General features: G+C 42.7%; 3 protein-coding genes and 1 pseudogene across 6 annotated transcripts; 1 reads left to right on the forward strand and 3 right to left on the reverse strand.

The window, feature by feature from the left end:
* Nucleotides 1-18,872: 18,872 nt before the first annotated feature.
* LOC126277975 (autophagy-related protein 16-1-like) lies at nucleotides 18,873-883,989 on the reverse strand. Of its 4 annotated transcripts, none has more exons than XM_049977631.1 (9): nucleotides 883,663-883,956; nucleotides 883,008-883,290; nucleotides 840,036-840,198; nucleotides 823,954-824,042; nucleotides 818,239-818,292; nucleotides 807,193-807,328; nucleotides 796,137-796,242; nucleotides 755,930-756,075; nucleotides 18,873-19,005 (listed from the first exon to the last, which is right to left on the reverse strand). In XM_049977631.1, exons 1-9 carry the CDS (start codon nucleotides 883,775-883,777, stop codon nucleotides 18,901-18,903), a joined length of 1,197 nt encoding a protein of 398 aa, XP_049833588.1. In that variant the 5' UTR covers nucleotides 883,778-883,956; the 3' UTR covers nucleotides 18,873-18,900. The 4 variants fall into 4 exon arrangements, with proteins under 4 accessions (XP_049833588.1, XP_049833589.1, XP_049833590.1 ...); XM_049977632.1 differs by lacking the exon at nucleotides 18,873-19,005 and adding an exon at nucleotides 540,611-540,700; XM_049977633.1 differs by lacking the exons at nucleotides 18,873-19,005; nucleotides 818,239-818,292 and adding an exon at nucleotides 540,611-540,700 and having other exon boundaries at nucleotides 883,663-883,989.
* LOC126279196 (5S ribosomal RNA) lies at nucleotides 206,530-206,647 on the reverse strand (annotated as a pseudogene).
* Nucleotides 521,868-729,494, forward strand: LOC126277974 (uncharacterized). The gene is made up of 8 exons (XM_049977630.1): nucleotides 521,868-521,969; nucleotides 603,798-604,007; nucleotides 607,895-608,112; nucleotides 646,182-646,383; nucleotides 697,592-697,922; nucleotides 710,039-710,424; nucleotides 715,222-715,504; nucleotides 728,859-729,494. Exons 2-8 carry the CDS (start codon nucleotides 603,811-603,813, stop codon nucleotides 729,405-729,407), a joined length of 2,166 nt encoding a protein of 721 aa, XP_049833587.1. The 5' UTR covers nucleotides 521,868-521,969; nucleotides 603,798-603,810; the 3' UTR covers nucleotides 729,408-729,494.
* Nucleotides 883,990-964,839: 80,850 nt separating the features above from the next.
* Nucleotides 964,840-1,034,480, reverse strand: LOC126277976 (engulfment and cell motility protein 2-like). The gene is made up of 5 exons (XM_049977635.1): nucleotides 1,032,986-1,034,480; nucleotides 1,015,868-1,016,149; nucleotides 1,015,286-1,015,452; nucleotides 996,881-997,017; nucleotides 964,840-965,109 (listed from the first exon to the last, which is right to left on the reverse strand). The coding sequence occupies exons 1-5, from the start codon at nucleotides 1,034,390-1,034,392 to the stop codon at nucleotides 964,931-964,933; spliced, it is 2,172 nt and encodes a 723-aa protein (XP_049833592.1). The 5' UTR covers nucleotides 1,034,393-1,034,480; the 3' UTR covers nucleotides 964,840-964,930.
* Between the last annotated feature and the right edge of the window lie 57,087 nt (nucleotides 1,034,481-1,091,567).

The raw sequence follows: 1,091,567 nt of genomic DNA on the forward strand, positions 1-1,091,567 counted from the left end.
TTAACTTCCAGACAAATGCACTCTAAAGAGAGAAAAAGTCAACGCACTACGAAGGAATTATCCGAATGGGGCGAAAATCGGTATATATGAAGTACATCTACAGACAAACAAATCACTACAGTTTCAGAAAAAATGAATGATTTAGTCAGGAGGAAGAGCTTCACAAATTGAACAATTCTATCTCGTGTTAGTCCACCTCTCGATCCCCTGCAAGCAGTTATTCGGCTTGGCATTGATTGATAAGAGTTGCTGGATGTCTTTCTGAGAGATATAGTGTCAGATTCTGTCCAAATGGGCGTTAGATCGTTAAAATCCCTCTCTGGTTTGAGGGCTCTGCCCATAATGTTTCAGACGTTCTCATCTGGAAATAGACCCAGTGACCTTTCAGGCCAATGAAGGGTCTGGCGAGCATGGGAACAAGCAATAGGAACTCTCGCCGCCTGCAGGCGGGCATTACCTTGCTGAAATGTTAGCTCAGGCCGGCCGGAGTGGCCGAGCGGTTCTAGGTGCTACAATCTGGAACCGCACGACCGCTACGGTCGCAGGTTTGAATGCTGCCTCGGGCATGGATGTGTGAGATGTCCTTATGTTAGTTAGGTTTACGTAGTTCTAAGTTCTAGGGGACTGATGACCTCAGAAGTTAAGTCCCATAGTGCTCAGAGCCATTTGAACCATTTTGTTAGCTCGGGATAGCTTTCCACGAAGGGCAACAAAACAGGGCTTAGAATACCGTCGACGTACCGCTGTTATGAAAGGGAGACGCAGCTGACAACCAAAGAGGGGCTGCTTTGAAATGAAGTGGCACCACTGACTGTCACTCCGCGTGTCACGTCGTATTACGGATGACAAGTTGGTATCCCACCGCTGTCCATGGCATATCCAGACACCTCATCGCTCGTTATAGGGGCATGGAATCTCACTGACTGGAGTAGAATGAGTCCCGCTTCGAATTGAGCCCCAATGATCAGTGAGATTTGGCCTGCAGACGCCGCGGACAGTGGTGGAATACCAACCTGGTCTTCACCTGCTGTACCAGGCGACAACCAGGGGTGATTGTCTGTGGAGCTGTTCCATTTCGTATCAGGACTCCTTCGGTTGTCCTCCGTGGCACCGTGACAGCACAGCCGTACCCTGACGACATTCTGCGTCCCGTTTTGTTGCGCTTCATGGCAAGCCACCCCAGTTTTACATATCAGCAAGATAATACACACCTGCACACCATGTACCTTGGTCAGCAAGGTCGCCAGGTCTCTCCCCATTTGAGGACATTTGGAGCATTAGAGGCACGGCCCTCCAACAAGCTGGAGATTTTGACGATCTAATGCACCAACTGGACGGAATTTGACACGACATCCCTCACGAGGACATCCAAAAACTCTATCAATCAATGCCAAGCCGAATCACTGCTTGCCTAAGGGCAAGAAGCGGACCAACGCGTTGACTTGCTCAATTTGTGAAGCTCCCTCTCTTGAACGAATCACGAAACTTTTCTGAAATTGTAAACGATAACTACGCAAACGTTGGATTATATCTATAACAGTTACCGAAAAAGGGTACCCAAGGAATTTCGCAGAGGAAGAAATAAGTGGCAGATGAAATATTATCGTTTCTGGAAGATAAGTCAGTGGAATGTGTGGTGTCGTATACACTCAACTGTGTGGTCAATGTACACGAGGAATACAATGATGATGATACGTGCTTAACAAGTGAAAGTGATATTGAAACAGGTGTCGACCCATGTAGTTCATCATCCTTGTCGGACAGGGAGCGACAAATCTCGTCTCAAATGGAACGTTGCAGAGGGCAATCGTTGCCCAAGGAACGGGTAATAAATATAATTTCGTACATGGAAGATAATCCGTAGCATAGTAGAAAAGCAAATGCAAACAGATTTGGAGTTAAGTCCGATGCAATATGACCGTGAAGTGCATAAGAAAAAGTACACACTTGTTACAAAAACTGGTCTTTGCGCGTTTCAAGGATGCTCGATACAATTTACGGGGTGTGCATGATAGTGACCTACTACTATATTATTCCCCTCAAATTGCGCGCGACAAAGACTACAGTGATTTTGAGGGAAGCCTAACTTCAAACAGTGCTACAGAATTGAAAGACGCAAGATAACGAAATTTCAAACAAAGCGTCAATTTGATGTTGCACAACAAACTGCTGAATCGTCCAGAAAATTTGTAGATGAGATAAACTTTTCCCATCTTTGAGTGAGGAGTTTGTTTTCAACTCCGACCATCGGGATTTGAAGAGGAATGCTTATGAAAGGAACGCTGGAAACGAGAGGTACCAGGAGAATTGTATCAAGATCAACTAACATTAATACCTTAAAGTATTTGCATACAATTAATGGTCTGCTTTGAACATTTTTTGAGTGTCGACGATCTTCATTTTGTGACATATAATACATATATCCCATAGAAGGTTGATCTCTGCATCTCCCGGACACTCATATTCTGTCGCGCTACCGATGTACACGGTGAGTCATTGGCAACTAGTATTTTCCATGCCATAAATGTTAACGAAATACTTTCAAATGAGCCTTTCTAAAGATTGAACTTGGGACCTCGCACTCGTACTTCTTTAGAGCAAACTATAACTCCTGAAAAAGTGTGTGACATTGCAAGTCATACAAACTGAAACCACTGCACAAATTAAAAATGTACATTCTGAAACTACTTCCTAATACATTTACATCAGATGTAAACAAACTCCTGTTTCTCAGAAAGGCTTTTTCTGCAGCCTGTCTACATTCCATATCCTCTCTATTGCTGCCAGCATCAGTTATTTTGCTGCCCACATAGCAAATCTCATTTGCTACTTTTAGTGTCTCGTTTCGTAATCTAATTTCCACAGCATCGCCTGACTGAATTCGACTGCATTGCAGTACTCTTGTTTTACTTTTGTTGATGATCGTCTTATGATTTCCTTTCAAGACATCTCCATTCCATTCAAATATCCGTGCCAGCTATTTGCGTCTCTGACAGAACTGCAGCAAACCTCAGAGTTTTTATTTCTTCTTCCTGAACTTTAATTCCTTTTCCAAACGTTTCCTCACGTTCCTTTATTACTTGCTTAATGTACAGACTGTGAAACCTCGGAGTAAGGCCATAAACTGTATCTTATTCCCCGCTCAACTACTGCCTCGCGTTGTGTCTTAATAAACAAATCGCTTCGCAGTAACGTGCCTACACACATGAGTGATATATTGAAGATACGTTCATCCCCTCTATCTCGTACTGTGGTCACCCCTCTCCTACAGATTTTTGTACTGCAAAAGCGACGTTCAAGCAAATCTTCCGGAGAACAGTCATGGTAGTTTCTCTCCCTGAAAATGTGTGAACCAGCAAGTTGTGTTACAGCGCTGCGAACGCATAGGGAGGGTTGGGGTCGAAATCTCCATCTGGCTAGACTGAAAATAGTTTTTTGTCGTTTCCCTAAACTGATCAGGGCGAATACCTCTAAAATATTGTGCCGGTTTCCCTCGGACTCCTTATCCCATACGATCTGAAACCTTAGGCGTTCGTCCTCTACTTCTAGTCACTATTGGTAATTCTCTTACAATGTATTTATCGCGCGTCTTGAGCTGAAAATACAGGTGTAAATCTGGATGTTTTACACTGTTTCGTAATGAAAAAAACTTCAAATAAAAACCGAAGCACATGCCTCGCTTAAACTCTGAACTAGTTCTGTAAGGCTAAGTTTGAAGTCAGAAACACATTGGCTATCGCAAAAACAATAAACACTGTGATTTGAAACGTATGCCAGGTACGAACTGCATTTCAATCAAATTAATTCAGTCCAATAAAATTTTAGTTACAATGGCTAGTTTCGGCATCGCACACCAAAATTCAGATTTATTTTAAGTAGCAAAGTAACTCGAAAAATGTAAAATTCGAGAGGGCGCACTGAAAAGTAATGCCTCCGAATTTCTTTATGTCAGAACCCCTAAGGGCTTTTAAATCAGACAAACGTTATGAACATTTTACATCTTCATTTTTCAAGTCTAAATGTCGTATTTGCGGCCCTCTGACGCTAGAGGGCTTCGAATTGTAGCATGTAACCTGGCCTGTGTAAGATAACTATGTCGGGGGGAAACAGCGTGCTGTAACTTCCGCATTCGAAGATTTCGTCGGCGCATGGAGCACACTCTCCTTCAGACCACACACGAGCGCTGCGACATTACCAACAATCCGACGCCTTAGGTCGATTATCCCCCATACAGTCCCGACTTGGTCCCAACAGTTTTTAACTGTTTCCAAAACTTGAAGAACACCTTCGAGGTCTTCACTCTGACAGTGATGGAACGGTGCAAACGGAGTTGAGGTTGTGGCTCCGTCAGCAAAGTCAAACATTATACAGTGACGGTGTCAATAAACGAGTCTGTCGCTGAGAGAATTGCGTTCGTCACCAGGGTGATATGGTGAGGAATAAGTAGGGACACGTGAAGAATAAGTATGTAGAATGTTAATAACGTTTGTTTGTTTAAAAAAGCTTTACGAGTTTTCAGCTAGAAAATTCGGAGACAGTACTTTTCAGCAAGCCCTCGCATCATCGACAATAGCTTCGTCTTTGTAAATTAAAACAGCTCTGCAGAAGGCTATACGAACGTTTTGAAACGGCGCTCATCTATGCATACTATAAATTTAAATCTTCTGCCGCGTTTTTCTGCCTGTATATAAAGGCTAATTTCAGGAGACGCTGTAGGGATTTTGATACGGGTTTTACTAATATGTAGATTGATTCATGAGTAAGGTTTGGGTATGTAATTTGTTACCGGTAAGACAGACATGTTGTCCGATCGTAGACAGTTAGTGCTATCCGCGCGAAGTTGGGGAGGTCGTTAGTTTACTTATTGAAGCTCCTCATCTGTTTTTAGCCACGTCTACTTGTGCACATTCCTTATTTTGTTGCTTATCGAATATTGTCAGCTGTGTTGCATGTTTCGTTTTCTTTACTTTGACATTCAAAGTTTTGGTAAAGTACCGATTTAATCAGCCCCTCTCTCTCTCTCCCTCACACACACACACACACACACACACACACACAGGTATATTGTCAAAGTACCAGAGTAAAGACAGATTTCTACACCAAAACAATCACTAGAACTAGCTGTTAAGCTCACATCCGACGCGAAAGTCAATACATCAAAACAAGTAACGTCACATGAACACAACTTTCGTACATGTGTAGCTCTGTAATCGAAAAAGAAGTATGTAAAACAGTGTCAGAGATGAAAATTTCTGTCAAGTGTTTAAAGGAAATATTGTGATATAATTGGCAGACGGAAAAGCGTAATATGTACATGAATCCCACCTCAACAATTCAGTAAATGAACAGGTTTCAAAACTCCTCCAAAACGTAATTGTACCTATGTTTTAATTTTTCAGACTGCTATGTTTTGCCTGAATACAATAAGAAACATTTTAGTAGTTGCATAGGCAGTACCGCAATGTGAAATGACCACGACGAAGAAATTACAATTCGCATGTAGGTAGGAAGAAAGGGCGCAGCCCCGAAACCAGGTAGGTAAGTAGGTAACAGGACCGAATCCTCCCAAACTGATACATTGTATGTTGTATTATAGACAATAATATAATTATCTCTGCCACGTTCCTTATCCCCTTCCCTTATCCTCCGATGTTTTAAACAAAAAATGTTGATTCCCTTATGCACTCTTTGCGCGTGACCTTGAGTAGGACTTAGTCGCTGCCGCTGTGCCGGCTGGCGTTTATCTCAATCAGATAAAAACTTTTTAACATAGTCACAATACACACGAAATTTTTTTATATCTTCTACTGTAACTTTATATGCTTTCCTTTGCCTGCCTGGAGTATTCATAACGTTTAGAGCCGCTAGCTGCTTCAAACGGTGGGATTCGGTCCCATAGTTTTTCAGACCCTTGTGGGCTTGGGAGGATTCGGTACCATTTTGCTGACCGCGGGAGGATTCTGGGCTGCGCCCGGAAGGAAGGAAGAATAAAGATTGGGTTTAGCTTCCTATCGACATCGCGGTCATTAGTGGCGGAGCGCAAGCTCGGTTAGTGTCAAGAATGTGGAAGGAGATCGGCCGTGCCCTTTCAAAGTTTTGGGAAATCGTGGAAAACACGAATCTGTATACGTAGGTTTATCGGCAGTCGTTCTTTCCACGCGGCATTTGCGAATGGAACAGAGGTAATGTTAAGTGTGCTGCAGAGTATCCTCCGCTACACACCGTAAGCCAGCTTGCAGGGTATAGTCGTATATGCAGAGTATGAGAAGCAGCGCACGGGTCGGGATCCCACGGTATGACCGAGTATGAAGACCCACAGAAACAGGTAATCCCAAGTGGTCGTCGTATGTTTCTTAACCAGACACGGAATGCATTAACAATCGTCAGCTACGGGGAACTAATGTTCTGGAAGATCAGGAAACTGACGTGAACACTGCCCGCGTCGTAAGAAACAGGAGGGGTCACGTCGCCAGGTAGGCAGTACAGGCACAAATACAGCAGGAATTTACTAACATTTATTTTCCCAAGTGATGCTTAATAAATTTCGTCCTCATCGCCGTAAGGGCGGTATGAGATATCTGCTGCGTCCGGCGGATCCAGCATTCAGTAGCTTAGCTACGCTATCGGCAATCGTAGACAAAAGAGATGGCGCCGACAGACACCGAAACCTTGAGGACACGGGGTTGTTGTTGTTGTTGTTGTTGTTGTCTTCAGTCCTGAGACTGGTTTGATGCAGCTCTCCATGCTACTCTATCCTGTGCAAGCTGCTTCATCTCCCAGTACCTACTGCAACCTACATCCTTCTGAATCTGCTTAGTGTACTGATCTCTCGGTCTCCCTCTACGATTTTTACCCTCCACGCTGCCCTCCAATGCTAAATTTGTGATCCCTTGATGCCTCAAAACATGTCCTACCAACCGATCCCTTCTTCTAGTCAAGTTGTGCCACAAACTTCTCTTCTCCCCAATCCTATTCAATACCTCCTCATTAGTTACGTGATCTATCCACCTTATCTTCAGTATTCTTCTGTAGCACCACATTTCGAAAGCTTCTATTCTCTTCTTGTCCAAACTAGTTATCGTCCATGTTTCACTTCCATACATGGCTACACTCCAAACAAATACTTTCAGAAACGACTTCCTGATACACAAATCTATATTCGATGTTAACAAATTACACGGGGTTAGGAATGTAAAAAACCACCGGTTAAAACCGATAGTAGTACCTCAGTTTTGAGTAACTGGCATTTTTTTTTTGGCCTCGGTTGTAACAATTGTTTTTTTAATGATTTACTAACAGTAACACTGAGTAAAGCAGCAGTATTGAAATTTTTCGTTTTTAAATAAATCTTATTAAATAAATCTTTTCGAAAAAAGGAGTAATTTTTCGTAAAATTTGCATTGTTTTGAAATATGAAAGTGGGAAAAGCGACTAGTGCTAATTTAATAACAATGCCGACAGAAACGAGCAATAGACACACTGCATAAAAATTGTTACAGCACTGCTGAGACATTAATGTCCCTACTCTGGTGCCTCGTAGCTCGAGGTACGCTGGTACGTGCAGTATGCAGGACTTGCGCCCCCCCCCCCCCCCCCCCGCCCCGCCCACTTGGTCTGCACGGTAGTTTTCCGCTGTCTTTGCTGGACATACGTTGTATTAAGGAAAGGCACGAGCCAGCAATGAAATACAATGCTTCATTTGCTTAAAAAGATTAAAGATTTGTCTGCTAATTTTACAACATAGCCGGCCGCGGTGGCCGAGCGGTTCTAGGCACTTCAGTTCGGAACTGCGCGACTCCTACGGTCGCTGGCTCGAATCCTGCTTCGGGCATGGATATATGTCGTGTCCTTGGGTTAGTTAGGTTTAAGTAGTTCTAAGTTCTAGGGGACTGATGACCTCAGATGTTAAGTCCCATAGTGCTCACAGCCATTTGAACCATTTCTTTTTTTACAACATAATAAAAGACGAAAGAAATTACAGTAAAAGCAATAAATTAAAAACTTAACAATATTTCATTCACAGTATTGAACAAAAGATAGAAAGCAGCGTATCTGTTACTGTGTGTACACAAATGCCTTTATCAGTCTGTAGCCCATGAAAACAGACAAATTAAAACGAAAAACGCATTTCTCCAGCCTCAGTGTTCACTCTTTAGCACTGACTTCGAATTGCCCGAATATTGGTATTATCCCCTGATTACAACATGAGTTTTTGTCGAGTTTCACAAAATTAGAATCAATAGCAGACTACTCATGATTTTGTGTAGTGTGCAAATACTTAACCACGTTTCGAGCAAAGCGGCAAACAATGGACGGACTAATTTTTCTTTTATTTGCCTACGTAATTTTATATATTGGTTCTGTGTGTCGTGAAACTGAGTCAAAATTTTTTAATCTCTATTAAATTTATTCGTTTACTACAGGAAATAACAGAAATAAAGACATGAAATCGGTTATTTCAGAAACCAGTTTTTTTGAGCAGTTTTAACACCCAGGTTCAATTGTTGTGGAAAAACCGAGCTGTGGCCGAGTGGTTCTAGGCGGTTCAGTATGGAACCGCGCTGCTGCTACGGTCGCAGGTTCGAATCCTGCCTCGGGCATAGATGTGTGTGATGGCCTTACGTTAGTTAGGTTTAAGTAGCTCTAAGTCTAGGGAACTCATGACCTCATAAGTTAAGTCCCGTAGTGCTGAAAGCCATTTTAACCATTTGGAAAAACCGATATAATCGAAAACTGGACGTTCAGCGATATCCGCCATCCCTACATGGGGCCATTAGCGGGCCGTGGTTCCAAGCATCCGCTAATACAGTGTAAAGCTATCCTCACACGGGACGTGTTTCTTTGCCAAGCACGCCAGACCAGACGTGATATCCGTCGTGCTTGCCGCACGCTCTCAAACGACCTGCTACATCTCACGGAATGTGTTCCTCACCGTGATTTGAGACCGCTACAGTCTCCAATGGAAGCCGTCAACTGCATCTGGCGCGCAAATCACACAGTTTGTTTACGAAAATGGACACGCGTAAAAGAGCTGTGTTAACTCTGTTAGTGACTGTACAAGGAAGAAGGAATCAGCCACTGACGTAGACCGCAATCTTGCCATTCACTGGTTCATTACCTCCAGCACCAATACAATCGAACAAACTCTGTTCAAAACAGAGAGTGCTTGAGTGCTCGTATTGATAACGAATAACATCGAGTATTAAGTAACATACTTCTACTAAATTAATAAGAAAGTCCATCAATATTTTAGAAAACATCTGGTAAAAAAAAAAATATTTGCTAGTACCCATAAGTATACATCTTACATTTCGCTTCAGAGTTCACGACCCTATGAACATTGCTACAGCTCTAACATGACTCCCGTGTCTAACTTACGTGTTATGCAATACGTCTAAAGGTAGTAAATACAGATGTCATTTAATATTTAACCAGAACAAATTGTACCAAAAATGACATGCGTCTGATAAACCATCAATCCGCCGAAGCATTGAAACGATATACTTTCATTGTACGAAAGTTACAATAAGAAAAACATCCAATACGTAACATCTTTAACTACCGATATGTACCTTATTGCAGCGCCTGTGTTATTAAGATGAATCCGTCGACAAAGATGTCATTAGAGACGGAGCACAAGCTCGGAGTAGGGAAGGCTGGAGAAGGAAAGCGGCCGCGCCATTTCGAAGGAATCATCACTTGCCTTATGCATTTCAGGGAAATCACAGAACACCTAAATCGATGGCCGGACGTGGGATTGAAACGTCTACCTCCCGAATGCGAGCCCAGTGTGCTGAACACTGAGCTACGCCGTTCAGTTCTGGGTTCGAGTCACGGACCGGCACAAATTTTCACTGTTGTCATTCCGTCATACAGCCGACAGTTTGTTGTATTCGCAACTGCGAATACATTGCACGTACCGCTACGTAGTTTCCCGCCATTTTATTGTAACAAATCGCACCAAAAACGACACGTTTTTGAGAGATTCTCAATGTGCCGCTGCTTTGAAACAGCTTATAATCATAGTATATATGTTACATTATAAAAAGCACCAGATACGAATCTCTAAGTGACTTAATCCAATACAACGTCTACTCATTTCTGCTTGTGACGTAAAAACCGACGCAGCATCTCAGGGCACGTGCCTCTCCGCGACGCGAAATTTCGCTTGGCAGATTCTCCTTTCTCTGGATGTCAGTCACTGTTGCAGCCAATCCGTGTAACACTGACTTGCGCCTGTTTACGGACTTTTATTTGTAAAGCGTTATTCTGTCAGGAGACGTTGCGTTCCTGCCTAGTATTTTCTATGTGCCCATTGCGAATGGCCTTTAATGCCCGCAGTTGATCACCCGGCTACCGGTTCAACTGGCTCTGAGCACTATGAGACTTAACATCTGTGGTCATCAGTCCCCTAGAACTTAGAACTACTTAAACCTAACTAACCTAAGGACATCACACACATCCATGCCCGAGGCAGGATTCGAACCTGCGACTGTAGCGGTCGCGCGGTTCCAGACTGAAGCGCCTAGAACCGCTCGGCCACTCCGGTCGGCATCCCGGCTACCTTGCGTTTATAAATTTAGACAACATTGTCTATGGAGCGCAGCGATCTGGTGCTACACTTAGCTTAAATCAACAGTCGAGATCGCAATAACATTTGTTTATTGTGACCGGTTCGGCTTACGTTAAAGCCATCCTCAGATTTTTTGGGACCGCTATGGCTCGTGCTGGCGGCTGTTTGGTTTTTCACGTGACACCAATGACAGTGTACAATCGTGGTATAACGTGAAAAACCGAGGAGCCGTCACCACCAGATACAGACGGCCAAAAAATCTGATGATGGCCGTAACAGAAGTCGAAACCGGGCATAATAAACAAATGTTATTGTTTATTTATTTATCGTATCCAAGACATCACTTTTGCAAAATCTTTAAGATTACAACAAAGAGAAGACATAAAACATAAAGCAATACAATACATGGTAGTGAGAGAAGTGAAGATTAAATAAAGTAAAATACAAAAACGTGTTGGCCGTGCGGTTCTAGGCGCTGCAGTCCGGAACCGAGTGACCGATACGGTCGCACGTTCGAATCCTGCCTCCGCCGTGGATGTGTGTGATGTCCTTAGGTTAGTTAAGTTTAAGTAGTTCTAAGTTCTAGGGGACTGATGACCTAAGATGTTAAGTCCCATAGTGCTCAGAGCCATTTGAACCATTTTACAAATACGCAGAAGACAATGTTCATTTAAAAGAGCCGGTATGATTCTGTCGTACAGCCTTGTTATCTGCTTTTTAGTGGGTCCTGTGTCGTGCAAGGTTCGTCCAATTTCCTGTAGACCAGTAGGTGTTGAGGACCTTGCAGTTCTCCACATTCACTGAGCTCGTCTTTGCTGATACAGCCCCAGTTTTTCAGGTTTACTTTGCATCGTGATTCACCCGATCTTGATCTATTCTAGGCTTTCCAGATCGTGTACAGAAGTTCTTTCCTAGAACTATTCGCTGGTTTTCCTGGTTCCGAGTTTCGCCACAGTTCTTCTTGTTGTGCTTTAGGCGGTGAAGGGGTTGGATCAGTTGTTTGTAGATAACTCTTCTTTGATTAAAGGCTTTTGCGTTGGGGTTAGTGTCCAAACACTGTATCAATTATTCAAAAACAGTCTTAATCGCATTTATTATTATTATACCGAGAACCGGTTTCACCCCGACGTAGGGGTCATCTTCTGGGCGTTTACACATATAATAAACTGTATTAAAAGCCGTTTATCGCCGCTGGGGGTGTTACCGTCTATTCACGTGATCTCAGGAAGCTATTTAAGCCCATACGAAGGGTTTGTTCATATATGCTCATTGTAATAATGTGTGTGAAACCTTATGGGACTTAATTGCTAAGGTCATCAGTCCCTAAGCTTACACGCTACTTAGCCTAAATTATCCTAAGGACAAACACACACACCCATGCCCGAGGGAGTACTCGAACCTCCGCCGGGACCAGCCGCACAGTCTATGACTGCAGCGGACGAAGGGTTAGTCTCGCATAGTTTCCTGCCGTTATGTAGACAGGAGTGACACCACCAAACGTCGACCAATGGGTAACATATTTTAAATTTACGTAATTTTAGCTTTTGTGTAATGGAGTCTTTCTGACGGATATCCATAATTTCACAGTGTGAACGCCCAGATGATGTCCCCTAAGTCGGGTTGAAACAGGTTGGCGGTATAATAATAGTAATAAATGCGATTAAGACTGTTTTTGAATAATTGATTAATCATACAAATCGCTGCTTCATCTCCACAACAATGTTGTCCAAACACTGGATGCCTGGGATCTGTTTCTTCTTTTTGTTTCTCGATTTCTGCAGCTGTTTTCCTTCTAATGTCTGGAGGGACTATGCCCATACGTTGGTATAGCTTGTGTGTGGGAGTTATTGTTATTGTGACTTCGACTGTTAATTTAACCTACGTACTTTGCGTTTTATGCACTGACGCCACTCTGCAAGGATTTCTTCTAAACAATAGTTGTACGTGTGCGTGACAAAATATTGTGTAGTTTTGGCAACCACAGCAACCTTGAGAGAACGTTATATCCTAGTCAACAAGCAAACAGAAGTGCACACCCCGATGTGCCCATATTCAGCTGCTCCCGACTGATTTTTATGAGAAACGGGGTACAGACGTCTATCTTTTAGAATACTTGTGATTTCCCTTAATAACTTTAAGGTGAAAAATGTATGGTTCCTTGAACGAAGCTACTGTACATTTCCTTCTCCATCCTCGTCCTTCCCTACCCAGCAGTATCTACCGCAGGCAGATAAGAAAATGGCCCACGAGGGGCTGAGGGATGAGGGAAGAGGGACATTCCTTCCGCTCGCTGCCTTCAGCCTCGCGGCTGTCTGTGATACTGCCCAAACGAAGAATGTTCCCTTAGCAGTAAAGTCTTGTTGCGTTTCAGTGTTATCCATTATTGGCCTCCCATTTTATTTTGTTATATGCAGTATAAGTGCCACAAAGGAAAATTCCGGTCAAAATGCATTTATACATCACACCCCTATTGTATGCAAGAAACGGACAAAAAACGTTACAATCGACGATGTTTTCCTTGAACAACATTAAACGTCTGTCATGACGAACAATCAAATTTCAGTATTTGTATAAACAGAACCGGTATTAACAAACTCTTTCTACAGCAGCTGCTGAAACCACGTACATATTAAATGGAGAATCTGACCTGTGTTATTGCCGAAGTATCAGGTGCACTCAGGACGTGAGATTATTTGACATACAGGCTGTAACGGATATAAGTGCAGATATTGTTGCATGTCGTAGCCTACTATGCTTACACATCACCGCTGTGGTTGTTTTTCTGTGCGTCGAACAGTCTTCCGACACACATGCCACAAACTTAACGAACTGACGTTCTCTGCTCGGTTGTAACTGTACCGCTAACAGTAAGTGTAAATTAACCGTTTTGCGTTCATGCGGCCATACTTCTACGTCTGACTTGCTGCATAGGGCAGAATAAGCATTGTGGCTTCCTCTTACCACACGTACTTGGCAGTACTAACCAAAGTAAAAAAAAATACAACTTGAAATAGCTGTAATTATTAGTCTGCAAATGACGTAGGAGTAAACACTGACGTAATGCTGTTCAGTACAACGTCCTCAGTCACCAACAGAAATGTCTGCTCTTTTACCCGTTACACCCTGTATTTACGTCCCAGAACTTCATCAAGTCAGCCACACAATGCTGATGTACTTGCTTTCATACAAATGTTTTAGAAAGGTACGTAATATTCCAATCTAGAGTAAATCATAAAGCTGACCAGATTCGCTGCCTCACTCGCGTCACATGCATTCTTCTCAAATGGTTCAAATGGCTCTGAGCACTATGGGACTTAACGTCTGAGGTCACGAGTCCCCTAGAACTTAAAACTACTTAAACCTAACTAACCTAAGGACATCATAGACATCCATGCCCGAGGCAGGATTCGAACCTGCGACCGTAGCAGTCGCGCGGTTCCAGACTGTAGCGCCTAGAACCGCTCGGCCACTCTGGCCGGCCATTCTTCTCAGCAGGGGACAATAATGACCTCGTTCTGTGCGTTATATTATACTCTGTCACTCCTTTCAGTTATATTCAGACCTGCTACTGAGAGGACAACTAAAACGCAGAGTCATTCGCCAGAATATGCGTGCAATATTTTTACGGTGAATGGCATGCTGCATTGCGGGGCAGGAAGACGATGCCTGTAATCAGTCTATTTCAAAAGAAGTAGTTCTGCCGACGCTCTGCTCCTTCAGCCCTGGAAGTCTGCTTGACTCGGTGATATTAACAAAGTCCTCCTGCAGCAGATGTCGCTGGCCGCTGCTGCACAAGTGGATAAGACCTTCATCGTTATCCTGCAGACGGGCCACTATCCTCTACGAAACTATAGTCACCTTTCCGAAAGCGGGAAAGGAGTGCCAACTGGGGCAGAATTTTTAGCACATCAGCCTGTTTCGCAATTCGCACGAAAGAATTCGAGACAGGACCGAAAGATGCTACATGACATTTGGTTCCCAAATGGCGATCAAAACGCAAATTCATGTCACTGTTGGTCCTTTTGAATCTTTTCAGAGACTTTACGGTCGGATAACTTGGTATTTTCAGAACAGATAACTTTCACTGCTACGAAGCACCGAAGCGACGTACTCAGACATAACTAACTGACGAATGTGTCAGTGTCTGGGAGCTTACTTTTAAGTTAATCAAATATACAGTAACAAAAAGTCTCTTATAGACTAAACAACTAAAAGTAAACCACTCCGCCGGCCGGAGTGGCTGAGTGGTTCTAGGCGCTACAGCCTGGATCCGCGCGACCCCTCCGATCGCAGGTTCGAATCCTGCCTCGGGCATGGATTTGCGTGATGTCCTTAGGTTAGTTAGGTTTAAGTAGTTCTAAGTTCTAGGAGACTGATAACCTCAGAAGTTAAGTCCCATAGTGCTCAGATCCATTTGAACCAGTAAACCACTCAAGTAGAATGTAGCTTCGCGTAAAAAGCGATATAAAGGGGAATAAGTATATGATTCACGTAACAGGAAAAGTAAAATGGCAGGCTGTATTTCCCTCGGACTATACTGAAGAAATGTGAATGGTGAAAAAGCAAAAGAAAACTTTTTTTTCTGGCACAGACGACAGCGCGGGGATCTTTTCATCCCACGGTGAAGGGCGGCAACGAGAAGAGTCAAACAGGAACTGTGCCATTCATTTAGCTTCTTAAGTCAACACGGACGTGCTACAAAGATCAATTGTGGACTCGAACATGCGGCTCTAAAATCAAAGGCGCTGAGCTTGCCGTCAGAAACCACTACGTTCTGTGATCTTGGTACCGAGGGAGGAGTCGATTACACGTTCGTCCGCTAAACTTACTCAGCAGATGAGAAATCTCTCCATCTATAATAAGGGAATGTACGTTATTAATCACTCCACTATTCGACTAGGATTCGCGATATATGCTAAACTCAACCGTAAATCACACGGTATTTCGTGCAGTGTAATATCTAGATATACAAGTTGAGGCATCTAGAGTGTTCACGTCACCTAAGTTTTGACTCCCTGGTGATATCTCCTTCCACCAGGGGCTTTATGACCAAGGTTTCATGGAGTAAAGACCAACGCGTTTTGGCAACTTAATTTATCATTAACAAACAGCCTTCAGCTCTTTTTTTTATAGTACGTTGATACTTTTGCACCATAATGGGGGACCTGTACTAAATAAATTCAGTGCCAGTATTCTTTTGTGGGTCTGGCATGAAATTACGAAGTGAAAATATTGCGAATACGGGAATTTTTTAGGTGTTGTGTGGATAGTGCTTATTCCACTCTCGACCGACAATGCAGCCGCCAAAAGTTTCCGACGAGAGTGGCGAAAACATCACGTTCGCTTGCTTCCGTGTTTTGGAAAGTACATAAATAAAACGAAGTCTCCTATTTGCTTTACGCGCAACTTAGCTTCTGTTGACGTCCCACTTTATCACTCTGTCGTAACTGTGTGCCACTCATTAATCGTGGAAATAAAGGATATTACGTCTTCAACAACGAGACGTTTTCTTACAGTAAGATACAGTTGCGAAATGAGTCACCAATGCGATATTATGGCTGCAAATAACACTAAGTGTTTGACCATACGATTTAGGCCTTCACGGTCGGTATTTGCGTCTTACGTACCTTTTATTTTATAGGCATTAGACCGTGGTACAAGAAATGTATTCGTGCTGACATTTTCCTCTTAATGCTGCAGACATCATCACAGGCTGTCAAGACTAGATAACAGTTTCAAAGTTACACAACGCCAGCAAATTGAACAGGTTATAGGTATCCACGCAACGGTCGGATAGTGACGTCACCAATTCACTTTCAGTGAGAGAACAGATTCTTTGAGGAAATGGATGACGTTGCTGTGAGGAGAACTCTGTGCAGTTGTGGCGAATTTCTGCATAGAAAAATTTGAAGAAACAACCCTTCAGATGGCAAAGTATAAACTGTCTCGTTGGTTTCGGCACGTTGGTGATACTTTCGTTATACGACATCTAGAGTAAATAATTCTCAGAATTTCTTAATTTTCTGAATGATAATAATTATTCGTGTGCTTGCTGAATAGTAATGTCACCGAAATTTTTATGTGAAAACTGTTAAAGGCTTGTTATATAAAAACAAACGTTATTAACAGTCTAAATCTTTATCTTTCATTTCTGCATATTTATTTCTCAACATACTCACTCTAGTGACGAACATATTTGTCCCAGCGAGAGATCAGTTTGTTGATACAGCCAATGTAGAATGTTTGACTTTGCTGACGGAGCCGCAACCACAACTCTGCTTGCACCGCTTCATCACTATCAAAATGGAGTCCTCGAAGGTGTGCTTTAAGTCTGCAAACAGATGAAAATCGGATGGAGCCCTTTCGGGATTGTATGGAGGATGATCGATGAGAATGAACCCAAGTCGTCGGATTGCTGTAAATGTCACACCTCTTGTTTGTGATCTGACAGCGTCATGATGAAGGGCAGTGTGCTCCATCTGTGGGCGAATCCTTCGAATTACGAATTCCAGCACAGTACGCTGTTTCTCGCGCACAGGCATATTTACGTTACACACCGCCATGTTACACGTCCTCTAATGACAGAGGCCTACAAACATGTAAACATGAAGAATAAATATGTAGAATGTTAATAACATTTGCTTTACTTTAAAATCTTAAAGAGTTTTCATATAAATAATTAGAAGGTAGTACTTTTCGGCACGCTCTCGTAGTCAAATTTCACCATCGAAAAAGAGAAAGGATTCCACATTTCATTCTTGGATGTTCAATTACTTACAAAACCAGACGTAACTTTAGAGCACAGTCTACAAAAGGCCACTCACACTGACAGACAACTTCACAAAAATTCCAGGCACTATCCCACGCAGGAAAGACGACTGATTTAACACTCGTGCTTGCGCTAAAAGAATCTGAACAACAGTACTTGGAAAACAGGTCGATCATTTAACAATAACTTTCAGAAGGAAAGAGTACTCTGACAAAGAGAAAAATAGGGTACTAAATCCTAAAGGATCTCGACTTTCTGGCGAAAAGAATCAGCTAACGAAAAGTATTCCTCCCATTCTTAAAAACCGTCACAGATCGAAGCAGCAGAATTCTAAGAACACAAGGTACTTAGCCAGTGTTTAAACCAACAATAAAAGTGCGTGAATGTCTGAACGCTGCAAAGGACCCATACCCGCCAATGTACACAAGATCCAATACACATGCGGTCATGTATACATAAAAACTATATAAAAGAAGCATTAGCTTCAAAATGTTCAAATGTGTGTGAAATCTTATGGGACTTAAGTGCTTACACGCTACTTAACCTAAATTATCCTAAGGACAAACACACACACCCATGCCTGAGGGAGGATTCGAACCTCCGCCGGGACCGCGCTAGACCACTCGGCTAATCCCGCGCGGCGAAGCATTGGCAGTCGACTTAAAGGCCACACGAGCAAAAAAAAAAAAAAAAAAAAAAAAAAAAACCAACAGAATTTCAGAATTTGTTTCTTAGATACTGTGGTTTAATCTTTACTACGCTACGATGTATAGAGAGGGCACAGAAACTCAGAAGCACAACTTTAACAGAAAAGAGGAAGAAATAAAATTAAAAGAGCTGTGGTCCTTAGTGCTAAAACAAAGCGAATAGTGTCATCTCTTCCCCACTATAAGCTCAAAACAAACGACTCTGCGAGCTTAGTCAGTGGTATGACGACGTCATGATCCAAACAACGCTCGGACAGGTATAAAAAAGTTCGGCGTGCTAACTTTGTTTATGTCTGAAACTAGTAACTGAAGGTTTATAGTCTCTGATGGTGTCGTCTGCATTACGAGACGAGATTTTAAGCACGGAAATATGCGTTGGACGAAGGCCTAATGCCCATAAAACAAAAATTGCTAAGAATTTGAGGAGTATTTTTTAACTGAGTACTTTTTATTAAGGAAACACAAATGCTTGTTAAGAGATACGTGCCCTTGATTTACTTTTCAATACAATTACCACTAATACTGACGCATTTACATTGCGAACAATCAACATCTAAATTCCATTCCCGCAAAAAACTGCCGTCTGACATGCTAATCACTGCTCTCTGCGAGAGAATGGCATAACCAGTGGCTTCTGAGTACAGTTAACAAGAGAGGATTCTGAAGTGTTGAAGCATTACCAAAGACTGCAAATATTTATACTTAGCGGATCGACAAACTGCCTGAAGGACCGGTACCTGAAACACCGTACTCGCTTCCCGTCAGATGTTTACATTGCGAATGGACCGTTGCGAAGAGCTTGTCCTGCCTCCGTTCTACTTACATGCGAAGGTCTCCCCGATCACATGTCGCTAAGAGAGGAACATTGCCCCTCCTGTTTTTTCCAGTTTTTTTTCCGCCAGGAGGAGAGCTTGCCAGTTGCAAGATTTCCTCCTGCAGTAGCTCCACGTACTTACCTGAAACAAAGGAAGATAATTTTAAAAAAATAGTCTTCACCTACATTATTAGAAATAATGGCTACAAAATACTACAGAAAATGGACACTAACTTAATGTTAACGGTTACATAACTTCTTGTAACATAAAACACAAAATGTGAAATTAACAGTTTTCAATGCAGGCATCTCCAGACTCACTAGCAGCTTAACTAAGGAATCTTTTCACAAGTACGAGGCCCATTTTGAATAATGGTCGCCCAATACAATGTGTGTTTCAATAGATAACATTTTAGGGTAATAAAAGAGGCCTTTTGCGGGTATGAGCAAAATGCAGTGCGCACTTATGATCCCAGACTTATCTAAATATTTAGCAGACGTAGTTGCGTAGTAATTCACTATTTTTATCGGTTTCGGCAATGTCACCACAACTGGCACGGAAGGAGTCGAACAAAGTATCTTTTACTTAAATATCTACTACACAGTTTTGTGAAGAACAAGTAAGATATGAACCTACTTTGTGACTAGATGACTTGTTTCTAGTGTGAGTGCCCTCAAATGCAGGGATGGTTCCTTTGAAAGGGCACGGCCGACTTCCTTTCCCGTCCTTCCCTAATCCGATGAGACCGTTGACCTCGCTGTTTGGTCTTTACCACCAAACAACCCAACCCAACTTGTTTCTAGTAACATGGCTGTACGATACTTGATGACACAGTTACCAAACACTAAATCGAGAACATATTTAAACCATTTTATTGTTTCTTGACACTACTGGTATCCAACAAATGATTGCATTGACCTTGAAAAGTAAACACGAATAATAATACATCCGTATTTTCTTTTTCAGCTCTTTCGCATTCACATACGAACGGAGTACTTAACGGTATCGCCGTAGAGAGTACATTAACATACCGTGCACGTGCCGCGAAAACTATACTGTACGGCATTACTGCCATGAAAAGCAGGTATCATCTCACAAAGGTACTCATTATTCAGCCCCCCCCCCCCACCCCCACCCTCCCACTCACACATTGCAGTTGCGAGATTCCGCGATCCTGGAGTCGCAGCTATGCTAGACCTCCATCATCATTTTAACAACTCAGATATACAATAGTGCGCGAATCTGCTTCCTCCTTACCGCTGCCAGCGATTGCGCACTAAATATGCCGGTGTGTGTGTGTGTTTGAGGTTTAAGGGCGCTAAACAACGTGGTCATCAGCGCCCAAACGCATAGAAACAGGAACACATGCGGTGAAGGGACGAAGACGGACACCGAACAAGGAGAACGGCTAAAAGACACAGGCCTGACGCAGTTCCAAATGCTCACATACAGAGGCAAAAGAAGAGGAGAAGAAACACACTAAAAAAGGAATGGAAACACAAGGAAAAGAGAACAGAAACCGAAGGGAAACAAGGAGGTAATCGTGACTGGTTGACCTCTTACCTAAAACCTGAGTGAGCCAGTCACCCAGCAGCACATTAAAACCCTCTCCCTAAAATCCGAGGCAACAGATCGGACAGGACACAAAACCGTAAGACCTTAACCACAGTCGCTGCGTCGTCTTGCAAAATAGAGGGCAAATCCGGTGGCAAAGAAACCACCGCCCTCTGGTCAGAGAATAAAAGACAGTCAAGTAAAATGTGGCGGACAGTAATCTGGACGCCACAAGAACTGCAGATTGGGGGGTCCTCCCGCCGGAGTAAAAAACCATGCGTTAAGGGACTGTGCCCGATGCGGAGGCGAGTGAGGAGAATCTCATCCCGCCTGTATGACTGGTAGGACGTACGCCATGGTCGCGTAGTGGCCTTTACCAGACGCAGCTCATTTTCAGGAACTGCCAGCCACTCCTCTTCCCATTGATGCATAACACGAAAACGCAAAAGGGAGGTTACAGCATGGAGGGGGACGGCACATTCAACAACGTGAGGGAGGGAACATGCATCTTTGGCAGCCACATCCGCCAGTTCGTTTCCCCTAATACCCACGTGCCCCGGCACCCAGCAGAAAGAAACCTCCTTCCCCTGCCGTTGCAGGTGGAGTAGGGCATCATGGATGTTCTGGACGATCGTATCCCCTGGGTACAAGTGTTGCACGGTCTGAAGGGCACTCAGGGAGTCAGAACAGATGAGGAACTTAAGACTGGGAACACATCTCATCTGCTCCAATGCCCGCAAGATTGCAAACAATTCGGGATCGAGGAAGGTAAACGCCGCAGGAAGCCGTAACTTCACGACTCGATCAGGGAAAACAACTGCACAACCAACAGAGTCCCCCTGTTTAGAGCCATCTGTGAATACAGGTACATGGTCCGGATGCTGGCTTAAAATGTCGTAAAATAAGGAAATAAAAACAAACGCAGGAGTGCAGCTCCTCCGGTACTCCGACAAGTCTAAAAGGACGCTGGGCCTCTGAAGCAACCAGGGAGGCAGGCGAATAAAACCCTGGAGTTGGGGGGCCACACGCTCCACACCAAGGGACTCAAGCAAATGCTTGGCACGAATCCCAAATGGCCTCGTTGCCCTGGGACGACTGGAAAAGAGACGTTCCATAGGCGGTCGGGCAACGGTAGGGTACGCAGGGGAGGTAGGAGAGGCAAGGAAATGACACACCCGTCGCACCATGAGAAATTTCCGCCGGATGGCGAGCGCCGGTTCCCCTGCCTTAGCACACAGGCTGGGGATGGGATTGGTACGGAAGGCACCAGTGGCCAGCCTGATACCCTCATGGTGTACTGCGTCAAGGATCTTCAGATACGAAGGCCTTGCTGACCCATACACGGTGCAAGCATAGTCAAGACGCGATCGGACGAAACCCCTATAAAACTACAGCAGAAGCGCCCGATCTGCTCCCCAGGACCGATGGCTCAGACACATCAAAATATTCAGTGCCTTCAGGGCCCGCACCTTGAGGTCTTTAAGGTGAGGCAACCACGACAACTTGAAATCAAAAGTGAGGCCCAGGAACCTCACAGTGTATCTAAAAGGAAGAACGGTGTCCCTCAGATGCAATTCAGGGGAGGTAAAAAGACGACGAGAACGATTAAAATGAACACACACAGATTTGTCTGCAGAAAAGGTAAAACCCGTCTTTGCAGTCCATGCCTCTAAGCGCTTTATCGTAAGCTGCAACAGCCGACTAGCAGTGCCAGCCGTGCAAGACTGGAGGAAGAACAGAAAACAGCAAAATCGTCCACAAACAAGGAGCATTGGGCAGGACTCCGGATAGTGGACGTGATACTGTTAATAGCGACGGCAAAGAGGGTGACACTTAAAACGCTGCCCTGAGGAACACCATTCTCCTGCACGTACAAACCAGATAGCACATTACCAACCCGATACCGAAAGAGGCGGTGAGAAAGAAAGGACCGAATGAAGATGGGGAGACGGCCACGAAAGCCCCACTCATGGAGTTGATTGAGGATAAGGCGGCGCCAAGTAGTGTCATACGCCTTATTAATGTTAAAGAAGACCCCTAGACAATGCTGGTTACGTAGGAAGGCCTGCTGGATGGCGGCCTCAAGCAGGGTCAAGTTGTCTATAGTGGAACGACATCTCCGAAAGCCGCACTGAGAGGGGCTAAGGAGCTGCCTGGTCTCGAGCAGCCAAATCAGGTGGCGGTTGACCATGCGTTCCAGCGTCTTCCCAACCCAGCTCGTCAAAGCAATGCTGCGATAACTACTGGGATGCGTTCGGTCCTTCCCTGGTTTGAGGAGGGGAATCAAAATCGCCTCCCTCCACGAGTCAGGGTACGTGCCGGATAACCATATCATATTGAAACAGTTCAGGAGAACTTCCTTGGATGACAGCAACAAGTGCCGCAGCATGCTGTACCGGATTTGATCATGACCAGGCGCAGTATCATGAGCCACAGACAGCGCAGAATCCAGTTCCCACATTGTGAAGGGGCAGTTATAGGGTTCAGAATTTAGAGACCGGAAGTCCAAGTGACCCCTCTCGATGGCAGTGCGGTAGTGGCAGAAATCTGGATCACAGTTAATAGTGGCGGTACAGTCCGCAAAATGCATGGCCAGTGTCTGGGCAATGTCTCTCGGCGCCGTGAAGAGACATCCCTGATGCAGCAACGCCGTGACAGGTAGCTGGCTGAGTGTCCCGGAAATCCTCCTGATGGCTTCCCATACTTTCGTAGAACTAGTGGAGCGAGAGATGGAGTGCAAGAACGATTGCCATGACCGTCGTTTGCTCTCTTTAATCACTCGCCGCGCTCTGGCCCTTGCCACCCGAAAGGCCGCAAGATTGTTAGCTGAGGGACGGCACTTGAAGCAGCACAGAGCTGCACGGCGGGCTCGGATGGCTGTGCGGCACTCAGTGGTCCACCAAGGGACAGGACGCCTCTTGGGATGACCGGATGACCGTGGGATTGAAAATTCAGCAGCATGGGAGATCACGGCTGTAACATGGTCTACCCATTCGTGGACGCTGGCACGGTGTTCCAAAACAGCTAGTTGGCTGAAAAGTGTCCAGTCAGCTCTGCAGAGGTGCCACCGGGGCGGCACTGGTAATGCCACAGCCTCATCCAGGAGGCGAATCCAAAGGGGGAAGTGGTCACTAGAATTGAGTTAGCGGCAACCTCCCACAGAGCATAATCCGCGAGTGCTGGAGAGCAAAAGGAAAGGTCAATAGCCGATTACGACCCGGAAGCAGTACAGAAATGAGTGGGAGCACCAGAGTTGAGGAGACACAGTTCTTCAGACATCATGAGGCTTTCCAGAATGCGACCCCTGGGGCAAGTTGTCGGAGAGCCCCATAAGACATTATGAGCGCTGAAGTCCCACAGGAGAAGAAATGGGCGGCGGAGTTGGCTAATAAGGTCCGTGAGAGCCTCAGAGTCTATCGCATCCGGAGGCGGTAAATAAACTGAACAGACTGTGAGCCTCCGACCCACAAGAATGTCCACTGCAACTGCTTGCAAGTCGGTGACGAGAGGGAACTCAGATGAGGGGTGCATGTCACGGACAAAAACCGCAACACCACCCTTTGCCCTTTCCCCCGTCAGATCATCTTTTCGATATACGGTATAGCCCCGTAAAGAAGGAGCATCAGTGGCCCGAAAATGTGTCTCTTGGAGACATAAGCACAAGAGGCACTCTCGTATAAGGAGTTGTAATTCGGCCACATGCGTCCTGAACCCATTCAGGTTCCACTGTAATATGGGAGCCAGTGATCAGGGTGGCTGAACATCCACCCTGCCTCTGTGCTTTGGAGGAGAGACCGTACTGGCCGGAGATTTATTCCTGGGGCGAGAAGATCGCCCCCGGCCGACATCAATGTCCATAAGCTCCGATGACGACCCGCGGGAGATGTCACACAGTACGATGGCCTCGTCATCGGACCGACGCTGACTAGTCTCCTCAGGTGGCAAAACCTTCACCTTCTGAGGCTTTGTCTTGGGGGGCTTAGAATGCAGAGCCTTGTCAACAGTTGGAGGTTTACTCGCCTGGGCAGAAAGAGCCATATGGGGAGAGGCAGGAAGTACCCCAATGTCAGCAACCACGGCCTTGTCCGATGTAGCGGGGAGAGCCGCAGATTGCAAAACAACAGCAGCAGCACAAGTGCACTGGCAAGCGCAGGTATTAGTGCTAACACTAGCAACCTCCGTTTGCGTAGCAACAGTGGCCAGTTGTACCGGTTTTTTGAGAGCGGAAGTGAAAGATGTTGAAAACACAGGAGGTTGCATGGCCTTAAAGAGCTTCTTGACCTCACCATAGGGGATGCGCTTAGATGTTTTAATCTCCTGTCCTTCCGATCTTCGAGATAGATGGGGCACATCCGGCTCCAGACAGGGTGACTCCCAGAGCAATTCACGCACTTCACAGGCGAAGAACAATCGGCTCCGTCATGGGCAGGCTGACCACATTTACCACAAGTGGCTATCCCATTGCACCCCAACATAGTATGCCCAAAGCGCTGACATTTAAAACAGCGCATTGGATTGGGGAAATATGGCCGTACTGGCAAACGTAAGAACCCCACTTTAACATGCTCCAGGAGTCTCGGGCAACTGAACGTGAGAATAAACGAGTCAGATTTGACGAGGTCCCCATCGACTCGTTTCATAATACGCTGCACGTCAGCAATACCTTCGTCAGCCCACTCAGATTTTAACTCGTCTATGGGGATATCCACCAAGTCCCTACACGTCACAACACCCTTACTATAATTCAAAGTGGGGTGGAGCTCAGTCTCGACAGCGTACTCTCCTAGACAGGCTGCTTTCCGAAGGGCAGTGACTTGACGGGAACTAGAAGTCTCAACTAACAGAGTCCCATTGCGCAGTCGCTTTACAGATTTCAGTGTTCCTGCAATTCCCTCAAGACCCTTGTGGATGTAAAAGGGAGAAACCCTCTCAAAGCTACCCTCCTTCCTTTTAATAATCAAAAACACATTCTGATTATCAGCATGTGCTCCGTTACTACAGTCTGTTAAATCTCTAGCAACACCAGGCGCTGGAGGACTCGCAGCGCGTAGCCGCTTTTTCGATGGGGTGTGTTTTCCTACCAGTGGCCCACTCAAGCCACTGGTAGGGGGAAACGTATAGGTCGAAGGATCCATTGCGGTCCCACGAGCAGCTAGGGAACTAAAAGTCCGCTCAGACAGAGCCCCGCGTGCCTGAGTTAGCCGTATACAACTGGCGTGCGGCAGGTGCCCCAGAGGTTGCCCGCTTGCGACTGTTCCACCCCAACAGCCATGCATCTTCTAGGCGCGGAGCACACCGAAAGATTGAGGGGTAAATATGCCGGCCTCGATCAATCATAAGCGTAGCACTTGTAAGATGGCAGTCGTCACGCCATGGAGCTTATTAATTAATAAAAGATGAGAATCGTACCCCAGTCACCATCAACGCCTGCTGTGCATGCTCCACAAGACTGCATGGAGAGCAAAATGTTACCAATGTTACCTCTATTTCGCAACGCAACGAGGGTTTCTTGCAGCCATTAGTAGCACTATTATCGATAATTCACGCGATTCAGGCACATCGCTTCTTAAATGGGAACTAATGCAGGCATATGCTGAACTTTGTAACCCATAAGAACTTACATTTCCATAACAGAATACTGTAACTGATAAGGTCAAGTGCCTTCGACAAGAGGCAGAAATTCCAACTGCTGATATTTTATCATTTCGTATGTTTTAAGGAACAAATAGGTGCCTCAGCAGGGCAGTCCCTTTTAAAATCCCAATTTCGATTGACAGAAGAAAGGAAGGAAAATTAGAGTTCAACAAAAAATGGTTAAAATAGCTCTAAGCACTATGGGACTTAACATCGGAGGTCACGAGTCCCCTAGAACTTAGAACTACTTAAACCTAACTAACCTAAGGATATCACACACACCCATGGCCGAGGCAGGATTCGAACCTGCGACCGTAGCAACAGCGCGGTTCCGGACTGAAGTGCCTAGAACCACTCAGTCACTGCGGCCGGCAGTTTAACAAACACTCGACGCAGCACAACCTCGGAATGATTGAAGGATGGGGAAAGAAATTGGCAACGTCCCTCCAAAGGAATGATCCTGGCATTTTCCTGAAGCTACTTAGGGAAATCGAGGAAAAACTAAGTCTGGATGGTTGGATCTCAAGCGTCGTCCTGCCGAATGCGAGTCCAGAGTGCTAAACACTGCGCCACCTCGCTCGGTAATTCTGACTGACCAAGTATCGTATTACTACACACGCAGGTAACAGCATTTGAGTGCAGTAAATTTTCAAAAAATTGAGGAAGTAGTTATGACATATTTTAATCCGTTTGCGAAAGTACCCTGAATTATGCACGTACTACACATGCGACCGAGAAAAATACATGTTACAGGACCATAATTCTGAGTGTCTTACTGGAACAGCGTCAACTGAATACGAACTTTTATATTTTGAGGGTCACGAAAATTGTATGAGTTTCGGCAGTTCATGTATGAGAAATTTTTGTTTCCCTAAGTTTCATCTCTATACCAGTGTATAGTTTTGTTTTCTATTCTCAATTTTATGACTCAGGTTTCTCACTTATTTTAAAAAATTAGTTATTACAAATACTTGCTAAAAATAGACTTAATTTTTTAATGCAGCCATTCACATTCATAGGTATAATGTCAAGCCTGTACCGACGCCTGAAATTCTGTGCCTGACCGCGACGCGAACCCGAATTTTCTGCTTACTACGAGAAGTCGCCTTAACGACTCGGCTACCTGATCACTCCTGCAGGCCTGAATCTAAGTGTTAACGTCACTGATATTCCGGCTACTGTTTCCAAATACTATTGCTGGAGGCTCTTCTACACGCTATATGGACATAGCACCACGTACTCGTACATCAACTAAATTAAAATTCACTTACCTCGTTCACTGACTACATCTTTTCACGCTCATGTTCATGTTCTCAGTGAACTTAATTCATTTCAGAAATCGTGTCTTTTGTTCTTTCCCTGCATCTCTTTTAACAGAGTTCCACAATGATTTATTCTGGTTATCTGATCCATTATTTTCTGACAAGATGTACACTTTTTATGTTTTGTGAAACGTTTCTTAAAATATATACAGTCCTGTTTATAATCTTCTTATGGAAGGGGAATTTTGAGATGTAAATCTGACCTCAGGCGTAACCATGGGAATTTTGAAGGCCCATTACTTTCCACAATATATCTCAATGACGTAATAGACAACAACTGGAGTTCCATGACGCTCTTGACGGATGATGCCGTTGTATACGGAGAAGTCGCAACGCTAGAAAATTGTAGTGAAGTGCAGGAAGACCTGTACGGGATCGAAGTTTGCCGCAGGAAATTAGAGTTAAACCTCGAATACAAAAATGAAATGTCGATAGAACGAAAAAACATTCTAAATTGCAAATATTTTACTTTTCATTCGATGACTAGTTTCGGCCCGAGACCCATTTCCATAACAAAATCAAAAATGGCATTTCCGAATACGTCAACAAAATGTGTAATGTACAATCACAGTGAATGCAGTCGTCTATACGCACTGTGAATGTACATTACACGTTTTGTTAAATTCTTCAGAAATGCCATTTTCGACTTTGTTTCCTTGATTTGAAAATGTTCCACAGTTCATCAAGAGTAATGACTGGCGTATTGTGACGAGCCAGTTGCTCGGCCACTATTGACCAGACGTTTTCAATTGGTGCAAGATCTGGAGAATGTACTGGCAGGGCAGCAGTCGAACATTTTCTGTAACCAGAAAGGTCCGTACAGGACCTGCAACATGCGGTAGTGCATTATCCTGCTAAAATGTAGGGTTTCGCAAGGATCGAATGAAGGGTACAGCCTCGGGTCGTAACACATCTGAAATGTGACGTCCACTGTTCGAAGTGCCGTCAATGCGAACAAGAAGTGACCGAGACGTGTAACCAATGGCACTCCATATCGTCACGCCGGGTGATACGCCAGTATGGCGATGACAAATACACGCTTCCAATGTGCGTTCACCGCGATGTAGCGAAACACGGATGCGACCATCATGATGCTGTAAACAGACCCTGGAGTCAGCCGAAGAAATGACGTTTTGCCATTCGTGCACCCAGGATCGTCGTTGAGTACACCATCGCAGGCGCTCCAGTCTGTGATACTGCGTCACGGGAAACCGCAGCCATGGTCTCCGAGCTGGTAGTCCATGCTGCTGCAAATGTCGTCGAACTGTTCGTGCACATGGATGTTGTCTTGCAAACGTCCCCATCTGTTGTCTCAGGGATCGAGACGTGGCTGCACGATCCGTTACAGCCATGCGGATAAGATGCCTGTCATCTCGGCTGCCAGTGATACGAGGCCGTTGGGATCCAGTACGGCGATGCGTATTACCCTCCTGAACCCATCGATTTCATATTCTGCTAACAGTCATTGTATCTCGAGCAACGCGAGCAGCAATGTCGCGATACGATAAACCGCAATCGCTAAAGGCTGCAATCCGACATTTATCAATGTCGGAAACGTGATTTCTCCTCCTTACACGAGGCATCACAAGAACGTTTCACCAGGCAACACTGGTCAACTGCTGTTTGTGTACGAGAAATCGGTTGGAAACTTACCTCATGTCAGCACGTTGAAGGTGTCGCCGCCGGCTCCAACCTTGTGTGAATGCTCTGAAAAGCTAATAATTTGCATATCACAGCATCTTCTTTCTGTCGGTTAAATTTCGCGTCTGTAGCACGTCGCCTTCGTGGTGTAGCAATTTTAATGGCCAGTAGTGTATTTGGGGGTCCTTACTTGTTGTGGCTATTTTCTCGCTGCGATGACAGTCTGATACCTGTAGAGATCCAAGTAGGCCAAAAGAAGTCTACATTGCGCACGTTCCGGGCTGCAGCACCTTCCTCTGTCGAGACCGGCGCGCGAGTTATTTGCGAAAGAGTGAGGTTACGCTAACGGTGTTGCTGCATTCTGATGTCTGCCGGTAATGGAAGCGGAGGCCATAAGTCCAGCAGACGACACGGGAGGCCGTATGCCGCCGCTGGACGCTCACCCACGGGTCAGAGCGCCGCTACTCCGCCGACCCGCTGTCCTCTGCAACCTGCCCCCCGCCGGTCCCACGGCGAACATAGCCACTCCCCTTACGACCGTTGCTACCCCACATACCAGGATTTACGTTCAAATAACGTCATTTCCATATACACACACCAGGAAAACATCTCTGCATCGTACTACGTTGACCTGAAGCAATAATGCACCCCCATTCAGGTGGCTGCATGATTCATTCGCTACATACCGTTCCTACAGAAAGGCTTCAAAGATACTGTTCATACAACTCTAACGCGATACACGTGGTCGTCTGTGCGTCCCACATCTTCCCAATCTTCGGTGAAGAATCAGGGAATGAGGATATGAACAGACGACAGCTTTAGCCATGATTAACATTACACCTAAGACGAAACAAAGCCCTGGGAGTAGACAACATTCCATTAGAACTACTGATAGCCTTGGGAGAGCCAGCTCTGACAAAACTCTACCATCTGGTGAGCAATATGTATGAGACAGGCGAAATACCCACAGACTTCAAGAAGACTATAATAATTCCAATCCCAAAGGAAGCACATGTTGACAGATGTGAAAATTACCGAACTATCAATTTAATAAGCCACGGCTGCAAAATACTAACACGAATTCTTTACAGTCGAATGGAAAAACTGGTAGGACCCGACCTTGGGGAAGATCAGTTTGGATTCCGTAAAAATATTGGAACATTAGAATACTGACCTTACGACTTATCTTAGAAAATAGACTAACGACAGGCAAACCTACGCTTCTAGCATTTGTAGACTTGGAAAAAGCGTTTGACAATGTTGACTGGAATACTCTCTTTCAAATTCGGGGAGCGAAAAACAATTTACATTTTGTACAGAAACCAGATGGCAGTTATAAGAGTCGAGGGGCATGAAAGGGAAGCAGTGGTTGGGAAAGGAGTGAGACAGGGTTGTAGCCTCTCCCCGATGTTATTCAAACTGCATATTGAGCAAGCAGTAAAGGAAACAAAAGAAGAATTCGGAGTAGGTATTAAAATCCATGGAGAAGGTAAAAAGGGAGGTTCGCCGATGACACTAAATTCTGTAGGAGACAACAAAGCGCCCGGAAGAGCAGCTGAATGGAATGGACCGTGTCTTGAAAGGAGGATATAAGATGAACATCAACAAAAGCAAAACAAGGATAATGGAATGTAGTCGAATTAAGTCGGGTGATGCTGAGGGAATTAGATAAGGAAATGAGACACTTAAAGTAGTAAAGGTGTTTTGCTATTTGGGGAGTAAAATAACTGATGATGGTCGAAGTAGAGAGGATATAAAATGTAGACTAGCAATGGCAAGGAAAGCGTTTCTGAAGAAGAGAAATAGTTAACATCGAGTATAGATTTAAGTGTCAGGAATTCGTTTCTGAAAGTATTTGTATGGAGTGTAGCCATGAATGGAAGTGAAACATTGACGATAAATAGTTTGGACAAGAAGAGAATTGCAGCTATCGAAAAGTGGTGCTACAGAAGAATGCTGAAGATTACATGGGTAGATCACATAACTGATTAGGAGGTATTGAATAGAATTAGAGAGAAGAGGAGTTTGTGGCACAACTTGACAAGAAGAAGGGACCAGTTGGCAGGACATGTTCTGAGGCATCAGGGGATCACAAATTTAGCATTGGAAGGCGGCAGGGAGTGTAAAAATCGTAGAGGGAGACCAAGAGATCAATACACTAAGCAGATTCAGAAGGATGTAGGTTGCAGTAAGTACTGGGAGAAGAAGAAGCTTGCAGAGGATAGAGTAGCATGGAGAGCTGCGTCAAACCAGTCTCTGGACTACAGACCACAACAACAACAACAATACATCAGCTTATCGTTAAATTTATGATTGTCAAATGACACTACTGTGCATGCTGTACTCCTGGACGAAGTTCACATTGCTGTTCAATAATGCCTGAAAGGTGGAAGGAGTATATAGAGGTTCTATACAAGGGCGATGTTCTTGAGGACAATATTATTTAAATGGAAGAGGATGTAGATGAAGATGAAATGGGAGGTATGATATTGCGTGAACAAATTGACAGAGCACTGAAAGACCTGAGTCGAAACAAGGCCCCGGGAGTAGACAACATTACATTAGAACTACTCACGGCCTAGAGAGAGCCAGTCCTGACAAAGCTCTACCATCTGGTGAGCAAGATATATGAGACGGGCGAAATACCCTCAGACTTAAAGAAGAATATAATAATTCCAGTCCCAAAGAAAGCTGGTGTCGACAGATATGAAAATTACCGAACTATCAGTTTAATAAGTCACGGCTGCAAAATACTAACGCGAATTCTTTACAGACGAATGGAAAAACTAGTAGAAGCCGATCTCGGTGACGATCAGTTTGGATTCCGTAGAAATATTGGAACACGTGGGGCAATACTGACCCTACGACGTATCTTAGAAGCTAGATTAAGGAAAGGCAAACCTACGTTTCTAGCATTTGTAGACTTAGAGAAAGCTTTCGACAATGTTGACTGGAATACTCTCTTTCAAATTCTGAAGGTGGCAGGGGTAAAATACAGGGAGCAAATGGCTATTTAAAATTATTACAGAAACCAGATGGCAGTTTATGAGTCGAGGTACATGAAAGGGAAGCAGTGGTTGGGAAGGGAGTGAGACAGGGTTGTAGCCTCTCCCCGATGTTATTCAATCTGTATATTGAGCAAGCAGTGAAGGAAACAAAAGAAAAATTCCGAGTAGGTATTAAAATCCATAGAGAAGAAATAAAAACTTTGAGGTTTGCCGATGACAGTGTAATTCTGTCAGAGACAGCAAAGGACTTGGAAGAGCAGCTGAACGGAATGGACAGTGTCTTGAAAGGAGGGAATAAGATGAACATCAACAAAAGCAAAACGAGGATAATGGAATGTAGTCGAATCAAGTCGGGTGATGCTGAGGTAATTAGATTAGGAAATGAGACACTTAAAGTAGTACAGGAGCTTTGCTATTTGGGGAGTAAAATAACTGATGATGGTCGAAGTAGAGAGGATATAAAATGTAGACTAGCAATGGCAAGGAAAGCGTTTCTCAAGAAGAGAGATTTGTTCACATGGAGTATAGATTTAAGTGTCGGGAAGTCGTTTCTGATAGTATTTGTATGGAGTGTAGCCATGTATGGAAGTGAAACGTGGACAATAAATAGTTCGGACAAGAAGAGAATAGAAGCTTTCGAAATGTGGTGCTACAGAAGAATGCTGAAGATAAGATGGGTAGATCACATAAGGAATGAGGAGGTATTGAGTAGGATTGGGGAGAAGAGAAACGTGTGGCACAACTTGACTAGAAGAAGGGATCGGTTGGTAGGGCATATTCTGAGGCATCAAGGAATCAGCAAATTGGTATTGGAGGACAGCGTGGAGGGTAAAAATCGTAGAGGGAGACCAAGAGATGAATAAACTGAGCAGATTCAGAAGGATGTAGGTTTCAGTAGTTACTGGGAGATGAAGAAGCTTGCAGAGGATAGAGTAGCATGGAGAGCTGCATCAAATCAGACTATTAACTTATTTTCCTAATGTTACACATTACGTTTTTAAAAGAGAAAATGCCCAGTAGATAACTTCAAGGACGCTAAAAAAAAATTTGCCACCGGGGAACCTTTAGGAAAGCATTTCCCATAATCAAAAAACTTAAATACTAAAATACTACGATAGTTAAGAACACATTTTTATGCTGCACATTTCATTTAAAAAGAAACCTTTTAACTGGAATGACTCTTTGAACTAACTCTGTATATTCATTTAATAGATTTTAGTAACTTTGCTTCACTCTGACTGAATTTTACGTAAGCAAACTTTTACTATAACGCTTTCCAATAATCAATAAAACTTTCTCATTATTTACACACGCAAATTTTAAAAGAGACCTCTTTATATTACTTGGCACTTCATACGTCTGTAAAAAAGAATACTCCTATGAATCAAACACCAGGAAGGAGTCCTATAGGATGAACCAGTTTCTTTAAAGTTCAATTGTGATTATTCGCGGTTTAATGTTTCACGCTGTACAAAAGTAGTATCTGGTGGCTGTAGGCTGGAGAGTGGCGGACAGTTATAGCGGCTACCCTACCCACAGTCCGGCCTGCAAGTATCTTCTTGTTTGGACTCAATTTCTCTTCCTGTCTTCGTTCAATTTTACATGTACTAGCTATGACGTAAGCCATTTGCAGTCTTCATCCGAGGCATTTTTGTGGAAATTTGCAGGCAAAGCTTCTCCTGCTACACAAGGGTGTCGCCTCAATCACTGCTGCCTACATACTGTGTGACTTACTTCCCGCGCTTGCTCTAGGTAGCGCGGCAATTCGCCCTTGCCACCTTTTCCACTCCCCAGAGCCACTTTCGTTTCAAACAAAAGCACACTTGCTTTTACATAACACATATTTCTTATGTTGTTCCTAAGCGTGACCATTTCTTACTATTGTCAAATTTACATCAATATGAACAATTTACAGGCACAAATATTTTTAAATAAAAAATGTCGTCAGAAAATTATTTAACGTAATATTATAAAAATTTAGATGAACCATAAAAAATAGTTTTATACATAAAAAATGTTCTGCAAGAAGAAGTGAAAAATAATTATGTCGTTAAAAGTCTATATCCTTGTGAACAGACAATGTACAATGCTTTATTTCCTTTTTTGTTAATTTTTAATGAATTAATTTCTCTTTTAGGGCAAATAATTTGAAGGATATGTCAATAACGGTTGAGCTTTACATAAAGATACGAACAGCATTGGTGTCCATTGTATTTCAGCACAACAATTTATTTAAATTAAAAAAAACTCAATGATTAAAGCAGTTGTTCGGAAAGGCAGGAAACCCTTGTTCCAGTTCCCGTGTAAACCAGTAATTATCCCTAGCCATGACATGTTCATTAATGCTATATAATTTTCTGTCTTATTTTTATTTTCTTGACTGGACTCCACACATATATCAGTAGGTTTGTGGCTGGCATTGGTTTATCTCCAAGTGACCAGCGGAGGAAACCTTCAAAGACATACAGAATTTCCTATAACGCTGGTAAGACGTTACGTCGAACTACGCTATTTTGAGAAGACAGCAGTTTTTATGGGCAACGGTTATTGGCAAGAACAATATGCCACATTCGCACCCCTACTTGATCTTCATAACCCGTATTTTAAAACATGATGCGCAACTGTTCTGAAAAATAAAGGAACTACAGTGACTTTATAAAGATGACAACTTTATAGGTGCCGGCCGGTGTGCCCAAGCGGTTCTAGGCGCTTCAGTCTGGAACCGCACGAAAGCTGTGGTCGCAGGTACGAATCCTGCCTCGGGCATGGATGTGTCTGATGTCCTTAAGTTAGTTAGTTTTAAGTATTTCTAAGTTCTAGGGGACTGATGACCTCAGCTGTTAAGTCCCATAGTGCTCAGAACCATTTGAACTTTTATAGGTAATTTTATTTTATCCATTATTAAATTGGTTGGTTGAAGCCTGCGACAGTAAAAATAATGACTTTATTTGATATAAAATGATACTTGTTACTGCCAGTAATCATTTGTCCAGTCTTTTTTGCACGACGCGTTTCGAAAAACAATTTCCATTGTCATGTACTTCTTCCCATTATCAAGCGCGTTTTTCAAACACTTTTCCGCACACCACTGTTTTCTGTGTGGTGTTGGAAAATGTGTGCTGTGAAAACCATAAGAAATGTATAGTGGCGCAGAACAACTAAAATTAGACCACATCAGTCAGTGTCTAAAGCAGAAAAACATCAAAGATGTGCTAGCAGACGGCACTTCCCGATGTAAGCGAGAAATCAAATGAAAATCACCGTAAATACAAATCAACATATTGTTTACGAACCGTTTTCGGTCTTAAAGCAAATCAGAATGTAAATAACTTAATTACAGACCACTGATGATGCTTATCTCAATAAAGCGAAACGCGGCTGATGAAAACACGCATTTTTGGGTAGTTGCGGAGACAAAACAAAAATACCCTCATGATAGCTGAATTACATTTGTTTTCAGATAATGTTTTTGTCGCTCCGACTATTAAAAACCCTTATTCTCAGGAATGGATAGATGTATCCAGGAGAAGTTTATGTTATATACTGAGGTTCAATTACAGGATGTATGTATGGCCACCTCGGTTGCACAAAAGTATTGTCAAATTGACCATGGATTGACCATGGTTTCGACAGCACTATGGCGGTCGTCATGAGAATAAGAATTACATAGGATTACTCACAACATTATTCTGATTGAGACCTCCATAGTGCTGTCGAAACCATAGTAAGTTTGACAATAAATTTGTGCAACCGAGGTAGCTATACATACATCCTGTAATTAAGTTAATGCACGGTTGCTGGACCTCAGCCAATAAAAATGTTTATAATTTAAATACTGAGCTTTGTTGTTCCTTGGCGGTATGATAAAAGTTAGCTTCTACTTCAGTGCAGTCGAAAGATACTGCCTTTTATATCACATATATTGATATTCACAAACTCACTCATCAAAACCTATCTAGAGTCACAAAATTTGGCAAGAAGCCAAGTGTCACAGTACAACCAAAGGAAAAATCTGCAAACTGTTAGCCTGTAATGATGTCACACGCAAAAAAGTTGTTATTTGTTATGAGACTTTCTCTCTAAAAATGGTTCAAATGGCTCTGAGCACTATGGGACTTAACTTCTGAGGTCACCAGTCTCCTAGAACTTAGAACTACTTAAACCTAACTAACCTACAGATATCACACACATCCATGCCCGAGGCAGGATTCGAACCTGAGACCGTAGTAGTCGCGCGGTTCCGTTTGATGCGCCTAGAACCGCTCGGCCACCGTGGCCAGCAGACTGTCTCTCTGTCCGCCAGTCTGTTACGATGCTTTTTTCTCAGCGATGGGTGAACATATCAAGTTGACATTTGTGTTACAGACTAAGATGTATGGTCCCGTGATGGTATACCTTCTAAGTCAATGCATCTATATTGTGGAGAAACGGTTTTGGGAAACTATGTTACCATCATCAGATCTTCGTACAGGTTATTATAAACATCCTGTGTCAGATAAACACAAAACCCTTCCACTAAAGCTCCAGATGCACAACATATGACATAAATGACGTGTTGCGGAACGTCGAAAGTAAAATTACTATGCACACAAATCGCCACAACATTGCATCCATATGATGACACGCCATGCCTACTAGTGCGCCACAAGTCTTTTACTTCTGACGTGCCAACACATCATTCATTTCATATGTTGTGCATCTAGAGATGTAATGGAAAGATTTTGTGTTTATTTGGCACAAGATGTTTATAATATCCTGTACGAAGATCTGACGATGGTAACATAGTTCCCCGAAACCGATTATCCACAATATAGTGTTTTATTACAGTCTTGGCTAAGAAGTTTTTCTTTTCCTAAGAAAGTAAATACAGATCGCCCCCTTCATACGCAGTATGAGTAAACTAATACATATTTTGACACTCGCAAACTAACTCATCTAGACCCACAGAGTACTTCGCGTTGTTCCAGAACCATGAAATCTGGAAACGACCAAGCTTCACCGTACAAGTAAAAGAAAAAATCCGAAATTGTCATTTTGTAACTACATCACACACAAAAAAGCTTTTTGTCATTTGTAAAGTAACTGTTTGTCTGTCTGTCTGTTCATCTGTCCGTCGGTATGTTAAGAACCCGTTTTATGAGTACGGTTACATCCGCTATCTTGCAACGTCTTACACGGCAGTGTATCGAGTATTTCCGAGACAGTCTCATGCTGGCAAAACAAACCTGTGATGGAAGGAGAACCTCTTTCTGGTTAAATGCTTTAGCGTAGCGAAAAGTATACTCTCTGGAATTTACACAACTTATTTTGACAGAATTTTCAAAGCCTAACGAAGAGTAGGACAGGGACACACAAGGCATAAAATTCACTAGCATGAAATCTAGTTTTCTCATGAAAGATGTATCTGTTTAAAAGTAATCACAGCAATTAAGGAACACACAGTTACTGATTAGAGGGGAAAATTGAAATATCTCACCAACAGCTGCTTCTAGCTGTGAAAATGAAGTGTCAACAAGTTCCTCTCTTCAAGACCTAAACTTTCTGCACAAAAACGTTACATTGGTGCGATATTTGACTAATAACATCAAATATTTGAAATAAAAACTTTGAATAAAAGGGCAAATGTATTGCAGAATAATTTGTCTACAAGTAAGAAATAAAATAGATTAGAGAAACATTTGAAGCACCTTTCAATGACGTTCAAATTCATGAACAGCATGTGAAGCGCTGATTGATGCAATGCTTAACTTAGAATTTTGAAGAGTGCTAGAGGATATCTGTCTAGTGGATTATACAGACTGCGCAATCTTATCTGATGTACGTGATTTCGACCATCATTGACTGTCGCGTTAAACTTTTCTCTCATTAGTTTTACTTCCTACTCCTACACAAATCATTTCACAAAACAGCTGATTGTTTTTGTCTCAAAAAAAGTTTTTAAAACCTTTTCTATCTATTGCGTTAGTCCAACTTGGTAAACTCCCGCACTGACGAACAATAATCCATAATCGGTCGAACAACGGTCTTGCAAGTGACCTCTTTTACACGTGAGTTACACTTTCTGACGATTCTTCCCATATTTCTCAGCATAGTCAGCCTGACCACGAACACACTTCACCCAACGAGAGACGAGTTTGTTGGTACTGTCGAAAAATGGTTCAAATGGCTCTGAGCACTATGGGACTTAACATCTGAGGTCATCAGTCCCCTAGAACTTAGAACTACTTAAACCTAACTAACCTACGGACATCACACAACACCCAGTCATCACGAGGCAGGGAAAATCCCTGACCCCGCCGAGAATCGAACCCGGGAACGCGGGCATTCAACCCAGGGCGTCGGATTGTTGCAGATGTCGCCGCGCTCGTGAGTGGTGTGTACACAACTGCACCTGCAAAGAGCTTCACAAAACAGGACACTGGACTCGCATTTCTCGAAGATAATGAGGAAATTGCTTAATACGATATTAGTAAGACTGATATTTCTTAAATTCCACATATTCATTACTTTTTCATTCTTGTTCTTCTTATTATTACTGCTTCTGCATTGTAATGCAGATTGTAATGATAAATCAGTAAGGATGGCTGGTTAAACGTAAGAGGGGGCCTGAGGGGCCTAATCTTGCTAGGCGAAATAAATGCGTAAATAAATAAACAAATCGCTTAATACAATTGCCGGTATTGTCCTCTGAAAACACACAGCCGGATAGCTTCCTCATCCTGTCCCATTCCGAGATTGTGCTTTGTCTCTAATGACCACAACGTCGACGGTAACTGAACAATAATTTTCTTTCCTTTCCTAAGGCTACAGAAAAAGTCTGCACGGATGCAAATATCAGCGAAAATCCGCAGTGACGTTGACCTTTCGGATAAAAGCCTGCACTGATGCAAGTGTATGTGAGGTCATCCGCAATAATAATTACTGTGTAGCTTCTACCTCAGGAAGAGTGTCAATATTACGGCTGTCGCCATTTTCATAATACAAACGATCGATAATAATGACTGTTATCGTTTCGAATCACTATTATTACCCACTCAAGATGGAGAGCCGCTACTACGGCGTGAATGTGCAGTGCTCTGCACACGGCAGATGTGTTTTTTGTATCTGCAACATCTGAAGATGACGATATGGCAATCTTCCGGTTTTCGGAACACACACACACAACCCTTTTCCGTTGTACCAGTAGCTGCCTCTCATCTGAGTTTCTCTTAAGTATATGTAATGATACACAATGCAACGTTCATTATGCTGAGAATGGCAGAAAGTTAACATACTTAACAATCATCGACAGTGAACGTACATATGATGAACAAACTACATGACCAAATTTAACCTTATTGAGCATGTGACTAGAAAAAGTAACACGATATCATTTGAATTCGCAGTTTCTAAGAAATATTCTGAAGAGAATTTCACAGATTTCGTTTCAGTATTTACGACTGGAAGTCGTAACTTCACGAACTTTCAGTATCTACGTTCTCAGTCAACGCAATTAAAATATCAGATACCAGTTCAACAGACAAAATCTAGTTTATGCCTTATCCTACCGTAGATGTACCTGTTTGTAGGTGTAGACCGTTCTTCAGAACTCCATCGTACGGAATGGTTTCAAGTGATTTAAACCATTTTCGTGGATGTGGATGAAAGACTTGCGGATGACAATAACATTTTTCTAATCCGCGCACACCTCTAGCCAGGCCATTATCATACAAGCGGACAGACGTAGCCCTTTATCACTACACTGACGAGCCAAAAGACTTTTGGAAATGTGTGGTAAGATCTTATGGGACCAAACTGTGGAGGTCATCACTAAGCTTACGCACTACTTAATCTAACTTACGCTAAGGACAAAACACACACCAATGCCTGAGGGAGGACTCGAACCTCCTACAGGGGCAGCCGCACGAACCGTGACAAGGCCCCCTAAGACCACGCGGCTACCCCGCGCGCTACCAAAAGATTACCACGACCTCTGGAATAGGTTGGTGGTCCTCTTTCGAAACGCAATACAGCAACGATTGTGCATGGCATGGATTCCATAATACCTTGGTAGATTTCCGGAAATATGTGACGCCAGACATCACGAATTACAGGACGATTGTTTGCCATCACGAAGCTGGCACACAACAGCATCCCACATGTATTCCATCTGGTTCATCAGACGAATTTAGCTGCCAATACGTCAACGTGAGTTCACGATCATGCTCGTCAAACCAGTGCATCGTGATTGTGAAACGACCAGCTAACCTGCTGGAAGATGCCATCGCCATCGGAGCAGATGTCTACCACGAAGGGCTCTAGGCGATCTCAGCAATGTTGACGTAGTCCACAGATGTCATGGCGTCTTCAATTAATATCACTGATCGCATGGAAGCCCAGGTGAATGTCACCCACAGCAAAGTAGTGCCACCACCGATGGCGCACGTTTTAAGCAGTCGTTCGTTTGAATAACGATGTAACTGCAAACGACCACCGACCTTGGGTAACAATGTGTTTCATCCCAGCAGGCCACACATTTCCATCGACCAACGGTGCAATCTCGATGATCCCCTGGCCACTGCAATCGTAATGATGACGTCATTGTCTCAAGATTTAATGACGTAGCTGGTGGTACGCTACAGAGCCCCGTATTGAACAACGTGCACTGAAAGGTTTGCTCTCAATCACTTGTCTCTCGACCAACACTGTTCTCTCTAGTCAAATGTGCCACAGATCGCCGCTTATCTTACATAGCGAACTGATCTTCCTTTACGTTCCGCGATGAGTCATGGATCGGCAACAACTTATCCCGTACTCGTGGTCCGAAGGTGCGCCATAAAAATGTGGCCGTAAGTGAGTAGATTTCCCAGTTTGCGTCGCGCAGTATACATATACAGGGTGTTACAAAAAGGTACGGCCAAACTTTCAGGAAACATTCCTCACACACAAAGAAAGAAAATATGTTATGTGGACATGTGACCGGAAATGCTTACTTTCCATGTTAGAGCGCATTTTATTACTTCTCTTCAAATCACATTAATCATGGAATGGAAACACACAGCAGCAGAACGTACCAGCGTGACTTCAAACACTTTGTTACAGGAAATGTTCAAAATGTCTTCCGTTAGCGAGGATACATGCGTCCACCCTTCGCCGCATGGAATCCCCAACGCGCTGATACAGCCCTGGAGAATGGCGCATTGTATCACAGCCGTCCACAATACGAGCACGAAGAGTCTCTACATTTGGTACCGGGGTTGCGTAGACAAGAGCTTTCAAATGCCCCCATAAATGAAAGTCAAGAGGGTTGAGGTCAGGAGACCGTGGAGGCCATGGAATTGGTCCGCCTCAACCAATCCATCGGTCACCGAATCGGTTGTTCAGAACCGTACGAACACTTTGACTGAAATGTGCAGGAGCTCCATCGTGCATGAACCACATGTTGTGTTGTACTTGTAAAGGCACATGTTCTAGCAGCACAGGTAGAGCATCCCGTATGAAATCATGATAATGTGCTCCACTGAGCGTATGTGGAAGAACATGGGGCATAATCAAGACACCAACAACAATGCCTGACCAAACGTTCGCAGAAAATCTATGTTGACGACGTGATTGCACAATTGCGTGCGGATTCTCGTCAGCCCACACATGTTGATTGTGCAAATTTACAATTTGATTACGTTGGAATGAAGCCCCATCCGTAAAGAGAACATTTGCACTGAAATGAGGATTGACACATTGTTGGATGAACCATTCGCAGAAGTGTACCAGTGGAGGCCAATCAGCTGCTGATAGTGCCTGCACACGCTGTACATGGTTCGGCAACAATTGGTTCTTATCGTCAACTGCAAGAAGAATTGCCTCGTCCATTGCAAGTGTCCTCGTCGTTCTAGGTCTTCCCCCGTCGCGAGTCATAGGCTGGAATGTTCCGTGATCCCTAAGACGCCGATCAATTCCTTCGAACGTCTTCCTGTCGCGACACCTTCGTTCTGGAAATCTGTCTCGATACAAACGTACCGCGCCACGGCTATTGCCCCGTGCTAATCCATACATCAAATGGGCATCTGCCAACACCGCATTTGTAAACATTCCACTGACTGCAAAACCACGTTCGTGATGAACACTAACCTGATGATGCTGCGTACTGATGTGCTTGATGCTAGTACTGCAGAGCAATGAGTCGCATGTCAGCACAAGCACCGAAGTCAACATTACCTTCCTTCAATTGGGCCAACTGGCGGTGAATCGAGAAAGTACAGTACATACTGAAGAAACTAAAATGAGCTCTAACATGGAAATTAAGCGTTTCCGGACACATGTCCACACAACATTTTTTCTTTATTTGTGCGTGAGGAATCTTTCCTGAAAGTTTGGCCGTACCTTTTTGTGACACCCTGTATATGATGACGACCAGAATTACAGAAACACTGAAATTGACGAAGTATTCAAGAGAAACAGCTTCACAAATTGAGCAAGTCAATAATGTGTCGGTCCACCTCTGGCCCTTATGCAAGCCATTTTACTGTATGTCCTCCTGAGGAATATCGTGCTAAATTTTGTCCAACTGGGGCATGAGATAGCCAAAATGCCGGTCGGTTGGGGAGCCCTGCCCATAATGCTCGTGATGTTCTCAGTTTGGGAGATATCCGGCGACCTCGCTGCCTAGGTAGGATTTTGCAAGCACGAAGGGAAGCGGTAGAAACTCTTCTCGTGTGTCGTTGGGCATTATCTTGTTGAAATGTAAGCCCAAGACTGCTTGTCACGAAGGGCAACAAAATGGGGTGTAGAATATCGTCGACGTACCGCTGTCTTGCAAGGTTGCCGCCGATGACAACCAAAGGGTTCCTGTTACGAAAAGAAATGGCACTTCAGACAGGTTGCCGGACCGTATGGAGGGGGAGAGTGAGGTTGGTACCCCACCAGTGTCCAGAGAGCGGGCATCTCCAGACAATTCTTCGCTGGTCAGTGGGGCTCAATTCGAAGTGGGACTCATCGCTGAGGACAATTCTACTCCAATCAATGAGATCGCAGGCGGAAGGTGTACGAATGTCTGTGGAGGATACCGATACCAGAGAAGGTAGTGAAGCTAAGTGCTGGGAACTGGAGTGAAGTCGACTGTCTAAATAATCCAAACGATGTTCCATTGGACTCAGGTCGGGACTATGTTCAAGCCAGTCCATTTCAGGAGTGTTATTGTCCACAAACCACTGCCTCACACATGCTGCTCTATGACTGTATACATTGTCATGCTTGAAACAATGAACATCTCCGACCAGGGTTGCTCTACCGTAGGCGTTGTCTTCATACTATTCCGCATTTTGCGTTTTCTTAGCCGCAACAACGGAAAGAAGTCGTAAACCGAGCTTCTCCGTACTTCAGTACTGGTTCTGCAGAAAATGTCAGGTAACGTTCTCCAGGCAACTCAGACGGAGTGTCCAGATGCGATGTTCTTTTTACCATCTCACGTGACGCATAGCATCGACTGCAGCAATGTATGGCTTATGACGAGCTGCTCGATCAATCTACACCATTCTTTTTTTAGGTCCCTGCACACTGGCATTGTGCTAGCTAGATTGCTGGCAGCGCTTTGAAACTCACGAATGATTCGTTCCACTGATTTCATGTAATTTTTTATAACCGCCCTCCGCACTACATGTCCGTCAGTATATGAATTCGCCTCGTCTGGTGATTGCTCCTTTGTGTTTCCACTTTACAAACACATCACCAACTGGGCAACTTTAGAAGGGTTGATGTGTTCCTGATGGATTTGTTACTCAGATTATCATATCACGAACTAGGCAACTTTAGAAGGGTTGATGTGTTCCTGATGGATTTGTTACTCAGATGATCAAATCTGAGTACCATATGATGAGCAAGATGTATGAGACAGGCGAAATTCCCTAAGACTTCAACAAGAATATAATAATTCCAGTCCAAGGGAAGCAGGTGTTGACAGATGTGAAAATTACCGAACTATCAGTTTAATAAGTCACGTCTGCAAAATACTAACGCGAATTCTTTACAGACGAATGGAAAAACTAGTAGAAGCCGACCTAGGGGAAGATCAATTTGGATTCCGTAAAAATATTGGAACACGTGAGGCAATTTTGGAGTAGGCATTAAAATCCATGGAGAAGAAATAAAAACTTTGAGGTTCGCCGATGACATTGTAATTCTGTGAAAGACAGCAACAGACTTGGAAGAGCAGTTGAACGGAATGGACAGTGTCCTGAACAGAGGGTATAAGATGATATCAACAAAAGCAAAACGAGGATAATGGAATGTAGTCGAATTAAGTCGAGTGATGCTGAGGGAATTAGATAAGGAAATGAGACACTTAAAGTAGTAAAGGAGTTTTGCTATTTGGGGAGCAAAATAACCGATGATGGTCGAAGTAAAGAGGATATGAAATGTAGACTGTCAATGGGAAGGAAAGCGTTTCTGAAGAAGAGAAATTTGTTAACATCGAGTATAGATTTAAGTGTCAGGAAGTCGTATTTCTATGGAGTGTAGCCATGTATGGAAGTGAAACATGGACGATAAATAGTTTGGACAAGAAGAGAATAGAAGCTTTCGAAATGTGGTGCTAGAAGCTTTCGAAATGTGGTGCTACAGAAGAATGCTGAAGATTAGATGGGTAGATCACATAACTAATGAGGAGGTATTGAATAGAATTGGAGAGAAGAGAAATGTGTGGCACAACTTGACTAGAAGAAGGGATCGGTTGGTAGGACATGTTTTGAGGCATCAAGGGATCACAAATTTAGCATTGGAGGGCAGCGTGGAGGGTAAAAATCGTAGAGGGAGACCAAGAGATGAATACACTAAGCAGATTCAGAAGGATGTAGATTGCAGTAAGTACTGGGAGATGAAGAAGCTTGCACAGGATAGAGTAGCATGGAGGGCTGCATCAAACCAGTCTCAGGACTGAAGACCACAACAACAACATGATCCCATCACCGACCGGGCAACTTCAGAAGGGTTGATGTGTTTCTGATGGATTTGACACTAAGATCACATCCAATGACTAGCCCACGATCGAAGTAACTGAGCACGCCTGACCGAACCATTCTGTTGGTACTGCTATCCTACCGACAACAGAATGCCCCCCGCCGCCTTTTATGCTAGCGTGTTCGCGTCTCATGAAATCTGGTTGTCGAGTCCGGAATACAGAGGAATGGCCCCACAATTTTGGTGAGATAGCATAATTGTGCACGTGGACAGCAGTGGTGCTATCACGCGGTGTGCTACACACGGCGTCTGGACGTAACGGGAAGGAGTTTTCCTGCGACTTCGCTTTCGCTGATGGCAGCGCGGGGGCCGTCGGCAGATGCGCGGCGATAGGCGCCGCGGTCAGCCTGGGGTCAGCGGCTGCCCACGGCGCGCGGTCGCCGACCTGCGGCCGCACGGAGCGGCCACGCCGGGTCCAGAGCGTCGGCGCGCCCGGAATGTCTAAACTGGGTCGTCGCCGAGGCAGTAATTTCGCCCGCGTTATCTCGCAGCGTAAGCCGAGTCGGCGCAACTGGAAGGACAAGAGCGCGAGGGCCGCGCCGTTGCGAAATACGTAAGGCAGATGGAATACCAATTGCGGCTCTGGCGGAGCTGCATTTGCAGAGTTGCCACGGTATGATAACCACGAGATAAGCGGAAGGCAGCGCTGCGGTCTCCCTTCTAAATGTGGCTGCGGAGTGGGTGGAGATTTCAGAACACAACCCGCCCGAATTAGGGGTTATATTCAGCAATTACAGTTCTCCAAAACCGAGTGAAATTATCACGCAACGTTCGCTACTTCGCGTTTCAGAAATAACCGAGTGTTTTGGTACGGCCTGGTGATCCTCTTTTTCGTCGTAGTTCTCAGGCGTAATTGCCATACCAATCTTCGCTCTTGCAGCAGAAATATGACGAGAACGCCAATTTTGTAAACCTCTATTATAGGTTAAACGTGTGCCTGCACTATTCTGGTGTAAGTGCACACAAAATAGCCTCTGTCAGAAAAGAGTAGCGAAATTTTTAAAAATATATTAGCGTTGATCGAATCGCAGCTTCATGGTCACTACGAAATTTAGTTAGCCAAAAAAGTCTGTTAAATGGGTCCAATATGTCAGTAAAAATATTACTTCAAACCAATGACTGTTAGCATTTTCGTAATCTCACTTCTAGATATCATTCTAATTTAGTAGGTGTATTAGTAGTACAAAACAAACGAAGATTATATGTTTCGTACATCCAACGATATTTCTGTTTCCATCCCGAGCTAACCGAAAGTTGCAGTCCCATATCGTTTTTGACAATATTAATTCAAAAAATGGTTGAAATGGCTCTGGGCACTGTAAGACTTAACATCTGAGGTCATCAGTCCCCTAGAACTTACAACTACTTAAACCTAACTAACCGCCGGTCGGGATGGCCGAGCGGTTCTAGGCGCTACAGTCTGGAACCGCGCGACCACTACGGTGTGTGATGTCCTTAGGTTAGTTAGGTTTATGTAGTTCTAAGTTCTAGGGGACTGATGACCTCAGAAGTTAAGTCCCATAGTGCTCAGAGCCGAGCCTAACTAACCTAAGAACATCACCCACATCCATGCCCGAGACACGATACCAACCTGCGACCGTAGCAGTCGCGCGATTCCGGACTTAAGGGCCTAGAACCGCACGGCAACCGCGGCCGCCACAATATTAATTCGTATCGGTCGTACAGTACGATATTCATGGTCTTTATACATACCTTACATATACAAGGCGTATCACAAAGAATCTCCGATTAAAAAATAAATAAAAAGAATCATAGCTGTTATGTTATTCGACATATGTGCGTGAACAACTACTGTTGGAAACAGCAAACTCTCGAGGCTTACATGGTTCCCGCTAGGTAGCAACAGCGTGCGCCCACATCAGTTCTAGTACAAATGGTGTCGGGAGAACAGAAAGCGTTTTATGTTCTAAGTTTTCCGAAGTGTGGGTCAGCAATAACTGTTCAGCGTGATTTTCCTACTAGGTATGGTGGGGATCCTGCTATAGCACAGAGCATTAAATGATTGCATGAACAATTCCGAGAAATAGGTTGTTTGTGTTCAGACAAATTGCCGATCCGTTCCCGAGTGTCTGACACAGACGTCGAACTCAACCTGCATAGTTTCACATGACGTTCGCAGAAATCCGATCGTTGTGCAGCTCGACAGCTAAATATGCCCCCGATGTCCGTCTGGCGTGTGTTCCGTAGACGTCTGTTTACTCATGAAACTATACAAAATTCAACTACTTCGAGCTCTTCGTGAAAGTGACAAACAACAACGTGGGAAGATATGTAATTTCGTTCATGGCAAGATGGAGAATGACAGTATTCTTCCACGCTTAATGTTTAGTGACAAGGCAACATTCCATTTAAATGGGAAGGTGACCCGTTGTAATGTGAGAATATGGGATAGAGAACAACGACATGAAGTTGTACAACATGAGAGGGACTGTCCAAAATTTAATGTGTTTTGTGCAGTTTCACGGGAAAAGGCGTATGGTCCATTGTTCTTTGCCGAGAACACTGTTAGAGGAAACATATATCCCCATATGCTTGAGAACTTCCCTTTCCCACAGTTGAAGACTGATTCTAACGACTTCATTTACCAATGGGATGGGGCACCGCCACACAGGCATCTGGAAGTGCAGGAATTTTTAAATCAAAGGACTACTGAACGATGGTCGCACTGGACCAAATGATTCAGCCCTACATTACTGGCCTTCAAGGTCACCGGACCTGACTGTATGTAGATATTTCTTGTGGAGGTTTATAAAAGACTCTGTTTATGTGCCTCCATTTCCCACAACAATGAATGAACTTGAAACATGGCATAACAGCAGCTGTGGAAGCTGTACCTCAACACATGTTCGCTGCATTTTGGGAACAATTTGAATACCGCATTGACGTATGCCGTGCATTTCAAGGGGGCATATGGAAAATCTGTGAAAAGGTATGAGCCGCGCGGGATTAGCGGAGCGGTCTCAGGCGTTGCAGTCATGGACTGTGCGGCTCGTCCCGACGGAGGTTGGAGTCCTCCCTCGGGTATGGGTGTCTGTGTTTGTCGTTAGGATAATTTAGGTTAAGTAGTGTGTAAGCTTAGGGACTGATGACCTTAGCAGTTAAGTAACATAAGATTTCACAAACATTTGAATATTTTTTTGGAAAGGTATGAAAAGAAACTTATTGTGTTTCCCGTTCATTAAAAAACAGAATTCATTGTATATGTTTATTAGTTTTTGAAATATAGATGTGCCAAATCGTATGACTCGTTTTGATACACCCTGTATTTTATTGTTTATTATTTATTATTTTATATATTACATATATTCTATAAAATTTCACGTGGACTCCCCACGAGAAGTTTCAGAAATCTACCATAGCCAGCTGAATTTGGTGAACCCTATAACAGCACAGACGTCTAGACTTTTACATGTATAGGGGCTTGAAGGTGGTGCCAATGAGGCACGGAAATTGGTAGGCAATCAAAATAATTCATAAAACTACGGCTGTCGGTATTTATTTTCCTCAAATCCCTGTACGGTTTCAAACCGATTGTCATGGATAAAACGTGACATTCATCTCCAGTGTTTGGGATCCGTGCCAGGTAGGATTGAAAGAAGACATCGAAGCAATTCAGAGGGGGGCTGCTAGATTTGTTACCGGTAGGTTCGAACGACACGTAAGTGTTATGGACATGCTTTGGGAACTCAAATGGGAATCCCTGGAGAGAAGTCGGCCGCTGTGGCCGAGTGGTTCCAGGCGCTTCAGTCCGGAACCGCGCTGCTGCTACGGTCGCAGGTTCGAATCCTGCCTCGGGCATGGATGTGTGTGATGTCCTTAGGTTATTTAGGTTTGAGTAGTTCTACGTTCTAGGGGACTGATGACCTCAGATGATCAGTCCCATAGTGCTTAGAGCCATTTGAACCATTTGAACACTGGAGAGAAGGCGAAGTTCTTGTCGAGAAACACTTTGAAGCTGACTGCCGAAGGATTCTACCGCTGCCAATATACATTCCGCGTAAGGACCCACGAAGATACTATTTGCGAGTGGAATAGGAAATGAAATGACGAGTAGTGGTATTAGGTACCTTCCGCCATGAACCCTACGGTGGCTTGCGTAGTATCTATGTAGGTGTGGATGTAGATGTATGCGACCCCACATGACAGAACAATGCTGTTGGCGAGTTCGTTCTGGAGATGTGAGGCACACTGTGAAAATGTCACAGAATAACTATTTAAGTATAAAAAGACATCTTAGACCTATTGTACACATTTTGTTCATCAAACTACTTTAGCATATTAATGTGATATGTCATATATTAATTTTTTCATTGGGTTATATACTGTGAAGTTGTCACTTCCACACTTCCCATTTTGATATCTCCTGTTAATTTAGTTTGTTTCCAAAGGTGAAACACATTGTTTTAGGCCACGTTTCTGAACCATTTACGAAAGATTAAGTCTATAAACAGAATAAACTTACAGGCACATCCAAACCTGTAAGACCACACTGCAGTTACACAAGGAAAGATTGGAGACACTTGGCTAAGAATGACAGAAGTGGGGTGTATTTTGGTCCAGAGATACCGTGTAACTGATGGCCAACCGTTACTTGTATTTTTTGACAGTATGATGCGTTTTCTAAGAGTCACCCGAAGCTCTAAGAGAAATTTTAAACCGATTACGTGGCTGCCGACTATCTGGATACCATTCCTGATACAGGTGCAGTGCGGCTTGCATTAAACTTCTTCGCTAGGGTAATCGAATCACCCTACATAGTGTCACAAAAACATAGCGACAAACTTTAAGGTATTGTGGAGAGTGTCTTGAGGAAAACATTCATTTATAGCTCGCCTAAAGGGCGACAGCGTATTAGCCAATTGCGCAACACTTGCGGGAAACGACCTATCTGCCAGTAGCTACATCCGAAGGCTTTTATTGGAACCGATAAAAGGCAAGTGCATTGTCACGTACTCACTCGCGATTCGTGCATTAGTTCCACCAGGCTTTTTGCCATTGTAGGAAGTTTTTCGCACCAATAATAGGTAATCCAAAATAGCTTTCGTATATTGAATTGTCAAGAGGGTACGTGACTCTTGTGTGAAATCACAAGTCATTTGGTCTTGTTCCATGATATTTCCTGCTGTGTGGGGAACGGAGTTCCTTCTGTCAAGCGCTTTACAACAGAACGGAATATATGAAAAGCATATTTTATTGTCTGCTGAATGGAGCTGCAAAGCCTTTCATGTCTAGTTTCTGTATTCAATTTGTACCGAGGGAGAGGACGACCTATAAAATCAAAACGCGAGACACTACAGTTCAGCATCTAGCTCATCAGGAGAGGGGGCACCAGAACACACTGGTGAAGGATGGATATTAAAATCCTCTGTCGTCTTTTGTAGAGGTCACAGCGCAGAATTTGCGTCATTTGAATTAGGAAACCCTGGAGTATGAATATCATGATGGGTGAACGGGTATCTGGACCGATTCTTTCTTAATACAAGTGGAGGACAATGTCCACCTCATTGGGTAAAACCGCTAAAAGTGTAACGGGAAACATTTCAATAAAACATTGTAACGGCTGTTGAGAGAGAGAAAGGAGATGGTCTGGAAGGGGGAGTAGATGGAATAGAATTGCTGGCGAAAAAGTGATTGTTTTTCTTTTATGTTATTTCCCTGCGGATGCTCCAACAATTACTACATATTCTGGATGGCTGAACACATGTATAAGTTATCCTGCAGCTTTTCTTTGGCAGTAAGAACACTACTGAAAACGGCAAGGGACTTTCGGTCTCTTCAGGTGTCCCTTCAGAGTGCTGGTGGGAATATATCGAATTATGTAAAACAGGTAAATACAATCGGTTTAGCACCCTTCATCAGATACGCACAGTATAGTTAATTTAAGATATGCGTTGCAGAAGTTTCCGGGATCAGCCGTGATTGAAGCTCAGCCGTGTCACAATGGTTCTGAAGCATCTTGAACGTCGGAGCTTACCATACCACCGACAACCTGGTAGTGGAGTGTGTATTGCGCGTAAGCACTCACGAAAACATTTTTTCTTTTAATCTGACATCCCAGTAGGTACTCATGCAACGATCAACACACTATCATTTAAATCAATATCCGTAACGTAAGTATATAGACTTTCAGTTACCAACCCCTCCCTCCCTCCCTCCCTCCCTCCCTCACGACATTCGTAGTGTAAGTTGCATTTCAATAAAAAAAGTATATAATGCGCAATTTATTCCAGAGTCTTACAGAAATCGGCAGAGAAAAGCAGGTAGTACCAGATGTTGTAGTAGTTGAATGGTACAAATGTATATGTTCGGATAGCCAAGAATACTGATTCGATGCACTTTTCTATCGCAGCCACACAAGGTGGTCAGAATCCGTCTGAAAAGCTTGCAAGGGCGTTGCAAGGTAGATCGTGCTCAGAAATAATTCGTGCCTTTGCTCGCACAAATTCAAGCGGCGCGCCACATACAATTAGCGTCAGTGGTTCTGATAGCGTAGATGATAGTGTTGTGGTTGGCAGGAGAGCCACACCGTGTTACTAGAGGAGGCCGAAAGGCACGCGATTTAGCTCACTCAGGCTGGCGTGAGGTCTGGAACAGGACACGGAAATTAGAAGTTAGAAAAACGGACGTAGCTGGTGGAATACTTAACTTTAATCCATTAACGACGAACGTCGCTCTTGACATTACATGATTCACAGTATCAATAGTAACTGATAATGGCGCCTTGCTAGGTCGTAGCAAATGACGTAGCTGAAGGCTATGCTAAACTATCTTCTCGGCAAATGAAAACGTAAGTAGGCAGTGAACCATCGCTAGCAAAGTCGGCTGTACAACTGGGGCGAGTGCTAGGAAGTCTCTCTAGACCTGCCGTGTGGCGGCGCTCGGTCTGCAATCACTGATAGTGGCGACACGCTGGTCCGACGTATACTACAGGACCGCGGCCGATTTAAAGGCTACCACCTAGCAAATGTAGTGTCTGGCGGTGACACCACATATAGCGTACAAGTTTCCTCAGCCTTTGGCTCGTGTTCGGCCCTTACTACCATCTATGTCCAGTTTTTGTATCGCTCTTTTGTTAGGTTTTAGGAAACGAAACGAAGAATACCATCTCCAGGGAGACGCTTGAATTTGCAGGCGCAGATGTCTGACTGATTAAATTCAATGATAATTAACTCAGAAACGACGCAACATATCGAATTATTTTCTTAATTGTTATTTATCAGCACAACCTAACCTGCATCATAGTTACAAACTTTTCAGATTGTTTCTGACCACACTGTATAATGAGTGTGGCACCAAGCCAATGACATGTAGATATCCGAAAGCAGCTGTCGTCGAAGGTGATGCCCATAATAATGTTCTTGAATTTTACGAAGCATACATGTTACTCATGCATTAGTTTGCCACCAATTTCGCATTTCAGATTTCCATGTCACTAAAAATACGGAGTCGCTTCATAGGGAAACAAAGTCTTTTCTCTAGCAAAGGATATTACCTATGTTGGAGCCGTTCACTATTTTAGAAAGGACCGTCTATAATCCCACTAGAATTGACTGTCTCGAACTTTCTCAATGCCCGCCGATTACTTTTACGGATCCAGAATGAGATTTTCACTCTGCAGCGGAGTGTGCGCTGATACGAAACTTCCTGGCAGATTAAAACTGTGTGCCCGACCGAGACTCGAAGGTCCCGAGTTCGAGTCTCGGTCGGGCACACAGTTTTAATCTGCCAGGAAGTTTCACTTTTACGGATGTTTCTGGCCATCCCATGTGTCAAGAGGATTTCTTTTGACGACGGGAGACCGTCTCTGCTCGTGAATATACAAGTTATACAGGGTGTCCAGAAAAGGACTCCCTGATTTCAAAATTAAATATCTCGAAAACAAAGATCGACTGAGGAATGCAGTAAACGGTATGTTTATTGTGAAAGCTGTAAGAAGTTTATACAGCAGTCTGAAATAATAGTTACATAAGTTGCTAACAGATGGCGCTGTACGCTGTACAGCTCATATCAGCATACATAAGTGAAATAATCGTATGAAAACAATCTTTGCAAACAATCACATCACCATGTTTTCAAAATGTCCTCCATTGGCACTACAGAGGTAGCGCAAACGAAAAATGAAATTCGCCATCACATTTCGTAGTGTCTCAACCGAAATGGATTCACATGCCACAGAGATCGCCGATTCAAGCTCGTCCAGCGTGGCGGGATGCTTCGGGTAGACCATGTCTTTCACTGTGCCCCCCCCCCCCCCCCCAAAAAAAAAAGAGAAGTATCGGAAGCTTCATTGCGCGAAAATATTTCCCCACAATATTTACTCAGTACGAACTGTTTGTACCTGCCTACATAGCCGAGTTCGCTAACCCACTCCTGTGTGATGGCGCTCGACCCGGAGCTGACCCGGTTCGAATCCTGATGTTGGAAAATTTTCACTACCGGTATTTGGTCGACAAGGGGAGAAGAGGCGGTTGTGTCATGTTCCTGATGACCAGCCTTTACGTCATTGATCTGAATTAAATTCCAAACCTCTCCGAAATGTTTTACGAAGTGAGTGAATGTGACACTGTTGATAGTCATAGGTTCGTCGGATGGGGACCTTAAGCTCGTTGGTACCCTTGGTACTGTGCAAGAGGAGCAGGCTATGTGCTGGCTTCGGGTTTCACCCTCTCCCGTATTTTTTTCAGTCGAAATTGGCCGATAAAAATGTCTTTCTTATTTAACACGTTAGCTCATTTATTTATAGTGCAGTTACAGGTGCCTGGCGATAATCTTTTACATCCTCACTCCATGATCAGCTAAGGTTTAATGTCCCGTCGAGAATGAGGTCATGAAGCAAGGAGCATACGTTGGGACTGAGAAAGAGAGAGGGAGGGAGGAAATGGGCTATGTCCTTTTCAAAGGAACCGTACCGGTATTCGCATTAAACGATTCAAGGAAATCATCGAAAACATAGGTACGGAGGTGCGAAAGGGAATTTTAACCGCCGACCTCCCGAATGCGATTCCGGTGTCTAACACGCTGAACCACTTCCCACAGTGTGGTCACTAGAGATGGAGTGCAACTTGATTTGGAGAAGAACATGGAAGGAACTGGCCCATGCCCTTTTCAAAGGCATTTGCTTAAATCAATTTAAGAAAGCCACGGCACATCGAATTCAGGATCGTCAGATTCTTCCCATGTATGAGTTCAGTTTCTAATCACTACACCGCCTGTGTGTTTTCAAACCAGAAAGCACTGTGATGACATGTTGTTTGCCTGTTGCTTCAATTGCAAGTATTTCTACTAGTTTTACCTCCATAAACCATGGGATAATGTAGGTAGAGATGTAAAAATTGACACACATGCTTGGAATGACATGGGGTTTTATTAGAACCAAAAAAAAATCACCCCATATTGCTAGACGCGTGAAAGATCTCTTGCGCGCGTTGTTTCGTGTGCTCAGCCGCCACTTTCGTCATGCTTGGCCTCCCAGGTCCCCAGACCTCGGTCCGTGCGATTATTGGCTTTGGGGTTACCCGAAGTCGCAAGTGTATCGTGATCGACCGACATCTCTAGAGATGCTGAAAGACAACATCCGACGCCAGTGCCTCACCATAACTCCGGACATGCTTTACAGTGCTGTTCACAACATTATTCCTCGACTACAGCTATTGTTGAGGAATGATTGTGGACATATTGAGCATTTCCTGTAAAGAACATCATTTTTGCTTTGTCTTACTTTGTTATGCTAATTATTGCTATTCTGATCAGATGAAGCGCCATCTGTCGGACATTTTTTGAACGTTTGTATTTTTTTGGTTCTAATAAAACCCCATGTCACTCCAAGCATGTATGTCAATCTATACCTTTCTATCTACAATATTCTGTGATTTATTCAGTTTTCAAAGTGATACAAACTTTTTGATCACCCGTTAGTTACCAGTGAAAAGTAGTGCCACCAAATTAAATAAAAACTTTATTAACAATCTACAAATTTCTTTTTCGTGGCTACATATTTACATTTCTCAACGTAGTCATCCCACTCACGAACACATTTCTGTCTACGAGAGACCAGTTTGTTAACAGAGTCACTGTAGACTTTGTTGACGGAGCCACAACCTCGCCTCTGCTTTCACCGTTTCATCAGTATCAAAGTGAAGTCCTGGAAGGCGTTCTTTAAGTTTTTGGAACAGATTGCAATCGGATGGGACCAAGACGGTACGTTATGGAGCATTATCGACGACAGTGAACCCAAAAGCTGCTTCCCGCCACCAATGAAAAATTCCTGACGGTACGGGGAACTGAACCCAAGCCCACAGCACAGCACTCAAGCATGCTGACCACTTAGTTGCGTCTGTGAACATTTACTTTCAGATATCTTCACAAACGCATCATATTTTCCAGATATCAAGTTACCTAAATCATTTAACGAAGGTCCTGCAAAGCGCAACCAACTAATAATTGACGTAGACGTTTGCTGCAGATTAAAAAAAAACGTTTTAAGTCCAATTTTCATCCACAAGTTTTGTCGTAAAACATGTAATTTTACACTTAAATAGAGTGAAGCCCCCAATGATGCTGGCACAAATCTACCGAAACATGTTTCGCTTTGGAAAGTAACATGCGAACATGTTCTTGTTTCCACTATCAGACGGAACCTAGGTCACACAACTTATTCTGTGAATCACTGAAGCTGTCAGAGCATTAAAAAAATAAAGTCACTGTGTTTTGTAATGTTAATACCTACAGAATTAAAGACATCAAGTCTGCTGGGCACGAAGTCTGATTTTTTTATGAAACTGTGAAGTTCCTTTGTTCTGTTACAACAGTTCACTATTAGACAAAATTTGTGACATACTTGTATTAAAGATCAGACAAGAAATTACAGAGTTAATGCTTTTACAGTCTGGATTGTTTTGGTTCGGCCAGCTCTGCGGCGTATCATCTGAAAATTTATACGATTATCAACTGCAGTACGCGTCGCCGGGATAAGAGCCAGCTCATCGACTGAGTCCTGTCTTTCGCGGGATTTGAATGAAGTTCACTGGTATCACTGTCTACAAACTACGTAAACAAGTTCTGTTATAAAATCGCTGCACTTCTTTATAAAACATTTAACATCTCGGATAGTTATTAATTTATAAATCATCCTTAGGTGTACTGGAACGTTTAGATGATATAACACTCATGTATGAAGGTCATCAAAATGAACAGAGGTCATCTTAGCTACAATGTGAACGGTTTACCGGAACACGTCGCCTAGCTAGTTCCACATTCATCAGTACAAGCCAAAGGCTTCAACACATATGGACGTTTTGCCCCAAGGAAATTTTCTCCGAGAAGGAATGTTACTACCTAGCAGCAGAAGAAACAGAACTTGTGACTGCTCCAGTGCTGAAAAGAAGAATTATGCATAATTTTTTGTCTTCACTCCAGATACTGCACGAACCTTTCTATTATTATTATTATTTTGGAAAGATTTGGAACATTGACCACGATGGCCTTGTTTTTCCTCTGAAACGTGGGTTCTGAAATCGAGTGCCAAGATGACAAGCACCAAAAGTTAGATGCTCAAATGGCTGAACAAGTTGGCGTAATAATTTCTCTATCTGTCGAAGATTCAGGGCAAAAGAAACCAATAGTACTCGACAGCCAACTTGAAAACGAGACCATAGATTTTGTCCTGCACCTCACTTTCCTTCCATACTTTGGTCCTCAAGTCAATCGTACATGAATTTGCAGGTTTCAGAATTCTATACTGCAATCTTATTAGGAGCGGCATAATGTTGCCCTGCTACGACCTCAGAACCACCTCATCCGCAGAGTTCAGAGATCCCTCGAGCTAACGTTTCGCAACAGCTTTACAGAATGTTGAAAATACGATGGAAGCTAAATCAGCTTGTATACAGCAAAGACGTCCGCATTCAGCACTAGTTGAAATACCTAAGCTCTGCGCGAGGGTAGTTTGAAAAGTTTACGGAATCACCATCAGTTGTCAGCACTAGAACAACGAGGTTCCCGGCTAATAATAGGTCACCCTGTGTAAGTAGACAAGTGACGCTTTAGTGTTCTGGATAGACATTTGTGGTGCGGCCGTCTCTCTATTGTTGTTCCCGTGTTGCTCCTTCATTTTCAACCGTTTCCAGGAGGACAAACTAGTTTAAATTTGGTTGGGACAGCTTAGTTGACGATCCGTGTAGTGGATGGATCACTGACTGAAAGTGCAAGGGATTGCTGAAGCCGTAGGTTCGTTACCTGAACGGGTGTATCACACGTTAACAGTGGAATTGGATATGAGAAAATTATCTGTTACATTGGTGCGCGACTCTTAACGCACGATTAGAAGCGTATGAGAACGGAAAAATTCGAACAATGTTTCACCCCTTTGACGAGCAACAGACAAGATTTGTTCGCCGGTTTGTGACAGTAGATGAAACTTGGGTCCCCTACTATACCACAGTGATGAAACAACAGGCAAGGCATTGCAAACATGTTGATGCATCACCACCAAAGAAGACAAAGACAGTACGGTCGTCCGGACAGATCGTGGCGTCAGTCTTCTTGGATTTGAAAGGGATTTTTCGGGTAGATTATATTCACACTGCTCAAACAATTACGGGACAATACTACGGTAACCTCCTGCACCAACTACAGTAAAAAAACTGGCCAGGTGCAAGCAGGAGTCGCGCACTGAGGGTTCCGAACAACTTAATTTTCTTTATAGACACTTTATCCATTTCGAAAGTCGAGGATATTGACGAGTTTTGCCTGTTAACGATATTGATACTGGAAAGATATCGGTCCGTGGGATTCCAATACTTTAGAGAATGTTTTAATTTCTAGTCTGAAGTCGGTTAAAAAACGACACGAGAAAAATTTTTTCTTGTTATATAACTACAATTTAAGAATTTTCACGTTTTTCCCTTTATTTGTACTGTGAAACTTTCTTTCTTGCTAAAGTTCGTGATTCTAGGTCAACTGGAAGTGCCCTACAGGTTTTAATAAGTGGTTTTTCGAGTATCAAAATGGATGACATAAATGACCATATGTTTTGCTTGAAATGACTTCAAAGCTTAACATTTTTACACTACGAGACTGCCAGAGTACCACAAACCCTAACACACTGCCGTTTGTGAAAAGTACAACACCGAGAAGGAATTACCCGAAAAGCGCCACACTTGGTGGAAGTGGCGACGGATGTGCAAATAATATGTGATACGTTTTGCAGCGAGATGAGGTACACATAGGCCGAGCAGAGCCCTCTCGTGTCGCTCCGATAGGGTCGGTGTTGCGCCTAGTGTAGTCGGTGCAGAGCTGTCTCACAAGGTGGCAACAATACAGTGAGTCGAAGGGAGCCATATCGGCATGTGAGCGAGTTCGAACGAGGCAGAATTATCGGTCTCCGGGAAACGGGGTTGTCATACCGCACAGGGCATGCTGCTATGACAGAGATGCGCATGTGGAAGCAATGGATAGAGGAAGGTCGTACGCAGCGACGAGTGGGAATTGGAACAGGGAACATGACTGCAGAGCGGGATGACCGGTATCTTGTCCACATCGCCATTACGGGCAGTACATCGTCATCCGCAATGTTGGCTCGACGCTGTAGCACTGCAACAGGTGTGAGCTTGTCTGCATCGACGGTTCGTCGCCGTCTGCGGCAGGTTGGACTGGTTGCACGCGTGCCATTACATCGGCTTCCATTGTCCAGGATCTACAAGCTCGTCCGACTCCAATGGACACGTGAACACCGTCACTGGGGTGCCGAGTGGCAACATGCAATCTTTTCGGATGAGTCCCGCTTCAACATATCCTACAGTCATGGCCGCATACGTGTCAGGCGATACCGTGGTGGGCGCAAACTGGAAGGCTGCACTGTGGAGCGGCATAACGGACGAACACCAGGTGCGATGGTTTGGGGCGCCACTGGTTACAATAACCGATCTCGCCTCGTACGCATTGCGGGCACTTTGAACAGCAACCGGTACCGAACGGTGGTTTAGGAGCCTAGGGTACTCCCCTTACTTCAGGCATCTCCACAGGCCACATTTCAACAGGACAATGCCCGGCCACATATTGCGAGGAATGTACAGGCCTTCTTGCAAGAGGTACGGGTAACATTGCTTCCCTGGCCTGCACGTTCGCCAGACATGTCGCCTGCGAACATGTCTGGGATATGGTTTGTCGGCACCTGGTGCGTCACGGTCCTCCAGTAACTGGTGTCACGGATTTGTCGGCTCGGACACAAACTGCGCGGAGGGATATCCCTCAGGAACGTATTCAGAACCATATTGATTCAATATTATGACGTGTAGCTGCTCTAATTGCAGCGCTGAGTAGTAGGGCTCGAAGAACATGAACATATTTGAAAAGGTAATCATTTGTTACTTGTCATGTACCTAAACTATAGTATTAAATTGAATTCATGTGTTTCCTTATTGGTGTTGCAATTTCCACAAACGGTAGTGTATGTGACACAAATTTGAACTTGATACGCCTACTCGTTCCTGAGAAAAAGGGTTCTTAATAGTCGGACGCACAGAGAGACAAAAAAGCGATCCTATACATGAGACTGAGGCACGGAACCCCAAAACGGTCAGGTTTATCAGAAAGCCTAATTTCGCCAAGATAGTGCGAGCCCACACATAAGAATCGTTGCTACGGCAAAATGCATTAACTAAGAAACGCCTTATTCGTATGTATGATTTGTTTCCGTCGGACTTCCATCTCGTCCCTAAACTCAAAATTTTCCTCAGTGGATGAAGATTTTCTTCAAACGACGAACTGACAGCCAAAGCTGACCGGTCTTTTGCAGTCCTGGAGGAATTTAATTTGCGAGATGGGATCAAGGTGTTGGTAAGATCGCTGGGCCAAGTGCATTAGTGTACAAGGAGACTATACTGAAAAGTAAAAATGTTTCAGTGAGGTACGTCTTTCTTTCTGTTCCAATCCGACAGGTCTCCAAACTACCCTCGTGGCTTCCCACCGAAAGACAGTGACGCCTTAATGGCCAGCGTTTTACCTTTTGTACAGGAGGCAGCATTCATCCAACGCAAAGCTCAACGGATTTCCCAGCATAGCAAAATCGCCACCGCGCGGCGGCATTTGTTTTCGGCACAAAGTAAACGAAAGTGGAGCGCGCGGCGAGGTGGGCGGCGTGACTCGGTCACGGAGACGTCACCGTTAGGTCGCCTCTGCACCAGGCGGTGGCGGTGGCGGTGGCGGCAGCAAAGACGGCGCCGCCTGCCGGACCGGTCGCTCCAGAGTCAACGGCCGCACCAGGGATCAACCTCGGTCCGCGGGTTCCCACACACGGCACGGGGCACAGTTAGAACACACGCCGCACCGACCGCCGCCGTGGTCGCCACTCGCTCCCACCCGAGACATCGTGACCTGTTTCACATTCACTGCCACTGAGACTGACCGAGCACCCAGTGCCGTTTGCCTGCCTTGCAACGTTCCAACTGGCTGAGCAACAATGCCACCAGGTGCAACGCAAAAGTGCTCAAATATGTTGACAATAACCGTCGTGTCGTACTAGGCTGTAGCTCAGCACTAATACTTGCGTAACGGCATCCTCGGGGTGTGGACGTCCTTCTTACCCGCCTCCCGTGGCAAATTGGACCTGCCTATACCAAACCTCTGCTTTGACTCTCGAAGTCATTAAAATGGCGAACATAACAAACTCATCAAAGTACTATGCGTAAAATACGCGTCTTCACAACAATTATGCTCAATCTTATGACATCAAATTCATTGTCTTTGCCAATTCACAAGCAAACTGTTACCTTCCAACCTAGATCTCGAGCTCAGACCGTCACCACAGCCTATATTCGACAAAAAACACTGACGAAAAAGAAATCGCAACACAAAAAATAATTAATTTTCGGGAATACGTTTGTTGAGATAACATTTTTAAGTGCTTAACATTGCAAGATCACAAGTTAATGTAAACGCGACATACGCCATTGAAAATTGACATGCTGGCACCTTAAAAACCGGTGTAGCCGTCAGACTGTTGAATGCAAGCGTGCAAACACGCATGCATTGTGTTGAACTGGTGCCGGATGTCAGTTTCTGGAGTGGTGTTCCATGCCTGTTCCACTTGCTCCGTCAGTAATTGAACGGTTAATGCTGTTTGTGGATGACGCTGGAGTTTCCGTCCGATGGTGTCCCATACGTGCTCTATTGGAGACAGATCTGATGATCGAGCAGGCAAAAGTTACATCCAGGCACTCTGTAGAGAATGCAGGGTTACAACAGCGGTATGTGGGCGAGCGTTATCGTGTTGGAACCCGCCCCCCTCCCCACTGGAATGCTGATCATTATTGGCAGCACAACAGGTCGAATCATCAAACTGTGCAACTTAGGTGCGCAGGATGGTCACGAGAGGACTTCTGCTGTCATCCGAAATCGTACCGCAGACCGTAACTCCAGGTGTACGTTCACTGTGTCTAGTACACAGACAGGATGGTTGCAGTCCATCAACTGGCCTCCTCCTAAATAACACACTGCCATCACCAACACCGAGGCAGAACCAGCTTTGATCACGAACTACAACTGACCTTCACCCTGCTCTCCAATGAGCTCTCGCTTGACGCCACTGAAGTCGCAAATGGCTGTCGTTCTGAGTTGTGAAATGCACACTACATGGCGTCTTGCTCGGATCTGTCCTTGAACTAACCGATTTGTGAAATTCATTGTGTCACTGTCGTGCCACCCACTACTCCAAGTGTTGCTGCAGATGCAGTACGATGCGCCAGAGCCGTCTCGGTAGTGCGACGTGACCGTTCAGAACCCGGTCTTCTTGCGACCGTAAATTCTCGTGGCCACCTACTCTCCTGGAAATTGAAATAAGAACACCGTGAATTCATTGTCCCAGGAAGGGGAAACTTTATTGACACATTCCTGGGGTCAGATACATCACATGATCACACTGACAGAACCACAGGCACATAGACACAGGCAACAGAGTGTGCACAATGTCGGCACTAGTACAGTGTATATCCACCTTTCGCAGCAATGCAGGCTGCTATTCTCCCATGGAGACGATCGTAGAGATGCTGGATGTAGTCCTGTGGAACGGCTTGCCATGCCATTTGCACCTGGCGCCTCACTTGGACCAGCGTTCGTGCTGGACGTGCAGACCACGTGAGACGACGCTTCATCCAGTCCCAAACATACTCAATGGGGGACAGATCCGGAGATCTTGCTGGCCAGGGTAGTTGACTTACACCTTCTAGAGCACGTTGGGTGGATCCGGATACATGCGGACGTGCATTGTCCTGTTGGAACAGCAAGTTCCCTTGCCGGTCTAGGAATGGTAGAACGATGGGTTCGATGACGGTTTGGATGTACCGTGCACTATTCAGTGTCCCCTCGACGATCACCAGAGGTGTACGGCCAGTGTAGGAGATCGCTCCCCACACCATGATGCCGGGTGTTGGCCCTGTGTGCCTCGATCGTATGCAGTCCTGATTGTGGCGCTCACCTGCACGACCATCATTGGCACCAAGGCAGAAGCGACACTCATCGCGGAAGATGACACGTCTCCATTCACGCCTGTCGCGACACCACTGGAGGCGGGCTGCACAATGTTGGGGCGTGAGCGGAAGACGGCCTAACGGGACCGTAGCCCAGCTTCATGGAGACGGTTGCGAATGGTCCTCGCCGATACCCCAGGAGCAACAGTGTCCATAATTTGCTGGGAAGTGGCGGTGCGGTCCCCTACGGCACTGCGTAGGATCCTACGGTCTTGGCATGCATCCGTGCGTCGCTGAGGTCCGGTCCCAGGTCGACGGGCACGTGCACCTTCCGCCAACCACTGGCGACAACATCGATGTACTGTGGAGACCTCACGCCCCACGTGTTGAGCAATTCGGCGGTACGTCCACCCGGCCTCCCGCATGCCCACTATACGCCCTCGCTCAAAGTCCGTCAACTGCACATACGTTTCACGTCCACGCTGTCGCGGCATGCTACCAGTGTTAAAGACTGCGATGGAGCTCCGTATGCCACGGCAAACTGGCTGACACTTGACGGCGGCGGTGCACAAATGCTGCGCAGCTAGCGCCATTCGACGGCCAACACCGCGGTTCCTGGTGTGTCCGCTGTGCCGTGCGTGTGATCATTGCTTGTACAGCCCTCTCGCAGTGTCCGGAGCAAGTATGGTGGGTCTGACACACCGGTGTCAATGTGTTCTTTTTTCCATTTCCAGGAGTGTATGTCAACAATGATGTACACTGGTTACATTCCTGCCGAGTCTTCTTGCAGTATTGCAAAAGGTACATCCAGCTTCTCGTAGCCCCATTTACACGGACCCATTCAAACTCAGTGAGGTGTTGAAATAGCAATTTCGACGCTTCAAAGGCACTCTTGGCTCACCACGTACTATCTCAAAGATAACTAACGCTCAAGATCAGGATGCAAACCGGGTTCATGGTCTCATAGTGGCACTTCCAGCGCCACTATTAGCTATAGGCGCGAAATCTGAACAGACATCAGCTTTCATATATAGAAACACGCCTGCCAACTTTCGTTTACGTATGATTTAATTCATCGTCCAGTCACATTAATGTGACCACTGTCATGTTCGTCATCTCTCAGTAACCTTTCACAGACGGCAGGTGGCAGCTCTGGCAGTGGGCGGTATATAAAGCATGTTGGGAGGACGGGGAAAACAGTGCAGTCTTCGTAATGCGGAAACAGAGCGATTTATCTGATGTCCGAAAGGGTTTGATCGTTGACTTTTGGGCCAAGTGTGGAAACATTTCCGAAATGGATAAGTTTCTAAACTTTTCTCGTGCCGCCGTTGTTAAAGTATATCGGACATGGCAAAATGGCGCGAGCCAAAAGTGACACCGAGACAAGTATGGTGCACCACAAACCATAGATGACAGGGGCATGTGACAGCTGCGGAGATGTGTATGGGAGAACAGACGTGCAACTGTTGAGCGACTGACCGCCCACATGGACCAAGGGGTTGCCAACACCGTCTCCCAACGACCGTTCACAGCAAACGCTATGTATGGGCCTCGACGGAAAGCAGCTCCTGGTTCATGTATACGATCATACTTCGTAATACTTATGAACCAAACTTTATAAGCAAATCAACAACTCCTTAGAGGTACTACCCACTTATAGAGAAGGGTTCTTCAGAACGCCGATATATGATGAACTTGAGGTGGTGGCTATCTACCAGGACCAGTGAGTACCTTCAAAAGAATGTGTGCATCCACTTGCAGCAATTCTTGATATTCCCCGCGTAGTTCCGAGATTCTTCCATCTTCCAATACCAATGCAGTCTACAAGTATTTCGCCGCAACCCTGTTCATCTTCAATGATCATCAAAAAATTTACTCATGCTCAGAATGGTCTCGAATGGTCTGTCAACAAGGTCACGGAATCCAGATGTATCACTTTCGCTTTTGACAGCCGTCCCGGACGACTGTGATCTCCATCTGTTGTCCCGGGATATTAAAATGTAGATTCATATCCTCTCTTCGTTTATAGTCTAAGCCATTACCACATAAAGCTTCTGTCAGTGTTTAGTTACCTTCTGCAACAGTTCCAAAATACAAAATCAAAGTTTCACACTGAGATTCTGGACTCTCAGGTCAGAAAGAGTACAAGGGACATTCCATATTAATTTAGACTGCATTTCTTCCCATCATTCAGGGTCCGCCATTTGGACCATCATTACAGTTGAAAGTATGCAGTACTTTTTTTCTAATCGTTGGTGGCGGAGCAATCATTAGAAGTGCAATCTCTGACTGTACACCTCATTTTGCCAACTGGTGTCATTACTTGAGCAGACAACATGGAGTGCGATCATCAAGGAGAGCGCTAGACCACGTGGTTTCTGTGGAAGGTGGTTGTAAACACTTTGGATATTCACAGGCGATTGGTGGCAGTGTGTGGAAATGTGCACCGTCACGAAAGGTAGTGTTCCAACACGACAATGCTGGTAGGAAAACCACTGCTGCCACCGCTGAAATGTGGTTTCAGTTACTGCTATGGTCACCATATTCTCCCGAATAGGCACCTGTAACTTCTGTAGGCTCTCCTCGAGCCACACCCCTCCGTCACACCCACAGCAGTACAGATGCTCGTAGTTCTTTGACGTCTACGAAATGATGCCCCTGCAGAGGTTTCTTCATAGCCTCGACCAGGTGGTAGCCAAAAGGGACCAAGTCGGAGAATACGGTGGGTGTGGTGCTATCTGGGGCGCTATTTCATCGACGGCAGCCGTGAATTGCAAACTCCTGTGGGGCGAGTGCTGTCGTTTTGCAAGATCACTTTTCCGAGATGGTGCACACCCTCCACACACTGCCATCAATTGCCTGTGAATATCCGCAGAGTTTACATCCTGTTTCCTCAGAAGCCACTTCGTCTACTTGATGTTCACTCTCCATGTTACCCACTCGTGTAATGACAGCAGTTGGGAAAGTGGGTTGCACTGTGCAGGACTGCACTGCCAGAGATTGTCCTGTCACCTACTTTTAGATCAAAGTATAACAAGCATATTTGCAACTGTAATGGTCAGTCAAATGGCGGACCACGAGTGGTGGGGAAAAATAGAGTGGAAATCAATATGGAATACCCCTTGTCTATGAGCGGAGACACTACAGTGTACAACACTGATATGTTCACATAGCAACCGATCTTTCATACACTATTCTTGGAATGAAAAACAACTAGTTAGCCACGCCTATGTACTCGCCCAGTTTCTACTGCCTATGCCAAAGGGACATTTTGCGGTAGCTGGCAAAGGAGGCTTTGTTCAGTCTGGAGTTTACGGGACAGTTTTTCCATAATCCTGCAAATGGGTAGTAGTTTCGGTAAACGAGGCAGATTCAAGATCTAGTGATTTTCTCATGACGGCCGGGGTTTTCCAGCAGCGCCTTACAGAAGCTCTACAGGCGAAAGCAGCACACGGCCAATGAACATGCCTATATTCTGCTCCCGATTCTGACTGGCTGGAGGGTCCGAATGTTAAATTATTTAGCGGAGCGATCTGGAGCAAGCAAGATCGGGCTGTCTCCCAGCAGCCCTCGTGAAGTTAAAGTGGCAAGTTGTGAGGCCCTCTGTGGCGGAGTTTGCGTCTTAAGCCTAGAGCACTGAAGAGGGGAAAAAGTTACATTGCTACTAAACGATCGTAAATTTTACTACTATTCATTTTATTCAAAGGAGGTCATTACTTATACCTATGCAGTAGTTAATTACACTTATTAGATATCCAATCGTATGCTTCGCACAAAATAAGTAGAAAACACCGTTTTCATACCCTATAATGACAACTTTACCGTCCAGAATGTTATTGGAAAAGTGGTCATAATTTAGGTTATACACTAGTTACAAATTATAACTACTCCAGGGTATTCTACACACAAAATGAATAGACTGTTTTCTACTTCAGACACTGTTATTACAATCCAAGCATGACCTACTTCGCTCTTCCACGTTCACCCAGGGATTCTCCTGCTGATTCTTTGCTTTCCTCATTTGCTGCTTCGAAGTGTGGGTCTACATCGCAGTCATTTGTAAACACAACATTACCTTCCTCTTCACAACATTTTTCATTGGATGTGACACTGTCAGCTTCTTCGAGCAAATCACTCAAATTGTCAGCGTCAGAATCAAATTCAGCACCATACACATTGTGCCTATTTCAATAGCAAAAGACGGAATTAGCACTGAAGGAGGGCAATGTCATATTAACACTCTTCTAACTATGGCTGCTTGATATTTCACCAATGATGCTACACTACGATAAATTCTAAGTGTAAAACAAGCAAGCCGACTATTAGAAAACAGAAACACCATTACTAAACATTCGTAGTATTTACGACAAGGGTAATACTATAAGTAAACCGCTGTTGTCGGGCAATAAATAGTTCAGCCATTGTTAGCAATATGTTTGCCACGAAAGTACTTAAGAGGAGGTCTGGCGGTGAACGCACATTGAAAGCGTGTATTAGTCCAGATTGGCGGCACCCGCGAGGAGATATCGACTGCAGTCATAAATTTTACACTACTGGCCATTAAAATCGCTACACCACGAAGATAACGTGCTACAGACGCGAAATTTAACTGACAGGAAGAAGATGCTCTGATATGCAAATGATTAGCTTTTCAGACCATTCACTCAAGGTTGGCTGCATCACAGACCAGAGCGCCTGCGATGGTGTACTCAACGAGGAACCTGGGTGCAAGAATGGTACAACGTCATGTTTTCGGATGAATCCAGGTTCTGTTTACAACTTCATGATGGTTACATCCGTGTTTGGCGACATCGCGGTGAACGCACATTGAAAGCGTGTATTAGTTATCGCCAAACTGGCGTATCACCCGGCGTGATGGTATGGGGTGCCATTGGTTACAAGTCTCGGTCACCTCTTGTTCGCATTGACGGCACTTTGAACAGTGGACGTTAAATTTCAGATATGTTACGACCCGTGGCTCTACCCTTCATTCGATCCCTGCGAAACCCTACATTTCAGCAGGATAATGCACGACCGCATGTTGCAGGTCCTGTACGGGGCTTTCTGTATACAGAAAATGTGCAACTGCTGCCCTGGTCAGCACATTCTCCAGATCTCTCACCAATTGAAAACGTCTGGTCAATGGTGGCCGAGCAAATGGCTCGTCGCAATACATCAGTCATTACTCTTGATGAACTGTAGTATCGTGTTGAAGCTGGGTACTGATTTCTCAGGATCTATGCACCCAAATTGCGTGAAAATTTAATAACATGTCAGTTTTAGTATAATATAGTTGTCCAATGAATGCCCGTTTATCATCTGCATTTCTTCTTGGTGTAGTAATTTTAAGGGCCAGTAGTGTACAAGGGTTTGGTAAGCTATGGTTAAAAAAATTACAGTGAATTCGAGAATTAGTAATTCTTCGAGATCAAACTAAGTGCATTTGAAGTACAGGAATCGTATGTGTATTCCGCTGCAGGAGAGCCTTTTCAAATTTTCCTTGGTGACAGCGTTTTAGTGAGCGTCGAGTACTCCATAAGAAGATGGTTGGTTGGTTGATTGATTGATTCGGTAGAGGGGACCGAACAGCGAGGTTATCGTTCCCGTTGAATTACGGAAACATGGGGAAGGAAGTCAGCCGTGCCCTTTCACAGAAATCATCCCGGCATTTACCTGCAGCGATTTAGGGAAATCACTGAAAACCTAAATCAGGATGGCAAGACGCGCGTCTGAACCGCCGTCCTCCGTAATGTGAGTCCACTGTGCTAACTACTGCACCACCTCGCTCGGTATAAGAAGATGCATCTTACATCTACTTGAGGAGTCAAGTAGCTACCTTGACAGTGGTGGTTCAGCGAACGAGACGGACTCGTCATGGTATAATGGAAGCTAATAAATTATATTTGTTTCCATCGAAATGGTAGTGTGATGCATTTTTTATGATGAACTCCGTTATTGTCGTTGACCTGTATTGCTGTTCTGCTGTGTGGAGATTACTGGCGGATGCTGCAAGAAACCAGATGGAGTTGGTGTAGGAACTGTTAACGGTGTATGTATTCCATTCCAGTGGTCGGTTCTCAGAATATTTCTAAAAGTAGTTGGGTTGTTACAGGGCTTTAATTACTGACATAGGAGTAATGACAAGTTAAACTCTGTCTCCCGGGTCAAAGCGAGGTTGACGACCCGTATTTGTACTGATTTTCACAAGTACAGCACTGCGGAGAATTAATCCGGGCCCGGCCATAAACATTTCTGACTGAATCCGCGGAGCAGCGCGTCACGTAATTCGTCTCGCGCGCCGCACATAGCTGAGAGTGCGTGACTTCCGTCAGCGACCGCGAGTGTGATTTCGCGTGACGCCACGAGAGCTCCGAGGCACGGACGAAAGGCACGTTTCAGCTTCACTTTCTGAACGCTGCTGCTCTCACGATGAATGGAAACGACTCGGCGTGTTACATGACTGAAGTGAGACGTCATCACAGCTCGTACTTTCTGTCGGTGTGGCAGGCGAGCGCGGGATGCGCAAGACACGCAATATCAGTGCACTTAATAGCGGCCAGAGCGAGGCTTCTCGGCACAAGGGACACTCAGTCTCCGAGGTTTCGCATCCACAAGGCTGTGATGACGTTGTACTGTGACTATGCCGATAACAGGAAACTGCCGCCGCAAAGTCAACTGCCCGGAAAAGAAACATTGTGTTGATGAAACTGGTCGCCGGCAAGTGAGTGGTATACATAATCCACAGTACCCCAAATCAAACATTATTTCTGTGCTGAATGGCGTCAAGCTGTGAGCAGATATACCATCTACATCCATCTGCTCGTTACGTGGAACAGAAGCCCCCAACCCACGCGTGTATCTCTGCTCACTGCACGTTACAGTGCACAGAAATTAGAGCAGAAACACATCTACCGGATGGTCGACACATAGGAAAAGGTCGCCTGGACTGATACGCGGCGTCATATCTCGGCACACGCCAAAGGCAAGACACGCGTACTTCGAATACTGTATCAGTCTAAGCATCTTCATTTGCCACCAGGGCATCGTTCACACGAAGGTCGTTTGATCTGTCCTCGTACGGGGGTTAATTTTTACATAGATGAAATGAGGCCCCCGGCAAGTCTGTCATCATCTCTCACCGTCGAACGATATGGCAACCTACAGTCCATCCATTTGACGGAAGCGATGTGCATCTTCAGCAAGAAAAAAAATGAGAAATTCGTCGATTAATAAGCCCATTTGAATCGTCGTAATGAATTTACGAGCACCAGTTGATCGGTCATAGACCAGGATGGCTCCTCAGCTCTTCTGGGATTCATAGATTTCTGGAAACTAAACGTCGCCACCCCATCAGGGCAAAAGGGTCATTGTACGCCCCTAGATACATGAGTCTATTTCAGTTCCTCGAGAGTGTGTATATTAAAGCAGAGCGCACACAACTATATGTAATGATTGGCTACTGCAGACTGACAAGGAAAATACCCCAACGCGAACGGCCAAAACTGAATACAAACTATTTTTAAATACAGAAATAGTAAAAATTCTGTGCCTGACTCCATTTTGATGTTGAATAGTTTCTAACTGACAAACTGCTGGTTACATTACATTTATACCTACATCATTATATTATAAAAATGTATGTATGATTATATGTTTAACATTTCCTCTTAAAGCATTTTTTGATTTCAACCAAACTTGGTACACACATCTACATCTACATGGCTACTCTGCAATTCACATTTAAGTGCTTGGCAGAGGGTTCATCGAACCACAATCATACTATCTCTCTACTATTCCACTCCCGAACAGCGAGCGGGAAAAACGAACACCTAAACCTTTCTGTTCGAGCTCTGATTTCTCTTATTTTATTTTGATGATCATTCCTACCTATGTAGGTTGGGATCAACAAAATATTTTCGCATTCAGAAGAGAAAGTTGGTGACTGAAATTTCGTAAAAAGGTCTCGCCGCGACGAAAAACGTCTATGCTGTAATGACTTGCATCCCAACTCGTGTATCATATCTGCCACACTCTCTCCCCTATAACGTGATAATACAAAACGAGCTGCCCTTTTTTGCACCCTTTCGATGTCCTCCGTCAATCCCACCTGGTAAGGATCCCACACCGCGCAGCAATATTCTAACAGAGGACGAACGAGTGTAGTGTAAGCTGTCTCTTTAGTGGATTTGTTGAATCTTCTAAGTGTCCTGCCAATGAAACGTAACCTTTAGCTCGCCTTCCCGACAATATTATCTATGTGGTCCTTCCAACTGAAGTTGTTCGTAATTTTAACACCCAGGTACTTAGTTGAATTGACAGCCTTGAGAATTGTACTATTTATCGAGTAATCGAATTCCAACGGATTTCTTTTGGAACTCACTTATTGTGTGGAAAATAGCATGTGGGGGTGAAAACGGGGCGACTAAGGAGATGGAGAGAGAGAGAGAGAGAGAGAGAGAGAGAGAGAGAGAGAGAGAGAGAGAGAGAGAGAGAGGTGTGAGAGTAGGAGATGAACAAAGAGAGGAGTGAGAAGCAGATGAACAGTGACAGGTGGGAGGAGACATTGGACAAAGAGAAGGGGATGAGCAAATGGAGAGAGAGAGAGAGAGAAAGAGAGAGAGAGAGAGAGAGAGAAAGGCGATACACAGAGAGAGGGAGGAAGAAAAGATAGACAGAGAAAGGGGGAGAAGGAGGAGGAGGACGTGATGTATGAGGGAGGTGGAAGAAGGGGAGGGTACGTCTACATTTACATCTACACCTACCTACTCTGCAAGCATACCACATTTCGTGTAACGAGCACGAAGATAACAAGTCAGAAATTAGGGCTCGTAAATAGGCTTTTAGACAATCGTTTTTCCCTCGCTCTATCTGCGAGTGGAACACAAAAGGAAATGTCTGGTAGCCGTACATGGTAGTCTCCACCACGTGTACGATGCATGGTGTAAGGGACCAAGTACCACTACTAGTCATTTCCTTTCTTGTTCACTAGCAAACAGAGCGAAAGAAAAACGATTGTCTGAAAGCCTATTTACGAGGCCTAATTTCTTGCATCTCATCTTCGTGGTCCTTATGCGAAATGTGGTGGGCAGGTAGAAACCTTAGAGGATGTGAGGGAGCAGATAGAACAGAGATAAGTGGTGATACGGCATTTGTAAGAGGGAGAGGTTGTGATGAGGTAAGTGGAAAAGGGATAGGGTATAAGGAGGTAGTTGTAAGATGGACAGAGTGTGAGGAGGTATGTGAAAGAGGGAAAGGGCGTGAAGAGGTAGATGAAAGAGGATGGTTGTGAGGAGGCATTTGGAAGAGTAAGATAGGTTGCGTGGAGGCAGGTGGAAAAGTGACTAGTTGCTCGGAGGCAGGTGCAACAGGGGAAAGCTGTAATGGGGATGGTAGGAGAGGGACAGGGAGCGATAAAGCAGTTGCAAAAAGCGGTGAGAGATATAGAAATGGGAAGGTAGGTCATAGAAGAGATCTGAATAGCTTCCTGATCATATGAAATCATTTAATTAAAATTTGGTATAGGCCTACACATGACTAATTTGTGAAAACGTTTTAGGAACAAATATCATGCCACATGGGCGAATACCGTAGATAAATTTAACATCGTCTCTGGAGTCATATGGTGTAAAACAGCAGAGATTCAGACTTATATGTGTGCAATATATGTGACAGACGTGCATTTGGGAGAAGCTGCAGGTGTGAAAGCTGCCCATCGATATTTCACCATCTGCCTTCATTTTGCTACCTATAAACAACATTCTTTTCGAGATTCAGAACTGTGGTAACGTATGTGTGACAAATATCTGCTAAGAAAGGTGCATCATTTTATAATGTGGTCACTACGGCATTTGATATTGGACCACTACTGTCGGATAAACCGAAAATGATATAGATGCCCACATATTTCCAAGGTCAAGTCTGCATGCTGCTCTATTCCACTACATTTTATACACTTCTTTGGAGCTCCACATTTACACTTCGATGGCGAATACGGGAAGAACATGTGACAACACAGCCACTTTTACTTTGGGAACTGTGGCCCTGTAGATATTGCACGTGTTAACTTATACAGGATGTACCAAGAGGAATGGTCAATACTCAGGGATATGACAGCAACGCTCATCTGAAGCAAAAAAACTTCATATGGATATATACCCTGTTATAAATGATTTCCGAGACAGAACACATTCATTGTACTTTTTTTGCGAGCACGTATGTGTGTTACCCGCGCAACCTATTTGACGTTTCATTCTAGCCCAATCAAGCTTACTGCTTTCAATCTCTTTGTGAGGATTTCTTTCTGCCATAGGAATAGCGGTGGACCCAAAACTGAACCATGTGGAACATGGTTTTGTGATTTCTCGTAAGTCACTTAAAGTTTGTAGCTTTCCAATGAGTATGAATTATTCAGCACGACTTTTTGCATTGTGTTTTTTAAGTATAATTCAAACCACTTATGCGTAAAACCACCAGTTCCAACATGCTTCAAATGTGTTCTGTATCGGAAGCCTTTCGGAATAGGGCATATTCCCATATGAAGTTTTTTTGCTTCAGATGAGCGTTCCTGTCATATTTCCGAATATTGGTCATCACTCCTGGGACACCCTGTATTGTTTCAAGTACATTTAGCTCTTGTCAAAGAACGCATCCTTCATGACTCATGTTAAGCTGCTAGCCATAACTATCTGTGACACGGTATTATTTTCTTGGGCGACTTGTGCTTGTTTAAACGTTAGATTCGTTAACACTCAAACATCGACTTACACAAATGGAGAATTTTACGTATACATCACCTTGATGGGACGAAAAACAGACACGTCTCTGTATTTTAAAACCATTTTTTATTCGGTTTCAGTCGTCTGAGCTATTGTATCAACTTGTAAAAATTGGTGTGCAACACTTTTAAGAACAGTGTTAACAGTGCAGACGTGTGCCATGGCTAATGTATGTTGTACTTGTAGCGCCAAGTGTAACTAATGAATGAAGGTATGTTCTAAGTGATTAGTCCTTGCCTCTTAAACAGTCATACATACAGTCGTCAAGCAGCCAACTGCATGGACACTGTTACGCACCACCAGACCTGCATTCGGTAAGCGGTCACACTACTTGTGCCAGTAACTCACAACGTGATTTTTTTTCATTACACGTATCACGGCGTAATTACGAATTACAGTGCTCGTCCTGGACGTTGAAGCGCTCGTGGCTCGATGTTTTATTAATCTTGTTACATCGTAATAAATAACGACCAAGCGATGCGAATGTCCTTACGTGCCGTACATTACGGAACGAAGCTCTGTCCGTACACCGCTTGCGCGCTCGCTTTGCCCATTACTTGGTGAACTGTGGGAACACACTTTATCCAAGACTTTCGGCATTGTATAAACTATACAAGCAGAAGTGCGAGTTTCACAGTCTTGTTCCGCCGTTGCTGTAATAATGTTTTCGCTGTATATCGCCTGCAACTGTCAGTCAACATTTTTAAAAAAATTTATAATGTTTGACCAAATAATTGCAACACTCTAGTATAACGAATTTTCGGACTTCGTTTTCTTTCTCACCCTGCCCCCAACATACAATTCGGTTCAAATGGCTCTGAGCACTATGGGACTTAAATGCTGAGGTCATCAGTCCCCTAGAACGTAAAACTACTTAAACCTAACTAACCTAAGGACATCACACACATCCATGCCCGAGGCAGGATTCGAATCTGCGAACGTTGCGGTCGCGCGGTTCCAGACTGTAGAGCCTAGAACCGCTCGGCTACTCCGCCCGTCATACAACTCGATAAGAACAAGACCACAGAAATCAGAACTTGTACGAAAGCATAAAGTCAGTTGATTTTCCTTAGCTCCATTTGCGAGTGCAATAGGAAAGCAAATTGTTAACACCAGTACAAGGTACTCTCCGTCACTTACCGTACAGAGACTTGCTGAGTATGTAGGCCAACGTAAAGGTACATATGAACGGCTTATTTCAATAGTGGTACAAGTCCATTACCTCCACTTTTCTGCCTATAATGCTTCTGCAATTAATGATCCAAACAAACAGAAAGAAAGGTTCATCTCTAGCAAGAAGCCATATGCTTGGATATTTCTGGTATCTCAATTGCAGATTTTTCAGCGCTCATTTGACTTTAGGACTCTATATCTCACTGAACAAATATGGACTTGTACCACTATTGAAATAAGCCCTTCATATATCAACGAAAATTTAGCATCGTCGCGATGTGTCGTGCAGGTGTGTTGCTATTGTGACTGTTCCTGTACCGATAAAAGATCATGCCTGACATTGTTGGCGCTACCTACGGGTTGAACCAATGCTGAAATGGATTTCGCCAGTAGGGACGCATTAAAGTCGTCTGTGGAACGGAAGAGTGCAATAGGAAAGCAAATTATTAACACCAGTACAAGGTACTCTCCGTCACTTACCGTACAGAGACTTGCTGAGTATGTAGGCCAACGTAAAAGTTCATATGAACGGCTTATTTCAATAGTGGTACAAGTCCATTACCTCTACTTTTCTGCCTATAATGCTTCTGCAATTAATGATCCAAACAAACAGAAAGAAAGGTTCATCTCTAGCAAGAAGCCATATGCTTGGATATTTCTGGTATCTCAATTGCAGATTTTTCAGCGCTCATTTAACATCGATCATCCCACGGAGGACATTCGCGACCAACGATCTTGCCCACATCATCACTTTACGCGCAGAAGGCTAGTAAATCAGGGAAATTCCTCGACGTGTGCTCCGGGTTGAAGTGATGTGGTGCAGACACGGATTCGGTTCCGATTGACAGCTAGTGTTGAGAACTTACACCGCACTGGCCGTCTACGTTCGACAGGCGTGGAGGATTACGGATATCTACGGCTTCTGAGGCAAAACCAACCCGGAGGGTGAATGCTCCAGAACTGAATTCGGTGTTCGTAGAGGCTATATGACGTCATGTACCGCTAAAACTGTTAGAAAATGATTGCACGATGCGGATTTCCATTCCAGACGACCACGGTGAGCTCCACGTCGTTACAGGTAGGCAAGACATCAGGCAGAATGGACGCCCCAGCGTCGGCGTCTGGCACTGTTTACGGGCCGCAGACAACGTGTTTTGAGACACACTGTTAACATCAAATGCCTCCAACACTGTCTATGTGGAACTGCCATCCTGTGGTGGCATTTACACGTGGCCACCGTACAGTTCTCGTGGTTGTTGGAGCCGATCTCAATCTCATGACTTTACGCTACAGGGACGAGATTCTGCAACCAATAATGGGACCGTATCAACAACATTTTGGTGAGAATTTAATCTTGACCGATGGAGCTCACGTCCTCATCACTTTTCTCTCATAAACACGTTCCTTCAACATACTAGGATTACCAACATGGAATGACCTACCTGTTCCGCGAACATGAACTCAATCGAACATGCCTGTGATCGACTGAAACGAGCTGTTTTTGGAGATAGACAATGATAACGTAATCTGCGCAACTTAGGCACAACTCCTATTGAAGACTGGGACAATGTGGACCAAAGCTAGTTTGATGATATCAACAATGGCATCCGAAGAAGGGGACGCTCCTCCATGTATTAACGTTGATCAGGAGTGCTGTGAAACACCCCTCGGGAGAAAGATGACTTTGTCGTTACACAGATGTTTGAGATGTTTGCATTCTTTCTTGATTTGTGATTTAGATACAGGGAAAATAAGCATATACGCATGCCTCAGAGAAAAATTTTGTTTTCTGTACCACGAATTTTGAAATAAACTGATGATGCAAAATTGGTATGGTATGTGTAGAACATAAAGTATTACTAAGTGTCTTCAATCGCTTGATAGTATATTACCAGTATAGCGGCGTGTTGCTCTAACTATTTTATAGGTAACCAGCGAGGGAAATTGTCGGTTTCCTCTTAGCCAGCGCGTCCGTGGCAATTAAGTGTGGGTGGAGCTATTTTGTCTAATGTCAGGAAAAAAAAACAAAAGCTGCTGATGGAAATTTAAGGACACTAAAGAGGTCGGTGCTGAACACTATGGTCGCGCACAATATGTCCGCTGTCAGAGATGCGAGGGTGACTGTAATACATAGCTGCGCTGTACACATGCGCATCAGGCGTGTTAGGTGGTATGTAGACTTATTTTAGCATTTGAGGCTGTAGCCTTGACGCCAGGTGATACGTCTAACAGCTACTGCGTATTTTCCTGACGCGTGTTTAGTTATAAGGCTAAGTGCCACGACAATGTTTCCTGGGTTTAATATGTGTACAGATAACACAGTGTCTACTCGTGTAAACCATGTCCAATCCCGGGGGGCGCAAGAGGAATAAAGTTAGCTCATATCCACTAATAACATTTGCTGGGACGAGCCTACACTGACACTGTTCTCTCCCTGAAGACTGGTATACGCGCGGAGATTTAGGCGTGAAGAACATCAAAGGACAGCGAAGAATCGGATAGCTATGCCAACTGCGAAGCAGTGTGGAGGTCCTGTAAAGGTTTCAACGAGCGAAATGGCGCAGTGGTTAAGGCGCTGAATCGCTTTCAGGAGAATGGCGGTTCAAATCTTCGTCTTGCACATTCAGATGCACTGCAAAACAAAGCATCGTCCTCTCAACAAAATCTGGATACGTTCGTCTCATTCTCTGCGGTACCCAACCTGCCGGGAATACTAGTCCAGCACGACAAGCAAGAAAACTTCTGCGAAGTTTTGACAGCAGGATAGCAGCACTCAACCAGTAAATGCCAATCGTAAATAGTGAATGTACAGGGTTAACCCGAGCTCCACAGCAATACTTCTTATATAAAAGACTCGTGGCCTCCGGTGGCTATCCCAATTTATCTTTGTATTTGTGATGCACCCAAAATATAATTCAGCGGTACAAATGTCGACAGTATTTGCTGTGTGGTTTGTGTGTAAACCAACGAGTTCCATTCTGTCACGGTACTTGCTGTTGCCAACAGTAATACTCACTTCAATCTTCACCCTCGAGCTTATTTTCAGCAGTGGTTCAAAAAATGGTTCAAATGGCTCTGAGCACTATGGGACTTAACTTCTGAGGTCATCTGTCCCCTAGAACTTAGAACTAATTAAACCTAACCAATCTAAGGACATCACACACATCCATGCCCGAGGCAGGATTGGAACCTGCGACCGTAGCAGTCTTGCGGTTCCGGACTGCAGCGCCTAGAACCACACGGCCACCGCGGCCGGATTTTCAGCAGTGCTCGGTTCTGTCTTTCGTTTGTTTTGTCTGGCAGTGCCAGTAGTGCGTTAAGAGTGATACATTGTAGTATGGGTAAATGAACCAATGAAAAGTTAGTCGATACGCACCTGGTGCATGGAAGAGTGGCGTACAGGCAACTCACAAAAGTCGTGGGATGCCTTAAATATGGTGTAAGACCTCCTTTTTCCTAGCGTCGTGTAGCAACTCTACATGGCATCGATCCAGCAAGTCGATGGAAGGTCACTGTAGAAATACTGAGTCATGCTGCCTCCACTTGCGAGATAGTTGACAATGCAGGATCTTGTCCACGAACTGACCTATCGATTACGACCCATAAATGCTCGATGAGGTTCATGTTGCGTGATCTGGGTGGCCATATCATTCGCAGGATTTGTCCAGAACGTTCTTCAGACCAATCGCGAACAGCTGTGGTCTGGTGACATGGCGTACTGTCATCCATAAAAATTCCATGTTTGTTTGGCTGTAAATAAGTTTCCAAACGTAAACATTTCCAGTCAATGATTGAGTCAGTTGGAACAGAGAACCAGGTCCATTCCATGTCAACACAGCCCACACCATTATGGAATGACCACCAGCTTGCACAGTGCCTTGCTGACAACTTGGGTTCATGGCTTCGTGGGATCTGCGCCACACTCGTACCCTGCTATCAGCTCTTACCGAATTGATATCGGGACGTATGTGACCAGGCCACGGTTTTCCAGTCGTCTACGGTCCTACCGACATAGTCACAACGCCAAGTAGAGGCGCTGCAGCCGCTGTCGTGCTTTTACAAAAGGCACTCGTGTCGGTCGTCTGCTGCTAAGCCCATTAACGCCAACTTTCGATCCAATATCCTAATGGAAAGGTTACTTGTACGCCCCACATCGATTTCTGTGGTTATTTCAAGCACTGCTGCTTGCCTGTTAGCACTGACAACTCTACGGAAACGCCGCTGTTCACGGTCGTTAAGTGAAGGCCATCTGCCACTTCGCTGTCCGTGGTGAGAGGTGATGCCTGAAATTTGGTATTCTCGTCACACTCTTGACACGGCGGATCTCGATGAAATATTGAATTCCCTAACGATTTGCGAAATGGAATGTCTCATGCGTGTAGCTCCAACTACCATCCCTCGTTCAGTCTGTTAATTCCCGTCTTGCGGCCATAATCACGTCGGAAACCTTTTCACATGAAACACCTGAGTACAAAAGAGAGCTCCGCTCCGCCAGTGCACTGCCTTTTTATACCTTGTGTATGCGATACTTCCGCCATCTGGATATGTGCGTATCGCTACCGCATCACTTCTGTCACCTCACTGTAAAGACGCGATGCTAAGCTGTTGACCCATCAGCGGCGACAAGTCAATACTTTTGCATCTGAAGATTGCATATTTTCACTACTATCAAAGTTTCTTCAAAGAAACAGAGGTAACTGGAAAAATAGGATACATCATAATCACATTACGAATCTGTGACGAGCCACTGGCGTGACGCGTAAGCCATCGTTCATTTTGAGTTTCCCGGTGGCGCTGCGGAACGAGGCAACTGGACGATATAGAGGAGGCTGTTGTCCTCGCTTTGGAGATGCAGAGATGCTCGCCGCCCGTGGAGCCTTCTTCCGCGAGACTTGCTATCAGCTGGCTGACGTGCCATACCGGGCGTGATTGCGTTAGTGTGAGAGGGTACTGACTCATACCGTGCTGCGGAGTTCGATATGCTGGCAGTGCGGCCTCAGACGCTTTGTGGCTTCCTTCCGTGGCAGTTACATGTATTTCCCGTCAGTTGTTCGAATTAATCTGGTTAATTAAGTCAATTCCGTTGTGTTGTCACATTCACCACTCAGTGCAGCCTTGAACAGCTGATCCTTACCGAAACATTTAATCGATGGAATCTCGTTGAAACTTTACGAATATTTTTTATAACATCTGTAATTTAGTTGTTGTCCTAGCTGATCTTGTGCCTAAGGTTATTTTGCTTAACCTGAAACGTTAGTAATTAGAGGTTAAAAATTTTGCTGTCTTTAAAAACTGAACTCCCAATTTTGAGCAATCAAAGTTGTTCGGCACAAATATTTTAATTATCCTTTGTAATGTTTAATGTTTACTAAATAAGTTGTGAATTACTGCCAAATGCATGGTTTAAAAAAGTATTCCATATTTTGTGAGGCGACAGCGTGGACCACAGAAAGAAAAAATGTCCAGTAAACATGGGCTCTAAAAATGGAGCACTTGGTCATCTTCGCTAATGTGAAAGATGTCTCTTCTACTGTAACCTCTTTGCTATTACAGTGACCTACAGAGCTGAGTGAAGGAATGAATAAACAAATGAGCACATATTATGTTGACACAACAGAGGTTCTAATGTAATCTTCTTGCTACTACGACCGACCTTCACTTAGTCGTTACTAGCATAGGTTCTGTAACGTACTTTAAATCTTAGATATATTCGTATTGTAATAAATTGTACATACTCGCGATATTGTAAAGCATGAAGGAATAAAAGTCCTTGAGTTTGTAGACAGAATAATTTCGAAGCAGTTGGAGGTATTTCACACAGTTATTACCATGTCTCTGATATAAGTCTAGATAGAATTTACTGCAAAAACAGGTACTTTAAATGGGATGCCAAGCATGACGGATCGTCACTAAACGACGTACGCAAGTGATCTTTCACTCGTGTGAAAGGGGCGCCATCATGCATGGAAGTCGTAGCTTCCAGCAGGTGTTTGTCAGCCAGGCGAGGTTCAAATGGCTCCAAACACTATGGGTCTTACCCAGCGAGGTAGCGCAGTGGTTAGCAAACTGGACTCGCATTCGGGAGGACGATGGTTCAATCCCGCGTCCGGATATCCTGATTTAGGTTTTCCGTGATTTCCCTAAATCACTCCAGGCAAATGCCGGGATGGTTTCTTTGAAAGGGCACGGCCGACTTCCTTCCCCGTCCTTCCCTAATCCGATGAGACCGATGACCTCGCAGTTTGGTCTCTTCCCCCAAACAACCCAACTATGGGACTTAACATCTGAGGTCATCAGTCCCCTACACTTAGAACTCCTTAAACGTACATCTGAGGTCATCAGACCCCTACAGTTAGAACTACTTACACCTAACTCACCTAAGGACAACACACATATCCCTGCCCGAGGCAGGATTCGAACCGGCGACAGTAGCAGCACCGCGATTCCAGACTGAAGCGTCTAGAACCGCTCGGCCACAACGGCCGGAAGCCAGCCTACGGATGACCTGACTCCCTCTCTTAGTACAGCTCATTTTATACGTGATTCTCATGCGGCATCACTGAGGTGTTGCTGTCCACCGACGTCTACTGGCCAGCATTTACACTGGCTTTTTGGTTTCAATAAAACTCCATGATATTTCAAGCATATGTGTCAAGTATTTCCCCTCTATCTACATGATTCCGTGAATTAGTGTATTTTCAAATGTTAACGAACTTTGGGGTCTGGCTGTATATGCAGAGTAACAAAATAACTAACGTATTGGACATTACGTAACATACCTGTTTTTAAGATATATGGACTGAAAAAATGTACAAGAAAAGGTGGTTAGATCAAAAGACACTATGTGCACTGGACGTATTTAGTCTTTCGTTTAACTTTTTCATGCTCTTTTCTTAACGAAAAGACACTGTTCGAATGGTTTTTGTAACATTACTTACAGTCACAAGTTGCAAGAGGCACCTAATTTTATAATTAGCTGTGCACTTAGAGTGAAGCAGGGTAAGCATATTTCCAGACTTACTTGCATATCAGAGAATTAATAAAAAAAATGAGGGTGAAAAATGTTACAGCACAGTAAAATAAGTCCAGTTCGACCTTTCTTCTGCTCTGTGCACCGTCACGAAACAGAAGCGAAAGATGCCGCGCGTGTTTGCATCAGTATGCGTGGGTGGCCATAAAAGGAGTTCACGGTTAATTGCTCTGCAGAGGTTTCGAACGTTTGCTTCCCATCGGGCGCTCATTAGGACGGTGAGTCTGATGATTATCCCACTTCATTAAAGCGTTTACTGCGAGAAAGGGGCTGTGAGCATGCCTTTTTGCTAGAGGGCCTACTCGGGACGCCCCTCCACTGTGGAGCTTTACACGTTGGAGGTGCCGCCGCCTCACTATACCAGGAGGACGCATTTTAAAGGTTGCTTCGTTAACGACTGCGCCCGAGCCAGGTTTGACCGCCGAAGCGGTTGACGTCGCAGCCCTCAGCAAACTACTTCGCATTTCGTTTAGGAAAAGAAAATCTGGGTTCAGTATGCACTGTAATTCCAGATTAATCATTCACTCTGTGGGTTGGTGTTTACTGTCGTGAAAGTTTTTCACATGTGAATACTGGTGTGCCTTTCACTTTCGGGGAGAAATGTTTATACGGAAAGAACTATACAAGGTGCACCTAAACTCAACCGGCAACATTTCGGAGGTTTCTCCTGGATATTTTGTGATTCTTTCTGATCTGCGCATAAAGAAAGTGGGCTGACTGCGTACAATATGTAGGGTATTAAGGAAAATACTCCTTGTTTTGAGAGGTGGTAGTATGAATCAAGACAAGACAAATATTTACAGTAGATATGGACTCTAAAAAGCATACCCTTAGAGATGCAAGCACCTGTTTACCTTCGCTACTGTAAAACACATCCCTTCTGTTGTAAGTATTTTGCGATTACGAACGATCTGAGGAATGCAGCAGACAAGTGAGGACACATTCATTTCTCACTGTTGAGGGATACAGCACGTATCAAGCAATTCTTAGAGTTCTTCCTGTGAAGTGCATTCAATGTTCTTGGTAAGTGTAGCACCTACAGTAATTTTAATGCAATCAGTGTGTATTTTGATAAGACATTTAATAGGGAGTAGATTGTTTGGTAAGTTCCATTATGTTGGAGAGCACATTCCCTCGATCGCAGTCTCTTGGATTTTTGGTTGTGAGGACATCTTTGATGTATGTAAGCCCCATTAATGGCCTCGAAACATTACAGGAACGCGCCATCAATGCCTGTCAGCGCATCTGTAACCAACATATAGATTCGTAGAGTGAACGTTATACCTTAAGACGTCAGGCAGAAGCATTCGTTGCTGTGAATGAACACCATATTGAGCAGTTTCTTTTTATTTTTTTTATTTTTAGATGGCTCATTAGTGACCTCTGCTTGGCATCCAACGTCCCCAGACCTCAACCCGTTTGATTATTGTTTGTGGGGTTACCTGATGTCGCAAGTCCGCCGCGATCGTCCGACGTCATTAAGGGTGTTAAAAGATAACAGCCGACGGCAATTTCTCACCGTACCTACTTATATGCTGTAGAGTGCTGTTTACAATATTGTCCCTTGACTACAGGTATTGCTGATGAATGACGGCCGATGTATTGAGCATTTGTTATAAAGAACCTCGCCTTTGTTAAAAATCAACTGTTACACTAATTTTGTATGACAATGACACGCCATTTGCTGGTAATTATGTGCGCTTTATTTTGTTTCGATAAAACACTATGTCATTTCCAGCATGTGTATCACTTTTAATCCCTGTACCTACATTATTCCGTGAAGTACTGAATTTTCAAATGTTAACGGACTTTTGAGTCACGCTGTGCATACTCGAACATTTTCTTAGAAGGTGCAATATGAAATAATTTTATGTACGTATTTATTTTCACACAATTCGCCTAGAAAGCAGGAATGTCGCGCTGTTTGAAAGAAACGTTCGCCGTATCGAAACAGAGAAGAATAATATTATCTTTTATATCACGGTTCTTTCCCATAATTCGGTTCATAAACATAATATCTGAGAAAACAACTCTTTCTCATTTTAGAAAACGACGAAGTTAACATTTACCTCAGGATCGTGTTGTGTTTCGACGACAATGTAAATCATGAATGAAAGCAATTAAAAAACTTTAAGTAAAACATGTTTTTGCAGCAAATTCTATCTAGACTGATATCAGAGACATGATAATAACTACGTAAAATACCTCCAACTGCTTCGAAATTATTCTGCCTACAAACTTAAGGGCTCTCATTCCTTGATACGTTACAATATTGCGAGTAATTTCAATTTATTAGAATACGAATATATCTAACATTTAAAGTACGTTATAGAAGCTATGCTAGAAACGACCAAGTCACGGTGAATGTACACTGAAGCGCCAAAGACACTGGTGTAGGCATGCGTATTCAAATACAGAGATACGTAAACAGGCTGAATATGGCGCTGTGGTCGCCAACGCATATATAAGACGACAAATGTCGGGCGCAGTTCTTAGATCGGATAAAACTGCTACAATGACAGCTTATCAAGATTTAAGTGAGTTTGAACTCAGTGTTATAGTCGGAGAACGACCGATGCGACACAGCTTCTTCGAGGTAGCGATGAAGTACCGTGAATACCAGCAATCCGGTAAAACATCAAATCTCCAACATCGGTGCGACCGAAAAAAGGTCCTGCCAGAATGGAACCAATGACGACTGAAGAGAATCGTTCAACGTGACAGAAGTGCAACCCTTCCACAAATTGCTGCAGATTTCAATGCTGGGACATCAACAAGTGCCCGCATCTCATGGTCGTTTGGTAGCGTTCTCGCTTTCCGCGCCCGGGTTCCCGGGTTCGATTCCCGGCGGGGTCAGGGATTTTCTCTGCCTCGTGATGGTTGGTTGTTGTGTGTTGTCCTTAGGTTAGTTAGGTTTAACTAGTTCTAAGTTCTAGGGGACTGATGACCATAGATCTTAAGTTCCATAGTGCTCAGAGCCATCAACAAGTGTCAGCGCGTGAACTATTCAACGATACATCATTGATATGGGCTTTCGGAGCCGTAGGTCCATTCGTGTACCCTTGATGACTGCACGACACAAAGCTTTACGAATCGCCTGGGCCCGTCAACAACGACATTGAACTGTTGATGACTGGAATCATGTTGCCTGGTCGGAAGAGTCTCGTTTCAAATAGTATCGAGCGGATGGACGTGTACGGGTATGGAGGGAACCTCTTCAATCCATGGACCCTGCATGTAAGCAGGGGACTCTCCAATCTGGTGGAGGCTCTGTAATGTTCTGGGTCATGTGCAGCTGGAGTGATATGGGACACCGGATACATGTAGATACGACTGTGACAGGTGACATGTACGTAAGCATCTTGTCTGATCACTTGCATCCATGCATGTCCGTTGTGCATTCCGACGTTCTTGGGCAATTCCAGCAGGACAATGCGTCACCCTACTCTCCAGAATTGCTACAGAGTGGCGTTTTTAAGCACTTCTGCTGGCCACCAATCTCCCTAGATATGAACATTACTGAGCTTGATGCCTTGCAACTTGCTGTTCAGAAGAGATCGCCACCCCCTCGCACTCTTACGGATTTATGGACAGCCCTGCAGGATTCATGGTGTCAATTCCCTCCAGCACTACTTCAGACATTGATCGAGTCCATGTCACTTCGTGTTGCGGCAAATCTGCATGCTCGCGGGAGCTCTACACGATAGTAGGTAGGTGTACAAGTTTCTTTGGCTCTTCGATGTACACGGTAATAAAGCAAGCAAAGCTCCGCGTTCTGACCCTGAGCGGCCAACAAAAACCGACCGGCAGCCATGTCACCCTCTGTCTATAGGATCACTGGATGCGATATCGAGGGCATCCAGGCTGTTGTCGGCCTTCTTAATGTTGGAACGTCCACTAATCGGTCGAGTACCACCTGAGTTGGCCTCACGAGGCTGAGTGCATGCCGTACCAGACCTTCTATCAAGGAAAGATCCCTGGCAGTACTGGCAATCAAAGTTGAGTACTCCGCATACGATACAGACATGCTGACCGCTAAGCTACGGAGCTGAACATGTAAAGACGAATCATTTAAAAATTGCAAACCTCGGATTTATTAAACGGAAGGTGCCAAAAATCAACTAAAAAAAAGAACCGAACAATGCCCATTGGCATTGACAAAATGAAGCTAGAGAAAATTAAAATGTTTCTCAGTTTTTCCCGTTCAGATTGCTAGTACAAGTAGTCCACAATAAACGACAGTTCAAAAATTGTTAATATCGACAATGGTCTGTTCCATGTGCCAGCACTAACTTGCAGAAAGAAGAGAATAAATAAATCCTTTGCTCTCTGGGAAAAAAAGAGCATTGCTATTCAAAGGTGGTGTTCAAAACGGCGACTTCTAGCTTCAACATAAGCTCTCACTTTGTCATGTTAAGACCGAGGCACAAGTTCTTGGATTCATCAGAATTGTCAGCGGAGGTAACAGTGACACGTCACTTCATACGCTCTGGTGTAGCTGCCACGACCTTGTAAACTGGATCTTTTAGCTTCTCCAGAGCAAAAAATGTAAGGGTGCGAAATATGATGAACGCGCCAGTCAAGTTGTTTCCCATTTACTGTCGCTTCTATCAGTTATCGCACCAATGTCAACTTAGTTTCAGCGGACAGGAACTAACTTTGTACTGCTACGTTCTGGTTCAAAGTTGTACGCGTTGTTACATGAAGCGCAAGCACATGAAGTAATTGGGGAAACAGCCTTCGCGGGCAGCCTCCACGCCTTATTGTTGACGTCACTAAATTTAATTACGTCAGGAGGAGTGGTAGCCCTGATGGAATAGGTGACGGAACATGCCAGTAAGTCGATGGTGTGCAAACTGGAGGCGAAGTGAGTTTCAAGTATGGCTGTTGATATAATACCGATAAATCGTCTTTTTTCCGTAAAATATTAATATATACCGGAGATATTTTTCCCTCAATATATCGACAGCAGAACGGCAATATCAAGCACCGGTATTTTTACTATATTTATTCCACAATTTACGGAAAATATTTGAAGTTGTTTTTTTGAAACAGTAGTAGGAAATAATTTTACTTCCACTGTGTGAAGGAGTCTTACTACTTTTTGAGCTTTCGTCACGTCCACTTTTTCTTTTTGACTGTGTGAAGCAAGAACACGTGGCTCAAAAGAAGAAGTCCGATTGCACTGGTGGGTGACGGTGTGAATGGAATGCGTTAAAAAACAATTTTTAACGCAAGTAGTGTCCTATTTCTTCACGTCGACATCCTTCAAAAACACAAAAATCTAAGCGACAAGATTGTCCTATGCGATGGGCGGAGACGTGTAAGGGTAAATGCTGAAGTATTCGATGCTCGGCGCTACCAACATAAACTGCAACTTTTAACTTCACGACGCAATTGTAACAATACAACTGCTAGGCCGCTAGCGTTTGCAGAAATGAAAAACACACAGAAGTCTACATGAAGTGTTCCGGACGAAATCGAACGACGGACGCATAGGACATCTTTTATGTGCCACTTACACGTAGTTATTATCTTTAGCAAAGTGGTTATCGGCTATCGTGAACGTGCATCGTTTTCCTTTCAATTCTTGCTCTAAGGGGAATAAGCAGGATGCTAGCTTGTTGATTTACAGAATATCTAACGATAAACCAGTACTTAAATACACAAAATTTTTGGTAACTTTTTCGGGAATCTGAAGTCAGTGAAAAAACAGTCAAGATGGCGATGGTACTTTATTACTGCAGTTTCGGCGACTGAGGGCAACTGGCTGCTGTTCGCATTGTCAACTTCAGCTGAAGGTGCTGTCTGACTATAGCCTAAATACAGACCGAAACCGGTAATTTTAATAAAGTACCATCGCGATCTAGACTGTTTTTTCACTGATTTTATACTTAAATATACAACTCCAAAACCGGAAGTATATTTATAATGTGCAGCCGATATTTTTAGAGGCAGGTAAGTCGATATTTTTTCCGCAGGTATGTCGATACCATCATTTGATATATCGAGAACTGATAATGAATTTTTTTTACATCAATATATAAAATTACGGATATTTTTAAAAATATCAGCAGTCCTAGTTTCAAGTAACAGCAAGACTCGCAAGGAAACAGAAGTTTTTCCCACGGAATTTGGTTTTAAAATGTATGACATTAAAGGGACGACATAGTTTCAAAAAAGGCATACTAAATCGGATTTTTTCGAAAAAATAATCACAGAACTAAAGTAACCAGAGGTTTATTCACGCAAAATGTGGATTTACACACACTGCGCTGTGAATTAATTTTGTTAAAGTGATAATATGCGAGGGGTATTGTCAAAGAATAGAACCAGTCAATGTTTAATTGGTGTGCTATGCAGAATTACTAAATGTCTTATATGTGGCACGGTTTCAGTTGCAATAACACTTCAGCATTAGGTATGGCGTTTATAATTTATTACCTCTTTGCTACTAACTACATTCACAACACATTTTACAGTGGTATCGACATATACCAATAAATGGAGCTGCAAAACTACATCAATGTACGATACACAGTTTGGGAGACGCGATTTTTATAAGTGGGAATTCGATTCCTTAAAGAAGCGGCGTTGGGGATTTTATGGTTGTGGTACTGTCTCGCACTGCCATTTACTGAAAAACAAACGGGCTTACAGAGTATTGGGCCACCTTTGCAACTGGACTCAAGAGTTCCTTGCAGAGAGAACTCAACATGTCACTCTTAAGGGAAGAAATGCGACAGATGTGTAGGTAATTTCAGGAATAACCTGAGGCAGTGTGATAGGACCATTACTGTTTACAATATACAGGGTGATTCAGATCCCCTTATGTTGACTTTTATGCAACCCGCAACGCCTTCAAATACCTCACGGAAGATTTTCATATTCTCTCGCTCGCTACACTCGAACTGTTAGCCCCACAGAAAAAATGAATGAGAGCTATCTGCAGGAAATGTAATATGGTTAAATTGTGTGCTGGAACATGTTTGTGAAAGACCCCATAGTTTTCGAACTGTTCAAGGAAATGTAGAAAAGGGATCTTCAAACGCGTTTTACTTTAATAACTTGAAAACTGTAGCTCGTGGAAACTTATCCTAGTACAGAAATTAACTACATAAAATTGCCTACAAAAAGGGCCTGTTCATTTTTTTTCTGTAGGAGCATCAGTTTCTGCATAGTGAGCGAGATATATGAAAATCTCGATCGTAGTTTTTGAAGGTGTTGCAGGTTGCATAAACCGATCAGAAGAGCCAGATGAATCGCCATATATGTAAATAATTTAGAAGAAATATCAGAAGGTCCATAAGGCTATTCACAGCCGATGCAGCTGCCCGTAAAAATGTAGCAATGCCAGAAGCCTATAGTGAATTGCTAAAGGACCTTCAGGGGATCGGTGATGGTGCACGGACTGGCAGCTGATCTGACGTAAATAAATGTAACATATTGCGCAAAGACAGGAGAAGAAATTTACAACTGTACAACTACACCGTTTTACACCAAGGGGTGGTTTACTATTGAAATTCCGAGATGGTACGTTACAGAAGAATCTGTAAGTATATTACTCCTCACACATTCATCTCGCAAAATTCCCACAACGAGAAAATTCTAGAAATTAGAGCTATCACAGAGGGTTACAAACGATCATTCTTCCCATGCGCCATTCGCGAATGCAACAGAGGATCAGACAGTAGTAGCCGAAGTACCAACTGTCGCACACCGTCAGGTGGCTTGCGGAGTACTGATATATACTTATTTGTACATAGGAGTGTAGCATGTGAAAATGCTCCACTTTTAAGAACACTGGAGTATACGATATACGGGGTGTCCATAAATATTTACCCTCGTAACAAAATAATATACCTCTTTATAGGATACGGTAAATGAAACATGTGTTATATTCATATATACCTGCAGTGATTAAGTTTTGAACCTTGCAAAATCATTTCATACACGAATTACACTTAAACATTTATAACAACTCCTGCTTAACACGCGATGATCACGGGGGCCATGGAACTGGGCCGCCTGTGCCAATCCACCTGTTGAGGAAAGTTTCTAAAAGGAAAACACGAACTTCTAGACCCAAGAGACGGCATAATTCAGTTACATGTTTCGGTGAACATAGCCACTCACACTGCTTTCAAGGAAGAAAAATGGGTCAGTCACTCGATCACTCATTGACCCACACCACACATTAACCTTCGACTGTCCCGAATGTGATCTCGTATAACATGAGGATTTTATGATCCCCAAATCTGGGCATTATGAAATGTAGCTTCGCCGGAAAAACACAAACGCTTCATGAAATCACTGTACTTATCCAAACTGTTCAGCATTTCCACTGAAAGTTATTCACGTTTTGAGCGGTCATATGGTTGTAATGCCTGAACAATTTGGACCTTTCAACGCATACAACAGCTTTGTGCACTGCACTCTTTGGCACTTGAAGCTTCCGCGAAGCCTGTCTAATTGAGTTCTGTGGCGAGCTCGTGAATGCGGTCTGAATTGCCTGCACAGTATCTTCCGAAACAGATGGTCTACCACTGCTTGTCCGTTTCTGAACCGATCCCACTACTAAAAAATTTCTTTCCACGTACTACCTTGGCATTAGGTGCTTTCTTTCCATAATTGGACGCTGCACAGGAATCGGTAATTTGGTCTCTCCTAGCCACACAACACACCAACCCTTCCCTGGGAGAAGCCATTTTTACAATATAGCTCACACAGCGCTCCTTGTGGCGCATGTGTTGAATAAGAAAGAGCTGTACGGACACTTCATGGGTTCGCTGGTGTATCTATAAAAAAAGAAGAAAAAAACATGCTACCATCATAAATATAATTAATATCTAATCTTGAAATTAGGGTAAACATTTATGGAAAGGAGGGTATAAGATGAACATCAACAAAAGCAAAACAAGGATAATGGAATGTAGTCGAATTAAGTCGGGTGATGCTGAGGGAATTAGATTGGGAAATGAGACACTTAAAGCAGTAAAGGAGTTTTGCTATTTGGGGAGTAAAATAACTGATGATGGTCGAAGTAGAGAGGATAAAAAATGTAGTCTAGCAATGGCAAGGAAAGCGTTTCTGAAGAAGAGAAATTTGTTAACATCGAGTTTTGATTTAAGTGTAAGGAAGTCGTTTCTGAAAGTATGTGTATGGAGTGTAGCCATGTATGGAACTGAAACGTGGACGATAAATAGTTTAGACAAGAAGAGAATAGAAGCTTTTGAAATGTAGTGGTACAGAAGAATGCTGAAGATTAGGCGGGTAGATCACTTAAGTAATGAGGAAGTACTGGATAGGATTGGAGAGAAGAGGAGTTTGTGGCACAACTTGACTAGAAGAAGGGATCGGTTGGTAGGACATGTTCTGAGGCATCAAGGGATCACCAATTTAGTACTGGAGCGCAGCGTGGAGGGTAAAAATCGTAGAAGGAGACCAAGAGATGAATACACTCATCAGATTCAGAAGGATGTAGGGTGCAGTAGGTACTGGGAAATGAAGAGGCTTTCTCAGGATAGAGTGGCATGGAGAGCTGCATCAAACCAGTCTCAGCACTGAAGGCCACAACAACAACAACAACCTTTATGGACGCCCTGTATTGCTTCCTCCCATCTTTGTGTTTCGAAAGGAAACAGGATGGTGCTGGCACCCTTGCCAGATCTTACTTTATCTGTAGCAAGACTTGCGATCGTGGGGAGGTAGGGATGTTGCAGAGTGAAAACGACCGGGAATAGCAGAGTTTCCGGCACTGTTTCGGTGACCTCATACCTGAGGCGGCGGCCACAGACGCGCGCATCATCAGATGCGCTTCGCGGCTGTCTCGGGCGGCACCGAGAAGTCGGCGGCGCTGTACACCTGGCGCGGCGGGGTTTACCAGAGCGGACACTGCGTGGCTGACGGCTGTAAACTTTTACAGCTGCGCCATTACGGCGCGGCCGACAGATAAGGCGAAGCGCTGCTAGAAGGAGGTGGACGGCGGCCCGAAAGGAGCCGCCTGTGCCCCGCCCGCTCCCAGGGGCTGACCGTGAATCGACGCGTCGTAAATTAAAAGGAAACTGGGCCCGGGTTACCGTAAAACTAGGGTTTTCTCAGAGTGCCTCATGGAAAATCCGCACAAATCCTTTTTATATCACTGCGCTAAAAGCAGAAACGAGAGCCCACGGTTACTCCCAGACGATGGCCGCGTCGAAAGTTTATTGGGATCCCAGCGGGCTAAGGAGAATCTACCCCTTTCCCACCCCTATCTAACCCTCACTATACGGTACGGTAAGAAACTTCATTTCGACTGAAGAATGTAGAAAACGACTTTATGTAGTAGACTAGGACTTTGCACTGTATTGACAAATGTCCATTGACAAATGTCTATTCACATTCATGTGATCGCCGACTGTGTTCGACGCCAATAACCACTCATAGGCGACATTACTAGCAGTGGAGGCTATATAAAGCTGCCGTGGGGGAAGGGGAGAACAGTGCAGTCATTGCCGTAACGCGGAATCGGTGCGATTTATCTGACGTACAAAACGGCATGATCATTAGTTTTCAGACCAAGAGTAGAGGCATTTCTTAAGCGGCTAAATATGTGAACTGTTCTCGTGTCGTCGTGGTTAAAGTATGCTGTGCATGACAAACTGGCGCTATCCATAACCGGTGCCGAGGTAACTATGGTGCACCATGGGTCACAGAACACAGGGGTGAATGACGGTCGCGGAGATGTGTAAGGGCGTTAGTACACTCATGCTCATAAATTAAGAATAATTGCAGAAACTGGGGCCACACAACGTGGCATTATACAAAACTGGCGCTAATGGCATAGCCACATAGGAAACACACACGACACAGATCTGTAAGTCCACGGTATTGGTGATAAGTTGAGAAAACCTTCCCGAAACACAGGTACTACAAAATGCTGCTGTTTCCTGCGCATGTACCCCGACATCAGTATGAGATATGAATCACCATGCACACGACACAGGCCGCACAGGCATACTCTGGATCAGGTGGTCGAGCAGCTGCTGGGGTATAGCCTCCCATTCTTGCACCAGTGCCTTTCGGAGCTCCTAAGTGTCCTAGAGGTTTGAAGACGTGCAGCGATACGTCGACCCAGAGCATCCCAGACGTGCTCGATGGGGTTTAGGTATGGAGAAGAGGCAGGCCACTCCATTCGCCTGATACCTTCCGTTTCAGGGTACTACTCCACGATGGCAGCTCGGTGGGTCCGCGCGTTATCATCCATCAGGATGATCCCCTGAAAAGGCGGGCATATTGGTGCAAAATGACGTCCAGATACACCTGACCTGTTACAGTTCCCCTGTCAAAGACATGCAGCGGTGTACGTGCGCCAATCATAATCCCACCCCACACCATCAAACCGCTACCTTTATACAGGTCCCTTGCAATGACATTAAGGGGTTGGAATCTGGTTCCTGGTTCACGCCAGATGAAAACCCAGCGAGAATCAGTGTTCAGACTATACCTGGACTCGTCTGTGAACATAACCTGGGACCACTGTTCCAATGACCATGACTGTGTTCTTGACACCAGGCTTTACGGGCTCTCCTGTGATCAGGGGTCAGTGGAATGCACCTTGCACCTCTCCATATCTGTTCAGTCGGCTGTAGACTGTATGTCTGGAGACAACTGTCCCAGTGGCCGCGGTAAGGTCACGAGCAAGGCTGCCTGCAGTACTCCGTGGCCGTCTGCGTGCACTGATGGAGAGATATCGGTCTTCTTGTGGTGTTGTACACTGTGGACGTCCCGTACTGTATCACCTGGACACGTTTCCTGTCTGCTGGAATCGTTGCCACAACCTTGAGATCACTCTTTCTGGCACAAGGAGGGCCCGTTCTACGACCTGCTGTGTTAGACCAGCCTCCAGTCACCCTAGTATTCTACCTTCATAACGTGGTCAGTATGTGTTCTTTGAGCCATTTTCAACACACAGTCTCCATTAGCACGTCTGAAAATATCTGCACACTTACTCGCTACACCGTACTCTGACATGCACCAACACACCTTTGCGTATGTGGACTGCTGTCAGCACCACCGTGCGACGACCGCAGGTCAAATGCACGACATGGTCTTACCCCTAAGTTATTTAAACCAGCAAACCGACCACCAGAACGTTGTTTCACCATGTATCAGCATTATCCTTCATTTATGAGCCTGAGTGTATGTATAGGCCTCCGCAGCATGCGCCTATTCATGCCCCCATGCTGACAGCTGTTCATCGGCGATAGAGGCTGGAATCCGCACGATAGTATCGCAACTGGACATCCAGTGGGTGGGGACAAGTGGCCTTTTCAGATGACTCACGTTTTATGCTTCTTCGGACAGATGGCCATTGGCATGTACGGCGTGAAACGTCTGAAAGCAAACACCCTGCAACCAAAAGACACCGTTATTGTCTGGGGAATGATTCCGTGGCATCCCCTGGATGATCTCGTCATTCTAGCAGGCACAGTGGATCAACGCAAGTATGAATCTCTCCTTGGGGATCACGTCCATCGCTACATTCAGTTTTTTTTTCCTCGGCGCGATAGCACCTACCAGCAGGACCGTGCAGCGCCTCATACAGATCGCAGTGTACGTGCGTGGTCTGAAGGGCACCAGGATGAGTTTACCGTACTCCGCTGGCCACCAAATTCCCCCGGAATTAAACTCAGTCGAGAATCTGGGGGACCACCTCGGTCGGGCTGTTCGCGCCAACGATCTTCAAACGAGAAACCTAGCGCAGCTGATCACAGCACTGCAGTCGACATGGCTCCATATCGTGTCAGTTCCTTCCAGGCCCTCACTGTTTCCCTTCCTGGGTGTCTCACAGCAGTCCACACTGCAAAAGGTGGTTTCCCGCGCTTTTGACATGTTCCAAGTTAAAGTGATTGGACAGTGAGTGTATGAATGTAATATGTGGTTAATTTTAATTTTAATAATTAACAGCCTCAGTTGCACAGTTTACCTAGAATTTACCTAGGTTTCAGTCGGGATAACCCAATCTTCTTCAGAATAACAGTAACTATCGTTTGTCCAAAGTGGACATCGTCAAGCTAAAACTAAAGATCCAAAAATCATCGTCAGACTATAAAACTTACCTTGAACTGCCTCGGCCCGACTTCGCGACCGCGATGCGGCAGCCGCTAGTGCTGTACAGCCAGGACGTCGGGAGTGAAGTTGCGCATCATGCAGCCTATTGCGCACAGTTTGAGTCGTAACACGACGTTCTGTGGCTACACTAAAAGCATCATTCAACAAGGTGGCGTTGCTGTCAGGGTTCCTCCGAGCCATAATCCGTAGGTAGCCGTTTCCACTGCAGCAGTAGCCCTTGGGCGGCCTGAGCGAGGCATGTCATCGACAGTTCTGTATCTCCTCCATGTCCGTATTACACCGCTTTCGTTCACTCCCTGAAACCTGGACACTTCCCATGTTGAAAGCGCTTCCTGGCACAAAGTAACAATGCAGACGCGATCGAACCGCGGTATTGATCGTCTAGGCATGGTTGAATTAGAGACGACACGAGCCGTGTACCCACTTCCTGGTGGAACTGATCGGCTGTCAGAGCCCCTCCGTATAATACGCGCTGCTCATGCATCGTTGTTTACATCTTTGGGCGGGTTTAGTGACATCTCTGAACAGTCAAATGGACTGTGTCTGTGATACAATATCCACAGTGAATGCCTATCTTCAAGAGTTCTGAGAACCGGGGTGATGCAAAACTTTTTTAAATGTATGTGTATAAGCATGCTTAAAATATTCAAACTCGATTTTCTAGAAAAAGTTTGACAGTTGTGTACTTCTGCTTATTTTGGTTGAAGTCCTAGTCCTGCCTCCCCCCCCCCCCCCCCCCTGTCAATACGAATCGGATTGCTGAGGGAAGTTGGTACGGTCCCCTTGTCAGCGTTAAGTTACGCCAGGCGAATGATACACACTTCATTGTGCGGCAATCACCGACATCAGTAATGACTGTCATCTACTATTTTTATCACTGAGTTCTGTTGTCACCAGTCGCGTCATGGGAGAAAGCCATCACCGCGTTAATGACCTAAAGTGTGGACCGGCCGCTTGCGCGATCTTCGGCAGAGCGACGCGGCCGGCGACCGCGGAGCTCAGTCAGCTATAGCAGTGCACGCGGCAGGCTTTCGCTCTAGAAAGTAAAAACACGGGGCAGCTAACGGAGCGCCGGCGACCGGCCCGGCAGTGCAGCCATTAGCCGTTCCGGGAAGTGTGCTCCCTACAAGGGCACGCACTCGCTGCATTTTGCAGACGCTCGTCCGAGGATCGCAGCGCTAACTGCATCGCCACAGCACAACTGCGTAGCGTCGATCACACACTCGCCAGGATGCTTTTCTCCACTCTATCTTCACAGAAGCAAACATCTCGGCGACGAATTAAATCATACAGGAAGAGTGAAAGAAACAGTCGTATGTCATTGCTGGCTCTTATATCCCACGGGACAGGTTCAACCACCCGAAGGCGAGTACACACTAGCCCAACAAAGGCAAACGAACGATAGCCGATGGATTCGGCCAAACGTTGATCGCCAACGCACTGGCGTTTGGCCCGTCATCCTCACCAAACCAAGGATTTGGGACCAACTGGTTCGCCCTTGTGAAATCGCAGTTGGCTCTCATAACTTGTCGAGGTTGTGCCCATTTTGGTATTGTTATGAAATAACGTTTTAATAGTAGTTTCGCCGGGTGATGAACGGGATTTAGCAGTCGTCTCATGTCCAGCATTTATTTTACTGCAAGAAGCTGATCTTTAGAAAAAGAAGTCGAAGACGAAACGACGCTCATTTAAAAAGTAGGAAGCAATGTGGTGGGACAAAATTAATGGGTGACTCAGAAGCTGAACTGGAATATGGGCTATTTCATAATTTCCTGCGACACAGAGCTGGAATGAAAATTTAGATAGGCTCTTCACGTCTCTAGTATTGGAATTAATTTATAATTACGATCAAAGACCTTATAAAAAATAACTAGACTCACTGATGGCGCTGCAGTCGCGGGATAATTTGAACCTTCGGCTGGACGCCATTGTAGTGGTTGTAATGTGTTGTGTAGTATTGTTGTTTATGAAGACCCTGATTCAACGTTGTATATTTGTTGGGGCGTACATACAGTATTTGTTACTCGTAATTCTACTGTCTGTACGTCCAATCAAAAGAAGTACAATGGTGAAGAGTCGTGCAGCGATTAATTGTACAAATAAATTCGAGAAAGGAACGAATATTACATCTCACAAATGTGTGAATATTTTAAGTTGTTTTGTTTGTCAGTGCACTTGCTTAATAATTGTTTTTGTAACACGGTATTAGCATAATGTCTGTGCATCTATTTGCAAGTTTTGCTTTCTCAAAACCAGAGCTGTTACAAAAATGGTTACAGGCTGTCAGGAGGCAAGATTTCCGACCGACAGAATACCATTTTATATGTTCTGATCATTTTGAAGAAAGTTGGCTGATCGGTAGTGTTTTCATGGTTTAGATTAGGTTGAAACTTGATAATTTGGTCGGGAGTTGCCAAAGCACTATGCCATATATAAGGCACTTCTCGTCATTAAATCTAAAGCAAGGTAGAGTCAGAAAATATCTATTAATATAGTGGGCAAATCTTCGAGTATTTTGATGCATTTTGCGTACATCTATCATAAATTAACTACGAAAAATGCTAGTGGCCCAGTACATAACTTTTAGCTACGGCAGATTCCATGTAGTCCGTAAGATAAATTCATAAACAGTGACTAGTTGCTGTTTGTTCATAAATTAAGAAGTATATTGTAGTAACGTATTTAAATGAGGCATTATGTTTGTGACCTAACTCAAGGGAAAGCATTTTATAACCAAAAGCGATGTATAAACATTCGAGCTCCGCGCGTCAGATTACCACTCTAATGGCCGCCGCCCAGCTATTCAGTTTGTCCGCTCTTCACAGTCGACCACTTGTGCGGTTGTGGGGGCCTGATTACCATGCTCATGTGGTAGCCATTTTACTTTCCGTATCGTCGGCTCCGTATCCGATCATATGAAACCAGTCGGGTATCCTTGCTTTCCGACACAAAATAAACTGGAGACGACTTCAGGAACTACAAGCCACTGTCACACCAAATATTAAGCACTTCCAGACCGAATTTTTACTGTTTAAGCCTCACGGCCAGACACGGCACGACACACGATACGTACACTGCCAAGCCTCGACTGCAACTGGCTCTGTCTTCCCCTTCTTTTGCTCCCTTGCGCTGCTCGTGCTGAGGTCATCCAACAGACTGGCGGTCTAAAACCCATAATGGATTACCTACCTTTATGATTTCAATGAATTACATCCTATAACATCCTTAGAACGTTACAGTCATTACATTTCTAAATTACATTCATTTCCATATTTTATTTTTCATAAAATTATTAATTTTTTCAGAAACTACCCTCCTCCCTGTGAACATTTATCACAGAAATAACACTATTAAATCTTGACGTAGTTATAACAGTTTTCTTGAAACTCTTTATTATAAATCGATAATTTTAGTGAGTCGGTTTTGATTCGATACCGATTACATAAATAAGTAAAAAATGTAGACCTTTCAATTTGAGTTTAACGGTATCATCACAGGCTGCCTGTGAAGGCAATATAATGCTATGGGGGCAGTCACTTGGGCTTCCATGGCAACTGAGTTAGTAATTGAAGGCACCATGACAGGTGTGGCCTACGGGAACATTACTGCGGGTCACTTGCAATCCTCCTTGCTCGAATAAAGAAAACGAACCGCCACAGTAGTATCATCATAGGAACTTATTTCAAACGGCTAGTTTCGCCGCCACACTCGGGCGTATCATGTCCGCTATAAACCTATAAACTAGAGAACAGTTCTTTCATTCCTTGGCCTTCTATATAAATGGATATTATTCTAAGGGCTGGCTTTGATAAAAGCCTTTGTTCTTTTTGGTCCTGGTGGTGGAAGGATTCGCCACTAGGATTCTTCCTAACGCCCAGGGTACGCCCGATCGTGCTAAAACTCATCCTCTCTTTGTCAATAACGAGCCTTGCACGATCTTCGTGGAGGTTCCTGTCATACGTGACCTGGAAGACTTTGAACAGGCTGCGAGTAGGGGTGTCAAGGTGCAAAGCCAACCTCAGGAAGTGGGGCTTCAGTAGTGAGGAGGAAACTTGTCAGTGTGGTGAAGTGCAGGACGAACATCATCTGCTGGTCTGCAGGAACCTACCGGCTTCATGCACTATCTGTGATCTTGCTGCAGCCAGCGAAACTGCTGCAATAACCGCCGAATACTGGGCCCGTCAAAAAATATAATCATCTTGCTGCTTGTTTATCTGCTGCTTGTTTGTGTATATTATTGAATGTGTGTCATAAATACTACTGTACATATTTAATTTTGCAAATTTGTTATGTGAATCAATACTTATTAGCTTTTGTAATTATTTTGTGTCCTGGACTCGAAAAATAAATAAGAAATTCCTTGGCCGCGTATCACAGAAACCATGTAATACTAGTCGTCGTCGACTGCATACTTCAGGAATGTATATTCTACAATGTCTTGTGACCACGTGGACCACTGTGACACGGTGAAAACACTTTCTAGAATATACATTCCTGATGTATTCAATCCACAACTGGTATTGCAAAGGGTTCTGCGATACAGGGGCGAAGGGATGACAGAACTCGTCTGGTTTATAGCGGACATGAAGATAGTCTGAGCGTTGCGCCGAAACTAGGCGTTTGAAATAAATTTGTTTGATGTTACGGCTATGGTGGTTCGTTCACTTAATTTATATTACCAGCTATTTTCCACGTCCACAAGAACGAAGGACTTCCACTTCACGCTTTATGACTTCCCCTGCAGCGATATCGCCATCCAGAGGGCCAGTTCACCATGTGACAAGGCGTATGCTACAGTGGTCTGGGGAGCGTGATAGTGAACTCACGTCTATGTCATGGACACCGAATTAGCCTGATATGAACCCGATGAAACACATAAGCGACGTTATCGGCAGCCATCTCCGCGCCCCCAGACCACCAACCCGTAATGTGTGCGTCGACATTTCGAGCCACATATCTCCAGAAATCCATCAAGGACTTGCTCAGTTCATGCCACACACAATCGCTGCGGTATTCCAATGTAGGAACAACACGCTATTAAGCATGTTTAGGCTCAGATACTGTTGACAGTAATTCTTCCGTAGCTCGATACGCTAACTGAATAAGAAAGAAAATCGATTATTGGTACGAAGTAACCTCTGCCATGCACTAGACAGTGCCTACATATGCAGATACACAAGCAGATGAAGATGTACAGCGGCTTGTTTCATTCAGTGGTTTCCACTGCCTTTTGTATCTTAATGGCGTTGATCGTTTCTGATTCTTCCGCCTTTTAGGGGCAGTTTCCTATCCCAAGGGCAAGAGAGTGCCCTGAACTTGTGTGTGTTCCTCCTCCCACTTTGATATGGCCGTTGGCAGAACGAGGGTGACTTCTTATGGCGGAAGCCTTCGGCCACCGCTGTCCATGACTTTAATTCAAAATTTAAGCACTGGCAGGGTTCGAACGAGAGACTCGGACGACCTACATTTGATCAAGGCTTAAAAAAAAAGATCAACATCTGAACAGGATTTTAAGGGAGATTTAAGGCAGGTTTGGTAGGAAGAAATTTGAAGTGCACAACTTCGTCACTTTTTTGTTTCTGGAATGTATGGCAATGAAGATATAAATAATTTAAAAAAAAATCTGGAGTATTTGGCTTACTTTTACTCTTACGTCACACACTATTGTATTTCAGGGTAACTCCAAAAACCGAAAGAAAGTTTTGAGAGTAAAAGTGTGCTTAATAAGCGTTTAATAAGATTAAATAACTTCACATTAAAATTCAGAAGCGTTATTACTCTCATGGGTTCGAAAGATATTTGTTTTATTATGTTTTCTGACATATTCTATACCTACAAGAGTCCAATCATTTTTGGAACTATGGAATGAAAAATAAATCTAAGCTAAACAAACTAATTTATATGACCATCGCATATGATACATAGTATAATCGCAATAAAATTAAACAAATTTCCACATATGTATATACTCTATTCTTTATAGAAGCTGAGGAACTCTGCGTTTTTATAATCGTGAGAAAGTTTAAAAAACTTTTTACACACATAATTAAAATTGATCTCAGTTATAAGCTCTGACTTAATCATTCTAAATTGCTGCTGTTTGTCTGAACAGTCCACTTATTGTTCAAAAGAGGAGAAACTCTTTCGATGCTTTGCGAAATGTTGTTGTACTGTGTGCGTCAGTTGAAAAACAAATAAAAATAAGTAACTTAACAAACGGGCTTAAACTTGAACGTCTTTAGAATACCCTTTTGTAAGTCCTCTATACTTCTGTGCGTTATTTGTTACCACAGCCGCTAACTGATACGAGGCGAGCGCATCCGTGGTATTTAGACGTGTAGGTGTGTCATTCTTTCTCAGTTCCTCGCTTCCCCTTGGCCAGTTTTTTTCGGCGTGAACGACGCCGTCTCTCGTACATTGGTATCCACGAAGAAAAACTTCTTCCTGTTATGATGATGGCTGTTGGGAAAGCGTTGTCTAGTCACTCATGCTGCTTTATGGGCGCCAGTTCATGACGCACCGTACATTAAACGAGTGCCTGCCAGCTCCCGTGACGAGTAAAGTTCCATTTTTAACTACACGTCATGCACTGTACACAGTAACACACCTCACAAAGGGCAAATCACAAGCTGTCTGACACAATGGACAATTGATAACAGCAATAGTTGGCGTGCGTGCGTGACAGGCTAATGTGCCGGTGCGATGCATGCGTCCGTCACTTGGCACACATTCTGTGAGCTAATTTGTGTACAGTATGTCTGTCTGGTGGTCGGGAGTGTACGCTGTTTATCATCCGCTGCCTGTTCCAGCGTCCATCAAATACGTGGGATCTTTGCGAGAGTGTGGCAGAGCAGCATGGGCCGTTACCATGCAAGCACTGAGAATGGCGGTCGTCGCTTTGAACAATCACTGTGAACTACGTTGTTGCTATGCGTTGTACGCTGTGAAAGTCCATAATAAATAAATATGATTTTCTCACCATTGGTTCCCTATCCCAATATGTTTGAGACGCGCTATATAGGTGATCAGTTCCACGTCGGTCATATTGGACATGACTACGATGTGTTCTCCTCTTGGCCACACCGATGGATGTATTTTTCACACACATAGATAATACACAATCCGCAAGCACCCATACAGAGCGGAGGGTACGTTGTACCACTACCAGTCACTTCTTTTCTTGTTCCACTCTTCAGTCCGGAACCACGCGGCTGCTACGGTCGCAGGTTCGAATCCTGCCTCGGGCATGGGTGTGTGTGATGTCCTTAGGTTAGTTAGGTTTACGTAGGTCTAAGTTCTAGGGGACTGATTGCCTAAGATTTTACGTCCCATAGTATTTACAGCCACTTGAACCATTTGAACCTGTTCCACTCGCACCGAGCGAGGTGGTGCAGTGGTTAGCACAATGGACTCGCATTCGGGAGGTCGATGGTTCAAACCCGCGTCCGGCCATCCTCATCTACGTTTTCCGTGATTTTCCTAAATCGTTTCAGGCAAATGCCGGGATGGTTCCTCTGAAAGGGTAAGGCAGATTTCCTTCCCCATCCTTCCATAATCCGAGCTTGCACACCGTCTGTAATGACCTCGTTGTCGACGGGACGTTAAACACTAATCTCCTCCTCCTCCACTCGAAAACACAGAGCGGAAAAACGACTATCTACATGCTTCCGTAAGAATCCTAATTTCTCTTCTCATAACTTCGTGGGCCTTAGGTTAAATGTCCTTTGGCGGCAGTGGAATCGTTCTGCAGTCAGCTTCAGACGCCGGTTTTCTAAATTTTTTCTTCATAGTGTTTCGTGAAAAGAACTTCGTCTTCCCTCCAGGGATTCCTACTAAGATACCCGAAGCCTCTCCATAACGGTGATGTGCTGATCGAATCTGCCGGTAACAAGTCTAGCAACCGCATTCGAAGTACTTCGATGCCTTCCTTTAATCCGATCTGGTGGGGATCCCAAGCACTTGAGAAGTAGTCAGGCATGGGTTGTACTGGTGGTCTATACGCGGTCTCCTTTGCAGATGGCCGACCGCTGTGGCCGAGCGGTTCTAGGAACTTCCGTCTGGACCCGCGCTGCTACTGCTGCTGCGGTCGCAGGTTAGAATCCTCCCTCGGGTATAAGTGTGTGTGATGTCGTTGGGTTTAAGTAGTTCTAAGTCTATGGGACTCATGACCTCAGATGTTAAGTCCCACAGTGCTTAGAACATTTACAGATGAACCACAGTTTCCTAAATTCTCCCCATAGCCCAAATCAATCATTCGCCTTCCCTACAACAGATTTTATGCGCTCTTTCCATTTTCTAATAATTTGAAACATTATGCACAGATATTTAATAGGGTTTATGTAAAAAAGCCTGCGTGTGTGCTTCCTTTCGCAAAAATTTCAATACTCAAAAAGCGCATTTCTAATGCGCTGGCTTCGGTTGCTCCACATACGCATCAGAATACATAGTCTGAAATGAATGATGTCTCTCTGACCAAGAGGAGTCATGCAGAACACCTCTAAAGTACGTGAAGAAATTTAACTTTCTTTTACATTGTCTTTAATTCTTATCGATGTATTTCTATCCATTAAATAGTTATATCTTTTTGTAATCCGTATATTTATTTTCAATGACCATGCACACTATTTGCCATTAAAATTGCTACACCACGAAGACGACGTGCTACAGAAGCGAAATTTAACCTACAGGAAGAAGATGCTGTGATATGCAAATTATTAGCTTTTCAGAGCATTCACACAAGGTTGGCGCCGGCGGCGACACCTTCAACGTGCTGACATGAGGAAAGTTTCCAACCGATTTCTCGTACACAAACAGCAGTTGACCAGTGTTGCCTGGTGAAACGTTCTTGTGATGCCTCGTGTAAGGAGGAGAAATGCGTACCATCACGTTTCCGACTTTGATAAACGTCATATTGTAGCCTATCGCGATATCGGTTTATCGCATCGCGACATTGCCGCTCGTGTTGTGTCGAGATCCAATGACTGTTAGCAGAATATGGAATCGGTGGGTTCAGGAGGGTAATACGGAACGCCGTGCTGGATCCAAATGGCCTCGTATCACTAGCAGTCGAGATGACAGACATCTTATCCGCATGGCTGTAATGGATCGTGCAGCCACATCTCGATACCTAAGTCAACAGATGGGGACGTTTGCAAGACAACAATCATCTGCACGAAAAGTTCGACGACGTTTGCAGCAGGGTAGACTATCAGCTCTAAGATCATGGCTGTGGTTACCCTTGACGCTGCATCACAGACAGGAGCGCCTGCTGTGGTGTGCTCAACGACGAACCTGGGTGCACGAATGGCAAAACGTCATTTTTTTTTTCGATGAATCCGGGCAGCTGTTCCTGTACACGCCATCCAAGTTCTGTTTGACTCAATGCCCAGGCGTATCAAGACCATTATTACGGCCAGAGGTGGTTATTCTGGGTACTGATTTCTCAGAATCTATGCACCCAAATTGCGTGAAATGTTATCACATGTCATTTCTAGTATAATATATTCGTCCAATGAATACCCGTTAATCATCTGCATTTCTTCTTGGTGTAGCATTTTTAATGGCCAATAGACTGCTCTCCATAATGGCGTAACCAATATTGTTCGAGTAAATTCGTACAATGTGAGGTTTAATAACTCATTTTCAGGCACATGTTCTACACCTGAATCTGTGTTTATTTGAGCAATATTAAGGTGGTTTTTCCACAGTTAACTGAACGAAGATAGACGATAAAATGATTACACATCTAATCCTGAACAACGACTTCGTTTTCACTGAGCTAGCTTTCTTAGTAGTAACGATAAATGGTACGACACACACACACATACCTGTATTACTAATTAAAACTTTAAAGATGGGGCAACAAAATTAATTCTGATTGCATTTTAAGCTGATAGCCTCTACAGATAACTGTTTATACAGCAATACATGTACTTCACGTATCTAGTCAGAGTCATCAAATGCATTTTCTCCGGTGTTTTTGAAGATGTGTTTGTAAGCATGCAGGAGGAGTCGTCTCAAAGTAACGCCGCTTGTAAACTATTCCACGCAACGCCTGTGGAAAAATAAAAGGTCGTTTTGGATGTCACTGCCGACAAAAGTTATTCAAAGTAAAATTTAATATACGAAGGCTACAGCGCAATCTCAGATTAGTATAGACTGGTACTCAGTTAAAACATGGTTCAAATGGCTCTGAGCACTATGGGACTTAACATTTGAGGTTATCAGTCCCCTATATCTTAGAACTACTTAAACCTAACTAACCTAAGGACACCACACACATCCATGCCCGAGGCAGGATTAGAACCTGCGACCGTAGCGGTCGCGCGGTTCCAGACTGAAGCGCCTAGAACCGCTTGGCCACACTGGCCGGTTACTCAGTTAAAAGATACTTATCAACAGTAATAGCAAAACACAAATAATGCAGCAGCTAATGTGCAGAGTGACTTCTGTGCTTCAATGTGTTCGCAGCAAGGTTCACGGTTCAAACTCCTGTTCTATGCAGTCATTGGTGGAGCGCTGACCCGTCTTCGCGTTTTGACGAAGCGTAAAGCTTAGACAGGAATGGATGTTGTACAAACTGACCGTGACATTTTCGAGTGAACATCGGGTTAGGGAGACTGAAAACGGCTATTACCAGCAAGGGGTCAATTTTAGTAACTAGCGTGCCACCTTCTACAGTAGTAGTTTGGTCAGAAAAGTAAGAGGGGAAGTGCAACACTTGCAATCAGTACTAAGGAACGAAGTGGGATGTTTGATTACTTACGATTGATCTGAGAAATCGCACAGCGTCAGAAATAAACATAAAAAAGTTGCTAGTGCAACCTATTCTAGATAAATGCTCTACTTTTTAAGGTCCTAACGTAATCGGCTTGAAAATCCCCATGAAATTCAGACTTGAGAAGCGTTGCTACAGACTGGCCCTATTAGATCAATTCGTACTTAATATGATTTGAAGGTCAGTTGCTGGACATCTAAACTCGAAAGAAATGCCTTCGAGGATTAGAAATGGGCAATCATCTCTTCTGTAGTGTTTAATGAAAATAACATTTTACTTTGTTTATTGCTGTAATCACGATAAATTAAAATTAAAATTCTGTATAAAGTGCAAATAATCAAACTGAAAACTAAGAACTTTTCTATTTCTAGATTATTATTGAGGTATATAATTTCTTAAATTAATAAAAAAGTATTTTGCATAGTTATATGAAATTTTAATTTATTTTCATACCAATGATTAAAAATTAAAAAATTATTTTTAATAAGAAATTATGGTATAACATGTGCAAAGCGATTAGCTGAACACCGACCAGCGTAGGGACGCGAAATGGCATTAAGAAGGCGCTCACACGGACGCCAATGGAAAGTGAGGGGAGCGACACACCTCCAGAAATGCAGAGTTCGGCCCCCCTTGTCAACGCTGAGTTACCAACCGCACATCGCTAATCGGCCCCAGTTTCGTCGCAGTCTTCGAGAGCATCAGTACTGAGTAATAGGAAGACAATACTTACCTAACGTACGGAATCAAGTATTGTTTCTTCCCTTAATAGAAATAAAGTTTTCTATTAATTAGAAAGCGTACGCATTTTTGGATTCCTGCCACCGCCCAGTCCAACTTCCCTCTTTCCTTTACTGTGTCGGTGCTGCCTCTCGCAGTAGCCGACACAACACAATATTTGACAATTAGCACTTCTAGCAATGGAAGAAGGGCATACTTGGCCAAGACAAATCTACTACTATTAAACATAGGCCTTAATTTATTTGAGGAAAAAATTTCTGAGAATATACGTTTTGAGCACGGCACCGTATATTAGTGAAAGAGGCACTGTGGGGGAACAAGAACAGAAGAGAATCGAAGAATTTAATACCGTATGTGATGCTACAGAAGAATGTTGAAAATTAAGTGCACTGAGAGGGTAAGGAGTGACGTTCTCAGCAGAATCGGCTAGGATAGGAATGTATAGAAAACAATGACAAAAAAGGGGACACTATGAGAAGATACTTGTTGAGGCATTCGGGAATAACTTTCAGGGTAGGCTACTACTCTGAGATGAAGAGATTATTGCAGGAGTGGAATTCTTGGCGGGCTGCATCAAACCAATCAGAAGACGAGAGAGAGAGAGAGAGAGAGAGAGAGAGAGAGAGAGAGAGAGAGAGCGAGAGAGAGAGATGTCGCCAGTCATACGCAATCTGGCTAAGATCAGTACAAAGTGTCCTCTGCAAAGCACTGAGCAGTGACTTGCAGATGCAGGGTTTTAGGAACAGCAGGAAGTTGTGAATAATCTTCATGTTTAGTGGAAATGGTGGAAATGTTCAGTACTAAAACTTTGTTCTTTTGAAGGGCCGATAGAAACACTTTCGCCGAGCAACTTCCCTTGCCGACAGAGTAAGTCATAGCTAGCCAGGCATGTTGAGAGCCAGCATCGTATCTGCTCGGCGACCGAGAACAGCAGTGAAATATGAGACTTGCGGAGGTAACAAGCAAGAACTATCGTCCAGGCAGTATTGTAATGCTATGGCAAGCGGCGCTTGGGGGTGAAGAACGACGTAGCGCTGAAGCGTGAAGCTATAATGAGATCGGTTTTATATTCCTGCTGTCATCGCCCAACAGTTTACTGCCTCGGCTACGTAATTTACGTATGTTTATCTACAGTGGATGCAAACAATTGCTACACCTTTACTTATCCCTTCTAATAGAAAAATGCCACAGAACGAAGTAGGAAACATCATGAAGTCCAGCTCTGTGTAGCGATTATCTGTGTTTGTTTCTGGAACTCGATTTTCTTCGCCTCTGAAGTACAGGATGCTGCATTACACCTAGTGATCGGGGAAATACGACCACTTCACCAGATTGTAAATTGTTTTTGTGGCTACATGAGGTTCGCAGTGACTCATCATGCAACAGCAAAAGCAGTAACGTGTGTAATTGGCAGATACAACCACTGAACAGCTTTACAAAATAACCGACGTCAACCGTTCACCGATCATCTTCATACCATAAATAAATATAGCTGCATACTTACATTGCATACTGAATAGATAGGGACTATATGCCGTGTAGTAAATGCACAGTAGCCAAATTAGTCAGTCAGTAGATGGGTAATGAGTGTTCGCATATGATAAGAAAACTAAACTATGAAAGTTCTGTCAAAATATTATTGGAAGGAAAGACCTTGGAACAATTACAATCGTTTGGTACTTAGCAAGTTTGCTGACATCAAATTGAAGCTGTGTGGAGAGGTTTGTTGAAAACAAAAGGATTTCTGATAGAACTACGAGATTCACCAAGTGCGTTGCCTCCAGTGCAGATTATTCGACTAAAAGTACTCAGACACCTATGAATGGACAACAATGTGGGGGGGGGGGATGGTTCCTTTGAAAGGGCACGGCCGATTTCCTTCCCCATCCTTCCCTAACCCGAGCTTGTGCTCCGTCTCTAATGACCTCGTTGTCGACGGGACGTTAAACAACACTAACCTAACCTAACAATGTGGGGTCTGTCCACCCTTCACCTTTGTGCTGGTTTTGACTCTTCTGGAGGCATTTCCGGAGAGGTGTCTGAATATCTTGTGGAGGAATGGCAGCCCATTCCTTCTCAAGAGCTGGAAACGGAGAAGGCAGCGATGTTAGACGCTGGGGTCTGGACTAAATCTAAAATTCTAACTCATCCCAAAGGTCTTCCACTGGGTTCACATGTAGCCTGTGGGCAGGCCACTTCATTTTAGGACTGTTATTGTTCACAAACTATTGCCTCACAGATGTTGCTTTATGACAGGGATCATTGTCGTACTGACAGAAACAATCATGGTCTCCGAACTGTTTCTCTGCTGTACGCAGTACGCACTACTGTGAAACATTTTCAAGTCCTTCCAAATTTAGCGTTCTGTTAAGCGCAGAAAGGTCACCATTGCCTAATCACTTCATCTCCCAGTACCTACTGCAGCCTACATCCTTCTGAATCTGCTTAGTGTATTCGTCTCTTGGTCTCCCTTTACGATTTTTACCCTCCACGCTGCCCTCCAGTACAAAATTGGTGATCCCTTGATACCTCAGAATATACCCTACCAACCGATCCCTACTTCTATTCAAGTTGTGCCACAAAGTCCTCTTCTCCCCAATTCTATTCAAAACCACATCATTAGTTATGTGATCTACCCATCTAATCTTCAGCATTCTTCTGTAGCACCACATTTCGAAAGCTTCTATTCTCTTCTTGTCCAAACTATTTATCGTCCATGTTTCACTTCCATACATGTCTACACTCCATACAAATACTTTCAGAAACGACGTCCTGACACTTAAATCTATACTCGATGTTAACAAATTTCTCTGCTTCAGAAACGCTTTCCTTGCCATTGCCAGTCTACATTTTATATCCTCTCTACTTCGACCATCATCAGTTATTTTGCTCCCCAAATACCAAAACTCTTTTACCACTTTAAGTGTCTCATTTCCTAATCTAATTCCCTCAGCATCACCCGATTCAATTCGACTACATTCCATTATCCTCGTTTTGCTTTTGTTGATGTTCATCTTATATCTTCCTCTCAAGACACTGTCCATTCCATTCAACTGCTCTTCCAAGTCCTTTGCTGCCTCTGACAGAATTACAATGTCATCGGCAAACCTCAAAGTTTTTACTTCTACTCCACGGATTTTAATACCTACTCCGAATTTTTCTTTTGTTTCCTTCATTGCTTGCTTAATATACAGATTGAACAACATAGGGGAGAGGCTACAACGCTGTCACACTCCCTTCCCAACCACTGCTTCCTTTCATGCCCCTCAACTCTTATAACTGCCATTTGGTTTCTATACAAATTGTAAATAGCCATTCGCTCCCTGTATTTTACCCCTGACACCTTCAGAATTTGAAAGAGAGTATTCCAGTCAACATTGTCAAAAGCTTTCTCTAAATCTACAACTGCTAGAAACGTAGGTTTGCCTTTCCTTAATCTGCTTTCTAAGGCAAGTCGTAGGGTCAGTCATTTCTACGGAATCCAAACTGATCTTCCCCGAGGTCGGCTTCTACCAGTTTTTCCATTCGTCTGTAAAGAAATCGCGTTAGTATTTCGATTGCCACAGGGTATGGCGTTTTTTATAACTCCAAATCACTTCCGTCAGTCCTGAGGAAAGAACACGTAAAGACGAATCTCGTTCGTTCAACCTTCATTAGCCCCTTTTTCTAAAGCAAAGTGACTGTAATACATTCGATACATCAAAGCTAACAGCGACTACAATCATCGACAGCAACTATTAAATTTAAATTCAGTCAACTGACTCTGGTGTCAGTTATCAGTTAACAAGTTAGCACTGAGTTATACTGTGCGTAATGTCCTCGTTTGTTGCAAGTGCAAAATGACATCAAACATAAAGAAAGTGGCTGTGACCACCGAGAAAAAGTTTGATGTACTGCTTACGATGGATAACGGACGTCTGTTGAAAAACAATTTCATTCAAGCACTTGGAGACATTGGTCCAAAAATGGCTCTGAGCACTATGGGACTTAACTTCTGAGGTCATCAGTCCCCTAGAACTTAGAACTACTTAAACCTAACTAACATAAGGACATGACACACATCCATGCCCGAGGCAGGATTCGACCTGCGACCGTAGTGGTCGCGCGGTTCCCGACTGTAGCGCCTAGAACCGCTCGGCCACCTCAGCCGGCTTGCAGACATTCCAGGATTCTCAGATGTAGGTGTTTATGACGTAAATAATTTGCTGCGAAATTATCGCCATTTGTTCGTCTGTATACAATGTCGATAGTGATGATGGAATAGTTGAAATAGGTGCTGAAGCTGAAACCATTATGATAGTAACAGGGGCCGCAATGTCGATGTACAAAATAATGGTTTTTTTAGAACGCCAGGCGGAAACAACTTCGAAGTAATGCTGCTGAAGCCAATACGTGATCGTGCTACTCATAAACGGTGTACGATTTTGGTTCAAAAGAAACTTACGCATTATTTTAGTGTGTAAATCTCACTGTAATTTTTTTCAATATTTGGTCAAACAGTACCCGAAAATAATGCAGAATTTGAAAGTTTATGCAATTAATAACAAAACGTGCGTTTTTGAGGCTCTCTACAAGACACCACTCGTGCAGAAAACAGGAAACGATTCAATCTGAATTATACGTCTGCGGAAGGAAACGCATTTTCGAATTCCTGTAGACTTGAAAAATATTTGATTAATCACCGACATTCAGGGACTAACGACTTGATAAATGCACTTCCAGACACCACCTCCGGTCCAGAGCGCTCACGACTTCCCTTGCTAGGACTGCTGGTTTCGCGAGCTCCAAGCAACTCCACGAAATTGTTCTTATTATGTAGACCAAAAAGCCATTCAGTCTCAGGAGTAGACTTCATGTATTTCTAAGGTCCATTACCTGTCCAAGAAAATCGGACTGTTCTAGAATGTGCTGCTTCCTTCTAGACCTTCAGAAGCTTTACTGCACGATAGCTAAAATGTAGTAAGTGATAAACTTTTTCCTTTCGTTATTCTGTGTGGGTGGTGTGGAGTCCTGCCCATTCCTCTCTTGCAGGGTGCCTAAAGGATGCTGCCTTTTCGGATAGCTACAACAACAACTCAAGCAAATCACAGTAATAGTTTTTATTACTATAAAGAATACTGACAATACTTAACTTTGGATTTAAGAGTTGTCGCAAGCGCTGGGCGGCGTGCAGTCAGTCAGTGTCCTTTGCTATACATAATGTCCATAACAGTAATGGATGTGGACAACACGTCACTGCTCATCTAGGCCTCTCTGCTAGTGTCGTCCTTCTTCTGTCCTCCGAGGCTGGCAGGAGCGGCGCTTATATTCTCTTCGTATAGAGGCCGCTCCTTTCGTCGTGCATTCCTAATCAGAGGGCTATTGGCTGACGTCGTTTCTCAGCCTTCACTGCTCTTGTGTTCTTCGTCTTCGTTCCGGCCCTTGTCGTTACGCCGGGACAGGTGGAAGGGGCATTTCAGCAAGAAAAAGTTATGTAAAGGTTTTCAGCTTAATGTAAGGCTTATTGGAAGTCGCCAACTGCTCTCATCATCAAACAGTGTATACGTATAGTACGGTTAATCCGCGCGTCGTGAGTTGTGCTGCCTCAATACATACACACAGTTCATAACTTTATTACTTGCTTTATTGTGTTAATTATTTAACATAAGATTATACCTCTTAAAGAGTAGATTATGACAGCATTTAAATTATTAAATTCGGTCAGTTACTGTATGAAAACTGAAGATCAAATTTGTGTTGCCCTTGGAACCCGGAATTAGACAACCTGCAAGTTAGACCGTGACCCCGAACTGTGAACAGGGTTGGCTGTTTAGTAACATAGACAATATCCGACTAGTCGCTCTTTTAAATTTGATTTGATTTAATTAACTATTTCTCGAGGCACTATAGGCTTTTCATCAGGTGGATGTATCACAGACACATTATGTTTTGGACCACAGGTAACGAAATATTTACCAGGAGTAAATATCGTTATCTTTTCGAGTTTTTATACTGCACTGCACAAACGTCAGGATTTACAGGTAAAATATATATTATGGGGATGAAAGTTTTCGGAAACCTACATGATAATTATTTGACGTGGATGGCACGAGGCAGTTCAAAGTAAAAATCCGAAAGCACAATGACATGTACATTCACTAAACAGTTCGGTAACTACACTTACAAGGTTTGCGCCAGCACGACGACCCTAACGTCAAACTGCACAAGGCGCAGAATACAGTTTTCTTGTAACGCTTCCGAGTGAAGAAGAAAATGGTTCAAATGGCGCTGAGCACTAAGGGACTTAACTTCTGAGGTCATCAGTCCCCTAGAACTTAGAACTATTTACAGCTAACTAACCTAAGGACATCACACACATCCACGCCCGAGGCAGGATTCGAACCTGCGACCATAGCAGTCGCTCGGTTCCAGACTGTAGCGCCTAGAACCGCACGGCCTCTCCGGCCGGCAAGTGATGAAGACCTACAGTGGCTCGATAACTAGTTAAAGGTACAAACAAATAAATCGAGTTCGAAAAAAGCGACTGGTTACATTTATATCTACACAAATCACCATTTTAAATCACAGCTGCAGTTTTTCATTCACAATAGATATAATGAATGACACTTTACAGTTCGTTATTCTGATGTAAGTATATTTAGACTACCCTATCAAATCGACACCGATGCCGAGTGCCCTTACTGCTATCGCAATCGCTATCGCTATCTCCACCACCACCACCACCACACCGAAACGTTCCTTTCGTCCGTCCTCGAAGCTTCTGTAACATTGGGCCCGCGAGCAGAATCGGCGCACGGCTGGCGTATCTGCGGCGCGTAAGGCAAATGACGCTACGTACTGCTCAGGGTTTTAGTCGGAAAATTTTTTAGCGGATCCGGATTAATTGTCTGCTGTACCACACTATGAAATCGGATTAAATAATAGTCGCCAACCTCGCTTTGACCCGCGAGACAGGGTTAACCTGTCACAACTGTAAACCCAATAATACAAAAAAAGCCCTATTGCTTCTAAATAGTTTCAGGTAAGATTCCGAAAGCCGGCCTCTAGATTGGAAACATTTACAGCTAACAGTTCACAAAACCTCTTTCAACTGCCTACTAACAATTGCCGTTGATATTTAATCGATAACCGTATGGGAAAACAATCCAGTGTCAGCAGGAAAAATCTCACAAAAGGATCTCAGTCTCAGATTTGCACTAATACAAATGAAGTTTTTTAGTCTCGAAGTAAGTCCTTCAGTATTTATCCAACTACCATATTCAGCTATCTGAAATCTCCACTTTTCCACACAGCCCTAACCTTACCGCACCAGTCCACACTTACTACTCCTCACCGCCCACAATGCACAATCGTAAAATTTCTAAGGAAAAATCGCTGCCCACTCACGTGAATCCACTACGGATACTCTTAATCTTCCGTATTCCACTCGATCCCCTTCTTCGACACAATCTATCCCATCCCGGAACCCGAGCATCCACTTTTTTTCTTTTGTTATCAATTTTCTGACTGGTTTGATGCGGCCCGCAACGAATTCCTCTCCTGTGCCAACCTCTTCATCCCAGAATAGGGCATGCACCCTACGTCCTGAATCATTTGCTGGATGTGTTCCAATCACTGTCTTCCTGTACAGTTTCTGCCCTATACAGCTCCTCTAGCACCATAGAAAATGTCACGTCTTAAGAAATGTCCTCTCCTCCTGTCCCTTCTTCTTGTCAATGTTTTCCACACATTCCTTTCCTCTCCGATACTGCACATAAACTCTTCGTGCCTTACCTTACGAGTCCACCTCATTTTCAACATTTTGTCAGTAGCACCACATCTCAATACTATGCTGTGCTCCAAATCTACATTCTCGGAAATTTGTTCCTTAAATTAAGGCCTGTGTTTGATACCAGTAGACTTCTCTTGGCCAGCAATGCCCTTTTTGCCAACGCTAGTCTGCTGTTAATGACATTATTGGTCCGTCCCACATGTGCTAAATTGGAAATTTGTAGTAAGTTCCTATGCGACCAAACTGCTTAGGTAATCGGTTCCTAGGCTTACACACTTCTTAATCTAACGTAAGCTAACTTAGGCTAAGGACAACACACACGCCCATGCCCGAGGGAAGACTCGAACCTCCGACGGGGAGAGCCGCGCGGACCGTGGCAACGTGCCTGAGACCGCGCGGCTACCCCCTAGCGGCCCTCGTGTTATTTTGCTGCTTCCTGATCATCAATTCTGATGGTCGAAGAGTCCACTGGTGTACTGCCGGTACAGTGTGTCGAACGCGCACAATTTTTCGACGATCAGACATGTCGCCATCGTCAGGTGCGCATCTGACGATGGCAACATGTCTGATAGTCAAAATATTGTGCCCGTTCGACACACTGTACCGGCAGTACACCCGTGGAATCTTGGATCAACAAATACGCCGGGCGAAAATGAAGAATCACATCAGTTCTGATGTTGAGTTTGTCGCTGTTCTCATTTCTACTTCTTCTCATTATTTTCGTCTTTGTTCGATTTACTCTCAATCCATATTCTGTATCATTAGACCGTTCATTCCATTCAGCAGCCCCTGTAATTCTTCTACATTTTCACTCAGAATAGCGATGTCGTCAGCGAATCTCATTACTGATATCCTTTTCCGTTGAATTTTAATCCTACTTTTGAATCTTCCTTTTATTTTCGTCATTGCTTCTTCGATGGGTAGACTGAACAGTAGGAGCGAAAGACTACAACCATGTCTTGCAGCCTTTTTAATTCCAGCACTTCGTTCTTGGTTTTCCACTCTTAGTGTTCTCTCTTGGCTCTTGTGCATATTGTATATTACCCGTCTTTCCCTATAGCTTACTCCTATTTTCCTCAGAATTTCGTGAATGTTACACTATTTCAAACTGTCGACCCCTTTTTCCAGGTCGACATGTCCAATGAATATGTCTTGATCTTTCTTTCATCCTACTTCTATTATCACTTGCAGGGTCATCATTGCCTCTCTGATGCCTTTATCTATCCTAAAGCCAAACTGACTGTTATTCCGCAAATACTCAATTTTTTTATCCATTCTTCTTTATAATATTCTTGTCAGCAACCTGCATAAATGACCTGCTAAGCTTAGTGTACAAGAATTCCTGCTTTTGTCAGCTCTTCAGTCTTCGGAGTTGTGTGGAAGATATTTTTCCGAAAGTCAAATGGCACATCACCAGACTCATATTCTACACACCAAGGTTGCCATTTCTCCCAATGAGTCTACAAATTCTGATGGCATGTTATCTCTCTCTCTGTCTTGTTTTTTTTTGTTTTTAAGCCTTCTAAAGCTCTTTTAAATTCTGAATAATACTGGGTCCCCTATCTGTTCTACGCCGAGTCCCGTTTCTTCTTATGTCACGTCATCAGAGAAGTCTTCCGCCTCACAGAGGCCTTCAATGTACTCTTACCGTATATCCCCTCTCTCCTCTGCATTTAACAGTGGAATTCCTATTTCGCTGTTAATGTTACCACTTTAGCTTTTAATTTCAGCGAATGTTACTTTGACTTTTCTTTACGCTGAATCAGTTCTTCTGACAAACATTCTTTTTCCGATTTCTTCACATTTGATCATGTACCCATTTCGCCTTAGCTTCAATGCATTGTCTGTTTATTTCAATCCTCAGTGGCATGTATTACTGCAATGAAGTATATCTTCTGTTACTCACTGTTTCTTCGCACTTACCTTCTTTGTACCTACGTTCTTCTCTGCCACTTTTGTGATTGCCCTTTTCGGATATGTCAGTTTCTCTTCAACTAAACTGCGTACTGAGCTTTTCATTATCGCAGTCTCTATAGCCTCAGAGAACTTCAAACGTATCTCTTCATTCCTTAGTACTTCTGTATCCCACTTCTGTGCGCATTGATTGTTCCTGACAAGTTCCTTTAAACTTCGGAATATTCTTCATCACTACTAAATTGTGATCGGAATCTGTATCTGTTCCTGGGTATGCTCTACAATCCAGTATCAGAAATACATTCCTAAAGTACCACCTCCACCCCAGAGGGCACATTATGTTTGCACCGCAGGCGGGCCGCCGGCTGACTGTCCTGGTTTCCTGAGTTCCCCTGCGCTTCACCAAACTGTTCAAACAACCAGAAAACCAGAGCAAATAGTAGTCACTGCTGTTGTTCATTCCCCTATTCCAGTTTCAAGATGTGTGTCAGTCGGTGTCCCTGGTAGGACATTAAGAATTCTTTCTGTAGTCGCCATCATGGGGAAATTTCTCGCCAAGTCCATCATGTAGGCTCCAGCCACCACCGATTAGCAGGATTAGGGATACCCTGATCCATCACCTTTAGCGGAAAAAAATGACCCTTTTCCCTGCGAGCTGGACGAGGAGGTTGCAAAGTGAAACAGGGCTAACACACGAGGGTGTTCGGAAATGGTATGCTACATCACGATCATCAATAACAGTGGCAATTCTTCAATTGGGTGCAGTATCTGAACTGTAGTGCGTCTGTGGAGCCTCGAGCTGCGCGCGTCACTGAGATTCGTGCGACAGCTAATCAAACAGCACCACACAGAACCAGCTGGCGGGCACGAATGCGTGAGCGCGCGCACGGGCTTCGGAGCGCGTGCCGGCGGGCTCGCGCCCGGCGGCGGCCCTTTCACCGCGCGGCCGTGCAAATTGCTTTATGGCAGATAAATACGCTACTAATTTGTACGGCCGCGTTTCCGCGTAATTACTGGCGCCGCGTCTGCAGCAGCCGGCGGCCCCGGCCGGTGACAAAGCCCGGGCCGCGGCTGCGGCTGCGGCGCGCGCCCTAACTTTGTCAGCCGGAAGGTGCGAGACAAAAAGGCCCGCGGATCCGGCCCGGCCGCGCATTTTTATCTGCGGCGCGCCGTCGCGGCGCTGTGAATGGAATTAAAGTTTTGAGCGCCGGCTGGGGAGGGGGTGTCGCGGGCGTGCCAAGCGCGCCTTCCGCCATCAACGTCGCGGCGGCCAAGTTGTGCGGCGCGCGCCGCGGCCACAATGGGGGCGGAAGCGCGCTCGCTCATCAGCCGCCGCCGGCCTGAGGTATGGCTTCCGGCCCGCCGGGGCCGCTCCGCATCCGCTCGCTCTCGCGGCCCGCGACGCCGGCGCAGACAACCGGAAGCGGCGGGCTGCGCGCCTCGCACCAGACGAGCCCCCCCCCCCCCCCCCTCTGTCTCTCCTGTCCGACGGGCAACGCGTGAAAAACCTCAGACACGCTACTACACTCGGCGTAGTCGGGCTGACTTAACGCTTCCTCTTTCGCGACTCGCCTACCCGCACGTGAATCTAGTTTCACTAACTGCGGTCGCCGCGACGAGCACGGTGCAGTTCCGTCGGAAACTTGCAGCGGCGAATTGTGAGGTGCCTGAATTCGGGGAAAGTAAACTCACCAGTGAGAAATGAAATACACTGTCTGGCAAAGGCCGAGCGGTTCTAGGCGCTACAGTCTAGAACCGCGCGACCGATACGGTTGCAGGTTCCAATCCTGCCTCGGGCATGGATGTGTGTGATGTCCTTAGGTTAGTTAGGTTTAAGTAGTTCTAAGTTCTAGGGGACTGATGACCTCAGCTGTTAAGTCCCATAGTGCTCAGAGCCATTTCAAACATTTGAATTTGTCTGACCAAAAGAAAAGTGAAGCACCCAGAAAGGGATGAGGAAACGAAGCGAATCTTCACAATTTAAGAGTGTAATGATTGTAATGATTACAAGATCGAGTGAAATTGACCAAAAACTTGGTTGTTTGAGTACACTTACCACTATGCCCTCTGGCCTGCATACATGTTCTGATTCCATTGGGAAGAGTGACACAAAGCCTTCGTATCCTCTCGTGAAGCAAGATGAGCCACAACTATTGTTATTGAAGGCACTGGTGAAGTAACCAGATAAACCACATTTAGAGTAAAACACAAAAAGCTGCTGACAAATATACTGACGAAAAAAAAAAAATCGCAACACCAAGGAGGAGTTCGTAGGCGTGTTTCCGCATCTGAAAGATGGCATCTTTTCAAATTTCGGCCCAGTCGCGTAAGAGACATTAGTAGCGCCACTATGTGGATGCAAATCAAGTTTGCTTTAAATTTACGCTGTAACAGTCGTGAGCGTTAGCTGCCTTTGAGATTGGACATCGTGATTTAATGTTAGTCACGAATGCTTTTAAGGCGGCAACGACGCCATTACCAAGACGTCACTCAGTTTGAACGACGTCATGTAATAGGGCTACGATACGCTGAATGTTACTTCTGTGATATTGCACAAAGACTTGGCAGGAGCCGCGCGGGTTTAGCCGAGCGGTCTGGGGCGCTGCAGTCATGGACTATGCGGCTGGTTCCGGCGGAGGTTCGAGTCCTCCCTCCGGCATGGGTATGTGTGTGTTTGTCATTAGGATAATTTAGGTCAAGTAGTGTGTGAGCTTAGGGACTGATGACTTCAGCAGTTAAGTCCCATAAGATTTCACACACATTTTGAACTTGGCAGGAATTTGGTGACTGTACATGATTCCCGGCAGCGGTGGTCATGGGAAGAAGACCGCGCTCGGGACGGCCACTACCACGAGGGAAGACCATCGTGTTCAGCGTATAGCTCGGACGCATCGTACTGCTTCTGCAGCAGCAATGGCACCATACTAACACAAGCAACTGTTACAAGTCGATTACGTTAAGCACAGCTCCGAGCCACACGACCTGTAGCGCGCATTCGACTCACCCCAAAACACAATCATTTGCGACTTCAGTGCTGTCAAAAGAGAGCTTACTGGAGGGCAGGATGGAGATCTATAGTTTTCTAATGAAAGCTCGTTCTGCCTTGGCCAGTTGAGTGCCTGCTACCAACTACCTGCATGCTAGGCACACTGGACCTACACCTGGAGTTACAGTTGGTTTGAGGGGGTTGAAGGGACCAGACTACAAATGCTGTCGGTCCCTTTTTCCACGACCATGAAACACCCATAAGGAACAAAAACAAGCAACGGAGATGAGAAGGGACGACACAGAATAAGAAAGACATAGACAAAAACCAGAAAAGAGGAATTAAAAACATACAGAGTGTTACAGTGGTTGGCCGAACCATGGAAACAGAAAAAGGAAAAGTCAACTACCAAGAGACACTAAAAACTCCAATGTGAAACCGTAGGTCAAAGGCCTGACTCAACCCAGAAAAAGAACCAGACCCTTCAGATCGAGTGATAAAAGCCCCCTGCTCGAATAAAACTGAAAACTAAGCCTGATACTGCAGGGTCATCCGTTAAAAGTGCAGGGAGCGTATCAGACGGCGCTAACGTCTGCCTGAGCGCAGCTACAAGCGGACTGGCCAACAAGATGTGGGCCACTGTCAACAATGATCCGCAGCGCGGCGCGGCGCAATAAATGGCCGTGGGTCAGCTAGGTGTGGCCAATGCATAGCCAGCAGAGAACAACGGAGACCTTGGGAGAGGCTCGCAACAGGAGCGCCACTCACCTGCAGTCTCCTTGATGACCCGAAGTTTGTTGGCGAAGGCAGGGTGCGCCATGCATCAACCCACGCACCAAGGACTTTTTGGCGCAATACTGGCTGGAGATCACATTTCGGAAGGCCAATCTCCAGGGCCGGTGCACTGATAGCCTATTTGGCCAGCGTGTCAATACGTTCATTACCCGGGATGCCGACACGACCCGGGGTCCACACAAAAACCACGGAGCGGCTGCAACGAGCAAGAGTGTGGATGGACTCCTGGGTAGCCATCACCTGACAATAGCGAGGAAACCACTGGTCGATATCTTGTTAACCGGTCAGGGAGTCACTACAGATAACGAAGGACACCTAAGCAGGAGCGAATAGACTCTAGGGTGCGAGAGATGGCTACAAGATCTGCAGTGAAAACATTGCAGCTATCCAGCAATAATCGTTGTTCAGATTGTTCCCCAAAAGTAAAAGCGTAACCAACTCGATCAGCAACCATCGATTCGTCGGTATAGACTCTGGCAGAGCCGGGAAACACAGCAAGGATAGAAAGAAAGCGTCAGCAGAGGGCCTCAGGAGGGACTGAGTCTTTTGGGCCTTGAGCCAATCCAGCTGAAGGCATCGGCGGGGCACACACCACGGGAGTATACGTATATGGGACCAGAAAAGAGGTAAGAGAGGGAAAAACTCAAGCCCAGAGAGAAGAGACCAGACGCGAACCGCATGCGGACCCCTAACCAGGACCACCGTTCGGGAAGATGGATCACAGAGTTGGGGAACAGGAGACGGTAATTTGGATTCCCGGGAAAGCTACAAACATGTGCAGCATAAGCAGCTAATAGTCGTTGACGCCGGACCCGCAACGGAGGGACACATGCCTCCACAATCATGCTGTTTACAGGGCTTGAGTGGAAAGCTCCAGTTGCGATTCGGATCCCAAAGTGAAGTATGGGTTCAAGCAACCACAATGCCGAAGGTGATGCCAAACTGTGAGCCAGGCCCCCCATAATCAAGATGGGCCTGAATCAACGCCTCAGAAAGTCGGAGAAGGGTAGACTTATCGGCACCCCAGCTGGTGTGACTCAAGCAATGAAGAGCGTTAAGATTCTGCCAGCATGTTTGTTTAAGCTGCCGAATATGAGGGAGCCAAGTCAACAGCGTATCAAACAGCAGTCCCAAAAACCGATGTGTTTCCACCACAGCAAGAGGTTTGCCAACAAGATAAAGCCGTGGCTCAGGGTGAACAGTGCGACGCTGGCAGATACGCAAGACGCAAGTCTTGGTGGCCAAAAGCTGGAAGCCGCAGGTTGTGGTCCAAGACTGCGCCTTGCAAATAGCGCCGTGCAGCTGCTATTCAGCAGCTCCAATTCCAATGGAGCTGTAGTACAGGCAAAAGTCGTCAGCATACAAAGAAGCTGATACGGATGTTCCTAAAGCTGCAGTGAGCCCATTGATAGCAACTAAAAAGAGGCAAACACTCAAAACAGAGCCTTGCAGGACCCCATTCTCCTGGACTCGGGAGGAACTATGAGAGAAACTAACTTCCACGTGGAAGGAATGAAGTGACAGAAAATTTTGAATAAAAATCGGGAGAAAGCCCCTAAGATCAAATCCATTAAGTGTGGTGAGGATGTGATGTCGCCATGTTGTATCGTACTCCTTACGCATCTAAAAAAAGACAGCAACCAGATGCTGATGGCGGGCACATGCCGTATGGATGGAAGACTCCAGGCAGACCAGATTATCAGTGGCAGAGCGGCCCTGATGGAAACCACCCTGAGATGGAACCAGAAGGCCTCGAGACTCAAGCAGGTAACTCAACCTCCAGCTCACCATGCGTTCGAGCAGCTTGCACTGAATGTTGGTGAGGCTAATGGGGCTGTAGTTGTCCACCTCCAGTGATTTCTTTCCAGGTTTCAACACTGGCATGACGACGGTTTCCCGCCATTGTGATGGGAACTCACCCTCAATCCAGATACGGTTGAAAAGAGACAGGAGATATCACTTGCCACCCACCAAGAGGTGTTTGAGCATCTGATAGTGGATACGATCTGGCCCGGGAGCCATATCAGGGCAAGCGGCTAGGGCACTTTAGAAATCCCACTCACTGATGAATGGAACATTGTACGATCAGGGTGGCATATGTGGAAGGAAAGGCTTCGACGTTCCAGCCGCTCTTTCAGGGAGCGGATGGCCAGTGGGTAATTCGTAGAAGTGGAACTCTGAGCAAAATGCTCTGCTCAGAGTTCTGCAATCATGTCTGATTCAGTACAGACTGCTCCATTAAGAGAAAGCCCACGGATGCTGATGGGGTTCTGATATCCATAGAGTCGCCTAATCTTGGTCAAAACCTGCGATGGAGAGGTATGGATGCCAATAGTGGAGACCTACCTTTCTCAGCATTCCTGCTTCCATTGGCGAATAAGGCGTCGGGCTCGGCACAGAGCCGCTTAAAGGCAATGAGGTGTTCCAGTGATGGGTGCTGCTTATAACGTTGGAGGGCCTGCCTGCGATCTCCAATCGCCTCAGCGATCTCAGGTGGCCACCAAGGCACAGTCCTCCGCCAAGGGGACTCAGAAGAACACGGAACTGCAGATTCTGCTGCATAAACGATGCTGGTGGTTATCGCAAGAACCACCACATCGATGGCGTCATGAGGCAGGGGCTCAATAGTGGCAATGGAGGCGAATGAGTCCCAGTCAGTCTTATTAAAGGCCCATCTGCAGAGGCGCCCAAAAGAGCGACGCTGCAGCAGTGGTCACTACTGCACAAGTCTTCATGCACACTCTATTGGACAGATGGTAGAAGGCCAGGGCTGCAGACCAAAAGGTCAATGTCTGAGTACGTGCCATGTGCCACACTAAAATGTGTGGAGGCATCTTTATTTAAGAGGAAAGGTCGAGCTGTGACAACACTTGCTCAACAACAGTGCCTCAGTCTGTCCACGGGTTCTGGGCGTTAAAGTCGCTCAGTAACGGAAAGAGAGGCGGTAGTTGGGCTATCAGTACATGCAATACATGTTGTGGGACGTCACCATCCGGTGGAAGACAGATACTACAGACAGTAGCAGCCTGAAGCGTCCACACCCTAACAGCGACAGCCTCTAAAGGTGTATGCAGACGTACACACTCGCTGCAAAGAGCGTTAAGGATGTAGATGCAGACTCCACAGATATCCTCACATAAGCTGCCTGATTCTTATTATAACCCCGATAGCCATGGAGGGTGGGGGTTCACATCGTCGAAAACCAAGTTTCCTGGAGAGCAATGAAGAAGAAAGGGTGAAGGCTGATAAGTTGTTGGAACTCAACAAGGTGGTGGAAAAAACTGCCACAATTCCACTGAATAATAATATGATCGTGAGGCTGGGAAGGCACTGAACATTCAAGGAGGCAGTTTATGCCTCAGGGTCACCTGCTGCCACCGACCGATTTCCTGAGAAGGCAATATCCATTGCGTCTGAGAGTCTGGCAAGATGCAGGTCCTCAGCGGACACCAGATCCTTAGCTGCAGAGCTTGTAGGTAGCGGTGGGGTGGGTGCCACTACAATTTCCTTTGTCTTAGGGGTCTTCTTCTTGGACTTGTCTCACTGCTCCTTAGATTTCCCTGGCTGGGAGGGCTTCACTGAGAGTCTATGGAGCAGAGGAGGATCGTGAAGCCCTATGACCAGCTGCTTTTGGGCACTTCAGCCACTGGCGGGCGTCACATTTCCCACTGGTGGAAACCTAGGAAGGGGCGAAGGGATCCAAGGGACCACTTCTGAGGGGGAGGAGCTCAAGAAGGTGGACTCTTCTCTGGCTTAGTAACAAGGAAAGATGTCCCCGATCGCTGGGGGCTGTAGCTCCCAAAGTAGGTGGCGCAGGAGCAACAGGGAGGGAATTGCCCCCCACCATCAAGGAGGCAGGTGTACTCTTCCAGCTCAGAGAGGTGACTGAGGTAGGTGGAACTGCTGGGGCTAGAATAGTTGAAGCGGCGGTGTAAGAGGAGGTCATATGGACAGGATGGAGGCTTTCAAACTTCTGCTTAGCCTTAGTGTAGGTCAATCAGTCCTCTCCTTCTGCAAAATCCTGCAGTCTGGCGAACAAGGTGAATGATGCTCTCCACAGTTGACACTAGTGGGAGGCAGGGCACATGGAGTATTGGGATGTGATGGGCGTCTGCAATCTCGACATGTGAGGCTGTAAGCACAGTGGGAAGATACATGGTCAAAATTCCATCACTGAAAGCACCGTATCAGGGGAGGCATATAGGGCTTGATGTCACAACGGTAAACCATCACCTTGACCTTCTCAGGCAATGTATCACTCTCAAAGGCCAAGATGAAAGCAGCAGTAGTAACCTGATTATCCCTCGGACGCCGACGAATGGGCTGGACGAAATGAACACCTCGACACTCTAATTTGGCGCGCATCTCGTCATCAGACTGCAAAAGAAGGTCGCTGTGGAATATAATACCCTGGACTATATTTAAGCTCTTATGGCGCGTGATGGTAAGAGAAACATCCCCCAACTTGTCACAAGTGAGTAATGCCCGTGACTGGGCAGAGGGTGCTGTTTTTATCAAAACTGCCCAAGAGCGCATTTTTGACAAGCCCTCCGCCTCCAGAAACTTGTCCTCTAAATGCACTACAAAGAACTAAGGCTTCATCGCCATGAAAGACTCCCCTTCAGCTCTCGTACATACTAGATACCAGGGCGAATAAGTGTCACTGACAGCCTAAGCCTTTCGTTCCTCCCATGGTGTGATCAGCGAGGAGAACGAGTTGGGGTCATACGTCTGTGTACTGAATTGAGCCCTCAAAAGCTTAGAGACCGCTGATGGTTGGCCACGAGCAAGAGAAGATGTACCACGCTTCATTGTGTGTCATCTGTCCTGATGCTACCCACTCCGACCAAAGGCTCTCCCCATGGGCACCACCCAGCCGCAGCAAGGGCCACCTGGCAGGGTGGCCATTGCCGGGAGTCCCAATGCCCCAGGGAGATACAGGCAGATAGGCATCTACTCCTTGGCATATGTGGGGAGTTAACAGTGCAGGCAGTGGCGTGTGTTGTCAGAGAGCTACAACCAGCAGGTTACATGGCGACCATACCACAACGGTCTAGCTACCGTGTTGGATATCAAGTGCACAGAAGTCCATGGTCGTCGTCGGCGCAGAAAGTGACACTGCACAGTGCATGGCGGAAACCGCAGCCAGGAAGGTGTCCTCGCCCAAGAGATGGAGACTGAGCGGGACTGAAATACGACAACGAGAAAGGGGGCTACAGATCTCAACACACTATAGACATGACCCACCACGTAAGGCGTCCTTCCGCAATTGCCTCGCTCTTCAGGAAAATTCGGAAATATGGAAGGAAAACCCGACAAGGGACCATCACAGAAAGGCCGAAAAGTGTGAGACCCCTTTTAGTCGCCTCTTACGACGGGCAGGAATACCGCAGGCCAATTCTAACCTCCAAACGTACAGGGGGGCCTGGAGTTACAGTCTGGGGTGCGACTTCGTATGACAGCACGAGCACACACGTGGTTATCCAAAGCATCCTGACTGCAAATTTGTACTTCAGTCTGATAATTCGACCTATTTTGCTGCCACTGAAGAACAGCATGCCAAAGGGTGTTTTCGAATAGGGTAACACTCGCTCGCCCACATACCGCTGTTGTAACCCAACATGTTCTACACAGTGACGACGTGTTGCCTTGGCCTGCTCGAGCACCAGATCTGTCTCCAATCAGCACACACAGGATATTATCGGACGACTACTCCAGTGTCATCCACAAATAGCATTAACAGTCGCTGTATAGAACGACTGGAAAGGAACTACTCCACAAGCTAACATCTGCCACATGCACAACACAAGGCATGCATGTTGGCACACTTGCATTCAACGTTGAGGCAGTTACTTCAATTATTTATGTACCAGAATTGCACATTTCCAATGGCTTATCTCGCGCTTGCATTAACGTGTGATCTTGCAATGTTAATTACTTAAACATGTTATCTAGACAAATGCATTCCTTGCATTTCATTACTCTGCATTAATTATTTTTTGGTGTTGCGATTTTTTCTATCGGTGTAGGAAAACTTGATTAATCAGTCTTGTCTCTTCCCAACTTTATTTAGGCCTCCTGTATACCGTAATACCTTATTATACTGTAAGATCCTCATATGTTTTTTGCTGTTGTAAATAATTCATCTTTAGTGTACTGGGACTTAGGTGAATGAGCGCACTGCATTAGTAGTGAAAAAGATCCTTGACTTAGTTTAGTTTTATCTGTGGTTGACTTGCTAGTCTGTTCACTTGTGCAGTACTGGGGCATTCTTATTTAGGAAATAGCACCGAGCAATTGAGTTTTTTCAGAGACTACGATTTGTTTTCTGTGAATATGGGAGAAGCTGTGTGGAATAATTTATTATAAAGATGGAAACTCATTTACAATACTTTCTCGTTCTTTATACTGATGGAGAAGATACTGGAGGAATTTTGAATGTAATGAAGATATCCACAAAAACGAAATGTTTGTCAGAACTATTAAGTGTAAGAAATCTTTGTCTCTCAGATAACTAATAACTCTCATGCTTAGTGTTAATTTAATCCTTTTGTTTTTCATTGTGTTAGAAATTATGGAACTGGTTGTAAAGTCTGTAATTTTTGTAATTGTTTTGTAATTGTTAGAGTCTTTGTTGTGCAATATTTTTGTCTATAATCAGAGTTTGTGAACATTTGCTTTAGGGTAAAACCCACTTCCTTGATTCGTAGTAAAGTTTTGAAGATATTGTAGTGTGTGGATTGCACCTGACGCCACTCGAAGCCACAGATTGTTTCTGAGAAACAAATTTAGAGTAATTTATTTATCTTTAGCTGCTGCGTCTGTTGATTTGTGTTTGGTTTCGAGAACGTCAGTACTCCTGACAAAAAAACAGCATGTTGAGCAAGAGGTAAGTGTCACTTTTATATCTCCGCCGATGTTGCCTTGCATTCTTGTGCAAACTCTGTGTAGTCGGGATTTTCAGGTGTCGTGCTAGCAAGCAGGTTAATTTTCAGTGAAGAGTGTTGGTAATTTCAAACAGTTATTTTGTTCCGAGTAGAGCAGTAATTTATTTTCTTAGATATTCCAAGACAGACTTTGTGCTTCGTATCGCACAACACACATAATGTCCTCCGGTACTGAATTTTAGTTATATAGTTTCCACTGAGCACACAATTAGCTTCTTTTAGTATTTAATTAGATTGATTTTCTTTATTTCAAATTTTGCAATTCATAAAGTTTAAAGTTTTATTTCACAACACTCTTCACATGCGCAGCATAGGGCCAACCAACAGTTAGTTTTGTTCAACACTTGAATGCGGTATCTAAGGTACACGTTACAAGAGGACGAGGTTTTTTGAAATCAACATATGTTCGGCTTTCTCACATGCAGACAATTTTTTATAGTAAGCTTATAACGTAACTAAACGAAGATTTACTGTGATGTATTGAATTTAAAAAAAATGGTCTTACCTTACTTTTTAATAGGATATAACATAAATAAAGAAGTAACTAAAACAATAACTATTTGCCTTTTACGGGTTACTGAACACTATGAGTACTCTGAGAAGCCAAAAAATTTATACCCTAATAAAAGCTACAGATGTCGAAGTTCATAATAAGTTCATTGCGCTTCTCCTTCTGATTAAATGGATGTACCGCCCGAAACAGCTCTGTCATAGACGACTTACTGTAAAATGCCATGTTTAACGGTGGCAAAACTTCTTGACAAGCTTTGTAACAACTTTATGTTTTCCAAATGTAACTCGCAAAGGCGATTCATAAAGTTTCTACTCGGGAAAAGTAAATGTAGCTGTGGCTTTCTGAATGACAGAATCATGATAAGTTGTGATAATCATGCACTACAGCGAACTATATGGTTGAGTCCAGTGGAGCATTCAAAACACCTCTGCTCTGAAATGCCCTTCACACTAATGTCATGTGACAACCTGAACAGGACGTCACATAGGGAAGATCGTTCCCAAAACCGAGAAGTGTAATCGCCGTGGAGAGGATTGCTGGAAAAGCGGTAGAAACATAGGTTTTAACAGTGGTTTCTGTTTCAGAATGTCGCGGCCTGACGCCCAACAAGATTTTATTCAAACTGACGCCCTTACCTCTGACTATGCTAGTCAACAAATGGTTCAAATGGTACTGAGCACTATCGGACTTAACATCTGAGGTCATCAGTCCCCTAGAACTTAGAACTACTTAAACCTAACTAACCTAAGGACATCACACACATCGATGCCCAAGGCAGGATTCGAACCTGCGACCGTAGCAGTCCCGCGGTTCCGTACTGCAGAGCGTAGAACCGCACGGCCACCGCGGCTGGCGCGCTAGTCAACAACCGTGTTCCCAAAACAGGATGGATGATATCAATAAAAATACTTACATCGGGATCTTGATTTTTTTCCCGCGAGACTTAGGTGTTGTTACTGACGAAAGTGCTGACTGCTTCCACCAAGACATCCTTACCCTGGAACATTGGTATCAACGACGCAGGGACCCTTCCGTGGTTCGTGATTAATGCTGGCTTTTGTTCGGAGAAACTGATGAGACATGATGGAAAGGAAAAGCATTCTAATCATTGCTCTAAATAAATTGACATTAAAGTTTCTAATAATGATTACTGTTTTGATGATATGCTTGACATGACCCCGCAGGCGTTAGTTGGGACAGATACCGGGGAAAACATCCGAAAACGCCCAAAGGTCAATGCTTTGAATACGTGGAAGTTGTGGGAGTACGGGCAGGCACCGTTTCTTTAACAAAAGCCTTTTTTACCTTCAAGATTTTACAACTTTATTAACTTTATTTTAAAACAGTAAGTGAACATTCGTTAAGAACAAGATCCTGAATATAGTTCGTTAATGAAAGTTCCCGAAGTATTATTTTAACAGATGAAAGAACAGCTCTCGGAATCAATTTACAACGCTTAAAACTCAAAATCCTTTTTTAAGCAAAGGAAAAAATTACAAATTGGATAATGCAAGGTTAAATAAAAGGTTCTAACGCCACAAGGCAATACCAAAATTTTCATAGATATCACCTGTGATCTCTGAAGGCGATAACACATTGATCACGAAGTTTTTAATTAAAGCAACTTAAATCTAATAAAATGTGATTACTATCAACGTACACTCGAACGCCGTAGTCTCTACGATGCGCACCGAGTCACAAAATATTTTCCTTCCTTTCAAAAACTTTACACCATAAACATCCTTAACATGTGACGCATATCACAGCCAACCAATTATGACTAAGCATAGATGTCATAATGAACCAGATATGTAAAATTTTTCCTTTCAAAATCAAAAAACACAAATCAACTCTCAAGCTCAGTGGTTACATCCGTTAAAAAAACATACATTACATAGCTATTGATTTCGTGGTGGTCATGCGTGTTGTGCACCGTTCTGTCCTTCAGGATCACATGCAGCACGGGAAAGATTTTCAGCGATGCACAAAACGTTAATAGGGCGCAACCAACTTACAGAACTTAATACTAGGATTATACGTCGATGTGGATGCGGCTCGCAAATCTTAAAGCGGGCGAGGGAGTACATGCGGTACTACTAAACACTTCGACTATACCGCACCGCACCAAACTGCAGTACGGTGGGGTAGACAAGAGACGAATCAACAATTGTTGCAAGGCAACTTCAGCAAGGGAATAACAAAATATGTGGGACTTAAAACTCTTGGGAGGGCCACACCAAACCACAGAATGAAGTCCCAAGCTAAATTATGAAAATACTATAAGCGATTTCGCCACGACAGGTAGAACCGTAAAATACTATAAGAAGTGAGCTGCAATTAATAACTATTCATAAGCGTCCCACTGAAAAGCTCCAGTCAGTCTTTTCCATACTACACACACTTAACAGTACCTCCAAAGTTCACTCGTGAACACTACCAGAGTGTCAATTACTCGTTATAACTGTAGATTACAGAGTTTAACCCGCTGGAGGCCGACTTACGTTTCTTAAGAAGAGAAGCAATGTTTCGCTCCTTCACTTGGATCCACCTTCTTCAAAACAGTCATTTACCTTAAAGCAGCTAAACAGACGACAATGCCGATATCAACGCTCTCCTCCCAAGCAGAGCTCTAACTTGATACTTCAGCACAGCTTACACCACTCACAAGTCTAATATACGCGCCACCACCGTGCACCTTTTGTAGAATTCTTATGTTCATCTCATACATTAAATTCTTCGTCGGAATCCTATGGCAGAACCAAGAAATTGTATTGGTAGCCACAGAACAGCACTTAACGAAAAGGGGCCTCAGTACGCAGGTATAAAATTAGCTAATGCATTGCCTAGTGCAGTCGTGGCTCTTCCTACAATTAAACTGAAACATCAGCTTAAGAAGTTTTTAGTAAAACACCCTTTCTACACATTAGAAGAGTACCATACTTATATGAAGAACCACAAATGCTTTGTGAAATTATGTGAATAGTAATCAGTAAACATCTTATTGTAATTTTGTTGTAAATTAATGACGTATTCAGAAGAATGTGCCTCGTGTATTGTACAAAGAACTTTAATCATTACTGTTTCTTTGTATATGTGCAATGTACCATTCGATTTTGAATAAAGCTATTGTTATTATTATTATTATTATTATTATTGTAAATCTTTTTTCAGCTCTTGAATGACCACACGATGATAGCCATCGGGACAACACCGGCCCTCCGAACTAGGATCTTCGAGCCCACGGCGTTCCGCCCCGAACAAATTGCTTCTGTGGGGCCCACCGACCGAGCGGCCTTGCCCTGCGACACCGACGTCGCTCCACACGGGCAGCCCTGAGCTAACTCACCGCAACCCCGTTCTTCCTGGTTCTGTCTCCTCGCGGCGCACGGGAAGCCAACCAGAGACTCCAATCCGACCTCGATATTGACATCGCGGCGAGTACTGAGAAGGCGAGTGGTTTAAAAAAAAAACAAAAAAATTAAATAGCGAGCCGTAGCGGCTCAATATTTGTATGTGATCTTTTTGTTCGATTTGATTTGTATGTTTTACGTAATTCATTGAATAATTTCTCGGTTATGTGTTTCATACTTTGGTTTTATAAATGCTAAGGAAATGAAAGGGAGACATTAGTTACGAAGGGAGTGAGACAAGGTTCCCTGATGTTCTTCAATCTGTGTACTGAGCAAGCTGAAAGGAAGCAGAGTAGATATGGAACACTAATTCAAGTTCAGGGTGAAGAAATAAAAACTTTTGAGGTTTGGTGGTGACTTCCTCATTTCGTCACATATAGCAAAGGGCTTGGACGAACAGATGAACGGAATGGGTAGTGTCTTGAAAGGAGATTACGAGACGAACATCAACGTAGGTGACATAAGGGTAATGGAATGTTGTCAAATTGAATCAGTCGGTACTGAAGAGATTAGATTAAGAAATGAAACACTACAATTAGTAGATTACTTGTGATCTTTAGGCAGAAAAGTAACTGATGATGGCTGAAAGAGGGGAGATAAAAAAAATGCACGTTGGCAGTACCAAGGAAAGCATTTCTGCACAAATAGAGGTGTTGGGAAGTCTTTTCTGAAGTTATTTTGTAACATATCATTTCCTGGCTATTTTAGTCGCATCTGCCAATTTACATTTCCAGGGGGAATGGGGTTGTCATCCTCCTGAGGACTGCGCGACGGACCTGCATAACCTGCCTAAATGGTGGTAGTCCAAGCCCGTTACGCTGTGTTTAAGAGCAGTAATTTCCCCAAAACGGTCGGCGTTTTCCAACTCGTTCCAGTAAAAGTTTTAAAAATACTGCCAGGAGGCGGCAGCTTTTAGCAGCGCCCGAGTGGGTGCGGGAAATGACCAATGAGATGCCTGCATTTCGCTCCTGATTGTGACTGGCGGAAAAGCCTGTATGTTCAGTCATTTAGCTGAGTGGTTGGGGGCTCGCGAAATCGAGGAGTCGGCCTCGTGAGGTGGAGAAATTTTGTCATCTTTGGACTGGAGGTTCTGTTTTCACTGTCTATATCAGAAGTCAGGGACATGTGATCCTTCGCGATCAACCACGTTACTTTTCCGATGTATGAAGCGTGCAAAGTATTTAGAAGTGCGTTCCCGTCCGTGGACGCATCAAATTCTGCTTAGGTAGTTTTCTGTTGCTCTCTCTGAGTGTTACGCATTAATGGGCGTGGACTGGTTCGGTAAAAGAAGAGATCAAAGCAGACCGTGCAGGTGTTTGCTAGCTGGAAGTTGGATATAAGCGACGGACTAGGCTGAGGTTAATTCCATGGCAATAAATTTCATTTGTTTCAGTACAAACTTCAAAACGATGGGTTTGTGTGACCCTACTGGCTTCGGAAAATATTCCTGTTTCGTTGCCGTGGTGATTAACGGCAAGAGTTGCTAGTAGCCAGTGATAGACACAGTACTGAACTGTTAGCAACGAGCCGGCCGGAGTGGCCGGGCGGTTCTAGGCGCTACATTCGGGAACCGAGCGACCACTACGGTCGCAGGTTCGAATCCTGCCTCGGTCATGGATGTGTGTGATGTCCTTAGGTTAGTTAGGTTTAATTAGTAATAAGTTCTAGGCGACTGATGACCTCAGAAATAAGTCGCATAGTGCTCAGAGCCATTTGAACCATTTTTTTGTAGCTAAATGTTGCAAGTAAAACATCTTTTGAAACTTCCTGGCAGATTAAAACTGTGTGCCGTACCGAGACTCGAACTCAAGACCTTTGCCTTTCGCAGGCAAGTGCTCTACCATTAGAGCTACGCAAGCACGACTCACGAGCCGTCCTTACAGCTTCAGTTCCGCCAGTACCTCGTCTCCTACCTTCCAGACTTCACAGAAGCTCTCCTGCGCTGCAGATTGAAAAATCACATTCTGGAAACATTCCCCAGGCGGTGGCAAAGCCATGTCTTCGCAATATCCTTTCTTCCAGGAGCGCTCGTTCTGCAAGTATCGCAGGAGAGTCTCGATATAGTACACAGTTTTAATCTGCCAGGAAGTTTCATATCAGCGTACACTCCGTCGCAGAGTGAAAATCTCATTCTCAAAATATCTGTTATTTTCAGTATGCTTTCCATTGCGCGACCGATCGGACCTTGAAAAAAATATTGCCTTCCTGTACTGATTTCGTGATGCAGCAGAGCAGACAATTTATCCTGGTCCGCCAACAAACGTTTCCAATGGCGGCCGCGAATCTGACTTCGCCCGACGCTAAGGAAGCTTCGACGCACGGACGAAAGGATGATTTAAATTTGTCTGGAGTGTAGCGTTGCGAGGAAGTGGCAATTGGAGGACAAGTCGTTCACATAAGGAAAGAGTAGAAGCTTTAGAAATGTGGTGTTGCAGAAGAATGGTGAATGTGTAGATCGAGTAAGTAATAAGGAGGTGTTGAATCGAGTTGGGGAACAAGAAATTTATGGTACAGCTTGACTAAAAGTTGATGTAGGTTGATAGGACAAAGGCGTCAAGGAAATGTCATTTTGGTAATGGAGGGACGTATGGATGGGCGAGGGTGAAAATTGTAGAGAGAGATAAAGGCCAGAATAAAGTAAGCGGTTTCAAATGGGTGTAATTTGCAGTAGTTACGCACAGGTGAAAGACTTGGACAGGACTGAGAAGCGTGCAAAGCTGTTGCATCAAAGCGCTTTTCGGACAGGAGATCACAACTCATATAATAAATTAAATTGATGCAATGTTGTAACTCAGAAATGTGACGTGTTAAAGCAAATCTGGTTCCTCCTCTGAATTCGGCGTCCGAAAATTACGGAAATCCATCCATTTAGGCTGAAAACGACTTTCAATACGTCGACCAACGTAGCTGCTGCTCGAAATAAGTGTCAGGCGTGGTACTAGGGTTCCGCTCCGCGGGGGTCACTATTTGTTAATGCCTTCCGTCCCCTTCCCCCAACCCTCACACACACACACACACACACACACACACACACACACATTCATACACACGACTTGCTATTACGCTCATTTTTAGCGTACAGAACATGCCTACGATTTTCATAATGATGACAATGAAATGTTTTCAGTTTTGAATATAATAATAATAATAATTATTATTATTATTTATTCATATCAGTGCATATTAGATCGTTTAGGAGTGTCGAAGAAACTATAACTGAGAGAGCATCTGAAAGACATTTGAGAAAAACAGTTGTCATTCGATTCATTTAAGAACTACAATAGCAACACACTCTACAATACTGACAGTATCACACTTTACATGGTATGAAATCTAAGTGAGCACCCACCGTTATCAGTATTTCACTTAGTACTGCAGTTGCAAACACATGTCTGCAGATTACGGCCATGTGAGTGTCTAAGTGAGAGGAATGTCGTTCCCGTCTACTTTTACGAAGTCAATCTCTCTGTTTTCCTTCTTCTTTCTTTCCTCTTAATGGTGGGTCATTCCCTTCTGTCTTCCGTTACTAAACTTCCCGTACTTTGTCTGTTTGAGCTGTGTGTTTGTTGTTGGTGGCAGGTACTGTTAGCCTATAAATTTGCGTCCTTACCTGGCGGAAATGTTACTCACCAGGCCAGATCCTTATTCAACGGACTGAAAACTAACCTGTGTTAAGCACAGCTTGTAATTTTTAGAATTCCTCGCCGATGTGAAGACATTTTAATTTCTCATGCTTCCTTATTCTCCGAAACGTAGCTGTGAAATTTGGAAACTGATGTGCGTACAAATATAAGCGCTTCTCCAGAGATCTCTAATCCTTCACCCCGATTCCTTGAAGAATCGATTTTCCGTGAACAAAACAGCTTGAAACATCTGGTTATCTTACAACCGAGTTAATACGAGTATGTTACATATTTGATATTAACCATTTAAACCTCTGCGGTTGAAGACCGAAAAACCCAAATTACGTTCTTCTGATTAATTTAAGGTTATTCACGCTTAAACTCATAAAAAAGCCAGAACGAAAAACAGTGACAAGACATTTACACTATCGTCTAAGACCTTTAGGCAATAGTGCATAGTTTTAAGAAAAGCAATTTTTTCATGTACCGGGTGATCAAAAAGTCAGTATAAATTTGAAAACTGAATAAATCACGGAATAATGTAGATAGAGAGGTAAAAATTGGAATGACATAGTGTTTTATTAGAACCAAAAAAAATACAAAAGTTCAAAAAATGCCCGACAGATGGCACTTCATCTGATCAGAATAGCAATAATTAGCACAACAAAGTAAGACAAAGCAAAGATGATGTTATTTACAGGAAATGCTCAATATGTCCACCATCATTCCTCAACAATAGCTGTAGTCGAGGAATAATGTTGTGAACAGCACTGTAAAGCATGTCCGGAGTTATGGTGAGGCATTGGCGTCTCATGTTGTCTTTTAGAATCCGTAGAGATGTCGGTCGATCACGATACACTTGCGACTTCAGGTAATCCCAAAGCGAATAATCGCACGGACCGAGGTCTGGGGACCTGGGAGGCCAAGCATGACGGAAGTGGCGACTAACTACATGATGATCACCAAACGACGCGCGCAAGAGATCTTTCACGCGTCTAGCAATATGGGGTGGAGTGCCATCCTGCATAAACATCGTACGTTCCAACAGGTGTTTGTAGGCCAGGCTGGGGATGATGCGATTCTGTAACATATCGGCGTACCTCTCACCCGTCACGGTAGGAGTTACAAAACCAGAATCACGCATTTCCTCGAAGAAAAACGGCCCGATAACGGTAGTTGTGGTAAACCCAACCCATACCGTGACTTTCTCGTCGTGCAATGGAGTTGCCACGATAGTTCTAGGAAATTCGGTAGCGCAAATTCTGCAGTTGTGGGCGCTGACAGACCCTCGGAGCGTGAAATAAGCTTCGTCGGTCCACAACACGTTACTCAATCAATTGCGCCGGTCGGAGTGGCCATGCGGTTCTAGGCGCTACAGTCTCGAACCAAGCGACCGCTACGGTCGCAGGTTCTAATCTTGCCTCGGGCATGGATATTTGTGATGTCCTTAGGCTAGTTAGGTTTAATTACTTCTAAGTTCTAGGCGACTGACGACCTCAGAAGTTAAGTCGCATAGTGCTCAGGACCATTTGAACCATCAACCAATCGCCATCTTCCGCCATCTTTTGAAACGCCCACACCGCAAATACCCTCCGCTTCACTAAATCGCCAGGTAACAGTTCATGATGCGGATGTATTTTGTACGGATAGCATCGTAGGGTACGCCACAGTGCCAAACAAACAGTAGTGTATGGAATGCCGGTGCGACGTGCGACTGCACGAGCGCTGACTTCCCCGTGCACAGACGAACCCGCTACAGCCTCCATCTCTTCCTGAACTGTCTCAGGATCATTATGCCTTGTGCTCGGTCGGCCACTACGGGGTCTATCGTCTGAACAACCCGTGGCTTCGAACTTTGAAATCATTCTCGCCACAGTTGCATTTGTCAACGGACCTTTACCCGTTCGAATCCCCTTCCTATGGCGCTGAACTAGCACATTCACCATTCTGATAATACAGCTTCACTAAAAGCGCCTTTTCAGGTAACGTCAACATGCTGCGACTGCTGGAGCATCCGATTCTCTCTCTCATTACAACTCCTTTTATACACGATTGTCATGCGCAGTCAGCGACGTTTTGCTGTCCAGCGCCATCTGTCGGACATTTTCTGAACTTTGTTTTTTTTTGTTCTAATAAAAACCCCATGTCATTCCAAGCATGTGTGTCAATTTTTACCTCTCTATCTATACTATTCCGTGGTTTATTGAGTTTTCTAATTTATACTGACTTTCTGATCACCCGGTACCTCAATGTCTATGACGTCGCATCTCCTGAATGATGTGAAACTTCCTGGCAGATTAAAACTGTGTGCCCGACCGAGACTCGCACTCGGAACCTTTGCCTTTCGCGGGCAAGTGCTCTACCATCTGAGCTACCGAAGCACGACTCACGCCCGGTACTCACAGCTTTACTTCTGCCAGTATCCGTCTCCTACCTTCCAAACTTTACAGAAGCTCTCCTGCGAACCTTGCAGAACTAGCACTCCTGAAAGAAAGGATATTGCGGAGACATGGCTTAGCCACAGCCTGGGGGATGTTTCCAGAATGAGAACATCCTGAATGATGTGTTGTACACTGACCTAATTTTGCAGGTACGCTCATTGATATCCGTGGATAAGGAGTAAAGAAGATATAAATTAATACGTCATTCCAGATGCTGGGGTTTTACGTATGAACAGCAAAAAATGCAGTATGTGATAAAACATTTTACTTTCATTACTTTATGGGGGATATTAATCACAAAAAGATTCGAAATTTTGGGTAAAGTTTGTTGGAAGTCGGTAAGTTCTCTCATTCCTAAATACAGGATGAATAGAGTCAGGGTAATGTGCGTCCCCCAGTAACGCTGCCGAAAGACATATGAAGAGTGGAAACAGAAGATGTTTAAGTGCCGTTTTTTTACAAAACATATTTGCAGTGCTATTTCATTTCAGTACTCTGTTCCAAGTCGCTAGACTTGATCTAGGTGCCAAACCGAGGAGAAAGTCTTTTAAACTTTCTTCTCGCAATTTTGTCGAAAACTGTCGCTATTGAGACCGTGACGGTGTACCAAATACAGGTTGATTCTTGCAAAGAAACAAAAAAACAGCGAACAGCCATTGTTAGTAACATTACGCACTTATACAAATGGTGCGTTACCAGCTTCGAACCGACAGGTTCACCTTCAGACGGCTGTTCACGTTTATGCAACATTTTTTTTTGTTTTTTACAAGCCAACAAGTAATGTAAACACAAACAAATGTAATATAAACGTTAACAGCCTCTGAAGACAAGCCTTTCGTTTCGAAACAGGTAACGGCGATATTTGTGTAAATAAACAGCATTATTAACAGTCGCTGGTTGTTCTTTAATTCTTTGGAAGAATCAGCTTGTAAAAACTTTCTTACTCGTACTTGGAACTAGTCAATTTCCCGGTATGGAACATAGAACGTTCTCAATAAAATATTTATTCTTTTAATATGTCTATTACTTTTTGGAGTGAAGCTGCGAGCAACATACTTCTGTGGTATCAAAATACCGTCTCAATTTTCTGAATTCAAACGGAGATACGTTTTATTTTTCACTTTTATGGCAAATGTCAGCTTTGGCACTTACAACATTTTGCATTGACACTCTTCATATATACCGTTACTAAATACTTGACTTATTCTGTTAAACATTTAACGTGAGATTATGTCTCTTCATAAACAGCTTATGATAACATTTTAAACTTTTGAATTCGATTAATAATATAAAACACTGAAAATCAAATTTTTCTTGCCCTTGGAAGCTTTCAGACAGCGAACCTGAAAGAATCACCGTGTGACTCTTTTAGCTGTTCAGTAACCTAATGTAGACTCCTCCGTAAAAGTAAAAGACGACTCCATAAAGTAACACAACATATTAACAACTCTTTGGAAATTTATGAAAGTGCGGAAGCGTGTTGCCAGAGGTCTCCCAGTCGTGCAAAGAAAACCTGAACGTCACATAGGGAGGGCTCAATGTGACTATAGCGCCAAATGAAACTGGCCCCGCAATACCACGTAGTTGACGGAAAGGGTACCGACAGTGTCTGTTAATCAGCTTCCAGTTATGAGGCATTGTGGTAGTGTTCTTAATTAAAATATGGCCCGGAGACAACATTTGGATAACATCATACGGAGAAGAATCATCGCGAAAGTGGAAGAGATACGAAGTCTGACGAGGATAGTCCAGCAGATGGGTACTGCGCACAACACTGTTTCACGTGCATGGGGAGCGTTCCGAGACTCGGGTACTGATGACTGTAGCAGAGGACGTGGTCAAACTAGATCGACTAGAGCAACAGACAACAGTAAAATGGAATGAACCCAAGTCAAATAGCGGGTGCAATTGCAATCACATTTAACAAGATTGCAAACCACACAATTTCACGGTCCACAGTGGCAAGGCCACTGCACGTGGACAGTCTGCTTGGCTGACGACCAGTTCGTTGTGATCGTTTCACCCTACACAACTGTGGCACCGTATGCGGTGGAGCCAAGAGCATAGAGACTGGTCCAACGACTGGATATTTCTTTCAGTTACAGGAGCCTGACGAAAATGTGGAAACGCCGCGAGAAATGCGCGCCTGAACACAAACGCAGACGGTAACCAGGCCGGCAGGTTGCGGTGCTGTATTTGAGCACGAACGGCACATGTGCAGTGTCCTCATAACAGTGGAAGTGTCAGTCGTAATCAGAACAGAGCTCAGTGACTCTGAACGTGTTCGTATTGTGGGTGCTTCCGTAACCGTGTAGCACATTTGTTTGGTATTTCAACAGGCACCATACCGAATATTTAAACTGCATACAGGGAAAGTGGGAAAACATCATCCGCCAAGTCACAACGGGAGCGAAATTGCGTGTTGAGTGATCATGACAGACGGTCATTGCAGTGGGCTGTAACGAAAAATAAGGGGACGATAGCTGCAAAAGTCATTGACGAACTGAATGTCGCATCGCGAACCATGTCAGCATCAAAACAACGCGAAGGGAGCTCGATAACCTGGGAACTGCAAACGAGAGTGGAGTTCGAAAATTGCTTATCAGTGTTGCAGATGCTCACAACTTGAGAAAGTGGTACTGAAACAATTAAACCGGGCTGTTGAGTAATGGAAAAAAGAAAAAAAGTCATTTCGTTTGTAGGGCCTTGCTGGATACAATTTCTAGATTGTGACCAGTTCAAGTCCCGATAGTGAAGCATGACGGAGGACCGGTGATGATATGGGCAGCAGTACCATGGCATTCCAAGGACCCAATGGTTACTCTGCTAGGTCGCGATACTGCCAAGCATTATTTGACTACACTACTGGCCATTAAAAATGCTACACCACGAAGATGTGCTACAGACGCGAAATTTAACCGACAGGAAGAAGATGCTGTGTTATGCAAATGATTAGCTTTTCACAGCATTCACACAAGGTTGGCGCCGGTGGCGACACCTACAGCGTGCTGACATGAGGAGAGTCTGCAACCGATCTCTCATACACAAACAGCAGTTGACCGGGGTTGCCTGATGAAACGTTGTTTTGATGCCTCGCGTAAGAAAGAGAAATGCGTCCATCACGTTTCCGACTTTGGTAAAGGTCGGATTGTAGCCTATGGCGATTGCGGCTTATCGTGTCGCGACATTGCTGCTCGCGTTGGTCGAGATCCAATGACTGTTAGCAAAATATGGAATCGGTAGGTTCAGGAGGGTAATACGGAACGCTGTGCTGGATCGCAACGGCCTCGTATCACTAGCAGTCGAGATGACAGCCATCTTATCCGCATGGCTGTAACGGATCGTGCAGCCACGTCTCGATCCCTGAGTCAACAGATGGGGACGTTTGCAAGACAACAACCATCTGCACGAAAAGTTCAACGACCTTTGCAGCAGCATGGACTATCAGCTCGGAGACCATGGCTGTGTTACCCTTGACCCTACATCTCAGACAGGAGCGCCTGCGATGGTGTACTCAGTGACGAACCTGGGTGCACGAAAGGCAGAACGTCATTTTTTCGAATGAATCCAGATTCTCTTTACAGCATCATGATGGTCGCATCCGTGTTTGGTGACATCGCGGTGAACGCACTTTATAAGCGTGTGTTCGTCATCGCCATACTGGCGTATCACACAGCGTGATTGTATGGGGTGCCATTTGTTACGCGTCTCGGTCAACTCTTGTTCGCATTGACGGCACTTTGAACAGTGGACGTTACATTTCAGATGTGTTACGACCCGTGGCTCTACCCTTCATTCGATCCCTGCGAAACCCTACATTTCTGCAGGATAATGCACGACCGCATGTTGCAGGTCCTGTACGGGCCTTTCTGGATACAGAAAATGTTCGACTGCTGCCCTGGCCAGCACATTCTCCAGATCTCTCTCCAATTGAAAATGGTCAATGGTGGCCCAGCAAGTGGCTCGTCACAATACCCCAGTCACTACTCTTCATGAACTGTGGTATCGTGTTGAAGCTGCATGGGCAGCTGTACCTGTAGACGCCATCCAAGCTCTATTTCACTCAATGCCCTGGCGTATCAAGGCCGTTATTACGGCCAGAGATGGTTGTTGTGGGTACTGATTTCTCAGGATCTAAGCACCCAAATTGCGTGAAAATGTTATCACATGTCAGTTCTAGTATAATATAGTTGTCCAATGAATACCCGCCCATTTATCCTCTGCATTTCTTCTTGGTGTAGCAATGTTAATGGCCAGTAGTGTATTTTGACCAATCAGGTCCATCGCATGGTAGAATGTTAGTTTCTCCAATGGTGAGGTTGGGTTCCAGTAGGGCAGGTTTCATGTTCACACAGTTCAGATCGTCCAGTAGTGGTTCTGCGAGCACGAGGGTGAACTGTCGCATCTCCCCTGGCCACCACAGTTTCATACCACTTAAACTCAGTTATGCTACTAACAACACACACGCACGCACACACCTGTGCCCGAGGAAGGACTCGAACCAAGGGCGGCAGGGGCCGCGCAGTCCGTCCACTACAGTCACCAATCCATTCAGCCCTGGACATGCAGTACACAAGTTTTGAACTCAGTACAGAAATATAAGTTAGATGACGATTATTTAATAAATGCGCTAGGAGTAGTTTATTCTACGACTTATGCTGCTAAAAATAATGGCGTTTCATGAAGAAAACCTCTGACCTGGATTCGATATAGAGAAGCTTGAAGCGACGTAGAGTAAGTCTAACAGCTTGTTTACAGTGCTACACTGTGTGTGTGTGTGTGTGTGTGTGTGTGTGTGTGTGTGTGTGTGTGTGTGCAACCACTACGAGAGAGTCATGGAACTGCTTCCAGAGAGAGGTGTCTCTGGAAAACTTGCTCATTACAACAACACTGGCAAAAACTCGTGACATTTTTAGGGCCATTCATAGATGCAACCAGAAATAGTTCAGTTTGCTTTGCGATGAGTGTACAAACTGAAAAGTCATTGTAATATAGGACCCGAAGATACAAAGGCGCGTAAGTTTAAATTACTGTAGGCACGCTGCGTGTACAGCAAATGAAAACTGCGCTTAATTGCAAAAGTAGAAATTCCGACGTTGCACAGAACAGTAACGATTGTGTGAAGACCCTTCCGATTATTTGAAATGATATTTGTTTGTGACAGAGATGAGACGTTAAATACTGTACGTCAGATGTGTGATGAAGTATCATGTTCTGAGAAGTTAGGACAAAAAAAATAATTCAGTGCGGTTTGGAGCGTAATCTCTGATTGAAGAAGCGAACATGATGCGAAACGAATCGATTCATTGTAATTACGCCAACAGGGTATAATTTGGAGACAATTTTGTTCTTGATAAATTTCTAAATTTTTAGGTGGTCAAGTTCACATGTGTACATTTCAATCAATAAAGCACATCGTTGGTTGCTTTGGGGGTAGGGGACCAAAAGCGAGGTCATGGGTTCCATCGGATTAGGGAAGGATGAGGAAGGGAATCGGCCGTGGCCTATCAAAGGAACCAGCCCGGTATTTGCCTGAAGCGATTTAGGGAACTCACGGAAAACCTAAATCAGGATGGCCGGACGCAGGTTTGAACCGTCATCCTCTCGAATGCGAGTCTAGTTTGCTAACCACTGCGTCACCTCGTTCGGTGTTATAAAAAGCAGCAATGTGATTTTTCACTATGAGATCGGCGAAAGCTGGTAGATGCATAGTTTTCCTGTGAAATTCCAGATTGTTTCCAAAATTTCGACATTGTGTAAAGCAAGCCGTTTTCTCTTATGGATCACTATGATGTCACGATTAGAAACTGCCTCTCAGGAGTGGAAGTCCACAAACCGATCTGCGTGTAGTTCCATCACCTGGTGGGAGTATATGAGGACCGACACCAGCCTGCACACACTGAGTGCTGTTATTGAAACGGTGGCAACAGCAGCTCAGCGAGCGCACCAGACCGGCCGGCCTCTGCCCTGCCCTCCCCATGAACCCCCGTTCGAGCAGATTCCACTTCGAGCGTTCGAACTCGGGAAGCCACGACAGTGTGCAGCGCGCTCGAACGAGTACCAGCGAACGAAATCCCCAATTTGCAGACCTCCATTGCAGGACTCATAGTCGTGTGCGGCAGGCCGGCGCGTGAGAGCAGGTTCGAGTCAGCTTGCTGCGACTATGACAGACGCGTCGCCCGCCCAAAGACTGACTCACCGTGCTTCTATTTACTGCCAGGTCTCCACAAACATTCTGCTAGCGCATATGAATGTCTGCGATGCTCTTTCTTTCCACCGAAAGAAACTTGAAAGCTCTCTGCTTGAAACACGTACCAGACGCCATTTTGAAGACTACGCCTATGTCTGCTGCAGGGAAGTGACACCATGAATCCTGCAGGGCTGTCACTTAATCCGTAAGAGTACGAAGGGGTGGAGAGATCTTCTGAATAGCACCTTGCAAGGAATCACAGATATGCTCAATAATGTACATGTCTGGGGAGTCTGGTGGCCAGAGAAAGTGTTTAAACACAGAAGAGTGTTCCTGGAGCAGCTATGTAGCAATTCTGGACATGTGGGGTGTCTCATTGTCCTGTTGGATTTGCGCAAGTCTGTCGGAATGCACAGTGGATATGAATAGATACAGGTGATCAGACAGGATGCTTACGTACGTGTCACGTCTCAGAGTCGTATCCAGACGTATCAGGGGTCCAATACCACTCCAACTGCACACGCCCCACACCATTACAGAGTCTCCATCACTTGAACAGTCCCCTGATGACATGCTTGGTCCATGGATTCATGAGTTTGTCTCCATACTCGTACACGTCCACCCGTTCCGTACAATTTGAAAAGAGACTCGTTCGACCAGGCAAAATGGTTCCAGTCGTCAACAGTTCAATATCGGTGTTGACGGGCCCAGGCAAGGCGTTAAGCTTTGTGTCCTGTAGTCATCAAGGGTACACGAGTGCGCCTTCGGCTTGGAAAGCCGATATCGATGATGTTTCGTTGATTGGTTCGCACGCTGACATTTTTTATGGACCAGTCTTGATAGCTGCAGCAATTTGTGTAAGGGTTGAACTTATATCACATTGCACAATTCTATTCTGTCGTCATTGGCCCCGTTCTTGCATGATCTTTTACCGGCGTTAGCCATGTAGGAGATCTGATGTTTTACCGGATTCCTGATATTCACGGAACACTCGTTAAGTGGTCGTCCGTGAAAAACCCCCTCTGATCGTTACCTCGGAGATGCTGCGCCCCATCGCTCGTGCGCACGTTCAAATTGACTTACATCTTGCTGGCCGCTGTGGTCGGACGGTTCTAGGCGCTTTAATCCGTAACCGCGCTGCTGCTACGGTCGCAGGTTCGAATCCTGCGGGCATGGATGTGGGTGATGTCCTCAAGTTAATTAGGTTTACGTAGTTCTAAGTGTAGGGGACTGATGGCCTCAGATGTTAAGTCCCATAGCGCTTGGAGCCATTTGGACCATTTTTGAACATAAATCTTGATAACCTGCCATTGTAGAAGGTATAACCGATCTAACAACTCCGCGACACACTTCTCTTACCTACATCTACATTTATACTGCGGAAGCCACCCAACGGTGCGTGGCGGAGGGCACTTACCGTGCCACTGTCATTACCTCCCATTCCTATACCAGTCGCACATGGTTCGAGGGAAGAACGACTGCCGGAAAGCCCCCGTGCGCGCTCGAGTCTCTCTAATTTTACGTTCGTGATCTCCTCGGGACGTATAAGTAGGGGGAAGCAATATATTCGATACCTCATCCAGAAACGCACCCTCTCGAAACCTGGACAGCAAGCTACACCGCGATGCAGAGCGCCTCTGTTGCAGTCTGCCACTTGAGTTTGCTAAACATCTCCGTAACGCTATCACGGTTACCAAATAACCGTGTGACGAAACGCGCCGCTCTTCTTTGGATCTCCTCTATCTCCTCTGTCAACCCGACCTGGTACGGATCCCACACTGATGAGCAATACTCAAGTATAAGCCGAACGAGTGTTTTGTAAGCCACCTCCTTTTGTTGATGGACTACATTTTCTAAGGACTCTCCCAATGAATCTTAACCTGGCATCCGCCTTGGCGACAATTAATTTTATATGATCATTCCACTTCAAATCGTTCCGTATGCATACTTCCAGATATTTTACAGAGGTAACTGCTACCAGTGTTTGTTCCGCTATCATATAATCATACAATAAAGGATCCTTCTTTCTATGCATTCGCAATACATTACATTTGTCTATGTTAAGGGTCAGTTGCTACTCCCTGCACCAAGTGCCTATCCGCTACAGATCTTCCTGCATTTCGTATAGACATTGCCGACCGCAGCGCCGTATTCTGCATGTTTACATATCTCTGTATCTAAATACGCATACCTATAGCAGTTTCTTTGGCGCTTATGTGTATACGGGTTAAAGCTGGAATATTGCATCGTATCCCACAACAAAGTCCGCATACTTTCGACCGAAACTGGCCGAGGAAAAAAAATGTGTTCCCTTACTGAACGTCTGTGGTATGTTGCATGCCAGTGACACATCAGGCGAATGTTACTTTTCTCCGTACGTTTTGCACAACACTGTAGGCGTCGTCCCGAACCACTTCCTATCCTTGAATCTGCATACGGTCTGGAAAATGGTGTGTTACGTGGTCTTACGTAAAATCGGTAAGCGGATCGAAGGCTTCCATCCACTCACTCACTGATCAGTCTGGCCTGGCAACGGAAGACAGCGAAACGAAAGCTGAAATTTTAAATTTAGCATTTGAGAAATCTTTCACGCAGGAGGATCGTACAAACATACCGCCGTTTAAGTCTCGTACAGATTCCCGTATGGAGGACATAGTGATAGACATCCCTGGGGGTTGTCAAGCAGCTGAATGGGTTGAAAATAATTAAATCGCCAGGTCCTGATGGGATTTCAATTCGGTTTTACAGAGAGTACTCTACTGCACTGGCTCCTTACTTAGCCTGCATTTATTGCGAATCTCTTGCCCAACGTAAAGTCCCGAGCGAGTGGAAAAAAGCGCTGGTGACTCTTGTATATAAGAAGGGTAGAAAGACGGATCCTCAAAGTTACAAATCAATATCCTTAACATCGGTTTGTTGCAGGATTCTCGAACATATTCTCAGTTCGAACATAATGAATTTCCTTGAGACAGAGAAGTTGCTGTGCATGCATCAGCACGGCTTTAGAAAGCATCGCTCCTGCGAAACGCAACTCGCAATTTTTTGACATGATATCTTGCGAACCATGGATGAAGGGTATCAGACGGATTCCATATTCCTTGACTTCCGGAAAGGGTTTGATTCCGTGCCCCACTGCAGACTTCTGACTAAGGTACGAGCATATGGGATTGGTTCCCAAATATGTGAGTGGCTCGAAGACTTCTTAAGTAATAGAACCCAGTACGTTGTCCTCGATGGTGAGTGTTCATCGGAGGTGAGGGTGTCATCAGGAGTGCCCGAGGGAACTCTGGTAGGTCCGCTGTTGTTTTCTATCTACATAAATGATCTTTAGGATAGGGTGGATAGCAATGTGCGGCTGTTTGCTGATGGTGCTGTGGTGTACGGGAAGGTGTCGTCGTTGAGTGACTGTAGGAGGATACAAGATGAACTGGACCGGATTTGTGATTGGTGTAAAGAATGGCAGCTAACTCTAAATATAGAATAATGTAAATTAATGCAGATGAATCCCGTAATGTTTGAATACTTCATTAGTAGTGTAGCGGTTGACACAGTCACGTCGATTAAATATTTGGGCGTAACATTGCGGAGCGATATGAAGTGGGACAAGCATGTAATGGCAGTTGTGGGGAAGGCGGATAGTCGTCTTCGGTTCATTGGTAGAATTTTGGGAAGATGTGGTTTATCTGCGAAGGAGACCGCTTATAAAACACTCATACGACCTATTCTTGAGTACAGCTCGAGCGTTTGGGATCCCTATCAGGTGGGGTTGAGGGAGGACATAGAAGCAATTCAGAGGCGGGCTGCTAGATTTGTTACTGGTAGGTTTGATCATCACGCGAGTGTTACGGAAATGCTTCAGGAACTAGGGTGGGACTCTCTGGAGGAAAGTAGGCGTTCTTTTCGTGAATCGCTACTGAGGAAATGTAGAGAACCAGCATTGAGGCTGACTGCAGTACAATTTTTCTGCCCCCATCTTACATTTCGCGGAAAGACCACAAAGATAAGATAAGAGAGATTAGGGCTCGTACAGAGGCATAAAGGCGGTCGTTTTTACCTTGCTCTGTTTGGGAGTGGCACAGGGAGAGAAGATGCTAGTTGTGGTACGAGGTACCCTCCGCCACGCCCCGTATGGTGGATTGCGGAGTATGTATGTAGATGTAGATGGATTTAGCGGTGCCGCCGTCAGTGGTTCAGAGAGCAGAGGCGGCAGCGGCGGAGCCCTCTGCCGCCGTGGCCCGGCAGTCACGTCCCTGGGCTCCGCAGCCGGAGGTCCCTTTCAATTTCGCGGCGTCAGCAAACCGCGCCGCGACGTGTCGGGCGCCTGCGCGGCCACGCGGAACCGGCCGGCCGACGCTTTTTCCGCCCCACGCTGTGCGTGCGTGCGTGCGTGCGAGTGCCGGCGCGACGCCTCGCGGCTCCCTGTGCGCGGTCCGTCTTTAAATAACTCGGCCCGCCGTCACAAATACGACCGTGGATCGCAGGCGACACAAAAACCTCTCGTCATTTGGCGTCTCGGATCCGCGCTGCGGTTGCAAGCGAAATTGATTTACGCAGACGCAATAATGTGTCCTCTCACGGACGTGTACGCTCACGACCGCGAAGGGCTCATACGTAAATAAATAAGTAAATAATGTAGTGAGACTGAAAAGCTGCATTCGCTGTGCACGGCCTCTCGCGTATTTCGAGGATATTCTCGCAACTACATTTCGATCCGTGAATCACGTACACGTATCGTATAAGCATCTTTAATAATATGGCTGCCACGTATTAAATACGACTTAAACCCGTGAAATAATTCACTGCAAATCGCGTGGGCTTCGTTGTAGGCTCCAGTCACTTTATACTGTTGAATTATCGACATTTATAAACGACTTTCCCGTATCCGGGTACCTGATACCAGTTGCACGTTGGCTACCTGACGACTTCCGAGGTCAACAAATACGAGGCGTATTCCGATCGGTCGCGAAATGAAAACGACAGTTAAAATCGAAAGTGTTTTATTTGCAACAGTTAGTCACACCTTCCAGCAACTGCTGGGTGCCCAAAAGTACTGAATAATGGCTTACCACAGGGATTCGTCCTTCCTTCTGTGTTGTTTAATTTATATCCAACACAGTCCAGATAGACTGGCTATGCAGACGATTAGACAATAGCTACCCAACAAAACCCTTTTGGAACAACTGAATAAATTCTAACTTTTGATCTAGACATCTTTAAGCCACTATTTCGGTAAATGGAGGTTCCTACCGAACTCCAGTAAGACAGAAGTTTTATGTTTTCATCTGTCCAATAAATTGGCTCACAGACCCCTCGATGTCTATTTTGAAGGAAACAAACTTCATCATAATATGCATCCAAAACACCTTGAGATCGCGTTAGATAGGACAATTTCTTTTAAGGAGCACTTAGCACGAACAACTGCTAAGCTCAGAACCAGAAACAACACTCTCCATAAATTCTGCGTTCTCGATGCGAATCGTCAGCAGATACTACCCAGGTATCACTACTCGGCATGGTATACTCAGCGGCACAGTACTGTGGGCCTGACTCTCTTATTAGTCCACACGTAAGACAGACAGACGTACAACTTAACAAGGCCACGAGCATTTTTAGTGCGTCAGTGCGATTTACTCTCACATACTAGCTACTTATCTTGAGTCACATTCCACCTCCTGATATCAGGCGGAAGAGCGCGCAACTGCGTGAATATCACAAGATTACTAATAACACCGACCTTCTAATAATGGAAGACGTATTCCCTGCAGAGCGAAAAAGACGAAGATCAAGATATCCCACTCTCGTCACAGCTAGGTCTCTCATGGAAACTGAATTTAGTACCATCGATGAATGGAAACGATGCTGGCAACAAAATGTTTCCCAACAACGCCTGAAGCTGTTTGCATCCAGAAGAAATCTCCTGGATTCGACCAGCATCGGGAACTTTGGATTGTCTTTAACTGCGTCCGAAAGGGCCATGGATGATATGCAGACAATCTCTACAAGTAGGCGAATCTCCATATCGTCGTGTCACTGTGGTGCGGAACAACGGGCGGTTGCTCATGTTGTATCGACATGTCCCGCACATGCCTACAAGGATCCTTTCGAAGATTTCCTCACAGGAACGACTGATGTTACAAATACATAAAAGAAATTGATATCCAGAAACAGATGTTGTCATCTGTGGTATTTTATGCTGGAGAGCTGTGCTTAAATGTCGACGTGCAGCAGTTTTGTAATCTTTGTATATGTATTGTCATGAGGTAAATAAAATAAACGGTGTGAAGATAACGAAGCTACGGACAAAAATGTAGTGTGTTCCCTATATCATTTCAAAGCAATTAAATCTCTTCAATGGCTGAGAATAATCTACGCAATGCAACGTATTCATAGCCGGCCGGAGAGACCGTGCGGTTCTAGGCGCTACAGTCTGGAACCGCGTGACCGCTACGGTCGCAGGTTCGAATCCTGCCTCGGGCATGAATGTGTGTGATGTCCTTAGGTTAGTTAGGTTTAAGTACTTCTAAGTTCTAGGGGACTGATGACCACAGCAGTTAAGCCCCATAGTGCTCAGAGCCAACGTATTCATATATTCCTTCTTTCCCTGTATCTTCAGATACACATGAACTCGACCACATGAACTTCCAGAAATTAGAAAGAATTATACCTTCTCTCCCTCCTTCCGCCATCAAGAGCTGCATCGGAAACAAAAATGATTGTAGAGGCTCCCAGAGTCATACAGTATAGTACGTTTGGCGTGGGTCAACAACTGCTAATCCACACAATGATAGCGTAGAATTCCCGGTAGGAAACAAACGTATTCCCAGCAAACAAAGGAATCGCGGAGGCTATAAGTATCCACACCATTTGTTAACCGACACAAGAGGAAACGTTGGAATTGCGATCCTACGTAAGACATGCGATCCGGCGACAAATCACAAACTGAACTTGTTTTCCGGGTTTCAATGATATGTTGGCCGAAAAATGTGCAACTTAGCACTTAATTGGCTAGAAAAAAATACGAAGTAAAGAAATGCAGTTTAGCCTTGCTATCTTTGCTTGTTGAGGCAGGGGAACTAACACTGAGTATCATATGGGAAAAACTTGAGAATACAGTCATTTTGAAGTAAGTATCACAAACAGAGCTCTCTTTAATAGACGGATCAATAAATCAATGAAATATTGACCAGATACCGAAACATGTAACTATTTCGCTGTAAATGGAAGAAAGCTACTGATTATGAAATCTCTTGAATGGTCGACCATGTATGCAAAGAAAATGAAAAAAATACGAAATCTTACCACAATTCCTAGCCGCATTAAGCCATCGATAAGAAAATGTACTAATCTTCGATAATATGGGACAATATAAATATTCTCTAAACTTGAAGATGGAAATCAACGTTTCGCCCAGAATCATCAACCTGAACTCTATGAAGACTTTACGAATGGATCGGAGTATTGAAGGCAACGTGGAAGGATGTGCAGTAGACAACCCTGCAGATAATTTTGAAGCACCATGTTTTCTACTTAAGGAGGTAACAATCTACTATGCAGAAGCCATCGCAATTAGGGAAGCAGTAAAACATGGCAGACTTTCCACGCGACGCAGTTTGTCGATATTGACGGATTTCCCCCTCGTAATCAAGGGCCTATAAAACCAAAATGGAACAAGGTGTGTCGCCTATAATTATAGACATTGTTAAAGATAAGACGTTACAAATAATCAAGCACGAATACTATCAAATGTCTTCTGGATTCCATGAGAAAGCTGAATAGTTCTTAATGAAATATTAGACGGCTTTGCGAACCGAGCACTGAACTTAGGCGAAATGCTGAATGACATACTTTCTTACCAAGAAATACTGAGCTTCATCAATGAAATATCGAGAAACGACTATCAGACGCAATGGAATTCGTCGGTGACTTCAAGAGGAGTGCGTTATCGCCAGCTGTAACATACTCAAAATGACAGACATCGAAATAAATCTTCGTATATCCATAACTGAAATGGAGGACAGTGGGACGTCAGCTGGATTAATTTATATTAAAAATGAAGAATTCCTCCAGCTGTATCTACGGCGTCGATTTTATTTTGGCAACTAGTTTCAACGTTGTAACAACGTCATCTTCAGGCCCGTACACTTGTTTACGTCAACTGTGTGCGGGGGAAATGACGTTGTTACAACGTTGAAACTAGTTGCCAAAATAAAATCGACTCCTTAAACACAGCTGGAGGAATTTCTTCATTTTTAATATAAATCGAAATAAATGGCCACGGGATAGAAAAACAAGTCGCTTAACAGGAGAAACGCCCCTGGATCTGTGGAATACAATTACGATTCTACATAGAGTATACGAAATAATTTACTCCCCCTGTACTATAGTTCGCTGGAGGAGTAAAGCTTCGGCATTCTTTGGCAAAAAAAAAGACCGCAGGTCATTCTTGTTTTCAAGATGGATCATGGAACTGCCGCAGAAAAGCTATAGGTCTATATTTCTGACGTCGGTTTACAATAGAATTTTTCAACGTGATTTATGCTGGCGTCTATCGCGTTTCTCAAGACCGAAAATCTCCTGTGTAAACATCAACACAGGCTGCGAAACCGATGATCGTGTGAAAGACAGCTCGTTCTGTTCGTCCAGGAGACCAAAAAGCAGCACACACCGACGTTCAGAGCAATTCTGTGTTCTTTACATAGCGAAGGCGTCCGATGAAGTTCCGCAGTACTGCCTAATGAAGAAGTGTACGGAATATCATAACAGTTGCTCGACCGGCTGGAAGAGTTTCTAATAAACAGAACACAGCATGTAACTCTCAACTGAGATAAATCTTCAGGTGTAAAAGTAATTTCGTGATACCACAAGGGACCATAACTTCTTCCAATATACATCAATGACCTATTGGACAACGTCGGAAGTTCCATGATGCTTTTCGCGCATAATGCTTTTTTATACAGAGAATTCACAACCCTGGAAAATTGTAGCGATAGGCAGATGACCGCCAACATAAAAAATGTAAAGTACTGCGCATAAATAGACAGTAAAACGTATTACTATATGATTATACCTTTGCAGAACAAGCACTGGTTGTAGTCATATCCATTAAAAATCTGTGAGCATGCGTACGGAGCTATTTCAAATGGCATAACCATCTGAAACTAATCGCTGATACGGCGAATGTCAGACTGAGATTCATTGGAAAAGCCCTGAAGGAGTATAGCCCATCCTCGGAAACGGTAGCTTACAAAATCTTCCTTCGACGAATACTTGGAGCAGGGCGTTTCGTTACAGATTCAATCAGTACGCGCGAAAGCGTCACAGAGATGCTCAGCAAACACCACGGCCGCAAAATTCTACTTTTATAATTTTTATTTTTATTTTATTGAGTAATTGTATGAGCAAAATGTTTAGAATTTTAGATATTCACCTGCTAAATTATACTCTTTGGCTTTTATTTTAATTTAATCGGTCTTCCCACCTTTCTGTTCACATAAAGGAGTAACACCCGCATGCACCACCCAGTTTGAGTGCATGAACTATACATATAGAGGTATACTTCAGCATTATGTTTCTGCAACAGCTGTCTAGTAATCGCCTACCCACATTGTCCGGCCACAACGAGTGTATTGAGCGCGACGGGACATCAAATGTATGCAGTTTTTAAAACTTAAATGTGCTCCCGTGCTAATAGGGCTGGTAATTCCAATTTTATGAGGATCACGATACTTGCACCCAAAGGCATAATAAACACAGGAGCATAGACCTGAATGGCATAATGTGCCATCGATGAATTTTCTGTAAAGGAAGTTACGTTTTTCCAAGCATATCTTATGATCTGACCTGTTTAATTATGAACTTATTGCTAATACATGAAACGTGGGGCTTCCGTTTTACAGATATGATAATGACACAAAGGTATTCATGACATTACCTGCAGTAAGCACTGATTTAAAAGAATGGGGAATGTTGAAAATTTGTGCCGGACCAAGATTTGAACCCGGGACTCTTGATTATTATCCTCATTACTCGCGCCATTTCACCGATTTCCCAAGAGTTCACTCGTGATGTGCATCCGTGCTGAAATGATCATTGGCCGTCCTCGCCATTTGGTGCTGTAGCCACTATGAATCAAGACGCAAAGGAATTAACGACATTAGCTGCTAGTGGACAATGATCTAAATCAGTGGGGAAAGTTGAAAATTTGTGCCGGACCGGGATTCGAACCTCTACGGTCGCAGGTTCGAATCCTGCCTCGCGCGTGGATGTGTGTGATGTCCATAGGTTAGTTAGGTTTAAGTAGTTCTAAGGTCTAGGGGACTGATGACCTTAGAAGTTAAGTCCTATAGTGATAAGAGCCATATTTTTGTACACAGTCCAACTTGATAATGACCTATGACCGAAATTGTAGAGTCGTACAACCAATACAGGCAAAAGACAGCTGTGCGTAGTACTAAATCATTTAAACAATTTATTTCAACTGCGGACCCAGTCTCGTCGAAGAACATATTGAACTTTTCATGTGCTCAGACGAAGACAAAGGGCGCAATGAAAGTGCAGTGTCGTCCGAACGAGACATAGCCAGGGCAAAAGCACCACAGGCGCAAAGATGCTAGCTGGTGCCTGTGCCACAGAGACTCGCCATTTGGGCGAGTTCCACCACCTCCACGCGCGGCGCTGAGGATGAGGATATCGACTTCGTCTCGGCCAATTGCCGGCCGAGTACAATCCACCAATGACCGGACGACAAGGGACAGATGATGATGATGATGATGATGATGATGATGATGATTATGATTATGATGACAATGATGAAGTTCGGTTTGTGGGGCGCTCAGCTACGTGCTCATCAGCACCCGTACAAAGTCCCAACTTTGTACACAGTCAGCCAGCCGAAGTGGCCGAGCGGTTCTAGGCGCTACAGTCTGGAACCGCGCGACCTCTACGGTCGCAGGTTCGAATCCTGCCTCGGGCATGGATGTGTGTGATGTCCATAGGTTAGTTAGGTTTAAGTAGTTCTGAGTTCTAGGGGACTGATGACCTTAGAAGTTAAGTCCCATAGTGCTAAGAGCCATATTTTTGTACACAGTCCAATTGTTGTACACAGTCCAACTGTCGTACACAGTCCAATTGTTGTACACAGTCCAATTTTTTTACACAGTCCAATCTAGTCACTGTCACGAATGAGATGATGATGATGATAACATGATGAGAAAAACACAACACCCCATCTCTGGGCAGAGAAAATTCCCAACCCTCCTGGGAATCCAACCTGGGACTCCATGATCCAACAACGGGCACAAGCTTAGTCGAAAGACAGAACAGCAGCTCTCGCCGACCTGGATATAGATCATTGCCCAGGGCTGACTTTGACAGGGGACGTCGTCAAGTAAAGTCTCAGAAGTGAACAGACAGTTGTTGTGAAATTGCATTTGCTATGTACTGTGAAGTTTACCTACGATTATTTGCACTTAACGATCGAGGGCCTTTTTTGTGTTATGTTACAAGCAGTGTTGCAGATTTCATTATTCAACAAGTCACAAAGTTAAGCAAACCTTTCAACTCATTTGTGTGACATTGTTACTAATTTTTTTGAAGTATTGTAGAACCTTAATTCTCCTATCCTGCTACCCGACTGTGGGTTGTAGCTGTGTAACAGTGGCAAGGAGAAATTGTCTTCACGGCGTACTGCACCAGAAGCCGTTTCATGACCTCACAAACTCGGCCTCCACAGCAGTCGCGACAATGTCTTTATAAAACCGGCGGCGAGGGTTTACAAAAGGAAGTTCTAGATCTCAATATCGATTCGTCTCCGACTGTACAGCTAAGTCCCGCAGAGATGCTGTGGCGCACACCGTCAGTTCGCCTGTGCAGGTCACTCGTTACCACATAGTTAGTGTGTCGGGGTCACAGCTAGTGCGCCTCACCACCGGGCTTCCGTGCGCGACACAGGAAGCGCAGGTTTTGCTGGAGGAGTGGCAGGGTCGGTTACTTTTGAACGGCTTTCTGCGGCCGGCAGCGATATGAGCAGAGCGCGGCCTCCGTCACGTGGGCCGGCCGGCTCTGTTGGTTCAGCGGTCCGGTCACTCCGCCGCAAATGTTTGCTCGCCGCCAGCCGGGACGTGAGACGCCGGACGCCGCGCTGGGGGCGGCACGCAGGCGCTCCGTGGCTGGGTGCGTTAGCGGCCTCACTGAGCCAGCCAGAGCGTGTCTGTGGCACCGATGAACACTGTCCGCAGAAATCTGTGTGAGGCTCTGCACAAATGGACAATAAGTAAACTAAAAGTCAACGGAACAATGCAGAACCACATACGTCAAAAACGATACGAAAAGAAAATGCAGTAGCACACAGAGAAAAACCAACCTGAAAACGGGAATCATTTCCCGACACACGTCGGGTAAAATATAAATAAAAGAAAATAGTGGCCGGTAACAAAAAAGTTATTTACAAATAAACCCACTGTTTTCACATTCGCAAGCTTTCGCGAGGCAATTCTACATCTGCCTCTACACCTGCGCACATACTCCGCAAGCCACGTTGCGGAGGTATCTTGCGCAGCTGCTAGGCGTTTCCTTTCCTGTTCCGCTCGCAGATTGAGCGATGGAAAAACAACTGCCTGTACGCGTCCATTTGAGCTCAAATTTCTCATGTCGCATCTTCGTGGTTCTTACTGGAAATGCATACTGGTGGCAGTAGAATCATCTACAGTCAGCTTCAAATTGCGGGTCTCTAAATATTTTCAACAGTGTTCCTCGAAAAGAAAGTCGCCTTCCCTCCAGCGATTCTCACTTGAGTTACCGAAGCATCTCCGCATACTTGAATACTTGTGTTCTGCTTCAATCTACCAGTAACAAATCTAATAGCCCGCCTATGAATTGCTTCAATATTTTACTTTGATCTGACCTAGTGCGGATCCCCAAAACTCAAGCAGTACTCGAGAACAAGGCACACCAGTGTCTTATATGCGCTCTCTTTGACAGGGGTACCACACTTTCCTAAAATTCTCCCAGTAAACCGAAGTCGAATGTTCGACTTCCCAACCACAGTTCTCGCACACTCGTTCCATTTTATATCTCTTTGCTTCGTTGTGGCCACATACTTAAGTGGTGTGACTGTGTCAAGCAGGACACTACTAATAAATGGTCCAAATGGCTCTGAGCACTGTGGGACTTAACATCTGAGGTCATCAGTCCCCTAGACTTAGAACTACTTAAACCTAACTAACCTAAAGACATCAAACACATTCATGCCCGAAGGAGGATTCGAACCTGCTACCGTAGCAGTCGCGCGGTTCCGGACTGAAGCGCCAAGAACCGCTCGGTCACCGCGGCCGGCGACACTACTAATACTGTATCGGAATAGTAAGGGTTTTTTCCTATACATCTACATTACCTTAACTTTTTCCACATTTACAACAAGCTGCAATTCATCGAACCAACCGGAAATTTTGTTTACGTCATACTTTATCTTCTTACCGTCACTCAATACGACACCTTACCGTACACCACGGAATGATCAGCAAACAACCGGAGACTGCTGCCCACCCTGTCCGGCATATCATTTATATATACACAAAGTAACTGCGTGTGTCTGTTCCTTTCCCCTTCTTCTATACACCAGTAACTTGTGCTAATGGATCAAATCACTATCTTCTATACATACAGAGTGAATGGTCTAAACTGTAACACGCAGGTTCACTGCTGTCGTATATAGGTAAATAAATATACATTAACGTGTGCCATGTAGAATCTTAACGCATGTGAATGTCTTTCGATTCACAACTCAGCCCGCATCAGGCAGCTAACAGTAGTACTTACTCAAGGCAAATAAGAAGCAGGTTGTTGAATCAGAGCTTACGTGGCAGCGCGATGTGGGAACAGTCACGTAACCAGCAGGCATAGGTCACAGACAAATTCTTACGAAACGGACAATGAAGAAATTTTCCACACCTTAAGACGTCATTAGAACGCTGACGCCACACTTAAAGGGCGGGCTCCTACTTCAACCGAGAGGTACCAACGCTCCTACCCCAAATTACGTAGCATGGCAAGTGTACCTGCAGTATTGATTATAGTCACGTCAGCAGTATGATCTCGGACTGGCGAGGTGAGTTACAGCAGGAAGAAGATTCACGTCTATGGACTCTGGCAAATCACAGAGCACGTACACACTTCAGGCTATTCTGTGCGCGGCGAGGTGAGTTACAGCAGGGAGAAGATTCACGTCTATGGATTCTGGCAAATCACAGAGCACGTACACACTTCAGACTATTCTGTGCGCAGCTACGAGTTGCAGGAAACTATCGTCTAATGGTGGGCGTCAATAGAGGCGACGAGCCGTTGAGGTACACTGACTAGGTACTGGCTGAGTTTCTATGCTGTTTATTATAGGGTTTTATGCAGTAAATGGGAATCCTGTGTTACTTCGTATGACAGCTGAAACAAACTGCAACTCCACGCACTTGTCTCTGATGATTAGGATAGATGATAAAAGCTGGATGCCTCCCCAGCTCTATGAGATCTCTTGTTCAATAAATACTATGTATTGAGAATATATATGTATATAATTAATTCCTCACTAAACTGATCCCAGAATTCCGAGCAAGCGCTCTTTCTTCTACCTTCAGACCTATTAATACCCGTGTCGTGATTAGTCGGTACCACTTCCGCTCACCTTCGTGTGGTATCTATCAGTGAGGTGCGAACATCTTGTCTTCCAAGTTCTCGGTTGGGCACACAGTTTTAATCTGCCAGGAAGTTTCATATCAGCGCACACTCCGCTGCAGAGTGAAAATCTCATTCTGGATCACATATCCTCTCAAAATGCGAAGTTTCATTTCTTTTCCTCCTTATCTTCTATTGTTTTGAATCAGTGCATGCTTAGGTATTACGCTTCGAAACGGCTTGAAATGGAACTAGTACATGCCAGAAGCTTAATGACCGTTAACGATCTATCAAAGTTTAGCGCACGTAGAAAGGAGACCGTACTTAACGATTAAAATGACCCACTCTTGAGTAGTGATCTGCGTTCGGAATTCCCAAAACGTCGGATTAAAGGAAGACATCAAAACAATTCAGAGGTGAGCTGTTGGGTTTGTTACTAGAAGGTTCGAGATTACTAGAGTGTAACAGAAAATTTCTGTAATCTTAGGGGAAAGTTTTTTTCGCAAAACTTTATCGAGAAAGTTGAATTCGCCTAAGGACCATCGGACACCATTAGTGAGGTTTGCGTTCATACAGTTGCATAGAGACAATCACCTGTCCCTCAATCCCTTTGCAATGAAATGTCTAGCAGTTGCATAAAGTATCCTCCTCTAAAGACTATACAGTGACTTACGGAAACGTATGTACAAGGGTCGTTCAATCAATGGAGCCCTCATTTTTTTTTTATAGCCGTTGATACAGGAAAAAGTCGTTTTAAGTGCTTCATATTTAATGTTTCTTCTGTACGAGTGTGAAATTTAGAATACCTCAGGCAGCAGAGCCATAGTTATTCATCAAAATGGCATCTACCATAGACACTCGTTACAAGCGACGTTCTGTACCTAAACTCTTGGTTGTGGAAAAGAACGTGGTGGACACCCGTAAACTTTTTGTGAACAGTATCGTAATGATGCAGTTGACAGTAGTAGTGGTGGACGGTGGGTAGAGACAGCTGAAGTACTAGGAAGTACAGCAGCTGAGTTCCACATGCGGGAAGTCCTGTCCCAGCCAATGTTGTGCAGTGATTGACATCACTGGATGTTCAAAGGTGCGCTCAAGATGGATTCCACGAATGCTAACAACAGACCACAAGATTCAAACAAAATCCATTCCACCTGAACAGTTTGAGGCCAATAGAGAGGCCTTTCTGTCACGAATCTCTTCAGGTGGCGAAATCTGAGTGCATCACTTTGAGCTGGTTAAAGTAACTTATGCTAAGAGCAACACACACACACACACACACACACACACACACACACACACACACACGGCCGAGGGAAGGCTCGAACCTCCGGCGGGGGCGCCGCGCAATCCGTGACAGGCGCCTGAAACAGCGCGCCCGCGCGGCAGCAATTAGAGTAGTGTTGTCGTCTATCACGAAAAAAGAAGAAATGCAGTGCAGCTCCCTTTGCTGGCAAAGTTAGTATGACAGTCTATTGGAATAGTGGCAGTGTCATCCACGAGAATATGTTGCCGAAAGTACCAACCATGAATTCAGAGGCATATATGAAGACTCCGGAAAAACTCAAGGACAGCTTCCGACGTTCTCATTTTGACAAGAATCCAAATGATATCTTGTTCCAAAACCTCAATGCATGCCCCCACGCACAAGTCTAGATCCCGAGACCACATCGCCAAACTGAGTTGGACACCACTACCGCATCCACCCTCTAGCTCAGACCTGGCGCACCAGGATTTCCATCCGTTGTGGCCACTTAATGATTCTCTACGTGTACACACTTTGAAGATGACGAAAGCGTAATACACGCAGTTAAAACATGGCTAAGAGTACAGGACTAGGGCGTTTACCAGCAGGGTATACATGCTCTTACAAAATGTTGACATAAGACCATAGAACGCGGTGGAGGTTATGTACGAAAACAGTACCAGTAAAAGAAATGTTGATTGATATTGTCATCAAATTTTAACGCTTAAGAATAAATATGTTCTAAGAAAAAAAAGTTGGGCGTTAAGTTGGATGATCATCGTTGAAGTACGCTGCAGGAATAGACACACCATTCTGAGTGAAAGCAGCCTCACCCGTTTGCTTGCTTTTTCGTTGGTGGCGAGAAGGGGTGACACATGCTTGTAACTGTGCATCGAAGGTCATCTCGAACGTCTTCAAAACATGCCAGGAGAAATTATTCGACACGCAGGCAAATTTTTGGAACCAAGAGAGCCGGAGAAAAATGCACCCAACATAGCGTGAGCTAAGAAAAAAGCAAATTTTTTTGGCGTACGAAAAGAAGGAAAATAGTTATGGTAGCTAATTACATTCGCGTGAGCCACGTTCACAGAACGCGCCACGCAGAAAACCGCGCGTGAACACCACCAAAGATGGTCAAGCGATTACACGTTAAAATGCCTCTCTTGAACGGAGTACCACTTAGTACGGGGGCAGGCGCCTTATGACTAATTACAAGGGCTGCCGGGCGCGAACTGTGGCCCGGGTGGAAAGCAATAGTAACGGCACTTTGCTAGCCATAACGGTCGGGAAGATGCACATTAAAGTTTACAACTGTGTGCCGGAAAGGCCGGCGTAATTATTCATATGCAGGCCCGCTTCTTTCTGCTTTAAGAGGGCTCGGAGTCCACAAAAGGTTAACACTACGTCGACGTGTAGGAACTCAAATGACTGTTACTCGAAAGTACGCGGCAGTAAGCGTAAGTAAACATTTTCCTTACTGTTACGTCCAATATTCAAATTGATAACACTACTGGCGAAGCAATAAACGTTTAACATAACATTTACAACCGGGAAGTGGACGTCAATGGTAACTTAATAGTGATTCCTTCCACGGTTGAAGCCATTTGCTTCAAATTAGCAGCGGTAATTCCTGAAAGGTTATCGTTCATTCCCTACGTTTCATTAGCGAGAATAGACAACTTCTGCAAACGGCAGTCCGGTACAAGATAAATACAAACAACGTGTAATAAATGCCTTCTTAGTAGCACGTGTGTCAGCAACGTCCGTTAGTCAAGTCTGTTAATAAAAGTTGCATGTGCTGTCAGTCATCACATTAATGCTATGATCTACCTGTAGCTGTTCCCCAAATTTTACTGAGTTGCCTCTTTGTACTCTCTTCAAACCAGAACAGTTTTCATGGCAAGAATTTTTAGCTGTAAAATTACGTGCCTATGTCGATACTGTAAAATACTCTCAAACTATTCCAAAGGTCCCTTCTATTATGATATTTCTATGTAGATATTTTTACATTTGTTGCACGTTGATGGCCGTATGATTCAATAACCCCAAAGCAACTTTTTAAAATAAACTAAAAAAAGGCGTGGTCGAAACATTACTTCCAAATTGTCAAAGGTCACACACTTATGTATCTAAATCATTAGACTAATACATTTACATTTCTTTGACGTAAGACTGTGGCGCTACCTTCACATAGGATTTTGAGTTCTTAAAAATTACCGAAGTAGATGTTTGAAACTTTTCCATTCAAGACATTTTTTTATTTTTATAATTGAGCAGTTAGTACAGCTCCTAAAATAAAATTAAATAAACAAAAAACAGCTCAGCCGAGCTCAGATCTACGTAATGTTTAATTCCGGTAACTTAACGAAGCCTCATGAAGTTACGTTAGTAGATACCCAAGCCCAGAACTCCCACAGATATACTTATCTTCGCTGACATTTTTGTGTGAAGGTCCAGGTCACTGTCTTCTTTTGACAACTAACGTCATTTCAATGTTGAGTAACAAGAAAAACTTTACGTAATGTTGGTCAATTTCTCTCGCTGGCACCACTAATAACATAATATGAATCAAAAATACAGTTTGGTTTGAATTTCACCGTGGTTGACATCAGTGTTGCCATGGAAAAATTACTTTGTCCGAAAGATACTGTTCCAACTTAAGTGACCCAACCCTCCATTCATGCTTTCCCACTGACACCACATACCTCCACCTGAGGATCGTCTTTCGAAATTGTGGTGGTTGACATTTCTACGGCGCGAGTCAAGCCGTACATTATAACTACGACATGTGTTTTTGTGCAAATTGTATTTGATATAATTTTAAATTGATTTGAAAGTCAATTATATTAAAGACATAGTGCACAGAGGTATATGAATGCGAGTTCACGGTAGATATATACCAGACACAAAACCTGTTGTGTCACAGCGAATAACATACGATTCTAACTTCCAATAAACGTTACTAATGTTGGGCGTAATTGCTAAAACGGTTACAAAAACCGAAATGGACTCTTAATAGGTAGATTAATAGATCAGCCGAATAAGACACGAAAAAAAGACCCGTTTTGTCAAGGATCCGTTTGATAACAGCGAATGTATCACGTTAAATTCTCAGTGACAGATGATATGATATTCGTACACGTTGTGGATTACAAATTCGTTTACCTTTATAATTTTCTGTGCGTATGTTCCAAGAAAAGTCGAGCAACATATTACCTCCTAGCATACACATCTCGTTATCTCTTGATATGACCGTGACAGTAAATTCAGAAAAAGCACAACTAATACAGAATAGAATTGCTATTGTGAAACTTCTTGTAGAGTCAAAGTGAAGATAAAGAGAAAGCTCTGGTTTTACGAACAGTACACAACTAATCACGATTAGAAACAACGAAACATTTCATCTACATCTACATTTATACTCCGCAAGCCACCCAACGGTTTGTGGCGGACGCACTTCACGTGCCACTGTCATTACCTCCCTTTCCTGTTCCAGTCGCGTATGGTTCGTGGGAAGAAAGAAGGCCGGGAAGCCTCCGTGCACGCTCAAATATCTCTAATTTTACATTCGTGATCTCCTCGGGAGGTATAAGTAAGGGGAAGCAATGTATTCGATACGTCATCCAGAAACGCACCCTCTCGAAAGCTGGACAGCAAGCTACACCGCGATGCAGAGCGCCTCTCTTCCAGAGTCTGCCACTTGAGTTTGCTAAACATCACGCTTACCAAATAACCCTGTGACGAAACGCGCCGCTCTTCTTTGGATCTTCTCTATCTCCTCTGTCAACCCGACCTGGTACAGATCCCACACTGATGAGCAACACTCAAGTATAGGTCGAACGAGTGTTTTGTAAGCCACCTCCTTTGTTGACGGACTACATTTTCTAAGGACTCTCCCAATGAATCTCAACCTGGTACCCGCCTTACCAACAATTAATTTTATATGATCATTACACTTCAAATCGTTCCGCACGCATACTCCCAGATATTTTACAGAAGTAACTGCTACCAGTGTTTGTTCCGCTGTCATATAATCATACAATAAAGGATCCTTCTTTCTATGTATTCGCAATACATTACATTTGTCTATGTTAAGGGTCAGTTGACACTCCCTGCACCAAGTGCCTATCCGCTGCAGATCTTCCTGCATTTCGCTGAAAATTTCTAATGCTAGAACTTCTCTGAATGCTACAGCATCATCCGCGAAAAGCCGCATGGAACTTCCGACACTATCTACTAGGTCATTTAGATATATTGTGAAAAGCAATGGTCCCATAACACTCCCCTGTGGCACGCCAGAGGTTACTTTAACGTCTGTAGACGTCTCTCCATTGATACCAACATGCTGTGATCTGTTTGCTTTTTTACTGTCCCTGTTAATACAACGATAAAACGAATATCGCACTGGACTAATTTCTGGGACCGCTGTATCGAATGGACATGTAAAACTCCGCTTTAAAAATAGTTTTGTTTGTAACGGAAAATAACAAATCGACACTTTCCATGGACACTGGGCATTGCATGAAAGACGTGATGATTTGTATTTGTTTGAGCCGACTCCAGTTGTACAACGCAAAAACGAAACTGTAAATTTCTGCCGAAACACCAGAAAAAATTCGCCAGACGACTCTCAGGCGGCACTACACAGAAAAGTTACAAGAATTCACCAGTGCATTCTAATTATAAGGAATAAATTACGAAGAATAACAACGATATCTTTCATGACAGAGTCCACATATAATATGTTCCCGGATAAATTGCCATGTTAAATCGGATAAAATCCCAAGCTTTCGATGACTGCCTCCAGCATGCCTAATGCAGACTTAGCTTATGACACACTGCTGCAGGCAGTCATCGAAAGCTTGGAATTTTATCTGAATTTGAGGCGGCAAGTTAACTGAGAAACTTTTATCCAAATTATCAAGAACATATTATTAATCTTAAAATGACAAAAGAAGTGTAATACAGAGACAAATTAATAAACATTTCAATAACATCTATAACATATGGTGCAATAATAGAAATATGTAGCCATCTGGTAATGGTAAAAGAAGCAAATGCCTAATGTCAACCCAACAAACAACTTTTCATTCGGTCGCAGAGACGGCATTTATACACTAGGAAGATACTAACACACTGTTGCGCTCTTAAAGAACGACAGAAGGCACGGAAGAGCCTATCTCAGTGGCCACGGCCGGCAAAGTTCCGGGAGCTATGAGGTGCCGGCATCGTGCGGGAAGTAGAGGGGCCAGTCACCCCATGAAGCCCAATATGTCTGCTATGTCGTTGCTCTGACTTTTAATAATTTTTGTGGGTTTTAGCTGTCCAGATGGACGGCAAGTAGCCACATTGTGTACCTATTAAGGAGAAGGTATATTACTTACGTCTTTTTAATGAAACTCAGTTGAAAGTCTCACATCCCGACTCCATAGCCCTACTGTAGTTGTTGAAAGTTCAATATTGCTATTGCAGGGTGTATATTTTGTGCAAAGGTGTCAACGTAGGCAAAGCGGCCATTTCAGCGGTGGGTCACTTTATGTAGGGGGGAAAACGTAAAAAGTAATGGCTGAAAGAAAGGTTCCGCGGCAGTTCTTACAGCGGTCGTTATAAGAGTGACATAGAAGCAAGAGAAGAAAAAGAAACTAAGAAGAAGAAAAAACGGAAAGCAGCCGATGAAAGGAATGGTAATAAAAAGAAAACTGCGAAGCACAGAAACTACCCTCGAATAACTTTTTTCGACGACAACGTTGAAGACACAGAGTGCATGTACTGCAAAGAATAATTTTCAGATTCAAGGCCAGAAGAGAAAGGGGGTTAACTACCAACTGCGCTTCCTCAGCATCCACGAAATTTGTACAGAAGTTGAGGAACACAGTTTGACTTTTATTTCTGAAAAGTGTAATTCCAATTATGTTTCACAATATAATATATTTAGTTCTTTGTTAAAACAGTTTTTCGTACCTTATTTTTGAGTTTAAAGCCAAGTGGTCACTTGGGCCACTCATGTCAGGCAAAGTGGCCGTTTTACCAGTTTGTGAAAACTGTTTAACGTACTTAATTTGATCCTGAAGTGATTAAACTGTTTTAAACTATACTTCGACAGTTGTAGATCATTAATACAGATTTCTAAGCATTTCCCTCTACTGCTCCTCGGCTTAAAAATTAGAAATTCCTTAGGCTGGCCACTTTGCCCAGCTCTCACTTACAAAACAATGTAATGAAGAGCACTTGTCCGTACAAACCTGATACGTGATTCTTTCTTGAGAGTTTTGACCAGTTCACATTAAACAGTTGTCCTTTTCTGTAATATTACCATCCCGGGTTAGATTCCCGGCGGGGTCAGGGATTTTCTTTGCCTCGTGATGGCTGGATGTTGTGTGTTGTCCTTAGGTTAGTTAGGTTTAAGTAGTTCTAAGTTCTAGGGGACTGCTGACCATAGATGTTAAGTCCCATAGTGCTCAGAGCCGAGCCTTAAAGGGGTGACAGGAAAGAGGACCGTGACCCCGGCCAGGTGATTCAAGCTGCAGGGCCGCTTGTAGCGAGGGCATCGGTACAAGGGCAGAAAAGAAGCTTTTAAGACTGTGTTTCGAAATTCCAACGGGAGACGAATAAAAGCAAGTGACGCATTTTCGTCCAGCGAGTGCGATACACAGAAAGATCAATGTACTTTAGGCGTCTAGAACGGGGACAAAACGTCCGATTAGCGAAAACACACTACGAAGGAGAAAACTATTGAAGTTTCGACGCAGTTTGATAGAAGGGACATTGCGATTGGTAGAGTGAGTTTCTACAAAATAAGAGGAATGCTCCAATTGGTCGGAAAAAGCTGTGATGTGGAAAACGAACCCCAACGGAGGGAGGCAATTCTGCCATGAGTAGGACAAGAGAGAAATTTTTCAGAGGACTATTCTCTGAACTGGCGTCAAGTGCAGAACGGAGTGCTTAACGCTCCATACGACGCAGAGAGAAAATTGGTGTGGACACTGAGTTCACAGTGGCTGCACTACAGCTACAATTAGCTGTAGCAACGTTTAGCTAAAACTGTGGAGAAACGAACCAGTCACATTAGTTAATAGTTCTTGCGAGAACTGAGTGGGCACTATAATACGTATGTTGCTCCAACCATGCACGTGTCTATCGCCACATAATAAGACTAGGGCTGAGTACATGTTTTCTCGCATAACGAGGAACATAGGGAAAGTTCCTGCAGGAAAGTTCAGCAAAGGCCAGATTAGTTCTGTAGGAATTTCAGTGAGAGAGAGTGGCCTTGTAGACAGCAGAACGTCGCAGCTTATGGTAAATACCGCGTGCAGAGGCGTAAACTTTGTTGGTTTACCTGCTTGCGTTCACTGTAAACTCGAGCGGCCTTGGATAATCTTGCGCTCAAATTTATCACTTGACTAACGTATACTTGATTGTCATTCTAAATAGTACCGAACTATGAACCGGAATCGGACGATTTTCGTAGTACTGACCCACATCATAACGTATTTGTAGGAGCAATTTTGTAAAGATACATCCAATTAAAACTTCCATATCATTGTGCTTAGGATTAATGTAAAGAAACTTCCAATTAAACTTTCATAATATTGTGCTTAAGTTTAATGTTCTTTCATAGAGTTAATACTTAACATTGTTGTGTATAAACTTATTTCACTTTTTGATGTTGGCAAGATGCGTTATCCATTGCACTGTTTTTATGTTGGCGAGTTGAAAATTGTGTGCAAAGTTGTTATTTGGTGTGAAATATGCGACATTAAACTTGTCATTTCACCTCACACAACTGTTCTCAATTCAAGAATAAGCAAGCAATAACAAACCCCCGCTACCTTACACGCTTTCTACATTTTCGCTGTTCATACAGTCAAATTGCGACATCAGGTGTGACGTGTTAATTTATTATTTCTTTACTACTAACTCTATTCGCAACACACTTTGCAGATTGTATCTATATATCTCACTGCATTTACCTTCAAAATTATATCATTGTATGACATACAGTTCGGGGTATGAGACGTCATAAACACTGAAATGCGTGGAAAACTAGATTTTTCTTAAACTAGAGCGCAAATTATTCAGGCAACTGAATACTCATCCACTGTTTCCTAATGAGAGCACTTCCAACAAACTCTAAGCATTACTTCAAACCTTTACTAAATTTTTTCTCTGTAACTTGCATAACCTCAAATATTAAACACATTAAATGATTTGTTTAACAGCTCTCCACGCTACTCAATCCTGTGCAAGCTTCATCATCTCCCAATACCTACTGCAACCTACATCCTTCTGAATCTGCTTAGTGTATTCATCTCTTGGTCTCCCTCTACGATTTTTACCCTCCACGCTGCCCTCCAGTACTAAATTGGTGATCCCTTGATGCCTCAGAACATGTCCTACCAACCGATCACTTCTTCTAGTGAAGTTGTGCCACAGACTTCTCTTCTCCCCAATTCTATTCAACACCACCTCATTAGTTATGTGATCTACCCATCTAATCTTCAGCATTATTCTGTAGCACCACATTTCTAAAGTTTCTATTCTCTTCTTGTCTAAACTATTTATCGTCCATGTTTCACTCCCATACATGGCTACACTCCATACAAATACTTTCAGAAACGACTTTCTGACACTTATATCTATACTCGATGTTAACAAATTTCTCTTCTTCAGAAACGCTTTCCTTCCCATTGCCAGTCTACATTTTATATCCTCTCTACTTCGACCACCATCAGTTATTTTGCTCCCCTAATAGCAAAACTCCTTTACTGCTTTAAGTGTCTCATTTCCTAATCTAATTCCCTCAGCATCGCCCGACTTAATTCGACTACATTCCATTATTGTCGTTTTGCTTTTGTTGATGTTCATCTTATACCCTCCTTTCAAGACACTATCCATTCCGTTCAACTGCTCTTCCAAGTCCTTTGCTGTCTCTCACAGAATTACAATGTCATCGGCGAACCTCAAAGTTTTTATTTCTTCTACATGGATTTTATATCTACTCCGAATTTTTCTTTTGTTTCCTTTACTGCTTGCTCAATATACAAATTGAATAACATTGGGGAGAGGCGAAAACCCTGTCTCACTCCCTTCCCAACCACTGCTTCCCTTTCATGCCCCTCAACTCTTATAACTGCCATTTGGTTTCTATACAAATTGTAAATAGCCTTTCAATCCCTATATTTTAGCCCTGCCACCTTCAGAATTTGAAAGAGAGTATTCCAATCAACATTTTCAGAAGCTTTCTCTAAGTCTACAAATGCTAGAAACGTAGGCTTGCCTTTACACGATGGCCAAAGTTAAGTTTGTGATACTTTTCTAATGAAGTCATATTTCTCTGAATGGTACAATGTGATACATTACTGAATGGGTCTTGAGGAAGGGGAATACCAAATAGCAAGTATACAATGATATTTTAAAAAGATTTACCGCTGTTCATATCTTCGTTATGATTAAAGCCATAAGACACGTAATCATCCTGGTTAATGTCTCACTGCAACCTAACCAACATTTGCTCTGGTTAATGTCTCCCTGCAACTTAACCAACATTTGCTCGACCAATTTTTTATTTTGCTTGTAGACAAAAAGTTATTGCGGTAGCCAAGATTACTGAGATGCCCTGTATTTCTTCCTTCGTTTGTTTTGGTTGTCTATGTGGCTCGACATCATATTTAAAGGGCCTTAGTATTATTGCATAGCATCCGAACACGCACACAAGCAATAAGAAGGTCGCCTTTGCCAATGCGCAGCGCAGCGGTTTTGGACGGAGTTTCTTCAGCATTTGTCCGGCGTCCCGGCGGCCGCGTCGCGCCGGCTGTCGGAGTTGCAGCGGTCGGCCGAGTTGGGCGACAAGAATGCCCGCCGCCTCCGGAGCTGGAGCTGGAGCTGGAGCCGGAGCCGGCGCCGGCCTAATGGCAGCTGCAGCCTGCGCGCCGAGTAATCCCAAGTTGGCGCAACTGTAATGGGCGGCGACTGCGGTCCAACTCGGGCCGCCGCTACATTAAGCAGGTCGGCAGGGCCCTGCACTGCGGAACTGCACTTCTTATCTCTCTCAGATAGCGCCACTTGCCGCCGGGTGCGCACCTTGACCTCACAACGCTATCGAGATGCGCCGTGTGCAGCCGAACGCCCAAAATTAATTCTTTTCACTCTGTGTGTCTGTCTGCAGCACGGCCCACAGCAGTTCAGGCAGCATATCCTCCTTGTTATTATCTAGACAATCACACAGAAGCAGTATTTCTTGACTTTCGGTAAGATTTCATTCAGTCACTGTCGAGAGAGAGAGAGAGAGAGAGAGAGAGAGAGAGAGAGAGAGAGAAGAGAGAGAGTCTTCTGGTTTTGCTGCACACAAGCCAAGTACACTATTTGTTTACGAATTATATTTACGAGTTCCAAATAGGAGCGACTTCCTTTCAGTTACGTGAGTGGATACTAGTTTACTGTCTTAATTTCGTGCATGTGTGAATGCTTACCAGGTACAGCATAGCGTTCTAATAACTGTGTGTATAGTGTACAGTTTGCCAGCTTTTGTATGGATAGGGACTGTCATTGCTGTGTTCAGACGCGATTGGAGTGGGCGGCCTTTCAAGCACAGCTCCAGGTAGCGTTGACTTCGTTCACTGTGTGGGGGATGGACGTGGAGACCTAGGGGACATCCAACACGTCCCACGTATTCCGGATTGGTCCACTACTGTGTCAGCCCCAGATATTGCTTGTACCCATGGTCAGATTGGAGGACGCTCCAAGGACAGGCAGGAATCGGAAGACCTGCTGAGGGGTGGGGGGGATCCAAAGGCCACCCTGGTTCGTCTTACGGACAGGTTTCGGCTGACGAAGTCTCTGAGCCAAATGAAGTCGCTCGTCCTGTTCCATAGGAAGTATCCAGTCCCAGAGGGTTTGGTGGGCTTTCACAGAGGGTGGGTTTACTTACAGTTCGGCGCTTCAACATTAAACGCGTCATGGGGCCCTTATCGATATGGCTTGCAAGAGGGGGGCGAGGGGGGGGGGGGTTCGAATGTGCACTCGTGCCCTCTGTTTTGCATTCTGGGAGTAGTCATTTCAGTTGTGGAAAGGGTGCTTCTGGATGCCATGAAGAGCACAGGGTGCAGACAACTGCAGGTGGTGGCTCATTTCGGAACTAACGATGTGCGTCGCTTTTGATCACAAGAAATTCTCACTCTCTGGCTTCAGACGGTTAGCTCAAGTAGTAAATACTGCCACTTGCTTGATAAATGAAGGCGGAATTCACCATCTGTAGCATCGTCGAAAGAACAGACTGTGGACCTTTGGTGTATTGCCGAGTCTGAATCAAAGGATCAGACGATACTGTCTGTGACCATGTAGGCTGCAGATTTCTCGACTTGCGCCAAAGGGGTGATAGGTTTCGGGACTCCGATTAATAGGTCAGGTGCCCACAACACACAGCAAGTGGCTACACGAGTAGCGGCGACTGTGTGGAGGGCACTGGGCGGTTTTTTTAGATCAGAGAATCTAGGGAAACTACAGAAAGGGCGTCAGTCGAACAAGGTGCACAGCACACGCAAACGTAGGAAAGTAGAACGACAAACAATCGATATTGTTGTCGAGCTCCAAGCACTAATAGAAAGCACTGAAGCTCAAATATTTGGGTACGGAAAGGCGGCAGAAGTGGGGAATAAGTTCACCCGGAATTTTTACAAAGATCTTAACCTTTGGCGCTACAGTCTGGAACTGCGCGACTGCTACGGTCGCAGGTTCGTACTCTGCCTCGGGCATGGATGTGTGTGATGCCCTTAGGTTAGTTAGGTTTAAGTAGTACTAAGTTATAGGGGACTAATGACCTCAGAAGTTAAGTCCCATAGTGCTCAGAGTCATTTGAACCAATCATCTTAACCTTGTTCGGAAAGGAGAGATTAGATAGATTTGGTGGCTGCGTGTTTACTGCCGTCAGAAGTAGTTTACCTTGCAGTGATCTAAGTAGATAGTTCCTGTGGATTAGTATGGATGGAGGTTATATCTGAAAACCGGAATTCATTAACGACTGGTTCCTTTTAGCGACCCCCGACTCAGATGATACAGTTCCTGAACAGTTCAAAGAAAACTTGAGTCTCGTTTCAAATAGGTGCCCCACTCATCCAGTAATACTTCGTCGTGACTTCAAACTACCCTCGATATGTAGGCGAAAATACGTGCTACTCGGAGGCAGGCATAAAACGTACTAAATGCGTTGTCAGAAAATTATTTTGAACAATTAGATCAGGAGCCCAATCGAACTGCAAATGGTTGCGAAAATATACTTGACCTCTTGACAAGAAATAATCCTGAAAATTAAAATTTGTGGTAAGTTCTGTGGGACCAGGCTGCTGAGGTCATCGGTCACTAGGTTTACACACTAATTAATCTAACTTTAACTTACGCTAAGGACAAAACACACATCCATGCCCAAGGGAGGACTCGGACCTCCGACGCGGGGGGGGGGGGGGGGGAGGGGGGAGGGGGGGGGAGAGCCGCGCGAACCGTGGGAAGGCGGCCTAGGCCGTACGGCAATAATCCTGAGCGAACAGGAAGCATCATGACGTGTACAGTGATCAGCGATGACGTATACAGTGATTAGTGATCACGAGATTAGCGATAATGAATACCGTAACATCCAAATCTACCAAAACTAAACGCAAAATACATCTATTTAAAGAGCAGATAAAAACTCGCTTGAGGCCTCCTTAAGAGACGATCCCCAGTCCTTCCAATCTGAATACGTAAGCGTAGAACAAACGTGGTCTAAATTCAAAGAAACAGAATCGACAGCTATTGAGAGACATATACCAAATATAACAATAAGAGATGGTACTGATTACAGTGGTACACTAAGCGGGTCAGAACGCTGTTGTAGAAGCAATGAAAAAAGCATGCCAAATTTAAAAAAAAAAAACCAAAAGCCTCACGATTGGCGAAGTTTTACAGAAGATCGAAATATAGCGCGAACTTCAATGAGAGATACTTTTAATACTTTCCACAGCGAAACTCTGTCTCCAAATCTGGCAGAAAATCCAAAGAAATTCTGGCCGTATGGAAAGTACACCAGCGGTAAGACAAAATCAGTACCTTCACAGCGCGATAACAACAGCGATGCAGTGATGACAGTGCCACTATATCGGAACTATTAAACACGGTTTTCCGGAATTCCTTCACCAAAGAAGACAAAGTAAATATTCCAGAATTCGATGGTTCAAATGGCTCTGAGCACTATGGGACTCAACATCTTAGGTCATAAGTCCCCTAGAACTTAGAGCTACTCAAACCTAACTAACCTAAGGACATCACACACACCCATGCCCGAGGCAGGATTCGAACCTGCAACCGTAGCAGCCCCGCGGTTCCGGACTGCAGCGCTAGAACCGCACGGCCACCGCGGCCGGCCCAGAATTCGAACTAGGAACAATTGTCAACATGAATAACTTAGAAGTATATATCCTCGGTGTAGCGAAGCAGCTTAAATTACTTAATAAAGGCAAGGCCTCAGTCCTAACTGATTACCGGTCAGGTTCCTCTTACAGTATGCTGATAACCCCATTCTACAACCGTTCGCTGGTTGAAAGATCCGCACCCAATGCTTGGAAAGCTGCACAAGTCACACCAATGAATTAAGAGTGATCCACTGAATCACAGATTAATATCGCTAGGGTCAATTTGCAGAAGGATTTTGGAACATATACTGTGTTCAAATATTGCGAATTACGTAAAAAAAAAAAAAAAAAAAAAAAAAACGATTTACTGACAAAACGTAACATGGGTTCAGAAAATATCGTTCTTGTGAAACGCAAGGCACTTTATTTTTCATTACGTAATGAGTGCAATTGACAAGGGAAATTGATTCCACGTTTTTATGTTTCCAGAAGGCTTCTGACGCCGTCCCTCACAAGTGACTTCTAATCGAATCGCAAGCTTATGGACTATCTTCTCAGTTGTCCGACGGGATTCGAGCTCTCCTGCCTGGAAGACCACAGTTCGTAGTAAATGACGGAAAGTCACTAAGTAAAACAGAAGTAATATCTGGCGTTACCCAAGGAATTGTTGCAGGTCCCCTGATGTTCAAATGGTTCAAATGGCTCTGAGCACTATGGGACTCAACTGCTGTGGTCATCAGTCCCCTAGAACTTAGAACTATTTAAACCTAACTAACCTAAGGACATCACACACATCCATGCCCGAGGCAGGATTCGAACCAGCGACCGTAGCAGTCGCACGGTTCCGGACTGCGCGCCTAGAACCGCGAGATCACCACGGCCGGCTTCCCCTGATGTCCCTGATTTATATAAACGATTTACAAGACAATCCGAGCAAGCCACTTAGATTGTTTGCACATGATGGAGTCATTTATCGTCTTATAAAGTCATCAGATGATCAAAACAAATTGCAAAACGATTTAGACAAGATATCTTTATGGTGCGAATAGTGGAAATCGACACTAAGTAATGAAAAGTCTGAAGTCATCCACATGTGTACCAAAAATAAATCGCCAAATTTCAGTTACACGATAAACCACACAAATCTACAGGCTCCAAATTCAACTAGATACTTAGAGGTTAGAGCTACGAATAGCTTAAGTTGGAACGATCACAAAGATAATGTTGTGGGTAAACCAAACCGCCGACTACGATTTATTGGCAGAGTCCCGAGAAAATGCACAAGATCTACTAAAGAGGCTGCCTACCTACGCTTGTAAGTTCTCTCCTGGAACGCTGCTGAGTGGTAAGTGATCCGTATCGGATAGGATCGACGGAAGAGAAGGGCAGTTCATTCTGTGCTATGGCGAAACAGAGGACAGATCGCCAAAGATATGATACGGGAAGTGATAGTGATTTTCGTTGCGGCAGGATCTTCTCATTAAATTTCAATCAGCAACTTCCTTTCCAGAGCGTCAAAATATTTTGTTCGAAACTACTTACATATGGAGGAATGATCTTCATAACAAAATAAGAGAAATCAGCGCTCGCACAAAAAGATTTAAGTAATCGATTTTATACACGCGCTGTTCGAGAGTGGCAGTGGAACAATAGCCTGAAGGCGGTTTGATGAACCCTCTACCAGGCACTTAACTGTGAGTTGCAGAGTAATCACTCAGGTGTGTAGAAGTAGATGAGAACCGTGACGTCGTTGTGGTCTTAAGTCCGAAGACTGGTTTGATGCAGCTCTCCATGCTACTGTATCCTGTGCAAGCTTCTTCATCTCCGAAGAACTAATGCAACCTACATCCGTTTGAACCTACATACTGCTTCCTCTCTTGGGCTTCCAATACAATTTTTACCTCCCACACACTTCCTTCTAACACTATACTGATGATCCCTCGACCTCCTAGAATGTGTGCTATTAAGCGACCCCCTCCTTTAGTCAAACTGTGCCACAAATTTCTTTTTTCCCCAATTTCATTCAGTGTCTGTTTATTAGTTACATGGTCTATCCATCTAATCTTCAGCATTCTTCTGTAGCACCACATTTCAAAAGGTGCTATTCTCTTCTTGTCTGACCTGTGTATCGTCCATGTTTCACTTCCATACAAGGCTACACTACAGAGAAACACCTTAAGAAATTACAACCTAAGACTAAAATCTATATTCGATGTTAAAGTTCTTTTTTTCAGACACGCTTTTCTTGTCATCGACAGTCTATATTTTATATCCTATTTATCAGTTACTTTACTGACAAAATAGCAAAACTCATCTACTACTTTTAGTGTCTCATTTCCTAACCTAGTTCGTTCAGCATCGCCTCATTTACTTCGACTACATTCGACTATTTCAGCGCCCGCTGCTCGCTCATGTAGACTGTATGGCCTGAACAGATATTGTTTTCCCTCTTAATCGAATTTTTATGAATTCTAGTACAATTTCACAAGGAGAAGTCAAGATATGAGGAACCTTGTTACTAGCATCGGTAAAATATTCCTTTTGTATTTGATGGTGCAGCTGTCAGAATGTGCATGAAGGAAAAAAAACGATATGCTACGAGCGGTCTAGCTGTCAAGATCAAAGGGCACTGATACAACCCATAAAGTTCACGGCTTCGCGAGGACCTCGTCTGTGGTTTTCCGTTTCCATTTTCGTTCAGTTTAAATTTAAAAAAAAACTTTTTAACTTCATCGAGTGTTGGACTTGATATGCTGCGTCGATGTGGATACGAGGAGAAATTGGTATCACGGTAGATCAAAGCGAATCTTGCACTAATTAAAATACTCGATAAGGTTATTATAGCAACTGATATTATTTTGTCTGCATATTAATAAATCGTATATGTGACAGACACTGCCGTGCGTGCTCTGAACACATACAGAGCCTGATAACAAAAAAGTGAAGCACACAGGAAGGGAGCAGGGAACGGGTGTAGTTCGCGGATTGAAAGGATATATGATGTTATTCCAGTAATTACAAAATCGAGGCGAATTTACAAAGGCCTTGGCAGCATAAGGCCACTTACTAGTGTGACGTGGCACCTCCTCTCGCCTGGCTGTACGAGAAGGGCGTCACAAAACCGCTGTATCCTCTCCTGAGACAAGATGGGCAACAACTGTTGTAGCTGCTCCTCTGTTTCCTGGTTACTGGCACGGGGACGGAGTTGACGTCCGAGCTGATCACATACAATACAGGCCATTAAAATTGCTACACAAAGAAGAAATGCAGATGATAAACGGGTAGTGATTGGACAAATATATTATACTAGAACTGACATGTACATTTTTACGCAATTTGGGTGCATAGATCCTCAGAAATCAGTACCCAGAACAACCACCTCTGGCCGTAATAACGGCCTTGATACGCCTGGGCATGGAGTCAAACAGAGCTTGCATGGAGTGTACAGGTACAACTGCCCATGCAGCTTCAACACGATACCACAGTTCATCAAGAGTACTGACTGCCGTATTGTGACGGGTCAGTTGCTCGGCCACCACTGACCAGACGTTTTCAGTTGGTGAGAGGTCTGGAGAATGTGCTGGCCAGAGCATCAGTCGAACATTTTCTGTAACCAGAAAGGCCCGTAAAGGACTTAAAACATGCAGTCGTGCATTATCCTGCTGAAATGCAGGGTTTCACAGGGATCGAATGAAGGGTAGCCACGGGTCGTAACACTTCTGAAATGTAACGCCCACTGTTCAAAGTGCCGTCAATGTGGACAAGAGGTGACCGAGACGTGTAACCAATGGCACCCCGTATCCTGTCTGTGATGCAGCGTCAAGGGTAACCACAGCCATGGTCTCCGAGCTGATAGTCCTTGCTGCTGCAAAGGTCGTTGAACTGTTCGTGCAGATGGCTGTTCTCTTGCAAACGTCCCCATCTGTTGACTCAGGGACCGAGACGTGGCTGCACGATCCGTTACAGCTATGCGGATAAGATGCCTGTCATCTCGACTGCTAGTGATGCGAGGCCGTTGGGATGCAGCACGGCGTTCCGTATTACTCTCCTGAACCCACCGATTTCGTATTCTGCTAACAGTCATTGGATTTCGACCAACGCGAGCAGCAATGTCGCGATACGATAAACCGCAATCGCGATAGGCTACAATCCGACCTTTACCAAAGTCGGAAACGTGATGGACGCATTTCTCTTTCTTACGCGAGGCATCACAACAACGTTTCATCAGGCAACGCCGGTCAACTGCTGTTTGTGTATGAGAAATCGGTTGGAAACTCTCCTCATGTCAGCAGCACGATGTAGGTGTCGCCACCGGCGCCAACCTTGTGTGAATGCTCTGAAAGGCTAATCATTTGCGTATCACAGCATCTTCTTCCTGTAGGTTAAATTCCGCGTCTGTAGCACGTCATCTTCGTGGTATAGCATTTTTAATGGCCAGTAGTGTACATGTTCTATCGGGGACAGATCTGCGAATCTCGCTGGCCACAGGGGTACCTCAACATCACGCAGACAGCTCAAAGAGACACGCGTCACGTGTGGACGAGTACTGTCCTGTTGAAAAACGTTACCATCATAATGTCGCATGAGAGGCAGCACATGAGGACTCCCTCAATCACTAGCAGGAGTGATCTAAAATCTCACTCTATGTCTCGCTACACCATCGCGCCAGGAGTAACGCCGATGTGCCTCTACAAAATATTGAAAGAATGGCACCTCGGACCAGGTCGATGCCATACTCGCCGATGACCGTCATCCAGGGCACTGCAGAGCCGTGATTCATCGCTGAAAACATTACGACGTCATTTATCAGCATTCTATGCTTCCTGATAACGGCACCATTAACGGTGGTCTACACAAGGGACGGCAATTGTGTAGTCCGGCTGCTGTTAGCCTCCGACCTGTGGTAGAGGACCACAGAGTGTTCCAGGGAGTCCGATCCTTGTTCTTGGAATGCAGGAGCAGATATGTGAGATTTACGTGTTTCGTGCACAGTTCAACGATCCTGCCTTATGGAGGTTACATGTGATCCACCAGAACCTTAACGACGCGTATGGCTGGCCCCCTTGTTCACAAACATTTCAACATCAGGCCACTGTCACATTTGAATGCCACACAAATCTCGATATTAAACGAATCACCAATCGTGCAAATGAAGACCCACAACGAGGCCTCTTTCAAATTATGTCTGGTCCAGATAACGCTGTCTCAATCGAGTACACATTTCCGTGTCCTTCACAGTGATCGCTCAGTCTCTGACGATTTTCACAACCTTATATACCGCACCCGGCTTGGTAACAACACTAAACATCAGCAACACTAATAGTCGTTCTACCTGGCACAACGTAGCGTTTTTGTCGATTCTTCTGCTGACTGGACTAGAAATATCGACGACTGAAACTTTACTTTTCCTCGCAATTGCGTTCTAGTGTTTGACCATCGGAAACCAGACGTTCCACAGCAGTTTGCTTTGTACATTTCGATTACTTTCTCTGGCTTGTGGCCCAGAATCAAACAATATATCTGGCAACCGTTATAAGTCAGTTTCCGATGCGGCCTGCGATCTTTTTGAAATAGCTCAAGATGTGGTAGGTGGTTTCTTTGCTTATTTGTAAAGACTATATTTCGGGTCTTTTGTTGATTTGTGAAATCTGACCTTGATAGCGTTTACTCTGATAGCTTGCTTCTGGGCTGTCGCAACCAGTCTTTCTGTCTCCTTTGCTAGGTATCCAATGGTCAGTGACAATCACGCTTCTTGGTTGTCTCTTTGCCTTCGTGCCCTCCAAAGATGCTTTATTGCACCAGATGTCCATTTCTATTTGCACAACTGATTCCATTACTAATTCTTCGTTATTTTCCATTTTCAGCGGCTTCTGGGTGTTGAATTTCTTGACAGCAGTTTCGTCACCTTCTTTCATATCTTCTTGCTGGTACAGGTTTTTCTTGTTCCGCGGTCTGTATAACTTACAGAAGCCATCAGTTATTGAAACTTCCTGGCAGATTAAAACCGTGAGCCGGGGTGAGTCTCGAACTCGGGATCTCTGCCTTTGGCGGGCAAGCGCTCTACCAAAGTCCCGAGTTTGACTCTCGGTCCGGCACACAGTTTTAACCCGTCAGGAAGTTCCATTTCAGCGCACACTCCGCTGCAGAGTGAAAATGTCATCCTGGAAACATCCTCCAGGCTGTGGCTCAACCATGTCTTTGCAATTTCCGATCATCCAGAAGTGCTAGTTCTGCAAGGTTTGCATAATAGCTTCTGTGAAGTTTAGTCGGTAGGAGACGAGATACTAACAGAACTGAGGCTGTGAAGACGGACCGTGAGTTCAGCGACAAATATCGCGATCATCAGTGGGGGTGTTTGATTCTAAAATATGCAGAAATAGCATACTTATAGAACATAGAGAAAGGAGAATACTGTCTCGTTCCGAATATTGTTTACCGTGAATAATTTCATAGTACCTTATTTACTATACGTCACAGCATGCTAGTGCGATTGCTGCCGCTGTTTCCGGCATATTTTCTGCGTTTTCTTGATGCCGTTTTTCTCGCAATACATCATGTCATTTGCAGCTGTGTAAGTGGCTGTTACTAAGCAAATACAGAAACCAGAACTTAGGTCCGTCAGCGTTTTGCAATTGGGATCGCTGTAGGGTTATGGATACGGTTTTGATGTGTACTTTTTCGTTGCGCAGTGTCTCATGTGCTCACGTTTACTGGGCAGCTTGCAGCTACTTCTAGCTAAGGAAAAACATAAATTTCGTCTCTTGTTCGAAATCCAAAACATTACACCATCTTGCTGCTCGTGTGTGTCCCAAGAAGTGTATCGCATAGTGCGAGAAGGTTATGAAAATTCTAGCGGGAGTTCTGACGACTTCTATTCCTGATTTATATCTGTGTGTGTGTGTGTGTGTGTGTGTGTGTGTGTGTGTATGTGTATTCCTGTTCTGCGTCCTTGTCAGTTCTCTTAGAGCGGTAAAGAGCGTTGTGTTTTCGTTTATGTTATAGTGGAATTGAATAAGGTGATATACGAAAACCTGACGTTTTGCTGCAACCGCTCTAAGAGAACTTACACGGGGCACAGAACACGAGAAACACACACACAAACCACTCCCCCATCAAACACCGAGACATAAATACAAGACATAAATAAGGAACAGAAGTCTTCAGAACCCCTGCTACAATTTTCATAACCTTCTCGCAATATGCGATATATTCCTTGCAACATACGCGAATAGGAAGATGGCGTAATGTTTTGGATTACGAAAAAGGTTCGAAAGTTATCTATTTTCTGTGTCTAAAAGTAGCTGAAAGCCATCGAACGAAGGTGAGTACATGACACGTTACGTAACAACATAGTACACACCAAAACTGCAAACGAACTGCAAAAAAATGGCTCTGAGCACTATGGGACTTAACTTCTGAGGTCATTAGTCCCCTAGAACTTAGAACTACTTAAACCTAACTAACCTAAGGACATCACACACATCCATGCCCTAGGCAGGATTCGAACCTGCGACCGTATATGTCGTGCGGCTCCATACTGTAGCGCCTAGAACCACTCGGCCACTCCGGCCGGCAAATGAACTGCAGAAATTGCAAATAGTTGGAAACAAGACTAATCCGACGAAATGACTTTCTTCCATAGCTCCATAATCCAGGTTTTATGGCTTCGGCACCACGTTTTCCAGTTAAGAGCATTTGCATCACTCGTAAGTGGTTTTGGAATTCCAGCTCGCACTGTAATTCTCTGCCTATGGAGTAGCAATCGTGTTGTTTTGCTGGTGAGAGGGTTCTCGAGTGCGTCGTTCAGTTCTGCAGTAACTTTTGTAGCTGTAGTCCTTTTTTTCCCGTCACATTTCTCATCAGTGGCCGTCTGTCACTATGACTCTACATACAAAGTCGTCGGCGTGGTGACTTAGCGGATAATATTTTCCTCTTTCACTGTAAGCAGTATCAACCTGCAGTTTGGCTGCAGTCTGCTTTTATGTTCAAGCATTCATGTGTCGCAGTTGGTTGGCTGGTTGGGTGGTTGACTTGGGGAGGGGACCGAACAGTGATGTCATCGGTTTCATCGGATTAGGGAAAGAGGGGGATGGAAATCTACCGTGCCCTTTCAAAGGAACCATCCCGGCATTTGGCTGAATCTTTTTATGGAAATCACGGAAAACCTAAATCAAGATGGCCGAACGCAAGTTTCAACCGTCATCCTCCCGAATGCGAGAACACTGGACCACCTCGTTCGCTTTTATCGAAGTGTTTCAATGTTTCTGTATAAGCCCTGTACATTATTATTATTATTATTACTATAATTATTATTATTTCTTTCCTTTCTCAGACGTTATGTCTGGTTAAAAATGGAAAGTGACGCGGACCTCGATCAAGCGTGACTTCCTTTTAACTGCACGGTATATGTTACATTGCATTTAGGAGCTTTCGGGTAACTGAACATGTATCAATAATTACAGATTTCTGTAGTTGTACATATACGTTTGGATGTAGCTGTGTTGCGTTGATGTACTGGTGGATATTGTGTGGTATGACTCCTGCAGTTGATAGTATAATTAGTATAATATCAACTTTATCCTGATGCCACATGTCCTTGACTTCCTCAGCCAGTTGGAAGTATTTTTCAATTCTTTCTTCTGTTTTCTTCTGTATATTTGTTGTATTGGATATGGATATTTCGATTAGTTGTGTTAATTTCTTCTTTTTATTGCTGAGTATGATGTCAGGTTTGTTATGTGGTGTCGTTTTATCTGTTATAATGGTTCTCTTCCAGTATAATTTGTATTCATCATTCTCCAGTACATTTTGTGGTGCATACTTGTATGTGGGAACGTGTTGTTTTATTTGTTTATGTTGTATGGCAACTTGTTGATGTATTATTTATGCTACATTGTCATGTCTTCTGGTGTATTCTGTATTTGCTAGTATTGCACATCCGCTTGTGATGTGATCTACTGTTTCTATTTGTTGTTCGCAAAGTCTGCATTTATCTGTTGTGGTATTGGGATCTTTAATAATATGCTTGCTGTAATATCTTGTGTTTATTGTTTGATCCCGTATTGCAATCATGAATCCTTCCGTCTCACTGTATATATTGCCTTCTCTTAGCCCTGTGTTGGATGCGTCTTGATCGATGTGTGGCTGTGTTAGTTGATATGGGTGCTTGCCATGTACTGTTTTCTTTTTCCAATTTACTTTCTTCGTATCTGTTGATGTTATGTGATCTAAAGGGGTGTAGAAGTGGTTATGAAATTGAAGTGGTGTAGCCGATGTATTTATATGAGTGATTGCTTTGTGTAATTTGCTAGTTTCTGCTCGTTCTAGAAAGAATTTTCTTAAATTGTCCACCTGTCCATAATGTAGGTTTTTTATGTCGATAAATCCCCTTCCTCCTTCCTTTCTGCTTAATGTGAATCTTTCTGTTGCTGAATGTATGTGATGTATTCTCTATTTGTGGCATTGTGATCGTGTTAAGTGTATTGAGTGCTTCTAGATCTGTGTTACTCCATTTCACCATTCCAAATGAGTAGGTCAGTATTGGTATAGCGTAAGTATTTATAGCTTTTGTCTTGTTTCTGTTTTCAGTATTTTTGTTAGTCTTCGTCTATATTTTTCTTTTAGTTCTTACTTAATATTTGTATTATCTATTCCTATTTTTTGTCTGTATCCTAGATATTTATAGGCATCTGTTTTTTCCATCGTTTCTATGCAGTCGCTGTGGTTATGCAATAAGTAATCTTCTTGTTTAGTGTGTTTTCCCTTGACTATGTTATTTTTCTTACATTTATCTGTTCCGAAAGCCATATTTATATCATTGCTGAATACTTCTGTTATCTTTAGTAATTGATTGAGTTGTTGATTTGTTGCTGCCAGTAGTTTTAGATCATCCATGTATAGCAAATGTGTGATTTTGTGTTGGTATGTTCCAGTAATATTATATCCATAATTTGTATTATTTAGCATGTTGGATAGTGGGTTCAGAGCAAGGCAGAACCAGAAAGGACTTAATGAGTCTCCTTGGTATATTCCACACTTAATCTTTATTGGCTGTGATGTGATATTATTTGAATTTGTTTCGATATTAAGTGTGGTTTTCCAATTTTTCATTACTATGTTTAGGAACTGTATCAATTTAGGATCTGCATTGTATATTTCCAATGTTTGTAGTAACCATGAGTGGGGTACACTATCAAAAGCTGTCTGGTAATCAATGTATGCGTAGTGTAGCGACCTTTGTTTAGTTTTAGCTTGATATGTCACCTCTGCATCTATTATCGGTTGCTTTTTATATCCTCGAGCTGCTTTGTAGCAGCCTTTTTGTTCTTCATTTATAATTTTGTTCTGTGTTGTATGTGTCATTAATTTCTGTGTAATGACTGAAGTTAATACTTTGTATATTGTTGGTAGGCATGTTATGGGGCGATATTTTGCTGGGCTTTCTGTGTCTGCTTGATCTTTAGGTTTCAGATAAGTTATTCCTTCTGTAAGTGTATCAGGGACTGTGGATGGGTCTGCAATGTAACTGTTAAATAATTTATTATTATTATTATTACTATTATTATTATTACTATTATTATTATTGTTATTATTACTATCAATATAGTCAGCAATAATAGAACCGCCTACGAAAATACTGTGGGACGAAGTGCGTGTGTTGATTTGGTGAGAGTGTCGGAATCACCTTCCTGCTCGTTAACTGCCATCAGCCGCAACAGAGACAACACTAATTTTCTTGCGTCCCAAACAGGTATTCCCACAGCCGTCAGCGCTCCTCGCAGTTATGTTTGCACGCCGAAACATGACAGAGGCGGCCCTGTGCGTGCCCAGAAGGCGCGTCTCGCGCCTGCGTGCCCGGACGCAGGAAGCAGCTGCCGTCAGTTCAGCGCACAACGCCCCTACTCTTCGCTAACCGCGCCTGTTCAAAAGCAACAACAAAATATTTACACACTAAACGTTCCACCTGACGTCATGGTCTCTCACAAGAATTTCGCAATGGCTTTAAAGAGTCACCGGGCAAGCACTGAATCCTCCGCCCAGCAAATTTTCTACAATTAGGTCCACATTAAGGTGAAAAGAAGTCCAACACTTCTCTTGGACCCATAATGTCGCAGTTAAGCGACAATGAACACGTGGGAAGTACAGCCACTTAAAGAGATACAATAAATTCTCAGGATGTAATTTGCACCAATAGAATCAACTTTCCAAAAACTTTGTAACGGCAGCGCACCTTCTTAATCGCGATACAAGCGCTTTTCAACTCACCTACAACATTTAGATGTAAGTTGCCTTCACTCAGCGTTTAACTGTATTTCTGGTACAGCAGTCCTTAGAGCCTTTACGGGATGGGCATAGAAAAAATGACAAAAAAATCTTCTACAATAATTCCCTCTAGTTAAAAAATATGGTAAGGTTCAAGACGTTTGCATTACCGTAACATTAAAGAAATGTAAGTTAAAGGACACATTAACAGGTGCATAAGGAAGTAAAAGAAAAGTCTAGAATTTGAGTGGCATCATAAAAGGAGTAGGCAGAAAAGGCGGAAGTTCGTAAGTGATATGGGCCATGATACCGAAGGGGACATAACATTAAGTAGTTAAGCCACTTTAACTTCCTAATAGTTAGAATCTTTGATAAACGGTAAGTAGTGTCGCATTGTTCTTTGATACTATTGTTTAAATGAAGCGGGGTATTACGACACAAAGCTACAAGCCTTTTCGTAGAGTCTAATTAGCGCACAACGGCGCACCCACAGGCGAAAATCGAGTAACCCAGCTGTTTCTATTCCTATCGATACTCCGTCACACTACGAACGCCAGATGGTCGCTTGACTGACAGACCTCGTGTTTCATTTTGGGTGGACGTGAGATCCGTGCAAAAAGATACGACACGTCAGCAGCCACATGATAAAGTCAAACATATACTGCGGGCGTGCCATATGTTACGTGTCCAACAGGTGCACCTAGCAACTGGCAAGTCATCGAGTGCTTTATGACACAACAAGTAAATGTGATACATCAGCATCTCACGTCTAATGGTGTAGGCTGTAGCCCTACCTGTTTGCTTAAGGTGATGATTACACATCATGACAATGTGCGTTTAACAAAGACACATGAATTATGTAGACAAATAGTTCCAACAAGAATTTTTTTACTTTGTCTTACCTGTTAACACTTGTGATAATAAATGTTTTCCGTTGTTTCCTTACGCCTCTTCATTGGAGTACCACTAGTTCTGACTTCGGCATGAGAAATTATCTGGCCGCCGCTATAAATGCGCTTTTGTAATATGTTTTCCTAGCTTATTTTTCCAAAAAATTTCACGTAATTGTCAAAAACCACTCACTGTCTAGTTTTTAACCATGAATATTCCTCGTACCCAAGAATGTAGGCAGCTGTATCTCTAGTCCTGGCCAGTCAAACTCACACAAAAAATTTATTTGCCACTATCAGGAATAAACCAATGTTAAAATATTAAGCGTCCACTCCATCACCATCGTATTGGAGAGTATAGTGAAAGAAATGCGTAATATTCAAATGCTGTAACTATAATACACTTACTCTCTGTAGTTCCTAGAATGCTATAACGTAGCTAACTCCTTATATATCCGTGTCAATTCTTATCATCCTTTCTTTCTTCCTCCATAGACTATGTAAAATCTTCTTTACGAATAAAAAAAGATATAACTTTCTTCTATATAGTAACAATATAGACACACACACACACACACATACACACACACACACACACACACACACACACACACACACACACAGTGTGTGTGTGTGTGTGTGTGTGTGTGTGTGTGTGTAGTGTTGACGAAGGTCTTAATGGTCGAAAGCTTTAATTGTGAAAGTATTTTTGTTGTGCCTATCTGCGACTCGGTACCTCTGCTATTAGGTGAGATGCAACTTTCCTTTTCATAATATTGTTACGTTCCATACTGGATTTTCCATAGTTTGATTTCTTCCATATAGTGTTACATAGTCAGCTTTCCCTGGCAATGAAGAGTCGTTTTCTTTCTGACGTTCAAAACCATAAATATTGCGGCTGGAAATCGTCAGCATATTTACCTCATAATTATCACAATGATCATATGAAATTCGTTGTAGTAATATGCCCCTAGGCAGTTGTTTCATTTCGTCTATATGGCTGTACGGAAGCATCGTTTAATTTTCCCTGCAGCAGTTAAATGAACACACATCTACGTCAACCGTTTGTATTCTTCTATTGTTAGTTTTCTATGAAATAATTCCGTACTTCGGTGTACGTCCAGTACAAATAAAGATACCTCTAAAGAGAAACATTTACACGGAAAATGTACGTTTGGTGACCTGCATTCCCTTGTGCGCCAGTCTTCTTATATATATATATATATATATATATATATATATATATATATATATATATATATATATATATATATATTCTATCTCTCTCTCTCTCTCCCTCTCTCTCTCTATCCCTCTCTCTCTCTATCCCTCTCTCTCTCTCAACTTACGATTAAAGCAAATTCCTCTCAACGTTTACTTTTCCTATAAACTTCTAGTGTGATAGAACAATAAATTAATTTATTTTGAGTAGAAATGCTGTATTACGTTTTGCCCCTTCAGGTTCCGCACACGACGATTATGAAAGCTTTACGAGACAATTACTTTCCATCTGGTAGCGCCAGTAAATTTCAGCACTATAGGTATGTTTTTCAGAACAGATGGAGAGTATGCAGCTTCCACCAGGAAAGTTATGCGCCTTCACACAGACTGTGATTACTACAGTTTCTTCAAACCACCACATGAGTCTTTAACACCAGAAACTCCACGTCAGGTTGCTCGATGATTAAAACAAGATTATAAAAATCGCATTTTACCTTTACAATAACATTTCATTTAAGGAGCATTTTTCACCATTCACGGGTGGAAACAACGAACGAAAGATGGCCAGCTACAATTTATTTCTCTTGCCAGTGGGGTTTTAGACTCTGAATACTATACTCATTATTTCAGTCAGTGAATGAAAATATTCCAGCGTTTTTGAAATCGAAAAATTTTACGTCACGAATATCGTTATTACTATCAGAAAGCAAAAAAAAAAACGTTTTGCACAATCGATCCAGCTCATAACTGACAAGGATTGAACGAAAAAATGTTCACATGTGTGTGCAGCCTTATGGGACTTAACTGCTGAAGTCATCAGTCCGTAAGATTACACACAACTTAACCTAAATTATCCTAAGGACAAACACACACAAACCCATGCCCGTGGGAGCACTCGAACCTCCGCCGGGACCAGCCACACAGTCCATGACTCACCACCTCAGAACGCGCGGCGGACTGAACACATATCTCAGTTTCGCACACAGTGTTTCAAAAGACGCACCATTATACGGAAGTTGCTGAATAAGATGCAGTGTGTAAGGCACTGCGTGATATTCCAGTATGTTGTAGATCACTGCGAGTCAAGATAAACACTCTAAGAAACGGAAAAAAATTAACACGAAGAAATTACCAGAACAGAACGGAAATCGGTATATGTGATACCGGCCGCTGTGGCCGAGCGGTTCTAGGCGCTTTAGTCTGGAACCGCCGTGCTGCTCCAGTCGCAGCATCGAATCCTGCCTCGGGCATTGTTGTGTGTGATGTCCTTAGGTTAGTTAGGTTTAAGTAGTTCTAAGTCTAGGGGACTGATGGCCTCCTCAGATGTTAAGTCCCATAGTGCTTAGAGCCATTTGAACCATTTTGGAATACATGATGTACAAACAAATGATTACAATTTCAGAAAAACATTAATGATTAATCCAAGAGCAAGAGCTCCACTAATTGAGCAAGCCAGTAACGCGTTGGTCCACCTCTGGCCATTATGCAAGTAGTTATTGAGCTCGGCATTTATTGACAGAATTGTTAGACATCTCTCTGAGGGACATCACGCCAGATTCTGTCCAATTGGCGCATTAGATCGTCATAATCCAGAGATGGTTGGAAGACGTCGCCCATATGCTCCAAATGTTCTCAAATGTGAAGAGATCCGGTGACGTTTATAGCTAAGATAGGGTTTGGGAAGCACGAAGATAAGCAGTAGAAACCCTCTCCCTGTAAGGGCGTGTCATTGTCACGAGGAGCAACAAAACCGGGCGTAGACGATCGTCAACGTACCGTTGTGCAGTAAAGATGCCATGGGCGACAAACAAAGGGGTCAACTGAAGAGGTCTTGCTATGAAAAGAAATGCACCCCAGACCGTCACTCTCAGTTTTAGGGCCGTTGGCGGGTGACAGTTTGGTATTCCACCTCTGTCCAGGGCGTCTACAGACAAGTTTTCGCTGGTCATCGGGGCTCAGTTCGAACTGGACTCATCACTGAAGGCAATTATAATTCAGTCAATGAGATTACCGGCCGAAGATATGTAGGAAGACGCCGAAGGTAGCGGGAGACACCAGCCAGACTGTCACCCATCATACGGCCCGACTATCGCGAGTCATGGTCTGGGTGCCATTTTATTTGATGGCAGGTCGCCGTTAGTTGTCATCAACGACATCCTGACGTCATAGCAGTACGTCGACGATATTCTACTCCCCGTTTTATTGCCCTTCATGCAAACCACCCCGGGTTTTCATTTCAGCAAGAATAATGCCCGCTCACACACGGCAAGAGTTTCTACTGCCTATCTTCGTGCTTGTGAAACCGTACCTTGGTCAACAGAGTCCCCAGTTGATAATGTTTCGAGCATTATGGGCAAGGTCCTCCAACCATCTTGATATTTTGACGATCTAACGAGCCAACTGAGCTGAATTTGGTGTGATATCCCTCAGCAGGATATCCAATAGCTCTGTCAATTAATGCCACGCCGAATAAATAATTGGATAAGGCCCCTAAGTGGACCAAAGCCTTATTTACCTGCTCAGTTTGTGGAACTCTTGATCTTTAAGAAATCATCCGGTATTTTATTAAATTATAATCATTTATTTTTCTGTACATGTACATCACTTCTACTGATTTCCGTCCCATTCGGATAATTCCTTCGTGGCGTGCCTTCTTTTTTTGCCTTAGAATGTATTCTTCGCACAGACAAACGTTAGTACTAAACGGTCATCGTACTGCTGTACTTAATGACAATGACCAGTTTAATGTAACTGCAGAACTCCAGCATGTCACATCGCTGATAAAGCACCAAACACAGAGGTTCTGGAGGTAAACATAGGGGAAGATAAACATAGGGGAATGGAAAATCTGCAAGACGACATGAAGTGGCGTTTAAATTAAGACAATTGTGTCATGAATTCCTGTTTATGTTCTAACGTATTCGATTCAAGAATTCCAAAATGGTAGTGGAAGTAACAGCTGTAGTTTGCGTTTGACGACTTTCTGAAGAACGTTACCTGCCATAATGTGAAATAAGAAGGGGTAATGTTAAGGCATGGGGCTGTTTTTCGTGTTTAGGATGTGATATAATTACAGTGCTTAATAAACGCTAAATGCGAAAGGATATATTATTTTACGGTACTGGGTACTGCGTACAGTAGAGAAACTGTTCCCAGTTGATGATTGTGTCAGCATGACAATGCAACGTGTCATAAAACACTATCTGTGATGCAACGGTTTAGGATAATAACATCCATTAAACGTACTGGCATGCCCAGAGTCCCAAGTTGGCCCCTTTGGGATACGTTAAAACGTCGATTTCGCTTCAGAACCCATTCCAGGAAATTCTCTGGTTTCGTATAAATAGTACAGCTAAAATCAATTTAGATTCACGACTCTCGAATAAAATTCGTAATACTTAACGAGCAGCAATGGATCGTCACACAGTGGCTGTTCCTTCAGGCACGCATGGACATCTGAAGGAACATTGTATATCGTCAATTGTCAACACAGACACTGTACAATATCATAATAAACATTAATGCCTCAACAGGTTAAAATGACGATCTTTAGCGAATGTCCATCTCTGGCGCGAATCACACAGTTTGTGTGTGTGTGTGTGTGTGTGTGTGTGTGTGTGTGTGTGTGTGTGTGTGCGCGCTAGCATTTAAAAGTTGTGGACATGTGGAAGTTTGGATGCGGTTAAGACGACAGCTGGCCTAAAGGCAGAAATCCGGGTTCGAGTCCTGCTCCGGCACAAATTTTATTATGTCACTGTTACATAAAATAGATAAAGCCAATTCAGATTAGCAATCTGCGAGTCAAATTTCGTGATTATAATGAGCAGCTGTCGATCGTCACGCAGTGTCTGTTCCTTCAGACGCATACGTTTCGGAAGGAACATTGTATAGCGTGAATTGTCAAAAATAGACATCGTAAAATAACATAATAAGTTGTCGGGTTTGAGTCTTGAGGAGGAATTGGCCTATAAAAGCCATCTTCGCTACAGCGCATGCGCGCCATCAGAGATCTTTAATACCTTCTCACCTTCTTACGCTGCTGGCTTTCGTTAACACTAGTATGTTAACCTTCGCTGTGATGGTAATGAAACGAGATAACAACTTCTGAAAATCTTTTTTCAAAAACTAACCACGTTTCCGATTAAATCTAAATTTAGCCCGTAAAGGAGGTTATCTTGTAGTAACAAGGCCAGAAAAAAAGATTTAATTCCTAGCTCTACGCTGTTAAAATTTACAAAATTGTGAGCTGATGTTTACACAAATATTAATTTTACTATTTCTACGAGGGGCTTTCAATAGGTAAAAAACACATTTATTCTAGGCGAATTTAGTTTCCAAAATGCTGAAATTGTCGTGGAACATCATGGAATATTTCCGCTTCAGCCCCTACAGTTTCTTGAAGTTTCAATAGGTGGCAGCGCTATACGTAGCTTCCAAAACGGCGTCCGTAACTGAGGGGTGAGTTTCTTTTGGCGGAAAACCAGAGCATCACCAGATACTCATAGGTGCTTGCAGAATGTCTACGTAGATCTGTGAACAAAAGCAAGGTGAGTCGTTGGGCGAGACGTCTTGTCATCATGGCAACTACGTCGCGAGAAACCTGTCCCATCTCACGGTGCAACAATCTACTCTCAAACGTTTTCTGCTAACCACAGGAAATGGAAGAAACGACTTCAGCACGTTCGTCACTAAGTCCTCACGCAGTCTGAGCACCAGATAGGGGCTCACAAAAATTGACTGGACTTGTTCCTCATCCTCCCTACAGTCCGGATCGAGCACCTTCAGACTTCCACCTGTTCAGCCCAATGGAAGATGGACTCCTCGGGAAGAAGTGCGTGGATGATTGGGAGGTTACGATGCAGCAAGACAATGGCTCTGACGTCGACCAAAAGAGTGGTACCAGGTGATAGGCCCTCCTTGTAAGAGAACACAACGCCGTCTCATTGAACGGAGATTTATGTTGCATAATAGAGTTCTGTAGCCAAAAGAATGGGGATGGTGTATTGGAATCCTGAATAAAACTAACCTGTTTTCAAAAAAAAAAATGTGTTGCATTAGTTACTGAACGCCCCTTTTAAGTGCGCGACTAAGACATTGACGTAAGAGGGCGAGAAGATATAAAACTCTGGCACGGCGCGCATGCACTGTTGCTGAGGTGGCTTTTACAGGACAGTCTGAGGGTGCTTACCCGTTTTATAGACCGCAAGTGTCAAAGTGTACGTCTCGACGTAGCTTATACCACTGTTGTGACCAGCTATCGTTAACAAGCTGCGTATTTTCAGCGATCGTCCGTCGTGATTGAGCGTACCGGCAAGCGTTTGATTAAGTTTAAACTATAGCGGTATTCTCTTTCTGCTGAAGTGTTCTGTCTTGCAGGTATCACATTTAAGGTAATAGTTATTCATTTCCTTTTTCCTACCGGTTAGTAACAGCTGCGATCTTCCAACGACGCGTATTGTTTAGTGTCACCTGGTAGTGCAACAGCTATTCATTTCCTTTTTCAAAAGGCAAATGGATGACTCTGAGCACTATGAGACTTAACATCTGAGGTCATCAGTCCCCTAGAACTTAGAACTACGCTACTGGCCACGAAGATGACGTGCTACAGATGCGAAATTTAACCGACAGGAAGAAGATACTGTGATGTGCAAATGATTAGCTTTTCACAGCATTCACACAAGGTTACCGTCGGTGGCGACAGATACAACGTGCTGACATTAGGAAAGTTTCCAACCGATTTCTCATACACAAACAGCAGTTGACCGGCGTTGCCTGGTGAAACGTTGTTGTGATGCCTCGTGTAAGGAGGAGAAATGTGTACCATGTCATTTCCGACTTTGATAAAGGTGGGATTGTAGGCTATCGCAATTGCGGATTATCGTATAGCGATATTGCTGCTCGCGTTGGTCGAGATCCAATGACTGTTAGCAGAATATGGAATCGGTGGGCTCAGGAGGGTAATACGGAACGCCGAGCTGAATCCCAACGCCCTCGTTTCGCTAACAGTCGAGATGACAGGCATCTTATCCGCTTGGCTGTAACGCATCGTGCAGCCACGTCTCAGCAGATGGGGACGTTTGCAAGACAACTGCCATCTGCACGAACAGTTCGACGACGTTTGCACCAGCACGGACTATCAGCTCGGAGACCGTGGCTGCGGTCACCCTTGACGCTGCATCACAGACAGGAGCGCCTGCGATAGTGTACTCAACGACGAACCAGGGTGAACGAGTGGCAAAACATTTTTTCGGATGAATCCAGATTCTGTTCACTACATCATGATGGTCGCATCCGTGTTTAGCGACATCGCGGTGAACGCACATTGGAAGCGTGTATTCGTGATCGCCATACTGGCGTATCACCCGGCGTGATGGTATGGGGTGCCATTGGTTACATGCCTCGGTCACCTCTTGTTTGCATTGACGGCTCTTTGAACAGTGGGCGTTACATTTCAGATGTGTTACGACCCGTGGCTCTACCCTTCCTTCGATCCCTACGAAACCCTACATTTCAGAAGGATAATGCACGACCGCATGTCGCAAGTCATGTACGGGCCTTTCTGGACGCAGAAAATGTTCGACTGCTGCCCTGGCCAGCACATTTTCCAGATCTCTTACAAACTGAAAACGTCTGGTCAATGGTGGCTGAGCAACTGGCTCGTCACAATACCGCAGTCACTGCTCTTGATGAACTGTGGTATCGTGTTGAAGCTGCATTGGCAGTTGTACCTGCACACGCCATCCAAGCTCTCTTTGACTCAATGCCCAGGCCGTTATTATGACCCGAGGTGGTTTTTCCGGGTACTGATTTCTCAGGATCTATGCACCCAAATTGCGTGAAAATATAATCACATGTCAGTTCTAGTATAATATATTTGTTCAATGAATACCCGTTTATCATCTGCATTTCTTCTTGGTGTAGCAATTTTAATGGCCAGTAGTGCACTTAAACCCAACTAACCGAACACACCGATGCCCGACGCAGGATTCGAACCTGCGACCGTACCGCTAGCGCGGTTCCAGACTGAAGCGCCTAGAACCGCCCTGCCACACGGGCCGGCATTTCCTTTTTACTACCCGTTAGTGACACCTGCGTTCTTCCAACGACGCGCATTGTTTAGTGTCACCCGGCGACTGGATAAAGCAGCAGTCGCCTCCCCGCATAACTTTCGTGATGTCTTGCCGTCGGCGGCGCGGCGGGAGGAACGGCCACGGCCGGCGCAGCATCTGCTCACGCAGCAGAGTGGCGCGGCGGCCGGGACGGTACGGCGCGCCGGGCTGCGGTCGGCGCCGCCGAGTCACTGACCGCCGGCCCCGCGCAAGAAGCCCGCAGCCCGGCCGCGCCCACCGTGTCACGTCCATCCTCGGTGAGGCTGCCGGCCGCGCCTCGTGAGAAGAGCGCGCTCATTGAGGACGCGCCCGGTCCCACGCCGCCCACACTGCGGTACCGCCACTGCCGCGCAGGAAATGATGCATTATGCGCTTAGCGGGAGATGCCACGATTCCGGCGGTTCTTCACCACCGACAGTCATTACTCCGAGACCCACACCGCTCATCTCTGCGAGCTCTGCAGATTGCACAAGAGCAGTCTTCTGGAATGGCTCCACGCCATCTAAAAAGTGCGTGTGTATGTGTTGTGTCCACAAAGCAGTGTACAGCAGTGCACAGTCCACAGAAATATGGAAACACCAAAAACACAACACATACCATGCCCACTACGGAGTCGAGTGTTCAAAACAACTTCCACTCGACCCAAAATGTATAAATCCAAGTCCTACATGGATTTCAAGAAACGATTATACCATTTTTACTGAAAGATAGTGGCTAGAGCAAGTAACGATGGTCCGGGGTGGCCGAGTGGTTCTACGCGCTACAGTCTGGAGCCGAGCGACCGCTCCGGTCGAAGATTCGAATTCTGCCTCGGGCATGGATGTGTTGATGTCCTTAGGTTAGTTAGGTTTAAGTAGTTCTAAGTTCTAGGGGACTGATGACCATAGATATCAAGTCCCATAGTGCTCAGAGCCATTTGAACCAAGTAACGATGATGGTGGACAGCGCTGACGCATCCTTCTCTCGGAGGTAAACCACAGAACATCAATAATACTGAAATGATCAGGTGACTGTGGCGCCCAGGGGAGATGCGAAAATTTATCTGGACGTTGCAAGCTGTGCGAGTAGGGGCCCAGTCGTCTTCGAATACAGTATCACCAACGAGAAAAACCAAGACTGTTACGTGGGAAGACCTTGGCCAGAAATCCTTGGCAATAATACCACCTTACAGAATAGCCTGTGGAGCCCATTGAATAGCACGATACGCCTATCCAAATCATCACCAAACTCCCGCCACGTTCCACTCTACGAACGTAACCACGGCCAGAAGTTGGAAACAGTGTGATACAAGTCTCACCCGAACTACTGACCTTTTTCCGTTGTTCCACAATTCAGATTTTATGGCTTCGGCACCACGTCTTCCTGTTCAAATGTGTGTGAAATCTTATGGGACCTAACTGCTAAGGTCATCAGTCCCTAAGCTTACACAATACTTAACCTAAATTATCCTAAGGACAAACACACACACCCATGCCCGAGGGAGGACTCGAACCTCCGCCGGGACCAGCCGCACAGCCCACGACTGTAGCGCCTGAGACCGCTCCGCTAATCCCGCGCGGCCACGTCTTCCTGTTACGGACATTTGCATCACTGACGTCTCGTTTTGAAATTCCATTTCGTCCTGCAACTCCCCTTCCCCATGAACCATGGACCTTGCCGTTGGTGGGGAGGCTTATGTGCCTCAGCGATACAGATGGCCGTACCGTAGGTACAGCCACAACGGAAGGGTATCTGTTGAGAGGTCAGACAAACGTGCGGTTCCTGAAGAGGGGCAGCAGCCTTTTCAGTAGTTGCAGGGGCAACAGTCTGGATGATTGACTGATCTGGCCTTGCAACATTAACCAAAACGGCCTAGCTGTGCTGGTACTGTGAACGGCTGAAAGCAAGGGGAAACTACAGCCGTAATTTATCCCGAGGACATTCAGCTTTACTGTATGATTAAATGATGATGACGTCCTCTTGGGTAAAATATTCCGGAGGTAAAATAGTCCCCCATTCGGATCTCCGGGCGGGGACTACTCAGGAGGACGTCGTTATCAGGAGAACGAAAACTGGCATTCTACGGATCGGAGCGTGGAATGTCAGATCACTTAATCGGGCAGGTAGGTTAGAAAATTTAAAAAGGGAAATGGATAGGTTAAAGTTAGATATCGTGGGAATCAGTGAGGTTCGGTGGCAGGAGGAACAAGACTTTTGGTCAGGTGAATACAGGGTTATAAATACAAAATGAAATAGGGGTAATGCAGGAGTAGGTTTAATAATGAATTAAAAAATAGGGGTCCGGGTTAGCTACTACAAACAGCATATTGACCGCATTATTGTGGCCAAGATAGACACGAAGCCCATGCCTACTACAGTAGTACAAATTTATATGCCAACTAGCTCTGCAGATGATGAAGAAATTGATGAAAAGTATGTTGAGATAAAAGAAATTATTCAGGTAGTGAAGGGAGACGAAAATTTAATAGTCATGGGTGACTGGAACTCGAGAGTAGGAAAAGGGACAGAAGGAAACGTAGTAGGTGAATATGGATTGGGGATAAGAAATGAAAGAGGAAGCCGCCTGGTAAAGTTTTGCACAGAGCATAACTTAATCGTAGCAAACACTTGGTTCAAGAATCATGAAAGAGGGTTGTATACATGGAAGAATCCTGGAGATACTAGAAGGTATCAGATAGATTATATAATGGTAAGACATAGATTTAGGAACCAGGTTTTAAATTGTAAGACATTTCCAGGGGTAGATGTGGACTCTGACCACAATCTATTGGTTATGAACTGTAGATTAAAACTGAAGAAACTGCAAAAATATGAGAATTTAAGGAGATGGGACCTGAATAAACTGACTAAACCAGAGGTTGTACAGAGTTTCAGGGAGAGCATAAGGGAACAATTGACAAGGAGGGGGGAAAGAAATACAGTAGAAGAAGAATGGGTAGCTTTGAGGGATGAAGTAGTGAAGGCAGCAGAGGATAAAGTAGGTAAAAAGACGAGGGCTAGTATAACTCCTTGGGTAACTGAAGAAAAATTGAATTTAATTGATGAAAGGAGAAAATATAAAAATGCAGTAAATAAAGCAGGCAAAAAGGAATACAGACGTCTCAAAAATGAGATCGACAGGAAGTTCAAATGGCTAAGCAGGGGTGGCTAGAGGATAAATGTAAGGATGTAGAGGCTCATCTACCTAGAGGTAAGATAGATACTGCCTACAGGAAAATTAAAGAGACCTTTGGAGAAAAAGAGAACCACTTGTATGAATATCAAGAGCTCAGATGGAAACCCATTTCTAAGCGAAGAAGGGAAGGCAGAAAGGTGGAAGGAGTATATAGAGGGCCTATACAAGGGCGATGTACTTGAGGACAGTATTATGGAAATGGACGAGGATGTAGATGAAGATGAAATGGGAGATATGATACTGCGTGAAGAGTTTGACAAAGCACTGAAAGACCTGAGACGAAACAAGGCCCCGGGAGTAGACAACATTCCATTAGAACTACTGACAGCCTTGGGAGAGCCAGTCATGACAAAACTCTACCATCTCGTGACCAAGATGTATGAGACAGGCGAAATACCCTCAGACGTCAAGAAGAATATAATAATTCCAATCCCAAAGAAAGCAGGTGTTGACAGATGTGAAAATTACGGAACTATCAGTTTAATAAGTCACGGCTGGCAAATACTAATGCGAATTCTTTACAGACGAATGGAAAAACTAGTAGAAGCCAACCTAGGGGAAGATCAGTTTGGATTCCGTAGGAATATTGGAATACGTGAGGCAATACTGACCCTACGACTTATCTTAGAAGCTAGATTAAGGAAAGGCAAACCTACGTTTCTAGCATTTGTAGACTTAGAGAAAGCTTTTGACAATGTTGACTGGAATACTCTCCTTCAAATTCTGAAGGTGGCAGGGGTAAAATATAGGGAGCGAAAGGCTAGTTACAATTTGTATAGAAAGCAAATGGCAGTTATAAGAGTTGAGGGGCATGAAAGGAAAGCAGTTGTTGGGAAGGGAGTGAGACAGGGTTGTAGCCTATCCCCGATGTCATTCAATCTGTATATTGAGCAAGCAGTAAAGGAAACAAAAGAAAAATTCGGAGTAGGTATTAAAATCCATGAAAAAATAAAAACTTTGAGGTTCGCCGATGACATTGTAATTCCGTCAGAGACAGCAAAGGACTTGGAAGAGCAGATGAATGGAATGGATAGTGTCTTGAAAGGAGGATATAAGATGAACATCAACAAAAGCAAAACGAGGATAATGGAATGTAGTCGAATTAAGTCGGGTGATGCTGAGGGAATTAGATTAGGAAATGAGACACTTAAAGTAGTAACAGAGTTTTGCTATTTCGGGAGCAAAATAACTGATGATGGTCGAAGTAGAGAGGATATAAAATGTACACTAGCAATGGCAAGGAAAGCGTTTCTGAAGATGAGAAATTTGTTAACATCGAGTATAGATTTAAGTGTCAGAAAGTCGTTTCTGAAAGTATTTGTATGGAGTGTAGCCATGTATGGAAGTGAAACATGGACGATAAATAGTTTAGACAAGAAGAGAATAGAAGCTTTCGAAATGTGGTGCTACAGACGAATGCTGTAGATTAGATGGGTAGATCACATAACTAATGAGGTGGTGTTGAATAGGATTGGGGAGAAGAGAAGTTTGTGGCACAACTTGACTAGAAGAAGGGATCGGTTGGTAGGACATGTTTTGAGGCATCAAGGGATCACCAATTTAGTATTGGAGGACAGCGTGGAGGGTAAAAATCGTAGAGGGAGACCAAGAGATGAATACACCAAGCGGATTTTAAGGGATGTAGGTTGCAGTAGGTACTGGGAGATGAAGAAGCTTCCGCAGGATAGAGTAGTATGGAGAGCTGCATCAAACCATTCTCAGGACTGAAGACCACAACAACAACAACTAATTATTTATGTGTCAAACGCGGTGTTTGTTTGGTTGAATTCTCTCTAATCATTCCACCGTTACGCACTACCATCCCACCCACCCGCCCCTCCGTCACCCCCTAAAAGTAGGGCAGCCAGATTTTGTCATAGGTATTTGGTAATACTTCGTGGTATTGCGTTTCATGCTTAGCAATTTCGGTTAAATTGCTCCAGATGCTGACCCCCACAAAATAATACATGCAAAATAATGATCGACAAGCAGATAATTTTTCCATCCTGCTGAGTTGGGACGTCAGCCGATGCTACCTCGCTGTCGTTTACTGGCAGAATAAGGAATTCATGCCATTTATGGCACACACAGAAAACATTTAGAGTTGCTGTGAATCAGTTATACTGAGGAACAACTTTAGTTTTTTAATTATTGCATTGTTGTCCCCGTGTGTGATAACTCAGCATAAAACATATCCTCTACAAGTAATTCACAACACTATATCTCCTTTCAAAACGGAAGTTAATATTCCACTTGCTATATAGCTACGGTACGGTAAAACATATTAAACTGCGCCAGGCTTACTATGTCCCTTGTTACCGCCTTCAAATGTTTTCCATACTTTCAGAGACCTCTGAGGGCCACTACCATACCGCTCCAAAAACCACTAGAGGAGATTTACGTCGCATTTCTGATTTTTTCCTTCTGCCCCAGTAGAAACGATGAAACAGCTGACATACAAGTGTTGACGGAGTGTAATTACTCAACGTCGTCGGGTAAAGACATTTGGCAAGTTATAACAGTGCCACAGGCTTCCTTCTGGTGTTTACGAGATGCGTTTGTTCTCACACTATCTCCTGTGGGTGGCTACGGTTCGTAGCTCTGAGACAGTTTTCTCAGGAAACGAAACTACTTCGTCCAATGTTAGCCGCAATACGATTAAAGAAAGCAAATAATGAAATATTATTTATTATGTGTGCGCAGTACAGTGAAATAATTCACGCTTATATTGGCAGGTGATTTGCCATTATTCCTGAATGCATACACATATTAGTTAGTGACCCCCCCTTTCCGTACCATCGTCAACATTAGAAGCCAAACGAACTTCTGAACGAAAGATAGATTGTATTTAATTTTGTAGGTGCTTCATTAAATCACGAAATAATGAGCACAGAGACAAATGGTAGTATTTATTTCTTAAAAAAAAGTACAGAGAGATAAATTGCTTCTGGCTGCATGGCAGGGGCTACCTACAACTCCTGCTCAGAAAAGAAAGCTAAGTATCGGCATTCAAGATAGACGCTTGTTACAAAATATGTTTCCTCTGAACCATTGCGTCTCTGGCGTCACTTGTTTCAGCCACGCCCTGCTTATTCATTCAAAATCAACCAAGTTAAAAAAGTGTGCACTGCATTTATTGTTTGTAAATCACTACAGTTCTGGAGTCTTTGCTTCTGAACTGGGAGAAATAGGAAGACTTCAGGCTGTAAATGTTTTGGTCTAAACACTGCCACTAATAGTAACAATAACAATAATAATAATAATAATAATAATAATAATAATAATAATAATAATAATGTGTAGGGCCTACAGGAGAGTAGTAGGCATTACATAGTTACTGTTGTGTTGCTTTGTCAGTTTGTCCTTTTATTTGTTGTGAAATAAGTAATGAAGCAGTTTCTAGTTTCTGGCACACTGGAAACTGCCTGCAACTCGAAGAAGGCATTTTCCTACGATATTTAAGCATATATGCCTTAGTTTTACTGTCACAGATGTATGGGAGTGGACTACATTAGGCAGAGAGAGGAGGAGGTTAGTGTTTAACGTCCCGTCGACAACGAGGTCATCAGAGACTCTCGAATTAGAGATAGGAACCACCCCGGCATTTGCCTGAAGCGATTTAGGGAAATCACAGCAAACCTAAATCAGGATGGCTGGATGCGGGTTTGAACCGTCGTCCTCCGCAATGTGAGTTCAGTGCGCTAACCCCTGCGCCCTCACGCTCGACTTAGGAACAAGGAATATGTGTTCATACATTCGTTTCTAACCTCCACCACACTGTGCTACGCGTTACCGCAACTATCTGACAAGAATGTAGTTACTGTACTTTGTGCAGCCAGTGTTACACTCTTACGAAACAGTGATAATAGTGATGATCTTCTGAAAATAATTCAGTGACCGAAAAGCAATCGAAGCCATTTGTTTTTACCATTCAGAAAATTTCATTTTATCCCTTAGGGAGCAATTACTCCCAGACAGGGAACCACCGGTGCACAGGGTGCAAATTTTAGTCGTCAGAACTGCCACCTCTGGCAGCAACAACGGCTCTAAATCGGCTGAACATCGAGTCGACCTGATACGGGTAAGTCATTCCACGCTGCTTCAACTCCTATGCCACAAGTTTTCAGCGGATGAGAGAGCTCAAGAATGCACTGGCAAGAACAACCAGCAAACACCCACTTTGCCCACTGTATGGAGGCAGAGCAGGACAGTACGTACAACACGCTGTCTTGCGTCTCCTAGTTCAAAGACAACGCAGCGGGGACGTCGAAGTTGGTGCACAGCCCTAACTGCCAGAATTAACGGCTATGCAAACAGCATGGACTAACGTACTTGCATCTGTCATCCGAGCTCAGATCGACTCTCTACCGAGTCGAGTTAGAGCCGTTGTTTCTGCCAGTGGAGCGAATTGTGGTTACAAACTCTATAGCTCCCTAAGCCACCTACAAATATGAAGCCATTCTGCAAGTAATTTTTTTTTATTTTCCAAAAATTTGCTGCACCTTCCAGTTACTTCTCTGCATAGTGGCCGCTCAAACTTGGACATTTGTCGTAGCGTTGTATCAATTTTCCAACACCCTCGTCATAGAAGGTAACTATCTGTGCTTTCCGCCACTACTCTAACTACTCTATGCTGGTCTGCAATTCATTCTCCAAAATGTTGTCTTCATAGCCAGTGCTTCATGTGAGCAGAAATGAACACCAGAGGGAGTCAAATCCGGTCTGTATGGTGGATGGTCAAACACTTTCCATCGAAAACGCTTATGGGGCGTCCCCCTGCATTGTGCGCCAAGAGTTGTCATGAAGAAGGAAAGGTATGGCAGGTACGTTATGTAGGGTAGCATGAAGTCAGGCGAAACCTGGCCGTGGCCATCCATACTTGGTGGGAGACGCTATTGTTCTAGGCATCTTTACGTACTCACTGTGTGCTCAAAATTGAAAAGAGCGTGTGATGCGATCGACAGGCATTCTAGATGCACTGCCCAACACATGTGTGCAAAGCTTCATTGGATTTTCACTGTCGTTTCCATTTCGCGACCTATTGGAACTTAATTTCCGAATGGCCCTCGTATAATCATAAATTTTTCTCACAATACCGTACACAAATAATAAGTGACATTTTGTTGCTTGCTCTCCTTCCTCGTGTTGTAATTGTAATGGTAAATATTCTACAAGGTAGTTCTGTTTCGTCATAAAATCAACAGTAATTTTAGTTTCTACGAGACTGAGAGGGCCATAGACACGGGTTCACAGGTAGATGCCGTGTTTCTTGACTTACGCAAGGCGTTTCATACAGTTCGGCACAGTCATTTAATGAACAAAGTAAGAGCATATGGACTATCAGACCAATTGTGTGATTGGGTTGAAGAGCTCGTAGATAACTGAAAGCAGCATGTCATTCTCAATGGAGTGAAGTCTTCCGAAGTAAAAGTGATTTCAGGTGTACCGCAGGGGAGTGTCGTAGGACCGTTGCTATTCACAATATATATAAATGACTTTGTGGATGACATCGGAAGTTCACTAAGGCTTTTTGCGGATGATGATGTGGTACATCGAGAGGTTGTAACAATGGAAAATTGTACTAAAATGCAGGAGTATCTGCAGCGAATTGACGCATGATGCAGGGAATGGCAATAGAATCTCGATGTAGACAAGTGTAATGTGCTGCGAATACATAGAAAGATAGGTCCCTTATCATTTAGCTACAAAATAGCAGGTTAGCAACTGCAAGCAGTTAATTCCATAAATTATCTGGGAGTACGCATTAGGAGTGATTTAAAATGGAATGATCATATAAAGTTGATCGTCGGTAAAGCAGATGCCAGACTGAGATTAATTGGAAGAATCCTAAGGAAATGAAGTCCGAAAACAAAGGAAGTAGGTTACAGTATGCTTGATGGCCCACTGCTTAAATACTGCTCACCGCTGTGGGATCCGTACCAGATAGGGTTGATAGAAGAGAGAGAGAAGATCCAACTGAGAGCAGCGCGCTTCGATACAGGATCACTTAGTAATAGCGAAAGCGTTACGGAGACGATAGATAAACTCCAGTGCAAGACTCTGCAGGAGAGACGCTCAGTAGCTCGGTACGGGCTTTTCTTGAAGTTTCGAGAACATACCTCCACCGAGGAGTCAAGCAGTATATTGCTCCCTTTTACGTATATCTCGCGAAGGATAAAATCAGACAGATTAGGGACCACACAGAGGCATACCGACAGTCTTTCTTTCCACGAACAATACGAGACTGGAATAGAAGAGAGAACCGATAGAGGTACTCAAGAGTACCCTCCGCCACACACCGTCAGGTGGCTTGCGGAGTATGGATGTAGATGTAGATGTAATGGGCCAGAGAACGTTTGGGTTTTCAACAAGTCCTTGTCGTCACCACGCAGAGTGTATACAAAAAAATGGTTCAAATGGCTCTGAGCACTATGGGACTCAACTGCTGTGGTCATTAGTCCCCTAGAACGTAGAACTACTTAAACCTAACTAACCTAAGGACATCAAATACATCCACGCCCGAGGCAGGATTCGAACCTGCGACCGTAGCAGTCGCACGGTTCCGGACTGCGCGCCTAGAACCGCGAGGCCACCGCGGCCGGCAGAGTGTATACAGATGACACGATGTGCCGTTGCGTGCAGTCTAAGAACAAGAAAGAGAACATGCAGTGAAACTTTGTCTCTGACGACGCACAAAGCGTGACTGCAAGGAAACTACATTTCATTAGAAAATTACAGTAAACTAGTGCTTACTTAGACGAGCTTGCACTGTTGGCCGCGCCAACCACGCACTGGCGTCGAGATACGCCGCGACAGAGCTGGCCACGTGTGGGGGGAGGAATAATGGGGAGAAAAGCCGCAAGGCGCAGCAAGGTACGTCGCGAGCTTTTTGCCGCGCGGACAGCCGTCCCGTCCGCCTGCGGCTTGCGGCGACGGGGGCGACCGGGGCGCAAGAAGCGTCCGCCGCAAGGCCGCCGCAGCCCAGCAAGGCCGCAGCCGGCATTCCGATCTGCATCTGCAGCGGCGGCGCGCGGCCAAGGCCGCACACGCACGCCGCCCGCACCGACCCCGCTCCGCTCAACCCTCGTCACTAACAAACTTTTTTTTAAATCGTTGAAACCTCGTTTAAACGGGAACGAATGGGGACCGGCGTACGACCATTAGTAAACCAGTGTTCCCTACCATTCGCTGCTAGGGAGTGTTCGAGAAGTCCTCGTCGAACTATTGGATATGTACCACTGAGGCAATAAGCAGCTGATGAGTCCTCGCTCCAAAGCGGAGGCAAAGCATTGTTGCCAGTACCGAGCTGCTTCATTTCAATATTGCATTGTTTCAGTTGTAAAGTATGAGTTAAACAATGAAAACTGCACCAGTTATTTATTTTTACTGCTTACCACAACGCGTTCGAGAATTTATTCTCGTTTTCAAGTGCATTTGTGCTACATGAATATGTTTCCTGAATTGAACAGCTCTCGGGTATCCACAATATTTCAGCAGACGTACACGCTGCCATCTTCAGGTGGTTCCCGACGAATGCTGTGCTGTTCCTCTCGGCGCCCTATACAGGGTTTTACAAAAAGGTACGGCCAAACTTTCAGGAAACATCCCTCACACACAAATAAAGAAAAGATGTTATGTGGACATGTGCCCGGAAACGCTTAATTTCCATCTTAGAGCTCATTTTAGTTTCGTCACTACGTACTGTACTTCCTCGATTGACCGCCAGTTGGCCCAATTGAAGGAAGGTAATGTTGACTTCGGTGCAATCACGTCATCAACACAGATTTCTGTGAACGTTTGGGCAGGCATTGTTGGTGATGTCTTGATTGGGCCCCATATTCTTCCACCTACGCTCAATGGAGCACGTTATCATGATTTCATACGGGATACTCTACCTGTGCTGCTAAAACATGTGCCTTTACAAGTACGACACAACATTGGTTCATGCACGATGGAGCTGCTGCACATTTCAGTCGAAGTGTTCGTACGCTTCTCAACAACAGATCCGGTGACCGATGGATTGGTAGGGGCGGACCAATTCCATGGCCTCCACGCTCTCCTGACCTCAACCCTCTTGACTTTCATTTATGGGGGCATTTGAAAGCTCTTGTCTACGCAACCCCGGTACCAAATGTAGAGACTCTTCGTGCTCGTATTGTGGACGGCTGTGAGACAATACGCCATTCTCCAGGGCTGCATCAGCGCATCAGGGATTCTATGGGACGGAGGGGGGATGCATGAATCCTCGCTAACGGAGGACATTTTGAAGATTTCCTGTAACAAAGTGTTTGAAGTCACGCTGGTACGTTCTGTTGCTGTGTGTTTCCATTCCATGATTAATGTGATTTGAAGAGAAGTAATAAAATGAACTCTAACTGGAAACGTGAAGAAAGTACCACGGCTGAATCAAGACCAGGCAAATCTCATCTATTGGCGGCCAAGACCCGTCGAGCACTGCGGAGGGTAGTTGTAAAAAAACCGCCTGAAATCAGCGAACGATATCACCCGTGAGTTCCTGATTGCTACCATCAGAGAAGCTAACAGCGACTGTGCATAAGGAGTTGAAAAGGATGGAAAACAATATTCGATCAGTTCCTCATAAGCCACACTTTTCTCTGTTCAATGCTAAGCGAGGCTTGAGGGGACACGTTTCACAGCATTCTGTACAGCGTATATTAGGGGATCAGTTCGGAGACGATGACTGATTGTATTAGCATGGCAATGCAGCCTGTCGTAATGCAATATCTGTGAGGCAATGGTTTGAGGACAGTAGCATTCGTGAAAGGCACTGGCCTGCCCAGAGTCCCGGTATGAACACAATCAAACATCTTTGGGATGAGTTACAACGTTGACTTTGCTCCACACCCCATCGTCCAACATCACTACCTCCTCTAATCTTCAGTCACATCAATTACAGGGTCCCCAGCAGAGTTCATGATGGACACACCCCATATTAATTTCCATTACAGGTGTCCGTATACTAGGCCGGCCGCGGTGGTCTCGCGGTTCTAGGCGCGCAGTCCGGAACCGTGCGACTGCTGCGGTCGCAGGTTCGAATCCTGCCTCGGGCATGGATGTGTGTGATGTCCTTAGGTTAGTTAGGTTTAAGTAGTTCTAAGTTCTAGGGGACTAATAACCACAGCAGTTGAGTCCCATAGTGCTCAGAGCCATTTGAACCATTTTGTGCGTATACTTTTAATCGGGTAGTGTACACTACATTCTTTTCTGACCACTCCACCGCTCACGCAACTTATGTTCAGTATGAAGAGTAGTCCGCGCGCTTGACAGCTGACTGCAAAGACGACGAAGGCCGTCTCTGCTATTCATACCAAAGCGAGAGCCTAAGGTGAGACTAAGCAAACTTCCTCTGATGGTTCGCTGGAATATCGGTAACACCGACGGAACATAAGCGAGCATCTGCGAATGCGAATTGAATATCATCTAAAGGAGTGCTAGTTCTGCAAGGTTCGCAGGAGAGCTTCTGTAAAGTTTGGAAGGTAGGAGACGAGGTACTGGCAGAATTAAAGCTGTGAGTACCGGGCGTGAGTCGTGCTTCGGTGGCTCAGTTGGTAGAGCACTTGCCCGCGAAAGGCAAAGGTCGCGAGTTCGAGTCTCGGTCGGGCACACAGTTTTAATCTGCCAGGAAGTTTCATCATCTAATGGTGTTCGTTGCTACCGGCTACTGCTTTGCACCACAGAAAATGTTCGTTCGCTCATGCTTGTGAGCATGGTAATTATATACACTACGACTTGACGAGCAAAGGTATAGATGTTGAACCCAAAGCAGCAAAGACTTTTTTCTCACTTGCCTGAGTCACTGTTCCAGCCGTCAGTTACTTTGTCAAATTAACTTGTTCTAGTCTCTGCAGCGCACCACCACATTTACAGGCTCGTGAACAACCGTTAGCTGCATAATGGAATGACGACAATGAAAATTTGTGCCGGAACGGGACTCGAACTCGGATTTCCCGCTTATCGCGAGCGCTTACCATTAGGCCAGTGATTCCCAAACTGGGCGTGTTTACCCCCTAAGGGGTAAGAACAAAACGGTTTTAATGTGATTCAGTCGTGAATCTAAATTATCTTTACAAAGATCACAATTTTGTAAGATTAATACGATAGTTATCAATTTTCTTTTCTAATTTACTAGCATTATGGAGATCACAGGTTTCTCACGTAGTCCACCTACTACAAACATACTTTGTGATTTGCACAATAGATTGACCATGAAAAAATTGAGATATATATGTAACAAATCCTAAATATCTAATGAAGATATCTTCTCCAAGTTGTACATAGTTTCTACAATAGACCATAAATTGCTGCATTGCTCACTTCGAAACAGATAAATAAACTAATCGGCAGCACGACAACAGTAGGGAGAGTGTTCCAGAAAGAATGGTTAACATTCAGGTGTATGACAGGAACAATCATTTGTAGCAAAAAAGTCTAGCATACCAAGGCCTAAAATGCATACCGTAACAGCTGTCAGCACTTCTTCGTCTTCGATACTGTGAACTCTTCTGCTGCAAGCTCTTTGTTTTCCATATTTTGAGAGGTGGTAGAATGGACCAAAACACGAAAACAGTCTAGGAAACGTGAGCTGAAATGCATACCTATGAGCACTGGCTCATCTTTGCTGTTGCGAATCACATGTCTACTACCGAACAAGTGTCCCTAGTGCTTCATGTATTCTAGAGCCTGTGTGTACCAAACCCAATGGTACCGACCGGCCGCCGTGTCATCCTCAGCCTGCAGGCATAATTGGATGCGGATATGGAGGGGCATGTGGTCAGCACACTGCTCTAACGGCCGTTGTCAGTTTTCGTGACGGAGCCGCTACTTCTCAATCAAGTAGTTTTGCCTCACAAGGGCTGAGTGCACCCCGCTTGCCAACAGCGCTCGGCAGACCGGATGGTTACCCATCCCACTGCTAGCCCAGACCGACAGTACTTAACTTCGGTGATCTGACGGGAACCGGTGTTACCACTACGGCAAGGCCGTTGGGCCTTCATGGCCTGTTCGGACGGAGTTTTTATGTGTACTAAACGATCTTTTCTTGTTTTAGTCCACACGGTCTCCTCCCAAAACATGTAAAGCAAGGATCTTACAGTAGAAGAGATTTTTTTCACAGTATCGAAGATGAAGAAATGCTCGTAGCTCTTAAGGTATGCGTTTTAGAGCCCATATTTACTAGCCTTTTCTGCTTCGAATAATCATTCCTCTCATATCACTGAATATTGGCCATTCCTCCTGGGACGCCCTGTATAAGGGCTACTATAGTGCTGCACACATTATTATTATTATTATTATTATTATTATTATAAATTACTATAAGAGTCCTCAAACACAAAGCGGTAACAGCCTGAAGTCTTCCAGTTTCTGCCAGTTCAGAATTAAATAATCTATTCATCAAATGATTTACAAATGTCAAGTATAACGCACACACTGTTAACTTGGTTCATTTTAAATGGAGGTGCAGGTGAAGCGTGCGGCATAATAGTGCAGGGGAAACATGTTTTGTAACAAGCGCCAAACACCCCCCCCCCCCCCCTCCCGACACACACACACACACACACACTATTAGTAGACAGCTTTCTTATCTTAGAAGGAAGAGAAGTTAATATTGGCAATGCACGAGGAATTGCTTCATCATTCGTTCTCTCTCTCTCTCTCTCTCTCTCTCTCTCTCTCTCTCTCTCTCTCTCTCTTCTCTCTGCCCAAGCACAACACATAACTGGTGGAAGAGAAATGTGGGATTCAAGATTTATAGATGTGACAGTAGATTTTTTACTATAATAACAACGAAAATAAAAACAAGTAATTGCAAAGTCCAGGATTAAATAACAATACCGTTGTTAAAACAAGTAACTGAAAGGATCTTGAGCATGATTTATGACGTGGGGTTACTGAAAACAGCTCAAATGCAACAATGGTGGTTAGACATAAGCATTACCAATTGTCTCATTCACTCATTAGTTTGTGACTTAATAAAATACCCATAAAACTAAATATCATTCATCTTTCACTATTTTTAAAACGAAAGCGATCGAAGAAAGTTCTTTTTCATTCTGAAGTTTAGTTAGGTGCTAAAGTTGGTGAAGGTGCTGGGAGCGGTGGTAGGGGGAAGGTGGGGCTGTACTGCCTGACGTCTGGTTGCACTCAATGATAATGGTCCATTGTGTATATTCCTGTACAGCCGAGACATTTTAGTTGAAAGTCGCTTGCCAGTTGTCGGCAGACAAATACGATAGTGCAGTGCCTGTGTTATTCCAAAGGAACATTGCATCGTAATTCGGAATAACACAGGCACTGCAATATCGTATTCACTGGCTCTTGTTTAAGATCGTAGATACCTTCCCGCGTTAAGGGCTGAAGTGATAAGTTGGAATGCGGACTTTTGTCAAGAGCGTATGACCGTCTGTGACAGTAGACTATACAGTCTTTTTACTGGACCCAAGAGTAGGTTAGCATTATGAGGAAGGTTTACGCTGGTAATCTAGCAGACTCGAGGTAAGAAGCTCTCCAACAATTGCGGGACTGTCTTGACCAGTCACGTAACGCGGTTTTCTATACGTCTCTATGGCAGTGCCTTAGTGCCGTCGCAGCTCTGTAGACGACTAGGCCTATAGTTTCGATTGCAGACGTTGGCGCTTCTCAGATTGAAGGCTGGCAACAGCGCTACCGGCTGTCAGGGAGCTTGTTTAGCTCTGCGACAGTCTTAGGTAAAAGATGCTTTGCCATGTATTAATAAAGGACAAGCTAGAGAATGTACTATATTAGTTAACTTACATGTAAGAGGACATCTTTTATCCGTCACACACGGGGCCAAGCAGTCCATCGTCACTCAAGAGGTTTTGTGGTCTCCATAAACCACTTCGAGCAATATCGACCACGTGTGGTTCAAAAGGTCATAGTGTGGATAGCAAGACAAATAAACGTCTGTACTTTGGTCCTTAAAAATGAGTTTAAAGGTTAGGTAGGGTAGGAGAGGGGTCTTGGGCGCACGACAGCAAGGTCTTCAGCGCCCGTTCAGTAACATAGTGAGACGGGTGTCAAGAAAAATCCCAGAACAGGAATTAATACGGAACAGAAAACATGGGTAACAATCGTTGAAAAACATGTGCTCACCCACACCAAAGTGTGGGATGAAGCAGAGCGTCAGTAGTAAAACACGGACAACACAGGAAGAAAATGACAGAGGAAGCTAAAACAATGTAGCAGATGGAAGTGGCTGGCTGACCGCAAGGAAAAAAGGCGAGGAGTCAGCCACTCTGTAATACACTAAAACCTCCAGCCTAAAATTTTAGGCCAGAGTCCAGACACATCACAAAACTTAAAAACCCTAGACACACACGTCTCTTTAAAGGTTAAAATACGATTATACAAATCCATCGTGGAACCAATAAAAGTAATGGGAATGAGTGTTCCAAACTCGCAGAAAGAAATAAAAATAGAGTTACAGATTTAGGAGTGGACAAGTTGAGACAACACTGTAGAATTTTTCCAGCTTGACAGCGTAAGAAGAGAAGTAACAGAAAATACGCAGTCCGATTGCAAAAGAAAACGAAACTGTTGAAAAAAAGTAAATAAACTGTATATTATTTCAAACGTAATTGCCATGACTGTTAATACACTTATCCCATAGCGAGAAAAGACGGTCATTGTCTTCACGGAAAGATTTTTGCGGTTACCTACGAGCCATGATTGTGCCGATGCGTGCGCTCCTTCGTCTGAAACAAATCAATGGCGGCAGGCCGGCCGCAGTGGTCTCGCAGTTCTAGGCGCGCAGTCCGGAACCGTGCGACTGCTACGGTCGCAGGTTCGAATCCTGCCTCGGGCATGGATGTGTGTGATGTCCTTAGGTTAGTTAGGTTTAAGAGTTCTAGGAGACTAATGACCACAGCAGTTGAGTCCCATAGTGCTCAGAGCCATTTGAACCAGTTGAATGGCGACAAATACGTAAATCGCATTGGAGGAGTTCGGGGCGGTATGGAGGATGTGTAAGGGCTTCCCAGCGAAACTTCTGAAGAATAGTCGAAACAATCTTGACTACATGCTGGTGCACCCTAACAACCTAGGAAACAATTGGGCTGCACAAGTTTCGCTGGGAAGCGCTCACGCATCCGCCATACAGTCCCCGTCTCTCCCCATGAGTGTTCCGTATTTTTGAAGACCTGAGGAAAGACATTACTGGCTGTCGATTTGCTCTGGACAAAGAGGTACACGACTGAATAGATAATCACGTTTCTCCACGAGGCTACTAACCGCCCTGTCTCACAGTGGGATAAATGTATTAACAGTTACACCGATTATTTTTGAAGTAATAAACAGAATCTTACTTTTTTTTGAACTGTCTGCTTTTCATTTCACTAGCCCTTACAGTGTTACGGATAGAATAGGAGAACAGATGTGATTGTTATGGCATGTCGAAGAAGGTAAATGACCAAAGTGAGCACTTTCATTGCAACCTCCATGGCGAGAAAAAAGAGGAAGACCACGAAAAGGGTGGATAATGGGTATCCAAGAAGAGACGGAGAGAAGTGGATGTGGAAGAATGTTGAGATCAAAACGTTTGGTGAGAGAGATGTGGGATGCGACGAAGCTGTGGAACCCCCGCGACAAGAAGAAATTTATTCAAGGAGAGGGGGTAGGGAGGATCGTATGTTGTGCAGTGGAATATCAAATCTCGGCCTTAACACAGAAAATTATTTAGAAACGTGTGAAAATTCTAGAATGAATAAAAACTCTGTATCTCAGGTTCCGCTTGTGAGGTCGGAGCCTGCAGTACTAAGATTAGAAAAGGTTATGACGCAAGAAGAGTAAAAGTCTCAGGGAAGTCGTATAATAGCCCATGACGCATCGCATGTAGTGCGCACAACAGCCGAATCAAATTGCAGCACATGGGAGATAATATACACGTTGGTTGTAAATACTACATCAAGAGCTGAGCAAAAAGTTCCGGGCGGCGCCTGAGCAAAGAGAAGAGTGGCTGGCGCAAAACTTGAGACGCGAGGTAAGCTGCGCGGGATCCGGTAGCCTTAAATGACCGCTCCGAGCAGGGCTCGCGTGCAGCCGACCTGCCGGCCGTCTTTATTGCTAGTTAGCTGCCCTGGCCGCCTCCCCGGCGACAGCTGCCTAATGCATGGCGCTTGCGTGCGAGTCGCCTGCCAGCCCAGCCGCGCTGCGGGCGCCCGCCGAGCAACACCGCGATCGCCGACACCCGTCTTGCACCGATGGCGTTTAGAAGCAATTACGACGCGTCACGGCACGCCACGTCCCCAACATGCAATACGCCACTGTTCGCAGTTACGCGTCAGGCGCACGTTTAAATAAAAAATCTTAGCTAAAGATATAAAAACCAAGTGAATATCGAGGTGACAAAAGTTAGGGGATAGCGAACTGGACATATAAAGATGTCGCTAGTATCGCGTATACAAGATATAAAAGGTCAGTGCATTGGACATGCTGTCATTTCTACTCAGGTGTTTCATGTGAAAAGGTTTCCGCCCGCATCTCGTGGTCGTGCGGTAGCGTTCTCGCTTCCCACGCCCGGGTTGCCGGGTTCGATTCCCGGCGGGGTCAGGGATTTTCTCTGCCTCGTCATGACTGGGTGTTGTGTGATATCCTTAGGTTAGTTAGGTTTAAGTAGTTCTAAGTTCTAGGGGACTGATGACCACAGATGTTAAGTCCCATAGTGCTCAGAGCCATTTGAACCATTTTTAAAGACGACAATGCGCCATGTTCACGACTGGTTACGAGAACATGCTCGACAATTCCAGCGAATAATTTCGCCACCTAGACCGCCCGACATGAATCCTATGGAACATTTATGGGACGTAATCGAGAAGTCAGTTCGTGTACAAAACTCTGAAACGGCAACACTTTCGCAATTAAGGACGGCTGTAGAGCCCATGTAACATCCAGTTGCTATACTACACCGGGCACAAGGAGGTCCGACACGACATTGGGACTTTTTTGTCACCTCAAGGCACATCGCAATACTTCAAAAATCAAGAATATGGCTAAGCATATCCCAAGCCCATACATGGGATTGGGCTTTCGATTTCTTGTAGGTTCCTCATGTTGGAAAGGTAAGTTCGTTGTAAACGAAGAAACAGTAACTCATGACTTCAGAAATGTTAAAGACTGCGAAACATTAGCTCCGTCCAAGAGGACCCGCAGCTCGCTTAGTACAGCCACAAGGGCTGCCATACAACCAGCTCTCGCTTTTGCAAGCTCCACTCACCTTCACGAAATTCTTTCGAAGCTTAAACCTTTTAGCCAATCAAGCCGAAGAGCTGAACGCAGCCATTTCCAGTAGCCGTTTCCTGTCTCCGCCAATCGCACCCCTCTGCAAAGTGCTGTTTCCTGCCACGACTCGTTGCCAGTTTATTTCAAATAGGTGATGCAAAAAACCTACTGCCAAAACTTAGACGACTTCCCTAAAGTCAAAATATCGCTTTCAGTGTCCGCTGCAATCGTATGCCAGGAAACAGCTTGGTGTTCCCAACAGCAAAATGGGGCGGGCGGCTACATGGTATGTCCAGTTATGATACGTTACAACAGAATCACTTAGCAAAACATAATATAATGCTGAAGTATTTTGGAAAATAAATGTATATTGACAATGGAATTTTGACAACTACAGGAAACGCACTTACTCTACAAGCCATAGCACAGTACAAACCTTAGGCAGTTCACTTCAGTATTATCTACTTCCCATCCTCTGTAAGTCACGTACGGAAGGTAGGAAAATTTTACTTTCCGTATGCCTCCGTAAGCGCGTTTGTCTCTCTTGTCTTACTACAGTGATCGTTATACACGATACACAATCAAGACAGTAAACTTGTTGCATAGGAAAATATAATAAACAGGATTTCTCTTCAACAACGTCGGCTTTCCTCCAGAGATTCTCATCTTAGTACGTCTATTAAACATTTGTGTGAATTACATCTACGTGTTGCAATACTTCCTGCGCGTCTTTTCCATCTTAAGCACTTGATACAGATCCCAAATCATGACCCAAGAAACTACAGCTGTTCTTATGTAGTTGAACAGGAATGTGAAATTGTAAAGTCTGTATGGAGCGAGCTAGAGCTTAGTGTACATATGTTACGTGTTCTCAAAACCTGCAAGTATGCTTGTGTGCCAGCACTGCTTTTTGAACATACTTCGGTATGTTTAAGGGGTGCATAACTGTCCCCGCGCATGTGACAAATGCGAATTTTCGAGTTCACTGAATTTTTCCGATGATGCCCCAGAGGGGCGAAACGCGTCAATAAAAGTATTGTTTCCCCCGCAACGAAGGCTCCCTTTTTTTCGTTATAATATCACCTACGGGTTCTGTACCAGACACGCCATGGATTCAGAAGAATTGTAGGGTTACTGTTATATTCAGCAGAACAAATCTGATACCGGACACCAAATGCAGCAGGAAGCGAACCCTCTAGTAGACATACGTAGTTTCTGAACAAAGTAGCTAGCTTGCGCGTTACAACTGATGTGGTCACAGGTGATATCACATAAATCACAAGTAATATCGGCAACACAAAACGAAACATGTAACAAACATTTATTAATATGATTCCGTAGATTTCCTCGGCGTCTTATGTGTTTATGCTGTTCACGGTATGCTGCTTGGATATGATCGTCTTCACTACACGATATTTCGGCGATCCATCTGGCCGCCATCTTCAGGTGCGATCGCTGAGTACACAATCGCGCCGGAACTGAATGAACATCAGAAACATCAGCTCCTTTATTAGCGCTGTTAGGCAGGTCATTGCTCGCTTTCCTGAAGATGTGGCAGAGGAAATAAAACCGGAAGTTTCTTATAATCTTCGTCGTGTACCACCGCTACAGAGTAATATTTCTTCCAGTGAAAGGAAGGCCATTCGGTCAATAAGGGAAGATAAGTATCTTTTAGTTCTTCCTGCTGATAAAGATAGTGCCACTGTTCTTTCGCCTCGTCAAGTGTATTTGGCTGAAATGGCCTGTTTATTTGCATGATTCTGCTTACTGTAAACTTCGGAGTGATTCTACAGACCGGATAAAGCGGAATACCAGTTAACTTATTAAGAAGCACTCCCTGCCAGAGGACACCATCAAGAAAACTTCATCCAGCGGCGGCAGTAGCATCCAGGTTGTATGGGTTACCGAAGGTGCATAAGCTTGGAACTCCTCTTCGTACTATCGTTAGTAATTTGGGCGATCCTATTTATGAAAAAATGAAGTCCCATGCTTCTTTACAGAGCGTAGGGGAACGATGCGGGAGACCCACACCGCCTTACTAGGCAAGGTCCTAATGGAGGTGGTTTGCCGTTGCCTTCCTCCGACCGTAATGGGCATCAATGATTATGATGAAGACGACACAACAACGCCCAGTCATCTCGAGGCAGGTAGAATACCTGACCCCGCCGGGAATCGAACCCGGGACCCCGTTCTCGGGAAGCGAGAACGCTACCGCGAGACCACGAGAGGCGGACTCTCCTATTTATAATTTAGATAAATATCTTGCTTCCGTCCTCAGCCCTTACGATGGGAAATGTCAACACCATTTATCTAACTCGACTGAATGTACTCAGCGGTTGAAGTCTTTATGCATTGGAACATCTGGTATTTTAGTTAGTTTTGATGTGGTTTCTCTTTTCACACAGGCAGATTTGGAAGAGTCCTTGTCGTTAATTGGCCAACTTGTAGATGACAATGAGCTGCGTCGCCATGTGTTGAGATCGACAATTTTTTTTATTTAATGACGTATTTTATGAACAAACTGATGATGTGGCCATGGAAAGTCCTCTTTCCCCTACCGTCGCCAACCTTTTTATGGAAGATTTTTAAGATACTGCACTCAGGACTTCTTCTCTTCAGCCTACATGTGTTTGAAGATACTTGGATGATATTTTCATTGTTTGGCCACATGGAATGGAAGCTCTTAATCGGTGTTTAGACCATTTTAACTGTCTTCATGCACGCATCAAATTTTCTATGGAAACTGAAAAAGATGGAATATGACCTTTTTTGGATGTTTTAGTACAAAAAAAGAAAGAAAATGGTACCCTGGGACATGGCGTATACCATCAACCTCACATACGGACCGCTATCTTCATTCTACGAGCTGTCATCCACCACATCAGCGCGTGGGAGTTCTACGTACATTGGTCAAGAGAGTTTGCGAAATTTCTGGTTACGAAAATTTGACAGAAGAACCGGATCATCTTAAGCCTGTCTTCAAGCTCAACGAATACCCGAATCATGAAATTAATCTTGCTTTTCAGTTTGGACCATCAAGTGAACCAGTGCCGTATACTAATAAAACAGTCGCGTTTCTACCCTTTGCTGTGAGTATCTCTTAAAACATTCTACAATTCTCAAGAAATATAATATTAAAAGTGTTATTTTGCCTCTGGCCAGGACTAGAGCCCTGTTTGGATCTGTTAAAGATGATTTGGGACTGAGAAAGCCTGGAGTTTATCAAATTCCCTGTCTTTGTGGAAAGGCCTAAGTCGGACAGACTATTCGCACTGTTCGTGACCGAGGTGTGGAACATTAGAGTCACATACGTTTGCTCCAGACTGAAAAATCTGACGTCGCTAAACATTGCCTCAATGACGGGCATATCAAGTCGTCTAAAGAGACGCAAGTTATTGCTCCGGCTTCTCGTTACTGGGATTGTGTACTCAAGGAATCCATCGAAATACATCTGATGACATTATTAATAGATATCAAGGTTTTCCTTTAGGCATGATATGGAACCTTATTTTGTCTGATATAAAACAACATCGGTATGGTTTTCGAACCACTACATCTTAATTTGCGATTTATCACTTTCGCCAGTTTCTATTACCGGCGGCGCTGCGATTCTTTGCTTCGAAGGGGCAGTTCTTCCGCTTCTTGCGCAGGCGCAGTGGCCTGGAGGCCTGGACCCGGGGAATAAGTGAGCCGCCGTTTCTGATGTTCATTCGGTTCCGGCATGATTGTCTACCCACCTGAAGATGGCAGCTAGATGGATCGCCGAAATGTCGTGCAGTGAAGATGATCATATCCGGCTGCATACCCGTGAACAGCATGAACAACTTTTATTGATATTAACACACTGTAGAGTTAATACTCAACACTGAGTGATGAATGATGTGTGACTCGGTAATCCAATTCTTCACACTAATCTAACTCACCTCATTGAAAGAGAACTATCTATTTTATAGAAGTTCAGTCTGGACGACTGTATCTAACAGTTTTTAGTTCTCGCTCTAAATATAACACTCGGCAAATATATCACTCAGGCACCCGACGCTTACCGTCCGACGATTACTCGTTAATAGAGGCTGCCTATAATAGAGGCAACTAATCGCAGGCATCGGCCGGAACTGTAGCTGGACTGAGCGAACTGCAACTATGCGAACTGACCGAATGTATCTGAGCCTGCATAACTTATCTGCGAAGAGCGAAATAATGTTGCATCTGCGATCTGGCTCGTGGAAGCAGCACTTTGGGACTTTAACATCTGAGATCATCAGTCCCCTAGAACTTAGAACTACTTAAACCTAACTAGCCTAAGGACATCACACACATCCATGCCCGAGGCAGGATTTGAACCTGCGACCGTAGCGGTCGCGCGGTTCCTGACTGAAGCGCCTAGAACGGCTCTTCCACAACGGCCGGCAATGGGCAGGGATCATCTCGACTGAACACGTTTCGATAACGCACGCAAACGCTAAATCATAATAATCGCTTGCAGTGACAGCTCCGTGCTCTCAAGTTCGAGATCAGTGTCTTCACAACAGTGGCTAACTCGCTGAAGAAGAATCCCGACTGTTGGACTCAGCAGTACAATCAAAGGAACTATGCACTAAGGCCAACAAATGTTGTTCTCCACGTGAGGCATCGTCGAATGGGGCGGAAGGTCGGAAACAGTACATCACAGCCTGGGTCGTTAAACATAGAGTAGAATGGCGCTGTGGTACGACACTGGACTCGTACTGCTACTCCAAATTTAGGTTAATTGTGATTTCCTTAAACGCAGCTTCGAAAAAGAGCAGCTAATCTTCCTTCAGTTAGTTCCTCAGTTCCTTCCCAGAAAAAAATAACTGAAAAACCAAAGAAACTGGTGGATCTGCCTAACAACGTGTAGGGCCAGAAGTGCAGCAACACGACCTGGCATGGACTCGAATAATGTCTGAAGTAGTGCTAGAGGGAACTGACACTATGAATCCTGACGGGCTGTCAATAAATCCGTAGTAGTAGAAGAGGGCGGAGATCTTTTCTGAACAGCACGTTGCTAGGCATCCCAGATATGCTCAATAATGTTCATCTCTGGGGAGTTTGGTGGCCAACGAGACTGTTTAAACTCAGAAGAGTGCTCCTGGAGCGACTCTGCAGCAATTCTGGACGTGTGGGGTGTCGCATTGTCCTGCTTGAATTGCCCATGTCCGTTGGAATGTAGAAGTGTCATGAATGGATGCAGCTGATCAGTCAGGATGCTTACATACGTGTCACGTGGGGTCCCACACATTCCAACCGCACACGCACCACACCGTTACACAGAGCCTGCACCAGCTTGAACACTCCCATGCTGACATGCAGGGTCCATGGGTTTATGAGATTTTCTCCATCCGCTCGATACAATTTGAAACGGGACTCGTCTGATCAGGCAACATGTCTTCAGTCATCAAAAGTCCAATGTCGGTGTCAACGAGCCCAGGCGAGGCGTAAAGCTTTATGTCGTCCAGTCATCAAGGGTACACGAGTTGGCATTCGGCTGCGAAAGCCCATATCGATGATGTTCCGTTGAATGGTTCGCACGCTGACGCTTGTTGATGGCCCAGCGTTGAAATCTGCAGCAATTTGCGGAAGGGCTGCACTTCTGTCACACTGAACGATTCTCTTCAGTCGTCATTGGTCCCGTTCTTGCAGGATCTTTTTCCGGCCGTAGCAACGTCGGAAATCTGATGTTTTCCCGCATTCTTGATATTCACGGTACACTCATAAGATGGTCATAAAGGAAAATCTCCACTTCGTCGCTACCACGGAGATGCTGTGTTCCATGGCTCATGCACCGACTATAATACCACGTTCAGACTCACTTAAATCTTGATAATTTGTCATTGTAGCACCAGTAATCGATCTAACAACTGCGCCAGACACCTGTCGTCTTATATAGGCATTGCTGACCGCAGCGCCGTATTCTGCACATTTACATATCTCTGTATTTGAATACGCATGCCTATACCAGTTTCTTTGGCGCATCAATGTAAATGATCCAGTGGATAGTGTCGAAGCTCCATAAGACTATTTGCAGATGATGCGGCTGTCAATAAAAAATTAAAAATGCCAGAAGACTGTGGAGGAAGACCTGCGGGAGATCGGTATCTGTCTATTGGCCCTAAACGTAAATAAATGTAATGCATTGTTGCATAAATACTACGCTACCATTCTAGAAGTATCTGGACGCCCCTCTGTAAGGCGGAATTGGACAACAGATGTCACGAGAGGCGTCCCCAGTAGTGTAAAGAAGGCGGGGAGTACTTGTGTAGCAAATGCGTCAGGGACATTTTAAACCCTTTCAAAGCTGCCACGTCGACTGTTGGTGATGTGACTGTGAAGTGGAAAAGCAAGGAAACGACCACTGTTACACCAAGACCAGGCAGATCTCATGTAATGAGGAACAGGACCCATCGAACACTGCGGGGGATGATTCTACAAAAATCGCGTGAGATCAGGTGAAAGGAAAACTGGTGAGTTCCAAAGCGCTGTCAGCAGTCCACCTAGCACAATGACTGTGCGGTGGGAGTTAAAAATAATGGGGTACAATGGTCCATCAACTATTCGAAAGTTACATATTTCAGTAGCAATGCTATGCGACACTTGAGTCTGGTGTAAGCAGCGACTCCACTAGGCAGTGGATGACTGGAAACGAGTGATTCGGTGTGATGAGTTACGCTGTACCCAGTGGCAATTACATCGGAGGGTTTGGTTTGGAGAATGTCTGGATAAGGCTACCTGACATCCTGTATAGAGTAAACAGTGAAGGACACAGATTGTGATGTTACGGTATGGAGGCGTTTTTCGTGGTTAGGGTATGATCGCCTTACTGCGTTTAAATACGGAAAGATATGAAGACATTTTACAACATTATGCACTGCTTACAGTGGAGGAACAGTTCGGAGACGATGGTCACTTCTATCAGCATGAATGCGAGCCCTATAATAGTGCCGTATCTTTGCGGAAATGGTTTGTGGACAATAAAATTCCTCGTATGGACCGTCCTGCGCAGGGTCTCGGCGTGAACGCAATGGAACGTCTTTGGAATGCACTAAATGTATTCCCAATTCTAAATAAGGACAACCATCAGCTGTAGAATGGAATGACGAAAATGAAAATTTGTGCCGAATCGGGACTCGAACCCGGATTTCCCGCTTATCGCGAGTCATCGCCTTACCATTTGGCTATGCTTGCACGACTCACAGCCAAACTTCCAAACGTCGTCAACAATGAGTCTACGACATGTACTCGTACATCCATGAAGTATCTACCTGTACAGGTCAGACGTTGTACTTTAGAGTCGCCTGCCAGGTGTCGACAGATAAATACGACATTGCAGTGCCTGTGTAATTCTGATTACGATGTAAAGTTCCTTTGGATATGCATTGTTATCAGAATAATACTGGCACTGCAGTATCGTCTTTGGAATGATTCAGAACGTCGACTTCGCTCCGCATCAGAGCGCCAAACATCAGAACCACACAGGTTTCGGCTGTTGGGAAAGAAAGGGCTGTCACTGCTCACATTCAGACACATCATTTACAGTGACTGCAGGAGAGGTCACGTAGTTCTAAAGGCGTTTGATGGACACATCACATATTAATGTTCACTAACAGGCGTCCGCATACTTTTGTGCAGATAGTGTGGACGAAGAAATTCACCACTCTGCGATTATACTATTGTCGCTAAATCACTGGAAACAGTAACTATCTAAAATATATAGAAGTAACTATTTGTAGCGATCTAAAGGGGTTTGACGACATAAAACAAAGAGTAAAAAAACAGGTGCGAGAGCATTACAGAGATGCCAACAAATCAGAGTAGCGGAAGTCTTATGAGAGGCGTAATACTTAACGGCCAGATTTACTACTGCAATTCCGAGAGTGTGCGTTCCGTCAAGAGGCGGGCAACATACACTACTGGCCATTAAAATTGCTACACCAAGCAGAAATCATATGGTAAACGGGTAATCATTGGACAAATATATTATACTAGAACTGATATGTGATTACATTTTCACGCAAATTGGGTGCATAGATCCTGAGAAACCAGTACCCAGAAAAACCACCTCTGGCCTTAATAACGGCCTTGATACGCCTGGGCATTGAGTCAAACAGAGCTTGGATGGCGTGTACAGGTACAGCTGCCCATGCAGCTTCAACACGATACCACAGTTCATCAAGAGTAGTGACGGGCGTTTGTGACGAGCCAGTAGCTCGGCCACCATTGACCAGACGTTTTCAGTTGGTGAGAGATCTGGAGAATGTGCTGGCCAGGGCAGCAGTCGAACATTTTCTGTATCCAGAAAGGCCCGTAAATGACTTAAAACATGCAGTCGTGCATTATCCTGCTGAAATGTAGGCTTTCGCAGAGATCGAATGAAGGGTAGAGCCACGGGTCGTAACACATCTGAAATGTAACTTCCCCTGTTCAAAGTGCCGTCAGTGCGAACAAGGGGTGACCGAGACGTGTAACCAATGGCACCCCATACCATCGCGCCGGGTGATACCCCAGTATGGCGATCACGAATACACGCTTCCAATGTGCGTTCAGCGCGATGTCGCTAAACACGGATGCGACCATCATGATGCAGTGAACAGAATCTGGATTCATCCGAAAAAATGATGTTTTGCCACTCGTTCATCCTGGTTCGTCGTTGAGTACACCATCGCAGGCGCTCCTGTCTGTGATGCAGCGTCAAGGGTGACCGCAGCCACGGTCTCCGAGCTGATAGTCCGTGCTGGTGCAAACGTCGTCGAACTGTTCGTGCAGATGGCACTTGTCTTGCAAACGTCCCCATCTGCTGAGACGTGGCTGCACGATGCGTTACAGACAAGCGGTTAAGATGCCTGACATCTCGACTGCTAGTGACACGAGACCGTTGGGATCCAGCATTGCGTTCCGTATTACCCTCCTGAGCCCACCGATTCCATATTTTGCTAACAGTCATTGGATCTCGACCAACGCGAGCAGCAATGTCGCGATACGATAAACCGCAACCGCGATAGGCTACAATCCGACCTTTATCAAAGTCGGGAAAGTGATGGTACGCATTTCTCCTCCATACACGAGGCATCACAACAACGTTTCACCAAGCAACGCCGGTCAACTGCTGTTTATGTATGAGACATCGGTTGGAAACTTTCCTCATGTAAGCACGTAGTAGGTGTCGCCACCGGCGCCAACCTTTTGTGAATGCTCTGAAAAGCTAATCATTTGCATCGCAGCATCTTCTTCCTGTAGGTTAAATTTCGCGTCTGTAGCACGTCATCTTCGTGGTGTAGCAATTTTAATGGCCAGTGTTCCTCCCACATACGTCTCGCGAAATGACCAAAATGAGAAAATTCGGGAAATTAAAGCTGATACCGGTGTGTAGCGACAATGACACTTCCTAAGCATGATTCGCGAATGTAACTGGGAAGGGGGAAGATAGCGCTGCTACACGTACCCCCTGCCACGCACCGTAAGGTGGCTTACAGACTACAGATGTAGAGACTGAGTGGATGCCATTGCACTTCTCGACGTGAGAGTCCCGCACGCTGACCGCTCCGCTACGGAAGCGAACCGGTTGGAGCAGTATCGCAGCAGAGAAATTCATATCGACTGGTGTGTTCGCACAACCAGCAGTAGCTGCCAGTGCACAGAGCGCGAAGTCATCGCGGACGCGGAGAGAGTGTTCGGCGTGCGCCAGGTGACCGACAGAACACGGCCAGTAACGAGGCGTGCTCGCTGGCCGTGGCACTTCTGCCATAATTGCGGGCGACGTGCGAGTGCGGGGCATCCATCTTCACACTCCAGCTGCCGGCCTGCGACAGCGACAGAAGGCGAAGGCGACGGCGACTCGCAAAAACGCGCCGGCCGCGCTGCCTCCGCCATTAGCGCTTCCACTCGAGTGCAACCTGCAATCACGGGGAGCCCGTGCAAAGCCACAAAGCGCGCCCTCGCTGCACCGGCGCAGTAACAAGCAATGCGCGCGCCTTAATGCCGGCTACCGGGCTACCACCCGCCTACTGCGCCCACGACACTCGTCGCCGTCCTCCGACTCACGTACACGTCTGGCTGAGATACTACACTCTATGGAGAAATGGATATCCATTACATGTTAGGGCGAGATCATCGTAGTCATGTGCTTTTAACAGCGAATGACTTCTCACAATGGAAAAAAATCGAGTACAAGACTTAAGCACCACAACACACTAATGTATTGAAAGACGTAGAGGACGAGCGTCAAAAAAAAAATTACACACACACACACACACACTCACACGCACACACACCGCCTAACGCACGCAGTGGCGTAACTGGCGCCCAGGCCAAACTTTTGAGTTTCCGCCGTCCCCCCTTGAGACATCTCCCAATTTTTGGTTTAATCCTCTTCGCTATTCAGTCTATATAGAAATCAACAATTTACAATCACTCAATACGTTTTTGTATGATACAAGACAAAACACGCTATTACACACGGCCCCTAATCGAATTGTATACAACAATAACGCGTTTTTTTTTCATTTCATCAATGCAAATCCGTTAGATATAAAACTACAAACGCACAATATACTCTTTACACTTTCTTTGTGGTGGTTCACTTGTAACGAGTGCTCTTCCATGTAGTAGCCGAAAAAAATCCAAGGGTCTTTGTACCACGGAAAGGTGGGTTCTGTGAACTCTTTCTCAACACAATCCAATGTGAATCTCATCAAACTTGTCTTCTGTAGATTTTCCTCCCCCTCTACCCCTCCCCTCCTTTTTAGTGTCATTACCTTCTTCTCCTGCACTCTCCTCCTACCCCTTCTGCCCCCCTTTATCTCTTCCTCCTCCTACAATTCCCTCTCCTCCTCCCACTCTTTCATCCGTTCCTCCATCTCTTCCTCCTCCTACAAGTTTTCCCTGCTCCTGCTCCTGCTGCTCCTCCTCCTCCTCCTCTCCTACCACTTTTCCCTTCTCATCCTCCTATTCCCCTTCCTCCTGCTCCTTCATACCCCTCCTTCCTCCCCTAACCCCTCCCTCCACCTCTTCCAACTCCTCCTTCCCCTTCCTCCTCTTACACATTAACCCGCCCCCACCATCTCTTCCACCTCCTACAATTCCCCCCCTCCCTGTCTCCTTCATTCATCTCCTCCTACTCCTTCAATTCCCTCTCTCCACCACCTCCTCCTCTTCCTCCTTCTCCTCTTCCTCTTCCTCCACTACTCCCTCCTCTCACTCCTTCATCCCCCCTCCATCTCTTCCTACTCCTACAAATTCCCCCCCCCCTCCTCATACTCCATCATCCCTCCCCCTTCTCTTCCTCCTCCTCCTCCTACTACTACTTCTACTAACTCCATCTTTCACCACCCATTTTCTTTCGAGGTTTCTCATTTCATATATCTATAACAAAACTCCATCCCCACAGAAACGTCACTCAGAGCACCGCCATGCTGCTTAGTCCTCATACATGCTCTCCTTCTTCCCCTTTCCTTGGGTCTTTTCTCATTTTTCTCACCTGCACAAAACAGCGCCTACGGCATGTATCTCAGGTGCTATACCCTAGTTATACCACTTAATGTACACTGGTACTCGCCCGAAGCAGGGTAGGATTACACGACGAGTCCCGCTCGCCAAATGGGCGTTATCGGTGAAGATATTCCAATATGGAGGTGATAACGTCTAACGAAATGGGAGCTCTTGATACACCTGAGATTATCTCTTACCGGCGAACGATACAGGAACTTAACATTCGATCATGTGCGTATTACAGATCACTAGTATCTTCAAAAAATCAATGAGTTGCCCTTGTTTCTGAACCGTATGAGAATGGTTTCACGGACATATTGTTCTCTTGTCGCTAAATTAACCAAACATCAATTCTACTGAGCACAACAGGGACGCCATCATGTGAACAGTATGAGACTTGGACACAGCTCCGACCGAGCGAGTGGCGCAAAGGTTAGCACGATGGACTCTCATTCGGGAGGACGGCGGACCATTTCGATTTAGATTTTCCGTGATTTCCCATAATCGCTCCAGGAAAATGCGGGGATGGTTCCTCTGAAAGGGCAAGCTCGCTTTCCTTCCCCATCCTTGAAACAAAGTCTCTAATGACCTCATTGTCGATGGTACGTTGAACCCTAGTCCTCCTCCTCCCTCCCCCCCCTCCTTTTTTTTTCACCCAGCTTCGAACAAAATCTGAGAGCTGCGGGCAGGGTTTAAATTGTTATGGTTCAGACTGACTACCTCAACGCATTCACTGTTTTCTGGAGGCCCGTGCGTGACTAGTCGCTGCCTCACCATGCAGTTACAGAAACCTAATTCAAATGTAGATGACAGCATTATGTCAGCAAGGGTACCAATTTTTGATGAGCATATACCACTTTTTGATCAGCAGACCGTGCAAGAACGTGACAAGTTAAACATCATTACCCTCTCATGCAGTTAGAGCACGTGGCATTGACGGTGGTGATCCATCTGTCGAATTAGCTGACGTTGTGACAAATACTTCTAGTGCACTTCGTTACTTACGCCTCAAACTATGGGGGAAAACCATCTAAAACCTAAACCTTGATGAAACGACGAAGCTTTGAATCCATCATCTCCTCACGAACTCGAGTCCAATTTAGGTTAGATCATCTGGATCTGGCTCGGTTCCCACACTAACGAGCAAGCCTTCTACGAATTCAGCGAGATGAGAAGATGCGAACTCGGTTACCAGTACTTTGATACCAATTACGTATTGTGTGATTAAATTTCAACGCCTCAGCATTGACAAACGTGATATCGCAGAGAGAGTGGCAAATTTCACACAAAGACGTTTTTTCAGCCTCAGTTCTCGTGAAACAGGTGTACACTGTAAATGTCAGGCCGAAATTGTGTTTCTGGGAAAGCATTTCGTTGTCAGAAAAGATAAAATCAGCCGAGTGCAGAGGAACTCCTCAGTGTTCTCACGATCCACGTCATCTTTTTTCTCTTCTCTTCACTGCTCGACTGTACCGACAACCTTGTAAGCAACAACGCAGCGACAAGCATATCGTGGTCATTAGCAAGCATCACGAGAGCGACGGCCACACTCCAACAAACGGTGACTGATACCCTTCTCGGAAATCCTTGCGTTCCCGGTCGAACGAGCACAGACCCTAGCGGCCTAGCCTCATCCTCAATTCGTACTGTCGGGAGAAAACTGTGCATAACATGTTCAGCAAATAGCGCTTTAAATATGTCTTCAAACTGAACAATACTTACAGATTTGTAATAAATATTTCTACTGCAATACACATTCACGCCAATAAATTATCAAAAAATTTAAATTATCTATTGAATCCACGACGTTAAGGAGCCTGACTCTGACTGGAGCAAAATTTATTGTCCCAACCACGTGCCAGTCAGCAACAAATGTGTACTAACGTTTGTACTAACCCTACTATAATCTGCAGTAACAACTACTATCGAATATTACAGAAGCTTCCAATGTATTGTAAAATTACTGTACGAAATGAATTCAGATTCAAAGGGTTATCAAAATCACCGTTTCATTCACTAATTCCATACACTCAGAAATAAAGAAAATATACAAGAAAAACATGCAGACCCAGGCGAAATCATGTAGCTAATTGCATTCGAGTGTGGAATCCCGTCCATATAGAGACGTTTATGGTTGTTATCGTTTGCTCTACATCACTCATTCTCTTTTATACCTTACGATGTGGGAGAGAGCCAGTTTGTAATTACCGTAAAGTTTATGCCCTCATTGCAATTGTCTGCGAATACTTTGTGGCTCATTGCAGGTGAAAAGATTGATAAATTTGTTAGGTCTCTATGAAACAGAAAACTTTTTAAGAGGCCTGAATGCTGGTAAAGAAGTATCTCTCTTGTAACTGTTTTCTTTAAACTTTAAATCAAAAAGATATAAGTCGTAGTAGTTTATTGAATTGTCTTTAACTGTATTCTGTTGCTTCTTTAACAATGATAACCTGTTTCACTTGATTTCAGAACATCCTACGACCTCAGTGCAGCAGAGGCACCCATCATTTCTAGGTGCTCTGTCCAAAGAGCATGTGTCACTAACGATTCTAATAAAATGATATTTCAGTAAATCTCTTGTCACAGGTTCTTTCCAACTGACAGAGACCTGTCAATTGAAACACGTTCTACGAGCATCTAGAACGTACAGAAGAACGCATGGATAGGTGAAAAAGACATAAAAATGAATGTAATAAAATGTAACCAAATATTTGTAAATAGATAATTTATATGAGCTGCCAAGAATGACTACACATCTAAAATCAAATTATGTATCGTTAAATAATTATTTTTTTTACTACAGATCACACAAGATGCCTAAGATGACTGGGCAAAATATTTTTGGTAGACGCAAATAAAACAATTAGTTCCAAGAGACTGATTTTTTCCTTATCTATACGACAAAGAATACTGATGTAGCAACTGAAAAAAAACGGCTCAAATGTTAACAACACCATCACTATTTGCTAAATACTGTAGTTGAAGGGATGGTGGAGTGCATAAGACAGATCAAAGATGATTTATTGATTGTTTGCTGTGTTAATAACAGTCCAGGAGGCAAAGTTGTAGTTTCTAAACTTAATTTATTGACTTACAAAAGCATATAAGCTTAACTTTTCCTTTTCGTTTGTTCATAACAAACTGCTTTTGCTTTTATTTTTTTCTCGAAGGGGTTAACTTAATTCCATTTCTATAGTAACCACTTTTCGAGTTTGCTATGGTGCATAGGACGGCGGATATGCGACGATGATCTACGCACTGAATGATTCTTTCATTAATGGCTAGTACAGTTGTAAAAAATGTCTTTCTGCGTATGTTTAACATTACATTATATTAATATGCCTATTTTGTTCTTCCATAGATAAGGGAAAGGTTGACGGTTATAAAAGTTATCATCCACAGGCAAAGGCATGATTTTGTTTTGTCAAAAAATATGAAGTCCAAAAGGTGTCAACTTCGCTGGGATTTTATTTGTTGTGGTAGGAGGTCGGTTCCGTGTACGTGTATATATTGTGTGTGTAGCAGCAGTTTTGCAGAAGCTACTGCAAAGCAAAGCTTGGAGTTAGCCTTTGTGGGTTGGACAGCAGTTGGACTGAACCCTGCTCCTGCCGTTTTTATTCGTCAAACGAGGTGTCAGCGCTGTTACTCGGAGATGATTCCGTAGCATCGTTCTTCAAAGCCGCAGCCCATATGTTCACAGCTGTGCAAAACTACGCCGCCTCAAAACTACTAAGCTTCACACTGAATCACTCGCAAGCCAGTAAATTCGAACACTTTTAACTCAAACTGTTTACCGCTAGGCTGCACTTCATGCTTTTTTTCAGAGGAAATTCAATCTTTCATTTCCCAGTCAAAATTTATGCTCCACAGTCAAGAAACATCGTATTACATATATGGTTATAACGCAGTCTAAGTAAGCACATCCGGGAAAAGATTTTTACGAGAAATAAAAGTTTACTTGGAGTGTTTCTTTCAGGCTGCTTAGGACTAAGTGTTGAGCGTCGCACATTAAATTAACGAGTAAAGTTGATTTTTTTTTCCAGATACATTCCAGAAACAACACCGGTGTAAACAGAACTAGGGTTGTATTCAACGTAAATTTGGAAACCAAGTTTTGAATGAAGTTTGTCTCATAATGATTGCTTAATTATTTTCGTGTCTAATTTTGTTGAATGCCTGTTACTGACGTAAGACGCGCATATGAAAAATTGGTCGGTTAAAAAATACTGCTGAATTCCCTTTTTGTATTTCCTAGGATTTTAGGACGCAATAACAATTAATACTATTTTTGCATATAAAATATACTGAAAAGCCAAAGAAAGTGGCATACCTGACTAATATAGTGTAGGGCCCACGCGAGCAAGCAGAAGTGCGGCAACATGTGCCATGGACTCAACTAATGTCTGAAGTAGTGCTGGAGGGAGTTGACACCTCGTAAAAGTACGAGGGGGTAGAGATCTCTTCTGCTTGGCACGTATCAAGGCATCTCAGATATGCTTAGTTACGTTCACGTGTTGGGAGTTTGGTGGCCAGCGTAAGTAAACTCTGTAGCAATTCTGGACGTGTGGTTGTCGCATTGTCTGCTGGAATCGCCCAATGGAAATGAATGTATGCAGGTGATCAGGCAGGATGCTTACGTGCGTGTCACTTGACAGAGTCATGTCAAGACATATCACGAGTCCCATATCACTCCAACTGCACACGCCCCACACCATTACAGAGCCTCCACCAGCTTGAACACTGCCCTGCTGACATGCAGGGTCCATGGACTCATGACGTTGTCTCCATACCCGTACATGTCCATCGGCTCGATTCAATTTGAATCGAGACTCCTCCGACCAAGCAACATATTTCCAGTTATCAACAGTCCAATAACGGTGTTGACAGGCACAGGCGAGGCGTAAAGCTTTGTGTCGTGCAGTCATCAAGGATAAACGACTGGGCCTTCAGCTTCGAAAACCCTAATCGATGAATCGATGATGTTTTGTTGAATGATTCGCACGCTGACACTTGTTGATGGTCCAGCGTTCAAATCTGTAGCAATTTGAGGAAGGGTTGCGCTTTTGTCACGTTGAACAACTCTTTTCAGTCGTCATTGGGCTCATTCTTGCAGGATCTATTTCCGGCGGCAACGATGTCGGAGATCTGGTGTTTTACCCAGTTCCTAATATTAACGGTACACTCGTGAAATGGTCGTATGGGAAAATCCCCACTTCAGTGCTCCCTCGGAGATGCTGTGTCCCATCGCTCAGGTGCCGACTATAACACCACGTTCAAACTCACTTAAATCTTGATAACCTGCCATTGTAGCAGCAGTAACCGATCTAACAACCCCTCCAGACTCGTTTTGTCTGATGTAGGCGTTGCTGACCGCAGCACCGTATTCTGCCTGTTTACCTATCTCTGTATTTGAATACACATGTCTATACCAGTTTCTTTGGTGCTTCAGTGTAAATGTCTTTGAGAAAACGAAGAAAGAATCCCACCAATTCATGACAACCATGAGCGCCTTTTAAAAACAAATACCGAACCTGTCGATTTCAGGCAAAGTACAGGTGTTGATACTACATACAACTCTGGCGTTTTGCAAGTCCATTACAAAGGGGAAGACATAATGATCTACCAAGAGATCACTGCTAGGTTTACTGCCTACGGACACTATGAGAAGTTACAGTCTATCTAATGTATTCAAGATGTTTGACAATGACTTTCTTAAAAGGCGGAAACGGTTCTGATGCCATGTGTGTGACCTGATGTTGGAAAAAATACAATAAAAGAATTTAGTTTACATCCTGCGAATTCAATAAACATTAGAATTTCATGAAAATGCAATGAAATTATTCTCGATTTAAAGCACTTGACCAAATACTGTTTCTCCACAAAGTAATCGTAACACAAAACGTTTATCATAAATAAACACCAAACAAAATTCCATAACCTCCAACTCACACCTTACAACTCTCTCGGTAAACGTAGCTATGGCAATACGATCACATTCCTCGTGATCAGTGTAGTCTATACCTAATTTTGATTGCAGCTGCTTATCACGACAGAATTTTTATTTTACAATCGTATTAACCAACTAGGATCATGTTAAGAACTTCAGATCCTCTTTTTCCTTTGTTGTTGTTTCCTATGTTTGCAGTATTCCCTCATTTTCTCCCCAGGAAGTCTCTTCCTTTCTTCTGTCCATGTTGTTCCCGATTTTTTATTTCTTCTGCTTTGCAAGCCTGCCAAATTTAGTATTTTATTTTTAAAACGGTTTCTTCCTGCTATTTCTGATTCTTCGATGTTGTGTCTTTCTAGATTTTTTTTAATATTTTAAAGTGAGTAACATTTTTACTTAAGTTGCGAATAATTTAAATATGTAATTTACTGCTGAAAAATGGTAGCAATGGTGACCATTACACGTTTCTGGACAATAGGTACACACATGACACTATTCATTCATTAATATATCTTACACTCTCACTCACAATACATACACACATTTTTTTCTGGGACAATGGACAATATTGTTTCCCTTTGTTATAAGCCAAATGCCGGAACTGGTAACGACCTCCCATGTATTCCCAACTGGGAAACACTAAGTCCCACTAAGGTGTTGCGTGGTAATTAGTTGAAGAGAACCGCGTCTCTATTATAAAACGTTTTTTCAAACACGCCGCTTTACTCCTTGAAGTATACAATGGAAAAAGAAATTCATATAGCTGCACCAAAAGGATTGTTCCAGTTACTTCGTAACTACCAGCTGATATACTGTATTTTACGTAGTTTTTGGTCACATCATACAGCGTGCATCTTTAACTTCTGGTCCATTCTTATAAATGAGTAATGGGGGCTAATGCAGCGTTACGTATTTCGCGAAGAATCTGTACTGTTCCTGGTCTCTTACCATGATGCTACGATCGGAACAATATGACTGCGTTCTGTTTGTCTCGGGAGGTGATCCATCGCTGATGACGCCTCAGCAGACCGCAAAACGTGCAGAAATGCCGAGACGCCAACTCCCAGAGAACACGACGAACTGAATCGGAAGCAGGAAACGGGGATAGTTTTTGCAAATAAGGGCGACGGACATGAAAAATGTACTAGCAATGAGAACTTCATTACTAACACAGCGACTTGCTTATGTCCGGAAACGATGTTGATCTGACGGAACAAAACAAAATGCGGTGCAGTCGTATGGAAGAATGCACTGTGGTCCAACTGGCGGTCCTCGAGTAAGACGGTGTCGAGTTCAACGCAACAAATTAAATGGTCCGAGGGAGAAGAACCCAGCAACGGCTGGTTTACTGCAGCTCCTGGAGACGTAGTAGCCGGCGAGACATGTAACTAACAGCAGTTTGGTGTTCCAAGTTGCTTATCACCTTCCCGTCTCTCTAAAAAAACCACTACCGTCCAGTTAGTTGGTAAACCGGTCTCTAGTAGTGGAAAGCACCACTATTAAGCCGTAACCAGCAGCAAGGGCCTCTTACTTGACTACCTTCTCATTCCCGCGCCGGGAAAGTGTTGTGTGGTGTTCCTCTCGCAGAAGGTTAAATGACGAGGGTGCTATTTTGCAAAGCTTATTTCAGTCGGACCCAACAATCCATAGTTCCGTTGCAACATTAGTGGTCGTACTCGAATTATGACAAACGACCAAGCTCTGCGAACGCGGCTGCGTATGACGTCGGTAAAAGCATTCACAACCTGCTCAGTCCTACCCGGAAACTAATTTCGGGCATCTGGGATCACGGGTGCGCCGAAGCGCTCTGAAAACGGTCTGACATCTCGGCAAGTCCCCACCAAGTTTCCCGTGTCTCACACAAAATTTCTTCTTCATTCGTCTTTTACATTACTTTTTAGTAAATTAGTCCAGTCAACAAAGGACAATTAGATGAAAAAACTTGGTGTAGCCCTAGATTTACGTACGGTATTGGGAGGGAGTGCCACAAACAATACACTAAACATCTCGACCGATGGAGTGTGAGCGATAGGGTGGTGGCGAGATCAAAGGTCACTTTTTTGTGTTTTCCTTGAACCGCGGGTTCTAAAGAAGACGTTTTCTGGCATAAAATTAAACTACACTAAATTTTATGCAAAAGAGGTCTTACTAATTTTTCTCTTGATGTAATTGTTTCCGCGTTGCAGGGGGTGGAAAATTGCAGATTATTAAAAATAATATTATAATGATATAAAATTAATGTTCCGATTTTCCGAGTGCAGTACAACCTCAAAAAGACAGTGCAAGAGAGGCAAAAAAACACACATGCAAACATCACACAAAATACTTACGCTAATATTTGCACCCGACAATGAGAATAAATTCTCGAAACGTGTCGTGCTAAGCACAAAAAAGTATGTAACTGTTGCAGTATTTCATTAGTTACACCATGAATAACGCAGTTTCAGGCTTTCCAAAAATATCAATTATGACGGATGAAATATAGTTTTATTATGTTATTACAAGACATTAAATCGTGGGGTGTCCGTGACTAACGGCTAGGTTATACATTATTAATTAATAATATCCCCTCATCAGTCACAAATTTTATTTTCTAATGGCTGTCCATGTATTTCGCAGCTACAACTCCATTTTCAAGAACTGTATGGCTATAGTGATTCAGGTTTTCACCTAACTGTGACAGAACGACATAGTTGCCAGATTTAATGAGATAAATTATTCATCTGGCGGTATTAATGAAATAAAGGTGGAGAAATGAGAAAATTAAAATCTAACAGCATATTATCTGCGTTCTTTCGTCTTTTACAGTGGTGAAAAAAAGATGGATACATTACATACTTAAACTGAAAGCATTATTAAATCTCTATGTGCGTAAACAAGCATGACAAACTTCATGTTGAACATGTTAACCAATGTCAAACTAGAAGTGCTGTCACTACTCTAAGTATTTTTTTTTTAATTTCTTATGTTATTTTTTCATTTATGTAAATGGAAGTAAAAGTAAATCTCGTAATATTCCACGTCACAGTAGCGCAGATTAGATATGCACCATTTGGGTCATGTAGTACTCTAATAAACATGTTACGTTTTTCACCAACGCAGGGGACGAAAGTCACGTCGGTCGAAGGCAAGCAACATGTTACTACGCCTTATTTTTGTTATTTATCTAGCTCTATCTCAGTAATCCTGCCAGAGGTATAATTTATCACTTTAAATCTAACAACTGTATCGCTCTGTCATGTTAGGCATATGTAACGCCCAGTGTGTTCATATAGACCTTAAAAATGGAGTTGTAGCTCCGAAACGCATTGCACAACAATCAGAAAGTAAAATTTGTGACTGACTAAGGAATGTCATTAATTAATAATCCCTAACGTAGGTTTTGTTACCTGTATTTTCGATTAATACTTACACTCACTATAACTTTCTCAGAATTTCTTCCACCCACTTTGTCAAAAGTCTTTCCTTAACCCTCACGAACACGAGGGAGATAATCCTAGCAATCGTGAGCGGTAATTCATCACAGACGGGGCTTGAACGCTGGACGCTATTGTACAAGGATATCACGAACCTTCCACCCTCTTTGTCAAAGAGTCATAATTACCCCTCACGAAGAGAACGGAGATAATCGTAGCAATCTTGAGCAGAAATTCATCATTGGCGACGCTTGAACATTGAAAGCTTTTTTGAGGATGTCACAACGGAAGTCTCGACATTGTGCTTCAAGAACCGCACAAGACGGGGAACTTTATTCGAAGTACAGACAAGTGAAATCTGTTATAAAAATATCAGGTTTCCAGTCGAGTTGTATTGACAAGGCTCGGCGTTCTGAAACGATGTATTCACACCATATTCTTCCGAGAGCCAGATACTTTTATACTAGTATACGGGTTAACCGCCATAGTTGGCGTAATATTGCTTTGTTACTAGTCTAACACTACATACGAAAGCATCATCAGAGTCGTGGGTGTAAATTACTAGACGTGCTTACAAAGCATGGAACTTTCGGTTGGCAGAAATATATTTAATGGTCTGCAGATACAGAAACGTAAACCACTACGCTAAAAAGTGGTCTCCTTGGTAACGCACACTTTTCTCCCAGCGTTCCCGCCACTGATGGACACACTTTTGGAGCGTGCCTTTGGAATGAAGTACAACCGGGCTGTCGATTTCCTCATGATGTCGTCTTATGAATCAAATCGTTTTTCCTTGCAGGGGCATTTCCAGCCTTGAAAATAGCCAAAACTCACACGGCGCCTTAAATTAGTGTTCGTTTTGTCCAGCTTGTCCAGTGCGATTTACAGACGGCGTTGCTTTCTTCGACATTGACAGCAGTTTCGGCACGAACTTCGCGGACACTCTGCTCACAATCAAATTGTCGGTTAAAATTGAATGCACCGATCCAATGCTTATCCTTATCTCACTCGCAAGCTTCGTACTGTGATACGACGGTCTTTAATGATCGACGTCCGCACTTACTCAGCGATATTGTCATTTCGATTTGTTGAGGATCTGCCTCAACAGAGTTGACTGATGTGCGACCATCTTTGAAACAGTTTACCAAACCTTTATCCGAATATTGGTCATGGAATCGTCCCCGAAAGCCTGTTGAATGTTGCGAAAGCTTTGCACTATGGTATCGTCAAGCTTTCGATACAGTATTGTTCTTGTTGTTTCGCCATTTTAAAACTTCGGGAATACGATGAGAGTCCACTACACGTCCTCATTTATCTGCCAGTGTGCCAGCGACTGACGTTTTCTCCTGGTGGGGAAAAGTTCATGAGTACACTGTAATGTCACTCACGCCATCTCCACTGAGGAAAGTCTCCCGCCCTTCACTGGTTTACGTGGGAAAGAAGAAAGTTCGGTACTTTTTAGCACACCTCGTACTGTATAAAACAAGAGCATCAGGTAAAATGAATCCCTAAGCAAATCATACAGCATAGTAACATACAACTGAGATTACAACAGTCATTGGATAGCGACATGCACACTATACAGATGGCGTTAGTATCGCGTACCCAAGGCAGAAAAGGGCCGTGCATTGGCGGATTTGTTTTTTCTACTCAAGCGATTCATTTGGAACGGTTTCCGACATGATTGTGGAAGCACAACGGAAATTAACACACTCTGAACACGGAATGGTAGTTGGAGATAGACGCATGGGACATCCCATTTCGGAAATCGTTAGGAAATTCAATGTTTCGAGACCCACAGTGTCAAGAGTGTGCCGAGAAAACGTAATTTCAGGCATTACCTCTCACCACAACCGACCAGTAGTCGACGGTCTTCACTTAACGACCGAGAACAGTGGCATCCGCGTGGAATTGTCAGTACTAACAGACAAACAACACTGCGTGAAATAACCGCAGAAATCAAAGAGGGACGTACGACGAACGTATCCCTAAGGTCAATGCGGACAAATTTGGCGTTAATGGGCTGTGGCAGGTGACGAAAAACGCGAGAGCCTTTGCTAACAGCAAGACAGCGTCTGCAGAACCTCTCCGTGGCTCTTGACCATATCGGCTGGACCCTGGAAGACTGGAAAACTGTGGTCTGGTCAAATTAGACCCGATTTCAGTTCGTAAGGACTGATAGTAGGGTATGAGTGTGCGCCGCACTAACCCAAGGACCAAAGTTGTCAATAAGGCGCTGAGCAAGCTGGTGGTAGCTCCATAATGGAGTGGGTTGTGTTAACATGGAGTGGACTGATGTTCTGGCTGTTCCACTACTTGGAGACCAATTGCTTCCATTCACAGAGGTCATGTTCTCTAACAAGAATGTTATGTCACCTGGTCACAATTGTTCGCGATTGGTTTGAAGAACAGTCTGGACAATTCGAGTGAACGATTTGGCTACCCAGATCAGCCGACGTGAATCCCATCCAATATTTATGGGGCATGATCGAAGGGACAGTTCGTGTACAAAACCCTGCACCGGCAACACTTTCGTAATTACGGACGGTGATAGAGGCAGAATGTCTCAATATTTCTGCGGGGGACACCCAGTGACTTGTTGAATCCATGCCACATGGAGTAGCTGAACTACATCGGGCAAAAGGAGGTCCGACTCGATATTAGGAGGTACCGCATGACTTTCGTCACCTCAGTGTACATTCATAGTCCCGATGGCAATAAGCTAAAGCTTTAAATCTCTACGCAACACTATCGGCAACACAAAATGATGTGAATTGGATCTGTTTACTGCATACTCTTTGACGGGCTGTATGGTCCATAGTACAAGTGGGAAAAGTTACCATATATTGTAGGGAAAGCAAGAGCCATATTTACATGCAGAAAGGTGGGACGAAGGAAGGAAGATATGAGTTGAACGTCCCGTCGACGGCGAGTCATTAGAAACGGTGCACAATTTCTGATTACGAAAGGACTGGGAAGGAAATCGGCAGTGCCCTTTTCAAACGAACCATCCCAGCAACTGCCTGGAGTGATTTAAGGAAATCAGGGAAAACCTAAATTTGGATGGCCAGATGCGGAACTGAAGAATCGTCCTCCCGAACACATAAGTGAAAGTCGTTCACACCATAAAAGCCACGTCCATATGTCCATTATTTCAGGCCGCCAGAAAAGTCAATGTGATCATATCATGCATCAGAGAGCATCGACTGATTTGAAGAGATGCAATGTACATTTGCTTTATAACGAAGTACTAAATACCTAACATCCCTCGAATCAAAGCTGCGGTGTACGCAGTCACATGGTTCACAGTGACAGCTACAGACAGAGCCACCAGCTATGCAATATCCAAGCCACTCGCCTCAAAGTTCCGGTCAGTCGCAACATTACGAGGGTAATCCCAAAAGTAAGGTCTCCTAATTTTTTATAAGTACATAGACCTATTTATTTCTACAATGGTTTACATCAGTTTACAGCTTGAACATTTAGCTATTTTTCGACATAATCACAATATCCGTAGGTGTATTTTTGTAGACGTTGTTGCAGTTTTTGTATGCCCATTCATACCATCTCGCAGCCGTGCTGTTCAGAAAGTTATGAACCTCTCCTTTAACCTCGTCGTCGGAGCTGAATCGCTTTCCGGCCAAATGTTCTTTTAACCTAAGGAGCAAGTGATAGTCACTGGGCGCCAAGTCAGGACTATTGGGTGGGTGGGTGATTATGTACCACTGAAACTGTTGCAGGAGAGCAACGGTTTGCCGAGCGATGTGTGGGCGAGCGTTGTCGTGGAGAATGTGTACCCCCTTGCTCAACATTCCCCTTCTCCGGTTCTGAATTGCCCGTTTGAGTTTTTTCAGAGTCTCACAGTACCTGTCAGCGTTAATTGTGGTCCCAGTGGGCATGAAGTCGACCAACAATACTCCTTTCCGATCCTAAACAACGGTTGTCATGATTTTACCGGCAGACTGTGTTTGAATTGCCGTGGCTTTGGCGAAGAAGGATGCCGCCGCTGGCGTGATTGTTGCTCGGTCTCAGGTGTAAGGTGGTATGCCCAGGTTTCGTCATGACCAATTGAGTCCAGAAAGTTTTCCTGTTCAGCTGCAAGGCGGTGAACAAATGCGCGGGAATCATCACCTCGTTGGCACATGTGGTCCGCAGTCAGCATGCGTGGCACCCATCTTGCGCACACCTTCCGGTAGGTCAATGTTTCCGTTAAAATTCTGTGAGCGGTGCTTCGGGAAACCTCAGGAACCAACGTGCATAGATCATCCAGGGTGATCCGTCGATCTTCACGCATGCTTTGCTCAACCTTCAACACCGTCTCCTCAGAAACTGACGGTCTCCCGCTCCCTTTGTTCGTCGTGAATTTCGGTCCGACCAGCTGCAAACTCTTTACAACACTTACGAACATTTTTTACATCCATGCAAGGCTCACCATACCCTTCCGTCAATTGGCGATGGATTTCAATCGGCGCAGTGCCCTTAGCGTTCAAAAACCGAATAACTGCGCACAATTCGCACTTGGCGGTAACATCCAACGGGAGCTCCATTCCCAACGGCTGCCAAGCGAAGACAGCGCCTCAGCGCGGCGAGCCAATGTTTACACACAGCGCGTGAAGAACTCTTCATCACAGTGTGACCATCTGCCAGATAAACAGAGTTCTGTACTTAAAAAGAAAAAGGGAGACCTTACTTTTGGGATTACCCTCGTACATGGCATTCTCGTATGGGAACCTATTTACGGTTCCGTAAAAAGACCTTCAAAGAATTCGCACCATCTGCTTTACCTATGTTAGCCGCCACAGAGGGTGCTGACACCAAATACTTTCTGCATCCGCAAAATATACTGCCAGGGAAACAATGTAGCATCTGAAGGACAAGGTCATTTCAATGAAAAGTGAGGTGAAAGGCAGTTCGTCACTGTAGGAGTGTATCATAAATTCAGATCAAATGATCAAACGTCAGAGTAATGGATGCCCAACAATCGCGTCAGTACACAGTGCAGTCCTCCCCTCACCGTGTAGCGACTCACCATCGATACAGCGTGTCCGTCCAGCTTCCTGGAAGTGCACTATGCGGCGCCACTCAAATGACTGCAGCTGTTCAAAAGGCGTACGTTCTCGTCGGGGCATGGTTGTACCTCATAATGAATGCGGCAAACACTTTTCACTTCTAAGCTCAGCATAGTTACTGCCTGCAGAGGGTGCACAGACAGGCTCAGTGCCACATGATTGCCGACGACCGTGACAAATGAATCACCTTCTGTATGCACTTATTATACCCTGGTGCCACTGAACATAGTCCTTGAAGGTCTACATCTTCTTGCAGCAAAAAGTAGATCCCAAATGTACATTACTCAGCCAACGGTAGATAAGTGCTGACGGATAGCCACACTCGTCCAGGTCATCGCCAGCAACATTTTCTGTCGCAGTTCTGCATTTATCGCCAGCCGGTGCTGAGCATCAATCGCCACCGTTACATACGGCTGCAATAAACGAGTTTTCGTTAAGTTATCGTCGAGTGAGAAAGTGTTACTCAAACTCAACCCTCACCTACCTAACTGTTAGTTGCAGCTATTCAAAGTGAACTTTTCTAGATAACACAGTTCTCTTTCACTGCGTTAGATTACATTTGTGTGTCGAACTTTAACTACAGAGCCAAGCTTCAAGCATTACTTAAAGCTGAGTACATCTTTGTGTATTATTTTAAGACATGCTTATTGATCGCTTCATATTGTGTTGCCCGTGTTATATATATATATATATATATATATATATATATATATATATATATATATATAACGCCTGTGACTCTATCAGCTGCTAGCGTGTAAGCAAGCTACTCTTGTACAACAACTACTTTCTTACTTTCTCGCTTCTTACTATATTGTACGCTGGGCGTCAGACTTGTTTCGGTGAATACAAGATAAGCACTAAGTTGCTAAATTGCTGTTCTTTCAAGGAAAATGCCTTTTTTGCATGCTGCACATTGAAATTTTTATTTTTATTTTTATTTATGCACCCAGACGCGTTTCGTCTCTTTTACAAGGCATCTTCAGTGGGTGTCCTGAAATATTACATGAATTGTGCATTTTTACACATAAGTTATGATTTCACATCTAGGTTATAGATTTAAAAACAGTCCCTGAACGTTTTTTATGAAATGGAAAATTACAGGTAACTTCTAATTCATTGCATCTAAGCAAACTGCTTTTTCTCATCTGGCAACCAGGTGGACATCTTATAGTTCACTTTCAGTTCACTGTTTACGTGACACATCACTGTAGCTGCCATCTTTTTAATACAGAGTTTCAATGGTTTTTCTAAGTGTTACCAAAATTCCCAGTTTTCTTCGTTCAACTGTTGTGCGTGTGTGTGTGTGTGTGTGTGTGTGTGTGTGTGTGTGTGTGTGTGTGTGTGTGTGAGAGAGAGAGAGAGAGAGAGAGAGAGAGAGAGAGAGAGAGAGAGAGAGAGAGAGATGGAGGGAAAGACATTTATTTTTTAAATAAAATAAAAATTATTTATCTTATTTTTATTACTATTTTTATTCATTTATTTATTCTTAATAATAATAATAATTATTATTATTATATTATTTTGATTGAATTGTCTGTTTTGAATGCTATGTTTATCCCTTGCCTTTTGAAAATGTTCGTTATTTTATGTGTGAGTTTGTGCTAGTATGTCATTGTGTACGATCTTGAATCTTCTTTCTTGTTTTCCTGTATTCTTTGTGTCGTTTTTGTTCTTCCACGAACAACCTTGTACAAGTCTGTTCCTAAAGTTAACCAGCCTCACTGTTTAAGTGCTTTCTCGGAACGTGTTTCTACACAGTGCCTTATCGAAGGCAGCCGTGTGGAACTGTCTTCGGGACAAACACGAAGCGGTACAGAACAGTGCATGTTTCGTGGAAAATTTCGTTGCTCCTCCGTGCAGAGTTGACTGCACCCACTCAAATTGTGCCCTGGTAGCGCAGTCCCTCGTCCCGCGGCAAGCTCACGGAAAAAGACAACGCTGAACTGCGTCTCCGTCTTGTTCAACTCCCATGAGCCAACGAGAAGGCAGCCCAGGCTTCTAGAAGACACTGCGGCCGATTCTCTACGTTCCGCTTGCGGAGTGCCGCTGGGACGGAGAGCGCCGGTTAGCGACTGTCGAGCAGCAGCCAAAATCCCAACCGCAATCCCACAGCCGCAAACGGGCTCCCGCCGCAACAAAAGCACGCATCCATCTGTCACGGTTACTGGACAACAAAAAGATGCTTTATGACTTGGCGTTCACTCTGTGCTGCAGCTTTGTGCTGGATTTAACCAGTGGCTTCTCTGCCAGCTGCGTGTTTGCCTGCATCCTTTTTTTATTCATTCCTTTGCTTCCGAATGTGTAGACCATTGTTGTGCTCTAACACGGTACCTCTTTCATGGTTACCTTTACAATTTTATACTTCATACTAGCGTAAGTATTCCGACAGTGCGGAAGCATGTTTGTTTATTTTCAAATTAGTTACTTAAATCGGTCACAGTTTGATTCCCTCAAGTTATGATGATCTTAAAAGAAGATGTATCGGAATTATTTCCTACTATCCTTAAGCATTGGTGTTTGTTTTGTGCTGCAACCCCTGTAGTATATAAGGGGCAGATAAAAATATGGAAACACCAGAAACACATTAAGATGCCTAATATTTCGTAGGAAAACCGGTAGCATTCAAAACAGCTTCCAATCGCCTCGGAATCGATAAATACTCGTCCTGTATGCTTCTCAAGGGGATGTTATAGCCGTTTTCCTGCAAAATTGTGGCAACTTCAGACAACGATGATGGAGGTTGATAGCGATCACGCAACATTCTCTCCAAATCAGACCACAAAAGCTGCCGCGCGGAGTGGCCACGCGGCTAGAGGCGCCATGTCACGGATTACGCGGTCCCTCGCGCCGGTGGTTCGAGTCCTCCCTCGTGCGTGTGTGTGTGTGTGCGTGTGTGTGTGTGTGTGTGTGTTTGTGTGTTGTTCTTAGCATGAGTTATTTTAAGTAGTGTGTAAGTCTAGAGACCGATGACCTCAGCACTTTGGTCCCTTAGGAGTTCACACACATTCGAACATTTTTGAACCACAAAAGCTCACCAACAATGACATCTGGTGAACGTTGTCACCAGGCAGATGGGACAATTCATCGTCGCGCACACAAAAGCATTCCTCGAGGATTCGATCTGTGTGAACAGGGCCCTGTCGTCTTAGAAAACAGCATCACCATTGGGGGAACAAACATTGTACCATGGAGTGGGCATGATCAGCCAAAATGGTCGTATAATCCTTGGCAATAATGCGGCCTTGCAGTGTAACCATGAAGCCATGGAATACAAAAATATGGCTGCCCAAATCGTCGCCGAAGCGCCGGCATGTTTCACTTTTAACGTAGACTCGGCCAGAAGTGCGATGAAAGACTCGTCCGAACAAATGATTTTCTTCCAGTGCTCCACTGTCGACGTTTTACGGCTTCTACGCCACATTTTCCTCTTATGAGCATTTGCATCATGGCTGTGTAGTTACGGAATTCCGGCTCGCCAAGCAATCCCCTCTTATAGGGGTCACTTTGTGTTGTTTAGGTGCTGAGAGGGTTCGCGATTACGACGTTCGATTCAGCACTGACTTTTGCAGTTGTCGTCCTCTTATTTTTCGTTACAATCCTCTTCAGTGACTGTCCGTCATGATCAGTCGACGCACACTTTCCTTCGCATTGTAAGTTAGCGGATTTTTTCCGCTTTCTTTGCATGCAGTATAAATCTTCGGTAGCGAGCCTTTTGAAACATCAAACACTTCGACTACCTTAGCTAGGGAAGCACGTACCATACGAGCACTAATTTGCCCATATCCGATGATGATGATGATGATGGTGGTGGTTGGTTTGTGGGGCGCTCAACTGCGCAGTTATCAGCGCCCGTACAAAGTCCCAATCTCTACACAGTCCCATCTCGCCACTTTTCACGAGTGATGATGAAATGATGAGGACAACACAAACACCCAGTCCCCAGGCGGAGAAAATCCCCAACACGGCTGGGAATCGAACCCGGGACCTCGTGATCCAGAGGCAGCAACGCTGCCCATATTCGAACTCACTCAGCTCCGACGTAATGCACTCACACCTTCAGAGAAGCACTGTTGTTACTGATACTTGTAACATACTGAGGACTTTGCACAGGTGCCTTTTATGATCAAATATAGCAGTGCAATCTGCAGGCTTGCCTAGCATCTTCATTTACGTTCAAGCATGCATTTCTCGCGGTGTTTCCTTATTTTTTTCTACCCCCTGTAAGTCGTCTGTCCAAAGGTTTGCACCCATGACGGCAGCGAAACTAAAGATGATGAAATGAAGACCGAAATACTACATCTTACCTTCCGAAACTGCTTCATCGAAGGAGATAGAAACGCTTGTTTTCCATTAGATAGTCGCTCGAAATAGAAAATGACGAATACAGAAGCATGTGATCGCAGAACTGGTAACAGTTCACATTGCTTCATAAATGGTATAGAATCAGGGCAGTGGAGACGTGGCAGAATGGCTATCGTATTCGGTCGTGCCTATGACCAAACGCTACGAAGTTGCCCAATTTGTTGGTGTATCGACGCAGATTTTCCGACGTCTCCAGCGTGCCGCTCGCAGCAATGTGGGAGGACGTAATAGCAGTTGTCGCAAAAGGGTCATCAGTACAGCAGCTATAGACGAGTGTCGGTTTCAAGTGCGACAGGAATTTTTTCTGCCAATGATTGTAGGTTCACCTCAACAGGATCACGTACGATCATTGCGGAAGGAACTGCATCCAATGAATATTTGTATCCGTAAACATCTTAAAGTGTCACTGCTCACGGCGCCGTTAAAGCTGTGAGCTTTCAATGGGCCAAAAGACACAGAACTGGACAGTGGCTGCCTGTAAGCATACGAAGAAAGGCCCTGTGAGGCGTATACCGCACAGTGTTTGGTCGGTGAAGTTCAGGAAAGAGGCAGCTCTGTGATGTCTGTGTGCTCTTCGTACCACGTGTTGTGCCCACTCATTCAGGTTAGCGGTAAGGTAAACGAGTGTGCCATTTTGACACTGTCTCTGACCATGTGTCGTTCTTCCTTCTACATATTCAGGATGAGTATCCTGTGGTCACCCGTGTCATCGAACATGACAACAACCGTCTTCACAGGGCTGCATGTGGTTTGCCGAACGCTCAGGCTTCCTATGGCACCTCGACTTGACCGCTAAATCATCTCATATTAATGTTCTAAAAATTCCTACGTTCATTTGGAAGAGCCAGTGAACACGTAGCTTGGTTGATTTGCGAAATCTAACGATCAACGAGTGGCTTCAGCTGAGCATACCTGGAGAACCCTGTGGACACACTACCTCGCGTGATTTCTTTGGGATGCGACTATTTGTCCGGTGTGATTGTGTGCGATATGCAAGCTATATATTATTCATTTTATTTTACTGTTTTATTTATTTACCTCTATTGGCTATGGCTAACCGTGCCAGCAACTAAAGGAAAAAAGGAAGTATGCTATAATATCATACTAGTCTCTCTGCTGTACATTGTAGGGTAATATATTACTCTTTTTTTCATGAAATGTATTATAAATAGTTGATATTAAATTAAAACTACACCTATTCTCTAATTACACTGTGTATCTTCTACGCAACTTGGTATCAGAAAACTCATGCTTGCACATTCAGAGTAGTCACAGCTCAATTGCTATAGTTAACCACATCGTCTGTCATTGGTCAGCTGACGCGCTAACATTTCCAAACTACGTCATTTACTGGTATCCGACAACCAAAATATAACAACGTAATAATTTCTATCCCATTTACAAAAGTATTACTGCAACGATAAATTACTTTTTCATCCTGATCGATCCGCTAGAAAAGTTTCTTACGAACTATTACGTATCTGTCAATCACAACACGGTATCAATGTAAGAAACGTGTGAACATGTAGCAACACTGCACAGGCACGCCTTTCTTCACATCTCTTAAGTGCTGCTTCTTCGATGTGATACTACCTAAATTATGTTTCAGGTGATGTTAGCCTTTTCCAAAGCATAAGACCGTTATTTCTGTTAGTTTCTTGGGAAACACTTCCTCTATCGACATCCCTGACGTGGTTCAATAGATTTCTAACAGACACGAAATTTGTTTGGTAAATGAATGCACTTTTTGTCCTTTTATGAAGATGAATTTTTCTTCTCCTCCGCCTTCTGTACGGGTTGGCACTGTTACATGGGTTCTGCAAGTGTTTATGATATTTGGTGTCTGGATGCCCTTCCTAACGCCACCAATCCCCCCGGGACGGAATCCGTGTACCCTATCTGTCTGCGTTTAGCTTAAAATGTCTGTTTAACTTTGAGAACATTTCCAGAATGTTTGCCTAGCGTGTATTTGAGGCGGGACGTGGATAACACCACAGTGAGAAACCGAGTAAAACCACCACCCAGCCTCGCCGGCTCACCGGGCCTCGCCGTAAATTCCCGAAGCGGATTCGTTCCCGAACAGACTTGCCTCCCAGATATGAAGGGTTAACACGCTCAGCTATCCGGGCGTGTTTTGTGGTGTTCAGGGTACTTATCGCTAATTACTTTTACAGCACATCACTGCAGTCTTCTCTCTGTTCTGTTACTGTGAAGTCTTATATACACCTGCAGACTCCTTCACTGGTTACTGTTGTTCTTGTCTTAGTGTTTTATCGTCTCGCGTGGTTCCTCCCCGTTTTCATGATCTTCCGCTGTAGTCACATTTCTTCTTGTAGTTTCTTGTCTCCTTTATGTTCACCGCTCTTCCTCGACGTTCTCCGGGTTCATCTCTCAAATTTCCATCTCTAACTGACGGATACAATTCTAACATGCGTGACGACGCTTTCTGACTTATCTTGTTCACCACGTCACACAGTATTGTATACCTGACAATGTCATGTTTACTTTAGTCTCTCAACGCGCAATTTTGTTGTTCTACGTAAAACCTGTGCATCGCACAGTCGATGACATTCTCTACCGATACAAGCTGTCCACAGTCACTTCACTATTTAATCTTTTCAGATATGCTGGATGTGATCTGTGAGTGGATATTAAGTAGATCAACAACGACCGAGATGGGCAGATATCGCCCATCAGTAAATATTATTTGCTGTTAGGAAATATAATCGACTCTCGACCATTGTAAGTTCAAGGGACCAAACAAAAAGTTCGAATGATTGAGAATTCGATTAACGAGAATTTGACTGATCAAGAAAGAATCAGGGAAAACCGAAAACAAGAGTATATTTTAAAAAGTAGTATTGTAGTTTCAATAATACGGATATTTTTTCACAAAAGATTGCAGAAGGTAACAAGTAGAACTCAAAAAAACTTAAGTTTTTTGTTGCTAGTTTTATAGCTATTCATTTATTTTAACATTTCAGACGGAAAGGCTGCACAAAATTATTCCGAGAATACATAAGACAGCTTGAGTTACGTCCATTTTTACGAGCTGAACAAATTCTTGTCAACCACGCTACTATTAACTCCACAAATCAACTTAGAAACGAAATTATGTCTTTTATCACAGTTGGTGAGGTGATGCTCACTTGCAGCGAACTCCTACCTCCCCACACTAACAGCGAATGACTTCTGCTTTTTTAAGCACAGACTCTCCCACAGGTACGCTCTGTCCTCTACAATGACGATACCATTTCAGTAAGCTTGTTTAATTACATAGTCGAGAAGATCATCATCAGATCTACATTCCTTGATGACAACAGGAACCACTGGCGTGGAGCAGGTACGTCCATGCTGGCGTGGAGGCACTTCTTAGTGGGTAATGAGGTGTCTGGACGTCTATGGATAAATGACAACTCATCCTCGCTCAAGAGCCGGAACCAGAGAAGGAAGAGGTGTAAAAATCAGGGGTCTGCAGTGGAATCGACGTTCAGATACATCAAACTGGTGTCCGATCGACGTCAAGTCTGGACTCTGGGCAGGTCAGTCCATTACAGGAATGTTATTGTCCATGAACCGTTCCTTCAAAGATGCTACTTTTTGACAGCGAGGTCTATTTGAGTGTTTGGAGATCCGTACAAAGTCGGGTTACAGGAAGCGATTGGAGCAATTCAGAGGCGGGATGCTAGATTTGTTTCGCTACGTCCGAACAACAAGCAAGTATTGGTTCAAATCGCTCTGAGCCCTACGGGATTTAACATCTGAGGTCATCAGTCCCCTAGAACTTAGAACTACTTAAAACTAACTAACCTAAGGACATCACACACATCCATCCCCGAGGCAGGATTCGAACCTGCGACCGTAGCGGACGCGCGGCTCCAGACTGTAGCGCCTAGAACCGCTCGGCCACTCAAGCCGGCGCAGCGCATTAGCGCTCTCGGATATCCTGGCGGATCAGAGAAAATAAAATGTTTATGAGCCTAAAAAAAGACAAGCCAATTATGCAAACGCAATCAACAGTATAACATTGGAATCAACTTCATTTTTCAAGGAACGCCTCGACAGTTTCGATTTGAAAGCGCGTGAATTGCTGCTAAGATTTTTGAATTCTTGTGATAGCTTATTGAAAATGGATGCAGCAATTACTGCAAACATTACTGCACATGAGTGAAGGATGTGGGATCCAAATGCAGACTGGATTTCTGGGAAAGCTGCTAATTTTTCGGAATATACGGATATTGTTAACAAGAAACGACAGTAAAGAATATACTCGTAGAGAGGCCAATGCCAGAATACCCAGACTAAGGAACAAGGGTCGACAAGAGGTTCGCGAACTTAATCCACTTATTACCCGAGCTGACGATTTCTGTGCCAAAAATATCCTTTGAGAATGTGAAGAGTTACCCCAAAATATAACACCGTACGACATAAGCAAATGAAAGTAAGCAAAGTAGAGTACTTTTCGTGTCGACCTCATCACTTACTTCAGAGACAGTTCGAATAGGAATAATGGCAGAATTATGTTTTTGAACAAGATCCTAAATGTAGGCTTTCTACGACAGTTTACTGTCTGCCTCAACACCTATAAATTTGAACTGTTCAGTTTCGTCAAGTTTTGTTGAATTATGTGTTAGAAACTGTAAAAACTGAGTCTTACTGTGGTTTAGTGTTAGTTTATTTTAGACAAGCCATGAACGTATGTCATAAACTGCGCTATTTGAAACACAGCCAACTTTGCACACAACATCCTTTATTACCACGTTAGTGTATTCAGCAGACAGAAAAGTTTTAGAATTACCTACAACACTAGAGAGCATATCATCTACACTCCTGGAAATGGAAAAAAGAACACATTGACACCGGTGTGTCAGACCCACCATACTTGCTCCGGACACTGCGAGAGGGCTGTACAAGCAATGATCACACGCACGGAACAGCGGACACACCAGGAACCGCGGTGTTGGCCGTCGAATGGCGCTAGCTGCGCAGCATTTGTGCACCGCCGCCGTCAGTGTCAGCCAGTTTGCCGTGGCATACGGAGCTCCATCGCAGTCTTTAACACTGGTAGCATGCCGCGACAGCGTGGACGTGAACCGTATGTGCAGTTGACGGACTTTGAGCGAAGGCGTATAGTGGGCATGCGGGAGGCCGGGTGGACGTACCGCCGAATTGCTCAACACGTGGGGCGTGAGGTCTCCACAGTACATCGATGTTGTCGCCAGTGGTCGGCGGAAGGTGCACATGCCCGTCGACCTGGGACCGGACCGCAGCGACGCACGGATGCACGCCAAGACCGTAGGATACTACGCAGTGCCGTAGGGGACCGCACCGCCACTTCCCAGCAAATTAGGGACACTGTTGCTCCTGGGGTATCGGCGAGGACCATTCGCAACCATCTCCATGAAGCTGGGCTACGGTCCCGCACACCGTTAGGCCGTCTTCCGCTAACGCCCCAACATCGTGCAGCCCGCCTCCAGTGGTGTCGCGACAGGCGTGAATGGAGGGACGAATGGAGACGTGTCGTCTTCAGCGATGAGAGTCGCTTCTGCCTTGGTGCCAATTATGGTCGTATGCGTGTTTGGCGCCGTGCAGGTGAGCACCACAATCAGGACTGCATACGACCGAGGCACACAGGGCCAACACCCGGCATCATGGTGTGGGGAGCGATCTCCTACACTGGCCGTACACCTCTGGTGATCGTCGAGGGGACACTGAATAGTGCACGGTACATCCAAACCGTCATCGAACCCATCGTTCTACCATTCCTAGACCGGCAAGGAAACTTGCTGTTCCAACAGGACAGTGCACGTCCGCATGTATCCCGTGCCACCCAACGTGCTCTAGAAGGTGTAAGTCAACTACCCTGGCCAGCAAGATCTCCGGATCTGTCCCCCATTGAGCATGTTTGGGACTGGATGAAGCGTCGTCTCACGCGGTCTACACGTCCAGCACGAACGCTGGTCCAACTGAGGCGCCAGGTGGAAATGGCATGGCAAGCCGTTCCACAGGACTACATCCAGCGTCTCTACGATCGTCTCCATGGGAGAATAGCAGTCTGCATTGCTGCGAAAGGTGGATATACACTGTACTAGTGCCGACATTGTGCATGCTCTGTTGCCTGTGTCTATGTGCCTGTGGTTCTGTCAGTGTGATCATGTGATGTATCTGACCCCAGGAATGTGTCAATAAAGTTTCCCCTTCCTGGGACAATGAATTCACGGTGTTCTTATTTCAATTTCCAGGAGTGTAACTTGGCGGTAAGAACCAGTACTCTCCTATTACGTTATGGGTGATGACGTGGAGATAGAAGGGGGTAGGAGCAGTTGGTCACAGAGAGGGGGAGGTAGACATGGGCAGAGGGCAGTGGAGGGGGTAACGGGCAGTGAGAGGGGAGAGGAGGAAATGGACAGAGAGAGGAAGGAGGAGATGGATACATGGGGAGGGGAAATGGATAAGGGGAGGGGAATGGACAAAGAGAAGGGAAACGAGGAGGCAGACAGACAGATGGAGGATGAGGAGATGGAAAATGAGAAGGGGAGGAAGAGATAGGCAGAGGGGCAAATGAACGGAAAAAGGTGGAGGGAATAGGGGATGGGCAAAGATGGGGAGGTCGAGATGGACAGAGACGAGAGAGACGAGTAGGTGGACAAACAGAAGACTGGAATATATACACACATTAAAAAAAGTTTTGCATCACCCCAGTTCCCAGAACTCCTGAAGGTAGACGTTGACTGTGAATATTGTATCACAGACACAGTCCGCCGGCCGGAGTGGCCGAGTGGTTCTAGGCGCTACAGTCTGGTACCTCGGGCATGGATGTGTGTGATGTCCTTAGGTTAGTTAGGTTTAGGTAGTTCTAAGTTCTAGGGGACTGATGACCTCAGAAGTTAAGTCCCATAGTGCTCAGAGCCATTTGAACCAATAGACACAGTCCTTCGACTGATCAGAGATGTCACTAAACCGACCAAAGATGCTGTGGTCAACAGTCTACTAGAACTTAGAACTACTTAAACCTAACTAACCTAAAGATATCACACACATCCATGTCCGAGGCAGGATTCGAACCTGCGACCGTAGCGGTCGCGCGGTTCCACACTGTTACGCCGAATCGCCGTTGAGGAGTGGGATAATCTGGACTAACAGTGCCTTGATGAACTTGTGGATAATATGCCACGACGACTACAGGCATGTTTCAATGCAAGAGGAAGTGCTACAGGATATTAGAGGTACCGGTGTGTACAGCAATCTGGACTACCACCTCTGAAGGTCTAGTCGTATGGTGGTACAGCATGCAATGTATGGTTCTCAGGAGCAATAAAAAGGGCGGAAATGATGTTTATGTTGATCTCCACTCCAATCTTCTGTACAGGTTTGGGAACTCTCGGAACCGAAGTGATGCAAAACTTTTTTTGATGTGTGTACATGCCTCGGGACACCGGATATTCTACTAGTTTCCAAATAAAGGGGTGATGTACAACTATTGTTGATGTATGTACTACTTTTCGACTTAATTATCGTAAAATTTTCTCACGTGGACCTACGTCAGAGGTCTATCAATCCTAAATACGGAACTGGTCTCTACCCTTACAATCTTCAACTGAAGCAGCAACCACTGCCAAGCAACCATTTACAACTGCCTGTATTCGCCGCCGACCGGATGTTGGAAGACTAAAATGTCGATGACAATTTTGCGAGGAGTGTTAGTTTAGCTTCTGTCTGTTAATAGGTGGAGGACAGTAAGATAACAAACACAGTACACACGCCCCCCCCCCCCACCCCCACCCCCGCAGCGACAATCATGGAGATAAATCGGCCCCCGGGGAAAGATACAGCCCAGGTTGAAGTCCACTACGCCACAACAACACAACTACGTGGGGTACACGTCGGAACACGTGCCGCAGCCGCAGCGCTCCAGCAGCGCCTCCAGCCAGCGCAGCGCCTCGGCCGCCTAACGATCGCCGCCGCCCCTCAGAAGCTCATTTAATCTGACAGCTCAGCGTTTTCCGCAGGCCGCCACTCCGCTCTTCGCCGACGGACTTAAAAATTGCACATCCGAGGATTACCGGCTGCACAAAAGACAAGGCCCTCCCGGCAGCTCCGTCGCCCGGCAGTCCCGGATTCTTCCTCGCCCCCCCCCCCCCCCCCCCCCCCCGAGACCCCCTTTTCGTCTCACTACTTTTCCAATAACTGTCTCCAGTTCGCGGGATTCCACCGACGAAATTAAATCCGCGAACTCGTAAATTGGAGCCGCCTGAAATGTCCATTTTTATTAATCTATCGGCAGCGAGAAAGAAATGGCTGGAAAGGAATCTCGTGACCACCTTCGTCGACGGACGACCTGGGATAAGTTCAGATCCTTCCTCCGTAGAAGAATTAACGCCCACTCACAGCTAAGGTAATTACCCGTGCGGTAACTTGCCTAACGAAAGAAGACACCATCTATCAGTATGTGGGAACGGAACACCATGTGATGTCTAAATTCTGCAATTCATGAAGTTCTGTATTCCACTTCGTGTGAGATGATGAACTACTCACGATTTATACAACTAGTATTTCTAATCTGATTTCTCTGGAGAAAAATATTCCAGAGATATCGTGCAGTATTTTGCAGACACGTTAGGAAACGAGGACTGCAAACCTAAGAAGCAGATTGAAAAAGTAGTTATGGAAGTTAATGACCACCACAGTAATACTGCAGATAAAGATAACACGAAAAGTAAGAATTCATAAATTCTCTTAAGCATTTATTGGGATATTACTACTTCAATACGGAAAATTTGTGTGTAAAACTGAGTGGTTAATCACATCATTAGGTAAACAATAGCAGAGTTTGTCCCCATACACACATACGAAACTTGTTCAAAATACTTACATCAACTACACTTTATGACATCTCTTCAACGTAAAGAAAATAACTCAACAGTTGGAATTAACAAAAAGTTATTCAGAATGTTTATTTTGTTGAATTCCTGTTACTTAAAGCTTTTAACGTATAAATAGCACCACTGGATATTCATAAACAATTTTAAGTTCTGAATTACTGTCGTAATTACACTACATAGTACCGTGCAGGCGGTATGCAACAAATATCATTAAAAAAAAAGGAAGGAAGATTGGGTTTAACGTCTCCTCGACAGAGAGATCATTAGAGACGGAGAACAAGCTCGGATTGTGTCAAGGACGAGGAAAAAAATCGGCCGTGCCCTTTCAAAGGAACATTCCCGACATTTGCCTAGAGCGATTTTGGGAAATCACGGAAAACCTAAATCTGGATGGCCGGACGGGGGTGTGGACCGTCGCCCTCCCGAATGCGAGTCCAGTGTGCTGACCACTGCGGCAAATCGCTCGGTAAAGGTCGAATTAAAATAAAGTTTTTTACATGCTTGGATATGCAAATGATAAGCACTTCAGAGCGCTCACACAAAGTAAGTACGAGCTACGCTATCTACATCTGCACACAAGGAAAGATTATGGAGCTAGTTTCTCATTAAGAAATCGTTATGAATGTTACTTGTTTCCGAAAATATCATGCCACGACTGGTGACTGGAGGAGAAGTGTCCGAATCTGACAGAGGCCGAACTTCGGCCTATTGAGACAATGGTTTATCGTCCCGCGATACTGTTGCTCGCGCTGGTCGCGATACCGCGACTGTCATGCGCACACTCAACGTCATGTGGGATCTCAGTGGCCACACGCGACTAGCGCTCGAGAGGTCAGCTCTGGCCCGCACTCACTGCTGCTGCTTCCATACGGCAGTGCTGCGCAGTCGCTACTAGAGCACTGGCTATTATTCATGTTTTAAGCCCCTGCTGATACGTACCGGTAAAACAAATATGTCAATAGATAAATTTGGACTTGTTCTATCGAATGGGTATCTATAATTCCACTTTAACAATCATCTTGTTCGTTACAGAAAACAGACAGACACTTTCCGTCGACTGTAGGAACCGCATGTAAGACGTGATAAGCAGTATTTGTATAGGATGACTCGAGCTACACATCGCCATAACGAAATTGCAAATATCCGCCGTAACACCAGAGAATATGCGCCTGATGAGTGTTTGGAGAGACACCCAGTATAGTGGTTACAATTTTAGTAAGCGACATATATAGTGGCGCGTCTCAAAAGTAATATTAAAATATAAGTGAACTTATTACACGTCTCTAGTGTAACAAGAAGCGCATTTTTTAATTTTTTAGGTAAAATAACTTTATTGCAGCTACGTAAAATTAAGCAATAACAGATGGAATTACGAACTATGAAGAATCTGATGTCGACATAAAACACAACCAATTAAGAGAAGCTCTGTCGCTGCTATAATTACGTCCGTGGTTCGCTGAAGCCAGGGAAGATCCGGTCTCTCAGCATGCAGAAGGCTGCTACTCTACACTGGATCGTCTAAATAAAACCACAGGGCTCTCCATGAGTCTTGCTGTGTCTCTGGAAAACCAGCAATAGAACTGGCGGCGTGGCTCCACTCCAAGCTACTTGTCTTCCTTTTATTAGTTGGATTAGGTCCACTTTGCGCAAACACCTTTTTTTCTCCTTTTCTTTTCTTTTTCGCTCGAATATTTCGTCAGAGCTGTGGCATCATCTGCCAGTGCACAATTTACGTGCATTTTATGTTTGTTAGAATTATTATGCGATTTACTACTTTTTCATTTACCTATTTTCCAATTTTTTCTTTCCAAGTGTACGATTTTATGGTGTGTAGATTATAACGTTGTAACTTACAAGAGTATTGGTACATCATACCATGTACAAAGCAAATTATCGTGTCTCCACTCTTAAAAACGTGCTGATATCTTGCTTAAGAGTTTATGTTTGACTTTGAGAAATTCAAGTATAAGTAAACCAGTCGTCAACTGGAATGTTGGTAGGTTCGGACACTGTAGTGCGTTAGTACTCATCCTCCTACTGGCAGTGTTTCCAATTGCTTTCCTCTGATCCTTGTCCTGGCTTATTCAGCCAGTTGTACGAGTTTCTGCTTTGTAAGAGGTCCATGACTAAGGAATTTGTTGCTAGCGCACTCGAGCACAAGTAATTTCGATGGATTGCTCACGCGCTGCCTCGGATATGTAAGCTATAAGAGAATCTCAGACCAGATAGCAGTGTTGTATGCAGTAAGAGCAGTGTCCGTAGCAGTAAGAGTAAGTAGTTGATAGCGAGCAGTCGTGTGTATGAAGTTGGCTGGGCCGGTCGTGGGGAGCGATGGCGGAGCCTGAGCGATATAATATAAGGTAAAAGCAGCCTCGCGCATATGGAGTATTGTTAATCAAGTCCCATGTAAATGTTTAAAAAATCTCTTAATAATAATCTTTTTTTATAAAAATTAACTTTTGACTATCATTCATCTCAAATTAAAGAATTTACTAATTTCTCCAATCCATGGTCATCCCGATTATTGTAAAGAAAAATCAGTTGTTTCCTTTTATACATGAGTCTATCGGCCAGCATTGCACTGGGCTGTGCCAGAAAAATTTATTATAAGAGCAGATATATATGCGTTATCCGGCGACTTAATTGAGGTAAGAATTTTCAATTTATTCAGTATGATCTTTCAGGGCCATGACGTAGCACTGCTGACGTCCAAAATTTACCAGTTCAAGTTCACAGTCCTTTATTGAAAGGTTATAAAGAGCCACAATTTTTTATTGAGAGATTAGTCACATTTTTATTATTGATAGGTTACGCAATTTATTTTTTGGGAAGTCCCATTTTATTATTGGTAGGTTACGGAATTCATCTGTTGCTAGGTTACACTGAATGTGAATGTTATACTTATTTTTTATCTGTTTGTAGCTTACGCAGAATGTGAATGATATATAATTATATTTTGTTGGGCAGTTACACTGAATGTGAATTATATAATTATATTTTCACTGTTGGGGAGAAAGTAAGTGCAACGAAATATTAGCTGGCGATGAAGACACATCTTACAGTCTAGACTGTTGCGTACCACTATTGCCCATGAATATTCCCACTGACAAATACATAGTTATTCAACGACTACAGTCGAAGTCGTGTACAGTGTTTTGTCTATGTACCATATAGGGTTACCAGAGGAACTCATTCTACTTAATTCCTTTCTCTGCACAAATGCTAAATTTGCATTTCGGTCCATATTAAAGTCCTTGCTATAACCTGAATACCATCAAGTGATTTTTGTAAGCATAGTAGGTCCGGTGGCTCGTCAGGGAGCCAGTCCGGACTTGTATTGAAGCAAACTGTAATGGTAATTGGAAGAAATATTTTGGCACACGATATGGTTTCAGTGGTTTAAATGTGGTAGATCTCGTAACAAGAATAAATAAATTTTGTACAATGAACTGGATAAAAGCTAAGATATGTGCACTGTTAACAGCACAAACAGTAACCATCCAATTTTTGGAACAATCTGCGTCGAAAGCAAAGTAAAATCCCCTTTGTTGCAACGGTTTCATTTCTGAAGAGAGGTTTGTGAAACTGAATTATTCTGCCCTTTTTTTTTTTTAAACCGGGTGATAATTTGCGTATTACCGAATCGCTCATTAATTAATAACGTTGACCTTTCGTACTCCAGTTTCCCATACATGATATTCGTCGACCTGGAACTGTTCATTATTACTCTCCTTAAACAGTTCACAGCTATCACTTTTAATGCAAAAATGCACACAACTTTCAATGGTTTTTGGTATCCACAACATGAAATCATTATACCGAGAAATTTGATAACTAACATTTCAGGGAAAACTGCAGACCAGCTCTGATTATCAGCTAAAATGGAATCAGAGAATTTGCAACCGAAAGTTAATGGAAGACTTGCGCCAATATTTTTATAGTTATCTCGATACTATTTATACCAAATAACTAAGTCAATTTTAATTGCACCATAATGTAATTTTCTAAAATCCATATATTTCAAGACTTCATCGAAAATTTATCTGACTAAATCTGAATGATAATTCACTTTGCTTCATTCTCGGAACAGTTATTTCAATTCTATCCAGTAAATTCGGCGCCTCGTGACTGTTACTCTTTGTACCACAGCAACGTTGTCATCTGTTTCTTTAAGTTCGTTCTCATTATTCTTTTTATAGCGATGTATCTCTGACTTCTGAAACTATTTATTATGAAGGCAATTTTGTGCCAGCAGAAACTCAAGTGTGTCTTCCCTGTCCAGTAATAGGGCAGTAGTGACAGATTAAGGTTCTGCTGTTCAGAGCCTTTTAGAAGCCCAAACTAATAGATTCCAGGTTTTTTACTCATATAGTTATTTTACCCACTTATTCCACTTATTCAGATTTGGGTTTTCTGTAGTTTCCCCCAATTACCTAAGGTGAACGCCAAGATTTAACAATCAACAATGCAAAAGTATTCTGCCTAGCTGCTCCTTGTTCAGATGCAATAACTTAAAGTGGTGGGAGATGGTACACTAATCTACATTCCTTAGTTGGTTAGACAGTTACATGTTCCGTAGATCAGATGCACGATTTCTACCGACATTATATATGAACGATGCGTTTGTGTGTATGATCCCATAATGGGGTTTAATGATACTACATAGCGCAGTGGCTTTCATTCAAGGAAAAAAATGAACGTATCAGTCGTTTTAACTGGCAATGTTACAAGACACTCCGGATACCTGGCTGAAAATGACTTACAGGTTCGTGGCGCCCTCCATCTGTAATGCTGGAATTCAATATGGTGTTGGCACATCCTTGACCTTGATGACAGCTTTCAATCTCGCAGGCATACGTTCAATCAGTGCTGCAAGGTTTCTTGCGGAATGGCAGCCCATTCTTCAAGGAGTAACACCACCGCCTCCGAATTTTATTGTTGGCACTAGACACGCTGGAAGATGACGTTCACCGGGCATTCGCCATACCCACACCCTGCCATCGGATCGCCACATTGAGTACCGTGATTCGTCACTCCACACAACGTTTTTCCTCTGTTCAATCATGCAATACCAAGCGAGGCGTCGTTTGGCATTTACCGGCGTGATGTGTGACTTATGAGCAGACACTCGACCATGATATCCAAGTTTTCTCACCTCCCGCCTAACTGTCATAGTACTTGCACTGGATCCTGATGCAGTTTGGGATTCCTGTGTGATGGTCTGGCTATTACACATTACGAACCTCTTCAGCTGTCGGCGGTCTCTGTCACAGACGAGGTTGGCCTGTAAGCTTTTGAGCCGTACGTGTCCCTTCACGTTTCCACTCCACTATCACATAGGAAACAAAACAGTGGACCTATAGATGTTTAGGAGTGTGTAAACGTCGCGTACAGACGTGTGACACAAGTGACACCCAATCACCTGCCCAAGTTCAAAGTCCGTGAGTTCCGCAGCGCGTCCCATTCTGTTCTCTTACGATGTCTAGTGACTCCTGAGGTCGCTGATATGGAGTACTGGCAGTAGGTGGCAGCACAATGCACCTAAGACGAAAAACTATGTTTCTGGGGGTGTCCGGATATTTTTCATCACAGAGTGTAGGAGTTGACGTCAAAACAAACATTTTTCTACTATATCACGCATGCTACCATATTTCAATTAAATATTCATGTGTGGAAAAGTAAGGACGTACTTAAACGACAGGCGACGATAATTTACCGTTATTAGTCATACTAATGTAAGGGAACATTTCAACTATAAAGCTGTTGTATGTTCAGTTTATTTCTGAGTGCTGCATTTTTATGCGTCTTGAGATGGTATAACGAACTTTAAATCTATTTCTTTTGCAAATGTAAATCAATGAAATGCATAGCAGAGAAGGTGTTAAGAACAATCCTATGTAAATGTGTTCGACGGCTGCAAGGCGATGGCCAAATTCCAACAAAGGACATTACAAAGGTGCTTCTATTCCAGTAATAGTCGTTATAGGCATTAGTTTCAGCCATTATGACTGTTCTCACGGAATAAGTTCAAATATTTCCATTTGTAGATCATTCCGATCATTGTTTCTTTCTTAATTGTACCCAAAAGCAGAAATCATTACAGTACGTTAACACAATAAAAGACTTATAAATAGGGAAAGAACAGTAATGTGAAAATTATAACTGCAGAATAATTACAAACTTTTATATGTGGGACAAGGCTATTCTTTCAATACAACTTATACACTAAAATGATTCTCTGTGAAAATTTCTATAGAAAGAGATTTGAATTCACTTCGACTGAGGCAAAAAGGGGTGTTACTGTGCAATGACTTGCTCAACAGTCCAGTGGGAGTCGAATACTGTAATAATAGTTAAAATGTCAGCCTGATAGTCTAGCTATCGCGCTTCGAAACCGAGGAGTTGCGAGGTCGAATCCTGGCCAACGATGTGAAGAATCACCGGAAGCGACCCTTGCTTAGGATTCCACGTTAAACTGTAGGCACTCTTTCCCCGGGTGTATAACTGGGTTAGATTTGAGACACGCAAGTCGGCAAATGTGGCTTACAATTGAAAGACTTGCACTCGGCCATTGAGTCTCACGAAATAATAATAATAATAATAATAATAATAATAATAATAATAATAATAATAATTCCCCGTGGAGGCCCGGGAAAAGAATAGGCCTCCGGTATGTTCTGCCAGTCGTAAAAGGCGACGAAAAGAACAAACCACTAATAGGGCTAACCCCCCTTTTAGTGTGATTAGTTGGTTCAGGACACAACTAAAGAAGCCTCGGACAAGAGCCGTCATGGTCGAGGACAACGCTTGAACCCTATGCCCGCCCACAATGGTAACGACACTGCCAGCCAACTGGAAAATGATTTCAATCCAAATAGAGGTGTTTTGTAGGATATGCTTCCTGCAACCACCCTAGAAGGAAAACAAATACAGAGGATGAGATGGTCAGATGAAGTTAATCGACACCATGTTCTGTTATTACCAAGCAACAAACCTAGGAACCAACACAACTGGATACAGATCACAAGTATACACAACATTTATTACCATATACCCATAATTAAAATTTTAACAGAACAACGACTACCTGATCAGATCCGTGTAGTAATAAAAAATAGCACGATATTCCAGTCAGAATTAGAAAACATCAAACAACAAGGACAACAAATACTAGAACAAAATAATGTGCAATCAGAAGAAGCAGAAAATAAAGTAATGGACTCACACATCCCAGAGCAAACAAACAAAGAACTACACGCATCAATTAAAGAATCAGAGGAAAACAAAATCTTAAGACTGCCACCAGAACATGTACAAATACAACACGAAGTGACACACATGTTAGATATAGAAGAAAAATTTCAGCTGACATATATAGAATACAAAGACACAAATACAGACATTAGACTATTCTTGCATAGACCGCCAAATAACCCACAAGTGGAAACAATAATAAAAACTATCAACACAATCATACACAACAAAATAAATGAAAACACAACAATGGAAGAGTTACAACTACTGGTTTATATAGGAGCACTCACTACACTAAATATACACACTAGGCAGAGATCAGAACCAACCAACACACAGAAGAAACCCACAAAACCAGCATGGCAACACAGGCTACAGATCAGAATAGAAAAACTGAGAAAAGACATTGGACAGCTAACACAATTTATAAGAAAAGAAATATCAGACAAAAAAACGAAAAAGGTTAGGTAAAATCTCACAACAAGAAGCGATAGAGCAATTAGATGAAAAGAAGCAGAAATTACAAGCATTGGCCAAACGACTTAGAAGATACAAAAAAAAGTGAAAATAGAAGGAAACCAAACCAAACATTCAACACAAACCAAAAGAAATTTTACCAGACAATAGATAACATACACATTAAAATAGACAATCCAACAAACATAACAGATATGGAACACTTCTGGAGCAACATATGGTCAAACCCGGTACAACATAACAGGCATGCACGGTGGATAGAAGCAGAAACAGACACAAACAAGATGATACCACAAATGCCTGAAGTGATAATTTTGCAACATGAAGTCACCAAAGCAATTAATTCTACTCACAATTGGAAAACCCCTGGAAAAGATAAAATAGCAAATTTCTGGCTAAAGAAGTTCGCCTCAACACATTCACATCTAACTAAATTATTTAACAGTTACATTGCAACCCATACACATTCCCTGATACATTTACACATGGAATAACTTATATGAAACCTAAAGATCAAGCAGACACAGTAAACCCAGCTAAATACTGCCCCATAACATGCCAACCAACAATATACAAAATATTAACTTCAGTTATTATACAGAAATTAATGACACATGCAAAATAGGACAAAATTATAAATGAAGAACAAAAAGGCTGTTGCAAAGAATCACGAGGATGTAAAGAGCAACTGATAATAGATGCAGAGGTAACATATCAAGCTAAAACTAAACAAAGGTCGCTACACTACGCATACATTGATTACCGAAAAGCTTTTGATAATGTACCCCACTCATGATTACTACAAACATTGGAAATGTGCAAAGTAGATCCTAAATTGATACAGTTCCGAAACATAATAATGAAAAATTGGAAAAACACACTTAATATCCAAACAAATTCAAATAATATCACATCACAGCCAATACAGATTAAGCATGGAATATACTAAGGAGACTCATGAAGTCCTTTCTGGTTCTGCCTTGCTCTGAGCCCACTATCCAACATGCTAAATAATACAAATTATGGATATAATATTACTGGAACATACCAACACAAAATCACACATTTGCTATACATGGATGATCTAAAACTACTGGCAGCAACAAATCAACAACTCAACCAATTACTAAAGATAACAGAAGTATTCAGCAATGATATAAATATGGCTTTCAGAACAGACAAATGTAAGAAAAATAGCATAGTCAAGGGAAAACACACTAAACAAGAAGATTACTTATTGCATAACCACAGCGACTGCATAGAAACTATGGAAAAAACAGATGCCTATAAATATCTAGGATACAGACAAAAAATAGGAATAGATAATACAAATATTAAAGAAGAACTAAAAGAAAAATATAGACAAAGACTAACAAAAATACTGAAAACAGAACTGACAGATGGAAACAAAACAAAAGCTATATATACTTATGCTATACCAATATTGACCTACTCATGTGGAGTAGTGAAATGGAGTAACACAGACCTAGAAGCACTCAATACACTTACACGATCACAATGCCACAAATATAGAATGCATCACATACATTCAGCAACAGGAAGATTCACATTAAGCAGAAAGGAAGAAGGAAGGGGATTTATCGACATAAAAAACCTACATTATGGACAGGAGGACAATTTAAGAAAATTCTTTCTAGAACGAGCAGAAACTAGCAAAATACACAAATCACTCATATAAATACATTGGCTACACCACTGCAATTTCATTACCACTTCTACAACCCTTTAGATCACATAACATCAACAGATACAAAGAAAGTAAATTGGAAAAAGAAAACAGTACATGGCAAGCACCCGTATCATCTAACACAGGCACACATCGATCAAGACGCATCCAACACATGGCTAAGAAAAGGCAATATATACAGTGAGACGGAAGGATTCATGATTGCAATACAGGATCAAACAATAAACACAAGATATTACATCAAGCATATTATTAAAGATCCCAATACCACAACAGATAAAAGCAGACTTTGCAAACAACAAATAGAAACAGTAGATCACATCACAAGCGGATGTACAATACTAGCAAATACAGAATACCCCAGAAGACATGACAATGTAGCAAAAATAATACATCAACAGCTTGCCTTACAACATAAACTTATAAAACAACAATTTCCCACATAAAAGTATGCACCAAAAAATCTGCTGGAGAATGATGAATACAAATTATACTGGAACAGAACCATTATAACAGATAAAACAACACCACATAACAAACCTGACATCATACTCACCAATAAAAAGAAGAAATTAACACAACTAATCGAAATATCCATACCCAATACAACAAATATACAAAAGAAAACAGGAGAAAAAATTGAAAAATACATCCAACTGGCTGAGGACGTCAAGGATATGTGGCGTCAGGATAAAGTTGACATTATACCAATTATACTATCAACTACAGGAGTCATACCACACAATATCCACCAGTACATCAATGCAATACAGCTACATCCAAACTTATATATACAACTACAGAAATCCGTAATTATTGATACATGTTCAATTACCTGAAAGTTCCTAAATGCAATATAACGTATACCGTACAGTTAAAAGGAAGCCACGCTTGATCAAGGTCCGCGTCACTTTCTACTTTTGACTAGACATAACATCTGAGGTAAGAAAGAAATAATAATAATAATAATATAGTTAAAATTAAGATATCTTTCAATGACAGTATGTAACTGCACTCTAGGCCGTGCTCTGGGAAACGGCAATAATACTGAAAAACCTTTCCACTCCAGCAGCACAGTAGTGTTTATAACACGGAGCAATTATTTCCTTGTCCACATACATGTAAGTATTTAGATTTTCATTTTTGTCTGATAATCTGATGAGCTACAGAATATTATATCTCGAAGTATCAAATTTCGTAATCAATAGTCCAGTGTTTCTGTGACAACTTGGTCCCTAAAAACGAAGATTGGGGTAGCTATATCGACCTGCCGCCGACGCAGTCATCACAAGAGAATAAGACCCGATGAGACAAAAAGTTGGGCAGGGAAATCTGCCTTCATGGCATTTTGGAAAACCGCAGAAACCTTAAATATGGAAGGTAAGACGTTGTTTTGAAGACCACTCTTCCCGCAGTTTCACTGCATCAACTCGTTCCGACCTTCCCTCCTATGTCGACAGAAGCGGACAGTTACTCGAATGGTTCACGAACGCACGGCTGGACCCAAGCTCCATAGAAGAGCGAAGCATAGGCATCGAAGCTACTCCTGTGTCCGGTATATTACGGCTCTCAGATGGTGTGAGAGAGGCGCACGGAAAGCAATTGAATGCGTTCGTTCTCTCTGCTCTATAGAGGACTAGGTAAACCTGTCCAAAATGAAAAGTGTGCGACTGTACTAAGTAGCAATAGTTTCCAGTGGAATAGCGCAGCTCACTATTACGGTATCGTACAGTGACTTTGGCGAAATTCAGAATGATGCTTAACAGTTATAGGACCAGCCTCTTCTAACAATCGTATTTCAGTTTCTTATACTCCACTTGTAAGAGTGCATTTCCTATTCTTCCACCCTGTTTATTTTAGTTGTTGATGCTGTTGTCTTCATTTCGAAGACAGGTTTGATGCAGCTCTCCACGGTAGTCCAACCTATTTAAGTCTGTTCATCTCTGAATAACTACTGCAAGTTACGTACACTGGAATATGTTTACTGTAGCCAGGGGTTGTTCCACGTTTACAATTTTAGAGCCCACCTTTCCCTACACTATCAAACTGACGATTTCTTGATGTTTCAGAACGTATCCTATTAACCGAACCCTTCTTTTAGTCAAGTTTAACCAAAAATATTTTTTCTCGCCGATTGAACTCAATATCTCCTTATTCGTTACTCGATCTACGCATTAATCTTCAGAATTCTTCTCTAGCGCCACATTAAAAAAGCTTCTATTCTTTTCTTCCCTGATAATATTTTTCACGTTTCTCTTCTGTAAAACAGTACAATGCAGACAAAAAAAGATTTACTAAGAGTTAAATTTAAATTGGAGATCAACAAATTCCTCTTTTTCAGAACAAGCTTTTCTCCCTATAGCTTATTTGCATGCTACCCCATCTCTACTTCTCCAGTCATCAGTTATTTTGCTGAACATATAGCAAAACCCATCTACTACTTTTATACCTCAGCATTTAAATTGACTATATTACACTACTCATGTTTTACTTTTGTTGGTGTTCATCTTATAACAGTTTACCGTTGTATATTTTACGTTCTATTGACGAAAACATCAAAATGGTTCAAATGGCTCTGAGCACTATGAGACTTAACATCTGAGGTCATCAGTCCCCTAGAACTTAGAACTACTTAACCTAACTAACCTAAGGACATCACACATATCCATGCCCGACGCAGGATTCGAACCTGCGACCGTAGCTGTCGCGCGGTTTTGGACTTAAGCGCCTAGAACCGCTCGGCCACAGCGGCCGGCGACGAAAAGATCGCTAGAGGATAACTTATTTTGACAAGATTAACTTTCCCGAATCACTTGCAATCACCATGAAATTCAAGTTTGAGATGAGACGAAGCGAACAGGAATTTAGAGATCGTCGCCAGTTCATTTCGAATGAAAACACTTGTCTTGCAATTGAGCAGTAATGTGTTTCGGACAACCCACAATAACGTAGGATTCCAGCCACCGACACAAGACACGACGAGCCACTCTCTAGGAACCGAGAAGCCTTCTGCGGGTGTACCACGACTGAAATCAGTACTCGACGGACGGAAGAAAAACCATGAAAATCCATTAATGAGCAAAGCACGGAAAGATAATATCACGTTCTAGTCCACATCACACTCTTTATACATATGCCTGCCAAACTTCACAGATCAAAGTGCCGACACTCCTTGGGCAGCACGTGCGAGCGACTACTCCAAAAACAGTAAATCGGTACGCTTAGATGTGAGGGCAGAGTAAGAGATGAAGGTCGGAGGGAAAAACAAAGCTCCCACTGCTTTTATATTTTTCGATGGAAACACATTTCTCTGTGCTCTGCTAGGTTTTAAAGCTTGCAGTTGTAATCTGTGTTTGATTAACAAGAGTGAAACACTTATTTGTAGTCACCGGCTTAAGCCAAATCGTTTTCTCTTTCAATTTTTATCTTTTCATGTCAAGAGATCATCAGTGCAATATTGTACTTCTGTGACAAATTCAGCAGACAAACCGAGAAGAATTCATCGCCTGTTCTTAGATATGAGTGAAAGACTACAACTGAAGCATTTTATCCCAAGTTAGACTTTCGTCATCGTCGCTACTGGCTACCTTTACGTATAAATTACAAACAGCAATAAGAAATGTTCGGTTGTGGGCAGATCATGATTCTCAACAACGTACTATTATTTTATCTACTTATTGTACATTTCAGGAAGCAAGTTCATTCAGAATATTTGTGAAACTTTCTAAGAGGCCAAAAACTATGACCCTCCATGGAGACAATTGCACTTAAGAAAAAATGGCTCTAAGGACTATGGGACTTAACATCTGAGGTCATCCGTTCCCTAGACTTAGAACTACTTAAACCTAACTAACGTAAGGACATCACACACATCCATGCCAGAGGAAGGATTCGAACCTGCGACTGTAGCACCAGCGCGGTTCCGGATTGAAGCGCCTAGAACCGCTCGGCCACAGTGGCCGGTCGCACTTAAGAGTTACGAGGATAAAGTTCGTAACTTTCTTGGATGACAACTTGCCAGAGTCGCGCGTAGATTTACGACACAGACTAAAGTGATCCTGAATTACTACAACAAGGTCAGCCAAAAGATATCGTTCTACAACCCGTTGATCATGTTGTAAATCTGCTGGAGGCACCCCACAAGGGCATAACTAGCAGTAAGAATTAAGTGGCATTCCATCTATATAACTTGAGACACTAAACTACATGTTCATTTATATCTAAATGTTATCAATATTTATTTAATTTCTGCACATTGTTATTACAAGTAGTATACCCAACTCGTATTAGAATTATAATTGTGACAACCTGTACAGGCGTGCGAAGACTCGAGTAATACCGGGACACGTAGCAGCTGAAGCGTATCAATTAGATTAGATATACCGTAGTTACCTAGACTATTAAGCACAGAAAGAGACTTCAAGACTTGTCATCCCGAGTCATCCACGATACATGAACACCTATGGAGCACAAAGAAATTTGTAGTTCGTTGATGAAATTTAATTTTCATTCTTTAGCCGGTGGTGGATTTATACCAATTTTGTTTCATTTTAATGCCCTTATTATGTTAAACGCTTTCTTTTGTTACAAACAAATTTATTATCGCCATTCGTACAGAAATGGATTTAGGTAAAGCGTCACTTATGTTTTAAACGACCTGTGATAAAATTCAAGAGAGCAGGTCTCGATCAAATAGCAATAAAGAAGTAACAAATGTCATCATCGTCAGGTGGGATCCGTTCTATTTTGCATTTATGGGCGCCCACATGCGATGTGTTTTCGAGGGGCAGCGACTAGTCGAGAAACTTACGAAGTGCGCTACGTAGCATTCCGCCAACTTTCCTTCTAGAATGAGGTTTTTCGCTCTGCATCGGAGTGTGCGCTCATATGAAACTTCCTGGCAAATTAAAACTTTGTGCCACATCGAAACCCGAACTAGTGGCCTTTGCCTTTTGCCTCTACCTATTGAGTTTCCCAAGCACGACTCACGACCCGTCTTCACAGCTTTACTTCCGTCAGTAGCTCGTCTCTTACCTGGAAACATCCCCAGGCTGAGGCTAAGCCATGTCTCCGCAATGTCTTTTCTTTCAGTGCTTTTCTACCAAATTTCGCATGAGAACTTCTGTGATGTTTGGAAACTAGGAGATGAGGTACTGGCAGAAGTAAAGCCCTGAGGACGACTCGTGTGTCGTGCTTGGTTAGCTCAGAAAGTGGACCACCAGCCGGCGAAACGCAAATGCGTTCGAGACTCGGTCCGGCACACACTTTCAATCTACCAGAACGTTTCACCTTCCCTCCTGTCCCACAGGAAGTATAGTTGCTGCAAGCCTGTAGAAATGTATATAACACCTTCTAATAGTGGAATTGGGGCAGTATTTCAGTGAATATTCTCATCTCATGATTTGCGGATAAAAACATATCTAAAGTGCAGGTCAAAAATGCAATCCATAACGTAAAATATAGCTAAATCCATCTGACATGGCCACTGAACGGCATAGCACGTGAATGCACACTTGCGCAGAGTCTTTTTGTGCAGTTTGTCATCTGAAACTAAGAATTCGTTCTTTGATAATATTTGTCTAACGATATTTAGACCTAAAATCGCGTTAATTTATCTTCTGAGGAAGCAAATTATGTAAAGTATGGAAAGAAGATAAAGAGTTTAACTTTCCGTCGCAAACGAGGACACTGAAGACGCAATACAAGTTCGGAATGAACAGAGATGGGGAACAATATCAGATCTCCTTTTCAAAGGAACACACCAGTATTTGTCTTAGCAATTTGGGAAATCACATCGCCGGCCGCGGTGGCCGTGCGGTTCTGGCGCTGCAGTCCGGAACCGCGGGGATGCTACGGTCGCAGGTTCGAATCCTGCCTCGGGCATGGGTGTGTGTGATGTCCTTAGGTTAGTTAGGTTTAAGTAGTTCTATGTTCTAGGGGACTTATGACCTAAGATGTTGAGTCCCATAGTGCTCAGAGCGATTTGAACCATTTTTGAAAATCACAGAAAACCTGAGTCTATAAGAGCGAAAGGGAATTTGAACCCCGCCCCTCCAAAATGCGTCTTAAACATTGCGCTGACTCACTCGCTACGGTTCGAAAAGTCTGAGAAGACTGCAGCTGGTAATTTACGATCACAGGTCCCGTTAAAACAACTGGAAAGTTCGTGAACAGGTATTTATATACAACATTCGGCAATACTAATTTCTAATTTATGTACAACATTCGGTAATACAAATTTCAGACACTGATTCCATCATGCGTAAAAATGTGACTGTATGATAATGTAATTAACAGTTCACCACAAATCCCTTGCGATTGCAGAACTAATTGCATTTATTCAACATTGTCACCAAATATCTGTTTTGAACTGAAAACATTTAACTCGATTCGTCCTAATTAGTGAGTTAATAACTCCATAAAAATATATCATGAAAACAGGTCTGTAAATAGACATAAACATTGCAATTTATATCATCTGGAAACAAGACTGAAAGCAAAAAAGTATCTCTTAAGTACGCGTGGACACGTGCCTGATGATGTTTCTAATGAATACGAGTAATTCTAATACAGTCTCTGCCGTAGCAAAAGGTAGACTAAAGACAAGGAGCGAAACAAGGGATTTTCGTATAATTTCTTCTCCGTGGTAACAACAAGGCAGCTGATTAAATCGTTCAAATAGACTTAATCGTCTCCAGAAAAGCAGAGAAGAATTTGCCGGTATTTACAGGTCATTTTCGTGCTGATACCTTCACTAATGATGGAGGAGGGCAAATATAAGTTTGCGAAGCGAAATATGTTGTGGTATACCTTAACGTATTGTTGTTTAGTTACATTTTCTGTAGACAATTTGAACGAATCTTTTATCGAAATGGGCCAAGGACCTTGCTGCAGTGGTACCACCGGTTCCCATCAGATCACTGAAGTTGGGGCTGTCGAGGTGGCCTTGCACTTGAATGGGTGACCATCCGGTCTGCCGAGCGCTGTTGGCAAACGGGATGCACTCAGCTCTTGTGAGGCAAACTGAGGAGCCACTTGACTGAGAAGTAGCGGCTCCGGTCTCGTAAAGCGACATACGGCCGGGAGAGCGGTGTGCTGACCACATGCCCCTCCATATCCTCATCCAATAACGTCTGTGGCCTGAGGATGGCACGGCGGCCGGTCGGTAGCATTAGGCTTTCATGGTCTGTTAGAGCGGAGTTCAGTTTTCGTCGAAATATGTGGCACGAGTCAGTACACAGGTAAACCTTTTTTTCAATCTACCTATTTTGTAGTGTATTTATGGATATCACTATTCTTTCCAGATTGCGATGGACTATTTATGAATTATTTCATTAATAAATATATGTAGTGTGATGGTGCGCTAAAAAGGCCTAACTTCTTGAAGGCGTACCTACGTGATTACTGTGGGTGAATACCACACATTATTCTTGCTCCTAGCTTTTGTGCCGTCAGTGTTTTCTTTCTAAGTTATGAGTCACCCCAGAATATTATTCCGTACGACATTACTGAGTAGAAATATGTGAAATACGTCGGAAGGTTGATTCGTTTATTTCCAAGACAAGCAATTATACGAAGAGCAATAGTAGCTGACCTTAATTGTTTGAAGAAGCCAAGTAATATGCTTCTTCCAGTTCAATTTTTTTTAAATATAAAAATCTACGATTCGCTGTCTGAACGATAAAATTATAATCACAGGAACGCCGTATAGCTGTAGGTTTCATATATGACAACTGAATTAGGGTTATGAATATTAAAGGAACGATGGATCGTTGCGGATGAAATCAATGAAGATGCGATGAGATGACAAAGAAATGAATATGTGGAAATTAATCAAAATTTGTGGTAGACTGGAACTCGAAAAAGGATATTCGAGCACGCCTGAGGGCTTAATGCAATGTTATATTCTCATTGATGTATCCGCCTATGGTTTCCCAACACTGCTACCGGAAGTTCTTCCACGGGGTACGCGGGAATAGCAACACCGGGGGTACGGAGTCGGTGGAGTACCGTGACGTACCCTACCGCAGAGGATACTTGGGAATTATGAAATTATGGAAAATAACATAATTTCAGGCCAAATTTTGTTAGACAGATATTATCAAAAAGGCGTTTTTTTTGTTGCAGATGACAATCGGTACAAAATGAATATGCACAAGTTGAGTCGATTTTATGTGCCAGTCACTTTATTTCCGTCATCTATGCATTTCAATCGCCATTCCATCCCCATCAGGTCGATTCTTACTGCGTCACGGCCTGCATTTGTGGCACGATGTGTTTTTAGCAGCCAGTAATGAGAAGGTCCCGTGAAATACTGCCACAATTACACAATTGTGCGGTATTATATTTCCACCCCCGTAGCTGAGTGCTCAGCGCGGCTGACTGCTTTGCGGAAGGCCGGGGATTTTTGCTTGGTGGGAGGACTGAGGAGCTACTTGACCGAGTACTGGCAGTTCCGCGGTAAATAAACCGTACAAGGACCGGGAGAGCGATGTGCTGACCACACGTTCCTCCATACCGCACCCAATGACGCCATCCGGCGCGATTGGCCAGTCTAGGACCAGAACGCGGAACTTTATCTTACCTTACCTTACTGTGTATACTTCTACACTCACAGGGTTTTCGGAAATTCCCGTTACAAACTTCTAGGACTCGTGGAGGGGAGTGAGCACAAACTATTTTGAATATGAACCCACACCCGGAAGCAAACCGTTTCCGCTCTATAACGGTTTCAGTTCAGACTTGTAATGCAGTAAAACAGTTAAGTCTCATTCGGCAGTTGCTTTTCCTGGTATGCAATAGGGTTGACAGGATGACGTGTACAACGTCAGATGGTCACGTGGTCACTTAATATTTGCCTTGCTGCGAGATTCCTGTAGAAACAGAGGCAGATCTGCTAGCACGAGTTCTGTTCGCTGCAATAGAAACCGAAGAGGAGCCAAGTGGGATGGAGAGTGTGTACCAGAACATGCTTCTTAGTTACAATGTCTTGATAATAGGTTGGTGGTCGCCACATCGAGCCGCTATTCTAATACATCTGTACCGTTCTGTACGTACAGAACGCTATGATCTTTTCAGTTTTGGAATAATCTGAATACGTAATATTTAAGTGTTAATACAAACAAATATGATAGGTCATAAATGGATGTTTCGTTATGTTTCATTTCGAATTGTTACCTAATAATTGCATTGCGTCACACCTAATTCAGTTCCTCGAGCAGAAGTGGATGACGTAAACGATACGTTTCCGGATATGGGTTCCTATTCAAAATATTATATATGCACTCCTCTCTGCAAGTCCTATATATGTCTGCAACACGTATTTCCGAACACCCTATAAGTAGCAATACTTACTGTAGAATAGAAGAGGAGCAACCGCCGTACGCAGTCACAGCACACCACGTAAATGCTCTAAAATTATTTAAATGTACTGATATGAAATGACTGGATCATTGCGGATGAAATCAATGGAGAAGCAAGGGCATGGAAGGATAGCAACGTAAACCTTCAGGAAACGCTGAGCCAGCGATAAAGTTTACCTGTAAAGACGGTCGAAAGTTGGTGCCAGATCGGTACTCTAATCCGAATTTATTCCGAACAGTTACCTTAACCTTTCCGCTGTCTGAATACGCCTCCAGACCTGACTCAAAGTTGCTTTGGAATTGATTTTGCCACCTACAATTTCTGAATACTACTACCAGAGATGCTCCCACAAGGTGTACGGCAATAGCAGTATTGTGTAGTGAAATGTGGATGGTGAACAGCTCAGACAAGAAAACAATAGAAGCTTTTGAGATGTGGTGCAACAGAAAAATGCTGAAGAATGGATGGATAGAGAGCACTGCTAATGGTGAGGTAGCGAATAGAAATGGGGAGAATAAAAATGAAAAGAAGAGATCCGTTGACAGGACACATCATGAAGCGTCAAGGAATCGTCATTATGGCAATGACGATTTGTGTTGGTGGGAGGGGGCAAGGAGTTTCACATCGATTGTACTGTGCAGTAGTTTTGCAGAGATGAAGAGACCGACTCTTTTATATTTTTTTTTTTTATTTTTTATTTTTTTTTTTTTTTTTTTTGTGGACAAACTGATCAGACCAGGAATGACGAGATTTGATGTTATCAACAAGAACCTACCACAAAACGACAAAAGGCGGAAAGTCAAATGCAGATAAAACGCTTTGACGACACAACCTACATTCAAACCCATGCAAAGCGCGAGTTGAAGATCCCAAATAAGGACTTGGTCTCGTAGTTATATGAACGTTTTGTGCGTTATAGTCAAGTAGGGGAAGACTATGTACAACACCTAAGCATTAAAACCATCGTCTTCACTTTTCTCTATTTTTTTATTAATCCAGTCTCCAAATTTTTTGTCCTGAATTTGCTCAAACCAAACCACGGCTTCCTTAATGGCGCTATTGCTACGTATCCCCTGCAGAGCTTTTGGTAGCTGGGTTTGGAAATCATAGGTGGCAAAATCAGTGACGATACTCGTATGAATGGGGCCCAGAGGCGCGTTCAGACATCTTAACGGCTGAGGCCATAGCCCACGTATTGCAGAAAATCCGGTTTGATTGCCGGTCTGGCGCAAATTTTCGTTAGTCACGACATATTCATCCCATGCATAAGACGAGGGCTTTTCGAGATCGACGATAATACGTGCACCAAAAGGAGAAGTGGAGAGATTTCGATATAGATACTGATACAGTGTATTCTGGAAAAACTGCGCCTGGTCTGCAAGTGGTGCAGAATGTGGCTATCGTGGCATGATATTCCACGATGCACAACGGCTCGCCACACGGCACGCAGCAGCGCTTCCCATTACTGGAGTATTGCCCTCTGGACGCCATTAATGATCAACAAACGGTCGAACAACATTTTTGGAGGTGTTCTCCTTCGCGGATAATTTATACTTTCCTACGGTTCTCCTTATCAGTCTCAGTCTAAAATAGTAAAATTAAGAGGATCATTCAGATCCGACGGCAAGGGCCGGGCATCCCGTCATACATAAAATTTTTATATACAGGGTGATTATAATTAAAGTTAATCTTCCAAAACGCTGCAGAAATAACACCACTGCTCAGAATGACGTCGAACTGCAACGGAATATTATTGTAGAAAGGGGGAAAACGTACGTCAGAAGAAAAAAAATAGTGTGGAAATTGATCAATAGATGGCGCTGTATGTGTCAGAATAGGTAAATGAAAACACCTGTCATGCGCACGACCCATTGAAATTGGTATAAACGCACCCGGTACAAGGCTTTTCCTCCCTTCGCGTCTGCGACGTTCGCCATGACTGTTTCAGTGCAGGATCGCGCTCCGTTTGTAGAGCTGTATTACAAGAATGATGACTGTGCACGCGTCGCTCTGCAGAAGTTCAGGACACTGAAGGGTTTGAAAAAATGCGTTGGTCCGCTGACTGCCGTGGGAATGGAGAAATTATTCGGAAGTTCGAAAAGACGGTTTCTTTTGGTGTACAACCTGGTAGAGGAAGGAAACTAATTGATTTGACGCCAGTGGAAGCAGCGGCCACAGCAATGCAGGAGGAGACGAGTGGTGGTGTGCGAACTTGTAGTGCACGGAGAATAGCCCGAACACTGAACATACCCGTGAACACGGTGCGTAAAATCCTAAGAAACATCCTTCTTTGCTATCCATTCAAAATTACCCATGTGCATGAGTTGGATCCTTTTGACCTGCCAGCAAGAGAGACCTTTGCTTTACAATTTCTTGCTCGCACAGAAGTGGACACTTTGCCCGTGGAAGATTTTGTGGACAAACGAAGCCCACTTCCCTCCGACAGGATATGTCAATACACAGAGTGTCGAATATGGCCAACGGAAAATCCACACGCAAATCAACCAGTACCACTTCATTCTGAGAAGATCACTGTGCGGTGCGGGTTTACGGCATCATTTACCGGAGGGCCATATTTTTTCGAATACAAGTGCTTCCGGTCATTTTACCTGTAACGCGATTGGCAAGCGCTATGAGTGTCTTTTGCGCAACCACGTCACTCCAGCTCTCCAACAGGGTGGATGTGATCATTTCTGTGGAAGATGGCGCACTTCCGCACATTGCAAATCCAATTAATCAGCTGCTGAAGCGCAATTTCGGTAATGGTAGAATTATCAGCCGCCATTTCCCTAAGGCCTGGCCGTCCCGTTCACCTGATCTTAATCTGTGTGACTTCTGGCTGTGGGGCTATCTGAAAGATGTGTTCAGTGTTCCGATTACAAACTTAGCTGTATTGATGGCACGCACTGCGCAATACATTCTGAACGTGACCACGGAAACATTTCGATCAGTTATGGAACATGCTATTTCTCGATTTCAACTTGTTGCAGAAAACGCTGGACAGCATATTGAACATGTCACGGAAATTAATAATCAGATTTGATTTTGATTGATGCTTTTTAAGCGATTTTTGGCCTTAGGATAATTAAAAACCGATTTTTTCCCATTCGATGTGACATGACCTTGCCGTGATGGGTGAGCTTACGAAACTAACAGTATCACACCTGTACACCCATGCACACTGAGTAGTACAATTTGTTTAACGTGAAACGTACATCTATGGCGTTGTTGTGTGATTCATTTGTCATTTGTAGTCGACCACTGTTACATTATGATGCTTACAGTGCCATCCATTGCTACATTTTGTAACTATTTATTTTTCTTCTGCCACACGTTCTCCCCCTACTCTGATAACATTCCGCTACAATTTGACGTCATTCTGACCAGTGGTGATATTTCTACAGCGGTTTGAAAGTTTAATTATAATTACCCTGTATATCACCAGAAAACTTTATTCTGCTGCAGTTTCCATCATTTTGTCATTTTATGAAAGATATTAAGACTTAAAGTGTGTTACATCAAATGTCCATTACTGAAAAATACATTTGCTATTATTATTATTATTATTATTATTATTATTATTATTATTCGTAGAGTACGCAACTAACTAATGGTTTTGGTGTGTCGGAAGTGTCAAACGAAATAGTAACAACAGTAGTAGCAATACTGATAATAATAATAATAATAATAATAATAATAATAATAATAGCATATTTTGCAATGATGGACATATAGTATCTTTTCTGTGCTTCTAGACTTCCGAAACTTCCTGTACGTATGCGTGTGTCCCTGCTCTTGCGTTGATGCAGTTTTTAATTTCAGGCTGCTTTTAGTTAGTTCGTGTAGCAGCCAGTGGCTGGACGTCGGCTTCCTTGAGATCCTTTTGGGTGTTCGCTAGCCACTGCAATCGGTTTTTTCGGGGCCCGTCTATGGTAATGAAGATTTTCGTCAATCTTACATTCGTGCTACATGTCCACAAAATTTCACATTTGATTTCCATTCAATGAAACTACATCGATTCGTAAGAGAACATTCGTACAATTCTTCTGGACGTTTCCACATCCAGATACCGACTTGTATCTTGGATCCGAATATTTTCCGCAATATTTGTTCAGCCACCTTCTCGAAGAGATTGAAGTACAGGGTGATTCAAAAAGAATACCACAACTTTAGGAATTTAAAACTCTGCAGCGACTAAAGGCAGAGCTAAGCACTATCTGTCGGCGAATTAAGGGAGCTATAAAGTTTCATTTAGTTGTACATTTGTTCGCTTGAGGCGCTGTTGACTAGGCGTCAGCGTCAGTTAATGCTAAGATGGCGACCGCTCAACAGAAAGCTTTTTGTGTTATTGAGTACGGCAGAAGTGAATCCACACTAACGGGAAAGTCAACCGTCACAATGTCTGTATATGAGGCACTGAGAATCCGCGGGAAACAACTCAGTATGAACGTGACTCGCCTAAGGTGAACGTTTTCTGTGCCATTTCAGCCAATAAAGTTTTTGGTCCCTTTTTCTTCGAAGGTGCTACTGTAACTGGATTACAGTATCTGGAGATGTTAGAGAATTGGCTGTTCCCTCAGATCGAACAAGAAGCACAACAATTCATATTTCAGCAGGATGGAGCGCCACCACATTGGCACTTATCTGTCCGTAACTACCTGAACGTCAACTACCCGAGGCGATGGATCGGCCGCCAGGCAGCCCGTGACAGAGCACTTCATCACTGGCCTCCAAGAAGTCCTGATCTTACCCCCTGCGATTTTTTCTTATGGGGGTATGTTAAGGATATGGTGTTTCGGCCACCTCTCCCAGCCACAATTGATGATCCGAAACGAGAAATAACAGCAGATATCCAAACGGTTACGCTGGATATGCTACAGAGAGTGTGGAACGAGTTGGAGTATCGGGTTGATATTGCTCGAGTGTCTGGAGGGGGCCATATTGAACATGTCTGAACTTGTTTTTGAGTGAAAAAAAAAACCTTTTTAAATACTCTTTGTAATGATGTATAACAGAAGATTATATTATGTTTCTTTCATTACATATAATTTTTAAAGTTGTGGTATTCTTTTTGAATCACCCTGTATTTTGGTTTTGGTGAAAGGGATTTCTTGTTGTAGGTATTCTGGATGATTTAGGCCCTATAGGAATCAAATTTTTCTAGAATAGTTTTATTATTCACTTTGTCGTAACGATAGATCTCGATCATTCCACGTAAGTGCTTGAAGTGTTGAACCTGCGTTATGCATCCCATGTTTCCGCCGCGTTTCGAATCCGTCCACTACGCATGTCTGGCTTTAATGATACTCCTGGTAATTATTGCTAGGCTATCGGCAGAGACAAGATATCTGATGTTGACTTTCACTTTTTGTTCTCATATTTAATTAAGATATTTTTCTGACATATTTTAATGATATTATCAGACATCAGAATAAAAATCAGTACAGATAACCCACCGCCTTGACTCATGCCTATTTTTATTACGAAATATTAACTGATTTCATCAATGAACATTATTTGGAAACTGAATTTGTTACAGCCTGTTGGCTTAAGTTAGTTGCTTGGCTGTCTACACCATATTCGGGTAGTATATTAGACAAAGTGGACCGGTTACTCGAGTCACAGGTCCTGTTTGAAAACTTAAGACGAGACGCTGGTGCAGGCACAGGTGTTTCAGAGCATACACCCTTCAGCGCATACTGTTGAACTTGGGGCTCCCCAGCAGACGTCATCTACGTTCTCCCACGTTGACGCAGCGATATCGTCAGCTGCGACTGCAGTGGGTAAAGTGTCATCGAGATTGGATCATGCATCATGGAAATGAGGAGTCCGACCGTGTGAATCACGTTTCTAACTACATCAGGTAGATGCTCGTGATCGGATACGCCGACATGCAGGCAAACGACTGCTTGAAACATTCACCGGCAGATAGTGCTATGGAGGACATTCACCTGGGCCTCCATGGAACCCGTGATAGTAATCGAATGTACCATGACAGCTATAGATTACGTGAACATTATTGTGGGCAATCTGCGTCCCCTCCATAAGCGATTTCTTCCCCTACGGCGGTAGCATCTTTCAGAAGGATAACTGATCGTGTCAAAAGGCCACAATAGTAGTTTGAGGATCGTGATAGCGAACTCAGTTGATGATTTAGCTACCAAATACGCCTCACCTGAACCTTATGGCTCACATCTGGAACGCTACTGGGCACCAGTTCCACGTTCACACACCTCCGGCCTGTAATTTAGGAGAACTGCCTGACCTGTGCGTATACATCTCGTCCACGTACCTCCAGAAACCTGTCACAAGCTTGTCGAATCCACACGACGTTGAACCGCTGCTGTATTGAGTCCCAAATGTCGACCAACAACCCGTTTTGTGTGTGTGTGTGTGTGTGTCTTATGGAAGCTGTGGAGCAGAAAGTTAAGAAGACATTTTACGGTTGTGGCTGGCGCTTGTATTTACTCGTTCATAGTTTAGGTCCGAAGATAGAAAGTTATCTGTGCCATAAATCAAATTCGCGATAAACGCTGTATGGAGACAGAGCAAACATACGAACATACAGAACACACTGTTTATATAAAGGGTGGAGAAAAATTGTCTCACAAAATTTTAACCCAGGATATGTGAAAATTGGTTACCAATTGCGAAAGATTTGAAACGTCCCCTTAGAAAAATTATACATGACTGTGCTAAACTGCCACACTTTTAGCGCAACGCAATCTGACTTTCAATAATCCCTACAAAAGAATGGCGCTGACTAACAATAACCTATACCTTTCATAAATCACTTACCTCACAAAAATCTTCATTGCTCAAACTACTGCAATACAGCGAGCGCCAATACTGCCAGCTGAATAAAAGATTCTAACTACTGAAGGCACTATCTACTTGTAGGCATAGTTAGCAAATGGAAGATACCGATAGAGAACAAACAATGTATTTACCGTAATAGTGTTCAAAATTCATAATATATCAGTTCATGATATCCACTCTTACAAATTTACTGTCTCTGATGGACACACGTCCAGATCATCCGCTCCCAAAACTCCGCCATCTCTCTCCCCACATCCACCACTGCTGGCGGCTCACCTCAAACTGCGCAACGCTACGCGCTGTTAACAGCTAACTGCCCAACACTACAATGGCGACTATTTCAACAATGCCCACCAGCCACAGACTGCATACAGCACAGCCAGTGATAGTGATGGTCTAAACTGCGATTTTCCGATATCAGTGATTTCTGTGAATGCTACTTTTCAGTATCTGTTATTCGTAACTGCGATTTGTCGCAGTTAAGAGTCACATTTAAGGATCGTAGGTCGTGTATCCCTCCGCCACTGCTATTTCTGCGATTTCTGCTACTTCCGCGATTTCTGTGACTTCTGCTACTTCTGCTACTTCTGTGACTTCTGTGACTTCTGTGACTTCTGTGACTTCTGTGACTTCTGTGACTTCTGTGACTTCTGCTACTTCTGCAATTTCTGTGACTTCTGCTACTTCTGCGATTTCTGTGACTTCTGCTACTTCTGCGATTTCTGCGACTTACCACCGTATGAAAAAGTTACATCTGCCCACACAGAAAATTGCATCTCAACAAACCTGTCATTGGTAAGTATGTTTTACGTTTGTTCTTCCGTTGGCTTTAATTATGTATTAAAGAAACAACTGTGAAAATATTAATATCGTTATAGGTACAGAAAGCTGGCTAAAGCCTGAAATAAGTTCTGCAGAAATTTTTACGAAGTCTCAGACGGTGTTCAGGAAAGATAGATTAGGCAGAATTGGTGGTGGAGTGTTGGTGTCTGTCAGTAGTGGTTTATCTTGTAGTGAAGTCGAAGTAGATACTCCGTGCGAATTGGTGTGGGTGGAGGTTATACTTAACAGCCGAATTAAGTTAATAATTGGCTCCTTCTACCGACCCCCAGACTCCGATGATACAGTTGCGGAACAGTTCAGAGAAAGTTTGAGTCTCGTAACAAATAAATACCCCACTCATACGGTTATAGTTGGTGGGGACTTCAACCTACCCTCGGTATGTTGGCAAAAATACTTGTTCAAAACCGGTGGTAGGCAGAAAACGTCTTCCGAGATTGTCCTAAATGCATTCTCCGAAAATTATTTTGAGCAGTTAGTCCACGAACCCACGCGAATTGTAAATGGTTGCGAAAACACACTTGACCTCTTGGCCACAAACAATCCAGAGCTGATAGAGAGCATCATGACTGATACAGGGATTAGTGATCACAAGGTCATTGTAGCTAGGCTCAATACCATTTCTTCCAAATCCATCAGAAACAAACGCAAAATAATTTTATTTAAAAAAGCGGATAAAGTGCCACTAGAAGCCTTCCTAAAAGACAATTTCCATTCCTTCCGAACTGACTATGCAAATGTAGACGAGATGTGGCTCAAATTCAAAGATATAGTAGCAACAGCAATTGAGATATTCATACCTCATAAATTGGTAAGAGATGGAACGGATCCCCCGTGGTACACAAAAAAGGTCCGAACGCTGTTGCAGAGGCAACGGAAAAAGCATGCGAAGTTCAGAAGAACGCGAAATCCTGAAGATGGGCTAAAATTTACAGACGCGCGAAATTTGGCACGTACTTCGATGCGAGATGCCTTTAATAGGTTCCACAACGAAACATTGTCTCGAAATTTGGTAGAAAATCCGAAGAAATTCTGGTCGTATGTAAAGTACACAAGCGGCAAGACGCAGTCAATACCTTCGCTGCGCAGTGCCGATGGTACTGTTATCGACGACTGTGCCGCTAAAGCGGAGTTATTGAACGCAGTTTTCCGAAATTCCTTCACCAGGGAAGACGAATGGAATATTCCAGAATTTGAAACACGGACATCTGCTAGCATGAGTTTCTTAGAAGTAGATACCTTAGGGGTTGCGAAGCAACTCAAATCGCTTGATACGGGCAAGTCTTCAGGTCCAGATTGTATACCGATTAGGTTCCTTTCAGATTACGCTGATACTATAGCTCCCTACTTAGCACTCATATACAACCGCTCGCTCACCGATAGATCTGTACCTACAGATTGGAAAATTGCGCAGGTCGCACCAGTGTTCAAGAAGGGTAGTAGGAGTAATCCATTTAACTACAGACCTATATCATTGACGTCGGTTTGCAGTAGGGTTTTGGAGCATATACTGTATTCAAACATTATGAATCACCTCGAAGGGAACGATCTATTGACACGTAATCAGCATGGCTTCAGAAAACATCGCTCTTGTGCAACGCAGCTAGCTCTTTATTCGCACGAAGTAATGGCCGCTATCGACAGGGGATCTCAAGTTGATTCCGTATTTCTAGATTTCCGGAAAGCTTTTGACACCGTTCCTCACAAGCGACTTCTAATCAAGCTACGGAGCTATGTGGTATCGTCTCAGTTGTGCGACTGGATTCGTGATTTCCTGTCAGGAAGGTCGCAGTTCGTAGTAATAGACGGCAAATCATCGAGTAAAACTGAAGTGATATCAGGTGTTCCCCAGGGAAGCGTCCTGGGACCTCTACTGTTCCTGATCTATATAAATGACCTGGGTGACAATCTGAGCAGTTCTCTTAGGTTGTTCGCAGATGATGCTGTAATTTACCGTCTAGTAAGGTCATCCGAAGACCAGTATCAGCTGCAAAGCGATTTAGAAAAGATTGCTGTATGGTGTGTCAGGTGGCAGTTGACGCTAAATAACGAAAAGTGTGAGATGATCCACATGAGTTCCAAAAGAAATCCGTTGGAATTCGATTACTCGATAAATAGTACAATTCTCAAGGCTGTCAATTCAACTAAGTACCTGTGTGTTAAAATTACGAACAACTTCAGTTGGAAGGACCACATAGATAATATTGTCGGGAAGGCGAGCCAAAGGTTGCGTTTCATTGGCAGGACACTTAGAAGATGCAACAAGTCCACTAAAGAGACAGCTTACACTACACTCGTTCGTCCTCTGTTAGAATATTGCTGCGCGGTGTGGGATCCTTACCAGGTGGGATTGACGGAGGACATCGAGAGGGTGCAAAGAAGGGCAGCTCGTTTTGTATTATCGCGTTATAGGGGAGAGAGTGTGGCAGATATGATACACGAGTTGGGATGGAAGTCATTACAGCATAGACGTTTTTCGTCGCGGCGAGAGCTTTTTACGAAATTTCAGTCACCAACTTTCTCTTCCGAATGCGAAAATATTTTGTTGAGCCCAACCTACATAGGTAGGAATGATCATCAAAATAAAATAAGAGAAATCAGAGCTCGAACAGAAAAGTTTAGGTGTTCGTTTTTCCCGCTCGCTGTTCGGGAGTGGAATAGTAGAGAGATAGTATGATTGTGGTTCGATGAACCCTCTGCCAAGCACTTAAATGTGAATTGCAGAGTAGTCATGTAGATGTAGATGTAGATGTAATTAATATGTAAGTAGCCATACAGTAGCGTAATAGTTCGTGTTTAGAAAATGAACTCTAACATATTGTTATGTTCACAGGTACCCGAACTACAGTTCAGTCACTCAGTAAATTGATAACTCAAAATATCATTGTCAACAGATCTGGAGAAATAGCCACTGCGTCTTTAGACCGTTTTCGTCAGACGAGAGGTTAGTTTCTAAGTGTTTCGATGGATTTAATTACTTCAGTGAGATCGTTCTTGCAAATGTGGAATATACCTCATTGAGTGGCTTTCATTACAGCAAATATTAGCAATCTACTCTGTCAATTGTATTGCTTGTAATTAGTGACAGCAAAAATTGTTTAATAAGCCTTGTGATTTTGCAGACACAGTTCTGACTCTTGATTACTGGTTGCTGTACGTATCTATCCACCTCAAGGCTGTTGAGAGAGACTCGTGAAGATTCAAGACAGCTCTTAGAGGATTTGCAGTTTAAAAGTGACATAATTGTGAAATAAGTGTGCAGATGAGTTATTAAACTGTGTTTTATTGAAGTTGTTATGCGATTTTAAAGGAATAATAAAAGTTAAATAGAGTAAGTGAATAATGAACATCTCATTTTCCACATGTTTAAGCCGTCCTATACCCGTAATTTTCCGCCACTTATTTACTGGTAAACACTAGCTGGAGAGTGACACGCCACCCCCCACTCCCCTTTCTCCACAATCTTGGTGTGACACTGACCTGTAACATAGCCCAAAGTCTACAATATGCATTTTCAGGCTGTTGATATGAAAGTGGGAAGTACAGATCTTCCAGTTAAATCAGGAATAGCTTAAGTGCAGCACTTGAAAGTAACACAGGAAAAGCTTACTTATGTAGGTGGTAGTAGTGTCGGCAAAAAGTTCTTGTGTGTGAAGTTGCCATGTAGAAGACCAGGTGTAAAACTTTTATCCCGAGTCTTGAACTGTGTCGGAATAAAAGTGAGGCATTCATATGACTCAATAATGCTGTTTTCATTTCGCTACACTTATACAGACGTCTGAGTTCTGCTGTGTAAAATTGCAAAGTCCTGTAGGCATGTGGAGTATTAACCAAAACTGTCATATTGGAAGCAGAATCACATTTGTTACGTTACTTGATATTTTCAGGAGAAAAAGGCAATGTTGCTTCTTATTAATATAATACATTCAGAGTCACAGCTGTGTTTGACCAACCATAACTGATGCTGAATGTGCATGTCGTCTTATAATGTGAAGGGCTTATTTCAATAGTGGTACAAGTCCATTACCTCCACTTTTCTGTCTATAATGCTTCTGCAATTAATGATCGAAACAAACATTAATAAAGGTTAATTTCTAGCAAGAAGCCATATGCTTGAATATTTCTGGTATCTCAACTGCAGATTTTTCAGCGCTCATTTAACTTTACGACTCCGTGTCTCAAAATCAACAAAAATGGACTTGTACCACTAATGAAATAAGTCCTTCATATGCACAAACAGCACACCGATCTCGTGAGGCACAAGGCTCTCATAACGAAGTACGTACGTCGTTCAACAGATGGCACTAGGAAAAGATGTTAACTGCGCTTTTTAGTTGCTACTTGTGACTCTTAGTTGCAATTTGTCACGGAAATCGCAGTTTGACTCGGTAGCGAATAGGATAGTATGAGCTTTGCTCAACAGATGGCACTGCTAACTGCGCTTTTTAGTTGCTACTTGCGACTCTTAGTTGCGACTTGTCACGGAAATCGCAGTTTGACTCGACAGCGTGTCGCAGAGATGTGCGTAGTACGAACTTTGGCCAACAGATGGCACTGTTAACTGCGCTTTTTAGTTGCTACTTGCGACTTCTAGCCGCGACTTGTCACTGAAATCGCAGAAACCAGTACGGAATTCGGCTACCAGATGGCTCACGGCGTTGAATGTGAAATGCTACTTGCGACTGCTAACTGTGACTGAAATCGCAGTTAGATTTTGTATCGTTGTTATTGTGATATCTGTGACTTCTCAATCACTGTGATTTCTAACAGATACGCGATTTCCTGCCCACCACTAGCCAGTGATTTTGATACAGAGCGCTAGGTGAAGTTACCAACATAAAAACCTAAACAGCCTACTTACAGATTAAGTACTATAAACGGAATAAACTTTTTTCCAGTTTTAAGTTTTAGTCATTGAGTTCAGATAAGAACTTAGAATCTTCTACTTGTTTACTAAGAGGTGGGATATTTTTGACAGTACAAAACTGAATGAGCTATTTTTGTTAACGTTAAAGCTAGCCTATTTGAGAAAATTTCACAAAACCATCGTTTATTATTTCTCCGTTGGTTTTTCTTTGTTCGGCTTGACGACTATGCTTGTATCATCTCTTACCAGTACTAATTCTGGCTCCCGATTCACATAAAACGGTAAATCATTAAAATCATTAACGTGGACAGAGAACAGTAGCGGGCGATGTAAGAAGCCTACTTTGGCTCATTCTAAAAACAGGAAATAGCGCTCAGTACAGAGGAGTGTGAGGAGAGGTTTCTGTTTAGTTGGCAACAGTGGCCCCCGCCCCGGCCGCCGCCTCCGGCCCCGGAGTGTGCTGTATGCGGGCTGAGGGCTTGGCGCCGCGCCGCGCCGCGCCGCGCTGCATCCGCCGTTCAGATCGACCAGACGTCAGGAGGTGGGCGGGCCCGCCGCCAGTAAACAAGGCGAGGTGTTAGCCTGGACAGGCCAATTTCCCGCCGCCCCCAGCCGCTGCTATTCTTCCGCCGCGCGCAGGTCGCGAAACTTATCTCGACGGCCACAAATTCATTATCGGCGGCGCCAAGGGTTGTACCGCATAAGCAACCAGCACAATCGCGAGCTGAGCACTTACAAATGCTGCAGTGCGCATATCGATACATCTTTATATATCTGATAGGGGACAAAGACTTTACGACGCGTTCAATATTAACAAAGATTCAGAATGAATCACGCTCTCCTAGCCTGGACACCATTAAGTTTGAGAGTGCGTATAATCCATGTCTGAAATACTGGCATCGGACTTAGCACTGTCAGAAGGGATAGTGCACATTAAACGCGACACGTATTTATTCAATTACGAGGGGCACTCAACAAGTAATATGACGCATTTTTTCCTGCCCAATTTCGGTTGGCCGTGCGGTTCTAGGCGCTGCAGTCTGGAACCGAGCGACCGCTACGGTCGCAGGTTCGAATCCTGCATCGGGCATGGATGTGTGTGATGTCCTTAGGTTAGTTAGGCTTAAGTAGTTCTAAGTTCTAGGGGACTGATGACCTCAGATGTTAAGTCCCATAGTGCCCAGAGCCATTTGAACCAATTTCGGTTGAAAAATTTATGGAATTTTCGTAGGACATTGTGGAATATTCCTGCTTCAGCCCTCATTGAAGTTCCGATAGGTGGCAGCGCTATACATAGCCTTCAAAGTGGTGTCTGCAACTGAAGTGCGTTCCAGGCAGAGAGCTGTCACTGAGTTCTTTTTTTTCCCATAGGCGCTTGCAGAATGTCTACGGAGACCTAGTAATGAACAAAAGCACGGTGAGTCCTTAGGCAAGGCATCTATCATCAAGGCAACAAGGTCGCGCAAACCAGTCCGATTTCCCGTATCCCGGCTGTACACCCACAGCTGTGAAACCTGCAAGTAGGAACGTGCGGACACACTTATTCGACGTGATTTACGGATCACAATCGAACGCCTTGCCCAAGAGAACGTAATGCCTCGTACAAGCCTGCCCAACTGAGAGGATATCGCAAAACTTCATTAGACTGTTCTACCTTATCCACCCTACGGCACTGATCTCGTACCTCCCAACTTCCATCCGTATGTCCCAATGAAGGATACACCACGGCAAGTAGTACGTGGATGATGGGGAGGTTCCTGATGCAGCATGATGGCTCCAGCTTCTGGGCATACAGGCTGTCCCAATAAAGTGCCGTAAGACCGTCGGAGTGAACGGAGATTATGTTGAAGGAAAAGATTTGCCGCCAAAAGAGTGAAGAATAAAACGGTGTACTGGAATCCTCAATAAAACCTATATGCTTTCATAAAAAGTAATGTGTTCCACTACTTGCTGAACGCCTCTCGTATTTATTCATTATGTTCCATGGAATCAAGTCAGTCAAAGCTACCAGGTCTGGAACGAGTCAGTATATAGTTTACAGAATGCTGATGAGAAAAAAATAACTAACTAAAGAATGAATAAAACACGCGATAAATTGTGAGAGTGTGCGTTAATAAATAACATGTTGTTATTGTGGTCTTCAGTCCACAGACTGGTTTGATGCAGCTCTCCATGCTACTCTATCCTGAGCAAGCTTCTTTATCTCCCAGCACTTACTGCAACCTACATCCTTCTGAATCTGCTTAGTGTACTCATCTCTCGGTCTCCCTCTACGATTTTTACCCTCCACGCTACCCTCCAATGCTAAATTTGTGATACCTTGATGCCTCAGAACATGTCCTACCAACCGGTCCCTTCTTCTTCTCAAGTTGTGCCACAAACTCCTCTTCACCCCAATTCTATTCAATACCTCCTCATTAGTTATGTGATCTACCCACCTAATCTTCAGCATTCTTCTGTAGCACCACATTTTGAAAGCTTCTATTCTCTTCTTGTCTAAACTATCTATCGTCCATGTTTCACTTCCATACATGACTACACTCCATACGAATACTTTCAGAAACGACTTCCTGACACTTAAATCTATACTCGATGTTAACAAATTTCTCTTCTTCAGAAACGCTTTCCTTGCCATTGCCCGTCTACATTTTATATCCTCTCTACTTCGACCATCATCAGTTATTCTGCTCCCCAAATAACAAAACTCCTTTACTACTCTAAGTGTCTCATTTCCTAATCTAATTCCCTCAGCATCACCCGACTTAATTCGACTACATTCCATTATCCTCGTTTTGCTTTTGTTGATGTTTATCTTATATCTTCATTTCAAGACACTGTCCATTCCATTCAACTGCTCTTCCAAGTCCTTTGCTGTCTCTGACAGAATTACATTGTCATCGGCGAACCTCAAAGTTTTTACTTCTTCTCCATGGATTTTAATACCTACTCCGAATTTTTCTTTTGTTTCCTTTGCTGCTTGCTCAATATACAGATTGAATAACATCGGGGTAGGCTACAACCCTGACTGACTACCTTCCCAACCAATGCTTCCCTTTCATGTCCCTCGGCTCATAAACTGCTATCTGGTTTTTGTAAAAATTTTAAATAGCCATTTGCTCCCTGTATTTTACCCCAGCCACCTTCAGAATTTGAAAGAGAGTATTCCAGTCAACATTGTCAAAAGCTTTCTCTAAGTCTACAAATGCTAGAAACATAGGTTTGCCTTTTTTAATCTTTCTTCTAAGATAAGTCGTAAGGTCAGTATTGCCTCACGTGTTCCAACATTTCCACGGAAGCCAAACTGATCTTCCCCGAGGTCCGCTTCTACCAGTTTTTCCATTCGTCTGTAAAGAATTCGCGTTAGTATTTTACAGCTGTGACTTATTAGACTGATAGTTCGGTAATTTTCACATCTGTCAACACCTGCTTTCTTTGGGATTTGAATTATAATATTCCTCTTGAAGTCTGATGGTATTTCGCCTGTCTCATACATCTTGCTCACCAGATGGTAGAGTTTTGTCAGGACTGGCTCTCCCAAGGCCGTCAGTAGTTCCAATGGAATGTTGTCAACTCCAGGGGCCTTGTTTCGATCCAGGTCTTTCAGTGCTCTGTCAAACTCTACACGCAGTATCTTATCTCCCATTTCGTCTTCATCTACATCCTCTTCCATTTCCATAATATTGTCCTCAAGTACATCGCCCTTGTATAGACCCTCTATATACTCCTTCCACCTTTCTGCTTTCCCTTCTTTGCTTAGAACTGGGTTTCCATCTGAGCTCTTGATGTTCATACAAGTGGTTCTCTTATCTCCAAAGGTCTCTTTAATTTTCCTGTAGGCAGTATCTATCTTACCCCTAGTGAGATAAGCTTCTACATCGTTACATTTGTCCTCTAGCCATCCCTGCTTAGCCATTTTGCGCTTCCTGTCGATCTCATTTATTAGACTTCTGTATTCCTTTTTGCCTGCTTCATTTACTGCATTTTTTATATTTTCTCCTTTCATCAATCAAGTTCAATATTTCTTCTGTTACCCAAGGAGTTCTACTAGCCCTCGTCTTTTTACCTACTTGATCCTCTGCTGCCTTCACTACTTCATACCTCAAAGCTACCCATTCTTCTTCTACTGTATTTCTTTCCCCCATACCTGTCAAATGCTCCCTTATGCTCTCCCTGAAACTCTGTACAACCTCTGGTTCTTTTAGTTTATCCATGTCCCATCTCCTTAAATTCCCACCTTTTTGCACTTTCTTCAGTTTTAATCTACAGGTCATAACCAATACATTGTGGTCAGGGTCCATATCCGCCCCTGGAAATGTCTTACAATTTAAAACCTGGCTCCTAAATCTCTGTCTTACCATTATATAATCTATCTGATACCTTTTAGTATCTCCAGACTTCTTCCACGTATACAGCCTTCTTTTATGATTCTTGAACCAAGTGTTACCTATGATTAAGTTGTGCTCTGTGCAAAATTCTACCAGGCGGCTTCCTCTTTCATTTCTTTGCCCCAGTCCATATTCACCTACTACGTTTCCTTCTCTCCCTTTTCCTACACTCTAATTCCAGTCTCCCATGACTATTAAATTTTCGGCTCCCTTCACTGTCTGAATAATTTCTTTTATTTGATCATACATTTCTTCAATTTCTTCGTCATCTGCAGAGCTAGTTGGCATATAAACTTGTACTACTGTAGTAGGTGTGGGCTTCGTATCTATCTGGGCCACAATAATGCGTTCACTATGCTGTTTGTAGTAGCTTTCCCGCATTCCTATTTTCCTATTCATTATTAAACCTACTCCTGCATTACCCCTATTTGATTTTGTGTTTATAAACCTGTAGTCACCTGACCAGAAGTCTTGTTCCTCCTGCCACCGAACTTCACTAATTCCCACTATATCTAACTTTAACCTATCCATTTCCCTTTTTAAGTTTTCTAACGTACCTGCCCGATTAAGGGATCTGACATTCCACGCTTCGGTCCGTAGAACGCCAGTTTTCTTTCTCGTGATAACGACATCCTCTTGAGTAGTCCCCGCCCGGAGATCCGAATGGGGGACTATTTTAGCTCCGGAATATTTTACCAAAGAGCACGCCATCATAATTTAATCATACTGTAAAGCTGCATGCTGTCGGGAAAAATTACGTCCGTAGTTTCCCCTTGCTTTCAGCCGTTCGCAGTACCAGCACAGCAAGGCCGTTTTGGTTATTGTTACAAGGCCAGATCAGTATATCATCCAGACTGTTGCCCCTGCAACTACTAAAAAGGCTGCTGCCCCTCTTCAGGAACCACACCTTTGTCTGGCCTCTCAACAGATACCCCTCCGTTGTGGTTGCACCTACGGTACGGCTATCTGTATCGCTGAGGCACGCAAGCCTCCCCACCAACGGCAAGATCCATGGTTCACTGGGGGGAAATAAATAACATACCACAGAGAAAAGTTTTTAACTGCTAAGGGGAACTCAGGTGCAGAATAAGAATGTGCCACAACGAAACTTTTCAAGTGCTGTGACCCAGAATAGTATCACAGGCGAAAACCAAAAATTCGTTTAAGTTATTCACTGGCGATGCCAGAAGCCAATACGCCTGATTCAGTGATCGGTAGACTTCTATCTAGGGGGAAGTGCTGAGTATGTCGAGGTGAACGTGGAAGCCATTGTGGCACGCACCGGGCAGGTGCCCAAATCCGTGAATGAGGTACAACGGTACCATGACAGAAGATAGATGCATAATACAGGTGAGAGAACAATGTGTCACAAGAAGGACTAGATAAAAAAACAACTCTGCAGCCACTGACATAGCATAAAAGAGCGTCTGAAGGGCAACGTTACGAATTTCTACAGCCACCAGAAGAGAAGACCAAACGGGAAAACTACCACACGGCATCATTGCTACCGTCACCGCGTCAGAGCGCAAGGGAAGCACCAGCATAAATATTACGTCCTTCTTGATCAATGTTATCAGTTGCAGCTGTCCTGCAAGGGGAGAAGGGTATCTCAGTCGACCCCCAGTGCGACTAATCGTCTACGATTATCTATTGAGCCCCAAGTCTCGCTGCAGAGACTTTGCCACTGTATTCTGCAGTACCAACGTAAGGGTCATCACTGATGGGGTGTAGAGACCTTCATCAACCTCCTGGCGTATTGGAGGCTTGACCAGTGGTGCCAAGAAGCTGTTCGCCGTCCGCTATCATGAACGGTAGCTACTGTTGCTGCTCGCACTTTACCTGCCGCCGATACTGATGCTGCTGGTCTCTGTCTCCTAACGGCAGCTCGCGGGCTGAACTCTGCACGGCGACGAGTGCTTCAGGCTGGGCTGGAGGATCTCTGCCGGCCGCACGTCCTTGACGTTAATAACAGTGCTTCGGAGATCAGCTGGAAGAGCTGCTGATGATCGCCGTCCAGCATGGACCGCGCGCCGTCCACGACACCTCCGCGCACCGACTGGCCGTGGCGTAACGGCTGTCACACGAGACTTTCACCACCCAGTAGTAGACTGCCGTGCGGGCAAGTGCCTGCTGCAGCTGACGGGGTTCACACATCACAGGCCCGACTGAGCTGCCACAGTCCTGCGATCACCTGCATTTCTGAACAATAATGCTTTCGAGGCTTTCTCGAGCATAAACAGGTACTCATCACTGCACCCTGCTTGGCATAATCCTGACGACTGTAGGGGTCTTGGACCGGACTCATATACAACTAAGATTTGAATACTTGGGGTTCATCACTCAATTTTTTCATCTCTTCTGAATAGCATACACCTTTCTGAACAATACTTGCGGCAGTTTCATCCAGGTGCACATCGTTTTCTCTGTATATAATGTTGCAGTTTCTGCTGAATGACTCAGTGATGTCAACAATTCCCATAATGAAGGTGTGTGTACAGAGACGGCAGAGTTAGCATTCATATTGCCTTAGAATGTCGGAAGTGTCAATACTACATAATAAAGAAATTCAGTTAACTAAGATTTGCTGTTCACGTATTTTTTAACAACATACCAACAGCACTGCAGCCTCATTTCGATACATCTCCTATATGAACACTTTGTTTCCGCAACGTAATGGACCACAGACTCATTCAAAAGCCAAGATTATTGCATGTAAACGTGAATGTACGGGATACAAAAAATGTAAGGAAGCTATCGCATTCCAAGAACACGAAATCGCTTCTCCAGCTTTGGCAACAACAATGCGTTTTCTTCTTCTTTGACATATGAGCCACTGTAACTACGTTTATTTCAACTGTTTCTCTTTTCTTTTCTTCCACATATCTTTCATCGTTTCTCGATGTTGTTTCTTATTTATTGTGTCCATGCGGCTCCAGACTACTTCTTGAGTTTTCCGTGAAAACATTTGGAACCTTAAAATTTCATTCTGAGTGGCAGTTGTTCCTCAGTATCTTAGAAGTAATTCGGAGTTCGCCTGTGTTCCTCCAGTTGCACTGCACCATGTGTTATCCTTTTTTAATTTACTGAAATAAGTGAATAGTCTTTTGTAAGTCTGTTGGGACTCATTCTTTGCATGTGGCCACAGAAAGCTGCTGTTCTTTTCCTAATCATGACCGTAATTTGTTCAATGTATGTATAAACTTCTCTATTATGTCTTCTGTATTATGTTTGCTCCTTAACTGTTCCCAAAATTTTCCTCACTATTTTTTGTTCTGTGACTTCCACTGCATCCGTAATAGCCTTTTTTCTTTAGTTAAACATTCTGCTGCATAAGGTGCTTCTGGAAAATTACTGCAGAGTGTTGTCTCAAGTTTAGTTTTGAGGAATACTGATTTCTTATTGTACACATCCTTATTGGGGTAGTAGGGTGTTTTCATCTTATTAGCTATTGCTTTAATGGCTTCTTTCTCCGAGGTGTCTCGTTCCGCTAGACAGTTGACATCGTTAGCTGTCTCAAATTTTCGATATTTATTTTCCATTATCTTGGAGACTGCTTAAATGTTCATCATAAATTTGGCTTTACCAAAGGACATTTGTGGTTTATTTTTCAACATGTTCTTTCAGCAATTCATTCTTTCTGTTGGAAATCTCCACTGAGTCTGAAAAAAATAGCTAGATCGTCTGCAAACCCTAGAAAGTCTATTTGTAGACAGCCCCTTCTGTAACCTAATGTAATTTCCATACTTGATACGGCTTTCTCCTAATGACATTCCTCTTTCCCTTGCGCCTTTTCCCAAAACACAGTTAAAGGAGCAGCGGGGACAGCCCATCCCACGTCTGACTCCAGTCTAAATATTGAAACTTTTAGAAATTTCACATGTAAATTACATTTTATATCAGTTACTGGGGCGCACTTCGAAGCGGGACTCATCACTGAAGCAATTCTACTCCAGTCAATTAGATTGTACACCGAGGACGTGTCTGGAGACACTCTGGACAGCTTTAGGATGCCAACCTGACTGTCGCCCGCCATACGGCTCCACAACCAGGAGTGATGGTCTGGAGTGCCATTTCATTCCATAGTAGGACGCCTTTGGTTGTCATCCGCGGCTCCCTTGCAGCATGGCGGTACGTCGACGATATTCGATGCCCCGTTTTGTTGCCTTTCACGATCAGCCACCCTGTCTTACATTTCTTCAAGGTAAAGCCCACCCGCACACGACGAAAGTTTCTACTGCTTGTCTAACCGTACCCTGGCCAGCAAGTTCACCGGGTCTCCCCCCCCCCCCCCCCCCCCAATCGAGAATGTTTAAAGGATCATGAGCTGGGCCCTCCAAACATTTTTGACAATCTAACGCGCTAAGTGAACAAAATTTGGCACGATGTCCCTCAGGAGGACATCCAACAACTCCGTCACTCAGTCTCAAGCCGAATGACTACTTTCATGTGGACCAGAGATGAACAAACACGTTATTGACTTGCTGCATTTGTGAGGCTCTTTCTGTTGAATAAATCATCCAATTTGTCTGAAATTTTAATCGATTGTTTGCATGTACATGTACATCACATCCACTACCGATTTGCGACCCATTCGGATAATTCTTTTGTCGTGCATCTTTCTCTTTTTTTTTTTCTTTTTCGTCTTACAGTGTTTTCAGCACACCAGCGGTTTCGGGCTTTTGGCGCTCTTCAGGTAGTTTACATTCATTTACATGTTTCCACAGTCAGAGCTGAAGTTCACTATTTAAATAAAAAGCAAACAATGTGATGTCTAAATAGACATGACTGAAATAACTGGAAGTGGCTAAGCGACTCGGGTTGAAAATATTAGTGTACTTAACTGGAGTATCCATATTGTTTCCAAGTCACTTTTTTCACATTAGTTCCACATATATTTCGATTTTCTCGAGTTAACTGTATACGAGTCACCACAGCAATTAATGGAACTTCGGTATTATGCCTGTGATACAGTAGCGAAACTTGAGTGCTTAATCATTTTCCATTGTTTCAGTTACGTCTATTTTGTCATCACCCTATTATTTGCTTTTTATTTAAACAGTGAACTCCAACATTGAGTGAGGAAACATGTAAATGAATCTAAACTACCTGAAGATGGGTAAATCCTCAAACCGGTCGTGTCTTAAATAGAATCACCTTCTGTTGTGGCTAGTAGCGGTTCAATTGCATCAATTACGGATAAAATTTATTTACTCAATTAACGCTTTCAGTTTTGACTAAAATGTTTGCGGTTAATTTTGGTTACGGACACATCTTCGGAAAACCAAAAACTAGACCAGTAGTTTAGCAAAGCACAACTCTTCACCACCTTTGCAGTTCACACCACGTAATACCCTACTGGCTAGTTCCCGAGAGATAGCCTGTGGTGTCTACCCGCAGTTCCACTATACCTCCTACACAGAGCCTCTACAGCGCAGCTTCTGCGCCAAACTTCTACGAAACACACAGCATTCCTCTGAGACTTCCACCCGAAACGGAGCACAATAATACTGACTTCCACTAACTGAAGAGCTCAAAAGGGGGGGGGGGGAGGGGGGGAGGGAGGGAGGGAGAGAGAGGGATGCTTCTCAGCCCTGGACAGAGTTGCTCTACGTCAGAACTTTTCACAAATCGCATCTTCCGCAACATGGGAAAAGAATACTCAAGTAATGCACCTAAAAGCTCTCGTACTGGTACCTTTTTGTAAATGAAATAGCAACCTGCTCGCAATGCTGCTTCGGTGGACAACTGTCGAAACGAATACAGGTGAATAGAGGTGAGAAGATGACCTCCGGGTTTGTAAAACTTTGTAAAGCTTTTAATTCAGTACTAAACCGATACTCATTACAGATAACACATTCACCTTGGTATTGCGAGCCAAACACAGGCGGAATGAAGCTCACTGTGGTCTACACGGAGTTATCTAGGGATTCCGTAGTTGTATCATATGTCTGCAGGGAAAATTATAATTTCTACTGTATAATTGGGCAACGGCAAAATCGCAGCATGTTTCAAATTTCGTCACTGGATGGGCAATGGAGTTTACACCCAACATTTAAGCTCTGTGAGCCAACGGTATTCTTTTCTCTCTGCTACAAAGTTTCTGAATAACGTGAATCTCTAGCAGACATCGTGCGAAGTTAGATGAGCATCAGCTACCGGTGTTGCAGTTTCTTTCGACTTGTGGAGCTGTTTTATAGTGTGCAACGAAAACCGCTTGTACGCCGGGAAAGGAAGTGCTGAAGCAGCGTTATTATGCAGCTGTTTGTGTTAGCGAATTCTTCCCTGGGACATTGTGACTTGATTAAAGTTTTCTGGTGAGAGAAAGCACGGCAGACCATTACCGAACGGACAAACAGTCCAGAAAAAGAAGAAAACAGTAGCTTGTGGTCACAGGTCATAGTATGGTCCAGAGGGAAAACGTAGGCTTTGCCCTCAGGAGCATTCAATTCCAAAATGTCGAAAATGTGTAATTGTTCTGTGCCTCGCACCAAAAAGTAATTTGTTTTAAGACATTTCCCACGAAACGGTGCAAAGTACAACCATTTATCATTTTTTCAGCCACAAGAACAACATATAATTATTTACATTGTAGACATATCCAACCTCTATGGGCAATGCCGCTTATGGCTAACTGGCTGAATTTTGAAGAAAAAGACCCACTGCATGTAAAATTGTTCACACTGCGATAGCTGGTAATAGCTTGAAAATGCATTTGGGAATGGTGACCCATTCATGGTAACGCCCTATTTACTGGTACGATTGGTTCTGCGCGAAACTGAAGCAGTTCCATACCAACCCCCAACTGGCATTTGTTGGAAAAAGGGAACCGGAAATGAAGAAAGGATCTGTGCGTAATTTTGTATGAAGGTAAAACCGGGCTAGCCACCAGAACTGGCCATCTTCAAACACTGTGTTGAGCTATCGAAACGGATGCGTAGCTGACAAAAATTCACGCTGTATATGGAAATAAACGAACCACAATGAGCGACGGAAAATGAGTTTCTCGCTGACAAAACGAGGGATTTCACGCGACGACAGCTCATTTCAAAACAAACTGCAATTAATGCACTCATGGACAAACTTCGTCTCGCTTGACAAAGGAAACCCAACATTTTTCGAATGTATTTCCTTGCTGCAAATTACATCTGGATACTGGCGTCGTGGTTTTGTAACAAAATATTGTACAACTTTTACATAGTCGTGAGACAAAGTTTCCTTAAAAATAGAAAGTAAAATGAAATTATTTGCTTACATCTGACACTAAGTCTTAGAAAATTAAATTAGGGATACTGTACTTGTGAAATCCTACACCTAGTACGTGGACATGAAGTTTGTCGTTTGTCCTGTGGGGTAGACGAAGAAGAATTTCTGAACACTAGACAGAGATGTTGGCGAGACTGTTCCTGCACTAGGTCAACTTTTTATTGAACAATTTTTTTATGTCATAAGAACAATAAGTATTACTACCCATCACAGAAGTTCGTTACCCACATTGCGACAGTTTTTGGTGTGTACTAACTTCATTCGTCAATAAAAAGAAAAGTAATGTTCCCCAAATTTAAAAAAGTGTTCGTAATTTCGAGTTTATTTGAATTTTTTGGTATTGAACGCTGACTTTTACAGATATATTTGTTAAGTAGTCACCCCTCACCATCCGGTGCCGTTATATGCACAGTCTCTCAGACCTACCACCGTGCACAGGTACTCCTTGAATGACAGCCTACCTCGCGAAGACACTCTACATTCAGTTTTCAGCAGTTTCCAAATAAATACCATTCCTGATAGACGACAGATTCGCCAGATCCCAGGTGTGACTCACCTTTTATACAATAATATGGCTATATGCAAATACATTCCACAATCATAAAAGGAAAAGAAATACGAATCACCGTCTTCTCAACATACATCAAGAACAATTCGGAAGATTACCACGTAGGTCAAAATCAAAATCAAGTTCAAAAACTATCTGATCATTACATTTTCTGAAGAGAGGGGAAAAACTGTGGTACAGTGTCTCCTCGACATGCATCAAGTCCTAGGTTCATTTTCTACTGATATCAGTGGAACTTTTCTGAACAACGTGACAGTTAGTAAAAGTGTCTTGGTACACCTAAAATGCACACTACGATGTGATGTTATTGTAGACAGAGGAAGGGCAGATCAAACACAGGTAATGAAACCGTGGCTGCAATACTGTAGCAATGTCGTTTGGCTCAATAGACTGGTGCAAAGTCTTCGTACTGGGCGCCACCGTAGCGACTTGCCTGCCCGTAAGCTACCCAACGTTATCCAACTGGAGAAAAGGGGCCTACAGTGTAAAACGTGGAATCAGAATCACGTGCCGTTTCCTGCGAATCTTCACATCACTGAGAGGTGAATGATAGGTTAAAAAGTTGGCTGAGAAGCCCGCGACTGGGATTCGATCCCGCGACCTTTTGGTTTCCATGTACGCGCTTTGCCCGACCCACTGATCAGTTGAAACATCTAAATCAGATGTGTATAGACTTGCTAGTACCACGGGCCTCAAACCCGTCGTGGCCAAGTAAGGGCTACTAAAAATGTTTACATCATTTATTTCACAAATATTATCCTGCTGGAACATGCCATTCAGTGGTTTTCCTTAATGGAATGATATATGATCATAACAAACATTTACCAGAAAGAACGGCGGGGGCCCGTCCGCCATTAGCTCAACTGCGCTCCGCTTGCCAAGATTTGTGTCTTTTCTGGTCTAAACCTGTGGCATTTTCATTGCGACGCACGGGTAACGTTGAGAGGAGCCGAGCGAAGTTTTGCTCTTAACTTGGGCGTCCTGCTGGTCGCGGAACAAGAGCGATACTCTATCGAATATTGATGGGCTAGAAGGACGGACTGACATTGAGGCAAGTGTGCAGCGCTTTTACTGTTCTCGTCGCGGGGGCGGAACTTTCTGGCGGCAGACCAGTGTCAGCGCAGAATCCAAGGAAGCTACGGTCGCAAGTAACGGACTTGGTGAGGGTGAATTGAACGAAATGAACTATATTGAAGGAGGGAAACCAAGGTGTTTCATTTGATACGGAGACTGGAATCTCCTTCCTGTTAACTTTCATACAGAGACTTCTACCTCCTTTTTTGGAGTGGGGGGAGGGGGGGGGAAGTAGGCGGCCAAGTTCACAAACACACACGCGGTATTCCATAAATTAGTGGGCGAAAGTAACGGGAAGGGTTGTCCCATTTGATTATGTGTTGTGTATGACGACTGAAGGAAGTGACTAGATGCGGGTCTAGAGACGATATCAAAGCAGTCTCCTACAGACAGTTGGGTACCTGAGATGGCAGCACGTCGCGGATTAACCGACTCTGAAATGTGAGATAATAACCGGTGCAAGATGCATCGGTCATGGCATCTCGGACGTTACTCAAGAATTGATATTTCCGAGGTCAACAGTGTCTACAGTAGATCTTCGATATCACAGAGACAATGTTTCTACACGAGTAAATCATCGCACAGGGCGACCACAAGTTACTGACGAAAAATCACTACTTCACTTCTGCAGGGCCACACTGACCGATCGACGATCTACTGAGAGTCAGGTCGCCGGCGATTTGAATGTGGAGCGTCACGAACCCATTTCTACCAGGACCGTAGGGAGACAATTGCAGATGTACCCAATCGTGCCAACTTTCTTTGTAGAAGTTATATGTCTCCTGTTAATCCTACCTGGTATGGCCCAACACATATGAGCAATATTCTAGGATGGATCTCACGACTATTTTGTAAGCAAACTCTTGATTTCATTTTCCAAGTATCCTGATGTTTTCCACGTGCCTTAGCTGCTACTAAGCCTATGTGATCATTCTATTTCATATCCACCTAACTTGTCACAGGTAGGTTTTCTACGAGCTGATAGAGTCCAGTTATGACTGTCTGATGTTGTGGTCATATGACGCTATCTTTCTGCGTTTTGTTAACTGCGCAATTTCACATTTACAAACATTTAATACAAGTTTCTGATCTCTGCGGGACTTTGAAAGCCTATCATGACCTGACTGGATATTTGTGCAGCGGTCTTCATGTAGTGCTCCATTATACGTTCCGCCTCTGTTGCTGAGCACTGCATACCGAGGAGCCGGTTTCGATTTCCGGACTTCCAAGGACTTTTCTTGGTAGCAGGACTGGTACGAGGTGCACTCAGTCTCACGACACCAACTGAGGAGCTGCATGATCGAATACTAGCAGCGGCTCCACGGCTGGGAGAGCGGTGTGCTGGCCACATGCCACATGCCCCACCATAACGCATCCGCAACACAGCTGTTACATTCTTTTAGACATTATAGAGAAGCGTAAATGTATATTTGAAGTAAGAGTCCCTGACCCGGAAACGACCTAGTGGAATGTTCTAAGCGAAAATCGTTGTTATAGCTCCGACAGTGGATCTCTGCTGCAAGCTATTTACTTTCCATATTTTGGAAATAGGAATTACGGACCAAAACAAGAAAAAATGTCGAGTAATCGAGTAAACAGGGGCTCTGAAGCGCATACCTTATGAGTTATGAGTACTTTTTCATTTTCTCTCCTGTGAAACCCATGTGGCCGGCCGCTGTGACCGAGCGGTTCTAGGCGCTTCAGTCTGGAACCACGCGACCGCTCCATTCGCAGGTTCGAATCCTGCTTCGGGCATGGATGTGTGTGAAGTCCTTAGGTTAGTTAGGTTTAAGTAGTTCTAAGTTCTAGGGGACTGATGACTTCAGATGTTGAGTCCTATAGTGCTCAGAGCCATTTGAACCCTTTTTTTTTTTTAAGCCCATGTCTTTTCCAGAACAATCGCCCGTATCTCGGAAGGTATGCTTTGTAGAGCCCATGTTTATTGGATAAGTTTTTGTTCTGTTTGGTCTGCAGTACCTCTTCGAAAATATGGAAAGCAAAAAAGCTAGTAGTAGAACACGTCTACTGTCAGAGCTATAAGGATATTCGCTTCTCAATTTTCGACTCGGTCGTTTCCCGACCAGGGTCCCTTACCTAACAATTGATATATTTACGCTTCTCATTTTTTATTTACCCCTCATCATAACGGAATTCCCCTGTAGACAACTGGATCATCTGCAAGAAATGTGAGGGTACTATCAATATGGTCTCCAACTAATTTGTACACAGTATGAGCAACGAGAGTCCAACCACAGTTTCATGGGGAATGACTTAAGCTACTTCTACTTCTGTCGAAGATTGGCTCTGAGTACTATATGACTTAACATCTGAGGTCATCAGTCCCGTAGAACTTAGAACTACTTAAACCTTACTAACCTAAGGATATCACACACCTCCATGCCTGAGGGAGGATTCGAACCTGCGACCGTAGCAGTCACGCGGTTCCGGACTGAAGCGCCTAGAACCGCTCGGCCGCCGCGGCCAGCTCAGTCGAAGATTCTGTTCCAAAAATAACTTGCTGTCCTGCTTACCAAGAAATCCTGACTCTAGTTCCAAATTTTATTTGATTCCCCATATTATCGTACTTTCGTTAATAAACGATGATGTGATACCCAGTCAAATGCCTTTCGGAAATCAAAAAACAGTTCCTCTTGGACCACGATTACCAGAGTGTCAAGCGAGAAAGTTGCATTTCACACTGGTGTTTTCGCAATTCATTGTGGTTGGCATAGGGGAGGGCATTCTGTTCAGCACACCTGAATACGCCTTGTCTCAGAATATGTAGAAGCAAACGGCGGTGAACGCTGGAGAATTGTTTGCGAATGTCCGTGCTCTTGTCTTTGCTTCCAAGAGTTCTAATGTAAATGGGGTTTGCAGGTTTTCGAAATAGTTCGCTGCTGACGATAAGTGTACAGTTGGAGCTGAGGCGCACATGAGACCCTGGTCCCACGGCGTTTGTCTGCACTGTGGTTGCAGATAAACCGATCAAGACATCCTCAAGCCAGTTGTGGTATCGATAGCAACGATGCCACGGAATAGTTTCTCAAGTTGGCACTACGAGAGATACAGACGGCAGAGCCCTCTAGCCGGTGCTGTCGAGGTCTACAAGCTGCGCGACTGCTTCAGCGTCGGCCGCGGTGGTCTCGCGGTTAAGGCGCTCAGTCCGGAACCGCGCAACTGCTACGGTCGCAGGTTCGAATCCTGCCTCGGGCATGGATCTGTGTGATGTCCTTAGGTTAGTTAGGTTTAAGTAGTTCTAAGTTCTAGGGGACTGATGACTACAGATGTTAAATCCCATAGTGCTCAGAGCCATTTGAACCATTTGAAGTGCTTCAGCCTTTTTTATCAGGTGCAGCCAGCCACGACACTTCGCTTCAGCATCGCACCTACGTACAAAGTTATGTAATCACTTATCACCTTGTTTTTGCACCAGTAAACCACGTCCTTGCAGTATCGACTTGTATTACCTTTTACCGTTCCGACCCACGAGTTACCTCCCAGACGGGATACAAAACCAGTTACAAATTTTATGATGTACTCAATAAAATATTACTTTCGTTAATAATTGTTTGTATGGTCTCGCGTCAACTTTAAATCAATTTAAGGAAATCATGAAAAATCTGAATTGAATGAACGAGCGGGATTTGAACCACCGTCCACCCGAACGCAAGTCCAATGTCTTAACCACTGTTACGTGTTCCACAACGCTCGGCCAGGAATGACAGCCGCGCGGGTGGAGAACCGGGTACCGCAAATGAAATTTACACAAGGGCGAGACGTAAAATCGGTTTGAGGGCGCGGACAGCGCCGGGATAAACAGGCCTGTAATGAAGTGGCCGGGTGTTTAGGCGAGAGCAGTGTAGCGTGCAGGGCACCGTTAATCAGGGGCCGTATTAATCAGCGCCGGCAACTCGCCGCAACTTGCCGCCGGAAGCCGCGGCGCCGACAGCCGGCGCGCACGCCTTTGTCCGCTGACTGCGATATATGGGCCATATGATTACCGCGCGCCCGATAAATCTGCCCTGCCCGTGGCGCCACGCACCTCGTACCACGATCCGCTCTCCGTTTGTTTCTGCCCGCCGTGATTTACTCCGAGCACTGTCTGCAAATTAAAAGCGGCCGCAACACCGCGCCGAGTTCGCGGCCGGCGGGCCTCGCCAGTGCCCCATGCCAGCAAGCTGTTGACAAGGGAACCTCCCCATCGCACACCCCTCAGATTTAGTTATAAGTTCGTACAGTGGATAGGCCTTGAAAAACTGAACACAGATCAATCGAGAAAACAGGAAGAAGTTGTGTGGAACTACGAAAAAATAAGCAAAATATACAAACTGAGTAGTCCATGCGCAAGATAGACAACATAAAGGATTGTATGAGCCCAGGAGCGTCGTGGTCCCGTGGTTAGCGTGAGGAGCTGCGGAAAGAGAGGTCTTTGGTTCAAGTCTTCCCTCCAGTGGAATGTTTAATTTTTTATTTTCAGACAATTATTGTCTGTCCGCCGAATGTCATTGTGAATTGCTGTGCGTCAGGAAAAATGAAGAAAAGACTAGTGAAAGACTTTAATAAACGTGTGATTGCTCCTTACGCGGTCAAAGATTTTGCCTTACTCCTTGACAGCTGCACAGCACAGAAAGATCAGGCACTGTACAATTTTAGTGTGGGAGCAGACGTGATTACCATTCCTCCAGGTTGTACACCTCTTGTGCAACCGTGAGATGCGTTCGGTTTTCGGCAAGTGAAATGCTTTGTGAAAAGATTCTATGATTTTGCAAAGCTGCACAGGTACACAGAGCAGTATTGTTTACGTGATCGTGTGTCAATTATCAAAGTTCAGGCACTCACAAATAATCAACTTCGCTCTCCAAAATTCCAGGACATGTTCAGATTTGCTTGGACATACAGTATGCAGGATTTGACGGTCTACACACGGAAAAATTTGAAAACGTTAAAAACATATGTTTTGACAGAGCACAGGGAAAACTGTGCGACTGTGAAACTGTTGCACTCATTTGTTGCAGTTTATGTGACAAACTCTTATGTTTTCATCACTTTTTTGGGAGTGATTATCACATCCACAAGAAAACCTAAATCGGACAAGGTAGAAGAATCCTTTTACCCATTCGCCAAGTGTACAATTTAGGTGGGTCGACAACATATTCCTGTCATGTGGCGCACATGCCGTCACCAGTGTCGTATACAATATATTAGAGATGTTTTCCTGTGGAGGAATCGGTTGATCTATGACCTTGCGATCGAATGTTTTCGGTTCCCATTGGAGAGGCACGTCCTTTCGTCTACTAATCGCACGGTTTTGCGGTGCGGTCGTAAAACACATACACCTATCCACTGTGCCAACTTTTAACTAAATCTGAGGGGGTGCGATGGGGAGGTTCCCTTGTGAGTATAAGGACGCTCGCACCATACCACACGTCCAACTCCGCAACTTAGCGATCAACATGTGTAACTGCCTGAGGACTCAATTATATATTATATTCCCAGTAGCGCCACTGACTTACTTCCTTGGCGGAAGGGCTGTTTGAAAAGCACACATCCCCATCAGAACAATGGATAACCTACATGAAGATAAGCACTCGCTATGATATTATCGGAATGCAATCATAACTACAAGCAGAGTGATGTACGGTATTAACAATGTTCCCAACCATACATACAAGCCATGATTCAATAACAGTGACTCCAAATGTGGCATTCACACTGTATGTACAAGCGATCAAATGTGTCTCTCGATGATCACGAATATTTACCAACGACTGCGGCACTACCAACGACTCAGAGTCTACCAATGGCTCCACAGCTACAAATGGCAACGTATACAAATGACTAAGTAGCTAGAAATGACTATACAGCTACCAATAACTCTGTACTTATTACCTTGCGGTAGCGTTCTCGGTTCCCGCGCACAGGGTCCCGGGTTCAATCCCGGCGGGATCAGAGATTTTCTCTGCCTCGAGATGACTGGGTGTTGTGTGTCTTTCATCATCATTTCATCCTCATTCACTCCTTAGTCGCCGTAGTGGCGTTAAAGAACTTGTGGAGCGGCGGCCGAACCGCCCCGCGAGTGGTCTCCCGTCCACCAATGCCATATGCTCATTATTATTACCTATAAATGCCTCTGTATCTAACAATGACTGTGAATGCCTACCTATCAGCGACTCTCAGACCTACCTACCAGTCGCGCTATGTAGGCCCACCAATGACTCTGTGCCCACCGACAACTCTAACTAACAACGACTATTTATCTTCAATGACTATGCACCTGTCAGTGACTATGCATCTGTCAACGACTATATACGTAGAAGGTGAAAGAATGACATAATGATCAATCGACAGCACATTATTTACGAGGCCTGATCACCGAGTCATATTTAAGACCACTGTACACATTATGGTCATCACTAAAAGTGTAGACATAACCTCAATCTCACGGCAGGTTTTAACTCCATGCAAAAAACGTATTCTGAAAATATTTATTATGTGTTACTTTATTAATGTTCGACACGGAAACATCCAATGATTGTTTGGACAATGCTAATGGAAAGAATAACTCTAACCAATCAACCTCATACATGACATAGATTGGCTTATAGCCGTCACCTACGACATTAAGCCTTGATCGACACTACTTCGGCAGCACTTGCTCATCAGCTTTTGAGAAGAACTAGCATTTAAAGTGTCTCACGTACGAAAAAAGTAGAATTTTTAGTTTTTGTTAAGAGAAAGATTGACTTCAAACATCTATTGAGAAATTCTTGACCCGCATGGAAGTTCAAATGGTTCAAATGGCTCTGTACACAATGGGACTTAACATCTGACGTCATCAGTCCCCTAGAACTTAGAACTAATTAAACCTAACTAACCTAAGAACATCACACACATCCATGCCCGAGGCAGGATTCGAATCTGCGGCCGTAGCGATCGCGCGGTTCCAGACTGTAGCGCCTAGAACCGCTGGGCCATACCGGCCGGCCGCATGGAAGTCACGCCGTTAGTGTTTGATAAATAATATGAAAAAACAGCAATTATTCCATACAACCAACGAGACAAAGAAGACAAAAAATAGAGTAGTGGACCTGAAGTTTGTGTAGTAATATAATGAACGTTTTTACCATAAAAAAATAAACAGCACCAAAATCAGACAAAGAAAGTTCACTAGCCAAACCAATAACTCTTTTAAAGTAGTCTTGTTTTAATAATTCTTGGTTACAACAGCGTAGGAATTACCTTACACATTTTAGTACGTATAATTTATATGTTTGTAGTAATGTATATCTGAAAACCGCACGTGTTTTATTTCTCCACACCCTTGAGGATCAGCTCACTTAAGATTCTGCAGAAGGAACACTAGTCAATTAATTCTCTTTCTCTAAATATAAGTTATGTATTTTTGTTTTCCTGACGTGTTCCACATCCTAGAGGATTTTCTAGCTAGCTAAGAACAGTGTGTCTAATGTATGCTAATATTTAACCTGCAGCATGTATAAAACCAACGACATCCTTAGAAATAAAAAAAAAAATAGAATGAAGGAAAGAGACATTATAAGGTCTATCTTAAGGGCTATTTTGGGGCAAGTTAAAATAGAGAAGTCGGCGAGCTGGACAAAGACGAAATGCTGAACTCTAAAAGAAAAAAGTAAGTGTAAAGATGTCCAGTAGTACAACACATAGGCGACTTTGGTTCTTCGCTCCTGTTGTGAGATAGATAACATTTGAATCACCAAAAGAATTGTCAGCCATGTTAGCAGCAGATGGGAAGAATGCAGAAAGGTACAGTACGTCATCTATAACAAAAAATACCTTACAAAAAGAAACAGCACTGAGAAAACAGGATCAAAATGTCGACAGTTTTCTGATGGAAGAATAGAAACAACTCCTTTTACGGCGGAAAGGGAACGTGAACAGTCTTAAAGAAAGAAAACATAATAGAAGAAGATCTGAATTGGAAAACTGGCGAAAGTAAATGTATGGGTTATTCTGCGTGATGCTTAGATGCCAGACTCTGGGAGAGTGGGCCAAACCGTCACGGAAGAGCAGAATGAGGAAAGAAACGAAAAATGAAAGAAAGAGTAATGTTTGAACGGAAGCTTTCTTTACAAAAAAACACTTGCCCAAACCACTAAACAGTACAATACTGAAATTACCTAGTTAATAAACCATGATTTTAAAAATATACTAGTCACAGAAAGGTAAGCGAAGTATATTTGGGTGAATAGCTTATCAGGTCTTATCTCTTATACCAAGAGGCAGTCTCGATTTAAAATTCGTTCAAACGCCACACTGCTGCAACGTGCCGGAATCAGACGAGATGCGGCGGAAGAATCGGAGTACTTATTAGCCGGCTACAGGACGGCAGCGGCTGAACATCTCGCAGACAGCACAGCCATTAGAAGAGGCCTGATTGGCCTGTTTACACGTCAGGTCTCGTACACACCGACGACGTCTGCACATCCCGGTGTCGTGTAAAACCGGCTTACGTCCGCCGAGCTAGCTGTCTTCTACGCCGCTGATCGGACGCGTGTGATTCTGACAAGTCACACTTAACGACGCAGACTGAAAAAGATAAACGACTCAGTGTTCCGCCTAAGAACAGCTGGTCTAATCGGAATCACACAGAGTTGCTCAAGGGGCTGATATTTGAATATCCAGAAAACAAAATATAGTCTCAAGGAAGACCGTAAGTACAATTTCCAAATCTGGAAAGCAATTATTACAAATAAGTCTCACTACTACAGTTGCAATTATCGATTACTGACGAGGAGTTCAGATCAATGGAAGCAAAATGAGCATACCGGTTAGTCAGGACGTACTAAACACAAAGAGGTACGTAAATGCCGTGTCCGTTTTACTTCAATTTGCCTGAAAGACACGTCAGTCAACGTTCTAATATCCAAACCGAAATTCGCGTTAAAGAACTTTTCTTCTTCTTCTTCTTCTTCTTCTTCTTCTCTTTATACGTGACCAAAGTTCTAGTGGCTAAGACAAAACTACCTCCAAATTCAAACTCCACAAAAGATTCCGAACTACATGGCACAACGTACTTCCCACTATACCACTTACCAGGGTTTTCCCCGTTCCATTCGCTTATGTAGCATAACTAAACAGTCAACTCAGATCTCTCCTGCAGAAGGAATCTGGATGGGTGGGGGGAGGGAGGGGGTGGTGTCAAAGGACGGACGAAGACAAGATTAGATGAGTTACACTGAGGTGATACAGGTGATGAGATCCTTCCCAATATCGCATCGGATCTCCTTTTCCCCGGCGTAACGCAGGAACCATGGACTCAACAAATCGTTGGAAGCCCCTGCGGAAACACTGAGCCATGTTGCCTCATTAGCCGTCCATAACTGCGGAAGTGTTTTCACCGTAGAATTTTGTGTACGAACTCACCTCTCGATTATGCTCCATAAATGTTCAATGCGATTCATGTCGGGCAATCTGGGTGGCCAAATCAATCGCTCAAATTGTCCAGAATGTTCTTCAAACCAATCGCGAACAACTGTGGCCCGCTGGCATGGCGCATTTTAATCCACAAAAGGAAAGATGACCTCCATGAATGACTGTAAATGGCCTCCAGATACTCTAATAGCCATAGAACTCAGTCCATTCTATATAAACAAAGCCCACACCATTATAAAACCACAACCACCTATCAAAGTGCTTTGTTGACAACTTTAGTCAATGGTTTCGTGGTGTCTGCATCACACTCAGACCCTACTATCAACTCCTACCACCTGAAATCGGGACTCATGTTTATTTATCCATTTATTTATTTATTTACGCGTCAAGTTCCGTAAGGCCAAATTGAGGAGCAAATCTCCAAGGCCAAGGAACATGTCAGCAAATAAAATTACAACGTAAAAGTAATAACACATAAAAATAAAATGTTTATGAACCTGAAAAAAGTCAATCCGTAAATGAACGCAATCAACAATACAACAAGAATCAGCTTAATTTTTCACGGAACTCCTCGATGGCACAGAAGGAGTCACCCATGAGGAAACTTCAGTTTCCATTTGAAAGCGCGTGGATTACTGCCAAGAGTTTTGAATTCGAACGGTAGCTTATTGAAAATGGATGCAGCAGTATACCTCACACCTTTCTGCACAAGAGTTAAGGAAGTCCGATCCAAATGCAGGTTTGATTTCGGCCGCATGTTAACTGACTGAAAGCTGCTCATTCTTGGGAATAAGCTAATATTGTTAACAAGAAATGACAGTAAGGAATATATATATATATATATATATATATATATATATATATATATATATATATATATATATATTGATAGGCCACTGTCAAAATATCCAGACTCGTGAACAGGGGTCTACTGCCCGAACCGCCCATTTCTGAGCCAAAAATATCCTTTTAGAATTGAAAGAGTTACCATACGACATGTGTTGTTGTTGTTGTTGTTGTTGTGATCTTCATTCCAGATAAGAGAATGAAAATAAGCAAAACAGACTAATTTTCGCGTCGAACCATCACTCATGTCAGATACCGTTCAAATGGTAAAAATGGCAGCATTAAGATCTTGAACAAGATCCAGAATGTACTGCGCTTAATATTACAAGCTCGTAATTCACGTTCGTGATACTGGCGATCTTATTCATAACTTGAGAATCGTTCTTATACTTCTTTGCGATACACTAGTAAAAATTCAAACTTTCATCGAGAGGCATTCGCAAGTAGCACATCACAGTCCGTCACCGTACTGACATATTCGACAATTTAATAGTGACGCACCTTCAGTGACCTAACTGCGGTAGCTGGCAATAAGTGCGAAGTTCCAGTATACACCGTTCCCTCTGACGGAGCCTCTCTGCTTAATGCTCATTTCTGCTTGGCCCTTTTATTCGTTTATTGAGATTAATACGATTTTACAAAGAAGTGCATGGTTAACATTTCAGGAAAATTTGGAGTAAGAATTAAATTCCGGGGAGGAGACATAAAAACTTTGAGGTTTGCTGATGAAATTGCAATTCTTTAGGAGACAGCAAAGGACTTGCACGGGCAGTTGAACAGAATGGATAGTTAGATTAGAAAATGAGACACTTAAAGTAGTAGACGAATTTAGCTATTTGGGCAGCAGGCTCACTGATGACGGTCGAAGTAGAGAGGATATGAAATGTAAATTGGCAACGTTAAGAACAGCGCTTCTGAAAAAGAGAAATTTGTTAACATCGAATGTATACTCAAGTGTCAGGAAGTCGTTTCTGAAAGTATTTGTGTGGAGTGTAGCCATATATGGAAGTGAAACGTGGACGATAAACAGTTTAGTCAAGAAGAGAATAGAAGTTTTTGAAACGTGGTGCTACAGACGTATGCCGACGATTAGACGGCTAGATCATGTAACTAATGATGATGTACTGAACAGAATTTGAAAGAATAGAAATTTGTGGCTCAACCTGACTAGAATAAGGTATCGCTTGATAGGACACATTCTGAAACATCAAGATGTCACCAGTGTAGCACTGGGGGGAAACGTGGGGGATAAAAATCGTAGAGAAAGACCAAGAGATGAAAACAGTAAGCGGTTTCAGAAGGATGTGGATTGCAATACTCGTTCAGAGATGAAAAGGTTTATGCAGGATAGAGTAGCATGGAAAATTTGGAAATTTGTGGTAAGACCAAATGGAGCCAAACTGCTGAAGTCATCGGTCCCTGCCGGTCGCGGTGGTCTCGCGGTGCCGGCCCCGGTGGTCTCGCGGTTCTGGGCGCGCAGTCCGGAGCAGTGCGACTGCTACGGTCGCAGGTTCGAATCCTGCCTCGGGCATGGATGTGTGTGATGTCCTTAGGTTAGCTAGGTTTAAGTAGTTGTAAGTTCTAGGGGACTGATGACCACAGCAGTTGAGTCCCATAGCGCTCAGAGCCATTTGAACCATCATCGGTCCCTAGGCTTACACGCTACTTAATCTAACTTACGCTAAGGACAACACAAACACCCATCCCCGAGGGAGAGGACTCGAACCCCCGACGGGAGCAGTCGCGCGAACCGTGGCAAGGCGCCCTTCACCGAGCGGGGCAAACGCGCGGTTACCCCGCGCGACTGAGTAGCATGGAGAGCTGCATCAAACTAGTCTTCGGACTGTAGACTGTAGGCCAACAACAACATCACCATGATACAGTTCAAGCCATGGGAGAACAGTCCATAATCGAATTGCTTGCAACAATAATGTCATTGCTTGCCCATATATCGCTGCGGATCAAAACAATAATCGTAAATATATTGTTTTATACTTCCATTGGGTTTGCTCACTTGGCATAACGAGAGTGGCTCCATTTATAGTGGTGTGTAAGTATGAAGGCGAGTGGAGTGGCGATCAAACGATACCGTCATTCTGTCGCGTCTGACTATACAGGGCGTTACAAAAAGGTACGGTCAAACTTTCAGGAAACATTCCTCACACAAGAATAAAGAAAAGATGTTATGTGGACATGTGTCCGGAAACGCTTAATTTCCATGTTAGAGCTCATTTTAGTTTCTTCAGTATGTACTGTACTTCCTACTGTGGGCTGATGAGAATCCGCACGCAATTCTGCAATCACGTCATCAACACAGATTTTCTGTGAACGTTTGGGCAGGCATTGTTGGTGATGTCTTGATTGGGCCCCATGTTCTTCCACCTACGCTCAATGGAGCACGTTATCATGATTTCATATGGGATACTCTACCTGTGCTGCTAGAACATGTGCCTTTACAAGTACGACACAACATGTGGTTCATGCACGATGGAGCTCCTGCACATTTCAGTCGAAGTGTTCGTACGCTTCTCAACAACAGATTCGGTGACCGATGGATTGGTAGAGGCGGACCAATTCCATGGCCTCCACGCTCTCCTTACCTCAACCCTCTTGACTTTCATTTATGGGGGAATTTGGAAGCTCTTGTCTACGCAACCCCGGTACCAAATGTAGAGACTCTTCGTACTCATATTGTGGACGGCTGTCATACAATACGCCATTCTCCAGGGCTACATCAACACATCAGGGATGTGCATGTTTCCACGCTAACGGAGACCATTTGGAACATTTCCTGTAACAAAGTGTTTGAAGTCACGCTGGTACGTTCTGTTGCTGTGTGTTTCGATTCCATGATTAATGTGATTTGAAGAGAAGTAATAAAATGAGCTCTAACATGGAAAGTAAGCGTTTACGGACACATGTCCACATAACATATTTTCTTCTTTGTGTGTGAGGAATGTTTCCTGAAAGTTTGGCCGTACCTTTTTGTAACACCCTGTATGTACCTTTCGGGTAGCGCATAGAACATTTAGCATAGATTTTCATGTTAGTTTAGGGACGTCGAGGATAGCCTTAGCTAGTATGGATGTTCAGCAACACAATTACTATGGAGCGATCTGGCAGACCACCTTTTTATTTTTTAAGCGCAAAATCTCAGTTTTGGTGAATATATATTTTCATGGCTTCCTGTTGTTCGTTGCAATTGTCGGGTACAGAATTTATGCAAAATTTGCCTTTTCTAAACAATTCAGAATTTAAAAGAATTTGAAAACCAAAAGACAGTAAAATCTGCAATTTATTTTTATTTTATGTATTACAAAAATAACAATACATAGTTACCTCTCTACTCACAGATTATCATCAGGTAGATAGTATACACAGCATTATACATTTGCAACATAACTTTATGGAATAACACATTTCAGTTATGACAAATTGTATTTAGAATCATCTTTGAGTCTAATACTAATCGTTACAGCGTTAGTGCGATTATTCCATCCCACAGTTCTATCAACGGAGAAATTTGGCCGAATTTTTATTTTAAAAGTCAAGAAGCAAGTAAGTAAGTACCTTATGTACTCGTCTGAGGCCCTGAATCCAGTTTTAGTTGCTTTCAGCCTGCATGCATTTCACATAGACCCTCCACAATTCCCCAGCCAAACCAGAACACCACGCTGTTGATACGGATACCTTGTTTTCCACTTCAAAAAAGAACAACAAAGGCTGATGTTTTTCGGTTTTCGAAAAAATTACATATTCCTGTATTTGAGGCTCACGGGTGGTAACACATCTGAAATGTAACGTCCACTGTACAAAGTGCCGTCAATGCGAACAAGAGGTGACCGAGACGCGTAACAAATGGCACCCCACACCATCACGCTGGGTGATACGCCAGTATGGCGATGACGAATACACGCTTCCAATGTGCGTTCACCGCGATGTCGCCAAACACGACTGCGGCCATCATGATGCTGTAAACAGAACCTGGATTCATCCGGAAAAACGACGTTCAGACATTCGTGCAAACAGGTTCGTCGTTGAATACACCATCGCAGGCGCTCCTGTCTGTGATGTAGCGTCAAGGGTACCCGCAGCCATGGTCTCCGAGCTGGTAGTCCATGCTGCTGTTAACGTCGTCGAACTGTTCGCCGGCCGGAGTGGCCAAGCGGTTCTAGGCCCTACAGTCTGAAACCGCGCGACCGCTACGGTCGCAGGTTCGAATCCTGCCTCGGGCATGGATGTGCATGATGTCCTTCGGTTAGTTAGGTTTAACTGGTTCTGCGTTCTAGGGGACTGATGGCCTCAGAAATTAAGTCCCATGGCGTTCAGAGCCATTGAACGATTTTTTCGAACTGTTCGTGCAGGTGGTTGTCTTGCGAACGTCACCATCTGTTGACTCAGGGATCGAGATGTGGCTGCACGATCCGCTACAGCCATGCGGATTAGATGCTTGTCATCTCGAGTGCTAGTGATACGAGGCCGTTGGGATCCAGCACGGCGTTCCGTATTACCCTCCTGAACCCACCGATTCCATATTCTGCTAACAGTCATTGGATCTCGACCAACACGAGCAGCAATGTCGCGATACGATAAACCGCAATCGCGATAGGCTACAATCCGACCTTTATCAAAGTCGGAAACGTGATGATACGCATTTCTCCTCCTTACACGAGGCATCACAACAACGTTTCACCAGCCAACGCCGGTCAACTGCTGTTTGTGCATGAGAAACCGGTTGGAAAGTTTCCGCTTGTCAGTACGTTGTAGGTGTCACCATCGGCGCCAACCTTGTGTGAATGCTCTGAAAAGCTAATCATTTGTATATCACAGCATCTTCTTCCGGTCGGTTAAATTTCGCGTCTGTAGCACGTCATCTTCGTGGTGTAGCAATTTTAAAGGCCAGTAGTGTAGTTGGAGCTAGACGCATGGGACATTCCATATATCGAGATCCATAGTGTGAAGAGTGTGACGAAAACAGAAAATTTCAGGCATTTCCTCTCGCCACGGACAATGCAGTGGCCGACACCTCCACTCAGCGACCGAGAACTGCAGCGTTTGCGTAGAACTGTCATTACTGACAAGCAACACTACGTGAAATAACAGCGGAAATCAATGTGGGACGTACGACGAACGTATCCGTTAGGTGAGTGCGCCAAGATTTGCATTTAATGGGCTTTGGCAGCAGACGACTGACGCGAGTCGCTTTGCTAACGGCACGACGTTGGCTACTGCGCCTCTGTTGGGCTCGTGATCATATCGGCTGGAGCCAAGACGACTGGAGAACCGTTGTCTGGTCAGATGCGTTTTTGTGCAAAACACGCGAGTAATGGACGGATACAGAGGCTCAGTATTTCTGCAGGGGACTTCCAATGACTTACTGAGTCGAATTACTGCACTATGCCGTGCAAAAGGAGATCCTACACGACAGTAGGTGGTATCCCGTGACTTTTGTCGCGTCAGTGTAGAAGTGCATACAGAGTAGGAGGATGAGAGCCAGTATTCTTTGTCTCGCCCCTCTGACGTGACAGCCTCCCATTAAGCAGCACGTACGCGATTTACTCGTGGATATGTGCACGTGAGTGGGTAGTCGACTGTGTGGCGGCTGAGACATAGCGTGTGAGGGAGATGTAGGATGAGGGTGGTGCGAGCCAGCGTCGCGGCGGCGGCTCGCCCAGCCGTTGACCCCGCGACGTCGTGAGTCCCGGGGGCGGCGGCCGTGTTTATACTGGCGACGGGCCGGCCCTGACCGCCGGGGTCCTGGGAGCGAACCCGGGCGCGGTCACGAATGCCTGACTTACCGCCGCTATCTGCGCCATCGCCGGACGTCTGCCGGCCGTCGCCGTCGTTCATAACTGTCCGCGACCCCATTACCATTCTAATTTCATTCAGGCCTGCCTTCGGACGACCCCGTCCGCGACCAGATGGACTCGAGATGCGGCGCGGTAGCGGGGCGGGCGAAAAAGCCGGCGGCGGAAGTGGGCGGGGGAACACGACGCCGAGGCGAGGAATAATTTATTTGGCGCGCAGATCGGTTGTCGGGCTGCGGAGAGCGTGGCCCTGCTGTTCTCCTGTAGCGCGCGCGCACACACACGGGCGCGTCGTGACTAGGAAACGGGCAGCAAATCGAGCCGGCCGCGGCCGGGGGCATCGCCGGCAGCGGCCGCTTGTAACGCGCACGGAGAACACGAGTTTTAGAGCTAAATAGGCACCGCTGGAGCGGCCGTAGCGCATAAACATGCCACGGCCGGCAGCCGGCGGCCTGCCCCCGCCGCTGCCGCCCTGCGAGATGTCCCGCGGGAGCGAAAAACACCGGCGCGTGCCCGCGGCCCGGGCGTTGATCCTCCTCGGCGCGGTTCCCAGGCCGCGAGGCGAGATCCGTGCTCTCCGGGAAATTCACACACGCGAACGCGAGTTCTTTGTTCGTCCCGAGAGCGTATATCGTAGGCTAAGCAGTTGCTATAGTACGGGCTCTGTTACTCCCGAGAAGTAACTACCATCTTCTAGCATTTCAGATGAGAATAGCTCGAGGTTGTACCGAGACCTTCTCATGTGAAATAGGTAGAAATAGGCCACTATCAACCAGCATGCTACTTAGACTATATTACACATCGTAATACAGCATATCACTTCCCTCTACATATTGCAAATTATTTTCACCACACTCATTGTGTTACATTTTCTTTTTTTTCTTTTTCTTTGGCATGTGCATTATATAAATTATATTCTCATCAACTAGGTAGTAACAAATTATATGGAACCATTTTAACAATTGTTAAGCATTCAGCCGGTCGTGGTGGCCGAGCGGTTCTAGGCGCTTCAGTCCGGAAACGCGCTGCTGTTACGGTCGCAGGTTCGAATCCTGCCTCGGGCGTGGATGTGCGTAATGTCCTTAGGTTAGTTAGGTTTAAGTAGTTCTAAGTTCTACGGTACTGATGACCTCAGATGTTAAGTCCCATAGTGCTCATAACCATTTTTTAAGCATTCAAAAAATGGTTCAAATAGCACTGAACACTATGGGACTCAACATCTGAGGTCATCAGTCGCCTAGATCTTAGAACTACTTAAACCTAACTAACCTAAGGACATCACACACATCCATGCCCGAGGCAGGACTGGAACCTGCGACTGTAGCAGTCACGCGGTTCCGGACTGAAGCGCCTAGAACCGCTCGGTCACCGCGGCCGGCTTTAAGCATTCAATTCGCTGTAACCTCAGAGAAATCTTTATATTATATATTATGTTCTTTGTATTTTTTAAAAAAGCATTAACAACTGTATACTAATAAGATTGTAACAACGAGAAGTCTTTGCTGTTAGATTCAAAAGCATCCGACCCACCTTCCATTTCAAGGCGGTGGGTTACTCTCTGCACGGTTAATGAAATAAATAAATATCTTCTACCAGCTTAGTTGCCTTCAGGGTACACGTAAGACACCGCCCCACTTACTGTTAAGTCCACTGAACGTCTTCAAGGGAAGAAGCGTAAGACCTTGCAGAATGCTTTGGTACACATGAAAGCAGTTTAAGTAAAATGTAGATTTTTGTCACCTCTCATTATACACGTTGTCAGAGAAGCCTTGTACCCCTCTTGACTTTTTATAGTAGGTCAAATAAATAGCAGTCTTTCTGGTATGCCTGCTGACGAAAACCTTCGACATCACTATTGCATACTTTCACGTATGAAATCTACATAAGCACCTCACGAAACGAAGAAGGCTAACATCCAGTGTGCCACAGCTGGAAGTCAGCTCACACCAGGGCTCATCAACAAAGATTGAGAGTGATTTTTTCCTGCAGTCCGCGATACTTTCCAATCTGCACCATGATATTTTCTATATAACGTCGACGGGCAGCACCACTCTCGTACCGGTAGGTTGGTAGTAATACTCTATTTCGTAGACCAAACACAGGGAGTCAGCCGAGAATAACTATAAGTTAAAATAACATCCTGTGTCCGTATAAACCATACGGCCACTGAATCTTACGAAAAGCTACAATAATCCTACGGTGAAGATGCACTACCTCGTACAACACTGTTTAGGTGGTTCAAAAACATCAAACAAGGCCGACTTGTCTGTGCTAAGCATGGTGTGGCTCGTGTTCGGCTTCAGCTGTGACTGAAGTCAGTATCGACAAAGATGCTGTGACTGTCCGTGAGGATCGACGGATAACATTACGTAATCTCAGTGACGTGTAGAGAAATTCATATCGCAATGTCTTTACGATGACGCATGATCATCTCCACATGATCCGTGGTTGTGCCCGTCGCGTGAGTCTCGAACAAACGTCTTTCCCGAATGAAGACAAACCGTGACGTGCTGCGTATCTTTGCTGATGGAGGGGATGCGTTTCTGTAATCGGTTATTACCAGTTATGAGTCGTGGCTGCATCATTATGATCCAGAAGGAACAACAGCCAGCGAAGTGAGGAAATCGCCAGGTTATGCAGCACGAAAAATGGCGAAAGTTGTTCCATCTGCAGGGAAAATAATGGTTGTCACAGTTATTTACTGTCATGAAATGATGTACCGGATTGCATTCCCCCTCAGACTACTGTTACAGCAGCATACTACATGTCAGTATTGACTAAACTGAAGAATAACATTATGAGGAAACGACCAGAACTTTCTCGGACTGGATGGCGACTTACTCGTGACAATGCGCGTCCTCGCAGTGCAAATCAAGCCATGCAGTGTCTTGCTCAATTTAACATTACCGCATTACACCTTCGATCTTGCACACTGTAAATTTGTTATTCCCATCACTAAAGGCAAAGCTTTGGGACATTAGATATGAGAACTCTGAAGCAGCGCTAAAAAAATGAGGCAGTTGTCAAGAACCTGACAAACAACGCCCTTCACCCTGTGTTCGAGGACTGGCAGACACGCAGTAAAAACTACATTCAAGTAGGAGCACTTTGAAAAAGCTCATGTAGACATGGAAACAGAATAATAAACGTCCGCGAAAAAAAAATCTGTCTCAGTCTTTGTTGATCCGCCCTCGTGCGAATACCCTGTCTCATCAATAGTATCCGGAGACCCCTATGTAGTGCGGATTTCTACATCTACATTTGTACTCCGCAAGCCACCCAACGGTGTGTGGCGGAAGGCACTTTACGTGCCACTGTCATTACCTCCCTTTTCTGTTCCAGTCGCGTATGGTTCGCGGGAAGAACGACTGCCGGAAAGCCTTGGTGTGCGCTCGAATCCCTATAATTTTACATTCGTGATCTCCTCGGGAGGTATAAGTAGGGGAAGCAATATATTCGATACCTCATCGAGAAACGCACCCTCTCGAAACCTGGACAGCAAGCTACACCGCGATGCAGAGCGCCTCTCTTGCAGAGTCTGCCACTTGAGTTTGCTAAACATCTCCGTAACGCTATCACGCTTACCAAATAACCCTGTGACGAAACGCGACGCTCTTCTTTGGACCTTCTCTATTTCCTCTGTCAACCAGACCTGGTACGGATCCTACACTGATGAGCAATACTGAAGTACAGGTCGAACTGGTGTTTTGTAGGCCACCTCCTTTGTTGATGGACTACATTTAAGCACAAATAGGGACAGTGTGAAATAAATGTAGATTAAAACATACAATCGAATGTTCGAAATTTTATTAAGCAAATCTTAACTTCATGGATGACTGTCGCACAACGCTGCACCCCATTAGTTTAAGAACCATACAGTTTAAGAAGGTCCAAACACTTTATCCACCTTGATATTTTACTATTTTTCTCTCTCATCGAATACAGGAATGTCTGTTTTTCCTGAAGTTTGGCCTGCATGTGTAAAGATGGATATCCCTAAAGAGTAGCATGACATCGTCTTCATACTCTTCTACAATCGTTCCAGCGTGTAAAACAGGTTGAAGTCTCAGCACTCCTTGACGAGCCAAATACAAACTTCGTTGAGATTAAAGTGTGCGCAACCGAAGGGGCGATTTTTGTGGTAATTGGGGATGAGCTTTTCAGGCCAGCATAATGCAGACGTGTTTATACTGTGTTACGGGTTGCAAACTGTTCCTTTCTGTAGTTCCTTAAGGGCTGTACGAGGAAGCGGCAGACAAGAGATCGGATACGATATTTCAACTATGGTCTATAAATATTCACATCCCCCCAAAATTGTAAAAAAAAAAACCACCGAAACCGCCACCATGAAAAGAAAATGGTATAATTTTCCTGAACACTTCGACAAACATATGGTTTTGCCCCATGCATGCGGCTGAGTAGAATCAGAACCAATCATTTCTAGAAATTTGAAATTAATAAAGTATATCCAAGACCACAGGAGGGGGCACGTGCCCCAACTTGCCCTCCCTTGCAGAAGCCTATGATCGTGAGCCCCACATTTCTGTAGCTTGTGCTAAGGATCGCTTGAAGAGGTCTAAAGAGCGACAGCATCGTGCAGTGGATGACTGGAAACGAGTAATTTGGAGTGATAAATCACACTATATGTGGCAATCCTATGGAAGGGTTTGGGTCGGGCGAATGCCTGAGGAACTTTGCCTGCCTTCATGTGTTGTGGGAAGAGTGAAGTAAGGAGAAAAAGATGTTACATTTTGCGGGTGTCTTTGGGTTTTTTTTCCGTGGTCCCCTTATTGCGCTTAAGGAAACGCTTAATTCGGAGGGACATGAACTCATTTTACAGCATTGCGTGCTGCATACAGTAGAGGAACAGTTTGGAGACGATGATGTAGGACAGTGCACCCTGTCATAATGCAGCTTCTGTGAGGCAATGGTTTATGAATAATAACGTTCCTGAAATGAACTCGTCTGCCCAGCATTCTGATATAAACCCAGAGGCACACTTTTGGAATGAGTCAGAACATCGACTTTGCTCCGAACCAAAGCGTCTCACATCTCTAGATTCTCTGGTTTCAGGTATTGAGGGAGATTTGGCTGTCATTCCTTCACATGCAACAAGTCTCCTCACAGAATGTGTCCCCAGCAGAGTTAAAGCCGTAGTGTCGATTGTATTGATCACACAGTACAAGTGAGTGTGACAATATGTCGAAATATGGAATGGTATAATATAGGTAAAGCAGTTAGCAGACATTGGTTCGTTGCCAAGATACTGAGAAAAATCTACGTCTACAGTACATTCGTACTCTGCCAGCCATAGTGAAATGCATGGCAGCGTGTAGCTTCCACTGTACCCCTTATTAGGGCTGATTCTTATTCTATTCGCGTATGGAGCGCTGCAAGAATAATTGCTTAAATGCCTCTAAACACGCTGTACGTTAAAAGTCCCAAAGGCCTTGAGACAGCGATATGCAAGTACACAGATGGCGCCGAGAGCAGCGGCCTTTGCATAGAAGTGTCAGTGCTGACAGACAAACAGCACTGTGTGAAATAACCGCAGCATTCGATGTGTAACGTACGACGAATGTATCCTTTAGGACAGTGCGGCGGTAACGTGCTCTAGCAGCAGATGACTGAGGCGAGTGGCTTTGCTAACAGCACGACGTCGCCTGCAGCGCCTCTCCTAGGCTCGTGACCGTATCGGCTGGAGCCTAGACGAGTGGAAAACCGCGGCCAGGATGTTTATAATGCAGATAACATAGATGATAAATATAATGCTTTCCTTAACACATTTCTCATTGACTAGTGGGATAAGGATATCGTGTAGAACAAAGTGGAAATTTTATCAAAATGTTAGAAGTAGTCACAATCAAGCTACATTAGCCCATTACAAACAGTATTGTAAGTTTGCTTAAAAATGTAGGAAGGCAAAGACTATGTGGTATGCAAATAGAATAGCTAATTCACAGGGTAAAATTAAAACCATACGGTCAGTTGTGAAGGAAATCTCTGGTCAGCAGCACAAGCTCAATAATATGAAGTCAGTTGGTACAGAAAATATTTCTGCTACTGATAAATCAGATATATGGTGATGGTTAGTGTTTAACGTCCCATCGACAACGAGGTCATTAGAGACGGAGCGCAAGCTCGGGTTAGGGAAGGATTGGGAAGTAAATCTGCCGTGCTCTTTCAAAGGAACCATCCCGGCATTTGCCTGAAGCGATTTAGGGAAATCACGGAAAACCTAAATCAGGATGGCCGGAGACGGGAGTGAACCGTCGTCCTCCCGAATGCGAGTCCAGTGTGCTAACCACTGCGCCACCTCTCTCGGTACATCAGATATATGTACAGTATTTAACAATCATGCATTGCTGGTGAACAGAAAAAAATTAAGTTTCTACAGTGAATCATATAATTTTCTTGGCAAATGCCTTTCCGAGATTGATATCTGAAATACTCCTCTGTGATACGGACAAAGGGGAGTTTGAGTCAATAATTAAATCACTGAAGACTACGGACTCTCATGGATATGATGGGGTGTTTAGCAGAATATTTAAGTACTGTGCTGCACATGCTAGCCCTGTATTTAGCCATATTTGTAATTTTTCCTTTAGTAGTGGTCAGTTTCCTGAACGATTAAAGTACTCACTAGTAAAGCCGCTATATAAAAAGGGGAGAGAAGAATAATGTAGACAATTTTAGACCTATTTCTATGCCATCAGTGTTCGCTAAAGTTATTGGAAAGGCTGAGTATATAAGGATGATTGATCATTCTATATTACGCGATTTGCTATCAAATGTACAGTTCGGCTTTAGAAGTGGTTTAACAACTGGAAATGGTATATTCTCTTTTCTCTGTGAGGTAATTGATGGGTTAAACAAAAGGCTTCGAACGCTAGGCATATTTTTTGATTTAACTAAGGCGTTTGATTATGTAGATCACAACATATTGCTCCAGAAGTTGGATCATTACGGAATACAGGGAGTAGCTCACAATTGGTTCACCTTTTGTTTCAGCAACAGACGCAAAAGTCATTATCCACAATGTTGAGAATGGCTGTGTTATGGGGTCTGAGTGGGATACAATCAAGTGGAGGCTGCCCCAGGGATCAGTGCTGGGGCCACTCCTGTTACTTATTTATATAAATGATATGGGCTCTAGTATTACGGGTAACTCTAAAAGATTTCTGTATGCTGATGACACTAGCTTGGTAGTAAAGGATGTTGTGTGCAACATTGGCCCGTTTTCAAATAGTGGCCGGCCGCGGTGGTCTCGCGGTTAAGGCGCTCGGTCCGGAACCGCGTGACTGCTACGGTCGCAGGTTCGAATCCTGCCTCGGGCATGGATGTGTGTGATGTCCTTAGGTCAGTTAGGTTTAAGTAGTTCTCAGTTCTAGGGGACTGATGACCACAGATGTTAAGCCCCATAGAGCTCAGAGCCATTTGAACCATTTTTCAAATAGTGCAGTTCATGACTTGTAGAAAATAAACTAACGCTAAATCACAGTAAGACTCAGTCTTTACAGTTTCTAACACACAATTCAACAAAACCTGACGTTTTATTTCACAGATAGGTGTTCAGACAGACAGTAAACTGTCGCAATTTTATTACTGTGAAATAGTGCCTACTGAAACAATGTTTTATAACTTAACATAGAGTAATAACAGTAGGGAAAGGAGAGATTGCTACTCACCACATAGAGGAGGCGTTGAGTCGCAGACAGACATATTGAAAATGATAAATGATGCTGTATGTGTGTGTGTGTGTGTGTGTGTGTGTGTGTGTGTGTGTGTGTGTTTGTTTGTTTTCTAATTCTAAGGAAGGATTTAGCCCGAATACTGAATATTTCTAGCATTTTTTGTTTTCAGTCTAGCTATGTACGACTCAAGGCCTCCTCTTTGTACGACGAAAAAAGTACGTAGAAAATATGCATTGAGGTGAAACAACCGAGATATATTATGTTAAACGTTTTAGGGTATTGGTACCGGGTAATTCTTATACAATCTTCGTCACGTGATAAATAAAACGTCCGTCTTTGGTAGGTTCAGTTGCCTCTGATCTTGGAAGACCCAACGTTAGTTAGTTAGTGAAAGTTTATTGATCATTTGAATGAACGATTCTTTCATCGAAATGGTGTGGAAGGACACAGTTTACAGGAGATGTACACACGAATAGTACTGACATTAATGAACAAATTATTTTTTTAGTTGTACTCGTGCAACTACACATAAAACAAGGGCATTTAAGCAGTGTTAAAGTATAAACTCGTCAATGGAATAGGAGGAGTTGGCCAGGAGAAATTATTTTAAATTAGTTTTAAAACTTGGTTTGCTACCTGTCACACAATTTATGTTATTGAGTAAATGATCAAAGAAATTTTTGGCACGTATTGAACTCCTTTTCGAGCCACTGTCAGCTTTAATAATGGGTAGTAAAGGTCATTTTTCCCTCTAGTTTTGTAGGTATAGCTATCACTGTTATTCGCAAATTGTGATGGATTATTTACGACAAATTTCATTAGCTAATATATATTAAGCCGGCGTAGTTAAAATGCCTAGCTCCTGGAAGGGGTGCCTAAGTAAAATCCGTGGGTTATTCTTACTGCTCGCTTTTGTGTAATCAGTGATGAGTTACCACATAAAATTATTCCGTAAGTCATAATTGAGTGGCATTTTACAAAATATGTCAGGTGTTTGATTCATACATAAGCATACGAAGAGCAAAAGTAACTGCACTCAATCGTTTGAGAAACTTTTTTTCGGAATTTAGGGAAAGCCCGAGAACCACTTTGTAATTCTGTCGAAAGTACTATTCAGCATCTACTATGTTGTTTTCTCTCTAAATGGTTTTATTTTAACACTAGTATCGTCTTCAGAAATTACAAATTCTGCTTGTTGAATGTTAAGTGAAAGGTTATTCACATATAGTGTATAAGGAGCAGCAGTTGATCCAACATTGAACCCTGTGGGACGTCCTTTGTACTTGCTCCCCATTCAGTAAAATTTTCTACCCTTCCGAAATTATTTGAATTATTCAACACAACCTTCTGCATTCTGTTTTTTTTAAGTGTGACTCAACCATCTGTGCATAAACCGTAGCCCTTTAAAACTTGAGTTTTTCTGAGAGACTAACGTGATCTATGCAATCACATACCTTGGAATGATCACAAAAAATGTCAACTGGTGGTATTTTATTATTTAAGTTTTGTACTATCTGATGAATTACTGTATAAATAACAGTCTAAGTCGAGCAATCCTTCTAGATTCCGAAATGTGATACGCCAAGAACATTGTTTCCACTTAAACGTGAGACTACTCTTGCGTACATTACTTTTTGGAATATTTTGGAAAAAAAAGATATCAGCAAGGAAACTGGACGATAACTGTTTAAGCCTAGCTTGTCACCTTCCTTATGAAGAGGTTTAACAGCTGCATATTTTACCCTGTCTTGTAAAATTTGCCGTGCCAGTGATGCATTGCATAAAGCTCTTGGAAGAACTTTTCAGAATTCTGTTTGGAATTACATCAACACCAGATGACCTTTCGTTTCTTAGAATTTGTAGAATTCTATTAATTTCAATGAAGGATGTTCGTGCTACTTCTAGTTCTTTAATGTTTTGTGGAATGACTTCTTTAATACATTCCCTTGCCTCTTCAACTGAACCATTCAATGATGGTCTGCAGAAACGCCGCGTAGTTTCAAGTGAACCATTTAATCCTATTTTTGCTGCTACATTTAGAAAGTGACAGTTAAAAATACTTGCAAATTGTGAATTATCAGTCACAATATTGCCATTTAATTTAACTTTTGTGTCATCTTTGACCTCCTTCCGTCAGTGGGAAGAGAACATCAGCAAGAACAAGAATACCTAAACGTCAAATCGGAATATTCTGCAAAAATGACGCGGTTCCAACAACAAAAAATTTTAACATCATCACTGACAGCGAAAGCCTACATTTTTATGGAATAAGATCTACACCGCAAAATAAATATCGACAATGCGATTTTTTTAAAATTTCAGTCTCATTAACGTTAACGTAAAAGGTAAGCTGTCATCTTGCAATTATGCTGAATACAATATTTACGAAATCTTCTCGAATTTAACGTCGTCCAGCCTGTTCTCCACTTAATTCGCCGTTCAACAACAACAGCTTACACAAACATACATAATGTCTTATGGGATAACAGCAATCAGTGATTTTATAATGTTACTTAAAAACCGTCTTGATTGCAAATATTTTTTTATTCATATGACTGGTTTCGGTTCATTCAGAACCATCTTCAGATCTGATATTTCAGTTACAGGAGTAACCCGTCCAAATCCAGCAATTTTCACATGCTACGTCGAAACCGTGCTGTGACGTAGCATGTGAAAATTGCTGGATTTGGAGGGGTTACTCCTGTAACTGACATATCAGATCTGAAGATTGTTCTGAATGAACCGAAACCGGTCATATGAATAAAAAAAAATTGCAAGACGGTTTGTAAGTAACATTAACTGCAATTAACTTCATAATTTCCAATAACAGAGCAATTTTATCAGACGCAGAATACGGCAGAGAAAATACAAGATTACTCAATGATAAGTTATTTCTTACACACGCTACAAACAATGATGATTTCGACGCATCCTTGTTACAATCAGGACGCACAACTTAACGCGTTTACTGAATTGAAACTAGCACTGGAGCTCGCGTAGTAAATCTCGATACCAGCGATCTCTGATCTGTATCACTGAACAGTGAGGAATTTCACACCATTACGTGGCTTTAAACAGCACGCATAGTTTCCACCTACAGTATTTTCCATGTCACCTAAGTAGTGTGCTCTGAAGCGTGAATGTTGCGCTAGTTAGAAGCTGTTACTTAGCTTCGTAAAAAAATGTAAACACGTGCCTCGAGTAAACGCTATTGAATATAAGAGGTCGAAGAAACAAGGGCTACATTTCACGCAGTGAAAACCCGCCCACATCCCCAAAGGGCAGAGCTCTTCCTGTGGCTAACTCCTGCTGATAGGAATCGAGGCGTGAAGCCTGGCTGGTCTTGCGATGGTTATCGACGCCTCCCCTGTAACGAGGGCGCTCTCCGCATTTTTAATTGACTGAGCTGCGCCAGCAGATAATGCGATGTTTAATTGTTTAGTACAGATGGCGTGGGCGGGGCAGGTCACGAAGTGCAGAGCAGGTCGAAACCCTGCTGCTCCTGCCTTCTTCGCTACGGGTCGCCCGTTGTATGCGTAACTGCTACCGTGCGCAGTTGCACAACCCGCGAGGCGGCTGCCAATGCATTACGAATTTTAAAGCTTTGGTTCCTATCTAATACTGTGCCCAATTTATACCTGCTCAGGTGTCAGCGACTGTAGCAAAACCGCGCAAACGATTTAGTTTCATTTACCTAATTTATACTCGTATTAGCAGACTTAGAACAGAGAAAGCGATCTCTACACTTGAGTTTTGTAAATTTTATTAAAAAACTTCGTCTGGCCAAAAACGCAACGTAGAAAACGGTGATTATTAGTTTCGATCGCTTAAACGGTCATCTTCAGATATGGAAATAGTTACAGAAGGTCATAATTTTCCGGAATATCATGTTATTTCATTTTAAAAAAAACTTTTTTGTGACTTTTGATAAGGATTTCGAGATCTGAAGATGCCCATTTAAACGACTGAAAATAGTAATCTCTGTTTTTACGTTGCGATCTAGGCCAAACATAAGTTTTTTTTTATAAAATATACAACATTTAATTTGTCTTCATGGCGAACGGTAGTCATATGAAGCTTATTCTGATCAGTTGCCTTACCGTTAGGCTATCTGAGCACACCTAATTTGCCTTGATTGAATTTCTTTTATCACTGACATTTCCTCTTATTACTTACAATCAGACGTTGTACCTCGCGGCATGTGTGAATTGCACCACAAGGGGAAGAACTGCATTTCATTCATTCGATCCACTGGTTTTAGTGAATTTAATATTATACGATTATGACACGGTAAGCCACGGTCCTACACCAAATCCCGCAGATAACCTTAGCCTAAGGACATTGCTTACAATACGCTGGAAATTCGGTTCCAACCGCCAAATTTTCATTTTTCGCACTTCACTCTTTTCCTTTCACTTTTTCGAAGATGACAAGAAGCAATATGGTGCAGTGGTTTAACCAATGGAATCGCATTCGGGAAAGACTGTGCTTGAAATCGCAGTTCGACAATCCAGATTTAGGTTTTCAGTTTTTTCACAAAATCGTTTAAGAGCGAGTCTCGGGGTATTCACTTGAAAAGAAAACGGCTAATTTCTTTCGCCATCGTCCTCCAATTCACGCTTGTGTTCACTCTGTCACGACCTCATCCTCGACAGGACGTCAAGCCCTAATCTTTGTTCTTCAGACACTCTCATCGGCTCCATGCGCTGAAATATTGTATTTAGTGTCTTCATGAGGCAGAGAATTTGCAATTAAATCAGCTTTGAGAATCCAATGAATTCAAACGACTCATGGGGAAGGTTGCTTATGCCGAATCTACTAAGAATACAACAAGCGATTACCATATGGTAGATATGTTGGCAAGTGGGTCATGAAGGTGTTTAACACGACGAGCGTTCTGGCTGGCCATCGTATCAACAGGAAATCACTAGAAATGCACCAAAGTATCGAGCTCAGATAATTATGTGGAGAACATTCCACTGAGATGGGAGAACTGAGAGATCCTCCAGGTCACCAGACTTTGATGCGATGGAACAGATGGGGCACGCCAGCTAATGAGATGTGTTCATCTTGGAGTCACATCAAATCAATTTTCTGACTGCATTTAGGTGTCTGACGGGTCAGGAAGGTTCTCTGATGCGTTCGATATGTCATGGATCGCAGATCGTGCATCGTCGCTGTCATAATGGTAAAAAGGGGTCCTACACTGATTTATCTCGTTACAGCTGGTCATGTGACTATATGCATGTTTCTTGATACTTGCTTCCATAGTATTTCCATCTACGTATCTGTACATAAAACTACATATTATTTCCAAAACAAATGGTTCAAATGGCTCTAAGCACTATAGGACTTAACATCTGAAGGCATCAGTTCCATAGACTTAGAACTACCTAAATCTAACTAACCTAAGGATATCACACACATCCCTGCCCGACGCAGGATTCGAACCTGCGACCGTAGCAACAGCGCGGTTCCGGACTGAAGCGCCTAGAACCGCTCGGCCACAGCAGCCGGCTTTGCAAAACATCACCACTATACGCATGCGTTTGAATACTATGTCACCGATACCTATTGCAACACTAAAAATATGAGATTATGGACTGACCCTATTCGATTTTCTTCACACCTATACAATGTGAAGGTAAGTCCCCAAACATCAGTTTCCTAAAGCAATACGACGCGATTCTCAAACTTTGGGAATTCGCCTTTTGAAAATTAGATGATTTTCAACCTCCGTTAAGTACAAAACATTTGGATCTTATTGCCATAGTTGCCAGTAGTTGATCACATAACGCAAAAGTCTCGTAATAGTAAAGTAGTTGGTTCGAATGTTCTTCAAAGCAACTTTATTTACTTTCATTTCAGCTCTATATTTATTAAAAACTTGGAATGTTAATTACAAACAATGGATCCTATTTTTTAAATAAAACTAACAACTTTCTATGTTCAGTTAATAATGACACGAAAATAAAATTTGATAGGGCATGCGAAATGCCTCATATTTAAATAAGAAAGTTACATACATTATTAATACTATTCAAACTCTAGAAATAAGAAAGTATTTTATTTTTCATTTCTACTGAATTTTAATGTATTTTGAATACTCCCATTTCACGTGATTCACAATTACAAACAGAAATGTGTTATTTTTATTAAAAAAAATTTTAAAAATTCAATATTTATTAGTTAACTTTTTTATTTGTTAATATCCATTTTATTTGTTAATAAACATGCCCCCCAGGGGCTTCAGCTAGAAGTACGCGGGTGGCGACCGCGGGGACCCGAGCTGAGTCTGACATTGCTTCCACTTACTTGTGTCAGGCTCCTTCTTTCTCCTTCTTTGTCGGCCTCCCTTGGCCAACTCTTGCTTTTTCGACCCCAAAGGTATTAGGTTTCGAGGCCCGAGGGCATCTTTCCAATTTTCTTATTCCTACTTACAACCCAACTCCTGAGGGGAGCCCACCCCCTAAGAAAAGCCAGAAGTCCTGTGAGCTGTGAGGGTAACACCGCAAGTTGGACGGGAGGCCAGCACCCTCTCTCCGTAAAAAATTAAACATGCTTTCAAGACTACAAGTTGGCCTCGGAACATTACTGACAAAAATAGACGACGTCAATGGCAAAGAAACGGTATACGATTTGGAACGTGGAATGTAAGGAGTCTGTACAAGACAGAAGCTGCAGTCAGTGTGGTCAAGGAAATTCAAAGGTGCGAACTAGACCTAGTTGCACTGCAAGATTTCCGGTGGGACGATTCTGGAAGCATTGACGTTGAAAACTGTACAATTCTGTGTGGAGCCTGTGAACGAGGTCATCTGTTAGGCTCTGGTTTCTGCGTCAGTAAGACGTTGGCCACTAATGTTTCAGAATTCGTTTCAGTCAACCCAAGAATATCTGTTCTAAAACTGGAAGTAAAGCATATTAAGGCGACTTTTGTAAACTGTCATGCTCCCACGGAGGAGAGCGAGTTCTATGCACAACTAGAGGCAGTGATGGACGCTATACTAAATGGACACCTGAGGATGCTCCTTGGTGATATGAATGCCAAGGTTGGGAAAGAACAGATATTCCAAGACACAACAGGTAGGCGCAGTCTATACAACCTAAGCAATGACAATGGAGTTAGGTTTATCAGCTTCGCTAAATCATTAGGGTTGTTCATCTCCAGCACAAACTTCCAGCGGAAAAACATACATAAAGGAACCTGGGTATCGCCAGATGGGAGAACTGTAAATCAAATAGACCATGTTGCCGTTGATCTCAGAGCCAAGAGATGGGTGTTAGGCGTTAAGACAGCGCTGGGTGCCGAAGGTGGGAGTGATCATTTCCTGGTCAGAGGCCGTTTAAACGTACAGTGTAAAGGAAGAACGGGACATAAGTTAAAAAGAGTGGAAAGGTACCACGTGGTGAAACTGAAAGATGAGGCAACGAAGACCAGATACCAGTTGCAACTTAGTAACTGCTTTGAAGCACTCAGTGAAGTGGACGCGAATCAGGACCTCGAACTAATGTGGGGAAACATCCAGAGCTCAGTTAGGAATACAGCAAAGGAAATACTCATGGGAAGCCCAGTGGGCAAGAAGATCTGGTTTCGAAAGGAATGTGCAGATGCCCTGGAAAGGAGAAAGGAAGCCAGGAACAAATGGCTGAAGGGGACAAATCTGGCACAGGCCAAAGCACAATTTGAGGAGGTCCGAAAGACTACACAAGCAATTCTGAGAAGAGCAAAGAGGAAATACATATCATCACTGAAGCAGAAACAGACTTCAGAGGACAAAAGACGAGGGAAATGTTTCTGAGGGTGAAGTACCTCTGCAAAGGTCTCCAGGCCAAGCAGAAATTTGTCAAAGATTCCCGTGATAAGATCCTGACGAACGATAGGGACATAGCTGAGAGATGGAAAGAGTACTTTCGACAGCTGCTAAATTGTGATGAACCCGAACTGCAGTTTGATTTCCAGTACCCAATTACAGCCGATGCTGACTATCCCCCACCTACCCTGGATGAGATAAAAACCAGAATCTGACACCTTAAACAGAATAAGAGTGCAGGTGAAGATGGAATACAGCCTGAAATGATCCTGGCAGGAGGAGACAAACTTGCAGAAAAAAATACACCGACTGATACAGGCAATATGGACCAAAGAAGAACTAGCAGGAGAATGGAAAACAGCTCTGATTTGTCCAATACATAAGAAGGGCGACAAACTGAAATGTGACAACTATCGAGGAATCGCCCTGCTTAACGTCTGCTATAAGATCCTGTCCAATTGCCTCATACATAGAATTCAGCCAGTGGCAGAATCGGTGATTGGGGAGTACCAGGGAGGTTTCCGGCCAGGACGGTCAACAATAGATCACATCTTCAGTCTCCCGCAGCTCACTGAGAAACTGGGTGAATATGGTAAAGATTTGCATATTTCATTCGTTGATTTTAAGAAGGCCTATAATTGCATACATCGCAAGAACCTGCTCAACTGTTTAAGGGAGTTTGCCATAGCAGAGAAACTCATCAATCTGATAAAGATCTGTCCATCTGATAAAGATCTGTCTGAACGAAACACATGCAAAGGTGAAGTTGGGAAATCGCATAACTGAGGAATTTGAAATTGTGACAGGACTCAGGCAAGGAGATGGGTTGTCCCCTATCCAGTTCAACTTTGCCCTCGAGAAGATCGTACGCGAGACCTTCCAAGAGAACGGAGGGAGTGAAATCGAAGGAAAGAGACTGGCATACTTAGCCTATGCAGACGACATCTGTTTACTCTCTAGGTCGGAAGAGGAGTTGGATCAAATGACCAAAGCACTAAAGGAGGCTGCCAGCAAATTTGGGCTAAACATAAACGAAGCTAAGACAGATTACCTCGTTATGATACGTGGTCATTGTCAGACTGCTGATCATCTACAATCACTGCAGGTTGGGGACCAGTCCTACAAGAGAGTGCAAGAATTCAAATACCTAGGAGCACTTTTCACTGAGAACTCGTCATGTGAAGCAGAGATCAATGCCAGAATACAAACAGGAAACCGATCTTACCACAGCCTAGCACAACTGTTTCTGTCCAGACAGTTCAAGATTCGACTGTACAAAACCCTGATCCAGCCTGTTGTTCTATATGGCTGTGAGACATGGAGTATCCGGAAACCGGACTTCCATAAGCTCCTTGTCTTTGAGAGAAAAGTGCTTCGGAAGATCATCGATCCGGTTCTGGATGCACATACAGGGGAATGGAGGATCAGATACAACCAAGACCTTGAGGAACTGTACCAGCAGCCCAACATAGCAGGAACTGTGAAAGCCAAACGAATGCAGTGGGCCGGCCATGTAGCCCGGATGGAGGATCACAGATGGCCTCGGAAGCTCCTGGATTTCACACCTACAGGAAAGAGACCGCCAGGGAGACCCAAGAAGCGTTGGAGGGATAGACTCCATGAAGATTTAAAACAAATGTCAATAGATGTGGACGAATGGCGGATAGCAGCAATGGACAGAATACAGTGGAAACTTGTAGATGCGTGCGGTCCACTGGGCCTGATCACGTAGTAGTAGTAGTAGTAATAAACATGCAAATCAAACGAAAGTCAAAAGCTAGTTATGAACGATATTCGAACCAACAACATTTCTATTTCCACATGTCAGTTCTTTCCATCTTTTCTCAAATTACAAGAGGTCTCTAATAACTAATGTAACATGTTTGTTCTGAAAGCAGGTTGGATTTATACAGGATACAATACACCATAATATATCCCACTATGTTGGCTACCAGACGCTATTTTTCAACATAATCGCCATTCATTCTGACGGTCTTACGGCACCTTAATGAGAGGGCCTATATGCCCGTATGGTACAACTCTGCTAGTCGACGTCGGGCCAAAGTTTTTTGCTGCATCAATAATCTCCCCATTATCCACGTCCTGATTCCCCGTGCAGTACATGCCTTATTGGGCCAAACAAATGGAAATCGGAAGGTGCGAGATCCGGGCTGTAGGTGGATGAGCAAGAACAGTCCAGCTGGGGTATTTGATTCTGATCCGTCGATCATCTCGAATAAGAATGTCCACACCTTCCGGCATTACAGGAGTACACGCGTGTGCGGTCAGCCGGCACGAGAGATCTGACATGTTTGTACGACCTAGTTATGATGATGACAGGTGCCTCGCCCTACGACTCAACGTGCTTCTGTTCACTGTCAGATCTCCGTAGACGTTTTGCAAGTGCCTATGAATACCTTTAATCCTCTGGTTTTCCGGCAAAAGAAATTCAATGACAACTTGCTGCTGCGAACGCACCTTCGTTACAGACGCAATTCTGAAGGGTACATATACCGCCGCCACCTTCCGGAATTCTGAAACTATAGGGACTGAAGCGGATATTTTCCACGATGTCCAAAAAAAAATTCCCCATTTTTTCAAGTGAATTAGCCGAGAAGAAAATATGTTACATTATTTATTGGAGGCTCCTCGTAGCACACTTAACCACCCTAAAGCATACAAAACCAGAAACTGTTAACGTAGTACGTTTCTTAAGATTATGAATATATGACCAGAAAAACACGGATCCTCAGAGCGGTATTCGTGGTTCATTGACTACTTATATAGTAAATGAATGAGTTAACCGTCCATTGCATACTGACATGTCTTACCTAACACTTTTGGTACGCAAATTCAGCACAAAAATTATAACACATATCACTTCGTCCCATCATTACTTAACACTCACTGCATATTAGCAAATACACCGTCTTCTACTCTCATTACAATGATGTAAAACATAGTCAAAATGTTGTCAGCTGTAATCTTTACGCTACAGACACCATAACCAATGTCCGCAGCTCGTGGTCTAGCGGACATCGCCGTTGCCTCTATCTCGGGGGCCCCCAGGTTCTATTCTCGGTTGCGACGGAGATTTTCTTTTCTACAGATCTGGATGTTCCTGTTTTCCTTGCCATTTAATTTCCTCTTCATCAACATGCAAGTCGCCAACTTGGCACCAGACGCCCGTAAAACCCCAAACGGCTCTCCCTGCCATTAATGGCGTACGATCGTTTCATCACACAGCCTGAGGAAGCCGCTGTGCGACATGGAACTGTGTGCTTCCGAAGACGTGTTGAGGATAACACATTACCTCTAGCAGGCAGGAAGGAAGGAGGTGTGCCACGGTCTTTCACTTGCTTTTATTGATCGAAACTTGTTGTCCATCTCCTACCACCATATACGCATTATGTACTTCCTCTGCAAAACCACTACGGCGTGACATCACACTCAGCCTCTAAAGATGCGGTATCATACCAAAGGATTCCTCGTGTCGTGTGCAACTTTGTCCAAACAGTATAGTAGTCATTAGACACACATACTGAAGTGACAGATGTCCTCATATCGCGCCGGACCTTCTTTTCCCCAGCGTAGAGCAGCAACTCGACCTGTTGTGGACTCACCAAATCGTTGGAAGTCACCTGCAGAAATATTTAGCCAGGCTGCCTCTATAGCCTTCCATAATTGCGAAGGTGTAGGAGGTGCAGGATTTTGTGCTCGGACTTACGTCTCGTTTATATCCCACAAATTTTAGATGGGATTAATTTTGAGCGATCTGCGTGGCCAAATCATTCTCTAGAAGTCTCCAGAATGTTCTCCAAACCAATCGCAAATAATTGTGGCCCGCATTGTCACCCATGAAAATTCCATCGTTGTTTGGGGACATGACGTCCGTCAATGGCTGCAAATGGTCATCAAGTAGCGGAACATACCCAAGACCCACTTGACTCTATTTAGAGACAGACCACACCGTTACGGAGCCACCACCAGCTTGCACAGTGTTTTGTTGACAGCTTGTGGCCATTGCTTGGTAGGGTCTAAGCCACACTCGCACCCCGCCATCAGCTCTTACCATCCGACATTGGTACTCATCTGACCAGGACGCGGTTTTCCAGTCGTGGAGGGTCCGACCGAGGTCACGTGACCAGGAGAGGCGCTGCACACATTGTCACACTGTTACCAAAGCCACTCGCGCCGTTCGTCCGCTGCCATGGCCAACGACTGCCAGATTTCGCAGCACTGTCCTAATGGATACGTTCATCGTACGCCCCACATTTGTTTCTGCAGTTATTTCAATCAGTGTTGCTTGTCCGTTGGCACTGAGAACTCTACGCTAGCATTCGGTTTTTACGTGAAGGCGGTCGGTTACTTTGTTGTCCGTTGTGAGAGGTAATGCCTGAAGGTTCGTATTCGCGGCACTCTATTGACGCTGTGGATCTCGGAATATTAATTTCCGTAACGATTTCCGAATGAAACCTCCAACTAACATTCCTCTTTCAAAGTCTGTTAATTACAGACGTGCGTCCATAATCCTTTTCACATGACTCACCTGAGTACAAGTGAGAGCTCCGCCAATTCACTGCCGTTTTCCATCTCGTGTATGCATAATACCGCCATCTGGATATGTGCATATCGCTGTCCCATGACGTTCATCGCCTCAGTGTACAGTGACGTGGTACTAGAGGTGTATTGTCTGGCGGGCCAGTCAAGTAGGTCGCCTGCAAGAACAGCTTCACGCAGGCAACAGAACACATACTTCAACAGTAAATGAGCTTTCAGGAAGCAACTGAAACACACACTCTCACGAGACTCTTCTTCTTATTTTTGCACGAGAAATCCATTGCCACTATTCCGAAGACGCCCTTTTCAGATACATAATGGATGATCTCCGTATGGCGGGCTACACAGATGAAAGCATTCCAGCAGGTGATAAACGCACGTCTCTGCCGCCCTAAGAGTGAAGCGAAGCGGCAGCCACAGTGTGGGCCTCCGCAGCTTCCTCCGCACACGCTTGTCAATCTCGGCGTGACTAACGTCGCTACGTGAGGACAGAACACAGAGCTTATAAGAGGAGCCGGCAAGAACCGGCGCAGCGAACGCAGCCGGCCGCGGGCCCTGCTGGCGTTTAGCTGTCAAAGCGGCTAACTGTACCGCCCATTAGCCGCTGCCTCTCCTCACCCGAATACCTGCGCGGACGCAATCTGCCGCTGGACCAGCCACCACAAAAGAGTCACGTTCCCCACCAGCCGGATGTCATTATTAGCCTCTATGTTTGGTTGTCGCGGGCTAGATCGATGCCCCCGCAACTTTCGATTTAGCGGCAGCCGGTGCTCCATCCCACCCCCGAGGCAGATGTACTTCTGACTCGCGAAAATCTACACGCGGAAGTGATTGCACATTCTGCTCTAAAATAGACGGAACTCTAAAGGCTGTATCTACAACGACACCGACATCGATACTCCACAAAACGAAAAGTAATGTATGGCAGAGGATAGGTCCCACTGTAACATTCATTGGGGCTTCTTCCAATTCCATTTAAATAAGGAGCGCGGTAAAAACAATTGTTTCAGTGCCTTTCTGCGCGCTGTAATCAATATGATACTGTCCTCACGACCCCTACAGGAGTGACTTGTAAGCTTCGTAGCAAATTCCTACATTCACCATTTAGAGGTGGCTCTTGCAACTTTGCAAGTAGCCTTTCTCGGCATATTTTCCGTCTATTTTCACGTGTCTGCCAATCCAGTTTCTTCTGTATCACCGTGGCACTCTATCAAGAGACGAAGAGAGCCGTCACCAATCGCGCTGCTCTCCTCAGAATACGTTTTATACATCCCCCATTAGTCCAACACTGAGGGAACAAATTCCGAACAACAACAAAAACTTAATTCAGAGTAATAAAATTTCGGGAATGTACACTACTGGCCATTGAAATTGCTATACCAAGAAGAAATGCAGATGATAAACTGGTACTCATTGGACGAATATATTGTACTAGAACTGACACGCCATTACATTTTCACGCAATTTCGGTGCACAGATCCTGAGTAATCAGTACCCAGAACAACCACCTCTGCCGTAATGACGGCCTTGATACGGCGGGGGATTAAGTCATACACAGCTTGGATGGCGTGAATAGGTACAGCTGCCCATGCAGCTTCAACACGATACCACAGTTCATCAAGAGTAGTGACTGGCGTATCGTGACGAGGCGGTTGCTCAGCCGCCATTGAGCAGACGTTTTCAATTGGTGAGATATCTGGAGAATGTGCTGGCCAGGGCAGCAGTCGAACATTTTCTGTATCCACAAAGGCCCGTACATGACCTGCAACATGCGGTCGTGCATTATCCTGCTGTCCTGCTGAAACGTAGGGTTTCGCAGGGATCGAATGAGGGCAGAGCCACGGGTGGTAACACATCTGAAATGTAACGTCCACTGTTCAAAGTTCGGTCAATGCGAACAAGAGCTGACCGAGACGTGTAACCAATAGCACCCCATACCATCACGCCGGGTGATACACCAGTATGGCAATGACGAATACACGCTTCCAATGTGCGTTCACCGCGATGTCGCCAAACACGGATGCGACCATAATGATGCTGTAAACAGAACCTGGATTCATCCGAAAAAATGACGTTTTGCCATTCGTGCACCCAGGTTCGTCGTTGAGTACACCATCGCAGGCGCTCCTGTTTGTGATGCAGCGTCAAGGGTAACCGCAGCCATGGTCTCCGAGCTGACAGTCCATGCTGCTGCAAACGTCGTCGAACTGTTCGTGCAGATGATTGTTGTCTTGCAAACGTCCCCATCTGTTGACTCAGGGATCGAGACGTGGCTGTACGATCCGTTACAGCCATGCGGATAAGATGCCTGTCATCTCGACTGCTAGTGATACGAGGCCGTTGGGATCCAGCACGGCGTTCCGTATTATCCTCCTGAACCCACCGATTCCATATTCTGCTAACAGTCATTGGATCTCGACCGACGCGAGCACCAATGTCGCGATACGATAAACCGCAATCGCGATAGGCTACAATCCGACCTTTATCAAAGTTGGAAACGTGATGGTACGCATTTCATCTCCTAACACGAGGCATCACAAAACGTTTCACCAGGCAACCACGGTCAACTGATGTTTGTGTATGAGAAATCGGTTGAAAACTTACCTCATGTCAGCACGTTGTAGGTGTCGCCACCGGCGCCAACCTTGTGTGAATGCTCTGAAAAGCTAATCATTTGCATATCACAGCTTCTTCTTCCTGTCGGTTAAATTTCGCGTTTGTAGCACGTCATATTCGTGGTGTAGCAATTTTAACGGCCAGTAATGTATTTGTCTAGGCAACATTTTTAACTGATTAACGTTGGAAGTTCAAAGTTGAATGAAAGCGCGAGAAAACTCATACCAAATGTGAAATGCTGGTACATTAATAAATAGTGTAAAAGTCAAAATGTTGAATGCATGCATGCAAACGCGCTTGCATTGTGTCACGTAAAAGAAGGTATCGTAATTTAAACTGTTACCAAACGCGTCTTATCTGAATGTTTCCCTTTTAAACAAGCCAATCTCCAAAACTACCAGACGAATTTTCAAGGGGTTCTCACAGATGTTCGAAATCCGATCATCATTTTTATTTTTGTTTTCGTTTATCTACCCAAGTCCATAGAAGATTACTACACGAATATTGTCCACTGTATATTGAAATAACAGCGTTCCTATTTATCTACGTCTGGTGATTCAATTAAAAATAACGAAAGATTGAGAAAATTGTTTGAAACTTTTCGATGAAACTCCTGTAGTTGATCTTGATTCATACGCAAGTGAAAGCGCGAGTTTTCGGTAAAGTGATCCGTTATACATACATAAGATGAACATCAACAAAAGCAAAACAAGGATAATGGAATGAAGTCGAATTAAATCAGGGGATGCTAAGGGAATTAGATTAGGAATTGAGACACTTGAGGTACTAGATAAGTTTTGCTATTTGGGCAGAAAAATAATTGGCATGGTGGCCGGAGTAGAGAGGATATAAAATGTAGACGGGCAATAGCACAAAAAGCATTTCTGGAGAAGAAAATTGTATTAACGTCGAATATAGATTTAAGTGTTAGGAAATTGTTTCGGAAGGATTTGTTCAGAGTGTTAACATATATAGGAGAGAAACGTGGACGACAAACAGTTTAGATAGAAAGAGAATATAAGCTTTCGAAATGTGATGCTACAGAAGAATGTTGAAGATTAGACTCGTCGATCACGTAATTAATGAGGAGGTACTGAATAGAATTGGGGAGCCAAGAAATTTGCGGCACAACTTGACCAAAAGAAGAGATTGGTTGATGGGACACATTCCGAAACATCACGGGCTTACCAATTTAGTGTGGGAGAGAAATGTGTGTGTGTGTGGGGGGGGGGGGGGGGGGTGTAAAACCGTAGAAAGATGAATACAGTAAACAGATTCGGAAGGATGTGGATCGCAGTTGTTATTCGGAGATGAAGCAGCTCACACAATATAGAATGCCATGGTTAGTTTCATCAAACCAGTCCTCGGACAGAATACCGTATCAGAAACATGCGTAGTTTCCCGTGAAATTACTGCCAACGCGTGAAATCTTCAGCAATATTAAGAAATGTCACTGTGACAACCTGTCTTCGTTCGCAGTGTTGGGAATTTCTCTGTTTCTATGATCGGTATCATCCAAGAAAATGCTCCAAATCTTCCTATAAATAAAATTAAGAATAGAATACAAGAATTAATATAAGAACTAATATAAATTGAAATATAAGAATTTATAAAGAATGTAATCCCTGAAAACATCATACACACATATATTTTATAATAACGTTACGGCATTATTATGAAACCCTGTTGAAATTTATATACTGTAGTAACTTGTTACGAACTTGAGTAAATAAATGAAAAATAAAATAAAAATTTAATTTGGTTTCGGGCACGGGGCACATAAACGGAAGACGCGATACTAGCTGCTATGCCACCCTTTTGGGCGGCGACTATCGCGCGCGCCAAGAGGCATCTAAATTACTTCGAAAAGTTTGAGAAACGCTAGAGTATCTACGGATAAGTCGAGACACGTATTCGCGTAATCTGGGTCCTCTTTCAACGCGCTAAGTTTCTGGGAAATCAGGTTATGGCACTTGCAGTGTCCTCCTCGTACGAATCAACAAGAGTTAATCATCAACTTTTAAATCCGCAGTTTTTTAAGCGAAATTCAATAATTGGCCCACGGGGGAATTGTTAGAAGGATAGGTTTGTTGAGTGTAACAAGGACTTGAAAGAACTATAGATGAAAAGCATTCTTTCAACAATCGTTGCAGCTTTTTGCACGTAGAATAATGGATTCATAGGTCGGACAGGTTGACCTATTGTACAGATAAAGATATTCGTGAACAAATGTCAGACTCAGACTTCATATTAATTTCAGTTCAATTCTGCCAACCTGAAATAGGACCGCAATACCTGACGCGAGCAGCGTGACAGTCTCGCTCAATGTTTCACCTCAAAACTATCTTGAAAGTGAAGGACAGATAATTCACCCTTCGCCTTTTCCAGTTCCTAGCCAAGCTGAGAGCAGAATAAAAGATTTAAAACATGGTAATGAAAGACATAAAACTTACATCAAATGTTCTCTACCACAGCACAGGTTGACATGTTTTGTTAAGACACTGTTTATCTCTGCCCACAGAAATGGACTTTGTGCTTGCATCACAGCGCGAAACGAATAGTAACTAAGTGAACCTTTTCACAGCGAAAAAATACGGTTCAGAAGTAACATGTAGACTCTCAAACGATGTTAGTGATGTACAACTTGAGTACCGATTACGAAATATTTTCTCACCTCTCTGGCGTAATGATCAACAGAAACAGCACACAGAAGAAAAATCGTGATTCCGCCCGTCTTAGTTTCGCTAACCCGAAATACGCGAATCAGAGCTAAAGTATTTCAGCAACGTCACTGCTGGAGGAGTATTAAACCCGGGCAGCCGACAACATCCACGGGCACGCCAAACAAACAAAGCAGCTCGAAGTTTCCACATCACTTACCTTTTACGCAGTCGATAGCACCATTATAGACTGTAATACGGGCCGTCCACACCGAGTGATCACTTACCTGAAACAAACACAATCAGTGTGATTGCTCGCGAAAATTACGTGCATAAAGGTACTACTCGCACTACAGGCAGCAATTCGCATCGCATTTTTGCCATAACCGATTTCGCTTATTCGTGTAAAAGTCTGTTTGTAAGGAAATCGTGGCATGCCGCCACTTCAATAAATTCTAAACAAGATAAACTGGCAGGAAAGACACACAAAGCGACCATGAAAACACTGACTGTTCTAGACTTGAAAGGCCAAAAAAGCAAAGGACATCAACTAAATAAATAATTAAATGTACTACAAATATTAGATATCATCTGGTACATGGACATCTCATAGGAGATGGAAATACTCGTATATACTCATGACCAAAGTCGAAGAATTACAATAGTCGAGAACACACGTTTCCAGTACAATTTCGATACAGTGTTGTCAAAGGAAAAGTTTCATTTTATACATAACATTTATACTAAAATGAAGACACAAAAAACTAATATTAAGTTTCACATTATATACAGGGTGTTTGAGGAGGAAAGGTCAATATTTTACACAGTGATAATATAAGTAATTCTGGACAAAAAATGTTATATGAACAAAGGTCCGCAAATGCTTCGTTATGGAGGTGCTGGTATTGAAAGGAACTTTATTTCTGCAAAAGTGATGTGCACAACGTGAACGTATACGCAATACAACTGCACCGTAACATGACTTTCTTGAAAACAATGTTACAGAGAAGTACAGTTATGTCACACATTTTACATAACGTTTATTTACTTTGCATTTAGTACATATGCACTACAACATGAATGTTACATGTATTCAGTGTGCGGTCTAAGGCGTCTTGTCACGGTTCGCACGGCTCTCCCCGTCGGAGGTTCGAGGCCTCCCTGGGGCATGGGCGTCTCTGTTGTCCTTAGCGTAAGTTAGTTTAAGTTAGATTAAGTAGTGTGTAAGCCTAGGGACCGATGACCTCAGAAGTTTGGTCCCACAGACATTACCACAAATTTCAATTTTTTTTTTCATGTATTCAGTTGAAAAAGACGTGCCACGTCTTTTACAAACGGCTTTAACACTTATCGTACAGATGTTGTACAGTTCACAGAAGAGGTTCAAATATCCAACCATGAACATCAGTGCACTCTTGCGCTCTAGTGATAACATGTTGTGTTGCTTTTTCAATCGTCTGTGGTTAGTTCCTAATCAATTCAGCAACGTCCTTGATGCGACGAAGTCTTCCTCTTGCGTATTTACCTTCACTTTGCACATCTCTGATTTCATCCAACCTCATAAACAGGAATCTACAGGCGTAAGGTCAGGTGATCTTGGAGGCCAATTAATAGCACCGCCACGGCCAATCCAGCGATAGGGGTACGTAGGTGTGGCTGAGATGGTCCCTCACACGTAAGGTAACATGTGGAGACGCATCGTCATGTTAAAAGTACATTCCAGTTCCCATCCCTAAATGAACGTCTTCGAAAAGTTCCACAAATGAGTTTTCCAAAACATGCAGGCACCTCTCTCCCGTCAATCACTCACAGAAAAAAAATGGACCTATCAGAAGGTTACTGATCATCCCGCACCATACATTTATGGCAAAACAAACTTAGAAATTGCTATCTGCTGAAGCGTGTGAATGTACCCTTGACCAAAGATGAATATTGCGTGTGTTGTTTATGCCATGTCGTGAAAACTGGGCTTCGTCAGGGAAGAGTATATATGGATGCAAATGACTATTCTCAGTTACCCAGTGACAGAATTGAAGACATTGGGCATTGTCGCCAACGTGGAGATTTTTTTGGACACTCTGTATGTGAAATGGATATAGGTTTTCTGCATGTCATGTTTCCCACACACATGTCTCTGGGACATTCATACGCAGGGACATTCTTCGTATTCTCGTACTGGAACTTCGCTCAACAATTGCGATAATTTCTTCCTGTTCTTGCAAAGTTTGTTGACGTGCACGCCCGGACGAAAAATGTCTACTTGGAAGAGAGCCTGTTGCACGCAAAGTGATAAACACTTTGGTAAACACCCTGCGACCTGTGGTATTCTTCTCTTGCAGCGGTAGCACTATCGTCCCAGAAGCCATGAACATGAATCTGCGTATTCCTCATTACCGTAGACCTGTGGCATTGTTAGCAGCGCTTGTACGAGCACAGTTAACACCATACACTACACAGATAACCGATCTGTCGCCAGTACACTACACAGTGAGGCTTACACGGCACAAGTGCGCATACAATGGGTGACCATAATACATAGTAGATTGCATAGCGTAAACATGTACCCGTAAATTGTTTGCACTAAAATCACATTACGGTCCACTTGTATTGCGTATACGTTAACGTTGTGCACATCAATATTTCAGAATTAAAGTTCCTTTCAATACCCCTACATCCCTAACGAAGCATTTGTGGACCTCTGTTCATATAACATTTTTTGTTCAGTATTACTTATACTATCACTGTTTAAAATATTGACCTTTCCTCTCCAAACACTATATATATATATATATATATATATATATATATATATATATATATATATATATATATATATATATAGCTGTGTGTGTGTGTGTGTGTGTGTGTGTGTGTGTATTCGTTCCACATCACTTCCTAAACAACTAGAGCAATTTCAACCAAATTTGGTCACATACTACTTATTGTCTGTGAAAAGCTACCCTGCTCAACAGGTGTGTTGTGCAGGTAGTGTTGGAATGCATCCCAGGGGCTATATATGCGGATGTACATGGCTGAACACAGAAAGGGGGGCGGAGTATGGAGAGTATGAGATGGATCGAGAGAAGGGGGAGGACAGGGCAAGCGGAGAAAGGGGGGAGAAGAAGATCAACAGACAGACAGGAGTGGGAGGAGATGGGCAGAGAGGGGGGAAAGAGGAAATAGACAGAGAGGGGGAGCAGGAAGTGGACTGAGGGAGAGGGAGGAGGAAATGGGCTGAGAGGGGGAAACAAGATGGGGAGAGAGGAATGAGGAGGAGGCAGGCAGAGAGAAAAGGCGGGAAAGGATCTATATATACATTATGAACCATTGGGTTCTACTGGACCACGCGACATGCAACATGGGTTTTCCTGACACGCAAACTGTCCAGTCCTTAATTTTCTCCATAAAATCGTTTTCCTGTCTGGCGTATTAAGTTCTGTTATACCTGTTTCCTTCACGTCTTCTTTTACTGCACCGATACGTTTTATTGTTTCAGTTTGAATTTTGTTGCGACTTTCCCAGAATTTCACAGCATCTCTGCTTAACATGGTTGGTCCCCTTCTTTTAATATACCCGTAGAATTTTAGCCTGTGGTTTTTCAAATCCGAGTAGATGCTGGTACACTTTTCAGTTTCTTTATTTGTTCTTAGTCTGTATATTCCACTTCAGTATAATTCGGACCCAAAACTTTACTGGTAACTTTTCGCTCTCTCTCTCTCTCTCTCTCTCTCTCTCTTCGATTACTTCAATCTCTCTCTCTCTCTCTCTTTCTCTCTCTCTGTGTGAGTGTGTGTGTGTATGTGCGTGTGTGTGTATGTGTGTGTTTAAAACGAGTGTTTCAACCCCACAAAAACGATATGGTTTGATAACCGTGTTGCAGTTTATCAGTTTCCTGTATTTAAAAATCCATTTTTTGTTTATAGATACCTTTTGTTGTGTCTAAAGGCTGTATGCATTTTGTGGCAACGAATTTCGCAAACGGTCATTTCTTAACCAGCCTCCCGAATGCTTTCGGCTAAATATTTGAACTAAGTATTTACTTTTTTAGTAATGTGAGTACTGGGTTGTTGCTAGACATGCAATTTCTTTTTCAAATGATATCTAGAAAACTACTCTTTCTACTGTTCCTTCAAGAATTTCTGTTTGTCTTTGCGCTGTTTGAATTTCCTGACACAGTATCGCCAGGTCATCTGCTACTGCTAAGTCGTCTATCCAAACTTGGGTTCTTCTAATTTTACTTGTTCGTAAATTTTAATCATCGATTTTTGTTTTCGCCAATGTCGGTGTACTTTTCTAAGAATACCTGAAAAGTAACTCAAAAAAGTTGATGAAACGCATTTTGGGAAATCAAGGGATCACCTATTTAGTGTTGGAGGGAAGTGTGTCTGGGTCAGTAGTTGTTTGGACTTGAAGAGGCTCGGCAGTCCGGAACCGCGCGACTGCTACGGTCGCAGTTTCGAACTCTGCCTCGGGCATGGCTGTGTGTGACGTCCTTAGGTTAGTTAGGTTTAAGTAGTTCTAAGTTCTAGGCGACTGATGACCACAGAAGTTGAGTCCCATAGTGCTCAGAGCCATTTGAAGAGGCTCGCACTACTTCTTGTTATTAGCCTTACTTCTCATTTTTTTCTCACCACTTCAAAAGGCACTCTTAATTTTGCTATGGGAGGCATCTATCTGGTTTTATTCCCTTAGATTTCCCGATAGGCTGCTTTTTCATTTTGCATTTTCTGTCAACATTATTCTTCAGACATCTATATTCCATTTCGCATGCTTCATTCCCTACATTTTTATATTTTCTGCTTCCGTCAGTTATCTATACTGAGTTTGGTATCCAAGGACTTCTACTCGGCCTTGTCTTTTTGCCTATTTGATCACTGCCTTCACTATTTCATCTCTCGTAGACACTAATTCGTCTTCTCTTGTACTCATTTCCCCCCTGTTTCAGTCAATCGTTGCCTAATGCTACATTTGAAACTCTCAACGATATCTGGTTTTATCAATCTGTCCAGTCTCCATCTCTTAATTTCCTATCTCTGTGCAATTTCTTCAGTTTTCGTCTGTAGTTCGCAAGTAATAAATTATGATCAGAGTCCACATTTGCCTCTGGAAACGCTTTGCAGTCTCTGTCTTACCATTATGTAACACAATTACATGAAACCTTGCAGTGCCTCGATGTCTCTGCGACATATTACAATAACATTAAAGCCCGTATTTTTTATCGTCATTGTATATGCGTCTACATCTGCTTTTAGTTGCTCAAGAACCACCGCTACGGTTAACTTTCTCTGCGGTCGCTGAAGAAGCTTGTTATGTGAAAGAGTGGTATTTTCTCTGACCACATCCTTGATAGCAAAAACTTTTGCATTCTAGTCTGCCTGGTAAGATTAATAAACTTCTCAGCTCTACTCATGATCTCTGAAGGATTTAAAGTAGCAACTACTACGAAGTGACGCGATTATGATTTCGCAACTCTTTTTGAAAAGGTTTATATTTCAGTATATAGTGTATATATATGAAGCGCTTTATTTTAACTTCTTAGTATCGAAAGGTACCTTCCGTATTAATTTTATATACAGTATAATGTTGCATACTTTCATTCACCAGGTACGACGACCTACAGTAAGTAGTTCAAATATGAATAATGGTTACGTGCAGTTTCATTCAAATTTCACAATTTGTGAAGACATACATACCGTCATGGCAAACAAGAAGCACACGAATAAAAACGTGCCCGAAGAGGAGATAATTGTGTACCAAATAGACTGTCGTAATAATATTGATCGAGCATACTACTGTATGTGAGATCAGCATAGTGTCACACAAAGATGGTAATAATGTTACAGAACTGAAGAAATTATTTGCAAACAAATAAGAGTTTACTTTATAGAGAATCTCAAATGCTAGAAGAAAAATTCCTCCACACGTGTGTCTCTGTTACTGTGATTTACGTTCGTTAATATTAATTACAAATTTATTAAAAGAAAATATTTAATTGTGCGAGTGCAAAAACTAGCTACGTCTCGAAATACATTCAAGTCCATTAAAATTATATATAGTCCACTTGAATCTGAAAGTATTCGCAAACGACAGATGAACATAAGCACCTAGAAAAAGATGGGGTGGTTATTTAAAGTGTTTGTTTCTACTACGGAAACTTTAATAATCCCACGGGCAACCCGCACTAAGTACTCGGATGACTTCTGTGATATTGCGATAACAAATTATAAGGAACAAACAAAACGTTTTCGTCTGAGGGCATTGCTGCTACATATTTGCAACTTAGCGCGACTCCGTTGCGGGTATATAAGCGAAGACATTAGGCGAGGGAGTACTGTGGCATTCGTGCCTTTCCGTGGTGCGCGCGTAAATTCAGGAAGACAACTATGTCGACGTTATTACCAAATGCGTCCAAAAAGGTCTAAAATACTGTCATGCTCTTCTTGACTTCCGAAGTAGAAACACCGGTAGTCATCCATCGAGAATGAAGAATGTGTATAAGGCAGCATGTCTATCGAAAACAACCGTTGTGGAATGGGTACTGCTGCTTCATGACAGCGCACGTACCCATTCCGCAAACGTGACGCGGAAGTTATGCCAACTCAAATGGGAGACACTCGAACACTTGCCCTGTAGTCCTGGTCTCTCCCCACGCGATTAGTACGCCATCGACCCCTCAAAAAGGCCTTGAAGAGTCGAAGGTTTCTGTCGCACGAGGATGTGCAGCAGGCAGTTTCGGACTTCTTCACGCAGCAGGACACTGTGTTTTGCCAAACAGTTATCTCTATCCAGATGCGTCGGTGGGATGATTGTCTCAATGCTCACGACGATTTCGCCTGATTGTCATACCCACTCTGGACTGTATTGTCTTCTAACGGAAACTTTTTAGTCGCCCCCTTATATACACACGTACCGTCCTTCTGAATTAGTCTGTTAGTGAAAATTGTATGAAAACCCCTGCAGCAGTTCCAAAGAACTTTATACAAAGACAGAAAAACGCAGCGGGGGTATTGCCACGGCATACTTTTACTGAGACGATAAAGTATTAAGAAAGACCTGGTACGGACGTCAGTTATCGGGACATGAACCAATGATGACGAACCCTGACTCAAAAATCATGATCCCTCTCTCTCTCTCTCTCTCTCTCTCTCTCTCTCTCTCTCTCTCTCTCTCACACACACACACACACACACACACACACACACACACACACACACAGGGAAAGAGAGACGTGGGGTGTGGGGGTGGTATTCCACATAATAAGTTGTGTGGTCTTGCGATGTGCTGAGGCAAAAGGCAGTAGTAGATCACGTGACGCTCCAGACATTTAGCGCTGATTTTCATCTTAGTTTAGGGGTACTACGAAGGTACTTACGCATTGAAACATTCACGATGGGTGTTATAAAACAAACACGACAAATATTACGTCACGAAGCGACTTGGTAGTTGACCGAGCATAAAAATTGTTCAAGGGACAGTCAGAGGCAGAAACAGTGGTACGATATGGCGTTCACCCCAGCGTCGCCATTTAACAGCGCGTGGTGTGGGAAAGAGAGTGATAGCACATTGGCGACCCTCGACTAGGAGGGGCATTCAATAAGTAATGCAACACTTTTTTTTCTCGGACAATTTCGACTGAAAAAGTGCGGAATTTGTTGTGGGACATCGCGAAATACTCCCTCTCCAACCCCTATCGTTTCACGAAGTTCCAATATGTGGTGGCGCCACACGTAGTTTTCAAAATGGCGTCTGTAACGGAGGTGCGTTCGAAGCAGAGAGTTGGCATTAAGAAGTTTCTTTTGGCGGAAAACCGGACCACCGCAGGTATTCATAGGCGCTTGTAGAATGTTTATGAAGACCGGGTAGTGAACAAAAACTCGCTGAGTCGCTAGGCGAGGCGACCCCCATAGCAACAAGGTCGTGTAAACTTGTCAGATCTCCCTGTGACTCCTGCAATGCTGGAACGTGCGGACACTGTCATTGGAGGTCATCGACGGATCACAATCGAACACTTCGCTGCACATGTGGACTTCTCTGTTCTTAGTGCTCACAAAAGTTCATTGACTGTTTTTCCTCACCCTCCCTACAGCCCGAATCTCTCACCTTCCGACTTCTATCTGTTGGGCCCAATGAAGGACGCACTCTGCGGGAAGCAGTACGTGGATGATGGGGACATGCAGCAAGACTTTGGCTTCGACGTCGACCTGCAGAGTGGTACCATGCGAGCATAAAAGTCCTTCCAGTAAGGTGGTGTAAGGTGTCGCACTGAACGGAGACACTCGAACACTCGCCCTGTAGTCCTGATCTCGTCCCACGCGATTATTACGCCATCGACCCTTCAAAAAGGCCTAGAAGGGTCGAAGGTTTCTGTCGCGCGAGGATGTGCAGCAGGCAGTTCCGGACTTCTTCACGCAGCAGGACACTGTCTTTTACGAAACAGTTATCTTTAACCAGATGCGTATGAAGGATGACTGTCTCAATGCTAACGACGATTTTGCCTGATTGTCATCCCCATTCTGGACTGTATTGATTTCTATTCGGGGTTTGTAGCAAAATAGTAGGAAATAGTATGATGTACTGGAATCCCTGATAAACCCATCCTGCTTTCAGAAGAAAGATGTGCTGCATTACTTATTGAATGCCTCTCGTGTTCTCCGTCCTTATCTGCGCTGAACGCATCATACGGCTTACTTACCCGCACACCACTGAAGTACTGTGATTAAGTATTACTGGCACAGTCTGCTAGGAGATACACCTGGAAAATATACGGTGGTAAAAACGATTGAAGATGCCAAGTGATGCGTAGCTACTCATTTCGAACTAAAACCGAAGTGGCTTTCGTCGAGAAGCGTAGGTAACGAAATGACGGTGTGTAGTGATGTATGGAATCGCAACAAGGGAAGGCGGGCTGAGAACAATGGCGTGGCTGCTGAAGCCGCGGCCGCAAATCACGGCTGTCCTCCATTCCATTCCATTCCATTCCGTCCCGTGCTACTCTGTGAGGCCACGGGTGCGAGCACGGCCGGTCGTATTTCCGCCGGCACAACGGCGCCCCGCGCGGGCGGCGAGATGTGAGCGATTCGGCCGAGAACAAAGCCATTGCGGACTAAAGCTCGGCGAAACGAATCCGATCGCGGTTTCCGCCGGCTGCGATCGCGTTCCCGATCGGCGCGGCTCGCCGGCTTTAATGGCGCTTCTTTACAGCCGGCCGGCGGCTGCGGCGTGGTGGCCGGCCAGATGGCGGCGCCGATTCGGCTCGGGCACGCCGGCCGCGGCGGAGGGCCCGCGCCCGCGACCGCAGTCTGCAGGCGCGCACCGCGGCGCCCGCGCACGTCACCCACTGTGCGCCGGGGCCACACGGGCCCTGCAACGAACTTGTGACGTCACACTAGTCGCCTTGTCCGCCACACTTCGTGAATGTTCGGCTCCGTGAAGAGCTCACAGGAAATCAATATTGAACCGAAAAGGTGCCCAATAAAGGTGTTAATTTTGTTGTGTGCTGCTTCGAACTTTGAAGTATTTAAATACGCAGTCAAGAATTACTAAACTCTTCCGAAGAATTTGCTCGCTCCCCGCCAGAGACGGCTGCTGGTACTAATAAGACCTATAGTGTCACATGCTGCGACGTACCTATGTCATTGACGTCGGTTTGCAGTAGGGTTTTGGAGCATATACTCTATTCAAACATTGTGAATCACCTCGAAGGGAACGATCTATTGATACGTAATCAGCATGGCTTCAGAAAACATCTTTCTTGTGCAACGCAGCTAACTCTTTATTCGCACGAAGTAATGGCCGCTATCGACAGGGGATCTCAAGTTGATTCCATATTCCTAGATTTCTGGAAAGCTTTTGACACAGTTCCTCACAAGCGACTTCTAATCAAGCTGCGGGCCTATGAGATGTCGTCTCAGTTGTGCGACTGGATTCGTGATTTCCTGTCATGAAGGTCGCAGGTCGTAGTAATAGACGGCAAATCATCGAGTAAAACTGAAGTGATATCAGTTGTTCCCCAGGGAAGCGTCCTGGGACCTCTGCTGTTCCTGATCCATGTAAATGACCTGGGTGACAATCTGAGTAGTTCTCTTAGGTTGTTCGCAGATGATGCTGTAATTTACCGTCTAGTAAGGTCATCCAAAGACCAGTATCAGTTGCAAAGCGAGTTAGAAAAGATTGCTGTATGGTGTGTCAGGTGGCAGTTGACGCTAAATAACGAAAAGTGTGAGATGATCTACATGAGTTCTAAAAGAAATCCGTTGGAATTCGATTACTCGATAAATAGTACACTCAAGGCTCTCAACTCAACTAAGTACCTGGGTGTTAAAATTACGAACAGCTTCAGTTGGAAGGACCACAAAAATAATATTGTGGGGAAGGCGAGCCAAAGGTTGCGTTTCATTGGCAGGACACTTGGAAGATACAACAAGTCCACTAAAGGGACAGCTTACACTACACTCGTTCTTCCTCTGCTAGAATATTGCTCCGCGGTGTGGGATCCTCACCAGGTGGGATTGACGGAGGACATCGAAAGGGTGCAAAAAAGGGCAGCTCGTTTTGTATTATCACGTAATAGGGGAGAAAGTGTGGCAGATATGACAGGCGAGTTGGGAAGGAAGTCATTAAAGCAAAGACGTTTTTCGTCGCGGCGAGATCTATTTACGAAATTTCAGTCACCAACTTTCTCTTCCAAATGCGAAAATATTTTGTTGAGCCCAACCTACATAAGTAGGAAAGAGCATCAAAATAAAATAAGAGAAATCAAGCTCGAACAGAAAGGTTTAGGTGTTCGTTTTTCCCGCGCTCTGTACGGGAGTGGAATGGTAGAGAGATAGTATGATTGTGGTTCGATGAACCCTCTGTCAAGCACTTAAACGTGAATTGCAGAATAATCATGTAGGTTTAGATGTACCTGCCGTGGCCTGTCTTTCTCGTGGGCCTCGCTCTACGCAAAGGCAAGCGGTGACTGAAAGGTACCACGCTATATAGCTACCAACAAACGGTAGGCAAGCATAAAACTCCCTAATCAGAGGACACGAGAAATAACGTCCGGAGACAATATCTAGCTCTAACCGTGCTGGGGTATGGTCCAAATAGGTACGTCATAGTATAACCACCATTTCCTACAAACAGTAACATTAGGTAACTAGATCGTTTATAAACGAAATATACCAACCACACGCTTGGACGATATAAGCACTTAATAATAATAATAATAATAATAATAATAATAATAATAATAATAATAATATCATCGTATGCATCGATTACAGTAATACACATTTAGCAAAACAAAGAAATATATATAAAAATGAACATGTTGAAACGTGCCCGTAGAAAAATTATAAATGACTGTGCTTAAACTGACACACAATATTTTTAGCGCAACGCAATCTGACTTTCAAAAATCCCTACAAAAGAATGACCCTGACTAACAATAACCTATACCTTTCATGGATCACGTACCTCACCAAAATCTTCGTTACTTGAACTACTGCAATACAGCGAGCGCCACTACTGCCAGCTAAATAAAAGATCCTAACTACTGAAGTCACTAGCTACTGATAGGCATAGTTATCAAATGAAAGATTTTGATAAAGAATGTACAATGTATTTACCTTAATAGTGTTCAAAAGTCATAATATATATTAGTTCATGACATCCACTCTTACAAATTTACTGTCTCTGATGGACACACGCCCAGATCATCCGCTCTCAAAACTCCGCCATCTCTCTCCCCACATCCACCACTGCTGGCGGCTCACCTCCAACTGCGCAATGCTACGCGCTGTTAACTGCCAACTGCCCAACACTCCAATGCAAACCAACCACAGCCTTCACATAGCACAGTCAGTGATTTTCATATAGAGCGCTACATGGCGTTACCAACATAAAAACCTAAACAGCCTACTTACAATGTGAAATTATATATAGTACACAAGTTTTAAAACGGCTCAGACCACACTCGGATGTTGATGGACTCGATCCAGCGGAGTGCCTCGTGGGATGCTTGATGGAGCTTCTCAATGCCACCAGTAAAGCGTCTGATTGGACAGTCATTCACAATGTGGCTCATTGGGTGTCACCACAGTCACACACACTGTCACTTGAATAGCCCCACTTGTGATTGTTGTATTTGCACCTACCCTCTTCGGTCCGACATCTGTTTAACTGCACCCACGCCTCCCTTGGTTGGTGGAAGCGTGAAACTGGAACTGTTGGGTTGTCTACAAGTTCGTGGTTTAGGGTTCTTGTAGCTTGCCTCTCACGGTTCCACTCTGCGTCCTGGTCGAATCCTGTGGATAGCATTTGGACTCCCATTTCATATGCTGGTCTTCTAGATTTGAGGCGTTTCCTGGGCAGTGATAGCAATTCGTCAAGGAGAGGGATCGAGCTGTTTCCGGAAACTTGCTGACAGAGGTTGTAAAGAGCAGCCTTTCGACGGAGGTCTGGTGGACAGATGTTTGAAAGCACTGGTAGCCAGCAAGTAGGTGTAGACCGGACTGTACCACTAATTACTTTCATAACTAACTTCAGTTGGACGTCTACATTCGTTACGTGGGCGCTTCGGAGCCAAACTGGTGCACAGTATTCTGTTCAGAGTATACCAGTGCAAGGGATGCTCCTCGGAGGACTGATGCGGTTGCTCCCCATGTAGTGCCTGCCAGATTTCTCACAAGGTTCACTCGTGTTTGTATCTTCTTGGCCAAGTAGGAAAGGAGTTTTTTGTATGTTAAAGTTCTGTCCAGAGTGGCTCCCAGGTATTTTGGGCTTTCGTTGTATCTGACTGTGCCAAGAGGGCCGAACTGTGGACTGATCTTTGCTGATGAAAGGCGATTAGAGAGGTGGAACAGGCTTACCTCAGTTTTAGAAACATTTGGTCTCAGTCGCCATGTCTCAAAATACTCATAACGTTTAGTAAGGCACTAAGGTTAAATTAGAATAGAACAGCGCAAAAGGCAGACTAAATGTAGCAACTCCACGCTCATTCGGAGATGAATCACCTGCTTTGTAACCCAGTATGCCAAACAGACGCGAGTGACTCAAAGTGCAGTACTGAGGTCCTCGCACTTGGAATTGCAGCCGTGGTGGTAACTCTCACATTCTACTCTTTCTTCTTTTCTTTTTTCCCTTCCTAAGCAAACAATCTTTCGGTAAATTCTGCTAATTTTTCAACCTTAAGTTTTTTAAAGTTTTTATTTAATAGTAAAATGATAAGTATACAAGGAGTTCCAGGAACAATAGTCAGGGAGACGGCAGGCGAGATCATTTGAAAAATAAATGTCTAATACGAACGAGTTACATAATGCGTACTTTAAGAGCTATCAGCACCTGTTCAGTAGGAGGGATGTGTTTTACACTAGCCAAGATGAACAAGTGCTGTTACCTCTTAAGGACCGCATTTTAGTATCAATGCTCAATAGACTTCTTTTGTGAATGGTCATTGCTGTCATATCCCTGAAAATTGACTAATCCTCTGGACACCCTCTATACCTGGATACAACAAAAATATCTTTCATGCAACTTGTAAAAATATTTAATGTAAGAAAGGTTACCTACGTTATTGACAATCAATAAAGATCAATGTAAATGTAAATAAAACTTATGAGAAGTAGCCATGCGTTAAGCTGATAGGAAAACAGTTTAAAAGGAGCAGCAGCAGACACAACAGTGCCCAGTGCGAGACAGCAGGAATAAAATAAATTGTCACAGCTCCAGCAGTTGCTTTTGCTGATGATGTCATGGTCTGGGTGAAACAGGAGAGGAGGTTGAGACCTGATACAATGTGTGCAAATCCCAGTCCCAGGAACACAGCCTCCACATCAGCGAGACCAAGAACAGGCAATGGCAGTCAACACAGATGAGCATTCCGGAAGATTCAAACTACCGACAGCTACGGCAGTGGTCAAACTGGGCCCGCGATTCTCAGACTATTTTACAATACACATCTAGCAATTACCAGTCGAATATAAAAACGTTAACTAGCTTAAGACCTCTCAAGAGTGTAGTTTTCTTGGTCAGTTACGAACAGAATTGGAGAGATATTAATATTTTAAGATGTGCTTAATTTTACTTCTAAGTAGAGTTGTCCGTTTACCTTAGAGGCAGAACATTAACTAGAGCACACAGGGGGCAACGGATACAGCAGCGTGGCCACCGCGGGGATAGACGATGCGAGTAGAGATTTTTGTCTTCCTTTACAAATCACAAGAGTGCGCGCCTCGTACAGATCAGCAGCTACGTTTTCAAATGCAGTAAATACAGGGGATGAACAAAAATATAGAAACAGAAAAGCACAGCACATTACCATGGCTAATACAGAGTAGGAAAACCTTGGCACTCAACACAGATTGCAGTCATCTCGGCATGGATAAATACGGGTCCTGTATGGTTTTCAAGGAAATCTTATACCACTCTTCCTGCAAAATACTGATAAGTTGAGATAACGATGAGGCGGGTGGATAGCTGTCACGCACCCTTCTCTCCTAAATAGACCACAAAGACTAGGTAACACTGGAATATACTAATGGTGACCAGGGTAGGTGCGAAACTCCGTTTTCACAAAACCAGTCCTGCACGATGCGAGCTGTGTGAACAGGAACCTTCTCGTTTTCGATTGCATAATAACCATTACGGGACATTCACTATACCATGGAATGGACCTGACAGCCAAAATGGTCACACCATGCTTGGCTTTAATGCGACCTTGTAGAGTAATCATGAGCGCATTGGCTACCCAAATCACCGAACTCCCGCCATGTTTCACTCTTCGGACGTAAAGTAGGCCAGAAGCTGTTTTTTCCTTTATTTAGATTTCGAGACGTGTCAGTACAGCTATCGCCATAGTAGAACGTCTCTATGACTATTCGACCGTAAAGACAACACGACACCTGTGCCCGAGTGACGAAAATCTCCGACGCGGTGGGGAATCGAACCCGGGCCCGTTCGCTTGACGTTCCGCCGCGCTGACCGCGCAGATAACGAGGCGGACCGACCAGACGTTCCAAACAGTGTGAAACTAGCTTCACCTGACCTGGATTTCTCACTCGTCCGTGATCCAGTTTAGGGATTCGGCACCAAGTTGTCCTGTTACAGGCATTCGCATCACTAATTTGTGGTTTTGGAATCTAGCTCATCCTGCAGTTCCCAGTTTATGGAGCTCCCTTCGTATTGTTTTGTTGTTGACAGGGTTCGTTGAGTGCGAAATTCACTTCCGCAATGACTTTTGCAGCTCTCGTCCTCTCATTTTTCGTCATAATCCTATTCAAGGTTCGTCTGTTACGATCACTTGACACAACCCGGTCAGGCCGAACGCCTCAGACACACTGTCCACGAGTGCAGGAAGGTGGAGGTTCCGTGCTGTTTTGGGGTGGCATTATGTAGGGCCAACGTACGCCACTGGTGGTGATGGACGGCGTCGTAACGGCTGTACGATACGTGAATAACATCCTCCGACCGATAGTGCAACCATGGCAAGGTTCTCTAGACATGAACACTATAGAACATGCCCCAGATAGATTGAAAAGGGCTGTTTATGGACGACATGACCCACCAACCACTCTCAGGAATCTACGCCGAATCGCCATTGAGGAGTGTGACAGTCTGGACCAACAATGACTTGATGAACTTGTGGATAGTATGCCACGACGAATATAGGCACGCATCAATACAAGAGGACGTGCTACTGGGTATTAGATGTACCGGTGTGTACAGCAATCTGGACCACCGCGTCTGAAGTCTCGCTGTATGGTGGTACAAAATGCAATGTGTAGTTTTCATGAGCAATAAAAAGAGCGGAAATGATGTTCATGTTGACCTCTATTCCAATTTTCTGTACAGGTTCCGGGACTCTAGGAACCGAGGTGATGCAAAACTTTTTTTGCCGTGTGTATTTAAATTTCCGGAAGGCTTTCGATACCGTTCCTCACAAGCGACTTCTAATTGAATTGCGTGCCTATGGAGTATCGTCTGTTGTGCAACTGGATTCGTGATTTCCTGTGAGGAAGGTTACAGTTCATAGCAACTGACGGAAAGTCATCGACTAAAACAGAAGTCATGTCTGGCGTTCCTCAAGGCAGAGTTACAGGTCCTAAGCTGTTCCTAATCTACATAAACGACTCCGGAGGCAATCTGAACAGCGCTCTTATAGATTGTTTGCACATGAAACTGTCATTTACCGTCATCAGAAGATCAAATCATAAATACATGTAACATCTTGTACATGCATAGGAAAAGAAATCCACTACTGTGCGACTGTACTGTTAATTAGCAATCGCTGGAAACAGTAATTACCGTACAATATCTAGGAATATCTATCTGCAGTATCCGCAGCGACCTTAATTGGAATGAGCACATAACACGAACAGTAGAAAGAATTTTAAAGAAACTTAATTCATCAACTAAAGAGTCTTAAGTACTGTTCAGCAATCTGTGACCCTTATCAGTTGAGACTGGTAGAAGAGATACAGAAAATCCGATGAAGAGCGATGCGTTTCGTTACGGAATCGTTTAGTCCGCACGAATGAGATGCTCAACTAGCTCTATTGGCAGAGTCTAGAAGAGAGGTGTTGTGCATCATAGAGATGTTTACTACTGAAATATCGAGAGAGTACATTCCGGGAAGAATCGAGCACATATTACTTACCCCTACATACTTCTCGCGAAATGATCACAGAAAAAAAATCGAGAAATCAGAGCTAATACAGAGGTTTAAGGACAATCGCTCTTCCTACACACCGTTCGCGACAGGAACAGGGGGGGGGGGGGGGGAGGCAGTGGCATGCCAGAAGTACCCTTTGACACACACCATCAGGTGGCTTGTGGAATATTGATGTAATGTGGGTGGTGATGTAATGGAAAGGAAATTATCAATTTACTGTAACTCATAGCTGGAGTGATTTTAGAAACAACTTGAACAGCCGAAATGCGGTGTGTAGATCGATAGTAATTATGTGAACATAATTACAGTATTATGTGAACAGTCGAACTGCAATGGTGTGAGATAGTGACATGGGACAGCCCAACAGCTGAGACAACTGCTACAGTACTGAAAGGTGCAGTGCAAGAGAAACAATGCAACAGCAAGCGCAGATCGGAATATGCAGAAGACATATTGTCGAGAGAATTTCCGTTTCTAATGAACTCGATGTGGACGGGAAGTTAGATACTAATCTCCCTGTATTTTTTTTTCCTTCGAGGGAATTGGGCGTACTTAGTACACAGGGATAAAAATATTAGTATACGCTAGGGACGTATGGAGAACGGCATAGAAAGAGTCTACAGGGTGAAAACAATTTAAACCGATAAACCCTGGGAGATTGTAGGGGATATCAAAACAAATATTTTTCCCTAATGTGATTTTTTCCTATGAGGAGTATTTAAACCGGTAGAGGACGATTTCTCTGGCGGCAAATTAATTAAAACAACAAACACTTTTTTTATGACCAAGAGGCAACACATTAACACAACTCAGTTTCAATTAGAGTAGATTTTCAAAAATCCCTCCATTGACACGTAAACAAAGGTTACTCCGTCGGATCAAGTTCTGTTTGACACGGACAAAAACCGAAGGAGTATCCTGAATTGTTCCTGCTCCTGCTACTATCCGGGCAACCAGATTCTCTTGTGATGCAACAGAAGTTGCGTAAACAAGGTTGTGCATCTCTCCCCAGACAAAAAAGTCCAGAGGGGACGTATCTGGGGATCGAGCAGGCCACGGTACATGTCCATCTCTGCCAATCCACGTTTCTGGGAACCGTCGGTCCAGGAATCGACGCACACGACGGCGCCCCGTCATGTTGGAACCACATGCGTTGTCTTGATGTGTTCCGTAAGATTACAAACTCACATTTTCACAATCCTATATAAGGCACCAGCTTAGTTATGACTCAAGTTTAATATGCTCAAATTTCAATGATCAATGTTAAAATAAATTTCCAAATATAAACTGATTTATAACTTTTTATTTAAATTCCCTTTTTCATATATGTATCACCGGTTTTCGTATGACTATTAAAAGATTATAATTAATGTTAGTCTGGTTGGAAATTTGGTAAGCTAGACTGGATACCTGGTGAAACAGTTGCTCAGTAATGCAAGGTTAACTTCCTCAGATAGCTCACAGCTTTTAACCCGCTTTTATTGTCTATCAGCACTGCTTTCACATCAAATTAATGCAACAATATTACAACTGTTCCAGGTACCACTGCGAAAACTGTGCTCTGGGTGGATAATCAACTTGTTCCAGGTTGTGGACACGCTGCAAGTGAAATGGACGTAACACTTGCTCTCGAAGGACTGTTCCTACATTCGTCTGATTCGTCCCCATGTTACGTGCAATTGCACGAATGCTGATTGAAGGATCCCGCTCCACATGCTGCAAGACAGCTTCCTCAAATTGCAGAGTTCTTACCGTGCGACGGCGTCCCTGTCCAGGTAATCTGCTAAAGGACCCAGTCTCACGCAGACGTTGGTACACAGCAGCGAAAGTCGTATGATGCGGGATACGGCGATTAGGATATTGTTGATAAACGTGCTGTGCAGCTCGTCCGTTGTGGTGCGCTACGTAGTACGCACCAACCATATCAGTGTACTCACTCCAGGTGAGTAAACAGAGACAATGCACTACTACATTGATGGGCAGCAGCTGCCCTACAATTGAAGAGCGTAATACGTCCTCTAACAACTGAAGAGCGTAATACGGCCTCCACCGGTTTAAATAAGCCCCGTAGGAAAAAATGACATTAGGGAAACATATTTTTTTTGTTGTCCCCTATAACCTCGCAGAGTTTGCCGGTTTAAATACTTTTCACCCTGTATAGACTAAAAATTCTAGAATACCCCATTTTCCTTAATTATTTGCGACTTCCCCTGCTGCGGTTCGACGGTTGGTGCAGGGACTAGCAATTGCCCGTAATTGTAAATAAAGATAACTTTACGCATAAATAGACGGACAGATCCACTAATGTTCCATTACACTAACGGCGATAAATCAGTGCAAACAGTAAATGTCATAAAATGCTTAAGCGTAATTACCCAGAGTGACCTAACGTGAAACCACAACATAAAACAAACAGCAGAAGAGACACATGTCAAGCTGAGATTTTTTACGGGGAACCATAAGGAAATGTGGTTCATCCACGAACAAAACACTAGTTCCATGGGTCTTAAGTCTTGTTCATCAGTCTGGGTCCTTAAAAAAGACAAAGCGTACGACCCAAGAAGATTCGGCTATCAGAATTTTTTCCAGAATGAATTTTCCCTTTGCATTAGAGCCTGCGCTGATCTGAAACTTGGTGGCAGATTAAAACTATGTACCGGACCGCGTCTCGAGCATGGAACTTTTGCCTTTCGCAGGAAACTGCTCAACCGACTGCGCTATCCAAATGACTCACGACCTGCCATCACAGCTTTACTTCTGTCAGTACTTCATCTCTTGCCCTCCAAATTTCGCTGAAGTTTTCCTGCAACCTCGCGGGACAAGCGCTCCTGGAAGAAAGGATACTGCGGAAACATTGGTTAGCCACAGACAGGGGGTCTGTTTCCAGTCACGACTCGCCTTCATAGCTTTGCTTCCGGATCGTTGAGTCATGCTTGGGTAGCTCAGTCGGTAGAGCACTTGCTCGCGAAGGCCAAAGGTCCCAGGTTCGAGTCCTGGTGCAGCATACAGGAAGTTTCAAGTCAGCGCACACGCAACTGCACTGTGTAGCGAATAAGCCACGACGAGAAATTCAGAAAAATTACAACTAGTATCTAGATGTAGGGACAACCATTCTTCCCACGTGCCATTCTAAAATGGAACATGTATAGGCAGAAAAGATAGTGGTGCTAGAAATGCCACCGCTACACTATTAAGTCGTAAGGTGGCTTGCGGAGTATAGATGTAGATGTACAGTGTACGCCAAGAGTTAGCTGGGCAAGAGGAAGGAGGAAAGGAAAGAACTGTAATGACCGAAGACGTAAACGCTTTATGTCAAAACAATGCGACCAGTCGGTTGAGGAGTACACCGGCTACCGACCGCCTTGAGCATTACGGCGCGCTTGCAAGCCGCTCTCCGCCGGCCGCAGACAGAACCTGCCTGCTCCGCGGACAGCGATTACGCGTCAGTCTTATAAGAGTTCAAGGCCAGTTAAGTACAACACCCTCACGGCGCTGACGTCAGATCCGCCAGTGCCACCGCATCGACTGTCTCTCGCTTCATTTTAAACGAATCAGCACGTATGGAATTCTCCGCGACGTCGTCTTCGCGCGTCTTTAAATTCGAATTTATTAGGCCGCTGCAGCGTTCTCTTGCAACAAACAAGAAAGTGAAAAGGAAGAGCGAAGACTAGAGGACAAAGCGCACAGACTGAGATTATAAGCCCTGTAACAAAGTTTGGTACGCATTTTAGAACCTTAAATCCCAAGCAGTACTTTCATTCCTTATATCCTGTAAGCGAGGTATTGTCAGCTTGTTTAGCGCTCACCAGTGGGGGATGAAGTGATTCATGACTTTTCATCAAGACTTACTGGGAACGGTTCGAAAACTTTACTGTATTCAACGGAGAGGAGAAGATCCAAACCAGAGTGAGCCTTGTATAGTTAACAAGTGTCGAGCGATTTAGGGGGAGCAACTGTCCCCCACCACACAAGGCAAGAGAAGATAAAATATTACAACTAACATAGACATAAACTCCGTCCACAGGCCATGGCGAGCCCATCGGTACCGATCGACCGTCGTATCATGCTCTCCCAACGGCGTCACTGGATGCTGTATGGGATGGATTAGTGTTAGCACCCCAAACTCACGGGAGTTGTCAGTTTTATATACGAAGATGGTATCTGTTCTTCCCGACATGTCCGATTGGTGATCTTGCAGCTCTCGAAGAGGGACACTACAAATGAACTGTGTGGACAGGAAGTTGAAAGTGTGGGTCTCACGAGGAGCGTGCCAGAGCTAAGTCCTTTCAGCCGTAGTATCTTCTGTGTCCTCGATGGCTCTGTCAGATAGAGCGTCTGCCAGGCAAGCAGGAGATCCCGGGTTCGAGTCCCGGTCGGGGCACACATTTTCAACTGTCCTCGTTGATATTTATCAACGCCTATAAGCAGCTAATGGTCTGGATTCATTGTAATTTCAGCTGTCTGTTTTTGTCACCTGGAACCACTATCACTCGGTTAAATAGCTCCTCAGTTGGCGTCAGGAGGCTGAGTGCACCACATTTCGCTCCTCCCATCAAAGATAAATAGCTGGCAATACTACTAATAAGAGACGGAAAATAACACCATCAAATGGTTCAAATGACTCTGAGCACTATGGGACTTAACATCTGAGGTCATCAGTGTCCTAGACTTAGAACTACTTAAACCTAACTAACCTAAGGACATCACACACATCCACGCCCGAGGCAGGATTTTAACCTGCGAACGTAGTAGCAGCGAGGTTCCGGATTGAAGCACCTAGAACCGACCGGCCACCCCGGCTGGCAATAACACCATCAAATCATATAATGTACAACTTTCTACAGGCCGACTATAAACATTTGAGAAGAACATTTTGAGTAAATACATCCACAGGGGTAAAAGCGCAATTTTCAAGAGGTATGCACAGTTAAAATGGGTCCTAGAAACGGTAAGGAAATAATCAAGCGAGGATAAATAACTGAAAGATGCAGTTATCCAATAAAAAAATTAAATTACGTTCAACAGACTACATTAAAACTTCACATACACTTCCACTGATTATACCGTAAGTTTCGTTCGCCAGAATGTGCGTAAAATTTTTGAACTCGGCTGGAATTCTTCTATGTGAGCCATAAGTAATTCGTGTTGTTTTATGGCACTTTACTTGTGCTGACAGACACAAGAATATCGTATAGGATGATAAGAACCTAAAGGAAGGGATGCACACTATACATCGTTCGTGCAAAGTGAAATATGTGACGGATCCGTTCAGGGTCAGAATCTGCAGTGGTTCTGTCGCGGTAGGATCATAGTCTTAATGTCGAATGAGACTTTTCCTACGATACCAGATATCAAATTCGCGGTTGCAACCACAAAGGACAGCGTCGCACGCTCATTTAAGACAACACATGCATATCCTTACTGTCGATCATCACACTGCAATCTCTTCCCCCTGAATAATATATGCAGGGAAATGATTACTCGAGGACAAATAATTACTAATAAGGAGCCTAGTACTCTCTCTGGACATATGGGTTACGATGAGTGCACTTACACAAATCAGAGTAGCGTCAAGTTTCAGTCTTGCTACTCCAGTTTAAGACTGTCGATAATTTTCATCTTCGATTGACGAAACATATCATCCATCATGTGTCGACCCTTCACTCATAATATGAATACAATAAATCCAAAGCAAACGTGAAACCTCTGTAGAACAATATGGAACTTCGTCCGTTTCGGAGCTTTCGTGGTGCCGTGTGAAGTATTGCGGCCGAAATCCACGCACTACCCATGCGAGGCACGCTACACGAATTATGCGATGCACTGCTCTGTCAGTTTGAAAGGAAACGTTTCATAGCAGTCCCGAATCAATTATGATCACCATTAAAATGCCTTTAAAGAGGTTCTCGCATCCACCCGCGAGATAGTGTTAGACTTGTCAGTGCTCCAAAACCAATGTTTAACGCCATGTAGCTGTCAAACTGCAATCAGCACGTACGCCATTAACATTCAGTACAGCCTCTCCAGCTAGCTCCTAGCAATTTCCTCTTAATCCTCCCCCCCCCCCAAAAAAAATATTCCTCGAAAACAAAGGCTTCAATAAGACATCGTCAGATCTGCCTCCTTCATTAAACACTATCTCCAGCTAGCTGATGCCTCCATACTCTGACATGAGGTGTCTATCTATCGACCACGTGTACGCTCATCAAACCGCTCTGAAAATCGGAATACGACTGTTTCGAATTCACAGGAACTTACGCAGGAAGACAAATGTGAAATCTTGTAGGTCTACTATATTGGCTAAACAAAAAATTACTTTGTGGGGTGCAAATAATCATTAATTCTCGATTTAATAAATGTTAAATACTTCTGTCATAATCTCCGAGCCAGAAGGCCCACAGCTTGTTTCCTACAACAAGGAGCACTGCCGCTCTACTCTTCGATCCTGCGAACTGGAAACAAATTCCGCCATATCAGGCAGTCAGCCTCAGGAGCACAATACAAGCACTCTTTCTTATTGGTCATGCCGTGCTCCCACTAGTAACACAGACATGTCGCCAGCGAATCTGCAACAGGTAGGTGCCGGAAAACACCTGCCCTCATGGGAAAGTCACTAGGCCTTAGCGCAGCCTAGTAAGCTCCTACCACAAACCACTTTAGACAGATGAGGCAAATACAATCCCATCTGCTCCAGGTTGAACCAAGTCCCTTACCAGACGCTTGCACATCCGCAAGAGCCAAGAGGATTGCCTCACACTGTGTTGCAGAATATGTTACCGGTATTATGAAACTATACATTTTTGATACTTCAGCTATCCCAATGAATCTGCATTTTAAATAAAAAATCTAAATTCATCTAAGATAAAAATACCTACATTGCAGAACTGAAACAGCTGGTTTGCTTATTGAAAAATTAATATATAATTTGTAAAGATGTTGTGAAAAAGGACCGTTCCAACAAACACGGAACCACTTTTCTTATGTACAGAAACCTTCAAAGTAGTTTATGATTTACTGTATTTTCTTCAAAGTGAAATTTTACTTTTCACATGTATTTGATTGTGGAAATGAAGAGTGCAGATCATCTCAGTTACTTATTTGAGACACGTGAATGAGGCTCGAACAATGTGAGAAAGGTAGGATTGACTTCAAATGACACTACCCACAATCCGACATAAGCACGCTCCACCATGATTACCCTGTTGAAAACGTATCTTGCAAATATGTTTTCAGACGGCTGCAGGACGGGAACGTTATGTTTCTGCACATGGGTTCCTAGTCGAAGTACTACGTACTCACTCCCCTCTCCAAGTGCTAGAAGTCTGAAACGAGAATTTCCGAATACCCGGTATGTGGCGGATCAACTAAAACTTGCACTGCAAATTTTGAGGAAATGGAAAATGCTACTGATGTCCGGTTGCCACAGAATGAGTTTGTACTCAGGGGCTCGTATTGTTAGCCAATAAGCAGATTGTTATAATACACAGAAAGTGTATTTTCTGTGGAAACGTAGGAATGGAACCTATATGGACAGAGAATGCGTAGGACACACGCCACTTCGTGCGATTGCGCGGAAGCTAACGTGCGGATCGACTGCAATAGCGGCAAGAACATTAATTTCCACCTCTTTTGTCGCCACTTGTTTCCTTCTGTTACATTGTCTAGGTATTACACTACGAGTTGCACGTAACTTGTAAGGTGTCAGGCAAATCCAACACCTTCCATGAAAACCCTGATATAATAAGCAAATCCAGTAGTATGTCACATACCTCCGAATAAATCGTGACATTAAATTAACCAAAGTAATACGAGTAACGAGTGACCAAATGGAATACCACAGACTAACACCAGAATGCCTAAATGCATCTCATACCTTCCCACCGTGAGACCGACGCAGTTCCGAGGGGAGAAACGAGAACAGAAGCCGAGAGCAGAACCGTGTTAAGCTAGAAGGCCCTACGATAAGGGACGGACTAGACACCCACGTCGCTAGCTAACCATTAGGACGGCTCCACCCGCAAGTTTTAGCGTGAGACTTTTTCGCGTCTCTGTTACGTCAAGGACCACCCCCAAGCCGATGTTGAAAGCTACAGCCCTCCAGAAAAACAGTATATATCTTACGATAACACAAAAAGGGCCACACCACCCGCAACTTTTAGCGTGAGACCTTTTCGCGTCTGTGTTACGTTGCAAACTTTAAAAACATTGCCCCACCACGAAAAGTATAACGTTTCTCATTGGATAGACAGAATTTTTGTAGGCGGAGCTTAAGGTTAACATTGAGATCCTGATTGGTCAGATGAAACCACAGCCAGATAGTTCTTTTTTTAAACCAACTTCGGTAAATTGTAGTAAGGAGAAGTTACGAGGGAGTTGCTTCCGAGATGGCGAGGTGAGCGGAGCTGTGCTGCCCGCTGCCGCCCTGACTCTTCCTAAACACCGACTAGGTAATGAACGCAAGTGATGCCGCATTTTTGAGCGCACAAGGCTTCACTCAGAACTGCAGAAGTCTCATCTGTTACACCCCCTTTTTTGCGTAATACTAGTGTCGATCGTAAATTAAAGCTCATGGTGTTCACATTTGCCACTTGAAGTAAAAATCTGAAACGCGATGATTTTTCTGTTATATAGTTATTGAGAATCCACATCAGCCACTGTAATTTACGACAAGTTAGATAAGTAATTAAAGATAATTGAGGGTCACTGTAGACCATTATGATAGTTTTCTCTTTTGTGACACTTAATTTAAACCTAGATTATAGATGTGATATGGCATAGGTCATCCTTCGATCCATTGTAGAACTTGGAAACCCACTCAGGGAATATTCGTTCACGTTTTTGTTGAACGCAGTTGGTTTTTACCATCCTGTATTAAAACATTTCCTTTTATCAATAGTGCAATTTATAAACGATGTTTTGTGAGTAGAATAAAATTTCCAATGGTAAACTTAACTGTTTTTTCGACGTTATTTTACCAGCTAACTAAAAATAGGAAAGCCTTGAACCCCTTCCACTAAATTTAGTTAGTAAAAAAAAATGGCTCTGAGTACTATGGGACTTAACATCTGTGGTCATCAGTCCCCTAGAACTTAGAAATACTTAAACCTAACTAACCTAAGGACATCACACACATCCATGCCCAAGGCAGGATTCGAACCTGCGACCGTAGCAGTCGCGCGGTTCCGGACTGAGCGCCTGAACCGCTAGACCACCGCGGCCGGCAAATATAGTTAGTATTAAGATTCTTTTACAGGGAGTGCATTAAGTAGTTGGTTATATCATCGCTAGTCTCACTGAACTCTTCTGAATTCTACATGTCATGTCTGGTCTGGCGTCTCCTTAGCAGCAACAGGTCCCAGGTTCAAACCAGTCAATTCCCTAAAAAAAAAAAATCACGCTCAGAGCGTCGTTGCGCGAAAGTGGTAGGGAGACACGATTTAGAACAAACAGACTCCACCATGAATGTTTAGAAACTGGTTGAAGAGGTTGATAAATAGTTACCGAAATGGTTGACGTCCATTGGGATATGTTGCCGCATACACCATGCAAGAACGAACTGTAGACTTCCTACACTCTCCGTACATCATGAACATGTCAGATTTTTCTGCAGTGGTAAATTCCATTGCCCGCTCACGACCTACTGCTTGGACTATCACACACTAACTGCCTCACAAGTCAGAATGCAATACACTCAAGGAACACATAAGCACACTGTAAGCAAGCATAACAACATCGTACCTAGCAACTATGCAATTTGAGTGCACAACTAGTGTCGGTGGGGATACTTTTCCAAAAACATCTCGCAAGCAACTCGCACTAGAATCCTTCAACAAACACCTGTGTGTTTGCACTAAAACACACTTTCGAAGTATGATTGCAATCTGTTTATTGCCTTACAATATGAGCCCCCTAATTACCAAACCATTCGGTAAAAACTGCACGTCAATACTACTTTCGATTTCCGCAATATATGCGGTGCAGGTTTTAGGTGATTCATCCTGTACACAGTGTGCAGTATACGATAATAAGAAGCAGAAATGTCCAGTAAAGTTAGTTCCGTAAAAAAAAAAAAAAAAAAAAAAAAGAGAGAGAGTGAGAGAGAGAGAAGAACACACATTTAAGAGAGTATTGTGAAGGTGTGACTATGGGGCGCCACTGATCTCAGTACGAACTATTGTCCTAGTAAATGTAAATGTATTTCAGACCTAAACCTTTCCATTAAGGCCCATCCAATTTGGGTAGAATTTCATCCAAGGACCATGGCTGCGGAATGTGCTATCTGCATGATACGACAGCGGCACATTTTTGCAACTGATGTAAGACGATATCTAAACGTCAATATTGTTCACGGCGGATAGGTCTAACAGTGCATATACTTTGCCCTCCAGCTTCGCCAGACCCCAATTATCTGGATTTTTCTCTCTGGGGTCATCTCAGTAGTGAAATGTACAACAATAGTGTCGATACAGCTGAAGAACTGGAACAACGAACTAGAGGGCATCTCATCTCCAGATATCCGTCATGAATGTGCATTCACATTGGAAAAGTCTAAGGCATTGAAACTGAAGACCCACGCACTACATGGGTGTCAGCCAGCAGCACCAAGGCTCTTGTCAAGAAAAAACTCTCTCTATTCAACTGAAAGCCTCACTGAACAACCTTCGAACTTCAGAGTCAACTCATGGTGTTACAGATCGAGCCACCTTGAAGAGTGGATGATCCTCCCATTAGGTCACGAAGAAAGTTGGTTAATATGGAAGACCCTGAACAGGCTGTGTTTGGGGATTTGCATGCGGCTCCACAGCAGGTCAATGTTGTGAAGAACAGACAATGAGTCATGCACGCCACAGAATGTCATCGATGCCACCAATGAAGCATGCGAAGTTGCTGCATACTGGTCACGCCACATTTAATTGTAATTGTAATGCTTATAGTACCATGTTTTGAAACATTTCGTATAACTTGCAAGCTATAGTGTCTGTTTCTGGCACGATTAAATAAATGAAACGAACTGTACAGTCTTGTCGAAGTTCACAAAGAGATCCGGCGATGTGTGAAAGAATCTTCACTGCAGAGACAAGCGTAGTATTGCATCCAACTGCGAGGAAGACATGTAGAACATCTCTTTCAACAGGAACATGTGTACAGAGAATTGAAACAGGTAACCTCCTGAAGCAGTATTGTATTTACTGTTAAGGTAGAGCATGGATGAAATTTGAGCCCAATTAGACATGGACTTAATGGAAAAGATTACGTTTCACATAAATTTGCAATAAATAGTACAATATTTCATACTGAAATCAATGGCAGCTTGTAACCGCACATTAGCAACTGTCTCGCAAACTGGTGATTTACAGACCCATGTTTAATGGAAGGCCTTTGCTTTACCTATCGCATATCCGTGAGTTTCACTATTAATTATGATACACACTACATTGAGAGGGCTTTTAAGCCAACAGTAACACAAACTATTGTAGTCTCCTCTTGAATGGAAAGTTGTTACCGTTTCAAATGGGTAGCTGGATCTACGGATTATGGCTAAAATGGGCTAGGAAAGTACCCAGTGTTGTGTGTATGAACAGTCAGCATAAATGACATATCATAAGTTGTACAGCGTTTGTAGCAGGATAATATGAATAGTATGAGGTACTTAAATGTATTCGCTGCTGCAGATAGGGACAATCATCAGTTGTATAATGGAAAAATGGAAATGAGCGTATGACGTCATTGGCCGGGAAGCTCCTTTCCGGGCCAGGTCCGGCCGCCTTAATACAGGTCTTATTACGTTCGACGCCACATTGGGCGACCTTCGCGCCGGATGGGGATCAAATGATGATGAAGACAGCGCAACACTCAGTCCCTGAGCGGAGAAAATCTCTGACCCAGTCGGGAATCGAACCCGCGCCGGTAGGACGGCAATCCGTCACGCTGACCCGTCAGCTACAGGGGCGGACAGTTGTATGATGGAACGACGACAGCGAAAATTTGTACCAGACCGGGACTCGAACCCGGGTTCCCCACTTTTCGCGAGCGGTAGCCTTATCACTTGGCTATCCGAGCACGACTCACGGCCAGACCCAAACTTCGATAAGTTGCTAGCCATGTCTGCACCCTGTACTCGTACATCCATTATGTATATTCCCGTACGAGGGAGATATTTTACTTGAAAGCCGCTTGCCCGGTGTCGGCCGAAGAATACGATATTGCAGTGCCTGTGTTATTCCGAATTACGATCCAAAGTTAAGTCACTGCGGCGACTACAGCTGTTATGAAATGCATTAAATTAATTCGCAGTTACGAATACGGACTTCCATCGGCACTGCAGTATCGCTTTTACCTGCCGCCACCGGGCTAGCGACTTTCAAGTAAAATGTCTCTCCTGTACTGTAACATACATAATGGGTGTACGAGTGCTGGTTGCAGACACACGGTTGACGACATATGGAAGGTTGATTCTGGCCGTGAGTCACGCTCGGATAGCGGACATATGGAAGGTTGGTTCTGGCCGTGAGTCATGCTCGGATAGCCAAGTGCTAAGGTGACCGCTCGCGAAAAGCGGGAAACCCGGGTTCGAGCGCCGGTCCGGCACAAATTTTCATTGTCGTCATTTCATTATACAGCTGATGGTTTTCCACATTCGCAGCTGCGAATACGTTTCATGTAATTCACGACGGCTGAAGTCGCAGCAGTGCTCGTTCCTTCGGACGTTCATGCTTCTCCGAAGGAACTTAACATACGTAATTCGGATTAACGTAGACACTGCAATGTCTTAGAATGAGGTAGCTTTTTCTTAAGAACTACGTAACAAGCTTGTAGGACCTTCATTATCCTCCCGTCACAGAATTCCATGTTCATGGAAGGTGGGTAGGGAAGATTTTGCACTAATTTATGATACAATAAAGATGCAACTTATTTCCATTTTTCCTTGAGTGTGATCTACATTTACAATTCAAAAATTACAATCAAATGAATACCCCGAACTGCATACAGGCGTTGATGTAAGTCAACGGGGACAGTTGAAAATGTGTGCCCCGACCGGGACTCGAACCTGGGATGTCCTGCTTACATGGCAGACACTCCATCCATCGGAGCCACCGAGGGTACACACGATAGTGCGACTGCAGGGACTTATCTCTGGCACGCCTCCCGTGAGACCCACATTGCCAACTTATTGTCCCACACTATATTCATAGTGCCCCCCCCCCCCCTCCCTGCCCTTTATACTCATTACTCGCGGCTTTTTGCCGATTCCCGTAAGAGTTCGGGTACTGTTTGTGCATCCGCACAAAAGAAGATGCTCAAACGGCCGGTGTGTCTTATACATACATGAAGATCAAATAATTCAAAAATCTGCGCAGCTGTTTCGATCCAAGAGTTAACTGACGGACTCATTCATCACAGAGATATTCAATAAAGTTAACGGTAGCGTTATGATCAAGGCTGTCCACCAAATCTCTTCAGTTTACTTCAGATCATTCTGGAACAGTCCTTTCTCTGAAGGCAGAAACTCTGAGCACAGATACAGAGAGAAGCTTATGGCAAAACTGTTGCCACTATAGGCGACGTACGCTATCCAGTAAACTGTTTCCGTCAACGCTTAAACTTATTTTACCACTCACGAAACTTAAGGTACTGACCCCAAAACAAGAAAAAAAGCCCCGTGTCATCAGACATCTACTAAATTTCACTACCTTCACAGTACACTCTAGATAATTACTGTTTGCTAAACATTTGGAAGATCCACATAATGTAGTGGAGCCACGAAATCTTTCACGTTACCACAGACGGTTGGTAGTTTTAAGACCATTCAAAGAGAATTACGCATTTGTTCACGAGAATACTTGCTTCCGACAAGCAACAAAATCATGGAAAAAAGTAATACCATCTCTTGTCCTTGCATCTTTCTGTCTCTTTTTTCATATCCTCGTCACATGTACTGGGTATTAGCGAAGGATCGAATGGGGGAGAGGGGGTTGCCATAACAAGACTCACCCGCAGAAAGCTAAAGCACTCTACCAAGCACTGGTGTAAACAAATATTGTGCTTAAATTAAAACATTTTGCATATTTTATTTTTATTATTATTAAGAACCTGGTAGTGTGTGGTACTTTGAATGACTGTACCAATAAAATAAACTGCGTCTGATTGTCCTGCTGATACGAGTGCACGGCAAGTGAAATTAGCTGAGTAAAAGCAGTGCTTCTGATTCTAAAAGCAACGTGAGATACCGCTGATATTTACGATGCCATCAATATGTAGCCGTCGAAACCGTATGTTGTACCCGATACTACATCAAGTCATTACACTTACCGTTAGTCCTCTATGCTCGATAATGCAGCTTGCCAGACTGCAATCTCTACGGTAAAGTTTACAACGTGTGAGGTCATCACCGTAGGACAGGCTGAATTAGGATTTGTCTCGGAACACAATACTCGGTCACTCAACAAGTTAGCGACGGCGTTTACACCAGACGTTTGCGGTTTCTGAACAATGGAAACCGCAGCAACACAGCCACAGCAGACACCTTAGAACCGACGTTGGCGGAAGTTCCACACACTCCAGCAACACTTCGGATGAAGCCGTACAGTGGGGTACGGCTAAGATGAAAGCCATGCCGAGCTGTGGCCTCATTGCGAGGTCTGTCCCCACTCGTCACTGCCTACAACTATCTCTCTCTCTCTCTCTCTCTCTCTCTCTCTCTCTCATCCGCTCGCACGAATGTGTTAACACTATTCTTCATTCGATTCCAAATGTAACGATACGGCAAATTTACTTCATGGGGATCTAAGACTTAACCTGGTACGAACGCTTTCACTCTCTGATACTGTGCCCTTTCTAGGACTTTCTTTAAGGTTTCCACTTCGTTTGACGGCTCTTCATTGACTATACAGTGACCATACCAGTTGCGCATGAGACGGCGCCAATTGTCTTAGGGCCACAACTTAATGTACTTTATCATTTAAATTCGGCACATTATGTTACTCATCCCCCGACATCTGATTATTCTGACCGTTGTTCCTCAGTGTTTCAGTTTACACAAACCTGTGTGCAGAAGCGGAAGATATCCATAATGACTAAGTCCACAATATTTTTGTTCTTGTCTATTCTAACTCTTACATTTTATAAGGTCTAAGATGAGATCATAAGGGCTGTTTTCCTTACAAGGAGGGCCTTCGAAATGTATTTTAAGAAAATTGAGAGTCATTATGGGCGTAGGTTATTGTAACAGTGGTAACATAATTTACGGCTGTTTGAGGATGACAACATCGACTAAAAAACCTGTAAGTAGGGGGTTTTCTTATTGGTAACGCCACGTAGCGCTCTGTATGAAAATCACTGGCTGTGCCGTGTGCAGTCTGTGGCTGGTTGGCATTGTTGTAATACTCGCCATTGTAGCGTTGGGCAGTTGGCTCTTAGCGGCGCGTAGCGTTGCGCAGTTGGAGGTGAGCCGCCAGCAGTGGTGGATGTGGGGAGAGAGATGGCGGAATTTTGAAATTTGTAAGACTGGATGTCATGAACTGCTATATATATTATGACTATTAAGGTAAATACATTGTTTGTTCTCTATTAAAATCTTTCATTTACTAACTATCCCTATCAGTAGTTAGTGACTTCCGTAGTTTGAATCTTTTAGTTAGCTGGCAGTAGTGGCGCTCGCTGTATTGCAGTAGTTCGAGTAACGAAGATTTTTGGTGAGGTAAGTGATTTGTGAAAGGTATAGGTTAATGTTAGTCAGGGCCATTCTTTTGTAGGGATTATTGAAAGTCAGATTGCGTTGCGCTAAAAATATTGTGTGTCAGTTTAAGCACAGTCGTGTATAAATTTTTCTAAGGGGACGTTTCAAACTGTTTGGTCTGCTGAGCCTTGAAAATCACCAGCGGACGTGGTCTGATCTGTTCGGAGGCTGTTTAATTTCTTTCATGAGGTATGACGGCTCGACTCGTTGAATGAAACGAACTGGGAGTCTGCTACTTAGATTCTACGCACACGTCCTTCACTTCCTTCCATAGTTTTCTATATTTTTCAACAAGTTCAAGCGTTAGATTTCGACTGGATCTGCAATGTACTACAGTAGTATACTGACTACATGTTGCTACCCATGGAGCAGCCGCAATCCTGACTGACTAAACGGAGAGACAGATTTCATCGAAATCACTTTGGGTGCATTGTCGCGTCATCTTATAAAATACTTAAAATAATAAAATAAACGTACATTTCAGCCGTGTTCTAGGGACCTTCCTCAGGACAAAGACATCCAGAGGGATTTTAATGAAACTGACACCGACCGTGCAAGCCTATGTATTTATGCAGAATGAACCAGAATTCGATGGACAAACTTCATGATGTCGTTCAAGGATACTTTCAGAGTATTTCGGTATAACGGACCCACGGTCTACGCAAGAAGCTTATAACATGCAGTCACCAAATCGTACAACACGAAACACAGGGTAACACAACACACCTCAGACGAAACATTGTACTGTGATGTGGCTGCCGTCGGTGGGGGAACGGCTCAGCATACCGCCTCCGTGAGACTGCTCTTCGATGCATTCAGTGAACCAATACGCGAGATGCAAGATGCCACCAGACCAAGCGAGGTGGCGCAGTGGTTAGACACTGGACTCGAATTCGGGAGGACGACGGTTCAATCCCGCGTCCGGCCTTCCTGATTTAGGTTTTCCGTGATTTCCCTAAGTCGCTCCAGGCAAATGCCGGGATGGTTCCTTTCAAAGGACACGGCCGAATTCGTCCCCCGTCCTTCCCTAATCCGATGAGACCGATGACCTCGCTCTTTGGTCTCTTCCCCCAAACAATCCAATCCAAATCCAAGAGGCCACCACTTCGATCAGTAAACCCCTCAGTAGCATTTCTGTCTATCACTATTAACACACAACTACCACTGTCTGGAAACAAAACTCTAGTAAGAAGATGAGGTTTTAATGACCTGTCGACGAGATCATTGGCGTCAGAACAAAAACACGAATGGGGAACCGTTATGAGAAGAAAACGGTGGTATCCCTTTCAAAGGAACAATGACGACATTTACCAAAAGCAATGTAGGGAATCCGCGGGAAATTGGAAGCTGGATGCCTGAACCGAGATGCGAACCGCGTTCATCCAGAAAGAGAGCCCAGTGTTTGAAGCATTAAGCACTGCTTAATGTCATTCGGTGATGGAAGCAGAATGCTCATATTAAATACTCGCCATTAAAATTGCTACACCAAGAAGAAATTCAGATGATAAACGGGTATTCATTGAACAAATATATTATACTAGAGCTGACATGTGATTACATTTTCACGCAATTTAGGTGCATAGATCCTGAGTAATCAGTACCCACAACAAACACCTCTGGCCGTAATAACAGCCTTGATATGCCTAGGTATTGAGTCAAACAGAGCTTGGATGGCGTGTACAGGTACAGCTGCCCATGCAGCTTCAACACGATACCACAGTTCATCAAGAGCAGTGACTGGCGTATTGTGACGAGCCAGTTGCTCGACCACCATTGACCAGACGTTTTCAATTGGTGAGAGATCTGGAGAATGTGCTGGCCAGGGCACCACTATAATACTTTACTGTATCCAGAAAGGCCCCTACAGAACCTGCAACATGCGGTCGTGCATTGTCCTGCTGAAATGTAGAGCTTCGCAGGGATCGAATGAACGGTAGAGCCACGGGTCTAAACATCTTAAATGTAACGTCAACTGTTCAAAGTGCCGTCAATGCGAACAAGAGGTGACCGAGACGTGTAACGAATGGCACCCCATACCATCACACCGTGTGATACGCCAGTATGGTAACGACGAATACAAGCTTCCAATGTGCGTTCACTGCGATGTCGCCAAACACGGATGCGACCATCATGATGCTGTAAACAGAACCTGGATTCATCCGAGAAAATGACATTTCGCCATTCGTGCACCCAATGTCGTCGTTGAGTACATCATCGCAAGCGTTTGACTTAAGAAGTGTAGATCAACTGTAGGCATATATTCCTGAAACGCAATATAACAAGAGGATTGTACTGTGGCACGAACAGAGGTAAAGCCAAATTAGTAAGTCACATTCTCATTACGCACAAATAAATGGTCATTACGCATCTAGATATTATGCGTGGCTATAAGAAAGATCGATTTAGGGGGCTGAGAGTGACTACTTACTGCCATTAGTTAACATTCTGTCACTGAAACAGGCACAAGATCTTACAGCTGTAAACAGATAAAACAGCAGTGCTTTGTACATCGTTCAAATTTTCAAAAAGGTTAGCCCACACTCTCTGACCGAGGCATGGCCCGCTCCATTTGGTTACACGATCCTCAGCTCACATAAAAAATGAAAGAGCATCGTCTTTTAATTTCAAGAGCACTGTCCTGTATTTAACTTCTTTTCTTTGGCTAACACTCTTTGCACATAATGGGCTGTTGGAGAGGTATACACCAAAACACCAATGCGCCACCGAAACAACTGGCTATATGGAAGAAAAACAGTAATAGCTTTTTCATGGGTATATTTTCATTTCACTGGAACTTCGTGTGAATAACACTTTATCTGAGAAGACGTAATTACGTACCCAACTATTTTCAAAACGGAAACGCCAGAAACATAAAAACGACGAATTAAGAAACTCCAAATAATAAAAAAAAACTTTCAGCTTCATAATAATATATTTCATTTTGCAAAGCTTAACAATGAGTAAAAAATGGGCAAAAGGTTCAGCAAGACCAATCATTAGGAATCGTCTTGGCCTCTGCCTGGAGGGATTTGGAAAAATTACAAACAACTCAAAGCAGCATCGATGGTTCATGTAAACAAGCCTCAGCTTTCTACTCGTGTGTAGTTTTCCCCAATTACGATGTAGCGTATTCATAAATGACCAATATCTTCCTAATTCATCACGAGAAAAAGCTTAGCACAGTTTTGAAAACCGACAGTTCGTCGCCAAAGAAATACAAGTCATATGAAAGTATACTTAAAATGTATTGCTAAGCATTATACACCTTTTATATAAAATCCAATAGATATGCAGTTTCTCTGTCTTGGTTCAATGACCGTCAACTGCTATTCCTTTTTCATGAATTCCTGTTTTCAGTTACAAATAATGAATTCAAGTGTGAACAGTAAACAGATTCCAGTATGTCAGTTGTTGACAACACATTTCAAATTTTTGTGATATGCGTCAAATGGTTCAAATGGCTCTGATCACTTAACTTCTCAGGTCATCAGTCCCCTAGAACTTAGAACTACTTAAACCTAACTAACCTAATGACATCACACACATCCATGCCCGAAGCAGGATTCGAACCTGCGACCGTAGCGGTCACGCGGTTCCAAACTGAAGCGCTTAGAACCGCATGGCCACATCGGCCGGCTACGATATGCGTCAACTCGGCACTTACATACTTCTGGAATTCAATAATTGTTAATTAACAAAAGTTAAGTGCCCACTGCATGCTAATTACCGAAGACCAATACTTATAGGCTACATAGTTATTATAATTTTTTTATTTTTAGAATACCAGTGTTATCATTTGCTCCAAGATAATAACCATTCCTTACACTGTGCACAAATTTTTTCTGGCAAATCAAAACAATGAACAGGGCAGACAGACACAGACTCGAAATCGCTCCCTTTGGTAATTTCTTATGGTCAACAGCTCTTCTCTAGTATACTTTTAAAATTCATTCAAAGGAAAATAATGCTCATCCCCATAGTAGCAACTACCAGTACTAAATATTCAAAAGTACGCTGTCCTTAAGTTTGAATTAGAGCAAGGGCAGAGGTAGGCATAATCAACTATGAGACATTTATTCGAATCTTCTGCCATCGACGGAACTCCGGAAAAGAACCTATGAAAAAGAATGTCTCTGATGTAGAGTTTTCGTGATTGGTGTAAACACTTTAAAGATAGTATCTTGTGAAAAAATAATCTGGCAAGACCGCAATTGTGTCTTAACTTCTAGTAATTACTATTTTAAAACAGAGCAATAAAAAATTTGATATGTCCTAATTAACGTACGAAAGCAGAACAATATACACAAAAACAGTGCGATTCTGTACGCAGTAACAACCGGATTCTTACTCTGGAACACAATCTGCAGGTTGCTAGGTGAGTTAGGTCAGAACAGATTCCGCGCCCCAATTAACACTCAGTAGTCTGCCACTATACTATCCGCCAGATCGCATCGAAACGAACGGCTGAATCAGCTGAATCAGCTGATTGGTGTTTATACAAGGAGGTCAGCGATAAATCACTGCAATGTCACAGACATTCGGGTAATCTCTGTATATAAAAAGTAATGTCCTGACTGACTGATTGACTGACTCGCCATCATTCAGCCATCACCCTCAAGGATAAAATCTTGAAATCTGGAGAAGGTATTTCAGTGTGTTTGGAAACTGGACCCCTAAAGCGGTGAAACAGGGGGTGAGACATTTTAAGAAAATATTGTATTGAAAGCATAAAAGCTGAATCTATCAAAATTTAAATTTAGCTTTCCAGATAGAAATAAAAATACGTATGTTTGTTTTTGGAAATTCACCCTTATGGAGGTGAAATGGGGGTGACAGTTTTTCACTGTGCAATCTTTTTTGAAGCTAAAATTATGAAAATTTGTATTTGGTTTCTCTGTTTCAAATTAAAACATACGCATGTCGCTGTTTTTGGAAATTCAACCCCTACACGGAGTGAAATAGGCGTGTTTCACTGGGTTGGAAATTCAACCCCTGAACGGGTGAAATAGGCTGATTCACTCGCTCAGCACCACCGAACCGAAACCGCTAAGGATAGAAACTCGAAGTTTGGAGAGCGTGTGGATCTTAAAAAAATGGTTCAAATGGCTCTGATTACTATGGGGACTTAGCATCTCAGGTCATCAGTCCCCTAGAACTTAGAACTACTTAAACCTAACTAACCTAAGGACATCAAATACATCCATGCCCGAGACAGGATTTGAACCTGCGACCGTGGCAGTAGCGCGGTTCCAGACTGAGTGGATCTTATAGATAGGCATCGTTTAAGAAGGAATTGTCCGAAATTCCAATCCTAAGGGGATGGAATACAGGATGAAGGCTTTTTTAAGTATGTCGCTATTAAACGAATTTTGACGCTAGGACTACGAAAATTGGTATTTGGTTTCTCTGTCAGAAAACAAAAAATATGTGTCTCAGCAGTCTTGGAAATTCCACGACTAAGAGGGTAAGAGGGTAAAATAGTGGGTGAAAGTTTACTAAACAGTTACTAAAGAACTACTGGAGGTTTTTGAAGGCTACATCTGTTGCGCCTGGTATTTGACTTCTGGGTTAGAAATTTAAAAAATACACATTTCAGTGTTTCTGGAAATTCAGCCCCTAATGGAAGGCAATAAGTGACGAAAATTTTTAAGATCTTTCGTTACATAAAAAAAATTTCTGTTTTTATGAAAACTGGTATTTCACTTATCGGTTAGATATGAAGTAATATTTGTTAGGGGATGAAAGTTGCCATGGAAATATCTCCCAAAACGCAAAAGGCATGATCAACAAAAACTTTGGACTCCAGCTACCAGAATCGCTTTTTGGTAAGGAGTACATTCAGAAAAGACCAAGCTTATATGGCCTTAATTAGCGTGGAAAGCTTAGAAGGTGTTGCAGTTTGTGAACAACATAAAAAGTCGATTAAATAAAATAAAAGAAACTGGACAGACCAAGTCTATGCGAGCGATGCAGCGGGTGCTAAGCTAATCGATCATAAGGTGACTTTTCGTTGCTTAAGAATGATGTCCGTTAAATATTTTTCAACTATGGAACACTCTTTACAGGGAGTCTTGCATCTGTATCTTCAGTTACGATCTGATCAAAAGTCGCCAGACACCCCTATATAATGTGGAACTGACCGCGATTGTCGCAAGAAGCGTAACAGCCAGTATGACATGAGGTGGGAGGTACTGTGTTGTCAGAGGAGAAGCAGTAACGGTAGAACGGGCCGCCAAGGAGAGCTCACCGACATCGAACGTGAACTAGGCAATGGTTTACGAACTTCTAGCATGCTGGAGTAGCTTGGGTCAGCAACTTCTGTTAATCATTAGATTTGGACTGATTTTTCTTTCTACTGATAGTCACTGATTGTCACCTGACTAAGAAGTCTATGAAGGATATTTCAATTCTTCCAAAGCTGCTCAAGTAGGCTGTTGGTGATGCGAAGGTAAAGAGGAAACGCGAAGGAATAACCACAGCTAAAGCACGAAGACTAACTTCATGTACTGACGGAATGGGATCGTCGAGCATTGCGGATGGTGGTTGTAAAACACTGCATGAAAGCAGCGGAAGGTGTCACCCTTAAGTGATAAAGTGCTACCAGCAGTCCATCCAGGAGACAGAGTTAAAAATTCGTTCGAGTAGCCCCTCAAAAGCCACACATTTCTGCAGTCAGCGCTGAGCGCTTGAGGTGGTGTGAATAGCGACGCCACTGGAGAGTGGAATAGATCACGGTATACCCTGTGGCAATCAGGTGCAAGGGTTTAAATTTGTTGAATGTCTGAACGACGTTACCTGTCATCTTGTGTAATGCGTACAGTGAAGTACGAAGGAGATGGTGTTACGGTATGGGGGTGTTATTGATGGTTAGGGTGTGGTCCCCTTACAGTGCTTAAGATAACGCTAAATGTGGAAGGCTATGAAAACATTTTACAGCATTGTGTACGGCGTACAGTAGTAAAACAATTCGGAGCGGTGACTGTTGGCACCAGCGTGACTATGCACCCTATCGTGAAGTAGCACTTGCGAGGCAATGGCTTGTGGACACTAACAGGGAGTGGACAATGACACCAACATGGAGTGGCGTGCCCGCAGTTCCACCTGTATCCAATGGAACAGCTCTGGGCTGAGTAAGAAGAGCGACATCGCCCAAAATCCAGCATCCAACATCACTTCCTGCTCTGGTTTCGACTCTTCACGATGATTCATCCACAGTCATTTAGGGGAAACCTCACTGAAAGTGTCCACAATAGAGTCCAAACCGTCATAAAGGCGAAAGGTGGGCACAGGCCATATTCTCTCTTTCCTTGTGCCGTCATCCCGCACTGGTTATGGGTCGATTTGGCAAGATTAATTTACGGGGTGGCTGGATGCCCTTCATGTTGCCACTCCGGTGGATGAGATGATGATGAAGACAACACAGCGTGATGCCGAGGACAAGGACAGCACAACACCCAGTCCCTGAGCGGAGAAAAATCCCCGACCCAGCCGCGAATCGAACTCGGGCCCCTTTGTGCAGCATTCCGTAGCGCTGACCGCTCAGCTATCGGGGCGGACGAACAGCTCATATTAATGTCTTCTGATAGGTGCCTGGATTCTTCTTATCAGATAGTGTATATAGGACGCAAGCCAATGTACAGTGCATCGCCGAAGGTGTGTCACACAAATACTGTCCATTTTCTTTCCTATTCCATTTGTGTATTGAGCGAGGGAAAAAAATGACCATCTACATGCCTTTCTACGTACTATAATCTCTCGTACCTAGTTCTCATGACCCCTGCGTTAGACATATGACAATGACAGCATAATTTTTGGACACATCCTTTACTAGGGTTAAAAAAATGGCTCTGAGCACTATGGAACTTAACATCTGAGGCCATCAGTCCCCTAGAACTTAGAGCTACTTAAACCTAACTAACCTAAGGACGACAGAGCTACTTAAACCTAACTAACCTAAGCACACCACACTCATTCATGCCCAAGGCAGAATTCGAACCTGCGACCGTAGCGATCGCGCGGTTCCAGACTGAAGCGCCTAGAACAGCTCGGTCACAGCGGCCGGCCCTCCACTAGTAGTTTTCTAAATTTGTCCAACAGGGTTTCACTACAACTACATCGTCTTTGTTCTATGGATTCTCCGAAAATTTATGTTACTGTTTTGTAGGGTCTTCACCATCTCTTAGGATCCTAACAAGACGCGTATCAATTCGTTCGACGTCTCTTACTATGCGTACTTAATTAGGACTCGAAGCGCTGGAGCAATACTACAGAACTGGTAGCACCAGTGTCATGTATACTGTTTCCCTTACAGATGCATTCATTTTCTCCACCCCCCTCACATGAATCTAATTTCACCTGACTGTTCCTCTCCATATCGCTTCTTAGTATCACCACTAAAAATGATTCAATACGCCCTGCTCAAGATGTTGACTTCTAATCTTCTAATCTTGTATCGACATCTCTCTCTTTGGTATAAGAATGGTCTTACAGGTATCCATAATTAAAGAGAGTTGCCATTATTACATAAAGTGGTTATTTTGTGTTCCTGTAGTTACTTACGATAGTACAACGGCGATCCTTTCTTGTCGACAACGACATCGTTACCAAACGATTTTGTAGTGCTGCTGCTCTTGTCTGATAAGTCAATTATGTACGCTGCCAACAATGAAGGTACTATTAAGATTCCTTGAGACAAGCTCGTCATTGAGTTCGTTTCTGTAAAACATTCGCAAATATTCTCAGAAAAATAGGGGTAGGCTATACAGACAGCGTGGCGCTTTTATATCGCTCCTGTCTCTGAGCCTGTGTGTCGGAAGAATGACTTATGCGTGCACAGTGACAGATGGTCTGAAAAAATGGTTCAAATGGCTCTGAGCACTATGGGACTTAATATCTGTTGTCATCAGTCCCCTAGAACTTAGACCTACTTAAAACTAATTAACCTAAGGACATCACACACATCCATGCCCGAAGCAGGATTCGAACCTGCGACCGTAGCCGTCACGCGGTTCCAGATTGAACGGATGGTCTAAAGCGGGTTCATTCGAGTACATAGTTTTAATTTTCATCCACCAGACTACAGCAGCGGACAGAAAAATTCACGAAAGAGATCAAGAGAATGTTTTTTGAATTGTTCTGTTTATTTCTTGAAGGCTTTTTTGTTTATTTATGTTTGTACGGTTTTGTATATATTTTTAGTAGTGTGAATGATGCAGGAATGTGGCCTAAAGTAAATATGTAGATCACTGTTATACTGACAATCGCTGTACGAACTGGCGTGAGAAATTTTTATGACAGTGAATGCAGACAACGGGGAATTTTGTATCATACTATGTTAAGTAGTTTGTGATAAAAGGAAAGCTAATCGAGTGCAAATGAAAATAGTTAATAACGTAAAGTATAAATAAAATATCAGAGTGTTAAATATTTATTTTGGGAAAAAGTACAATTCGAAAGTGTGTTATTTCTTGAATGGTTAGTCATGAAAAGCACTGACTAACGCGGGAGTATAATATTTATCGATTGGCCTTAAAGAAAGCTGACCAATCAGAACGGAGTATTCTTCGCGCATCTTTTCTATTGGCGATAGAGAATGCTTACAGCATTCGAAGGGAGTCGGAGCCCAGCCTTTCAATAGTACGGTCGTGTGTAGTATGAGCTCCGAAGGAAGTTATAGTTCGCGTGTTTTAGCTGTCCTACATGCCTCAAAAGTGCTTTAAGGTGAAGGCATATTTATTCCAGTGTTTTTTTTTTTTTAGAAATATGGATTTTTTTAAGTAATTCTGTGAATGAGGAAAGAAGATAATTTCGCGAGGCATATTCAGCAAATCGGTGACCAAAAACTTGAGTGCATTAGACACCGATGAACTTAACAGTGGGGCGAGCATTTTCATTTAAGGACAATCCGTGCTTAGTAGCTGTTCAGATTTCGGGAAACACGTAACCATTAACTTGCTAAAGTGAATGAAAGGGTTTGTACATGATTGTATTAAGATTGGAACAGTCTTGGCGGTGAGCGTGTGATTCTCTACTTCAGAATATACCGAATTTTTGCCAGTAGTTCCATCTTTCATTCATAATTAGGACCTTTTTCCGATTCTTAGAACAGTTACATTGTATGCAGCCTGGTGCGAGTTGCACTACGGTAGGTTTCTGCTCGTCCTTCCTATCGGTGATCTACTGCAACGAGTTCACAGGTAGGTGCTGCTAAAATCCCAGAAAGGAACCGCGCACCGCAATACAGACAGCGCAAGAACCATGAGAGGAAAAATAAGAATGGAAAACCAAGAACGAAGTGCTCGGATTAAAATCGGTTTAAGATAGGAATGGGAACAACTGTTCAACCTATACACTATGAAAGCAATGACGAAAGGAAAGGTTAACAGTGGGATTAAAATTCATGGTGAACGGGTATCAAGATACGATTCGGTGATGAAACTGTTCTCATTGCTGATAGCAAAGAAGAATTACAGGACATGTTGAATGGAATGTACAATCCATTGAGTGCAGAATACAGATTGAGAATTAATTTGAAATACGACAAAGTACTAAGAAGTAAGAGAGATGATAATAGCGATATACTTTAATTACAATGGCAGACGACGAAGTAGAAGAAGTAATTTAATTTTCCTATCTTGGAAGCAGAGTAACCAATGACGGACGAAGCAAGGAGGGCAAAAAAGCAGACTACCACTTGCAAACAGACCGTTTCTGGCATAAGAGGTAGTTAGTATCAAACAAAGATCTTATTTCGAGGAAAAAAATTCTGAGAATGTACGTTTGGAGCACAGCACTGAACTGCAGTTTATCACAGACAGTGGGAAACCCGGAACAGAAGAAAATAGAGGCGTTTGAGAGGCGATGCAACAGAAGGACTTTGAAAATTACGTGATGTGAAAAGGTAAGGGATGAGGTGGTTCTCCGCAGAATTGGCGAGGACAGGAACGTGTGGAAAACACTGAAAAACAGTGAAGACAGTCTGATAGGACTTGTGTTAAAGACATCAAGGAGTAATTTCTGTTGTATTAATTGATGGAGCTGAACGGAGTACAAATGTTTGGGGAGGACAGAAATTGACATATATTCAACTAATAAGCTGGCCTGTGTGGCCGAGCGGTTCTAGGCTCTACAGTCTGGAACCGCGCGACCGCTGCTGTCGCAGGTTCGAATCCTGCCTCGGGCATGGATGTGTGTGATGTCCTTAGGTTAGTTACGTTTAAGTAGCTCTAAGTTCTAGGGGACTGATGACCTCAGCAGTTAAGTCCCATAGTGCTCAGAGCCATTTGAACCATTCAACTAATATCTGGGGCCTCTGGGTCCAAGTGCTACTCCCCCCCCCCCCCCCGAGACAGAGAGACAAAGAGAGAGAGAGAGAGAGAGAGAGAGAGAGAGAGAGAGAGAGAGAACATTCGCAGTCCAGTACAACATGGACACTGGTCTTACAGTGTGGAAAATAGCTCACGGATATAACATAGGCGTATGTAGCAACCGAAAGGCGTGGGGAAACGACGGCAGTAAAGAGAAGTGCCCGGGGTGTTGGGGGGCGAACGCTCAGCCGATGTGAAGGCCGGGCCGGCGCTGAGTCACGGAACTGGTTCTGCGCTTCCTGCCGCCGGCGGTGGCGGAGGCGCTGGCCGCCGACCTTCGCCAAGGACGGACGCTCCTCCGGAGGGCGGTGCTCTGCTAGCGCCCACGCGAAGGCGGAGGCGGCGGCGGCCTGGAGCACTCAAGGCGCGTGGCAGATCCCCTGGTGGGAGAGCGTGCGGGTAGACTTCGCACAGCTTAGTGGACGTTGCCGAAGAGAACCGATGCTGCTTCGCCTAATAATTCGGCCACGCGGCACTAATTCGCTTGCGACATCTCGCGATAGTTTGTGTCGTTGATAACGGTCATATTCATCTTGTCGTTAAATTTCAGTTTTTGTCCGTATTCATCTTCAATGAATCTTTTACAACGAAGTGATAAAAGTTATGGGACAACGATATACTCATATACTGATGGCGGTAGTATAGCATACACAACACATAAAAGGTCAGTTCACTTGGGGGAGCTGCCATCTGTACTCAGGTGATTCATGTCAAACTGTGTCCTACGTGATTATGACCGTACTACGGGAATTAACAGACTCTGAACGTGGAACGGCAGCTAGACAACGCAAAGGCTGACGGCCTTCATTTAAAGACCGATAGCAGTGGCGTTTGTGTTGTCAGTGTTGACAGACAAGCAACAGTGCTTGAAATAATCGCAGAAATTACTGTGGGACATACGACGAACATATCCGTTAAGACAGTCCAGTGAAATTTGGCGTTAATGGGCTAAGGCTGCGGATGAACGATGCGTGTGGATTCGTTAAGCATACAACATAGCTTGCCGCGTCTCTTCTGGGTTCGTGACCATATCGGTTGAACCCTACACTTGTGGAAAACTGTGGCATGGGCAGATGAGTCCCGATTTCAGTTAGTAAGAGCTGCTAGTAGGGTTCGAGTGTGGCGCGAACCCCACGAAGCCATGGGCACAAGTTTACATGGAATGGACAGGGTCCTCTGGTCCAACTGAACCATTCATTGATTGGAAATTGTTACGTTCGCCTACTTGGACACCATTTTCAGCCATTCATGGATTTCATGTTCACAAACAACGACGCCAGGCCACAGCTGTTCGCGATTGGTTTTAAGAACATTCTGGAAAATTCGAGTCAATTATTTGGCCACCCATCGAAAATTTGTGAAATACAATCGAGAGGTAATTTCGTGCACAATATCCCGCGCCGGCAATTATGAAAGGCTATAGGGGCAGCAAGGTTCAGTGTTTCTGCAGGGGACTTCCAAAGACGTGTTGGGCACAAGACATGTCGACATGCTGCACCAAGTCGCGCAAAAGGCGGTCCGACACGATTTTAGGAGGTATCTCACAACTTTCGTCACCTCAGTGTTTAACGATAATGTCCTCTAATACCACGGATAATTTATCTTTCAGGAACTGGTGTTTAACAGCAATTGTTAATTTGGACAATTAGATTTATGGCCGTGTGACTGTATGCACCCACAATTCCAGTCTACACGCTGATACAAATCGAATCTAATGTACTGCTTCCATGATCGCTCAAAGATTTGCATATGCCCACATGTAGCTAGTGTGGTAATTTATTATCCGATTCGGGGTGAATTCTGAATATGGCAGAACTGCACTATGGCATAGTGATCTTGTGGCCTGCACTGATATAGACAGTGTATCTGACCATGTAGAACTGACTAGGCGAGACCGTAGTTTATACCGTCAGCAATTCCATTTCTTCCGACGTTTATTTCAGGATCATCGTCTACTCGTATCAACATTCGTTGCTCCACATCCGGCGCACGATCAAGGCATGATTTCTAGCGATATCCGGTCATTTTGACAAAGATACTGTGCCTGCAAATCAATCGAACAACGTTTTGAAGATATACAGATACACAGCCGCGCTGAGGACCCCTTTCACGCACATGATACATGCCTGCCGATTAATGTCATCTGCTAAACCATAGCATAATACCAGGTCTGTCATTTCCCGAGTAGAAAAGGAGGGCTCCATTGCGCTGTCTTCGCTCTTAGCACTAGAAGCAATCACCAATCTTGTTCAGATTCCAGCACAAATCCCAAGCGATACGTTCGGAAATGGCTGAAGTAGGCTCAGCTGCGAGTGCCTTGTTTGACAATAGCATCGCAGTCACAGAATTAAGTACCGAGGTCAACAAAAACAGTAAGAAATAAACAACGAACGTCAATAGTAAGACAACCCATGCCAATTAGTACTGACTTTTCTCCGCACAAGTAAAATGCCATACTTCAACAAGTATTTATTACCGCACATTTTTTTAAAAAATATATATATAACAATGTTTTAGAAGACTGGAATTCTAAATACCGCAACAGGATGGACCCGGGAAGGAACAATTATACTAACATTGTTTTATTTTCGGGCGACAATGATCTCCTAGCACACAGAGAAAGCGTTTTACAAGATTCAAAAAAGTTGATCAAATTGCTCTAAGCGCTATGGGACTTAACATCTGAGGTCACTAGTCACCTTGACTTAGAACTACTCAAACCTAACTAACCGAAGGACATCAAACTCATCCATGCCCGAGGCAGGATTCGAACCTGCGACCGTAGCAGCAGCGCGGTTCCGGACTGAAGCGCCTAGAATGACTCGGCCACAGCGGCCGGCACTTTACAACAGAATGTGGTTAAACTGAATAATGTTTTACGAACTTACTGAATGACTATGTCTCTAAATGAAACAAAAGCAGTGGCAGCGGAAAGAAAACACGTAAGAAAAACAAAAATAGCGAGAAACAATAAGATAACAGAATAGGTAAATTCGTGTAAATTTGTCGAGACAGGTGCATCAATATACAAAACTAATTCATATGTGGTTCAAAATACACAGAAATATTGTACTACAAATGGTTGTATAAAGAGGTACCTTGGCACAAATATGAGGAAAGAGCCTACAGTAACGCTGCTTAACGTTGTTAAGTCTGCTGTTGTGTATGGTAACGAAAAGGAGAAGAACAGAGAATTGAAGCAGCTGACATGAGAACTGAAGACAGTTCTACTCCAGATTAAGCTTATCGATTACCGATATTTTAGAACCCTTGACTGTTAATTTAATATAAATATACTACGTATTCAAAGGTATCCGCACAACTGGCTGTAAATGACTTACAAGTTCGTGGCGCCATCCATCGGTAACGCTGGGATTCAATATGGTGTTGACCCACCCTTAGCCTTGATGATAGCTTCCACTCTCGCAGGCATACGCTCAATCAGGTGCTGGAAGGTTTCTTGGGGAATAGTAGCCCATTCTTCACGGAGTGCTCCACTGAGGAGAGGTATCGATGTCGGCCGGTGAAGCCTGGCACAAGTTGGCGTTCCAAAACATTCCAAAAGTGTTCTATAGGATTCAGGTCAGGACTCTGTGCAGGCCAGCCCATTACAGAGATGTTACTGTCGTGTAAACACTCCCCCACAGGCCGTGCATTATGAACAGTGTTGAAAGATGCAATCGCCATCCCTGAATTGCGCTTCAACAGTGGGAAGCAAGAAGGTGCTTAAAACATCAATGTAGGCCTGTGTTTGGTAGTGCCACGAAAAACAACAAGGACTGCAAGCCCCTACCATGAAAAACACGACCACACCATAACACCAACGTCTCCAAATGTTACTGTTGGCACTACACACACTGGCAGATGACGTTCGCCGGGAATTCGCCATATCCACACCCTGCCACCGGATTGCCACATTGTGTACCGTGATTCGTCACTCCACACAACTTTTTTCCAATGTTCCATTGTGCAATGTTTATGCACCTTACACCAAGCGAGGCGTCGTTTGCCATTTACCATCGTGGTGTGTGACTTATGAGCACCCGGTCGACCATGAAATACAAGTTTTCTCACCTCCCGCCTGACTGTAATAGTACTTACAGTGGATCCTGATAATGTTTGTAATTTCTGTGTGATGATCGGGATAGATGTCTTCCTATCAAAGATTACGTCCCTCTTCAACTGTCGGCGGCCTCTGTAAGTCGACAGACGAGGTGGGCCTGTACGCTTTTGTGCTGTACGTCTCCTTTCACGTTTCCACTTCACTATCAATCGGGAACAGTGGACTAAGGATGTTTAGGAGCATGGAAATCTCGCATACAGACGTATGACACAAGTGACACGCAATCACCTGACCACGTTCGAAGTCCGTGAGTTCCGCCAAGCGCCCCATTCTGCACTCTCACGATGTGTAATGTCTACTGAGGTCGGTAATACAGAGTACCTGAGAGTAGGTGTCAGTGCTCTGCACCTAATATGAAAAACGTATGTTTTTGGGGGTTTGTGGATACTTTTGAGCACATAGTGCCTTACCGTCGCAATCCAGCTGCCAGCATTAAGCTAAAAATAATTATGTAACCTCCATAAACAAGCAGAACATGAACCTGAAAAGGTTCGAAAACCGGTTATGCAATAAAACATAATTATTCAAGAAATTGACTGGTTTCAGTTTTATGTAACGTACTTACCTTCAGTTCTACTCCATTCATTAACATTCCAGGTGGAAAATGTGGCGTTACCACCCGAAAATGTGGCGTTACCGCCCGAAAATGTGGCGTTACCGCCGCGCCTGTTTTTCTTTGTGTTATTGTTGTTTACATTGAAAAATAATCAAACCCCTTCACCCCACATTTTTCACGATGGCTAAGGCAGGGACAGCACTGTCAGGGCTGTTGGCACAAACCATATGAAGACGCCGCCTAACTTCCAACATACACGTTTCACAGTAACATATGTGCCGCGAAGTATTGTGCTAACTTTCACATACATGGCACGTAGGAGTGTTGCTTTCATTGCTGGCTATCGTGTACATCTGTTTTTATTTTTTTAATTTGTCAAAAAGAATTTCAGTAACACGATTCCTCACAAAAGTTACATTGGCCTAATCGCTGATAGAAACGAATAACATTATCACTAAGATGGCTCTGCTATGGAATCTCTGTTCCTAATGCTGAACTTCACCCTTATTCTTCAGTAATCAAAAGTCGCCTTCGTAACGAGATGGCGAAATATTCTAAACGCTTTTATCCATCGAAGGAAAACAGTTTAATCTCTGCACCCACAGACAGCTAGATATCATACCGGTCTCTAAGCTTCGTTAAACATAGGCTACGGATTACTAGCGCCAGACAAAATAAGGAAAAAGAATCGGGGATAAATTGCGACCATGTAGGCGGGACGCATGACTGAGTCGGCGGCCGCTACAACACGGAGGTAGTCGTGAGAGGAAGCCTTAATGAGCGCGGCGAGCCAGATGCTGCTAGGGTTCAGCGCCTGCGCCCACTCACCCGGCATGATGATGCATAACCAAGGACGGGCGGACGCGCCGGTGAAAACGCGATCACAAACTACAGCGGACAGCAGCGAAACGCAACTTTCGGTTTCTTGTGCGAAAGTGAACTAGTCCTCGTCGTGCACTGCCGCAACTTCTCTGAAAGTGGGACGCGCGGAAGGTTAACTGAGTCAAAGCACTATTATAAACCTCTGAAAACAGAGCCCTCACGTTTGTAAGAAAATTTAATAACATTGCCACCAAATCAACTATCCGACGTTATAATTATATGGATATGGACACGTCCGAAAGAACAGACACCATATCCGTTTAAGTATATGGTTCTGGCAATACCGGCCATGACCTTCTTCTTCTGTGCGGATGCACACATATTCCCTGAACTCTTACAGGACTTGGTAAGAATGTCTTCCACGAGTAATGGGTGTGTTGGGGTGGGACACTACGAATGTAGTGTGTGGACACACAAGGTGAGAACGTGGGTCTCACGGGAGGCGTGCGCGAGATAGTCCCTGCAGTCGCGCTATAATCTGTGCGCTCGGTGGCTCAGATGGATGGAGCGGTCTGCCATATAAGCAGAAGATCCCGGGTTCGAGTCCCGGTCGGGGCATACATTTTCACCTGTCCCCTTTCATATATATCAACGCCCGTCAGCAGCTGAAGGTAGTGAATTAATTCTAATTTCGATCCGACGTTATCGTTATTCTTATAAACAAGCCTTCTTTCTAGGGTATAGTCTACCTTAAATCTTTGAGTTTCTGCATACAGTGTGTTGAAGCACTTTATCAAGAAAGGCAGTGCACACACAAACGATCATTTCACACTGTATTCTGCTGAGTGTGAGTTAGGAGCACGAGACGTCTCTAAGGTACTGAAAATGAATAATAAATACTGTAAACAACTTACAATGAAAAACGCGAAATAAGATAACGCTTAAAACGAAAAGTACTGCGACGGTACAAAATATACCGACGGAAAAAATCACAACGCCAAAATTTATAGATAAAGTAATGAAATTTCGGGAATACATTTGTCTATATAACACATTTAAGTGATAAACGTTGCAAGGTCACAGGCTAATGTAAGTGTGAGATAAGCCACTGAAAATGTGAAATACTGGTACATTAAAAACCGGTGTAACGGCCAGAAAGTTGAATGCAAGTATCCAAACGTTCACGCATTGTGGTGTACAGGTGCTGGATGTCAGTCTGTGCGATGGAGTTCAATGCCTGTTGCACTTGGCCGGTCAATACAAGGACGGTTAATGATATCTGCGGATGGCACTGCAGTTGCCGTCTGATGATGTCATCAGTCATCAGTCCCCTATAACTCAGAAGTACTTAAACCTAACAAACCTAAGGACATCACACACATCCAAGCCCGAGGCAGGATTTGAACCTGCGACCGTAGCGGTCGCTCGGCTCCAGACTGTAGCGACTAGAACCGCACGGCCACTCCGTGGTGTCTTAATTCTACAGTATAGCTGGATGAATTTATTGCAGTCGAAGATGATGTATTTCGAGCGTCAATTATGACAAACGAACGAAGCCATTTTGGAGGTGGTTCAGAGACCACAAGATTGCATCGATGTAGACGGTGACGACTATTTTGAAAAAAAAAAAAAATTGACACTGCAGGTCCTGTCTCCACTAGATCAGAAATACGGAGCGCAGCAAAAAGCATATACAGCTACTTAGATGTGCATTCGGATGGCGTAAAGAATAACACGGAAGATTTCTAACAGTTTATCAAAAAAAAATTGATAACACACTACCCCCCCCCCCACCAAAAAATTGTGTTTTAAATTCTAGCAAAAAATCGAATACCTGTACTGTAATTCGACCTATCTTGTGTAACAGTATTGAGGCCGTGTCCTGAAACATCTCAAATTCCTCGCATTTTATGTTATCAGATAATACATTTCTTCCCATAGCGCCGATTACAAGATTGCCTCTGTTTGCCTTTGCTATGTCCATCGTGAGATATGGTACCCAGCTATACCGATTGGTCATAAACAATCTGAGAAACTTGTATGGGTGTTGCAAAGGAGGTTGCGCTGACAAACACCTGTTAAGAAAAATATTCGACACTTTGTGCCGTTTCCGAGTCATTTAGTTAGCCAATGAGGTCGTCGCGCGCGTATATTCAAGCAGCCTGCAGGAAACAGTGGCAACCAACTTCTTCTTCACTCAAAATTAACAAAAGAAGCTTTTTCTCACCTCGCTTAAATTTATCACTTCCGAAAACGGAATATTTTAACTGGTAATGAGCATTTGGATAAGTGGTAACTTGCGTGGGCCGGCCTAAGTGACCGAGCGGTTCTAGGCGAAACCGCGCGACCGCTACGGTCGCAGGTTCGAATCCTGCATCGGGCATGGATGTGTGTGATGTCCTCAGGTTACTTAGGTTTGAGTAGTTATAAGTTCTAGGAGACTGATGACCACAGCAGTTAAGTCCCATAGTGCGCAGAGCCATTTTTTTAACTTGCGTGGCCACAGACGTCTGTGCATTACCGCATTTTACTACGCGTAACTACTTGAATTTGGGCGCGCTACGACCTGGTAGGCTAACTCCAATGCTAAATAAAACGGAAACGGCGCACCCTACTGAGTTTTTTTTAACAATAATTTCTCAGCACTTCGTCCCCTGCAACACACTTACAAGCTTATAAGTCTGTTTCTGACCACCCTGTACATCCGCACACGACACGGCCAGTCTCCAGAGTGACGCCACACACGGCGCATCTAACAAATGGTTCAAATGGCTCTGAGCACTGTGGGACTTAACATCTTAAGTCATCAGTCCCCTAGAGCTTAGAACTACCTCAAGCCAACTAATCTAAGGATATAACGTACGTCCATGCCCGAGGCAGGACTCGAACCTGCGACCGTAGCAGCCGCGTGGCCACCTGAGGGTGTGTGGCGGAGGGTACCTTGAGTACCTCTATCGGTTCTCCCTTCTATTCCAGTCTCGTATTGTTCGTGGAAAGAAGGATTGTCGGTATGTCTCTATGTAGGCTCCAATCTCTCTGATTTTATCCTCATCGTCTCTTCGCGAGATATACGTAGAAGGGAGCAATATACTACTTAACTGTTCGGTGAAGGTATGTTCTCGAAACTTCAACAAAAGCCCGTACCGAGCTACTGAGCGTCTCTCCTGCAGAGTCTTCCACTGGAGTTTATCTATCAACTCCGTAACGCTTTCGCGATTACTAAATGATCCTGTAACGAAGCGCGCTGCTCTCCGTTGGATATTCTCTGTCTCTTCTATCAACCCTATCTGGTACGGATCCAACACTGCTGAGTAGTATTCAAGGAGCGGGCGAACAAGCGTACGAGTGAATCTCAGTCTGGCATCTGCTTTACCGACGATCAACTTTATATGATCATTCCATTTTAAATCACTCCTAATGCGTACTCCCAGATAATTTATGGCATTAACTGCTTCGAGTTGCTGACCTGCTATATTGTAGCTAAATGATAAGGGATCTTTCTTTCTATGTATTCGCAGCACATTACACTTGTCTACAATGAGATTCAATTTGTACGGTACTACTCACTATTTTTCGTTTTATGTGCTAACAGTGGCAGTTTTATATCTAAGATTTCTATTTTGTAATTAAGTTACCATTAAACCATTCTATTAGTTCTTCTGGCTTTTCTTTTCTTCGAATGGATTGGAAACTAAGTAACAGAAATGTAAGAAGGAGGCAAAGACAAAAGGCCAGAAATGAATAAAATTAACTGAATGCAACCTTTCCCATTTCGACCAATATTTTACTTCTTGTTGCATCTTTCCCTTCAGAAGGAATTCTGTACAGTTTTCCTCCCTTTTCGTCTCGAAACGGCCAGCCAAAACCACAGCAATGAGGCACTACTCTGCTTAAAACTTCGAAGACACACAACACATCCTATGCTTCACACGTAACGCTTGGGCCCACGATGGCTGCTAATGTCATGTGACGCGGTTTCAGCCAATCCTGAACTGCGGACGGCGGCAGACGCACGGAGTAAGGATGGCCATACTTTTCCTATACAGAGCTTTAATACTACATCCTGCTACGGACCGACGTCAGACAAATAGTTCGCAAACCAACATTCTTCCACCAACCGTGGATTAAAGATCGCGGACTTAGAGGACGCACAGCTTCACTCGGCCAGTGCCTCACGTTGCCACAGTCATCGCACAGTTTCACAATACGAGGGACGTTCAGTAAGTAACGCAACACATTCTTTCTCTCGGCCAATTTCGGTTGAAAAAATGCGGAAATTGTTGTGGAATATTTCCGTTTCAGTCCCTATAGTTCCATAAAGTTCCGATACGTGGCAACGCTGTACGTAACCTTCAAAATGGCATCTGTGAAGAAGGTGCTTCGAAGCGGCGAGTTGTCACCGAGTTGATTTGGGCGGAAAACCAGAGTATTGCAGATATTCATAGGCGCTTGCAGCATGTCTACGGGGACCTGGCAGTGAACAAATGCACGGTGAGTCGTTGGGCGAGACATCTGACATCATCGCAACAAGGTCGCGCAAACCTCTCCGATCTCCCGCGTGCTAGACGGCCGCGCAGTGCAATGATGGAACGTGCTGACACTCTCATTCGAGTTAATCAAACACCTCGCTGCACAACTGTACGTCTCTGTTGTTAGTGTTCCCAAAATTTCATTGGACTGTTCTTCCTCATCCCCCTACAGCCCAGATCTTGCGCCTTCCAGCTATTTAGCCCAATGAAGGATGCACTTCGCGGGAATCAGTACGAGGCTGATTGAAAGATTAGTGGTGCAGCTCCGACGTCGACAAATAGTGTGTTGAACGGAGACTATGTTGAAAAACTGGGTTTTGCACGAAAAAAGTTGGGAATAATATGGTGCATTGGAATCCTCAATAAAACCAACCTCCTTTCAAAAAAAATGTATTGCATTACTTATTGAACCCCCATCGTAGTGCCAAGTGTCGCCGTGTGCGTTATTAAAAGAGCTTGTCACCGATACTGTGTTCGTACAACACCTTAATAGAGCAGATGCTTTCTGTGGTAGGCGGTTTGTTTGCAGCTACCTTCGTTTTGGGCGCCACCTTACTTCGTGAATACAACCCCATCATTTTCAGTTTGAATCTCTCTTGCCACAGGGTTTCACGGTTTGCTGTTCTTTTCTAACTTTTTATCTTTACACTTTCTTCCACTTACTAGCTGTTTTGCATTGTTTCGAGCTTGTCGTGACCAGTAGCCACTTCTTCCTTGACATCCTCGAACTTACCCGCAAGTATTCTTTTTTCTTGATCTATACTAGATGGCACCCGTGAGATGAAGTAATAGCCTCTGTCTTTCACAAGAAGGGCTTTCTTTATTTGAGCTTCATGACTGGGATTCATATTTTATTAATGGACGTCTGGTATCAGTTCCTCAAAAATGGTTCAAATGGCTCTGAGCACTATGGGACTCAACTGCTGTGGTCATCAGTCCCCTAGAACTTAGAACTACTTAAACCTAAGGACATCACACACATCCATGCCCGAGGCAGGATTCGAACCTGCGACCGTAGCAGTCACGCGGTTCCGGACTGCGCGCCTAGAACCGCGAGACCACCGCGGCCGGCTTCAGTTCCTCACTTCTTTTTCTACCAATGGAGTACGATTGCTGCTCTTCGTCTGGAACCTGAGGCTTCAATACCTGTATGAGCACCCTGCTACAATTCGCCCTGTCTTGTTCCGAACACTTTAATTCTTCTGGTTCAAATGGCTCTGAGCACTATGGGACTCGACTTCTGAGGTCATCAGCCCACTAGAACTTAGAACTACTTAAACCTGACTAACCTAAGGACATCACACACATCCATGCCCGAGGCAGGATTCGAACCTGTGACCTTAGCAGCAGCGCGGGTCCAGACTGAAGCGCCTAGGACCGCTCGGCCACAGCGGCCGGCTGTAATTCGTCTGGAAAGAGCAGAAGTTCTCTACACGGATATTGTGTTTCAGTAGCGGAAAATCTCAGAGAAGGAACAGACTTACCAAATATAGCAGGGTACGAGTTCAAGCCGCTGTTAGTAAGTTCTCGAATGATTTTACACCAGACAAACACTTTACGCTTTATACCGAGGTGAAGGTGAACATAAGGTGTAGCCTTACAGACAGATAGGGGTGTGTATGTGTGTGTGTGTGTGTGTGTGTGTGTGTGTGTGTGTGTGTGTGTGTGTGTGTATGTGTGTGAGAGAGAGAGAGAGAGAGAGAGAGAGAAAGGCTATTCTTCCCGGTTATATGTTACTTTTTGTTGACTACTCCATTTCGTGGGTACTGAGCACAAACCCATGTTTTTGCCGCGTTAAACTGCAAGTAATTTCCAAATATACAATTTCCCACCTTTTCAAGTTTCATGGACAACTTAATTTACCTCCTCGAATGTTTACGGTTGGGCAGCACCTGCTGAGTCACCCGCATGGATGAAGCATCTCTTCACGAACGTCTGCAGCTGGCTTGTCGTTCGTGTGTATGTTATACAGCAAACTATCCTGAGCAAGTTTTCTCTACTTGCTCCTTTTTGTTTTCAGGGTGACATATAACCACTGCTAATGCAGGAAACACTAGAAGATGATTGTTGATCAGTAATCCATTGTGGCAGCATGCAGCTCTGAACTAATCAAGGCCGCGCAGAGTGGCCACGCCGTTTGAGGCGTCATGTCACGGACTGTGTGGCCTCTCCCACCGGAGGTTCGAGTCCTCCCTCGGACAAGTGTGTGTGTGTGTGTGTGTGTGTGTGTGTGTGTGTGTGTGTGTGTGTGTGTGTGTGTTGTTTTTAGCATAAGTTACTTTAAGTAGTGTGTAAGTCTAGGGACCGATGATCTAAGCAGTTTGGTACCTTAGGAATTGACAAACTGCCTATTGGCTTCTGTCTCTGGTTCTTCGGCCGACGCTCCATCATTAGATGAACGTCGGCCGAAGAACCCGAGACAGAAGCCAATAGGCAATTTGTCAACAAGTGTCCACGAAAGCCTTAACAATTTTGTATCTTAGGAATTCACACCATTGATTGTCGAACTGGTTTCTTCGCATTTCCGCCGGTCTGTGCTTGTTCCTTAACCTGCTGCTGGTGGTAACTTCCCCCTTTTTTAACATTATTCATCATTCCAGATCTTCCTTTCCCTTTCCCTCCCTTTCTGCAACCTTTCTTTCATCGTAATATATATCCCAGCCAAGAAAAATTCCTGATTTTTATCATGTCCAATAGGTTTATTTACTTTCCTATTGTTAAAAGGATTACTTCGCTTGTCAGTCTACCAACCCACCTCACGTTTAGCATTTTCTTCACAACATTATTTTAAAACTACCGAAGTATTTTTCCTCTTTTTTTAAACTAATCAAGTTTTTCTGCTCTTACTTGTTGGCTGTCGATTATTCATTGCCACGCCATACTACACCACAGACAAAACACTTGGCGTATCTATTTCTTTATTGTATCGCAATTTTTGTTGTTGTCAACAAAACTTTCTCTTTTGCAAAGATCTTGACTCATAGATATTCTGCATCCTATTTCCTTGACACAGCTTTTGTCTCTGACCAAACTTCCCAAGTACTTAACAGGTCTTACTAGTTCCAAAGCCTTTCCTCCCAACGACATTTTGCCGGAACGTTAATGTTTGAGGATTCTCATCACTTTGGTCTCTTCTGCACTGCCTGAGAAAAAATGTGAAGCGCCCAAAAGACACTGTCGGATGTCATTGTAACTACAAACACGTACACACCTTCGGCAGGTACGTAAATTCCCTGTGACTGGTAGAACGACCGCCACAGCGCTGTACCGTTGTTCGCGTTTAGTGTTGTTATTAGGCCTGGTTCGGTACATAAGGGATGTGAGCAGTGTCAGATGTCGAGTGCTCCCTGTGGAAAGCACAGACGTGCCCCGTACTCGTGTGAGACAGCACTGTCAACACCTGACATAATTGAAATTTCTCTTAATTAGAAGTGGGAAGGAGACATCTGTATTTGCTTTGAAGAAACTTTATTTAAAGTTTATTCAAAGCAAATACAAATCGCTCCTTCCAATCTCTACAGAGGAATAAAAAAAAAATGCATCCACTGTTTAAAAAGTCCACAACTGGCAAATTAACTGACGGAGTTTTCTCATCTTTGGTAGTGTAATAGTTTGTAGTTCCGTCAATCGCCACACAAGCGTTGTATTGCGTTGTTTTGTTGTGTCAAATCACAATCGCCAGATACTCAGTGCTTTGTTCTTAGTTGCACCTAGTTACTCGAGTAAACGTGGCTAGCGCAAGGCTTACATGCGATGAAAGGAAGTCAGTTTTGAAGTGATATTTTATGTACGAAAATATTAATGAGGTTCGACGGCAATGGCGAAATGAGTATCAAACAAAGCCACCGACACGTTTAACGATTCGTCACATTTGAGACAAATTCGAAGCCGAAGGCTGTGTTAAAGATGTACACAAATAACGATCTGGGCGACCTGTAACAGTAACATGTCCAGCTAACTCCCGTCGTTAGTTACAACAATTCACTCGCTCACCACAGAAGTCTGTGAGACAGTGTGCTCGTGAAACTGGAGTGAGTCGCTCAAATGTTAACGAATTTGAAGACAGCAAAGTGGAAGTGCTACATCCCACGATTGCTACATGCAATGAACGCGGACGACCCAGATCGCGGGATGGAGCACTGCGAGTGGTTTCCTAACACGGTGCGCAGCGATGAAGAGTTTGCAGAGATGATTGTGTGGCCTGATGAGGCACAGTTCAAACTCAATGGTACAGTAAATCGCCCCAATTGCATCTACTGGGCCGCCGAAAAACCGAATGTCCATGTAGACAAAGCCGTGTATTTGCCAGGAGTAAATGTATGGTGTGGGTTGTCTTACCGGGGCTTGATTGGGTCATTCTTCTTTTACGGCACAGTTACCGAAGAGGTGTACCTTCAGAAGCTTCAGACATCCATTTTACCTGCCACCCGAGACTTGTATGGAGAGAAAAGGGTTTACTTTCAATAAGATGGTGCCCCAACCCACTACCAGGAAGATGGATAGCCCGTAGAGGTGCAGTGGAGTATCCACCACGTTCCCCAGACCTAACTGCTCTGGACATTTACCTGTGGGGAACACCAAAGGACGTCGTTTATCGACAAACGCCACGCACATTGGATGAACTTCGAGAATACATCGTACATTCATGTGCAAATATTCAACTGAACACGTTGCAGTCAGTAGTTCGTGTTGCACTTCGGCGGCATCGTTTGTATGTGGATGTTAATGGTGACCATTTCGAGCACCTACAGCGATATCTTTAAGTCGGACTTTAAGTTACACTTTCATCAAAAATGAGACAACTCCGTCAATGAGTTTGCAAAATATGGACTTTTAAACAGTGGATACATTTTTTTGGACCCCTCTGTAGTTATGAGAAATTTCAACCAAATTATGCTCCACCAGGCACTGAAAGCATTTTAATGATTGTACATATACTCTATGTAAATGCATCACGTCACAGATCAGAACATGATAGTCTTAATTGCTGAAGAGTACTGCATGCCATATTGCCTATTAAAAGTTTCCTCGGCACCTGACAGCTTGGAAAGTGGTCTCATTGTGGATATCTGGTAAGCAGGTTCGTCAAATGGAATCCCTGAAATATTCTGAGACATCCGGTAACCTAACCGGACTAAAGAATTACCATCGCATGCGTAGGGTACCATTAACACCCCAACACAAACAGCTTCGTTTGGGATGGTGCACTGAGCGGGATTATGGCCTGCTGATGAAAGGCGTCGCATTGTCTTTAGTTATCGCGGTTCCGCACTACCTCGCATAGCCATCAGCACCGAGTATGGCGGCGACTTGGGGAGATGTGCTACTACTCCAATGTTTTGGAGAGGGACATCATCTTGATGCCATTTTTCAACTGAACAATACTCGTGCACATATGCCATGCGTCTCGATGAACAGTCGGTGTGATGTTGAGATACCTCCATGTCCAGCCAGATTCCCAGATCTGTCAGCGATAGAACATGTGTTGGGCCAACTCTGACAACTTCATCCCACAGCCATTATTCGGGATATCAAGGACCAGTACTATGGTTGTGGGCCAGCTTGTATCAGGAGAGGATACGATGGTTTAGTATACACTTCAGTCTGAATCAGTTCATGTATCCAAGCCATAGTGAGTGCGAGATCTTAATAGTAAGTGGGCTCGCAGTGTCAAGTTTTCTGTAAATTGTCTTGCATTTGTAATCACTTAAATAACATCCCATACCGTCTCAACCCGGGAAGTTTCATTTCGTTTCCCACTCCACTTTTGTAAGGCAGTGACTATTTATCCTACACGCGGCTCTTGTAATCTCTGTATTCTTTGGCACTGTATTGCCTGCGCTGCCTCAGCCGGTTTCTATCCGCCCAGGCACGGACCAATGCCAGGAAATGCTTACCTAGATTATCTGCACATTGACGGTAACTTAGGTACAGAATAGCAATCGAAAACAATAGAACGTGAGGCGGCCATCTATTACCTGCAAGCTGTAGTGTATGTACGATACAGCTCGAAATCGCGACAGGGTAGCCTCGTACTGCGCCATAAATCATCATTACGCACATTCACAGGTGTCGACAGGCTCTGGTAGTGATTAGAAGGTCCGGCCGCGCCAGTGTGTCAGAGTGTTTTGTAATTGCCTTTAGTGCCGGCCGGGCATCGATTCATATCGCGCCCCCTCGCAGCCCTAATGTGTTTGCGAGCCAGCCAGTGCCGACAGCAAGCCAGTCCCAGGCGTCAACATTAGCGCGTGACGTCGTGGCCGGGTCAATGCCATCCCCGCCGCCTAATTGCGCGACTGAGCGGCGGTGCCGGCTGCCCGCAGTCGCGAGTCCAGACAAGGCGTGCCTCGTGAAAGTAAAAGCCCTTCCAAATGATGGCCGCTTTCCTCGGGCACTCGGGCACGCGAAGTGGTCAGCCGACGACACGAATAACGAGAGGATACATCATTCACGCAACCAAAACGCTCTCAATTGTTGCCGTCGGGCTGCAGTCTGCACGACTCGGAACATAAATTAGTCCCCGCAGACTGCCATAAACAGGAGCGAATGTGGCCTAACTACCATGGCCGGGTCGTCCGCTGTCACAGTGACCGGCCAGGGGAATGGTAAGAGGAAACTTCCTTATAAGCACGCGCAACACGAGTAGCGCAGTTCTTGCGCAAACATCAACCACCCCATTGTTCCCCAGAGTCATTACGACTTCAATTATGACACCACTATGACTCTACAGGTTACCCAACGGTGTAAAGCCAACATTAATCCTTTAAGTGTCACTGCTAAATACCGGGTGGTTATAATTAAAGTATAGCTATTCACAGATTTGCAGTGAGGGCTTCCACTATTGTATAACAACGAAACTCCGTAGATATTCTAATAGCCTTAATGAGCAACCGATTTACGCTGAAAAAAAATAGTTCCAATTTTTGGTCACCAGGTGCAAATGTGTCGCTGTGAATGCAAGAAAGCCGGCCGTTGTGGCCGAGAGGTTCTAGGCGCTTCAGTCCGGAATCGCGCGACCGCTACGGTAGCAGGTTCGAATCCTGCTTCGGGCATGGCTGTGTGTGATGCCCTTAAGTTAGTTAGGTTCAAGTAGTTCTAAGTCTAGGGGACTGATGACCTCAGATGTTAAGTCCCATAGTGCTCAGAGCCATTTGAGCCATTTTTGAATGCAAGAAAGACGTATAGAAACGTTTCCACCTGTAATGGATTGGGAACGTGACATGGGTAGAAAAGTCAAACAAGTCAGAAAGGCATAATGTTCATTTTATTAGTAAGAGCCACTTACACAATTTGTTCAGTATGAACACCGGAGACATCGACGAAGCGCTGCATCCGTAAAATAAAGTGATCGACAGTTGCTGTGTACTGGCCTTCGGATCTGGTAGAGACGAAAGGTGACCCTGGTAAATGTGTTCTTTAAGATATCCCTAGAGCCGAAAGTCACATAAATTCGAATCAAGAGATCTTGCGGGCCAAACACTTGGAAAATCTATGGAGGTAACACGTTCGTAGGTGGTTGCAGTACGCAGCTCTTTCACTGGGCGAACGACATAGGCCTTGCCCCATATTGCATGCAAATAGTTGTTTCCACACAGTTGCGCTCTTTCAAAGTGGGAATCACAATCTGTACAAGGAGGTCTCGATAACGTGGGCGTGTTCTCTTCAAAAAACAGAACGAACCGAGAATAAAGGTGCTTGAGAATCTACAACACACAATCACATACTGCGAGTGCACTGGCGCTTTGCCCAACTCGCGGTTTAACAGTTTCCCCTCATTCGGCAGTTCTCTGAACTCACAGCTCCCTGTACTGTAAAAGCGGCTCACCACTCCGTAGAATATTGGCCGGTCATATGTAACGAACGTCGATCCGTGCCAGAAACAGAAAAGCAAAGTTGTGCTGCATCGTCCGGACCTTGTACGAGTACCAGTGTAAAATAGACCGCAAAACTTTCCGTACCGTTGACCATGGGACGGACGGGCACCAGCACTACCCACGACTCGTACTGCATGGTCACTTCCAGCAGCAGAAACATCGCTAGTAACTTCCACAGGATAGGACGCATTCTTCGTCTAGCTCACCCGTGTTTTCGAATTTCATTATAACCATCTTTAAACCATTTAATGACATCGGGCCACTTCTCAGACCTTTCGGTCGGCGACACTCTCTCTGCCAAGACCGCCTACAATAAATCAGACCCTAAGGTAGATATCGATAGTTGACAATATGGCGACAATCGTGGGGGAAGACAAACCAGAGTGCTTGTGTTTTCGTAACGTGTGACGTTATCTGTTATTTATGCTGTATGCTGTGAATGTCGTCACAAGTGCTGCGCTAGTATTTATTTTCTAGATTATCGAGTACGTTCGTCATAATTTAAAGTGTAACTGTTCTTGCGATGGCTCGTAGCTATTGGGTACCAGGATGTAAATCCAATTATGGCAAAACATACGATACTTGAACATTTAAGTTTCCCAAAGAAACAGAATTGAGGAACAAATGGATTAAACTAATTCATAGAGATAATTTTGAAGTGAACAATAAAACTGTGGTATGCACTAAACATTTTGAACCTGAGTTTGTGGTTAGGGAAGACATTTTTTCCCGTGGAAAATAGTGAACCCATATGCGTGCCATGAAAAATGCCAAAACTAACAAATGATGCAATTCCAACTATCTTTCCTAATCAATCTTCTTATCACACAGACCAGTTCCTAAGGAAAGCTTTTGACACCGTTCCTCACAAGCGACTTCTAATCAAGCTGCGGAGCTATGGGGTATCGTCTCAGTTGTGCGACTGGATTCGTGATTTCCTGTCAGGAAGGTCGCAGTTCGTAGTAATAGACGGCAAATCATCGAGTAAAACTGAAGTGATATCAGGTGTTCCCCAGGGAAGCGTCCTGGGACCTCTACTGTTCCTGAGCTATATAAATGACCTGGGTGACAATCTGAGCAGTTCTCTTAGACTGTTCGCAGATGATGCTGTAATTTACCGTCTAGTAAGGTCATCCGAAGACCAGTATCAGCTGCAAAGCGATTTAGAAAAGATTGCTGTATGGTGTGTCAGGTGGCAATTGACGCTAAATAACGAAAAGTGTGAGATGATCCACATGAGTTCCAAAAGAAATCCGTTGGAATTCGATTACTCGATAAATAGTACAATTCTCAAGGCTGTCAATTCAACTAACTACCGGGGTGTTAAAATTACGAACAACTTCAGTTGGAAGGACCACATAGATAATATTGTCGGGAAGGCGAGCCAAAGGTTGCGTTTCGTTGGCAGGACACTTAGAAGATGCAACAAGTCCACTAAAGAGACAGCTTACACTACACTCGTTCGTCCTCTGTTAGAATATTGCTGCGCGGTGTGGGATCCTTACCAGGTGGGATTGACGGAGGACATCGAAAGGGTGCAAAAAAGGGCAGCTCGTTTTGTATTATCGCGTTATAGGGGAGAGAGTGTGGCAGATATGATACACGAGTTGGGATGGAAGTCATTACAGCATAGAAGTTTTTCGTCGCGGCGAGACCTTTTTACGAAATTTCAGTCACCAACTTTCTCTTCCGAATGCGAAAATATTTTGTTGAGCCCAACCTACGTAAGTAGGAATGATCATCAAAATAAAATAAGAGAAATCAGAGCTCGAACAGAAAGGTTTAGGTGTTCGTTTTTCCCGCTCGCTGTTCGGGAGTGGAATAGTAGAGAGATAGTATGATTGTGGTTCGATGAACCCTCTGTCAAGCACTTAAATGTGAATTGCAGAGTAGTCATGTAGATGTAGATGGAAAGGAAGAATCCTGAAGAACGTGTTCAACAGCTATTGGAAAGTGATGGATGTAGTTTCAGTAATTGGTGCGAAAATGACAATATACCTGACTTTCAGCATTTTAAAAGCGAAATGCAGAAAAGGAATGTTTATCCATTTACATTTTTAGTAAAGTATGACTCGTGTCTTTTATGAAATTTAAGGATGAGTCAGCCAGTGATGTACCTATTTCAGTTTGCTTTAAGATATCAAGTTCCTTGGAACTACAAGCGTTTCACAACAACGTGGTTTACCGACAGAAACCTGGAAATGGGTATTGCAATCTGGGGAGCAGGAGAACTTGAAATGTGACAAATGGACGAAATTCGACAATCTGGTGAGTAACTTAATGGTTTCACAGATAGCTCTATTGGTACCACTGACAAGGTTATAATTTTAGTCAATGTTCTCAGACAGACACTGAAACCTGGTAGTGACTTTGATGATGATATAGCCCCTAAAATAGAATTTGTTTTGTAGCAATTATAGCTTGCAATAACAAAGCAAATTACATATTCTCCTGAGCTTTTGATATGGGCAGCAACCATTTCCTTTTCATTTACTGGTACCTACCATCACTTGGGAAAAACAGATGTGTTAACATTACCTCATCCTGCCTATTTGAGGCGGTTTCTATGCAAAATGGGTCCAAATCAACCTTGTATTGGTCCATCACAGATAGCTTTCTTGAGGGAAAAAATAAAGTTCTTCGGAAAAATGCCAAGATAATTTCAGTGATGCTAGATGAAGTTTATGATAACTCATAATTCTCTTATAAGGCAGGGAAGTTACTTGGTGTTGCTGAGAATACTTCAGATACTACAAGAGCAAGTACAATGCAGGTTTTCATGGCATCATCTTTACATTCTGATTATAAATAAGTAATAGCTTTCTTTCCTGTAAAAAAAATGTTAATTCTGATACACTACTGAAAAGACAATTGACATATTAAAGCTAATGCATGAGCTTGGATATGATGTAATATGTCTGGTAACAGATAACCATAGCACTATTAGGAAAATGTATCAACGTATGTGTGGTGGCACTTTACAGTCATGTATTACAAATCCAACTGCTCCATCGAGATATCTCTTTCTTCTGTTTGACAGTGTGCACTTGCTTAAGTGAATCATAAATAACTGGTTGAATGGAAAAAAATGAATCATCCATAATGCCAAATACTGAGGAAACATTTGCTTTCATTAATGCTTTTCTACACAGCGATGAAGGGAATGCTATATGTGAATGTAATTTCAGTGAAGTAAAATTTTCAGATTCCATTCTGAGAAAAATAAACCTCTGAAATTTTGCCCACAGCTAGTGAGAAGGCAGTACATCCAGCTTCTATTGAGCGACAGAATGTTTCCCTTGCTCTCAGTGTTATTTATTCTAAAAATGTGACAGCATTAGAACTTTTGAAAACTCAGGGGATTGAGATGTCTGATGGCACTATTCAGTTTTTAAAATTAATCATTAAATGATAGGCAGTTTCTAATGTGCAGTATCCCATGAAAAGCAAATACACATTAGATGATTATGCTAGCCCAATCACTGGACTCAGTCACTCCGAATTTCTGTTTCTTGAAAATTTGGAAATATATGTTGATATCTGGCATGCACTGCATACTCATGGGAACTAACCAATGAAACAAATACTGGTTTCTCTCACACACTTGCAACAACAGTTCAATTACGCAGATATATTTTTAACACATACAACTCGTCCTACATTCTTGCAGCAAAATTACACACTTATGCTTTAAAAGCAAGATTTGGAGATTATAGAAGGCTAAGTGGCTGCACATATGATGTTTCAATCGATCAAATCTTGGAATCTGAGAGGAAACTCAAAGTAATAAGTCTACTAAACCTCAGACCTACTAAACATGGCGAATTTACTTTAAATGATTTTGCAGCAAAATTAAATTACAGCATAAAACACCAAACATATGAAAATTTAGATAAATTAGAACCTGATATAGAGGAACTAGCAAACATTGCTATGATGGAAGTAGATTTAAAAGTCGTGGTTTGTACTGCTAGCTACAGTAGCAAAACAGGACTATAAAAACTGAGAAAAGATGGAAAAGTTTCAGATTGTGAAGAAATGTTTCACACACAGAATAAAATTTTGTTGCAGTGGAAAAACAAAGAACTCCTTTCCTATTTCAACCAACTGAATCGTGGGGGATTAAAGTGCCCTTCTTCCATGATGATTTCCTGGTCTTGTAATATATATAAACCTTTTCAGGTTCTGATTAGCAGCACATGTGAGTACGAATTTATCAAATTTCAAAATCAAAGAGATGCATTACTTGCCTTACGAAATAAATCGTGTGAAAATGCCATTAGTAACTTCAGTGAAGTGTGCAAATATGTCATTCCTTTAAAGACAATAATCAAGAAACGTATTAAAGTGCTTTCCGATATAGTTGTTAATAGTTATACAAAGCTGTTCAGTGAAATGTGTGTTTCAAACGAAATTGCCCAAACACTAGCAAAACAAAAAAGAGGAAGTCATGAAGACATTGCTGCAAAAATAACAAAATGCAAAGAGGCCAAGATGAGCAGCAAATAAATCCAACAGGTACTCAAAATAAAAACACTTCTAGCATATTACATAATGACAGTAACTAGAATTAACTGCATGTTGTTTAATATAATTTTGAGCTTTAGCTGCACCCTTCACTTATTATTGCTATGTAGCTTCTAATTTAAAAATTATTATTAGTGTCCAAATATGCAAACTGCATGTTGTGTAGTGGTCTGTTTGGATTTGATTTTGAGTTGCATCTCGAAATGTTACTTCGTCATAGTACTTATTGCACAATTTGTGACTTTAATACAACTTTTTATTAGAATTTGAATATAGAAAAATACTTAACAATACGTTTCTTACGCAATTTAGAACCAACTTTCCATTTATGAAGTTTGTAAATAATTCGTATCAGGGTACTGCTGAAATACTTGGCCTAAGACTGCCGCCATCTTGCTTTCTGTGTTGTGGTCTGATTTATTGTAGGTGATCTTGTCTGTATCCAGCACTGTAATTGCTTCCGTTCATGTAAATCAGCGTTGTTAACAGTGCACGGTCCGTTTTCTAGATATCCATACTGTTCACTCACATTATGGCTTGTCAAACGACAGCGTGTATCTCATACCGTCACACTAGCAGCATATAGCGCCAGATTTGCACCTGGTGGCAAAAATTGGAACTATTTTTTTACAGCGTAAATCCGTCTGTATTGACGCATTAGCATATGTACAAAGTTTTGCTGCCATATGACAATTACAACCCACACTGGACCACCTTTAGTAGCTGCACCTTTAATTGTAATCACCCGGTATAATACATGTCAATGGTCTTAAATATCGTTAATATATTCACAATAATTCCTCTGAAGTATGAATACCTCTTGCGTTTCTAGGCTTGTAGGCTTGATATATCGGCGAACAAGTGAATAATGGTACGAATATTTACCAATGGTTTTTGAGGCACCCAGTTCCACAGCTGGTTTTGTATTAAACTAACCTTTGTAGCCAGTGGCTTTACTCTTCTGACATAACGACTGTACGTGCAATTCACAGGAACATTTCCTACATTATGAAGTATAAAATAAGTACGGGAGTCGTGTGTACGCATATTTACAGCTGGTTTTCTTCGCGCCTTACATGGACGCAAATAGAACGTCGTGAATTCAGTTCCTAGTTACATCCAATGTTACTGATTATGTGGCGTGAAATGCTGCTTCTATTGAGCAATGAATATTGCGCATGTATTCTGTCACAAATTATCTCGAAAATGTTAACTGTTAAGATATTATAAATTATTTCCGCTGACAGTGCATATGTAGGATGGCGGAATCCTGCCTATTGTTTAATAAGTGTCTGGCCTACATGTCCAGACATGGCGGAGAGCAACGAACCCACGCGGCGATTACATTTTCACGAAATTTGGGTGCATAGACCCTGAGAAATCAGTACCCCTGTTAAAACTGGTGATTACAAGAAGTTATGTTTGCGGGGGGGGGGGGGGGGGGGGGGAGGTGAGAGACGTTAACAAACAAATCTTCTCCGCAATCGGTCCCTTGATCCGTGCCTGATCACGAAAGTGGTCCTATGAACTTTGATTTACATTGACGGAGACAATGTGTGAGTTTTTCGACCTTTATTGGGCAGGGTACAGGAAATACGGCTGCGTATTTACGGAAATTCCGCATGGACGCAAGTCGTGATTTTGTAATCAGCTAGGGAAGTGGAGACGGTGTTGCGGAGAGCAACGAACCCACGCGGCGACGCGTAACACGGTAACGGGCCCGTGCGCAAAACCGCACAACCAGGGGGGGGGGGGGGGGAGCCGACGTGCGCGGCGGTGGTGCGACGCTACACGACGTGACGTGACGTGACGGGCCGGGACGCGCCGCGTCGGGGGCAAAAAGCCGCGATGCACTGCCGCGACGGGTCGGCGGTCCGCGCCGGATGCCGCCTGCCCCTCGTGCCGGCCGCACTGACCGCAAGCAAACTTGTGGTCCAGCGCTGCGCTAAATGGAAAGAAGTGCGTTAAGCGACAAGTTAACTGCGGCTACTCTGCCGAGGCTACGCCAAACTCTGTGAAGAAGCCTGAATCAAGTAATGGGCTTTATTTGCTCAGTGCGGTCGACGTAATCGAAAGGCGTTAAAGTGACTCGCAAAGCCGTCACTGACTACGTCTAGGAGGCGTGTGTTCCGTTCTTAAATGTGGCTGCTGCAGCACGGAGAGCGGCAATCCGCTGAGTAACTACCACACCACTGTCCATTAAAATTGCTACACCAAGAAGAAATGCAGATGATAAACGGGTATTCAATGGACAAATATATTATACTAGAACTGACAGGTGATTACATTTTCACGAAATTTGGGTGCATAGACCCTGAGAAATCAGTACCCAGAACAACCACCTCTGGCCGTAATAACGGCCTTGATACGCCTGGGCATTGAGTCGAACAGAGCTTGGATGGCGTGTACAGGTACTGCTGCCCATGCAGCTTCAACACGGTATTACAGTTCATCACGAGTAGTGACTGGCGTATTGTGACGAGCCAGTTGCTCAGCCACCATTGACCAGACGTTTTCAGTTGGTGAGAGATCTGGAGAATGTGCTGGTCAGGGCAGCAGTCGAACATCATCTGTATCCAGAAAGGCCCGTACAGGACCTACAACGTGCGGTCGTGCATTATCCTGCTGAAATGTAGGGTTTCGCAGGGATCGAATGAAGGCTAGAGCCACGGGTCGTAACACATCTGAAATGTAACGTCCACTGTTCAAAGTGCCGTCAGTGCGAACAAGGGCTGACCCCATACCATCACGCCGGGTGATACGCCAGTATGGCGATGACGAATACACGCTTAATATGTGCGCTCACTGCGAAGTCGCCAAACACGGATGCGACCATCATGATGCTGTAAACAGAACGTGGATCCACCCGAAAAAATGACGCTTTGCCATTCGTGCACCCAGGTTCGTCGTTGAGTACACAGTCTCAGGCGCTCCTGTCTGTGATGCAGCGTCAAGGGTAACCGCAGCCATGGCCTCCGAGCTGATAGTCCATGCTGCTGCAAACTTCATCGAACTGTTTGTGCAGATGGTTGTTGTCTAGCAAACGTCGCCCATCTGTTCAAATGGTTCAAATGGCTCTGAGCACTATGCGACTTAACTTCTGAGGTCATCAGTCGCCTAGATCTTAGAACTACTTAAACCTAACCAACCTAAGGACACCACACACATCGATGCCCGAGGTAGGTTTCGAACCTGTGACCGTAGCGGTCGCGCGGTTCCAGATTGTAGCGCCTAGAACCGATCGGCTACTCCGGCCGGCCTCCCCATCTGTTGACTCAGGGATCGAGAGGGTGGCTGCACGATCTGTTACAGCCAAGCGGATAAGATGCCTGTCATCTCGACTGCTAGTGATACGAAGCCGTCGGGGTCCAGCACGGCGTTCCGTATTACCCTCCTTAACCCACCGATTCCATATTCTGCTATCAGTCAATGGATCTCGACCAACGCGAGCAGCAATGTCTCGATACGATAAAACGCAATCGCGATAGGCTACAATCCGACCTTTATCAAAGTCGGAAACGTGATGGTACGCTTTTCTCCTCCTTACACGAAGCATCAGAGCAACGTTTCACCAGGCAACGCCGGTCAACTGCTGTTGGTGTATGAGAGATCGGTTGGAAACTCTCCTCATGTCAGCACGTGACTGAAGCGCCTAAAACCGCTCGGCGACAGGTCCGGCATCCAATCATCTAGGGTCCAACCGATATGGTCAAGATCCCAGGACAGGTGCTGCACGTGATATCGGGATGTTAGCAAAGGCATATGTGTCGGTCGTTTGCTGCCATAGCCCCGTCCCACACTTATTTCTCCGGTTATTTCGGGCAGTGTTGCCTGTCTGTTAGCACTGACAACTATGCTAACGTCGCTGCACTCGCTCGTTAAGTGAAGGCCGTCGGCTACTGCGTGGTGAGTGGTGCGAGGTAGTGCCTGAAACGTGGTATTCTCGGCACACTCTTGAAACTGTGGATCTCTGAATTCTAAACTCCCAAACGATTTCCGAATGGAGTGTCCCGTGCGCGTAGGTCCAACCACCGTCCCGCGTACAAAATCTGTTAACTCCCGTCGTGCGGCCATAATAACGACGGAAACCTTTTCACATGAATCGCCTGATAGCTTTGCTAATGCACTGCCGCTTCCTATTTTCGTACGCCATCTGTATCTGTGCATATCGCAGTCGCATGGCTCTTGTCACCTTAGTGTAGCAGAAACATTCGTCCGGCCGTTAAATACGTAGAGTGTGATTCGTTTTCTGTGTTTAAAAGATGCGAAAGTGATTGAAAATCATTGACAAGTTATCGAAGTTGATAACGGAATCATTATGAGCGATGGAATATTAAAAATTAGGTTAGATCCTTTAAACACGACCGTCCTAATGTGCATGACCTAATGTGCTAAGTGGGTGACTATCTATTGTATTGAAGACTTGGTGCACACAGTTCATGCAAAAGTCCAACAAACAAGCCGCTTTGTGATTTCTTTTTTACTTAAAGAGTTATCTCTTGGATCAAGAAGTGTTCCGTTCGAAACTCTTACAGATCATTGAAATTGCAGGAAGCTGTTGTGCTTTCGTTGAGTTCCGAAACTGTGACCGAGCTCCACAAAACCAATCAACGAAGGTGGTGAATTTTTAGTTTAAATCGACTCTGGAGACGAAACATGAGGGGCTAATGTTGCACCAAAATCGAAAGAACAATCCATGGAATGGCCAAACAATAGAAACTGAAGCGAACATTTTCGTCCTGAGAAAAAAAGATTCGCCGTGTTTTGGTATAGGCAAGGTGTGTTGCTTGTGGAACTTTTACATCAACGTAACATAAACAGTTCTGAGAGTTATTGTGAGAGCTTCATCCTGTGGTTGCGAACAACTGTTTCACCCGTATACAGTGCCGGCCGCGGTGGTCTCGCGGTTCTAGGCGCGCAGTCCGGAACCGTGCGACTGCTACGGTCGCAGGTTCGAATCCTGCCTCGGGCATGGATGTGTGTGATGTCCTTAGGCTAGTTAGGTTTAAGTAGTTCTAAATTCTAGGGGACTGATGACCACAGCAGTTGAGTCCCATAGTGCTCAGAGCCATTTTTTTGAACCCCTATACAGTCCGCCCCCGGTAGCTGAGTGGTCAGCACGACAGACTGTCAATCCTAAGGGCCCGGGTTCGATTGCTGGCTGGGTCGGAGATTTTCTCCGATCAACGACTGGGTGTTGTGTTGTCCTAATCATCATCATTTCATCCCCATGGACCCGCAACTCGCCGAAATGACGTCAAATCGAAAGACTTGGACCCGGCGAACGGTCTACCAGATTAGATGCCCTAGTCAAACGACATTTACATTTTACCCCTATACAGCCTCGATATAGCGTCCAGTGATTACAATCGCTTCCTGGACTTCAAAAATAAACATAACAACGGTAATAATAATTTAGGCGTTCGGCGTTCAGACAAGGACGATGGATATCGAAAGGGCCGTTCAGCAGTGGTTGGCAAATAAGGCAGTAGATTTTTTTGAGATAGAAGTAGCCAACAGAAGTTGGTTGATAAGTGTGTAGGGAAAATTAAGTAAAGGAGAATGTTCAGGTACACACTTTCATGTACTGATAAAACTGTTTGAAAAAGTACTTCTGTTTATTCAATATAAAAATGATATTTAGCAAAAAAAGAACACGTCTCATATATTCACACCTGTTGACCGGAAGCAAATGTACGGTATGTTGTGTAGAATACACAATGTACCGACCCTTTATATTCAGTTCACGGTCTTTAATTTACATTATCATCATTCATATAAGTAGCACAGAGTAACACACTCCACGCAAAAAGGAGCTGGTTCTCTCTAAAACTTATCGCAATAACGCAAGTCATGAGACTACAAATTTTACTCCAGTGGTACATTACAAAAACTGGAGAAGCATCCGCAATTAGTGTCCCCGAAAAGGTACCGTAGCTAATGCGCATGGCCTGCGTGGCATGGAGCCAATGACATTCACTGAAAAACCTCCTGTTTTGTCACTGCATTAAATAGCCAGCGTTGCCCCACATCACTTTTATCTCCAGGTCCACAGCCGCATTAAATGTCTTCATCTAAGCCATTTTTCCTGGCCCAGGCAGTATTTTGTTTAGACAGACACTTTATTTTATTCGCAGTTAGCTAATTTCATCCGCTTTGGCATTATCAAGCAATCCAGCGTTGAAAACAGCATCACCATAATATACTAGCCAACAAAGCGACTGTTTTATCTACGAACAAGAAGCAACGAGAGATATGTCAAAGTTACTTATAGTACACAAAAATACGTTTGTAATCTTCTGTTTTTCAAGCGGCTGATATGACGCACACGGCAAGTAATTTTTCATTGCTGGGTGCGCCGTGAGGTCGTCCTCTTGGATTATGGGGACACCAGAGCTGGTTCCCAGCATCTAGCGACTTTCCCATGAAGGCCGGTGTTTTGCAACTCCTATTGGAAGTAAACTTGCAGCATCTCCTGACAGAAAGCGGAACTTTCCAGAGCAGAGTTACCCACGGGAGCAGAAAATGGCCAATGAAAATACCTGAATTCTGCTCCTAAGACTGACTGGCTGACAGGCAATTTCGTGAAGCTATTTGGAGCTCGTAAAATAGAGGTGTCGGCTGGCAACCTTCGCGGGAGTAGGGGTGTAGTTGGTATTTAAAAGTGTTGAATATTTCTGAAGACGGGGAATTTACAACCCTTCGTGGTCAACTACGTAATTTTTCCAAGACAAAGTCCACAAAAACTGGTAAGTGCGGTAATATGCTTCATCATTTTCCGGTCTTCTAGATGAGTGTTGCTGTTTAGTGAGTGTGTACGCAGTCCACAGGAAAAGACTTCATAGCAGAAAAAATGTAAAAATGTGTGTGAAATCTTATGGGACTTAACTGCTAAGGTCATCAATCCCTAAGCTTACACACTGTCCTAAGGACAAACACACACACCCATGCCCAATGGAGGACCCGAACCTCCGCCGTTCATAGCAGACCACGCAGCCGTTAGCTCATTGTAGGCAGTGTTTAACAAAAGAGACAAACCTGATGAGGTTTAAATGAAGCCAATGAATTACATTTCTTACTTCGAATACTTCAAGTGTGGTGTCATATAAAAGACTTTTACCCTATGAACTATGAGGTGTTATGTCTCTGTGGAGATTATTAGAGAAAGTTGAGAGGATCAAGCTCCAGGTAGTGTATTGACTGTTAGCGATGTACGAAAATTCCTCGCAGATTAAAACTGATTGCCGGATCCAGAAGAGTGCTTGCTAATCTTGCAAGTTTCGCAGGAGATCTTCTGTGTAGTTTGGAAGGTAGGAGCTGGAAGTACTGGCGGAAGTAAAGCTGTGAGGACGGGTCATGAGTCGTGCTTGGGTAGATGAGTCGGTAAAGCACTTGTCTGCGAAAGATAAAGATCCCGAGTTCGAGTCTCGATCCGGTACACAATTTTTCGTGTCAGCGCACACTCCGCTGCGGAATAAAAATTCCATTCTGATTAGCGGGCTATGTTTTCGAATGCATAGGCCAGACTGGGGAGTCCTTCTGAAAGTAATTAAAATGCTATACGAAATGTGTTATTCACATAGGAATACTGACAATTTTATCACTGTCTCTAGGATCAAAGCGAGAAAGGCAATCCTTATAAAAGCAATTTTCTGAAGTTTATCGTTGCCGAGTGTTAATACGCGCTCCCTAGTCAATCAACAGAGTCAACCTAGCGTACCGTACCGTACATCGCTAATACAGCGTGGATTGAGGTTCCACCGTCAGTAAGACTTTTCTTCAGCCTGAATTTCGTTGAGTGTTGATACACACAACGGTTGTTGCCATTTCGACTACTCTTTTTTGTTTTTTAATATGGCAGCTGGCTTATGTCATTTTTCGGAACACTACAACACTCGTCGAACAAACATATTACTCTAGTTCAAATGGTTCAAATGGCTCTTAGCACTGTGGGACTTAACTGCTCCGGTCATTAGTCCCCTAGACCTACTTAAACCTAACTAACCTAAGGACACCACACACATCCATGCCCGAGGCAGGATTCGAACCTGCGACCATAGCGGTCGCGCGGTCCCAGACTGTAGCGCCTAGAACCGCTCGGACACTACGGCCGGCACACGATATTTGAGTAAGCCTGCAAATCGGAAATGTAAGACGCACCATGAGGCCTGATAGGATGTCTCACTAAGCCACAAATTACTATTCCGAATAAACAAGTTGAAGTCCCAAACCGCCAGATTGTTTTATTCGGGCCAGCTACTTGCAAATCTACATATATACTCTGTAAACCACTGTGCAGTGCGAAGCAGACAGTACATAGCATAGCACCACGCATTAGAGTTTCTTCCTGTTGCAGTCGCGCTTGGAGTGCGGGAAAAATGACTGCTCCAATGCCTGTGTAAGCTTTGTAATTAGTCTAATCTTGTCTTTTAAGCCCCCGCAGGGGCTGCACAATATCTCCAGGTTCTTCAGGCAATATTGGTTCTTGAAATTTTGCTAGTAGGCCTTCCAGGGAGAATTTGGATTTTTCTTCAAATTCTTCAATACTTCACTGACGTTCTCCCGTGAGTCAAGCAAACATGTGTCCATCCGTCCCTTTCTTCTTTGTAAACAATCCATGTCCTATTTAGTGAGGGTTTCACAAACATTGGCAATTTTCTAACATTACTTCAGAGACAAATTAAAAATGGTGTACGGGACCTGCACTATTTCTACGTCTTTTGCTTATGCGGGAAGCGATCCACTCTCTCAAACCCGACAGCACTTCAGAAGACGATCCTCAACCAGCGCCTCCTCCTATTAGCAGGAGAGACCAACCGCGGGCATTATAAGCACACGCTCGAGGCAACGGCACGGTTCCTTTGATTGTGAGGCGAGCTCCGATCAGCCAAGCGACAAATAAATGAGGGACGAAGGGTTACAGTTCAACATCTCGTCGATGTCAGGATCACTGGAATGAAGCACAAGCGCAGGCTGGCAATGGCCAAGATGTGATGGACAATACGGAAGCGGCAGCAAATGACAGTGGTTAAAGATACAATCAATTTTCCACAAGCAAGGGCTTGATACTGGTGTCTCCCCGCTATTACATTTTCCGTGACGTTTATGAACCACTTAATACCAAGATGTTTTCTACACGCAAAACCACGTCTCATTTCGTCCCTATTTACGTTCAAATCCCTGTATAATACTAGCAATCTCAAAAGATGTTACAACTTTGCGATAAAATATGACCACCAACCAATAGTGATGCCTGTCTTAAAATTCTAAGTAACTTGTAATTAAACTATCTTTGTAGTGTCTGCGCCCGTTACACAATAATAGTGTTTACCCCTTTATCTAAATTTATGGCACATTTACACCTAATTTCTACTGGTGAGTACTTTCGAACGTAGCCGTTCATTTTCAAACCACGCCTGTACTAAAAGCACTTATCAAAGCAAAATTCCTGTGACATACTTGGGTAACGTTCACACAACGTCCAAACAACAAATACGCAATTTTAGTGCAGATCTTGTAACAACAACAATGCTGTACTATTGTATCAATAAATAATTTTTTTCTTATAATTTTACGATAAACCTGTGTCATTGATGTTCTGATTTCATTTCTTTTTGTTTCATGCAATTATGTTAAGAAAACTGTAATTAAGTTTCAATGTGAATATTAATGTTTATGTCAAATGTCAAGTAATATTGTAATAGAATTGAAATGTAACAAATGCTGAAACTGTTGTTAGATGTTTAAAATTGTAACTGTGCGTCTGGGCCATACGTAGGCAATGTGTTAGGATATGTAGAATGCAAAACCTCGGGTGAATACCCGGTCTGTCAGGGACCGGTAAAAGCTGGAGGGCAGACGAGCGCGGGAAAATGCACGCGGGCACTGCACGGCACAACGGGCTCAGCAGCAGCAGCTGGAGTCTGGCACTGGTCTGAGCAACACCTTCTGGAGCGAGGAGGCTCTCCTGGAAGACGTAGCTTCCCTGAGCCTCGGGTATGCCGTTCCAACGCCCACACAGCATGGCAAAAGTCCATAGGCACTAAATGGAAAAGTATTGCGACGCTAAGAAGAATTAAAGTGTCGATACGTCAAGAGCCATAGCTGTGGCTGTAAGCGTGCTCTGTGCCTCGCCACCTCGCCGCTCGCCAACCGCCGCATCGATACAAGCAGGTTGAAACTTTTAGTACTGTATTTGTATGGACCAGAAAGTGAACTGTTCAATAATAACCTAAATTTTACCAGAACTTTCCCCTCATTTAATTATCCTCACAACTAACCTAGACAGGGTCCTTTCCACATGTTGTGCAATACGAGTGTCCCGAAATGAAAAATTAAATTTTGTGTTAATAATAATTACTTGCGGACCTAGTTATTTTAGAACAGTGTTTAAAGAACTGTTTTGTTAATGAACTAGTAAATGAATAACGAAGGTCTAACGAAGTTGAAAGATAACTTTAATATTGATATAGTAATGAAGTTTAATTATTTCGAGACAGATATAAAGGTATTTAAATGAGAAGTAAATAAGATAAAAAGAGTAGTAACTCATATACTGGAAATGTTGACCGCATAATAATTTCAGTAATTAATTTTTTTAATATAGTGATCATAAAAGTTTCAGGGTCTCCCCCCTTTTTTTTCCTTGCATTCTGAAGTGTTCCACATTGGTTTGACCAGCAAAAGTTAAAGTCAATATATAAGTCAAAATTTATCAGTGTTTTATCTTTATCAAAATTGACATTTTGTGTGTGGCTCGAAAGTACTATTTCTAGGGTAACCGATTTTAATCAGATCAATAGACAGTACGAAGTTTTGTAGTATACATTATAGTGTAGTGTTATGTATTTATGGTTTTTCCATATGAGTACAGAACGTGAAACTATCTGTTCAATAGATTTTCTTGTTCTAAAATTATACTATATCACGCAGTGTTACTACGTGTTGTTTTGCATGAATATACACCAGTTTGTACAGGGAAGAAACTCAGTTAATGCCTAATTAGGCTGGCGACCGTATTATTATCAAATTGGTAGCATCTTCAGTGTTACTTTTGTTCCATCTTGACGTAGAATTGCCTTTTGAACTTACTTGACGGATCATTGTATTTACAGAGTGGGTGTAAGTCTGATTTGCCACCATTCAGGTACACGCGGTCGATATCTATACGAAAATCCTTTCTCATAAGGTGAAGCCCGTTCACTTACCATATTACAGGCTTTAAGGAGTATTGTGTGCCTCCGCGCACGTTACAATCTGATGTGAAAAGAATTTGCTACGTTTGAAACTAGTCACCTGTATGTGACAAATTTAAATAAAGAATTATCAAATCTAAATTGCTGGTCCTCCTTTAACACGGTGTTTGAACTGCATAAAAAAAGTGTTTACGTCTGGATTACCGGATAGGAAAAAAGCTATAAAATCTCTCGATCTGGCAATGAGAAAACTGATTTTATTCGTCGAAAATTCTCTTAATTGTCGACGCGCCCCTCTTATTTTAATACAAGTCGATCACACTTGTCCTTATCAAGTTTCATCCACGACGTGAAAAATTGAAAAATTTGCAAAAATCCATCTACAACAGCCATAATCTTTTCGTGAAAGGAAACGTTTTCCAATAACGAACTTCAATAGATGTGGGAGTAGAGGAAGTTTCCCCACTGCCGAAGCACCTTTGTGAGTTGATGAATTTTTGTGATAAAATACGATTTTCAGAATGAAATTTTTACTCTGCGCTAATATGAAACTTCCTGGCAGATGAAAACTGTGTACCGGACCGGAATTCGAACTCGATTGTTGATAGAGCGCTTGCCCGCGAAAGGCAAACGTCCCGAGTTTGAGTCTCGGTCCGGCACACAGTTTTAATAAGCCACGAAGTTTCAAATACGATTTTCTTCTCTCTTGCAATTCAGACGTCTCCTCCCGTAGTTTGTCCTCCATTTGGTACAGAAAACTTGCTTCGTATTCCTCAATTATTCTTTCATCCTGTAAAGCTAATCGATAATAACACTGCCGGACAGTACTGTCAACGTTTCTAGAATCTGATATCCTGTTTCGGTGAAGAGCCAGCTGCGTCAACCCACTGACTTTATAACCTTAATAACTGTTTCGTGTCTGGCATGACGTGGTGGTCCGATACCTGAAGCACAGTAAGATGTCAGCAAAGAGAAGAAAACGCACTCTCACATTTGGTTTAGTGAGAATTTCGTTGTCGATCAGCATGATATTCTACAAAAGTTCTCCAGCTATTCTCCTACATCCACATGACTACTCTGCTGCAGTTCACACTTTAGTGTTAGGCAGATGGCCCATAGAACCACTTAAGACTATTTCTTGACCGTTCCACTCTCGAATAGGATGTGGGAAAAGAGAACAATTCAGTCTTCCGACTTTTTTTTATTACTACGATGACCATTTCCCTCTATGTAGGTGGGAGTCAAAAAATATTTTGACATTTGGACGAGTAAGTCTGTAACCAAATTTTCGTGAAACGATTTCACAGCAACGAAAAACGCATTTGTTTCAAAGATTGCGAACCTAAACTGCTTATCATATTCGTGACACTCTCTCGTACATTTCGCAGTAATACAGATCGAACTGATCTTCTTTGAACTTTTTAGATGTCCTCTGTCAGTCCTACCTGGCAAGGATCCCACATCGCTCAGCAGTTCTCTGATTTGTCATTTTCTAAGTGCTCTGCTAATAAAACGCAGACCGTGGTTCGCCTTCCCCACAATATTTTCTGTGTGATCGTTACAATTTAAGATGGTCGTAACTGTAATCCATACGTTTATAGTCGAATCTACAGCCTTTAAATTTGTGTTATTTACGGTATAACGAAAATTTAACGAGATTTTTTTCTGTACTCATGTGGAGGATCTCACTCTTTTTATTCTTTAGAGTCAACTACTACTTTCCGCACTATGTAGATGTCATGTCTAAATCTTTTGCAATTCGTTTTGAGCTTCTTATGACTGTAATAGACGGTAAAGACAGTATGACCCGCAAACATAAGAGGGTTGTTGAGATTGTCTCATGATACGTTTATATAGATTAACAACAGCAGAAGGCATAAAAACACTCGTACTTCCTTGCAGTCACAGCTCACCCAGGACTATAAACTAGAAAATGATAGAGCAATAATAAATACCTCTCAATTAGTAGAACATAAAAGAGACATTAAAACCCCTGGCACAGAAATTCTGCTCTCCTTTGATGTTGAAAGTACGTACAACTGCATCCCTGTTAACGAAACCTTAAAAATAATTCAAGACAACCTGAAAACACACAAGCAGCTACCTCATGAGCACCAAGATGAAACAAAATTATTACACTTGATAACACAACAAAATTCTTTTGAATTCAATCAGGAATACTACATACAAGAAGGAGGTTTATCCATGGGTTCTCGTACCTCAGAAACATTAGTCAATACTGAACACAAAAACATAAAATTCACAATAGAAGAAGAACAAGAAAACTCACTCAACCTTCTGGACTTAACCATAAGAAAAGACAATCAGAAACACACACCTGACATATACAGGAACTCCGCGACAAGTGACACTATCTTAAATGCAGCCTCACACCACCCACAGATCCACAAACAGGCTGCAATCAGATACATTTTAAACAGACCGAACAGGATCCACCTAAACATGTTCAGATTAGCAGAAAGAGCTAGCCATAACAAAACAGTGTTAAAAATGAACACAAAGAAACGATGGTAGACAAACTAAACAGAAAATTAAAGACACAAATCGCGAAAAATACTAACTAAACCACTCCAACACATACAACAAATTCACACAGAAAATAGGTAACATATTCAAAAAACTAGGCTTAAACATCGCTTACAAAACATACAACTCAATACAAAAGCACATCCCAAAACTGAATCAAAATCAGACAGATACTAAAAATCTGGTATCTATCAGCTCAGTTGCAGAGATTCTGGAAATATATACATTGGAATGACTGGCAGGGCATTCGACACAAAATATAAAGAACACGTCAGAGCATTCAAATACAGTACAAACCATTCAACATCTGCAGATCATCTAAAACAAGAACACCATAGACCAAGAAATACTGAAAAAGATAGGAACATCACAAGAATCAGTAAAGACAGACACATCCTCGAATCAGTAAAGACAGACACATCCTCCATTTCCACGAAAATTTCCACACACACAAGGCATTAACACACAATACGCAGTTGCTCTGTGAGAATTGAATATTGGAAACCAGACTCTATATAAAATAGATGATGAAATTACATTAAAAAGAAAAGTGCCTTTTCCATCCTTCATCTTCTCCCACTCTCTCGACCCAACCCAGCACCCCAATTTTGTTTCACTTCTTGCTCCTCACATTCTCCTCCAGCTCTCATTCCATCACAGTACTATACACTTACGTCCACTCACCGTGGGTTCTCCCTCCCCCACCCAAAAGCTATTTCCCTACTCTTACACAGCATATAAATATACAGCAACAAAATTATATCGAATTAAACTCATACAATAAACCAAAACGATGGAGTATAGGTAACAGACGAACTAGTGGCAATGTTATGTTGGCAACACTACAAAACACAAACCGCAATACATACTTAGAGGTACAAAAACAAACAGAAAACAGTGGTGTGCGAAAAAGTGTGGCATGTAAAACATACAATATGCATAGTTCTGTAGAGCAACTAAAAATTAAACTGCAACTTTCAGTGTCTAAAGTAGAAAAACATAACAATATGCCAGCAGACGGCATTTGCCCATGCAGGAGAGAAATCAAACGGAAATCACCGTAACTAAAAATCAAAATATTGTTAACGAACTGTTTTTCGATCTTAAAGCAAATCAAAATGTACGTAACTTAACGACAGACTAGTGATGATACTCTAGCTCAATAAAGTGAAACGCGTATGGTGAAAAGAGCTGGCATTTTTTGTAGTTACAGCGATAGAACGAAAATACCCTCAAGAGCTGTAGAGTAACTGTGGACAATATGGCCACACAAATAAAGAATTTAATTTACTTCGTTTACTCTTGTTTTTAAGACGACCGGTTTAAAATATTAACATTTCGAAAATTGTCCTGTTACAGAAATAGAGTGAATAAAGTAGCTATTACAAGAGAAATGAGCCCTCCATATTCATGGTTTTGTAAGTGTGAACCCACCACTCATTTTTAACGAGAGGAATAAAAATTAAATCCCTCTGTCTTTTTAGATCAGGAAATTGATGTGCTATATTACACGCTATACGAGAGTGGAAAGGAAAAAATATTTTCTGACGTTATTACTGTCAGATTACAAAGTTACTCCTAATATTCTTGAAACATCTTGTGGTTGTATATACTTTATGATTTAAAGTTTTGCACTGACTTGATTATGAAGTACGCTAAAAAGATAAACGAGCGTCAAGAACTGCTAGTCTGCTGCCCAACACACTGCAATATTGTATTTAATACTCAGTTTCTCGACAGCGTCCGACGAGAGAACAAAGGCAAAGGGAAGACTAACAAGACAGAATTTACTAATAAGCTGTGGAATGCAGGACAGGTATGGAAAACGAGTAAAACGTGATGTCAAAAACAGACATATACAAAAGCAAATCAGTAACCAAAAATAAATTTTACAGTTCTAAGGAACTAACTGACTAAAAAAAGCATTCAATGTACCTGCAACGAGACGCTGTTACTTCAAATATGTATACAGCGGGAAAACTTTTTTCGATGTTTCACAAATAAATAATCGTTAAACTAACACGTAGCACAACGAGAAGCAATATGATCACTACGCAGTGAGAAACAGTTACAAGAAAGATTCTTACAACCAGGTATTGTCTGCCTTCGTGGAAGAGCGTCCAGCGAGCAAGAAGCCATAAAAGCTGCTAGCAATAAGGGCCGCGCGACTTTTGTCGCTGCTGATGTGTTACTGGGAAGCAAAATAAGAGATCTAATGTTCTCAATACCTATTAAAGAATTTACCACGCATGAAGAACACTATCCATTATCATATTGTTCGCTTACGATACTGTCATCTAGAGAAAAGCATTTTCGTTGAACGGTCGTAAGGAATGCAGGAAGACCTGGACAAAAATTCCGTTGCTGCAATGAATGGCAGCTCTTTTCAAATGTGGATGAAATGTAAGATAATGCCTACCACACAGAGAAAGAAATCGACAGCAACCGATTACAAGGTTAGTGGAGAACATATTGAGCACTTTCCTAATGACACTTTCATAAGTGTTTTTTAAGTCCACTTATAATTGATGTACCCTTGCTTCGTTCGTTGGTTGGTTGATTTGGGGGGGGGGGGGGGGGGGCGGCAAAAGCAGCGAGGTCATCGGTCCCATCGGATCAGAGAAGGTTGGGGAAGGAAGTCAGCCGTGCCCTTTCAAAGGAATCATTCTGGCATTTGCCTGAAGCGATTTAGGGAAACTACGGAAAACCTAAATCAGCATGGCCGGAAGCGGGTTCCAACCATCGTCCTCCCGAATTCTAGTCGATTGCCCTAGCCACTGCGCCATCTCACTCGGTGATGAACTTTTAACACTCTTACATTACTATTCTAATGGTGAATATCTCATCGCCGGCCGAAGTGGCTGTGCGGTTCTAGGTGCTGCAGTTTGAAGCCGCGAGACCGCTACGGTCGCAGGTTCGAATCCTGCCTTGGGCATGGATGTGTGTGATGTCCTTAGGTTAGTTAGGTTCAACTAGTTCTAAGTTCTAGGGGACTATGACCTCAGAATTTGAGTCCCATAGTGCTCAGAGCCAATATCTCATCTGTTGGTGTTCTTTCCTTCCTGAACACGCACTGGTATGTCAATATGCTCAGTCTTTTCAACGCTGAGGAACACTACGAAACCTAAGAAGATTCGTGAAAATGTCTCTAAGCAATACCAACTGCAAAATAAAAGCTACTGACAAATATTTCAATAATTTTCTGGTTTTTCAAGGGCTTAAGCAAGGAGATTGAGAGAATCACTCATGTTATTTAACTTGTGTCTGGTGGCTGTCATGACAAAACCGTCAAGCAAAACAGATGCTACTATTTTCAGCAGAACGACGTAGACTATGGCATTTGTGGACGACACAGACATGCTTGGGAGGTAAAGAGCGTATCTGCTGGAAAGAAATGTAGTTTTGGAACGACAAGCGGCTGCGCTTGGTCAAAAGAACGGACAAGTGCGAGTAGGAAATTATATAATTTGTATACTTGGCTTACACTTAAAAAAAACCTATTATTTTTACAATAGTTATAGATATGGTTCTTATTCCTGCCTAATAGTCGTTTGAGATAAAGAAATATTCAACCAACGTATGACAATTTGCTAGCTGTATCATAATAGTGTCTTCTTGTTTCACACTTATGAACGAAAACATCATCAGCGAAAGTAACAAAGAAATTATTTAAAGGTTACAAAATCATCGTCAAACAACAACTGATTATCGGCATCAAACTGATAAAATGCTGGGAAAGAATTCCGAAACTAATCTGGCTGGATGCGTGATGTACGCAGGCAACAAAAACAACAGCAACAACAACAACAAGAACAACAACAACAGTTTTGCCTCTGCAACAACCAGAGGAAAGGCAATAAAATATGCGTCCAATTTTAGTCTTTAACACGTACATAAAGGAAATAAAAACAAAACAAAAACAAAGAAACCGATCCGCAAATGTTAGTGACATGAAAGTTTGTTTTGGAAATTCAAACAACGCATGGTACCAGTTGCTATAATTAAGCAGTAAATAAATGTTAAATGTTTCGGGAGGGGTTGAGAGGAGTCGTGTAGAGACGTTTTATGGTCGTCAGATCTGGTTAGAAAATTCAATGAGTAAGTAACTACAACAAATTGTCTAGAGAACACAAGTACAATAAAGTTGATGTTGGATGTTTTCAAAATTTACTGTGAAGTATTGAAAACGAGTGATAGTAAATTGGTAAAGTGACAAATAAAAAAATAAAAATAAGCCAGACGAGAAGGTAAATAATATGAACAAATTTCATGTTAAAAAACATTTTCTACAGTATCTCTGGAAACTCTGAAAACAGAACATTTATATGCATGTGTGAACTATGTGCAGGGGTCTACATTCATGTGTGTTCCATAATAATTATAATTATTATTATCAATATCTGACGTCACTATTTTTAGTCATTCGAGACTGGGTGCCACTATATTGGCCTGACCATTCATCACCTTGGGAGTGAATAGATGCGTCGTTGACATGTGCAGTGGTTTACCATAGCGACATGACCTTCTTCCCAGACTTTCACACAGTTACATTTACATCCAACATCCGTCGCATGAGCAGCTACCTTACATTTGGGTGACCACCCGGTTGGCCGTGCGGTCTAACGCACGGCTTTCCGGGCGGGAAAGAGCGCCGGTCCCCGGCACGAATCCGCCCGGCGGATTTGCGTCGGGGTCCTGTGACCCGGCCAGTCTGTGGATGGTTTTTAGGCGGTTTTCCATCTGCCTCGGCGAATGCGGGCTGGTTCCCCTTATTCCGCCTCAGTTACACTACGTCGGCGATTGCTGCGCAAACAAGTTCTCCACGTACGCGTACACCACCATTACTCTACCACGCAAACATAGGGGTTACACTCGTCTGGTGTGAGACGTGGGGGTCCACCGGGGGCCAACCGCACAATAACCCTGGGTTCGGTGTGGGGCGGCGGAGGAGTGAAGTGGACTTCGGTAGTCGTCGTGGGGTTGTGGGCCACTGCGGCTGCGGCGAGTACGGAGCCAAAAATGGTTCAAATGGCTCTGAGCACTAAGGGACTTTACATCTATGGTCATCAGTCCCCTAGAACTTAGAACTACTTAAACCTGACTAACCTAAGGACATCACACAACACCCAGTCATCACGAGGCAGAGAAAATCCCTGACTCCGCCGGGAATCGAACCCGGGAACCCGGGCTCGGGAAGCGAGAACGGGGACGGAGCCTCTCCGTTGTTTCTAGGTCCCCGGTTAAAATACAATACAATACAATACATTTGGGTCATTTGTATTTCATTTGCAGCCACATACTTCACTTATGAAACTACTGAAAGCTGCCAAAAAGCGACAAGAAGACTGCTTGTTATAGTGAACTGCATGTGTTGAAATCTTCGTTTCACGGTCTGACTTCTGCTGGTGTATCACACATAACATACTTAAAGTTCAGTATAAAATCAATGAACCTATTATCGTTTACAATTACACAATGTGTAGCACATCATATTTGATTTGCTCCAGACGAAAAAGCCAGAATAGTCCAGTAACTGCAGCGTGCGGCAACGCCGAAGATAGCTCATCCTTGCAGTTCTACCAGCGAGGGCGCTGTCGCCGGTCTGTGTGGTCCTTCTGTCACAATGACGCATGCGCGACAATACTTCCAGCGCGCTATGTAAGGCTTCGTCAGCTCACCTGAAGGTGTCTAGCAGGTGTCCAGTTGAAATATAGTGGAATGAATTTTACGACGACGTCTTCGAAGACATCAAAATGGTTTTTAACATTACGATGAATTAATGTACATTTCATAGACGAACTATATGACTAACATTTAACAGTACGCAAGGCGTGACAACAACTTTTAATGCTATCTAATTCGCCTTTTTTGCGGATGTGTTTCGTATAAAATTTCGCAACATCCGTTCCAGTAACTACTACAGAAAGTTGTAACTTTCGGACTATATTAGTAATTTGAAGGCTACGTCGTATTAAAATGTGGTCGTGATCAACATTAATGAAATGAAATGAGTGTATGGTGTCAGTGGTCGGGAGTTCTCGGTCGGGAAGATCGGCCACCAAGTGCCAGTCTTACTGAGTGCGACGCCACATTGGGCGACCTGCGCGTCGGCAGTGGGGATGAAATGATGATAAGGACAGCACAACACTCAGTGCCCGAGGGGAGAAAATCTCCCTCCCCTGCCGGGAATCGAAGCCGGGCCCCCGTGCGTGTCAATCCAACGCGCTGACCATTCAGCTAATGGGGCGGATATCAGCCTTCATTTCGCAGCATATTACGACAGTCAGCTGTAAGCTTACCATCAGCGCTCCGGCTTACATAACGGGTTAAATTATTTTACTGAGCTATAATGCGATGTGGATAGCATCATTCTTACGCGTGGAGATCCCTAACTACAATATCGCTCCTTAATTTAAATAAACCATGACTTTTATCCGATATTTCAAATATGAAATCGAACAAAACTTTATTTCTCCAAAAATATAGTTATACACATATAAACGTACATAATACAAAATAAAAACCATATTTACTTTCATCAAAGTATTTTCCCTTCGGTTTAATGACTGCCTCACGAACACGAAGCATACGGTCAATAGGTATTGCGCGTCTATATGATTCCACATATCCTAAACAACATTCCAGAGATGTCACTTGCTTGCTATTTGGACTTTCCGGATACGTCTGTTGCCTTCATCGCAGATCATTTCAATTGGATTACAATCAGGGCTTTGGGACGGGCACACCAAATGTTTCACTACGATCGGTCTTTCAGCTGATGCAATGTACTTCTTTCAAAATGCCGACCAATGTGTTGGTACATTATTCTGTTGTAATGTAAACTCTTTCAAATGATAAGGTATGATACTGAAGTACGCGGAAGTAGTGCTTCTGCTCCACACACCCTTCTATTTTCGTAATGTTGCCCATTCTATCTCCTACAAAACACCTCCCAAACCGTAACAGAACCCCCGTCGTGTTTAACTGTAAGTAAAATGCGCAGCTGGACCAGCCTTTCCCCTTCGTATCGACGAACAAATGTCCTCCTCCCGGTAACAAAAATGTCTGTTTTCGATTTATCTGTGACTAACACTTTCTTCCACTCGTCATGTTTCCACTTACTATGTCTCCTAGCTCATTTTAATGTCTTATTTTTATATACGAGCTTCAGAGGTGGTTTCCTCTCTGCCACACATTCTCCTTTTTACTATTGCTACTGGTATGTTTTTCTCGTACATTTCTACAAATCTTGCGCAAATTTGTGTTGTTGTTTTTAACCTATTTCACTTGATAGTAATTCTGATGAATTTCTCATCACTTTTAATTGTTTTCCGACAGCTCTCTCATCTTGGCAGTTTTCTGGCAGTGAAGGCAGTACTGCATCCTCTGTATACGCGTAGACACGCCACATTTTTTCGCTATTGGGGCATAGATAAACCTGTTTCTCTGAGTGCTACGGATATTTCCACTCTTGGAGCCATAATAATGATGTGCACACTGTCAACGATCGCTAAGAAACTGAAGAGCAGTAAACATATAGTACGTACCGTGCCACGGCTTCAGGTGCACTGCAGACATTACAACACACCAGGGCAGTATGGAATGGGCATTCATTCGTCACAAAGGTAAACAAACATACCTGTTGAGGCAGCTATTTTGTTTGTACATAACACTCACATGGGTAATAATGCATATATTACCCTACCACGATATTACTGTATATGGCCAGTTTAGTCCCTTTAATCTACTCGTACAAACCAACCAACCAGCATATGGCCTAGCATGGCCATTATCGGAACCACGTGACGACGTTGCAGTAAACAAGTGCAGAGGTGACCAAGGAAACTGCATCGCACTGTGGATGATTTCAAGACATCCGTGCGTATGCTAAACATCACGAGAAAAACTCACGAGAAGCCAACCGAAGCGATATCACTCTCAGGTGCCATTCCATCGCTTATTCAACTGTAATCATGGTGTTATACGGTATCTACAACGAATTTTATGTCAGGTGTACTGAAATTAACGAGCCATAGTGTACAGGCGTCAAATGGCAATTTCTGGCGCCTGCCGGAGTACGCACACGCTGCTGACTGTACTGTAGCCGGTTTCCGCTCCTCGACGGACGGGCTGTCTGAGCGCCGCCCCCACCGAGCCACCATCGACCGACGTCGCTGTCGCCGCCTCCGCCCCCATTATTTCCGCCTGTTCAGGGCCTCCCGTCAACCACCATTCTTCTTACAGCTCGTTCACCAGCCCATTACTACGCGACCACGATAAATCTCGTGCAGAAATCAATTTCTACGCCCTAAGGCCCATTTTTATTCCTCTCTATTAACGTCCGAGGGTTCGGGTCCATAACTTAATATTCTTCTTCATATATCAGGCGAAGGTCGTAATACTGATTTTCCATCCGGGGGATTTATGTAACGTAAAGAGGAGTCCCAGTCCGCTCCAAACTGCGTATATTAAATGGGCAGTTCCTTCCTGCAGAGGTTCGACTGGTAACAGTCAGCGCACATCTTTAGTCAACTCGAGAAACACGTTTCGGGTGACCGGTTTGTTGGTGTCGACATTAGAGCGCTCGACGGAGCAGTCATTAGCGACATAAGGTACCTGTAAATCTTTACTATAACGTCAAACGAAAATTTGTGTCTGAACGGTACTCGAAACTAGATTTACTGGTTTTCAGTGCAGTCACTTCAACCATTGGGCCATCTGAGCACCCCTGCAGAACAAAACATTCAAGTTTTAGTTGCCGCTGGAAGATTAATTCTATTGCAGTAATAAATTAACATAAGTAATAAATAAATTAATGAATACATAAATACGAGGGTGAGCTGAAAAGTAATGGATCCAAATTTGATGTGTGAAATGTGTCAAAGGTTTTTAAATAAAAGAAACGTTATTAACATTCTATTTCTTTGTTCTTTATGTCTATGGATTTACAGCCCTCTGTCGCTAGAGGGCGCCGAATTGGAGCGTGTAACATGGCGGTGTGTAACGTAGTTACGTCGGTGTGTGAGAAACAACGAGCTATAATCGAATTTCGAATTCGAAGAGTTCGCCCACACATGGAGCACCCTCTCCATCAGTATGACAATGCCAGACCACACACACGCGCAGCGACGTCTCAACAATCCGACGCCTTCGGTTCTCTGACATCGATCATCCTCCATACTGTCTCGACTTGGCCACATCCGCTTTTCATCTACTTCCAAAACTTAAAGAACACCTCCGACGACTTCACTTTGATAGTGATCAAACAGTGCAGGCACATGTGAGGTTGTGGCTCCGTCAACAAAGTAAAACATTGTACAGCGATAGTATCAACAAAATGGTCTTGCTCTGGAAGAAATGTGTTCGTCACCAAGGTGACTGTGTCGGCAGTGTATGAAAAAATAAGCAGATATGAGGAGTGAAGATGCAGAATGCTAATGAAGTTTTTCATTTAAAAAGCTTTAACAGTTTTAGCAAGCATTACTTTTCAGCACGTCCTTGTGTACTCCTGTCTTGCTGTCTTTGTGATTGACAAATAAATACGCACACACAGAGAATGAAGATGAAGATGTTAATAACGTTTCTTTTATTTAAAGAGGTTAGAGAGTTTTCACATTAAAAATTCTGAAGCATTACTTTTTAGCACACCCTCGTAAATAAATAAAGTAGAAAGAGAGGAGAGTGAAAGTAGTTCAACACAATAAACCACACAGAATGAAACAACAGAGATATCAAAAGTACTCACGTTGGGTTGACACAACTGACTTCCTAAGACCTTACACGTAACATTAAAATTGTTTCTTGACACAAGTTCAACAGTTCATTGACAATGCAGAGTTCACTAACTGAAGCAGATCAATTTGGTGTCCTCTAGTCACCATACTCGAAAATGGGGGTTAGCATTCTGGGTCTGACTATGTCAGGATCTGTGTGCAGTAGAAATAATTGAGTTGGAGGAAAAAGGCGAACAAAATCGGCCGTATTCTTTTGAAAGAAATCATCCCTCCATTTTCCAGTAGAGGTTTTGGAAACCAGTATAAAATCTAAATTCCGATGGAAGCTCTTCAAGGATACGACTTCGCCGGCCGTTGTGGCCGAGCGGTTCTAGGCGCTATAGTCCGCAACCGCGAGACTGCTATGGTCGCAGGTTCGAATCCTGCCTCGGTCATGGGCGTGTGTGATGTCCTTAGGTTAGTTAGGTTTAAATAGTTTTAAGTTCTAGGGGACTGATGACCTCAGAAATTAAGTCCCATAGTGCTCAGAGCCATTTTTTTGATACAACTTCAGTACCTATATTACTCCACATCCTCGACTTGGTGTTAAACATATTAAATCATACACAAGTAACAAGCGAATGAAGGTAGCTGCAACAACACTAGTAGCAGCAGCAAGTTGTAATAGCGGAAAAGGTGGAAACGGCATAACTCTCACCTTTTACAAATTTGAAAGAGATTAACACGTGATGTATGATTACACAGCCTATTTTAGTTAACTAGGCAACAAGCTTTAACGGTGCTCGCGAAGATGATAAGATTTAAAGGTGACAGTATAAGTAACAAGCAAACCATGCTGTGACACAATGCCATGCACTGTTCTTATGGGACCACAAGCAACGCATTCCACTGGCTCTTCCCCACGCGGTTCGAAATCATAAATTAAAAGGATAATTAATATATGCAGGCGAGTGAATATTAAACCTCATTTCGTCTGTATGACTGGACGGGGTAAGGCCCCAGCCGAGTCGTCGATTTATTTCCAATTACTTCAGTCCTCTCTTTTTACAGCATATTCAAGAACATCCGACTCAACCATGACACTGATGACCGGAAAGGGAATGGAGCATGAAACCACAGTGGTTTCATCGTAAATTTGTTTAGTTCTTGGACTTCAGACCACAGTAATATAAATTGCTCAAAATACGTTCTGCATAGGATGTGTATTTCTGATCGATAACTTCATTCACAGCACCCTTCCTAATCACCGAAAGTTGCTTCGTTAAGCAAGCTGTATGATGTGGGTAAGGTTAAACCTAGATTCTCCCTGCACTTCAATAGAGTGCACTATGTATCTAATCATGAACGGGACAATGAGGCTTGTGTACACTCCTCAGTATGTAATGATCGAATCATGAGGGATTAAAAAACAAAATCACCTAAGTATGAATATTAGCTGTAAGCCTCGTAACATAAGAGAAGATGTACAGTGCTAACCGCTCTCGTCAGTCTATTAAGAGGTCATAAGCAATGAGAAACCGCTGATTTCACGCTCACTGATTACGAATTGGAAGTAAAAAGTGATGCAGTCACGTATCATCTGTAACCAAACAGCCCCAAATGCCATATACAGAGGCTCTCAAACGACAAGCAAGGCAGAACTTCAACGAGTAGAAGACTTCAAGGCCGAGGAGAGTTCCAACGAGCAGAAAAGTTCCAGCCAGCTTCGAATAAGAAAGCTTGAGTCAGATACTATTGAGTGAGCATTATACTCAATTAAGGTTATACACTAAGAAGAAATTGCAAAGCTTGCCGCTATTACGTACGTCTGAACTAGGGTTATTGATGTCAGCCGTATACTTCTCTACATGTATCTAAGTTTGTACATCACTTTCACTGTGACGAGTACTTGAACCTAAGCGTTCCGTTACAGCAATAGAATTTGGCAGCTGTATGACTCGTCATTTATAGTACTACACGTTACTGCGTGTACCCGAATCTTAACGAAGTTATAGGATAGGGTGGCCACTTGTTCTGGAAACTGATTGGAAAATATGGTAAGCCTCATCCATGTTTCACACAGTGAAGCTATAAACGAGTGTCTGTGCTCTTCTGCATGTTCATTGCTAACATTTGAAGAAGCATAAAAAGGAGACCAATACGCCAACCCACAGCATCGTTTCCTTATCATCACCACAGCTTCCTCCTTAGCTTAACGTTCGAGATATTTTGTTCTGTCTCTAAACTCAGAGATCTGAAAACTTTCAGCCTGACCCCGTTACCGTTTCACTCGTGTTCGCAGCCGCTCCTGTACCAGAAACAAATGATCTAAAACCTCACGTTACCTTCTGAATAAGTTCCGTATGTTGCGTGTCACGTGTCTCCTTACAAGTCCGTCAACGTACCTATAACGATCTTTTCACGTTTACACCGTGCGAGCGTGTCCACCTTCGCTACTTTGAGAAAGCCATATAAACAAGACTATTCCACAGGTAAAATTCACATTTGACTTACAGTAAGTAATTACCGATCATTAACCAATACTAGTCACGGGAGGCCCGCAGAAAATTTCGCAAGAGGGCCTGTCAGATGTACCGTTACGTCTGCACGTTATCGCAACCTCTTTATACAGCATGTGACTGTGTGGAAATCACTATTTTCATGCAATATGGGGCGGGAAACATTTCACGCAGTTCGCCCAATGAAAGATGTGCGCAATGCAACTCCCACGAATGTATTTTAAGAGGTTTACGAGATGCAAGACGTGAAAGATCATATGAAGTGAAGCCATGTGACTGTTGGATCTGGGAGTATCTAAAAAGAAATGTAAGCGATGGTTACAAATAAAAGGAGTATCTAAATGAACGCGTTTACCAGAAACACGTTCGGTCTCTACCTGATAGCATATACGAAAATGTTGCTTGGATTCCACCAAAACTGCTGCGAGCAATTGTTGATCACGTCGTTTTACTGATGCAGCATCTCCTCGACGTCTCCGGTGGTCATATTGAACAAACTTTGTAAGTGATGATTACCAATAAAATCAAAATTATGCCTTTCTCACTTGTTTCACCGTCTCTGCCCTCACCCCGTTTCTAAGTCATTATACACTACTGGCCATTCAAATTGCTACACCACGAAGATGACGTGCTACAGACTCGAAATTTGGGGAAGAAGATGCTGTGATATGCAAATGCTTAGCTTTTCAGAGCATTAACACAAGTTTGGCGCCGGTGGCGACACCTACAACATGCTGACATGAGGAAAGTTTTCAACCGATGTCTCATACACAAACATCAGTTGACCGGCGTTGTCTGGTGAAACGTTTTGTGATGCTTCGTGTAAGGAGGAGAAATGCGTATCATCACGTTTCCGACTTTGATAAAGGTCGGATTGTAGCCTATCGTATCGCGACACTGCTGCTTGCTTTCGTCGAGATCCAATGACTGTTAGCAGAATATGGAATCGGTGGGTTCAGGAGGGTGATACGGAACGCCGTGTTGGATTGCAACGGCCTCGTATCACTAGCAGTCGAGATGACAGCCATCTTATCCGCATGGCTGTAACGGATCGTGCAGCCACGTCTCGATCCCTGAGTCAACAGATGGGGACGTTTGCAAGACAACAATCATCTGCACGAACAGTTCGACGACGTTTGCAGCAGCATGGACTATCAGCTCGGAGACCATGGCTGCGGTTACCCTTGACGCTGCATCACAGACAGGAGCGCCTGCGATGGTGTACTCAACGAGGAACCTGGTTGCACGAATGGCAAAGCGTAATTTATTCGGATGAATCCAGGTTCTGTTACAGCATCATGATGATCGCATCCGTGTTTGGCGACATCGGGGAGAACGCACATTGGAAGCGTGTATTCGTCATCACGTGGCGTGATGGTATGGGGTGCCATTGGTTACACGTCTCGGTCAACTCTTGTTCGCATTGACGGCACTTTGAACAGTGTACGTTACATTTCTGATGTGTTACGACCCGTGTCTCTACCCTTCATTCGATCCCTGCGAAACCCTACATTTCAGCAGGATAATGCACGACCGCATGTTTCGAGCCTTTCTGGACACAGAAAATTTTCGACTGGTGCCCTGGCCAGCACATTCTCCAGATCTCTCACCAATTGAAAACGTCTGGTCAATAGTGGCCGAGCAACTGACTCGTCACAATACGCCAGTCACTACTCTTTATGAACTGTCGTATCGTGTTGAAGCTGCATGGGCAGCTCTACCTGTACACGCCATCCAAGCTCTGTCTGACTCAATGCCCAGGCGTATCAAGACTGTTATTACGGCCAGAGGTTGTTGTTCTGGTTACTGATTTCTCTCGATCTATGCACCTATATTGCGTGCAAAGGGCCAGATGTGCACCTGGTAGCCAAAATGCCCAGGCGTATCAAGGCTGTTATTACGCCGGTTCCGCATTAACGGGCTAGGGCGTCTACCCAGTTTCACTGCCATTCGATAATTACAGCCCACACTGGTCCTCTGTGAGTAGCTGGAGTTCAAATATAACCATCCGGCATTTTCTCCCCAATTCTATTCAGTATTCTCTAATTAGTTATGTAAAGCAACACAATTACATCTGTATATAAGATTGTGAAATATGATCAAAGAGACGAATGTCACACGTATTTATTGAACGCAGGTGTTCATCAGCAGTGGTAGGCGTCGTGAGCTTTTCTCAAGACGACCTCTCCATTCTGCTCTAAAATGATCGTGTTAAGTATTTTGGAAACACAACGAAAACAATTTTCGTTCGTATCCAGCCGTCTGTGTGCCCGGTGGAGGGCTTTTCGGTCTTGCTTCGTACTGTCGTCCAGCGACTGGTATCGGAAGGGCAGAGTGCGTCCGCGCCCAGTGCAACTGGTGAGTCGCCGTGTGCGGCGGGCGGCGCCCCGGCCCAGGCAGCACTGCGCCAGACTTGGCGGACACCAACACCGCCGCCGCTGGTAACACGCGCTAATGGCCGCCCCACACAGCTGCCGCTAACTACAGTTTTATCGGCTTTCGGAGCGCGCAGACGCGGAAATCGAGTTTCGGCTAAGGAGATAACAGCTTTAGCCGGCCCGGCGGTAATTAACACGCTCGTGGCGACCGCCGGCGCTGGACAAGGCGGCGGTGGCCGCAGCCGCAGATAACGCGGGATTTACTGGGCGCTTATCGCGCGCGCTGACGGGCATCTGTCCCCCCGGCGACCTGGGCCGCTTTGTGGCCACGGCAGCGGGCGTGGCCCCATCCTCGTCTGTACTCTCAGACTCACGCCGCAGTGTTACCGGCACGCCCTCCCCCTGCCACACACCATCACCTACTCCGTTCGTGCGTGATGCAACGGAGGGACGAGTGACGGTACGCCTCACTGTAACATCTAATTCCCCTCTGTGGCAGAAACATTCTCTCAAAGAGTCACCGCGGTTTCAGGAAAAAACACTCGTGTCAAGTATCTGATTGGTATATGAGTTCGCAGTGTTTTTACAAAGTTTAATAAACACAACAGATACATAACAGAGACTTTTGTCTTCAATAATAAATTCTTCTTCACTATTTACGACAGAAATTCACTGAAGACACCTAACGAGCAAGCTTGGAGAACAAGACAAGTTTAAAGTCAGCCAAACGCAAACTCACAATTGGTAAAAAGCAGATTATCGCACTCGATGGAAATGACAGTCGAATCACTGAAAAGGAGGCGGTTTTGAAGTTCATCAGAGACCTTTATAACAATCTGTATGGCAACCCAGGGGAAAATTTGAGTGCATCTAAAGTAAATGATGTACCTAGTGTTCCAGATATACTCCCATCGGAAGTCAAGTGTGCTCTAGATAGCATGAAGAAGGGAACAGTGCCGGGTGATGATGAGCTCAGCCTTGACATCCTCAAACTGGCAGGGGAGGGAACAATAAATCACTTGGAAAAAGTATTTACTTCCTGCCTGCACTATACTTCAATCCCATTATCGTGGAACAAGGCTAAGAGTGTTTTGATACACAAGAAAGGAAGTATTCACAATATTAAAAACTACCGTCCTATCAGCTTGCTCTCAATTTTGTACAAAATTTTCACAAAGATGTTGTTAAACCGAATTAGTTCCACCCTAGACTCAGCCCAACCTATAGAACAAGCAGGATTCCGAAGCAATTTTAGCACTATTGACCACATTCTGACCGTTAGTGAAGTGATAAGCAGAGCGAATGAATACCAACTGCCTCTCTGCATTGCCTTTGTTGACTTTGAAAAGGCATTTGACTCCGTTAGCCATGTAGCTGTCCTCCAAGCTTTGAGTGAGTAAGGAGTGGGAGTAGCATACATTGAAGTGCTCAGGAAAATCTACGAGAATTCTTCAGATTATGTTAACATCGGCGAATCAACTCAAGAATTCCGCATTATGAGGAGTGTCATAAGGAGTGGGAGTAGCATACATTGAAGTGCTCAGGAAAATCTACGAGAATTCTTCAGCTTATGTTAACATCGGCGAATCAACTCAAGAATTCCGCATCATGAGGGGTGTCAAGCACGGCGATTCCATCTCCCCAAACTGTTCTCTGCTGTATTGTAAATGGCTATGTCAAAGCTGAGCTCGGAAGGTAAGGGAATTAGAATTAATGGAAGAAGGCTTACCAACTTAAGATTTGCTGATGATATTGCCTTACTGGCCAAAGACTTCGCAGAGCTCCAAAACTTAGTTACAGATCTTGCATCGGAATATCAGCTGGTTAGCTTGAACATGAACCTTTCCAAAACAAAAGTAATATTCAACAAATGGGTCCCAGTTGGAGATGTGAAAGTCAAGGACAGTCTACTAGAAGAGGTCAGTGAATATGTCCACCTTGGCCAGATTATAAATATGAAGGGAGACATAAGGCCAGAAATCTATCGACGCATCAAGCTTGGCTGGCAAGCATTTGGGAAGAATTCAACAGTATTCAGATAAAATATGCCAGTAAATCTGAAGAAAGCAGTGTTTGATCAATGTATTCTTCCTGTGATGATGTATGGCTGCGAGACATGGGCACTGAACTCATTTACAAAAGGGAAACTTAGGACAGCACAGAGAGCCATGGAGAGATCAATGCTGGGCTATACGAGAAAGGACAGGAAAAGGGCAGATGACATCCGGTCTGTGACAAAGGTTAATGACACCTTAGAGAGAGTAGGTTCCTTGAAATGGCAGTGGGCTGGCCACGTCGCAAGAAGAAAAGATAACAGATTGACGAAGCTAGTACTGTAGTGAAGTCCGAGAGAGCACCGGAGACCTAGAGGAAGACCACCAGACCCGCTGGTAACACCTGGCAGAGAACTGCCCAAGACCGTCCCACTTGGAGAAAACTGCTGAAAACCTACCTGAATCCACGACTCGAAGAGGCCACATCATCTAATTATTGAATTGGCTGATGATGATGATGATGATGATGATGATTTACGACAGTCTGCCAACGCTGGAATAACTTTTCGATTGTGCAACTTTAGAAATCATGTGGTTTGTGGCGAACAACTCGCCGAGTCACGTTCGGGCGCATTTTCATCCGGTTAGGAAGTTCCTTGAAGACTGTTCAACAGACTGCGGAAAAGGTGAAAATCTGAAGTTGCAAGATCAGATGAGTAAGATGGGTGCGGAATGACTTCCCATCTCAATTTTTGTATAGTGTTTTTTGTCTGTCTAGCAGAACTCGAGCGAGCGTTATCGTGGAGTAGCATCACTTTACGCAGTCTTCTTGGTCACTGTTCTTGGATTACGTCTGCGAGACGTCTCAGGTGTTGAAAATTAACTTCAGCAGTGATGGTTACACTTCGAAGAAGCAATTCGTAGTACACCACAGTCGCTCTTCCACGAGATGCATACCATCATCTATTGTGGACGCGTGCAGGTCTTGGTACAGGGAGTTGTTGCTTTGTTTGGGCTCAACCATTACTTTCTTTTCCTTATGCTAGCATAAAGACACCATCATATTTGCCAGTTCTAGACCACACTGACACGCATAATTGTCGATTAATGAATTTAAACGATCTTCATCAAACCCTGAAGATCCTCCTGAACGTGGAGAGTTACTAACGTCAAACCGATCCTCCATAAAACAAGAAAACCATTTTCTTACTGTTGCGGCGTCAAGTCAAGCGGCGGCACACCAGTCGGGAAAGGCAGAGAAGAGATGGCTGTGAGAAGACGTCAGCCAATGACACGGTGACCGACCCCTATCCAGGATGACAACGCGACAGCAGCGGCCGCTGTGTGAAGAAGACATAAGCGCCGCGACCTAGTTCAATAGCAGCTTCAAGAGTTGCGATTTGTATAGCGAATCAACTCTATTAACTTCGCTTGTACTCCCTATGTAGATCAGGCTTGGAATCGTTTGTAGTGAAGCAGACTGCTTATTTTGTATGTCGCCCTTTGCTTGCGACACATCTGTGTAATTTGCAAAAGGATTGCAACTTTCTTTTTGAAATAAAACTCATTAATACGATTTGTTTGAATGTCTGTCTAGCGAACCGAGAATGGAAGCTACCTAAACACCATACCTACTGTGCTCTGTCCAATGGTATTATACCCATACACAGCGCAAATGTATCTGGTTACCTCCGCTGCTGTCAACCTACCCCATCACTTTCTAACGTCCACTGCTCCACACCCTATCTCCGAATGACAAAATGACAATATGTAAACTCAAACAAGAGCAGTAAACTACAAGTAAAAATGACAATCGTTAATAAATTCATAACAACCGGAATGCCAATATGCAAAACGAAAACTCTGAGAACTTATGCACCAACTTAATACATCTTGCTTTATTCACCCACGACATCTCTGTAGGTATGGATCCAAGGGGCTGTGGAGGGAGGTATGTTACCTGTCAGTTGTTCTTTTATAACGTTAACCATGTCAACCAGTGAGATTCTAGAGTACATGTTCTTACGTCAGAGGATATCAATTTGCAGCTGACGCGACAAGGAAATCCATAAAACCAAACATTACTACAGAAGAACTGACACAAATAATAAAATTAATCGCCGTGCAACTCTACTTTTTACTTAATAAGCCATTCTACTTACAAAAGAAAGGCCTGGCATTTCGTAAGCCCAGTTTCATGCACACTAGCAAATTATCCCGACGTATGACGTTGAAAACAGAATTTTTGCAGAAATTTTAAAGTATTATATTGGCACACATATGTAGACGGTGTCACATGTCTCATAGATGCACCACAGGAATCTAAAACAGGATACACTGATAGATACGTAACATACACCACAACATTCAGTTCACTATCGAAACAGAAGAGACAATATACTACTTTGACTTCAAAATCCCAAAAAATTATCAACAGACACAGATTCAACATCTTCCGAATGAAACAGCTCAAATATGATAATACACAACGAATGAAACCAACCACATTTCTCAAAAAATGACAGAGGTGATACGAATATCACTCAGACTGTGCAGAACAACTCTAAGCAAAAGGAACTACAGAACTATCAAGAAGAACCAAGCATGATCGTAAACATAGCACAAATCAGCGAGTAAAACAGTTATACAGAACACAAATTACGTGACATCATAAAGGAAAATAAAGACTGAAGAAGACAAAATTAAGAACAGTCCAGACACGCCAGTACATAACAATAACCCACAATGCACACTCACACCAAATCACATTTCCCTCAGCACAAAATGGCACACCATAACATAACACACCAAACTCACAAACAAGATTAGTAAGATCTTCAAAAAAAACGCAAAACAAATATATCCTTCACGACAAACAGCACATTACAGAAAAAAAACCGAGCACCATGACATAAGAGAAAGACAGATGCAAAGGTTCAGGAATATAAGAATTAACATGTCATAGCCGCAACACTAGATATATTGGGATGACTGCAGTAATTTTAACAACAGGTATAAAGAACGCATGCGAGCACCAAGGAGTAGATGTACACACGTCACATATGCAAAAGATCTAATAAAACAAAATTACCGTCACACTGGGATAAAACCAAACATGGCATTCTCATGCCATAATAACACAAGAAAGGTAATTCTCACTCTACAGGAAGAATATTTCATACAGAAGTCCATAAACAAAAATCAAAATATGTACAAAAACCAAATGAACAATATTAAGATTAATTTACAGTTCGCAACAACAACAACAACAACAACACACACACACACACACACACACACACACACACACACACACACACACACACACACGTACCCTACCTCCCACCCTCCCCCTACTCCCACCTCAACACACCACCTCCACGTTCATCTTCTAGGGTTCCCATGATTCCTCAGTCGGCCTTGAGGCATGTGAAAAAGAACATGTGCACGTGCAGAGCAATTATGTCTAATTGCACTGGGAACCGTGTGCACGATGACCGCATTATTGTCAATATATTTTGGATAAATGGGAGCGTCGGTCGTAAATACTGAAATCTTTTATTTTCAAGGACTGTGTTCAGCAGCTATGTATATGTGCATATTGAGGGGGTACAGCGTTAGTGATTCATTTGCCACTGTTGTCGGCGAGCAGACGGTGCTCAAGAGACCTATGTGTGCACCCTCTGTTTCAACTCTACCTGTAATAAGTGTGGTGAATTTTGAGGTGAACAGTTTTTGCAACATTCATTATAGGGAACAAGCACGCACCAGCGATGAATACCTATTCCTGTTGAACAGCTTCAGCCGTTTGAACGGGGTCGCACTGTGAGCCTTGGGAAGCTGGATGAACGTATCGACGGACTGCTGCACGGTTTGGGCACAGTCTATCGGTGAGGTGTTGCTGCAACAGCACTCTGTGGAATACTCTTACACCTGTAGCGTACGTTCTGGACTTCCTCGTAGTACAGACGCACGTCAAGATTGACGCATTGTTACAGCAGTGGTGGACGATCGAATATGGCCCAGGAATGAAATCCGGGAACATTTTCATCTGCTGTGTCAGCAAGGACCACTGGGAACCATTTGCTTCCAACAGGATTAAGATTACATGTTTCTCTATCAAGGTTGCCACTGACACCACGATAGCGTCAAGCATGGTAGTCTGGTGTTGTGGAATGGTTGACTGAAGTATAAAGCGCGACTCCACTTCCCAGTGACGAGATTATGTTCGGTCTGTGAGCGAGTGACGCACGTGTACGTATATGGCGCACACTTACTGAGCTGCCTATTACAGAGTGTATTCGCCCACGACACACTGTTTCCACCCATCGCTTTATAGTGTGGGGGCCTTAAGTTACTACTCGCTATCACATTCGATGTTTCTGTACGGTAAACTAAGCAGCGCCTGCTACAATGCACAGGCTGTTGTCCTCTTGTTAGTACCATTTCTTCGACGGAAAGCTGATGCGCTTTTTCAGTAGGACAATGCACGTCCACATACGGCAGCTGCGACGCAGTGTGCTCTTCGCGGTGTACGACAGCTGCCGTGGCCGTCATCATCTCCAAATCTCTCGCTAACTGAGCAAGTATGGGAACTTGCTCGTTCTCCAGGACCCGGAAGAACCAATACCGAATTGCAACTAAAGGTGCAAGATGCTTGGGATAACCTATTGCAGGAAGCCAATCGGCACCTTTACACCGAGGTGACCAAAGTCATGGCTAGTAGCATGTAGATATACATATGGCTGTAGTATCGCGTACACAAGGTAAAGAAGGGCACTGCAGTGGCGGAGGTGTCGTCTGTACTCTGGTTTCCGACGGATTATGGCTGCACTACGGGAATTGACAGACTTGAACGCGTAATCATAGTTGCAGCTAGGCGCATGGAACATTACGTTTTGGATATAGTTAGGGAATTCAGTGTTCCGACATCCACAGTGTCAACGGTGTGCACTGAATACCAAGTTTCAGGCATTACATCTCACCACAGACAACGCAGTGGCCGTCGGCTTTCACTTGAAGACAGAGAGCAGCGGCCTTTGCTTACAGATGTCTGCGATAACAGAGAAACAACACTACGTGGAAAAACCGCAGACGTCAAGGTGGGACGTACAACGAACGTACCCGTTAGGACACTGCGGCGAAATTTGGCCTTAATAGGCTATGGCAGCAGACGACCGACGCAACTTCCTTTGCCAACAGCACATCGCCTGCAGTGCTTCTCCTCAGCTCGTGACCATGTCAATGGAGCCCTAGACGACTGGAAAACCGTGGCCTGGTCAGATGACTCTCGATTTCAGTTGGTAAGAGCTGATGGTAGGGTTCGGTTATGGCGCAGACCCCACGAACCCATGGATCCAAGTTGTCAACAGGTTACTGTGCAAGATGGTGGTAGCTGCGTAATGCTGTGGGCTGTGTTCACCTGGAATGGACTAGGTCCTCCGGTGCAACTGAACCGATCATTGACTGGAAATGGTTATGTTCAGCTACTTGGCGATCATATACAGCCATTCGTGACATCATATTCTCAAACAACGATGGAATTTTTGTAGATGACAATGCGCCATTTCACCAGACCACAGTTGTTCTGGACAGTTCGAGCGAATCATTTGGCCACCCAGATCGGCCGACAGGAACCCCATCAAACATTTATGGGACATAATCGAGAGATCAGTCCGAGCACAAAGTCCTGCACCTACACACTAACAATTATGGACAGGTATAGAGGCAGAATGGCCTAATATTTCTGCAAGTTACTTCTAACGATTTTCTGAGTCCGTGCGTCGTCGCGTTGCTGCAGTCCAGCGGCAAAAGAAAGTCCGAGACGATATTAGGAGGAATCCCACCATTTTTGTCGCCTCAGCGTACGATCGTTTCCGTGTGAGAATACGTGTCTGCGTTTCTGCCTTCGAGGAAAGTACACTGTGTAATGATTTGACTGTTTGGGAACCATGTACTGTGAGATGTCTTTCATTTGGTCTGAATTTGTTACCACATACTCCTATAGTCTGTCAGTAAACTCAAGAGCGAGCAGCGCTTTTTGTGGGGGAAGTGGCCTTTTCCGGAAGAACGCTGCCACCGGCCTACAGGGGCACCCAAAATCTGTTGCCCATTATCGGTCTAGCGGTGTAGATCTGCGTGCAGTGATATAAGTCGTTTCTGTTCGTGGGATCTTAGTTGCCAGTGTCAGTGAGATAACTTTCTATACTTACTGGTATACGTCGATATCCGGGAGTGATGGATAATCGTCTAGCATTGCAAGAAAATGTGCAGAATACGAAGCAGTGGAGGTATTTGCGGAGTAACGAGCGTTCGATCGTCTCTAATGTTATTACAGCGTGTGTTAAAGAGGCGGCCCGAAAAGAACTATTGGCTAATATTACCAGTCCCAATTAAAGAGCTGCAAATTATGCAAACGTCAGTCTCACCCAATAGGACACATAAGTAAGGAACGGAAAAATAAGCCGCATGGTTTACTGGAATCGCCACGAAGGAAAACTAATAATTTTGGGAGGAAACCCATCGGTATAGACAGTTTCAAAATCACGTAAAACCTTTGATGCTTATGGAACACTAAATTTGTATCTCGGTCACTATTCACCTGATTAAAGATATATTGCTTAAATCATGTGCGCAATAGCTATTCTAAACACAGCTGAAATTTCCTTCGAAACATGTACACCGATTCTGGACTTCTAAGCAAAAAGCTTGACATTCGAGGTGCGTTCACATATTCATTTTTATTTTTTGGTAAGAACTTTACTTGTTAATCTACAGTGATGTTATCCTCTTCAAAATATTCCCGAATACATACTACACACTTATGCCAGTGCTTTTTCCAATTCCCGAAACACTTTAGGAGCTGTTTCTTCGGGATAGTTTATAAGTCTCTTAACTGCGCATTTTTAATCTCATCCACGCTTGTACAACCGGTGGCCTTTAAGACCTGCTTTGAAATGTTTATACCACTTGTATGCCCTTGGTTTACTCATAACAGGCTCACCAAAAGCAATATTTACCATTTCTAAAAATTTCATACACTTTATTCCATTGTTAAAACAAAATTTAATACAGATTCTCTAATTTATTTTTATACAAAACAAATAATCATTGATGCTACCAAAACACATGTAATCTTTCTGACAGCTGACAACAGAGTAAATACCCAATATGCATAACATTGTACACATACTTTTGAGGCCTGTTTACAAAGGCAGTGACAAAAAAAGTGGTGCAAATCGGACTAATGCAATACACTAAACTATAAATTTCTGCTTACTTTTTAAACACTCTTCGTGTTGCAAGAATTGTTAAGTTTCAATGCAGTCATGCAAAGAAAACTTCTACCTTTTAGTAGAAGCACAAAATGAGAACAAACCTTAAATTCTACAGACTGATTGTATTATATAGGGTTCGTTTTACGAATAGGAATAGAGGAACATACATTCAAATGAACAAGCATTTGGTTCTATGTTTTAGTAGAATCTTGACTTCCGCTCTTATGTTAGTAATATTTACTCTATAATGTTGTGTTTCGGAAGAAGCTATCGTTTTTTGTATTCCTCGTGCTCTTAATGCATTTGTCTAAAAATAAACGCAGCCGAGACTTCTCTGTACACCACAGACTTAAAGCGCGCGCCGCGGCAGGGTCGGTACTACGTTGTGAAACAGCCTGTAGAAGCGCCTTGTGACGTAGCTGGGTTGGCAGAGTGATAACTCGCTCGCTCGCTCTTTAGTTTACCAACAGACTATGCAGTGATGAGCTGTCTGTCACCTCACTTGTCAATAAAATGACCTAGTCCCTGATGGAGTTTCAATTTCTTTCCCTGCAGTGTATATGTAGATAGAAGGACCGTTACACATTATACTCAGGTGGATTGCAGTAACATCGACGCATCACCTTGTAATGGTACTTGAATTACGTAACCATTACGGCACCTCACCTCAACCTCTCGATACCAGTAATATTCTACTGTGTTTCTGTAAAATAGTTAACATATTTCTGTGACAACATTCAGATTTGATTTCATTGATGTAGAAGTACTTCGATACATCGATATGTATATATTGCAATTATATTAGTCTTATGTGTATTCTTTCTTTTGTCACTATGATCAGTGACGTACTTGTAACTATGATTTTTGGGCGCGTAAGCGGTTATTAGAGAGTAGTGCTTTGGTCGTCATGTTAACAAGAGGCAAATTGTAGTCAGTTTATTAAATGTGAACTTTAACAGTGAGGAAGATATTTTCAAGTTTGTTTTATATTGTGAAGTGATGTTTTGGAACGGTTTACGTGATATTGCACCAAAGTAATAAAAAAGAAGTGTAATTTAAATTCGGAGAGCTGATTATTTTTTTACATCACCATTGTGCAAACTTGCAAAATTTTAGTCTTCAAGAATGGTTCATGAAACACATCTATAAAACTTCCTGGCAGATTAAAACTGTGTGTCCCACCGAGACTCGAACTCGGGACCTTTGCCTGTGGCGGGCAAGTGCTTTACCATCTTTTTTTTTTTTTAATCTCATTTTGTTCGCTTTTGTTCGTTGCATCTGCTCGGGGCGGACGTCGTAAGACATCCATTTAAGTTAGTTGTTGATCGATTAGCTCATTTTTTTTTTATTACAGAGGGCTGCTAACCCTCTGACCGAACACGCTGAGCTACCGTGCCGGCTACCATCTGAGCTACCGAAGCACGACTCACGCTCGGTCCTCACAGCTTTACTTGTGCAAGTATCTCGTCTCCTACCTTCCAAACTTTGCAGAAGCTCTCCTGCGAACCTTGCAGAACTAGCACTCCTGAAAGAAATGATACTGCGGAGACATGGCTTAACCACAGCCTGGGGGATGTTTCCAGAATGAGATTTTCACTCTGCAGCGGAATGACACTTCCTGGCCGACCGAGACTCGAACACAGTTTTAATCTGCCAGGAAGTTTCATTCCAGCGCACACTCCGCTGCAGAGTGAAAATCTCATTTTGGAAACATCCCCCAGGCTGCGGCTAAGCCATGTCTTCGCAGTATCATTTCTTTCAGGAGTGCTAGTTCTGCAAGGTTCGCAGGAGAGCTTCTGTAAAGTTTGGAAGGTAAGAGACGAGATACTGGCAGAAGTAAAGCTGCGAGGACGGGGCGTGAGTCGTGCTTCGGTAGCTCAGATGGTAGAGCACTTGCCCGCGAAAGGCAAAGGTCCCGAGTTCCAGTCTCGGTCGGGCACACAGTTTTAATCTGCCAGGAAGTTTCATATCAGCGCACACTCCACTGCAGGCTGAAAATCTCATTCTGGAAACATCTATAAAACTTTTGAATATCGCAGAATAGCACCTAGGCCTCTTTTCATCCGAGCTTGGAATCATCACTACCTAGATTTTCGACGATTGAGCCATGAGTTCACAACGAGAGCACCGTGGGAAACACGAAAAGATGAGTGCCTAGTTTATCCATTATTTCAAGAAATGACTTTATTAATTGTGCTCTAATGAAATGAAACAACAAGCTCTAATGACACCTGCCACATAACATAACTTTGTTGTTGCCCGAAAATAAAATATTTAGCAGCGTGAGCAGCACTAGAATCATAATTAATTTTTGACCTTTGTAGCGGTAGGGTTGTTAGAACCTACAGGTTTTACAAAGAGCACTTCCACCGGATGCCGGAAACCGGTTGTGACGCCAGCAGCACGAAGAGCACGACCGCACGGCGAGTCCGAGAACGCCATGTCACAACATTCTGAAACGATGCGGCGAAGTCACGGTGCAGCCAAATCGGGCCTTCGCCACAGCGCCAGTTGTGAAGAAACGAGTCGGCGCCGCGGTCAGCGGACAGTACCGACAAGTGGTGGCGTAGGAAAGGCGCTCGGGCCGCGCAGCGCCACAGGTGGTCAGCGGCGCTTTGTCGGCGGCGCGGACACAGCGTGGACAGGACTGCGCTGAGTGCTTTAATTGCCCGCTAGCGCGACGCCTGCCCTTGCCCTGCCCCGCCGCCCCGTGTCCTTGACCCCGGCACGGCCGGCTTCTTTGGCAGGGAGGCCAACGGCCCGCTCTCTGTCGTCGGCGTGTCGCATTCCACGGTTCGTATCTCCGTCACACACTCATCCGTCGTCTACCGCCGAGGCACGCGCGTGGAAGAGCACAGCGGCACACTGCGAGTGCAGACGCTGTCTGGGTGAAAGTGGATCCATTATTTAATCAAAATTTACAATTTTACATTTTAATAATTTTAAAACAGCACTGCCGGAAAAATTTGTGCACCTGCAAAGATGACATTGATTTTGATCCAATGGCGGCATATGCCACTTGGGGAATAGTACTGTATTGTATTGTATTGTATTGTATTGTATTTTAACCGGGGACCTAGAAACGACGGAGAGGTTCCGTCCCCGCCGCAGCCGCAGTAGTCCACAACCCCACGACGACTACCGCAGTCCACTTCACCCGTCCGCCGCCCCACACCGAACGCAAGGTTATTGTACGCTTCGGCCCCCGGTGGACCCCCCAGGGAACGTCTCACACCAGACGAGTGTAACCCCTACGTTTGCGTGGTAGAGAAATGGTGGTGTACGCTTACGTGGAGAACTTGTTTGCGCAGCAATCGCCGACGTAGTGTAACTGAGGCGGAATAGGGGAAACCAGCCCGCATTCGCCGAGGCAGATGGAAAACCGCCTAAAAATCATCCATAAAGTGGCCGGTTCACCGGACCTCAACACAAATTCGCCAGGCGGATTCGTTCCGGGGATCGGGCGCTCTTCCCGCACGGAAAGCCGTGCGTTAGACCACACGGCCAACCGGGCGGGTTGGGGAATAGTAAGTATACTGCCAATGATTTCAACGTCGGCCGCCAAAAGATAGAGTAGTGGCGTATCTACCACAGCGACATCTGTGTCTGGCCTGAAATACGAAATGCTCACAGCCAGAAGACTCAGTGTGGTGTAAACAGATGAAGCAAACATGCCATGGAGAAGCACTCGTGCTTCCTACAGCCAACAGAGAGAGTCTGAAAGTGATCAGCCGGCCAGAGTGGCCGTGTGGTTCTAAGCGCTACAGTCTGGAACGCGCGACTACTACGGTCGCAGGTTCGAATCCTCCCTCGGGCATGGATGTGTGTGATGTCCTTAGGTTAGTTAGGTTTAAGTAGGTCTAAGTACTAGGGGTCTGATGACCTCATAAGTTGATTCCCACAGTGCTCAGACCCATTTGAAGAATTTTTTTGAAAGTGGTCAGACTGTGGCTTCCGATTGGCGGGAAGGTCCTTTCAGAGAATTGCCACCCAAGTCGGACGTGCTGCTTCAATTGTGCAACGATCCTGGTATCAGTGGTCTGGTGAACATTCCCACCCCCGTAGACGAGGTTCTGACGTTCACGCAGCACAGACGTCTGGCAGGATCGTCGTATTTTAAGGGCAGCTACCAAAGCAGAGATAAGGGGGCTTGTGAGCCCAGCCGTGTCAGTACGAACTGTTGTGAACCGGTTATTAACACTGGAAGTATGGGCACGCAGACCTCTAGCCTGGCCGGCCGGTGTGGCCGAGCGGTTCTAGGCGCTTCAGTCTGGAACCGCGAGACCGCTACGGTCGCAGGTTCGATCCTCTCTCGGGCATGGATGTGTGTATATCCTTAGGTTAGTTAGGTTTAAGTAGTTGAAGTTCTAGGGGACTGATGACCTCAGATGTTAAGTCCCATAGTGCTCAGAGCCATTTGAGCCACCCCTAGCCTGTCTTTCACTCCGGCCCCAACATCGACGTGCACCGTTCGACTGGGGCCGTCAGAGGAAGATGGAACAGCGCGCCGTGCCTTCACCGATGAAAGCAGATCCTGCCTCAATGCAAGTGATGGTTCTTTGCGCGTGTGACGTAGACCCGGCGAGCGCTGTCTCGTGGAATGCATTCGTCCGAATCACACTGGTTCCACCACGGCCGTGTGGTCTGAGGTGCGGTAACGCCTTTGCTGTTTCTGGAGGGGACGGTAACCAGCGCTCGGTACGTGCAGAATGTTGTTCCAACAGCATAATGCTCGCCCGTACAATGCCCGTGAAACTCAACATGGTCTGCAACACGTGCAGCAACTCCCCTGCCCAGCACGAACACCGGACTTGTCTGCAATCAAGCATGTGTGGTGTATGATGGGACGAGAAGTGACTCGTGCGGCCGGCCGGAGTGGCCGAGCGTTTCTAGGCGCTACAGTCTAGAGCCGCGCGACCGCTACGGCCGCAGGTTCGAATCCTGCCTCGGGTTAGTTAGTTTTAAGTAGTTCTACGTTCTAGGGGGCTGATGACCTCAGAAGTTAAGCCCCATAGTGCTCAGAGCCATTTGAACCATTTGACTCGTGCGACTCCAGAATAACAACTCTTACAGAACTATATGAACAGGCTGAACAGGCGTGGCACAACCTATCCCAGGGCAAGTATTCACCATGGAGTGGATGCCGGTGTCAGCGCCTGCACTGCCGTCTGGGGAGGCTACACCACGTACGGCTACTGATTTGAGTGTTTCAGCATGGGTCGATACCTGCTACCTAAGAACCGCCTGTGCTGCTGACTTTTAAATGCAATCATTTTATGTACTCGATATGCACTGTTGCAACAATAAATCTTGAGTGATTGGAAAACCTCTAAAAGGGTGTACTACTTTTTTTCCGGCAGTGCACGCTGGACAATAGCAACAGATTTCCAAACTGCGACAAGAAACACCAATTTTTTAAATGTTTTTCACTCATGTCGGATCTTGTTAACTCTGAGGCTGTTAATGACTGTCGGTAAATATGTAAGGTGGCAGCGGCCTTGCAGCTTACATGAGTGCATTTAACGTGACACTTTAGGTTTTGTTGGAGTAATACTCTAAATTACGGTGTAGGAGATCTATGTGGAAACGCATTGACACGCGAGAATCCCGCGATTTTGTAATTATAATATTTTGCGGAAAGGCAGTACGCGAGACAGAGCTCGGCTACGTCCCCGCCTAACTGCCGAAGGCCACAGCCTGACGATACGGATGGTGAACTGGGGGATTTCTGTAATCCGTTTAGAGAGGCCGCAGCGGCCGCCAACCTCAGACGGACGCGTGGCTGCACGTGTTCATGTGTTTACCAAAACAGAGCAGTGGATAGCTGGACGGGCTTTGCTGTACGTGCTCTCGCCTATGTCCCACTAATTTTACGCCTTCGAGTAACTCAAGTGGGGCAGGCCAGGAGTCCCGAATAACAAACTTTCCATGCAAGAATCTCTGTTCGCTACGACGGGGAATCTTGCCGGGAAAATCTCGAGTGGTCTCTTGGGAGAAAACTTCCAATAAAGGTGTTATTTCCCACAGCTGTGGTTCTTCCCAGCCAGCGAGGGCGGAGTTTACTTGTGAAATTTTGTATAAATAAAAGAATTGTGGAAAAGAGTTCTATTCCCAGGCCGTACATTGGTCGGCACTGGCAAACTGGGTATTTTGAGAGCTTCTACTGATGTGATTCGCTCGGTAAAAGTGGAGGTGAGAAAAAGGTGAAGAGCGATCTTGCTGGACTCTCAGTCAGGGGCTTCCATTCTGGGCTATCGTACTGAGAGGACGTTAGCCTAGTCATCTCTCCTCTTGGTCTTTCGTTCTGAGAGGACGTTAGCCGTGCCAGCTCATTGCTGACGGAAACATTGTGGCAATTAGAGAAGTTTACGGACAGCAGTCTGGTGTTCGAATACTGTAGGATTGTACTTTCCGAGACGCCACACGCCAATCGCACGGCCGCGCCGTCGCCGTCGGAGACCGCCGCTGCGACAGGAATAATACGGTGAGATCGCTCCCGCTTCAGCTTGTGTTAGGAGTAACGTTAAATAGTTAGATCAATTGCAATTGCAGTTTCCACAGAGATTTCATAGTACTTTGGAGTGTAGTGGTTCTTAGTATATATATATGTTATAAGACATCGCGTTTTGGACCGATTTTAACACAGTTACTGCCAATGCCAGTTAGGAGGATAATTTGTAAACTGTTCATTGTGTTTTATTCAGCACTGATCTGATGGTTATAATAAAATTATTGTGGTTTAATAGAGCCTTTACTTTCAGTAGTTGAACCTGAATTCACTCTTTTGCTTTATTTTATTTTTGTGTATGTGTTTGATGTCATTGAACACCCTGTGTGTTCGTGATCAATAATGTTTGGAAGTAAAACTAGGTGTGATTTATCGTCAACACTACCACCGCGGATTAATTAGGGGTGACAGGGCAACATTTAAATCTAGCGTTATCCATTTTTGCGTACAGTTCCACTCCCAATTTCTCTGTAAGTTGTTTGTCAGTGGCGAACACATGCAAAAAACGGACAAGCAACTGGTGGGGTTTACAAATAACGTAACCAAGCGCAAATACATTTAAAATGTTGTATTTCAACGCCATAACCTGTTTATATTATTTCTCAATAAGAAATGAATGATATCTGTAAGTCCTTGCTTAATGGATATTCCTTGCATTGTTAACAAACACACGGAGTGTACAGCACACGTGCGACGCTCCAACTGACATTAAGAATATTATGAAGAGTGGCAGACTGACTTTTTCACAATGTGTGTGCAGTTTGCAAAGCAACAGCTTATCCACTGAAGTGAGAGAAAAGTCCAGGGATAGCGATATGCACATATACGGATGGCAGTAGTATCACGTACACAAGTTATAAAAGGGCGGTGCATTGGCGGAGTTGGCGTTTGCTCTCAGGTGAATCATGTGGAAAGGTTTCCTACGTGATTATGTCTTCACTATGGGAATTAATAGACTATGTATGTGCATGGGACATTGAATTTCCTTACGAATCCCGAAATGTAATGTTCCAAAATTCACAGTGTCAAAATTGTGCCGAAAATACCAAATTTCAGGCATTACCCCTCACCAGGGACAACGCAGTGGCCCATGGCCTTCATTTAACGACCGGGAGCAGCGGCGTTTGCGCTGAGTTGTAATTGCTAACAGAGAAGAAATACTGCTTGAAATAAACGTAGAAATCAATGTGGGACGTGCGACGAAAGTATCCATTAGGCTGAGCGGCGAAATCTAGCGTTAATGAACTATGGCAGCAAACAACCGACGCGAGTGCTCTTGCCAGCAGCACGGCATCGCCTTCAGATATCTCCTGGGCTCGTGACCATATTGGTTGGACCCTAAAGAAATGGAAATCGTGGCCTCGTCAGATGAGTCCCGATGTCAGTTGGTAAGAGCTGATGGCAGGGATTGAGTGTGGCGCAGACCCCAAGAAGCCATGGATCCACGTCACCAGCGAGGGTTGGGTTGGATTGTTGTGGGGGAGGAGACCAGATAGTGATGTCATCGATCTCATCGGATTAGGGAAGGACGGGGAAGGAAGCCGGCTGTGCCCTTTCCAAGGAACTATCCCGGCCTTTGCCTGGAGCGATTTAGGGAAATCACGGGAAACCTAAACCAGGATGGCCGGATGCGGGATTGAAACGTCGTCCTTCCGAATCGAGTCCAGTGTGCTACCCACTGCGCCACCTGGCTCGGTCCGCCAGCAAGTCACTGTGCCAGGTGGTGGTGGCGCCTCCATAATAGTGTGGGCTGTGTTTACATGGAACAGACTGCATCCCCTGGTCCCACTGAAACGGCCAATGACTGGAAACAGTTATGTTCAGCTACTTGGAGATCACCTGCAGCCATTCATGAGCTCGTGTTCCCAAACAACGATGTGTCATGTCACCAGGCCATAATAGTTTGCGATTGGTTTAAAGAACATTCGGGAACGTTCGAGCGAATGATCAGGCCACCCGGATCGCCCGAGATGAATCCCATCGAATGTTTATGCGACATAATCGAGATGTCAGTCCGTGCATAACATCCATGCAACATTTTCGGAGCATGGCTCAACATTTCTGCAGTGGACTTTCAAAGACTTGTTGAGTCCATGCCACGTCGAGTTTCTACACTACGCCGGGCAGGAGGAAGTCCGCCACGACATTAGGACGTATCCCATGCCTTTTGTCACCTCAGTGTGTGTATACCTTGAAAACCACAATGACTGTAAAACAAATCGCCATCCACTGGAACATATAGAAGTATTCAGCGTGAATCACTTCAGACTTGCACCGCAACTATTGCGGAAATGGAAAGTGTTATTGACGTGCGGTTTGCACAGTATGTAGTTGTAGTCAGGGGATAGTATTGTTAGCCAATAAACAGATTGTAATAATAGGTAGAAAGTGTATCTTTTGTGCAAACATAGACTTTTTAAATGGAATAATGCCTCTTCATATTAACAAACTGGTAGTGTAAATTAGAATGTCAGTGGATTTGTTGCAGGATTCTAGCGCGAGTCTAAGAGATATCGTATCTTGAAAAGTTCCCACACCGAAACTTGTACAATGCCTGTGGTAGCACACACTCAAGAACAAACCAAGTACATACATTAGTTCTACATCTACATTATACTCCGCTAGCCACCAAGCGGTGTGTGGCGGAGGGCACAATTCGCGCCAGAGTCATATTTCCCCCCTCTGTTTCACTCGCCGATCGCACGAGAGAAAAATGACTGTCTGAGAGCCTCAGTACGAGCTCTTATTTCCCTTATCTTTGAATGGTGATCATTACCCGATTTGAAAATTGGTGGTAATAACATATACTCTACATCCGCGGTGAATACCGAATTTCGGAATGTAGTGAGCAGACCCTTCTGTTTACCGTGTCGTCTATCTACAAGTGTGTCCCACTTCAAACTTTCTATGAGATTTATAACGCTCTCGCGATGGCTAAATGTACCAATCAAGAATCTTGCAGCTCTTCTTTGGACCTTCTCAATCTCCTAAATCAGACCCAACTGGTAAGGGTCCCATACAGACGAACAGTACTCTAAGACTGAACGAACTAACGTATTGTAAGCTATTTCCTTTGTTGAAGGACTGCATCGCTTCAGGATTCTACCAATAAACCGCAATATAGAGTTCGTCTTACCCGTTACTTGTGTAATCTGATCATTCCATCTGAGATCATTTCGAGTAGTCACACCCAGATACTCGACTGATTTTACAGCTTCGAAAGACTGCTCATTTATTTTGTACCTATACATTAATAGGGATTTTCGCCTTGTTATACGAAGTAGGTTACACTTAAAATATTGAGAGACAACTGCCAGTCATTACACCACGCATTTATTTTCTACAAATCCTCACTGATTTGTTCACAACTTTCGTTTGATACCACTTTCCTGTAGACTATAGCATCATCGGCAAACAGTGTAAGGCCGCTGTCAATGCCATAAACCAGATCGTTTAGGTAAATCGTAAAAAGCAGAGGACCTATTACGCTGCTCTGGGGCACACCTGAAGTTACTCTGTTTCTGTAGAAGTTGCCCCGTTCAGGACGACATACTGCTCCCTGTCTCTTAGAAAACTTTCTATCCAACCGCATATGTCACTGGATAGACCGTAAGCGCGCACTTTTTGTAGCAAACGACAATGCGGAACTGAGTCGAACTCCTTTCGAAGGTCGAGAAATTTGGCATCAACCTGGGAGCCGGTATCTATAGCCTGTTGTATATCATGCAAAAAGAGGGCCAGCTGTCTTTTGCATGACCGCTGTTTTCTAAAACCGTGCTGTGGATTGCGACCACTAACGAGACAATTGATCACCGACAGCGGCAATACGTTTCTAGTCTGCTATGGAACGGCTGCAGTAATACTTCGTTGCATATCATCGGGTGTACTTGGTATGTCCTTGTAGACAGAGTCTGTCAGTTTCTACCACAGAAAAAAAATCTACAGGAGTCAAATACTGAAAACGGGCCAGACAGGGTACATGTACTCAGTGTCCAATCCAAAGACTAGGAAACGATTCGTGAAGACATGCTGTACTACTTCGTGCACTATGGGCTGTACAGCCATCATGTTGGTACCGCAGGTTCCTCCTAGTCTGCAAAGGAACGTCTTGTAGCATTCGTGGAAGATGGTCTGTTAGGAGGCTGCGATACATGTGCGCGTTCAGTGTTCCTTCTATGAGGCTTCATCGCTAAACAAGACACTTCTCGTGCAGCCAACCTTAATGCCCCACTACAGAAGTTAACACGATTCTGCTAATCATTTCTATGCAGCTCACCAAGCGAGCTGGCGCAGTGATAAGCACACTTGACTCGAATTCGGGAGGACGGCGGTTCAAACCCGCGTCTGGCCATCCTGATTTAGGTTTTCCGTGATTTGCGTAAATCACTTCAGGCAAATGCCGGAATAGTTTCTTTGAAAGGGTACGGCCTGTTTCCTTCCCTATTCTTCTGTAATCCGATGGGACCGATGACCTCACTATTTAGTCCCATCCCCCAAATCGACCAACCATGAGGCTCTTGATGGAGAGAGATGTGATAGGAATGGAACATATGTCGATCGAGAATACGTACGACACATAATCTATTATCAGCACTGACGTGATATAATAATGCGACAGGTTTTGCCACGAAGCAGCACATATCAGAATATTTTTGTTAGCATTTGAGACTAACGGTAATCATTCTATACCTCCGAAGTGACTGGCAGAGAGTCCGCAATATTTAAACAGTTGTGGCAATTGCTTGGCGACTGCGAAGTCTGGCAGTTGGTTAGTAACACACTCCAGGCTTTTTGGGGCGGAATTGATGTTTACAAGTCTTTCATATTTCTCGAGCCGGGAGTTCTTTGGCTATGATTATTTGAAAGACAATCTACTTGTACGGAAAACTTGTGAGGTATAGCAAGCGCAATCCTCTGCATGGGCGTGGAGCTCTGTTCGCATTTCCGGTTTCTGTTGGCGAGTTTTGTGGCGCGGTGCGTGCTAGGTGACTGACATGCAGAGGACTCGATTAGACCATGGACCTACTAGCCACCTGGAAATGAGAGTCGATTAGGCGATAACTAATTAAGGCTGATAAACAGCATTTGTTTCTGTGAACAGTTGAAGGTCTTTGATCTGGTAGGGCTCTCGACCAACGTGGCTTTGAACTGTCACCTGTACTGTCTTTACGCAACATGAAGTTGCAAAGAACCTGTTGGAAACAATGTACCGACAGCGGTGCTCCTCACAGCTCTAGAAGTATTCTGCACGCAATTAAACTACTACAGGGCCTTTTTGAATGGTGTAGTGGATGTTTTAAAAGTGTCTAGAGGTTGACAGCAACGCTGGTGGCCAATACTGAGAGTGTGGCAGTGGTGAAATACATCTTCGCGAGGTTTAGTAGAACGCAATAAATTGCGTGTGTTCTCGTAGAAATTTGAGAGATATGTTTCTGTGTGTCACTTTCTCTACCGACAGTGTTCCTGCTTTCTTTTCTGTGGTTATCATCAGCGGTAGTTACGATACTGACAGCCACTTGGAGGCGGTGTACTGAACTGAAAGCTGTGAATATATCCACTCCTGTGGTCGGATCTTGGAATCTTTTCTGTAAGTAGTAAGAAAGTCACAGGACCTTTAACCCTGTGTTGCACATGCCCATTGCAGTGGACAGCTGTTAATGTTCAGTTCATTGGCGTTTTCAATCAGTCCCGAAGCTGCAAATGCACGCCGGCCGGTGTGGCGAGCGGTTCTAGGCGCTTCAATCTGGAACCGCGAGACCACTACTGTCGCAGGTTCGAATCCTGCTTTGGGCATGGATGTGTGTTATGTCCTTAGGCTAGTTAGGTTTAAGTAGTTCTAAGTTATACGGGACTGATGACCATAGTGCTGAGAGCCATTTGAACCATTTGCAAATTCACGCAGGGCACAGCACTAGCAGGGAGTGTCCACTGGAGTGGGCTGCGTCCATTTTCAGCCTCAGAACTGATAGAAAACGTCAGAGTAGTGACACTAACAGCTGTCGCAGTGGACAAGTGTACCGGTAAGTTAATCACTCACTTTGTAGTTATAAGAGGTTGAACCCTCCCTCGTCGATCAAATCGAGACTGGAGATCCTTAATTAAAGGGTAATGTAAAGTTGCGAGTCCTGCCCTACACGGGAAATTCGGGTCCGACCGACCGCCGTGTCATCCTCTGCCAATGGCGTCAACAGATGCGTCAAGGAGGGGCATGAGGTGAGCACATCGCTCTCTCGGCCGTTGTCGGGATTCTTGGCCGTAGAACCGCTGCCATTCGCTCGAGTAGCTACTCAGTTGGCCTCATTAGGCTAAGTTCACCCCGTACCAGCCCTCCCACCACGGAAAAGTCCCTAGTAATGCCGGGAATCGGTCCCGAGTCCTCCGCATGACATTCGGCCGCGCCGACCACTCGGCGACGGAGGCAGGCGACCCTTAATTACATTCATCTGATAATATAGCAAAGCGGACACGTAACAACTCGTGCGCCAATTAACGTTTCCCATTAAATCCATTTGTCTCGCACGCTTCACATCGCAAGGAGCACGCTGATTCACGCCGACTGCGCGAGTGTGACCTCGTACGACGCTACGGAAGCTCCGACAACCGGACGAAATGAATGTATCAGTCGTCAACAATGCACTATTATTGAAAAACACTACTGGGCATTAACATTGCTACACCACGAAGATGACGTGTGCTACAGACGTGAAATTTAACCGACAGGGTGCGACGGGTCAGGCTCTTATCGCGCAGTTTCCTTTCCCTGAAAGAAAATCCACCTACCTCGTTTCTTAGGTAGTTGCTGCACTCGCCTCTCCTGATAGCAGCTACTGGAAAAATTGCAGAAAAGCAGTGTTGAAGAAACTGCAATTTAATAGCCGCTCACCGGAGGCCGCGATACATGTTTGCTGAAATACAATCTATGAGCAATCTTCCTAAATAAATTGAGTTATTGGAATGGTAGTAATTGTTTACTCAAACGAGAACGCGAAGTTGATAATTCTATTTAAGCTCTTTATTGTCTTTAAGCCTGATCATCAGCCCGCTAATCTACGTTTGAAGAAAGTTCAGTTCACAATTCTATCCACACTCAAACCCCGCCAGAATTAGCTTTCAAAGTTACGGAATTTACTTAACTGCAACACAGACGATTTTCTAACATACACGTTTGCAGTCGATGTTCAATAATAGTTCGTTTTTTAACGTTAATGCTCGCCATAAGCACTTAGTAAAAGTTTACGAAGTACCGCCACGCTTTTAATTATTAAAGTTACTCGCGTCTTTCGCGGAACGAAAAGTCACAACTCGCTCAAACTCACACTACGCGTTACTGGACTCTTCCAGTCTCAAATCGCACAGTACCGAACCGATGAAGCCGTTTTATGACTTCATTTTACACATTATTCGCGAGGACACATCAAGCATGTCTCTTCTCGATCACAGTTCCTTCGCGACTCCTCATCCACTCGCGACTCACTCTCCTAGTCTGCTAACCGTCCTCGCATCTCATTGGCTCACACATCACACAGCCAATCAGAATTAACTCTTTGGGTGCACCTCGCGCCAAAATCTAGCACGCACCAGTCATGACTTCTGAATCATTTACGTCATGATTTCTTGTTACACAAAATTTACTGTATAATTTAACAAACCGAAAGGAAAACTAGACTTTACTTTATTTCCAGAAATTATTTAAATACTCGCGAACGTTCTGGCTGCTTGTACAATACCATACACTCTTGGACATCCGACATTCACTAAGATGGGGAACCACTGGCGATTCTGTTCCCACGGTTACATCGTCTGAACACTTGCGAGTTCCAACCTAGATTTTATACACTTGCAAAGAATGGCGAATGTCCCTCTTTCATTCACTCAGGCACACTCATTCACTCTCACCTACTCATATAAAATAACTGTTCACAAAAATTCAAAACATTTATGGTTTTAACAAAGTTATAGGTGAATTTCTGAAAGTAAAATTCTCAAAATAAATACAAAAGCACGGAAGGTGATTTTGTTTCATAGTTGGATGGTCACTGAAGGTGATCTATACATAATGGTATTTATTTAGACTCGAAAATTGTAGAAATTTGCGTTTTCTGTAAGATTTTTCTAATTTCCAAAATATGCAGGTTTCAAAGCTCAAATTTGGATGACTTATTTTTATTCATAACAGAAACTAGTATATTAACTTTTAATTTCCTCAGGTTCCTCAGTTAGAAGTTATTAAAGATGAAAGTTCCACGTTATACACGCGGCTAGTTAGCGCACAGGTCTTACATTCTCACGGTACAGACATGCCATATGGTCGTGACGTCAGACGAACGGACACCGGTAATCTGCCCGCTACAGCACATATGCTAATCTGATGGCTACTTTACAGTCTGTCTACATTTCACAGTAAATATTTGATAGAAAACTGTGCGCTCGCACTAGTTGCGACGCCACACACCTCCTGAGGAAACTAAATTTTTTCATTCATGACAAACTTTTAGTTTTCTAAAAAAATTTCTATTAAAGATTTACTCAAACAGCTATTTAACATTTATAGTTCCTGTACATCAATCATCCACTTATACCTAGGGCTGACGACCTACAAAACATCTTATATCTAAACATGCACTTTTATCATCATTCAAAAAAAAATTTTTCAGATTACAAAATTCTATTTACAAATTCCTGAAAAAGAAAACAAACCTAAATACTATCTTGATGTACGTCACACGCACACTAACACTACTATCGCTATGGTGAGCGTCACTTTTTTACCACTTACACTTAAGATTTTGATAGCACTCGTAGTTCGACCGGGTCCTGCTTGGGAGGTCCATTTCAAGTCTCGTGCTACCACCTCTGTTTACTTCGGCGCACCTGAAACATCAGCTGGCCTCAGTTCCCTTTCTAACTGCTACGTCTTAACCTACAGCAGCGATAAATGGCGCTATCTGCTTGACTCTAAAGTCTCCTATTTTTGATAAAATTTACTTTACAGTATGTACAATTTTCAAATTTTTTTTTTTTTTTTTTTTTTTAAAGTGAAAAGTGAATTGACTTTCCTAATGCAGTACCGAAGTGGCACATTTACTCTTTAATTACTTCTTCATCTCATAATCAAACAAGTTATGGTTACATAAGAAATACTAAGAAAAACAATTCCTACAAATAGTTCACAAATACATAATAAATCTCCGCCAGCACTGGTGACTCTCCAGTTCCTGTACAATACACAACAATATAAAATATACACAAAATTATCAATATTACAATTCTGTCTCCAGGCAATCTCCTGTAGTCCTGTATCATAAATTAAACACTGAAAAATACATATTTACTTATTCATTTATCAACACTACAATCCTTATACTAATCTCTACGACAAACTTGGGGAGCTTTGTGTGTCTCTGGTCAAAAATGGAATCGATGTCATGGGTACTTTCCTCATCTCACATATCTGGAGTTACTTCAATTTCTTGTCAACATCAGGTTTTCTCTAGTCACATTCGGGTTTAATTTACAACTCTCATACTCATACTTCACACACTCAGGTTAGTATTTGTTAAAGCGTTTCCTACTAATCTGCGAAACCTCGTTACCCATACTTTCTAACATACATCCACCTCCTGAGTTACCAACGTCGCCTCAGCTCTGTTTACATTCGTAGCCTCACTTCCTTTTGTTTACAAACATCTCCTCTGTTTACCAACAAACGCCACCTCTGGTTACCAACATTAAGCTTTTTATTTACTCACCTTCGTAGCCTCACTTTTTCCTAATATCGAGCTAGCCAAACACTATGCTCATTCTTTCTCCTTTTCTCACATATTTCTCTTCATTTGACAGTCAGTCCTGCTGCACTGTCCCTTTAACTTAACTTCCTTTACCCCTTTGACAGTCAACCTTGTTGCACTGTACCTTTACTCATTTTACCACTAAATCACCTCCTGAGGCTCTGACTTCATTGAACAGACAGTTTTGCTGTACTGCTCCATTTCCTTTCCTAAACATTAGCTTAATGCTACGTCTTAACATATCGTTCTGTTACTTAACAAACAGCTTCAATGTTCGTCACCATATTTTCTGAGGCTCTTACATTTCTTAGTTATTTTACCTTTCTAAGGGCATTACTCACACCTTAGGCCAAACATTTACTTTACTGAGACTTATTACTTATCTGAGGTATCTTAATCCTTTTTGATTTTCTCTTACACTCATTCCTTACGCTTAACCTATACTGCACTGAGGTTCTTTCCTACTCATTACTTAAACACTTTATCACTTAAAAACTACGATTAGAGAAGAAGGAAAGACGATAGAATTTTAGTTCTGAATGAAAGAAGAGGTAGGTTGACAATACGGAAAAGAAAGTGGAAGAAATATTGTCAAACGACTCGAGACCTAGTGCTCGTCACGCACTTAGCTCTGCAAAGAGTGCAAAGCTCTCTGAGGTATCTACTCACTCCTGGCCACGTCTCTCTTTTGAACATATTTTTTCAAATCCACAATGTTCCTAAGCCCTAACACCTTATGTGATTTCACAAACTCCAGTCTATAAGCATTTGGGTGAGGCTTCTCTACGATTCTATTTCTGACACTCACAAGCTCAGACGGATCCTCTACTTTTTTGCCACCGTACTCATTATAGCCCTCCAAGAATTTCTCTGTTTTACAAATACATATAGGAAAATCATTCTGCTCAGGATCCTCACATAGCTGCTTACCGATGAAAGGTATAGTAATTAGTTTACCCTTAATTTTTACCATAACATCATTGGTAGAAAAATTCACCCATCCTTCATATTTATTCAAAAAGTCAGCCCCCACCAATATGTCTACACTCAGTCCATTTATAACTAAGAAGTTCTGTCTTATTTCTACTTCCTTAAATGCTATGGGTAGAAACACTTCCTGTTTTACTGTCTTCTTAGTCTTACCGGTTGCTACTACAATGTTCAAGCCACTTACTGGCATCTTAACAATCTGTTTACTGTTAGGGAGTTCATTTACCAAGTTCTGGGATACTGCACAGACTTCCGATCCAGTATCTATCAAACATTTAACTGGTTCATTTAATACTCTTAGCTCTACTATCGGTTGCCCTAAGTACTCTTTATTTATTTTGGGTTCTGCTTCCTCCAATAAATCTTGCACAATTTCTCTCCTTTCGAAGCCTGTCTTTTGGGTGGCAATCACATTCACACTTACAGGGTTTATTTCATGCTTATTATCACCCTCAATTCTAGTGGCAGCTCCTATTAGCCTATCCACTATTGCTAAGTCAAAACATTTTTCCAATGTTTCCCCCTCTTTCTCATTAACCTCCTTTTCTACGACCCTATCCAAGGCGTCGTCATTAACCTCTACCTCCTCCTCTAATCTATCCTCTTCTTCGTAACTATCTACAACATCAATTATCTTATCAAGCACAGTCACAACCCTGCCATTATTACTGTTCTCACCCCTATCCGACAGCTCTTCATTAGTTTTACTGTGCATAATGTCTTTCTGATTATTACCCTTATAACTAGTACTTAGTTCTTCAATAAGTGGCTTCTTATGATTATTCTTATAGTTAATTGGTTCATTAACCTCCACTTGACTTAACGCTACTATCTCTGTCTGTTTTAAGTTATCCTCCCTAAATTTTGTAGCAACAACATTTATGTTAGGTGGTCGTTCAGGCTGCTTTCTTATGAATGTTTTTGCCAGCGGATTTAACTTTAAACGCTGTTGCCTACGATCGCCAGCACACTCGTAGACAATTAATGGTTTTCCGAGCGCGGTGCGTCATCACTATGCCTCCAGCTGACCGCCTCACCTCCTGACATCTGTCGGCCGCTGTCATACTGCTCGCGTTCATTGAACCTGTTAACATATGTTCTTCCTCTACCACGTGAACTGCCACGGTATCCGCCGCCTCTCTGAACACCCATCCTATTAATGTTTACATCCGCGCGATTGTCATTCTGCCTAGCAGGCGGGCGATGCTCCCTCCTCATGTTTTCTTCTTCTTTTTGGACGGATTCAACCCTTTCTAAATACTGTACGAACTTGTCAATGTTATCTCGGGGCGCAGATATGATCTTAGTTTTCCAGTTCCACGGTAGCTTATTTTCTACCCCTAATATGATCTGTTCTGTTTCTAACTTATTACTAAGGTAGGACAGAGTTGTTACCCACCTTTGAACAAATCGTTTGATGCCCTCTCTCTTGGGGTCATACTTCTCTCCCGACCAGAACCGATTAAGAACATCCATCTGCTTTCTCTTTCCCCAGTATTCCTCAAAGAACGCTAATTTAAATTCTGACAATTTCGCGTATTTTTCAGAGGCTAAATTCCCCCATACTCTGGCCTCTCCCATCAAATTTGAAGTGATAAAGCCTATCTTTTGTTTATCGCTCCATACTTTCGGCAAAACGTCTTCAAAATCGTTCCAAAATTCTCTGGGGTGCATGTTCTTACTTGGGTCAAATTTTAAAAACTGTCTGTGGGTAACATACGCAACCTCGGTAGATTCAATTATTCCACTGGAAATTATACTACCACTATGGTTAGAAACACACTGTTCTACTTTGGTTAGTCTGCATTCATGCCCACAAAGTTGCTCATTCACACTTTCACTGAAATGGCTTATGTGAGTCTCTAAATTATTGACCTTATTTACAACTTGCTCTCCAAGTTTCTCACACCGAATTTTGGTATCATTTACTTTACATTCTAAGGCGGCATGATTAATTTCATTGGAATTCTCTACCACTTTTATGTGCTCACATACTTTATCTAATTCTGCATGAACATGGGATTTAAATTGCTGTTGATCCTCAGTAACCTGTTCGATTCGTGTCGTCAATTCACTTTGCACTTGAACAATATTTTCTGTACATTCTAGTTTAACCTGCTGTATTTCAACATTTACTTTACTACTGAGCACTGCTAAATCTTGCTTCCAACAGTCTCTGAGATCGGATATTTTGGAATCTAAATCAGCGCCCATTTTAGTCATCTCATTACTTAAATCAGATCCTAATTTAGACATTTTTGAATCCATTTTACTTGACATATTAGTTTCCAATTTTGACATACTGGAATCCATCTTACTTGACATATTGGAATCCAACACGTTCATCTTAGTTAATAGATTCATCAGCATACTGGCGACATTATCCTTCGCCCCCTCATTTGCTGATACAATGTCCCTATTAACATTAACTACCGGCATGGGTAACTAACTCACTGGGCACTGACATATTTGGATCTGACTCCAAACTATAATTAACATAGGATGAATCAGTCAAACTACTACTGAAATTGGGTTGAGACACGTCTAAACTAAAATTCATGGGGTCATTTTCCCCTGTCTCCATCCCACTATCACAACTTAGTTCCGCCTTTTTGTCACTTGGTTGAAACTCAGCCATTTTTCTCAGTTTGACTCCACAAACACACAAAGTTTTCAAAAGCACTGTACTTAACTTTGTGCTTCGGCGTGCTGCGTTGCTGCTAGGTGAAACTGCGGGTCCGTTCACCATACACTGCAATGCTGTACCAGTTTCCGGGCCCCCGCTCGAATCAGCGCTGCCAACTGCCACTTCTGTCGTCGCCTCTGCGTAGTCTCCGTAGCTCGTCGTCTGCCAGACGCCGTCGTAGACTGCTATTCCAATCGGCGCGTAGTCACCGAAAAATTCTTCCGTTCCGTACAACACATTACAGTTCACGGACACTTTCACTGTCCTTCCTATTCACGTGGCGATATCAATTTGTACGCTACACAGTTCCTACACATAGCGAGCACTTCTGTATTGTCCGGTAATTGTCACTACTGCTTTTTTTGAAATTCACTGGAATTTACTATTTTTATTTCCCGGCCGATGCACCACTTGCGACGGGTCAGGCTCTTATCGCGCAGTTTCCTTTCCCTGAAAGAAAATCCACCTACCTCGTTTCTTAGGTAGTTGCTGCACTCGCCTCTCCTGATAGCAGCTACTGGAAAAATTGCAGAAAAGCAGTGTTGAAGAAACTGCAATTTAATAGCCGCTCACCGGAGGCCGCGATACATGTTTGCTGAAATACAATCTATGAGCAATCTTCCTAAATAAATTGAGTTATTGGAATGGTAGTAATTGTTTACTCAAACGAGAACGCGAAGTTGATAATTCTATTTAAGCTCTTTATTGTCTTTAAGCCTGATCATCAGCCCGCTAATCTACGTTTGAAGAAAGTTCAGTTCACAATTCTATCCACACTCAAACCCCGCCAGAATTAGCTTTCAAAGTTACGGAATTTACTTAACTGCAACACAGACGATTTTCTAACATACACGTTTGCAGTCGATGTTCAATAATAGTTCGTTTTTTAACGTTAATGCTCGCCATAAGCACTTAGTAAAAGTTTACGAAGTACCGCCACGCTTTTAATTATTAAAGTTACTCGCGTCTTTCGCGGAACGAAAAGTCACAACTCGCTCAAACTCACACTACGCGTTACTGGACTCTTCCAGTCTCAAATCGCACAGTACCGAACCGATGAAGCCGTTTTATGACTTCATTTTACACATTATTCGCGAGGACACATCAAGCATGTCTCTTCTCGATCACAGTTCCTTCGCGACTCCTCATCCACTCGCGACTCACTCTCCTAGTCTGCTAACCGTCCTCGCATCTCATTGGCTCACACATCACACAGCCAATCAGAATTAACTCTTTGGGTGCGCCTCGCGCCAAAATCTAGCACGCACCAGTCATGACTTCTGAATCATTTACGTCATGATTTCTTGTTACACAAAATTTACTGTATAATTTAACAAACCGAAAGGAAAACTAGACTTTACTTTATTTCCAGAAATTATTTAAATACTCGCGAACGTTCTGGCTGCTTGTACAATACCATACACTCTTGGACATCCGACATTCACTAAGATGGGGAACCACTGGCGATTCTGTTCCCACGGTTACATCGTCTGAACACTTGCGAGTTCCAACCTAGATTTTATACACTTGCAAAGAATGGCGAATGTCCCTCTTTCATTCACTCAGGCACACTCATTCACTCTCACCTACTCATATAAAATAACTGTTCACAAAAATTCAAAACATTTATGGTTTTAACAAAGTTATAGGTGAATTTCTAAAAGTAAAATTCTCAAAATAAATACAAAAGCACGGAAGGTGATTTTGTTTCATAGTTGGATGGTCACTGAAGGTGATCTATACATAATGGTATTTATTTAGACTCGAAAATTGTAGAAATTTGCGTTTTCTGTAAGATTTTTCTAATTTCCAAAATATGCAGGTTTCAAAGCTCAAATTTGGATGACTTATTTTTATTCATAACAGAAACTAGTATATTAACTTTTAATTTCCTCAGGTTCCTCAGTTAGAAGTTATTAAAGATGAAAGTTCCACGTTATACACGCGGCTAGTTAGCGCACAGGTCTTACATTCTCACGGTACAGACATGCCATATGGTCGTGACGTCAGACGAACGGACACCGGTAATCTGCCCGCTACAGCACATATGCTAATCTGATGGCTACTTTACAGTCTGTCTACATTTCACAGTAAATATTTGATAGAAAACTGTGCGCTCGCACTAGTTGCGACGCCACAAGGGAGAAGATGCTGTGATATGCAAATGATTAGCTTTTCGGAGCATTCACACAAGGTAGGTGCCGGTGGCGACACCTACAACGTGCTGAAATTAGGAAAGTTTCCAACCGATTTTTCATACACAAACAGCAGTTGACCGGCGTTGCCTGGTGAAACGTTGTTGTGATGCCTCGTGTAAGGAGGAAAAATGCGTATCGACTTTGATAAACGTCATATTGTAGCCTATTGCGATTGCGGTTTATCGTATCGCGACATTGCTGCTCGCGTTGGTCGAGATCCAATGACTGTTAGCAGAATATGGAGTCGGTGGGCTCAGGAAGGTAATACGGAACGCCGTGCTGGATCCCAACAGCCTCGTATCGCTAGCAGTCGAGATGACAGGCACCTTATCCGCATGGCTGTAACGGATCGTGCAGCCACGTCGCGATCCCTGAGTCAACAGATGGGAACGTTTGCAAAGACAGCAACCATCTGCAACGAACAGTTCGTCGACGTTTGCCGCAGCATGGACTATCAGCTCGGAGACCATGGCTGCTGTTACCCTTGACGCTGGATCACAGGCAATGGCGCCAGCGATGGTGTACTCAACTACGAACCTGAGTGCACGAATGGCAAAACGTCATTTTTTCGGATGAATCCCGGTTCTGTTTACAGCATCATGATGATCGCATCCGTGTTTGGCGACATCGCGGTGAACGCACGTTGGGAGCGTGTATTCACGCAGCGTGATGGTATGGGGTGCCATTGGTTACACATCACGGTCACCTCTTGTTCGCATTGACGGCACTTTGAACAGTGGACGTTACATTTCAGATGTGTTACGACCCGTGGCTCTACCCTTCCTTCGATCCCTGTGAAACCCTACATTTCAGCAGGATAATGCACGACCGCATGTTGCAGGTTCTGTACGGGCCTTTCTGGATACAGAAAATGTTCAACTGCTGCCCTGGCCAGCACATTCTCCAGCACGTCTGATCACTAATGGCCGAGCAACTGGCTCGTCACAATATGCCAGTCACTACTCTTGATGAACTGTTGTATCGTGTTGAAGCTCCATGGGCAGCTGTAACTGCACACGGCAGCCAAGCTTTTCTTGACTCAATGCCCAGGCGTATCAAGGTCGTTATTACGGCCAGAGGTGATTGTTCTGGGTACTGACTTCTCAGGAACTATGCACCCAAATTGAGTGAAAATGTAACCACATGTCAGTTCTAGTATAATATACTTGTCCAATGAATACCCGTTTACCATCTGCATTTCTTCTTGGTGTAGCAATTTTAATGGCTAGTATTGTATGTTAATATTGCCGCCTCCCCGCCCCCCCCCCTCTCTCTCTCTCTCTCTCTCTCTCTCTCTCTCTCTCTCTTTCTCTTATGGCGGCTCGCCGTCGGATGCAAGTCTTTTACGTGACGTCTTTAGGCGACTTGTCGTGATCATCGTTTCATCACCACCTATGCACAACAGAACACCCAGTCCTCAAGGGGAGAAATTGTCCGCCGCGGCCAGAAATGACCCGGGCACCTTCGGTTGGTATTCAGCCACGCTGACCATGCACCTACCGAGCAGGATAATATTCCCCTAAAGCAAACAAATATCACCTAAATATCGAGTATCAACGAGGACGACACGGTACTCTTACAGCGACGCACCCAAAGGCCGCTCGTTCTTTAAGTGGCGCGCCCTGTTGGCCGGCCAGTGACACAGTACTGTAAACGCCCCGTTTCCCTGACAAAGCTCGAGTAGCATATACAAATCTAGGGTGGGCAGCGCATTTAGCTCCGTTAACGGCATTACGATCAGAACGGATGACCGACATTTCTTACTTGGTCGTGCAGCGTCGTCGAGGAAAGAAACGGCAAAAATAGGGAGATCCGAAGAGTCAGAGCATGGCCGAGTGGTCAGGCGCTCCAACAATCGAGCCGTGGAAAGAAACATACGGCGGCGGCAGCGGCGGGAGGAAGACAATGGTGAAGCATGCAGGAAGCTGGGGTCGGCCTGCGGACTTTTTAGGTCGCACGCTGCTGCACTAGCAGTCCGAACCGCGACGCACCGCGGTCCTCGCGCCGTACCAGATCCGCATGCAGGGTGCAAAAAAGCCGTGCTAACTGGCCGGCCAATTTCCCACACGTCAAACTGCTTAAAGCGGGCCGCGAGTGGAGAAGACCGATGCCGCAAAAACCAGGAACCGATCAACAAAAGGGGAGCGAGAGGAACAGCCGTGGCGCAGCACGAGCAGATTTGCATCGCACCTATTGGCTTTTTCCGAAGTCTCTTTAAATGGTCATCTGACAGCTCGTGCTTAAAACAACTCCTTATCTGCATCGTGCACGACTACACTCCCTACAACAGTGCTTCTTTAACTGTTTTCGTGGAACCCTGTGGATCTTTTGAAATCACTCAAGGGTTTCGAGAAACATTACGCGATAACACATAAAAACTAAAAAACAATAAAAATTAACACGTCTTCGAAATCATAAAAACAGAAATACAATTACTGTTGCTTATACTTAGTAATTTATATAGTTGATACAAATGCGACACCGACAGTGGATATGGCTGTACTTTATCACAGGACGGACGGCAACCGCCAGCGAGTTTGATTGCTATTCAACAATAAAACACTTTTTTCAACATGAAGGGGTTGAAATGGGAGAGATATTCATTAAAAAAGTTATTCAGAGCTAAAACGTTTCAAATAATCTCTTAATCATGATTTTAAAATAGAAAGCAGATTAAATATAGAAATATGAGTCATCAATTACAAACCTATTTATTTTAAAAACATGACCTACCTCCAAGTCAGCAGAAAATACGAAACTTTCATTAGATTATCTGATTCATCCATGCAAGAAACATTGAAATTAATGTTGTCATTAGTACAGTTTAAAAGATAAATATTTTTAATTGTATTCTTACCACTTGTAACGACATATATGTGCCAAGTAGGGTCCCCAGCTCTTGTGTCGACAAAACATAAATACCGCAGCAGATTTGACGCTGAACTTGTCTCAAGAAACCAACTTTTATCCATAAAGCCTAACACCGTACGTCTGCAGAAATAAGAACCAGTACCACCGCTCCCTTGGTTATTTAAATTTAGAAGCCATACTTCATCCTGCCATTTTAAAATTAACAGCTTTCGGATTAATTCTGATATAAATTCTAATTCCAATCCCAAAGAAAGCAGGTGCTGACAGGTGTGAAAATTACCGAACTATCAGTTTAATAAGTCACAGCTGCAAAATATTAACGCGAATTCTTTACAGACGAATGGAAAAACTGGTAGATGCGGACCTCGGGCAGGATCAGTTTGGATTCCGTACAAATGTTGGAACACGTGAGGCAATACTGACCTTACGACTTATCTGAGAAGAAAGATTAAGAAAAGGCAAACCTACGTTTCTAGCATTTGTAGACTTAGAGAAAGCTTTAGACAATGTTGACTGGAAAACTCTCTTTCAATTTCTAAAGGTGGCAGGGGTAAAATACAGGGAGCGAAAGGCTATTTACAATTTGTACAGAAACCAGATGGCAGTTATTAGAGTCGAGGGGCATGAAAGGGAAGCAGTGGTTGGGAAAGGAGTGAGACAGGGTTGTAGCCTCTCCCCGATGCTATTCAATCTGTATATTGAGCAAGCAGTAAAGGAAAAAAAAGAAAAAAATGGAGTAGGTATTAAAATTCATGGAGAAGAAATAAAAACTTTGAGGTTCGCCGATGACATTGTAATTCTGCCAGAGACGGCAAAGGACTTGGAAGAGCAGTTGAACGGAATGGACAGTGTCTTGAAAGGAGGATATAAGATGAACATCAACAAAAGCAAAACGAGGATAATGCAATGTAGTCAAATTAAATCGAGTGATGCTGAGGGAATTAGATTACGAAAAGAGACACTTAAAGTAATAAAGGAGTTTTGCTATTTAGGAAGTAAAATAACTGATGATAGTCGAAGTAGAGTCGATATAAAATGTAGACTGGCAATGGCAAGGAAAGCGTTTCTGAAGAAGAGAAATTTGTTAACATCGAATATAGATTTATGTATCAGGAAGTCGTTTCTGAAAGTATTTGTTTGGAGTGTAGCCATTTACGGAAGTGAAACATGGACGATAAATAGTTTGGACAAGAAGAGAATAAAAGCTTTCGAAATGTGGTGCTACAGAAGAATGCTGAAGATAAGGTGGATAGATCACGTAACTAACGAGGAGGTATTGAATAGGATTGGGGAGAAGAGAAGTTTGTGGCACAACTTGACTAGAAGAAGGGATCGGTTGGTAGCACATGTTTTGAGCATCAAGGGATCACAAATTTAGCATTGTAGGGCAGCGTGGAGGGTAAAAATTGTAGAGGGAGACCAAGAGATGAATACACTAAGCAGATTCAGAAGGATGTAGGTTGCAGTAGGTACTAGGAGGTGAAGAAGTTTGCACAGGATAGAGTAGCATGGAGAGCTGCATCAAACCAGTCTCAGGACTGAAAACAACAACAACAACAACAACAACAACAACAACATAAACTCTTGGAGCAAATAAATATTATTTTAATCATCTGTCTTTCGTTGCAAATAATCCATTTACGTAACGCTGAATTAAAAACCGAAGGGGGGGGGGGGGGGAGCAGCAAAATCACGAAACTATAAACTGCAGTCTCTGTGTCTCTGTTCATCACGATCCCGCACGTTGTACTAAACGATTATCTGTCCTAAACAAGGCGAACATGTACTTCACACAGCATCGTTTAACCCTTGGCAGTCAACGGAAAAACGATATTTCTATTGCAAATATCCCGTTTTAAAGAGAAAATGACATTTAGTAAACAACGCGGTGAACAGTATGACAGTATGTAGATAAAAACAAATACACTAATGGCCATTAAAATTGCTACACCAAGAAGAAATGCAGATGATAAACGGGTATTCATCGGAGAAAAGCACTACACTAGAACTGACATGTGACTACATTTTCACGCAATTTGGGTGCATAGATCCTGAGAAATTAGTACCAAGAACAACCACCTCTGGCCGTAACAACGGCCTTCATACGCCTGGGCACTGAGTCAAACAGAGCTTGGATGGCGTGTACAGGTACAGCTGCCCATGCTGCTTCAAGACGATACCACAGTTCATCAAGAGTAGTGACTGGCGTATTGTGACGAGCCAGTTGCTTGGCCACCATTGACCAGACGTTTTCAGTTGGTAAGAGATATGGAGAATGTGCTGGCCAGGGCAGCAGTCGAACATTTTCTGTATCCAGAAAGGCCCGTACAGTACCTGCAACGTGCGGTCGTGCATTATTCTGCTGAAATGTAGGGTTTCGCAGGGACCGAATGAAGGGTAGAGCCACGGGTCGTAACACATCTGAAATGTAACGTCCACTGTGCAAAGTGCCGTTAATGCGAACAAGAGTTGACCGAGACGTGTAACAAATGGCACCCTATACCATCACGCCGGGTGATACGGCAGTATGGCGATGACGAATACACGCTTCCAATGTGCGTTCACCACGATGTCGCCAAACACGGATGCGACCATCATGATGCTGTAAACAGAACCGGGCTTCATCAGAAAAAATGACGTTTTGCCATTAACACACAGGTTCGTCGTTGAGTACACAGTCGCAGACGCTCCTGTCTGTGATGCAGCGTCTACAGTAACCGCAGCCATGGTCTCCGAGCTGATAGTCCATGCTGCTGCAAACGTCGTCGAATTGTTCGTGCAGGTGGTTGTTGTCTTGCAAACATCCTCATCTGTTTACTCAGGGATCGAGACGTGGCTACACGATCCGTTACGGCCATGCGGTAAGATGCCTGTCATTTCGACTGCTAGTCATACGAGGCCGTTGGGATCCAGCACGGCGTTCCATATTACCCTCCTGAACCCACTGATTCCATATTCTGCTATCAGTCATTGGATCTCGACCAACTTGAGCAGTGATACCATAAACCGCAGACGCGATAGGCTACAATCCGACCTTTATCAAAGTCGGAAACGTGATGGTACGCATTTCTTCTCCTTCACGAGACATCACAACAACGTTTTACCAGGCAACGCTGTTTGTGTATGAGTCATCGGTTGGAAACTTTCCTCATGTCAGCACGTTATAGGTGTCGCCACCGGCGCCAAGCTTGTGTGAATGCTCTGAAAAGATAATCATTTGCATATTACAGCATCTTCTTCCAGTCGGTTAAATTTCGCGTCTGTAGCACGTCATCTTCGTGGTGTAGCAATTTTAATGGCTAGTAGTGTACATATGGTTCTCAAAAGGCACATTATAATTACTCTCTTCCACTTTGTGTCGCCGCCTTTACGGCAATTGAGCCGTAACAAGAAATTACATATCGTTTGCAATCGTTAAGTGACGGTTGCGGCGCACACTTCTTTGTAATGACTTTTTATAATAACGCCCTTCCGGGGCTTGGGATGAAGCATAAGCTGTGCTACAAGCACCCATTACTCTACAGAATGAGTGTCCAGTGTGCCGTTGAATTCCGAGTGTGTAATTCAAGTTCCTATACTTTTCTAAATATTTCATTAAGGCAGCGACGCACCACCTTTAACGCTGGACTAATAGAATGAAAGTCATTGACCTGCGAAGCAGCTTGGAAACTTCCTTTGGTCAGAAGTGTAGCCACATATCCTAATGACTGCAGTCTTCCCAGTTCATAGAAGCAGAGGCCCACTAAGAGGAAACGGCGCCAATGGCTGAAGTCCCGATGCTGCGCCTCACATCCTCATCCTCCCCCTCCTTCCCCCCACTCCGCCGGCTTTAAAACGACCTTTTGTACTTTTTACTGCTTAAATTGAGCAAACTTCACAATATTTATATAAGTTTAATAAAAACGAAGCATTATTGAATAAAATGTCTAACACAGCCAATTATGCATACAAGATGCCACACAGAACACAGAAAATCAACCACCGTACTAAATGAATTGCAATTTGTGTAATATTTCCTAAAAAAGTTCATGGTATAACAAAACCTATATCATATAGTTTACGGTTTTAATACGGTTTATGATAAACAACTGGCCATTTGTTCCTCGTAAGTAACTAATTGGAAACAAAAGATAAAGGTCCATAACTGAGAGCTGACAAAATATTTCCCTCCAGAAATTACATTTGATTATAATTTCGCCGGCCGCTGTGGCCGAGCGGTTCTAGGTGCTTCAGTCTGGAACCGCGAGACCGCTACGGTCGCACGTTCGAATCCTCCCTCGGGCATGGATGTGTGGGGTGCCCTTAGGTTAGTTAGGTTTAAGTATCTAAGTTCTATGGGGCTGATGACCTCAGACGTTGAGTCCCATAGTGCTCAGAGCCATTTGAATCATTTGATTATACTTTCGCTTTGCGTTTCCTGGTTTCGACCGACGCAAAGTAGTTGATTATGTCACTGAAGTCAGTTTTAGCAGCTTCGTCGACTATTAAATTTCACTATTTGCTTTCAACTATACTCGATCTTAAGTAGTCTTTTTATCGTCTGTAATTTTGTTGAAACTGTGTTCACAAGACGCCACACTCCATGGCAGTGTCATAAATATCCTCAATCCGATATGGATACTCTGACAGCGAAATGACCATGTCTTCAAAAGCTCTTCCACTTAAAATTGAAGGCAGCTATTTCGATAACTTGTTCACCTGTGTCAATATGTCTCTCATATTTGGCATAAAAATCAGCTGCACAACGTTTTCGATGTAAGATACAGAGCTTATATTTAAGGCGTTTCCTCTAAAGAAATTAAAAGAAGATGAAATGGTGCGTTATATGTGAGATCTGTTTCCCGTTTAATTCATTTTGTCATCAAACTGAAGCACTTTGGATTGGTCTCACTTCAGTCCACAAATGGCAGAAATCGGCAAAACTCAGACGCCTTCGTTCAGAAAGCATACTTGCTACAGTAACTGCTCGCCGGCCTTAGAGCTCCTACAATAAAATAGCGAAGTAGTAGCAAGAACTTCACTGTTGAATGTGAGCGAGCGGTGTAGGCGGCAGCTGCATGAACGAAGCACACTGTTCCCGCATAAACCATGTTAGCGACAGTTTCGGTCGTTTCTTCATGACGCTACTTGGACGACATGACGTTGCGGAAATGGCACTGTGACAACAGCGTTCGTTTACAACCGCAGGCCCAGGAAAAGCCCTCTTCTTGTAGGCAAAAGGTAGGAATACAAGGAGTAAGAGAATTCAAATATCATTCCAGGTTAGCTCTAAGACCATCTTTCCTTCTTTCTTTTACCGGTCAGTTTTAGTGCCCCCTCTGCGCCTCCGCCCTTAGCGGAGGCCTATCATGCCATACCCTCGAAGCGACCCTGCATAGAAGGTTTACGGACTACTTAAGTTATAATGTTTATTTTTTAATTAATCACACAAAGTACGAGTAGTAGTCAAAAAGGTTCAACTACACAGGCGGAAAAAATCGCAACATCAAAAAATAATTACTGGTCTCCTTGTAGCCGACACATAGCCATCACTGGCACCGAGGCAGAGTAAACTTTCATCACAGAATGCAACAGATCGCCCTCCAGCTCTCCAATGAGTTCTCGCTTGACACCACTGAAGTCGCAAATGGTGATGGTTTGGGGTCAGTGGAATGCACGCCACAGGGCGCCTTTCTCGGAGCTGTCCTTGAAGTAACCGATTTGTAACAGTTCGATGCGTCACTGAGTTGTGAACTGCTCCTCAAATTGCTCCTGCAGATGCAGTACGATGTGCCAGAGCGGACTGTATATTCTCGTAACCGCTGCCAGCAATCATGTACAATGACTACATTCCTGCCAAGTCTTTCTGCAGTATCGCAGAAGGAACATTCAGCTTCTCGTAGCCCCATTACGCGACCTCGTTCAAACTCGATGAGGTGTTGATAATGGCGTCTTTGCCGCCTTAAAAGCATTCGTGACTGATATCAATTCATAGTACCCAATCTCTAAGGCAGCTAACTCTCACGATCGTTACAGCGTGTATTTACAGTAAACTTGGTTTGCATGCTCATAGTGGCGCTATGTCCGCCCCTGGTAGCTGAATGGTCAGCGTGACGGATTGTCAATCCTATGGGCCCGGGTTCGATTCCTGACTAGGTGGGGGAATTTACTGTGCCCAGGGACTGAGTGTTGTGTTGTCCTCATCATCAACCTATCATCCTCATCGACTGCAGATCGCCGAAGTGGCGTCAAATTGAAAGACCGGCATCCGGCAAACGGCCTGCCCGACGGGGGGGCCCCTAGCCACACGATTAAATAACTAAATGGTGGTGCTATGTGAATGGCGTGAAATTTGAATAGACCTCATACTACAGATGTAGAAACACGTCTAACAACTTTCGTTTATGTCACACAACTCCTCCTTGGTGCTGCGATTTTTTCAGTCAGTATATAGTCTCGAAAAACTCAAGATGCCCTTTCTCTAGATATTCATCTTGCAATGCAACCAGTTTCTCCCAACGAAGAGACGCCTTGGCAGAGAACTTGGCTGTGGATATCTGCATTTTGGCGTACCGGAAAAGTTCCACTTCAAAAACACCTCGCCTTTATTCTGGAAATGGCTTCTTCATACGGAAAAAGAGAAAGAAGTCACTGGATGCCACGTCAAGAGAATATCGGTCTGTGATCTGTGCAGAACCAACTGCGCCATTTTATTGATTCAAAAACTGGTCCTTGGCCAACCTCCCGCGGCGCTTCGTCTTGACAGCCTTCTCGCAACCTCGTTAGGAGATTCCGTTAGTACGCTTCAGTGACGGTTTGACACTTGCGAGCATAATTTGTTAGCGCCACACCTTGCCAATCCAAAAAAAAAAACACTCTGCATCACCTTGTTAGAAAATGGTTGCATCTCCGGATTTTTAGGAGGCGGTGAATCTACGAGTTTCCACTACTATGTTGCTACTTTCTCTGGGGATCGCAGTGAAACACAAAGCAGTCGTCCATGCTGACTAGGCGGCTGTGACATTTCATCGATGCGTCGGATCGATGTGCTTTTTCATTGTGCTCAAAGGGTCACGCAACACATCGGGAGGTGGCCTTTGCGACGCGCGGGATTAGCCGAACGGTCTCAGGCGCTGCAGTCATGGACTATGAGGCTGGTCCCGGCGGAAGTTCGAGTCCTCCCTCGAGCATGGGTGTGTGTGTGTGTTTGTTCTTAGTATAATTTAGGTTAAATAGTGTGTAAGCTCAGGGACTGATGACCTTAGCAGTTAAGTCTCATAAGATTTCACACACATTTTTGAGGTGGCCTTTGCACTGTCCAGAATGTCATGCAACATCTTGAAAACTGACCCATGATCGATTTTCATTTTTTCGACTATCGCTTCTGTTATGATTCGCCAGTCTTCGAAGGACTTCTCACGCGATTCACAGTCCTACAGAGAGAGATGATCTGCCATTGCGTTCTTCGCTATTAAGAGCTGTTTGACAAGGAAGGAACCTTCTGCATCACCTAACCACTGTCCGCCGCGATGGCTGAATGGTCAGCGTGACTGAGTGTCGTCCTCAGGGGCAAGGTTTAAACCTTCATCATCAGGCGGATTTACATGTGTCGGTGTCCGCCCCGACAACTGAATGGTCAGCGTGACGGGCCCGGGTTCGATTCCAGGCTGGGTCGGGGATTTTCTCCGCTCAGGGACTGAGTGCTGTGTTGTCTTCATCATCATTTCATTCCCATCTGGCGCGCAAGTGGCCCAATGTATCGTCGAATGTAATGAGAGCTGCTCCAAGGCGGCCGGACATGCCCCGTCAGGGACCTGCCGCTCAATGACGTCAAACGCTCATCTCCATTTTACCTAACCACTGTGTTACACATTGTCCTTTCACATTAATGTGGTCACCCGCCAGAAACCTTTTGCAGCGCCGGCCGCTAGACGTGCAAGAAGAGAGTCAGTGAGGTTCTGGAATATACCGATCGAGGTGTGGAGCCATGCCGACCCCAGTGTGGTGGCCAGTTGCGCTGGATTTCTCGGTTGACGAGGTGGTTCCAAAGATTCTCGTTTGGGCTTAAATCTGGGGAGTTTGGTGGCTAGCGGAATCCGGTAAACTCGTCCTGATGATCTTCTAACCACGCACGTACATTGCAAGCTGTGACACATGTTGACTGTCCTGCTCGTAGGTGCCATCGTGACGTGAAAGAACAGACTGCATGGAGGATTGGACACGGTCCACAAGGATGGATGCATACTTCCGTTGATCCATTCTGACATCTAACGTGTCGTGTCGCCACTCAGTGGACACCCACTTGCGGAAATGGCACGCAAATTCCAGCCTTCGTCGCCCGAGAACAGCAGCCAGCATCTGTGCATGCACCAGTCGCCAGCTATAAAGGCCCATATGCAGCAAGCAACGTTCGCTGAACGGTCTTGAGGAGACAATCTCGGCACCCCTATAGTCCATCTTAGCTGTCAGTTGCACGTCTATCGGCCACACGCATCTCTGCAGCTCTCGTTCACCTCTGTCATCTATGGCCAGTTGCCGGCCCGTGTGGCCGAGCGGTTCTAGGCGCTACAGTCTGGAACCGCGCCACCGCTACGGTCGCAGGTTCGAATCCTGCCTCGGGCATGGATGTGTGTGATGTCCTTCGGTTAGTAACGTAAAAGTAGCTCTAGGGGACTGATGATCTCAGAAGTTAAGTCCCATAGTGCTCAGAGCCATTTGAACCATTTTTTGCACCACAGTGGCTTCAGCGCCGGTTGTGGATAGCAACATTTTGCCATGCACGGTATACTTTAAGCACGGCGGCACGAGAACAGTTTACAAACTTAGCTGTTTCGGAAATGCTTACACGCTTGATCCAAAACCCAATGATCACGCCCTTTCGGCCGGCTGCACTGCTTTCCGCAGCTCCCCGACTTGGTTTAGATAACCTCCACCTATAGTGCTGCCATCTGCCGTCTATTAGTAATTATTGCACAATGATGTCGAACACAGGCGGTGGTCACATTAATGTGACTAGACCGTGTATGATAATGTACTGTTGCCGCACACGTCCACCAATTCAGCACAATAGTTGCAGCACTATTCCCCTTCAAATGCAGAAAACGAATTACCACTCGACACCTCACTTTATCGACAGACTGCGACTTTTATTGGTTCAAATGGCTCTAATCACTATGGGACTTAACATCTGAGGTCATCGGTCCCGTAGACTTAGAACTACTTAAACCTAACTAACCTAATGACATCACACACATCCGTGTCCGAGGCAGGATTCGAATCTGCGATCGCAGCAGCAGCAGCAGCAGCGCGGTTCCGGACTGAAGCGCCTAAAACCGCTCGGCCACCGCGGCCTGCGCCTTTTATTTTGGGTCCTCTAGCCGCATGCAACGGTACGCAGACGTGTACGTGGAAGCAAACAATAAATTAGTTGCGTAATTTTATTTTTCGATAATTAACGCTTCACGACTATCTCTCGTATTAAAAGAAAAAAAAAAAAACATAGTATAATGGGTGATCAACCACTGTCACGACGTCGTTTTACTACAGGCTGATGTTAAGTATTTACATTAAATATTTGATTAACAGGGGCAAAGTTATCTTACAGCACTTTTAGGTTTATAGAAATCTTTCGACATTTTGACTGCAATAGACTCTAAAAAATTCTGAAGGTAGCAGAGACAAAATACAGGGAATAAAACGTTTCCACAACTTTTACAGAAATCAGACTGAAGTTTTAAGAGTCAGAGTGCATGAAAAACAGCCCTGATTGAGAACAGAACTGTAACTAATTCCATGTGTTATTCAATCTCCACATTTAGCAAGTAGTAAAGGCAACCAGGGAGAAATACGGAAACTGAATTAATATCAAGTACGAAGAGAAAAAAAATTTGGGGTCTGACGATGATATTTTAACTGTCAGAAACAAGAATGCACTTAGAAGAGTATATCAACGAAATGGATAGTGTCTTAATGTGAACATTAACAAAAGCAAAACAAAGGTAATGAAATGTAGTCGAATTCACGCGATGCTGAGGGAATTAGATGAGGAAACGAGAAGTTAAAAATTGCATTAAAATTTTGTTACCTGGAGCAAAACGGCTGACGATGGTAGAAATGAGAGGATATAAAAAGGAGTTTTGCAGTAAGAAGGAAAGCTTTCCAGAAAATAAGAAATATGTTAATATTTACTATAACTATTAGTGTTAAGGACTCTTTTCTGAAACTGTTTGCCTGGAGAGTATTCCTGTACGGAATTGAAATGTGGATGCTAAGGAGCACAGAAGAGATGAGAATAGAAGCTTTCGGATCGTGGTGCTACAGAAGAATACTAAAGATCAGATAAGTGGTTCGAGGAACGAATGAAGAAGTACTGCATCTAACTGGAGACAGAAGGAATTTATCGTACAACTTAACAAAAAGAAGGGATCAGTTGATGGGGCACTTGGTGACGCATCACAGAATATTTTATTTGGTAATGGCAGGATTGTGTGTGTATTTGGCGGGAGGGGGAGGGGGAGGGGGAGGGGGGTTGTAGAGGGAGACCAAGGATCGAATAGAGTAAGCAGGCTGGAACTGATACAGCGTGTAGTAGTCAAGCAAATGTACGCATCACATCACTGACCTTAATTTTGGGGGATAAAAGCAAGAATATCTTTTGTGTTACGAAGCGAAGTGGAACGATCCCTGTCTGAAATCTACGCGAGGCTGCATGCCTTTGAGCCCTCCTGTTGTGAAGGCAGCGTAAATCGACACGTACTAGTGGGAACTCCGGACGACATGAGCAGCACAGCCAGCTCGTCCGTTTTTTGGGAGACGGCGAACACGTGCGCCATGGACTTCGGCGTGGGCAGCTGCAGGCATCCCGTTTCTGCAGGAATCAGCCAGCCACTCCTCCTAACGGGTCACCGCCTCTGTGAGCGAGACGCATTTTTCAATAGGAGCCCGACGGGAAAAACGGTTTTTGCATACTGCGAGAGAAGCACTTCTTAGAAAACGGTTCCCGACGCTTCCGTCACGGTGAAAAGGTGCTATATCACTTCGAATTAAGCACGTTCTTTCCACATCTGGGAGACCAATGATCCCTAAAGGACTGCATGTGAAGAGGCCGCGAAAAGCGCCATAGATGCACTAAACATTCCGAATGCTGCTCTGTAAGTGTATCAGTAATTGACTTTTCGTTACCGTTGCATTGTTTTCATTTTAGCAAGTCTGTGTCAACGGCAGTTATAGGACTACAAGTGAAAAATCAATACTTGGAAGAAAGAGCTCAATTAAACTTCTGAGGAAGCTACAAAAGCAAGATACGTCGCGACTGTTATTCTAAGACTACCAGGCACAGAGAAGAACGGGAACACTTGGATATTAAAGACGCAGCCTTCTACATTTCTGCGGACGAAGTATAGGTAATTTTTAACGAACCTAACGCAGAGCAGTGACGTAATAAATAACACAGCCGATAGTAAGAAAATGTTCTTACCATAAGAGAAATAAATCCAGCCTGCAGGAATAAAACGTTGATTATCGACGGCAGAGATGGGCAAATGAAGATGGACAAGCAGTAGGTATTAGACTGATGTACTATACATATTGATGCAATGTTAAATGCAGAAGACATTAATGACGTTTTTCAATATGTGTGAGACAGGAAGGGTGCAGGGAAGGCATCAAAGTCGCCCTGGACGATCTGTGGGTATAGAACAATAAGGTAAGCAACAAAAAATATCGCCCGGAGGTGATGAAATAACGTTACACGTGACACAAAAACTTATTCTGACGTTGCATTTCAAGAAAATACCATACGTGTGAATATGAAGTCGACACAACATGCACGGAACGTATTATGATAACCGGGGGACGTACTACACATAACAATGGAAATTAATACCAATTAAACACTGTACGCGGAAATACAGAATGTCAACAGCGATCGCGAGCAATGTAGTAATTTGACAGGCACCGCTAGATGCGATGTGAAGGTGTCACCGTCGTTGTGCAGTGGATCACGGTTCAAGTGCCTGCTCGTCATTTCGTCACTCGTCGAATCAGAGTTCGCTTCCCACATCTACCAAATGTATACTCTAAGAAAATACGACGCTCTGCGAAGGAATGATCCGAGTGAAGCGGAAATCGACTGATGTAATGTGATGTACATGGACAGACAAACAAATCATTACAATTTCAGAAAAATTGGAAGGTTTTTTCAGTTGAAAGAGCATCACATACTGATCACGTGAACAATGCGTTGGTCTACCTCTAGCCTTCACACAATCAGTTATTCGGCTTGTCACTGATACATAGACTTGTTGGATCTCCTTCTGAGGGATACCGTGCCAAATTCTGTCCAACTGCCGCCTTAGATGGTCAAAATGTCGAGCTGGTAGACCATGCCCATAATGCTCCAAACGTTCTATCCGACGACCTGGCTGTCCAAGGTAGGGTTTGGCAATCACGAAGACAGGCTGTAGAAGCCCTTGCCGTGTGTGTGTGTGTCGGAGGGGGGGGGGGGGGCAATTACCTTGCCGAAATGTAAGCCCAGGATGGTTTTCCATGAAGGGTAACAGGGGGCGGTGTGTGAAATGTCGGCTCCGGACCGCTTTGCTGTAAGGGTTGCGTGGCTGAGAACCAAAGGAGTCCTGTTGTGAAACGAAATGGCACCTCATACCATAACTCCTGGATGTCGGGCCGTATGGCGGGCGACAGTCAGACTGGTATCCCACGGCTGTACGAATCGTCTGCAGACACGTCTTCGGCCTGGAATCTCATTGAGTGGAGTAGAATTCTTTTCAGTCATGTGTCCCTCTCCGAACTCAGCCCTAATGACCGGCGCAGACGTGTCTGGAGACGCCCGAACAGCGGTGGAACATCACTCTAACTGTACGGTACGTCGACGGTATTCTACGTCCCGTTTTATTGCCCTTCGTGCCGACCCAACCTGGGCTTACATTTCAGCAAGATACTGTCCGCCCGCATTCGGCGAGAGTTCCTACTGATTGTCTTCGTGCTTGCCGGACTTCACCTTGGCCAGCAAGGTCACCAAATCTCCCTAATTCAGTATGTTTGAAGTATTATGAGCAGGGTCTTATAACCAGCTGGGGATTTTTGATGAGTATAAAACTGGTGCGTATTTTTCGTAGTCTTTATGGGAACTAATGCAGTGCGTGTTAAGAAAAAATGTATCACCATACTCACAAAATTTTAAGCGAAATTAATCCCGGTTCTTTTAAGGGCACTCGTTTTATAATAATGACAGATTATTATTGTTTTCAGGAATCAGTAATTTTAGATCAATCAGACGTCTAGCGGCTTCGTAAAAGATAAAGTTTTGCTACACGGAGGTGGATTGACTTTTTGAAACTATACATATGGTTGTGTATGTTAGGGTCCCAGGTATTACATCCTCCAGGCATTCACCCTGGTGGGTCCTCGTTTGTCAGTAATCGATGAAAAAAAAACTTCCGTAATGATCACACAAGGTAAGCTTTCGCGGCTGGCACTGACGTCACTTAAAACTTCCGGGCTAACAGGCCGTGGACGATGTACAAAACTTCCTCGTAACGTTTCCTCTCCGACTGCGGGACATATCTTCAGAGGTAAAGTGGCACACTGCAATAAGAACTCGAGGGAGCGCTGAATATAGTGGCAGTTTACAGGGCACAAAGTCCATCACGTGACTTTGGCTACGATATTATCTCTGGTAACGTCAATATTCTCGATTGAAAGTAATCGATCGTCGTCCTTATATTACAATGTTGACATCCAAATTTTACCTAATTTAACACCTTCTCTCTTCAGTTAAAATTATTATGGTGTTAACACCTCTACACTGTACATATATTCGGAGCTCCCTCCAGTTTTGGTTGCAGTTCGTCACTTTACCTCTGAGGATGCCTCCCGCAGTCGGAGAAGAAAGATCAGGAGAAAGTTGTATACATCGACCACGGTCTATTAGCCCGGACGTTTTAAGTGATGAAAGCATTCGTAATTTCGCATGGTGGTCTATAGCTTTAAAAATAGAAACATTGCGCCGGCTAGTGGCATAAGGTAATTATTAGAATACATTCCTCATATGCACATGGTTCTGGGTTCAATTCTCTTAGGGTACCTACAAATTTTTTATTTTTAAATCTTTATGGAATTGAATTTCCACAGTTTTATATTCTCTTGGTTGGTTTAAATGTAATTTTATTTATTTCTAATCTCTGTCACGTTGTTTTGACGATCGTTTCAACTTTCTCATTTTTCTTCTTTTCATTCTTCATTTATTTGAAATCTTTGTTTATGTGATTTTAATTACTATTATGTATTAACTTCAACTTAATTTCTTCCGTTTTATCACCTCATATTTTCGTCCACGTTATTGCATTCATTATTTATATTCTTCATGTAGCATGAATTTCGTTTTACTTATGACTCCATCTTTCCTTTAAATCTGCGTTATTGTGACCACAGTGCACTGGAATTAATGTTTTAAATGTATGATGATTACCACCCGAAAAATTACATCTTGTAACGAAAAATACATTCATGACACCATTGCACAGTCGACATGAATACTTTACTTCGCGGTGCTTTGTTTTAAATATCACGATAGCTAAATAAAAATAATTCAAGTCACATGAGCATAGGTTCCAAACGAAAAAAGAATGAAAGAATGAAAAGTGACAGCAAATGAAAAACTTAAAACGATGATGAAAATAACGTGACTAAGAGTTAGAAATAAAAAAATATTACATTTAAACCAATGAACTGAATAAAAAATTTGGAGATTCATTTTGATAAATAATTCAAAATAAAATATTTACAGGTTCCTAACGAGATTCGAATCCAGAACCTTCTAAATATGAGTAATGTACCCTAACCGTTACGCTATGCCACTAGGCTGCGCACTGGTCGTAGTTTTAAAGTTGCAGACCTTCACGCAAAATTACAAGAGGTTTTTTCGTCGATTAGTTGCAAATGATGGCACGCTACGGTTAATGGCTGCAGGGTGTGATACCTGAGACCATAACATACATTAAAAAATCTATCCCAAGCCTAGGGACTTCTCCTTGTTAGTTTTTTCGGCGGTAATACAGCAGCGCCGTCGCATTACTGAAATTCTACGGGTATAAAACTTGACCAGCACATGAGACTATTTCATGCAGTTTGCGTGTGATGTATGCTTTTGCAGTAGGAGAACTTAAATGTAGAGCGAGTGGGAGTAGAGTTCATGATGAACTTCAGTAAACAGTGAAGCAGCATGACTGACGACCATTTAATAGGATGCATTGTTTCCAGAATGAAATTTTCACTCTGCAGCGGAGTGTGCGCTGACATGAAACTTCCTGGCAGATTAAAACTGTGTGCCGGACCGAGACTCGAACTCAGGCACACAGTTTTAATCTGCCAGGAAGTTTCGGATGCAATGTTGTTGCTAAATATCTGCAACTCACGATATTTTTACTGCACTTAGCTATGATTCTAATTCTACAACTTCAGGCAGAAACTCAAACGCCTTTAATAATATTACACAAGATCATCACCTTTCTTTGTGTTTTTACTCAAAATACAATATTCAGCATTCAACTTCACTTCGTCGATGTTTTGACTACATTATTTAGTAGTTTGGTGTCATTCATTAACTCACTTGTTTTACTGTTTAATTACTGCTGCAGTATTCGCTCATCTTGTGTTCCATCGGTGCTTGTCTAGCAAAACCTACCACAAACAGCTGGGGCTGTTATTAGGGCAGAAACACAGTGGTGGACGGCCCTTCCCCGAGACTTAGAGCCACACTTTGTCGTCAGAGTCTCTCAATGGCCCGACTCCATTAGTCCTACAATTCTAGTACTAATTTGAGTACATTCTCAACTAGGAAGAGTCACTTTGTAGCATTACTTTCCTTTATGCATCAGTAACTGTGTGGCTAATCCCATTTGAAATCGCGTATCTATGAGTACGCGTCAACCAATAAATCGTGTCCGGAAAATAAATATCAGCGTGGTGCAAAGATTGGAAAACAGCTTCTAACGTAGACTCATATGCAGTCATAAAAGAGGCTGCTTACACAACGCTGGTGTGATCCATGCTGGAAAGCTGCTCAAGTGTATAGGATCCACATCTGGTTGCACTAGCAGGTAGAGGGAAGTGTACACATAGAACGCCGACGCAAATTTCTACAGATTTGTTTGGTCGGCAAGAGACTGTAACGGAAAAGCGGAAAAAAAACTGCAAGGCACTCGGTGTCGTGTAACTCAAGAAAAGCCGCTTAGACAATTCCAAGAGCCAGAGTGGAGCCTTGTAATATTTCCAGCACCCACTTATCTCTCACGTGGAGATAAAATTACACTGATAACAGCTCTCACAGAGTTATTATTTACACAACTTTTCTTCATGTTCCATTCGTCGTTGCAACTGTAGTAGACATTTGGTAAATGGTGTAACGAATGAAATCTCTGCCATGGAAACTAAATGCAGATGTACACCTACCAAAGTGAGGCTTTTTTGGCAAATTTCCTAGTACATGCCATCTGCTCTACTCGCCGATGGTTCTGAAAGTCATAATTCAAGAAAATGAATTCATCATCTTCCTCTTATCACATAATTTCCTCTGACGATGTACCTGTGGACAGATTTTAGTGTAATGCATTGCGAGTAATGCTTGAGCCATTGGAAGAGATGAAGATTGGAGATAGAGTTATCTATTTCCATTGATTCAGGGTATCACCTCCGTATCAACTATAAATAAATGAAGTATCTCCGCAAACGTTAGCGAGAAGTAACTATCGTTTGGCTCAAATGGCTCTGAGCACTATGGGACTTCACATCTGAGGTCATCAGTCCCCTAGAACTTAGAGCTACTTAAACCTAACTAACCTAAGAACATCACACACATCCATGCCCGAGGCAGGATTCGAACCTGCGACCGTAACGGTCGCGCGGTTCCAGACTGAAGCGCCTAGAGCCGCTCGGCCACAATGGCCGGCCGACTATCGTTTGGTTCTGAAGCTTTGACAGCAGTTGTGATTGCAGACTAAATAATTGGAATCCAGGTCTACATTGTTAAGCAAACAACTTCTCTTTTCATTAAAAACAACAATAATATAAATAAGTCCTACAGAACCTAACATTCCAACAAATAAGGTAATAATCACAACACACATAAAATGTTTTGGCCCTAATTTCGTTTCAATTAATATTAGTTAAATACGTTTAAATTTTGAACAATTAAAAAATCACCCACTGATGTTGGCACACACGTGCTGAAACAGGTTTAGGCATTAAGAAGAAAAGTGTTTGCTTAACAGGCGGACTTGAATTCCGGTAATAAGCAAGTAATGTTAACAGAGTCTGATGCCGTAAGATTTAATCCGAACTTGATTAAAAGCAGAAAGAGGATGACTGTGAAGATGAAGAAGAAGATGAGAGAGACAACATAACTTTCGTAAAACATACTGAAATAGGCATCTTTCATCCAGCAGAGGATAGAGTGTAGAAGCCAGAATAAGAAGTAACGAGCTTCCACAAAAACTCATTCAATTTCGTTACTGAAACTGAATCAATATCTAGAAAGTTCCGAGAACTATTTTTCGTAGCGAAAACTACGTACACTGTTCCGCAGCCTACAAGTCGCTACATTGGGGAATGCGGAAATAAAATACGAGTAACAACAGTTCACAAGAAGTGCTTTAAGTTGCTGTTCTTTACGAGCTTCATCACCAGATGAATACGATGGGAAATTAACTAATAGCGCAACGTAAAGTACCGTATACTCCACAAGGAGCATACGTGCACAATGAAAGGACGGGGAGAGTCTGCGCGGCGTGCGAAAAAAGTAATGAGACTGACAACATTGCGAGCGATCTGCGACGCAGTATTGTTCTACTTGTGTAAACCGGTGTGTTCATCCCTTCGACATGCTCACTACGAGTTTCAAATCCGTACCGCCATCACTTAATTTTCGTGAGCGCCACCAGTGACGTTGTGTTTTTGTTGTGCTTTACGAAAATTCAGAGCAGCGTTAAGCCAACAAGTTTTGTGTTGAAAGGCTCAAGGGTGAATCGAGCGAGACCCGACGTTGCGCGCAAGTGGATGCTGCATCATTACAGCGCCCCGTGTCACACGGCCACTTCCACCACGGAGTTATTGACCTCAAAAGGCATTCCTGTTGTTCCACACCCCCTCTCCCCCTACTCATCTGATCTGAATCCTGGTGAGTTTTTTTTCTTTTTCCTAGACTGAAACAGTCTTAAAAGGACGTCATTTTGAGATTCTGGAGAACATTTAAACGACTGTGACCGAAAAGTTAAAGGGCCTACCAGCGGAAAACTTTTAGCGCTGCTACCAAGGCTGGGAAGGACGGCTCCGTCGGTGTATAGCTGCCAAAGAACGGTGCTTTGAAGGGCACAATATTGGTGTTCGAAAAAAATAGAAACTTTGGTAGGTAAAAGATCTGTCCCATTACTTTTCTCACACACCTCGTATGAAGAGAATGACGGCGGTGAATAGATGCTCTTTGCAAAGACAAACCAGTGCTTTGTTCAAAATCAATACAATGATCGTGATAATGACAACGTGTAAATAATACACTGTGCAAGCTGACGTATTCTATTAGGCGACGCGGATGGGAAGTCGTAACACGCACGGTGACAAGAGGTACTTCAGTCAGCAGGCGGGCCAGCAAATGAAGGCGAGCAGTGCGTGAATAGCGGCTCTAATGATCCGTTCAGCCGGGGCCAGAGAGCGCCTGCTAGCTGCTGACGTCCCTGACAATGAGTCACGAGGAACGAAGGCACAGTCACCCTGCGTGCGGAGCGCAAGATAGCGTCCCATGCTGCACGAGAGCTGCCAGAAGGCGAGTGTTTTGCTCTCGTGAGATGCGACTCCACACGACCACAACAAGTATTAATAACAACGACCCACGCTACACGTCCGTCAGTGTTCTACAGGGACATCGCCAGACCATTCAACCTGCGGAAATCACACTGACAAGGGGAGGCCACGACGTTTGGAACGCTGATTTACTGTAAACTTCGTACACTCGTAGTACTCCATGAGGACAACAAAATGTGTAAGCAGTAGCCCGTATTCCCAAGCGTTACTGAGATAATCGCAAGATAATTTCGGTCGTCAAATATATATCTGTGCGTGACCATTTTAACCATGAATCGGCTGCAGCCGAGTGGTGGCTGCACGGTAGCTCAGCGTGTTCGGTCAGAGGGTTAGCTGCCCTCTGTAATAAAAAAAACTGAGTTAATGGATCAACGACGAACTGAAACTGGTGTCTTGCGACGTCCGCACCGAGCAGATGCAACGAACAAAATGAGATAAACAAAACTTGTACGGTCAGAGCGTTAGCTTTCCATTCTAATAAAAGAATTGAGCGAACGGACCATCGAATAAACTGAACGGGTATAATCGGACGTCCGCCCTGGATAAATTCAACGAATAATATAGAACAATTTTTTTTAAGTGGTTGGCGTTCAAGCCGCTGGATCGCTGGATCGAGTTCCGTTCGTTTTTTTTTTATTTTTTTCAATACAGTCATTTTCTTTATTATTTATATTACAGTTGATATAATGGGGAAAATACGTGTTATGGGATGAACTTTTATTAAACTATCAATGTTATTTGACAGTCTACTAATTTTTATTATCACAAATAATATAATATTCATAACTATCGACTAGTAAACGGCAAAAAGCATAAAGTGATACTGAAAATGTATGCTTGCCCGTGATTTGAGAAATCCCTTATACTTGGAAGGAGCCCGAAACGACTTGTTACCTCCAAGCTTTCACCGGCACAGACGGCTTTCGAAAGATGTACAATTAATCGTCGCTTTCAACTTTACTAGTAAAAGTTGCAGGATGCTATTTTCGTAAAAACATGGAAAAACAAAGAGTTAAACGGCACCAGCTGCATTGAATCAATCCTATGTTTCCACGTACGCAAGGTCTTTAGACGTTTTCCATGGAAAAACAAACCTCGTTAACATTTTCAAAAACCTCTCTTTCAGACGATAGTTTGGAAGCAAACCATGCATAAGGCAGTATTTCCTTAAAAATCGGCGATGATAATTGGTTATGCAGTATCGAGTGTATTTTAATAGCGTCTTCCAAGAAGCAATTTCTCGTTCTCTTTCGATTAAATACGAACAGTTTTGAAGACACGGACAAGCATACATTTTTAGTATCACTTTATGTGTTTGGTCGTTTACTAGTCGATAGTTATGAATATTATATTATTTGTGATAAAAAAAATTATTAGACTGCCAAATAACATTGATAATTTAATAAAAGTCCATCCGATTACAGGTATTTTTCCCATTATATCAATTGTAATATAAACAGTAAAGACAATGACTGTGTTGAAAATTTAAAAAAAAAAAAAACTTACGAACGGAACTCGATCCAGCGATCTAGCGACTTCAACGCCAACTACTTAAAAAAAAAACGTTTTGTTCTATATTGTTCGCTGAATTTGATCAGGGCGGACGTCCGATGACACCCGTTCAGTTTTTTCGTTCATCCGTTCGCTCAGTTTTTTTTTTCTTTCCTTTTTTTTATTGGTCGTTGTGTTTGGTCGTTGCGGACGTCGCAAGAAATCCTGTTCAAGTTCGGTGGTTGATCCTTCCACTCAGTTTTTTATTACAGAGGCCAACCGGCTCTCTGACCGAACACGCTGAACTACCGTGCCAGCACCACTTCGGTGCAGCCGCTTTATGGTTAAAATGGCCACGCACAGATATATATTTGACGACCGAAATTATCTTGCGATTTTGTCAGTAACGCATGAGAAGTACGGGCTAGTGCTTACATATCTTGTTGTACTCTTGGAGTACTACGTGTGTACGAAGTTTACAGTAAATCCGCGTTCCAAACGTCTTGGCCTCCCCTTGTGAGTTGTGTGTATTTCGAAGCCAAGTTTGATGCAGCTCTCCGGGTTAGTCGATCCGGAACATGTCTATTCATCTCTGCATAACAACTGCACCTCAAATCTATTTTAACCTGCTTACTGTAGGCGAGCATTGGGGTCTCTACAATTTTTACCCGCCACAGTTCCTTCCAACACCATTCATTGATGCTTCAGGACGGTCTTACTACCTGAATCCTTCTTTTGATTAACAATGTTCGACATAAACTAAGAAAAAACGATGCACCATGAAGAAATTACCCGAATGGTGCGGAAATATACATATACGGACACTGCATGTGGTGTTCATGCACACCCATTAAAATGTTTACAATTGCGTGAAAATGGTTCACAAATTGAGTGACTCAACAACGCGCTAGTCCACCTCTGGACCTTATGGAAGCAATTATTCGGCTTGGCATTTATCGACAGAGTTGTTGGATGTCCTCTTCAAGGATATCGTGCCAATTTCTGTCCAGTTGGTGCGTTAGACCGTCAAAATCCCGGGATTGTCGAGCTGATTGGAGCGTTCTAACCCTGACGCTCCAAGCTTTCTCAGTTGAGGGGAGATCTGTTGATCTTGCTGGCCAAGTAGGGGCTTGATAAACACGAAGACAAGCAGTAAAACCTCTCGCCCTGTGCGGCCGGGCGTTATCTTGCTGAAATATAAGCCCAGAAAGTCTTGCCATGAAGGACATCAAAACTGGGCGTAGAATATCGCTAACGTACCGCTGTACTGCAAGGGTGACGCGGAGGACGAAACGAAATGAAATGGCAACGATCACCATCGCTCCCGGCTGTTGAGCCGTGTGGCGGGCGACAGTCACGTTTGTGACCCACCGCTCTTCGAGGCGTCCCCACACACGTCTTCGCTGGTCAGTGGGGCTCAGTTCGATCGGGGATGTACCACTGACGACAATTCTACACCAGACAATGAAATTCCAGGCCGAAGAGGTGTATGGAGAGCTTACGTTTCAGCAAGACAATGCCCGCCCACACACGGCAAAAGTTTCTACTGCTTTCTCCATCAATAAATGCCAAGCCGAATAACTGCTTGCATAAGGACCAGAAGTGCACCAACGCGTTCTTGACTTGCTCAATTTGAGAAGCTCTTTCTCTTAAATAAATAATCAATTTTTTCTCAAACTGTACTCATTTGTTTCTCTGTACATGTGCATCACATCTACCGGTTTCCATTCCATTCGAATAATTCCTTCGTGTGTGTGTGTGTGTGTGTGTGTGTGTGTGTGGCAGAGTGTATCTTCATTACTTATTTGGCCTATTCATCTTGTATTCACCATTCCTCTGTAGCACATTTCAAATGTTTCTATTTCTCTTCTTGTCTGAACGATTTATCGTGCACGTTTCACTTCTGTACAAGGCTTCAATGCAGAGAAATAAGTTGAGAAAGATGAAAATGAAGGTCTCCCATCACAAAAGTTTTTCGTGTTACTCACAGTCTGCGTTTTATATTCGTAAACGTCAGTTAGTTTGCATCGCGAATAGCATAACTGGCCAACTACTTTCGGTGTCTCATTTCCTAATTTAATTCCCTCAGTATCAATTGTTTCCATCTGACTACATAAAATCACCCTTGTTTTACTCTACGTGGTACTCATTTTATCAAAACGCTATCCGTTCCGTTAAGCTGATCTTCCATGTAGTTTGCCATCCCTGACTGAACTACAATATCAATGGCAAACTTGAAAGTTTATATTGCCTCTCTCTGAAATTTAATTTCTTTTCCAAATTTAACGTTTAAGTTAAGCTCTTCCACTCAAATCATCTAGATCACAAGTAAGTTAGCAGTTTCAGGGGACGCCGGAAAATGGCGATATGTGGTCATGCCTTTTGCGACATTTTCTCTCCTCTCCCACCTATTTACAGTTCTGAACGGAGACAGCGTAGTTTCCTATGCGAACGGGTTATTGTGCAGGGTGAGTCTCCTGACAGTCGTCATGCGATTTTCTATGATGTTTCGGCAATTATTGGAAATTTAGTTCTTGGAGCGTGTAGCTGGAGTCAGTGAAAACAAATGGTCCTCTCGCGTCTCTCATGGTAACACACAGTGTCGACGGAAAGGGTCGGTTTGTTTCCCGTTGCTAACAAAATGAATTTTAAAACGGAATTTCACGTGCCCGTTCGATATAGCGGCCCCAAATTAGTCTAATGCGATATTCCGTTTATCAGTATGAATTAACAGGGACACTAAAACGTCAGAGAAAATCGCAGGACAACTCTAAGCCGATTGCAGAACTGTGCTGGTGGAACGTGCGTGTAGGGTCCTAGACCCAATGCAACGCCGGAGCGGGAATAGTACGCTAACTATATTGACGAAAAGGACAACACACTTAGTGTTGAAGGAAGAACTTGAAACATAACTCTTCGATTAGAGAAGTCCAAAGAAAGCAGTTGCCGTTATCTTGGTGCGTACTAAGACGAGATGTTAAATTTTCCGTAGCATATAAGCTTAAAGGCAAAGCTCGTAAAGCAATGCGCCAATTAATTGCAGCCGGGACAGCAACACTCCGGCTGTCGCGGGAAGCGATCAAAGATTATTGCAACGCTATATTCACAGCCATTACCACTTTGTGTGTGTGTGTGTGTGGGGGGGGGGGGGGGGGGGGGCGCACGGTGAATATAAGAATAACTCACGGTGTAGGCAGAGGGGATGCTGCGAAGCCTGACTGGAGATCTTGGAACCACTCCAATAAATTCTTTACCATTCATATACCTCATGCTGACTTAGCAAAGGCGAGCTGGACAAAGTATGTGGCTAAAAGACATTGGCATTAAATTTCTTTACTTTACGTCTACGGTCACAAATTTTTTTGTAAACGGATTACCGGTTTCGGTCTATAATGACCATCTTCAGATCTGTTTTATAAAAACAATGTCCTAATGTTCTGCAGCCATAGTGGCATCGTCAAATGTTAAATGCAAAACTAGCACCACCATCGTCAAATATATATGGCTACAGGACATTAGGACATTGTTTCTATAAAACAGATCTGAAGATCTTGATGCAATAATTTATCAACAGCCGTATGTATTGTAGAATTTTATTTTATGAACTTCTTATGTGCTACCAATTTCGGCATAAAATAAATTTCTACAATACATACGGCTGTTGGTAAATTATTGCATGAAGAAATACATGCTAACCGTTGTCCCACGGTCCATAATGGATCAAAGAAGATCTGAAGATGGTCATTATAGACTGAAACTGGTAATCTGTTTACAAAAAAAGTTGCGACCATTGACGTAAAGTCACTGTTTTATTCGCGACAATGTCGCAGCATTTGAAAGATATTGGCATTGTTAATAAAATCAAGTTTATACGATGGATCCGCGCGTCGGAATAGTGTGCACCGGTCTGGTTCAACAATACTCTCACCAGTCGCATCGATGTCCAACTAAATTAAATACGCGTCTTATAACAGGCACAATAGTGCCGATCCCAACGTATTGGCCACCACTGAGCATTCTGCTCCTTCCCATCTGCGACGAGAGAAATCAGTCACTAGAGAACCCAATGAAATTAAGAACAACCCTCTTCTATAAATCCATCAAGACATCCCCGACAGTGAGAATACCAAACTCCGCTCTAGCCATCCACACTTAATGAGTACAACAAATTTGGATGAAAACAGATTCAGCCTAGCTGATCGCCGGAAAGATGAATGGACCCAACAGGCTCTCCCTGCCTATCATAATACACCTTGGGTCACCACCACACTGCCGCGCGGGATTAGCCGAGCGGTATAAGGCGCTGCAGTCATGGACTGTGCCGCTGGTCACGGCGGAGGTTCGAGTCCACCCTTGGGCATGGGTGTGTGTGTTTGTCCTTAGGATAATTTAGGTTAAGTAGTGTGTAAGGTTAGGGACTGATGACCGTAGCAGTTAAGTCCCATGAGATTTCACACACATTTGATTTTTTTCACCGCCACACTACCCGGTTTCAGGAAATCTCGTAAAAACTGGTCTACCCTAAATAGATTACGAACAAGCTGTGACAGATCTTCTGATTCGTTGTCATTTTTCATCTGCAAGAGGAAGAGAAGTAAAGACGCATAGGGTCGGATCACAAAGTACCAGCGTCTGTAGTCGAAGACTTTGATGAAGCAAAATGGCATCTCCCAAGCGCGATTGTGGAGCTGCTATGCAAACAGTGGAACATGTACTTTACGACTGCCCAGTGACAGCCTTCATTGGTGACCGCTTTAAATTCTTGCATGCTACCGAAAAGGCGCTACAATGCATCACAAACATTGACATCCGGCATTTTTGTATCTTTTCTGTATGAGTTATATGTTTTATATGCTACTTTAATGTTTGCATTGTAGAATATTTACTTGTATTTAATTCATGCGATTTACTACTCACATACACTAAATAAATAAAAATAAATTCCATACGATGCTGTGGTGCGGCTTGTAATTCAACTATGAACATTAGCACAAAGTCCGATGATCAGGAACTTCGTGCTGTCACTTCTCCTCCCACTGTCAGCCAATACTGATCACAATTTCTTCCTGAATAGCGATTCGAATGGGCTGTCTCGAGCCGGCCACCACCAAATGAGGTTGTGTCAACGTCCTCGACAGAGCAGGTTGGTACCAGGTGCTCTGGTCTTATGTTTTCACTTCTATGTGAACAATCACGAACTCGCGAGGTCGGCCGCAGAGGAGTCTACTACTTGCAGCAATAACATACTAAGTTTTGATGCCAAGTGTTCTAAGTTTTCTAGACTGAATGCTTTTTCTATGACCTTTCAATAATGAGTGGGTAGCAGGAGTACTTCGCTGGGACCGACGCGTATGGATATGAGCTGCTGGAGAAACGCAGCTAAGACTGTAGCTCCGTACTCCACTCCCCCTCCCTCCCTCTCTCTCTCTCTCTCTCTCTCTCTCTCTCTCTCTCTCTCTCTCTCTCAAGCAGATATTCCTTCTTTGGTCTGACACTCCATGTACGCCATCTTTTGTTCTCCAACTTGTTAAACTCGACTGAAAGTTAATTTTAGGTAACATTACAACGAGGAAGCGGAGTGTTTTCTACGAGATTATGAGTTGGTCAGATGTGTAATAGTTGAAAAAATAGTTTCTGTCTCAAGGACAGAATACAAAAACACACTCCTGGAAATGGAAAAAAGAACACATTGACACCGGTGTGTCAGACGCACCATACTTGCTCCGGACACTGCGAGAGGGCTGTACAAGCAATGATCACACGCACGGCACAGCGGACACACCAGGAACCGCGGTGTTGGCCGTCGAATGGCGCTAGCTGCGCAACATCTGTGCACAGCCGCCGTCAGTGTCAGCCAGTTTGCCGTGGCATACGGAGCTCCATCGCAGTCTTTAACACTGGTAGTATGCCGCGACAGCGTGGACGTGAACCGTACGTGCAGTTGAAGGACTTTGAGCGAGGGCGTATAGTGGGCATGCGGGAGGCCGGGTGGACGTACTGCCGAACTGCTCAACACGTGGGGCGTGAGGTCTCCACAGTACATCGATGTTGTCGCCAGTGGTCGGCGGAAGGTGCACGTGCCCGTCGACCTGGGACCGGACCGCAGCGACGCACGGATGCACGCCAAGACCGTAGGATCCTACGCAGTGCCGTAGGGGACCGCACCGCCACTTCCCAGCAAATTGGGGACGCTGTTGCTCCTGGGGTATCGGCGAGGACCATTCGCAACCGTCTCCATGAAGCTGGGCTACGGTCCCGCACACCGTTAGGCCGTCTTCCGCTCACGCCCCAACATCGTGCAGCCCGCCTCCAGTGGTGTCGCGACAGGCGTGATTGGAGGGACGAATGGAGACGTGTCGTCTTCAGCGATGAGAGTCGCTTCTGCCTTGGTGCCAATGATGGTCGTATGCGTGTTTGGCGCCGTGCAGGTGAGCGCCACAATCAGGACTGCATACGACCGAGGCACACAGGGCCAACACCCGGCATCATGGTGTGGGGAGCGATCTCCTACACTGGCCGTACACCTCTGGTGATCGTCGAGGGGACACTGAATAGTGCACGGTACATCCAAACCGTCATCGAACCCATCGTTCTACCATTCCTAGACCGTCCTGGGAACTTGCTGTTCCAACAGGACAATGCACGTCCGCATGTATCCCGTGCCACCCAACGTGCTCTAGAAGGTGTAAGTCAACTACCCTGGCCAGCAAGATCTCCGGATCTGTGCCCCATTGAGCATGTTTGGGACTGGATGAAGCGTCGTCTCACGCGGTCTGCACGTCCAGCACGAACGCTGGTCCAACTGAGGCGCCAGGTGGAAATGGCATGGCAAGCCGTTCCACAGGACTACATCCAGCATCTCTACGATCGTCTCCATGGGAGAATAGCAGCCTGCATTGCTGCGAAAGGTGGATATACACTGTACTAGTGCCGACATTGTGCATGCTCTGTTGCCTGTGTCTATGTGCCTATGGTTCTGTCAGTGTGATCATGTGATGTATCTGATCCCAGGAATGTGTCAATAAAGTTTCCCCTTCATGGGACAATGAATTCACGGTGTTCTTATTTCAATTTCCAGGAGTGAATGTACCACTGCAGTGCTGCTTTTATAAGAGGGGTTAAAAGATTATGTCAGATTATCAGACATATTTGAAAACGATTATTATATTATTAAAAATGTCAGATATCATTAGATATTGTAGATAACGTTTTTTTTCGCGTCAGGCAATAAGTAATTGGCAATGAATTATTCTGCATGTACGCATTTGAGTCCGCTGATACCGGTACGCATTAGAGATACGACGTGCAATGAGAAATTTGACGTAGGTTTAACTCACTTTCATATAGATAATTTATAACGCATATCTCGAAGCAGGTAGCGTTCTCGCTTCTAGAGCACGGGGTCTTGGGTTCGATTCCCGGCGGGGTCAGGGATTTTCACCTACCTCGAGATGACTGGGCGTTGTTGTATCGTCTTCATCATCATCATTCACCCCCCATTACGGTCGGAGGAAGGCAATGGCAAAACACCTCCACTAGGACCTTGCCTAGTACGGCGATGCGGGTCTCCCGCATCGTCCCCCTTCGCTCTGTAACGGAGTATGGGACTACTTCATCATCATCATCATCTTCATCTTGAAGCAGACGAGTAATATATTGCAACATCTGATTTCCTTGTCGTAACTGAGCGCCCTCTCTGCAACTTTTGTCTACGATAGGTTCGTGTTCCTCGAGGAAGATGAATTGCTTCAGCCTGGAGTTTTATTGGACGAGTTTTCTTACTAATCCTTCTAAAATGGGGGAACCGGAACGTATTTGGCGGCCTTCACCGGAGAGCATTTTCTCCATGGCGGTCGCATTCGCAACATGCATTGCACAAAACGGTCTTACTGTCCTGTCAGGAGTAAGCGCCTTGTGGAGAAGGAGCAGGAAATGGGCAGTGAGAATGCCTACATTCTACTCCTCACGCTGATTAGCTGAAAGTCCTATATGATGAATAATTTCGGGGAGCCGTTTAGAGCTCGCGAAATCGACAAGTTCGCAAACACCCTCGTGGGTGCTCTGGGCCGGAGTTTGTGTGTTAAATAGGTTCAAAATGGCTCTGAGCACTGTGGGACTTAACATCTGAGGTCATCAGTCCCCCAGAACTTAGAACTACTTAAACCTATCTAACCTAAGGACATCACACGCATCCATGCTCGAGGCAGGATTCGAACCTGCGACCGTAGCGGTAGCGCGGTTCCAGACTGAAGTGCCTAGAACCAGCGGCCGGCGTTAAATCGGTTATTACATTCGATGTTTGGAGTTAGTGATTCTTCGCGATCAACGAGTTTCCTTTTCCAGTGTGGAAAGCGTACAAAGATTCAGAAATGCCACGAGCGTCGAAATGCCACTTTCCTGTTTCTCTCGGCGAGCATTGCGGATCAGTGAATGTGGACTTTGTCGGTAAAAAAGAGGCCTCAGAGCAGAGCGTGGAGGCTTTAGCTAGCTGGAGGTGGTGCTCGATATTTCATTTGCTTACGTGCATATCTGACAGTTTTTTTGTGCGATTGTTTCCCTACTGATCTTGAACTGTATTCCTGTTTCTTGTTCCGGTAATTATCAACGGAAACTGCTAATAACCATGTGAAAGGGGGTGTACTGAAGTGGTAGCACTGGAAACATTCCAGTCCAACGGCGAAAGTTCGGAATACGTTCTGAAAATAGTTAGACAGCCGTGGGGTTTTTGATTATTGATTTCTGATATGTCACGTTTAATCTTGTATCGCGGGTTAAAGCGAAGCTGGCGATCGTTATTTATATTGATCTGATAATGTATCAACGCAGATAGTTAATCTGGGTTTGCCATTAAACGTCTCCAATTAAATCCACTGAATAGAATGTCGCGTCGCGTGACTGGTCTCACGCAGCGTAATCGCCGAGAGTACTTGGCGCGACTCCAAGTCAGCTTGAATGTCTGAACATGTGGAAACATGATTTCCCCGCGCCCAAAAGAAGCTAACTATTGTGTGCTGTATTAACCACTTATGAGAACAACTTATTACGATTGTATTAAAAACCATCGTACCTCTTATACTTAGTGTTATTACAACTCCACGCACCTGTGGCACGTTAAATGTGGGAGTGGTGCCATATTATTTGTGTGGATGTGAGGGGGGAGGGAGGAAAGGAGAGAGAGAGAGAGAGAGAGAGAGAGAGAGCGGAGGGTGCGAGGGTAGGAGGGTGCGAGGGCAGGAGGGTGCGAGGGCAGGAGGGTGCGAGGGCAGGAGGGTGGGAGAAGAGAGAGGGAGGGAGGGAGGGAGGGAGGGAGGGTGAGGGAGGGGAAGGGAGAGGGGAGGGAGAGAGAGAGAGAGAGAGAGAGAGAGAGAGAGAGAGAGAGAGAATTGAAAACCGTGGCCCCTTCTTCACCCCTCGGATCCGAAACCTAAATCCATCCCTGACTACGGGAGGCAAGTCTTGTGCACCACCTACCTGTGAACAGTGCAGACTTTGTTGAGTGTGTTATCGTGTTCTTTTACCACATTTTCTGAGGCTGAGACCGGGAAACAGCCCAGCACTTGCCTAAAAGAGCGGGAAAAACCGCCGAAAAACCATACTCACGATGTTCGATATACCGACCGAGGCGAGGTGGTTTCGATCCGGATCCGCCTCAGCACACAGTCTCGCAAGGTAGGGTGCTGCGCGTTAAGCTGTACGGGCAGGTCCACTGCACTCCACCCCTTCTATCTCAAAGTGTCACCGCATAAACAACACGCAGTTTCCGAGACAACAGAGCGAAGGTGTCTGGCATCGGGCCGCAGCAAACGACGAGTGCTGCAGAGCGGCGCGAATCAGAAAGTGGCGGTGCGCCACAGCCACGAGCTGAGCGCCGGGGGCGGCGTCGGTGGCGGCTGCGGCCGCGGCCGCGGCCGGCGGAGGGCGAGAGGTCGACGACCCCTGCGGCCGGTGGCCGGCGGCCGGCGCTCCGCTCCTACAGGAACTCCCGCCCCGGCCAGGCTCCAGCCGGAGCGCGTGGCGGAAACTGCCGGGCAGCGCCAAGTTGCTCGCCCACCGCGACTGGCGGGCGACGGCTGCTTCCTCACGCAGCATTCACCTGTGGGCTGGTCAGGTTTATCATACAGGTCATTTCCGTTAACGTGTAAAAGCCTCCGACGCGACGTAGATGACGCTGAGTAAATTTGATTTCGGACACATACATAATAGGTCGAATCGTCCGCCATGTGTTCCTACAGCTGTGTGGATTCGGCTATGTTCACTTTGTTAGCGAATTCACGCAGCATTATACAAATTTCTTATAAAATATTTGCTATTACATGTATGAAGTGTACCGAACAGCAACTACTGTGGATAGAGATACTTAGAATGCCCTTTTCATATAACAGAAAAACTGAAACGTAACATTACACGACTTGAGGCCTCGAAATCTACGCTCGGAACTTGCGTGATAATTTGTAAATATTAAAAGTAATGAGTTAAAAATTCGGTATCAATGTCTTCAGATAAGGATGTTATGCAGTAACAAATTGCCTATTTATTAGTGTTTTCCCGTATAAAGGCATTTGCGAGAGTCGTGTTTATACTTCCAAACATCTACATCTACATACATACTCCGCAATCCACCATACGGTGCGTGGCGGAGGGTACATCGTACCACAACTAGCATCTTCTCTCCCTGTTCCACTCCTAAACAGAACGAGGGAAAAATCACTGCATTTATGCCTCTATACGAGCTCTAATCTCTCTCATCTTATCTTTGTGGTCTTTCCGCGAAATATAAGTTGGCGGCAGTAAAATTGTACTGCAGTCGGCCTCAAACGCTGGTTCTCTAAATTTCTTCAGTAGCGCTTCATGAAAAGATTCCTCTAGAGACACCCACCCGAGTTCCTGAAGCGTTTCCGTAACACTCGCGTGATGATCAAACCTACCAGTAACAAATCTAGCAGCCCGCCTCTCAATTGCTTCTATGTCCTCCCTCAATCCGACCTGATAGGGATCCCAAACGCTCGAGCAGTAATCAATAATAGGTCGCATTAGTGTTTTATAAGCGGTGTCCTTTACAGATGAACCACATCTTCCCAAAATTCTAGCAACGAACCGAAGACGACTATCCGCCTTCCCCACAACTGCCATTACATGCTTGTCCCACTTCATATCGCTCTGCAATGTTACGCCTAAATATTTAATCGACGTGACTGTGTCAACCGCTACACTACTAATGAAGTATTCAAACATTACAGGATTCTTTTTCCTATCCATCTGCATTAATTTACATTTTCTATATTTAGAGTTAGCTGACATTCTTTACACCACTCACAAATCCTCTCCAAGTGATCTTGTATCCTCCTACAGTCACTCAACGACGACACCTTCCCGTACACCACAGCATCATCAGCAAACAGCCGCACATTGCTTCCCTCCCCCTTTGTAGAATAAAAATGCCGCATTTCTTAAAATATGGACTTATGGTAAAAAACAGTTTCAGTTACAGTGGAACGAATTTTTATTAACAGTTTCATCTACCATTTAACCAGTATTCATTTGTACTTCATGATAGGTTTGTTGTTTGTTGAGTTGTGGTAAAAAATTTACTCTCTGAAGGTTATGTCACTTGTGCAGGATCCCTCACAATGACCAATCCGCTATGGATATCCTTAATTATCAGTCGTCCTACCCTATCCATATAGGGAACAGGGTTAACAGGGTTAAGTATCATTCAGTTTGTGTATGAACGTTTATCATAACAACTTATAAATACATCACACATATTCCTATCCACTTTTCCAATTGCGAAAATATCTCAGGAATCGAAAAATATTGACTCGAACTGCTTCAGTATATATTCGGCGGAGGGTAGAAACGCAACTGTATACAATTGACTTCGTGTTTATAAATACTTTTATTATTTATAACACACAACTGAGAGAGAGGTCCCTGTTCCCAGTTCCCTCTTCCGCAATTTATGGCCCTGGGCCCATCTCTGCCTTCGTTCGGGATCACTTGGAGATTTAAATACGCGAAAACCATTTTTGCAATACTTAGTACAATACATTTAGTTAGAAATCTCGCATCGTGAGTTGTGTGTTAACAAGTATAAATATCCTATACTTTGGTGAAAAAAAAGGTGGACATTTCAACTCGGGTTACAGGATTCTTACACGTGCGCGGCTTTAGCGCGTGGGGCTCAGGGTTCAGCTCTTGCGACTGGCAGGCAGTGCTTTTTTTCATTGCGTTAGACAATTGTGTGTTTACCACTGAGGAAAAGATCTATTATTTTGTTTCCCGGTCACGCGTTCTCCGCTGGTTAATTGCAAAATACAGTACAACAAAAACCTACCGCATTGCGTCGGAAGCAAATGAGTATAAGCTTCCGAATTGCGTCGTTACCAGTAAATGACCTAAACTTTCTTTGCGGAATAATATTTGTAAAAAAAAAAAAAAAAAAAAAAAAAAAAAGAAAAAAAATTATATGGACAAAAGGAAAGAAACACAAAATAAGAGCAGTTTCTACTTGGTTACAGCAAGGACAATGATTTTTAACTTCTGTGTTTACAACGGATCAAATTTACAAAAGCTGTTCAAAATGTTCACCATTTGCTCGAATGCAAGTATTGCATCGCTCAATCATCCCTTCACGCCCAAGCCCGGACGCTGCGCGTGCGACGAGGTACGTCATGTGATGACGCCACAAGTTCAACATTTGTCATTCACGTTTGGGGTATTTCCCGACGTTTGCGGCCCCAGGTGTCACACGTTAAGTTACTTGTCTCAGAGACAACTATGTCGCTTCTGGGGCCTTTAAACGCTAGTAACAATCCCCTGTGTAGAGTCAGCCGCACGGTCAGCTTATTCGCTGCCGATACTGCTACCTAACACAACATAACGTCTTCCTATTATCTTAATCAAAGATTACTAAAACCTCGAAAGACTTACGATTGTAGTTGGTACTAATTCGCGGTTCCCGCCAATCTGGTACTGTCAATATAGGGTGTAAGACGGGACTTTTGTACTCGACATACCATTGTAATTAACTAGTGTATAAACCATAAATTCTGACTTCCTTTGAACAAAATATGGAGCAGTAAATTTTACGATGGTTTAGTTAGAAATGTAACATTTTCCGCTCCTTTAATGTTCTTATGTTAAGGAAAGTTGAAAGACTTGAATAAATTTCCAAACGAACTAATAAATGACAATTCTCTTTAAATGGGTATAAATGTAAGACAATGCTTGTAACAAATAGACAGAAGCCCAATTACAACAATAGTAGTTTACATCTTGAGTACCTCATACCATACAAGTATTTAGGGGTGATACTGAAAAGCCATATTACCAAATACCATATTTTTCTTTCCTTTCACTTCCGTCTACTTAACATAGCCGTGAAGACAAAAGTCAAGTATGTGTCACGACATGAGAGTAATGTTTGGCCTTACACGACTTTAAAATATCGCTATCTGATACCTTTGTGGAGATAATCACAACTGTAGTCGGATCAATACAATTCTTTTACAAGAATATTTTCTAGTATTAATAGTTTTATGGTGCTACACTTTTTTTCACGCGAGGAACGGTACGTGCAATGCGTCCTCATTAACACATGTAACAGCTCTTGTTTTGTATGAAATAACAATTCATTTCTGATTTTGTGTAGCTTCAGAAAACAACGTCTTTTTCTTCTCTTATTTCGCAGCCGGCTGTCGTCCTATTATCTTTGACACAGAGATGTCGCAGCACATCCAGTTACACCGTAAAAACATGGAAGACACCTATGATTTTTTTCTTAACATTTCCTTTTTTTCTGACTGCTTTCTTTTTAGTTATGTTCTTAAGGAGTGTACTGACCTGAAGTTTTCGTCATTCCATGTATAGAAATTAGCAAAACACACTCTAAGCTTACGCATCGACTTGAGTGGTGTACGGTCGAAATCATCTAATTCTCTCACTGCTTCTTTACTATCTCCATACTAAGTTTATTCCCAAAAGTAAAATAAAACAAAAACCATAACTATCCCTCCTCGACACCGCCACTTTTCATACAAAAAAATTCTCCTCTTCAGGCGTTGTCACCCGACAGTAACATAGCACCTCTCCGTCCGAATAGGCCTCGAAAGGCCCAACTGTACCGACAGACCGCCGTGACATCCTCACAATCGGTGGGCGTCATTGGATGCAGATACGGAGAGGCACGTTATCAGCACACCGCTCTCCCGGCCGTTGTTAGCTTTCGTGACCGGAGACGCTACTTCTTAATCATGTAGCTCCTCAAATGGCATCAAAAGGACTGAGTGCAGCCCACTTGGCAACAGCGCTCGGCTGACCCAGATGGTGAACCATCTAAACTGCTCGCTACACCCGACAGCGCTTAACTTCGGAGATCTACTGGCAACCGGTGTTACCACTGCGACAAGGCCGTGGGCATACATAGCATCACCTAATATAATATTATCCAAGATAAACGTACTCACACGTCACATGTAAGTTGAGAACTAAAATAAGCTACCTTATCTTCTCACCTATTTGCAACAAAGAATGCAATCTTGTACATCAACGAACGCAAGACGGCTTCGATACAAGACCAAAACAAAATCGCATGACCATCAAATATAGACAAAGGAGAGAATTTTAACCCTTCACAGTCACTGCAGGAATCGGGTTGTCGCTGTTCTTTTGGCCAGAGTTTCCGGGCACTATGTCTTTGGTGTTCCGACAGCATCTGTCGTTCACTCTCTCTCTCTCGTAAGGGGCTCTACTATCGTCACATCACGTTCAGGCATCGCACAGTACATGTAACGGAATAATTACAACTACCATCAACAAACGCCACAAAGCACAAATTCAGCCTATTCTTAATTCTATTCGTAAAAACGAAAATAGCCACTCGACGTTCTGAGTGGTGGAAATGCACTTATAACACCTTCTGAGGTCATACTTACAAAGAGGCATCTTATAATAAGAAACACGACGCTCAGGTAATATCAGCATTCGGGTAGACGAATAAATTTGTTTGTGAATTTCTGGGAAAATGCAAGGCATCTATAAAGCAAATCGTACGCAAGACAACAGAGCGGTCATTCTAGAGCACTGTTTCAATGTTTTGTAGTCAGTACCAGTTACGCATCACAGTAGACATCGAATGAACTCAGAGGGGCACTAGGACCGTAGTAGGTCGGTATAGCATAGAAGAAACATTACGAGAACTGTTCCGCTAACTTAAATGGGAATCCTTGGAAGAAAGACGAAATTGTTTTCGCTAAATTCTATTGGGAAAAGTTACAGAAACAATATTAGAAGATGACTGCACGACCCCTGTCCTGGCAACATCGTATATTTCGTGTAGAGTTCATGAGAGTCCAATACGATTGATTAGGTCACGTACACAGACATTTAGACAGTCTTTCTTCATCTCACTCAATACGAAAGTGGAACAGAAACGAAAACCAAAGATACTGGAACGACCGAGCGAGGTTCAAAATGGTTCAAATGGCTCTGAGCACTGTGGGACTTAATTTCTGAGGTCATCAGTCCCCTAGAACTTAGAACTACTTAAACCTAACTAACCTAAGGAATCACACACATCCATACCCGAGGCAGGATTCGAACCTGAGACCGTAGCGGTCGTGCGGCTTCTGACTGCAGCGCCTAGAGCCGAGCGAGGTATCGTAGTGGTTATCACACTGGACTCACATTCGGGAGGACGATTCAAATATCCATCCGGCCATCCAAATTTAAATTTTCCATGAATTCCCTACATCGCTCCAGGTAAATTCCTCTGCGGTTCCTTTGAAAAATGCACGGACGATGTCCTACCCCAGCCTTTCGTAATTCGAGCCCGTGCTTCGTCTCTAACGAGCATGCAGTCGACGGGACGTTCAATTCTAAACTTCTTCCCTGATCTTCTTTGATACTAGTACGATGTGCCCTCCGTCCTGCACTCTCTAGTGGCTTTCGAAGTATATACGTAGATGCAGACATGGTTCCGCAAATGCTTTACTTCTGCCAGATTCAAAACGATCGGAGCCGGAGGTGGTTCCGGAGGTGCAATTTCAGTCGCTAGTTCCAACCTTTAGGAGTCGGAGGCGAAGTTTCTTACCTCCCATATCTCTGTTCTGCGAGCCAGCGTAAGGTGTGTTACCAGATTCATTTTTCCCTCGCTGAGTTCCATTAACTGACGGTGCACTGTAAGAAATGTCAGTATCAACATTTTTGGTTGGTTGGGGGGGGGGGGGGGGTGAGTGGTGGTGCAAGGATAAAGCGGGTAAAACAACAAAGCATCAAAACTTAAAAATGGCCTGTTTATGGGTACAGCCGTGTATACACCCGAACTATTCTAGTTTCGTGTTCTTGGTCTTTGCACGTAACAGACAGAAATAAACTGATAGTTTTTTATTATTGTTTTAGTGGCGAACACGAATGAGCACGACACATCGTTTAAATCTTTATACTGATACAAAGATGCAATGTGAACTGAGGCGAACACGTAAAATCTGTACTAGATACGGTGAATGGAAGTCCTAAATTTGTTGGAAGGTTACTAGGAAAGCATACCACACACACGAAGCTAGTGCGAAAAATGGTACAATATCCCTCCAGAGTTTGGAACCCTTACCAACAAGACATGGTAGTAGACATCGAATGATTTCAGAGGCGTTGATAGGACGTAACAACTGCGCGTAGTCCGTCGAAAGCATAACAAAGATGTTCGAGGAACTTAAAAGGGAATCTCTGGAAGAAGGGCGTTCTGTTACACGGAATCATGTTGAGTAAATGTAGAGAATTGGTATTCGAGGAAGACGGTGCGGCAGTTTCACCGTCACCACCGCACATCTGCCGCTGAGATCATGAGATGACGGTGAGAGAGAAAGCAGGACGCATACAGAGCCACAGAGACATTCTTTCTCTCACTGAATACGCCTATAGAAAAGGACAGAAAATCGCTAATATTTGCACGATGTACCCTCCGCCACGCACCGTACAGTGGTTTCCAGAGTATAATCTATATTACTAAACGGCACAGCGCCCGTTGCAGGTTGTCTGTCAAAATGACTCCAGAGGCAACAAAAAATTGATTTTAGATATTTCACCTAATTATTGACCTAATGTAAACATGTAAAATGCTGTCATAATCCACTGGTTATTTTACGTTAAAGGTTCAACACAACATGTGTTACAGTTACAAACTGTGTACATGTCTTGCGGCAGCATAACTCAACGCGCGCAAATTACGAGACAACATTCATCCAGTATTTGAGAATGAGATCACATAGCGACTTCCCATAAACCTTAGTCACCATTTCAAATCTTTACAAAAAAAATTTTCTCGTTGGCACCCATCACAAAACCATGAAAGAAAAAAAGTTTATCGCTTAGCACATTTTTTCTATTCCTGCAGTAAAACTGCAGCATCACACATGACGCTTTAATTTATAATTTCTTTAATAATAACTCTATTGCCAACAACGTTTGAATACAGTATCCACATAAACCATAAACCACTGAATGTACCTGCAAAATTATATCACTGTACGACACACAGATCGGGAGATATGAAGCTTTCTGCATGGGAGTTACATTATTAATAGAATCGGGTATGGGGGGTTAGCTTGTATGCGTACAGTTGGCTGATCATGAATAGCGCGTCCACAGATGAGTTTTATATACGCAAACAATGAGTCAATTAAAGCACCTGAGTAAACAAAATACGAGCCTTCGGTAAATAAATCAGGTCAGGCATGTGGCTGTGCTGAAGACTTTTAGCAAACAGAACTGAGCGGCGGTTCGCAATGGGAAGACACCGTCCTTATCGTCGATTGTACTGCAAGAGTGTGCAACAGGAGTATTACTAATACTTTGCCTCTGCAGCTGAAAGTCAGCACGTCAGAGTGGCACACAAAGTATCCGGCTGCGACATTCAGTGCAGCCAAAGACTTTTTTTAAAAAAAATTCCAGGAACTGGGATCACTGAGATTTTGAAGGCTAGCTGACGAACAACTATACCTGTGTGACCAGTCGTGATTCAAGATTTTTTTTCTCAGTTTTTTTTAGATTAGGAACATTTTCTAGCCCTAATATTTTAACATATGTTAACTCGACATAGCTGATCCAGCAAGGTAGCTGCCCGTTGTGTACAATGTTTCCTACAATACAGCTCATTAGCTGCGACAGGTAATTGATGGCACAAAGAGGAAGGGAGAAATACTTAAAGAAGAGTACTCGCAGTCCTAAGAAACTATCTGTCGCGAGATATTGCTGTGCGACTGTGTTTCGAACTTCAACTGTGTCCTCACGTTGTGACAATTTTCATCAGAGTCTACCAACTAAACGACAGTATACAAGCAGTTCATTAAAAAAACGTTTTTGCACTCAGTCACACGAAAAAATGGCGAAGTCCTGCGAAGAATCAGGGAAAACGATGTGCAGAAGTAATTTGAGCATTGGAAAAAAGTGATGCAGATGAGTGTTGACCCAACTGGTTTCTTCTTTTAAACTGACCATCCGTAACTGAACATTTGATAAGCTCATAAATTTGCACTATGAGTCTTTTTTACTTTTTGTCACTCCTTGTACGTGACATTTTGCGTTCAAAACGCAATAGAAGTCGTGTACCAAAACTCGACAACAAACAATCAATAATGCGTGCAGTGTAGTTTCTTTTTATCATAAGACGATTTAGCACGATTTTGTTCCAGCAGTGTTTCGCATGAAGCTGCAGCAGGTAGTCCCGAACATGTAAGATGCGTATCTTGAAAGGTATATCACCCTGCGTGTCAAAATTGTGAGATAAAATTAACAATTGGCGCACGTGAATGCTGCGATTCGTTAGAAAGACCTAAGGTTCAATATTCGACCTGTAATAATTAAAACGAGAGCATTCTGATAGCTTCAACGATTTTGACCAAAATGTACGATCACACAAAAAGACAGGCTTGGGGTAGTTACATTAATTACTGCACATTGGTGGTGTCTCGGGCACCATAATAAGGTACAATGGTACATAACCCCGCTTAGTAGAAAAATATTTTTGTCTGTGAAATTTCACATGATTTTCAATATGAAGGAGCTAGCCACGTCACAAGACGCAGATTCATTAGGATTATGTTACATTTTCCAAATAATGAAACTATATCTGATACTGACCTTATTACAAACACGAACAAATGTTCAAATGTGTGTGAAATCTTACGGGACTTAACTGCTAAGGTCATCAGTCCCTAAGCTTACACACTACTTAACCTAAATTATCCTAAGGACAAACACACACAGCCATGCCCGAGGGAGGACTCGAACCTCCGCGGGACCAACCGGACAGCCCATGACTGCAGATCCCTAGACCGCTCGGCTAATCCCTCGCGGCACAAACACGAACAGCAATTGTTTTCATTTAAAAATATTAAATGAGCCAATACCAGCTACATCTACATCTACATTTTTACTCCGCAAGCGAGCCAACGGTGTGTGGCGGAGGGCAGTTTACGTACCACTGTCATTACCTCCATTTCCTGTTCCAGTCGCGTATGGTTCGCGGGAAGAACGACTGCCGGAAAGCTTCCGTGCGCGCTCGAATCTCTCTAATTTTACATTCGTCATTTCCTCGGGAGGTATAAGTAGGGGGAAGCAATATATTCGATACCTCATCCAGAAACGCACCCTCTGGAAACCTGGACAGCAAGCTACACAGCGACGCAGAGCGCCTCTCTTGCAGAGTCTGCCACTTGAGTTTGCTAAACATCCCCGTAACGCTCTCACGCTTACCAGATAACCCTGTGACGAAACGCGCCGCTCTTCCTTGGATCTTACCTACCTCCTCTGTCAACCCCACCTGGTGCGGATTCCACACTGATGAGCAATACTCAAGTATGGGTCGAACGAGTCCAATGCTTATATACAGGTTGTCTCTCCTACGAGTCGTCAGGCACCCTTCCTTTTGTATTTCGGCAGATATCTGCAATTTCGTTTTTGCAGTATGTGGCTGGAGACAGCCCAAACAAATACTGCTCATTGTGTCTTTCATGTGATGTCCAGTGCCGACGGAAAGCGTCAATTTGTTTCCCATTAAAAAAAAAATATATATATATATATATATATATATATATATATATATATATATATATATATATATATATATACATATAGCGAGAGAGAGAGAGAGAGAGAGAGATTTTTAATGTGGAATTTTACGAACCAATTGGACAGAGCGATCATAGATAAGTCTAGCACGATAGTTGTTTTTTATATACTTTGGCAGTAACAGTAAACGACGAAGAATAACTATTACTTCAACAACGATAGCACCGCCCTGACCCGCGCTGACTGCTACCGCCCTGCAGCAGCGCCACTTAGTCGCACCTGGAGTAGTGGTTAGTCTGTGTGTTTTAAGGTTCCTGTTAATACACACCGATAAAACGAATATCGCACTAGACTAATTTGGCATCGCTATATCGAATGGACACGTAAAATTTCGGTTTTAAAACTAATTTTGTACGCAAAGGCAACCAACGCGACCGTTTCCGTCCACACTGGGAGTCGCATGCAAGACGCGCCGAGCAATATGCGTTATGGCTGGCTCCAGCTAAACAATAGAAGACGAAACTGCAAAGAATACTCTCCTGATATTATTAGGAGAGACGCCCTGCATAGTAACATTTGTTAATGAGTTCCCCAGTACACTCATGCTGATAAATTAAGGATAATTGCAGAATGTGGTGCCACACAACGTGGCACTTCACAAAACTGGCGCTAATAGCATAGGCACATAGGGAAGACACACGACACAGACCTGTAAGTCCACGGTATTGGTGTAAGTTGAGAAAACCGTCGCGAAACACATGTGCTACTCAATGCCACTGTTTCCTGCGCGTGTACCCAGACATAAATATGAGATATGATCAGCATGCACACGTACACAGGCGGCACAGTGGGTTGGCATATTCTGGTACAGGAGGAAGGGCGTCTGCTGGATTACAGACTCCCATTCTTCCACCAGTGCCTGTCGGAGCTCCTGAAATGTCGTAGGGGTTTGAAAACGTGCAGCGATACTTCTACCGAGAGCATCCCAGACGTGCTCGATGAGGTTTAAGTCTGGAGAACAGGCAGGCCACTCCATTCGCCTGATATCTTCTGTTTCAAGGTACTACTCCACGATGGCAGCTCGGCGGGCCTTGCGTTATCATCCATCAGGAGGAAGGTGGGACCCACTGCACCCCTCAAAAGGTGGACATACTGGTGCGAAATGACGTCCCGATACACCTGACCTCTTACAGTCCCTCTGTCAAAGATATGCAGCACCAATGATAATCCCAACCCACACCATAAAACCACGACCTCCATACAGGACCCTTTCAAGGACATTAAGGAGTTGGTATCTGGTTCCTGGTTCACGCAAGATGAAAATCAGGCGAGAATCACTGTTCAGACTATTCCTGGACTCGTCTGTGAACATAATCTAGGACCACTGTTCCAATGACCATGTACTGTGTTCTTGACAGCAGGTTTTACGGGCTCTCCTGTGACCAGGGGTCAGTGGAATGCACCTTGTAGGTCTCCGGAAGAATAAATCATGACTGTCAGTAGCCTGTAGACATGTGTCTGGAGACAACTGTTCCAGTGGTTGCGGTAGGGTCCAGAGCAATCCTACCGGCAGTACTCCGTGGTCATCTGCGGGCACTGATGGTGAGATATCGGCCTTCTTGTGGTGTTGTACACTGTGGACCTCCCGTACTGTAGCGCCTGGACACGTTTCCTGTCTGCTGGAATCGTTACCATAATCTTGAGTTCACACTTTGTGGCACACGGAGGGCCCATGCTACGACCTGCTGTGTTTGACCAGCCTCCAGTCGCCCTAGTCTGTGCACTCACACGCTGCACTGTACTCTGACATGCACAACACACCTCTGCGTATGTGGACTGCTGCCAACGCCACCGTGCGACGACCGCAGGTCAAAAGCACCGCATGGTCATACCCCGAGGTGATTTAAACCCGCAAACCGCCCACCAGAGCGTTGTTTCACCACGTATCAGCACTATCCTTAATTTATGAGCATGAGTGTACATACAGAAAGACACGCACATCGTAAATGCTTAAAAGGAATTGTAACTAACTCAACAAAATGTGGACAGAAAATAAAATTCGATCAGTCTAAGCAGATGATAGATTTCAATATTGCTGGATTATCCAATTGTCGAATAATCGCTGGAAACGAACGTGGAGACTGTTGTGATTAACGTTATCCAGCTGCAAGGACTGTAGGTGGAAGTGAAGCTAGAAGTGTGAGTGATATGCATTGTCCTAAGGAATGACTTTCACACATGAGGGACATAGCTTACAAAATCCACGACCGACAGTTGTTTAACAAGTTGGATTAATTGATCAGAGAGAGAGAGAGAGAGAGAGAGATAGAGAGAGAGAGAGAGAGAGAGAGAGAGATGATGCGCGATTCATCACAGGTTTGTTTCGTCAACACAAGAGCTTTACAGAAATTCTGAAGGCGCACGAAAGAAACGTGATGTGCATCATCACGGGATACAGGAAGTTATGGAACGTATTACTGCGTCTCACACACGTCTTGGGTAATAACCGTATCTAATTAGAGAAGGACGTCCAGCATCCTACGTTCTGCCGGGACTAACACAATGGAGAAGGCACGACACCGACTGCGGCATTTGCGAGGGAACTATCCGAACATTCGCCTGAAGCGACTTAGAGAAACCATGGAAAACCTTGTCTAGACACCCGGGTGGGATATTCAGCCCTTTTCTACTGAATAAAAGTGCAGTACCATACTCATTGCGTCAAATCGCTCGCTACGTAAAGCCAACGAAATTCAGTTTCCAACGGTGTCGTTACGATATTTGATCTTCTCACATTATTTGAGAATGGAATAAGAAGGGAGGAACACGATAGAGGTGCACTGTGTACCGTTTGTGACACTCTAACAATAGGTCCATATGTCGATGAAATCTGTTAAGTGTGCGCACGTTCGCACAAAACAAATGGATGAAAATCTATGAACGGAAAAGAATGTCCATCACCAGTAGGGATGGCGGTTATCACTGAAACAACCAGTTTTCAGTTATATCTGTTTCTCCATCTCCAGTTTAACCAGACTGTTAAAACCCGCTCCAAACTACAGGTTTCTGAAACAACAGACTTTCGTTCTTTTATTGTTATTATTTGCAGTATTAAACGTAGATATCGAACAAAGACTGAACAATTCTAAGACTCCCTCAGACTTTTGCATTATACTTTTCAACGTGTGCAGAATCAAATCGATAAATAAAACAAAACATAGCCTTCCGGTCTTTGTTTTTCGCGAAGAGTAATAAGGAACGAAATACTACACAAAGCATTCTTCTAGTAAGTCTAATTTTTTTTAACTCTGTTCAAAAAGCATGTGGTAATCGAGGATAACACCGCCATTGGAGCATTATGAATAGTCACTGTTTAAATGTGGAAACTGAGGATGGAGTACTTTACTTTTCGTGTGAAATTATCAGTTCCAAGGACTACAAACACATTTGTTGCTGCTGCTATAATCACCCTTCTCTTTTATCATTTCACTCAAATGGCAGGCAAAGACTTAACCATTTAAAGCAGATACACCATTCTACTTCACTGCTACCGCATTTCGTAGAATACTTCCACACTAGGGTTGGTGCCACTCTGCAAGACAACAGATGTTCGTCGACGACAGCGAGGAACTACATTATAGGTCAGACGGGAACGAGTTTGCATACTACACATACACGCACCGCCCCACTCGCCAGCAGTTACAGTACTGTCTCAGCAACACTATACCAATTCTTGTGGCAATTGTTGCTCGTTGTTATTAATATAGCACTGATCGTTTTTCCCGTTTCTACAATAACCCAATATTTCAAAGTAATGGAAATTTTAGGAATAGATATTCATTTAAAAAGTATTATTAAAAAACAAAAAAATTTAGCACTGTTGCTACGCTAAACTTATATACCGAATTTTTTAGAAAAATTAAGAAAGAGTGTTGTAACCACGACCAAGCAAATACCGAAAAATACTTGTTATTCAGAGCTAGAAAACCGATATCGGTTGTACCCGGTCGATTGTTTCCATTTCTGTTTCACTAAATGCGCTTTCAGAATTAACTTTCTTCATCGGCAATGCGCCAGAACACATACAGGTATTTTTGGCGGTGTGCGGGATTAATTTCCCCGTTGCATGAAAAGTTATTAGAGATTGCGATATTTTCTACGATCCGAAAATGTCTCAAGTTCCTTCGACACGAACTACTTTCTGGTCAAACTCGACTGTTAGTCGTTGGTGTCCGTCACCTGCTTGCGTCTAAATCAAGCGCTACGCCGCGAGTGTGTCATTGACGTCAATTATCACTAATGATACGTGGGTGTGGGGACACGACAGCAAGATCTTTGGCGCCCTTACAAGCGTGGTTAAACGGTGTAAAATGATTAAAACCTCAAATACAAGGTAAAATGGGGATAAAGTTCTAAGGACACACACCTACACCACACAAAACGGCGAAAATTACTTTCAGACTGAAAACGTACAGTAAAAAGGAAAAAGCAAAGGAAAAAAGTAAAAGAATACAGCAGAAAGCTGCGCTTTGCTGATCGCTTAAAATAACGGTTGAGTCAGACACTCGGCTACATACTAAAACCTACAGCCTAAAAGCTTAGGCTGGAGTCCGGAAACTTCAGAAAACTTTAAAAACTTCACCATTCTCGTCTCGTCAACAGCTAAAATAGGGCTTAGTTCCCCACAGAAATTTCCTTATGTTCTCGCATCACAACACAATATGCACTCAGTAAAAATGTGGCGTACAGTTATTTGCACACCACAGGCATCACTGATTGGGTAACACTGTCGGATAATTAGGAAAAGATAGGAAGCCATATGTGAAGTACGCATGCCAGTCACCGCTGAAACAACCGATTTTCAGTTACACCGGTTATTTTCATCTGCAGTTTAACCGTGGCTGTTAAAACTGCCTAAAATAACCGATTTCTGAAGTAACGAATTTTCGGTTTTTAATGCTCTATTTCCAACAATAAAGCAGACAACGCGAAAGGTTGAAACATTCTCTCCAATCGTTTCTGTAACACGTTTCAAGATACATAGAATCAAAATATTAAATTAAATAAGTAAATAATAGAATAATTACACTATAAGCTGCGTTACTCGAATAGCAGTGAGAGTTTGCATACTACAAAAAGTTCGTCAGTATTGTCCTACTGATTCCAATTTTTTAAATCTCTGTTTAAAATCACCTTGTGATCCACGACTACATCACTAATTCAGCTAAAGGGTGTAAACTAAGGTTGGAGAACTCTAATTCACGTGTTAAAATTGTCCGTTTATAAGAGCCGCAAGCAGACAATAGCGTATTACGTAGATACAGGCAACAGATCAATTAATTTCTATTTTTATTATAAAATATGAATGAATTGTTATGTTTTCAATTTATTGTTCGTGCCATAACTTCCATTTTTAATTATTTCGCAGATGCGGCACACAAATAATAACCTTTTGTGTAAAATTTGTAGCGTTATTTTTCTTTGACTATTTCGAATAAAAAAGATTGTGAATACTAGAATGAGATTTTTACTCTGCAGCGGACTGTGCGCTGATATGATACTTCCTGGCAGATTAAAACTGTGTGCCGGAGCGAGACTCGAACTCGGGACCTTTGGCTTTCGCGAGCAAGTGCTCTATCAACTGAGCTACCCAAGCACCACTCACGTCCCTTCATCACAGCTTTACTTCTGCCAGTACCTCGTCTCCTATCTTCCAAACTCTACAGAAGATCTCTTCTGCGAACTTTGCAGAACTAGGATATTGCGGAGACATGGCTTAGCCACAGCCTCGGGGATCTTTCCAGAATGAGATTTTCACTCGGCACCGGAGTATGCGCTGATATGAAACTTCCTGGCACAGTAAAACAGTGTGCCGCGCCGAGACTCGAACTCGGGACCTTTGTCTTTTGCGGGCAAGTGCTCTACCATCTGAGCTATCCGCAATATTCTTTCTTTCAGGAGCGCTAGTTCATCAAGATTCGCAGGCGAGATTCTGTAAAGTTTGGAAGGTAGGAGACGAGGTACTGGCAGAAGTAAAGCTGTGATGACGTGGCGTGATTCGTGCTCGGATACCTCAGATGGTAGAGCACTTGGCCGCGAAAGGCAAAGGTCCCGAGTTCGAGCCTCGGTCCGACACATAGTTTTAATCTGCCAGAAAGTTTCATATCAGCGCACACTGCGCTGCAGAGTGAAAATCTCATTCTGGAAAGATCCCCGAGGCTGTGGTCAAGCCATGATACATCGGTTTTATACTCGGTTGCCAATGAACAGGAAAAATACCTGTTATAACCGAAACGAAACAAATACCACAAAATACCAGTATCGCTTTAAACCGACTGGTTTTCCCATCCCATCGCTAGTGTGAGGGGACATTGCCCAGTTCGGAGGCGCGTCAATGTCACTTCATGCCGCCTCAGTGATTGGCATGAGGTACGCCACGGCCAGATAGTGTCAATGATCAGTTGACTGTGCCGAGTCTGGAGTTCTAAAATCTTGCGTATTCTGCAAACTGCGCTTAATCAGAAACTGTACGTCGTCTGTTAGCATCCTTTTGTATGTCCATCCTTCTGACTGATGACCCGAGGGACCGGCCACTCACTCATTTAATAAAATGAAACACCTGCAATCGTTCTTTCGATGTTATTTATTATATAGCTACCAGTTTCGGTGATTCATTACACCATGTTCATACCGTAACTGACGCTGAAGGGGTGAACTCCAGTCGAACATACGATCCCCTCAGTAGCCAACATACATGAACTGGTTTCTGTAGACTGTAACAGCGATGTTGTGTCTACAGCCATGGGAGCGTGGCTGCAGACACATCATCGCTGTTACAGTCAACGGAAACCAGTTCATAGATGTTGGTCGCTGATGGGATCCCTCAGCGTCAGTTAAGACAAGAAGACGGTGTACTGAATCAACGAAACTTGTAGCTATATAATAAACTGCATCAGAAGGACGGCTGCAGGTGTTCCATCTCATTACATGAACCTATTCTCGCCGAGTTTTTTTCCTGTATGGTAATGGATTTCGTACTTCTGTTGACTTCCTTTATCTTTACTTTGTCGTTTGCTTTATATTAGCGACACACTGGAATGGATGCACAAAGGCCTGGTATTTTTCGTATGAGTGCTCTCCCACAAGATAGACGAAATATCTGAAAGCAAAATACTATTTACGTTCCACAATACCTGGACAAAGAAAAGACCTTCACTATGCATACAAACAATTTAAACAGATAAACGTTTTTGTAGTGAAAATTGTTTCAAAGGTGAGAAAGTAAAATCTCTTTAGCGAGAAAACTAATTTTCGGTGTTATTCGGCACTTGGAATGAAAGAAGACACAACCGATAGAAATAAAAAGGTGCTATTTACTGCCTTGTAAATACAAGTTATCCCAAAATAGACTTCGACAAACCTTAGAGCCGGGTCCCTTACACAAAAACAAGATAAAAGTCTAATAAACAAAAACATGGGCTCTGAAGTGCATACCTCAAGAGATATGGGCACTTGTTCATCTTCGATACTATGAAACACATCTCTTCCACTGCAAGCTCCTTGCTTATCATATTTTGGGAGTTAGTATCCACAGAAATGTCTAGTAAACATGAGCTCTAAAATGCATACCTGAGTAGCTACGAGCACTTGTTCCGTAAAAGAGACGTGCTTCACACTAGCGAAGATGAAGTGGTCATAGCACTTGAATTATGCATTTTAGACCGCATGTTTACTAGACATTTTTTCTTCTTTTGGTCGTACTTCCTCCCCCAAAAATGGGGTAATCAAGCAGCTAGCACTAGGACTAATCATTTTTCACTTATTTCTGTATGAGGAACCTGCCTAAGTTCGGTGCTCTTTTGGGACATCCTGTATTGCTTGATATTCTTGTAATTATGCACTGAAGAGCCAAAGAAACTGGTACACCTGACTAATATCGTGAGGGTCCCTGCGAGCACGCAGAAGTGCCGCAACACGACGTGGCATGGACTGGAGGGAATTAACACCATGAATCCTGCAGGGCTCTCCATAAATCCGTAAGAGTACGAGGGGGTGGAGGTCTCTTCTGAACAGCACGTTGCAAGGCATCCCAGATATGCTCAATAATATTCATTTCTGGGGAGTTTGGTGGCCAGCGGAAGTGTTTAAAATCTGAAGAGTGTTCCTGGAGCCACTCCGTAGCAATTCTGGACGTGTGAAGTGTCGCACTGTCCTGTCCATCAGAATGCACAAGAGACATGAATGGATGCAGGTGATCAGACAGAATGCTTACATACGTGTCACCTGTCATAATCGTATGTAAACGTATCAGGGGTCACATATCACTCCAACAGCACATGCCCCACATCATTACAGAGCCTCCACCAGCTTGAAAAGTCCCCTGCTGACAAGTAGGGTCCATGGATTCATGTGGTTGTCTCCATACCCGTACACGTCTATCCGCTCGACACAATTTGAAACTAGACTCGTCCGACAAGGCAACACGTTTCTAGTCTCAACAGTCCAATGTCGGTGTTGGCGGGTCCAGCCGAGGCGTAAAGCTATGTATTGTGCAGTCATCAAGGGTACACGAGTGGACCTTCGGCTCCGAAAACCCATGTCGATGATGTTTCGTTCAACGGTTCGCACGCTGATACTTGTTGACGGCCCAGCATTGAAATCTGCAGCAGTTTGCGGAAGGGTTGCACTTCTCTCACGTTGAACTATTCTCCTCAGTCATCGTTCGTCCCGTCCTTGCAGGATCTTTTTCCTGCCCCAGCGATGTCAGAGATTTGATGTTTGACCGAATTCCTGATATTCACGGTACACTCGTGAAATGGTCGAACGAAAAAAAACCCACTTGATCGCTACCTCGGAGATGCTGTGTCCCGTCGCTTGTGCGCCGACTGTAACACCATGTTCAAACTCACTTAAATCTTGATAACATGCCGTCGTAGCAGCAGTAACCGATCTAACAACAGCGATAAACACTTGCTGTCATATGTAGGAGTTGCCGAGCGCAACGCTGTATCCTGCCTGTTTACATATCCTTATATTTGAATACACACGTCTATACCAGTTTCTCTGGCGCCTCATAGTATACTTTCAGTAGTAAACTAACGTAAAAGTCCTGAAATGTTTGGAAGACACTTTTCCTCTTCTCTTAGTTATCAGAAGAGAGGGGAACATACTGTACGACCTTTTTCAAGAACATCCACTACGAATTTTGCTTTTATCATTAACTGCATTATCATTGCATGTTCCTACTTTCTGTTGCCGTATTTCGATTTTTGTAAAATGGTTGTTACCTCGTAACGTCACTTTCACCATTCAGGTGTCAAACGGCACAGCAGGTGGTTCTCTCAACATTCACAATTTTGATGCTGACGTGTAAACGACAACGACCACTCATGACATGCATGACTCAGCACAAGAATAATACCCCAGGGGCGCTACAGCAGATTCACTTGGCACGAATAGACGATTCAGACAAGAATGTCGTTCATGTAAATGATGATTCAGCTGAAGCATATTCCTGCTTTTCGTCTGAATGGTGAATTAACCGAAATATCGCTGGTGTTGGCGGATCGAATTCTTGACGGCAACAAATCTATTCAATTCGCATGTGGACCTATTTATTTACGCAATGATTACAATTTTCCATGGCTTCCTGGGTAATCCTACTAAAATAAAGTGACATCCGGTTGTCAACACTGTCGCTGTGAACACGCCACGGAGTCCGAGGAAACATTCTATACAAAAATGTAGCACATCACTATTACTTACAGAAACAATGATAGAAAAAAGAAAGCTGGACTTCCCAACTGGTAAGAAATTAACACCAGTGAAAGCGAGATTTTCATGCTGGTATTCTGACTCGTGCTTCAGTGAACTTTGTTACATTCCCTCCTTGCAGCCTTGCCCGAGCAGTAAGAGGACCTGAAATCACTTCAATAGGTTCAACATGTTGGCGACTGTGAATATCGCCAAGAAAAGGCAACTGTGTCGCTGTAGCAGCATTTTTTGTTATTACTTGTAATTTACTACAGTCGAAGTACAACATGGAACTACTGCTTGATTTGGTTGCCTCCCAGACCCTACAACTTCGCATGGAAAACAATGTCAGGATAGCAAACGTAAACAAAATTTAATATCGATACCTTGGGACGCTGTCCACGAATCCACTGAACCTCAAAGGATTTTACAGCCCACCCCCAATCCTACGGATATGTCCCGAATTCCCCATTTGAAAATCATTGTCCATCGTTGCTTGAATCCGCCATTATTTATCTGCAACGACTCCTTGTCTTTGTTCTAGTGGTTTGTGTTGCTGGTTATTACAGCAAAAGTTTTGGGTTCGATTCCGCGTGACTCAACCTTATTTTGTGAAGACAAGAGACATGCTGCTTGAAATCGTTAACCAACGGAATTGACAAGCAAGTCTACGCAGTGACGTTATATATATAGGCTTACAACAGGCTGTTGGATGCACAACATTTATTTAGCAAGTGACGAAACCACTGCAAAATTATACCCTCGGTAGCACTTTTTATTTGCCTTGTCGCTCTCAGCAATGCTTAAACAACTTTTACACCACAGATAGTGTCGACTTCCACCCAATTCTTGTGAAACTAAGATGCTTCCTGTCTCTAACATGGCCAATAATGCCACAGTGGAAGCATAATAATATCTATCTACATCCGGATCCCGCTCCAGCTACTGCCGGGTGTGGGTGCTGACGAGTCCTCTCCATTTCACTCGGTCCTCCCACCACTTTCCTTCCTCCACTTGCTGCTAGGTCACACCTCTCCTTTCCACAGATATTCGCACTCCCATTTTCCACCGTGTTCTTGGGCGCCATCTAGGTCTTTTCCCATCCATCTTTAGTTCTTCCATAATTTTGGGGAGTCTCTGCCCATGCATTCTCTTAACATGTCCATACCATCTTAATCTCTTCTTCTCAATTTCTTCTCTCATACTTTCTTGTTTAAGGTGCTTTCTAATCTCTACATTCCTTACTCTGTCCGTTCTTGTTTTACCCTTAACTGCTCAGAGAAATTTCATTTCCCCTGCTTGCAGTCTGCTCTAGTCCCTTTCTGTCATTGTCCGTGTTTCACCACCATAGGTGACAATAGCGAAGAAATAATTCTCACACATAAGGAGTTTTGCTTTTTCTGAAACTTCCTTCTTCAAAATAAGATGTTTTATTGTTTGGTAGAAATTGCCTCCCTTCTGTAACCTATTAATTTCGTTAGTTATTCTTCCATCCCTAGATATTTCACTCCCTAAATAAGTAAAACTTTCTACCACTTTGAGGGGTTCTCCATCCAAGGTAATATTTCCATTGATCCCTTTCTCTCTTCCAAATACCATTACTTCACTGTTATCTTTATTTATTTTTAATCCGTACCTTTTCATTATTTCCTTCCACGCATCGAGTTGTAACTGTACATCTACCTCTTTATCACCCCATATTACCATATCATCTGCAAATGGAAGCATAATAATATGATCTGTAAAAATTAGAGTTAAAATAACATATTATATAGAAAGTCAGTAAATAACTTCTCACATTCTGGGACGCGAATATTCCGGTAACAACCTCCGGTGAAAGAAAGGAAGATTCGACTCATGGTAATGCATAAATTCCGCCTTCAGTTCCTGAATAACTTTAAGTTACGCAATATGACATTTAGACTCTTTTCGATCCACTTTTATGCTCGAAAGAGCATATGATCCGAACTGTCTAAGTGCATAATTTAAATAGTTGTTTTGATGTATATGAAATTACCGTGCCACAATACCGTAGCATGGGCCTACAACAGGGAGGAGAAAAACCGACCGGTTAAAACCGATGCTAATATTTTGTGGTATTTGTTTCGTTTCGCTTATAACAGTTATTTTTCCTGTTTACTGATAACCGAGTATGAAACCAATGTATCAATTTACCATAGCAAATTTCAAACAATTCGAATCTGGTGTTTTTTTTCGAATGAAAGAATATGTTTACTGTTACCAGTCACTGTTTATTTACATCCACATCGCGTTTGCAAGGTTTAAACCTTCATCATCAAGCGGATTTACTAGTGTCGGTACAACAAGAATGTGTTGCGTTATTAGTTTGAGGTAACCTGTGATACTCTCTAGAGGAGAAGGAAAAGAAACTATTTCAGAACATGGTTTTGGGGAGGTTTCTGATTAAAAACTAAACGTATATATAAATATGAAAGTGAAACAACTAAAATAGAATACTTCCAGTGGCGCACAGGCCCCTTTCTCTATTGTAATACATCACAAGTAGAATGAAATACTTTGTATACAAAAATTGTGTCTGGAAACTACGAGTTGCAAAGAACATAAAATCTTATAGCAAAACAGAAACATTATTTCACTGTGCAAAAAAAATATAGCGAAGCAGCACTATTATTTCAGGATAAGTTTTAAAGGATTTTGAAGGTCTTTGGTTCAGCTGATGCATACAGGCATTAAAATAAATATTTCGAGTGGTATACAAAACCATTTATGTGAAGTTTATGTAGCTTAAATTTCAAACTCGATCATACAATCACGTGACATGCTTCAAAACCTTAAGTACAGTAATTATGCTGCCAACAGTGGTAAAATTACTAATAAATAACAATTTTGGGTAGGTTTTCAGAGATAGAGACTGACAGTATTGCGTGAAACAGAGCTAAGTTTTGGATACTTTAGAGCTACAAGTTTGTTAAACTTCAATGTATTATATGATATAACCAATGCTGGAGTAACACACTGATACTGTACTAAAGATTTACAGACATATGTACTCTTAATAGTATAAAGAGATGTATGTAATATCAGGGTGACTTGGGGTACATACCTTGGTTTTATTTCGGTAGATCTATTGAGTTATCGTTCATTTGAAAAGTATCTAAGGAAAGAAAATATGAGCGGGAGGATGGAGGTAGGGAGAGAGAGAGAGAGAGAGAGAGAGAGAGAGAGAGAGAGAGAGAGAGAGAGAGAGAGGGGGGGGGGGGGGGGGGGAAGGAGGGAGGGAGGGAGGGAGGGGGAGAGAGAGAGAGAGAGAAATTCAGATACAGAGGGTGAAAGAAGTAGAGGACAGCACAGTTTTTCAGAGAAGGGGTTTCTTAAAATCAATCTGTTCCAGGTATAGGTTGGAGTAATACTTATGCCTTAAAAATAAGCTGATAGATACACAGTTTATGCTGTTAGTGCGGTGGTATATTTGTAAACTAGGACATTCCATTGTTCATTTGCGGAACGTCACGATAATATAACTACTGATGGCATTTAATAATGTATGCTACAGTTTAAAATAGAGATTATATCTGGAGTGGTACAAGAACATATAGTTTTTCTGCCTATGGGATGGATATGAAAGATGCTGAAGTGAAAGTGGAAATGAGCGACTTTTTTTTTTTTTTTTTTTTTCAATTGACGGAGCTTGCAACGGTATGCAAGCTCAATGGCTCAAATGGCTTGAGGCCATTTGAATGTGTACCAGGTGATAATTACACCGTTAGGACTATTACTCATACATTCATTTGAATTACCATAATTCTGGTCATTTTAATTCTAACGGTTAAGATAAGTAAAGGAAGTTGCCGTGTCGACGCTGAGAAGAGCCGACACGGGTCGTATTTGTCTGATAACTCGAGTGCAACCTATAATGAAAGACTAAGATCCCCCTCCCCGTTTTTGAGAAAATCTTTCCTAAATTTTACGACGCCCAGTCGATTCAAAATTGATGGGTTCCATTGATAACTGAAAATTGGGCGGTTTTCATTGCTATATACCGGGTCTGCAAACGCACTTTTTCCTAGAAATCGACGAAAGAAACTTCTTGAAATGCCACTTCCGTACGCTGTTTAACGAAAGCGCCGCTGTGCCGGCACGGTAGCTCAGTGTGTTCGTTCATGGAACTGCCCACCCTCTTTAAAAACCTGAATAAAGTTCTCGTCGATGATAGTGTGTTTTAAAGATATCGTGCGATATTCCCACAGAATTGGTGAAGACAAAACGAAGGCGGAACAGACAACTAGGAGAAAAAAATAAAGAAAAAAAAGAGAAGTTGGTGCACCGACCACGCGGCAGTCGTAAAAGTTTGTTTCATTGATTTCTAGGAAAATATGCGTTTGTAGACCGCATATATGATGATGAAACTTGTTCGATTTTCAATTATTTATGGGTCCCACCAATTTTGAGACGGTTACATGTCATGAGCAATAGGGATGGTTTTCTCAAAAGAGCGGGGTGAGGGATGGAGTTTGGGGAGGGGGGGGGGGGGATGTTGATCCAAAATCCCTTACATTCGAACATTTTAGGTTGTGGACGAGCGACCTGCCAAGTAAGAGCCGAATCGGCTGATCGTGTCTCATACCTTCCCCTTGTGAGGTCATTCGAGGCGGAGTGGGAGCTTAGTTGGAGCCAGATGGATGAAAGGAAGACATCGACTGGGCCCTTTCTAAGTTTTCATCCCAGTGTTCACACCCTCGTTGCACTCTGTCAGTTCTGCATTAAACACCACTAGTATGTATGATCGTTATATTATGACATCTATAATTATATATGTTTGACAATGCACTTTTTGTGACTGTACACTTTTGATAGTGCCTCGTGGCATAATACATTTGCGTACTTGGAAATGCGATTAAGTCTTCCTGAAAAATGTGTTTTTTTTTTTAATTTAAATACATCAGGTATTTGGACGAATGGTGCGTCGTACCCTCCGTAATGATATCGTAACACAGTTGCGCTTGAATCCACAAAACAGATAATCATCCAAACATTCACGCCAAGCTGTTTAAGGAAAATCACCAACAACTTGACCCAAGTTCAGCGTCCTGAATCGACTGTATCATCTCGCTCGGTTTCATACCACGAACAAGTAGAATAAAGTGAACTGAAGGGTTTCCGTTAAATGGTGTGATTTTCACCTGCTGCTGAGCACCTGGCGATGACTCTCATATCTGGAGGCGAGAACGCGGAACTTGGGGGACCGCAGAAAATTGTCCCCGTCAAGACTGGAAGGCCTCTCGCCACGATCGTTGCGAAGTTGGCCCTGTCATAATAAAGGCTGCGGAGAAGACCTATCTCCCCGCAACAAAACGCACGTGCGAGACGGCAGGTACTTCTCTCAGCGGCCGCGGCCGACCGTCACGTGTCTGGAGGTGGGCGTCAGGGGCGGGACATCGGCCCCAAAAAGAGAAACACCCGCTGTCGGAGCTGACCAAGAGGAAAAGGAAAAATTCTCCCTCCCGCACCCCACCTCCGGCGCAGACATTGCCCGCGATTGCATCGTCGGCAAAAGGGATTAGCGAGAATAGGTGGCCAAGGCGGTTGGGGGCTTATGGGAAGGGCCAGTGTAAGGGGATCGCGGGCACACCGCGATTGGCCAGCTGACGCCAACAAACGCGGCCCCAACAATGAGGAGCGCACCAACCAGCGAGCGCGTCGCCGAGCGGTTCGGACCCCCACCCCGGGCCGCTCGCGGCGCGCCAAGAAAAGTTGGCGACGCCGGCGCGTCGGCCACCAGTGTGTGTTGCTGCGCCGTGGAGGAGCGCCGACCAGCCCAGCCGCAGCCACAGCCACAGGACAGCCCCTGCCGCATCTCCAGAGTCACGGCCAGCCGCAGTCAGGTGGGTACCGCGTAGCGCGGCGCAGCGCCAAGGTCGGCCGGAAGCGCAGCGGTCGCTGCCCGCCGTAGGCGCACCTGTGCGGCGCCGGCGCCCGTCGCTCCCTCCTCACACGCGCTTCCCTAGCTCTCAGCCCACCTCATGGCACTGTCTTCCGTGTTCAGTTCGCCCATACTCGCCCTCCCTATTCTGTCTTTAAGGGTCCTACGCAAAATACATCTCGAGGGCAAACCGCCTCCAATACCGACGCTCTAAATTCATCCGCTTGCATTTCTCGACAGTTACATAGGCAGATTATTTTCTGTACACAGCACTGCAAAGTTTCTTTGTGTTTCTGAACAACGTCACTGAACCACGAGAACTTATTCGTAAGACAACTGTTCCGGTCTAGTGACAATTACTCTACGTATCCATGTCTAGTATACCAAATTCCGATCGTGAAGCCAGAGACTTCAATGCTCGCGTGAGAGACGAACTCTAAATCAGTGCGACATGAGACATGAATATCTCTGTGTTCAGCCAATTTCGTCTATGTAAATGTAGGCAGACTGTTCTGAGGACAAAACGTGGATGTTTTCCTTATTTCTGAAGATGATCGTTTATTCCGCGCTGAAACCTGATATACGACATTCTTTTGTTAGTTTTCAACTCTATTACTTCTACAGATTTTTTTCTCTTTAATGACTAAAAAATATAACATTGCGCTGTAAAATTTTAGATTTCTCAACTGTCAGTGAATTCTGCAAAACGAAGATCTTGTAAATTAAATCAATGAATAATTCCTTTCATTAGTGAGAACGAAATGCTGAAATAATATTTTTCCGTGACACACGAAGATGATTCACAGCTTCGTAAGTGCTCTGTAAAGTCACGCATTAACAGCCACTTAAAAAGGAAAATTCCTTGTGGGCAAATACTTCGTTGCTTGCAGCTGCAACGCAACGACCTGTCGACGTCTGCTATTGGGGGCTGACGAAAATTGTATAACGCCATAAATGTATCTGTGCGTGACAGTTGCTGTAACTAAAAACAGTTCTGCATTTGACGCCAGGAACCGTCCTACAACCTGCTGTAATGTTAAGCCATGACTTGAAGATGACACTATAACCGAAACTGGCCGCCTGTGTGTACATATACATTACAACAGATTTTGTTGATTCCATGACGGCGCTCTTTAAAATTTTACACCCTTTCTTTCACCTACGTTCAGGTTAACTTCCTTAATATAATCTCGTCTTGACTAAAAGGCTTGTTACAATGCTAGCAATTTTCTCGTAAGCCTCTTCACAGTAGCAGGAAATAGTAATGTATTATGTGACTTTAAAATAACATCATTCATGCCTGGACCACAACTCTTAATAAAGCAGAGTACATGTAGAGTAACAATTTCGCGTGTACACAATTAAATACGAACTGTACTCAAAACTTAAATTTAATAAATGTGTTGTAACGTGCCGTAATATAACAGATACAGACGCTGCTGGCCAGCAGAAATACAAGGAGAAACGTCAGTGGGGTGAAGTAAACTTTCGTGTAACTTTCGATAGGTCATTGTTACCTGAGGACGTCGAGACATGGTTGACTCGGTTCGAAGCAAAGTCTTCTTTTACTAAACCCTCTCTAAGGGTTTCAAACAGCACACGATTGGCCATATCACCTTCTCGTGTACGTATGCCTGTATAGGGCAAATTGTAATCGAGTTGACTTCCCATTTGTTCGAGTTCCGAATCCCATCGATACGTGTTTCCATCATCGCAGCGATCAAAAACTCAATGTACTGTATCACGAGAAAGTCCTTATAGGACTTCCATTTTTAGCTGTGTAATACTTCGCCAGATTTTCCAGAGTGAGTTTGAATCTCTGTTCAGCCTTACAAAGAACTAAACGAAATTCACTTCCGTGAGTAGAACATACCTTTTCGGAACTTCTACACCATTTGATAAAAATCGAAAAAGTACAAAGCTTGGATGACCCATTTGGAAGTACGTCTGTATTACAAGGTACTTATTTCAATCACCCAGTCTTTGCTTTGGTCATGAAATCATTGTTTTCTACAAGCCAGCAGTAGACATCAACACGAGAAGAAAAACCACACCGAACAAAAAATGTTGAGAAAAGAAAATTTCTTCACCTTTTTTCAGTTCTCATCAATAGGAAAACTTTGAGTGAACAAATTTACAAATGTTCTTTCTTTCCATTTTTCTCGTACACCTGTATACAAACTGTAAAAAATCCTTCACATTGCGAAAGATAAGGATTAACCTCTTTATAAAGCAGAGGTCGTAGTTACATCAAAGCATACCTAACTCACATTTGTAGCAACATTTCACAATAAAAGATACGAACATGTGTACATAAGTACCTCTCGCACTTCGAACATAATTACTGTTTAAGTTTTGAAACTATTCAAGTTTTATACAGCATAAAAGTTTATTTAAATATTGAACAAGTATGTGTTTCAGTAACGTTAAAGTTCTTACTCATAGCTTTTTTTTCCTTTTAGCTCATATATTTTATAACGTCTGCATTCTTTAGTTCACTGCAGTAGACAGTTAGTGATATTATTACCCAACCGTTTATTTATTTAAAAAATTCCAGCATCTATGTAGTTGCTGAATACTACGCAGAGTCTAAAATTTCTCCGGGTAATTCTTTCTGTGCACAATGTCCTATTACTAAATGAGGATCTTAGGATGAGATATAATCGCTACGAAAGAGAAGATAATACAAAAAGAATTTTCGGGTAGCCATAAAAATCGTTACCCACACTTTCACTCATCATTACGTTATAAAATAAGCCAATTCAGAACTGATGTTCCCATGAATACAAGAAGCAACTGCACTGAAACGCAAAATAACAAGAACAAGTGGTATATATTCATACGTTCCTACATGGAAGTTAATAAGAGAGTGAAAGAATCAGTTTCGCTCTTGCAGGATGATGTATAACGCTATTCCCCGACGTAACTTAGCAGTGATGTTAAACTTGTGCTCTCTCCTCCTTGAAAACCACATCTCCAGTTCTACATCCGCAGGCTATAAAGTCGACTTGCTGAGAACAGGTTTAGCCGGAAATCACCGACGTTTACGCGAAAGTTAGGACGGCAGTTGGATAAAAAGTTAAAAGAATGTCTGAGGCTCGCCTGAAGAAAAAATGGACAGATATATTTCTGCGACTCTTTACTGTAATAGAGAACTGGTTGAATCGCTAATCACCAGATGCAAAATCGATATATTCGCTGTAAGATTTGACAAAATTAAGTCCCTTAACTAAAGAGTTAAATGAACGTTACTTAAAAACACCTATCATGTTAGATACAGGTATAATTTCACCCTAACACCACCATACGTTGCGTGAAGTATATTGCTCCAGCACACTGAAGTGCGGAGGCAAAGCCGGAGACTTTAATGCTCGCTTGAGAGATGAACTCTGAAGCAGTGCAATGTAAGACACTATTCGGCCAATTACGTCTATGACCAATGTAGACAGACTGCTCCGAAACAAGGCGTGGATAATTGTTTTTTCATATATCCTTATTTCTAAATATGATATGTTTATTTTGCGGGGACATCTGGAGAGATTACATTTTGTTCTAATTTCCAACTGTATTACTGCTGTATAACTATTTTCTCCGCAGATGACGAGGGGAATACCATAACCTTGCGCCGTAGAATTTTAGATAGCTCCAGTCACACTGAACTTTGCAGAAAGGCTGATGTAAATAAAATCAGTGGCAAATTCGCATCATCAGCAAGACTAGAAAGCTGAAATAATACATTTCTATGACACATGAAGACGATGCACAGCTTCGGCGGCGCACTGTAAAAGGGGAAATAAAATGAGAGGATTTCAGGGAGAGAACGGACGAATAATAGACAGAGTACTTTACCCGCCATTAACAATAGGAAATTACGGACTATACACCCCCTACACACTGCTAAGTTGAGTCGAAGTGTCGCCTTAACAAGCAGGTCGAAAGCAATTGCAGTAGTGTTGACTACGCCATTACAAGGTAATGACCATGTGGTATGCCACAGCATGAGACACTGGCTATGCCTTTTAGAGTTCAAATCCTGGCTCAACCATACAGATTTGCGCGTTACGTAGTTTTTCGAAATCTCTCCAGAACACGAGGTCACTGTATGGTCTTTCTTTCTGCTTGCTTAAAACGATCTAGTGAAACGATTCGTACGACCGCGATATCGACACGGCCTGTTGTACAAAAAGAGAAAAATGTAAATCCACGTTTATATCATTTCCCACTCTGCTTGATCTCCCAGACAGGCAACAAAGATTGGGCGCGTTCACTTCTGCCACCTCATCACTGACAATGACATAACTGCGAGATGATCTCGCCTAAAAATTGACTGTTTCCGAGGACCGTCGACACTATTTCGACTCATCCACAGGGAGTATCGGCCGATAAAAACCTCTGACTACTTGCAGTTGCTGTACTTAACATTGTTACACTGAAGAGCCAAAGAAACATATACTTGACTAATATCGTGTAGGACCCTCACGACCACGCTGAAGTGCCGCAACACGACGTGGCATGGACCCGACAAATGTGTGAAGTAGTGCTGGAGAGAACTGACACCATGAATCCTACAGGGCTCTCCATAAATACGGAGGAGTTGGAGGAGGAGGAGATCCCTTCTGTACAGCACTTTGCAAGGCATCCCAGATATGCTCAACAATGTTCACGTCTGGGTGATTTGGCAGCCAGTGGAAGTGTTTCAAACTCATAAGTGTGTTCCTGGAGCCACTCTGTAGCAATTTTGGACGTATAGGTGTCGCATTGTCCTGCTGGAATTGCCCAAGTGCGTCGGAATGCACAATGGACATGTACGGATGCAGGTGATCAGATAGGTTGCTTACCTACGTGTAACCTGTCAGAGTTGCATGTAGATGTTTCAGGTGTCCCTCACCCACCCACCGCACACGCCTCACACCACTACATAGCCTCCACCAGCTTGAACAGTCCCCTGTTCACACGCAGGGTTCATGGATTCATGAGGTTGCCTCCGTACTCGTAAACGTCCATTCGCTCGATGCAATTTGAAACGACACTTGTCCGACCAGGCAATATGTTTCTAGTCATCAACAATCCAGTGTTGGTGTTGACGGGCGAAGGCGAGGCGTAAAGCTTTTTGTCATGCAGTAATCGAGGGTACAAGAGTGGTCCTTCGGCTCCGAAACCCCATAGCGACGATTTTTCTCTGAATGATTCGTACGCTGACACTTGTTGATGGTCCAGCATTGAAATCTGCAGCAATTTGCAGAATGGTTGCGTTTCTGTCACGTTGAACAATTCTCTTCAGTCGTCGTTGGTCCCGTTCTTGCAAGATCTTTTTCCAGCCGCAGCGATGTTGGAGATTTGACGTTTCACCGCATTCCTGATATGCACTGTACAGTCGTGGATTGGTCGTACGGGAAAATCCCCACCTCATCGCTATCTCAGAGATGCTGTGCCCCATCGCTCGTGCGCCGACTGTAACCCCACGTTCAAATTCACTTAAATCTTTATAATCTGCCATTGTAGTAGTAGTAGTAACTGATCTAACGACTGCGCCAAACACTTCTTGCCTTACATAGGCGTTGCCGAGCGCAGCGCCGTATTCTGGCTATTTACATATCTCTGTACTTGAATACGCATGCCTATACCAGTTTGTTTGGTTCAGTGTATTAGCTGTACAGTCATGTAATTTCACATCTTACGTATGTGTAACAGACGCTAAAAACGGTTGCTGATTGACAATGAAAACGATGGACGTAATTTGCTTTCGACGCAACGGATGTTGCCAGAGAAATTTTGTTGACAATTAATATGAAAGTTCTTTTGCACGGGCAAGAAGTCCATTGAAGTACAAATTTTAAGCTTCAAAATCAAAATTTTTGTTGTTGTACAAAGTCACCGTTAAGGCTAACATATTCCTCCCATCTGTGACAAATTTTCATTCCATCACTGACACATTCTTGGACTTTTCTCCACTCCTGGACTTTCACATCTGCCTGGATCTCATCGTCCGAAGTGTAATGATTACCTTTGAGGTCTTTATTGAGTAGAACAAAAATACAAAAATCTCAAGTCGCAACATCGGGGGAGTAACGAAGGTCCGAAATCTGTTCAAAGTTCAGGTTTCGCAGAGGCTCTTCAGTAGAGCGCGAGGTGTGGGGACAAGAGTTGAAGTCTTGCGAGATTATTGGCGCCAGGCCTCTAACACGACAAATTTGACGTCGGAGGTATTTTAGAGTATCTATGTCTTAAAAAGAACCGTTTCCCGTCGTACGAGATAATCCGTCATATAAATTCTGTGAGCATCCGAAAACACAGTCAATTTCTTCTTCTTTTTAAAAAAAAATATGGGTCTGAGCACTATGGGACTTAGCATCTATGGTCATCAGTCCCCTAGAACCTAACTAACCTAAGGACATCACACACATCCATGCCCGAGGCAGGATTCGAACCTGCGACCGTAGCGGTCGCGCGGTTCCAGACTGAAGCGCCTAAAACCGCTCAGTCACTTCGGCCGGCGTGGTAGCCCGTCCAGCACAGATTTTTCGCTGTTCTAATTGTTCAGTAATGAAGCCTACAAAATCCTTGGATATTCCAATATGGTTTGCGAAATGCTTTTGACTGATTCGCAGGTCATTTTGTATCAAATCGTAGACGAGTTTGCGATGTTCACAGTCTGTGGCAGAGATCAGACGTCCCCTGCGTGTTTCATCAACAGTTATGGCTTTTCCAAACTCGCAACCACGAAATTTTACTACCCGTCTATTTACAGTAGACTTATAAACAGCATCGTCACCGTAAAAAGGCTTTAAACGACGATGTATCTCACTAGGAGTCACATTTTCGCCTATTATAAATTCGCGTTGGTATAGCGCTCTTTGGCTCCATACCTCCACTTCGCAAAATATACTCGATGAACTTGACGCATTCCGACTGGGCATGCTTACAGAGGGGAAGTTAGCTACCACAAGCCAGTTGGCGCGTTTCAGAAGGTCCTTTAGGTGGCGTTCTACAACCACGCGTGCATGCCTTTTCAGCCTACTCTCGTAACACTTGTAAGTTTATATTCGTTAAACATTCTGTTCGTAATTTATTAATACAATTCCGGCAAATCATACCATCTAACAGTTTGTACTTCGAAGATAATAAATAAACGACGTTTACACTGCTCAACGACAACATCACCAAACATAATCAACAGAGCCTTGCTCGAGCCCTTGTGCATACTCGTTCTTCGTGGCATGCTTCCTAGAACACTTCCACGCACTGTCAAAAGTAACTCACATCAACTGCCCACGCTCAGGTCGTGCAGTTTCTTATGTTACTGAGAGGTTATACCCGAGCACTGAACCGAAACAACGGAGTTCTGTAGATTACTAAGAGATGATCTCACAGCTGTGTTAGATGTCTTGGGATATAGCTAACCACTATCGCACGATTTTGGCTTTGCAGCATGAGTAACTATCCCGATGTAACATGCGTTTTCAATGGGGAAGAAATCAGATTGTATCTGTTGGCCAATGGCAAATATTACTGACCATAATATTATAGGGCTAAGAATGGCACCGGTGAGGTCGCCTGTAAGAAGCCCACTGTGAAACTATGTCCGATAGACTTCAGGTTTATCCAAAGTTCTGCACCTTCGAGAACCATTTAGCAGCTAGCCGCCTGTTCTAATTTGAAGCATAGACCTCAGGGTCTTATTATCATGCATACCAACAGTCTTCGAATAGTTAGAAAAAGCGGGACACGTGGCACATATGGATTCCAAAACGAAAGAATGACGATGTGTAATCGGTTTCATCATCCAAATGGTAACGTATCTACGCAAGGTATCAAGGATCTCACCGAATAATTGAGGAGCTGACTATTCATAATTCTGCCACTGTGTGGCTTTCCGGTTAAAACTGCGTACATGCTTGGGTGATACTGCGCCACAGTTGAAATGTCTCTCATTTTCCTTTTTGCTTCTCGTAGCTGACACTGATCATTTTGCGAACCAAATAACAGAAAATCTATAGTTATTCAGAGCCTGTCAGGAGAAATGGTCAGTATTCAAGGATATGACAGAAACGATTATTCGAAGCGAAATAGTCTATACACGGACTCTAAAATGCATAACGTAAGACCTACGAGCACTTGTTCTGTAGAAGAGGTGTATTTCACAGCAGCGATAATTCTTAAGTTATGCAATTTACAGCCCATGTTTACTAGTCTTCCTTCCTTCGAATGATCGTTCCCGTCATATCCCTGGATACTGACCATTCCTCCTGGGACACCCTGTATAGCCTGACAGAGATATCAACTAAATTTTTGTGGTGTTCCTTTAAACATTTCAAAGAACTTATCTTCGAAACCAAGAATGATATCACATGATGTTTAAATTGTTACAATGCTTACAAATTGAATGTTTCGACCATTAATTCATGCGCATTAAAAGTATTACATATATAAAGACATATTATTATACATTAAATAGTTAATTTTCATTAAAAAACCACTGAATATGTGATGACTCTGTGTTGAACGAAACTGATGAAAAGGTATTTTCCTTAGCAAACATTAAGAAATAAAAAATTACGAAAAAAATACTATAATAGCAGTAATTATTCGTTTGTTCATGATGATGTTGCTGTTTACAGTGAAGTATTGTCGCAGTACGATTGCAAAGAAATGCAGAAAGACTTGTAAAAAATTTCCACTTGGCATATTAAAGAGAACTGAAATTCATTAAATGTTGATAAATGCAATAATACGCCTATACAAAACAGAAAGAAACCGATAGCATCCGACATAAAGATTAGACATCTGTAATATGTCTCACCGTTTTAACATTTAGGGATTAATAATAAGAAGGAATACTAAATGGGAAGAACACACAAAATCAGTATTATGGAGGGCTTCGACTTGATGGAACAGTTCCGTGTAAGTCCAGTGCGCATGTAAAATAAATCTCATACCACACGACAGGTGTTCCTGTGTTTGGCGTCCTCATCAAGGAACCGTGACTACATACATCGAATGAATTCGGAGGCGAAATGCTAAGATTTTAACAGTTCTGTACAGTCCGTGCGAAAGTGTAACATGCTCGTGGACCTTAAATGGCAATATTTGGAAGGATGGCGACGCAGCACATGCAAAACCCTGATACGTCCACTTCGAGAACCAGTATACTGTGCTGCCACCAGCGTATGTGTCGCATATAAACTGTAAGATTAAGAGACGAGAGATCAGGACGCGTTCAGAGGAAATTGCTTAGCCTCTCGCTCAATTTTCCTTTTTCGAATCATCTGTTTCCTGGCTGCTATGATGCGGCCCGCCACGAATTCCTCTCCTGTGCCAACCTCTTTATCTCCGAGTACCACAAGCAACCTACGCCCTCAATTATTTGCTGGATGCATTCCAATCTCTGTTTTCCTCTATAGTTTTCACCTTCTACGGCTCCATCTACAACCACCGAGGTTATTCTCTGATGTCTTAACAGATGTCCTATCAGCCTGTCCCTTCTTCTTACCAGTGTTTCTTGTATGTTACTTTCCTCTTCGATACTGCGCACAACCTCCTCATTCCTTACCTTATCAGTCTACCTAATTTTCAATATTCTTCTGTAGCACCACATCTTAAATGCTTCGAGTATCTCCTTGTCTGGTTTTCCCTCAGTCCATGTTTCACTACCATACAATGCTGTGCTCCAAATGTACATTCTCAGAAATTTCTTCTTCAAATTAAGATCTATGTTTGATGTTATTAGACTTCCCTTGGCCAGGAATGCGGAAAAGAAACAAGGCAGAAAATAGCTATACTGGTGCCAAGAACACACGCCACGCACTATACGTATGCCGGCGGTGTATGTATGCAGAAGCCCAAAGCGATTGGATTCTTAAAAATTACACTATACTTCTTACTGCTGCCTCAGGAATCATTACATCTTCTTTGAAACCCTATTAATCTGAGAAAAGCAGGCTACCACCATTTGGTCAGAACCCCCTTGTACATCCAATGCCCTTGCTTACACACATGCAGAATCGGTTCGCCTGACGGAAGCGCCCGAGTGAACATACGCCATCCGTTACCAACAGGAAGAGCGCCATTGACGTTCAGTAGGGCGCGTGCCGAATCTCCAGAAACAGAGCTGGTTACGAGTGGACTGCCTGTCTGTCTCCCCGATGGGACGTGACACGCGGGCCAGGATGGCCCCGTTCTCACGACTATTTCCTGCGCCCGCCAGCTCAAAGTGGAGCGGACGGCGCTGTCTTAGGCCCCGGAAGACGCAACCGGTAATCCCGCTGCGGCTATTCCAGTCATCGGGGGCGGTTGCGCAGTGGCCAGCTATTTAGCCACGAGAGCTCACATGACGCACCAACAAGAGCATTCGTTCGTACGCATACGAGTTAGTTCAGCCTCTACTATGCGTTACGACACCTTCATATCGTTACAGAAATTTTGGTAACTTGTCACTGAGAGAGAGAGAGAGAGAGAGAGAGAGAGAGAGAGAGAGAGAGAGAGAGAGAGAGAACGATATGTAGCAACAAAAACCCTTATGCTGATGTATCTCCGATTTTATTAGCACAACGACACTGCCCCAGAAGAATGTTCAAGTCTAAAAGAGCCGTTCGAAACAACGACGTACGTGTAGTTTTATGGTGGGCCCGAACCAGAACGAGAAGACAAGGGACGATAATATCCCTTTCGTGTACAAGACCCGTTATGTGGAACCGTGGATTAAGCTGTATTTCGAAATCTAGCATATCAATTATTTTCTGAGTTAACCAAAAGTAATAAAATGTAGCCCAGGCCGACAAAACTTTCAATTTGCTCCATCTATTTAAGCTATTTGGAAGAGTTTGGGCTACAAATTATGCAAAAACTATACTTTTTTTATTCATTTCCGTATGCAATTCCATCGATGAAAAAAGTTGACCATTTCTTTTTAGAACGGAATTACAATAACACATTCTTTTTCTGAAATATCTTTCGTACTGTTAGAAAATTTAAAATGTATTTCACTACGAATGCAATAACCGTCGTAACTCAAAATTTAAAACTACATAATCCATTGTCTATGGTCTGGTTTTATAACTTCAATAAATTTGAAATATTATGAAAATAATAAAACACCGCCATAGACAATTTAAAGAACAAGTAGATACAGCGCTACACATAGGAATAACATACGTCAATTATGTATAAAAAGGAAAACAAACACTGGAAAGAGCCCGCATCTCGTGGTCGTGCGGTAGCTTTCTCGATTCCCGCGCCCGGGTTCCCGGGTTCGATTCCCGGCGGGGTCAGGGATCTTCTCTGCCTCGTGATGACTGGGTGTTGTGTACTGTCCTTAGGTTAGTTAGGTTTAAGTAGTTCTAAGTTCTAGGGGACTGATTACCATAGATGTTAAGTCCCATAGTGCTCAGAGCCCAAACACTGGAAAGACCTAAGAAAAGATGACGAGACCAATTCGGAACAGGCCAAAAGGCCAAAGACCTAACGTGCATGATGAATAATAGCAACACGAAAAAAAGTAACTAATTTCTATATTTGGCAGTGTGAGTCCACAACTGTACGCAAAAGAACAATTGGAAATACTTTGTTGTATTATTACGACACACCTCACGAATAGCCATTCATATGTAGAATGTGTCTTCCGACTATCTTGTAAAAGGGGCGCCGAAAACTAATCCGAACTGCTACGTATGTGAAACCTTGAACGTAAGTTCCGCGTGTAACATTTTGTGGACTGCGAGCTTTAGGCCAGATACTCGCATTTTGCAAGAAGTCCAAAATCAACTGCGACGGCGGCTGAAACGCAAGCACCACTGTTCATTAAATAATCTCCAAACGTGTGTTAGTAATGACAGTTTTCAGATGCAAGGACGCAAGGGGGCTATTTTCGTTATCACTTGTAAGTCTGATTGACGTTCTCACTTCAGTGAAGACAAGTTCTTGGACAGGTAATTAAATGATTTTTCACGGGAAGCAGTGTATTATGGTGTTCATCATTCTCAATACTTTGAACAAGAAAACACACACACACACACACACACACACACACACACACACACACACACACACAAACACACACACACCAGAACGGGGGGAAGATGGCGAGAGACTGATACAATTTGTATGGTATTTTATCGCTGGAGAACTTGCACTCGTAACACGGAAGGAGATCCCTTAGGATACATAATCATCAACGCAAGTATTTTAAAATTTATCTTGCACCGGCTACGTAGGTATGTTTATCATCATGTGAGAAGCACCTGTAATAGTCCATCCAAACACGCAACATCATATTCTCTTGGATATCGAAGTCAATAGCATAACATAGAAAGCGAGCCTACGCGCAGCAATTATCAAATAAGCAAAACTATGTGACACCTTAAAAAGTGTAAGAAGCAGGAGTACATCAATTGCAAAGAAACTATTCATGTCATATATAATGGCCACGACCTATGACAACCATGAAAAAGAACTAAAAGCAAAACGATAGGAACTAGCGGAAAACAAGAATACGAAATCAGGTTTTTAACATTTCGCAAGACAAAATACGTACATTTTGCTTCAGATGACTTCCCGGAGCATTGCCCCTATCTCCTGGTACTCCTTATATGCGGCAGGGTACTTATTTAGTCCATTAAAGAAGCCTTCATGATGAGTAAGACTGACAATGAAATACAAATGAAACAGGTTTCTGCGTCATTCACTCACTTATTGCTCTACTACACGTTTTGATGGTTCACACTATCATCTTCAGGTCAAGAATTGCGTGGTTACAGTCTTGGTGCTATTGTTAGTGCAGAGCAGAGAAGCATTTTCACAGCACCAAGCCGATTGCAACGTAACCTGATTTGCACTCTGCCTGCTGCTGTGGGCAGGCGCCTATGCTCTGCATTATCACTGTGGATGCAATTTCGCAACTTCCCACCTGAAGATGATGTTATTACAAGGTGGCTGTCTTCTTCCATAAGCTTTACTACTGTCCTGTCTCGTCTGTTACGATATTCCCACGCCACATTATAAGATATCCTTTAATTAGTGACCACTTTATAACTGTCTGTGATTACTCCTTGACCTTGTACCACCGACTGTTACCTATAGTTATAACTGTTTTCGCTTCATTAGTTAGATTTCTTTCTTATAGTTAGGACGGACTGACAGGAATATGATTCACGAAAGGTCTCGTTTGATTATTTTGAAGCATGGTTAGCGTAAAAAGAATGACTATTTACTGTCGGAAGATAGACTGCGCTAAACTCATCACAGGCAACAGTCGCTACACTCATCAGTATACTATGTGCCACGATTACTGAGCGAACTCTCACAGAAACCTCACACTGAAAGATTACACGTACGGACTTCATAAAGCCAATGTTGTGATTTGAACGCAGGTCTCCTGCTTACTAGGCAGATGTGCCATTTACTACTCCACCCGGCACTGTGGCTAAACAGTTGCATGGAATAGTCCAATCCAATGCCCTCCCTAACACAAATTCACACCTCAGCCCCTATTGATTTTTCTGATTCTTAAGCCATCACTATTGCCAAGGCTCTCCGATATTGGAACAGCACCTCAGCTCTGTGTATGATGAACGAATCCTGCCTGTATCTCAGGCATAGGTGATACACTGGTCCGATGTAATTACGTTTCCCTGGAGACGTATCGTTCACCGCAGTACACATTAAGAGACCATTTATCAGCAGTCCCTGCTTCCCGGCCACAGCACCACTCCAAACGCAGCCGTTTCTGATGTGCTTAGGTTCTCTAGCCCAGCTGCTACTAGTCGCTGACCAATGGCGTAGGATGAGGTAAAATGTTACAGGGAGTCCATTACTTGTTCTCCGATAGCAGCAGAAGATGAGAAGAGGTTACGAAATGCATGGCGCACAATTCGGCGATCCTCCCTTGTGGTCTGTGGTAAACACACCTTAGACGAAGAGTATGCCTGCCGTTCACGCTCGCACTAATTTCAAGAAATCGAGGGAAGCTGTGTGAATTGAAGAGTAATTTGTACAGCGGACTTAGGCACAATGTCAGGGGGGTGTAGTAGATAGAAAATCTGCCTAGTAAGCATGAGACCTAGGTTCAATTCCCGGCCTTGACACAAATTTTAATTCATTATTTCAGCTTCTATTCATATGGAAGATAAATTTTAGAAAATTGTTAAGACTTTCGTGGCCACTTGTTGACAAACTCCAAGGAATAATAGGGCTTGGAACTACTTTGCATTGATAATCATCGTATATTAAAGTTTAGCAATCGGTAAGATAAGAAGAGATATTTCGAGATATGTACTGAGTTATATAATTTATAAAATTTCTGAAAATATCGCGGAGAGACCGCTGCAAGAGACATTACAACCTCTCCTGAGGGTAAGCTGGCTCACAGCTGTCGCAACTGCTCCTCGACATGTGGATGCCGGAGGCAATGGAGGGTGAAGCTTTGACAATGCCAGCCACTCGTGCTGGCGAAACGTCAGCAAAATCATCACACGAACGTCGGCCGAAGAACCCGAGACAGAAGCAAATAAGCAGTTTGTCATAAATTTTAGACTCAATATGTCTCCAGGAAAATTTAATTACATCTGATTAATAGCATGTATGGAAGCTACATGTGTATAAATCGTGTCTCTTGTGAGGACACAGTTTCTCACAATGTGAATAATCGAAACACGTAGTGGTACAAGTGTCTGATGCAGAAAAGCGAGTACAAGTGTCTGAAGCAGAAAAGCGATAGTGTGTTTTCAAGTTGGAAGAAGAAGATGGAGGTGGGAGAGGAGGAAGAAGATTATACGGTTCGTAATTCGAGCAATACTCGTAAATATTGGACTGAGCCTTACGTCAAGCGAGTATTCGCTTAGCCGGAAGTTTGTCACCTGACGAGTACTCGAATCCGGCGTTTCCGGCCTCCCAGCAGAGTCGGGCCCGTCGCGCCGGCCGCTCCCAGCGCCGCCTGGCCCGTAGTTAACGCGACGGCGCAGGCCGCTCGTTGCGCCATTATGATAATGCCGGCCGGCTAATAGCGAGCCCCGCTGATAATGGCCGTGGGCCGCGCTGTTATCCGATTAACTCGCCAAAGGCGGGCCACGCCGCGCTAGTCTAGGCACACGGCGAAGTTTGCCGCTTCCGCTACGCAAACCAGTCGGCTGCATGCGCGGGATAGGAACGCTGGCGGACCATTACCACGCACCCGCCCAGGACACTGGCAACTCTTACATCCTTATACACTGCCTGGGGAAAAAAAAAAAACTGAAACGCGCAAAAGGAAGGAGGAAACGAATCAAACTTCAGGGATTGAACGGGTGTATGATGCTATTTCGGCGATTACAAAACACAATCGTACTGGCAAAGAACTTGGCAGTACGAATAAACTTACGACTACAACGTTTCACCCCTTCTCGTCCTGGTGCGTGCACTGATTCGGTCGGGAAGGGTTCATAAAGCCGTTGTGACCTTTTAATAATTTTTGTGGGATCTAAAATTTAAAAACCTCTCTCACACCGGCCTGATTTAGCTTCACTGCTCAGGATAGTAAAAAACATGCGTATATTAAGGGAATTTTCATTCACAAAGCAGGCTTATCACATTCACACAGTTCAATACTGTTCTATCCTGACTAAATTGAGCTTAACTTAAATTCCATAAGGGAGTGAAGCAAATTCGAAGTCTCGGTTCGATGAAAATTGTCAGTCGATCTCCTAAAAACATTTGTAACAATTTTTAACTTTCGGTGATCACATGAGGAAGACCGGAGATCTGCTGTTAAGACCGTGTTAGCCTGTTTATGGAAGTAATAAACTGGATATCTTGAGCATACAAAACGGCAGGTTCGTCCAGTGTAAATCAGACGTTCCCCACTGATCCCGTGCAACGCAGCGTAGTAAGCAGACACTGTCAATAATACTCAAATAATACGCGAACACACTTACTTTAGTTTAGGTCATGTATTAAATTCCTTCTCATACAGAATCTCATGGGTGACTAGCTCAACAATACATACATATACATCCCGCTTCTTTCACGGCTAATCGGCAAGCACTTCTCATTCTTTTTATAAGAGAAAACATAGATAGCAGAGAAGCTATTCCATGGAGTAAATGGATGCTCCAAGGAATACTAGGGCTTGGAACTACTTTGCATTGATAATCATCGTATATTAAAGTTTAGCAATCGGTAAGATAAGAAGAGATATTTCGAGATATGTACTGAGTTATATAATTTATAAAATTTCTGAAAATATCGCGGAGAGACCGCTGCAAGAGACATTACAACCTCTCCTGAGGGTAAGCTGGTTCACAGCTGTCGCAACTGCTCCTCGACATGTGGATGCTGGCACTGGGACGACTTGACGTCCAAGATGGTCCCACCCACTTTCCATCGGGAGTAGATATGCTGATTTTGTTGGCCACCTGAGAACCTCAATATCACCCAGACAGTATATAGGGGCACATGTCACTTGCAAACGAGCTTTATCCTGTTGAGATACGGCACGACGAGTCTGTCGCATAAGAGGTAACACGTGAGGACGAAGGATGTCCGTGATGATCGTTGTGCCAGCATAGTTTCCTCAAGCACTACCAGCCGTGACCTGCAGTCACACCTGGTGACTCCGCACACCACGACGCCACCAACACCACAGAGCCTCTCCAAAACAGTGGAAGAATTTGACCTCTCGCCACGTCGCCGCCGACGATGGTCGTATGGGGATAGTCCAGAGCCTCGATTCAGCGCAGAACATAATACGAAACCATTCATCAGCAGTCCCTGCTTCCCGGTCACAGCACCACTACAAGCGCAGCCGTTTTTGATGTGCTTAGGTTCCCTAGCCCAGCAGCTACTAGTCTCTGACCAATGGTGTAGGATGAGGTAAAATGTTACAGGGAACCCATTACTTGTTCTCGGATAGCAGTGGCAGATGCGAAGAGGTTACGAAATTCATGGCACACAATACTGCCATCCTCCCTTGTGGTGGTCTGTGGTAATCAGATGTGGTCGATGCGACCCTCGACGAAGAGTATGCCTGCCGTTACGCTCTCACTAATATCAAGATCCGAATGCCCTAAAAATTTGGATATTGCATGATTCGACCAGCTGACCAAACAGAGACACACAATGTGGTCCCCTTTTCAAACTTTGTCAGATGTTGCCAACGCTGTCTCACCCGAATACGCGGCATCTCCGTGTCCTCGACAATGATCACTCAATATCTTAAGCTGTTCACGCCTCTCGCGCAACCTAACCAGACCTGGCAGCAACACTAAATACGATTACCGCTGATCCACTCTGAGGCACTTTGTCACAGTGAACTGCAACTGATAATCAATTAACACACCCGTCAATGGTATGTACGCGTAGTAAGCTACAATGACATCCGACACATCTTCAGGTGCTTAATATTTTTTGTTAGGCAGTATATAATTCTGCATCATTTACGTGTTCCCGTGCTACAAGACGACTAACATCCACGTGGAAAGCAACTGTTTTCGATATTTGAGAGGCCCTGACCCTTCTGTTTTTCTGCACAATATTTCGACGACTGATCTAGAAGTGTTGACCAGTGATACACGCAAAAATCACACACATCAAACTCCATGCCAGGCGAAAACAGTCTACCCGACTGCGAATCGAACCTGGGACCTTTGCCTTTTGCAGGAAACGCTCTTACCGACTGAGCTACCCAGCCAGGCTCGACTCACGACCCGTCGTCATAACTTCTACTATGCCAATATTTCTCTCCTACCTCCAAACTTTACAGAAGGTCAGGTCGACCTGGCACAAAGTTTTAATCTCCCCATGAGTTTCAAAACAGCATACACTCCGCTTCAATGTAAAAGATTCGTTTTCTCAGTCAAAAAATCCTGAAATTTTGTCCACATTTTGATTTGGTGTTCAGGTGCTACATCAAATGACTGGTTAACATTAATTTAGTTCTGTAAAAAGTGATTTCGTACTCAAAAGAGTCTGGACAAAGTTGTTTCGCCGAGGAGTTAAGTAGAATTATTTTAAAGTGATCAGTTGATACTTTAGGTAATGAGCCCTAGCTACAGTTCAAAAAAGAAAAAGACGTTAAGCTGTCATAAAAACGAAAGTTGGTTTGGACACTTAAATGCTTTACTAGACATGGTAATGTTGGAGGTGGTATGCCAATGTCTCCCTCTAACTTTTTGAGCTGGTACCCAACCAGTTATAGGGGGGATCAACGGTTTTTAATGCTGTCTCTGAACCGTGGTGCAAGTCGACTGTTTTCACATTACCAAACATTGGCGAGATAAAGGAAGTGATAGTTGACAGACAAAAATGCCTGGACTGGCCGACTATGGAACCCGAGACTTTTGCATCGTAGTCTGGTAGTTTCAACTTAAATTGATAAAAACGCTTCAAAAAGCGTCAGCAACACCACGGGCGTTCGGTTTAGGGCATAAGGCAACAGCGCTCGGTGCTTCCTAGTCTCGATATGCGTCACACCGTTCAGTCGCCGTCGGGACGTGGCATCCATACCAAGTCACCGCGAGCAGTCCCACATATCTCACTGACTTACGGCTCAGCTCCCCTCGCAAGGCACCCCACTTCACAAGAGAATGCAGCCGCTAGTCAACATTCCACCGCTGTGTACAATGCGTCTGAATTTAAAAAAAAGTAATGCCATTAGAGATAATTCAGTTCAAGACTACTTACCCACACTGCCAGTATAATGCACCCAACATGTATCAGGATACGTACCTGAAAAAAAAAGAATGAAATACGTTAATAACAAACGCAGCGAATTAAAGCAAGTGCTGTATGTCATAATCCTCTTTACTAGTTTAGTTTCTTAGCCAATCCGACTAATGCCTAATATCAAATATAGGCTCCACTGATGTCGAAATACTCCTATCTTTAAAGATACCCGTTCCCTGTTTCATACAATGGAAATATACCGTGAATCAGACAAAAAAAACAAACAATACACGACAAATTGTTGGAAGAAGTAACCTGGTCTAGAGTGCGCTAATATCCGCGAATTACTTCAGCAGAATTCACTGGGATGAATCTTTCATTTTCAAGGTAACTTCGGCCAGCTTATTTTATGACTTCCCTCGCAGAGGTAATGAACTTCCATACACATTCCGTATATGTGGTTGGGCGGTTGAAATCTTAGAACAAAGAAGTGCTATGTCTAACGTCGGTTAGCGGTACATGCGAGAAATGTGTTGGTCAAAATAATACTCTACACTTTATTGAACCATACTGTGTATTTGCGAGATAATGTCGATCATTGTGTTCACACAAATAGCCTTTTGTATGAGCAAGCATGGTGGTGGTATGCATTGCTTGATGTACCGTTTTAACATCCTTGAGAGCCATTTATTTATTCACATGTATGCCACTTATCATCAGCCTGGTTCTTCCTGAAAAAATACGGCCGTGAGAAATTGTAGCATGTTTATAGCAAATTTCTTTAGCTCTCTTAATATCTTCGTTTCTCGTCACAATTCGTTTTCAGTGGTGTGTAACCGGGTCTCCTTGGTATACCACTCGTCCTCCCAGCTATTAGAGCCCGTAGAGTACTTTAGAGTACTACCACCTCAACGGTACTGTTTCGCTTTTTCATTGTATCCGGTAATCATTAAGTTATTTTCGTTGTTTGTAGACTGACTATTGTGTGGTCCATAGTCTTCCACAGATCTTCATTAGAAATTTCCTCGGGCCATGTCACAATAACGATCTATCGTAGAGAACGGTTTCTAAGTGTATAGGGTTGCAGGGCGATACGTCTGACGAATCCCATGTTTCGCACAAACAGAGGATATTTTTATTTTCACTACTGGGTATTTTACCGACAAAGATTCCACACTGGCATTATTGCTAAAGTTTCCGTCTGCCCATTCAGATTAAAGTCTTCCGCCGTATCCCTGAAATCAACTAAAGGGAATGTCGGAATGAGATCTGGGGGGCCGCCATAAACTTGTACAATGCAAGATTCTGCTTAGTGTCCAACGATCTCAGTGTCACCTGCACACTGCTTTTTCCTTTTCTTCAAATTCTCAGTAGGTTGCCAGATTATTAAAACGTGACTCGACCATATGACAGGTGTGGCAGACATTGAGAATATCAGTACCGGTGCAAATAATTGTTGAGAAGTATCGAGTGTGAATCATATTTCGGAAACTGAGAAGTGTGAGCGGCTATATCGCTCTCTCGCTTACACCGCCTCCCTCCTCCAGCATTTTTCTGCGTTCTCCAGTGACGCAACTTTAACGTGACTGTGAACCAGATCCTCGCCAAAGTTATGCATCATCACTGCGAACTACCTATACCACCGTTGCCTTATTAGCAGAATACGCGCTTATGGAGCATCAGAAAAGGTATTCGACCAGATTTAAGATTATCTAGCAATCAGAACCAAGTACTTCACTCTCGATGGAGAGACACAATCAAAAGCGAAAGCAGGGGTTGGTGAAACAAACCTAAGTGCGAGTGACTTACGACGATATATATCAATGACCTGACGGCGAATATGTTTAGGTAGCCAACGCTGTTCGCACACGATGGAGCTGGGTACAGTAAGTTCACTACTGTATCTCTAAAAATGATTCAGTTCCTTCTTGGGATGGTGTTACAGCATCCTTATTATTGCCACTATTTAAAACACGGTCTTAGGTTGCACAACGTTCTTTAGTAACTCAAGAACGACGTGTTTCGCCCTGATAGGGCATCGTCATGTTATCTCGTGGAAGCGACGACAGGCATAGCAGCACAGAACAGGACCTCGTGCTCAATTTGTAAACACAGCCATACACTATAAAGTCGATGGAGGCTCGTCCGTATTCACACGTGAATACACCAGCCTTAAGCAACCAAGATCACGCTTTGCACTTCTTAAAGCGTCCGCCCCCGGTAGCTGAGTGGTGCCGGCACGGTAACTCAGCGTGTTCGCTCAAAGGGTTAGCTGACCTCTGTAATAAAAAAAACTGAGTTAATGGATCAACGACGAACTAAAAATGGGTGTCTTGCGATGTCCGCCCCGAGCAGATACAACGAATAAATGAGATTGATAAAAAACAATAAAATAAAAAAAGTGTTCAGCGCGACAATGCCAATCCTAAGGGGCCTGGTTCGATTCCCGGCAGGGTTGGAGATTTTCTCCGCTCAGGGACTGGGTGTTTTGTTGTGCTAATCATCATCATTTTATCCCCATCGACGCGCAAGTCGCCGAAGTGGCGTCAAATCGAAGTGTCTACCCGACGGGGGGGCCCTCGTCACACGTTTTAACTACCTAAAGCGGCGCTAATCTTAGGTGGTGGTTTAAAAACTCATTTCATATTCTTTTTATGCAGAATACCACCAATCCTTTTTGCTATATACGTAGAGCACCGCCTTAGTGTCATCGCTTACCCGAATGACGGTTGATCGATAGCGCAACGTACTTGTGATCTCATCACTATTACCGTTCTAGCGATGTTCGTCACTCGGGGTGGGCCAAATCAGCTGACAAATGGCCTGGACCGTATGAACCAAGAAACAAAGCAGTCCTCCATGCTGAACCAGATGTTGACAAGTCCAAAGCTGAAAACACAAATTAGTGTGAGTGGCTTTGTATAAGTGGCGTGTGCCAGCAACCTTCTTCCTGCCTAGCACATCAAGGAAGGGAACGCAGTCATCCTTTTCCACCTTCATAGTGAAGCGAACATTTGGTGGGTTGAATTGAGATATTCCAAAAAATATGTTTAATTTATTCCTGCAACAAGGCCAAACAAGGAAAGTATCGTACACATATCCAAGACAGCAGACAGGTTGGAATGCCACCGACTGCAGGTCACGTTCCCCGAAATCAATCTGATTCCTGCAACGTACGCTGTGCAGAAGACAGCCTGGTAGCTCGCCGAGTACAGCTGCGCGTCGCCGTCGTGACGCCCTGCTGAAATTGACCCCGAGCTGGCGCTGAAGGTCGGGCCGCAGTGACGCGCCGTTGGCCTCGAGGAGCGTTCGAGTGAGCGAAGACGCGCGTCGCCGCGGGGAACAGTTATCCGGGCGGGGTCAACACTCGCCCACGGCGCGTTTGCATAACAGTCGGTGCTGAGCGGTGCGTCTGACGTGAGTCACAGACCCGCTTCAGCAGGCGGCACGTGGGAGGCTGGCCGGCCGCGCGTCTGCTAAGCCCTGGCCGCAAAGTCGAGTTCTGCTTCTGCTGCCGACGACGCTACCTGCAGTGCTTAGAGCTTTCTCTCATTTCACACGGGATCCCTACGACCAGAGGCTTACCGATTTTGCACATCTTTCGCATGTTTGTAGTACATGCTTCGGGGCACCAGAAGTTGAGGTAGTGTGATGTATATCTTAAGAGTTGTCGAAAAACGAACTTATACGAGCTTTTGCAATGCCCGGCCTCTGTGACCGAGCGGTTCTAGGCGCTTCAATCTGGAACCTCGCGACCACTACGGTCGCAGGTTGGAATCCTGCCTGGGGCATGGATGTGTGTGATGTCCTTAGGTTTAAGTAGTTCCAAGTTCTAGGGAACTGATGACCTCAGATGTTAAGCCCCATAGTTCTCAGAGCCATTTCAACCATTTGAACCTTTGCAATACCAAACGACGGCGCCAGCCTTCGAGGGGCGGCGTTAGCTTAACCGGGGAAGCCGGAATATTAGAAGTCTACCGTACTGCTTTCCAGTCCCATTTTTTTTTCTATTCTTCCGCAAAACATTCTTATTACCACAACTAATCGTTTTCTGCGAAAATGATAATGAATTATAATTATTGTGGTACATGTGTGGCATGATACACTGAAGTTCCAAATGAACTGGAACAGACATCCGTATTGAAATACAGATACATGGAAACAGCCGGAATACGGCGCTGAGTTCGGCAACGGCTGTGTAAGACAGCAAGTGTCTTTCACACTTGTTGGATCTGTTACTGCTGCTACAATGGCAGGTTATCAAGATTTAAGTGTGTTTGAACGCAGTATTATAGACGGCTCACGAGCGATGGGACACAGCATCTCCGAGATAGCGATGAAGTGTGGATTTTCCCGCAAGGCCATTTCACGAGTGTACCGTGAATATCAGGACTCGGGTAAAACATCAAATCTCCGACATCGTTGTGGCAGGAAAAAGATCCTGTAAGAAAGGGGCCAACGACGACTGAAGAGAATCGTACGACGTGACAGAAGTACAACCCTTCCGCAAACTGCAGCAGATTTCAATGCTCGGCTATCAACAAGTGTCAGCGTGCGAACCTTTCAACGAAACATCAACGGAATAGGTTTTCGGAGCCGAAGGCCCACTCGTATACCCTTGATGACTGCACAATACAAAGCTTTACGCCTCGCTTGCGCCCATCAACACCGATACTGGACTGTTGATGACAGGAAACATGTTGTTTGGTCGGACGAGTCTCGTTTCAAACTGTATCGAGCGGATGCACGTGTACGGGTATGGAGACAATCTCATGAATCCATGGACCCTAAATGGCAGCAGGCCACTGTTCAAGCTGGTGGAGGCTCTGTAATGATGTGGGGTATGTGCTGTCGGAGTGATATGTGACCCCTGATACGTTTAGATGCGATTCTGACAGGTAACACGTACGTAAGCATCCTGTCTGGATACCTGCATCCATTCATGTCCATTGTGCATTGCGACGGACTTGGGCAATTCCAGTAGGACAACGCGACAACCCACTCGTCCAAAATTGCTACAGACTGGGTCCAGGAACACTGTTCTGAGTTTAAACACTTCTGCTGGCCACCAAACTCCTCAGACATGAACACAATTGAGCATGTGTGGGATGCTTTGCAACGTGCTGTTCAGAACAGATCTCCACCCCTTCGTATTCTTACCCATTTATGGACAGCCCTGCAGGATTCATAGTGTCAAGTCCCTCCAGCACTACTTCAGACATTAGTCCATGGCACGTCGTGTTGCGGCACTCGTGCGTGCCCTCGGAGGCTCTACACATTAGACGGGTGTACTAGTTTCTTTGGCTCATCAGAGTATAATCTATATGTTTATCTAACTAGCCCTCTATCATCATCATTTTTTTCTTCATCGATCTATAGATATAAATAATTGAAGTCCCCCTCCACATTGTCTGTCTCCAGGTTCGATTCATCTCAGGAACTACTGTATGTATTTTCATATGGTTTCACTACTACATACACTGTTTCATGAGGAAGGATCGTATATGTAATTTATAAATACTTCTATCGAAATGGCTAAATTAGGATGAACTTAAGTCCTCAGCCACTCTGAAAAAGACGCCATTACGATCTTTAGCGATAGTGCTAACTTCCTACACAACCTACGACGCAGTACATATCTGATATGAAACTGATTTTTCGGTATCGAGTTAATGTTGAATGGATGTGACGGGAAATGCTCGAAAGGGTCACACAGACTGGCGCTGGAGTCAGCTGCCGGCAGATGGCCGTAGCCTGTGTCCAACTTGATTGTTGTCAGGCGGACCGCAACATACAGGCGCCACATTCGACCGGACGGCATGTCTCCACAGCTTTTTTCCTTTTGGTATACGCATAAATATCCGTACACAGATCTCTCAAATTGTTAGTGGGTCCTCAATTTTATTCTTTCATCAACGTCATATCTTTGCACATTTCTCGCATTACGTGCAAAGACTAACTGTCAAATAACAAGAAGATTGAAATTTGTAAATGAAAACTGACAGAAGCAAATCATGTGAATATGCCCCCATTTTCGTGTGTACTTTTAGAACTTATACGTCCGTTACTTGACGTTCACACCATTGTGTCCCATTTCGTGGAGATCATATAGTGTGCATTTACATACAACTAAACAGTCGATAATGACTACTACGGAATGAAGGAGATGTCTCAAAAACCATCCTAAAAATGCCGCATTCATTTCATAAAACCGTGGCGTCCAGCCCACTATGAATAAGATGCACTTTTATATCTGTCGGTTTTGTTCTGTTACGATCGACGTGATGATTTACACTACTGGGCATTAAAACTGCTGCACCAAGAATAAATGCAGGTGATAAACGGGTATTCATTGGACAAATATATTATACTAGAACTGACGTATGATTACATTTTCACGCGATTTGGGTGCATACATCCTGAGAAACCAGTACCCAGAACAACCACCTCTGGTCGTAATAACGGCCTTGATACGCTTGGGCATTGAGTCAAACAGAGCTTGGATGGCGTGTACAGGTACAGCTGCCCATGCAGCTTCAACAAGATACCACAGTAATCAAGACTAGTGACTGGCGTATTGTGACAAGCCAGTTGCTCGGCCACCATTGACCAGACATTTTCAATTGGTGAGAGATCTGGAGAATGTGCTGGCCAGGGCAGCAGCCGAACATTTTCTGTATTCAGAAAGGCCCGTTCGGAACATGCAACATGCGGTCGTGTATTATCCTGCTGAAATGTAGGGACTGGACCCCAGGGATCGAATGAAGGGTAGAGCCACGGGTCGTAACACATCTGGAATGTAACGTCCACTGTTCAAAGCGCCGTCAATGTGGACAAGAAGTGACCGGGACTTGTAACCAATGGCACCCCATACCACCACGCCGGGTGATATGCCAGTATGGATGACGAAAACACGCTTACAATGTGCGTTCACCGCGATGTCGCCAAACACGGATGCGGCCATCATGATGCTGTAAAAAAAACCTGGATTCATCCGGAAAAACGACATTTTGCCATTCGTGCAACCAGGTTCGTCATTGAGTACACCATCGCAGGCGCTGCCGTCTGAGATGCAGGGTCAAGGGTAACTACAGTCATGGTCTCCGAGCTGATAGTCCATGCTGCTGCAAAGGTCGTCGAACTGTTCGTGCAGGTGGTTGTTATCTTGGAAACGTCCCCATCTGTTGACTCAGGGATCTAGACGTGGCTGAACGATCCGTTACAGCCAAGCGGATAAGATGCCTGTCATCTCGACTGCTAGTGATACGAGGCTGTTGGGATCCAGCACGGCGTTCCGTATTACCCTCCTGAACCCACCGATTCCATATTCTGCTAACAGTCATTGGATCTCGACCAACGCGGGCAACAATGTGGCGACACCATAAACCGCAATCGCCATAGGCTACAATCCGACCTTTATCAATGTCGGAAGCGCGATGGTACGCATTTGTCCTTCTTACACGAGGCATCACAACAACGTTTCACCAGGCAACGCCCGACACCTGCTGTTTGTGTATGAGAAATCGGTTGGAAACTTTTCTCATGTCAGCACGTTGTAGGTGTCGCTACCGGCGCCAATCTTGTGTGAATGCTCTGGAAAGCTAATCATTTGCATATCACAGCATCTTGTTCCTGTCGGTTAAATTTCGTGTCTGTAGCACGTCATCTTGGTGGTATAGCAATTTTAATGGCCACTAGTGTGTATTTGCAAGGAAAATCCAATCACAAATTTGGTGTACATTGGTATAACTGGCGGTCCTCGTAGTGTTGCGCGTGCGAAGGCGGCAGCTACGGTAAGCAGTAATAAACTGACTGCTCATTCGCTGTGCCCTGCGACAAGTGAGAAACTGCTTCAGTCGCCACGGCAAACACGGCCGGTGGCACGGCGCTGCGCTGCAGACTCCCGCCACCTCCCCGAGCAGGCAGCCACTCCCGGGAGCGCCGGAAGCCGCGTCTCCGAGGCGCGCTTTACGGCGCCCATCCTGTTCGTCGATGCCGGCGTATTTGATGCACGCAGTAAAAGCAGACTTACGGCCGGCAGCGCCGGGCCAAGGAGATGGCGCTATGCGCACTAACCCGTCCCCGACCCCGGGCCCCGGCGGAGATTTAAGCTGGCAGCCCGACGCCGCCAGACGCCTAATGCCTTTCCGTTACGCCGACTATGAACAACCTAACACGGGAACCACCAGCTCAGCGCCGTTAGTTTCGACTCAGGTCGGACTCGGCGCAGACTGCTGCCATTCTACACAGTGCTTTCTTTTAAGCCACAAACACGGTTCCGAACATTTGCTTGTGCATTGCACCCATGGTACGAACTCATATTTCCTAAATTCACAAAAAGTCAGCTTTGGTGCTCGCCATGTACGAGTAATAAGAGTAGTACTTATATTCAATGTATTCGTATTTTCCGAGGTTCATTCGTCATCTTAAATTTTTCAAATTTATTGACAAGTGTTCAACTTTTACTTCAATCACATTCGCACTCGCAGCGATATACACGTAAAACAACTCTTCACCACAGTCTCATGACGTAAACATATTAACTGAACGCTGTCTGTCCCAGGCGTCTTCGTATACATCACGCTAGTGGGCGGACGTACTGTCATGGGAGTAGTCTTCATAAACTGCTCGGAAGCCAATTCGTAACAAAATTAAAGTATATGATGAGCAGTGGAATATGTGCTCATACTGGTTCTGGTTGTTATCGCGTTTATACATTGGGTCCCAAGAGGAATGGCCAATATTCAGAGATATAGCAGAAAAGTCTAGTACGCAGGAGCTCTAAAATTCATACCTATTACGAGCTATCAGTACTTCCTCAGTAGAGGTGTGTTCCTTAGTATCTAAGATGAAGAAGTGCTCACGTCTCCTAAGATTTGCATTTTAGAGCCCAATTTACTACACTTTTTTCTTTGAGTGATAGTTGCTGTTGAACCGCTGAATATTGACCACTCCTCCTGGGACACTGTGTACACAAGAAAAGCAGGAAATTTGTTTCGAGTACTGACATGTAAACATCATCGATGGACAGATAAGAAGTTATAGCAATATTTGTAACATATTATAAAGAAATAACTTTTTAAAATGTTTATCGACTTCTTAACGGTGGATATTACAACTGCATTTCAAAACAGCCGATCCATTCCTTTTGTCAAGTTGCGCCATACATCACTTTTTTCCAATCCCATTCAGTACTTCTTCTTTAGTTACTCGACGTACACTATGTGATCAAAAGTATCCAGACACCCTCAGAAACATGCGTCTTTAATATTATCTGCATTGTGGTGCCACCTACTGCCAGGTACTCCATATCAGCGACTTCCGTAATCATTAGACATCGTGAGAGAGCAATATGGGGCGCTCCGCGGAACTCAGACATCGAACGTGGTCAGGTGATTGGGTGTCACTTGTGTCATAGCTCTGTACGCGAGACTCCCACACTCCCAAACATCCCTAGCTCCACTGTTTCTGTTGCAATAGTGAAATGGAAACGTGAAGGGAGACATACAACATAAAAGCGTACAGGCCGACCCAGACTGTTGACTGGCAGAGACGGCCGACTGTTGAAGAGGGTCGTAGTGTGTAATAGACAGACATCTATCCAGACCATCACACAGGAATTTCTACTGCGTCAGGATCCACTGCAAGTACTATGGCAGAGATGGGAGGTGACAAAACTTGGATTTCATGGCCGAGCGGCTGCTCGTAAGGCACACATCACGCCGGTAAATGCCAAACGACGCCTCGGTTGGTGTAAAGAGTGTAAACATTGTACGATTCAACAGTGGGAAAACGCTGTGTGGAGGGACGAATCTGTCATCAAGGCTAAGGGAGGGGCAACACCATACTGAATTCCAGCATTACCGACGGAGAGCGACACGAACTTTTAAGTCATTTTCAGCCAGGTGTCCGGATACTTCAAATACCTTGAGAGAGGACTTCCTAATATTTCATTTTATATTAGATGTTAAAAGATTCTTTTTTTTTTAGAAATGTTTTTCTTGCTACAACCTGTCTGCAGTTTACATCCTCTTCACTTCCGTTTTCTCCATCTACGACAACAACAACAAGCAAAATATGTGCCTAGGCCTTGACTCACTGAATACATCTGCTTTCGTCAGAGCACTGAAGGTAAGCAATGTCGGACGTGACCAGTACTTGGGTGGGTAAAGAGAAGGACAGGTGGCGGCGTTATGTCTCTGACGATCAGTATTCTCGCCATGTCCGGGATTAAATTACAAACCTTTCCGCAGTATCTCATGAAGTGATAGCATGTGGCACTGCTCGTGGTGATCCGTCTGGCGTGGACTTCAAGCTCGGTGGATCCCTTCGTGCTACTAGGGAGGAGTACGCTGTATGCCGGAACCGTATTTGACCCTCTCCCTTCTCTCAACATCACACAACACAAGCGTGGCGCCATACTACACACACACACACACACACACACACACACACACACACACACACAAACATCAGAGTAACTTACCAGATACTTTTCAGCACACAACTTGCACACTTCGGGGAGGCAAGGCGCCAATGTGCATGAAACATAGCAAATACCTTTATGCTTAGGTAGCTGAACCTACCCTTCGGCGCCAACCATGCCATACGACATTACTTTTTTTACAATATATGTAGAATATATGCAAGTGAATCATACACTCTAAAATTAAATGAAGGGATCGATGGAGATAAAATATATGAAGATACCATGAAATTGAATGAAATCGGTAGAAACCGTTCACAAACGTTGTATCTGCAATCTACCGAATACGTCATGGTAATAGGAAATTTGACTCTCCACTCATGCAAGGATTTTCATTTGTTGTTATTGTTATATTAATTAAATCGCGGGTTCAGTATTTGTGAATAGTTAACGCTGATATCATTCCATGTCACTGTATATTCACTGATTTCACACCCATTTCATAGCATTTAATTCAACTGAGACAGATAACAGGTACGGAAAGAAAAGGTGTTTCATTCATAGCTGGGTACAACATAACAAACAGTACAAGCTGACAAGTAGCAAACTTTGACAGATATAGCGGGCAGCACGCAGCGTCACGGTAGCAACATTTCTGCACGCGCGGTCGTCCTGGGGAACCCTTTCCCGGCAGTACTGGCAGCCCTCCACACACGGCCCACGTGAACAAAATGGCAACGAGTTGCCCTCCTCCACAGCCGTTAACACTCGTCCGCTGGCCGGCTCCGCGCAACGCCCCCGGCACGAGAATGCTGAGCCACGGTCTACCTGGGCCCGCGTCCGAAATCCGAGATAGGAATTCCACGGAGCGCGCGCGCCCCGCATTGATGTTTTCAGCCGACTGGACCTCATCAATGGTGGCCGCGAGGAATTCGGAAGGAGCGCGCCCGTGACGTGGCACTTTGCCGACCCCGTTTCTTTTTACAGCTCCTAGTTTACGGTACACGGCGAATAGGAGCCGTTCCGAGAGCGGGCGCATGCGGGAGCTGCGCATCACCTGATCGATAGTACGGTCGAGCTCGTAAACTGCTGCGCCATTATCTTCGGCGAGGGTAAGTACGGAAGCAGCGCAATGGAGGGGCGTTGTTTTAGAAGACTGGGAGACTATTTAACCCGCGTCCGTGGAATAGAAAAGCGACAGAAACAATTTGAACATTGGCACTCGTAACACTCGAGGACTTGCAAGTGGGAAAACAACACTTTTCCTTCAGCTACAAGATGTTTCGAAAAGATTCATCCGACTTCACTAGACCATATTTTCTACGCGAATAAAGATACAAACTTACACTAAATTTTAAGTTACGCATACGACTACGAAGTTTTTATTTGAAACAATCATCCGATTTTACAAGGGTACACCTGTTACATTCATGTACATACAACTTTTAAGTATTTTTTACAACTTCGTTCAGGATAAAAGTTTTCATTTACCTTTCATAAATATTTAACTTGTCTTACATCGGAAGCACGGCAAACATTCAGACGATTGTCAAACTCAGCCCATACTTCCTGGAGCATGTATGGAGTCAACTGTATTCACTGTTGTTGCTATGCGACAGTTCACTCAGAACTGCCACATAGACGGAGTCTTTTAGAATCCCCCAACAAAAAGTCACGTACCGTGATACCAGGCGACCTTAGAGGCCAATGATGACGTGTGAAATCCACACACTCCATATGGCCAATCCATTGTAAGGGCAGTGCCAGCCGGAGTGGCCAAGCGGTTCTAGGCGCGACCGCTACGGTCGCAGGTTCGAATCCTGCCTCGGGCATGGATGCGTGTGATGTCCTTAGGTTAGTTAAGTTTAAGTAGTTCTAAGTTCTAGGGGACTGATGACCACAGCAGTTAAGTCCCATAGTGCTCAGAGCCATTTGAACTTTTTTTTTTTGTTAGGGCAGTGATAATGTGTGCAGTTCCGTATTCTCAACGAAAAACACGCCGCACAGTATCAATCCAACTCCATTGGTTGCAAGACAGAACACAAGACGCCTTCTGTTCTTGTGCTATCATCTTCACTCGGCGGACGTTAGGTAATGAACAAACGAAATAGCAGCTCCAAGGGGACTACTTTTTTTATGCCACAGTGTGCTGTCTGTTTTTTCCCATACAAAGTGCTTGTTGAACATCAATACAAATACTATCAGTCTTACAATGTGACACTACAACAGTCACTACAACAGTATAAAAAATGCGTTCTTCAGCAGTTGTGTATGAAGCACTGTTTTTCACTTACAGAAAACGAAAGTGATTAAAAAATCATTAAACGCAGTCTTTCACATACATAACACCTCCGCGATGAGAAGCGGAAACATTAAGCGTTAAATTTCTTAAACGAAAGTACAATGACAATACAAAAAATAGTCAATCAATCGATCTATACAAAACTTAGTTTGTACACCAGCAATTGAGTCCGCAGCTCGTGGTCTCGCGGTAGCGTTCTAGCTTCCCGAGCACGGGGGCCTGGATTCGATTCCCGGCGGGGTCACGGATTTTAACCTGCCTCGAGATAACTGGGTGTTTGTGCTGTAATCATCATTTCATCATCATCATCAGCGGCCGAGCAAGGTACCGTGCTCCACATATTTATTGATAATCTCGGAGCATAAGTACCTTTCCAAGTACAGTACAAATCATTTCCAACGCCATCTGCTGCAGCAATAAGTTATTTTCCGAGTGCGGAAGCACTAAAAGTACGCCACGTGTTCCTCCAAGCCACGGCGAACTGGAAACACGGAGAACGCTGGCACTATTGGATTCCAATAGTCACAAATGGCGGGAAACACGTTCTATCTCCGGTCACTTATCTAGAAACTGTTTCTAGATATGATATCGATAGACGGTTGCTCCGTCCTGAGAATAGAGACCGATATCACGGTAAAAGAGTTGAGAGGTTATAGGCCAAGAATCGCTCGGTCAATCGTAAGGATGTTGGTTCGCGACGAACATGGTCTGATAGCGACGTTTGCTGCCGAGTGCCGTTTGTCCACTCCGAAGGCAGGAAAAGAAACTGCAACCAAGCCATATGCGGGCTTCTGGGCGAACTCTCGTTAAAGACGGCTGCGACATGTGTCATCAAAATGAGAACCTGGTCAGGCTAGGTCACCTGGGTAACGGATAACATTAAAATCAAGTGCAATGCTATCATGGGGGTCAAAGAAGCGAAGGAGATATGTTAGCGCTCTACATCCCACCACCATCGAGGTTAGTAAAAACAGAGCCGCCAGTTGGAAGTGGATGACAAAGTTCAGGTGTGGCTTTGCGAACAGGAAAAATTCTTCCTTTCCAGAGAAAACTTATTTGGAGGGCCGGACGTGAATTTCATCCATCTCTCCTACAGCGTCTGTTACTTTTTAACCACATCTTTTTGTAGCAAATTAAAATAAACACATACGTAGCGAGTGTTTAAAACTTCATTCTAGCATCGTCTTTACTGTAGAACGTTATTTTATCCGTGGTGCGTTTATGTGAGCTCCGTGCTTGTCATCTAGTCCAAAATTTTTGAAGCGCACCAGTAACAGCCACGAAAACCGTACGTATGCATGGGTCTCATTGTGATATACTCGAATAAAATCATCTCGAACTTCCTGCCGCATCAAGTGTTTAATTATGAGAATATTTAAAGACTCGACGTGGACGGAAAATTTTTTCAGTAACAAATACCTTAGAAAACCTTTTATTTGAGCGCCATAACGGCTTCTGTACACCTATGTCCATCTTCATTTGAATATGTTCACATTGTACACCTGCAGAACATCTATAGCAAAGTGTCTTTTGCTGCAGTGCTAAACGACGAATATTTATGTGTTTAGCGGGGATTACGTCGGTTATAATGATTCAAATAAATTAAAAAGTTGCTGCGTTTGCACATTATGGAATTTCCATTTCCGGAGGACAGAAAAAGCGACTTTGATACTTTAATGTTCTTTTTTTACTACTACTCGAGTGAAGCTGATCCACTACTTCAGAAGATTTGCGATAAACAAGGTGAAAGCGTGTAGGAATATCATAGAGTTTCTGGCAGGCTCTAATGACAATAGTGCTAGACCGCTAAAGTCGCTGAATTTCACACATGTTAATCGTACAAGAGAGAAAAGTAAGATTAAAGTTAAACGTGAAATTCATGTTGTTCACATTAGAGACAGAACACTAACTCGGTAGAGCAAGAGGGGAGAAGCAGTTTTAAGTAACCATTTCGATTCTCGCATAGAATTATTTAAGGAACATCTAAATATATATCACGAGAGGGGATTTGATGCTGCTTTTCTTCAATATGATTCTAGTGCCTTAATCACTACACGACATCGTTCGGTACATGATATTAATTCTCGGTAAAAGGACAAAAATAGACGCGATCACTACTTATTTGTACGGTAGCTATTTTTACGACTTCATAGTCATGTTTCACTGTAGTGCGTGGAAATTTACCGGCACCAATGGAAACACATGGGACAGCCAGTTCTTCCTCGGCGGGAGTGATGCGCCCCGAATAACAGTAACAAACCAGTTATGGGGGACGTTAGTGGGGACCTGTATCAGGAGAGTAATTTACTAGCTCCACAGAAACAGGAAAACGAGACAAAAGCAGCAAGAATGCGCGGCCCGTAAAGTCGCCTCTGGAATGAACGCCGATGAATAAAAATCATGTGTCCGTCTACCGTTAGGCGGTCCCGTAAATACCCAGCAGACATTTCCAGTTAATGGACGAGCGCAGGTGGCCACTTAATGCATTCTGTGGGTCAGTATGGCCGGACGGAAGCACCGTTACCACCTGACCTTGACGGAGGCATGTGACGACGGGGCTCGATGGCTGGCTGACACACAGACACGCGCCCGCACCGCAGGACGAGTCAGGAGGGAGTATACATGCTTTGAGGGGTGACAGAGATCCTGAACAATAAAACTTCTTATAGACATACGCATTATTCCGAATGGTTCCCGAGACAGAACACGTTTAACGTACGTTGATATTTACTTACTGTATTACTCAAACATTGTCATTGTTTGCAGCGTACGACAATAGTATACAGGAAGTTGAGACAGATAATCTGATGCGGGAAGCTACCTCAAACTGGCCCTAAGTAAGTTACAGCGCGTGCGTGCCGCGCTAGATTTTCAGTATTCTCCCGCTTTCTTCGCGCAACCACTAGTCCTAGAGAAAAAAATGAACACAAACTTGTTGGAAGAAATTTAATGTAGTTTAATTTCGTACTGTGACATGTTTTCGCTGGAGGGTGCGGTTTTCTAGTTATTCAAGAAAAACATGTAACAGTGATATTAAATGTGTTCTATCACGGAAACCATTCGGAACAGAGCGAACGCCCATGATGTTTTTTGTTCAAAATCACTAATACTATCACACCTCAATGCATGTACCTTTCCTCCTACCTTACCCTGCATATTTACTATACTGTGGATGTGCACGCTTGTGATAACGTTGGAAGCTCCATGAGGCTACTCGTAGATGATGATGCTGTTGTATGCAGAAAAGCAGCTGTGAAAAATTGGAGCGAAATGCACGAACACCTGCACAAGAGTTACACCTCAACGTTAACAACTGTAATGCACAGAGCATAAATAATCGGAAAGTCCCGGTACTGTACGATTACACGAATGGACAACATAACCAGAGACAGGAAACAGTGTTAAATATTTGGGCGTATGGGTATGGGTTGATTGAAATTGGAATGACCATATAAAATTAATTGTTCCTCCTACTCATCACTCGCAAATGGAACAACAAAGGAGGGTGACTTGCAGAATACTTATGCAGAATTATAAGACACTGACTGCCACGCAATTTCTCAATCTTAGATTCAGTACTTCAGAATCAGCGGACAAAGGAGGAAACATACATCACTCAACCGAATCAAAAACACAATAACATTGTCATCCACGTGTTAGGGCAGGAAACAATTTTACAAGGCTCTATAACAAAGATCATCATTTTAGTAATGACCGTCTCAGCGGTAAATCGCTTAGTGTTCCTGACTGCTAACGCACAGGTGTCGGATAGGTCCTCCGAAGACGATCCACAGGTTTTACGAGGAGGAAAAATCTTTCGGCCGGCCGGGTTGGCCGAGAGGTTCTAGGTGTTATAGCCCGGAACCGCGAAAACCGCTATGATCGCAGGTTCGAATCCTGCTTCGGGCATGGATGAGTGTGACGTCCTTAGGTTAGTTAGGTTAAAGTACAGTTCTAAGTTATAGGGGACTGATGAACCCAGAACTTAAGTCCCATAGTGCTCAGAGCCATTTTGAACCATTTTTTGGGAAAATCTACAATGGGTTTATAAAGGGCAACCAAAAAGTTTCCGCTCGAAGGCCATACAGTCCAGAATCGGCATGCCAATAAAGTAAATTCGGCATGAGCACTGAGGCAACAACGCCACGGATGCATCGGATTGGAGACACCAGGTTGATTAAACAACGTGTCATGCTGAGACAAGAAGTCCCTAACTGCTTGTCCGACAGGAATCGTCGAGCCTTCAACGCTTTTTTTAAGGGGCTCAGGTTATGACAATGGCGTAGGGAGAGATCAGGACAACAGAGTGGATGCTCAAATATTTCTCACTTGAGTTGGCCGGCCTCCAAGATCGACATGGCGTGTTGTGTCGAACAGCGACCGGCATGGGACTTGGAGCACCGTTTTACGATGGTGGTTTTCGACAAACATGCTGCCCAGCACACCATTCTCCGATGGATGTCTGGCGGTTTATTTGCTTCGCCAGACACGACAAGGATAACACTACCTTGGACCTGTTTGGGAGTATTTAGTATTAATTTCGCCATAGTTCACGTTTATGCATTTAACGCACGCCTCTTGGAAATACACAAATGTCACACAAAACCTTGCATACATGTCGGTGGTTATATTCCCGCACTGGAGTTGAGCTACGTTGCATGTACGCTGCAGCAACGCCCTAAAACGGAAACTTTCTTATCACCCCTCATATTTTGCCCCGAGAAGTCAAATGTAATGCTGCTTCAATAAATACGAGTAAGTATGTGACCTTGATAAGCAAGTCAATAAAATAGTGTCCAGTAGGAAGAAATGAAGACTCCGGTTCGATGGGCCATCGATGACGAGATCGTTACAGACGAAGCCCAAGTTCGGAGAGGGGAAGGAAATCAGCTGTGCCCTTTTCAAAGCAACCATACCGGAAATGCTTTAAGGCGGTTAACGGATCTGAACCCCAAACCTCCCGAATGATAGTCCAGTGCGCTAGGTAGTATCAAACAGAAAGATTTGCACGAGTTAAGAAGTCACAATGACATTATTTTAAAATATTACCAATACGTCAGTAGAAGGTATGTCAGAGAGGAGATGGGTCAATGTTTCATTAAACAGGGCGTACATCATCATTCTCCAGATTTTTTTTAAAAACAGAAAAGAGTGCGCAAAGTTTGTGCCGCACACCTTGAATCACAAATAAAAACGACCGCGCGTGGACGCCCGCCGCGACTTCATTGAAATGAAAAGATGGACATTTCTTTTCTGAAAGAAAGTCACTAAGAGTGACGAGAATTCGGTGTATCAATGCGAACCTCCCAGAAAACGACAGAGTGCAGAAATTCATAAAAAGAGTCAACGCTTTGGCGACATATCCGACATTCCAGGCAGTGCCACCCGCGCTCTGAACGACACACCAAACAAAGGCTGTTCTGACAGTTTCACATGGTTGAATGGACGTTCTGTGCCTTCTACTCAAGTGGAGGGAGACTGCGTAGAATATCTGAAGCGTTACACATTTATCTATTTTTTTATGAATCCAATCTCGAAAATTTTTAGACTGACGGCGAAAATTCGATATTTTGATAGCTGAATATATTAGCGAACTTGATATACAAGATGAAATACAAAGCGCGCACCACGTCCACGAGCAGGAATACGCAAACTACGCTTCCAACCACAGTGGGTCTCTTCTGAACCGCAGACACGAACTATGCAGTACCACACGTTCCTGTGTGATTGGCGCGCTGTCGTTGTATGCCCCCGCAACAATGTCCAATTTTGCGTAATTGTTCCAATGAAAACACTACAAATGCAGGAGCGAATTATTTTTGAACTGCCAGCAGACACAAGCGGACATTCCAAACGCTCGTGCAACATGATTAAGCAATCCTGTCACAGCACAGGGAATGATGACGCAGCTAGAGTCATAACACAGAGTGACGCAGCTACACTATTTCGTCCACGAGCCTAAAGCGAGAGTAATGGAACACCTAGTTTAATGTGCAGTGCGCCAGAGAGGCAGCATTCCGCCAGGAAGAATTAGCCAGATCTGGTCACTGGGCAGATGTATTCCACATCAAACGGAGAGGAGCGTTTCACTGCGTTCCGCTACTTCACTGAACATCAATCACGATATCAGATCTTTGTTATAAAACTTACCCAATTTTCTTGGCCTTTGTGATTTTGCAAAGATTATCAACCTCGTAAATGATCCCGTCGCTAGGTTTCAGCAGGGTCACTAGGACTCGACAAACGGAACGGTGGCGCAGCAACATCGCTGGAAAGCGAAAACCGACCCTGGCAAGAGGCGCGCAGCAGATATCGCCGCGGCCGCCTTATCGCTGCAAGGTCACGTCGCTCTCGACTCTAGCGAAAGCTTTCCTGCGTGCCACTGAACTGCCTCCGCGGCTCTTCCACGTTTCACTCTCCATTCGCAGCTATCTGCAACTTCTAGCACCATTTGCTCTACGGAAAAACAGCAACCGCGGCGTATTCAACAGTATACCACGATTCTCATGTTTCAGTTGTCCAGATATTAAATAAATGAATAAATAAATTATGTGCCGTCTACTGTATAAAGAGAGCCTAGTAACACGACCAGTTCAGCGTAGGGGACTCCCAATCGAGCGAAACCGAAGAGGCCACAAAATGTCCCCCAATCAAGGACGAGTGAGCCCAAGTCAAGACTAGTGTAGAGTCAGCGGTTATAATTATTCTAAGGCCAAGACGGTCAGTCACTCCTAGACGATCAATCACTCACGCCACGAGGTTTTAGAGTGCGACTCAGTCACTTCATCACCGTTATTAACTTCGTGGCGATGCTGGAGGCGAACTTTCGACCATATGCCGACAAAATTATGTTTAAAAAGTCTGGTTTTATCATTACCTTAGTTTATAGTTCGTGACCTACTAGCTAGAATAAAAATGCATGCTCACTAAAAGCAAAAATGAAAAAGACATGCTCTTTAAATTTCATTATTAAAATCACTGCATCAGCATTTATCGATTACTTTACTTCAGTGCCGTTTTTTCGATGTTGAAAGCGTGCTCAGTCTGATAGACTGAAAAGCTGTATCACTGCAACTCTTCGACTGCTCGGCCACGCTACCAATAACGATAAAAGGTCATTTCATTTCGTACTGCAACTCCAATACACAGACAATACATTGTAACGTGCCGTACTTAACTACTGCACTTTCTTTTAGCAAAATTACTATCTCCAGGCACTGGTTTAGTATTTCGCATTTGTTGATAGCCTCAGCACGTTCATTCTGAATGCATATGCAGGCTTCTATCACGTCTTCCCCTCCGAGAACACACACAACACACACACACACACACACATATAGCTTATGGAAGCAAGCACTTGGTGCTTCTAGTATATAAAAGGAACTGGAAACTGGAAGCTTTAAGATTCAAAGTTACTTTACTAATAAAGTTGTCGTCAACAGAATGGAAGCCTCCTTGTTGGAAATAATCCGTATTCGCCTGATCAGCTTTAGGTAAGAAGACTTATGATTACGGTTTAAAGTCTAGTTGACCACGAACTCATTAGGGAAACAGCGTGAGATGGAGTTGGTGGACGATACAGAGAAGTGAAATTAGCCGAAATTCTTTTTAACGGGCTATTTTTTTTTTCTTCTTTTTCTTGTGACTTTGTACCGCGTCGCGGAAAATGTGTACCCCAATTGCCTGCGTGTAGTGTTATTCTTGTGAAAGTGGGCGAAAGTTTTCTAAATGTTGGCGAATCGTGTAGGTAAGGCGAAACTTGGGCACCACCCTGGTATTCACCTAGTCGGATGTGAGAAACCGCCTAAAAACCACATGCAGGCTGGCCGGCTTACCGACCCTCGTCGTTAATCCGCCGGACGGATTCGATTCCGGATCGGCGCACCTCCCCGTCCCGGAAGTGGCGCTAACACGCACGGCTATCCACGCGGGTTGCCTTCCGACTGCTTTTGAAGGAGGGAATAAGAAATTAAGAAATGAGAGCAGAAAACTGAAACAGTTTCGTCTCTACTAGCATATACCTCGGCATAGTAACTGTCAACTCTGTTCGCCTCCAGCGTACCTCGTGGTCACAAAGACGTACGGTCCTCCCTGCAGGGACGAGGCGCCGTGCCGGAGCTTCATTAGCCGTTATTTACCGCCCTCGGCTCAATTACACCTTGATTTATCGCCATTTTCTCTTAACGAGCATCTACTCGTTACTCCCGCGTCGCCAATATCACCGGCGTGGCTTAACTCCTCAGAGGTAGCGCCCCCGCTCTCGTCTGGTGCAAACAATCTACATCACTAAATGGCGAAGACGACCACAGGTCACGTGGTCCCAGTTGCAGGATGCCTACCTAATGGCTTCCACGGACAGCAAAATTTTTTTTTTCAGTACTTCGTATAAGTACTGGCCGAATTTAAAAATTTATAATGCTGTCATAATTTACTCATTAAGAGGTATTATCTTACGTTAAAAGTTTAACACAGTAAGACAAGTCAGTTGGAAACTGCGTATGTCTTGAGGCAGAGTAAATCGTGGCGGGCAAATTATCCGGACAGTATTCATTTAGAATTTGAAAATGAAAGCGCTTAGCGTCTTACAGCAAATTTCACGCTTAAGTTTAAACCTTTTCTCGCTAACACCTGTTACAAAATAATGGAAAGAAAAAAAAGTGTCACTTATCACAACTTCGGTGTTCACACAGTAAAACTTCACCATCAGGTATTGCGTTTTAATTTATTACTTATTTAATACTAACTCTATTTGCTACACATTTTGCAAAAAGTATCGAAATATACCACTGAATGTACCTGCACAATTAGTTCACTGTGCGCAACGTAATGGAGATACGATGTAATAGAGATCGAGAAGCGTGAAAAAATAGCTTATCTTAAAACGGACGTGCTTTACACTACTACATGGGAGCCCGATTCTTTAAAAAAATCGGAGGTAGGAGTAACTGGTAACCAGCTATGCTGTAAATGAGTGGACTTGGCCAAATGCTGGATATATCCCGCAGCTGCTACTACTACACTTATTTACCGTCCTCAGGTCGTCATTCCTTCAAACATTAGTTTCAGATTACTTCCACTGTGACGAACGTATGAACAAAGGACTATGTTTTTAAGGACGATTTTTCTTGGCACAGATCAAATTTAAGTAGCGTGGAGCAACGTGTGGTTTTGACGCAAACTATAGAACTTCGTGTCTATTCGAGTAACGACAGGAACGTAAAGCTCTTTTTGTATTACTGACGCGGCTGACAGCTTCGAGGAAATATTGTCCGTCTGTTAGCGTCAATGAATAATAACTTTAGGTCTGTCATCAGCTCCCCACCAACCAAGATGGCGCAGTAATTATAAGAATGAACTTCAAATCGCTACTTTACATACTATCCTAAGAATCTCTTCCCAAGAATCAAAGGATGATTCGAGTCGACACAGTCATGGACGATTTCAGTCCCTTCTCTTTTTCCAAAGCAGTGAATACTACGCACACAATGGCGTTGATACCGACAGATTATTTTAATTGTTAACAGGTAAGGCCCATTCTTTCATTTTTTTCCCACGTTCCTAACTACACTACGGGGTATATAGTCGAAGTAATCCCATGCTCAAGAAAATCAGTGTAGGGGAGATACCCTGCATCGCAATTCTAGCCAACTCCCAGTGAAGGTGGTTAATATTACTCAACGGTGACCGACGAATGCGTCTTAGAACCGATCACGTATCAACCCTCGAACCTTTGGATTGGGAGTCCTACCATGATAAGCCAGTGCGCCATACCCTAATTTTTAATTAGGTTGGTTACCATGGCCACCTTAAGCGCAGGCTGTCCAGTCTGCAGGTTAGGAGCTCACACCAAAGATTTTAAGTAACAAAATTTCTTTGTTGTGATAATGTGATGGCATTCTTGTAATCCTAAAACACGTACATTTTTTTTATTTTGTGTCGGCTTATTCGGCTGAGTTTTTCAGTGAAAAGTTGATATAAAGTAGCTTTGCATTCACCTCAAACCGCGTTCTACCTCGCGTAAATGTCTCAATGGCGTCTGTTCAAACCCGACAACGCTTTCAGGAAAATTGCAGTCTGAATTGAGATCAATTTCCTGGAAAGCCGGTTTCCTTCATCGATAATTATATCCAAACCAGGAGGTGTAAAATGTTTTACTTACTGTCGCAAGAATGGATTAGAATTGCGGGGAAAACCATTTCGAGATAACGAGATACTGTGGGAGAGTAATTTGAAGAAAATGCTTTTAAAATTTAATTTTTTGTTACGTTCGCTTCAGTAACTTGCATCTTCCTAACGAAAATGTTAATATTAAAAACATTAATTGTGAATGTGGAGATGTACAGGCAGACTTGCTTCAATGCGTTTATATGGTGAGAGTGAGGCGAGACTTGTTCCCCTGCTCTGCTCCCCTCCTCTCGAGAGGTTTGAGTTCTCGTTTGTTTACACACAGTGCCGACTGCCACATTACCGCGTAGTTACGGGTTAAACTGTGAGTTTCCGACAACAGTGATTTCGGTTAGTGTTATTTTCGGTATCTCGTATTTTTAATTGTAATTTTCACACTTTTCAGTGGCATTTTATGAACTATCAACCTATATTCCTCCGCACTTCACCAACGTTACATTCCTCCTTTTGTTATTTATAAGCGTAGCTGATACACTGCTCAAATGACTCTAAGCGCTATGGGACTTAACATCTGAGGTCATCAGTCATCTAGACTTAGAACTGCTAAAACCTAACTAACCTAAGGACATCACACACATCCATGCCCGAGGCAGGAATCGAACCTGCGACCGTAGCACAAGCGCCGTTCCGGACTGAAGCGCCTAGAACCGCTCGGCCACAGCGGCCGGCTAGTTGATACACTATGATTAGTCAAAAGTAACAAGTAACACGCAATGGGAAGTATATCTGCTAACTGCTGCATCTGGCCAGGTGAATTGCGTCTACGCAACGGGAGTGGTGTGTTCTCGCCTGTAGACGCGATTATTTATCAGGACTTAATCTTATCGGTTTCTGCAACTCAACTGAAGAAGAGTTATGTACGTTCGTTCTTCCCTTGGCGTGAACTTTTTAAACAAGTACAAAAATTTTAATAGTATGATATTGAGAATCATAACATAAATTGGTACAAAGTACAGTACGAGTTCGTGTTCAGAATACGGGTTTGAGCTGCGTTGTTATGTTCGGAGGCGTCTGAAATAAATTTGGTCACTCGATATAGAGATAAAACAAAATACCTTTGACAGCTGAAATGGAGAATTTTCCACTGCTCCTTTAGACCATCTTCGTCTAAAGAAATTAGCTTAAGGCAGACTATTTATTGGAACTGTGTAGACCTGTCCCAGTAAGTTGCTTTCATTACTTGAAGTTTTAGCAGTCGTACACTGCAAATAACATTGACAGTAATCAGTTATAGTAGAAAAGTTTAATGACGCTCATGATTTTCCAGACACAGTTCCCACTCTGATTACTGGCTGTCCTACGTACCCATCCACGTTTAGGAAAGAGAATCGTGTACATTCAAGATGTATATCGACAAAGTGAGGAGCATGGTACTTGGAAATAAATATGAACGTTAGTCAACAGCGCTGAATGTTATAATGCTATTTTAGCTGCTATTTGTGACTTACACTGTTCTTGAGAACGGTCGCAATAAAATCATAACGGTAGTTATAACATATGACTTCCATGCCAATTCGAATGTCGTAAAAATGAATGGCGCTCAGTATAGTTATGACTGAAATCACAATCAAATACTGATGACTTTTTATTGTGAAAACTGTAACTCATCAGTCACTTGTGATTTGTAACAGCTACTTTATTTCTCGCTCGCCCCTATTACAGGGTGTTACAAAAAGGTACGGCCAAACTTTCAGGTAACATTCCTCACACACAAAGAAAGAAAATATGTTATGTGGACGCGTGTCCGGAAACGCTTACTTTCCATGTTAGAGCTCATTTTATTACTTCTCACATTAATCATGGAATGGAAACACACAGCAACAGAACGTACCAGCGTGACTTCAAACACTTTGTTACAGGAAATTTTCAAAATGTCTTCCGTTAGCGAGGATACATGCATCCACCCTCCGTCGCATGGAATCCCTGATGCGCTGATGCAGCCTTGGAGAATGGCGTATTGTATCACAGCCGTCCACAATACGAGCACGAAGGGTCTCTACATTTGGTACCGGGGTTGCGTAGACAAGAGCTTTCAAATGCCCCCGTAAATGAAAGTGAAGAGGGTTGAGGTCAGGAGAGCGTGGAGGCCATGGGATTGGTCCGCCTCTACCAATCCATCGGTCACCGAACCTGTTGTTGAGAAGCGTACGAACACTTCGACTGAAATGTGCAGGAGCTCCATCGTGCACGAACCACATGTTGTATCGTACTTGTAAAGGCACATGTTCTAGCAGCACAGGTAGAGTATACCGTATGAAATCATGATAACGTGCTCCATTAAGCGTAGGTGGAAGAACATAGGGCCCAATCAAGACATCACCAACAATGCCTGCCCAAACGTTCATAGAAAATCTATGTTGATGACGTGATTACACAATTGCGTGCGGATTCTCGTCAGCCCACACATGTTGATTGCGAAAATTTACAATCTGATCACGTTGGAATGAAGTCTCATCCGTAAAGAGAACATTTGCACTGAAATGAGGATTGACACATTGTTGGATGAACCATTCGCAGAAGTGTACCCGTGGAGGCCAATCAGCTGCTGATAGTGCCTGCACACACTGTACATGGTACGGAAACAACTGGTTCTCCCGTAGCACTGTCCATACACTGACGTGGTCAACGTTACCTTGTACAGTACCAACTTCTCTGACGCTGATATTAGGGTTATCGTCAACTGCACGAAGAATTGCTTCGTCCATTGCAGGTGTCCTCGTCGTTCTAGGTCTTCCCCAGTCGCGAGTCATAGGCTGGAATGTTCCGTGCTCCCTAAGACGCCGATCAATTCCTTCGAACGTCTTCCTGTCGGCACACTTTCGTTCTGCAAATCTGTCTCGATACAAACGTACCGCGCCACGGCTATTGCCCCGTGCTAACGCATACACCAAATGGGCATCTGCCAACTCCGCATTTGTAAACATTGCACTGACTGCAAAACCACGTTCGTGATGAACACTAACCTGTTGATGCTACGTACTGATGTACTTGATGGTAGTACTGTAGAGCAATGAGTCGCACGTCAACACAAGTACAGAAGTCAACATTACCTTCCTTCAATTGGGCCAACTGGCGGCGAATCGAGGAAGTACAGTACATACTGACGAAACTAAAATGAGCTCTAACATGGAAATTAAGCGTTTCCAGACACGTGTCCACATAACACCTTTTCTTTATTTGTGTGTGAGGAATGTTTCCTGAAAGTTTGTCCGTACCTTTTTGTAACACCCTGTATAATGCCCGCATCGAGAAATAGAGCGACGTCCGGTTAGTGATCTTCTTCTTATAACGTCGGTGGCTGCAGAAGGTCAAAACGAAAGTGAATATGTGGGTGAGCAGGGTTTTATGAGGTGTATGAATCCGCGTGACACAGGCAATGAAAGCTGGCTGCGAGGGCGGCTCTCAGCTGTCGTAAAGTCGGCTGGCGTTGTGCGAGGCGCGTGAGCGCTGTGCATTGGGTAGGAGGAACGGGAGCGTGTCAGCGTGCCACAGTGCCACCTGCTTGGCAGCGGACGCACGCGCCCGGTACTGTTACCGTCTTCCTGCGTCTGGAGGGGAGCCAGCCGTGGGCGCTTGCTCTACTCCGCATACTCTGGCTCTCACACCGCCGAGTCTGGTGTCCCTAACGCCAAGCGCCGAAGCAACGAAAGGTCCTACTCTGCTGAGGTCACTGTGAATCTCTTCTGCGGCTTCCCCTTCTCCATCAAAGCAGATATACGACTCCCGTCAGCCCCTGAAGAGTTGTAATATATCATTTCGTAGGCGCCCACGTGTTCCAGCTCTGTTCGGTACCGTAGTCGCCCCAGCTAGTTGCCGGCGGCAGGGCAGCGGGGTTTCTGTTAGACCTGAAGATGGGCTGGATATTCCCTTCTTATCCTGTATACCTGTCAGAGACGACTGGGCTGCCATACAGGCACAGCAGTTTCTCCACGACGGCCGTTACAGAAAGAAGTTCTTGTAGTCCTGCAAGACGCAGCACCTTACATAACCTCAGTAAGCAACAAATTAGAAATGTGACTACCTAAGATTCTGCTCGTGATTCTGATTGGCTGGAACGCCTGTACGTTGGAGAGGTTGGGAGCTCGCGAAATCGAAGTGTCGGCCGAAGACCCTCAAGTGTTTGAGGTGGAGTCTGTGTCTTTTATAAGTGCTTATGTCGCTCGAAGGAAAGATTGGAACTGGTAAAAAGAAGCACTTGATTCTACATCTACATCTACATCCATACTCCGCAAGCCACCTGACGGTGTGTGGTGGAGGGTACATTGAGTACCTCTATCGGTTCTCCCTTCTATTCCAGTCTCGTATTGTTCGTGGAAAGAAGGATTGTCGGTATGCTTCTGCGTGGGCTCTAATCTCTCTGATTTTATCCTCATGGTCTCTTCGCGAGATATACGTAGGAGGGAGCAATATACTGCTTGACTCCTTAGTGAAGGTATGTTCTCGAAACTTTATAATACGATCATTCCATTTTAAATCACTCCTAATGTGTACTCCCAGATAATTTATGGAATTAACTGCTTCCAATTGCTGCCCTGTTATTTTGTAGCTAAATGATAAGGGATCTATCTTTCTATGTATTCGCAGCACATTACACTTGTCGACATAGAGATTCAATTGCCATTCCCTGCACCATGCGTCAATTCGCTGCAGATCCTCCTGCATTTCAGTTCAATTTTCCATTGTTACAACCTCTGGATACACCACAGCATCATCCGCAAAAAGCCTCAGTGAACTTCCGATGTCATCCACAAGGTCATTTATATATATTGTGAATAGCAACGGTCCTACGACGCTCCCCTGCGGCACACCTGAAATCACTCTTACTTCTGAAGACTTCTCTACATTGAGAATAACATGCTGCGTTCTGTTATCTAGGAACTCACTAATCCAATCACCCAATTGGTCTGATAGCCCAAAAGAGGCCAAACGAGCAAGTGATCGAACTGGCTGAAGATGATGATGATGATGGTGATTAGTTTGGAAGTCTCCAGTTACTGATCCTTCCGGATAAACGGAGCTACCTTTCCGGTACGGAAAAACCGCCAAGTATTCGGAAGTTCGTTCCCGTGCGAGAGCCTCGAATTCTGCTTACGCACTTCCTTGTTGCTCTCTGCGAGGGTTACAGATTAAATAGTGTTGACTTGTTCGACAAAAAAAAAAAAAAAAAAGGCTCAGAGCAGAGCGTGAAGACGTCATCTTGCTGCAAATGTGATTGAAAGAAAGTGAAGGCCTTGGCTAGTGTTAACTGACACAAATAAACGTCATTTCTTTCTGTGCAAATTTGAGCGCGGTGTTTTTGAGTGACCTTTCCATTTCGAGTCCGTCTCCGTAGTCGAGTGGTCAGTGTAGTGGTTGCCATGCGGAGGGATCTGGATTCGATTCCCAGTACTGGCAATGATTTTTCCTCGGTGGGAGGAGTGGGACGGGGTGCACTCAGCTTCGTGATGCCAAATGAGGAGCTACTGGACCGGGTAGAAGCGGCTCCAGGCTCGGAAGTGGGGAGTGCTTACCACGTGCCTCTCCACACCACATCCGTATGACGCCGCAAGCAGGTGATGACATGGCGGGCGGTGGGCATTCCTTTGCCTTCACGGCGTTGCGAGGAGCTATATATTTCATGGTGACCCTGGATGAACTGTGGTCCTGTTTACTACTGTAGTAATTATTAACGGCAATTGCTGATAGCCTTTGAAGGTGGTATATTAAGTACTAGCAGTTAGATATCGGAATCTTTCCTGAAGTGGTTAGAGTGCTATTTCACTTTCAACAATCGTTTTCTTGAGCTGCGAAGTTGAGCGTCGATTCATGGTCGACCCTTATTTTAGGCTGATTTTACCTCTGCAAAACTGTAGGAAACTGGTTCGGATCTACTAGTAAATGTTTCAAATTAAACCCGAGGAGCAGTAAGCGATGTAATTTGTCTCGCGCGCCGTGCGTCGCAAAGAGCTCGTGCATTCAGACCGCGGCCGCTAGTGGCGCTTTGCCCGGCCACACGGAAGCTCCTGCTCACGGACGAAAGGGACGTTTCATCCTGCGTATGAAACAGTGGCTGGATCTCGGAATCTTTCCTGGAAGTAGTTAGAGCACTTCAGCACTTTTAACTATCGTTTTTTCGAGCTACGAAGTTGAACCCTGACCCGCCGTCAATGCGAAGCTAAAATGTGAGACGGTCGTGGTCTGCAGTCCATCGTCCAAATGATGGACCAATTTTAACCACCGTAGGCTGTCAGTTTTATTCCTCATCAAATGTATGATATTGGTCAAGTGTGTGTCACGTTTAAAAATGTCTGTTTCGTGTTGTGTGAGCGCACACACAGCTGGCTGTGGGATAAATCTCTCCATGCTAATCCCTCTTATCCTAGGCAAGCCTCGACATCTCTGCATAACGACAGTAACCTACATCTATTTGAACTTGATGACAGCACCCAACTCTTTGACTCACTTTACATTTTTACGTCTAACCCCTGCCCCCCTTCCCTTTACTTCGCCTGCAGCCTGACTGGCTGTTCCTTGATGTCTTAGGACGTGCCCCATCAATCGATCCCTACTTTGGTCAAGTTGTGCAACAATGCACTTTTCTCCCCAATTCGATTCAGTACCTTTTCATTAGTGATCCGATCTACCTGACTACATCACTCTTCTGTAGCACCGTATTCCAAACGCTTCTATTCACTTTTTATCTATGTGGCTTATCGTCCATATAGCACTCAAACAGCACTCCCATATTATGCCTACCCCAGATAAACACTTTCATAAAAACATTTGCTTACAACAAAATTTATATTTCATTTAAAATATTTCTCTTTTTCAGAAACGCCTTTCTTGCTACTGGCATTTTGTATTTTATGTCCTCTCTTGATCTGCCACTGTTAGGTACCTTGCTGTCCCAATAGCAAACTATTCTACCACTGCATATATCTGAGCGGGGTCTGTCCTGTCAGCCATGTCCGACAGAACAGACACCACTCAGATATGCAGATTTCTGAAGAAAAAGGGGGACGGCTCCTCGAAGTTTGTTTCAGTACGAATACATAAATATCATCCGAACTACAACAGGAATCAAGATTTGCGAGTGGTGAGTTTAATGGGCGAGGGATGTTACTCTGCAGCTTACGGCAAGTTGGAAATCTGAGTCGGTCATGAACCGTGCCCGGATGGCCGAAGCGGTTAAGGCAACAGCTCATAGTAAATGCTAAACACGGGTCCGAGTTCCGGTCCGGCACAAATGTACAACTTTTCGCCACCTCATTGCCACGATGCCCTGTGCGGCTAGCCGTCACGATTTCCCACCAATTCTTTCCCATTCCTTCCCTTTTGTACATTTCTTCTTTACATATAGTCGACCACCTTTAGTGGCTCACTTCTGAATCTAATTTGCCCCGAATCACCTGCCTTAATTTCACAGCACTTCATTGGCCTTGTTTAACTTTTGGTTTATCTTCATTTTGTAATTTAGATCCAAGACGTTATTCATTACGCCCAAGAAATATTGTTAAGACGTTTGTCCTCTCTAACAGAATTACAATGTGAATGGGAAACATTAAAGTTTTTACTTCTTCTCCCGGAATTTTAATCCCCTTTTTTCCAATTTCTCCTTGGTTTCTTATAAAGCTTCCTCAATGTACAAATTGAATAAAACGAGCGGTAAACTGCCCCACTCTCTTCTCACTTGCTGCTTCCCTTTCAAAGCCTCTGGCTCTTATAACTGTAGTCTTGTTAGCACTTTAAGATTAGAGAAAGTTTGCGGCAATGTTGACTGGAAGTGCTCAATGTGCGGACTGAACAACTCTACTACAAGCAGGACGAAGTAATCTGACAAAGAGCGAAAAGATCTAAAAACATTGGGCCTAATATCTTTATCTGATATGCTCAGTTTCTAGCACCATACCTGATATACTCAGTTTCTATGCCCTACAATCGGATCTGATGTATGTATATGTAGCTCAGGCTACGTGTCAGATGTACTCGAGTAGTGAGAGAACGGCGGCACTGAGCCGGCCGCAGTGGCCTAGCGGTTCTAGGCGCTTCAGTCTCGAACCGAGCGACCGCTACGGTCGCAGGTTCGAATCCTGCCTCGGGCATGGGTGTGTGTGATGTCCTTAGGTTAGTTAGATTTAAGCAGTTCTAAGTTCTAGGGGACTGATGACCTCAGATGTTAAGTCCCATAGTGCTCAGAGCCATTTGAACCATTTTGGCGGCAGTAAAGCTTTTATCGTTACGAGCTGGTTAGCCGTGGCGCTGGCACAACACAGCGGGGTCGCTGGCCCGACCTCTCGGCGGGCCCGGTGCCAGGTGTCGGTGAGACCGTGCAGTGGGGAGCAGAGTGGAGGCGTGTTACCGGTGCGTGGCCCACTGACCCGACGGCTGGCAGCCGGCCATCTCCCAGCCAGGGTCACCACACCCCCTCCCCGTCTCTCTCTCTCTCTCTCTCTCTCTCTCTCTCTCTGCTGCCGGAACTATTAGTCCCAAGCGTCTCTCATCTGTCCGCCAAGACGTTGTGTTTCGGATTCTAGTTGTTATTTATTGCAGTGATTATCGTTCTGGTAAGCAGGAATGTTGGTGCGACACTTGAGGCACTGTACTCGCTTTGCCAAGAAGAGGGACCAAATTCCACACCGGCCATCTGTGTTTTAGGTTTTCCGTAATTTATCTGATTCGATTAATGTGCTCCGTTTCTAACGACAACGTCATAGACGGTATAATTAAGCCTATTTTTTATGTTCCTACATTTCTCACTGTAGTACGTTTACACAGGGTGATTCAGCAGCCCGTATCTATGGGTTTTTATACAACCTGCAACGCGTTCAAAAATTAGACTCGACGTTTTCAAATTCCCTCGCTCTCTTCACGTGAACTATTGGTCCTACAGTAACAATGAACAGCATCTTTTTGTAGAAAATTTAACGTATTTAAATTTTGTACTGGGATACTTTTCCGCTGCAGACTACGGTTTTCCAGTTATTCAAGAAAAACGCGTTTGAAGGTAACTTTTGTACGCTTTTTGGAATAATTTGAAACCTACGACCTCTCTTGAAAACATTTCCCAGTGTACAGTTTAACTAAATTAAATTTCATTCCTACCTTTCCCAATGTGCTATACCTTTACAGCGTTTTCATTAGCCCTGCCAGGGTTTCAGAATACGACAGCACAAAAACAAGACATTCAGAAAATACACACCTGCCTGTGTGACCAGAGCATTTTTCCAAGTTTTTCACTCACATATGGATGTTCAAAATGGGCGCCGTTTGTGCCGTGGCGGAAGTGTAGTAAAATACACGAACTATGTACAAAGGCGCGACAACAGCCCCGTTTTGGAAATCTGTTGCCTACACGCCGGCGCGAACTAGTTCGATCTGACAATATGAAACAGATGACTTGTACACAAATGCTGCCACTCGTGACCTGTAGTGTAACTGCTGCACAGCGCGTATAACGAATCGAAACTTGGAGAGACGCTCTATCTACTGTCTTGTAGTTTACGTGCAGTCGTCTCCTGAAACAAGAGATGTAGATATGAATAACTCTATATATCTCTTTTAACGGCTTCGAATCGACTCCATGCCTGATTCTACTTAAATTTTTTTATGCAAGTGTGATTCCGATTTCGTGTGCAATAGTGAAGGTTCTGACTTCGTTCAAACTTCATCGTAAAACACAGGTGTTACCTTTCGTGGAAGTTTGTCAATCTGCAGTAAATCTCGAGTTCAAGTGTCCTTCCGGACACCGAAAATCGGCTCCGGCTTCCACGTTAGCCAAGAGGAGGAGCCACGGAGGCGACCTGGACTGATACTAGTATGTACAGCCCCACTACCAATTCCCACGCTCTTAGCGCCTCAGGTGAGAAGTGCCATCTTACAATGTGGGTATAGTACCGGTAATAAACGTAAGACTCGGAGCAGCTGCAGGTTCTGGCCTGTACGCGGAGAAATGCAAGTGCAGTGGCTGCGGCAAGGCTCGGGGCAGTAGGTAGCGGGTAGTTGAGTGCCAAGTAACGCGTAACGCGCGATGTACGTGGTAGAGAGATGGCTGGCGGCGGCGCGCCTGCAGGTAGGTGTCGGGGCCGCATTCCGGTTTCCCGTTACGCTACGCCGGGGACGCGCTCGCGGTGATGCGCCGCTCCGTGCTGCAGCCTCCGCGCCCCCTTTTTGCCGAAATGTGGCAGCGGCCAGGCAGGCCGGGGCACGGCCACCCGTCCCGTCCTCCTGCGGTCGCCGGGCCCGCTAGGGTCTTTGGCCGCCCCGCTATCGAGTCGCCGCGCCACGGCCGTCCAAACACGCTCCATTCCCTCACTCTCGCGCGCTTTCGTCCTTTTGCGCTGGGGTGGTGCTAGGGCCGTCGCAAAACCGCAGACCGGCTCGCAGTCGCCTTTAATTAACGTCGCTACGTGCGTTACGCTCGCTTCTTGTACCTGTTGCTGCACCCCTGCCACACTTGTTCCACAGTCTGCTCACTCAATCGATTGTCGCTGAAACGCTTCACCGTGGCGACACGTACGCTCACGTTCCTCAACTCTACAATAAAAATAATACGACAGCTATTTGCCAGCCGATGTGGGTGAGCGACTCTAGGCGCTTCAGTCTGGATCCGCGCGACCACTACAGTCGCAGGTTCGAATCCTGCCTCGGGTATGGATGTGTGTGATGTTCATAGGTTAGTTAGGTTTAAGTACTTCTAAGTTCTAGGGGAGTGATGACCCCAGATGTTTAGTCCCATAGTGCTCAGAGCCATTTGAATGGCTATTTTTTCTTTTTCAATTACCGATCGGTCGCGAATGGTGAGTGTTCATCGGAGGTGAGGGTATCATCTGGAGTGCCCCAGGGAACTGTGGTAGGTCCGCTGTTGTTTTCTATCTACATAAATGATCTTTTGGATAGGGTGGATAGCAATGTGCGGCTGTTTGCTGATGATGCTGTGGTGTACGGGAAGGTGTCGTCGGTGAGTGACTGTAGGAGGATTTAAGATGACTTGGACAGGATTTGTGATTGGTGTAAAGAATGGCAGCTAACTCTAAATACATATAAATGTAAATTAAAGCAGATGAATAGGAAAAAGAATCCCGTAATGTTTGACTACTCCATTAGTTGTGTAGCGCTTGACACAGTCACGTCGATTAAATATTTGGGCGTAACATTGCAGAGCTATATGAAGTGGGACAAGCATGTAATGGCAGTTGTGGGGAAGGCGGATAGTCGTCTTCGGTTCATTGGTAGAATTTTGGGAATATGTGGTTCATCTGTAAAGGAGACCGCTTATAAAACACTAATACAACCTATTCTTGAGTACTGCTCGACCGTTTGGGATCTCTATCAGGTCGGGTTGAGGGAGGACATAGAAGCAATTCAGAGGCGGGCTGCCATATTTGTTACTGGTAGGTTTGATCTTCACGTGAGTGCTACGGAAATGCTTCAAGAACTCGGGTGGGAGTCTCTAGAGGAAAGGAGGCGTTCTTTTCGTGAATCACTACCGAGGAAATTTAGAAAACCAGCATTTCAGGCTGAGTGCAGTACAATTTTACTGCCGCCAACTTATATTTCGCGGAAAGACCAAAAGATAAGATAAGAGAGATTAGGGCTCGTACAGAGGCATATAGGCAGTCATTTTTCCCTTGTTCTGTTTGGGAGTGGAACAGGGAGAGAAGATGCTAGTGTGGTACGAGGTACCCTCCGCTACGCACCGTATGGTGGATTGCGGAGTATGTATGTAGATGTAGATGAATTGGAAACCGCAGTGAAAATCAAATCAGTTTTATTAGCAAGATCCAGCTACACACTCCTGCTGTTTCTCTACATAGCCGCCGCTCCGATTTAGACATCTGTGGTAGCGTGGTACCAACTTTCCTATACCCTCGTCATAGAAAGCAGCTGCCTGTGGTTTTCGCCAATTCCCTACAACTGCAGCTCATTGTCTGAGCCACAGTGCTGTTCTCGTGGCCAGCAGTTCGTGTAGTCGAAGAGATGAAAACAGAGGGACCCAAGTCCGGGGCTGTACGGTGGGTGATCGAATACTTCCCATCGAAAACGCTGCACGAGCATCTTCGTGGCATGCACTTCACACTTGTCCTCACTGTGCACGTGGAACTGAAGAGTATGACGTGACGAGATACACTTGTACGCTAAATAAATTGCGCAACAGATTTGCGAAAAGCTTCAGCGGATTTTCACAGTGTTTTTAATTTCGCGACCGATCAGAGGTTTAAAAAATAAGCCCCGTATCATCAAACACATGGCAATCGCTAGATGTGCTCCCCGACAGTGTGTCAGGAGTCCTCCTGTTCTCGAAGTACACTAACAATTTTTCGGATCGACTGAGCAGCAATCTGCAACAGTTTGCTGATGACGCTTTTGTGTGCGGCAAAGTATCATCGTTCAGTACGTTTGTGGGCGCATTGTCATGAAAATTTCAACACCTGAGTTAACCAATTGGCTTTTAGAATGAGATTTTCACTCTGCAGTGGAGTGTACGCTGATATGAAACTTCCTGGCAGATTAAAACTCTGTGCCGGACCGAGACTCGAACTCGGGACCTTTGCCTTTCGCGGGCAAGTGCTCTACCTGCTCTACCAACTGAGCTACCCAAGCACGACTCACGCCCCGTCCTCACAGCGTTACTTCTGCCAGTACCTCGTCTCCTACCTTCCAAACTTTGCAGAAGCTCTCCTGCGAACCTTGAAGAACTAGCACTCCTGAAGAAAGGATATTGCGAACACATGGCTTAGCCACGGCCTGGGGGATGTTTCCAGAATGAGATTTTCACTCTGCAGCGGAGTGTGCGCTGATATCAAACTTGGCTTTTGTTCAAACACTTAACCACCAAGGTACATTCGTACAAACATCTCAACTCTACAATGAGAATAATTTCTCTGGACATGATAATCGACAGTAGTGTCGACAGGACTTCTCGAGTTGTAAGTACCCTAATGATCTTTTGGACTGGGTGGACAGCAATCTGTGACTGTTTGCTGATGACGCTATTGTGTATGGGAAAGTGACATTACGGTCATGCAACTCTAATGTCGATGCTATTATAGGTAACTTGCTTCACATGTAGATAAAAGCATATTAATGTGTACAGTTACGATAAACATTCCTGTAATGTTATAATACAGTATTAACGGTACGCTGCTTGACTTACATAAGGGCAATGCGCTGCGCAGGGCAACCTTCGAATACCTTCTTTATCAATGTAAGTCAGAACAGCAGGGGCAACTTGCTATCTTGCGTTATCCCGTTGAAAGCTAATGTCACAGAGCCCTTGAAGAAAAGGCTCAGCCACCAGCCTTAGCAAATCTCAAAAGTAAAGGCTGATGTCCGAATTGTTGGCTACCTGAACCAGAGGTGACGCAGGTGTGTAGCCAGTGACATCCCATACCATTATGCCAGCTGGTGGAGCCGTATGACAATAGCTACCGCATTGTGGTAATGTTCCTTCTCCTCAGGTCCTCCGCCCACGGTAATGTTCTTCGTGGTGCAGTAAGCACAACAAGACGACGTTGTGCCACTCCTGTGTCCACTGTTGCTCGCCTCTCTCTGCTACCGGGTCAACGGAAGCCTTACGCCTTTTAACAGTCCCTAGTGCTGTAGAGGTCGTCACACTGTTAGTTGACTACTTGGCTTACTGCAGTGAAGTCCTATTAAAGGTACATGATGTGGCCATACAATCCTGTACAGCTGAGCGAACGTCGTGTGTGCCCTCTGCAGCGCTAGTCGCACAAAGCAGTTGACATCCTGCTTGGCATTGAGTATGGCCTTCCTGATCCCATCAATCCCATACTGGTATGAAACTCGTAGGACACCGAACAATGAGAACAACACAACTGCAGAACCAAGATGTCGTCTCTATACGGTATGATCCTTCCACTGTACAATTCTAACACATGCTGACAGATTATCTTTCTTACACGAAGCATAACACAATCACACACAGAACGAATATACAAATGCTATTTCTCAATGACAAACCAGGTGCATCATCTTTCTATATACAAAGTATGTGGAAGACTTTACTCCTGCGTACTTTGTGCAGTTGTGCTGACGTGCCAATCATTTGCATGTCCTTGCATGTACGACACTTCGTGCAGTTAGACTTCGTTGCATAGCGCCTTCATGGTGCTGCAATTTTACTGGCCACCAGTGTATGCGTATGCTACCACCTGAAGAAGGACATGTGTTGAAGAGCCAAAAGGTTAAGACCGCGAGGTTGCCGCCTGGTGGCCTTGCGGCACGTCACATGGCAGGAGAAGATGGCGAATCACTCTGGCGACGAAACGCGTCAAAAATAGGAGGAAGTGCAGCGATATAAGCGACTCTGGCAAGGGGCAGATTGTTATAGCCTGTTGACTTCTATTCCATGGACCAGTTTCTGTTTCAGAATGGGGGGAAAAATTTGTACCTCTAAATGTAGTTGCATTTGTAGAACTAAACATTTCAGTAATATTAATATTAGCACTATTCATGTATATATATATATATATATATATATATATATATATATATATATATATATATATATATATATATATATATATCTCTTGTAATCTGACTTGTTCCACATCATATCGATAAAATAATCGTAAAACTGATGTACGAAACATTACATAACTAAACTAAACTAGGAACGAGCTTCTCGGTAATGGCGAAGCTGTTCACCTAGTACTATCGTGAGTATCTATGGAAAGTGGTTGTTGAATAGTGAAACCATGAGATACGACTACTTGTTGGAAGCCCGTGCCTCGCCACAGACCGAGAAGTTTTGTAGTTTGGCCGGTCTGTAAAACAGAACAGAGGGCAATCTGAAGCAGGTGCGGTCCAGAGTACGACGATGGCACAGGTGTTTCACAGCACACTGTTCAGCACACATTGCTGATAATGGGGCTCCGCGAAAGACGACAACCACTGCGCGTTTCTACATTGACGAAACAACATCGTCAGTTACGACTATAGTGGGTCCGAGATGATCGAGATGGGACCGTGCATCAGCGGAAAAATGTTGCTTGGTCGGTGGATCACGTTTTTTATCACACTACGTCGATGGTTGCGTCCACATACGTCGTCATCCAGGCGAACGGCTGCTCGAAACATGTACTGCACCACCGGTGGTGTCAGTATCTTGCTGTAGGTGAACATTTATCTAAACTACCATAAAACTTGCGGTAGTAATCGAAGTACCTGTGACAGCTGTGGGCTTCTTGAACATTACTGCGGATCACCCTATAATCTTGTCTTGATGTCTTCCCCGAAAGAGATGGTATCTTCCAGAGAGATAACCGCCCGTGTCACAAGGCCAAATCGCATTGCAGTGGTTTGAGGAGCAAGATACTGAAATCAGACTGATGTCTCGGCCACCAAATTCGCCTGGTCTCAACACTGCCGGGAGTCGTCTCCGCGCTCACGAATCACCAGCCCCTGATTTAAGAGAAATGCATGACCTGTGCGAAGATATCTGGTGCCACATACCTCCGGAAAACTGCCCCATACTTGTCGAATCCACGCCATGAAAAACAAGCAAGGTGGCGCAGTGGTTAGCACACTGGACTCGCGTTCTGGAGGACGACGGTTCAATCCCGCGTCCGGCCACGCTGATTTAAGCTTTCCGTGATTTCCCTAAATCGGTTCAGTCAAATGCCGGGATGGTTCCTAATCCGATGAGACCGATGACCTCGCTGTTTGGTCTCCTCCACCAAATCAACCCAATCCCACGCAATGGCAGAATTGCTCCTTTTTCATTTCCAAAGCTAGTTAGTACGCAGTTCATCATAACTGTTTCAGCTCATCAGTGAGCTTGGCTTGAATAAAGAAGTTAACCTTTACAAAATAGTTACTGCTGGCTTTTATTTTCCAGTACATGCATCTACACGAATGGTGCGGCCGCGCCCACCTCACTCACAGGCAAAATGGTTCTTACCTCGTATCGATGTTACGAGGTCTTCATAGGCCTCTTCCATGGCTGTCTTTTACCGAGCGAGGTGGTGCAGTGTAAGCCACTGGTCCCGTAATCGCAGGGACGTCGCTCCAAATTCCAGTCCAGCCATATAGACACAGGTTTTACATCTACATCTACATTTATACTCCGCAAACCACCCAACGGTGTGTGGCGGAGGGCACTTTACGTGCCACTGTCATTACCTCCCTTTTCTGTTCCAGTCGCGTATGGTTCGCGGGAAGAACGACTCTCTGAAAGCCTCCGTGCGCGCTCGAATCTCTCTAATTTTACATTCGTGATCTCCTGGGGACGTATAAGTAGGGGGAAGCAATACATTCGATACCTCATCCAGAAACGCACCCTCTCGAAACCTGGCGAGCAAGCTACACTGCGATGCAGAGCGCCTCTCTTGCAGAGTCTGCCACTTGAGTTTGCTAAACATCTCCGTAACGCTATCATGGTTACCAAATAACCCTGTGACGAAACGCACCGAGTTTTAGGGATTGCAGTCAGATGACGTCGACATTTTGCCACGATATTTCGGCTAAAAACATTCAGGCATCTTCTGGTGAGTGTTTCGCATTGTATGTAAAACTCTCGTGTGAAGATAACTCAATGCTTGTCAGTCGCAATATCATGGCCAGATGTTGACGTCTCCGACTGCAGTTCCTAAACTTCATGGAATACTCTGTACGCCAGAAAAATTCAAAAATCCATCAGATTTAGGTTTTCCGTTATTTCCGTAAATCTATTAAAGCAAATGCGAGGATGGATCGCATGAAAGTTCAAATGGTTCAAATGACTCTGAGCACTATGGGACTTAACATCTGAGGTCATCAGTCCCCTAGAACTTAGAACAACTTAAACCTAACTAACCTAAGGACATCACACACTTCCATGCCCGAGGCAGGATTCGAACCTGCGACCGTAGTCACTCACAGGCATCAGTGATTCACTTGAACACGGTTCCGCCTAGAGTTCCTTATCGGAACAGAACACCCCCTCCCCCCCTCCCCCCCCCCCCGCCACACACACACACACACACACACACACACACACACACACACACACACACACATCGAATCGACGACGAGTACGGAAAGAAACTGGCGACGGGGAGGCAGGATGGCTGCAGCGCGTCGAACAACGGTACAGCAGACTGCGGGGCTGTGTGGCCGGAGGAATCTCGAGCGCTCGTAAAGTGGAGTGCTAGAGGAGGAGAGTACGGAAGGGCTGCACAGTCGTGCGTCGCGTAACGGCGTCGGCGTATACGGCTCGGCAGAGCAACCTGACCCGCCTGCCGATGCCAGCCCCGCTCTCGGCAGCTGCTCTGAGCGCTGCGGCATTAGCAGCCGTAAACATCAGCACCACCTAATGGAGCGCCGCACACTTGCGACGCGCCACAGCTGCGAAGCGGAACGTGTACCCTGCCCGACACCGTTTGGGTTCCTAGCAGTAAGGTCCGCGGAAAATGTGAAACAGAAATGCATCGCTCAAAGGCTGTTTCGGCACCGTATTTACCGAGCAATGAGGGGAACTGCTTTTCTTGTACACCTGTTCACAGGCTGTATGCCTGCCAGAGCAGGAACTCCACGATTCGTCACGGGTTCTGTGGCAGGCATCTTGCTCTCAGTGTTGTAAGAAGGTTGTCCAGGTTTTTATTCTGGTAACGCCACGCAGCGCTCTATATAAAAATCACCGGCTGTGCTGCGTGCAGTCTGTGGCTGGTTTGCATTGTTGTTTGCTATTGTAGTGTTGGGCAGTTGGATGTTAACAGCGCGTAGCGTTGCGCAGTTTGAGGTGAGCCGCCAGCAGTGGTGGATGTGGGGAGAGAGATGGCAGAGTTTTGAGAGCGGATGATCTGGACGTGTGTCCATCAGAGATAGTAAATTTGTAAGACTGGATTTCGTGAACTGCTATAAATATTATGACTTTTGAACGTTATTAAGGTAAATACATAGTTTGTTCAAAATCTTTGATTTGCTAACTATGCCTATCAGTAGTTAATGCTGTCAGTAGTTCAGAGTCTTTTATTTAGCTGGCAGTATTGGCGCTCGCTGTATTGCAGTAGGTTGAGTAACGAAGATTTTTGTGAAGTAAGTGAATCATGAAAGATATAGGTTATTGTTGGCCAGGGCCATACTTTTGTAGGGATTATTAAAAGTCAGATTGCTTTGCTCTAAAAATATTCTGTGTCAATTTAGTGTTGATAAGAATAAGCAAAGAGAGTAATGTCTGAGTACGTTCAGTTTGGCTCAGCTGTTTGAAAAGCAAATAATGTAAGAGGTTTATCAGCACAGCAATTCATTAATTTTTCTACGGGGACGTTTCAATGCGAAGAAATGTAATGGAGTGCATCTGAGGGAGGGGGGGGGGGGGGGGGGGACGATATCGTGCTGCTCGAATACAATATTAGTGCTGTGCTTCTTGGCATAGCTACGCCGATTAAATGTCCCGCTTGTCTGGCCGTAGGCCGGTAGTAGGGAAGGCGAATGGTCGACTTCGGTTTGTTGCGAAATTCTAGGAAAGTGTAGGTCATCTATAAAGGAGGCCGCTACTAGAACGCTTGTGCGACCCATTCTTGAGTTCTGGCTCTGAGCCTTATGGGACTTAACATCTGAGGTCATCAGTCCCCTAGCACTCAGATCTACTTAAACCTAACTAACCTAAGAACGTCACACATATCTGTGACCGAGGCAGGATTCGAATCTGCGACCGTGGCGGTTGCGCGGTTCAAGACTGAAGTGCCTAGAACCGCTCGGCCACACCACCGGCTCTTGAGTACTGCTCGAGTGAGATTCCCCCCCCCCCCTCCCCCCAGGTTGGATTAAAGGGAGACATAGAACCAATTCAGAGGCGTGCTGCTAGATTTGCTACTCGTAGGTTAGGTCAACACGCGAATATTTCGTGGGTGTTTGAGGACATCAAATAGGCATCCCTGGGCGACACACAATAGAGAAAAGTTAGAGACTCGGCTAACTGCACTACAATTCTGCTGCCGCCAACGTACATTTCGTGTAACAACAAGGCGGACAAGACAAGAGAAATTACAATTTAAACAGGAATCTGACCGACGAAGTGGTTTGCAGTTTCACGTATACAAAGCATTGCCAGAAGTGAAAAAAGCGTTCACTGACAGGAAACAAATATCCTAGGGGGACCACGGGTTAAACATCGAGCCTTTCATTTTCAAATCTGAGTCACCTACTGAGTCCTTCAGCGATACCCTGCGTAATCGTCATGTCTCCATTAAAAGAAACAAAGCAGTCGTCAGTCCGGAGTATCCACCGCGTTGTTGAGTGATCTGCAGTTAAATATAAACACTCACACTCACACACACACACAAATAGACGATCGCTTTGCGTAACGCTGAAGAGAAACAAGTTTGTTGATACTGACTAAGGATCGGAGCTCCGTTGATTATTTCGTCGTCTGTACAAAATTAACAAAAATATGTTTCCTCACCGCCATCGGAACTCTGAGAAGCTTCTGTAACATTTAGCAGTTTTGTTTATGGAGGTCAGCTAAAATATTGGTAAAGTAAATAACCTATGGTTGCCAGAATGATGTAAAGGATTTGGATTTGAAGTCTCTTTTGCTACTTGTTTTACACTGTTTATTTACTGAAGCGGTGAACATCGTTCCAGTTTCTAATGCAAAAAAATCTCCGACAGTCACCTAGTATCGAACTCAAGACTTTCGCTTTAATGGCTGCCGATACCTCTGGACCATAGGTGCGGTTAAGATAACGGTAGACAATATGGTTAGGTTCTCAATACACTCCCAGTTTTTTATTAAGTTGTGGAAAAAACTGGGAGATTCAAACATGACAGTTTCCAGTTTTTTATCGGACAGTACGTGCGACGTTCGATTCCCAGTGGGTCCACCGATTTTTACTGTCACCTTCGGCGAAGATGTATTTGAGAAAAATATTAAGTAGCTATGTCGTTGACAATCCAAGCTAATGTATAAGCTGGATAAGTCAATTTACAGGATGGTGAGGCCATACAGCCTCCCTGAAGCCCACATTTAAGGAAAACTGTTGTCTTTAAAAACGGGCGTCAAATAGAGATAATAATACTTTTATTACCAATAATATACTGAATTTAGGAAGAAAAATATAATTTAAAGAAAATGCCTTAGTGAGTAAGAAATAAGTCTTACGGGACGCAAGAAATGTAGTGTTTAGCGTGTATAAACGCACAGCAAACATGACCAAAATACATTTCAGTTCAGTATAGTGTAAACAAAGCTGCAGCTATATCTCATCGTCTGCTTGCGACGGCTGCATTAGCACCCGTCAGTAGCATCCCAGTCTGTTGGAGGAAGTTGTTACACAAAGTACTACCACGAACACGAGTATATTCTGATGAAGACGACGACAGAGAGAAATTGCCTTTGTCCACCTGACACCAGTTCGTGATCTTACTTTCCGTTACGGCTAAAATCGTTTCTCATGAAACCCCACTTTGTTCCTGCTCAATAACTCGACAATTCGTGGGCAGTTAATCCTGGGAAAAAAAAGTGTCCACCGCGCGATTTAGCGTTTCAGCCCGCGAAACGGAAATACGATTTAGCGAAAAAGAGTATTGGAGAGGTTCTTATTTAGCCGTGTCAGGCGACGGCATTGTGTGGATGCTCCGTGCGCGGTTAAACGTACCGGGCGACCGGCGCAAGAAGCAAACGGACTCGCGGAAGAATAGCTGGACACTTCTGCGGTCAGCGCAGGGCGATTTCAGAACATGCTTTTACGCCTCTCTCTCTCTCTCTCTCTCTCTCTCTCTCTCTCTCTCTCTCTCTCTCACACACACACACACACACACACACACACACACACACTCCGTGTGTGTGTGTGTGTGTGTGTGTGTGTGTGTGTGTGTGTACACACACATGAGAGAGGGGGGAGTGCGGAGGAGGGAGAGAGCGAAAGGCAGAGGGGAGAGGCAAGGAGGGGGAGAGGGGAGAGGCAAGGAGGGGAGGGGGAGTGAGAGGGAGAAAGAAGAAAGAGAAACAGAAAGAGAGAGAGAGAGAGAGAGAGAGAGAGAGAGAGAGAGGAGAGAGAGAGAGAGAGAGAGAGAGAGACGGTTGGAGGAGGAGGAGGATATGTCGTTATTAATAAAAATTTGTATCGGACACGGACGCGAACCAGGTATTTCTGCTGTTGGCAAGCAGTCGCCTTAACCATTACGCTATATCAGCACGCGTCCCAGCCTGACTCAAATTTTCTCATAATGGAATAGGAGCATCATAACAACGGATTGATGGAAGGAAGAAAGGAGAAGTAGGATTTAGCTTTCCGTCGACAAGATCGTCGGAGCACCAACATTCACCTACGGAAAACAATCATGGATTGATGGATTGGAATTGGACCTGCCATCCCTCGAATACGAGTCGGGCCGATGTGGGATCACGGCTTGCTCTGCAACAAGGGATACATCCACTGTGTCAGCAGTACGCAGCGTGAAGTCACATCCACGTACTCTCGGCGGTGCACTGTGCATGGCACCAATGAAGCTGCAAACTGCTCCGCGGACATCGTTTCAAACGTTTATTGCCAGACCTGGATAATTGTTTCCACTGCTACAGCACTGTGTCAGTGTAAACAAGGGTCGACAGCCTCGCTTTCACTACTCAAAATTCAATATTGAAAAGCCCTTTAGCTGTCTAACTGTAAGAGGCGATCTGAAAGTTTCCGTTCGAAAGCCAAGCAGGCGAAATCGCCGTGATCATTGAGGCACAAGGTTGAAGATGCCCGTTTAGCAAAAGATCGTCTCCTGCTGAGTGAAAAAATCGGTAAATGCCAGCACATCCTCGTCCAACAGGAATCGTCCACCCTTCAGGGCCTATCTTAAGAGACTGAAGGTGTGAAAATCACATGGGCAGAGACGAGGACTATACGCTAGGTGCTCATATTTCTCCCACTTGATTGGCGTAACTTCTGATCTCTCCCAGATCGTCAGACGTCCTGTGTGGAATCGCAACATTCCACACCGACAGTTTCCGACAGACATGCTGCCCATACTCGTTCCTCAATCTCCAATCGATGTCTAATGGTGTTTGTTCTTCGTCAGTCAAGAAAAGAATAATAGCGCGTTAGTTCTGTTTGGACGCATTTTGTAACAACGTCGTCGTAGTTCTCCTATCTGTATCTACCGCATGCACGTCGGAACGACACAATTGCCACATTAATCCTTTATCTACATGCCGGTAACTAATACCCGGATCGCAGTCGCGCTACTTTGCAAACACGGTGCAGCAACATCCTCAGACGGAAACGTATTGATCACCCGTTATACTTTCCGGAAAGATTGCGAGATTTGACCGCTGGACATTTCAGCACACCACTTCAAACGAACTATTCGTAAACTCGTGTTAACAAATATCTCAACAACAAAACAGGAACAGAGTCAACATGGATATCCGTCAGTTAAAAAGACACGCTCAAATCCGCACAGAACCCAAGGAAATTTAAAGCTATCAATCAACACAGTGTGTCACTTTCGTCTAAAACTACCTCCAGCTAGCTAATGGCTCGACGCTCAGCTCTCAGACTTCTCTTTACGGAAAAAGTCCCCGATCATTATTTCACAACAGCTGATAAAAGCAGGAAGGCGGCAAAGCGGTTTTGGCGCCCGTGCACGGATATGCACCGTCGAATGCTTCGTAAGCTTTCCGTACCGGAAAAGTAATCTCGATGACCAGGGAGGATCACCGAATACACAGCTCTGAAATGGTAACCACTTCAATACACAAATTCCGGCCTAGTAGGCTGCCGGCCGACCGCTCGATTTCGCGATTTCCAGACCAATGTACGAAATTAATTAACATGTAAACCTTTCACCCAGCAGGAATCAGCAGCAGAATGTAGATCTTCTCATTGGCCCTTCCTGCTCATACCTGCACCGCTTCTGTAAGGTGCTGCCTCGTAGCAGAACGCAAAGAGACCTTTCTGCAATAGATGTTGGAGACACTGGTCAAGCTGGGAAAATATGGCGCTTTTTACAAGAAGACGTACTGGTGTGACGAACTAAGCAACGTCTGTGAGGGAATGGTTTGTGAGTAATAACATCCCTGAATTGGACTGACGCGCCGAGAGTCCCAATTTGACCCATGGAACTCGTTTGGGACGAGTTAGAATGTCGACTTCACTCCAGATGGCAGCGTCCAACATCACTACCACTTGTGGCTGCGGTTCTTGAGGAAGAATGGGCTGCCTCCTCCAAAGACAGCTCACTGGAAGTGTTCCCAGCCATAAAGGCGAATCGTGCACACACCCCACATTAATGTCCGCTAACAAGGTGCCCGGATACTTTTGATCAGATAGTGTTTGTAGACCGAGGTACAGCCGTCGCGAATTACAGTCGACACTTTGAAAGCACAATGCCAGGTACACTACGAGGATGTCGCAACTGGCGGCTTACTCTTTACTGTGCCTGCGGCGCTGACTTTTAGTGATCGAGTCTTTAACAGAACTCAGCTACATCCCACTGTAAGGGATAGGGAAAAGGTACGCGGATACGAAGTGGAAATGCTTTCAGTCTCGAAGACGAGTAGAGAGAGGGAGGTTAGGCGCAGGCAGAGAGACAGAGGGAGAGTTTCAGAGGCGTGACGAGCGGCTGGGGCGTCACGGCTGACAGAGGTACTGCTACGTAAAGCACGGGGTTGCCGCAGACACAGGGCGCTGCGTACAGTTAGACCCGAGCGCCGTGCGGAACACTGTACGTAGCGGCCGCCCTTCACACTCAGGTGTCTGCTGCAGCTGTCGCGTTATCACTCGCATCGACACAGTGAACCACTGTCACCTCGAGGACCCAGATTAGTGTTTCATGTCCCGTCGACAGCGAGGGCATTACACACGGAGCACAAGCTCCCACTAGGGAAGGATGGGGAAGGAAATCGGCCGTGCCCTTTCAAAGCAACCATCCTGGGCATTTGCCTGTAGCGATCGAGGGAAATCACGGAAAATCTAAATCAGGATGGCCGGACGCGGGTTTGGACCGTCATCCTCCCGAACGCGAGTCCAGTGTGCTAACCACTGCGTCACATCGCTCGGTGCTGTCACCTTGAGAAAGCATAATCTGCGAAGTACGCGATCGCACGCACAGAATGTGTAAGCAGCAGCAAAAAGAGAGTTGCGAGACGAGACGTTTGTTTTTCGTGCTTGACATGCACAGTGCACTGTGGCTATGGCGGTGAAGCGCCTAGAGCACTAGACTCCGGTCGTGGAGGTTCCAAGTCCTACCTCAAATAGGAGCAGGAATTCTTCCTCGTCCTAGTCCCTCCAGAATGGTCCCAGGTCCACTCATCCTGGTACCAAATGAGAGCGGGGAATGAAACTTCCTGGCAGATTAAAACTGTGTGCCGGGCCGAGACTCGAACTCGGGACCTTCGCAGGAGAGCTACTGTAAAGTTTGGAACGTAGGAGATGACGTACTGGCAAAAGTAAAGCTGTCAGGACGGGGTGTGAGCCGTGCTTGGATAGCTCAGTTGGTAGAGCACATGCCCGCGAAGGCAAAGGTCCCGAGTTCGAGTCTTGGCCCGGCACACAGTTTTAATCTTCCAGGAAGTTTCATATCAGCGCACACTCCGCTGCAGGGTGAAAATCTCATTCTGGAGAGCGGGAAGTCAGATTTATCAGGCTGTAACAGGCGGGTATAGCGTCGATATCCTGTGCAGTTTTCTCGAACTGTATTTAAACTGTGTATGGTATACGGCAAATTCCAGTGTCATGGAATATTATACACGCCTGTTTTCCGTAGAATCAAGTCCTCCTTCAAAGAGCCTACGGACGTGGGTATCTTTTGTGTTGCTGTGTTCTCATGAGCACTTGGCTCGCACTGCTCGTACAAATGTAAAGTGTACGGGAGATCTGTCTTTCCGGTTCGCTCCGACGATGGCTGAATGGCTTACAACAGAGGAGGCAGCAGGCATAGTCTGTTTATGGCTGAAGTTTCGCAATTTTATGGATCAAGTAATATGCTCCGAGAGCGTAAAGATTCACGTGTAAAGCAATGATTTGCTCTCTTCCATGAGACGAAGCTTAAGCTCAGACTGAGGAAGACAAGGGAAGAAAATTGGCTGTGACCTTTCGTAGGAATCGTCCTAGCATTCGCCTAAAGCTATTTTAGGGAACTTGCGGGAAAAGTACATCAGTGTGGCTTGACGGAGATTTAAACCGCCGGCCTCCCGAATGCGGATCTTAACACTGTGCCAACCAGTTCAGTTTGTAACGCCACTGTGGATGAATTCCTATTCATATCATTATCTCTCTGGTGCACTGTATATTTCTTAGGAGTGTATATGATAGGACGATTAGCGTATAACGTACCATTTAGATCCTACTAGAACGAATTACCCGACGCGGAAGATAATTATTGCACTGATTTTAGACTCTTTTGTGCATAACCCGATAGGCAGACATGATCTTGGTTGTCTGCATCGATTGGAGGTTCTACAGAAAAGTTTCTAGGCGTCTTGCGCAAGGAAAGGTCGCTTTTGTCTTCGTTTCGGAAATGATAGGCTTGTTTTTCCTAATCTGTGTAATGAGTGTTATCATGGGGATTCACAAAGCGTCAAAGTTTTGGTCTAAGTCTGCTGGGTTTTCTTAAAAGTTAAAAAAAAAAAAACTTTCCGTGGACGTCAGGCATTTCTCCAGTAACGGTAAGTGGGAAACCGTAACGAGAGAATCGTTAGAGAGAGACAGGGAATAATTAATGAGAACATCTGTATCGAAGTCAAATGTTAATCACTGAGCTTGACAGATTGAGACGCCTGAATATTATACCATTTCTGGAGTTACTTGGAGTCCGTGAAGTCGGAAAACTTTGCGCAGCGAGTAGTCAGCTCTTTGGGATGGGCGTGGTGTTTGGAAGTCGGAAGTCAATAATTCATAATTATTTACTAGGCTGTTATTTCATTAATAATAACTGCACGGCGCACTTAGGCATTTTACGCATTAACAAACATTGCCAAGATCGGGATAGCTAAAAATCATTATCGAGAAACTAGTTGTGGTGGTTGACCTGCCCGGAAACCCGAGCTCGTTAGCACACGAGTTCCTGGATTCGGCGAGGCGCTCCGCCTCTGGATCGAATCCGCCCTGCCGGTTTTTAGGTGGTTTCCCACATCCGACTTTATGAATACCGAGTTTTATTCACGTCTTCCGTCAGTTACGTGATTCGCAAATGTTCGACAACGTTCTCTCAGTTTCGCATGGACAGACGCAGACGCACGCAGATGGGGTACACAAATTTTGTTCTGATTGGGAGGGTGTGAAGGGTGGCGAAATGAGTTGTATCCGGTCATCCACTAGCACTAATATAGCTAAATCCAGATTATCACGTCGACCCTGTGATAAGGCCAGCAGGAGAAAGAAGATGATGATGAAGAAGAAGACTGCGTGTATAGTAAAAATATTTTTAGATTATAGGAAGATATGGTGCGGACAATAAATCAATCTAAGGACTCATTTCTTTATTTGGCTATACAGACATTATAAAATCTTTAGCAAAAATGTACCTGCATTTCCGCAACATCGGCGTGTTCGTAAAATGCTGACGCTGTTATCTGTTTTTGATGTTTATGAAGAAACCGAAAATCTCTCAGATCAAAATCATTGGCGCACAGCAGACGTGGCTGCGATTCCTAGCACAACCGCTTTATTGCGATCTGCGTTTATGGCAGCGGGCGGAGTGTCGAACAGGGAGACAATAGCTGAAAGTAGGCCACGGCTCTCGTGCCTAATGTGCGACTTCCACCATCACAACAGCTGACAAAGCGAACTGAGCGAACCACTCATTTCACGACGCTGATTCATTTCCCACTGTCTCGGCGTAAGCTGTTTCGAGGATACGCCTACTCCGCGGTTATCAACCGTGGTAGCCAGCAATCGTCCGGCGGTGCGTCTGAGTAACGTGAATAGAACATTCGGCTAACGGGCTAGTCGCGCTGGCTAATGGGATTGCAGCGAGAACCCTCTGATACCGCGCTGCCACCTTCCGAGCGTTGGTTGGCATTGCGCTCACACACACCGCAGTCGTGTGCCGCAAGCCGATAGCAACGGAAGCTCTGCTGTGTGTGTCCGCGCTCGTGATTAATGGCTGCCGAACTTGCACATGACACGCTGTGCGCTCAACAAAGATGACTCGGGTATGTCCATAGGAGCTATTAAGCGTTAAGCAAACCTATCGTGTGCACTGTGTCGCTTGTACCTGATCGTGGTTAGTTGTAAGGTGTTGTTTGCAGCGCACAGTTATTAAGAATGCTTGCAGTCGTCTTCGTAGGTGTAAAATTGTTGTTTCTCGTACTTCTAATTGTAAGAGATTTGAGGACAGGACATCCTAATATTTGCAATACAGGTTTCCTCATTAATCTCATATATAAGAGTATGACATAGTTCAATGCATAAACAATTTTAGAGTCGCCTCATTACATTAGTGTGATAGTTTCTCTGTGAATTAAATAGTAAGTAAGTTGTAGACTAACACGTCGCGTATAACCATGAACTTCGGCCGTCAATCACTTTTTTCAAGAGAAAAAAAGCGGATAAGACATGATTCCCTCCAGAGCGTCAAACTAGTGAGAAACCATGTTGGAGGTAAACTTCATCAAATGACAGCCGAGAATAATTAGAATGGCGCGAAAGGATGGGTTTCGTATATCCCTCTCGTTCTGGAGCTGTTTCGAGCGCGATGATTCATGACGCAAAATCAGGTAGAATTTTATACGCTCTAAATACCATTCTACTCCTGCTTCGATTTATCAAGACTTTTATCACGGCTTTCGTAATCTGCTATGAATGAGTTTTAAAAAGAAACATTGCAGCAGTCGACCAAGTGCCGTCGTTTCTCCATGAATTCGTTGTATCACTACAAAACGGTTTTCGCCGGCCGTTGCGGCCGAGCGGCTCTAGGCACTTCAGTCTGGAACAGCGCGACCGCTACGGTCGCAGGTTCGAATCCTGCACCGGGCATGGATGTGTGTTATGTCCTTAGGTTAGGTTTAAGTAGTTCGAAATGTTAGAGGACTGATGACCTCAGGTGTAAAGTCCCATAGTGTTCAGCGCCATTTGAATTTTGAAAACGTGTTTCCATACATGACGAGCCAACGCCATTTATTTCTGGAAGACAAACAGTAGTATTGACAAGTACTTCAAGATGACACATCACGATAAGCAGCAAGACGAAGATTCTTGTGGTGAAAACATTCTACTCATTAATTTTTGTGTGAAACGATCGGTGAAACTCTCCTATTTCGCCCAAAAACGTTACCCCGAACACGACTTTATGTAAGGTTGAATGAGGCGGTGAAAGTAAGGAAGGGAGAGATAGTTGACTAGAGTAGGGGAAGGGGTGGAGGAAGACACGGTTACATGATAAAACGTAGGCAGTGAAAACCTCCTAATTCCATTTTGTTAAATTTTGCAGAAGAAACAAAAACGGTTTCTTAAAAAATAAAGTGATATATATATATATATATATATATATATATATATATATATATATATATATATATGAAATTGCTACATGTCTAACTAAATAGTAGAAGCCTAGTTATTGACATATTAGAGAAATCTTTGATAATGAAGTTACTGGAATTGCCAGGTTTTCATTGTCTACCACACACATACATATTCTCTCCTGGGGGGAAAGAGAATGAAGGAATAGTGGTAGTACAGGGTAGGGCATTTCCAATCTTCCCATGACCTCAATGAGACTGAAGTGAAATACGTAGACCAAATGACCCTACTGGAAATTTAAGTTAGCCAAGTGAGTTGCCACAGTGATTAAAGGGCTAGTTTGTAGGACGAACGACAAAAATCCCCTGCGTCTGTACTTTTCCTGACTGTACGTAAACCAAACGCCAGTAAGGGCCCTTTGAAAATGCCACAGGAGACATTAAGTCCCAACCTTGTCGAATCAGAGCCAGTGCACCTGCTCTAATGACATCGACGTCGACGACACGTCAAATCATCTTTCTAAACCTTTCTCTCACCTGTCAAAACATTCGACAGAAATGCGCCCTCATAACACATGATGTTATGCCTTTGCAGTAGAGGAGAACCGGATTTAAGCTTATGCTGTGGGCGAAGCTACATCATACCGAATAGGACACACTCCAGAAGCCGCCACTGCCTGTCCCAGAGATAAACAGCTGGCGCTGGCAGGTTTTCACTCCGCGAGGCGTTGAGAACGCTGCTCCAGGTGCGGCCCCACCGGCTCGTTATCATATTTCCTCTTATTTAATTCATCACGCCGCGCGCGGCCGGGACAGCAACCTCGACTCCGCTATTCACAAATTCTCATTAAGCGGCGCTACCGCCTTTGCGCCGCCATTTTGCTTCATTTGCACATTCTTCTCTCCTTCAGCGCTCATTTTTATAAACTTCCAACGCCTTAGTGCGCGCCAAGTTCGTCAACATATTTCTTCGAGGAACACGAAATGAGGTAAAAAGAACAAAACAGCTGATGTCTGAAAACAGACACCCTTTAAAATATTCATTCCGGAAGTTTTGGATATCTCTCGACTTCACATTAAAGTTACTTTGAGTGTTTCTTACTGTTGTATCCGGCTATCTATACGCACCACACACTTCGAGCGTTGTCAGCATACAAAACCGGCGGCGCAGTGGCCAACGTATTATGTTGTAGTGACGCAGATGCAGTAATTTTTTCGAAGCCGAGTTTGTGGTGTGATAGGTTTCGTAGGTAGTCAAGGCGAATTGCAAGTGAGTGCATTTAAGATTCTCTTTGAAATAATTAAGCTCCACTGCATCAATCGTCAGATCTCCGATATGGTAACGGACATCGGTTAAGCGAATTTCACATTAGTATTTTCTGCGTCAATATTTTCCTAGGTTTATTTTGTATGAACTTCCCTCTAATAATATCATATACTTTCAGATTTGTATTCCGAGGGGGTCTGCCTTAAGCAAAACACAATTTTATGCCGCACGAAGTGGCCGCGTGGTTTGAGGCGTCATGTCACGGATTGCGCGACTCCTCGCTCGGGACGTTCGAGTCTTCCCTCGGGCATGGGTGTGTGTCTTGTTCTTAGCATAAGTTAGTTTAAGTATAAGGACCGATGACCTCAGCAATTTGGTCCCTTAGGAATTCACACACATTTGAACACACAACACAATTTAATCTTTTATTTCCCAGACGTTTCGCTGAAGTTTCAGCATCATCAGCGGGTTTCTATTTTCTTTATTGTTTATTGTTACCACTTTTGTGGTTCTCCGGGGTTTTGTTTACTTTACTGTGCTCATTTTCTTTCACAGTGGGTCATTTTTTTCTGGTTTTTCCACTGTGAAAACCTGCACTATGTAACTTCCATTGCCGCTGTTTACAAACCGCGAAAAAGGGGAGGCGGGACCTAAAAAAATTACAAACTGTGAAAGAAAACAAGCGCAATAAAATACACAAAAAGCCACGAAAACCACAGAATGTGACAACAAGAAAGAAAATAAAATTCCATTGATGATGCCGAAACTTCAGCGAAACATGTCTGGGAAATAAAAGATAAAGAAACGGTAAAACTGTATTTTTCGCTTGGATGTGGACCCTTCGAAAAGGAAATATATGTGTAAAGCAAACATGGACAGAAGAGCTTCAACCTCAAGACGAGTATCACCAACTTTCATTATTAACGAACATAAAATCGATTTTCCATCATTAAATAGTTTTCTGTCTTAGCCGATTTCTGACAAAGTATCCTTCGTCACACGCCTAATTTCTAAATCGAACACAAACGCGTATTTCTGAGCAAGACATCACTTCCTCGAAAAACTTAATGTGATACATTGTCTATAATTTCAGTGTTATCGGCACAGATGGCATATTTTGTTCATTGCGCACAATATTTCCATCCACGAATAAAGATACGCTGCAGCGCACAACTGATGACAAATAATTGAGATCTATCGATTGTAGCTGCGATGCGGCTATTCCGACAGGTTTATTCAGTAACTCCACGTCTACCGGAATGGATTCTCCCACAGAGCCACGACTAGTTCTCTGTTAGATCCTTGGTGTGTGTATAAAAAAAGTTCCTGTCATTGGAGCAAATTTCCGTTCAGGGACACTGTATAATATGTCTCGTGTTAATTCGTATGAACATTACGCTATTACCTTTCTTCCACTTTTTTGTGAAAGTAGCCTACCTAATAAAGAGTCCTCGCTGATCATTCGAACTATATTTTGCTTCAAGCAACCTAACTGCATTCACCCACTACGAACTATTAACAAGACAAATAGACTGGTATGTAAGGAATACGATAAATTAATAGATAACTTCAAAATGGTTCAAATGGTTGTGGGCACTATAGGACTCAAATTCTGACGTCATCAGTCCCCTAGAACTTAGAACTAATTAAACCTAACTAACCTAAGGACATCACACACATCCATGCCCGAGGCAGGATTCGAACCTGCAACCGTAGCGGTCGCGCGACTCCAGACTGTAGCGCCTAGAACCGCTCGGCCACACCGGCCGGCAATAAATTACTTGACAACCAATAATAATTAGGAAATAATGTTTTCGGATATATGTCAGGCATCCGTTCTAATTTGTGGAATTATAAAGGGAAATGCGAGAAAATTATGAAGATCCCAAATTAAAGATCCAACGTTTGGAATTTATTTAGAGTAGCAAACTGAGACGTCCGACAACGTACAAAAGTGGTTGGCATTAAGCGACGTACTATTATGTCGACATGGTTATGTAAACTTGAAAGACGACTGATCGAGAAAGAGATTCTTAGAATTTCAGGAAGCGCGGAAAGATAATATGACCCAAAGAAGATACTCAGCGGTGAGGCTGGACAATCTCAAAATGACTATGTTGCAACGGAGTTGTGATCCCACAAGATAATTATGCTCGGAGGCGTTTAGCGGAGGCCAAAGCGTAATAGTGGACGCGAAATGGCTCCGTAATGACGCCTGGGAGTGCTGAAGTTAACTCAGCTGCGAGACACCTAGCGTATCAAGTCACGCCAACAGCAGGGTCGGATGCCTCCGTGTAGGCCGAAGAGAATGCTCCCACTTGGCAACGGGACAGACCGACAGGCTGGCTGGCTACCGCCGACGAGGGCGGAGCGGTCCCACTCATTGTTCCGGGTTAACTGGGCCCGCTGCCTGCGTACAGTTAAGTTGGCGCGAGCCGCCTTCCGCGTATCCCACGCTGACTCACACCGAACGTCGACGTTTGCTGCTGCTACCCGGCCATACACCGTGTGAAAATGCTGCGGGATATCTTATCTGACGCCTGTTCAGCAGCGGGCCAGAAGCGAAAGTACCGAAAGAGCTGGCTTGCTTCTGGCGCACCTTCCCCGTCCTATCTACGAAATCGTGCCTTTCCTGCTGCGCAATTAAGATCCGTTTCTCACGCGATCGACGCGCTGCCGCGCACTGCGCTTTGTTAATGTGGCGGGAAGACTCCGAGCTCGAAAACAGACTTCCGCGTTAATTGAGATTCCTCGCGATGATTAACACAGGGATTGCTTAACAGCGCAGTACACACGTTAATAATGCAATGAGATTTGCAGCAAAGAAAGGGTATTTATCAAGTCCACATCAACATGTCACAATATGACTATGCACGAAGCGAGGGGAAATAGCGTATTACCGATAGGAGAGGTATACTGCGGCGAGTGTAACAACGTGAGTGAAAAACGAGAATAAAGTACCGGATGTAACACGTTATGTACTGCAAAACATACAAACGTCCTTAGGGTTATCAGAGACGATAAAATATTTGGGTCATTTCTGAAATAAATCGCGAAGCTATTTAAAATTTCGCATCTATAACCAGAGCACATTTTTCGTCCTATCTCAAATACAAGATGTTCATAAATGGAAACTTCCTGGCAGATTAAAACTGTGTGCCGGACCGAGACTCGAACTCGGGACCTTTCCCTTTCGCGGGCAAGTGCTCTACCAGCTGAGCTACCCAAGCACGACTCACGCTCCGTCCTCATAGCTTTACTTCCGCCAGTACCTCGTCTCCTACCTTCCAAACAACGCAGGAGAGTTTCTGTAAAGTTCAAGTCTCGGTCCGGCACACAGTTTTAATCTGCCAGGAAGTTTCGTATCAGCACACACTCCACTGCAGAGTTAAATTCTCATTCTGATGTTCATAAAGTCCCCCTATAAACTGTCGGATGTGCAGAGGACATTGTGCCAAATAATAATTCGAATAATAATCCATACACATTGAAGAGCCAAAGAAACTGGTACATATGCCTAGAATCATGTAGCTTTGTGTAGTGCAGACATCGAGGGTACACGAGTGAGCCTTCGGCTCTGAAAGCCCATTTCGATGATATTTCGTGGAATATTTCGCACGCTGATGCTTGTTGATGGCCTAGCGTTGAAATCTGCAGCAGTTTGGAAGGGTTGCACTTCGGTCACGCTGAATGATTCTCTTCAATCGTCGTTGGTCCCGTTCTTGCAGGATCTTTTTCCGGCCGCAGCGATGTCGGAGATTTGATGTTTTACCGGATTCCGAATATTTACCGTACACTCGCGAAATGTTCGTACGGGAAAATCCCCACTTCATCGCTACCTCGGAGAAGCTGTGTGTGCCGACTATGAGATCACTTTCACACTCACTTAACTCTTGATAACCGCATTGTCGAAAATATTGACAGCGATATCTTGTCAGTAACAATCTCAATAACAGGCAAAAATCGTCGAGATTCTCGGTCCCCGGAATGGATGATCTGTCTATATACCCACTAATCAAGTTTGTACGGAAACGTCAGCGAGAGAGTTCTTCACGCACCTGGTCAGTTCTTTTTATTTTAAAATAATCCATCTCTGATTTCCGCTCCTCAGCAAAATCCACATAAAAATATTAACTAACGCCTTTCTCGTCTTAATGTGAGTGCATATGCTGCTTATGAGAATTCTTTGGTCGTCGAACGCAGGATAAACAGTTGGTTCCCCCTTTCTAATTTCGGCGGTGCTTATTATAAAATTAGCGGAATGCAAACTGTCTCAACTGCTGCATGTGATACATGCTCCTCGACAGTCATCGTGCATTCCATTCTGATGAGTTCTACACGCGACTTCCTTATCCCCTGCTAATATTTCCCAGTACATTCCTTTCTTAGTGACAACTAAGACCGCAGCTCATCGGCTCCGGCAACTACCCCTCCCCCCTTCGTCTCCGTCTCTCTCTCTCTCTCTCTCTCTCTCTCTCTCTCTCTCTCTCTCTCTCAACCTCATCCTCCCGCGTGTTTTGTAGAACCGGTAGAGCCAGTAGCAGGTGTACGCAACGGCAACTTCGGAACGTGACGTGAGCGCCTAATTTGGTGGCATTCTTCCTTTTAGAATAATTTATCACCTATTAGGGGTGGCCAATTTACTACTATCTTCAGTGTGACTAGACAGGACTTAAGCCTTTGATGATTTGCAGCTTCCGCATGACAGAGCCGAATATTTTACATCTTTTTAGGTTCTGAAACGCGCGAATTTTCCTTAATGAAACGAAAATGCGCCGAAGATCAGCTAAGGAAGCCGATTAATGAGAATTACGAAAAAAGATCGTTTCGTCGTTTTCACTGTACAAGCAACTGAATAACCGAGATTATGATGTTTACACGTAAGTGAATATAAAGTGCGATCGACACTTAATGAGCAGTTAAGACTCTGAACCGCACCTGACATCGAACGGTGATCTTGGACTTTCGGGGCAGTACATTACCAATTATCTAACTTCCTCCCTACACCTGTAAGGCTAGTGTTTTGAGTATGCGTCAGTCAGTCCGCGAAACGTGCTCGGACAGCGGACAGCGCAAACGGTATCGCTGTGGTAACGAAAGCTTCATCCACGTTCGAGTCTCGGAAGAAGAAAGGAAGGAAGATTAGGTTTGAACGTCCCGTCGACATCGAGATCATTAGAGACGGAGAAAAGCTCAGAAAATTTCAAGGTTGGGGAAGGAATTGGCTGTGCACTTCCAAAGAAACCATCCCGGCATTTGCTTGGAGCAATTTAGGAAAACCACGCAAAATCTAAATCTGGATGGCCAGACGCGCACCGGCCAGACGCGGATCCAAACCATCGGCCTTCCGAGTGCGAGTCCAGTGTACTAACCACAACACCACCTATCTCGGTTTTGAGTCTCGGTCTGGCAAGCAGTTTTATTTTGTCAAAAAAATCTTTTTTTTTTTTTGCTACGTAGAACAGTTGCATAGAAAGCAAAATTTCGTTCCACCTAATTTTCATACAGTGATAACCAAAGAAACCATTCAGATTGTAGATCCATAAAATAGGTTCAGACAACGAACAAAAACAAGTGTATGCTACCAGTTTTAAAGTACCTTCTTGAAACACAGTAATGTCTCGAACGTTGCGCTCTTTCACGTTTCTGGTATGCGAAGAACAAGTATCTGTCAAAGTACTCAAAACAGCTTTGCGAGAAACAGTACTAATACGTACACCTGTTTAATATTTTAGAAGCATTACGCACAGTTAACGGCAGCCTAATTCAATGTCGCATCGAAAATGATCAGTTGACTTACATTCCGCATTCAGTAAGCTGGAACGCAGAGAGTTCATTATTGCTCGGCTAATTCCAAGCACAAAGGCACATAATTCCTGAGTTGTTAATTGTGGGACAAGTTCTCGGAACTAACAGTACCTCTGGAGTGAAACTGGGGACACGGTGACACCGCCGGGTATTCTGTCATACATTACACCAGACGGGTAATTGCTGTTACGTGTTAAAGCCGTCTGAACGCTTCGCTGCGGAGCGAAAACTGAACGGTATCACGACAAGTGCACAAAAAGGGTGTAATTACAAACAAGCGAATGCAGCGTAATGGAACCCTGGAGCTGTGCAACGCGCTCTATTACTTCGAAATGATGTTATTCAGAGTGTTACAGATATGAAAAATTTATTTTCTATGGCTTGGCAGTTCCGCGTGTATAAGGTCAGATATCCAGATGCGTGGGCTACAACCCCTGCTGTGTCCTACGAGCTTTTCTTCCGTGGTAGCTAACGAATAGCTAAAAAGTGTGAAAAACACTTAGCGAAACATTTCACATTAAACTGCAGGTCCTTCTGTAGCTAACTGTGCGAGTGAGTTGTCAGAACGAAGAAGCATTCTACGTCCAATGTGCCGTTGCCTAATGAAATACACGGTTAGTCTAATCTAACCTAACCTAACCTAAGTATATTCAGGGTTTCAGAAGACGACTCCGACAAAAGCACAAGGCAGAGAATAATTGGCCAGGTGCTGGAAGGAATCGCGCTCTAGAGGTTTCGTACGAACTTAATTAGGTACATAGACAGTTCATCCATAACGCGAAACCAGAATCTCAACAACCGACACTGATACTGGCACGTCATCGATCTCAGTAATTCCAAGACGTTCGAGAATGTCTTAAGTTTGAAGTCGGATAACACACAGCAAAAGAAATATTTTTCGTGTTATAGAATTACTCATTAATTTTTTTAAATTTTTTCCGCTACTTGTACTGCGAAACCTGGCTTCCTGCCTTCTAGGTCAAGGGGAACTACCCTCCAGGTTTTGATAAGTGAGTTTGCGAGTATCAAAGTACTTGGTATAAACGGCCCTATCTTTTTATTTCATTAACTTAGAAGCTTCAATTTTTTTACACTGTAGTCCTGAATATCTGGCATATATTTCAACCTGATACGTCTACCCACTCCCGAGAAAAAGGGTCTTTAACAGTCAGATGGCCAGACAGACACACAGACGGACGAACAGCGGAGAAATCCTACAGACGTTCCAATTGAGGTACGAACTCCCTAAAAATGATATAAATCAGTGGATAGAGTATCTCTTCAAGTTTCTATTCGCAGGATGAGCCATGATGTAGTTGTACTCAGTGGATGTAGTTGTACTCAGTGGCAGGCGCGTCACAACATGGAGACAAATGATCTGCTTCGTACTGTCGCATCGAATTAGTTCACACATGCGTAAATACAACACAATGAACAATTTCTAAAGCGGGCTCCTGTCGTGCCTTCCTGGGACTTCGTATCAGCGACTTCAACGAATCGCACGTTCATATTGAAGCTTGCTGCGTACCAGTAAGTGTCCATAGTGAGCACCTGTAATGCGCGTTTAAAAACTTGGGAGACAAGCTGTATCCACTGAAATGTAGACATTTTCTGTCTCGTTGTTTTCGCACAATCATCTTCTGAAACCGTGTGTGTGTGTGTGTGTGTGTGTGTGTGTGTGTGTGAGACCTTACTGGCGAAACTGTGACTTCAACAAATGTGTATGTAGTAGAGACGCATCAAACCAGTCAGAAGACTAACAAATATAAAAATAAAAACTTATGTGGCACTCGTGGAAAAAACAAAACTATTTCTTGGCCTCGATTTCAAAGGCGGAACTCGGTAGCTGTTTTACCGAAAACTGGTTTTAGACCGAACTGAATTTCTTCAATGATGCTTTCTTTCTCTCGTCTAGAAGATTTCCAGATATCCAGTTAACTCCATTTGAAATCGAAAATACGAGGGCTTGCCACCGAAGTTTTTATATGAAAACCCTTAAAGATTTTTGCATAAAACAGACGATATTAACATTCTATATCTTTATCTCCGTGTCTACATATTTCTCAACGTAGTCACCTTGGCGAAGAATCCATTTCTCCCAACGAGTGACCATTTAGTTGATACCGTCACTGTAGAATGTCTGACTCTGTTGGACGGAGCCACAACCTCACCTCTGCTTGTACCGCATCATCACTGACAAAGACAAGTCCTCCGAGGCGTTCTTTAAGTTTTGGAAACAGATGAAAATCGTATGGGCCCAAGTCGGGTCTGCATGAAGGATGATCGATGACCGTGAACCCAAGGTGTTGCAGATCTCGCAGTGCTCGTGTGTTTTCTTTCATTGTCAAGCTGAATGAGAGAGTCTCCATGTTTGAACGAACTCTTCGAATTTGAAACTCGATCATAGCAAGCTGTTTCTCAAGCACCGGCATATTTACGTTACACACCGGCTTTGTTACACGATACAATTCGGAGCCCTGATAGCGGCAGTGGGCTGCAAATATGTTGATATGACGATAAAAGATGTAGAATATTGATTACGTTTGTATTATTTTTAAAGCTTTAAGAGTTTCCACATAAAAAATTCGAAGCCATTACTTTTCAGCATTCCGTCGTAGCTTACAAAACACTCGTTCGACCAATACTTGAATATCGCTTGTCAGTCTGGGAGCCGTACCAGATAGGACTGATAGAGGAAAAAGAAAATATCCAAAGAAGAGCTGCGCATTTCGGTTCATTTAGTCCGCACGAAAGTGTCTCGGAGGCGCTCAGCCAACTGCAGTCGCAGACGCTGCATGAAAGGCGCTCTGCATTATGGTATGGATTACTATCAAAAATCCGAGAGTGCATGTTCCCAGAGGATTCAACCAATATATTGCTTCCTCTAACGTATACTTCGCGAGAAGAATGAGACGGTAAAATCAGAGAGATATGAACTCACACAGCTGCTTACCAACATCATTCTTCCCGCCAACCATTCGTGACTACAACAGGAATGGGGGAAAGTGACAGTGGTACACAAAGTACCCTCCGCCACACACCGTAAGGTGGCTTGCGGAGTGAAGATACACCTAGTACAGTCATTAAGTTCTGAGACTGGGCTCATAGCGCCGCAGTGTAGTACCTTGTCCGAGCCTGTCTCTCGTCCCAGCAAGAGACAGTAAAGTGCATGCACTGTGAGCAGAATTAAGGTGTTTGTTGGGACAGAGATACGACAGCGCGCGCGGAAACCGAGTATGTGGAAAACCAGACAAACATCCAATTCTACAGAAATTCGGGAAAACCGCTTCCAAAATGTTCCATTTGATGCAGAAAGTTTATGGTGACGTCGTATTGAGTCGCAGTCATGTTGTAAGTGTATCGATGTTTTTCGCAAGAAAGAGAGAGTTTTGAGGAGATGTGCATACTGGTCGGCCACAGACAGTTGGAACTGAACGTAAGACAGAAGAGGTTGCAATGTTGGAGCGTGCCAGTCGCTTCCAAATGCTAGACGATTTCTCCGAAACAGTAACGGTTTGCCATGGTACGTGGTACAAAATTTTGACTGATGGTCCGAACATATCGCGTGCTACCCAGCCCGTGTGTCAGCATCCTGACGCAAAATCTGAGAAATGATCGGATTATAGTGACTTGATCAGCAGTGCTGACGATGATCCGACCGTAACGGAAGTGTTTCCGGTGCGATCCGCAGCTGAAGCAACAATTCGCCACTTGGAAAACGGCCAGTAACAAAAAAAAAAAAAAAAAAAAAAAAAAAAAAAAAAAAAAAAAAGTTACAAGACAGGTCAAAAGGCACGGAATTGCTAGAACTGTTTTCTGCTTCATATAGAATTATTAACAAGAAATTCATCCCAGATGGCGCAACGTGAACAAAAACTACTGCAAGGAGATCCGACAATCTACGCGATTAATTTCGCCTCAATCGTCCTGGTCTTTATATGAAGGTAGTATCTGTTCCCGAAAGAACATGTACCATTGATGACCGTGCACCTTCTCTAGAATGAAATGATAATTAAATCGATACCCTAACTGTAAACAGGCGTTGATATACATTATTGGGGACATGTTGAAAATGTGTGCCTCGACCGGGACTCGAACCCTGGATCTCCTGCTTACATGGCAGGTGGCTCAGATGGATAAAGCGTCAGCCATGTAAGCAAGGGATCCCGGGTTCGAGTCCCGGTCGGGGCACACATTTTGAACATGTCCCCAGTGATGTATATCAACGTTTGTTTGCGCCTAGGGTGTCAATTTAATTACCATTTCAGTCCTGATATTTGGCGTGGGAAAAATTGGCTGTTGCTACACGACAAAGCCCTGCACATCGCTCTGTGCTCGTTCAGGAGGAACTCGGAAGGTAAAAGGTCAGTCTCTTGCTGCACCCTCCGTACTCACCTGATCTCGTAACATGCGCGAAAGAACTCCTACATGGGCGTACATTTCGTTCAGCCAAAGAGGTCGTGACTGTTGCAAGAGAAGCCATAAGGTACCTTCCTGCCAAGATGTTTCAGCGGTGCATACAGCAGCTAAACGCACGCTGCAGCCAATGGCGACATTTTGAGCGAGGATGTGGTTCTGTTTGCCGTATGGCCTTCAGGTCAAAACCCAATTTTAAACAATTAAAAAAAAAAAGTATACGCCTTGTTACGCGGCATCTTGTGAGGCACCCAGGTTGTTGTGGGTGCCTACATTAAAGGCGTCAGTCTCAAAACTTAATGACTGTAGTAGCAGATGTAAAGTTGTGAAGAGCGCTGCAGCTGCCCTCGTGTGCTGACGCGCTGCGTGCGCGTGTTTCAGATTTCGACCAGCCATGGGTTGCACACCGCCGCCTCTGGTGCTGCTGCTGTTGCTCCTGGTTCCCGCTGCGCTGGCTCAGGTGGAAGAGGAGGAGACGGTTCTGGGGATGACGGAGGCCGCCCCCGAGGACCCGCCAGCGCCAATCAGTGACGACGCCGACGCCGACGCCGACAACGATCTCGACATGTCCGACCTCGCCGCTGAGAATGGGTGAGGCTTCGCACGTGGCACAGTTTGCCAGCGCACGTTCGCATCTAACATCTCTTCAGTGCCCTACCGTCACGGGAACGAGGACCTCACAAACTTTTAATTTCTTATTTTCTCAACTTGGGGGATTAATGTAGACCTTTCGGGTTTCCTGACGAATTTATGAAGGAAAAGTTCTCGGGCGAACGACCGGACCATCGTCTCAGACATTCACAATATTTCCACGACAATAAGTGTTTCCTCTCCAGCCTCTTGGCAACAGCTCATCGGCGCGCCCGACGGAAGCACCTCTCCTGGTCGAAATCTTGTGAATGTCTGATAAAACGATCCCCGATCGCCCAAGAACTTTTCGTGGAGGATTGTTTATTCGATGGCCTGTCTTAGCATTTTCACCATAGACGCCGCCGCCACCACCCCTACCACCACCACCACCACCACCACCACCACACTTCCTCGAGAGTTAGTGGTTACCTTTGGCCACCCAGTATATCCACCTGCTGCATCCACGCTTTGCACTTCAGTATTCTTTTTGTTTGTAACAACCAGCTGGCATACTTTTCATTTCGATAAAAGAGGCCGAGTCAATTCCATTTCACATTCGGTTACCAATGCTACGTCTTCATCGAACAGTAACACGCTGTCTACAGTCCGCCAAAAACTACTCGGGATAGACCTTTAGGTTCCACACAGCGTAAAAATTAAACATCAGTGATGACAGGGAGCAAACTTACCTTATACTTTTCCTCATTTTGATGCATTTTTTTTTATTTCCTCCGACTTTACTGCTATAGCTTGCTTCGCATAAAAAGAACTATTTTTCTGTCCCTGTAAAAAATCCACGCTGTCTAAGCATTTAAAAATAATATTTTTTTCTTCATTATCATAAGTGTTCTCCAAATTTACGACTTCAATGTAATTTTCCTTGTTTTTCCTTAATCCGCCATTTCATTATCAACCGCAATGCTAAAACTGCACCTAATCGTGAAGCGAAACTTGTCTTCTTCTAATACACTTTCGATTTTCTTCTCCCGTCCTCGAAGGAAGGAACGTTTTCCGTCCCAACGGCGATGAGGTTATAAGAGACGGAGCACAAGCTCGGATTGGGGAAGGATAGGATACGAAAACGGCCATATTTCCCTCCACATAACCATTCAGGAATTTGCCTTAAATAGTTTTAGGAAGGCACGGAAAAGTAAATCTGGATGATGCGGATCTGAACCGTCATCTTCGTGAATGCGAGTTCAGTGACCTGAGACTGTGCTACCTCGCTCGGCCTCATTAATCGATAAAGTAATCAGTCTTCTAATTATTATTGATGCATGTGATAGTTAAGAACACCAGCCGAAACTTCATAGAAAAAGGAAATGTTTGTAAATGCACCACAGGATGTGGCCTCCCAACATCGGTCGAAAGTGAGAGCTTATTATTATTGTTGTAGTTGATCTGTTCTTCAGTCCTACGTCTCGTTTGACGCATCAGTCCACTTTAGTTTATATGTGCAAGCCTTTCATCTCTCGATAACCACTACAATCTAAAGGTATTTGGAGCTGCTTACTGTAGTCAGTTCTTGCCCTACTTACAAAATTTTTACCGACCTCACTCTCCACCCCACAGTACGCTCCATACACGGATTAACTATTTCCTGTTGCCTCAGGATGTGTCCTACCAGCCGGCTTTGGTGACCGAGCGGTTCTATGCGCTACAGTCTGGAACCGCGCGACCGCTACGGTCGCAGGTTCGAATCATGCCTCGGGCATGGATGTGTGTGATGTCCTTAGGATTAAGTAGTTCTAAGTTCTAGAGGACTGATGACCTCAGACGTTAAGTCCCATAGTGCTCAGAGCCATTTTTTGTGCCCTACCAACCCTTCTTTTAATCAATTTGCGCGACAAATTCTTTTTTCTCCGATTCGATTCAATAACTCTTGAATTAGCCGTCTAATCTCGAACGTTCTTCCGTATCACCACAATTCGAAGGCTTCTATTCTCTTCTTGCCCGGACTGTTTATCGTCCACGTTTCAGTTCCGTACAAGGCTAGACTGCAGACTTTTAAGTCTATACTCCGCAAGGCACCTTGCGGTATGTGACAGAAAGGAAGTCCGAATACTCAAACTTACATTCCACGTTTGAAATTTCTCTGCAACAGAAACGCTTTGTCTAATATTGGCGGTGTGCATTTCATGTCCTCCTTTCGCGGCCATCATCAGTTATTTTGCTGTCCGAACAGGAAAACTCGAATTAGAGTGTCTAATTTCCTTCTCTAATTTCCTCGGCATAATCTGATTGAATCTGATTACACTCCATTGTCCTTGTTTTACTGTTGTCCATATTCATCTTATAACTTGTTTTCAACAGACATCTACATCCATACTCCGCAAGCCACCTGACGGTGTGTGGCGGAGGGTACCTTGAGTACCTCTGTCGGTTCTCCCTTCTATTCCAGTCTCGTATTGTTCGTGGAAAGAAGGATTGTCGGTATGGCTCGGTGTGGGCTCTAATCTCTCTGATTTTATCCTCATGGTCTCTTCGCGAGATATACGTAGGAGGAAGCAATATACTGCTTGACTCCTCGGTGGAGGTATGTTCTCGAAACTTTAACAAAAGCCCGTACTGAGCTACTGAGCGTCTCTCCTGCAGAGTCTTCCACTGGAGTTTATCTATCATCTCCGTAACGCTTTCGCGATTACTAAATGATCCTGTAACGATGCGCGCTGCTCTCCGTTGGATCTTCTCTATCTCTTCTATCAACCCTATCTGGTGCGGATCCCACACTGCTGAGCAGTATTCAAGCAGTGGGCGAACAAGCGTACTGTAACCTACTTCCTTTGTTTTCGATTGCATTTCCTTAGGATTCTTCGAATGAATCTCAGTCTGGCATCTGCTTTACCGACGATCAACTTTATATGGTCATTCCATTTTAAATCACTCCTAATGCGTACTCCCAGATGATTAATGGAATTAACTGCTTCTAGTTACTGACCTGCTGTATTGCAGCTAAATGATAAGGGATCTTTCTTTCTATGTATTCGCAGCACATTACACTTGTCTACATTGATATTCAATTGCCATACCCTGCACCATGCGTCAATTCGCTGCAGATTCTCCTGCATTTCAGTACAATTTTCCATTGTTACAACCTGTCGATATACCACAGCATCATCTGCAAAAATCCTCAGTGAACTTCCGATGTCATCCACCAGGTCATTTATGTATATTGTGAATAGCAACAGTCCTACGACACTCCCCTGCGGCACACCTGAAATTACTCTTACTTCAGAAGACTTCTCTCCATTGAGAATGACATGCTGCGTTCTGTTACCTAGGATCTCTTCAATCCAATCACACAATTGGTCTGATAGTCCATATACTCTTACTTTGTTCATTAAAGGACTGTGGGCAACTGCATCGAACGCCTTGCGGGAGTCAAGAAACACGGCATCTGCCTGGGAACCAGTGTCTATGGCCCTCTGAGCCACGTGGACGAACAGCGCGAGCTGGGTTTCACACGATCGTCTTTTTCGTCTATCAATTCCGTTCAACTACCGTAATTCCTTTGCCATATCTGAAGGAATAAAAACGTCATCGGCAAACTTCAAAGTGTTTACTTCTTCTCCACGAAGTTTAATTCCCTTTCCAAATTTTCCCTTGGCCTCCTTTACATCTTGCTCAATACACAGATTGAGTAACATCGGTAAGAGACTACAACCTTGCATCACGGCCTGCTCAAATACCACTGACTCTCTTCCACGTCGCTTGACTTTCGTAACCGGAGTCTGCTTTCTGTACCAGTTATAGGTAACCTTTGGCTCCCTGTGTTTTATCCCTGCTACTTTTAAGGCTTGAAAGGGTGTAGAGACGCGAGTGAGGCAGCAGGTGACGGCGCTGTGCAGGTACGGCGCGCCGGAGGAGTGCGACCCTGAGCTGTCGGGCTTCGAGCTGGTGACGGGCTACGTGTTCTCGGCGCCGAGCGACCTGCTGGACTCGCTGCCGGGCACACTCATGCTCACCGACTGCCTGGACGCCTGCCAGGCCAACGAGTCGTGCCGCGCCGTCAACTACGAGACCGGCCTCTGCGTGCTCTTCAGCTCCGACGCCGACATGTACCCAGGTGCGTAGGCAGCGGTCACGGTTCCACCGTGCTTCACACGACCAGCATTTGCGTTGTACGTGTTGTATGTTAACCGGGGGCCTAGAAATACGGAGAGGCTCCGTTCCCGCCGCAGCCGCAGTGGTCCACAACCCCACGACGACTACCGCAGTCCACTTCACCCCTCCGTCGCCCCACACTGAACCCAGGGTTATTGTGCGCGGTTCGCTCCCCCCCCCCCCTCCCTCCCCTCCCGGTAATCTGTCACACCAGACGAGTCTAACCTCTATGTTTGCGTGATACAGTAATGACGGTGTACGCGTACGTGGAGAACTTGTTTGCGAGCAATCGCCTACATAGTGTAACTGAGGCGAAATAAGGGAACCAGCCTGCATCCGCCGAGTTAGATGGAAAACCGCCTAAAAACCATCCACACACTGGCCGGTTCACCGGACCTCGACACAAATCCGCTGGGCGGATTCGTGCCGGGGACCAGGCGTTCCTTCCCGCTGGGAAAGCCGTGCGTTAAACCGCACGGCCAAGATGCTGCGTAATAATATTGTCAATATGCTGCGCGGAAGTGCGAAGCCAAAACCGGCTCAACACTATTGCGCAATATTTGTGCCCGCGATGCATCCGTTTTAACATGTTCGTAGCCCCAGCTTCGCCAGGCGTGGTAGCTCGAGGAACGGCAGGTGGCCTATGCCACGCTTAGCGTCTTCTGACTATCGGCGCCCTCTAGACTACAGTATGTTTGAAACTTCCTGGCAGGTTAAAACTGTGTGCCGGACTGAGGCTCGAACTCGGGACATTTTCCTTTCGCGGACAAGTGCTCTACCAACTGAGCTACCCAAGGCGACTCACACCCCGTCCTCACAGCTTTACTTCTGCCAGTATCTCGTCTCCTACCTTCCAAACTTTACAGAAGCTCTCCTGCGAACTAGCACTCCTGAAAAAAAGGATATTGCGGAGACATAGCTTAGCCACAGCCTGGGGGATGTTTTCAGAAAGAGATTTTGACTCTGCAGCGGAGTGTGCACTGATACGAAACATCCTGGCAGATTAAAACTGTGTGCCGGACTGAGACTCGAACTCGGGACCTTTGCCTTTCATGGGCAAGTGCTGTACCAACTGAGCTACCCAAGCACAACTCACGCCCCGTCATAATCTGCCAGGAAGTTTCATATCAGCGCACACTCCGCTGCAGAATGAAAATCTCATTCTGGAAACATCCCTCAGGCTGTGGCTAAGCTATGTCTCCGCAATATCCTTTCTTTCAGGAGTGCTAGTTCTGCAAAGTTCTGAGGAGAGCTTCTGTAAAGTTTGGAAGGTAGGAGACGAGATACTGGCAGAAGTAAAACTGTGAAGACGGGGCGTGAGTCGTGTTTGGGTATCTCAGTTGGTAGAGCACTTGCCCGCGAAAGGCAAAGGTCCCGAGTTCGAGTCTCGGTCGGGCACACAGTTTTAATCTGCCAGAAAGTTTCATACCAGCGCACACTCCGCTGCATAGTGAAAATCTCATTATGGATACAGTATGTTTGTTTACTGTGCGGGTCGAATTTGTCTCAGTCCGTGCCCCAGGCACTCGGCAGTGACTGTTGGTTGCGATTTAGCTGTTGATTTATCCTTCTACCGCTCTGTGGTGAAACTCGTGCAGATAAGTGCATTTTTTCAATTTATCATTCTTTATCTATAAAATAATTATTTTCAGCGTAATTACGCACAAATTTTATATTTACAGAAACATCTCAAAACAGACGCGAACGTAAGAGGAAATTATTTCCTGTTGAAGGCAAATTATGTGTGTAATTACGCTGAAAATAATTATAGATTAAAAACGATAACTTGAAAGTAAATGCACTTCCCTGCACAAGTTTCACCACAGAATGGCAGAAAGATAAACCAACAGCTAAATCGCAACCGACGTTCACTGCAGAGTGCCTTGGCACATTTCATTTATTTTATTGACAGAACATGGTATGCCTCATTCACCCTTGGAACAGATAACTGTAGATTATATACAGGTCGTTCTGATAAAGGCAACTCATGTGTCACCCTTTTCTGTTTCTAAACCATGGCCAACGGATTATAACTCTAATGTCCGAGCTGGTGATACTGATTGTGACTCTGGTTACGACTACGTCAAGGCTAACATGATGGAACAGAAATAGCCTGAATGTTAATAACTCAGAATAAAATATTCTTGAATTTCTAGAGAATTTGGTTATTTTTCGGATCTATTTCTCTACATGCTGACGAATACAAGAAACCAATCTAAGAGAATCCTCGCATCATATAAAAGTAACAGGTAGGACCATGTACTGTTCAAATATGTGTGCAATCTTATGGGAGTTAACTGCTAAGGTCATCAGTCCCTAAGCTTACACACTATTTAACCTAAATTATCCTAGGGACAAACACACACACCCATGCCCGAGGGAGGACTCGAACCTCCGCCAGGACCAGCCGCACAGTCCATGACTGCAGCGCCTTAGACCGCTCGGCTGGACCATGTACTGTCATTTGTTTTTAGAATGTCTGTACTTTACTAAAATAGAGGTATCCATCTGCTGAATAGAATGAACACACTAATACGTAAAGAATATGGAGAGACAATCTAAGAAAGAAGAAGTAATGAGAAATAGCAGAAATGGGAACAGCGAGAAACTTAACATCAGGATTGATGGTCAAACGTAGATGAAATTAACGAATTCCGCTACCTAGGCAACAAAATAACCCATGACGGCCAGAGCAAGGAAGACATCAAAAGCAGACTAGCACTGGCAAAAAGGGCATTCCCGGCCGAGAGAAAGCTACTAGTATCAAACATAGGCCTTAATTTGAGGAAGAAATTTCTGAGAATGTATGTATGGAGCACAGCATGGTATGGTAGTGAAACATAGACTATGGGAAAACGAGCAGACGAGAATCGAAGTACTTGAAACGTGCTACAGACGAATGTCGAAAATTAGACGGGCTGATAAGGTAAGGAATCAGACGGTTCTGTGCGAAATCAGATACGAAAGGAGTGCCTGGAAAACAGTAAAAAAGAAGAAGGGACAGGATAGTAGGATATCTGTTAAGAAACCAGGAAATAACTTCCACGGTACTAGAGGGAGCTATAGAGGAAAACTGAGATTCAATATACATCCAACAAATAATGCTGGATGCATGTTGCAAGTGCTGCTCTGAAATGAAGAGGTTGGCGCAGGAGTGTAATTCGTTGCGGGCCACATAAGACCACCACAAAAAATAAAAATAGTCACTCATGGAACATGCGTCATGAAACTGTGGAGCAACCACAATATTTCTGGCAGAGGGAAGATGCGGGAGGAGGGGAGGGAGAAAAAAAAGACGCTTGCTTATAAAGTGGCAGGACTCATGACCCTTTGATGACGGGCGCGATCAGGGAAGAGCTTATGCCCTTGCAAGTTTTGAAATCCTATCGAGAATACACGTTGCCGCGACTACGGCGTGGGAGAGCAGCAGTTCATCTCTGCAGAGAGAAAGGTGTGAAACACAAAGTACTCCAATGTACAGAATTTTTTTACTCACATCGTTGATTTGTAACACAAGCAGACAACAAAGTAAGCGTACTTCTCACAGTAATGTAAACTGTTTGCAAGCCCTCACCGCATTGATGCAAATGAATTAATATCGAATGACAAACGAACAGATGGAACCGGAACATTAATAAAACGGTATGGATGTGGGGCTCCGACAAAGGAATAAAACTGACTATATTTCAGTCGATGTTTATTCGCGTCGGCGCGTCCAATATGATTAGGCTATTGTGTAGCTTGATGTGGTTTGCAGACAAACTTTACAATCATTTTAAAAAAAATACGACTCATAACTACAAAGTACAATCACGCTTTGTGATGAGAAACAAGAGCCCAGCAGAAGATGACTAGAATTAATATATTTACCAAATAAAAATAAAAACATAACACAATATGAAAGGTCGAGAAATGGCATTCTCTAAAGTATGAAACGAAAAAAGAAACTTATTCACAATTTGGATCTGAAACTTAAGCTTCCTTCGCTCGCAACGTTGCTGTCAATGAAGCGTTGTACCATTTCTCACCCACTCCCACCACTGTTATATTTACAAAAGTCCTCGAAGTCGCAGGATACCACTGTGCATATTCTTCTCGAGAAAGGCAATAGGTGCCTAAGCTATGGTCAATGTCCACAACACAAAATACAAGGAGGACGGGAGAGAGGGGGGGGGGGGGGAGGGGGGAAGGGGGAAAACCATGCACAGCTGAAAGGTATTCTCTCTGTCGTGTGCGTGTGTGTGTGTGTGTGTGTGTGTGTGTGTGTGTGTGTGTGTGTGTGTTTCTGTCGAATAGTGACAAAATACGTAAATTCGGCATTTTCAGGTGCCGTAGAGGCAGCAGCATGTGCTACAACAGGGGAACGTTTGTTTCATTATCTCGCAAATAAACTGTGATTTCATGACGGAACTTTTAGTTCGCGTTAAACCGTAACAGTGCGGGTATTTACTCCTGGCAAATCCTTACACTTATTTTGATCTCTGATCCTACGATACAGGAACTATCATGGGAACAGTGAAATAAAAAAAAGAGGTATCTCTGACTGATTGGGTGTTTTCACACTGCCTTCTTGCACGAGAGTCACTGTTACCAACAGTGTTGCCGGTGGGATGCCAGGGAGCGGTCACTATTCTAAAAAGGCTTGCCTGTCACCTACAGTTCTAGTCCTAAACGCTCCCCTCGGAACGCAAGCCCCGTATCTTCGCGCTGATTTGCACACAAAGGCGAAGGGATAGGCATCCAAATTTACCCACGGCACTGCTGCGTCATGCCATGTCTCATTTCGAGACACAAAGCTTACGAGTGACTCACGAAAGGTTAACATCTAAAACATGAAAAAAAGGCTCACATCAGTAATTTTTATGTTCATTCCTGTTCTGGTCTAGCGCCATGAACTATTACCATTGAAAAACTGCAATATTTTAAGATGCATAGTTTCAGTTCGATGTTTGACCTGCTCGTATAGCGAACGCGCAGCGCACTAGCTTGCGAGACGGGGAGATGAGCTAGGCCCGAATCGAATCCGCGTGGTAGCCTAACTACCGTCGCCTGGTACATCGGGCAGCCTGAGAGTGTTTTCAATGAGGGCTGAACCCCAAATTCCGCGTCAGAGAATACCAAACACAAACAGGTAAAATACCATCACATTCAGGACAAATCATATACGATTCACATACAATTGGTGTACACGACTTCGCACCTTTAAGTTACCTTGAAGAAGTAAGTGCATCGGGCCACAAACTTAAATAAGTGAATAAAAATCTTCCAAATCCTGAAACAAAAACAGACCCCCAAGGAGACGGGATAAACTCTAGGGAAAAGAAAGTAACTTCACTTTACAAGGTTTGACACGTACAACAATGCAATCAAACGAAATTTGACAGTCGTCGGAATAAAGTGTATAGCGTAAGCCACTGGTAGGATTCTTGGCCTGAATGCACGCACAAAGCAGCTTTTCTTCGCCGCGACATTAAAGTGGCATGGTGGCTGGTCCGTTGCTCCGGCCTCTATTATCCTTGGGAAAGATCCCAGTACTCACTTGATAGCAAGCCGAATGGATCTGGAGCCGTCCTGGAGGGACTGGAACGAGGAAGAATCCCCTCTCCTATCCGGATTGAAACCGGGACTTGGAGGACTGGAGTCCACTGCGCCACCCGTTAGCCCGCTAAGGCCACGCAAGTGTTGCTGCGACGATGAAAGCTCGAACACACTCAGAATGCGCCACCACCGAAGTGCCCACCGACATGAGAGTGGACGTAATGCAGATTTCTGTCCGCCGATAACACACAAAAATACAGTACAGCGTATATTCCAACAGATAATATTCCAACACGAACTGCATACACAACAGAAAGACTACGCGACTTGATTCATAAAGCACTTGTACAGTCATTTATCGTAAATGCCCCTGTTGCCGAGTGGTAAGTGCAACTGAGTGCTTTTGGAGGACCCAGGTCCGACAGCCAGTACTGACAAAGATTATTCCTTGGTGTGAGGGCCGGAGCGGGGTGTGCTCAGCATCGAGATGCTACTGTCCGTGGAGTAGCGGCTACGGGTCACGGAGAACGGTCGGGAGAGCGGTGCGTTGGCCTCCACGCCCCTCCACACCGCATCCAATGACGCCAAAGGCCCAGCATGACAGGGCAGTGATCGCGCAGAAACATATCTCACTCCACCAATCAATTCTTCGAAAACGTCTGATGTTTCTGTTCCAGTTACACAAACGGAAGAACGCCACAAAGAATTTATATCGAAGCGTAGAGCCTCCGGCGGTCTGCCAGGGCTACAGTGTTTTAACGCATCGTATATCGGCCTACCGTCCTGTAAGTGAAAGACTTCAGTGCACATCAGCACAGTTGTTTGCAGAGAATACAAACCGCGGGTTTTTGCCATCGCTGTCACAAAGGCAGAAGTAAGTAAACAATTCGCCGTCGGCTAAAATAAGTACTACACAGACTCCCTGACAAGACACGGCAATCAGCGGTCCACAACAGGCATGGACAAGCTTTGTCGAGCGGCGGGGCTGATTCAAATAGTAACTATTACCTTCTGAAAAACTACTTACGAAGTTTCAAGAACACGACTAAAACCGTGTACGTAGGGACAATCATCAAAATTAGTAATTATGTCACGAATATTTCTAAGTGAAAAAATGCCATACGGACCAAAACCATCCTCTCCTGGGAACTCCACAGAGATTTATATGGTCACATGTGGGTATACTCTCGATCTCTGTACGTGCAAACTGGAACCTACAGAAGTTGCGGAAATTTCCAGCATGGGGTATCCACTAATTTACCTCATATATACCAACTTCTAGATATTTCACATATGAAAGATATGTATTAATTCTTCCTCAACGTCCAGGTCGCGAGGTCCACGCAGATGGAGCAATTAATATGGATGGAAGACGGAATTGATTGTGGTCTTGTCCAATAAACCACTCCACCCTTAATATGCAGGTTATTTCCCTAGTCATGAAAATTTAAAAGCAAGGTTAAGAAGGATTGCGATTTAGAGGTGACGCACAAATTCACGGTCGAACAAGATCGAGGAGGAACCGCCCTGGATACTTTTCTGGGTCCTGTTTGAGGCAGTCTTGCAGGAGCCCATCAGAATTACATTATGAAAAAAATGTATATATACTGCGAGTCCCATACCTTAATCAATGCGCCACGTCGTTTGTTAATATTCCAAGTAAGTAGATTAATCTTCAACCCTAAGTTTGGTTTGTACATTGCACTGCTTTACTACGCATTGTCCTATTGTAGGTGACACGTGGCCTCCTTCCTCTGACATTTTAACTAACTTACCCCGTCAGGTAATCTATAGTTAAACGAGGACACCGAACCACTTGATATTTTTCACATTAAAAATAACCAGCACATTTCGAAATTAATTCTTATTTAATGATAATGCAATACTCTGAATAGTGGTGACGTTTATAATCAACGGAACAAGTCTGTAAGGTAGAATGGGGAGAAATTTCGAACTTTATAATCTTTTCCAAGTCATACCTACGGACCATACAAAAAGAAAGTACCGCAATAAGATCGTTTTTAAGAACAAGAAAGGAAGAGGGGGTTTACTGTCCTGTCCGCGAAGAGGTCATTACGGACTGAGCACAAGCCCGGATTGGGAAGCTTGACGAAGCAAATACGCCGTGACATTTACAAAGCGACCACTTTGGAATTGGTTTATCAATTTTGTAAAACCACGGAAAACATAAATCTGGATGGCTGGTCGAACATTTCAATCGCAGTCCACCCGCATGCAAATCCAGTTTTCTATCGACTACGTTAATCTCTCTCGTTTTGCATAAAATACGTTCTGAGCACATGTAAAACCGCCGTACAAAAAATTTGTCACCAGCGGCAGACATCCGGCTAATACCGCATAACGCCCATCCAATATCGACACAGATCTCTATTCAGCTAGGAAGAAAGTTCATCTGGTTGACGTCACCCACTTCTGGTTGGATCCCGTACAGCTACCGAAGCAAGGAGCTGATTGTCACGTTTCGCCGGGTGTTCTAAAGCCGAGGATATTTTCTATGGGACTAATAACAGGTGATTTTGTGCCAGACAGGGGGGGGGGGGGCGATAGGGTGCCCGAGTATTAGTCAAACCACAAAATTAAGTGTGCAGCAACGTGAACATGGCTGTTGTCATAATGGATATTACGAGTGTCCAGAATTTAAAGTCTCGTCGACAACAACGTTATCAGACACGGAACAGAAGTTCGGATTACGAAAGGATGGGAAAGGAAATCGACTGTACCCTTTTGAAAGGAACCATCTCGGCATTTGGCTGGAACGATTTAAGGAAATCACGTAAAACCTACATCTGGATGGCCGGACGGGGTATGAATCGTCGCCCTCCCGAATGCGAATCCACTGTGCTAACCACTGCGCCACCTCGCACGTTTATTAAAATGTACCAGAGAGAGAGGAATACTTGCTCGTCAAGAATCATAGGTATTGTCCCACAAGTCAAAATCGCTCTTTCTGAACACATACTAATCGTACAGGGATGTACGTGATATCGTTAGAAAGGTTTTTTAAGCGGCTGCATATACTGCATACCGATTTTGCGCTAAGACTTACTGTTTCTGGATAATTCACTATAAAAAGACGTTTACTATCATAGGCAAAAGGGTGTCATGGATGCCCAGCGTCGTACCTATGTTTCACGAAGCTACGTTATTAATCACGAATAAGGGACTCCCTTTTCACATTTTCTTATTACAAATACCATTTTATTTGTATTAAAGTACTTATTAACTGGATAATTTGTAACGCAGCGCGTTGCGGTAGTCCGTAATCTCTGCCCTTCGAGCAGTTGAATTTCCCCTCATTGAATATACTGTCATCCTGTAAGATTCTTACAGTCATTAGATCGGTCAGGATTACCGACAAATAAACTTATAATAAAGAAAAACACTACTGCCATGTTGGTAAGAAACTTGAGCGCTAAACAGGGCTTAGTCAACGCAGCGCCCATGGTAGTAACAAAACTCAATGAATTTAAAATTGATGCACTGCTGGCTCACAATGGGAAATACCAAGGATAACAATTAACACTGCGTGATACAAGCATGCCTTTTCAATTGACAAGAAGACGGTTGGCTATTAAGATCGCATTTCGGATCACTAAAAATGTGCCGCAGGGACAAATATTGCAAAAATCAGGAATTTATCTACCCAAACCCGTCATTACTCGTGGACAATTTTATGTACACTATTCAAAAGTAAATTAACTAACATTCTGTATCCTTTAAAGAAAATGAAAAATAGAAACTACACGAAGATTAGATTCTTACGTCAAAATTCGTTTCCATCGAGATGTTTAATGCTCTGTAAAGAATTTTGTTCAAAATTATGTGCATGGAAATGTATATGCAAGGATGTATCGTATAGCCAAGATCATTATTTCTCATCGTTCTGTTGATTTTTCAATAGGTTTCTCTTCATTCCCACAACTATCCTTACCCCAACGACTACACTTATTCCAAATACTGTCATTATTAAAAGTTATAAAAGAGCGACAGTTTTGCACCGGTCGCCTGGTGTTGAGATAAACGTCCTGGTTCAAGTCCATGGTAACGTGAAAGATGGTCCACCCAAATAACGACAAGAAAAACACCATCAAAACACTACATAACCATCTGCAGCAGTCAATACCTTCCACACAATGTGAGTTAAACACCTCATTGGGCATCGGTGCGCTCGACGCTTCCCATCATTTGAAAAGAAGCTGATTCACGATCATCGGACGCCACTTCAGGCCTTCAATCGGCTACTGACGAGCTTCTGTGTTGTATGAGTCACTGAAGACGTGCAGCCAGAACATTATGACCACCGACCTAATGTCGATGCAAACCCGTCCGGGCGATAACTGCGTCATTGGCGACGAATGACTGACAGACACACGCACAGTGCATGCAATATCAGTAAGAGTGCTGCCTGTGAGTAAATGGGGAAGAGCGCGCGTTCTATCAGAGTTTGACGCAAGGGCAGATCGTGATGGCCCGGAGGTTCGACACGACCATTTCGAAAAGTGCACGACTTGTTGGGTGTTCGAGGAGCGCTGTGGCGAGTGCCTTCAACAAGTGGGGAAACTAGCGTGAAACCGTATCCAGATGTCATAGGGTTGGGCGGCCACTCCTCAATACAAATGTCGGACGTCGTAGGCTGGGCAGACCGGTAAAACAGGACAGGCGGCGAACTGTGGCGGAACTAACATCAGACTTTAAAGCTGGGCATCGTACAAGTGTGTCAGAACACACAGTGCACCAAACTCTCCCAACGATGGGCCTCCGCAGCCGACGACCCATGTATGTTCCTTAGTTAACAATACGACATCGGCAACTACGACTGAGTCGAGCACGTGATCATTGGCGTTGGTCGTTGGGCAGTGGCAGAGCGTCGGTTGGTCTGATGATTCCCGATACTTCCTTCATCATGCCGATGGAAGGTGCGAATCCGTCGCCTTCCACGGGAACAGCTCCTTGACACCTGCACTGGGTCGGAGACAAGGTGGCGGCGGCTCCGTTATGCTCTGGGGAACAATCACTTAGACATCCATGAGTCCAGTGGAGCTCGTGCAAGGCGCCATGACGGCCAAGGAGTACCGGACGCTAGTTTCATACCATGTACACTGCTTCATGGAGATCATATTTCCCGACGGCAGGGGCATTTTTCAGCAATATAGTACGCCATGTCACAATGCCAGGAGTGTAATGCAGTGGTTCGAGGAACACAGTGGCGAGTTCCAATTGATGTGCTGCCCCACTTTGCCAGATCTGAATCCGATCGAACATATCTGGGATGTGACTGAACGTGGCATCAGAGCTTATCGGCCCCCTCCCCGAGCTTTACTGCAATTAGTTGACTTAATGTGAGCAGATGTGGTGCCAACTCCCTCCAGTGACCCACCAAGGCCTCGCTGCTTCCACACGACGACGCGTCGTCGCTGTTATCTGTGCTAAGGGTGGGCCTACCGGCTGTTAGGTAGATGGTCGTACCGTTCTGGCTAATCATTGTACATGTGCCGCTGTGTGTGATGGCCTCTTGCGGTGTATCCGACTCCGTATGTCCGTTGCATGCAGTTCCCTTCGCAATGTTCACTCGGCAATGGGCGAGACTGACCTTCTGCAGCAATTGCTGTCGAGTTTGGAAAAGATTATCGTCGACAAGGCGTAACACACGTCGGTTAGGATGTTTCTCCGACCAATTTTCTTACGCCATTTTACATGGTTGCGAGCAGTACACCATTCCTTGTAGACACATTCGGCATTCCACGTTGATACACAAAGAAAACGGGCAACTGCATTCATGGTGTGGTCATGGGCAGGTCCAACACGGTAACTCCCTCCTACGGCTCTTATCACGACTCCACGTCTACCCATCTTACTGCGCCGTTTCCGTACATCAGACAACATAAACACCGCTTCAGTGCCATGAATGAAGCCGTCCTCACAGAGGACAAGACTGCTAACGTTGACGTGGAATCGGACAGGGCATCCTATCTTCCGAGAGACAGCACCTTTCGCACACGGGACGAGCTGGTCAACGTGATTAACTCGACTCGTCATTAACTGGGCTGAATTTTCATCCGATTTACGATTTGAAATGGAATATAGCTAAGGTATAGTGTCTAATTTCAGTTTGCGCATGCGTAATATCCATATTCTCGATGTCTCATTGACTACCAACACTCTGCACTACGTACTTCAAAAAATGGTTCAAATGGCTCTGAGCACTATGGGACTTAAATTCGTTTCGTAATTTTATTCGGACGGAAGAGGAGATTTTTTCGAAGTTGGTGATCATCATTCAAAAAGATATTTACCGGCGACACTTAAAGAAGAGCCAGTTCATAAACCCAGAGATAGATATATATATTTTACAGAAAGTTTCAAAGTATCAAAAGCTTTCAGTGTGCGACTTGTGCTTACTTTCAGACGTAGACTGGCAGTCACCGCAAGATTTAGGGAAACATTCCAGTCGTTGGCCTATGCGACACGAATTGTAGCAAACTCATTATTCAAAATAAATAACATCGACTTTTGCGATACTTCCGTTAAATGAATAAGAAAAACAGAGTGTCTTTTAAAAAACAAAAGGTGAAAAAGTTGGAAGGAGGTGGGCCGAACCTGCTGCTTCGCAGCTCATCAGCTCACGTCGCTATCAACTGCGCTACAGTTTGGACACAGCAACTGGACCTCGGTATATGACATACAAAGTTGATAGAATTCATCTACAAATATTTTTGACATATAATATGCAAACTATACAAAAAAAGACTCGATTCGGATACATCATTACTATGCTAGAGCGTCCGCCTGCTTAGCAATAGGTTTCATCATTGCCTCCCATGCAGCGGGCCTGGGTTCGATTCCCGGCTGGGTTGGAGATTTTCTCCCCTCATGGACTGGGTGTTGTGTTGTCCCTCATCATCACTTCATCCCCATCACTGGCACGCGAGTCTCCCAATGTGGCGGCGACTGTAGTAAGACTCGCACACGGCGGCCGAACTTCCCCTGATGGGGCCTCCCGGCTCGCAATGCTACACGATCATTTCATTTTTTTGTGCTATAGCATTGAAGCAATGTATTTTCGTAGCACACAAGTTATAACACCAAAAACCTCAACTACCGGAAGCCTTTACCTACCGACTTCTAGTTCCCTGTCATCTTATTACAACAAACCGTAGCTAAAACGAAGCGTTTTCGACAAATCTTCATTTTAATTAAGCTCTGAAACAGCTTATATTCATACCACTTACACTATGAGAAAGAAAACCGACAACATACGCTTTTTAACGTCATACAATATGGCGGCTCTTATGTTCTGCTTATGATGTAAAACAACGTCGCCGCCACGTTCCTCTCCACGAGGCAAAAATCAGACATGGCAGGTTTTTTATTTTACTTTTCGCAGTGTAGTGAAATGTAGAATTCCACGCTGCGATGTCACCAACCAACTCTCGTCCACGTGCCTTTTCACGTCCGGTGGGACGACAGCTTTACGACAACGGTGAAGGGCAACGCGACAGCTGGTACCCCTTCCAAGCCATAAGCAGCGCTCCAAATCGATCAGTATGCTCTCTTAAGGGGGTGACTAATAATCTGTCTGGCGAACTTATACGGATGGCCTCACACTGCTTCACGCCTTTTCTGAACAGTCGAGTACGAATTAACGTAATCTCTGCGGGAAGGACGCAGAAGCCACTTCGTGGCTTTGCACGAAACATGTCGACAAAGACTCCCGGAGCGGAATTGGCGAGGGTTAACTCTGCGGGCTGCCTACACGAAGAACAGAATAGGCAGGCGCGGTAAGTTGGCAAACAAGTGGGTCTGCTCCGAGAAGCGGGATTACGCAATCGTGAGTGAAGTAAGCGAGACATTCCACAATGCAGTGGTAAATACACCAAACTCAGGCTGAGGATCTGAAGGCAGGAGGAAGGAAGAGGCGTGTGGTGCGAGGGGTTCGGGAAGGGGGGTGGGAGGAAGGGGGGGGGGGGGAGAGCGTAAGGCGCCGACTTCGTTACTCATCTCAGACACAACAAGGGGACGACTAATTACCGACCGGCGGCGGCGTAGCTTTACACGCAGCGAGTGAATGCCCGCGCCCAAGCAACGCTTCTGCCCGTGCGAAACTTTTCCGAGCGACTGCTAATTAAGTTCCGGCGGATCGCGAGAATAAGACGGCGCCGGTGGCGCCATGGTGGTGATGGTGAATGCTTGGGTCTGCGGACTCCCCTATCCCGAGAAAAGCGGCAGGAAGCAGCGACAGGAGAGGAAAGAAAGAAAGTAAAAAAAAAAGAGAGAGAGAAGAGGAGCAAGGCAGCGACTTATCTAGTATCGCCGGCATCGTGTAATTAAACTACGTCGCCATCTGCATTCTTGCCTCCTGAAAGGCGGAGATCTCCGCGGAATTTGCATGCGAATTGCCCCTCGCTGCGATCTCTCACGCCGCCCTGCTTCCGGGGGGCCATAAACAACGGTGGCGTCGCTCGCCGACCAGTTCACGAAAAGCTACTGGCGGACCAGGGTCTCGTTTCGGAGAGCGAGGACAGGATTAGCCAGCGATGCAGGGGCACCTGCCTGTGCCCGTGCCAAAGGCACGTGAACTCGCTACAACTGCAAACGGTCTCTACGAGGTTGGTTTAATAAGTCTGGAAAATTTCCATGGAAGAATGGAAGATTTCTGTTGCGCCTTCATGATCGGTAAGCCCGGTTATTCCACAGATTATATGAAAAATTTCAACAGTTCATTTATAAGGTGCCAGGACATTCGCACTTGCACGTTAGCTTACCAGCATTAGTATTAATAATAAAGAGATTGGCAAAGGCATCAGATCATGATTCTATTGAATTATAAATATATGAGGCACTCCCTTCCCCATGAACCATGGACATTGCCGTTGGTGGGGAGGCTTGCGTGCCTCACCGATACAGATGGCCGTACCGTAGGTGCAACCACAACGGAGGGGTATCCGTCGAGAGGACAGACAAACGTGTGGATCCTGAAGAGGGGCAGCAGCCTTTTCAGTAGTTGCAAGGGCAACAGTCTGGATAATTGACTGACCTGGCCTTGCAACATTAACCAAAACGGCCTTATTGAGCTGGTACTGCAAACGGCTAAAAGCAAGGGGAAACTACGGCCGTAATTTTTCCCGAGGGCATGCAGCTTTACTGTATGGTTAAATGATGATGGCGTCCTTTTGGGTAAAATATTCCGGAGGTAAAATAGTCCCCCATTCGGATCTCCGGGCGGGTACTACTCAGGAGGACGTCGTTATCAGGAAAAAGAAAACTGGCGTTCTAAAAACGTCGAGGTTCGCCGATGACACTGTAATTCTGTCAGAGACAACAAAGGACTTGGAAGAGCAGTTGAACGGAATGGGAAGTCTCTTGAAAGGACGATATAAGATGAACATCAACAGAAGCAAAACGAGGGCAATGGAATGTAGTCGAATTAAGTCGGGTGATGATGAGGGAATTAGATTAAGAAATGAGACACTTAAAGTAGTAAAGGAGTTTTGCTATTTAGGAAGTAAAATAACTGATGATGGTCGAAGTAGAGAGAATATAAAATGTAGACTGGCAACGAGAAGGAAAGCGTTTCTGAAGAAGAGAAATTTGTTAACATCGAGTATAGATTTGAGTGTCAGGAAGTCGTTTCTGAAAGTATTTGTATGGAGTTTAGCCATGTACGGAAGTGAAACATGGACGGTAAATAGTTTGGACAAGAAGAGAATAGAAGCTTTCGAAATGTGGTGCTACAGAAGAATGCTGAATATTAGATGGGTAGATCACATAACATATGATGAAGTATTGAATAGAATCGGGGAGAAGAGGAGTATGTGGCACAACTTGACAAAAAGAAGGGACCGGTTAGTAGGACATGTTCTGAGGCATCAAGGGATCACCAATTCAGCATTGTAGGGCAGCGTGGAGGGTAAAAATCGTAGAGGGAGACCAAGAGATGAATACACTAAGCAGATTCAGAAGGATTAGGGTTTCAGTAAGTACTGGGAGATGAAGCTGGCACAAGATAGGGTAGCATGGAGAGCTGCATCAAACGAGTCTAAGGACTGAAGACCACAACAACAACAACAACAACAACAACAACAACATCATGAGGCACTCTCGAGCAATACTCCGTACATGTCTTAAAGCGTTGGTGAAAAGCGTCGGAAGTTGAGAATTGTGGAATGTAAAGTCTGCAGATGGCCGTAGCTCGCCGGGCTGCCGTGGGCGGCGGGTAGCGGTCACCGGAAACGCGAGACAATACGGCGCTTTTGGGGGTAGCCCGGCATCCGGAGCCACCTGTGCTGGGCAGCACGTGGCGAAGACCGGAACTTCGTTTGCCTAGGAGCGTTATGACCTACTCGATCATTGGGTAGATCTCAGAAATGCCGTTGGAGGGATTTCGGCGATGATAGAGCGTTCGACATTGGCCGAAACACGAGTATTCTTCCGCTGCGTTTTCGTACGCGTGGAAGACGGGAGAATTGAGGAGAAGTGGTCTTCGCCTTCAGCCATCGCGCGGTACGGACTTGGAGACGGCGTCTTGGCCATCGTCTTCGAAGGGAGATATACGGTCTGTATCGCAGCACTGCACCAACGTGTGTTCCGTGCAGAGTTCGGCGCTTAGAGCTCTTTGTATGCTCAGACGTGATACTTTCACCAACTCTTTACCACTTCCAACCTTTATCAGGTATCCTTGCGAGGTGCCGAGTATTTATCAACGCAGCTGCCGGTAATAGGGGCGCGTAATTGCAAATTGTTAATGTGCCATTCTCAGGAGTTTGGGGTGGACAAAGAGATTCACTTTTTTTTTGTAAATTTTGTCAGTTGTGGGGAATATCAAATTAAAATGCCAATATTACAAACAAACGAATTATCGACTTCATTGCAGCTAGCATTACCTTGTCCCAGTAAGCTTTACATGTACTCTAGCCACTGCACAGCTTGCCCAGACGAGAAGGAAAGAAGGTTTGCAATCTTCTATGTCAGCAATGGACAAATAAGCTTACACATTATCGACAGCCGTCTAAATTGGTCACTATGTTGACTGCGTTTGAAACTGGAAAAAATTGAGTTTTATTTTTATTTGAAGGGCTGAACTGCCACACAAATCAAAACAAATTGGATGAAGTTCACACCTACTACGTATCATCACTGAGAACAGTTTACTTCTGGATTAATGACTTCAAAGGTGGTCGGACACGAACTGAAGACGAAGCTCGTCCCGGACATCCAACTGACGTCACCAGAAAAAAACCATAGGCAAAATCCATGATATGGTAATGTGAGGCTGTTGAATAAAAATTCGCGGGACTGATGAGACTGTAGACATCTCGACTTAGTGAATGCATAATATCCTACACGGAAAATAAACTATAAAAAAGTTGTGTGCCAGGTTAGAGCTGCGGTTGCTCACAGTCGACCAAAACCGCATACGGCACAACATTTCAGTACAATGTCTGGCGATGTTAACGCAATCCGCAAGACTGTATGCGCCAATCTGTGACCACTGATGAAACTTGGATCCATTATTATACTACAGAGTCAAAACAGTGCACAAAGACTGGTGAAAGTGCACCATTTTGTCAGCTGCTAAAGTGATGGCTACTGTTTTTTGGGATGCCCAAGTAACAACCCTCATAACTACTTGGAAAAAGGCAGAACCATAACAGTACCGTATTATGCTTCATTGTTGGATCTTTTGAAACTTCCTTTCGTTGGAAAAAACGCCAAGGTTGGCACGCAACGAAGTGTTCTTTCACGAGGATAATACACATCCCACACAGCGTCGATGAAAAGGGCGAAAGGACATGAATTGGGCTTCGAATTTGATCCTCTTCACCAGATTTAGCCCCAAGTGACTTTTCCTTTTCCCTATCTTGAAATTGTGGTTTGCTGAGAAGAAATTTTCATCAAATGAGAAAGTGGTAATGGCAGTCAACGAGTATTTTGCAGACTTTGACACAAACTATTTTTCCGATGGGATGAAAAAAGCTACAGAATCGCTTGACCAAGTCTATATCCCTCAAAGGAGACTACGCCAAGAAGAAATGTGAGTTGTTTATGAAACAAACATTTTTTCTTCCTTTTTTATCGTACGTATAAAACCGCCCTCGTAACATTTGCAAACAGCCTCTCAAACTCCTAAATCACGTATGGAGGAGAACAGACAAGATTTCTAAATTACGCTTGTCGATCGACACCGTATCGCGTTGACTGCGAGTACTACGTTTAGTAACTCGCAACTCAGTGCAGTGAATCACTGAATTCAGAGGAGAGAGAGAGAGAGAGAGAGAGAGAGAGAGAGAGAGAGAGAGAGAGAGAGAAGGCCAATTCCATCAGCACAGACACTGATAAAACACAAACAGGCGATATTTTCTCATTTTAAAAAAAATGTTAAGCTTTTCACTCAATTTCCACCGGGAGCATTGGGTTTCTGAAATGTTAATGCAGTTTAAAGTATCCCATCAGACCACAATCGACCTAGGCCGTCTATAAAAATTTATGAACAGGCTTTCTCGGTGACCGCTACCACTCACAATTTGTGACGTATCAGAAACAGAACTTACAGGAGCACAGCGTAGGACACTGCGGGAAAGAAGAAAGGCACATATTTTATACGCAAATCGCAAGTGTCCCTGTCGAACTACTGAATCAACGGTTTTACTAAGTTTATGAAAAGGTTTTACAAATACCGCTACCAATGAAAATATTTGTTAAGTACATACATTACTAAATTATCAACTATTTTCTCGGTTAAACTTCATCAGGCTGCAATGGCAGTATAAAACTATTTAACACAAGTGCACATAGACATTAAAAGTTGTTTTGTATAGTCTAAATCGTGTGAGCACGGTGGACGAATTAAAAAATACTTTAATCTCTATGTGCGCTCATCGTAAATGTTTTTGTAGTGCTATCGTAGCCTGATGTTGAAGCCTAACCCCGAAACATGTTGCTAATTAAATAATTTCAGTAGTCAACCGATTTTGTCAACGGTAACAACAATCATAAAACCTTTTCATATTTGGAAACAGTCACGGTCGATTAACAGTTCCTGTCGGTGTAACCTGTTTAGTAATTCTAACCACAAATCCGTATACAGTAAGGCAATTTTGCGTTTATCCTAAGTATTCGTAAGACAGTATACAAGAATGGTCGAATGGTGCCTCCGAAAAAGATGCACTGCATGTAGATTTAGTGGGTACTCGCCTCTAATGAGACCCATGTGAACGGGACTCTGAAAATCAACATAAATCGGGACTTCGCATTCGAGTTCCGAGTCGCAACGAAATAAAAATTTCTTCCACACTTGGAAATATCATTACTTTCTGGCAGCATAACATTACGATCCCGATCATGAAAATTCATGGAAAAACCTGCACCCAAATGGGCTTACAATTACCTAATGAAACGAGTGTCATATTTAAGAATTAATCCGACACTCCTTGGCAGATAATGTCATATTTAAGAATGAGAACCGCGAACTATGAATGTTCATCTACATTAATTCTTTTTGCTGCTAACTGGTTTTGTGCTTGTAATTACGTCATTAAAGAAAACACCACCTCAGATGCACATTGATAAACTTACAGATTCTCGTACGAAGTTCAGAAGCCTGATATGATGCGTAGACCATTACTTCGTTTTCTGGGGGTTTCCAAAATTAAATTTTTTTTAGCCATTGTCGTTTTGAGTGGAAGGCCACTTGCCAGTTTTGAGACTACGAGGAAAGTCTTTATGCTAACGTGGACATTATTTTTAGGAAACATTTAGAGGAAACGTATCTTCTCGACATCGAACTCTCATGTCCCGGTTCCGTAACTATTTACCTTTAAGTTGGCTCCGCCTAAGCAGCAGTTGTCGTAGTCTCACATACGTGGCACTAAGGAACTGAATATCAATGACTTTTAACTCCGTCGAATCCACAGACTAGAAAGTGTTGAACGGACGCAAAGTAAGGATTCATCTGTGTAAATTGGAGATCACTCTGGGTAAAGCGTCATAGAGAACGATGAAGTGTAATTCTCTTCCTCACCAAGCAAGCGCATCACATAGTGAAATTGACAACGCAAACCATGTTAGTGTGCTCAGGGCGTAGAACTTTGTAAGTAATTAACCATAATTCTCTAAAATATTTCCTTGCTCTTCGCATCTCTCTCTCTCTCTCTCTCTCTCTGGTACACAGCGAATTGCTTCATAAAGGCGCACGGTGATTATCCAGGCCTTCCCCTTCACAAAGGTGCCATCGCATAATAGGGGTACAAGAAAAGGCGCTGACAGCCGTGGGGTTCAAACAACAGCGGATACAGCGGGTTTACAATGCTAAGCTAAATGAATGTACGCTTCTCTGCGCGTACTTCCACCCCTCCCCATACCTCTATTCGTGGGTGGCCTGCTGTTGGTGAAACGGTTTCATTTCCGCTACAGCGACGGAGAATGAAATCAGTGTTATTTCGTGCTAATACAAAGTGATTGTTATTCAAGAAGAAAAACACTGAATGGAACGAAAAAGTTATTAAGTTTCCTCGAGCCTGATTCATCGCGTCCTCTGCCCAGTAACTAACTATTGCAGTAGTTCTTCGCATATAGTTTGTCTTACTTTCATCCAAGCACACTGTCTGTCTCTTTACAAGGTAAGTTACAAATATACGCCGTGTGGATAGCGGCCTGGCGCAAGTCTGCTACTATGACGATATTCGCAGCTCTGAGTGTTCATTTCGCTGTTTATTTTATTCAAATAACTTCCCATACGGCCTAGTAATGACTGAGTGGACTCTCAACGTAAACACATACAAATTTAAACACATACAAATTCATGGTTGTCATCCGGAATCTTCGAACGAGTAGACAGTGACGCTACCACTGAGCACAGAGGTGCTAATAAATACGTGGCATGAGTGTGTGAAACTTATTCATAACGAATAACAGCGCGTATTCGACGCGACCTTGGGAACTTATAGAACAGATCTCTCCCCATGCGATTTCCATATTTTTGGATCTATGAGGAAATACAGTCAGGCCGTCGATTTGTGTCTGGAGACTAGGTAGACGTCTGGGTCCAGGCATTGTTCCTTAGGCAACCCAAACATTTTTCCATGAAGGCACTGACAGTGTTGCCTCACAGTGGGGTAAATGTATTACCGGTTATCGCGATTACTTTCGATATAACACATTGTTTATTTATATGTGCCCATCTGTCTCGTTTTCATTTGACTGCCCCTTGTATAAATACAGAAACTTTCCGGAGATTAAGACTGCGTACCGGACCCGGACTCGAAACTGCGACCTTTGTCTTTCGCAGGCTAGTGCTCTACCCACTAAGCTATCCAAGAACGACTCACGACCCGTCCTCCACAGCTTTAGTTCCGCCAGGACCTGATCTCTACCTCAAAGCTTCACGGAAGTTCTCCTGCCACCTTCCGGGACTAGCACTCCTGGAAGAAAAAATATCTGGGAGACATGGCTTAGTCACGGTGTGTGGAGTTTTTCCAGAATGAATTTCCACTTTGCAGTGTAGTGTGTGCCGATCTGAAACTTCAAAAATATGGTTCAAATGGTTCTGAGCACTATGGGACTTTACTTCAAAGGTCATCAGTCCCCTAGAACTTAGAACTACTTAAACCTAATTAACCTAAGGGCGTCACACACATCCATGCCCGAGGCAGGATTCGAACCTGCGACCGTAGCGGTCGCGCGGCTCCAGACTGTAGCGCCTAGAATCACTCGGCCAACCCGGCCGGCGTATAACTTCATGCGGTTGTTCCGTGTCCCATATTTTCAAATTATGACGGTTCAGCTTTCCATTTAAATGGAATGTTGCCTGGTCACTAAACACTAAGCGCGGAAGAAAACTGCCATGTTCCATCTTGCCAAGAACGAAATTACAGAACTCCACGCGTTGTGGTTTGTCACCTCCATGAAGAGCTTGAAATAGCTGAATTTTGTATGGTTTCATGTCTCAACGTCGACGCAACACACGCCAGGTGGACATCAGGGGCGTGTTGATCTGTCGAGCTGCACGGCGAACGGATTTCTGTGGACTCTTTGTGAAACTATGGCTGATGCGTTCGACGTCTCTGTGAGAGACTTGGGGATGGCCCGGCGATTTGTCTTTATACATACAACATGTTTCTCAGAATTTTTCATGCCAGCATCTAATGCTCTGTGCTGCAGGAAGATTCACACCGCACCTAGTATGAAAGTCACGCTGAACAGTTACTACTGGTAAATGTTTATTAATTTCAGAAATGTGTACACGCCAAAAGCGGATGATTCTTTTCGATACACCCTGTATTTTCTTTTGCCGATAACACAGTGTAGTATTATCTATAGGCCTACCTAATACAGCTGATGTCAAGGAATTCGCAATCAGCGAATTAATTTCGAAATATTTGGTACAGCAGTGGATCGTCGACAGTGTCTGTTCTTTCAGATACGCATGTCAGTGTTATAAACACAGGCGGACACACGACGACAACAACATTGGCCTCTGTTCTCGTTGTCTCATTCTCCCTGTTGCGGGAATTCGAGTAATGCTGCGAGCATTATTCATTAATTCATTGGATTACTATGCTAAGATGTAGACAGAATGACGTATCAGAGTTGGTAGTTCGAGACACAACATCGCTTTTACGGTATTCTACTGAAACCAGTTCACAGATGTTGACCACTGGTAGGATAGTGAATACGATTAGAGTTCACCTGCTCAGCGTCAGTTAAAGCCTTGAAAGATGGTGCATCGAGTAATTGAAACTCAAAACGTAGAGCATGAAACGCTTTTTGTTGTCCCGACAGCATTTTTACTGGAACTGAAGTGGGGGCACACTGTTGCTGCCTAGCGGGAACCATGTCAAATTCGAAAGTTTGCTGTTTCGAACAGTACGTTGTTCACGCACATATTTAAAGTAACATAATGGTTATGATTTTTTTTAAAATCGGATGATTCTTTTTTATACACTCTGTACACAATTTACTAATGAAATCATGGCGGAATTAGCGACAAAACCTATCCTGGATACTACCAACACAAACATTTCCAAAGGTCGCTGCAAAGCTCTAACATAATAGTGCCTGTAGCGGTGAGGCTTTACATCCATCAGGAGTCGCGATTTCGGGAGGGAGGTAACATTAGCAGAGTGCTTCGTCACTCGGCTGTAGTGATTCGGCAAATGCGTGAAAATCGGCGAAGTGTGACGAACGGGCGACAAGTGGACGCTAATGGAAGCGAACGGCGGCGGGCCGCGTTCCCGGTCCGGGCCGGGCCGAGCCGGTCGGCGCGCTCTCGCAGGCGCCGCGTGGGTACAGTTAGCAGTGGGCGGGCGCGACCTATTTTCGCGATGCGGAGGCGGCGACGCTCCGGCGCCCGGTGCCCACGTCCACCCCGGCGCAGCCTCCGGCCTAGCGTGACGGCCACTGCTCCCTGTCGCGCGGCGCGAGGGGGAGCCACGGCACGACGCGCCACCGCCGATGACCAAAGTCAACGAACGTGCTGGCCGCTGCCGCTCTCAACCTCCGTGCGTGCGCTGCCTTAGCCGTCGGCACTCGCACCCTGCCGGAGACCACCGAGACGTACTTGTGACGTCACACTAGTCGGCTTGTCCACCACACTTCGGGAACGCTCGACTGTGTGCCGGGCCTCGGGAAATACTGGCCATTAAAATTCCTACACCACGAAGACGACGTGCTACAGAAGCGAAATTTAACCGACAGGAAGAAGATGCTGTGATATGCAAGTGATTAGCTTTTCAGAGCATTTACACAAGGTTGGCGCCGGTGACGACAACTACAACATGCTGACACGAGGAAAGTTTCCAACCGATTTCTCATACACAAACAGCAGTTTGCCTGGTGAAACGTTGTTGTGATGCTTCGTGTAAGAAGGAGAAATGTGTACCATCACGTTTCAGACTTTCATAAAGGTCGGATTGTAGCCTATCGCGATTGCGGTTTATCGTATCGCGACATTGGTGCTCGCGTTGGTCGAGATCCAGTGACTGTTAGCAGAATATGGAGTCGGTGGGCTCAGGAGGGTAATACAGAACGCCGTGCTGGATCCCAACGGCCTCGTATCACCAGCAGTCGAGATGACAGGCATCTTATCCGCATGGCTGTAACGGATCGTGCAGCCACGTCTCGATCCCTGAGTCAACAGATGGGGACGTTTGCAAGACAACCACCGTCTGAACGAACAGTTCGACGACGTTTGCAGCAGCATGGACTATCAACTCGGAGACCATGCTGCAGTTACCCTTGACGCTGCATCACAGACAGGAGCACCTGCGATGGTGTACTCAACGACGAACCTGGGCGCACGAATGGCAAAACGTCATTTTTTTGGGATGAATCCAGGTTCTGTTTACAGCATCATGATGGTCGCATCTGTGTTTGGCGACATCGCGGTGTACGCAAGTTGGAGCGTGTACTCGTCATCGCCATACTGGCGTATCACCCGGCGTGATGGTATGGGGTGCCATTGGTTACACGTCTCGGTCGCCTCTCGTTCGCATTGACTGCATTTTGAACAGTGGACGTTACATTTCAGGTGTGTTTCGACCCGTGGCTCTACTCTTCTTTCGATCTCGGCGAAACGCTACATTTCAGCAGGATAATGCACGACCACATGTCGCAGGTCCTGTACGAACTTTTCTGGATACAGAAAATTTTCGACTGCTGCCCTGGCCAGCACATTTTCCAGATCTCTCACCAACCGAAAACGTCTGCTCATTGGTTGCCGAGCAACTGGCTCGTCACAATACGCCAGTCACTACTCTTGATGAACTGTGGTATCGTGTTGAAGCGGCATGGGCAGCTGTACCTGTACATGCCATCCAAGCTCTGTCTGACTCAATTCCCAGGCGTATCAAGGCCGTTATTACGGCCAGAGGTGGTTATTCTGGGTACTGATTTCTCAGGATCTATGCACCCAAATTGCGTGAAAATGCAATCACGTATCAGTTCTAGTAAAATATATTTGTCCAATGAACACCCCATTATCATCTGCATTTCTTCTTGGTGTAGCAATTTTAATGGCCAGTAGTGTATTTATTCGAAATGGTACCCGCTAAAGCTCCTAAATCTATCGTTTGCTGTCTAGAACATGCATGCATTTAAACACGCAATCAAGTATAATTGAACTCGTCTGAAATAATTACTCGCTCCCAGCCGAAGACTTGTAAGACCGGCGCTCACGCGCAGTAACCTGTGTGTTACGGCCTGTCTTTCTCGTAGGCCTCCGACTGTGCTGTCGAGTCAACGTTGAACATAAGTTTTCGACGTGCTGGTCAACGCTCAAAAAAGGTGCAACTTGTGCATACAGTACGTGTGCCCTAACGTAGTATACGCGATCGTAGCGTGCTCCAGTGGCAGTAGTCGACTGTATCTGACTCTCATATCAAACTGTGTGATACGTATGGTTTATACGCCCAGAGACCTGCGAGGTACATTCCACTGACCCCTAGTCACAGGAGAGCCCGTAAAGCCTGGTACCAAGAGCGCAGTACATAGTCATTGGAAAAGTGGTCCCAGGTTATGTTCACGGACGAGTCCAGGTATAGTCTGAACAGTGATTCTCGCCTGGTTTTCATGTGGCGTGAACCAGGACCCAGACATCAACCCCTTAATATCCTTGTATGGATGTCGTGGTTTGATGGTGTGTGGTGGGATTATGATTGGTGCTCGTACACCCCTGCATGTCTTTGATAGAGGAACTGTAACAGGTCAGGTGTATCGAGACGTCATTTTGCCCCAGCATGTCCGGCTTTTCAGGGGTGCGGTAGGTCCAACCTTCCTCCTGATGGACGATAACGCAAGGCCCCACCGAGCTGCCGTCGTGCAGGAGTACCTTGAAACAGAAGATATCAGGCTAATGTAGTGGCCTGCCTTTTCTCCAGACCTAAACCCCATCGAGCACGTCTGGGATGCTCTCGATCGACGTATTGCTGCACGTCTTCAAACCCCTAGGACGCTTCAGGAGCTCCGACAGGCACTGGTGCAAGAATGGGAAGCTATACCCCAGCAGCTGCTCGACCACCTGATCCAGAGTATATCACCCGTTGTACGGCCTGTGTGCGTGTGCATGGTGATCACATCCCATATTAATGTCGGGGTACATGCGAAGGACACAGTGTCGTTTTCTAGCACATATGTTTCGGGGCGGTTTTCTCAACTTATCACCAATACCGTGAAATTACAGATCTGTGTCGTGTCTGTTCCCTGTGTGCCTATGCTACTAGCGCGTTTTGTGTAGTGCCACGTTGTGTGGCACCACATTCTACAATTGTTCTTAATTTATGAACATGATTATATAAAAACTTCACTAACAAGTGCACTCATTACAGTTTTAACATGAATGAGTGCACTCTAGAACACAGATACTGCTTCATAACCGGGTGCACTGTTATGCTAATACAGTCATCGTCTCTGAGCTGTTGATCCTCAGCAAGCAGTACACAATGCTTTAAAATGTATTCACATTCTTCCGTTTTCTTAAGCGCATTATCAGTAACCACGAATAACGCCCCCTCACTGTAACCACCTCTTCCGTATTTCACTGTTGGCACACCCCACGATGGCAGGTAACACTCTCCAGGCATTTCCCAAACCCAAACCCTGCCATCGGATTGCAGCGAGGTATAGCATTATTCATCGTTCCAAAGCACTGGTTTCTAGTCATTCACTGCCCAGTGGCTTCACTCTTAAAGAGTCGCTTGGCATTGGCTACAGGAATGGACGGTCTCAGAGAAGAAGCTCGACCACTGTACCCCATTCTTTTTAAACGCTACGCACAGTCAAGTGCTGGCTAGACTACTGGTAGCACTTTGGAAGTCATGCGCGATTCCTTCCGCTGATTTCATTTTTACAACGACCCTCCGCAATGTTCGACAATCCCTGTCCGTTTGTACGTACGGTCAGTTTGGTCTCGGTTTAGTTGTGTTGTACCTTCAGGTTTCCACTTTGATATCATATCATCAACAGTCGACTAGGGCAGCTTTGAAAGGGTTGAAATGAACCTGATGGAGGTGACATCCGCTGACCAGTCTACAGTCTAGCTGAACTCTCTCGACTGACCGATTCTATTGTTTCTGTCTCTCTGTCAACCACACGCTAGTGCCTCGTAGCTAACCGTCAGTCAACATTGCGGGCTATGTCAAGCTACCGCTCCCTGAGAGAAAATCCTGAATGAGGCCACAATGACGGGCTGCACGTGTCGCTTTTCTTCAGTCTCGCCAAACGCCACACCGAACTGCTCCAGGATGGTGTGGGAGTAGCGATCCGTTAAGTGCTTGGCCTGGAGTCCGCGAGTGCTGCCGCAAGAACAGCCAATGGGCTTCTTGTGTATCGCAGCGTGATCTCAGCGCTGCTCTAAGACGGTGCAAACAAATGGAACATTCCTGGTACCCAGTCGGAAGAAATATTCTTTCACGATGGCGTTAAAGATCGATTAACGCTGTTCTCACCCCAACATGGAAGTACTCCCGTTACATTACTTTCTATTTCACATTCTAGAACGACAGAAGTACATCTCACATCTAAGATACCTGTCTCTGTAGCCGTGGTCGCTAAACCACACGCATATGGTACCGTTCGACTTCGGGCGATCAGTTGGTGGTGGAAGATTAGTTCACCGTCTGTATTTCGCTGGAAGGAGATCAGTGTGTGTGTGTGTGTGTGTGTGTGTGTGTGTGTGTGTGTGTGTGTGTGAGTGAGAGAGAGAGAGAGAGAGAGAGAGAGAGAGAGAGACAGAGGCCTTCACCGTACAGACCGTAAATTTAAGTTTGAATTCCACATGGACTGAATCTAACTACCAACGAAAAATAAACTACAGCCGGTTGTTCCTCATGCACTGACTATCCTGCTGCCACCAAGGCGGTATTGTTGTGAAATCTCACAGATGTGATATTCGCTCCATCGCTCTGACAAGTATGGGTCGTACCTACTACAGAAGCAGAAATTTCTTGCCCTTTACTTCTCGATAGGCCATTTCGTGACAAGGATGCAAAAGAAAAGCTGTTGCTCACATTGTGACGGATGCTGGTGTTGAGTACGTTGCCGAAGTTTTCATCTGCGCCACAATTACATTCGTTCTAAGCACTATTTCTTCCTCAGATGCTTGTGTCGTCAGTACGCTAACTAAGAAGTCGCCATATGACACCACAAGAACAACCTCAGTATCCTATGACTACAATAGCATTAAGCGACAGTAGGACTTGGTCACCTGATAAATACGTGGGTGTATCAATTTTCAGGGACACGAAATGGAAGGATAATTTATGCACAGTGGTGGGTTAAGCCGATGGCCGGCTTTGTTTCACCGATAGGATAATGGTAAAATGTAGTCAGTCTACAGAAAAGGTTCCTCACAAAAATTTCGAGCGATCTATCCTAGAATATTGTTTGTGGGACCCATACCAAATAGGACTAACAGGGGATACAGAGAAGGATAGCACGAATGGTCACAGGCTTTAACGGAGATGCCGGAGAAACTGAAATGGCAGACACTTTAAGATAGACGCAGTACTATCTAAGAAAGCCTACTTACAAAGTTTCAAGAACCAGTTTTAAATTTCCGCTAGGACCGGGAGTCGAACCCAGACGCTCCGCTTGTCTAGACCGGTTGACGTAACCGCCTCGGCCATCGGAACACGCTTCTCAATCGATCGAATTTCCCAACTCGTCCCACGTCAATAGGACAGGGACGCCGCATTGGCCTATGGTGAGTTGAGAAATTTGATCGGCCGAGAGGCCTGTCCGGATGGCCGAGGCTGTTACGGCAATCGTTTGGGAGAAGCAGAACATCCGCCTTCGAGTTCTATCCGGAATGCAGTTTTCACCTCGCACCACTGATTAATTTCAAAGCCCTAACGAGGCTGCCGTCAGAAAAAAATGACCGGAATGCTGAAAAAGACATAGTGTGTGGTGCCTGTTCTATCGGACATGCAACATTTCTAGGACTACATATTTGCAATTCCCTACGTATCGCCCCCTTAGAGGCACGATTCGACGAATTACAACGGATCGGATTGCGTTTGAGGTATAATTCTCCCCGAGCTCCACGTATGAATGCAACCAAAAGAAACTTTAATGAGTTGTATAATGTTAAGTACTCTTTGAAACGCATATTATCATGTTTACACAGTAAAGTTGTACACGGAGAATGAGATACACTCGGTATCTACAGCGAACATCCGTCACTTTTTCACGGTAGGCAGCAGAAATGCGACTGCGCTAGACCTACACCCGCATTCACCCCTCTACTAGTTCCGCGTTCTATCAGCCGTCTATCGCTCTCCCAGCCAGCCAACATAGGCACTCTCGCGTCGGTGCTGCAGTCGCCCTGCGTGCGGCTAACCACCTTTCCGTGAGCGGCGGCGTCCTGAATGAATTACGCCTGACATCCTGTCACGAATTAATTAGTTGACTGATTAATTAGTTAATTAATAGCGAGGCGACGAGATGCTCAGCGTTCCAGCGCGGTAATCAATGTGACAGACGCGCCAGCGTGCCGCAGCTGCGACGCAAGAGCGGCGGCGACCTCGCCGGATGCCGGGCTTTGCTGGAAACGCACCGACTGCGTCTCGTCGCCGAGCACGCTGCCGAGCTGGCTGGTGTCTTCGCTGCGGAAGGCGCCCTGACACCTTAGCGAGATGAGCGCTTTACGCGAGGAGCCGTAGGCAGCCCACTATACACCTGCGCAACCGTAGCAGAAGTTAAACTTTCCTGCTCAACTCTGCCTCGACCGCCCGTTGCCTACACGCCTTTACTGCTTCGTTCTCTGCACGTACATTTGGGTAACAGTTTTTCCTTTTTGGTGGTTTATCCAGCAATTCTCCACCCAAAATTAATGTGGTGTTGGTCGAGGTGAAGACTGTTAAAGAAATCAGGCACTCCATCGCGAAAAAGAAGGAAACAGTACTTATGTACTGACAAAAAGTACAATACTGCGAGAGAAGCACGATGTATAGTAAGGACGTGACTTTTTCATTACACTGTTACAGAACACCAGAGAAAACCTGAAAGTTTCTGACGGATTAAAATTGCGTGCCGGACCAAGATTTAGAGTCGGGACCTTTGCCTTTCGTGCGCAAGTGCTGAGTCAACTGCGCTACCCAAGCACGACCCGCGACCCGTCCTCACAGCTTTACTTTCCCCAGTAGCTTATCTCCTGCCTTCCAAACTTCACAGAAGCTTTCCCGTGAAACTTCCAGCACTCGCCCTCCTGGAACAAAGGAAATTGCGGAGACGTGGTTTAGCCACAGCATGGGGGATGTACACACATTCACTCTGCAGCAGAGTATGCGCTCATATGAAACTTCCTCTACCAGAGTATTTGCTAGAATGGCGTAATGCGCAGCGCGCTGACTTGGGAGACAGGGTGTCGAGTCAGAACCGTATCTAATCAGCGGCGGTTTGACAAACATCGGCTTATACAGAGGCCAGTCAGAGAGCGCTTTTGAGATGGTTTCCCGAACTCGTTTAGACAAATTCTGGACCGGTCCCCAAATTGCACCTCAGAGAATACAAGATAAAAAAAGTTAAAATTCCATCACACATAGAACAAAGTTTACACGATTCACGGACAGGTGGTGCACATGTCTTCCCTCTCACAGGTCACCTTGAAGACTAGCTGTATAAGACGGAATAAACGTTAGAAAAAAACAAAGAAAGTTACACAATATCAGAGGGGTACAGTCAACAACTACGGCCGGCCGTAGTGGCCGTGCGGTTGTAGGCGCTACAATCTGGAACCGAGCGACCTCTACGGTCGCAGGTTCGAATCCTGCCTCGGGAATGGATGTGTGTCATGTCCTTAGGTTTGTTAGTTTTAATTAGTTCTAAGTTCTAGGCGACTGATGACCTCAGAATTTAAGTCGCATAGTGCTCAAGACCATTTGAATCAACAACTACACCATCAACACAAATATTTTCTTCGGACAACTTTTTTTTGTGGAATGCGGTCACCTATGATCGACATAGAACAAACATTTTAAAAACATAAAAGAAAAGCTGTCATCAAACAGAAGATTGCTTTGAACACTGCAGTCTTTTTACTAGGTATATTCCTATTGCAGGTGGTACGGTGCTGCCTTCCTCCGACCTGGCTCACCAATTCAGTTACAACAAGGACCTATACTTCAAATTGGATTGCAAACCACGGTGCAACTCGGCATGTTTTACATTTACGAACATGCATAAAGTCCCACGAGCTTTCGACTGATCTCTCCTCGGCCATTGACAAATGGTCAATGACTGCCGTGTCGCTGTGGCCGAGAAGATTTTATTAATTACCATAGGTGAAAGAAGTAATAATTGCCAGATACAAGTCCTAGGAGGGATCAGGGGTTGAAACTGAGACCTTTGGACCCGCAGTCGGGCACTTTTACCACCGGGCCACCAAGCAGACAGAGAATTAGACTTTCTTATTTGTGTTGATGGTTCCTTTTTCTTTCTTCATAAAATTTTCCACTCTCTCACTATGCTATGTGCAGCCCAAAAACTTCAAATATATATATATATATATATATATATATATATATATATATATATATATATATCTCTGGAGTTTATGTAATATAGGACAATCTTTGTAACAGTACTCGAAGCCTGTTAGAAACAACACGTCTGAGCTTCGTGAGTACTTCAAGGTGTGTCACAGGGTCACTGCTGTTCACGGTAAATGAGCTATTGCAATCGTCGGAAGCTCAGTGAGATTGTTCGCGTATAATTAATTTCATATAGAAAACTTGCAACGCCAGAAATGTGTACTGAAATAAAGACAGGCCTCTAAGGCTCGACACTTCGCGCAGTGACTGACAGTTTACCCTCAACAAAAATGTAGCGTACTGCGCATAAAGAGCGAGAAAGGCCCTTTATTTTTCGATTATATTATCAACGAAAAATCATTGGGAACAATAACAGCCGTTAAATATTTACTAGTATTCGCGTGGAGCGACCTACATTGGGGCTAATTGCAGTAAAACTGACTGACTGATTGGAACAATCCTAGGTAAATGTAATTTACCCACAAAAGAAGGATCTTACAAACCTCTGGCTCGTCCGATGCTCGAGCACACTCGTTAATCTGAGACCCTTCCAACGTAGAATTAAAAGAAGAGAGGGAAAAGCTCCAAAGAAGAGCGGCGACTGGGATTGTCTTTCCGTGCGACGTCACGGATCCGTATTGCCGAGGAACGGACAAAAGGAGATTTTCAAGTAATACACGAAGTTACTTTCAGACAAGCCTAAAAGTGCTTTGCGTAGTACAAACGGACATGTCGCGCCAAAGTTTCGGAGAAGCAGGAGCTTGCATTTCTTTCTCCAAAGTTTTCGCAGCGACTTCGGCTGTATTATAGCAAATCCTTCATTCGCTGGATAAGAAAGTAAAATACGATAATACTCAAAATCAGGGTACAGTGTGAAAAACCGGCAAACACAGCAAGAGGCGAAATGCATCTGAGCAATCAACTGCGGAAATTAGCCTATCGATGGGCAGTGCTGTTATATCAAAGGCACGTCAACTTTCTAGAATATAACCAACAGGTACCAAAACAGAGTGCCGTGGCGGGTTTTCAGTAAGCTGAGATGCGCCATCGGCTCAGAGCGAGCCCAGAAGCCGACGTCGAGTCGTGTTACACGTATACGTCAATACAAGTCAGCCGCGCAAGAGCAACATGACCAAAACGCTGGCGGAGCAACAAGGCCACAAAGGGAAGAGGAAAACTCCCGCAGAGGCTCTGTCGTGCTCAAGTCAGTGCACTTACAAAGCAAAGTCCAACTTTAATTGCCCCCCCCCTCCCTCTTACAACACACCGGTGGGAACCTAAAGGGGCTCTCAGAATGTGCAGCTAATTATTTTGCGAAACGCTACAGAAATAGAATAAGAAATTCTCAGAGAATTTATTTGTCTCAATAGTCCAGTGTCTCCCAACCTTTCTCAGACCATTAACCCTGAGTGAAACCCGATATTAGCTAATATCCCCCTCATACGCCTACCATCATCAACGATAGCGGCTACTTAAACTTTAGAACGAAACAGTATTTTCTTTCAACATTTTTATTTTTACAACGATGGAGGGTACATCATCATCAGTTTTTCAAGGCATTTTATTAAATCACGAACTAATGAATCCAATGAGACAGTTGGTGCTATTTACTACTAACATCCATTTTGACTGAATGACTAAGACATTCTCAGTGCTTGGCGAGTGCTAACCGCGACTCCTCCTCAGAAAGAAGAGCTAACGGTCCACAATGAGGCAAGACACTTGTTACAAAAAATGTTTCTTCTGCATCCCTCTCCCTACTAGCGACACTTCCTTCACCCATAGGCCGCCATGTCAAGCACTCGGACATGGGTGTGTGTGTTGTTCTTAGCATAAGCTAGTTTAAGTAGTGTGTCAGTCTATGAACCGATGATCTTAGCAGTTTGGTAGCTTAGGAATTTATTCACACACATTTGAAGTTCATGCATACCCTGCTCCCCCCACCCCCACCGTTCCAAATCCGCTATGTTAAAACGTCTGCGCTATACTTGTTTGTACATCATTTGATTGCTGGACTTCTGAGTTATCAGGAATTGGAAACTTTAGGCTGTCTATGCTTGGTATCTGACCACTGTCAATAATAATAATAATAATACTGTCTAGGCCCTAGAAAATGGTTCAAATGGCTCTGAGAACTATGGGACTCAACTGCTGTGGTCATTAGTCCCCTAGAACTTAGAACTACTTAAACCTAACTAACCTAAGGACATCACACACATCCATGCCCGAGGCAGGATTCGAACCTGCGACCGTAGCAGTCGCACGGTTCCGGACTGCGCGCCTAGAACCGCGAGACCACCGCGGCCGGCACTCTAGGCCCTAGAGCAAGGTATAATCCGATTGAAATTTCTTGAAAGTTGACACTTCACGCACTGGAGCTGGTTTCCTATATCACAGCGCTCAACGCCAGGCCCGAAACTTTCGCTTTTGTATGTCCATCCTTGTAATTGGAGATCTGGAAGACTTACGAATGAAAATAAAACACCTACAGCCGTCCTTATGTCATTTAGTGTACGGCTACCAGTTTCGGTGCTTCAGTGCACCATCTTGGGACTTTAGCTGATGCTGAAGGGCCGGCCTGAGTGGCCGAGCGGTTCTAGGCGCTACAGACTGGAACCGGGCGACCACTACGGTCACAGGTTCGAATCCTGCCTCGGGCATGGATGTGTGTGATGTCCTTAGGTTAGTTAGGTTTAAGTAGTTCTAAGTCCTAGGAGACTGATGACCTCAGAAGTTAATTCCCATTGTGCTCAGAGCCATTTGATGCTGAAGGGGTTAACACCATCAGCATTCACGATGCATCATCATAACTGGTTTATGTAGACTACCTGTAACCACGATGTACTCTCTCCAAGCATCAACTACAAAGTGATTGAAGAAACATGCAAAACAGAACCTTGTAGTAGGTAAAAATTTTGCATTAATTAGCACTAAAGCCGTCGGCACTCGGGACGATGCAGCAGACGAGAGATCCACCGTCACGAGAGACAGCGCCGTCGGCACACGGGACGAGCTGGCTAACATGATTTAGCACTCCCACCGCTCTCCAACGCCAGATTTCGGCCTTACTTGGCACGCAAACAATAAAGTTTATTCACGAAATTGGACACGCGTAAAATTCCTCCGTTAGCTCTATTAAAAAGGAAATTTCTTCCGTCGTCCTTATGATAGTCATGCTGTTCTGTCCGTGGTACACACAAGCAAAATCTTCAGTATCGGTGAACATGTAAAAAAACAAAAAGGAAAGAAACAAGTCCAGCCAGTACGGACATAAGTTAATAAATGTTCACCGAACCGAAGAAACTCACTTCCGGAAGAGAAAGTACTTATATTTACATAACGTCAAATATTACAGAAATTACTTCTACAAAATTTCGCACGAAAGTCCCACAAAACGTGTTTAGTAAATGCGAAGGTGAAAAAAAAGTTTAGATACAGCAGGACTCGCACCCTATGGCGATCTAACCTGTTCCACAACTTGGTGCCTCTGTTCATCACTACGATAGCTACTCGTTAACGGCTTTTAATTTTGTGTTATATCCTTCTACAGGCTTTAACCGCCGAAAAGGTATTAATGTACATTTAGTTATACCAAATAATCTTAACAAGAACGACAAGTTTTTCAAGAATCTTCAATATGCCATAGCCTTAAATCGGCCCACTCTCATAGCACGCGAGTTGAGACGCAATAACAATTAAACACGAAAATTACTTAACCACCAATATGACGTTTCCCATCGTCTTATTTCCACAAATAGTAACAATAACGATTCGTTCTCGAGACATAAAATGTGCTGCTGCTTAGAAACAGTAAATATTGGTTCAATAAAGAAAATGGCTCTGAGCACTATGGGACTTAACTTCTGAGGTCATCAGTCCCCTAGGACTTAGAACTACTTAAACCTAACTAACCTAAGGACATCACACATTCATGCGCCAGGCAGGATTCTAACCTGCGACCGCAGCGGTCGCGCGTTTCCAGACTGTAGCGCCTAAAACCACTCGGACACCACGGCCCACACAGCATATATTCAATGGGGTTAAGGTATAACATAAAACTCACAAAATACGGGCTTCTACTGAACACGACAAATACAGTGTGTATCAAAAACAATAATTCGTTTTGGTACGTCTGTATTTCTAGGAAACTAATAAACGTATTCAGTGAATCCTGTTTTTCGATGAACGGGAAACTCAGAAAGCTTTTTTTCATACCTTTTCATAGGTGTTCAATACGCCCCACTGGAGATGTACGGCATATATCAATGCGGTACTCAAATTGTTCCCACTCTGCAACGAGCATGTCTTGAGTTACAGCTTCCATAGCTGCTGTTAAGCGATGTCTCAGTTTATTGATTGTTTTTGGTAACGGAGGCACATAAAAAGAGCCTTCTTTAAACCCCCACTAGAAATAATCACATACAGTCAAGTCCGGTGACCTTGGAGGCCAGTAATGTAAGGGTGAATCACGTGGTCCAGCGTGACCGATTCATCGTTCAGTAATCCTTAGATTTAAAAATTTCCGCACTCCCAGATGCCAGTGTGGCGGTGCCCCATCCTGTTGGAAAATGAAGTCGTTCGTATCAGTCTCCAACTGCGGGAAAAGAAAGTTTCCAGCGTATCGAAATATGTGCTTCCTGTAACAGTGTTCTCGGCAAAGGAAAATGGGCCACACACCTTTTCCCGTGAAGCTGCACAAACCACATTAAATTTCGGAGAGTCCCTCTCATGTTGTACAACCACGTAAAACTCGAGAGTTTGCTCTTTCCGACAGCACGTTGTTCACGCTCATATCTCAAATATCATAACAGCTTTAATTTTTAAAAAAATCGGATGATTCTTTTTGATGCATCCTGTTTAATATGGTGTCATGCTATATGCAGGCCCCAGGCTTTCTGTTTGGGACGCAGGGGGCGTTCCTACTTCCTGTCGGTTATACTTTAAGTAACGCGTCACCGAAATATCACAGAACTTATTTTGTGTTTTGTGTGACGAAACAGTTCCTCAACGTGGATATCAGGAAGTGACGTCACAAGACTCGTACAGCGCCACGTCGAAGTTAAATAATCTGTGCCATGTGCCGACGGCTTAAGGTCCAGATGATGTTTCCACAATTAGGAGACGAAACGTGAAGCCCAGCGTAATTCCCGTAAAAAAAAAAAAAGAAAAAAATCTCCGTAGGCAGATGCTGTTCATCTCCCATTAGTAATTTAATTTTTATTTGATTACTTTGGTGTTTTTCAAAGAAAATAATTACCTTCAGCTGTGAATACAGAGTTCTGTTTACAGTGGCTCACTACATGATATTACGAATTTTTACGCGAGACTTACCAAGTAGCGAATAATTGTTTTCAGTTATTGAATATAGATATTCAGGTTGTTGGGTGTAAGGTCTGCCAGTTATGCAGAACACCGTTTTTCTCAGTACCCAAACATGTTTCGGCACCACTGTGCCATAATCAGTGGGTTTTTATTTATTCTGCGATGTGAACATTTTTGTTAAATGATTTTAAAATCATGTGCATTTTTAGTTCAAATAACAGATCGTTTCTTTTTGTAAATACCTTTACATTTGGTGTGCATGAATTTTCTGGATCACTTGTGTGTTAATTACTACCGGTAGGTTGTCATTTCCAACCAAACGATGTTGATGAGGTTTTTTTTTTCCGCTGGGAGTTAGCCTATCTTATAGGATGTAAAAACTGTGATTCAGATTTTCGCCAAGTTTTCGCGCCTATATTCGTTTTGTCATCCTAGAAGATAGGTTAACTCAGAGCAAAATAAAATTTTAAAAAAAATTTAAAAAGTTAGGGACCGATTACCTCAGCAGTTTGGTCCCTCAGGAATGCACGCACATTTCAACTTCAAGCTTACCGTGCTGCCCCCCCCCCCCCCCCCCACCCCCCCACCCCCCGCCCCGTTCAAAATCCGCTACGTTAAAATGTCTGCGCTCTACTTGTTTGTACACATTTGATTGCTGCACTTCTGAGTTGGCAGGAATTGGAAACTTCAGGCTGTCGTTGCTTGGTATCTGACCACTGTCAATAATAACAATAATAATAATACTACCTAGGCCCCACAGCAAGGTATAGTTCGATTAAAATTTCTTGAAAGTTGACGCTTCACGCACTGGAGCTGTTTACTATATCACGGCGCTCAACGCCAGGCCCGAAACTGCCGTTTTTGTATGTTCATCCTTTGATTGGAGCCCTGGAGGACTTACGTATGAAAATGAAACGCCTACAGCCGTCCTTATGATGTCATTTATTGTATGGATACCAGTTGCGGTGCTTTAGTGCACCATATTGATGTCTTAGCTGATGCTGAAGGGGTTAACACCATCAGCATACACGATGCAGATGACAAGCTACCTGTAGTAATTAACACACAAGTGATCCAGAAAATTCATGCACACCATATGTAAAGATATTTACAAAAAGAAACGATCTGTTGTTTGAGCCGACCAGGGTGGCCGAGCTGGTCTAGGCACTACAGTCTGGAACCGCGTGACCGCTACGGTCGCAGGTTCGAATCCTGCCTCGGGCATGGATGTGTGTGATGTCCTTAGTTTAGTTAGGTTTAAGTAGTTCTAAATTCTACGGGACTGACGGCCTCAGCAGTTAAGTCCTATAGTGGTCAGAGCCATTTGTCGTTTGAACTAGAAAAGCACATTATTTTATAATCATTTAACAAAAAGTTCACATTGCAGATTAAACAAAAAAGAAAACCCACTGATGATGGCACTGTGGTGCCGAAACATGTTTGGGTACTGAGAAAAACGGTGTTTGGCATAACTGGCGGACCTCACACCCGACAATTTCAACTGCAAACCGGGCCAATACAAGTAGCTGCAAATGAAAATGATGGCTAGATGTTGAGGTTTACTTCGCGTCAGATGGGAGCTCGCCAGAGGACGGAAGTGGACTGAGGGTCGCGCTGTGCTGTGTGGCAGGTGCGCTGACGAGGTCGCAGTTCCCGGTGTTCACCATCTACGCGCAGAAGCTGTGCCTGGAGGAGCGGCCGTGCGAGCGCGCCTGGTGCGCCGACCGCGTGCTGGGCCACCGCCTCGTGGGTCACGCCCGGCGCACCGAGACCGCCTCCTCGCGCCACCACTGCCTCGGCCTCTGCCTCTCCGAGACCGAGTTCGTCTGCAGGTGCGTCACAACGCCGCCTCTGCTCTAACCTAGTCTGTGTTGTGATTCGGAAGAAGCACACAATGCGGCTGGAGCGGCCGCGGAAGCGACTTGAGCACGTACTACTGTTGTCCGATTCGTCGTCTGTTGTCCTTGTAATGTCGTGGCCTCCTGTCCGGAGATTGGTTTCATGCAACTCTGCACGCTAATCGATGCTGTGGTAGTCTCTTCATCTATGATTAACTACTGCGGACAACACCCATTTGAAGCTGCTCACTGTACTCGTCCCTACGTCTCGCTCTTCAGTTTTTATCCCCTACCCCCACACTTCCTTCCACTTGACGCACCATTATGCGATCTGTTAACTGACCCCTTCTTATAGACAAGCTGTGCCATAAATTTCTTTCTTATCCAGTTCATTTCATTACCTCGTCCTTCGCAATCAGATCTACCGATCTATACGTCAGCATTCTTTTGAACCACTACATTTGGAGAGCTTCTATTCTCTTCTTGTCTGAACTTCTTATCATTGACGTTTCACTTCTATACAAGGCTACACTCCAGACAAATACCTTCACAAAGCACTTGATAACACTTGAATTTACATTTTAAAAAATCTCTTTTTCCGAAACGCTTTTCTCCAAGTATTTTAATTACCTTACCAAATTTTCCTTGGTTTCCTTTACCGCTTGCTGAATGTACAGACTCCATAACATGGGGGATAGACTATAATCCTTTCTCATTTCCTTCTTAACAACAGCTTGCCTTTTATTGTAAGAAAATGAAACACCCACAGCCGTCCTTATATCTTAATTATTGTGTAGCTACCAGTTTCGACGCTTCAGTGCGCCATCTTCAGGCCTTAGTCGATGCTGAAGGGATTATAACGATCCATGTACACGCTGCATCAATGCCTAACATTTGCGCAGACTATATGTAACTATATGTAACTATATGCAGACTATATGTAACTATGATGTCAGCACTAGAACCATCAACTGCCGCTCAGGCGTATATATAGATCGTGATAGCCCCTTCAGCGTCAGCTAAGCCATGAAGATGTGCGCATTGAAGCCCCGAAACTGATGCTACACAATAAATAAGGACGGCTGTAGGCTTTTCATTTTCTTACCCTAGTGAACGGCCGTGGTGCCCAAGACCTCCAGTCAAAAGGATGGACATACTAAAGCTTCCCTTTTAAGTCCTTCGACTCTCGTAACTGCAGTCTGCTTTCTGTATGAGTAGTAAATACCTTTCCATTCCTTGTGTTTCATCATTGTTATCTTCAAAATATCAAGAGAGTTCAATGCAGTCAACACTGTTAGAAGGCATTCTCTAAATCTACAAATGCTATAAACGTAGTTTTGCCTTTCTTCAACCTATCTTCTCAAATAATTCGTAGGAATATATTCCCTCGCGTGTTCCCACATTTATCAGGAAACCAAATTGATCTTCGACGAGATCAGCTTCTACTATCTTTTTCCAATCGGCTGTATAAAACTCGCGTCAGCATTTTGCAACAAAGACTAGTTAAACAAAGGTTCTATAGTATTCACACCTCTGAGCCCGCGGCTGCATTCGTTGCTATGCCATGTGCGTCTGCTGCAGTCACACTTCCCGATCGATCCAAACTTAAGTAGTCTATATCATCGCAGCAGAGAAAATCCTGTGTGATCCTCTCGCACAGTTGAGACTGTCGGTCTGATCTTCGTGCGTTGCACAAATAAATAGCGAGAACGTGCTGTGGAACAAAAATAAAAACATATTGCCACAACAAGAAGTGAGGACGCTTCGAAGAATACAGGCAGTGCGATGAAGATGCCAATTCAACTAAAAAAGAAAATAAAGTCTTTACCGGTCCCCACGCAGTATTAGTTTACGAAACTGGGTGTCAATTTTCCTTTTTTTCGTTCGATCATCACGTTTAGTTGTTCGATACCCGGTAAACTTAATTGTATATTCCAACACTTCGAAAGTCATGCGTTGCGTAAGTATGTTACCAAACTGCTTTCTCCGTCAAACAATAGCCTTATACACAGAATCGCCTATATCACATATGCATTAATTCCTTTTATGACGTGTTAGGGAATCATATCTATAAGCAAAACAGATAACGAACCATTTCCTCAACTACCAACGCAGTTTTAGTGTTGATTTTCTAACGTTTTACTGGTTACAATGTTTTAAAACTATAGAAAGCAATTTTTCTCAGTGGACCGTCTACATTTCACGTCTTCCTAGGTTCATCCACCTTATCATTGTTACAGCCCTAAAAATTTTATAGCTTCTCAAGTAGATATTCTCTTTTCCTCTGTTCTTCATGACACACGATCAACAAAATCAGCTACTGGCCTAGGACCAAGAACGTTCATAAACAGGAGCTACTTCAAATCTAGAAATGGCTCTTTTCATATTCTAGAAACATTCTCAATTGCGCCACTGCCTCAAGTTTACTCTTCACTCACAAAGTTCATCGTTAAGGAAACGTATAACAAGGGACTCTTCCTTCCGCCGCTGTTATCGAATTTTGCGACATTCAACCGCGCTGAATCAGCACTTTGACGTCTATTGGGCGATATATTGGAGGATTATAGACGCTGCAAAATCCTTTTTGATGATACCAGCCTCGTTCTGCAGCTGACGTCTGATTATCTCGTTTATCGGTCTCGTGATATTCCCTCTCGGCCTTTCCTATCTCCTTTCCGATATCCCCCTTGAGAGGGCAATAGGCAGAAAAATTCTATCTAGACGACAAGGGACGAATCATGTGCCATAAAATCGACAATTTTAATAATACTCGTGACAAACAGAAAGAAATCTACTTACGGCTGTCAAGACACAACAGCTGCGTGGTACGCGACACTGTTTTACTTATCCATCCTCAACCGCTGTTGCCCATTTTGTCCCCCCACGTCCGATTCCCCACATAACGAGCAAATTCTATACACGAAGTGCTTTCGCTTCAGTTGTGATCCACACTCGCGTATTCTACGTTTCACTCCTAAAAACTGCTGGTCAGGCGATGATAAATATGTACGTCACTTCAGTGAAAAAGTATTTCACAGATAAGAAACACGGTAATTTCACAGCGTCTTTTCATTTCACAGGCTCCAACTGAATAAATTTCCGCAACTAAAGAAGGAAAAGTTACACAACAGAGCCGATGCAAAGAAACGACAAGAAAGCATCAGTGCAGGGAAAGAAAGATCTCCGACAACAGAAATCTGGCAGTTCATAACATTGCTCTGCTAGTATTTGTCATTGCCCACTTGGAGCAATGTTGTGGAGAGTAGGGTAAAACGGGATATGTGGATCGCAATGGGTACTCACAGATCTCAGTGACCAGTGCTGCCATTGGTCTGATACCTCTCGGAACTACTGGCAGCCGTCAGTCATAGGTAGCCGTCATTAGCGGGCGCACGTTCCTTTTCCCTCAACAACTTCTTAAAATTTTTCCTTAAATTTTCTCCGATGTTGGCGCTTTTTGAATCGGTGTTAGTATGATGCACATAATGTGAATGTTAACTTTCCAACGCCATGTTTTCTTCAGTTTTGCACTATGGGCCAAAACCGGGTACACAATGTAGGGCAAAACCATGCCAGTCGCGCTTTAAGGAGAAAAAAAGATAACCACGAGGCAAGTCATCACAAGGGGAAGTATTAGACGCTTAGACATTTCAAGACAACGTCCCTAAAACCAATGTGCTCCAAGACAAAGTTTCCCAATCTTCTGCAACCGAAAAATTTCCAGAAACACAAGATTATTTGAGGGCTGTTCCTGAGACTTCGGAAATGAAATAGATCGGACTGGTTCTAGTTACTGGAGCTTCTGGTTGTCCTTTGTCAATCCGTGTGTCACCATAGTTTTCCAAACCTTCTCCAAACGTAGATTTGGAAGAGTGTGCAAAGACTACCACCAATAGGAAGAAGGCCAAAACAGTAATAATGATCTCCTCTCCACACAAAAATGATGCTGAAAATGAATAAAAAGCCAGGAGAGAGAAGGAAGAAAAGAAACTCAACACCAAAACTTTTTGTGGGGAAGAGCCACACGGGCCAGGCTTTAAAGAAGGTAAAGAAGCAAAAAATGACAGTTGGAAAGATTAGACAGGCTAAAACCAAAACAAATAAAAAAACAAGTTTCTTCGACCTCATCAGGCGAAGAAGACCTAGCCCAAGCATGCATCTTTTGCAAGAGGCTTTATTCATTATCGAAGAAGGCATGGATCCAGTGTCTATTTTGTCGTCACACAGCTCACGAATAATGTCCCAATGCAGAAGAAGACGACAGCTACTTCGTCTGCAGTTTCTGGTTTTAATAATGAATGGTTTTGTATTTTTATTAGGACTAGTTATTGCAAACTTAGTTTACATTAGAGCAATATTTTGAAAATGAGAAGTTCTGTGTTAAAAATCAGTTTTGGTCTTTAAAATCTATTTTGGCATCGCTTGGTTAGTATTTTTAAGGACTTCTATACTTTTCATATATTTTTGCGGCTGAATCTTTTTTGTTGTTGTTTTCAAGTTTTTTCTATTCATTTCAATGGTTATCCCATTTCACACCACAGGTGGGGCAAAAACGGGTATTTTGTACCTAACGATGTTGGTATTTTTTATGCTGAGATTATTTATTTTATGCTGAAACCGGACTATATTATGTTGTTGAAAAATCAGCGCACTGAATAATCTAATTTACGCACTTGCTGGTCACTCAAAATAATTTATATGACTTAAAAGTTTGGGAACACAGTTTTATACTTCTTTCCCCTCCTGCAAGTCAGCGAAAAGTGCAGAGCAGTAAAACAGGAGAAGAAGAAACTTAGAATCACGAGTTGTAGCTGAATGTAAGAAAGACGAAAATTATGGGGACTAGTAAAGTACGAATTATAGATAATAGATGAAGCAGGAAACACACTGAAAATCACTACCGCTGAAATATATCTTAAGACACCCTAGGTTAGTGAGCGACACAGAGAAAACGAAACTGGCAAAAGTATAGGACTTGGACGTGCTCCATAGGTTACTGAGTGACAGGTGTGCAGTGTTGAAGAGATCAACAGATGTTAGGAAGAAACTGACAACATCAAAACAGGCAACAGAGTAAAGACTACAAAAAAATTGAAAACAGCACTTTGTGAAAGAAGCGGCGTGTGCCTGTGGCGCTACAGCTGTGGCCACACTGCTTACAGCATACACTGTAGGTCGGCAAAGTAAAGTAGGAAACAGAAAAGCGCAGTTGGCGGCCGGGGTGTTTCTGGCCCCAGCTGTTCACGGAGAGTTGCTCCCGCGCGTTGGCCGGAAACGCGCTTGGCGGGAAAACGACTTCAACCATCAACGTGGGGTCGGGTGACGGAGGCGGGAGCGCAAAGCGTGAAAGACGCAGTAAAGCAAGACGACGGCCACCGTCACGCCTCTAATTTCATTAGATACCTTTATTACTACTTCTAAGGGCACAAGGCCAAGTTTCGGCCGAATGGGACCAATTCACGGAAAGAGTTAGGAACTTAAGGCAGAAGAAAGGTAACCGAACTTCTGAAGCAAAGTTACTGAACTGTGAGTAAAGCTTCCGTAGCTGGAAACTATCACAAACAGGAGTTAAAGTCATTTCTTTGATAATTCTAAAAAGAGGGGCATAAAGTCACTTCTATCATAATTCTAAAAAACAGGCATATATTGCTGGTTTGTCTGAGCTCTGCTTTATTTTCCGTGCAACGAGAGAAAACTTATTTCCCAGACCAGTATTAAAGCGACTGCTAGAATAGTATACAACTTTTTCCTCAATCCCTTCCTTCTGGAATATATAGAATGTTAAGTTGCTTCTCTCTCTCTCTCTCTCTCTCTCTCTCTCTCTCTCTCTCTCTCTCTCTCTCGACCTGCGTGTGTGGGGGGAGGGGGTGGGGGCGCCCGATCATGCGCATGTGTGTTTTGTGATATGAATGGGGCAGTACGCACTGGCGTTGGTACAAGAACAAGTGTGACATAAATGAATGATGGGGTCAACTGACTTTCACTTCACAATATATCCAACAAATACCGCTCTTCTTCATCTCCGAAGTTGTCAACATGAGGACGGTAAAGGTGCCCGATGACACCCGCGGCAACTAAACAACTTCGACCGAAAAGAATAATGTGGACCAGGTGAGTGCCCCGACAAGAAATAGAGCACATGATTGTCGGCTGCAAACATCGATGAATTAGGTAGTCTCCTCTAGAACTGATACATTACAGTAATTGCAAATTCTTCTAGGTATTTTGCATAGACAAATAGACAACTGTGAATAGTTAATCGTCCTGAAATCACACTACAATGAGAAAGTGAGTCGACTGTAAAACAAAGTTGGTCTAATTCTACAGGAAAGAGGGGAGCATAATATAAATTACTCCCCTAGCGTTCCAAAGACGCCAGTAAAATGATCTCGTCAACTTGATGAGAGGTTGTTCTGTCAGTGGAAGTCTTACCAAAAGAGAGAAAAATAGCAGAAAGTAAACGGACAATTGTAGTGCATATTCTTGAAGTTCCTATAAGACATCTCGTTTGTAACAAGGCAAATAGTTCGTTAACGTCGTTCTTCACAGCCATGTCTATACTACTGATTTTATTCGCCATGTCTCACTTATCATCCGCCACTCTCGGAACAAGATACTTTGCAGACGCCGTACGCAGGGGTAAAATACAGGGAGCGAAAGGCTATTTACAATTTGTACAGAAACCAGATGGCAGTTATAAAGTCGAGGGGCATGAAAGGGAGGCAGTGAGACAGGGTTGTAGCCTCTCCCCAATGTTATTCAATCTGCATATTGAGCAAGCAGTAGAGGAAACAAAAGAAAAATTCGGAGTAGGTATTAAAATCCATGGAGAAGAAATAAAAACTTTAAGGTTCGCCGATGACATTGTAATTCTGTCAGAGACAGCAAAGGACTTGGAAGAGCAGCTGAACGGAATGGACAGTGTCTTGAAAGTAGGATATAAGATGAACATCAACAAAATCAAAACGAGGATAATGGAATGTAGTCGAATTAAGTTGGGTGATGCTGAGGTAATTAGATTAGGAAATGAGACACTAAAAGTAGTAAAGGAGTTTTTCTATTTGGGGAGCAAAATAACTGATGATGTTCGAAGTAGAGGAGATATAAAATGTTTCTGAAAGTATTTGTATGGAGTGTAGCCATGAATGGAAGTGAAACATTGACGATAATTAGTTTGGACAAGAAGAGAATAGAAGCTTTCAAAATGTGGTGTTACAGAAGAATGTAAAGATTAGATGGGTAGATCACATAACTAATGAGGAAGTATTGAATAAAATTGGGGAGAAGAGGAGTTCGTGGGAAAACTTGACAAGAAGAAGGGACCGGTTGGTAGGACATGTTCTGAGGCATCAAGGGACCACAAATTTAGCATTGGAGGGCAGCGTGGAGGGTAAAAATCGTAGAGAGAGACCAAGAGATGAATACACTAAGCACATTCAGAAGGAAGTAGGTTGTAATAAGTACTGGGAGATGAAGACGCTTGCACAGGATAGGGTAGCATGGAGAGCTGCATCAAACCAGTCTCAGGGCTGAAGACCACAACAACAAATAACTTCCTGGTCACTCCAGTAGTAACACGTTTCCTTCAATCCACACACAATCAGTTCGGTCACATAACGAATATTTTAGAAGGCAAGTAGCAACCTGACAACTCTGTCACGATTCCAACAGGATTATGCGTTAACATAGAGAGAAAATCAATTATGGGACCTAAAAGGCAGCAGTTAATCCCTTATTTCCTCAATCGATATTGACGTGTTGATATGCCCAATCAGAAGCAGTACCGGGAAATCAGTTTGCGGAAACCGGATTTGGTAACTTATGTGAATGTAGAATGTAAAGGAGAAATGGAAGGAGCTCTAAGGAAGTAAGGCTCAAGATATAGAAGAGAAAGAATCGCTTCGAATTACGATAGTAGTAAGAATTGTGAACACTTTATTGTGTGCTAAAAACAGAGAAACATAAAATTGGTTGCACAGTGGCGAGTTACGGTCCCACACACGTCACACACAGTTAAAAATTGGATCAAACCGTAGCAGAGTGTTTAATACATACGGCACAACAAGCGAAGTACATTCCGTGATGCAGCACAGTCCTGTTTTCATCGGGGGACGGGGAAAGCAAATTAAGTAGCTCGTCTAATAAGAACGACTGGAAAGTGGAATATTCGACATATTAGTACCCCGTGTTTTTTCCTCTCTCTGAAGAAGGAATACGAGATAATCCGGACCAAAGTCTTCCGCCACAAAGAGCATCTGAGGTAACTCCAAAGTGTCCTTTCAGAAACGTATTCCTCTCGGCGGGTCTTCCGTCCAGTGAAACAAGCTTTTGCGTGTTACGGGTCAGGTGCGGGTGCGAGGCCAGCCACGGCTCGCTGCAGGGCCACAGCAGAATTCACCGTGATTCCTCGCCTGCTACCCCATCCGTGAACACACTACTGCCAATATTCGTGCGCGCTTCGATCAGCGAAGGAGAACAAGCGGCCCGCATTAACCGTAATAAGTATTCCTGTCCGCACACAAGAGTAACCCAAATATTGAAATATGCTGCGCCATATTCAGTCGGCTGTGCCAATCCCGTTAGTTGCCATGCGGTATCCAAAAAATCTCACGATACATAAATGATTCTGTACATTTAGCATTGTCACTTGTTCTACACAATACCCGCAGCGATATGAGAATGGAAATATGTACTCGCGCTCCGAAAGCGCAGAGTACTTTCTCCTCGGTTTTTATTTGATGTAACGATAACCAATAGCGTGGAGCGGCAATGTGAAGTGATAGGAAACGGGAGGGCTGGGCAGCGCGCTACGAGTAAAAGCAATACACCATATTAATTTCCTGCAATGGAAACACGTGGAGCCATTCGTGTCGTTCAAACAGATTGGCAAATGCAAAACGAATTCTGCGAAACAAGGGAAACAAAGAGAGAGACGATAAAACGTCACTGTTAACGTAAAGCAGATATTTCCTTTCGGGATATGCAAATGCTGCAGTACCGCTCGACGAAATAATATGACTCACGAATGCGCACAGTCACATTCATAGCTATACCAGCTTATCCGATCTCCGGACACAATTTGGTACTCGTTCCATTTACTTATCGTGTGGTATTCGTCGTTATTTCTAATGTATGGGATATCTGGATTTCTCTCTTCTCTTCAGGAGCCAATAATTGTCTTCAGAGATCGCGATGTATCGATGTTCAAACTTTAGATTTGCCTTTAGACAAGATGTAACCATTTCGCTGCCTTTGGCTACGAAACTTCACAGGAGTGATTGTAATATTTGTATTTTAATTCGGGCAGAGATTTTACGTTCATTTGAGTCCTCCTACACCGAAGTCGGCGCTTTTGGACGAGATTTGTCTGTGAGGCAAGGGCGCAGTTTCCATCCCCCCTGTGCTAGGCACGCTTGCCTTGTCTGTAGCTAGCATCTGCTGATGTAGTCTCCCTGCGCTCATAGTATACGCTGTTGAGTAGATTCACAATGCTCGAGGAGGAGGAGGATTGGAGATTAGTGTTTGATATCCCGTCGACAACGAGGTCATTACAGACGGAGCACAAGCTCGGATTATGAAAGGACAGAGAAGGAAATCGATCGTGCCTTTTCAAAGGAACCGTCCCGGCATTTATCTTGAGCGATCCAGAGAAATCACTAAAAACCTAAATCTGGATGGCAGGACGCTGGTTTGAAACGTCATCCTTCAGAATGCGAGTCCAGTGAGCTAACCATTGCGCTATCTCGCGCGGTAACAATGCTCAGTGTCGTCCTCGGATTCCTCTAGGCTAGCTTACCAGTCTGACAAGCAGACCATCACACCCCTCATCATGGATTTTGGTGAGTCTTAGGTATGTTGTAGAGCGGTGCTCCCAACCTTTTTGAGACCATTACCCATGAGTGCAATCAGATACTGGCTAGTACCCGTACCCATCCCCCTTCCTCCCCCACCATCAACAACATTAGCGTCTAACTGAACTTTAGAATGTAAAATAATTTTCTTTGAGCGGTTTTTACTTTTTAAATGGTGGAAGACAAGTGATATTTAGTTTTCATAGGGGTCTTATTAAACCCCCAAAAAATGATTCAATGAGACATTTGGTAGCGCTTAACTCTAACAACATTTTATTCATATTTACAGAAAGATGAAGTACTTCTCCGTGCACCGCGAGTGTTAGCTTAAACTACTCCTCAGAAAAGAAAGCTAATTATCCACACAGATTTTAGATACTTATTACAAAACCAGCTTCCTCTGCACCACTCCTCTCCCTAGTCACATTTGGTTCACTTAAACCCTGCAACGCCATTTTAGAATCAACCAAGACAAAGGGTGTATACTATTTGCTTGTATACCGCTAGGCTCCTGACCACTGCCGCATAGCAATATAGCAGCCATTATATAATTACTGCTGTGTTGCGATCTGAATTAGATCGTTTATTGTAGCGAAATGAATAATGTAGCAGTTCCTGGTCCATTGGGGGAACTATATACAACTCGGAGAAGGTATTTTTATGAGATATTTATGCATATATGTATCAATTTTACTGTCACAAATGGATGATAAAAAGTATGTGTGCAATAGGTGCTCTACGTGAAGAACAAGTAAGATATGGTTCATACACTCGTTTCACAATCTTTAACCTCCATCACATTTTCTGACGCTTTAATGTGAGTATTTAAAATAAAAAATTTAATTATTGGTAACTTAAGTAATCAGTATTACAATCTTACGAAATACTTATGATAATATTAATGATTTTTTTAATATGTTCAGTTTCGAGACCCGAACACTACTAACTCCCCCTTTTTTTTACCCGTTATAAAATTACATTTTACCTCTTAGGGGTAATTACCCCAGGCCTGGAAACCACTATTGTAGAGGAACCTGCTCAGATATGCCTTACTCGCTTTGGCTTGCTTTGCTGGAACAGAAGTCATGTGGTATTTGTCGTAGAAGCAACTGAAACCTAAAATCACAGATCAATATGTACATTTAATGAAAGCTACTGCCTTGCCGGCACACTGATTTTTCAGAAGGGACACCGGAAAACATAATTCCTTTAAATTCAAAAATGTTGTGCTTTCTTTCATCAGTTTCGAAGCGAAACACGTGTATTTCTCATTCCTGTGAAAGCAGGTGCACCAAATCGATGCAGAATTAATTAATGTATTGTTATGAATTTTTCCTCGACGCGATAAAATTGAGAAACAAAAGTACTGCCGGCCGCGGTGGCCGTGCGGTTCTAGCGCTGTAGTCCGGAACCGCGCGGCTGCTACGGTCGCAGGTTCGAATCCTGCCTCGGGCATGGATGTGTGTGCTGTCCTTAGGTTAGTTAGGTTTAAGTAGTTCTAAGTTCTAGGGGACTGATGACCTAAGATGTTAAGTCCCATAGGGCTCAGAGCCATTTGAACCATTTTGAACAAAAGTACTCGGGCAAGATTTGTAGCCGTACTGACAGCGTGGTAGCCAGAAACCGTAACCGCTGCACCATGCTCGCTAGATCGAAACTTAACTAACATTACAGACCTAGAGCGTACGCATAAAACTTCAACACCAATTTTCTCGGGAAGTAGGAGGCATCGCATAAAAAGCCTCTAGGCAGGTACTCGGGGCAGGTCTCTGTACAATATACCTAAGGTTTATCAAAATCCATGATTAATAGGTTTGATGATCCCTTTATGAGACTTTCCGGTAACAACTGGTCTTCCCCGGACATAAGCAAATGGGAAATAAAACTGAGATAATTCCTGCCAAGAAGCAGTATTCACCTGAGAACCACTCATAACGGGACAAAGCTCGTATTTGAGTGCACTTGCGGTACGACCGTCTTTAAATCATTTCCGCCGCTGCTTGGAGCACGCGACATTTGAGATTCGCCCGACAGTCGTCTTTGGTGAAGCAGGTGAATCGTAAGCCATCTGTGGTGGAGGTTGGTTCGATAGTGTTGCTTTAATCTGCTGCCGGTAGACGGTGATAAACAATGATCGATATATTTATCCTTTCAGTGCGGAAAGCACACAAAAATTCGCAAATTCGTTAACGTATGTAGTCGTGGAATTCCAAAACGTCATTTCAGAGAAACATTCCGGTAGTGGGTGCACTTGTGACACGTTACACTTCTAAAATCGAGGTATAGGAATGTTGCAAGGTCATCCACATGAACACTACTCATAATTAACTTCCACAATGAATGGAGTTCGAAACTGACTTGAAGCTCGCAGCAATAAGAAGAAGAGATAAAATTTCGAAAAAGAATAAATGAAACAGTAATTTTTTATCAAGTGACTAAATTTCGGAGAAGAGTAGAATAACTAAGGTAGCGTCAAGGACGAGAGTATATTCGGTAGTAATGTTGCAAAATACCGACTAAAAGCCTAGATTTAATTGTTCCATATTATACCTGAGTCACGTTATACAGAGTCATCTTGGCCCTCTTGAATGTGAGTCGGAAGCTTTAACCACTGCAAAACCTTGCATGGCAGCCCGTGGGAGGTAACAATAGGTGCGCGAAACAACTCTCTGTCTGGCCTACCCATCAGCAATTCTATCGTGCAGTATGAATTCAGCTAGGCCTGTCAAACACCACGTGCTTGTAGATAATAGTGGTAATAAAGATGCAACAATTCAAAATAAAGAATGGCCGAGCGTCGATTCTAATCCGTGAGAAAGCACACGTTTATCAATGCTTCAGTTCGGAGATGCTTTTCTGCTTGAACCATATTTTTCTCACTTTGTTGCTTTTGCCTCTATTACAAACGCAGACGTCTTGCACTGGAGCGGCTTGTATCTATCCAGGCCGGCCGGAGTGGCCGAGCGGTTCTAGGCGCTACAGTTTGGAACCGTGACCGCTACGGTCGCAGGTTCGAATCCTGCCTCGGGCATGATGTGTGTGATGTCCTTAGGTTGGTTAGGTTTAAGTAGATCTAAGTTCTAGGGGACTGGTGACCATAGCAATTAAGTCACAGAGTGCTCAGAGCCATTTGAACTTTTTTTTTTTTTTTTTTTTTTTTTTTTTTTTTTTTTTTTTGTATCTATCCAAGGTACAAATAACAACGAATCTTCTTCAAATGTAAAAACTTATATTAATTTTATGATGAGAATCACGAAATTTCGTTCTCTCCTCTTATCGTACTCACTATATTCGCCTAACGAGGGTCAAAATTTGAAAGCATGTAGCATTATTCGACAGACTGCCGGAAACTGTGTAAAGAGGATATACACTTGCATCGACTTCTACTCGCTGTGAACGTGCAATATGAAATCAATAACTTCTCGCAGATTTTGGTCTGTAGCCTGTATAATCCTTTCTTCAATTTTTTTATATACTGTTTTACAATTCCAAGATAAAGAAGACAATGGTTCGAAAATGAACAGACTAGTTCCGAACTAGTCGCCATTAAGAAATACGTATGCAACTGTAACAGAAAAAAATAACAATAAAATATAGTTTCTGGCCCTTTCCGTCAACGAAGTGTTGGAATTACACAATATCGAGAGTTTTCTAACCTAGCAACAGCCGTAGAAAAACACAATGTGGATCATTAAACACACACACACACACACACACACACACACACACACACACACACACACAGATATGCGCGCGCGAGACGGCTACAGAGTTTCGTAAATACTCTCAGCAAACACGCTAACCATTACCAACCGCTGGCATTGTCAAATTAATATCCGCTCTCTGCGTACAAATGGCGAGTCACTGCTTCGCTAATGCCCACTTTCGTCGACAGTTACGAATGCTCATTCCCTGTTAGACCGTGCGTCATCGAGTCAACTACAACGCAAGTCCATTTACACTGCTCACCGACCGAGTATTACAGTTGTTACGTCTGCACAGGCGAGAAATTCTCGCTAACGACTCTCTTTCGGGCCATTCAGTATCGCTCAGATCCTCGAATACGGTTCTTGCTATAGCGCCTGGCTTTCAGTCGTAAATTAGTCGATGACAAATCTCCTCTTCTGAAAATTGAAGCTAATAATTGTGCAGTAATCCAGAAAAAGTACTGCCTTGAATGTAAAGCATTCAGGGCACTTATTTGAATCCATACGAAAGTGCACGTCATTCCTCTACAACATGTACGAGAAACCCAATACAAAGCACGCATCTGATAAATGATTCACTTTTATCATTCGGATGTTTAGATGTTAATTCAGCGGAAGAGGACAGTAATTATTGGCCCTTGGTTTTTAAATATTTCATCCTCACACAATGCGGCACAGAATGATAAATAACCGAGAGCTGTTATTTCCGATCTTGAAATGTGCATTGGCAGATGCACTTCGACTGCGCAACTCAGCCGCAACGAATACGTTTCAATAGCATCGCGCGATCTTCGGCAGTAACTTGAATTCAAATAACGGTCAGTCTCGTGTGTGTGTGTGTGTGTGTGTGTGTGTGTGTGTGTGTGTGTGTGTGTGTTCACATGTACTAACATTCGTTCCACAATTCGAGTCTGTAGAACTGGTCTGTCGGTTGTAACTGCCGCTGGGAATAATCTCACTTGTTAGTTAATAATTGTGAATGCTGAATGCTGAATGCTACGACAAGAGGTTATTGTACAGGAACGTCCAATGTCGCCATCAGTACGGTATTATTAAACAATTTTCATTAATCAGAATACTTAAACGAGCATTTTCTTTCGAAATGGATCAGCAGAAATCGGAGCTGAACAAAATATTTGTGTATGGGTCAAAATACAGCTACTTTACACATCAGGAATTAGTGGAAGGCATTCGTAGATTCAACAGCTCGAATCGTCTCCTGATTTAAAAAATGCTGACGTTTCTAAGCAATACAATAGGAGAATTTAGAATCTTTAGAAGCTAAAAATAGTCCTTGCAGAAAAGAAATTCTGTGCGGCTACGAGAAAATGGTCGCAACGAACGTTGGTCTGAGGAATCGGCAAGCCTGATTCACATTTGGAACCTACTTTCGATATACTTTTACACGAATATTGTGCTGTCTCGCCGCTCTCACCTCTAAATTCATCATACACAAATGATTTATCAGAAAATTATAGAACAGCGGTGGGGATTTTACGGTACGACCATTTCACAAGTGTACCGTGGATATCAGGAATCGGGAAAAACATAAAATCTCTGACATCGCTGCAGCAGGAAAAGGTCCTGCACGAACGGGACCAACGAAGACTGAAGAGAATCATTCAACGTGAGAGAAGTGCAACCCTTCCGCAAATTGCTGGAGATTTCAATGCTGGGCCATCAACAAACGTCAGCGTGCGAACCATTCAACGAAACATCAGCGATATGGACTTTCGGAGCCGAAGGCCCACTCGTGTACCCTTGACTGTACGACACACAGCTTTACGCCTCGCCTGGGCCCACAAACATTGGACTGTTTCCTGGTCGGACGAGTCTCCTTTCAAATTGTGTCGAGCGGATGGGCGTGTACGGGTATGGAGAGAACCTCATGAATTCATGGACCCTGCATGTCAGCAGACGACTGTTGAAGCTGGTGGAGGCTCTGTAAAGTTGTGGGGCATGTGCAGTTGGAGTAATATGGGACACCTGATACGTCTAGATACGACTTTGACAGGTGACACGTACGTAAGTATCCTGTCTGATCACTTGGATCCATTCATGTCCATTCTGCATTCCGACGGACTTGGGCAATTCCAGCAGGGCAATGCGACACACCACACGCCCAGAATTGCTACAGAGTGGCTCCAGGAACACTCTTCTAAGTTTTAAACACTTCCGCTGACCCCTAAACTCCTCCGACACTAATAGTATTAAGCATATCTGGGATGCCTTGCAACGTTCTGTTCAGAAGAGATCTGCACCCCCTTGTACTCTTACGAATTTATGGACAGCGCTGCAGGACTCATGGTGTCAGTTCCATCGAGCACTACGTCAGAAGTTAGTCGAGTCCATGCCACGTCGTGTTGCGTTACTTTTGCGTGCTCTTGAGGGGCCCTACGCGATATTAGGCACGTCTACCAGTTTATTTGTCTCTTCAGTGTAGGTTACCCTTATGTAATGCAACGCACACATAGCAAAAATGTTACGCACACATAGCAAAAATACCGGTGTAGCAATGACCACCCATTAACTACTTGGCCGGCCAGGGTGGCCGAGCGGTTCTAGGCGCTACAGTTTGAAACCGCGCTACCGCTACGGTCGCAGGTTCGAATCCTGCTTCGGGCATGGATGTGTGTGGTGTCCTTAGGTTAGTTAGGTTTAAGTAGTTCGAAGTTCTAGGTTCAAATGGTTCAAATGGCTCTGAGCACTATGGGACTTAACATCTGTGGTCATCAGTCCCCTAGAACCAATAGGCGGGAAACAACGCACTATTGACTGTTGTAACACAGGGAAGTGTTGGTAGTAAACTAGTAAATATTGATTACAAGGATTACTAGTTGACTATGACACGTGAGTGTTCCGTACGCTGTAATGCATTAATCAAGTCTACAGCTCAAAAATGGTTCAAATGGCTCTGAGAACTATGGGACTTGACTTCTGAGGTCATCAGTCCCCTATTACTTAGAATTACTTAACCCTAACTAACGTAAGGACATCACACACATCCTTGCCCGAGGCTGGATTCGAACCTGCGACCGGAGCGGGCACGCGGTTCCAGACTGAAGCGCCTACAACCGCACGGCCACAGCGGCCGGCTCAAGTCTACAGCTCTTTCAAAGCGTGTGCATACGCTTAAACAGTAAAAAAGGAGTAAGAATGATGAGGAGGAGCGCCCCAGAAATCCTGGGGCAATGGAAAACAGCTAAGGGCACACAGTGAATTATTGTAATGGCCAGGACTGAAGCTGTGCCAAACAGTGATGATAGGTCCGGTAAAAGACAGACGGTCTCGAGGCTTCCGGCCAGGAGCGTGCGGTTTGGACTGCTGGAAGTTGCCCGGGCAGACGCCGGACGGACGGTCGGCGGTGGCCTAATGGGCTACGCGGGATTAGCAAATGAAGCGTGGCTGGTGATAAAGCGCCTCGAATGAAAGAGGACCCGCGATGGGTCTGCCGTAATACCGGCTTCCCGGTCCTGCTGTTTCATTAATTTACTTCCTTTCTGCCCCGAAGGCAGAATGCGGCGCAGAACAAAGTCAATTGAAAATTGCTTCGTCCACCGGGCTCCATCAGTTTTCGCCATATGCGCAACAAATCGCTCGCGATGTTAAGACTTTGAATGGTAGGTATGAAGGTGCACGAAACATTCGAGATATTCCGCAAAATCACGTGCTTTTATTTTATCAATTACGTCTGCGGCCTAAAATGTGAAAATCTCTCCGTGGTGGAATCCTGTGAATAATCGTAGTGCGAAGGTAATTGTTTTCGCTGAGACTAAAGGAATTAATTGTCATCGTTGAAATATTCGCTATTGTAGTGTCTGGCAGTTGGATGTGAACATATGAAATATATGAATGACTGTGCTGATAAACCTCTTACATAATTTGATTTTCAAACAGCTGAGCAGAACTGAACGTACTCAGACATTTCGCTTTTTACCTATTCCGATCAACACTAAACTGACAACACACTATTTTTAGCGCAACGCAATCTGACTTTCAAAGATCCCTACAAAAGAATGGCCCTGATTAACAATAACCCATACCTTTCATTAATCACTTACCTCACAAAAATCTTTGTTACTCGAACTACTGCAATACAGTGAGCGCCGCTACTGCCAGCTAAATAAAAGATTGTAACTACTGAAAGCACTAACTACTGATGCCCAACACTACAATAGCGAATATTTCAACAATGCCAATCAGCCACAGAGTGCACACAGCACAGTCAGTGATTTTCATACGGAGCGCTACGTGGCGTTACCAACATAAAAACCTAAACAGCCTACTTACATCTAAACAGCGCACTTACAACCCTACTAGGCATGGTAACAACACTAAACAGGAACATCAGTACACTCTGGTGGCCGTTCTACCAGTCGTAGAGCCATGGAAGTCCGATCATTTACAAAGTCATCGACGGTGTGTACGTTTACGAAGTCACATTCAGGTCTGACTGTCACCCTTTTTGTCAAGCAGTGTACCTAGCAAGTGTACTCCACATTCTTCCGTCTTGATATTTCAAAAGCATTTCCCGTGCCCCTACCTCGGATCACGGGTACGCCTTTGGCTCCAAGGAGCTTTGGCCGTTGCTCCTGCCATACAAGATTCCAGAGTCATGACGACGGCGCTTTCTCGCACCGGTGCACAAAACAGAGCGACGCTGGTTAGATGTGTATCCCGTTCTCTGTGTTGCCCCCATCCATCATCGTTAAAGCATCCCACCCCGTCTCCAGCGTAAAGGAATCACCTGAATTTTCTCCGCCATTGTGGAAAGAAGAGAACTGTTACGACAATATCACAAAATCATTAGGAACAAGCAGTGCGGCAGCAGCGAGAGCTTAGTTAATATTTACACAAGACTGCCCAGCGTATCAGCGGGCGCGGCCCTCTGCCCGGAGCTTCATTAAGTAAGACCACATGATACCCGATAGTCCGCTCTTTGGTTCGTTAGGGGCCCGTCCCGGCAGGCACACACGCAGACTTGTTCGGGAATCGCGCGCCGCTGCCCGCACCCGCGTACAGACTTAATTAAGCCGCGTCCGGCGAGGAGACCGCGTCCATTTACACGCTCTGCCGCCCCCGCAGCCTTAATAAACGTGACAGGAGAACGCACTGATTAAATTCCTGCCCACAGTATCGGCGCTATCGGTGCACCGCGATCGTTAGACGCTGGCAGAGCTTTTACGCGGAAAATACTTCTTGATGCTCCGGTTTCCCAAAGATCTGCGCGTGTCTGAAAAGCTCTTCACGGTGGGGTAACGTTCAACCGCTGCTATATATCGCGGCCGTCTCCCTACTTTACGATGCTTTCAGGAACCGTTTCCTCCCCAGTTCGGAAGGGCCGTAGCTATTTTGCTGCTTACTCGAGAAGTGCTCCTTTTGAGATATGTATCGCTAGGCGGGCATCTCACTCGCTACTGATGGGAGCGCTATTCCAACACAGCACACCACAGAATAAACTTGCGGTCTTTCATTATACTGTTGTTCTCTCTCTCTTTCGCTTTAGCCATAATTTTACTTGCTTATTCGAGGGATGCTGCAACGGAATGGTAGCTCCACAACTGTTCAAAACTGACGAAATTGGATATTTTTTATTTCTTACGTCTGAGTTGCATTGATATAAAGTTTTTTGCTGCAGTGGTTACCCGCTTCGGGCTGACACACGCAACCTCAAACTACACATCTTGTTTTTAATTGTAACTAGTCATACAATATGTTGCCAAAAGGCACGAATAGCTTCTGTACCGAAAGATTTACTGTGGACAACAAGTAGTCTCATTGACATTAGCCCACGTGTGTTTCGCAGTCAGGTGGGAATTCCACTGTTAAATGCAGAGGAGAGAGCGGATAGGTGAAAAAGTACATTTTGGCTTCTATGACGTGTTGGGGGTGGTGACATCTGATGACGTGATAGAAGAAGCAGGAGTCGACAGGGAAGTCGCAGGGGCTCCAGTATTATAACCAGAATGTGAAAGAGGTTTCTACGACTTAAGGTGAAATAAGGCACAAGGGATAGATAATATTCCATTGGAATAAAGCACAGGGGAAGTGCCAAACGGCTATTTGAGAGAGTGCGTAGAATCTATGAGACTGACGAAGCACCACCAGAATTTCGGAAAAATGTCATCGATTCAATGCCAAAGACAGCAAGGAAATGTAAGTGAGAAAACTATTTGACAATCAGCTTACCAGTCCCTGCATCTAAATTGCTAACAAAAATGGTTCAAATGGCTCTGAGAACTATGGGACTTAACAGCTGAGGTCATCAGTTCCCTAGAACTTAGAACTACTTACACGTAACTAATCTAAGGACATCACACACATCAATGCCCGAGGCAGGATTCGAACCTGCGAACGTAGCGGTCGCACGGTTACAGACTGAAGCGCCTAGAACCGATCGGTCACTACGGCCGGCTAGTTGCTGACAAGAATAATATGTAGAAGAATGGGAAGAAAAACTGAGGAAATATTAAATGACAATCTGAACGGCTTTAGGGAACGTCAAGGCATCAGAAAGATAGTTCTGACGAAGCACTTTATAAAGCTGTAGAAGAAAGGCGGAGAGTATACAATTTGTACAAGAGCCAAGAGGGAAAGATAGGAATGGAATACCAAGGACGAAGTGCGCAGATTAAAAATGGTGTAATACAGGGGTGTAGTCTTTCGCTCCTGCTGTTCGATCCATACATCAAAGAAGCAATGACTGAAACAAGAGAAAAGGATAAAGAGTGGGATTAAAATTCAGGGGAAAGGCTATCAAACATTAGATTCAGTGATGACATTGCTATCCTCAATCAAGAAGAATTACAGGACGTTTGAATGGAATGAACAGTGTAATGAGTAAAGATTGTGGACTGAGTAAACTGGAGAAAGACTAAAGTTATGGTGAGTAGCAGACATGAGATTAGCGAAAAAATTAACACCAAAGTTGATGATCATGAAGCTGACGAAGTTAAGAAATTCTGCTATCATGGAACCAAAATAACACACAAGGTACGAAACAAGGATGCCAGTTCTGCTAGTATCACATATCGCCCTTAATCTGATGAAGCAATTTCTAAGATTGTTCGTTTGGAGCACAACATTGTATGGTACTGAACCACGGACCGTGGCAAAACCGGAGAAGAGCGTCGGAGTGTCTGAGATGTGGTGCTATAGAAGGATGCTGACAATAAGATAAGATAAGGAATGACGAAGTACTCCGCGAGATCGGAGAAGAAAGGAATCTATGAAAAACACTGACAAGATGAAGAGACAGGATGATAGGAAACGTGTTAAAAAATCACGAAATAGCTTCCATAATATTCCAGGGAGTTGTAGAGGATAAAAGTGTAGGGGAAGACAGAGATTTGGATCTAGCCAGTAACTGAGGAACTAGAGTACAAGTGCTAATCTGAGATGAAGAGGTTGGCGGCACAGGAGAGGAATTCGGGGTGGCTCGCTCAAACAAGTCAGAAGACTGATGACTGCAACTGCACTTCAAAATATTTCACCGGTGTACATGGATTGACAGAAACGATGTTGTTGTTGTTGTTGTCTTCAGTCATGAGACTGGCTTGATGCAGCTCTCCATGCTAATCTATCCTGTGCAAGCTCCATTTCCCAGTACCTACTGCAGCATACATCCTTCTGAATCTGCTTAGTGTATTCGTCTCTTGGTCTCCCTCTACGATTTTTACCCTCCACGCTGCCCTCCAATGCTAAATTTGTGATCCCTTGGTGCCTCAGGACATGTCCTACCAACCGATCCCTTCTTCTAGTCAAGTTGTGCCACACGTTTCTCTTCTCCCCAATCATACTCAATACCTCCTCATTCCTTATGTGATCTACCCATCTAAACTTCAGCATTCTTCTGTAGCACCACATTTCGAAAGCTTCTATTCTCTTCTTGTCCGAACTATTTATTGTCCACGTTTCACTTCCATACATGGCTACACTCCATACAAATACTTTCAGAAACGGCTTCCCGACACTTAAATCTATACTCCATGTGAACAAATCTCTCTTCTTGAGAAACGCTTTCCTTGCCATTGCCAGGCTACATTTTATATCCTCTCTACTTCGACGATCATCAGTTATTTTACTCCCCAAATAGCAAAGCTCCTGTACTACTTTAAGTGTCTCATTTCCTAGTCTAATTACCTCAGCATCACCCGACTAGATTCGACTACATTCCATTATCCTCGTTTTGCTTTTGTTGATGTTCATCTTATTCCCTCCTTTCAAGACACTGTCCATTCCGTTCAGCTGCTCTTCCAAGTCCTTTGCTGTCTCTGACAGAATTACAATGTCATCGGCGAACCTCAAACTTGATGAGAGTTCTCGTTTCAGACTGCTCAGTTTTAGATACGCATCCCGTTTGCCGGCGGGGACAAACGAACACCAGGACGCTGACAAGATTCCACAAATTTGTTCTACAGTGGTGCGTCACGCAGCTCGGCCATTGTGCAGTGGGCTCAAGGAGCGTGGCGCTGTTTACTCTAAGACTGACATCCAGCAGGCAGACGGGGAGGCGGAAAGAGGAGGCGGCCATTGCCCCGCCTGGCGCATCGGGCTTCGTAACGCTTGCAGCGCCGCGCCTCTTTCCCCGCAACGCGTGCAGCAAGAACGCTCACAAAAGAGTAATTAACGGACATTGTTCGCGCGGGGGCTATGCTAACCCGCGCCGCTGCCGCCTGCGATTATCTCAGCAGCGAGAGTCCTCGGATTCACTGGGCTGCTAATGCCGCGGCAAAATCGGCAACGACCGCCCCCCGCTGCGCCTGCGAGGACAAGCAAATGAGACAGCGGCGCAGGCTTGCAGGGGGCCCGCGTCGCCAACCCGGAAAAGGCCGCCGCGCCTGATGAGGTATTCGCCTGCGACACTGGGGCCAGTGACGCGCAGTAGCAATGCCTCGCCGACGGACGTTCTCCTCGGCTGACCGAGAAAAGAACTCGAGGGAGAATAACCTGTCCCCTGAAAAGCTTCCGTTACCTTTCTCCGGGGACCCTCCTACACTGTGGGCGTAGGGTTACGTAGTTGTAAATGAGCGGCTGACTTGTCCGATAACAGTCTCACGCCGCGCGGGTTTAGCCGAGCGGTCTCGGGCGCTGCAGTCATGGACTGTGCGGCTGGTCCCGGCGGAGGTTCGAGTCCTCCCTCGGCCATGGGTGTCCGTGTTTGTCCTTAGGATAATTTAGGTTACGTAGTGTCGAAACAAGTCTCCGGGAGTAGAAAACATTTCATTAGAACTACTGACAGCCTTGGGAGAGCCAGTCCTGACAAAACTCTACCATCTGGTGAGCAAGATGTATGAGACAGGCGAAATACCCCCAGACTTCAAGATGAATATAATAATTCCAATCCCAAAGAAAGCAGGTGTTGACAGATGTGAAAATTACCGAACTATCAGTTTAATAAGTCACGGCTGCAAAATGCTAAAGCGAATTCTTTACAGACGAATGGAAAAACTAGTAGAAGCCGACGTCCGGGAAGATCAGTTTGGATTCGTAGACATATTGGAACACGTGAGGCGATACTGACCTTACGACTTATCTTAGAAGCTAGATTAAATAAGGGCAAACCTACGTTTCTAGCATTTGTAGACTTGGAGAAAGCTTTTGACAATCTTGAGTGGAATACTCTCTTTCAACTTCTGAAGGTGGCAGGATTAAAATACAGGGAGCGAAAGGCTTTTTACAATTTCTACAGAAAACAGATGCCAGTTATTAGAGTCGAGGGGCATGAAAGGGAAGCAGTGGTTGGGAAAGGAGTGAGACAGGGTTGTAGCCTCTCCCCGATGTTATTCAATCTGTATATTGAGCAAGAAGTAAAGGAAACAAAAGAAAAATTCGGAGTAGGTATTAAAATCCATGGAGAAGAAATAAACACTTTGAGGTTCGCCGATGACATTGTAATTCTGTCAGAGACAGCAAAGGACTTGGAAGAGCAGTTGAACGGAATGGATAGTGTCTTGAAAGGAGGATATAAGATGAACATCAACAAAAGCAAAACTAGGGTAATGGAATGTAGTCGAATTAAGTCAGGTGATGCTGAGGGAATTAGATTCGGAAATGAGACGCTTAAAGTAGTAAAGGAGTTTTGCTATTTGGGGGGCAAAATAACTGATGATGGTCGAAGTAGAGAGGATATAAAATGCAGACTGGCAATAGCAAGGAAAGCTTTTCTGAAGAAGAGAAATTTGTTAACATCGAGTATAGATATAAGTGTCAGTAAGTCGTTTCTGAAAGTATTTGTATGGAGCGTAGCCATGTATGGAAGTGAAACATGGACGATAACTAGTTTGGACAAGAAGAGAATAGAAGCTTTCGAAATGTGGCGCTACAGAAGAATGCTGAAGATAAGGTGGATAGATCACATAACCAATGGGGAGTTATTGAATAGGATTGGGGAGAAGAGGAGTTTGTGGCACAACTTGACTAGAAGAAGGGATCGGTTGATAGGACATGTTCTGGGGCATCGAGGGATCACCAATTTAGTATTGGAGAGCAGTATTGAGGGTAAAAATCGTAGAGGGAAAGAGAGAGATGAATACACTAAACAGATTCAGAAGGGTGTAAGTTGCAGTAGGTACTGGGAGATGAAGAAGCTTGCACAGGATAGAGTAACTGGGGAGCTGCATTAAACCAGTCTCAGGGCTGAAGACCACTACCACCACCACAACAACAACAGTGTGTAAGCTTACGGACTGATGTCCTTAGCAGTTAAGTCCCCTAAGATTTCACACACATTTGAACAGTCTGACCGACGAAGACTGAGGACAAGCTAGAACTACGTGTCGAATCGGGACGTGAACCCAGATCTGTTCCGCAGGCAGCGCGACACATAACAACTGCGATCTCCGACTTCTTCTCACGTACAACATTCAGAGTTCCGTTGTGTGGCGCTGCCTCTTCTTCCTTCCTCCCAGATCTCACAGAGGTTGTCTTGCGCGGTGCGTGCGCACTAGCAGTGCTGGCTGGAAGGACCCTGCTGAGCATTAGACCTAAGTGTAGAGGTGCACGTCAAGCCGAGACGAACAAATTGTGGTCCATCAATCCGAGAAACAGCCTCCAATTGGCCTACAAAAGCAACGTAAGCTACAGAACATGGGCGCCGGGTATTATTTTCGCTAAAACCGTCCTCGAATACTGAAAACCGCTTTTCCTTGCACTTACAAAATGTAAAATTGACGTCAAATTTTAACTCAAAATTTTGTGAATTTTAACAGCATCTAATTACAGATTAAATCTTCTCCCTGGCTTGCTTACTACGAAACGTCTACAGACGTTAAAGTAACCTCTGGCGTGCCACAGGGGACCATTGCTTTTCACAATATATATAAATGACCTAGTAGATAGTGTCGGAAGTTCCATGCGGCTTTTCGCGGATGATGCTGTATTATACAGAGAAGTTGCAGCATTAAAAAATTGTAGCGAAATGCAGGAAGATCTGCAGAGGATAGGCACTTGGTGCAGGGAGTGGCAACTGACCCTTAACATAGACAAATGTAATGTATTGCGAATACATAGAAAGAAGGATCCTTTATTGTATGATTATATGATAGCGGAACAAACACTGGTACTAGTTACTTCTGTAAAATATCTGGCAGTATGCGTGCGGAACGATTTGAAGTGGAATGATCATATAAAATTAATTGTTGGGGAGGCGGGTACCAAGTTGAGATTCATTGGGAGAGTCCTTAGAAAATGTAGTCCATCAACAAAGGAGATGGCTTACAAAACACTCGTTCGACCTATACTTGAGTATTGCTCATCAGTGTGGGATCCGTGCCAGATCGGGTTGACGGAGGACATAGAGAAGATCCAAAGAAGAGCGGCGCGTTTCGTCACAAGGTTGTTTGGTAACCGTGATAGCGTTACGGAGATGTTTAACAAACTCAAGTCGCAGACTCTGCAAAAGAGGCGCTCTGCATCGCGGTGTAGCTTGCTCGCCAGGTTTCGAGAGGGTGCGTTTCCGGATGAGGTATCGAATATATTGCTTCCCCCTACTTATACCTCCCGAGGAGACCACGAATGTAAAATTAGAGAGATTAGAGCGCGCACGGAGGCTTTCAGACAGTCGTTCTTCCCGCGAGCCATACGCGACTGGAACAGGAAAGGGAGGTAATGACAGTGGCACGGTAAGTGCCCTCCGCCACACACCGTTGGGTGGCTTGCGGAGTATAAATGTAAATGTAGATGTAGAACTACAGTGTTTGTAATGGTTGAGTTTAAATGGTTCAAATGGTTCTGAGCACTGCGACTTCTGAGGTCATCAGTCCCCTAGAACTTAGAACTACTTAAACCTAACTAACCTAAGGACATCACACACATCCATGTCCGAGGCAGGATTCGAACCTGCGACCGTAGCGGTAGCGTGGTTCCAGACTGAAGCGCCTACAACCGCTCGCCACGCCGACCGGCGGTTGAATTTAGATCGAATTGTAAACGTAATTTGTTATTGCATGAAGTTTACAACAGCATTTTTTCGTTCATTACCCACACGGGAAAGTTCAAATTCCCAGGAATCCAGAAGGCCGTCCATAAATCCGTAACAGTACGATGGGGTGGATCTCTCTTCTGAACAACACGTTGCAAGGCCTCCCAGATATGCTCAATAATGTTCCTGTCTGAGGAGTTTGGAGGCCGGCCAGCGGAAGTATTTAAACTCAGAAGAGTGTTCCTGGAGCCACTCTGTAACAGTTCTGAGTTAGTGAGTGTCGCATTGTCGTGCCGGAATTGCTCAAGTCCGTCGGAACGCACAATGGGCATGAATGGATGCAGGTGATCAGACAGGATGCTTACGTACGTGTCACCTGTCAGAATCATATCTAGACGTGTCAAGGGTTCGATATCACTCCAACTGCACATGTCCCACACCATTACAGAGCCTCCACTAGCTTGAACAGTTCCCTGCTGCAATGCAGGGTCCATGGACTCATGAGGTTCTCTTCATATCCGTACAGCTCCATCCGCACGATACAATTCGAAACTAGACTCGTCCAGCCCATGTTTCCAGTCATCAACGGTTCAATGTAGGTGTTGAAGGGCCCAGGCGAGGCGTAAAGCTTTGTGTCGTTCAGTCATCAAGGCTACACGAGCGGGCCTTCGGTTCCGAAAGCCCATATCGATGATGTTTCGTTGAATGGTTCACACGCTGATACTTGTTGATGGCACAGAATTGAAATCTGCTGCAATTTGCGGAAGCGTTGCACTTCTGTCACGTTGAACGAATGTCTTCTCGTTGGTCCCGTTCTCGCAGAATCTTTTTCCGGCTGCAGCGATCTTATGTTTTATCGGATCCCTGATACTATGGTACAATCGTGAAATGGTCGTACAGGAAAATCCTCATTTCATCGCTACTTCCGAGATCATCGCTCGTGCGCCGGCTAGAACAACGCGTTGAAACTTACTTAAAGCGTGATAACCTGCCATTGTAGCAGCAGTAACACTCGTCTTATACAGGCGCTGCCGACCGCAGGGCCGTATTCTGCCTATCTACATCTCTCTGTATTTGAATAGGCATGCCTATACTACTTTCCTGGGCGCTTTAGTGTATATTATATAGTCCCTTTTCTTTTGGCCAATGTGCTAGTCATTTCAAAATTTCTGCACTCTGTAAGAGAGAACTAAAAAAATAATTTATTTTACGTAATACCTTTACGGGCCCTCAATATAATCTCCATTCTTGCTTATGACAGCTTCTCAACCATGCCCATTATAAACAGTGCGGTACAAATTTGGAGTAATTCTCCGCATAAGTTAAACATTATTTCGTCATTCCCACATTTTAGTAAAACCCCAAGGTCAGTCTTACTTGATCACTGTTCCTGCCCAGCAGCAGAATCTTTGCAACATGTGAATTACGAAGCGTAAAAGAAAAAGGAGCAAAATATCTTTACACAAGTAGCGCAAGCTGTCCAGTAGATTAAGTCAATCGAACAAAGTCACCCCTCAAGAAAAAAGGTGAACTTATATTTACATAACATCAAATATTATTGAATGTACTTATATTAAACTAATAATAAAGTGTCAGAACCTATAAAACGCGAACGTTAGGGAAAAAAAATTGGAAGTGTGAAGATGCGAACCACCGCCCAAACAAACAACTCAACAGAGCTCAGTGACGCTACGCGTTACGCTGAACCAACAACACATCCCTTGCATCTAATTATAGTATGCTAACCTTTGCTGAAGACATTAATCGTAGGTATGTTACTAAGTGGAATTTAATTATAACCAATTGTACCAAGAACAATGCGTTTTGGGTGGATCTTCAGTGTGTCGCTGCCTTGAAATAGCCTACTCTCATAATAAGCAAGTTACAATAATCTTTTGCCACGAATATGATGTTTCTCATTATTGTACTGGAACGAATCACACAGTTAACAACGGGTTTCTCAATTTGCTGGTGCTCAGAAACGACTTGAAATGGATGCCAATATCGCGAATCACAACTCTGTACTGAACGGAGACGGCGTGCGTGTGACGTAAGTGGCGTTGTGCCATCTCACTGGTCAACGCTCAGAATATCTGACATGCCAAATATTGCTCTGCACGTTCGGAAAGACTCCAGAACGTGCTATTCCACGCCATGACGTCAGAAACTCGGCACGCTCAACGTTCGGATGCACGGTCCGCGTGCCGACGTCTTAACGGTCGCGCAGGCGCAGTAAGCACGACTTTAGAAATGACCCTTACACGAAAGGGAATGACGAGCAGTGGTACAAAGTACACTCCGCCAGGCACCGTATGGTGGCTCGTGCAGAGTTCACGTAGGCGTAGACGTAGATTTGGAGCCCCACCCCTCCCCTCTCAAGACTACTGAGACGGCCTCAGTTTCAGTGATACTTCGGGGAAGAGACTCGCCGATCGCAGAGCCGCCCACGCGCCTGCCGCCAGGCGCCCACTGTGCCTGTCCAGGGGCTCAGCGACTGGCGGCGATCCATTTATCGTCTTCATAAAGGCCGGCGCGACCGGCCCGACACGCCTCGTTTCACTCCACAACCCGCGGCATTTCGGTTGACGTCTTCACTTATGCGCTCGCACTCGTCGCACAAAAGGCCGGTAGAATATTGGGCGCGGTCCACAATGCGTTCCGCCGACCGGAACGGAGACTGCCTATTGAGAGCCAGGGTGAACGGAGATGACACAAATGGACGTCGACCGCTGCCGTGAAAGGCGGCAATTAAAAGGATGAGCGAGCAGCGAGCGCTAGGCGGGTTGCAGTACATTGGCACTTTACTTGTGCGGCCTCGCAAATCTCGGCTCGCGAATCATGCGGGTGAGCCAGACACGGATCGAATACGCTTGGCGGATTAACGACCGTGCCCTGGTACCCCCGGCTAGTCTGGCAAGGGCAACTTACGGGCTCGGAAACTCGATTAGGAGTGAGGCTTTGCAGGTTAGTAGTACACTTCAAGGGTAACTTCCCACAAAAGTTGTAAAGCGTACTAGCCAGAAGATTCCGAGAAAAAGGGCTCTAAGGTTAAACGCATTACTCATATTCCTGTCAGTTTATACGCTATGGCAGCACAGTGAAATAGCTGCGCCCAAGGTGGACTCGCTTGTTAGGCGGGCGGTCCAGGTTAGCTCCTACCTTCGGGTAACTTTTAACTTTTTAAATTATTTTAAAAATTATAACAATTTTTAAATAAAGATAATAAGCTAAAGTACTATCAGTTAGAGCATAAACAATTTTATTTTATTGATGAAATGACTGTTACAGCCAATTACCATGAAATGCGAATTACAATCAATAGTGCGTCATAAACTGTCATCGGCAGTTTTTAATGAGATGATCCGGTACGCCTGGTACATTTCCAGGCTTTCTGATAAAAGGGAAGTTTTCATAAATGTTAATAGAGTATGTTTTCGGACAGATCTTTAAAAAAAACGTTGTTCATGTAAACAATTGTCCTTCATATACTGTGCAAGAGGTCTAAATGGTTTTTAGTATTCAATGGTTTTATGGTAATTATCGTTCTGGTGCTTGTAGGTAAAATAGGAAATTCACAAATAAAATCCATGTTGAAATTTTTTTTATAGAAGCAAAACCTACCTGAAATTTTGTTACAGTGGTAATTAACGCCTTAAACCTCCATTAAAAATGCATTCTAAATTATTCAATTTTTGAAAAAGAAAACACTAATTGTAATTAACATTTTATGTTAATTAGCACAACAGTTATTGCATAAACAAAATAAAATTGTTTATGATTCAATTAATAATATTTTAGGTCATTAACTTCATTTAAAAGTTGTTATAATTTTAAAACAATTAAAAAACAAATAAAAAATTACCTGAAGATAGGATCGAACTTCGATCACTCGAATGGTAAGCGAGTCAGCTACAGGCGCAGCCATTTCGTTTTGCTGCCACAGTGTGTAAACTAACCGGTATATGAGCCGTGCGTAAATCTTTAGAGCACTCCTCAATCTTCTGGATAGTACGCCCTACAACTTTTATGGGTGGACACCCTTGATGTATACTATTCACCTGCGAAGTCTCATCTCGAACTGAATTTCCGGGACCGCAAGATCCCCCAATTTTTTCTAAGCTTCTTCGCTCGTTTAGGCAAATTCTGGACTGGTTCCAAAGCGCGCCTACTTAAAATATAATAATCCACAAAACAAAGTTTAAACGATGCACAGACATATGATGTACACGGCTTCCCGCCCTTACGTTACACTGGCGACAGTGACGTCAGAAACGGAATCTGGCCACAAAGTTAAATAAGAAAATAAAAATCTTCCATACGATCTCGTATCTTGAAAAAACGGAACCAGTGTAGGATACATGCTAGATAAAAAAAAATATATTATCCCATGAACATTAGACAGCAATCAGTGGGCTACTTCATAAATAAAGGAGAGTGTAGTTCATGAGAGAACCGCGTGTACTCCCTGCCAGTACGTTTCTTTAAGTGCCATCTTGCCCAGTCTGTCAGTTCCATAGCTTCCTAATACTGTAACTAACCAGTGGTTTTTCAATCTTTCTCCATCAAGGCCCACTTTTTCAAACAGCGATTTGATGGCGTTGCTTTCACGCAGAGAAAAAAATTGAAAGAAACGACAGATTTCTAAAATTACTCTACTAATGTATATTAAAAACATTTACCCTTAATTGCTTCGTTTGTTAGTAAATCCCTGACTATCATACATCTCCTTTCGGCTAAATATCATGGGACTCAAACACAAAGCTTATTTTCCGCAGTTTACAAACCTGGATACAGGTCACAAAACTGGATACATTACTACAAATTGCCTTTCAAGCCATAACTCTTCATATCCAATTTTAATATTCAATTTCTTCGCATCTGACTGTAATTCAGTCATGTTTCCTTTTCTCTCAATAACAATGTCCGTGAGCACCTGAGCAACTAATACCATAATCGTAAGATTTTAAGGGAAGGTACTGTGTTATGGCCAGCACCATCAGCGTACCCTATTCTGTCTGTTTCTTTCCCCTATGGATTTAAATGAAATATTTACTACCGGTGTCGATTTCATTGTAAAATAAACAGACGCCTCGGCCCAGTTGCAGCGAATTTCCTCAGGAAAAGCATTTTATATGACACAGCAATACATGAAGAAGGATTCTCATAAGAAACACTGGTACATCTTATTCGCCCGTCTAATGTATGTAGTGAGACTGGCGAGCATCACTTTCAACAGTTGCTATGGGATGAAGAAGCGTTCTAAGATATCACCTTTTTATATCAATGAAAAAGTAAACATTCATTTCCGTTTATGAAGTCCTTATATCGATGTATCCATGGTATCGATGTATCAACGCTCCTGAATGGCTGTGGAAAATGGACATTCTATCGCCGTGATATCAAAAAACGTGAGCGCCTATACCAACAAAAAATGAGATAAATCTTGAACATTAAGTGGGAGGACTATCCAACCAACACTGCGGTTATGGAGAAAGCGCTTGTAAACTACACTGAGGCCACCATCATCGTTCATCAACTGAAGTATAGTCCCTATTTACAGGCATGAGATACCATGCTTCGCTGTCACATATTTTATGGTGAATGCTCTGGCCGTAGACCTCATGGAAACCCTCTTAAGCGCTTTACGGAGAAGCACAAACACATCATGAGGACGACTGGTGGTTGTTGTTGCTGTCTCAGCCCAAAGATTTGTTTGGTGCAGCTCACCGTGCTACTCTCTCCTGTGCAAGCCTCTTCATCTCCGAGTAACTACTGCAACCTACATCCTTCTGAATCTCCTTACTGTATTCATCTCTTGGTCTCCCTCTACGATTTTTACTCCCTCACTTTCCTCTCATACTGAATTGGTGATCCCTTCCTGCCTCAGAATGCGTCCTACCAACCGATCCCTTCTTCGAGTCAGGATGTACCACAAATTTCTCTTCTCCAAAATTCTATTCAGTATCTTCTCATTAGTTACGTGATGTACCCATCTAATTTTCAGCATTCTTCTGTAGCACAACATTTCCATCGATCACAACCCTGCCCTTTCCCAACCATCCAGTACGATCAGTGAAGACGCATGCTTTATGACAGAATTTGGCTGTTCATTCATCGAAATCACATCCACCGTCTGAGTTGGAATTCTCACTCCATGCAGGAAGAATCTGGGACGAAGACTAGGATGTAATAAGTTTGGGGTTATTTATCACTATGTAACTTTGACCTCAAGGGTTTGTAAAACCCCACATAAAGAAATCATCTCGCCGACAACGGTGCGCTTAACATTGGCGAAACGAGAACTGGCAGCAAACGACATTTTAGTAGAAATGCCAAAGGGGTAATTTCTTATAGGGGTCAGGGAAAGGAGGAAGAGGGGCGAGGGAGGGGTTTGGGACGAGACGGCCCGTGCTCAGCGGTCCTCACGACTCGAAGCTCCGGGTTCAGCGACCGGCAGCTGGCGTTTTTGGTAGGCCGGCCACACGATGTCGATGGAGTGCCGTGCAGCCGTGGACTTGCCGATACGCACGGAAAGCCTTCGGCGTGAGCAGCAGGGCGAAGAGGCTCTGCCGGACTCTAAAAACCGGGCCGAAGCGCTGCAGACACACGTAAAAGCGTAGCGTTCCGTCGGCGCTCGATAGAAACACGACACATTCCCAGAGCCGCTGTCTCCGTGAACGGTGCACACGCGCCGCGTTCTACGAGTATCAAATCTTCAGTTCCGTGCAGTGCTAATCCCTGTTCGACGCCCGCCACAGCGCCTTTCTTCCCCATCGCCAGCTCGTGCGCACGTCTCGCAGCTAGCTGGTTGTCGACGCGACGTGAAAACGAGATGCGGAAAGAAGTGCTTTCTTGTGCGCCGCCTATATCCCGTAAAAGTGTAGCTGAAAAGTTAATTGCCGTTCCACCCTTCCACAACAGCGTTCGGAGTACCGTGGCGATTGCGGATCAGCGTAAATGGACTGTGAAGTGAAGGGACTGACATCAGATTGCATTTTTCGTCGTGCCTGGCGCTACTTCACACATTTTGTGCAGCGTATAGCATGTAAAATTATTTAGATCGGAAAATGAGTGAGACGTCTAGCCTACAAGAAAGCCGACGACTTGTGTTGGGTACTCAGTCGGGGTACAATGTAGTCAAATTAATGAATACAATGCCCTGTCTCTGTAACTCGTTTTTTCAGTGAACTTTCTGAACAAGCTGTTCACTGTAATTCATTTGCAGTTTTTCCAGACACAAGTATGACATATACTGATAAGCCAAAACGTTATGACCACTCCCACCGCGATGCTGGATGTTACCTGGTGGTGTTACAGGCACTTGACGCGGTAACAAATTACTGTAAGGGTAGCGGACATGGACGGCGGATCACACTAGCGAAGATATGGGCTACAAATGAGAAAATCCACTGAGATGACTTTGTCAGAGCACAGATTATTATTATCACGCAAAACTTGTTAACGAGTTTCTCGAAAACTGCGAAGCTGGTCGAATGTTCACGTGTTACGGTCGTTAGATCTACAGAAAGAGGTAGAGGGAGAGTGAAACTATCACTTGGAGCTAAATGGTTGGACGTCCACGACTCTTTACAGCACGTTGGGTTCGGAGGCTTGTCTGCTCTGTAAAGTAGGACAGATGCTGATCTATGGCATCTCTGCCGAAAGACCGCAATCCTGGTGCACGCACAGGTGTTTCGAAGCACACCCTTCATCGTCCATTGTTGAACATGGAGCTCCGCAACTGGCCTGCTGCTCTACGTGTTCACACGTTGACCCAACGACATGGTCAATTACGAGTGCAGTGGGCACGGGACCATCAGGACTCGACCGTCGATTAATGGAAACGTGTCGGACCTTCTGGTGAACCATATTTTTGCTACTCTTGGTCGATGGTCGTCTCCACAAACGGCGTCATCGAGGTGAACTGCGGCTCGGAACGGACGCAAGGTGGTAGAAGCAGTATTATGCTATGGTGGACATTCTCCTGCCCTTGCATGGGACCTACGGTAGTAATCGAAAACGCGCTAACAGCTGCAGACCACCTGCATCCCTTCATGCTTTATGTTTTCCTCGACGGCGATGTCCTTTTTCAGCAGTATAACAGTCCGTGTGTCGGTGCCAGAACCGTGCTACAGTAGCTTGAGGAGCATTACAGTTAACTCACGTTGATGTCTCCGAGACCAAATTCGCCTGATACAAATCCTATGGAACCCATCTAGATCGCTATCGGCCGCCATCGCAGCGCACCCAGATAAGCGGCCCGTTATTTACGCGAATTACATGACCTGTGCGTAGAAATCTTAATGCCACATACGTCCACAAACCTACCGACAAACTTGCGGATCCGTGATACGCGGAATCAATGATGTTTTACGTTCCAAGGCCGAACATACAAGCTATTAAGCAGGCGCACATAATTTTTTGGCTCACCAATGTATAACCAGCCGACAATTTGAAATGTGAAGCAGGTAAAAAAAAAAAAAAAAAAAAAAAAAAAAAAAAAAAAAAAGCAGCTGTTCTCAACAACTGGACATCGCGACGACGCATGGACTCCTCCTAATGTCAAAGTTCATGGCAGAAAAGAACGTAGGAAAGAGGGCTGGTAAGTTGGGTTTTAACGTCCCATCGAGATTAGTCTCATTACAGACTGGGGAGTGGCACATTTGGAAGAGGAGATGGTGGGCGGACGTTGGCCGCCGGTTTGTTGAATAAACCATCTCGTCATTTGCCTCAAGTGGTTTAGGGAACCAAATGAAACATGGAAAACATTAAACGAGATCATTTCCAGCTAGTTGGACTCTCATTCGCCACAGTACCGCCCTCAAGCAACTTTATTAAAGAAGTCAAAGTGATGGATATAAATCTGTCGTGGTTATTTCTGCTGCACTACAATAGCATAAAACAGGGAAGAAGTACAAAAACACAGTGAAACCGGATCTGAACAATCCGGCCCGCAAACAGCAATCCGGCTCGCAAACAGCATGTACAGCGGCGCGAAACTTCGCGGTTTGCCACGGCGCAGCGTGCCGAACGATCACACAACACACTAAACCACGAAAAGGCGGTGGTTGCATGTAGCGACCAAGGCACGTAAAAGGTCAAAAAACGCCAAAGAACCAATAGGGTAGTACAGTCGCATAAAATACAACGTCTGTGACCGAGACCGTTGGAACCACTCTAAACATGTAAACGACCACGATCTGAAGGATATATTGCTCTCTGTCAATTCTGAACTTTCCTATTCTTCGACGTTCAGTTTCATGTTATCGTATTTACACACTAAAAGAGGCAAACGAAAGCTTTCTCCAAGCATGTTAATTGCCGATAAAGAGAGAAAAAAGCTAAGAACGGTTGCAACGTTTAATTAAAGCAGTAAATTCATTTTCTGAATCATTTTCGTTCACATAATTGGCAATACGAAAGTAACTCATAAACAGCAATCAGAACATTCATATTACCTAACTACTTTTAGTTTACAATGCAGTTCTAGCAGCAAACTCAATTCCGTCTAATGAAAACGAGTCAAAAGTAAGTAAACCGTTTATTATTTCAAAAGTAATCACCATAGATATAAAAACATTTATACCGGTGTGATATAAGACGGTCAATGTCTTCATGAGAAATGTTTGCGGTTGCCTGCGGAACCGTGACTGTACCTAGGCATGCAAGTTTTCGTCCTAAGCAAATCGACGGCCACAAATATCTTTCTTCGGCGCTCCAAAAATATGGAAATCGCAATGGGAGGAAGTGAAAACTGATGCCTACAGTTAGCCGACACTTCTCGAAAATCGAGGGAGATGCCGAGCTTAACTACTCTATCCGTCGGTTAGATAACCACAAACAGCTTTTTCCGTTACGAGAGAAATTTCTCGGAGACTTGAGAATTAACCTAGCAAATTGGCGGGAATTGTGCATTTTGTCTTTTGCCTGTCAATTAATGGTGGTGGTGATTTTTTTTCCGTCAGCTACGTCCGTGTTGTCACCGCACTAAACAACTACGGATGGGATGAAGCGCGGCAACACAGACCGAGGAGCACGCTAGTATACTGGGTAGCTCTGCTCCGAGGAGGGCTGTTGTGGTGCTCGTGTCACGCACCCGAAGGACCGCAAGGGCGCGCAAGAGCGACGAGTTTTTCGCGACAGGTGGGAAAACCGCGCTCTTACGGAGCCGATTTTCCACACGGCCGCGGGTGGCTTTTGCCGGCAGCGCATCGTGGGAGCCGTGCACCCGGCACAACTCTTTGTGGAACCTGTTTAGAATTCTGTTTTGCAAGGGAACACTGGTTGTGGCCACAGATCATCTCAAGAATGCACTATGCAGTTGCTAATACTTGCACGTCATTCATAGGCAACTTTGCAAACTTGAGGAAATCTCACAATGCTCTGAAAGAGACGTGGCTTCTGACAAAACGACTTTAGCTGGAGCAAAAAAAAATGGTTCAAATGGCTCTGAGCACTATGGAATTTAACTTCTGAGGTCATCAGTTCCCTAGACTCAGAACTACTTAAACCTAACTAACCTAAGGACATCACACACATCCATGTCCGAGGCAGGATTCGAACCTGCGACCGTAGTGGTCGCGCGGTTCCAGACTGAAGCGCCTAGAAGCGCTCGGCCACTTCGGCCGGCTACCTTGAGCAGTGCAGGTCTTCAGTACTGTTTATGTCGTCATACATCTGGATATTAAGTACACGAATAAGATTAAGATCCCATATTTAATCTATTTCGCATTATGATGTGTAACTTTCGTCTGCCCCGCAGCTGGAAGACGGATGTTAGAGCCCTTCCGTTACATATTATATTACGTGCCTTATTCATAATGAGTAAAATTTCCAGCTCCTACAAAATTAATGCTTTTTAATTCAGAATAACTGACTGCCTTCCTAACCGAATTATGAGCGCCACTGCCTTCATCGACATCTACAGGACTATTCCGCAATTCACTCGTAAATGCCTGGCAGAGGGTTCATCGAACCATTTAACGCTACTTCTCTACAGTTCCATTCTCGAACAGCGTGCAGAAAAAACGAATACTTAAATCTTCCCGTCCGAACTCTGATTTCTCTTCTTTTATTGCGATGACCATTTCTCCCTATGTAGGTGGGCATTAACGGAATATTTCTGCAGTCGGAGGAGATAGCTGGTGATGAAATTTCGTGGAAAGATGTAAGATCTCACCGCACCGAAAACGCCTTTGTTTTAATGATTGCTACCCCAACTCACGTATCGTACCTGTGTGACACCCTCCTCCCTGTTTCGCGATAATACAAAACGAGCTGTCCTCCACTCAACTGTTTCGATGTCCTCCGTCAATCCTGTCTTATAGGGCTCCCATATCCCACAGCAGTACTACAGCAGAAAATGAATGTGTCGCGTCTAGTAAGTGTTCTGCGAATAAAACGGTCTCTGATTCGCCTCACGCGCAACATAATCTGTGTGATCATTCCAAGTTGTTCATAATTGTAACCTCTGGATATTTAGCCTTTAAATTTATGCGATTTATCGTTTAACAGAAATTTAACGGATGCCATTTTGTACTCATTTCGTTGATCTCACACTATTCAGTGTTTTGGGGCAATTGCCACTTTTCGCACCATCGGATTTCTTGTCTACATCGTCTTCCAATTGGTTTTGATCTTCTCATGACTTTACTAGAAGGTAAACGACAAGCACACCTGCAAACAATCTAAGAAGATTACTCAGTTGTTGCTTAAATAATTTATATAGTCCAGGAACAGCATAGGGCCTATGGCCCTTCCTTGAGGAAACAGCAGAAGGCCTGTAATACTTCCTTGAGGAAAGCTAGGTATCACTTGCGTTTTACTCTATGAATTTCCGTCAGTTACTACGAACTGTGACCTATCTGTCAAGAAATCAACAATACAATCGCACACATGAAGCCATACTCCATAGGCACGTTCGGGAGAACCGGAGTTCGATTCCCAGTACTTCCTCGGATTTTCCTAAAGTGCGGCGGTCTGTAACGGGGTCTACCGAGCCTCGTAATGCCAAGCGAGAAACTGACTGAATAAAGCATCATCATCAGAATTCATGTACTGGCAATGAAGACTGGTGAAATTGGCGACATGCTGCTCACCATCACAGATCGCAGCATTCGGCCAGTCGGAACAGTGGTTTTTACGTCATGCATATACGAGTAACTTAGAATATTCAGGCAAATAATCGCCACGGTTTTCATCAGCTTTTATTAAGGTACCATGTGACATCAGCACGGAGCAAAGACACTTGCGGACCCGGCACAAGAAATAAACAGAGTAACGAAAAAAATAATTTTTTTTATTTGGCAGAAATTGCGTTGTTATATGATATACGAAGAATATAACAAAATCATCACTGACCTTATGATGTACTTACTAGTGCATCGTTTACTAAGGGCAAATCAAAGGCAAACAAACATGTCATACTATGAATGAGTTCGAACCAGAGCGTAACGTTACTGTTCAAGAATACGATAGATAATTTTAGAAAATAATGTTACACACGAATGTGATTACCTTTCAAAGTCTGTCACTGCAATAAATAGATAAAAGCCTGATTTACATTAGCACAGCATTTCTTTCCAACAAGGACTAATGTAGACATGCTTGGAATATTCAAATATTTAAGAACGTGATATGACTTGCTGTCATACGGAGGAAGTGTACCAGACAATATATTTGAAAACAGATAAACGTCTTCCTCACAGTGACGGAAGGAAATGCCTAATTGAAAGAATGTTGCACACCTGCAACCATAAAACGCTACATTATGTTCGGGACGGAGAACACAGGACAGAATTGCTAAAATTACATGCTTTGACGTGTTTTACAACATGAGAAGCAAAAGCAGCTAGATTAGTTGAATATGAGCACAAATTGGAGGTCGCAGATGTTTGACCTTACATTTGCTGAACACGAACAAGGTCAACAGCATCATAGCTTCGAGTCATAGTACCATGTACTCTAAAAAGAAACCGAGCAAGGTGGCGCAGTGGTTATTACAGTGGGTTCGCATTCGGGACGTCGACGGTTCAAACCCTGTTCGGCCATCCTGATTTAGGTTTCTCGTTACATCCTTAAATCGCTCCTGGCAAATGATGGGATGGTTCTTTTGAAAGGGCCACTTCCGATTTCGTTCCTCATCCCTTTGTAACCAGAGCTTGTGCTCCGTATGTAATGAATATGTTGTCGAAGGAATGTTTAATCTTCTGTCCTTCTTCCTTTTTCCTATTGCAGGCAGGGACCGAAAACTGACTTTTTGGAAGCCATTGATGTCAATAGACGTCTGACAAATGGCCCACTCTTAAAGTTTAGACGATCAGACTCCATTATGCACTTCCCCTCTCTTGAACTTCACCGTATCGTCTCTTTCTTTCATAGTCTCTGCCCTGTCATACCTATCCACTTTGCTTTCTATTTATTCTGTTGGATCCAATACGTACATTAAATTGCTAATTTTTTCTGCTGTTCTGCCGTATTTTTGTTATTCGCTTATGTTTATTTTTTAAACATATATGAATCTGCTTTTAATTTATTATTTCTAACATGTAAGTGCGTGCTTAGTCGCAAATTTCGATTTAGATGTAACACAATTTGAGCGTAAAATCTCAGTTCACACCCGCTGTGCAAACCCTCTCCCACTCAGCAGTGGTCTGTCTACGAGTGATTCTTATTCACGTTTAAAAACCGAAATGACGCATATGACGCTGAGAGTATTGATTTAATATAAGACACATGGGGTCGCGAATATCGGAAAATACCCCAGAAGTGGGTGACAAATGTTGAGTACGTCACGTCACCAGATGACGTACCTCGCAGCACGTGCAGCGCTTGAGCCTAATGACCTGTCGCACCTGATCAAATCGTTCAAATGGCTCTGAGCACTATGGGACTTAACATCTGTGGTCATCAGTCCCCTAGACTTAGAACTACTTAAACCTAACTAACCTAAGGACATCACACACATCCATGCCCGAGGCAGGATTGGAACCTGCGACCGTAGCGGTCGCGCGGTTCCAGACTGAAGCGCTTAGAACCGAGCACGCCTTCAGCGCGTGTGGCTCCGGGTTTAAGTCCTGCGTCTGCCACGCAGTGTCCTTTTTTTTCATTAATTTACACAACTGAGGGTTTACACTGAGGCAATATTTCTTAGTTTATTTAGTGACCTTGCGGTCTCCTCTGGTTTATTGCAAAGTACAATCACATGTTAAACATTTCTCATCCGTTTTTGGGATATTTCCGGACATTTGCGACACCATATGCCTTAAATTACTTGTCCCAGAATCATCGCTGCCGCTTCGGGGCTTTTTAAGCGTTAATGAGATCACCCTTTATGACAGCAGTTGACTACTATACAGCTGGAGTCAAGATAAGACAGAAAGGATGGTTCAGAATTTAAAATCATGTGGGGGTTAAGTTCACTTCGACCACAAAAGATGAGGTTGGAGGAAGACGACATGGATGTGGAAGGTAAATGGACGTTGATTTATTGTAGGCATTCGTCTCGAAAGGAAACCCTAACGAGGACCGGGATTGGAACCCAGCTCTCATTATTAGCAGAGCAATAACGTGAATATATCCAGTCAGTTCCAGCTCCGCCAAGAGTTACTGTGTGATCCCAACAAGCCCAAATGCAAATGTAACTCGTAACACTAGGATTAGTCATGCCCTCGTAGGTTGCAGCGGAGCAAAATGTCTCGGTCAGCGCGGCCCGTGTTAACACGCTGCCAACGCGACAGCTGTGCGCTCTCGCTCTGGCTCTCTCTCTCACACACACACACACACACACACACACACACACCACGTGCGCCAGCTAGTGGCTAGTGCCACAGGTTGTCCCCACACCCTACCTTGCTCTGGCAGGGTCTGGCGCGGACAATGGCGCCGCCAGCGGTTCGTCTCGCTTTTCAGTCGAACCCGCCCTGCGACTTCGCCGCAATTCGTCGCGACACGGAAGGCAATTGCCGAGAAAACGGCAGCGCTAAAGCGAGAAAAGCCGCGCCGCACCGAGTCTCATTGTACGTGAGTGGCCCGACACCACCGGATGTAGTCTTCTGCGGTCGTCGCCCGGGACTTGGCTGCCTCGGCGGTACATATTTCGGGAATGCTTGCCTTGCGTGGAAGGCTCGGCGAGGGGGAGGCAACACGTGCACAAAAGATGAGGTTGGAGGAAGACGACACGAAAAACAAGCGCAATTGCTTCCTGGCTGAAAATCGCCTGTGAACACGCTGATGGTTACCAGTACAAGAAACCCTCCAGTCTTCTTTTTGTTGAGTACTTGAATTTCCCGCGCACGAAGCAGAAAGAACAGTGATTTCCCACATGAAAGGCGGGATTGATATTGTGAAAATACTTTAAAAATAACAGTACTATCGCTTGTACTCTCATTATACTGACGCTACGAAAAGATTTGGGCCGATCTTGTCATGTAACCGAATTAACAGAAGTGCTGTATCACTCTTTTGAGTTTTGAGTCACATTCATTGTGTCCCTTAATTCTAGCCCAAGGCCTTCGCCGAAGATAGCACCATTAGATTTTACAACAAAAATACTATTTGTCGAAATGCACGATTCGCCGTTTGCGAGAATACCTCTGATTAAGATCTTGATGTGGTAACACAGCGGAACGGTGAGGTCGTTTAAGTTTAATTCAAGACTCAGAAACTCCATAAACAGCGTGTTAACATTCCTCCTTGGTAACGTCGTAACAATCACCGAACCTTATGAGTCTGAATATTGCCAATCCGAATAGTTCGCGGGTTCGATCCATGGCTGGTAATATTAAGGTACAAGTAGCTAGAAGAACCAGTTTCCAACTCTAAGAAAAGCAAAACTACCAGCCACAACACGACCTTCAGCTTGATGACTGCTTTGCCTTCTATGTTTCTTTTAGGCTTGCACACTGATAACCATCATCATCATCTTCTTCTTCTTCTTCTTCTTCTTCTTCTTCTTCACGTTGTGGATTACTCTTTGCACCGATTCCAGCTTCACAAATTGGCAACATATCTCTTCTTAGATTCTGCTACATGTTTCTAGCGGGAGGTATTCAAGTTCGTGCTTATTTGGAAAGTTTTGTTTCTTTTACGCATTGTCAGTGTTTTGTATCGGCTATCGTTGTTCTTATTTATTCCACTTTCAGCAGGTTGAGCTAGCAGTTCTTGCTGAACCGTTTCGTTTGTTACATGGCCTGTTTTTGGGTGATCTCTCTATAAATTTTACCTTGAAAGCCCTGGAAGCACAACAGCCTAGAACTTTCACTGCGTATTATTTATTTAGATGAAACAACTTTCTGGACGGAGTTAACATTCGCCTTCCTGAAGAAGGGATGGGAAACCATTAAGTTTATAGAATTTTCAGGGATAATGGAGATGGGCAAATGCATCGCTTTGAGGTTATCCTGGTCCGGAAACGAACGAGTCGAAAGCTTTAAGTGAAAACCGTTCTGATATTTCTGGAATACATGTACCAGTACTGCTCTCAGTACTGCTCTGGCTAAGACAGTAGGGCAGGCAACTTCCCGACGTGGTCGTATGGAGCAAAACAAGAATTAAATCTCCAACAAATACGGACTCCAAAACGCCTAACTTACGAGCTGTGAGCACTAGCTCATCTTCGCTACTGTCAAATACATCTCTTTTACTGAACAAGTGCTCACAGCGCTCAACGTATGTATTTTAGAGCCCATATTTAATGGGCATTTTTCTTGTTTTCTTCCATTCAAGCTTCTCTAAAAATAGGGAAACCCAGCAGCTTGCAATATAAGAGATGTGTTTCATAGCATCGAAAATGAACAAGCGCTCATAGCACTTAAGGTATGCATTTTAGAGCACATACCTACTTGACTTTTTTATTGTTTCGGTCCTCACACCCACCTCTGAAAGTTGCCTAACCAAGAATCTTAGCAACAACAGTACCAAGTACATGCATTCCGCTGCCAGAGGTGCCAGAACAGTTTTTGCTTATAACTTTCGACTCGTTCGTTTCCGCTACATGGGCTCTTACATCAAATTGATACATTTATCCTTCTCCGCCATCCTAGGAAGTTTGTAACATCATCACGGAATCACCCTGTACATTATGAGGTCTAACAAATGGCAACAGTTCGTGTGATAACCTAGTTCGTTATCTAAAAATAATACAAAATAGGCTTCCGAAACCCTGACAGACTGTAAGGTATTAATTATCAACTAAAAAAATTTAATCATGTAATTTATGTTTTGTTTGTTTGCTAGCACATGCCTGCAGTCCTGATACACACTAAAGTCCTCGAGTCACAATACCTTATCATGTCGCTACAGGAACGAAAACGCAGCCCACTGATAAAATGGGAGTATCGCATGGTCATTCGTTTTCGAAAGCAGTGGCAATGTGTCACGCCATTCATGCGGATAAAGCAGTCATCTGGATTCTTCTTCTTCTTCTTCTTCTTCTTCTTCTGTTTTCTGTTGCTTTTGTCCTGTGACTATGCAGGGTCAGCATGGTTATTTATCGTAATTGACACGGAAAATTAAGCAATGGCCGGATGTTCTTTCTGCCGCCAGGACGGAATACGAGTACGCCAAGTGCACTGGTGTCCAAAATTAAAGCTACAAATCACTATTTCCCCGTCCAGTGTCTAATTCACGATATACTCATACAAACTGTCAACAAATGTCCGTATGCTCGTGTTCTGCACGGAAGATGGCATTCCAGTCAACGGACAACCACCCCAACGATGACGTCAGGGCACCTATCAAAGGGTCAGTGTTTCCAAGGTATTCCCACATCTACAATCATTGTGTGCACACAGTCACAGACGGTGCAGTATGGCACAGACAGGAAGCCTACCAGACTCCAGCAGTGGAGGGCCATAGGAAGAATGGAAGCAAAACAGTAGCAAACTGATATGGACCGGTGGCTTAATGCGAATCGCTCTGTTATTTAATCAGATGTGGCGACAGTTTATAGATACCGAAACTGTATCCCTAAGACTAGGACAGGGCCACTACGCCTGAAATCAGAAAGGTAGGACCGTTTTTTGGCTGTAAGGGCATGACGGTACCGCCTTAGTACTGCACGGCAACTGGCATCTAACCTCACAACATCCACTGGATATGTTTTATCGAGGCAAACGGTGAACAGAAGGCTTCAGCAGAGCAGCCTTTATTCTTGGAGACCTGCTGTCTTGTTTATCTCTTTGGTGCCTTCACAGAAGAGAGCGTTTAGAGTGGAGCCGTCAACATGACACCTGAAAGGTTGAACGGTGGGCCAGAGTCCCGATTTGGTCTGAAGAGTAACTCTTGACGGATTCGCATATGGAGGGCACGTGGAACACGATTTCGGGACGCAAACTTTGTGGAAACAAACCAATATGGAGAAGGATCCCCAAGGGTGTGGGCAGGGATCATGAAATTGTACGGATGAATCGGCAAGGTTTAACTGCTGTCAGGCATCGTGACGTGATCTTGTGACTCATGTGCGGTTGCTGCGAGGCGCTGTGGACGCAGATTTTGTATTGATGGACGGTAGTAGTCGACCTCGTAGAGCACGGGTGCTTGATGTTTTCTTGGAATCGGAACATATTGCATGTAAGGGGTAGCTTGCTCGCTCTCCCGACTTGAATCCAATAAGGCATGTTGGGGATGCAGCAGGGAGACGGGTTGCATCTAACAAGCATCCATCAACCAATTTTTTGCTATAAAGCTGACTCCGGGAACTTGCAGTCTCCAGTGACGGACACTCACCTGAAGATGGCTGGACCATTGCCAGCCGAAATATCGTGGCAAGAAGTCAACATGATCCGGCTGCAATCCCGAAATCTCATCGATCATCCATCAACCACTCTCCAAGATTTGTGAGCAGCTCTGCCGGAAGCATGGGTGTTATTGCCTCAACATGAGATTGATAGCATTATTCACAGTATACCCCGTCGTTGTCAGGTCTTTGTTGCAGCCAGAGTTGGTCACGTCCATATCGAGCACATTAACCAGTTATGGGAATGTGTGTGCAAATTTGTTAAGTTAGAAAAAATGAAGAATATTTTTGTCTACAAAATTGTTAAGGCTTTCGTGGCCACTTGTTGACAAACTGCCTATTGGCTTCGGTCTCGGGTTCTTCGGCCGACGTTCATCTAATGAATTTTCTGACGTTTCGACAGCACGAGTGGCTAGTATTGTCAAAGCTTCACCCTCTATTGTCGGGGTTAAGTATTCATCCGGATTAGCCTAACACAAATGTATCATTTCTGCTGATAACGAATTACCGCACGTAGGGTTAACAGGTATCCGGCTTCAGCCGGACATGTCCGTTCTTTATGGTCGCGTCCGGCCGAATATTTACAGTTCCGATTTTTCTTGGGCTGTTTAGCGATTAAGTAGAGAACGCCGAACTAAGGCCCATCCCGACTAATGACATAAGCGCAGGGAATAATAAAAGAGGGAATAAGGTGACATACCAAGGGATATGCATATGTATCAAAAAAATGATTCCGATGGCCCTAAGCACTTTGGGGCTTGACATCTGAGGTTATCAGTCCCCTAGACTTGGAATCCTTCGGACCGATATTCTTTCAGTATCAATATCGATAACAGGCAATTTTTACTGTTTAATGAAGAACGTTTTGGTTTTATCCAAATAAGCGTGTCTTAGGAAGAACGCAGCAATTAAGAGGACTGAGCATTTAGTATCATAATTGCCAAATTATAAAGCTCTATACCGTTTTTTTTTAGTTTAGGCACTTTAGGTTGATCTCGCCAAAAAAGACAGTAGTTGATAGTTAATAATGATTGAAAATACCCAAATGCGTACATTTGTATCCGCACGACACATTCCACTTTATACCGATCGGCGGCGCCACTTCGTTTCGGATCCTCTAGCGGCATGCTACGGTGTTGTGCTGCTGGAATTTCAACGTGTACCAGGACTGCGGACTCGTACTTGCAATCAAACAAATATTAATCACGTAACTTCATTTTCCGAGGTGATAATTAAAATATTATGACTTCGCCCCTGCATTACGCAGTTCATTTCGTTGAGTGTCTGAGCTCACAGCTCGGTTGTGGCTCCGTGGAGCGGCGACAACCCTATCTTGGAACGCTCTTTGGGCCGTCTGGTGAATACTGTTTCCCAGAGCGAGACCACCGTGTGCCAGCTTGCAGGGGCATCGCAGCGGCCGTTTGTCCTCCCAGCCAGTTCTCCGTCGGTGGGCCCATTCTTCTGTAGAGGCCATTGACGCGCTGTCCCCCTCCGAAAGACTCCAGTTTTCACGGCCTCGCCATTCTCTCTCTCAGCAGTTAACCGGGACATGAAAAGGGTGGTCGCCTTTTGTTTCCCCCCTGCGACTCGATTCCTTTGCCAAAGGGTGACGAAGCCACAGAGCGAGGAGAGGCGGCGACGATGGGAAAAGACGCTGCGGAAAAAACTAGCGCGGATGCGACAGGTCGTTCTGCAAACTCTACGGTTCGAAGCAGACTGAGAGGCGAGAAGAAGCAGACCGGGAGCGACGGTAATCCACACGAAATGACGCGGGAAGATGGTTGGATTGCCTACCTACAACACAAGGGTTACATTTCCGTGGATAATTTGGATGTAGGCGTGCAAGGACTTTCTGCTGCTCCGTCTGATGATATCACCAGAACTTTCCAATATGTCTAGCTAGCACTTGTCCGACATAAATTTCAAGCTATGATGCTGACAGTTGACGGACGTACTGTACGGATCATTGATGATCATATTTACATGCCACAAGTAACCTCTTTGCCTAGCCAGTCGACATTTCGGTGTTTTGTTCCTTGAATTTCCGCATACAATCGATATCGAATAGTATCAGTAACCTGCAATATACACTATGAATATTAAGTATGGGGACAAACTCCAGATGATTCCTGACGGAAAAGGGACAAAAAGTTCATAGCGACATATGTCCGGAAACGGACAGTGAGTCTGCAATGAAGCGATTAGTACCATTCCATACGTGTTGCAAACTAACTGATTTCAGTAAAGACGAAACACAATGTGCCATTTTTCATTTCGGAAGCAAGCAGAGACAGTTTTTGTCTACTGTCAAGCACTTACAAAAGGCCGAGATGCCGAACGGATTTATCGAGCCACTTTTCTGGTAGACAGCATGAACCAACTCACGAAACCTTTGCACCGACTATTCGACGTTCGTGTGAATATGAGTCTTTGCAGAGCGGTGAATAACTTTAACGGCCGCGGGATACGTTCTACAGATATTCAAACAAGCACCCTTGATTTTTATGCGCGATGGCATTGAGAAGTATTTTGTATGCTGACCTAGTTGCTGATGTGCAGACCGTTCAAAAACGTGTCCGAGCAGCCTGTCACGCTATAAGTTCACAATCTGGACCATTCGAAAGACTAAGGCAATCCACGATGCCACATGTGAACGCTTGAACTGTTCCCGTGGTGGCCGCTTAAAACGTGTTCCGTAAAATGGAAAAATAAATATCACGTAATATGTAATTTAATGTAGCAGTACTAACTGCTTTACTGTACAATCATCATCGTTTCCAGATTCCAGACATATGCTGATATGAACTTTTTTTCTACTTTTTCCTGCCAGAAGCTACCTCTTGAATTTGCCCTCTTAATAATCATCAATCATGTGACGTTCGTATTGAACACATTACACCAAACTAATAACGTCATTTACGTCCTACAAGCATATTATTATTATTTCGTCACGTAAGCTAGAACGAAATGTTTAGGAGAAAAACGGTGAAGACAGTAGTGCAGTTTTTCTCCCCTCCTGTTCGGTCTGTACATCGAAGTAGCAATGACAGAAATAAAGAAAGGTTCCAGAGCGAAATTAAAATTCAAGATGAAAGGATATCAATGGTCAGATTCGCTAATGTCAGCGCTATCCACAAAAAAAGTGAGAAGTAATTACTGGACGTTGCATGGAATGAAACGTCTAGTAAGTCACAAAGTAAACCGAAGAACGACGAAAGTGTGAGGAGCGGTAGAAATGAGAAACTTAAGATCGAAATTGGTGAAGTAATTCTGCTGCCTTGGAAGTAAAATAGCACATATTGGAAGAAGCAAGGGCATACAAAGCAGACTGCCACAGGCAAAGAGAGCATTCCTGGCCAAAGGAAAATCTAAAATTTCTGAGATGTAGGATTGATTCATAGTATTGTATGGAAGTGAATAATGGAAGGTGGAAAAAACTACAAAATAGGATAATCTAAGAGTCTGAGATGTGGTACTGCAGAAGAATGCTGAAAAATAGGCGGTCTGATAATAAATGAGAGGTTTTTTGCAGAATCGACGAGGAGAGGAACACGAGGAAAATACTGACAAGGAGGAGAGAGACAGTTATTGTACCTGTGTTATGACATCAGATGGAGCTGTAGAGAATAGCCGGCCGCTGTGGACGAGCGGTTGCTACGGTCGCAGGTTCGAATTCTGCCTCGGGCATGGCTGTGTGTGATGTCCTTAGCTTAGTTAGATTTAAGTAGTTCAAGTCTAGGAGACTGATAACCTCAGATGTTAAGTCCCATAGTGCTTCGAGCCATTTGTAGAGGGTAATAACTACAGAGGAAAAGAGAGACTGGAATATATCGAACGAGTAATGGAGTACGCTGGGTGTAACTGCTGCTCTGAGATGAAGCTGTTGAGACAGGAAACGAGGTAGTGGTATGCTGTATCAAACCAGTTACAAAACTGGCTCGAGAAAATACATTTAATTTTATGAACTTTGTATTCACGTGGTATGCGTACTTTGTCACATTACTATTATTTCAGTCGGAAGACTGGTTTGCTGCAGTTCTCCACGCCAATCCATCCTGTACAAGGACTTTCATTTCTTCGATAAAGATAGAAGCGGAAGAAATGAATTAAAATCGTTCCGCTTTTGTAGGATACACAATGTCTCAAGGAAAATGTAACTCGACCAGCCTTCATTTCTGTATAAGTGCCGCACACTTGATCCAATTGAACCTGTTTGTTATATTCATCCCTCAGTCTCCCTATAGAATTTTTACTCACAGAGTTACCTCGATTACCAAAATAAGCATGCCTGGATGTCCCAGGACGTGTGCTACAGCCTGGTCCCTTCTTCTAGTCCGGTTGTGGAAGAAATGCTTTTTTTAAAAAAAATATTCGATTTAGCACCTCCTCATCAGTTCCTCGATCTAAGCATCTGACCTTCAGCATACTTATGTAGCACCACATATCAAAAGTTACTCCTCTTTTTGTCTGAAGACAAGAAGATCTTATAATAGTTTTTCCAAGATATTTTCCAGACATTTCTTTCATTTACCCTTCCAATTCCTTCATGTCTTTGGCAGATTAACAACGTCCTCGGCAAACCTCCACGTTTTTTTTTTCTTCTCCCTGAACTTTAGTTAAGTTTCCAAATTATTCATCGGAACAATCACTGGTAGCAGTTACTTCTGTAAAATATCTGGGAGTAAGCGTGCGGAACGATTTGAAGTGGAATGATCGTATAAAATTAATTGTTGGTAAGGCGGGTGCCAGGTTGAGATTCATTGGGAGAGTCCTTTGAAAATGTAGTCCATGAACAAAGGAGGTGGCTTACAAAACACTCGTTCGACCTATACTTGTGTATTGCTCATCAGTGTGGGATCCGTACCAGGTCGGGTTGACAGAGGTGATAGAGAAGATTCAAAGAAGAGCGGCACGTTTCGTCACAGGGTTATTTGGTAAGCGTGATAGCGTTACGGAGATGTTTAACAAACTCAAGTGGCAGACTCTGCAAGAGAGGCGCTCTGCATCGCGGTGTAGCTTGCTCGCCAGGTTTCGAGAAGGTGCGTTTCTGGATGAGGTATCGAAAATACAGAGTGTTACAAAAAGGTACGGCCAAACTTCAGAAAACATTCCTCACACACAAAGAAAGAAAATATGCTATGGGGCATGTGTCCGGAAACGCTTACTTTCCATGTTAGAGCTCATTTTATTGCTTCTCTTCAAATCACATTAATCATGGAACAGAAACACACAGCAACAGAACGTACCAACGTGACTTCAAACACTTTGTTACAGGGAATGTTCAAAATGTCCTCCGTTAGCGAGGCATACATGTATCCACCCTCCGTCGCTGGAATCCCTGATGCGCTGATGCAGCCCTGGAGAATGGCGTATTGTATCACAGCCGTCCACAATACGAGCACGAAGAGTCTCTACATTTGGTACCGGGGTAGCGTAGACAAGAGCTTTCAAATGCCCCCATAAATGAAAGTCAAGAGGGTTGAGCTCAGGAGAGGGTGGAGGCCATGGGATTGGTCCGCCTCTACACAATCCATCGGTCACCGAATCTGTTGTTGAGAAGCGTACGAACACTTCGACTGAAATGTGCAGGAGCTCCATCGTGCATGAACCACATGTTGTGTCGTACTTGTAAAGGCACATGTTCTAGCAAAAAAAATGTTCAAATGGCTCTGAGCACTATGGGACTTAACATCTATGGTCATCAGTCCCCTAGAACTTAGAACTACTTAAACCTAACTAACCTAAGGACATCACACAACATGTTCTAGCAGCACAGGTAGAGTACCCCGTATGAAATCATGATAACGTGCTCCATTGAGCGTAGGTGGAAGAACATGGGTGGATTTACATTAGTTAGTATTACATATGTGTGTATGTTGTGTTACGATTTTGGAGGAACTTGTGGCACTGCCTCCTCCAGTGGTCACAGGTTACCTTTTCTGTCGTAACACTTCACATGTATACCGCCACCTTCGAAACGCGTCGTGGAAAAAATAAAACGGTGACTGGTAACAGTAAACGTATTGTTTCATTTAATGTCAGTAACAGTCACGGTAAAGCCTAACCTAAAAATGTTCGCTTTTAAAGAGATCACGAATGTAAAATTAGAGAGATTGGAGCGCGCACGGAGGCTTTCCAACAGTCGTTCTTCCCTCGAACTTTACTCGACTGGAACAGGAAAGGGAGGTAATGACAGTGGCACGTAAAGTGCCCTCCGCCAAACACCGTTGGGTTGCTTGCGGAGTATAAATGTAGATGTAAATACCTTTACTGCTTGCTTAATGTACCGACTAAACAATATTGTGGACAGGTTACAACCTTGTCCGCAGTCCCTTTTCAACTACTTCTGCTGTGTATAATCTTTCGCTCCCTGTATTTCGATTCTGTCCCCTTCAGAACTTGAGAGAGTTAATTAGCCAATAGTGGAACAATAAATACTGAGTCGTTTTGGTGAATATGCTTCCTGACAAAAGTGAATGTTGAGCAGGTCCGCCAACTACGAGTCGTCGACGGGCCGGTGCGAGCTGTCGGACATGGACCGCGTGACGGGCGGCGAGTCGCTGGCGGCGGCGCCGGGACAGGACTACCTGGAGAACCAGTGCGCCGAGGAGCCGGCGCGCCTCTGCGAGTTCCGGCGGGTGGCCGGCCGCGTGCTCAAGACGGTCGACGCCGTCTACCAGGACGTGCACTCGGCCGACGAGTGCCGCGAGCTCTGCCTCACCTCGCCCTTCCGCTGCCGCTCCTACGACTACGGCGAGACGGGAGAGCTCGTCTGCCGGCTCAGCCACCACTCGAGGACGACGCTCACCGACATACAGGTCCGCACATTCCGCCCTCCTCCAGCTTCACACCACTCTCGTCTGATCTCTACGTTGCATTTCGTTCAGTACAGCCTCCACTGTGTCTCCTCTTACTTAAGATTGACACCAAACGCGATACATCTGTAATCGAGCTTGTGTTGCCAGTTCTAGGGTACTGATGAATCTTACTGATTGTATGGGCGTGGTCCATTATCCTCTGTTGTTCCTGACCGACGAAGAAAATCTGCCAGGAAGTTTCAGTCAGCGCACACTCCGCTGCAGAGTGAAAACTTCATACTGGAACAGCGGTGGTGGTGGTGGTGGTGGTGGTGGTGGTGGTGGTGGTTAGTGTTTAACGTCCCGTCGGCAACGAGGTCATTAGAGACGGAGCGCAAGCTCGGGTTAGGGAAGGATTGGGTAGGAAATCGGCCGTGCCCTTTCAAAGGAACCATCCCGGCATTTGCCTGAAACGATTTAGGGAAAAACCTAAATCAGGATGGCCGGAGACGGGATTGAACCGTCGTCCTCCCAAATGCGAGTCCAGTGTGCTAACCACTGCGCCACCTCGCTCGTCTGGAACAGCCTTCAGGCTGTCGCTAAGCCATGGAAGTTTCAGTCAGCGCACACTCCGCTGCAGAGTGAAAACTTCATTCTGGAACAGCGGTGGACGTGGTGGTGGTGGTGGTTAGTGTTTAACGTCCCGTCGACAACGAGGTCATTAGAGACGGAGCGCAAGCTCGGGTTAGGGAAGGAAATCGGCCGTGCCCTTTCAAAGGAACCATCCCGGCATTTGCCTGAAACGATTTAGGGAAATCACGGAAAACCTAAATCAGGATGGCCGGAGACGGGATTGAACCGTCGTCCTCCCAAATGCGAGTCCAGTGTGCTAACCACTGCGCAACCTCGCTCGTCTGGAACAGCCTTCAGGCTGTGGCTAAGCCATGTCTCTGCAGTGTCTTTTCTTCCAGGAGTGCTAGAACTGCACGGTCGGCAGACGAGATTCTGTGATGTTTGGCAGGGGGAGATGAGGTACTGGTGGAAAGCTGTGCGGACGGGTCATGAGTCGTGCTTGGGTAGCTCAGGTGGTAGAACACTTGCCCGCGAAAGGCAAAGGTCCCGAGTTCGAGTCTCCATCCGGCACACAGTTTTAATCTGTCAGGAAGTTTCAAAGGAAACATGTCAAGCTCTCAGGTCTCCAAAGTATAACGCCCTCCTCTGGTGGCATGTCACTGATAAGCCAGGACACTATGACTACTGGCCACCACGAGGTTCGACGCTGCCTGGTGACGTTTCAGGCACTTGACGCCTATGAAAAGTTTGAAAGCGTAGCAGAAATGGATGTGGTATCATCCTAGCGAAAATATGGGCTGCAAATCCAGTGAGATAAGCGAGTTTGTCAAAGTACAGATTATTATTACGCAAAAAGCCTTTGAACGAGTATATGTATGCCCAAAGGAACAGGTACTGCGGCAGACTACAGTCGCTGTGAAATACATAAAATGAAGTGTGTGTGTATGTGTGTGGTTTGGAATCTTATGGGCGCCCAACGGCGACGTTATCAGCGCCCTGACATCGATGAAAACAAACAAAGGTGGATACGAACGAAAAGTGTCACACACGCATGCACACGAAACGACCACACAAGGACTATCGCACAGGCACTCTCACATGCATAAAATCAATTAGGAGGCAAGATAACCAATCAAGAAAGTAAAAGTGGGAAAGCAAACAACAAAAGAGCTAAAAGAACAGCACAGGGAAATGAGACTGGCTGCCCACTTACTAAAAAATTTGGGTGAGCCAGGCACCCCATTGACACATTAAAAATATCTCCCCAAAATCTTGTTAAAATTGTGGGAAAATTCACAGAACTTGAAAATCCTAACCACATTCGTTTGAGCATTGCATAAAAGAGATTGCACATCCGCCGGCAAATCCGCTTCAGTCCGCTGGTCAGCAAATAAAATACAGACCAATAAAATGTGGTGCACCTGATCTGCAGGCCACAAGCACCACACATCGGAGGGTCCTCTCGCCGGAGTAAAAATCGATGCGTCATAGGGCTGTGGCCGATGCGAAGATGAGCAAGGATGACCTCGTCACGTGGACGTGGCTGGAAGGAAGTACGCCACGGCCGAGTTGTGGGCTTAATCACACGGAGCTTGTTGTCGGTCACTTCTATCCACTCATGTTCCCAACAACACAGAACTTTATACAACAGCGAGGTGAGGGCACGCAGTGGGATAGCACACTCAAAGACCTGAAGGTCACGACACGCCTCCTTGGCTTCTCGAGCAGCCCTTCCATTCCCCAGAATTCCCGCGTGCCCTGGTACCCAGCCGAAAGACACGTGCTTCCCCAGTCGCTGTAGCTGGAGGAGGGCATCGTGGATAGTATGGGTTCCTTTATCTGCTGGTACAAACGCTAGAGAGAGTAAAGGGCGCTAAAAGAATCCGAACAGACGAGAAATCTAACACTGGGAGAAAGTCTCCTCTGCTTCAGTGCCCGCAAGATGGCATACAATTCTGCGTCAAAGATAGTAAATTCGGGAAGCACTCTGACCTTGAGGACACGATCCGGGAAGACGACAGAGCAACCAACAGAGTCACCCTGCTTAGACCCATCCGTAAAAACAACTACATGGTCGTAGTGCTGAGATGAAACGGCAGGAAAGACCCGATTAAAAACGGAAGCAGGAATGCTATTTCTCCTGTACCGCACCAAATCTAAAATCCCTCTGGGCCTCTCCAGTAACCAGGGCGGCAGACGGTTAAATCCCTGGATTGGGGTCGTACAGACTCCACACCGAGGGACTCTAGCACACGTCGCACATGCATAAAATGAATTCGCAATTACGAATGAGAACAACCACCAACATGCATGTCCAACGGAACTTTGCATCGTAATGAGAATAACACAGGCACTGCAATATCGTATTTATCTGCCGATACCGGGAAGCGACTTTCAAATACAACGTCTCACCTGTTCGGGAATACACATAATGGATGTACGAGTACAGGTCGCAGACGCTTGATTGGTGACATATGGAAGCTTGGGTCTGGCCGTGAGTCGTGCACGGTTAGCCGAATGGCAAGGCAGCCGCTCGCGATAAGCGGAAAATCCGGGTTCGAGTCGCCCAGCACAAACTTCCATTGTCGCCATTTCATTCTACAGCTGATGGTTGTCCACATTCGCAATTGCGAATACATTTTACGTATTTTATAACGGCTGTGTCGCCGCAGTGCCTGTACCTTTGGACATGCACGCATGTCCAAAAGAACTTTGCATCGTAATAACGCAGGCCCTGCAATATCTTCTATCAGATTGTCCTCATATTTTAGACATATGATGGTAGGATCTATAAAGGCTGGGGAAAGAGGTGCCTTTCTCCTGTGTACTAGGGCACATGGGTATTGCGGGGAACGTAAGGGCGGATGTAGCAGCCAAGGAGGCGACTCTCAGCTACTTCAGGTGCCATCCCTCTATATGCTATCGCCCCGCTATTGAGCAGAGAGTCATGCTTCGATGGGAAGAAAAGTGGCTGAAAGTGACAGACAATAAGTTGCGTCTGGTAAAGTCCACAACGCGGCAGGGGCGTACCTCCTTCGAGTCGTGCAGGTGGGATGAGGTCCTTCGCATAGGACAGAGCCCTATGACACACGGCTTCTTGCTCCGGCTCGAGGACCCTCCAATGCATGGTGCTTGTACCATACAGATCATAGTGCGCCACACATTTTACTAGACTAAGTTTTTATCAGTCCAGAGGGCACCGACTCATTTGCCCTCTATTTTAATTGGCATTCAAGCGAATGTGGTACGACTTTAAAAGTCCCGTACATTGTCTGCGTTGGTCCTCAAACTTGTAGGGAGAAGTTTTTTTTGTGTTAAAAGGGTGTCTGACTCATCCACCTTTTTGTAAGTGGTCGGCCAGTCATATTTCTCTGTGTATTTATTTTAGTGCTTTTCTTGTTTTACCTATGTTTCCATTACAGTTTTAGCACATTTCAGGAATTTTAGGTTATCTTAAGGAATGTCGGGTTCGACGTGGGTGACGTTGGGAGAAAGTGACTGTAGTTCTGTAAGTTCACTCTTCACTGTTTGTGAAATTTTTAGCTATTTTAACCACACTAGTTCCTACTAATTTTCGTACAGGCGATGATAACCTTATCGTTGAACTGTATGTAGTGCGTCTTTTCAAAATTTAGCGATAGAGAATTGGCTAGGCCCATTAACTCCTTTTAAAACTATACTTGATTTTCTGTTTATTGCAACGTTTTTATCAACTGTAAACGAAACAAGCACAGCATCGGGTAATGTAACGAACGAAAGCTCATTAATATATGCAAGAAAAAGAAACTAAGATGAAAACTTGTGGTACACCGCTTGTAATTTGTACGAGGGTTGAATGAAAATGGGTTTCGAAGGGAATATTTTAATAAATCAAACGCAGAAATAACCCTTAGAATATGATCTTTAATTACCAATATTTACTTTTCCACATAATCACCAGCTAATTGGATACATTTCGGCCAACGATGAACAAGTTTTCTGAAGCCGTCACGGAAGAAGTCGACACACTGTTTCCGCAATCACGGTCTCACAGTTAGTTCTCTCTCTCTCTTTTTTTTTTTATATACGATGCCGACTGTGCTTGCAATTTCCCTCTGAGTGATACGACCATCGTCCTGAATCAATCTGTCAACATTTTGCTTGTGAAACTCGGTGGTTGCTGTCACATGACGTCCAACTCATCGTTTGTCACGCAGGTCAGATCTTCCCGCCTCAAAATCTTTAAACTTACTCGCCCAGGGACGCACAGTACTCACATCAACACAATCATTCTCTGATGAATCTCCTTTGGAGTGACACGTTCTGCTGTCAAGAATTCTGTGACTGTACGTTGCTTAAATCGCAATGGCTGGCCGTCTGCACAGGGTTCCATACTTCACACTGTAACAACACAACCGTTCAATGCTAAGGCTTCCCGCCAACTGGAGCTGTAGAGAAGAGACTACGGAACAAGCCAGTACCTGCCGCATACCAATGCTCCCAACTGTTGAGTTACGAAGGTGGAAGCATTACTTTTCAGTCAACCCTCGTACATAGCTGGATGATGACTGACACTTTAATACAACATTCGATGTTTTCTATCAGAGAGATACGATTAGAACCATTTTGCGGCATTTCTTGTTAAGCAACCCAAATGTTTGTTTGAATACCACAGAGGTTTCCTAGGCAGTGTCATATCGGAGACGGCGTGCCCATATCTTCCTCCGAATTTTGAACTGTCTTACTCAGTTATAAGAGGAATTATTGTTTAACATGTAAACCGAACAAAGGTGCAACTCAGCATTTTACACACTAATTTATCACTGCCAGAGGTGAAACAAGTAATAAATGACAGATAACCCCCTCCCCCCCCCCAAACTGATCGAGGATGAACCCTCAAACCATTGGGTTCGTAGTTTGCCACTTTACCATCGAACCGCACAACATTCCCTACTAAACCATAATACTTTAATGAACTTAACAGATATTGATTTTTACACAGCCAAACGCTTTTGACGGATCACGGAAGACATTAGTTGCCTATAATTTACTGAGTAATGAATGAAGTCCAATCTCGTTGTGCGAGTAATTAGCCTTCTCGGTATCGGAACATTTTATAACTCCAAATAGTGACCTTGAAAAGATATTACTTATAGTTATATGGTAGGACATCGATACAAGCGACTTCGACGCATCAAATAATACTGAATTTGGTAATGGAGGAAATGTGGAGTGGAGGGGGAGGAGCTTATAGAGGAAGACCAAGGTTTCGGGCAGCTTCAAATGCGTGTAAAGTGCAGTAGTTACACACATATGTTGAGACTTGCACAATACAGATTGCGGAGACTTGTATCAAACCAGTTTTCGGAGTGAAGACTTCACAAGAGTCAAATGGTTACGAAGCTGTTTGTACGCGACTACGTCAGCTGAGACCACAGGAATGCTGTCCTATCTCGGTTACCGTTCAGCTCTCGGGACTAACAGTACTCGGCGCATACACTGTAGGCCTGCGACAGCTGACAGCGCTCATATCTTTAAACGCCTGTACAGCAACACGGCCCCACACACGTTTCCCTGCAACGCTTCCGTTAGGCGCTACTGAGGCGTGCAGAAACCGCGTCACAGATACGGTCGTCGCTAAACTCTGCGCCCCACACCTTTATCTGTCCTCCGGTGCTTTACGAGCAAACGTTTAAATGATGTATAGTACCTCCCTGCCGATAACAGCAAGACTATGATTAACTGTGCGTAGAGCGAGAGCGATGTGGCTAGCACTGAGTCGAGCTACATTTTGCGAGGGATGAGATGAAGTTAGTTATCTGGATGCTCAGGAAACATTTAAAAAAGTAATAGAACGCCAAGAGTAATCATCCATGCTGTCTCCAAAAAGGATACAAAAGAATAAGTAACAAATTTGTCCTCTGCACGCAGGGTCTCGAATACTTAACAAAATGTTCTGCTATTCTTCCACGCATATACTTCTCCTTTCTCAGACGATCTCGGTCCATGCGTCTCATTCTTGGCATTCACACAGTTCTTTTGCATTAAAAATTGCTAATATCTGTCGTAACGCCAGAGAGAACGCGTCTGACGTCTCTTAGAAGGGTCATCCAGTATGTTCACCGTAGGGAACACGGTGTATCATTTTTATGCCAATATTATAGATTCTCTTGTTCCATTCGCGCGTTGAGCGAGGGAAAAATTTGCCGTTTATACGCGTCTGTACGCGCCCTAACCTCTCATTCGTGAAATACACGATGGTGGCTGGAGAATGGTCGCACGGTATTCCTCGAATTCAGGTTCTCTAAATGTATTCAACAGGGTAACTACGTCGTATTTCTGGGGATTCCGATACACATTGAAGTGCCAAAAAACTGGTACACCTGCCTAATATCGTGTAGGGCCCCCGTGAGCACGCAGAAGTGCCGCAACACGACGTGGCATGGACTCCACTAATGTCGGAGATAGTGCTGGAGGGAACTGACACCATGGATCCTGCAAGGCTGTCCGTAAAACCGTAAGAGTAGGAGGGAGCGGTGATCTCTTCTGAACAGCACATTGCAAGGCATCCCAGACAGGCTCAATAGTGTTCATGTCCGAGCAATTGGGTGGCCAGCGGAAGTGTTTAAACTCAGAAGAGTGTTTCTGGACCAACACCGTAGCAATTCTGTACATGCGGGGTGTCACATTGTCCTGCTGGAATTGCCCTAATCCGTCTGAACCCACAAAGGACACGAATGGATGCAGGTGATCAGACAGAATACTTACGTACGTGTCACCTGTCAGAATCGTTTATAAACGTATCCGGCGTTACATATCACTCCAACAGTATATGCTCCAAATCATTACAGAGCCTCCACCAGTTTGAACAGTCCACTGACACTCAGGTTCCATGGATTCATGAGGTTGTCTCCGTGCACGTCCATCCGCTCGATACAATTTGAAACGAGACTGGTCTGACCAGGTAACAGGTTTCCAGTCATCAACAGTCCAATGTTGGTGTTCAAGAGCCCAGGCGAGGTGTAAAGCTTTGTGTCGTGCAGTCATTAAGTGTACACGAGTGGGCCCCTCGGCTCCGAAAGCCCATGTTTCGTTGAATGGTTCACGCTGACACTTATTGACGGCCCAGCATTGAAATCTTGCAGCAATTTGCGGAATGGTTGCACTTTTGGCCACAGCGATGTCGGAGATTTGGTGTTCACCGGATTCCTGATATTCACGGTACCATCCTGAAATGGTCGTACGGGAAAATCCCCACTTCGTCGCTACCTCGGAGATGTTGTGTCCCATCGCTCGTGCGTCGACTATAATCTACCATTGTATAAGCAGTAACCGATCTAAAAACTGCGTCAGACACTTGTCGTCTTACATAGGCATTGCCGACCGCAGTGCCGTATTCTGCATATTTACAATACTCTGTATTTGAATACGCATGCCTACACCATTTTCTTTGGCGCTTCAGTGTATATTCCCAGAGCATTTTTCTTAATCTAGCATATGCAGCATGTAGCTCTGTTACAATCATGGCAGCCCGTTTCTGAAATCGTTTGCAGCACTGTCAAACTGACAAATTTTCCAAATCCTGGACCATTACTCTAGCGTCTTGTACGGCGATTTCATTAACAGATGGACTGCACTCTCCCAGAACACTTCCCACAAATCTAAGTATTCCATTCGCCTTCCCCACCACTGAGTTTAAGTTTTCGGTTCATTTCACCTCGCTTCTTATTTGTTTATCGTTTGGCACACAATAAGAGGTTTTGAATCGCCTGAATATGTATACCTGCACAATAATTACTAACCTACTACAGATCAACATTTCAACACAGTTCTCCAGAATAATATAACACAGATGACAATAGGTACAGACGAAAACAAGGCCTTTTTATACAGTTTATGGCACCACTCGTCACTGTCAGGAAATATTTGAAAGGACTCTTGCAGTCATGTGCAGGACATATTGACACACCATAATCACTGTTTGTAGCTCTGTACCAGAGTCACAAGATGGTGACGAAAATTTGCTTTACCTCTGCCCATCTTCCATGACCCATTCGAATGCGTTATCACTTTTTATTATTACTATTATGTACACAATGTAATGTCCTCAAGATGTTTAACGCTAATCTCGTAATCGAGTACTATCGGTATCACTGCCTATGTTACACGCTTTGTCTTAGACTTTGCCACGTTTAAAGATAGCTTCCATTCATTGCAGCAAATGAAAATTGTACAAGCCTCCCGCCTTTCCTTATTATTATCTAGGGACAGTACCTTAATGTGGATAACAGCATCATCTGTGATGCAGTTTTTTAAACATGTTGATCCTTCCTAACATCCTTTTTTCTTCCTTGGGGCAACTCAGAGTAACTTTCGTTTTCAGTTGAGCGATCTTCGTTCACTGTAACTACATGGGTTCCGTTGGCTAAAAATCCATCGAGCGGATCGCACATATAAGAAGACAATCCACGTAATGGTAAGCTCACCGTAGAAAATATTTGTCATCCTCACAGAAGAGAACATGGTCACTTTGGAGCACTGAAGATGATGGAGAACTGGTACCAGTTGTTCATGTGACCTTCCACTGCTGATTTGTGGCATTACAGTGAACCGGTGTGTATCTGACGGTCGTATGGAATCAACGCAGTTAGATGAGTCAACTTGCAGATGAGAGAATGACATAATGCTTGGACGTGCGTATGACCACACAATGAATGACGTTGCCCGATTTGCTGGTGGATCAACGTGTAATGTCCAAGTGTGTGCAACAAATGTAACATGGCATGAGAACAGAGGTCCTAATTCGACAGGAACTGTTGCTGCCAGTGAATGCTAGCCCATCTCAACCATTTTGCAAGGAAATGTTGTTACGGAAATTGCATGTAACGGTCAATGGGAGTCGGTACTTCACAAAGACGATTATACGCTGCAGCACATAAAGTTTCACGTCTTCAGTGGGCCAAACAACATAGAAACTGGACAGTAACTGACTGGATGGTGTAGTGTGGTCACACAAGTCGCAATTTTGCGTCTTTTCAAATGAAGCAAGGCATTAAGTGCACTGATGTATTCAGTGGAAGTGTAGTCCAGGGTGGAGATGATTCTGTAATATGCTGGAGGTGTTTTTCGTAGCATTACTTGGGCCTGCTCATTCAGGTTTCTGTGAATATGAAGGAGGAAGTTTATATCAACATTCTCGTTGACCAAGGGTTGTCCTTTTTGCCACATCTTCGTGATGAGTTTACTGTGAAAAAAAAAAAGGTTCAAATGGCTCTGAGGACTATGGGACTTAACTTCTGAGGTCATCAGTCCCCGAGAACTTAGAACTACTTAAGCCTAACTAACCTAAGGACATCACACACATCAATGCCCGAGGCAGGATTCGAACCTGCGACCGTAGCGGTCGCGCAGTTTCACACTGAAGCGCCTAGAACCGCTCGGCCACTCCGGCCGGCTACTGCGGACACTCCTATCTTCCAGGATGACAACATTGGTGTTCAATACGGCTGCATGCATACGTTTCCGGTTTGATGAACACTGAAACACCCTATTGCACCTCGACCTGTAAAATCATCCAATTTGTATCCTGCAGAAAATGTATGGGGCTATTTGAAACCACAGGCGAAAGGTAGCAATCAACATCCTCTAACTTTGGTACCTGTGCAAGATTTAATAAGCTCTGAGTGGCTTTAGCTGGATACTACATAACTGAAGAAACGTGTGGACAGTCTTCCTCGCCGAATTGAAGGAAGCAAGGAAGATTAGGGTTTAATATCCCATGGACAACGAGGCCATTAGACATGGACAACGAGGCCATTAGAGACGGAGCTCAAGGTCGGACCGTTCCACGGATACGGAAGGAAATCGACCACCCTTTCAAAAAACGATCCTGGCATTTGCCTGAAACGATTTAGGGTTATCATCCGACAAACTGAGGCAGTTATCGAAAGTAGACGTGATGTTATGTGGTACACTACTGGCCATTACAATTGCTACACCAAGAAGAAATGCAGATTTTAAACGGGTATTGATTGGACAAATATATTATACTAGAACTGACATGTGATTACATTTTCACGCAATTTCGGTGCATAGATCCTGAGAAATCAGTACCAAGAATAACCACCTCTGGCAGTAATAACGCCCTTAATACGCTTGGGTATTGAGTCAAACAGAGTTTGGATGGCATGTACAGGTACAGCTGACCATGCAGCTTCAACACGATACCACAATAATCAAGACTAGTGACTGGCGTTTTGTGACAAGCCAGTTGCTCGGCCACCATTATCAGAAGTTTTCAATTGGTGAGAGATCTGGAGAATGTGGTGGCCAGGGCAGCGGTCGAACATTTTCTGTATCCAGAAAGGCCCGACAGGATCTGCGACATGTGATCGTGCATTATCCTGCTGAAATGTAGGGTATCGCAGGGATCGAATGAAGGGTAGAGCCACAGGTCATAACACATCTGAAATGTAACGTCCACTGTTCAAAGTGCCGTCAGTGCGAACAAGAGGTGACCGAGACGTGTAACCAATGGCACCCCAGTCCATCACGCCGGGTGATACGCCAGTATGGCGATGACGAATACACGTTTCGAATGTGAGTTCACCGCGATGTCGCCAAACACGGATGCGACCATCATGATGCTGTAAACAGAACCCGGATTCATCCGAAAAAATGACGTTTTTCCATTCGTGCACCCAGGTTCGTCATTGGTTGCACCATCACAGGCGCTCCTGTCTGTGATGCAGCGTCAAGGGTAACCGCAGCCATGGTCTGATAGTCCATGCTGCTGCAAATGTCGTCAAACCGTTCGTGCAGATGGTTGTTGTCTTGAAAACGTCCCCATCTGTTGAGTCAGAGATCGAGACGTGGCTGCACGATCCGTTATAGCCATGCGATAAGATGCGAGTCATCTCGACTGCTAGTGATACGAGGTCGTTGCGATCCAGCACGGGGTTCCGTATTACCCTCCTTAACCCACCGATTCCATATTCTGGTAACAGTCACTGGATCTCGACCAACGCGAGCAGCAATGTCGCGATACGAGAAACCGCAATCGCTAGAGGCTACAATCCGACCTTTATCAAAGTCGGAAACGCGATGGTACGCAATTGTCCTCCTTACACGAGGCATCACATCAACGTTTCACCAGGCAACGCCGGTCAACTGCTGATTGTGTATGCGAAATCTGTTGGAAAATTCCCTCATATCAGCACGTTGTAGGTGTCGCCACCGGTGCCAACCTTGTGTGAATGCTCTGAAAAGCTAATCATTTGCATATCACAGCATCTTCTTCCTGTCGGTTAAATTTCGCGTCTGTAGCACGTCATCTTCGTGGTGTAGCAATTGTAATGGCCAGTAGTGTATTTGCGTTATGACCCCAGGGACGCCGAAATTTTTAGCCCTGCGTGCAAGGTACTAGTACGTTCTCCTCTGTTTCGGAACGACCATACGCTGCAAAGCGTCTCAGGTAGACGATACTATGGGTTGCCTTCTGCACGCATCACGAGATTGGTCCACTGCACGCTGCTCAGCCTCAGTGACTGCTGGCGCGGCAGTAACTCTGCCCGCTTCTCCTGCAGGAGCCGTACCTGGTGGTGGCCGAGGCTGCGACGTACGAGCTGCGCGCCTGCTACAACGTGACGGTGGAGTGCGGCGCCGGCGACATGGTGGCGCGAGTGCGCTCCAGCTCTCTCTTCAGCGGCCGGCTGTACGCGCGCAACGGGCCCCGCGCCTGCGCCACCACTGTGCGCTCGTCGCTCTTCTTCGAGCTGCGCATGCGCTACGACGACGTGGAGTGCGGCGTGCGTCGGCTGGCCGCGGGCCGCTACGTGGCCGACGTCGTCGTGCAGCACCACGCCGCTGTCCTCACCTCGGCCGACCTGGGGCTCGCGCTCGCCTGCCAGTACGACCTCACCAACAAGAGCGTCAGCAGCGAGGCCGACCTCAGCGTGCGCGGAGACGCCAGGTGCGCACCACACCGCCCCCTACCTCGCCCTGCGCCTTTCGCACCGTACTTTTCTAACTGTAACAGTTCCTCACTGATCACGCCTCTTCTACCTACCTACTCACAACACCACCTGTTCGGGTTCGAGGCACTCGCACACCAGCGATATACCGCTGGCACTCTCGTCAGCAACATCGAGTCCAATTAATCGCTCTCTTCCACCCTAGCGCACGCGAGCAATTTGCTTAGCAGTTTCGACCAATATTCGTGAATCATCTTGAAGTACTGTCAAGAAATAATTAACTGCTAAGTTTAACATAAGTGATCAGCATATACTAAGTAATGCTCGTAAAAAAAGACAAAAAAAGAGAGTAGAAATTAATTATATTTGCTTTGGAAAGCTCTTCTTGTTAACAGTATTACTGAATATATCACATTTTTTTTAACAAACGCAAAGTGTGCCAGTCTGTAATTCCCAGATATATCTTAAGGTCCTCCATTTATTTTTCATTTACTTGTCTTGACATTGTCTTGAAAGGAGGATATAAGATGAACATCAACAAAAGCAAATCGAGGATAATGGAATTTAGTCGAATTAAGTCGGGTGATGCTGAGGGAATTACATTAGGAAATGAGACACTTAAAGCAGTAAAGGAGTTTTGCTATTTGAGGAAAAAAATAACTGATGATGGTCGAAGTAGAGAGGAAATAAAATGTAGACTGGCAATGGCAAGGAAAGCATTTCCAAAGAAGAGAAACTTGTTAACTTCGAGGATAGATTTAAGTGTCAGGAAGTCGTTTCTGAAAGTAGTTGTATGGAGCGTAGCCACGTATGGAAGTGAAACATGGACGATAACTAGTTTGGACAAGAAGAGAATTGAAGCTTTCGAAATGGGGTGCTACAGAAGAATGCTGAAGATTAGATAGGTAGATCACATAACTAATGAGGAGGTATTGAATAGAATTAGGGAGAAGAGGAGTTTGTGGCACAACTTGACGAGAAGAAGGGATCGGTTAGTAGGACATGTTCTGAGGCATCAAGGGATCACAAATTTAGTACTGGAGGGCAGCGTGGAGGGTAAAAATCGTAGAGGGAGACCGAGAGATAAATACACTAAGCAGATTCAGAAGGATGTAGGTTGCAGTAGGTACTGGGAGATGAAGAAACTTGCACAGGATAGGGTAGCATGGAGAGCTGCATCAAACCAGTCTCAGGACTGAAGACCACAACAACAACAACAACAACAACAACAACAACATAGTTTAACGAGAAGATGTTTTATTCATGATGGTTTGGGAACAGCGCGGCTGTCTTCGTTAATACCGCTGGAAACAAATTGCAACCGGTCAAGCACCTCCACGTTCTGAACGAATGATTTCGTGGTAACTAGTTTAGGGGTTAGATACGTCGTCAGACGGGAGCGAAAATTTTTCCTACAAATTAAAAATCCTCGCCGCCCTCTGACGACGTATCTAAATTCAAAATTACTCACGAAGAAATAAATCATCCATTTAAAAAGTGTGTACCTGGCTGTTTGCAATTTTTTCTTCAGTGGTATTTAATTACAAGTATTTAAGCCATTTATATCTACATCCACATACATACTCCCGCAAGCCGCAGTGCATGGCGGAAGGTTCTGGATGTTTCTATGAAAATGTTATCAACAGCTGTGCTGCAGGTTGCTCTGACTCTATTCAAGGGAGAGATAGCTCGAAACTGCAAGGGACTGGAATACATTTCATGGAGAAGCATGCTTTTGAAATCCAGTTAGTATTACCCCATTCACTACATAAGTTAAAAAGGTTGATAAAGGGTTAAGTAGTTTAATGACTAACTCACAATCACCACCTGGAGCCCTGTACATTATCATTATAACCATTCACTTTCTATGGATTTCTGTTCCACGGCACAAGCTTCAAATTGCTGGCCTCTGAATAATCCGAGATTATCAGCGCTTTTATATCTCTATCAGTTTTTAAATTGATAGCTCCTGCTTTGACTTTACTTCTCAGGCCGCTTCATAGTCCTGGAATAACTCTATAAATTCTAATGTGGACTATACATTCCATGGGGTCATTCGTTAATCGAACAAAAGTACACGACACCATGCTTACTGTACAAACGGATCGCAGCCAGTCAGCAATATAGTTGCAGGCGGGCGATTAGCCACAGGCGAACCATCGGATCACCAGGGAATTTCGTGCAATCATAGATCCAAAGCTGTGATCTGAGCAAACACATGCTATCTACCTTTAGATAGCGAATTTGTTGTCCGAATGCTACAGATGGGTCGACTGTGTGTGGGGCCCTTCCACTAACACTCACCAACAGTATACTTTCACTTCTCCATGCAGTTTTCTACTCACCTCGATCTTACTATAAAAAAAAAGAAATCAAGTCTGAGGTGAATCCTGCAGTTTTCTCGCTGTGACTGACAGACAGTATGTTTTCAGTATACTTCTGTTTGGAAAACTACCAAACACATGGTGAACAACTTCAGTCGTTGAAACAACTGCGCAAAATGGCATTGTCACCTCGGCTATAACTCGAAAAGTACTGTTAGGAAACAAAATGTTCAAATCAATATAGAAGCTAGAGATTATCTTTGGAATAGAAACATATGATCGCTGACGTCAGCACTGAGATATGGCAAACAAGCTTCAGAGACGCCTCCGTACCCGAGGACACTAACCACGCCTGTATGTTGGCCCTCGACTCGGAGGTACGCCGGTTCGAATCTTGGTGGTAGAAAATTTTCACTGCCAGTATCTGGCTAGGAAGAGTAGGAGAGGCGTGGCGCAAAGTTGTTGATCAACAGTCTTTGATCCAGTGCCCTGGGTTAAATTGCCAAACCTCTCCGAAGTGTCTCATAAAGAGAGAATATGTGACACTGCTGATGGTGATACATCCTTCGCATAGTGACATTCAGCTCGGCGGTCTGCCTTGATGCTATTCGGGAGAAGTAGGTTGTTGCCGGCACCAGGTTTCATTCTCTCCCTTCCCTTCATCCCCAAGAACAGGAACCCATACAACACAGTCATCCACACGACACACATACAAACTAGTTACTTCGCAACAGGTCCGAGTAAGGCAATGGCAATCAATCTCCCCTAGGACCACGTCTAGTGCGGCATACAAGATTCCTGCATCTACTCTCCTACCATCATTCCGTAAGTATGGGCAACTTTGATTTTGAGGCCAGTTGTAGTCAACTGATCAATAGGCATGGCAGGTTAAGTGGAGACATACAGTACACTAGTAAGTTAAACGTAGCACATAAACCACGAGCTACAGGAGCTAATACGCATCAGGAACCGTAAAGTGTCAATGGTCCAGCATTGTCCACAACACATTGAGTACACGACATGTTCTCTTCCTGTCGGTCGAAACGTACGGTGACAGCACCTGTCCACAGATGTTCCGCAGCTACACATGGTATTTATTTTATTTACTCATATTTCCTTTTTTCGATTAGTTAAGGGATCACAGCCCCTCTGTCGCTCGCGTATGCAGCCAAACTTGAAGGCATTGCTGTGTACAAGAATGAGCGCTTGAGATTGAGGCTCCGACTGCGAAACTAATCGTGAAATTATTTAACATGAGTAAATAAAAAAGTAAAGACGAAGTGTGGTGTCACTGCCAGGCACCACACTTGCTAGGTGGTAGCCTTTAAATCGGCCGCGGTCCGTTAGTATACGACGGAGCCGCGTGTCGCCACTATCAGTGATTACAGACCGAGCGCCGCCATACGGCAGGTCTAGAGAGACTTTCTAGCACTCGCCCCAGTTGTACAGCCGACTTTGCTAGCGATGGTTCACTGTTTACATACGCTGTCATTTGCCGAGACGACAGTTTAGCATAGCCTTCAGCTACATCATCCGCTACGACCTAGCAAGGCGCCATATTCAGTTACTATTCTGAACAGATAATATTGTGAATCATGTACCGTCAAGAGCGAAGTTCATCATTAATGGATTAAAGTTCAGTATGAAATTAATTACGTCCGTTTTCTGAATTCTAATTCCTTGTCATGTTCCAGACCTCAGTTCAGTATAGTTCTTCTCTCCTCACGCCAGCCTGCGTGAGCTAAAACGCGTGTATTTCGGCCTCCTCTAGTAACACGGTGTTGGCTCTTCTGCCAAGACAACACTAAGTGTAGACTGAGGACTTATATTCCCAAAGCAAATCCCTGCAAATTGTTGCATTCAGGAATTTGTACGTGCGTCACTGATATTTTAGTGACAGGTCTCTACGATTCTTCGTTTCTTGGGATGGGTTGTTTGGGAGAAGAGACCAAGCAGCGAGGTCATCGGTCTCATCAGATTAGGGAAGGACGAGAAAAGAAGTCGGCCGCACCCTTTCAAAGAAACCATCCCGGCATTTGCCTGGAGCGATTTAGGGAAATCACGGAAAACCCAAATCAGGATGGGCGGACGCGAGATTGAACCGTCGTCCTCCCGAATGCAAGTCTAGTGTGCTAACCACTGCGTCACCTCGCTCGGTTTCGTTTCTTGAAGTGTAGTTTTACGTTTCTGAACGTTTAAAGGAAGTCGCCTCTTATGCAGCACTTTGAAATGCTATCAAGATCTGATTGGATATTTGTGCTGCCTTTCCAACAGTACTTCATTTTTATAAATAACTTCTTCAGCCACAAGGAGTCTGAAGTTACTATTAATACTGTCCACACAATACGAACATCAAGGATCCCAACACACTTCCCTGGAGCAGGCCTGGTGCTGCTTCTGCTTTCGTCGATGTCTCTCCACACTCCCTCCCACGAAGTCCCCAGTGCAGTGAGGGCTGTGTGCTGTCGGCAGGCCGGCGCTGAGCGAGGACGCCGTGGTGGAGTCGCCGTCGGTGGCGATGCGCGTCACGGACCGCCGCGTGTCCGACCGGCCGCTGCCCGCCGCCCAGGTGGGCGACCCCCTGGCGCTCAGGTTCAGCATCCTCGACCCCAGCTCGCCCTTCGACATCTTCGTGCGCGACCTGGTCGCCATGGACGGCGTCGGCAACAGCGAGATCCTGCTCATAGACTCCGACGGCTGCCCCACCGACCACGCCATCATGGGGCCCATCTTCAGGAGTATGGACACGCAAAAGGTACGCCACACACACTGCAGTGCGCAGGGTACTTCGTGCCGCTGCTGGAGATTTTCTACCCTGTTCCAGTCGCGGGCTGGGTGTGAGAAAAGCACTGCCCTTTTATTGTTCTGTGCGTGCTCAAAATCATTCTCTTTCTTCTTTGGTTTGTGTGTCTTGCGACAGGCGTCGATCAGGAGCTGTCCTGTTCCCTACGCCCTGTGCTTCTTCCTTCGCCTGCTGCTAACTTCGCCCATGTTTCATATCATCTATCATTCAAGTCTCCTTCCTCCTCTTCCTCTATTCCCTGAAATCTTTCCTCGAATGACTGACTCTCCACTCCAGGCAATTTCCTCGCAATATATGTCTCATACAAGATGTTTTCCCTAAGTTCTCTTTCTTATCATATTATATGTTCTGCATCCTGAATGACATCCTCTCTATGGATCTACTGGAACTAAGAGTACACCTAATGTAATCCGATCTAATATGATAAGTACTTTTTCATTCGTTATTCTGTCAATACATTTCGATTTTGGCATTTTCACCCACAAACACATTTCAAAACTCTCCAAGTAGTTTTCCTCTTTCTTCCTGATTTCCCATGATAAGCTGCCATTAGATTCTCTACATCCTATATCTGGGTACTATCTTTCTTAGTTATTCAAAACTAGATATGATTGTCTCAATGGGAATTCCGCGATCGTTCATTAAATAAAATATGGCCTTTCAGTCTTCGATCGCTATTCTTTATTTTCAATTACCGATTTCAGGCTAGCTGCCCATCTTCACATCTGTTAGACAAAGTTAAAAATGTAATTATGAAGAGAGATACAGTCAGTGATAGAAATATCTTAGTTTACAAAAAGAAATTTGGAATGTATTCTTTTTGTAAACTAAGATATTTCTATCACTAACTGTATCTCTCTTATTAATTACATTTTTAACTTTGTCTAACAGATCTGAAGATGGGAAGCTATCCCGAAACAGGTAATTGAAAATAAAGAATAGCGATCGAAGACTGAAACGCCATATTTTATTTCTTAGTTCTATTGGAATTCTTTTTGCAGTCAACAAATCCTTCACCTTTCTAATGTTTTTACTCAGATACTTTCTAATTGCTGCCTTCACACAGCTTCCATTTTCAGTTACAAAACTTCTCAAGTAGCTAAAATATTTCAGCAGTGGCGAACACTTTCCTTCAGATCTTGACGAATATGCAGGTTTTTTTACTCATCACTTTAGTCTTTCTAGTGTTTATTTTCATTCCATACTCCTTGCCCCTTTTTTATAGCCCTCCCAGTAATAAATTGTAGTTCTTCCTCCAATTCATCCAGTACTGCTTGATCATCTTTTTCCGTTCAGCTCCTACTGTTCACGTTTTTTCCGATGCTCTGTCAATTTCTCAGGATATATATTGAAAAGCACTGATGAGAAACAACTCCTTTGTCTACCATCTCCTGCAATGACTATCTCATCCGCTTCTTCATCGCTAGTCCTTGTTATCAAATTCTGTCTTGTGCAGAGTTCTTTTAAGTCTTATATCTTTCCGGTCGATATCATATTATTTTACGGTCTTCAGGACACTCGATCACACTGTTTCAAACGCCTTTTTTCTAGTCAACGCAACATACGTACACATTCCTGTTATTCCTGTTAACTAGTAGCATTCTTTGTCTTACCATCCTCCAATATCCAATAGTATATCGCCTTCCTTTTCCTCTGCCTCTGCTGAATCCAAACGGATCCTCCCCTACGTTTCCTTCATTTTCCTTTCCAATCATCAAAGTAAAAGGTTATCGTAATGTGGCTTACAAAATTATTTGTCCCATACTCTTCGCATTGTTCCTGTTGTATTCGTCTGGTAATGGGACTAGTGCAGTAGTCACTAGATTTTCAGGCCAAACTCCGTCGTCATAGATCCCAATGATGAGGTTGGGTATTTTCCTAATAACTTTAGAGATTTAGCTGGTTTTTATCAGAGTCCATCGCCATCCTCTTTCTGAAGTCCTTAATGGCCTCTCTAAATTACATCACAGTATCATTGGCGCACAGTCGATTGAGTCAAATTTCACTTCATGTTTCAATCTTAGTCGTCCAATGCGTCGTAAAGTCTCTTATATTAGTCTCTTTACCCTCAAGCGAAATTTAGTATAGCGGGACGGGAGCAGTCGCACAACCTTCTTTAAACATTGTTTTTTTTTTTTTTTAAATTTACCTAACAGGATTTCACGAGAATAACTTTTCTCTCTCCGCAAAACGTTGCACTTACGTTTCCCAAGCATCTATATAACATTTCGTATTATCCACAGCAACTTGTTACTATCCCAGTAGGTGTATCTGAATTCCCCGATGGGTGTTGTCATATTCGTTTGAGGAGGACTATAAATGCTGAAGCAGAAATGTGTAATCGATCATATTATCGTCTGGATTGTGACTTCCTTGCCCTTTCCTGTTTAAGACTATCTAATCATGCAATGCTCCCGTATGTGTAAGCAAACAGTAGGTAATTGGTAAATTTGTATCTCAATACGCATCAGAACTCCTTCAGTTGCGTCTGCAATGAAACAGTAGATATATTTCAAGTACAGTCGATCTTCATCTCCTCAACTTCGCTCAAGCGACTTGAATCCTCTCAAAATGTTATATGTTACATTATTCTAAAACCAACAGAATGTTTAAATCTGAAACTAAATTTGTTGCATTTCGGTGAAGCGTTGCGGTCTAGCTTTATACGAGGTGTAATCAAAAAGTAAGGGGAGTTTTTGTTTTGCTTAAAGAATCTTTATTTATTCATCAACATTAACTTTGTCCCCTTCAAAGCAATCACCCTCAGATATAACCCACTTGGGCCAGCATTTTTTCAATCTTGGAAGCACTTCTGGAACCAACTTCTCATTATGGTGTTCAACTCCTACAGTGATCCTGTTTTTATCTCGTCAATGGTAGTAAAACAATGTTCTTTTATTGTTCTCTTCAGCCTTGGAACAGCAAGAAGTCGCAGGAGGTAATATCCGGCGAACACGGTGGGTGAGGCAACATAACGGTTTCTTTTGACAAAAAAATGGCGAACAGGCATTGAGATGTGAGTGGGAGCATTTTCGTAATGGAATTCAATGAGTGGATTTGTCCCAATTCCGGTCATTTTCTCCTGATTGCTTCAGGCAGACTGCGCATAACTTCCAACTATTATTCCTTATTGACCATGCGACCATAAGACAGGAACTCATGATACTCTACCCCACTGAGAGAGGAACATTGACATGTGATCGAACTTGTCGAGTTTTTTCGGTCTTGGCTCTTCAGGAACTTTGCATTGGGACGATTGTGCCTTGGTTTCAACGTCATATCCGTATACATATGTTTCATCACCTGTTAAAACCCTTGTTCAGAAGTTCTGGATCGTTATCGATTTCAGTCAGCAATTCGTGAATGATGTCTACGCGCACTCGTTTGTAGACGAAATTCAACAGTTTCGAAAGAAATGTTGCATGCAAAACATGCGAAAAATTGTTAGCATGGGCCAGAAGATATGCCGACATTATCAGCAACCCCTCTGATCGTGGTTCGGCGATTTTCCAGAACCATTTTCTTTATTCCTTCCACATTGTCGTTAGTAATAGATGTGCTAGGGCGTCCAGGCCAGTCGTCGTCTTCAAAGTCTTCTCGACCGTCTTTGGAACGGTAGCACCACTCGTGAACTTTTGGATCACATTTGAGGAAGTGGAGAAAATGGTCAATAGATTGCAGTGCAATAAAGCAGCTGGGGTGGATTAAATTAAGTCAGAACTCATCAAATACAGTGGAATGTCAGGTCTTAAACGGCTACACAGGATAATTGGAATGGCCTGGGAGTCGGGACAGGTTCCATCAGACTGGACAAAAGCAGTAATCACACCAATCTTTAAACACGGAAACAGGAAAGATTGTAACAACTACAGAGGTATCTCTTTAATCAGCGTTGTGGGTAAAATCTTCTCAGGTATTGTTGAAAGGAAAGTGCGAGTATTAGTTGAGGAACAATTGGATGAAAATCAATGTGGGTTTAGGTCTCTTAGAGCTTGTCAGGACCAGATCTTTAGCTTACGGCAAATAATGGAGAAGTGTTATGAGTGGAACAGGGAACTGTATCTATGATTTATAGATCTAGAAAAGGCATATGACCGGGTTCCTAGGAGGAAGTTATTGTCTGTTCTACGAGATTATGGAATAGGAGGCAAACTTTTGCAAGCAATTAAAGGTCTTTACATGGATAGTCAGGCAGCAGTTACAGTTGACGGTAAATTGAGTTCATGGTTCAGAGTAGTTTCAGGGGTAAGACAAGGCTGCAACCTGTCTCCACTGTTGTTCATATAATTTATGGATCGTATGTTGAAAACAATAGACTGGCTGGGTGAGATTAAGATGTGTGAACACAAAATAAGCAGTCTTGCATATGCGGATGACTTAGTTGTGATGGCAGATTCGACTAAAAGTTTGCAAAGTAATATTTCAGAGTTGGATCAGAAATGTAAGGACTATGATATGAAGATTAGCATCTTCAAAGCGAAAGTAATGTCAGTGGGAAAGAAATATAAACGGATTGAGTGCCAAATAGGAGGAACAAAGTTAGAACAGGTGGGCGGTTTCAAGTACTTGCATGTTCTCACAGGATGGCAACATAGTGAAAAAACTGGAAGCGAGGTGAAGCAAAGCTAATGCAGTGAGCGCTCAGCTACGATCTACTCTTTTCTGCAAGAAGTAAGTCAGCACCAAGACTAAGTTATCTGTGCACTGTTCAATCTTTCGACCAACTTTGTTGTATGGGAGCGAAAGCTGGGTGGATTCAGGTTACCTTATCAACAAGGTTGAGGTTACGGATATGAAAGTAGCTAGGATGACTGCAGGTACTAGTAGATGGGAACAATGGCAGGAGGGTGTTCACAATGAGGAAATCAAAGAAAAACTGGGAATGAACTCTATATATGTAGCAGTCAGGGCGAACAGGCTTAGATGGTGGGGTCATGTTACAGGCATGGGAGAAGCAAGGTTACCCAAGAGACTCATGGGTTCAGCAGTGGAGGGTAGGAGGAGTCGGGGCAGACCAAAGAGAAGGTACCTGGATTCGGTTAAGAATGATTTTGAAGTAATAGGTTTAACATCAGAAGAGGCACCAATGTTAGCACTGAATAGGGGATCATGGAGGAATTTTATAAGGGGGCTATGCTCCAGACTGAACGCTGAAAGGCATAATCAGTCTTAAATGATGATGATGAAACCAGATTCGCCAGAAACCACTGTCAAAATTTCCAATGCGGTGCTGAACACTTTGTTTCCTCTTTCGAGGAAAATTTAATGCAAATTCTGTAATCCATCTTTTGCAAAAGTAGAAATTAGACGACCACTCGAAAACACAACCTTTTCGACTGTCAACAATATATTAAATGTTCAAAACAGCTGAAAATGTTAACATACATCAGGAACAAGTGTGCTAACGAGATAATAAAAAAAATTCTGATAACAGGACGTATGAAGCCCGCGAAATTAAAAAATCCCGTTAATTTTTGATGAGACCTCGTGTGTCTTGTATGGTAAGCGTACTGATAACATAAATACCTGTCGCTGCTATACTCGTTAGATCTTATGATGCCTAAAGAGCTTAAAGTGGTCATGAGTTTTAAGAAACTAATATACCGGTTTATATAATTTGGTTCCTTAATAATTCGAGCGGGCTCGCCTGTTTAGCGCAAGCTACTATACAGCAACCTGATTAGGGAACCAGTGATCGAAAATGCGATGTAGTCGCGACAAGCAGTACTATTGAAGCACTGCGGCTCTTATTATAGATGTAAAACTTGTTTCCTCTACAGCAGACGTATTTTCCGTACTTTACGCAAACAGCTCTATAATTGAATTTGCACCATTTCAAAGGGCTGCCGTCTGAGAGTACCAGTTAATTCGGCGAAATTACGCCGGAGCAATAAAAGAAACTAGATTCACTAGTGGAATTCTGTCTCCGAGTTGGCTGCCCCATAGCATGACGGAACGTCTTGCGGAAAGGGAACTCGACAGAGGTTCTGGAGGAGCCTCATCACGGCTAGTGCGGCACGGCTAAGGCGTAATCGCCGGCTCCTCGGCGCCACTAACAAACTGCTGCACGTGAGACGGCCAGAGAGCCCCGGGACGACTCCCAATTTGCGGCAACAGCTGGCCGAGCTTCGTGCAAGCTCGTGCTCGTTATCGCAGTTGCCGGGCGAGAGATGCCTGCACAGCTGCGTGACTCGCAATAGAGACGGCCACGCAAACGGCGGGGTCACGCAATTACACCGGGCATCGGCAGCACAAAGGAATTGGTGCAGCTGGCTTTGGGAAATAGACAGCCGAAAATTGCCACCAAATTCTTGCGCCCGGCCAGTGCCGGTCAAAGCAGCGAGCTCGTCACGTACGGTATGGTCGCTGACTCGTATATTTCTTGAGGGCGCGCCCACTAGTAATTCTGTACAATTGTGAAACCCATGGGAGTCAGGTGCGAGAAGCGAAAGCCGGGCACGATAAATAGCACACCTGCCGAGAAAGGCAGTGAGTGCCTCGGAAACTGTAAGAAAACAAGAGTCATCGATGACCAGAGATGGGCACTCCTGCACTTGGTGTCACTCGTTCAGCTTACGGCGCTGCCAGAATTCATCAGAATAAATTGCAGACAAATTATTTCTCGAGCAACGTAAATATCCTTTACATTTTCACTTATAGGGCTTCCTTGTCAAGTCTTAAGTAAGATCGTGGTCGGGTTAATCAGTAAAAAAACTTTGTTGGCAAAAACTAAAACATATACACATAACACATATGAACAAAAATGCAATTACAGTTAATAGTAAGCCCAGTCACCCGTAGCGTAGATAATTGCTTGTCATCTTCAACGCATGCTTGAAACCAAGTTTCCGCGTATTCACGTGGAAGAGACTTCCAAATGCTTCGAATCTGGTTGACAGATGTTTCAAAACGAAGATCTTATTTCAGTGCAATTTCTTTTTTAATTTCATTTTGGGACCTTTGGGGTGGCGACGCTTAAGCTGCACTCTCTTCTTGTGTACCTCAATCAAGAATTCAATATCTTTTACCATTTGTGGGTAACGGCGACCACGCTCTAACTTAACAGACTGTATGTGGAAAGGTAGAACATACTTGGCATTAGCAATCACAATCGCTACTTGTAGAAAAGGAATACTGCTGAGGTTGGACATAAAAACAGCATACTCTCACGGTGTATACAATGTGCAAGAACACAAACTTAACAAAATTGTCTTACAACGAGACCCATCAGCAACCGGATTTTTGTAATTTTTTATATTTATGGTACGTGAAGTTCAGAACTAAAATGTCAATCAGTCAAAGCAGTTCGATGCAACCTTAAATAATTCTCGAAAAAATCGATTTTCACGCTGGACATCATAGCTCACCCAGTAGCGTCGGAGAATGGTAACGGTAGTGAACGGATCGCTGGTTCGAATCTCGATATTGTGTTTTTCTTTCATTTTACTTTTTTCATTCTTGTCGAATACCTACATAATTAAAACGTAAAATTCATCAAATATATGCTAATTAACACATATCTAATCATCATTTTTTATGAAAAATTTATGTCTTTTTGGTTCCAATTAAACAATGCACACAGAATTCTAGTTTTCATTGCAAATAAAAAATCTTAATTATCGATATTGCATAACAGATTGTTTATAAATTTGTAATGTTTCCTTTTAAACTGAATAATCGTCATTAAGAATCGATCATTAAGAACTTTTGTTTGCTATATGTGTGATACGTAATTAGAAGCAAAAAGACGTGCATTTTTCACAAAAACAGATGATTAGATGTGTGTTAATTAACATATATTTAATGAATATTATATTTAAATTTTGTTAAATTATGTAGAATGTAAGTATTCGAAATGAACGAAAAAATTAAAACTATAGAGAAAGACCATACCGACATTTGAACCAGTTCATTAGCCAGTTGCAATTCACCGACGCTAGAGAGTACGACGTGGGGCCTATCGTGAAAATCATCTTAACTGTAGTGAATGGAACTTCTTCAGAAATCTTAAAGGTCGACTTTCTCAAGAATTTGTGAGAGTTGCATCGAAATGCTTGGACTGATTAATACTTGAGTCCTGAATTTCACATACCATAGATACAAAAATTACATAAATCCTATTGCCAAGTGGAAATAGTTTCCCGAATAACATTTCGAAGCGAACACAGAGGATACCCTACGTAACTTGAGACATCTCTATTATACCGTTCTTCGGACTGGAGGGTAAAGAGGAGGGAGGGGTTGGATGAGGAAACGCGTGGATTTGAAATACGCAATAAGCATAACTTTTTTTGTATCCTAGATACGACATATTTACAAATGTAGTCATGGATATTCGTCCGTACAGTTAAACACAGGAACCAACGAAGCTATCCACGTCTTTAAAACAAGCCTGCGTAGCTGAGTTGGAATACTTTCGCTTCGCTTCAAGTGATACACCCATCTCAAAACCGTGCATTTATTGTTTCCACTCTGCAGTACACAAAGGGGCAAATATTTTGCCGTGCATCGTAGACTACCTGCATTTTTAAACAGAATTATTTTATTTCTAAAGGGATCGGGAGTTCTAGAAGAGAGAAGTCTGATGTTAGAAAGCTGACAATGAAACCTCCCGGAAAGAAACTGCTGAGAAATGTGCTATGTATTGAATCTCATGCTGTCATAAAGCAGGATTCGCCAGTTATTAGATGTTTACGTTGCAAAGAAAGTTAAACTAAAGAATTCCAGGCAGTATGGGCTTCATAACTGACTTATTTTCCTGCCTCTTTTTACGAAAATTTCGACTGCATAACGTAACAAGTGTTACCTGTCACTGCCTCGAAAACGCTATAAAAATACTTTCATCGTATAATAACAGCCGACAGCTGGCCATATCAAGGAACGACAAAGTGAACCTCGATATTTATTCAGGGGGAACAAACAGAGACTATAGTGTAAGTGCACCTCAGCATTGAATACTCGCGTGCGAAGGGAAGGAAATGTAACACAGTAATCGGTGCGCCACAAAAACACTTCTCCGAGGATGCTTCGACGACGGAGACACCAATCAAGAGGTGTGGATCCGTTAGTGTATCTTGCAGCGCATGTCGGAGACGGCCAATTATTTCACTCGCCGGATGCAGCTGTTTGCGAGTCCCCGGAAAGCAACCTTGCAACGACAGGTCTCGCGGCAATGGCTACAGTCTTTTACAACCTCGACCATCATAATAACTGTAACATGTCGAGTAGCTTCTGAAGAGCAACAAAAAAATTCAGAAGACCCACGAAAATGGCAAGCTTTATAACTAAAATTATAAAGGTGTTAGATGATGATAAACTGTCTCAGGTCACAGTATGTTTTTTGGTTTTCAGATGTTCAACACGTTTCAACGCTAAAACTCCACTTTTAATTACTACATACAATAGACAAAGGTAAACAACTGAAGAAAATTTTAGCTTTAAATGTGAATGTTGTACTTGAAAATGGAGTTTATGCTCCGAAACGTGCCGAACATCATACAAATAATAAATATTTAGAGACACGAGACCATTTATCGTTATTTAATAGCTTAACCCACGAGTTTCCCGTTGCAGTACGTCCACAACAAAAACGTCAGTTGATAATGTAAAATTCGAAAACCTCGAACAATGGTGAAGATTATGATATTATTATACGTCGGTATGGTAGTGTTAAAGATACTTTATTTCTCTGATGAATGGAAGAACACTTGTGTCACAGATGAAATATCGCTTTCATCCATTGCAACTTGTTATTATGCACTTACAGCGGCTCATCCTGCCTGGGTCACCACACTTCCCCTCAACTGTTGACTGAATAGTCAGGCTGCTCATTTTCGAAAATTACCAGTACCTAGGTACCCAACACAATGGTACACATTTTCTTCAGTGCTCTGAAAGTGAATCATGTCCTTGAGCATCGTTATCGCAAACTATTCGACGTCCACAGCTGGACAAGAGTATCCTCCAGACTTTTCCATGCATTACGGTGTCCAGCTATAAGTATCAGGCTGTGCCACAAATTTCTTGTCTCATCGATTTTGTTCAGTACTTATTAGTTACGTGATCTACCAATCTAATCTTCAGAATTCTTTTGTAGCACCACATTTCAAAACCTTCTATTCTCTTTTTCTTTAAACTGTTTATCGTCTCGGTTTCGCTTCCATACACGACTACACTCCACACAAATACTTACAGAAGAGACTTCCTGAAATTTAAATCTATACTCGATGTTAACAAATTTCTCTTCTTCAGTAACGCTTTCCTTGCCATTGCTAGTTTATATTTTATATCCTCTCTACATCGACCATTGTCAGTTATTTGGTGCCCAAATAGCAAGTCTCATTACTACTTTAACTGTCTCGTTTCCTAATCTAATTCCCTCGGCAACATCAGATTTAATTTGACTACATTCCATTATCCTCGTTTTACTTTTGTTGATGTTCATCTTATATCCTCCTTTCAAGTCACCGTCCATTCGGTTCAAGTGCTCTTCCAAATCCTTTGCCGTCTCCGACAGAATTACAATGTCACTGGAAAACCTCAAAGTTTTTATTTCTTCTCCACGTGTTTTAATTCCTACTCCAAATTTTTCTTTTGTTTCCTTTACTGTTTGCTTAATATAAAGACTGAATAACATCGGGCATAGGCTACAACCATGTCTCACTCCATTCCCAACCACTGCTTCCCTTTCATGCCCCTCGTCTCTTACAACTGCCATGTGGTTTCTTTACAAATTGTAAATAGCCTTTCGCTCCCTGTATTTGACCCATTCCATATAAAGCTGACCCCTGACCCGGCAGGTTAGCCGAGAGCGCTAATGTGGGGATAGGTGCGCCGGGTTACACGGCTCGCAGACATGGGCAGACCTTCGCACTATTCCATGGATTACATTAGCCACAGACAGTTGGGGTACACTAATTCCGTCCCGGGGGGTACGAGGTGGCAGCAAGAAGGGCATCCGGCCACCCCTTAAATTAACCTTGCCAAATACGATTATCTTTGCCGACCCTGCGTCATTGCGGGAAAACGGCACAAGCAAAAGAAAAGAAGTAATAATAAGCTGATCCTCGTCCTCGATGGTGAGTGTTCATTGGAGGTGAGGGTATCATCTGGAGTGCCCCAGGGAAGTGTGGTACGTCCGCTGTTGTTTTCTGTCTACATAAATGATCCTTTGGATAGGGTGGATAGCAATGTGCGGCTGTTTGCTGATGATGCTGAGGTGTACGGGAAGGTGTCGTTGTTGAGTGACTGTAGGAGGATACAAGATGACTTGGACAGGATTTCTGATTGGTGTAAAGAATGGCAGCTAACTCTAAATATAAATAATTTTAAATTAATGCAGATGAATAGGAAAAAGAATCCGGTAATGTTTGAATACTCCATTAGTAGTTTAGCGCTTGACACAGTCATGTCGATTAAATATTTGGGCGTAACATTGCGTAGCGATATGAAGTGGGACAAGCATGTAATGGCAGTTGTGGGGAAGGCGGATAGTCGTCTTCGGTTCATTGGTAGAATTTTGGGAAGATGTGGTTCATCTGTAAAGGACACCGCTTATAAAACACTAACGCGACCTATTCTTGAGTACTGCTCGAGCGTTTGGGATCCCTATCAGGTCAGATTGAGGGAGGACATAGAAGCAACTCAGAGGCGGGCTGCTAGATTTGTTACTGGTAGGTTTGATGATCACGTGAGTGTTCGGAAATGCTTCAGGAACTCGGGGTGGGAGTCTCTAGAGGAAAGGAGGCGTTATTTTCGTGAATCGCTACTGACGAAATTTAGAGAACCAGCATTTGAGGCTGACTACAGTACAATTTTACTGCCGCCAACTTACATTTCTCGGAAATATCACAAACATAAGATAAGAGAGATTAGGGCTCGTATAGAAGCATATAGGCAGTCACTTTTCCCTCGTTCTGTTTGGGTATGAAACAGGGAGAGAAGATGCTAGTTCATCTACATCCACATCCATACTCCGCAAGCCACCTGACGGTGTGTGGCGGAGGGTACCCTGAGTACCTCTATCGGTTCTCCCTTTTATTCCAGTTTCGTATTGTTCGTGGAAAGAAAGATTGTCGCTGTGCCTCTTTGTGGGCTCTAATCTCTCTGATTTTATCCTCACGGTCTCTTCGCGAGATATACGTAGGATGGAGCAATATACTGCTTGACTCTTCGGTGGAGGTATGTTGTCGAAACTTAAACAAAAGCCCGTACCGAGCTACTGAGCGTCTCTTCTGCAGAGTCTTCCACTGGAGTTCATCTATCATCTCCGTAACGCTTTCGCTATTACTAAATCATCCTGTAACGAAGCGAACTGCTCTCCGTTGGATTTTCTCTATCTCCTCTATCAACCCTACCTGGTACGGATCCCACAGCAGTGAGCAGTATTCAAGCAGTGGGCCATCAAGTGTACCGTAACCTACTTCCTTTGTTTTCGGACTTCATTTCCGTAGGATTCTTCCAATGGATCTCAGTCTGGCATCTGCGTTACCGACGATTAATTTTATATGGTCATTCCATTTTAAATCACTCCTAATGCCTACTCACAGATATTTTATGGAATTAACTGCTTCCAGTTGCTGTCCTATATTGTAGCTAAATGATAAAGGCTCTTTCTTTCTGTGTATTCGCACCACATTACATTTGTTTCCATTGAGATTCAGTTGGCATTCCCTGCACCATGCGTCTATTCGCTGCAGATCCTCCTGCATTTCAGTACAATTTTCCATTGTTACACTCTCTCGATACACCATAGCATCATCTGGAAAAAGCCTCAGTGAAGTTCCGATGTCACCTACAAGGTCATTTATGTATATTGTGAATGGCAACGGTCCTATGACACTCCCCTGCGGCACACCTGAAATCACTCTTACTTCGGAAGACTTCGCTCCATTGAGAATGACATGCTGCGTTCTGTTATGTAGGAACTCTTCAATCCAATCAATTGATCTGATAGTCCATATGCTCTTACTTTGTTCATTAGTGCGTTAGTTGTGGTACGAGGTACCCTCCGCCACGCACCGTATGGTGGATTGCGGAGTATGTATGTAGATGTAGACATATAAAGCTCTCAGTAAAGCGATTTTTTTTTTTTTTACCAAATAGTTTTTGTAAAATCGTTTGAGAAAGATTCGAGGGTGCGTGCCTGGATTCTGTCATCGCTGACCGGCCGAAAGGTGGAGAACACTTAACGGCCGTCCGTTCTGAACGAACTAATGAACTCGTCCAGCGTTTTGGACGACAGCTGGTCGAGCTATAGCACGAACTACTCGCGTGGGGAATAACGGAACGTGACGTCTTTCGGCAGGAGCTGGTGTCGCACTTCGACGCCTTCAAGTTCCCGTCGTCGGACGTGGTGCAGTTCCGCGCCCTGGTCACGCCGTGCGTGCCGTCGTGCGAGCCGGCGCACTGCGAGCTGGGCGGCTCGATCGCGGTGGAGGCGAGCGACGAGGACCCGGCCGCCTATGCCGTGGGCCGCATCGAGTCGCTGGGCCGCCGCCGCCGCCGCCGCTCCACCGCCGCCGCCGGCCGGCACAACGCGAGCGCGCCCGAGGACCTGCTGCTGGTGCAGTCGATCCGCATCGCCGACAAGTTCTTCGGCTTCGAGCGGCAGGGCGGCAACGCGAGCGGCGACTCGTGGGCCGACGGCGCGGCGGAGGCGACGGGCGGCTGCGCGTCGACAGCGGCGGTGCTGGCGGCGGGCGCGGCCGCGCTGTGCGCGCAGCTGTGCGTGCTGGGGGCGTGCGCGGCCGCGTGGCGGCGCGCGCGCAGGCACGACAAGCTGCGCGCCGGCGCCGGCGGCAGCGCCGACAGCGTCGCGCACCTCTACGACTCGGGCTACGCGCGCCGCTTCTGAGCGCCGAGCGCAGAGCGCCGGGCGCCGCGCGGGGTCGACGGGCCGCGCCCCGCCACCCCTTGACCCCGCGCAGCCACGCCAGCCGTGCCGCGACGCGCTGCTCGCTCCACTTCTCTCCGTCCGGAGGGACCTGCCGCTCGCAGCACACCCTACTGCCGCACCTCACTGCGTTTTCGACACGATCGCTGTACATCTTCACTCTCTTCTTCTGCGGCATCCGTACTACGCTGGGTGGTTCGTGTACGGGACGTATACCGGCACGAGATGGGCCCTGGTAGGGACGCGGTCTCCCATGCTTCAGCCAGAGCGCTGCACGTTGTCAAAATGAAATTCAGTAGCTTGTAGCGTATCGTGCTGTGGCATTTCACTGCGCCTTTGACACAACTGCTGTTCATCTTCACGCTATACTTCTGCGGCAGGAAACTGGTCTCCAATGCTTCACCGAGAGTGCTAGTCTGTTGCAGCAAGTCAAAAGCAAATTTCGTAGCTACGAGCATCCCGCATTGTCGCACTTCATTGCGCCTTCGACACAATCGCTATACATCTTCGTGCTCTTCTTCAGCTGCTGCTGTACCACACTGGGTGGTTCGTCCACAGTAAGCACAACGGTAAGAACGTGGTGTCCGATGCTTCAGCCAGAGCACTGCACGTTGTCAAAATGAAATTCAGTATCTTGCAGAAGACCGTTATTGTGGCATTTCATTGCGCCTTTGACACAACTGCTGTCTATCTTCACGCCATACTGCGGCATCCTTACCGGTAGGAAAGTGGTGTAAGTCTATTGCAGCAAGTTTGTCAAAAGCAAATTTCGTAGCTAGGAGCATCCCGCATTGTCGCACTTCATTGCGCCTTCGACACAATCGCTATACATCTCCGTGCTCCTGCACCACACTGGTTGGTCCGTGCACAGTAAGTGCACCAGCACACCGGTAAGAACGTGGTCTCCGATCCTTCAACCAGACCGATAATCCGTTGCAGCAGTTTTGTCAAAAGGAAATTCAGAAGCTCGCAGTACACCGTTACTGTGGCATTTCATTGTGCCTTTTACGCCACCGCTTTTCATATTCACGCTATACTTCTCCAGCGTCTGTACCGTACTAGTTAGTTCGTGTACCACTACGAAACGCACCCTGGCAGGAACGTAGCATTTAGTGCTCTAACCAGTCTGCTAATCTGTTGCAGCAAGCCTGTCACACTTAGAAGCACCTTTGATCTAAACAGTGTAAACCTTGACGCTCGCACTCTGACAGTTTTTACCCTTGTCGGAAAGTAGTTTAGTATCGACTTGCACTGGATGTAAGTAACTGGGAACTCCTTCATCCGTGTTCGTTAAGCCACTACCTGTCTGTGCTCTGTATAGTACTGCCTTTGCGGAGACTCGTGCAGAACTTTCGCTCTCGCGGGCGAGCCAGGCTGTGCAGCTTGGTGCTTTCTGGCGCTCTGGAGATCTGCATAAAAGCCTCACTTTTGCCATCTGCTTCTCCCTATCTGCATAAACGTCTAACTTTTACCATGTCCGTGCAGGACTAAACTAGTGGAACAGCTCCGACGAGCAGTAAACACGAAACATTGCAGGGAGCAGGGGCAGCAGCCAACAAGACAGTATTTGAGGCACTGGTATTTACGATCTACCAACTGCCGTTAGTCAATTTTCTTCCAGAAATACTGTTCACTTGGATCTTCCTCTTAAGGTCTTTCCTCTCCTGTCCCTTTCTCCAAAATTACAATCACCCCATACAAATCATTGCCTTGGTCGTGTTTCAACTTTATTGTCAGTTTTTGCCATGATAATTCCCCGTTATTTTTTATGCGTTAGCCTAGCGTCTATTGTGGAGAAACGAGATCACAGTGAGCTGACGCAAAAAATTCGCGTTGTTCTCTCTCCCACTTTTACCAATAACAAGCTGTTTTGATAGTATTTTGCTTCCAATCACCTGAAACTGGACTCCATAGGGAACATTTTTTCAAGTTACAGCGGCAAGACATTGTGCAGATGGACTATCAGTTCGTATTTTGACTTTACGGGCTTCCTGTCTTACAAGTTTCGAAAAAAAAGAGAACCTTCCTTCCTATCTTCCCCATATGACGTGGTTCGTAATACGAGATGCTTTTATGAAGCGCCAAGGCTGCCATGTTTAGCGTCAAGGATATATGGAACAGAGGCAGTCACGAGGTATGAGGAACATAAAAGAAAATGTGTCAAAAAACAGGAAAAGAAAGAAAAAACAAAATACCCAGTGTTTCAGTCGTATGACGGTAATGAGGTCACTGGCATTTGCTATTTCTTTTCACACAAAAGCTGCACAGTAATGAGGTAAACATCGGTCCACTGACTGTTCAAGCGATATCTCGTACGACGTACGCCCCCTCGTAAAGTACTGTGCACTTGACGCTGTATCACAAAAGGAGTCACTCTTGTCAGCTTTAAAAACGTACATCGTTCTTGTCCCCAACGACGGACACTTAAAGCGCAAAGTGTCAGAAAGGAGAACTGTCGGTGAACCAGGAACATCGAAGACGAGACCGCTCATCCCAATTGCGCCGCTCAGCAAGAAATTCGCTGGGTTCCGTACGATAAACAACAGTTATAATGGTTTTTCGTGGACGTCTTAACAGCCGAATGCTCGACGCAACGTGGAATAGCTTGAAATAGGCAGAGTTCTAAACTGCCATAAAGCTGCAAATATTACGCGTATCGCTGACGCCGAAAACTCGAGGCACAAGGTATCTGCCGTGAAGGCAAGCGCATAGTAAGGGGCACAGCATCTGGCAATGGCAGCGCATCGACTTTTGGTTTTGGCACGGACTCTCGGATTAGCTCAAGTTCGGCCATTATCCCGTAAGTTACACGATCCGCTCGGAAGCGCTAATTCCCAGGCCGGCACGGTTCGGTTGCAAGTAGAGCTCTAAATCGTGAGGCAGTTTACACGCGACTCGATGAATACGATATTTCTGCAAGTAATTCCATAATTCAGAGTTTGCTGGTGGGCGCAAGACGGCGCCTACACCACATACCTCTGCAGTAGTCCGAGTCATTTCGAAACGCTGTTGTGATTACCAGTTAATATTTACGTCATCTCAATGTTCAGCGACCCGAGATTTTTCGACGGTCGCTAAAACCACACATTTGGTGCCACAATAAGGTGCAAACTAGAGAGGCAACAAGCTTTTTCACGTGCATCTGTAACACGGTTCGCCAGTAGATTGTTCTAGAGTGTCTCCTGTCCCTGCCCCTGGGTACAAAGTAGGTTGTGAATGCTGATGTGTATAGCGTGCACTCGCCACGGTTGGCAGTAGGAACAGTAGCAGGTGAGTGCGACTGTGTGACGGAACGAGGACATACACTGCAATACTTTTATCCAATGAATGAACTGTCGTTTGTGTACATAAAAACTGCAACGCCGACACTTAAGGCACGGCCTACAGCTCGACTGGAAGGCCACCTGGGGTGCTCAGTTGGTGGTGGGAGGTATTTATTCGCAGGCTTCGCCGCTTCTTCGTGTTCTGTCCGTATCGCTGCGACCGGCACTGTGCCACAGCTCTCGGTGGTACGGAACTTCACGGTTGCACAACAGATGAAGTTCCTTTCCCCACGCTTCGGAGCGAAGGGAAGGTAGAATTCACAGCTGTGCTACGCACTCGGCCTCTTGCCCACGTAGGCTGACTGTTAGAAACCGAGAGAGGCGCGAGATTCAGACTCTCATTACATGTAGCGCTTTCTCACGCTTCAGTCCGTACAAAGGAATCATGTCTTGTTAGCCTAATAAGTTTATCATCTAACATTACCTCCAAAAATATTTAACATTTGATATTATATACATGCCCAGTATTGTTTTGTAGACACGTATTTAAAAAATAACATTTTAAGTATTTGTTAAGATTGTGAGATTTTAAGAATTGAATATTAAGAATTGAATATTATTCATTTATGGTCATAAAGCTTAAGTCAATCACTGGAAGTAAGAACTACAGGCGAAATAAGAGAGAATTTCGAAATTTAAGTGACCTTTTAACAACGCATCAAGTATGTACAATCGCTTAGTTCTTTGCCTCAATGTTAAATTTGTAAGTGAGGTAATTTGGTTATTTTTAAGTTAGATGTTCAGAACTTCATTAGTAATAAGCAGTTTATGCTGCCGTGCTACTGGAGGCGTTGGCGAAGAAAGCGTACAAGTCCTCGGGACACCATACCGAGCCGAGTTGTAGCTTATTTCATTCGAGCAGCGCCAACCTGGACCACCAACCGAGGACTTGTACGCTTCACGGGAAACGGGGTCGTGGTCGATCTGGCACTGATCGCTCGCCCAGTCCCCGTTGACTACTATACAGCAGCCTCCAATTGGACTTCTTGTTATGTAAATACAAGCCTATGCTTAAATAAAACACTTTAATACAAACTGTATCGAACTGTATTTTACTTATTTACCTCTACTACACTGAACCTATCTGCCAAAGAGACAGTATCGTGTAAGTCGTCATCAGAATCTTTACAATACGGGTACAGCACACACTGAAGAAAGGCAAATCAACGTTTATTGTAAATCTATATTCAGAGAAAGCTTTTGACAGTACTGAATGGAATTGTAAAGGTATGTAGCAGGCGAAAAAGAGGAAGGGAAAGGTTCTCTGGAACTGGTACAGGAGCCCCGACTGAGAGTCGAATGGCATGAGTGGGAAGCCATAGCTGGGATGGGAATGGGACAAGTCTGTAACCTCTCTTCAATCTCTATATTGACCAAGCAGTAAAGGGAACACAGGAGAAATTTGGAAGGGGAATTAAAGTTCAGGGACCAGAAATAAACATTTTGCGGTTTGCGAATAATGTAATTCTGCCAGGGACAACAAAGGACTTGCATCATCAACTGAACGGAATTGATAATGTCTTGAAAAAAGGTTAAAGATGAATTAAGCAAAAGCAAAACAAGGATAATGGAAAATAGCACAATTACATCAGGTGATGATAGAATTAGATTAGGAAATGAGACACTGAATGTAGTAGACGAGTTCGTATTTGGTCTCTAAAATAACTACCGATGGGCGAGGCAGAGTGGATATAGAATATAGACTGGCAATAGGAAGAAGAAAGACATTTGTTAACATCGAGTATAATCTTGTCGGTAAGCAGTTCAGACAAGAAATCAGTAAAAACTTTTCAAATGTGAAGCTACAGAAGAATTCTGAAAATTTGATGAGGAGGTAGTGAACTGAATAACGGAAAAAGAAATTTGTGTCACAAATCGACTAAATCAAGGGGTCAGTCGATAGCATACACCCTGAGCCACTGAGGAATCGTCGATTGCCAATGGAAAGAAGTGTGAAGGGATTAGCCAGAGATGAAGAGATTTACACAGGGTAGACTAGCGTGGAGAGCTGCCTTAAACGAGTCTGCAGATTGAAGACCACCACCGCCACAACAACAACGATAAAAACAACAGGTACAGCACTCGAATCTACTTCATTTTACGAAGCTTAGTCATGGTAACGACAGGAAAAGGTGTCACATTTGGTTTACAAAGAGGCATTATCGAAGCTTTCGCCTGAAACCATTATGGCAACCCATGGAAAAACCAGATCACGATGGCTAGATAACGTAAACAAGACTGTACATCTACACATAACAGTGTTTGTCTGAACCACTACTGACCCATTTCAGCTCTGCAGCCTTCTTCAAGATTACATGTCTGAGAAAGCCGGGATGATTTTGTAGCGAATACGTAGATTTCCAGGAGATACTCACCCATCTTGGATTTGAAAACTGTAACCGACAGTACTCAACTCTTGTGGAAATGTATTACGTCGTAAACTGCAACAGATTTTTTTGAACGCTGGTTAAGGATGTACGCACAACATAGATAATTTATGTGTCTTGGTCGCTGAATTGATGCTGCTGATTCTTTCATGGAAGTTGACATCAACCAGAAGTATGACAAGCGAGTGGGCCTACTAGTGTACCGTCAGTGTTGAGCGCCGAGGGCCGACAGCCAACCGCACCAGACCCCCTGACGACGAACTTTATCTTGACAGTAGGCAGTGTGCTTCTGTCGAGAACATACACATCTCCCCCTCCCCCCCCCCCCCCCCCCCCCCCAGTTGAACAGAAACGGAAGAAAAGAGGCAGAGGGTTCGTAGCACTGACAAACACAACTAATGTAAGAAAAATATATTTTGACTAAAAATTATTATTGAAACGAATACTGTTTAGACTAATGACACTGAAAGAACATGACGGTGGCCATTTTCGCAGTTATCTGAGAATGGACTACAAGAGAACTTGTAAATTGCAGTGTTTGGTGGGACGGTAATTGTGAAACAGAACAGTGTCACGAGAGAAGCAGCTACCGCTGAATACAGCCTTCGCCGCTTTAGCTTTCTCAGCTGACGGAAGAGGATGTACAGATCTAAAACACAGCACTACAATTTCTCCTACTTTCAGAAATAATCCCTGAAACTTGTGAATCTATATGTAAAGCCCTGAAAAAACACGCACATGTAAGGAAAACACATTTGAAAATGTAAACGCTTTCTCCTTAGTACAGAACGGCCGTCTTTGCGACTAAATAAAGGGTGTTTGTCACAAGTGCTTAATTTCTTCCCCAATACAATAAGAACAGGAGATGGGATAACAGATGAGATTAAAATTGGGAGAGAAGTTCGACAAGGCAGTTGTCTTTCACCTGCTCTGTTTAATAAATTGTTAGACGATTAATTTAAAAACTGCTTCCAACAAATTGGTGGTGTATAATCCAAATCGTTTGAAACATTTATTTGCCTACTTCGTTTTTATTCCTTATTGATTTACTTACCTACCTAACTCTCCTAGCCCTAACAGATTAGATGCGGAAAAAATACTAATTAAAAAAAACCTGCAGAATGCAACTGCGAATCGAACACATGTTCTCTGCTTCCCAGCCAGATGCCTCGGTCGCTGAGCCAGCACTGCTTTCGTTCAACAGCTCATACCTTATGTGTAAGTAAGCGGCAGTCGAAAAAATTTCTTTTCTCTATTTCTAGTGAAATATGCTTTTGTGGGCCCCATATATACTGATGAAAAATGCTCAGTGTTAAATTATCTATAGATCCTGCGAAGTCTGAGTCAACCGTACGTCATGAACTTTAAGGGTAGCTTCCTAACAAAAAGGGAGAGGGGTTACTGAGCCAAAATATCTTAGTATTTCTAAATTTAGGGTGTACACAAGCGACCCGCAAACATGAGCCGAATCTATTGGCCCTCTCTTAAGCCTTCCCCTTGGAAGTCTCTATGGCCGGACGTCGTGTCTAGCGTAGCGATAATAAATCATACACACAAACCTTCCTTGTCAACCAGCCGATCTAATAGTGAAAATTATATCAATATTCCTGCAGCAGTTCGTGAGATTAGCCTCAATACAGACAGTAAAACGCAGCGAGGGACTTTAATTTGTAATATACACAGATAATGAAACACAGTTCAGCGAAGAAGAGCACACACAAAATCGACACTGCGAATGTTTCGAAAGTAACAAGTCAGCTTATAACAGGCAGACAAAAAAAAAAAAGTTCAAATGGCTCTGAGCACCATGGGCCTTAACAGCTGTGGTCATCAGTCCGCTAGAACTTAGAACTACTTAAACCTAACTAACCTAAGGACATCACACACATCCATGCCCAAGGCAGGATTCGAACCTGCGACCGTAGCAGTCACGCGGTTCCGGACTGAGCGCCTTAACCGCGAGTCCACCGCGGCCGACAGGTAGACAAACAGCCATTTATATAGTCACACAGGTGAACCTCATAAGACAGCAATAATCAATTTAGCGATTAATTGATAACACAGGTATAAAACAATGGCAAAATTTTCAGTCACAGTGAAAAGAGCTCAACTTGCGTTCGTAAATATAAAAATTTCTTTCACTAAGTATGCACTGTGTGTAGCTTCACCTTGTAGCAGAACACTGCCTACATTGGTATGACGACTACAACTACTTTCTTCCTTCAACGACAGTGGGTAACAAGGAGGGGCATCTGGAATGATGAGCTCTACAAACATGGTAAAATGCTTCGGCCAAAGGAAACAGCGCCTGCACCGTTGGTTGGATCCGGGCATTTTAAAGGTTCACATAATCCTGTAAAGTGGCCAGACCGTGTATCGTGAAAGGGTTGGCATTATCTTGGCACAGTTTGCCAAATCAATACGGATCTGCCGCCAGCCTTAGAAGCTATCATAAAACCTTCAGATTCGTAAGTTTGCCTCGACGATAACCATAACGAAAATGATCATGCAAACGAAGTGGAAAACAATACGTCGCAGTAAAAGTTAGTGTACTAGCACAATTCAGTTGTTTTAAATTCAATTTTATTTTCGAAATAGTGGTCTGCCCCAGCTTTGCGTGGGCAGCGAAAGTACGAGGGGCGGTCAGTAAGCAATGCAACACTTTTTTTTTCAGAAAGCAGGTTGGTTTTATTCAGGATTCTAACACACCGTATCATTCCCCACTCTCTTGGCTACAAAGCCCTATTTTTCAACATAATCTCTGTACAGTGCGACGGCCTTACGTTACCTTACTAGGGGTCTGTATACCCACTTGGTACCACTCTGTTGATCGATGTCACAGCAAACGTCTTGCCTCCCCATCATCCAGTACTGCTTCCCGTGAAGTGCAATCTTCACTGGACCAAACAGATGGAAGTTGGAATGTGCGAGATCCGGGCTGTAGAATGGATGAGGAAGAATGAAGTTTGTGAGCTCCTCTCAGGTGTGCAGACATTGTGAGGCCTTGCATTGTCACAGAGGAACCGAGCGAGGTGGCGCGGTGGTTAGCACATTGGACTCGCATTCTACAGGCCAACGGTTCAAACCTGCGTCCAGCCATTCAGATTTAGGTCTCCGTGATTTCCCTAAATCTCTCCAGGCAAATCCCAGGTTGGTTAGTTTGAAAGGGCACGGCTGACTTGGCTTTGACACTATCCGCGCCTGTATTCTGTCTCCAATGACCTCGATGTCGACGGGACGTTAAATGTAATATTATTTCTTCCTTCCTTCCCTGTCATGGAGAAGTGGAAGTTCGTTTGCATTTTTGTGGCAACGATCACGCTCAATCGTTCCTTCAATTTCCTGAATGTAGCACAATACACTTCAGAGTTGATTGTTGCACCATGAAGGAGGGCATGGTTCAAATGGCTCTGAGCACTATGGGACTTAACTTCTGAGGTCATCAGTCCCCTAGAACTTAGAACTACTTAAGCCTAACTAACCTAAGGACATCACACACATCCATGCCCGAGGCAGGATTCGAACCTGCGACCGTAGCGGTCGCGCGGTTCCAGACTGTAGCGCCTAGAAACGCTCGGTCACTACGGTCGGCGAAGGAGGGTATCAAGCGGCATAATGCCTTCAGAGTGCCAAAAGACTGTCGCCACGACTTAACCGTCTGGAGGTGAGGGTGAGGCTTTGAACTTTTTCTTCGGAGGAGAGATAGAAGGGAGCCAGTCAATGGATTGCTTTCGTTTCTGTTTCAAAGTGATAAATCCATGTTTCAGCACCAGTGACGATGTTCGATATGACATTGTTACGTTCGGCCTCGCTACGTGCAAGCAATTCAGCATGAAAGTCCTTCGTTGCTCTTCATGGTCTTCTGTCGGGAGCCAAGGAACAAAAAAAAAAAAAAAAAAATCAACAGATATAGGCACCTCTTCCGCATGGAAGACAAAGCACATACGAAAAAAGCTTTTCTCTACAAACCAACTAGTCGAAGAGCTGTTGGGCACCCGACAAAGTGATGAGAGGACGACCTTGGGATTCCTATTTGAATGCAACGTATGACATGGCCTGTCTGTAAGATGATGATGATGATGATGATGATGATGATGATGACAGTGTAAATGTAGTACATCATCTTGTCGGTCTGGCGTTTGTGATCTTTGATCATACGCACAATTTAATCTATCGAGCAACAACAATATCTGATCAAAAGTATCCAGACATCTATTAATGGACATTAATATGTGCTGTGTCCGTTCTTGAATTCTGCTGGGAACCTTTCAAAAAGATTTCTGAATTTCTGTGGAGGAATGGCGGCCGATTTTACCTCAAGAGCTGGAACCAGAAAAGGTAGCGATGTTGAACAATGGGGTCTAGAGCGAAGTTGAAAGAAAGGAAGGAAGATTATGGTTTAACGTTTGCCTATATCAATGTTATTGGAGATAGAACACGTGGTACGAATGTTTCAAGGATGGGGAAGGAAGTCGGCCTTGCCCTCCAAAGGAATCCTCCCAGCATTTGCCCACAGTGACATAGGGAAGTCACTGAAAACATGAATCTGGATGGCCAGATGTGGATGCGAACCATAGTCCTCCCAAATGCGTCGTTCCATCTCATCCCAAAGATGTTCCCTTGGGTTCAAGTTGGGATTCTGGGGTATCGTCTCCAAACTGTTCTTCTAATGTATTCAGAACACAATGGTGTAAAATGTTGAATTTTTTATACTTAAACAGTCCCAGCCACATAAATATGTTCATTTATTTACTGGTGTCCGGTTTCGACCATTGTTCTGGTCATCATCAGACCACTTACTCCATGGGAGTCTGCTGAAGCTGACAAGGAGGAGGCGCCACTCTGGGAAGCAATGGTTATCATCCTCATAGAGTGGAGCCTGCTCCTCGCCAGCTTCAGCAGACTCCCATGGAGTAAGTGGTCTGATGATGACCAGAGCAATGGTCGAAACACGTCACCAGTACATCAGTAAATATCTTTATGGGGGGACTGTGTTATTATTTTTAAAAAAATAACATCTGTTATAACCGATTACTTTCCAGTAGGAACAAGGCAAAACGTTTCAAGAAATTTTAGGTGTAAAATGTCTTTATATCCTTCTGTATTTAAGGTTTTCTTATGCACAATAAGGGTACCACACACTAATAACGAAAAACACCATCATATCGTAACACCACCTCCACCGTATTTCACTGCTGTCATCACACATGATGGCTGGTAACGTTGTTCAGGCATTCGCTAAACTCAAACCTTTCCATCGTCATTCCAAATCACTTGTTTCCAATCATTCACTGTCTGGTGGTGTCGCTGTTTACAACACCTTAAGCGTCACTTAGCACTGACTACAGAAACGTCTGACTTATAAGTAGCTGCCCAACCATTGCACTCCATTATTTTTAACTCTCTACGCACAGTTATTATACGACGGTGGCTTGAAAAGTTCTCGGGATCACCACGAGAGGTCAGCACTAGCTGTTGCTCGTAAACACGTGCCACGTCAGTGCTCTTGGAAGAGAGCTATGGCGGTACCGTGGTTCTGTTGTTGTTCCCGCGTAGTGATTTGCTAAGATGAAAAAAATCGAGATTCGAGCAGTGATTAAGCACCTCGTAAAGAAAGTATGGAAGCAAAGGACATTCATGCCAGTTTCCAGAATACACTGGGGGACTCTGCTCCTTCATATCCAACTATTGCCAAGTGGACAGATGAATTTAATTTTGGTAGGGAGAGCTTAGATGATGATCCGTGCAGTGGTCGGCCAAGATGTATCACTACTCCAGAAATCATTGCAAAAGTGCACAAAGTGGTCCTGGAGGATCGCCCATTATAACTGAAGACTTTGAAATTAAAAAAAAAAAAAAAATTGGATGATGGGTGCCGTGACTCTTGACGCTGGATCACAAACGCAAGAGAATGGACATATGGGAACAATATTTGGCCCTTTTTAGAAGAAACGAATAAGATTTCTTGCGCCAGTTTGTGACCACAGGTGAAACTTGGGTGCACTACTATACCCCAGAGACAAGACAACAGTCAGAGCAGTTTGCTATTTGGCTTGTGGGGCGCTCAACAGCGCGGTCATCGGCGTCCATACAAAGTCCCAATTCTTACATAGCCAATTTTTTCACGAATAATGATGATGATGATGATTTCAATGAAATGATGAGGACAACACAAACACCCAGTCCACAGCTAGAGAAAATCCCCAACCCGGCTGGGAATCGAACACAGGACCCTGTGATCCAGAGGCAGCGACGACAGTCAGAGCAGTGAAAAAATGATGATACTCCACCACCAAAAAAAGCAAAGACAATTCCTTCGGCGGGGAAGGTCATGGCATCAGTGTTCTGGGATGCGAAGAGGATTCTGTAAGTAGATTATCTCCCCACTGGGCAAACAATTACTGAAGAATACTATGCTAACCTCCTGGACAAACTGCAACAAAAGATACGCGATAAAAAGGACTGGTTTAGCAAGGAACAATGCGCGCCCGCACACAAGTACCGTCGCCATGGAAAAATTACACGCACTAAGGTATGATTTATTGCCACACCTGCCTTATTTACATGATATGGCTCCGTCAGACTTTCATCTCTTCCCAAAACTGAAAAAGAAGAACAAACAAATGATAGCCGAAATTGACAACTATTTTGCAGGCCTGGAGGAAACTCATTTTCGAGATGGGATCAAGGCACTGGAACAGTGATGGACCAAGTGCATTAATCTACAAGGAGACTACATTGAAAAATAAAAAAGTTTCAGGATGTAAGTACTTTTTTTCTATTCCGTTCCAAGAACTTTTCAAACCAACCTCATAAAGTTGCAGCAGTGTTGACAACCATACACAGAGAGGATTGAGGAGTCTTCCACCGACGGTGCGACCTGTGAATGGGGAAATCCACTGACAGAAGAGACCTGTGGCAAATTGTTATGTTCTAGCGCTTGGAGCGAACATCTCGTAAAATGACGAAGCTGGTCGGGTGCCTGTGGCCGCGGTGGTCTCGCGGTTCTAGGCGCGCAGTCCGGAACCGTGCGACTGCTACGGTCGCAGGTTCGAATCCTGCCTCGGGCATGGATGTGTGTGATGTCCTTAGGTTAATTAGGTTTAAGTAGTTCTAAGTTCTAGGGGACTGATGACAGATGTTAAGTCCCATAGTGCTCAGAGCCATTTGAACCTTTTTTTTTTTTTTTTTTTTTTTTTTTTTTACAGATGTTGAAGGTCGGCGAAATCATTGAACGTAGAGGTCAGAAGCTTGCTCCCTCTGTAAACCAGGATAAGTGGCGACCTGTGGCAGATCTAGCAACACAATACAATGCCGGTACAGGTGTAAATGTTTGTGACACCGTCCAGCGCACTTCTTGAACAATGGGATCCGCAGCTGACGACGCCTGTGTGTTCCCATGTCGGCACAACGACATTGTCAATTACAATTGCAGTTGGTATTGCTTAATTGGGACTGTACCGTGGATCATTGGAAACACGTGCTTGGTTGATGAAGCGCGTTTCTATTTAGACCACGTCGATGATCGTGTCCGGATTGGCCATCATCCAGCCAAACAGCTGCTAGAAACATGCGCTGCGCCACGGACGCATGTCGGAGGGAACAGTATTGTTTTATGCGAGACATTCATCTCGATTTCCATAGGACCCCTAATAGTAATAGAATGCACCATGACAGTTGTGTACTACATGAACATTACTGTGGACCACCAGCAACCCTTTCTGCATAATGGCTTCCCCAAAGGCGATGGCTCCTTCCAGCACGATAACTGTCCGTGTAACAAGGCCAGAATCGTGCTAAAGTACGTAAGACTATGTGATCTGGGGTACTGAACTCGTGCTGTTGTCTTGGCCAAAAATTTCAAATGATCTGAACCCTATAGAACACATCTGGAACTCCATTGGAGGCCTCTGCGTCCACAAACCACAGGCCCGTACTCTGCGGGAAATGCGTGTCCTGTGCATAAACAGCTGGTGCTAGAAACCAACCAAGGATTTACCAAATCCGTGCCACGCATAATCGCTGTTATATGGTATTCCAAAGGTGGACCAATACGTTATTATCAGGAGCCAGTCATGAGCTTATACTAATGTTGGTACACATTTCCCAAAACCCATTTGTTCAAATCAAATTTTAAATGTACATAGATTGTCATATCTTCTTCAAAGTCCATTATTTACTTGAAAGTGACACTTATTACAGTAGAAATTCACAGAAAGGTGTGTGGCTTACGAAATTGGTATTCTGCCGTAAATCTAGAACATTTTAATGAAGATGATAAAATTAATTTCTGTATCAAGTTTCACTGACACACACCTATTAGTTTCAGAGAAATTTGTACCTAAAAATATCATACTTTCGCGGAAAATGCATTTTGATACGATTCGTTAAACTTACATTCAAAGTTAAAATTCGCCAGGTGCAGAGCTATCATTGATGTGGGTTTCTCTATCCTCTAGCTTAAGTTGGAAGGCCCTCTTTGAAGTCTGGCCTAGTTTCTCATTTGTAGGATACTATTTTCAGCAGCCTGCACGCTTGCGTGGCCAACTGACAGAAGCGCATTCTTCATGTTCTCTCAGGTTCTAGCCCCACATCACTGAAAAGTCCCTGCCTGCACAACACTGCATCCACGGCACGAGTTTTTAGGATTTCGAGGGCGACAAATGCTATTTTAGTCAACGTCCCCAAAAACAGTTATTGAAGTTTCCGTCAGGATTCTGAGTTCTCCCACGCTGGGTAAATATCTATTGTTACATTTAATAACATCTGCTGCTGACTTCGGTAGGCGATGGTTGTGTCTGTACACATAACCGGTCACATTAAACCCTGTAATCTTTACACCGTCACTGAGTGGGCGTTGGACAGAGAGTATGACAGAGGTCCTCCTCAGTATCAAGCCTGCGAAAGAAGGTGGCCCATACAGCTTTTATCGTTTCTTCTGAATTATTAGTATTTCTTCGTATTATTCTGTGCATACTTAACAGTCTATATGAATAAAATGTAACTATAAACACAATGAAATTACTTCTTGAAATTAAGCGCCTCCTTCATATCACTACAGAGAAGTAAAACGTAAAGAGACTGCCGAATTGATGTTTATCTGTTAGCTACATCCTATTGTCACCGGGTGAGCAAAGAAGTAAGCAGTGGCCAAAGAAGAAATAGAGTAAAGGCAAAGAAAGTCTGCTGCAGATGGGATAAACACAACTAAATTGACAACAGATAAAAGAGGGAGTATCGTTGTTTAGACAATAAAATGCTCTCTCTCTCCTTTCTTATCAATATACTCCAAATATAAAAGAATCATACGGTTTCCTTTTCATGAAGGACTGGGTATAACTTAATACAATTTTTAAAAAGTTATTTTAGCGAACTTTAATTTCCTGGTTCCCTTAAGCCGTCCAATGGCCATAAATGTTTCCGTCATCAGTGTGTTTCCACATTTACCTCAACATCTCATCACATAAAAGCGTTGTCGGCCGCAGCAGCCGAGCGGTTCTAGGCGCTTCAGTCCGGAACCGCGCGACTGCTACGGTAGCAGGTTCGAATCCTGCCTCGGGCATGGATGTGTGTGATGTCTTTAGGTTAGTTAGGTTTAAGTAGTTCTAAGTTCTAGGGGACTGGTGACCTAAGATGTTAAGTCCCATAGTGCTCAGAGCCACTTGAATCATTTTTGAACCATAGAAGAGTTATGTTTACTGTACAATGAAATACTCGTCCCTTTGCATATTGTCGCCTGGAGAGAGAGCTTTGTTTGAATGCTCTTGTACTGTGTGTGAAATATTGGGCATGTTTATGTTACGCGGAACGCTTTTTACGTAAGGATGGTAAGCCACTACAATGCACTGTGGCAAGCGGTAAAGTACGCCAACATGTGCTTAGCCAGGGCAGGGCAGTTCGTGGAGAGGCGCCAGTTTATGAAAGCAGTGGCCGACAGCGTTCGCCGGTGAATTCTTCCTTACCGTCCTGATCTACAAGACAAAGGCGAGACTAAATACGACCAGAGATAAGGCTCGCTGTGGAGCGGGATGGACTGGGCCTGCGGCAATTCCCCCCCCCCCCCCCCCCCTCTCCCACCCCCACCCACCACTCGACTGAATGGAAAGGACGACGGAGACGAGGGCGGCGCTAAGGATCTTTAGCACACGCGCATCCTTTCGCCGAGACAGCTATACGAGACGGCGCGTTCTCTGCATTACGCGTGAAGTATCGTTTTCCCCGCTAGGTTTTACTAGCACCCAGCGGCAACAGTCTGCATTTGCGTTATGGCACACGTCTTCTAACATTTTCGTGAGCTACAGAGAAGGCGGGTGTTACTTTTCGAATCTATCTTGTTACATTTGGTGGGTAGTTCTGAGCACGCGACTTTGTGTCTACTTTCCACATTGAAATTTGCGAATGCTACCGAGCTCATTCCCAGGATCTTAGCGGCTGAGCAGCGCGAGAGCAACTCATGTCAGTTTCGCGGTGAATGAGGAAACAGTTTAGGGATTTCAATACAAATGGTTCTGGGTACTCTCGCTGTTAGTCAATATCCAATACATTTTGTGACTTTCTCCAAACTAACAATGTGCCTGTTTCGTGGAGAAAGATGTGACAACCGTCACTGAAGATTTTTTTTCTTTGGGAAAGGGGAGCAGGTGCAACTGCTTTCCCTGTCCCTCACTCCGGCCCGGATCTACGAAGGAGGGGGGCAAACCAGATTATCTGCAGCAGGCGGCAATTTCAGGAGGCGCCAAATTCAACTTCTTGAAGAAAAAACCCTTGATTCACAAAATGCCTAGCATCCCGACTCTTTGGTCTGTCAATTACTCATGTGACTTTGAAATGCATTCCAGTTGGTTTTTGAACACATTCTAAGTTGATATCTGAACGAATCATAAATTGATTTTTAAATGGGTGCACAGGGTACGTGATGTCTCTGACAGGAAAGGCCCCGTCGCATCTAGAAATAAAAAAAAAAGAATAATAAAAAAATAAAAAAACTTTCCCGCAGACAAAAGGGGACGGGGTTATTAAAGAGCTGAACCAAAAAACCCTAATGGATGAATGCGTATCGCCGTTTGTTTATGTAGCTGACTGGGTGTGCGAACGATCCTAGTTATTATAATTGTTAGCGAAATCGATAGAGACTGACTACCAGAGTGGAAATAAGAGACTATCAGAAATAACAAGTAAGTAAGAAAGATTACGCGTTATCTTTTCGGTGTGTCCAAGAAAATGAAATTTTGACACAAAATTTTTGCCAGATCACTACACTACCAGTTGTACACTCCGCGGTTAGCAGTCGCTTTAAGTTCTAGTCTCGCAATAGCACAGAAAACGTGTTAAACGAACGCGTAATAACGCCTAACCGGAGAACAAGCGCGGATAACTGGACCTATGATTCTGCCAGTGTTAGTAGTTAGTTTTGACAATGGCAGGAATAGTTAGTTACAGAATTAGTGATGACACGATTGTTAGAACGATGGAGAAGAAACGGAGTCATTACAGAAATTATATGGAAGATTATGACGATTACAAATTAATATAAAAATATCGTGCCACTATTTTTGGAACTCATGTTTGAGAAACTGGAGCGTATTAATGAAATGTGAAACTTTTTACTTGTAATAGGCCAAATAGTCATTTGATATTGGTACTTCGTGAATTATGTTCTGTCATGTTATTTATGTAAATAAAGTACATGAAAATGATGACTTGTGCCAAAACAGTCTTGCTATTTGGCTGTGTTACAATTGCTGCAATATTAGAAATGCCTATTTCGTTTTATGTAGCAGCCAGGGACAAAACAGACGCAATAAAATCGAAAAACCACACCAGTCTTATGTACTATTCGCATTAACAGCTTTTTCAGTATTAGACAACGACATTTTGATTTGTCAGTAGCAAAACGTTTGACGAACTTTGGTTCAAAATGGCTCTGAGCACTATGGGACTTAACATCTGTGGTCATCAGTCCCATAGAACTTAGAACTACTTAAACCTAACTAACCTAAGGACATCACACACATCCATGCCCGAGGCAGGGTACGAACCTGCGGCCGTAGCTGTCACGCGGTTCCAGACTGTAGCGCTTACAACCGCACGGCCACACTGGCCGGGAATGAACTTTCATGCTTATCTGCTGTCTCTACTGGTTTTATGTTTTCTATATTTAATTTTATGCCAGACAAACGAGAAAGTTATTAGATAATAAGCAATAATGAGTGCAAATTTTCTGAAGAGTTCTTATTCTTCCCGACTGGGAGGAGGAGAGGCACCACAGGACATTTTAATTTCCACTGTCCTGAATAAAGGTTTGATGGCTTCCATTACAAAATATACATATTTGAATTCCACAGAGCAAAATACAGTGATGTGTGAGAGCAAAATACAGTGACGTGTGAAAGAAGACTGCTGTGGCGTGGCATTGCACTTGTGCACTTTTAAGACCAAATAAAATTACTTACATTTCTTCAAAGTTATATCAAATTCTCCAGAAAGATGCACGCTACAAAATGAGCACATTTTTGAAAAACGGATTTTGGGCTGCCCTCACTGGGAACATTCTTGAATACTACATTAGTGAAATGTCGGGCCTTTACAATTGCTTCAGCAATACTACAGATGATACAGTTTCGAGTGTATCGATTCATATATAAACTCTGCAATTCACCTTTTGGTGTGTGGAGGGTCCTTTGTGCAACACTGTCACTTCAACCCTTTGCTGTTGCCAGTGCAATTTGTGCGTGGAAATAGCGACTGTTGGTAAGCCCCTGTGTGAGCATGAATCTCTATAATTTTACCTTCATGCTGTTTTCACGATATATAAACTGATGAATCAAATCATTATGTCCACAGCTCACTGTGAGACTGAATGCCACCTAGAGGCATTGCAGGCACATGATGTCGCAAGGTAACCATATAGGGAGCAGAGAATTCTATGAAAGAGAAGGTGATCCTCTTCTAAACAACATTTTAATGTGTGACGAAACTTGGGTTCACCATTCTGAACTGGAGTCTAGAAGACAGAGCAAGGAATTGAAGCACACCAGCTCACCTTTCCAAAGGACATTCAAAATGCAAGCATCAGTGGGAAAGCCACGTTGACAGTTTTTCAGAGTGCACTTGGCACCAGCATCTGTTCTTATTTGGAGCATCGGCATTCTACTACTCAGACAAACTGACGAACAAAATAAAGCCAGCAATGAGAGAAAAACATCGTGGATCTCAAAGAAAAGGATTTTTACTGTTGCATGACAATGCTCGCCCTCATACTGCTCAGCTGACCTAAGAAACCATTAAAAATAGGTTGGAACATACTGCTTAGCCCTCCCTACAGTGCAGATCTTGCTCCCTTAGATTTTCATTTGTTTCATCTGCTTGAGGAGGCATTATATGGAAAAAAACTGCACCAACAATGAGGAGGCCAAAGAATTTATGGGAAACTGGCTCAAAGAACAAGACAAAGACTTTTTTGTGTCAGGTATAAAAAAAAACTAGTTCATTATTGGGATAAGTGTATTAATGATGATGGGGATTATGTTGACAAGTAGTAAAAGCCTCTTTTTCTTTTCCTTTTTTTTAACGCCTGTTTGTCTCTTTAATTGCCAAATGCCTATTGCATATACTTTGCAGATAACACATTATCAGTTCACACAATTCTACTAAGGAATGCCATAACGAAAAACACAAAATAACAATAGAAAGAAACTCTCTTCTTCCTCTTTCTTACATTGCTTGACCAGCCAAGTTTCATGATGAAGATTAAGCCACACACTGGACCCAGTAAAGTGTGTCAAATCAGCATCAGCACAAAGTACACCTGAACAACATAATACTTGGTCCATCACATTGCAGCTCTTCTGTAATTCAAAGTAGACACAGAAAGATGCCAAATTTACAGTAGCTTTTTGTTGTCAACCCTACGATCACTCAAACTAACACAGAAAACCCAGGATTCGTGTACTGGATTAAATTCACTGTACATTGTACTTTCACTAAATGGTAATGACATGCCAATCAACCTACAGTGAGAACAAAATCAAAGGAACAAAGTTAATGAGTCCATGAGTCCAGGTGCAAATCCAAGGGAGGGAAAAGTGGGCAGGGCAAGGGGACAGGGAGAGAGGAAGCAATATGTGAATCATGATCTCCCCAAGAACATTTTACTGATAGTGTTCACATTTCTACAGACATCAATTTCCAAGTGTATTAGATAATTTCCAGGCAGCACAGAAACAGGAAACCAGTCTAAAACAGCAAACAATTATAGAAAATGACAAGTTGTCAGAATGAAATTTTCACTCTGCAGCAGAATGTGCACTGATATGAAAGTTCCTGGCAGATTAAAACTGTGAACCAAATAGAGGACTCACGCTTGGGATCTCCACTTTTTGGCAAGTGCTCTAACAATTGAGCCATCCAAGCATGAATCACGACCAGTCCTCACAAATTTACTTCTGCCAGTTTCTTGTCCTCTACCTTACCAACATCACAGAAGTTCTCCTGGGATCCTTGCAAGACAAGCATTCCTGGAAGAAAGGATATTGCGGAGACATGGTTTAGCCACAGCCTGCGGAATGTTTTCAGAATGAAATTTTCACTTGCAGAAGAATGTGCACTGAAACCTCCCAGCAAACTAAAACTGTGTGCCAGACAGAAACTTGACCAAGGGACCTTTGCCTTTAGCTTTCAAGTGCTCTACTAACTGAACCTCCTATGCATGAGTTACAACCAGTCCTCCTCCCCCACTTCACAGAAGTTTTATGGCAGACTTTGGCAGAAAACATTGAATGAGACAACATTTCCTTGATTACACACTTGCATATCTATGGCCTTTTGAACAGTGTTCATGGTCATAGCGCTAAGTGAAACACTGATAATGGTGAGTGCATACTTCATTTTTATACTATGCAAACTCTGAGAGTTTGCTGCAAATGTAATTCTTAAATTAATTGTGTGACACATTGTTCTTCAATTTTCAGACGACTGCAATTTCTTGGCTGCTATACTAAAGATATGCACCTAATACTGTTGTAAATGAACTAATATTATTATTGTGCGGGAAAGCGCCGGCAGACAGGCACATGAACAAAACACATAAACACACACACAGAATTACGAGCTTTCGCAACTGGCAGTTGCTTCGTCAGGAAAGAGGGAAGGAGAGGGAAAAATGAAAGGATGTGGGTTTTAAGGGAGAGGGTAAGGAGTCATTCCCTCTTTCCTGACGAAGCAACTGCCAGTTGCGAAAGCTCGTAATTCTGTGTGTGTGTTTGTGTGTTTTGTTCATGTGCCTGTCTGTCGGCGCTTTCCCGCTTGGTAAGTCTTGGAATCTTTGTTTTTAATATATTTTTCCCATGTGGAAGTTTCTTTCTATTTTATTTACATCAATATTATTATTGTTATTTTTTTACACAGGGTCCCATAAATGTTGCGACAAACTTCTAGGGGAGTTGGAACACATCATAAGGACTGAGAATTGCATAATAACCCATGGCCACAAACATTAGGGGTAAGTGGCAGCAGAGGTTGAAGATCATAAAGAAGATTACAGAGTGATTCATTTGAAACATTTATTACACATAATGAGTACACATGGTGTACGACATGAATCAGCTCTAATGTTACAACAGATCTATATCTGCATACATACTCTGTAAGCCACTGTGCACCATGTGGCAGACAGTGCCCTATACCATTAGCTGTCATTTCCTTTCCTATTCAACTTACAAATAGAGGGAGGAAAAAACGACTGTATATATGCCTCCATGAGCCAAAATTTGTTGTATCTTATCTTCGTGGTCCTCACATGTAATGTATGTTTGTGGCAGTAGAATCACTCTGCAATCAGCTTCAAATGTCAGTTCTCTAAAGTTTCTCAAAAAGAAAGTTTGTTCCCTCCAGGGATTCCTATCTGAGTTCCTGAAGCATGTCTGTAATACTTGTGTTGCTCAAAACTACCATAGCAAATCTAGCAGCCCACCTTTGAATTGTTCTTCAATGTCTTCCTTTAATATGACCTAGTGTAGATCCTAAACACTTGAGCAATACTCAATAAAAGTTCACATTAGTGTCCTATAAGCAGTCCCCTTTACACATCAACCACACATCACCATTAGCCTTCCCTATCACAATCCTTACATGCTCCTTAACTTTAATAATGCTTTGCAACATTTTTTCCAGATATTTAAATGATGTGACTGTATCAACCAGGGCTGCATCAAAACTTTACAGGTTTGTTTTTACTATTCAGCCACATTAACTTACACTTTTTTACATTTAGAGCTAGCTGCCACTCATCACACCAATTAGAAGTTCTTAGTCATCTTGTATCCTCCTCCAGTCACTCACATTCGACACCTTCCCATATGCTACAGTACCATCAGCAAACAACTGCGAGTGCTGATAATAGTGGTCCTATCACAGTCTCCTGGAGTGCTTCTGATGATACCCTTGTCTCTGATGAACTCAAAATTTGAGCCATCAGACGCCATGTATACCTGACACCAAGAGCGCATTGACTGCCAGACACACTCGAACACACCAAGAGTTTCTCCAATTGCGGTAGCTGCACGTTTGATTATTTTGACAATATCCATTTCATACTCCAAAGAATCATGATACATGAGAGATTTCATAGTGCCCCATATAAAGCAATCAAGGCTGAATAAATCTGGTGAGCATGGGGGCCAGGGAAACGGTCCATCATGCCCAGTTCATTGATTTGGGAATGACCTGTTGAAATGCCCATGAACAGCCAGTCAAAAGTGAGCAGACCATCATGCTGGAATCACATGCTGCACCTTACATTTGCTAGAATATCTTCAAGCAACCTGAGAAGAACCTGTTCCAGAAAGGTCTGATAATTCATGGTGGTTGTGTGTGTATGTAAAAGGTATGGCCCATCTAAGCAGTCACCATTAAATGTGAAATGAAATGTTGTTCGCTGTGGTGCCATACACCATAGGGGTTTTCCAGTGACCAAAAATGCTGACTGGGGTGACTGAATAGTCATCACTGGTGAGTGTGGTCTAATCAGTGAACAACACATAAGATGGGAAACCTCCATCACTTTGTTACAGAATGTGTGTAAAATTCACATATACAGAATGGTCACTGGGGTGCAATAACTGTACTCTTTGAAGATGAAAGGAGCGTAAGAACTTGGCATTCAGAATGCAATGGACAGTGCTGTGAGATATTTTATGACCTAGGCAATTTCACGTATGCTGGTGCTTGGATTAGTGTCCACGGCATCCCACACATTTCCTTTCTTAGCGACTGAATGCTCCAATCCTGGCCAGCCCTCAGTAGCCCTGCCACTTCTTAATAACCCATACTAACACGAACTGTGGTGCAGTCAAGGTTTGTCTGAGAAATGTACTCCACACGTGTGTACAGTGGCTTGTCCAATGCATTCAGCTATTCCATAAATTAAGTGCATGTTTGCTAGCTCACCATTCGTATACCACTACATGCTCCTTGCATGCTGGCTAGTGCTCAAATGAGGAAATTCTCACATTCCCCTATGACATCCACCTCCTGCACTCTCTACTCTTGTATACAACACCACCTCGCAGTGTGCAATGACATCTGTGATCATGGGTTGTTGTGCAATTCCCAGTATTTTATGATGTGCTCCACAACCCCTAGAAGTTTGTCGTAAAATTTATGGGACATCCTGTATTTAAAAATTTTCTACAGAGTGATTCTTATTAACATTTAAAAAACCCTCAAGTGATGTAGATGACACAGAGACAAGTAATTTCATATAAGACATATGGGTCCCCAAATACTGGGAACCCCAAAAGTGGATGGCAAATTTTGAACATGTGGCGTCATCAGATGACGTGTATCGCTGTACATGCAGTGGTGGAGCCTATCAGTCTGTTGCACCTGATCATCAAAATCAAAGACAAGTATCCAATGTGACTCCGAGCCTACGTGTTTAACTTAATTGCTTGGGGCTCAGGTTTCAAATCTTGGATCTGGCAGGCAGTATTTTTATGCATTGCATTAGGCAGTTATGAGTTTATAGTGAGGTAATGCTGAATATTTTCTTTAGTGGTCTCATGGATTCTACTGGTTAAAGTGCAGCACAACAAAAACCTACCATACTGCATCATACGTAAACAAATATAAACTTCTGAATTGCCTCATTACTAGTAAAACACCTATGTGTTTTTCACTAAATAATGTCAGTGAACAATACAACACAGGGCAAAAGGAATAAAAAGCACAAATAATTTTTATGTGTACAATATATTACACTGACAAAAGGTCTTTGAAAACAGAGTAGCCTAACAGAGTGATGTGTAGCACTTCCCCCACTGGTAAGGGTAGGATCAAAAAGCCCAATCGCTGTACTTGAGGTGAGGTATATCATTTGGCGACATCACATGTTCAACATTTTTCACCCACTTCTGGGGCATTTCCCGACATTTACAGCTCCACGTGTCTAATATTAAATTACTTCTCAGCGTCATTTACATGGCTTTGGTGGTTTTAAGATGTTAACAGAAATCACCCTGTATATTTTGTCACAATTATCGTTAAAATTGTGGGAACCTGTGGGCATAAAAAGTGTGAGTAACTGCTAGTAATTTTGCCTTTCTTGGGGTGGTAGGGGAGGGCAGTAAACAAACTGTGACATCCTCCAGAACCAAACCCTGGAACTGCACCTGGTTAGTATTAAAAGCTATTGCAAAGAATGAGTTCTAGATGTATATCATGGATTGGAAAATCATTAGTGTACTTGTGTAATATCTAATGGGGATTATTTTTAAGGTATCTCTCCATAGCTAAGTGGTCAGATGGCTGCCACCAAGTGGTGTGAGAACTGGAAAGGGGTCCACTCAGCCTAGTAAGGTCAACTGAGGAGTTACTTGAATGAAAAGCAGCAGCTTCAATGTCTGAAAAGCTAGTAAGAGATTACTACACAACAGCTGTCAAAAATGTGTGATTTATGTAACACATATTTGACACTTCAGTATCCCATTATCAAGTTCTTGATGCAGTTTTGGACAAGATTCTTCCTTTTACTTATGGCCGTGCCTAAAACCAACACACACTTGACTTTCATTAATAACCAGAGTTCTGAGTGAGTGTTAAGAGCCATCATGAGATTTACAAGGAGAGTACTATATGTTCGGCAGTTCTTGTTTGATGCTTGCTTATTATTTTTGATTATGCTTATTGATGCGTTAATTTCAAGAACTTGATAATGGGATGATGTGTTAAATAAATCACATGTGTTAAATAAATCACATATTTTCTCCAACTAGTCCTTACTGATCTGTGAAGCAGTTGTATGAAGGCTTCACAACAGATGTTCTGGAAAGCGGCCAACAATTGGGAGAGAGGTGTTCTGGCCCCATGCCCCTCCATAGGGGCAAATGGCAAAGAATGCTATATGGCAAAGAATGACTTGGTGGTCAGTTGGCATCATCTGATACTTTGACCATGATGGCCACGTTGTATTTTTTCGCCATGTTTTGAAGGGGTAACATTTAATTGGTTGAATTAAGAAAATTTCTAAAAAAAGAAATTAATATTTTTTAACATGTCACATGTACTGACAAATTAACCACATCATAAAAAATGTAGCAACAAATAACAAAAATCAGCTGTCATTTACCACGCCTTCATATACTACTACCATGATATCTCATGTAGGGTGGAAATCCACCCTACATTCTTTTGTTAGTTAATCATGAGTCATTTGCATGAAGTGCCCAAATCCACACCTCATCTAAAACATTATAGGGAAATATCTGAAACTGAAAATTCAGCTTACAAAAAGACTGAATCTAATATGATACTGTATACTTCTGGGTGGAATACAAGTAGCACAATAAGTAAGATCAGTCAAAAAAGAATAAAATTTCATAAGCTGTGATACCATACCCTTATTTACATGACTATCTACTATTCAGTACATCCACTATACTCTGAAGATATTTTTACTCGTTTTAGTGTGAGACTAAGTCAATGAATTTGACTCAACAGGGTTAAAAAAAATTATGTCAGCACTTTTCTCTGACCGTTTAAGTATTCATCATGTTGATATTTGTGATAAGTAGTTCCGCCCAAGGGCTGTTTACTAATTCAACAACTACAAACTGTATGCACAAATATGGCCATGGATTTAATATTGGAAGTGTATGAAATACCAATTTTCTCATCACAAAATTATAGAGCATATATATTATTGAACAAAATTTCTGCTTCTTTCCTTAAGCATTGTTCAATCATCAGCAGTAAAAGAATTTTTTCCTATAAGTAATCAGCAAATGTACACAATAAATGCTTTTCCATTGTGAAATTAAGAGAAAGATAAGTCATTACAACAATGGAATGACCAAATAATAAAGGTTTTATAAAGCAATAAAATATTTGTGTAAATGATGTCCGAGTTCAGTTCTCAATCAACAAAGTACGTATCTAAATCTGTGCCTCTAGTCCTGCAAGCTCAAAATACAGGCCTCTTAAAGCCCTGCTTGTACTATTGTCATATATTATTTTGGCAAACACACTTAGTTCACAGTTTCCTGCACAGCAAGAAAACTGTATGTCTTAGTTTCTTGTTTTTATCCTTGTATAAATTACATAACACACTGTGGATCAATTATTGTTCAATGAAATTTTGTCTGGTTACAAAAATAATTCAAATTACCAGACATTATTCCATGTTCAGTGCAACTGCAATAGTTGAGGTGAAAATGTAATACATCTCCCTTGCCTCTCAGGGTTTGTAATCTCAGTATGATGAATTCTTACCACTCACCCTAAGTCGCAGATCCGAAACAGTCCACACCCGGCTGGCAAAATCACTGGAAGCTCCAAGCACAAAGCACCCTGTGCAGTCGAAGTCAACTGACATGATAGCACCGCTACTGCCCACGAGTGTGCCCTTGCTTTCATATTGGCCAACTGAAATTAAAAAAAATTACCATTTGGTCACCATCTGGGAAAGCAGTTTTCAATGCTGTATTAAAACAAACATTGCAAAAGAGTCCGTTAAACTTCCTGACTTCAGTGGAAGTTTTCAACAGCAGCTTCAGTAAGATACACACATCAAAAATGTTGTGCATGACCCCAGTTCCCAGAACTACTGAAGGCAGACATTGACTGTGGCTTTTGTATCACAGACACAGTCCCTTTGACTATTCAGAGATGTCACTAAACCCATTAAAAGATGTAAACAACCATGCATGAGCAGCACCTATTAGGCGGAAGGGTTTGACAGCCGATCAGTTCCAGCCAATGCACCAGCAAGGAGGTACACGGCTCGTGTTGTCTGTAGTTCAACCATGCCTAAATTGTCAATACCGCAGTTCAATAGTGTCCGCATTGTTACTTTGTGCCCGAAAGAGCTCTCAACAAGGCATATCAGGGTGAACCAAAGTGATGTCATTCAGACATGGAGGAGATACAGAGAGACAGGGACTGTCAATGACATGCCTCGCTCAGGCCGCCCAAGGGCTACTACTGCAGTGGATGACCGCTATCTACGGATTATGGCTCGTAGGAAACCTGGCAGCAACACCACCACGTTGAGTAATACTTTTTGTGCAGCCACATGACGTGGTGTTACAACTCAAACTGTGTGCAATAGGCTGCATGATGCGCAACTTCAGTCCTGATGCCCATGGTGAGGTCCATCTTTGCGACCATGACACCATGCAGCACGGTACAGATGGGCCCCGAAACATGCCGAATGGACCACTCAGGATTGGCGTCACGTTCTCTTCACTGATGAGTGTCATATATGCCTTCGGCCAGACAATCACTGGAGACGTGTTTGGAGGCAACCCAGTCGGGATGAACGCCTTAGACACACTGTCCAGCGAGTGCAGCAATGTGGAGGTTCCCTGCTGTTTTGGGGTGGCATTATGTGGGGCCAACATACGCCGCTGGTGGTCATGGAAGGTGCTGTAATGGTTGTACAATACGTGAATGCCATCTGCTGACTGATAGTGCAACCATATCAGCAGCATATTAGTGAGGCATTCGTCTTCATGGACGACAATTAGCACCCCCATCATGCACATCCTGTGAATGACTTCCTTCAGGGTAACGACATCACTCTACTAGAGTGGCCAGCATGTTCTCCAGACATGAACCCTGTCAAACATGCCTGTGATGTGAGACCATAACTTTTCCCGGGGAATCGAATGTTCAAATAACTTACGGGTTTGCTGCTGGGTGGCGTCGTCGAAAACCGCCAATATTTTGACAGGAGCACATCCTGCCATTCTTAAGGCACAAATGCAAGGAAGAAAAAATGTGCAAGCAAATTTAATACCTTGGTTCACAGAGGAGAAACAAGGAAGACACCACACACAGATATTTCTTATGTTGGTTATCTTTGGTTGTGTTGACACTTTGTTCTGTGTGTGGTGTCTTCCTTGTTCTCCTCTGTGAACCGAGGTATTAAATTTGCTTGCACATTTTTTCTTCCTTGCATTTGTGCCTTGAGAATGGCAGGGTGTGCTCCTGTCAAAATATTAGCGGTGTTCGACGACGTCACCCGGCAGCCAATCCGTAAGTTATTTGAACATGCCTGTGATAGATTGAAAAGAGCTGTTTATGGACAACGTGACCCACCAACCGCTCTGATGGCTCTACTCAGAATCACCATTGAGGAGCGAGACAATCTGGACCAACAGTGCCTTGATGAACTTGTGGATGGTATGTCATGACGAATACAGGCATGCATCAATGCAAGAGGATGTGCCACTGGGTTTTAGAGGTACTGGTGTGTACAGCAATCTGGACCACCACATCTGGAAGTCTTGCTGTATAGTGGTACAACATGCTATGTGTAGTTTTCATGACTAATAAAAAGGGCAGAAATGATGTTTATGTTGAACTATATTACAATTTTCTGTACACGATCTGGAACTCACGGAACCGAGGTGATGCAAAACATTTTTTTGATGTGTGTATAAGATCTTGTTGCTGCTGGAGTAAAAAGTTCACTAATAAACTGTCAATTACTTCTTTTGCTATCATAAGTCTCGTTAGACTTGGCTGAATATTAAATCTGAAACTATACACAGTTTCACGTAACAATGGCGTCATGAGCAACAGAATGAGAAGGTACTTAAAAATCAGAAGGCCCTAAATAAAATAAATTTCAATAAATACTCCACATACTAAAATCAGGAAAGAAGTGTTGATCAGTAAAAACGACTCCATCATAACCCATCATCCAAAACAATGCCTGAAAAATATGCATTATAGTCACCATCACTGAAAAATGCTTTCAATAATACTTTGGTCGCTGAGTACCTAGAGCACTGTTTTATGAAGTACAAAGAGGTTCTCACATCTGCTCTTTGACAATGAAATTGTCTTGCAGAAATATCATTACTGAATAACTGTAAACCAACTTCGAAAGTCACTCACCAAATTTCGAAGTTTGTAAGTGAATGGTTTCTTTCTTCAATGGGGGTTAATGGGGGGTAATATACAGGCAAATCAAGGGAAAAAAGTCCAGTAATATTTGGGTGCTGTACCAATGAATGTGCTCTAGACTCTATTACATCAGTTACAAGCCTACTATAAATTAATCAAACTTGAATGGACTTGTAACATCCAACAAAGACATGAGGAAATTGGATAAAAGAAAATTAATGTGAAAAATGAGAACTTTCTGGAGTACTACTTGTGTTTGTAATTAAAATTTACCACTCTTTTGAGTACATATAAATCTTTTCTGGTTTCTACCTTTTTATAAACAAGATAAAATAGCTAACTAAATCAAAGCCACCAACAAACATACAACAGTTTCAAAAATACTGCTTCATTTTAAAGAAGTAGGTGCTTTTAACATAATTACAAGCACTGCCTTATCTCCAGTGGGTTTAAAAACACCGAAATGATTTGCAGGTTTTTGACATAAAATCATACGAGTACCTGTAACACTGCTGAATGTAATAATTTGCTTCATCCTATTAAAATTTAGCATCTTAGATTCACTTCAGCAATTTGTTGCACAGATAAAGCATTCATGTCCAGCTATTATATCCTTGTATTTTATGCACACTTGCTCTATTTCAAACAAACACAATGATTAATAATAAGATTTCTCTGAATTGTACATGGTGAATAGCAATATCAGTCAGTACAGAATGAGCAGGATTATGGAGAAATGATTTATCAGAGTCTGCTAGAGAGCTGATCATGAAGGCTAGCAGGGCTAGTGGTTGGTACTTTTTTTTTTTAATTTTATATGGGACTGCTTTGTGAGGTGTTAAAAAATTACAGTAGTTCTAGTGCAATGTCAGAGTCAACAGAGAAAAATATGACTGCTGAACAAAACTGTTGTGGACAATGAAAGGTGGCCTGCAGAGCAATAAGTTTTTAGCTTTTATTATGTTTCTTGTAACAGTAAGTGTACATTTAGGCAGTCTCTAGTGCCCTGGTTATAATTTATTTGTCTTTAAGAGCCAGGGATTGTTTGTTTCAGCCTAGTAAAACAATCAGTCAGGCCCCAATTGTAACCTGGAACATAACTGCTGAGCGGCAAATTAGGGATTTAGCTTTTACAGTGTTTTCTTACTGGCATGTTTCTTAAATTCCATGCCTGTTGTTCCATTTAAGAGATGTGATCTTGCATTTTTATAACTGTAAGGTGTAGAGTCAAGCAGTCAGTAGCAAGTTGTCATTTCTTCAGAACAGCTAGCTACACAGCAGCAGAGCATAAGCCTCTGTTGGTGACACATCAGGAGGGTAGCAAGTTGCTTATTTATTTTTCTGTATGTGCTTTTCTTGTCAATTCTTAAGTTAGTAATATTAGAATGGGTAGGACACGTCCACGCTGTGTGTGGATGAAAGATCAGCTGGCCACAGTTCACAAAAAGCTGAATATCCTTTTGGCTATAATCAGTTGTATTCAGGATACTGCCTCCAAGTGTAATGGTGGCAGAGCATCTGGTGCATCGCATGGAGTGTCTCGGGTGTCAGCTGATTCGCCCACAGGCTATACTGCCAAGGCACCTCCTAGTGTACCCAAAGCAGTGGGTCCAACCTCACAGTGGGAAGAGAGGCAGGTGAAATGTGTTCACGTCACTCAAGGTAGTGGGCCAATGTAGGGACTGGCTGTCTGTCCTTTCCTATTCAGCCTGTGAGTTGACAGGAGGCCATTCCTTCAGCAGGATTCGAGCAGGCACATGGGGGAAGAAGTTTGCTAGTTGTCAGGAGCTCCCACATTAGGTGTATTGTGTAGCCCCTTTGGGAAATAACATTCAGGGCTGGAAAGAAAGTCAATGTGCACTCAGTATGTCCACCAAGGGACCTTATCTGAGATGTGGAGGAGGCCTTGTCTGGGCTATCAAGTAAGCAGTGTGCAGTCATCTGCAAGGTGTGGCTCATGTCGGCACTAATGATGCTATCAGTTGGGTTCAGAGCATACAGGCAGCTGGCAGAAATGGTGAAGGCTGATGGGCTTGCATGTGGGCTGCAAGCAGAGCTCACAATTTTCAGAATTGTTGCCAGAGTTGATCAGGGTCCTTTGGTTTGGGGCCAAGTGAAGAGTCTCAATAAAAGGCTTCATCGACTCTGAGATGGTCTTGGCTGCAGATTTTTGGACCTGCGTTTCGAGTGGGGTATTGTAGGACTTCCTTTGATGGGTCAGGAGAGCACTACACAAAGGAAGCAGTGACCTGGGTGGCAGAGTACTTTTAGAGTCGACATGAGAGTTTTTAAGGCTAGGGGTAGTTTGAGGTACTCTGATGAATATTTGCCAGATGACACGCAGGCTGCGAAACAAGATCCCGTTCAGAGTAAAGACACTTCTGTCAAAATTTTATCAGTAAATTATCAAAGTATTTGTAAAAAAGTTCCTGAATTTATTCTCCTTCAGTAAATTTTAAGCCCTCAAATTATACTTTGGGACCAAGAACTGGCTGAAACCCAAACTAGAAAGCTCTGGGGTATTTAGCAATTCATGAAATGTATACTGTTGTTGTTATTGTGGTCTTCAGTCCTGAGACTGGTTTGATGCAGCTCTCCACACCACTCTACCCTGTGCAAGCCTCCTCATCTCCCAGTACCTACTACCACCTACATCCTTCTGAATCTGCTTGGTGTATTCATCTCTTGGTCTCCCTCTACGATTTTTACTCTCTACACTGCCCTCCAATACTAAATTGATGATCCCTTGATGCCTCAGAACATGTCCTACCAACCGATCCCTTCTTCTAGTCAAGTTGTGCCACAAGCTCCTTTTCTCCCCAACTCTGTTCAATACCTCCTCATTAGTTATGTGATCTACCCATCTAATCTTCAGCATTCTTCTGTAGCACCACATTTCGAAATCTTCTCTTCTCTTCTTGTCCAAACTATTTATTGTCCTTGTTTCACTTCCATACATGGCTATACTCCATACAAACACTTTCAGAAACGACTTCCTGACACTTAAATCTATACTCGATGTTAACAAATTTCTCTTTTTCAGAAACGCTTTCCTTCCCATTGCCAATCTACATTTTATATCCTCTCTACTTTGACCATCATCAGTTATTTTGCTACCCAGATAGCAAAATTCCTTTACTACTTTAAGTGTCTCATTTCCTAATCTAATTCCCTCAGCATCACCCGACTTAATTCGACTACATTCCATTATCCTCATTTCGCTTTTGTTGATGTTCATCTTATATCCTCCTATCAAGACACTGTCTATTCCATTCAACTGCTCTTCCAAGTCCTTTGCTGTCTCTGACAGAATTACAATGTCATCAGCGAACCTCAAAGTTTTTATTTCTTCTCTATTGATTTTAATACCTACTCCGAATTTTTCTTTTGTTACCTTCACTGCCTGCTCAATATACAGTTTGAATAACATCAGGGAGAGGCTACAACCCTGTATCACTTCTTTCCCAACCACTGCTTCCCTTTCATGTCCCTTGACTTTAATAACTGCCATTTGGTTTCTATACAAATTGTAAATATCCTTACGCTCCCTGTATTTTACCCCTGCCACCTTCAGAATTTGAAAGAGAGTATTCCAGTCAACATTGTCAAAAGCTTTCTCTAAGTCTACAAATGCTAGAAACATAGGTTTGCCCTTCCTTAATCTAGCTTCTAAGGTAAGTCGTAGGGTGAGTATTGCCTCACGTGTTCCAATATTTCTACGGAATCCAAACTGATCTTCCCCGAGGTCGGCTTCTACTAGTTTTTCCATTCGTCTGTAAAGAATTCGCATTAGTATTTTGCAGCCGTGACTTATTAAACTGATAGTTCGGTAATTTTCACATCTGTCAACAGCTGCTTTCTTTGGGATTGGAATTACTATATTCTTCCTGAAGTCTGAGGGTATTGCGCTTGTCTCATACATCTTACTCACCAGATGGTGGAGTTTTGTCATGACTGGCTCTCCCAAGGCCGTCAGTAGTTCTAATGGAATGTTGTCTACTCCTGGGGCCTTGTTTCGACTTAGGTCTTTCAGTGCTCTCTCAAACTCTTCACGCAGTATCGTATCTCCCATTTCATCTTCATCTACATCCTTTTCCCTTTCCATAATATTGTCCTCAAATACATCGCCCTTGTATAGACCCTCTATATACTCCTTCCACCTTTCTGCTTTCCCTTCTTTGCTTAGAACTGGGTTTCCATCTGAGCTCTTAATATTCATACAAGTGGTTCTCTTTTCTCCAAAGGTCTGTTTAATTTTCCTGTAGGCAGTATCTATCTTACCCCTAGTGAGATAAGCCTCTACATCCTTACATTTGTCCTCTAGCCATCCCTGTTTAGCCATTTTGCACTTCCTGTCGATCTCATTTTTGAGGCGTTTGTATTCCTTTTTGCCTGCTTCATTTACTGCATTTTTATATTTTCTCCTTTCATCAATTAAATTCAATATTTCTTATATAACCCAAGGATTTCTACTAGCCCTCGTCTTTTTACCTACTTCATCCTCTGCTGCCTTCACTACTTCATCCCTCAAAGCTACCCATTCTTCTTCTACTGTATTTCTTTCCCCCATTCCTGCCATTTGTTCCCTTATGCTCTCCCTGAAACTCTGTACAACTTCTGGTTTAGTCAGTTTATCCAAGTCCCATCTCCTTAAATTTCCACCTTTTTGCAGTTTCTTCAGTTTTAATCTACAGTTCATAACCAATAGATTGTGGTCAGAGGCCACATCTGCCCCTGGAAATGTCTTACAATTTAAAATCTGGTTCCTAAATCTCTGTCTTACCATTATATAATCTATCTGAAACCTTTTAGTATCTCCAGGGTTCTTCCACGTATACAACCTTCTTTCATGATTCTTGAACCAAGTGTTAGCTATGATGAAGTTGTGCTCTGCGCAAAATTCTACCAGGCGGCTTCCTCTTTCATTTCTTAGGCCCAATCCATATTCACCTACTATGTTTCCTTCTCTCCCTTTCCCTACTACTGAATTCCAGTCACCCATGACTATTAAATTTTCATCTCATTTCACCATCTGAATAATTTCTTTTATTTCGTCATACATTTCTTCAATTTCTTCATCATCTGCAGAGCTTGCTGGCAAATAAACTTGTACTACTGTAGTAGGCGTGAGCTCCGTGTGTATCTTGGCCACAATAATGCGTTCACTATGCTGTTGGTAGTAGCTTACCCACATTCCTATTTTTTTATTCATTATTAAACCTTCTCCTGCATTACCCCTATTTGACTTTGTATTTATAACCCTGTATTCGCCTGACCAAAGGTCTTGTTCCTCCTGCCACCGAACTTCACTAATTCCCACTATATCTAACTTGAACCTACCCCTTTCCCTTTTTTAATTTTCTAACCTACCTGCCCGATTATGGGATCTGACATTCCATGCTCCGACCCATAGAACGCCAGTTTTCTTTCTCCTGATAATGATGTCCTCCTGAGTAGTCCCCGCCCGGAGATCCGAATGGGGGACTATTTTACCTCCAGAATATTTTACCCAAGAGGAGCCATCATCATTAACCATACAGTAAAGCTGCATACCCTCGTGAAAAATAACAGCTGTAGTTTCCCCTTGCTTTCAACTGTTCGCAGTACCGGTACAGTGAGGCTGTTTTGGTTAGTGTTACAAGGCCAGATCAGTCAATCATCCAGACTGTTGCCCTTGCAACTACTGAAAAGGCTGCTGCTGGCCATTATTGTGGCCAAGATACACACGGAGCTCACGCCTACTACAGTAGTACAAGTTTGTCTGGCCTCTCAACAGATACCCCTCTGTTGTGGTTGCACCTACGGTACAGCTATCTGTATCGCTGAGGCACGCAAGCCTCCCCACCAATGGCAAGGTCCATGGTTCATGGGGGGGGGGGGGGGGGGGGGGAATGTGTACTGGAAAGACATATTAGACACCATAGAAGGGGAGTGTTTGCAATAGCTCTATGGAGATCAAATTTGATTGTGATAGTGAAATATTCTGGTTGTGTATAACAGGCGCAATCAAGTTAATTGCTGGATATTTTTACAGGCCACCCAATTACACTGTGACAGTTTTCGAGTCATTCAAAGAAAGTTTATAGTCTGTAATGAGGAAATACCCAGATCATGCAATATTAGCTGGAGGCAACTTTAACCTACCAAGTAGAGACTGGGACATATATGTATTCATTGCAGGGGGTACAGAGAGACAGTCTTGCAAAGTACTTTTGTACACATTTTCCAAAATCTGTTTTGAGCAATTAGTTAGACAGCGTGCAAACAATGGAAATATTTTAGACCTAGTAACAATAAACATGCCTGATCTTGTTGATAGCAGCAGTATAAAGACAGGGATTAGTAACCATGAACTCATCATAGTGACTATAGTTACTAAAGTTAATAAATCAGTCAAGAAGGCTAGGAGAGAATATCTGCCAGAAAGAGCAGATAAGCAGCTGCTAGAGTCCCATTTAGACAAAACTACGTTAAATCAGTTCCACTATGGACATAGAGGAATTATGGGCAAAGTTTAAACAGACTGTAAATCATACTCTGGAGAAGTATATGTCACGTAAGTGGGTTAGGGATGGAAAAGACCCGCCATGTTTAACAAAGGAGTTCAGAAATTGCGCAAATGATGACAGACGAAAGTTAGTAGAAGTTCATGTGGCTATAAAAAGATGAAAGGACAAAGCTTGTAACTACTATCACTGTCATACCTCAGCAAAAGTTCTTGCTGAGAAACCTAGAAAATTCTAGTCCTACATAAAATCATAATGCAGGACTAAGGCTTCTACTCAGTCACTCATTGACCAATCTGGTGTGGCAGCAGAAGACAGCAAAAGCAAAGCTGAAGTTTTAAATTTTGCAACGAAGAAATTGTCCACACAAGAGAACTGTAAAAACATATCATCTTTTAACCACTGCACAGTGTCCCATTGGGAGGACACAGTAGGAAACTTCCATGGTGGTCAGAATAACTGAAAGCTCGAATGGGGTCCCAGTTTTGTTTTACAAAGAATACTGAAACTTCCATGGTGGACAGAATAACTGAAAGCTCGAATGGGGTCCCAGTTTTGTTTTACAAAGAATACTCTACAGCATTCTGATTTATCATAAATCTCTCACCACGTGCAAAGTTTCAAGTGGGGGGAAAAAAAAAACACCTGTGGGGTAACTCCTGTATGTTCGAAGGATAAAGAACAGAACTGCACAATTACAGGCCAATCTGCTTCACATTGGTTTGCTGCAGAATTACTGAATTTACTGTCAGTTTGAATATAACAAATTTCCTTGAGACAGAAAAGCTTCTGCCCACGTATCAGCACAGATTTAGAAAGTATCGCCTATGTGAAATACAGTTTGCCCTTTTCTCACAAGATATACTGTGAACCACAGGTGAAGAGCAACAAGCAGATTCCTAGAGTTCTTAAAAACTATTTGACATGATGCCCCACTGCAGACTGTTAATGAGGGTACAACCATACAGAATAGGTCCCAAATACGTGAGTGGCTCAAAGACTTCTTAAGTAATAGAATCCACTACTTTGTCCTCCACAACGACTGTTCATCAGAGACAAGGGTATCATCTGGAATGTTCCAGGGAAGTATGATATGGCTGCTGTTTATCTCCTATGTATGTAAATGATCTGGCGGAAAGGGTGAGCACAAGTATGCAGCTGTTTGCTGATGGCGATGTGGTGTACAGTAAGATGTCAAAGTTCAGCGACTGCTGGAGCATACAAGATGACTCAGACAAAATTTCTGATTAGTGTGATGAATGACATCTAGCTCCAAATGTAGGAAAATGTAAGCTAATGAAGGTGAGTAGGAAAAACAAACTCATAATGTTCAAAAACAGTGTTAGTAATGTGCTGTTTGGTACAGTCACGTCAATTAAATATCCACATGGCACATTGCAAAGTGATGTGAAATGGAATAAGTGTGTGAGGGTTATGTAGGGAAGAAGAATGGCTGAATTCATTTTATTGGGATAATCTGAAGAAAGTGTGGTTCATCTGTAAAAGTGGCCGCGTATAGGACAATAGTGCAACCCATTCTTGAATGTTGCTTGAATGTCTGAGATCTGCACCAGGTCAGATTGAAGGAAGATACTGAAGCAATTCAGAATTCATGTTTCTAAATTTGTTACCAGTGTGTTCAAACAACACAAGTATTACAGAGATGCTTTGGGAACTCAAATGGAAATTCCTGGAGGGAAGGCAACATTCTTATCGAGGAACACTATTGAGAAAATGTAGAGAAATGGAATTTGAAGCTGACTGCAGAATGATTCTGCTGCTGCTACAAAGATAGGATAAGAGAAATTAGGGCTCATATGGAGGCATATAAGCCATAGTTTGTCCCTCCCTCTGTTTATGAGTGGAACATGAAAGGAAACTGATGATGATGTTTGGTTTCTGGGGCACTCAACTGCACCGTCATCAGTGCCCGTAGAAAGTCCCAATTTTTTCACAGTCCAGTCCAGCCACTGTCACAAATGAGGATGATGATGAAATGATGAGAACAACACCAACACTCAGTCGCCAGTCAGAGAAAATCCCCAACCCGGGTGGGAAATGAACCTAGGACCCCATGATCCAGAGGTAGCAATGCTAGCCACTAGACCACGAACTGCAGACATGAAAGGAAATTAGTAGTGGTACAGGGTACCCTTCGCTATGCACCACATGGTGGCTTTCAGAGTATGTATGTTGATTGTAGATGTAGATAGCCAAAGCAACTGATGGTTATAGTGCCTAGTACTTGCCATAAGATATGGTAATATGGACTAGATATCACATATTACCACAGTCACCAGCTCAACAAGGTACTGAGGAGGGTGTTGGCAATGAGGTGAAGAATGTGAATCACTGTCATATTAATACAGTGTACACACCTTTGATGGTGTCTTCTGAAATGACCAAGGCCTTCTTTGAATAATTTGCATTATCTTGTAGTGCCTGCCAGGTTCAGTTTTTTCAGCGTCTCTGTGACAGTCATCCACAGGTCAAACAAATCTGTGACCATCCATGCTGTGATTCTCTGTATACATTCAACATTCCATGTTAGTTCTTTGATACAGGTCAGACACACATGAGAAATACTTTAGTGCACAAGTGATCTGTAAGCTACTTTACAGATTGATTGCACTTCCCTAGTATCTGCTTCATCGTCATCATCTTATTCTTCCTTAGCATTACTCCTGCCTGGTGGCAGGCTCCAATGAATGGATTCACTGTCCCCTTTTTGATTGTGGGCTGTATCTAGGAGAAGATTTATTCCCTTCAGGTCATCGGCCAGTGTGCTAGCCTATAACTGTCTTGGTCATTCCTTGGGTCTCTTTTCCATGACTACCTTTGCATGCTGCCTTTACTATATTACTGTAATCTGAACACAGCAAATGTTCAAACTATCACAGACAGCTTTCTCCTACTTCCTTCTGGCACAGTGGGACCCCAAAATATAGTACCATTTGAAACACGATCTAGTCGAGTGATGCCACCTGTCCACCTAAGCATCTTAGTCTCCATAACACCCACCCCCCTCCCCCCCAGTCATCTTTCTGCCTCTTTTTTTATCTGGCCAACACTTGATGCTGTAGAGAGCAATAGGATGGGTGATGGTGCATTAAATCTTAGACTTCAGATGATCCTTCATCCAATAATCGGGGTGACTCCAGTTGTCATTCACCACTTCAACCATGCCGCCTGCATTCCTGTATTGACCTAATTTGTAAGTTTGTCATTGCTACAGATTGTACAACTGAGGAATTTAAATTTTGTTATTCATGACAGTTCTTATCTGCCAGCACTGAAGGTATTAACTTCTCATGGATATTATGTTATGCACTCAGTTTTATTTTTGTCCAGCCACAGACCTATCAAGCAAGTCAATTGCTCCATTTCTGTGTTTGGCACTGAAGATCAAACACGATTTTCTCAGACAATGTGACATCATCGGCATGGAGACACAGCCATGGTACTGGCATGAGCAGGTCTGATGAGAATGTCCATCATGAGGATGAAAAACAGTGGTGATAATGCTGAACCTTGGTGGACTCCTACAGTGGTGCAAAAGTCATTGGATGTTCCTGCAGCAGCTTGGCTGTAGCTCCTCAGTTCAACATAGGGAATCCATACTTTGAGAACATGACATTCCAAAGTACCTTGTTAACTAAGTGCTAATCAGATTGGGCTTTCAATTGGGTATTGCATGCAGTACCCAATCTAAAGCCTCTTCAAATTCTAGAAGTGAGTTGCAGTGACATCTACTTTTCACATTATTTTTCAACCAGCAGCTGTGCAGCATGGATTGTGTCAACTGTATCACAATTTTCCATAAATCCAGCTTGGCTCCTTGATTTGAGCTGCTTCATGAATCATTTTGCCAAGAATGTGTGTGATGATCTTCATCATGTGGCTCGGTAATCTGATCTGATGGTAATTAGAAACACTCAGTGGGGGCTTCCTTTCTTTTGAAGATTGGTACAGTGATGCTGAACCTTGGTGGACTCCTACAGTGGTGCAAAAGTCATTGGATGTTCCTGCAGCAGCTTGGCTGTAGCTCCTCAGTTCAACATAGGGAATCCATACTTTGTCACTTCACCTTCTTTGGTCTGGTTGAAAAGGTCTGTTAGATAATCTGCTTCATTCCACCGTTGACAGTACTCTAACTCTGCTGGAAGATCAAATGATCATCAGGGTCATTGGCCTTCCCTCTCTTAATCTCCTACAGAGCACAATCGATTTTGGCAGTGTTAATTTCCTTGGTTGGTCCTTCAACAGCCGACATGGCTGGTATTGGTGGATGGGGAGATTTCTCTGTCAAAACTCTCTCAAAGTAGCTGTCAGTATCCTCTTGCCTTCTTCTGACCACCAGCAGTGCACGCACTTCATTGTTGCTGATGTGAAACAATGTATGCCTTTCATTGTTTGAGGTTTTGATTTGGGTAGTCAATAAACGTCACATGCTCCTTTTTATGGGTCAAGTTTTGTGTAGAGGTCTGAATTCCTGTCTGCTTTTGTGACTGCAGTAACATCTTTGCTCTTCTATGAGCTCTTGTTTGTAGGCATTCCAACAGACAGTATTTCACCTGCAAGAAATTTGTGGTACAATTTTTTCTTCTTGCATATAGTACCCTTATCATCATCATCATCATCATCATCATCATCATCATCATCATCATTACAAAGCCGTATGTCTTTGCTGATCCTCCATCATCCTGGTTTCGTTGTACCAAGAAGAGCGCACAGCTTCACGAGCAGGGGTCTTCAGTTTAGTCAAGCTGTCTTCAACTGTGGCAGTTGGCGACACTGTAATTTTCATCATCACGTTAGCATCCTTCTCCTTGAAGCACCATCATTTGAGTTGTTGATGGTCCATTTCTTGCAGAGCACCGAGATAATGGGTTTATTTGAAGCTTACAGATGATTGATTGGTGTTGCAATGTGCCGGTTTCATATGGAATAACTTTAAGATATAACACATCTATGAGGTTTCAACATCTTACTAGGACATAGTAAATCTGAGTTGTGTTTGAGCAACTATAGTATGGGATTAGGTGAAGTTCTGCATCATCTGCAAAAAGGCAGTACAAGCTGAACAGCAAGTAACCTGCCACATTTCCCTAGGACACACTGAAAGTTAATTCTCTGTCTGTTTACGAGTCTCCATCCAATATAACTTACTGCATTCCTCCTACCAAAATCTTCTGAATCCAGTCACAAATTTCACTTGATACCCCATCTGGTCACATTTTTTATGATAAGCATCGATGTAGTACTGACAATGAGTCAAATACTCTTCAGAAATTGACAAATAAATTGCATTCACCTGATTGCTTTGATCCAGGGCTATCAGAGAATCATATGGAAAAAAGTGCAAGTTGGGTTTCACAGGACTGACAATCTTGGAATCCATACTGGTAGGCATGGAGGAGGTCATTCTGCTTGCGTTACTTCATCATGATTAAGCTCAAAATATGTTCCAAGATTCTAAAACAAATCCTCGACAGTGATTTTGTGCATCACTTTTGCTATCCTTCTTGTAGGCAGGTATGACATACTTTTGGTGGCAAGTTCCTATGGGACCAAACGTTACAGGTTTTCTTCCAACTACTGGGCACAGTACTTTGTGTGAAGGATATGTAGCACATTATAGTTAAAAGACGGTCTACTCCAGTTGTTAATTTGGTGTAGTATCTGATAGGGATTCCATCAGGCTCTAGAGCTTTGTTCAATTTTAGTAATTTTGGCTGGTTTTCAATTGACAGATTTATCTGCATCAGTCATTTGGCAGTGGTGCAAGAATTAAATTATAACAATACCCCTGTATTTTCATTTGTAAAGGAACATTTGAAAAATGAGTTCAGCATTTTTCCTTAGCTAACCTCTGTTTCAGTCCTTGTCTAATCCATGAGTGTCTGGACACTAACTTTATTTTTATCAGCCTTTAGACAGGACCAGAATTTCTTTGGTTTTTGAGAGATATTCTTCAATAATGTTCTCCTATAGTAATCTCTGAAGGTTTTAAGCATTGCCCTCTTGACAACCAAACGAGTGTCTTTCAGCAGCTTCCTATCTATGGCTGTATGCTTTGTTTTATGCCTATAGCCCAGTAGTCTGTTTCTTCCAAAGGTTCTTTACAGGGACCATATACCACGGAGGGTTGAACTCTCATCATGATATATTCTTCTACGTATAATATCTATCAAGTTCAAGAATGACTGTCTTCTAAATTGGAGCCACAGTTCTCCTACACGCTCCTCTCCAGAGATAAGAGTTTAGAGCTCCTTATGGAGATACAACAATGCTGCCTCCTTTCCTAGCTGTCTGACAACCTATATACTTTTAGTTGATCAAGCGCCCTTTGTACTTTGGCAGTTATTGATGCTACAATTACCTCATGGTCACCAATTTCTCAGAGGTGTCGGGGCTATTTGGTGCTATTAGATCCAGTGTGTTTCCATTCTGAGTGAGCTCTCAAACAGAATGCATTTAGTAAAGTTGTATAGGACATCTTGTGACAGTCACCATTTTCCTCTTTGTCATAAGTGTTCTGACTGGTTTGATACAGACCACCACGAGTTCATCTCCTGTGACAACCTCTCCAACACAGAGTAGTACTTGCTGCCTAAGTCCTCAGTTATTTGCTTGATGGATTCCACTCTCTCACCACTTACAAAATTGTAAATTTCCCAGTTGACTGTTGTATGATTAAATTTTTTTCCCTATGATGACAGTAAAGGAGTTTTGCTATTTAGGAAGTAAAATAACTGATGATGGTCGAAGTAGACAGGATATAAAATGTAGACTGGCAATGGGAAGGAAAGCGTGTCCGAAGAAGATAAATTTGTTAACATCGAGTATAGATTTATGTATCAGGAAGTCGTTTCTGAAAGTATTTGTTTGGAGTGTAGGCGTGTATGGAAGTGAAACATGGACGATAACTAGTTTGGACAAGAAGAGAATAGAAGCTTTCGAAATGTGGTGCTACAGAAGAATGCTGAAGATAAGGTGGATAGATCACGTAACTAATGTTGAGGTATTGAATAGGATTGGGGAGAAGAGAAGTTTGTGGCACAACTTGACTAGAAGAAGGGATTGGTTGGTAGGACATGTTTTGAGGCATCAAGGTATCACAAATTTAGCATTGGAGGGCAGCGTGGAGGGTAAAAATCTTAGAGGGAGACCAAGAAATGAATACACTAAGCAGATTCAGAAGATACTGGGAGATGAAGAAGCTTGCACAGGATAGAGTAGCATGGAGAGCTGCATCAAACCAGTCTCAGGACTGAAGACAACAACAACACCACCACCACCACCACCACCACCACCACCACCAACAACAACAACAACAACAACAACGACGACGACGATGACGATGACAGCATGATTGGGGACTTCGGTTTCCTGTAAAGTTTTCAGTTACATCTGGAGATGATCCTGAATAGTACTAGACTTTGCTGTATGTTTCCCCATAGTAATAGGGCTGAGTAGTGTCATCCCAAGAGTAAACATGACCATAAATGTGCTCTAGGATCAAGTTTAATTTATTTCATCACAAAAATCAGTTTCATATTTCTGTGATCCATACATAATATTCATGTACTATCTGCACCAATTAATATTACTGGAGCAATACCACCATGTGTTCAGGATGTCCACAGCAGAGCCCCACTTCCATCAACAAACCTCTACCCTGATCGCTTAAAACTGGCCATAACAGTCTATTCGCAAATGTGAATACATTTCATGTCTTTCATAGTTGTTACAGTCACTGCAGTGCAAGTTCCTTTGGAAATGCATGCATGGCAGAAGGAACATAGTATCATGCTCCTTCACAACACGGACACTGGAATTTCATACTAATTAAAGTTCACTGATTCATTTTTTCAATGCTGTTCACTGCCTATATAATCTTTCTCCCAAAGTACAAAGGAATTGGAGTAACCAGTTTCATAAAGAATACCATTAATTTTTTAAGCTTAATGAGCTAATCTGAATGACTTGAGGCTGAAATATTAATAAGAATATTTTACTAGACAACCACTGTGTTTCCCTGAAGCAATATGCCTAGTCTGTGAAACTCAGCATTCAATATTTGATGTTTCATATTCCAGAAAAAGAGATGACTCAATCTATTTGTTTACTGATTAGACCAAGCCTACAAATCATTGTCCAACTTCCAACAAAAACAACATTTAAAATCACCCTTTCAGATAAGTCTGGAACACAGTTAATGATTTCGCAGGCTTCCATAACTCAGTAATGAAGAACCTGTTAATTATTAAAATCTGTTGCATAAATTGTCTGTGACAGCTTCACAAGTAACAACCCAACTATCTGAAATTGGGGGAATACGCATGAGATTGAACTGGTACTCTCCTATCCATCCATCTGTATGTCATAGTATGCCTGATAAAGCATGAACAATGTGACTTGAATGTGCTGAAGTCTCCTCCTGTATAAGCAACAGACTTCCAGTTACTTGCAAAGGTACATTGTAGAGAGAGCCTGAAAGATCATTTTGAATAATGTCTTTGTAAGCAGCATTTGTAACTAGTGGTGGGAGGACATATGGACCTACAAGGCGGTCATTTACAAATTGAGCACCACATTAATCTTAAGACTACAACTGGTGTCTAGCCTGAGTTGCACCATGAAAATTTTTCTTGTGGTAACAAATGTTGGCAGTGAATATTTGCTACTCCATCTGTTGCAAAAGACTGTATCTAAAAACGACAGATCTGTAACAAATGACTGGCATGTGAAACAACCTGCAAATATTGGAAATGACGAAGTTACATGAACTGCCCACAAAGTACCTTGTATAATGCACCATGTTATGGCAATGCAACACATGCCAACATGTGTATGTTTACCAACTTGTGAAGTGCTTTCTCCCTAATCAGACATATGAGTAAATCATGGTCTAACTCAGCCACTATCTGTGCTACAGATACTACCAGTACAGGAACCCCCTCCTCCCTTTTCCTTAACCACTGATTTTAAAGAATTGAATTCACACGTATAAAACAGATTCAAATGTCTGATTACAAATTAGTTAATTTGTTAAAATATCTGAAGTTTATCACCTCATTGTCCCATCTGGTTGAGTATAATCTGGGTAATTTAAACTTACTTTGAAGAAAAACCTGTTTTTCACATATCTCAATGTTTATGACATCAAATCTCCTGAGCTGTGTGTACAATGATATAATTTTGTGGGTGCATTAATTATTATATGTGGATACTGTCTGCAATATGTATTGTAAATAGTGTTAGCAGTAAAGAAATAATAAACTGAATTACCATACCTTATGTTGAAGTTTGACTGCATGTACAGCGAAAAGTAGAATGTAATGAAATATTTTGTGTGTGTGTGTGTGTGTGTGTGTGTGTGTGTGTGTGTGTGTGTGTGTGTGGTGGGGCGGGGCAGCAAGAAAAACTTTCAAAAAGCTTTGAAAATAAGTGTAAAGTTTGTTGGAAGTCACTAAGTGTTCAGATCCTCAAATAGTGGATTAATCTATTCTGGGTAATTTGCGTACCTTGAGGTATGCTGTGTCATGACATACTGTGTCAAATCTTTAATGTACAATTATACTCTTCATGAATACGTTGTGACAGAATTTTAAATTTGGCCAATAACTTTTGTTGCACCTGGAAGCCACTATATAGGCAACCTGCAACTGGGATTTGGTAGCCATTTTAGTCTTAGATCCCAGCAACATGAGAATAAATAGTAAGAAGTATTAGCTGACTCAGATGCCTTATGTCAGTAAACTTGTTTTGAACAGCTGTGGAGCATCATGTACATTATGACTCATGAGGTCACCCACTGAACCTATATCTGCCTTGGTTGATCAACACCTGCAACCTGTAGAACAAAGACATCCCTCCTATATTAGACACAACCAACCACTTCCCAGACTGTCTGAAATCTGTGACCACTCCCACCACATAACTTGCTTGTCACCACTGATACCATCTCCCTATATACACACCAATATTTCCTACGTATGTGGTCTGTCTGTCTGCTGCTGCTGAACACTACATCAACCAGCACCCATCTGTGGCAAACCAATGACATCATTCCTGCCCACCTTAATCAACTTTATAGTTATGAGCAATTACTTTACCTTTGAGGGACAGACATAAAAATGTATAAAAGGCACAGCCATGGGAACTAGGATGGTTCCTTCCTATGCCAACATTTTCATCAGCTGTTTGGAGGGGGCTTTCCTGGCATTCAAAAGCCTTCAGCCTCTGATTTGGTTCAGATACATTGATGACATCTTTGTCATATGGACTCATGATGATGGTGATGACCACCTGCTAAAATTTTGATATCTCTAAATACATTCTCCCACTTAAATTTCACATGATCCTATTTCAAATGCCATGCCACTTTCCTTGATGTCGACCTAAATGAGAGTTAGCTATACACTTCTTTTCATATTAAACCTACAAAAAAACGACAGTACTCACATTCTGACAGTTGCCATCCTTTCCATGTCAAACGCTCCCTCCTACACAGCCTCGGCATTTGAGGCAAATGTATTTATTCAGGTGCAGATTCTTTCCAGAAATGCACCACTATGCTCAACTCAGTGTTCATTTTCAATGAGCATAATTACCCCACTTTACCAGTCTAGTTCAAAAGCAGATTTCCTGGGTAATCACATTGAATACTGGTATCGCTGGTCCCTTCAGATGACAACTCAGGAGTACATCTCCTGTCACTTAGTACTATCCTGGTCTTGAATGGATCATCAGCTACTTCAACACACCTATGACTTCCTTAAATCATACCCTGAAATGTGGTCCATTCTGTGACATTTTGCCAACTATGCCTAGAACAGCTTTACACCCCCTCCCATAAATCCCAGTAAAACCCTATGCTCCTAGTGCACTTATTTCCCTACCTATGGCTCCTATCCCTAAGATCTTCCCTGTGTTAAGACTGACTATGCACCCTCCTACTACCAGCCCTGTAACTGGCAAAACACACAAAATCAAAGGGAGGGCCACCTGTTAAAAATATTGTGTACCAGCTGTCATGTAAACACTGTTCAGCCTTTTACATTGGTATAATTACCTCAGGTGATCAGTTAAAATGAATGGACACAGACGGAGGGTGTATACTGGCAACACACAATATCGTATTGCAGAATGTGTTCTACAAAATGTCAATCATGACCTCAATGCCTGTTTCACCACATGTCCCATATGGATTCAACCCCCCACCTCACACCCCAATACCAATACCAATTTCTTAGAACTCCGCACATGGGAACTGGCATTACGGCATGTCCTTGCCACATACTTTGTCTACATTTACATTAATTTCTTCAATTTCAACATTTCTTTTGTGTAACACCCTTTATTTTCCTCACTTTTAATTTTCTGTATATTTTATTTTCTGATTTGTCTATTCCATCCCACCCTCCCTCTGCCTGTCTATCATAAATAATGCAAATGCACTTAGCTTTCCACTCTTAGTAACTCTTGCAGGATGTTTTGTCATTAATCTCTGTCTTCTACTTTTAAGCTATCAGGCTTTCAAATCTCATCCAGGGCAGTCCCCAACAATCACTCTTTCCTTCTCATCCTACTCCCTTACCTCAGGGTTCCGTGCGTGTGTGTGTGTGTGTGTGTGTGTGTGTGTGTGTGTGTTTTAAATTCACTCCATTTCCTAAAACTCGCCAGTTTTTTTCCCTTCATCTCTTATGCCAGGAGGAGGAGCCACTTCTTCAAAATCCTGCACATTTTCACAATTTTTGTGTGTTCCACTTGGGTGAGTAGATTTTTTATCTGTTCAATTATATTCTATTGTCAACACCGAAATTTCATCTTCTGAAGATGAATACCAGACAGCCATTCTGTGTCTCCAATTTTTTGGCTTTCTGAAGTGAATGTTGATGCAACAAGCTAAAACAGTATGTGAAAGACGGCTTCAACTCTAATCCTGCATTTTGTAGGCATTACTCTTAATTCATCTGAGAGGCCCTAGGGCATCACACAAACTTCAACAAGAGGGAGTGGTTGGAGCAGAAATCTTGAGATCATCCCTAAGGCTTGACTGAATAACTTAAATGGCATGCCTATTCCCTTGAAAGGCAGTTATTCAGATTTGAGTATTGGTTCAGAACACAGCCTAAAAGAAGTGTTCTTGAAGATGAATATTGGTCTAAACAGGTATTTATGGTCATCACAATATGTAAGTAAATAAAATAATAAAAATATCCATTTCCTCTTCAGTGAATGATTGATGAAGTTGTCCACAACAGCACAGACATTATTAGTGTGCTCCATACAAATGTAATGGAAAGAAACCCTAATATTTGGTACATTGGGAAGAGCCCTGTACCATGAACTTTACAGTAGTTTACCAAGTATGGGTGCAGTTGTAGATTCATTGTATTATGGAGATTTTGGAAACATTGACACCCTTAAATATAGCTGTGTACAAAACCTTTTACTACCTGAAGAAGTATGCCAAAATATAAGCATTCTACCTTGCTAGACTATATTAAGTTTCATGTGATTTCCATTCATCCAAATGCTGAAGAGCTTCCTTTAAGAAGTATGTTACCAGTTTCTTCCCCAGCCTTGGCCTACTGAGCATGTGCTTGACATCAGATGAAATCAAAGCCAACATGACATTACACTAACCTTTCTCCACTCACATTTGTTTCCTGAAATGGCCCTAATCCAGATTCTTTGCCCTCTGTTTTACAACACAATTCTTGTAACCTGTCTCTGTTCTTCTCTCCTTTTAAACAGAACTACCTGGAAGAAAGCATCCTTCCGGATTATTTATTACCCAGGAGAAGCTATGCCCACACACAAACAAGCCAGTTTTCTCAGTGATCCTGAAGATCTTCCACGACACTGATAGTGTCGGCTAAATTTCGGAGTCCAGCTTGCTCCACCTGCATACTGGGAACTACAGTAACAGTAATCCATGTACTACAGGATTCATAAACATGGAAAAGACAAAATGCTACCTCACAAAAAAAGCCCTCCTTTCTCTGTTAATATCTGGGAACACCATCCACAAACAGTAACAGCCTTTGAACACACTGTAAACGGGAAAGTACAAGTGCTGACATCAGCATCATTTATAAGACTTTGCACAGCCAGCAGTTCCTTATAAAGGTGAAATCTGAAGTGCTAAAATGAAGGATTGATGTGAAATTTGTGATAATAATGTCGAAATTACAATGTCTGGTGATGTAATATTGTATTATAGTCAATGATAAGTAACAAGAAAAAGAGAGGTTTCATTTAACATGTACGGAATGTCTTTCCCAGGAGGTGTAGTTTAAGCCATCACCACATAGTTTGAAATATTGCACAGGCATACAGAACTTGAAGAGACTCTGTAAATACCAAGTCTTTGGAAACTAGTAATTTACATTACTTTTCCAAAACACACACTGTGACATATTTATCTGCTCTTTCATTATTGCTGTCCTACTAATGTGAAATACTCAACCTACACACACACACACACACACACACACACACACACACACACACAGAGAGAGAGAGAGAGAGAGAGAGAGAGAGAGAGAGAGAGAGAGAGAGAGAGAGAGAGAGAGAGAGAGAGAGAGTAATTTACATAACACCAATAATCATCAGCTTTCCACATAATAGATACACACAGATTGTAACACACCAGAGAAAGGGAAAGATAAAAAGTTTCCATTTTGACTTCAGCCAGGACATAATGTTAGATTCCTCCTCTGCTGTAACTGTCACTTCTTGAATATGGGTCTGAATTTGACCCCAATTTACTCATAGCTCTTTCTCTTCCCGTCCTCACACTTTCTCTCTATAGCTTCCTTTACACATGTTTTTCTACTCTGCTGTTTAGTTTCACAATGTCATCTCTTGTTAATTATCAGCCACTGACAATTGTTCCTGCCACTTCTTCAATTCCTATCCTTTCAAATCTCATCTGTTTCTATAATTTCTTCTTGCCCCACTGTCACTAAGTAATTTATTCCTCAGTTAACACTAGTACCTTTATGACTGCAGTTTTATCACTATGAAATACAGTTTAATCTTCTGCTCTCTGTTCCTACACAGTAACAACCAAGATTCTGAACAACATTTCTAAATTTGGAGAATAGCTATTCATTTGTTGTTGCATGGGAACTAAAAATACATTTTCCCTATTGTTATATGGTTGTAAATGAATTGAGTTTGTGTTTACACAATTAAACAAGGTTGTGTTCCATTTCATGGGCATTATAAAGAAATAGTTAACTTCACGATAAAGTATGTTTGAACTAGCTGATGACAGTAACAATTCCACAAGCAATTTCTCCCATATGGATTCTTTCCTGTGGAAATTAGGGACTTCAGAAATCTATGAACATATGATCAAATACTAACAAAGAATTTACTAAAATTTACCAAGAAAAGAAAAGAAATAAGTAATCAAAACAACAAAATAAAAATTACAGCTGATGCATATTTCTTCACTAATCCAATTTGAACATTTAAAAGGCAGTTTGTGACAGAATTTACTTTACATTTTAGCCAGAATTCCATTTCTATTTTGACAAAAATATTTTTAACTCTTGACTGAAATGAACAGAATTTTTTCAATGACTACACATTTCAGGCTCACAATTACCGGTCGAGTAACAGTTGTTAGAACAATAAATGGCCCACACAAATAAAATAATCTGTTCACTTTCACCTCTATTACATAACAATAGTATGAAATTTGTTTAAAAAATAATTACTTTGGAGTAATGGAGAAATTAAAAGTAACATAATTTTTTGTTCCGGATGGTACAGAACATTACAATTTTTAGCAATAATGAATTCAATATGTTTGAAATAAAATGACTCAATAATGCATATTCCAAAATATAATCATATTATATGCAGGAATTACACCTGTGGGAAATTATTACTTATAATTAATTTTGACAACCACATTACAAACATCTAGGAAATCTATTTACAATATAATAATTACGCAATACTTCATAGTTGAAAAGTGCCACAGGAAACACTCATATAAATTACTATTACAATTCTAAATTGCCATAAAAGCTTTATTCTTAAAAATATTCATAGCTGGTACAAAAATATGTTTTCTTTGTCACTGAAACTTTTTAGTTTTTTTATGAAATACACGAACACAGTTAGTTGACACAGGAACTCCATTAGTATGTGTATTACTAAAATTTAAAAAAATACTTACAACAATAGAAAATAATTATTTTCACAACTGGAGTGATTGCATTCTGAAGTCTGACTGCATATATGGAAGACAAAGACAATTTTGAGACAAATCACCAAACTTCCAATTGAAGAGACATGTCATGAAATGCTTTCCATTTGATTCATAATGTTCCAGTAGTATATTCCCACTACCACATAAACACAGAAAGGCAAAAGCACAGTAACATCACACACATTTACCCAAACAGCCCAACAACAAAGTTCATAAACAAACAGTATTTTTTATAAACATAACTAATACCACATTTCAATTAAGAAAATAACTTTGCTTTATTTACACACAAGAGGACATTGAACATGTTAAATACACTAAGCAGCCTAATTATAGCGTGAGTGATATAATTTTTATGTCATGTATCTGCCGAGAGGAAAGTGCTCAGCTTTTAAGTCTCTCAAGCTTTGTAAATTAGAAACAAATAAATAAATAAATAAGTAGTAAAAAAAAGTTCTCCTCAGCATTGTCATTTCTTTTTGCAAAAAGAGTATATGCTTACAAATTACCTGATAACCAATAACCGAACATACAAAATTTATATTAATAAATGTGATATTCAATATCAGTCAAACTTCTGGCACATGAATCCTTTCTCCACATCCCACATATAGTAAAATTAATTTCCCATTCTATAGGAAAAATTATATGCAAAAACTTAGACCCACAGATGACCAGACATGTATATGTGCGATGAAAGTGAACAGATATTATAACTCCTGTTCTCGAACAGTTGATGAGCCTGAAAGAATACAGTTTAAACTCAGTTCATAAAAAGTATCAGCAGCAAAAGTAATACAAATATAAATTTAAAGACATATAACCACAGGAAAAATCTTCTAAACATTTCCTGTTTGTTGAAAATTAATAATCTAATTCCAAATCAAAATTATAAAAAAAGTGTTAACTGTATAAGATAGGAGACAAAATTACATAAAATGAATCAAGGATACAACGTGAAGGAGTTGAAGTGAAGGAAAAAAAAATTTCCAGATCTTAAATTGGGAGACTGAGTAGGTATACTACAATAACTGAAAACAAACTGCAGCAAAAATGAGTCCCTTTTCTCTGACATTATGTTTTCTTCCCTTTAATCATCCCTCTCCATTTTTTATATTACTTACTTCTCTCAGCTCCTTCCCTGTACAGTAGGCCCCCTCTAATCCGACCTTGGATGGTCCGTCACGCCGGTTAGTCCGACTATGCTGAGGCTCGCGAGCGTGTGCCAACTTGTCACTGACTGGACGCCTGTCAGACCATTGTTGCGGGGTCTATCGCTGTGCATATTGTTATACTGTACGTTATTGTGCAGTTTTATCCTTTGTTGGGATTAAAAAACTTCGTTGTTTGCTTTATTCCGTGTTCTCTACCGTACTTATTACTGTAGATTCACTGTGTGTACAGTTGTCTGTTTTCGAACATACCTGGATTCGAACGTAAACACGTACCTCTTTCACTAAATGAAAAATTAGCAGTGCTACAAAGTCTGGACGAAGGAGATTCGCTCCAAAAAATTGCAAAGAAAGTGAATGTAGCTGTTACGACAATTAAGGATTGGAGGAAGAATCGGAAAGACATTGACTCCCATACAGTGACGATTGATGGTAAAAATACTCTGAAGAATCGCAAAACATTAAAAAAGCCTAAACTTGAACTGCTTGATAACGCATTGTGGATGTGGTTTCATCAAGAAAGAAGGAAAGGAACTCTAATATCCGGGCCAATTCTCAAAGAAAAAGCGATAGTTTTGAACAAAAAACTGGAAGCCGAAAGTAAATTTGCTGCCAGTGAAGGCTGGATTGATCCTTGGAAAACTCGTCAAAAATGTATCCCCAACTTTTTTCCAAGTAATTTGTTTTCGTTTTTACTGTAAAAATAATGCATACAGTATAATCATTTATTAGTTTATACATACAGTAGTTTATTTCTTTGTAAAAAATTACTTTTTTATACACAGTGCTATAAACATTTTTTAGTTTACAGTATATATTGTTTATACATTATTATGTACAGTACAGTACTGTAATTTGTTTGTCGTTTTTCCTTTTAAAACCAATACATATTATAGTGTGTAGACTTTTTTAGTTTATATACTGTTTAACACTGTGTAAAAAACATCATTTTATATTACTGTAGACATCTTTTAGTTCTTAAATCGTTTAACTTTTTGTACTAAATGCCTTTTTATATTTTTTTGCAATGAATATTAGATTTTTCAGATAATCCGACCTTTTTCTCGTTCCGACCATAGTCCCCGTCCCGAAGGTGACGGATTAGAAGGGTTCTACTGTATTTTTATTTCCCTTTGCACTGAGTAGTTTTTCTTAAAGTGTGTCCCATCTTTCATCAAGTGACAGCTGGCCTTTCATTATCAGGAAAGTAGATTAGAGTTTAATATCACATTGACAAGCAGGTCATTCCAGATGAAGCATTAGCTCAATTAGAGGAGAATGGCGAAGGAAATCAGTCATGCCTTTTCAAAGGAACCATTTGCCCCAAGCAGTTTAGCGAAATCACAGAAAACCTACATCAGGATAGTTGTAAGGGATTTGAAATGTCGTTCTCCTCTCGTCGTTCTCAGTCTCTCATTATGAAATCCTACTTTTAACATATAATTAAAATTTAACATTTACTTGTACCTTTTGTCCCATCTAATTTGGGAGGTAAATAGATTTTTTTACTCACCTCCTGCACATACAATTCATATCTTTTCTCTGTATTTCCTATCTTTCCTCTTCTCCTTAAAAGTAAATTGTTTTGAACTTCTGAAAGGTTAAGCTTCACGCCTGTTTATTAACTTGTGTGGATGTGAGTTTTGCTTAAGGTGCTTGTAAGTAGAAACCCTCCCTTGCTTAAAACATTTCACACAAAACATCATGCTAATACCTGGATGAGATCGTGTGATGGAAGAACTGCTATGTATCTTCTCTAAGGGACAGAGTATAAACTTGAAAAGGCCTACTATATTGCAGATTTCCTAAAAAATATTAATTACACTGTTGGGGCAGATTTTACAGGCATTGCAAATATGTGGTAAATTTAGAAATGAACTACAGTGGGGAACTAAATTTCACATGTATCATTTTATATAATTACATGAGGGCAATTGAAATTTGTAACATTCCCAGATTACCCTCAGTCTGACGTTAAACTGATCATAGCAGACCACACTGGATGCAACGTAACAAGTCAAGCAAAAAGCAAACCAGCACAATAGTAACAGAAGTACTGTATGAACATGGATCCAAGCATCACGAGTCATGTTTCCATCAGTTTCCGTAAATCACTCTAGAAACAAGCAAGAATGGGTAATGGTTCATTTCATACTCTGATCTCTAAAGACCACTTTTTCAACATTATTACAAATTAAACAAAAAATGGATACCCTGGATACCTAACAAGAATGCATTATATGTAAAAACCAAACTGCAAATGTATAATATATGTGTTTCTATGTTTTGTGCAGTTTTTAATTTATTTTGAACCTGTAATATTAAAATGACTATGCTCAGCGTTAAGAGAATTAATTCATTCACAAAATTTGATGAGTGTGGCTAAACATACTGCCAACAGTTCCTTGCATTGTTTGATGACCATAAGTCATACACTTACTGCACTCTGTACACGTCAACAAAGTGCAGGGGAGGAGCGGAAGGAGGGGGAGGTACAGGGGGAGGGTTGGTTGATCGACTGATTTGGAGGAATGGACCAAAGAGAAAGGTCATCAGTCCCATCAGATTACGAAAGAATGGGAGAAGGAAGTCGGCTGTGCCCTGTCAAAGGAACCATACCGCCATTTGCCTGAAGTACTTTAGGAAAATCTAGATCAGGATGGCCGGATGCGGGTTTTAACCATCATCCTCCTGAATGCGAGTCCAGTGTGCTAACCACTGTGCTACGTCGCTCAGTCACGAGGGGGGGGGGGGGGGCAGGGGGGGTGGGGAAAGAGAGGGGGAGAATGCTAGTTTTGTATTTGTTTATGTAGAGGTGGTACAAGCCACCACTTAACATGCACCATAGAGTGAATATTGTATATGCATCATCATGAATATAGCTTTGTTAGTCACAAAAGACTTTCCACAACTTCTTACTGACAAAAACAGAAAGGCTCTATGACAGTTGAACTTAGAGCATCTGAAATGGTTTCCTCCTTCACTGAATGACATGTTACTAGGATAACAGTGATGCATCATTTGAGGAAGACACAATGCAAGAGATTGGGTAGTTTATAGCAGAACATGACACATACAATTTTCAGCTCATAATTTTTTGAGGTTGCCAACAGTTTTGATTTCTTTCGAGAATAATTTCATCAGTTCATGGTCATATATTACAATGACCACATTTAAACAAGAAAGCCAAAATTATTTAGATGAATTGCATTCTGAGTTTTCTCACACAGAATGTTAGATGAAAACTGTAGCAGAATCTAGAGACTCAAAATTGTATCTACTACACCACAAACAACAATTAAGATATTAGCTGGATTTCACACAATAGTGAGGCTGTGGTATACAAAACTGTTTGTTCCAGTTTGAAGAGAAACAATTTGCATGCTATGCTGTGAAGGAAAGATGTATTCAACAATACCATGTACCAGTTGGTGCAGAGAGAAAATTGGTATTAAGGGCAAACAGATACAATATTGTCAACTTTTCATTACTAGTCCATTACTCCGTGACATCACAGTAAGAGATTAGGCTGAGCCTTCTGAGTATCAGACGCAAAATATGCATGCACAAAGATAGTGTGCACTATTTAATCCTTATTGTTGTTGTTGTCTTCAGTCCTGAGACTGGTTTGATGCAGCTCTCCATGCTACTCTATCCTGTGCAAGCTGCTTCATCTCCCAGTACCTACTGCAACCTACATCCTTCTGAATCTGCTTAGTGTACTCATCTCTCGGTCTCCCTCTACGATTTTTACCCTCCACGCTGCCCTCCAATGCTAAATTTGTGATCCCTTGATGCCTCAAAACATGTCCTACCAACCGATCCCTTCTTCTAGTCAAGTTGTGCCACAAACTTCTCTTCTCCCCAATCCTATTCAATACCTCCTCATTAGTTACGTGATCTATCCACCTTATCTTCAGTATTCTTCTGTAGCACCACATTTCGAAAGCTTCTATTCTCTTCTTGTCCAAACTAGTAATCGTCCATGTTTCACTTCCATACATGGCTACACTCCAAACAAATACTTTCAGAAACGACTTCCTGATACATAAATCTATATTCGATGTTAACAAATTTCTCTTCTTCAGAAACGCTTTCCTTGCCATTGCCAGTCTACATTTTATATCCTCTCTACTTCGACCATCATCAGTTATTTTACTTCCTAAATAGCAAAACTCCTTTACTACTTTAAGTGTCTCATTTCCTAATCTAATTCCCTCAGCATCACCCGATTTAATTTGACTACATTCCATTATCCTCGTTTTGCTTTTGTTAATGTTCATCTTATATCCTCCTTTCAAGACACTGTCCATTCCGTTCAACTGCTCTTCCAAGTCCTTTGCTGTCTCTGACAGAATTACAATGTCATCGGCGAACCTCAAAGTTTTTACTTCGTCTCCATGAATTTTAATACCTGCTCCAAATTTTTCTTTTGTTTCCTTTACTGCTTGCTCAATATACAGATTGAACAACATCGGGGAGAGGCTACAACCCTGTCTCACTCCTTTCCCAACCACTGCTTCCCTTTCATGCCCCTCGACTCTTATTACTGCCATCTGGTTTCTGTACAAATTATAAATAGCCTTTCGTTCCCTGTATTTTACCCCTGCCACCTTTAGAATTTGAAAAAGAGTATTCCAGTCAACATTGTCAAAAGCTTTCTCTAAGTCTACAAATGCTAGAAACGTAGGTTTGCCTTTTCTTAATCTTTCTTCTAAGATAAGTCGTAACGTCAGTATTGCCTCACGTGTTCCAACATTTCGACGGAATCCAAACTGATCCTCCCCGAGGTCTGCATCTACCAGTTTTTCCATTCGTCTGTAAAGAATTCGTGTTAGTATTTTGCAGCCGTGGCTTATTAAACTGATAGTTCGGTAATTTTCACATCTGTCAGCACCTGCTTTCTTTGGGATTGGAATTATTATATTCTTCTTGAAGTCTGAGGGTATTTCGCCTGTCTCATACATCTTGCTCACCAGCTGGTAGAGTTTTGTCATGACTGGCTCTCCCAAGGCCGTCAGTAGTTCCAATGGAATGTTGTCTACTCCGGGGGCCTTGTTTCGACTCAGGTCTTTCAGTGCTCTGTCAAACTCTTCACGCAGTATCGTATCTCCCATTTCGTCTTCATCTACATCCTCTTCCATTTCCATAATATTGTCCTTATTACAAAAACATATTACTTTAGAAATTATTTTTTTTTTCTGTATGGGTCCTAACTCTCCCAGTTTTACAGGCTTGTCTACCAGTGAGTCATACTGAACATCAAAAGATTAAAAAATCTACTCACCAGGCAGCAGCAGAATACACGCATAAAAGACAGTTGTAATCGGCAAGCTTTCTGAGCCAGTGCTGCCTTCTTCAGGCAGAAGGGGTGAAGAGAAAAGAAAAAGGGCGAAGGAAAAGGATTTGAGAGGTCTAGGAAAAGGGTCAGATTTCAAGAAAGTTGCCCAGAACCGTGGGTTGGGGGAGACTTACCACACGTGTCCCAAAATCTACCCCTTTTCCTAGAGCTCTCCTGTCCTTCTCCTTCAACCCTCTTCCTTCCCCTTCAACCCTTCTACCTGAGAAAGGAGGCACTGGCTCCGAAAGCTTGCCAATTACAACCGCCTTTTATGTGCCACTGCTTGGTGAGTAGCTTTTTCATTTATCCATTTATATTATTTTGTAAGTAATTGTCTGTTTTCATTGAACATCAAAAGAGATACTTGCACAGGGTTGCCACAAGTTTCCCCAAGTGAAATTCCCTGATATTTCCCTGATTTCAAGACAAGTTTTAGCATTTTTCCCTGACAAATTTTGTCATCTCAGGGGTAATGAAATGTTTTTAGATGGAGAAAACAAGCCAAATGGTGTGTGTTTCATTAAAATGACTGATGTTATTTTATTTCAATAAAACTAAATACATTTGGTGACAAAAATATGCATTTTGTAAGAGTTGCAAGACAGATTTAAAATACATTCATTGATTTCGTAAATAACCTCAGAAAAAAGTAAGCCTCTTGAAAGACGTGCATAAGGCAGGGAAGAGTTGTGTAAACCAACACTGTAGGTGACCACCAATAAAATGTTGCTTTACTATGTTCATTATTGTTGGTTATTACCCTCTGTGTTATGTCTATTATTTTACAGGTATTGTGTGCTTTTTCTTTCAAGAAATGCCTGAGTACATAGTGTACATACCGTCAACAACTGTCACAGTTTTCCTCTTATTGTCTACACTTTATAATGTACAAACTACTTTCAAAGTTCCAAAATGCACTAGTATACATAAAATGTCTATAAAACACCACACTGTACCATGTACTTGCGGTGCGAGTGTCGCAATTCGTGAAATTCATCGCCTACTGCCCCAGCCGGTCGAGAAGCACCGCAGTCCTTGTTCCATGGATAAACTACAAAAATCCACTGCGTTATGCCGCACACAAACAAAGCTGACCTGCAGGCAGATCAGTGAAAGACCTGATGGACAGGGCCTGCACATTAGTGGGAACGATCAGCTTCAGATCAGCAGGCCTGCTTCCAGAAATGGCCTGTGGTTTTGGCCTGTCATGGAAGTTCACTTGTGTGGGCACATATTTGCGTGCCACCGTCACCATGTTGATGAAATGAGACTGTGGTGATCCATTCATGCAACAGACAACTTTACTCTGAGAATCAATATTGATGAGGATAGGTAGTAACACTCTGTAAATACGATCACTGAGCCGCAGACAGGCACATAGATAAGACAATCACATTCTCACAACTAAATTTTTGGCCACAGTCTTTGTCAGAAAACGAGAGCACACACATTTACACAATCACTCAGACACAACTCATGCAGTCATGACTGCTGTCTCTGACCACTGTGTCAACAGTCTCTCAGAATCAGAGCCAAGCAAACCACTTCTCATGCTTTCCTGCCTCTCATTGGCAGTTGCTAGGCTAACAGCAAGAACTGGTGGGCATCACTGACAGCAAGCTGAGGGGACTGGTGAACAGGGAAGAAGCTGTAGGAATGAGGGAGTAGGGAAATGGTGCACTTACTCGACCGCACCCAGCCAACGATGATGCATGGCATATCAGTGAACAAACGATTTCATCTACTGACACAAAAACAAGATTTTTCCAGTTTGTTTTTCCAAATTTTCCTGATTTCCCTGATACATTTGAAATTCCCCGATTCTCAGAATTCGTGGCAACCGTTTCACTGTATGATATAATGGCTGTTCTCAACAAGATACATCTAATTACATTTCTTTTCAATAAACAAATAAATTTGACAGTGCACTTAATCTTGTTAAATGAATAAAAACCTTGCTCTCTCTTTCCTCTTTAAGTTTTTACCAACATTCTATGACAACTGAGGTAACACAAGATAACAGCCTTTAAGAAATAAGGCATTCAATATACATTAACGGAGAAATGAATGTCTCAAAAAAGTGAAGTTGAAATAAGCGGAGACAGAAGGGGTGATTATTTAATTAAGGTAATAGCAAAATTTGTTGCAAGCACAAAGTGGGCTTATGAAAAGAATACCTCAAATAGGGCATGGCAGTTGTTAAAGAGAAGGAAAGAGGTTCAACCAAGTGGTAATAGGAAGTGATGAAATATCTGAATTAAACAAAATTATTCAGAAATGTCTAAGTAAGGATTTAGAAGATACAATGAAAATATGATGAGACAGATTTGTTGTCAGTAAGTGCCTTCAGAAGCTAAAATGTGTAGTAACACCAACAGACATATGCTATTGCTGTGTCCATCATCAGCACAACACATTTTGACCCCAGAAGACAAGTACTGGCCAGAAACACTGCCTCATAATTGATACAAAAACAATAACAGTACAATAAGGGAAAACTTAAAACTTTTGTTGAGCAGACAATGCTTATCCTCGGTTAAGATAGCAGACAGCAAAGTCACTGAAACTGCAGAAAAATAAGTACAATGGACCAAAACTACTTCAAATTTCCGCATAGTTACAAACAGAAATCGGAAACACGAATAGTCAATAATGAAGAGAATGACATTTTACATATAATTTCAGGTAATTTGTATTTAACCATACCAGGTATAAAGAAAAGAAAGGTGCATGGAGATGTATTATAGGCGGCAGTCAAAACTACGATACATGAGGAAAAAAGGAAGTAAACTGCTCAGCATCTCAAAAGTAACCAACTTAACTGTTAAGACATTTATCCCACTATGAGCCAAGATTGTCAATGCCTTCATGGAAAAATGTTTGCTTTTGCTTATGGAACTGTGATTGTACCCAGGTGTGCACCTATTCATTCGAAGCAAATCAACAGCCACAAAGGTCTTTCTTCAGGACTCCAAAAATATGTAAACCACACCAGAGAGAATGGGACTGTATGAAAGATATGTAAGGCCTTCCCAGCACAACTTCTGACACATGTGAAACAACCTCTGTAACATGTTGGCAAGCACAGTGTTCCAAAAAGTCAGTGAGCAGTGGGACCTTGAAGTCAAACAAAAAGGCCACCATGACTTTCCTGGAGTCGGCGTGCCTGTTGTTTCGCCACGCTGCAAATGTGTCACTGGGAAGTCCTTAAACATCATCTATACAGTCTCGATAGGTCCCCAAATGACTTCCATATTTTCAAACCCAGAAGAAAAAATTTGTGGCAGTCGATTTGTTTTGGATGAAGAGGTGCATGAATAGTTTGTTACCTTTTTGCCATCTGTCTCATTTTCATTTGAGAGCCACTTATATATTAGAAATGATTGAAGCTGGAAATAATCCATTCAAAAGTAGGTTGGAAAATTGTTAACAGAATGTTTGCAGAGAACAAGGCATTGATTCTGCAGTATCACATGTTAATACCATCCTACAGGTGTTATGTCGGTAATGGAATTCTAAGTTTCTGTTCAATGCCAATAGCAGTCTCACAGGATTTGGCTAACCTAACAGCATGGGTCCACTGAGCCACACCTCCAGCATCCCTGTACTTCTAGCCCTCTCTGCTGCTGCAATACAGAACAACTGGCAGCAGCTGCTCAGCCAACTTGCACTTCGAGCCACCTCGCTACAGGACAATGCCTTGTCACATTGTTGTAGCTATTATACGAGCCTGACTACTTCTTGTGGCATCGTTTGCAATGAGTCTCGCACATTTTGTGAAATAAAATGTTAAGTAAACCTTCTGTTTGCTGTGTTACTTGTTCACTAAACATTTTCACTGCTGTCCAGCAATCCTACAATGACAGTTGCCACACCACTCTGTAGCCCACCTCTCCTTACCATTGAATACGAAGTCATACACAACATCTGAAAAAGAGTCATTGAAACTATGTGACAGTTAAATGTAGTTACTTTCTTGCTACCCTGCCCCCCCCCCCCCCCCCCCGATTAACTGTCTTCTGGGTATGCAGTGTTTGCCTTGCTTGTGCACTTTATGTTCTAGGTTCCGCGTTCGCTGCTTTTGCAACCTTTTCTTGCCTTCTCTGTGCTATTTTTGCTTTTTGCTGTTGGTCTTTGGACATTGCTTAGTAAATAATGGCTACAACACTGCAATTGCTTGCTGGATCACCTGCAGTTGATCTAACTCAGTTTATTCAGTTTCAGAGTTAACAAATGGTGCAACTGCTTGAAGTGATTCGTCAGTTCAGGACGGTGCAGATGACTTCACATAGGCCGAACACAATGGCAGTGTCACCGCCTATTTACATGTGCCAACATTTCATCAGTTTGACAAGGCAAAGGAAGACTTAGAGTACCTCGCAAACTTCACGCAGGTCACAGCACATCACGCACAAGGTACTGACATTCTTGTTTCTTGGCCACTGTGGGACAGACTATTTATACATTTTGTGCCACACTATTACCCACACCATGCCCTGAGTTGGTAGACTACGAGGAACTACCGCAGGCACTTATGAAGCATTATGAGGAGAAGGTTCAAGTGGCAGCTGCCTGTTACAAATTCTATAGGCTACATAAGCAACAAGGATAGACATACCATCAGTGTGTGACTTTACTGCCTGGCCTTGTTGGACAGTGTAGATTCAAATGTGACTGGCCAATATTACAGTGATCATAAAGCTCCCAACGTCATCAGGCACAATGTAGTTGACTCTCGAACAGATCCTTAAATACCCATACTACTTCTTGCATCACGCTTTACAGACACTTTAATGTCAAGATTCGTGCGAAAGTGCAGCAGACATTTTTGAGGTGGTGCCTGTTTATTCTGTAGATAGCCACAACAAACAGGCCTCACCACTGTCTCGCAAACAACGGCAACAGCCACAGCCCTCATGTAACAACGTGTTGCGACCAGCACAATGTGTGAAGTTGTGTCGTGTCCTCACCGTAATACAGCACATGGTTGCCATCTTGCCTTGCCCCTTACGTGAAGCACACCCCCCCCCCCCCCCCCCTTTTTCAGCAAACAGGGACATGTACAGTCTATGTGTTTACAGAAGTGTAAGGCACCCTTGTTTGCGCTACTCCTTTGTGCAAGTCTAAGTCACAAACTGCGTGTAGCATGTTTTCAAAGTCCCACAGTTTCATTAGTGGAAAACAAGTGTCATAGCCATTCAGGAAAGGTTCCCAATTCATTTTAAGTGCTATGTGAAGACAACAAACTTTTTGTGTCTCTCACTACCACTGGACAATCAATCCATTTGCAACTCGACACTGGCACTTCAGGACTTTGTTCAACTGAAGCATTTATGAATTCTTCGCAAACCTCAGTTGTGCACATCACGCCATATGCTGAAAACGTATAACGGTGAAGATATTCCTGTATTAGGTGTTTGTAGCCTTCCTGCAACTTAAAAAAATTTGACAAAGACAGTGACATTTACAGTGATTTCTTCCTGACATGGTGCTAATATTTTGGTCTTGACTCTTTTGATTTGTTTGAGTTAAGCATTCAGGACAATGTAACTTCTGTTTCTGCATTTGATCCTCAGGGGACTGTTGCTAAGTTGTGTGCAGAATTTCAGCATTTATTTTCTGAGGGTTTTAGGCAAAGCCAATACTTTTGTTGCCCATGTCACAATGAAGGACAATGCACAGCCACATTTTGTTACAGCTCATCCAGTAGAAGGCTTTCCAAGAACAAGTGTCGCAGGAACTTCCTACAAGACAGTGGAGTCATATTATTGCCAGTCAATGGGCATCCCCTCTTGTTAATGTAAAGAAGCCATCCAGCAGACTCTGGCCATGCTCCAATTTTAAGTAAACTGTGGATCCTCAATCACTGACAGTTATCACTTGCCATGTCCAAAAGAACTGATGAATAAATTGGGTGCTGGCCATTACTTTTCCAAAACTGATTTGCACAACACTTACTTACAAATATATCTGGGTGAGCAGTTACAAGAAGTCTTGGTCATTAACACTCGATCTCTTCAAATTTTTGAGACCACCATTTGGCAGTGCCTCTGTACCAGACATACGTCACCACTTTCTGGAGCAACTGACTGCAAAAGTTCCTGTTTGCTTGAATGACACTGTCATCTCAGGTTGCACTCCTGAAGAACACATAAGTAGTCTTTGCATTCTGTTTCAATCATTGTCTGAAGCAAATCTCAAATGTGTGTGTCTTTACAAACTGAAGTACTTAAGACATGCCATCAATAGCCAGAGTGTTCACCAACTGCAATCACATTTTCCCTATCTGAGACTATCCATCCCCACACAATGTGCAGGAACTGCAATCTGTGTGAGGGAAGCTCACATACTACATCCGATTTATTCCTAACACCATTCAAATTGCAGCTCCCTTGCATTGCCTGTGCAGGAAGAATGTTCCTTTCGTTTGGTCGCTAGAGTGCTGGTCTGCTTTCCAGACGTTGAAAGAGGCTTTGCTTAGTGATCATTTGTTCCTGACAAACCTGTGGATGCTTCCTGTTACAGCATCAGTGCAGTTTTGTTATATAAATTTGGTTTGGTTGACAGTCCCACTGTCTTTGCTTCAAATTGTTGAACAAAGCTCATTGTAATTATTTGCGAATTGAAAAGGTGTCCCTCCCCATTGTTTATGGTGCGACTTAAATTTCACCATAATCAAATCCATCCATGTTAACCATGTGATCCTAGTGCATGCAGTGTGCTTTCAGATTTCATGCCTTTCTGGATGCAGCACTGCCTCCAGCTCCCATGGATCCCGCATCATTGGTGTTAGTCCCAGAATGGATGGAAGCCAATGCCCTATCACGGTCATCACTGTCTCGACAGCAACTACTACCTGGGGTGGGCCCTCCCTTCCGATGGCTGGCCCATGTGCCACCTCGGGTCTCTCTGCAGTTGTCGGGATGCCTCCATCTTCATTTTCTGGTCTACCACTAGATGTGGGTGCACACACTCTGTCTGGTTTTTCAGAATGTTCCTGGGCAGTCTCAGGGTGGATGGCAGGGCGCAGGTGGGAGCTCGACACCAGCCCCAGTTTCGACTCCCATCTCCTCATTGCCAGTTGCGTCCGGCCCTCTCCCCATTGTCGTCTGCTCGTTAACACTACACAATAATGATGAGGAGATCTGAGGGGACGGATGTGGTACCACATATTGTTACCACCCCACAGGCAAGTTTCTGTACAACACTAATAGCAATCACGCAGGTTCTAACAGATAACAGGCTCAATGGCACACGTCCGCTGACCCACACCTCCAGCAGCACCGTATTTTGAGTGACCTCTGCCACTGCAATATAGGACGGTTGGCAGCAGTCACTTATCGCACTCACACTCAGAGTCATCTTGCTACGAGATGCCATGCAGACAACGCTACAACCTCATCGCTGCTGCTACTGTATGTGCTGGACTCTATGTCTTGTTGCATCATCTGTAACGAGTCTCATACATTTGGAGAAATACAAGTTAAGTAGATCTTCTGTTCCCTGTGTTACTTGTTCACTAGTCATTTCTGCTCCTGGCCCACTTCCCTACGATGACAGTTGCCACACCACTCTGCTCACCTCTTCTTCTGTACAAAGTTGAACATAACAGATTCAACCTATGTGAATATAGTGGAACCTCACTTCACGAGCACCTCCCATGCATAACAAGTTGTGATGATTTAGCAAGATATCCATTTGCGTGCAATGGGGGAAACATAACATTCAACAATATGAACACTTTTCATTGTTGCCAGTAGCATATGAATAATGTATTTAGTATGTACTGCACTCTGGGTTTAGCACTCTTTCTGCTACCATCTTAGTGCAGCATGTGATCACACTTTTTTCTAAGATTGTGTTCACACAGTGTTTTTTTGTGTGCCAATTACCTTTGTAGAAATGTCCCGGTAACGGCAAATCAGCAATCTTATGATGCAATAAAAGAAATGTTGAATGCATGGGAATTGGTTGCATCGTGCATTGAAAATAAGTACCCCAATAAAGCAGTGGCTACATGTGCTATACATTTATTAGATGATAATTCTATGTCACATTTTTGCCAAGTGTTGAAGTATCGTCAGAAATTACTATAGACAGCTTCCTAGTAAATAAGAATTAGTTATGTATCACGAATAATAAAGTACATAATACTGTATGTATAATTTTTTTAAATAAATGTCAGAAACAAAACAAAACTTTTGGTACTTTTTCTACATGGAACACATTACTGTATTTTACATTAATTTATATTGGATAAACTGTTCGCTTAATGAGTGTTTCACACTATGAGTAAGATTCTAGAACAAATTAAGTTCGCTATGCAAAATTCCACTGTATACTGATGCTATAGTCATCAATACTGAAGCTTTCATTGGGCTTTATCAGGATAATGAGAAATACAGAACTGAAATATGAATGGCATACAGTGACTCAGTGTCACCAAAACTAATAAACAGTTCTAAAGGGAGTCCTTAATTGGGGAAAAAAAAGGAGGAATGTGATAATGAAACAATTTTCATTAGACTGATTACTTTGTACTGTTTGCATTTAATGCAGATTAACTTCACCAAGTAAAGTAAGAACTTAATAGATCAAGAGTTTGAAAGTAGGCTTGAAAATTAGGTAAGTAAGTTGATCCGTTATTACATGTAATGCAACTGAAGGCAATGAACATATGGACAGCAGAAGAAATGAACAGAATAGTGAAAATGGCCTGCATTTCTTTTAGTAAACTAATCAGAACTTCTTGTGTGTCTGAAATGGAAATTTTGCATCGTGTATTAGTAGTGTTGACTTACGGCAGTAAGGTACAGACTTTGTAATGACAAAACCTTCCTAAACTTGAGAGTGAGAGACGGATATTGGTAATTACTAAGAGACTGAGAAATTGACCAGGAAAAAGACCAGAGTGAATTATGTAATAAGGACTGCATTGAAAATGAAGAGGAGGAGGACAGAACACATGGACAAGAAAATGTATGGCAGATGGACTAGAGAACTTCTTTATTGGATTTAAAAAAGAAAGATAAAGATGATACACTAATGGAACATGGGCAGGTGACACTAGAGAACATGCAGGAACAACATGGATATATACATGGATACATATATCTGAAAACCAATATGCATGGAAAAATCTAGTGGAGGTCTTTATCCAGCAAGTGAATGTCAAATGGACGAGGATGAGATACAGATGGCATTTTAAACACCACAGTTAGTATTTCCATTAAAATTACCCACAAGTTTTTTTTTTTTTTCTAATCTCTAAATCATACAGTCTGAAATTAAATGAGCAGTTTACACACCTTTGGATACATCCCAGAGCTTTACTTTGCGGTCTGCTCCACCGGTTGCAACAATTCTGTCAACAGGACTCCATTTTACTGCATGGACCTCTCCTTCATGAGAATCCTATTTGAAAAACATACACACGGAGGTAAGTCAGTGAATCAACCTACTACAAATAATTTATACAATAAAGGAAAAACTTTATCAGGGATGTTCATCTTCACATCATAATTTATAACATTAATTCATTAACTCAAAAAATATTAGTCTGAATAACTTCCATTATTAGCTATGTTTTCTTATTTATATTTCTATCACTTAGGAAATTTTGATGAATAACAGGAGTGATGGATGAAAGCAAGCTATTATGATTCTATATGCCCTTTCCTCAGATGATGTACTGTAAAGTATGGATGAAAGGCAAAGGCAAATTCCATATTTCTAGATTTAGGGAAAGCATTTTACAAGGTCCCCAACTGCAAACTGTTAATGAAAGTACAAGCATATGGAATAGATCCCAGACATAAGAGTGGCTCTAAGACTTTTTAAATAATAGAACCCACTATGTTGTCCCTGATGGCGAACATTCAGCAGAGAAAAGGGTATTGTCAGGATTCCCCAAGGGAAGTGTGATGAAACTGTTATTTTTTAGAGACATAAATGATCTGGCAGACAGGGTGAATAGCAATCTGTGGCTACATGAAGATTATGCTGTAGTGTACAGTTTGCTGGGAGAATTAAGTGAAAGGGTGGCTCACCTGTAAGAGGGACTGCGTATGTGAGGCTAGTGCGACATATTATTGAGTACTGATTGAGTGTTTGGGATTAATTCCAGGTCAGATAAAAAATGTGAATTGTTGTTGTTGTGGTCTTCAGTCCTGAGACTGGTTTGATGCAGCTCTCCATGCTACCCTATCCTGTGCAAGTTCTTCATCTCCCAGTACCTTCTGAATCTGCTTAGTGCATTCATCTCTTGGTCTCCCTCTACGATTTTTACCCACCACGCTGTCCTCCAATGTTAAATTTGTGATCCTTTGATGACTCAGAACATGTTCTACCAACCGGTCCCTTCTTCTCATTAAGTTGTACCATGAACTCCTCTTCTCCCCAAATGTATTCAATACCTCCTTATTAGTTATGTGATCTACCCATCTAATCTTCAGCATTCTTCTGTAGCACCACATTTTGAAAGCTTCTATTCTCTTCCTGTCAAAACTATTTATTGTCCATGTTTCACTTCCATACGTGGCTTCACTACATACAAATACTTTCAGAAACGACTTCCTGACACTTAAATCTATACTCGATGTTAACAAATTTATCTTCTTCAGAAACACTTTCCTTGCCATTGCCAGTCTACATTTTATATCTTCTCTACTTCGACCATCGTCAGTTACTTTGTTCCCGAAATAGCAGAACTCCTTTACTACTTTAAGTGTCTCAGTTCCTAATCTAATTCCTCAGCATCACCCGATTTAATTTGACTACATTCCATTATCCTCGTTTTGCTTTTGTTTATTTTCATCTTATATCCTCCTTTCAAGACACTGTCCATTCTGTTCAATTGCTCTTCCAAATCCTTCGTTGCCTCTGACAGAATTACAATGTCATCGGCGAACCTCAAAGTTTTTGTTTCTTCTCTATGGATTGAATTTTTATTTTCTTTCCTTTACTGCTTGCTCAATATACAGATTGAATAACATTGGGGAGAGGCTACAACCCTGTCTCACTACCTTCCCAACCACTGCTACCCTTTCATGTCCCTTGACTCTTATAACTGCCATCTGGTTTCTGTACAAATTGTAAATAGCCTTTTGCTCCCTGTATTTTACCCCTGCCACCTTTAGAATTTGGAAGAAAGTATTCCAGTCAAAATTGTCAAAAGCTTTCTCTAAGTCTACAAATGCTAGAAATGTAGGTTTGCCTTTCCTTAATCTTTCTTCTAAGATAAGTCGTAAGATCAGTATTGCCTCACGTGTTCCAATATTTCTACAGAATCCAAACTGATCTTCCCCTAGGTCAGCTTCTACCAGTTTTTCCATTCGTCTGTAAAGAATTCGCGTTAGTATTTTGCAGCTGTGACTTATTAAACTGATAGTTCGGTAGGCAGGGAACCCAGACCCAATTGCAGGTTGCCAATCAAAAGACTTTCAATGTCAACAAAAAACTGACTTTCAATATTTCGTATAAACAGAAAGTGAATTAAAAAATTAAAATAGTGACATAATTTATGAATTAAGAGGTATAAAACTATGTGCAAGACAAGTATTACACTTATAAATTGTGTATACAATTTGGGGCAGACTAATTCACCATACGCAAATACTCTCCAGTATTTCAAAATCACAGCACTAAGTGATTTGCAACAAACTTTAAACATATCGTTAAACCTGTGTGAGACTTTTTCTCACTGACAATCAATCTCACGAAATGATTAAAAAAAAAAAAAAAAAATTGATCACTTAAAACATTTTCACTGTTCATGCAGTGAACTTCAGCATCAGACATGACAGTTTAAATTTCTTCTTTACTACTAAAAAGTATTTGTGACAAGTTACAGGCAGTGCCCACATACAGCACTGAATATACGTGAAAAATTATAATATTGCACAACATGTGGTTCAGGAGGTACAGCATAATAAAGACTGTGATGCATGAAAAGCTAACTTTCGCTTAAAATGGGGCGCAAATTACTCAAAAATGAAAGCAGTTAGCAAATTCCAATGAACTTTAAACATAATTCCAAACTTTTCTGAACCTTTTCTCACTTACATGCTTCTTGTTGTCGTTGTTGTCGTCTTCAGTCCAAAGACTGGTGTGATGCAGCTCCCCATTCTACTCTATCCTGTGCAAGTCTCTTTATCTCCAACTACTGAACCTACATCCTTCTGACTCTGCTTACTGTATTCACCTCTTGCTGTCCCTCTATGATTTTTACCCTCCACACTTCCCTCCATTACCAAATTGGTGACCCCTTGATGCCTCAGAATGTGTCCTACCAATCAATCTCTCTTGCTAATCAAGTTGTGCCACAAATTCCTCTTCTCCCCAATTCTATTCAGTTACATGATCAACCCATCTAATCTTCGGCATTCTTCTGTAGCACTACAAGTTTCTATTCTATTCTCATCTAAACTGTATATTGTCCATGTTTCACTTCCATACATGACTACAAGCAAGCACACCTCACAAACATGTCCCGCTCTCTTTGTCTGCTCACACCGAAAGCTTAATGTGTGACTCTTGTACATGTGGCTATCTGCTACTCAAAGTGTCATCTTTGTGGTGAGTAGCAGTCTGTTGATATTCGAACCTAGAATCCCTACTTCATACTTCATACTTTATTTACTTATTCATTTATTTATTCCATGTGATCTGATGGTACACTTGTGTTGCAGATGTCAGAAAATATCAGTTAACATTGTTAACATAGGCCTATAGTATCCTAATGTATGACATTGTGCAATGTTTTCAATTTAACACAAATAGCAAGATTACTGTTCTAAGTATTCATTTATAGAGCAAAAACAGTGGCACAACAAATATGACTTCACAGCTTTGCTAAATTTTATGTTGTCTTCGATGGACTTAATACTAATGGGAAGATTATTGAACAGTTAGAGGCCCATGTGAAAAGCTCCCTTTTTAAACAGTTGAGTTTTGTATGTAAAACATGAGATTTGTCTTTTTCCTGGTGTTGTGTTCATGTATTTCATTATTTTTTATGACTCTGGTGTCAGTTGGCACTGTGGTTTCTGAAAAATTTTAGAGTCTCGAGAATGTATAGGCAAGGCAGTGTAAGGATTTCCAAATTTCTGAAGATGGGTTTGCAGGAGTCTCTGGGTTTGCTCCCAGTAATAATTCTCATTGCTCTCTTCTGGATTCTGAATGTACTCAGAGCAGTCGGAGAATTTCGCCAGAATATCACATCATATTTTAGGTGGGCTTGTATCGAAGCATAGTGCGCGCTGGTTAATGTTTTCAGGCTAGCACATGATTTCAGTACACTCAATTCGTAACAGTCAGTATTAATTCTGTATGTGTATTCCACTTCAGGTTATCTTGAACCCACAGACCTAGGAATTTGAAAACAGTGTCGGTATCTATTAGCTGGTTATTTACAGTGACAAATGGCTGAGAGGAATTTTCATTTTGTGTTGTGTAAAAGTTAATGGAAGCTGTCGTTTTGGTGTTGATAGTTAATCTGTTGATTTTAGGCCAGTTGCTGAGTTGTTCAGTGGCCAAGTTCACAGCTTTTTGCACAGCCTCTGTATTCTCCCCTTTGAGGAGTACAGTTGTGTCATCAGCAAATATTATTGTTTTGTGTGCATCAACATTCAGGCTCAGTTCATTAATATACAGGAGGAAAAGTAGGGGTGCCAATACTAAGCCCTGTGGAACACCTTGCTTTACAGTTTCTTTACTTGATAGTATTTCGGCTATTGAGTTGCTTGATCTATTAGTATATTTCATGCTGACACTCTGCATCCGATTCGTTAGGAATGTAGCAATCCAATTGTTTGCAATTGAGTGATGTGCATTAAAAATTATGTAGTTGCTTCCTTATTGTTACTATCTCATCCCTGCTATTGTCTCTTTGTTGACAAAATGTACTGGCTGCTTAATATTAAAACATTATTTATAACTTTCAGAGGACTCATAAGTATTCTGTCACATCACTTGCATCAGCTGCATGTGCCGAGCGTGTAGTAGCCCCCTTGACTATTCAGGCTGCATTTTTCCTTGATTGGCTTGTGTGGCATAGCCTAATGCATGCAATTCCATTGTAAATGTTCCAGAGAATCTGAGAGAATGATTTGTGCAGTGCAACCTAGTGAACATGCACCACAAGTCAGTATCAAGATGGGTTCTGAAGCATAACAAACAATAAATTCTGGTTATGTTGTCAATTAACCATTATCTTCAGTGCCTGATCATAGCTTCCCAGCAATCCATGACAGGATACTGAATCATTACAAATATTACCACACACACTACTGCATCCTCATCATCATCATCATCATCATCATCATCATCATCATCATCATCTCCTCCTCCCCCTACTACTACTACTACTACTACTACTACTACTACTATTCTTCATACTGAATAACAAGTGTTTGCTTCAACAGGAATATGAGTGTTTGGAAGCTTTTATTTCCTTCTACAGCTCATTCCTACAACAATCCTTGGCTGTTGTGCTAACAATATAAGACAATGTTATAAATATTTTATCATTCCATTGTGGTGTGTGTGGAAATTTGCATGCTGGATACTAATGGCCAGAGTTATGTCAAAACCTGCCATGATTATTCCCCCCCCCCCCCCCCCCCCCCACTCATCCTCAGTTTAAACCACATGTTATATTTCAGTTGCTAACATGAACCAGAAATCATCCAAAAAAATTCATTAAACAAATATTTCCTTGTTTGGCACTTGCAACTAAGAGATGGATGTCCATGAATCTCACTAGCTGTTAGGCAAGTGTTGTGCACTCAATCAGGGTAGTACAACTGGTTTGTCAATGCTATGGTAGACATTGAAAAGGAATGTTGCTTCAAGGTTTCATTAAAAAAGGTTACCAGTAAACTAACACACATTTTCCTGGGGCTCTTTCTTTCAATTCCTGGAAGATATCTGAGAACACTTCTTTCTGAACCTAGATCAGGTTTAAAAATTATTCTGTAGATTCAATTCCACCTTCTACGTGATGGGAAGTCCAATGAATGTTTTGCCAACAAACTATCAGCAGAAAACATGCTTGAAGAGTATGGGATGCGTGAAATGGAACGTAAACATTTATAGTTAGAAATGACAAAAACTTAATATTGTTGACTGTGAATCCACTGATGGCAACGAAACTGAAGAAACTTATAACTGTGAAGAATTTCTGAGTGACAGTGCCACACTGAATAATGAATTATTTGTGAAAGAAACGCCAAAAATTGAAATTACCTTAACAAACAAATAAAAAGCAGTCATGTATTGGGTGAACAAAAGTGAATGTTGCAGGCTGACAGAAGAGTCCACATAATGGCAACATTAATCGTGCAACTTTGAACTTTTTTATTTTTCGAAAGTCAGACAAAAGTCTTTTTACTTTCAGAAATACCATTTTGTTCAGCTAAACTTTAACAATATTGTTAATGATACAGAAGCAAAAAAAATTTACAACTTCTCATAATTGAATTAATCGTACCACAAAAAAAGACTGGATAAAACTGCATCAAGAAAAATAAAAAATCTCTATATAGAAAGAAGTTGGAAAATGTTGTGATTGAAAATGAAGTGCTTGATGATTTGGTCGTAAGTGCAAAACTTAGGATTGTCAGTTTTAATTATGCCTGTGTTCACAATAAAGATCTGTCCCATTTTGAGAAAGAAATGTGAGCTGGAGGTACACTTTCACAACAACGGGAAAAATAAACAGAAGTGATTGTGCGATCCACAACAACACTCGCACACTTACACACAATAATGCCTACAATCAGTCTGGCAGTTCACCATTATCTGTGCAATGAGTGTGTCTTCAAGAATTGACGAGAAATTTTGTAATGAATTATTAATTGCTGCATTTTGAGCTAATAATGAAGTAGAGATACTTCAGATTCCACCGTGTACAACGAAATTTGACTACAAAACAGAGACTTAGTCAATGGGAGACATTTTGAAGTACAGTAACAGAAAAAATTATTACTAACAACTCTATGACCACGACAATCTGAAATTGGCAAATCATTAATGTACTACTAGTTTTAGTCTCCTTGTTTTCAAAATCTGACTGGCAGCCCTTAAAATATACCAATCCTGTTTTGTATAAAATGACTGCATCCGTTTGCTAATCTTGGAGCTGTCAAATTTTGTCCTTAATTATATGTTAATGGTACATGTAAATTTAAGTGTGGTACACTGTACCAATATTTCACATTTTTTAAATAGTTACAAGGAATAAAATTAATACTGACATGCCAGAAACCTATATTTATTTATGTATATTCCATACCAATTTGGTAGGAACTACAAGGACAAAATAGGTCTGTCTATTGTTGTTGTTGTTGTTGTTGTTGTTGTTGTTGTCGTCGTCGTCATCTTCAGTCCAAAGACTGGTTTGATACAGTCCTACATGCTAGTCGATCCTGTGCAAGTGTTTTCATCTCTGTAACTACCACACACTGCATGTTTTTTAACCCACTTACTAAATTATAGCCTTGGTCTCCCTCTCCAATTTTTATTCGTAAACTTCCATTACCAATTTGAAAATTCCTTGGTACCTCCGAGTGCATCCTATCAATCAATCCACTCTTTTAGTCAAGTTGTGCTACCTAAAATTCCCCCCCCCCCCCCCCAATCTAATTCAGTACCTCCTCATTTGTTATTCAGTTCACACATCTAATCTTTAGCATATCAGAATATCCTATTATTTTGTTGCATGGACTGTTCACCATCTATGCTTCACTTTCAGACAAGGCTGCACTCCAAATAAACACCTTCAGAAAGGACTTCCTAACACTTAAATTGATATTAGATATTAACAAATTCAGCTTTCTCACAAATGCTGTTCTCGCTATACCCAGTCTGCATTTTAAATCCTCCCTACATGGTCCATCATCAGTTATTTTGCAGCCCAAATAGCAGAACTCTTCTACTACTTGTAGCGTAACGTGGTCCGATTACTTTTGTGGGGGCCAGTTTTGATTTTAGTATTAAGACTACCGAAGTTTTTGGTGGTTCTGGTTGGTTGACAGTAGTGTTTGTTCGCACTGGTGATGCTTCATTGGGTGGACTTGAAGCATTCCCCGAGAGAGACATTATTGCATTCAGGACATGACTCTCCATTACCCTTTTTTTACTTTTGTTGATGTTCATCTTATAATCTCTTTTCAACACACAATCCAATCCATTCAACTGTCCTAATTCCATTGCCATCTCTGAAAGAATGACCATGTCATGGACACATACTCTAACTACCATTAAAGCTAACAGCAGAGGTGGCTCAGTCTTCACACATGACTGCACCACCCTCAGGTATCATTGTCACTACACATTGTTATTTTGGTCTCAGTACTTGCTATACCTTTGTTGATTTGAATTACTTGTTGGAGTTGCTATTCTGCCATTCCATCTTCTTCTTATCAGTGTTGTTGTCTGCCTTTGCCAACTCAGTGACTTGCTGGAGGAGCTGACCTCTGGGAAGATCAATAGAAATACGTGAGGCAATGCTCAGTGTAGAACTTAACCCTGGAGATAGGTTGAGGAAACTCAAACACGTAGCATTTGCAGATGCAGAGAAAACTATGAATTTCTGAAGATAAAAAGGATAAAAGACAGCGAGGGAAAGGTTATTTGCAACTTGTGCACAAACCAGTCTCTAATTATAAGCATCAAGGGCCTGAAAGGGAAGTTGTATTTGAGAATGGAGCAAGATAGTATTGTAGACTATCCGTGATGTTATTCAATCAATAAAGGAAGCAAAGGAGATGCCGCACTACAAGTAGTAGAAGAGTTCTGCTATCTGGGCAGCAGAATATTGTGGTCACATTGTGTGGTTCAGCACACAGTCATTCGCACTCCACACTCTCTTCTTTCCATTAATTCCAGAAAATAAGATTCTCGTAGCAGTAAACCATGCAGGTACTAAAAGCCGTGATTTGGTGAATCCAGTCCTCCTGTTCCATTCAAACTTACTCCCATACTGATAATCATACCTTTGATGTCTATGAAGCACATTGGAATTTCCTTTCACATTTACATTTTAGTTGCTGGCTCTTTACTGACTGTTTTATGTAGCAATGAACTTGCTGTTCATGTAAAATATAAGGGTGTTAGGCCTATGTGGATGCAATCTCTGTGCAATTATAATCACTTATTGCATGTATATTCCTCAATACGGACACCAAATTTGGATTCATATGGACTATTCACTCTGGAAGATACCCTTTCAGGAATGTGAAGTATTTGGGGCTGGGAAAACATACAACATAGTGCAATGACATTAAGATGAGTGTGACATTACTAATGTAGCTATTTGGATTAATTAAAATTGATTTGCCGATACATACTAACTAAAAAGTTTACCAGAGCATTCCTGCATAAATGGTGTGTTACTTCAGATTTACAAATTCACCATAAATTCATAAAAATTAAGATTTTTTTTCCCTTTCACATTAACAGAAATTGCCAGTGTCTAGATACTACTGTAAAAAATGGGGTAGGGGGGGGGGGGGGGGGGGGGGGGGAGGGTCTTCCAGAGTGAAGACTGAAGTGAAGTACAATACTCAAATATTTAAATAAAATCCAGCAATAGGAACTCCATGTACGAATATTAACATTGTAGGAAATTATAGATTGCACCTACCTTGAAGGGGAAGGGATAATAGTGTACAGACAGGGGAAGAGAGAAACACTCTCTGGTGGAGTTTGCAAAGACGAGAATGCCAACAGGCAGAGCTTCAGGAGGTTGTGGGGAAGGGAAGTGGGGTACAAAGGAACAAAAACGTAAAGGAACGGCGACAGACGGGCAGGTGCGTTGGGAGAGGGCGGCAAACAAAGAGGTGTGGGAGATGAAATGGGGAGGAGATGACAGGACAGAGAGGGTGGAAATACCATTCCCAATCCCAAGTCCTTGCCACAAGGATCATATCCTTGTGGAAGACCCAGATGCAAGATCTGCCCAATCCACCAACCCAGCACTTCCTATTCCAGTGCTGTCACAGGTTTATCTTACCCCATCAGGAGCCAGGCCACCTGTGACAGCAGCCATGCCATTTACCAGCTCTGCTGCAATCACTGCACAACCCTTCATATTGGTATGACTACCAATCAACTGTCTACCATGAAGAATGGCCACTGCTAAAATGTGGTCACGAACAAAGTAGATGACCCTGTGGCATAACATGTAGCTGAGCATAACATGCTTGATTTCAATGGCTTATTTACTACCAAAGCCCTCTGGATCCCCCCCCCCCCCCCCCTCAAACACAAGCTTTTCTGAACTGTGCAAATGGGAGGTTGCCTTACAACACATTCTCCACTCCCATAATTATGCCGGCCTCAACCCATGGTAACATATTCCACCAACACCCTCCATACAACATCTTCCACCCCCATCTCCTCCCCAATGTCATCTCTCACGCTCTCTGTCTGTCTCCTTCTGTCAACGCACCCGTCAATCTTTCCCCAATCCTCTCCTCTGTTTTGCTCCTTTTTTCCTCACCTCCCTGTCCCACAACCTTTTGACACTGCACTTACTGGCATTCTAGTCCCTGCATACTCTGAAATACAGTGTTGTTCTCTCTCCCCACCCATACACTACTACCCCTTCCCCTTCCCCGCCCCCTCCAGACTTCTGCTTCCATTCCATGTGACAGTTTAAATTCTGGCTGAAGCTGCCAAAGTTGGCAGTCATGTGAGCAAGAAATGTGCCTACTTCTGTGTATAAATGGTGTGTGTTTTTCTGTTTCTAGTTGGTGATGAAGGCTGCCGCCAAAAGCTTTATGTGAGCGTCTTTTAATTGTGTAATTTAACACGTTGCTTTACGGGATGTAGCAGTCTATCTTTTCCCACATTGTTTAACAAAATTCAGTCATGGAAGAAACAATTACACTTTAAAATCCTGAGGACTGTACAGCAGTATTTACAGAACAAAATTAAAATGGAGTACATCCCATTCATGGGTGCAACATTACCAGAATGATGTGAAGCTGCACTAATGAAAATGTAATGTCCATGCAACAACAGAGGAATATGGCAGCAAGAAGACTTACAAACCAAGGAATATAAACACATGTGGGAGATGAGAAACCTGTATACTAAGAATTCAATACAGTTGTTGATGAATGTGCAGGAAATTGGAGGCAAAATGAAAATTGTACTGATGAAAGATGTATCACTTTAAAATCTGAGACTTCAAACTGATTTCTAATGCTGATTTAATACCACATTCTATTTGTCAATTATTTTATTTATTGCACAATATCATAGAAGAAACCACAACTGTTACTACATTAGCAATTATTTCCTATTTTAACTTTAACAGTGCTTTTGTTGGATTCTATAACATACACATTAACTTACTATTTTAGTAGATAGTTTTGTTGGCAAGGTATTTTCTAAAACTGTTGCAGCTCCCTCTCCAAGTTTATCAGGGGAAGTTGGCCTTGTGTCTTTTGCTGCTTCCTCTAATTCTTTCTGCAGTTTAGCTTGTCTTTTCCTGTAATGAAGAGCACAACCATTTGTTCCACACTTCACTTCAAACTCATTGATATTAGTGAATTCCTAAAGAAATCTTACCACTTACCTGGCAGAGTGTACAGTTATGACAAATAATACAGAGCATCAACTTCTGGCTTTGAGCTCTCTATATAATGCCTCTTTTGCAGGGGGAGGGGGGGAACAAATAGGGCAAGGTGTCAGTGGAATAAATTACATTTCAATTTGTTTGTAGACATTACCATCACTAGATAAGGAACATTAGCTCAAATGCAAAAAGAATTGTGCAAGGAATCATTCATGGTTTTACTGAAGGATCAATGCTGTAGATTTTACTTAAGTGATTTTGGGATACTGGAAAATACCTGCATCAGTATAGTTGGATGTGGATTTGAATCCCACTTCCTAATATTAGTCAGCATCTTCACCACTCTGTAACTTCTTTAGTAGGTGAGAAGAAGTTGCTTATAACATGACTATTACTGGGTGGTTACTCAGACTTGGGAGAGGAAAAAAAATTCCCCATGAATTCCAGGCATCTGGAGGAAGATGCCATAAGAAGCTCCTGATAAATTAATAGTTAAAGGGAACACAGGATTCCCTCAGATTATACAAAATTCCTGACATTCCCTGATTTTTGCAGGTAAAATGTAATTTCTTGAGAATTCCAGTTTTACAGAAGAATTGCCACCTTGATATTACACAAGGAATGATTGTTAACATATGATTTGACTACCAAAGCAATAAAATAGACTGGAATGTTTCACAAGAATTTAAGTGTGGCATTCAAGTAACATTAGAAAGAAACAGAAAACCTACACTGGTAAGTCTATATGAGTATTTATGCCATGCATGCTCATTGAATAGATGCTATTTTTAATAATACAGAATCTCTCATTTATCAATTTGCCAATTTGCAAATCTGCATGGATAAAATAAATTAACACAGAATGAACAATTCCATTATGTTCAAGGTGCATGAAATATACGCACTTAAGAAAGTACTGGGCAGAAAGCAGAAAAAGAAAATAATATGAAAAGCTTTATGAACTGCCAAACTATCATAAATAGAAATAGAAAGAATAGAAAAAATAGAAAGAAACTTCCACATAGGAAATATATAATTCCTATTAAGTGGAAGGCCAGAGACTATTTGAAAGAGGTGCAACGAACTTCAGCTTTTTGCCTATGAATTTACCGATTGCTCAATGCCTCCACTATACAGTGATTATCTTTACTCAGTTGCCTCTAAAACGTAGAACAATTTTTCCCCCCTTCTGTGATTTGGATGTCAGGTATTATCTGATATGATTATTCATAGGTTGTAGTTGCAATTATATGAAGAGATTGTGTAAATGTGGGACATTGCTGGCAAGGCTAATAACTCTAATGTCCTGTGTCATTAAAGAAGGAACAAATACTTGGATTGAAGAAAGGATGGGGAAGAAAATCCGCCATGCGCTTTCCAAGGGAAACATCCTTGCATTTGCTTAAGCAATTTAGGGAAATCACAGGAAAACCTTAATTTGAATGCAAATATTTGAATCATTAACTGCTGTCTTCATGACTGAGTCGTATCTTGACATTGTGCCCTCTTTTTCAGAGGGGGGATGCTGGTGAAGTTCCCATTTGAGACCTAATTTGTTCCTGTATGATAAATGTTGTACAACACTTTATTCATGATATATTTTTATAGCAGCAACAAAGTTAGATATCAGGTCAGAAATTTCATTAGAACAGGTTCAACTGAAAACGAAGGCACCTACATAATTGTCCAGGCTCAGTCAGTATCTTTCAAGCTCAGATTATAGCTGCATCCTTGTATGCATGGTGTTTGTGGCATAATAAGCACTGACTCCCTTAAAATGTCCTTACAATTGATGGTAGCATCAGGACAAACACATTAGCACAGCATCCTCCTCTAAACAATCAAATATGTGGAAGTGTATTTCACAGTACAATGAGATATTTTGACAACAAGGATTCATTATTTATCATAGTAAAACAATGCAGCCAAAATGATTTGTCTGTACTTTTTTAGCTTTTTAACATGTCAATGATTATAAATATTGTTTCAGCCTACACAAGGAGTACATTGCTCCACTAATTAGCCACTCAGAACTGCAGTTCTACAATTAGTGCTAATCTAAGATCTTTACCAAGCTGTTCAGGAATATACTAAATTTTACATAACTGTAGAGACTGTTTTCCAGTTAGTTGGAACAATAACAACAGTCATTTTTTGTTAATCCTCATAAGTCACGGATACATTTACATGAAAAAACACCATGTCACAAGAAAGTTAGTTAAACAGTACACATAAGCTATCAACTTATAATGTGCAAAGTATAGTTATAAGCACGGTAAAGCTGGGCAAAAATATTAGATCTCTTCAAGTGAGGTTGTATCTGACTGGCAATACAAAAAGCATCAGTAATTTGGACAGGCGAGTGTCCAGTAAGATAGCTCTTGTTAATAAACTTCAAACAGCTGCATAAATAACAGTTCAACAGTAAGTATGCCCTATAAGAAAAATTAAGTTTTCTGTTTGCCACATTTTCCCTCCCCACTGCAGTAGAAAGACATCCATAAGTAGACAGAGCATTGTGTTAAAACCAAATATGATTACTTTATCCCATCCAAGTGACCAGAAGGTGGTGTGCTACAGCTATCCAGCTAGTTTCACTATTGTTTACTGACTCTCACCTGCAGTCAATCTTAAGCTCACACACATGACTGTCTCTAGTGTGAGGTGATAGCCTGCAAGAGTATGATAAACTGTGAACCAATTAGTCCTGTAAATGCTTCCTCCTGGCATTAATTGTTGCTCACTTGCCCTAAATTCAATGTGCCACAGTTACCAAAAGAATCATTAATCTTTCAATTCTGTAGTAGCAGAGAGCTTAATTTACAGGTATTTTTCAATAGTTCTCAGTTTTATTTTGTCAGAAACTATATTTTATTTATTTTTGTGAAGTGTGCAATTTTACATAGCCAAACATTTAAAGTAAGCTGTCAATCTTGGTACCACTATGAAATATTATCAAAATATGTTTTGGAAAGTAAAATTATGACACTTATGAACAACTGTAGAAAATGAAGCTAGGCAAGCACCAATATGATACCCAGGAGCATGAGGGTGTGATGCGCCAAAATTTAGGTGTTTGGTGTCACAAGAGTAGTAGTCGCTCCATCTTAGATACATCTAGCCTTTAATGGATGTTATATCCAGTCATCCACTGGCTACTTCCAGAATAATGCCTATACTCTGCAGGTTTGCCTATCCTTGGTCCACAAGTGTTCCTCCACCAGGATCATTGACAAATCACACAGGAATCACATGTTGTAGGCATGGTATCATTTGCAAACAATTTGTTTGCACACCAGTTGTTCCAGGTGCCACCAGCTACAATCCCCAGCAGTGCGGACATCAGCAGACAGTGGCATTGCTATCACGGGACTAGTTTTCTCCATGGGTCATGTGATCATCAAATTCCTTTGGGTATTCTTCCACCTGCTGGGTACTTAAGGCATGGCAATCCTCTAACAGGCAGCAATTGCTTGTCCCCTCACTTCTAGGCCAGGAGCCGACTGTGCCAGCAGCCCATCAGTCGGATTGCACCACGACCAATCTTAAGGCTCACATCTACAACTGCACTACATCACACTGAGCCGCCATCTTGCCACAATGCATGCACACAGTCTGCACATTGAGTTCTCTCTGGCCCCATGTCATTTCCTCACTGTGGTACCTCTGAGTTGAGCCATCTTCACACTGAGGTATCACCACAACGTGCTTGCTGTCTTCGTGCCACACCTTGTCTGCATTGAGCCATCTCCGTGGTACACGGTGTTTGCATCACAGCCTCGTAATGCAACTCAATGCACTACAAAACCAAGAAGCCATTCCGTACTGCTCTACAGATGTAATTCTGTCTCCACACTTCTCTCTCTTACTGTCGGGCCATTTCTGTGCCTCAGCATTGTAAAATTATTCATTGCACTGCACTTCAAGTCCAACAAACTGCACTGGGCTACACTACACACATTACTCAGTATCCACCAGGGACTGGTACCTCCTCAGCAGACTTCCTTTATTTTACTCTCAGTAATCATTCACGATCTTTAGGTTGTCATGGAAAAACATGCATGCTGTTAATACAGGTGCACGTAACTGCAAAAGGTAGAAGCCTTCAGTTATTGTGCTCTATACTTGCCACCATGCAAGGACATAAAACTGGCAACAAGGCTACGTACAGATCCACATGCCTCTTCCCATCTGCTCTGTTGTACAGACAGTAATGAGGCTGTTTACAAATCCACAATCTCCTCATTTTTCACATTGTTGGCAATGAGCTGGTCCAGCTCATTCACTGTAACATAGTACCAGTTGGAGGTATGGCTGTCACCCCCATGCGTGTCACCTTGCCCAACACTGGCATCATGTGCACCGTCATCTGGCATGGTCACTTGGTTGGTGTCATGAGCACATGGAGTTGTCTTCACTGTCGTGATGAATGTGTGCTGTCACAGCTATTCTCCATGAACTACAACTCGCCAGACCATACTGTGTCATCCATCAGTGACCCTGCCCTCATTGACCAATGACATCCGCTGTTACCAGATATCCATTTCTCCCAACAGCAGATGCCTTTGGTCGACCCAAGCTCAACCAGCAGCCAAAGCCTGCTGTCCCAGTACACTTGACCTCCCTCCACTGTCTTCAACTGGTCCATCAGTGCACCCAGAAGCTCCCAACGCTGCCGCCTCACCAATCGAGCCCAACTCTGCCCCTTGCTTCAGGACATCACAGGAGGGGTCGACAACTCTCTCTTGGGGATAGCGCAGCCCTCTGAGCCTCTTCTTATGGATAACATACTTCCTTTCTGTGATGTAGATCCTTCTGCCCGCTCCCTACATATGCCAGGGTGCTGCCCTTAATGCTGTCTCTGAAATGTGGTGATGCCTTTCCTGCCCAGCCAGCTTCTCTGTCATGTGCTTGCTACTCATGTTGCAGTGACATCCTTCCCACCGTACCTGACCTGCAGTGATTCTTTTCTGCCTGGTCAGCTTTTGCACGCTCTTACGTATGCTGTGGCAATGCCGTCCCTCTGCCCTGGGGTAACCATCCAGTCTGCATCTTCATGTGCTTCTTATCCGTGCTGCACTGACATCTTTTGCCAACATGGGCCTCACTTGCTGCCAGTTTTTCTGTGCTCCAACACTTGCTGCAGTCATCATGTTGCCCCTGGCTTGATGCCTTTTCTACCCTGCCGGCTTCTCTGTAGCGGGCTTTCTACACATGTTGCAGCAATGCCCTTCCCACCAACCCCACTCTGCAGTGACATATCTTTGCCTGGCCAGTTTATCCAGGCTCTTATGCACCTTCCAGCCACCATGGGCCAACCCCTCAGATTGTGTCTTTGCACACTTCTTCTGCATGATGCGACAATACCTTACTGTCAGCCCAAGCCTTACTTCCAGTCAGTTTATCCATGCTCTGATGCATGCTGTGGCAATGTCCTTCTGCTGCTCCTGGTTACTCTTTGGGCTGCATATTCATGTGCTTCCTTGCATGCCACAGTAATGCTTTTCCTGCTGCAGTGATACTTTTCCCACCACCCTGAGCCCTCCATCACTAGCTCTAGTGTGTGCTGCAGTGACACTCTTCCTGCCATCCCGGAACATCCTTTGGACCACCCCTTCTGTGCTTCTACGTGCACAGTGGTAAAGCTCTTCCACCATCTGGACCCTCATTTAGGCTGCAACTTCTGTGATCCAATGCACATTGCAGTGACACTTTTCCTGCCACCCCAGGACTCTCACCCCGCCTGCTACATTGCAGTAAGTCACGCTTCTCACACATCATCACGACCCTACAGAGCCCCTGACTATGCAATGATCAACTTAATCTCACAGTGCTGCTTGCACCTGTTGATGTCACACCTGTCATTGGCTCCGTCGGTCTTCCAGCACACACACTGGTTGAGAATTCAGCACCCCCATTTCTATCGCCCTTCAGCCATTGACATCTTCTACCTCATGCCATGGCTCCAGCTTGTCATCAGGCTCGACTCCAGTAGCCCGAAGTGTCAGGATGGCCAAATAGTCTAAGGCACCAAACCAAAAATAATCCAGTAGCCCACACTGGATCCACCTCCATCAGACCACCTTCGGTCAGCGAACGCCACCGAGCCCACCCCCACCCTCTTGCCCTCCCAACATACATCGCATTACATGGGGATTGCCGTGCATGACCCTTCACCCTCTGTCAAGATGGTTGCATCATCACAAGGGTTGAGGTGTTGGCATATATTATACCGAGCCATCCACCAGCTACTTCTGGCATAACACTTGTGCCCTGCATGTATGCCTATCCTTGGCCCACAAGTGCTGTTCCACCGACACTATTTATTAATCATGTGGGCATTGTATGTTGTAGATCCAATCTGTTTAGACACCAATTGCTCCAGTCACCACCAGAAGATGCCAGCCTTGTTCTAGAGCAGCACTGGTATTGTGGAACGAGTTTCCTCTGTGGGTCATGTAACTGTCAAACTCCCATGGATATTCTTTCAATTGCTCTTACCTTGGTACTTGAGATGCAGCAATTCTCTAGCAGGCAGCTTATGTTCCATGCCTGGAGTTGGCTGCACTAGCAGCTTGTTACAGGGAACTGCATCAAGACAAGCCCTGAGGCTATCATCTACGGTGGCATGCCGAAGAACATCGAGCCGCAACTGTGCCACACTGTCTTCACACTTAGCTATCTCCATGCTGTGTTGTTTCCACACTGACTCCGTTTTGAGCAATCTCTGTATTAGGCTATTCCTGCACTGTACTGTCTTTGTGCCCTGCTGTCTTTGTGCTGAACCATCTCAGCATCAAGCTATCTCTACACCACACTGTCTCTGCATCATGATGTCCCACACCACTCAATCTCCATACTGTGGCGTCTTTACATAGCTGTCTCTGCAGCGAGACATTGTAGCACTACATATTGTACCACACTGCAAGCCCATGTGATGCACTGCACTGCACTGCACTGCACATCTGTGGGCATTCTCAGTTACTGCACTGTGTCCTCGCCACCATGTGAGAACGTAAAAAGAGGAATAATAATTAATTTTGTCATTATCGATTAATTCAAAGTTTTCATGTTTTACACACACATTGTGATTTAATATGTAAAATTTCATATGCAGAGAAATTACAAGGAAGGGAGAAGCTTCAGAAATGCCAACTTTTTAGTATATATAAAAAAATCTTGTTAGCACATAACCAGAAATTTAAAGAGTTATCTCTGGTTAACATCAGTGAATTATGGCTATGTTTTTATTCTGTAAATCTCTGCCTTTCATGATGTTCATTCAATAATACTGGCAAAGAGGATTTACTTACTAATGACTTGTGGTATGGTAGAATGTTGTCTCATCAAAAGTATACAGACACACATTTGTGGACATTAATAAGGGGTATGATTGCTTGAACTCTACTGGAAACACGTTCAAAGACGAATCTGAATATCTGTGGGGGCATGGCACGCCATTTTGCCTCAAGAGCAGAAACCAGAGAAGATACAGATGTTAATGCTGTGGTCTAGAGTGAAGTCGATAATACAACTAATTACACATGTGGTCCATTGGGTTCAGGTAAGGACTCTGGGCAGGGTAGTCCATGTCAGGAATGTTATTTTCCACAAACCATTGTCAGATGATGCTTCTTGTATGCCAGACTATATCCTAAACACAAAGAACAATCCCATACTGTAATAAAACCACCTCAGTATTTCACTGATGGCACTACACATGATGACAGGTAACATTCTCCTAGCATTCACAAACACCAACCCATCCATCTGATTGCCACAGGTTACTGCACAATTTGTCAATCCAAATCGTGAAATTCCAATCACCCACTGCCATGCGGTGTCATTTTTTAGAATCCTCAAGTGTGACATAGCACTGCCTACAGAAATGTGTGACTTCTGAGGAGCTACTTGACCAATGCACTCAATTTTTTGAACTCCCTACTCACAGTCATTGTGTTAGTTGGTCTGCTTGTAGCACTTTGGAACTCATGAGCATTTCATTCTTGCATTTTCATGTGATATTTTACAACCATCCTCTGTAATTCTTGACAGTCCGTATCCATCTGCCTGGTCTTGGTTTAGATGTGGTTGTTCCTTTGCATTTACAATTCATTGTTGAACCACCAATAGTTGAACTGGACAGCTTTGGAAGGGCTGAAATATCCCTGGTAGATCTGTTACTCAGGTAACATTTACCGCCTAGTCCACTTTCAAGCTCACTAAGCTCTCCAACCCATTCTTCTGTTAAATTTTTTCTACTGACAGCACAATTCTTCCCTATTCCTTCATACAGGCGGGCTCACCTTTGTGACATCTTGTGGTCAACTCCACATTATGTAAGTTTCCAGATATTTTTGACCAGATAATGTAGAAAACCTTTTCACTGGTGAGGTGTAGCCTGTAGCTTCTATAACTTTTTTTAAAACTTAAGACAGAAAGCAATACTAGCATACCATAATTATGAATGATAGGATTTTAACAGCGTGCAGAACATAAACTTTATGTGCATAGGAATCATTTTTTTCCTGAAAGAGCTCTTTATACTAAAATGAGTAAATGAATATAAATGAGAATACAAAAAATACTCGTGGTGGTGTGCAGAATTTCAAACTGCAATTGTAGTGCTTACATAAGTTGTAATATCTGGTTATTTTGTTGGAAAAAGAATTGTAAACAGTCTTACAGTAAGCAATCTATTGGTAGCATGTGTAGAGCTATTATTAAATGTAAAGTGTATTGTAAGTAATGCTCCTAAGGGTATAAAACAAGAGAGAAACACCAGGACATACTTTGGGACAGTACAAGAACCAAATGCATTTTCCATAGTTGTTTCACCAACAGAACTTGACATCTGACACAAAAGTTCTCTCAGCAGCTGTCACACAGATGCTGGACCTGGACAAAGTACAAGAAATCCCAATGCAAACTAGATTCCTTCATTTATTTAACAAAGAAATTAGCCAAACAGCTATCCAAATTGACAAGTTGTTTTATTTTGTTTTCACTACCAGTTTTGGCAACTCAATATTGCATCTTCAGGCCCCATATGCACTTCTCAAAAATTATCAATATTGGCTTACTGTGTCCTTGTGAATTCCCAAGTGCTTCCTTTATAGACTTGACTGCAACTTCAATAAAATATGTTTAGGAAATACTTCATTGCAGTGTCCACTATCTTCAGATCTGAGTGATAATTAGTGTAAGGATAGAATAAAAAAGGCGAATGAATGTGAAACACCTTTGCTACACAGAGTAACACTTAACTACAATTTAAAATATAAAATTTTTCTTTAAGAAACCTGTCGAAATGTAATTCCATCGTGAAAAAAATAGATAATTTGTTGCAGTATGCAGCAGGCCCTCTGTGGGACTGAACAGATTACAATCAAATCTGGTGTGAAATGTGGACACAGTAAAGAGAGGAGTTTAAGCCCCAATTAAGTACTTAAGGTCAGGTTAAGTAAGAGCTGGACGCAAACCAAACACAGCAAGAAATTTCACATTAGATTTTCCAGTGTCTATTAATTGTACCAGAATTACATTTTTGAAGTTACAACCATTATTTAATAGTACAAATGGAACAATACACAGCATTTCTGTTGATTATTTCAAATCTGGCAAACACCCAAAAGCATATGACAGTGAAACATACTCAACAGATACTGTGACACACACACACACACACACACACACACACACACACACACACACACGTAAGAACTTTTACACAGTAACATGAAACTTATTTGCACACTTCCATGAAGAGTGTCAACAGTGAAGCTTCTGCATGCATCAACTTGTAACACACATATGCGCGCGCGCGCGCGCACACACACGCACACACGAAAAAACAAGAAGAAGGGAAGCCAAAAGTTACAATACAGAATAAGGTTCAAAGCATTTTATTTGAGGTTATGTACTATGTACCATGTCTGTACCTCTCAGAGAGAGAGTTTAAGAAGGTTTCCTTTGGCTTTTGCGATAGTGATTTCCTGGCCAAAAATCTAATTCTAAATTTATAGTTACGTTTTGATATTAACATATGGATTCTATCAACAATTGATAAATGGACACATTCAATGACATCCTTGTCAGTGGGGATGGCAGTTTTCAGTGTCCAGTGTTATGGAAAAGCACTATTCTTTATGTTCCTAAGAACTATAAAGAATATTTGAACAGAAGAAGGATACCATGTTCTGCTGCTTTCTAACAATATACGACACGAAAAAGTGGTTGCCAAAAGAAAATAGTGCACATTTCAGTTTGATTTGACACGTAACGTCTTTGTAACTTATACTTTTAATGTAAGTGGTTGTCTCCATGAATCCATACCTTAAGTTGGAAGGAAAGAGTTTACAAGGAGGGTAGTGAACGTAATAAACAGTGTGGGTGGAAATTAAAATTTTTAAATTTCTGCTGTATCTCTTGGATGAAACAAACTATATGGCTTAAGTGTCCACAGAACACATGGAAGCAGTAAAACAAGGTAATTATGTAACAAACTGATTTTCTTACACTTCAAGAGAACCAGTATTGTGACGAAATATGCACAGAAAATTTAGTTCTACAACCAAATACTTCTACTTTTTACAACACCAATTCTCTTTTTAAGTACTATTGGAACACACAATAAAAGAACAAAAGTGATTTTTCCAACTTATAGCATGCTTTCCTGGAGATGGTCACAGTGTATAATAAATGTCTTGTTTTGCCATAATACATAGTACTAACCCACACACAATAGCTAGAGAGATCCCCCATAAAGCTCAGAAAAGCTGTATTTAATAAACTATTACTGCAGTTAGCTTATTTCAACTTACCCAAAGAATTTGAGAGATTGTATCAGAAAGGCAGTTGGGCTAATGGCACGTGCACTGTAAATAAAGTATTGATGCTTGATGGCTCTACTGTTTCTAAATAAATATGATAGAAAGAAACTACAAGAGACCCACAAATGACCATAATTACAAAACTGTATGTACAACAGATTGATCTTTACAAAGGACTGATCACTACTTTACTAGCAATTAAATCTGCAAATAAATTTACACACAGAACTACTTTTTTCAAATAATATAAGATTTAATTTGCAAAGCACTAAATCATGAAGTGAAGAATAAATACAAGTTCCAATGAGATTAAGGAAGAAACAAATTGTGTCTCATGCATGGGTACTAGGATAACTGTTTATTCCAAGCTCCTGATTATTCTTTCTGAAGGATAAATAATGAGACAAAGAAAAAAAAAGAGAGGTAGATAAAAGTGTAAAAACTTCACCCAAAAAATTCTTGTAGTCCATCAGGCTCTCAGTAATCAATATAAGAAGGTTTACTCATGCTTCTCATGTCACATGTACACTGCCAAAGTTTTGCTGTGCTTATTTCACTGACTATGACAAGCACATAGCAAAGCAAAAAGTACTAAATAAACAAATGTGTACTTATTTACAAATTGTAAAATTAAAAAAAGGAAAAAACACGGACAAATACTGTAATAACCCATAACCACTGTTCTAAAACAAGAACTGACACCACATACTACTACCAAAACCTGTGTTATAAGAACAAGGGTCAAGATCCCAAAATTTACCAATAATCTGTGATTGATTACATAGTTTGAAACAAATACTAACAAAGAAATAGAGGGGCTGGCCAGTACTTACCTCAGCTCAGTACAGCTGACAGATAACACAAAACAGGATCCTTGCTACCCTCCCTGTTTACCTTTCCTGTTGCTTCATAACCTGGGTTGTGAGTAACTAAATCCACTTTCCCTTCTTCCCTTTTTCCCCCCTCTCCCCTCCCTGATGAAGGAACAAAGTTCCGAAAGCTAGGAATGTAAATTTTCTGTCCTGTTTTGTGTTATCTATCGGCTGTACTGAGCTGAGGTAAGTACTGGTCAGCCCCTCTACCTCTTTGTTAGTATTTGTTTCACATCTTTATATTCACATCTTTATAAGGGAAGGCGGAAAGGTGGAAGGAGTTTATAGAGGGTTTATACATGGGCAGTGTACTTGAGGACAATATTATGGAAAAGGAAGAGTATGTAGATGAAGACGAAATGGGAGATAAGATACTGCGTGAAGAGTTTGACCGGGCACTGAAAGACCTGAGTCGAAACAAGGCCCCAGGAGTAGACAACATTCCATTAGAACTACTGACGGCCTTGGGAGAGCCAGTCATGACAAAACTCCACCATCTGGTGAGTAAGATGTATGAGACAAGCGCAATACCCTCAGACTTCAGGAAGAATATAATAATTCCAATCCCAAAGAAAGCAGGTGTTGACAGATGTGAAAATTACCGAACTATCAGTTTAATAAGTCACAGCTGCAAAATACTAACTTGAATTCTTTACAGACGAATGGAAAAACTGGTAGAAGCGGACCTCGGGGAAGATCAGTTTGGATTCCGTAGAAATGTTGGAACACGTGAGGCAATACTAACCTTACGACTTATCTTAGAAGAAAGATTAAGAAAAGGCAAACCTACGTTTCTAGCATTTGTAGACTTAGAGAAAGCTTTTGACAATGTTAACTGGATTACTCTCTTTCAAATTCTGAAGGTGGCAGGGGTAAAATACAGGGAGCGTAAGGCTATTTACAATTTGTACAGAAACCAGATGGCAGTTATAAGAGTCGAGGGACATGAAAGGGAAGCAGTGGTTGGGAAGGGAGTGAGACAGGGTTGTAGACTATCCCCGATCAAATTAAATCGGGTGATGCTGAGGGAATTAGATTAGGAACTGAGACACTTGAAGTAGTAAAGGAGTTTTGATATTTGGGGAGCAAAGTAACTGATGATGGTCGAAGAAGAGAAGATATAAAATGTAGACTGGCAATGGCAAGGAAAGCGTTTCTGAAGAAGATAAATTTGTTAACATCGAGTATAGATTTAAGTGTCAGGAAGTCGTTTCTGAAAGTACTGGTATGGAGTATAGCCACGTATGGAAGTGAAACATGGATGATAACTAGATTGGACAAGAAGAGAATAGAAGCTTTCGAAATGTGGTGCTACAGAAGAATGCTGAAGATTAGATGGGTAGATCACATAACTAATGAGGAGGTATTGAATAGAATTGGGGAGAAGAGGAGTTTGTGGCACAACTTGACAAAAAGAAGGGACCGGTCGGTAGGACATGTTTTGAGGCATCAAGGGATCACAAATTTAGCATTGGAGGGCAGCGTGGAGGGTAAAAATCGTAGAGGGAGACCAAGAGATGAATACACTAAGCAGATTCAGAAGGATGTAGGTTGCAGTAAGCACTGGGAGATGAAGAAGCTTACACAGGATAGGGTAGCATGGAGAGCTGCATCAAACCAGTCTCAGGACTGAAGACCACAACAACAACAACAACATCTTTATATGAGACTTTCCATTAATCATTTGATTACATAGTTTACACACTGACATTACTAATGCATTTTGTCAAGTCACAGTAACAACAATAATCAAACCTGAACTTTCTACTATAGACAGTATATATGCACACATCAGGCACATTGATACATTAACTTTACCTTCATATAGTACCTTATAAACTTGAAATGCAGGTACATATGCAGAATCTACTTTCCTACACACAGGAAATCTTTGAAATGTATCCAACACCAAATTTTTTACTGTACAGGAAGGTGTGATTATAATAGCCTACAGGAGTGTAACTGACTCAAAGTATTTGTGCTAGACCAAACCTTGGGCATTATCTTGAAGAGTGGGTATGTGACAAAGCAGATGGATTGTAGTTGATCCGTTATGTTTTTCTCCTCTCAAAATTATTATTTTTATTATTATATTTTGTGATGTCTTTGGTGCTGTCATTTATATAATACGTGCACAATACCTAAAAATCTCTAGTATTGACTCAGGGCAAATTCAACTTTATTATCTATTACATTCTTTTGGTTACTAGGAGTATAACCAGCTAGTTACTTTGCCTAAAATCAAGCTAATTACAAAATATCAGTAATTTAAAGTTTTGTTATCATTGTTCATATGTAAACAATAACATGATTACTGACTTCATAATAAATTAGATTTTTAAAACAAGCTGTAGAAATAAAGTACTCATACAACCAGACACAAAAATAAGTTAGCAACACCTACACTCAGTTGATTTTGAAGTAATTAACAGATTTAGATAAAACAGTTTTACTGATCAGAATTGCATATTTGCACCAACTAACCAGCATAATTCAATGGAAATTATTACTGTATCTGGAAGTTCATGTGTAAATGAATCTCCATCCACAATTCAGCTACCTAGAAATGTAACTCTTTAATTGTAATCTGTGAAATCAGGGAAGTAACAGTAAACAATTCTAGTTTTAATTATTGTGAACTTTTAACAGAGGCATGTTGGAAGACCTTTAAGTTCAATCTGTGGTGAGGTCTGAAATGAGCAAGATCTTTGTCTGCCAATGCAGGATAACGTATTGCACTCTAGTGAAGATCACAAATTGGAAAAATTACCATGTTCACCCTAAATTTCACACTTGGGAGTTTATGCAATGATTCAGTGACTGACTGTGAACTTATAATTATTTCCATTAAAGAGTTAATCTTTCAACAATTGCAAATGCTAATCACGACAGTAGGATCAGACAACAAATAATGTTACTTCTGAAAGATGTTTACTATGCACATTGTTTTCATATTGATATGACTGTTACATCTGGAAGACAGTGTTTGAAGGGTTATATTCAGTGCTTGTGTTAATTATACATGTGCCACATGCAAACAATTGTGACTGCATGTCTAAATTAGGTAACTGGACTCAGACTGCAACAGTAGAATATAAGTTGAGTGTAGTATTTCTCCACAATTAAAGTAGATGGAACTGGCCATAAACATTAGTTAATTTAGCAACCAAGGGAAATTAAAGGGTTTGAACTTCAATTTTGATGTGGATTACATTATTGACTGTGGTATCACATATCAATATTAGGCTACAGGCGTCATAGCTGCAAAATTGCAAGTTTCCATCTGACGCCGATAAGAGTCACGCGGGATCTGGTGGATCCAACCCATCCTCTGAGCCACACGTCCAGCAGCTCTGAACCTCAAGTATTCTCTGCCACTGTAATATAGAAGGTCCAGTAGCAGTGGCTCACCTAACTTGTGCTCAGAGCCATTTCAGTACAGAAAACTGTGCAGATGCAACCTAGTCATGGCTCCAACACCATTGTTGTTGCTGTTATATGAACTGGACACTCTTTTTTGTGGCACCATTTGTAGTGTCTTCCTTCACATGGAAATTTACATGTTAAGTAAATCTTCTGTTTACTGTGTTAATATGTTCCTAATCATTTCTGCTCTGGTCCAGCTTTCCAAGAACAGCAGTGGCCCACCAATCCTTACTGTTGTGTACACAACACTGACGATGAATTATTCCCACCACCAACTTTTGAACCAGGTTTGATGAAGACACTGCCATCGAGGCTAACTGTACAGGTAAAGATGAATGGACTACAAGTAGTCTGTAGAAACAAAGCTACTGATAAGGTGAGTCCCAACAAAAAGGACTGTTCACCATGCTGTATATCATTATCATGCAAAGTGAGCAGAACTCTCAGAGTGTTTGGTGGTGATGGTTTCGGCTGTGAGGAAGTATCAACATATAGTAACTGAAAGTAAATCTACAATAAACTAGATAAAACTTCTATTTGCTATTAAGTGAACAGCAGCTGGCCTACTGCACAGACAGAAGGACAGAAAGGAAGATAGATTAGACAGCACATTCCATCAATCTTTAAGAGACACAGCAAAAATCCACAGTTCATTATCAATGTAACCAGTTCTGTAAGGAATCATAATTATACATTTCATACAAATACACTGTACACAATAAAAGTCTTAACCATATTTTTGTTTCGTTTCCTGTCAAAAAGTGTTGAAACAGTGCACTTATTTAATGTAAAATGCTCATTTAGATTCTGGGGCACATAGAAAATAGAAATGTATGTTAACCCAGCACTCTCTCATTATGTATTTTATTGTCGTTTCAGGAAGAAAAGTATGGCTGTTAAATTACTATCAAAGCTCAGTTCTCAAATGCCTTATACCAGCCCTGCCTAAGACATTGGAGCAACATCTGGTGAGCAGCACATTAATACCAATACTTCCCTTCCTCTTGTTGGTCTTATATAGGCAATGATAGTTTTTCCTACTAACAGGACTATATGGACTGAAGTGAGTCAAATGTTAAAATGGTATTTGAATGGATAAGAACTTTGGACACAGGGTTCAACTAGTTGCATTCTGCCTCGAGTGCCAAAGCTCACAAAATTACAATGTCATTCAACTAAATCAGATTATCAGTTTTCATTGAATTAATTAATGCACGGATATCTTATGACCTACACAAAGTTTCTACAAGCTTTACAAAAGCACACATGAATGCAAAAGAACATGCAACACTAAATGTAACTGGCTGAGTACTGCTGCCAGTCTAGACACATTCATACACAAAATTCAATTACATAAATAGTGTTCAATAATAAGGAAGCTGGTTCCCTATAAGAAATGCATACATACCTGACAAAATTCTCATTTTCTTCATTCATTTTCTCTGCGTCTTTTGATTTATACCTAATAAGTCTTTCAACAAGGGTATTGTTCTCCTCCTGCAAATGCATTAATCATTGCTGAGATTCTTCCTTTTCTAATTAGCAGGATAACTTATTTTTTCAGACAATATAAATTTTTCAAAAATATGTTGAATGAGTAAGAAGAACTCATTAGGATATCAATGTTTTCAGTTATGCCAGAAAGAGCAATATAAGCAAAACATTAAACTACATAGTATGTAACCTATAGCTATTAAAGATTAGTACCATTGCTTACTTCCAGAGACTTGTGAACATTCAAACTGAAATATATTTTGGACATTTGATGTCATTCTCAGTGAACAAAAAGCTTTAAATATGTAAGAAACTACACCTTTGAATCTGCTGTTTTGTTACTCACTGCCTTAAGAAACTTCAAATACAGTCATGCATTAAAGTAGATAGCAAAATATAATCCAATCAACAATTCAATTAATTTTTACTTCTTCAATTAATTTTTACTTCAGAAGTTACTCATTTAATACTGCAATTATGCAAAATATCATAGGAAATAAATAATTAAATATAAATAAAAGCACTTTTTTTGAAAAACTGCACTCTCTTCTTTTCACGTTATTTTTCAGCTGTCACAGTATATGTTGCTCTCATCAAACAATAGGTATGCAGAAGAATGATAAAATAGCTTAAAAAGTTACACGAATGGTTTACATGAAATAATTATGAAAGAGTTGATGATATCATTCAAAGTTGTAAAAAAATCATGAAGGAAAGGCTTTAAAAGATAGTCCATTACAATTTCAAAATACATGTTGTAAACAAAAAAATTATACCAAAATTTGAAAAAAGACCAAAATAAAACAATGTGAAAAAACTTATTGTAATTACCACAGAGATACCACATATTACAAACTAAATGCCAAAATTCTCAACAGTTAAATATCAGTGGGACATACACTAACAAAATAACAAACAAGTTTTAGAGGTGAGCGTTCCACCACCAGTGTAATATTCATTTTATGTCAGCTTGTTAAAAGCAAACAGAATTTAACCAAAAATATATTTACCATTCACAACTTTGAGAAAATGCTTGACAATTTTATAGCATGAAAGCTGGCATATACATGTCATAACAGTGCATTCCCATTACACTTTTTATTGTCAGTTTAAAACATGATATTTATGAAAACATGACAATAGTGATAGTGTAGGTAAATTTACAAATCCAATGTCAGCAAATAAATGTGAGGTAAAGATGAAGTTTATCTTCTGCATTATTTAGTATTTGATTATAGTATATTTAGTATTTGATTGTTATTTTGTATCCAGACTGACAGTACTACAGATTGGATGTATACTTACACAAAAGCTAAAACTAATCTGTTCATCCTGACAAACCCACCTCACTGTTTTTAAAAGATAGTGAACTAAACGCTCAGCACTGAAGAAATGCCCTTCTAGACAAAACTCCTATCCAACTTAAAACTATTGCTAATTAAAGAATGCATTAGACAATAATCAACCAGCATCTAAAAGCTAAAATATGAAAAGAAACAAATGTTTAAGGTGATATTTTCCTTACAGATATAGGGAAATATATTGTGGAACTTAAATAAGAAACAAGGCCACTATAGTCAAAGAATGAAACAATTTTAAAGATATTGAGAACAACAACAGTTAGAAGAAAAAGTGATTGAATGAACTCCTGCAGACATTGAATCCAGAAAGACTGAAACCTTACAAAATCTTAAGGCAAAACAGAAAAATTAAGGAAGAGATGGAAAGGATAACATGCAACAAATGGCCTAATCCAGGAACTGTAGAAAACAAAATACATTAGTTGTTGACTGCTATATACATGGTAATATTTAGTCCCTGAAATTCTTGGTTAGGTCACTCCAAAATATGGAAACTCATACTCCCCAAGGCAAAGGACAGCTGTGTCTACCATCTTCTGGTACAGTCATAAAATATGAATGACCTACTTGAGTGCACTTTACATATGCACAACAGCTTCATGTGCTATAAAGGGCTGTAAGGGCCATGCATCCTTATACATAATATTTCATAGTGATACTGATATTTGTTTCCATTTTATTATTATTTATTCTTTCACACGGAGTTTGGCAGGTTATCAGTTGGCTATTAGATAACTGGAAAACTCTGACCTGTTCAGATGAGTTGTAATTTCAGTTGGTAAGAGCCGATGGTACGGTTCAAGAGTGGTGCAGCCTCCAAGAAGCCATGGACCCAGGTTGTCAACAACGCGCAAGCTGGTGGTTACTCCATAACTGTGTCAGCTGTGTTTTCATGGAATGGATTGGGTCCTCTGATCCAACTGAACTGATCACTGACTTGTAAATGGTTACGTTCAGCCATTTATGGGATTCATGTACCCAAATGACAATGTCATGTCACTGTGCAACAATAGTACAATTGCTCGAACAGTTCACGGGTATGCTGCCAGTTCATAGTGTCCAACGGGCACAATATTTCGGCGATCAGATATGTCGCCATCATCAGGTGCGCTGACAAACTGAGAACCTGACGATGGAGACATATCTGATCGCCAAAATATTGTGCCCGTTTGACACTATGAACCGGCCGTATACCCATGGACTGTTCGAGCAACAAATACACTGGGAGAAACTGAAGAATCACAGTAGTACAATTGTTCATGATTTGTTTGAAGAACATTCTGGACATTTTAGCAAATTATCTTATCAGCCAGAGAGCCCAGAATGAATCCCATCGAATATTTATTGGACAGAATCGACAAGTCAGCTCATGGACAAAATCTTGCACCAGCAACACTTTCACAATTGTGGATGGCTACAGAGGCAACATTGCTCAATATTTCTGCACAGGACTTCCAATGACTTTTTGAGTCCATGCCACATCAAGTTGCAGCAATATGCTGGGCAAAAAGAGATCCATCAAAATCTTAGAAAGAATTCCATGACTTTTGTCACCTCAGTATAAACTTTAATTTGTCCACACAATAATGGTCACTTTATGACAGGTTAGTTTTGAGAAAGTTTGTACCAAAGAACTTTTTGGTTAATTCAGAATAATCAAGCTCTAGCTGTGAAGGGTTTATGATTGAGTGTGTACTTGTTATGAAAGAACACAAAGTAATTTGTGCTTTATGATAAAGTGGATCAATTAAAAAAAAGATACACTCAACATTCCTCCTTCAGGGAACAAAAGTGGACGGATTTGAGTTGGCTGAAAAATTCAAGAAGGGGGAAGGGAGCAAGTCACTTAGACGCAAAACTGAGAAAGATCCACTTGATCTTAATAACATCAGTCTGTCCACAAATTTCAATCTTAGATTGAAAAATAAGTCAAGGTTAGTGTACGGTTGTCACCACAGATAAGCCTTTCTGCTGATTAGCTTTTTCTTATGATTCAAAGGAAAAGGTACTGGAATCTGGAGGTTTGAAACAGACAGTATTATGGAAGTATACTGATGAAACTTTTGTAGTGTGGAAAGACTAAGTTAGACTAATTTTGTAGTTTTCAACCATGAAAATATTCATTTTACCATGGAAATAATAAACAACTCCCTTCCAGTCTTTAATGTTTCCGTTTGTTGCAAAGATTATGAAATCTTGGTACACATACTGTATTGCAGGCCAATCCACACAAACTTGTGAAGTAAATGGTTCCCACCATACTTCCCAGACTATGAGTGTCTTTATAACTTTAGTGCCTAGAGTGCATAGTGCTGCTAACAAGGACAAGATGAGCTTATACACTTAAAGAAGCCTTGAAGTAAATGTATATTCTCAAGAACAGATTTGCAAAGTGCTACAGATACTACATAACGTAGGCCTTGAGAATTAGAAAGATGAAATGTAGCGGTTGAAATACAGGGATTTCCCACCATATAAAGTATTTTCTCAAAGACAGGCCAGATCCTTATGACTATGGATTGCAAATTGATCTTTTGCCTTCAACTGTAGACAGAAGGACTTCTTGGACATAAGGACAGTTCATAATCTGTACAGGTAAGCTTTACAAAGACAGAATATCAGAGTTTAATGTTCTGTTAACAGTCAGGTCATTACAGACAGAGCACAAGTTTGGACTGGGGAAGGAAACTGACTATCCTATTTCAAAGAAATCACCTTGGTACTGACTTTCAGTGATGTGGGGAAAACCACAGAAAACCTAAATCTGGATGACAAGGTGGGGAGATCTTAACCACCATCTTGCTGAAGATGTGTCATGTGTCTTACTATTGCATCGACCCACTCTGTAGTTTTTACAAGATCCCTGTGAGTGTATACAGTAATATACTGGACAGGCAATGCAATTAATTCATAAGAAATACGCAGAACATTGACTAAAAAAACAGCTTTTACCCTCAGATAAATTGGCTTTGGCAAAGCAATGCATGGACACTAGCCCCTCAATGATTTATGACATTATCAGAAACTGGTGTCAACATCACTTTTCTGGGGGGAGGGGGGGGGGGGGCGATTTTACTGTGTAAGAAGGTGTAGAAATTTGTAGGCAAAGAATTTAAATAACTGTGACAGTGGTTTCAGAGTGGAAAAATTGTGGAATACGGCTCTTCCTTTGAATAGTTCTGAAAAATACCACAACAGTGACAATACCATTAATGCATCAAAATCTCTACCTGTTTCAGTTCTCACCACAGTTTCTGTCCATTGTCAGTTACAAGAAATTCATACTAGTTCTATGCTATCCACAAAATATCTCTGTGACAAAGATATCTTTAGCTCCATGCACTGTGATGCAGTGTTCATGCTTCTATGAGGTGAGATGTGTGCTGTAACTTCAGACAGTTGACTCACTCTGAAGATGGCAGGAATGTATAGAGCCGGTAATTAAAGCAGTGAAAGAAATTTTATTTCTTTGGCAATACACCTGAAGCCTAGAGAATCAGTCGATTCACAGGGAAAACATGAAAATGCACATAATTAAATAATTATAATTGATTTAGGTCTACAGATGCAATGGATTTTTTTAAGAAAAATTTTCCACCACTGACTGCATTTATTTCTTCTAAGTCCCAAAAATTTACAGTAAACAGGCACAGTCATTAATAAAAATGTATAATAAATATACGCAGTCAATGGTAAAGATGGTATCTTCAAAACATGCATGTAAGTATTCTTTTGTTTCTTCATGGTCAAAGAACACTGATGTCTCATCTTACATCATAACTGTTTAGAGTTAAGCAAGTGGACAAAAGTTCCTTTCTTTTTTTCGTTTTTTGTGTCATTGCTGGATTTTCTTTGATGTCCCAAAACACAATGAGGAATTAAGTAGTCTTTGTTCTGTTGAAAAGAAGTTCAGTTTTCTCTGCTTTCCATGTGTAGGAAATTTTTTTCTCTCAAAGATTAATGAGTGTGATACAACCATTTTATTCTACTCCAGCAACAGTTATGAATCCAGGTCCACTAATTAAAAAACAAAAAATAGAAAACTGCGTTTCAATTCAAAATTCTAAAATTCGTATGTTTGGCAAAGATGAAACATTTGTCAATTCCGATTTAGTATTTCTTTTGCAAAACATTTGGAAAATGTTACCTGATGCTGAACTGTATTCATGAATTTCACAGGAAATGTGTTCCTTTAACAAAAGTGAGCTGATTAGTGAAATACACAGAGATGATAGAGAACAGATTCCTGGTTGTGTCAAATGAAAACGATTCAATAGATTCAAATTTGTGGTCTATAATTGAGCTTGGCAAGGTGAAACCTGGTGAAGATGCACCAGCTGATGATTAAAAAGGTACATATATCGCGTCAAGGTAAGGCATTGGCAGAACTTAACTTCCTATATGCGGTGAACAAGTGCATGTATGAAATCTGACCAATCCATAAACAGTACGGGAAGAACTTCATTATACGCCCAGAAGAAATCAAATTTTGCACTGGTACTGTGAAGCTGAGGAGGAAATTATATTCAGTAAAGATGAACAGTTGTCACTATTATTTAGGACTGATAAACAGTATTGTAGCTGATGTGGTGACCATGGTGACAAAATTGAAGCTGGAGCTCTAGTAATGACTATTCTATGAATACCTCCATTTAATTTTGACACCTTTCTCCTCCCACTCACGTGATGTCTACACTGTAATTTTTAAATAATTAAATTTATTTGATATGTTCATGTTTTTGCTTCATTTCAACTAGGTTGCTTGGAATTCATTTTATTCAACAAAATGTTATCCATTATAACAATGAATATTCTCTGTTACTAGGCAGTTTTCAAGAAAATTAATTAAACTCATTATAGAGAACCACTTGTATGAATATCAAGAGCTCAGATGGAAACCCAGTTCTAAGCAAAGAAGGGAAAGCAGAAAGGTGGAGGAAGAATATAGAGGGCTTATACAAGGGCAATGTACTTGAGGACAATATTATGGAAATGGAAGAGAATGTAGATGAAGATGAAATGGGAGCTATGATACCGCGGGAAGAGTTTGACAGAGCACTGAAAGACCTGAGTCGAAACAAGGCCCCGGGAGTAGACAAAATTCCATTACAACTACTGACGGCCTTGGGAGAGCCACTCCTGACAAAACTCTACCATCTGGTGAGCAAGGTGTATGCGACAGGCGAAATACCCTCAGACTTCAAGAAGAATATAATAATTCCAATCCCAAAGAAAGCAGGTGCTGACAGATGTGAAAATTACCAATCAGTTTAATAAGTCACGGATGCAAAATACGAACATCTATTCTCTACAGGCGAATGGAAAAACTGGTAGAAGCGGACCTCGGGGAAGATCAGTTTGGATTCCGTAGAAATGTTGGAACACGTGAGACAATACTAACCTTACGACTTATCTTAGAAGAAAGATTAAGAAAAGGCAAACCTACGTTTCTAGAATTTGTAGACGTAGAGAAAGCTTTTGACAATGTTGACTGGATTACTCTCTTTCAAATTCTGAAGGTGGCAGGGGTAAAATACAGGGAGCGAAAGGCTATTTACAATTTGTACAGAAACCAGATGGCAGTTATTAGAGTCGAGGGGCATGAAAGGGAAGCAGTGGTTGGGAAAGGAGTGAGACAGGGTTGTAGCCTCTCCCCGATGTTATTCAATCTGTATATTGAGCAAGCAGCGAAGGAAACAAAACAAAAATTTGGAGTAGGTATTAAAATCCATGTAGAAGAAATAAAAACTTTGAGGTTCGCCGTTGACATTGTAATTCTGTTAGAGACAGCAAAGGACTTGGAAGAGCAGATGAATGGAATGGACAGTGTCATGAAAGGAGGGAATAAGATGAACATCAACAAAAGCAAAACTAGGATAATGGTATGTAGTCGAATTAAGTCAGGTGATGCTGAAGGAATTAGATTAGGAATTGAGACACTTAAAGTAGTAAAGGAGTTTTGTTATTTCGGGAGCAAAATAACTGATGATGGTCGAAGTAGAAAGGACATCAAATGTAGACTGGCAATGGCAAGGAAAGCGTTTCTGAGGAAGATAAATTTGTTAACATCAAATATTGATTTAAGTGTCAGGAAGTCGTTTCTGAAAGTATTTGTATGGAGCGTAGCCATGTATGGAAGTGAAACATGGATGATAACTAGTTTGGACAAGAAGAGAATAGAAGCTTTCGAAATGTGGTCCTACAGAAGAATGCTGAAGATTAGATGGGTAGATCACATAACTAATGAGGAGGTATTGAATAGGATTGGGGAGAAGAGAAGTTTGTGGCACAACTTGACTAGAAGAAGAAATCGGTTGGTAGGACATGTTCTGAGGCATCAAGGGATCGCCAATTTAGGTTTGGAGGGTAAAAATTGTAGAGGGAGACCAAGAGATGAATACACTAAACAGATTCAGAAGGATGTAGGTTACAGTAGGTGCTGGGAGATGATGAAGCTTGCACAGGATAGAATAGCATGGAGAGCTGCATCAAACCACTCTCAGAACTGAAGACCACAACAGCAACATAGTAGATTTTAGACGTAATTATCATTTGCACCTCCAATTTCACAGAATAAAAGGGTAGTGTATAGATTTAGAAAGTGTATTAAGCAGTGTTTTCAACACATGATTAAAAACACTTTTTATTTTAAATATGCCAACCCTGAGTAGTAACTGAAAGGACAGAGAGATGGACAGTAAGGCTCCATGAAAATAGTATTAATGATTATGACAGATCCCTAACAAACTGACCTTCGGTTGATATATTATATACATTAAGTGCCACTGAATCTTTGCTTAATTTGCAGATGAAACACAACATTGATTGTACCTTCCTTTGAAATATATGATTACACAGCTTTTCAGTATCTTCATTTATATGATCACTAAGACAATTCTTGTCGGTGAATTTCAGCTTAGCTTAGCTTCCTTCCACAAATGATTTACTTCTTGCTGGCATATTTGTTTCGACTTGTCAGCATGCTACTTAACATATGCATTGTGAAAGTTTTAATACAGATTATGTTGAACACAACAATGTCGGCATTATATGCTTCACAGAATATCATCACTGGCTGACTTGCAGTAATTTCAACAGGCATGACAGAGAACTACCCAAATGAAATCTAGCACTTGTTTCAAATCAGGCAATCCTGGATATGCACATCTCATTCACTTCAGAGAGGCCATAAAGATTGGTAGGCACTTTAACATGATTTATGTTCAGGAGAAATTTTATAAAATAAAATTTTATCTGTTATAAAAAAAAAGTTGATGTGAGATTTTCTTAACCCCACCTTTTAAATTAAATCTAGCAAGATTTTGCCCGATCTTCCCTCTATTTTAAGCTCAGGTGATCAGTGGATGTCCCCTTATGGCATTGTGCAATTTGCCCAATAATGATTTAAGTTTGCAACAATCAAAAGGCATTTGCTTCCTGGAGATGCTACACATCAAGAATGTAATGAAGATAAACATTCTGCAATGTCTTTGAAAGCATACTGGTAATCACGGTCACCCAAAAACATCAATTACTGAACAATGTGACAAACAAAGAAAGAAGCAATGATGAAAAGCTACTCATTGCACGGTTCCCAATGAAAATTATTTTTCAGCTGTTGATAAAAATGTTCCAGCTGGAATCATAATCTTAGTAGATGGCAGAAAAACAGATGCTGTACAGTAAGAGTGAAGATAATTGACAACATAGATTTGCCTAAGAGAACTGTAACAGTCTCATCCACGAGGCAATGATAGAAAGGTTATTTTTGATAAAAAAAAATGGTTCTAAATTTACAATGAATCTGGAAGGTAACATATTTAATGAGTATCATGAATGATGCAAGCAGATAAACATTGTGCATTTCTTAAAAAATATAAGGATTAAGTATTTGAAGAATTCTAGAAATGGAAAATTCAAATGAAAAACAAACCAGATAATACTCTAAGAGAATCCACAATGGCAAAGGCCCAGAATTCAGCATGAAGTAACAATGACACCTAAAACACGGCAAAATGGTATATCTGAGTGCCTTAATGGAATATTAATGGCTGTTGTAAGGTTGCCGTTACTAGGAAGCGATTTACTGAAGAGTTCTTTGGCTGAGATGTTGTACACTCTGGTATATGTAAGCAATTACATTACAGACAGCCACAACAACAACAACAACAACAACAACAAAACCTTACAAATTGTAGGCAGGTAGTAATTCTAGGGTGTGACATTCATGCAAGACAGGATGTGAAGTTTCTGTTCACGTGCCCACACAAACGCATTGTTCTGAATTAACCATTTAAGGCAGAAAATGGCATTCTTATTGGACATTCTCTGTGTGGCTGTGGATACAGGATGTGGATGCCAGAAACAAAACAGACTGTGGAATCTAGGACTGTATATTCAAAGAATTTTTAAAAATTTTGAATAGCAAATTCTCAGCTGAAAAAAGGGAACATAATGAATTTGTTGCACTGTACAATGAAGAAATATTACTGTTTCTGAGTATTAAAGATGAAATGTGAAGTGAAAGAAGATTCTAACACTGAAGAGGAATTTTATGGTTTCTTAGATTTAGGAAAATTTGGTTTTGTCTTTATTAAATAAAGGAGCTTGTTGAACAAGCCGAAACTTCAAGCATTCAATTCAGGCTAAAAACAGGTACAAAAAACGAGAAAATGGTTTCAAGGAAATGTCATCCAATGATACTTTCTTCCAAAGGGAAGGCTTATGTGGAAGAAGCACAAATATACATAGTGAAAGGAAGTATCATCAAGTAGTTAATTCTGATGAGGCAGAGGATTGATAGTGGCAATGAATGAATGGATGAAGAAATTAATTCCTTGAAGAATCATGACACTTGGAAACTGGTCAAGCTATCATCTGGTGTAATTACAGTAAAGAATGGATGGGTAAATATTTAACAAAATTAAAACAAATACAGTTTGTGAGAATGAATTTTTAAAACTTATTTAGTTGCAAAGTAGGAGGCATGGACTATAATGGACTATAATGAGATTTATGCTCCTCTTTCAAATTTTGAAATGTCTAATGGTAGCAGCCAGTGTTAAGAAAAATTAGCATACTGATCATTATGGTGTGAATAATGCATATTTTGTAATGCTTATGCACAGAAAGAAGATAGGAAGTGAAAGGTGAAAACTGTTGTAGACCGTTGCTTTGAGATCCCTTACATGGGCATGGAATTGCACATCTTAGGACTTAAATTTCAAAACAGTGAAGATTGAATGATTATAGTCGTTACAGAGGGACTACATTAATTGGAGGGAGGTGGAAGGGGGAGTATATAACCAACCTCATGTCTGGAGAGTTATTCAAACCATTTTGGCACAATCTGGGAGTACTGTCTCCAGGATGTTACAGGTGAAAAGTTGAAGCACATGACAGGGTCAAAAGTTACTGTATCATTAAGGGGGCCACAGATGACCTGACCTGTCGGCCCAACAGTGAACATGACAAAGTCGTGTGGCACCCACATGTCCTGAAGTAGCACTTGATTTAGTTGTCTGGCTCTTGGCTTCTGCCGAGAACAAATGCATACATGCAGCATGCCTCTCATTCTACTGAAACAAAAGGAAGTTGGAACTGCTCTGATAGCACTGCCAGAAACTCCTCACATAAGAAACAGAATGATGTGGAGCAGTAAATGTTACTGAAATGGAAGTATTTTAGTCATATGACATTACTGAGATAACTGGGTAGAGAAGAGTTTCACAATTATCACAGAATGGACTATGACAATTTCATTACACTGCTGCACTTGGTGACTGAACAACTGAACCAGAACAATGCCATGCTGAAGAAAGACTGGTTGCCACTTTATGATTTTTGGCCACTGGAAGAGACAGTGCAGATCTCAAATATACTAGTGCAATCTCTCAATAGTTACTTTAAGAAATTTTCTCTAAAACATATGACACAAGGTGCTAAGTTCTGAGGACCTACATACGTCTAAAAACAAACACTTTCTCAGAATGTAAATCACTTATTTAGAATTTATTGTGTGTGTGCACCAAAATTATTAAATACAAGGAATTCTTTCACTGCGTAAGTACTGTTTTCAGATTCTTGCTGTTTTGCTCCAAGCTGTGCAGCAGTACTTCATGTATACGAAATAATTGGGGGAACTGTTGAACTGCACATACTGCTGAAACAACTGAATGAAACAACAGAATGACGATGAATGTGATGGGAGGACATGTGATGGTATAACTTACATTCATCATCAATTATTTTACAGTAAGCTTTCCTAATGTCCCAAGAAAATAACTTCAGCTATTAATTTCTCATGTGCTTGTTGCAATACTACTTGTCAAAAGTATCCCACAACCAATAAGTCTAAGTTCTAGGAACTCAATAACAACATTTCACTTAAGAGTAAATAATCACAATTCACTTAAGAGTAACAGTGACCACTGTGGTGCACGTACGCATAACCTCCTCACAGTGAAGTCCAAAGCACAACTGATAAGTGTGTCACACAATGGCGCTACATACGGTCTTATGTGGTCAGACTATCAGGCGGCACAGCCATCTGACAAGGACCCAATAAGATATCTGTTAGCCGACAGCTACACACATGCCCCAACAACACATCTGACCTGACCAAATTAGATCGTCTGTAGGTCACTTCAGTTGTTAAGACACAATATCAGACATTATCAGCTATGTCTCACCCAAATGCGAATACCTTTATCACCTGCTGTGTAGTCAAAGGGAATTGACCAATGTGCCAAATTTGTATTTTGACATGTGTTTATCAACATAGAAGGGGTACCCAAAAAAATAAACTATTTTTTAAAAGCTATATATTTTCAAATTGTTCGCAAAACAACCTTCTCTCCTTCAAAATACTCTCCATTATAACTAATATACTTGTCCCACTGGTGCTTCTACAGTTCAAAACATCTTTAGAAATTGCTCCTCCCTTTTTTTTTTCCTTGACGTCTTCAATGTTGTCAAACTGATGTCTTTTCATGCCCCTTTTCATGAGTGGAAATAAGAGAAAGTTGCAGGGTGCAGGTCAGGTGAGAAAGATGCATGGGGCAGAAGAACCATGCCATTTTTAGCCAAAAACTAACAGAGACAGTTGAGTGTGTGCAGATGCATTTTCGTGGTAGAAGAACCAGTTTCCTGCTTGCCACAAATAGCTTTTTGATGAGCACTCTTGCGCAATCTTCTTATAACTTCCAAATAAAACGTTTCATTGACAGTCTGACCTGCAGAAACAAACTATGAACGAACTATGCCCTTGGCATAAAAAAAAGCAAATCAGCATTGTTTTGATGATTGATTTGACTTGATGATCACTCATACACTTGAGCTTTTCCCATAGCATCATCTTGGTACGCTGTTTTCAACATTAAAACAGTTTCAGCAGCATTTTTACCAAGTAGAAAACAAAATTTTGCAGCTACATGTTGTTTACTTACACCTGCCATCACAAAAAATTAAACAAGAACAAAACAGTGCAGGCACAAGCAATCACTGCAGATGAACAGAACAAGCCAGGCTGACAACACAGATGGCACTGAACTGCTAATGAGTTACACTATACACACATTGCAGCAGAAGTGTGTACTAACCGAGGTCCGCCCACAGCAATAGTATTCCATTTTTTTCCCTTTCTTTCTTTCTTTCTTTCTTTCTTTCGGTACCCCCCTAGTATTTCATTGCTCATGAGTCCAATACAACCTGGACATCACTGCATGTGATAGGTCCAGAGCAGCGTGGATGACTTTAGAGAGGAGTACCCCATACGAGCAAGCATGACTTCAGAGATGGAGTACCTCATACTTGGGGTACCCACAAGCTGTTCACAATCAAATGCAATGAATACCATTTGTCTTCCCCATGCTGCATTCAACAGTCACACAGATGACATGTTCTGATGACATCTCTCTCACATGGCACACTTATCTGTCACATTTGTCCTGACATGAAGAGAGTTTTTTCTCTCTCTCTCTCTCTCTCTCTCTCTCTCTCTCTCTCTCTCTCTCTCTCTCTCTCTCTCCCTCCTCCACCCCCTTTCTACCCCCACCCCTTCTGCTCGATACAGCAGGTATTCAATATCCTAATGTCCATCACGAAATGTAGACCTACTGAAGACACAAAGATGTTTGATTACACCACTGCCAAGCCATCACTTGGATCTGATCTACAAGCAAATATCGATGTCTCTCTATTCAAAGCAATTTAAAGTGGTGAAACCAAATAAATATAGTTGTGGGGAAGGTAGATGCCAAGACAATGCTCACAAAGGGAGACCCACTGACTATGTTCGGCTTCCGTGAACCAGCCAAGCAGCCAGTCAGAAAGATGACAAACTCCGCACATCGCGCTGGGGCAGCAGAAGGCAGTGATATGGCCAGTCCAGAAAAGATTAACTCTGCCAGAGGCACCGCTGCTGTTGCTGGCCACTCTGCAGCCTACCCCTGCTCTGCCACTGGACTCGCATTCGGGAGGACGACGGTTCAATCCCGTCTCCAGCCATGCTCTTAAGGAAACGTAATTCATAAACAATGGAGAGTGCTTATAAAATTCTCACTTAGTCAATTTCTGGGATTACTAAATTACATTAACATGGGGAGGGAAGGAGGGAGGGAGGGGAAGAGACAGACAGACAGAGAGAGAGAGTTCAAGGATGACCTGCTTCAGTAACCACCACTTTGTTTAAAGTATAAAATCATCATTAAAATGCACATCTCCATCATGAGACACTGCAGTATAAATGTGTATTAGTTAATGACTTACTCTTGAATTTTCAAAGCATATGTTCCATGATGAATCAAGAAACATATTACAGCCCTCCACACACATAAAAACAAAATGATCATAACAGTAATATGAGAAATATTTAGTCTTGTGTAGCAATGCAGTGGCAACTGTTCTTGCCATACCTCATCCACAATTGGAATAAAAAGTGAGTAAAATGATTATATTCAGATTATGTACCCTCTACCACTCACCATACAGTGACTTGTGGAAAATATTTACAGAATCCAAGTAATATGTTTACATGTTAAAAAAAAAATAAAATAAAAAAAAAAAAAAAAAAAATTAAAAACTCTCAAAATGTTGGATTCTAGTATCTTCAGCTAAGTTGAACATGACTGTGATTATTGTCAATACAATATAGTCTACTCATGTACTAAGAAATACACTCCTGGAAATTGAAATAAGAACACCGTGAATCCATTGTCCCAGGAAGGGGAAACTTTATTGACACATTCCTGGGGTCAGATACATCACATGATCACACTGACAGAACCACAGGCACATAGACACAGGCAACAGAGCATGCACAATGTCGGCACTAGTACAGTGTATATCCACCTTTCACAGCAATGCAGGCTGCTATTCTCCCATGGAGACGATTGTAGAGATGCTGGATGTAGTCCTGTGGAACGGCTTTCCATGCCATTTCCACCTGGCGCCTCAGTTGGACCTGCGTTCGTGCTGGACGTGCAGACCGCGTGAGACGACGCTTCATCCAGTCCCAAACATGCTCAATGGGGGACAGATCCGGAGATCTTGCTGGCCAGGGTAGTTGACTTACACCTTCTAGAGCACGTTGGGTGGCACGGGATACATGCAGACGTGCATTGTCCTGTTGGAACAGCAAGTTCCCTTGCCGGTCTAGGAATGGTAGAACGATGGGTTCGATGACGGTTTGGATGTACCGTGCACTATTCAGTGTCCCCTCGACGATCACCAGAGGTGTACGGCCAGTGTAGGAGATCGCTCCCTACACCATGATGCCGGGTGTTGGCCCTGTGTGCCTCGGTCGTATGCAGTCCTGATTGTGGCGCTCAGCTGCATGGCGCCAAACACGCATACGACCATCATTGGCACCAAGGCAGAAGCGACTCTTATCGCTGAAGACGACACGTCGCCATTGGTCCCTCCATTCACGCCTGTCGCGACACCACTGGAGGCGGGCTGCACGATGTTGGGGCGTGAGCGGAAGACGGCCTAATGGTGTGCGGGACCGTAGCCCAGCTTCATGGAGACGGTTGCGAATGGTCCTCGCCGATACCCCAGGAGCAACAGTGTCCCTAATTTGCTGGGAAGTGGCGGTGCAGTCCCCTACGGCACTGCGTAGGATCCTAAGGTCTTTGCGTGCATCCGTGCGTCGCTGCGGTCTGGTCCCAGGTCGACGGGCACGTGCACCTTCCGCCGACCACTGGCGACAACATCGATGTACTGTTGAGACCTCACGCCCCACGTGTTGAGCAATTCGGCTGTATGTCGACCCGGCCTCCCGCATGCCCACCATATGCCCTCGCTCAAAGTCCGTCAACTGCACATACGGTTCACGTCCACGCTGTCGCGGCATGCTACCAGTGTTAAAGATTGCGATGGAGCTCCGTATGCCACGGTAAACTGGCTGACACTGACGGCGGCGGTGAACAAATGCTGCGCAGCTAGCGCCACTCGACGGCCAACACCGCGGTTCCTGGTGTGTCCGCTGTGCCGTGCGTGTGATCATTGCTTGTACAGCCCTCTCGCAGTGTCCAGAGCAAGTATGGTGGGTCTGACACACCGGTGTCAATGTGTTCTTTTTTCCATTTCCAGGAGTGTACTAATGGTATAAAAATTTCACACTTTTGTCTCTTACCTGCGTCTTTCGGAGCTTCTCTTCCAGGGATGCACAAGTAAGCTGCAAAGCTTGATGTTCATCTCGCAATAATTGCAGCAAATTTTCCAACTCCTTTATTTTGTTTTGATATAACTGTGTATCTAAACGCAGTGTGCTACTTACAGTTAAGCTGTCTTTTAAGCTGAAATGAGAGTGTAAATTTATAATCATTATGTATTCTTCACATATTGTGATACTATGCATTGTTTGCAAAAAAAAGTTCTAAAACTTTCACTAATATAATATGATTAATTCTATTTTAAAACTATTCACTTATATTTAAAAATGCTTTGACAGTTATCTGTTTATTATGATGCTGTATGAATAGTAATTACTGCAGTTACTGAAAGAAGCAAACTGAATTTTGTAGCAAGTTATGTACACCCTATTAGTGATGTTTTCAGAACATTCAAGAAAACAACATTTTATTAGGTGTACCATTTGCAAATTTGTTTCCCTGAATTCCAGTGTGTCCTAGTAACCATGAAAATACTCCTTTGCCTGTTTTTGGAGGTAGAGAAGGGAGTCATGGACTATTTTATCTACTTGACAGTTTCACTGTATGGAATGAAGGGCACTCACTCAGTGAGCCAGACAAGATCTGGAGTTCCTCTAGTACATGAAAATCTTGTCAGCTACAATTTCTAAAAACTGCATGGGACTCTCCATCAAATATGGTAAATTCATTTCTAAGTAAACTTTGAAGACAAGCTCAAAAAAAATCATAAAACAGTACCGTAGATGATCATCTACATCTATTCTCTGCAAGATATCATACAGTGTGTGGTGAAGGGTCCATATGTGTGAATATATTCTTACACTGCATTCATTTAAAAAATTTATTACATACACAGTTAAAAGATATCCAGGAGTACAATCCCACCTGTGTCCCTCTCAGCAGTTGTCACCAAATCTGGGATATGGTAGCTATCTGTCCCACACCAGCAACCAATGGATCTTTGCTTTGCATTGATCCCAAATGGCCTCATTTCTCAGGTCAATTACTGAAAATCTGTTTCACACCAGGGCAAGCAATATTATGGTATGCATGTCACTCTGAAACTGAAGAATCTATGTCCTTATAGACAGTAAGAAGTGGCCACTGAGTTAACCTAAATGCAGGAGCTGTGTATGGAGCTGAGTCTGTGGTTAGCCTGAGCCCATTAAGATCGATAGCTTCCTTGAGCCTGTGTCACAAATCAGTACACTGTGCATCCATAATAGCCAGGATTGCGCAACACATTTATAAACTGGAGCAAATTGCTTGTCTATCCCTCCTCTCCCCTTTACCAGACATGTGGTTAGGTCACTTTCAGATGTTCTGCGACTTCAGGTCCTAGAGGTGGTGTAACTGCAGCAGCTTCAAATCAAATTTGATGCCATAAAACCTCACAAAATCATCAAAATGTACAATGGTGGCCCTCATTTTCATGTAAAAATATGAAGAGAATGGGTAACGTAAACGCGCACGCACGCGCACGCACGCACACGCACGCACACGCACGCACACGCACGCACACGCACTAAATTACAAGATTATCCACAAGCAAGCAACATTGCACTGGACTTCTTGTCATGGACATTGTGCTGTCAGCTGCAATGGCACAGAGTGCTACACTCGTTATGATACATCTTTCAGAGACATGAATTTCCTATTCAAATACAGGGTGCAACTAAATTCACTTTTCTGACTTTTGAGGACAGGTTTCTTGCTCAAAAACTAGAAAAAATACCTACAAAGCATGGCCTCTACAATGCGCACCTTAAGAGCTATGAGCACTTGTTTGTCTCCAACACAGTAAAATAACTCTTTTCTACAGCAAGCTCCTTTGCCTTCCATATTCTGGAAAGAAGTAGTATTGATCAAAACAAGAAATTAACAGTCCATTAAACATGGGCTCTAAAATGCATGCTCTGCGAGTTGTGAGCACTTATTCATCTTCACTATTGTGAAACACATCTCTTTCAATTGACAAGTGCTCGTACCTCCTCTTAACATATGCATTTTAGAGTGTATGTTTACTACAAAAGTTTTCTTGTTTTAGTATAAGAAACCTGTCCCCAAAGTCACTAATAGCATTTAGTTATGCCCTGTATATGTGACAGATCTTCCCCAAATCACCATCTAGCATTTTATAAAAGAAGGAACCAAATGAATACAGACAACTGATCAAGCATTTCAAGTAAATTATTTCTTTAAGTACTGTTATATACCCTAATTACAAAAAAAATCCAAATAGATGTGATCTTTGCAGGAGAGCCTATCACAGAATTGTCTTCAGTCAGGCCAGATTCCCCCACAAGCATAGACATTGTCGTGGTGGTGAAATGGATCAAATGGCTGTGAGCACTATGCGACGTAACTTCTGAGGTCATCAGTCACCTAGAACTTAGAACTAATTAAACCTAACTAACCTAAGGACATCACACACATCCATGCCCGAGGCAGGATTCAAACCTGCGACTGTAGTGGTCGCTCGGTTCCAGACTGTAGTGCCTAGAACCGCATGGCCACTCTGGCGGGCTGTGTTGGTGAGTTAGTTTGGATGCCTCAACAATACAGTCAGTCAACCATGGGTGCAACTACAATGAAGTGTTATATATATATCTGGATACTTTATTCATCTGGTGTGCCACTTGGCAACACATTTTAGCTGTCAAGAGAATCTATGGCTCATTGTAGGGGAGCTGCCTGTAATCGGTTGCTGTGAGGCGTGCCTGGGGCAGAGTGGTGCAGTGGATGCTTAAGGGCACAAAACTGTTAAGGGCATAAGCACCCATATCACAACACAAGAAAAAAACAAGTACTTAATAAAAACCTGAGGCAAAAATGCAAAAACCCAATCAAGCAACCTTAAAAGAGGACAACAACATCCCTTGGGAAAATTTCTCAAAACATCATTGAGATAGCGGAGGTCCCTGCAGAGGGGATCAAATTTGTTGCGGTGAATAAAAAGTAAGACGCGATTGACAGAATGCGTACCATCTGCTAAAACATCAGACAAAGTAGACTGGAAACAGACAAACAGGTACAAAATGGGCACTGGATCAGGAAGTGGCACAACATCGAGGGTTGAGAGCAGTAGGCACAGAGTGGGGCAGGGTCACCACTTATGGGGAGCCGGAACGATCCATCTTCTCCATGTTAATTTTAGCAAATAGAAAGAACATTTTTTTCTAAAACCATTAAACATATTGCTGTGAAATTTGGACTACATGTTCAGTGAATATTTCTCTACAAAGTTATGCCATGTTAAGAAATATTTATTGGTTTTTGTTTTACAATTTTTGTAAACAGATGCTTATGTTTTCTCTAAAATATTGCACTTTTTCTTCTATAACACTTGAATTATGCAATATTTTTTTTTACAATTTGTAATAAAAATGAAGGAAAAGAAGTAAACAATATTGTGTATAAATTTCATTGATTACTGTCAGCAGTTTTTGTGCAAATGTTCCTCAAAGATGAAAATTTTAAAGTAAAGGGAAAAGGCTTCCAAAGTTTTTTAATACATTCCTGCCCCCACACAATGGATTATAAGCATTCTCTTCTTTTTCCAGTGTTAGTTTCCTTTTCACTGGTCTTTTCTTCCCTTTTGCTGCATGTTGTAGGCTTTTGTCTCTTCTTCCTGTACCTGTCTTTCTTCATCAATTAGGCGCATTGTGGAAATGGTGGTGTGTCCTGGTTGGAAACCTAAACGTTTCAGCACATCACATTTGATAATGTTTCCTGCATTGTATGTTTCCACTGCATCATAAACTCCCAACTGCAATGTTTTTATCTGTACAAACACACTTTTGGGAATCCTAATCCAAATTAAATTATTTACACTTTCATTTGGATTTTATGTTTTCCCATGTAAACACTTTTCCAATAAACTTGGCTGTGAAAAATGTCTGAAAATAGGCTTAATTACAGCATTTCACAAACTGTTTTTATGGACATATTCCTTTCCTGATTGGTACTTACACCATGAGTCATCACCTGTGGGGCACAGTGCATGTTGTGGATGCTCATTTGCTGATTCAGTATAAAAAATAATGCCCATACTGCTCTCTTCATATGCTCAATGCTTCTTGTATTTTGCCTAATTGCACGCCCATAATACCTCTTCAATCTATCAATTGCTTCATCTGTCAATCTTCCTCTTCCTCTAAGAGTCTTATCATCACTAAGCTTCTGGTATCCTAATGTCTGCTTTAGTTTGCCCAAGTGAGACCCCATACGTTTCTGCACATGTCCAATGCACTCCTGTTTCTTAATGTGAATTTCACTGCCATAAGGTCTGAGTTCCTCTACAGCTTTATATCCCTTAGTCACACCATCTCCTAGATAATTAGTGTATCGTACATTATACCACTCCTGTGATCTGGAAAAAATTGTTTTCACTCCCTCTACTTCCATCGCTCCACTCGTGCTATGAAAATTTGCTTCACAACTTTCACTATGTTTGTCCTTGGTATTGCCCTTACATCTACAATGTTTTGAGACAATAGCAACATGAAATACTTTGCAGCTGTCTCCACTGGTAGTTGTCACAACTCCATTTAGAGATTTATTACCTCCATGTTGCCATGATCCATCTAAAGCAACAGTTAAATCTCTACAATTCCCATTAACTGTCACAGCTTCAACTGCTTTCTTCATTATTGCTTGAGCAATATCATCAGCAGAAGATCCCACCAATTCATTATAAAATCCAAACTTGGTTGGTGGTTTTGGCAAGTTCATAATTGCACATAATCTTGTCCCTGCAGCGCTGCCCTTGCCAATGTAACGCAAGCCATACACTAGCCTAACATTTATATCATACACCTTCTTTCGACCATTACCACTACAAGGAATACTGTTAGAATTAGAAAACAAAACTTCTGCAGCACATTTGTTACACTTCAATAACATTTTACATGCTAAACCAATGTGTGAAGTTATTTTCAATTCCAGTCCTCTTTCTTTGCAAACTTGGCATAATACGTTATGTTTCAAAATATTAGAAAGCAAGGAAATGTTAATTATTTCATTCACATCATTACTGTCACTTTTGTAGTTTCCAAATTTTTCTTTGCTGTCACAAAGTTTCTTGCTGAAAGAAGTTCTATCACATTTATTTGGAGTAGTCGGTGAAACAGTCTTAGCAGCATCTCCCTCCGAAACAACAAAAGATTTCTTCTTCCACTCATTGTGCCTTTTCTTACACACTAGATTGCTCAAATGGAGCATACTGATATCCACAAACCAAATACGTAAAACAGGTACGAGCAAAATTCGTCAAATACGCAAAATTGAACAGCTCAACAACAAAAAGCAAACTCCACAAGTCAACACACATGGTATAGCATTTATGTTTACCGATATTAAAAGTCACTTGTCACAGAGATAAAGCCATACAATGTTGGAAAACAAAACACTGTCTAATTCCGCAAAGATACCCTCTTGCAGCCAGCGAGCGGCGCCATCAGAGATGACACACCAAGTCGCTACAACCGTTGAAGCAGCGCGTCAACTTTACAGCAATAAAAAACACACTTAGAATTCACTTAGAAGAGTGGAACTTTATTTGTTTTGTTCAGAAAACTCCAAATAATTTTACAATAAAAAAAACATTAATTTTGTAATTTTCATCATTCCGGCTCCCCTTAATAAATGGCAGTGACTGAAACAGTGTCCTACATGCAGCCAGGCTAGACTGACCACCTTGTGATGTGAGGGCTGAGAGGAAGTCGACCACACTATTGGGAGAGGTACCCACGTAACCAGGAACCCACAGTAAGCGAGTATAGGCAGTCTTGGGTCTGTTGTACTAAAGGGTGGACTGACTACAGCACATGAAGGCTCTAAAGAGCACTGAGAGCATCTGAGAAGAGGACAATTTGGAAGCCCATATCGCAACATGTACTGGGTGGGCTGATAAATGGCATAGAGCTCGCAGCAAAAAATCGAGCATGGCTCAAGAAGCTGATACTGAAAAGGATCACTGCCAAGTACAAAGGCACACAAAACACCATGGTCAGTCTTGCAACCATAATTGTAAACAAAGATGCCGTCCACAAGTTGATTGCGAAGTGCAAGAAACTTTCTGCAATACACCCGGCAAGGAGTCATGTCCTCAGGAAGCGGATGGAGTCTGAAATGAACATATAACTCAGTACGAAGGCAGAGCAGTGAAGAACTTGCACCCAGGGGTAACATGGCAGGAAGAGTAGAGCAAAGCTGTTGAAGCAGCAAACCACAGTGAACTCTGGGAGGCAACAGCCCATATTGGCGGTCAAGAGAATGGTCACAAAAGGGAACATTGGATGGGAGACTAGGCATAGCAGACAGACAACTCGCATAATGATTGAGGAGAGCATCCCACTGATAGGTCAATGTTAAGTCAGCAGCCCAAGCAAAAAGACTCTCAATGGGACTAGTAAAGAAGGTTTCAGTGGCTAAATGTATCCCACATTGGTGGATGGTGTTAAGATAACGTAAGGTAGATGGAGGGGCAGATGAATATACAGTACATCCACAATCCAGTTTCGAATGGACTAGGGTCTGGTATAAACAGAAGAGGGTGGTCTGATCCACTCCCTACAAGGTGCAGCATAAAACTCTTAGAACACTGAGGGAGCAAGTACAACGAGCTGCCATGTAAGAGACATGGAAAGACCAACAGAATTTCCTATGAAACACGAGTCCCAAGAATTTTGTTATGTCAACAAATGCAAGAAGGAATAGGCCAAGACATAGGGATGGGGAAAGAAACTCCCAGTGCCACCAGAAGTTCATGCAGTCAGTGAGAGTAGAAGCCATTCCTGATGCTCCACAAGTAAAGATGTCTAAGTCATCACTGAAGATGCTGCTTAAGTAGACGGATTCGTTGAGAGCTGCAATGGATTGCAAAGTCATCAAAAAAAAGACAGCCTGAGACACCAGGCAGGAGTCAATCCATAACAGGGATAATGGCTATGGCAAATAAGATGACGCTGAGTGCAGGACCCTGAGGCACCCCGTTCTCTTGAATAAAAGTGACTGACAGAGCTGGGCCTACACATACCTTAAAACATGGTCTTTTAAAAATTCCCAGACAAAAAGGGGCAGACGAAGCCAGAAGCCTCACTCACATATGATATGGAGGGGGTGTCACGCACCTTCTCCAAATCAAAGACCATGACCACAGTTTGGCACATCTGCAAAAAATAGTTCATAACCTGAGTTGACAAGTGACGAGATGATCAACTGCAGAGCGGTGCCTATGGAGATTCCGAGACTCGAGCCACCACACCAACCGGCCATTAATCATACATTCCATCACCTTGCAGAAACTAATGGTGAGGGGAATTAGACAGTAGCTGGAAGTAAGGTGTTTGATCTTACCAGGCTGAAGTATGGGAACGAAAATGGTCTCATGCCAGCAACTGTGAAATGTGCTATCTGTCCAAATGCAGTTATACATATGGAGGAGAAAGTTTAGACTGTAGGCCCTCAGGAGATAGGTGTTCCAACATCAGAATGTGAATGCCGTCCGGTTCTGGAATGGACAACTGGGACAAAGAGGGTACATTTTTAAACTCACTCATCGTACGAGCAGTACTGTAACATTCACAATTCTGGGAAGAGAGAGATACTGTCCTTGCCTCACTGCCCATTTCAGAGTGAGGAAGGCAGGATGGTAGTGGGTGGAACTCTAATGTCGGCAAAATGACAGCCCAAGGCATTGGAGATTTCAAGAAGGTCTACAATAACATTGTTCGCTATGGTCAGACCAGGAACTGGGGAATGAACCACAGTTCCTGAAAGCCGATGAAGATTATCCCAAACAATAGAAAATGGAAGAAAAACTGTTAAAAGAGCTTTGGAAAGAAAGGCTTTTTTGATCCCTGAAAATGCAACAACACTGTGCACATAGCTGTTTATAACAGTTACAGTTTGCCATCATGGGATGGCATTTAAAACCACGGAGAGCTCGTCTCCACATGCGTTGTGGCTTGCCTCAGTCCACCAGGGAATGGAGGCATGTTAAAGTGAGCAAGATGTGTGCAGTATGTACAATTCAACAGCAATAAGGGCAGCATTTGTAAGGTATTCTACTTGGTCATCAATGCAGGGGAAATGGTATTCATCGGAAGTAGCCAGAGAGGAGTAGAGCTGCTGGTCAGCTTTGGAAAGCTGCTGGTGGGTTGGATGCACAGATGGGATAGGCTTCAGCAAATGAATGACACACAGGAAATGGTGTGCCAGAGAGAACAGACCACCTGAGACGACAAGCAAGCTCGGCAGTTCAGATAAAAAGTTTCAAGTGGGAAAAGGAATGCACAGAATCAGAAAGGAATGTGGGTGCACCGATGTTCAAACAGATTAGATTGAGCTGGTTGAAGATACCTACTAGAAGAGAGAATATCAGACAGGGGCATGTAGAGTCCCTAAGATGATGGTGGGTACTGAAGTTGCCGAGCAGCAACAAGGGAGGCAGAAGTTGAGCAATAAGTTCCAAAATGTCTTCCCTGGTGACAGCCGAAAATGAGGGTGAGTAGACAGTGCAAAGAGAGAAGGTGAAACTGGGAAGAGAAAGAAGGACAGCAACAGCTTGAAGCTGGGCATGCAAGGATATGGTGTGAGTATAGATGTCATCTCGAATGAACAACATGACTCCCCCTTGAACTGGAGTCACTAACTCAGAGGAAGTGTCGAAACAGAGCAAAGTGTGGGAGGTGAAAGCAATTGTAAGGGGATAATTTTGTTTCCCGCATGCGGAAAACAACTGGACAGAACATTGCAAGAGGCACTGTAATTCTATCCTATTGGATCTGATGCTGCGAACGTTCCATTGGAGAATAACCACATCCGACAATAGACAGGAGATGGGTCAAACGAGGGGAACAGTCACCAAGGTGTCAGCCGAGTGCCAGAATTTGAGTAAGCACAGCAACCAGGTTCAGAGGCTGGAGGATACTGGTCCATCAGTTTGACAAAGGTATTCTCCTTTGGTTGCCCAGCAGACTGGTTGTTGACATTGTGTCCCAGTGAAATGGAGGTCAGCTGGGTTGGGATACCAAGTGGTGACGCCGTTTAAGGACAACATCCAGATGGAGAAGGGAAAGATCGTTCCCCTTTGTTTGACTGTTTAGAACCTCGGCGTTAGTCAAGACCCAGATGTTGGCTGGTTAGATGTGTGCAGAAAGTCATTGCAGGAATACTCCTTTTTGGATTTCCATGCTTCTATTTGCGAAGCAAGTGATCTCGCTGGCACAGGCGAAGGTTTGTTGGCATGGTGTGCACCTGTACCAGGTGAAGATGAGGCTGTGACCTTGGAGGTAGACGATTTCACAACCGTGGCACTAAACTGGAAGTTGCAAGTTTGCATAGCCATGTCCTTCGTAAGTCGGGGTGTAGCAAGAACTGTACTCCTGCCAGAGGGTGATATACAAGGCTTGCAGCTAGCCAACATTTTCCAAGCAATGTGAGTAGGAACCTTTTCCTTCACCCAGATCTTGAACGACTCTCATGATCATCCTTGCAGTTTACACAGAGAGGGAAAGTAGGTGGACACACACTCTCGTGAGTATCCCTGCTGCAAGTTATGCATTTAGCTGCTCTTTCAAAAGATTTGCAGATGTGGTTGTAGCTCTGACATTTGCAGCAATGGGATTCAGGATATATGGTCTGACAGTAACAGCTTCATAGTCAGCCTTAATTTTTGATTGAAGTACCAAATGTTCAAGTGTGAGGAACAGAGTGCAGGATGGCACTAATTTTTTAATCAACCCTTTTCATGATGTGGTGAACAGCAGTCACTCTCTGATCAGTGAGATACGCTGTTATTTCAGCCTCAGCCAGACCATCAAGCAGCCAAGTGCGTACGACACGATGGGAGGAAGTCAGAGTGCGGTGGGCCTCTATTTTAACAGGATAGCTGTGGATAACTGCTGCATTAAGCAGTTTCCACACTTGAAAAGCACTATCCATCTCAAATTGCAAGGTCCTATTACGCAACTGAAAGTAGGACTTCACAGTTAATTGTTTTGAAATTGTGACCATCTTCCATGCATGACACCTGGGAGGTGTCGATTCTTTCATCTCAATCCATTTACATTTTTGAGATGAGGAACTTATCACAGAGAAATCCCCCATGATTGCCAGCAACTATGATGTCCACACCTCTTGAACTACAGACAGAGGGCTCAATTGGCATAGACAAAGGTACCAGCACAGGCAATCGCCCCTCTCAAGCAAGGGGGGATCTCTTTACTTCTCTTGTTTTGCAATCTGCCTCCTTAAATTCATTCTGTTTTCATTTTTGCCTAATTACCATTAACATGCATGAGTATACTCTGCATTCCCCTCAGTCTTAAGGAATAGAGTAGCAGGTCTAATTTGTGCTCAGTTTTGTGTATGTAATGTATTTCCTAATTTATTTTGAGCATAGGGTGAAATCAATAATTGTTTCTTGACTTAGATTCTATCATTGACTAATAAACAAATACAAATTCTATACTAATTATAAACATTTGGAAGAAGAACTACTAGAATTCTTAAAGTATTTATTTGGCTCTATTCGAAGACGTAGTAGCAAAGCCAGCCCTTAATTAGTAATTACCAGGTTTGTCAGAAGTATTGTTTGAATAACCATAGCTGTTAATTTCATTATTTAAACAAATAATTCAACCTAAACTTTGTGGTAGAAGGAACTGATAAAAAAAAGGAATTGTTTGATATATTCAGTTAATTGAATGAGTTATATTTTAATTGTAATTTCTGTCAAACATTGAACACTATAAGGTTTCAGTGCCCATTATTGCGAGGATGTATAAAGGACCTATTTCTGGTCCCGAGATACTCAGTCCACAGCCGATTTTCAGACATGAAACATATATTGGTTAGATTAACAACAATGCATCGACTTAACAGTGGAATAAGTGTAACACAAATAGACCATGTGTTAGAATGATTAATGACAATGTCTGTTTAATTTAATTGAAAAATAGTGTCACATGTACCATATTATTCTGCAAGAACTGTGACCAGTGTGGTTAGGTTTTTATTGCTCATAGATGTTCAAGCGCAAACTATTGTAGCAATAGGCTGACGTTGCCTGCAACCTATTAATGAGGCTTATCGTCATTTAACAATAGTGAACTGGCCATATAATTATGTAATATTTGGGGGGGGGGGGGGGGGAGGGTGAGTTGTGAACAGTTGGCTACATCATTCACAGTAGCCAGTGTTGAACTTCCACCCTCCCATTTTGCAGCCAGTATAACAATGCACTACGTCGACACCGAGGACTATCAACGAAGAAATAAAGAAGGTGAATGTCACACCGGGGCACGAAATTACACGTCACTCAGTCGCCTTTTATGTGTCACACACACAGAACAGCCTTCAGCAACACACAGAAAGAAGGAATAAGAATAGGAAAAAGAGAGTCCTCAAATGACAAAGCAGAGAAAGGGCAAGAAAAGAACAGATAGGGAAATAAGGGTGGGTGAACAGGACAAATCCATACGCAGTTTTACCAAGAACTTTGATTTCTCAAAGAAGGCATATGACTCGGTCCCCAAAGAAGGAAAAAAAAATAGCAGAAGGATATACATGAAGCACACAAAGGGAAGCAGCACCACAAAGGCTGGGGCCCTGTGGTAGCAAATCACATACTCACCAAAGAGTGGTGAGCCTCTTGGGGGGAGGGGGGGGTCTTTTGTGGATGGTTACATGGCATTACAATGAGTATTAAATACAAATGGTACATTCCTGTTATCTAAAGTGGCTTGTTAGCTCTAGGACTGTGTTTGACTGTATACCTTCTTCAGGATTGTGGATTACATACAGGCTGTTCTGAGGTTTCATTTCCCAACTCGTGAGCTTTAGTTTAAATATTGAAATTTGCTGAGGGCGTAGGTGGCACCTCCAGTCTGTAAGAGATGATTATGTAACTAGCTAGGTACTGGGCCTTGTGTTTAAGAAGTTGTTGCCATTTTGGATGTTGGGCATTAATGTTGTATGGCTCAATAATAAGAAGTGGTATCCTGATGTTAGTTTTACCCTGTTGTTTGCTGTATTTAAGTGATGTAATATTTTGGGTTACAGTGGTGGCCAGGGAGTAGGAAGTAAAAATTTGTGTGTTGTAGTAGCAAACCTGGCAATTCTTTATAATTTCTAAATTTGCATGGGAACTGTTTCAGCATCATCTCTGAAGGACATATTGACTATAACAGCGAAATCTAATGGTCCCGTCTAAATCATATGTAAATGCTATATTTAAAAAAATGCCTTAGTATGACATCACTTATAGTGATTTATCATTTTAATGATATTTTTGGAGAAATATATTGGCTATAACATCCAATGTTCATTTTTGTTTTTATATATTTGGGCATTACTAACAACAATGTAATGTCATTTTTAAACTCTTCTAGATGGCGTGTTTTAAATCAGTGTATGTTAAACAGTCAATGCCACCATTGCTTTAAGGATATTGCAAAAAAAGAGGAAAGTATCTGAAAAACACTCAAACATAATAATGTGATTTACAAAATGAGGGAACAAACATCGGCATTGCGAAGGAACTTGGTGCCTCGCACTCAACTATTTCTACAATTCGGAGCGGCACAGAGAAAATACAGTCCTTATCTAACACAATTCCTTGAAACTCAAGTGGGCAAGATCATCTGACAACAAGGATAATGAAGATGTTTTACTTACAAATAACGTACCGACCAATGGATCTATTCATCAAGCAAAAGCCAATGAATTTATGCACCTGTTGGGAAATCCGAACTTCAATTGTTCTTTGTCTAGGATAGAACATTTCCAACCACAGCATATTATCTCTGAGAAAATTCTTGGTGAAGCTGCCAGTGTACCTGATGGTGTAACAGATGAGTGGCTAGCTAAAAGGTGGTCTGTATTGTATGAACGTTACAAACCAGACGATATATTCAATGCAGATGAAACTGGCTTGTTTTAAAACATGATCCCATACATCATACTGAAATTTGAAGGGGAATAGAGTTCAGGCAGGAAAATGTTGACAGTAATCACAGTTATGGTTGCTGCATATATGACAGGATCATGCAAAGAATAGTTTTTGGTGATAAGAAAATTGAGAAAAGCTAGGGTTTTTAAAATGTTCACTTCCTACTTGTAGTTTATGAAAACAATGCAAAATCTTGCACGAGATCTGCCTTTTTTGAAAACTAGTTGCATAAATGGGACTCTCAGCTGAAATCAAAGAAACAAAAAACTTTTCTCCTGGCCAATAACCACCCTGCTTATCCAGTAGCTGACAATTTGCAGCACAATAAGCTTGTGTTTTTACCTCAAGATGTCACTTCAGTTCTACAACTTATGGACCATGGAGTTATAAAATCTCTAAAAATGCAGTACAGGAAACTTCAAGTGATGAACATGCTACACAAAATTTAAGAAGGTAAAGAAACAGTTTTGGATGTTCTTGAAGCAATTTCATTGATATCTAAGAATAAGAAAATCTCACCCAAAAGACAACTGGCAATTGTTTTAAACATGCAGGGTTCAGAGAACCTGCTTCTCCATCCCATGGCGAAGGCAACGCATTTTCAGCTACAGCTGATGGTGCTGCTGATGAAGATGAAATACCTCTGACAGAATCATACAAGAACCTTGTTCATGTTTGTCGGCTTGTGAAATACAAGATTTCACCCAGGCACAAAATGATCTTAGCTGTGTACACCTCAACAAATGAAGAAGAAATTTTAACTGACCTCCAAAGGCAACATGTGATTGACGAATATGAAACTGAACAAGAAGAATAGTTTGTTGTGCCATCACTCAACAAACCCCTAAGTGCAGTGAAAACTTTACAAAAAGCATTTATTTTTAAGGAAGAGTTTAATACAAATGATGAGGCTTTAACATGAATGCATCAACAGATGTAAATTGCGTATGCACATCTTAAAAGCAAAAAGCAAATGAAGTTAACCGATTCCCTTGAGTAAGACTGTGTACTGCAGTGTGCGTTACTGTAGTGTGTTTTAAAGTTAAAACAGCTGGTTGCGAAAACTAAACAGCACCATCTTTGATTTGTTTGTTGTTGTTGTTGTCTTCCGTCCTGAGACTGCTTTGATGCAGCTCTCAATGCTACTCTATCCTTTGTGCAAGCTTCTTTATCTCCCAGTACCTACTGCAACCTACATCCTTCTGAATCTGCTTAGTGTATTCATCTCTTGGTCTCCCTCTACGATTTTTTATCCTCCATGCTGCCCTCCAATGCTAAATTTGTGATCCCTTGATGCCTCAAAACATGTCCTACCAACCGATTCCTTCTTCTAGTCAAGTTGTGCCACAAACTTCTCTTCTCCCAAATCCTATTCAATACCTCCTCATTAGTTACGTGATCTATCCACCTTATCTTCAGCATTCTTCTGTAGCACCACATTTCGAAAGCTTCTATTCTCTTCTTGTCCAAACTAGTTATCGTCCATGTTTCACTTCCATACACGGCTACACTCCAAACAAATACTTTCAGAAACGACTTCCTGATACATAAATCTATACTCGATGTTAACAAATTTCTCTTCTTCAGAAACGCTTTCCTTGTCATTGCCAGTCTACATTTGATATCCTCTCTACTTCGACCATCATCAGTTATTTTACTTCCTAAATAGCAAAACTCTTTTACTACTTTAACTGTCTCATTTCCTAATCTAATTCCCTCAGCATCACTTGATTTAATTTGACTACATTCCATTATACTCGTTTTGCTTTTGTTGATGTTCATCTTATATCCTCCTTTCAAGACACTGTCCATTCTGTTCAACTGCTCTTCCAAGTCCTTTGCCGTCTCTGACAGAATTACAATGTCATCGGCGAACCTCAAAGTTTTTACTTCTTCTCCATGAATTTTAATACCTACTCCAAATTTTTGTTTTGTTTCCTTTACTGCTTGCTCAATATACAGATTGAATAACATCGGGGAGAGGCTACAACCCTCTCTCACTCCTTTCCCAACCACTGCTTCCCTTTCATGTCCCTCGACTTTAATAACTGCCATCTGGTTTCTGTACAAATTGTAATAGCCTTTCGCTCCCTGTATTTTACCCCTGCCACCTTCAGAATTTGAAAGAGTATTCCAGTCAACATTGTCAAAAGCTTTCTCTAAGTCTACAAATGCTAGAAACGTGGGTTTGCCTTTTCTTAACCTTTCTTCTAAGATAAGTCGTAGGGTCAGTATTGCGTCACGTGTTCCAGTATTTCTACGGAATCCAAACTGATCTTCCCCAAGGTCAGCTTCTAAAAGTTTTTCCAATCGCCTGTAGAGAATACATGTTAGTATTTTGCATCCGTGACTTATTAAACTGATCGGTAATTTTCACATCTGTCAGCACCTGCTTTCTTTGGGATTGGAATTATTATATTCTTCTTGAAGTCTGAGGGTATTTCGCCTGTCTCATGCATCTTGCTCACCAGCTGGTAGAGTTTTGTCACGACTGGCTCTCACAAGGCCGTCAGTAGTTCTAATGGAATGTTGTCTACTCCCGGGGCCTTGTTTCGACTCAGGTCTTTCAATGCTCTGTCAAACTCTTCACGCAGTATCTTATCTCCCATTTCATCTTCATCTACATCCTCTTCTATTTCCATAATATTGTCCTCAAGTACATCGCCCTTGTATAAACCTTCTATATACTCCTTCCACCTTTCTGCCTTCCCTTCTTTGCTTAGAACTGGGTTTCTATCTGAGCTCTTGATATTCATACACGTGGTTCTCTTCTCTCCAAAGGTCTCTTTAATTTTCCTGTAGGCAGTACCTATCTTACCCCTAGTGAGATAAGCTTCTACATCCTTACATTTGTCCTCTAGCCATCCCTGCTTAGCCATTTTGGACTTCCTGTTGATCTCATTTTTGAGACGTTTGTATTCCTTTTTGCCTGCTTCATTTACTGCATTTTTATATTTTCTCCTTTCATCAATTAAATTCAACATTTCTTCTGTTACCCAAGGATTTCTAGCAGCCCTCGTCTTTTTACCTACTTTATCCTCTGCTGCCTTCACTACTTCATCCCTCAGAGCTAACCATTCTTTTCTTCTACTGTGTTTCTTTCCCCCATTCCTGTCAATTGTTCCCTTATGCTCTCTTTGAAACTCTGTACAACCTCTGGTTCTTTCAGCTTATCCAGATCCCATGTCCTTAAATTCCCACCTTTTTGCGGTTTCTTCAGTTTTAACCTACGGGTCATAACCAATAGATCGTGGTCAGAGTCCACATCTGCCCCTGGAAATGTCCTACAATTTAAAACCTGATTCCTAAATCTCTGTCTTACCATTATATAATCAATCTGATACCTTTTAGTATCTCCAGGGTTCTTCCATGTATACAACCTTCTTTTATGATTCTTGAACCAAGTGTTATGATTAAGTTATGCTTTGTGCAAAATTCTACCAGACGGCTTCCTCTTTCATTTCTTAGCCCCAATCCATAATCACCTACCATGTTTCCTTCTCTCCCTTTTCCTACTGACGAATTCCAGTCACCCATGACTATTAAATTTTTGTCTCCCTTCACTACCTGAATAATTTCTTTTATCTCATCATACATTTCATCAATTTCTTCATCATCTGCAGGGCTAGTTGGTATATAAACTTTTACTACTGTAGTAGGTATGGGCTTTGTGTCTATCTTGGCCACAATAATGCGTTCACTATGCTGTTTGTAGTAGCTTACTCGCACTCCTATTTTTTTTATTCATTAATGTTTGTAGAAAAAATTATATTCCAATTTCTGTTGTGCCTATTTGCGACTCAGCATCTCCGCTACATGGTGAGTAGCAACTTTGCTTTTATAACACTGTTAAATTCCAATGTGTGATATTTTTTCCAATGCACAGAAATGGACGAATAGAGCATTCGTCATTGATGTTTTGTAGTTATGTGTGTAGGATATTTTCAATTTGTTACCTAATGCACATCACATTTGTTAAACATTTTGAAGAAAAGCATAGGAAAAATTGTAGGCTTTTGTGTAATTTATGTATAGTATACTATATCTTCATTTTGATACTGTTGACTAGTTTTTGTAATACAGTAACTGGAATGAAGTTGTATCATTCACAACTATTATACTATAAAGCATTTACAGTTAAATTTAAACATGCACAACATTTTATCTCTTTCATTATCAAAGGCTGTGTTCAACATTATTCAACAATTTACATTGCCGCTGATTTTTTCTTCACTTATAAAAAGTTCTTTTATTTTGCTGATATATAATTGCTGTAAGTACTGCATAAACATAAGATAAATTCCTCTTCTGTCCCCCTCCACAACTGCTGTATTGTTAATACTGTAGGCTTACTGTATTTCCACTACTTTCTGAAGTTTTCACTCTATTGCAGCCTAAAATTTACAGTTACCAAATTTTTATGAAAAACCACAGCACAATCCCAGTTTATACAACTATCACCTATAACTACCATAAACTGTCAGTCCCTTTGACATCATTTTAACTGGTTTTGACTGTATGTCAACCTCCTTCCTCCTCCCCTCTGCCCATCACCTCCTCCTCACTCTCTCTCCCCATCTCCTCCATCTCTCCCCCTCTTTCTCCTCCTCCTCCTCCTCCTCTCCACCTCTCTGTGTCTATCTCCTTCTTCTCCCCTCTCTATCCATCTCCCCCCCCCTCCCCCATCCCTCTTCTCTATCCTCATCCTCCTCCCATCCTCTCAAATCTTGAGCTTTGATTATTGTTATAGCAAATTAAAATTCCATAGTAGTTACAAATACAACATTTCTGTTTTCTGTGAAAAACAATTGCAAGAAAGATAACAAAACTGTACCTATTTACAGAAAAGCAAAGCACATTTTTCTTTCTTGCAGTCAGTTATAACAGAAAAACTGCACATCACTGTTTAAAAAAATATATAGCCTATCTCCATTTGAATATTTATTACTGTTTCTGTAAAAATATGAAGTAAATTAGTCAATAACTTAGTGAGATCTATGCTAAAAATGTTTCCTTAGTACATAATACATACACTTATTTATAAATAACATACATTAAAATATCTATCTGAATGTTTATTAGAGTAATTCATAAAAATTTGAAGTAAATCAGTCAAGAACTTCTTGAGAGTTTTGGTTACAACACAGTGAAGAACTTTCGTAGAGTAAAATTTTGAACAAACAACATTTACATTTTTATTTATACAGATTTTAAGAAGTATCGTTTAGTGATTAGTAGTTCGATATTTTAAAGTTACTTCGTATTTACCACATTGATTTGGGGTTTCAGAATGTAAGAGATGCTTCTCACAATAGTAACCTAATAGGATTTAATTTAAAGTTATTTCACTGACATACTTGTTGATCCGACTGAGTTTTGTTTTAAGACTTATTCTTTCACATGTAACAATTATTTATGTAGTAAGGTTTGTGGATTTGTTAATGTACTCTAAAGAATTAATTTCAAAGTGAAACTGGTTTAAAATATCCACATCTGGAGTGGAGCTGGGAGGAAGTTAACAGGGCTACAAATGCAAGTTGGTTTGGTAAGAAGTGTAAACTACTGTCTTGGCCAGTGCTAATATCATTTGTTTTTCAGATGACCATTCTTATATAACCTGTGGAAGATGTCCTATCACACTAAGCAACATGGCTTTGTTATATTTGTGCTGTGAACTGCTGACAGCAAGGAGAAATTACAGTTGTTATAGTTTATGAAACTACACAGTTCTACTGCATGGCTCAATGACGATAACATCTGCCTGGGTAAAATAATTGAGAGTTAAAGTACTCCCACATTCAAATCTTCAGAGGGGGACTACTCAGAAGGATGTTGTCTCAGGTAACATAAATGTGGTGTTCTGTGAGGAGGTGTGTGGAATGCTGGATCCCACAGTTGTGTAAGCAAGTTGGAGAATTTAAAATAAAATAGGCAAGAAAAGGTAATGTTGTACAAACAATTTTGGAGTTCCCTCTAACCATCTTCTAATTAGTTTCCACATAAAGGCAAATACATGCTGAAGGACACTGTAATCTGAACAAGCACATGAAATCATGTGTTACATAAATGCAAAGTTTAACAGTAAAGTGTTCTCTAGTGACTAAAGACATTACAGCTGCTGAGGGCCCAGAGTGTCAGCTAATATACCGCATATTTCACAGGCCACAGTACTTGCTGTGCCATCTGTGGTGAGTATGGCAGTTTCTTTAAACAGGCCATGCAGGTGTGCCCTATTTAATCATACATACTAACTGTACAGGGTTACAACAAGGTGGTTAGCTATACTGTGAATGAGTGAAATGCAGTCGCAGGAATATTACAATTCTGGTTAGGTAACCATGGACCTTGCTGTTAGTATGGTGGCTTTCGTGCCTGAGCTCTCTACATGTACATACTCCATGAGCCACCGTACCGTGCATGGCAGAGGGTACCCTGTACCACTACTAGTCATTTCTCCTTCTGTTCCACTCACAAATAGGGTGAGGGAAAACGACTCTATGTATGCCTCTGTGTGAGCCCTAATTTCTTGTATCTTACCCTTGTGGTCCTTACATGCAGTGTATGTTGGCGGCAGTAGAATTGTTCAGCAGTCAGCTTCAAACACCGATTCTCTAAATTTTCTCAATACTGTTTCTTGAAAAGAACATCTCCTTCCCTCCAAGGATTCCCATTTGAGTTCCCAAAGTGTGTCTGTAACACTTACATGTTGTTCGAAACTACCAGAAACAAATCTAGCAGCCCACCTCTGAACTGCTTCAATGTTTTCCTTCAATTTGACTTGGTACAGATTCCAAACACTCAAGCAGTACTCAAGAATAGGTCACACCAGCTAGATGTGGTCTCCTTTACAGATGAATCACTCTTTCCTAAAATTCTCCCACTAAACTGAAGTCGACAATTTGCCTTGTGTACTATAAATTTCACATGCTCATTCCACCTCATATCACTTTGCTTTGTTACACCCAGAAATTTAAATGACTTGATTGCGTCAAGCAGGACACTAGTGATATTGTATCCAAACATTACAGGTTTATTCTTCCTACTCCTCTGCATTAATGTACATTTTTCCAGCAATACAGACAGCAATACCATAGGTACAACCACATTGGAAGGTTATCTGTTGACAGGCCAGACTATCATGTGGTTCCTGAAGAGAAGAGCTACCTTTTCAGTAGTTGCAGCAGCAATAGTCTGGGTGACTGACTGATCAGGCCTTGTAAAATCAACCAAAACAGCCCTGCTGTGTTGGTACTGTGAACAGCTGATAGCAAGCGGAAACTACAGCCATAATTTTCCCTAAAGACATGCAGCCCCACTGTATGGTTAAATGATGATAATGTTCTCTTGGGTAAAATATTCCAAGACAAAAATAGTGCCCCATTTGTGTCTCCAACCAGCTTTCTACGGATCAGAGCATGGAATGTTAGCTCCCTTAATCGGGCAGGTAGGTTAGGAAATTTAAAAATGAAAATGGATACGTTGAAGTTAGATATAGTGAAGTTAGGTGGCAGGAGGAACAGGAGATCTGATCATGCGAATACACAGTTATAAATAGAAAGCCAAGTAGGGGTAATGCAGGAGTGGGCTTAATGATGAAAAAGAAAATAGGAATGTGGATAAGCTACTGTGAACAGCATAGTGAATACATTATCGTAACCACGACAGACACGAAGCGCACATCTGCCACAGTAGTACAAGTTTATGTGCCACCTAGCTCCGCAGATGATAAAGAGACTGAAGAAATGTACGAGATAAAAAAATTATTCAGGTAGTTGAAGAAGACAAAAATATAATTGTGATGGGGGACTGGAATTCAGTAGTAATAGAAGGAAAAATAGCACAACTGACTAGAACAGGGGAAAGGAACAAAGTAGAAGATGAGTGGGTAGCTTTAAGAGATGAAATGGTATGCATACTAGAAATCCTTGGATAACAAGAGATACAGAATTTAATTTACGAAAGGAAGAAATTTAAAAATGCAGCAAATGAAGCAGGCAAAAGTGAATATAAATGTTTAAAAAAGTATATGTAAAAACAAAGATGATTCAACTTACCAAACGAAAGCATTGGCATGTTGATAGACACACAAACACAAACATACACACAAAATTCAAGCTTTCGCAACCAACGGTCGCTTCATCAGGAAAGAGAGAAGGAGAGGGAAAGATGAAAGGATGTGGGTTTTAAGGGAGAGGATAAGGAGTCATTCCAATCCCGGGAGCGGAAAGACTTACCTTGGGGGAAAAAAGACAGGTATACACTCGTACACACACACGTATCCATCCGCACATACACAGGACACAAGCAGACATTTGTAAAGGCAAAGAGTTTGGGCAGACATGTCAGTCGAAGTGGAACTACAGAGGCAAAGATGTTGTTGAATGACAGGTGAGATATGAGCAGCGTCAACTTGAAATTAGCTGAGGTTGAGACCTGGTGGGTAACGGGAAGAGAGGATATACTGAAGGGCACGTTCCCATCTCCGAAGTTCTGACAGGTTGGTGTTAGTGGGAAGTATCCAGATAACCCGCACGGTGTAACATTGTGCCAAGATGTGCTGGCCGTGCACCAAGGCATGTTTAGCCACAGTGTGATCCTCATTACCAACAAACACTGTCTGCCTGTGTCCATTCATGCGAATGGACAGTTTGTTGCTGGTCATTCCCACATAGAAAGCTTCACAGTGTACGCAGGTCAGTTGGTAAATCACATGGGTGCTTTCACACGTGGCTCTGCCTTTTATCATGTACACCTTGCAGGTTACAAGGCTGGAGTAGGTGGTGGTGGGAGGGTGCATGGGACAGGTTTTACACCGGGTGCAGTTACAAGGGTAGGAGCCAGAGGGTAGGGAAGGTGGTTTGGGGATTTCATAGGGATGAACCAAGAGGTTACGAAGGTCAGGTGGACAGCGGAAAAACACTCTTGGTGGAGCAGGGAGGATTTCATAAAGGATGGATCTCATTTCAGGGCAGGATTTGAGGAAGTTGTATCCCTGCTGGAGAGCCACATTCAGAGTCTGATCCAGTCCCGGAAAGTACCCTGTCACAAGTGGGGCACTTTTGGGGTTCTTCTGTGGGAGGTTCTGGATTTGAGGGGATGAGGAAGTGGCTCTGGTAATTTGCTTCTGTACCAGGTTGGGAGGGTAGTTGCGGGATGCGAAAGCTGTTTTCAGGTTGTTGGTGTAATGGTTCAGGGATTCAGGACTGGAGCAGATTCGTTTGCCATGAAGACCTAGGCTGTAGGGGAGGGACCATTTGATGTGGAATGGGTGGCAGCTGTCATAATGGAGGTACTGTAGCTTGTTGATGGGTTTGACGTGGACGGATGTGTGAAGCTGGCCATTGGACAGATGGAGGTCAACATCAAGGAAAGTGGCATGGTATTTGGAGTAGGACCAGGTGAATCTGATGGAACCAAAGGAGTTGAGGTTGGAGAGGAAATTCTGGAGTTGTTCTTCACTGTGAGTCCAGATCATGAAGATGTCATCAATAAATCTGTACCAAACTTTGGGTTGGCAGGCCTGGGTAACCAAGAAGGCTTCCTCTAAGCGACCCATAAATAGGTTGGCGTACGAGGGGGCCATCCTGGTACCCATGGCTGTTCCCTTTAATTGTTGGTATGTCTGGCCTTCAAAAGTGAAGAAGTTGTGAGTCAGGATGAAGCTGGCTAAGGTAATGAGGAAAGAGGTTTTAGGTAGGGTGGCAGGTAATCGGCGTGAAAGGAAGTGCTCCATCGCAGCAAGGCCCTGGATGTGCGGAATATTTGTGTATAAGGAAGTGGCATCAATGGTTACAAGGATGGTTTCCGGGAGTAACAGATTGGGTAAGGATTTCAGGCATTCGAGAAAGTGGTTGATGTCTTTGATGAAGGATGGGAGACTGCATGTAATGGGTTGAAGGTGTTGATCTACGTAGGCAGAGATACGTTCTGTGGGGGCTTGGTAACCAGCTACAATGGGGTGGCCGGAATGATTGGGTTTGTGAATTTTAGAAGTAGGTAGAAGGTAAGGGTGCGGTGTGTTGGTGGGGTCAGGAGGTTAATGGAGTCAGGTGAAAGGTTTTGTAGGGGGCCTAAGGTTCTGAGGATTCCTTGAAGCTCTGCCTGGACATCAGGAATGGGATTACCTTGGCAAACTTTGTATGTAGTGCTGTCTGAAAGCTGATGCAGTCCCTCAACCACATACTCCCGACGATCAAGTACCATGGTCGTGGAACCCTTGTCCGCCGGAAGAATGACGAAGAAAAGGTCACCTATGTTTTCATTCTAGTTTGCATTATACAAAAATATTACCACTCTTTAGTAGTATAGTACAGTACAGCAAAGCAGAAAGCAAAAAGCAGCAAACCACCCCACGGCATGTAATGTATAACCATCAAATAGTTACAACTCTTCTTAAATCAATTAAGAACTTTATCCAATGGACAGTATCACTAGGAGGCCGACCTGAGACCTGCCGCCTTTCTTACGGTTGGGCATTCTGCGAAATACAAACCTGCACTACAAAGAGGAAATGAAACAAAGGCAGCAACTAGAACACAGTACATGGAAAATATTAAGAACAGGAGTCACAAAATACAAAGTAAACATGGTTATGTGGGGCTACTCCAAAGATGAGCAGTGCTAATGTGCAGAAACACTGACAACTGAACTTTTGCTCATAGGGTCAGGGATGGAGTTTGTTCTCGCAGTAGAATATCCCATTTTTGTTCAATGACAAGTCCATTAAAGCTGCATAGTTCTGTAGGAAGAGACTTTAGATGTTATTGCCTGGACACAGATAGTAAAGTAAGTACTAGTACAGTTTTGTCGGACTTTGTGGCACTACTACTTCGATGTAATGTTCATTATCCACCAACCTCTATGATTGCCAGATTTCAGGTTAATATTACTTGAATAGGATTGGGGAGAAGAGAAGTTTGTGGCACAACTTGACTAGAAGAAGAGATCGGTTGGTAGGACATGTTTTGAGGCATCAAGGGATCACAAATTTAGCATTGGAGGACAGCGTGGAGGGTAAAAATCGTAGAGGGAGACCAAGAGATGACTACACTACGCAGATTCAGAAGGATGTAGGTTGCAGTAAGTACTGGGAGAGGAAGAAGCTTACACAGGATAGAGTAGCATGGAGAGCTGCATCAAACCAGTCTCAGGACTGAAGACCACAACAACAACAACAACAACAACAACAACAACAACAACATTACTTAGTGAGTAAATGATGTGCTATATATACTGAAAAATTATGTTTTGTTGCCCTTGAAGAACTAGTTAATAATGAAAATATTTAACAATGAAAACAAAAACTATGAATGTTCAATGATATTGTGAAAAAGTTTGTAGTCCTATTGTGAATTATAACAAATAAATTTCAGCATATTAGAAACTAAATAACTCTCTTCAATTTTTCAAGTTTGTATATTACAAGCAGTAAGTGTAAATAATTTCATGTATATAAATACAACACCCATATTGTTCAGGTTTTTGATTTTAGCATTAGAGAACATGAGTAACAGCAAATGGGTACAGGGTGCCCTAAGCCATGTCCAGCAATACTGCCATCTGTTTGGGTGAACTGTCAATACCAATCACTCATCTCACAGACCATAATCTAGCCACTCTTCCCCCATACATTGTTCCTGTTATTATTTCATGTAATATGTGTTGACCACCACTTCTCATAAGGCAAAGGTTTTCCTGTGAGCAGTGATCACTGACACACAAATAAATATTCTCACACCATGGAACCATCCTTCAGCCCAAAGTTAATTTTTTTTTTCCTGAACCCTCCAACTGTTCTCTACACATCCCTTAACAGCTAGCTCACTTAATTATTTTTCTGTTTTCTGCATGTATTTCATGTGTTTATATCACATTTTTCTTTTAGTATAAGCCTTCCATTTTTATCTGAAGTGCTCATCAAAAATGCTTACCCATACTTATAACTCCAGGACATCATTAGCATTCCTATTTCTCTCCATGAAGCAATAAAGGTAGACTGCTGGGATAACGCAGCCATGGAAGTATAGGTGTATTCTGTACGACTTAGCTCTGAAGGGACGCACTGTCAGAAAGCTTAGCAATGTTTTAAATGTTTTCATGGGTCTGCCTCAACTTTATTGGGAATTTCTAACCTTTCCTCCTTCCATTATTCAGATTCCAACCAGGGCTTTCCATTCCAGAATGGATTCTCACTCTGCAGTAGAGTGTGTGCTGATATAAAACTTCCTGCAGATTGAAACTGTGTGCCAGATGAAGACTCAAACTTAGGACCTATGACTTTTGCAGGCAAGTGCTCTACCAAGTGAATTATCCAAGTTGTGATTCACGAACCATACTCAGAACTTTATTTCTGACAATATTCATCTCCTACCTTCCAAACTTCACATACATTTTCCTTTGAAACTTGCAGGACTATCACTCTTGGAAGAAAGGCTATTGCACAGACATGGCTTAGCCACAATCTGAGGCATGGTTCCAGTTGGAAGAGCATTTGCCTGCAAAAGTCATAGATCCCAAGTTCGAGTCTTAGTCCAGCACATCATTTTTATCTGCCAGGAACTTTCAGAGCTTTCCATTACTTACTTAAAACCTATGATGAGATTTTCCGTTCTTCTTAGGAACTTATCTACCTCCTCTATCAATTCTTCCCAATAAGGGTGTCCAGACTGACAAACAATATTGAATAATTAATAAAACGTGGGTTTTTTAAGCTACATCTTTCAATGTAAGACACACCTCCTTAGCATTCTACCAAACTATTTTAGTTTGTCTTCTACCAATTCTACAAGGAACATTATACAGTCAAACAACAGTGAGCCTTTCTGTCTAGTAATGTGTAATGCTTGACAGTTGTTTGTACTGAGGTTTAACTGTTAGTTGCTATGCCACGCATCTATTCTCTATAGGACTTCCTGCATATTGCTACAATTTTCTGGTATTGTGTGTTTCTTATATACACTGTGTGAACAGATTCAGAAGAGCTGCAGACACTATCCATCAGGTCATTAAAATACAATGAACAGTAACAACACAGTAACACTCACATGTAGACACTTGAAATTTACTTATACACCTGAAAATATAGACTCCTCCTTGATGACACATGAATCCAGACACAAATCTGGACCAATATCCTTTATGCTCATATTTTATCCAGCTGAGTTAACAACACTACTGTTAGCAGATTCCGCACATTCCTACAGAGAGGATTTTCTTTCTCCAAAAAGGTCATAATGTGTCAGCACACAATATGTTCCATAATGTAACAGACTGACTTCAACAATGTATCCCTATATTTATATGCATCTGTCCTTCAGTGGACCATAGAATGACCATCTTCATCAAAATAAATTTAAGAAAAAGACTTCAGCGTCACAGTCATCTGTGTGTATGAAACAAGGAAGGAAGATTATGGTTAATGGCATTTCAATGACAAGTTCAGTGCACACACTGATCCTCTCAATAGGTGGGATTATACTTGGCATGGCCTTCACCTCAACAGGAAGGGGAAGGGTAAACTGGCTGGGAAAATAGCAGGAAAGTTAAAGGGGGGAGGTACTGTCATGAGTGATAAAATACCAGTGGTTATAGGGTTCAGAAAAGACCCTTTTTTAGGGTAGCGAGGACAGAAAGAAACCAAATTTTAAGAGAGGTTAGGACTGAGACAAACATTCAGTTTGAGAAAGAAACCAAAAAACATAATTCTAGCTTATTACATCAGCATGAACAGCTATTGGTTAAGAATTTTCAACAGTCAGCAGATATTTTAACTCTACCCAATTTTAACTCAGTCAACGTGAAATGTCGGCTATCTTTACTGCATCAAAATATTTGAGGACTGAGAAATAAAATTTGAGATACTGAAGTCTTTTTCTTAAATTTATTTTGGTGAGGATGGTCATTCTATGGTCTACTGAAGGACATATACATAGATGAATTAAGAGTCTTCAAACCCAGCTGACATAATCTGCCCCTCTGAACATCATGTGACCACTGGTACAGAACTTTTAAGTGTTACAGAGTTTAGTTTAGCATCTCACTTTTGTAGATCAGAAATGGAGAAAGGAGGAGTTGCCACATTCATCAGTAACTGTCATAAATTTAAGAACATAGACATTCATAAATTTTTGCCTAGAACAGCATATGGAAGCATGTGCAACAGAAGTAGAATTTCACAAAAAATCCTTCATAATTGACGTGTATATCGAGCACCTGCAGGTAACTTTAATCTGTTTGTAAACCACCTTGAAGCTGTACTGGCCCATTTAACAACCAAAAACGAAGAAATAGTGGTTGCTGGCGATTTCAATGTAGATTTCCTTAAAGACTCTCCCAATAAGAACCTACTTGAGTTAGTAACAATATTATTCAACTTAATTCCCACTGCAAAGTTCCAAACTAGGGTAGCCAATTGCTCACAAATAGCCACTGATAATATCTTTATAGAAAAGTCCAATAAACAATATTACAAAACCAATAGTCAATGTCCTCTCAGACCATGACATGCAGTTCCTTCTGTTAAATATTAATACTGAACAGGATATAAAATCTGTTAAATCTGAGTTCAAGAAGGTAATCAATAAGCCAAAAATTGATTATTTTAGGACACTCCTCAGAGACATTCACTGGACTGATGTTTACAGTGCTCACGGCATGAATGAAAAATGTAACACTTTTGCTAATAAAGTGCTTACCTTATTCAAACACTGGTTTCCCCCAAAACTTACCAAGGTTAGAACAAAATCTACAAAGAAGCCATGGATTACTCAAGGAATACATCTACATCTACATCCACATCCATACTCCGCAAGCCACCTGACAGTGTGTGGCGGAGGGTACCCTGAGTACCTCTATCGGTTCTCCCTTCTATTCCAGTCTCGTATTGTTCGTGGAAAGAAGGATTGTCGCAATGCTTCTGTGTGGGCTCTAATCTCTCTGATTTTATCCTCATGGTCTCTTCACGAGATATACGTAGGAGGGAGCAATATACTGCTTGACTCTTCGGTGAAGGTATGTTCTCGAAACTTTAACAAAAGCCCATACTGAGCTACTGAGTGTCTCTCCTGCAGAGTCTTCCACTGGAGTTTATCTATCATCTCCGTAATGCTTTCGCAATTACTAAATCATCCTGTAACGAATCGAGCTGCTCTTCATTGGATCTTCTCTATATCTTCTATCAACCCCATCTGGTACGGATCCCACAGCGGTGAGCAGTATTCAAGCAGTGGGCCATCAAGTGTACTGTAACCTACTTTCTTTGTTTTCGGACTTCATTTCCGTAGGATTCTTCCAATGAATCTCAGTCTGGCATCTGCGTTACCGACGATTAATTTTATATGGTCATTCCATTTTAAATCACTCCTAATGCGTACTCCCAGATATTTTATGGAATTAACTGCTTCCAGTTGCTGGCCTATATTGTAGCTAAATGATAAAGGATCTTTCTTTCTATGTATTCACAGCACATTACACTTGTCTACATTGAGATTCAGTTGCCATTCCCTGCACCATGCGTCTATTCGCTGCAGATCCTCCTGCATTTCAGTACAATTTTCCACTGTTACAACCTCTCGATACACCACAGCATCATCTGGAAAAAGCCTCAGTGAAGTTCCGATGTCACCTACATGGTCATTTATGTATATTGTGAATATCAACGGTCCTATGGCACTCCCCTGCGGCACACCTGATATCACTCTTACTTCGGAAGACTTCTCTCCATTGAGAATGACATGCTGCGTTCTGTTATCTAGGAACTCCTCAATCCAATCACACAATTGGTCTGATAGACCATATGCTCTTACTTTGTTCATTAAACGACTGTGGGGAACTGTATCGAATACCTTGCGGAAGTCAAGAAACACGGCATCTACCTGTGAACCCGTGTCTAAGGCCCTCTGAGTCTCGTGGACGAATAGCGCAAGCTGGGTTTCGCACGACCGTCTTTTTCGAAACCCATGGTGATTCCTACAGATTAGATTTCTAATCTCCAGAAAAGTCATTATACTCTAACATAACATGTGTTCCAAAATTCTACAACTGAACGACGTTAGAGATATAGGTCTATAGTTCTGCACATCTGTTTGATGTCCATTCTTGAAAAAGGGGATGACCTGTGCCCTTTTCCAATCCTTTGGAACGCTATGCTCTTCTATAGACCTACGGTACACCACTGCAAGAAGGGGGGCAAGTTCCTTCGCATACTCTGTGTAAAATCGAACTGGTATCTAATCAGGTCCAGCAGCCTTTCCTATTTTGAGCGATTTTAATTGTTTCTCTATCCCTCTGTCATCTACACTCCTGGAAATTGAAATAAGAACACCGTGAATTCATTGTCCCAGGAAGGGGAAACTTTATTGACACATTCCTGGGGTCAGATACATCACATTATCACACTGACAGAACCACAGGCACATAGACACAGGCAACAGAGCATGCAAAATGTCGGCACTAGTACAGTGTATATCCACCTTTCGCAGCAATGCAGGCTGCTATTCTCCCATGGAGACGATCGTAGAGATGCTGGATGTAGTCCTGTGGAACGGCTTGCCATGCCATTTCCACCTGGTGCCTCAGTTGGACCAGCGTTCGTGCTGGACGTGCAGACCGTGTGAGACGACGCTTCATCCAGTCCCAAACATGCTCAATGGTGGACAGATCCGGAGATCTTGCTGGCCAAGGTAGTTAACTTACACCTTCTAGAGCACGTTGGGTGGCACGGGATACATGCGGACGTGCATTGTCCTGTTGGAACAGCAAGTTCCCTTGCCGGTCTAGGAATGGTAGAACGATGGGTTCGATGACGGTTTGGATGTACCGTGCACTATTCAGTGTCCCGTCGACGATCACCAGAGGTGTACGGCCAGTGTAGGAGATCGCTCCCCACACCATGATGCCAGGTGTTGGCCCTGTGTGCCTCGGTCGTATGCAGTCCTGATTGTGGCGCTCACCTGCACGGCGCCAAACACGCATACGACCATCATTGGCACCAAGGCAGAAGCGACTCTCATCGCTGAAGACGACACGTCTCCATTCGTCCCTCCATTCACGCCTGTCGCGACACCACTGGAGGCGGGCTGCACGATGTTGGGGCGTGAGCGGAAGACGGCCTAACGGTGTGCGGGACCGTAGCCCAGCTTCATGGAGACGGTTGTGAATGGTCCTCACCGATACCCCAGGAGCAACAGTGTCCCTAATTTGCTGGGAAGTGGCGGTGCGGTCCCCTACGGCACTGCGTAGGATCCTACGGTCCTGGCGTGCATCCGTGCGTCGCTGCGGTCCCGTCCCAGGTCGACGGGCACGTGCACCTTCCGCCGACCACTGGCTACAACATCGATGTACTGTGGAAACCTCACGCCCCACGTGTTGAGCAATTCGGCGGTACGTCCACCCGGCCTCCCGCATGCCCACTATACGCCCTCGCTCAAAGTCCGTCAACTGCACATACGGTTCACGTCCACGCTGTCGCGGCATGCTACCAGTGTTAAAGACTGCGATGGAGCTCCGTATGCCACGGCAAACTGGCTGACACTGACGGCGGCGGTGCACAAATGCTGCGCAGCTAGCGCCAGTCGACGGCCAACACCGCGGTTCCTGGTGTGTCCGCTGTGCCGTGCGTGTGATCATTGCTTGTACAGCCCTCTCGCAGTGTCCGGAACAAGTATGGTGGGTCTGACACACCGGTGTCAATGTGTTCTTTTTTCCATTTCCAGGAGTGTATTTCAATATCTACCATTTTGTCATCTGTGCGACAATCTAGAGAAGGAACTACAGTGCTGTCTTCCACTGTGAAATGGCTTTGGAAAAAAGACATTTAGTATTTCGGCCTTTAGTCTGTCATCCTCTGTTTCAGTACCATTTTGGTCACAGAGTGTCTGGACATTATGTTTTGATCCATCTACCGCTTTGACGTAAGACCAAAATTTCTTAGGATTTTCTGCCAAGTCAGTACATAGAACTTTACTTTCGAATTCAGTGAACGCCTCTTGTATAGCCCTCCTCACACTACATTTCGCTTCACAGAATTTTTGTTTGTCTGCAAGGCTTTGGCTATGTTTATGTTTGCTGTGAAGTTCCCTTTGCTTCCGCAGCAGTTTTCTAACTCAGTTGTTGTACCACGGTGGCTCTTTTCCATCTCTTACGATCCTGCTTGGCACATACTCATCTAATGCATATTGTGCGATGGTTTCGAACTTTGTCCACTGATCCTCAACACTATCTGTACTTAAGACAAAACTTTTGTGTTGAGCCGTCAGGTACTCTGTAATCTGCTTTTTGTCACTTTTGCTAAACAGAAAAATCTTTCTACCTTTTTTAATATTTCTATTTACGGCTGAAATCATTGATGCAGTAACCGCTTTATGATCACTGATTCCCTGTTTTGCATTAACTGTTTCAAATAGATTGCATCTGTTTGTCACCAGAAGGTCTAATATGTTATCGCCATGAGTCGGTTTTCTGTTTAACTGCTCAAGGTAGTTTTCAGATAAAGCACTTCAAAAAATTTCACTGGATTCTTTGTCCCTGCCACCCATTATGAACGTTTGAGTCTCCCAGTCTATATGCGGCAAATGAAAATCTCCACCCAGAACTATAACATGGTGGGGGAAATCAACTCGAAATATTTTCCAAATCATCCATCAGGTGCTCAGCCACAACACCTGCTGAGCCCGGGGGCCTATAGAGAAATCCAATTACCATGTCTGAGCCTGCTTTAACCGTAACCTTCACCCAAATCATTTCACATTTCGGATCTCCGTCAATTTTCTTCGTTACTATTGCACTTGTTATCGCTATAAACACGCCTCCCCCTTCACTGTCCAGCCTGTCTCTGCGGTATACATTCCAATCTGAGTTTAGGATTTCATTACTGTTTACGTCTGGTTTCAGCCAACTTTCTGTCCCTAGTACTAGGAATAGGGGTATCTTGTAAAACAAAAAGAAAACTGTGTCTGTTAAACTAGCACATTGCAAGAAATACTGCAAAATATTAAAGACTGTAATACGGACATCAAAGCAAATATAATTCAAGGAAAAGATAGTCATATCAGATAACAAAATAAAGACTATATGGGATATAGTGAGGGAGGAGACCGGTAGAACCAGACATGAAGAGGGACAAATACCATTAAGAGTAAATGATACATTGGTGACAGACGTGTATAGTGTTGCAGAACTTTTTAACAAACATTTTCTGTTACTGACAAGATGGGGTTGTAAGGTTCTGTAGATGCTGCTATGGAATACCTCAGACCAGGCATTTCAAGTAACTTCCATAATATGAATTTGACCCTCACTACCCCAGCAGAGATAATATTCATCATAAAATCTTTAAAATCAAAAATATCTAGTGGGTGCCATGAAATATCAACGAAGTTAATTAAAGAATGTGATTCTGAGTTAAGTAACATGTTGAGCTATCTGTGTAACCAGTCATTTATCAGTGGAATATTTTCTGAATGGTTGAAATACGCTGAAGTTAAGCCACTGTTTAAGAAGGGAGATAAGGAAATAGCATTAAATTTCCATCCAATTTCACTTTTGCCAGCATTCTCAAAAATTTTACAAAAAGTAATGTACAATTGGCTTTATAACCATCTTATCTCAAATAACGTACTGTCAAAGTCACAGTTCAGATTTCTAAAGGGTTCTGCTATTGAGAAGGCTATCTACACCTACAGTGAAAATGTGCTTAATCCATTAGACAAAAAATTGCCAGCAACTGGTATATTTTGTGATCTGTCAAAGGCATTTGACTGTGTAAATCAGAATATCTTTTTAAGTAACCTGGAATATTATAGTGTAACAGGAACTGCTGAAAAATGGTTCAAATCTTATATCTCTGGCAGGAAACAAAGGGTGTTATTAGGAAAGACATGATCGAGCATCATCCAACTGGGAACTACTTACATGTGGGGTCCCACAAGGTTCCATTTTAGGGAGCTTACTTTTTCCTGTGTATATCAATGACCTTTCATCAGTAACATTACCAGAAGTCAAGTTTGTTTTGTTTGCCGATGATACAAACATTGCAATAAATAGCAAATCAAGTGTAGTCTTAGAAAGGTCAGCCAATAAAATATTTGTGGACATTAATCACTGGTTCCTAGCCATTTCTTTGTCACTAAACTTTGAAGAAACACACTACATGCAGTTCAGAACTTGTAAGGTGTGTCCCACGAGTATATGCCTAACACACGATGACAAGCAGATAGAAGAAGTGGACAGTGTTAAATTCTTGGGATTACAGCTTGATAATAAATTCAACTGGGAGGAGCACACCACAGAACTGCTCAAGTGTCTTAACAAATATCTATTTGCAATGCAAATTGTGTCAGATACAGGGGATATAAAAATGAAAAAGCTGGCATACTATGCTTACTTTCATTCCATAATGTCATATGGGATTATTTTTTGGGGCAATTCATCAAGCCAAGCTAAGTTTTCCGGGCACAGAAATGTGCAGTAAGAGTTATATGTGGTGTGAACTCAATAACATCCTGCAGAAGCCTGTTTAGGGAACTAGGGATACTAACTACTGCTTCCCAATATATTTATTCCTTAATGAAATTTGTCATTAAAAATATATTACATTTTCAAACCAACAGCTCAATTCGTGGAATCAATACTAGAAATAAGAATAATCTTCACAAGGATTTAAAGTCACTTAGTCTTGTACAAAGAGGTGTGCATTATTCAGGAGCACACGTTTTCAATAACTTGCCAGCAGCCATAAAAAGCTTAACAACCAATGAAATTCAGTTTAAGACAATCTAACTTCTGCACCAGTTCAGTGCAGTAATGTGTTCATTGTAAATGAGTATTTAGTAGTTGTATTACATGTTTATTACCTTATAAATAAATGTTCTACATCCTGGAGGACCTCCTCACTACAGATCAATTGGAATTAAAGTAAATCTCATCTAATCTAAAAAAGTTAAAACTAGGAAAGGGTAGGGAAGGAAATTCGCTGTGGCCTTTCAAAGTCAATACATGCAGTCATTGATGCCTTAAGGATACAGATTGTCTCCTTTACAAGTGTGTTTTAGTAGCTCAGTGGGTAAGTACCAGGCTATGAGTTCTATGTCTGGGGTTCAAACTACTTTCAGTCCTAGTATTTTTATTAATAATATTAGGAAAAGGGTAGATTCTACTCACTATAGCAATGACCTGTTGAACTGCAGACAGTCACGACAAAAAGACTTTCACATTAAAGCTTACAGCCAAAGCCTTCTTCAGCAAAGAAAATACACACACATTCTCACAAGCTGGTATACCTCATACACACATGATCGCTACCACTGGCAGCTCCGACTGAAATAAGACAATGTGTGTTTTCTTTGCCGAAGAAAGCTTTGGCCAAAAGCTATAAGGTACACAAGTCTTTTCATTGTGCCTGCATGCAACACAACAGGTTATCGTTGCTGTGAGTAGAAATCTATTCTTTTCCTAATATTGTTGATACTCCAACCTGGAGTTTCTAGTATCTTTGTTGTCATTTATGGCTTTTTCACCTCCAACAATGATTTGTAAATGTAAAAAAATATCATACATAAAACAATGGAAAGGCAATAGCTCACCTACAGTGGAGTAATATTTGGAGCATAGAAACATGCAACAAAAAACAGTGTTCACACTAGCTTTCAAGCTCTTTCTCTTTTCCTAGTAAAAGAACACAAACACACACCCAAATATACATTTCCATGGCGAGACTAATGATTGATTACTGAAAGCTGTTGCCTGGACTAATGGAAGTTAGGAGGGGTAGGGAAAGATGCATAAGGCAAGGTAGTGAGATAGAGCGAGGCAGGTCTTTTGGCAGATGAGTCATTGGCTGCCCAAAAAGACAAAAAAATTTCAGAGAGTAGAGCATGTAAGATATATAGGGTGTTGGAGAGGGGGGGAGGGAGGGAAAAGCTGAGAGGAAGGTGTGTGTGTGTGTGTGTGTGTGTGTGTGTGTGTGTGTGTGTGTGTGTGTGTGTGAGTGTGTGTGTGTGTGTGTGTGTTTCTCTTTTCTGAAGAAGGCTTTGGCTGAAAAATTATAGGTAACAGTCTTTTCACCGTGCCTGTCTGCAACTCAACATGTCATCTTTCTGGTGAGTAGCAATTTGACCTTTTCATAATATTGTTGGTATTCCAACAAGGACTTTACAGTGTTTGATACATAACATGGCTGTTTTCACATGTGGCCCCTCCTTCTACAGAATAGGTGATGATGCCTTTGACTGGACAGCGGTAGGAGGTGGTGAGTGGGTGTATGGGACAGGTCTCGCATCTGGGCCGACCACAAGGAAATAAGCCACATGGTGAAGGATTGGGAGCAGCATTATAATAGGGATGGACAACGATATCCTGTAGGTTGGATGTGTTACAAAACACTACCTTGGGTGATGTGGGTGGGATATCCCTCGTATCAGTGTAAACGAGAGATAGTTGAAACCATGGTAAAGGATGTGGTTGAGTTTTTCAAAGCCAGGGTGATACTGGATGATCAGAGAAGTACTGGTCAATGTCTAGTTCGCAGGTTTACTGGTGTCCAAGGAAAAAATGGCACAGGAGATCTATTCAAAGATGAGGTGGGTAAAATACTGTCAGTAAAGGCTCTAATAAGGTTAGCAATATGTTTTGGCAACTCCTGCTTTCCAATGGAAATGCAGCATCCACATGTGGTGAGGTTGTAAGGAAAATACTTTCTGACATGGAACAGGTGACAGCTGTCAACATGGGGGTACTTTTGGTGGTTTGCGAGCTTGACGTGAACAGAAGTATTTATGGCACCACCTCAGAGGTACAAATTGACTTCTAGAATGGTGTCTTGTTGAGCTGAGAATAACCAGGTGAAGTGGATTTAGGAACAGGTGTTGAGGTTATGGGCGAAAGAGCAAAGATTTTCTCGGCCATGATATTTTCATAATCTGAACTCGAACCAGACAAGCAGTTTTAGTGGTGACTCGACAGGAAGGATTACTCCAGATAATTTGTTTATAAGTTGGCATAGGATGTGCCATGAGAGTTCCCATGACAGTATGAAGGATTTCTTTATAGATTTGGCCTCCAGAAAAGAAATAATTTTGGGTGAGGATGTGATTGGCTAGGAGGGTTAGCAAAGACATGGTGGGTTTGAAAGCACGAGGATGTTTGGAAAGGCCTTGCAGTCGTGACAAGGGAGATTGTGGTGTACATCCACAGTGACCAAGAAGGAAATATCATGGTCCAGAGCTGAAGTTAAGCGGTAGGTCTCCTGTAACTGTGCCAGTAGGTCAATTCAAAGGCATGACGAATACAAGGGGATACCACCCACAGGACAACAATATCTAGTAAAGCACTGTGATATTCAAACCAACCTTCTAGTTGAGGACATTTTTACTTTTACTTCACATAAACTGAACAAAAAATTTATGGTCTGTTAGTCACCAAAAAATGAAAGCCCATGCCCTCATTCACCGATTCTATGACTGTTCTGAGAAGTTTTCAGAAAAATATATGGTACCAACATCAAAAGATAGTGCCAAGGAGAAATAAGTAGTCAGAATATAGTACAGTGTGTTTAAGTTGGCCAATCATACCTTACAGTGCACCACATGTCTAATTGTGACCCAGGACAATTCACCAGCTTTAGTCTGTCACTCAGTTTGTCAACCAGCCTCAAAGGGTCATTTCAAGATTAAGCATGCACACGTTGTCACTTTATGGCAAGACAAGCTGTCAGTACAGGAAGCTGCCTGCCTAAATGGTATACAGCACACTGACATTCAAACATTTAACTGATGTTTTGCAAAACAATACTTTCAAGATCTACTTCATAGTGCTCGTCAGTGATCAAAACCACTGGCTGATAACCACTACCTATAAATTGTGAGTCATACGTACCCCAAGGAGTATTCAACATATCACACTTTATGGTGGCAACTGGGAGGGCTTTGTCAACTCAGAAAAGACACAAATGTCTGCACACAAATTTGGCCTCTAGCTATCCATTATTAACGACAATTATAAAAACCTTTCTGCAGAAGGTAAGAATCAACCAAATAGATGACCTGCAGTACCTGCTAAGAGAATCCAATCGAGCATGTTTAGGACAAATTGAAACTTGTAGTATATTGTGGCAGGAAACCTTATCATTCAGTGGATGACCTTGGAAAAACATCCATCAAAAATTGACACAGGCTATAGCAGTAATGTCTCACGCAATATGTGAACAACTTACCATGGAAAGTCCGGCAATTTTGACCATACCTAGTCTTTCATTCTCCCCTCACCTGGAACCTAAGTCCACAAACATTCGCAGATATGCATGTAGAGCAAAACTTTTCATAAAAAGTTTATATTTCCATCAGAATTTAAGATTTCACTCCTGCTCCCTTCTAGTTTCAGCTTACTTTCTGTTCCCTAATACGTGGGCAGCACTTTCGCTAATAAAAAAAGACTAATTTTAGGCTCTTACCTGCAATGTACCTGCAGTTACCTAATGTCATTTAACCACCTTATTTTTCTACATTAAAAATATGAATGTTCTTAAGAACAAGCCTCACACGACAGATGCTTAAACAATTTTTGTAAAAACCTGAGTAACCTGACATTTACATTCAAAATTTGGTTGTCCTCTGCATGCTCAACTGAAATTGCATGAAATGACAAAGGGCATGAAATAAGAAAATGTTGGCATCTTAATTTATATTATCAATTGGAGACACAGATCTGGGAAATATAATGGATGATTAGATTAGTTTTCGGTTCCATAGATCTGTGCTGAGGAGATCCTCGTGGATATGGAACATGCCAACTTTTTTTTAAAGCTGAAATAACAATACTAAACAATATTAATGATACATCATTTGTTTCTATTAAAAAATTCATAGATGGAGTAGAAGGAGTTGGTCACTATTAAGTCTTTCAGGCTCCTTTTAAACTGATCTTTATTGTAACTAAATTTTTTATGTTTACTGGCAAATTATTGAAGATGAGTGATCCTTTTTGAACTACAGTAAGTGTTTTTAAGTCCTTGTGCAGATCATTTTTGTTCCTGGTATTGTATGTATGAAATGAGCTGGTAGTAGTAGTAGTAGAGGGGTTTTGGGCGCACGACAGCAAGGTCTTCAGCGCCCGTTCAGTAACTTAGTGAGACGGGTGTCAAGAAATATCCCAGAACAGGAATATAAGACGGAACAGAAAACTGAACTGAGCTGTTTGTTGGTAAAAGAGATATATTATTTAGGACAAATTTCATTAAGGAGTAAATATACTGAGAGGCAGTAGTTAGTATACCCAGTTCTTTAAAGATGTTTCTACAGGACGTCCGTGAATTTACTTCACAAATAATACGTATTACGCGCTTTTGGACCCTGAAAACTTTTGTTTGACTTTAAGAGTTACCCCAAAATATTATATCATATGACATTATGGAATGAAAGTAGGCAAAGTATGCAAGCTTTTTCATGTTTATGTCACTTATGTCTGCTAACACTCGAATTGCAAATACAGATTTGTTAAGGCATTTTTGCTGTTCTGTGGTATACTCCTCCCAACTGAATTTATTATCAAGTTGTAATCCCAGGAATTTAAGACTGTCAACATCTTCTATCTGCTCTTCTTCATACTTCATGCATATGCTGGGTGGAAACGTCTTACAGGTTCTGAATTGCATATATTGGGACTTTTCGAAGTTCAATGTCAGTGAGTTGGCTTTAAACCATTTATTAATATCCATGAAAATATCATTAGCAGATCTTTCTAGAACTACACTCGACATACTATTTATTGCAATACATGTGTCATCTGCAAACAAAACGAACTCGGCTTCTGGCAGTGTAACTGATGAGAGATCATTAATGTACACAAAAATAAGCAATGGCCCTAAGATGGATCCTTGTGGGACACCACATGTAATTTCTTCCCATTCTGATGATGACTGATGACTTAATTCAATAGTCTCTTGCACTGACACCCTTTGTTTTCTGTTAGTGAGGTATGACTTGAACCATTTTGCAGCACTGCCTGTGACACCATAGAATTCTAATTTATTTAAAAGGATGTTGTGGTTCACACAATGAAATGCCTTTGACATACCACAGAAAATACCAGCTGCTAGTAATTTGTTATTTAATGAATTAAGTATATTTTCACTGTACGTGTAAATAGCCTCCTCAATATCAGAACCCTTCAGAAATCCAAACTGTGTTCTTGATAATATGTTATTTGTGGTGAGATGATTGAGCAGCTGCCTGTACATTACTTTTTCTAAAACTTTTGAGAATGCTGGAAAAAGTGAAATCGGTCTGTAGTTTGACGGTATCTCTTTATCCCCTTTCTTGAATAGAGGCTTAACATCTGCATATTTTAGCCAGTTGCATATTTTAGCCAGTCAGGAAATGTCCCAGTTATAATTGACTGGTTACACAAGTAACTTAGAACTATACTAAACTCACAAGAATGGGCCTTAATTAACTCTGTTGATATTTCATTGTAAGCACTAGAATGCTTTGTTTTTAAAGATTTTATTATGGAAGTTATTTCTTTTGGTTAAGTGAGTGACATATTCATGTACCTGAAGCTATTTGTAAAGACTAGTTTCAGATATTCAAGGGCATTATTTACTGATCCTGACAATCTCATTCTATCAGTAATGGATATAAAGTACTTGTTAAATAGATTTGCCAAACTATGCCCATCAGTTACTAATGTGTCATCTACCCTTAGTGATATTTGCTCCTGTTTCTTTCTGGTTCTACCAGTCTCCTCTTCCACTATATCCCATACTGTTTTTATTTTGTTCCCTGACATTGCTATATTCTTCTCGTAGTATGTCTGTTTAGATGTCTGAATTACATTTTTTTAAATATTTTACAGTAATCCCTATATTCTAAATCATCAGCATTGGAGCTATTCTTGGTCAGATACATTTTCCTTTTTGTCTTACAGGAAATCTTTATTCCTTGTGTAAGCCATAGTTTTATTATAGACTTCTGTTTAATTTGAGTAACTATTAGAAGAAAACAGTTTTCAAACATGGTACTGACATTGTTCATGAATGTGTCATATTTTTCATTCATGTCATGAACACTATAAACATCTTTCCATGAACACTATAAACATCTTTCCAGTTCATATCTTTGAGCAGTTTTCTAAAACACTCCATTTTTTGTTGACTGACTACTCTCCTGCACTCAGATTTAGCAGTCTTGATAATCTGCTTAGAATTTACATCTAAAACAAGGAGCTGCATGTCATGATCTGATAGTCCATTTATTACAGGTTTTATGATATGATTTTGTTCCTTTGATTTATCTATAAAAATGTTATCATTGGCAGTCCTTGAGGATTTAGTGGTCCTAGTTGGAAAGTTTAAAGTATGAGTTAGATTGAAAGACAACATTACTAACTGCAGTAAATGTTTACTGGAAGATTACATTAGAAAATCTGTATTAAAGTCATCAGCAATCAAAATTTCTTTATTTCTTCCTGTTAAATAACCCAAAAGAGCTTCTAGTTGATTTATGAATAGATTATAATTTCCTGCAGGTGCTCGGTAAATAGTTACTATTATATAGAATCTGTTATGGAGCTCTACTTCTGTTGCACATGCTTCTAGATGCTGCTCTAAACAGAATTTATTAATGTCAATGTTCTTGAATTTATGGCAGTTTTTAATAAATGTGGCAACTCCTCCTCCATCCATGTCTACTCTGCAGAAGTAGGAAGGTAGCTTAAATCCTGAAAAGTCTAACATATCCATACTAGTGGTCACTTGATGTTCAGAGTGGCAGATTATGTCAATTTCGTTAGATGCATTCATTTTATACATACAAATGAGTAGTTCATCAACTTTATTTCTGAGTCCCGGAATGTTCTGGTGTAATAAAGATAACTGATACTGCATACTAATGGGTTTATAACTGCTTTGGCAAGATGAACTGGCAGTTTCTGATTACTTTCTGTTAAACATTGTTTAAATGGAGGCTGTATGCTAAAATCTGTCTCCTGTCCATCTGTTTTCTCAAACTGAGTGTGTCTGCCAATTTCTCTTAAAACTCGTTTTCTTTCCCCCTTCCCTATCCTAAAAAAGGAATCTCTCTGACACCTGCGACCACTGGTATTTTAAAAGTGGCTACAGGTTACAAAGTGGACCACCCCCTCCCCTCCCCACCACACTCCATTGTTCACAATTTCTGTATCATATATACCAAAATACTTATTGGAAACTTGCAACTTGCACATAGTATGACATAGATTTTCTTTTAATTTGTGTGTGTTTAAGATGCCAAGTGTGTTAAATATGGCACGAAAAGAAAACTCGGCTATGCTAAATGTCAGTCTCTTGCCACAACCTTTATTTGGCATTCACATTCATAGGCTCTGCCAACTCAAAAACAAATTATCACCATCCACCCTAACCAAGACCATGGGAAACACTGAAGATCAGTCAAGATTTCGAGATGGTGTCCCAACACCACACTCCAGCCAAAAAGTAAATAATCTGTTTGTTTATTCCAGCTCTGACAAATGATGTAAAACTTCATTATAAACAAATAAAAACAACACCTGGGAATAGGTGGTCTTAGGTGGGGATGTTCTTGTAATTAACACTTTCACACCCCACTTATCACCTTACAATCTAATATCAACCTATGCTACAGTTTATCATCAGCACAACATCAATCTAAAAAAGTAAATAATAATGTGCTCACAGTAACATCACTGCTCATATCAGAACAACAATGCTCTTCCCCTATATACTCACCATTTTCCCTAAACTCCCAGAGATCTAGTAAAGGAGATGATATAAGCCACCATCCACATCAAGCAAACAACATATTGTAAACAAAACACTTGACTGAAATATACAAATAAAAAGACTAAAGTTACCATCTATGAAACATACGACATCACACTTTAAGAAATATACCATTGGCTGGTCAAGAGCAATGTTCAATTGAGTAGTCAGCTTGGCCAATGACAATGACAGTCAGTGCTGTCATGTCACGTTTATTCATATTCACAGTTTTTTTTTTTATATCTGGTGAAGCAAATGAATATGAAAGCATAAAAACTGGTTGTGATAACATACTGATTTGTAGCTTTGCCAGAGGCCTAGGCTACAAAGGAAAGTGGTAGTTCGGTTTAAAGTTGGCAATGGCAACGGATGTGATATTAAAAACAAAAACTGGTCGTGGTGACAGACTGATTTATAGCTTACTCTGTTTGAAAAAAATTGCCAGTGACATTACATTATAGTCGTCTTACTGTCTACAGTGTTTGCCACTCGTTTTCTATGTCATTGGTCAAAGCTGACAATCATACCAAACATTCCTCTAACTCCCCACATCTTACTGTTCTTCACAAGACCTGGAAACATTGACTCAACATTCAATCAATGATGATGTCATTAAGGAAATTACCTCAGTTAATGCTGGGCAAAAAAATTAATCATGTCCTTTTCAAAGGAATAATCCAAACATTTGCCTTAGGCCATCTTTAAGAAACCATGGGAAACCTAAATCTGGATGGCCAGACAGAAATCTGAATCAACTGAAAGTGTGTCCAGCGTCTTACTACTGGCAGCCTTCTGTGGTATAAGAAAATATGGAATGATTTAATAGGAAAAGTGGTACAGTACAATAATAAATGAAGCACTGATGAACAGAGACAAACACTCAACACAATGATCCATTATTTTACTAATGTAGACGAGAGTAAAGAAGCAATTTTATGAGTACTGTCACAGTTGAAAAAAAAAAAAAAAAAAAAAAGGAGGTGAGAGAAAGAAGCAGCCAGTCTTCTGTTAAGGCACATGTATGTCGTCACACTTCGAATCGTTACCTCACGGGGCAAAGCCGACATTCCATATTGGTAGATTGTCCCCCATTTTTCTGTTTGCGCACACACATGATGTCAAATACTACACCATCAACACGTCACGGAACGAAACCACCAATATCAATTATTGGTGGGTCGTCACTTAAAATAATTTAGCTACGATTAATCACTACCAAATCCGTACCTGATTTCTAAGGCATTGAGCTGTTTCTCCTTCTCCTGGAGTTTCTTGTTTAGATCTATTATCTGTTGCGCGTTTTCCCCCTTTCGACGGTGTAGTTCTGTAAGTTCCTCTTGCTGCATGAGCAGCTTTTGTTCCAGGGCCTGCACTCTGTCATTGGGTTTTCCATCAGACAAACTATTTCTCGGCAGTCTTTCGAGAGATTGTCGCCGCAAGGTCTCATTTTCAACGAATAATTCACGATTTTCAGTTCGTAATGCTGCCGCACTTTCAAAAAGGCGATTATCTGAAACCGAGTAACACAAATTGCATTACAAAATATTTCTCGATGACAATTTACAAAATTTCTTAAATCTCTTATAAATCACTGTGTGACTTTGGCGTGATACAAAAACAGGATGAAGTCGGAGCACATTATGGTAACACAGATGTTTCGTGAGTCACATTGAATAAATATCGTTGCTTCATTAAAAAACAATGCCACATCTATTAAAAATTGTATAAAACATGATAACGTGCAGCAGGATATGCCCAAACACAGTTACATCAAGATTTATAGGTTAGGAAATCGTAAACATTACCTACACTTCACCCATTATGAATAAAAACCCTCCGTGCGTTTATTGAATGACTTTTGCAGCCAAAGTGAATTACTTACGGAGGGCTATGAGGTCATTAAAGGGTTGACATTCTTGTCTGTTTCTGTTTTGCAGTTGTGACAGGATACTTTTTCTCCAATCTGAAGTTTCTCCGAACAGGTTAGGTGTTGCCATTTAATTTTGTTTTGTGTCTATTGGTCAGCTGAAAAAACAGTTTCTCGAAACATTGGGATGAACTGTCATAATGTTGAAATATGTTGTCAAATTTCACTACTGCCATCAACTTTTAAAAAACATCTATCACCACAGCCTTCTTACTTAGCGCGCCGCACTGCACAACGATAGTCTTTGGCGCCAACCATAGAATATGTATATCTAAGAAGTGAGCATGGTCTACTCCGCATGTTCCCAACATCAAACCGGTAATTATGGGGCAACGTTGCCTGCCTACAATTTACGGTAATATCGCAACTTGAGTATTACATGTATTTTTCTTGCTTTATATACGTTCCTGCACATTTGGGTTTTAGTAACAGCTGTGGTGCAGTATTGTTGTTAAAGGTGTAAAGAGAAGTATGTGAAAGGAGAATAAGGTACTTTTCAAAGCTATGTACAAAAAATGTATAACTGTAAATGACATATTGAAATAAGGTACTTTATATCAAGACACAGTGCTATAAAGTATTGTATTGTGGAGATAATTTCTGCGATTTTATGGCCGTGTGTTTACAAGAAAAGTTCAAATGGATCTGTGCACTACGGGACTTAACATCTCAGGTCATCAGTCCCCATAAGACAAGTGTTAGATAAACTTGCAAGTGCGTTTTAGTAAACTGACAGCCAGCGTATACATACTACTGCCACGTTAACATGCAAATTTATATATGACAGTCTGATTAATTTCCGCCAATTTACGCAAGTTCACAAACCTTTGTGCGTATCTAAGTATTTCCACATGAGAGTTTCCTGTACAGTGTCATTGTAACGTAATTAATTAGAACAGATTTGACAATATGAATCAGTGCAATACAATACCTTAAAAATATTGTTTTCTTTCATTTCTTATCAGATAACCAAAAGTAAGTTAAATGAAATGGAATCTGAGCTATGATACTGTTGCAAAAGAGCACAAACCATTGCTCATCACATCTTTAAACAAACTTCAGTTCCTGGTATCTAATTCTTAAGATGACTGTAAAATGCATGTACAAGGTTTCACATTACTTCTGAAGGTGGTTCGTCTGTAGTAGCGAAGTAATAGCACTCAAAATACGCTAAGCGCTATATGGGCGAAATTGCACCATCCCAGGACCATGTGACTTGAGCTGTAGTAGATTTTTCGGACAGAATACTCGTTCTGCGCATCTGACTGTTCATGTCATAGATTTAAGTCCTCTATGGCGACAACACATTACAACATCTCCATTTCGGAGATCTGACTGCCTGAGATTTCACATATGAAGGTTTAAGTTCTTTGAAAACTATCTCATCGCCAGTTGTCTCAAGGAAAGCGGCGAGGACCTCAGCATAGTAGCAATTGAGACCATGTGGCAGCCCATTCATTGTACATTCAGCATTGTTAAAGGATTGTAAATAATATTACAGGATCATATTTGTTTCTGTTACATGTGTGCAAGTATCTTTGATGAATTTGTTCATTGTATTAGAGACCTGTGAAATTTTAAAAAATATAAAGTTGTTCTGTTGTTGATCTTACATTAAGTTCTGGCACTTTAATAAATCTTTGCTTTATCATTTAGAGGTTGGGTATTTATATTTTTTATCCTAAAATGGTAGCACAGGAGCGTGGTTCCGATTAGCATTGATTCTATATATAATTGAGACTTGTTTAATAGTGACAGAATCGACTAATTCAAGCAGAAGGTCTGCGACGTGATAACCATTTTTGCAGACAGTTTATGAAGTTATTCGACGGTTTTGTAAGCGTAAAAAGAAAATAAGGGCAAATCATCATGACTGAAGAAAAACATCTGGTTGAAAAATTAAATGGTGAAGAAAAATGGGCTACCTGGCGTATTCTTATGAAGGCTGTCTTGGAATTCACGCTCTTTACAATGATGGTTGGTAGCCCTGCCCAAGGCCGCACGTACGGAGACAGAGCTCTCGCGAAAGTTAAGTAATTTAGGTTGCAATTAATTGTATTTGAACACTTTTAACTAATTAAAGACGTTCTTTAGTGTACTCTTCAAGCTCACCATTAAAAGTTTTTCTTCTATTTGCGTAGTGGTCTAGTAATCGCGAAAAGTTCGTTTGTTTACTTACTGCTGCTTAGGCCTAATTTTTCGAGTGTGCATATTTAGCGTTATACCGCAATTGGAAGTGCATTTGTTGTGGTTTAACTGATTAAATACGTTCATTACGGTGCCTTTCAAGCTCACCATTAAAGGTTTTTCTTTTATTTGCGTATTGCTCCAGTAATCGCGAAACTTTCATTTTGTTTATATTTCGCAGCTTTGCCTTACTTTCCGAGTGTGCATACTTAGCATTATACCACAATCTTAAGTACATTTGGTATAGATTAACTGTTCATTAGTGTGCTCTTCAAGCTTGCCATTAAAGGTTTTTCTTTTATTTACGTAATCACAGAAAGTTCGTTTTCGTTACATTCGGCTGTTTAGGCTTAATTTTTCATCGTGCATATTTAGCGTTATACAACAAATTTAAGTGAATTTGGTAATAGTTTACTTACATATTAGTTTCCAAAACATATTTAGTATCCCATTGCATCTGTATTTAATACATTATCATTATCACTTAGTAAATCTCTTAGCTAATTTCCAAACTACCATGGATACTAAGTGTGTGAGCTGCAGTAGGAAAGTTAGTTCAGGGGTTTTGTGCAGCTGTTGTGACTGGTGGTTTCATTGGGGACATTGTAGCGGCGTGGGAATTAGGGAAGCAAACGAGACTCTTACATTCTTTTGCAGGGTTTGGTCAAGAGATAGGATTATTGCTGAACAGGAGTAGAAAATTAGAGCCCTTCAGGCTGATTTGGGCAGAGCGAGGGAGGAACTGAAGAGGTTAAGGGGAGAGGAGGGTAATCAGCCAGCGGTGGGAAGTGGTAGCTGGGAACAGTGGCCACAGAAAGAGGACAGTGTCTGACAGTTTCCCAATTGGCACAACCAATAGATTTGCCTTGCTACCACAGTTAAGTAAGGAAGAGGCTCCAGTAGAAGTAGATGTAGTTAAGATGCAACAGAATCTCACTAGCAAGCCAACTGTTTCAAAAAAAGTAGGAAGTAAGAGGAAAGTTCTGTTGCTAGGTAGCAGCCATGGAAGAGGTGTGGGTCAGATTTTGCAGGAAAAATTAGGTGACAGTTACCAGGTCACAAACTTGTCAAAGCCAACACGAGTCTTAGTCAGGTGGTAGAGGATATAGGTTCTTTGTGCAAGGATTTCACAAAGCAGGATAATGTGATGATAGTGGGTGGAGTGGGAAGCGGTATTGATAGGGATCATGGGGACAGTATTGAGTGTGACCTGGTGAAAATAGCCTCTGCAACGACCCATACCAACGCTGGGCTGGTGCCTGCTTTCGTGTGGCATGATCAGCCCCGGTTGAACCACTCTGTCAGGAGGGTAAATATGGAGTTGGATCAGTTGCGTAGGGCGGCCACTCTGTCAGACATTGGATTGGTTCCTGTCAAGGCTATTGATAGGGGGGATTTCACAAAGCATGGCCTGTACTTCAATAGGAACGGGAAGAGTAAACTGGGAGGGTTATTAGTGAAATCCATAAGGGGGGACACTAGTACTCATGGATGTACCTCTTTTTTAAACTAATATCAGTGTCCAATGAGAAGTTCAGGCTGGTAGGTGCTAAAGAGGTCTAAAACTCACAAAATTCTCACAACTGGAAAGTAAATAATGATGTTACCGTATTTAACCAAAATATTGGTAGATTAAAGAAAAAAGTAAATTGTCACAAAAGCAAAGTAAAAAATAATGTTACCATTTTTCACCAAAATATTCCAGGATTAAAGAATAAAGTAGATGAGCTCCTGGTTTGTTTAGATGACATTGAATCTGATAATGTAATAGATATACTATGCCTGTCTGGGCATCACATTGTGTTTGATATGAAAAAGGTAAATATCAGTGATTATAAACTAGCTGCACATATGACTAGAGAGAATAAAGTGAGAGGAGGAGTTGCCATATTTGTCAAAAGTTATCACTGTGTAGAAAGCTTAGATACAAAACAGTTTTGTCTAGAGCAACATATAGAAGCATGTGCCTGTCAACTTAAACTGAAGGAGGGCTCTTTTATAATTGTAACAGTATATAGGTCCCCTTCAGGGAACTTTCATTTATTCCTGGAAAACTTGGATGTCTTGTTGTGCTATCTGTCATATAGGGGAAAGAAAATTATTATTTGTGGGGACTTCAATGTTGATTCAGTGAAAGAGTGTAATAGGAGGAATGACCTGGAAGTCTTGCTCAGTTCTTTCAATTTGACATCTGTCATTAATTTTCCTACTCGGGTAGTAAAGGACAGCAGCACATTGATAGATAACACTTTTATAGACCAAGACAGGTTTAAAAACATAAATTCTTGTCCTGTTGAGAATGAGCTTTCTGATCATGATGCTCAGCTAGTTACAGTATATGACATAGCTCCGTTCAGTAATTCAAAACTACTCTCCAAAGTTGTACATTCAATTAATGACTCAACAATTAGAAATTTCGGAGAAAATCTTCAGCAGTTAGACTGGGATAAGGTGTACAAGGAACCTGATTCTAATTAAGAATATAACTTATTCCATGATACACTTGTAAGAGAATTTGAAAACTGTTTCCCCAAGGAAGTAGTCAAATTAAATGATAAGAAGCCATCCAAAAAACCTTGGTTTACTAAAGGAAAAAAATATCTTGTAACCAAAAAAGGGAACTGTATCTAACAACAAGAAAGAGTAATGACACAGAAACAGCCAAAAACTACTGTGCTACATTAAGAAAGGTTATTAAAAGGTCCAGAAGCATGTGCATCATGTCTGAGATTAATACCTCTGATAACAAAATCAAAACAATTTGGAATATTATTACAAGGGAGACAGGGCAACCAAGAGTACAGGATGATGGCATCACCATCATAGCGAATGGAAAATTGATTAACAACAAGCCGGAAGGCGAAAACATTTTGAATAATCATTTTTTAAATGTTGTAGAGAAAATAGGATCTAAATGTTCATTAGAAGAAGCAAGGCAGTTAATGGAAGAGGCTTTACCCACACCATTTGATACAATTGAAATTCCACCATCTCTCCTACTCAAGTTAGGAAGGTAATAAACTCTCTCAGGAATAAAAAAAGCTCACATGGAATTGATGGCATTTCCAGCAGGATAATACAAGCTTGTTCCCAAGAAATAAGTGGGATTCTTAGCCATATATGTAATAGCTCTCTGTTACCAGAAAGATTGAAGTATGCCATTGTTAAACCACTGCATAAAAAAGAGGATACATCTGATGTGAACAACTACCGCCCAATCTCTCTTCTGACTGCCTTATCCAAATTTTTTGAAAAAGTAATGTATTGTAGAGTAGCTTCACACCTTTGTAAAAATAAAGTTTTTACAAAATGTCAGTTTGGTTTCCAAAAGGGTTTTTCAACGGAAAATGCTATATATACTTTCACTAATGAAATACTAAATGCTCTGAGTAACCGGAAGTCACCTGTTGGGTTTTTTGTGATCTATCAAAGGCTTTTGATGGTGTAAATCATGGAATACTACTAAATAAGCTCAAGAACTGTGGTATTAATGGGACAGTGCTCCAGTGGTTTAAATCATAATTAACTGGAAGAGTGCAGAAAGTTGAAATAAGCAGTTCACATAATATGCAAAAAAACTGGTGATTTCTCAAACTGGGGAACAATCAAGAATGGAATGCCGCAAAGTTCAGTCTTGTGTCCTCTGCTGTTCTTAATATATATATAAATGACTTGCCATTCTATATTCATGAAGATGCAAAACTGGTAATTTTTGCCGATGATACAAGTATAGATACCACACCCAACAGACAAGAATTAACTGGTGAAAATGTAAGCGATGTTTTTCAGAAAATCATTAAGTGGTTCTCTGCATATGGGCCCTCATTAAACTTTGACAAAACACGGTATATACAGTTCCACATAGTAAATGGAATGACACCATTGATAAATATGGACTTTGATCACACATCTGTAGCTAAGGTAGAATATTCAAAATTTCTAGGTGTATGCATTGATAAGGGGTTCAACTGTAGCCTCACAATATATATATATATATATATATATATATATATATATATATATATATATATATATATATATATATATATACACTCCTGGAAATTGAAATAAGAACACCGTGAAGTCATTGTCCCCGGAAGGGGAAACTTTATTGACACATTCCTGGGGTCAGATACATCACATGATCACACTGACAGAACCACAGGCACATAGACACAGGCAACAGAGCATGCACAATGTCGGCACTAGTACAGTGTATATCCACCTTTCGCAGCAATGCAGGCTGCTATTCTCCCATGGAGACGATCGTAGAGATGCTGGATATAGTCCTGTGGAACGGCTTGCCATGCCATTTCCACCTGGCGTCTCAGTTGCACCAGCATTCGTGCTGGGCGTGCAAACCGCGTGAGACGACGCTTCATCCAGCCCAAACATGCTCAATGGGGGACAGATCCGGAGATCTTGCTGGCCAGGGTAGTTGACTTACACCTTCTAGAGCACGTTGGGTGGCACGGGATACATGTGGAGGTGCATTGTCCTATTGGAACAGCAAGTTCCCTTGCCGGTCTAGGAATGGTAGAACGATGGGTTCGATGACGGCTTGGATGTACCGTGCACTATTCAGTGTCCCCTCGACAATCACCAGAGGTGTACGGCCAGTGTAGGAGATTGCTCCCCACACCATGATGCCGGGTGTTGGCCCTATGTGCCTCGGTCGTATGCAGTCCTGATTGTGGCGCTCACCTGCACGGAGCCAAACATGCATACGACCATCATTGGCACCAAGGCAGAAGCGACTCTCATCGCTGAAGACGACACGTCTCCATTCGTCCCTCCATTCACGCCTGTCGCGACACCACTGGAGGCGGGCTGCACGATGTTGGGGCGTGAGCGGAAGACGGCCTAACGGTGTGCGGGACCGTAGCCCAGCTTCACTGAGACGGTTGCGAATGGTCCTCGCTGATACCCCAGGAGCAACAGTGTCCCTAATTTGCTGGGAAGTGGCGGTGCGGTCCCCTATGGCACTGCATAGGATCCTACGGTCTTGGCGTGCATCTGTGCGTCGCTGCGGTCCGGTCCCAAGTCGACGGGCACGTGCACCTTCCGCCGACCACTGGAGACCTCACGCCCCACGTGTTGAGCAATTCGGCGCTATGTCCACCCGGCCTCCCGCATGCCCACTATACGCCCTCGCTCAAAGTCCGTCAACTGCACATACGGTTCACGTCCACGCTGTCGCAGCATGCTACCAGTGTTAAAGACTGCGATGGAGCTCCGTATGCCACGGCAACCTGGCTGACACTGACGGCTAGCGCCATTCGACGTCCAACACCGCGGTTCCTGGTGTGTCCGCTGTGCCGTGCGTGTGATCATTGCTTGTACAGCCCTCTCGCAGTGTCCGGAGCAAGTATGGTGGGTCCGACACACCGGTGTCAATGTGTTCTTTTTTCCATTTCCATGTCACTTACCTAATAGCATCATAAGTCTGACAGATAACCACATAGCATTTAAAAGGAAGTTAAAAGAATTTCTTAATGGTAACTCCTTCTACTCGTTAGATGAATTTTTGGATATAATAAGTGTGTAATTTTCCTAACCCCCACAAAAAATAATTAAAAATATTAAGTGTCATGTAATATTTTGTGTAATGTAGTATCTTGTATAGACACCTTTTATTAACGTCACATGTTCCACATCATTACGAAGTGTCATATTCATGATCTATAGAACAAGTACTAATCTAATCTCTAATCTGTTGTATGCGGATCTTTTGTGAAACTGGAAATAGATGTTGAAGATTATGTAACGAAATTAAGTGCTTGGACGAAAGCGAATTCAAAAGCGAAGAAAAATCTTGTTTTGTCACTAGAAACAAAACCGCTACTTCGAGTAGCTACATGTGAAACTGCAAAAGGTGTTTGGGATAAATTACACCAGATTTATGATATTCAGTCTGCTGAAAATATCGACTTCTTGCGAGATAAGTTTCACAATATCGAATGGGAATGGTCAGGCGGTATGCAAGGTCATTTAGCAACATTTGACGATGTAGAAGTAAAGATGTCTGTACTAAATAAACCAGTAGAGGAAGTTGATTTGTGTGCACATTTGCTTCAGACGCTCCCAAAAGAATTTGATCACATTTACATAACTTGGCATGATCTACCACAAGCTGACAAAACATGGCATGAACTACAGAAAATGTGTTTGAATTATGAGCTGCGAATTCAAGACAGAGAAGTAACAAATATAGCTGCTGCAATGTTTTCAAGAACCAAGGGAAGTGTATCTACACAGCAACGAAGCAAAATTAAATTGGGTAATGTGAAAAAGGTGCAAAATTCAAGCAACCCCAACATGAGGAAATGTTTTTCGTGTGGTAAGATTGTCACATTTTGAAAGACTGCAAAATGGACATAGTGTGTTTTAAATGTAAAAGCAAAGGTCATATCTCCAGGAACAGTCCTAGTGGTGATGGTGGTTGTGCAATATTATCAGCTGTGAAACATTGTCTCGAGAATTTCCAGAAGAAACTTTGTTGAAAATATGTAATTTACCTACAAATGTAGATGTAGCAGAATGTGATGAGTGGTATATTGATAGTGGTGTGACACATCACGTTACAGATAGTCAAGACTGGTATGTTTTATACACTCATTTTGATGTACCACAGAAAATGTACAGTGCTAAAAATAATGTGCATATCGAATCATTTGGGAGTGGTCGCATTGATGTTGAAACTTATAATCGAAGAGAGTGGACCAGACGATATTTTGAAGATGTACGGTATTGTCTAGATGGTGCTTGTAATTTATTTTCGGTTTAAAAGTTCGGAAAAAGGTATTGATCAAAGTATCAAAAATGATGGTAAAATATGATCATTTTATAGAGACAATATTCCAATTGCTATTGCTCTATCCTGAAGCAAGAATGAACTTTATCACTTGGCAGTGAAAGTGATTAAGCAAGGAATGTCCGGTGAAGTAACTTCTGATACTCTTCAATTGTGACATGAAAGGATCGGACGCCAGAACAAACAACATGTAGAATCATTTTTCACTGCTCATGATATCAATGTATGGTTAGACAATGAATTATGTGATGGTTGTAATCTAGGTCAACATCAAAGGCTAGTTTTTGGTTCATGAGTTGACAAGTCAACTAGCCCAGGTGAATTAATCTTCACTGATGTCTGTCGTCCAGTGGAGGAAAACGATTTAGCTGGCCATCGATATTTCCTTGTTTTTAAAGATGTCTTCTAAAGCTTCAGAGTGACATATATTTTATAGAAGAAGGATGAGGTAAAGGAGAAGTTGCCAATATTTATAGAGTTGGTGAAAACACAAGCTCAATGTACCATTAAGGAACTGCAGACTGATGGTGGCAAGAAATTTGACAATAATGATGTGAGAAGATATGCTGAGTCAATTGGATTGAGAATTTCTTTGACTGTGCCGTATGCACCACAGCAAAATGGAGTTGCTGAGCGTGAAAACAAGATTATCTGCGAAATGGTATGTTCATGGCTTCATTTTGCAAAGCATATTCCAAAAGCTTTATGGGCAGAAGCTGTACTTGCAGCTACTCATACTCTGAACCGAACTGGGCCAACGAAGGTTAAAGGAAAGACACCAATAGAATTATTTTTGAGAAGGATGAGTCTGTTTAATCATCTAGAAGTATTTGGGACAGCTTGTTTTGTCTGGATTCCAGAACAGAAACGGAGAAAGTTTGATGCCAAATCTCTGAAAGGTTATATGGTTGGTTATTATGACTTTGGCTGACGTGAATTCCTTCCAGGTAGGCATTCAGTTATTGTTAGCCGAGATGTAAAATTCAATGATGAAATATTGAAACAATCATTGAAGAGTGATGTTACCAAATTAGTTGACATATCAACTATGAATGATACAGAAACATCTGATTCTAATGATGACGAAATATCAAAAGAAAATATTACAAGACTGGATCATCAGGATCACGTAGAAGCGACTGAAAATGAAGATGGTCGTCGAGTTTTGAGGGACAGACAAACAATTAGAAGGCCAATACGATACCTTGATGAACCTGAGCGACCCAAGATGATGATGCTGATAGAAGTTCCAAGCATCTATGATGAAACAGTGAAATCCTCAGATGTAGAAAATTGGAAAGCTGCAATGGATGAAGAAATGGACTCACATAAAAAGGTTGGTACTTGGAAATTAGTTGATTTACCAGCTGCGAGGAAGGCTATTGCAAATCGATGGGTGTTTGCAATTAAACTGGATAATAACAATGACATTGTACTGTACAGAGCAAGGCTAGTTGCAAAAGGGTTTAGACAAAGACCAGGGCTTCATTTTTCTGAAACTTTCAGTCCTGTGGTTAGGTTTGAAACTCTGAGAGCCCTCTTGTGTGTTGCTGTTCAAAGAAATTGGAACATCAAACAATTTGACATTAAAACAGCATTCTTGAATGGTAAACTGGAGGAAGAAATTTACGTGCAACAGCCACAAAACCACAAGGTTATGATGATGGCACAGGCCGTGTTTGCAGGCTGCTTCGAAGCTTGTATGGATTGAAGCTAGCAGCTAAATGTTGGTATGAGTGTTTAAAGTTGTACCTTAAGAAATCAAATTTGCGGGAGTGTAGTGCTGATCCTTGTATGTATTTTAATGAAAATATAATACTTTTATTTAATATGGGTGATGGATAGATAATGGGACCTAGTGAAACAGTTCATAATTACACAAAACAATGACATGAAGAGTTTGATATGGTAGTAGGTGAAGTGGATTGTTATCTTGGGTTGAATGTCCAAAGATTTGATGATTGTATGAAGATTAATCAGACTGCATATGTGAAAAGAGTGTTCGCCAAGTATCATATGACTGATGCAAAGCCAGTATCATTACCAACCTAGCCTGGATGGATACCTGGTAATTCACCACCAGCTACTGATTCCGACACTTACCGAGAAATTATGGGCAGTCGCACATATTTAACATTGGGGACACATCCAGATCTAGCTTATGCTGTAAATGTTGCTTCAAGAGCACAAGAATCGTCTACCAAAGCACACCTAAAATTGATTAAGCGAATTCTTCGCTATTTGAAGGTTAAAATAAATGATGGAATTCAATTTAGGAAAATGAACAATTCTGCTATAGAATGTTATAGCGATGCTGATTATGCAGGTGAAAAATTGATTAGACGTTCAACAAGTAGAGTTTTAATGAAGTTTTGTGGTGGACCAGTAATGTGGAAAAGTGAACTACACAAATGTGTCGCACAATCATCAATGGAAGCTGAATTTGTTGCTGCCAGTGAGGCAAGTAAATCTATAGTATGGCTTGATCTTTTATTGAGAGAAAATGACATTGTTGAAAAGAGTTCAATTCCTATTTTATGCATTGACAATCAAAGCGCTATTAAATATATCAAAGGCGCAGGATTCTATGAATGCTCTAAGCATATTGAAACACGCTATCAGTATGCACGACAGTTAGTCAATGAGAAGAAGATCAATGTTGAGCATGTTTCAACACAAGATCAAGCAGCCGAAATTATTGCTAAGGGCTTATCAGCAAAGAAGCTATCAAGAATAAAAACTTTGATTGAGATGGAAGTGACTGAAGAAAATAAAGATTGAATTAAGTTCTTGGTTTGATTTGGTGATGAAATATGAACTTGTGGGAGAGTGTTAAACGATTGAAATAATATTACATGTTCATATTTGTTTCTGTTACATGTGTGCAAGTATCTTTGATGTATTTGTTTTTGTATTAGAGATTCGTGAAGTTTTAAAAACTATATAGTTGTTCTGTTGTTGATCTTATGTTAAGCTCTGGCACTTTACTAAATCTTTGCACAATCATTTAGAGGTTGGATATATATATTTTTATCCTAACAAGTACAAAAGTAAAGCTGCTCAAAATATCTGTGGAGTCAGGTAATATCACAACCACAAGCATTGTCTGGAATCTAGGCAGCAACACCAGGTGGCACTGATCATTTAAACGACAGCTGAGGAAGAGTGGCTACAAATATTAACTGTATGAAACAAGAGTTGGACATAAAGCCAAACAAACTACTATTGGTTGTCAAAAAGACTTCACAATAAGACCACAGCTCTAAAACAAAGCGCTGGTTGATGCAGTGCACAATTCTACAACTACATTCTTAGTACACAAACCACTGTGAAGTGCATGACATGAGGTACTTCTTGTTGTACTACATATTAGGTTTTCTTCCCATTCCATTCACATGTGGAATGATCACACATGGAAGAATCATTGCTTGCTTAAATGCCTCTGTACATGCAGTAATTAGACTAATCTGGGTTTCAAACCCCCCAAACATGACCTAATGTTACAGATTTAATATAAATAAATCATAACACCTCAAAGATTATAGTGTTTAACCACACCCACCATTTATTCAACACAGCTATGTGCCTTGTAATGCCAGCAACTAATGTGACCACTTCTGTTCTGTACAGCAACAGATCCAGATAGATTTGATCATGATCTGTTCATTTCTCTCTTTTCCGTAGACAGTTGAAATGACGAGGGCAGCAAAGATTTGAAGATCACATACACAAGCGATAAAGTGCTGCCAATATGGCTCATGGGGTGAAACTTGTATAGGGATTTGTAGGTAACACAGTCATGGTTCACTGCCATACCATTTGGAGTGCTGCAACCTTTATCATCTCGTTCCCTTATTGGTTGATTTAAAATCTTCCCCGTTTATTTTGCTTTCATTCAAAACAGAAGCTAGTTTCATAGCATTGTGTTTCTGATCACGACTTTATGTGTGTACTGCGCTCTTTGAATTACACGGTGCATATGCTGATCATATTCTGCCTGATTTTTGATCACATTGGTAATTGCAGCACAATACAGCGGCGGCTGGCCAGTGTTGTAGCGGGGCCAGAAGGATAACTGGATAATACTTCGGACACCCTGAAAATCATGGACACAGCAGAGGGGAACGAGGAAGCGTTACCTCGGGAATCACGCAGACTAGGTTATTTCCGAGGATTCTTACTCTGAGAAGCATACCATTGTATGAAATCCTAAGTAACAGGGACAGGTATTTTCTCGCAAACTTTCCGCGCTGGACGACAAAAGACTGAAATATAGTTGATCGGCGTTCGGAAGAATCTGTAGAGATGGAGAATATTCCGTGGTTTCGAGTATATGATTTACCTTCTGCGGCTACAAGGGAGGGGAGCCGAGATTTGCTGGGAAGCCAGCGGTGGAAAGAAGGTAGTCTTCCTTTTTAAGCGCCCGAGTTTGACAGTCGCTCAGTATCAGCTTTTGTTGGTACAGACGGACTTGCTGTCTTTGCTCTCAGGAGGTTTTATATTTAGAACAGTTAGGCGCTGTACTGTTGCGAACTTATACGATTCTGGACTTGGCCTCTGGGCAGGGAGTCGTCATTGAGTACGCAGCGTTCATTGATTGAGAGAACTTCTTCTGCTTATACCTATGCTGAGCCGTTATCTGAACTCCGTCCTTGTGGCTGGGAGTTCGCGTTTCTCGTCTGTAGAACACAGAGAGGAGAAGACATTATTATATTATACTAGTCAGAGGACCATCTTCTGCCATCCTAGTGTTTCAATGAGTTGTTTTTATATTTTGTGGTTGGAGTTCTTCCATCATCACAGACGTGTACAAGAACCATCACTCTGACGAACCGGACGCAGTACATACAGCGATATTGCAAATAGCTTTGGCTTATTAGAGCTATAAAGCTAATCAGCTGTGATTATGTAACTTTTATTTCCACTGAGGTTGCACATCACTGTAGATCATCTTTGAAAGTGGTGTCTTCTAGTGTTTGGTACATAGATGATGTCTGTCATCTTGCGTTATTTATATTAGATCGAAGGGAAAGATTTGGCCAAGTGATCACTAATATTAGTTAGGAAATTCATTTGTGTCTCTTTATGTCCATTGGACATTAATATATAAACATTTGCAATATGTGAAGGGGTTGTAACCTACAATAAATGTACTATAAGCAGAAACAGCAGTTATCATTTTGTAGTTACAAGTTTCTTTAATCATTCATTTACGTTTATGCTGTAATTTATATATTAAAGAGCAAGAAGGAGGAGATAATATCACCATTAAGAGATCCTAAGATCTGCTTCAAGGGTAGTCAGACAGGGCCACATCTTCATTTTTGCATTCAATATTTTCCGTTGTGCACATTCTTTTTACACCCGCCTGGAGAATCATCGTGGATATGGCTTACCCTACCAGGATACCACTTAGAGTCTTTTGATAGTAGTTATAAAGTGGTCTGAAACCTCGGAAATTTAAAACAATTTCCATTTATAATGTTTAAGTGCTATTGATAGTAATGACCTGCTTGTGTGTATATTTTGCAGTGGTAAAGCCATGTGATAACATTAAAAATAATATTTGTATATTTTATTGTATTTCTTTTCAGAAGTGCTGTGCTTCAGCCTTCTGGCTGCTATTTACTGATATTTCTGTTATGTCCTTTGTCATTGTATTTTGTTTGTATTGTAACAACACTTCTCATTGATGACGATGCCATTAGTTAGCTTCTTTGTTGTAGATACATAATAAATGTGGGTAGTGTACATTGTGTGTCCTTTAAGAGGGAGCTGTTATCAGGGATCAGTCCATATAACTAGGGTGAAAGCACACTTAGCAGCACAACAGATCACTAGTTATAACAATATAGAAATGACAGATACACAGGGTAGTCAAGAAAGTCTATGGACGAGGAAGAATTAGCTTTGTTAGCAATTCAAAGCACAGGTGAGGAGAAAGCCAATTCAAGGGAACTTTTTGAGGATGATAGACACAGTCAAGCCCGTGGTGGGCAATCTGATAGCGAAGATGAGGAACAGAGACACAATGAGGCAATCGTAAAGATACAAGACTGTATTGTAGGGAGTCCAAGTGATCGCAGACAACTAAGAATCGTAGTAGAACGTTGTCAGTGACATTGTCACGAGGCGGTATATCAGGGGCGTGTGGTGATGACTTTCTTGAATACCAACAAATGGAAAGGGAAAAGAGGACAAGATCATCTAAGAGTAGAGGAAGAGAAAGTTACAAGAGGAGAGAAGATTTAGATGACACAGGTGTGGTGAACATCCTTGCATACCTAAAAGCAATCGGAAGTGAAATGAGAAGTAAAATTCAGAAGGTCAGCTCAGAAATGGGAAATAAAATTCAGAAGGTCAGCTCAGAAATGGGAAATAAAATTCAAAGGGTCAGCTCTTAATTGGGAAGCCAAATAAAAAACGGGAATGATGAAGTACGCTCTGAAATGGGAAGTAAAATTCAAAACGTTAGTGTCGAAATTCAGTCAATAAAACATTAAACGAGGGGAGTGAAAAATGAGGTATTGATGCTCCAAACAAAACTAGAACGAGACATTGCAGAGATCAGAAGAACTGCGAAAGAGGCGCGATTACTTGCGAGGGACGCAGAGCAGATTGCTCTTGAAACATTAGAGAAGACAGAAAATACGACAAAGATAGGGAGAGGTGCATTAACGAAGTTGCAGAGGCGCTTGAAACAAGTAGAAACAACACAGCTGGAAAAGACAGAAATTGCGCCAAATATCGCATTGACTGCGGAGCTCTCACAATTTAAACAACACATAAAAAGCGAAATTAAGCAATTATCTCAGAAAGTCAGGTCACAACCTAATAAAAAATTACATTTCAGAAAAGAAATAGTTGGCGATTTGGAAATAACACAAGCCGAAAGAGCCAGTTCAAACTCAGCACGATCATGTCCAAGCCCAGACGATACTAGAATGTGCTCGGATGTAAGAGCTGCTCGTCAGCTACAGACTGAAAGTATATCTGCAGAGCAATGAAGTATCGCTAGAGAGAGGGCCCTCGCGTCTAATAGGGCACGACTGGGTAAAAAATTGCGAATACGGTGAATAGCAATGAGATATTTCATATGCGTAATTGTTACCCAAAAATTCGCACCAAGTGATACTTTTCCAGTGATGAAACGTGACAGGCGGTAGAAGAGAGGATGCCGAAAGTAGTGGTAGACCGGATACGTTACTGGCAAGTGAGAATGTCGTAGGACGAGTGGGAAGAAATTCTAATGAAATTTTCGATTTTAAGCATTTCATCTCTGTACGAAAATTCCAGCATTACAAAGATGATGGTAATGTTTACACCCAAAGCCTTTCATTGGACAATTTGATTTATCATTACCTCCTCACTGGCCTCTGATGTACAAACTGGACTTTGTATGCTTACATATCGAGGTAACATCGGCCGAATGCTTGAGAAACATTGCAAAAATATGCACCTCATACTGGTCCAAGGAGACACAGGAGAGGATAATACAGGAAATAATGATGAGCAGAGACTTGGAGAGTTCAGGGTTCCACAGTCTGGTGAAGTATTTCAAAAACTTGACCAAGGAAAATCAGTGTTTGGAAGACCCATGCACACCAGCTAAGATCATAACATTGTGTTATATGAAGCTGCCAATTTCCTTCCAGAAAACGCTCGTTGGCCGATGTGAAAGTGATGTAGAAGGATTCAACTGTATCCTAAGAGAGTTGGAGTTCGCTTTCAACGAGCAGCAGGCGTGAGAAAAACATAGGCAGAGAGACACGCAGAGTGACAGAAGGGAGAACAACGGAGGGAATAATAGAGGCTATAATTGGCAAAACAATGTAAATCGACCGCATCACCAAAACATGGATCATAAATATCGTAGTGGGAACAATGTACAGTGAGAGAGCTATGGTAGGGAATATAGGCAACAAAATGAACACAGATGGGATGGGGTGGAACGAATAACAACACGAATCAGGAACCATCAATTGAAATTAGACCACCTAACCCTGGGAGAGAACGACAAAATGATGAAGAAAGTGAACAATGACCAGGCCAGACGATAGGCGCTAGTGAAAATGCGCCCGTAATCCATATCGTAAGTAATAATATAAATATTATAGGATATGAGGACATGAGGGAGATATTACTTGGTGAAAAGGGAACGTTACCCAAAAGCACAAATTTGAGAAATTATGGGTACTGCTGTAATAGATAGTGGAAGTGAACTCTCAGCTAGTTCAGATAGACTGTTCGCTAAATGCAAGGATTCAGTTAATCCACCGACACTCACAGTACAAAAAACAAAGGTACGAGTTGCTTTAGTTGGAAAGGATATGGAAATATCCCAAGAAACACATCTAGATTTTGAATGCCAAGGACAAAAAAAATGTCCAAATGTGTGTGATATCTTATGGGACTTAACTGCTAAGGTCATCAGTCCCTAAGCTTACACACTACTTAACCTAAACTATCCTAAGGACAAACACACACACCCATGCCCAAGGGAGGACTCGAGCCTCCGCCGAGACCAGTTGCACAGTCCATGACTGCAGCACCCTACCACACTCGGCTAATCCCGCGTGGCTGTCAAGGACACCAGATGACTGCAAATCTGTTCATAATACCGAAACTAACAGGTGATATAACAATCGGTGTAGATTTTCTTACAGCGCAGAAAGCTATCATTGATTTAGCAAGAGGGGAGTTAATGTTAGGGAAAGAGAATAAAATAAAAATGAGATGTGATGTCAAGGCAATAAACGATCAAATTCCGGCGAACTGTTTTAAACTACAATTAATGGACCAACATTCAGTTCAGAGGGAAGAGTGTAGAAACAAATAATGATAATAGAGCAGAGATCAAGTCAGAACGTGAGCAGATTAATGAAATTAACAGTAAGATTGATCCGAAACTCGAGTATCTGGAAAACAGATAATATGTACAGTCAAGGGTTGGAGCTTGCACTAAAAAATAACGCAGAGATTTACGGTCGCAGGTTCGAATCCTGCCTTGGGCATGGATGTGTGTGATGTCCTTAGGTTAGTTAGGTTTAACTAGTTCTAAGTTCTAGGCGACTGATGACCTCAGAAGTTAAGTTGCATAGTGCTCAGAGCCATTTGAACCATTTTGAACTCGATGCATTAAGGCGTATCAATATAAATTTGAGGTAAATATACATAGATAATTTTGTGTCTCTCCTTATGCCATCCCGTGGTCATACTAGGAAAGGGTTCTAGGTGAACTATGAAGACTGGAGGACGCAGGTGTAATTGAGGCCGCGAGATCTGAGTATAATAGTCCACAAAGCCAGATAAATACCATGGTAATGGAAATGAGCTTTTGGCGTCATTGGCTGGGAAGCTCCTTATGGGGCATGTCCGGCCGCCTTAGTGCAGGTCATTACATTCGACACCACATTGGGCGACCTGTGCGCCGGATGGGGATGAATTGATGATGAAGACAACACAACATCCCCTACCCAGATGGGAATCATACACGGGGCCCCTAAAGATGGCATTCTATCGTGGTGACCATTCAGCTATTGGGGCGGACAACAAATATCGTGGCAAGAAGTCAACGTGATCCGGCTGCAATCCCGAAATCTCATCGAATACTCAGTACGCCGGGAAAACTTCAAGAATCACATCAGATACCTCTTCGGGGAGGCGATGGCATTACAAATCCAGAGGTTGGACAAGCTACGCAATAAGCGAGCGAGACTGTTAAGTTCTCTGTGTTTTTTACTGAAGTGTCGGGACAATGGCCTTATACCGAAGTTTGCCAGAGTGAGGCATTTTATCCAGACCGCCGCTGCAAAATTCATTACACGAAAGGCGAGCTTGGCATTAGTGAAGGAGAGGATCCGGTTTACTCGGCGTGAACTGGACGCCATATCGAAACAGCTGTTTCATCTGCATATGGAGATTGCTTCCAGCCTGCCATCACTTTCCTGGGCATGGTTCGATGGCGTGACCTGGGCTAAATCGGACTGGGTTCATAAAGAATCTACATCAAGACAGGTTTCGAAGTTCACCCGGCTGTCAGCAACGTTACCGCAAGAAGATGCTTTACGACGCTCCGTGGTCAATTTAACGGATAAAGTTTTGGACAACGTAACACTGTCTGTGCTTGGGAAAGGCCTGAACTTCGCTCCTACGCCGAGGACCCTGCCTTTAACTGATTTTATTAGTGCTGTTGAGGAAGCTGTAAGACCTCTTCCTAGTGATGCTGCAGAAGAAATTAGACGTGAAACCTGCCGTGCACTCACGAAAGCTCCACGTCAGAAGAGCAACATTTCTGCCATGGAAAGGGCCGCATTACGAAAGCTACGAGAAGATCCTCATACAGTGATCTTACCAGCGGATAAGGGAAACGCTACAGTGCTTTTGCCACGTGAGGTCTATAATCAGAAGATTTACAACTTGCTGAATGAACCAATGTATCGGAAGATTGGCAAAGACCCCACAGCGAAAGTGGAAAGGAAAACATCAGCACTGCTGAATTCTTCTTCTATTCCGCAAGAAGTGGCGAAAAGACTAAGACCTCACAGTTCTGTGCCACCCAGGTTATACGGTCTTCCGAAGATCCATAAGAAAGAGGTTCCTTTACGGCCGATCGTCAGTAATATCGACGCCCCCACGTATGATTTGGCGACACATCTCGCCTCTCTACTGAGACCTTTTGTGGGGAAGTGTGCGCATCATGTTCGCAATTCGGCTGACTTTATTAGTAGACTAAAGTCACTTCGGCTCAGTGAAACTGACTTACTAGTCAGCTTCGACGTCATCTCACTTTTCACTAAGGTTCCTCTTATGGACTCTTTGTCTCTCATCAGCAATAAGTTCACGGCCGACATAACAGCACTTTTCCATCACGTCCTTTCCTCAACCTACTTTTTATTTAATAACGAGTATTTTGAGCAGACTGACGGTGTTGCCATGGGAAGTCCTCTCTCGCCTTTGGTAGCAAACTTTTTTATGGAAGACTTTGAGGAAAGGGCACTAGATTCGGCAGAACTTAAACCGAGTGTATTCTGGCGGTACGTAGATGACACTTTTGTAGTGTGGCCCCATGGTGAAGAAGAACTGTCACGGTTCTTGCAGCATCTGAATGCAATCCACAATAACATCCAGTTCACGATGGAAATAGAGAAGGATGGTTGCTTGCCGTTTTTGGACGTCTTGGTTACCAAGAGAGTGGACGGGTCATTAGGGCATTCTGTCTACCATAAGCCCACACATACGGACCTCTACCTGCAAGCGTCGAGTTGTCATCATCCTTCACAAACTACTGGTGTCCTTAGAACGTTGGTGCACCGGGCTCATGTTGTTTCTGATGGAGACAGCCTTACAAAGGAGCTGGAACATTTAGAGTCGGTGTTCAGAGGTAATGGTTACTCTCCACATCAGATTAGAGCAGCGCTAAGAAGGAAGAAACGTGACCACTCACATCAAGAAGATAAGGAGCTTTTCAGGTCCAGGGTGTTCCTTCCATACGCCGGCAACCTTTCATCTAAAATAGGCAGGATCCTAAGGAAACATCAAGTAAAAGTAATCTTCCGGCCACCGGCGAAGATTAGTGCCCTTCTCGGTTCGGTAAAGGACGATCTGGGTCTGCGGAAGGCCGGAATCTATAAAATTCCTTGCCAGTGTGGCAAAGCTTACATCGGTCAGACGACGCGCACAGTACATGAAAGGTGCGTTGAACACGAACGCCACACTCGCCTTTTGCAGCCCAGTAAGTCGGCCGTAGCTGAGCATTGTATTACCACTGGACACGCTATGGAATTTTCGGCCACGAAAATCTTGGCCCCAGCGAAAACTTTTTGGGATTCCGTTATTAAAGAATCTGTGGAGATACGCCTAGCGCAAAATCTTATAAATCGTGACGGCGGTTTTCAACTGGACAAGGCTTGGGACCCGGTGATCTCTCTAATTTCCTCTGAGAGAAGACGGTTTATTCTAAATGACACGTCTAGCGACATCTGACGTCTGTTTTTAGCGACGCGGGCGCGCATTCCGACAGAGGGCGGACATGTAGTTTTCACCTTTACGCATGTGCCTGCGCTCCAAAGATAGAACAGTAGCTCCAGAGGGCGCGGACTTCGACAGAGGACGCTCCTGTGACGGTGGCCAATGCGCATGCGTTTTCGCGCCAATTTTTTGCTATGAAGCTGACTCCCGGAACTTGCAGTCTCCAGTGACGCACACTCACCTGAAGATGGCTGGACGATTGCCAGCCGAAATATTGTGGCAAGAAGTCAACGTGATCCGGCTGCAATCCCGAAATCTCATCGAATACTCAGTACGCCGGGAAAACTTCAAGAATCACATCAGATACCTCTTCGGGGAGGCGATGGCATTACAAATCCAGAGGTTGGACAAGCTACGCAATAAGCGAGCGAGACTGTTAAGTTCTCTGTGTTTTTTACTGAAGTGTCGGGACAATGGCCTTATACCGAAGTTTGCCAGAGTGAGGCATTTTATCCAGACCGCCGCTGCAAAATTCATTACACGAAAGGCGAGCTTGGCATTAGTGAAGGAGAGGATCCGGTTTACTCGGCGTGAACTGGACGCCATATCGAAACAGCTGTTTCATCTGCATATGGAGATTGCTTCCAGCCTGCCATCGCTTTCCTGGGCATGGGTCGATGGCGTGACCTGGGCTAAATCGGACTGGGTTCATAAAGAATCTACATCAAGACAGGTTTCGAAGTTCACCCGGCTGTCAGCAACGTTACCGCAAGAAGATGCTTTACGACGCTCCGTGGTCAATTTAACGGATAAAGTTTTGGACAACGTAACACTGTCTGTGCTTGGGATAGGCCTGAACTTCGCTCCTACGCCGAGGACCCTGCCTTTAACTGATTTTATTAGTGCTGTTGAGGAAGCTGTAAGACCTCTTCCTAGTGATGCTGCAGAAGAAATTAGACGTGAAACCTGCCGTGCACTCACGAAAGCTCCACGTCAGAAGAGCAACATTTCTGCCATGGAAAGGGCCGCATTACGAAAGCTACGAGAAGATCCTCATACAGTGATCTTACCAGCGGATAAGGGAAACGCTACAGTGCTTTTGCCACGTGAGGTCTATAATCAGAAGATTTACAACTTGCTGAATGAACCAATGTATCGGAAGATTGGCAAAGACCCCACAGCGAAAGTGGAAAGGAAAACATCAGCACTGCTGAATTCTTCTTCTATTCCGCAAGAAGTGGCGAAAAGACTAAGACCTCACAGTTCTGTGCCACCCAGGTTATACGGTCTTCCGAAGATCCATAAGAAAGAGGTTCCTTTACGGCCGATCGTCAGTAATATCGACGCCCCCACGTATGATTTGGCGACACATCTCGCCTCTCTACTGAGACCTTTTGTGGGGAAGTGTGCGCATCATGTTCGCAATTCGGCTGACTTTATTAGTAGACTAAAGTCACTTCGGCTCAGTGAAACTGACTTACTAGTCAGCTTCGACGTCATCTCACTTTTCACTAAGGTTCCTCTTATGGACTCTTTGTCTCTCATCAGCAATAAGTTCACGGCCGACATAACAGCACTTTTCCATCACGTCCTTTCCTCAACCTACTTTTTATTTAATAACGAGTATTTTGAGCAGACTGACGGTGTTGCCATGGGAAGTCCTCTCTCGCCTTTGGTAGCAAACTTTTTTATGGAAGACTTTGAGGAAAGGGCACTAGATTCGGCAGAACTTAAACCGAGTGTATTCTGGCGGTACGTAGATGACACTTTTGTAGTGTGGCCCCATGGTGAAGAAGAACTGTCACGGTTCTTGCAGCATCTGAATGCAATCCACAATAACATCCAGTTCACGATGGAAATAGAGAAGGATGGTTGCTTGCCGTTTTTGGACGTCTTGGTTACCAAGAGAGTGGACGGGTCATTAGGGCATTCTGTCTACCGTAAGCCCACACATACGGACCTCTACCTGCAAGCGTCGAGTTGTCATCATCCTTCACAAACTACTGGTGTCCTTAGAACGTTGGTGCACCGGGCTCATGTTGTTTCTGATGGAGACAGCCTTACAAAGGAGCTGGAACATTTAGAGTCGGTGTTCAGAGGTAATGGTTACTCTCCACATCAGATTAGAGCAGCGCTAAGAAGGAAGAAACGTGACCACTCACATCAAGAAGATAAGGAGCTTTTCAGGTCCAGGGTGTTCCTTCCATACGCCGGCAACCTTTCATCTAAAATAGGCAGGATCCTAAGGAAACATCAAGTAAAAGTAATCTTCCGGCCACCGGCGAAGATTAGTGCCTTTCTCGGTTCGGTAAAGGACGATCTGGGTCTGCGGAAGGCCGGAATCTATAAAATTCCTTGCCAGTGTGGCAAAGCTTACATCGGTCAGACGACGCGCACAGTACATGAAAGGTGCGTTGAACACGAACGCCACACTCGCCTTTTGCAGCCCAGTAAGTCGGCCGTAGCTGAGCATTGTATTACCACTGGACACGCTATGGAATTTTCGGCCACGAAAATCTTGGCCCCAGCGAAAACTTTTTGGGATTCCGTTATTAAAGAATCTGTGGAGATACGCCTAGCGCAAAATCTTATAAATCGTGACGGCGGTTTTCAACTGGACAAGGCTTGGGACCCGGTGATCTCTCTAATTTCCTCTGAGAGAAGACGGTTTATTCTAAATGACACGTCTAGCGACATCTGACGTCTGTTTTTAGCGACGCGGGCGCGCATTCCGACAGAGGGCGGACATGTAGTTTTCACCTTTACGCATGTGCCTGCGCTCCAAAGATAGAACAGTAGCTCCAGAGGGCGCGGACTTCGACAGAGGACGCTCCTGTGACGGTGGCCAATGCGCATGCGTTTTCGCGCCAATTTTTTGCTATGAAGCTGACTCCCGGAACTTGCAGTCTCCAGTGACGCACACTCACCTGAAGATGGCTGGACGATTGCCAGCCGAAATATCGTGGCAAGAAGTCAACGTGATCCGGCTGCAATCCCGAAATCTCATCGAATACTCAGTACGCCGGGAAAACTTCAAGAATCACATCAGATACCTCTTCGGGGAGGCGATGGCATTACAAATCCAGAGGTTGGACAAGCTACGCAATAAGCGAGCGAGACTGTTAAGTTCTCTGTGTTTTTTACTGAAGTGTCGGGACAATGGCCTTATACCGAAGTTTGCCAGAGTGAGGCATTTTATCCAGACCGCCGCTGCAAAATTCATTACACGAAAGGCGAGCTTGGCATTAGTGAAGGAGAGGATCCGGTTTACTCGGCGTGAACTGGACGCCATATCGAAACAGCTGTTTCATCTGCATATGGAGATTGCTTCCAGCCTGCCATCACTTTCCTGGGCATGGGTCGATGGCGTGACCTGGGCTAAATCGGACTGGGTTCATAAAGAATCTACATCAAGACAGGTTTCGAAGTTCACCCGGCTGTCAGCAACGTTACCACAAGAAGATGCTTTACGACGCTCCGTGGTCAATTTAACGGATAAAGTTTTGGACAACGTAACACTGTCTGTGCTTGGGAAAGGCCTGAACTTCGCTCCTACGCCGAGGACCCTGCCTTTAACTGATTTTATTAGTGCTGTTGAGGAAGCTGTAAGACCTCTTCCTAGTGATGCTGCAGAAGAAATTAGACGTGAAACCTGCCGTGCACTCACGAAAGCTCCACGTCAGAAGAGCAACATTTCTGCCATGGAAAGGGCCGCATTACGAAAGCTACGAGAAGATCCTCATACAGTGATCTTACCAGCGGATAAGGGAAACGCTACAGTGCTTTTGCCACGTGAGGTCTATAATCAGAAGATTTACAACTTGCTGAATGAACCAATGTATCGGAAGATTGGCAAAGACCCCACAGCGAAAGTGGAAAGGAAAACATCAGCACTGCTGAATTCTTCTTCTATTCCGCAAGAAGTGGCGAAAAGACTAAGACCTCACAGTTCTGTGCCACCCAGGATATACGGTCTTCCGAAGATCCATAAGAAAGAGGTTCCTTTACGGCCGATCGTCAGTAATATCGACGCCCCCACGTATGATTTGGCGACACATCTCGCCTCTCTACTGAGACCTTTTGTGGGGAAGTGTGCGCATCATGTTCGCAATTTGGCTGACTTTATTAGTAGACTAAAGTCACTTCGGCTCAGTGAAACTGACTTACTAGTCAGCTTCGACGTCATCTCACTTTTCACTAAGGTTCCTCTTGTGGACTCTTTGTCTCTCATCAGCAATAAGTTCACGGCCGACATAACAGCACTTTTCCATCACGTCCTTTCCTCAACCTACTTTTTATTTAATAACGAGTATTTTGAGCAGACTGACGGTGTTGCCATGGGAAGTCCTCTCTCGCCTTTGGTAGCAAACTTTTTTATGGAAGACTTTGAGGAAAGGGCACTAGATTCGGCAGAACTTAAACCGAGTGTATTCTGGCGGTACGTAGATGACACTTTTGTAGTGTGGCCCCATGGTGAAGAAGAACTGTCACGGTTCTTGCAGCATCTGAATGCAATCCACAATAACATCCAGTTCACGATGGAAATAGAGAAGGATGGTTGCTTGCCGTTTTTGGACGTCTTGGTTACCAAGAGAGTGGACGGGTCATTAGGGCATTCTGTCTACCGTAAGCCCACACATACGGACCTCTACCTGCAAGCGTCGAGTTGTCATCATCCTTCACAAACTACTGGTGTCCTTAGAACGTTGGTGCACCGGGCTCATGTTGTTTCTGATGGAGACAGCCTTACAAAGGAGCTGGAACATTTAGAGTCGGTGTTCAGAGGTAATGGTTACTCTCCACATCAGATTAGAGCAGCGCTAAGAAGGAAGAAACGTGACCACTCACATCAAGAAGATAAGGAGCTTTTCAGGTCCAGGGTGTTCCTTCCATACGCCGGCAACCTTTCATCTAAAATAGGCAGGATCCTAAGGAAACATCAAGTAAAAGTAATCTTCCGGCCACCGGCGAAGATTAGTGCCCTTCTCGGTTCGGTAAAGGACGATCTGGGTCTGCGGAAGGCCGGAATCTATAAAATTCCTTGCCAGTGTGGCAAAGCTTACATCGGTCAGACGACGCGCACAGTACATGAAAGGTGCGTTGAACACGAACGCCACACTCGCCTTTTGCAGCCCAGTAAGTCGGCCGTAGCTGAGCATTGTATTACCACTGGACACGCTATGGAATTTTCGGCCACGAAAATCTTGGCCCCAGCGAAAACTTTTTGGGATTCCGTTATTAAAGAATCTGTGGAGATACGCCTAGCGCAAAATCTTATAAATCGTGACGGCGGTTTTCAACTGGACAAGGCTTGGGACCCGGTGATCTCTCTAATTTCCTCTGAGAGAAGACGGTTTATTCTAAATGACACGTCTAGCGACATCTGACGTCTGTTTTTAGCGACGCGGGCGCGCATTCCGACAGAGGGCGGACATGTAGTTTTCACCTTTACGCATGTGCCTGCGCTCCAAAGATAGAACAGTAGCTCCAGAGGGCGCGGACTTCGACAGAGGACGCTCCTGTGACGGTGGCCAATGCGCATGCGTTTTCGCGCCAATTTTTGCTATAAAGCTGACTCCCGGAACTTGCAGTCTCCAGTGACGCACACTCACCTGAAGATGGCTGGACGATTGCCAGCCGAAATATCGTGGCAAGAAGTCAACGTGATCCGGCTGCAATCCCGAAATCTCATCGAATACAAATACCATTATTGCGCCAGAGACGGATCGCCCTAAAATGCATGAGGAGCTCCTTCAAAGATTTCATGGAGTTTCAGTGTTTTCCTCACTTGATTTGCGATCGAGCTTTTGGCTGATACAGCTCGATCCTCACTGACGAAAATGCACAGCCTTTATTGCCTTCAGAAGGCGTATTCAATTCAGAAGGTTCTCTTTTGGATTGAATATATTTTCAGCTCCATTTATTAGGGGTTTTAGCAAAATATCGAGTGAAGAGTTAAAAGAGGCACTCATGTGTTATGAAGACGATATATTGATAGCAGAAAGTACCTGGGAGAGACATAACAAACTCTTAGAGGAAGTGTTAAGAAGTTTGAAAAGGTATTGAATGACTGCAAATATTGATAAGTCTCGTTTTGGGAGCAGTAGGATTAGCTTTCGTTTGACACGTGATAACCGGAATAACAGGAGAAGGGATTAGACCAGACCCAGAGAGGATGGCAGCAATTGCAAAGTTTGCCACTTGTACAACCAGAAAACAACTGAGAGGGTTTCTAGGGATAATAAACTTTTATAAAAAGCTTATCTATTTAGAAACATTAGCTAGTCCCTGATTCTGCCAACTGACGGGAAGAGGAACGCCCTGGGTGTGGGATGAGTGTTCAGACCAAGAATTCAATAATTTGAAGGCGGCACCGTTCAATGTTCCTATTTTATCACATCACAGGATTTTTGTATGGTCACTGATAGTGCAAAGACCGGTCTGGGAGTTATGTTGTTTCAGGAGTTTGAACAAGATGGCAAATTAGTACACAGAACAATCGCCTTTGGTAGCAGGGTACTATCCAAAAGGGAAAGGAATTATTCTGTTAACGAACCTGAAGCCCTTGCAATAATATGGGGATTTAAAAAGTTTCTGTTTGCTAGACAAACAGAAGTCTATATGGACCATAGGGCCCTAGAATTTCTCCTAACCGTCAAACTTCCATGTGGAAGACAAGCGAGATGGGTAGCTGTGCTTCAAGAATACCAGTTTTCAACAGTGTATGTGCCTGGTCCGACAAACGTCGTTGCTGACGCCCTATCCCTCTCACCTACTGGTATAACAGAAGAGACAAATAGAAATGTTCAAATGTTTGCGAAATCCTAAGGGACCAAACTGATGAGGTCATCGGTCCCTAGACTTACACACTATTTGAGCTAACTTATGCACCCATGGCCTAGGGAGGACTCGAACCTCTGGATGGAGGGGCCGCGCTATCCATGACATGGCGACTCAAACCACGCGGCCACTCCGCGCTGCCAGAAGAGACGGCTGAAGCATTAGATCAAGAGCCCTTTTCGTTCTTCTACCTCAAAAGGGTTGAGTTCGAAAACTTCGTCACTGTAACGATACCGAATATCCAGAATGAGCAGTACAAGGACCCAGATTTAGTCAAAATAAAGAAAAAATGGAAGGACCGGACACAGGCCCACATAAAACAGCACTACCTCTTGAGAAAAGGGATTCTGTTTTATAGGACAAACTTTAATGACTCGTTGTGGGTGGTGTGCATACCAAATGAGTTAATAAATAAGTTTATATGGTATACACAAGTAATTTTCGCACATTTCTATCCACGAAAATGTTTCATGAAAATGAGGAGTGTCTGCTACTTTAAAAACATGGAGAAACGTATACGGAAAGTACTAGCCATCTGTAAAAGCTGCCAAAAGGCGAAATCCACAACTTTAGGGACCGAGGCTCCTTTATACCCAATTATTACTGAGAAACTAAGGCGACGGATTTAATGGGACGATTACCCAATACATCTAGGGGTCATAAATATATATTGGTGGTATCGTAGCTGACATCCAAATTTGTGACGTTGGTACCACTAAAAATGGACACTGGTGCAACTGTGAGTAGAGCGTTGTGCAGAGATTTCATAAACCAAGTGGGAACTGTAGATTGTATTATCTCAGATAGTGGACATCAATATAAATCTGAGGTATGGAAAAGAACACTGAGAAGGTATAAAATAAAGCCCATATTTATTAGTAGATTTCGTCCAAGTTCGAACCCTGCAGGGAGAACGATGAAAGATTTGGGTAATTTATGTGGAATATAATGTGGAAAGAATCATGATAGCTAGGATGTATTTCTTAAATATTTTCAGGATGTGATAAACGAGCTCCCGTACAGTACTACATTGATACCACCTATGATGGGTCTGAAGAATAGGGACCCTCCAGATAAAATTCGAGGACTGATCGACTTTCCACAAAGGACGCACCAACAACATAAAGTCGTAGTGGAGGCTTTGTGCAGTATTCGGGTTGCTGGAGAGGAGCACAAAGTGTGTGCAAACAAAAAGGTGCATGTAAGGGAATTAGTAGTTGGACAAAAAGTCTTCGTTATGTCTTATAGGTTGTCCAATAAACAAATGAAACTACATCAAACGTTTTTCAAGAGAAGTTGTAAATAGTCGTAGCTGTGTTGGGAAAGAATCAGAACTCCAAGCCCTAATAGAAAGCACTGAAGCTCAAATAGTTATAGGTACAGAATGTTCGCTAAAGCCGGAAATAAGTTCAGCAGAATTTTTTCTGACGATCTGACAGTGTTCAGAAAGGACAGATTAAACACAATTGGTGGTGAAGTATTTATTGTTGTCAGGAGTAGTTTGCCTCGTAGTGAAATTGAAGTAGATAGTTCCTGCGAAATGGGTAGAGGATATACTTGACGATCAGACTAAACTATTAATTATTTTATTATTAATTATTTTACCAACTCCCAACTCAGAAGAGATAGTTGCTGAACAGTTCAAAGAAAACTTGAATCTCATTTCAAATAGGTATCCCACTCAGACAATTATAGTAGGTGGTGACTTAAATCTGCCATCAATATGATGGAAAAATCCTACGTTTAAAGCCGGTGGCAGGCATAAAACGTCATGCGAAATTGTACTGAATGCTTTCTCAGAAAATTAATTTGAACAATTAGTTCATGAGTCCATTCGAAGTGTAAATGGTTGCGAAAGCATACTTGGTCTCTTAGCAACAAATAATTCTGGGAAAACAGCGAGCATCATGACGAATACAGGGATTAGCGACCACAAGGTAGTAGCTGCTAGGGTGAATACTGTAACTCCTACAACCATCAAAAAGAAACGCAAAGTTTATATATTTAAAAAAGCTGATAAAAATGCTCTTAACGCCTTTTTAAGAGACAGTCTGCATTCCTTCTGATCTGAACATGTAAGAGTAGAAAAGTTGTGGAATGATTTCAAAGAGATAGTATCGACAGCAGTTGAGAAATACATACCACATAAATTAATAAGTGACGGTACTGATCCCACATGGTACACAAAACGAGTCAGATCACTGTTGCAGAAGCAGCGAAGAAAGCATGCCAAATTTAAAAGAACGCAAAATCCCTGTAGAGGACAAGGGGTTACTTTTAGAAAATATGGTGCAAAATTGTGATTTAGTGTGTTTCAGTGCACGATGCGCCAGCCTCATGGCAGATGCGGACGAAGGCTGGCCAGCGCGTTATGCCGGTGACACAGTTTTGCAACGAGCGTCGGTATGTGTGTACGTGCGAGGCAGCCATCAACAGCCAGAACGCAGCATTAGCAGAATTAAGCAGCCGTGGGCCGTGTGTGGCGCGGTTGCGTTAGCCAACTCATCGAGAACCTTCTAATGAACACGTCGCCGCGTAACCGGCGGATTCAGCAGCAGTCTGCGCTAATTAAGGGCATCAGAGGTGGGCGTCGGCATTCGGTTCGACCGATTGGGCATTCGGTCGCTGTCACGTCGTCGTCGTCAGTGACGCTGTCTCCGAGGACTGTCCAGCAGAGGGCGTTTCCCGCTGCTGCACCGGCGACTCCCGGTGTCGTCACGAGCTTCCGCATCTGCAGGAGACGCGCTGGGCCAAGCCTTGTGCCGCTAACCTCCTACCACCTGCACAGCCACTGACCGAGCCTGGTGTCACGTTCCCCATACTGCGTGCATCGGCACGTCTCCACCACGACAGGATCGGTTGGGCTGAGCCACCGGAAAATGTATTGGAAGAACCAACAATAAAGAGGAAGATTGCTAAAAACAGCCACCTTCTTCTACCCAGCCACGCCCTACAACCCCGACCACGTCACCCGCCCCGGTCATCCTATTACAAGTGGTGTCAGTTGTGCAACCTGCACATCACACACTCCTGTTACAGTTGGTGACAGTAGTGATCTTCTCCCTGATTTGGAGGAAACTGTGGCTGGTAAAAGACGAGGATATATGGCACCTGAGAAAGGCAATCATGGATCAGCAACTCCTGCAACATGACAAGTAAGTGCCAATTTTTCGTTTGCTGGTTTGTATCAACCTGTAGCATAGTCTATCTTCCCTTCCTGTTCTTCTTTCTGGGCTTACTGTAATCTTGATTTGATAGCCGGTAGTGATGGAGCAGTCTGTGTCAGTCGAGGTGGCTATTCAGCAGCTACTTGAGCGAGTGTCGGAATTAGAGATAGAGCTTGCTTGGTCTAAAGAAGTGAGCAAGGAACGGTTTCCTGTTTTCGCAGTAATTCTTGATACTAACGCTGCGTCTTTGTCACCCCTTCCTCGGGAAAAGCTGGGGAGGATGTTATGAATTTTTTGGGGGGACCTTAGCGCAGCAGCTAAATTGGGAAATTGGGGTGCAGAAACACTTTTGCATGTGGCTAAGTTAAAAGTAACTGGGGATGCCAGAGCGTACGTTACATGCCATGAAGAATTAAGGGATGCTCGGACATTTGAAGTATTAAAAAAAGGGTTGCTGGAAAGGTATTGAAGGAAAAATACGTCTAGATATTATCGGGAACAATTGAGTAGAATGGGGAAACAAAGAAGCTTTTATAGATCGAATTCGAAAAATTAATGTTAATACCTATGAGCTAACGGATTCCGATGGGGTTAATGAAGCCATTCTGCACGAAGTTGAGCAGAGGGCACTAGCTGCAGTTTTGCGGGGAATACAACCCGAAACCTCCCATAAGATTAGGATGGAACTACCTAAGACTCTCAATGAGGCAGTCGGAATCGCTGTGGCGTTAGAGGAAGTTGAAGCATTAACAAAGACGCGGGACAGGAAAGCAGTGTTTAATGCAGAAATAAAATGTTTCAGATGTGGTCGGATAGGTCACATTAGAAGCGATTGCAAGGAAGTTCAGTGCAGGAAATGCAGACTTTGGGGTCATATGGAGCGTAATTGCAATGGGTCCTGACGTAAACATGATAGGAAACCGCAAGTTGGGCATCACACCCCTCAGTTAAACGGGGCAGGGGGTGGTGTGTCCACTGTGCAACACCCCCAGTAAGGATTAATGCTAGCACAGAATCAGTGGCAGGCTTATTTCTGACTGGCTTGGTGAAGGGCAGACTGTGCAAATTTTTTTTGGATGCTGGGTCTCCGTGGCAAGTAGAAATGTACTCGGTAACGTAGAATTAAAACCACCACACTGGGCCTTAAGTGACGTGGGTGGGGGACAGGAGAAGTCATTTGGATCACCAGTGTTAAACTTCCAAGTGGAAATGAGGAACTTCCAGGTGAAGGTAGAAGTTCTTCCAGTTGTTGGCAGCAGCTATGATGTCATACTCGGATTGGCTTTCCTGGTTGCACATCACGCAAAAGTTAACCTGGAACGGCGTACAGTAGAACTGGATGAAATACAATTTCGCCTAGGTTCTGCGGCCCAAAAACCATTACTGTCGCAAGGAACCGCCCAGACATTGGGTGGGCCACCTAAACTGCGTACAAGGTCCCTTAGGGTTAACTCGCAGGATATTATACTGAAGGGTACAGGGAAAATAATCTGGGCAGATGTTGGATCTAGCATGCCAGTAAATTCGTTGTGTGTCGTTGAACCTTTGTCTGAGACTGAGCCACTGGATTAAATGAAGTGTTTTAGGCGCCGTAGCGTGTCCTACATGCGGGAGATAAAAGGAAAAACGGCTGTGCCGGTCAGTATTCATAAATTTGGCCTTGAAGAGGTGCGGTTAGCAGGGGATACCTTAATAGCAAATCTGGAGATAATAGGGGAAGATAAACTGGATAAGGATTTCGCAGCAGATTACACAATGCCGGGAGAGTCTGTTGACTGGTCCGCACTGAGGGATAAAGTAGCACATTTAGGAGGGCAAGACAGAGAAGTCATGGAGAACCGTTTGATGGAATATAAAGAGTTATTTAATTCTCATGGTCCACTGCCCGCCACACCATTAGTTCAGCATTACATCCCCACTGGAAATGAAGCGCCAGTGTATAAACGTCCATATCGTGTTCCTAAACGTTTGCAGCCTGTCATGGAAGAATTTATTAATCAACACTTTAGGGATGGGATAATAGAAACCAGTAGTAGTCCCTGGTCCGCTCCTGTCGTAATAGTGGGCAAAAAATCACCTGATGGGGGCAAGGCATATCGTTTTTGTTGTGATTATCGTTTCCTTAATCAAAAAACTGTATCGGATGCATACCCAATGTCTAATATCACTGACACTCTGGATAATTTGGGCCAGTGTCGGTACTTGACGACCTTGGACCTACGATGTGGGTACCACCACTTGGAGGTCGCCCTGGAAGACCTACCGAAGACAGCTTTTTCAACACCTACAGGTCATTTTCAGTATCGGTGAATGCCTTTCGGACTCAAAAATGCTCTGGCAACCTTACAACGGTTACTAGATATCATGTTACGACAGCTGAAACCTATTCAGTGTATGATATATTTGGACGACATAATCGTTTTCTCATAGGACGTACAAGAATCTGTGCGCCATTTGCGCGAAGTTTTCGATCGTCTGAAAGCAGCGTGGTTAATTCTTCATATGGAAAAATGTCATTTTTTGTTGCAAGAAGTCCGTTATTTAGGTCATATTATAAGACAAGAGGGTGTCTGCACGGATGCAAAACTTGTAGTGGCGGTAATTAACTTTCCGACAGCTACAAAAGTAAAAGAGTCACAGTCTTATTTAGGTCTCGCCAATTTTTACAGGAGGTATATTCCAAAATTTGCGGAAACTGCTAGGCCCCTCACGAAGTTGTTGAGGAAGGGAGCAAAATTTCACTGGTCAGCAGTATGCGCAGAGGGTTTTCAAAAGTTAACAAATTTGTTAACATCTACTCTAGTTTTGGGTTTTCCAGATTTTAGTAAACAGTTTATATTATCTTGTGACTGTAGCAATTTTGCTTTAGGTATTGTATTTTCTCAGGAAATAGATGGGCAGGACCACCCAATAGCATATGCATCCAGACAGCTAAACAATGCAGAAATAAAACTCATCAACCGAGAAGGAGTTATTGGCATTATTTTTCGGAACAACCTATTTCCGGTGTTATGTATATGGTCGACGTTTCAAGATGATTGCTGACCATGCAGCACTTAAGTGGTTGTTAGTGCTTAAAGACCCAAAGAGTAGATTACCTAAGTGGGCATTGCGCCTTAGTGAGTACAATTTTGAAGTGATTCATTGACTGGGTAAATCGCACAGAAACGCGGATGGTCTGAGTTGTAAAGTATGCGCCATGGAATGCACAGAAATACATGAGAACGAATGGGAGGAGGCACAAACCGCCGACACAGATTGTCAACAATTCACCTCACAGCGACAGTTCGTCTTGGAAGATGGGATACTGTACCGTAAAACTAGAAACAGTCATGCACCGTCGTACCAGAAAAATAGCGAAGCGAAATTTTAAGGCAAGCACATGATTCAATGTTTCTGGTAATTCGGGTCAAAGAGCAATGGAAAGGAGGGTGGCACAGAGTTATTGGTGGTCATCGCTTAGGCAAGATGTCGATCAGTACAAAGAATTGCTTACCGTGTGCTCAACGGACGGAATTGAGTCATCAGAAAATTGTGTTGTAATGACTACTGGTAGTGGATAGACCTCTTCAATTACTTAGCTTAGATGTCTTGGGACCGTTTGTGCAAACACCAGCGGTTAATCGCCATGTTTTAACAATAATAGATCATTTTTCGCACTATGTGTCTATGACAGCTATTCCAGACCAGTGAGCCGAAACCGTGGCTCACGCCATGGTACGTCAATGGATATTCAAATTCGGAACACCTGAAACTATAATTACAGATCAAGGGACAAACTTTATGTCCGACTTGATGAAACAGTTATGCAAGTTGTTGCATGTAAAGAAATTGAGAATGAGCGCATTACACCCGTAGGCTAATGGTCGGACCGTTAGAGTTCATCCTACAATAGCTAAGATGTTAAGTTATTATGTAAATTCACAACACAACAATTGGGATACCCTATTGACGTTTGTAACCACGGCGTATAACTCAAAAGTGCATGAAAGTACAGGATTGTCTCCGTATGAAGTACTGTTCGGTCAGAAGATGCCATCTCCGTTTGAATTGCTCAAGACCCCGCCAGGAACCGATATTTCGGGTGTTAAGGATTTATCCACAAAGTTGAAAACAATCTGGCGGCAGGTGAAAAAATGAATACTAAAGAGTTAGAGAGATAGGACAAAGTTCACAGTAGAAAGGTGACTTTACCCAATGTAGGGCAATGGGTGATGACTAATCCGTATGTGCCAAATGGCAAAACGAAAAAAACTGTATCCTGTTATCAAGCTCATTTCCAGGTGATCGAGATGACATCGCCAGTGAATGTGAAATTACAGCTTCCAACTGGCCCTACTATTGTGCATGTGAGCCGAATTAGGCCTTTCAAGGGGAATTTTGAGGAACTTCCTTCATTGTCTGCAGTAACTTCTGGTGAAGAGAAAGATAAATATAAGCAAAAGAATAAAAAAGGAGTAGATAAACAAGCGAACCAAGTTAATTGTAGAAGCGATCAGACATGCTATTATGCTCTTGGGCCACGTGTAAAAAGGAAGAGCTAGTGTGAGTTGTTTTTCTTTTGTTTGCCAGAAGGCGTGACGTTCTGGTACGACCAGCAATTCCACCGTCGCCGGCCGGTGTGGCCATGCAGCTCTAGGCGTCTCAGTCTGGAACCGCGTGACCGCTACGGTCGCAGGTTCAACTCCTGCCTCGGGCATGGATGTGTGTGATGTCCTTAGGTTAGTTAGGTTTAAGTAGTTCTAAGTTCTAGGGGACTGATGACCACAGATGTTAAGTCCCATAGTGCTCAGAGCCATTTTTGAAGTTCCACCGTCATGGGTTGCACTGAAGAGGGAAAAGGGAAAGTGTGCACTATCTCTCAGCATAGATATTCTGTTTTGCTGTTGCGACTTAGCTGAAGCCTTGAAGGAGCGACCTATATCAAGTGGTGTTTGGTTCTCACGACAAGCGGACGTAATTATGTCCAGACATCAATGGACCTTAAGGGTGGACTGTAATATTTGGGCGGTTGAAGACGAAATCTGTAAATTAGAGGATACATTTAATGAACTTCATTCCATGGTGGCTAATCAATCAAGGTTTAATACACACAGGGGGAATATCAGCTACTACGATCAGCTTTTGCGTGCTTACAAGCTCAATTGCGGCAAACTGCAGGGTTAATCCCGTACGTCCGTAGGAAAAGAGGATGGTTAGACGCAGGTGGCCGTATCCTAAAAACTGTTTTTGGAACTGCTGATGCGGAAGATATTAAAAGTATTAACGAAACGCTACAGCAGGTACAGGATAACGTCAATAGCAACCAGGGAATGCTAGATCTTCACACAACCCAATTAGAGAGTTTGTAGAGAGATGTAGTCAATAATTCGCGCCAATTGCGAGCTTTGGCCGCGACCTTGATGTCCCACCCGAAGGCCACAGCCGACACAACCAATCTTGATGTGGGTATAATCAAGTACCAGTTGGATAACATCGATTCACAGTTGATAATCGCTAAGTTGCTCCGTTTCCTTGCTGATACTATTATGGAAGCACGGAACTACAGCAGGCTTTGTTTAATGCAATGCGCGGGCACCTAACTGTTACTTTCGGAACAACTTCGGGAAGGATTACGGAAAGTTCATTCAGAACTGCTCGCATCCCTGGAGCTACTGACGACATTAACAGACGAATATCTGTCTCTGTGCTACTGTTACCAGTACACGGATGGGTACCCTGCTAAGAATTCATAACACAATGCCATTAACATGTAGGGATAGTAAATTTGAATGTTACGCCTTGCATACGTATCCAGTGAAGTGGGAAATTTTGCAGAAATTCGTACAATTAACCACTCAGGAAATACCGTTAGTGGCACGTTACAGAGAAGCTCATGCGTTTTGTCTTTTTGGTTCGATTCGGGGACGAATTCTGTTCGTACAAGGGAGGGATTGTAGAGGACAAGGGGTTATTTCTAGGAAATATGGTGTGAAATTCTGATTTAGTGTGTTTGAGTGCGCGATGCACCAGCCTCGCGACAGACAGCGGGCGAAGGCTGGCCAGTGCTTTATGCAGCTGACACAGTTTTGCAACGAGCGTCGGTATGTGTGTACGTGCGCGGCAGCCATCAACAGCCAGAACGCAGCATTAGCAGAATGACGCAGGCGCGGGCCGTGTGTGGCGCGGTTGCGTTAGCCAACTCATCGAGAACCTTCTAATAAACACGCCGCCGCGTAACCGGCGGATTCAGCAACGGTCTGCACTATTTAAGGGCATCAGAGGTGGGCGCAGGCATTCGGTTCGCCCGACTTGGCGTTCGGTCGCTGTCACGTCGTCGTCATCGGTGACGCTATCGCTAAGGACCGGTCGGCGGGTGGGCGTTGCCCGCTGCTGCATCGGAGACTCCCGGCGTCGTCACGAGCCGCCGCGTCTGCAGGGGTCGCGCTGGGCCGGGCCTCGTGCCGCTAGCCTCCGACCGCCTGCGCAGCCTCTGACAGACCAGCGTCGCGTCCCCCGGACTGAGTGCATCAGCATGCTTCCACCATGACACGAGCGGTGGGCCTGAGCTACCGGAAAATGTATTAGAAGAACCAACACTAAAGAGGAAGACTGCTAAAAACAGCCACCTTCTTCTACAACCCCGACCACGTCACCCGCTCTGGTCATCCTATTACATCCCCAAGACTGGCAAAGTTTTGTAGAAGTTCGAAATATAGCGCATACTTCAATGCGAGATGCTTTCAGTAACTTCCACAACGAAACTCTGTCTCGAAATCTGGCAGAAAACCCAAAGAGATTCTGGTCATACATAAAGCACACCAGTGGCAAGACGCAATCAATACCTTCACTACGCGGTAACAACGGTGAAGTCACTGATGACAATGCCACTAAAGCAGAGTTATTAAACACGATTTTCCGAAACTCCTTCACCAAACAAGACAAAGTAAATATCCCTGAATTCCAATCAAGAACAACTGCCAAGATGAGAAACATTGAAATAGATAATCACTTAATAAAAGCAAGGCTTCCGGTCCAGATTGTATACCAGTCAGCTTCCTCTCAGAGTATGCTGATACAATAGCTCCATATTTACAATTATATACAACCGCTCGCTCACAGGAAGATCAGTACCTAAAGACAGGAAAATTGCTCAAGCCACACCAATACCAAAAAAGGGAAATAGGAGTAATCCATTAAACTACAGGCCCATTTCACTAACGTCGATTTGCAATAGGGTTTTGGAACATATACTGTGTTCGAACATTATGAAGTACTTCGAAGAAAGTGATTTATTGACACATAGTCAGCACGAATTCAGAAAATACTGTTCTTGCGAAATACAGCTAGCTCTTTATACTCATGAAGTAATGAGTGCTATCGACAGGGGATGTCAAATTGATTCCATATTTTTCGGTTTCCAGAAGGCTTTCGACACCGTTCCTCTCAAGTGTCTTCTAACCAATCTGTGTGCCTATGCAATATCGCCTCAGTTAAGTGACTGGATTCGTGATTTCCTGTCAGAAAGGTCACAGTTCGTAGTAATAGATGGAAAGTCATCGAGTAAAACAGAAATAGTATATGGCGTTCCCCAAGGAAGTGTTATAGGCCCTCTATTGTTCCTTATCTATATTAATGGCATAGGAAACAATCTGAGTAGCCCTACTAGATTGTTTGCAGATGATGCTGTCATTTTCAGTCTTATAAAGTCATCAGATGACCAAAGTGAATTGCAAAATTATTTAGATAAGGTATCTGTATGGGGCGAAAAGTGGCAACTGTCTCTGAATAAAGGCATGTGCGAAGGTATCCACATGAGTACTAAAAGAAATCCACTAAATTTCGATTACTCGATAAGTCACACAAATCTGAAGACTGTAACTTCAACTAAATACTTAGGGATTACAATTATAAATACCCTACATTGGAAAGATCGCATAGATAATGTTGTGGGTAGAGCCAACCAAAGGCTGCAAATCATTGACAGTAAACTTAGAAGGTGCAACAGGTCTACTAAAGAGACTGCAACACCACGCTTGTCCGCCCTATTCTGGAGTATTGTTGTGCGGTGTGGGATCTGCATCAAATGAGACTGACGGATGACATAAAAAGTACAAAGAAGGGCAGCTCGTATTGTATCACCTCGAAGTAGGGGAGATAGTGCCACAGACATGATACATGAATTGGAGTGGCAATCATTAAAACAAAGACGTTTTTCGTTGCGATGGGAGCTTCTCATGAAATTTCAATCACCAGTTTTCACCTCCGATTGCGAAAACATTCTGTTGGCATCCACCTACATACGGAGAAATGACCATTATGATAAAATAAGAGAAATCAGGACTGGCACAGAAAAATTTAAGTGCTCGTTTTCGAGAGTGGAATGCTAGAGAGACAGCTTGAAGGTGGTTCATTGAACCCTCTGCCAGGCACTTTATTCTGAATACCAGAGTAATCACGTAGATGTAGATACGTATGTACAAGAGCACTGGCGCACCCAAATGCAGTTGAAATTGAGACTGTGACACCAGGAAATCTTTAGTCCTCCAGCATGTGAGCCATCTCAAGCCATTTATAGAACAAGTAGAAAGAATTAAAATGAGGTTGTATGGCGACAGTAAAGTATATTGTACATAGTTAGCAATTAAGTTATTACACTGAAGGGATATGTAGATTTATCAATATTTCTGTGCTATTATCATGTTAAAAGAAGTATTACAGTGCATAAAAAGGGTAGGATGTCGAAGGGATTCAAATGCGGCCGCTGTCCTGGACGGCAGGGCATGTCACACCACCGGCTACACACAGCACCATATGGGGCGCCAGCATTCCAGTCCACGGTGGGTCACCGGTTCGACCCTCTGAGGTCAAAGCGGGGTCCGTAGCCAGCAGTGGGCCACTTGATGGCTCATTTCTGCGGGCAGTCTTGTTGGCTCCCAGCACATGCTGGAGATATCCTGAGGCGAGAGCTGCAGATTAGGCTGTCGGATTGCAGGCTCTTGTTGTCGAGATCTTAACCACGACGCAGCAGGCCGCCCTGCGGCTCCCAGCGAGTGGCGTTGAGGCAATGGGGATGAAGGCCCCTGTGTCGGCTGCCGGCGCATCCTGACGTCATCAAAACACTGTGGCTGTACACGGCTGGCACACCGAAGTATGCTGCATGGGTGGCTGAGGTAGCCTTTCCATGCCAAACTGTTTTGCAGACAGCGAAGTGGTGTCCTCGGCACCGCGGGACGCTGTGATGCAGACACAGGGTAATGCAGCACTGTAACTGGAAATAATAATATGCTTGAAGATCATGGCCAAGTTTTAATCTGGTGCATCCTGACAGTTTCTATCCACGTCCAACATTCCTCCACCACACACCAACATCTACATTTGGCAGTGACAGCAATATTTGGTGTGAGAATAACGGGCATTGCCTGTACAGTAAGAAGTTCGAGCCCACCACCTGCATTAAAGTCACAAATTGTGGTGAGTGATGATCAAGTTTTCTTTTGAGTGTTGGACGTTTTCTTTCTTTGCATTGTCAGAGTAAGTGTTAGTGTGTTTGGGGCAGTAAGATTTTTTTTCATGTCATTTCATTACTTTTGTATTGGGTTTAGTATGATGTTTTATTTATCTCCTCCTATTACATCATCGCATAATATGTAAGATGAGATACTGAGCTGCAGGAAGTCCGTTTATTTTTGCAGTTAAATGTTTTGTTTTTGTGGATTTTATAGGTTGAAATGGGACTAACCGGGAAGGAAAGCAACACAATGGCAGAGACAGGGACACAAGGTGTGTCAGAACCAGAAGCAGTATGGATTTTTCCAGAATGAGATTTTCACTCTGCAGCGGAGTGTGCGCTGATATGAAACTTCCTGGCAGATTAAAACTGTGTGCCCGACCGAGACTCGAACTCGGGACCTTTGCCTTTCGCGGGCAAGTGCTCTACCATCTGAACTACCGAAGCACGACTCACGCCCGGTACTCACAACTTTACTTCTGCCAGTACCTCGTCTCCTACCTTCCAAACTTTACAGAAGCTCTCCTGTGAACCTTGCAGAACTATCACTCCTGGGTCCCGAGTTCGAGTCTCGGTCGGGCACACAGTTTTAATCTGCCAGGAAGTTTCATATCAGCGCACACTCCGCTGCAGAGTGAAAATCTCATTCTGGAAACATCCCCCAGGCTGTGGCTAAGCAATGTCTCCGCAGTATCCTATCTTTCAGGAGTGCTAGTTCTGCAGGGTTCGCAGAAGAGCTTCTGTAAAGTTTGGAAGGTAGGAGACGAGGTACTGGCAGAAATGAAGCTGTGAGTACCGGGCGTGAGTCGTGCTTCGGTAGCTCAGATGGTAGAGCACTTGCCCGCGAAAGGCAAAGGTCCCGAGTTCGAGTATCGGTAGGGCACACAGTTTTAATCTGCCAGGAAGTTTTAGTATGGATTTTGTTGGAAAAGGTAGCACAATTGACAGCGGACAATACGCAGTTGAGAAGTGAATTAACATGTAGGAGTGAGTGGGAAACTGTGCATCTGATCAGTCGTTGTTGCCTAGGGTGCTGCAGCAGGAGAGTGAGTTTGATTATTCCGTTTTCTGGCAAGGCATCTGAGGATGTGCGTTCGTTTGTGGAGAATTTGGAAACTTCAGCTGTGATGAATGGTTGGTCTGATGAACAGTTGTTACATGTAGCCAAGATTAGATTAACAGGTGAAGCGAAGACATATGAGAGGTGTTCTCAGGCCTTAAGGAAGGCAGGACAATTTAAGCAGTTGAAGGAGGGGCTTTTACAGAGGTTCAAGAAACAGAATAGAGCTTGGTACTTTAGGGAGAATTTGAGTACAATGATTAAGAGACAGGGGGAGACGGTAGAGAAATTTGCGGACAGAATAAGAGAAATTAAAGAGGATACATACTAGTTGGGTCGGAACGATGAATCGAATGGTGTTCTGTTGCAGGAGGTCAAGCAAAGGGCACTTGATGTATTTTTTAGGGGGTTACCGGCGCATATGTGGCGGAAAGTGCGTGAAGGGACTCCTGTAGATTTGTGTTTGGCCACTCAGCTGGCAATCCAGGAAATAGACGTGGCGTCGGGGTCTGTGATAGACAAACAGTGTTTACAGCAGGTATAAAATATTATGAGTGTGGTCGTATGGGACATGTGCGGAGTCAATGTACCCAGTCACCGAGGAATAGAGCAAGGGGTGAAAATCAGCAGTGTGGAGTATGGAGAAGTGGAGATAGTAGAGGTGGACAATCGTTAAATGGCAGAGGGGCCCAAGATACACCTAAAGCTTCCATTTAATTTCAATGCTACAAATACATAAGCAGAGGTAGAATGTTCAGTGGTAGGATACATAGGAACTAAAAAGTTTAAGATTTTGTTGGACACAGAGGTGCAATTGTCAGTGGCTATTAAGAGTTTAATGCAATGAAGGAAGTTATATTCACCATGTTATATGTTGTGTGGAGTGGGGGGATAAGGAGGTCACACTTTTGGGGTTAGTGCCGGTTGACTTTCGCATAGGGAAAATTCGATTTGATGCATGCATGGAGGTAGTACCATGGGGAAGCGAGGGCTACAACATGATCCTAGGAGTAGATTTCTTGCATCAACAGCATGCCAAAATTGACCTAGGACAACGAATTGTGGAACTTGGTGGAATGTTATTTCATCTAGGGGAAACTGTTGTCGATGCAAAGCTATCACGAGGGGCATCCTATGTAATGAACAAACCAATTGAGCCGTGTACATTAGCATTAAGGCTTAATTCACATGATTGTGTGTCTGGTGGCACCGGGAAGTCGCTTTGGATAAGTGTAGAGACAAGTCTACCAGTGGGTACGGTATATGTTATTGAACCGTTGGAAGATAATGAAGTTTTGGATCATTAGGTTGCTTAGTGAAACATAGTATTGTACGCATACAAGAGGAAAAGATGGGCGTGTAGTCCCCGTGAATGTGGATAATTTTAGCGCTGTAGATGCGAATTTGGGAAAAGGAGTCCTAGTAGCGAATTTGGATGTACCAGATGACGAGGACTGGTGTTGAAGAGGTAGGAGTAGCGATCAACCGCTAACTGCTGATAGAACTGCATTGCGTAACAAAGTTAAGCATCTGAAAGGAGGAGAAAAAAAGCATATGGAAGAATTGTTGAGGGAATTTAAGGATTTGTTTCTCCGCGAGGGCCATCACCAGCAGCTCCATTAGTTCAACATAGGATACCAAAAGGGAACGAAGCACCAGTTTGCCTTGAACCATACAGAATATCGAGGTATTTGCAGCCGATTATGGAGGATTTCATTGATCAGAAGCTTGCAGACGGTATTATAGAGAATAGTAATAGTTGCTGGGGATCGGACATTGTCGTTGTGCTTAAAAAATCTATGGATGGAACTAAGAAATACAGGTTCTGTTGTGACTACCGATACCTCAATAATAAGACAGTAATGGACGCATACCCCATTCCAAACATATCGGAGACTTTGGATCACTTAGGACAGTCCCAGTACTTTTCTACAAAGGATTTGACAAGTGGTTATCATCAGTTAGAGGTGGCACCAGAGGATCGTCCAAAAACTGCTTTCTCTACGCCTAGAGGCCATTACCAGTACATCAGAATGCCATTCGGTTTGAAAAACGCTCTGGCAACGTTTGAGAGGTTGCTAGCCAGTGTGTTGAGGGGTTTGAAACCACAGCAGTGTCTTGTCTATTTGGATGACATTATAGTGTTTTCGAGTAGTATGGAGCAGCATAGACAGCGGTTAAGGGAAGTCTTTATGAGGTTAAGAGCAGCTTATTTGACGTTGAGCCTGGAGAAATGTCATTTTGCATTGGAAGAAGTGAAATATTTAGGTCATATCATCAGTAAGGACGGAGTGTGAACAAATCCGAGATTGGTACAGGCTGTAAGGGAGTTTTGGGAGTTGAAAATAGTTAAAAAAGTGCAACCGTTCGTCGGAATTTGCAATTTCTATCGAAAGTTCGTGAAGGGTTCTGCAGATTTAGCACAGACATTGATGCGATTGTTACGGAAGGGTACGAAATTTAAGTGGACAGAAGAGTGTAAGAAAGCGTTTGACAAACTGAAAGAAGTGTTAACATCAAGTCCGGTTCTTGTGTTTCCAGATTTTGAAAATGGATTTATTCTAGCATGCGATGCATCGAATCAAGCATTAGGGTGTGTTCTTAGTCAGGAAATTGGTGGGAAAGAACATCCTCCAGCCTATGTGTCTAGGTAGCTGAATGCAGCAGAGAGGAATTACTCAACAAGAGAGAGGGAGATGCTTAGCGTAATCTACGGAATCACATATTTTAAATGTTATTTATATGGGAGAAGATTTCCGGTAGTGACAGATCACACTGCAGTCAAGTGATTGTTGCGGTTAAAGGATCTGTCCACTAGTCTCACTAGGTGGGCTGTGAGGCTTAGTGAATTCGACTACAAGGTGGTGCACGAGCCTGGGAAGAAGCACAGTAATGCAGTAGAACGGTGACAAAAATAGAAGTCATAGGTTATGACCTAGCAGTATGGCAAGAATTACAGGACGCTAACAACGATTGTAAATTCTACTGGACACAGCCACAGTTTAATATGTACGACTGTCTTTTGTGCAGGGAAGCAAAGTTAGGGCCTGGGGTAGTAGAGACACCGAAGCTGAGAGATGAGGATTTTTTTTTTTTAAAAAAAGCACATGATCACGTGTTACCTGGTCATGGTGGGGTTAGAGTGACGAGTAGGAGAGTGGCGGAGAGGTATTGGTGGAGAGGTAGGAAAGTAGATATGGATCAGTATGCCAAGAATTGTATACCATGTGCACAGAGAGCAGATTTGAGTCAGAAACACATACAGCTATAACGATAGCCAGAAGCGACATGTCCATTTTCTATGTTGGGAATTGATGTCTTAGGACCTTTCAGTCGAACACCATCGGCGAACAGATTCATTCCAACAATAATAGACCATTTTTCGAGGTATGTGGAGATGGTGGCTACGCCAAGTCAACAGGCAGCAATGGTTGTGCAAGCGTTAATAAACGACTGGATTTTGAAGTTTGGTGTACCGGAGACAATAATTATTCACCATGGGACCAACTTCATGTCAGATTTAATTAAGGAACTGTGTAAATTGTTGAAAGTAAAGAAGTTTAGGACGCGCGAGTTGTATCCACAGGCGAACAGAAGGCTGGAATAGGTACACAGAACAATCGGGAAGATGCTGAGTTTTTATGTGGATTCTCATCACTGTCAGTGGGACGAGTATTTGAAGCATATTGTATGCGCATACAATGCAAAAATACCTACCGATACCGGTTTGTCTCCGTTTGAGGTAGTGTACTGGCGAAAACTGCCGTCACCATTTGATTTAGTGAACTACAGAAAGAAAGGACAGGTGAATCTGTACGTCAACTCGCGAGGACAATTCGGGATGTTTGGAAATGTGTACAAAAGGCAAATATGAAGGCTGTGGGCGGTTGCGGCCATTTAAGGGTTGTCCGGATGTGATTCCAGGCATGTCACAGGAATGGAAGAGGAAAAAAGAGAGAGCGGGGAGAGGTACTAAGTGCAGGGAAAACCAGGAAGATAGAGCACAGCATGATGTACCATATGCTTTGCGTTCCAGAAAGTAGTAGAGTATTTGCAGTTTTTTGTTTTCTTGTTATGTATAATTGGGTTTGCGTAGATTAATTAGGCATTGTAATTTCATATGTTGTATGTGTTTTCGAGTATTGTGAGCCTGCTGGGGACAGCAGTGTTTTTGAAGAGGAAAGGTAATGGTACATCCAGCCAAGGAGATAAGCACCAATCCGGACACGTGCATGGTGCAGTTATTTTTAGCCAGGAGGGAAGAAATAGATTGTGCTAGGGACATCGTGGAGCCAAAATTGAGCTTGCAGTGGGTCGAGATGCATTTGATCTTCTACACCTACGAAATTTTGAGAATAGTAGCAAGTTGTTTTGAGCAGGGAGTATTTGCAGAAGCGAAAAGTATAGAGCTCGAGGGGAGCAGAATTTTAATCAATGGAACTGCGTGTAAGATAATAGGACCAACCTTTAATCTGCCAGCGCCACTTTCAGGAGACACGCAATTGAATATTACACAGCCACAGCTGTACTGGCCAGAAGCAACTTTCGAGTTTTTGCCAAGGCAGAATCGGATCTTGTTAAATCAAACTCTGGAGTCAGGTCTGTTGAGATCCATAAACCATTTCATTTCAGAGCAAGAGGGGTTCATATCAGCTGAGCAGCTTGTGCAGCATGTCGTTCAATATAGGGAAAAGCAACAACAAGCAACGATTGTTTTCATCACCTCTGTGCCAAGTGCCATTGCAGCCTTAACTTTGTTGTGTCTTGTTTTCATTTTGATCAGGCAGAGAGCCAATTCCATGAGGGAACCGAAGGTAGTCCAAATCCCAGTGGATTGGATACTGAGGGCATAAGATGGGTAGGTAAGGGGTTGATCGAGCATTAAGTGGAGTGGTCAACCAGTAAGGAATTTTTATGTTTGTCTCATGTCATGTTTTTAACAGGAGTGGACCACATCTAAGTTTTCTAATAGTAGTAGTAGTAAATATGTCATAAGTACGTGCTGACCCAAATACGTTTAAGAGTAATTAGAGGTCGACCCAGGGATCGGGTCTTTCCAAAGGAGGGAATAATGTCGCGGCACCACCGTTTGAGATAGGGAAAAGTTAGGTTTGGTTCAATATTTCTGAGTGCACAAGTTACAGCCAGGTGCAGACTTCTTGACAGTAAGTTACCCTTACCAGCGATTGTGCAGTAGAATGGAGGCCACAGGGCTGTAGAACTACTGAAAAGAGTAAACGTAGTAGTTTCCATGGCGCCAGTTGCAGGCAGAAGGGTCCCACTGGCCCAACCTAGGTGTTATGAGTACATGACTCGGAGTGGCGAGTTAGCAAAACAAAGGCACACAGCCATGTATAAATAGGTGCTGGTTTCCTCATGAGTGTGGCAGCTCTCCTGGATGGCGAGGCATGTCGCACCACCAGCTACACACAGCAGCAGACGGGGTAGATTGCTGGTTCAACCCTCTGAGGCCAACGTGGGGGCCATAGCGAGCCAGCGGTGGGCCACTCGATGGCTTCTGTGGGCAGTTTTGTTGGCTCCCAGCACACGCCGGAGGTATCCCGAGGCGAGAGCCACGGATTTGGCTGTCAGATCGCAGGCGTTTGCTGTCGCTGCAATCTTAACCACAACGGCGAAAAAGCATGCAGCAGGCTGTCTTGTGGGTGCCAGCGAGCGGCACTGAGGCAATGGGGACGAAGGCCACTGAGTCAACTGCCGGCGCATCCTGACGTCGTCAAAACACTGCTGCTGTACACGGCTGGCATGCCAGAGTATGTTGCATGGGTCGCTGAGGTAGCCTTTCCATGCCAAGCTGTTTTGCAGACAGCAGAGTGGCGTTCTCGGCATTGCGGGCCCCTGTGATGCAGACAGAGAGGAACGCAGCACTGTAGCTGGGAATAATAAAATACTTGAAGATCACAGCTGAGTTTTAATACAGCGCATCCTAACAGTTTCCATCCATGACCAACATTCCTCCACCACACGCCAACATCTACTTTTGGCAGTAACAGCTACATAGCATTTGCAATTATTAACATTGTGAGCTGGTGATGATCTTAATTCTACTGTTATGTGTATTTTTTCATACGTATACAGGCGCCAACATATATTTCATAATTAAATTACATAAGTTGAGGAATATGTTATTTTATAATTAACATTAACTTTGTACATGAAATTTTGATCAGAATAATAAGAGTAAATAAGTGAGAATCTTGGCTGATTGTAGTACTAGAACAATAATAAATGGGAAGATACATTGACCTCACTGGTACATATATTTATATACATACGTATATATCCCACCATATATATATATATATATATATATATATATATATATATATATAATGGACCACCCTGTATATATACATATATATATATATATATATATATATACAGGGACGTGACTGGGCCAAATATCTCATGAAATAAGCATCAAACGAAAAAACCACAAAGATCAAAACTCGTCTAGCTTGAAGGGGGGACCCAGATGGCGCTATGGTATGCCCACTAGATGGCGCTGCCATAGGTCAAACGGATATCAACTGCGTTTTTTTAAAAATAGGAACCCCCATTTTTATTACAAATTCATGTAGTACGTAAAGAAATGTGAATGTTTTAGTTGGACCACTTTTTTCGCTTTGTGATAGATGGCGCTGTAATAGTCTTCTGTATTTTAATTTAAAAAACCTACCTGTTACCAACTGTTCATCTAAAATTGTGAGCCGTATGTTTGTGACTATTACAGCGCCATCTATCACAAAGCGAAAAAAGTGGTCCAACTAAAACATTTATATTTCTGATGACATAATAAAAAATGGGGGTTCCTATTTTAAAAAACGCAGTTGATATCCGTTTGACCTATGGCACGCCATCTAGCGGGCTAACCATAGCGCCATCTGGTTTCCACATTCAAGGTAGAAAAGTTTCGTTCTTTGTATTTTTTTCGTTTGATGCTTATTTCGTGATATATATGGGCCGGTCAAGATCAATATGGTGAGTCACCTAACGTTACCGTTTGTAAACCACATCAAATACTGACGAACCGATTCCACAGACCGAACGTGAGGAGAGAGGCTAGTGTAATTGTTTAATACAAACCATACAAAAATGCACGGAAGTATGTTTTTTAAATTCAAACCTACGTTTTTTTAAAATGGAACCACTTTAGTTTTGTTAGCACATCTGAACATATAAACAAATACGTAATCAGTACAGTTTGTTGCATTGTAAAATGTTAATTACACCGGGAGATATTGTAACCTGAAGTTGACGCTTGAAACCTCCGACGCTCAGTTGCGTGTTGTAACAAACGGGGGCCACGGTCGGCGAGCAGCATCTGCAGGGACATGTTTACGATGACGACCGTGTTTACGAGTGCGGCTGTAGTGCACTGTTGTGGTTTGGTCTAGCTGTCGCAGTGTCCGCATGTAGCGGTTGCTGCTATTGTTATTCTGCATTCGTCTCCGCACGCAGACCAACTGTAGTACACCGTGTTACCAGTCGTCTGTGATAGTGTAGTGTTGTAGGAACTGTGACCATGGTGTATTGGAACTCTGAAAAGGCGGAGATGATACTCATCTGTGGCGAGTGTCGACGAAATGCAGCTGAAGCCTGCAGGGTGTATGCAGAACGGTACCCGGACAGAGAGCATCCAACGTGCCGCACATTGCAAAACATCTACCGCCAACTGTATGCAACAGGTATGGTCGTAGCATGCAAATGGGTCCGTAACAGGCCCGTCACAGGAGAAGCGGGTGCAGTTGGTGTGTTAGCTGCTGTTACCATGAACCCACACATGAGTACACGGGACATTGCGAGAGCCGGTGGACTGAGTCAAAGTAGTGTCATGCACATACTGCATCGTCACCGCTTTCACCCGTTTCATGTGTCGCTACATCAGCAATTACATGGTGATGACTTTAATCATTGAGTGCAATTCTGTCAATGGGCATTAACAGAGAATGCGTTGCAGTTCTACCTATTTACCGATGAAGCGGGTTTCACAACCCACGTGGCAGTGAATCTACAGAACATGCAATACTGGTCCGTGGACAATCCTGGCTAGCTCAGACAGGTAGAGCGATAGCGACCGTGGACTGTAAATATATGATGCGGAATCATTGGCGACCACCTCATTGGTCCTCATTTCGTTGCAGGGGCCCAAACAGCTGCAACATACATCGCGTTTCTACAGAATGATCTGCCAACGTTGCACGAAAATGTTCCGCTGGAAACGCGTCGACGTATGTGGTATCAGCATGATGGTGCACCTGCACATTCCGCAATTAACACTAGGCTGACCCTTGATAGGATTTCCGACGGGTGTTTCATAGGACATGGAGGGCGCATAAATTGGCCAGCCGGTTCTCCTGATCTTACACCTCTGGACTTCTTTCTGTGGGGTACGTTAAAGGAGAATGTGTACCGTGATGTGCCTACAACCCCAGAGGATATGAAACAACGTATTGTGGCAGCCTGCGGCGACATTACGCCAAATGTACTGCGGCGTGTACGACATTCATTACGCCAGAGATTGCAATTGTGTGCAGCAAATGATGGCCACCACAATGAACATCTATTGTCCTGACATGTCGGGACACACTCTATTCCACTCCATAATTGAAACCGGAAACCACATGTGTACATGTACCTCACCCCTCATGGTAATGTACACGTGCGTCAGTGAAAAAGACCAATAAAAAGGTGTTAGCATCTGGTCGTAATGTGCTGTTCCAGTCTCTTCTGTACCTAAGGTCCATCACCGTTCCATTTGGATCCCTACGTAATTCGGTGCTCTCCGATACACACGATTGAACAGCGGAGGAGTGGTACTCAAGCGTCAACTTTAGGTTACAATATCTCCGGATGTAATTAACATTTTACAATGCAACAAACGGCACTGATTACGTATTTGTTGATATGTTCAGATGTGCTAACAAAACTAACCGGGTTGCATTTTAAAAAAACGCAGGTTTGTGTTAAAAAACATACTTCCGTGCCTTTTTATATGGTTTGTATTAACCAATTACACTAGCCCCTCTCCTCATGTTCGGTCTGTGGAATCGATTCGTCAGTATTTGATGTGGTTTACGAAATATATCCAGCAGTAACGTTAGGTGACTCACCCTACATACATACATACATACATACATACATACATATATATATATATATATATATATATATATATATATATATATATCAGAAACATGTTAGTTATTTTGTGTTATGTGTTTTATAGTATTTGTGTGAATCGGAAACTAATTGTACGCAATAGTGGATACAGGTTTCACAAAAAGAAACTTTTGCAAGAGATGCTGCAAGTGACAACGTGATGTGCAGATGGAACGAGAAGCTAACAGCACAGCTGCAGAGAAAAGCGAAAGCAAGGGATGCCCTCTGAAAACCAAAGCCATGTCGTGAACGTGGGCAAACAGCAGGCCTATTCAAATGCGCCCACCTGAAGACCTCGGGCGGACAGGTGACGATTGTGCAGACAGTGCTGCAATCCGTAGCAGACCTGCTGGGTCGGGTCAAAATGGGTGTTTAAACAGCCACTAATGACTTGTCTGCACTGTTGTACTACACGATGGAGACGAGATAAACAAACTGCACACATGATACAGTCAGTTAATCCTACAGTGCAACTGCTAATAGGTGTATGGAACTGTGAACTCTATTTGCTTTTCCTTCTGCTGTTCTCTGCCAGACGAAGACTGATGAACATCATAATCAGTAGCAGTCAGTCGCCTGGAACTTACTTCTGAGGAATCTGAGTCACACACAACGACTCAAATTTCATGTATAATGTCAGAAACAGATAACCTACCTGTCCACATTACTGTTATCCTTATCCAAAATACAATATTTATATCAAGAGAAAGAAATGACATGAAGAACATAAGAGTAGGGACACAAACATAGTAAGAAGAAGTAACATGAAGAACAGAAGACTAGATACCATTACACTTCTCTTAGCCAACGCAGAAGAATTTTAGGTGACCTATGAAGATCCTACCTGACTGTAACTCGCTCACACTGTGTGCAAATTCGGCGAAAACTTGGCTGTTAAAAACATTCACCCACTTACCTTGCTGTATATTCTGAGGATCTTCCACATCATCAACTCTGCGAGAGACTTACAACCTGACAGTATCAACAATGGGCTGAGGGTCCAAAGACGGACTTGAAAAGCCACCATGACTAATCTCAAACAGTTGTTGAACCAATCTTCCCTTCCTAAATTTCATAAAAAAACTGTAGCTTTCATCCCCGTACACAAATGAAGATGAAAGTGTGTTGTGAAATCCGAATCAGTGTGTGACTCTTGACAAAAAAAAGGCATATAATCTGATGAATACTGAACAGTTATGCCTACAGACTAACAGTTTCCAATATATTTATTATTTTTGTAAACGTCTTGCGCTTATTTTTCAGGGTTGTCTTAAGAAAATATTTGTGTATTTATTCATGCAAAATTATTGTTTGTCATTCTCTTTGTTAATGATTCTATGTGCTACAACGTTTTTAAACATTTGTGTATTTATTTATGGAATATGTTGCATGTCACTTTCTTTGATAATGATGACATGGGTTTTAATGTTTACATTTTTATGCACTGTGAACAAGAATATTAGTTAAAATTGGAGGTTGATCCAAACTCTTACCAGGAATATCAGTTGTCACAGTAATTGTAAATGAAATTTGTCAAACAACGCTTTAGAACATAAGGTTTTTTAAATGTTTAAAGAGTATACATGTTATGGAAACACAAAACTTGGACAATCAGTTTGTGAAATGATGCTTTTAAAAAAAATCAAAAAGTGCAACCTAAGAGCATAAATATGACCAGTTAAAATTACGCAGGATGTTTCACAGAATTTTGTACAATTCCTACCTGGAGTGATACCCAGTATCATAAAAGCTCGCAACAGTCCAGTGCCTAACTATTCTGACTATAAAATCTCCTGAGAGCAAAGACAGCAAGTCCATCTGTACCAACAAAAGCTGATACTGAGCGACCGCCAAACTCAGTCGCTCAAAACAGCAGTAAAGGGGAAAAAAAGAAAAATTCGAAGCAGGAATTAAAATCCATGGAGAAGAAATAAAAACTTTGAGGTTTGTCGATGACATTGTAATTCTCTCAGAGACAGCAAAGGACCTGGAAGAGCAGCTGAACGGTATGGACAGTGCCTTGAAAGGTGGATATAAAATGAACATCAACAAAAGCAAATAGAGGATAATGGAAAGTAGTTGAATTAAATTGGATGATGGTGAGGGAATTAGATTAGGAAATGAGACGCTCAAAGTAGTAAATGAGGTTTGCTGTTTGGGGAGAAAATAACTTATGATGGTCCAAGTAGAGAGGATATAAAAAATCGTTTCTGAAAGTATTTGTATGGAGTGTAGCGATGTATGGAAGTGAAACGTGGACGATAAATAGTTTAGATAAGAAGAGATAATAAGCTTTCGAAATGTGGTGCTACAGAAGAATGCTAAAGATTAGATGGGTAGATCACATAACTAATGAGGAGGTATTGAATAGAATTGGAGAGAAGAGAAATTTGTGACACAACTTGACTAGACGAAGGGATCGGTTGGTAGGGCATATTCCGAGGCATCAATGGATCACCAATTTAGTATTGGAAGGCAGCGTGGAGGATAAAAATCGTAGAGGGAGACCAAGAGATGAATACACTAAACAGATTCAGAAGGATGTAGGTTGCAGTAGTTACTCAGGGATGAAGAACCTTGCACAGGATAGAGTAGCATGGAGACCTGTATCAAACCAGTCTTTGGACTGAAGACCACAACAACAACAACAACCCCTACCCTATCACATTCACTTTTTCGATAACTTGTTGCTGAAAATATCCATTATTGTGTGTACACTGTTTTATAGGCTCATAAACCTGAAAGCAGTTTTTGAAATGAGATGCTGGACCCTCAGTCACATACACAAGTTTAGGAAATGTGTGACCTCTAGATGCTATGTCATCAATTATCATGGTCTTAGCACAGCAAGTATACAGACTGTCATGAATGATTTCATCATTGACAATAACAAAACAGTATGATGTTCCAAGGCAGTGAGCAACACACATGAAGATTGACATGTATGATGCGTGCCAGTGGTAAGTTTGAATTTTGTTCTGCAAAGTAATAGGCCAGTTCTCAGCAAAGTCAAAATGAAGAACTAATGTGTCAGTATTCTGGGATGTGGCTGATTTTACTTCTCCTATGGCCTGTCTCTGAATCCTGCAGGTATGATAGTAAGCTGCTCCTTTCATGACCCAATGCCAAGCCTCTGTGACACGTTTCCCTAACTCCACTGCCTTCTTCACCAACTCCCTCCCCCCCAACCCCCCACCCTCCACAAAGCATTGGTTATTTCATCATCAGTAGCCTGTATCCTGAAAGGTGTAATGCTTCAACGATTATCCCTTCAGCACCACGACACACTGCATACTCGTGTAACCAAAATTTGTCTCGCAGCTCTTGACATATAGACAAAAGCATCAAGTCCATCTCTGTGTCCCTCTTCCCTGTCTCACTGATTATGTTGAAACAAACAAGTTTCAAATTAGTGCAGTAAATACATGTGCATACTTCCTTCACTGGCCCATTCTGTGAGATAAACTTTTAAATTTAGGTTCTCATTATTCATTAGGAGATTTGCATCTCTTTCTGATCTTGCCATTAATCTTTTTACCTTTTCAACTTTTTGATCATTTTCACTACCATAGACAACATCAGCCTGACTAGAACTTTGTCTGCTGCAGGCTTTGTCTTTACTTGGATAATATTTCAGAGCAACAGTAGACATACCACCTTGCAATGGATACCCATAGAAACAATCTGGGCATGCCCAAATACCTTTTCCATTTTTTATATTATGAGCTTTTGCAGTTAAATAAGGTGAGGAAGTGGATATGTATTTCTCAGTCTGCTGCTTGGAGTAGCCATCTAGTATCAGTGTCAGTAATTGTACCTTTCCAGTGTAGGTGGCTGTCGAGATAGCAGTGTTTAGGTTTTGAAACCATGCATCACATTGCGTGCACTTGTCAGAATCTTCAACTTTTGCACCAAATGCATCTGTTAAACACTTCACAAAGTTTTGAAGATGTTGCTCATGAAAAACTTGTTTTGTGTTCTTCCCTTTTTCTTTGTACTTACTGTTTTCTTCTTGTGCTTCTCATCTTGCTCGATTATTTAATGGGGGATATATTAGCGACTACAACAGAAATTCCAACATTCAAAGCATCAACAACGTCACACCCAGGAATATAAACAACTGCACTGCCTTCTTCAGTTTCACATTCCAGTCACAGTGATCGGTCAGTTGGGTTATCACTAAATTTCTTGTTGTAATGAGTATAGCAATTCCTGCACAATGGATGAGATGGTAACACAGTTACTTTAGAACAAAGATATTTTTGCAGTATTTCTGATAAATTACCAGCAATTGTGAAATGTTTTCCAGTTTCGTTAAACACCATCTTCTTGTGCCTTTTTTCATAGTCCACACTCCACACCCTTTCACTAGTGTATCTCCTCACTGAAATTGTGTCTGGCAAAACTTGCAAACCAGACACAAAGCTCTATCCACAATGATCCATGTGCAGGTTTTCACTATTTGTTAAAAAAAAGGAGAGCTGGAAATAGTGTTTTTAACATGCATATTTTATGGTAGAAATTCAATGATGAGACATACACAAAATGTTGATAAATTTCTAACACTTTTCACAGAGAAATATTACCCACTTTCATTACAGTAACTACTAACACATTGGACAAACAATGTATTGTGCAATTTTTACATGTTTTATAATGGGGGTTTTCTAGTAAATAATTCGTAAAAACCCTTAAAAATGTGATTTTTTTAAAGTTTTAGTAATAAATATTTAAAAATACAGATATCCAGAGCAGAGGAAATACTATTGGTAACTATATGACTTGTATCTGATAATATAACAAGAAATTTTGCATTCTGTGACTTTCGAAATTAGAAACAAAATTAAGTAGAAAAAATTAAAATTTTTGTATTTTCTTCTTAAATTTGTAAGTTAAAAGAAAGCCCACAACTTTGTGTGTGTCAACTAAATTTGAACACATAAATAGGCGGCTTTAAAGAAAGTCATCTGTCTGGTCTTTAGTACAGTTAGCTATTTTTTTAGTTCTCTAGTGTTTTGTGAGTTATTTTAAAATGTACATTTTTCAAAGGCATGTACCATTTACAAACACCAATGTAAAATGGAAACAGTTCGTTTCTTAACACATATGATATGCAGGTCTCACATATAATTTTCCTGCGAAATTCATGCTCATGAATTGACATGTCTGATTTGAGATGAAATGACCCTGCACTTATGTCTTCAGCAATTCCATGAAGATGAAGAATATGAATTTTAAGGGTGCTCATTTCGCCCACAGCAATTCAAGTTATCCTCTTAGGTTCCTGCCTAGCCACACACTAGTAAATCGCTATGTATTCGGAAACATACAGGGAGAACATGAATTTTATTTGTGCTCATTTGACTCACACTTAAAGCTGACCTCTTAAGTTCGTACCTAACCATGCACTCATACATGGCCACGTATTCAGAAATAAACAGTCAAATATTTATTTCATCGTTCGTTTTCTAATCAGACAGAAAAATTAATATAAACGAATATTGCAGAATCTACTTGTATTACATTCGTAAGATAGTCCCAAAATTAGTTAACAATGTAAAGACGAAATAAAATTTGCATGTAGGAGGGTACAGGACTACTTACTTTGACACAGCAATTCACATCTTTACCCACTATACTACAGAGACGACATGTGTAACACGTCTTTTGTGTCTGCTATCATAGTATCTCTTAAAGGCTTATATCGCTAATGTGTCATTAACTGCATCATTAACTGACATTCAGCTACATGGGTGACGATCAGTTTACACCTCGAAAACATCTCTTCAGTAGAAATGGTCTGTTGGACAGGTCACAGTTTCTCACATCAAAACACTCCAGACACGTCCTCATCCCAAGAATGCTTCAATAGGGAAAATTAGGTGATGTTTTGAGGTTCCAAAAGAACAGATATACATCTCATGCTTTAGCTGAACAAGTTCAAGAACTTTATGTCAGATATGTCAGTGATGCTGGTAGAGAATCGCAGAAAAAAAACGTCGTTTAGTTTTCACAAATGCACAAGCAATGCCAGTAACTAACATTATTCTGTTTTTGTATTTTTTTGCACTTATAGCCGATGTTATTTAACATAGAAATAGTCTTTAAGTTAATGCATACTCACCCAATAGTCGAAATAATTTCATTAAAAAATATGGCAACGTTGTCAAATATGAATTGATTCGTTATTTATTGACTTCACTCATGGAATCGGTAATTGATGAAAATGGCCCTGTATAGTCCACCAGAACGAACAAGTTGTTGTAGAACCATAGCTGTGGTGTGTGATTTCCTCTCTGCTTCTTCCTGGCACATAAGCATTTGTCGTTTATTCTTTCTTGAAAAAATGTGTAATTTAATTTTTTAACCTGATCCTTTGTGGTAGCTGTGTCGACTTCATTTGCCTTATTCAGCAGCAGCTCCAAGCATTTTTCTCTCCTTAATTTGTTGCGATGCTCTTTCTGTATTATTTTCAACAATGCTTCCTTTTCTCTGAACAGCTTAGTGGATTCAATGACAAAATCATTGTTGTGCATGTCCATTCTGAATAATTCACACAACTGCATGAATGTAAAATGTGATGGCGAAGCATTATCGATTGTCAATTACAGAACACAATTCTATTTTCGTAAACAAATTTACAGAATAAGCATAGGCTTTTATGGTGATTGTCACTGTCAATAAGCACTGCTAAAACAAACTAGAATGTATTTCAACACTTCCAAAGGACTCATCCCACAAGTCCAACAAGTACCTAGGATATATTGCTTTTCCTTTAGGGCCCATAGTGAATAGAATTAATTCACTACCTATCAACCAGAGAAAGGACTGGTTCTGAAGTTTCGATATCTAGTGAGCCACACCGATTTATACGTTAAGGCCTCCAACCATCAGCGACACATTTAAAAGTGTGTCCCAGCTATGGGTCTGGTAATTTCAACTTCACAAATACACCAGTGCCAGACTCCACAAACATTTCAGAGGAATGCATCGCACCTGATCTCTGTGAGCTAAATCACCACTATTTAATGACGACCAGTTTCACATGGAAAAACGAATTCTGTGGACAGATGATTGGTATAACTACTGGGCACCTGTCTCCCATCTATTTCAGCAGGCATCTTCATGGAGACATTTGAAGAAACAGCGCTCCAGTCCGCACCATTACTCCCAGAATCCTGACTTAGATAAACTGATGATACCATCATTATCTGGCCACTCATAGAGCACGGAAAACTCCAGTTTGCTATGGAGATAGAAAAGAGTGATTGGTTGGTTTGGAGTACAAAGGAACTAAACAGCAAGGTTATCAGTCCCTAAAAGGATTGGGTGCTCCCTTTCTCAGCATGGACGTTTATCGAAAGCCGAATGGTAAACTTTCCCCCAGAGTACACAAAAGTCCATGAGCTTGGACAGGTTTTATAGGCCCTCTCCCACCATCACCCTACACATAAGAAATCCGCTCTGCACACATTAATCAAGAGTGTACACAGGATCAGCGACGAAGAAAATCTGAAGGCGGATGTAGAAAACTTTGGGCCCAACTTTGGAGCCAATGGTTATGAGACGAAGATGAAAGATCAAACTATAGTGCAAAGGATGAAATCAATAGGGAAGAGCAAAAGCAAGCACAAACACTGCCCTATTATCTATGTACAAGTGGTTACTGAATGTGTGGGCTAAATTCTCTGTGGAGCACATGCCATGCCAATTTACCAAGGCAACAACAAAAAAAGAGCTTCTCTTGGCTCAATCAAAGTTGCAGTCGACAAGCTACATACTGCTGGAGTGTACCAAATCGGCTGTGAGGGTGAACTATTGTGTGAAGGGGAGATGGGGCTCATGGATATCTGAATGTGAAAGGTATATACATCCAAGACAATACACGAAGTCAGCAGTGATGGAACACCAGCATGAGTAGAACAAACAGACAGTACTCTGAGAAGCCCACATGCTGGCAAAACAGCCTCTTACCTGGAGGAAGAAAATTAGTGAGGTGATAGAAATAGCCAAGCGGCCCGCCGGCGTGAATAGAGAAAATGGATATGGACTTTCAGCATCTTGGTTCCAAGCAGTAAAAGCGCTACGAAATGGCAGACTTTGCAAGGCAGCACATACACAGGAGCACAGAAGGCTACAACAGCCATAAGTAGAGATACCATGGCCGGTAGATACACAGGTGGCAAGGTATACGTGTGGAGATCGGTCGTGGTGGGGGCTGCGGGCAGGTGCTGTATTGGAAATGCCGAGTGCTGGAGGGAAAGTCCTTTCTAGACTGAAGCGTACACTCGCGTTTTTTGTAAATGCTAAGTAAGGCGCTTCCACACCCACACTTGCATGATGACCAGTCAAAAAGATCTGTCACCTCTGATGTGGTCAGGATCTAATAAAAATTCCGCCGAAAATGCATTAATTTATTTTCGTCTGGCTTGTTAATCATTTGTAACTTTCAGAGAAGTGTCATGAGTGTTGAATTTTGAGTAAAATCTACACATTTCTCTTGCTGCCATGTAAAATTTGCTTCTTTTGCCAAAACACAGCGGAGTTTGCACAGTCTCATTTTACTAACGTATTGTGGAGACGCATTTGCGAGAGAATTTTGAAACAGTGGTTTATTAATTTTAGTAAGTGAGGAACTGAGGAAGAGTTATGACAGTATCTTACGAAGAAGCACACCCTCTGTTCAAAATAAACGTGTAAAGTCTTCACTTACGTTGTTGCGAAACCCATGGCATTTCCCGTTTCGCCAGCTTCGTTTCGCCAGCTGTCGGTGGCCCTTAAAAATTACATTCTTTCATCGACAAAGTCCGTAGATAATGAAGTTTTGCTTGATAAACATGGCAAAATACTCTACTATATTGCGTGCTATCATTTGCCAAAATCTCATTTTGATATCTCACACGGTTTATGAAGTATGGGGAACGTTTTGGATATTTCACTCAAGTTTTATCGCTGGCGACACGCGATCGCGATTGAGTGTTCTACGTCAGATCAGTTTCCTCGAGACTGGTGACGGATAGATGCGTTGGCATAATTCTAGCCGGCCGCGGTGGTCTAGCGGTTCTAGGCGCGCAGCCTGGAACCGCGCGACTGCTAAAGTCGCAGGTTCGAATACTGCCTCGGGCATGGATGTGTGTGATATCCTTAGGTTACTTAGGTTTAAGTAGTTCTAGGTTCTAGGGGACTGATGACCACAGATGTTAAGTCCCATAGTGCTCAGAGCCATTTGCACCATTTGCATTTTGCCATTTCTAAAGAGTAATTCAATATGTTAGCTAAATTTCATGAACAACAGTATGTTAGATAATATACTCCAAACGCAAGACACAGTGACCCCTATTTTTCAATGAAAATTTTTTGAGTTTCGCACAAGAGGGCTGTTTATAAAATAACTCCATATCGATATTCATTCCAAAAATTATCGACACAAGCCAATGAAAATTATTCATCGAGGTATCGATATATCAGTATTGCAATGGCAGTGTCAAGGGCCGATATTTTTATTATATATTATATTTAGATCAATATTTAAAGTTCTTCTTTTGAAATTGTAGTCCAACATAATTTTACTTTAACTGGGTGAAGGAGCCTTACTACTTTTTGAGATTTCATGAAGTAGTCTTTCTCTTTGACTGTGTGAAGCAAAAAGTCCGATTGCTGTGTTTGTGTGTGGGAGAGGGGGAGGGAATGGCGGTGTGAGTGGAATAACAAGATATCCGATATTAAGAAATAGAACACCAGTTCCGTTAAAAACAGTTTTTACCGCAGCTAGTGTGCTATTTCTTCACATCGGTATTCTTCAATTACAGTTGCTGACACTGATGAACAATAATGTAAATGACAAGACTGGTCTCTGCGATGGGCGGAAACGAGCGAGTATAAATGCTTATGTAATTGGCGCTACTAACATAAACTGCCATGTATAACTTCTCCACGCAATTTTAACACTACTACTGCTAGGTCGCTGGTGTTTGCAAAAATGAAGAGACAGGGAAATCGACATGAAGTGTTCCAGACAAATCCTCTATTTGACGAAACCAAACGATGGACCGATCGGACACCTTTTATTGTACCACATACAGACAGTTACGACTGTTAGCAATGTGGTTATTGCCAAGTATGAATGTACTTCGTTTTCCATTCAATTCTCGCTCTAAGGCGGAAAGCAGGTTGCTAGCTTGTTGATGTATAGAATATCTAACAGTAAATCTTTACTTAAATATACAGTTCTAAAACTGGCAGTAGATTTACAATATGCAGCCGATATTTTTTGGCCTGTACGTTGGTATTTTTTCCGTCGATGTAGCGATAATTTTTTTCGATATATCGAGGACCGATAATGATATCTTTTTAAATATCGAAAAAACTTAATCCCCCATATTTTAAAAATGTCAATAGTCCTATCTCGCAGTGTCTTACTGCCTTGTAAATATCAAAATAACTGTGACCACTCGATATTTCAGGCGCATCCAGAAAATAAGTACCCTACTGTTTTAAAACAAAGAAAACATAGTTGCATGAAACTTTTTATTGGCAACAGGTATAGCTATGTTTGAGCTGGTTTTCGATATAGTCACCAAAAGAACTGGGACACCTATTATATTGGGGGATCAACTTTTGTATTCCTGTATTGTAGAAGTCTGACGCCTGTTGTCAAAACACTGGCGGAGGACAGGAATTTCTTGAGCTACATGAAAAGATGGAAATAGCTGCGATCAAGATCAGGACATTGTGCTGGATGATCAAACAGCTCCCAGCCAAACTTCTGCAAAAGAGCTAAAAGAGCTGCTGCATGCCAAGCCATATGGGGATGAGCATTGTCATGGAGCAGCACCACACTTACAGTAACTTTTCTATGCCTGTTGTTCTGAATGGCACATCGCAGTTATCGCATTGTTTCACAGTAACGGTCAGCGTTAATGTTTCACCTATGGACGAGAAGTAAATGAGCAGAATGCACTGCCTGTCCCAGAACACAGTCTGTTTGAATCTCGTCTTGACCGGAAGTCAACTGTGAAGCTACTGCACTGACTGCGGCATGGTTTATGGGGTCAGGTATGAAATCCATGTCTCATCGCCCGTGACGATCCTGTTGACGAACTCGTCGACGTCATCATGACACCTCACCAGAGGTGTCAGTGCTGCTCCAAAGCATTTCATTTTGTGCTCAGGTATCAGATTTTTCGGCACCCACCTGGCACGCAATTTCTTGAGTAGCGTGTACTTAGTGATAATTTCATGCAACAAAGATCCTGACATCTGCGAAAAATGGCTGCTGACCTCTGTAATCGCAAATCAACGGATCTCCAGGATGCACTGTCACACCAACACGACGAGGTGACTACTGATGAGGGATGGTCGCCCACTCCACTCTTCATCATGGTCACTTTGACGACCTTCGGAAAAAAGCCTATACCAGCGAAGCACTGTTTGTTTGCCCATGATGTTCTGCCCATAGACCTGACAGAGCTGATGATGAATTTCGATGGGCACTATGTTTTGTGCATTAAAGAACCTTATCACTGACCGAACCATGCAGCCAGTGGGAGAACGAATAAGAGACGCCATTTCAGGGCACTGCTGCCGCTGTACTTGCACCAGGTGGGACCTATCCAGCTGTCATTTAATTTGCACGTCATAGATCTGTTGTTCATGCGCAATTTTCCCTGATAAATACGTCTGCTTTAAAGAAAACAACATTGGAAAACTTACTTTCTGGATGCGCCTCATATAAAGCTACAAGTAAAGTAAAAATGGATTTTTTTACCAAATAGTTTCTGTAAAATCGTTTCAGAAAGACTGCGGGGCGTGTGCCTCGATTCTATCATGGTTGGCCAACAGTAAGGTGGCAGACAGTTGAACTCATCCAGCCCTCTGGACGAAAGTAGTCACTGCACATCCACCACCGTATCTTTCGTGGACTCTACATATCTCAGTCAGGTTAGGCACCAAGTATACAGCACTATGCCACAACTACCACCCATTTCTCATTCGTATATTTCCACGAGAGGTAAGATATAAGGCAAACACCAATAATGGGTGCACTCTTCTTCATACTCAGTATTCTATCAGATTACTATAACAGTCTCTCCCATCAGTGTGTACGAAGTAAAGTTTCTCAGCAGTCAACTAAACAGCCTGCAGAAGGCTATTTGCAGCAGTTGCCAAAATGTTGGAGAATTTTACATACCGACAATGCAGTCATGTACCCTGAAGAATTTTATTGACAAATTGACGGTATGCATCTAAATCTTTAAATGGTTAACAGTTTATTTCAGTTAGTTACATGAAGCTGAAGTACAGTATCAGGGAATATAATTTATTATAAAGCTCTTTGATTTGCAGCCTCAATTTGCCATGGGACTAATGATAAAGCTGTTTTTTTATAAACAAACAAGTCGCAATCGAGCAACCTTGCTCCTACACATCACATGCGATGTAACAGATTGCAAGCGAATTCCAAGCAGTTAGCGATCGATTGCTGCAATATGTCCACATACACATGCACTCTCCAGACAGACTGCACGATCTAGCAACAGATCGCTCATGTGCCATGACCCTTAAAACCAGATTTCCACATGCACCTAAACTGACATCACAGCAAGTGGTATGGCGGCTGATACTGCAGTGGCACCACGTGCTACAGTTTCCACAAGTTCCTGTCAAAATAGGATAACCTATCGTTGTTCTGTCAGGTAACCTAGAGTGGAAGAGACTTTGTGCACATATGACTGCTATCGACTTTCGGCAGCACTTTATTGCGCTATGTTTGGGAGAAACAGTTCTGTATTCTGTAGTTGATAGTTTTCATATTGTAACTTACACATTACAAAGATATGACGTTTCAAGGGAACAGCACATTGAAGATTTATAAAGACATGTCACTCTTGGAGTGATTTGTTATCGTTAAAAGCCAGATAATGACATATCGGCAGCTAAAGTTTTAATGAGATCATAACAGCACAAAGTCTGAAAATTCGGCAAATTCATTGAGGTGTAGTGCTTCTGAGTTTGGAGTTGCACGTCTAAAGGAGTTGGTTTGAGTCGTACCATTTCCCTTCTTTTTGTATTCATGTTTCTAAAAGATTTTGGGGCTTCCTTATTAATCGACATAAAAGTTTTCTGGGTGCAGTATCGCGTCATAATATATAAAACTACTGCTGCTGGAGAAAAAAACCAACGTTCCGACCACGGTTGCAGTGGCCTTATTCTGGGTTTACTGGTGGGTTCTAGCTATGCAGTCTCCCTTATATTTTTGTTGTTACTGTTCACTGCTCATACCATTACGCCATAATTTTAAAAAGATAAAAAATGTTCAGATGTGTGTGAAATCTAATAGGGCTTAACTGCTAAGGTCATCAGTCCCTAAGCTTACACACTACTTAACCTAAATTATCCTAAGGATAAACACACACACCCATGCCCGAGGGAGGACTCGAACCTCCGCCGAGACCAGCCGCACAGTCCATGACTGCAGCATCTTAGACCGCTAGGCTAATCCCTCGCGGCTTTAAAAAGATAGTTCGTTTCATTGGTCACTTAAGGAAGAAGGATAGGGAAATGTATTTTAATAAATTGTTGCGGTGGAGGGAGAACGTAACGCATTCCACCTTGTCCTTAGTGGAGTCTAACACGTCCTGGATCCTGCGACCACTACAGAAGACAGGCGCCGGCCGCGGTGGCCGTGCGGTTCTAGGCGCTGCAGTCCGGAACAGCGGGACTACTACGGTCGCAGGTTCGAATCCTGCCTCGGGCATGGCTGTGTGTGATGTCCTTAGGTTAGTTAGGTTTAAGTAGTTCTATGTTCTAGGGACTGATGACCTAAGATGTTAAGTCCCATAGTGCTCAGAGCCATTTGAACCATTTTAGAAGACAGGCTGCACCCCAACCTGCCGAAGGTGTTTGCGTATTCGATAAGCGACATTTTTCACGTAAGGTAAGAACACTGTTGGCTGCAATTTGTCTATTTCTTGCTTATCTTTCTTACTTGTGTTCGTCGATAAGGCTGTGTGGGTCGACTTATGGCTGCAGCCATTGGCTAGAAACATTGTGCGTTGCCTTTTAAGCTTGCATGTTCTGTTTTGAGAATCGGTTAGGCGCTGCACACAGTTTGCCAAAGAACGGAAGATCGAGTTCTTCTGCGATGGTTGGTCGTAAGATTGGGCGTGCAAATACCTGTCTGTATGTGTAGGCTTGCGATATACTCGGTGCCCCAGTGTGACCTCCGTTGTCCAGTATACTTCGACGTCTAGAAATGGAATTGCACCATTCTTCTCTACTTCGGTCGTGAATGGCCGTAGCTAAAATTGTTTCTCCCTTTAGGGAGAACTTCTATGAAGTGACCTACGGACATCATGGTCAGCTCTGACGTGGAGTCATTATTTACGAATGTTCCGGCCGATGAAACTATCCGCATCCTTCAGGAGCATGTCCTGCCAGACATTTAAGATCTGGTTGCCTGACTTCAACGTACTTCAGATGGCAAGGAAAATACTTCTAGCAGACAGACGGCGTAGCGATGGGGTCTTCCCTATCTCCGCTGGCAGCCGACATATTAATGGAAGAATTTGAAGCAACAGCCCTTGGTTCAGCTCCTTTACGCCCACATTGCTGGTTCAGATACGTGAACAACAGGTTCGCTATATGGTCCCATGGTGAAACGGAGCTACGCAAGTTTCAGGAATATATGAACAACATGCATGGGAAGATACAGTTCACGCTCGAAGTAGAGAAGAAAGGTAAAATTACATTTCTAGACGTCGAAGTATACAAGACAACGGAGAGATCACTGGGGCACAGAGTATATCGCAAGCCTACACATACAGACAGGTATCTGCACTCCCAATCCTACCACCACCCAGCGCAGGAGAACTCGGTCATCCGTCCTTTGGCAAACCGCGTGCAGCGCTTAAGTGATGCTCAAAACAGAACACCTGATCTTAAAAGGCTATGCACAACGTTTCTAGCCAATGGCTGCAGCCATAAGTCGATCCACACAGCCTTGTTGACGGACACAAGCAAGAAAAATAAGCAAGAAATAAACAAACTGCAGCCAGCAGTGCGCTTACCTTATGTGAACAATGTTACTAACCGAGTAGGCAAACACTTTCGCCAGATTGGAGTGCAGCCTGTCTTCTATAGTGGTCACAGAATCCAGGACGTGCTAAGCTCCACTAGGGACAAGGTGGATGCATTACACGTTGCAGGCGTGTACAAGGTGAAATGCAAATGTGGAGTGGCATACATCAGCGAGACTGGCAGGCCAATAGCAACGCGCATTTGGGAACACGAGCACTATATTCGTCTTGGGCAACACAACAAATCTGCAGTGGCAGAACATCAGAAAGACTGCGGAAAAGAAATAAGATTCATTGAAGCCTGTATGTTGGCGAAGCAGCTGGTTATGACGAAACGCAAAATCTGAGAGGCCATCGAAATACCGAAACACCCTAATAACATGAGTAGGAATGATGGACACAGTCTTGCCCCATCTTGGGTGCCAGCAATCAGAGCCCAACAGAACGCACTGTCAACACGAGGCACGAGCACTACCAGCGAGTAACCGCCGCAGCGCGGCCGACGTCCAGCATTTGGTAAACAGCAGCCAACTTCTCATTCGACGGTGACCACCAGTCACGGCACACAACACGAGAGCCAATAGACCACAGAGGTTACGTTCTCCATCCACCGCAACAGCCTATTAGAGTAAAGTTCCCTCTCCTTCTTCCTTAAGTGACCAAAGAAACGAACTATCTTTTTAAAATTATGGCGTAATGGCATGCGCAGTGAACAGTAACAACAAAAGTATAAGGGACACGGCATAGCTATAACGCACCCGTAGGCCCAGAAGAAGGCCGCCGCAACCGTGGCCGAAACTTTGGTTTTTATTTTCTCCAGCAGCAGTAGTTTTATACATTGTGACGAAGTACCACATCCAGTAAACTTTTATGTCGACTGACTCTGGCCGCGTAAGCCTACGTAATTATATTCCTTATTAATCTTACAGAAATAGCTTCTCTACTGTTCGATGTTATGAACATCTCTCATGATTGGTTGTCATTGCCAATAAATTGCAAATTAAGCATGAAACATGCAAATGCGAATAAGTGTTCAAAGCACATGAATCCTCTGATAAAACAAACTACCACTCAGAATAAAAAGCATGGAAAGCCTGACTCATTTGAAAATGAATTAAAAGGTGACTTAGTCTTATCTATCTGTAATCAGTTTGAATTAATTAGTAGCTAGTTCTTTTAAAACACATTTTTTTCCAAGCAGAAACATCTTCATTGAAGTATATCTTTATCCATGAATCCTCTGATAAAACAAACTACCACTCAGAATAAAAAGCATGGAAAGCCTGACTCATTTGAAAATGAATTAAAAGGTGACTTAGTCTTATCTATCTGTAATCCGTTTGAAAAAAATTAGTAGCTAGTTCTTTTAAAACACATTTTTTTCCAAGCAGAAACATCTTCATTGAAGTATATCTTTATCCATGAATATGACGATTTTCGCCATTTCCTTACAATTGTACCAATGCCGATGTGTTTATGTGAGGTCGTTAATACCTTGGTTTTTTGAAACAGCATTTATTCAAATGAGCTACTGCTTTAATTCGTCTGCTAGAATGGCTACCCACCCTCTCTAACTGCAGATCAGTTCCTAAAACTGGTTTTCAGAGTTTTTAAAAGTGAGCAGCTTAATCAACACCGCTGAATAACACAGGTTGATTCCATGATGAGGTTATAAACTTTCAGTGATGATGGAGAAGGGTAAATGTATCAATTTGATGTAAGAGGCCCCAGTCCAGAAATGGCCAAGTCGGAAGTTATAGCCGAAATTCGTTATGATACTTCGGATAGTGTAATACATATACTGGACATGTTGTTGCTAGGGTTGTAGGGTAGGCAATCCCATAGAAATCTTCGGTGTAGATTTTGGCATAATAACTCAACTCATCCAGTACAGGTGGCGTACTGTGAACTGATGTGTGCATTCCTGGTGTATATTGTACACTCCTGGTGGAGAATGTCTGTACTGTAGTTGACTGCAGTCTGTGTTTACAAGCTGAAGTATTAACATTGACCAACCCTAACCAAATGGATTTGTACTATACATCGGAACTTGCAGGCATGATTTTTGTATATCGGCAAGCAAATGAAACCAACAATGAGGCAGAAAGTTAGTATAGTACTAAATATCCACATAGAAGACGTCTGGCTTGTACCATGTTTTCAAAGTCTTCCTAGGATTAAGTGAAACATGGCAATTGGCACCACAGTTCAAAGGCTGAGGAGGATGACGAACTGCAGGACTCCTGACTTAGAAGATGCAATGCTTGCTCGAATTGATGAGGCTTTTGCAATCAACACTCAATCAGCTGCACATAAAAAGAATGTTTCACTGATTTCTGTGTGGCGAGTATTACGGGCAAGTGAATGCATTGATTCCTGCTGACTTTGGACCTTGTGTCCTATACAGCCAGTAGCTATTGCAATTCATTATTTTCGATCCTTACTTTCAGCAGAGATGGAGTACTAAATAGTCACAGTAGTCACGTCTGGTACAATGAGAATCCCAACAATACAGTTGTGAAGAGCAATTAACACAGATTATCGTTCAGCATGTGGGCAGGCATGATCAATGATTATGTACCAGGGCAATTTCTTCTTTGCTCCGCTTAAATGCACCAGTAATGTACATAGCGTTTATCACAGACATATCACACTATCCAGATTCCCAGAACACATCCCTCTTGTTATTCATCAAAAGATGTTGTTCCAACATGTGAGAGCCTCCCCTGACTTTGGACTGAGTGTTTGTGAACATCTAGATCAGACATTCCCTGAAACGTGGATACGCAGAGGCGGCCTGTCTCAAGGCCAGCACATTCACCTGATCTCACCTTACTTGATTTCTTCTTGTAGGGCCCTGTGACAAGCCTTGTGAACGAGACTCCTAGCGAGACTGCAGAGGACCTGCTGACAAGAAATCTTGCCGCCCATGACACTGTTCCAAAGACACTGGGAATTTTAGAATGGGTGTGACAGAACTTTGTGCAATGATGCCACGCCTGTATTGACCCTGGGGGTTGCCATTTTGGACAACTGTTGTAAATATAGCAGCTTATGAAACTTGTGTGGGTAAATGAAATTTGTTATTACTGTACTGTAGACTTAGAATTTTCAGTCTCTCTGACATCGTGATATGTACACCATTACTAGTCCATCAACTGGGAAGAATTATGTGAGGGTATTGATTAGTATTCAGCGGAATTCTATATGTCATCATCAGGGTTCAGAAGTTGAGGCACTTAGTTCGAGCACTACACAAGTGCAAAACGTAACTTGAGTTGATTTTCGCTTATACACCTTCCGACTCGATCGTTTCCAGACTATGTTCTCAAATTGAGTCAAGAGAAAATGAGGGCAAAACGAAGCAAGCACAAAATGAATTCCATGTGTGAGAGAGGCTCACATCAGGAACGATCATGAATGTCGATAGCAGTTCCTGCAGTCTTTGATACAGCATGTGACACCTTATGAACTCTAGGTCACTCATCAAAATACTATGGAGCTGTTTTCAATACGTCAGCTGAAATTACTTTGGTGGACAGTGTAAGTAGGCTGTTTAGGTTTTCTTATTGGTAACGCCGCTTAGCGCTCGGTATGAAAAATCACTCGCTGTGCTGTGCGCAGTGTGTGTTTAGTTTGCATTGTTGTCTGCCATTGTAGTGTTGGGCAGCGGCAGCTGGATGCTAACAGCGCGTATCGTTGCGCAGTTGGAGGTGAGCCGCCAGCAGTGGTGGACGAGGGGAGAGAGATGGCGAAGTTTTGAAATTTGTAAGAATTGGTGTCACGAACTGATTTATATATTATGACTATTAAGGTAAATACATTGTCTGTTCTGTATTAAAATCTTTCATTTGCTAACTATGCCTGTCAGTAGTTAGTGCCTTCAGTAGTTTGAATATTTTATTTAGCTGGCAGCAGTGGTGCTCGCTGTATTGCAGTAGCTTGAGTAACGAAGATTTTTGTGAGGTAAGTGATTTGTGAAACGTATAGGTTAATGTTAGTCAGGGCCAGTCTTTCGTAGGGATTTTTGAAAGTCAGATTGCGTTGCGCTAAAAACTATTGTGTGTCAGTTTAAGCACAGTCGTGTAAAATTTTTCTAAGGGGACGTTTCAACAGTGGTACTATCGTTCAGGTTATGGCATTGAGGATCAATTCATGAACCACTTTCGAATAACAAAGGCAGATTTCGTGCTCTTGGTGAGCTGCATTAAAATACCTGATATGTTACGGATGCAGTGCTGGCTCAAATGAAACTACAAGTGACACATTTGTCTTTAACATCTGCTGATTATCTGTCATGTTTCTAACATTGGTACCATGCACCCAAAGTGCAATTTTAAAGTTCTGGTTAGATGTGCAGGATGCTATTTATGATAATCCCAGTACTCATTTGAAAACTGATATTTTTATTATATTGCCTATCACATGTTAAATAAGACAAAATATCAAAGTCATTCTGTAATGAAGTTTTGAGTTATGATTTGTAGATGTTCATTAACAGACATTGTAGTATTGTAGTGTTGCTGGTGACTGGATATTTATGTCCTTTTATTAAAAGCAACATTGAAACTGAAATTCTAGTGCCAGCAGAAATCTTACTATCTCCAATCCACTGAACTGGTTTTATTACTTTTACGATCCCAGTACAAGAATATGAATATACTGCCAGTAGTGCATTCATTTTCATCATTTTTGTAGAGTGTTCCACTCGACAGAGGCCCCACAAATATGTGTAGTAATACCACTGAAATTGCACTGTGTAATTTGTGACATTTGACGTGGCAACACTGCACTCTGCAACATGTTTGACGCAATAGTATGTTTCCATGCGTCGCTGTGGCTCTAGCTCAGTGTTCAGTGTTTAGTGGCAACGTATCGCAATTCTGTTGAAGAGCACGTGTTTTGCGGAAACGATATTGGATTACTGGTTCCATTAAGAGATGTCAGCGAATGCTTGTTGAACTGTTTGATGACCAGCATATACCATCTAAACACTGTGTATAGAACTTAGTGAACAAGATGGAGAGCAGACAAATGGTATTGGATCTTCATGGTAGGGGACAGTCACAATTACTGAAAGTGACTAGTGTGAAGCAACGATTGTTGGTCTTTCCTGCAAAGTTTGTCTGATGTTTATTTCGGGAATGTAGAATGTTACAGAGCATGTCACAGAGGTGCGTGGAAAGCCAGCCTGAACCTATACAAGTTTACAATTGTTCAGGAACTAAATCTCAATGACAAAGACAAAGGCAATACATTTTGCCATTCGTTTCAGTAATTTATTGCTCAGACCCCAGGAATATTGCAGTACATATGGTTCAGTGATGAGTTGTGGTTCCACCTCTCTGGCTATGTAAACTCCTGTAATACACTTTTGTGGCGTAACGAAGATCCACTTGCGCTGGTCGAGCAATCCCTGCATCCACAAAAGATGGGCGTGTTCTGTGCATTATTATATTATGAACACTACGAATGTTGGTTGTGGACAGTTGGGAATGTGGATCTCATGGGAAGCGTGCAAGGGATAAGTTCGTGCAGTCGCACTATCCTCTTTGCCCACAGCGACTCAGATGGACAGAGTGTCTGCCATGTAAGCAGGAGATCCTTGTTTCGAGTCCCAGCCGGGGCACACATTTTCAGCAGTCCCCATTGATGTATATAATCGAAACCTGTCGGTAGCTAAGGGTTTCAATTTAATTATCATTATTGGACCAATTTTTTTCGAGGCTACTGTGACAAGTACAGTTTTCATCCGAATGTTTTGGGAATTTGTGAACCACCTGAATGATGAAGAACTTACCCTTGGCTGGTACCAACAGGATGGCTCCACAGGTCTCTAGTGACCATGACTGAGGTTGAATCATTTTTCTCTGGCAGAAATATTTCGAAAGGGCACTGTGGCTCCCAGGGTCATCTGATTTGACATCACCTGACTTTTTCCTCTTGTGTGGCCTAAAGTCAAGGTTTACAGGAACATACCACACAACTTGGAGGGTTTACAAGAGACATCATACATGAAATCCAGGCAGTACACTGAAGATTTTGGCAGCAACATTTGAGAATCTGCAACATCGTGTTCAGTTGTGTTAACAAATTGAGGGTGGTCACTTCCAGCGCCTTTTCTGATTCGCCTTTATTACCCCATGACAGGTTCATTTAATTTCCTGATGTTTATGCAAAGCCTTTAAGTGTAATTTAAGAAAATGTTTGTTTGCAGGGCATTTTTTAAGTGGGACATCCTGTAGAATTAAAGAAGCTATTGTGAAACTAAAAATCACCTTTTACTAATTACTTAATAACACTTGTTTTTTACCCTCTACAGCTCCCTCTATTACCATGAAAGTTATTTCTTGGAGTCTTAATAGATGTCCTATCATCCCACCTATTCTGCTAGTTAATGTTTTCCATATATTCCTTTCCTTGCTGATTCCATGTTAAACGTCCTCATTCCTTACCTTATCAGTCCACATAATTATCAACATTCTTCTGTAGCACCACATGTCAAATTCTTCGATTCTCTTCTGTTCTGGTTTTTCCACATTATGTGTTCCACTACCATAGAATTCTGTACTCCAAATGTACATTCTCGGAAAGTTCTTACTCGAACTAAGACCTTTCTGCTTAGTCATGCTCAAATCTTATCCATACATCATAAAACAGAACTACGACATACTTTCACAATCTAAATGAACTGTTATGTACTGATAACGCCAATGACAAAACCTTCAGCTACCAACATTCTTGAATGTAGAAACTTAATGTCTTGTTTATGTAAAATGAATGTCATCTTACCATGGTTTACAGTACATACCGTTTAGGAAAAAACACACATCATGTTGTCTGAGTTGGTTGGTACTCACTATACAGAGTGAAATCATATTCTATTTGATAGCTCTGCATGCACTATATGCAGTAAATCATCCACCTTAAAATTATACATTTTCTGTTTTGACTTAAGTACAGTAATAACGTTATTATCATGGCACTTTCACAATCTATCTCACTTGCATTTTAAAGGAAATGCAGAGATTTTATTCTAAATACACTTAAAACAAAGTTAAAAGTAATTTTAAATGTATTTCACTTTATTTACAATCATACATTACTACATAATGTTCAGAAGTCGGTATTTTTGGGTGTAAGATGGACATTTGGATGCACAACTCTTTTTAAGATTTGATCTCTTCTAGTATTGATGCTGTGTTCTAAGCAGTTATTTAGAGAAAGAGATGTATTATTTACAACAAACGTCATTAAGGAATAAATATACTGAGAAGCTGTGGTTAGCATGTCCAATTCTTTGAACAGGTTTCGACATGATGTTCTTGGATTTCCATTACACGTTACTCTTATTATACACTTCTGTACTCTAAAACTTTTTTCTCTGTTTGTGGAGTAACCCCAAAATATGATACCATATGACATAATGGAGTGAAAATAAGCAAAATATGCCAGTTTTTTAAATGTACATCTCCTATATCTGACATCATTCGCATTTTAAACACAGACTTGTTGTGGCGCTTTAGCAGTTCGTTAGTATGTCGCTCCCAACTGAATTTATTATCAAGTTGAAATCCCAAAAATTTTACACTCTCAACTTCTCCTATTTCCTTGTCATCATATTTTATACACACAATAGAAGGAATCTGTTGGAAGTTCTGACTGCACATGTTTAATGACAGTGAATTGACTATGAACCACTTATTAATGTCAGTAAAAATTTGATTAGCTGCCCTTTCTAAATTTTTATTTGATTCACTATTTATTGCAATGTTTGTATCATCTGCAAATAAGACAAACTTGGCATCTGGTAATGTAACAGATGACAGGTGAATAATATACACAAGAAAAAGTAGTGGACGTAGTATGGAAACTTGGGGAACACAACATGTAATTTCTTCCCAGTCAGATGATGTCTGATTGCATACTGCTGAAGTGTTACATAATGACACCGTTTGTTTTCTATTAGTAAGATATGACTGAAACCACTCTGCAGCACTACCAGTGATGCCATAATATTTTAATTCACTTAAAAGAATGTTGTGATTCACGCAGTCAAAAGCCTTTAATAGGTCACAGACTATGCCAGTTGCCTCTAATTTGTTGTCTAATGAATTAGAGACATTTTCACTGTAAGTGTAAATAGCCTTCTCAATATCAGAACCCTTAAGAAACCCAAACTCTGACTCTGATGGTGTGTTTTAACTACTTCGGTACTACAAAAATATCTAGAAGTTGTAGGAAAATTGGTAATTAAAAAATGTAAATTAAAACCCCATTGTACAATAGTATTGAAAAAGTTAAGTAACTTGCAGTTTATTGAGTCATATAGACGTGTCAATCTTTTGACAACATGTTACTTTACAACAGTGGAATGTACTTGGCCAGATGCTAACTAAGGTTGTTGTTTACAGAGCAGTTCAAGAAGTCTCAGTTTGTGTCATATTGGTAGAGCAATGTCCTCTTTGCCTCTAACATTGACTCGAAGTTGCAAGTACAATTTTTTTTATAAAAGTTATATTAAATTTAAGAAAACTAAATTTAAGTAACAGCTACTAAAATTAATAGTTTTGGCATAAAACAATCACGTGCTTTAAGGTTACAAAACATTGAGTTACTGGGCGCATAACCACAAAATAAATGCTGACGCAACTTTAAAATATTGTAAAACACTTTTTAAATATCATACTGTGATAAAAGCCAAGAGTAACTAACTAGTCATGCTAAATAATTACTGTTACATTGATATGCGTTTGTACAATATGTTCATTGTAATTATGCTGACAGATGGAAATGGTAAAGTATTTACAGAGTATGATTGGTTGCTCTAGAACTTCATGAAAGCATAATTTTTATAAAAATGTTTTACAGTATTTCCAACTTGCTTCAACATTTATTTTGGGGCTATGTATTCACAATTCATGTTTTGTAAATTTTTAACATGTGATTTGCTTTATACTAAAATTGTTAATTTTATTAAAGGTTACTTAATTTTAGTTTTCTCAATGCTAATATCAATTTTCACTTTCAAATTTGAATCGGTGTTATTGGTATAAAAGACATTGCTCTTTTCCAATATGACATAAGCTGAGGCTGCTTGTGCTGCTCTATAAACAACAGCCTCAGTTAGAACCTGGCTATATAATCCAACAATTGTATAAAAACATGTTGTCATAAGCTTGACAAGTCTATATGATGCGTTAAAGTGGTACCGTATGTTACCAAACTCCATCAACACTATTGTACAATGTAGTTTTAATGTACATCTTTTAAGTACTGAGTTTTGTAAATTTGTTATTTTTTTACAGATGAAAACAGCTATGCAACAGCTGAAACCTAGATCTGCAATAAGAAAAATATAAATTTGATTAGCGACTTATTGCTGAATCTCTTTTCCTTTTTTCAGGCACATTCTACAGTCCCTGTGCACAATAGTTTCAATGGAATCAAATTTGGTTGACATCTACTGAATCACTGTGTTTTCTAACAGGCTTTGCATCAGTAATTAATAAATTCCAGACAATAACTGAAGAATATAAAATTTGATCACATGGTCAATTCAACAGATATTCATTTAGAAAACAAACAGAGACACCATTTGGCAAGTACAGTATCTCCAGAAGAAAACAGCCAACCCAAAGAATATCCAGAAGGGGTTTTTATTGACGGGAGTTACTCAATGGAACAGTTTGAGAAGTGAGAATAATCATTAATGGTACATCTGTCTGTCAGTTAAAGTACACAGTAGATCGCGGTAAAGCCCCCGGTCCACATGCAATGATCTTTTAGCGCAGACATCGGCGCAGATATCTGTACGTGCAAAAGATCGCTGCAAATGTGGTGTGTTCACACAACAGAAACCCCAATCTACTACTCGCCCGCCATCTGTCGGTGTAGAAAGGAAAGGTCAAAAATTTAATTCTGCGATTTTGAAATATGGATATGGAGGAAGTTCTGTTGTGGTCTGTGTTCGCAACTTGTGTTGTGAAAAACATTCAGACCAACCGCAGGAAACAGAGAAAATGGTGTAGACAGTGGCTGCTAAAGCGAAAGCAGTTTTCTCATGTAAATTTACTGCGAGGGTTGCCGGGCGAACCTAACGACTGGCGAAATTATTTGCGGATGGACGTCGAAACTTATAATTATCTCTTAAAGCTTGTAACCCCTCATATTATGAGAAAAATATTTGTATGAGAAGGGCAATTTCTCCTCATGAACGGCTGGCGGTAACATTAAGATTCTTAGCAACAGGAAGGAGCTACAAGGATTTGGAATTTTCAACTGCAATATCGAAACAAGCGTTGAGTGAAATAATATCCAACATATGTGAATCTATTTACGCTGTCCTGAAGGATGAGTTCATGAAGGCAAGTCAAGTAAATTAAGTCTGTCAAGTTACAGATAATACTCCTGTTTGGTCTTGGCGTTTCTTGGTCACTAAGAAAGCCAAGCAGATCAAAATACCATAAAGTTGGCTGGTATACTTGATCTACTCCTACACCAGATCTTCTAGATTTCTGAACTTTGGATAACTCTTTTCGGTAAACAGTTCGCAACGATTTCTTTTTTATTATTACTGTTTGTGTGCCGAGGCGTCAACTGCCCGCAATTTTTCAATTAGAGCATTGTATGCTGCTGTGTTTTTGTCTCGGTCACTATATTCTTTACTTTTAATCTTCCACAAACGAGGGTAGGTTCTATATATTTCAATGAATTCACTTACATACTCTCGAGAACACTGATGAGTATCAGCCATTTTAATGCCCTGTGCGCACAAATACAAACACTAGACTGAGCAAACAGCTGTTTCGCGCTAGATTTGCGGCGACTTCTGTCCACACGCTCCATCTTGTCTGCACAGATGTGGTTTGAACCCACAGATTTGAGAGGTTTTGCTCAAACCTCCAACTTCCAGGATTGCACACACCTCAGGTTGGTTCAAATCTTCTGTCCACACGCAACGATCTGTCTGCGCAGATGTGATGTGCGCAAACATTTACGCAGACAGATCGTTGCTTGTGTACGGGCCTGTCGCTCAACTTGGCTAACCAGATTGCTTCACTGAGCTCAGATCGCGCACACAGTAACAACTTGGGATCAAACGATACATCGATGTTTTGAAAACTTCCTTAAATATCAAGGTTAGCATTAGTGGTTTGGATGGCGATACATCGAAGACGAAAGACCAAAAACATCGGCACTGCTCAACAATGGAACTAGAATGCCAGTGTGGTGACTAGCTCTTTCATACGGAAGTTCGTTTTGTTCGTAGAGAGGAGAGTTTGACAACGTTTTGAAGAGTTGCTTCTTGCGTTAGGAGAATTTTTGAAGGGCTAGTTTGGCTCCTGGATTTTGCTTTTCTGGCAGACTTCGCCGAAAAGATACCCATCCTAGCTTCAACGTAAAAATAAAAATATTGGCAGAACAATGTCAGATGTTCCTACGTTCTCCATACAGCAGGCACTGTTGGGGGGAAAAAATAATCAAAGATGAATACAAACACTTCGCCTGTCTCAAACAAACCCTTGATAAACAAGGCTCTTCAGCGCCTCCGGACAGCAGCAAACAATATGGTGAAGTTCTTTCAGGTTTGAGAAGTCATTTAATCAAACTCTTGAAGAGTTTAGAAGCATTTCAATTGTCACACAGTTCGTCCAATTACCATTTATAGAGACACATACTGAAGAGTTCTTCTCTTTGTAATGGAGCATGTTGATTTTCAACAAGACAGTGTCGCAATGGAGTTGGAACTGATTGTAATTTACCTTTAACATCGTTTTCTTCAAGCTCTGAAAACATATGACCTCTTATTCCTAAAGAAAAATGCCCAGTTTTGGCCCAAGTTAATCTCAAGGCGAAGGCTGTGTTCAGCTGCACCCTACATATTTTTGTGACATTTCTATTTACATTATTAAGTTATGCATAAGTACAGAAACAGATGACATGAACACATGGGTATCTGTATTCGAATAATTTATAAAAACTAGTACAGATATTACCTATTCTCCCAACATTAAAAAACTTGATGACAAAAAAGAATTACCCAGCCTCCCAGGGTTCTCGGCAACTTTTCCATACTCTCACCATTTCCTAAACGACACCAGTCATTTTCCTTCCATCCCCTTCAATTATTTTGCCATCAGAAATGCTTGCAGATTTCTAATCTTTTACATGTGTATTCTCTTGCCATCACATGGTTGGTAGTTTTCTTATCCATCCAATTAAATTATATTTTCAAAAATTTATGATATTCATTGATCTATTTGTAATTTATTACTAACTGCACTTCAATTTCTTTCTTATGTGCAGTTCATTTTCAGTTTGTTTCTATTACATACAGTCTTAATTAAAATTCATTTCATATATACTAGAAATGTCAGTGTATAGGCTATTAACAAATGTAAGATTTCTTTAAAAGTTCTCATTTCTGCCCTAGTGTATTTGGGTAGCTCACTGCAGGGTTTAAAAATGGCGTGGTAACACACAAGCTTAATATGTTTGGCAACAACTGCAGTAAAGAATGGGTGCACCAGTAACCAAGCAGAACAGTTGACAGTTTTGTGAGTCGTTGAGAAACTAGGTAACCTATGATAAATAAATGTTGAAATGTCTGCTGTAATACAGACAGACAGTAGAGTTGTGCTGGACACATTAAAAAATTCCAGGAATCATAAATATTTGATAGAATATATCAGAAACAAAATTAGGAAATTGAGTCATACAAACTGGCATTTCAATTTCCAATTGACAAAAGGTCTTGTGGGAATTGCTGGAAATGAGGCAAGTGTCTCAAGAAACTGCAACAGAAAGCTCAATATAATTCTTCCGTTTGTGATCAAAAGAAAAATTGGATAGATCTTGGCCCTAGGTGGAGGTGCACTTTCAGGATACTGACAATAGTTGTAAACAGTGCAGTGTAACTCAGAGCAGTGTGCACTTGCTATTCATGCATCTGGAGTGGCTGGTGCCAAGTCAGTGCCGGCCATGTGGTCCTGCCTTACCGTGGCTGAGTGAGATTTCCCGCACGCCAATCATCCTCACTCAACTGACTAGGGCAGTTTCCTTTCCTGAAGCCATTCATCTGATTGGCTGTAGCTTATTTTACATTTTAACATATTGAAATAATCAAAGTTTGGCCACTTCCACGTTCTAAATAAAGTAACAATAATATCCATCATGTATAAATGTTAAATTCATTTGACTTTATTCCCCAGTTGGACTGTCAATCTCAATTCACTTTCTCTATGAAAAGCTGGAGAAATGCACCAGTATGGTTGGGTGTTCGGTGGGCTCTTTCTTCCTATTGGCTCATTAATCTGTGTTCTTTTTTTTCACATAGCACTAGAAATCCACTAACATAGGTGGACCAAGCGGTGTGTGATGATGGAAATTATTTATTTTGTTATGAATTACCGTTAAGTTAATGATATATTTGTCAGGTTACATAAATATGAAAAACTAGAAAAATACTTGCAATACCCCTGTAGCATTTCAAGTTCACATTGGAGATACAAAATGTTGGTACATCATCCTTTCTTGAGATCCTTGTCCTCCGAAACCACAGTGAATGTCTCAGCTATACTACACACGGGAAATCCATTATATGGATTAGTATGTGCACCTGGCCTAAACGTGCGCTGTTCTGATGATAATTCATCAAGTGAACAACACCTACAATGTCACAAACTAGGCACAAAAATTGGAACTCCTAAGAAAAGTCTTCAGTGAGGCAGGTTACATGATCAACTAATGCTGCAAGCAATTTCCCATGGTACCAGCTTGGAGAATATCACCAGAGAAAAGAGTTAAAAGCTTGCATTTTTGCCAACAGGAAAGATTTGACTGCTGCTGAAGAGACATAACTTCAAGGCAGTCTTAAGGCCTCCAGCTAAAATGTGCCATATCATGAAATTGACATATATGAAGAAATTATCTGAATGGGATGGAAATCAGTAGATGTGATGTACACACACAGATAATCAAATGATTATAATTTCAGAAAAATTGAATGGTTTATCCAAGAGAAAGAGATTCATAGTCATAATTCAACCAGAAATCTCGTTGACTGGAGTAAAATTGTCTTCAGTGATGAGAGGTGTGTCAATTTGAATCCCAGAGACCAGTAAAGGTGCATCTGGAGGTGCTGCAGACAGTGGTGGGATACCAACCTGTCACCTGCCCTATGGTCCGACAACCAGGGTTGATGGTTTGAGGGACAATTTCTTGTCATAGGAAGTTCCCTTTGGTTGTTGTCTGCAGCGCCCTTACAACACACTGGTACATTGACGAAATTCTATATCCAATTTTTGTTGCTTTTCTCGGCAAGCCAACCTGGGCTTACATTTCAGCAAGATAATGCCCACTCGCACATGGCAGAAGTTTTTAATGCTTCTCTTAATGCTTGGCCAGCAAGGTCACCAGATCTCTCTGCTGCTGAGAACATTTGGAGCATTGTGGGCAATGCCCTCCAGCCAGCTCAGGATTTTAATGATCTAAAGTGCCAGTTGGACAGAATTTGTGATGATATATCTCAGGTGGACATCCAACAACTCTTTCATTCAGTTCGAAGCTGAATGACATCTTGCATAAAGGCCATAGGTGGGCCAGTGCATTATTGGCTTGTTCAGTTTGTGAAGCTGTTTTTATTGAATAAATCATCCAACTTTTAATTCTAATCATTTGCTTGTCTGTACATGCACATCACCTCTAACAATTTCCATCCTGATAATTCCTTCGTGGTGCATTTTCTTTCTTTTTTAGAGTGCATTGTGTGAGTGCAATCACTGTAATGGTGGGAAGACTGAGCTTATGGTAGTGCAGTGTTGTATTGGGTGGGAGAGATATCTGTGACTACACTACAAAGAGAAATCAGCAGTTGCCAATCGTGCTTAGTAAGATGGACATAAAATTGCATTCGATGATACCTTTGTTGCTACCTCTATCATCACATTTCTGAGATAGTATGATTAAAAAACTAATGAGGTAACTCACCTCACACCACCATAAAAAAAGAAGATGGCTAGCACCTAAATGCAGTGTGGAATCTGACCATTTTCATTTTAAATTGGGCAGGTAGGATGGAAACTTTGCTTTGAATGGTGATACGCTATAGACTATGTACCAGTGCTGTCACACCTCATACAACAGCTATAAAAAATCTTATGGCAAACAGTTACCACTCAACAATGACCAAGTTACACTCAGTTGAACTTTTGTACTGCTTAGAACTTTAGAGAAAATTTTATTCAATCTCTGTTTGCTTTATATGGGCTACATTTTACACTAATCATACAAAAAAATTCATTGAGATGGGAAAAAGGATAATGCTTTACAGTAAAATATTGCTGTCATGTTTCAATGCTTTTATTCTCCTTACAAAAAAGTGTAAAAATTGTTTACTTTCAACAAGTTTTGTTTCAATTCTGTCAGATTCAGTATTCACTTTATTGCCTCTGATACAAATGGATCACTGAAGTCAAAATCTGGAGGATCATCTGGTATGGGTGGTGGTGAATGTGGGATATGAATTCCTTCCAAATCCATTAACTGGAGTCTTATATCCATGTCCAGCAGTGTATCCAGATCACTTTGTAGTTTTTTGCTTTTCATTGAACGACCTGAAAAATTACAGAAAACTTTGTGAACTTTTGTGAATTGTGTTTTAGTCATCTCATGATGTACATTTGCAATCCATTTGGTTTGCATGCAGGAGACATGTCAAAAACTTATAAAACAATTACAATAATTTTTACATTAGTAAATAATAGCACTATTTAAATAACAACACTATAATGATATTTCTTGGAATGTGTAACACATTGTACCCAGCTCAAATTTCCAGTTTGTCCAGCATGAATTCATCCACTGAGTAACAACACTTCAGTGTCAGCACCTCATATAGCTTTCTTTTAAGTGAACCTATATTCATCTGCATCAACTTGTTCCCTTTTAATTTATTAGAAATTGTCATTCCCGTGTATTGAGGTCCCTGGGCATACAGTGTGAGGCAGTGGGTGGCAAGCATAAAATTTTCTTTGTTTCTGGTATCATGTGAATGCACAAAATGGTTTCCCTCAAATAATTCATGTCTGGTGTACAAAAATATAATAATCTCATATATGTATAAGGATGGCAAAGTTAATATTTTAAGTTTTCTAAATAATGGTTGACATGTTTCTTTGTGATTTGCAATGCACATATGTAGTACGATTTTTTTTCTGTGTTTTTAGTTGCCGCACTATGTTGAGTTTCCCCAACAAACAATACCAAACCTAATAATGGATTCAAAGTAGCTTGTATATGCTACTTTTTTGTGTGCTCATGTCAGTTGATAATATTTGCTTTGCAAATGCAAAGCTGCTCAGTTTGTTTGCCAGGTATTAAATGTGTGCCTGCGAGCTCAAATTTTTATCTTCATTTAAACCTAAGAATTTGACTGAGTCAGCTTCTTCTATACCTTGGTTGTTGTGTACAATCTTAATCTGCTCATTTTGACTGTTTGGTTTTGAACTGCATCACGTGAGTCTTAGATATGTTTAGATTCAACCCATTTAGCTGAAACCATATTTCTACGGTACTGAGGGTACTGATCACAGATTTGCGAATTTTTTCCAAGTCCTGATCTTTGACTAGAACAGAAGTATCATATTTGAACAGAACTGATGGGCAGCTGATATTTTATGGTACGTCATTAACATAAAAGAGAAATAGGAATGGGCCTAGTATGGAGCCTTGTGGAACTCCCTGAGATATTTTTTTCCAGTTACAAAAAAATATGTGCCATTTGAAGAAATGCTAATTCATTGCTTTCTGTTGGATAAGTAGGATTTAAACCATTGTAGGGCACTGCTCCTAATGCCAAACTTTTCAAGTTTGTAAACAAGCAATGCATGGTTTACGGAATCAAACGCCTTTGGGAGGTCGCAGAAAATTCCTACCACCTTATTTCTCTTGTCTAATGATGTACTTAATTTCTCAATGAAACTGTTTACTGCAACGTTGGTGTTTTCCCCCTGCTGAAAACCAAATTGATTGTTTAGAATAACAGATTATTTTGCAATGAAGTTATGGATTTGTGCAAAGGCAAGTTTTTTCAAATATTTTAGATAGGACTGGGAGAATCAAGATAGGACAATAATTTCCCATGATATCTTTTCATCCCTTCTTGAAGAGTAGTTTGACTTCAGCATATTTCAGTACCTCTGGGAAACAGCCCTCTTCAAAACATTGATTTATTATCTGAGCTAGTGGGTTTGCAATTCTGTTGTGTACCACTTCAATAAATTTGGTGGGTATTCCATCCCAACATGCAGATTTTTTGTTTCTTAATGTTAGAATAGCATTTTCTACATCCTCCACAGAAACTTTTGAAACTTTTGTAAAGTATTCAGAGTTTTCGCCTAGGCCAAAGGGATTTACTTTGTTGTAATAATCTGTTACATCTGCTTGAGACTTTGCTACATTCATAAAGAATTCATTAAAGTACTTTGATATCTGAGTTGGATTTACAATAGTATTTCCTTCAATGTTAATTTTTGGAATTTCTTGGTTACAGGCTTTAACACCTGACTCAGATTTAATAACTGACCACAAAGCCTTTGTCCTATTTTTATGATTTTAAAATTAGCCTGTTATTTGCTAGTTGTTTTGCTGCCTTGACAACTCTTTTAAATATGGTTTTATAGAGTCTAACATAGTTAATGAAATTAATATCTTTATTATATTTTAGTTCTCTGTGCAGTTGCCTTTTCCTTACACTGGTAATTTTTATGCCCTTGGTAATCCACTTTACTGTATTTGTTATTTTAGTGCTGCAGAGTCTAGGTGGAAATGTTTCATTAAAGTCTCCAAGAAAACTATTTAGGAATTTCTCAAAGTTTTCGTCACTTGAGTAACAATAATCAAAAAGCCATGTTTTATCTCTTAGCTTCTCACTAAATGTTAGCAAGTTTTCTTTGCTACAGTTTCTGCTCATATGGGTTCTCATATGTGAAATGTTCCTCTCTGTCAGTGGCAGCCCAATGAACAATGCACAATGATCTGAAATACCTAGATCTAGACAAAATGTATACACATCTTCATATACATAATTAGTTAGAACATTGTCAATGCATGTTGCTGATTGCCCATTGTCTGTGGTAAATTTCTTTACTAAGTCAGTGAATCTTGAAGTGTGGCTACTACCACATGCGATATCAATATTAAAATCAGCAGGTATTACAACATTTTTCTTTTTTTTCTCTACAAAGGTCTTCTAGCATAATTTGAAGTTTACATGAGAATAGTTCTGTTGTTGACATCCCTGGAATTCTGTATATTGAGATTATTATAACATTAGCTAGTGAGTCCATGATTTCTACACAACAGCTCTTGAACACACATTCTTCATTTAAATAATTAAAACAGTTTCTGGTCTCATAATTTATATCACTATGTAGAAGTATATATGAGCCTCCATGTGACTTGTTTCTTCTGCAAAAGCTACTTGCTAATCGAAGCCCTATTTTGTTTTAGAATTTTAATTGTGTCCTCAGTAAACCAGTGTTCATTCCAACAAACAACTTTAATATTTGCACATTCTGACAGAATGATTTCCATTTCATCTATTTCAGAGCTTTTATTGTTAGAAGCATCAGTGTGTAGGCCATTTATATTCCAGTGGATAATATACCTACTTTGACTATCATTTAAAGGCTTTAGCACATTTGGTTCTGTCTTTCTTAATGCTACACAAGTTTTTTCACCCCCATCACAACTTATAAGTTTTCCTTATATTTATGATATGGCGAGTATCTATGAACATCTTACTGAATATTTTTGAGCCCGACCTATTAAGATGGAGACCATCTTTGGCAAGACACTTTGCACTTAGAAATTTGTTGGGATCAATGAAAATGACTCGTAGTTTATTGCACTGTTCTTTAATATTGCTGTTTATTCTCTGCGCATAGCTGTCACTCACCGATCTTCTGTACCAATGCCACTTATTATTATTCTGGAATTCAGGTAGAGTCTTCTGGTCATTTGGATGTGGTTCTTTGTGTAGTTTACAATTTTTTCCTCAATGTTGTTTCGAAGCATATTTGTTCCCACATAGATAAAAACACCTTTTGGATTTCTGCTACGTTTATCTGCTGCATTCTCTCTTGAATTTAAGCCGACGTTCAGGTGTGTATGCATCCTGATTCCAGGTTGAATGTCGATTTTGGAATTTGGTACAACTATGTTTTACAACACTATTATTTATTGCTTTATGTAGTACAATCTTTGTTGTAATTTTCTTTGCATACATTGATATACACTTGGATATTATACTCATTCATCCATTCATTCATACATTGTATTCTGTATACACTATGTCAAGGCAGAATAATGGACTGCCAAACAGTCAAAACAAACAATGCAACAGAGACACAGATGTCGTACATTGTTTCTAGAATAGCTTACCATTTACCATTGATAACAGATGTTTCAGTGTTTGTCAAGGGAACTTTTTAAGAAAAACTTTAGCTATGGGCACAAGGAAACATCATCGCAGTGAACAGTTGTATCTCATCTACGAAAATAATGTGTGATGTAATGATCTTTGACAGTAAGTGATACCTTACTTGTAACTTCTGTATACGGGTGTAACTAAATTCCCATTCACATACTTTATGAACAGGTTCCTCACATCAAACACAGGAAAAAATGTTTAGTAAACAGAGGCTCTAAAATTCATACCTTGAGAGCTATGAGTGCTTGTCCATCTTTTATATTGTGCTATGAGTGCTTGTCCATCTTTTATATTGTGAAACACATCTCTTGTGCTGCATGCTCTTTGCTTTCCACAGTTTGGGAGGAGGTGGTATGGACCAAAACAAGAAAAAAAGTCCAGTACACATGGGTTGTCAAGAGCTATGAGCACTTGTCCCTGAAACTTTCTGGCAGATTAAAACTGTGTGCCGGACAGAGACTTGAACTCAGGACCTCTGTCTTTCGCAGACAAGTGCTCTACCAACTGAGCTAGCCAAGCACGACTCATGACCTGTGCTTGCAGCTTTACTTTCACCTTCTTACCTTCCTAAAATCACAGAAGTTCTCCTGCGAACTTCACAAAAGTTCTCCTGTGAACCTTGCAAAACTAGCACTCCTGGGAGAAAGGATATTCCAGAGCCATGGCATAACCACAGTCTGGGAAATGTTTCCAGAATGAAATTTCTACTCTCCAGCAGAGTTTGCGCTGATATGAAACTTCCTGGCAGATTAAAACTGAGACTCAAACTTGGGACCTTTTTCTTTAGTTTTAAGATTTTGTTCGTGCATTGTAGGATAGTGCAGTGAGACATTAAATGCATTTTGTAGACTAACTGTGAGACTAGGTGAAGCTGAAGTGCTTCAGGAATTTGTATTTGCAGGTAGTAAAATAAATAGTTCTTTAAAAAAATCTGTCAGCATGTGTTTGCATATACACAAGCTTTAATTGCAATTGTTATATTTCATATGTTTAATTAGTGCAAAATTTATATTCCCTCCATTTGAGGTTTGCAGTGAATGGAAAATAAATACCTCATTTCAGTTGTTAATATATTTTACCAATTGGCTATCTTCACTGATCCTTCAAACAATGGAAACTCCTGGTTGGAGTATCAACACCATAAATATGACATATTAAGTTGCAGACTGGCTCAAATAGACACTTACACGTAAGCTTTTGGCCACAGCTTTTGTCAGAAAAAGAAAGAAAAACACACACCATTCATTCACACAAGCAAGACACCTCACAAACTCATGACCACCAAAACTGGGAGCTCGAACCAGAATCAGATCCTTGCTGCCAGAGTTGCATTGTAATTCTGGGTCAAACATTATTTATTTATTTGCTATTTTTTTAGTCTGTTATTGAGATGCAAAAACAGACCAAATGTTGAACATGAATTGACATGAATATATCGTATAATATTTAAACATAATTTTAAATGTATTACTGTAACCAATCATTATGGTGTTCAAGGGGGAAAAAATCTGTATAACATATCTCCACAAAAAAATTTGAATATGTCGATGTACTACCATTTGCCCATTTGGCACACAGATACAAGTTCATCTGTGATCCAGAAAGCAGATGCTACTGGTCTGCTGTACTGTCTGCATTGCTGGATCACAAATTTTATAGTTTATAATTCTGGACTGCACTGCTGTACAACACTATGCTACTGCAAATGGCATCAGGACCATGCTAGATTTGTCATTTGGCTAGGTAGTTAACCAGCGGCATGCTGAGGCATAACTCGGGATTCAAATGAGCTGTGCTACTGTGCCATCCTTCCTGGTCCTCCCTGAGGCTCATCTCCTCACTGCTTCCAGAAGGTTTGTTGTAGGCAGATGTTCTGCCATGATGTGTCTCATCATGATGTATGGCCTCTTCTATGTTGTCTCTCAGCCATGTATGCTTGCAGTTCATTATCTAATATTTAGGTTGTCAGCAAGTTCAGCTTATGCCTCAGTTCCTTATTCCTTATTATCTTAGAGGCTGTTCTAACACCAAAGACATTCTTGTCCTGGTATGCAATGTCTTGTTTAATGGCACATTCCCAGACAATGGTCTGGAGTTCCAGTTGCTACTCAATTACAAGTGTCTGTGATGTGTTTTCGTATTTTCAATAAGTAGCTGTGATATGGACCATGTCCCAACAGGTAGCATATAGTTCCCTTGATCAGAAGAAAGAATGACTTTCTGGTTCTTTCTTTTATGTTAAGAAGAAGTGGGTAAGTTCTTCTTCCTGTTTCTGCTTGTTTGAGATTTTTTGCTAGTCTCTGTCAGTGCATGCCCTTAGTTCCTTATTCCTTTACCTTATCATATTCACTCTTTTGGAGCCAATATTGTGCATCTTTCTTTCTTTTGGGTAGTTCTAGAGGTAGCAAACCTAGTGCAACCAGCAATGCCTCAGTCGGTGCTGTTCTGTACACGATGTTTCGTCATTATCATTCTGAGACTGTGAGCCCAAACACTTGACCTGTAGCCCACAATAGTGATTAAGATTGCATTGTAGTGCATTCTTATTGCATTTAGTGGAAAACTTATTTGGCTAGTTGCTGCCATTCTGTCCAGGATTTTAATGCCTCTCTGTCAGATGATTTGTGTTCATTAACTCGTGCACTAGCTCAACCTATATTAACAGATTACAGGTTGTCTTTAAAAGTAATGAATGACCAGGCAGCAACAGTAAATAAGTGGAGATCTTACAGCCTTTAAGTCCTTTTGGTACTTGTCTGTTAGAAGTTTGTTTGAACACTACAGTGTCTCACTAGGCATGGTCCTTTTGGAGATGGTATGCCTTTGCATTCCTCTGACCTTTGAACTGACTTGTACTGTCAGTTATGAGGGACCTGAAGTTTAACATGACTCCAAAACTCATTGCAGCATGGCATCTGTCACATCAACAAACATGAAAGAAGTGCAAAACAACAAATAAGAAGCAGAGGACTGATCAGGGTTTGAATACCAAGCCTTTCGATGCATAGTCTGGACTTCAACCAATAAGCCATCACTTTCTTAGAAACACTGAATGTAAACAAAAATCTATGTTGTTAGTAAAAGACCACTTTGATTTTTTTCTTTTTCCACAGTTGGATAAACCAAGAGCAACTGGCAACCAGGATGAACTCCAGTCTTCATATGCATTATAACATTTCACTACTTCTAAAAACAAATCATACAAAATGAAATTAACATTGAGTAGAAAGATGTGTTATTTTTCCTGTTTATGAGCTTCAAGATTATTTGCTTCTGACTAGCTAATAGTTTCATTACATACTCGAACACCAACATATAAAAGACAGAGAGGTGAAACATAGTTTTACACAGTACAGAATCAACTTGTCATACATCCCAGAGATATAACGCATCACAGATAGGACGAACTTCGTAATTTGTATTTTCAATTTTTAACACTTCCTCCAAATAAAATATTTGAAAAAAACAGTAAATGTCACATGGATTTAATCTTCTGCACTCCAATTCCTTCAAGCAGCATCTCGAATTGGACCCTTTCCAATGGCTTGGTTGGTAGATCAGCTATTTGATATGTCCCATCAGTGTGTTCTAATCCAAGATCCCCATTCAAAAATCTCTCTCTGGTGTAAAAGTGGCGGACTTCAATGTGCTTTGACTTTCGATGATACATTGGATTTTTAGACAACTTTACTGTACTTGCATGGTCAACATAGAGTGTGGGAGGTGTCACTTGTTTGGATGTTCCAATCAGTTCATACAGCAACCTTTTCAGCCAAAACAATTCCTTTGGTCCTCACTGTCTGATATTATTTCTGCTTCCAAATTGGATTTCCACTGTCTTTTGTAATTGACTGGTCCGTGATACAGCCCCATGAGAGAGTGTTGCGACAACACCTGTTGTTGAACATCTCGTGTCCTTGTCACCAACATAATCAGCATCACTGTAGACTTTTAAACAAACTGCATAGTTCTTGTAAATAATCCCACAAGTCATTGTATTCTTCAGGTATCCAAAAATTCTTTTCACTCAATTCTTGTCTTCAACTGCAGGATCTTCCATGGCTTTAGCTGCTTTGTTCACTACAAAAGCAATATCCGAATGGGAGACTGTAGTCAAATACATCAGACACCCCACCGCTTCACGATAAGGAACTTTGGCTGTGATGTTCTCCTTGACATAACTTTCTTCACATCCAATTGGAGTAGAAACTCCATTAGCTTCATCCATTCCAAATCTCTTCAGAATTTCCATTGTATAGTCCTCTTGATTAATTGCTATTGACCCCTCTTCATTTTGCTGTATCTTCATACCTAAATAGTTGCTGGGAGATCATCTAGTTGTATGAAACTCCAACTTCAACATTTCCATGAACTCTTCAATGTTTGCTTTATTGCTGGCCACAACTGAACTGCCATTGACATAGACTGCAACATATAAACAATTTTTGTTGCTCGGACAGTAGAAGAATCACAGATCAGCCCTTCTGTTTTTAAATCCAGCTTTGTTCATGAATTCTATGAAATGCTTGTTCCAACAACGTGGTGCCTGCTTGAGACTATACAGACTTTTCTTTAGTAAACATACATGTCCAGTATCATCTTCAAAACCTTCAGGTTGTTCCATGTATATGTCTTCTTCTAGTACACAATTGAGAAAAGCTGTTTTGATGTCAAACTGGTCGAGTTTCATTTTCTGTGCAGCAGCTACTGCCAACAGGATTCGAATCTTATCATAGCGTGCAACAGGGCTGAATATTTCTTCATAGTCAATTCCCTGCCATTGTACATGTCCTTTAGCCACAAGTCGACCCTTGAAACATACATTCCCATTTTCTGCTGTTTTCTTATGCAAGACCCAACAATTTTGCAAAACCTGTGCACCACTTGGGCACTCAACTAATATCCAAGTATTATTCTCTCTGAGGGACATTGGTTCTTCATGAATAGCCACCAGCCACTGAACTTTATTGCTAGACTGCAAAGCTTCAGTATAAGAGCTTGGATCCTTATCCCTGATTATAGGGGTTCCAGCCATGTACACATAATCTCCACTAGTAATCCAGTCTGGTTTTTCTTCTCACGTTTGCTTCTTCGTTTCTCACTTAAGCCTTTACTTCCTCCAGAACTTGACGTTGGGTCTAAATTTTCTTCCTCCTCACTTAATTCTTCTGTTCTTTTGTTATGGCTAACATTTTCTGATTCATTTTCCTCATCAGAAGCCTCATTAGGTTCACTTTGTCTAACTGTTCCATCCTGAGCAATTTCAAATTCAGTAACATTGGTCTGCAGATAGCATACAACTTCAGCCTTAAATTTCACATCATGTCTTAGCACAACCTTACCCTGAGATGGAATCCAGACCCTGAAGTCATCTCTGTCATTCACATATCCAACCAGATGTCCATGCACAGCTTGGTCGTCAAACTTTGTGCAAAAATTCTTGTTTACATGCACATAACACTTCATTCCAAAGATCCTCGGATGATTCAGGTTGCCTACTGGTTGTCCATACCACAGTTCATATGGAGGTTTGTTTTCAATAGAGGACTTCCCAGTGTGATTCAAAAGATATGTAGAAGTATTGCATGCTTCTGACCATAGTTCTTTTGGCAGATTACTGGGGTTCAACATAGAATGTGCACATTTCACAATAGTTTGGTTTTCTCTTTTGGTTGGCCTGCATCTCGTGGTCGTGCGGTAGTGTTCTTGCTTCCTGCGCCCGTGTTCCCGGGTTCGATTCCCGGCGGGGTCAGGGATTTTCTCTGCCTCGTGATGGCTGGGTGTTGTGTGATGTCCTAAGGTTAGTTAGGTTTAAGTAGTTCTAGTTCTAGGGGACTGATGACCTAAGATGTTAAGTCCCATTGTGCTCAGAGCCATTTTTTTTTTTTCTCTTTTGGCAATACCATTTTGCTGTGGTGTGTAAAGTGGGGTGACACAGTGCTTGATGCCTCTGTTTGCTAGCAATTCCGAGACCTTCTTGCTGTCAAATTCTTTTCCTCCATCACATCTGAACTGTTCGAAGACAGTGCTGACTTCACTCTTCTGCTTTAGGAAGACAATTTTTTGCTAGAGTCATCTTTGAAAAATACATAGTAATGAGCTTTTCCATGAGATTCTATAGTCACAGGTCCATTCAAATCAGCATGGATTTGTTCACCAGTAACCATTGGTCGATTCATTTGAATCCTGAATGGCAATCTATGCATTTTACCCACTGCACATCCATCACAATATTCTTCTTTGCATCCTTCCACATTGATGTTCATCTGCTTCAAAACACTTTTCACATGTTGTTTGTGTTGGTGGTCAAATCTCTCATGATAAATTTGCAGCGTATCTGACAATGTCACCAAGTTCACTTGAACTGGCTAGAATTGTTTAAATACATGTATGACAAGAACATAGAGACCATGATTGACATGACCAGTCATAATTGTTTCACCAGTCACTTTGTCTTCTATGTGGACACTTTGGTCACCAAATCTTGTGCAGATACCTTTTTGTGCAGCTGCTTTTACAGAGAACAAGTGAGCACTTCCTTCAGGAACGTGAAGCACTTCTCTCAGTTCAGCATCCTTTGTGGAATTATTCTGAAGTTTCACAGTTCCCTGTCCACGAGCCAGCATGCTTACACCTCCTTTCCCAATTGAAATCTTTTCAGGAACAGCAAATTTTGTATGAGACACAAAAAAATGTTTATTTGCGGTGATGTGATTTGTGGCACCACTATTGCAATACCAACTGTTGATTTCAAAACCATTAATGACTGAGGCACCAAAGACATGTGCCAAAAATGCAACATTCTTTTCAGACTGATTGATGCGAATTTTTTTATCTGACTTTTTCACTGAACACACTGCTGCCCAATGCCATACTTGCCCACATTTATGACGTGGAAATTTTCGTTTTGCTCATTCCACATTCTTTTTCTATTTTTCACTATTGTCACATTTATTTCGCTGAATTTTCTTCTTAGGACTACTGCGTACAACAAACGCTGCTGATTCAACCGTACTTTGATCACACAATTAAGTGGTCCACAATTTTTCAATCAGAAGATTCACACTTTGAATTTCAAATGGAATTGTGTCCCACAAGTCTTTGAAGTTGTCATATTCTTTGCCTAGCATGGATAAAATTCGGCCATTTAAGATTCTTTCAGGTGAAACATTTTCTTCATGCTTCTGCAGTTCATTGTTCAAGTCCACAAAAAGATACTGCAATTTCATGACGTGAGTGCTAACATCTTCATTGTCATCACGTTGAACATGAAAAAATGACTCTATCAAAATATTCAGTCATTGCATACTGCTACATTTGAACTACGCACTAAATTTGTCCCAAATTTCACTTGCATGAGTGCTTGTTAAAACAAGTTAGACTGCTGACTTCCCTTGTACACTTGCTAATAAACTAGCCACTTTTGCATCATCTTTCATCCACTGGTGATGTGCTGCCCTTTTTTCCACGGTTGCATTTTCTTCCACTTCAGGACACTTCTACATACCTGTGAGGATGTCCTCAAGTGCATACGCTGGCTACAGCATCAATATATGCCACTTCCATTTCGCCCAGTCTTCAGGTGCATTGAGCTTGCTCACATGTATTTTATAGTCAACATTGCCATTTCCATTGAACACACACAAAAATAACAGTCAAATTCACCGTTTCTGTCATAAATTCACAGGTGAGCAAAAACAAACACTTCACGGCTTTTCATGCATGGCCTGGGCCCATAACCTGTTAAGATCATTTATTTCTGACTAGCTAACAGTTTCATTACATACTCAAACACCAACATATAAAAGACAGAGAGGAAAACACAGTTTTACACAGCACAAATTCAACTCTGTGTTACATGCCAAAATGTCAGAAAACCAAATTTACAATTATATACAAGACACACACACACACACACACACACACACACACACACACACACACACACACACACACTCACATGCACTCACGCACATGCGCTAATGCAACTCACACTTGCATGACCACAGTCTTTGGTTGCCGAGGTCAGAGACTGTAGTCGTGTGCGAGTTGTGTTTGCATATGTGTGTGTGTGTGTGTGTGTGTGTGTGTGTGTGTGTGTGTGTGTGTGTGTGTGTGTTTTGTCGTAATTAAAATGAAGGTGTTTTATCCAAAAGCTGCGACTCACCATTTCCACTATAAAGTGAGTAGAAATCTATTTTTTTTCATAATATTTCATTATTCCATCCTGGGTTTACCATTGTTTTATTTTTTGTTAGGTACATTGATATGTATGTGATATTTACGTTAAGGAGGACGTAGTACTCGTATTTTCATTGCCCCTGAGATTCCCGTGTCACAGAGCAGTGAATTTGAATTTGAATTTTTACACAAATCTTAATTACATATGTGATTTACTCCATCAGTCTCTAATTTATTTTTGCTTTCTGTTAAGTGACCATAAGGGACTGCTAGCAACAGACGTTACCAATAGGGTAACTAAAACTGATAGAAAGATTTGAATGTTCAGTAAACCAGCTGTGGACAGGAGCGTTTAGAGAAACTGTGAATGAAGGCTAGAAGAATAGTTGACCAAGCACTAGATATATGAGTTCATAATAGAAGAATTCATAATGGAAGGATCTCTAGTTGGTATAGAGTCTGTGTAAAGAAACTTTTAAGGGAACAGCAACTACAGAACAATAGCTGGAAAACAAAGCACAGGACTTCAGACAAACAGAAACTAAATGAAATGTATTGAGCTGTCAAAGGGGCAATATGTGAAGCCTTCAATGACTAACAAAGCAAGAAGTTGCTGAAAGACCTCTCACAAAAACCAAATAAATTCTGATTGTACATAAAAGTTGTTAGTGTCACCAAGTTAGTATCCAAACATTCACAGATGTCACAGAAACCAAAATTGAGGGTAGTAAAGCAAAATCATAAATGCTCATGTCCATTTTCAAATGTTTTTGTGCAAAGGAGAATTCAGTACTGACCCAGTTTAACCCTTACATGTCCGCCCCAGTAGCTGAGCGGTCAGCGCGACAGACTGTCAATCCAAAGGGCCCGGGTTCGATTCTCGGTTGGGTCGGAGATTTTCTCCACTCATGGACTGGGTGTTGTGTTGTCTTAATCATCATCATTTCTTCCCCATCGACGCACAAGTAACCGAAGTGGCGTCAAATCAAAAGACTTGCACCAGGCGAACGGTCTACCTGATGGGAGGACCTCGTCACACGACATTACATTACATTACCCTTACATGACAATGAAAATGGATGATATAGGTACTGGTGTCAATGGAACTGAGGAACTGCTGAAATTCCAAAAATTGAACAAGATCCTATGACCCGATGGAACTGCTACCACATTTTATACATAACTTTCAGTTGAGATGACCCTCTTTTTATCGTAATATACCATAGGAGCCTTGAACAAAAACTGTACACAGTAGTTTGAAAAAAAGTACATGTTACATGTCTACAAAAAGAGTAGTGGGAGTGGTCCCCAAAACTACTATCTAATATCTGCTGAACCCCAGAATGAATTCGTTGTGCAAGCCTAAAATTTTTAAAGTTTTATCTGGTGAGCTCAGGGCTGAGGGGGCCAACATGGGGCTGGTGTGCCAATCAGAAAGTCAACATGGCTTACCACTGAGGTAGCAGAAGACAAGGCACCAGGTGAACAAAAGTGCAAATGTCGCAGTACAACATAAAAGGGCAGTATGAAGTAACACTCCGTAACAGCAAGTGCTAGATCACCTTGCAATAGCCAAACATTGCAGAAAGATCCAAGCTTGGCAATACAAAATAATTATTGAGCCTCCAAAGTAAGGCAAGGAGACTGCTGGTGAGACCAATAAGTGGGGGAAAATTCACTCATGCACCTAGAACGACTGTGTCATAGAGTGGGCTCAGCTTGTTAAATAACTGGGCTGTGGAGCTGAAGGACACATTCAGTCATGCGGCCATTATGTTTGTGTCACCAAAACCAGAGACAATGCCCGTCTATTGAGTTTCAGTGAAACCACATTGAACCAGTCAATAATAGTCCTCCTGCTACTTGCTTGCTGAAACTAAGGCCAAGACACACCCACCTGATGCAAACCACAGTTGTAGTCTGCCATTGCTGCCTACTAGGACATTGTGGACGAGGAGAGGACTAGTGTGCTGTGTGTGCAGTCATTTGCAAAAAATCTCCTTTCAGTATCTTGAATCATTTATGAGATATGACTATTGTTATGGCCTCATGATTTTCAGTGTACAGTGACGTGAAAGGGTGTATTGCAACTCCTGCCCTTAGGATATAAAACCCAATAACTCAAGAGTAAAATGAGAGATCATTCTGCTCTCAGTTTTAAATGAAATTTCAATATCATATCTACAATTCATTCATTGCAGTGTATGGGCAAAATCAACCATACATAATGTTTATGCAATGCATTTTAATCTCTGCAAAATTCTTAAAATTTTGGACAATGTTTTACTTAATTTGATGCTGCATGGTAACTATGGTATATAACAAAAAGGAATTCAATTCACTAGCAAGTGAAGATATGAGACTGTAAGATGAGAAAAATCAATTTTTTTTCCTAATAGTTTTTGAAAAATCAGATGATAAGTATTTCATATAGGCTAGAATGCTGTCTCTCAGCACAGGCACCAGTATTGGTGAATATTACAACTGTAACAAAAGTCACCTCAGCATGGAATGAAAAGAGCCTATCTGTAGCAGCATATGAATTAAAAACGTAATGGAGTGGCAGAGAGCACTGGCAGCTGACAAAGACTGTCAAGCTTTCAGGTTACAACTGCAGTGTATGAGGCATGCGGACAACATGTAGTGGTTCCAGCAGTGTTAAAGGATGAAGTGTTGTGTCAAACACATGACCATATGTTGTCAAGTCATGGAGATGATGGACAGATGAGTCACAGAAAGGTTGTCGTGGAGGACAAAAAAACATGATGTTGAGCAGTTCATAAAGGGCAGTGTACCTTGTGCACAAACATCTGATCTTATATATATATATATATATATATATATATATATATATATATAAAACAGAAAGAAACTTCCACATGGGAAAAATATATTAAAAATAAAGATTCCAAGACTTACCAAGCGGGAAAGCGCCGGCAGACAGGCACATGAACAAAACACACAAACACACACACAGAATTACAAGCTTTCGCAACTGGCAGTTGCTTCGTCAGGAAGGAAGGAAGGAGAGGGAAAAATGAAAGGGTGTGGGTTTTAAGGGAGAGGGTAAGGAGTCATTCCAATCCCGGGAGCGGAAAGACTTCCCTTAGGGGAAAAAAAGGACAGGTGTACACTCGCACACACACACACACACATATCCATCCGCACATACACAGACACAAGCAGACATATTTAAAGGCAAAGAGTTAAGGGCAGAGATGTCAGTCGAGGCGGAAGTACAGAGGCAAAGAAGTTGTTGAAAGACAGGTGAGGTATGAGCGGCGGCAACTTGAAATTAGCGGAGGTTGAGGCCTGGCGGATATCGAGAAGAGAGGATATACTGAAGGGCGAGTTCCCATCTCCGGAGTTCGGATAGGTAGGTGTTGGTGGGAAGTATCCAGATAACTCGGACGGTGTAACACTGTGCCAAGATGTGCTGGCCGTGCATCAAGGCATGTTTAGCCACAGGGTGATCCTCATTACCAACAAACACTGTCTGCCTGTGTCCATTCATGCGAATGGACAGTTTGTTGCTGGTCATTCCCACATAGAAAGCATCACAGTGCAGGCAGGTCAGTTGGTAAATCACGTGGGTGCTTTCACATGTGGCTCTCCCTTTGATTGTGTACACCTTCCGGGTTACAGGACTGGAGTAGGTGGTGGTGGGAGGGTGCATAGGACAGGTTTTACACCGGGGGCGGTTGCAAGGGTAGGAGCCAGAGGGTAGGGGAGGTGGTTTGGGGATTTCATAGGGATGAACCAAGAGGTTACGAAGGTTAGGTGGACGGCGGAAAGACACTCTTGGTGGAGTGGGGAGGATTTCATGAAGGATGGATCTCATTTCGGGGCAGGATTTTAGGAAGTCGTATCCCTGCTGGAGAGCCACATTCAAGGTCTGATCCAGTCCCGGGAAGTATTCTGTTACAAGTGGGGCACTTTTGGGGTTCTTCTGTGAGAGGTTCTGGGTTTGAGGGGATGAGGAAGTGGCTCTGGTTATCTGCTTCTGTACCAGGTTGGGAGGGTAGTTGCGGGATGCGAAAGCTGTTTTCAGGTTGTTGGTGTAATGGTCGAGGGATTCAGGACTGGAGCAGATTCGTTTGCCACGAAGGCCTAGGCTGTAGGGAAGGGACCGTTTGATATGGAATGGGTGGCAGCTGTCATAATGGAGGTACTGTTGCTTGTTGGTGGGTTTGATGTGGACGGATGTGTGCAGCTGGCCATTGGACAGATGGAGGTCAACATCTAGGAAAGTGGCATGGGATTTGGAGTAGGACCAGGTGAATCTGATGGAACCAAAGGAGTTGAGGTTGGAGAGGAAATTCTGGAGTTGTTCTTCACTGTGAGTCCAGATCATGAAGATGTCATCAATAAATCTGTACCAAACTTTGGGTTGGCAGGCTTGGGTAACCAAGAAGGCTTCCTCTAAGCGACCCATAAATAGGTTGGCATACGAGGGGGCCATCCTGGTACCCATGGCTGTTCCCTTTAATTGTTGGTATGTCTGGCCTTCAAAAGTGAAGAAGTTGTGGGTCAGGATGAAGCTGGCTAAGGTGACGAGGAAAGAGGTTTTAGGTAGGGTGGCAGGTGATCGGCGTGAAAGGAAGTGCTCCATTGCAGCGAGGCCCTGGACGTGCGGGATATTTGTGTATAGGGAAGTGGCATCAATGGTTACCAGGATGGTTTCTGGGGGTAACAGACTGGGTACGGATTCCAGGCGTTCGAGAAAGTGGTTGGTGTCTTTGATGAAGGATGGGAGACTGCATGTAATGGGTTGAAGGTGTTGATCTACGAAGGCAGAGATGCGTTCTGTGGGGGCTTGGTAACCAGCTACAATGGGGCGGCCAGGATGTTTGGGTTTGTGAATTTTAGGAAGTAGGTAGAAGGTAGGAGTGCGAGGTGACGGTGGGGTGAGGAGTTTGATGGAGTCAGGTGAAAGGTTTTGTAGGGGGCCTAAGGTTCTGAGGATTCCTTGAAGCTCCGCCTGGACATCAGGAATGGGATTACTTCGGCAAACTTTGTATGTAGAGTTGTCTGAAAGCTGACGCAGTCCCTCAGCCACATACTCCCGACGATCAAGTACCACAGTCGTGGAACCCTTGTCAGCCGGAAGAATGATGTAATCTGGCTAGGGTGAAGGCATGTTTGCGGAGGGAATGTAAATAAAATTTAATGGGGTCGTTGTAGGGATGTTGTGAGGTTGACATGGTATTGGTAGGTGGAAAGGGTAATATGAGGTTAAAGTGTAATCTGGCTAGGGTGAAGGCATGTTTGCGGAGGGAATGTAAATAAAATTTAATGGGGTCGTTGTAGGGATGTTGTGAGGTTGACATGGTATTGGTAGGTGGAAAGGGTAATATGAGGTTAAAGTGAATCTGGCTAGGGTGAAGGCATGTTTGCGGAGGGAATGTAAATAAAATTTAATGGGGTCGTTGTAGGGATGTTGTGAGGTTGACATGGTATTGGTAGGTGGAAAGGGTAATATGAGGTTAAATATATATATATATATATATATATATATATATATATATATATATATATATATATATAACAGAAAGAAACTTCCACATGGGAAAAATATATTAAAAACAAAGATTCCAAGACTTACCAAGCGGGAAAGCGCCGGCAGACAGGCACATGAACAAAACACACAAACACACACACAGAATTACGAGCTTTCGCAACTGGCAGTTGCTTCGTCAGGAAAGAGGGAAGGAGAGGGAAAAATGAAAGGATGTGGGTTTTAAGGGAGAGGGTAAGGAGTCATTCCAATCCCGGGAGCGGAAAGACTTCCCTTAGGGGAAAAAAAAAAGGACAGGTGTACACTCGCACACACACACACATATCCATCCGCACATACACAGACACAAGCAGACATATTTAAAGGCAAAGAGTTAAGGGCAGAGATGTCAGTCGAGGCGGAAGTACAGAGGCAAAGAAGTTGTTGAAAGACAGGTGAGGTATGAGCGGCGGCAACTTGAAATTAGCGGAGGTTGAGGCCTGGCGGATATCGAGAAGAGAGGATATACTGAAGGGCGAGTTCCCATCTCCGGAGTTCGGCCCTTAACTCTTTGCCTTTAAATATGTCTGCTTGTGTCTGTGTATGTGCGGATGGATATGTGTGTGTGTGTGCGAGTGTACACCTGTCCTTTTTTTTTTTTTTCCCCTAAGGGAAGTCTTTCCGCTCCCGGGATTGGAATGACTCCTTACCCTCTCCCTTAAAACCCACATCCTTTCATTTTTCCCTCTCCTTCCCTCTTTCCTGACGAAGCAACTGCCAGTTGCGAAAGCTCGTAATTCTGTGTGTGTGTTTGTGTGTTTTGTTCATGTGCCTGTCTGCCGGCGCTTTCCCGCTTGGTAAGTCTTGGAATCTTTGTTTTTAATATATATATATATATATATATATATATATATATATATATATATATATATATATATATATATATATATATAAAACAGAAAGAAACTTCCACATGGGAAGCAGATAACCAGAGCCACTTCCTCATCCCCTCAAACCCAGAACCTCTCACAGAAGAACCCCAAAAGTGCCCCACTTGTAACAGAATACTTCCCGGGACTGGATCAGACCTTGAATGTGGCTCTCCAGCAGGGATACGACTTCCTAAAATCCTGCCCCGAAATGAGATCCATCCTTCATGTAATCCTCCCCACTCCACCAAGAGTGTCTTTCCGCCGTCCACCTAACCTTCGTAACCTCTTGGTTCATCCCTATGAAATCCCCAAACCACCTCCCCTACCCTCTGGCTCCTACCCTTGCAACCGCCCCCGGTGTAAAACCTGTCCTATGCACCCTCCCACCACCACCTACTCCAGTCCTGTAACCCGGAAGGTGTACACAATCAAAGGGAGAGCCACATGTGAAAGCACCCACGTGATTTACCAACTGACCTGCCTGCACTGTGATGCTTTCTATGTGGGAATGACCAGCAACAAACTGTCCATTCGCATGAATGGACACAGGCAGACAGTGTTTGTTGGTAATGAGGATCACCCTGTGGCTAAACATGCCTTGATGCACGGCCAGCACATCTTGGCACAGTGTTACACCGTCCGAGTTATCTGGATACTTCCCACCAACACCAACCTATCCGAACTCCGGAGATGGGAACTCGCCCTTCAGTATATCCTCTCTTCTCGATATCCGCCAGGCCTCAACCTCCGCTAATTTCAAGTTGCCGCCGCTCATACCTCACCTGTCTTTCAACAACTTCTTTGCCTCTGTACTTCCGCCTCGACTGACATCTCTGCCCTTAACTCTTTGCCTTTAAATATGTCTGCTTGTGTCTGTGTATGTGCGGATGGATATGTGTGTGTGTGTGCGAGTGTACACCTGTCCTTTTTTTCCCCTAAGGGAAGTCTTTCCGCTCCCGGGATTGGAATGACTCCTTACCCTCTCCCTTAAAACCCACATCCTTTCATTTTTCCCTCTCCTTCCCTCTTTCCTGACGAAGCAACTGCCAGTTGCGAAAGCTCGTAATTCTGTGTGTGTGTTTGTGTGTTTTGTTCATGTGCCTGTCTGCCGGCGCTTTCCCGCTTGGTAAGTCTTGGAATCTTTATATATATATATATATATATATATATATAAAACCTTTGCCAAACCTAGTTGAGGCATCTTAACATTTACCGATGATTGGGTTTGATATCTTGAGAATGTTAAATAGAACATCTGTTGGAAATAAGTATATGCTAACAATTATAGATCAGAATGAAATTTTCACTCTACAGCAGAATGTGCACTGATATGAAACTTCCTGGCAGATTAAAATTGTGTATTGAACCGAGAGTTTGAATTAGAGATAATTTTTTTAAGGTACCTGGCAGTGGTGCCAGTTCCTCATTAACATGCTAGTACAGTAGCTGAGGCTATAGTTGATAGCAAGGATGCTTAAATTTGGTATGCCTGATACCTTCAATATGGGTCAGGGTACGAATTTTCTATTGGACTTGATGAAACATTTATAGGATGTACTTTGTATCTGGAAGTTATGGACAAGCCTGTTCCATCCACAGACTGGAGAATGACTGCAGAATGGAGCGAGTTCAAGAAACCATCTCTAAAATGTTAAGTTCTGTGTTAATAGCCAACACCATTACTAGGATACATACCTATAACACTTAGTTTGCACGTATAATTCTAAAGTCTATGTGGGTATAGGTTTGTCACTATTAGAGGTGGTGTACAGCAGAAAAATGCTGTCCCACTGTAACGTCATGATTTGTAAATTGTGACCTGACTGCAAATAAGTCAAAAAATCGGTGAAAATGATATATGAAGTGTGCAGAAGGTAAAGTTGGGCAACACTAAAGCCTTATAGTGACAGGAACAATAGGGGTAACATGTATGGAAACTACCACAGTATCAAAAGTGTCAATGAATGTTAGTCACTAATCCTTACTTGCCTGATGGAAAGACAAAGAAGTCCTTGACTAAATATCAGGTTCACTATGAAGTCATTGAGATGACTTATCCAGTGAACCTTAAGTGCAGTTTCAGTCTAAAATATTTACTGTCCATGTTAGTAGAGTTAAAGCTTTTATAGAAATGGTGGATGTATTATCACAAATTCCAGCAAATGACTTCATGCACAGGAAATGACTAACAAAGTAAAAAAGCATGTGGTAGTGGATAAGCATTATCTGCATAGCATACCCTACACATTGAAGTGATGTAACAAGTAGTAATATTTAGGCTTAGGTGTGTTATTTCTAGGAGCTATTTAATGAATAAGTCATTTTTTTATTTTCTTGTTCAAGTGTATTAATTTCCATAGGCCGTTGCAGTTGTATTGGATACAAGTTATTTCACAGTTGTTTTGTTTTGTAGATGCATTTTTGGGAGACAAGAGAGAATAATGAAAGTTCCTTTCCTCAGAAGGTGGGTTGCCAGGAACAACTGGACAAGCTGTTGTATTCCTGAAGCTGCCATGTGTCATTGATGGAGAAGTGATGCACATAGGTTGCATTCAACAGTTAGAGTCGGGTGTGTTTTCTTGACAACCAGATATGCTGTTAACCAGTCATCAGTGGACACTGAGGTTGACTGTTGTTGTGCGAGAAATAAGAAATGAAGTTCACCTGTTATGGGATGTTTTCACAGAATTACAGACAGGAATGCAAGGGAACAAAATCCTCACCGTAGAGAAAATACCAGAAACTGATGCTATCATATGGCAAATTGAGAGCTCAACTGACATAAATGACAGACACTGCATCATGGATGCAAGTTTGTTGGAAAGGAGGGTGGTTGGACAAAGGAGAAAAAATATTAGAGACAGTGTTAGGAATGAGGATATTCAGAAGTTGAATGACATGATTGGGCAAGTGCAATTGATGTCAGGCATGACCAAAACAAGTGGCATACCATGCAATTGTTGAATTTTGAAGGGGCATTATAAATAGCACCAAAATGATATATGGAGTTAGCCCCAGTACATCCATGATACAATGAAAACAATAAACATGGATTTGGGAGATATACAGAATCAGTTGAGCTTTCTGGGACAGCAAAATAGCAGTAGCCAGACTATTATAGGTATTAGCAGATACACACAACGGTACAAGAATGCATGTATAGTTATTACAAGAAGCAGTTTTCTATGAAGTAAACAGACAAATGAATTTGATACTATTACTGCCACAACATTTCCTGTCAGGACTTCTCGTAGCGGAAAAATAATTTGCTGTAGAAGTACAACATGTGACAGAGGTGGAAAAAAGATCTTGGCTTTATTTTACCACATAGCAATTATGGAAGTGAGTTCAGACAGAAAGAGATTGTATGTATCGGTCCAGTTACTGGTGTTAGGAAAGAATGTGAAGTATTGGTGATATATGATTCACCCTTATCCAGTAATGTGAGGGACAATGGGTAAACAGGTGCAAGTGGAGATGTGAGAGATATTAGTTCATATTCTTATGGCACTAGAAGACCTGCAGGTATGTCTAAGGGAAAACATTAAAATTTGTCCAGCCGAGGAAGTAGTGACTAATGCACAGACATACAAAATGTAACTGTTTCTAGGGAAAGCAGACACATTGGAGTGCCTGAAGGAAATATTGACCCCACAATTTCATTTTTGGAAGGTGGGAGGGCATTGGATGTGCTCAGGTTTTTCACCAGAAGCCATGATCATGAATGGCTATGAGAATGGGAGACCTAAGGGCACAGTAAAGTTTGAGTGACATAATAATGATATTTTGGTGAATGGCACAACTTGAGAGGTAGCTCGGATGAACTTCCTCCTCCTAGCTACACTCACATGTACAGCTGTTCTCAGACAAACCCACTGCATCATATTGGCCAGAGGAACCTTTGGGAGTACTGCCAGCACAAAATTTAGCCCATCTCAACACTGCCCTAAATCCCGACCATATACTCTCTTTAGATAAATTAATTGCATCTCAGCAAGGGAAAATCCGACAAATGTTGCAATGCCCACAGCAATATCAAGAGAACCAGCACCAAAATCTCATGGCTATAAGCATTACAACCACTGTCTTGCCATGTTTCTGGTAGCAGATTGCATACCTCACTTTTCCCTCTGACATAGAAGTAGCCATTCTCCAGACCTACTGATACATAAAATATCTCTGATGTGGTTAACTGATATGACCCAGGAAGTACAGATTAAGTAAAACTGTAAATCTGTGAAAACATGTAAGGATGGACATAGAAAAAATACAGCATAAGTTTGAAAAGGATAAAGTGAACTAAAACTTATGAATAATGGTACAGAATTAAGAAAGAAAAGGAAGGTCCATGTAGGTCAGCTCACACAAAACAGACAATTTTTGCAATGAGCATATTGTACAATTATTTATGTAAATGTATAAGATTGTTGCAGAGGATGATCAGAGCAAAATTTGGGATGAATTTTTTGGAAGAAGAGAGGAGTGTTGCATCTCCCGGAATGAATTTGGTTTGCAAGCTTAAAGTTTTAGCCAGCAAGCTCAAAGCCAAGGAGGCCAGCTTGTGATTGGTGTGCCAATCAGAATGTCTACAAGGCATACTGCCAAGTTAGCAGAAGAAGGCATCAGGCGAGTGTTGCCAAACATCCTTCAAGCAAGGGAAACGAAAGCACAAATACTGCAGTATAACGTAATAGGGTAATATGAAGTAGCACTCTTTGATTTCGAGCACCACTGCAGTAGTCAAACATTGCAGAAAGATCCAAGCTTGGCAACCCAGAATAATTATTGAGCCTCCAAGTAAAGCAAGGAGCACTGATTAGAGTCTTGAAAGCCATGGACCAGGGCAACAGGTGAAGACTGTCTTTCTTTATTTCCAAAAATCTTTTGACTCAGTACGAAACCAATGATTACTAACAAAAGTTTGATCATATGTGGTTCCAGATGAAATTTGTGATTGGATTGAGGCTCTCTGATACCGAGCATGCAGCATGTTATCTGGGATGGAACGTTTTCAGCAGTGCTAGAAGTAACTTCAGATATGAAGGGAAGTGTGTTTTGACCCTTCCTGTGCATTTTGTGTTTGAATGATGTAGCATACAATATTATATATAGCATCAGACTTTTGCAGGTAATGCCATTATCTATAATGAAATGCTATTTGAAAGAAACTGCACAAATATTTAGTTAAATCTCAATTTCAAAGTGGTGCAAAATTGTCAAATTGCTTCAAATTTTCTGAACTGTGATTCAGAAAATATAGACATGTTGTGTCTTGTTGCTACAAAGTCAGTGCATTACAATTTGGATCGTTCAACTCATGCAAATACTGTTTGTAATGCCATTATCTATAATGAAATGCTATCTGAAAGAAACTGCACAAATATTTAGTTAAATCTCAATTTCAAAGTGGTGCAAAATTGTCAAATTGCTTCAAATTTTCTGAACTGTGATTCAGAAAATATAGACATGTTGTGTCTTGTTGCTACAAAGTCAGTGCATTACAATTTGGATCGTTCAACTCATGCAAATACTGTTTGTAACAACCTGTGGGGACATGAAATGAAATGATCATTTAGTGCCAGTCATAGCTAAAACAGGTTGCAGATTTTGGTTCATGGGTGGGACACTAGCAAAATGTAATCAATCAACAAAGGAGGCTGCTTACAAAACAATTATGTTACCCATCTTAGAACATTTGTTGTGTGAAACCCATGAACATGTACAAGAGTGGGTCAGAGACATTCTGAAACACCTGAACTGACAGACACTTGCAGATAGAAAACCATCCCACAAATTCCTACTTACAAAATATCAAGCACCAGTATTAGGCGAAGAATTTAGGAATATACATACAAGTGCCTGCAAAGGCAAAGCATATAAGCAGTCATTCTTCCTGTGTGCTATACACGAATGGATGACGAAGAAGCCTTAATATGTGTCATGTGCCTCACAGTGGTCTGCAGAGTATGTATGTATTTTTAACTGTTGCTTTTGAAATGTAGCAGACCAGAATGGAAATCAAATCGAACAGATTGTTACCACAGCTCTTAGCTCACTGAGGGCTTGCCACTGTCCAGATTCCAATAGTGGTATAAGAATGTAATGGATCTATTTTGTACATTACCTTAGTAGTTAGTGATATCATATGCAGTGATTCCAAACTAGACAAAGAATAAGCTAATCATAATGTCAGAAACATAAACAAAGTAGTAATCTCCACCTTGTGGGTAATGTAATATGTAAATGATTATAAAGAACTAACATATCAGACCCATGAAACTCAGTCAGTTGGTGGGAACATCTGAAACTACCGTATTCTGTTTTAGTCGACACATATGAAAACAGATTACATTGTGTTGCTAAAATATATAAAGCACTGTTCAGAATATTATATGAACTGCCATTATCCATCTTTATAAGCAACATATGTATCAAAGTTTACCAACATTTAAGTAATTTTGTGAGTTTAATTTGGGGGCAGAAGGAACAAGACTTCTGGTCAGGTGAATACAGGGTTATAAATACAAAATCAAATAGGGGTAATGCAGGAGTAGGTTTAATAATGAATAAAAAATAGGAACGTGGGTAAGCTACTACAAACAGCATAGTGAACGCATTATTGTGGCCAAGATAGATACAAAGCCCACACCTACCACAGTAGTACAAATTTATATGCTGACTAGCTCTGCAGATGACGAAGAGATTGATGAGATGAAAGAAGTTATTCAGATAGTGAAGGGAGACGAAAATTTAATAGTTGTAGGTGGCGGGAATTCAATAGTAGGAAAAGGAAGAGAAGGAAATGTAGTAGATGAATATGGAATGGGGGTACGGAATGAAAGAGGAAGCCGCCAGGTAAAATTTTGCACAGAACATAACTTAATCGTAGCTAACAATTGGTTCAAGAATCATACATGGAAGAAGCCTGGAGATACTAGAAGGTATCAGACATATTATATAATGGTAAGACAGAGATTTAGGAACCAGATTTTAAACTGTAAGACATTTCCAGGGGCAGATGTGGACTCGACCACAAACTATTGGTTATGAACTGTAGATTAAAACTAAAGAAACTGCAAAAAGGTGGGAATTTAAGGAGATGGGACTGGTATAAACTGATGGAACCAGTGGTTGTAAAGAGTTTCGGGGAGAGCATTAGGGAATGATTGACAAGAACGGGGGAAAGAAATACAGTAGAAAAAGAATGGGTAGCTTTGAAGGATGGAGTAGTGAAGTCAGCAGAGGATCAAGTAGGTAAAAAGACGAGGGCTAATAGAAATCCTTGGGCAACAGAAGAGACACTGAATTTAATTGATGAAAGGAGAAAATACAAATATGCAGTAAATGAAGCAGGCAAAAAGGAATACTAACATCTCAAAAATGAGATCGACAGGAAGTGCAAAATGGCTAAGCAGGGATGGCTAGAGGACAAATGTAAGGATGTAGAGGCATATATCACTAGGGGTAAGATAGATACTGCCTAAAGGAACATTAAAGAGACCTTTGGAGAAAAGAGAAACGCTTGCATGAATATAAAGAGCTCAGATGGAAACCCAGTTCTAAGCAAAGAAGGGAAAGCAGATAGGTGGAAGGAGTATATAGAGGGTCTATACAAGAGTGATGTTCTTGAGGACAATATTATGGAAATGGAAGAGGATGTAGATGAAGATGAAATGGGAGCTATGATACTGTGTGGAGACTTGACAGAGCACTGAAAGACCTAAGTTGAAACAAGGCCCTGGGAGCAGACAACATTCCATTAGAACTACTGATAGCCTTGGGAGAGCCAGCCCTGACAAAACTCTACCATCTGGTGACCAAAATGTATGAGACAGGCAAAATACCCTCAGACTTCAAGAAGAATATAATAATCCCAATCTCAAAGAAAGCAGGTGTTGCAGATGTGAAAACTACCTATCAGTTTAGTAAGCCACGGCTGCAAAATATTGAGCAAGCAGTAAAGGAAACAAAAGAAAAATTCGGAGTAGGAATTTAAATCCATGGAGAAGGAATGGAATGGACGATGCCCTGAAAGAAGGATATAAGATGAACATCAACATAAGCAAAACGAGGATAATGGAACGTAGTCGAATCAAATCGGGCGATGCTGAGGGTATTGGATTAGGAAATGTGACGCTTACAGTAGTAAATGAGGTTTGCTGTTTGGGGAGCAAAATAAGTGATGATGGTCGAAGTAGAGAGGATATAAAATGTAGACTGGCAATGGCAAGGAAAGTGTTACTGAAGAAGAGAAATTTGTTAACATCACGTATAGATTTAAGTGTCAGGAAGTCCTTTCTGAAAGTATTTGTATGGGGCGAAGCCATGTATGGAAGTGAAACGTGGACGATAAATAGTTTAGACAAAAAGAGAATAGAAGCTTTCGAAATGTGGTGCTACAGAAGGATGCTGAAGATTAGATGGGTAGATCACATAACTAATGAGGAGATATTGAATGGAATTGGGGAGAAGAGGAGTTTGTGGCACAACTTGACAAGAAGAAGGGACCAGTTGGTAGGACATATTCTGAGGCATCAAGGGATCACCAATTTAGTACTGGAGGGCAGCACGGAGGGTAAAAATAGTAGAGGGAGGCCAAGAGATGAATACACTATACAGATTCTGAAGGATGTACATTGCAGTAGGTACTGGGAGATGAAGAAGTGTGCACAGGATAGAGTAGCATGGAGAGCTGCATCAAACCAGTCTCTGGACTGAAGACCACAACAACAACAACAATGAAACCAACACATCTTAACAATTTATTGAAAGATATTTTCTATGTAAAATATAAAATTATTTTAAGTGTAAACTGAAAGCTCTGTTAAAATGTGCATCTCAAACATGGTATGAACACTGTACTTAATTTTATTATTGTGTAATTAATATAATTTTCGAAGTCACTATATTCCACATATCTGATACAAATTCAAATATTATCATTATTTTATGGCCAATTTGTTTGAAAGAAATAGTAATGTTTATACTGTTCCTGTATGTATGTATGTCAAACTGACTTAATAAAATTCTTTTCATCTATAATTACTGAAAACTATAAAATCAACAATGGTGTCATTTTTTGAAACTGTATGTAATGGAGTGAGTTGGAGAATCTGATGTTTACTGTTAAGATTTTATTTGTGATGAACCACCTGTATCACTTTGAGTAATAAAATGTCTTAACAACTTATAAAGGTGTACCTATTGTTTCAAGTCACATTGCACGTTGATGATAATTGTGCCAATCCTGTTCTTGTCAGAATCACCAGGACATCAAATTAGAAGAAGTTAAGTACCTGTTTTACTCTGCCCATCTGAAATATATAATTTCAAACAGACTTATTTGCTGCAAGTTCATTATATCACTCCTAATGAATTTTGAAGAAGAAGTTACGTCTCACTTTCCACATGGTGATCAGTACCTACAAATAAAATAGAGATTGACAAAGTAATGATTGATGCAGTAATCAGATTTCCACTCCCCTGAAGATAATAATACTAATTATTATTATTATTACAAGGTGCACAACTTTGCTTCAGCGATTTGCCGATAGGTGGCGACAACGGTAAATAGCGGCCAAAAGAAACAGATTGCAGACATCAGGCAATTAGCTTGGACCTCAGTCAACATAACCTCATTCAAACATTACTTGATTTGTGTCTGCATCATAAAGTTGTTCTTGATTGAAAATGTCAGTTTACGAGCCTAATTCTCATATTTTTCTGTTTTGTTTCAGTATGGAGAAAACAGCAGCTGAGTCTCATCGAATGCTCTCAAATATGTATGGTAAGGAAGCTATTCGTGAAAGAACGTGTCGTGAGTGGTTTCAATGCTTCAAGAATGGTGATTTTAATGTCGTAGACCGGCATAGTGGTGAAAGCGAGAATGTTTTCAAATATGCAGGATTGAGGACATTGCTGAGTGAAGACTCACACCAGACTCAAGAAGAATTGGCATGATTAGTGGGAGTGTCACAGCAAGCCATTTCAAAATGTCTCAAGGCTATGGGCATGATTCAGAACAAAGGAACTAGAGTCCCGTGTGAGCTGAAATCAAGAGACGTTGAATGGTGTTTATGTGTTTGTGAACAGTTGCTTCAGAAGCAAGAACGGAAGGGATTTCTGCATCACATTGTGACTGGAGACAAAAAATGGGTACATTACGATAACCCTAAATGCAAAAAATTGGGGGTATATTTCCCCCTTGCTTCCATGTTGATGACCAAACCATATATTCACAGCTCCAAGATTGTACTCTGCATTTGGTGTTAAAACCATGTAAAACAATCACAGGTGCTCTTTGTCAAATACAATTGATGCATTTGAGCAGAGCATAAAAAGACAAACGGCCGCAATACTCCAAGAGACACAATAAAGTGATTTTGCAGCACGACAACACTCGACCCAAAGTTGCAAAAGAGGTCAAAACGTACTTGGAAATATTAAAACGAAAAGGCATACCCCACCCTCTGTATTCTCCAGACATTGCTCCCTCTGACTATCACCTGTTTAGATCAATGGCGCATGGGCCAGGCTGGCCAACACTTCCGATCTCATGAAGAAGTCACAAATTGGATCGATTCATAGATCGCTTCAAAAGATGAACAATTTTTTCGATGTGGGATTCCTACACTGCCCGAAAGATGGGAGAAAGTAGTGCCAGCGATGGAAAATATTTGGAATGATACATGTGTAAGCAATTTGTTTCATTAAAGTCTCAAATGTTGGGGGGAAAATGGCAGAAGCAAAGTTGTACACCTTCTATTATTCAGTGTGTTTCAATATCCCTGGTGCAAGTCTTTCCATTGGATGCCACTTTGGCAACTTGCATGTCCCTTAACCTACCTCATTGATTCTACCAGGTAAAGTTAAACATGGGATCTGAAACATACGTTGTTCTTGGAAAATATTCACAGCTCTTAAAGGTGAAGGCTAGGTAAAAGGCAGACTAAAATATTCTTTGGTCTGATTAAGGATCAATCTTGTGACTTTTTGATGTCTAGGTAGGTGCTTTACCACTAGATCATCAGCACATTCTCCTTGGAGGTACAGTAATAGACTTCCCAGGATAAATGTAGCTCTGCATTTCCTTGATTGTAAATTATTTGATCAGTCATATTACAATGGGTCCATAGTTCTTAACCTCTGGCATTATTCCTTTATGGGTACTGAGTTGTGAGTCATGTGACACCAGTTAAATAAATGAGTATTTTTGCATGCCTGTGTACTTTACTAGAAAAAAAAGTAGCAGCCTGAAAGCTAGTATCATCTATGTGTTGTGATTCGTTTCTGTCTGCCACACATCAATTGGTTATATGTGAGTGATTGCCTTTCTTAATTTTTGTTGATTGTGTTCATCCTCAAATTCCAATTACTACAAAGGAACTAAGAAACAGAATAAGATTATGTAAAATAAAATAGCAAACAGTCTGCAATGCTGGCAGAGATTTTAACACCATTCTGCATAATCCATGCTGTCTATCTCAAAATCCCTAGTAAAGATTTCCCCTAGTCCTGTTTAAATTTTGCACTTCTGCAGAATCCCCTGTGTAGTAAACCAGTAGTCCGTGTGTTTATTCCCTTACCACCTTTAGAGCATTAGAATGGAGGCTGAGACCAATTTTTTGTCAGGTCATGGTGAATACAATGTCCTGAAACCATACAGCATCTCAACTTAACTGTAGTTCAGTTAACAGACTAATATAGTCAGTTACAACCTCAAAGTTTTTGAGAACAAAGGCTTTGCTCAGGTCTCATTCTGTGACCTAAGCAAGGCTTTCGACTGTGTTGAGCACACGCCACTACTAGAGAAACTAGAATTCTATGGCATCAAAGGAAACAGTCTCAGACTATTAAAAGCTTATCTCAACAACCGTAAACAGGTAGTCTGTGTTGGTAAGGAACTGTCAAACATAGAAAATGTTAAAGTAGGTGTGCCTCAGGGATCTGTACTGGGGCCCTTCCTGTTTCTGATAATGATCAATGACCTCCTCTCGTTTATTAGATCCACCACTGTATTGTATGCAGATGATACGACTTTTCTTCAAAGCAGTAACAATCTTAATGATCTTAAAACCTGTGCTGAAAATACACTCACTCATGCAGCATATTGGTTCAGAGCAAATGGTTTCCTGCTAAATGAAAATAAAACTCAGCAGATAATCTTCACTCTAAGAGACAAGCCACTATCTGATGACCCTAGTTCTGTTAAATTCCTGGGAGTTTATTTAGACGAAAAGTTATCCTGGGGCCAACATGTAAACTATATTAGTAGTAAGCTACCTAGAATAAATTATTTATTAAGACAACTCAGAATAAGATCATCTTATTTTGCATTTTTGCAAAGTATAATAACCTATGGCATTATCTTGTGGGGTAACTGTAGTCATATTCATCACATCCTATTATTGCAGAAGAAAGCCATTAGGATAATTACAAATTCTTCACATAAGGCTCACCGCACACCCTTATTTACTAAACAAAAAATTATGACTGTAATAAACCTCTATATATATAATGTCTTAATCTTTACGAAGAAGAACCTACAAGATGTGAAACATAGAGAAAATGTACATTGTTATAACACAAGAAGCATCAAACACATATACACACCTTACCACAGACTATCAAAATCAATAAATAGCTATGTAGTCACAGGGCACAAACTATTTAATAAGCTGCCACATGCCATACAGGATCTTCCTGAACATACATTCAAAGAAAGACTGCATGAATGGTTTATTGCCCACCTGTTCTATGATATCAATGAATTCTTCAACTGTAAAATCCAGTAATCCAACAGTTGACCCACTGTAGATTTATAGTAATATAAGCTAAAATACTTCAGTAGTCAATACTTTATCACACTGTATTATAAATTGTAACTTCATTTGACGTTGTCAATTGCAGTAATGGCCTAAAGACAATAAAATCTTTATTATTATTATTATCACAGTGTGTCAGGTCATGGTGAATATAATGGCCTGGACCAAAAAGCATCTCAACTTAACTGTAGATCAGTTAACAGACTAATGTCACTGTGTGTGTGTGTGTGTGTGTGTGTGTGTGTGTGTGTGAGAGAGAGAGAGAGAGAGAGAGAGTGCATCTGTGTGCTGGCAACAAATAATTCGTACATCTTCTCTTTTCTTTCACACCATTGAACTGCAGACATTTATCACACTATTTTGTATTTGTATTATTTCACATCACAGTTCGTGAAAATAAATTATGCATAACATACGTAAGGTTTTCATTAGTGGTTGTAAAGTTGTAATGAAAAATACCTAGAAGAACACTGATGCCATCTGTCCAGTGATCATACACTTCACATGACGGTGCAATGAAATCCAGTGATTTAGGCTGGTCATCTTCTTCATACATGATAGAAAAAGCAAAGCTTGCTTCTAATCTTTGATTAGGCCTGTAAGGAAGATTTAGGACATAGTTACTTTGGCAGAATTGCTGCTTTAAATTTATGCACAAATTCTTCACATAAAATAACAAATACGACGTTAATCAAAGAGCAAGTACAAAGATATCCTACTACCCACAAACAAAATTTCAAAGTAAATTTTCAAACTATTTAATATGTCTTTGTCTACCTAAGCTCATTATTTAGTTACAGTAAATGCTTAGCATTTGCATTAACTATCAGCAGAATGTGTTCCTAACTCCAGGAAAATATTTTGCATTAAAGAGCTGCGTGCACCCACCCACCCACCCACCCACACACACACACACACATACACACACACACACACACTTATGGGGTGCACACCCTAAATCATGGGTGTGTAAGTGAAGAAAGCAAATATAAAAGTCTGTCTTTCAGTGCTGTTTAATAATGTGTAAGCACATGCAAATTTGTGTTGTAATAACACCAAAAGTTGAAGCCTTGAAAAATAACAGGAGGAAGGCATGCAGCTAATAAATTCTACAGTATAAGGATAAGACTGAAATTCTCAGTCTGACAGTGAAAGCCTGTGTTTTCTAAACCAAAAGTCCCATCTGATGTCAATGCATTTTGTCACCTTTTTGCAAGTAAGTAAAGTACATTCCTGTAATGAGATTCCGGTAAATTTGAAAAATACCCATTCATGATTCATTCATTTACTCATTCACAAACAGTACTCCAAAACCTCCATCATGAATTGGAGTTGTCAGGGATGTGGAATGAGTCAAGTTGTACATTAAGAGGCAGAAGCAACCTCTGCTGGATAGTTCTATAAAGTATACTTACAACCAATTTCAACTAGTGATAATCTGCTCACATTGATAGCTGTGGAAATTATTCTACATTACTTTATCTGTAAGTATTAGTAGAAAATTACTACTTTGAAACAAGTCACCACTGCTTCAGCTGTGCTGATCAGTTACTGTTTTTGTATTATACTTCAAACAACAATGCATTACACAACTGTACACAGATGACTACAAGGTGTCTATGTACTGGCAAAGCAAACATACATACAGGCTGAATCACCTAAAACTTGCAATACAAGTATTGTAGAAATGGAAAGTGCTGTTGATGTGTGGTTTTCACAGAATGGATTGGCAGCCAGGGGCTTGTATTTTTTGCCTATAAGCAGACTGTAGTAATGATTAGAAAATGCATTATTTGTCCAGCATATACTTCTTAAATGGAATAGCGGCTATTGACATTAACAAAACAAAAGTTGGATAAATTAGAATATCATAACTGTTTGTTGTAGGATTCTACTGTGGATAAATTAAAATGTCGGTGGTGTTTGTTGCAGGATTCTAGTGTGACTTGTTTGCAAGAAATTGTATTCTGAAAAGTTCCAACTCCAATACTTATTTGTGCCATTCAACCTGTGTAGTTCCTAGGTACAATGTCATCATGTTTGCTTACTGCGTACTTGTGTGTTCCTTGATGCACTGTGACTTGCTAGGCAGTTACTGTGTCACAGTCCAATCATTAACTTTTGAGTGAACAATGAGATTTATCAATGCACAAAAAGGTGACATGCTCATTGTGTATGTAGAATGTAGGAAAAATGCAGTTTGTTCTTGTGTGGCTTATGCAGCAAGCTATCTCAATGCTCTTACTGGTGTTGCAGTTGGTCAACACATTAGCTCCCACACAATCACACGAGAAAGTGGCGTGATTCAGGCAAGTGTCCTATGCTTCTCCAGTGAGACAGGTTCTACCACTACCATATTTCTCTCCGTCAAGAGCTGCATGGAAATGCTTAAGAGAATCATGTTAATTACTGCACATAGGCATTAAGACAGGATACACCAGATGTGTCTTGTTTACTAATGAAGCCATACTTACCAACCATGGCCAAGTAAACCAGTGAAACATGCACTGTTGGTATGCTGAAAATCCCCATTGGCTGTATCAGCCATTGGCTTTATCAGGTGGAACATCAGCGTCCATGTGGTGTGGGATAGTGAACCATCAGCTTGTAGGGCCATTTTTCATAGATAATTGAATGTACGCTAGTGTTGTAGTCTCCTAATAGACCGTCTAGAAGATGTTCCTCTGCAAACTAGGAAGATGTTCCTCTGCAGACTAGGAGGAACCTGTGGTACCAACATGATGGCTGTCCGCCCCATAGTATACGAAGTACTACAGCATGTCTTCACAAATCGTTTCTAAATTTTTGGATTGGACGCAGAGCACCTGTACCTTGGCTGCCCTGCTCCCCAGATTTGACACCCGTAGAGTTTTTCTGTGGGGAAAGCTGAAAGAAGCTGCTTACAATGACATACCAACTACACCTGATGATAAGTGATGATGTATTACTGCAGTCTGCTTGGACATCTCCATTGCAATGCCAGCACATGTGCTACAGTTGTTCCATATCAGACTGGAAGCATGTATTGCCACTGCTGGAGGACATTTTGAACACAACCTGTGATGGTCAGTAGTCTCATTACTGGTCAGAATCCACATAACTATTGTATGCACTTATGTTGTTCTTTAGTGTGTGCTACAACAGGTATTGTACAACTGTGGTGTGCGGACTTTTCAAAATATGATACTTCATTAGCTACTTACACTAGAATGCTGCAATGTCAATAGGTATTGTTCCATTTAAGAATGTGTATGTTGCACAAAAATCACACTTTATAGGTATTATTATAATCTGTTGATTGGTTGATTGGCTAATAGTATGAGCCCCAGAACACCAACAATGTGTTCTGTGAAAACTGAACATCAGTAGCATCTGCCATTGCTGCAATATTTGCAGTGCAAGTTCTTGGTGTTCACTGTCTATATCTTGAACAGTGTCTGAAAAGTCTCACACACATAACTGTTGTAACTGTGAATATTTAGCATCATCAATGTCTCGTGAGACAGTCATGTTAATAACAAAGGTACAAAACACCAAACATTAGTTTGCCAAAATCTGCAGGTATTTTAAAAATGTGCAATGCTTTGACATAATTAATATAGGATGTAGATTCCATACATAACATGGACTACATCTCAATGGCTTGGGGAAAGAATACCTGGCAAATCTGATAACCAAGGAAATAAACAACATGAAAATGATTTCAAAAGCAAAACAATAATTGCAACTCTATCATTAGCCCCAACAGAAATGACAACAGCACTTCTAAAAGAGATAGAAGTGATAGAACTGTAAATAGTGATGTAACTGTCAAAAGTACCAGAAAAAGCTGCAAAATAAGGTGAGGATCAACAGAAGCAACAGTGGAAAATGAAGTGCTCAACAAGAAGACTATATGTCATCCAAATGACTTTTTGGACAAAGACAAGAAATACAAGAAGTCCCCAGAGTAGGCAGTGCTTAGTTTTTTTCAGTTCTCCACCAAGATATCCACTCCATAAGAAATAAAGTTCAACAGCTAGAAGTAGAACTGCGTATTACTAATAGTTGACTTGCTTGCAACATTGTTGCAGGGGATCTGCAATAAGCAGATGTCTAAAAGGAGGAATTATGTATAAAATTAGAAATGACATTATTTCATTAAGTGAAGAAGAACATGTAGAGGCCCTATATGTTCCAAAGACTAACTATACTACATATGTACTGCTCTGCCATTGGTGACATGTATATTACCATTGCAATATTAATTCAAGTATTGGACATACTTTCTAATCCTAAGGACAAAATTCTCATTTGTGGAGATCTAAACAATCAACACAATGAACCCATCAGGGCTCCACAACACATTCTTGAACAGCTATAGAGCTGTAGAATATCACTTGTGGTTAACACTGCTAAAATGCTAACCAAGCTTTCAGCATCAATCATTTACCATATACTAACTGACATAGAGAAAGAAAGTTGCAATGTTGTTGTATATTACCTTGGTCACTAAGATCAATCCAGTCAGATCTTAAAATTACACATAGCCATAGGAAACAAAATTAAAATCCTGACATACTGAATGGTTTTCTCTTAGCCAAAAAGAGTTGAATTTGCCACACAGATGAACAGTGAAACACGGGTAGAAGTGTACATGGAGATTAGCATTGATGGGAAGTTCTTGAAGCTTCTCACAGTATTTGAATTCAAAGTTGAAGCAGTGCCTCCAAAAGTACTAAGAGTCATTAAAGAACAAACCAAAAATAACTGTAACCCTCAAGCAACCCAGCATTATAAAAAGCAGTCAAAATGATTATGCATTTCAAAAGTACTACCAGACATACAAAAATATATAGAGAGAAGCATAAAAATGTCCCAAAATGGTAAATTTATAGAAAAGGCAAAAAATGAAATAAAAGCAGCCTAGAAAGTCACCTAACTAAAGACAAGTAGAAGAGACCAAACAAGTAAACATAGAACTTTAGCACAGTGGTAGCACGATACATGATCCCACAGAGCCAGCAAACTTTGTGAACCAACATTTCAGTAACATAGCTACAACAGTAAAGTAATGTGCACTTACCTGAAAGCCATGCACATTAGCAGTATGCTGTCACTCAAGAGAGTGACTTCCAATGGAGCCCACCATGGGCAAGACCTATTTAAACCCTGTCATGCTGCGCTCGCATTCAGTTATGATGTTATTACTGCTTGCATACATTTGTCTTATGTTATTGTGTTTAGTGCATGTTATGGTGATTGGTGTACATGCCACAGTCTAATAAAGTTGTACTACATTCTTGGTTGACAATGAGTGTAGGATTGCTCTCTGTGTGGTTTTCAGTCTCAGGTTAGTCCTCCGTTCCGTCTACAATGTGTAATGGTGCTACTGATGAGTTTTTCCACCGGCTGATTGATCAGCTAGGGGTTCTTACTGTGGTGTTGCAGCATATCAGTCAACAGTAGGAGGTATTGCAAATGCTTGCCTCTTTTTTGGCCAGTTTGGGTGTGTCACAATCTTCTGTGTCACCCTTGTATTTCCTCTTTTCGCCCCTTGCACCTCCTGTTTTGTCTGTTGCTACCATGCTCATTTATCCCCCACTGTTTCTGGATTGCAATGAGTCTGCCAAAGAATGGGATGTCTACAAAAAACGGTTGTGGCAGCATTTTAATGAATTTGAATTGACTAATGTTACTTTATCCTGTGCTTTTGTTTTGTCTTGGTCATCACCACACATGTATCAACTCTTTTGCTGACTGGTCCCCCTGCAGGCTCCATCTTCACCCTCTTTCAATAACACAAGTGATCTTCTTTTGAAATACTTCTGGAAACGGACGTACGTCATTGCCACTTGAGTTGAATTCTATCGGGTTTCAGGAAACAGGAACATTCCTATAAGACTTGGGCAGCTGAGCTTCATGGTTTAAGCCATCATTGTCACTTTGCCACTGATGTATATAAGGAGTTGTATGCCAACCAAATGGTTCGTGATGCAGTCATTTGGTTGGCCACAACTGTGAGGTGCGTGAGTGGGCCCTTCAGTGTGAAAATGCCTCTGTCTACAATGTTCCAATTACTGAACTGTTGTTTTAGATTTTGAGGGTGCGGGTACTTAAATTGAATCATGGTGTGAGGTTGCAGAAGTTCAACCTGCTTCCCCCTGCTGTTTGTCGGATGGTTCAGAGGGAGACAATATGGTGGCAGTAGTCCGCATGCAAGCAAAACATCACGATGGATGGCACAACTCACTGCGGCAGTCATGGCCACAGCAGCAGCACAGCAAACCTAGTAATGAACAACAAAACAAATGCTCCATGTGCTTCCTTCTTATCCATTATGTGTTATTATTCATTATAGGCCAGATTTCCCTAAGCAGTGGGCCGTTTTCCCCCGGTGCAACAAAATGGGCCACATTGCTCCTGTTCGTAATGCAAAATTCCAAGAGCTTATTGCAGAGGCTGACATGGATGTCAAATGTATATTGGCCATTACTGTTGCACCCAATAAGCTTTTAATTGATGTCAAGGTTTATCCCATCTGGGCAGCGTTGTCTCTGTGGCATCAGCCTTCACAGGCTTGGGACCATCTCCGCATTGATTTCACTGGCCCTATCCTTAAGGCATGCTGGCTCTTAGTAACTGATGTATCCTCTTGGTTTCCATATGTTGTTCATTGCCCATCAATTTTGGCAGCCCTATCAAAAATTTGTTCCATCAAAGGACTTCTGGCAGTGCTGGTCTCTGATAATGATCCTCAGTTTATGTCACAGAAATTTGCCTAAATTTGCCTCCTGCAACAGTTTTGAGAGATCAGCCATATTTTACATTTTGGCCCTGCCCTTCAACCTGCAGTCCAATGGTGAGCTCGAAAGGTTGGTTAGAACATTCAAAATGCAAATGAAAAAGTATGTGACTCAGTCCCCATCTGACATTGCCTTGGATCAAATTGTCTTCCTATCAGTTCAAGCCGTTTGGTAACAACAGCCCCGCCGAACTGCTCTACAGTTGTCAATCTGGGATGCTTCTGCATCTTCTGTGACCCGGTCAGGTATGCCAACCCATGCAGCCATCATCCTGTTTCCAGCCAGGGTGGCTATCTAGACACATGGGTTTGGTCAGTGCCCAAAATGGATTTCTGCCGCCATCTCCTGATGCTGCGTCCACGTCCTTGCAATGTCCGTACAGAGGAGAGCCCTTGTGCATGTCATTGTGACCAGTTGCGCCTGTGTGTGAACGATCAGACAACCCTGGCTGGGACACTGACATTGCCAAGCCAGTCTGCATCACTTCACAGATCACCTGATGTGGCTTGGTCCCTGCCATGACATACGAGCGGTCCCACATCACCAGTGGACAAGCCTGGTGCAACTTCTCCAGTACCGCCACCAGTACTGAAGCAGCTGCTGTCCACACTGGAGCCATCTCCTCCACCTCAGTTGTCAACTATGGGGGCACCATCACTGTCAGGTCCTGGACCTGACTCAGACAGGTAGCTTGCATCTGTGTCACCCATCCTACAATATGGACTGACACGAGAAGGTGGACTGCGATGCTGCCTTCGCCCCAGGTAGTTCCAATCATACACCTCAGTATCAGCACATCATCTCAGTCAGAGCCCTGTGGAGGAAGATGTCATTTACATCTCGCATATTGGAGTTGTGCCCCAAAGTAAGAGATATGAAGTAATGTGCGCACACTTAAATGCCGCTTGCATTAACAGTGTGTTGTCAACTGTGAGAGTGCACCAAGGAAGAGCTATACTGTGAACTTTCGATAGAGCCTGCCACAGGGGAGTATCTATTTAAACCCTGCCACATTATGCTTGTGCACAGTTATCATGTTGTTACTGCTTGCATACCTTTGGCTTATCTTATTGTGTAAACTGTGTGTTATGGTGGGCAATGTTGTATGGAACCTAAAAAATAAAACCTCAGGAAGTATAGATGAAGTGCCTGTTTGCTTGCTGAAGTACTATATAGACAGTATCAAAGAACCTTCTACTGCACATCATAAATGAGTCCTTCAGCACAAGTTGCTTCTCAGAAATACTAAAGTATGCAAAAGTCCTGCCTAGACATTAGAAAGGGGTTACAAAATTATAGGCCCCTCTCTCTGCTGTCATTGTTTTCCAAAGTATTGTAAACCATAATGAAGATTAGGCTCATGGATTACTTAACAAAGTATGATTTTTCATGTGTTTCAGGCACAGGAGCAATGAAGTTCAATTTACAAATGGTGTTTTGGAAGTGATAGCCAAAGGAGATCATATAACAGGCATCTTCCTGGACTTTACAAAAACGTTTTTTGCAATAGGTCACACAACTCTGCTAAATAAACTGGGTGTAAGAGAGATAGGAAATGAATGGTTTCATGTGTATAAATCTCTCAAGCAAACTTCAGTCATACCATAAAACACCTTAATAACCCAGAATACATCAATATTAGTGCTTGGCCCAATGTACTTCTTGATATTACTGCCCTCAGGGAGCAAGTAGCTTCAGTATGCACTGCACTTAGAATAATAAGTTCTGTGTGTAGTAGCTCATACTCTAGAACAATATATTTTGTATACGTTCATTCTACACTCCTGGAAATGGAAAAAAGAACACATTGACACCGGTGTGTCAGACCCACCATACTTGCTCCGGACACTGCGAGAGGGCTGTACAAGCAATGATCACACGCACGGCACAGCGGACACACCAGGAACCGCGGTGTTGGCCGTCGAATGGCGCTAGCTGCCCAGCATTTGTGCACCGCCACCGTCAGTGTCAGCCAGTTTTCCGTGGCATACGGAGCTCCATCGCAGTCTTTAACACTGGTAGCATGCCGCAACAGCGTGGACGTGAACCTTATGTGCAGTTGACGGACTTTGAGCGAGGGCGTATAGTGGGCATGCGGGAGGCCGGGTGGACATACCGCCGAATTGCTCAACACGTGGGGTGTGAGGTCTCCACAGTACATCGATGTTGTCACCAGTGGTCGGCGGAAGGTGCACGTGCCCGTCGACCTGGGACCGGACCGCAGCGACGCACGGATGCACGCCAAGACCGTAGGATCCTACGCAGTGCCGTAGGGGACCACACCGCCACTTCCCAGCAAATTAGGGACACTGTTGCTCCTGGGGTATCGGCGAGGACCATTCGCAACCGCCTCCATGAAGCTGGGCTACGGTCCCGCACACCGTTAGGCCGTCTTCCGCTCACGCCCCAACATCGTGCAGCCCGCCTCCAGTGGTGTCGTGACAGGTGTGAATGGAGGGACGAATGGAGACGTGTCGTCTTCAGCGATGAGAGTCGCTTCTGCCTTGGTGCCAATGATGGTCGTATGCGTGTTTGACGCCATGCAGGTGAGCGCCACAATCAGGACTGCATACGACTGAGGCACACAGGGCCAACACCCGGCATCATGGTGTGGGGAGCGATCTCCTACACTGGCCATACACCTCTGGTGATCGTCAAGGGGACACTGAATAGTGCACGGTACATCCAAACCGTCATCGAACCCATCGTTCTACCATTCCTAGACCGGCAAGGGAACTTGCTGTTCCAACAGGACAATGCACGTCCGCGTGTATCCCATGCCACCCAACGTGCTCTAGAAGGTGTAAGTCAACTATCCTGGCCAGCAAGATCTCCAGATCTGTCCCCCATTGAGCATGTTTGGGACTGGATGAAGCGTCGTCTCATGCGGTTTTCACGTCCAGCACGAACGCTGGTCCAACTGAGGCGCCAGGTGGAAATGGCATGGTAAGCCGTTCCACAGGACTACATCCAGCATCTATACGATCGTCTCCACGGGAGAATAGCAGCCTGCATTGCTGCGAAAGGTGGATATAGACTGTACTAGTGCCGACATTGTGCATACTCTGTTGCCAGTGTCTATGTGCCTGTGGTTTTGTCAGTGTGATCATGTGATGCATCTGACCCCAGGAATGTGTCAATAAAGTTTCCCCTTCCTGGGACAATGAATTCACGGTGTTCTTATTTCAATTTCCAGGAGTATATAATTAGTTATGGGATAACCTTCAAGGGAACAGATGAGCAGAATATACAAAAACTCTTTAAGCTACAAAAAAGGACTGTATGAATTATAACAAAAAGTAACGCAAGAACTCATTGAATAGACTTGTTTACATCTGTGGGAATCTGACTGTTTGATGTGTATGTATTTTGCGAACAGTGATCCAATAAAAAAATACATTGAAATGAACATGGAATGAAATCCAGCCACTGCTTACATTTCAATAGAAAAAAAAACAAATAAAAACGCAAAAATGCAATCAAATTATAGAACAACCTGCAACAAGATATCTAAGGCGAAAGTGAAGTTTAAGCCTTCAGGAATATCCTAAAAATTACTGTGATTTTATACTGTCAAAGATTACCTGAAATGGTATGAAAATTTTGTTGATAGTAGTGCTAATAATTAACTACTGTGATTAAGAGTCAGTTTACAACATGTTCAATAGAATAGTGAAATATGATGTACAAAAATGTGACATAGTAAATAAAATAATATGTGGATATATTTATGTGTTTGTAATTGTATACATTGGTGTATTTATGTTTCTGTATTATATGATGTGTTGACAACATCCATAAGTTTTATACACTCCTGGAAATTGAAATAAGAACACCGTGAATTCATTGTACCAGGAAGGGGAAACTTTATTGACACATTCCTGGGGTCAGATACATCACATGATCACACTGACAGAACCACAGGCACATAGACACAGACAACAGAGCATGCACAATGTCGGCACTAGTACAGTGTATATCCACCTTTCGCAGCAATGCAGGCTGCTATTCTCCCATGGAGACGATCGTAGAGATGCTGGATGTAGTCCTGTGGAACGGCTTGCCATGCCATTTCCACCTGGCGCCTCAGTTGGACCAGCGTTCGTGCTGGACGTGCAGACCGCGTGAGACGACGCTTCATCCAGTCCCAAACATGCTCAATGGGGGACAGATCCGGAGATCTTGCTGGCCAGGGTAGTTGACTTACACCTTCTAGAGCACGTTGCGTGGCACGGGATACATGCGGACGTGCATTGTCATGTTGGAACAGCAAGTTCCCTTGCCGGTCTAGGAATGGTAGAACGATGGGTTCGATGACGGTTTGGATGTACCGTGCACTATTCAGTGTCCCCTCGACGATCACCAGAGGTGTACGGCCAGTGTAGGAGATCGCTCCCCACACCATGATGCCGGGTGTTGGCCCTGTGTGCCTCGGTCGTATGCAGTCCTGATTGTGGCGCTCACCTGCACGGCGCCAAACACGCATAAGACAATCATTGGCACCAAGGCAGAAGCGACTCTCATCGCTGAAGACGACACGTCTCCATTCGTCCCTCCATTCACGCCTGTCGCGACACCACTGGAGGTGGGCTGCACGATGTTAGGGCGTGAGCGGAAGACGGCCTAACGGTGTGCGGGACCGTAGCCCAGCTTCATGGAGACGGTTGCGAATGGTCCTCGCCGATACCCCAGGAGCAACAGTGTCCCTAATTTGCTGGGAAGTGGCGGTGCGGTCCCCTACGGCACTGCGTAGGATCCTACGGTCTTGGCGTGCATCCATGCATCGCTGCGGTCCGGTCCCAGGTCGACGAGCACGTGCACCTTCCGCCGACCACTGGCAACAACATCGATGTACTGTGGAGACGTCACGCCCCACGTGTTGAGCAATTCGGCGGTACGTCCACCCGGCCTCCCGCATGCCCACTATACGCCCTCGCTCAAAGTCCGTCAACTGCACATACGGTTCACGTCCACGCTGTCGCAGCATGCTACCAGTGTTAAAGACAGCGATGGAGCTCCGTATGCCACGGCAAACTGGCTGACACTGACGGCGGCGGTGCACAAATGCTGCGCAGCTAGCGCCATTCGACGGCCAACACCGCGGTTCCTGGTGTGTCCGCTGTGCCGTGCGTGTGATCATTGCTTGTACAGCCCTCTCGCAGTGTCCGGAGCAAGTATGGTGGGTCTGACACACCGGTGTCAATGTGTTCTTTTTTCCATTTCCAGGAGTGTATTTTCTATGGATGGAGTGTGTGTGTGTGTGTGTGTGTGTGTGTGTGTGTGTGCGTGCGTGCGTGCGTGCGTGCGTGCGTGTGTGTGTCCACCATCTCAGAAACCTCTGGATTGGTTTCAACCAAATTTGATGCAAATACTACTTGCTATATTTAAGTCAGCACTGTGGCTGTTAGATTCTTTTAGCTTTAATAGGAGTGGAGGTAGTAAACTGAAAAGAATTTTTCAGCCCCTGACATTCATGCTGCCCTGCACAACAGGTGCAGGGTTACACTTGCAGATGGACAGACAAGTGGTACATGTTTTAAATGGACCGTAAGAAGGTTGTATACATGGAAGAACCCTGGAGATACTAAAAGGTATCAGATAGATTATATAATGGTAAGACAGAGATTTAGGAACCAGGTTTTAAATTGTAAGACATTTCGAGGGGCAGATGTGGACTCTGACCGCAATCTATTGGTTATGACCTGTAGATTAAAACTGAAGAAACTGCAAAAAGGTGGGAATTTAAGGAGATGAGACCTGGATAAACTGAAAGTACCAGAGGTTGTACCGAGTTTCAGGGAGAGCATAAGGGAACAATTGACAGGAATGGGGGAAAGAAATACAGTAGAAGAAGAATAGGTAGCTTTGAGGGATGGAGTAGTGAAGGCAGCAGAGGATCAAGTAGGTAAAAAGACGAGGGCAAGTAGAAATCCTTGGGTAACAGAAGAAATATTGAATTTAATTGATGAAAGGAGAAAATATAAAAATGCAATAAATGAAGCAGGCAAAAAGGAATACAAACGTCTCAAAAATGAGATCGACAGGAAGTACAAAATGGCTAAGCAGGGATGGCTAGAGGACAAATGTAAGGATGTAGAGGCTTATCTCACTAGGGGTAAAATAGATACTGCCTACAGGAAAATTAAAGAGACCTTTGGAGATACGAGAACCACTTGTATGAACATCAAGAGCGCAGATGGAAACCCAGTTCTAAGCAAAGAAGGAAAGCAGAAAGATGGAAGGACTATATAGAGGATCTATACAAGGGCGATGTACTTGAGGACAATATTATGGAAATGGAAGAGGATGTAGATGAAGATGAAATGGGAGATATGATACTGCGCGAAGAGTTTGACAGAGCACTGAAAGACCTGAGTCGAAACAAGGCCCCCGGAGTATAAAACATTCCATTGGAACTACTGACGGCCTTGGGAGAGCCAGTCCTGACAAAACTCTACCACCTGGTGAGCAAGATGCATGAGACAGGTGAGATTCCCTCAGACTTCAAGAAGAATATAATAATTCCAATCCCAAAGAAAGCAGGCGTAGACAGATGTGAAAATTACCGAACAATCAGTTTAATAAGTCACAGCCGACCTCGGGGAAGATCTGTTTGGATTCCATAGAAACACTGGAACACGTGAGGCAATACTGGCCCTACGACTTATCTTAGAAGAAAGATTAAGAAAAGGCAAACCTATGTTTCTAGCAATTGCAGACTTAGAGAAAGCTTTTGGCAATGTTGACTGGAATACTCTCTTTCAAATTCTAAAGGTGGCAGGGGTAAAATACAGGGAGCAAAAGGCTATTCACAATTTGTAAAGAAACCAGATGGCAGTTGTAAGAGTCGAGGGACATGAAAGGGAAGCAGTGGTTGGGAAGGGAGTAAGAAAGGGTTGTAGCCTCTCACCGATGTTATTCAATCTGTATATTGAGCAAGCAGTAAAGGAAACAAAAGAAAAATTTGGAGTAGGTATTAAAATCCATGGAGAAGAAATAAAAACTTTGAGGTTTGCTGATGACATTGTAATTCTGTCAGAGGCAGCAAAGGACTTGGAAGAGCAGTTGAATGGAATGGACAGTGTCTTGAGAGGAGTATATAAGATGAACATCAACAAAAGCAAAACGAGGATAATGGAATGTAGTAGAATTAAGTCGGGTAATGCTGAGGGAATTAGATTAGGAAATGAGACACTTAAAGTAGTAAAGGAGTTTTGCTATTTGGAGAGCAAAATAACTGATGGTGGTCAAAGTAGAGAGGATATAAAATGTAGACTGGCAATGGCAAGGAAAGCGTTTCTGAAGAAGAGAAATTTGTTAACATCGAGTATAGATTTAAGTGTCAGGAAGTCTTTTCTGAAAGTATTTGTATGGAGTGTAGCCATGTATGGAAGTGAAACATGGACGATAAATAGTTTGGACAAGAAGAGAATAGAAGCTTTCGAAATGTGGTGCTACAGAAGAATGCTGAAGATTAGATGGGTAGATCACATAACTAATGAGGAAGTATTGAATAGGATTGGGGAGACGAGAAGTTTTGGCACAACTTGACCAGAAGAAGGGATCGGTTGATAGGACATGTTCTGAGACATCAAGGGATCACCAATTTAGTATTGGAGGGCAGCGTGGAAGGTAAAAATCGTAGAGGGAGACCAAGAGATGAATACACCAAGCAGATTCAGAAGTATGTAGGTTGCAGTAGTTACTGGGAGATGAAGAAGCGTGCACAGGATAGAGTAGCATGGAGAGCTGCATCAAACCAGTCTCAGGACTGAAGACCACAACAACAACATGGGTACATATACTGTGGCAGCAAGACACCACAATAGTTCATCTTGATCCAGTGTAAGGAGGGAGAGGATGAGATGGATAGTGAGACAAGGGGCGATGAGATGCACAGGAAAGGCAGGAAGAGGAGATGGACAGACAGAAAGGTGACAGTGAGATATGGGCCAGAGAAAGGTGGGGGGATGAGGAGGACAGAGAGATGGGGCAGGAGTAGATGTATAGATAGAAAGAGAGTAGGAAGAGATGAAAAGAGACAGGTAAGTGAAGAATACGTAGAGGGGGAGATGGCCTATGAAGCTAGGTAGAAGGAGATTAGTATGTAGAATGGGAAGGAGGGAATGGACAAAGGGAGGGGGGAGGAGGGGACGGTAAGAGTTAAAGGAGGAGGAGATGGACAGAGAGGTGGGGATGAGGGTATGGACAGACATGGGTGAGGATGAGATGTTCCTAGAGAGGGGGAGGATGACATGGGCACCGAAAAATGAGGAGGAGGTATAAACAGATAGATGATGGAGGGGGAGATGGTCAGAGACAGGAAGGAGGAGGAGGAGGAGGAAGAGGTAGACAGACACTTGGTTTGCATATTAAATGAATTATGGTTACTTATACTGTGGAAACAAGACACACCATTAGTCGATACAGTGCAAGTAAAGTCCTCACAGTTGGGAATGCTTTGGACAACTTTCAACTGTAAAGCACTATTAATTTCAAAATCACAACGGTACCTGTCAACATAGCACAGTTTTCTTGATATGACACTGGAGAGACAGGTCACATTATTTCATTTACAATTATGGATTGCAGTAAATAAACAGTTCACCTCACCTGCACAGAGTGATTGGAGGGGGAAGAAGTGGACAGACAGAGAGAGAGAGAGGGCTGAAGGTAGGAGGAGATGTGTGCAGTATATATGTCTAATACATGTATTGGTGAAGTCATAGGGAAAATGCAAGTAAATAAATATAGGTATTGGAATTATACTGAAATTGTCATTGTTTAGTCCAAACACTCTAGTAAATTGTATATGTAGTTACTACTGAAGTTTTTCTTTACTTTGATTTGGAATATTTGGGAATTTTCAGTTTTGTGCCTAACATCTGCTGGCAGCCTATAGTACACTTTTCCATAACAGCATAAAATTCTATTCTGATCTCTAGACTGGGATACATAGTCCATATGAAAATTAACTTTTGCATCTAGTATTGTTGTTATGAAATGTTAAGTTCATTCCAATTTCTCTCAGGAATCCCTTAAGGTCCCCAAAGAGGCTTCTCCAAGATGTTCAAATATCAACTTGTGTTCTTATTACATGTTTCTGCAAAATACATATTTTCTTTCACTTTAGCTTCATTGCCTTAGAAGTCAATGCCATAGTGCAATATACAGTAAAAATATGCTAGCAGTCTTGTCTATAGGTCAAGATAATGAGATTTCAAGTCCAAAGCAGCCAGAACTGAGTTTTTTTAGTTATACTTATCCACTCACTGACAGAGCCACGTCAGTTCATTACCAACTGGATGCCCAAGAACTTCAGACATTGAGGCTCAGTCAATGTACGCCTATTTGTATCTACTTCGGTACTGTAAGTAATTTTTATTTTTGTGGAATTGCATAATATGAAAAAAAGAAAAAGATCCACAGTTAAGATGTTACTTGTGAAACAGCTGTAAGCCTGCTCCATTATTCTCCTGTCTGTGTCTGGTGTCATTGTGTCTGGGCTGTTTGTCAATGTACTTCTGTCATCAGCATATATCATATAACTTGCTAGTGTGACCATTTTTTTCTGTTGTTAGGACAAGACTCCATTCATGCAAAAAGAAGGTTTTTCATGCCATACCATCCATACCATTTTATTTTCCCTAGTGCTCTTGTTAGACGTTTATAACCAAAGGCCTTGACAAGATTACAGAAAACGCCAACAGGATAATTTCTAATAGAATAACACCCATTTCAGTTGTAATAATGATTGATTAAATCCACAACCGTTTTTGGCTGTTAAAATGAGGAGGTTCTTTGCAGAATTGGTGAGGCAAGGAGTATATGGAAAACACTGACAAGAAGAAGAGACAGGATGGTAGGACATCAGGGAATAACTTCCATGGTACTAGAGAGAGCTGTAGAGCATAAAAACAAAACTGTAGAGGAAGAGGGAGATTAGAATGCATCCAGAAAGGAAATATGTTGCAAATGCTACTCTGTGATGAAGAGGTTGGCACAAGAGAGGAATTTATGGCAGGTTGCATCAAATCAATCAGAAGATTGATAACTCAAAAAAAGAAAAGAAAAATATCCCTTCTTCAGGTGTATAAAATATTATTGTACTTGGTCATGCATTACACGATGGGTTAGTCAGTGCAAAGGCTAGAAGTCACTGCATCTTGGGTGGAAATAGTTTGCTGTTGAGCAGCTGCACACCATGGATGCCAACAAAGACTGAGTGGAGGACCATGTTGGAGGTATAGATGCATGGAGTGGTGCAGGCATCTCCAGTGTGGCCCTCCATGCAGTCCATGTTGGAGTCTGTGGCATACAGCTGCTCGACAACGGGCAGTTCCTAATCAAGGTGCAGTGACTTGGAACCTTTGGACTGAGTGGCCTGACCGTGTGTTATGCATGACCTAATACAATAATTTTTTCACACTAGGGATTTTAACATGGGATTTAACTGGTGTGGCTTGAATGAATCATTATTGCAACTGATGCACGTCATTCTATTAACCACACCTCTCAGTTGTGGATGTCCTAAAAACGAAATTTTAGCATAATTTTTCATGTTTAGTTCTACTATTATTGAGTTCATGAGATCATAAAATAACTGAATTTAGTAGCCAATGATTTGAATTTCATATAATCTGTCACACTGTTGACAGTTGAAAGTTATTTGGCTTACCAAATTTATTGTTTCCCACCTAATAATGCTCCAAATTCTCCTTGTCTTGTTCTTTAAATCTTCAGTCTTTTGTACATAGTGTATGACTTTTGCCTTATTTATGGTATAATAAAGAATTTTGCAGTACTGCTTGTAGTTTAGTTTCAAGTCTTGATTAATAACAGCTAATCCTCTGCATTAAGTAAAGTTCTCTTTCCCCCTCTTGTTGTGGCACAAGATATGTTGATCACAGATGTGAGCTATGCTTTTTCTTGGCTTCCTCTTCCAATTTCCCTAACCTGTTGTCAAGAAAAACTGGATTCATAATGCTGTAAGAATATTTTTAGGAAAGGGTTATATTTCTTATCTGCTTTGTGCCCTTGGGTAAACTGCCCTCATTTTTCACACTGTAAATTCTTTCTGAATAGTGCAAATAGGTCAGAATTTAAACTTCCATGAAATTATACTTTTTCCTTCATAGAAAATGTGATTAATGGGGATACTTTACTGCTGCCTTTTGATCATAATGATCAAACAAAAAATTATGAGGATCACATGTATTTCACGAAAGACAGTACCGTTTAAAAATAAATTATGAATGACAGTTGCATTGCCTCCTTATATTCTTGCCTGGAATATTACTGTTGGGTCAATCCAAAGCTGAACATCAGTAACTCATGGTGACCTCTATCAGAACTATCAGTGTTAAAATCAATATTGAAATCACCCCATACAATCACATCCCAGTTATTTCTGCCATTGTCACCTCCTCTAATCGCATAATGAAGTTTAAAACATCTCCTTTTTGGGGTCATCACTGTCAGACTTGCTATCTTGTATGTTTCAATTCTATTACTGAAATACAGTACTGAAAGAACTGTTCAATGCAGTAATCGCATGGAATGAACAATCGTTCCCTCTTTTTCTTATACACCTGCAGTAATACGGTATTAACTTTTATTCATCTCCATTAGGTGCACCTGTCTAATTTCTGTGAATTCTAAATGATGTTCTTATGGTTAGCATGTCTGTAGAAAATCAGTTCTTAAACTTATCGAGCACACTATGCATTTGTCATCCATACTATACATTTGCCATCCATCAATTACTTATAGGTAGGTGGTTTAGATGTTGTACACAAGTCTTATTTTGCAACCAATTGAAGAGCAGAGTGTAAATTATCTCCATCATTGGTTAAATGAATGCTGTGATAACCCTAAATTAGGCAAATTCACTATGCAGATGAATTATAATTTCATTATTAGTAAAACGAGTAACAAAAATAATATGAAAATTAACGAATTAGTTGTAAAGTATAAATTCTTGTAAAATAGATTTTGAAAATGAGTGCCATAAGACAATCTAAAATTTGAAACATTTTGGATAATAGAAGCAATAGATTCCCATAAGTCAGAAACTTACTTTGCGTTCTTTATATGGGGACATTTCAGTCCCGTAACTAAATCTCTGATATCCGACACTGATATTTTACATGGACACTCTGGACGATTCTCATCTATGCAGTCCCCATAGTGAATAACTTTGTGATTAGGTGATAGATATGCAAACCACAGTTTTTGTTTGCCTTTCTGAAATACAAAGTTTTGTGTATATTCTTTTGCAAGCACAGAAACAAGTCTAGTGCAAACTGTAAATCAAATTAATAAATTTTGCACACTAATGCAAAGGGATCAAAAACAAGACTTAGTTATTAATAAAACTATATTCTTGTATACATCTATAGATAAGGCTGGGTATGTACTTATTTTTTCAGGTAGTTACTTTAAACATTACATTGTTTTCAGAGAATAATATTTCTCTATTCAAGAATTAAATCAGTACTAAAACTTAAATGAAACACTTATTCATTTTCACGAGGCATTGGATGTTAATGTTATTTCAACAGTATTAAGGCCTTGTGGTAGTAATGTAACCACACCTGCAGTCATTTTATTTCTAATGTGATTTCCTAAGAATATAGTACAACAATGTACATATCCTCACCTGCTGCCGAACGCCAAATTTAGGAAAAAATTCACCATCACACATTACTCCAAGCCTCTGCTGAGCAATAACTTCTAACAACTCATTTTTTCGTGTTTCACGTAGGCTGACAACTGGAGGCAGATTTCGGAGATTCCACTGTAACTGTTGCTCACGTTCATCATTCCAGACTTGTGTCACACGCTCATAGCTCCATTCCTGCAGCTGACGATCCAACTTTTGCCACTCCCTTGGCTGAGTCTTGAGGCCTTCTATTATTTGTCGCTCCAGCACTAGTAGAACCTTCCACAGATATTCTACAATTCACACTGATGATTAAGAATGGCATAATCTGTATTTTAAAAGGAGGATTTGAAGCTTTCTAATTTGCAATTAAAAAATTGCACATATTTAATGAGGAGCACAACAGAAAAAAAAAAAAAACAAATATGAAGTCTGACTTTCAAATAGGAATCAGTTTTAGCTTGTTCTTGAACACACACACACACACACACACACACACACACACACACACACACACACACACAAACTGTACAAATAGCTCTTTGAAGGCCAAGTGGTACTGATCAGCTGCAATATCATTCTCAGCCCTCAAGCATCACAGGATGCGGGTGCGGAGGGACCTGTGGTCAGCACAACCTCTCCTGGCCGTTGTCAGTTTTCATGACAGGTGCTGCTACTTCTCAATCAAGTAGCTCCTCAATTGGCTTACAAGGACTGAGGGTTGGGTTGCTTGGGGGAAGAGACCAAACAGCAAGGTCATCAGTCTTGTCGGATTAGGGAAGGAAGTGGGCCACGCCCTTTCAAAAGAACCATCCTGGCATTTGCCTGGAGTGATTTAGGGAAATCACGGAAAGCCTAAATCAGGATGGCCGGATGCGGGATTGAACCGTCGTCCTCCCGAATGCGAGTCCAGTGTGCTAACCACTGCGCCACCTCGCTCGGTACAAGGACTGAGTGCACCATGCTTGCCAAGAGCACTTGGCAGACCTGGACAGTGACCCATCCAGGTGTGAGCCAAGCTCAACAGTGCTTAACTTCAGTGATCTGACAAGAACCAGTGTTACCACTGCGGCAAGGCTATTGGCACAATGACAGACACTCTAAGAAAATTACAAGAAGCCACTGATTTATTTGTATTTAGGGTTATGTAACACAGCTGTCTTTGTTTTTTTAATGACACGTAATAATGTTCTGGAGAGAAATGGCCATGAAAATGGGAGAATAAACACCTTTATAATGATAAATTTGTATTTGAACTGTTTTTTCAGTACTTGCAAAAATCATCCCACTGATAGTTTTCATATACCTTTTCATTCTATTTAGTACACGTGAGAATCGTCCCAAAAATAAATTAACAACCAGACATGATAATTAGATTACAGGGCATACAGTGAGATACAACAAAAAATTCAAATAAAAGTTACTATCGCTAACATGTTCGCATAGAAATCCTCTGGAAACAGACAATGACTATACCATTTTTTATCAGCATTTACATTCTTTTCCCAACACAATTTTTGTTACTCCAAAAACCAGATTATATATTTATACATTTTGACATAATTATAACATATCGAAAGTTATTCATTTTCTTTATTTATTTATTCATGCAAACTTCATATTCTATAAATCCTACCATTGAGGAGAGCCCACAGGGATGTGGAACACACCAAGTTATATGTTGACCACTAGAAGTAATAATTATGCACTTCTTCTGTAAACACTAACGTATACACTTTGTCAGTTCTGGGAATTACTTCTCGATAATTGTTTTTTTATATTTATTAGTAAGAAACCAGTGATTCTGAAAAAAACAGTCATCCTCTTCTTACAGTATTAAGCTGTTGTTTATCTTTCCTTCATACTAAGTATAAGGGCCCTTTAAATGAAACTTGGCCACTAATGTAAAGTAAATGTAACAGTTTTATTAACTCAAAAATGTAGTTATACACAGTACACATACTCAAAAATAGTCACCAAAACTGTTGGCACATTCATCCCATTGTGATACTAGCTGGTCGATTCCATCTTTGAAGAAGCTAGTAGGCTGCTGTTGGATCCAGGCCTGGACCCAGTCACACACTTTGTCATCTGTTGTGAATCGATGTCAGCGAATAGCTTGTTTTAGAGGTCCAAACACATGAAAGTCACACAGTGAAAGGTTGGGACTGTGTGAGGGATGTTCCAGCATTTCCTCCTGAAACTGCTACAATATCGTCTTCACCGTATTGGCTGTGTGTGGGCGAGCATTATCATGCAGGAGGATAACACCATTGGACTACGTGCCTCAATGTTTCAATTTGATGGCTCATCTAAGGTTCTGTAATGTGGCTTGATAACACTGGGCACTGACGGAAACTCAACAAGCAGTGGGCTCTTGTGGTAAAAAAAGAAGGACATCATGACTTTATCAGAACTGGTGTGCAAGGCCTTTGATTTCTTTGGAGTTGGTGAAGTCACATGTTTCCACTGCTTGCCCTGACACTTGCTTTCTGGTTCAAAATGGTGACACCATGTTTCATCACCTGTGACAATAAATGACAGAGAGCTGTAGCCCCCTCATGATAACATTGATGGTGAGTCAAAAGACAGCGCCATTCCAGTATTGCGCTATTCAGCAGTCAGTTGGTGGGAAACCCACTGCACACAGACTTTTCAAACGTTCAAATGTTGATGCATTATGGTTTGGGTAGAGCCCACGCTAATACCCAATAACTGATGGATCTCATCCATGGTGATTCTCCGGTTGTCCAAGACTAAAGCATTCACTTCCACAACCATTTCCGATGTGATGACATGATGAGCTTGTCCAGAATGAGCATCATCTTCCAGTGACTCACCCCCCTCAAGGAATCATTTGTGCCATCCACAACACTCAGACTGTACTTCACGTACACAGCCTTCATCTGTTGATACATTTCATAGCCTCCAACTCCCTCCACTGCCAAAAATAGAATCGCTCCTTGTTGTCCCTGCTTACTTGCATTTTGGGTAGTGAATGATAACTTGTGTGACCACCTTCTCTTCGGCATGAAGCCATACCAGCACTATGCAACATCAAACAATGTGCACGTGTCAGCCTCTCTGCCCATAGATGGTGCCACCATACCCACAGTTACGTAGTGCCACCTGATGTGTAGGTAGACGCACTGACCAGGTTTCATTTGAATGAACCTCATATTTCTGTAACCTTATTGATTTAAGGAAACACTATTAGCTGTCTATGTACTGTGAAAATTAATGCTTATTTAGTATTAATTGCAGTTTAAACTGGAATTTACATCTCTGAGTTCTAATATTCTGATAATCATGAAAGTAGTAGCTAATAAAGTACTCTCATGCGTTTTTGAAAAATTTGGGGATTTCCTCTTCCAGCCTTGCACCTATTAACAACTTGTTAAAGACTTCTGCACCACAAACCACAATACAAGACTCCATTCTGAAAGCTAGGCACAAATGGAGAATGAATGCTAAAGCACCAAAGAAACTGGTATAGACACGCATATTCAAATACAGAGATCTGTAAACAGGCAGAATATGGTGCTGTGGTTGGAAATGCCTATATAAGATAACAGTTGTTTGGCACAGTTGTTAGATTGGTTACTGCTGATACAATGGCAGGTTATCAGGATTTAAGTGAGTTTGAAAGTTCTGTTATAGTCAGCACATGAGCGATGGGACACAGCATTTCCAAGATAGTGATGAAATGGGGATTTTCCCATACAACCATTTCACGAGTGTACTGTGAATATCGGGAATCTGGTAAAACATCAAATCTATGCTATCACTGTGGCTGGAAAAATATCCTGAAAGAATGGTACCAAGCATGACTGAAGAGAATTTTTCAACATGACAGAAGTGCAACCCTTCCACAAATTGCTGCAGGTTTCAGTGCTGGGCCATCAACAAGTGTCAGTGAGCAAAACATTCAACAAAACATCATTGATATGGGCTTTCGGACCTGGGCCTGTCAACACCAATGTTGGACTGTTGATGACTGGAAACATGTTGCCTGGTCGGAGAGTCTCATTTCAAATTTTATTGAGCTGATAGACGTGTACGGATATGGAGACAACCTCATGAATGCATGGACCCTGCATGTCAGCAGGGGACTGTTCAAGGTGGTGGAGGCTCTGTAGTGGTGTGGGACATGTGCAGTTGGAGTAATATGGGGCCCCTGATATGTCTAGATACAACTCTGACAGGTGAAATGTACGTAAGCAGCCTGTCTGATCACCTGCATCCCTTCATGTCCATTGTGCATTCTGACAGACCTGGGCAATGCCACAAGGACAATGCAACACTCCACACATCTAGAATTGCTACAGAGTGGCTCCAGGAACACTCTTCTGAGTTTAAATGCTTCCACTGGCCACCAAACTCCCCAGACATGAACATTATTGAGCAATTGTGGGATGCCTTGCAGTGTGCTGTTCATAAGAGATTCCCACCCTGTTGTACTCTTAACTGATTTATGGACAGCCCTGCAAGATTCGTGGTGTCAGTTCCCTCTGGCACTACTTCAGACATCGGTCAAGTCCATGCCACATCATGTTGCAACACTTCTGAGTGCTCACGGAGACCCTACACGATATTAGGCAGCTGTACCAGATTCTTTGACTCTTCAGCGTATAAGGAATTTAGTTTTACTTCCAGCACTGCAGTTATGAATATCACAGTTTGTCCTACGTTCATTCTCCTTATAACCACAAGTAACATTAATGAGTCAACAAATTAACGTGTGAGTGCAAGAATCACAAAAACACCTGAAGAGGCTTTTGCTAGATCGTTCTCATGTCTGCACTCCTGTAAAATCAAAACATTTTTGATCTTAGCTGTATTGATTCAGACTGTTATGCTACACTGTTTGCTGTGAACCATTTAAACCCGTTTCACTATTCTCTTGTCTGTGCTTGGTGTGAATGTGTTTGACCACTTTGTTACCTTTTCAGTTTTTCACGAGTACCTGATGTATTTAGTGAATCATTTATATAGGTCAATAATAGGGACGAGCCAAGTATTTAATGACTCCCCCACTACAAAAATAAGTTTTATTCCTCTGGTATCATTTGTTAATGTGATTCTCTGCATATTTTTGTTAAGATATGACTCCCTGCAAGGGGAAGGCCTTCAATTCCACAAAATTTTAGATTCCTTATTAACCTTCTCCCCACCCTCCCTCCTCCAGGAACCATGGGCATTTGCAGGTGGGGTGGCTTACGTACCACAATGATACAAATCACTTTATTGTAGGTGCAACTACAATTTTGGGATACTAGTGGAGAGGCCAAACTAACTTATACTTCTGAAGATGGGCAACAGCCTTTTCGGAGTTGTAGAGGCAAGAGTCTGGATCAGAAGTTGTCAATGTGGCCTGAATCAAGTGTTTGTGTGGCCTGTGTTTCTCAGTTGTATTTTATAATAATAATATGCTTCTAGCAACTAATAGCAGAATCCAAAAATGTCAACTAAAATTAATAGCTTCTTAAGATTGTTTTTTCTTGTTTAATAACAAACAAAAATTATTGCAGTCAGTAATATTTTAAGATGTGCTTAATTTTAATTTGTGTTCAGGAATTTGGCCGTAAGCTTATCAGTGGCACAGTGGTATGTAGCATTGTCACTGCAGGGTTAACAGATATGAGAGGGGAATATATTTTATTGTTTGTCTTCCAGTGCTGACAACTCATTAGCATGAGCAAATAGCACAGATCAGCTGCTGTGGTATAAATCTCGAATGGAAGTTAAATGAATTTGTGGATGTTCATTATAGAGACAGTCACCTTCAACTGTGGTACATGTTTGTTGCAGGTAATATGATATCAAATTAAGGATATTGCAATTACTGTTATTCATTAATATGCAAAATATTACACAATAGACTTACTTTTCATACTTTTTTTATATGCAGAGCTATCATCCACCATTCAATTGTTTTGTGACAATTTTGAATCAATAAAATTTATTTTTAAAACCATCTCTGTTCAGTTAAGTAAGCCTAATACAAAAGTCAGATTCAAAACAGTGTGCACCTATCATTTGGTATTCTTTCAGACAGTAGTGCATGAAGATGCCTAGAAAATGTGCTCCGGAAGTCAGAACAGCAAACATAGGGCCCTGTTGTAATGGCACTGGCCACAGTATCAGCTTAGGTATGGAAAATTAGTCACTATGCAAACCTTCAGAAAAATCCATGCAGTTGCATTATATTATGTAATTTTTCACTTAAAATATTAAGTGTCATACCTTACAACATATATATTCAACATATTTAGATTGTAAGCTTCTATCAATAACCACAGCTCGGTGAAAACTGAATTCCTCTTCGAGTGGCCACAAGCGCCCCCCCCCCCCCCCCCCCTTACACACCTTCCAATATCCAATGTGGCCTGAGGTGTTGCCCTACAGTGTCAGTATTGGCTCGTAAACAAAAATGTTTGATGGCTACTGGTCTGTATGATTGAGTGATCTGGCCTTGTAACATAGGCCTTCATGATCTTGCTATTCTGGCAGTGCAAACTGCGGAAACTAAAACCCTTATTTTTCTTGAGTGCATGCACCTCTACCATATGAGTAAATGATGATGGCACCTTCTTGGATAAAATATTCCAGAGGTCACCCATTTGAATTTCCAAATGAGAACTACAGAGGAGGACATTGTTATCAGGAAAAATAAAACTGGAATTCTATGGGCTGAAGCATGTATTGTTGGATCTCTTAATCAAATAGGTAGGTTAGAGACTTTAAAAAGGAAAATGGATAGCTTGAAGTTAAATATAACGGGAGTTAGTGGAATGTGGTGGCAGTAAGGTTATAAATATGAAGTCAAATAGGAGTAATGCAGAAGTAGGTCCAATAATGAACAGGGAAATAGGGACACAGATAAGTTGTCACAAACAGCATAATGAACACATTATCATAGTCAAGGCAGAAATGCAACCAACACCAGTTTCAGTAATACAGCTTTATGTACCAAGTAGGTGATGAAGGGGTTAGAAGAGTGTGATGTTGAGGTAAAAGAAATTACTCCAACAGCTTAGAGAAGTGAAAATTTTACTGTGTCAGGAGACTGATACGTAATAGTTGGAAAAGGAAGAAAAGGAGAAATAAAATGGACTGGGAGAAAGAAATGAAAGAGTAAGCTGCCTGCTAGAATTTTGCAAAGAGCATAATTTAATCTCTAACATTTACTTTAAGAATCATGTAAACAGTTTGTGTGTCTCAAAGAGGCACTGGAAGGATTCAGACTGATTATATTATGGTAAGAAAGAGATTTTAAACAGTCAGATATTCCCAGGGGTAGATCTGGACTCTGACCATAATTTATTGGTTATGAAATGCAGATTAAAACTAAGAAACTGTAAAAATGGTAGGAAATTAAGGATATGGCACCGTGACAAAAGTGAAAGAACCAGGGACTATTGAGAACTTCAGAGGGAGCATTGGGCAACAAATGATTGAAACAGGGGAAAGGAACACAACAGAACACACATGGGTAACTGTGAGAGAACAATAGTGACGGCAGCAGAGGATCAAACAGATAAAAAGACAAAGCATAGTAGGAATCATGGGATAACACAGAAGACACTAAATTTAATTGATGGAAAGAGAAAATGTAAAAATGAAGTATATTAAAAGGAACACAGATGATTAAAAACTGAGACTGATGAAAAGTGCCAAATGTTTGAGCATTAATGGCTAGAAGACAAATGTAAGGCTGTAGAAGCTTGCAACACTAGAGGTAAGGTACAGCAGGTGTTAGATGCTACCCACAGGAACATTTATTCATTGCTTCATCATAAACCATTAGGATAAACGGAGTTTTAATTTTAATCTGCATCACAGTCAAGACATACGTTGAATAGAAATGCAGCTATATGTATATCAAGAATTCAAGTGGCAAGCTAGTACTAAGCAAAGCAGACAAAGCTGAAATGTGACAGGAATATGTACAAGGGACATGAAGTTGAAGGCAGTATTACAGAAAGGCTAGGGGTCGTAACAGAAGAAGAGTTTGTAACAAAGCAAGGTGGGATTGTGCTACTTGTTCTTATACCACTCGGATGCCAATATAATTATTTATCCTTTCCTGACCTCTTTTCATTAATGGTACATATATGATAGATACATTAAAAAAATATTTTCTTGTTGATGCAGCAGTTTATAAAAATTCGTTATTGAATATATAATTTGCAATTTACTGATGACAATCGTATACATCTCAAGGACACATTTTATTTGAAGGAATATTCATAATTTAAGATACCTGTAGGCAACGTGCATTTCAAAAGCTCTTATCGTTAAAAATTATTCATTTCAAGATCAATAAGCTTATTTCAGAAACCTTATTCTAAACTTTTGAACAAACATTTTACTTTTTCCATAAGTGTAATATTCCAGAAGTTATTTGTACTGATATTCAAAATTTTCATGTTTCAAAATGTTTGTATTTTAAAATATACTTCTTCCCAAAACCCAGTGAAATATTTTGGTAGCCCTGATTGTGTGTTTCCAAAAAATGCATACTCTCATTAAAATAGCTCTTTAGTTTGTTAATTATTCCATTTAGAAAATTAAATTTCCTAGAAACTTTATGGTCTAACTTTGGGAATCCCCCTGCACATTAAATTGCTTTCATGAAACAATACTGATAATTTTGCATTTTTCCAATTATACAACCTATTAGTTAAACAAATTTACTTTATTACCTATTGTACTTTTCTTCCTTTTCATTTTACTGTCTTTCATATAAATATCTCAAATGAAGTAGCTTAATATTTTACCAGTTTGTAACTTTCTGTAATACGTACATCTATAATTAGCCATTGCGCACAAAGCCTTAAGTTACTTTGCATCTGCTGATTAAACAGTACGGGTACAATTGTAAAATAAAGTCAGTCAGCATCAAGCAGTTAGAATGTAACATTACTACATCATTGGGTCTACATTTAACCATGATAACATAAAGTTACTAAGTTAGTTGTCATTGTAGCCACTTGAAAAATGCTCTGTTAAATCAGTCCTTTATTATGCAGAGTGCTGACCCATGATACATTAACTGTTAAAATTACTTAATACACGCTGTTTATCACCAGTTTAAAACAGTTATTTGTATTGAATGAAACAAATGACCTTGACTGTGTTGTGAAGTTAAGTCATTATTTACTGTGAACGAACCTATTAATTAGCTAAAGAAGATTTTTGAAGGTGAACATCAACAAGACTCATGAGACAATTTAACAGGTTGATAACTTTACAAGAAGCGGATGTGATACTGTGAAAAGAATTTGATAGAGCACTGAAAGACAGAAGTCAAAACAAGACCTGTCAAAGCAGGGCATTCGACATCCCATATATTGCCTACCATGCAACCACAACATTTGCTGCTAATGGCAACAGAGGGAGGGACTGGAGGCATCAAATAGCGAGCACAGCATGAGTGTAGTTGAACTGCTGGGTTGACGCATAACAGCAGTGCTACTGTGCTACAAGGCAGAGAAAAGGCAATGATGAACAAAGCAACCACTGTATTAAATATCTACAACAACAGTTGCTGAAGTTGACATTTCATCCAAAAGGAACCCAAGGAATTTTGCAGAGTGAGAAAGAAGTTGCAGATGAAATATGAGTCAGGGGAATGTGTGGTGTTGTAAACGCTTGACTGCGCAGACAGTGTACATTAAGAGAACAATGATGACAATACGTGCTTAGCAAGTGAAAATGATATTGAAACAGGTGTCGACCAATGTAGTTCATCATCCATGTCAGACAGGGAGCCACAAATCCTGTCTCTGGTGAAATGTAAAGGACAATCTTTGTCCAAGGAGCAGGTACTGAACATGATTACATACATGGAAGATCATCCACACCATAGTAAAAAAGTTATGTACAGATTTCGAATAAATCTGCAGCCCTATATCATCTGGTGCCCAAGAAAAACTATGTATATTCAAGGGAGGACAAGGTGCACTTGTTACAAAAACTGCTGACTGCATGTATCAAGCAAGGATGCTCGATACAATTTACAGTATGGGCATGACAGTGACCTACTATTTAATGCACATCAAAACTGTGTGTGACATAGATTACAATGATTTTGAGGGATGGATGGTTGCATAACGTCAAACAGTGCTACAGAATTGAAAGATGCAAGATAACCAACTTTCAAACAAAGTGTTAACTTGATGATGCACAACAAATTGAAGAATCTGCCCAAAACTTTGTAGATGAAGTAAACAAATGTATCCCATCTGTCATTAAGGAACAATTTGGATTTGAAGAGGAAAGGCATACAAAAGGAAACCTGGAAATTAGAGTTACCAAGAGGGTTCTATCAAAGTCAACTAACATCAATGCCGACTGTTGACCTGAATCATAAATTGGCTGGAAAGTTATTTATTGTGCTGCGAAAAGTTGGAGGTACTCTGCCCCCTACCATTCTTTCTTGTGTGTGTGATCTTCCAAGGACAGTAGGGAATATTTACATCACAGCAAGCAAGAGTGGGAAAACGGGCATAAGAGAACTACAGGTATGGTATGAGCACTGTTTTTGGTGATTAGCTGGTCAAAATAACTTGCATTTGCTAGAGTAGTGCGTAAAAAAATCATACTCCTTTAGAGCAAACTATCCCTCCTGAAAACTGTGTAATGTTGCAGGTCACACCACCTGGGACCACTGAATAAATTCAGCTGTTGGATGTTTGTTTTTTTCATGTCCGTAAAATATATTATCACACTATCTGCAGCTATGTCTTAAAGGATAGCCAGTTTCATGATAAGGTCCATGACAGACTTTTCATTTGGCGCATGCCATCATATTCCATCAGTTCTCATCACCCTCTTACACCAGTATGATTTTATATGCATTCTTTAAGAGTGGATACATAGCTGAATGCCATGCACGGTTTTTAACTCCCAATGATTTTGTCTTTGACCTTGATGGTGTGAACATTTGTGATCTCTGTGGTACTATTTTTCATTTGGTGTCCATGGCACAAGTTAATGGTTTGTTTTGAACATTTCTTGAATGTTGATGATGTCCATTTTGCAAAGTGTAATGCGTACGTCAGATAGAAGGTTGATCTCTGCACCTCCATACGCTCATTTTCTGTTGTCGTCCGATTAGCAGCTAATATTTTTCCTGTCATAATTGTTAACACAACACTTTCAAATGAGTCTTATTACATATTGAACTTATGATGTAGCACTCAAGGGATTCTTTGAATAAGTCTTGGTTGCAAAATACTGATATGAATTATTTACAGAAGAGCAGAAAGACTGTTAGAAGCTAACCTCAGGGAAGATAAGTTTGGGTTATGGAGAAATGTAAGGATGTGCTAAGGCAGTACTGACCCTATAAACTTACCATAGAAAGAAAGTCAAGGAAGGAAAACCTACATTTGTACAATTTGTATATTTAGAAAAAAAAAGTTTTGCAATTTTGAATGATATGCACTCTTTGAAATTCTAAAGGCAGCAGGCATAAAATGCAGGGAGCAAAAGGTTATTTACAAGTTGTACAGAAACAAGACTGCAGTTATAAGAGGCGAATGACATGGCAGGGAAGCAGTGGTTTATAATAGAGTGAGACACAATTGTAGCATGTTCAAATTGTTGTCCAGTTTGCACTTTGAGTGATCAGTGAAGGAAACAAAGGAGGAATTTTAAAAGAGAATGAAAGTTCAGTGTGAATAAATAACAACTTTGAGATTTGCCAATGTCATTGCATTTCTGTCAGAGACAACAGAGGACTTGAAAGGGCAATTAAACAGAATGGCAATTTCCCTAAAAGATGTTTTAAGATGAACATAAACACAAGTAAAACAAGGTCAATGGAATTTAGTCAAATTAAATCAAGCAATGCTGAGAAAATTGAATTAGGAAACAAGCCATGAAAAGTATTAGATGAGTTGTGCTATTTGAGCAGCAAAATATCTGATGATGGTCCAAGTAGAGAAGATACAAAATGTAGATTGGCCTTAGCAAGAAAAGAATTTCTGAGAAAGAGGAATAAGGTTTTAATTTAACAGTTAGGGAGCCTTTTCTGGAGATATTTGCCTGAAGTGTAGCCATATACAGAAGTGAAACATGGATAATAAGCAGTTCAAAAAATGATACAAAAGTAGCTTTTGAAATGAAGTGCTACATGCTAAAGATTAGAAACATTGCTTGAATAACTAATGAAGAGATACTGCATCTAAACATAGAACAAAAAAAATTCTAGTACAACTTGGCCAAGAGGTGGGCTCAGTTGACAGGGCATATCGTGAGGCCTCAAGGAAACATCAGTTTAGTGATGGATGGATGTAGAGGGAGACCAAGAGATGAATACAGTAAGCAGGTTCAAATGGATGTAGGTTGCAGTAGTTATTTAGAGATGAAGAGGCTTACTTGAGATGGACTAGCTTAGAGAGCTGTATCACAATCAAAGGCCATAGCAGGTAAATTTTCTTGTTTGTTTCTGTCACATCTGACTTTGCACACCACCACAGACAGTCACAATGCTGGGATATAGATATTGTGTTCAGAACTGATGTAGTCTCTCTCTTTACAAGAGTCCCACTTTCTGAATCCTTGTAACTGATTGGCGGAAAAGTTTGATGATTGTTTCACTGGACTTTTTAGGCATGTTGTGACATCAACTTATTTGCTGTATGATAAAAAATATTATGAACAGTCTGGTGCATGGTGTTGGGTTAACAGTCATCACCAGACATAGCTGACCTATATGTGGGACACAGTGAAGCAAGGGAATGGAATCTGTCAAGTTCAAAGCAACGTATTTCTTTCAATGTGTGGATAACATATTTATGGTGTGGCCATATGTAATAAAAAAACTTGAATAGTTTCTGAAATGTTTAAAAAGTTTGTCATGCCTAATATAAAATTCATGATGGAACTTGAAAAATAGGACCAGCTACATTTCCTCGGTGCATTAGTGAATAGGTGACCAGATGGATCCCTGAATCACAGTGTATGTAGAAAACTCCATGTCACAAGCCATTGCACCCATCACAAAAAATTTGATGCTACATTTTCTGCTTCATAGACTTGAACAATTTCAGACATGGAGAGCACGCTCAAGGAGTTACGCTGCCTCGAGTTCTGTAGAAATGGGTCATTAAATCAGCAGAATGAGCAAATGTTTGCAGTCAAGATCAAAAATACCTGAGAAAGATGTAGAGTTGGAGACAGAGAAAGAGAAACCAAGAATTGCTGTCTACCTTATGCTGGTCTAATATGCAGGAAGATTGGTAGACTCTTATGGGAACATGACAGCCAGTGTATTTCACTCTTGTCAACAAAGATAAAAGAGTTCTTTGAGATATTAAAAATGATGTAACAGCTTCCCTTTTTGCCTTTGGTTTATTTGTAATATAGTTTTCATGTATGATGGTAGACTAGTGCATAATGCTCTCATTAGATAACAGGTGTCCTGAGAGATTAAGGTTTTTCATCATAGTATTGTTTTTCCAGCCTGGACTTTCCATTGTTTGAAGGTAACAGAGATATTCACAAGTAAAACACTAGAAAGAAAAATGATCTGCATTACCCTTTAATGAATCTAACTTTGGCACAAAAAGCAGTGAAATATGCAGCTACAAAACCCTTTGACAGTCTACTCAGAAATAAAATGCCTGACATATACCAGAAGTTTTTCCAATTCAATTACAGACATTTCTTCATAACAATCCCAATAATATAGAGGAACTCTTGAGCAGAGGTAACTAGTCATTAAAAATCCTGTAAATGGTCAGCATGTACCCACATAAATTATTGTTTTATTTCACTCTATGTAAGTATTCCATGTTCGTTCTGTTGATGTGTTCTGCTCATAATGTTTAGCATGAATTTGATCTATAGAATCTACATTCATGTCTCCTATTATTGGAACTTGTTTTTTGTTTGTTGATTATTTATCTAGAAGATTTGCTAAATGGCAGAAGAATTGATTTACAACATTAACTAATGATCTGCATGGGCCAACAATTATTAAGCTGTTTTTGCCTATCTTTACTTTTCCTGCTACTGGTTTTAAGACCATCTCGCCGCCCCCCCCCCCCCCCTTTAAAAAAAAGAAAAAAAATACAATCTTGTGTATCTTTTGGTAGTATACAATCACAGCTTTCATTCTCATCCCATCTGATAAGCCTTCACTGACCTGTTGTTCTGGGTGACTTTCTTGAAATTTACCTCTTTTCTTAGACTTCTCCAGTCCTTTTACTTCACCTCTCCTCCTTCCACTTCATATCTTCTGCCTGAAGAAGGAGCCACTGGCTCTGAAAGCTTGCCTAATTATAACTTCCTTTTATGTGCATATTCTGCCACTGCTTGGCGAGTAGACTTTTTATCTCTCCAATTGAGTCTCTTTGGTATTTTTGATTTACTGTCTCCTACAAATTCATCAACTTTTTGTATTTTATTAGTTATGCACTGGACATTCTTGATCATTATTTTACATTTTGTGTCTTCTTTGGCGCTGTCATTGCTGTTTTTCCATCTTATGTGGACACTGAAGGTTGCTTTACACTAAAAAAGGCGTTTCAAGATTCGCTTTTGAGGAGTAGATATATGTAATGTTTGTTGAAGTGCATCAGGTTTTAATGGTCCATTTTTTATTTTATTATTTTTTGTTCTTGAGTGGAAAAATTCATTAAATTTAATAGCCAATAATTTGAATCCAAAATCATATTTGTCACAAGTACTGTTATAAGTGAGTTCAGTATCATTTTCCTTAGTGAGTTTATTTGTTTCTTGCTTAAAAATGCATAAAGTTGCCTTCATTCTGCTCTTGGAATTTAGTATTTCTTGCATAAAGTAGATATTTTTTTTACATTTTTTGATAACAGAGTGGAGATATTTGCAATTTCTTATAGTGAATCTTCAAATCTTAATTAGAGCTGGTCTCAGTCATTAAATAAACTTCTCTCTCTGTTGCACAAGATACTTTAGTCCAAGATGCTATGGAATTCCTGCATGTTTCGTAACAAATGTTTTCTTAGCTAAGTACTAGTGCCACCTAGAAACACTTCAAAAACAAACAAAAAAGTGATGGCCACAGGAGACTTCAACTTAAACAAGTTATTTGAAAGCAATAATTCAACAAAATTATCACATTTCAAGCACCGGAAACTATGACAATTTCTTAAACTGTATTTTAGATGTATATTTTCCTTCTAGATCTTTGCAAAAGAAAGTAAACAGTAAACTTAAAGTGATTACACCAGGAATAAAAATCTCTAATACCAGAAAGAAACAACTCCACAAACAGTTAAAATCAAACAGAAATTATGATTTTGTAATGTATATTAAATGCTGACTGTATTCAGGAAAGATGTAGTAGCAGCTAAACAAATGGCAAATAATACATTCACCCTCCAACGCAGATAAGACAAAAGCATTCTGCCCAGTTTTCTAGTCACAATTAGGAGCTCAAGACAAAAGTCAAGCGATTTTTAAAAATTCGATTCGAAAATGATGTTATGGTAAACCCTTTTCAGATGTCAAAAGGTTTAAATGAATTCTTCTTAAATGTAGTGAGCTCAAATGTAGATGTGGCACCCTGTCAGGGCAAGGCAAATTGCATAAGCTTAGAAAGTAACCAGAACCCATCTTTTAAACAACATGAAGAACTCACTTGAAAGGATGTGGACAATGGAATATTGTATTTAAGAAAGAAACTTCATCTGGTTGAGATGAAATACCCTCATCTGCAATCAAGAATGTGCATGTCATTTCACAACCACTGTCTTTTTGTTATAACCCAATTTCTTCGGCTGGGATGTTTTCAGAAAATACTGAAATATGCTGAGAAAAAATAGTTATTCATAAACAGATCAACAGAAGGTGTAGGGAACTACTGCCCTGTCTCTCTTCAGCCAGTCTTCTCTAAAGTCTCTGAAAATGTTGCAAGAAAATGACAATTTTTTTAAAAACCTGTTGGATTCCAACAGGGAAAAATGCCACAAATGAGTTCACTCAAATAATATGCTTCACATTAGATAAGTGTAAAAATGTGGCAGGAATATTCTGAACTCAGACAAGAGCATTTGATTCAGTGAACCATTCATTACTTCTCCACAGATTGCAGATGTATGGAATCAGGGACACACATTTTCGGTAACTGAACTCTTCCTTAATAGATAGGACACAAAGAGTACATAGTTGTAACCTGATATTAAAGCAACCACTTCCTAAGGGGAACCACAAGTTTGATACTGGGAGCCACAACGCATGGATGCCTTTTCTAGACAAACAACAAATTACTTGCTAGTGATGTTCACTTGGTTTTATTTGCTGATGATACATCAAATCTAATTGGAAATGAGGTGCCTGAAAGAATTCCATGAATGTTTTAAAAATACATTAGAAAAACTTCATTCCATCAAAATGGACTAAAATTAAATGCAACTAAAACCAAAATGATGCATTTGAAAAGCTAACTCATTAGAATGGAGCAAAATAAAAAAAAAACTTCCAATGATCAGGATATCATTGAATCATACCATGTAAAATTTTTATGCCTAAATCTTGATAAAAATTTAAATTGCAAAGTTCACTTAGAAAACTTAGCAAACAAAATGAACAGCTTAACATTTGCAATGTTCATTTTGTCAGGTAGACTGTGCATAAACTGAGCTGTTTGGTTCATTAATTAAAATATGACTCATATTTGCAATTGAAAAAGTTGAAATCCTCATACAGTCATCTAAATTTACCCTTTCTATAGTGTCCTTAAATCACTAGTGTAAATAATAGGACAATTGTGTAAATAACACAATTGCTGAATTCCTTCTCATCCTCACCTCTGATGAGCTCAACATTCATGGGTCATTAAATTCTGAACTCTCCCTCTCCATAAGAAGTAAGATATGTGAAATCATCTACAATTATGTCATAATGAAACTTTCTAATTCTTGGAAACAAATCTGTGACTGAACTACGTATTGGAAAAAGTATCATGGTGATTCAGGTACCTATTTAACTTGAAGAAAAAATGAACATTTTGCAAATATTATACAGATAATTACTTCCAGACACAGGTTTATATGTTGACTAAGGGACTATTCATTTCTGGAAAATCATTTTAAACATGTTGATAAAAATTTTACATACCTTTTTATGATCATCAATGGTCTTAGCCCTCATTTCTCTTCTTGTTTTTGTTAAACGTAATAGAGCCCTACAGAAGAGTTCGTTTAAAAATGGAGATTCCATGGGAACAGAAAAGACTAGTGGCTGATACTTTCTCTCCATCATTGCTTGGCCACCAATGCCAACTATCTTGCATAGTAATCGTAGAACATAATCACAAGTAACATAAAATGAATTTCCAACTTTATTTTCTGTTAACATGACCTGTGAAAAACTTTCAGGATATCTTTGTGAAAAAAACACCATGCAGCTTAGAGTCAGATGGCTCATATTGTTTGGTATTTGAAGCAATTTCTCAAGATTTTGTTTCTTTTTCATTCTTTTCTTTTTAAGTTTGTAGTCATTCCCCATAATACTGTTTTCTTTTTCAAACGTTCTCTCTGAAATTGCCTGTATTTCCTGTATTGCACTAGAATCAGCACCATTCTGATCTACGGTTGAATGTAGTTCATGTACTAGTAGGTTTAGTATTAATTTCTGATAAGTATAAAGTTTCTTACCTAATGAAATGCTTACATTCCTCCCCAGTTTTAATACACTTGCATAAATAATGTGCCTATATTCAGCAGCCATTATTTCAGTTATTCTGGCATCTTTTGAATTCTCTGCCAAAGCATTAAGTAAACCTACAGCATTCTCTTGCACTTCATCACTGTTATTATTCTGAATATGTCGAATCAAATGATCAACATTTAAGGATTTGTAAATCATTTCTCTTTTGTTTTTAAAGGCTTCCAGTCTCACTATTTTTTCTACAATGAGTAAAGCATCTGCAATTACTGATGATTTATACTGACTTTCTACAATAATCTTACACATCTTCTCAATAATCTTAATATCTAACGTAGTTATTAACTGGAACTTAAGCACACAATAAAGACAATGAAGACAGTTGCATAAATACACCTCTTCAAGTGCATTATTAAGTAACAAACTGGTCAATACACTCAGACCGTCTGCTTTCAAAAATGCTTTAGAAAATGTTGGGTCTGAGGAAAATGAAGCTAGCTTTTCAAAGTGCCATGATCTGGTTTCATCATCTGGATCTGAATCATAACCAATTTTACTTATAATAATTTTCACCATTTCCTCCGGAGAAAGAACAAGTTTTAAAATGTGTCCATTTTGTATCTTTGACCTATTGTCTTCTGTAATATATCTTCTTTGAATTTCATTCTTGTGATTGCTTTCTTCAAGCTGAAAAGAATATTGTTTTGGATTACCAGGTATATTTCTCTCTCTACATACACTACTGATAATGTTTTCAAGTGACTCTTGTTGATTGAGTTCATAAAGCACACTTTCTTCTCCAATAGTAATAGCAACTTTCACAATGTTTTTACTGCCCCTTTTTGCTAACACTTCCATTGTATGGTGAACATAAAACACACAGAAAAATAGTGCTAAGTGACAATCCCCTTATCACAGGTGACACAATACGTATAAGTGTCTTATCATGTATACTCAATGGAAACAGATAAGTAAAAACACAGACAGATAAGGTCCAAACAGTTGTGCTTGAACTTGTGTCTTAAACCAAGAAACAAATTTTCTGGTGTTCTGATTTAACCTGACTGTAATTTAAGGAAAATATATATACATCCCAAGTGACTTTGTTTTATATATCTTAGCTTAAAGTTGAATTGTTTGGAATGTGGAATGTACAAGAAATACAATAACAGACTGAAGTGGTTATAATAAGTGGCTCCTAGATACAGCATTAACAATTAATTATCTTTAATAGTAATTTTAATTTACTTTTTTAGTTACAAGTGGCAGTCCTTAATATGTCCAACAAATTCAGTGAGACAATTTAATGAATATGGATATCAAATGAATAACCTACATTCATCACTATCTTAATAAAAGCAGTTTCATTATATAAGTGCATGGGCACTACTTTTACAAACTTACATGTACAATTGTTAGCGTAAAATTGATGATTTCAGAATTATGCAACTGGAAATAAGAATCAGTTTCTGGGAGACACACACAGAAAGGTTCAGTCTCAAAAATATGTTCTATATTTACCTAAAACAAAAGAAAAGAAAAAAATAATAGAAAGAATTAGAATATGTGCTAATTTCTATTAAGTTCACAAAGGCCTGTTATTTTTGTGAACTTGACAAATATGGCTAAAATTTGTCTGAATATTTCAGAAATACAGATCTGTGTAGTATATATATATATTAAAAACAGAAAGAAACTTCCACATGGGAAAAATATATTAAAAACAAAGATTCCAAGACTTACCAAGCGGGAAAGCGCCGGCAGACAGGCACATGAACAAAACACACAAACACACACACAGAATTACGAGCTATCGCAACTGGCAGTTGCTTCGTCAGGAAAGAGGGAGGGAGAGGGAAAAATGAAAGGATATATGATTAAAGAGTAGAAAACTATAAAAAAGCTAAACATTGCAGCAAAGACAGAGACATAGGTATGAAATATCAGCATGGGAATATCATAAACAAAAAGTAAATTTAGAACCTCAGTATAAGGAAATGAAAAACCAACTGGAATGTCAACATAAGTGTTACACTTATTTGGATAACACTTTGAAATCACATAAATTGAACAGATACACATATAATAAATACAAATCAATGGTGCATTATTGTAGACGCAGAAAAAGGTAGGTTGTAAAGACTATTTACACAGAAGCCAAAGCTAAGTCCCCAGCTCAATTGCTTGGTGAATTTTGTGTTGTAAAGTTGGAACACTATCTGGATGAACTGAAGTTAGTAGTACTATCATTGCAAAGGCAACTAGTGTGAAATATCCTCAGTTTTGCCAAAAAGTTACAGAGACTATTAATAAATTTATTCCAAATACACTGATGACTCACTGTCTGAGAGATTTTAATACAGGTTTTCTGTCAGACGATACTGATTGAGGGCATTTACTTATTTTTCCTGAAATATTTTACTAATACAGATTGTATGATTTCACAAGATGTTTTAACAAGTTGATCAGAATTTACATAAATCTTTGTTATGACTTCTTAGAGCACCCAAATAGTTTTGTGTTCTGGTTTTCTGTCAATGGACAACTAATCCAGAAATGAAGCTTGACTCACATTCATTTTTTTACAAGGAAAACACTGACACTCATAACAAAACCAAGATTTTTAGGTAACTTCAGATTATGGATATGTGCGATACTACTTTATTTTCAGCTATGGTTATACAGTTTTCAATATGAAGTATCTGAGTCATCTTTTTTGCATATTTACAAAATGTATTGGCACTCTGGAGAAACTCTGTCTTGCACAAAGTTAGTTTACTACATACTGATAATTTTACTTGCTTCTGGGTTATGCTACAAAAATTAGTGTTCCTCTAAATGTCACTACAAAGGGTAAACAATAACTTTGTTCTAATTTCTACTTTATAAAATCAGTGTAATATCAATCATAAGAGGTGCCACTTACATTTGATTAATTAATGAACATATATTATTTGAAGCTTATGACATGCACATTTTTTGAAAAATGTGTAATTTATTTTCATGTTCACATAAACATCATCTATTTTCATTATAGTTCTAAAAGTTCTTTCATTTACAAAAATATAATTTTATTAATATCTGTCTCAGACCATAAAAGCAGAAATGTTCGCATTGTTAATGCGATTTACTACACATTCTGAATGCTCCTAAATGAAATGGAATTCATCTATACTGTGAAATTGGTGCCAAAGAGTTCAACTGTAATGCACCAGTTCAGATATGCAGTTCACAACACTTTTTGCTAGGAAGTTTTTAGATCAGTGAGAGACTACACATTAAGTCTTTGTATGAATATTATAACACATGCTACATGAAAATGTTTTTGAGTTTTGTGAAAATGTTTCTTGAATTGAGCAATGTGGAACTCAAAATGTTGATATCAAGATTATAGTTACGCTTCACTCTTACTAGAGCTAACACCCAGAACCACATTAACTTTCCACAAGGTTATGTAACTGAAGCTATACCTGGATACTGATGCCAACTTACAAGTTAAGTAATATCATCAGTATATATTGTCTGCCCTTGTAAAAAGCACTCCGTCTTCAGGCCATGAGTGGCCTACCGAGACCATCCGACCGCCGGGTCATCTTCGGTGTAGGATGTGGATAGGAGGGGCGTGGGGTCAACACACCGCTCTCCCGGTCATAAGATGGTATTCTTGACCGAAGCCACTACTATTCGGTCGAGTAGCTCCTCAAATAGCATCACGAGGCTGAGTGCACCCCGAAAAATGGCAACAGCGCATGGCGGCCTGGATGGTCACCCATCCAAGTGGCGACCATACCCATCTGCTCTTGGAACTGCACTATAAATATTGCAAGATTAAGAGTACAACACGAGACATCCTCTCCTTAGACATCAACACTTGATGTCTAAGGAGGTGAGATGGGAATTTATACGCTTTATTGAAATTTATACCTTAAAACTGCCTACCATCCAACACTACAAAAGGGTGAAAATCTAAAAGCAGTTTTAAAAGTCAATAATATTAACAACAACAATAATAAAGAGAAGTGAAAAAGGAAATAGAAAATAGAAAAAGAATAAGAAAATCAGATTTGTCACAATTATTGGAATATGTAAGCTTGTTAAATTTCCATGTCATTTGTAACTTATCTTGGTGGCAAGTGTACTCTTATGTGAAGTTATCCTTCAGGAACCTTGTGAATCTGATAGCAGTTTGGCTATTACTCATTCTACTATCTGTTATAGAGATTATGTACTTGAGATCAAAGTCCTCCTTACACATAAACATGAAATCATTAATCCATCTGGAAGCTAGAAATTACATGCATATTTCTACATAGAGAAAACAGAAATCATACCTGCCATTTTTAGGTCCAGCTTTGTATTATTTCTAACAATAAGGTTGAAGGGGAATAAAGCACCAGCAGTTAACAAATTATTTGTTCACACAATTACCTTCAGTGAGTTAACAGAAAGAAACGTAGTAAATCTGAACATGACAGACAAATGTCAACGATAAAGATACATTTCATATTAAGATAAAGAAAATTCTAGGATGGAAACCATAAATAAAAGTGAGGGGGATAATATTATGAGGTAAATCCTCACTTACACATAAGTATTCATCGAACAAAAGAAAGTAATTACATTTCTGGGTAGTGTTTTCACAAGTACATCATCCAGGTATCTGTTTAAGCAGTTGAAAGTCTATGATGGATGGAATAACAACAATATGGAAAGGATAGACTGCTGCTCACCACAAAGAGCAGGAGTTGAATTGTAGACAGGCACAAAGAAAAGAATACTAGAAATATTTAAGTTTTTGAACAAAATCCTTCCTCAGAGTAGAACTCTCACACATTCACACAAAAACTCATACACAGACAGCTGCTGTCTTGGATGCTAAGGCCTAACTGTGACCGCATCATCAGCAAGCGCAATCTGCTGGCATGGGTGGTGGGTGTAAGGAGGAGGCATGGAGTGAGGAGTGGGAGGGATAGTGGGATGTGCGGAGAGAAACTAGTGCTGTCTGTAGGAGTGTGCAGAGATGTGATGAGGATTCGGAACTGAGGGGAGACAAGTAGAGAAGAAGAAAGTACTTGTGGTGCTTTGGTGGAGTAGCAGACATGTGTACCATAGTGGGAGCAAGGAAGGGGAGGTCCAGGTGCTGGAACTATCAAAGGCTGGGGCCAGAGGTGTTACAAGATTGAAGGATGTGTTCGTAAAAGCTGCTGTTGATGGGAAAAATCCAGATGGCATTGGCTGCAAAGCACACTGTGTCAGATGGCATGTACAGCTGGGTGGACCTTCTGCCTCTTGGCCACAGTTTAGTAGTGGCCATTCGTACAGACTGACAACTTATTGTTAGCCATGCTGACATAGAATGTGGCACAACAGTTGCAGCTAAGTTTGCAGATCACATGGCTGCTTTCACAAGTTTTACTGCCTTTGATGGAGTAGGATTTGTCAATTACAGTGAGACATAGTAAGCTGGTTACAACACATCTTTTATGTTCAGTGCTTCTAAGAATAAACAATTTTTTTCATGCTGTACACAGCTGACAACAAGTCATGGATATATCCTACTATTGTGTCAGATCTCCCTTTGCCTGGCATAGTGCAGCAACTTGAATGGTGTGGACTTAACAAGTGGTGTAAATCCCTGCCAAAATATTGGGCCACGCTACCTCTATAGGCATTCACAATTGTGAGTGCAGGATTTTGTGCATGAACTGACCTCTCGATTTGTCCCATAAATGGCGTATGAGGTTCATGCTGGATGATCTGAGTGACCAAATCATCCACTCAGATTTTCCAGAGTGTTTTCCAAACCAACTGTGAACAATTGTGGCCCAGTAACACAGAACATTGACATCCAAAAAAATTCATCATTGCTTCGCAACATAAAGTCTGTGAATGGCTGCAGATTGTCTCCAAGTAGCCAAAACGTAACCATTTCTAATCAATGATAGGTTCCATATTATGAGAAGGAAAGTTGCTACTCACCATATAGTGGAGATGCTGAATCGCAGATAGGCACAATAAGAAGACTCTCACAATTAAATCTTTTGGCCATTAAGGCCTTCTTCAACATTAGACACACATATGCAGACACACACACACACTCACACAAACGCAACTCACACACACAATTGAAATCTACGGCAACTGCAATTATAGGTTCAGTTTGACCAGAGGACCTATGTAAACAGAGCCCAAACCATTGTGGAGTAACCAACTGCTTTCACAGTCCTTGCCGATAACTTGGTTCCAAGTCAACATAGGGTCTGCAATGCACTTGAACTCTACCATCAGCTCTTACCAACTGAAATTGGAACTCATCTGACCAAGTTACAGTTTTCCAGTCATGTAGGGTCCGGTCAATATGGTCACAAGTTTAGGTAAGATGCTGCAGGCGAAGTTGTGCTGTTAGCAAAGGCACTTGTATCGGTCATCTGCTACTATAGCTCATTAATCCCCAATTTCCCCACACTGTCCTAACAGTACATTTGTCATACATCCCACAACATGTCTTTGGTTCTTTCCTGCATGTTAGCACTGGCACATCTACACAAACACTGCTGTTCTTAGTTGTTATGTGAAGGCCATCAGCCACTGCACTGTTCACCGTGAGAAGTAATGTCTGAATTTTGGTATTCTCAGCACTCTCTTGACACTATGAATCTCAGAATATCGATTCCCTAGCAATTTCCAAAATGGAATGTGACATGCGTCTAGTTCCAACTACTATTCTGCATTCAAAGTCTGTTAATTCCCTTCGTGCAGCCATAATCATGTGCAAAATCTTTTGACATGAGTGACCTGAATACAAATAACAGCTCCACCAATGCATCACCCCATTTATACCTTGTGTATGCAATATTACCACAATTTGTATGTGTGTGCATCAGAATCCCATGACTTTTGTAATTTCATTGTATATGGTGTAGGTGTAAATGTAATATACTGTCACTACAGTGATATGTAAAAGTGTTATTTATGTTAAATCTCATGTAAACTTATATCTCAGTTGTTTATATTTGTGTTCCTTATTATGACAATGCAGTTAATATTTCTCTAAAGTGTTAATTATTAATAGATACAGGTCATGACTTTTGTAATTTCATTGTATATGGTGTAGGTGTAAATGTAACATACTGTCACTACAGTGATATGTAAAAGTGTTATTTATGTAAAATCTCATGTAAACTTATATCTCAGTTGTTTATATTTGTGTTCCTTATTATGACAATGCAGTTAATATTTCTCTAAAGTGTTAATTATTATTAATAGATACAGGTCATTAAATTTTTGGCAAAACCATGTAATGGAAAAACTTTGGGAGCCATTGAGCAGAACTAGAGGTATTGTTACCATTCATTCAAAAGCAAGTACTCCCAACTTCCTGAGGACATATTCAAAATCAGCTACAAGTAATTAACTTGCAAGACATTAAAAGTTCGGACTCTCCAAATTTCAGTTGCATCTTTTGGTCCATTGACTGCAAGGTTCTGAATTCTGACAATATAATTTTATTGCCTGATTTTTCTAAATCAGACGACACCTCTAATTACTTAATCAGTCAGTAATTAAGATTTTGAGTTATTTTACAATCAAAATATTTATTTCAAGATGGATGCCATACTCATGAGAAGGGATTTCGGAAACCACATAATAATTAAGTTCCACATATTTTTGTGAGTTGCTAACCTAAAACATTTTTCATAAAGCAAACTACAGTAAAGTCTTAAGAGTACATGGTGAACAGTAAAATCCAATCTAGCCAAATTTGAAAACATTATTTAGTTTCAGACTTCACATCATGTTTTTCTGCCTGGCTTTTAATAGTCATCCCCGTCCCAAAATAGAGTGTCTTTGTCCAACCTGTACATCGCAAACATCTCTGGGTCGGATCGCATTAGACCAGCAAATGAGTGAATTATATAAGTTGGTTCATGTTAGAATTTTGTGATCTGCACTTACTTAGATATCACCAATGTAGTAAGCCATATGGAGACATGCATATTTCTAACACAAAGCTCACATTTCTGGAGTAGATAAAGTGACACTTTGCACCTCAACGTAATATGTACAATAGCATCATTTGTAAGGAGTATGAAACTGGGTAATACCTGTTCTCATGAACATTTCACATGAAATGGTGTACTTGCAACTTCAGAGTGTAAATATTCCACTAACAATATTCATGCCCATATGGAGTTGCTAGTCTCCCATCGGGCGCCTCCCCAGGCGGCGGATTGGGAATGTTCACCAGCTATGGTGGACACTGGAGAAATAAAATACCCGGGGCGGACCAAAACTAGCAAAAGAATAACTGCTGCCTTGCAGTTGGGATTTGGGTCTCCAAAGGCTAAGGGAAGAAAATATTGATTAAAAATCACCTGTCCCCTGGTAGGGGTTGGACACAGGGTTGACAGCCCGCTCTGTAAAACTCTGTAAAAACTACTGTTGCGAAACTTTTAGAAAGTAAAGTCAGACAGGTGAAGGAAGACGGACCTGGCATGGAAAAGGACAAAGAAGATGGAATACAAGTAAATGAAGGAGGGAAAATTAGGAAGAAGAGAAATATAAGGCGTAGGTCAGATCTATATATTGGTACTTGGAATGTCAGATCCCTATATCGACCAGGAGCACTGAAAGTAATGCTGGATCAAATAATGAGTCTGAAGCAAAGTGTAATAGCACTACGGACAGGATTTGTTGTACATCATCAATTAAAGAATTTGGTAATAGGGTTTACACCCATTAGTCCAAGATTATCAACACTCAGGATAAAGGGGAAATTCTTTACCTACTCCATAATTAATGCCCATGCACCAAAAGAAGAATCCAAAGAAGAAGAGAAAGAAGTATTCTATGAATCTTTGAAAAGAGTATATGATGAGTGCCCAGGGCAGGATATTAAAATAATAGCTGGAGACCTAAATGCTCAGGTGGGGAAAGAACAGATTTATAGACCAATAATTGGCTCCCACAGCAAACACGGAACAAGTAATGATAACGGAACAAGACTTATATTGTTTGCAGCATCTAGAAATATGGTAATAGGATCAACACTGTTCCCACATAAAGAAGTTCATAAGGGAACATGGAACTCACCGGATGAAAACACAGTAAACCAGATTGACCATGTGTAGATAAATCTGAGACACAAATCGCACCTATTGGACGTGAGAAGTCTCAAAGGCCCAAACATAGATACAGATCATTTTCTGGTATGGGCACGGGTGAGGGCAAGGATATCTAATGCAGCGAAAGGAGACCGACCCAGGGCACAGAAATATAATATAGCAACTTTAAAATCAGTGGAAGTAAGAGAACAGTATCAGGAGAAGATAACTCGGATTCTGGAAAACACTGGAAAATATAAGAATATTGAAGATCAGTGGGAAGCGATAAAAACGATAGTGAGGCATCATCAAGAGAGATACTTGGAACTGGGACAAGACAAGTAAGACCGTCATGGTTTGATACTGAATGCGAAATAGTAACTGAAGAAAAGAACAAAGCATATAGAAGGACACTGCGATCACACTGTACGAGGAGGATAGTAGAAGAATACAAAGAAAAACGGAGGATTGAAAAGAGGCCTCACCAAAGAAAAAAAGAGAGAATGGATGAAATCAAGTGTCAAAGAAATTGAGCTCATGAGAAGCAAAAATGAAATAAGAAAATTCTATAGAGAAGTGAATGCAGCATGGAAGCCTTTTGGTAGCAAAACAAGCTTAATAAAAGATGAGACAGGGAATATAATAGGTGAAGGGAAGGGAATATGTGAAAGATGGTGCAGGTATTTGGATAGTCTCCACAACCCTAGAATAACTATACCAGAGAACCCAACAAACACGAATGGGGAAGAGGACCCAGACAACAACACTACCCCATCAAATATAGAAGAACTGGGAATCTCTAAAAAGTTGGTAAGGCTGGTGAGAATGACAATGACCGAAACATAAGGTAGTGTAACAATAGGAGGAATGATGTCCAACACATTGAGTATTAAAAATGGAGTTCGACAAGGGGATGCATTGGCATGCCTTTGCTTTAATGCTGCCCTGGAGAAGGTGATGAGAAATGCAAACCTTCTGAACAGAGGAATGATCTTCTGTAAAACAGTGCAGATACTGACCTATGCAGATGACATAGATATAATAGCAAGAACCCAAAAAGCAATGGAAGAGACATTTATAGCTCTTGAACATGCCAGTGGTTAATTATTAATGAACTAAAAACAAAATATATGGCAGCTGGAAAAGCACATAGAGAAAATATGCCAAACGCAATAACAATGGGCAATTATACATTTGAGAGAGTTGAACATTTCAAGTATCTGGGCTCGACAGTTACACATCTAAATGATACCTCCTTTGAAATTAAGCAGAGATTAATACTGGCCAACAGAGCCTATTTGCCCTAACAAGACTTCTATCCTCAAGGCTCCTGACTCGTACCACGAAATTAACTATGTATAAATCACTTATACGACCAGTGCTTTCATATGCCTCCGAAGCCTGGACATTAACAACTAAAGAGATTGAAACACTGGATGCACTTGACAGAAAGGTACTTAGACGAATTATCGGCTCTACGTGCGAAAGAGGAAGATGATACAACCATGAATTGTATACCATATACAAAGACCAACCCATCAGAAGGATAGTGAAATCATCCAGACTGAGGTGGGTGGGACATGTAGCTCGCATGAATGATACAGAAGTACCAAAAAGAACATTACAAGGAAAGCCAGGAGGGCAGAGAGGACGTGGTCGACCAAGAGCCAGATGGGAAAATGGAGTAATCGAAGATCTTAGGAGGAAGGGCTATAGAAGCTGGAGAGTATTGGCAAAGGACCGAGAGAGATGGAAGGAAATTGTAGAAGAGGCCAAGGCTCATCATGAGCTGTAGAGCCAAGAAAGAAGAAGAAGAAGAACAATATTCGTGAGGCAGTGTTATTAATTATGTGATTACTATATTGACTTATTCATGTGCTCTGTTCCAATTATATATCTGTCAACATACATTTATTCTGCCACTGTGAATTTTAACTAAATCTATGCTGGTGCTTAATAATTGGTTGATTTTCCTTCTTTATGGGTTTAGGAAGAATGAGATGCACTTTCATTTACCCGTATCTACTGTCGACTCTGAAACCAGAATTAGGCACAAACTATAATATAGTACAGAAGACATGTTAAGAAAGGTGATCTTGCTATGAAGAGGTTCCATTGTTTGATTTTGCTGAATAACTTTTCTTTCCATCTTACAACCCCGTGATGTTTTTTTTCTCAGTGTCCGTTCGTTTTCTTCTTTCCTTTGTTTATCCACCACCTTCCAGACCACGTCTAATTCTGAACCACACGGTATCAACGACTGTCCACACACATGGGCTTTGAGACTGCTCAGATTTTTGATGCAGCACCTGTGCCCCAGATTCCTTCTGCCAGTAGTTATAATTACAAGGTGTATACAACCCGGGACAACCGGAGATCCGGGAAAAACCTGGGATTTGTTTCATCCGGGAGAAAACCGGGAAAAACACGGGAACTGTTTAGAATTCCGGGAATTTTTCATTGTTCTAGCTTTCAGTTTTTGTGATTTTGACAGGTGAGAACCAATACTCTAACAAAGGATATTACTGTATCCCGCTACTGCAGCAATAAAACATGAACGATAGAAAAAAGGAAACGAAAATAAAACTTAAGTTGCCAAGGAAATGCACCGTATACAACAACAAAACAGTGCTCATACAAGCGTCTGCCAACAGCAAAATGTGTCAAAGGCTTTAGGAAGACTCCGCAATGTTTTATAACGACAAACTGCCTCCGTTGAGCGTGACGTGACAACTGTTTAAATTAGATTCGTTTGAGCTGTTGCGGGTTGGCTCTTGAGCATGCGCAGTTGAGTCGCGTATGAGTAGTACCTTCTCCCGCTTCTGGTTACAGAAGTGCGGCTGGGCGCCACTGCTTAATATTGCATCGGTTCGGAAATATAGTAAATCTGGGGCTGATACACAGAGCAGTCTGAGTTGAGGTGGGGAGCGATCACGTGACCTGTGTTTACGTTCAGTGATTTTGTTGTTTCCTCTCGTTTATTGCTCTCACGTTAAATGATAACAAAACGGATTTTTGTGGCCGGGATCTGCCAATGAATTAAAATACGTTCGCATAATTACGGAAGGCTAAAATATGTTATTAGTTTCAGATTTTATTTCCACCTTTCTGACAGAATAATGAAGTTATTTTTGGCGGTGTGGTTAAGAGATTTGGCTTAAAGTTAATCTTTTCTGCTGAGGCAGGCAATTTATTTGAAACGAAGTGTGTAATTTCACACTATTGGCTAGTTTCAACTGTTTGCTGCATTTCATGTGCACGTATGGAATGATGCCATAATAAAGAACCAAACATGAGATAATACAGTACTGGTACTCCAAGAAAATTTACATACGAATGTGCATATTAAGCCAAATTATGCGTTTTAGTATGGTTCACGAAATTCCGACGCTCTTGAAGTAACACCTGATGTCTTGTTTCTTTTATGCCATACGTAACATCTTGTAATGTTTTACACGTACGAACATACGGGCTTCCTGCGTCATAGTAGCTGCGCAAGCGCGGTGACGCCTGTTATCTGGCGCTCTCTTGCAACTGGTGAAACGAAACTATTTCTAACAGGTTGCGGGAAAGTATTGTGAATGTTGGTTTGAAAAGCGTTACATTCAAAGCAGATTTCGTTTTATCCGAGATGAACTATGTGCGAGAATGTACGATGAATTTCTTAAATCACAAAGCGTTTGACTCCCATTTAAAATGGTTCAAATGGCTCTGAGCACTATGGGACTTAACTTCTGAGGTCATCAGTCCTCTAGAACTTAGAACTACTCAAACCTAACTAACCTAAGGACATCACATACATCCATGCCCAAGGCAGGATTCGAACCTGTGACCGGAGTCTCATTTAAAAATCAACTCTTTGAGGACCACCATTTAGAAAAATTTCGAGCCCAAAAGATCAGACATTTACGTCGTTTTACTAGCACATTTGTGTGATGTATCTTGAAGTGTAACACGCGGAAGAAAGATTAACATTATATGTGGAAGCTTATTTGCTCTTCCAGCTTATTAATCTTAGAGACCAATATTATATGTGAATGTTGTGTATATTAATTTAAACCATTAACTTTTCTTATTTGTGTGTTCGCGCTACTTAAGCGTGATCTTGCTATTGGCTCACTACATCATGTGTCTTACGCTGCCATCAGCTGGCGAGATCACGTGACAGGAGCCATGACTGTTTTACAAAAGCGCATCGGAATTTCGATTTCAATGTTTCGGAAAGTAACATGCGGTGTTTGGTGGAATTCAAATTTATACCTTCGTAATACGAAAATATCAGCGTACATGCTGCTGCACACCAAAGGTCTTTCAAAACGTGTTTCCCCCCGCCTCTGAGTTTCGTTTTCTAAAGTGCCGGGAAATTCTACTCCCGCATATAAAACCATAGGACTAATGAGTTTTACAGTGCCGAGGAAGAATATACTGTCACTTAAATCGGAAAAAGTGTATTTTCATCCTGGAGAAAGTGTATTTTTAACCGGGAAATCCGGGAATTTTTTTCGTTGTCCACATATACACCCTGAATTATATTTATTGCTATTGATCCTATTTTACCCTTCATCCTGATGTACTTAAGTGTCATATTTTCCATGGTTGCCCATGCTGTACGAACTCTTCACCCTTGATCTAACCCATCCTCCCTCCCCCTATCTTCCTTTTTCGCAAAACACACACACACACACACACACACACACACACACACACACACACACACACACACACACACACACACACGTACCTCATCTATTTCTTGTCTCCCATGTTTCTGTAAGTTTTTAACATATTTTTGCATATTTGTACATGGTTTTATGCGTATTGTGCATATCTGTGCGTGTTTTTGCATGTCTTTATATATTTTGTAAGCATCTTTTCTCTTATCCAGCTCACTCATAACCATCAACACCTATTTTGCCAATTTCCACTTCATCTCCATTTCCTCTATACCATTTCTGCCACAATGGTCCACTGCTTCATCTTGATGCATCAATTCAGAAAAGTATCTCTTTCCCTGGTTAAAACCCAATCCTTCATTCTATTTCTCAAGTGCTGCCTAAACCATGGAATCCTCCCATGTGCGCTAACCATAAAAATTACTTTCTCTGGATCCCACCGCTCCTTTCACAGTAACCTTCACCATTTCAGATTACTACAGCGTCTGACCCTCACAAACCTGGTACTGCAAAAGCACACCTCAATGTCACAAGAATCCCGGAAGAACCTCTACTCCCTCTGAAAGATGCTACCACTGTGCAATCACTGCTCCATACACCACAGCAAGATGTATATGCTACCAGTCAAAAGCTTTCAATCACCTAACACAGTTATGGAACTGTGGTTAAAACATGCATTTCATTTTGAATATCCTATCATGAACCATGGACCTTGCCGTTTGTGGGGAGGCTTGTGTGCCTCAGTGATACAGATAGCCATAGCATAGGTGCAACCACAACAGAGGGGTATCTGTTGAGAGGCCAGACAAACATGTGGTTCCTGAAGAGGGGCAGCAGCCTTTTCAGTAGTTGCAGGGGCAACATTCTGGATGATTGACTGATCTGGCCTTGTAACACTAACCAAAACAGCCTTCCTGTGCTGGTACTGCGAATGGCTGAAAGCAAGGGGAAACTACAGCCGTAATTTTTCCTGAGGGCATGCAGCTTTACTGTATGGCGAAATGATGATGGTGTCTTCTTTGGTAAAATATTCTGGATGTAAAATAAATAGTCCACCATTTGGATCTTCGGCAGGGAATACTCAGGAGGTCGTTGTTATCAGGAGAAAGAAAACTGGCATTCTATGGATCATAGCGTGGAATGTCAGATCCCTTAATCAGGCAGGTAGGTTAAAAAATTTAAAAAGGAAAATGGATAGGTTATAGTTGGATATAGTGGGAATTAGTGACGTTCGACAGCAGGAGGAACAATACTTCTGATCAGGTGAATACAGGGTTATAAATACAAAATCAAATAAGGGTAATGCAGGAATAGGCTTAATAATGAATAAAAAAAATAGGAGTGCTGGTAAGCTACTACAAACAGCTTAGTGAACACATTATTGTGGCCAAGATAGATATGAAGCCCACACCTACCACAGTAGTACAAGTTTATATGCCAACTAGCTCTGCAGATGATGAAGAGATTGATGAAATGTATGATGAGATAAAATAAATTATTCAGATAGTGAAGGGAGACGAAAATTTAATAGTCATGGGTGACTGGAATTCGATAGTAGGAAAAGGAAGAGAAGGAAATGTAGTAGGTAAATATGGAATGGTAGTAAGGAATGAAAGAAGAAGCTGTCTCGTAGAATTCTGCACACAGCATAACTTAATCATAGCTAACACTTGGTTCAAGAATCATAAAAAAATGTTGTATACATAGAAGAAGCCTGGAGATACTGACAGGTTTCAGACAGATTATGTAATGGTAAGAAAGAGATTTAGGAACCAGGTTTTACATTGTAAGACATTTCCAGGGACAGATGTGGACTCTGACCACAATCTATTGGTTATAAACTGTAGATTAAAACTGCAAAAAGGTGGGAATTTAAGGAGATGGGATCTGGATAAACTGACAGAACCAAAGGTTGTAGAGTGTTTCAGAAAGAGCATTAGGGAATGATTGACAAGAATGGAGGAAAGAAATACACCGGAAGAAGAATGGGTAGCTTTGAGAGATGAAATAGTGAAGGCAGCAGAGGAGCAAGTAGGTAAAAAGATGAGGGCTAATAGAAATCCTTGGGTAACAGAAGAGATATTGAATTTAATTAATGAATGGAGAAAATACAAAAATGTAGTGAATGAAACAGGAAAAAAGGAATACAAACGTCTCAAAAATTAGATCGACAGGAAGTGCAAAATGGCTAAGCAGGGATGGCTAGAGGACAAATGAAAGGATGTAGAGGTTTATCTCACGAGGGGTAAGATAGACACTGCCTACAGCAAAATTAAAGGGAACTTTGGAGAAAAGAGAACCACTTGTATGCATATCAAGAGCTGAGATGGAAATCCTCTTCTAAGCAAAGAAGGGAAAGCAGAAAGGTGGGAAAAGTATATAGAACATCTATACAGGGGCGATGTTCTTGAGGGTAATATTATGGAAATGGAAGAGGATGTAGATGTAGATGAAATTGGAGATATGATACTGCATGAAGAGTTTGAAAGAGCACTGAAAGTCCTAAGTCCAAACAAGGCCCCAGGAGTAGACAGCTATCCATTAGAACTACTGATAGCCTTGGGAGAGCCAGTCGTGACAAAACTCTACCATCTGGTGAGCAAGATGTATGAGACAGGCGAAATACCCTCAGACTTCAAGGAGAATATAATAATTCCTATCCCAAAGAAAGCAGGTGTTGACAGATGTGAAAATTGCCAAACTATCAGTTTAATAAGCCACAGCTGCAAAATACTAACACGAATTCTTAATGGAAAAACTGGTAGAATCCGACCTTGGGGAAGGTCAGTTTGGATTCTGTAGAAATGTTGGAAAACGTGAGGCAATACTGACCCTACAACTTATCTTAGAAAATAGGTTAAGGAAAGGCAAACCTACGTTTCTAGCATTTGTAGACTTAGAGAAAGCTTTTGACAATGTTGACTGGAATACTCTCTTTCAAATTCGGAAAGTGACTGGGGAAAAACACAGGGAGCAAAAGTCTATTTACAATTTGTACAGAAACCAGATGGCAGTTATAAGAGTCGAGGGGCATGAAAGGGAAGCAGTGGTTGGGAAGGGAGTGAGAAGGGGTTGTAGCCTATCCCCATTGTTATTAAATCTGTCTATCGAGCAAGCGGTGAAGGAAACAAAAGAAAAATTTGGAGTATGAATTAAAATCCATGGAGAAGAAATAAAGAGTTTGAGGTTCGCCGATGACACTGTAATTCTGTCAGAGACAGCAAAGGACCTCGAAGAGCAGCTGAACAGAATGGACAGTGTCTTGAAAGGAGGATATAAAGTGAACATCACCAAAAGCAAAACGAGGATAATGGAATGTAGATGAATTAAATCGGGTGATGCTGAGGGAATTAGATAAGGAAATGAGACTCTTAAAGTAGTAAATGAGGTTTGCTACTAGGGGAGCAAAATAACTGATGATGATCGAAGTAGAGATGATATAAAATGTAACTAGCAATGGCAATGAAAGCATTACTGAAGAAGAGAAACTTGTTGACATTGAGTATAGATTTTAGTGTCAGGAAGTCATTTCTGAAAGTATTTGAATGGAGTGTAGCCATATATGGAAGTGAAATATGGATAATAAATAGTTTAGACAAGAAGAGAATAGAAGCTTTTGAAATGTGGTGCTACAGAAGAATGCTGAAGATTAGATGGGTAGATCGCATAACTAATGAGGAGGCACTGAATAGAATCGGGGAGAAGAGAAATTTGTGGCACAACTTGACTGGATGAAGAGATCGACTGGTAGGACATATTCTGAGGCAACAAGGGATCACCAATTTAATATTGGAGGGTAGTGTGGAAGGTAAAAATCATAGAGGGAGACTGAGAGATGAATACACTAAACAGATTCAGAAGGATGTAGGTTGCAGTACTGGGAGATGAAGAAGCTTGCACAGGATAGAGTAGCATGGAGAGCTGCATCCAACCAGTCTCTGGTCTGAAGACCACAACAACAACAACATCATATTCCCATCATGATAATAAGTACAAATATTTAAATACGAAGCACCTCTGCTGTGCATTTGACTGCTAGTTCACCTAGAGGGGCAGTGATGAGTATCCACAACAACAATGAGGCACCTTTACCTACGACGGTTCCGTTCAAATAGGCCTGATTCTTTCAGCTGTCTGTATAGCAAGTAGTTTGCATTAGCTTACAGTACATTATGTTCATATAGCAATGTGTTTGTTTATCTGATCAGGTTCATAGCATATTATTCCCTAGTGGGATGGAAGGAGGAGACTGGAACTGAAAAATGTGCTGTAATTGGAACTCTGCACCAGTAAGGTTGTTATAGCACGAAAGTAGCAACAAAATTTAGCGTAGCCCAGTTTTCAGGTTGCATGCTTTGCAGCAGTTCAAGCAAACTGTTGCAAATGTAAGTGTTTCATGGTGTGGAAGAACCTGAGTAAAATCATACAAGGAAGATCAGTTCATATGTGTACAGAATAAACATCAAAGAATTCATACTGCACCTGAAATTCTGAAGGAAGTAAATAGTATGCAAGTATCGCAAGTCTCTCTCACAACAGTGCAACACTGTCTTGGTGAACAGAGTTTAATGGAGTGTATAGTACCCAAAAAACCTTTATTATGAAATGAAAATAGGGTGAAACATTTGAAATGCGCACAACAATATAAAAACTGCAGCTTGCAGCAATGGTATAGGGTGTTATTCATGGACGAATCTAAAGTTGAAATATTTGGAAGCCATCCTCGAATATTTGGTCATTTACTTTGTGTAGTATCAATGAAGAGTAGTGTGTGTTGCCAACCTGAATCATGGTGAAGTGTCGGTTGTGGTGTGAGGATGTTTCACAGGTGATAAAGTCGATGCGCTAGGGAGAATTAATCGGACATTAAAGAAGGAAGGATATCATAGGTAACAGGCTGACAAGAGACTTATTACTCAAGGGTTTATTCTACAGCAGGACAAATCCCAAACATGCTTCTGAATTGTGCAGAGGATATATCAGTAGAAAAGAGAAATGTGGGGAATGGAAGAATGTGATTTGGCCAAGTGAGTCACCTGACTCGAATCCCAATGAACTCTTATGGGATGAACTTGACAGGGAGGTCAGAAAATGAGGGTCATCTCATACTGAAGGTTTATGAAGTAATTTACATGTGTATGGGACTGCAGTATCTGCAAAAATACTAAAAAATCTTATCTCTAGAATCCCAAGAGATTATGAGTCTCCTCTGAGGGCAAAGGGTAATTATTTTGAAGAGGCTAAAATCTAAATCATATTGTGCTGCACTTAATTAAATATAGAGAAAATACTTTTTCGTTGCTCTACTTAGTTTGTACTATGTGTTTGTACACTGAAATAAGGTATATAGCTTTTTCATGCGTTATGAAACACTTTTGACTGGTAGTGTATTCATTAAATGAGATAAAAAATCAGTGGTGTCATGTCTCAACGAGGAACTTGAAACTTTCAGCACTTGGCAAGAGCATGTAGAGGAACTTGGGATCAAGTTTAAAAGGATATATGACCTTGCAGTGGATAGATATGTACTCGTAGAACAGTTCACAATGAGAGGGTACCTCCATGGTAGACAGTCACTGTAAAGAAACTTCAGAAGAAACAGAGATCAGTGCATAATAGGTGTAAAATAAAGTGTGAGGCTAGAGATAGAGAGATGCTGAATGAAACACGTTTGGCTGTCAAGAGAGCAATGCATGATGCCTTCAATGACTACCATACCAGAATATTGTCAAGTGATCATTCACAAAATCTAAAGAAAAAAGTGGCAGCAAAGTTAGTGTCCAGTTCTTAGCGAATGAGACAAGTACTGAAATTGAGGGTAGCAAAGCAAAAGCTGAAATACTTAACTCCAGTTTTGAATGTGCCTTTACAAAGGAAAATCCAGTAGAATAGCCCCAGTTTAATCCTTGTACCACTGAAAGGATGAATGAAATAAGTATTAGTGTCTATGATGTGCAAGAACAGCTGTAGTCACTAAAACACAGTCACACATGTCTACAAGAAGGGTAAGTTATCAACAAAGCTATCATCCAATATCCATGATATCAATTTGTTGTAGAATCTGAGAACATATTCTGAGCTCAGACATAATGAGATATCTTGAACAGAATGACCTTCTTAATGCCAACCAGCATCGATTTCGAAAACCTAAATGACACTTTTCTCACAAGACATACTGAAAGCTTCAGATCAAGGTAGCCAAATAGATGCAGTATTTTCTTGATTTCTTAAAAGCATTTGACTCAGTACCACATCTACATTTTTGTCAAAACTATAATCATATGGGGTATCAAGTAAATTTGTAACTGGATTGAGAACGTTTTGGTAGGGAGGACACATCGTGTTATCTTGGATGGAGAGTCATCATCATATGTAGAAGTAACTTTGGGTGTTCCCCATGGAAGTGTGTTGGGACCCTTCCTGTTCATGTTGTGTATTAATGACCTTCCAGACAATATTAAAAGTAAAATCAGGCTTTTTAGCGGATGATACAGTTATCCATAATGAAGTACTATCTAAAAGAGCTGCATAAATATTCATTCAGATGTTGGTAAGATTGAAACATGGTGCAGAGATTGGCAACTTGCTCTAAATGTTCAGAAACGTAAACTTTTGCATTTCGCAGAATGAAAAACCATAGTATCCTATGACTAGAATATCAATGAGTCACTGTTGTAGTTGGCCAACTCTGTAATACCTAGGTGTAACACTTTGTAGGGATATGAAAAGAAATGATCACATAGGTTCAGTTGTGGGAAAAGCAGGTACTAGATATCAGTTTATTAACAGAATGCTGAAAAAGTGCAACCAACCTTCAAAGGAGATTGCTTTCAAATTACTTGTGCGACGGGTTCTAGAATATAGCTCAAGTGTGTGACTCCTGTACAAAATAGGATAACAGAGGATATTGAACATATACAGAGAAGCACAGCATAAATGGTCACAGGTTTGTTTAATCCATAGAAGAGTGTCACAGAGATACTACAGGAAATGAACTAAAAGACTCCTGAAGGTATAGGTAAACTATCCTGAGAAAGTATATTAACAAAGTTTCATGAACTGGTTTAAAATGATTACTCTAGGAATATACTACAATCCCCTATGTATTGCTCACATATGAGTCATGAGGATAATATTAGAATAATTACTGCTCAGACAAAGGCATTCAAACAATCCTGCTTCCTATTCTCCATATGTGAATCGAACATGAAGAAACTCAAATAACTGGTACAATGGGATGTACTCTCTGCAGTGCACCTCATAGTAATTTGCAGAGTATTGCTGTAGATCTCTGAAACTGAGTCCCTTTCTCTCCAGCACCTGGCCTGGAGAATCCTTCCAGACAGCACCCCTCATAAGTTATCCAACCTGCCAACATTCTACTGCCACATCAGGGCATCACTGTCCAACTGCTATCTCTCCAGCAGTGTTTCTCCTCACCCATCTCTCATAGCACCTAAACTCTGCGTGGCTGACCTTTTCAACTAGCCACATCCCCCAAAACTCCATACCAACACTACACGAAATGCAGTGCCAAAACATGGCCATTACACTGTTATTAACCTTTCCACCAAAATCCTATCCAGAGGCCTCACATTTAACCCTCCACCCAAATTTAATCATACTTAAATTGTCAAAGACCTACTGTCCTGACTTCTTTGGTGCCAATCCGTCCAACCAAAATCAACCTAATTCCAACATTGACCTATGCCTCTCTCAGTTCATACAACCATCCAACCATGATCCTTCCCCTCCCACCTAGCTTCCAGGAATTCCTTACCTTCAGCCTAGCCTCACCATCCTTCCCCAAGTCCCTTTTTCAGAATACCTTCCAGCAGAAGAAAGAATAGCCATACACAACCTCAAAGCAAATCCTGACCTCATCATTCTACATGTAGACAAAACTTCCACCACTGTTGTTATGAATTGCAGTGACCACCTGGCAGAAGGTCTCCACCAGCTATCTGATACCTCCACCTATAAACTTTGTAAGAGTAATCTCATCCCAGAAGTCCAGCACAACCTCCAGTTCCTGCTTAAAGCCTTATGTCCTTCCCAGAACCTCTGTATGGTGCTTGGAAATCCACAAACCCAACCATCCTGGATACTACATTGTGGCTGGTTATTGTGCCCCTGCTGAATGAATTTTGGCTCTTATTGACCAACACCTCCAACCAGTTGCCCATAATCTAGTTTCCCACATTAAAGATATCAACTCTCCACAAACAACACCTCTTTACCTGCAGGACCCCTATTCATCACTGTTGATGCCACCTCCCTATGTACCAACATCCGTCAGGTCCATAGTGGTACCACTATTGAACACTACCTATCCATATGTCTCCCGACTCAAAATCCACTACTGTATTCCTCATACACCTTGCCAACTTTATCCTAACCCATAACTATTTCTCCTTTGGAAGGAAGATATACAAACACATCTGTCGCATGGCTGTGAGCACCCATATGGCCCCCTCCACATAAACCTGTTTATGGACCGTCTGGAGGAGACCTTCTTAGCCTCCCAAAGTGCCAAACCCTTAGTTTTGTTAAGGTACATTGGAATATCTTCATGATCTGGACTCAGATCCAAGACACTCTACCTTCATTACTTCACACCCTTAACACCTTCTCTCCCATCCACTTCACCTGTTCCTCCTCAACCCAGCATGCCACCTTCCTAGACGTTGAATAAAATGTTCTCGGGTTTCCAACCGCGTCAATTGGTTAAAACTACACGAGCTTTCGGCCAAGCATTCCGTGGCCAGTGTTATGACTGCCAGTGAGCTGTTGGTCCGCCCTTATATACGCTAGCTGCCGGCTGTGACGTCACTGGTGACGTCACTGGTGCCCGTGACATTGCCACATTTGGGCATGTTTTGAGTCGGCGTTCGATGTGCCCTCTTCATCCGCGCGATCGCTGGATCCCACGCAGCACTGAACTGTACGCCACCGTCTCTATTCAGGGTGTTTGTGGTAATTTTTATTTTAATAGCTTCCTGTATTAAACTGTCCCAGAAGCCGTTAGCGCGAGCCACGACAGAGGTATCGTCAAATTTTATATGTTGACCGTTTTCTAACGCATGCCCAGCTAACGCAGATTTCTCTGGGTATCGTAGGCGATAATACCTCTCATGTTAGTTCCTGCGTTGTTCCACAGTGCGCACTGTTTGTCCAATGTACTTCTGGCCACACTCACAAGGTATTTCGTAAACACCAGGTGTTCTGAGACCTACAGCGATATGCTTGATACATGTTAATCATGAAGTATAAATGCATTATGAAAATAAAACACAACATTTCATACAATAACATTTTTAGAATAGCTCAAGTAATGTAGTGGTCATTTCGTACAGTAGCTTTACTAGACTAGGTCATTTTCATTACTTATTTTAAATTCTTTTATTGTATAGAAGGCTTTTTGTTGAAGGCAAGTTTTGTGATATTGTCACAGAAGAAACAGAGTAGCTCCTTGGTGTAGTGGTTGTGTGGGGGGTTGTGATTTCAAAACACCCCTGGACTGTACAATTTTAATTCCTATATTCGGACTGTACAATTTTAATTCCTATATTCAGTTCAAGTACATTCTAGAAGTATCCACAAATGTCAAGAATCATTTTATTGGAATGTTCTGTAGCTGTACATATACTGTATGTGTTCTGGATGGAGGCATTCACTCTGCACTCTTATATGTGCAACTGCTGAGTAATTCTTCATTAAGTGAAGTTAGTGTTCGTCATTCATCTAATTACACCTTCTTCTACGTGACATAATTCTGGTGGAGACGCTGGGTATTGGAACTTGTGATAGTGCACATTATCAACTTCAAAGTGGCTCCCATAAGGCCACGACAGAGCAGCTGTTTAAGTGGCGAGAAATCCGAGTTAGAGCCATATTCAACAGATCACAATCTATCAGAGACAGAAAAGAAGAGGTCGTTATGATGACAAAAACTGCGTGCCACTACATGAGACATCCTTCTGGGTTCTCTGGTGACGATGGCCAAGAGCCAAACAAGTGGTTGAAGGTATATGAGCATACAGCCAAATTTAACAAATGGGATGACACTTTGTGTTTGGAAAATATATTTTTGTACTTGGAGGGCACTGCCAAACAGTGGTATGAGAACAACGAGGAGAAGTTTACAAGCTGGGAAGTATTCCAGTCGGAACTGCGCAAATATTTCGGCGACCCGCAACAACAGAAGTGCAAGGCTGAAGATAAATTAAAGTGCAGGGCACAGCTTCCAGGAGAAACTACAGCATCCTACATTCAAGACGTCTTGGAGCTGTGTAAAGTAGTGGATCCTAGAATGAAGAAGGAAGATAAGGTTGCAAATGTCATGAAAGGGGTTGCTGAGGACATGTATCAAACCCAACTCCTGAAGAAGGAGTTCGAAAGCAGATGACTCATTGAAATGGTGCCAGTACATCGAGACGATGTATCAAAAAAGAATTACACACAAGAAGTTTGAACAGCTTCCAAACATCGTATCGATGTCTGTGATGGAGGAAGCAACTGATTTCACAAGTGTTCTTCGTCAGATAGCGGGAGAGGAGGTTCAGAAGACAACTGGATTGCAAGGCGAGCAAAAAACCGAGACGCTTCAAGAGGCCATAAGGGAGGAAGTGGAACAGACATTGAATCCAATTTCTCGTCCTTCATTTCCCTTTATAACGTGAAAAGGTAGAGACCAGATGGATGTTCCGACAATGCCGCATGAGGAACCTGTTTGGGCACCAAGGAAGATTGGCGTCTGGAGGAGCCAGGATAACCAACCAGTATGTTTCCACTGTGGACGAGCGGGACATGTGGTGCTCTATTGTCAAGAAAGACGGCAGCTATTTGATGATGCCCGTGCCAGCAGACAGCAGACCGATCTTAGCCAAAGCCAACTCTGTAATGACGAAGATGAACAAGAAGATGTGGGAGCAGGACGACATAGGTCACCATCGCCGCAGAGCCCATGGTCGTCACCAGTGGTTCTTGTCAGGAAGAAGGTGCTTTTATTTTGATTACAGGAAGTTTATTAAGATAACTAAAAGGGACATTTACCCTCTTCCACTAATTGACGATACACTAGATTGTCTGAAGGGGCTAAGTTTTTCTCAACCATGAACATGTACTCAGAATACTGGCAGATTGAAGCAGATGAGGCTGATCGTGAGAAAACTGGTGATCGTGGGAATACTGCATTCATCACCCCTGAGGGCCTGTATGAGTTTACAACCGGGAGAGCTGGGAATTTTTTCGTCCGGGAGAAAACCGGGAAAAACCCGGGAATTTTTTAGAATTCCGGGAATTTTTCATTGTTTTTACTTTCAGTTAAATTTTTGTAATTTTGATTGTTAAGAACCGATACTCTAACAAAGGATATTACTGTATCCCGCTACTGCAGAATAATATTGCAGCAATGAAACATGAAAGAGAGAAAAAACGAAAATACAACATAAATTGAAAAGGAAATTCGTCATATACAACAACAAAAAATAGTGCTCACTCAAGCATCTGCCAACAGCAAAATGCGTCAAGGCTTTAGGCAGACTATGTAGTGCTTCGTAACAACAAATTGCCTCACAACTGTTAACATTAGATTCGTTTCGAGCGGGATAATGCGCATGCGCAGTTGAGTAGTACCTCCTCCCGCCTCTGGTTGCAGAATTGTGGCTGTTGGCTGTGAAAGCAGTCGCGGATAGCAGCTAGATGCTATCAGGAAAAATTTTACTGGTGGGCCCAAGCTTTCAGATTCATGCATGCGTTGCAGGCCCGGATCTGGGAGCGAAAAAAACCTTGTTTCCCAAAGCGCCTAGCATCGACTGCACGTTAGTCTATTGATTATTCATATGACTTTGAAACGCATCCCTGTCGATTTTTGAACATTTTCTAAGTTGATTTCTTAATGAATCATAAGTTGCTTTGTGAATGCATGCAGAGTGTATGTGATGTCTCTGTCAGGGGAATCCTCGTCGTATCTAGAAACAAACTTTCCTGCAGGCAAAAGAGGCTATAGGAGCTGAGCGGAGTAAAACCGAACAGATGAATGCCAAGATGTGGTTGATTGGGTTTGGAAATGATGAGAGTTGCTGCAATTACTATCGAAATCCATAGATTCAGACTATCAGAGTGGAAATAAACGACTAACAGGAATAACAGGTAAGAAAGATTATGTATTATCTTCTCGGTGTATCCAAGAAAATGAAATTTTGGGAGAAAATATTTGGCCAGATCGCTGACTAGTGAAGGCCAATTGTACGGTCCCTGGCTAGCATCCAATTTAAGTTCTATTCTGAAGTAGCGCGGAAAATGCGTTGAACGAATATGTAACAACGCCTAACCGGAGAACAATCACAGGATAACTAAACCAATGATTCTGGCAGTGTTAGTGAAGTTAACTGGCAAATAAGCTTTGCCACTGGCGGGAATAGTTACAGAATTAGTGATGAAAAGACTGTTTGTTAGAACGAGGAAGGAGAAGAAACGGGAAAATCACACAAATTATGGAAGAATATGACGATTCCAAAAATGCATAAAAATTTCATACTACTATTTTAGGATCTCATGTTTGAGAAACTGGAGCGTATGAATGAAGTGTGAAACTGTTTCCTAACGTCATGCTTTTTGATTGTAGTAGGCCTAATAGGCATTTGATATTGGTACTTTGTGAATTATATTCTGTCATGTCATAAAAATGTTCATTTGTACCAAAACAGTCTCGTTTATTTGGTGTTCATTACAATAGCTGCATTATTAGATTTAGAGTCTGGATGCCTTCCAAAAAGGAAAGTGGTCTTGAGTCACGATGTGAAATTTAAGGCAGAAATAGAATGTAATTTCCATAATGATTGTATTAAATTTGACATTCCTTGCCATTCTGCTTCCAGGGGAAGTTAAAGTGAAGAAAAATTTAATGTACTTGAATTCTGGAGGAAGTCAAGTGTCACCTGATAATAATATAGAATTAATATAATTCCTGACAGCTGAAACCCATGAATTTTCTTATGAAAATAAATTGGGGAACAGAAGACAATGGAGAAAACAAGCCTGAAAAGAAAGTGGCGACTTCTTGATGCTAACAAAAGTTAGTGTTGGAAAACCTATAGATCAAAACTGTTTTTCTGATGTATTGCTTTCAAATGAAAAGGAAAAATGTATGAAAGCTATTAATGAAGAAAGAGAAGCACTAAAGAGAAACAATGCTTGGGTGTTAGTTGAGTCTCACAAATGTCAAAGTATTTGAAAATCGCTGGGTTCTAGTCAAAAAGTTGCTGCTGGTGGAACAACACCCTTCAGAATCCTATTAGTTATTAAACGCTATCTTCAGCAAGCTGGCATTGATTAAGTAGATGCATATACTCCTGTTGCACATTATGACACAATTCAATTTTTGCTAGCAGTAGTTGCTTCATAGAAGATGGTGTTGAAACAATTTGATGCGAAGACAGCATTTTTGAATGGAATATTTCAAGATGAAGTGTATTCAGAGCAAACAGAAAGCTTCAAAGGTAATACACATCGAGTGTGTCTCTTGAAACATATTCTCTATGGACTCAGACAAAAACCACACCACTGGAACAAACGTTTTATGGGGGTCATGAATGATGTGGGTTGTTTGTTTCATCATAAATACAGTGGAATTAGACTTCATGTAGCAATTTATGTTGATGATGGTCTGATTGTTGGCAGTGAGAAAGAAGAAATCACAGTTTTTCTTGCCATTTTATAATGTGAATTTGATATAACGATGGGAACCCTTGACAATTTCCTTGGTGTAAAAATAAAGCAAAATTTAGATGGAATGATTCTGATAAGCCAAGAAAAATAGGCGAGAAAAATATTGGAAAGATTTCGAATTGCAGAAATCCAACATGATTTCAATTCCCATTGGATATGAAGGAAATTATCAAGATGAAGCAGTTTCGTCCTCTGTACCCTGTTGTGAGGCAATTGAATATCTTATGTACCTCTCAATAGCAGCTTGTCCAGGCATAACTTATTCAGTGTTATACAGTGAATAAAGCTGCTCAAGCTTTTGAAGGAAGTTTTGAGATAAAAGCAAAAATGTTTTAGCATCCACTGTAATGTGTTATTCCTCGTTATTTTCTAAAATATTTTTGTTTTTTATATAATCTCTTTGAAGTTTATATGAAGTTACAAAGAAAATATGATCCTGAGAAAATATAAAGTTCATAGATAAAACTGCGTTGTTCAGACTTTATAATTTACAACAACAGTAATTTTTCCCTTTCTATGATATTCTTCAGGACTTAAAAATTGATTTCTCAATATAAAAATCATGCATTTGATGGTTAAATGAGCATTCTATAACTTTTTCAAGACATTTCTCAGTCTTCTATGTGGTCTTTGACGATCTGAGAGGTCGCTGTAATGTCATGTAAGTGAGACAAACAGGTTTCAATTCATACAACAGCAAATCAAAAAAATCTCCAAAATGAAGTGGGTGCATTTCTTAGGCCAAAAGCCATCTAAAGAAAAGCTCATACATGGTAGACTGTAAAATGAAAGCTGATTTTGCCAGACTTGAGGGGCTAGTGGACTCTGATGTTAAAGTGAGCTCATATCGAGATCAGTAAAAATCTTACTGTTCCTTATTCCGTCCAATATTTTGTCAACAAATGGCAAGGAGTAGAGGTCATAACCTTGTTTATTGCTCTGATGCCTACCCATTAGCGATAGGTTTTCTCACCATTAATTTATTTACATATTAGGTACAACGCCAATTGAACTTGACCATGGGCTGACAGATGCTTGAGTAATTCCTTCATCAATTTGGTGCTGGATCGTTTCTTCCACAACAGACTGTAATGGATACAGAATTCAGCACAATTTATGTGCAATTGGTTTTCCATTTCCGGTAGGAATTTGATGGTATATGTTATGAGCTGTATCCCAACCAGGGATATACATTTTGCCTGAGGTAGCCCTCCCTGAACCTTCATCTACGGGAGAACAGTTACTTACAGTAGTATGTAACAACCTGCTTATCAGAATACTGATTTGTTATAATCTTTTTCTAGGAATTTAGATCTTTGCGCATTTTTTCACTGACTCATCATAGGCGCATGCATCACCATTTAACTTCAGTAGTGCTGCACATGATAGGAAATTGTCCTGCCATGAGCAAAATCAGCCTACTTCATGGCTGTTTTGCGAAAACGAGTCCACATCGTCGCTAGGCCCCCAAAAAGGAGGAATTGAAGCAAACTTACTCTATTCATTTATGACCCAAAATATACAAAGATAACGCAGTCTGACTATTAATTAACACAAAAGAATGGCCCTGAATTAGAAGAAATCCTAACAATAACCCATGCATTTCATAAGTCACTTAACTCACAGAAAATCTTCATGAAACAAACGACAGTAAATACAGCAGGTACACAGCCAGCTAAATAACTACTCTATGTTCTAACTACTAATAGGCATGTGGTTACCAAAGGAAAGAGATTGTTGCAGAGGAAACAATGTATTTAACAGATTTTATCATAATCATGTGAAATCCAGTTCCAAAAATTATATAATCGTCAATAATTCCATTACACACATTTTACAATCCATATCCAATCAATATTAAATCTCCGTGACAGACACACGTCCAGACCGTCCGCTCACGCTAACACTGCTTCTAACCCCATCACTACTAATTAACTTCTAACTGCGAGTCCAACCACCCACAGAGTCTCTTACAGAGGGCGCACAGGGCTGTCAGTGATATTAGTGCAGTCTGAAGTCCCGTCAACATACAAACATATAAACAGGCTGCTTACATAGCCCTCCTGCTCCTGTCAAAAAAATTTTGAAAGTGTTTTGGGCAGTGGCCAATATTAATTTATTAAAATTTTTATATTAACAATAACAAATGGATCAGATGCACACAATTAGTAACATAGTATTCATGAATGAAGCAAAAATTCTCCTCACAGTCCCTAAAGATGGACCTAATCATTCATCAGAAGAGTAGTCTATGACAGTTTTATGCAAAAAGTCTGAGCAGTGAAGCAAAATGCATACACAAGTAGTGGATCACCATGCAGTCTTGAGGAAGTGTTGTTCTCCCAATGGAAACACAGTGCTGACTCTTGACATGAAGTTTCATAATAGGCCACAACAAAGCAGACCCATGGCAGAGGCAGTCGAAATCTTGAAGAATACTGGTAGAGTAGGTAGGTCACCACAGAGCAGACCCACAGTATTCCTTGTAGAGATTATGATAGTAGTGGGCCACCAAAGGTGCAGACCCACTGTAGTCCTTGTAGAAATTATGGTAGTGATGGGCCACCAAAGTTGCAGACCCACTATAGCCCTTGTAGAGATGGCCAACAGCCATACATTGCGACTGTGTTGGTCCACCATCACAATTGAAGAGTCTTGAGGATACAATAGCAAGCATCCTTAGAACCAGCAGTGCTGTTAACCAGTCCCTTGCTGAATAATCAACGCATGTGCAAGCACCTCTGAGATTTTATGCATATAGTATGACCAAAAGACAAATGTGCGCTGTTAAATAATCCCTACTATTTACTTAACTTGACCAACTGGTGTCTACACGATTACAATTTTACAGCATGAGAATACAAGTACAAATGTAAAGAAAACATCATTACAGTAGAGAACATGATAATACATATAACATTTGTAGTAATATAGGATTTACAAAAAATATAAACATATACAAGAGTATGACAGGAATTATGACATAAGTAAGTAAATGAAGAATGAGAATATCCTTAGACACTTCAGCATTAAAAGAAAACAACGAAATAAATAATGTCTGAACATCTTTCCAGAGTAAAGAATATACTATAAAAACAGATTAAATTGGAAGATAACAGAATTCCTTTTCATAGTGAATACAGATTAGTAGTAGAAGGAAAAAAATTTCTACCAAATTTATCTTATCAGGTAAACACACAGACACAGGAAGAACACAGACACACAAGGGTACACATAAACATAGTGGAGTAACACAAAAGGAAAGGACAGGGTCTGTTTTCAGTGTAACATTTGGTACTGCAGTACTTGTGCTACTTCATTTCCAACCACAACTTCATTTAATTCCTACAGATCTTTCTTTTTATTTTAACATTTGTTCGCAAAAAACGTCCTATCTATCTGTATTCATACATTAATATATTTCTTACCTCATCATTTATTTCCAAGAAAATCCAACCTAAACCTATTGTCACTATACCCTACTTAAATCTGTTCATTTCCTTTTTGAAAATAATTGTTCATTATTGTACAGTACTCTTTGGCGAAACCTTTTCTTAAAGCTTCTCAATACATTTCATCACAACTCATTTTCTTATATAGCACCCCCTCTCTTAAACTAACTTAAATCTATTGAGTTCAAATACATAAACTAGAGAACGAGGTAATGCAGCAGCACAAAACAATTAACACAAATCAACAATGACAACAAATGCAAATTGGCTAAGTAAACAGCATCATATCTGAATTAGCAATGCAAATGCAACATTGATATAAGGCCATATGCAGCAAACAAGAAAAATAAATCAGTGGTAAAACTGGCTTAGCATAGTAATACAAAGTAAAATTCAGTAGGCTATTGGCTGACAAATAGCAGCAGCAAATACAATAACTTATACCTAAACATGATAAAGTACAAGCAGAAAAACTAATACAGTAAAGACAGCAATGCAGATAAGGGAAATGTCTATTCACATCTTGATGTCTATGTCACATCTTAACAAGTCCTTGAAAAGAGAGTTATATATGCGATTCCTGTTACTAGTCCCTTCTCCTTATTGTTCTTTCCTTTCCAAGTGCCTATTTTTTTTAGAACATGGATCACAAAATTATTATTTAATGGATCAGTTGACAGAAAGTGTTTACATTAGCATATTATTGAATTTTAACCAATGCTGCAGTGAAGCTAGATACCAGATATCAAATAGGATATTTCTCATCACGTCATAAGCATTTCAGAAAGTAGCGAGAAGTACAAGCTCCAAAGTGTAATCATATGTCTCCAAGTAATAGTGTGTCGGGTTTGTGGTGCGTTCTACAAAAGAAATATCAACAGCGAGGTCAACGGTCTCTCTTTTTTACAGCTGTGCAAGCACATGCCGGAGTGTAGTAAACTTAAAAGTGGCTTAAGCAACACCATTAAATTTGAAAGGCAACACAACAATGAGTTTTTCCAGGCGGATAGCGCGCAGCTGGACGCAGCAGAGCATTATGTCAAGGTCACATACACTCCTTTCCAAAACATTTACAGCAGCAGTTGCCACTACAATGACAGTTTGATGCAAATAAAAAAAATTACAGATTGAAAAATTACAGGAGAAGCGTGTAGAAACGAATTCTCATAAAAAAACGAGTCCAGAAATTTCCGTTGGCATTCTGGTATTCACATCCACATATGAAGTGCTTATTTCAATAGTGGTATAAGTCCATTTTATTTCATCTGAGATACAGAGTTCTAAAGTTAAATGAACGCAGAAAAATCTGCAGTTGAGATACCAGAAATATTCAAGTATATATACTTGAATAAATATTTATTATTATAAATTTATATTTAACTTTGTTCAAGTATATATACTTGAATATTTCTGGTATCTCAACTGCAGCAGCGCTCATTTAACTTTAGAAAGAACAAAAATGGACTTGTACCACTATTGAAATAAGCCCTTCATATATACTCACTTTGCATAATGATCATAACCATATCTCGACGTCATAATACACATTGTCCTCAATCAAATCTCAAAATCTTCGTAGCTTCCTCCAATAATCTCAAATCTTTTAAAAAAGTTCTCTGATCGTTTCAGCAGAGTCCTATACCTCAAATGTACTTCATTGATCCCACCAGTATACAGCACTCAAATCTCTCATAGTATCACATTGGTTCCGAAAATATATGAACAGTTCACAAAGTACAGACAAAGTACCGGCACAATTTCATAAATGCAAAGTAATCGAACTGTTTAATTATGTAAATATGTGTCAATGACATAGTAAAATATGTACTTCTCTTAGTTAAATGACCAGATAGCTGTATAATTCTGTGTTAGGGAAATATGGTAGCAATGTATAAAATTGTATAAGCAAATACCATATTAGCTAGGGCTCCTTCCACTTGCTACACGCATGGTGCACAAAGTAGGTGTACCCGCTTAAGGGTAATGCAATTATATCTCATGTGTTACAGATTAAATCTGCAGAATGAAATGTATCACCGAAAAACTTCTCTGTATTATTGTAGTTCAAAAATATTTCTAAAAATGTTCCAAGTACAAAAAGTAATCACTCAAATGCGTGTCCTGCAGCGCTAAACTAAGCTTCTTGTTGTAAGAAAATTTCTGTCATCGCATAACAGCAAAAATGTACCAAATGTCGTAGGTGTCGTCGTCCATTAACAAAGTTCTCCAAATATCAATGTACTTACCTTGTCATATACAAAAGTAAAGTGCTATGCCTATGCCATGACCTTGAAAGTACTATACTGTAACGTGTAGCTGCGTTACGAAAATAAGTGTCTCATCGTAGCCCTGCCACAAAAGTCATTACCAAAACACGTTTTACTTTTCAGAAGAACGCAGAAAACCGTGCAGACATAGAACAGATACAGCATAAAAGCAATAATGAAAACTGTGTCACTCATAAGTAGCATCGTAGTATAATCATAAAGCTGTCAAACAAACTATAACATCAATGATATACATATTTTTTACTACGAGTGGAATATGAACGTGTGGAAAATTATGTAACTCAATAATATTCATTCAATTACGTAATTATTTCGAAAAAGGATGAAATTATGTAGAACAGAGACAATATTTATCTCACATTCTTTGTTAATTTATGTCATTCTTTTCTTTTCTTTTATACCCTTTTGTCATTTTCTTCTGATGTACGTCGCTGATGCAAGACGCGAATCAATTTGAGGTCTGTTGAATGAAAAACATTTAATGTAAAGTTATTATACTTTTATGTTCCTTTGCTGGTAAAAAACAAATAGAGCCAAATGCGTTAAAACTATTTATGATTAATTATTGAAAAATCACTTCCCATTTTAATTATAATTTTGTATTAATTGTTTTATCATAGCTGCAACGAGCACAGCCATTGTTAGTTGCTATGAAAATAGCATGGGTTTGTGTTACACTAATTAGCAAAACAATTTAATCATTTTTATTGATCTCACCAATTTAAATGATTAATTACTTATTGAGCAAAGGAAAATCTTCATTAAAAAGGAAATCCTCTAGCTTTTGTTGGCCGCCATCTTAACTTTTATCACAGCGGAAAATTTAAATTACTTGAAATTGCAAACAATATATTTAAAAAATAAATGTGGACCAGTGGTACTGAACTCTATTTATGAAAGAAAAATTTAATTAAATCAGACTGCATTTTCTAAGAACAGTGCTGATGGTATTTTTTGTTGAACAAGATTTCATTGCTGATGTATGAGGCCAAAATTAAACTACGCACTAATCATGGAGCAAAATATTTCTGGTTGCATACTTCAGTGTTTTCTGCGGGTGGTATTCTGTGGTTCCTTTTCATGATCAATTTGCTAAGAATAATTAAATCCATTGAAGATAAAAATTATAAAAGCTCTGATGTACGATCTGTAATTTTAGTGATATGAACACAACTTACAGTCAACATTATTACACTACATCAGGTGGATTTCTGGTGTAATTTGAACAAAATAATTATTCAGGAGCAGCTGTAGTATGAATAATGCATTAGACATGTGTATAATATTGTCAGTATCATTTACAAAATCAAATCAATGCAACTGCTAAAAAACAGGGTGAATTCAAACTGCAGAATACCATAGAGTATCATATCATCCATATTCATTGCATTTGTCCATGTTGATGATACGCAAAAACCGCCACACTGGTGCCCGAACAGGAACCACCAATGCACATTTGTTCGTTTAAATGAAATAATTACACAAAAAATGTAATTTATTACAGGTATAAATTGCCACAACAACTTAATAATTATTTGTATGTATTGTTTTTCATGAACATTGATATCTGTTCACCGAGTTGCAGTACTGCTAATACTGGATTTGGTGCGACAGACGAATCACATAGAGTGCTGCTGACCACTTCAGAGGAGTACGAAGGTAGGAACAGGGGTTCATGTTTGCTTTTAAAAGTTGCAGTCACACACAGGCAACATTCTTTGCATTCAACTTAGATTCAACACCAGCAGCCATAAGTAGAATAAGCAGTAGAGATTCAATTAACCGGCTATGAGAAAGTTACTGCTAAATGTAATAAATTTGCAAAACATTCTCTACACAGATCTAAAGAGTTTTTAGTGTTAATATGTGTGTGTGTATGTATGTATATGTGTGTTAGTTATAAGATTATTTTGTGTTGATCTATATGTGTCAGTGATATACATAGACATGTTGTGTTATATTGTGTATAAAATGGTTAGGCCAAGGAAACTGGTTAAAGGTAGTGAGGATTCAGAGGATATGCAGTTACAGGATATGTTAACATCATTATTCGAAAAATTTACTATCCAGCAAGGGGAAGAAAGGGCTAGAGAGAGACAGGAACATCAAATTAAAGACCAAGAAAGGGGAAGGAAATTAGATGAAAATAGCAACAACATATTTCTTAAAAGAGGTGAGGAAGTTTTCCGCCAGATCAATCAAACCTTAAATGAACGGGATAGTGCAATTACTAGTCATGTGAAAAAAGAGATCGATGCAGTGAAATTCACAATCGAACCATTAGTGAAAATTCCCATTCATGTTAGCAGCCTTCAAACTGATGAAGGTAAACTCGAAAATAGATTCAAAGCTCTAGCCACAGCTGTCGAAAAATTGCAGGAAGATATTCTTTCCGAAATTCATAGGCAAGTCAAAACCGTGGTAGGGAGACTGATGTATCCTAAAAACCGTAACCCACAAAATCTGTCAGTATGTAGCAATAAAAACACATGCTGACAGGCAAACATACACAGAACATTCTACACTGAATCTTGTTGTAACGCAAAGAAAACCAGACTTTGGTGATCAAATGATTTTGCCACAGCAATGCATGACAACAATAAACAATCATGATAACAACGCAGAGTGTACTTGTAAAAAGGTAGATGCGACACCTGCAAATGATAGCAGTTAATGCAAGTAACAACTCTGATGCTCGAAGAGTGTCTCATCAAGCATCGGCAGTTTCAGATCTTCAATGAAGAAAGCAAAAGAAACGTACACCCTGTTGTATTTATCCATAATTTCAAAAGTGTTCTCCCAAAATAATGATCAGTAGAACAAGAGATACAATTTGTGGTATCACATATCTCTGGTAATGAGTCATTATGGGCATTAAATGCCACAGAAACTTGTAAAACCAAATCAGGCTCATTAAGGAAATATTTTGAAAGATATGTTAACATGACCAGATACTGGGATGAGGCAGTTACCACTAGAGATTTGTTACGAGTACTAAAAGCCAGGCTACCAATCCACGTTAGAGAGAAACTGTTCGATGTTACAGACACCGACTTAAAAGAATTTCTGTCTGTAATCGATTCCTTGGATCTTGTGTAGAAGGACGCCAGAAAACCATCTGGCATCACCGGCAATACAAACACTCCGAATGGAAAGAATTCATGGAATTCAAACATGGGAAATAGGGGCGAAGATAGTCCTAAACAAAATAAAAAGAAATCTTATGGAAACAGCAATTACAACAATAACAGTAATAGAAACCAATACAACCAAGATTGTGTTTACAACGATAGTAATAAGAAGGATTATAGGAAAGCCGAAGAAAACGAACAGCCAAATGGTAACCCAAGGCAGCATCACAATCAGAATTCAAATTTTCATAGTGATATTTATAACTGAAAAAGATGGAATGACCACAGACCACGCAGTCCGTACAAAGATAAGCCAAAGAATATGCTCGAAGATAACGAATATTGGCAGCAACCAGGACCATGCCATTGGCAAGTGTCGCAAGGTTCTTTTAATACAGACCAGCGGGTAAACTATGTCCAAGCTATTCCGATGTCAAACAGCCAATATCCACCGTGGTGGGATACAAGCAGGCCACCTCCAACTACAACAGAAAATTTTCAAAATGTGAAAATAACAGAGGTACCTTCTGATACCAAACAAAATTCACAGAATCCAGCAAACTAATTGCGGTCCTTGTAGGCCTTCGCCAGACGACCGAGGGCAACAAGGAAGGCAATAGGTTGAAGAAGCACAATATAAACATGATTCGATATCAGCATGGAAATAAATTAGAAGATGAGCTCTATCATGAACCTGTCATTTCTGATAAGTTAGAAAAGGAAATAATTCAAGCAAGTGTCACCAGGAGTATAAATGGGACACCAACTACAATTCTGCTCGATACAGGTGAAAATGAATCCGTAATGAATATGCAATTTTTCAAGAACGTTTCGCAACTAGGAAAATTACCGACCTTACCCATCGCAAATTGCAAGGTTATTGGAGCATTGGGAAATAAGACACAAACCATAAAATTCCAGACACAGGTGGAAGTTACCTTACGAAATGATCGCTTGACACACACGTTCCTATTGATAGATAACTTATCCATAACAGTGGTACTTGGACTTGATTTCCTTCGGGAAAAGGAAGGTATAATTCTTCTTGCCGGAGGGACATGTGATCTTAATCACCAACAGCGACTGATAACTTTGATGTTGAATCGGGAGTTCGGCTCAAACCTTCCATTAATGCAAAAGGTACACCTTTCTGTCAGTAAACAGAAGATGTTAATGTTGAACAAAGAGCACCCGCAGGTATGCAGTCAAAACCGAAATAACGATGTACCCAGCAATGTGAATGACATCATGGCAACAAAACAAGAAAAACTAAAGGAGACAACTTGCATTAGTACTTCTGAGGCTAAGCAGTTGACCGAATTAATGTCTGAATATCATGAAGTATTCGTTGAACAACCTGATATCATAAAAGGTTATCAGTATAAAATGAATATATTCCCACACAAGACCTATTGTAGAGCAGCTTACTTGGTTCTCTGGACTAAGAGGAAGGGGCTATATTGCCATAAAGACATGAAAAAATATTTGCAATAAGATGTTTGTATTTAGAAATGACTAATAAGAGGTGCTAATGTACCAAACATGAATAAATGTGATGTATAGTTTAGTAATGCGATTATATTATATGTTTGTTAGTTTGTAGACTTACACGTCAAGTGTCACAATATAATATTCCTAAATTATTTGTGCAAGGCGTAAAGAATCTCCATGATAAACACATTTTTATAAAAGAAATCAGTATCTTCATAAAAGTTCACTTAAATTTTCTTGTATTAGATGTAATAAATTTTATTATTTTTTTAATGTAGCATACATATCAATGATATGTATAAAATATTTTAAATGAGATTGAGTCATATAGTCCCATACATGTAGAGAGTGCTGGTCATGTGTGAGTTGTGTGATCACGTCAGCCACCTCTCCCATAGTATCTGACTGTGTACTAATTAATGTACACATTTCAGTATGAAGTTATATAAAATGACTTATCAGGGACATTCTGGTTAAAAGAAGTCAGACATGGATTTCTGTTCCAAGAGATGATAAAATATGGGTATTTGCCATGAACATGGAAATGTACTGTTATCTCGATTGTTCGAGAATGATATAATGATCACAACAATGTAGCAGATTCCTAAAGTTTTATACTGAATTATGTTTACGTAAATGGATAAATTTTGATTCTGTTATTCAGTTATTGTAATGCGAAAATATGTGCAAATGTACCGAACTTCTTTTCATGAAAGGTGTCATTCGCATATAGACTGTGTGTAAGTACTATGGACATGTACTCACAGCAATGAGAAAGTTGATCTGTGTCTTACAATAACTGCATAAAAGTCAAGGGACACTGATTTATTTAGCGAAAAATGTGAACAGTGATAAACTGTGATCAAGAAACTTTAAGAACACTCATGTAGTGTTGAAAGTAACAGCAACGCTATGGACGTTTAAGTTCTGTTTCCAATATTATCAGTTAAAAGGAACTCATGACCTCTAATAATTCGATTCAGAGCGTCTTGTGGGTAAAATATTATGTGACTCACTGTAGAGCCAGCCGTGCCACACAAAAACAATGCAACATTGGCTTCATAGTGTGTCACGAGAGAGAAAGTGTAATCACATTCTCCAAATATACACAAAGCACGCTGCGGACACATGTATGATTAACAGTGCCGTGTTTGAAATGTGGATATTGTGATGAATTCCTAATTGAATCACTACATTGTATTGAACAGTGTCAAGATACAGGACAAAATTAATTCCTTCTGTGTGAATGTGAGTGTTCCCTATAAAAGTGAACTAAAATTACTGTCTTAATAAATTCTGTAGGTTCTTGATTAGCTAGTTAACTTCAAAACATCGCTGTATGTAAACAGTTTCTATATGTGAACATAATAGTAATGTGAAGTGAAAAATTTGATAGCAACTCTAAGTCAGAAAGCAAATTATTTCTCAATAGACGGTTTTACATGAGAAATGTGGTGTAATCCTTTACTTTTCTTAGTACTCAGAGTTTCAACTTCAACGCAATTATCATGCGGCATACACCGGATCCTGTAAGTTCCATTGGAAATCAGAAAGAATTTGTGACTCAAATGTTTCCTCTTTAATTTTGTCTGCAGCAGAATTTATATTTTTAATAACCAAATCAGTTATGTCTTTATGTCGAAGTTTACGTATATTCGGAAGAAGTACAAGCACTCTTGATCCTGTTGAGTTGTTCTGCATTCTTCAGTACAAGAATAGGTGCTAAAGCAGTGAAGTCATGAGGCATTTTATTCAGTACATTTTGAAATAAGTGTAAATGTCTGTCCCAATATTGATGCTTCCTGTGACAATAACGTCTGCAGAGCTTATTAATATCTATCATAATGCGTTCAGATGGGTTACAACGTTTAGAGTACAATGTAATCGTGCTTGATTTTATGATTCCGAAGCATACGTGACCAAAAAGGAGATCTGAATTGTGGTCCATCATTGGAAATGACTTTGGCAATGTGTCCAACTTCACGTAAGAAATTTTTAACAAAGGCGCTGGATACAGACTGTCCAGTGGCTTTGCGTAACCATGTGAACAAAACAAATTTTGAAGTACATTCAGCAGTGACGAGAACATACGAAAATCCTTTCAATGGTTTGGCTAGGGACCCCAAAAGATCAATAGCAGCAAATTCTCTTAATCTAGTAGGAATAATGGGAAACAATGGAGCACGATGTAAGATGGTAGATGGTTTAGCTTGTTGACAAAGTTTACGAACAGACAAGACTCTCCAATTCTATTTTCCATGTTGTAAAAATAAGAAGTGTTCTAAAGAATATCATAACATTTTCGTGGACCAAAATGTGCATAGCTGAAATGAGTGTACCAGATAAGCTTATAACAAAATCGTCACGAATACAAACTATCCATAGCTTATCATCAACAGAGCAACGTTTGAAGAGTTTGTTGTTTCTAACCAGATAATAATTACAAACCTGAATGTGTGTCTTTTCATGCCATTTGCTTTTGATATCTTTCCAAATCAGATCCTTGTCTTGTTCATAAGCAATGTCCTTTAAAGGCTACTTTTTGAATGTAAAGAATACTGAAATTTTTCTCAAGGTTAGCTTCTGTTCAAGGCCAGCCGGTTCACGTCACAGTGCGTCCGCAACAATGTTTTCCTTGCCGGGAATGTAGATTATTGTGAAGTGGAATTCTTGCAGAAATAATGCCCAACGTTTCAACCTGTCATGATTTAATTTTGATGACATAAGAAATTGTAATGCTCGATGATCACTATAACCTTTTACGTGTTTTCCAGGAAGAAAGAAACGAAATTTGTCAAATTCAGTGACAGAATAATTTTTCTCGGATTTTGTAGCACATATGTAGCAAAAGCGATAGTTTTCTGAACAGTAATGTTATTTTGTATGACTTATTGAAATGAAAGGGCACCAAGACCAATTTTAGAGAAATCTTGTAGAAATCTTGTGACAGATCTGGTTGAGCTAAGATTGGTGCTTTAAGTAGCACTTCTTTCAAACTGTGCATGTTCGTCCCAGTTCCAAATACTGTTTCTTCCAGTTCCAAATAGTGTTTTTGCCGGTGAGAGAACAAAGATTTGGTGTTACTAGAATTTTCATATTCAGGAAACGACAGTAGAAATTCACGAGACCTAGAAAACTAAGAACCTGTCTTCTTGTGGATGGAACTGGAATGGCTCTGATTGCTTCCAACTGTTCATGATCTGGCTGAATGTCTTCAGATGAAATAATGTCCGCCAAAAACTTCACCTTTGTCCTACCGAATTCAGATTTTTCCAAGTTAACTGTAATCCTAGATTCTGCAAAAATACGTGATTCACAGTTGAGGATATGATGATGTTATTCCAAAGATGCTTCTGCTATCGTCCATGTATGAGGTGGTGATGTGTCTTTTTAAGAACTCAGGTAATACGGAATTTAGCACACAAATGAATGTTGCCAAAGAAATGTTCAAACCAAAACGAAGTTTCCAAAATTGATAACATACTCCAAAACAAAGAAAAGCCATATATTTTCTACATTCTGGGTGAAGTTTAATTTGATAATAGCTGGATCCGAGATCAGTAGAAGACAACACTTTTATGCCATAGACATTTTGAAGAAGTTCTTCCAACGTTTGCGGCCTATTTGTTTCAGGAATGATCATAGTGTTTATTTGTCTGGAATCTAAGACAAGCCTAATCGATCCGTTTTTCTTCTCAACAACTTGTAATGGATTATTGTATGAGCTTACTGTTGGCTAAATAAAGCCATCGTCAAGAATAGATTGTATTTCCATTCTAACATGGTCCCTATAATATGCCAGAATTACGTACGGTTTGATGCAAAATTCAGTACATTCATGTACACGAAATTGGTATTGAAATCTTTTAATTGTTCCTGTTTTGTGAGCGAAAATTTGGAATGTGCTTGTAAAATGTTGAAAAGGACCTGCCTTTCAGTGTAATTGCAGTTCTCAATTGTTTGAATTTTTTCTGAATTAAAATCTTAGTATTTAATACATCATCAATATCATCCCTGTCAGTATTTGCAAGGTGACCTTTAGTGCCAAATTCCGTCGAAAGTCCCAAACTATGATCTGACAAAAGGTAAAGCTGATTGATTTCCTTGTCATGGTTTGAAAGCCAATCTTCAAATTTCAAAGCTATTGACTTACCTTCTTTCTCTAAACTTATTTCAGCATTGTGAAAGTTTAAAATTGCTTTATACTCATTCAAAAAGTCTACACCCAATATAATCTCGGTCGACAATAATGGAACAATAAGAAAATTCATAGTGAAGCTGTGGTTTTGACAAAATAATACTAAGTTAAGTTATTGGTGTACATCTACACTTTTCCAAAAATTGCACCTTGTAATTTAATCTTGTGATTTATTCATGTAAATTTTTAATTTCAAATGTCCACAGAAAAATATTACAAGTTTTTAGACTGCATGATTCGGCAAGCCATTCCTGATTGCTACACAAAGAGATAATTTTTTGAGCAAACTTTTCACTTAGCACAGCAGTCGTTTCACAGGGTGTGTGATATGTCATCATCTTGTTGAAACCAAAAATCTTCATTTTCATCAACAAGAGGGAAAACCAGTCAGAAAGCATGTTTGGGTAACGGTCACTATTCACAGTGACAGCAGCTCGCTCATCATTTTCAAAAAAAGTACATACCAATCACTCCTGCTGACCAGAACCCACACCACACAGTCGTGCATTGTGGACACATCTCATCTTCCACAGTCACACGCGGATTTACATTACCCCAAATTCTGCAGTTCAGTTTGTTGACATACCCACTGAGGTGGAAGTGCTCCTCATCTGTGAAAATTACTCTTTTTGTGAAGTTTTTGTTCTCCACTTGTTGATCCAAGACCCATTGAGCAAATCAATGCCTCTTTCCATGATCTGCATGTAAGTTGAACATTGAATGAATGCATTTTCAGATCTTGAGAAAGGATTTCATGCTGTGAACTTAGTGATAAACTCAACTGCTGAGCTGGTCGGTAAACCGATTTTCTGGAGCTTAAAGTCACATTTTCACACACAACAGCAATGTTTTCTTGTGTTGGAACAGACCGTGCTCAACCTGTTTTCTTAATGTTTGAAAGAGAACCCGTGGTCTCGAAGTTTCGGATCAACTTCCGAACTGATGATTCGGTTGGAGCAGCATTACATCTGTGTGTCACATGCAGTTCACAAACGGTTGCCGTGGGACTTTCATTGTTTTTGTAATAACTTTTTATCACTTGGATACTTGGCTTAGTTGTCATCTGCTCCATCATGAAGATAAACATCAAACAACAACGCTCACCACACAGAATCTATCAGGCTCTTAATGGGAATGATTGCAGATAACAAACATGAAAAAAAAACCACAGCTACCAATCGTCATATGACAAAACGGCTCAAAAATCAAATTCTTCCTTACTTCCCGGACACCAATTATATACTGAAAACAATAACTGTCCTGTCGCATTTCCTTGGGGCACTCTAAAATTTCCTGTGCGTCTCTGAAAACAGTAACAGTCCTGTTGCGCTTCCTTGGGGCACTCTGAAATTTCCTTTGCATCTATCAGTTTTGTTCCGCTTAGAACGACGTATTGAGTTCTATACGCAGGAAGTCGCAAATCTGGTCCAGTACTCGGAAAGATCGTTCTTTTTCACTAAACAAAGTGCAGCACTATGTCAGATGCCTTCATCAAGTCAAGGTACATGGCATTATCCTGAGTTCTGACGTCTACACTGCTATGGATCTCATGAAGGAACAGACTTGGATGAGTTTCGCAAGATCTGTGTTTGTAGAACCCATGTTGGTTTTTATAAAGGAAATTTTCGTTCTCCAAAAATGTCATATTACTTGACCATGATTTATCAACAGAGTGACGTCAGTGATATAGGCCTATAATTAGGTACATAACTCCTACGGTTCATTTTGAATATGGAAATGGGATGAACTTTTTCCTGTAGCTGGGAACGCTTTGTTGCTGCAGCGACCTACGATAAATTGCTGATAGGAGGAGAACAAGTTTTTTCGCATAATTTCGGTAGAATCTTACAGACATGTCATCTGGTCCAGAAGTTTTTCACTATTAGTCGATTATAGTTATTTTTCTATTCTGCGATCATTTAAGCCTATCAAAATAGTTACCATTTCGAAGTTCATACGTTAACTGAAAGGAGGGACCACATTATGATCTCCCATAGCGCAAAATTTTTGGAAAAGCGAACATAGAATGTCGGTCATTTCTCTGTCATCTTGTGGTTTGGTGCCAATATGGTCACTCAGTGACTGACTAGGTGATTTGCAGAAGACCAAAACTCGTATGGTGTCCACTCAGACAGGCAGGAAAAAATTTACTTTCAAGTCAATGAACCCTTCTCTCATTGCTCTCCTTAGGCTCATTTTCGTTTATTTCAACTGTTGTTTCTCAGTTAGGTCTTGACTTCCCTTGAATCTGTGTTGAAGCCCTCTTTGCTTACGTGTCAACTTTTTAATATGGTTTGTAAACCACAGTGGATCTTTTACACCCCTTAACGCCTTTCTCACAACAATACTTGTGTAAAGCACATTGAACGATGGTTTTGAATTTTTTTCTGTTTGTGCTCCACTTCTTGTCCTGCACACTGAATATGTGATGTTGACTAATTCAGCAGTCTGTATCCTGTCACTCTCGCTAAGCAAAAATCTTTTCCTACCTTTATTAGCAGTCTTTATAACACCTGTAGTCATTCATGCTATTGCAGCCTTATAATGAAACCATTTAAAAATTTTTTTCACTAAAACTTGTATACAGTGGTTTAGGAACAAGCTAATCTACTTAAATCACATACGAATACATTGAAGATTAATAAAATACAAACTTCCCTAAGTGATGCAGTAAGTTAAGTGTAATAGAACGACGATTACAGATTGATATAACAAAAATCGCAAACTTGTCAGTTTATTAGTAATTTTTCTCTCTTTTGAGACTGAGTGGAGGAAGAAGAAAAATAAAGATCGTCAACATATTGGCATGTAGGTCATTAAAGTTGGTTCTAAGATCACACCATACAGGAATGAGGAATTAAATCTATCCTATCTTTTTCATCCTGCCATTTACCTAAGAGAATTTTGGAAAACTACAGAAAGCTTTAATGTATGTTCAGGTTCTAACGAGAGTTTTGGCAATTGGCTGTGCCTCACCAGTATGGCATACGCCATCTGAATTGCTTTGATACTGGAAATGTTTTTATGATATATGAGCATGAACCTTGGACCTTGCCGTTGTTAGGCAGGCTTGCAGTGATACAGATGGCGGTACCGTAGGTGCAACCACAATGGAGGGGTATCTGTTGAGAGGCCAGACAAACGTGTGGCTCCTGAAGAGGGGCAGCAGCCTTTTTAGCAGTTGCAGGGGCAGCAGTCCGGACGATTGACTGATCTGGCCTTGTAACATTAACCAAAACAGCCTTGCTGTGCTGGTACTGTGAACGGCTGAAAGAAAGGGGGGAAACTACAGCCGTAATTTTTCCCGAGGGCATGCATCTTTACTGTATGATTAAATGATGATGGCGTCCTCTTGGGTAAAATATTACGTGGTAAAATAGTCCCCCATTCGGATCTCCAGGTAGGGACCACTCAAGAGGACGTCGTTATCAGGAGAAAGAAAACTGACATTCTACGGATTGGAGCATGAAATGTCAGATCCCTTAATCGGGCAGGTAGGTTAGAAAATTTAAAAAGGGAAATGGATAGGTTAAAGTTAGATATAGTGGAAATTAGTGAAGTTCGGTGGCAGGAGGAACAAGATTTTTGGTCAAGTGAATACAGAGTTATCAATACAAAATCAAATATGGGTAATGCAGGAGTACGTTTAATAATGAATAAAAAATAGGAGTGCAGGTAAGCTACTACAAACAGCATAGTGAACGCATTATTGTGGCCACGATAGACACAAAGCCCATGCCTACTACAGTAGTACAAGTTTATATGACAACTAGCTCTGCAGATGATGAAGAAATTGATGAAATGTATGATGAGATAAAAGAAATTACTCAGGTAGTGAAGGGAGACGAAAATGTAATAGTTATAGGTGACTGGAATTCGAGAGTAGGAAAAGGGAGAGAAGGAAACATAGTAGGTGAACATGGATTGGGAGGAAGAAATGAAAGAGAGGGCCGTCTTGTTGAATTTTGCACAGAGCATAAGGGAACAATTGACAGGAATTGGAGAAAGAAATACAGTAGAAGAAGAATGTGTAGCTCTGAGGGATGAAGTAGTGAAGGCAGCAGACAATCAAGTAGGTAAAAAGACGAGTGCTAATAGAAATTCTTGGGTAACAGAAGAAATATTGAATTTAATTGATGAAAGGAGAAAATATAAAAATGCAGTAAATGAAACAGGCAAAAAGGAATACAAACATCTCAAAGATGAGATCGACAGGAAGTGCAAAATGGCTAAGGAGGGATGGCTAGAGGACAAATGTAAGGATGTAGAGGCTTATCTCACTAGGGGTAAGATAGATACTGCCTACAGGAAAATTAAAGAGACCTTTGGAGAGAACTACTCGTAAGAACGCCAAGAGCTCAGATGGAAACCCAGTTCTAAGCAAAGAAGGGAAAACAGAAAGGTGGAAGGAGTATATAGAGGGTTTATACAAGGGCGATGTACTTGAGAACAATATTATGGAAATGGAAGAGGATGTAGATGAAGACGAAATGGGAGATAAGATACTGCATGAAGAGTTTGACAGAGCTCTGAAACACCTGAGTCGAAACAAGGTCCCGGTAGTAGACAAAATTCCATTAAAACTACTGACTGCCTTGGGAGAGCCAGTCATGACATAACTCTACCACCTGGTGAGCAAGATGTCTGAGACAGGCGAAATACCCTCAGACTTCAAGAAGAATATAATAATTCCAATCCCAAAGAAACCAGGTGTTGACAGATGTGAAAATTACCGAACTATCAGTTTAATAAGTCACAGCTGCAAAATACTAACTCAAATTCATTACAGACGAATGGAAAAACTGGTAGGAGCTTACCTTGGGGAAGATCAGTTTGGATTCCGTAGAAATGTTGGAACACGTGAGGCAGTACAAACCTTACGACTTATCTTAGAAGAAAGAGTAAGAAAAGGCAAACCTAGGTTTCTATCATTTGTAGACTTAGAGAAAGCTTTTGACAATGTAAACTGGAATTCTCTCTTTCAAATTCTGAAGGTGGCAGGGGTAAAATGCAGGGAGTGAAAGGCTATTTACAATTTGTACAGAAACCAGATGGTAGTTAAAGAGTTGAAGGGCATGAAAGGGAAGCAGTGGCTGGGAAGGGAGTGAGACACGGTTGTAGCCTCACCCTGATGTTATTCAACCTGTATATTGAGCAAGCAGTAAAGGAAACAAAAGAAAAATTCGGAGTAGGTATTAAAATCCAAGGAGAGGAAATAAAAACTTTGAGTTTCGCCGATGACATCGTAATTCTGTCAGAGACAGCAAAGCACTTAGAAGAGCAGTTGAACGGAATGGATAGAGTCTTGAAAGGAGAATATAAGATGAACATCAACAAAAGCAAAACAAGGATAACGGAATGTAGTCTAATTAAGTTGGGTGATGCAGAGGGAATTAGATTAAGAAATGAGACACTTAAAGTAGTAAAGGACTTTTGCTATTTGGGGAGCAAAATAACTGATGATGGTCGAAGTAGAGAGGATATAAAATGTAGACTGGCAATGGCAAAGAAGGCATTTCTGAAGAAGAGAAATTTTTAACATCGAGTATAGATTTAAGTGTCAGGAAGTTGTTTCTGAAAGTATTTGTATGGAGTGTCGCTATGTATGGAAGTGAAACATGGACGATAAATAGTTTGGACAATAAGAGATAGAAGCTTTCGAAATGTGGTGCTACAGAAGAATGCTGAAGATTAGATTGGTAGATCACATAACTAACGAGGAGGTATTGAATAGAATTGAGGAGAAGAGGAGTTGGTGGCACAGCTTGACAAAAAGAAGGGACCGGTTGGTAGGACATGTTCTGAGGCATCAAGGGATCACAAATTTAGCATTGAAGGGCAGCGTGGAGGGTAAAAATCGTAGAGGGAGACCAAGAGATGAATACAGTAAGCAGATTCAGAAGGATGTAGGTTGCAGTAGGTACTTGGAAATGAAGAAGCTTGCACAGGATAGAGTAGCAATGAGAGCTGCATCAAACCAGTCTCAGAACTAAAGACCACAACAACAACATTGAGCTACTAATTTCTTTCTTCAATCACTTTAGTGAACATGTGTCAGAGATGTATACAATTTGAAGGACCCTCACATGTTCAATAATATTGCCAAATTTTCCATATATTGACTGTCTGTAAGTGCACCTTGAATTATTTTCAATCCTAGAAATACTGATGGACCTCAAAATATTCTCAGTATTGTTGAGATTAGATTAGATTTACTTTCATTCCAATTGATCCATAGTAAGGAGGTCCTCCAGGATGTAGAACATGTAAAAAAACAATAGTACATGAAACACATTTACAACTGAAACAAATAAGCTGACGTACCTTCCACAGGTCCCAAGTGGAATGATTGTAATTTTTTTAATGGATACGATATGAAAAAATTATTTTCCAAACACTAATGCAGTGAATTTAAAATAAAAAAGTTTTTTTCTTTATAAGGTGATAACCATGTAATAGAATTACACACTTATTTATAATGAACACATTACTGCACTGAATTCGTTGAGAAGTTATATTGTACTTACACACACACACACACACACACACACACACACACACACACACACACACACACACACACACACACAATCAGCTGGTTCTACTGAGATTTTATCAATGGAGTAGAAGGAGATGGCCACCAATAAATTCTTTAGGCATCTCTTAAAGTGAATTTCATTGGTTGTTAAGATTTTTATGGCTGCTGGTAAGTTATTGAAAATGTTTGTTTCTGAATAATGCACACCTTTTTGTGCAAGAGGAAGTGACTTTAAATCCTTGTGAAGATTTTTCTTATTTCTTGTATTGATTGCATGAATAGAGCTGTTGGTTTGAAGTAATGACATATTTTAATGACAAATTTCATTAAGGAATGAATATATTGGGAAGCAGTAATTAGCATTCCTAGTTCCCTAAAGAGACTTGTGCAGGATGTTCTTGAGTTCACACCACATATAACGCTTACCTCACGTTTGTAGAAATGGAAAACCTTAGCTTGGCTTGACGAATTACCCCAAAAAATAATCCCTTATGATATTATGGAATGAAAGTAACCATAGTATGCCACCTTTTTCACTTTTATATCCCCTATGTATGACAGAATTCACATTACAAATAAAGATTTGTTTAAATGCTTTAGTAGTTCTGAGGTGTGCTCCTCCCAGTTGAATTTATTATCAAGATGTAATCCCAAGAATTTAACAATTCTGAGCGAAGTGTGGGTGCTGTTCTGTCATTCTTCTCAATGGATTAATCTGAGATGTACCCTTTACCCTGTGTCTCCTGCAAGATGCAATTTCCACCCCCACACTACGATAGAAGATAGACAGACGCTCCTAACGTTCTAAAGAGAAATGCCTGAAAAACTTTCAGCAATAAATATCTTCTGGTCATCTGCTGTAAGGAAATTACACAAAAATTCACAAAATTTCTCACGTAACTAGTGGGATACTTAGGTACTGGAGTAGTGCTAGTTAGTGTAAGAAAAACATGAAACTAACGAAAATTATTATTTTTTGTAAAAATTCTGAGAAATCACAATGAAACTTTTACTTATGAACTGAACAAGTTATTTCTGGGTTCTTTTCGGAATGCGAAGTTACATCTTAAGGATAGGATTCGCTAATGAAATTTATATACAAAGTTTAAGATTGTTATTTACTTGGCAGAATGGCTGATAGCTGCGCCTACTCAACTTGAGTAATTATCCATTAGAATGTTGCTACGTATGATCAAGGTTGTCGCATGTGAAATGCAGTGAAGCGTATTGTTGTGGAGGAAATATGGAGCCCGCAAGAGCTGTAGCACACAATACCATAAGCTGCAATGACTGCTGTCTGCGCCGCTCGCTGCTGACAAATAAGATAACTCTCGTTCTACTCTTATTCGCCCCTAGTCTAACTATTGGCGTGGTACACCGGTCAGATAACAGGTCCACAGCGATGCCACTCAAAAATTCGCTCACAGGCGTTTAACTATAGCTCTGTCTGTTCACGCCACACAGAAAATGTGGCGGCCAACGCAGTGAACAACGCTTAATCGCAAGGACTCAATATAGAGTTGCACTCAGATTCGCTCTCGACAGAGGTGCTCTCCCAGTTAAGTACTGAGGAGAGACTTGTTCCCCGTTCTTTGTGTACACGTACTAGCGCACACGCTCTCATTGCGTGTTCTCGCTGCAAGCGCGACAACGGAATGGCCCTCTCCACGCCAGACGTGAAGGGGTATATCTTTTGGTCTCTTGCATTACTCCTTCAGCTCAAGCTGTCAGGAATATCATCTGCCAATCAGCATTGCTCTTCTATAGCGGGAGAAAGACGTTCAATTTAAGGCGATCGATCGGGAAATCTGTAGCATCGGCGTTTGGCGTCTGCTGTCTCCCAGTGATAACCTCTGAAACTGCGTGCTATGTTTGTAAAGTATGAATAGGCTAGGCGCTCCCACATAATGTAGCGGAATTTGCTTCTAAGCCGAACATGGGGTCGTTCTCCCTTTCACTCGGGCAAACGCTGTCTGCTGTACAGGCGGTCGCCAGCCGATGTAGATAGGGTGACTCATCCTCTGAAGCGACCGGCCTCCTGGCGTGCGGTTTGCCTCTCCCAAACTAAAAGCTTTTGTGACCGTCATGTGTTGAATATGTGTGTGTACGCCAGCCTCGAGTATTTGAACCTCAGTGCGCATTTCCGATTTACTTGTTATTTGTATATCGTTTACATGAATTCATACAACATTGACTTTATCTTATCGAGTTTCTGTTCGAATGAAGCGTCTTGATGTGTGGAATATGATTGTGAGAGCGGAATATGTAAGCAATGTAGGTCAGGTGACCACGACGTCTTACACAATGTCCACTTATTCTATATGCTTGTCATCATATGTGAGACATATATTCGTGGGTCACCCCTTACAAGTTCTGAACTGCATGTGTTGTGTTTTTTCAAAGTTTAGTGACAAAGAATTGGCTAGGAACCAGTGATTAATGCCCACAAATATTTTATTCGTCGATCTTCCTAAGACTGCACTTGATTTGCTATTTATTGCAATATTTGAGTCATAAGCAAACAAAACGAACTTGGAATCTGGTAATGATACTGATGAAAGGTCATTGATATACACAAGAGAAAATAAGGTCCCTAAAATGGAACCTTGTGGGACCCATTGTGTAATTACTTGCCAGTTGGATGATGCCTGATAGCTTAATACATGTCTCTTTCCTAATAACACCCTTTGTTTCCTGCCAGAGATATAAGATTTGAACCATTTTGCAACATTTCCTATTACACCATAATATTCTAACTTACTTAAAAGGATATTGTGATTTACACAGTCAATTGCCTTTGACAGATCGCAAAATATACCAGTTTTTTGTCTAATGAATTAAGCACATTTTCACTGTAAGTGTAGGTAGCCTTCTCAATATCAGAACCCTTCAGAAATCCGAACTGTTACTTCGGCAGTATGTTATTTGAGATAAGATGGTTATAAAGCCGATTGTACATTACTTTTTCTAAAATTTTTGAGAATGCTGGCAAAAGTGAAATTGGATGAAAATTTAATGCTATTTCTTTATCTCCCTTCTTAAACAGTGGCTTAACTTCAGCATATTTCAACCATTCAGAAAATATTCCACTGATAATTGACTGGTTACACAGATAGCTTAATACGTTACTTAACTCAGAATCGCATTTTTTAATTATCTTTGTTGATATTTTATAGTACCCACTAGATGTTTTTGATTTTAAAGACTTTATAGTGGACATTATTTCTGCTGGGATAGTTAGGGTCAAATTAATATTATGGAAGTTACTCCATAGTAGCATCTACAGAACCTGACAACCCTATCTTTTCAGCAAAAGTTATAAAATGTTTGTTAAAAAGCTCTACAACACTACACACATCTGTCACCAATATATCATTTACTCTTAATGCTATTTGTCCCTCTTCATGTCTGGTTCTACCGGTCTCCTCCTTCACTATATCCCATATAGTCTTTATTTTGTTATGTGATATGACTATCTTTTCCATGTAATATATTTGCTTTGATGTCCATATTACAGTCTTTAATATTTTGCAGTATTTCTTGCAATGTGCTATAGCATCAACGTCAGAACAGTTCCGGATTGGCAGATACAGTTTCCTTTTTGTTTTACAAGATATCCCTTTTCCTTGAGTAATCTATGGTTTCTTTGTAGACTTAGCTCTAACCTTAGTTAGTTTTGGGGGAAAACAGTGTTCAAATAAGGTAAGCACTTTATTAGCAAAAGTGTTGTATTTTCCATTCGTGCCATGAGCACTGTAAACATCAGTCCAGTGTACATCTCTGAGGAGTGTCCGAAAATAATCAATTTTTGCCTTTTTGATTAACCTCTTGAGCTCAAATTTAACAGATTTTATATCCTGTTCAGTATTAACATTTAACAGAAGTAACTGCATGTCATGGTGTGATAGGCCATTTTGTAACATAATTTTGTTCATTTGACTTTTATATAAATATATTATCAGTGGATGTTTGTGAGCAATTGGCTACCCTAGTGGGGAACTTTACAGTGGGAATTAAGTTGAATGATAGTGTTACTAACTCAAATAAGTTTTTATTAGGAGAGTTTTTGTGGTAATCTACATTGAAATCACCAGCAACAACTATTTCTTTATTTTTGGTTCTTAAATGGGCCAGTACAGCTTCAGGGTGGTTTATGAACTGATTAAAGTTACCAGCAGGTGCTCGATATACACTTAATATTATGAAGGATTTTTTGTGAAATTCTACTTCTGTTGCACATGCTTCCATATGCTGTTCTAGGCAAAATTTGTGAAAGTCAATGTTCTTACATTTATGACAGTTCCTGACGAATGTGGCAACTCCGTCTTTCTCAATTTCTGCTCTACAAAAGTGAGATGCTAACCAAAACCCTTTAACACTTAAAAGTTCCATAGCAGTGGTCACATGATAGTCAGAGGGGCAGAATATGTCAGCTGGGTTTGAGGACTCTAATTCATCTATGCAGATAATTAATTCATTAATTTTATTTCTCAGTCCTCGAATATTTTGATGCAATAAAGATAGCTGACATTCCACATTGACAGAGTTAAAATTGGATAGAGTTAAAATATCTGCTGATTGTAGAAAATTCTTAACTAATAGCTGTTTATGCTGATGTAACAAAGAATTATGTTTTTTGGTTTCTTTCTCAAGCTGAAAGTTTGTCTCAGTCCTAACCTCTCTTAAAATTTGGTTTCTTTCTGTCATCCCTACTCTAAAAAAGGGTCTTTTCTGAACTGTATAACCACTGGTATTTTAACACTCATGACAGTGTCTCCCCCCTATAACTTTCCTGCTACTTTTCCAGCCAGTTTACCCTTCCCTTTCCAGTTGAGGCATAGACCATGCCTAGTATAATCACCCCTATTGAGAGAATCAACAGGAACCACATCAATGTGTGACCCTGCACCTGACATAAGCAGCTGTTCCAACTCCAAATTAACTCTCTTGACAGAAGAGTTCAAATGAGATCGGTCATGGCGCCCAAGAACAGATACAAACTCAACACTTGTGTGCTTCGATGCTGATGCAGTTTTTGTCACGTCCCACCCACTAAACCACGGTGTTTTCCTTAGGAAATCAGTGCAAAGTGATCCTAAAATCTCTGGCAGTAGAGGGGTTTTGGGCGCACGCCTAAATTCTCTGTCACCTGCTCCAGACCAGCACTAGGTTTAAAAAATTGGTGACCTGGTATTCTGATTCTAGTTCATGCATTGTCAATACATACTTAATGTGTGAGGTCACTTATTGACTGTTTGACAATATTCTCCATTCAGTTGGTGACAGAGCTTCAGGAACCAGCAACGAGATGTTAGTGTGCACTGTTTATTTTTTTTGGGGCGGGGGGGATTCGCTGTTTCATATCATACCTTAGATTCAATTCTCAATGAGTCTTTTAACACAAAAGAATTTTAATAGATCTATGCAAAGGTAATAATTGTATATATCACTTTCGGATAGTAAACGGAGGATTTCCTATGGCGTCGCTTACTTCGTTAATTTTATAATATAATATGGATTTTTGTGTTCACAGCAGTTTTGAAAAATGTACACATTTCGAAAAATACTTAATATATCTGCAGTGACTAGTAATAGATCTCTGAAGTGCGTGTCAGATTAGATTAGATTAGATTAATACTAGTTCCATGGATTATGAATACGATATTTCGTAATGATGTGGAACTAGTCAAATTTTCCAATACATGACATAATTAAGTTAATTTAACAACCTATTTATGTTAATATGACAACTTTTTTTCTTAATTTACACTCCTGGAAATGGAAAAAAGAACACATTGACACCGGACACTGCGAGAGGGCTGTACAAGCAATGATCACACGCACGGCACAGCGGACACACCAGGAACCGCGGTGTTGGCCGTCGAATGGCGCTAGCTGCGCAGCATTTGTGCACCGCCGCCGTCAGTGTCAGCCAGTTTGCCGTGGCATACGGAGCTCCATCGCAGTCTTTAACACTGGTAGCATGCCGCGACAGCGTGGACGTGAACCTTATGTGCAGTTGACGGACTTTGAGCGAGGGCGTATAGTGGGCATGCGGGAGGCTGGGTGGACGTACCGCCGAATTGCTCAACACGTGGGGCGTGAGGTCTCCACAGTACATCGATGTTGTCGCCAGTGGTCGGCGGAAGGTGCACGTGCCCGCCGACCTGGGACCGGACCGTAGCGACGCACGGATGCACGCCAAGACCGTAGGATCCTACGCAGTGCCGTAGGGGACCACACCGCCACTTCCCAGCAAATTAGGGACACTGTTGCTCTTGGGGTATCGGCGAGGACCATTCGCAACCGTCTCCATGAAGCTGGGCTACGGTCCCGCACACCGTTAGGCCGTCTTCCGCTCACGCCCCAACATCGTGCAGCCCGCCTCCAGTGGTGTCGCGACAGGCGTGAATGGAGGGATGAATGGAGACGTGTCGTCTTCAGCGATGAGAGTCGCTTCTGCCTTGGTGCCAATGATGGTCGTATGTGTGTTTGGCGCCGTGTAGGTGAGCGCCACAATCAGGACTGCATACAACCGAGGCACACAGGGCCAACACCCGGCATGATGGTGTGGGGAGCGATCTCCTACACTGGCCATACACCTCTGGTGATCGTCGAGGGGACACTGAATAGTGCACGGTACATCCAAACCGTCATCGAACCCATCGTTCTACCATTCCTAGACCGGCAAGGGAACTTGCTGTTCCAACATGACAATGCATGTCCGCATGTATCCCGTGCCACCCAACGTGTTCTAGAAGGTTTAAGTCAACTACCCTGGCCAGCAAGATCTCCGGATCTGTCCCCCATTGAGCATGTTTGGGACTGGATGAAGCGTCGTCTCACGCGGTCTGCACGTCCAGCACGAACGCTGGTCCAACTGAGGCGCCAGGTGGAAATGGCATGGCAAGCCGTTCCACAGGACAACATCCGGCATCTCTACGATCGTCTCCATGGGAGAATAGCAGCCTGCATTGCTGCAAAATGTGGATATACACTGTACTAGTGCCGACATTCTGCATGCTCTGTTGCCTGTGTCTATGTGCCTGTGGTTCTGTCAGTGTGATTATGTGATGTATCTGACCCCAGGAATGTGTCAATAAAGTTTCCCCTTCCTGGGACAATCAATTCACGGTGTTCTTATTTCAATTTCCAGGAGTGTATATCGAAAAATTCCTCTATGGAGTAGAAGGAGTTGTCATTCAGAAATTATTTTAATTTCTTCTTAAATACTTGTTGGTCATCTGTCAGACGTTTGATACTATTTGGTAAGTGACCAAAGACTTTGGTGGCAGTATAATTCACCCCTTTCTGTGGCAAAGTTAGATTTAATCTTGAATAGAGAAGATCTCCTAGTATTGTAGTTATGCACACTGCTTGCTATTACTTTTGAATTGGGTTTGGTTGTTAATAACAAATTTCATAAGAGAGTATATATACTGAGAAGCTACTGTGAATATCCCTAGAACCTTAAATAAATGTCTGCAGGATGATCTTGGGTGGACTCCAGCTATTATTCTGATTACACACTTTTGTGCAATAAATACTTTATTCCTCAGTGATGAATTAGCACAAAATATGATGCCATATGCAAGCAATGAGTGAAAATAGGTGTAGTAAGCTAATTTACTAAGACGTTCATAACCAAAATTTGCAATGACACTTATTGCATAAGCATTTGAACTCAAACGTTTCAGCAGATCGTCAATATGTTTCTTCCAATTTAATCTCTCATCAATGGACACACCTAAAAATTTTGAATATTCTACCATAGCTATATGCTTCTGATAAAGGTCTATATTTATTAATGGCGTCATACCATTTACTGCATGGAACTGTATGTACTGTGTCTTATCAAAATTCAGTGAGAGTCCATTTAGTAATTTTCTGAAAGACATTATTGACCATTTCATCAGTTCATTCTTGTTTGTCAGGTTTGATTACTATACTTGTATCATCAGCAAAGAGAACTAACTTTGCCTCTTCATGAATATAGAATGACAAGTCATTAATATATATTAAGAACAACTTTGGACCCAAGACCGACCCTTGTGGAACGCCATTCTTGATAGTTCCCCAGTTTGAGGAATGTGCTCATCTTTGCATATTGTGAGTACTGCTTATTTCAACTTTCTGCACTAGTTGCGAATTAAACAATTTGTACACTGTCCCACTCATGCCACAATCCTTGAGCTTGTCTAGCAGAATTTCATGATTTACACAATAAAAAGCCTTTGAGAGATCACAAAAAGTCCCAATGCATGGTGTTCGGTTATTCAGATCATTCAAAATTTGATTGGTGAAAACACATATGGCATTTTCTGTTGAAAAACCTTTCTGGAAACCAAACTGACATTTTGTTAGTACCTCATTTTTACAGATATGTGAAGCTACTCTTGACTACATTACTTTCTCAAAACTTTTGGAAAAAGCTGTTAGAAGGGAGATTGGACAGTAATTGCTGGCGTCAGATCTATCCCCTTTTTTATGCAAAGGTATAACAATACCATATTTCAGTGTATCAGGGAAAATGCCCTGTTCCAGAGAGCTATTACATAGGTGGCTGAGAATCTTACTTATCTGTTGAGAACAAGCTTTTAGTATTTTGCTGGAAATGCCATCAATTCCATGTGAGTTTTTGCTTTTTTTAAGCAAGTTTATTATTTTCCTAATTTCAGAGGGAGAAGTGGGTGAGACTTCAATTGTATCAAACTGCATAGGTATGGCCTCTTCCATTAACAGCCTAGCATCTTCATATGAAAACCTGGATCCTACGATATTCACAACATTTTCTTGATGTGCTCTTGGTTGACCTGTTTCACTTTTAATAATATTCCAAATTGTTTTAATTTTATTATCAGAGTTGCTGATTACACATACTTCTGGATTTTTAATAACTTTTCTTAATATAGGACAGTAGTTTTTATAATGTTTGATAGTTTCTGGGTCACAACTCTTTCTTGCAGTCAGATACATTTCCCTTTTCTCGTTACAAGATTTTTTATACCCTTAGTAAGCCATGGTTTGTTACATGGATTCTTACGAGTATATTTAACTATTTTCTTGGGGAAGCAGTTTTCAAATGCATTTAAAAAAGTGTCATGAAATAAATTATATTTTTAATTGGCATCAGGTTCATGGTACACCACATTCCAGTCTAACTGCTGTAGGCTTTCCCTGAAATTTGCAATTGTTAAATCGTTGACTGAACGTACTACTTTGGAGGACTGTTTAGTACTGCTGAATGGAGCTATGTCATATGTTGTAACTAGCTGTGCACAATGATAAGAAAGACCATTCTCAATAGGCTGAGCATTTATCTGGTTAAACTAATCTTGGTCTATAAAGAAGTTATCTATCAGTGAGCTGCTATCCTTTACCACTCGAGTAGGAAAATCAATAACGGCTGTCAAATTGAAAGAACCGA

This window comes from Schistocerca gregaria, chromosome 6 (assembly GCF_023897955.1).
Source record: "Schistocerca gregaria isolate iqSchGreg1 chromosome 6, iqSchGreg1.2, whole genome shotgun sequence".
NCBI lineage: Eukaryota > Metazoa > Arthropoda > Insecta > Orthoptera > Acrididae > Schistocerca > Schistocerca gregaria.

Coding starts and splice junctions, on each gene's coding strand:
- LOC126277974 (XM_049977630.1), top strand. CDS start 603,811: ATGGGTTGCACACCGCCGCCTCTGGTGCTGCTGCTGTTGCTCCTGGTT. Junction 697,923..710,038: donor CGACGCTCACCGACATACAG/GTCCGCACATTC, acceptor CTTCTCCTGCAG/GAGCCGTACCTGGTGGTGGC. Junction 710,425..715,221: donor AGCGTGCGCGGAGACGCCAG/GTGCGCACCACA, acceptor TGCTGTCGGCAG/GCCGGCGCTGAGCGAGGACG.
- LOC126277975 (XM_049977631.1), bottom strand. CDS start 883,777: ATGGCAACACCTAACCTGTTCGGAGAAACTTCAGATTGGAGAAAAAGT. Junction 818,293..823,953: donor GAAAATGAGAATTTTGTCAG/GTATGTATGCAT, acceptor CTTTATTTACAG/TGCACGTGCCATTAGCCCAA. Junction 19,006..755,929: donor TTTCGGATCTGCGACTTAGG/GTGAGTGGTAAG, acceptor CCTTTGTTTCAG/GTAAGTACGTGGAGCTACTG.
- LOC126277976 (XM_049977635.1), bottom strand. CDS start 1,034,392: ATGGAAGTGTTAGCAAAAAGGGGCAGTAAAAACATTGTGAAAGTTGCT. Junction 1,015,453..1,015,867: donor AATTTGGCGTTCGGCAGCAG/GTGAGGATATGT, acceptor TTTGTATTTCAG/AAAGGCAAACAAAAACTGTG. Junction 965,110..996,880: donor TGGCATCAGTGTTCTTCTAG/GTATTTTTCATT, acceptor GTAATTTTTCAG/GTCGTTCAATGAAAAGCAAA.